Source organism: Schistocerca nitens, chromosome 6, assembly GCF_023898315.1.
Source record: "Schistocerca nitens isolate TAMUIC-IGC-003100 chromosome 6, iqSchNite1.1, whole genome shotgun sequence".
Taxonomy (NCBI): domain Eukaryota; kingdom Metazoa; phylum Arthropoda; class Insecta; order Orthoptera; family Acrididae; genus Schistocerca; species Schistocerca nitens.
The window spans coordinates 237,741,893-238,895,325 of NC_064619.1; the positions used below are offsets into that span (position 1 = coordinate 237,741,893).

The 1,153,433-nt window shown below is 43.9% G+C and overlaps 1 protein-coding gene, 1 non-coding gene and 1 pseudogene across 2 annotated transcripts; 1 reads left to right on the top strand and 2 right to left on the bottom strand.

Moving 5' to 3' along the window:
• The first annotated feature begins 54,384 nt into the window (after window positions 1-54,384).
• On the top strand, window positions 54,385-872,187 carry LOC126262820 (uncharacterized). Its single transcript, XM_049959668.1, has 5 exons — window positions 54,385-54,503; window positions 370,780-370,857; window positions 617,505-617,588; window positions 666,674-666,756; window positions 871,849-872,187. The coding sequence occupies exons 1-5, from the start codon at window positions 54,463-54,465 to the stop codon at window positions 872,094-872,096; spliced, it is 534 nt and encodes a 177-aa protein (XP_049815625.1). The 5' UTR covers window positions 54,385-54,462; the 3' UTR covers window positions 872,097-872,187.
• Trnav-cac (transfer RNA valine (anticodon CAC)) lies at window positions 168,226-168,298 on the bottom strand. The gene has a single exon. It is a non-coding gene; the product is annotated as a tRNA-Val (tRNA).
• Window positions 872,188-1,144,273: 272,086 nt separating the features above from the next.
• LOC126264004 (5S ribosomal RNA) lies at window positions 1,144,274-1,144,391 on the bottom strand (annotated as a pseudogene).
• Between the last annotated feature and the right edge of the window lie 9,042 nt (window positions 1,144,392-1,153,433).

Sequence of the window (1,153,433 nt, forward strand, 5' to 3'; positions counted from 1 at the left end):
GATGAAGTAGTGAAGGCAGCAGAGGATCAAGTAGGTAAAAAGACGAGGGCTAGTAGAAATCCTTGGGTAACAGAAGAAATATTGACTTTAATTGATGAAAGGAGAAAATATAAAAATGCAGTAAATGAAGCAGGCAAAAAGGAATACAAACGTCTCAAAAATGAGATCGACAGGAAGTGCAAAATGGCTAAGCAGGGATGGCTCGAGGACAAATGTAAAGATGTAGAGGCTTATCTCACTAGGGGTAAGATAGATACTGCCTACAGGAAAATTAAAGAGACCTTTGGAGATAAGAGAACCACTTGTATGAACATCAAGAGCTCAGATGGAAACCCAGTTCTAAGCAAAGAAGGGAAAGCAGAAAGGTGGAAGGTGTATATAGAGGGTCTATACAACAGCGATGTACTTGAGGACAATATTATGGAAATGGAAGAGGATGTAGATGAAGATGAAATGGGAGATACGATACTGCGTGAAGAGTTAGACAGAGCACTGAAAGACCTGAGTCGAAACAAGGCCCCCGGAGTAGACAACATTCCATTGGAACTACTGACGGCCTTGGGAGAGCTAGTCCTGACAAAACTCTACCATCTGGTGAGCAAGATGTATGAGACAGGCGAAATACCTTCAGACTTCAAGAAGAATATAATAATTCCAATCCCAAAGAAAGCAGGTGTTGACAGATGTGAAAATTACCAAACAATCAGTTTAATAAGCCACAGCTGCAAAATACTATCACGAATTCTTTACAGACGAATGGAAAAACTGGTAGAAGCCGACCTCGGGGAAGATCAGTTTGGATTCCGTAGAAATACTGGAACACGTGAGGCAATACTGACCTTACGACTTACCTTAGAAGAAAGATTAAGGAAAGGCAAACCTACATTTCTTGCATTTGTAGACTTAGAGAAAGCTTTTGACAATGTTGACTGGAATACTCTCTTTCAAATTCTAAAGGTGGCAGGGGTAAAATACAGGGAGCGAAAGGCTATTTACAATTTGTACAGAAACCAGATAGCAGCTATAAGAGTCGAGGGACATGAAAGGGAAACAGTTGTTGGGAGGGGAGTAAGACAGGGTTGTAGCCTCTCCCCGATGTTATTCAATCTGTATATTGAGCAAGCAGTAAAGGAAACAAAAGAAAAATTCGGAGTAGGTATTAAAATCCATGGAGAAGAAATAAAAACTTTGAGATTCGCCGATGACATTGTAATTCTGTCAGAGACAGCAAAGGACTTGGAAGAGCAGTTGAACGGAATGGACAGTGTCTTGAAAGGAGGATATAAGATGAACATCAACAAAAGCAAAACGAGGATAATGGAATGTAGTCAAATTAAATCGGGTGATGCTGAGGGAATTAGATTAGGAAATGAGACACTTAAAGTAGTAAAGGAGTTTTGCTATTTGGGGAGCCAAATAACTGATGATGATGGTCGAAGTAGAGAGGTTATAAAATGTAGACCGGCAATGGCAAGGAAAGCGTTTCTGAAGAAGAGAAATTTGTTAACATCGAGTATAGATTTAAGTGTCAGGAAGTAGTTTCTGAAAGTACTTGTATGGAGTGTAGCCATGTATGGAAGTGAAACATGGACGATAAACAGTTTGGACAAGAAGAGAATAGAAGCTTTCGAATTGTGGTGCTACAGAAGAATGCTGAAGATTAGATGGGTAGATCACATAACTAATGAGGAAGTATTGAATAGAATTGGGGAGAAGAGAAGTTTGTGGCACAACTTGACCAGAAGAAGGGGTCGGTTGGTAGGACATATATCTGAGGCATCAAGGGATCACCAATTTAGTATTGCAGGGCAGCGTGGAGGGTAAGATTCGTAGAGGGAGACCAAGAGATGAATACACTAAGCAGATTCAGAAGGAAGTAGGCTGCAGTAGGTACTGGGAGATGAAGAAGCTTGCACAGGATAGAGTAGCATGGAGAGCTGCATCAAGCCAGTCTCAGGACTGAAGACCATAACAACAGAAGAAGTAAAAACGCATTGCATAGACTTTGCTTTTGGTTCCTTTTAGGTCAGGCACTATTGCGTATGAAGTGTAGTCATCACTCGAAATTGTATTTAAAGTTGAGAGCAGACTGATATTTCTTTTCATTCTCGAGATAGTTATTTTTATATACAGCAGATGTATCTTGAGTAGTACAACTAATCTGTCCCTGTTCGTTGGGATGAATGCCATGTAACATCTGCCCCTTTCATAAACGGTTCAAGATATCGGAACGAGTTTTTTGCAGATAACAGCACACAGAGACGTATACTTCATTGGTATGATTAATACTCGAAACTTTTTTATTCACCGAGATATGAATCAATGTACTTTAACAACCTTCGGTAGTTTGTCGAAGAAGAATATCGTTGTATGTACACGTTGTTATTTGGTATGTTCTATGTGGGCTACTGAGATTTAATCGAAACCTGTTGTTGTCTTACAAGACGTAATCGCTCTGTAGCCCCTATTTTTTAAATATTTCAGGGTGCATCAAGAACTTTTGCTTACTTAAAACCTGTCAAATGATTTATAACTACATGTAATCAGATTGTTGTTTACTTGTGGTGATCTTCAGTAAAAAAGGTCGGTTGATGCATCTCTCCACCGTAGACCGTCCAATGCAAGCCTCTTCTCTTCTGTAAAACTACAGAAACGTACATACCTTTGAAGCTGCTTGTTCTAGTCAAGTCTTGATCTCCCACTACAGTTTTCATATCTCACGCTTCCCTTATTGGGAAAATGAAGATTTCTTGACACCTAGTGCTATCTTCCATCAACCACTCCCTTATTTTAGGCAGGTTGTGCCATAAATTTCTTTTCTTCTAAGATAGTTTTAGTACCTCTTGATTAGGTTGCTCATCTAATCTTAAGCATTATATTGTAGCAGCACATTTCCGAAGATTCCATCTGCTTTTCCACTGAACTGTTTTATCGTCCACGGCTGACTTCCTCACAAGGCTGCACTTTCGAAAAATGTTTTCTAAAAGACTTTATAACATTCAAATTTATGTCTGATGTTACCGTTTCTCTCTTTCTCGGAAATGCTTCTCTTGCTGTTGCCAGGTAGCATTTTATGTCCTCTCTGCTTCTGGCTTCGCAATTACTGCTTCCCTTTCAAGTCATTGAAGTCTTATAACTGCTTTCTGGTTTCTGTACAAGTTGCACATGATACACTCCTGGAAATTGAAATAAGAACACCGTGAATTCATTGTCCCAGGAAGGGGAAACTTTATGGACACATTCCTGGGGTCAGATACATCACATGATCACACTGACAGAACCACAGGCACATAGACACAGGCAACAGAGCATGCACAATGTCGGCACTAGTACAGTGTATATCCACCTTTCGCAGCAATGCAGGCTCCTATTCTCCCATGGAGACGATCGTAGAGATGCTGGATGTAGTCCTGTGGAACGGCTTGCCATGCCATTTCCACCTGGCGCCTCAGTTGGACCAGCGTTCGTGCTGGACGTGCAGACCGCGTGAGACGACGCTTCATCCAGTCCCAAACATGCGCAATGGGGGACAGATCCGGAGATCTTGCTGGCCAGGGTAGTTGACTTACACCTTCTAGAGCACGTTGGGTGGCACGGGATACATGCGGACGTGCATTGTCCTGTTGGAACAGCAAGTTCCCTTGCCGGTCTAGGAATGGTAGAACGATGGGTTCGATGACGGTTTGGATGTACCGTGCACTATTCAGTGTCCCCTCGACGATCACCAGTGGTGTACGGCCTGTGTAGGAGATCGCTCCCCACACCATGATGCCGGGTGTTGGCCCTGTGTGCCTCGGTCGTATGCAGTCCTGATTGTGGCGCTCACCTGCACGGCGCCAAACACGCATACGACCATCATTGGCACCAAGGCAGAAGCGAGTCTCATCGCTGAAGACGACACGTCTCCATTCGTCCCTCCATTCACGCCTGTCGCGACACCACTGGAGGTGGGCTGCACGATGTTGGGGCGTGAGCGGAAGACGGCCTAACGGTGTGCGGGACCGTAGCCCAGCTTCATGGAGACGGTTGCGAATGGTCCTCGCCGATACCCCAGGAGCAACAGTGTCCCTAATTTGCTGGGAAGTGGCGGTGCGGTCCCCTACGGCACTGCGTAGGATCCTACGGTCTTGGCGTGCATCCGTGCGTCGCTGCGGTCCGGTCCCAGGTCGACGGGCACGTGCACCTTCCGCCGACCACTGGCGACAACATCGATGTACTGTGGAGACCTCACGCCCCACGTGTTGAGCAATTCGGCGGTACGTCCACCCGGCCTCCCGCATGCCCACTATACGCCCTCGCTCAAAGTCCGTCAACTGTACATACGGTTCACGTCCACGCTGTCGCGGCATGCTACCAGTGTTAAAGACTGCGATGGAGCTCAGTATGCCACGGCAAACTGGCTGACACTGACGGCGGCGGTGCACAAATGCTGCGCAGCTAGCGCCATTCGACGGCCAACACCGCGGTTCCTGGTGTGTCCGCTGTGCCGTGCGTGTGATCATTGCTTGTACAGCCCTCTCGCAGTGTCCGGAGCAAGTATGGTGGGTCTGACACACCGGTGTCAATGTGTTCTTTTTTCCATTTCCAGGAGTGTAGTATTGAGTCCCTGTGTTTTATCCTTGATACCTTCAGAGTTTCAGAGGGTGCATTCCAGTCAAGGTCTATACGTATAATATAATTGTAATTGGCCGATGTCTGTACATAGGAACATTTTAATAAAACTTAATATGAGGGGCTTTATAACAGCGATAGAAGTTAAAACAGTTATTTTTAGAATTTTTGTCTGTCTGTATGTATGTTTGTACGCGCAACACGCTAAAACTACTGCATGAAATTGCATGCGGTTTTCATATTTGTGTTTTGGAGATCTAACGTAAAATATGGTACATGTTTCATCTCTATATGCCGCCTGAAAGCCGAGTTATCTATACATACAGTACTGTATCAGTACAGGGAAATCAGACTCCATTGCAGATACAGGGAAACCGTCTTAGGAACTTTTAGATACTTTTTTGTGAAAACAATTTTGGCGTAATCAACTTTTTTGTCAAGCGTCAGTTGCCCATGTAAATTTGTAAAACTGGCAAACTTTATTTTGACGTGGGTCGATTCAGTTTCATGTGAGAATAATTTTATTATATTGGCATTTCATACTTCAAATCTGTGACTTACAAACACATCAGTGCTTAACCATTGCGCCCTTTCGACAGTTTCACCGTCGTCTTTTTGTATCCGTTTTCTCACCGATAATAAGCTTTAGGATTTTTCAAAATTTATGTGCGTTCGAGATCCACGCGTACGAAGTCGTGGGAAAAATCTGATTATTAACAATCTAAATCTACATATACTATAGACATAGATTCGCTTTTCTTCAGTCTACCTTCTGAGAAAAGTCGTAGAATCAGTAATGTTTCACGTGTTCAGATATATCAAAGGAATTTCACATTTTGTTCAATTTCGTTTGTATAGCCCTCTTCCCTTCTAAAAATTCTTCCAACCTTCCCTTCTGCCCTTAGTTCTGGGTAACCAACGGAGCTCTTGTTAGTCATGGACCTGCAGCCCTTTGCCCAGAGAATTTTTAATTTCCTATATATGCACCCAGCTTTTCCACGCATGATTCAACAGCACTCTGTTTTCCACACAGCTATTATCACTTTGAATTTTGCAGTTTCTCTTACTCTCACTTTTTAGAAATCTGCATTCCATTTGGCTGCCTCATTTTTGCTTTTTATACTTTCTCTTGATTTCAATTAAACTCAATATAACATGTGTTATCCAAGGATTTCTGCTGCATTTTTTCCGACTTTTATTCTCTGGTGGCTTCATTATTCCATCTCTCAAAACTACCAGTTCGTCTTGTTGTGTGTTCCTTCCCCTGTTGTAGTCGATCATTGTCTAATGATCCCACTGACATTCTCGAAAATCTCTGCATCAGAACTTATATTTACTTAATTTTATGTCCCTTTGCTATGTCTTTACTTCCACTCTGCAGTTTGCAAGCAATGAATTATCTTCAGTCCACGTACAGTTTAAAATCTGGTTTCGAAAACTGTTACCAATATACACACATCAAAAAAGTTTTTAATCATCTCGGTTCCGAGAGTTCCAGAACCTGTACAGAAAATTGGAATAGAGATCAACATAAACATCATTTCCGCCCTTTTTATTGCTCATGAAAACCACACATTACATGTTGTACCACCATACAGCGAGACCTTCAGAGGTGGTGGTCCAGATTGCTGTACACACCGGTACCTCCAACACCTAGTAGCACGTCCTCTTGGATTGACGCATGCCTGTACTCTTGGTGGCATATCATCCACAAGTTCATCGATGCACTGTTGGTCCAGGTTGTCCCACTCCTCAACTGCGATTCGGGGTACATCCCTCAGACTGGTTAGTGGGTCATGTCGTCCATAAACAGCCCTTCTCAATCTATCCAGGCTTGTTCGATAGGCTTCATGTCTGGAGAACATGCTGGCTACTCTGGTCGAGCGATGTCGTTATCCTGAAGGAAGTTATTCTACATCTACATTTATTCTACGCAAGCCACCCAACGGTGTGTGGCGGAGGGCACTTTACGTGCCACTGTCATTACCTCCCTTTTTGTTTCCAGTCGCGTATGATTCGCGGGAAGAACGACTACCGGAAAGCCTCTGTGCGTGCTCGAATCTCTCTAATTTTACATTCGTGATCTCCTCGGGAGGTATAAGTAGGGGGAAGCAATATATTCGATACCTCATCCAGAAACGCCGCACCCTCTCGAAACCTGGACAGCAAGCTACACGGCGATGCAGAGCGCCTCTCTTGCAGAGTCTGCCACTTGAGTTTATTAAACATCTCCGTAACGCTATCACGGTTACCAAATAACCCTGTGACGAAACACGCCGCTCTTCTTTGGATCTTCTCTATCTCCTCCGTCAACGCAACCTGGAACGGATCCCACACTGATGAGCAATACTCACATATAGGTCGAACGAGTATTTTGTAAACCACCTCCTTTGTTGATGGACTACATTTTGTAATGACTCTCCCAATGAATCTCAACCTGGCACTCGACTTACCAACGATTAATTTTATATGATCATTCCACTTGAAATCGTTCCGTACGCATACTCCCAGATATTTTACAGAAGTAACTGCTACCAGTGTTTGTTCCGTTATCATATAATTATACAATAAAAGACCCTACTTTCTATGTATTCGCAATACATTACATTTGTCTATGTCAAGGGTCAATTGCCACTCCCTGCACCAAGTGCCTATCTGCCGCAGATCTTCCTGCATTTCGCTGCGATTTTCTAATGCTGCAACTGCTCTGTATACTACAGCATCATCCGCGAAAAGCCGCATGGAACTTCCGACACTATCTACTAGGTCATTTATATATATTGTGAAAAGCAATGGTCCCATAACACCCCCCTGTGGCACGCCTGAGGTTACTTTGTCTTTAGACGTCTCTCCATTGAGAACAGTATGCTGTGTTCTGTTTGCTAAAAACTCTTCAATCCAGCCACACAGCTGGTCTGAAATTCCGTAGGCTCTTTCGCGGAACTGTATCGAAAGCCTTCCGGAAGTCAATGAAAATGGCATCTACCTGGGAGCCTGTATCTAATATTTTCTGCGTCTCATGAACAAATAAAGCGAGTTGGGTCACACATGATCGCTGTTTCTGGAATCCATGTTGATTCCTACAGAGTAGATTCTGGGTTTCCAGAAATGATATGATACGCGAGCAAAAAACATGTTCTAAAATTCTACAACAGATCGATGTTAGAAATATAGGTCTATAGTTTTGCGCATCTGCGCGATGACCTTTCTTGAAAACTGGAACTACCTGTGCTCTTTTCCAATCATTTGGAACCTTCCGTTCCTCTAGAGACCTGCGGTACACGGCTGTTAGAAGGGGGGCAAGTTCTTTCGCGTACTCTGTGTAAAATCGAATTGGTATCCCGTCAGGTCCAGTGGACTTCCCTCTGTTGAGTGATTTCAGTTACTTTTCTATTCCTTGGACACTTATTTCAGCCATTTTTTCGTTCGTGCGAGAATTTAGAGAAGGAACTGCAGTGCGGTATTCCTGTGTGAAACAGCTTTGGGAAAAGGTGTTAAGTATTTCAGCTTTACGCGTGTCATCCTCTGTTTCAATGCCATTATCATCCTAGAGTGTCTGGATATGCTGTTTCGATCCACTTACTGATTTAACGTAAGACCAGAACTTCCTAGGATTTTCTGTCAAGTCGGTACATAGACTTTTACTTTCGAATTCACTGAACGCTTCACGCATAGCCCTCCTTACGCTAACTTTGACATCGTTTAGCTTCTGTTTGAGAGGTTCTGGGTGCGTTTAAATTTGCAGTGAAGCTCTCTTTGCTTTCGCAGTAGTTTCCTAACTTTATTGTTGAACCACGGTGAGTTTTTCCCGTCCCTAACAGTTTTACTCGGCACGTACCTGTCTAAAACGCATTTTACGATTGCCTTGAACTTTTTCCATAAACACTCAACATTGTCAGTGTTGGAACAGAAATTTTCGTTTTGATCTGTTAGGTAGTCTGAAATCTGCCTCCTATTACTCTTGCTAAACAGATAAACCTTCCTCCCTTTTTTTATATTCCTATTTACTTCCATATTCAGGGATTCTGCAACAGCTTTATGATCACTGATTCCCTGTTCTGCGCTTACAGAGTCGAAAAGTTCGGGTCTATTTGTTATCAGTAGGTCCAAGATGTTATCTCCACGAGTCGGTTCTCTGTTTAATTGCTCGAGGTAATTTTCGGATAGTGCACTCAGTATAATGTCACTCAGTGCTCTGTCCCTACCACCCGTCCTAAACATCTGAGTGTCCCAGTCTATATCCGGTAAATTGAAATCTCCACCTAAGACTATAACATGCTGAGGAAATTTATGTGAAATGTATTCCAGATTTTCTCTCAGTTTTTCTGCCACTAATGCTGCTGAGTTGGGAGGTCGGTAAAAGGAGCCAATTATTAACCTAGCTCGGTTGTTGAGTAAAGCCTCCACCCATAATAATCCACAGGAACTATCCACTTCTGTTTCACTACAGGATAAACTACTACTAACAGCGACAAACACGCCACCACCGGTTGCATGCCATATATCCTTTCTAAACAACGTCTGTGCGTTTGTAAAAATTTTCGGCAGAATTTATCTCTGGCTTCAGCGAGCTTTCCGTATCTATAACGATTTCAGCTTCGGTGTTTTCTATCAGCACTTGAAGTTCCGGTACTTCACCAACGCAGCTTCGACAGATTGCTGCTTGGTCCCCGCATGTCCTGACTTTGCCCCGCACCATTTGAGGCTGTTGCCCTTTCTGTACTTGCCCGAGGCCATCTAACCTAAAAAAAAAAAAAAAAACGCCCAGTCCACGCCACGCAACCCATGCTACCCGTGTAGCCGCCTGCTGTGTGTAGTGGACTCCTGACCTATCCAGCGGAACCCGAAACCCCACCACCCTATGGCGCAAGTCGAGGAATCTGCAGCCCACACGGTCGCAGAACCGTCTCAGCCTCTGATTCAGACCCTCCACTCGGCTCTGTACCAAAGGTCCGCAGTCAATCCTGTCGACGATGCTGCAGATGGTGAGCTATGCTTTCATCTAGCTAGCGAGACTGGCAGTCTTCAGCAAATCAGATAGCCGCCGGAAGCCAGAGAGGATTTCCTCCTATCCATAACGACACATATCATTGGTGCTGACGTTAGCACCACCTGCAGATGGATGCACCATGTACCCTTCATGGCATCCGGAAGGACCCTTTCCACATCTGGAATGACTCCCGCCGGTATGCACACGGAGTGCACATTGGTTTTCTTCCCCTCTCTTGCTGCTATATCCCTAAGGGGCCCCATTACGCACCTGACGTTGGAGCTCCCAACTACCAGTAAGCCCACCCTCTGCGACCGCCCGGATCTTGCAGACTGAGGGGCAACCTCTGGAACAGGACAAGCAGCCATGTCCGGCCGAAGATCAGTATCAGCCTGAGACAGAGCCTGAAACCGGTTCGTCAGACAAACTGGAGAGGCCTTCCGTTCAGCCATCCAGAATGTCTTTCGTCCCCTGCCACACCTCGAGACGACCTCCCACTCTACCACGGGTGAGGGGTCAGCCTCAGTGTGGGCAGTATCCCGGGCAGCTACAGCCGTAGTCCGATCGGGGGATGCGTGGGACGAGCTGGCAAGATGTGCACGATGGGGGCGCGAATTGTCGTCCATGAAGACGAACGCCTCGCTAATATGCTGCCGATATGGTTGAACTTTCGGTTGGAGGATGGTATTCACGTATCGTGCAGCCGTTACGGCGCCTTCTATGACCACCACCAGCGGCGTACGTCTGCCCACATAATGCCACTCTAAAATAGCAGGGAACCTCCACCTTGCTGCACTTGCTGGACATTGTGTCTATGGCGTTCAGCCTGAACCCGGTTGCTTCCAAACACGTCTCAGACGATTGTCTGGTTGAAGGCATATGCGACACTCATCGGTGAAGGGAACGTGATGCCAATCCTGAGCAGTGCATTCGGCACGTTGTTGGGCCCATGTGTACCGCGCGGCACGGTGTCATGGTTGCAAAGATGGACCTTGCCCTGGACGTCGGAAGTGAAGTTGCGCATCATGCAGCCTATTGCGCACAGTTTGAGTTGTAACACGACGTCCTGTGGCTGCACGAAAAGCATTATTCAACATGGTGGCGTTGCTATCAGGCTTCCTCCGAGCCATAATCCAGAGGTAGCGGTCATCCACTGCAGTAGTAGCCCTTGGGCGGACTGAGCGAGGCATGTCATCGACAATTCCTGTCTCTCTGTATCTCCTCCATGTCCGAACAACATCGCTTTGGTTCGCTCAGAGACGTCTGGACACTTCCCTTGTTGAGAACTCTTCCTGGCACAAAGTAACTATGCGGACGCGATCGACCCGCGGTATTGACCGACTAGGCGTGGTTGAACTACGGACAACACGAGCTGTGTGACCTCTTACCTGGTGGAATGACTGGAACTGATTGTCTGACCCGCTGCGCCTATTAGGCGCTGCTCGTGCATGGTTGTTTACACCTTTGGGCAGATATAGTGACATCTCTGAACAGTCAAAGGGACTGTGTCTGTGATATCCACAGTCAACGTCTATCTTCAGGTGTTCGGGGAACTGGGGTGATGCAAAGACTTTTTTGATGTGTGTATAACGCGTTTGAAAACTTCCAGCGTCTCCAGATCTACTCCACGTAATAATTCATGATTCATAAACGAATTGTTAGCTAGGATCAAATTTTCTCTGTGCAAAATTTTACGACGTGGTTTCTCCTTTCATTTCTTCCCCTGAGTCCATGTCCTGTTTTATCTTCTGTTACCACCAAATTCTAGGCCTTCAACACATTCGTCTCCCTTAGCCATTTGAATAATTTATTTTATCTCATCGTATATTTCTTTAGTCTCTTCATCCGTGATGTTAGCAGGCGTATAAACTTTATAAGCTTATACCACTGTGGCAGATGTTGACTTTCTGTCAATTTTGGCTATGAAAATGCTGTTGGCAGTTAGCAGTCGTTGTTTAGAATTGCAATACTGCTTCATTCATGGTTTCATTAACTAACACTTGCAGAGCAGTTAAGGTATGTAATCTTAACACAGCTAACATTGGAGATCGACTGTCAGAAATTTTCAGTTATAAATAATGCCTACAACGTAGATGATAACTTACTACCATTACAGTAAACTGCATTTAGCTTCTGCTAAAGGTAATGCTATAAGCTGTTATGAGAGGCAGAGCAAGTTCTTGTTTTGGGGAGATCGGTTTTCTAAATTTACACAACAAGATATGGAACAAACATAAATTGTAATTCATCAGATCTGTTGACGGAGAAATAAGAAAACGTGAATAATGAAATATGTGAAAGAATGTAATAAAGAAAATTTTAAAAAAGATATGTGTTTACAAAGTTCACCTTTATTTTGTGTAGATTCCTGGTATAGTTAAATCCCCAGCCATATCTCAGTGACAGTCCGTCATTGACTATCGGTAGCGTCTGCTGCTCCCAGGTGGGAAAGCCAATTCCGCGAGCTGCTTGCCTCTGCCGGACATTAGCGGGAACCGGTCTTAAGGTAAGTTGCGAAATGGTCGGTTACCCTGTAGTGATTTTGTGACGTATTGGGGTAGAGACTGGGGAATCGTCTGGTCGCTCTTCAGTTCGTAGGCCTAAAAGGAGGGAAATGCATTACCACAAACCAGCGACCTACCTATTCTCAAACTTCTGACCTCCAACCCTCCGTTTCCGCACTGTTACATCCCCAAAACACACTTTATTCCTTAGTACGGTTCTCTTTCACTTAGATATGGTATACACGTTTACTATTTGTTCTTAACCCACTGAACAATAAACATTAACAATAAACAATAATTATTCTCAAACTTCTGACCTCCAACCCTCCCTTTCCGCACTGTTACATCCCCAAAACACACTTTATTCCTTAGTACGGTTCTCTTTCACTTAGATATGGTATACACGTTTACTATTTGTTCTTAACCCACTGAACAATAAACATTAATTTTATGACATAAAAAAGGTAAATGTCGTGTGACTGGGGCCTCCCGTCGGGTAGACCGCTCGCCGGGTGCAAGTTTTTCGATTTGACGCCACTTCGGCGACTTGCGCGTCGGATTTTATAACATTAAATACTACTTTCAATAATCTACGATTTTTACATCCCCTGAAATGCGGAAATGATTAATTCTAGAATAAGTGCGAATGGGCCGGGTTTTGTAGGAAATGTAGTATAATTTAATTTTGAAACTTCCTGGCACTATAAAACAGAGTGCTGGGCCAGGAGTCAAACTTGGGATCTTAGCATTTAGAGGGTAAGGGCTCTAACGACTGAGCTACCTAAGCACGACTCAAAGCTTCGGTTCAAATGGGTCTAAGCACTATAGGACTTAACATCTGAGGTCATCAGTCCCCTAGAACTTAGAACTACTTAAACCTAATTAACCTATGGACATTACACACATCCATGCCCGAGGCAGGATTCGAACCTGCGACCGTAGCAGCAGCGTGGTTCCGGACTGAAGCGCGTAGAGCCGCTTGGCCACAGCGGCCACCAACTCAAAGCTTTGCCGGCCAGTGTGGCCGAGCGGTTATAGGCGCTTCAGTCTGCAACCGCGAGACCGCTGCGGTGGCAGGTTCGAATCCTGCCTCGGGGATTGATGTGTGTGATGTCCTTAGGTCAGTTAGGTTTAAGTAGGTCTAAGTTCTAGGGGACTGATGACCTCAGATGTTAAATCCCATGGTGCTCAGAGCCATTTGAACCATTTGAACTCAAAGCTTTACTTCCGCCAGTGTCTCATCTTATAACTGTGAGGGAGGGTCATGAGTTGTGCTTGGCTGTCTCAGTCGGTAGGGCACTTGCACGTGAACGGTAAAGATCTCGAATTCGATTCTCAGGCCGACACAGTTTTAATCTGCCAGGAATTTTCAGCGCAAACACCGCTCAGAGCGAAATTTCATTGTTGTTTAACTTTCTACTCAGAAATATTTTTGCTACAAGCAGCGATTTTCGGGAAATTCTAGAAAAACATACAAAGATGACGTTTAAACGCCCCGCCCCTCCCTACCCACACGCTCACATACCACCAATCACGATTTTTAGTATGTTGTTCATGACTCTCCTCTCTACCACTGTATAAAAATTTTGCAACTACAGTGATTTTTTTTCCCGGTCGACCTTTTTTGGTCTTCACTGGTTGGAACACTCGGCCGTCTCGATGCCGAGCAGCTCGGCCAGGCCCCATCCAGGCCTGTAAGCTCACAGGCAGAGAACAATTATCCATTGACTGTACTGTTAGCACAGCAGTCCAAGCCAGAATTAAACAATTAGACGGAATCACTTTCTGGTTTTAGCGCTTTTGACAAGTATACGCAGAGGACAACTGTAAATAAGACGAAGCAACTCTCAGACGTGGCAAGTGCGGGTTCCAGGTTGCAGCCAGCGCAGTGAATCGCAGTCCAGTGGAGAAGAGTGGACTGCAGCCGCCATACCACTGGCGCAGCGCGGTCGAACGTCATTAGCGTCGACAATGGTAAAAGAGCAGAGGTAAACAAACGGGAACGCGAGGGATCGGCCGCGCGCCCGGAACACCCTGCTATTGTCCACGCAGCTCTGCCGGCCGGCGGTTTCGCTTCTGCTTGCGTGAAATCGGGATCCGTGTTGTGAATTTGGTATTTGTTCGATTGGCTGAGTCCGCCAGATTGCTCCCACCCAGTCTTCTCAACGACGCTAAGCCGTATTTACGCTGTTTCCTGGTCTGTACTTCTTTTCTCTAGGAGTAAATGCTTCTGGTTGGCGGGGGGGCTTTTAGGTTAGACTGACTTATCGTGTAACTGAAGAGTAACTAATTTCTTTTAGCACTCATGTGGATGACCCCACACTTTTCGTTATTTAGGGTCAACTGCCAATTTTCGCACCATTCAGATATTTTTGCTAAATCGTTTTTCAATTTGTTTTGATCTTCTGATGACTTTATTAGTCGGTAAACGACAGCGTCATCTGTAAACAACCTAAGACGGCTGCCCAGATTGTCTCCCAAATCGTTTATATAGATAAGGAACAGCAAAGGGCCTATAAAACTACCTTGGAGAACGCCAGAAATCACTTCTGTTTTACTCGATGACTTTCCGTCAATTACTACGAATTGTGACCCCTCTGACAGGAAATCACAAATCCAGTCACATAACTGAGACGATATTCCACAAGCACGCAATTTCACTACAGGCCGATTGTGTGGCACGGTGTCAAAAGCCTTCCGGTAATCCAGAAATACGGAATCGATGTGATATCCCTTGTCTATAGCACTCAACACTTCACGTGAAAATTAAAATTAATATTCTTCAGTAGTATCGGATTACAAAAGCTTACAATTTTTCTTTCCCGGTTAGCAATGATCCGCTTTTCACATCCTTACAATGCTTTGTTCCACGCCTAAAACCATCGGGATCTTTATCTGATACCAACAATACAGTTTTCTTCACCTATGGCAATCCACTTCGTCATCTGTCTTTCTTCATCTTTCCTGTGTAATATTGCTTCCTAGATAGGAGAGTCCATTCACTCCTTCCATAACTATGTCGTTCTCAGTTTTGATGTTAAGCAAGCTATGAGGGTGTGCTGAAAAGTAATGCTTCCGAATGTTTTATATGAAATCTCTAAAAGCTTTTTAAATAATTTGAACTTTCTTAACATTCTACATATTTATTGTTCTGTCTATATATTTATTTCTCAACATAGTTACCATGGCGACAAACGCATTTCTCCCGACGAGAGACTAGTTTGCTGGTCCCGTCAATGCAGAATGTTTATCATGATTAACGAAGCCGCAACGGCACCTCTGCTTGCACTGCTTGATCACTATCGAAGTGAAACAGATGAAACAAATGAAAATCCGTTCAGTTGTGATCATTACATACAACATCCTGTACAATCTCCTCTGTTTACTGCAGTGCTTGTTTTCCCGCACTACACTGCCTGACAACTGTGAAACACCCAGGAGACATGGTGGAATGTCAAGATAACTTCATACATGAACACACCATCTGTGGGTATGCAGATGATTTGAGTAGCAGATGTCTGTGCCAGGTGGAACAGCCACCAGAACGCATAAGTGATGTTCCTGTTTAGTGTTGTTACCACAACTGATACGTGTAGGACTGTTGATGTTTTTAAAAATATTGCGAATCCCATATATCGATATTTAAAAAGTATTGTTGTCACATCTCGACATATCGAAACAGGAAACGTTGTATCCATACATCGTCAAAAATGGATCGACTTACAGGCCTATAAAAATATCGGCTGTAAATTGTAAATATACTGCCAGTTTTAGAGTATTTAGGTATGGATTTATCATTAGATATTCCGTACATCAAAAAGCTAGCAGCCTGCCTTAGAACAAGAATTGAAAGGAAAACAACGCACGTTCGCGCTTAACGATAACCGTTTACAATGGTAACTGCATGTAAGTGGCACAATAAAAGGTGTCAAATGGGTCTGTCTTTCGGTTTTGTCACATATCAGGTATGTCCGGAACACTTCATGTCGACTCCCATGGTTTTTTCATTTCTGCCAACGCCAGCGACCTAGCAGTTGTAGTGTGAAAACTGCGTGGTGAAGTTAAACGTTCTTGTCATTCATGTTTTTGTTCATGATTTACAGCAACTGTTTTTGCAGAATGCCGATGTGAAGAAATAGAAAAACAGTTGTAGTAAGCAACTAGTGTGCTATTTCTTCCTACCGGAAAGTCTGTTAATCCATTCACGCTGCCACTCCCCACCCAGTGCAATCGGACTTCCTTTTGTGCTTGCTTCACACATTCAAAGAGAAAGATTGGACGTAATGAAAGCTCAAAAAGTAGCAGGACTCCTTGACACAGCGAAAGTAAAATTACGTTCTACTACAATTTCAAAAGAAGAATTGCCATTTTGATGTCGATATATCTTGGTAAAAATATGGCCGGCTGTTATCTGCGTCTTTTTGGAGAAATATCGGAATTTTATCGGCAGCCCTAGTCAGATATAAAAGGAACCTCAATAGTGCGAGAGATTTAGTGATCACTGTGAAGGATACGAAGAGGCTGCATTTTCTTTCAAGCTGGCGTTACCAGCACATCATAGATTTCGACAGGGGCCTCATTTATGGGTATACATTCGGCAGCTGCTCGAATCATGCAACATCCAGATTTGTGGGGCATTATTGTGTAACGGTTGTCCGAGGTTGGACTGTGGTGTGGACTAGTGAGGAAAGGCATATTTGTCGTCAAAGTTCCGGTCCACCACATGTGGCCATCGCAATGGAGCATCGCCATACTGTGCAACAAACATCGTAACGCCTTCATGTCTGCGACTGTCATCCGGGAACAAGTAATACTCATTCGGCAGTCTGTGCCATCGCGCAAAAATGGTCGGTGCATACCAGCAGCCAGACTAGAGAATTACCACCCCACATGTAGATTGCCGTTAACACAACATAAACGGCTACGTTTGACATGGTGCCGTGACCACTAAGCGTTAACTGCAGATGAATGGTGTCGCATTTGTGTAGGAATGAGTCTCGGATGAGTATCGTCGTCGAGTACAGGGTAATGGAAATGAGTGTTAGGCGTCATTGGCCGGGAGGCCTCTTACAGGGCAAGACCGACCGCCTTGGTGCAGGTCTTATTACATTCGACGCCACATTGGGCGACCTGCGCGCCGGATACGGATGAAATGATGATAAAGACAACACCCAGTCCCTGAGTGGAGAAAATCCTCGATCCAGCCGGGAATCGAACCCGGGCCTTTTAGGACGGCAGTCCGTCACGCTGACCATTTAACTATCGGGGCGGAAAACATGGTGATCTAGTGAGACGGTGGCGTTACTCTTGGCGTCATGATGCGGAGAACCATGGGGTACAATTTTGAGGTCGCGGCTGGTGTGAATGAGGGAACTCTGATAGCTCAACAATACATCACGGACAGCCAAAATATCCATGTGTTACCTCTGAAGCGACGGTAACGTGGTGTCATTTTTCAACAGGACAATACTCGTCCACACGACACGTGTCTCAACTACTACTTGCATGTTTCCGACGTACTTTCGTGACCAGCGTGCTCCCCATACCTGCCCTCTATGAAACTTGTGTGGTATCAGTTCGGACGCTAACCCGTCCCTGTTGTAGTGACAAAGATACCAAGGTCCAGTGAAACAGCTGTGGTCCAATATGCCTCAGGAGAGGATACAAACGCTTAATGACATCCATCGCATTCGAATCAATGCGTGCACCAAGATCGGAGGGATACAACACCATGCTGATAAGTGGACTCATACTTCCGAGGTCTTTCTACACGTGAGTCGATTTTATAACAACTGGAATAACATCACGTACCCTTTCAGACCATGAAGTTTAATTTCGTTTCGTTCTCTCCTTCTGCGTGCTTCGCTTTTTTCAAGTGTTTTACGAGTATTTATCGTTTCTGCTTTTCTGACAGTTCAAAGTGCACTATTTTTGGATGCCAGAGCAAGTACACCGCTAACTTGTCCCTTCTTTTTATCAAGGGTCTGCCATGAGCTTCTTTCTTTCCTCATTTTTTCTAGTACTTTTCTTATTTTTACTTTGTCTGTCCACTTAATTTTAATATTCTTCGACAGCACCGGATTTTAATAGCTTCCAATTTTTCTTTCCCGATTAGCAATGATCCGCTACACGTCCTTACAGTGCTTTGTTCCAGACCTAAAACCATCGGGATCTTCTTTATCTGATACCAACAGAGCTCTTTTATGTAAGAGAGTTTTCTTCACCTGTGGCAATCCACTTCTCTCATGTGTCTTGCTTCGTCTTTCCTGTGTAATCTTGCTTCCTAGATAGGAGAGTCCATTCACCTCTTCCATAACTATGTCGTTCCCAGTTTAGATGTTAAGCAAGTTACGAGGGTGTGCTGAAAATAAATGCTTTCGAATGTTTTATATGAAAGCTCTTAAAGCTTTTTGAACAATTTGAGCTTCGTTAACATTCTAAATACTTATTGTTCTGTCTACATATTTATTTCTCAACATACTTACCATAGTAACGAACACATTTCTCCCAACGAGGGGCTAGTTTGCTGATCCCGTCAATGCAGAATGTTTGTCATGGTTAACGTAGCCGCAACGTCACCTCTGCTTGCACCGCTTGATCACTATCAAAGTGAAACAGACGAAAAGTTAAAAAAAGTATTAAAATTAGCATTTGAAGACTCATGTTGTTCTGGCGTAACCACAAGCGCCGGAACGACGATGAGGAACGCAAAAGAAGAGAAGGCGGTGAAACGACGTCGGCCAGTAGCGGTCTGACCAGGACGTCACCACGATAGGAGCGGCATCTAGCCGAAGTGAATATAAGCGCCGCTCCTGCCGGTCTCGGTCGGACATTAGTGGACAGTATTTGCAGAGTGTTATCACGGCCTAGCAGAGAGTGCTACGACAAGAACATTAGTAATCCATATCCATTACTTGTTTGGACATTAACTATAGCGAAGATCATTACTGGTTGCATGTCGCGCATCGCTTAAGACACTTATTGTAAATAAAAGTTCAGTATTGTCATTCTTCTTATTTGTAATAAAAACTGCTAATGTTATTTGCTTGAATTGTTGTATAGCATTCCGAGAACGCAGCATCCCTTAGGTACCCTGTATTTGATGAGTGGGCAAGACCCCACACATGTGAGCTATGATCTATATGCCTCTTAGCTTTTACGTACTACTGTCTTTCGCTTTGCTGTCGCACTACGTTCCCACTTGAGTGTCTAACTACTATTCTGTGTGTACCTACTATTGCGTTTTGTTTCGTCTGTCGTGCTGTACTATTCGTAAGGTATGTCATGTAGCAATCAGTGCAGTGTGAAGTCCGAGTTTGTTTTAACCTGAAGTGGTCTAATGAAGTATACAATAATACGCTCATCAGTGTTCTCGGTAGAAGCAATTTAGTGGGAGTATCCACGTGTGTTAGAACTTGCAAAGAGTTATGGGCACAGTCCAGGATACTGATGTTCAATATAAGAATTATATTACTCAACGAAGAGGGCGACAAATTATTTGGTTAATGTGCCGAAGCTCGAAGAACGTGCAAATTGCGGAGACTGTGCTTTTGCAATCGAGAACGCGCTTGTTCTCGAAGGACTGACAAAATGTATCGCACAAGTGGTTGTATCCGAATGTCTCAAGGGCAGGACGAAAATAATTCTGTTGATCGGTCTTTTCATGTTCATGGAAAAAGCAGCAAAACGACAATAGACTTATGGCAGAAACTAAAATTGTTTCACAAATCTGGAAAGAGAGAAGTTATTTGCCGAGAGTGCAAAAACCAGTACATGTTGAAAGAAACTGTCCTCACAGGAAGCTTAGTAATGTAGCAGAAAACAGAACCTCAAATGCCTTCAGTGTGTAATGTTTTTAAGTGATTCTTTTAACAGAAGTGATTGGTATGTTGGCTCTGGTGTTAGTGTGCACCTGACTGCAAATAAAAAATTGTTTAAAATTTTATTTTGGCGGTACACAGCCTCAGCGGATTTTGAGGAGGAGAACATGATTCAAAGAAGCTGTTATCTGTTTGTCATCCGTGCAAGTGGCCAGTTTCAACCATGGATCATTTTCGAGGACATAATTTTAGCTTAATGCTTAATTTTGCATTCTATTAAATATACCAGAACGTGAAATGAAGGGTGAAGCTTAAAATATGTGCTGGAAAATGATTCACCATTGAAACTGGGTCAGTTGCATGGAAAATAGATTGCAGCAAATAGATTACAGTCTACTTGGACCATGTTTTCATTCTCAAAATAAAAACTGGATGTAGAAATAGTGAACGATTTTAGCATGTGTGAAATTTTGGTAGCATATCAAACTGAAACCCCAGTGTTATGCTGTGGAGAATTTTATTATTTTAGCGGTACACAGCCTCAACGAGTTTTGAGAATTCATCAGCAGTAGTTGGTAAGACTTGCTATGATGTTAGAGTGAAAAATGTTGACTGTGTGCTCCAGAACTGACAACAGATTTACTGTCTGTGAACAGGCTGTCTGAACAAATAAACTCGGTTGAATTTAGAGGTGATCATTTCAAATTTTTAACAGGAATCAGGAATTAGTTGTAACTGCAGATTTTGTTAATGGTGTTTGTAAGCTGAACATTGACAGGCAAAATAATTTTTTAGGAATGGTTACTACGTTTAGTTGGCCTACAAGATTAAGACATTTAAATGCAAAGGATCTTACAAATATGAAAGATGGTGACGTTGTAGGAAAACAGCACCATCTTTAATTTATATATGATCAATATTTTTAGGCAGAATTGTGTGGTATGAAACGAAGGCAAGTAAATAAAACAGCCTTTTCACATGAAGGCAGTATAGCTACCTGAGGTTATACGTGCAGATCTCTGTGGACCAATGGAAGTCAGATCATTTGATGGTGCAAAGCATTTTCTCATTTCGGAAGACTATTATAGCCGAAAGGGTGAAACGTGAGAAAAACTTCAAGAATTTCAAAAAACTGCAGAAAATCAGCAATGTAGGAAAACCAAAATAGTAAGAACAGACAATAGTAAAGAATTCTATAGTGTGAGTTTTAACTGTGTATTGAGAAAGCATAGGATTGTACATTAACTGACGAGTAGTTAAAAAGTAGAACAAAACGGTGCTGTGGAGAGGCTGGATAGAATTTTGGTAAAAAAGGAAAGTTGTATACGATTTGGTGGTGAACTAGATATAAGGTTTTGCGCTGAAGCAAAACATATGTTGTGCAACATATTTGCACAACAGGTCAGTAAGCTCAAGTTTGGAGAATAAAGCACCCTATGAGCTCTGGGCTGGCAGGAAACCAACCATTATGTAATCCTAAAGTTTGGGATATTGCAAAACCATAAAAGATTGTAAGCTTTATGATCCTAAATCAAATCATGTAGTGAGAAGCAGAGAAGTGACTACAATGGAAAATTGTACTGCACCGCAATAGGAATTAAGTTTACTGCTACCAGAGATGGTTGGGCTGAATTAATAGTGACATTCAATTACAGCATATCCAACAGAAACAAACGCAACACTGACGTGGCATGATGATCAAAACAGAGGATATGCCAGGTGCAAGGAGGGAGGGGAAGAGAGGGGGGAGATGGGTGGGGGGTTCGCCAGAGAGGGCCAGGTAGGGAGGGACGTGGGAGGGAAAGAGGTGAGGATGGGGGCAGGGGCTCAGGAGGGGGGAAGGAGGAAAATCCGCTCTAGGGAGGAGGAGGAAAAAAGGGGGCTTTGTGGAGGAAGGGTATATGTGACGCGAAGATCATCATCCGGGAGGGGGAGGTGCTGGAAATTGCCCTGATGAAGGAGATGGAGGGTGTGGAGGTGGAGAGATGGAGGGATACAACGATAGAGGCGCGGCAACGGGCGGGGGGTTGAGAGGGAGGTGGAAACCAGAGGGAGGGGGGGGAAATCAAGCCTGCACACATGTAAAGGATGCGGAGATGCTGGAGGAACAGCAGGAGGTGGGGGGAGGGGATGAGTTCATACAGGAGCCGTGTGGGGGGAAAGAAGGCAGATACGGAAGGGAAGGTGGAGTGCATGGCGTTCAAGGATTTGGAGGGCCTTGTAAAGCAGGTGGCTGCAGAGATCCAGGCAATGCTGGCATAACAGAGGATAGGACGAATGAGGGATATGTAGGTGTGGAGGATGGTGGAAGGACGCAATTCCCATGTCCGGCAAGACAGGAGTTTCATGAGGCAGAGGCGGGAATGGGCTTTCTTCTGGATGGTCTGGAGGTGAGGGGTCCAGGTGAGGTGAGCTATGTCCATCTGGACTTCGTAGCCTATCTACAGTGTTGTCAGCCACCAAAGAGAGTAATGTCTACCGTAGACTTCATTGCGTTCTCCTTGTTCTGGCGGAGAATGAAACAAAACACGGCTTGCTGTGGACATTGACACAGTTCCGAACCTACAGTCAGACGACTCAGTTCCAATCGTGGAGTTAGGTGCCTGCAGGCAGCTGAGTGAAGTTCTTGCAATTACGCTACAGAGCACAGTTCTACGAGTTCCGTTCCGAAGACAACGTTCCGACTTTGAAGTCGCCATTTACAGAGAACTAGCATAATTAAACGAGTGTCTTCATCATTACATTGAATCCTAGTGACAACAAAGTTATTTATATTTCACTATGAAAGGTATGCAATATCAAATGCCATGCATCAAACTGCACCAAAGTACTATTATGTATCACAACTTAACAAATATTATTGGCTATTTCTTATTGTGTGTGACATTTCACTTTCAGTGCCGCCGTGGCAAGCAAGTGTTTTAATAGTAAGCATGCAGTCTGCTACCCATATTACTGCACCGCAATAGGAATTAAGTTTACTGCTACCAGAGATGGTTGGGCTGAATTAATAGTGACATTCAATTACAGCATATCCAACAGAAAAGGTGATATATGTCCTCTTCATGTCTGCAAGAGCCGAAAGGTATCTCTACGATGTGCAGCCTGTGAAGATGTTTATGGAAACACCCGAGGCTGCGTTTCAGTGTAGTTATTAGAAAGGTGACCTGTATAGATATTGCGAACAGTTTTATGTTGTGGGTAACCTTTTATGTTATGTGCAACTGCAGCTGAAGGAATACATATCTGACGCTAAAACCGCATCCAGCTGTATATGAACCTTTATTTGCAGGAACATGACCGGTTTCATGATGCAACATCACATTCTTAGGTGTACATCAGTAAAACTTTAAGCCCATAATGTGGGAAGAATAGACTCAATTTTCTCAAAATGAAATGCTGTTCCACACAACAAGAGGGTGTCACAGATCAATTTCACCATTTGAAAAACTGACATGTTGAAACCACATTAAGCAGAATCCCTCCAACTGCGTCGTCACCATGCAAGGCCATACTTACCTAAGTACGCTTGGAGTAAGGTAGGAAGAGGTCTGGTGATCCAAAAGTGTACAATTACGCACTATGGTACCTCATATTGCAAAAACAAGTACAGTGACAAATGGTTCAGATGGCTCCGAGCACTATGGGACTTAACATCTGTGGTCATCAGTCCCCTAGAACTTAGAACTACTTAAACCTAACTAACCTAAGGACATCAAACAAATCCATGCCCGAGGCAGGATTCCAACCTGCGACCGCAGCGGTCGCGTGGTTCCAGACTGAAGCGCCTAGAACCGCTCGGTCACACCAGCCGGCAAGTACAGTGACAGCTCAAAGTGATGGGCCAGATGTGTTTGGGCTTATTGCTTGATTTGCGAAGAGAGTTTGACACGATGTCCTTTCTGCAGACGGTTAACAAAGGTCCGAGAATACGGAATACATTCCCAGATATGTTAATGACTCGAAGACTATTTAAGTAATAGAGGCCAGTAATTTGTCCTCGACGACGAGTGTTCATCAGAGACAAGGATATCGTATGCAGTGCCCTGGGGAATTGTGATAGTAAGGCCCTAGTTCTGTATACACGAGAGCATGCTGAAAAATAAAGCAGCCTTCGAAAATTTATGTGAAAATCCTTAAATCTTTTTGAATAAAACAAACGTTATTAACATTCCCCATCTTTATTCTTCACGCCTACATTTTTATTTATCAAGACAGTCACCCAGAGGCGAACACATTTCTCCCAACGAGAGACCAGCTTGTTGATATCGTCATTGTAGAATGTGTGATTTTGGTAACGGAGCCACAACCTCACCTTAGCTCGCTGCGCTTCATAACTCTCAAAGTAAAGTCCTCGAAGGTGTTCTATAAGTTTGAGAAATAGATGAAAATCGGATGGGGCCAAGTCGGAACTGTATGGAGGATAATCGACGACAGTGTACCCAAGGCGATGAATTGTCGCTGATGTTGTAGGTCTCGTGTGCGATCTGGCGTTGTCATGTTGAAGGAGACAGGTTTTCAGGTGCACGAACTCTTCAAATACGAAACTCGATTACAGCACGCTGTTTCTGACACATCGACATAGTTACGTAATACACCGCCATGTTACACTCTATAATTCGCCACCCTCTAGCGACAGGAGGCTGCAAATATGTAGACGTGAAGAATAAAGATGTAGAATTTTAATAACGTTTGTGTTACTTAAAAAGCTTCAAGAGTTTTCACATAAAAAAATTAGGGGGCACCACTTTTTAGCACACTCTTGTATACAAATTATGAGACAAATAAGGTGAGCAGCAATCTGCGCATGTTTGGTGATGACGCTGCGGTATATAGAGAAGTATTGGCGTTGATCGGCTGTGGACTCCTCTCTAACCCCCGCTGTCTGTGTCGCCTTCACTGTTGTGTCCCCCCCTACCCACAGTCTCTGCGCTCTTCATCTCCTTTCCCAAGGTGGCCTCCATCAACTCCCCCTCTCGGATGATGCCCTCTCTCCCTCCATTTATCCCTCCTATCAACTCTGATCCTCATCTCCCTCTCCTTTCCTCTGTCCTTTCCCTGGGCTCCCTCTTCCCCCCATTCCATACTGTTTTTTCCCCACCTACTCCCTACCCTCTCTCTGCCTTCTTAATCCCCCCCCCCTCCGAGTCCTTTTGCATTTGCCTCCTCTGCCTTTCCCCACTCCCTCTCGCGTCTGTCCAGCCCACCCCCCTCCCTCTTATGGGTCCTCATCCTCCGTCGGCTCCTCGGCTCCTTCCACCCCCCTTCCCACTCCCACTTCGTTTTTCCTCTCCTTCGCCCCTTTTCTTTCCAATCATCTGTCCAGGTCTCCCCCCCTCTCCCATCTGCCCTCGGCTGTGCTATGTCATCATAATTGTGCCAACTTTTTAGTGCAGTGGTCAAATGAGCGTTAATTGTTGTGCGTCTTTCCAAAGTGTTGCTAACAGAAATCATGCTGTCGCTGGGTGTGATTTTTATCTCTCTTGCGAACAGAAACCAGACTGTCACCGTGTTTTTTAGTTGTCTATTATTTTACCTGTCTGCTTCCTGTGTATTTTATTAGCATCCCCAACCCTTTGTTTTATGTTTTAAGTTCCAAAATTTTCCACCATTTTACCATTTAGGTCACAGATTTTATCTCCTGCTTTTATTATTATCTTCATTTTTTAAAACAGATTCTGTAGGCTGAAGAGCGACGTACTAAGCTGTTGCCAGCCCGCCCCCCTTCGGGGGGAATTGATATTCAATAAAGGAAAAAAAAAAGGGCTCTGGGTGGATACAGGTTGACTTATGATTTGTATTTGTGTGTTGTGCATAGTAGCTTGCTTTAAATGTAGAAAAATGAATGTTAAAGTAGATGAATAGTAAAACCAACGTTGTAGTGTTCAATAAAAACAGTACCAATCGCCGTTGTATAGGTTTATTTCTAGGCAAGCTGCTGACTGCTGGCCAGCGAGCACGTATGCCTGTAATAGCTATTACGAGACCAGTTAAAGGCACTGCTATATTTATAACACGAAGGTTACTGGATTGGAACAGTTTAGGCCTGAAGATGACATAGTGTAACGTCGAAACTGGTTTCCTAGAAATAAACCTATACAATGGCGATTGGTACTGTTTTTATTAACACTGAACAGCTGTAGTCCCATAGTCCACCAGAAGATGGAGTTACATTCATTGAATGTTGTAGTGATCGAATACAGTATTAGTGGTGTACTGTTTCACACAGTCACGTCGATTAAATACTAGGCTACCGTTGCAAAGCGGTATGAAATGAAATGGATCGAACCCGTAAGGACATTAGTAGGAAAGATGAATGGTTGACTTAGATTTATTCGCGAAATTTTAGCAAAGTGAAACTTACCTGTAAAGGAGACTGCGTATAGAACACGAGTGACCCATTCGTGTATGCTGCTCGAGTGTTTGGGGTCCACATCAGGTCAGATTAGAGAGGCGTCAAGCCAACACAGAGGAGGGCTGCTAGACTTGTTACGATAGGTTCAATCAACATGCGGTTATTACGCAGATGTTGCGCGAACTCAAATGGGAATACGCGGTAGGAAGACTACGTTCTTTTCGTGAAACACTATTGAGAAAATTTAGAGAGCGCCATTTGCATGTGACTGCAGAACGATTCTAGTACCGCCAACGCAAATTTCGCGTAAGGACCAGAAATACAAGAGAAATCAGGCTCGCTTCATTTGCGAGCGAAATGACTAGTAGTGGTACAAGGTACCCTCCACGGTGCACCGTATGGTGGCTTGTGGAATGCCTTTGTAGGTGTAGATATAGACGTTTGTGTTCCCCGACGGCGGGTAAGAGTGAACTCGTGTGTCTGGGTCAGGGAGCAGCGAAAAGGAGTGCAGTGACCGCAACTGCTGGACGCGAGCCAGACACCGTCGGCGGCTTGTTGCTCCAGGCGAACGCCCGCACCACACTGACCTTCTCTCGTAACCCCGCTGCCAAGTGTGCCACGGCAGAGCTCTGCGCAGTTCGTCAGCGCCTGACAGCACCACCGCACTGGCCTGATTTGCCTGTCTTCATTTTTAGCATTCCGCGCCTCAGTCGGTAAAATCGGGAAAAACGTAATAGGAGCCGGCCGCTGTGGCCGAGCAGTTGTAGGCGCTTCAGTCCGGAACCGCGCGACCGCTACGGTCGCAGGTTCGAATCCTGCCTCGGGCATGGATGTGTGTGACGTCCTTAAGTTAGTTAGGTTTAAGTAGTTCTAAGTTCTAGGGGACTGATGACCTCAGATGTTAAGTCCCATAGTGTTCAGAGCCATTTGAACCATTTTTTGAACCTAATAGGATCACGTTGTTGTCCGTTTGTCTGTCCGTTTGTCAGACTGCTAAGAACCCTTTTCCTCATGAACGCGGAGACGTATCAAATTGAAAGTTACATGATGTACTAACGTCTATAATACCTACGCGGTGTAAAACACATAAGCTTTTAAGTCAATGCAAACAAAACATACAGCCATTTATGTCACAATTTTATACTCGCAAGTTCACTCCTTAAACCTGAAGGGTACTTCCCACTGTCCTAGAATCATAAAATTCGGCAAGCAGCAAAGTTTCATAGTACAAGAAAGGAACAAGTAAGAAAATTGTTAATTTGTTAGTGTGTCATAGTGTTACTGCTCACGACGGCATTGGAACCGTGGATAGTTTCTTTTTTTTATATTGAGCAAAATTTGTTATCCGACTTCAAACTTAAAATTAAAACATTCTCGAAAGTCTTCGAATTCTCAGCACCGGTATCTTGCCAGTCTCAGTGTCGATGACAGGCAGAAATCGTCGAGATTTTTGGGATGAATGAACTGTATACAGGGTGTTTCAAAAATGACCGGTATATTTGAAACGGCAATAAAAACTAAACGAGCAGCGATAGAAATACACTGTTTGTTGCAATATGCTTGGGACAACAGTACATTTTCAGGCGGACAAACTTTCGAAATTACAGTAGTTGCAATTGTCAACAACAGATGGCGCTGCGGTCTGGGAAACTCTATAGTACGATATTTTCCACATATCCACCATGCGTAGCAATAATATGGCGTAGTCTCTGAATGAAATTACCCGAAACCTTTGACAACGTGTCTGGCGGAATGGCTTCACATGCAGATGAGATGTACTGCTTCAGCTGTTCAATTGTTTCTGGATTCTGGCGGTACACCTGGTCTTTCAAGTGTCCCCACAGAAAGAAGTCACAAGGGTTCATGTCTGGCGCATAGGGAGGCCAATCCCCGCCGCCTCCTGTATTTTTCGGATAGCCCAAAGCAATCACACGATCATCGAAATATTCATTCAGGAAATTAAAGACGTCGGCCGTGCGATGTTGCCGGGCACCATCTTGCATAAACCACGAGGTGTTCGCAGTGTCGTCTAAGGCAGTTTGTACCGCCACAAATTCACGAAGAATGTCCAGATAGCGTGATGCAGTAATCGTTTCGGATCTGAAAAATGGGCCAATGATTCCTTTGGAAGAAATGGCGGCCCAGACCAGTACTTTTTGAGGATGCAGGGACGATGGGACTGCAACATGGGGCTTTTCGGTTCCCCATATGCGCCAATTCTGTTTATTGACGAAGCCGTCCAGGTAAAAATAAGCTTCGTCAGTAAACCAAATGCTGCCCACATGCATATCGCCGTCATCAATCCTGTGCACTATATCGTTAGCGAATGTCTCTCTTGCAGCAATGGTAGCGGCGCTGAGGGGTTGCCGCGTTTGAATTTTGTATGGATAGAGGTGATAGAGACGATACGTGGACGTTGGCGTCATTTGGACCGCAGCTGCAACACGGCGAACGGAAACCCGAGGCCGCTGTTGGATCACCTGCTGCACTAGCTGCGCGTTGCCCTCTGTGGTTGTCGTACGCGGTCGCCCTACCTTTCCAGCACGTTCATCCGTCACGTTCCCAGTCCGTAGAAATTTTTCAAACAGATCCTTTATTGTATCGCTTTTCGGTCCTTTGGTTACATTAAACCTCCGTTGAAAACTTCGTCTTGTTGCAACAACACTGTGTTCTAGGCGGTGGAATTCCAACACCAGAAAAATCCTCTGTTCTAAGGAATAAACCATGTTGTCTACAGCACACTTGCACGTTGTGAACAGCACACGCTTACAGCAGAAAGACGACGTACAGAATGGCGCACCCACAGACTGCGTTGTCTTCTATATCTTTCACATCACTTGCAGCGCCATCTGTTGTTGAAAATTGTAACTACTGTAATTTCGAAAGTTTGTCCGCCTGAAAATGTACTGTTGTCCCAAGCATATTGCAACAAACGGTGTATTTCTATCGCTGCTCGTTTAGGTTTTATTGCCGTTTCAAATATACCGGTCATTTTTGAAACACCCTGTATATGCATAATTACGTTTGTACGAAACCGACACAGCGCGAATCCTAGCCGGACCTGGCCAATTTTTTGACATATTTGTCTTCTGACTAGCTTCAAGCAGCGCGCTCCATTTCCCTCCCGTGCCACATAGCCAGAATAGCATCCTCAGCTAACGTGATTAGATATACACTCCTGGAAATTGAAATAAGAACACCGTGAATTCATTGTCCCAGGAAGGGGAAACTTTATTGACACATTCCTGGGGTCAGATACATCACATGATCACACTGACAGAACCACAGGCACATAGACACAGGCAACAGAGCATGCACAATGTCGGCACTAGTACAGTGTATATCCACCTTTCGCAGCAATGCAGGCTGCTATTCTCCCATGGAGACGATCGTAGAGATGCTGGATGTAGTCCTGTGGAACGGCTTGCCATGCCATTTCCACCTGGCGCCTCAGCTGGACCAGCGTTCGTGCCGGACGTGCAGACCGCGTGAGACGACGCTTCATCCAGTCCCAAACATGCTCAATGGGGGACAGATCCGGAGATCTTGCTGGCCAGGGTAGTTGACTTACACCTTCTAGAGCACGTTGGGTGGCACGGGATACATGCGGACGTGCATTGTCCTGTTGGAACAGCAAGTTCCCTTGCCGGTCTAGGAATGGTAGAACGATGGGTTCGATGACGGTTTGGATGTACCGTGCACTATTCAGTGTCCCCTCGACGATCACCAGTGGTGTACGGCCAGTGTAGGAGATCGCTCCCCACACCATGATGCCGGGTGTTGGCCCTGTGTGCCTCGGTCGTATGCAGTCCTGATTGTGGCGCTCACCTGCACGGCGCCAAACACGCATACGACCATCATTGGCACCAAGGCAGAAGCGACTCTCATCGCTGAAGACGACACGTCTCCATTCGTCCCTCCATTCACGCCTGTCGCGACACCACTGGAGGCGGGCTGCACGATGTTGGGGCGTGAGCGGAAGACGGCCTAACGGTGTGCGGGACCGTAGCCCAGCTTCATGGAGACGGTTGCGAATGGTCCTCGCCGATACCCCAGGAGCAACAGTGTCCCTAATTTGCTGGGAAGTGGCGGTGCGGTCCCCTACGGCACTGCGTAGGATCCTACGGTCTTGGCGTGCATCCGTGCGTCGCTGCGGTCCGGTCCCAGGTCGACGGGCACGTGCACCTTCCGCCGACCACTGGCGACAACATCGATGTACTGTGGAGACCTCACGCCCCACGTGTTGAGCAATTCGGCGGTACGTCCACCCGGCCTCCCGCATGCCCACTATACGCCCTCGCTCAAAGTCCGTCAACTGCACATATGGTTCACGTCCACGCTGTCGCGGCATGCTACCAGTGTTAAAGACTGCGATGGAGCTCCGTATGCCACGGCAAACTGGCTGACACTGACGGCGGCGGGGCACAAATGCTGCGCAGCTAGCGCCATTCGACGGCCAACACCGCGGTTCCTGGTGTGTCCGCTGTGCCGTGCGTGTGATCATTGCTTGTACAGCCCTCTCGCAGTGTCCGGAGCAAGTATGGTGGGTCTGACACACCGGTGTCAATGTGTTCTTTTTTCCATTTCCAGGAGTGTATATTGTATTCTTATTTATGTCTGTGTACACGCATAATGTTTTCCATCTGAAGCTCCCCGTGCTACTCCCTGATGACTTAGTACGTATTCCGCCGTACTGTTCCGTTTTATAGTTGTTTTCCATAGACTCGCTTCCTCACCGATTATTTGGAGGCCCTTCTGATTTCTAATCTTCTCAGTCCACCTAATTTTCAACATCATTCTGTAACACCATATGTCAAACCCTTAGATGCTCTTCTTTTCCAGTTTTCACAGAATCCATTACTCACTTACAAGCGATAGTGTGCTCCAGACGTAAGTTCCAGTAAATGTATTTTTCAAATTAAGGTCAATAGTATGATAAATGCTGGAAGATTTCTTAAAGCGAGGGATCCTGTGATAGTATGTTCCTTAACCTCTCCTTGCTTCTTCTGTTGTGCGGTATTTTGCTTTCAAGGTCGAAGAATTGCTTCATTTCATCGTCTGCCTGCTCTCAGCCGTGATGCTAAGTTTGTCGATAAGCAAATTTCTGTTGAATCTTTCTCAGGTTTATTCTTAAATCCACAGCCTTTGCTCGTTGGGGCTGTTCATCCCATTCAACATCCCTCTTAAATCTTCCTCACTTTCACGTTACAATTCCAGCGTCGAAATAAAATTTTACTATCGATATCCTGTCACACTGAGTTTTGATCCCTTTCCTGAACCTTTCTGTTACTTCCTTTATGGCTTCTTCACTACAGGGAGTGATCAATAAATCAGAAATATTTCATCCCTGTCGTCCTTTTTAATAAGAATACTTCCGTCTCTGGCTTCCGTAATTATTTTCCCTCTCGGTTATTGTACATTTTATACGTTACTCGTCTGTATCAGTACCTTGAACCTTTCCCTAAAGCTCTGAAACACACGCTACACCAAATTGTGCGCTTTAGCAGACTGCTTGTTTATCGAAAGCCTGTTCATTAGACTAATGTTTCACAAAGGAATTCCTTAGTGGCTACTACAAAGGAGAAATTGAATTTCATAGGGGTACCCAAAAACAACTGTACTGTCCCTGAATGCTGGCCGGGGTGGCCGAGCGGTTCTAGGTGCTACAGTCTGGAACCGCGCGACCACTACGGTCGCAGTTTCGAATCCTGCCTCGGGAATGGATGTGTGTGATGTCCTTAGGTTAGTTAGGTTTAAGTATTTCTAAGTTCTAGGGGACTGATGACCTCAGAAGTTAAGTCCCATAGTGCTCAGAGCCATTTTTTTGTCCCTGAAATCTATTTTTGTATTATACAAAATAGGGATCCTTAGATACGGTACACTGTTCGGAACAGAATACATTGATATACTGCCCAGTCACATTAATGTGACCACCTGTCAAAGGACTAAATAATCAGGTTTTACATCGCAGACCTCTCCGAGACGTGCAGGAAGGATGTCAGTGAGGTTCTCAAAAGTACCGACAGGGAGGTGGAACTATTCCGAATCCAGTGCCGTCGCCAGCTGGGCTAGGTTTCGCGGTTCTGGATCCATGGCGCGAACAGCCCGATCGAGGTGTGTTGTTATTCTTTAAAATTGTCGATTGGCTTTAAATCCGGGTAGTTGGTGGCCGGGGGAATTGGGTAAACTCACCCTGGTGCCCTTCGAACCACGCACGTACACAGCAAGCTATGTGATACGTTGCACTGTCCTGCTGATAGATGCCATAGTGCCGAGAGAAACAGATTGCATGTAGGAGTGCATATTGTCCCCAAAGATAGAAGCATACTTGATCCATGATGTCTTCCAGAATGACGAGATCACTCAGTAACCGCCCACCGGCCTGGACGCTTCCAGCGATTGTTGCAGGGGGCTTGTTTTCAGACGTTTCACGCCGTACACGCTTACGTCCGCTGTCCGCTGGGGCGAAAAACGTAATTTATCTGGAAAGGCCACCTGTCGCCACTCAGTGGACGTCCACTTCCAGTATTTCCGTGCTAAGTCCATCCTTCGTCACCTATGAACAGCAGCCAGCATGGGTGCATGAACCAGGCGCTTGCTCCGGAGGCATACAGGCAGCAACTTTCACTGAACGGTCGTCGAGGACATGCATTTGGTATCACCTTGGTTCATCTGGGAGGTTAGTTGCTCAACAGTTGCACGTCTAACCGCCCGTACACATCTCTGCAGCCGTCGTTCAGCCCCGTCATCCATGGTCTGTGGTGTACCCCGGTTGCCTTGCTTGGTTCCGGTTTTGGATAGCGCCGACCACTAATCTCATACAGTTCTTTGGCGAACGGGTAAGCACCTTTGAATCACATTCTCTTAGACTAGCAAACTGACTATAGTGCTTTCACTTACAGTAGGTTGTTTCCTCTCATAAAACACTTTAATAATTCCATGTCGGTTGTGTTTTTGTGTTTTAGATTATCAACGCCCGTAGGAAAATTAGTCATATCGAATATGGTTAAACGAAGAAACTGTGATGAAAGAAGGAAGAAGCAATCTGAGATAAAAGTGCAGTCAATCTATTCCAATCTCACTCGTGATTACTCGCACAATCACATTAGCTCACATCCTGTAGTCCGGCGTTTAAACGGTCAGATGTTCTAAAACTGCCAATTGAAGCCCTAGTAAAACAAGAGGAAAAAACGAAATTTTAAAAAATCCCATTTGGGATGGATAAGTTAACGGCATGGTGGATCACTCGTGCGATGTAGTCCACGCTTTCCTGGACGTTTTTCAGAGTCCAAACACAGCCAGCTGGCGGGACATTCTCCGGTTGCCTCTGCTGATCATCCAGCTTGGCGGCGTCCCTTCAAGGACTGAACCATCTGATGGTGTATCAAGAGCGCTAAGTTCAAAAATGATTCAAATGGCTCTGAGCACTATGAGACTTAACATCGGAGGTCATCACTCCCCTAGAACTTAGGACTACTTAAACCTAATTAACCTAAGGACATCACACACATCCATGCCCGAGGCAGGATTCGAAGCTGCGACCGTAGCGGTCGCGCGGTTCAAGACTGTAGTGCCTAGAACCGCTCGGCCACCGTGGCCGGCAGAGTGCTAAGTGATCACTGGAGTGGTCATCAGTAACTTCCCACTGAGCCGAGCCTGTGAGGGCCAGGGAGCAGAGGCTGATGACCCAGTGGCACCACTGAATTGAACAGCATTGCCTGTGCTGAGGATGCACAGTTCCTGTGTCACCCTGAGGCTCTCTAAAGCTCTACCCCTGCGGCACGAATATCTGAGCCGCATAATACAGAGTTCCAGAAGGAGAAATGGGTCAGGGAGTTGGTTTAAGAGATCACTGCAGCGGTAATTAAAGAGAGCAAATGATAATCCGTTGACCCACATGAGCATCATGAGCAGCTGCTTGCAGGTTAGTAACTACGGACAGAGAGAGGAGTGATGTGTGCTATTGTCCAACACAGCGACTTCTCTCTTGGCCCTTTCCTCATTCAGGTCATCCTTGCGATGGAGGATGCATCCTGGAGCACTGAGGCGTCAGAATCTTTAATATGTCTTTCTTGTAAACACAAGCACAGGGGGCGTTTGTGTGCACATGTATCCTGCATCCATTGATGCTTCGCTGTAGTATGGGAGCTATTTATCGAGGGAGGGGAAGAGGGGGAATTACTTACTTTCATTGTGCTCTGTCTCTCCTCCTCCGGTATGGGGAGCCTGCAACGGGGAGAGGCTCAGTCTTGAAGCGAGAGGGGTGCTTCAGGCAGATTTCACATTCCATTGGCTCCCAAGTGGAATCATGTGTGCAGTTATCAAAGTGTTACTCGTATTACCACAACGAGCTTTTAGTTGTCGAAGTATTTTATGATTTAGACATACAATGCGTGATCAAAAGCAACCTGACAACCCAAAAAACATACGTTTTTCATATTAGGTGCACTGTGCTGCCACCTACTACCAGATACTCCATATCAGCGACATCAGTAGTCATTAGACGTAGTGAGAGAGCAGAATAGAGCACTCCGCGAACTAACGGACTTCGAACGTGGTCAGGTGATTGGGTGTCACTTGTGTCACACGTCTGTACGTGAGATTCTCACACTCCTAAACATCCATAGGTCCAATTTTTCCGGTGTGATAGTGAAGTGGAAACGTGAAGAGACACGTAGAGCACAAAAGCGTACTGGCCGAGCTACTCTATTGACTGACAGAGACCGCCGACAGTTGAAGAGGGTCGTAATGTGTAATAGGGCGACATCTACGCAGACCATCACACAGGAATTCCAAACTGCATCACGATCCACTGCAAGTACTATGGCAGTTAGGCGGAGGTGAGAAAACTTGGATTTCATGGTCGAGCGGCTGCTCATAAGCCACACATCACGCCGGTAAATGCCAAACGATGCCTCACTTCGTGTAAGGAGCGTAAACATTGGACGACTGAACAGTGGGAAAACGTTGTGTGGAGTGATAAATCACGGTACACAATGTGGCGTTCCGATGGCAGGGCGTGGGTATGGCGAATGCCCGGTGAACGTAATCTACCAGCGGTGGTGTTATGGTATAGTGGTGTTTTCCATGGAGGGGGCTTGCACCCCTTGTTGTTTTGCGTGGCACTATCGCAGCGCAGGCCTACATTGATGTTTTAAGCACCTTCTTGCTTCCCACTGTTGAAGAACAATACGGGCATGGCGATTGCATCTTTCAACACGATCGACCACCTGTCATAATGCACGGCCTGTGGCGGAGTGGTTACACGACAGTAACATCCCTGTAATAGACACAGAGTCCTGACCTGAATCCTATAGAACACCTTAGGGATGTTTTGGACGCTGACTTCATGCCAAGCCTCACCGACCGACATCGATATTTCTTCTCAGTGCAGCACTCCGTGAAGAATGGGCTGCCATTTCCCAAGAAACGTTCCAGCACCTGACTGAACATTGAATATCTGCCTGAGAGAGTGGAAGCTGTCATAAAGGCTAAGGGTGGGCCAACAGCATAGCGAATTCCAGCAGACGCCACGAACGTGTCATTTTCAGCCAATTGTCCGGATACTTTTGATCACATAGTGTAAGTTACGTGTTTCTTAGTAATTGTTACACAGTTAATGACGTAGTAACTACAAGCATCGACTCTGCTGTATCTTCACATCCACTGAAACAGAACACGAAAAAGTTACTCGAAATTTTCACCAACACTAGTGAAACATCTTACAAAACACGTAGTTTGTATATGGCTGTATGGGAATGCAAGCTTTCTCGGTGAATTGCATCGATGACAACTTTTCGGGTTAAGAGCCCAGTCATGGCGTCGTATTGTGACAACTTTTCTACGAGTTTCCTACTTGTTTTCTTCATGCGAAGTGTCAGATCCATTTCTGGTTCGTTCCTTTATAGCTGCTGGACTGCGGACTGTTCCACAGAGGACCCAGTCAGTGAACAAATAGCAAGAACAGGAACTCGGAGGCACAAATGAGGTGCTCTCTCCGGGCGAATAAGAAGAAGAAATAAAGCAATGAAGAAGAACAAACCAAGAGCCTGGTTTTCCACTCAACAGTCAATATCAAGATAGTAATACCAGCAGTTGCGAGTGTGGCATGCAGCACTTCGGCCAGAAGTTTGCAGCGCTATTCAGAACGTGAGAGGAGCGTTCGCTTCAACCAGACAGACAAGTCGAGAGTGATGGAGCACAACATCAACGAAAAACACATGTTTGTTTTTGAATAGAAAAAATGGTTCAAATTTCTCTGAGCACTGTGGGGCTTAACATCTGAAGTCATCATTCCCCTAGAACTTATAACTACTTAAACCTAACTAACCTAAGGACATCACACACATCCATGCCCGAGCAGGATTCGAACCTGCGACCGTAGCGGTCGCGAGGTTCCAGACTGAAGCGCCTAGAACCGCTCGGCCACAGTGGCCGGCTGTAAATCGTGCTCTCGAGAGTTACGTGCATAGTAAGTGGATAAAGGACGGAAAAGGCCCACCATGTTTTAATAACGAAATTCGAAGGATGCTGACGAAGCAGAGGCTGTTCAAAAGGGAATGCAAAAATGACGACAAGCGAAGGTTATTAGAGATTCGTACGTCTGTGAAAAGATTTATGCGTGAAGTATACGACAACGACCACCGTCACACCTTAGCAAAAGATCTGGCAGGGAACCTGAGAAAACTCTGGTCATATGTAAAATTACTAAGCGGGTCTAGGGCTTCCATTCAGTCCCTTGTTGGCCAGTGTGGTGTGGTAGCTGAAGATAGTAAAACGAAAGCCGAAGTTTTAAATTTCATGTTCAAGACATAGTTCACTAGGAGAACCGTACCAACATGCCGTCATTTGACCATCGTGTAGACTATCCTATTGACGACTCAATAATAAGAATCTCTGGAGAAGAGATACAACTGAAAGATTTGAAAGCAAATAAATTACCAGGTCTGGATGGAATCCCATTTCGATTTTATAACGAGTACTCTACGGCAGTGGCTCCTTACTAGCCAGCAATTATCGTCAATCTCTCGCCCAGCACAAAGTCCCAAGCGACTGGAAGAAAGCGTAGGTGATTCCAGTATATAAGAAGGATAATACAACGGACTCGTAAAATTGTAGACCAGTATCCCTAACTTCGGTTTGCTGCACAATCCTTGAACATATTCTCAGTTCGAATATAATAAACGTTCTTGAAACTGAGAAGATTTTGTCCACGAATCAGCATGGTTTGAGAAAGTATCACTCGTGCAAAACTCAGCTTGCGCTTTTCTCAAACGATTTACTGCGAACAACAGATGAAGGGCAACTGGCAGATATCACATATCTAGATTTCCGGAAAGCATTTGACACGGTGCATCATTGCAAGTTGTTGTCAATGTTGCTATCATATGGAATGATTTGTGGGATAGCGTGGCCAGCAATCTGTGATTGTTTGTGTTGACAATGCTAGGTGTACGGTAAGGAGTTGAAGTTGAGTAACTGTTGGAAGATATAAGACGATTTAGACAAAATTTCCAGTTGGTGTGATGAATGGCAGCTAGCTCTAAATGGGGAAAAAAAGTAGGTTAATGCGGATGAGTAGGATGGACAAACCTGTAATGTTCGGACACAGTATTACTATTGTCCTGCTTGAGGCAGTCAAGTCATTTAAATATCTGGGCGTAACGTTGCAAAGTGATATGATCTGTGGTAAGGAAGGCGAATAACCGACTTCGGTTTATTGGGAGAATTTTAGGAAATAGCGGTACACCTGTAAAGGAGACAGCATATAGGAAGCTGGTGTGACCTATTCTTGACTACTGTTCGAGTGTTTGGGATCCTTACCAGGCGGATTGAAGGAAGACATCGAAGCAATTCCGAGGAGAGCTGCTAGATTTTTTCACCGGCAGGTTCGAACAAACCGTAAGTGTTACGGTGATGGTTCAGGAACTGAAATGTGAGTCCCTGGAGGGATGGCGTTCTTTTCGGGAAAAACCGGCATTTGCAGCTGACTGCCGAACGATTGTGCTCCCGCCAACATACATCGTACGTGAGGATCACGAAGATAAAATGCGAGAAATTAGGAGGCGTACAGACAGTCGTTTTTCCCTCGCTCTCTTTGTGAGTGGAACAGGAAAGGAAATGACTGGTAGTGGTACAGGGTATCCTCTGCCATGCATCATACGGTGGCTTGCGGAGTATCTATGTAAATATAAATGTAGATGGTGTTATGTTATGTTATGTGATGTTATGTTAACCGGGGACCTAGAAACGACGGAGAGGCTCCGTCCCCACCGCAGCCGCAGTGGTCCACAACCCCACGACGACTACCGCAGTCCACTTCACCTCTCCACCGCCCCCACACCGAACCCAAGTTTATTGTGCGGTTCGTCCCCCGGCGGACCCTCCCAGGGAACGTCTCACACCTGACGAGTGTAATCTCTATGTTTACGTGGTAGAGTAATGGTGGTGTACGCGTACGTGGAGAACTTGTTTACGCATCAATCGCCGAAATAGTGTAGCTGAGGCGGAATAAGGAGAACCAGACCGCATTCGCCAAGGCAGATGGAAAACCGCCTAAAAACCATCCACCTCACCGGACCTCGACACAAATGCGCCGGGCGGATTCGTGCCGGGGACGAGGCGCTTCTCACTGCTCCGGAAAGCCGTGCGTTAGACCGCTCGGCTAACCGGGTGGGCACTGTAGATGATACCTGTTTAAATATAAGCGATAATTAATTGCAAAAACACGACCTCAAGAATAAGAAAATACCAGAGGATGCTATTTTACACTAAAAATTATGATTAAAAGGGTGCGAGTTTGGAACGCGATGCTGAATTATCTTTATCAAAATCATACGGTTTTGTAGCTATTTTAAGCCTACCAAGACCTGCAAAGAATAAGGTTTGTTCTGCTGGTAGATCCAGAATCGTACCCTCCCTGTGTTCCGATTATATTAAAATGGTTCAAATGGCTCTGAGCACTATGGGACTCAACTGCTGTGGTCATCACTCCCCTAGAACTTAGAACTACTTAAACCTAACTAACCTAAGGACATCACACACATCCATGCCCGAGGCAGGATTCGAACCTGCGACCGTAGCAGTCGCACGGTTCCGGACTGCGCGCCTAGAACCGCGAGACCACCGCGGCCGGCTCCGATTATACACTCCTGGAAATTGAAATAAGAACACCGTGAATTCATTGTCCCAGGAAGGGGAAACTTTATTGACACATTCCTGGGGTCAGATACATCACATGATCACACTGACAGAACCACAGGCACATAGACACAGGCAACAGAGCATGCACAATGTCGGCACTAGTACAGTGTATATCCACCTTTCGCAGCAATGCAGGCTGCTATTCTCCCATGGAGACGATCGTAGAGATGCTGGATGTAGTCCTGTGGAACGGCTTGCCATGCCATTTCCACCTGGCGCCTCAGCTGGACCAGCGTTCGTGCCGGACGTGCAGACCGCGTGAGACGACGCTTCATCCAGTCCCAAACATGCTCAATGGGGGACAGATCCGGAGATCTTGCTGGCCAGGGTAGTTGACTTACACCTTCTAGAGCACGTTGGGTGGCACGGGATACATGCGGACGTGCATTGTCCTGTTGGAACAGCAAGTTCCCTTGCCGGTCTAGGAATGGTAGAACGATGGGTTCGATGACGGTTTGGATGTACCGTGCACTATTCAGTGTCCCCTCGACGATCACCAGTGGTGTACGGCCAGTGTAGGAGATCGCTCCCCACACCATGATGCCGGGTGTTGGCCCTGTGTGCCTCGGTCGTATGCAGTCCTGATTGTGGCGCTCACCTGCACGGCGCCAAACACGCATACGACCATCATTGGCACCAAGGCAGAAGCGACTCTCATCGCTGAAGACGACACGTCTCCATTTGTCCCTCCATTCACGCCTGTCGCGACACCACTGGAGGCGGGCTGCACGATGTTGGGGCGTGAGCGGAAGACGGCCTAACGGTGTGCGGGACCGTAGCCCAGCTTCATGGAGACGGTTGCGAATGGTCCTCGCCGATACCCCAGGAGCAACAGTGTCCCTAATTTGCTGGGAAGTGGCGGTGCGGTCCCCTACGGCACTGCGTAGGATCCTACGGTCTTGGCGTGCATCCGTGCGTCGCTGCGGTCCGGTCCCAGGTCGACGGGCACGTGCACCTTCCGCCGACCACTGGCGACAACATCGATGTACTGTGGAGACCTCACGCCCCACGTGTTGAGCAATTCGGCGGTACGTCCACCCGGCCTCCCGCATGCCCACTATACGCCCTCGCTCAAAGTCCGTCAACTGCACATACGGTTCACGTCCACGCTGTCGCGGCATGCTACCAGTGTTAAAGACTGCGATGGAGCTCCGTATGCCACGGCAAACTGGCTGACACTGACGGCGGCGGGGCACAAATGCTGCGCAGCTAGCGCCATTCGACGGCCAACACCGCGGTTCCTGGTGTGTCCGCTGTGCCGTGCGTGTGATCATTGCTTGTACAGCCCTCTCGCAGTGTCCGGAGCAAGTATGGTGGGTCTGACACACCGGTGTCAATGTGTTCTTTTTTCCATTTCCAGGGGTGTATGTTCCAAAATCCTACTGCATATCGATTTTAATGATATGCGCCTGTAATTTAGTGGCCGGCTGTAGTGGCCGAGTGGTTCTAGGCGCTACGGTCTGGAACCGCGTGACCGCTACAGTCGCAGGTTCGAATCCTGCCTCGGGCATGGATGTGTGTGATGTCCTTAGGTTAGTTAGGTTTAAGTAGTGCTAAGTTCTAGGGGACTGATGACCTCAGAAGTTGAGTCCCATAGTGCTCAGAGCTGTTTGAACCATTTTTGTAATTTAGTGGATTACTCCTATCTTTCTTGAATATTGATGTGACCTGCGGAACTTTCCAGTCTTTCACTACGGATCTTTCATCCAGCGAACGGTTGTATATGATTGTTAATTATGGAGTTGCTGCATCAGCATTCTCTGAGAGGAACCTAATTGGTATGCCTTCCTATCTTCCTTCTTCACCTTTCACTGATCGGAACTGAGGAAACTCCCGCTGTGACCAAGGCAATGGTCACAAGTCGGGAGGAACGAGGTTCAAATCTCTATTACACCATGTAGATGTAAATATTTTTCTGTAACGACCCGGCCTATTCCGGGTCTCTATGCGTCAGGAAGGGCGATAGAAATGGTTAGTAGAGGGCAGATTCACCATGGTGTGCAATGAAAGAGTGGTAGCATTGACAGATAGTGCTTCAAGAATACTTATACAGCACTCCGGTCCGCCTCAGCGCCGCAATGTGAGCGTGCAGACGCAGCCGATTGTGGATTGCACTGACGACTCCGTCACGCCTGATGACGCCTTTAGTCCTAGGTCGCGCTGGCTGCTTCCGCGGCGACCGCGGACCGGCAGCTGCAAAGACAAGCGCGGGCCGCCAGGGCCTTTCGGAGTTGTGTCGGCTAAGCACCCCGAGCGTTCTCTTGTCCCCATGTCGTGCACTAGGATGCGTTAGACGATGCTAGACGCCCTCATGCCAAGCAGAATGCCGCGATCACCACCCAGGTATAGACCAGCACGGTGGCCGAAGATGTCTGTGTGGCCAGGAGGCCACAAGGTTGCGCCTCGCCCAGCCGGATCGTAGACCGCTTGCAGTCCGTCGGCCGAAGTCGCTCAGAGGGCAGACCCTGGCTGGACCCAAGCTTTCCGCATCGGCCAAACTTCCTCCGAGTCCCGCAGTCACCACGCCACAGGTATGGCGCGCCTTATGCTGGAACTCGATAAGTTAATCCGCGGCATGTTAGCAACTGATTTCCTTCACCGAGGGCGGGTCGTGGTTTCTCTGAAACTCAAAAGCTCGTCTCCGCTTCAAGACACAGACAGAATGGCGGCACGACTGAATGTTTTGAGGTCCTAATTTCGAATATTTACATCCCTACAGGAACCCTTCCGACTTAGTCCTTCTGGAAGGGGATAAGTAAGTTTGCTTCACGGTACTTGTCCTGGCAGATTTTCCTAGTTTGCTCTGCCCCAATCACGCGTTGCTAGGCCTGGTTAAATTTTCAACATGCGAGTTTCTCAGTAGCACGTAGGTGCCCGAGTTACAAAATATTACGTTACTCTAGGTCACACCGTGTTGCGGCGTTCACGGTTCCGTGCGCCTCGCCCGCGTTCCGGTGTGTAATGTCAGTGGCTTCTTTTTTAGCCGTGTTCTCCTAAAGATGGCGAACAGTTGGATCGCGGAAATATTGAATTTATCTGATTTTAGGATACAGCATTAAACCGGAAGGGACTTTCAAGGCTTATTACACCGGAAAAGCCTACGAAGTTATATAATTTGTTTTCTTGTCGCCTTATATTAAAGTTACTGTCGTAATTTCCTGTATTCTTTGGCTGCGACAGCGTTTAGTTTTTACTGTAGAGGTTATCCGTCGTTGGAGCCTCCCTCGAGTCTAAAGGTTTTTTAGGACGTTTCCAGAGACGTCTTCCGCCTTGACAGCCGTCGGGTACCAACCCGACTGTCGACTGTCATACTGCCCGACAGACAGGAGTCTGCGGTACCATTTCTTTTCATAGGAGGACCCGTTAGTTGTCATCGTTGGCACCCTTACAGCAAAGCGGTACATCGACGATGTTTTACGACCTGTTTTGTTGCCCTTCATGCCAAGCCATCCAGGGTTTACATTTCTGCAAGATAATACTCGCCCGCACACGACGAGAGTTACTACTACAGGTCTTCTTGCTGGCCAAACCTTACCTTGTCAACGCAGCAACATCTCTACCCAACTGAGAACGTTTGAGGATTATGGGCAGAGCCTTACAACCGGCTAGGGATTCTGACGATCTAACGCGCCATTTGGACAGAATCTGCCACGATATACCTCAGGAGGATACTCAACAACTCTGTCAATCAGTACCAAGGCGAATAACTGCTTGCATAAGGGCCAGAGGTGGGCCAACACGTTGTTGGCTTGTTCAATCTGTGAAGCTCTTTCTTTTAAATAAGTCTCTTAATATTTCTGAAATTATAATAATATATTTGTATGTATACATCACGTCTATCGCTCTCCGCCCCATTCGAATAGTTCCTTCGTGGTGTCTCTTTTTTCCCTTAAATGTACTTCGTGTTAATATTTATGTTTCTTACATTCTCAAAAATATTAGTTTTCGAACAGTTTTGAAGTATTTTTCACGTAAATCTGCTGGTTCGGTTGACAGTTCCGAGTAGAGGACAGGGTTAACTACGTTCCCCTGCAGTACGTCAGAAATTATCATCGCTTGGTAGTATGTGCCAGTAATAATTTCGGTCAACATATTAAAGTATTTTCATTTACATGACATTCATTAATTTCTGTGTTATTGATACAAGAGTCGCATCTACCCATATACTTATTTCTTAAACGTTCTCAGAATGATCTTTATTTTCTGTGAGATACATCGCTGTGTATACACTACAAATATTCTCAGTGTGAAACGGACAACCTCCACCGACAACCAGCTCGTAAATGTTAATAAACATTTTCATTACATATAATACAGGCTAAAAACTGTAACATACCAGAAAATTAGCAAACTGCACTTGTTATGCCATTATTTAAATAGAGTATCGTAGAATGTGTGACAGTTATCGAGGTATTAGTCTTTGGAACTTTCGAGACAAGACATACGCGAGGCTAACAACAAGGAGACAAAGTATTTTCGGAAACGTTTCTTAAAGAAAAACAGAATGGGTTTCGGATGGGAAGATTTTGTTTAGATAGTGTTTTTTTTGTTTTTGAGAAACACAGAGAAAACACTCATACATCACACAGACTTTACTGATTATGAGAAAGCATTTGATAGAGTTAACAAAGTGGATGATAATAATAATAATAATAATAATAATAATAATAATAATAATAATAATACCCGTGGAGGCCCAGGAAAAGAATAGGCCTCCGGTATGTTCTGCCAGTCGTAAAAGGCGACGAAAAGAACAAATCACTAATAGGACTAACCCCCCTTTTAGTGTGATTAGTTGGTCCAGGACAGAACTAATGGAGCCTCGGACAAGCGCTGTCATGGTCGGGGACGTCGCTTGAACCCTGTGCCCGTCCACAATGGTAACGACACTGCTAGCCACACGGAAAATGATTTAAATCCAAATAGAGGTGTTTTGCAGGATATGCTTCCTGCAACCACTCTAGAAGGAAAACAAAGACAGAGGATGAGATGGTCAGATGAAGTTAACCGACACCTCATGTTCTGTTATTACCAAGCAACAAACTTAGGAACAAACACAACTGGATACAGATCACAAGTATACAAAACATTTATTACCAGATACCCAGAATTAAAATTTTTAACAGAACAACGACTAGCTGATCAGATCCCTGTAATAATGAAAAATAACAGGATACCCCCAGTCAGAATTAGAAAACATCAACCAACAAGTACAACAAATACTAGAACAAATTAATGTGCAATCAGAAGAAAAAAATACAGCAATGGACTCAAACATCCCAGAGCAAACAAACAAAGAACAACACTCATCAATTAAACAATCAGAGTAAAACGAAATCTTAAGACAGCCACCAGAACAAGCACAAACAGAACACGAAGTGACACACATGTTAGATATACGTAGAAGAAAAATTTCAGCTGAAATATATAGAATACAAAGACACAAATACAGACATTAGACCATTCTTGCATAGACCACCAAATAACCCACAAGTCGAAACAACAATAACAACTATCAACACAATCATACACAACAAAATAAATGAAAATACAACTATGGAAGAGTTACAACTACTGGTTTATATAGGAGCACTCACTACACTATAATATAAACACTAGGCAGAGATCAGAACCAACAAACACACAGAAGAAACGCACAAAACCAGCATGGCAACACAGGCTACAGATCAGAATAGAAAAAACTGAGAAAAGACATCGGACAACTAACACAATTTATAAGAAATGAAATATCAGACAAAAAACGAAAAAGATTAGGTAAAATCTCACAACAAGAAGCGACAGAGCAATTAGATGAAAAGAAGCAGAAATTACAGGCATTGGCCAAACGACTTAGAAGATACAAAAAAAGTGAAAATAGAAGGAAGCAAAACCAAACATTCAACACAAACCAAAAGAAATTTTACCAGACAATGGATAACACGCACATTAAAATAGACAATCCACCAAACATAACAGACATGGAACACTTCTGGAGCAACATCTGGTCAAACCCGGTACAACATAACAGGCATGCACAGTAGATACAAGCAGAAACAGACACATACAAGACGATACCACAAATGCCTGAAGTGATAATTTTGCAACATGAAATCACCCAAGCAATTAATTCTACTCACAGTTGGAAAGCCCCTGGAAAAGATAAAATAGCAAATTTCTGGCGAAAGAAGTTCACCTAAACGCATTCACATCTAACTAAATTATCTAACAGTTACATTGCAGACCCATACACATTCCCTGATACATTTACACATGGAATAACTTATCTGAAACCTAAAGATCAAGCAGACACAGCAAACCCAGCTAAATATCGCCCCATAACATGCCTACCAACAATATACAAAATATTAACTTCAGTCATTACACAGAAATTAATGACACATACAACACAGAACAAAATTATAAATGAAGAACAAAGAGGCTGTTGCAAAGGAGCACGAGGATGTAAAGAGCAACTGATAATAGGTGCAGAGGTGACATACCAAGCTAAAACTAAACAAAGGTCGCTACACTACGCATACATTGATTACCGAAAAGCTTTTGATAGTGTACGCCACTCATGGTTACTATAAATATTGGAAATATACAAAGTAGATTCTAAATTTATACAGTTCCTAAACATAGTAATGAAAAATTGGAAAACCACACTCAATATCCAAACAAATTCAAACAATATCACATCACAGCCAATACAGATTAAGCATGGAATATACCAAGGAGACTCATTAAGTCCTTTCTGGTTCTGCCTTGCTCTGAACCCACTATCCAACATGCTAAATAATACAAATTATGGATACAATATTACTGGAACATGCCCATACAGAATCACACATTTGCTATACATGGATGATCTAAAACTACTGGCAGCAACAAATCAACAGCTCAACCAGTTACTAAAGGTAACAGAAGTATTCAGCAATGATATAAAGATGGCTTTCAGAACAGACAAATCTAAGAAAAATAGCATAGTGAAGGGGAAACACACTAAACAAGAAGATTACATATTGGATAACCACAGTGACTGCATAGAAGCGATGGAAAAAAACAGATGCCTATAAATATCTAGGATACAGACAAAAAATAGGCATACATGATACAAATATTAAAGAAGAACTAAAAGAAAAATATAGACAAAGACTAACAAAAATACTGAAAACAGAATTGACAGCAAGAAACAAGACAAAAGCTATAAATAATTATGCTATACCAATATTGACATACTCATTTGGAGTAGTGAAATGGAGTAACACAGACCTAGAAGCACTCAATACACTTACACGATCACAATGCCACAAATATAGAATACATCACATACATTCAGCAACAGAAAGATTCATATTAAGCAGAAAGGAAGGAGGAAGGGGATTTATCGACATAAAAAACCTACATTATGGACAGATAGACAATTTAAGAAAATTATTTATAGAACGAGCAGAAACTAGCAAAATACACAAAGCAATCACTCATATAAATACATCGGCTACACCATTGCAATTTCATAACCACTTCTACAACCCTTTAGATCACATAATATCAACAGGAAGTAAATTGGAAAAAGAAAACACTACATGGCAAGCACCCGTATCATCTAACACAGCCACACATTGATCAAGACGCATCCAACACATGGCTAAGAAAAGGCATATATACAGTGAGACGGAAGGATTCATGATTGCAATACAGGATCAAACAATAAACACCAGATATTACAGCAAGCATATTATTAAAGATCCCAATACCACAACAGATAAATGCAGACTTTGCAAACAACAAATAGGAACAGTAGATCACATCACAAGCGGATGTGTAATACTAGCAAATACAGAATACCCCAGAAGACATGACAATGTAGCAAAAATAATACATCAACAACTTGCCATATAACATAAACTAATAAAACAACACGTTCCCACATACAAGTATGCACCACAAAATGTACTGGAGAATGATGAATACAAATAATACTGGAACAGAACCATTATAACAGATAAAACAACACCACATAACTAACTTGATCAAGGTCCGCGTCACTATCCATTTTTAACCAGACATAACGTCTGAGAAAGGAAAGAAATAATAATAATAATAATAATAATAATAATAATAATAATAATAATAACTGATTATGATTCGTAAGAACAAATAAATAATTTCAAATATCTGCAGTACGCGGTCTCATATAATATCATATATTACATTCAAAGATCAAGAATACAAACTGCAAAACCTCCGACTACTGTTATATACTATAAATCACACACTCCTCAAAAAAAAAAAAAAAAAAAAAAAAAAAAAAAAAAAAAAAAAAAAAAAACCAGAAAAGTTGAAAGCGGTAGCAGTTCCAATGAAGCAGCAGAGATGGGGCTCCTAAGGACTCTAGCTGGTTACATACTCATAGATCGCTTAAACAATTGTGAATTCAGAAATAAACTAGGCGTCAAAAGCGTAATTCAGAAAACAAAGGAGTACAGAAAGAAATGGCATGAGCACATTCAAAGAATGTCACATGAACGAATACGTAAATTAATATACAAATTTACACCTCAAGGGAAGCAAATGTTGGGCGTCCTAAGAAGAGATGGAAAGATCAATAACGGCATTCTGCTTGACATCGGAACAAGCAAGGATTCGCAAACCAAAACAAGATATGATGACAAACTCGGACAAAAAGTTTTCAATCGTTGTTACAGAGCACAGCGAGGCTATTGACATTGCGGATACCATTCTTTTGCGTCCGCTGACCGTCGGATAAAACATCGCAGCGGCATGCGCTATAACTGCTTGCTTAAGGGCCAGAGGTGATCAACGCGTTATTGCCTTGCTCCATTTGTGAAGCTCTTTCTCCTGAGTAAATCATACATTTTTCCTGAAACTGTAATGAGTTGTTTTTCTGCACATGTCACATGTACGTCGCATCTACGGATTTCCATCTCAATCGGATAATTCCTTAGTGTTGCGTCGTTTTTTTTCTTAGAGTGTAGTTTAGTATGTTAACCGAAAATAATTATTGTCAGATTCCGCCTAAAGATAGTTACTTCTGACTTAATTATTAAGAAAGTTTTTCTCTGCAAGTGAATGTAGGTAACCATGTCCTCTCCTCAGTATTGTCGTAGAACCTACTTATTTACGAGGAAAGAACTTCAAAGCTATGAGAGAACTAATACCTTTGCGAAAGCCTAAGAAAGATAAAAAATTACTAAGAAGTGGTTTCAGATATGTAGTGTTTGATCAAGTGTCTCAGATGTCTGATTCGATCTATTAATAACCATCGCAATAAGTACGAACATTAGTTTCGAGACAATCACCGCAACGCTTAGCCCAACTGTACTTTTACTGTAAATCACAGTCGTTACAATTTGTAATAGCATTTCTGTCCGATCTCTTTATCCGTACTAATATTATAAATGCGAAAGTAACTCTGTTACGCTTTCACGATAAACCGCTGAGCCGATTATGATAAAATTTGGTATGGTGATAGCGTGAACGCATTTGAAGAATATAATGCGAAACAAGCAGTGATAATGACTCTTTGAAAAAGCTATATACTCTCTAACTTTTGAACTATATCATATTTGTGAAAATGCTTGTATTGCTTGATATGTTCTACATAATACGATTCAGCGTGGTGAATACAATGTTTATACGGTCTTCTGTATTTAATCCTTGTCCGCTGCTCGTGGTCTCGCGGTAGCGTTCTCGCTTCCCGAGCACGGGGTCGTGGGTTCGATTCCCGGCGGGGTGAAGGATTTTTCCTGCCTCGAGATAACTGGGTGTTGTTGTTGTCGTCATCATCATCATCATCATCAATCCCCATTACGGTCGGAGAAAGACAATGGCAAACCACCTCCGCTAGGACCTTGCCTAGTACGGCGGTGCGGGTCTCCCGCATCGTTCCCCTACGCTCCGTCACGGAGTATGGGACTTCATCATCATCACGATACTAATATCTATATTATTAACTTCTAAAGCAACTCACTCTGTTTTCACGACTCTACCGCTCAACTGATTCCGATGGAGCATGGTATGGAGATAGCTTGGACCCTGAGGAAGACCATAGGGCACTTTAGTTAGTTCTATTTCTTTGAGTATTATTAAAATTTTTAAATGCAGCATATGCGAGTGGCATGCGGACGACGCTGTGTGACGATCAGCGATTCTTAGTAGTTATTAATTATTCCACACTACAAATCCAGTGTTACTGTGTGAGTGGTTTGTGATATTGAGTTCCTGAAGATACAACGATAAAATCGGACGGTAAGCTCGAGAACCATAATTAAAACTATTACTATAAGCCTCGCAAACATAAGCCTGATTCAGCTTGTAGCTGTAAGAGACCGCAAGCTGCTAAAGTTACTCGAATCCAATAAAACTCAGAGCAATCTCACGTCTGCTGGATGTTGAATGCAGAACATCAGGCTGCCTTAAGAGCTACAGAGGCACTGGAACAGTCACAAACACGTCCATTTTAGATGCTGAGCATCACGCATCTCTTACAGCTTTCAAGACGCATGAAGAGTCACAACGATGACGTCATTGAAAGGCTGTACAACACAGTCATACCTTTATCATGTGGTAAGTTTTTGGTGAGGCTGCATTTGATTATGACCCATTAACTGACTATGTTAGTCATAAATTAGTCATCACAGGGGGAGGCATCAAAAAGTTGGCACAATAACATGGAAGGGAGAAGCCGTTGGAAGGTGTTGCCCTGATGGCAAAACCTCATATCCAGTACTAGGTGAGCCGTAGAAACCATACTTCTCCACGAGCGTAATGAATCGAAGCATTTTTTAAATATATTAGAAAATACAGTGTGTATCAAAAAGAATCATCCCATTTACGAAAATCATAACTGTTACGTATTTCAGATATGTGCGTGAACAACGTACTGTTCCAAAGAGCAAACTGTAGAGTTTTACATGGTTCCCGCTAGGTAAGCAGCAGTGTGTGCCCACTTCAGTCCTAGTAGAAATGGTGTCGGGACAACAGAAAGCGTTTTGTGCAGCGCGGGTCAGTAATAACTGTTCAGCGTGATTTTCGTACTAGGTAAGATGTGGATCCTCTTACAGCACAGAACAATTCCGAGAAACAAGTTGTCTGTGTAAAGGCAAATCGCCGGGCCGTCCCCGAATGTCTGACACAGACGTCGGACGCAGCCGCCATAGTTTCAGGAGACCGCAGAAATCCGTTCGCCGTGGAGCTCGATAGCTCAAGATGCCCGCATGTCCGTCTGGCGTGTGTTGCGTCGACGTTTACACATGAAACCATACAAAATTGAGCTGCTGCAAGCTCTTCGTGAAGGTGACAAACAACAACGTGTGGAGTTCTGTAATTGCATTCTTGGCAAGATGGAGGATGGCAGTTTTCATCCACGCTTAGTGTTTAGTGCGCAGACAATATTCCATTTAAATGGAAAGGCGAACCGTCATAATGATAGAATGGGGGGGGGGGGGGGGGTACGGAACAATCACATGAAGTTGTACAACGTGAGAGTAACTCTCCAAAATTTAATGTGTTTTGTGCAGTTTCACGGGAAAAGGTGTATGGCCCATTTTTCTTTGCCGAGAACAGTGTTAGAGGAAGCACATATCTCGATACGCTTGAGAATTTTTTTTCCCCACAGTTGTAGACTGATTCGACCGACTTCATTTACCATTATAATGGGGCACCGCCATACTGGCATCTGGAAGAGCGGAAAGTTTTAAATCAAAGGATTACTGAACGATGGGTCGATCGCACTGGGCCAAATAATTCAGCCCTACATTACTGGCCTCCGAGACCACCGGACCTGATTGTATGTGATTATAATTTGTGAAGCTTATAAAGGACTCTGTTTATATGCCTCCGTTACGAACAACAATGAATGAACAGAGACATTGCGTAACAGCGGATGTGGAAGTTTTAACTCGAGACAAGTTCGCTGCAGTGCGGGAACAGTTTGAATTCCGTATTGACATATGCCGTGCATCTCAAGGGGAGCATATTTAAGACCTATGAAAAGGTATGAAAAAAAACCTTTTGAGTTTACTAATAATCAAAAACAGAATTCATTGTATATGTTTATTGATTTCAGAAATATAGATGTGCCAAATCGAATGATTCTTTTTGATACACGCCCTCGATACACCCTGTATAATGCATGATTTCAGATTCGACATACAGCAAAATATTAGAAACGCATTGGTTATGTACCTGAAAACCTTCACTGCATATATATATATATATATATATTATAAATACGTCTCTACACCATTATGCACACAGACATATTGTATAATTACTAGCTTACTACTCACCATCACTCTATGTAAAAAAACTAGTGACATGCGAGAGAAGCAGCGGGTAACAGCTAGTGTACATATACCGGGTGATCAAAAAGTCAGTATAAATTTGAAAATAATAAATCACGGAATAATGTAGATAGAGAGGTACAAATTGACACACATGCTTGGAATGACATGGGGTTTTATTAGAACCAAAAAATACAAACATTCAAAAAATGTCCGACAGATGGCGCTTCATCTGATCAGAATAGCAATAATTAGCATAACAAAATAAGACAAAGCAAAGATGATGATCTTTACAGGAAATGCTCAATATGTCCACCATCATTCCTCAACAATAGCTGTGGTCGAGGAATAATGTTGTGAGCAGCAGTGTAAAGCATGTCCGGAGTTATGGTGAGGCATTGGCGTCGGATGTTGTCTTTCAGTATCCCTAGAGATGTCGGTCGATCACGGTACACTTTCGACTTCAGGTAACCCCAAAGCCAATAATCGCACGTACTGAGGTCGGGGGACCAGGGAGGCCAAGCATGACGAAAGTGGCGGCTGAGCACACTATCATCACCAAACGACGCGCGCAAGAGATCTTTCACGCGTCTAGCAATGTTGGGTGGAGCGCCATCCTGCATAAACATCGGACGTTCCAGCAGGTGTTCACCAGCCAGGCTGGGAATGATGCGATTCTGCAACATGTCGGCGTACCTCTCACCCGTCATGGTAGCAGTTACAAAACCAGAATCACGCATTTCCTCGAAGAAAAAAGGCACGATAACGGTAGATGTGGTAAATCCAACCTATACCGTGACTTTCTCGTCGTGCAATGGAGTTTCCACGACAGTTCTAGGATTTTTGGTAGCCCAAATTCTGCAATTGTGGACGTTGACAGACCCTCGGAGCGTGAAATGAGCTTCATCGGTCCACAACATGTTACTCAATCAGTCGTCATGTTCCGTCATCTTTTGAAACGCCCATACCACAAATGCCCTCCGCTTCACTAAATCGCCAGGTAACAGTTCATGATGCCGATGGATTTTGTACGGATAGCATCGGAGGGTACGCCTAAGTGCCAATCAAACAGTAGTGTATGGAATGCCGGTGCAACGTGCGACTGCACGGGCGCAGACTTCCCCGTGCATAGACGAACCCGCTACAGTCTCCATTTCTTCATAAACTGTCTCAGCAGCATTACGCCTTGTGCTCGGTCGGCCACTACAGGGTCTATCGTCTAAACAACCCGTGGCTTTGAACTTCGAAATCATTCTCGCCACAGCTGCTTTTGTCAACGGACCTTTACCCGTTCGAATCCCCTTCCAATGGCGATAGGGTCGTAACGCTAAACTAGCACATTCCCCACTCTGATAATACAGCTTCACTAAAAGCGCCTTTTCAGGTAACGTCAACATGCTGCGACTGTTGGCGCATCTGATTCTCTCTTTTTTTTTCTTTATTGTGATTTCATTCCCCTGTCCCATATGGGCAGGGGAGGGCTGTCAGTGGCACAATCCGCCGCTCTTCAGCCGAGTGACATGACAACTTAAAATAAGAATAAAATGTTACATACATAAGGCAATAAAGGGGAACTTAAAACAGAATAATGGGAGAAAATGGAGGTAAAAAATAGACTAACAAGGAAACGTTCATGGAGGACAGTTAAAAAAGTCACCAGAAAGTTAGAAAACACAGTTGGCGATTCCTCAAAACTCAGAGAAGACACTGAATGGACGTGCACAGGTTAAAAGTCGGTCACAGTAGTAAAAACACTCCGGAACAACACACTTAAAACCCACTTGGAGCACACACGACGAAGAATAAAACTGCCAGGTGGGACCTGCCGAGGGAATGGGCAGAGAGGATGGAAAAGGAGGGGAGAGCAAGGGGCAGCAGTGGAAACGGCGGGAAGAAGAGAGGAGGGGCATCAGTGGGTACATGAAGAGGCAGGAGACATGTGGGGCGGGAGATGAGGAGGGAAGACAGGGCAGGAGGGAGTGCAGAGACACTGGAAGGAGGCACAAGAGATGGAGGGGGAGTAGGAGGGGGAATGATTCTCTCTCATTACAGCTCCTTTTATACACGATTGTCAAGCGCAGTCACAGACGATTTGCTGTCCAGCGCCATCTGTCGGACATTTTGTGAACTTTTTTTTGTTCTATTAAAACCCCATGTCATTCCAAGCATGTGTGTCAATTTTTACTTCTCTATCTACATTATTCCGTGGTTTGTTAAGTTTTCAAATTTATACTGACTTTTTGATCACCCTGTAGATTTCTTGGGGTACCACACGATTCTTTCAGGCGTGTCGGCGAGCCGCTCCGGTTCAAAGAGCGCGCCACGGTCGACAGAGCTAGCAGGCGGTAGCGGCCGCGGCGGCGGCGGAGGAGGTAGCGGTGGAAAGATCAATAGGGAGGCAGCGCGCGCGCGCCGGCGGCGGCGTCGGGGGCGGCGTGGGGGCCAGGCGGCGGCGTCGGGGGCGGCGTGGGGGCCGGGCGGCGGCGTCGGGGGCGGCGCCGGCGCTGCGCGGGCTCGGGGGCGGCGGCGGAGGGGCGGCGGCGCCCATCGACCGGCGTGGGCCGGCGGCGGCGGCTCAGTGCGGGAGCCTCCTCGGTGCAGTGCGGTGCGCGGCGATGCGAGGAGCGGCCGCCCTCATCGCACAGCACCCCCGAGCGCGCGTGCCACCCCCATGTCCGTCCGCAGCCTCCACCGGAGGGTGTCCGGATCCGGGTGAGTGATAGAGTGCGAGCTGCCTGCTAGTCAGCGAAGCCGGCCTCGGACACGACGACGTCGCCTGTGGTGGTGGTGCTGTGCCGTGCTGCCTGCACCATCATTCGTCGAAATCCGCCTTAACAACCCCAACTATCAACGTCTTCCTCTTCTTAATTTACAGTCGAAATACACTCCAAAATTAAGGGCAGGAAAAAGATGCATTTACTCCACAATTTTAATTACTGTCTTCAGTATCTGCGGCATGTGCTCCAAATCCCTGACATACCTTAGAGGAGACGTAAATATTTCCGATTACGTGAGTCATGTGGGTTCATCCATGGAGGTTAGTAGCCTAATTATTACGAACCAACGTTTACGAGCTCCTGTAATGAATCAACGTCCTACAATCCTTTTGCCAGATAATTCATAATTCGACGAGAGAAGGAAACTATGAAACTATAGTGGACGGGTTATGATAGTAAATTCAGGGGAAGTTCTGTGCCGAAGATGTATTATTTTAGGAAAAATTATCTGTATTCAGTACAATGGTTATAGAAGGAACTCTTGCTGAAAGTAATACAATCTACTGCTTTCAATCACCGTAGCTCTTTACTACGCTTGAAATTTCAATAGCCACATAAACAATACCTATGTTCCAATTTTGTAATACGAAGTATTAACTCTAGGCTTCATTGATAATAACCCCTTCAGTAATCTTCCTACTTCAGACTCATTTTGGTATCTTCTAAGGAATCACACCTCGTTTATTCGGCTGTTGTTTTGAAAATCAAGTGTGCAAAAATACGTAATCGTATTATAATTCAGTATTCAATTTTTGGAGACTGAGGCGCAGGCCGCTGTACCTCGCGGCGTACCTCTCCTGTGTAAACAACCGAGAGGAATCTCCGTGTTATCGATCTCCTAGGCTTACTCCTCCAGTCTCGTCTCGCAGCAAAGACGGTCCGAAACGTACAGCAACGAGCCTCGCATGCGCCGACTGAAATGAATTGCAGTGGAGGGCTTGCGTACTCAACTGCTGTAGGAAAATCGGCGCACTAATTCTGTACTAAATTTGCAAGTACATCACTTAGTAAATGACTGACGAGACAGCGTGAAATTCCTCTAATACTGTACAGTGACAGTTATTATCGATTCTTGGAGTCTCTTAAGTGAACTGCAAAGTTGCTGTTACGCCTTTCCTATACGGGAATGTTATGTGCATATGTCCTCGATTTCGGTGCATCCGCTGTTTGGTTCGAGAATCTGCTGTAGGCGACTTGCCATGGGCTGCAGAGTACAACTGTTTCATGTTTGAAGCGCAGTGTGACAAATGATAAGAAATGTAGAAACGGCAGGTCAGGGGTAACAGTTACTGCCGACTATCATGTAGCGAATACAGTAGGCACTTTCTCGGACATTGACCGGAAGGACACGTCATTTAACTGTACCACAGGGACAACAGTGGCTCTTGTGGCGTGAGGCCGTGATTAAATATAAAGCTGGCGTCCGCTGAGGGCCGTGGTGGGAAGCAGGGATTCGCGGAAGCTGCGCTGCGTGGGAGTGGCCGAGTGCAGGGCCCGGGACGCTTCGAGCGCGGGAACTCTACTCCGGAAACCTCTTCCTCCTTCTGGCGCCGTGGACGCTTCCTGCCGGCGCTGTCTTCCGTCCCTTCTCGAGGACCGACCTGCAGTCGACAGCGTGGGCGCCAAAGACTTAACATCTTCAGATCTATTTCCTACATTTACATACATGCTCCACAATACACTGTATGGTGCATCACTGCTAGGCATTAGCTTTCCTGTTCGACTCGTAAACAGAGCGAGGTTTATGGCTTATGTACGAGATCTAATATCCCTTATTTTGTCTTTACCGTCCTTGTGCGATACGAACGTTCCAGGCATTAAAATCATTCTGAGGTCTGTCGCAAATGGCAGTTTTCTTAACTTCCTCAATAGCGGTTCGCAAGAAGATCCTCTTGTCGCCTTCCAAGGATCTCGTCTAAGCTCTGAGAGCATTTCCGTAACACTCTCGTACTGATCAAACCGATCGATAAGGAATGGTGCTGCACACCTCTGAATTGTTTTGGCGTATTGGAGTATGGGACATACAGTCGGTCTGTATGTGGTCTCCTTTCTTGTTACGATATACGTTCCCAGACTTCCCAATAAATCCTAGTCAGCTATTCGCCTCCCATAGAACTGAAATTATTTTCGCATATTTAATACTAAGAATTCTGTTCTCTTCGTCCCCATCCCCCTCCCTCTAGACCTCACATTACAGGTGAGTAGTTTACCCTCAAACATGTAAACGATAGATGAGAGTCGCGCAGTCTCCTCAAGGGCACTGACCATCAATTCCAGGACGTACTCTGGAGAGCGAAGAGAAACTGAAGCGATTTGGCGCCAGATGTTTACCAGCCCTTAGAACAAGTTTTTCAAGATTATTAACAAACATAATGTTCCGTTGTTGGTAAATCTCCAGCCAATCTATATCTAATGGTGGATCATAGCCCAGGGGTTTTGTTACTGCATTAGAAACTGCATCGAACGTATGAAATTTGCGGAAAAGACAAAGGACTTTGCGTATGTCGAAGTGAACACAGAAGAAACGTTATTGCACCTTAATATAGAGTTCTACTGCAGCATTCGGAGTCCCCATGCATTCAGTTGCCGGACAAGATATGTCGATGTAATAGAGAGACGCATTGACCGATAAGGAAGTTTTTAGGAAACATTCAAGGAACGTAAGCGGTAATATTTGGAAGAAAGGCCACGTTGTTTTCGCGGCACCCTGGTGTATAAATATAGAGAACCGATATTCGAGTTAAATTTTGTAACAATTCTGCTTCCCCTGTATTACATCTCGTGCAGGTATCGTGAGAATGAGACATGAGATGATGGGAGACACCGTGTCGTAGGAAGATATACTCGTGCATATTTCTCCGGGAGTGGGACTAGAACTGGCTAATAACGGTGAGAAGGACCCTTCGCTATGACCTGTAAAATAGTTCACATGGCGTGAATGTACATCTTTTCGGAGATTTCAGAGTCTTTTCTTTTTTATTAAGTAAATATGATACACTTATGACCTCTAAATTTCACCTTCGGCAGTGCGCTGTTCTGTCTAAAACATGTTAACAAAGTTTTTGACTATTGTATTACTACTTCTGAAAGTTACACGAAGACAAAACAGATACGTAAAATACCAAGTGTTCCAAAATTTCCAAATTCAGTGATACTCGAGTAGGTATAATAGTGAGATGTAACTTGACATAGGAGCAACTATAAAGAATAATCTATTGCAGCCTCGTACTTTTAATATATATATACGGTTTTAGTTACTGTGATTCGCTTAAGTAGGTTGCAGCCAATCGTGGTGGTAAGGGCGCCCAGTGGTGCGACTGAAACGTGGCGTGCTGCATTCACAACCCACACAGTAGTGTGGTTTTCATACTTCACTTCTGTGGCAACCGTAAGCAGTAAGTGATGATGCTATTACACTAATTATTTGAATTGGTTACAGATGTATTGATCTCCACAGAAGCACTGAGTAACTATCTCCGTTTCGTCATGGATATGCGGAATGCTGGAATACATTATTTTGTATATTTCCTAGTGTAACACAGAAATGAGATCACGTTGAAAATGATACCTACTTCGTCCTGTTGTAAATCCCAAAAATGTGGGATGAAAACTTGAAAACAACATTTATACGAGTAAATCAACCTTTGTTTGTCTTACGTTTCATGAAACGAGCATTTGGTAAAAGACCATTGAATTACATCGGTAACACGAAAACAATCAAAGACAAAGATACTCAATTGTTTACTTACTCATCAATTATAATGCTTATGTTGTTCTGAAATATTTTCGTTGTGAGTGCCATTGATTTCCAGAAAACATTCACAGTGAAGTACTTTTCTCAGCATTAATGGAAATCATCTTAGCATTCAAAACTTACCCAATAGAAATTTTTAATTGCTGGCAAATTCAAAGAATCTTTCTTACAAAATCGTGGCCCTTAGATTAAAAAGCTGCTTCTCAAAAAGAAAATTTTGTGCTGTAGTAGGAGATAAGGCTAAGTGCTTGTGGTCAGTGTTAACATTTCTTTTTCTTGTCTACCCTTCAGGCCTGTGCATTGCAGATTTAATGACGTGGGTTCGGTGTTACTTATTTCCCTTAGATTTTGATGTCTGAATATCGCCACAACCGTGCCCTATGACAGCTGACTCGTAATGATGTACATTCCTTACATAATTTTGTTGCATTTGAAACCTTTTACACCTTTCATTTAAGTGCATTAGGAAAATTTTGCGTGGAACAACAGCAAGATTGTCGATCGTAGGGACATTGACCTTCTATGTTCGAGTAATATGACAAGGAAGTCAAGTGTCTCAGTCGCCTTGGAGTAAGTCTGATGTCATTCTAAAGTACATAATGATTTTATCGGTCTGTAAATGTGAATCCATTTTTAGGGTTCCGTAACTTAATCGCCAAAAACGGAACCGTTATAGGATTAATTTGTTGTCCCTCTGTCCTTCTTTCTCTGCGACTGTTAAAAGCCCTTTTTCTCACGAACGTGTAGACGTATCAAATCGACATTTAGGTCACGTTCTAAGGTCTACGGTCCTTTGAAGTGTTGTAAACTAAAGCATCTAAGTCACTGCAATCAAAAGATACTGTCCTTTATATCACACATACCGATAATCACAAACACACTCATCAAAAATCTATAATACGACCCGCTGAACCGTAAAGATTGGCAAGAAGCAAGGTTTCACAATACAAGTAAAGGAAAAATTCAGAAAGTTGTTAATTTGTAATTACATCACACGGAAAAATTTTTCTGTCATTTTTAGCCGACTATCTGTCCGTCGGTCAGTCTATTTAGACCTCTTTTTCTTAGGAATGAATGGCCATATCAAGTTGAAATTTGTCACATACTAAAGTTTGTGGCTACTTGACGTTGTAATAAATATAAGCTTCTAAGTCAATGCAATCAGAAAATACGGCCATTTGTGACATATATTTTGATACTTTCAAACTTACCCATGACAATCTGTAGAGTAATTCCCGTTGACCTGGAATCTTGAAGTTTCACACTACAAGTAAAGGAAAAATCCGAAAATTGAAAATTTCTAATTATATCACAAGAAAAAATATATTTTTTTTTCATTTTCGAAACTCTTGGAATTCCAGGGGCTGGTATCTTGCCAGTATTTATGTCGATAACAGCAAAAATAGTTGACATTCTTGATTCTAGAGACGGCTGAACTACTTGCATTCATAACTGAATTTATACGGCACCCCTGCCACGCGAGTTCTACTAGCACTTATCCGGAGATTTTTTTCAGAGAGTTGCTTGAATTATTTTGGTCGATAATATTCCAATTTTATATTTATTTCCTGTGTTTCTTTGTACAAGGCAGTTCCAAGAAACAGATAAAAATAAACGATACAGGACGTATTCCATTTACCAATAAGCGCTTCGTATTTTACTTCAGCCGAATAATATTAAAAAAGAATGTTTACTCTGTCGACGTGTTGAAGTGTTTGTGGCTTTTTGAGAAATAACAAATGTGCGATATCATCAATAGTAGCACAAATGAAACGTTCAGTCCTATAAATTTCAATTCTCTTCCTTCCGAGGCGAAATCAATTGTAGGTCTATTCCTTTCAACAGCTTCACCACTTCCCTGAGTGTACGTCTAGGTCTTCTGCGGACTGTGGTAGCTTCTTCTGGCGATGTCAACCAGCGGACAGTGCCTTTAATGCGGTTGTGTCGATTGTGAGGTTTGTGGAAGCAAATGCGACGCGAGGCATTCGTCGGCCCGGCGACCTCGGCATAGGTGTCGAGTATCGAGCGGCGGCCCGCGGCACCACGCTGCACTCCTTGGCACGACCCCCGTGCGTTCGTTACGGCCGACTTGTATCGCGCGACCGACCTTGCGCCGTCTCAGCGGTGGCCCGCACGACGTCTGACGACCAACGAGCAGGCGGCCGGGACGGCTCAGCACAGCCCCTACACACGATGAGGGCGGCAGCACGCTTGACAGCTCAGAATAGGCCGCCAGGAGGTGCGGGCGGGATTCTGCGCACCACTCACGTGGACTAGCAGCTGCATGCCGGTTATTAAATTTACGATAGGAACACCTAATAGAGTAGAAGTATTCGTAGAATATTACACGAAAAAATTAATTGCGTGTTGTAAGTAATATTTCAAATTCTACAAGTGGGGATGCCTTTACATCTGCAGATACGATGGAAATAAATAGTTTTGATGTAAGGCATGTCAGACTTCAGATCCTTGCTTGTAAAATAAATGATTTTATAACTTTCAAGAGGACATTTCTAATAATAATAATAATAATAGTAATAATAATAATAATAATAATAACTGTGGACAGATATGTGTAATTAGCGATCCCACCAGCTGCAACCAAATATATTTGGAGGAGTTTATGGCATAGTGCTGTAAGTCAATTTTGCTCATTTTCAGAGATTAAATGTTTTGTGAAAGACTGAACAGAAAAATCTGGACAGCCTAATAGATGTATATATAGGGATATTGAATTTAATAAGGGATAATATTAATACTAGAGCTTCAATCAAGTGTAGTAGTGTTAATATAAATCACCATCATTATTACAAATATCACTTTGATTCAACAATTTCAATCAATTATTTCACTTTGAATTAACAATACTTGAGCATAGGTATAAAATTTTTTTTAAATTATCAAAACTGTTAACTTCGATGCAAAATAATATCACAGTGATGATGATGATGATGATGATGATGATGATGATGATGATGATGATGAAAGGAAAACTTCCCATTAGTGGAACAGAAAAATCTAGTTCAAGTCAGACTTACTTCACTTTGCCATAACATGTAAACAGAAAATCTAATTTCATTTTATAGCATTGTGATGCAAGTCAGACTTGTTTCACTTTGCCATAACATGTATCATGCAAACCATTTCACAGCAGAACGCCATTATGCTGCTATTTTGGATACAGAAGAATGCAGTTTCTAGTACATAACACAGCAGTGAACTGATTTTCATCAAAATCTGACTTACACTACTATGCCACAAATCCCTTCATTCATAACTGAGAAAAAGAAAAAAAATGACCAAACAAATGAAAAATCTGAGTCACTGAACAATTCATACTGACTTTAAAAAAACTCTGTGACTCTAATAGTTGTACAGAAAATTTGTCAGTCCTTTTGGGACATGGTAGTAGAATTTAATTTGCTTCTTGTGGCCATTAAAACTGTAGTAATACTATAAATTTGTAACTACCTGCTGGTAATGATGATAACTCATTTATGTTCCTTGTGGACGCCACTGAAGAGGCCTGCTATTATCAAGTGAAACAATACTGATACTAAATATTACATTTATTTCAGTTTCTAAAAGAAATTAATTAATATATTATTTTACACTTTCTAAGAATAAAAATATATTTAACCTTTGCAGTACAATAATCTTGTTCCATGGTCAGTCATCCACTCATCTTTTCCACTTGTTCGCTTACCCTTCTCTCACTCCCCTACATCTTTTATTCAGTGTTTTAATAACATTTAACTTCTTCCACTCGCACGTACGCTGAATACCGCTGAACAGTTTTATGAACACTTCGGCCAATTGTGTAGTGTGATTGTCGATTGAGTATCACGGCTATAGTTCAGACTTCATTCCAGTGAATGTTTGTGCTTTTATGTACACTTCTTACGTTCTACGGTGTGCAGACGGTAACAACTGAGTAGAATACACTGCTCTTTCTACGCTTAAAAAAAAGGCTCAGAGCACTATGGGACTTAACATCTATGGTCATCAGTCCCCTAGAACAGAACTACTTAAACCTAACTAACCTAAGGACATCACACAACATCCAGTCATCACGAGGCAGAGAAAATCCCTGACTCCGCCGGGAATCGAACCCGGGAACCCGGGTGTGGGAGGCGAGAACGCTACCGCACGACCACGAACTGCGGACTTTTCTACGCTTAACTTACATATTCAGAATACAATTAGCAACAAAACTACTTCCATTACTGCCAAGAGTTTTTAAAACTAGTAAGAATACTAAACACTTCAGAATAGTAGAAACTGTAATGAATTTTTGTCGCCAATTATTTATTACTGTAGTTTTGTCTATTTCGAACTAATTAGCCACCTTTCAATTACCCAGCATACAGAAGATGTCCGTAAGAAAACGTTTGCTGGCAAGCAGTATTTAAATACCAGGACAACTACGGGTTAGGTTGTGGGACTGATCCAGTGGTTATTTGATTGTTCCAGGTAAGCGTTACGAAGTTCTGAGGAGATCTTCCTGTCTTCACATATTTCATTTTTTTACATGGAGTAATAATATCAGCACAACTGAAAATAAAATAATAGTTTGTAGAAAGCTGTTGTCTCACATCGATTACGTCGTAGTTGTCAGTGTTATATGATAAGTTATGCCTGTTCTCCGTAAATTAATTTTCAGTTTGGCTTAGATGAAGAACCAATTACGTGTGTTAACAATAAGACTTGTTAGGATTCACTTTTTGTGATAGTCGTGTATGAGAATACATTAAGTGGGACACTGTGAGCATACATGGACTGATTCGCGTTACGGTACATGAACCTCATCACAAGGCATAGGCGAGGTTGACGGAATGCATCAATGTGTCATCACGTGATTAGCAACTTTCAAGCTGTTTTGAATGAAAGCGTGGACTTACACACACAGGATGGTAACTAACGCCGCAACTTACAATTCTTTCTCGAGTTGTGTTGCAATAAACAAGGAAGAAAGTATGGGTGGCAACTATTCAGCTCTGAATATCAATAACACAATTTCTCAGTTTCTAAATAGAGACTGAAATTCTCTCATAAATTTCCACTCTCATTGTAATTATGCATGTTGATTCATAATTACCATTTGTGATTACGTAACCTGCGACTGCGTGTGACGTGTTACGATGTGTTTCTCACACAAGTCCCGTGACAATATACGTATTATAAAATTCAGTGCCCCACATTTGTATGAAACGCGTTCATTTGCATTAATTATTCCTTTTTTTCTCATCTGATTTCGTAACGTGAACGAAACCGCGAAAATGCGTAACAAATGACTGCGCAGAGAGAAGCGTAAACTGAACATTAACGAAGTTTGTAGGCCCTGTAAACACATGCAAGGCATGCATACGTGGAAAAACAAATCAGCTGTAAGCGGGTAACCAAACACATTTGACTAGCCATTGAAGTTGGGAGCCATATGAAAAAGAGAGACGAAAGCAATTTAATTTCCCTGAGGTACTGCTTTGCAGCTACAAAATATCATGTAAATAAAAGTCCAAGATACCCTTTATTTATTAACGGGTTTCGGTTTCGGTATATTGGTCATCACCAAGCGTCCTCTCAAATATCCTACGGGACATAAACAAAATAATATAAAATGCATGCAACATTATAAAAATGTCCAATACTCGTATCTGACAGTAAAAACATAAAAATCTTACCACTGGCTATAGATGTGTAGCACGCTGCTCTCTCGTCTTTCCTTCCACCCGGCACCCTTTTCTATAAAGACTGTTTGTCATTGTTTAGCTTTATTGTCATATTCTGCTGTTACAGCTGAAGTGAACTTGTTCCTTTCTTTTCTGTTTTAGTTCCACTAAAACGTCTGTCCCACTGCGCCGTTTACTATTGATTCATCTTCTATTGATTAAACATTAACGCTTACTTTTAATTATTCTGCGGCGTACAACGAGGTGGTGCTTACTGGTATCATAACTGAAATCAATTCATACTGCTGCTTAGAAGTAAGAATCAACGTGTCAGCAGGCACTAGCACAGCATCCTGTTTCCAACGGACAGATAGATAGACTTTATTTTGCTCCGGCTTTCAGGGCCACCGTAATTCCTGACGCCAGCCTATTCCAAAGCAAAGATGATGAACCTATATGCTCTGCCTGCATACCTTCGACTAGAATCTCAAATCGTCGGCGGCGTCGAGGTCTTGACAACTATGATGTACGCCTTTGACTTCAAAACGTGCAAATTCCGTTATATCAATAGCCATACAAATGAATAGTTTGGAACTCCCTGTAGTGCTATTACGGACTTTACATGGTATGCGGAGATTTTTACATTTTAAATAGTAATTTATGACTACTTTCGGTTGTTAGATTACGTAATGTCTATAGAAGAATCTTCTCAATGGCTGCATGAGGCACAGTAGACGGAACTTTATTTATTGTTCCGTGGGACCATATTAAGGAGAAGTCTCCATGGTCATGGAACGAGTCAACACATAGAATTATAACACGATAGTAGAAACAGATAAAATGAAATATAAAAAACATATTCAGGTGACAAGTCGTAAGTTTAAATAAAGAAAATCAACAATGTAACACTGGAATTTGATTAATTTTTTAGCTTTTCCTGGAGCTCCTCGACAGAATAGAAGGAGTGAGCCATGAGGAAACTCTTCAGTTTAGACTTAAAAGTGTTTGGGCTACTGCTAAGATTTTTGAGTTCTTGTGATAGCTTATTGAAAATGGATGCAGCAGAATACTGCACTCCTTCCTGCAAAAGAGTGAAGGAAGTGCATTCCACACGCAGATTTGGTTTCTGCCTAGTATTAACTGAGTGAAAGCTGCTAACTCTTGGGAAGAAGCTAATATTGCTTACAACAAAAGACATTAAAGAAAATATATACTGTGAGGGCAATGTCAGAATTCTCAGACTATTGAATGGCGGTCGACAAGAGGTTCTCGAACTTACGTCACATATAGCTCGAATAGCCCGTTTTTGAGGCAAAAATGCCCTTTTTGAATCAGAAGAATTACCCCAAAAAATAATACCATACGACATAAGTGTATGAAAAAATGCGAAGTAGACTACTTTTCATGTTGAACTGTCACTTATTTCAGATACTGTTCTAATGGTAAATAAAGCAGCATTTTGTTTCTGAACAAGATCCTGGACGTGGGCTTTCCACAACAGCTTACTATCTATCCGAACGCCTAGGAACTTGAACTGTTCCGTCTCGCTTATAATATGCCCATTCTGTATGATCAAAATATCGGTTGTTGTTGAATTGTGAGTTAGAAACTGTAAAAACTGAGTCTTACTGTGATGTAGCATCAAATTATTTTCCACAAGCCAAGAACTTATTTCATGAACTACATTATTTGATACTGTTTCAATAATACACATAAGATCCTTCACTACCAAGCTGGTGTCATCAGCAAACAGAAATATTTTTGAATCACCTGTAATACTAGAAGGCATATCATTTATATAAATAAGAAACAGCAGTGGCCCCAGCACCGACCCTTTGGGAACGCCCCACTTAACAGTGCCCCATTGGGACTGAACATCACTACCACTCTCAATATTGCGGAGAATTACCTTCTGCTTTCTGTTTTTAAAGTAAGAGGCGAACCAATTGTAAGCTACTCCCCTCACTCCATAATGGTCCAACTTCTGCAGTAATATTTTGTGGTCAACACAGTCAAAAGCCTTCGTTAAATAAAAGAAAACACCTAGCGTTCGTAACCTTTTATTTAATCCGTCTAAAACCTCACAGAGAAAAGAGAATATAGCATTTTCAGTTGTTAAAACATTTATAAAACCAAACTGTACATTTGACACCAAGTTATGTGAATTTACTTGCTCCAGTAACCGTGTATATACGACCTTCTCGATACCTTTAGCATAGCGTTCTCGCTTCCCACGCCCGGGTTCCCGGGTTCGATTCCCAGCGGGGTCAGGGATTTTCTCTGCCTCGTGATGGCTGGGTGTTGTGTGCTGTCCTTAGGTTAGTTAGGTTTAAGTAGTTCTAAGTTCTAGGGGACTGATGACCATGGATGTTAAGTCCCATAGTGCTCAGAGCCATTTGAACCATTTTTTTGATACCTTTAGCAAACACCGATGGCATAGAAATAGGTCTATAATTCTCAATATTATCCCTGTCTCCCTTTTTATAAAGTGGCTTCACTACCGAGTACTTTAATCGGTCAGGAAACCGACCACTCCTAAAGGAAAAGTTACAGATATGGCTAAGTACTGGGCTAACATACATAGAACGATACTTCAGTATTCTGCTAGATACCCCGTCATATCCATGAGAGTTCTTGGTCTTTAGTGATTTAATTATTAACTCAATCTCCCTCTTGTCAGTATCATGGAGGAGCATTTCAGGTAACAGTCTCGGAACACTTTTTTCTAAGAGCGCTATATGATTCCCTGTTGGGACTAGGTTTCTATTTAGTTCACCTGCTATATTCAGAAAGTGGTTATTAAATACTGTACATATACGCGACTTATCAGTAACACAGACATTCCCACTACGCACTGATTCTATATCCTCGACCTGTCTCTGCAGACCAGCCACTTCCTTTACGACTGACCATATGGTTTTAATTTTATCCTGAGACTTAGCTGTTCTATCTGCATACCACATAATTTTTGTCTTCCTAATAACATTTTTAAGCACCTTACAATACTGTTTGTAATGGGCTGCTGCATTTAGATTTTGCCTGTTTCTAACGTTTTGATATAATTGCCACTTTGTTCTACAGGATATTCTTATCCCTCTAGTCTGACAGCCAGGCTGCCTGTTTGTGCTAGTGCCCTGTTTTGAACGTTCTAACGGAAAGCAACTTTCAAAGAGCACGAGAAAAGTCTTGAGAAAAGCATTATATTTATCATCTACTGTATCAGCGTTATAAACGTCTTGCCACTCTCGTTCCTTGATAAGGTTTACAAAGGTCTCTACAGCAACTGGATCAGCTTTCCTAAACAGCTGATTACTATATTTAACACGTGTTGCAGCACAAAAATCTTTTAGAGTTAAAATTTGTACATCATGATCTGAAGGGCCATTCACCTTTTTGCTAACAGAATGCCCTTCTGGTAATGAGGAATGAACAAAAATTTTGTCTATGGTTATTCTACTGTTCTCTTACTCTCTCATTGGAAAGAATACGGTTCGCATAAGATTTTATAAATTAAGGAGGTCTACCAGCATCCTTTTCCTTGCATAATCACTTATACAATTAATGTTGAAGTCACCACGTATAACTAACTTTTTGTAATTCCTATAAAGTGAACCAAGAACCACCTCTAGCTTTAGCAAAAATGTTGTGAAGTCGGTGTCTGGGGATCTATAAATAACAAGTTAGAAGTTTAGCTCCATTAAATTTTACCACACCTGCACAACATTCAAACACCTTTTCAGTGCAGTACTTTGAAACATCAATTGACTCAAATGGGATGCCGTTTTTCACATACATGGCTACTCCCCCACACCGCAAAGAGCTCCTAGAAAAGCTGCCAGCCAACCTGTATCCTGGTAAAGGAAGCCTCTGAATTATCTCCTTATTTAAGAAGTGTTCAGATATACCAATAATTTCAGAGTCAACATCTATAAGCAGTTCACCAACTTTATCTCTAATACCTTGTATATTTTGATGAAATATACTGATTCCCTCATTACTCGAACACCTAACTTTGTCGAAAGTGGTTCCTTTGTTAGAGAGACTTCCCTTAAGCAAAAATACCCATCAGCTGACTTCAATCTAAAAAAGGTGCAGCTCTGACACCCACTACTGCACTACACTGATGGTAAAGTTCTTTAATTTTTAACGATGTACGTCCTTCGCATTTCTCCAATGGTACCACATTTTTAATATTGTTAGTTTGTTTGTCAGAACTTGGGATATAAATGAAGAGTGCTGGTCATGGCCAGTTCAATGAAACAGTTAACTATTGACAAAACGTGACTGGACTTTTGTTTAGTATATCATAATTAATAACCTGACAGAGGTGAAAGAATACGATAACAGAAGTAGAGAAGTTCCAGTACACATTGGTCTCCAGTCGAGCCGTTTTGGATTCAACTAAGTACTTCGTTATTATAAATGACTGAAGCGATTTCACAGATTCACTGTAGCTATAATATGTGACATACGAGAGAGTTTTGCGTTCACATATAAAAGCTCAAAATACTTTTTTTTGACGTAGTACAGGTGCTCCATCCGTGTCGCCCCCTCCCCCCCCCCCCCCTCCCTACTGATTCTGCAGATATCAAGTCGATAATTAAGTTGTTTCCAAGTTAAGCGTCTCATGTCCGTACCTACAGTTCAAAAGCACCCTTGATGCGAGCTCGCAGTTATGGTAGGTTTATTGGTAGAGGAGACGTAAACACTGAAACTTTCACATAACACCACACAAAGAAACTGAGCATTTTTTTTTTTTTTGGCAGTCTGGTGTAACAATAACAAACATAAACTGCTTCAAGCATTTTTGTTTAAAATATATAAGAAGATGACTTTTATAAAATAAAATATTTCTGGGAAACGTAAATAAGTGGACTTTTTTTTACATAATAGTAAAAAAAATCCTGCTTCTGTCAGTACAAAACAATAACGGTCTACATTCCTCTTTTGGGCGCGTACCTCGCTAATCCCGTTATACCTCTCGTTGGTGTCGGGTACGTCTTCACGTGTGGTTGTGGATCTTCTCCACTGTCCTGGTCCTTTCTTGTTCTGATACTTATAATCAATAATTACATTCTCCTACCCGGGACACCCCAACTGGGTGGGGGATCAAGCAAGGCACTCCCTAAAAAGTTTGGCCGGCCGAAGTGGCCGTGCGGTTAAAGGCGCTGCAGTCTGGAACCGCAAGACCGCTACGGTCGCAGGTTCGAAGCCTGCCTCGGGCATGTATGTTTGTGATGTCCTTAGGTTAGTTAGGTTTAACTAGTTCTAAGTTCTAGGGGACTAATGACCTCAGCAGTTGAGTCCCATAGTGCTCAGAGCCATTTGAACCTAAAAAATTTGCGTAATATGTTCGATATCTCGGATGTCTCATAAGCTGTGAGTGATGATCTTGTAGTAAGGCCCAAAAGTCGAGCACATTCTTACTGCCGTCTCGGAAAAGATAACGCACAATCAAACCTCGAATCCAGGTCACTGCGTTTGTCTTTGTTCGGGGATAATATGTCCTAACTGGGAGAAGTAGAATCCGTGGTTCTATTGCTTGCGGCCCCACCCGAAGGAGGAAGGCCATCATTTCTTTGACCAAACACCATACGTCCGCCGAAGGTCCGCATATCAGGCGATGCTCCTCTGTGTCTATAACATTGCACTGCGGACACAGTGGCTCGTCCGCCATATGAATTGTATGCAACCTGGAACGAGTCACGTATTTCACATTTACCACCTGATACCACAGTGCGCGCGTTCCCGTATCAAGGTGTGGGTGGTGCACTGTACGCCATACCACTGACCACGTAACTGTTGGTTGGCGGCGCTCTACGGCATTATTCGGCCGTCGTCGAGTCAAGATGTGATATATATCACGTGCCGTTGCCGTCCTGGTTGTCGGTAGTTCCATATGTACATAACTGTGTTCCACAAAAAAGGTTCGCATATGGGCAAGCGATGGTGAGATGTGAGACACCGCTACTGGAGCCGAACGTGAAGGTGGAGCGAGTTCGTCTATCAAGGTGCCCGTCAGACTTGTCTGGTGTCGTGTCCACATCTTCATCAATGTGGTTACATAAATAGCCACTGCTCGGTCGCGTACGTGGACTAGTCCAAGACCTCCACGACTACGAGGAAGGGTGAGGGTTTCGTATCCGACCTTAAAAAGCAGACCTGTGCTCACAAAATATCCTAGTGCCACCAGGATTCGGCAGGCCAACACCACCGGCATAGGAAGAACTTCTGCGAGGTGGGGGATGCGAGAGGCTAGATAAGTGTTGGCAAAGGTGACCCGTTGTATCATATCCAGTGCCCTTAACCTGTGACTTCGGACACTCGCACGAATTGTTTGCAGAAGATGTCTGTAACTCAGTGCCGCCGTGCGTCGAACGTCTGTAGTGAAGATAATTCCCAGGCATTTCATCTTGTTAATCGGCTGTAATGGTGCTACACTTCCTGTCGGGAGTCCTCTCCCGATGTTCATCGCTCCCGACTTTGCCATGTTCAGGCGACTTCCAGTAGCCATACAATACAAATTAATCCAATGCAAGGCCACTCTTGCCTCGTCGCCTGACCGTGCTAAAAACACTAGGTCATCCGCGTATGTTCTGCATATAAACTTGTTGTGCCTTATGGTCATTCCTTGGAGTCGATTCCGGAGCCCGCAGAGCAGCGGCTCGACAGCGATGGCATATAATATCGTTGACAGCGGGCACCATTGTCTGACCGATCGTGAGATGGTGATGGGCCCCACCAAGCGTCCGTTGATGAGCACTTTGGATGCGGCTCCATGGAGTAGTCGCATGACGACGGTGACAAAACTTTCCGGAAACTTCATTTTCGTCATCACGTCCGTGAGATAAGCATGGCTCAGCCTGTCAAATGCGCGATCGAAGTCTATCGATACCAATGCACCCCGGAGACGACATGTAGCTGCCAGTGCGATAACATCGCGGTAGTCGCTGAGCGCCGTTTGTATATTGCTGTCTCTTCCTAGCTGGGTTTGATCGAGTGATATCACTTGGCGTATTACGCGTTTAAAGCGTGCTGCAAGTATCCTGGCGTAGATCCTGTAGTCGCAATTAAGAAGGGTCAGTGGCCGGTAGGCCTGTATCCCTGTGCCGCCGGATGGTTTGTGGATTGGGATGATCATTCCTTCCACGAAGGAGGGTGGAAGAGGCACGTTGGGAGACATCAATTCGCAGTACATGGCAGTCCATCGTGGAGTCATAAGATCTTTAAATGTACGATAAAACTCCAACGGAAACCCGTCGGGCCCCGGCGATTTGTGCGATGCTCCCTTATCAATCGCTTCCATTACGTCGTCAACTGTGACTTCTCCTGTTAACTCCAGGTTGGCCGACTCGTCGAGACACGCGGAGAGCGTTCGTCGGACCTCATGAAAGGCTGCCTGATCGTGTTCCGCTTCGTCATAGAGATGACCGTAGTGTTCCACAAAAGCGTTGGCAATGTCTTTTTGCGTTGTCATACGGCGACCATCTGGCAGTAAGACCGTCTGTATTAAGGTTCTGCGGCTACGTTGTTTTTCTCTGATAATGTGATACATCGACGGTGATTCTCCACGGACTCGTTCAAAGGCCCTTGCACGGATTGCGACACCCTCCAGACGGCGGCGCGTTATGGAAATTATTTGGGCCTGTGCTCGTTTCATACCGGCACGACGCTCCTGTGAAGGTGCTTGTACAGAAAGTTCGCGGAGCATCGTGAAATAAAAGTCACGTCGTGTGTCGCCTCCACATCATCTGCTCTCTGCCGTATGCAATTAACGCTCGGCGCAATGCAGGCTTAACGCATTCCAGCCACCACTGCAATGTCGTTGGATATGTCGGGAGGCGTCGTTCACACACGTGCCAAGTGACTTCGATTAAGCGTCTACACTCAGGTTCCCTGAGGTGTGCTGTATTCAGTTTCCAAACACTGCGACTCCTCCACACTTGTTGACGACTCAGGGAGACCGTGCATATATATGCTATGTGATCTGAAAAGGCGACAGGCCACAATTCCGCATCGAGGATCGCAGGTTCGAGACGACGTGTTACGTAAATGCGATCGAGACGACTTGCAGAGTGACCCGTGACGTAGGTGTATCCACGTCTGTCGCCATGTATCGTCTCCCATGTATCAATGAGATTCATGTCCTGTATGAGTTGCCGCAGCTCCGGGCATGAAGTGTAACGTGGGTGTTGATCTCTTGGTGCGAGCACGCAGTTGAAGTCGCCTCCAAATAAGACATGTTCATACCGACCTAAGAATAGTGTTGCAATCTCCTCTGCGTAAAATCGGGATCGATCGCGCCGTCTGTCGGACCCCGACGGTGCGTAAATATTAACGACCCGTACTCCCAGCACTGTGAGCGCCAGTCCTCGCGCTGACGGCAGGTACACCACGTCCTCGGCTACTATGCCGCTACGTAGAAGTATCGCTGTTCCGCTTCCGCCGTCGGTAGTAGGTGTAATGTACGTATCGTACTCATAGAGGTCGGGGAAGCTCTCAACACATACTTCCTGCAGAAGAACGATGTCGACGTCCGACGCATGCAACATTTCTCGTAATAATTGCAATTTGACAGGCGTTCTGATCGTATTAATATTAATAGAGGCTGTTCGATATGCCTGCCGCTGTTCCTCAGTGCGTAAAGCGCACATGAACGCTTATGTTAATTTGTGTGCCGCTGCTCGGCTACATGCTGTCTGTGCGGCAGTCTGCATCTTCTGCGTGGTTAACATCCGGTGGACGCAGCACTCGCCATTGCGGGTGCGTCGTCGGTCTGTGGGTCAGTATCGGATTTGTCGACCCAGTTCATGTGCTGGTGGTCCAGCTCCCGCCGTGTTTCTCCGGCCTGGCTGACCGAAGGCGGTGGCGTTGCTCCGGTGGGTGGAGGGACTCCTTCCGTCGGCTTTCTGTCCGGTGTGTCTGTATTCAACACCTGTCTAGCATGCTTCGCGTCGTACTGCTGTGTGGGAGGTAGAACCTCTCGTTGCGCATCCGGATGCACTGTATCGACGTTACACCCAAGTCCGTCTGACGTGGACTGCAGTAAGCAGGTATCCGACGGCGCTAGTCGTCGTTTCTTGTGGCGCTTCGGCGGTCGTTGTTTGCGCGTGTGCGCCTCCGTATCCGAGTGCGGAAGTGACTCCCGGTGCTCAGGGACGAAAGCAGCTGTCGGCACAACCGCAGGATGAATTTCCATACCTCCTACCGATCCTTTCCGTTCGGTTAAGGGCGTCGTAGTCTCCGGAGCGGTAGAAGTGTGCGTCATTTCGTCATTGGAGGCGGTCTCTGCTGCAGTCGGTTGCCGTAAACTGTCAGGATTCTGTAGCTGGTCATTATTCGGGATGGGATCTGTTCGAAATGCGTCCGCATACGTTAGTGTCAGCGGCGTCAACGTGGACTGAGGCACGGGTTCGCCTGTTGGAACTTGCACTATCCTCCGCTGCATACATTCGGAACGGACGTGGCCCTCTTTCCCGCAGCCTGAGCATGTTTTGGGTTGTCCATCGTAGATGACTATAGCTCTGCATCCGCTGATGAACAAGTACGAGGGTACATGTTGTGTCAGTTCTATTCTGATTTGACGCACCCCATTGAGAACGGGGTAAGTCGCGAAGTTGGACCATTTTTCCTCAACGTGGCTAAGCACTCTTCCATATGGGCGTAAGGCGTCAATGACCAAGTCAGACGGAACCTCGAAGGGAAGTTCGAAAATATGTATGTTTCGTAAGCCCAGTCCTGCGTGATCAATAGTTACTTCTCCAACATGTCCATCAGAGTGACGAAATTTGAGTCCATGTTTAGTATCTCGGATGATTCTATCACATACTGCATCGTTAATCAGCTGGACGTAAACGACACTGCTCACTATGGAGAGGTGTATTCCGATAAGTTCGTTGTAGTCAAGTTTAACTTCGTCTCGTGGGAACCTTTCGATTTCGTAGGCTTTCGGTCTCGCATATTCATTCGAAAAACTAATCTTGAGAGTCGACTTTCGGTATGCATGTGCCATTCTATATCGAGTCGTCTAAACGCGCGAGTACGCCGAAGAGGTAAACAACTGCGCGAGCGCGAACGTCTCCGGCAGGGACGTAAACAGGCGTCCGTGTCGTAGCACTGCCGAAGGCAGACTGAACAAAACACCCACTCCCTCAGCGGAGAAAATCTCCAACCCAGCCGGGAATCGAACCCAGGCCCGTAGGACGGCAATCTATCACGCTGACCACTCAGCTATCGGGGCTGACAGAGAGGACATGAAGTTGGTTCAAAGAAGCCCGTTGGAGTAATCGACGAATCGCTCGACAATTGAATAGGAACGATGCCACTGTTAGACGATGTTGGTATGAATATCCGAACACAGCGTCGAGAGGGAAGCAGTCCCCCTAGAGAGACGAAAGAATGTGAGGAGCGAGAAATTGTCAGAGAAGCACTCAGAGCCCCGGATTACTCATTATCATCGATCTGACGTGCAGCTGGTGCTTCAGTGACCACAAGTACTATTAATAAGTGGCCCACAGAAAGGCGGTTGAGCTCACTGCGCCCCTTGCGTCGGCTACTATTTACCTCTGCTCACCAAGTCGGTTTGCAGGGATCTCGGGCACATTCCCCCCTGGAATCTAATTGAGTGAAGTACAATTGTCTGTAGTTATGAGTCCCGCTTCGAAATTACGGCCAGCGAAAACGAGTCTAGAAACGCCCCGGAGAGCGGTGAGTTTCCAACCTGACTGTTGCCCGCCGTACGACCCGACAATCAGGAGTATGGAGAAGGGTGCCATTCATTTCATGCCAGGACACCTTTGATAGCCATCCGCGGCACTCTTACAGCACAGAGGTACGTGAACGGTACTCTACGACATGTTTTGTTGCCCTTCGTGGCCAGTCATCCTGGGCTTACATTTCAGCAAGATAGTGCCCGCCCGCACACAGCAAGAATTTCTACCGCTTGTCTTTGTGCTTGTCAAACCCAACCTTGGCCAGCCAGGTCACCGGATCTCTTCCTCACAACACAATATTGTGACAGTTAAGGCATTTATTATACAGGGTGATTCAAAAAGAATACCACAACTTTAAAAATGTGTATTTAATGAAAGAAACATAATATAACCTTCTGTTATACATCATTACAAAGAGTATTTAAAAAGTTTTTTTTTTCACTCAAAAACAAGTTCAGAGATGTTCAATATGGCCCCCTCCAGACACACGAGCAATATCAACCCGATATTCCAACTCGTTCCACACTCTCTGTAGCATATCAGGCGTAACAGTTTGGATAGCTGCTGTTATTTCTCGTTTCAAATCATCAATGGTGGCTGGGAGAGGTGGCCGAAACACCATATCCTTAACATACCCCCATAAGAAAAAATCGCAGGGGGTAAGATCAGGGCTTCTTGGAGGCCAGTGATGAAGTGCTCTGTCACGGGCTGCCTGGCGGCCGATCCATCGCCTCGGGTAGTTGACGTTCAGGTAGTTACGGACAGATAAGTGGCAATGTGGTGGCGCTCCATCCTGCTCAAATATGAATTGTTGTGCTTCTTGTTCGAGCTGGGGGAACAGCCAATTCTCTAACATCTCCAGATACTGTAGTCCAGTTACAGTAGCACCTTCGAAGAAAAAGGGAGCAAAAACTTTATTGGCTGAAATGGCACAGAAAACGTTCATACTGAGTTGTTTCCCGCGGATTCTCAGTGCCCCATATAAAGACATTGTGACGGTTGACTTTCCCGTTAGTGTGGAAAGTTGCTTCATCACTAAACACAATCTTTGAAAGGAAAGATTCATCTGTTTCCATTTGAGCAAGGATAAAATCACAGAAATCGATTCTTTTAATCTTATCAGCTGCAGACAGTGCTTGAACCAATTTCAGACGATAAGGTTTCATAACTAACCTTTTTCGTAGGACTCTCCATACAGTTGATTGTGGAATTTGCAGCTCTCTGCTAGCTCTGCGAGTCGATTTTCCTGGGCTGCGAACAAATGCTTGCTGGATGCGTGCTACAGTTTCATCACTCGTTCTCGGCCGTCCAGAACTTTTCCCTTTGCACAAACACCCATTCTCTGTAAACTGTTTATACCAACGTTTAATACACCACCTATCAGGAGGTTTAACACCATACTTCGTTCGAAATGCACGCTGAACAACTGTCGTCGATTCACTTCTGCCGTACTCAATAACACAAAAAGCTTTCTGTTGAGCGGTCGCCATCTTAGCATCAACTGACGCTGACACCTAGTCAACAGCGCCTCAAGCGAACAAGTGTACAACTAAATGAAACTTTATAGCTCCCTTAATTCGCCGACAGATAGTGCTTAGCTCTGCCTTTTGTCGTTGCAGAGTTTTAAATTCCTAAAGTTGTGGTATTCTTTTTGAATCACCCTGTACTACAGAAGAGACCGTCAGGTCTCTGACAGAATCAGTATCTCAGTCTCTGACGGAATCTAAATCTAAATGGCCGGCCGCTGGTGGCCGAGCGGTTCTGGCGCTACAGTCTGGAACCGCGCGACCGCTACGGTCGCAGGTTCGAATCCTGCCTCGGGCATGGATGTGTGTGTTGTCCTTAGGTTAGTTAGGTTTAAGTAGTTCTAAGTTCTAGGGGACTTATGACCTCAGCAGTTGAGTCCCATAGTGCTCAGAGCCATTTGAACCATTTTTTTGAATCTAAATCTCACGTGGTTGCACTCATCTTCATCCAATGCGAAATCATTGCCTTCGGTTTTCTTCAGATCACTAAGGACTTGGAGGTAGCACGTGAAATATCTGGGCTTATGTTAAAACAGCTTGCTGCTAACTCCTTCAGTGGATTAGAAATGGTGAGTGTTTGACCGAGGGAATGGATGCTGTTATTCCGTAAATTTGAATATCATTTTGCATTAACTTATACAATGTGAACTGCTAGCATCTTCCTTAATCCAGCAGTCTTTAATTCGACTGTATGAGTCTCTTGGTTTTCGATGAGAATTATTGAGCGATCGAAGACTTTCGGTGTAAGGGGTCACTCACTTCGTGCCATGAGCGTGCCCAAGAAAGAGCGGATAAGCCGACAGTTATTCAAGTCACACTCTGCTTTGAAGAGGGTGGAGAGTGAGACATATTCATGATATGTAACTAATCACAAAGAACAAGTAGTGATTAACAGTGTGGGCATGCTAGTGAGCAGTAATGACAAAGTATAAGGGACTTCTGCGCAGCTAAAACACGCCAATAGGCCCAGGAGATGGCGACTGTAACTGTGGCCGAAATGTTGTTTTCCACAGTATAGTTCTTTACATTATGACGCGATACCAAACTAAGAAAATTTTTGTGTTGCTCACACTGGCTGCAGAAGCCACACTACTATAAATATGTACGATGTTTCTGATCTTTTGTACGGAAGATAACATCCATCATGCATATGATGACAGGTCTATTGAGGGAAGGTCTAGGTAACCACAAAAGATAGTCGCACTGTGAAATTATGGTTAGCGAAAAAGTAATTCCATTAATACTCCTACATTCACAAAAACATCGTATTGTTGCGGACAAAAGTAGTCTGACCATTTAATGAAGATCCTACGAAACTTAACTTTTTAGGGACTAAGAAAAAGATTACAACAGATAAAAAACATTCTAAGGCCAAATTTTTCACTTAGGAATTGTTTTCAGATGTCAAAAATACGACCCACTCATGACGGCACAGATTTTCTAAAATCTATTTGAACAATAATAAGATTTTGTCCTTTTCATAACCAGGTAGAAAGCTGCTGTTACAGCATCAATATTTCACTGAGTTCTATGAAGAGTATTTTATAAAATTTGTGAAAAATGTTTCTCCATGCTTGACTTGAATGTACTTTCCCCATTTATTTGAAAACAGCATAGGACACGCCCTTTTATACTGAACGCAGCGAGCACTTTTACGTGCCTTTTTCAATCAATCTGAGGCTGATAAGGTAATTAGAGAGAGATAACAGTGCAAATTTCTTGGGCAATCTTTTTATTTAAAGTATATCGAGTGAAAGTGTCTTGACATATTGCTCTCCTCTTTCTATGTTCGTTTAGTTTTATTTAACATGGCGCTGTGATGTCTTGTCTTCTGGATGATTTTCGTGTGCGTGGGCAAGCACAGCACAGTGGATTTGAGACAGATTGGGCAGGGAATGCCACAAAAAAGGCGGCCCTTGTCGTTAGCGCAGCTAGGAGCCTGAGGCGTCTGTCTGCGCGGAAGTTAGGATACCAGGGGGGGGGGGGGAGGGGGGGGAAGCAGTTGCTGGCCACTGTCTATTTACAGCGTGGACCTTGTCCAGCGGCGCTTCGCTGTGTTGGGGGCACCACGACAGCAGCAGGAGTGTGTCACACCCTCATGTTTTGCTGAGAGCGTCTTGTAGATAACCATCACCCGCTTCCTGAAAGAAAGACTACTTGCAGAAAATAATGATCTAGTCTTGTGAGGAGCTTTCCAGATTCAGGGGACCTCTGAGCGCGGCTAGTGCTTGGCGCAAAACTGCACCATTGTTAAATTAAATTAGTCAGTGATGTCACAGAGATGGAGCTGCAACGGCCTTTTTTTTTGGAAGCAGGAAGGCGTATCATCAGATTGAAACGTCCCATTTTAACAATTTATACATGACTGTGCTTAAACTGACACACAATATTTTTAGCGCAACGCAATCTGACTATCAAAGATCCTTGCAAAAGAATGGCCCTGAGTAACATTAAACTATACCTTTCACAAATCACTTACCTCACAAAAATCTTCATTACTCGAACTACTGCAATACAGCGAGCGCCACTACTGCCAGCTAAATAAAAGATTCAAACTACAGAAGGCACTAACTACTGATAGGGATAGTTAGCAAATGAAAGATATTAATAGAGAACAAACAATGTATTTACCTTAATAGTCATAATATATATAGCAGTTCATGACAAATTACAAAACTCCGCCATCTCTCTCCCCACATCCACCACTGCTGGCGGCTCACCTCCAACTGCGCAACGCTACGCGCTGTTCACATCCAGCTGCCGCTGCCCAACACTACAATGGCAGACAACAATGCAAACTAGACACAGACTGCACACAGCACAGCTAGTGATTTTTATACAGAGGTGGCGTTACCAATAAAAAAACCTAAACAGCCTACTTACATAGCCCCCATGCTCCCCACAAAAAATTTTACAAATTGTTTTGGGCAGTGGCCAATAATGATTTGATAAAATTTTTTATAATTACAATAACAAAGATATCAAATGCACACACTTATTGGTACATTGTTGGTCAAAAGCTAAACTTTCTCACAGTCCATAAAGACAGTCCTAATCGTTCATCCCAGTAAAATAGCAGTGTTTTTCTCAAAGTCTGAGCAGTAAAAGAAAATGCACATGGAAGTAGTGGATTTCCATGCAATCTTGAAGTAGTGTTGTCCTTCCAACGGAAAGACAGTGCTGACTCTTGACATGCAGACAGGTATTGGTCCACAATAGAGCAAACCCACTGCAGAGTCAGTCGAAATTTTGAAGACTATTGCTAGGTAGGTCATCACAGAGCAGACCCACTGTAGTCCTGGTAGAGATTACGGTATTGGTGGGCCACCAGAGGCACAGACCCACTGCAGTCCTTGTAGAAATAATGGTACTGGTGAGTCAACAAAGACGCAGACCCACTGTAGTCCTTGTAGAAATAATGGTATTGGTGGGCCATCAAAGATGCAGACCCACTGTAGTCCTTGTAGAAATAATGGTATTGGTGGTCCATCAAAGATGCAGACCCACTGTAGTCCTTGTAGAGATAATGGTATTGGTGGGTCATCAAAGATGCAGATCCACTGTAGTCCTTGTAGAGATTACGGTATTGGTGGGCCACCAGAGGTGCAGACCCACTACAGTCCTTGTAGAAATGGCCAGCAGCCATCTGTTGTGACTGTGCAGGTGCACAGTCACCATTGAAGAGTCTTGCGGATAATATAGCAAGTCCATAACCACCACTTGTCCACTCACAAAAAAATTGTCTGAAATGTCCTTAGAACCAGCAATGCTGTTAACCAGTCCCTCGCTGAATTATTAACACATGTGCAAACACTAACAGTCCCAACTTCTCACATATTGTCCATATCCTATGACCAACAAAAACGTGTGCAGTGAAATGATACTTAATTTGAAGAACTGGTGTCTATACAATTATAAATTTACAACATAAGAATACAATTACAAAGGTACAAAATACATCATTAAAGAACATAACGATACAGATAACATTTGTGGTACAGGCTTTACAAAAGAATCAAACTTACATATACATCAGTGTTACAGGAATTATGACATAAGTAAATACATAAAAGATCAGAATAACTTTTGGAACATCAACTTTACACATGAGCATTAAAACAAAACAGAATAAATAATATCTAAGCATATTTACAAGGTAAATAACATATTATTAATGCCAATTATATTTGAGGATAACAATATTCCTCATCATAGTGAATGTAGCTTAGTATTAGAAGAAGAAAAAATTCTATGAAACTACACAGAGACAAGAAGAAAACAAATACACAATGGTACACAAGCACATAGTGGGATAACACAAAAGGAAAGGACAGGGTTCGTTTTCAGTGTAACATTTGGTACTGCAGTCCAACCCAAAACTTCATTCCATAGATCTTTCGTCTTATTTCGATATTTGCTCCAGCCAAAAAAATCCTATCCAAGCATGCTTTCTGTATTTTTCTCGTATAACCTCTCAGTGCATTTCTTCAAACTCATCACAACTCATTCTCTTATAGGCTACCCCCTCTTAAGCTAACTTAACTCTACTGAGCTCAGATGGTAAACTAAGGGACGAGGCAATGCAGCAGCACAAAACAATTAACACGAACAGCAATGACAAAAAAATTCAAATTGCCAAAGTAAGCAACAATATTACAACTAATACAAGGCAATGAGCAGCAAACAAGAAAAATAAATCAGTAGTAAACTGACTTAGCAGAGTAACACAAAGTCAAATTCAGTAACACTATGCCTGGCAAACAGCAGCAGCAAATGCTATAACTAATACCTAAGCATGGCAAAGTTCAAGCAGAAAAAATATTACACTAAAGACAACAATGCAGAAAAAGGGAAATGTCTATTCACATCTTAATATCTATGTCATTAAAGTGGTGCACCACAAAAACTAATTCTACAAAAAATTACCAAGTACTTGAAAAGAAAATTATATACGCAGTTATTGTTATCAGTCCCTTCTTATTGTTCTTTCCATTCCAAGAGCTCCTTTTTCGAAGAATGTGGATCATAAAATAGTTATTTAATAGATCTGTTGACAGAAAGTGTTCACATTAGCAAATGCATCTAAGTTTATTTTATAAAACTAATGCTGCAACACAGCTGGAAACCAGATATCAAATGAAATAAGCAACTATGTACAAAGTAAAGCATAAGAACATCATTCAGTAGTTATGAGGCATTTCATAAGTTAGTAGAAAAATCTCTCAACTAGAGAGACAATAGTCATAATCAGGTGTATAGACATAAAAATATTTCTCGTCATTTCATTAGGCATTTCAGTAAATATCATAAATTAAGAGCTCCACAGTGTAATCATATGTTTTCAAGTTCGAGCGTGTCGTATTTGCGATGCTTTCTACAAAGGAATGTCAATAGCGAGGATAATGGCCTCCCCCTTTTTTTTTTTTTTTTTTGCACCTAATGGCTTTCTTTTGTCAGACGTCTACCTCTCAGCTGGGCGCCCAAAACGCATTACGCCAAGGTCACTTACCTTTCTTACTGAAATATTTATGACAGCAGTTTCCGCTACAGTGGCAGTCTCATATAAAAATTTCACAGGTCGAAAATTTGCATTACAAATGTGTAGAAACAAAATCTTATGAATATAACAGTGTCCAAAAAATTTTCGCTAGCATTGTGATACATTAACGCATTTACACACATTTCATAACTCTTAAAGTATGATTCTTTGTTTCCAACATCCTTTTTCACAAGTCAGAGTCCCTAACTACTATTCATTACTCCTTACCTTATTACACATAAACATATTCGTCGACACGTCAATCTTGCGACGACACTTCAATATTTCATCATAATAAATGCATAGCATAATCAAATTCCTCATATAGCATCAGCTTATTGATCATAAACATACCTCAACAGCATAATACACATTGTCATCGTAATAATATCATAACACCTCAGTCAAATCTCAAAAACGTCGTAGCTTCCTCCAATAATTTCAAAACCTAAAAAAATTCTCTGCTCATGTCAAAAGTGTCATCTGCCTCAAACGCACTTCAAAAATCATGATCCCATACCAAATATATCATTCAAAGCTCTCATAGTATCACAATGGTTCCGAAAAAATATGAACAGTTCACAAAGTACAGACAAAATACAGTTTCATAAGTGTGAAGTTATCCAACTGTGTAATTGCGTAAACATCTGTCACTGACGTAGTAAAAAGAATGTTTGTTTCTCCGTCAAATAATCAGATAGCTGTGTAATTCTGTGTTAGAGAAATATGGTACCAAAGTGTAAAGTTGTATAAGCAAATACCGTATTAGCTAGGGCTCCTTGTGCTTGCCAAACACATGGTACACAAAGTAAGCGTGTACCCCCCTTGAGGATTAATGTAATTATACCCTCAGGTGTTACAGATTATTGCAATGGAATAAAATGTATCATGGAAAACTTTCTTTGTAATTCAAAAACCTTTAAAAATAAATGTTTTAAGTATAAAATTAATCACTTAAATACATGTACTGTAGCGCTAAACTGTGCGTCTTGTTGTAAGATAATCTCTGTGGAAGTGTCGTAGTTGTCGTCCTCCGAAAGCTAAGTTCTGCAGAAGTCAATGTACTTACCTCATGATAAACAAAAGTGAAATGCTTTGCGTATAGATATCTTAGTTATTACGCTTATTGCCATGATGAAGAAAGTACTGTGCTGTAACGTATTGTTGTGCTACGGAAAAGGCAGTCTCATTGTAGCTATACCACAAAAGTTACTACTAAAACATGTTTTACTTTCCAGAAGAATTCAGAAAAACTGTGCAGATATAAAGCAGATACAGCACAAAAGCAACAATGTCAATTGTGTCACACATTAGTAGCGTCGTGATATAATTGTGTAGCTGTCAAAGAAACCAAGTGCTAAGTCATCTTTAATCCCACAGAAAGTACTTCAAATAAAGAATGTCTTTTCAAGTAAACCAAAATGTTGCATGAAAATCTCATTAGCAGTGCCAGTATATGTTCTAAGTATGTGAGCCTGATAGTTGTTATGTAATCGTGCAACTAATAAGCAAGAATGTACAAATACAACAGTGTCGTCTGTTAACTATAACAATGCAATCGTAATTTCTGTTTCAATAAGTTCTCTTGGTTCTTGACTGGATATTTAACTTCAAACATTGTTGCATGTTAACAGATTCTAAGTCTGACAAGCATACTAGAAATGTGAAGTGAAAACTTTTATGGCAAAGACAAAGTTAAAAAGCAGATTATCTCTCAATAAACGGTTTTACATGTGAAATGTGGTGTAAACATTTACTCTTACTAGTACGCAGACTTTCAACTGAAAAGAAATTGTCATGTTTTATACGTCGGTAAGGAATGCTAGATCTTTTCTCAAGGTTAGCGTCTGTGTTATTTTTCTCTGAGCCAGCCGGCGCAGGTGGCTGCCTGCGGTGCGAGTCATTGTCTGTTCCTTTATTGGCGCGCGTCGTTATTGGGATTAGGAGACCTAGCTTCTACAAATTCACGTTGTCGAAAGTGCCCTGCTCTGTTTGAATCCCGCCAGTTCTGATGAAATTCAGGTCTGTCGTTATGATTATCTCGTCTGTCGTCATGTCGGTAGATTTCATAGTTTCTTTCTTGTCGGTCACGTGGTGGAGAATTTCTCCCTGAATCGTAACAGCGCGCTGGACCGTTGCGTCTAAAGTTATTCTGTCTCCCTTGATAATAATTGTTTTGGTTCCCATATTGTCTGTTTCTAAGGTAATCTCTGTCATATTCGTTACTACGGAAATGCGATCTTTCTCTGTAACTACTATTCTGCCATCGGTTGGCGTGCGGGTGGTGTCTGTTTTGGTCACGATTTACGTTGTAAGAATAGCCTTGTCGTGTCCAGTTATTATTTCTTTCATCGCGGAATTGCGACGGATGTGACCTGTAATTGTTGTGTTCCTGTTTTCGCGTTCTGCGATTGTCAGTGTCAATTTCTAATTCTTGTAAAAGTCCCTGAAAAGCTTCAATGTCGTCTTTGCAACGTCCTGCTAAAATAATATTTCTTAAATGTTCAGGCAATTTCATTAAGCAAATGCAGATGAGTTCTGAAGGGCTGTATGGGTTTGACAGGTACTGATTCTTGTGCAACATGTCTTCAAAATATTTCACAAGACTGGAAAATTCAGATTGTTCGAAATGTTTCATCATTATGATGCTATGTTTTACTCGGTCTTGTGTAGCTTGAGACCAATATGCTGAGAGGAAGGCATGATAAAAATCTCCTTCATTGTGGCAATCGTGAATGACCGATCGCATTCTTACAGCTGGTTCATTCTCTAAGTAGCCACACATAAATTCTAATCTGTGTTCTAACGACCAGTTGGGAGGAAAACAATGAGAGAATTGATGGAGCCACGCTTGTGGATGAATGTCGTTGCCAGAATTCTTAAATGTTTTGAATTTACGTGTAGTAATGAACAGCTTATAGTCAAAATCATCGTGTCGGCGAGTAGCATATCGGTCATTGTTACGTCGTGTCGGCGGTTCCATTTCAAAATTCGGTGCACCTTGCCAATTTCTTTCATAACTTCCGAAATGCGCTGTGTTATTATTTTGTGGCTGTTCCGTATTTCTATGTCCCTCTTCCCGTATTGGAGCGCGAGTGTCCTCTGAAATACGTAATTCTTGTATTACCTGTGTCAGCTGATCTTGTACTTCCCGGATTTCTCTTTGGTGTTGCGTATTAATTTGATTCAGATTTTGTTTCAGTTTCCTAATTTGTTTGCACTCTTCTGTGTCATTAAAGACTACCGGTTTTGTGTCATTCAGATTATCATCTACCTTCGTAGATAAATTAGTGAACTGATCCGAATGTTCGGCTACTTTCTCCGATAGTGTACTTATTTCCTCAGTGTGTTTTTCTGAACCAAGTTTCAGAGTATCCACTGTGTCCTTTAAGTTTTCCTGAGTTTTTGCAAGATGTGTAACCGAATCGGTAGATGCAACTGAGTCAGATTTAGCTTGCAAGGTCTCATGATTTTCATGAACAATAATTTGCAGTTCTTTTATGGCTGCTTCGTGATTCTGTAATGCATTTTCATGCCGCGAAAAAATAGGTTGAAAATGCTCACAAATTTGTGTTTTTACGTCATTACAGACTTTTTGACATTTCGATTCAATGTTATGTAACTCAGTAGTTAAATCTTCACGTGTTTGTTCAAGCGTATGTTCCACTGAGTCTAACTTTTGAAGCTTTTCTTCCATTGCGTCTAACTGTTGCTGTGTTTGTCTCTGGTGTTGTTCCATTGTGTCTAACTTTTGAAGATTTTGTTCCATTGTGTCTAACTGTTGCTGTGTTTGTCTCTGGTGTTGTTCCATTGTGTCTAACTTTTGAAGCTTTTGTCCCATTTGTCTCTGGTTTTGTTCCATTTGTTGCATTAATTGCAATAATAATGTATTAGTGTCTGGAATCTGTTTCTCTATGCTTTTTGGCAGTGCATTTTCACCGGCAACATTCACATTTTGACAAGCAGAAAATGTGTCTTGACTCATTTGAGAAAACGGTGAGGACCCAAAACCTAAGTCTACAGTATTTGCAATATTGTGTTCTGTCATTTCGGATTCCTGAGGCGAGCTGTTGCTGACCGATCGATCGATAATGCTTCCCTGTTCACTAATTGTTTCACTGTCTACACCATTGTTTGCAGCCCGCTCCATTTCCCTATACACAATTACCAAATTACTACTTTGAACATCAGTTAATTCATTACTCGGTGGCGCTAACACACTGCTTTCGTTTTCACTGTCATTTCTCAGTTTACTTTGGAGCCTAGTATTACGTTTTTCACACGCCATTATTGTCACAATATTTCACACGGTAACACAGAAAAGCACAATTTGAAGAGCAAAATAAGAGAACACATTAACATAAGACTGAAAATAATATCTAGTTAATTGCAGCTGCGAAATACTTGGTGCAAATCTACATGCATGCCACAACTGTTTTACTGTACAACACTGAAAGACTGCAACTACAAAGGAGATTTTCTCTACAATTACGCGCTAGCAATAAACAAAAGCTATACTAATTACACAAACTACAAGAAAAAATCAGAAGATTCCAGTGAGGTATCCTGGCAGGGTCGCCATATGAAACGTCCCCTTTTAACAATTTATACATGACTGTGCTTAAACTGACACACAATATTTTTAGCGCAATGCAATCTGACTATCAAAGATCCCTGCAAAAGAATGGCCCTGAGTAACATTAAACTATACCTTTCACAAATCACTTACCTCACAAAAATCTTCATTACTCGAACTACTGCAATACAGCGAGCGCCACTACAGCCAGCTAAATAAAAGATTCAAACTACGGAAGGCACTAACTACTGATAGGGATAGTTAGCAAATGAAAGATATTAATAGAGAACAAACAATGTATTTACCTTAATAGTCATAATATATATAGCAGTTCATGACAAATTACAAAACTCCGCCATCTCTCTCCCCACATCCACCACTGCTGGCGGCTCACCTCCAACTGCGCAACGCTACGCGCTGTTCACATCCAGCTGCCGCTGCCCAACACTACAATGGCAGACAACAATGCAAACTAGACACAGACTGCACACAGAACAGCCAGTGATTTTTTATACAGAGGTGGCGTTACCAATAAAAAAACCTAAACAGCCTACTTACAAGATGACTGACATTGTACCACGACACGCTGTCTTGGATGGATTTTCTGTGCTGGAAGGATCTACTCTTCTGGCCCAGCATGTAAGTATTTTTCGCTATTAACGGTCATACAGTGTTTGGCGGGAAATGACAGCAGAGCTTAGGAATCGGTGAAAATTAGAGGAGTTACAATTGTAGGAGAGTGATTTGTAAGAGACCTGGAGCTGTGCACATCTTGTGTAGGTCACCGCCGTACATTGGAGATGGAGATTAGCACTCATCCTAGGAGACGAACGGCGTTCAGAACTGCGGCAGCAGCAATGCACCTTCAGCTTCCCTATGGCAGAGCTATTCGCACGACAGTGACATTAACCACGGCTGTGTGCGAATACATAATTACTGTGAGCATACCTAGCAGATCGGGATGATAAGGAATTTCTTGGTCGGCACTTGCAGACAAAATGTACGATCACCTATTTTAAGTTAACCATTACTGTATTGAATATTGGAGCTTCTTGATTGGAGACGGAAGGCAATTTTTATCCGTATTCTGCCAATGCTATTTTACCCTTTGAATAGGTATGCTTTTCAAAATAACTATGTGATAAAACAATGAAATTTTTACTGCATATATATAACATGTGCCTCAATTTACAAGTAAAATGAACGTAATACCTCTTGTGGTTTTGAAGAAAAAAATTTTATTCTTTCACTAGTAAAATTTAACTTTTTTTGTACATTAATTATTATAAAAGTTTCTGATTGTTTGGTGGTTCTCAATTTAATTGTAATAACGTATTACCAGCTGCAGTACAAATTGACCAAATTTCATGTGTCTAACTTCATTAGTTTATCAAATAATGTTACCTGAAAGTAAAAAAAAATGTAGTTTTGAGAAAAATCGATTTAAAGTTTAATATTGAAATTCTAGTATAGTTATTAGTGAGAATTACTTATCACTAATATTTTCCTGCACCATACTGAGCATAATCTGAATCATAATGATATTTTCTTGTTGTGGTCCCTCTTCTTTTCTGCCTGACTTCTTTTGTGCATTTTAAATTAACAATATCTGCTTTGCGGATTCTCTCTTTATCTGTTTGCACCAAGGATTTTGCGATATTTCCACTAGATTTTATGCCCAATAATTCCAATACATACAGTTTTCTAATGACACCATCACTGAAGCATAAAATAGCATCATAAACACCAAATTTGAGGGTTGTAAGCTGAACAAATACTGTTTTCGGTAACCGGTTCGAAATGACAGAATTCATACATTCATTTAAATTTTGGGTTTTCCCAAGAAGACACGAAATAATATATAAGGAGTAAAAGAATGCTGTGCATTCTCTCTGCATGGCACAAAAAGGAAGACGTGGCACTTAAATGCCAGATTGCACAGAGCGTCAGGAAAACCATAATATCTCACGAAAAAATTGTTGTATTTATATAAAACAAAAACTGTTACACGCAGGAAAGACCAGCCACTTCAAAGATGATAAAATCTAAAAATCGAATTTTGAAGCCCACTTGCCTTCCGTCTCTCCTTAATCGGTAGGTTTACAGTAATTTTTGTTTTGGGCTAAATAAACTTTGAGGTAGATGTACCGACTTATATGTCTGTGAAGAGGACATACTTCCATCATTTAGTCAAGTAATTCTGTGAATCGATAGAAATCCTCTAATTAGAATATATGTAAACCATTCCAGTCTTTCGTAATTTGTTCGGTGTGAATATGTTTATTGAATATCTAAATGTGTTAACTGAAAGATTGTTTCTGTTAGACACCTTCTACTCATTTTCAAATGTTCTTCGTGCAAATCTCCACACCTAGTGTCTTAAAATCGCTTTACACATTAAAGTCGTGCATATTGAAATTTATAATTTAGATAATACATTAATGACTGGATCAGAATTAGTTACCTTGGTCTGGGTAACATAGTGCTTGGAGGGGGTTTCACAGTATCAGAACTGTAGAGCTACTGTCTATGTCACTCGCTTCCATTTGTAGCAGAATTCTAACACATATTCCAGTTCAAACATAGTGACATGTTCAAATAAAATTATTTTTACTGTTGTTTCTGTTAAGACAGATCTAACGAAACCCAACTCACACTCTTTTTAAAAGACATCTTAAGTATTTATTTATCGTAAAGCATAAAACTGGAGACATACATATACCTAAATAATAAAATTTTCGAACTAAATTGCTGATTTAAAAAAAATTGAAGATACACTCCTGGAAATTGAAATAAGAACACCGTGAATTCATTGTCCCAGGAAGGGGAAACTTTATTGACACATTCCTGGGGTCAGATACATCACATGATCACACTGACAGAACCACAGGCACATAGACACAGGCAACAGAGCATGCACAATGTCGGCACTAGTACAGTGTATATCCACCTTTCGCAGCAATGCAGGCTGCTATTCTCCCATGGAGACGATCGTAGAGATGCTGGATGTAGTCCTGTGGAACGGCTTGCCATGCCATTTCCACCTGGCGCCTCAGTTGGACCAGCGTTCGTGCTGGACGTGCAGACCGCGTGAGACGACGCTTCATCCAGTCCCAAACATGCTCAATGGGGGACAGATCCGGAGATCTTGCTGGCCAGGGTAGTTGACTTACACCTTCTAGAGCACGTTGGGTGGCACGGGATACATGCGGACGTGCATTGTCCTGTTGGAACAGCAAGTTCCCTTGCCGGTCTAGGAATGGTAGAACGATGGGTTCGATGACGGTTTGGATGTACCGTGCACTATTCAGTGTCCCCTCGACGATCACCAGTGGTGTACGGCCAGTGTAGGAGATCGCTCCCCACACCATGATGCCGGGTGTTGGCCCTGTGTGCCTCGGTCGTATGCAGTCCTGATTGTGGCGCTCACCTGCACGGCGCCAAACACGCATACGACCATCATTGGCACCAAGGCAGAAGCGACTCTCATCGCTGAAGACGACACGTCTCCATTCGTCCCTCCATTCACGCCTGTCGCGACACCACTGGAGGCGGGCTGCACGATGTTGGGGCGTGAGCGGAAGACGGCCTAACGGTGTGCGGGACCGTAGCCCAGCTTCATGGAGACGGTTGCGAATGGTCCTCGCCGATACCCCAGGAGCAACAGTGTCCCTAATTTGCTGGGAAGTGGCGGTGCGGTCCCCTACGGCACTGCGTAGGATCCTACGGTCTTGGCGTGCATCCGTGCGTCGCTGCGGTCTGGTCCCAGGTCGACGGGCACGTGCACCTTCCGCCGACCACTGGCGACAACATCGATGTACTGTGGAGACCTCACGCCCCACGTGTTGAGCAATTCGGCGGTACGTCCACCCGGCCTCCCGCATGCCCACTATACGCCCTCGCTCAAAGTCCGTCAACTGCACATACGGTTCACGTCCACGCTGTCGCGGCATGCTACCAGTGTTAAAGACTGCGATGGAGCTCCGTATGCCACGGCAAACTGGCTGACACTGACGGCGGCGGTGCACAAATGCTGCGCAGCTAGCGCCATTCGACGGCCAACACCGCGGTTCCTGGTGTGTCCGCTGTGCCGTGCGTGTGATCATTGCTTGTACAGCCCTCTCGCAGTGTCCGGAGAAGTATGGTGGGTCTGACACACCGGTGTCAATGTGTTCTTTTTTCCATTTCCAGGAGTGTATTTACGAACTAAACTGCTGATTAAAGAAAATTGAAGGCTATATTACAGCTAACGGATTCTACTTCACATTGGTATGCATTAAACGAATGTTGAACAAAAGAAACAGAGACGAAGATGACAATCTAAGCAACTTTAGCCCATTATTTTGCAGTCACAATGGCTTCAGAGGTTTCGGACATCAGGTCATCAATGGTACATCCTTCACAACATATTCTACATTGTATATGTACTCCATAGCTTGTTAAACTTAAGTCACAATTGGTTGATGATGTAGGGCAACCCAATTTCTGCACATTATCTTTTGACCTTGCGATCCCAGTTCTGAGTAAAAAAAAAAAAAAAATGCAAATGGCTCTGAGCACTATGGAATTTAATATGTGCGGTCAATAGTCCCCTAGAACTTAGAACTATTTAAACCTAACTAACCTAAGGACATCACACACATCCATGCCCGAGGCAGGATTCGAACCTGCGACCGTAGCGGTCGCGCGGTTCCAGACTGAAGCGCCTAGAGCCCCTCGGCCACACGGCCGACTTTCTGAGTCTATTCAGGGTTTTCCACAGGGAAAACAGCAGCTAGATTTTCTGATGGTGTCATGCAGCGGTGTTCAGGCTTCATCTTCACGTAGATAATCCGTCATATGTCTGATGGGCAGTATTATCTGTGCGTTTATGAAAGTTTTCCTGGACATCAGCCGTGAAGAAGGAAGGTGGTGACCATGTTCTGGGTGTTTTCCGGAGCATGCAGCATGCAGCTATCTCCCGCCTGCTGCCAGGAGCGTCAGTTCCAAATAAATTGTAGAGCTCATCCCGGTTTGTATGTTTTAAACATTCAGTTATTACTCTACACGACTCACTAAGAGCAGTATCCACTTCTTTAGCATGGACAGAATTATGCCAAACAGGGCTAGCATATTCACTGAAGTGTGACAAAGGTAAAGCTGTATTTTCATGTTCTTGCTACTGCAACCAAGGATGTTACCGTCATTTCGCTCGCAATATGTTGTTTCTTGCAGATACTTCTTGCGTTAAATTCAAGCGGTGCTGCTCGAAAGTCAATGTAGGTCGAGAGTGATCACAAGATATTTGGACTGGAAACTGTGTTCCAACTGCACTCCTCTCCAAGTGACGCAAACTTTCTCGATGTCCTATCTATTCCTCAGATGGAATGTACACATTTGTGTTTTGTTGGGATTTGGTTTTAACTGGTTATTACAGTAGTATTTATCTGATTCCTTCAAGGCAGCGTTAAGATTTAGTTGCACCTGCTCAAAGGTCTCACTTTTGGAATAGAGGGCGAGGTAATCAGCACAGATGAAACTTCGTGTGTTATTAGAGACAGGCTGGTCGTTGGCGTAAATATTAGATAATAGAGGAATCAAAACGCAGTCCTGTGGTAACCCATTCTTATGGACCCTCCATATTAAGTGCTGTGGATAGATATAATGAGGTGCATTAACCGTTTTGAAAAGCTTTCGATTCAGTACCAAACTAATATCGCTAAAGAATTGGTGTCGAATGGTATAATCATTATTTGTATCCGTTCCTGAGCTTTCTTTTCTCGACACGGCAACGTTGGGTAGGGGGGGGGGGAGTGCATAAAAAGCGCAGCCTCCCTGAGAAAATATCCCTGTTCTCGTCCTAGAGATTGTGGGCTCGGCGGGGGTGGGGGCTAGCATCCCACCCCTGTAAAAACATGTTTCGCTACGTTTCCCAAACAAAATAAAGTCGAAGCGATGAAATGGCATCACTCTGGTTAAGAACAAAGACGCTGATTTGTGGAGTATGGAATGTACACGGGTTAGAAGGAAAATTTGAAAATATACCGGTAATTAAAGAAATCGAAATACTGGACACCCTGCTAAGGACAGAAACGAAAAAGAAAGGATGTGGATAAGAAGTGACTGCAGACTGTATTCTGTTCTGAAGTGGTGTGGAAAAAACTGGAAGAGCAAAATCAGGAGTAGCAGTTCTTTTAAGAAGGAAATGGAAAGACGGAACAATTAAGTGGAAGGAAGTGAATGAAAGCATAATAAGCACGTTAATAAAAGTTCTTGAAATAAAATTCTAATTAATGAAGATGCCGCTGACGTGAAGAAGAAGTACTTCTTCGATGACGTACAACAAGGAGTTGTATGTCCTGATGGACGTGGATTGTTAATGATAGGGGACTTAAATGGACGAATTGGAAAAAGTTTAAATGTTGATGTAGGATCATGGGAAGGGCATGTAAGAATGGTAAGGGAAGGAGGTTGATTGACTGCTGTAAGAATCGGAAGTGTACTGTGAAGAATGGCCAATTCCAGCAAAAAGAAATACATAAATACATTTAGGCCAATCCGTCAAGGACCCTAAAATCAATTATAGACTGCGTGATAATGCAAAGGCAGCGGACAATTAAGGTGCCTGACATAAGGGTAATAAGAGCAATAGAGTGTGGCTGCGGTCATTTTATGGTTACATCAAAACTTGTTTTTCCGATTAAGATCAAGGCAAAAGGGGAAGAGAAAGAGGAAAGAGGACGATGCTGGAAGTACAACTATAGAGGATCCAAAAATTGGATACATCTGTTACAAGAAGAAAGTGTGAAAAATTTGTATCACCAAAGACTAAATCTAAGGCTGAATGCAGTGGAGGAGAACTGCAGTGCCAGTGAATTTTAGGGTTTCTTGAAACAGTCCGTTGCAGAAGAAATGGAGGAGGCTTTAGAAAGGGAAATGAAGACAAGAGTAAGAATTGAGTGGATGACGTCGGAGATGTTGAATGTAGTTCAGAAAATGAAGAAACTGTCACAAATTGTAAAAACAGTATTCCAACATACTTTATTTTTATAGTTTTTATTTACGCTAACAGTTCCTACTCCTCAGTCGAGGCATCTTCAGGCCCTGAAGCATGAACGACAAAAAGTATCCAGTCGTACAAATATATTACAAGGAACCAATGTCTGCGCCTGGTTTGCAAGAAAACTTCACACATATAACACAACTGTCAAACGAAGTACCCAAAATGCTCTGTCAAAGATCAAAGATGACAATGCAAGACTTGCGTGTTAGGTTAGTCATCAACAGACATAGAATAATACACGATGTCTCCCAGATAACAGGAGCGTTCTTATTCATAATGTACATAAATAGCTTAGTCAGTAGTTGTTGAACGGCTACTAAATGAATATTTATTTTAGAAGTAGCAGTTTCGTCCAAGCGGTCATCTTTAAGTCACCCACATATTAACAAAAACGTATAAGAAATAGTGGAAGTCAAAATACGTATGGTGACCTGCTGTGTATAGCAGACATTCATGGACTCCGTTACATCAGGTTAAAGGAAGTTTCGCTGGTGATAAGTACATAATTATTGCCACTTGCAGCATCTAAATGTAACAGTTGAAGGCACAATTTGCGTAAAGACACTGAAAAACGTAATATATATATAGGTATACGTATTGTAGGTCAGTTGTGCTATGTAAAGTGACCGTTGCTTCGGCTAATGTAAGCTTGATGGGCATCCTCTTAAAAATCTATTAAAACATTACCTATTTTTTACAACATGTGGCCAAGAGAAGTAGATTGTTATCGAAATTACATTATATTCTATGAAACAGTAAAATATCGAAATGTTTTTAACTAGACTGCCAATATATGGAATTATTTGTAAGCCTAGTCTGCGTTTATAGAACGTTTGCTATATAAACTGAGATGTAATATTATATTTATATTTTATGACGAACTAAAATTTCAAATATTGAAATATATTCTTTAAATTCCACTTAACTGTAATAGGCATAGATGTACTACCTAAAGCGACATATGAAAATTTGTGCCGGATAGGAACTCCAACCCGGATTTCCCACTTATTCGCGAGCAGTCGACTTATACGTGGGCTATCCGAACATGCATCCCGGAGCGACCCAAACTTCCACATGTCACACACCGACCGATTTCTTCTCATAGATTATAACAGGGCTTATGACGAAAATTAATACGACAGTGTATGCCTTCTCGTTGCTTTGATTCTAAAACGTGCATGGGAACCCCGAGATGTGCGATTGTGGGTAAATGAATTGAAATAATCTATGATATAATCTTGGCATGTTTTCATTATGTAAAGAATACTGTATAAGGATCGATGTACTATTGGGAGCCATGCTATAACCCTACCACTACAATTGTAATTTAGTATGCTTGTACCGAAATAACAGAAAACCCTGTCAGGTTACCTTCCATTCAGAAGGCTGTTGCACGCAGCGACTGTTATATTGACTTGTAAATAATAGATTTCAGCTGTCAGTCGTCCTTTTTAAATTTTATTGGCAGACCTAAATTTCAGCTAGAAACTAGCCATTCTCAGTGCACTATCATTTTTGATCAATGCATGTAATGCCTGTTAGTCGGGCTTCATCCACAGTTAATTGAATACTACTACTTTAGTAGTAAAACAGTAGTATTCAATGAACTGTGGATGAAGCCCGACCAACAGGCATGACATACATTGATCAAAAATGATAGTGCATTGAGAATGGCTAGTTTCTATCTGAAATCTAAATATGCCAATAAAATTAAATAAAAGTAAAAAGATAACTGATAGCTGAAATCTATTATTTACAAGAAAACCCTGTCTCGATGTTGCCGCATATAACCCTCTTACTAAATTTAGTTCAATTTCTAAATAAAGTACACTATGGGAGGATAGTCCTATCAATAGGAAAATCTAATCAATAGAGTTACCCTTTTTACAGGATTTGACCCTGTGTTGTGTCTAATGGATAAGTAAATCAGACGAATCAATTCTTTTCCTAAGATCTTTCCCAGCGGTTAGAAAGAAACGCAGTATGAATAGTATTATATTGAAGATAGGACAGCTCAGTTCCTGGTTCATTTAGTGGTTTAAAATATATACTATCGGTCGCCAGCCTATTTAGGCAATGAAACAATGAAGTATTTGAAAAGCAGAAGTATGAATTTTGCCTACTTTCTTGCTACTGTTTAAGATGCTTCTCCGAACAAGTATTACCCCAAGTGAACAATGTTGGTGCAGACAATGGAATTATTTGACTACCACGCCCTTATACATTTCATTTTCAAAAGAGAAAAAGCCCAGTAGATAACTTCAAGGGAACTAAAAAAAAATTGGCCAGGGTAGACCTCTAGAAAAGCACTTTCCATAACCAACCAACTTAAATATTAAAATACTTAGATACTAACGCACACATACTTTTTATACTGAACATTTTACTTCAAGAAAACCTCTTTCTTACAGAATATACTTTCAAAAGCTATTACTCTTTGAACTAACTCTGTATAGTCATTTAAAAGATGCTAGTAACTTTGCTTGATTCTGACTGAAATTTACGTAAGCAAACTTTAATGATAACACTTTGCAATAGTTAAGAAACTGTTAAAACAAGAATAGTTTGACTTTATTTCTCTGTAATGTACTAAAGCATGGACCATTATTACACTAACTAAAATTTTCATTACCGCTTTGCAGTGAAACAACTAAGATAATTTTTCTGTTACTATTGCTCAAGTTAAAAATATTTATGAACTCTGTAATTTTATGATGCAAAATTACATTTAAATTCACTCTATTCAATTTACACTCTTCCACTACTGACCCTGATTTCATTACTACAGGATTTAGTCCCTCACACATACCTATCATTATTTACACAAAAACAATTTAAATGGTGCCTCTTTATGTTAACTTGGCACTTCATAAATCTCTAAAGCAGGATTAATCAAACACCAGGAAAGAACCCTAATTAGGTGTATGATTAGGATGAAATAACAGGTTGAACCAGTTTCTTTAAAGTTCAAGAATGATTATTCACTAATAAAACACAGTTTAAATTAATGGTTTACACTGTACAAAAGTAAAATACCAATAAAAATCTTATCTGGTGGCTGCTACACTACCCACAGTACAGCCTGCAAGTGTCTTGCTGTATGGGCTCAATTCCGCTTCTTTGCGTCGTTCAGTTTTACATACAGTAGCTCAACTCGCAGGTATGCCGTAAGCCGTTTGCAGTCTTCATCCGAGGCATTTTTATGCAAATTTGCAGGCAAAGCTTCTCCTGCTCCACAAGGGTGTTGCCTCAGTCACTGTTGACTACAGACTTAACATCCTGCGCTTGCTCTAGGTAGCGCGCCAATTCGCCCTTGCCACCTTTTCTACTCCGCACAGCCACATTCGTTTCAAACAAAAGCACATTGGCTCTTACGTAACATCTGTTTCTTAGATTGTTCCTAAGCGTGACCATTTCTTACAATAGTCAAATTTACATCAAAATGAACAGTTTATACACACAAATATTTTTAAATACAGATTGTCATCAGAAAATTATTTAACGGAATAAACAATTTACATTGTATTTTACACACGTTACTCACATACAATGCAAAGAACTTTAACCTCCAGTATAGCACACTTTTTCATATACAAAAAATATAGTACCAATATGCGAAAATTTTAAAGCAAAAATTTATAAAAATTTAGATGAACCATAAACAAACACTGTTATAATACCATTTCACCAGTCTAGTCTGGTCTTGGCATGTACAATGACAGGCAAAAAGATTGCCCGGCCCTAACAATTTAGAGTCCAAGAACAGAGCATTAGCCGGCCGAAGTGGCTGTGCGGTTAAAGGCGCTACAGTCTGGAACCGCAAGACCGCTACGGTCGCAGGTTCGAATCCTGCCTCGGGCATGGATGTTTGTGATGTCCTTAGGTTAGTTAGGTTTAACTAGTTCTAAGTTCTAGGGGACTAATGACCTCAGCAGTTGTGTCCCATAGTGCTCAGAGCCATTTTTTGAACAGAGCATTATACATGCCCCAGTTCAGAAGTGCCAGTATCCACAACTATAGCGGTCTGTCAGATCAAATCAAATACAAGCAATGTAATAGTTAGGATGCATATGTCGAGATTCATTGCATTTTAACTCATCGTATCATTTCTTTTGAAAATCGTTATTCGAGTACGTAGAAACGGTTATAATATAGGAACTCCTCGTCGGTAGAATTACTACAACAACGAGCGTTTCAAATCTGTTTCAATGGCTGAGTGGACAAGTTGGCCGTAAGCAGCGAAGCGGCAGGGACGTGTGCTTAGCCCCCCGCCGGTCTAGTCGCTTGCTACAAGTTAATTGAAGTAATATGGCGAAATCGTATAGGAAGAACACTATCAAGATTACGTTCCAAGCCAAATATCAATGACAGCGATCATACGAAGTAGAAAACTTCTTGCGTGACGAACTACGTCTGCACCCACAGAAGACTATTGGTACTCACTTTTCGTTCACGACCAATGTAGTCAATGTTAAGATGATTAACGAAGAAGCGTACACACAGGTGGCTACCGTTGCTGCCGGCAACGATCATTTCAGCCGCTGAGATGGACATATCGGCGCTGTTACCGTTGAACATGCAGGCCTAGGCGTGAGGACCCTCTGAGTTTTCCAGTAACCATCTGAGGTACCCGCCGATTCCGTTACAAGTATCTCCGCTCTTATGCCGTACTGGACTGTCATTAGCCACGTAACTGAGAAATGGCATTCTTTCACAATGTGTCTCGTGCTCAATGGAATAAGACATGTCAAAATCGAACTCATGGAGGATGTTCTTTCACACTTGTATGTTGTCGTGCAATTATCATGTACGATGGACAACAGCGCACATGCTCAGGATGTGGACAGGAGGGTCGTGTTCGCTCTGATTGTTTGCAGTGGTGGATCATCCAGATTCCATAGGGAGAAGCCGTACAACATGGTCTTCCTTCGATTCTACCAATTACTTAAGCACAAGTGACGGCACCTACGACATCTGGCGGTCGGGTTCAGGATAGTTAACCACCTCAGACAGACGGACACGTTCCTGATGAGGCACGTATCGCCCGCTCTGTGCAGAGAAAGTCTCCAGATAAACCCGAGCAGCAATTGCCTCCGCACAACGAGGGGATAGATGTCGAACCACCGGCCGTTGTTGCCGAGCGGTTCTAGGCGCTTCAGTCTGGTGCCGCGCGACCGCTACGGTTGCAGGTTCGAATCCTGCCTCGGGCGTGGATGTATGTGATGTCCTTAGGTTAGGTAGGTTTAAGAAGTTTTAAGTTCTAGGGGACTGATGACCTCAGATATTAAGGGGAGCCGGAGGTGGTCAAATCCAAAAAATTACGATTTTTTTTTGCTACCGAAAATTAATTGGAACATTCCTCTTTAATGTAAACTTTGAATTATTGTTCTACTCGCCCGAGAAGTGGAGTTATTACCATTTTCCCCCACGCCTGCAGAGGAAATGGGCAGCCGCTGAATGCATCTAACACCCTCTCGTGACTTCCTGGCGAACTGCTTGGGATTTTCTCGGCCGGTTACGCATACAGCGCCTTATGTTACGCATACAGCGAGTGTGCAAGGGTTGGCTACATTGTTTTCTGTGACAAATGAAGCGCTAAGAGCGCGGAACATCGTCTCTTCGCTGTTTACCGTTTCGAATTAGTTCAGTGTTGCGCCTGTTGTTGGTAGTATTATACTTCTTGTGTAAAGCGTTGTTCTGGTTATGATGCCACGTTTTAGTAACCGTGTATATAAGAAGAGGAAGAACGTAGGGAAAAGAAAATTAACACTAATACCAAGTTGCGATACTACAATTACTGAAACAGTGCGTTCTTCTGCTACGCAACACTTGGCCGGCCATAGCCCTGTGACATCTTCTAGCAAATACTACCTTGGGGATGGTGACTCCGAAGGTTTAAAGACTATAAAGGAACTGAAACCATATGGAAATGAATTTGTAGTTGAAAAGTTGGAATGCACTTGGCATGTGCAAAAGCGTATGGGTGCACGGCTTCGAAGGCTCAAACAAACTTTGGGTTCAAGTAAGCTCAGTGATGGAAAGACAATAGGAGGGAGAGGCACGCTTACTGATGAGGTGATTGAACGTCTACATAGATACTATGGGTATGCTACAAGGCAAAATACTAGTAATGTTAGTGACATGCGAAAAGCAGTGTGGGCATTGTTCCTTCATACTGCCTCTTCCAATGAATACCCCAACACAGCCTGTGCCCAAAAGATTCCTGATGCAAATATAATGCAAAAAAGGACTATGATCACAAACATGGTTTGCCAGCAGCTGTGATAAATGCAATAAAACCAATTTTTCATGAATTAGCACAGCCATAATTGTTACACAAATGTCTACACGGAAAGACACAGAATCAATGAGAGTGTAAACACTTTTATTTGGAAAGTGATTCCTAAAAGGGTGTTTGTAAGCATAAAAACACTGCACTTTGGCATTTATGATGCAATAGCAACCTACAACCAAGGGAACAGTGTGAAGTGTGAAGTTCTGAAGGCATTAGGATTTACAGCTGGGGTGAACACTGTGCGAGCAGTAAGAAATATTGACAGAGAAAGGATAAGAGGAGCAGAAAGAAGAGAAAGGCATATGAAGTATGATGGAACAAAAGGCCAGAAAAGAAGACAGAAGAGGAAGCTTTTGGAGGATGAAGAAGAAGACCCTGATAATCCATCCTATAGTGCAGGAATGTATTGAGAAACTTTGATAGCCATTTCCCGTAAATTAGAATTTTTCGAATATAAGGAACATTTTCTCAAAATCCACACAAGCTAGAGAGATGAAATTTTTATACAGCACTCCTAGTGGTCAGACTTACATTGTAACACAGCCATTTGCCAATATGTTTAGTAGTTTCATTTCAGTTTAATTATAAAGCAATTATTTGTAAAAAAATTTGGGTCATTAATAAAATAAATAATTGGAAGGAAACTAGAAAAGATACTCCAAAATCCCTCTGTCATAACTGCAATACTAAACCACTCTATATGTAAAAAAAAAATTCAAAATTTTCTATTTGGTAGTTTATTCATAAATGTTCCTCAAACTTAGTGATTTTAACATGGGTAGCATAGGCACCTCCGGCTCCCCTTAAGTCCCATAGTTCTCAGAGCCATTTGAACCATTTTGACGTCGATCCACGAGTCGTGCCAATCCAAGCTTTTCTCTCGGAAGGCGCAAGGAGTCGGATCTGCACTCACGTTCCGACACGGAGACGCGCGCTCGGAAGTAGTGTTCGCCCCGCAAGCACAAGCAACTCCGACCGGCGCCCACTGACGACTGTCTCTTGCGGACAGATACACGCGGTCGCACAGATTTCGACAGTGTCGTGGACGCTCCTGCTACGCAGCAGTCGATCGACGCTGCTCCCTCTTTAGGAACTGAGAGGATAGATTACTCTTCTACTACTTCTACTGGACACCCGTTCGCTGATGGCAGGGGCGATAGAACACCACCACAGAAGCTAGGAATCACGACAAGGGCCTGGTTGATAGCCTATGTAACACAACGACGTCCTCTCCAGTGACTCGTGGGTGGATGACGCGGAAGACGACTCTTTGGTGGGCACATCACTTAAAGAAGAGGGGGAGTTACACCGTCCCTCCCCCCTCCCCCCTCTCCTCCGGACAGCATGATAACAGAGACGATAGGGTGGCGTTGAGGTGGCCAGACCCGTCGCCGGTGTTTACAGTGATGCCTGCCGTTGTCTTCGAGGGGGAACGACAGTCATATCGATTCGCTAGTATTGATCAATACCATACGGTCGCGCGCGAGGCTTTCATTGTTACCCACTACGCTTTATGCGGCCGACACTGACGTGGCCTTATTGCAAGAGGTATACGTTCTTGGCTCCCTGGACATCTCTGGAGACACGACATGCATATCACATGCATCAGATACGGACAGTGGCGTCGCAGTACTTCTCAAAGAAGGTTTCATAGCCACCGATGTACGTTACATACCGGAAGCCAGGGCTATGGCGCTTATGGTTCAAGGAATACACTTCGTAAATGTTTACGCAACGTCCGGTGCCAGCAAGACTCGTGGACGTTCGCTATTCTTTACTGAGGAATCATCGCAATCATCCAAATCAGGATAGATGATATGGTGATGGGGGCGATTTTAATTGTATCCCACATCTCAAGAACCAGATTCCTCACCATTCACCACACCCAGCACTCGGTGCTGTCATTCGCGAGCTCGGTTTGTTAGACACTTGGGATATCATCTATGTTGATGGACCGGGTTTCACGCACTTCACGGAACATTTGTCGAGTAGAATTGACACGATATATACCTCTCAGGTATGCGGTCCCTGCCGCCTCGTTGTGACCAGCAGAATTTACTGACCACCTTACTTAAATCTATAACAAAATGGTTCAAATGGTTCTGAGCACTATGGGACTTAACATCCATGGTCATCAGTCCCCTAGAACTTAGAACTACTTAAACCTAACTAACCTAAGGACATCACACAACACCCAGTCATCACGAGGCAGAGAAAATCCCTGACCCCGCCGGGAATCGAACCCGGGAACCCGGGCGCGGGATGCGAGAACGCTACCGCACGACCATAAATCTATAACACCACACTTCGACTCCAACAGCTGTGACACAGCCTCAGCCCTTGGGAATTTAACACCGCTCACCTGACCTCACCGGAATGTTAAGCGTCCCCCAGTCGGAGGTTCGAGTCCTCCCTCGGGCATGGGTGTGTGTGTCGTCCTTAGCGTTAGTTAGTTTAAGTTAGATTGAGTAGTGTGTAAGCTTAGGGACCGATGACCTCAATAGTTTGGTCCCATAAGACCTTACCACAAATGGTAAGCGGCGATGGCAGCCACGGGGAGACTGTGCTTGTGACGAAGAGTTTATACGTCTGCTTTACAGTGGGGGCCGGATTGTGCCAAGCTGAGCCTTCGACACACCTTGAAGACTTTTAGTAGGGAAACTGCGGCATGGAGGCGCGGCACTACATAGTTCTACTACACCATCCTCAAGGAGTGCTCCGTTATGCACCCATCACCGGAGCACCAGATGACAGTAGACGGAGCAAAAGCGGAGATTGTGACGTTGACGCGTCAACACTTGGAAGCGACCATCATTCGTACTTGTCAAACAGTCGGAATCGCCAACAAACAGCCCGCCATGTACTATATAGCCATACAAAGAAAGCATAGAAACGGGACATTGAGCCATGAGGTGACGACAGAAGGTGGTGCACATCCGGTCAAGCGAAGAGACATAAACAAAGCATACTTTAGCCATTATTCTAACCTGAATGTGGAGAAGAGATCTGATCCAGAGATCATTGCTGCTGTCGCTGTTTCGTAACACGCCATGGTTACTCTGCAACTCTAACAGTAACTACTAGACTGCTGAATGAAGAAGTGGTGTTGGATGACATAGGAAACGGGGCATTCAATAAGACACCAGGACCGGATGGATTACCCCTGGAGTTTTATAGGACGTTCCAGAGACTTTTGGTACCCTACTGGACTATCGTATGTCAAGAGCTCATGACGTTCGAGAAGCAACTTCCGGTTGCCTTTGTGGAAGATGTCATATCATCCCAACCCGCAAACCTTGGGGAGGATCATGTATTACCAACCATTACCTTTGTTGAAATGTGATATGGTATCTTCACATGTCTATACTGGTAGCTCGAATTCTTTGTACGACGTTACAATGCCCTCCTCCTTATGTGTGGCATTGTAGCGAGAAGGAAGCGACTCTCCCTTCCTTCCTTGGTTTCTTTATTAATAACCAGGTGTCTTGCTGCTTCGGTTGTCCCTCGTCGCAGTAGTAGCGCTCAGGCGTCAGGTTCAATGTAGGTTTGTGGCTCCTGCTGTAATGGGGTGTGTCGGGATGCCAGTTGTTAAAGGTTAACAACGTTTTGTAATATAATCGTTTTAATCAATAATACTTTAAAACAAGAGTCACAGACTTTCCAATATGGCAGCTCTTGGCTGCGCCGTTACTCAACACTTTACAACACAGTTATCACTTTCAGTACTCGTTATAGATGCTGCCCACGGCACGTGGCGTTCACTGATAATACCGTTCACTTTAACTTTATATCTTTTTTATCACTTCTATATTCGTGGTCAGTGGTGCATTCTGCTACTGCCACTGCCTACTCGCGACCGTCCTTTTGGAGCCACCTCCGGTTGCTCGACCGTGCGTTTTGCTACTGACTTCGCACCGTCTACCCGACGCACAAGAGATACCTCACCTTTATCCCTCAGCCAACAGGGATACTCCACTTGTCTCCTACGCATTTAGATATCAAAACTCTCAGCCAATGCGCGTTCAGATCGCTGTTGCCAGGCGGATCTGACGTCCCGTTTGCGGACAGTATGACGGAAGTTTGTCTCGGAACGCTTTCTCAGATTGTAAGATCCTACTCCCGAATAGTCGGATCTTGTCCCTACTAAGATAGCACAACACTGCCTCTTATGATATCGTTAATGCTCCTTGCTGACGCATAATTGTCAGATGGACATGTATCCTGGCTGCCACAGAGCATTCCCGAGTGTTCAGATCTCGCAAAGGTTCATAAATGTGCGTAATAATTAGCATAAATCCATGAAGGAAATGCACGTATGCAATACAACGTCTCGCGTCCTATAAATGGATCAGGCATCTATGGGTGGGACGAGTAATATCCGCGCCGCCCTGTGCCACTACAGGGACCTGATTACCCTCGCTAAGGTGCGTCGTGTACCAGGAGTGCTGGCTGCGATAGACTTCAGTCAAGCATTCGATCGCGGCAGTCGTATGTTCTTCAGAATATGCGTAACCCGGGAGCTTTCGCACAGGTGGTGCTCCGTCTCCTATGTGGCGCAACGTCGGAAGTGTTTGTTAACAGTAGACTGTCAAACACCCTGCAGATTCACAGCTCTGTTAGACAGGGGTACCACTTATTGACAATACCGTACGCTTTAGCATTAGAACCTTTGTTGTGCGGTCTGCGACGCCGCCTTTGTCTCTTGGTGGCACCATTTTTAGGTGCGCTACGTATGCAGATGATCTGATGTTAACTCTACATCTACATCTACATTTATACTCCGCAAGCCACCCAACGGTGTGTGGCGGAGGGCACTTTACGTGCCACTGTCATTACCTCCCTTTCCTGTTCCAGTCGCGTATGGTTCGCGGGAAGAACGACTGTCTGAAAGCCTCCGTGCGCGCTCTAATCTCTCTCATTTTACATTCGTCATCTCCTCGGGAGGTATAAGTAGGGGGAAGCAATATATTCGATATCTCATCCAGAAACGCACCCTCTCGAAACCTGGCGAGCAAGCTACACCGCGATGCAGAGCGCCTCTCTTGCAGCGTCTGCCACTTGAGTTTGCTAAACATCTCCGTAACGCTATCACGGTTACCAAATAACCCTGTGACGAAACGCGCCGCTCTTCTTTGGATCTTCTCTATTTCCTCTGTCAACCCGATCTGGTACGAATCCCACACTGATGAGCAATACTCAAGTATAGGTCGAACGAGTGTTTTGTAAGCCACCTCCTTTGTTGATGGACTACATTTTCTAAGCACTCTCCCAATGAATCTCAACCTGGTACCCGCCTTACCAACAATTAATTTTATTTGATCATTCCACTTCAAATCGTTCCGCACGCATACTCCCAGATATTTTACAGAAGTAACTGCTACCAGTGTTTGTTCCGCTATCATATAATCATACAATAAAGGATCCTTCTTTCTATGTATTCGCAATACATTACATTTGTCTATGTTAAGGGACAGTTGCCACTCCCTGCACCAAGTGCCTATCCGCTGCAGATCTTCCTGCATTTCGCTACAATTTTCTAATGCTGCAACTTCTCTGTATACTACAGCATCATCCGCGAAAAGCCGCATGGAACTTCCGACACTATCTACTAGGTAATTTATATATATTGTGAAAAGCAATGGTCCCATAACACTCCCCTGTGGCACGCCAGAGGTTACTTTAACGTCTGTATACGTCTCTGCATTGATAACAACATGCTGTGTTCTGTTTGCTAAAAACTCTTCAATCCAGCCACACAGCTGGTCCGATATTCCGTAGGCTCTTACTTTGTTTATCAGGCGACAGTGCGGAACTGTATCGAACGCCTTCCGGAAGTCAAGAAAAATAGCATCTGTTCGTGACGAACATGGTTTATATAGAGCCTTGAACTGGTTAGCTACTAATGGCGCAGCTTAGAGGAGCCGTATAAAGACACATAAATCGATGACCTTGAATATGGGCACTGGGATGATACCTGCAAACCTCGCCCCACTCAGAGTGTGTAATAAAATGCTCTGGTATCGATTTCACGGACGACAGCTCACGCAAGACGACCCTTAATTATTGGAGCCTCTTGCAACACATCCATGCTGGACTTGTGGATCATCGTCTCCGTGTTTTGGACCTTCATCACCGGACCGAATTTATTAATGTCGTATCAGCCATCAGGAATTCCTCACGTAGCGCGAACGCAACCAATGCCTGAAATCATAGCTCGGAGCCGCATGGGGGTATTCGGTTCATTTAATGGAATGATGTTTAAGCTTCTATTCCTAAAGAAGGTGGCGGACTTGGCGATGTAAGTATTCATGACAGGGCAGTGTTTCTAAATGTTGGTATGCACATCAAGCTTTGGCTTCGATGCTCTACCAGCCTCATGGGCTTACTGGTGGAGGCTCTCGCGCCGTGTTACCCTCACCCTCCGGTTGCGCTTACTGAGATACCACTCCCAAAGGAGGTTTTATCTGGGGTATAGCTACCTACGGGACGTTCTCCCTGTCTCTCACTTACCAGCGGCCAGTGACATCCATCGCACTTTACTTCGCCACCAGTCGCCTAATGTCCTACAGTGCATTGCAACGTAGTAATGGTGCACTGTCAACACGGTAACGCTGGAAACAGACGTACGTTCAACCTGGTACTTGACGGTGAACAGAAAACAGATCACTTATTTACTCGAGGGAGACTCCGTAGGACCCATCTTGCAGATTCGCCTTGCTGTGTGAACTGCGACGTTCAGGATACAGATGAACACCGGCTACATTGTGGGCCGGCGCAAGAGATCTGATATTTTCTGCGTGAAATTTTGACACTCTTTTTCACGTATGTCACCCGCTTATATCGATTCACGCACTCTCCTGTATCCAGACGCTGTCTATTAACTGAGGACTGAACACAACACTGTCACGGAGATCAGATTTCACGCTATTCATTATTTGTCTGGAGGTGATGTCATAGGTCTCATGGATGTTGGTAACTATTTAAAAGATCGTCATTGTGCTATTGTGAAGAGCTGAAAGTCCTGTCAAACTTTTCGAACTTCTTGCGAATCATCTTCCACGATCCGCCCCATAGCTGGATTATTCATTGGAGGAGATAAATTTGATACGTTCACACGTATGAGATGAACAGATAACGGTACCCACACGACATTACGAGAAGACATGCCGTGAAGAAAGGGCGGCGGCGTCCGTGGGTCATCGACGCCGCATGTGGAAATTCCAGAAGTGTAAGTTTGTGTTTGTTTTCTTTCTTTCAGAGACAAGTCATGGAACGATGGATTTATTTTTGTCAGTAAATAAATGAGTATTCTCCTGTGGTTATTTATCCCTACCATATGTTCCTGTTTGGTGACGGAGACATTACGGCTAGGCCTCATAAAATAACCCCTCCCAACTTTGCCTCTGCCAGTCATAGGCTGACGATAAAGGCGAGAGCTCGAATCTGACTTAAGTGTTTTTTTTTTTTTATTTACTCCTGTGCAGGTAATATTTTAAACCTTAATTCGCTACAAACTGTGCAGTTGAGGGTTTTCTAGGTTCCACATTCTTTCAAAAGATCCCATTTTATAATTAATCTTTAAGCAAACAGACAAATGGCCATATTAAAAATACTGAAAATGGATTTATTTATAATTACTTCTACACCTGGTGTCTCTATAGTTTCCACCTAAGAGAAACGTATCAGTTGAATGGCGTATTTTCTTAGTCCTTAAGCGCGGTTTACACGAGCGAGTGGATGCGCGCCTTCCAGTATCTGTTGTTCCCAGTTTAACAGCCGTTTTTCAACTATGGTAGGCCTATTCGACCGATACGCTAAAATGAAGAGATCGATCGGTAGCTCCATGGTAACGTGTCAGCTTACTGTGTTTGTAGCTGTATTATGTGCTGAACCAAATCTCACCGCAGTTTTTTTTATCGCGACGAAAATATTTCGTGCTTTATTTACTTTCTATTATTAAATCATATATTCTTTTTTTTACTTTTTTCAATGTTCTCTTCAGTAAATAACTAATAGAAATTTGTGAATTTGATGACTAAAAATAATCTTCCTTCGAGGGTGATATTCATTTGATCTCTCATAAAAATATAAATAATGCACTAGCAAGTACATTTGTATTCTGAAATTAATACTGTTGGCCTAATAAATATGTAGGTTTAAGATGTTTAATTGTCACCACAAACGGTCGTGAAGCCACAGTCATTAAAATTATTTTAGAAGGTTACATAACTACTTTCGACGCACTGAGTCGTCATTTTCAAATGTAATCACAAACATGGAAAACTGTATTAATAAATTCGACCACACTGCTTTAAAATATTGCGAAAAATGCACTAAACTTAGTAAACTGAAGCAAAGCCAGCAGAAACGGGTCGCCGCGCTGGGTAGCCGTGCGGTCTAAGTGCGCCTTGCCACGGTTCGCGCGGCTCTCCCGGTTGGAGGTTCGAGTCGTCCTTCGGGCATGGATTTGTGTGTTGTCCTTAGCGTAAGTTAGTTTAAGGTAGATTAATTAGTGTTTAAGCTTAGGGACCGATGACCTCATCAGTTTAGTCCCATAGGAACTTACCACTAAGAAACGGGTCACAAGAAGTCATGGCAATTTTTGGTCGATCAGTCATTTCACACCTTCATACAATGTAGATGAAAACTGCATCGGGATGAAAGATTTATATACTTGTGATTACCGCCTGCAGTGATGCAACGATCGTTTTACAAACAAAGGTTCACACGTCGTAATCTTATAAAAAATGGTTCAAATGGCTCTGAGCACTATGGGACTTAACATCTGTGGTCATCAGTCCCCTAGAACGTAGAACTACTTAAACCTAACTAACCTAAAGACATCACACACATCCATGCCCGCGGCAGGATTCGAACTTGCGACCGTAGCAGTCGCGCGGTTCCGGACTGAGCGCCTAGAACCGCGAGACCACCGCGGCCGGCGTAATCTTATAACGTGCAGAAAAAAATGTAGGTCTTTTACAGAAAGTTTAAATAAAATAAAATAAAATGAAGAGTAGGTACGTGTAGTTTCAGTGTTTTATCCACATGCCATTGGTATCAAGAACAGTTTGAATCCTTCGAGGAATAAAACTGACAAGTCTATGGAACAAGTCCTCATCTATGGCAATTCTCTCCCATGAAGAATGAACCAAACCCCTACGGCATTCGCAGCTTCCGGAGGAGGGTCTGACCAATAGTCACGCAGAGTCGTTTTAAGTTGAGCCCGTACGTGCTCTGTGGGACTGAGATGAGGTGACTTCAGAGGCCACGGAGCACTGAATAATATTCTCCCTCCTTTGAAACCAGCTCTGAATCCTAATGCTAGTGTGTGATGGATGACAATCTCAAATGGTTCAAATGGCTCTGAGCACTATGGGACTCAACTGCTGAGGTCATTAGTCCCCTAGAACTTAGAACTAGTTAAACCTAACTAACCTAAGGACATCACAAACATCCATGCCCGAGGCAGGATTCGAACCTGCGACCGTAGCGGTCTTGCGGTTCCAGACTGCAGCGCCTTTAACCGCACGGCCACTTCGGCCGGCGATGACAATCTCGTTGGTAGGTGAGACGTCCTTCGGAGTACCCAAGTCGAGCTCCAAGGATGATTACATTTTCAAGGAAATGTTCATAGCATGCTGAATTGAACTTGCTTTGGATATGTTCCAAGTTTCCTGCACCCATGTAAGACATCCAGCCCCAACATTCACACTTACGCGTCCACTTCTAGCGCCTATGACCACCGAACCCGCATCATATCGTTGCCCTCCTGTACGGTAAACAAGAGTAGGACCTCTGCTCGTGGAATCAGTTGTGCTGTCGTCGAAGAAAATAACTTTCCTCCAGTCGACATCTTCCCAGGTGCTCACAATTGCTATCCATGGCTTGTCCGTCAAACAACGGTTCTTTGATAAGAGCACGGCGGGACCTGATTCCATGGTCGTTTAATCTTTTGAGAGCAGTTCTCGACGAGCCAGAGAAATCTGAAGCTTTCCTAAGTTCCCGGATGAGTGATAAATGAGCATTCTGGGCAGCCCTGGCCAATTCTTCATCTTGTCTCCGTGTAGAGTACTCGTGGTCTTCCCGGTATTGGACCTTTCGTCACCTAACATTATTTCTAAATCGGCCAAACCATCGCCTTGCTGTGGAAGCATCAACACCATAACGACGTTCTGCCTCAGATGCACTAACACCGTTTTCAAAGAGAGCAATTATTGCTCGCGAACATTCATATCAGCCATTTTGAAGCAGACCTGTAACGTATTCCAATCAGTTGTTACCATTCACTTAGCTGAAAATTGTAGAGACACTAGGTGGCGGTCGAAGTAATTACAAATAATTACATCCATCCTGAATATTTTTAGTATGACCATTTGTCTGTCTTTTTATAGGTTATAACCTAGAAAATCCTACAACTGCACAATTTATAGTGAAATAAGGCTTAAAAATGTTATCAGCTTAGGTCTAAAAAAGAAAAAGGAAAACAAAAATAAAGATGACATTACGATTCGAAAGCTCGCCACTTACTTTCGTAAACCGTCAGCCTATCCACTTTTTTTTCGATTTCGTTTTATTCGTTATTGTTCGTTGCATTTTTTCATGGACGTCCCATAGCACCCGTTCAAATTCATCGTTGATCTATTCACTCAGTTCCTATATTACAAAGGCCAGATAACCCTCTGATCTACCGTGCCGGCAGCCGCTCACTCATTCAAACAGATTTGAAACGCTCGTCGTTATAGTAATTCTAACAACATGGAGTTCGTTTTGACCGTTCCTAAGTACTCGAATAATGATTTCCAAAAGAAATGATACGATGAGTTAAGTTACAATGAATATCGACACATACTGTATCGTAACTATTATATTGTTTATACTTGACGATGTAAACACCAAGCTGTAGCTCCACAGGCAGCTAGAGTTGTGAACACTGGCACTTCTGAGCTTGGCGCAATGCTCTGTTCTTGCACTCCAAATTATTCGGGCCGGGTAATCGTTATGCATCTCATTATACATTTCAAGGCTTGACGGTCCGTGTGGTTTCCTCTATTTTCCTGAGTTTGTTTCCATCCATACACAAGGACACAGATATTGTAAGTTGTGCATCTTTGATGAAGTTATGATCGATTAACCGAACTTTTAAGCCAAATCGCTGTACTCGTATGTAAACAAACATCAGCTCATTCAGTTGTTACTTTATTATACGAATTTAGTGAGACGGTGTACAGAAAAGTGCAATGGACTTTCAGTTTGTGCATCTAGTGACGAACAGAAAAATTCATTAGTTTATACACGCATGTGGAAGTTAAAGTAATTCAGATTTGTGCATATCTGCAACGTGTATACATAAGTATAGAATGTTCTTAATGTCTTGACGCACAACGTATTGTAACGTGTTTCATTTAGATGCTGAAACTGAGAGTACAAACGAATCTGACGCCGAAGAACTTTCGTATAACGTGATGTAATGGTAACTGCCTTCTATACGCAACACCTCGCGTTAATTATTTTGACGTGTACTATTTCACAAACGTTCTTGTTAATGTGTAGGTGAGTTGACGATGGGTGCTTGAACGAAACTAGTTGTCCGCACATAAACACAAAATACAGCAGTTTCTGGTGGTTTCGTGAGCCTCTATCGTTCTTTAAATACACTGAAGCTGTGCGCCACTGTTTTCAGAAAATATTTTATTGAGTTTTATTAATTGAAACATCTGATTTTTCACAGATGATGAAAGTTTGACAAACATTGTGGTAATGCCCAGTTAGATATTGGGAAGGGATACCATTCTACTGTAAAAGACTGAAACGTAGTTCTTAAGTGTAAAAATTGTGTGTTTTATGAAACGTACAAATGTAGTGCAGTAGCCATGACTACACCGTTAGTGAGACACACGTAGTGCAGCTTATGTCAAACAAGTATTTGTGGGATAACAGCGTATGCAGAAATATAGTGTAACGATCACGTAAGCACAGGCGTTGTCAAAGCAGTTGGGACTTCGATTTCTGGGTAGGAAGATGCAGTTTGCTGACAAAAGGGCTTGCTTTCAAAATACTTCTACGTGCATTAACGGAATGTTGCTTACGCGTCTGGATATCACGTCAAGTCTAACATGACATCCAACATTTGCAAAACAAGGCAAGTTCGCTCGAGCGAAACGGAAATATTGCGGAATTTGAACTGATAGACACACTGGAAAAGCTTTCGTAAGCCTCGCGAGAACGAGCTTGGAAAATACAAGAAGTGACTTTCAGGGCGGATACTATGAATACCTGTAGCGTCCAATGTAACAATTCTGTAGGCATAATGAAAACCGAAACATAGAAAAGAAAGGTTTGCGGCAAGGTGAACACACACTCATTCTTCCCACGTTACATCGATGACTGCAACGGGAAGAGACTAACATATGACATAACAATGACTACAATCTACGAGTACTAGATATTTTGCAGTGAATTTTAGGGCGCAGAGGCAGATGAATGTCTGTGGCCGCAGAAAAAGTGGTTTAAATGGCTCTGGGCACTATGGGACTTAACTTCTGAGGTCATCAGTCGCCTACAACTTACAAAAAAATGGTTCAAATGGCTCTGAGCACTATGGGACTCAACAGCTTAGGTCATAAGTCCCCTAGAACTTAGAACTACTTAAACCTAACTAACCTAAGGACATCACACACACCCATGCCCGAGGCAGGATTCGAACCTGCGACCGTAGCAGTCCCGCGGTTCCGGACTGCAGCGCCAGAACCGCTAGACCACCGCGGCCGGCCTACAACTTACAACTACTTAAACCTAACTAACCTAAGGACATCACAAACATCCATGCCTGAGGCAGGATTCGAACCTGCGACCGTAGCGGTCGCGCGGTTCCAGACTGTAGCGTCTAGAACCGCTCGGCCACCCCGGCCGGCGTAGAATAACCTTTGGCAGTCCGCAGTATAAGGTACAGTAGCTGAGAGGACGTTAATATACGGAAAAAGCCAGTGCGAGTGTTAAAAATAAAAAAAAGATAAAGGTAAGTTCCTGTTAAGGATTACAGTTTAAAGCCTTTGTTGTATCATTTGTATGTGAGAGAACAATGAAAGAAGTGACGAAAAATAGGGAGAAGAGGAGGAAAAGTGCGAACAGAATAGATACGAATGCTAAAGTTTGCAGACGACGCAGAATAAATGAGCAGTTGTGGCGACGCTGCGGGGGAGGGGAATGGTGCTATGGCGTGGGCGGAGCGGGACTTTGCGAAGGGGCGGGACCATCTAGGTCAGGTGCAAGGCATCACTAAAGAGGCAGCGCCCATTCGAGTGGCACCTAAAGAGAGAGGGAAGAAAGATTGAAGCCAGCAGATAAGCAGGCTCGGAAAGATTCATTGTCTTCCTCTACCAGCACCCATGGAAATACTTTTTCGGTTTATACTCGGGCACACATTTCACAATACAGTCGGAAACATCAAAGAAGCTATAGGTGGAACGCTGCCTATTCATCAACGATAGCCAATTACCGTTAATTTCTTTCATGGTTATAATTGAACAAACTCTGCCAGGCGGTAATGTAAATTGAATACGCTGACAAACAGCCCAATGTCATCACTTTGTGGAACCGAGGAAGGATGAATGTTCCGTCGTCGATGATGTCACTAGAGACGAAGGACATGATCGGCTAAAGGATGCGGATCGAATTGAACGCGCCGTTTCAAAGAAACCATCCCATTGCAAGACAGAGACATCTAGTGGCACACTGAAGTACTTCTATTATGGATGTAAGCACTGTAGCAGTCACAGCGTTCAAAGCAACAGTCGGCGCGGAGATTGTGTACTTGATTGTAGGAGATGGTGACTCATTTTTATAGTGGCCATACTGAGAATATCATTGACAGTGAAAGTAAGTACATCTAATATTGTGTAATTAACTGACATTGTCAGAAATAGAGCGGTGGCTATATCAAGGTAAAAAAGCTTCCAAAATAGAAGTTTTATTTCCCATATCGTAACTGATACATATGCCGATTACTAGTTTCAGCAAAGTTATTTTTCCATCTTCAGATCATCGGATTCGTGAATTATAAAGCCCCTACTTGTGGCACATTGCCATCTGGCCATATTTTCAACGGCCACGCGTAGCGGTTTTATAACTCACGTATCCGACCATCTGAAGATGGCAATATAACTTTGCTGAAACTAGTAATCGAGATATATATCAACTGCGATCTGGGCAATAAAACTGCCATTTTGGAATCTTTTTTACATCTAAAGTTATTGCTACGTAAATTTACTACCGCTTCTATAAGTGGTTTCAAAATGAAACCAGTGCGTCAGTACGTACTTGTGATACAAATTTATTAAATTTTAGGTCAATTTTTGCTTGTTGTTTAGGACTACAATTTGTTTTAGACATTGTGAGCTCATGAAAGTTTGGTGATATGGTATCGTGCCTAGGAAACATGCGAAACTGCTTCAAAATATAATTTCATGAAACAATGGGTTGCTGAAAATTGTGTGTCCCAGTAGCTTCAAAGTGAAACCAGAACTTTAAAACAATTAGCTGTTTACTTTTTGCCACTTTCTTCTTGCATGCGTTGCTTACTATGATGGTAAGGATCAATTTTGTGAACATTTTTGAAAATAAATTTCTTTGCGTTGTTGGGGCTCGAAGGGTTAAGTAAAACGCGGAAGCCTACATCTGGATGGCGGAATGGAAATATGAATTGCCGATTTCCCGAGTATGAGACTTCTGTATGCCCCAAGAAGGCAATGTACGTCGCAGTGAACACTTGTAGCCGTCAGTACCTTGAGGAGCGTAATAGGCAAAAGCATCAGTGTCGTCGGCCCAGTTTTCGAAGTTTAACCGAACTGAACACATGAGAGATGCTCTTGTTTCATGGTCTTCCCCAGTATATGCCTCCGATGAGCTACGCACAAGTAGCGCTGTTCTCTCAGAAGACGTTACATTGGATAGATATAACAAGCGATGATGACTTATCGGTAATATTCGTTATTAGTGCATTTTTGCAATTTTGTCGTGTGATGACGTGGTTGGAGACCGTGGTTGTTATTTGAAAGCAGATGTTGATGGTGTTGAGACAGCTAGCAGCCACAAATTTGACATTCCTTTATTCAAAAGGTACCATTACCGGTTTCCAATCATTAAAATTCATGGCCAGACGGCTTTCATGCTTTCATTAGAATATGTGGTGCGTTTTTTATTTATTTCACAACTAATCAATAAAAAAACGCACCACATGTTCAAATTAAAGCATGAAAGCTGTCTGACGATGATTTGTAATGATTCGAAACCGGTAATCGTACCTTTTGAATACAGGAACTTACAATAGGTGGTGGTGGTGGTGATTAATGTTTAACGTCCCGTCGACAACGAGGTCATTAGAGACGGAGCGCAAGCTCGGGTTAGGGAAGGATTGGGAAGGAAATCGGCCGTGCCCTTTCAAAGGAACCATCCCGGCATTTGCCTGAAACGATTTAGGGAAATCACGGAAAACCTAAATCAGGATGGCTGGAGACGGGATTGAACCGTCGGCCTCCCGAATGCGAGTCCAGTGTGCTAACCACTGCGCCACCTCGCTCGGTAACTTAAAATAAATTTGTGGCTGGTAGTTGTCTCAATACCTACAACATAATGCATTTTTAGTTCTGAGAATGACCACTTCCTAGGTCATATTCGTAAAATACTAATTTTTTTATAAAGCTGTTCGATTACAGAACTACCTGAGCCGTGCGCGGCTCGTGTTCCTGCCGTTTATTGCTTCACATCTTGTCGTAGCGGTACTGCCGTCTCGTTTCTTATTCGATTTACTGGCGTCACTAAGCTGCTGGATTGTCTGCTCGTGGGTGGCAGCAGCAGCGCTTATCGTTAAGAGCACTGTCGTACTTTCTTTCGAGCGACCGCTGGTATTCCTGCGTCGTCGTGTGTCGGGAGTTGAGTGGGGACGGAGCAGCAGTGAGGTCCGGACAGCCGTGACTCGCGCGACCATTGCCGGCACACATGATTTCAGTGGGGACGATCTTGGTTGGTCGTCTCATCGGACGACGTGTATTTGGTCGCCGGCCGCTTTCGGGTTCTCTCTCTCTCTCTCTCTCTCTCTCTCTCTCTCTCTCTCTCTCTCTCTGTGTGTGTGTGTGTGTGTGTGTGTGTGTGTGTGTGTGTGTGTGTGTGTCGACTTGTGATTACTCCTAGTTGTTCCACAGTGACTGGTTTTAGCATTGTTCGAGTTGTTTGTGGAAGTGTTTCCGCAGAACCGTGTGTAGCTTGTGTGGTTTTGACTGAGCACTTATTTTAATGCTGTCTGCGTGCAGGATTGAAGAGCTGGTCGGTTGGGACAGAGCAGAGAGGAAGTCTCCACCGGGTCCGCTGGCTCCGTGCACGCGCGGTCGGATTGTGAGGCGCCAGCTGCAAAGGTCGTTGCCCACCGAACCTCGACACTGAAGTTGTGTGATCAGTTAACCTGTTATGAAACCTCAGCTGCTGTGACATCTCTTCGTTCATTGCCGGTTGTTGCTTCCTGGGCCGTTCCGGCTGGAGGCAACGTATGGTGTGTTGGAATCGGCGAAATTTTGCAGCCGTCTTCCTGTATGGTCTTTAACTATTAAATTGGTTGCTACTCATCGGTGAAATGCACCAGCGGTATTTTCTGCTTTGTGGCCTTTAACGCCCCAGTGACCTGCCCTGGTCGTTAGCGTACTTTTCCGGAAGTGTGTTTTTCCTCGCCGTGTTGATGCTGTCCGGCATGGCGTGTAGTTAGACAGCCTTTTAGTTCTTTGTTCATTTTTTTTTTCTCAAGAGTGGTTATTGTGCCTTGGCTGTTTTTAGACGCTAATTTTGAAGACGTAGTGCTGCTGGTATCTTCGTCCTCGGCTGATATTTTCCGTTGTCGTACCGTTGGTCGGGCAGCAGGGAATTTATTAGGTTGTTGGACGGTCCTTCAGCCATCCCTGGGTCGGGTTGCCATCCGATTATTTAACCTTACCCTTGGCTGCCTGTCTCACCTCACCTTATGTTAGAGCTACCTCCTCAGGCCGACCCTTGGAACACTTCTGAGCACCACTGTTCTGTTGGTTTCAGATTGCGATTTTCATTTTAGTCTGATGTACTGTGCGAGGCCTACAGCCGTCTATTAATTTAGTTTGTTTCAATTTTAAAATAAGGCCTTCAGCCGACTTAAATTAAAATTTGAAGACTGATTTGTTTAAAAAGCTAAATTTTGAAAGTTTGTTCTATCTGAAATTCTTGTTATCCAGGCATTAAGCCCTGAGTTGTTCAGTGTCTTGTGTGTGGCCTTCAGCGGAGTATTTACGTGAAATATTTTCTAAAATAAAGCCTCCAGCCGCGTGTGTTCTTTAAAGCAATTTTTATAGCTTGTGTTTAGGTCTTTAGCCGTTCTTGATTTTGGTGTGGTTTTGGGCCTTCAGCCCAGGAGGTATTGCAAATTTTCTTAACTAGGCCTTCAGCCGCATTGATCCTTTTAAGGCAATATGTAATTAAGTGATTCTTAAGAAAATAAAAGTTTGTGTGTTTTGTGCAACTAACAGTAACTGATTACGTCCCCCTCCACAACCAGAACCTGATCCGCTCTTTCCAGCGAACTCAGATTTCACTACCTTCAATTCGTTACGAATTCGCCTTGTTTGTCCAGACGTTATAAAAATTCGTGTTTCAGAGTATGTGTATCTTCAGTGACATTCTTTCGTTACTTTAAGAGTAGAGTCGTGTTTGATGTAACTGCAAAACGCAAACATTCATGGCAATGTGTTTCTAACTAAAGAAGTTCAAAAGCGATCGTATGAGGATATCAAGCGACAGTTGTGAGGATTTCTTGGTATGGGGGATGCAGCATATCTTGGACGGAGAGTCATCGACAGATACTGAAGTAACTTCGCATGTGCCCCGGGGAAGTGAGTTGGGACCCTTGTTCATGGTGTATATTAGTGGACTTACGATCATTATTAGTAGTAACCTCAGACTTTTTGCAGATGATGCAGTTGACTATAATGGTGCCGTCCGTGTGGCCGAGCGGTTCTAGGCGCTTCAGTCTGGAACCGCGCGAGCGCTACGGTCGCAGGTTCGAATCCTGCCTCGGGCATGGATGTGCGTGACTTCCTTAGGTTAGTTAGGTTTAAGTAGTTTTAAGTTCTAGGGGACTGATAACCTCAGACGTTAAGTCCCGCAGTGCTCAGAGCCATTTGAACAATTTGACTAGAATGAAGTAATGTCTGGAAGAAGCTACACAAATATTCAGTTGTGCATAGTCTGCCGATTTGTTTCAGGAGTTCAGAAATGTAAATTTGTGCATTTCACAAAACGGGAAAAAGTAGTCTCTTGACTATAGTATCAGAAGTTACGTTTGGATTCGATCAACTTAAACAAATACCTGAGTGTAACACTTTCAGGGAAATGAAATGAAATGAAATAAGAACGTCTTGGGTAAAGGAGGTGGTAGACGTCAGTTTATTGGTAGAATACTGGAGAAATGCAATCAGTCTACAAAGGAGATGGTTTACAAATCGCTCGTGCGATACATCCTAGGTATCGCTCAGGTTTTTGGAACCCGCACCAAATAGGCTAACAGGTGATATTAAACACATACAGAGAAGCACACCACGAATGGTCACAGATTTGTCTGATCCGTGGAAGAATATCACAGAGATGCTGAAGGAAGGGAACTGGCAGACTCTTGAAAATAGACATAAGCTATCCCGAGGAAACGTGCTTACGTAGTTCCATGAACGGGTTTTAATTGATGACTCTAGGAGTGTACTATAGCTCCCTACGTGTCATGAGAACAAGATTACATTAATTACAACACGCACGGAGGCGTGTAAACAATCATTCTACCCGCTGTCCATACGTGAATGGATACCTGGTACAATGGGACGTACCCTCTGCCATGCACTTCACAGTGGTTTGTAGAGTATAGATATGAATGTAGATACTCCAATAATGCTTTCGGTCGAGCTGGAAATGCCTGTTAAAATGAATACCTATTTCCTTCACAGTTGAAATCTAATTCTGACAAACATTACCGGTCATCGCCTCTAGATGCCATTTGCAGGTCCACAAGGAATAACCGCCGTAATGTTTCACTGGAAATACAATAATGCTAAGGATGTATAAAATTATTATAATAAGTCTGTTCTAGAAATTAAAAAAGATTTTTCTTAGCAACTTTCCCATAATTAATAAACTTAATTAAATGTAAAGCTTCTGTAATTATCCTACTTGAAACTTTTACGTTTAGTTTTCCAATTACGAGGCAAGTACGCACGCCGGAGACGATGCATGTGACTTGCAGTGAATTAACGCAGATATAATGTTTATTAACAGTGCGAAATTGTCGGAAACAATATTTTTTTTTTTTTGACCTGCGCGTGTGCTCTGAATAAAATAGAGGTCAAATAATGGCTCTATGTTGACACTGGAATCACATGAAAGACAATATTTTCACGCAGCATTCTTCAACAACAATGCCCATTAGTCCACTGGGTACAGATTTGGGTTAGAAAGCCCGATTGAAGTTTCTCATATTGAGAAAATGGGAGGAGCGATCTATGTTTAACTTGAAAAATTTTTATATCCAGGATTGCATTAATTAATATTTATTTACTGTCAATAATAAATATTAATTAAAGCTGTCTTGGTTGCATAAAGTTTTTTCAGATTAGTAAGCTTCATCTGGAGAGTCTGATTCTGTTCTTAACTGCCTGTTTTAGACAGATGGCATGGTACGTGTTGTCTTAATCATGTGCAACATTAGCGTATGTCTTATACAGAGTATTTCTGGTAACTTACGACATACACAGAAATTACATCTATATTTACATGGCTACTCTATAATTTACACTTAAATGCGTGGCAGATGGTTCTTCGAACCTCATTCATACTATTTCTCGACCGTTCCACTGTCTGACAGTGTGTAGGAAAACTGAACACTTAAATGTTTCTGTACGAGCTCTCATTTCTCTTATTTTATTGTGACGATTATTTCTCCTCATATAAGTTGGCGTCGATTAAATATTTTCACATTCCGAGGAGAAAATTGGTGATTAAAATTTCGTGAAAAGTTCTCGTCGCATTGAAAAACGCCTTTGTCGGAATGACTGCCATCCTAATACGCTATCATATCCGTGGCACTCTCTGTTTCCTATGTCGTGATAACACAAAACGAGCTGCCCTTCTCTGAACATTTTCAATGTCCGCCGCCAGTCCTATCTTTTCAGGATCCCTTACAGCTCAGCAGTACTCTAGTAGAGGGCATTACTAGACGGTAAATGACAGCGTAATATGCAGTCAATCTAATAGCGCTGATCAAATTGTCTCCTAAATAATTTATGAAGGTTAGGAACAGCAGAAGACCTATAGCACTTCCCTGGGGAACGCCGGGTGTCCCTTCTGTTTTACTAGATCATTATCCGTCGATTACCAATACGTGATGTGAACTTTCTGACAGGAAATCACGAATCCAGCCGCCCAACTCCGTATAAGCTCAATTAGATTGGAAGTCGCTTGTGAGGAACCGTGTCAAGAGAAGGAATAGGAAAAACAGACCGATTAAAGCCAATATCTGTATTCTAGTTCTGAATAATAGGTATTTTTTGGTATTTGTTTGGTCTGAGTTATAACAGGTGTTTATTTTTTACTAATAACCAATTAAAAAATTCGAAAACCAATTAGTCATAGCAGCAGTTCAAAAATTAATAGTTTTTTAAATCAACTTTTTTTAAAAAATGTAATTTGTATTCATAAAATATGCAATGGTTTTAAATATTGTGTTGTTATGGAAAATGGGGAAAAGCGATCATTGCTATTTTAATGACAGTGCTGATAGAAACGGGCAACAAACATGACATAATCAGTGGTATAGCATTGCCCTTTGACAAAACCTCTCTGTTGCCATGTGTTGTGGCTTAAGGCATACGTGTACGTGCAATGTGCAAGACTAGCCCCCATCTGGTCTATACGGCATTTTGTCACTATGGCCGCCGGAGTTCAGTTGTGCTGAAGAATGGCAGCAACCCTAGACTAGAATTATTTTTGCGAATTCAAGTAGCAACGAATTAAAATGCTGCATTTGCTTTAAATATTAAAGATTTCTCAGGCACTTCTATGAAATAGGAAGGAAATTACGGTAACAGTGATAAATTAAAAACTTAACAAAAATTCGTTCATAGCATATTATATAAAGTAGCTGATTTGCTGCTGGCCGTATGTACATGATGTGGCTTCATCCGTTTGTAGCCCTTGAAAATGTACAAATCAACACGAAGAATAGTTTTTACTGACTATGCGTAATGCCGTACAGTGGCATGGTACCCGTTTTTTGGACAGAATTTATAATTAATTAGAATCAGTAGACAATACCGGTGATTATTTGTAGTATTCAAACACTTATCACTTTTCGAGAAAAGCAGTGAATGGTGGACGGATTAAGTTTTCTTTTGTTTGCCTATTTAATTAAATATTTTGATACTATGTATCTTGAAAAGGAGACAAAATTTTTCAGTCTTTATTCGATTTCTATATTTATTATAGGAAATTGTAGAAATAAAAAAAACAAAAAAAACGGTTACTTCAGAAACAACTTATTTTGAGCGGTTTTAGCACTTAGATTACACTGGCGTGGAAAAAAAATCGATATAAGAGAGAACCATTTGTCTCAGGAATAGCCGCCATCTGTAGTCAAAAGTCTTCGGGAAATCAGCAAACACCGAATCAATTGGAAGTCCTGTGTCGATAGCACTCATTATTTCGTGCGAATAAAGAGACGGATGTGTTGCACATGAACGGTATTTTCTGAGCCTGTGCTGATAGTGTATCAGTAGATCGGTACCTTCTAGGTAATTCATGATCTTCGAACACAATATGTGTTCCAAAATCCTACCGCATTTCGACATTAGTGATACGGGTTTGTAATTCATCGAATTACTCCTATTTCCTTTCTTGAGTATTGGTGTGAACTATGCAACTTTCCCGTCTTTTGTTAAGGATCATTCGTCGGGCGAACGGTTGTATAAGGTTGTTAAGCATGGGTCCGACAAAACATCATCTTCAGGCGCTGCGAGTTTTGCTCTTACGTGTACTCGCTGGATGGCCTCTCACCAGATACTGAATAATTATTGGCCTCATGCTGCTGGTTGTGAGTTTGATTCCCCACACTAACTGCATGCTTTGATGCTCTTTTGTTTTTCAGACGCGGCATTGACATTCCATGAAACGCACATTCTCTCAGCGTTTCCCAGCTCTGGCGGATGTGTTGGTAGGCGATGTCTTAATAAATTGAGTGCCTGACTCCAAGCCTTGTTTGGATTGAAACTTCCGTCGTTCTTTATTGAATTTTCAGACGTCTTTATTTCGAGAGACTTCTCAATTACGCCATCCTAGAGACTTTGAGTTGGCACTACGATACTCGTTTCATCATATTCCATTTTGTGGTATTATTCGAGCCAGTGCTCGACGACAGATGATTTGCTAGGCTGTTTTAGTGGGGGGAGTCGAGATGTTCCTTGCGCTTCCTCCCCCCGACTGTTCTTATAGTCTGGGGCACGCAAGATATGTCACATTTTCTTCGGATGCCGGTACGTACCGGTCTTCCGGAAACCTCCATTGTCTTTCTTCGTAACAAAGAAGCGACGTTTGTAATGAGGCCACATGTAACAAAAAAATTTGGAGAGTTCCTGGAACATTTAGCATCTATCTATCTTAAAACAAAATTCCATAGTACTTGAAAAAGAGAGCCAACTACCTTTCCTCGACTTGTTAGTTAAGAGAAGAGCGGACGGATCTCTGGGTCACATTGCATATACGGGGTTTCAGAAGTGTCTGAGAAGCTTTTGAGGGACTTGCAGGGTACGTTGTGCTGAGAAATAATTATTAAAAAAATTCGATACATTGCGACGTTTTCGAGTTAATTACCATTGAAGTTAGTTAATCAGGCCGTCGCGCGTGAAAATTCAAGCTCCTGCCGGACACAATTAGCATCAGTTGTTCTCACAGCATAGCTCATAGCGCACGAGACTGCTCAGTCTTTGGTTCGGGTTCGATCCTTACTACCACTCCATGTCCAATTATTGTCAATTACTTCTCAGCGAAAACTATCGAGCAGCATTGTACAAGCTTTTCAGATTCTTTTTGACTACTCTATATAAAACGAATCCACCATTTCTTACACCTCCAGAACTTGTGTCATCAGCATCCATCATAAAGAAATTCGTCGCTCTATGCTTTGGTTCATAGAGCTCGAATACTTTCAGACAAGGAGAGCCTTCCTAGGTAATTAAAGATGCTACTAATAGTGTTCCGAAGGTGTGGGTACTCAGATCGTTACAGTGAGCCGGTGTTATATTCAAAATGGGGACTGCCTGAGAAAGAAATTAAGACGGAGAAAGAGAATCCAAGAATCGCTTAACTACCATAGTTGTCCACTATCCGGGAAGATCGATAGGCTCCTATGGAAACATGGCACTGTGATATATATATATATATATATATATATATATATATATATATATATATATATATATATATTCGGAGCGTACAGTGTCACGTCTTTCAGTGTCACACAAATTTTTATTTTTAAAGGGGATCACTTAAGACTATTTCCATGGGTTCGCCCCTCAAATTTCTCCCTCCTATCACAAAATTGTCGTCTGATGTAGTACAAACTGAAAAAATAAATTCCTTTTAAAGCACAGTTTCGTATATAATTTGTATTCAAAACCTTACACCTGTGTCACAGAACAAATTCTACGTCGAGAATACTTTACACAAGTTTAAGGGAAGAAATGCTTCCGATAATTATTACAGTATTTAAACATCAAAATATGATCAGGCTGAGATGAACAAACAGTACATGAGATTATGTTAATCAATTCAACTGTAAAAAGCTAAGGAGCATATTACTAGCAAAATGAGATATATGCAAAAGTGAAATGCCAAAATGAGCACTTCTCAATTGGGAGTAAATCAAAACAATCAGAATGGCTGAAAGAGAGCACAATAACATGAGCCGTAAGCGAATAAGAGTTAAGCAACTAAGCAAATAAGAGAATAGGCAAAAGTGAGATGCCAACAAAACGAGACTGGCACTTACATACGCTTGCGCCCGTGGCGGCACCTCGCGGCCCGTACGCAAGCTGGGCGATTGCTGTCGCTGGTCTACCCTTAATCTATGATGTTACAGCACCAAGAGTATTTCGCTCCCGTCAACAAAGATATAGAGTCTTCTTCGTAATATGAAAGATGATCTAGGTCTCCGAAAGTCGGGTGCGTACCGCATTTCACGGGATTGTAACATGTTTTAGTGAATCGGTCTATGAGATCATTTGAAGAAAGATGCAAGGAACCACTAAAACAACCAAACAAAACAGCTGTCGCCAAGCAATAGCGTGAGTATAATCATGAAATGAATAGGACAAGCCCAGTACAGTGTTGCAGACGCGGAGTTTCTGCGACAGTGTAATTAAGGAGTCTACCGAAATAAAGAGAAATAAAGTTATCTGAAAACTTAATAAACAGGCCCAGCGATTTCAGTTTAATCAAGGATTGGGGCCAGCACTCCGTTTGTTAAGATCTCTCTCGCCATCACGTCCGCCAGTGCTGTGAGATTTCTTTATTCTGCCCACTTCCTTCAAAGTCAAAAACACCTACTTTACCTACCTCCGTTTCGGTCTACTCACTCTCCCGTAATCCTTCAGTACTTACTTGTTGTCGGTAGGTCTCTCACAACTACAAGCGTCACATAACTACATAAGATAAATATATTTTTCTTATCACTTCATTTACTGCATTTGAATCCACATCCCGGTACAACACCCGACCATTGGTTCCATCGATTAGTACCAACTATGATTCTTACGTTTTCTTTTCCATTACATTTAGTTAGGAGGCAATGTTAACAGTGGCACTAGCAGTCCATTTCGCAGGCAATTAACAAGTTATATGTGGGAAAGGCTATCACTGAAGAAGGGGAGGTATTTCGCACAGTGGACTGGAAAGCGTGGAGGACGGCAGTGAGTTGTAGGAAAATAAAGCGAAAGGTATATGTGGTGTCACCGCCAGACACCACACTTGCTAGGTGGTAGCCTTTAAATCGGCCGCGGTCCGTTAGTATACGTCGGACCCGCGTGTCGCCACTATCAGAGATTGCAGACCGAGCGCCGCCACACGGCAGGTCTAGAGAGACTTCCTAGCACTCGCCGCAGTTGTACAACCGACTGACAAAATACGGTCTCATTTGCCGAGACGATAGTTAGCATAGCCTTCAGCTACGTCATTTGCTACGACCTAGCAAGGCGCCATTCAGTTACTATTGATGCTGTAAAACATGTACCGTCAAGAGCGATGTTCACCATTTACGGATTAAAGTTAAGTATTCCACAGCTACATCCTTTTTTGCTAGTCTAATTTCCTTGACCTGTTCCAGACCTCACGCCAGCCTGCGTGAGCTAAAACGCGTGCCTTTCGGCTTCCTCTCAATTTAGTGGGTTGGTCTCCTGCCAATCCACAAAAGTATAAAAGCAAAATGTGTTCCTCAGAGCAGATGCATAGTTTCTATATTCAGTATTGTGTTCTACTGTAATGCTTAATGGTAATACTATCCTTCTACATAAAATATTTCGGAGGTAAAATACTCTACCATTCAGTTCACCGGTCAGAGACTACTCAAAAGGATGTCACCACGAGGAAAAACAAAACTGGCAGTCAATGGGTCGGTGCGTGAAATCTTCGATTCATTAATGGTGCAGGTAGACCATAGAATTTAGAAAAGGTATAGGATAAGTTTTAGATAGATATAATGGAAATTGATAGTGTGGTGGCAGGAAGAACAGTACTGCTGATGGGGCGCTTACGGGTTTATAAATCCAAAAACAAATAGGGGAAAGGCAGCATTGGGTCTAATAATGCAGGTAAACTACTATGAGCATCATAGTGAACGCATTATCACTGCCAAGACAGATACGAAGCCACACCTACCACAACAGTACAAGTGCAAATGACAGCTAGCTCCGTAGACGATGAAGAAATTAAAAGAATGCGTGATGGGATAAAATGAACTGTACAGATACTAAAAGTAGACGAAAATTTAATTGTAATGGGATGCTGGAATTACATATAGGAAAAGAAAGTGAATGTAAAATAACAGGAGAATATGTATCTGGGGAAATAAATGAAACAGAAAGCCGCCTGGTAGAATTCTGCACAGAGCATAAATTAATTATTGGTAATACTTTTGTTCAAAAATCATGAGAAACGGCTGTGTACGTGGAAGAGACATAAGATGTAGGAAGGATTCAAACAGTTTACGTATAGGTAAGACAGAGATTTCGAAATCAGATTTTAAACTGAAAACTTTTCCAGGGGCAAATGTGGACGCTGACCTTAATTTATTAGTTATGAACTGAGGAATAAAACTTGATACATAATAAAACGCTAGGAAGCTGGGGAGACGGGACCTGGGTAAACATAGAAAAACAGAGGTTGTTGATAGTCCCAAAATGAAAATCAGGTAACGATTGACTGGAACAAGAGTAAGGAACACTATAAAAGACGATTGGGTAGCATTTAGAGATGAAGTAATGAAGGCAGCAGAGGATCTAATAGACATAAGAACAAAGCCCACTAGAAATCCTAACGCGCGAGATACTCAATCTAACTGGCGGAAGGAGAAAATGTAGAAATGCAGGAAATGAAGCAGGCACAAGGAAATACAGACATCTAAAAGTCACAGACAGGAAGTGCAAACTGGCAAGGCAGGAATGGCTAGACGAGAAATTCAAGGATGTAGAAGCATGCATAAATAGAGGAAAGAGAGGTGCCGCCAAAAGAAGAATTGGAAAGGCATTTGCAGGAAAGAGAAGTAGCTGTATGATTATCAAGAGCGGAGATAGAAGACCAATACTAAACAAAGAAGAGAGAGCTGAAATACAGAAGAAATACATAGAAGAGTTATACAAAGGAAATGAACTTGGAGACAATGCTGTGGAAAGGGAAGAGGAAGTAACGAGACAATGTTGTGGAAAGGGAAGAGGAAGTAACTGAAGATGAGATCGACGATACGATACTAAGAGAGGAATTTTACAGATCGAAACGAGACAGCTGGAGTAGCCGACATTCCACTAAAATTACTGAGATTTATAGGAGAGCGAGCCATGACAAAAATAATTCACCTGGTACCTTTTTTTTTGAGTCATCAGTCTTCTGACTGATTTCATGCGGCCCGCCAAGAATTTCTCTTCTTCACAAACCTCTTCATCTCAGAGTAGCACTTGCAACCTACGTCCTCATTACTTGCTCGATGTACGCCAGGCTGTGTCTTCCTCTGCAGTTTTTACCCTCTACAGCTCCCTCTAGTACCATGGACATTATTCCCTGACGTCTTGACAGACGGACTATCATCCTGCCCTTTCTCCTAGTCAGTGTTTCCCACATATTACTTTCCTCTCCGATTCTGCGCAGAACCTCTTCATTCCTTACTTTGTCAGTCCACCTAATTTTCAACATTCGTCCGTAGCACCACGTCTCAAATGCTTCGATAATCTTCTGTTCTTGTTTTCCAACAGTCCATGTTTCACTACCATACAATGCTGCACTCTAGACGTACATTCTCAGAAATTTCTTCCTCAAATCAAGGCCTATGTTTGATACTAGTAAACTAATCTTGGTCAGGAATGCCCTTTTTACCATTGCTAGCCTGCTTTTGATGTCCTCCTCCTTCCTCCGTCGTCATGATATATTTTGCTGCCTAGGTAGTATAATTCTTTAACTTCATCTACTTCGTGACCATCAATCCTGATGTTAAGTTTCTCTCTGCTCTCATTTCTGCTACTTCTCATTACTTCCTTCTTTCTTCGATTTACTCTCAATGCATATTCTGTACCCATTAGACTGTTCATTCCACACTGCAGATCATTTAATTCTTCTTCACTTTCACTCAGGATAGCAATGTCATTAGCGAATCGTATCATTGATATCCTTTAACCTTGAATTTTGATTCCACTCCTGAACCTTTCTTTTATTTCCATCATTGATTCTTCGATGTAGAGATTGACCAGTAGGGGCGAAAGACTACAACCCTGCGTTACATCCTTTTTAATCCGAGCACTTCGTTCTTGGTCGTCCACTCTTATTATTCCCTCTTGGCTCTTGTACATATTGTATGTTACACGTCTCTCCCTGCAGCTTACCCCTATTTTTCTCAGAATTTCGAACATCTTGCACCGTTTTACACTGTCGAACCCTTTTTCTAGGTCGACAGATCCTATGAACATGTCTTGATTTTTCTTTAGTCTTGCTTCCATTATCAACCTCAACGACAGAATTGCTTCTCTGGTGCCTTCACCTTTCCCAAAGCCAAACTGATTGTCATCTAACACACTCTCAATATTATTTTCCATTCTTCTGTATATTATGCTTGTAAGCAACTTGGATGTTTCAGCTGCTAAGCTGATAGTGTGGTAATTCTCGCACTTATCAGCTTTTGCAGTTTTCGGAATTGTGTGGATGATATTTTTCCGAAAGTCAGATGGCATGTCGCCAGACTCATACATTCTACACACCATTGTGAATAGTCGTTTTGTTGACACTTACCGCAATGACTTTAGAAATTCTGATGGATTGTTGTCTACCTCTTCCGCCTTATTTGATCTTAAGTCCTCCACAGCTCTCTTAAATTCTGATTCTAATACTGTGTCCCCTACCTCTTCTAAATTGACTCCTGTTTCTTCTTCTATCACATTAGACAAGTCTTCACCGCTCATAGAGGTCTTCAGTGTATTGTTTCCACCTATCGGCTCTCTCCTCTGCATTTAATAGTGGAATTCCTGTTGCACTCTTAATATACTACTCTTTCTTTTAATTTCACCAATGAATATTTTAACTTTCCTGTATGCTAAGTCAGTCCTACCGACAGTCATTTCTTTTTCGAATTCTTCGCATTTCTCATGCAGTCATTTCGTGTTAGCTTCCTTGCACTTCCTATTTATTTCCTTCCTCAGCGATTTTTATTCCCATATTCCTGAATTTGCCTGAACATTGTTGTGCGTCCTTCTCTCATCGATGAACTGAAGTATTTCTTCTGTTACCCATGGATTGTTCGCAGTTGCCTACTTTTTCCTTCCCAACTTCTGTCACTGTCCTTTTTAGAGATGTGCATTCCTCTTCAGCGGTACTGCCTACAGAGCTATTCCTCATTGCCGTGTCCATAGCCCTAGAGAACATCACGTGTATCTCGTCATTCTGCAGTTCTTCCACATCCAACTTTTTGCGTATTGATCCTTCCTGACCAATCTCTTAAACTTCAGCCTACTCTCCATTACTACTACATTGTGATCTGAGTCTATATCTGCTTCTGGGTACGCCTTGCAATCCAGCATCTGATTTCGGAATCTCTGCTTGACCATGATGTAACCTAACTGAAATCTTCCCGTACTATGCGGCCTTTTCCAAGTGCACCTCCTCCTGTTGCTGTTCTTGATCAGAGTATTCGCTATTACTAGCTGAAATTTATTACAGAACTCAATAAGCCTTTCTCCTCTCTCATTTCTTGTCCCAAGCCTATATTCTCCTGTAAGCTTTTCTTTTGCTCCTTCCCCCGCATGCCGCGCGGGATTAGCCGAGCGGTATAGGGCGCTGCAGTCATGGACTGTGCAGCTGGTCCCGGCGGAGGTTCGAGTCCTCCCTCGGGCATGGGTGTGTGTGTGTGTGTGTGTGTGTTTGTCCTTAGGATAATTTAGGGGACTGATGATGACCTTAGCAGTTAAGTCCCATAAGATTTCACACATATATGAACATTTTCTTCCCCCGCAGCTGCATTTCAGTCGCCCATTACCATTACATTTTTATATCCCTTTACCCTTTCAATATCGTCGTATACTTTTTCTGTCTCTTCAGCTTGCGACCTCGGCATGTATACCTGAACTATCGTTGTCGGTGTTGGTTTGCTGTCGATTCTGATGAGAACAAACCTATCACTGAACGTTTCACAGTAACACACTCTCTGCCATAGCTTCCTATTCATAAAGAATCCTACTCGTGTTACACCCTTTTCTGCTGTTGTTGATATTACCCTATACTCATTTGACCAGAAAACCTTGTCTTCCTCCAATTTCATTTCACTGACCACCGAATATCTAGTCTTGAGCTACAGCATTTCCCTTTTCAGATTATCTAGCTTTAGTATCACATTCAAACTTATGGCGTTCCACGCCCTGTTTCGCAGAACGTTATCCTTTCGTTGGTTATTCACTCTTTTTCTCGTGTTCACCTCCCCCTTGGCAGTCCCCCTCGGAGGTCCGCATGTGCACTATTCGGAAATATTTTGCCAGTGGAGAGATCATCGTGACACTTCTTGGATTACAGGCCACATGTACTGTGGATACACGTTATTTGTCTTTAATGCAGTGGTTTACATTACCTTCTGCATCCTCGTGCCTTTGATCATTGCTAATTCTTCCGCCTTTAGGGGCAGCTTCCCACCCCAAGAGCAAGAGAATGTTCTGTACTTCTTTGGCAAGGCCACTGGCGCAACGAGGGTGATCCCCCCAGGGGGTCCACAACTCTTTTGTGGATACGTGCGTAGCGAGCACGGGATCCCGAGCTAATGTGGCCCTCCTTCCTTTCCAGGCTGCATACCTTCCTTTTCCGCATCCTTTCCTATCCCCGAACTTCGCCCCCCCTCCCCTCACCTCTGGCTCTTTTCTTCCCTTTCTCCCCCTCTGGGAGTATGGTTTGTGCCTACGTCTGGAGACGGACGCTCGTAAATGTAACTCATTCTTCGGCTTCTCTGCTTGTATGTCTTCATCCTTCCTTGGTCCTTCTCTTTTCCTTACCTCTTCTCTTTACCCTTTTCTCCGCTGCGGCGTTTGAGACCTCTCTTCTTTCCTTTCCCTTTCTTTGTTTTTCCCTTTCTCTTTCTTCCTCCCTGTGCGTGTCTGAAGGCCGACCCACGCATTTTCGTGCGTAGCCGGTGACGGGGTAACGCGTAATTCCCCGCCCCGGGTAGACAGGTAGGACACGTACGTACCCCCTGGTAACGGCCAGGCCCAGGGAGGGGTGATTACCCGAGCTGATACCTTCCGAAAGTGCCGATTGGTCCCTCCGTCCGTTTGTCAGGAGGTGTGACCTGAGGTGTGAACAATCACCTAAGGCCGGAGTGCCCTCAGAAAGGGACCCCACAAGGGAGGAGCGCGCCATCGGAGACGCCGGTAATCATGGGGGATTCTTCCGCAATGGTTTCCTCATCTTCCACTATGTCTGCTCACAAGCTTAAGTTCGCTGAGTCTCAGCCACAGACAGTTCTTCCATCGTTGCCACAGTTCCTTGTTGTTTATTGGTCTGACGAAGGTCACGACTTCTCCACGGTCAACCCTTTCATTATTCAGAAAGGTGTCGACGCAATTGCAGGTCCTGTAAAGTCTTGTTCCAGATTACGGAATGGCACCCTGTTGTTAGAAACACACAGTGCCCTCCAGGCACAAAAATTGCTGCGTACTTCACTGCTCCACACCTTCCCTGTCCGGGTTGAAGCGCACCGCACTTTAAATTCCTCACGTGGAGTCGTTCATACACGATCCCTCGATGGATTGTCTGATGAAGAAATTCAGCACTACCTGTCTGACCAGGGCGTAATGGCTGTTCATAGAGTTATGAAAAGGGTTGACATGAACATCATTCCAACCCACACTGTCTTCTTGACATTTGACAAAGTTCAACTCCCATCGAAAATCAAAGCAGGCTTGAGATAATTTCCGTTCGCCCTTACGTCCCAAACCCTACGCGTTGCTATCGGTGTCAGCGGTTCAATCACACCTGCCAGTCCTGTTCCAATCCGGCCAAATGTGTTACGTGTGGCAAGGATGCCCATGAGGGTGCTTCTCCACCTCCATCCCCTCGTTGCATCAACTGTATGGGTGACCACGCTGCTTCCTCTCGAGATTGCCCCATTTTTAAAGACGAAAAGCTCATTCAGGAAATCAGAGTGAAGGAAAAGGTGTCGACCTTTGCTGCTCGAAAATTATTCGCCAGTCGACAGCCCACCGTGCCTCAGACAGGCAAATACAGCACTGTCCTTGCTTCTCCTCGGCCAACAAAGGAGGTGGCCACGCAGACTTACGACCTCACCCCTTTAATGCCACGGTCGTCAGATCGGCCAGCGCAAAGATCGCCCGTTCAACCTCACCACTTTCGCCTGCCCACTCTATGGCTCACCCTTCATCGAGTTCTGCTAAATCTCGAGCCCGAAAGTCAGACACCAAGACTTCGAAAAAAGAGCATACTCGTGAAGATTTTTTACGTATCCCAACTTCACAACCATCGGTTCCTCCTTCATCTAAACATCATGCTTCCAACAAGGCTAATAAGAAACCCAGTTCATCTCCTTCTCCGCCAAGGTATGTCTCATCTACAGCACCACCTGGCGGAAATCGACCTCGGCCGTCTTCTGCGTCGCCGAGGCGCACTGCTGGCGGCCGATCAACCGGCCGATCGCTGGTGGCAGGAGCTGCTCCTGAACAACCTATGGATCAGGATCTTCTGCCTACGGCTGAATGCCACTCCATGCTGTCGGTCGCAAGCTCTGAGCAGTCGTTGAGTTGACGGCAACCTTGGTCACATTCCTCCATTTTCTGTCCACCCTATGTCCATTATACACTGGAATATCCGCGGCATTCGAGCCAATCGGGATGAATTGTCGATCCTCTTACGATCCTACTCGCCGGTCATCTTCTGTCTTCAGGAAACAAAGCTGCGTCCCCATGACCGCTTTGTTCTCCCCCATTTTCAGTCCGTCCGATTTGATCTCCCCTCTGTTGAAGGCACTCCAGCCCATGGAGGACTCATGATTCTTCTCCATGATACTCTCCATTATCACCCAATCCCCTTAAACACTTCCTTCCAAGCTGTCATTGTCCGTCTTTCCCTTTCTGGATATACCTTTTCTCTTTGTACTGTATACATTCCATCGTCCACACCAATGGCATGAGCTGATCTCCTTCATCTTCTTGGTCAGCTTCCACCCCCCCCCCCCCTGTTTGCTGGTTGGGGACTTCAATGCCCACCACCCGCTTTGGGGATCTCCACATCCTTTTCCACGTGGCTCACTATTGCTAGACGTCTTCCACCAAGCGGATCTAGTTTGCCTCAACACTGGGGTCCCTACATTTTTGTCTGCCTCCACGACAAATTTCTCTCAATTGGACCTTTCGGTCGGTACTGTTCCGCTAGCTCGACGCATCGAATGGTTCGCCCTTGATGATACACACTCGAGTGACCACTTTCCATGTGTCCTTAGACTGCAGCCTCAACTGCCATATACGCGCCCGCGACGCTGCAAGTTTGCCCAAGCCGATTGGACATTTTTTTCATCTCTAGCGTCATTCGATGACCGTCACTTTCCTAGCGTCGACGATGAGATCACACATATTCTTACAGCTGCGGAACGTTCAATACCACGCACCTCCGAATTGCCCCGGCGCCCCCCAGTTCCTTGGTGGAACGAGGCATGCCGTGACGCAATACGTGAGTGGCGACGTGCTCTTCGCGTTTTCCGCCACCATCCTACTTTGGCCAACTGTATCCGCTATAAACAGTTCCGTGCGCGATGCCGTCGCGTCATCCGCGATAGCAAGAAGGCAAGCTGGAAATTCTTCATTAGCTCATTTAACACCTTCACTCCCTCCTCGGAAGTTCGGAGTCGGATTCGACGGTTATCAGGTGCGCCTAGTTTCTCCCAGGTCTCTGGGCTCACTGTCGGGCGTGATACGTTAGTGGACCCCGTCGCAATTTCTAACTCATTGGGTCAACACTTTGCTGGGATTTCGAGCTCTTCAAATTACCCGCCAGCGTTTCTCCCGAAGAAACGTGCAGCGGAAGTGCTACCTCTTGCTTTCTTCTCTCAAAATCGCGAAAGCTATAATATTGTTTTCTCCATGCGGTAACTCCAACATGCACTCTCTTCTTCTCGCTCCTCCGCCCCAGGACCGGATGGTATCCACATCCAAATGTTGCTGCATTTATCAACCCATAGTCTGCGTTACCTCCTTCGCCTTTATAATCGAATTTGGACCGACAGTACTTTTCCCAGACGATGGCGGGAAGCTATCGTCGTTCCTGTTCCGAAACTTGGAAAGGACAAACATCTCCCCTCTAACTATCGCCCCATTTCTCTCACGAGTAGTGTATGTAAGGTTTTGGAGCGTATGGTGAATTGCCGTTTAGCTTGGTGGCTGGAGTCCCGCAGTCTTTTAACACCTGCCCAATGCGGTTTCCGAAAGCATCGTTCTGCAGTTGACCATCTTGTTGCTCTCTCCACTTATATCATGAACAATTTTCTCCGGAAACGCCAAACAGTAGCAATATTTTTTGATCTGGAGAGAGCATACGATACCTGTTGGAGGACAGGCATCCTCCGCACACTGTTATCTTGGGGCTTTCGAGGTCGGCTGCCCCTTTTTCTTCGCGAATTTATGGCAGAGCGCACATTTAGAGTGCGGGTGAACACTACTCTCTCCCGTACTTTCTCCCAAGAAAGCGGTGTACCCCAGGGCTCCGTGCTAAGTATTGTACTGTTTGCCATTGCCATAAATCCAATTATGGATTGTCTCCTTCCTGATGTCTCGGGCTCCCTCTTTGTGGACGATTTTGCGATCTACTACAGCTCTCAACGGACCAGCCTTCTTGAACGACGTCTTCAAGGATGTCTCGATCGCCTCCACTCTTGGAGCATCGAAACCGGCTTCCGTTTTTCTCCCAGTAAGACCGTTTGTGTTAATTTTTGGCGTCGTACGGAGTTTCTTCCACCCTCCTTACATCTAGGACCTGTCAACCTTCCGTTTTCGGACGTCCCTAAATTCTTGGGTCTTATGTTTGACAGAAAACTGTGCTGGTCCTCCCACGTTTCCTATCTTTCGGCTCGCTGTCTGCGATCCCTCAACACCCTCCGTGTCCTGAATGGTACCTCCTGGGGAGCGGACCGAGCGGTCCTTCTCCGCCTCTATCACGCCTTAGTGTGCTCGAAATTGGACTATGGAAACATAGTTTACGCCTCTGCTCGGCCGTCTATTCTTCGTCGTCTCGACTCTATCCACCACCGCGGATTACGTTTAGTGTCTGGAGCTTTTTACACCAGCCCTGTGGAAAGCCTTTATGCTGAGACTGCTGAACCTCCGCTGTCCAATCGGCGAGCAGTCCTTCTGAGTGAGTCGTTATGCTAGCCATCTGTCTTCCATGCCTGCTAATCCCGCCCATGACATTTTTTTCGACGACTCCTTTGATTTAGGGTATGCAGGCCGCCCTTCCTCCCTACTACCATCGGGAGTCCGCTTCCGTCAACTGCTCCATTGTCTTTCCTTCCGCTTTCCTAAAACCTTCTTGACAACTTGGGGTACAGCACCACCTTGGCTCCGTCCCCGGATCTGCCTGCTCCGTGACCTTTGTCAATTTCCCAAGGATTGTACTCCTTATCTTGTTTATCGTCGGGCATTTGCTGCTCTATGTGCACAAATTGAAGGAAGCCACATTTATTTACACTGATGGCTCGAAAACATCGTTAGGTGTAGGGAGTGCCTATATTGTTGGCGACACCCCAAATCAATTTCGGCTTCCCGACCAGTGTTCGGTTTATACTGCGGAGCTTTACGCTGTTCTCCAGGCTGTCCAATACATCCGTCGCCATCAGCGGATACGGTATGTTATCTGTTCAGATTCTCTCAGCTCTCTCCTCAGTCTCCAAGCTCTCTACCCTGTCCACCCTCTGGTTCACCGGATTCAGGACTGTCTGCGTTCCTCTGGCTCCTGGGACACGTTGGTATCTGTGGAAATGAGGCGGCCGATGGCCGATATAGCGGCCAAGGCTGCAGTCTCTCTTCTTCGGCCAGCTATTCGATCGATTCCCTTCACCGATCTACGGAGCGTTTTATGTCGTCGTGTTGTTCTTTTATGGCACGCACATTGGTCGACACTTCCCCATAATAAACTGCGGGACGTGAAAGCTCTTCCCTGTGCTTGGACCTCTTCCTCCCGAACGCGTCGTCGGGAGGAGGTAATTTTAACTAGACTCCGGATAGGGCACTGTCTTTTTAGCCATCTACATCTTTTAAGTGTCGATCCTCCCCCACTCTGTCCCCACTGCTCTCAGCTGTGGACAGTAAGAGACCTTTTAATTGAGTGCCCCTATTTTACTCCGTTACGCGCCCGTCTACAGCTGTCTCCTGATAGATCGTCAATTTTAGCAGATGACACGCGCTCGGCCGATCGCGTTCTCGAGTTTATTAGTACCAGTGAGACGACGTCAGTCATTTGCAGCCTTTTTTGGGGACAACCAACCCCTTTCTGCAGTGGATTTTTAAGCCTTCCTTCTGCTTTTAGTTTCTCCAATTTTTTGAGTTTCGTTCCCATTGCTGCTGGTTTCCATTTTCGTTTTTTACTGTTTCCTAAGTCACGGACTGGGCGCTAATGACCATAGCAGTTTTGCGCCCTAAAACAAAAAAAAAAAAAGGGTGAGTTATGTCTGAAGCCTAAAGCTACCAATGCTGATTACTAAACAAAATTTAAGGGGTTGCGGGTTTCGAACCCGGGACCGGGGTCGCTATCGCTAGACCACGGGTGCACTTGGTACGTAATAGAAATCAAAATCTACCTGACAAACAAAAGTTGAAGGAAGCCAGTCGAGATAACTAAAAATCGTAAGAGGTTTTGGTCTTCCATAAACTCAGTAAGTTGTTCGAAATCATGTATGCAGTTGCTCAGTGACCATAAGGGCACCGAAACGAGAAATGACAGTGCGCAGACCGAAATTTTAATTCGGTCTTTCGAAATTGTTTTACGCAGAAAGATCAGAACACGGTCTCTCGTTTCAATCATAGCACGAATTTCGAAATGGTAGATACTGATAGCGGAATAAAAAACAACTACAATCGCTTTGTAGTGGACGGTCATCAGGGTCAGATGATATGCCTGTAAGATTCTACAGAGATTATGCGAAAGAAATTGCTCCCCTTCCAGCAACGGTTTATTGTAGGTCGCTAAAGCAACAAAGAGATCCTAGCGACTGGAAAAAGGCGTAGTTATTCCTACGTTCAAGAAAGGACCTAGTACAGAAGCTCATAATTATAGGCCTATTTCGTTGACGTCAATTGTTGTAGAATTATGAAACACGTTCTATGCCCTTGTATTATGACGTTTTTAGAGTAGAAAAACTTCTCTATAAAAATCGACATGGATTCCGCAGACAGATATCTCGCGAAACTCGGCTCCATCTGTTCCTCCATGATAACTATTGACATGACAATAGCGAGGACTGTCACATATCATCGTGAGAGCGTACTTTGGCGTGTGACTTCCGCAGACAGCGCTGATGCGTTCGACGGCAGCGATCAGTAGAACAGCCTTCGCGCGAGCGCTGAAGTCCTTGTTTCATAATCGGACAAGTTGAGTAGCTGTACTTCTCACTGCCTATTAGGGAGTCTTCCCTATTCGCTTCCAAATTTGACGTATTCACGACTGCGCGTTTTCTGCTTGGACTGGCGTAAATAGGAAACATCAGTTACAGCTCAACAGTGTGTTCGTCGTACATGAAGACGTTTGTCGGTTGCGCCAATGAAATACTGTGGGGACTTTACAATGAAATCTGACTTCTTGCCCAAAACCATTTCTATAACTAGACCGTCAGGAGAGCCTCCAGCGTCACTAGAGGTATCGTGTTTGAATGTCTGCAAGACCACATCTGTGAAAGAAATTACTCGATCTGGTGGTGCATCCGAGATTGTCGAAAGTGTGTGCAGACAATGGAGAACCCGTCGTGGCCTTGTAACACGGCGTAAGAATAATTGTCTTAGAAAGGTCCAAACCAACTGGGATTGGTGACGCATGTCATGCCTTGTCGATGGTAGTCACGTTGAAACAGATAGGAAGTGGTACTGACAGAAATTGCAAGTCCACCACAGGCGGTTCCCTAGCGAAAATTGAAGAGGAAGTTGTATTAAGGGGCCTTGACAAATTGGTATTCCATATCTTAAATAATGTAAAATTTATTCATATAAAGGGCACCTTTTATCGGAAACTAATGAGAAAAGAATTTGTAATATATATGACTTTAAGGTTACACATTACTAACCACTTTAAGAAAAGAATTTCTGAAAATATTGCTTGTAAAAAGTGGACATCTAAATAAGAAACACTCTATATTTTTCTGTATACATAGAGCTATAACTTCTTTGAGATCTACAAAATAGGAAAACTGCTGCGTCAAAAAATACAGAATACTCATATTAGAATATCCTGTAATTATGCACAAATTCTGGCAAGTTGAAGCTGAGAAAAAATATGCTTTTTATTAAAAAAATACAGCTTACGAAAACAGCTGTTTAAGTTGTCAATGCATTCAAGCTCCATAAGATGGGTTGTCTGCATCATCGTTCATCTCATCCTGAAATGTCCTTTTCTGATTAAAGTTGTCAGTCCCGTAAGCCGGGTTGTCTACATCCTCTTTCGTCTCATGTTCCAATGTCCTTTTTCTGCTAGTCTGCGTTGTCTTGCCCTTGTTTCAAGGGCTCTAACAGCTCTTTCTGATGCTCTAACTCTTTTTTATCTAAATTAAACTTTGCTTCACTGTGAAACGACCAACAGCTTCTAGCGCTCTTGTCGTCGCAGTCTTGTATCCATTCACTTTTGTATATGACTTATTCGCTCCAGTTTAGTAATAGTTACATTTTCTACGTGTATCTTCTCTTGCTCAGCTGCTTTGAAAGCTTCTGAATCTCCATCTCCTAAATAATTAGCGACTCTTACCTTCAACTATTACTATTCTTGGAAAATGGTTATGCCCACAAAGTGTTTTGTTTAAATGAATGAATGAACCATAAATGAGGCAACAGTAATTTATTATATATCTTTGGAAATGGGAAATTACGTAGATTAATATCACTGAAAAAACAAAAATTGAAAATTTCGAGACTTCATCTGATACGGAGACCCTTAAATGGACATTGGCATTCGTGTACCTTGTAAAACGCAACTGCTCTCAACGGCACATTGAGCTTCACGTTTTCATTGGACCAAATAATAGAGAAACTGGCCAGTAACTGACTCCGCCGCCGCACACTGAACCCAGGGTTATCGTGCGGTTCGGCCCCCAGCGGACGCTCCCAGGGAACGTCTCACACCAGACGAGTGTAACCTCTATGTATGCGTGGTAGAGTAATTGTGGTGAACGCGTACGTGGAGAACTTGTTTGCGCAGCAATCGCTGACGTAGTGTAACTGAGGCGGAATAAGGGGAACCAGCCCGCATTCGCCGAGGCAGATGGAAAACCGCCTAAAAACCATCCACAAACTGGCTAGTACCGGACCTCAACAAAAATCCGCCGGGTGGATTCGTGCCTGGCACCAGGCCCTCCTTCCCGCCCGGAAAGCCGTGCGTCAGACCGCACGGCCAACCGGGCGGGCTGGGCCCACGTACTAGGTACTATTCGTATGAACTAGTATCTTTATTTCAACATTCTCGCTGATCCAGGAGCTACTTTTTTTTCTATGGCTTCTTGATGAGTGTGCTATGGGTACTCGGATCTTCGAAAATGAACGCAGCCGTATTGACAGGACCACATTCCTACATTCCTGATTCGACGAACACGTGGGCAGCATACCGCATCTCGAAAAGTCGGGTAACACCATCCGATTTTAATATCTGGGACCATTTGGTAGAGTGAGTGAAATGTAGCAATCAACTTTCGCCCAGTTCGGTAACTCTAGGGGATCTAAGAGTAATGAGTGGCTTCACCTGGGTACTGTATACCTGTAAAAACTTGAGGACTCTCTTCTTCATTGACAAAGCGCATTTGCGCTGTTAGAGGGTACACTACTGGCCATTAAAATTGCTACACCACGAAGATGACGTGCTACAGACGCGAAATTTAACCGACAGGAAGAAGATGCTGTGATAAGCAAATGATTAGCTTTTCAGAGCATTCACACAAGGTTGGCGCCGGTGGTGACACCAACAACGTGCTGACATGAGGAAAGTTTCCAACAGATTTCTCGTACGCAAACAGCAGTTGACCGGCGTTGCCTGGTGAAACGTTGTTGTGATGCCTAATGTAAGGAGGAGAAAAGCGTACCATCACGTTTCCGACTTTGATAAAGGTCGGATTGTAGCCTATTGCGATTGCGGTTTTTGGAATCGCGACATTGCTGCTCGCGTTGGTCGAGATCCAATGGCTGTTAGCAGAATATGGAATCGGTGGGTTCAGGAGGGTAATACGGAACGCCGTGCTGGATCCCAACGGCCTCGTATCACTAGCAGTAGAAATGACAGGCATCTTATCCGCATGGCTGTAACGGATCGTGCAGCCACGTCTCGATCCCTGATGGGGACGTTTGCAAGACAACAACCATCTGCACGAACAGTTCTACGACGTTTGCAGTAGTATGGACTATCAGCTCAGAGACCATGGTTACGGTTACCCTTCACACTGCATCACAGACAGGAGCGCCTGCGATGATGTACTCTACGACGAACCTGGGTGCACGAATGGCAAAACGTCATTTTTTCGGATGAATCCAGGTTCTGTTTACAGCATCATGATGGTCGCATCCGTGTTTGGCGACATCGCGGTGAACGCACATTGGAAGCGTGTATTCTTCATCGCCATACTGGCGTATTACGCGGCGTGATGGTATGGGATGCCATTGGTTACACGTCTCGGTCACCTATTGTTCGAACTGACCGCACTTTGAACAGTGGACGTTACATTTCAGATGTGTTATGACCCGTGGCTCTACCCTTCATTCAATCCCTGCGAAACCCTACATTTCAGCAGGATAATGCACGACCGCATGTTGCAGGTCCTGTACGGACCTTTCTGGATACAGAATATGTTCGACTGCTGCCCTGGCCCGCACATCCTCCAGGTCTCTGACCAACTGAAAACGTTTGGTCAATTGTGGCCGAGCAACTGGCTCGTCACAATACGCCAGTCACTACTCTTGATGAACTGTGGTATCGTGTTGAAGCTGCATGGGCTGCTGTACGTGTACACGCCATCCAAGTTCTGTTTGACTCAATGCCCAGGCGTATCAAGGCCGTTATTATGGCCATAGGTGGTTGTTCTGGGCACTGATTTCTCAGGATCTATGCACCCAAATTGCGTGAAAATTTAATTACATGTCAGATCTAGTATATTATATTTGTCCAATGAATACCCGTTTATGGTCTGCATTTCTTCTTGGTGTAGCAATTTCAACGGCCAGTGTTGTATTAACGTGGTGTCTCCCGAGGATAACTAGTTTCTGGTCCGGTGTTGTTGTTCACATGCCGGTGTCAGCGTTTAGGAGTAACCGGAAGCTAACTGTGCGCGATTGAAGCTGCTGGTTGCAGATGGGAGATGGTGGTAGGTAGGCTGTCTATCCCTGTGGCTGCTGGGAGCGCGCCAGTCGATAGCGGCCTCTGGCGGGAGGCCGACCGGCCGGTCGATGCGTCGCCTAAGCGGCCGCTGCGGCGCGGCGGGCCAGCCCGGGACAGCAGGGGCACTTGCCGGCGGCGCTGCTCCAGCCACCGGGGAGCGCTCTCACTTTTGCTCTCTGGAAGACCCCCAGCATCGTCATCTGCCACAAATACTATCAATCTTCCAGCAAAACCCCCTCCTTCCGCGTTCAGTAAGGGACGGACATTCCTTGCCCATCGTTTTTGTAAACTTGTGCGAGGGGCGTTCGATAAGTAATCCAAAACATTTTTTTATTCCAGTTCCGTTTGAAAAAATTCGGAATTTGTTGTGGGACACGGTCGAATACTCCCGCTTCAGCCCCTATATTTTCATGAAGTTCCAATAAGTGGCGGCGCTATACGTAGTCTTCAGAATGACGACTGTAACGGAGGTGCTTTTCAATCAGAGAGCTGTCATTGAGTTTCTTTTGGCGGAATACCAGCCATTGCACATATTCAAAGGCGCCTGCAGAATGTCTGCGGAGACCTGGCAGTGAACAAAAACACGGCGAGTCGTTGGGCGAGACGTCTGTCATCTTCGCATCATGATAGCGTAAACATATCCACTCTCCACCGTGCCGGCCGGCCACACAGAGTTGTGACTCCCGCAACGTTGGAACGTGCGGACACACTCATTCGAGTCCGCAGCTCGTATTCTAGTGGCTAGCGTTGCTACCTCTGGCTCACGGGGTACCTTCGATTCCCGGCCGGGTTGGGGATTTTCTCTGCCCGGGGACTGGGTGTTTGTGTTTTCCTCATCATTTCATCGTCATCCTCATCATTCGTGACATTGGCTAGATTCGACTGTGAAAAAAATTGAACCGTGAAAAAATTGGGACTTTGTGTGGGTGCTGATGACCACGCAGTTGAGCGCCCCACAAACCAAACATCATCATCACACTCATTCGAGGTGAGCGACAGATCACGATCAGACATTCCGCTGCTCAACTGGATGTCTCTGTTGGTAGTGCTTTCACATTCGTCGACTAGTTGGGGCATTCAAAGGTTTGTGTCCGTTCGGTTCCTGACCGCCTGAGAGAAGACTATAAGGAGCAACGAAGGACCATCTGCGCGAATTGCTTCTACATTACGAGACTCATCGAGCTAACTGTTGTCGAACATCATAACAGGTGATGAAACACGGCTTCTTAGCTTCGAACCGGAAACAAAGCGGCACCGCATGGAGTGGCGCCACACCACTTCTCCGAAGGAAAAGACAAAGCCGCACCCCCCTCCCAACCGGTAAAGTCAAAGTCATGGTGACGGTCTTCTGGGACTCTGAAGGGGTTATTCTGTTTGATGGTCCGCATCTCGTGGTCGTGCGGTAGCGTTCTCGCTTCCCGCCCCCGGATTCCCGGGTTCGATTCCCGGCGGGGTCACGGATTTTCTCTGCCTCATGATGACTGGGTGTTGTGTGATGTCCTTAGGTCAGTTAGGTTTAAGTAGTTCTAAGTTCTAGGGGACTGATGACCACAGATGTTAATTCCCATAGTGCTCAGAGCCATTTGAACCAATCTGTTTGATGTCTTCGTCAAGGTGAAACCTTCAGCTCTAAAGTGTATTGTGCTAACCTCAGGAAGTTGTGGAAACGACTTTCCCCGCAACTTCCGATTTCCATCCGTTTCGTCCAATGAAGGATGCACTCGGCGGGAAGCAGTACGTGGATGATGGAGAGGTTATTGACACAAGACACTTGCTCCGACGTCGACCAGTGAGTGGTGCAATACGGGTATACAGGCCTCCCCAGTAAGGTGACGTTGAACAGAGATTATGTTGAAAAATAGGGTTTTGTAGCCAAGAAGCGGGGAATAATATGGTGTATTGGAACCCTGAAGCAAATCAGTCTGTTTTCAGGAAAAAAATGCTTTCCTTTACTTATTGAACGCTCTTCGTACTTACCGTTCTCCATTCCGAAGAGTCGCGTATTGTTATTCTCTTGAATGTGAATAAATCTTTCGAATTTAGGGTTCCGTACCTCAACCACATAAACGGAGGAACACACTGTTGTTCGTCTGTCTGTCCGACTGTTAAGACTCCTTTTTTCTCAGGAATGGGTGGGGGCATCAAGATTAAATTTATGTTACATACTAAGATTTATTGTCCCTTGGTGATGTAACTAATTAGACGAAGGTTAGGAACAAAAAATTTTCGTGGACCACAACAATATAACCCGGAAATTCACCAGCAAAATATGCCTAAAACAACATTTCCCTCTCGACACTCTCAGTTCGCAGGGAAGAAACTAATCAGAGTCATCTGTCCAAAGCTCCAGAATTATCAAATGTTATTCCTGCTTCTCATCTACTAGTTCATCTGATTGTGTAATCAGTAGCTTCTCGAAAGTAACCCATCAAATTATGGGCAATGAATATAGGAATAACCACCATACGCTCTCTCGGCCTGGCTTCTCTTGTAACTTGTACACTATTACAAAATAAATGAATATCCTGAAGAACAGCTACGACGCGAATCAACTTCTAGTCTGTTGTACTGGATATACACTGCATATTATCTCAACCACAAGGCCATATAGTTACAGACAGACTGGCCTGGATAAATAAAAACACATCAAAAAAGTATTGCATCAGCACGATACACCGTGCAATTATGTTGCTATTGTGATTGTTCCTGTAACGATCGGAAGATCGCCCCTGTCTTAGGCGTAGTTACCATGAGTACTGCCTTGAGGTAGAACGCCGTTCTAGAATGGATTGCAGCATTCAGTTAAAAATCAAGTGCCAGTAGAGATGCCTTAGTGACTTTAGTGGAACAGCAGAGTGACCAGACATCGTACAATGTAGGGCAATCGCAACTAATGATAAGATGCACGTCATAGCGTTACAAGTAGAAAGCGTTTTAACCAGGGAAGTTGCTCGACTAGTACACGGGAATCAAAGTGATGTGATGAGGGCATGGAATGGGCTTCAATTGGCGGGTATTGTTGAGGACTTACACCGGACAGGTCGTCCACTCTCGACAAGTGTTCAGGATGATCGATGTCTCCGACGTCTGAGTCAAAGGACGGAGTGCTCCAGAAGTGAATTCAGCGTTCGAAGAGGCTACCGAATGTCATATATCGCATCAAACTGTTAGGAGACGATTTCATGATGTGAATCTCAGTTTACGACGACTACGGTGAACGCCATGTCGTACACCACAATACCATGGACACGGTGGACAATAAATCATGCAGAATGGACGCTCTAGGATTGGCGCCGGGTGTCGTTTACGGAGGAAACTCGTATCTGTTTGTGCCCTGATGATTGCAGACACCGTGTTTCAAGACGGCCTGGTAATATTGAACGCGTCAAAGTTCCTCATGTGCGACAGGGTGGTAGGGGAGTGATGTTCTAGGGTGGCATTGCATAGGTAACTGTATTGCTGAGCTCAATCGTACCCCTCTAAGGTATCTTGCAACCAATAGCGGCATCGTATCGCCGACATTTTGGTGACAATTTCATCTTGATGGATAACAATTCGCGTGTTTCTCGTGCTGTTCTGATGAACACGTTCCTTTCACGTGCTGGGATCCCCAGAATGGAGTGGGCTCTCCGTTCTCCCACACTGGGGCAGGCGCAGCTTTCATTCATCCGTCTTTTGATTTTGTAGTCACGTAATACCATACGGGCCACGACCAATCAGGTAATATGTCAATACATTCGACGGGTTAAAAAATCTCATTTTTAGTTTCTCCCTGACCTTAGGAAAAAAATCGTATGTTCTCCTGCGTGTGTCTGAAGTGTCCCATAGATTTTGCCACAACTATATTATGCGAACTTTTATTAACTTTCTCGGATTGGCCTCAGTTCCTAGCATCCTTCCTATTTCCATTTGATTTCCTTTCTTTAACCAATAAAGGGCTCACCGTTTCCTAATTTCGAAGTCCTGTTGACACATTCCTAGAATCACTAACAAACCATCAATGGGGGATGTGCAGTAGGTGCCCATTAACCTTAGTAACTTCTGAGTAACGAGGCTGCTAGCTTCACTAACAGCAATCTATGAGCCCAAAGGCTCTCACCATATCCTACGACTGGTGGTAACATAGATTGGTGCTATGCTCTGATAGTATTCAAGGAAAGCCGATATTGCCTCTCTGCAATGGTTATAATTTTATTCATCACGTTTGTATCTTTTCTGCCTGCTTCTTCTATATGATATGCAATGTTACGACTTTCGTCTACAAGTACCCATAGATACCTCGCTACCCAGAAAAGAAGAGAATAGAAGCATTTGAGATGTGGTGTTGCAGAAGAACGTTGAAAATTAGGTGGACTGATGACGTAAGAAATGAGGAGGTTGTCCGGAAAATCGGTTAGGAAAGGAATATATGGCAAGAAGAAGGGACTGCTTGGTAGCACATTTGTTAAGATATCATCGAATAACTTCCATGATACTAGAGGATGCAATAGAGGGTAAAAACTGTAGAAGAAGACAAAGACTGGAATGCATACAGCAAATAATTGAGGACGTAGGAGTTGCAAGTGCTAGTCTGAGATGAAGAGGTTGTCACAAGAGAGGAAAAAGAATCTTTACTGCGCTTCTTCTAATCGTTACATCATTTAATTTTATTTAGGGGTTTCTTGCTAGGTTTCCTTTCAGCAGGAGGTACATTGTGAGATGCTAGTGACAACATTTCGACGCCAGCCTTCATGTTCGTGGAGCGCCGCATTGCATTTGTCTTCTATAATTCTTCTGCAGTCAGCACTTGCAACAAACAGCACGTAATCTGATAATGCTACCAGTCCGCTTATGTTACCACTGCCATGTAAGGTCTGCAGAGTGGGCTCCAATGCTACGTTACACAACTCTGGGCCACACGCTGACCCGTGTGGACAGCCTTTTGGTATTGTCTTCGATATTTTCTTTAGGCATTTCAACAGCGCTTCTGGACATTTCACTTCCAAAAGGCGACCAAAGAAAGACGGCCACCATGGATCGAATCGCATATGAATGATGGTCTCTTGTGGTGACAAATAGTCATGACTGTGACTCCATAGCCGAGTGGTAAGCAGCGCGACAGACTTATGCAGGGGAGCTGGGTTCGATTCCGGGTAAATCTAGGGGTTTTTCTTGTTGCGGGCTGCACCAGGGTGCACTCAGCCTCGTGGCACCAACTGAGCGCTGCCTGTTTCATAGGTAGCGGTTCCAAGGTCGGAACGTCGCCAATGAGCGTGACTGCGGTGTGCACACTACATGCTCCTCCACACGTCATCCCATGATGAATGAGGATGATATGGCGGTCGGTCGACTATCGCGTTGTTCTCAGGACTTGAAGACGGAGTTTAATTTTTTTCCACGTGGCTGTAGCACCGGATAAATAGAGGAACCCCAAGAAATTTACGTTATGTGGGCTACATAAATGTCATTCTGTCCGAAGTTCAGATCATTCGGATATTTTTGATCATGTTAGTACGTAAAATCCGCAGAGGCGGGGTACTTGATGCACTATTGTTTTACTCGTAACAAGGAAACACTTCGTTAGCAGATATATGTTGTCATTCTAGACGATATCCATCCTGTTTCTGGCGGCAGGATCGGCCATCTCATGTTCTTCAAGTTCTCTTTGATACCCTCAGTGTTTAATTACTGCTGTGTACTAGCCCACGTTCTTCAATCATTACACATTTTTTATTCAAAGTCGCCCTCGATTTGTCAGTTTGTTGTATTACTGAACGCATTTTTCTTCCTTCAGATTTATGAATATTTTTCCTCATCTTATTTCTAAGATGCTACTAAAATTCCATACGACGCTAATGCACTCAGAGAGCTCTGCATTATGCCGCATCTGTCTTTACACTTTGGCAGAGACTTGGTGGCGCGCAGTATTCTGGGAGTCTGCGGTGGCGGGAAGAAGTGAAAGACCGAAATAAACTTGGTAAACAAGAGGGGAAAGGCGCGTTGCTTTAGCGAAGTCCCGCATCGCCACATATAGCTTCCAGGATCTCCAGTGCGGCTTACCGAGAAGCTGCCTTCTAAATCTCCTGGACGTGAAAGAGTTCTCAACATTTCTCACAGGAGCTGCCACAAAGGAAACCTAAACGCTTTACAGCTCGGCATACCGGGAAAAACGCCGTCAATTGTTTACTGCATGCTGCTATATAATGTGCGAAGACCGTATAACAGAACAGCTTACTGCAGCTTCGTTAAGATTTTATTCTAGAACTCAAAGAGAGAAGCAGGATGCGAAAAGAATCTTTTTACATTTTCAGTCCTTGTACCTATTTTGGCCCAACATATTACTCACTAAATATAACACTGTTTTGACGGACGTTCATGACAGAAAAGTAGCTCTAAAGGGACCCCTGAACCAAACTGGTGCGTGCAGTTAAAATTTGCTGTTCGATTCCAAGTATGGTTACCCTGTGTATAAAACAGTTATATTAAGAGCCACCGTTGTCGTATCAAGTGACGACCTGAGGGTGAGTTGAAACTCAGTCAGCGGAACTACGCTTAATAAAATGGTTCAAATGGCTCTGAGCACTATGGGACTCAACTGCTGTGGTTATCAGTCCCCTAGAACTTAGAACTACTTAAACCTAACTAACCTAAGGACATCACACACATCCATGCCCGAGGCAGGATTCGAACCTGCGACCGTAGCTGTCCCACGGTTCCGGACTGCGCGCCTAGAACCGCGAGACCACCGCGGCCGGCTACGCTTAATAGTATACGGGTTAAATAAGGAGGAAAGGTTCATGCTTTGAGGGATGATAGTATTGGCCATTCTGAACAAAATACTTTTCTTAACCGTATCCGACATGAAGCTGTTTTAAAGTCACGGGCGTCTGTCGCATGCCCTTCTTCAACAGTACTCACATGCGAACACAAGTAAAGCGACACTGAGCTATATAGTTCGTCTTTACTGACCATTTCAATGTACAGTTCACTTGCGCGTAGTGGGGTGACGAGTCCTGCAAGTGTACGCGTTGTGTATGTCGCGTCGTAATATTACAGTGGTTGGACCATTGTACTGTAGCGTCAAAACAGTATGCGTCACTGTAGTGGAAATGCCACAGGTCTCCATAAATGCGGAGTACGGTTCAAATGGTTCAAATGGCTCTGAGCACTATGGGACTTAACTTCTAAGGTCATCAGTCCCCTAGAACTTAGAACTACTTAAACCGAACTAACCTAAGGACAGCACCCACATTCATGCCCAAGGCAGGATTCCTGCGACCGTAGCGCGGAGTACGGTGACACGATCTTTGTCTACAGGTTTTGCAGTGGGAATTCCTGAGCCGCTGTTCGCGAAAACGACCGACGATTTCCTAATCGCAGAGTTCAGATTAACAGAGTATTTAGCAGGGCGTTTGACAGATTGCGTACATGTTGTATCTAGACTCCCCTCCAACAAGATGTTACTGAGGCTGAGAACATTCTTCAAATGGTAGAACGCAGCCCAACTACCAGCTCTAGAAAAACTGGTACACAGCCTGATATTCCAGAAACACGAGTAATGCGCGTAGTACATGATCAGGTATGGATCCGTATAATCAGCACGGTGTGTAACATGTAGAAGATGATGCCAGACTAAACGAAATCTATCAGTGAATCAAAGACAATGAACGTTGTGTTCCACGTATTCTATTAACTCATGAATCAACGTTTATATTCAACTCGCCATCGATAACACATGCAAATCTCACGTGTGAAGATGTGAAAATCTTCATGGTACTGTGGGAACAAATTTTAAGCGATTTTTCTTAGTAAACGTGTGGCGCTTTGTTGATGACCAATTAATCGATCCAGTTGTTTTAGGTAATCATCTTAATGATGTACAAAATCTTAATTTCCTTCAAAATGTGTTACCAGGAAACTTGGAGGATATTCATTTGGCAACACAACATCTTATTTATTTTCAGCACATTGAAGCTCCTGCACATTCTATACGGCGAATGACATAATACCTCACTGAAACGTTTGTTGGGTCTTGGATGGGTCGCCGTGGAGTCATTTATTGGTCACCAAGGTCAGCCGGTATTACTGCATTAGATTACTGTTGGGGGGACTGACTTAAGAGCGAAATATACAAGCGCAAAGGGAATACGGGGGAACTAAAAAATTGTGTAGTTACAATTGGGAGATATTTGCAGAAACGCATTTTTATTTACCATCAGCTATATATCTAATATTTATTCTTCACCGATTTCGGTTAATTAAAGCATCATCAACCGGAAGAAAAATTATAATTGCTGGTGGTTTAAAAATGACTATTTCTTATGAAAGGCACATTCGTATGCAACATGTGACAACATCAAAACGTGTAATGCGACATAACGAGATTATGACAATATATTGACAATTTTGGTAAGCTGCACTTACACTAAGCCTCCCAAATTGCGAAAGCGATGCCGGTGCAGGATTTTGTGCACGAACTGACCTATCAGTTACGTCCCATCAGTGTTCGATATGATTCATTCGGGCGATCTAGCTGATCAAATTATTCACTCGGAATTTCCAGAATGTCCTCACATGGCGCCTTGTTATGCATAAAAATGCCATCATTGTTTGGGACCATGAAGTCCTTGAATGGCTGCAAATGGTCTCCAAGTAGCTGAGTAGCTGAACGTCTGCATTTCCAGTCAATGACCGGTCCAGCAGGACCTGAAGACTCAGTCCATTTCATGTTAACACAGCCCACACTATTATGAAACCACCACCAGCTTGCTTTGTTGACAACTTCGGTCCATAGCTTCGTGAGGTCTGTGCCACTCTCTAACCCTACCATTAGCTTCTACCAACTGAAATCAGGACTCATCTGATCAGGCTACTGTTTTTCAGTCGTCTAGGGTCCAACCGAAGTGGTCGCGATCCCAGAAGAGGCGCTGCAAACGATGTCGTGCTGTTAGCAAAGGCTCTCATGTCGATGGTCTTCTGCCATAACCCATTAAGGTCAAATTTCGCCCCTCTCTCATTATTTCAGGCGCTGTTGCTTGTCTGTTAGCACTGACAACACTACGCAAACGCTGCTGCTACCAGTTGTTATGTGAAGGTCATCAGCCATTACGTTTTCCTTGGTGAGAGGTTGTTGTTGTGCTCTTCAGTCCAGAGACTGGTTTGATGCAGCTCTCCATGCTACTCCATCCTGTGAAAGCTTCTTCATCTCTCAGTACCTACTGCAAACTACACCCTTCTGAATCTGTTTAGGCTATTCATCTCTTGGTCTCCATCTATGATTTTTACCCTCCACGCTGCCCTCCAATACTAAAATGGTGATCCCTTGATGCCTCAGAATACGCCCTACCAAGCGACCCCTTCTTCTAGTTAAGTTATGCCACAAACTCCTCTTGTCCCCAATTCTATTCAGTACCTCCTCATTAGTTATGTGATCTACCCATCTAATCTTCAGCATTCTTCTGTAGCACCACATTTCGATAGCTTCAATTCTCTTCTTGTCTAAACTATTTATCGTCCACGTTTCACTTCCATACATGGCTACACTCCATACAAATACTTTCAGAAACGACTTCCTGACACTTAAATCTATACTCAATGTTAACAAATTTCTCCAGAAATGCTTTCCTTGCCATGTCCAGTCTACATTTTATATCCTCTCTACTTCGACCATCAAGATTTATTTTTCTCCCCAAATAGCAAAACTCCTTTACTACGTTAAGTGTCTCATTTGCTAATCTAATTCCCTCAGCATCACCCGATTTAATTGGACTACATTCCATTATCCTCGTTTTGCTTTTGTTGATGTTCATCTTATATATCCTCCTTTCAAGACACTGTCCATTCCGTTCAGCTGCTCTTCCAAGTCCTTTGCTGTCTCTGACAGAATTTCAATGTCATCGGCGAACCTCAAAGTTTTTATTTCTTCTCCATGGATTTTAATTCCTACTCCGATTTTTCTTTTGTTTCCTTTACTGTTTGCTCAATATACAGAGGTAATGCTTGAAATTTACTACTCTCAGCACACTCTTGACACTGTGGATCTCTGAATATTGAATTTCATAACAAGTTCTGTACTGGAAGATCCCATAGATCTACCTAAAACTACCATTCTGCGTTCAAAGTATGTTAATTCCCATCGTGCGGCCGCAATCAGGTCGGAAATCTTTTCACATCAATCAGCTGAGTACAAATGACAGCTCCGCCAATGCACTGCCAATTTACACCATGTGTAAGCAGTGCTACCTTCATATGTGTACAGTGATGAGCCAGAACATTATTACCACCTACATAATAGCCGGTATGTCCGACCTTGGCAAGGATAACGGCGGCGACGGGTCGTAGCATGGAAGCAATGAGGCCTTGGTAGGTCGCTGGAGGAAGCTGGCACAGTATCAGCACCTAATTGCCGCAAATTCAGGGGAGGAAGGCCATGAGCTCTGACGCCACATTCAGTCACATCCCAGATTTGTTGTGCCAGGTTGAGATCTGGAGAGTTGGGGGGGGGGGGGGTCAGAGCATCGGTTGGAACTCGCCACTGTGTTCCTCAAACCATTTCATCACACTCCGGGCCTTGTGACATGGCGTATTTGTCTTGTTAATGACACTGCCGTCGGGAAACATGATAATCGTAATGGTGTGTATGTGGTCAGCAATTAGTGTACGATAGTCCTTGGCCGTCATGGTGCCTTGCACGAGCTCCACTGCACCCATGGATGTCTGTGTGAATGTTCCCCAGAGCATAATGGACCCACCGCCAGCCTGTCTAAGTCCGGCAGTAGATGTGTCTAGGAGGTGTTCCACAGGAAGACGACTGATTCGTGCCGTCCCATGGGCATGAAGAAGAAGGTGTCGGGATGCATCAGACCATGCAACGCTCTGCCACTGCTCCAACGTCCAGTGCTGATGGTCACGTGCCCATTTCAGTCGTAGTTCCCGACGTCGTGATGGTGACATTGGCACATGCATGAGTCGTCGGCTGCGGAGGCCCACCTTTAGGAGTGTTTGGTGCAGTGTGCGTGAGTTCAGACACACTTGTACTCTGCCCAGCATTGAAATCTGATGTTAGTTCCGCCATTGTTCACCGATTGTGCTGTGTTCATATAGCCGCTGCAGTTGTGTACGGCGGGTGACCTTGAACGAGGTTCCCTTGGTTGCCGCTAGAGCCCGCAGGACCGTGCTATAGTTCTAACTAAGCACGGTCCGCTGGAAAAGCCTGTTTCCGGCCGCCATTGGAGTTTCTCAGCGCGCTACTTCCTGCCGCGCCCAACCAGCTTGTAATTATCTGCAGGAAGTGTGACGTATGGCGCGGCTCTTATCAGTACATGCAGGCTTCAACACATCGTTAGAGGGACTTGTAGTGCTGCTATATAACGAAGCTGCTGCATTTAAATTAACAAGAGGCAACTGCATGTTTTACACAGCCATGCAGCGTTCTTATTGATTAATAATTATTATAATCATATGTTTCTTTATTTCTGCAGGAGTTCCGACTCCTGGGGAGGTTGGTGGGTTATTTGTTTTCTTAGTTTATTATTTCATATCTACTTCTACACATTGATCTTGCCAAAAGCCGAGAAGCGATTCTTCTTAGTGTTTTAGCTCTCTGGGGCACTCTGGGATGCTTTCTGGGGCACTCTGTGATGCTCCCTGGTGGACACTGGGAACTTCTCTGTTGCACTCCCCGATTCACTCTGGGTCACTGTTTGATGGTTTACCAGTCTGTCCAGTCTACGACGTGCGACATCTGTAATGAGGGGTGGCCGCCCAACCCTACGATGCCTGAACGTGGCTGCACCTTGGTTTCCCCACATGTTGAAGACACTCACCACAGCACTCCTCGAACATCCGACAAGCCGTGCGGTTTGAGAAATGCTCGTGACATCACCATCCGCCCTCGGTCAAACTCGGATACATCGCGCACCTTCCCAGTTCTACAAATGGACAGCATGCTCACTGATATTACATGCACCGTGCGTGTGTCTCATTAGCAGTCATTCCTCTCCAGGTGACGCTGCTGTCACCTGGGTGGGTTTATGTCGATAGTATGTCGATGGTCACAAGTTTCCTTGACTTCCGGAAGGCGTTCGATACAGTTCCGCACTGTCCCCTGATAAACAAAGTAAGAGCCTACGGAATATAAGACCAGCTGTGTTGAAGAGTTTTTAGCAAACAGAACACAGCATGTTGTTCTCAATGGAGAGACGTCTACAGACGTTAAAGTAACCTCTGGCGTGCCACACGGGAGTGTTATGGGACCATTGCTTTTCACAATATATGTAAATGACCTAGTAGATAGTGTCGGAAGTTCTATGCGGCTTTTCGCGGATGAAGCTGTAGTACACAGAGAAATTGCAGCGAAATGCAGGAAGATCTGCAGCGGATGGCACTTGGTGCAGGGAGTGGCAACTGACCCTTAACATAGACAAATGTAATGTATTGCGAATACATAGAAAGAAGGATCCTTTATTGTATGATTATATGATAACGGAACAAACACTGGTAGCAGTTACTTCTGTAAAATATCTGGGAGTATGCGTGCTTAACGATTTGAAGTGGGATGATCAAATAAAATTAATTGTTGCTAAGGCGGGTGCCAGGTTGAGATTCATTGGGAGAGTCCTTAGAAAATGTGGTCCATCAACAAAGTAGGTGGCTTACAAAACACTCGTTCGACCTGTACTTGAGTATTGCTCATCAGTGTGGGACCCGTACCAGGTCGGGTTGACGAAGGAGATAGAGAAGATACAAAGAAGAGCGGCGCGTTTTGTCACAGGGTTATTTGGTAAGCGTGGTAGCGGTACGGAGATGTTTAGCAAACTCAAGTGGCGGACGCTGTAAGAGAGGCGCTCTGCATCACGGTGTAGCTTGCTGTCCAGGTTTCGAGAGGGTGCGTTTCTGGATGAGGTATCGAATATATTGCTTCCCCCTACTTATACTTCCCGAGGAGATCACGAATGTAAAATTAGAGAGGTTCGGGCGCACACGGAGGCTTTCCGCAGTTGTTCTTCCCGCGAACCATACGCGACTGGAACAGGAAAGGGAGGTAATGACAGCGGCACGTAAAGTGCCCTCCGCCACACACCGTTGAGTGGCTTGCAGAGTATAAATGTAAATGTAGATAATGTTCTGGCTGATCTTTATCGCATGGCCTTTGCTACCTCAGTGTACATTCCTGACGGTTAGCTGGCCACTGCCATCTCAGGCCTGTGTAACCTCAGATGACCGAAGACTTCTGTCAGCCCGTCGAAGCGCCTTTTATCGTCTGCAAAGACGCCGTGACTGAGGATCGTACTCGGAAATACATGTCTCGTCGCTTGTCGCTACGTTCAAAACTCATGATCACTTTCGCCCCGTTCAAAATGTCTGTGATACTTTAGCACTCGGATTCCCTTCTATTCAACGGTTGCCCCTTCTGCGGACCATTTTTGTGCATACCTTTCTCATTACTAATTCGTCTCTCAGAGTGCGATAAACATTAGATTACAGCACACTACAATGTTCTGTTACTTTTACGCTCAAGTGTTGGCCCTCGTTCAAAATTTTTGCATTTTCTCCTCATTTACCTGTTTTTGGGACGTTCACGGATGTCCGAAGCGCTTCATAGACGTTTTTCGGTCTTCTGGAATATCTCCCACCACGCGTGCCTTCTTAACTGGGTCATTGATTTCTTGCAGAAGGCTTTACCGAATCTGGCCCACTGTCCTAGATCCCAATTTTTTTGAGTTTAATGCAAAATTTGATTGCGTATCGCTGCTCGAATAGCCACTGAAGTTTGAATTTCGACGTGTCACCAGAACACTCTACGCGCCAAACTCGGTCCTCATTTCATCACTACCCAGAGGCGACTGAGTCAAATCTCATTCATTAGCCTAGACCTTCTGACGGACCGCTTATATCGGCCGTCTTAAATGACCTTACCCGGAGTTCGCACGGTGCAGGCACGTCATGATGGGAAGTTTCATAGGCAGATAAGAGGGCAACCACCGACCGAGCAAGGTGTTAAGAGAAACTGATACATGTGGCAGAAAGCTTAGAGCAAGTTAGGGGGCGCCGCTGCTGGTAAAGCGATCGGTGACCCGAGTATCGGTCGATAGCAGTGTGCAGACGACAGCCGGGCGAGAATGAGACAGTTATGTAAGTCTGCAGGCTTTCGTGGCTGTTGTCACTGAAGTTAAAATCTTCTGGGTTATTAGGCAACGTCGTGTTTCTTCTAAAATGATGGACGTTTCGACTCCTCTGCTGGGATCTTCCTCAGGATCTTCTGCTAACAGTATTGGACACCAAAAGATCCTGAGGAAGATCCCAGCAGAGGGGTCGAAAAGTCGATCATTTTAGAAGAAACATGATGCGGCCTAATAACCCAGAAGATTTTAACTTCAATGAAACAGTTGTCAAAGACTACATAGCCTCGCAGGCGTCGATTGAGAATATTAAAAAAGTTATAAAAATGCTCTGTTCTGATCTGTATGTGACTTCGTAAAGATCTTAGTGCCGAGCTAATCTTGAATAATCTTGATTATAAAGGGATTTGTTTAAAATTATTATGAGCCAATGATAGGTAGGTTAAATGTTAAAATGTGTGTGAAATCTTACGGGAATTAACTGCTAAGGTCATCAGTCCCTAAGCTTACACACTACTTAACCTAAATGATCCTAAGGACAAACACACACACCCATGCCCGAGGGAGGACTCGAAACTCCGCCGGGACCAGTCGCACACTCCATGACTGTAGCGCCTTAGACCAGTCGTCTAATCACGCGCGGCATAGGTAGGTTATTAAGTAGCGCGTTACTGCAATTCTATCGAGACAAAATACTTTTATTTTTGTCTGTTTATTTGTAGCATGGTCTGTTACAATATTTGCAATACTGCAGGTACGCATTGTATGTATGTATGTGTGTGTGTGTGTGTGTGTGTGTGTGTGTGTGTGTGTGTGTGTGTGTGATGTAATGTTTGATTTTATGTGTTTTATGAAGATGACAGAAGAGAGAGGATGAAACGTGGTGCTGGCTCATGGGCTGCTACTCACGAATAGCACCAAGGGGGCCGCCAGGCTTAATATACCAGTCTGACGGACGGATCACTATCAAACAGTGTCACATACCATTCATGAGACACTGAGGAGAGGTCTGTTATTTAATCCAGGACATTGGCGAAGAGACTGGTGATCAGGAACTGTACGCCATCACTCTTTCGCCCCTTGCCGGCCAAATACAGGTAGTGAAATTTTTTTTCGCCACCAGGATTCGAACTGGCTGACCCTGGATTCTGTGTCACCATATAAGGATGCGTTAGCGACCTTTTTCTTTTCTTTTTTTCCTTTTTTGGAAACAGGAAGCAGATTAGACAAGATATTTATGCACACAAGCAGAAATACAACATAAAGGCCATCTGGTGGAACCAGCATTAGACATTACTCTTGGACAAAGTCTTTATTAAAAGGTGTTAAATTGAAAGTAAGCTGAGAGGTGTGATGCCGTAGACAAAGAAGCAAGAAGGGGCTGGGGCGTGGGAAGATTTGCAGGTATCCTGCTGTTCAGCGGAGGGGGCAAGGTGGCAGTGTACTTTTGTTGGTTGACTGAGAGGGAGGGGACCAAACAGTGAGGTCATCGGTCCCATCAGATTAGGGAAGGAAGTGCCCGCGACATTTCACAGGAACCTGCCGAGCATTCACCTGAAGCGATTTAGTGTAATCATCAAAACCTAAATCAGAATGGCAGGATGCGGGTTTGAACCGTCGTCCTCCAGTGGCGACGGAGTGGGCACGAGACAACATGCGAGGCCTGGCCACAGTGTCCTCGGCACCACCACCAGGCAGGAGCGCACGAAAGAATGGCAGAAGTGTGGGAGGAGGGGCATGCCCGGCTTGGTCCGATATAGGGCTTAACATAAATAACGCGTGGCCTTGTCTACCCTGCTGCGGGGCACGATATAGACATCTGGAGCTGTGTGTCTCAGACATCAGCAGTGGGAGCAGGAGTGTCGATCTCATGTGGCACCACACCGCTGAGCGGTGTTGACGTAAAGATTGTGCAAAAGTATTTGGCGAAGAAGGTCCGGTGACGTGACCGGTTATGTGGGCGGTTTGCAAGTACTGCCACAAGTCAAGGCATGATTTAACGCCATCAATATACAGATAAGTGATAGTCGAACACCTGAGCCATACAATAGCGTGATTTTTGGTGGCGGGGAAATGAGCGTCCGCACTACGTATGAAATTCCACAGTTCAATCGAGTCCTGCGGAAGGCGGAGGTACCGGTCAACGACCAGCGACCCAGTTTCCAGACGTCACTGGTGGCAGCCCAAGTCATGTGGTGAGCATCGTCTTCCACGAAATGGAAAATTGTACAAAGCGGAGTCTCCGGCAATTCTGTTCCGTGAAGACGTTGATCATGTGACGAATCTTTCACATGTAACATGGAAAGGCAGGATGACATGACTCCAAACCGTGACCCACTGAATCAATGGATGTTTGGGTGCGACGTTGTTGCGGGACATGCAAAGAAGTAGGTGCGTTATTTATTTGTGTATTTGCTATTTTCTTTTAGTCTGTTGTCGATATAAAAGAACAGAGCGAATGTTGCACACGAATTGGTATGAATGTAGCACATAATATTTTGACATAATTTCAAATGTGTTAGTAATAACTAAGCATTTGTCTGAGAAAGTAAAGAATAATAATAATAATCCCCGTGGAGGCCCGGGAAAAGAATAGGCCTCCGGTATGTTCTGCCAGTCGTAAAAGGCGACGAAAAGAACAAACCACTAATAGGGCTAACCCCCCTTTTAGTGTGATTAGTTGGTTCAGGACAGAACTAAAGAAGCCTCGGACAAGCGCCGTCATGGTCGGGGACGACGCTTGAACCCTATGCCCGCCCACAATGGTAACGACACTGCTAGCCAACTGGAAAATGATTTAAATCCAAATAGAGGTGTTTTGCAGGATATGCTTCCTGCAACTACCCTAGAAGGAAAACAAAGACAGAGGATGAGATGGTCAGATGAAGTTAATCGACACCTCATGTTCTGTTATTACCAAGCAACAAACCTAGGAACCAACACAACTGGATACAGATCACAAGTATACACAACATTTATTACCAGATACCCAGAATTAAAATTTTTAACTGAACAACGACTAGCTGATCAGATCCGTGTAATAATCAAAAATAACAGGATACCCCAGGCAGAATTAGAAAACATCAAACAAGAAGTACAACAAATACTGGAACAAAATAATGTGCAATCAGAAGAAGAAGAAGAAAATACAGTAATGGACTCAAACATCCCAGAGCAAACAAACAAAGAACAACACGCACCAATTAAACAATCAGAGGAAAACGAAATCTTAAGACAGCCACCAGAACAAGCACTAATAGAACACGAAGTGACACAGATGCTAGATATAGAAGAAAAATTTCAGCTAACATATATAGAATACAAAGACACAAATACAGACATTAGACCATTCTTGCATAGACCACCAAATAACCCACAAGTCGAAACAACAATAAAAACTATCAACACAATCATACACAACAAAATAAATGAAAACACAACTATGGAAGAGTTACAACTACTGGTTTATATAGGAGCACTCACTACACTAAATATACACACTAGACAGAGATCAGAACCAACCAACACACAGAAGAAACCCACAAAACCAGCATTGCAACACAGGCTACAGATCAGAATAAAAAAACTGAGAAAAGACATCGGACAGCTAACACAATTTATAAGAAATGAAATCTCGAAAAAAAAACGAAAAAGGTTAGGTAAAATCTCACAACAAGAAGCGACAGAGCAATTAGACGAAAAGAAGCAGAAATTACAAGCATTAGCCAAACGACTCAGAAGATACAAAAAAAGTGAAAATAGAAGGAAACAAAACCAAACATTCAACACAAACCAAAAGAAATTTTACCAGACAATAGATAACACACACATTAAAATAGACAATCCACCAAACATAACAGACATGGAACACTTCTGGAGCAACATATGGTCAAACCCGGTACAACATAACAGGCATGCACGGTGGATACAAGCAGAAACAGACACATACAAGATGATACCACAAATGCCTGAAGTGATAATTTTGCAACATGAAGTCACCCAAGCAATTAATTCTACTCACAATTGGAAAGCCCCTGGAAATGATAAAATAGCAAATTTCTGGTTAAAGAAGTTCACCTCAACACATTCACATCTAACTAAATTATTTAACAGTTACATTGCAGACCCATACACATTCCCTGATACACTTACACATGGAATAACTTATCTGAAACCTAAAGATCAAGCAGACACAGCAAACCCAGCTAAATATCGCCCCATAACATGCCTACCAACAATATACAAAATATTAACTTCAATCATTAAACAGAAATTAATGACACATACAACACAGAACAAAATTATAAATGAAGAGCAAAAAGGCTGTTGCAAAGGAGCACGAGGATGTAAAGAGCAACTGATAATAGATGCAGAGGTGACATATCAAGCTAAAACTAAACAAAGGTCGCTACACTACGCATACATTGATTACCAAAAAGCTTTTGATAGTGTACCCCACTCATGGTTACTACAAATATTGGAAATATACAAAATAGATCCTAAATTGATACAGTTCCTAAACATAGTAATGAAAGATTGGAAAACCACACTTAATATCCAAACAAATTCAAATAATATCACATCACAGCCAATACAGATTAAGCGTGGAATATACCAAGGAGACTCATTAAGTCCTTTCTGGTTCTGCCTTGCTCTGAACCCACTATCCAACATGCTAAATAATACAAATTATGGATACAATATTACTGGAACATACCCACACAGAATCACACATTTGCTATACATGGATGATCTAAAACTACTGGCAGCAACAAATCAACAACTCAACCAATTACTAAAGATAACAGAAGTATTCAGCAATGATATAAGTATGGCTTTTGCAACAGACAAATGTAAGAAAAATAGCATAGTCAAGGGAAAACACACTAAACAAGAAGATTACATATTGGATAACCACAGCGAGTGCATAGAAGCGATGGAAAAAACGGATGCCTATAAATATCTAGGATACAGACAAAAAATAGGAATAGATAATACAAATATTAAAGAAGAACTAAAAGAAAAATATAGACAAAGACTAACAAAAATACTGAAAACAGAATTGACAGCAAGAAACAAGACAAAAGCTATAAATACTTATGCCATACCAATATTGACCTACTCATTTGGAGTAGTGAAATGGAGTAACACAGACCTAGAAGCACTCAATACACTTACACGATCACAATGCCACAAATATAGAATACATCACATACATTCAGCAACAGAAAGATTCACATTAAGCAGAAAGGAAGGAGGAAGGGGATTTATCGATATAAAAAACCTACATTATGGACAGGTAGACAATTTAAGAAAATGCTTTATAGAACGAGCAGAAACTAGCAAAATACACAAAGCAATCACTCATTTAAATACATCGGCTACACCACTACAATTTCATAACCACCTCTACAACCCTTTAGACCACATAACATCGACAGATACGAAGAAAGTAAATTGGAAAAAGAAAACACTTCATGGCAAGCACCCGTATCATCTAACACAGCCACACATCGATCAAGACGCATCCAACACATGGCTAAGAAAAGGCAATATATACAGTGAGACAGAAGGATTCATGATTGCAATACAGGATCAAACAATAAACACCAGGTATTACAGCAAGCATATTATTAAAGATCCCAATACCACAACAGATAAATGCAGACTTTGTAAACAACAAATAGAAACAGTAGATCACATCACAAGCGGATGTACAATACTAGCAAATACAGAATACCCCAGAAGACATGACAATGTCGCAAAAATAATACATCAACAGCTTGCCTTACAACATAAACTTTTAAAACAACAAGTTCCTACATACAAGTATGCACCACAAAATGTACTGGAGAATGATGAATACAAATTATACTGGAACAGAACCATTATAACAGATAAAACAACGCCACATAACAAACCTGACATCATACTCACCAATAAAAAGAAGAAATTAACACAACTAATCGAAATATCCATACCCAATACAACAAATATACAAAAGAAAACAGGAGAAAAAATTGAAAAATACATCCAACTGGCTGAGGAAGTCAAAGACATGTGGCATCAGGATAAAGTTGACATCATACCAATTATACTATCAACTACAGGAGTCATACCACACAATATCCACCAGTACATCAATACAATACAGCTACATCCAAACATATATATACAACTACAGAAATCCGTAATTATTGATACATGTTCAATTACCCGAAAGTTCCTAAATGCAATATGACACATACCGTACAGTTAATAGGAAGTGACGCTTGATCAAGGTCCGCGTCACTTCCCATTCTCAACCAGACTTAACGTCTGAGAAAGTAAAGAAATAATAATAATAATAAGAACTTGGAAACGTCTACATACTACCTTTAATCATCTGTTCATCTGGAATCCAGGAAGAGCACGCTAATGGTCTATTGCACTGTGCAGCGTTGGTAGATCACACTTTTGTAACTTCCTGGCAGATGAAAACTGTGTGCCCGACCGAGATTCGAACTCCGGACCGTTGCCTTTCGCGGGCAAGTGCTCTACCATCTGAGCTACCGAAGCACGACTTACGCCCGTTACTCACATCTTTACTTCTGCCAGTATCTCGTATCCTACCTTCCAAACTTTACAGATGCTCTCCTGCGAACCTTGCAGAACTAGCACTCCTGAAAGAAAGGATACTGCGGAGACATGGCTTAGCCACAGCCTGGGGGAGGTTTCCAGAATGAGATTTTCACTCTGCAGCGGAGTGTGTGCTGATATGAAACTTCCTGGCAGATTGAAACTGCGTGCCCGACCGAAACTCGAACTCGGCAGAAGTAAAGCTGTGAGTACCGGCTGTGAGTCGTGCTTCGGTGGCTCAGATGGTAGAGCACTTGCCTGCGAAAGGCCAAGGTCCCGATTTCGAGTCTCGGTCGGGCACACAGTTTTAATCTGCCAGGAAGTTTCATATCAGTGCACACTCCGCTGCAGAGTGAAAATCTCGTTCAACACTTTTGTAATTTGTGATTCTGGACTACACTACTATCCAACACTACATTACTAGCAGGTTGGTGTAGAAATCTTTGTTTGGAGGATTGCGCGTGCTCGATAAGTGAATGTGAGCATAACTGAAGTCGACGATGAAATCAGAAACGTGCGCCAGATGGGGCATGATGTAGCCTATGGGTACAGGCGGGGACATGGACGTGGCCATAAGAATGTCCAGCAAGCCGCGCATAATGAAGGCCCTTCTCTTCCACTGCTTGTTTACAGTGGCCATGTACAAGGACGCCGCCCAGAGTCGCATATTGGCAGACCCAAGGCCGCCTGCAAATAGTCTGCTCGTGGGGGAAGGGTGAGCGTTTCCTAACGGACCTAACGGAGACAATATACTTGTGTTCAATTTAAGAAGGATTGTTACGATGATCTGCGATTGAGTTTTTAAGTCAGAGTAGAGCATAATTGCCCTTATAAAGAGGTAGGAATATTTTATGACAGTAACTATGTGTTTATTCCTTGTGTGTTATTCTTAGAAGTGGGTATTTTTTACTCAAGAATCGTAATGCTCCCCTTCGCTTTCGCCAATTTCTGAGCCGTCAGGTTAAGTTAATAATTTAGAGCTGGGCTGTTATTGTGAGATATCAATTTTACGGAGGTAATTACTTAGTCTTCAGATTCGTGTGGCACCTCCCTAGGGTGATAACTTGCCACCGGTTCGCCTAGGTTCTTATGGGCTGACAGGTCGATAAACCACATCCTCCCAAGCATAGAAAGCGTATTAGGATGTAAGACTTACGCCACAACGTATCATCACCATTCCCACCGCAAAACGTATCGTTCTAGCCCTTTTGGTTCGCTGGAGAATTTTATTCTCTAAACTTTCAGGACAAGCCCTGTAGTCGAAAGTGCGGGATGTAAAATAATTTCAGATTCTGAGGTCGCGGAAGTGTGAACTAGTCTGGCAGCCTTCGTGGGGTGTAGGAGGCAAATGTTGAGAGCTCTGCGGTGGAGGAAGCGTTTTGTAGGGAAATTCTGAAGTTGGTGGGCAGCCTTTGCGGTATTGGGAGGGTGACTTAGGCCTTATGGCGCAGAAATGATATTTCAAGTTTCTTGGTGTGTGGTAGAGGTGATATTTCAAATTTGTTGCTGTATGAAGTCGCGAGTGCGAGATACTTAGTGATCAGTGAAGTTCTGCCTGTGCAGAAAGTTTTGAAAGAGTTCGCCAGTGTGTTCCTGTGGAATTCGGTTTGACATTCTGCCGGTTTTCAAAGAGAGTTTTGAAATTCAGTGGGCGTACACGTGCGAGGAGGGAAGAGGTCGCATAGCGGAGAATGAAACCATTTACCAACTTAGGGTGTTACTTAATGAATCTGGAGCTCTTGGCGAGGTGTAATAAGACAATAAATTCACTTTTTTGTAGTGGAAACTTGAATGTGATGATTTTGCGTGCGTTTCCTTTTTTATGCTGTTTTGTTTATACGCGAGTTTATCTGCTAGAAACCAACTGGTGACGATGTAATGACTTTTTGTGATGTTCATTTTCTAGTGGTAGGATTTGGGAGTTTAAGAAACGAGCTGGAATAATTTAAGACAATTTTAACATTGTCTCGTAGGAGAAAACAATGCTGACGATCATTGTTTAGACTGGTTAAATAGTGTAGCGGCGATGAGAATTACTCCGGTCCGCTAATAAGTCTAATTAAACTTGCGCAGCACCACATCGTGTAATTTCCTCAACCCGCCGGGAATCTCTAAGAACGCTTGTGTTCTGGCCGCGGAGAGAGTGGAATGTACCGCGAGGCCTTGTAGCTCCGAGGGCGAGACGGAAGCAAAGTATCACGTTGTAAAACGCCTCGCTGTATTCTTAGAAGTACGTATGGCGGATGGCAGAAATTATCTGCTACTGCTATCCCAAACAGCATGAAGGATGAAGCGTTGTGACTGAAACCAACAGGAGTGGAATTGCGTGTTGCTTTCAGGCGTAAGAGCAATATTGTCCACCAGCTCCAGTAGACGTAAGAAAGAAAACGCGATCACATTAAGAACTATCAGATCGTTGCAGTTACTGTGGACTGTATTTTATGCTCTTGGCGGGTATCATGATAACTGGAAGCATTCTAACACAAACCTTGGTAGTTTAGCACATGCGAGCGGTACTGTTCAGACCGTAGACGGTTACCCTCGCTTTTTTCAAGGTTCATCGGTACGTGACTTTCACTGAGGCCAGTTTTCAATCTCTATGATGTAATGGTGTTCAAAATGTGTAAATTTTATGATATGTCAAACTCATATTCTCTTACCTTATGATGTCTTTCTCGCAGAATGTTATCACTTGGCGCTCCGTTTGTGATATTTCATAATTTTAGTCTACGACGAACTTAACGAACAGATTAACATCTGTTGGTCATTTTCAGAAGAGTCTAGTATAAGCAGATCGCCAGCAGAGATAAGAGTTTAGACTGACACATTTCAGTGTAGCTGTCTCGGCTCTTCCCTCTCTCTCCACGTAATCGTCTACATACGGAATCCGCGACAGGCAGACATCTTTGCCTAACACCATCGACAATACTTAGTGTTTCTGTCGTTTCCTGATAGATAGCCATGCTATTTATACATTACTAGAAAAAATGCAACACCTTCAACGATAATTTTATGCGCGTGGACTGAAGCGGCGAGCGAAAATTTGTACTAAGGCTGGGAAGCAAACCAGAGTCTTCTGCTTACGAGGGTAGTACGTTAGCCACAAAGCCACCATGGCACAGTGATTCACACAACAGCATGGATTACTGTAGAGCGCCTTCCCCCTCGATCCAAATTCTTACTGCCGCCCCAGTCTACTTTAAATTCCCTCCTACACACGAACAGTGAGAATTAGGTTCGAGGAGGGAGGTGTGACAGAGTAATTCGTGCAGTTGTTTGAACTGCTGCAGCTTAGTGGCTAACGCACCTACATAATAAGCAGGAGGCGCGGGTTCGATTCCCGGCCTTGGTACAAATTTTCACTCGCAGCTTCACTTTAAATCCATTAGATCATGTTCGTATGAGCCCAGTAAAGTCACTGAAATTGTGTCATTTCACTTCAAGGATAAGATCATTTTAGTGTCACGTAGGAGTATAACAAATTCAGACTAAACGAAGCACACATCACACTGCAAAGGACACCAAGACGGTTCCCAATGCTCCCTGATGACGCAGCAGCTGAACATTTGTCCAGATTTCAGCCCTGGATTGAGATCGGTTAGCCACCGCTATTCGGACAATGCGTCAATCAGGACGTGCGTCTGTAATATACGGACTTCCAGAACCCTGTTCTACACATGTAGGAATGTTCCACAGACCACTGTTGAAAGCAGTGACACACCACCGATACAACGTGCCCAATGTGCGGAGCAATCCGTCTAGACATCTTTCCAGCTTCCCTCAGGCCCACAAAGCGACCCTGTCCAAATGGCTGAAGCTGTTCGACAGGAGTACTTGTTCATCGATGGGGCATGGTTTGAATGTCGTAAACGCTGGTCACGTTTAAACTAAGCTCATTTACTGTCTGCAGAACCAAAACAGAGCGTGCACAGACAGACCTCCTACGCTGCCTCTGTTCGCGGATGACGGTGACAAATGAATCACACTAGAAACCCTCAGTACGCCCATATTATACCCTGGTGTCACTGAATACAGTCCTTGGGGAGCGGGGAACCAACAGTGTAGGTTTCGTTCGTCACACTCTTTGGTGTTACACTGAGGTGACAAAAGTCATGAGATAACGAGGTGCACGCATACAGATGGCGGGAGTATGGCGTATACAAAGTATAAACGTGCTCATTGACAGACTTTGAACGAGGAATTGTATTTGGAGTTAGACGCATGCGACATTCCGTTTCGGAAATCGTTAGGGAATTCAATATTCCGATATCCACGTGTCAAGAGTGTGGTGAGGATACCAAATTTCAGGCATTACCTGTCGCCACGGACAACGCAGCGGCCGACGGCCTCCACTTAACGACCGAGAGCAGCGGCGTTTGCGTAAAGTTGTCAGTGCTAACAGACAAGGAACTCTGCGTTAAATAACCGCAGAAATCCATGTGGAATATATGAGGAACATATCGTTAGAACAGTGCGGCGAAATGTGTCGTTAATGGGTTACAGCAGCAGACCGAGGACGCGGACTTTGCTAAAAGCACATCACCTGCAGCGCCTCTCCTGGGCTCGTGAAATACTGGATGGACCATAGACGACTGGAAAACCGTGGCCTGGTCTTATGGGTCCCGATTTCAGATGGTAAGAGCTGATGGTAGGGCACGAATGTGGCGCAAACCCCACGAAGCCATGGACTCAGCCGCGCGGTGTGAGGAGCCTTGCTACAGTTCGCGCGGCTCCCCCCGTCGGTGGTTCGAGTCCTTCCTCGGTCATGGGTGTGTTGTTCTTAACGTAAGTTAAAGCTGGATTAAGTAATGCGTAAGCCTCAGCAGTTTGGTCCCACCACCACCATGTACCCAAGTTGTCAACAAGGCACTATGCAAGCTTGTGGTGACTCCATAATGGTGTGGGCTGTGTTTACAGGAAATGGGCTGTATACTCTGGTCCAAACTGAACTGGTTATTGACTGGAAATGGTAATGTTCGGCCACTTGGAGACTATTTGCGGTCACTCATGGACTTCATGTTGCCAAACAACGATGCCCCCTGTCACCGGGCCAAAACTATTCTGCGATTGATTTGAATAACATTCTGGACAATTCGAGCGAATGATCTGGCCATCTAGATCGCCCGACATGAATCCCATGGAACATTTATGGAGCATGATCGAGAGGTCAGTTCGTGCACAAAATTCTGGAATGGCAACACTTCTGCAATTGTGGACAGCTATAGAGGCAGCATGGATCAACACTTCTGCAGAGGACTTCCAACGACTTACTGAGTCCATGCCACGTAGAGTTGCTGCATTACGCCGATACATGGTATTTGGAGGTATCCCATGAATTTTGTCACCTCAGAGTATACGTGCAATACGTACACCCCGCAAGAGACGCCACAGAACGTAGAGCTTTCTAAAATACTGACTTCCATTGATCAAGGCGATCAATTGGATACAACATTTCCTCCACAAAGCATTTGACTCAGTAGCTTATTAATGAAAGTACGATCGTCTGGGGGGTACCAAACGAAGGTTATGGCTGGGCTGAGGATTAATTGGTAGGGACGACGCAGCATATGATACTGGATGGAGTGTCACCGACAGAAGAAAAAATAACTTCAAACGTGCTCCGGGAGGTGATGATAGGAGATTTATTGTTACATTGCCTGGCAGGCAATATGAACAATTACCTCAGAGATTCTGAAAATGACGCATTTATTTGTGATGAAGTGCAACTTCAAAAATTCTGCAGAAATATGATGTCAGATGTGAATAAAATATTTTTCTGGTATTAGTCCGCGTGGTTATGAATTACTAATATGACTAAAATACCGATGTTTCGGTCGTCTTGGCAACTGTCGTAGGTCATACAGGCGGTATAATTCGGCTCGTTGGTAGAATATTAGATAAATGCAGTCATTCTACAAAGGAGGCAGTTAACAAATCACTTGTCCACCTGATCTTACAACTTTCCTCAAATGTTTAGGACCCGTACTGTATAGAAAGGGGTACCGAACGTCTTTAGATAAGAACGGCACGAAGGGTTTGAGATTTGTTTGACTGGAGAATGAGCGTAGCTTCACCGAAATGGTGAAAACCGATCAGCAGATTGTTGAAGTTAGTTGTTAATTACAAAGTGATATCCTATGTACAAAGTTCCAGGAAGTAGTATTAAGGGAATTTAGAGATACTCTTGAGCCGTCTGACGGATGGATCATCAAGACAAGATTAGACTATTACAGCACGAGAAAGTGATTTAAGCAGAAATGGAGGAGGAGGAGCTTAGTGTTTAGCGTCCCGTCGACGACGAGGTCATTAGAGACGGAGCGCAAGCTAAGGCGAGGGAAGGATGGGGAAGGAAAACGGCCGTGCCCTTTCAAAGGAACCATCCCGGCATTTGCCTGAAGCGATTTAGGGAAATCACGGAAAACCTAAATCAGGATGGCAGGAGACGGGATTGAACCGTCGTCCTCCCGAATGTGAGTCCAGTGTGCTAACCACTGCGCCACCTCGCTCGGTAAGCAGAAATCTACCCTGCACTGCATACTTCATTACAATGCCAAATAACGTCTACCAGAGTATATGTTGATGTAAAACTGGTTAAGTTCCATGTTTTAGCCCTAGCTGGGTCTTAGGAACCAACCGACCGCCGTGTCATCCTCTGCCACTGGCGCCATTATATTCAGTGTGGAGGTGGTTATGGGCAGCACATCGCTCTTCCAGTCGTCGGGTTTCGTGATCCTGGAACCGCGATTAGCTCCTTATTTGACCTCACGAGACTGTGGTGCACACAATACCAGTCCTCATACATAGGAAAAATTCCTGGCAGTACCAGAAATCGAACCAGGGCGCTAAGTATGTGTCGGCCACTGTGGCCGAGCGGTTCTAGGCGCTTCACTCTAGAACCGCGCGACCGCCACGGTCGTAGGTTCGAATCCTGCCTCGGGCATGGGTGTGTGTGATGTCCTTAAGTTAGTTAGGTTTAAGTAGTTCTAAGTTATAGGGGACTGATGACCTTAGAAGTTAAGTCCCACAGTGCTCAGAGCCATTTAAACCAGTTTTAGTGCGACGAACTGATAACACCTTACTGGGACTGCCTGTATGGTACCGCTCTGCCGGTCGACGCGGGAGACAAGTTATTGCTGCATCAGTAACCTCTCTCTCATCCACTTACTGTTTCCCGGGCAGTGCATTCTTCATTTTGCTAAGGAGATGGGTGTCGGAGGTGCGAAATCTGGGCTGTAGTGTGCACGAGGAACAACTGTCCAATGTAGTGTTGCGAGCTCCTTTCACGTGCAGACTTGTGTGAGGTCTTGCCTTGTGGTGGAAAAGGAGAAGTTCGTTTACATGTTTGTGGCGACGAAAAAGCTGAAGTCATTTCTTCAGTTTCCTGAGAGTAGCACAATACACTTCAGAGTTGATCGTTGCTTCGTGAGGGAGACATCAAACGGAATAACTCCTTGAAAGAGCCGCGCGTGGTAGCCGCGCGTTCTGGGGCGTCCTGTCACGGTTCGCGTTGCTTCCCCCCTCCCCGTCAGAGGTTAGAGTCCTCCCTCGGGTACGGGTGTGTGTGTAGTCCTTAGCGTAAGTAAGTTAGTTTAAGTTAGGTTAAGTAGTGTGTAAGCTTAAGGACCGATGACCTCAGCAGTTCAATCCCGTAGGAACTTAACACAAATTCAACTCCTTGAGGGTCCCAGGAGACTGTTGAAATGACTTTATCGGCTGGGGGTGCGGCTTGGAATTTTTTCTTCGGAAAAGAGGTGGTGTGGCGTCAGTCCATGGTTTACCGTGTTGTTCCCGGTTACATCGCTTTCACGACCTTGGAACCTCGAGTATTTCCTCATTGGACCTCATGAAGCTCAGTGCACGCAGTACGAGTCCTCATACATAGGAAAAACACATGGCAGTACCGGGAATCGATGTCCGATGTAGAATTGTCGCGATCAGCCTCTTAACGCACAAGCATTTCCGCACAGACGGTTCTCCGCTGCTCTTTATGGCCTTGTGTTAGGCGCGAGTAACCTAGCGGGCACTCACCTTTGAGTTCCCCAACAGATGGACGAATGTGTCGCCACTGCCAGCGGAGACATCCAGTGGAGCAGCGAGGTGTATGGTTGTGATCTTTCGATTACCTCGAATGAGTGTGTCTACACGTTCCGACACTGCAGAGTCGCAGCCGTGTGCGGCCGGCCAGCCGGCAACCTTGTTGCAATGATGACAGACTCCTCACTCTAAAAATATCTGTGCTTTTGTTCACTGCCAAATTTGCGTTGACTGCAGTTTTCCGTACGACAAGTGCCTATGAATAGTTTTCTACCAAAAGAAACTCAGTGACAACTCTCTGATTGGAAAGCACCTCCGTTACAGACATCATTTTGAAGGCTACGTACAACGCTGCACCTATTGGAACTTCAAAAAACTACAGCAGGTGAAGCGGGGGATATTTCACGATGTACTACAATAAATTCCACACTGCTTAAACCGAAACTGCCTGGGAAAAGGAAATGTCTTGCATTTGTTACTGAACGCCCCTAATGCATAATTGTTCGCTAGCGATTGTGAAGCAGTGCTGACCACAATTTCGCCCAGTCGTTATACGTACCGCACATAACTCTCTGAGTAAACTGCCGGTCAACGTTTAGCAAGACACTCCTCACTCACAATGAACACCTCCGAATAACCTGCACCACGTGTAAACTCGACTCCAACAATCGTATGGTGTCCTCTCTCCTTTCCAATCCTAATGTGCTGCCGGGCGTCCACCTACACGTACCACCAGCCTTCACCTCCTCACCCTGCAAGTCCTTCCCCGAGGAAATTTCCACCGTCACGAGCTCCGCCCCAGCATGTACCCGTCCTGCCAACTCTGAATCCACTGTATCCTATCCACCTCCCCCCCTCCCGTACCAATCGCTTCCTACTCCCTCTCCTCTCCGCACCCACCTTTTCCACCCCAATCTATAAATCCAAATACCAGTTACCCCTCTCTCCTTGTCCTCCGCAGCCACCCCTGTCCCTTCAACACCTGCTATCAGCTCTCACTGCTCATCCACAACCAGTCTCCTGTCTCCCTCCATACCCATCCTTCTTTTCGTCTACCGCGTACCGTCCGTTCACCACCTCTTATCAGCCCTCAGTCCTCATCAACACCAGTCTCCTATGTCCCTCCATACCCACCCTTCTTTTCGTCTACCGCGTACCGTCCGTTCACCGCCTCTTATCAGCCCTCAGTCCTCATCAACACCAGTCTCCTGTCCCTCCATACCCACTCTTCTTTTCGTCTACAGTCCACCGTCCCAGTGCAGCGTCTTCTCCGGTTTTAGTGAAAGTACACGGTGTTCCGTTTTTAATGTCAATGTATCTTCTGTCGTATTCAGTGTTGTTCAAGTGTTTCTCAAGTATTCATAACTGTGTTGTCTGTCCACATTTTTACCATCGTTTTTAAATGATTCATGAAGGCAACATTGTACTATTAATACACTTGTCATACATGTTGTAAGTCGGCTGTTTAGGTTTTTATGTTGGTAACGCCACGTAGCGCCCTGTATGAAAATCACTGGCTGTGCTGTGTGCAGTCTGTGGCTGGTGGTTGTTGTAATATTAGCTATTGTAGTGTTGAGCAGTTGGATGTGAACAGCGCGTAGTGTTGCGCAGTTGGAGGTGAGCCGCCAGCAGTGGTGGATGTGGGGAGAGAGATGGCAGTTTTGAGAGTGGATGATCTGGACGTGTGTCCATCAGAGACAGTAAATTAGTAAGACTGGATGTCATGAACTAATGTATATATTATGACTTTTGAACACTATTAAGGTAAATACATTTTTCGTTCTCTATCAGAATCATTCATTTGCTAACTATGCCTATCAGTAGTTAGTGCCTTTAGTAGTTAGAATCTTTTATTTAGCTGGCAGTATTGGCGCTCGCTGTATTGCAGTAGTTTGAGTGACGAAGATTTTTGTGAGGTAAGTGATTCATGAAAGGTATAGGTTATTGTTAGTCAGGGCCATTCATTTGTATGGATTATTGAAAGTCAGATTGCGCTGCGCTAAAAAATATTGTGTGTCAGTTTAGTGTAGATCAGAATGAGTAAAGAGAGTAATGTCTGAGTTCGTTCAGTTCAAAAATGGTTCAAATGGCTCTGAGCACTATGGGACTTAACATCTATGGTCATCAGTCCCCTAGAACTTAGAACTACTTAAACCTAACTAACCTAAGGACATCACACAACACCCAGTCATCACGAGGCAGAGAAAATCCCTGATCACGCCGGGAATCGAACCCGGGCGCGGGAAGCGAGAACGCTACCGCACGACCACGAGCTGCGGACAGTACGTTCAGTTTTGCTTAGCTGTTTGAAAATCAAATAACGTAAGGTGTTTACCACATATGAAACCTCCCCTTAGAAAAATTTATGAATGATTGTGCTGATAAACCCCTTACGTTGTCTTTCATGAATCACTTAGCCCACAAAAATCTTCGCTAATCGTACTACTGCAATACAGCGAGCGCCAATACTGCCAGCTAAATAAAAGATTCTAACAACTGAAGTCACTAACTACTGATAGGCATAGTTAGCAAATGAAAGATTTTGATACAGAACAAACAATGTATTTACCTTCATAATGCTCAAAAGTCATATATATCAGTTCATGATATCCAATATTACAAATTTACTCTTTCTGATGGACACACGTACAGATCGTCCGCTCTCAAAGCTCCGCCATCTCTTTCCCCACATCCACCACTGCTGGCGGCTCATCTCCAACTGCCCAACGCTACGAATGGTTCAAATCCAACTGCCCAACACTACAATAGCGAATATTACAACAATGCCAACCAGCCACAGACTGCACACAGCACAGCCAGTGATTTTCATACAGGGCGCTACGTGGCGTCACCAACATAAAAACCTAAACAGCCTTCTTACAATGTCACCTCATGTCACCTTTTAAAATAATTTTAATTCCAGAGCACATATGTCTCCTTGTTTATTTGTTCCACCATCAAAGTCAGCGTTAATTTCTATTGGGTGAAGAGAGGGTTATTTGTATCGCTGTCACGCCCCCCCCCCTTCCGTCCCCTCCTCTCGTGTGGGTCGACGGGAATGAAATTAGAATAAAGAGAGAAAAAAGCAGAAAAGGCAATCACATGGCACTTGCCCTATGAAATACTGCGTTGTTCAGACAAACGCTTAGGCCTGATACCACCGCCGTGGCGCTGGGCCCCTTAACACGCTCTCTTCTGCGAGTGCACTCAGCAGAGTCGGAGTAGGGAGCGGCCCATAACGGCACTCCCTTTAACCGCGGCTGCGTCGTAAAACGCCCGCGCAGCGCGCCCTCGCGCCTGCCCCTACCTACCAGGGGGTCCCGTGGCCGCGGCTCGCAATTGTAATAGACGGCAAATTATCCGGAACAAATGACTCATATCGTTTCACACTCCATTAGCGGGGTCAGCCACCAATTGATATCGAGTGGATAACGTCCCGCTGGAAACCGACGGGGGAGGGTGCCAAGTGCCGCAAACGCTATGTCATCTTTCGAGCACATTTCTTCGTGTGTGTCGACGCATTCTGATCTATCCGTGCTTGTTTGTCAGGTTACAGTAATTGTTTTGTTTGTTATTATTGATACACAGTCAACATGGATTTAGAAAACATCGTTCCTGTGAAACACAACTAGCTCTTTATTCACATGAACGGCTGAGCGCTACTGACAAGGCATTTCAGATCTATTCCGAATTTCTGGATTTCCGGAAGGCTTTTGACACTGTTCCACACAAGCGGATCGTAGTGAAATTGCGTGCTTATGGAATATCGTCCCATTTATGTGACTGGATTTGTGATTTCCTGTCAGAGAGGTCATGGTTCTTAGTAATTGACGGAAAATCGAGTAAAACAGAAGTGATTTCTGGCGTTCCCCAAGGTAGTGTTATAGGCCCTTTGCTGTTCCTTATCTATATAAACGATTTGGGACACAATATGAGCAGCCTTCTTCGGTTGTTTGCAAATACCGCTGCCGTTTAGCGACTAATCAAGTCATCAGAAGATCAAAACAAAGAGCAAAACGATTTAGAAGAAAAATCGGAATGGTGCGAAAAGTGGCAGTTGACCCTAAATAACGAAAAGTGTGAGGTCATCCACATGAGTGCTAAAAGGAACTCGTTAAACTTCGGTTACACGATAAATCAGTCTAATCTAAAACCCGTAAATACAACTAAATACCTAGGCATTACAACTACGAACAACTTAAATTGGGAAGAACACATAGAAAATGTTGTGGGAAAGGCTAACCAAAGACTGCGTTTTATTGGCAGGACACTTAGAAAATGTAACAGATCTACGAAGCAGACTGCCTACACTACGCTTGTCCGTCCTCTTTTAGAATACTGCTACACAGTATGGGATCCTTACCAGATAGGACTGACGCCGTACATCGAAAAAGTTCAGAGAAAGGCAGCACATTTTGTGTTATCGCGAAATATGGGAGAGTGTGTCACAGAAATGATTCAGGATTTGGGCTCGAAATTATTTTAAAAAAGGCGTTTTTCGTTGCGACGGAATTTTCTCACGAAATTCCAATCACCAACTTTCTGCTCCGAATGCGAAAATATTTTGTTGACATAAACCTACATAGGGGGAAACGATCATCACGATAAAATAAGGGAAATCAGGGCTCGTACGGAAAGGTATAGGTGTTCATTTTTTCCACGGGCTATAAGAGATTGGAATAATAGAGAAATGTGAAGGTGGTTCGATGAACCCTCTACCAGGCACTTTAATGTGATTTGCAGAGTATCGATGTAGATGTACATGTACATGACGATGATGAGGATTATCATAAACATCGTTGAATGCTGCACTAAGACTTTTTAAAAAATTTTCTTGTTGTTACAGAGGGCAGCTGAGCTACCGTGCCGGCAACATCGGCCCTCTGGACGCTTCCTGTCAGACGCAAATTCCCAACACTCCACTCGCACCGCTGCTCATGAACCCCCTGCAAGCAGATTCTTGATTCCTGTAGGCGTTCGTGCGTTGCTTGAGCACCCGCGATAAAACTTTTTCATCAAACAGCCGCCGCGCCCATAGAATTATACGAGGGTAATCCCAACAGTAAGGTCTCCTATTTTTTTTTCAAGTACATAGACCTGTTTATTTCTGCAATGGTTTACATCAGTTTACAGCTTGAACATTCAGATATTTTTTCGACATACTCACCATTTCTGTCAATGCATTTTTGTAGACGCTCTGGCAGCTTTTGTATGCCCATGTCATACCAGCTCGCCGCCATGCTGTTCAGAAAGTTATCAACCTCTTCTTTCAACTCGTCGTCGGAGCTGAATCGCTTTCTGGCCGAACGTTCTTTTCCCCTAGGGAACAGGTGATAGGCACTGGGCGCCAAGTCAGGACTATAGGGTGGGTGGGTGATTATGTTCCACTGAAACTGTTGCAGGAGAGCAACGGTTTGCCGAGCGATGTGTGGGCGAGCGTTGTCATGGAGAATATGTACACCCTTGCTCAACATTCCTCTTCTGCGAATCTGAATTGCCCGTTTGAATTTTTTTAGAGTCTCACAGTACCTGTCAGCGTTAACTGTGGTTCCAAAATTTCACAAGATGACTGAATTCCCATAATACATTCAATTAGCTCCATACAAAATACAGTACACGTCCACCTAGACGAATAATTAACACCAGAACGACTTATTTCGTTTCTACCTTTTCTCATTCGTGAATTCCAGACAGAGCGCATAGTTTCTCTCTCGCATTACAAATCATAAATTCTCTGTTATGTATAATTTTTTTTTTTGATTAATGATGACGTGTGCATCACCGTATGCTCGCTGTATAGTTTAAACCAGGGACAGAGCGACCCGTTTCGGGGCCCAAGAAATAAGCGTCCAACACGCGATCGGAAAAAAAACTCTTAAATTCCGGACTCTCACGGAACACACACCGCTTCATCCTGATTGTCTCTTTTTTTTCCCCAGCAAGTTAGTGTGTACCAATTAGACCAACGGAAATTAGAAAAAGAGCTCAGACCGGTATCTAGGCAGCGGGGAAATATTTGTCAGGGAGTGAAGCTTGGCGCCGTGTGACAGTGGCCACTGGCTACACACTTGGATAATCAATATACGGGTAGCGAGCGCACGGGACTGAATGGCGGGCGGGCCGGACAAGGGCCCGCTATCTAGAGTGCTTGAGCCTCGCGTGGAGCCTTAGCGACGTCCTTTGTGCGCCCGGTTCCCGGCAAGTCGGCCGAAACATCACTTGTTCGATCCGAGACTCGCCGCGATGGCACCGCCGCGTAAATGTCAAGACTTGCCGGGGTGCAGTTCGAAGGAAAGAGAAAAGCCCAATCTTCTATGGGTATCACGATCGGCTGTCGCGTACATAAGTACACCAATGACCATTAAAATTGCTACACCAAGAAGAAATGCAGATGATAAACGGGTATTCATTGGACAAATATATTATACTAGAAATGACATGTGATTACATTTTCACGCAATTTGGGTGCATAGATCCTGAGAAATCAGTAACCAGAACAACCACCTCTGGCCGTAATAACGGCATTGATACGCCTGAGCATTGAGTCAAACAGAGCTCGGATGGCGTGTACAGGTACAGCTGCCCATGCAGCTTCAACACGATAACACAGTTCATCAAGAGTAGTCACTGGCGTATTGTGACGAGGCAGTTGCTCGGCTACCATTGACCAGACGTTTTCATTTGGTGCGAGATCTGGAGAATGTGCTGGCCAGTGCAGCAGTCGAACATTTTCTGTATCCAGAAAGGGCATGCAGGACCTGCAAGATGCGGTCGTGCATTATCCTGCTGAAATGTAGGGTTTCGCAGGGATCGAATGAAGGGTAGAGCCACGGGTCGTAACACACCTGAAATGATACGTCCACTGCTCAAAAGTGCCGTCAATGCGAACAAGAGGTAACTGAGACGTGTAACCGATGGCACTCCATACCATCACGTGATACGTCAGTATGGCGATGACGAATACACGCTTCCAATGTGCGTTCTCCGTGATGTCGCCAAACACGGATGCGACCATCATGATGCTGTAAACAGAACCTGGATTCATCCGAAAAAATGACGTTTTGCCATTCTTGCACCAGGGTTCGTCGTTGAGTACACCATCGCCGGCACTTCTGTCTGTGATGCAGCGTCAAGGGTAACCGCAGCCATGGTCTCCGAGCTGATAGTCCATGCTGCTGCAAACGTCGTCGAACTGTTCGTGCAGATGATTGTTGTCTTCCAAACGTCCCCAACTGTTGACTCAGGGATCGCGACGTGGCTGCACGATCCGTTACAGCCATCCGAATAAGCTGCCTGTCATCTCGACTGCTAGTGATACGAGGCCGTTGAGATCCTGCACGGCGTTCCGCAGTCATTGGATCTCGATCAACGCGAGCAGCAATGTCGCGACACGATAAACCGCAATCGCGATGGGCTACAATCCGACCTTTATCAAAGTCGGAAACGGGATGGTACGCAATTCTCCTCCTTACACGAGGCATCACAACAACGTGTCACCTGGCAACGCCGGTCAACTGCTGTTTGTGTATGAGAAATCGGTTGGAAACTTTCCTCATGTCAGCACGTTGTAGGTGTCGCCACCGGCGCCAGCCTTGTGTGAATGCTCTGAAAAGCTAATCATTTGCATATCACAGCATCTTCTTCCTGTCGGTTAAATTTCACGTCTGCAGCACGTCATCTTCGTGGTGTTGCAATTTTAATGACCAGTAGTGTAGAAGTATCAGCACGTGTGAGAAGTGTCTATCGTTACCTAGTCAGGTGTCAGTAATAAAATGTAACCGACAACGGTCCATGTGATCAGACACTAACAGATCTTCAGGGCGGCTTACATAAAAATATTCGCGTCTAATATTAACAGTTTTTGTGGGACTTTTCATATTTTTGCGCTCTCTCTAGATGACCTACTGTCCAATCACATTATCACCACTATTAAAAAGCCTGAATAGCCATCTTTTGGAGTGCGGATCGCTGCAAGACCTGCAGGAACAGAGTAAATGGAGATCTGGAAGTTACCGGCAGGGATGTGGAGCCGTGCCGACTTCATCGCTGTGGCCAGCTGCGCCAGGTTTCTCGGTTGAGGATTCACCGTGCGCGAAGCCCGATCGAGATGGTCACACAGGTTCTCGACTGGATTTAAATCTGGGGCGTCTGGTGGCCAGGGGAGTACTGTAAACTTGGCTCACTGCTCGTAGAACCACGGACGTACACTGCGAGCTGTGTGACACCATGGTAGAGGTCATCGTGCCGAGGAAAAACAAACTGCATCTGGAGGTGGGCGTCCCCAAGGACATTTACATACATGTGTTGATTCATTGTGCTTTCCAGAATGATGTCACCCAGGGAATGCCAAGAAAATATTCCCCAGACCATAATGCTCACTCCTCCGGCATGGAACCTTCCTACAAGTGTTACACGATGTTTGCTTCCGGACGTTTCCCGCCGTACGCTCCAACGGCTATCAGTCCGATGGCGCATAAAACGTGATTCATCTGAAAAGGCCGCCGGTCGCTACTCGTAGACCTCGAGTTTCGGTAGTGCCGTGCAAGTTCCAGCTTTCGCCGTCGATCAACAGCCGTCAGCATGGATTCAGGTTTTCCGTCACTTTCTTAAATCACTCCAGGCCAATGCTGGAATGGTTACTGTAACAGAGCACGGCCGAATTCCTTTCCCTTCCTTGACTCAGTCCGAGCTTGTGCTCCGTTTCTGGTGGCCTCGTAGTCGACTTTACACACTAATCTTCCTTTTTTTTCCACTCCGAATGCCAATGATCGTGGCCTTTTAGACGTCAGATAAATCGCCCCGTTTCCGCTTTATGACAGTGACTGCAGTGTTTTCCGCGTCCCCTGACACGCCTTATATATCCTCCACTGCTAGTGCTGCCACCTACCGTCTGTGAGTGTTTACTGCACGTTGACGTCGAGCACACGCAGTGGTCACATTAATGTGATTGGACCGTATCGTTAGTACATTACGAACATAGGCCAATAACAGTTTTTTGTTCTTTTCTTGAGTCGGTCATGACAAAGATTGCAACTTCACGTGCGCTACTCGTGATTTATTTTCTAACAAATGCTAGCCAATCGCAACGTACCAGTTGGCTTATAATAACAAAAAATGAAGTGAAATGATGGTCTAGTAGTTCAGCGTTGACATGATTGAAGTGGTGGTCAGGTGGCTGCCCTTGTTCTGGGCATGAGGTACATCATCAGATGAGCCAATGTGCTGCTATCTAATAGCTGGTGTGCAGCGCATAACCATTCAATAAATTTAGTGGCTCGTCTGTTAAATTCTTTACATAGTCAACCTAAGGAACAAACAATGAATATTAAACGCAAATTAATGTGAAACATTAAAGAACATGAATCGGGAATAGTCCGCTAGGATAAGGATGTACTCTGACACCAGAATTACATTAAGTATTAATTTTGTGTGTGTCAGGAAAAGAAGTTAACTGAAATGGTAGTCTTACAATAATGATAATCAGTCAAGAATCAAATATGATTTTGGAATGCTAATAATCAAAGCAAGCAGAGCGTACACAGGCAGTGTTTACTGTTTTGACAAAGGCGTTGTCCAGTCCACTGACTCGTGAATCTTGGCAAATTATCCATTGAGTAAATGATTCTCTACTAAAATTCAGTACAATTGTTCAAAATACCACACTACGAAAACGCACCCCCAGAATTACAAACCGTTGCATAGAAATCACGAAGTTCAAATCCAGCATGGAATCAACAGAGCCACCGAAGTTTGATACTATGTTCGAACAGTACCATTTTACACCAACAGATGGCATTGGCTGCATGAACTTTACACTAGTTTAAAATACTTGCTGTATCATTTTCATCACATTCCCACTGTTGATTGTCTGCTACTGGTGCTCCTCCCCTAATCAGATAAATTTTCCTAAATTTAACGTACCTCTACTTGGTAACTTATTGAAAATTTGTCATTCGATAATTTTTCAGGTATTCCTGTTTTTACCCAATGAAATAACAGAAAAGTAGTCTATTATAACTTTTACGCACGCTGTGTGCAGCTCCTTCCATCCTGTTTTTTCCCCACCCACCCTCTCTCTGCCTCCCTTCTCTCCCCCGCGTACTTTTGCATTTCCCTCTTCTGCCTTTCCCCATTCCCTCTCACGTCTGCCATGCCCCCCCTTATGAGTCCTCACCCTCCGCGTCCCCCCCCCTCCCTTCGCTTCTCCTCTCCTCCCCCTTTTTTCCCCCTCATCTGTCCAGGTCCTCCCCCACCCCCCTCTGCCCTTGGCTTGGTGTGTCATCTTCGTGGACTTTTTCGTGCAGTGTTTCCAGTGAATGTTCAGTGTTGTGCGTCTTTTCCGAAGTGTTGTGAACGGAAATCATAATGTTGCCGGGTGTGATTTTTATATCTCTTGCGAAAAGAAACCAGACTGTCGAAGTGTTTTTTAATTGTCTGTCTACTATTTTACCTGTCTGCTTTCTGTGTATTTTATTAACATCGCCAACCCTGTGTTTTATGTTGCAACTTTCTACAATTTTTCCCCGTTTTACAATATACGTCACCGTTTTATCGACTGCTTTTATTATTTCTTATCTTCTCCCTATGTTTTAAAAATCCTGTAGGTTGAAGAGCAGCGAACTAAGCTGCTGCCAGCCCGCCCCCTTCAAGGGGAATCTAATCTCAACAAAAGAAAAAAAAAATGCTGTGTGCAGGAGCGAGGAACAGATGCCGTTCGCGCACAGTGAATTCAGATATTAGTTTATTCTTCATCTAATATCAAATACTAAAAATAATACACAACTTTCTTGCTGTAGTTGTAGCGTCAGTCGCTAACAGTAGCGCTGAATTGAAACACATACAAATACTGCAGATTTACAAATCAGTCACTCTTCAATACAATGTCTATGCAGAAGGTGTCGAGCCCTAGCCACTATGAAAGTCTGTAAATGATATTCAACTAGCAAACACAGAAAATGGGCTCAGTTCATGAAAGTTTGAGTACACCGGCCGCTGGAGTTCCGGAGAGCGGATGCTTGCGTCTTACTGGCAGCGGCGTAATCGTTCGTGGCAGGGCCCCCATCCCTCGTGCGACAGTGGCGGCTGTAAGAAACGCGGCAGCGGAACTGGCGGTATGCGTATTGGAAAATGTGAATGACCGGATAGCGGCCGATATCGCATAATCTTATCACTAAATTTTAATTAACGAGATAAAAAAAGAGCATTGTGAAAGTTTCGTTTTCTTCAGTTTAATTGCTTTACATTTTGCTTATTTAAATTAATTTTTAACTTTCTCTCTGTACTGTTCTGTAGTTTGTGTTTTTAATTTTTTTAATGGTGTCTTCACTAATAATTGGGACCAAAACTTGAACGTGTTCGTTCCCAGAATCATGGCCTCCATTCCAGTGAAATGTCTAAAACCAAAAATGCTCAATCATTTGGTGTTGATCGGTAAACTTTGGGATTAACAGAGATGATGGTTATTGTTATCAGCAGCAAGAGAGCTGGACGACAAACAAAAGTCCCACCAAACACTAAAAATAAAATTGGATATATGGTGAAAGATTAAATTGGCGTCGATAGGCAATCAGTAACCAATGTATATATATCTCAGAACACTTCCAGGAACGACAAAAGACCATCGGTGAACAACTGTAACAGATTATGTTCCTGGACGGTCCTGGGGAACAACATGCGTATATCCAGCCAACAAAACTCTCAGAAAAAAATATTGTTGATAGTCAAGTATTTCGTGAAAGAATAATGCCTCATGGTTTATGCAAAGCCAAAAATTAAGGAAAGTCCACACCTAAACCCTGTAAAACATCTTTGGGTCAGACTGCGGTATGCAGTCTTCAGAGAACCTAGTCCATGCAACGTTTATTGAACGTTTTCAGGAGGAATGTAGCTCCGCAACTCCTGAAGAGACATCAGTCTTCGCAGAGCGCTGCGGCAGGCGCTTTGAAGAGTATCTTTATTATCAGGGAGGCCATAGAAACCGAAAAAGTAATGAGACGACTTTCCAAATCATACATTAAAATGTAAAAATGACTTTTTGTGAAAAAAAACTGAGACAAAAATATTCTAAAAAATCTTTAAGCAACTTGTAAGCCGTCCAAGCTCTTATCCGAAACTAGAATAACCACTGACAACGAAAGAACTCTAAACATGCTCTATTCGGCCGCGCGGAGTGGCCGTCCGGTTTGAGGCACCATGTCACGGATTGCGTGGTCCCTCCTGCCCGAGGGTTGAGTCCTCCCTCGGGCATGGGTGTGTGTGTGTTGTTCTTAGCGTAAGTTAGTTTAAGTAGTGTGTGAGTCTAGGGACCAATGACCTCAGCAGTTTGGTCCTTTAGAAATTCACACACATTTGAACATGTTTTGCTCTACTCGCTACGTCCACACTGTGTTACATGATGACCACTGTAGCCATGTCAACTCCTAACTACTAGACCATCAGCTAATATTATTTATAGATTTTTAAACATATATCAGATTAAACAAACGTGATACATTTTATAATTCTTTTTCATTTCTTTAATATTTGATTCGGAGGACAAAACTCGTGCACTGGTGGGGAGCGCCAAAGATGACCTCGGTTTGAGGAAGGCCAGCGTGTGGCAAGACGATGCGTACCGTCGAGGATCGATGCCGTGAACACCAGAGGCACACTCGACTGATGTATCCGAGCAAGTCGGCGGCCGCTGAACATTGTTTGTCGGAAAATCACGCCATGGAGTATGAACGCACGAGGATTCTGGTACAGACGTCGAGATACTGGGACAGCGTTGTTAGAGAGGCCATCGAAATTCGCACCAATGACGACCTCATAAACCGTGACTGTGGCTATAATCTTAGCAAGGCTTGGGAACCAGCGATTGGGTTAACCAAGAGTAAATCGAGCAAACGTATAGTTGTGACGACCAAGGCGGACAGAGCCATCACTCCGCCGTCATCTCAGACGCCGTCGCAATCTGTTACACCACGCGACCGTGGCGCGGGGCGCGGACAGCGGAGGGAGCGCGCCGCGGGTATTTAAATCTGCCGCCGCCGCGACCGCGAAAGTAGAAACTGCCACCTCCACCAGAAGGGGTATTCGTGCCGGGGTGCCACAGGGATCGGTCCTGGGGCCCGTATTGTACAGTTTGTACACTGCGGACACTCCAACGGCCCCCCTGGTGCACACCGCGCAGTACGCGGACGACACAGCCTTCTACACGAGAAATGCGAACAAGGACCTGGTCATTCGTAGGTTACAAAGGGTTTTAGACGATACAGAAACCTGGGCCCGTCGCTGGTGCATCACCATCAATTCTGAGAAGACGCAGGCAATGCTGATTACCCGCAGGCTCGGAAGGCGCGAACCTCCTCAACGTCCCCCCCTCCACCTCCACCTAAATGGAACCCAACTCCCCTGGCGCAGAACCGCCAAGTACCTTGGCGTAACCTTGGACTCTCGTCTTACGTGGAAACCCCACATAGACGCGGTCCACAGGAGGGTCTGCGCCAGAATGTCCATCCTATACCCTATCGTGAACACAACCAGCTCCCTCCCCTGCCCAGTAACAGTAAATGTATACCAGGCCCTGATCCGGCCGGTAATGGAGTATGCGTGCCCTGTCTGGGGATACGCGGCAAAGCAGCACCTGGACAAACTCCAGAGGCTGCAGAACCGCGCCCTCAGAAGGGCACTGCATCTACCTCTTGGATTCCCCACAGACGACCTGCACGCCGCAGCCGAAATCCCACTCCTGAAAGAGCGTTTCCAGGATCTGGCAAGGGCCTTCTATGAAGGTACTTCCAGATCCGGAAATGCACTCATCCACTCCCTAGGACGGTATGACATGTCCCGCGATAAGCACAAGCGCCCTGTGACGATCTTCGACGATGAAGTCGGAGAGAAAATCCCAATACCCAATCCCTAATCCAGTTCCTTCCCATATAACAGCAATCATCTCGCCTACCTCAGGCAAGTACCAGACACATTCACAACAATCATCACATATCACAGACACCAAAAACCTATAGAAAAAACACACACACACACACACACACATGTACACAGGGGAGTAAAAGCCGAAAGGCTACAAACTCCCCCTCACACTTCCCCAAAGAGGGGAAAGTAACAGATGAAAGCAGCAGCGACCGAACCCAGTTCCCTCTGAGCAGCCATAGCGTACGGATCTCCGTGCCGGCACGTTCACTGGAGCTCAGTCCGTCAGTTCACCTGATGACGGCATGTATGATCGCCGAAATATTGTGCCCGTTGGACACTGTAGACCGGCAGTACACCCGTGGATATTTTGACTATCAAATACGCCGGGAGAAGCTCCAGAATCAGAGCTGTATATAGCTGAAAATATGTTTCAGATAACTATTTTACGTTGGAACTTCCTGAACCTAGTCAAGTTCGTATAATAATTTATTACATAGGCAGTCGCTTAGATACAGAAAAAATACTTACATTAACCGGTTTCGGCAAATAGTAGCCACCCTCAGATTTCTTTTATCGTGAAATGTTAAACGGCTCTATGATGTTCAAAGTGTCTAGCTATATTTGCCTGTCTGTAGGAAGCTTTTTGTGGATTAAGCCCATCTCTATGGCAACTATTTTCCGAGACCGGTAATGTAAATATTTTTTAAATACGGGGTCTGTTCAGAAAGTGAGTTCCGATCGATCGGGGAATGGAAAACATTGTGAAAATTTATTTATTTAGACGTCTATTTCCGTAGGACCAAATTGCGGCGCAAATCTCCAAGGTCGTGGAACGTGTCAGTACATGAAATTACAACATAAAAATAACAGATAAAATAAAATGTTTATGAACCCAAAAAAGTCAAGCCATAAGCTTAAGCAAACGCAGTCAACATATAACGTAAGAATCAGCTTAATTTTTCAAGGAACCTCCAACAGAAATCTTATGAAGCTTTGCACAGATGTGTTGGGTAGGGTCTCTAGTACGTCCGTCGTTCGCGGCACGTCGCTCTTTTCAATTCTGAGCGTACAGGGCGCACGCAAAGATGCCTTGGAAATAATATCTCCCGCCAAGTATGAGGGCCTGATGAGAGATTTCGCCTGATGTCGTGAAGCCCACGTGACATAAATGTCATGAGTTTCGTTCCTCATGACAGTTCTCGGTCGCACTCTGCAGGGGGAATGAAGATGCAGCGTTTTTGCTACTACTAATTGATCGAGTAGTTCTTCAGCTGACGTCACGAGACTGAGTGCACCCTATACCAGGCCTCCAACCGTGGAAAAATCACTGGCTGTACCGGTAATCGAACTAGGGTCCGTCAAATGGCAGCCAGCCGCACTGATCACTCAGATACGGAGGTAGACTTCCTTATTAATGCATATAAACAATGAAAGATAGTGGGAGAAATAATTTGTGCAGAGGCTAACCTTGTTGTGTAACTGTGGAGGACTTTCTGTTTTGACACTTCAGCTTAGTTTAGTTTAGTTTAGTTTAGTTATGTCATGTTCCGTAGATCATTTTCACGATTATTTTATCGGTATGATGTGGAACAAGTCAGATTACAATATATATATATATATATATATGAATAGCGCTAATGTTAATACTGTTGAAATTTCTAGTTCTACACATGAAACTACATTTAGAAGTACAATTTATTTTTTTACCAGTTCTGAAACTGAAATTCGTCCATGGAATAGGAGGAGTTGCCCAAAAGAAATTATTTTAAGCTAGATCTGCCAGACACTTTATGTTGTTGGCAAATGATTAAAGATTTTTGTTGCTGAATAATGTATTCCTATTTGAGCAACTGACAGCTTCAGTAACGGATAGGAAAGGTCATTTTTCCCTTTAGTGTTGTACGTATGAACATCACTGTTCTTCGCGAATTGAGATGGATTATTTATAACGAATTTCATTAGCGAATATATGTACTCTGATGGCGCAGTTAAAATACCTAACTCCTTGAATAGGTGCCTCCATGACGTCCTTGGGTGAACACCGCTAATTATTCTCACTGCTCTCTTTTGTGCAAACAATACTTTATGTCTAAGTGGCGAGTTACCCCAGAAAACTATTCCATTAGACATTACGGAATGGAAATATGCAAAGTACGTTAGGAAGCTGATCTGTTTATTACCAAGACTAGCGATTTACGAAGAGCGAAAGAAGCTGAACTGAATTGTTTGAGAAGCTCAGCAATATGCTTATTCCAGTTCAAGTTGTTATCAATGTGAACACCCAAAAATTTGGAGAAATCTGCTCTGTTAACTGAGCCAGCAATTGTCGGTATGACTATTCGGTGTACAGAACTGGATATTGTGAGTTTTTTCAAAATTAAAGGAGAGTCCATTTTCTGAGAACCAAGTCCATTAACAGTAATACAATGTTTTGTTTATAGCAAATTCCTATTTTCTTTAATAACACACAGGCCCCTCCCGCCGGAGTTTCGAGTCCTCCCTCGGGCATGGGTGTGTGTGTTGTTCTTAGCATAGGTTAGTTTAAGTACTGTGTAAGTCTAGGGACCGATGACCTCTGCAGTTTGATCCCTTAAGAACTCACACATATTTGAACATTTTTTTAATAACGCACAGGCTCATTCTATAGCTGTTTTTATTTTCTTTTACATGGAATAATATTCGTGTATTAAAAATGTGTGTAATTGTTAATAATTTTACTGTAAACATTTATACATACAAGGTGAACATCAAGACAAGCGACGAACTGCAGGGACGGATTTCTGGTTGGAAATGGAGATAAAAAGATCCTAAGAACATGTGCTGGGAAACGGACGGTGTGCGTGCAACAACAAATTGTCCCGGAACAGTACAGAGCTATATGGCATCCACGTCACAACAAATGTTTAAAGTGTCCCCTAAGGGATGCAATGCACGCGTTCACACGTCACAGCATCGACTACTGCTCCTTTTCACACGTTCTGGCCTTTCTCCGAATAGTGTCACAAATAAATAAATAAATAAATAAATAAATGGTTCAAATGGCTCTGAGCAGTATGGGGCTTAACATCTGGGGTCATCAGTCGCCTAGAACTTAGAACTACTTAAACCTAACTAACCTAAGGACATCACACACATCCATGCCCGAGGCAGGATTCGAACCGGCAACCGTAGCGGTCGCGCGGTTCCAGTCTGAAGCGCCTAGAACCGCTCGGCGACAACGGCCGGCAATAGTGTCACAGGTGTCGTGAACACGCTCATAAACGGTCTGCACTTCAGGAACAGGCTCAGCATGCACAACGCTTTTCAGTTTCCCTCAGAGGTAAAAATCCTTGGCGATTAAGTCGGATGATCTAGCAGTCACTGCTACAGGGCCTCCACGTCCTATCCAACATCCGGGGAAGATGTTCAGGTGTCAGCGAACTGTAGAGCTGACGTGGGGTGGTGCTTCGTCATTCTGGAGCCTCATAAGCAGTCGTATTCCCAAAGATACTGTCCCACGCAGCCTAGGCAGAGTATTCCGCAGAAGCCTAGGTACGTTCCTCCGTCGAGGTGTTGTAGAACAATAACCGGTGCAAGTATGTGGTCACCAAAAATCCCTGCCCAGACGTTGATGCTGAACCAAGCTGATGAGACACCTCAACCATTCCCTCGAGGACTGTCTGTAGCCCAAAGATGACGATTATACAGGCCGATGATACCAGTTCTGGTAAGGGTTACTTCGTCGGTAAAGAGCAGTGATGACAGAAATCCCATAATTATGATGGTCTGGTGCAAAAGCCATCGCTAAAAGTATGTGGTCACCAAAAATCCCTGCCCAGACGTTGATGCTGAACCGATGCTGATGAGACACCTCAACCATTCCCTCGAGGACTGTCTGTAGCCCAAAGATGACGATTATACAGGCCGATGATACCAGTTCTGGTAAGGGTTACTTCGTCGGTAAAGAGCAGTGATGACAGAAATCCCATAATTATGATGGTCTGGTGCAAAAGCCATCGCTAAAAGTATGTGGTCACCAAAAATCCCTGCCCAGACGTTGATGCTGAACCAAGCTGATGAGACACCTCAACCATTCCCTCGAGGACTGTCTGTAGCCCAAAGATGACGATTATACAGGCCGATGATACCAGTTCTGGTAAGGGTTACTTCGTCGGTAAAGAGCAGTGAAATCCCATAATTATGATGGTCTGGTGCAAAAGCCATCGCTAAAAGTATGTGGTCACCAAAAATCCCTGCCCAGACGTTGATGCTGAACCGATGCTGATGAGACACCTCAACCATTCCCTCGAGGACTGTCTGTAGCCCAAAGATGACGATTATACAGGCCGATGATACCAGTTCTGGTAAGGGTTACTTCGTCGGTAAAGAGCAGTGATGACAGAAATCCCATAATTATGATGGTCTGGTGCAAAAGCCATCGCTAAAAGTATGTGGTCACCAAAAATCCCTGCCCAGACGTTGATGCTGAACCGATGCTGATGAGACACCTCAACCATTCCCTCGAGGACTGTCTGTAGCCCAAAGATGACGATTATACAGGCCGATGATACCAGTTCTGGTAAGGGTTACTTCGTCGGTAAAGAGCAGTGATGACAGAAATCCCATAATTATGATGGTCTGGTGCAAAAGCCATCGCTAAAAGTATGTGGTCACCAAAAATCCCTGCCCAGACGTTGATGCTGAACCAAGCTGATGAGACACCTCAACCATTCCCTCGAGGACTGTCTGTAGCCCAAAGATGACGATTATACAGGCCGATGATACCAGTTCTGGTAAGGGTTACTTCGTCGGTAAAGAGCAGTGATGACAGAAATCCCATAATTATGATGGTCTGGTGCAAAAGCCATCGCTAAAAGTATGTGGTCACCAAAAATCCCTGCCCAGACGTTGATGCTGAACCGATGCTGATGAGACACCTCAACCATTCCCTCGAGGACTGTCTGTAGCCCAAAGATGACGATTATACAGGCCGATGATACCAGTTCTGGTAAGGGTTACTTCGTCGGTAAAGAGCAGTGATGACAGAAATCCCATAATTATGATGGTCTGGTGCAAAATCCATCGCTAAAATCCTTCCCGTAGAGGGAAATCCGCTGCTGATAATCCTTGCTCTCAGTGCAGGTGATAGGGATGGTTGCGGTTGTCATGTAGGGTACCAATAATAGTACTACGGCCTACACGATGTCGGCGGGCCACTTGCCTGGAGCTTGTACTACGGTTCGTCTCAATATCCTGTAGAACCCAGTCGTCTAAATCTGGTGTACGCACAGTCCGCCACCTCCTTGTGCGATCGGCTGTCAGAGGATCCATGATCACACAAACGTGAATATTAAAAAGAATTCCTTAAATTTCGGTTACACGACGAATCGCAGAAATCTAAAGGCTGTGTATCCAACAAAGTACCTGGAAATTACAATTACGAACAACTTAAATTAGAATGCTCACACAGATAATGTAGCGGTTAATGCAAACCAAAGGCTGGTGTAACAGATATGCTAAATCAGGTAACCTTACATTCGGGAAGTGGTTGCACTCAGCGACTGTATGTCACATATAAATTATAGAGTGCAGCAATCAGTCGTCCTTTTTAGATTTTATTATGCAAATCCAGATTTCGGCTAGTAGCTAGCCATTCTCAGTGCTAAAAATACAAGAAGCACATAGTCAGATGCTATAATAAAATGTTACAACTAATGGCTTAACTTATATGGTTTGTATATTACATACCGCTGTATTTATTCTCAATGCATGTAAGTCCCTGTTGTTTGGGCGTGAGTCACAGTTCTTCCAATACTACTATATAAAGAATAGCCCAGTTACACCAACCATCCATCTGGCTGACGTCTGGCGCCATCTGTGAACTATTTAGTAAATAAGAGGATCAATATACATGTTATGATGTTTTAATAAAGAGAGAAAAATAATACGAAGATAAAAACATTTAAATCAGATCAACTCTAATAGTTGGATATAGCACGTGCCTTCTTGTGTCTTATAAATAATTTTTTAAAAAAGATTTTAGCTATCTGAGGTTATTTAGATGTTTAAAGAATAAATCAACTGACTCACGAGGAGTGAACCCGGAAATTTTCTTATATATATTTTCTATATTTATCGGCAAATATGAAATAAGTCGGACAGCAATGTAAAGAATTTTACTTACGTTTTATTTTATGACATTCCCATGTAAATTTGAAGTGTTTCACTTCCCTTAAATATTATATACGTAGTTCATATAGAGGGCGGAATACAACCAACCGACGTGTTCTCCACACAGCCTACCCTCTATATACAGTACAAAGAACTCTGACTGACGCCCGAACAACAGGGACTTACATGCATTGAGAATAAAAAATAGCGGTATGTTATATTCCATGCATATAAGTTATGCCATTAGTTGTATTTATTATAGCATCCGACTATGTACTTCTTGTCTTTTTAGCATCAAGAATGGCTGCCGGCCGGTATGGCCGAGCGGTTCTAGGCGCTTCAGTCTGGAACAGCGCGACCGCTACGGTCGCAGGTTCGAATCCTGCCTCGGGCATGGATGTGTGTGATGTTCTTCGGTTAGTTAGGTTTAAGTAGTTCTAAGTTATAGGGGACTGATGACCTCAGATGTTAAGTCCCATAGTGCTCAGAGCAATTTGAACCAATTTTTTGAAGAATGGCTAGCTACAGGCCGCAGTTTGGATTTGAATAATGAAATCTAAAAAGGACGACTGATTGCTGCACTCTACAGTTTATAAGATCTGCTAAATATACTGACTACATTAAACTTGTCCGTCCTCTTCCGGATTAGTGCTGTACTGTGAGGAATCAGCGCTAGATAGGATTGACGGAGGACAATGGAAAAGTTCAAAGAAGGGCAGTTCGTTTTCTGTTATCACGAAAGAGGGGATAGAGTATCACGGATATGATAAACGAGCTGGGATGGCAATCATTAAAACAAAAGCGTTTATCGTTGCGGCGGAATCTTTTAACTAAATTTCAATAATAAACTTTTTCTTCTGAATGTGAAAATATTTTATTGGCACCAGCTTACATAGGGAGAATTGATCATCATAATACAATAATAGAAAGTAGAACCCGTACGGAAAGATTCAAGGGTTCATTTTTCTCACACGCTGTTCGAGAGTGGAACAGTAGGGAAATAGTCTGAAGGTGATTCGATGAGCGCTCTGCCAGACAGAGTGAATTACAAAATTCAAATGGCTCTGAGCACTATGGGACTCAACATCTTAGGTCATAAGTCCCCTAGGACTTACAACTACTTAAACCTAACTAACCTAAGGACATCACACACACCCATGCCCGAGGCAGGATTCGAACCTGCGACCGTAGCAGTCCCGCGGTTCCGGACTGCAGCGCCAGAACCGCACTGCCACCGCGGCCGGCAGAGTGAATTACAGGGCAGACATGTGGATGCAGATAGCTGATGGTCAGAATTAAGAGGTGCTACCCTTAATCTCCGAAGATATTTAACCGCACATCCTAATTTCCAACCCGACCTTCAGAGTAGTCCACTCGCGCTGGTATGCTACGCTTACATCAATTTTCCCCTTATTGGAAGTGGTGCTGGAAGTCTACTGGCTGAACCGAGTTCAAAATTAATAGAAATTGCGCTTGAATCTCTTCCGTTGAGTCAGAAGTTGCCATTCCAGCATCAGTTTCATTTTCTGGAAGAGGAAGAAATCTCAAGGGCCTAGATGAGGCGAGAAGGGTGTACGGGGATCAGTAGTCATGTTGTCTTTTGTCACGAATATCCTTACAATGAGTGAGGTGTGAGAATGCGCTTTTCATGATGCAGCAACTAGTTTTTGTACTCACATTTCTCAGGCCGTTTGAGTCTAACACCTTCTATCAGTCTCCTCTAAAGATAGTCTTAAAGCTTTCCTGACATCGTAATAGACTCATCCTGGAATTATAAGATCACGTGAAAGAAATTCCGTATCGACAATTTCATAATGTAAAAAAAAGTATTCGCTTGTTTTTGCTGCGAACTTGGCGCGTTTTTAGGGTCGCGGAGAGGACGGTGTCTTGTACTGTGTAGATTGTTGTTTCGTTACAGGATCGTAACCGCACAACCATTATTCATTTGCAGTTACGACCCAGGACAGGAAATCAGTTCATTCGAACAGTTTCTAGAATGAAATTTTCACTCTGCAGCGGAGTGTGCGCTGATATGAAACTTCCTGGCTTGTGCTTGTGCTTGGGTAGCTCAGTTGGTAGAGCACTTGCCCGCGAAAGGCAAAGGTCCCGAGTTCCACTCTCGGTCCGGCACACAGTTTTAATCTGCGAGGAAGTTTCATTCGAACAGTTGTTTGCAGTTCAGTGGACACCTGAACTCAATGGTCTGAACCGTACGCGTTCAAAAGACAAGGAATGAACTTCACTGCCGTTTTCTTAGGTTCAGTTCACCAACGAGAAAGCGTTAACCCGTCTCGTACAAAACTGCAAACTTAGAATAAGATAACACAAATAAGATCCTAAAACAACAACAGTAATTGTCACAAACTTTAAGTAATAAAATTTGACATTGTTCATGGGATGTCTGCTTTTTGTCCTTGTAAATCACTTCACACACTCCAGCGATCATTTCTGGAGTTTTGCGTGATGACGGGGTTCATGTGTGTTCTCCTCTATAGATTTTATACGCCTATAAATCGCTTAAGCTAATCAGATGTTCTCCTTTGGCTGAAAGCTTGTTTACAAGAACCTTTCCTTAGCACGTTGCAGATTTCAGCTGCATTTCTGCGGGGATTTATTTATTACCGTGTCAGAAGTACAAAATATACAATCAACGAAATGAAATGGATCGGTGACATCAGTCTGTACATCGGTTGACCAGAGATTATCCACGTGGAGTGCATTCGGTGCCCTCATCAGGTCACTCACAGTGTATGCAGCTGGAGACGAAGAACACTGTAGTAGATGGTTGTTAGTTTGCACAGTATCACACGTGCAAAAAACCCACTTTTGCAAGTTGGTCTTGCACTCGTGATACTAGAGTGTAATCTGTCGAGAGCCTGCCATGCTGTCGACATCTCTGAAAGGCTAGGAGCAAGCTCTTCCTTCGGAACCCTCCATTTCTCCAAATATTAACATTTTCCACTCCACTTTAAGATCTTTGCTTGTTGTGGTGTTCCTGTAAGAGCTTTAGTAATTGCCAAACAATTCTTTTTGGATTTCAGTCTAGGGTGTGCTGGCTAGCGGCTGTGTAGAGCGTGGAGTTCCGTAGCTGCAACTTTGCTTTTCTCGCATCTGTCAGCTATCTCGTGTCTAATTTCTGGACGGGCTAAGCCAGCAAAAGGTTTATCTAAGGTCGTAAACAATCAGTGACAACGCGGTAGGTCTCATTAAGCGCCAATTGTATGTTTCTGGAATGGCTGGATTTATACTATGCCGAAAGCGCATAGTCAGCGCTAGAGTAACACAGGGCTGGCGTGCTAGTTCTCAAGGTCCAACGTGAGCTGCTCATGTGGTACCCGTCGGTTTCCGCATTATGTTGTTACCGGCAGACATTTTCTGTCTAGGCAGTGGTTCTTATACACTCTAGAAGAATAAAAACGACGCACAGCGAAGGAATTACCAGAAGGCGACGGAAATCGGTGGATGTGATAATATATGTACAGTTAAACAAATGATTACAGTATCAGTAGAAAGAGCTGCACACATTAAACAAGTCAATAACATGACGGTCCAACTCTGCCTTTTTGCAAGCAGTTATTCACTCGACATTGATTGACAGAGTTGTTGGACGTTCTCCAGAGGGATGTCGTGCCAAATCTGTCCAATTGGCGCATTAGGTCGTCAAAATCCCGAGCTGGTTGGAGGGTTCTGGCCATAATGCTTCATACGTTCTCAGTAGGCAGGAGATCCAGCGACTTTGCTGGCCACAGGATGATTTGACAAGCATAAAGACAAGCAGTATAAGTTCTATCAAAGTGCGGCGGGCATTATCTTGCTGAAATGTAAACTGGGGTGGCTTGCCACGAAGGACAACAAAACGGGGCGCCGAATATCGTCGACGTACCGCCGTGGTCTAAAGGGTGCCGCGAACGACAGCGAAGAAATGGCACTCCAGATCTTCTTTGGTTGTCGGGCCGTTTGGCAGGCGACTGTCATGTTGGCATCCCACCGCTGTTTGGGAGTCTCCAGACATATCTTCGCTGGCCATCGAAGCGGGATTCATCACTGAAGGCAGTTCTAGTGTATTTCAGGCCGAAGACGTGCTTGGGGACGCCCCAGATGGTGTTAGGATACGAACCTGGCTGTTGCGTGCCATACAGTTTGACGGCCAGGAGTGATGGTGTGGGCTGCCATTACTTTTCATAGCAGGACCCTTTTGGTTGTCATCAGCGGCACCCTTGCAGCACAGTGGTAAGTCGACGATAGTCTACGCCCAGTTTTGTTACGCTTCATAATAAGCCATCCTGGGCTTACAATTCCGCAAGATAATGCCATCTCGCACATGGTGAGACTTTCTGCTGCTTGTCTTCGAGTTTGCCAAACCCGACATTAGCCAAGAACGTCGCCGGATCTCTCCCCATTAGAGAACATTTAGAGCATTATGTGCAGGGCTCTCCATACAGCTGTAGATTATGATAATCAAACGCACCAATTGGGCAGAATGTGGCACGTTATCCCTCAGGAGGACAGCAGTCAATGCGAAGAGAGATAACTGCTAGTATAAGGCCCAGAACTTGGCCAACTCATTACTGCTCAGTTCGTAAAGCTCTTTGTGGCGAGTCTAACACCTAATTTTTCTATAATTGTAATCATTTATTGATTCGTACATGTAAATCGTATATTTCGATTTCCGTCCCTTTCGGATGATTCCTTCGTGATGTGTCGCATTTGTTTCCTTCCCAGATGATACGGAGGGCACTAGTTGTTTTTTTTCCTGAGATGGTGCACACAGGTCAGAGTTTTGGCAGTATTCGGCTTCACGTGATTTTCATTAGGATAGGTGGTAAAACTTCAGTGCATTAGGCAAGGGTTGTTCCACCGGTTCGAAACGTTTGTCCTGAGCAGCAAAGACAAAACTTTGACTTCCTTGAGACAATGGCTCAACGTTAGTGCAGATGTTCAATAATAATGGTGCGAGCACACTGTCTAGCGGTAACCCATTATTCCCTCTTCTATATCTGCTGATTTGTCCTTGAAATTCCAAAAATAGTCATCGGCTCTGGAGAAGGTTTCTGGTGTTGAACACGAAGTTGAAGTCTTTAACGATGTCATACATTTTGTTAGAAGCTGATGGCTGACTAACGTAAGCCACAGAGTCTGTGGCAAGGTGTCTCAGAAATGCTATGCCAAGTGTAATATCTCTGACATACAGTGTCTCCTGTTCTGAAGCCAGCTTATAGTGGTATAAGAAAAGTCTATCAGTCTCTGAAAGACGAGCCTCTCCAGTAGGGGCGGCAGAGCAAGGAAACAGGCCTACAGCTTTTAGGATCCAGGCGGTTTTTGCCTAGTTTATGGATGGCAGTTACTCTAGCCTTCCGCCAGACTTCGGGTATCTTGCAATCCCGGACTCAGTTGGTCATTAAATGTAGTAGCCAGTGGATCGTAACAGGACCAAAGTTCTTAATGTGTTCTACTCGTATGTTGTGTGATCTAGCTGCTTTACCCAATTTGCACTCGATCAGCGGTAACTGTAGGTCAGCTTCACTAAACGGCGGAGACAGGCTGTTATTTTCTTGGTCATACTGCTGTGTTATTGGTCTGTTATTTAATTTTCTAGATTGGGTTGTTTTTCCATTTAGTAGCATTTGGTGGGCAATTTTGTCTGCCTTTATGTTAGCGTGTGTGCTGGCTTGAGTGGGTCTTTACGGATCTGAAACCTTCAGTAAAACATTTGCTCGAAAAAAAAAATCAATGTCAAAATGAAGTCTGAGGTGTAATTTCAACACTAAGTTCCGACCTTACGAAATCGGAGGCGATGGTCGGTTATTTCGCTAGTACTGACAGCCGTTCTACACTTGAATGAAGGAACAAATGAAGGCAGTAATGACAAATGCAGCGCTCAGGGGGCGGTGGAGAGCAACTGGTAATAACGGGGAGGGAGGCGACCGCGAAGTTCCCCGGAGGATGGTGGCTGCCCTCCTCCGTGGGAGACTTCCATTTGCCTGAGCCGGCAGGTAGCGGGGAGGCAGCGCGCGCGGCCCCCAATGGCGGCCGGCGTGTGTCGGCCGCCTGGATTATTCACCAGCCTGGCTCCGCCTGCAGCTCCAGCCCCTTATCATCCCCGGCATAGTGCGCCGCTCCGTGTACTCTACAAACGTCCGCCCGCGCCCTCCCACCTACCTCGGATCGCGTCTCAGACGAACCAACTCGCCCCCGTTCTAACAGCCGTGTACCGCAAGTCTCTAGAGGAACGGAAGGTTCCAAATGAATGGAAAAGAGCACAGGTAGTCCCAGTCTTCAAGAAGGGTCATCGAGCAGATGAGCAAAACTATAAACCTGTATCTCTGACGTCGATCTGTTGTAGCATTTTAGAACATGTTTTTTGCTCGAGTATCATGTCGTTTTTGGAAACCCAGAATCTACTCTGTGGGAATCAACGTGGATTCCGGAAACAGCGGTCGTGTAAGACCCAACTCGGTTTATTTGTTCATGAGACCCAGAAAATATTAGATACAGGCTCCCAGGTAGACACCATTTTCCTTCACTTCCGGAAGGCGTTCGATTCAGTTCCGCACTGTCGCCTGATAAACAAAGTAAGAGCCTACGGAATATCAGAACAGCAGTGTGGCTGGATTGAAGAGTTTTTAGCAAACAGAACACAGCATGTTGTTATCAATGGAGAGACGTCTACAGACGTTAAAGTAACCTCTGGCGTGCCACAGGGGAGTGTTATGGCACAATTGCTTTTCACAATATATATAAATGACCTAATAGATTGTGTCGGAAGTTCCATGCGGCTTTTCGTGGATGATGCTGTAGTATACAGAGAAGTTACAGCATTAGAAAATTGCAGCGAAATGCAGGAAGATCTGCAGCGGATAGGCACTTGGTGCAGGGAGTGGCAACTGACCCTTAACATAGGCAAATGTATTGCGAATACATAGAAAGAAGGATCCCTTATTGTATGATTATATGATAGCGGAACAAACACTGGTAGCAGATACTTCTGTAAAATATCTGGGAGTATGCGCACGGAACGATTTGAAGTGGAATGATCATATAAAATTAATTGTTGGTAAGGCGAGTACCAGGTTGAGATTCGTTGGGAGAGTGCTTAGAAAATGTAGTCCATCAACAAAGGGGGTGGCTTACAAAACACTCGTTCGACCTATACTTGAGTATTGCTCAGCAGTGTGGGATCGTACCAGGTCGGGTTGATAGAGGAGACAGAGAAGATCCAAAGAAGAGCGGCGCGTTTCGTCACAGGGTTAGGTAACCGTGATAGCGTTGCGGAGATATTTAGCAAACTCAAGTGGAAGTCTCTGCAAGAGAGGCGCTCTGCATCGCGGTGTAGCTTACTCGCCAGGTTTCGAGAGGGTGCTTTTCTGGATGAGGTATAGAATATGTTGCTTCCCCCTACTTACACCTCCCGAGGAGATCACGAATGTAAAATTGGAGAGACTCGAGCGCGCACGTAGGCTTTCAGACAGTCGTTCTTCCCGCGAACCATACGCGACTGGAACAGGAAAGGGAGGTAATGACAGTGGCACGGAAAGTGCTCTCCGCCACAAACCGTTGGGTGGCTTTCGGAGTATGAATGTAGATGTAGATGTAGATTTTTCAACGTCGCCACTTCTCGATTCGGTGCAAACAGACAGTGGCTCTTCGATTTTACTTGAAACTACAGAAATATGACAGGAGAAACTTTTTTTTCGGAATCAGGATAGCTCTTGGGAGCCGACAAAGCATCAGTGGTGTTAGTAAAACACTGTTAGATTTCAACATTTTACCCTCAGTTCTTACAAGTCATTCTTGTACACCAGCCTCGCTGTGTGTTGGTTTCCAGCTGATGACCAGACGATGGTGTGAACGACCTCGGCACTGTGGTTGGTTGGCAGCAAGCAGGCACAGCTGGTGCCCAGTGTGAAGTGGTCTCAGGTTGGCTGCTGGAGTGGCCTCCGTCCCTCCCAAATTCTACGATGACCCTTGATGACCCCATTTGGTGCGTCTCCATACACTTCTTCGGCCTGGAATAGAACTGTCTTCAGTGATGAATCCCACTTCGAAATGAGCCCCGACGGCCAGTGAAGATACGTCTGGAGACGCCCCAGACAGCGGCTGGATGCCAACATGACAGTCGCCCGCCAAATGGCCCGACAACCAGGGGTGATGATCTGGAGTGCCATCTGGTATTGGTACTCTTTTGGTGGTTGATCGCCTCCCTACCACTAGTAGGTTACAGCACCTGCAGGCGCCGGATTGTTGAACAGGAATGTGGACGCCAAGAGCCCCTGTTCCTGGCTATCATGTCGAAGTTTACTGCTTGCTCCACCTTGCAATGTGGTGTTGCCGGAAAACAGTCAATTCCTCCATCAGCAGATGGTAGATGGCGAGCAGCATGTAGTTCATGTGCACTTGTGAAAGAGAGACAGTTTCTTGCAATATGTCTTACAAACTAATGAATATGCTTCTATCACTTCCCTTGGTTTTCTGCCACAATCACCTTTCTGCTAAATTCGTATCCTCAGTCGGCAGACAGAGTCGTAATGTGTCAGTGACCTGACACACTTATGACATACTGACTTGCTTCCTCCTTCCACTTCTGTCTCTGACGTGACTTTCTTTTGCCTGTGGCTATATATATATATATATATATATATATATATATATATATATATATATAATGTGTGTGTGTGTGTTTTAATAAAAATTTCTAATTCCTACCCCTTATACTTCTTGCCATAACGAACTCTAGGCCCACTACACAGGTGTGGAGTCTCTGAACTATGTCGCAAATTCATAGAAATTATGTATGATACCATTAACACAAGAGTGTAATTACTCCTGTTCCAAAGAAGGTGTGTGCTGACAAGTGTGACTACTACCTGCGTGGATGTATTTATCAAAACGAATATGATGCCTAACATCCAAGGTGGCAGGAAGCGGATCCCTTACTATAGAAAAATTGTTGCTATGGCAGGTGGCTGACTTGTATGCTGGAACAGGTTTTGTTACAGGAACTTACACCTAAAAGTAGTAATTGGGAAAACACAAAATTATGCAAATAAGTTATTAAAACAGTTTTGCAAGGGTTCTTGAGCTCTTAAGCTCTAAATGAAATGAGGTTGTGGTCACTGAATGCACAGAAATGAGGATCAGTTTTAATGATTTCTCCCCCCGCTGACGCAAACGTGATCCTAATAGCTGTACATAACAGAAACTGAAATAATTTATTGGGTGATCCTGACACACAAGTCGTAGTGTGCACCTATGAACATAATTACTAGGTAAAATGGAACCAGGGTCATCACACTACTCTTAAATTAAAGCGTATTTCACCTTGATCTACACTCATGAAATTTGATAAGAAACGAGATTGTACATTTAAAATAAAGGGAAAAATCCCGAAATTGCTAACATATCACACGAAAAAAAATTTTTGTCGTGTTATCCGACTGCCTGTCTGTTTAATATATACACTGCTGGCCACCGTAAATGCAACACCAAGAAAGACAAGAGGTAGCACAACAAGATTTATTTTGTAGATAACATGTTGACCAAGTATCAAATGATTACGTTTACAGACGTCTGTGACATGTGGTTCCTGCCAGAATCAGTAGCCAGAGTAGCCGCCATTGTTGGAGATCACCGCTGCCACACGTCTCGGCATTGAGTCAAAGAGACGTTGGATGTGTTCCTGGGGTACAGCAGCCCAAGCAGCTTCCACACGTTGCTAAAGATCATCTGGTGTGGCAGCTGGGGATGTAATCTGGGTCACTCGTTGAGCAACCATGGACCACATGTTTTCTATCGGCGAAAGATCCGGAGAGCGAGCCGGCCAGGGAAGCAATTCAATCTGGTTATTGACGAAGAACCTTTGGACAATGCGTGCCACGTGTGGTCGCGCATTATCCTGTTGAAATATGGCTGTGGCCGAGCCCTGAAGGTAAGGAAGGACAACTGGCTCCAGCACCTCGGATATGTAGTGCCGGCTATTTAAAGTACCGGCAATGCGTACTAGAGGCGTGCGAGAGTAATATCCAATACCGCCCCATACCATAATACCCGGTGCAAGACCAGTGTGGCCGTGCATAATGCAGCTGTCCAGCATCCTCTCTCCACGGTGTCTCCACACTCGAATCCAACCATCGCGGTGCTGCAGACAGAAGCGTGCCTCGTCGGTAAAGACAACTTCATTCCATTCTGCCGTCCACATCCGTCTGTCATCACACCATTGGCGACGGAGACGTCTGTGGTTCTGCGTCAATTGTAGACGAAGCAATGGACGTCTTGCGGACAGACCACTCTGCTGTAAACGGCGTCGAATGGTACGCGCAGACACTGGATGATGCGTTACAGACGCAATGTGCTGTGCTATGGTTCGGGATGTCACTGAGCGATCCGTCACTGCCATGCGCACAATTTGCCTATCAGCACGTGCAGTGGTGCACCGAGGTGAATGTGATCGACCACGTCGGTCCGTTGTACCCTCCTGCATCCAACGGTCACATATCCGCATTACAGTTGTTTGGTTTCGTCCAACACGACTAGCGATTTCTCTGTATGATAATACACAATCTCGGTAAGCCACTATCCTTCCTCTGTCGAACTCGGATACTTGATCAAAAGATGTTCGCTGTTGTCTACGAGGCATAACTGATCGTCTTGTGAAACAACCACAAGGTAAACACACGTGCCGAACGTACACTCGTCGAAACCGCCAAGCCTTAAATGGCGCTATGAAGTGGCGCCACAGGCGCGCGTGATGTGCGTCTGCGCTGAAATTCAAATCAGTTGCATATCTCATCGCTGCAAACCCATGGTGTAAATTTCACTTGATTGGGATGCTTCCTTCAGGGTGTTGCATTTACGGTGGCCAGCAGTGTATTTTTCTTAGGAACAGGTAGATGTACCAAGTTAAAATTCGTGTGTCGTACTGCGGTCCCTTGGCGGTGTAAAAAAATTTAAGCGTTAATGTCAATGCATTCGATACGACCATTTTATGACATATTTTGATACAAGTACCGATATCGATAACAGGCAGAAATCGTCACATTCTCGATTCCCTGTGTCTATGTACAGTGGTGGACAAAACGAGCGAGACCCCTCGCCTTTTCGTTATGCTGATCCGCACAGCTTTAAAGTCTGCTACACAGCATAACAGGCAAGGCGACGAAGTGCTACCAACATATTGCTAGTTTGCTCAGCTGATGTGCTGAGACAGCTGGCACTGGAGAAACTCGCGCTTCGAAGACGCCACAGCATCGTCTGCCACCACTTGGTGAAAAACGAAATACCTTTAAGTATAAGCCAATGTGTTGTATTCCCATATCTGTGACTGACTTGGATCTAAAGTGTGGTTATGGATAGTAGGTATGCTCAGATTGCAAATCTAACATCATGAATAAAGACAAGGGGAAATGAATTAGGTGTCCATCCTCTTCCGTAGCATCAAATATATTTTATTTATTCTTTCTTAAGTGAACTGCGCAGAAAATCATTCACCAGAAGTGAATAACTTTTTAGCAACACCAGATGATATTAATAGCTTGCGGGCGCGCGTTAGCCGTGCGTTCAACAGCGTCATATCGCGGACCGTGCGACTCCTTGCGCCGTCAATTTCGAATCCTTCCCCGGGCATTGAAGTGTGTTACGTTAGGTAGGTTGAAGTAGTTCTAGGTCTAGGGGACTGATGACCTAAGCAGTTTGGTGGCATAGTTCTTAGTCATTTTTTGACCCTTCGCGTAAATTTTCTTTACTTAAACGGCCGTATCTTTAGATTGCGCTGACAGCTCACTTTTTTACACCACCAAGGGACCGTATACCGCAGGAAGTGCGATACATTTCCGCTTATTATGTCCACCCGTACTCGAGGTTACGGGGTTTTAAGGGTTGGGTAGACAGATAGACGGTCAAGAAAGTGAGACTACTAGGATTCCATTTTTACCGATTTACGTGACGAAATCCTAACAACGAAAATACCTACCACAGTTCCTGAAGATGAGGGCCGCATAATAATTTCTCCTACTCTTTATTCGAAATGTTCCAGTTGCAGTCGATACATCAGCATATTAATCGTAGATACGCTTTCGATCCAAATCACGTTTACAGGAATGAGAATAAAATCCATTTGCCTATACACGTGGTGATTCAGATCCCACCATTAATGCCACCGCGTTTTAGATGTGCGAGCATTCCCATTTCTAGCTACCTTAAGGAACACTTCAGCTAATGAACGTTTTCTGGCTGTGGCACGTCTAATGGAGAGTTCGAAACATTGTATAATATGTCTGCAGCTACGTCGCCGTTTATTTCCTGGGGTGGTGCAGAATTATCCTACTAAATTTACTCGCTAATAACAGTTTTTAGTTATTTCGATAAACATCCCGAATGATTGTCACACAAACGGTGACATAAAGGTAGACAATTCATGTTTTTGAGTCCAGACAGCTCTGTGCAACAGAAACTGCAGATAATTTTGCCATTTTCATTGCGAAATTGCCGGTTTATTCATGTCTGGGGTAATAATAGAGGGCTGTTTGCCTGGGTTGTCTGCTGGCCTAGTGAAAGGTGTTTGCTACTGCAAGGGCGGTCTGGTTTGTTTTCGGTTCTAATCTCGATGGAGGCAGATAGAGTATCAGTACAGGAATTTTAAGAAATACTCGCACCCCCAATACGTTTTATTGCTACCTTTATTCTGTACCGGAGCCCCGTGGATGTCGGTATGAAACTCTTATAGAATTTCATACTTGTTATTGCCTACTTTTTCCGCTTCTGTCAATAATTGAATTGACTTAAGTTTGGCACTGAATGATTTTTAACTGAATTTCGTTATGCATCTTCACGCATTGCTAAATTTGCACACTTTCGTGGTAGGTCAGCAACGGTAATCCAGTATGACAGGTCTGAACGTTGACACAGACCGTTTTACGGCCGAATGCGCATAATATTTTGCTAATTCGTAACGATCTGGGATACTTTGTTTTACTAAAACAGTTATGTTATCTCGATAAGCTGAAATTCGTTTTTATTAGTACAGTTAATAATAATTAGCGTTTCTTCTTTCATTTATATCTTACCTTTTTAGGTGTTGTGGTTAAGACACTAATCAGCATTGATATAGTTTTTCAATTTCACGCTTGTGCATAGTATGTTGGTAGCACTTCGTCGCCTTGCCTGTTATGCTGTGTAGCAGTCTTTAAAGTTGTGCGGATCAGCATAACGAAAAGGCGAGGGGTCTCGCTCGTTTTGTCCACGACTGTACATAACTAATTTTATACAGAACCCTTGATGCGCGAACCCTACTCGCAATTATCCAGATCGTTTCCAGTCTGTGTTGCCTGGTTTCAGAAAACAATGCAACATATCCTATTTTTTCACAACGTTACATGTATTATTGAATTTATTCGTACATTTATGGTGCCGGCCGAAGTGGCCGTGCGGTTAAAGGCGCTGCAGTCTGGAACCGCAAGACCGCTACGGTCGCAGGTTCGAATCCTGCCTCGGGCATGGATGTTTCTGATGTCCTTAGGTTAGTTAGGTTTAACTAGTTCTAAGTTCTAGGGGACTACTGACCTCAGCAGTTGAGTCCCATAGTGCTCAGAGCCATTTGAACCATTTTCGTACATTTATGTAATTAACCTGAAACGTAACAAATGCAAAGCAGTCCCGATAGAAAGGTGAGATGAGACAGTGAGTAAACAAGCAGGGACAGGAAACCGCAGCCAGACTGGTGCTGTGCTGGGCGCCGTTAGGTACCCAAGGGCGGGAGGATCAGAGAACACGCCCTCCGGTCCTTCGCCACGGGAGAGGCCCCTGTACTTGATTCTGTGTTCTGCGGCTGGGCATAGGGTGCTCGGAGAAACTGCAGACTGAGCTCCTAAGTGGAACACTCAGGACTCGTGCTGTGCCGTTCACTAGCATACTCAAGTGGCCAGAATATCGTATCATGCCGACACCTCAGCGATGCCACTTTCCGCTGCAAGAGACAGCCGCTTTGACTATACAACCTTGGATACTTTAACAAAGGCGAGAGAGGAACCGTGCGGGTACGTCAGGCAGTCTAGCTGCCTCCTCTGGTCACGTAATCCTCTTCCGACAATACCTCTCCGTCTTTGCCACTTGAGGAGGACTAAAGAGAGGACAATTGGTCTCTCGCTGCAGATATTCCAACCCAAGTCATACCAGTATACCAGGAGTAAACGTGGAGTAAGAATCTAGTACTAAATTAAAATAAATAATATACCCATGAAGACGCTATTACGGTTGCAGGCATCTCTCCCATATGTAAAAGACATCATATTTACGCCAGTAACTGTAACACTTTCTTTATTTCACAATTGCAGTTTCGGCCTTAGGACATTATCAAGTGAAGATGTTATGGCAATTAGGCCATGTCAACCTAAAATGAGCTGACACATTTATATGTCGTTATCTTCACTTGATAACGGCCTAAGGCCGGAATTGAAATCGCGAAATAAAGAAAGTGTTACAGTCACTGGCGTAAATATGATGTCTCTTATGAAGTTCTACTTGACTGTGAATCCCAGGTATAAAAATTTGATCTTCCGTATGTGTTTAAAAGACACGGTGTAATGATCATTACTCGAGGGGGGAGTTCAATACACCCTGAGTTAAAATCAAATCATTTAATGAAAGATTAATCGGCGGTCAGAGACTAACCTGCTACGTATCTACTGCAGAATATTCAGCTTTTAGAGATTACAATGGGTGGCTGTGTAATAAAAGTGCTATAAGATAATCTAACCCAGTACATTGGAAGAGAACTACCTAATCTAATGACGTTCAGTGTGGACCGCTGTATTTTACGGTTAGTAAGTATGGCTCTAATCTGAATGTCAATTAGGTACTCAGCGTTTACTGCATGGTCATCACTTGTTAATAGCGAATGGTTATAATGGTAGCGACTGATGCTCTGCGAAAAATGTAGACTGGAACTGTTACTGGTGATGAACTGAAACTGTCGGCAACTGCGAATGGCGATCTGCAACTGATGAACACCAAACCCAACTGACTGTGTGCGGTGCGTCTTCATTTACCAGCATCTGGTGGAACGATATCCATCTGCAATCTATTTTGTGGAAGAGGAAAGTAGTTCTAGGTATCAGCACCCTCTGTGACGGCCGATTTGATATAAGTACATGGAGTTGACTATTTGAAGGAGTCGTGCTGGAAGCATAAATACGAGAGTTATTGGGAAAGTAATATCCGATATATCGTAAAACAGAAACCGTCATACATTTTTTCAGGAAACTTTATTTCATTCCTTACATGTTTTTCTATTTTTCTACAAGGTTTCCATATTTGTTAAAAACATTTGTCATAACATTCTACAAGCTTTTGTATCCCTGTGAGGATAACCAGTTTAACTGCTTCTTTCATCTCATCTGTTGTGAATCGCTTTCCGTCGAAAAACTCCTTTAAATACCGGAACAAGCGAAAATTGTTCGACCCCAGGTCTGGACTGTATAGATGGTGGACGGCCTGTTTCCATCGAAAATATATGATTAGATTTTTGGGTGTGAATGTCAAGATGGGACCTGGAATTGCCATGCAGCAACTGAACTCCAGACGTCAGAAAGCCATGTCGTGTATTTCATATTGCACGTCGAAGTTTAGTCAGGGTAGCCAGTAAGTGACTGCATTTATTGTTGTCTCTTGCTGCATAAACGCGACTAACAAAAACCAATGTCCACCGCAAAACACGGTGGCCCTAACATTGCGTATTGAGATTGTCTAATAAATGGTTCAAATGGTTCTGAGCACTATGGGACTTAACTTCTAAGGTCATCAGTCCCCTAGAACTTAGAAATACTTAAACCTAACTAACCTAAGGACATCACACACATCCATGCCCGAAGCAGGATTCGAACCTGCGACCGTAGCGGTCGTGCGGTTCCAGACTGTAGCGCCTAGAACCGCTCGGCCACCCTGGGCGGCTGAGATTGTCTGCTTGGCCTTGACTTTGTCTGGTGATGTCGTATGATGCAGTCCACTCACGTATAGACTGATCATGAAAGAAACCCACATCACGTCGCAGTGACAATGTTCTCTTTAAAACTAATCACATTCCATATGGTATTGGTCAAGTAATTGTCATAACTGTTAATAGTTGAAGTGTTAGGGACTTTTAAGACTGCCGCAAGGAACACACGAGCATGTGGTTCAACCTCTTATATACACTGCTGGCCACCGTAAATGCAACACCAAGAAAGACAAGAGGTAGCACAACAAGATTTATTTTGTAGATAACATGTTGACCAAGTATCAAATGATTACGTTTACAGACGTCTGTGACATGTGGTTCCTGCCAGAATCAGTAGCCAGAGTAGCCTCCATTGTTGGAGATCACCGCTGCCACACGTCTCGGCATTGAGTCAAAGAGACGTTGGATGTGTTCCTGGGGTACAGTAGCCCAAGCAGCTTCCACACGTTGCCAAAGATCATCTGGTGTGGCAGCTGGGGATGTAATCTGGGTCACTCGTTGAGCAACCATGGACCACATGTTTTCTGTTGGCGAAAGATCCGGAGAGCGAGCCGGCCAGGGAAGCAATTCAATCTGGTTATTGACGAAGAACCTTTGGACAATGCGTGCCACGTGTGGTCGCGCATTATCCTGTTGAAATATGGCTGTGGCCGAGCCCTGAAGGTAAGGAAGGACCTGGCTCCAGCACCTCGGATATGAAGCGCCGGCTATTTAAAGTACCGGCAATGCGTACTAGAGGCGTGCGAGAGTAATATCCAATACCGCCCCATACCATAATACCCGGTGCAAGACCAGTGTGGCGGTGCATAATGCAGCTGTCCAGCATCCTCTCTCCACGGTGTCTCCACACTCGAATCCGACCATCGTGGTGCTGCAGACAGAAGCGTGCCTCGTCAGTAAAGACAACGTCATTCCATTCTGCCGTCCACATCCGTCTGTCATCACACCATTGGCGACGGAGACGTCTGTGGTTCTGCGTCAATGGTAGATGAAGCAATGGACGTCTTGCGGACAGACCACTCTGCTGTAAACGGCGTCGAATGGTACGCGCAGACACTGGATGATGCGTTACAGACGCAATGTGCTGTGCTATGTTTCGGGATGTCACTGAGCGATCCGTCACTGCCATGCGCACAATTTGCCTATCAGCACGTGCAGTGGTGCACCGAGGTGAATGCGATCGACCACGTCGACCGTCGTACCCTCCTGCATCCAACGGTCACATATCCGCATTACAGTTGTTTGGTTTCGTCCAACACGACTAGTGATTTCTCTGTGTGATAATCCACAATCTCGGTAAGCCACTATCCTTCCTCTGTCGAACTCGGATACTTGATCAAACGATGTTCGCTGTTGTCTACGAGGCATAACTGATCGCCTTGTGAAACAACCACAAGGTAAACACACGTGCCGAACGTACACTCGTCGAAATCGCCAAGCCTTAAATGGCGCTATGAGGTGGCGCCACAGGCGCGCGTGATGTGCGTCTGCGCTGAAATTCTAATCAGTTGCATACCTCATCGCTGCAAACTCATGGTGTAAATTTCACTTGATTCGGATGCTTCCTTCAGGGTGTTGCATTTACGGTGGCCAGCAGTGTATAAGAGAACACTGAGTTTAACACAAACGGTCTTTGTCGATCGTCAAAAACAAGTGACAAACTTTGTAACTAGTTTCCAACACGAAAATAAGTTTACGAGTAAACGCAAGTACTTGGAATACAAGTCATGGCTGAGAAAAACCAGTGAAAGTTTCTACAATCAGTGTTCGTCCTCCACTAGTTGGACTACCAAATGTTTATGTCCTCGCTCTCCTTCAGCGGAGCACATAAGAATAGACTGATACGAGTTCACAGTATCTACAGTCTCGCCAAATGAGTGACAGAATACCAATAGGCTCGCGAACACGTTGCCGAGGTCCCTTGGCAGCGAAGCCGGCGTGCGGTCGTGGCATTGCTGGATCCAGAGCAAATTTCTTCTCTTGGCTGGCTGCGTCGTATCTGCCGTGATCGCCGCGGGCGCGGTCCTAAATACCCGCACGGCGGAGGTACACTTCGTCCTCGTTGGCAGCACGTGACATTGACGGACGCAGCAAAAGATTCGTGGCAGGCCCTCTGTGCTTTGGTCCGGTGTACCTGACGGCCCTCTGCACTGCAAATGGCGAAGCCGGAACGTTGTGTAGTCACAGGGACTGAGCTGGCAACCAACCTGACGGCGGTGTCTTGTAGTGCGGCGTCAGCGCCTGACGGCTTTTGCGACATGCCAATAGGTTTGTCCCATTCTGAGACAAGACGGTCAATGTGTTGTCGTTGCTTACGGAACCATGGTTGTACCCAGGCTGGACCTCTTCGTCTGAAGCAAATCGACGTCGACAAATGCCTATCTTCAGGGCTCCAAAAATATGGAAGCTATACAGGGGGAGATTGTGACACAGTGGAGATTGTGTAAGGTCTTCCGAGACAGACTTCTACACCATAGTCGAAATAATTTTGGCAACATGTGGACTTGCCCACATATAGTCCTGTAACAGCGCTTGTTAATAAGGTTTTTCCAGCTACACTGGAGACGTTTCCATGTCTCTTGTTTTAACTTGACGGCTCCTTGCCGCGCGGGTGAGGCGCCATGTCACGGACTGCGCGGCCGCTCACGCCGGAGGTTCGGGTCCTCCCTTGCGCATGGCTGTGTGTGTTGTTATTAGCATAAGATAATTTAAGTAGTGTGTAAGTCTAGGGACCGATGACTTCAGCAGTTTGGTCCTTTAGGAATTCGCACACATTTGAACATTTTGAACTGCTCCTCATTTATTTCACATATCCAGCATATCGAATAAATTAAGCGAAACCAGTGATATTTAACGCACTGCTAGTATTACAGTACAATAGGACGCGATGACTGCCCCACTGTGTCAGAGTTCGTTATTAGTGGGAGAATCTATTATCCAGGAAAAGAAAGCCAATGAGGATATCCCATGTCGAGTAGAGTGACAGGAGTTTCCACAGTTTTCCCACAAAGATGATCAAAATCAGTAGTCCTGTAATGAGAACTGGGACTTCGAAGCTACATGCAAGTGGCGTTTAACGAGCCTGACCGTTCTACTGTCTTCTTCTTGTGCCTCTGTCTCGCACCGACGCAGGGTCGGCATGATTATTTACAGAGTTCGTATGGTTAACGTAAGGGCTGGTTGGATCCCCTTCCTGTCGTCATATCTGTCATCCCCCCCCCTCTCCCCAGTCGATATCTGTATACCCTTTACTGTCCGCTAGTAGTGTCAGTTATGTGAAAGCGAACGAGTTTTCTAAATGTTTATGAACCATCTAACTGAGGCGAGATTGTAATATTAGCCTGCTATTCACCTAGTTGGATGCGGGAAGCCGCCTAAAAGTCACATCCAGGGAGGTCGACACGTCAATCCTCGTCATAAATTCGCCGGACGGAACCGATCCGGCGCACCTCTCCATCCCGGAAGCGCCGCTTTAACATGCCACGGCTGTCCGAGTGGGTACTAAACATTCAACTGTCAATGGACGAAAAGCAGTAAATACTCTCACTGGAGGTACCGATAATTGCAGACCTTTAGCGGTGCAACTGAAATCCAACAACTTCCGGTTTGATCGAAACTCACCATTATTAAGAGACTGAATTTTTCTACTTACCTTCGTGTTGTTAAGCCTTCATACTAGAGTTCAGTAACTGTAATTTGGCCCAAACAATTTTGAACACCTATTAGAGTCTTTTAAAAATATGTAGTATGAGTCAAAAAACTCGTAGGGGTAGATGTAATGCGGTGCCAATGAAATATGTCTCAGCTTGTTAAATACAGGGTTATTACAAATGATTGAAGCGATTTCATAGCTCTACAATAACTTTATTATTTGAGATATTTTCACAATGCTTTACACACACATACAAAAACTCAAAAAGTTTTTTTAGGCATTCACAAATGTTCGATATGTGCCCCTTTAGTGATTCGGCAGACATCAAGCCGATAATAAAGTTCCTTCAACACTCGGCGCAGCATGTCCCCATCAATGAGTTCGAAAGCATCGTTGATGCGAGCTCGCAGTTCTGGCACGTTTCTTGGTGGAGGAGGTTTAAACACTGAATCTTTCACATAACCCCACAGAAAGAAATCGCATGGGGTTAAAGTCGGGAGACCGTGGAGGCCATGACATGAATTGCTGATCATGATCTCCACCACGACCGATACATCGGTTTTCCAATCTCCTGTTTAAGAAATGCCGAACATCATGATGGAAGTGCGGTGGAGCACCATCCTGTTGAAAGATGAAGTCGGCGCTGTCGGTCTACAGTTGTGGCATGAGTCAATTTTCCAGCATGTCCAGATACACGTGTCCTGTAACGTTTTATTCGCAGAAGAAAAAGGGGTCGTAAACTTTAAACCGTGAGATTGCACAAAACACGTTAACTTTTGGTGAATTGCGAATTTGCTGCACGAATGCGTGAGGATTCTCTACCGCCCAGATTCGCACATTGTGTCTGTTCACTTCACCATTAAGAAAAAATGTTGCTTCATCACTGAAACAAGTTTCGCACTGAACGCATCCTCTTCCATGAGCTGTTGCAACCGCGCCGAAAATTCAAAGCGTTTGACTTTGTCATCGGGTGTCAGGGCTTGTAGCAATTGTAAACCGTAAGGCTTCTGCCTTAGCCTTTTCCGTAAGATTTTCCAAACCGTCGGCTGTGGTACGTTTAGCTCCCTGCTTGCTTTATTCGTCGACTTCCGCGGGCTACGCGTGAAACTTGCCCGCACGCGTTCAACCGTTTCTTCGCTCACTGCAGGCCGACCCGTTGATTTCCCCTTACAGAGGCATCCAGAAGCTTTAAACTGCGCATACCATCGCCGAATGGAGTTGGTGGATCTTTGTTGAACTTCGTCCTGAAGTGTAGTTGCACTGTTATGACTGACTGATGTGAGTGCATTTCAAGCACGACATAAGTTTTCTCGGCTCCTGTCGCCATCTTGTCTCACTGCGCTCTCGAGCGCTCTGGCGGCAGAAACCCGAAGTGCGGCTTCAGCCGAACAAAACTTTGAGTTTTTCTACGTATCTGTAGTGTGTCGTGACCATATGTCAATGAATGGAGCTACAGTGAATTTATGAAATCGCTTCAATCATTTGTAATAGCCCTGTATACGAGGACATGCTGAGACGTAATGCCTCCGAATTTTTCCTGTGAAAACTCTGAAAGCTTTTTAAATAAAGCAGACGTAATTAACATTCAACTCTATTCTTCGTGCCTCCACATTTATTTCTCAATATAATGACCCTGGCGACGAACAAGTTTGTTCCAACGAGAGACCAATTTGTTGAATCGGTCACTATAGAGTGTTTGAGTTTGTTTTCAAAGCCACACCCTTCCCTCTGCTTACAGCGCTTCATCACTATCAAAGTGAAATCTTCGACGATGTTCCTTAAGTGTTGAAAACAGATGAAAGTTGGAGAGGGCCAAATAGGGGATGTACGGAGGATGATCAATGACAGTGAACGCAAGGCGTAGAGTTATTCCATATGTCTTCACGTGCGGACCAATTGGAAATTTGTGGTAAGCACTATGGGACCAAACTGCTGTGATCATCGGTCCCTAGGCTTACGCACTGCTTAATCTAACTTCAACTTACGCTAAGGCCAACACACACACACACACACACACACACACACACACACACACACACACACACCCACACACACACACGTCCGAGGGAGGACTCCAACCTCCGACGGGGGGCGACATGTACGGACAAACTCTTCGAATTCGTGCTTTCAGTTTTCTGGGTGCCTTTCAAGCACCGATAGAGTTACATTATACAGAGCTACGTTACATTTTGCAAAAACAGACATAATGTCTTATGGGATAACAGCAATCAGTGATTTTATAATGTTACTTAAAATCCGCCTTGATTGCAAATTATTTTTTTTTATTCATATGACCGGTTTCGGTTCATTCACATCATGTGACGTAGCACGTGAAAGTTGTTGAATTTGGACGGGTTACTCCTGTAACTGAAATATCAGATCTGAAGATGGTTCTGAATGAACCGAAACCGGTCATATGAATAAAAAAAAATGCAATCAAGACGGATTTTAAGTAACATTATAGCTACGTTACAAGCTACAATTCAGAGCCTTTAGCGGCAGAGGCTTCTAGCTTGCGTCAGTGTAGCGGGAAAGTATACTGATCAGTAATACATCAACAGAGACTGAGAACACAATCAAATATTCGGAGGCAGTAGTTTACGAAGCTCATGCAAATGTACGAGTGCCTGCTAAAAACTAACACAACATATGGCTGTCATTTTTCGCTTCTGGGGCACTAATATTCATTAAGAGTGGACTAGTTTTACCTACAATATAGTCTCTGATCGCATCAATGGATGAAAGTATGTAAAGGAAACAAGTTTCAGGTTATTTTCTGAATCAGAACTACTTAACAAGGTGACGCATTGTAGAAGGTACTGAGCTGTGTTCCAATCCTCTTCAGGCCAACCACATTTAGGTTTCCTGCACTGTCTCCAAGTCTCTTGTAGTAAATACCGGGATAGTTTCCATGTAAAAGACACGGCCGTTTCCATTTCCCAACGTGCATCCGAGCTCTTTTGCGTGACTAGTGACCAAGTCGTCTACAAAAGGCCAAGGCCTGAGTTTTCATCCAACGTACCAATAGGGACCATTTCATGGGGATGGGAGGAACGAGCACAATCAATAACCGTCTGTGACTGAATATTCTTCGCGGAATTAAGCTAACAACGGTAAATGGAGTCACAAGGGGGTCTCACATGTGGGTCACCGATTTTGATAAAGTTTTGCAAGGACGTTCTGTATTGAAAATAAAAGGACATGTGTTTCGGCATTTTGCTAGACACTCCCCAGTTTTTGGAATATATCAAGTCCAAAACTGATGACGAAAAATAATATTTTCAATGCTGTACATCGAAAGATCTTCTAAAAACAACATTTTTTATTAAAGTAATATAGGTTCCAAAGTTAATAAAGTAACAGTTGTTAACGTTTTGCCGGCCGCGGTGGTCTAGCGGTTCTGGCGCTGCAGTCCGGAACCGCGGGACTGCTACGGTCGCAGGTTCGAATCCTGCCTCGGGCATGGGTGTGTGTGATGTCCTTAGGTTAGTTAGGTTTAAGTAGTTCTAAGTTCTAGGGGACTTATGACCTAAGATGTTGAGTCCCATAGTGCTCAGAGCCATTTGAACCATTTGTTAACGTTTTGGTGTTTTCATGCTGTAGCTTGGTGACCCGTCATTCTAGATGCGTAGAGAAGTAAGGTCGGCGGTGCTGTCAAGGTATTACACCACCAAACTGCTGGTCCGTGTGCGATCCTTGGGGTAGATTTTTCCATTCGATATTTTTGCCGGTGTATCTCATAATATTCTGATACTCGTAATACCTCCCTTTGTCTTTTTTTTTAAAGTAAAACGTCGGGACGTGTGAAAGAAGTACATATAATGTATTCATGGTTATTTTCACCGTGATATATAATATAAAAATACACCGAAAGCAAAAATTTGCGTAATTCTGTCTATTAGTAACCTTTATCGCAGTCAGTGGGCTAAAACGTACCATGGAAACAGGCAAAATATAACCACATTATTAGTGTAAAGCATATAACTGATTCATATTGCTACAATCAGCTCTGTTAGATATCAGTTTGGGTTAGTATCAAAGCAAAGCTGGAAAGATGGTTATGAACCAACGCATGAAGGTTGACAGTATCCGCCCTATCCTGTTATCATGTGCTCTGCTGTGATGTCGCATGACTCTGAGGTCGTGTGCTGAAATTCTTTACCTGTCGCAAAAGGTAAACCTCTAACGGTTGATAAAGAGAAGTACATTTCGGTGGTAACACTTTTATGGTGAAGATCGGATGAGCATCATCATCTACGAAAGTTCTACTGTAGAGCGTCGTGGATCAAGATGAAAATAATTGTCGGTACGTTATATATACCTATTTGATTATTAATCACTCTTCCCAATGTTTTACTTAAGAGAAAGGGCAAAGAAAGGTATGTCCATTATCAGAATATTCTCAGATACGTCGAAAAAATATGTAATGAAAAAGAAAAGCCATCACCAAAAATCTAACACGGCTCAGCGGTCTGGTAGTCTAAGGCATTGGCCGCTCGACCGATAGACGGGTACTCAGGCTAAAGAATCAAAACACAAACAGCTTATTAATTCTGACATTATTGCTTTTGGTCCACATCTTACATTAATAAAATAAGTTTGTTTTTGACAATCTTTTGATGTATAGGATTGATAATACAATTCTCCCTCATAAAATTTGACCTCAATTTGTTTGAGAAACTAGAGTGCCTAACAAAAAGCTGAAGCACGTATCTCTTTAGTTTCAGCACATAACGTCCTTGCAAAACTTGATAAAAATCAGTGCCGCACATGTCAGAGGCTTCCCTTGTCAGCCACAGACATATGAATAAAGCTCTAGACTTGAAGATGTGGAAATGTGTCGCGGTGGCGCCGCAGCGACGCGGCGGGTGGCTACGATTTGTCGCCTCGCGCGGCGGCAGGTGGAATAGGTTGCCTTCCGCGAATCCGGCCCGCGGCGCCGACGCCGGCTCGTAAATCAGGGGCTGGCGCGGTCGGGCTGCTCGGTAAGCAGGCGATCTAGCGGGAGTTTGCTGGCCGCGGCGCGCCGAGACGAGACGGCCGCTTATTGATCGGCCCTATCGGCGCCCGTGGGCCCACCACGCTGTCCAGACACCAAAACACGCACGGCCCGCTCTCCTGTCGTCCACGGGGCCACGCTAGACAGCGCCGCGCGTCTTGCGTTTCCCAGCTGATCGTTTCACTGCCTGCCGCGTTACTTAACCGGCCGCGGCCGCTGTCCACCTCGCTACCAGCGCATTCAGCCGCGAGGAAACACCGTGTGTTACTGTGCAGCTCCGCCCCAGCTCTTTTGCGAATTCGTCACACAACGTGTCCCTTGTAACTTTTCGTCCAGAAGCAAAAATGAAATACATATTTTTTCTTTTTTTCTCTTTTTTTACCAGGGGACATTAATCAGTATGATTGCCTTTTTTTGTAAATTTGTTCGTTACGAATGTATGAACAGTAGTACGTCTTTCTTAAACAGCAGCCTGAATTTTTAATGCTCTCAAGGCCTGTTCAGAAACGTATCACAGTGCACTAATCACATAAACAAGCCGTCAGTTAAAAAAAAAAAAAAGTAACACAAAATTGACTTTGACTGTCCATTACTAGCACACAATGCATACATCCAGGGGAGCGTAATTCGTCCTCGCTGGAGCTGACAGCAAACAAATAGAAAAACAAGGTAAATGCCCACTAGTTCCGTCTGCTATTCCGGAGATCTTCGCAAAGGCGACCGGCAACATTTCGGGCGGCACGGTCACGGGTGCAGCCTACGCAGCCCTGCACGACTCAGCGTCGCAAACTCGCACTGTCGCAGTAACGGACGGACGGACACCAGATGGCGGTACCAGCGCTAACAGACGCCGCCACTTCCAAGGGACCTACTCGTGTCAGCCACTCACTTGACCAGAAAATTGTGCCGAGAGTTTTCCGCCGCGGGCCGCTATGAAGGACGTCCCCAGAGTTGCACAGGTCCCCTCCTTCTCGCCTCCTTTTTCCCTCTCCCCTCTCCCTTCTCCCCCCCCCCCCCCCCCCCGCGCCCCTCCCCCCCACGGCAGCTCCTCACAGGTTTTTATTCATCTGCGTTAGTGTTGTGTTCGGTGCCGTTATACAGTGTCATCAAGTGATGTGGTTTTAATTGTGTGCTCGACCTGTATATAATTCGCTGTCCATGTTTGTTCCGTGCCACGCCGTCCATCGCGTGGCTGTTTTAATTGTTCTGCGACTTTTTATGCTCCGGCCGTGCTTTGCCTGGTGCCTTTTAATTACAGTATGTTTTTTTGTGTAAAATACTTTTTAGATTTTTACCATCGCTTTACAGTCACCGCTTTTTGTATGCTTCCTTCTCTTATGTTCCGCCTTTTTTCTATGTTCCAGCATGTTTTCTTCTTTATATTGTTTTAAATGTGTTCCTGTCAACATGTAATGTCTCTCCGCTGAAGAGCAGCACCTGTGCTGCTGCCAGCCCGCCACGGACGGGGAACTGAAAATACAATAAAGGGAAAAATAAATAAATTGCGCAGGTCAATTCTTCCGGCTTAGAGAGTCTCTCCTAGCCTCTGGGTGGGTGTGACTCACCCTGTCGTCTTAAAACGTACTCAAAGCCCGTCGTGGAGACCAACGCCGCTGTATTCAGCAATCATCGTTGTTTCCTTTGGTGAAATCAGACTGCACCCAGGCTAAACTTTTCTGTTCCTATGGTGGTGTTACTCAGGATAACTTCATCGGACTTAGAATGTTTTCCATATAAGTTTGTTTGTCTATGAAGACCCTAATTGTGTTACTTTGTCGGACTCTGGAATCACCATACTCTCGAGACTTAATACGTGTGAGACACTGTAATTATGTTTTACAGAACGCATTTTAACCATCAGCTGTTTATTTGTCCCATTAGTCGTCTACCGGTTTCGGTAATTAGCCATCATCCGGGAAGTAGGACACAACAGATTAGTTAAAAGCGTCCCATAATCTGTTGTACCCTACATCCCGGATGATGGTTAGTAACCGAAAGTGGAAGCAGACGTTTCTTTCCTTGGTCAATAAACTTTCGTGAACTTGGCTGTTTTCCCTGTTTCAGTGTGAGCGACACCTAATCGTCAACTGTCATTTTTTCAGTTTACTAGCTTTCGGGACATATCCATTCAGCCATCTCAGTGGAGCAATGTCAGTTATTATGATATGAGAGCGGAAAAAATCTCCGACCCGGCCGAAAGTCGAACCTGAGCCCCTTCGCTTAGTAATCTGCCTCGTTGATCGTGTAGCTACCGAGACGGACCCAAATTGTTTTCTTGATGACTTGTTCAAGTATAATCTAAACCAACGTAGAGAAGTTTTAGGAATTCCAATCTCCTGTTAAAGCTGTCGTGTGCTCACGTATCGACTTATTGCAACACAAGCGAGATTAACAACTTCCACGACTTCGCCTATGCGAGTTGTGTGACAACTGCTTTGTTTTGGGTTGAAATATCCCGTTTTCTGAAGCTTCAGGACAAGACAAGGAAACACCCGCCAGTTAGGTAAGTTCTTGTCAGGATGTCGTTCTTAGTAGATGGTTCAAATGACTCTAAGTACTATGGGACTTAACATCTGAGTAATCAGTTCCATAGACTTAGAACTACTTAAACCTAACTAACCTAAGGACATCACACACATCCATGCCCGAGACAGGATTCGAACCCTAGGTTCTTTGTAGAGTTCCACTGCCTGAGTAGAATTATGTCTACCTTACGCCACAGTAAAAGACCAGCAATGATGTAGTTCTTAATCAAGAACTGCAGTATTAAAACGTATCCGTGTTGTATGGAATTCCATTAAGTCCTAATCACACTTCACATTAACCTAATCACACTTCTCATTAATATTTATCTAATTAGGATCCATTTGATAATCCCAGCATTCTGCTGAAACGTCTCGCACCCTTAGGGGACTCAGCATTAGTTCTATGGGTATGGGATTGCCGATCACGGACTTCCTGAGCTTGGGACTGGTAAGCGTCGCCAGTCCTCTGCTACTACAAGCTCTGCGCATGCTTCAGCGATCACTGTACAATGTTGTGTGCCGCAGAGAACGGGGAACTCGGCTTGGCCATCTGGATCGTGAGGATCGTAAAGATATCTGTAAAAGACCCTCTATCCCAAAGTGTGCTGCGCGCCGGTGAGCCACATGGTTGTTGAGGCGGAACAGTTGTTAGCGGGCAACTTCTTGGGAACCTGCCGCAGAAGAAAGATTGCGCCCCCAATTTTACTTTTTAATCTCAGGCATCACGGTTTTACAATGATGTATACTTATGGCTCGCAACAAGAGGACTACCTTGGCTGTTCGGTTGTCTTCCCCGACTGTGTCTTCAGAATTCGCCTTCTCCATAGCCACACTGTATTTTCAGTAGAGCTCCATCTACTCCTGAGAACACTGGAGCAGATGAAGCGTCTTCAGGACGCACACTTTCTCATCTGCTCCGATTCCCTTGGTGCCCTATAATCCTGCAGCACGTGTATCCAGTGGAGGAGTTGGTCCAGTTCATATACGACGAACTGTACTTCCTACAGCAGCGGGGGAAAAAGTGTCATTGTGCTAAGTACCAGGGCACGTGAGGATTTGAGGTCATGAACAGGCCGACAAAGTCTGTCTCAAACTACCCCACCCTCAACCGAGCGAGGTGGCGCAGTGGTTAGACACTGGACTCGCATTCGGGAGGACGACGGTTCAATCCCGCGTCCGGCCATGCTGATTTAGGTTTTCCGTGATTTCCCTAAATCACTCCAGGCAAATGCCGGGATGGTTCCTCTGAAAGGGCACGGCCGACTTCCTTCCCCATCCTTCCCTACTCCGATGAGACCGATAACCTCGCTGTCTGGTCTCCTTCCCCAAAACAACCAACCAAACTACCCCACCCTCCCTCTCCACCTCCTTTTTTCTCGCAATCGGCCCGCCTTAAGGTTTCTGTTGTCTAGGCGCTACAGTCTGGAACCGCGCGACCGCTACGGTCTCAGGTTCGAATCCTGCCTCGGGCATGGATGTGTGTGATGTCCTTAGGTTAGTTAGATTTAAGTAGTTCTAAGTTCTAGGGGACTGATGACTTCAGAAGTTAAGTCCCATAGCGCTCAGAGCTATTTGAACCATTTTTTGTCTGTTGTCTGCTTTTATTTACTTCCACTGCTTTTCCGTTTTTGCCATGTTCTTATTCGCAGTTCTTACTTTAAGAATTTTATGATATTCCTCTATATTCGTCACATTACGTTTCAGTACTGGCGCTAAAGACCTTGCTGTCGTGCGCCCACAAAACCTTATCATCAGAAACGCCTCGTGCTACTAAGCGTTCTATAAATACTGCAGTGCTGTACTAGATGTTCTCGTTTTGTAAGTTAGAAAATATTTTTGCGGTTACCGTTCTACTAATTTACATTCTCCATAGATCAAGAGAATTAATCGTGATCACTCCACTAGATAGTGCGGGATCAAAGGAAGTGGAGGTGCTCAATGCTAGTAGCATCTAGACAACCCCTCCCGAACAATACTCAGAGTTCATCCCTATTCAATGGATGCATCACTGTCAAGTGTCACGTTCTATCACTTCTCTAGAGCGTGCGGACTGAAAGGAAATAGAGGTTAAACTGTCAGCAGATTTTACCCTTTAGATTAATACCAAATGTTCTTCTCCACCCGTTGGAGGGATCATAGTCAACAATGACAAATCATATAACTGCAGCAGACAGTGCGGAGAGGTTTGTGGTGTAGCCCACAACATCGGCGCGCACTTTTGGAGCAAAAACGTTGTAACCTGTTTCATCTCCACCTGTATCCCAGAAACTGGCGATGAAAATTTCAACACCAGAAATCGAGCAGTTTACCTCCTAATAACCAACAAACTAACTTTGGATCGGGACTGGGAATGTGCACGTTAAGGCGACCACTTGCAGTTAACGGAATATCCGGGTACGAATTTCCATATGTCACACTCGTCTATTACATCTATACCTATTACAGCTGTTGCCTTGAAATTCGCGTTCAGAGAATAATTTTAGTATTTCTTAAAGCTGCTTATCGTCAAATACTATATAAGTAAACTAAATTATGTTGGTAAAAAAGGAAGAAAATTAGGCTTTGATGTCCCTTCGACATCGGTGTCATTAGTTACAGAGCAGGAGTTCGGAGTATGTAAGGATGGAGGAAGAACATCGACCATGCTTTTTCAAAGTGACCGTCCTTCTATTTCCCTTAAGCGATTTGTGGAAATCACGGAAAACCTAAAAGTGGAAGATCGGAAGGCGATTTGAACAACCGTCCTAAAGCATGCGTCACCTCGTTCAGTATTATTAGGAATGGCTGAGTACTTGGATGAAACAGGGAACTTTTATACAGACTGTATCTGTTTCTTAATATAACAAGCAGTATTATCATTTCAATCTAGCACCTTCGTGCTCTTCAGAGAGATCATTTACATCTACTTACATACTCCGAAAGCTACTGTGTATGACAAAGGATAGTTAGCCTTGTACCACTTGCTGGGTTTCTACCTTTTCCATACATGTATAGAGCAGGAAAGAAAGACTGCTTAAATACCTATGCGTGGGCTGTAATTAGTCTACATTATCTTGGAAATACCTACATGAGCAAAAAATAGAGGTTTAAGAGTAGTTTCCAGATTAATTTCTTAACATTTGGTCTTGAAATTTTATAACTAGGCTTTTGTGTGATAGACTGACGTCTTCAAGCATCTTTGTGAAACACTCCAGTGAGGTGAACAAATCTGTTACCATTCGTGCTGCCTTGTTTTGAATAAGTTCAGTATCACCTGATAGGCCCAATTGGTATGGGTCCCACTCACTTTAGCAATATGCTAAGAACGGATGCAAAATTTTCTTGTGCGCTCTCTCCTTTTTCACCGATGAATAAAACTGCTAGAAAACAAAAACAGGAAACTTGTTACCAGTTCGCCCTGTAACAGAGACATATATCGTCATGATTTCAAATTCAATCTTTTTTTTGCATCTGGTGATTGCTATCGAATTCTTTAAGTCTCTGCTTTCCATGAGTCTTCATTACTAATTAAAACATGTTTATTTTCGTATAGAAATCCTGGGATTGTAACAGTGTTTTTTCCAAGTTTAATATAATAGGTGTTCGTTACAAGGAACTTCTTTCTACCCTACAACCTAAAAAAAGGAGTGCCTCAAAATGGGTATACCTAAAGCAGAATATTTTTGGACTACTTCTTAATATAATCATCAATTCTATTGACACACTTGTGCGCGATCTGTATTGTATCGCCTACGTTGTACAACAGCGGTGGCCAAGAATGCTGCTCGTGGTTGTGACGCGGCACGAGTGCGATAGCGCTCAGCCTGGCCAGCATATTTCCCCCATCGCCACGCTGCGCTGCCTGAGCGCGAGTAGGGGAAAAAGGGGAAACTGTGAACGCGCCGCATTTAAATAACAGTTCCGTCGCACTGCATACAACTAGGTTCTAGATTTCACATTCCTCAACAACATAGATCACAAACAAAAAATTTTCAGTAGTATATAATAATTTTTATTGCCCCGAAGACAAAATACAATTTTTGTCAGGTACAGACTCTCAGCATACTGACAGACGCAGACAGTTACACTGACTTTCGAATTCAGGTTGTCATGTAGTCGTGACCTGTTTAGTTTCATAACCGAAAAACAGTATTTCATGCATATATGTTGATCAAAATATTGTAGCACATTTCCAATATCATTATGGACTCGTGGAAAACCTACCTGAGGAAAGCAATGTAGACGTCTTGGACAGTATTAACGTTAAAGGAATTTGTCCTTAAAACGTGAATTAGATGGCAGATTCGTCAGTTACCTCTGCACATGCACAGGGAAACTTTCAACTGAAACACCAAACGGTCTCGAAAACAGATGTAAGACTGACAGTGTGCTGAAAACCTTTACAAAACTAGCCTTGTAATTATTTAAGGTCACAATGAATTCTTCAAACCTAGTGTGTTCTTTAACGCCTGTGTGCCTATAGACTGGACTGTGTTTGTCAAAGTATGTTATTCTACAATGTGGTTTTCTTTTCAAATACATCCCCATCAAATCGGGAGCTTCACACCTTGCAATGTCTTACTGTGGATAGTGTGCAGTTAAGTGCACTTCAAATGCGACGGTTACAATCCATTCCTGACGTTCTAGTTTTTGTTTCCTGCACTCCTTTTTTCTTCACAAAGTAAACAATAGCGAGTTTTAAATGGAAAAATAGTTCCATAGTTCCAGGCACGTCCCTTGACTTAACCAACGTACTTTGTTGAAGTATATAAAGCCTCTATACTCTTCGTTCAGTTCCATCGAAAGCTGTTCCAACTGACAGTGGAATAGCACGTGCGCCTTCAGAAATTTCAGTAATCGTACCACCAATTTTTTCACGTGCTCCATACCTGTAAATTTAGCACAAACTGCTTTTTAATGTACAAAAAAATGAATCCCGTCTGTAGATCATTGTGATTTTTTGCTCTTTTATTGTGAACCAAATCCTCAAGTTCTTTCTGCCTGCTATTTTAATGTCGTTTCTTAGCAAATTTGCAGTGTCCATATCTTATGTGACAGCACAATGTACAGTGCCCCCGCCCCACCCTAAAAAAATAATAAAAAAACCAAAAAGGACTGACGAGCTTTAGGGGCAGGTTCCTTAAACTGAATCAGTAAAAAAGTTTAGTAAACAAGAGCTCTAAAATGCGTACCTTAAGAGTTATGAGCACTTGTTCGGTAGAAGAAATGTTTCACACTAGCTCTTAAAGTAGGCGTTTTAGACTCCATGTTTATTGGACATTTTTTGTTTTTATATGAAGACAGTATCTGTTCTTTCGGACATGTTAAGGCTAACCGGCCATTGACCTTCTTGTGTGCGGATGCACACGCATTGCCCGAACTCTTACGGGACTCGGTACAATTGTCTGCCGCGAGTAATGAGTGTAGTGGGCAGGGGCACTACGAATGTGGTGTGCGGACATTAAGTTGGGAATGTGGGTCTCACGGGGAGCGTGCAAGGGATAAATCCCTGCAGTCGCACTATCCTCTCTGCCCTCGGTGGCTCACATGGACGCCACCACGGTAGCTCAGCGTGTTCGGTCAGAGGGCTGCTCGCCCCTGTAATAAAAAAAAAAACTGAGTAAAGGATTCAACGATCAACTTGAACGCATATCTTGTGATGTCCGCCCAGACCAAACGCAACGAACAATATCGAACAAAATGGGAAAAAGAAAAAACAAAGGATGGATAGAGCGTCTGCCATGCAAGCAGGAGATCCCGGGTTTGAGTCCCGGTCGGGGCACACATTTACAACCGTCCCCGTTGATGTATGCCAAGGTCTGTCGGCAACTTAGGGTCTTGATTTAATTATCATTTAATTTTTTGTTTTTGGCTTGGTCCAGTCTACCTTCTCCCAAAATATGGAAAGCCAAGTCCCTGCAACAGATCACATTTGTATCATAGTATCGAAGAGGCACAAATGTTCATAGCTCGTTAAGGTATGCATTTTAGAGCCCTTGTTTACTAGACAATTGTTTCTTGTATTAGTGTAAGGGACCTGTCCCTAAGGCTTGTCGGTGTTGTTTCGGAACACACTTTATATTGAGAGTTGTCGGCTCTGATGATATATCTCTAGATAGCCTCTTTTTTTTTTTTGCAAGCGGCCAGTGGACCTGTGAACGTCCTTCACGCCACGGAAAACAGCGAAGGGTAAACTGCACTGACACCACGACTCCGCCAAACTGAAGAGAGTTGTACCGACGAAAAAATGCCACATCGAAATACTAAATGAAATGCTGCGTTGTACGGAGTATTTTCGGGAAGTACGAACACGGGGCCACCACACACTGCACGCATGAGGTTTGGCACTCCATGACTCGCCCTCTTCTACAACTTTTATGAAAAGAAAAGTGTCTCAGGAATGAATCCGGTCTCTGTATAAAATCGACAGTGAAATGCGAGCGAACTGCCTCAGTTCTCATGAAAACACTATAAAAGAACATTGATTCGTTTGGATTTATGTTAAAGATGGTAACATTGGCAGTAGTTTATATAATTTACACAACTTCCACGATGTACGTAGCCTCACGCTCGTTTAATGTTGCTGTATTTTTACGGTTGAAAGGCTCAGAAATGACGATGACGCGTGTATGTGGTAAAAGATTTTTAAAGACTGATATGTGCTAAAGCAGTGTCTTTTGCAGTATACCACTTCATAACGGCCTTAAGGCCGAAACTGTAATGGTGAAAATAAATAATTCATACAGTCAATGGCCAATATGATGAAACTTTGTGGCAGATTAAAACTGTGTGCCGGATCGAGACTCGAACTCGGGACCTTTGCCTTTCGTGGGCAAGTGCTTTACCAACTGAGCTACCCAAGCACGACTCACGACACGTCCTCACAGCTTTAATTCCGCCAGTACCTCGTCTCCTACCTTCCAAACTTCGCAGAAGCTCTCCTGCATACCTTGCAGAACATATTCATTCGTGAACAGAAGCACGGTGAGTCGTTGGGCGAGGTGCCTGTCATCATCGTAACAAGGTCTCGCAAATCTGTCCCATCTCTCAAGTGCCGGCTGCACACAGCTGCGACTCCTTCAATGTTGGAACTTAGGGTCCCTCTCATTCGAGGGTTGGACGATCACAAACATCTCCCTTCTGAACTGGACATCTCTGTTGGTAGTGCCCACACAGTCGTCCACCAGTTGGGATAATCAAAGGCATGTGCCCACTGTGTTCCTCGTCGCCTAAGTAGACCATAAAAAGCAACGAGGGACCATCCGTGAGGAACTGCTTGCGGGTTACGAGGATGATCGCGAAAATTTCTTGTCGAGCACCGTCACAGGAGGTGACACTTCGGTTCATCGCTTGGAACCGGAAACAAAACGGTAATCCATTGAGTGGCACCACACCAACTCTCCTACAAAGAAAGAGTTTAAAGCCTCACCCTCAGCCAGTAAAATCATGGCCACGGTCTTCCGGGACACTGAAGGGGTTGTTCTGTTTGATGTCCTCCCTCATGATGCATCGATCAACTCTGAAGTGTATTGTACTACCCTCAGGAAACTGAAGAAACGTCTTCAGTGTGTTTGTCGCCACAAAAATGCAAACGAAATTCTCTTTTCCCATGTCAATGCAAGGCCTCACACAGGTCTGTGCACACCATAGGAGCTCACAGTGGGTTGTTCTCCCTCATCCACCATACAGCCCGGATCTCGCACCTCCTGACTTCCATCTGTTTGGCCCAGTGTAGGGTGCACTCTTCAGGAAGTGGTACGTGGATAAGGTGGAGGTTATTGATGCAGCATGAGGTTGGTTGAGACGTCGACGAATAGAGTGGTACAGTGCTGGCATCCAGGTAAAATCTGATTTTGCAGGATAGAGCGGATCACGTTATGGTTGTGGAGGGGGCCGTAATCATTTACTGTCAGTTGCACAAAACACGCAAACTTTTATTTTCCTAAGAATGACTTAATTACACAATGCCTTAAAAGGATTAAAATAAAACAATATGGCTGAAGGCCTAGTTAAGAAAACTTGAGATACCTCCTGGGCTGAAGGCCCGCAACCACATAAAACAAGAACGGCTGAAGGCCTGAACACAAGTTATAAAAAATTGCTTTAAAGAATACACACGGCTGACGGCTACACTAAAAAAAAAAAATCACGTAAATACTCCGTTGAAGGCCACACTCAAGACATTGAACAACTCAGGGCTTAGGCTAACAAGAATTACAAATAGAACGAACATTCAAAGTTTAGTTTTTAAACAAATCAATTATAAAAATTTTAATTTAAGTCGGCTGATGGCCTTATTTTAAAATTAAAACAAAGTAAATTAATAGACGGCTGAAGGCCTTGCACAATGCTTTAGACTAAAATGAAAATCACAATCTAAAACCAATAGAACAGTGGTACTCAGAAGCGTTCCAAGGGTCGGCCTCAGGAGGAAGCTCTAACATAAGGTGCGGTGAGACAGGCAGCCAAAAGTAAGGTTGGTAACCCGACCCAGAGATGGCTGAAGGACCGACAAACAACCTAATCAGTTCCCTTCCGCCCGACCAGCAGCACGACAACGGAAAGTATCAGCCGAGCACGAAGATACCAGCTGAACTGCATCTTCAAAATTGGCGTGTAAAAACAGCCAAGGCACAATAACCACTCTAAGAAGAATATATGAACAAACAACTAAAAGGCTGTCGAACTACACGCCATGCCGGACAGCATCAGCACTGCGAGGAAAAACACGCTGTCCGGAAAATACGCTAACGACCAGGGCACGTAACTGGGGCGTTAACGGCCACACGTCCACAAAGCAGAAAATACCGCTGGTGCACTTAACTGATAAGTAACAACCAATGTAATAGTTAGAGACCAGACAAGAAGACGGCTGAAAAAGTTCGCCGACTCCAACACGCCATACATCGCTGCTAGCCGGAACGTCCCTGAAAGCAACAACTGGCAATGAACGAAGAGATGTCACAGTAGTTGAGGTTTCATAACAGGTTAACTGATGACTCAACTTCAGTGTCCAAGAGGGTAGTGAGTACGTAACATTTTGAATAGGAACCCATGTCCGGAAACTAATCGTTTCCGTTCTAACAAGGGGAGGCCGCCAATTGTGAAATTCAGATTCGATTCATACTGCGCATAATAAAAGCTCATGGCCAGAGGTGTAATGTGGCAAAGCACCAAGATGCACTTCTCAGCCGTTGTCGAGAAAATCGACAGTTAAAAGAAACCGTTGCGATGAAATACTCTACGATTAACAATTTTCTACAGCGTCGTGGTGCAGCGGTAAGCGCTCGGGTTCGTAATCCGAAGGTCGCCGGATCGAATCTCGCGCCATGCAATTTTTTTTATTATTAGTTATTATTATTATATATTTGAATTACAAAACACTAATAATAAAAAAAATTGTATGGCGCGAGATTCGATCCGGCGACCTTCGGAATATATATATATATATATATATATATATATATATATATATATATATATATATATATATAAACTATTAATGAATTGCTTATGCATGTTGGTGAAGGTGGATCGCTCTCCAATTGTACCGCCTCCATTTTTCCGTTTACTTAACAGGGTGTACCAAAGCTCTCCCGTCCGCACTAATTTTCGACGATGTTATAAGTTGCGGCCCGCATCTCGTGGTCGTGCGGTAGCGTTCTCGCTTCCCACGCCCGGGTTCCCGGGTTCGATTCCCGGCGGGGTCAGGGATTTTCTCTGCCTCATGATGGCTGGGTGTTGTGTGCTGTCCTTAGGTTAGTTAGGTTCAAGTAGTTCTAAGTTCTAGGGGGACTTATGACCACAGCAGTTGAGTCCCATAGTGCTCAGAGCCATTTATAAGTTGCGCTAGGGACCGCATCTACCTTCTTTCGAAGTTAGCAGGCAACTACGCTGTTATGCGGCGGCTCGTTTCGGCTCATTCAACATCTGTCCTTCAAGTGTAACGAGCGAGTAACGGAGTTTATATTTCATACCTGCCACAGCAAATTTGTGTTCTCTATTCTAATTCGAACGTTTGACTTACGCTATACGTATTCGTTTCGGAATATCGTTTCTACGTCTTCCGTTAACTGTACGTGGTTAACATTATGAAGACAATTAATAATATTTGTGAAATACAACTTTGTTTGCGGAAAACAATGATGTTCGAAGTCGCCAGTTTTTCCACGACAAACGACTTTCAACAACTTATTATATGCATAATTGTTGCAACTGATTGCCGGGATATATATATATATATATATATATATATATATATATATATATATATATATATATATATATATATAATTACAAAAAACAAATACTAAAAAAAAAGTTTGCATGGTGCGAGATTCGATCCGGCGACCTTCGGATTACAAACCCGAGCGCTTACCGCTGCGCCACGACGCTGTGGAAAATTACTAATTGTAGAGAGTATTTCACCGTAACGGTTTCTTTTAACTGTCGATTTTGTCGACAACGGCTGAGAAGTGCATCTTGGTGCTTTGCCACATTACACCTCTGGCCAAGAGCTTTTATTATGCGCAGTATGAATCGAATCTGAATTTCACAATTGGCGGCGTCCCCTTGTAAGACAGTTTCAATGAAGATGGTTATCTCATCCACAACCACGTGAGGAATGTACTAAGGCGTGCAGTCCATTTGAAAAGAATACTGACTCGTTCCGTTATTACTTACGCATTTGCGTTACAACTTACACCTTATGGTTTACATTAGTCGCCAGCAACAACAACCCAGCATCTACGGCACCAGCCGCAACGTACCGATTCATTACAACAGCGGCTCGATGTGGCGACCACCAATGTTGTTACACGCATTATACCTCCGAAGCATGTTCTGGTTACACTCTCTCCATCCCACCTGGTGTCTCTTCATTGTCTAGTGCAGCGGCCAGAACTCGTGCCAGCAGATCTTCCTCTGCCTCTACAGGTGTCTCATAAATTAGGCGCGTCATACGGCACCACAAGAAGTAGTACATAGGGGTTAAATCCGGCGATCGTGGCGGCCAGGCGGTTGGACCACCACGGTCTAACCATCTTTCACCATACCGTCTGTTGAGATGTCTCCGGACAGCCATTGAAAAGTGAGGTGGTGCTCCATCATGCTGAAACAACATTTCCTGACGGTCATTCAATGGCACAGCTTCCAAGAACGGGTACAGTACGTGTCGAATGAAGACTAAGTATGCGGGACCCGTGAGCTTGGATGGAAGGAGGTATGGTCCAATCACATGACCGTCCAGAATACCTGCCCCCACGTTGATTCCAAACCTCTCTTGAAATCCCTGAACATATGTGGCATGAGTGTTTTCATCCGCCTAGACATGGATATTTAGAGCATTCAGAACAAAATCTCTTGTGAAGCTACATTCATCTGTGAAGAGAATTAGACGTGCAAATAGGGGCGCGTCAATGCAGTGATGCAGGAACAATGTGCAGAAGGCGACGCGTTGTGGGAATTCTGCTGGACCTATAGCGTGTACCCTTTGTAAGTGGCACGGATGTAATTGTTGCTCATGCAGAACGTCCAAGACGCTACTGTGACTAATAGCCATTGCACGCGCAATTGTTCGCGAACTCGTTGACGGGCTATCTTCAATGCGACGCCGTACACCTTCTTCAAATTCGAGAGTGCGGTGTCGCCGTGGAGCACCACAGTCCTGCCTCCTCACGGTGAAAGTACCCGTTTCTCGTAGCTGTTGTGTAACTTGGGCAATCAGTTTGTGCGATGGAGTGTGACGGTGTGGAAAATTTTCGTGATACAGCCGACTAACAGCTCTTCCGTTACCTCCAGCTTCGCCATACACAAGGAACATATCTGTGTATTCCGCAAACGTGTACTGCACCATGTTTCCTCTATCGGTGATTCACAGGTATTGACTAGGTCTCACAGCAAAGCGGACAATAAGTGACATATGGGGATCGTTTGACGTAGTACACGTCACCGTATCTACCCTGTTGCATACCAGGACAGGGAACTCTGAGACGTTTCTCTTGCCCTAAGCAGACGGTGACGAGGTAGACATCTGAATTGAAACTGTCGTAGAACGGAAACGATACGATTCCAGACGTGGGTTCCTATTCAAAATGTTCTGTACTCACTACCCTCTACAAGTCCTAGACCTTTGTAACGGGAATTTCCGACTACCCTGTATGTAAATTAAAGGCAGAGCACTGCTGTCAGCTACAGCGGGACATTACGCAGAATCAGCATCGATCAGCGAAAATATGTATGGGACCTGGATTTGAACCGGGGATCTCCTGATTACTAGGGAGGTGCGGTAGCCACTGCGCCATTCGGGACAGTGTGTTGGTGCCATTGCGCGGACTATCTCGGTACGCCTAATGGCTGATACATATTCCCACCGAGTGCCACCTATCCACAGTCCCTGTCCATTCGGACATGCCCGGAAGAACACCACGCAAGGCGGACCCATTGTCCAGCTAGGCGTATCAATTATATGAATGCGTGGTGTCTGTTCTTTCGGACATGTCCGGGAGAACAGACACCACGCATTCATATAGCTGATATGCCTATCTGGGCAATGGATCCACCTTCTTCAGTGAGGATGCATAAATACGTCACATCTCCTGTGGGAATCTCATAGTAGTGAACGGGAGTATAATGGACAGGGACTGCTAATAGATGCGCTCGGTGGGAATGTAGATCGGATAGTAGAATGTAGATCGCGCCGAGATAGTCCACGCAGTTGCAGTTCTGCTGTGTCCCAGATGGCGCAGTGGATAACGCACTGGTCTAGTAAGCAGGAGATCCCGGGTTCGAATCCCGGTCCTGTACTCATTTTCGCTCCTCGCCACTGATTCTGCATAATGTCTCGCTGTAGCTGACAGCAGTAACACCCCTTTAATTTATATAAAATCAACCTGCTTTCAGAAACAAATATGTTGTTTCATATGAAACGCCCCTCGTATATAGTTGGTCAATTAATATTTACTTGCTGTGGATCGTATTTAGAACTATTATGCCGTCTTTAGGTAACAAATGGCTACAATCGATAAAGATGTCAAAAATGGTTCAAATGGCGCTGAGCACTGTGGGACTTAACTTCTGAGGTCATCAGTCCCCTAGAACTCAGAACTACTTAAACCTAACTAACCTAAGGACAACACACACATCCATGCCCGAGGCAGGATTCGAACCTGCGACCGTAGCAGTCACCCGGTTCCGGACTGAAGCACCTAGAACCGCTCGGCCACACCGGCCGGCTAAAGATGTCAGAATGCATCCAAACAAAAACTTGAAAAATGAATATATTTGTAAATGCAGATTTGTTTTTACTCACAGCAATACTCAGGAAATTTCACATTAGTAAGCTTTAGCTGGTGTTTTATGTCAGTTAATGCAAACGGCCACCTTGACTTAGTATTGGAAATTTGTTGTAAGGCCTTATGGGACCAAACTGCTGAGGTCATCGGTCCTTACGCTTACGCACTATTTAATCTAACTTAGTCCGCCCCCGGTAGCTGAGTGGTCAGCGCGACAGACTGTCAATCCAAAGGGCCCGGGTTCGATTCCCGGCTGGGTCGGAGATTTTCTCCGCTCAGGGACTGGGTGTTGTGTTGTCCTAATCATCATCATTTCATCCCCATCGACGCGCAAGTCGCCGAAGTGGCGTCCAATCGAAAGACTTTCACCAGACGAACGGTCTACCCGACGGGAGGCCCTCGTCACACGACATTTCATTTCATATAACTTACATTGACTTACGCTAAGGACAACGCACACACCCATGCCCAAGAGAGGACTCGAACCTCCGACGGGGGTCTTGACTTAGTAATTGGTGCAACGAAACTTGGGACCGATGAGCTTGCTGTTTGGTCCCCTCTCCCAAATCAACCAATGAAACTTCCTGGATGATTATAACAGTGTGACGGACCTGGACTGGAACGTGTGACTTATAACTTTCGCGGGCAAGTACTCTACCAACTGAACTGCCCAAGCACCACTGACAACCCACCCTCACAACTTTACTGGTCCCAAGTTAATATTCCGGTCCAACACACAGTTTTAATCTGCCAGGAAATTTCAATTCAGCGCACACTCCACCGCAGAGTGGAAACTCATTCTGGAAATAGTGTAATGTTTTGCTTCCTGTAGGGTGTTATAGTTACAGAAACTGAAGAAAAATGTATACCAAACCAAAGTCTGTATAACAGAGATTATGTGAGTAGCACAGGGGTACCATTTCTGTTCATGAAACACGTACGGCTGTAGTCCAAAATTCATTGTTTAAGCCTTTACCCTCCGCTAGATACGCAATGCTCAATTTTTTTGCGATGAATTATTATAGCACTATGGGACTTAACATCTATGGTCATCAGTCCCCTAGAACTTAGAACTACTTAAACCTAACTAACCTAAGGACTCCACACAACACCCAGTCATCACGAGGCAGAGAAAATCCCTAACCCCGCCGGGAATCGAACCCGGGAACCCGGGCGTGGGAAGCGAGAACGCTACCGCACGACCACGAGCTGCGGACAAATATTATAGAGATGCGGTCGCTAATAGCGCATATTGTTAAATGTCGTAACGAAACTTAGTGGCTTTGTGTTTAAATCACTGACACAACATCCGCGCAAGCAATTTACGAAATACAAATACAGGAATCACCATACTTGAGAAGCAACTTTTTCATTGTGCTTTTTGATTATTCACTGTCCAATTGTTCTAAAAAAGATCTTTATGTAATAAAAGAGACGATTTTAGGGAAAAATCAGTAAGGTGCTCTGGAACAGGATCGGAGGCAGATGTCTGACTGTGGGCCGAGTCCTCTAAAGTCTAAGCGATGAGCCGCCATCGCAGCCAGGAAGAGCAGCTTACCAGTGCACGTTGTTTTCTTGCTGCTTCAAATCCCTTCAAAGGTAGTCCCGCATTGTCTGCGAGACTGCCAGCTCTGAAAGAAAAGATATTGCGTTCTTGTCATCTCTAAAGACTGGTCTCTGACAAAGAGGTGCCTGGCTAACCGACTGTCCAGGCGCCGGTGCACCAAGTTACAAATGTAGGATACCGCTGCACCGCTTCCACAGTTTCGACCCAGTCACTAATACAACGCCCTGCTCCGGGTTGAGCTTTCATTGATCAGACCGTAGCGCATTCCGCCAGCCTGCCCTCATTTTCTGGTTCAAATGGTTCAAATGGCTCTGAGTACTATGGGACTCAACTTCTGAGGTCATTAGCCCCCTAGAACTTAGAACTAGTTAAACCTAACTAACCTACGGACATCACAAACATCCATGCCCGAGGCAGGATTCGAACCTGCGACCGTAGCGGTCTTGCGGCCTCATTTTCTGTATAATCGCGTAATTTTCTTGTCTGTGGTGTTTATAAGTCTCGGAAGGTAAGTTCAAGGTTGTTACTTGCACGAAACCAAGCTGGACTCCTTACCCGATTGGTGTCAAGTTTGAGAAAAATAAGATCTTAAAGATCTTAATGACTAACGTCATCGTCAATTAAATGGCGTTAGAAACTGAGCATTGTTACGTAGGTATTAAACATTTTGAAGGCCCTTTCGCACCATATGGACATGCTACATGAACGTATGTGATCTATTTCACAACGAAGTTTCTACCACGTTCTTGTGAAATTCCATCCCCGATCTTATCTCACAATGAAAATAAATTTGCCCATGAGTAAGCAGGCGAGCTCCCTCTAAATCCTAATTTTTTTTCTTACTTGTCTTTTACTGTTTGGCATATGACGACTGCTTTCAAGTTAGTCGGTATCTTCGTAGTTATTTCTCTTCATACAATACATTCATGAGCCATGATTGTACTTTTGTACTGGGCAATATCTGTTGCATGGCAATTCATTTAAATAGTTAAAACTGTTCCCTCAGTTGCAGAAAGATCTTGAAGTTCCATATCGAGGTCATGCTGCAACCGGAAAAAATACAGCCAAAGTCAGATAAGGAACGTAACTTCATTCTGTGACTGACGGTTGGTTAGTTATCAATGTTACATATATAGAATATCGGCTACTGATTTTAGAAACTGAATTACGTATAAAAAAAGCAACATCATCGGTAAAGTTAAGAATGCAACGTTGAAGTAACTATACCAAATCCGCTTAGGTTCTTGTTGTAAAATATCACGATTTTCTGGATGAAGTACCCCTCGGAATACATTTTGTTCGAGACTTTCCACTCGACTCGTAATAAAGAAAGAAGGCAGATTACACCATGCTCGGTCTTCTAAAACGAGCTATCTATTACGTAAAGATGATTTTCGAAGAGTCAGTCACTTCGTGTAATACAGGTACCCATTACACCCAGTAGAAACAGTAGAGAAATCCATGTGTATTGCTGGAGGTCATGTAACAATCACGACAAACAGAAAACGACAAATTTCATGAAAATTCCAAGACAATGGATGTCAGTGTGCAAAACTTTCGCAACTTACTGAATATTCAATCGAGGCATCGATAAAAATAATTTCACAAAGATCCAGAAAGTGGCCATGATCGGGTAAAAGAATGCAGAGGAACGAGAAAATGTGAACAGTCACTATCAATCTACGTCGAAATTTCTACTCAAACCGGGATTATTCTATGTGTATAATAAAAGAATGCTTGCTACTTCGAATGGGCCCCTTATTCAAAGGTAAAACAAATCATCGGATTAGATACAAAACATTACAGTTGTCTTTTCAGTTTATTTGGGGACAGAAGAAAGTCTGTAGGTGAAATTTGTAGCGTAAAGCCACAAAAATGCTATTTGGACCGTATTTCATTGGATGAATTTCTCGTCCGCTTTAGGATCCCTGTCTCAACGGCGCTATATTTACCACAAAATGTCACGTCAAGGCTTTGGCGAAGGTTCCGAACCACATAAAATATTCCTCAGCGCCAGTGTATGTTCTACCCCATATAGCCTCTTGTCTTAAACGGACGATTAAATGCAACGAAAAATTGTTGTTTGCAGCAGGATACAGCCATTGCACAGCAGCTGGAGTTCCCAGACACTGGATATCGCTCGCTGGCTCAAAGCAGTTGGTCTGAATTCCAGACGTCAGGCTGATGAGCGCGGTTCTCAGCGGTACAGAGGTGTACTCATTGCTTGTGGAGTCGGCGACACAGGTATTGCTCAGAGACTCAATGGAGTAATATGCTTTCTGCAGATCGGTCTTGCTTCGATTTGCTTAACTGTCTCTGTACATTCACCTGGAAGGGAAGCGATAGCCGCAAAAATAACAGGAATGTTGTTGAAAGAGTCTAGTTTGGTGGTGGTGGGTCCTATAAAGTGAAGAAAGGAAACTTACGGTATAACATCACGTCGACGACGAAGTCACTCGAGACGAAGCATATGCACGGATTGGGAAAGACTGCGAACGAAACTGGCTTTACCTGCTTAGAGAGGAACCATCCCACTATATGCCTTAAGGGCACATGTAGGGGAAAACAGCGAAAAATTCGAGTTTTTTTATTGCATAGGTGATTAGACTGATTCTTTAAGAATAACATCGCACAGTTTCATAATCGAATTCTGGCTAGAAATATGTTTCAAAAAAGTTAGTTTGGGCGTCTGCACCTGCCGCCTCCCCTCTTTCTATGCTATGATCCACTCCTCTACGCTCTAGAATTCTTATGCGTTAATTCCTCGTTCACGCAATGGAAACGAACTGCAGATGAGTGAGTTCTCCTGCTCATTACATAATAACATATTTTGACAGACACACCATGCCAATAGATGGAAACCATCATTTCATAGATCTAACGTAATGAGACTTTCCTTATACTGACCAAGTGGTGACGTCATTTGCCTAACTAGTAATCTGTACAGAATGGTATGTGTATATATACAGCACACTTAAGACATGTCTTCGTATATAGGTCTACGAGGGCTGTGAAACACTGTTTTTAATTAATTAATTGATTTATTTTTAAAGAGTAGAGAGAGAGAGAGAGAGAGAGAGAGAGAGAGAGAGAGAGACAGTTACCATGAAAAATTGAGGGGTAAAATCAAAAACCAAACAACTGATTATGTCCTATAGGCCGGTTACAGTAAGTTTCAAACTGTGTTTCAATTTGACCATTTCTTATATCTGGCGAGCAAAATAGCAGCCACTACAATGTCATACGAAATCCAAGTTATATAGCCAGAAACAATTGTTCTCAACAATGACGGAAATTCACGTCTTCACGCGATTCTTCCACTTCACAATTCTATAAAGAGTTCACTAACTGAATGCATTATTAATCTGTAACGACTGACAGTTCTCCAGCCCGTTCGTCGTAATAGTTTATTGAACAGGAGTTTATATTTTGTGACATCACCGAAGAAAGTTGGTGATCAAAAATACTTTTCCCGCAATATTTGAATTGATGTTGAATATGAAATGGTGTCACTTTAACTGCGTTTAAGAGTCTAGTAACTATTATAATTTAAAATACGACAGCGACTCTACTTTTTTTTTCAACTTCATCTCCTGCTTAGGAGAAGAATACAACTGGCATTGCTAAAAAACGCTACACACACACACACACACACACACACACACAAACGCGCGCGCGCACAGGTGGTAGATGACACAGTCAACTTCTTGCTCAACATCAGTATGCAAACCGTTACACAAACGGGTACCACATACACGACGCGCTTCCTACTTTGTAACTGTAATATTCAAATGTTCAAATGTGTGTGATTTCCTAAGGGACCAAACTGCTGAGGTCATCGGTTCTTAGACTTACACACTACTCAAACTAACTGACGCTAAAGACGTCATACACTCATGAAACTTCCTGGCACATTAAAACTGTGTGCCGGACCGAGACTCGAACTCGGGACCTTTGCCTTTCGCGGGCAAGTGCTCTACCAACTGAGCTACCCAAGCAAGACTCACGCCCTGTCCTCACAGCTTTACTTCTGCCAGTACCTCGTCTCCTACCTTCCAAACTTTACAGAAGCTCTCTTGCGAACCTTGGTAGGTAGGTGACGAGGTACTGGCAGGAGTAAAGCTGTGAGGACGGGGCGTGAGTCGTGCTTGGGTAGCTCAGTTGGTAGAGCACTTGCCCGCGAAAGGCAAAGGTCCCGAGTTCGAGTCTCGGTCCGGCACACAGTTTTAATCTGCCAGGAAGTTTATCAGCGCACGCTCCGCTGCAGAGTGAAAATCTCATTCTGGACACACACTCATGTCCGAGAGAGGACTCGAACCTCCGGCGGGAGGGACGGCGCAATTCGTAACATGGCGTCTCTAACTGCGCAGCCACTCCGCGCGGCTCTGTAATATTATTTTGGCTGTTTCTTATTCATAAAAAAACTTCTATAGAACAGTGCCTGCGCAGTTTCAAGCTACGTCGATTCCTATGAATAAGGGAAAAAGATCAAGAACTGCCAAAACTAGGGTAAACCAACAGCAGTTGAATATTTTGTTAGCTTAGCAGTGTCGAAAAAGCTACAATGTGCAAACCAGTGACGCTGCATAATTGACAACTGCATACGGTTAGTGCTGTAAGAGGAGGAAAAAAATGTTGGGTCAGGCATCTTGGTCTCTTGCCTTTGACCTTATGAACTGCGATGTGGGCCTTTGGCAAACTATGGACAAATCAGACTCAGACTTATACCACGTAGTTAAATGATCCTTCTGTTGCTTATAGCCAATGGCTAGGCTTTCTGATATGGGGAAAGGCATCTAATAGTTTCAGTGAGTGACTTACTAACTTGGACTATAGTCAGGTCCTTCTGCAACCGGCGAAGTAGTTACGTCATAGATTTTTTTTTGGTGGGGGGAGACTTGTATTCGAAGCGAGTAGTCTTACATGCAATTGTCTGAACAGCTCTTATTAGGAAGGGGCATTCCAACATGTACAATGGGTTGCAGATCCATCCCATAGGAGGTGCAGATTAATTTTCAGCAAAGAGTTTAATTTGATGGGAAGTAAAGTCCGTTAGCGGAGCAGACACGGACGAGATATCACCGTAGCGAAGATGTGACGTGCAAAAAAGGAAATCCATTCAGGTACCTTCTTCGACAAAGGGCAGATTGTTATTGCGCAGAGCCTGTGAACGAGTATCTCGAAAATGGCGAAGCTGGTCCAGTGTTCATGTACTACTGTCATGAGTATCTACGGAAAGAGGTAAAAGAACAGTGAAACTACCATTAGGTGCTAAATGGTTGGAAGTACACGAATCTTCACAGATCTACATCTACATCTACATCCATACTCGGCAAACCACCTGACGGTGTGTGGCGGAGGGTACCTTGAGTACTTCTATCGGTTCTCGCTTCTATTCCAGTCTCGTATTGTTCGTGGAAAGAAGGATTGTCGGTATGCCTCTGTGTGGGCTCTAATCTCTCTGATTTTATCCTCATTGTCTCTTCGCGAGATATACTTACGAGGGAGCAATATACTGCTTGACTCTTCGGTGAAGGTATGTTCTCGAAACTTCAACAAAAGCCCGTACCGAGCTACTGAGCGTCTCTCCTGCAGAGTCTTCCACTGGAGTTTATCTATCATCTCCGTAACGCTTTCGCGATTACTAAATGATACTGTAGCGAAGCGCGCTGCTCTCCGTTGGATCTTCTCTATCTCTTCTATCAACCCTATCTGGTACGGATCCCACACTGTTGAGCAGTATTCAAGCAGTGGGCGAACAAGCGTACTGTAACCTACTTCCTTTGTTTTCGGATTGCATTTCCTTAGGATTCTTCCAATGAATCTCAGTCTGGCATCTGCTTTACCGGCGATCAACTTTATATGATCATTCCATTTCAAATCACTCCTAATGCGTACTCCCAGATAATTTATGGCATTAACTGCTTCCAGTTGCTGACCTGCTATATTGTAGCTAAATGATAAGGGATCTATCTTTCTATGTATTCGCAGCACATTACACTTGTCTACATTGAGATTGAATTGCCATTCCCTGCACCATGCGTCAATTCGCTGCAGATCCTCCTGCATATCAGTACAATTTTCCATGGTTACAACCTCTCGATATACCACAGCATCATCCGCAAAAAGCCTCAGTGAACTTCCGATGTCATCCACAAGGTCATTTATGTATATTGTGAATAGAAACGGTCCTACGACACTCCCCTGCGGCACACCTGAAATCACTCTTACTTCGTAGGACTTCTCTCCTTTGACAATGACATGCTGCGTTCTGTTATCTAGGAACTCTTCAATCCAATCACACAATTGGTCTGATAGTCCATGTGCTCCTACTTTGTTCATTAAACGACTGTGGGGAACTGTATCGAACGCCTTGCGGAAGTCAAGAAACACGGCATCTACCTGGGAACCCGTGTCTATGGCCCTCTGTGTCTCGTGGACGAATAGCGCGAGATGGATTTCACACGACCGTCTTTTTCGAAACCCATGCTGATTCCTACATAGTAGATTTCTAGTCTCCAGAAAAGTCATTGTACTCGAACATAATACGTGTTCCGAAATTCTACAACTGATCGACGTTAGAGATATAGTTCTATAGCTCTGCACATCTGTTCGACGTCCCTTCTTGAAAACAGGGATGACCTGTGCCCTTTTCCAATCCCTTGGAACGCTACGCTGTTCTAGAGACCTACGGTACACCGCTGCAAGAAGGGGGGCAAGTTCCTTCGCGTACTCTGTGTAAAATCGAACTGGTATCCCATCAGGTCCAGCGGTTCTGAGGATTGTCTGCTCTGTAAAGCAGGACAGATGGTGATCTGTGGCATCTCTGTGGAAAGAGCACAATGCTAGTGCACGCACAAGTGTTTCGGAGCACACCGTACATCGTGGAACACGGGGCTTCACAGCAGCCCACCCCTACGTGTTCACATGTTGACCCAACTACTTCTTCAATTGCGATTGCAGTGGGACGGGACCATCGGAATTCGACCTTCAATCAATGGAAACGTGTCGGCTCTTCGTGTGAATCACATTTTTGCTACACTAGGCCGACGGTTGCCTCCACAAACTCTGTTATCGAGGTGAACGTAATCTCGAAACTTGCAGCGCGCCACGAAGACAGTCTGGTGAGACTAGTATTATGCTATGGGAGACATTCTCCTACGCTTGCATCGGACCTATGGTAGTAATCGAAGACACGCTGACGGCAAAGAACCACCCGTTTCCGTTCATGCTCAATGTCTTCGCGAACAGCGACATCACCTTTGAGCAGTGTAATTGTCCGTATCTCGGAGCCAGAACCGTGCTACAGTGGTTTGAGGAGCGTTATAGTGAACTCACGTTGATGTCTCGGAGGCCAAATTCTCCTGATGTAGATCGTAAGGAACCCATCTGGGTCGCTATCGGGTGCCATCAATGCGTACGCAAATCAGTGGCTCGTTGTTTACGTGAATTACATGACCGATGCGTAGAAGTCTAATGCCACATATCTCCAGGAATCTACCAACAAACTGTCGGATGCCTGATGCGCAGACTCACTGATAAATTTCGTTTCAAAGACGAGTAAACAAGCTATTAAGGGGAGGTTTACTATCTTTAGTCCGAAAAAAGCATGTTCTTTCAGAATTTTTTTGTCGGGATGTATTATGGATATCAATGTGAAATTTGGTCAAAATGTTTATTGATATTTCCTCTACAAACTGGAATTTTTTAGACCGGAAATGTCGAAGTGCAAAGGCGGACGTGCCGTCGTAACGAAACAAAATTTCGATGTAGACCTCCACGCGCGGTATGTCACAGGTCAGCCGGCTCGTCTGAAATCAAAACTGGGTTGACGTTAGTGAAGTATATACAGGGTGTTTCAAAAATGACCGGTATATTTGAAACGGCAATAAAAACTAAACGAGCAGCGATAGAAATACACCGTTTGTAGCAATATGCTTGGGACAACAGTACATTTTCAGGCGGAGAAACTTTCGAAATTACAGTAGTTACAATTTTCAACAACAGATGGCGCTGCAAGTGATGTGAAAGATATAGAAGACAACGCAGTCTGTGGGTGCGCCATTCTGTACGTCGTCTTTCTGCTGTAAGCGTGTGCTGTTCACAACGTGCAAGTGTGCTGTAGACAACATGGTTTATTCCTTAGAACAGAGGATTTTTCTGGTGTTGGCATTCCACCGCCTAGAACACAGTGTTGTTGCAACAAGACGAAGTTTTCAACGGAGGTTTAATGTAACCAAAGGACCGAAAAGCGATACAATAAAGGATCTGTTTGAAAAATTTCAACGGACTGGGAACGTGACGGATGAACGTGCTGGAAAGGTAGGGCGACCGCGTACGGCAACCACAGAGGGCAACGCGCAGCTAGTGCAGCAGGTGATCCAACAGCGGCCTCGGGTTTCCGTTCGCCGTGTTGCAGCTGCGGTCCAAATGACGCCAACGTCCACGTATCGTCTCATGCGCCAGAGTTTACACCTCTATCCATACAAAATTCAAATGCGGCAACCCCTCAGCGCCGCTACCATTGCTGCACGAGAGACATTCGCTAACGATATAGTGCACAGGATTGATGACGGCGATATGCATGTGGGCAGCATTTGGTTTACTGACGAAGCTTATTTTTACCTGGACGGCTTCGTCAATAAACAGAACTGGCGCATATGGGGAACCGAAAAGCCCCATGTTGCAGTCCCATCGTCCCTGCATCCTCAAAAAGTACTGGTCTGGGCCGCCATTTCTTCCAAAGGAATCATTGGCCCATTTTTCAGGTCCGAAATGATTACTGCATCACGCTATCTGGACATTCTTCGTGAATTTGTGGCGGTACAAACTGCCTTAGACGACACTGCGAACACCTCGTGGTTTATGCAAGATGGTGCCCGGCCACATCGCACGGCCGACGTCTTTAATTTCCTGAATGAATATTTCGATGATCGTGTGATTGCTTTGGGCTATCCGAAACATACAGGAGGCGGCGTGGATTGGCCTCCCTATTCGCCAGACATGAACCCCTGTGACTTCTTTCTGTGGGGACACTTGAAAGACCAGGTGTACCGCCAGAATCCAGAAACAATTGAACAGCTGAAGCAGTACATCTCATCTGCATGTGAAGCCATTCCGCCAGACACGTTGTCAAAGGTTTCGGGTAATTTCATTCAGAGACTACGCCATATTATTGCTACGCATGGTGGATATGTGGAAAATATCGTACTATAGAGTTTCCCAGACCGCAGCGCCATCTGTTGTTGAAAATTGTAACTACTGTAATTTCGAAAGTTTGTCTGCCTGAAAATGTACTGTTGTCCCAAGCATATTGCAACAAACGGTGTATTTCTATCGCTGCTCGTTTAGTTTTTATTGCCATTTCAAATATACCGGTCATTTTTGAAACACCCTGTAAGAGTCTTTAGGCGTTGTAGTTCGCTTAAGTTATTTGGACCATAAGAAACAAAATGGCGGCCATTTGAAAAAAGTTCTTTTCTTTCATCCATTTTTCGACTTCGTTGGCCAAGTAAAAATATTTATAGTGGATGGATCGGAATGAAAGTGGTACAACTGCTAGACAATTTAGTTAGCTTCGTCGGAAACAAAGAATCAAGTCAATCGGTTCAGTAGATGTGAAGTTACCATAGCGCGCGATAAAAAAAGTCATTTCGAGGAAAACGCGTTTGAAGTTTTGACTGCATATAAATGCAATACTATGTAACTTAGGTTCAATCTGATATTCCGGGCCCATAAACTAGTTCCTCCTCTTCCTCATAGAGGGCGTTCTGCTCGATCTGGGCCATCCTGCGCTGCTCCAGAGCCGCACGTACGGCAGGTGACAAGCGGTTTTCGGCGGCTTGAATCCCGTGGTCGTCCGAATGCATGGCGAATAGAGTCCAGGGCGACGTCCATCGTTGTCATGGTCTTCCGAATTGCTGAATACCCTTCGTTGAAGCTGCTCACTGCCAGGAAAGTCGCACAGTCTCGCACCAGAATGCAAATGCTTAGGAGATAACTTCCAAACACACGCGTTCAAACATTCCTTTTCCCCCCCCTTTTTTTTTGTTTTCCCATCTTCTGTCCAGTTTCCCCCCACCTGCTCTCGACTGTGGTGTCACATTTGCCAACTTTATAGTGCAGTGTTCCAGTGACTATTCAGTGTTGTTTGTCTTTCTCGTGTTGCGACCAGAAACCATGCTGTCGCTAGGTGTGAATTTTCTGTCTTTTGCGAACAGAATCCAGACTGTCGCCGTGTTTTTTAATTGTCTATTGTTTTCCCTGTCTGCTTCGTATGTATTTTTATTAGCATCATCATCCCTCTGTTGTTGTTTTAAGTTCCACGATTTCTTTTCGCCTTGTTACTCTCTAAGTCTCCGATTTTATCGCCTGTTTTTGTTATTATTTGTTCTCTTGATCTTTGTCACAAAATCTGTCGGCTGAAGAGCGGCATACTAAGCTGCTGCCAGCCCGCCCCCTTCGGGGGGAATTGAAATTCAATAAAGGAAAAAAAAAGTTCAAACATTCATTTGAATTTTGTGTGTTTCCTCTAACATCGGTACAATAACTCGTCCTCCGAAAGAAAAAAAACTGGTGCGTGAAAAAGGCCGATTTCAGGCAGGTGCATCTTTTTGTTCAACTGCGAATAACAAACATTTCCGTTCCGTATTCTGAAAAACCGTTGCAGGGGTCGATGCTAAACATTTTTGTGGATCCAAAAATGCAATTTAAAAAAATAGGTTTTTCGAACCAAAAGATAGTAAACCTCCCCTTACGTAGTTGGTCGTAATGTTTTCGCTCATCAGTGTATGTTCTACCAATCTCGAAATCACATTTAGGGTAGAATACAACGTTGTATACTTCATATTTTTACAATTTTTTGCAATCTACACGTTTTTGAGAGTAAATAATTTATGGTATCCAGATCTGATTCGTTCTATTAGCATCCCGATAGAAATAATTCTTTCGGATTTGCTATGCTGAAGCGAAGTAAAAACACGACACGGTACTTCCTTTTTAGTGATCCCTTGGTGTAGGCTGTCAATGGCAGGATCGTTTGAATTATTTGTAGGCGTGAGAATTCCACTGCAGAGACAACATTAGGCATCCACACGTACACACGCTATACGTTACAAAAACCACGGGGATTACCGGGTATCTATCTGGGTGACAGTATCTACTGCTTTCTGGGTTTCGTGGACGAAAGGAGCGAGCTGCGTTCCACGCTACATTCGGAACTCATGTTGGCTCTACGGAGGAATGCCATAATACGCCTATAATTTTCTGCGAGTGTTTGACGAGTCTTACTGAAAACGCGAATTTCGTGTTCTTTTTTCCAATCATTAAAAACGCTTCGCTCCTATGGAGAGCTATGGTCCACTGCAGCTAGAATAAGGGCAAGCTATTTCACACACTCTGTGTAGAATCGAATAGGTATGTGGTCTGGTCTAGAAACGTTTCTTATGTTGAGCGATTTCAGTTGCTTTTCTACACTACTGGCCATTAAAATTGCTACACCACGAACATGACCTGCTACAGACACGAAATTTAACTGACAGGAAGAAGATGCTGTGATATGCAAATGATAAGCTTTTCAGAGCATTCACACAAGGTTGGCGCCGGTGGCTACACCTACAACGTGCTGACATGAGGAAAGTTTCCAACCGATTTCTCATACACAAACAGCAGTTGACCGGCGTTGTCCGCTGAAACATTGTTGTGATGCCACGTGTAAGGAGGAGAAAAGCATACCATCACCTTTTCGATTTTGATAAAGGTCTGATTGTAGCCTATCGCGATTGCAGTTTATCGTATCGCGACATTGCTGCTCGCGTTGGTCGAGATCCAATGACTGTTAGCAGAATAAGGAATCGGTGGGTTCAAGAGGGTAATACGGAACGCCCTGCTGGATCCCAACGGCCTAGTATCACTAGCAGTCGACATGGCAGGCATCTTATCCGCATGGCTGTAACGCATCGTGCAGCTACGTCTCGATCCCTGAGTCAACAGATGGGGACGTTTGCAAGACGACAACCATCTGCACGAACAGTTCGACGACGTTTGCAGCAGCATGGACTATCAGCTCGGAGACCATAGCTGCGGTTACCCTTGACGCTGCATCACACCACGAGCGCCTGCGATGGTGTACTCAACGACGACCGTGGGTGCACGAATGGCAAAACGTCACTTTTTCGGATGAATCCAGGTTCTGTTTACAGCATCAAGATGGTCGCATCCGTGTTTGGCGACACTGCGGAGAACGCACATCGGAAGCGTGTATTCGTCAATGCCATACTGGCGTATCACCCGGCGTGATGGTATGGGGTGCCACTGGTTACACGTCTCGGTCACCTCTTGTTCGCATTGACGGCACTTCGAATAGTGGACGTTACATTTCATTCGATCCCTGCGAAACCCTACATTTCATCAGGATAATGCACGACCGCATGTTGCAGCTCCTGTACGGGCCTTTCTGGATACAGAAAATGTTCGACTGTTACCCTGGCCAGCACATTCTCCAGATCTCTCACCAACTGGAAACGTCTGGTCAATAGTGGTCGAGCAACTGGCTCGTCACAATACGCCAGTCACTACTCTTGATGATGAACTGTGGTATCGTGTTGAAGCTGCATGGGCAGCTGGACGTGTACACGCCATCCAAGCGCTGTTTGACTGAATGCCCAGGCGTATGAAGGCCGTTATTACGGCCAGAGGTTGTTCTTCTGGGTACTGATTTCTCAGTATCTATGCACCCAAATTGCGTGAAAATGTAATCACATGTCACTTCTAGTATAATATATTTGTCCAATGAATTCCCGTTTATCACCTGCATTTTTTCTTGGTGTAGCAATTTTAATGGTCAGTAGTGTATATCAGCAGAGACGGAGTAGTGGTCAGTGGGATAAATAAGGGTTGCGGCCTTATCAGAGGACCTATCCCTACATTCTCTGGATTGATGTAGATAAACCACGGACAACCTAAGTCCGGACAGCTAGACTAGAGATGGAAGTCTGCTAATGTACCTCTATTTGCATCAGCGAAGATGTCGGTGTTGCATTCGAAACCAAGAAGGGCGCAAGTCCCTAGACAGTCATCCAGTTTTATTTTCCACACAGTTTCTCCAAAATTAACCCAAGAAAAATCGGGAAATTCATGAAGCAAACATACTAGCAGTTTCCTTCCTTACTTATACAAGCTTTTGCTCCGAATCGAAGGACCTTGACGTAAAAAGAACGTTACACGTGAACAGTCCTTCCTTCTGTTATTACGCTTCCCTGCTGCATATTTGTACGATTAACTATTCAAGCCGTGAAATGAATTCAGTTCTTGCTTATCATAAAATATTCGTCATAGTGGAGGTATTCTTTTACCTATGAAAGGGTGGTTAACTATTCTGACGCGAGACGGAGAGGCGAAAAGTCGGATGTGGATATTGCGTGTCGTCTGCCGACGACCGAATTGCGTGCGGCGCGGGCCGTTGTTGTGGCGCCGTGGGTTGAGTGGCGCACGCCGCGCCCTGCCGGCTTCCGTCATGAATAAACAAAAAAAGCACCTTCATTTGCTTCCAGCGCGTGTCGCTTCCGAGCACAGTTCCGTCCGAGCCGACGGCTTTTACCGCCGCCGCACCTGCCCCACTAATGCTCTGCGAGCGCACGCCGCGTTTTTCATTACCATCGATTCTTTCTTTAGGTCAAGACAGTTTCCGTGCCACCGGCGGCGTGCGGGTCGACTCGTTGCTTTATGGAACCCTACAGCCGCTTTCAGACTTATTTGGCATTTCGCCAACGCTTTCTGCTACGTAAGTAGACACGACGTAGGGAAACTGCTGCAAAACATTCACCACTTGGTATTTTCATTTCTTTGTATGAGCTAAGCCGCGAATGTTAAATTATCGAATATTGTGACCCATTATCTTGGAAACATTTTCAGACACCAACTTATAATTTCCATAATTATTGAATGCACCTTTCTAGATTCACTGAACTATAATGGTTATTAAATTGTATTGTGGGGCATGTTATCTTTTTTTTTCAAACACACAATTTTTTGAAAGAATTTTGTAAATAAATGAACATAAAAACAAAACAACCACAGATATTTTAATTATTCTAGTTCCATATGAGTTGAATCTCGCACTTGGTATGCTATGAAAGTTTGATGTCCCTACCATCAGTACTTTTTTAGAAAACGGGTCATTTACTGCAAAAAATGTAGTTCAGAGATATTTAAAACTTTTTTATTACAAATTCTTATACAGACTTATAGTTCTGCGTCTTTTATGCACTAGAATTGCCGTGGCCCATCGTCTGTGTCCTCTTCAGTGTCACTACAGCCCAGTGCTTCCTTCCTCCATTTCTTTCTTGATTCTTTTGTCATTTGCTGAGCACCTAACTCTGCTTCACGAAAAACTCATCCAGTTCCGGCAGTCCTTTAGCTGTGTTCTGTCCAAATCTTACCCCTAACTTCTCCACAACCTTAAGTGTTTCGTAGTTCCCACTATTAAAAGTTATTACAGCATCAGACACTGCTGACTCTAGAGTCATAAAGCCAACAAATACATTTTTAGGCACACAGCACCACACAATATTATTGAAGGACTCATTCACATTCTGCGTCTTCCCATGTAAACAGTTCTTTAGTAGCTCGGGATTTGCCAAATCTCTGTAAATAGGTTTGATTGCCTCCATTACTGTCAAAGGAAGAGAATGTTTGTGTATAAATTCATGCAGGATGCCAGAAAATTCAGCTTGCCTATATTTACACCAAGTGATTGGTAGAGGTGGACACAGAGCATGACATTGCTTTTGATTGGTTGATATTCGATTAACGAAAATGCTCCACACAGATCTTTTCATCTTCTCTAAATTGTCACAGTAATCTCTAATGGCCTTCCCATAATATTCCTGTCCGTTAGTGTTCCAGCACATTTTATTATCTTGCCATCAGACAGTTTTGTGTTACCTAGCTTAGTTTTTAGGTTACGCAGAAGTGTTCCCATCCTTTTCTTGGCATGTCCTACACAAAACAAAGCAATTCATAGCCTTCCAGACTGTGTAGTTCCCAAGATATGACTACTCAACTGTGGCAGCATATTCGTTGCCATGAAATTTGACAGTCACAAGTCAACATTCAAAATATTAATCGAAGGTCTCACAATTGTCTGATTTTAATGTATTACATACTAAAATGTTCAGGAAAGTCCAAAGTACATTATGCAGTAGAAAACAGCAAATGTCAAATATCAACGAATTTCACGTACAACGTCCCTTTAATATGAGCAACAAATATACCTTGTGGGAAAGGTTAATTAGCCAACAATAAGGTAGCCGAGAGACGTAAAAATTTATTAGCAGAAGATGAAGTAATTCACATAATTCACACACTGCGGACGTAGGGGGAATGGGGGGGGGGGGTTAGACAAAATTATGGAAACACCAATAACACAACACATTAGCACGGCTAATACGGTACAGGAAATCCGTTGGCACTCAAAATAACTTCCTGCCGTTTCACACTCGATGAATAAAGTTCCTGTATTGCTTTTGCCGGCCGAAGTGGCCGTGCGGTTAAAGGCGCTGCAGTCTGGAACCGCAAGACCGCTACGGTCGCAGGTTCGAATCCTGCCTCGGGCATGGATGTTTGTGATGTCCTTAGGTTAGTTAGGTTTAACTAGTTCTAAGTTCTATGGGACTAATGACCTCAGCAGTTGAGTCCCATAGTGCTCAGAGCCATTTTTGTATTGCTTTCAAGGCAATCTTATACCGTTCTTTCTGCGAGGTCGATAGCGACCACGCTCCCTCCTCTCCGAAGTCGATCTGAAAGGGTCAATAATGCTGAGACCTGGTGACTGTGGCGGCCATGGGACATGTGACAATTCATCCTCGTGCTCACAAAACCAGTCCTGGACAACTCGAACTCTGTGAGCAGGGACCCTGTCGTCTTGGAACGCAGCTCCACCGTCGGGAAACAAACATTTTGCCTTGGGATAGACCTGATCACCCAGAACTGTCACAGAATACTTGGCAGTAATGCGATCTAGCAGAGTACCAATGGGGCCCATGGAATACCACGATACGGCTGCCCAAACCCATACTAAACCCCTCTCGCAGTGTAAACTCAGCAAAATGTGAAACAAGACTCGTCCGACACAATGTACCGACTTGACAGAAAATCCTAGGAAGTTCTGGTCTTAGGTTAAATCAGTAAGTGGATCGAAACAGCATATCCAGACACTCTGGGATGATAATGGCATTGAAACAGAGGATGACACGCGTAAATCTGAAATACTAAGCACCTTTTTCCAAAGATGTTTCACAGAGGAAGACCGCACTGCAGTTCCTTCTCTAAATACTCGCACGAACGAAAAAATGGCTGATCTGACATCGAAATAAGTATCCAAGGAATAGAAAAGCAACTGGAATCACTCAACAGAGGAACGTCCACTGGACCGACGGGATACCAATACGATTCTACACAGAGTACGCGAAAGAACTTGCCCCCCTTCCAAAAGCCGTGTACCGCATGTCTCTAGAGGAACGGAAGGTTCCAAATGATTGGGAATGAGCACAGGTAGTTCCAGTTTTCAAGAAGGATCGTCGATCAGATGCACAAAACTATACGCCTATATCTCTGACATCGATCTGTTGTAGAACTTTAGAACATATTTTTTGCTCGCGTATTATGTCATTTCTGGAAACGCAGTATCTACTCTGTAGGAATCAACATGTATTCCGGAAACAGCGATCGTTTGAGACGCAACTCGCTTTATTTGTTCATGAGACCCAGAAAATATTAGATACAGGCTCCCAGGTAGATGCCATTTTCCTTGACTTCCGGAAGGCTTTCGATACAGTTCCGCACTGTCGCCTGATAAACAAAGTAAGAGCCTACGGAATATCAGGCCAGCTGTGTGGCTGCATTGAGGAGTTTTTAGCAAACAGAACACAGCAGGTTGTTCTCAATGGAGAGACGTCTACAGACGTTAAAGTAACCTCTGGCGTGCCACAGGGGAGTGTTATGGGACCATTGCTTTTCACAATATGTGTAAATGACCTAGTAGATAGTATCGGAAGTTCCATGCGGCTTTTCGCGGATGATGCTGTAGTATACAGAGAAGTTGCAGCATTAGAAAATTGCAGCGAAATGCAGGAAGATCTGCAGCGGATAGGCCTTTGTGCAGGAAGTGGCAACTGTCCCTTAACATAGACAAATGTAATGTATTGCGAATACATAGAAAGAAGGATCCTTTACTGTATGATTATATGATAGCGGAACAAACACTGGTAGCAGTTACTTCTGTAAAATATCTGGGGGTATGCGTATGGAACGATTTGAAGTGGAATGATCATATAAAATTACTTGTTGGTAAGGCGGATGCCAGGTTGAGATTCATTGGGAGAGTCCTTAGAAAATGTAGTTCATCAACAAAGGAGGTGGCATACAAAACACTCGTTCGATCTATACTTGAGTATTGCTCATCAGTGTGGGACCCGTAACAGGTCGGGTTGACGGAGGAGATAGAGAAGATCCAAAGAAGAGCGGCGCGTTTCGTCACAGGGTTATTTGGTAACCGTGATAGCGTTACGGAGATGTTTTGCAAACTAAAGGGGCAGACTCTGCAAGAGAGGCGCTCTGCATCGCGGTGTAGCTTGCTGTCCAGGTTTCGACAGGGTGCGTTTCTGGATGAGGTATCGAATATACTGCTTCCCCCTACTTATACCTCCCGAGGAGATCACGAATGTAAAATTAGAGACATTCGAGCGGGCACGGAGGCTTTCCGGCAGTCGTTCTTCCCGCGAACCATACGCAAGGGGAACAGGAAAGGGAGGTAATGACAGTGGCACGTAAAGTGCTCTCCGCCACACACCGTTGGGTGACTTGCGGATTATAAATGTAGATGTAGAATGACTTTCTTCCATTGTCCCACAGTCCACGTTTTATGTCTTCGGCATCACATTTTCCTGTCACGGGCAATTACATCACTGATGAGTGATTTAGGTAGTCAAGCTCGCCCTGCAGTCCCCTGATTATGGTGATCCCTGCGTACTCTTTTCGTGCTGAGAGGGTTCCGAGCGCAATATTTAACTGTGCACTAAATTTTGTAGCTGCCGTCATATTATTTATCATTACAATCCTCTTCAGTGTCCAACAGTCATGATCACTCAACATACACTTTAGACCGCGTCGTGACTTAGTGGAAGATGTTTTTCCGCTTTCCCTGTATGCGGTATAAGTCTCTGATGCAGTGCCTTTTGAAAAACCAAATACTTCGGCTACCTCAGTTACGGAAGCACCCATCGCAAAGGCAGCAATAATTTTCTTCTATTTGAATTCATTTAGCCCCAACATAATGTACGTTCAACTACACAGAATACTGTTCCGGCCACGAATGACACTTGCAACGTGCTGAGGACATCGCACAGGTGCCAATCGTGGTCAAATACAACACTGAGACCAGCAGGTTTGACTGCCATCTGCGTTTATGTACAACCTTACATCTTCCTTAGGGATCGCGAAGACAAGACAGTGCACAGAGAGGAATTTAGACAATCTTCCTGCGCTTCATTTGCAAAGGGAATGCGAGGAAGTAATGTGGCACAATGGAAAGTACACTCTGACACACAGATCACATAGGTTTGCAGGGCATTTGTGGGCATGTAGATGCAGATGTAAATTCTTTAAGGGGACATTGTATTTGAAATTCGTTGAAATTTGACGTTTTCTGTTTTCTACTCTGTAATGTAATTTTGACTTCCCTGAACATTTTGGCATATAATAAATTAAAATCAGACAATTGTGAGTCTTTCAAATAATATTTTGAATGTTGACATGGGACTATCGAATTTCGTGGCTACTCATATAGTGCCACAGTTGAGCAGTCATATCTTGGGAACTACGCAGTCTAGAAGGCTGTGAATTGCTTTGTTTTGTGCCTACTGCTACGTCTCGGAAGTTGCCATTACGAATAAAGAAATTAGTTTCTGATACTAGTTTTCATTGTTCCTGAACATTTTGTTATATAATAAATTAAAATCAGACAATTGTGAGACGTTTAAATAATACTTTGAATGTTAAAATGTGACTGTCAAATTTCGTGGCTACGCATTTACTGCCACAGTTTAGCAGTCATATCTTCGGAACTACACAGTCTAGAAGGCTGTGAATTACTTCGTTTTGTGCCTACTGCCACGTCTCGGAAGTTGGTATTACGAATAAACAAATCAGTCCTCTATTTCTGATACTAGTTTTCGTTGAAAGTAGTGTGACTATCGGCTATTGTGTGTAGTAAGCTAACGTCTATTGCTTTTTATACGTAAATAAAATTACTATGCGTAAAAGTAACTTCAAGAAAAGCAAATTTTCGGGTATCAGATATGTGAAACCTGCATTTTCTTCCGAAGTACTTGAAAAAATGTGTGCTGGCAGTGAAGGGAACCACGATAATGTTTCTGAAGTGTCCACGCCCCCTAGTGTATCGAAAAGGAAAGCAACTTTAGAAACGGGTGACAGTGGTTAAAGTTTGTGGACAGTAATGGAGGCAATCAAACCTATTTACAGAGATTTGGCAAATCCTGAAGTGTTTACATGCGAAGACCTAGAATGTGAATGAGTCCTCCAATAATGTTGTGTGGTGCCATGTGCCTAAAATGTATTTCTTGGAATTATGACTCTAACGTTGGCAGTGTCTGATGCTGTAATAACTTTTAATGGTGGGAACTATGAAAGACTTAAGGTTCTGGAGACGTTAGGGGTAAGATTTGGACAGAACACTGCTAAAAGACTGCAGGAACTGGATGAGCTTCGTGTACGTAAGGCAGAGTTAGCTGCTCAGCAAATGACAAAAGAAGCAAGAAAGAAAAGGAGCAAGGAAGCACTGGGCTGTTGTGACACTGAAGAAGACACAGACTGTGGGTCATGGCAATTCTAGTGCATAAAAGACGCAGAAATGTAAATCTTTATAAGAGTCCGTAATAAAAAAGTTTTAAACCTCAATATCTCTGAACTACATTTTTTGCAATAAATGACCCGTTTTCTGAAAAAATTCTGATGATAGAGACATGAAATTTTCACAGCATGCCAAATGTGAGATTCAACACACATGGAACTAGAACAATTAAAATATATTGTTGTTTTGTTTTATGTTCATTTATTTACAAAATTCTGTCAAAAATTGAGTGTTTGAAAGGAAAAAAGGTAACATGCCACAAAATACAATTTTATTGATAATTCTAATTCAGTGTATCTAGAAAGATGCATTAAATAATTAAAGAAAATTGTAAGTTGGTGTCTTAAACAGTTTCCAAGATAATGGGTCACAAAATTCGATAGTTTTACATTGGCTGCAGAGGAAATACAATGTCCCCTTAATGATACATGTTACAAGTTAACATTATTCATCAGACAGAGAACTACCTTTCAATTGGATCAGCCAGAAACTCAGTCGCCAAGGAGAGAAGTGTTAATACTTTTTGTGGCGTGTAGTGGACGAGGTGCGGCGGGAGTGTAGTGGGGAACAAGCCGTCTGGAAAGGCGGAGGCGACAAAGCGCGCCACCAGCCGCCACTTAACTCAGTCGGGGTGGAGGCGGGGCGGCAGCGAGAGTAACGATACATTCAGAGGTCCGGCCTTAACGGAGGCGGAGAAATGAAGGGCTGCTTCCCCAGCAGGTTGTTGCGTGGGCTGCAGGCCAGTGAGGGGTAACCGTAAATCTCTGGCATAGATCAACATCCGATCACGTTCTTCTTAGACTTCAGAAAAGCGTTTGACGCTGTCAGCTATGATGTTTTACTTGCGAAACTCAGCAGCCTAAGTTTCTCGCCAAGCGCAATCGTTTCGCCCGTACTAGACTTCTCACCAGCAATGCGTCATGTGTAGGATCGTAAAATCATAAAGGAGGAAGAAGCCAGATAGTGTCAAGCGTCCTCCAGGTTTCGTATTAGGTCCTATACTCTTCTGAGTGTATACAAATGTGTCAACAGTTTTGTCCTACTGCTAATGCCACATTTACGCTAATGACCTCCAGTTGAACCTAAGTGCAAATCCAATAAAGCTGAAGACAGCTATTGAGCATCTCGGTACTGACCTGAGTGCTCTATCAAAATGGGCACACGATGTGTAGGATTAAAGCTCAACTCGTCCAAAGCCCAGGCTATACTATTTGGTCATCCTATGCTCATTAGCCTGAAATATCAGTAATCCCTTATTTAACCTTAAATGAGACAAGAATTAACTTCTCTCCTTCAGCCAGGAATCTAGAAGTAATAATAGATGAAAATTTAAATTGATCTGAGCAGGTAACTACAGTGTGAAAGAAGCCCTACAAAAATATGAAAAGCTCTTCTGTCTTGACCTTAAACAGAAACCTGTACAAACACTTACTCTCTCAGCTACCCATTATAGCGATGTTACCCTGTAAGGCCTTTCTCAGGAGAGTCTACGGTGCCTGGAACTGGTTCTGACTGTCTGTGCTAGTTACATCTGTTATGTTCGACTCTGATCACATTTCAGCACCATATGCACAGACAAGCGCAGATATTTCCATAAACTCTGTCTTCTCTACTGTGTTATCAGTTACCACTGCCCATCATACCCCTCGTCGACTTTAACGCTCTTGCCTGAACAACATGACAAACACCTGCTCCCATAGAGCAAGATCCTTTCTGTCCCACTCCATTCATCCTCGCTACGTCAGTCTCAGCAGCAGGAACCTGTCTCTGGAACAATCTCTCGCCTTATATTAGAGAACTGAACAACATTTGCAGCTTCAAAAACAGTTAATGACATACCTAATAAAGCAACAATAAAGATCACCATTGTCCCTGTACACACTCTTTTCCTTCGCACATCCTTCTTTCCAACCTGATCTTCCTCATTTCGCAGTGTTCTTAGTCGATGCAGTCTCCTTAAATTACCTTTTCCCAGAACTCGCTATATCAGAAAACATCTATTTTGCACGTCTATAAATTTTACTTGTATCTGCCACTATTGTTGTTAATGTCTTAATTACTGTCATTATTATCACTACTATTGTTATACTACTATTATCACTATTAGAGGTAGCAGCTGCAGTAGTACAATTACTGCCAGTATTAACTTTATTTGTTGATAGTATAATTTCATCACACTGCCACATCAGAAGCTCAAATCGTTTTAATACTACTTCTAATGTTAAAATTTTTATTTCTTGGGTAACTATGATATAAAAAAGGTTTGCATGTGTAAAACCCAGGTCTGAGGTACGAGAGGGTCTGATGGCCCTAATTAGATAAAGTTAAGTAAATAAATAAATAACTGTAATTAGAAACGTCCAGAAATCGAAGTATACACTACAGATAAAGGCAACAAAAGTGGAATGTCTCTTTCGTTTCAAGAAAACAGTTCACAGGCGAAATGATACATTCAGCTGCCATGCATCCTTAACAGTTTTTTTTTTTTTTACACTCTGGCTACCTGTTGGTACAAGAGCTTTATTTGCAGCCAGTCACAGTCTTCACAATGAGAGCTTTCTCAAGTCTATAAGAGTCCTTTGTTGAAAGGCTGTAGTTCGTTTCCTGAGCCCAGGACTTTGCTAGCCAGTCCAGGCAATGGATATTTTCTTTTGTGAAAAATTTGTCTACTAGTACAAATTACGTACACACACAGCAGTTATCGCCGAAGAACAGGAAATATGGATCAGCTGCAAACTCTCAGTAGTTGTATGTGTGACTGCAGTACCTCACCTATGTACCCCTGGTAGTTTAAATAGTGTACCAATGATGGTGTTAAACTCCCAGGAAAATCCTAGAGAGGGCGTTGGGAGGCCATAGCCACCACAATAGACATTTACATTACTCAAAATAAAAAAAGTTGTCACTTTTGCGAAACCTTCTATTGCCTCCCATTGCGAAGTATAAGTTTGAATTTGGCTCAAAGATGTCCTCTGTAATGATGCAAAAGCGTGGCGCCCTGCAACGTCACCCTCGGGCTACGCGACGTTTCAAACAGCAAGGTGTCGAAACATGCAAAAAGAAAAAGAAAAGAAAAACACGAGGCCACTGCTCAGAAGTTCATGTGATGTTTAAGGAGGATAATTGGCACCAAATTTCACATCAGTCCCAACCAACGCCATGGTAGACGTGTCACACGACTGGAATGTTGTCACACCGCCTCGTAACCACATTTCAACCCTTCCTTTAACGCCACTGCGTTGGAATCACCCGGTTTTCTTATGGGTGGCCGAGGAAAACATTTCAGACACCTCGCTGCTCAGAATGGACAGAAAAGGCCCTCAGTAGGTGGCACAAAGGGTGTTAACGGAAACACTCCTTCCCTTAGAGCATCGCTTTCCACACCTTCGCGGTCGAAAACGACAGCTCGGATGCGAAGAACAACAGTACGACGTTGTTAACAACGTTTGACACTGCTGGTAGTCCTACTCTAAGGACATCGTGGGGTTGCAGCTCCATTGAACGTGATCAATCCTCTTTGGTGTGGAATGCTACCACAATATTTAGCTCTGCTGTACAGGGTGCAACCATTCAAATGTATTTGACCACATTTGAACGTGATTTGCAGCAGCAATGGGTGTTTGTGATTTTTAAGCCCTCTTGTTTTGCGCCCTACTGTGGCGTGATCGTGGAGAGATGAAATAATCACACGTGCATGAATAAAATGGCAAAGGGTCCCTCTAAGAACCCTCAGCTTGGCAAAAACCTCGGTGATATCTAACACTTTTGTCGAGCACTTTAAGAATGTTGCTGTTAGAGCCTTCAGCAACCATTCAGCTGAGTGCTGCCTCTCGGCTGATATGGCGCCTAAGGGCAGGCAACCCCTTCGACAACCCTTCTGTGCCAACCCTTTCGTCTTAGAGCTGTAATTGCAACCTACGTCCTCAATTGTTTGGTGGCTATATTCCAATCTCTGTCTTCTCCTACAATTTTACCCTCTACAGCACCAGGGAAGGTTTTCCCTGATGTCTTAACAGACGTCCTACCATTCTGTCTCTTCTTCTCTTCAGTGCTTGCCATTCACTCCTTTCCTCGTGATTCACTGGAGAACCTCCTGATTCCTTAGGTTGTAAGTCCACCTAACTTTAAACATTCGTCTGTAGCACCATTCTGAAATACTTAGACTGTCTTCTCTTCTGGTTCTCCCACAGTCCATGTTTCAGTACCATTCTATGCTGTGCAACAACGTGAATTCTCAAAAATTTCTTCCTCAAATAATGATCTGTATTTAATATTAGTAGACTTCTGTTGGCCAGGAATGGCCTTTTTGGCAGTGCTAGCCTGCTTTTTATGTCCATCACAGGTTATTTTGCTGTCTATGTTGCAGAATTCATTTATTTCGTCTACTTCGTGATTGAAACTTCCTGGCAGATTAAAACTGTGTGCCCGACCGAGACTCGAACTCGGCACCTTTGCCTTTCGCGGGCAAGTGCTCTACCAACTGGTGAGGACCGGGCGTGAGTCGCGCTTCGGTAGCTCAGTTGGTAGAGCACTTGCCCGCGAAAGGCAAAGGTCCCGAGTTCGAGTCTCGGTCGGGCACACAGTTTTAATCTGCCAGGAAGTTTCATATCAGCGCACACTCCGCTGCAGAGTGAAAATCTCATTCTGGAAATACTTCGTGATTCACAATTATCCTGATATTAAGTTTCTCACTATTCTCATTTCTGCTATTTTGTGTTACTTTTGCCTTTCTTCGATCTACTCTCAATCCATATTATGTACTCAATAGACTGTTCATTCCATTCAACTGGTCCTTTAACTCTCCTTCTCTTTCACTGAGGATAGACAAGTCATTAGCGAATCTTATCGTTGACATCGTTCCATCTTGAATTTTAATCTCACTCTTGAACGTTTCTTTTACTCACGTCATCGCTTTCCACTCTTTTTCACTTGAGTACCTCGTTCTTGGTATTCCACGCTTTTTGTTCTCTCTTGTTTCTTGTACATATTGTTTATTATCCGACCCATCTTTCCGCGTAGCTTACCCATATCTTTTCAACATTTCGAAAATTTTGCACTATTTGACACGGTATAACTCCTATTCCAAGTCGACATATCCTATGAAAGTGTCTTGACTTTTCTTCAGCCTTGCTTCCACTATCAACCGAAGCGTAAGAACTGCCTCTCTGGTGCCTTTACCTTTCTTAGACCAAACTGATAGGCATCTAATAGTTTTTCAGGTTTCTTTTTTTTATGCGTACTGATTTTGTAAGTAACTTGAATACATGAGCTTTTACTCTAATTGTGCGTTACTTCTCGCATTTGTTGGTTCTTGCTATCTTCGGAATTGTGTGGAGGGTGGTTTTCCAAAGGTCTGATGGTATTCGTCCGTCTCCTACATTCTACACACCAACGTTAACAGGCGCTTTGCTGGCACTTTTCCATTGATTTTAGAAATTCGTATGGAATGTTATCTGTCCTTTCCGCCTTATTGCATTTTAAGTCACCCAAATCTATTTCAAATTTCGATTCCAATACTGGATTTCCTATCGCTTCCATGTTGAGTACTATTTCTTCTTCCATCACGCCATGAGATAAGTCCTCTCCTTAGAGATATGCGCTGCCATATGTGTGTAGTATCTGAAGGGAATAACACTGATATAGGCCAATAAATAAGATACGTAACCCTAGCTCGATCCGAAGAAGAATTCTTGAGGGGATGGCTGGGAATCACCGTAGTAACCTCAAGAAGCACTTACTTCAACAACCAGATGAGTGTCCAGAACTGACAACCCACTTGGGCCACGAGGGCACACTCTGATTTCAGATATGCAAGGCTGAAGGATATACTTGTTTCACAGCGCTCTGAAACTATTATTATTCGCGCCTTCCGACGTAAACGGATTTCAGTCCGCTAATAACGGACACTTTCGTAATCGCCTTTCTGCAGTCCAGCGCCTACTACTGCAGCTTTAACAGAAATGATACTCGTAAATATCAGATACAGCTTCCTTGAATTCAAAACTGTCTTGAGGACCACCTGCAGGCTTGCTAGCTTGGGATGTGCAGCAATTAACTCCACCTTAATATTTAACAAGCAAAATCTGCAGCATCCCAACAGCTTCCTGACTGATCTGTACAACTTAATTAAAACCCAAGGAAATTCAGTCAACAATAACAACAATTTAGCAGCTGCCCAGCTGATCTGAGCAGTACCTAAAACCACAGGTAAATTCAAACAACCAACTGGTACAAAGCTAACGTAGACAATGGCTGTCCAGCTGATCTATGCAGCACTTAAAACCACGTGAAAATTTACTCACAACTGCAACAACCCAAACGAATTGCATGACTGCCCAACTGATCCTTGTAACACTCAAAACCCCAGCAACATTTGAACGCAACTCCAAAGCCATTCAACAAAAGTGTCAGAGAATTACCTTCAGGGAGCGGAGAAGCTGGCACAACTCTGAGGTGGCCCACTGCACAACCCACTGAAGCACCCCCGCCAACCACCTTCCGCCTCCATGCCGCTGCCAGACGTCCACACGTTTCCCCTGCCGTACACAACAGGGCATTGCCTGCTTACCGTGTGCACGACCGATCGAAGCAGCGGGCCTCTCAAATTAAACGTCTAGCCAACCTGAGCCGAAAGATAAGCTCGCTGTAAGTACCATATGGCACAGATTGTTTCTGAAAATAATAAGCACCACTATTTTGTTAACACATTTGTACTTAACCTACAATGATATGTTTACCTTACTCGATTTTTCGTCGTTTGTATTTCAGTCTCTATGAAAGTAAGTGTAAGTAAGAACATGGAGGCGTGTGATGGCGGCAGCTGCAAGGCATCATGTTTGGTGTGGAACAGGCCGATAGAGTCCACACAGACTAACGTGGCCAGTAGATGCACAATTGGCAAGGCATGTGTGGGGAGAGCGGTAGTGGTGGTGATTGCGGTCAACGCGCTCTAGAGGAAACAGCTAGTGCTGGAGGGGAAGTGCTGTTCTAAACTGAAACCTACTTTCATATTTTTTGTAAATATTAAGTACAGCCACTTCTTGCCCACACTTGCCTAGTGATCATTCAAAAAGGTCTACTGTCACCTCTGATTTCGTTAGAATCCAGAAGGAATTCCACCGAAAGTGCAACGAAGTACGTAATTTATTTTCACCTGTCATTTTTGCCATTTGTAACGCTCAGACACGCGTCATTGGTGTCAAATTGTGGGTGAAATCTGCATTTGTTGCATTGCCTTGTTGATATTTGCTTTATTAGCTAGTGCTGGAGGGGAAGTGCTGTTCTAAACTGAAACCTACTTTCATATTTTTTGTAAATATTAAGTACAGCCACTTCTTGCCCACACTTGCCTAGTGATCATTCAAAAAGGTCTACTGTCACCTCTGATTTCGTTAGAATCCAGAAGGAATTCCACCGAAAGTGCAACGAAGTACGTAATTTATTTTCACCTGTCATTTTTGCCATTTGTAACGCTCAGACACGCGTCATTGATGTCAAATTGTGGGTGAAATCTGCATTTGTTGCTTTGCCTTGTTGATATTAGCTTTATTAGCCGAAACACACTGTAATTTACACGATGTCACCTTAACAACAAGTTGTAAAGATACAACTGCGAGAGAATTCTGAAATAGTAGTTTATTAAGTGTGGAACGGAGAAAAAGTAAGGCTGCGTGGGATAGCGGCGCGATCTAACCCCCCCCCCCCCCCTCACGCAGGTTAGAGTCCTCGGTCGGGCATGGGTGTGAGTGTTGTCTATAGCGTAAGTTAGTTTATGTTAGATTAAGTAGTGCGTAGGCTTAGGGACCAATGACCTCAACAGTTTGGTCCCATACGACCTTAGCACAAATTTTAAATTTGAGAAAAAGTAAGGTCAATAGGTTATGAAGAAGCACATCCCCAGTACAAAAATAAACGTGCAATGTATTCACTTATGTCGTTCCAAAATACACAATTTTTATTTCACTAGCTATTGGTGGCCCTTATCATCGAAAAAGTCTGTAGTTAGTGAAGTAACTGTGTAACGACAAAATATTCTCCCCCTTGTGTGCTATCACTTGCAAAAATCTCATTTCTATATCTGAAAACTTTATGAAATGTGAGGAATGGTATGAATATTTCATTCTCACCTTTTCACTGACGCATACGATCGTAAATGAGTGTGCTATGTCAAATCAGTTATCTCAAGGTTAGTGACAGATACAGACCTCCAACGAAGTGTAATGAAAACTTTAATATCTTAGCTAAATTTCATATGCAGCAACATATTGTGTGATATGCACCGAACGCAAACTCATAGCAACCCCTATTGTTTACTGGAAACTTTTCGAATTTCGTGCAGTGTCATATTTAAATGCAAATATTGCAGTAACTATGACCATTAAAGAAATTACGGGCACATCATCATTAAGCTGATATACGAATCCACACTACTGGCCATTAAAATTGCTACACCACGAAGATGACGTGCTACAGACACGAAATTTAACCGACAGGAATAAGATGCTGTGATTTGCAAATGATTACCTTTTCAGAGCATTCACACAAGGTTGGCGCCGGTGGCGACACCTTCAACGTGCTGATATGACGAAAGTTTCCAACCGATTTCGGCCGACCGGTGTGGCCGAGCGGGTCTAGGCGCTTCAGTCTGGAACCGCGCGACCGCTACGGTCGCAGGTTCGAATTCTGCCTCGGGCTTGGATGTGTGTGATGTCCTTCGGTTAGTTAGGTTTAAGTAGCTCTAAGTTCTAGGGGACTGATGACCTCAGAAGTCCCATAGTGCTCAGAGCCATTCCAACCGATTTCTCATACACAAACAGCAGTTGAGCGGCGTTGCCTGGTGAAACATTGTTGTGATGCCTCGTGTAAGGAGGAGAAATGCGTACCATCACGTTTCCGACTTTGATAGAGGTCGGATTGTAGCCTATCGCGAATGCGGTTTATCGTATCGCGACATTGCTGCTCGCGTTGGTCGAGATCCAATAACTGTTAGCAGAATATGGAATCGGTGGGTTCAGGAGGGTAATACGGAATGCCCTGCTGGATCCCAACAGCCTCATATCACTAGCAGTCGAGATGACAGGCATCTTATCCGCAAGTGCTGTAACGGATCGTGTAGCCACGTCTCGATCCCGGAGTCAACAGATGGGGACGATTGCAAGACAACAACCATCTGCATGAACAGTTCTACGACGTTTGCAGCAGCATGGACTATCAGCTCGGAGAGCACGGCTGCGGTTATCCTTGACGCTGCATCACAGACAGGAGCGCCTGCGATGGTGTATTCAACAACGAACCTGGGTGCACGAATGACAAAACGTCATTTTTTCGGATGAATCCAGGTTGTGTATATTGCATCATGATGGTCGCATCCGTGTTTGGCGACATCGCGGTGAACGAACATTGGAAGCGTGTATTCGTCATCGCCATACTGGCGTATCACCCGGCGTGGTGGTGTGGGGTGCCATCGGTTACACGTTTCGGTCACCTCTTGTTCGCATTGATGGCACTTTGAACAGTAGACGTTACATTTCAGATGTGTTACGACCCGTAGCTCTATCCTTCATTCGATCCCTGTGATACCCTACATTTCAGCAGGATAATGCACGACAGCATGTTGCAGTTCCTGTACGGGCGTTTCTGGATACAGAAAATGTTCGACTGCTGCCCTTGCCAGCACATTCTCCACATCTCCCAGCAACTGAAAACGAGTGGTCAGTGGTGGCCGAGCAACTGGCTCGTCACAATACGCCAGTCACTACTATTGATGAACCGTGGTATCGTGTTGAAGCTGCATGGGCAGCTGTACCTGTACACGCCATCCAAGCTCCGTTTGCCTCAATGCCCAGGCGTATCAAGGCCGTTATTACGGCCAGAAGTGGTTGTTCTGGGTACTGCTTTCTCAGGATCTATGCACCCAAATTGCGTGAAAATGTAATCACATGTCAGTTCTAGTATAATATATTTGTCCAATGAATACCCGTTTATCATCTGCATTTCTGCTTGGTGTAGCAATCTTAATGGCCAGTAGTGTGTATATGACACAAAAATGGAACTAAAATCGTTTGAAGAAGATTCTGTCATCGCAGCGTGTCGGCATCCACTTCCGAACAAACAAATAGACCATCCCATCGCTTTGGAAGAAAATTGGTCACAGCGTATCGGCCGCCGGCTCCTGCGCGGACTATGTACGCGCGCGCTCTGCCGGGAGACAGCGAAGCCCCGTGCTACGCTGGCCGGCCGGCCGCTCGCGACCTGCCGCAAGGCGCGGAGGCGGCGCTGGCGCCGGCGCAGGCGGACAATTAGGAGCCGTCTGGCGGGCAGCGGGCACAATGGGACGGCGTCGCGTCCCCCGTGTCCACAACTTGACGCCCTGCCCGCGGCTGCACGTCAACAGCCGCTCTCACACGGCCTGGCGTGGCGTGAAAAAGCGAGCGCTAGCGCTAGCGCTGTCTCCCCGGGCGAGGCCTGGCATGAAAAAGCGCGCGGGCCCTGGCTCCGTCTCTTGTCTGTCCGGGCCCTTCTTAAATTTTTACTCAGCTTAGTCTATTCCAGAGCAGCACTCGGCCGAGAAAACTCTGCCGCTAATCCTTGGAAGCGTAGCCTTCTGCGCTGAGACACTCCACTGGATCTCTTTCTACGAGGGCCATTCAATAATAAAACAGATAAATAGCTGTGCATCAACAATGGTTAATTCTAACAGTTCAATTCTTCTTTTCTTTTAGGGCTCCGTGCTACAAACGATAAAAATCGAAGACTTATAGCGTCGCAGTTTTGTCTGTCAGTTTGTCTCTCTACATCTACATAGACACTCCACAAGTCACTACTAATTTCTCGTATCCTCATGGTCCTTAAGCGCGATGTATATTGGCGGCAACAGAATTGTTGTGTACATAGTTCCGCGTAGTCAGCGCGTACACAACTTTCCCACTAGAGCGCGCCCCACTAAGCACAACAGCGCAGGTGCAGCGCTCGTCCATCTCTGCACTACGAGATGGCGCTGCCATAGAGATGGACCAAATTCTGATTCCGCCGATCCGCGTATTAATATGTAACGCAGCCAATTACATTGCTGATAACGTAGAACATTTCTCCTCGCGGATCACACTCGCGCAGTGATACATGAACGCGCGAGTTATTATAACGAGTGTACAGACCTCCTATTAGTCAGTCTGCATTTGTCTGTACCAGTCAGCATTAATCTGTACCAGTCTGTACGAGTTCTACCTTAGTCTGTACCAGTCTATAGTCAAGTTTCAGTCTGCGCCTAATAAGACTACCATATTCCTGTACATAGCCATGAAGATAAATGTATAGACACTTTTGTCAAGTATCAGAGATATATGTGAGAATAAGATTAACGTACCAATACCAAAGGAACTTCAGATTGTCAATTTTGGTCGCCGTCAATCGGCTACTCTAAGCGTGCAAGTGGCATTTCTATCGTCTGACCTAACGGCAGAAGATAAACACGCCACAATAAGACCACGAGACATATTGCTGACACTCGCCTACTTCGTTAGAGCGACAAGTCAGATAATCTGATGGTGTGTGTACTGAAGGTCTTACAGTACGCACACCACAAGAATCGTCCAGCAGTCAGCTTGAAATGCCGGTTCTCTAAATTTTCTCAATAGTCTTTCCCGAAAAGAACGCCGCCTTCACTGTAGATATTCCCATTTGAGTTCCCGAAGCATCTCCATAACACTTAGGTTTTGTTGGAACCTAACGGTAACAAATCTAGCAGCCCTCTTCCGAATTGCTTCGGTGTCCTTCAACCTGACATGGTACAGATTCCAAACACTCGAGTAGTATTCAAGAATAAGTCGCACCAGCGTCCTGTATACGGTCTCCTTTACAGGTGAACCACTCTTTCCTAAAATTCTCCCAGTAAACCGAAGTTGAGCATTTGCCTTCCCTACCATAGTTTTCACATGCTCATTCCACCCCATATCGCTTTGCAACGTTACGCCCAGATATTTAAACGACTTGAATGTGTGTATGTGTGTGAATTCCTAAGAGACCAAACTGCTGAGGTCATCGGTTACTGGACCTACACACTACTTAAACTAACTTATGTTAAGAACAACACACACACCCATGCACGAGGGTGGATTCTAACCTCCGGCGGGAGGTGCTGTTTAAACGACTTGACTGTGCCAAGCTGGACGCTAGTAATACTGTATCAGAACATTACAGGTTCTCCCTACTCATTTTTTCACATTTGGGACGAGATGCCATTCACCATACCAACCGGAAAATTTGTCTAAGTCGTCTTGTATCCGTCACTCAACTTCGACATCTTGCCGTACACCACCGCATCATCACCCAACAACCGCAGGCTGCTGCCCACACAGTCCGCCAAATCATTTATGTATAAAGAGAATAACAACGGTCCTATCACACTTCCCTGGGGCGCTCCTCACAATACTCTGATGAACACTCGCCGTCGACGACAACATACTGGCTTCTATTAAGTAATAAGTTGAAATGGTTCAGATGGCTCTGAGCACTATGGGACTTAACATGTGAGGTCATCAGTCCTCTAGACTTAGAACTACTTAAAGCTAACTAACCTAAAGACATCACACACGTCCATGCCCGAGGCAGGGTTCGAGCCTGTGACCGCAGAAGCAGCGCGGTCCCGGACTCAAGCGCCTAGAACCGCTCGGTCACAGCGGCCGGCCTATATAAGAAGTCTTCGAGCCACTCACATATTTGTGATTTTCTTCCATATGCTCGTATCTTCATTAACAGCCTGCAGTGGGGAATCGTGTCAAATGTTTCCGGAAATCATCCATAGTTCTCAGTATACCATGTCAGTCCAACTACTAAAAAGCCTTATTCTCAAGAACGGGTTGACATATCAAACTGAAATCTGTCACTTACTGAGGTCTATGGTTCCTTGGCGGTGTAAGAAAGTGAAGCTTCTAAATTCATACAATCATAAGACACGGCCGTTTATATCATATATTTTAATACTCAAAAACTCATTCATCAAAACTATAGGACTCTTCCCGTTAATCTACAGCGGTGACGTTTGGCGAAGCAAGGTTTCACAGTACAAGAAAAGGAATAATCCGAAAACTGTTAATTTCTAATCAAATAACAAGGAAAAAATACTTCTTTTGTCATTTATAATTTGATATCAGACTTCAAATTTAAAACAGTCAGTAGTTCTGCATTCAGGCTGACTGTGTCGCAATGGTAAAAGTCAAGCATTAGGCAAACAATACTTCATTGGTCATAGGACGCGTCTCGGAATTTATCCATCCTCAGATATCCAGGATCGATTACTGTGGCCCAGTCAGCTTCAGTGAAGACTACTGACTTTTATTATGTTCGCTTGGCTCCTGCGTGACCGTGTCACATTCTTAATTCAAACATTCTCGTAAATATTGGAATCCCTGGGACCGATATTTTGTTAGTATCAATATAGGTAACACCAAAAATTGTCGAAATTCTGTATTCTCGGAATGGATGAACCCTATATATACGAACCCTCAGTGCGCGAATCCTACTTGCACTTTGCCAGTTTTTCTCGTGTAATCTCCACCAAATTCTGTGCAGCTTCCTCATCTCCTTAGGAGGCTTCTTATTCCATCAGGGAAGAATTATTTTCTATTGAAGCAGGTTTTGTACGTTTTTCTTTTACCTCTTCGTTGCAGTTGAACATCATGCCACGCAAAACTTTTTGTTTCAATGGACCAAATAGATAAAAAATGAGAAGGTCTGTAAGGAGGAAGAGCCAACTGCTCCCAACTCGCTCTGTCAATATTTTCCAGCGTCTTTCTCAATGGTGCCAGCCGGCCGTTGTGGCTGAGCAGTTTTAGGCACTTCAGTCCGGGACCACACTGCTGCTACGGTCGCAGGTTCGAGTCCTGCCTCGGGCATGGATGTGTGTGATGTCCTTAGGTTAGTTGGGTTTAATTAGTTTTGAGTCTAGGGGACTGATGACCTCAGATGTTAAGTCCCATAGTGCTTAGAGCCATTTGAATCATCAATTGTGTCCGAATAGAATAGGCTGTTGATGGTGAAATGAAGGCTTTCGCCAGTTGACTTAGCTGCCGGTAAATCATCCAGGTTGTATGGTCGTGTCCATGGAAAACCGGTCCTAACGTTTCGTCCAGCGTTGCAAAAAACATCTTTTAGATGTGCTCATGGCACTTCTGAGACTTGGCAATTTTCGGAGAGTAACGTAAGTACTCCTAAAAAGGAACGTAGTAGGAATCAATAAGTGATCGGCAACTGTAATTTCGTCACAGATAAAACTTAAGTATCGAACTGTCTTTTCTCAAAGATAAAATTACCGATTCTGTAGAGCCAATGTCCGTATATCAATACCTTTCGTGGCTTCTTCTTTTCTGCTAAAATTACACCCAGATTCATACATTTTATATAGCTAAGCTACACTGTCCAGCCACATTAATGTGACCACTTGTCAGAAGCGTGATTCACAACATCTTGCAGCGTAAGACGTGCAGGAAGAGAGGTAGTGAGATTCTGGAAAGTACCAACAGGACTGTGGAGCCATGCCGACTCAGTGCTGTGGACACCTGCGCTAGGTTTATCGGCTGGAGATCCATGGCGTGAGCCCGATCGACGTGGTCGTGCAGATTCTCGCTTGGTTGTAAATCTGGGAAGTTTGGTGGTCAGGAGAGTACGGTAAACTCATCCTTGTACTTTTCAAACCACGCATGCACGCACGCGCACACACACACACACACACACACACACACACACACACACACACTGCGAGCTGTGTGAGACGTTGCGTTTTCCTGCCGGTAGATGGCATCGTGCCAAGGGAAAACAAAATTGCATGTTGTGCTGGATGTGGTCCCTAAGGGCAGATGCATACTTGTGTCCTTCCAGATTGACACAGTCACCTAGGGAATGCCACGAAAACATATCCCAGACCATAACGCTCCTTTCTGGTTGATGGGTGTTTGCTTTCAGACGTTGCACTCCGTACATGCCAACGGCCATCAGCCCAAGGAACGTAAAATGTGATTCATCTGAAAACGCCACCTATCGCCACACAGTGGACTCCCAGTATCGGCATGCAAATTCCGTCCTTCATAGTCAATGAACGGTAGTCAGCATGGGTACATGAACCAGGTTCAAATGGTTCAAATGGCTCTAAGCCATTCACAACATGTGCACAATGGGGGCGCGAATTGTCGTCCATGAAGACGAATGCCTCACCAATATGCTGCAGATATGGTTGCACTATAGGTCGGAGGATGGTATTCACGGACCGTAAAGCCGTTACGGCGCCTTCCATGACCACCAATGCCGTACATCGGCCCCACATAATGTCACCACAAAACAGCAGGGAACCTCCAGGTTGCTGCACTCGCTGGACAGTGTGTCGTAGGCGTTCAGCCTGACAGCATTGCCCCCAAACACGTCTCCAACGATTGGCTGGTTGAAGGCATATGCGGCACTCATGGGTGAAGAGAATGTGATGCCAATCCTGAGCAGTCCATTCGGCATGTTGTTGGGGCCCATCTGTAGCTGCATGGTGTCGTGGTTGCAAAGATTGACCTCGTCATGGACGTCGGGAGTGAAGTTGTGCATCATGCAGCCTATTGCGCACAGTTTGAATCGTACCACCACGTCCTGTGACTGCTCAAAAAGCATTATTCAACGTGGTGGTGTTGCTGTAAGGGTTCCTCCGGGCCATAATCCGTAGGTAGCGGTCATCCACTGCAGTAGTAGCCCTTGGGTGGCCTGAGCGAGGCATGTCATCGACAGTTCCTGTCCTTCTGTATCTCCTCCATCTCCGAACAACATCGACTTGGTTCACTCAGAGACGCCTGGACACTTTCGTTGTTGAGAGTCCTTCCTGGCACGAAGTAACAATGCGGACGTGATCAAACCGCGGTGTTGACCGTCTAGGCATGGTTGAACTACAGACAACACAAGCCGTGTACTTCCTTTCTGGTGGAATGACTGGAACTGGTCGGCTGCTGGACCCCCTCCGTCTAACAGGCGGTGCTCATTCATGGTTGTTCACATCTTTGGGCGGATTTAGTGACATCTGTGAACAGTCAGAGGTACACTGTCTGTGATACAATATCTACAGTCAACATCTATCTTAAGGAGTTCTGGGAACCGGAGTGATGTAAAACATTTTTTGATGTGTGTGTATTAACAAGAGGAATTCAAAGAAAATTAATGAAGAGTGAAAAATGTTTCTCACAAAAAAGTCTTCCAACACTTGACAGTATAAGCTTAAAAAGCAAGTGATAAGTCATCAAAAATTTAAAAAATTGTATGTTGTATGCTTTCTGTTCGTGTCACCTCTGCACTTCTTGAAAAAGAGTTAGTGGTGATGGGTGTCATGGCTGATCTTCAATAAATTTGAATGAAAAAGTTATTGTTCATTTATTTAAGCCTTTTAAAACCAAGAAATATGTATTTTTAATGCTAGAACTACAAAAAAATTCGTGTTAAGTAAATAATACATAAGTTCTGAAAAGACTTCATTGTTACAAATATACTTTTCATTTGCCACTCCTTGAAATAAGATACGTTACTTGCTTCTAAAGAAGTTGGAAACCCTAGCTATGGTTCATATATAACTGAAAACGCTGAAAAAAATGTATGTAAAATCACTAAAACAGGGAGACTGAGTGGAAACATCCATATCACTTGTTAGATAGTTGTGTCAGTTGTTGAAATTAAGTGAAACATTCACACAGCTGACATGGCGGGGAGACTGGATTCTTTCTGTTGTTCCATTCCATTTGAAAAACCGATTGAATGAAAAAAACAATTATCTGGTCAGTCTGTTGCTAAAGTCAGTGTGTCGTCCCATCACCAAGTATACCTTTCCTCACCGACCAACCAGCCAGTTGGCAAAACTCAACGGAACCACAAGCATAGCTATAGATATCCAGCGCATTTCTGCACGAATCGTTAGGAACGGAAGTGTTTAATGGACCAAGACTAATAAACCCAGAAGATTTACTAGCAGCTGTTGCTAGTGTGTTGCTCCTCCAACAGACTACAAAAAATCGAACGAACATGGTTAACATTAGCTCACCATCTGATGGACTCCGGCTGAAAATGATGTGTCGATGTTTTTCGTCACAGGTTGAAGTCATGTCCTAAAATTCATCGGCTTCGCTCTAAAACGATTTTTGGACTCTATTCAAAAACGAAATCTCTGTTCTTTGTTATGAATGGTACGCTCTCTGGAAAATCGTCTTGCACAGGTCTTATGGCAGTTCATTTTGTTTTGAATGATGAAATGAGGTGTCCCAATACTTACTATATTCTTTTTAAAGCATCTTCTTGAAATTATAGTTGTTGGTCTTTTTGGATAAGTGAATCAATACGAATTTGAAACGCCAAAATCGGCCTGCTGCCACACGCTCGGAGCCGTGCTCGGCGGTTACGCTTTTGCGTCAATTTCTGATCTTTTCCACCCACTTGTAAACATTCGCACACTTCATGAAATTACTATCGTATTGCTTTATTATCCGAGAGAACATTTCTGACTATTGCAAAATTTCTAAACATAAAAGTCGGATTCGAGGACGTTGTTCTTTAAAATCACTTTACTCAGGCAGACATGCCATCATAACTAAGAGTTCAGAGCCGGCGGGGGTGGCCGAGCGGTTCTACGCGCTACAGTCTGGAACCACGCGATCGCTACGGTCGCAGGTTCGAATCCTGCCGCGGACATTTATGTGTGTGATGTCCGTAGGTTAGTTAGGTCCCACAGTGCTCAGAGCCATTTGAACGATTTTAAGAGTTTAGACAATATATTTACGCAAATTTTAGGCGAAAAAATTAATCAGTACTCTTTGGGAGATTTCCAACTAACGCAAAAGTTTTCCAGTTCCTTGCATTAGGTGTTTCTTTACACTATATGGGGGATAAAATACTACTTATAGAAAATTTTACTGTGTTTAGAGGAGATAAAAAGTAACAACTTTTTATGCGACAATGCACCGTATCCCGACTAGGGGACCATGAAGGTTTTGACGCTTGCTGTGTTCAGAGATGGTGTTGAAACTGCCGCGTGATGAATATACTGAGGTGACAAAAGTCGCCGACCAGAGTGTCCGTGCGGTTCTAGGCGCTACAGTTTGGAACCGAGCGACCGCTATGGTCGAATCCTGCCTCGGGCATGCATGTGTGTGATGTACTTAGGTTAGTTAGGTTTAATTAGTTCTAACTTCTAGGCGACTGATGACGTCAGAAGTTAAGTCGCATAGTGGTCAGAGCCATTTGAACCATTTGACGATAGTCAAGGGATACCTCCTAAATATCGTGTCGGACCTTCTTTCAACGCCCGTCCAGTGTAGTGCAGCGTCTCGACGTGGCATGGAGTCAACTAGTCGTTGGAAGTCCTCTGCATAAATATTGGGCCATGCTGCTTCTATAACTGTCCATAATTGCGAAAGTGTTGCTGGGGCAGGATTTTGTGCAATAACTGACCTCTTGATTGTGTCCCATGAATGTTCGATGAGATTGATGTCAGGTGCTCTGGGTGGACAAATCATTCGTTCGAACTCTCGTGAAAGTTCTTCAAACCAGTCGAGAACAACTTTGGCCCGCTGACATGGTGTGCCAATTTTCGGCACGATTGTTTTCCGGCCGCTAGTGTTAAGGTCTATATTGGCCTCGCCAGAGATACTGGGGCGCAGATACTGCCGACAGAGGGAGGACGGTTAGAGAGTACCGAGCAAGGAGGACAGAACGGCAGTGTGTTGGGGTCCCGACGGTCCGAATTGTGAATTAATAATTTTGTCACTCTGTCGAAATGAACTGGTGGTGAAACCGAGACGCTTGGGAATTCAGCGCTGCTGTGGAACGATAAGCTGTGGGCTCTGCAATTGTATGGACGCAGTTTACGGCGAGCTGTGGACGAGGTCGTTTGTGGGCGGATAAACCAACAGCGTGGGCCCATCCTGAACACGCTGCGCTGTAGCATGTTCGCCCACAATAAGGAAGTCATTATATTGGAGAAGAAAGCAGTGGAATACGGTACGTGCATTAACCTTCAGTGACTTCTACGGTGTTAGTTTATTTAACTGTGTGTAGATTGAGCAGTGACTGTCACTTTTCATCGAAATTTACGATTTTGTAAAAGTGTGGCCAATGCCGGATGGGCGTTGTCATAAAGTTACTATATTTCTTATTTGTGAACATAATTTTCTGTTACCAGGATTAATCATTAGACAGATTTGAAACTGTCAGTTCTGCGCTGTAGTTCAGCGGGTTACGAATAATGGAATTTGACAGATATGCTAACTGTGCGTTTTGGATATATTTTTTATATCTGCGTGTTAAATGAAAGTGAATTTTGAAGTTTGTAAAGTAACTTTCTCTCATTACAAGCCTGTAATTTTTATTTGGAAATGATGTTTTTTGCTACTGTTACTGGTTGAGAATTTATTACCTAATTAACATTTATTTAACCAGCCTATCTATGAAGTGTTTTAACACTTGCTTGTCAGTGAACTATTATCAGTAAATTACGTAAATCAGTAATGTTGTGTAAACAGTTATTGAAGGCACCCATGTCCATTAGCCAATCAACCATGGCCGGTTGGGAACTGGCATTGATGTAACATTAGGGGACTAGAGGCTATTTGTTAAGTTGAGGGAACGCTAATCCTGCTGTTTGTGGTTTTTGTTGAAGTGTCTAGTCACCCCTAAATTAAAATTAATTACGGACAATGGCGCAATGTCATCCATAAAAATTCCTTTCTTGAATGGCTGCAAAAGGTCTCAGAGTAACCGAAGGTAGAAATTTGTGGCAAGGTCTATAGGGGACCAAACAGCTGAGGTCATCGGTCCCTAAGCTTACACACTATTTAGTCTAACAGAAACTAACGCTAAGGACGACACACACACACACACACACACACACACACACACACACACACACACACACACACACACACCAGAATGAGGACTCGAACCTCCGACGGGGGGAGCGGAGCGGACCGTGACAAGACGCCCTAGACGCAGCAAAATAGCAAGCACCGCATTTAATACAACATCTTCCTAGAAAATCCCGGCGTAGTCTACCAAATGCACCCAGCATCGCGTGAAACTAATTAGATTCTGCAAGTATCCTGACGAGAAGCGTTTCTTCGCCGGGAAGTGAAGTCACGTATATGAGGCTTTCGTTAAGCCACTGCAAAAAAAAAAAAAAAAAAAAAAAAAGCCAAGAGGTGTTTGATCAACGGATTGAGGTGGCCATGAAGCTGGACCTCTCCTTCCCTTTCGATCCAACTCGTGGGATACGTGGCATTGAATACGTTGTGTACTTCAACACTAAAGAGTACGGGTGCTATGTCTAGTTGGACCCACATCTGACGATGCATGTCAGGTGGTATCTCCGCCGATCTTCAGCCGCGTGTGTTTTATCATTGTTGTCTGCGACATTACGGGGTTTCGACTTGTTCAGTATTATTTGAAAGGCGATAAGTCCCTATTCGAAAGTTTTGTGTTTCGGCCCCGCTGTCGGCTGCTTTGTGAGCAAACTGCCGTATAAATCAGACGACACGCACCGTGGAAGAACGTTGCGTAGAACATCGCGCTTACCTTTTGCAGACCACAAAGTCTGCCTTTGCTGAGCATTGTATATTCACCGGTCATGCTGTGGAATACGATAATACGACAGTTTTTGGCTATTGTTAATTCATTTTGGGAATCCATTAATAAAGAGTACATGAAGAATGGAATCCCATTATTTCCGCCATTTTCTCCCAGCGAAGACAACAGAGTACGCTAGGAGCCGAGGCGAGGAGAAAGTCGCAGGTTCGAATCCTGCCTCGGGCATGGATGTGTGTGATGTCCTTAGGTTAGTTAGGTTTAAGTAGTTCTAAGTTCTAGGGGACTTATGACCACAGATGTTGAGTCCCATAGTGCTCAGAGCCATTTGAGCGAGGAGAAACCCACAGAACGTCTGAGTTTGGCATTTCGGCCATCGACGTCGCGCTGCCTGCTGGCAATGTGGTCGGTGCTGCAGTTAGACGCAAGCGCAAAACGCATACAGCGCGCTAACGAAAGCTGTGTGACGTGAGTAGCCGATGTCTTCTACAGCTCCCCTGACCTGTTTCGCAGGTGGCCGATAACGTATCATGCGTGGCAGTAAACGAAGACCGATCGCAAGCGTAGTATTCAGTGTGCAGGGAAAATTTCAAGATTCACAATGACAAACCTTACTGTAAGATGCAAATTCCGGTCTTTATAGAGTAGCTTAATTTTTAGTAGAGTAAATACCAAAATAATGGAACGGCGTAGATCTCATGATGTCAAATTTTCTAGTTGGTGTAAGATACTGGCAACTGCCTCTGACTGCCCGCATAAGCTAACAGTTTCTGAGTGCTTTCTGGAGTCGACGGCCCTAGATGGAAAGCGAATTGGTTCACACTCGAAACAACATCCATTTATATTTGGAGACTTTTTCGAGTTGCGCAGTGATAACGTTTTAGATCTTTTGTCAAAATTATTTCTTTTATCATTTATGACATTAACCTCGTTCATGTTCATGCTGTCAAAACACAGATTCTCTGAAAGACGTGTTTAAATTTAATAAATCTTCCACTAGAGAATTTACTTTTTTTTTCCTCCCTACTTCGATTTGCAAATGATATCAACAAATTAACTAAGCACAAGAGTTTGTAGCTTATTGTTCCGATTTTGCATCCATACCCTTAGTAGCGAGACAAAAGCTGTGAAAACAGTAGACCGTTTTTCTCACAGGCACGTATGTGAAAGAGCTGTACTCTCTTTCTCCATTGTCTCTTGAGTGTGGGTTAACTCCAGTCCTCTGCTACATTATTCACAAACATTATGACGCACGTCGCCGTCTGATGGTGAATGACGGCACTTAATGAACGCACCGTCCTGGACAACTAAGTTTCAGGTGTCCGCAGAGCGGTTGTGGGACATACGCTATTTTGAGCTGTTTCGATCACGCAGGAGACATGAATATAGTATGCATCAGCGTTTTACGTAATTCCTTTCGACAGTCGCGTAAGCAACAGCGTCAATGAATTAGGTAACAAAGCAATTCCTAGCAATAATTAAGACAATCATAATTGTAACTAACGTGTCGTCCTTCAAACACGTGGCTATTACCTACACAGATACTTCCCTTACGTCTTCGATCAGCAGAGTTGATCTGCTGTCTTTCATAACATTCGAGTAAGCGTTTTCATAGCAGTACGGCGACGTAGACCTTAAGCTAAAAGACAAAGAGTTCTGTGAATTTCTAACCAACGATTCTTATTTTGTGCTAGAGAGAGCTTGAGAGAACGAAGGATTTAAATACACTAGGGAAGAAATCGCAACCAGAAGTAAGAGTTCTGCGACATAAACGAAAGTTGGCAGGCGTGTTTCTACATCTGAAAAATGATGTCTATTCAAATTGCGCGTCACTAAGATGAGAGTGGCGCTAGTAGCGCCATTATGGGGATGCAAATCAAATTTTCCTTTAAATACACGCTGTAATGGCCGTGAGAGTTAGTGGCCTTTGAGATTGGATGTGGTCAGTTGATGTTAGTCAAGAATGCCTTTAAAACGATAAAGATCCCATTAAAGCACCGCACTGTATGTAACGAGTATGTGTAATAGGGCTACGAGAAACTGGATGTTCCTCTGTGATATAGCAGGAAGACTTGGTAGAATGAAGCCACTGTACGTGATTGCTGGCAGAGATGTTAGTGGAAACGTAAAGACCGGCCTCCTGGCGGCCACGGTGCACGACCAAGACGGAAGACCGTTGTGTTCGGCTTATGGCTCTGGCGCATCGTACTGCATCTGCAGCAGCAATCTCAGCAGCAGTTGACAGCACAGTGACACAACGAACTGTTACAAAGCGTTTACTTCAAGGACAGCTCCGTACGATGTGCCCTTTAGCGTGTATTCTACAGACCCCAAACAACCGCGGTGTGCGACTTCGGTGGTCTCGAGCAGAAGCTCATTGGAGGGCAGAGTGGGGGTCTGTAACGTTTTCTGGTTAAAGTTGGTCTGCCTCAGTGTCGGTGATGGCCTTGTGTTGGTTAAGAGAAGACTACTGGAAAGCCTACGAGCAACCTGTCTAAGTACTATACACACTGGACCTATACCTCAAGCCGTGGTGTGGGGTGCTGTTTCGTACGACAGCAGAAACACTCCCGTGGTTATCCCACTTACACTTATTGCAAATTTATACGTCAGTCTGGTGATCTGACATGTTGTGCTATGATTAACGAACAGCATTCCAAGGGTTGTTTTCCAACAGGATAACGCCCACCCAAATAGCGCTGTTGTAACCCGACGTGCTCTAGGCCTACAGAATGTCAACTTGTTGCCTTGGCCTGTCCGATCTCCGTATCTGTCACCAATCGAGACGACATCTCCAACATCATCCTCAAACATCATAACCGTTTAACGCATATATGCATTCTCTTCGCGTGTTTAAGCCAAGGATTACGTACATTTATGCGATCGGAAATGCTCAGTAGCAGCCAGGTTACATATACATTTAACTACTAAGCGTCAGCAAGAGCATTAGTGATGAAATCATAGGAGGCAATGTTGTGCAACCTTAGTAGGGATAAGATCCGACTATTCGGGATTAGGATCTTACAATCTGAGACAGTGTTCCAAGACAAACTTCCGTCACAATGTCCGCAAACGTGCGTCAGATCCGCCTAGCAACAGCGATCTGAACGCCCATTCGCTGAAAGTTTGGAGATTATATATATAGGAAACGAGAGAAGTGTCCTTATTGGCTGAGGGAGAAAGGGGGGGGTCTCTCTTGTCCTTCGGGAAGACAGGGCCAGTCAGTCGCGAGGAGCCACGCAAAACGCACGGTCGAGTAACCAGGGCGGCTGTAAAAGAACAGTCGCGAGTGCATATTTCAGATGTTAAATAAGATACAAAGTGAAATTATTAGTTATAAGAACGCCACGTGTCGTGGGCGGTGTTTATCACTATGTAAAGTCAGAAAACTATGTTAATGTAAGAAAAGGGTCGAATATAACGGCGTAGTCCAGAGCCGCCATATTGCAAATACTGATTCTGTGACGTGTGTGACAAAGCAATTTCTCTATTAAAACAAGTATAGTTCAAACGTTGTTGACAATTAACAACTGGCATCCCTAAACACTCCACTTCAGCAGGATTACCACCTACATGGAACCTGGCGACTGAGAGCTACTACTGTGCTACGAGGGACTTACTGAAGCAGCAAGACGCCAGGTTACTGATACCGCTCAGAGAAGTACTTCATTCTCGTTAAAATGCCAATGAGGGCCTTGTAACCGTCCCTGTATTGACCGAACAAGTGCAACAGGCATGGGACTCCATTCCACAGACTGACATCCCTCGCCTGTAAAACACAATGCATACACGTTTGTATGCTTACGTTGAATATGCTGCCGGTTATACCCGTTGTTAACGTACCAGCTTTTCACATGTGTGGTGGCTTATCTCTTGCTTACATTAAGCTGTGATCCTGCAGTGTTAACGACTTAAATATGTCACATTGACAAATGTATTTCCAAAATTTCATTAATCTACATTACTTATGTGTTGTTGTTACCGATTTTTTCGGCAGTGTATAAAGGGGCTAGATTTTAATTTCTCGCCAATGTCGAGTTCAATAGAGATTGGCTGTCTCTGTTTTTGTCGACGTTATTTACGGCCGCAGGAGAAATGCTTTAAAATGTCGAATGTGGGTGCAACATTTTAGCCTGCACACTGCCTCGATCTGACCTGATTGTCCTAGTGCTCAAATCTGGAATTATACTTGAGGTGCTGGGTTTATACATCGGTACAGTCATACAGATCATGGTTTTAGTTGTGTTTACGTATTTACTGCAATGATGCGAAGTATCTTCACGTTTAATTTCTGGATTCCATCGACGTTTTAATTTACACTAATACTTTTTTAAGATTATCTTCTGATAGTTGCCCCATTCTATTGCATAAACAACTAATTCAAAGGAAAAGTTGCATTTTAAACAATTTGTTGGTACTGTAATTGAGCTTCATTTTTAGTACCTGATAGCTGGTTTTACGGTGGACTTCCATCGCAGAGTCTTAATCTTTCACTGATCTTCAGGCAAAATAATTTTTTTATTTTGGTTATTTACTTTCCTGCTAGCTAAGAGCCTTCAGATTGAAACTTGCGTGCTCAAACAAGAAGTGAGTTCATTATTGTGCTCATGCACATAAACGTTATCAAAGTAACGAAATCATCAATCCAGTATCCAAGAAGTATACTGATTTGTTGTAAACATCGCGGAATGTTAATACATAAGTTATATCTGATTTCATTATAGATTACGCAGCTTACTTGTTTTATAAATGACGCTGCACTTTTCATACGTGCAAAATAGATTTCATTTAGAGTCCAAAGAGCTGCAAGTAAATCTTTTAGAAGAATGCGATACGTTTACGAAATGCTTGTAGTGGTCCAAATGTTTCGCTTCGTGAATATTTCTTTTAATCTAATTTTCATTAAAAAATAGATCCAAGAAAATAGAGGTCCGCCTCCCCGTCAACAGGGAATCATGGTTTCGATCCCCCGCCAAAGAAACAATAGATATTTACCTTGGAATAACAGGAATTGGGTTTTCGGGGGTGGGGTTTACTTAAGATCATGAGGAAATATGAGAAGGCGGCTGAGAGTGATCCAGTGCTTCCGTTTTCGGAAACTGACATGGTTTGTAGGAAAGATTTACCCTGGCAGTACTGCATCGAATGACGCCATTGGCAGACGAAGAAGAAGTTGGCGTCTGTAGTTTATTGTCCTACAAGACCATTCCGCCATCGACTTTAGGTTTCACGTCTTTTCCTCTGTAGTAAGCTGTAATTATTGCAGATGAAGAGAAAACAGTTTCTTTATTAAATGAATGACACTGCAGCTCTGCTGCAAATCTATGTTATAAACAACGAATCAGAAAGGAGAATTTATGGACCAGTCAGACAGTATTAAATATTTCCGATAAGCCGAGAGGCCGCCGCGTTAATTTTGCGTTCTGCCACAACAAATTGACCTCACTGATTATTTAAAACATTAACTGCTAAACGCCGTTTTATCTCTACATATTGCGCACGTCACAGTTCACTACGCTGTAACAGGGACATGATGGCTCGAGCAGCAGTTTGCGTTGACGTTGCAGGATGGGCGGCAGGGCAGCCGGCATGAAGAGCCAGGTAATTAACCGCCACAGGATCCTACACTGGCGGAAAAATCACAACGCCCCAAAGTAATTAATGTAGAGTGATGAAGCCTAGGTAACATATTCAAGTGATTAACATTGCAAGAATACAGGTTAATGTAAGCAAGAGATAAGCCACCACAGTACTGCGAGAAGCTTGTACGTTTTAAGCGGTGTAACCGCCAGGGTGATGAACGTCAACAGACAAACGTGCATGCATTGTGTTTTAAAGGCGCCTGATTTCAGCCTGTGGGATGGAGTCCCATGCCTGTTGAGCTTGGTCGGTCAATGCAGGGAAGATTATACTGATTGTGTATGATGCTGGAGATATGGTCCGACGATGTCCCATATGTCTACATCTACATCTACATCTACATTTATACTCTGCAAGCCACCCAACGGTGTGTGGCGGAGGGCACTTTACTTGCCACTGTCATTACATCCCTTTCCTGTTCCAGTCGCGTATGGTTCGCGGGAAGAACGATTGTCTGAAAGCCTCCGTGCGCGCTCTAATCTCTCTAATTTTACATTCGTGATCTCCTCGGGAGGTATAAGTAGGGGGAAGCAATATATTCGATACCTCATCCAGAAACGCACCCTCTCGAAACCTGGACAGCAAGCTACACCGCGATGCAGAGCGCCTCTCTTGCAGAGTCTGCCACTTGAGTTTGCTAAACATCTCCGTAACGCTATCACGGTTACCAAATAACCCTGTGACGAAACGCGCCGCTCTTCTTTGGATCTTCTCTATCTCCTCCGTCAACCCGATCTGGTACGGATCCCACACTGCTGAGCAATACTGAAGTATAGGTCGAACGAGTGTTTTGTAAGCCACCTCCTTTGTTGATGGACTACATTTTCTAAGCACTCTCCCAATGAATCTCAACCTGGTACCCGCTTTACCAACAATTAATTTTATATGATCATTCCACTTCAAATCGTTCCGCACGCATACTCCCAGATATTTTACAGAAGAAAATGCTACCAGTGTTTGTTCCGCTATCATATAATCATACAATAAGGGATCCTTCATTCTATGTGTTCGCAATACATTACATTTGTCTATGTTAAGGGACAGTTGCCACTCCCTGCACCAAGTGCCTATCCGCCTCAGATCTTCCTGCATTTCACTACAATTTTCTAATGCTGCAACTTCTCTGTATACTACAGCATCATCCGCGAAAAGCCGCATGGAACTTCCGACAATATCTACTAGGTCATTTATATATATTGTGAAAAGCAATGGTCCCCATAACACTCCCCTGTGGCACGCCAGAGGTTACTTTAACGTCTGTAGACGTCTCTCCATTGATAACAACATGCTGTGTTCTGTTTGCTAAAAACTCTTCAATCCACCCACACAGCTGGTCTGATATTCCGTAGGCTCTTACTTTGTTTATCAGGCGACAGTGCGGAACTGTATCGAACGCCTTCCGGAAGTCAAGAAAAATAGCATCTACCTGGGAGCCTGTATCTAATATTTTCTGGGTCTCATGAACAAATAAAGCGAGTTGGGTCTCACACGATCGTTGTTTCCGGAATCCATGTTGATTCCTACATAGTAGATTCTGGGTTTCCAAAAACGACATGATACTCGAGCAAAAAACATGTTCACTGCCACTGTGCTCGATTGGAGACAGTGAGATCGAGCAGGCCAAGGCAACAAGTTGACATTCTGTAGAGCACGATGGGTTACAACAGCGCTGTTTGGGCAGGCGTTATCCTGTTGGAAAACATCCTGGAGTGCTGTTCATTAATGGCAGCACAACATGTCAGATCACCAGATTGACGTATTAATTTGCAGTCTGCGTAAGTGGGATAACCACGAGATTGCTCGAACAGTCCGTTGGTGTACTGCCGGTCCACGAGATTGTTCCTGCTGTCATAAGAAACAGCACCCCACACCACGACTCGAGCTGTCGGTCCAGTGTGTCTAACACGCAGACTGGTTGGTTGCAGGGTTTCAACTGGCGTCCTTCTAACCAACAGACGGCCATCACTGCCACTGAGACAGACCAGTTTTCATCAGAAAAAACAACAGACCTCCACTCTGCCCTCCAGTGAGCTCTCCTTTGACACTACTGAAGTAGAAAATAGCGGTGGTTTGGCGCCAATGGAAAGCACGCTACAGGGCGTCTGGATCGGAGCTGTCCTTGAAGTAACCGATCTGTAACAATTCGTTGTGTCACTGTGATGCCAACTGCCGCTCAAATTGCTGCTGCAGACGCAGTACTATGCGCCAGAGCGATATGCCGAACACAATGGTCTTCCCTCTTGGTAGTGCACCGTGACCGCGGGGAAACCGGTCTTGACATTCCCATGAACATCGCTGTCAGCAATCACTACAGGGCTACATACCATCAAGTCTTCTAGCTACATCGCAGAAAGAACATCTAACTTCTCGTAGCCCTAGTACACGACCTCATTCAAACTTTGTGAGGTGCTGATAAATTCGTCTTTGTCACGTTAAAGGCAATCCTGGCTAACATCAACTCGCCACGTGCAATCTCAAAGGCAGCTAACGCTCACGAGCGTTACAGCGTGTAGTTAAAGCAAACTTACTTGCATTCTAAAGCCTAGTTTGCACGACGACATTAGGTTGCGCCACTCGTTGTGTGGAATGAGTTGCACGCAAGTGGTTTCATATATGACTGTAGACACGGCGACACCAGTATACACTTCAATTTCTTCGTTTTGTGTGTCCCTGAGTCGTGTCTGAAATGAAAGTTTTGGCAGCTGCACTTCGCACGAGTTGTGATGGAGCTATAGCTTGTTGCGTGGAATCGCTGCATCAGAAAAAAAAATAAGAAACGTGTTTCGATTCGTGACTGGATGAGAAAAAGACGTCAGCTCGGTTGCTCAGCACCCTTGCTGAAATAATTCATAAAGGAAGATCCAATAAGCTCTTTTAATTGTCTTAGAATGTCACCAGAACTGTTCACGTTTCATCTAAATAAAGTTAATTATGCGATAAGAAATAAAGGTACTGTAATGCATGAAGCATTATCGCCAGAACTGCAATTACATGTCATATTGCGTGCATTAAAATCGAGGACACTCGGCATGCTAAAAGATACGATTTAGTTGGTGATGACGCTATTTCATTAACGCCAATAATTATTAACATTAACAGTAATAATTATTAACATTAGCAACAATAATTACTCGAATCAGGCCGCATTAAGAAGAGAATGGTTTGCAAATTACTCTCTTGAAGACAGATGTTTACAGTGACAATATTTCAAAATTCTAACATATACGAATGGGGAGCACTGAAGCGATGTTTCAGCTAGAAGAATACTGAATAAAGAATGCAGCTTCTTGAATTTGTGTATCCTTCCTTCCTGTCAACAATATTCCTTAACAAAGGGTTGCCGTGCGGGATTAGCCGAGCGGTCTTAGGCGCTGCAGTTATGGACTGTGCGGCTGGTCCCGACGGAGGTTCGAGTCCTCCCTCGGGCGTGGGTGTGTGTGTTCGTTCTTAGGATAATTTAGATTAAGTAGTGTGTAAGTTTAGGGACTGATGACCTTAGCAGTTAAGTCCCATAAGATTTCACACACATTTGAACATTTTTTGAACTATTTGTAGAGTACTGATTGTGATCCAATACAACGATTAGAAGTCACACACCAGCAGGAATGAATGTGCGGGTGCGTTACCGTGCTGCAGGAGCCAAAATTGTCTCAGCGCTTTTCAGGCCTTCTTCTTCTCACAATTTCGCGCACGCGTCGCAACATGTCCTGATAGTACTATTGATTAATAGTTTGACCCTGAAGCACGAATTCATGATGCACTAATCCTTCGAAGGCAAAGAAAACTATCAGTACGGCTTTGAAATTTGACCTGACCTCTCGAGGTTCTTTTTTGGTGTTGGAGAACCTTTACCGACCCACTGTGAAGATTCTAGAGTATTGCTGTGCGGTATAGGGCGCGCATCAGACAGGACGGACGGAGGACTTCAACGTTCGACGGAGTGCAGCTCGTTTTGTATCTGTGCGAAATAGGTGCGAAAGTGCCACTGATATGAAGAGGGAACTGGAGTGGCAGTCATTGAAACAAAGGCAATTTTCGCTGCGGCAGTATCTTCTCGTGTAATTTAAATCACCAACTTCTTTACAGAGAGTGAAAAATATTTTGTTGGCGCCCATCTACGTGGGGAGGAATGCCATCATAATAAAATAAAAGAAATCAGAGCTCGCACGGATAGGTTTAAGTGTTCGTTTTTTGCACGCACTATTCGAGGGTCGAATCTTAGAGAAGTAGCATGGAGGGGGTTCGATGAACCCTTTGCCAGGAACTTAATTGTGAACTGCAGAGTAATCACATATATGTAGATGTAAATAGTATCGGCCATGGTATGGATAGAATTGTAGCCCTAGTTATAGTTGCTGGGAGGTGGAAAGTTATCCCTGCTGCACCGTAAATTAGAGAATGCTGCTACCTTTCAGTTCCAGCCGTTCTGTAGCCTTAGGACGCTCCTGCTCATAACACTTCGCAGTAACCCTTAGTGAACAGGCCGGCCGTGGTGGCCGTGCGGTTCTAGGCGCTGCAGTCTGGAGCCGAGCGACCGCTACGGTCGCAGGTTCGAATCCTGCCTCGGGCATGGTTGTGTGTGATGTCCTTAGGTTAGTTAGGTTTAATTAGTTCTAAGTTCTAAGCGACTGATGACCTCAGAAGTTAAGTCGCATAGTGCTCAGAGCCATTTTTGAACCTTAGTGAACAGTACACAGAATGTCTCAAATGTCGACTCGCTTTCTGGAAATAAGGATGTGGTGCTAGGATGCCCCGTGGGTAACCTTTTGCCCCTGTTCCTCCTAAGAATAGTACTGCACCAGATGTCTCTGTAGCAGTCTGAATCACATCGGATGGGCATGTGGTGACTTGCTCTTACTGCCAGTGGCATTTCCCTCCTGGCGAAAGTAGTAGTACCTTTTTTGTTCTGACTTGCACGAATTTTCCCTCAGTCTGCCAACTCACCGGGGATGAGTTGAATCGTCTAGAAATGTGGAGGGCATGATGACTGAGTTATTCTTAACATCATTTGTTAGAAAAAGCTGTTTTCTTGTCATATACTGTGACTGATTACCAAGTTCGTAGGTGGTGTATACAATGGCCGTCTGACAGCCACCGAAAGACACTCGCACAAACAACTCCCGAAAGACAATAATGCGGACAGACGGACCACCTGTCTCGTGCACCACTTCCTTTTGTACAAAACAAAACAGTGGAATACATTACTGAATTTAAGATATACAAAATAATAATTAAAAGTGATGAGATAATTTTGGTTACATATACCAAAAAAGTGAGCCCTATATTGTGCTTAGAGGCCGGATATATAATTAGTTCCACGAGTAATTCCAAACAATATGAAGCACAATAATATAAATTTTATTTTAGTTAATTATAACCAATCACTTTGAATAAAATATTACTAACATTATTGCCGCGTGCCCTCAAGTAGAGCTATCATTTTAGATGATCATAATGAATAAACATGGTAGCTTTTCAGAAATAGGGAAAATTTACATGCAGCATGACTGCACAGTTCATGTCACGAAATTTCAAAGTTGGATTATTGACAAACGGCTTATTCTCCTTAGTCGCTAAATAAATCATGTAGTATACTAATGCGAAATTCAGTCTGACAGAATAAACTCGTTTGTACTAGAACGAAATTTTCACTCTGCAGCGGAGTGTGCGCTGATTTTGAAACTTCCTCGCAGCTTAAAACTGTGTGTCGGACCGAGACTCGAACTCGGGACCTTTGCCTTTCGCGGGCATGTGCTCTACCAACTGAGCTACCCAAACACGACTCACAACGCGTCTTAATAATTGTAGTTCCGCTAGTACCTCGTCTTCTACCTTCCAAACTTCACAGAAGTTCTCCCGCGAAACTTGAAGGACTAGCACTACTGGAAGAAAGGATATAGTGGAGACATGGCTTAGCCACAGCCTGGGGGATGTTTCCACAGTGAAATTTTCACTCTGCAGCGGAGTGAGGATTCTGAAACTTCCTGGCAGATTAAAACTGTGTGCCGGACCGAGATTCGAACTCGGGACCTATGGCGTTGCCTTTGCCTTTCGCAATCTGCCAGGAAGTTTCATTTGTACTAATATTTTAAAGGGAGTGTACCACTGGAATATCGATATAACAGTATAAAGTCCACGAAGTTAAAAGTTCGAGCTAAACTGACCTAGTCAGGTGAGGTTGAATGGTTCAAATGGCTCTGAGCACTATGTGACTCAACTTCTGAGGTCATCAGTCCCCTATAATTTAGAACTACTTAAACCTAACTAACCTAAGGACATCACACACATCCATGACCGTGGCAGGATTCTAACCTGCGACCGTAGGGGTCGCGCGGTTCCAAACTGTAGCACTTAGAACCGCTCGGCCACCCCGGCCGGCGGTGATGTTGAAATGAGGAAGAAATTTCGGATAGGGATGTGAAGGCAGTCTCACTTCAACCCACTCATAAAAAACACTTATCAACCCCCTATGGAATTTCGATCAAAGTAAATCATAATTAGCTGCTGAACTTTTAAGGATTACAGTGAGAGACGTCCCGTTCTGTAGGCACTGACTCAACTCGGTTCAACTCGGTTTCGGACGGCGCGTGCGAAACCGTCATCGACAGAGGCGACCGCCGCAGACCGCGGAACACAACTCGAGTTAGTGCCGGTCTAACTCGGGTTGACTTAAAGTGTCCTCAACTAGTGTTAATCCGGTTTGGTAACTCGAGTTGACCCATTTCTAGGTTGACCGACTTTCACAGACCTTTATCGAACTAGGCAGCCCTGTTTCAGGAGTCTGTGAACAAGTAATAGATTCTCCTTACAAAGTATGAGTACAGATTCGTAGTGTTGGCCTCCATCAGGGACCCTACGGATAGTTTCACCTCTTGGGGCTTGTGTGAGACAGACCTTCCTTCCTCGGCATATGCAACTGTTAGCCCGTTTAAAAAGGGTGAACTGCACTCTCTCTCTTCTTACAGACTTTCTCATTTATATAGTCTAGCATACCAGAAAAATCCTCCCCCACACGTGCAACTTCGCAGAATTTTTTCTTGCGTTGTAGTAGAGATATAACACTCGTGAATTTGGTTACTTCGAGCTCAGTTCCTCCCGTGTTCAGCTTAATTACAAGGAGGTACAGTTTTTGTGTTGCGATGCAGTGCTGCCAACTTAGGGTGTTACGACAGCGGTTAGAGGCTAACTGCGCCTCTGTGGCGAGTTTGCTGCGTTCGCGAGTTAACGAGTCCCATTACTGCAGAAGGCACGAGAGCTTTCGCTGGAGAGCGGAGCAGAGCTGCGGGGAGGGGGAAGAGCCGGCATGTGCTCGCATACCGGCGCCCATGTGCAAATGGCGCCGCCGGCACACAGGAATCCCGCCATAGAAGCAAATGGAACGCGTCAAGGGCCTGTCCCGCGCAGCTGCCGGCTGCCGCTGCTGGCCGCCCGAGCGCAAGTTTCCCTCGGCCGGCGCGGCGACCTCTCAAATGAAGTCCGCATCAAGCCCTAATTGAACGGCGCGCGCCCAAGAGGTCGCTCTCTGTCAATTACACCAATCATTACCGCTGTTATAAAGCGTTAGTTTCCATTCCGCTCATTTACACTCACGCTCCATGGCACGTTGTATATCGTTCTTCCTTTGTTAGTTTTTTCACACACTAATAGAAAAACGAAAAGGCGGTATTACGACAAAGACCTTAGAAAAGTATGCAGACTGTATCATCAGATCTTTGGTTACACACTGTTAACTGGGTTCTCTGGCAACTTTCACAAACTGCAAGAAGTGATAAAATATGAGCCTTTCGGTCACTCTCAACAGGTTACTCATCCTACAGTAAGAAGAAAGCCATAGCAAAGTGGCAACGCATAGGTGGACTCGTAGTACCTGTTAAACTTAAAACTCTTACACCGCTATGTGAGGCAACTGTTAAAACTCTTGTCACTACAGTGGCTGTGCACAATCCGATCAAAAGTATCCGGACACCTACTCGTATTAGTGGACGTCCAAAAGGGGTGAACCGCCCTACGCATTTATGAAGAGCTGAACTCTGCTGAGGACACTTTCTGTTACGATGACGACGAACGAGTCGTCGCCACTGTTGTTTGGTGGCCAATGCTGAAATTTTTTTTTTTTGTCATCAGTCTACTGACTGGTTTGATGCGGCCCGCCACGAACTCCTTTCTTGTGCTAACCTCTTCATCTCAGAGTAGCACTTGCAACCTACGTCCTCAATTATTTGCTTGACGTATTCCAATCTCTGTCTTCCTCTACAGTTTTTGCCATCTACAGCTCCCTCTAGTACCATGGAAGTCATTCCCTCATGTCTTAGCAGATGTCCTATCATCCTGTCCCTTCTCCTTATCAGTGTTTTCCACATATTCCTTTCCTCTCCGATTCTGCATAGAAACCCCTCATTCCTTACCTTATCAGTCCACCTAATTTTCAACATTCGTCTATAGCACCACATCTCAAATGCTTCGATTCTCTTCTGTTCCGGTTTTCCCACAGTCCATGTTTCACTACCATACAATGCTATACGCCAGACGTACATCCTCAGAAATTTCTTCCTCAAATTAAGGCCGGTATTTGATATTAGTAGACTCCTCTTGGCCAGAAATGCCTTTTTTGCCATAGCGAGTCTGCTTTTGATGTCCTCCTTGCTCCGTCCGTCATTGGTTATTTTACTGCCTAGGTAGCAGAATTCCCAGAATTCCTTAACTTCATTGACTTCGTGTCCATCAATCCTGATGTTAAGTTTCTCGCTGTTCTCATTTCTACTACTTCTCATTACCTTCGTCTTTCTCCGATTTACTCTCAAACCATACTGTGTACTCATTAGACTGTTCATTCCGTTCAGCAGATCATTTAATTCTTCTTCACTTTCACTGAGGATACCAATGTCATCAGCGAATCGTATCATTGATATCCTTTCACCTTGTATTTTAATTCCACTCCTGAACCTTTCTTTTATTTCCATCATTGCTTCCCCGATGTACAGATTGAAGAGTAGGGGCGAAAGGCTACAGCCTTGTCTTACACCCTTCTTAATACGAGCACTTGGTTCTTGATCGTCCACTCTTATTATTCCCTCTTGGTTGTTGTACATATTGTATATGACCCGTCTCTCCCTATAGCTTACCCCTACTTTTTTCAGAATCTCGAACAGCTTGCACCATTTTACATTGTCGAACGCTTTTTCCAGGTCGACAAATCCTATGAAAGTGTCTTCATTTTTCTTTAGCCTTGCTTCCATTATTAGCTGTAACGTCAGAATTGCCTCTCTCGTCCCTTGACTTTTCCTAAAGCCAAACTGATCGTCACCTAGCGCATTCTCAATTTTCTTTTCCATTCTTCTGTATATTATTCTTGTAAGCAGCTTCGATGCATGAGCTGTTAAGCTGATTGTGCGATAATTCTCGCACTTGTCAGCTCTTGCCGTCTTCGGAATTGTGTGGATGATGCTTTTCCAAAAGTCAGATGGTATATCGCCAGACTCATATATTCTACACACCAACGTGAATAGTTGTTTTGTTGCCACTTCCCCCAATGATTTTAGAAATTCTGATGGAATGTTATCTATCCCTTCTGCCTTATTTGACTGTAAGTCCTCCAAAGCTCTTTTAAATTCCGATTCTAATACTGGATCCCCTATCTCTTCTAAATCGACTCCTGTTTCTTCTTCTATCACATCAGACAAATCTTCACCCTCATACAGGCTTTCAATGTATTCTTTCCACCTATCTACTCTCTCCTCTGCATTTAACGGTGGAATTCCCGTTGCACTCTTAATGTTACCACCGTTGCTTTTAATGTCACCAAAGATTGTTTTGACTTTCCTGTATGCTGAGTCTGTCCTTTCGACAATCATATCTTTATCGATGTCTTCACATTTTTCCTGCAGCCATTTCGTCTTAGCTTCCCTGCACTTCCTATTTATTTCATTCCTCAGCGACCTGTATTTCTGTATTCCTGATTTTCCCGGAACATGTTTGTACTTCCTCCTTTCATCAATCAACTGAAGTATTTCTTCTGTTACCCATGGTTTCTTCGCAGCTACCTTCTTTGTACCTATGTTTTGCTTCCCAACTTCTATGATGGCCCTTTTTAGAGACGTCCATTCCTCTTCAACTGTACTGCCTACTGCGCTATTCCTTATTGCTGTATCTATAGCGTTAGAGAACTTCAAACGTATCTCGTCATTCTTTAGTACTTCCGTATCCCACTTCTTTGCGTATTGATTCTTCCTGACTGATGTCTTGAACTTCAGCCTACTCTTCATCACTACTATATTGTGATCCGAGTCTATATCTGCTCCTGGGTACGCCTTACAATCCAGTATCTGATTCCGGAATCTCTGTCTGACCATGATGTAATCTAATTGAAAACTTCCCGTATCTCCCTGCCTTATCCAAGTATACCTCCTCCTCTTGTGATTCTTGAACAGGGTATTCGATATTACTAGCTGAACCTTGTTACAGAACTCAATTAGTCTTTCTCCTCTTTCATTCCTTGTCCCGAGCCCATATTCTCCTGTAACCTTTTCTTCTACTCCTTCCCCTACAACTGCATTCCAGTCGCCCATGACTATTAGATTTTCGTCCCCCTTTACATACTGCATTACCCTTCCAATATCCTCATACACTTTCTCTATCTGTTCATCTTCAGCTTGCGACGTCGGCATGTATACCTGAACTATCGTTGTCGGTGTTGGTCTGCTGTCGATTCTGATTAGAACAACCCGGTCACTGAACTGTTCACATAACACACCCTCTGCCCTACCTTCCTATTCATAACGAATCCTACACCTGTTATACCATTTTCTGCTGCTGTTGATATTACCCGATACTCATCTGACCAGAAATCCTTGTCTTCCTTCCACATCACTTCACTGACCCCTACTATATCTAGATTGAGCCTTTGCATTTCCCTTTTCAGATTTTCTAGTTTCCCTACCACGTTCAAGCTTCTGACATTCCACGCCCAGACTCGTAGAACGTTATCCTTTCGTTGATTATTCAATCTTTTTCTCATGGTAACCTCCCCCTTGGCAGTCCCCTCCCGGAGATCCGAATGGGGGACTATTCCGGAATCTTTTGCCAATGGAGAGATCATCATGACACTTCTTCAATTACAGGCCACATGTCCTGTGGATACACGTTACGTGTCTTTAATGCAGTGGTTTCCATTGCCTTCGGCATCCTCATGTCGTTGATCATTGCTGATTCTTCCGCCTTTAGGGGCAATATCCCACCCCTAAGACAACAGAGTGCCCTGAACCTCTATCCGCTCCTCCGCCCTCTTTGACAAGGCCGTTGGCAGAATGAGACTGACTTCTTATGCCGGAAGTCTTCGGCCGGCAATGCTGACTATTTATCAAAATTTAGGCAGTGTCGGGGATCGAACCCGGGACCGAAGACGTTTTGATTATGAATCAAAGACGCTACCCCTAGACCACTTAATAAGGAAACATAGAAATCACAGCAGGTTTGTCAGTAACGTCGCTAAGGTGTTGGCTGCATGGTCTCGATCTGCAACTCTACATCTACATCTACATCCATACTCCGCAAGCCACCTGACGGTGTGTGGCGGAGGGTACCTTGAGTACCTCTATCGGTTCTCCCTTCCATTCCAGTCTCGTATTGTTCGTGGAAAGAAAAATTGTCGGTATCCCTCCGTGTGGGCTCTAATCTCTCTGATTTTATCCTCATGGTCTCTTCGCGAGATATACTTAGGAGGGAGCAATATAGTGCTTGACTCCTCGGTGAAGGGATGTTCTCGAAACTTCAACAAAAGCCCGTACCGAGCTACTGACCGCGTGTCCTGCAGAGTCTTCCACTGGAGTTTATCTATAATCTCCGCAACGCTTTCGCGATTACTAAATGATCCTATAACGAAGCGCGCTGCTCTCCGTTGGATCTTCTCTATCTCTTCTGTCAACCCTATCTGGTATGGATCCCACACTGGTGAGCAATATTCAAGCAGTGGGGGAACAAGTGTACTGTAACTTACTTCCTTTGTTTTCGGACTGCAGTTTCTTAGGATTCTTCCAATGAATCTCAGTCTGGCACCTGCTTTACCGACGATCAACTTTATATGATCATTCCATTTTAAATCACTCCTAATGCCTACTCGCAAGTAATTTGTAGAATTAACTGCTTCCAGTTGCTGACCTGCTATATTGTAGCTAAATGATGAAGGATCTTTCTTTCTATGTATTCGCAGCACATTACACTTGTCTACATTGAGATTCAATTGCCATTCCCTGCACCATGCGCCAATTCGTTGCAGATCCTCCTGCATTTCAGTACAATTTTCCAGTTTTACAACCTCTCGGTATACTACAGCATTATCCGCAAAAAGCCTCAGTGAACTTCCGATGTCAGCCACAAGGTCATTTATGAATATTGTGAACAGCAACGGTCCTACGAAACTCCCCTGCGGCACACCTGAAAGCACTCTTACTTCGGAAGACTTCTCTCCATTGAGAATGACATGCTGCGTTCTGTTATCTAGGAACTCTTCAATCCAATCGCACAATTCGTCTGGCAGTCCATATGCTCTTACTTCGTTCAACCCTCTGAGCCTCGTGGACGAATAGCGCGAGTTGGGTTTCCCACGATCGTCTTTTTCGATACCAATGCTGTTTCCTACAGATAGATTTCTAGCCTCCAGAAAAGTCATTATACTCCAACCTAATACGTGTTCCAAAATTCTACAACTGATCTACGTTAGAGATATAGGTCTGTAGTTCTGCACATCCGTGAGACGTCCCTTCCTGAAAACGGGGATGACATGTGCCTTTTTGCAATCTTTTGGAACGCTACGCTCTTCTAGAGACCTACGGTTCACCGCTGCAAGGAGGGGGCAAGTTCCTTCGCGTACTCTGTGTGAAATCGAACTGGTATCCAATCAGGTCCAGCGGCCTTTCCTCTTTTGAGCGATTATAATTGTCTCTCTATCCCTCTGTCGTCTATTTCGATATCTACCACTTTGTCATCTGTGCGACAATCTAGAGAAGGAACAACAGTGCAGTCATCCTCTGTGAAACACCTTTGGAAAAAGACATTTAGTATTTCGGCCTTTATTCTGTCATCCTCTGTTTTAGTACCATTTTGTTCACAGAGTGTCTGGACATTTTGTTTTGTTCCACCTACCGCTTTGACATAAGACCAAAATTTCTTAGGATTTTCTGCCAAGTCAGTACAGAGAACTTTACTTTCGAATTCATTGAACGCCTCTCTCATACCCTTCTCACACTACATTTCGCTTCGTGTAATTTTTGTTTGTCTGCAAGGCTTTGGCTATGTTTATGTTTGCTGCGAAGTTCCCTTTGCTTCCGTAGCAATTTTCTAACTCGGTTGTTATACCACGGTGGCTATTTTCCATCTCTTACGATCTTGCTTGGGACATACTCATCTAATGCATATTGTACGATGGTTTTGAACTTTGTCCACTGATCCTAAACACTATCTGTACTTGAGACAAAACTTTTGTGTTGAGCCGTCAGGTACTCTGTAATCTGCCTTTTGTCACTTTTGCTAAACAGAAAAATCTTCCTACCTTTTTAAATATTTCTATTTACAGCTGAAATCATCGATGCAGTAGCCGCTTTATGATCGCTGATTCCCTGTTCTGCGTTAACTGTTTCAAATAGTTCGGGTCTGTTTGTCACCAGAAGGTCTAATATGTTATCACCACGAGTCGGTTCTCTGCTTAACTGCTCAAGGTAGTTTTCAGATAATGCACTTAAAAAAATTTCACTGGATTCTTTGTCCCTGCCACCCGTTATAGACGTTTGAGTCTCCCAGTCTATATCCGGTAAATTAAAATCTCCACCCAGGACTATAACATGGTCGGGAAATCTACTCGAAATATTTTCCAAATTTTCCTTCAAGTGCTCTGCCACAACAGCTGCTGAGCCAGGGGGCATCCAATTACCTTGTTGGAGCCTGCTTTAAACGTGACTTTCACCCAAATTATTTCACATTTCGGATCTCCGTCAATTACCTAGCGCTTTTTATCGCTATAAACACGCCTCCCCCTTTACTGTCCAGCCTGTCTCTCCGGTATACATTCCAATCTGAGTTTAGAATTTCATTACTGTTTACATCTGGTTTCAGCCAACTTTCCGTCCCTGGTACTTTGTGGGCATTCTGACCGTTTATTAATGAGAGCAGTTCTGGGACCTTTCTATAGACGCTCCTGCAGTTTACTATTGCCACATCAATATTGTCATTCCCTATTGCGTTTTACCTACTGCTACCTTGTCGCGTATCAGGAGGCGTCTTGTCGGGCCTAGGGAGGGAATTCTCTAACCTAAAAAACCCACATGTGCAGTCCACATGTGCTCCGCTACCCTTGTAGCCGCTTCCTGCGTGTAGTGCACGCCTGACCTGTTCAGGGGGACTCTACATTTCTCCACCCGATAGTGGAGGTCGAGAAATTTGCACCCCAGATCTCCGCAGAATCGTCTGAGCCTCTGGTTTAAGCCTTCCCCTCGACTCCAAACCAGAGGACCGCGATCGGTTCTGGGAACGATACTACAAATAGTTAGCTCAGATTCCACCCCGCGATCGAAACTTTCCGCCTTCACCAACTTCGCCAGCGGCCTGTATGAACTGAGGATGACCTCTGAACCCAGACGGCAGGAGTCACTGGTGCCGACATGAGCAACAGCTTGCAGTCGGGTGCACCCAGTGCTCTCTGTCGCCGCCGGCAGGGCCTCCTCCACATTTCGAAGGCCCCCCCCCCTACCCCCCTGCCGGCAAACAAACAGAGTGAACACTGGCCTCCTTCCCCGACCTTTCGGCTATTTCCCTAAGGGGCTCCATCACCCGCCTGACATTGGAGCTCCCAATCACTAATAAATCCCTCCCCCCCGTGTGCCTGCTCGGACTTTGCTGAAGGAGCGGCCACATGTCCACTCACAGGCAGAGCGGGAAATGCCACACGGCCAGTCTCCACATTGACCCTCCGCCTCGTGCGACGCGAACGCCGCTGAACCCGCCACTCTCCTTGGGGAGAGGGTGGCCCAACCGCGCCCGGTACCCGCGAAGATGTCTCGACAGCAGGGACAGTGGGTGAAGCATGTAACACCTGGGGTGTACCTTGCGACGCACCAGATTCCCCAGTGCCGCTACACTCAGAGGCAGCAGCCTGAAGACGGCTGATCGCGGCCATCAGCACGCTCAGCTAGCGGTTCGCGAACAGTGGCCAGCTCCTCCTGCGTCCGTACACAGCAGTCACACATCCTATCCATCCTAAGAAATCAACAATTTACTGTAGAGAGTTAATCAACTTTTAAATAGACTGTTAATTCACTAAAGGCGGCTGATATCTGACTAAACTGTGGTTACTGGACACTTCTTGTTGGAAACAATGAAAATAAGCACTACCTGTCTCTGGACTGTATTCAAAACGACCACTAAATCTAAGGTACACTATTACTAGTACTCGAAAATTAAAGCTTCCTAAAAGCAGAAACAGACGGAAAAAGAAGTGACAAGTAAGAAAAACACAGTTAATACTTAAATTTACGTAGCTTGCTGCACAGCAGATGTGAAGCAGGCGGCAGCTACGATGATACTTCACGGCGGCTTCATCTCGTCTTTTCACCTGAAATCGACTTAACTGGCAAGAGGAGGAGCATTCTGCACCGTGATTGTTCCTAGCTGATCATAAAAATCCATTCCAGAACAAGTCGCTTCGTCTGAACTAATTTTCTCCCTCGCACAGACATTATTCGTTGCCATTGCTACCCAGTCTTTGGAGCAGTTTCTTCCTATTCTTTCCCATTCTGAGTTAGGTCTTACTTACACCGTGTTACACTTATGTTCAGTATCGACTGTATCTCTTTCTGTGTTGAATTATGCTTAATGTGTGTCACTGTCAATATGTTCTTTGGTTTAGATAATATGTATATGTTTCTTCGCATTTCCTGTAAAGTTACCTGATAAAAATTGATAGGAGATGGTGTAGAAAAGATCTGAGGATGGTCTCACAACCCTACCACAAAAGGTCAAAATTTAATAATGATTGTGGTGTTACTCACGCTGCTAAAAACTGCATTTTCGGGCAACAACAAAGTTATTATGTGGCAGGCGTCATTAGAGCACAGTTAATAAAGTCATTTTATGTAATAATGAATAAACTAGACACTCATCTTTTCGTGTTTCCCACGCTGGTCTCGTTGTAAAATCATGGCTCAATCGTCGAAAATCTAGGTGGTGATGATTCCAAGCTCGGATGCAAAGAGGCCTAGGTTTTATTCTGCTATATGCCAAAGTTTTATAGATGTGTTTCACAAACCATTCTTGAAGATTAGAACTTTGAAAGTTAGCACAATGGTGATGTAAAAAAATAATCAGCACTCAGAATTTAAGTTACACTTCTTTTTTATTGCTTTTGTTGCAGTATCACGTAACACACAAAACATCACTTCACAATACAAAACATACTTGAAACCATCTTCCTCACTGTTAAAGTTCACATTTTATAAGCTGACTACAATATGCGTCTTTCCAACATGACGTCCAAGACTTGACTTTCTCAAGGTCCGATACTCTAACAACTAATAATCGCTTATGCGCCCATAAATCAGAGTTACACGTACGTCCAAGATCATAGTGACAAAAGAAAGAATACACATAAGAATAATATCATTGCAACATAATCATATCGATGTATCAAAGTATCTCTACATTAATGAAATCAAATCTGAATTTTGTCTCAGAAACATGTTAACTACTTTACAGAAACACAGTAGAGTATTGCTGGTATCGAGAGGTTCAGGTGAGCTGCCGTAATGGTTACGTAATTCAAGTACCATTACAATGGTCATTACGGACTGAAACCGGTCATCGTCAAAAGAAGTTACAGTGTGATCAACGACTGGAATAAAAAACGTATGAGTAATTATTTGTTTCACTGGACTCGCATTCGGGAGGACGACGGTTCAATCCCACGTTCGGCCATCCTGATTTAGGTTTTCCGTGATTTCCCTAAATCGCTCCAGGCAAATGCCGGGATGGTTCCTTCGAAAGGGCACGGCCGACTTCCTTCCCCGTCCTTCCCTAATCCGATGAGACCGATGACCTCACTGTTTGGTTTCTTCCCCTAAACAACCCAACAACAATTATTTGTTTGTGCGTACATGTGTACATGTACATCACATCTATCGATTTCCACCCCATTCAGACAAATCCTTCATGATGCATGCCCGAAAGAACAGACGCCAAACATTAGTATAACTGATTCGCCTCAGGGGGGCAATGAATCCACAACATTCAGTGTGGAGGCATATTTCGTTCGACCACTAGCGGGAATCTCAAGTTAGTGAGCACGGGGACTGCGGATAGGTGGCACTGGGTAGGGATGTGAGTCGGCTGGGGAGCGTGCCGAGGTAGTCTGCGCCATCCGGACACAGTGTTCAACGCAAATGAACAGTGATTAACGCAACTGCCTGGTACGCAGGAGATCCCGGAGCTGGTGGGGGGAGAAAGGAAATGAAAGGGCCAACTAATGATATCAGCCGCAACAGGACTTTGTGTGGAAGCAGCAGGCCGGCACACATTTTCACTCGTCGCTGCTGCTTCCACACAAAATCCTGTTGCGGCTGATATCATTAGTTGGCCCTTTCATTTCCTTTCTCCCCCCACCAGCTCCAACTTACGTAATATGCATCTCAGATGCGTATTATGTGTGCTGTCTCCTCCTTCGGGCATGTCCGTGCGGTATCGGTCACTATCCGGTCGGCCGCACTTTCAAATTACGCGCCACCAGTTACGCGACCGCGTTTCCTACAGCTGCCACGAATGCCGCTGCCAAATGACATGCAAGTATCCCCTCTCTAGAGCTGTAACGGCGGATGTACTTAAGTCCGAACATTCATGCACAGACCCCATTTTGTGGGTTTGCAAGTTGAATAACGTTTACAGACTTTCGTAGTGGCCAGGGCTCGACATCATCGGAATAGACATTGTTTTGAAGAGCGACAGATGTGTAAAATTTTGGTATCTGTATGTATTTCTACATTCAAACCTACTGTTAGCAACTAACGCTCCGATTACAGCAACAGAGTTATGAACTATGTTTAGTACAGTAGTTGATATAAGATGTAGAAAAATTAATATCTGAATTGCCTGTTCATCAACGTCATCTGCTCCTCGCTCCTGTATCCACTAAAGAACGACACAGCGTGCTAAGGAGGGCATAAAAGTCCGAAATAACAGACATCATGCATTCATATAAAAGTCTTTGCTCTTAACCGTAAACAGATGTAATGCAACATGCCTATAGCGAGCAGACGACAAGCGACGGACTTTGAACGCTGCATCAAGGCGCGGCCGCAGTACATGCGCTATTGTAAGTGTTTCTCAAAGGGTTACCCTACAGTTCACAAGACTTCGTGCACACGCGACGTCATTTTGACGTCACACGCAGCTATCGATGATCGCAGGGACTGCTATCGACTTTCGTTAGCGTTCGACGTGGGTTACATGCGCGACCTCACATTGAATTCCGAAGTTGATTGTTTTAATGTCGTAACTTCGTATTAGAATGCCGTTTCAAGGCTGGTATTTTGAAGATTTATAAAAAGTCATCTTTCTTGATAAGATTCGTTACAATTACAGGTGACGTAATGACATATTAATTGTTATAGGCCGAAATTTCGTAAGTTCAATGTGGTATAGTGGCAATAAGCGTGTAGCTACCAAATAAAGTAGCCAAATGTCTGGTTTGTGTCCTGCCATGTCCATTTTTTTTTCGCCTTCACGTTTCTGAATTGTTCTTTGACTTGTTTATTAATTTAATGGAAATATGTTCTGTAATATATTCGAAACATGTTGACAATCTGGTAAAACAAATAACCACGCGGAATAAAAAAATTAAAACGGAACTTGCACTGAGCCATCTTTAAGGTACAAAAGAAAATTTATGAGCTAGTTCTTACAGGACTGTTCTGTTCCAGAGAAGAAAGTCTCCAAGTAAAGAACAACTTCAACCACCAATATGAAATTTTTTGTCATTTCATTACGGCAATTTTTTTTTCAATATCGACGTGTTTTCGAGATATGCTCCATGTGCTAATGTTTTGAAACACCATTTATTCATAGGACGAAAGGTAAATGGCATCTCCTAGAATGGATGCCCACCCTTTATGATTACAGACAAATTCCTGAATGTAGTTTTCAGAGATTTTAAAAATAAAGTTGTTGAGACGCGCGAATGAACACTGCTGACTGCGTACGGCATTGTATTCAGTGTTGGCAGACTTCAGTTTGTTTTTTTGCTCGTAAGTAGTAAGTCGTCTCACGTTCGGGACTGTTGAAGGCATACTAGGAAAAAAATTAGCACAACTTTTACAGTAACTTTCCAACTAAATTCTTCAAACTCTTCAGTCTCTCCCTTATCCGCTACCCAGTCAACGAGAATGCAGAATTTTACATACACGTTTATAAACAACGTAACTTCGAGGTTAACTTACCCTGCAGTGAAGGAAAGGAGTAACCTCCAGTTCTCTCTGCTTGAGGCGTATGTTATTGTTTTCATGGTCACCTCACGTGTTGTGAACTGAAAGGTCACGAAAGTCGGTAGACAAATCTTTTTCTGTCTTCGATACAATGTATGATGCCAAAATGACGTCAGGACTGCACAAATCTTGTAAATCGTAAGTTATCCTATTCGAAGAGGCAGACGATAGCGAGCGGCCTTTCTAATAGCGCGTTCTGGGAACTGGTTGTTGATAAGATAGGATGGAGTAACAGCGGAGCGAGGGCGGTCGGTACCCAACCTACAGTGCAGGCGACGTAAATAGGCCCCTGACAGACAACTCTCAGTGCTGTTGCCGGTTTTCAGCTATGAAGCGCTAACTGCTGTAGGCGGAAACAGTAGCCGTCAACCGAGCTGTGACGTTTAAAAAAATCACGCTACGTTATTGGTTGATGTAGACCCGCGAGCCTGCCGCTGTCTGGAACAAGCTTACGCCGACTCAGCTATTGCGGAAGACGGCGGTGTTGTCTATAGTCCGTCCAAAATTACACTCCTTGAAATTGAAATAAGAACACAGTGAATTCATTGTCCCAGGAAGGGGAAACTTTATTGACACATTCCTGGGGTCAGATACATCACATGATCACACTGACAGAACCACAGGCACATAGACACAGGCAACAGAGCATGCACAATGTCGGCACTAGTACAGTGTATATCCACCTTTCGCAGCAATGCAGGCTGCTATTCTCCCATGGAGACGATCGTAGAGATGCTGGATGTAGTCCTGTGGAACAGCTTGCCATGCCATTTCCACCTGGCGCCTCAGTTGGACCAGCGTTCGTGCTGGACGTGCAGACCGCGTGAGACGACGCTTCATCCAGTCCCAAACATGCTCAATGGGGGACAGATCCGGAGATCTTGCTGGCCAGGGTAGTTGACTTACACCTTCTAGAGCACGTTGGGTGGAACGGGATACATGCGGACGTGCATTGTCCTGTTGGAACAGCAAGTTCCCTTGCCGGTCTAGGAATGGTAGAACGATGGGTTCGATGACGGTTTGGATGTACCGTGCACTATTCAGTGTCCCCTCGACGATCACCAGTGGTGTACGGCCAGTGTAGGAGATCGCTCCCCACACCATGATGCCGGGTGTTGGCCCTGTGTGCCTCGGTCGTGTGCAGTCCTGATTGTGGCGCTCACCTGCACGGCGCCAAACACGCATACAACCATCATTGGCACCAAGGCAGAAGCGACTCTCATCGCTGAAGACGACACGTCTCCATTCGTCCCTCCATTCACGCCTGTCGCGACACCACTGGAGGCGGGCTGCACGATGTTGGGGCGTGAGCGGAAGACGGCCTAACGGTGTGCGGGACCGTAGCCCAGCTTCATGGAGACGGTTGCGAATGGTCCTCGCCGATACCCCAGGAGCAACCGTGTCCATAATTTGCTGGGAAGTGGCGGTGCGGTCCCCTACGGCACTGCGTAGGATCCTGCTGTCTTGGCGTGCATCCGTGCGTCGCTGCGGTCCGGTCCCAGGTCGACGGGCACGTGCACCTTCCGCCGACCACTGGCGACAACATCGATGTACTGTGGAGACCTCACGCCCCACGTGTTGAGCAATTCGGCGGTACGTCCACCCGGCCTCCCGCATGCCCACTATACGCCCTCGCTCAAAGTCCGTCAACTGCACATACGGTTCACGTCCACGCTGTCGCGGCATGCTACCAGTGTTAAAGACTGCGATGGAGCTCCGTATGCCACGGCAAACTGGCAGACACTGACGGCGGCGGTGCACAAATGCTGCGCAGCTAGCGCCATTCGACGGCCAACACCGCGGTTCCTGGTGTGTCCGCTGTGCCGTGCGTGTGATCATTGCTTGTACAGCCCTCTCGCAGTGTCCGGAGCAAGTATGGTGGGCCTGACACACCGGTGTCAATGTGTTCTTTTTTCCATTTCCAGGAGTGTATTTTGGGTTTTACACTTCGACAGAAGGACGTGCTGGCGCGGAACAGAGTTGCCAAGTCTCTCACGGAACACAAGCGTAATCTTACATTTCATTCAGCTCGTTCAAACAGGCAAGGTATTCGCTTTGTAAACTGCACCTTTGTGTTCTGGAGGAGTTACACTATGTTCCGATTTTAGTTTTATCTGCGGCAACAAATTACTAAAACGGTAAACGAACAGTTAGCGAAAATTTATTTTCTCACTACGCTTTTTGTAGTATGTTCCTATGGGACCAAACTGCTGAGGTCATCGGTCCCTAGGCTTACACACTACTTAATCTAACTTAAGCCAACTTAAACTAAGGACAACACACACACACACACACACACACACACACACACACACACACACACACACACACACACGCCCGAGGGAGGACTCGAACCACAAACGGCAGAAGCCGCGCGAGCCGAGACAAGGCGCCCTTGGCCGCGCAGCTACCCCGAGCGTCTCTTAGCGAATTTTCGACATAGGGGGAAACTTTTTTCTTATTGAGGCTAGGTGAATACATCATGAGAATGGAATCTTAAGAATTTTCGTCACGAGGAACAGATTGCCATAGGTTTATAATGAAACTGTTATTAATTTTTCTGATCCACCCACTTAATTCTGATACAATAAAAAATAAGATTAAGCGTGTTAATCACGGCGGGAAAACAAATCTTAAATAGGCAAACGCCTATTGCTTCGAAAGAACAAAAGCGATATAATTAGCAGGGCCTCTGTATTACAGCAATTATATTGATAAACGGTAATACTTAATTAGTTTGTATGATGTGAGATGAACCTACTTTAGAATTAGTTGCTATAGAAGCCTTCTTACTAGAATTTCATAACTTACGACTATATAATTTCTTTACGTAGGTGCTTACAGATGTAAACTGCATGCGTCAAACACGTAGCTGAATCCACCTGTGCTCCATTTCTGCGGGCTTAATGGAAGAACTTCAATGATACCATTCTCGTTGCTATGACGGATTCTTGAAGTGTCACTATCACAGTCGCAGTCACTGTTGTCGATAAAATTATAATTTCCTCCAGAGAATTTTCGAAAAGACCTTCATTCTACCATGATCTTTCCAAGCTGCTCTGAGTATGTTTGCCGCCTATCTTTCGATCTTCATATGTGACGTTACTGGCAGCTTCTCTTGTGGGTGCTTCGACTGCAGAGATGGCAAATGTTTTACTATTCCTTGAAACTTAACCTTTAATTGGGTCCATATTAACTCTGTTGAGTTGAAATGGCGATGGTAAGGTGGTAGCCTAACGAGTGTATGCCCCCCTGAACTGACCGACGTTTCATCAAGCCTCACCACTTCATCAATGTTTATGCTGCAGGTGTCCCTTAAAAATCACCATCGCCATGCAGCTATATCCTCCATTTCCATCAACAGCTTATACCCACAGAAATGTCTATACTGAAAGCGTAGATGGTATAAAACTGTGGAAAAGGATGCGCGATTGCCTTGGAAGAGTCCTGATTCTGTAAGTGTGACGAGTAACTTCCTGAGTCGTATGTTTCTTCCTACTGTAGTAATAATTAATATGAGGATGAATCACACTCTCTGCAAACGAATCGATATTGGTAATTCGCTTATCCATACGATTTTTTTTCCCAGGGGTGTTAAGTTTTGATGGTTGTTCAGCTTCCTGTTCTTTGTCGAACATTTCCCTCATAACCATTACAGCAGTGTTTTTTTTTTTTTTCATTCAAAGCTGCAGGTGTTCTGTGCGAAAAGAACAGTGGGCCATCATTACGTTTCTCATTCTCAAAGTAGGTGTGTAACGCTCAAACCATTTTGCTCGAATGGGATCATACGGCAATCCCCTGGCCAAGAAACGAGCTCGAACTTTTCCACTTTCAACTTTCGACGAACACAATGACTAACACTAACAATAAATAAAGGAATAATTCCTAGAACTATAAAAACAAACACACAAAAAGTCACAGGGCGCAACGATCACACAGGACAGCAAGCTGACTGCAAGTAAAGCCCACTGCAAGCAGGAATTGGTGAGTGGGATGAAGGTATGGGAACTTGAGGGTTTGCCGCGGCTGCAGGTGGCGTGATGCTGGCGAAAAGTGCCCATGGCGTGCCGCGAGAGCTTTAGTTTTCGAAAATTCAATTATTGGCGGTTTAAGTGCCTTGCAGTTGCCCTATTACCTAAAGATTTTGCATGAACCCTGGTCTGGCAGCCACATTACACGAGAAAATGGGAAAAGTGTTAATATGCACTAAAAACCTAAGAAAACTTCCCGTATTTGTAATTTGTCTTCGTAATGACGTAATGCCAGATCATCACAATGCTCGCTTTTCGCTCTGAAAAGTTTACATTTGTCGGCTGGAAATTTATGTCACGTAATGAGGTATCGATTCGCACCGATCTGTACAAAATAGAAGCTTCTAAATTTATGCAATTGACAAGTAAGCTGAATTACAGGTTACAGGTCACAGGTCATGTTTTAGCTATCGAAAATTCAATTATTGGCCTGTTTTAGTGCCTTGCCGCCCCCCCCCCCCCCCACACACACTTCCACTGCCCCTTCAACTTCCGTCCTCGCTGTCAGTCCTAAGATAATTTTGGACAGACCATAGTGTGACGAATCCTGAAGCGGCGCTACGTCTGGTGTAGTCGGTCACCAGCGGCATGGGGCTGGGGAAGGATGTCAGCTCATACCTCGAACCGTGAGGCAGCGGTAAGGCCCCCAGCAAGCAGTCTCGTGGAGATGGCGGCACAGTGAAGGCGCCCTGATGTCTAGGCCGTCGTTCGTTTGCAGCCCAGTTGCAACGATGATAGTTATTTCAGAAGAGTGATAGTGACCCCAAAACAGAGATCGGCAAATGGCGGGTGACGATGCATGGCATGACCTTGCTGAAGACCTCCACGGCTGGTCTGGGAAGTACATAAAGGATGTGCCGTAATTAACGGCATAAACGCATGCAGCTGAAAGTACACGATACCAGAAGTCTCAGTAAATAAAAGGCCGCATGATTGCTGGCAGTGGTGGTCGCAGAAAGGCACTGTCGCAAGAGGACTCGGCTCTGGGTGGCCACCTGGCGCCACCGAGAGGGAAGACAGTCGTGTTTGGTAAATGGCTATGGCGCATCATACTGCGTCTGTAGCAGTGATATGAGCAGCGCTGACATCACTGTTACACAACGAATTGTTGCAAACAAGTTACTTCAAGGACAGCTGCAAGCCAGAACATCTCTAGCATGCATTCCACTAACCACAAAACCACCACACTTCGCGACCTCACTAGTGTCAAACGATAGCTCATTAGAGGATGCAGTGGAGGTCTTTTGTGTTTTCTGATGAGAGCCGGTTCTGCCTCGTTGCCATTCATGGCCGTGTGCTGCTTAGGAGCAGGCTAGGTGAGCACCTCCAGTCGAGCTGTCTGCGGCCTAGACATACTGGACCTATGCTTGGGATTACGGTCCAGGGTGCGATTTATTATGGCGGCAGGAGCACTCTTGCGATTATTCCACGCACGTTGACTGCAAATTTGTACGCCAGTTTGGTGATTCGACCTGTTTTAGTGCCATTCATGAACAGCATTCCAGTGGATGTCTTTCAACAGGATAATAATGAGCGTATGTCAGTGGCCGGGAGACCCCTCGCGGGGCGGTTGGACCGCCGCTCCACAAGTTCTTTAACGCCACTACGGCGACTTGCGAGTGAATTAGGATGAAATAATGATGAAAGACACACAACACCCAGTCATCTCGAGGCAGAGAAAAATCCCCGACCCCGCCGGGAATCGAACCCGGGACCCCGTGCGCGGGAAGCGAGAACGCTACCGCAAGACCACGAGCCGCGGACTTCAACAGGATAACACCCGCCCACATACCGCTGTTGTACGCCAAGATGCTCTACAGAGCGTCGACATGTTGCCCTGGCCTGCTCGATCACCAGATCTGCCTCCGACAGAGCACGTATGCCACATCATCGGGCGACAACTTCAGCGTCATACGCAACCAGCATCAACCGTTCCTGTACTGACCGGCCAAATGCAACAGGCATGGAACTCCGCCCGACAAAATTGGGTCCGACACCTGTACGACGCAATGCGTGCACGTTTGAAAGCTTGCATTCAAAATTTTTACAGTTACACGCGTTATTAATGTACCAACATTTCACATTTGCTATGGCGTTTCTCGTGCGTACATTAACCTGTGATCTTGCAACGCTAGTCACTCAAATATGTTACATTCACAAATGTATTCTCGAAATTTCATCGGTTGTTGCGAGATAACTTAGACTTCGTAGTTACCAGCTATCATTGACCTGATTGTGTGTAAATGTCATCCCATTTAGGAATAGGTTAGGAAAAGGTAACAATACCGTACTACGCCAAGAAAAGTTATTGGACAAACTGTGGTAGAAGTGCATGTGTTTTGAATGGACACGATAAGTTACGCGACTGTACTCCTTGTTAAATGAGGTGTTCGTATTGGCATCCTAGTAGCCAGATGTAGGCATTTTAAGAGGCGTTGCAATGAGTTTCGATTCTCTTGAAACGTTCCTGGATCGTTTCGAAATTCTTGGCTAGCATTGACAAGTCTCTGCTCCAATTCTTCAACGGTGTATACTGGACAGGTGTACACTACAACATTAAGGTCACTTCAAACACAGAAGTCCAAGGGATTCAGATCAGATGATGCTGGAGGCCATAGTGCAGGTGGTCACCGCCAAATCCATGTTTAGCCATATCGGCACGACAGATGTCTTCTCAGCATAACACCAAAATTTGCCGGTGCTCCATTGTACATGTACCATGTCCTGTGGTTTTGTCCTACGGGAATATCCTCAAACAATTCTGCAAGGTGATGCCGCAGAAATCGAAGGTAATTCCATTCACTGAATCTGTTTGGTAACATATACGGCCCCATAAGACGATCGCCTAGTACCCCTAATCACACATTCAATGAGAAATCTCAGTGATGTGGGGACTCATGCACAGCATTTGAGTTTGGGCCTAGGTGAGTATAAACGTGAAAACTGTTATAATTAAACACAGCATCATACGTAAAGTCTGCTTCAGTTGTAAATAAAATGTCTTTGTCAAATTTAGGTTGCAAACAGCTTGTTGTTGTACCCGCTGACAGAACGTTTGTCTAGGATCAAAGTCCGCCTCACTAAGTCACTAAACTGTTGAGGACGCTGCGGGTACACTACATTATTCACCAACCACTAGTTTGGCTTACTCCAGCAATTTGTGTGGCAAGTGTCCTTGTCGAGATTCCTGGAGAGTGTTCGACTGTTCACAGCACCACATCTTCAAGCATAGGCGCAATTCGTGCAGACCTACACGCTACCACAGGATGTGTAAATCTCCCTGGTTGTCCGAGGCGTTGATACGTCCTTGTAAAAGTTAGACTCTCGTGATGCATTCGGACAGGGTATGCTTCTTGGTACAGGCGTGCAGCCTTCCTTGCATTGCCGTTAGCCCCGCCATATCAGCATACTTGTAACTACTGTAATGTTTAACGTTACCAGCATCACTCGTGCAACACAAGTAGGTCTCCACAAACAACTGATAAATGGATACTCTGAGCGTACTGTGTATCCGTTCTATTTACAACTCCAAGTCTCGAAAATGCAAACAAATACCCCTCCACAGACCAGCATGCTGTCATTACGCAGGTTCGGGTCAGGCTAGTAACCACTAAGCCGCATTTATTTCGCTAACGGTTAGTCTGTGGGTCTGTGTTACCTGAGACTTTCTTGCTTCTGGTATCGTGTATTTTCTATTACATGCGTTTACGCCATTAATTATGACGAACACACTATGTGGCAAGTCTGTGCCTGTACTGGCGGAAGACAAGACTGTCTTATACTTCTGTGGCTTAGAAACTACCGGAAGGCTGGTGATTGCCCAGAGATCTTTGTTGCTATGAAGGTCACTGATGATATGACCAAATGGTGTGTCAACTGGCCACGACTAACGCCCTGGATACTGCACTGGGCTCCTGTCTTGACATGTGTCGTTACAGTGTATATACGACCTCGGAACACAAGTCATCGGCTTGTCTTGAAGACGGCTGTAAGATTCGCAGCTGACATATCGCGAGTGGATGGATATCTTGATGTCTCAGATTCACGCCCGAAGAATTTTGAAATATATAAAGGGTTTAAGTGCAGACATTTTTATTGGTGACTTAGAACAGTGCACTGAACAACATTACATCAATATTTACTCCATTTGCAGGCTAATAATTATAGCTATAGTATGTTTTTAGGTTGGTCAGTTCCTCCAAGTACACGTGGCAACAGCAAGCCTTTATGTTTATTTTCCCCTGGGTAGTAGGTCAGGAGTTGAAGTGTGGCCGCATGCGCGCAAGATGATTAGTCGTACTGAGAGGTGTAGTCCACTTAGTGGTGCAGTTACGATCGTGCAGAAAAATCTTTCTTTCTTTCTTTCGCTTACGCCATAGTCCTGCAGCGATCGCAGGGACGGCGTGGTTACAACGGATTTGGCAGTGTTAGTGTTAGGGATGGGCGAATCCCCCCCCCCCCCCCCCCAAGACGGAATCAGTGTGCCCCAACTGTCTGCGGCAAGTGTAAATCGTGAAACACTGCGGATCTGTTTCAAATGTCTGCGACGTGTGTAACTGACGCGTAACGGGGGGACCAGCCCGGTTTTCACCTAGCGGGATGTGGAAAACCGCCTAAAAACCACATCCAGGGTGGCTGGTACACCGTCCCTCGCCGTAAATCCGCCGGGCGGATTCGATCCGGGACCGGTGCGCCTACCCCAGTCCAGGAAGCAGCGCGTTAGCGCGCTCGGCTACCCTGGCGGGTTATCGTGCAGAAAACATCAGGTAGTAAATTATGTGACATGTCTTTGGGAAGACTATTAGACGCAGAAAGGAAATAGCTAACACAATGAAGCGGGTATATATTAAGATACCAGTGATCACAATATTTGTACTTACACCACTAACACCCAGTTCAGGAGCATACTCGTCTATTTCGAAGCTTACTGATAATCATTGGCCAACTACGATTCGGCGGCAAACTTCTAGAGACCGCACTGTCTCGCCTCTGGTCGCAGAAATGCCTGTGCTGTTTGTTTCACGGTCGCAACAGTGTTTGGCCGCTCCAGAGTCCGGAGGGGCTCTGCCGAGGTACCGGCCACGGAAACGCAGGCAGTAAGGACGTCTGGTGAGTGTCTTCCCAGCGGACGTTGATAGGCTGCCTCGAGCACCTGATCGCCTTTCTGTTTTACGGTGGGGCATCCACGGCTGCCTGGCAAGCACTTGGACCTGCGGGAACTTTATAGGCTGCCCACAGTTGCAATGGAGTTCCGCTGTAGTTGGTTTATTGAGCCGACCTGATCGAACACAGCTTTCGTTTACTGCTATACTGGTTCTGACAGGCCCTCCGGTTTCTCCTACGTAGGCCGCACTGCACTCACAATGTATCTCGTTACACACTTTCTGTGTTGAGAATTTTCAAGGCACTCCGAAAATGTGATTTTACGCCGCCAAGAAGAAATACATTATCTACTCGTTCGCAGACGCTCTCAACATAATGTGCACCGCCAGAAGCTGCAGCTCTGTTTCATTTTCTCTGACTTACTTCTTACTGGACGATGCAGTAATGTCGAACACTACAAGTGTTAGAGATAAGTAGAGACCGGATTATATGCGTCATAGGAACCTTGAAATACGCATGCAAATATGCACTAAATATGCTTAAAATGCATGCAGGATCAAATAATAAAGAAGCTGTGCATATCAGTTACGAGGAGGAGCACCGGCCAGGCGAAAAATCGATACATTTAGAACGCTGATATCATTTTCTGAATACATTCTTGTAGGATTAGGAAGGGGTCCTTTCTGCGATTATTTTCTAAAAATTAGCGAAATGGGGACGCATAAAGTGTTTCAAGAATTATTCCTCCTTCGCTATTGTTGTCTGTAACATGTGGATGCGATGCGAGTGAGTCACAGCGAAATAATCCATATGTACTGGACAAAATTCAAGGTATATCGCACGCAGAGAAGCACAAAAAACTCCGTAATATTTTATTTAAAAACAATATACAGTTATGAATTTCTTGAAAAGCATTTATTTTTAATTAATACTATTGCACCAAAGCATCGCTTACAATTTATTTTACATTTTTCTACTGATGTAAACATAAACGATCAAGTACTGCTCCAAATGTTCGGTATTAAGCTAGTGTCTTCGATCACTCAAAATATTTTTATAAGCAGAAAAGGACCGTTCTACATCAACTGAGATAACTGGGCAGTATTTGAATTTTGGTGCTATGTTGGCACTTACTATTTGTGGTAAAAGTTCACTCGTCCCATTAATAAAACTATCAGTTTGACACAAGGGTTCAAAGCCTGGGTTATTGTATAAAATGTTTTCAAACTTTTCTTTAAGTTTGCTTGTGAATACCTCCGGCAATGAGGAGTTCACTAGAATAATTTTATTCATTAACTGAACAGATTCATTCAACCTCAAACCTTGACTTTCAAGCTTTTTAATACTTGCAGGTATATGGGAAAAATGAGTGCTCATTACAGCAATGTCTTTTTAATACCGGAATCATTAAAAGCTTCCTTGCACTGGCAAACTGCCAAAGCCTCTGCACTATCGTAGTCGTTTAACACACCTTTAATGACATCGAAATGTCCATTGTAAAACAACACAGCTTCGACCCACGTACCCCAACGAGTTACCACTGATGAATTCTTCTCGGGCTATCAGCCGAGTGGTGGCGTCGCCTTTTCGCAACGTTTCGATGAGTTTCGTATCCATCATCTTCTGCCGCCAGAAGATAATGGGTACGGAACTCATCGAAACGTTGCGACAAGGCGACGCCACCACTCAGCTGATAATCCGAGAAGAATTCGTCACTGGAATACGCCGAGAAAGACTGCAATCGCATATGAGTTACCACTGGTTCAGGAGGTAAAGGCACCTCTGGTAGCTTTTCTTTGTAAGTCTTGATACGAGCAGCAGACTTCAGAAACACATTCTTTGTGGATGAAATCAGTTTATTTACATTCGCAAACGTGGAAATTACTTCTTCAGCAAGGCGATGTATTCCACGAGCAAAGCACATCGTCGTCGTCGTCGTTGTTGTTGTTGTTGTTGTTGTTGTGGTCTTCAGTCCTGAGACTGGTTTGATGCAGTTTTCCATGCTACCCTATCCTGTGCAAGCTTCATCATCTCCCAGTACTTACTCCAACCCACATCCTTCTGAATCAGCTTAGTGTATTCATATCTTGGTCTCCCTCTACGATTTTTACCCTCCACGCTGCCCTCCAATACTAAATATGCTAAATTTGTGATTCCTTGATGCCTCAGACCATGTCCTACTAACGGGTCTCTTCTTTTTGTCAAGTTGTGCCACATACTCCCCTTCTCCCCAATTCTATTCAATACCTCCTTATTAGTTATGTGATCTACCGATCTAATCTTCAGCATTCTTCTGTAGCACCACATCCCGAAAGCTTCTATTCTCTTCTTGTCTAAACTATTTATCGTCCATGCTTCACTTCCATACATGGCTACACTCCATACAAATACTTTCAGAAACGACTTCCTGACACTTAAATCTATACTCGATGTTAACAAATTTCTCTTCTTCAGAAACACTTTCCTTGCCATTGCCAGTCTACATTTTATATCTTCTCTACTTCGACCATCATCAGTTATTTTGCTCCCCAAATAGCAAAACTCATTTACTACTTTAAGTGTCTCAGTTCTAATCTAATTCCCTCCGCATCACCCGACTTAATTCGACAACATTCCATTGTCCTCGTTTTGCTTTTGTTGATGTTCATCTTATATCCCCCTTTCAAGACACTGTCCATTCCGTTCAACTGCTCTTCCAAGTCCTTTTCTGTCTCTAATGGAATTACAATGTCATCGGCGAACCTCAAAGTTTTTATTTCTTCTCCATGGATTTTAATACCTACTCTGAATTTTTTGTTTCCTTTACTGCTTGCTCAATATACAGACTGAATAACATCGGGGAGAGGCTACAACCCTGTCTCACTCCCTTCCCGACCACTGCTTCCCTTTCATGCCCCTCCACCATTATAACTGCCATCTGGTTTCTGTACAAATTGTAAATGGCCTTACGCTCCCTGTAATTTACCCCTGCTACATTCAGAATTTGAAAGAGAGTATTGCAGTCAACATTGACAAAAGCTTTCTCTAAGTCTACAAATGCTAGAAACGTAGGTTTGAATTTTTTAAATCTACCTTCCAAGATAAGTCGCAGGGTCAGTATTGCCTCACGTGTTCCAATATTTCTACGGAATCCGAACTGATCTCCTCCGAGGTCGGCTTCCACCAGTTTTTCCATTCGTCTGTAAAGAATTCGCGTTAGTATTTTGCAGCTGTGACTTATTAAACTGATAGTTCGGTAATTTTCACATCTTTCAACACCCGCTTTCTTTGGGATTGGAATTATTATATTCTTCTTGAAGTCTGAGGGTATTTCGCCTGTCTCATACATCTTGCTGACCAGATGGTAGAGTTTTGTCAGGACTGGCTCTCCCAAGGCCATCAGTAGTTCTAATAGAGTCTTGTTTACTCCCGAGGCCTTGTTTCGACTCAGGTCTTTCAGTGCTCTGTCAAACTCTTCATGCAGTATTGTATCTCTCATTTGATCTTCATCTATATCCTCTTCCATTTCCATAATATTGTCCTCAATTACATCGCCCTTGTATAGACCCTCTATATACTCCTTCCACCTTTCTGCTTTCCCTTCTTTACTTAGAACTGTGTTTCCATCTGCGCTCTTGATATTCATGCAAGTGGTTCTCTTTTCTCCAAAGGTCTCCTGTAGGCAGTATCTATCTTACCCCTAGTGAGATAAGCCTCTACATCCTTACATTTGTCCTCTAGCCATGCCTGCTTAGCCATTTTGCACTTCCTGTCGATCTTATTTTTGAGACATTTGTATTCCTTTTTGCCTGCTTCATTTACTGCATTTTTATATTTTCTCCTTTCTTCAATTAAATTGAACATTTCTTTTGTTACCCAAGGATTTCTACTAGCCCTCGTCTTTTTACCTACTTGATCGTCTGCTGCCTTCACTAATTCATCCCTCAGAGCTACCCATTCTTCTTCTACTGTATTTCTTTCCCCCATTCCTGTCAATTCTTCCCTTATGCTCTCCCTGAAACTCTCTACAACCTCTGGTTCTTTCAGTTTATCCAGGTCCCATCTCCTTAAATTCCCACCTTTTTGCAGTTTCTTCAATTTTAATCTGCAGTTCATAACCATTAGATTGTGGTCAGAGTCCACATCTGCCCCTGGAAATGTCTTACAATTTAAAACCTGGTTCCTAAATCTCTTTCTTACCATTATATAATCTATCTGATTCCTTTTAGTATCTCCAGGATTCTTCCGTGTATACAACCTTCTTTTATGATTCTTGAAGCACGTGTTATCTATGATTAAGTTATGCTGTGTGCAAAACTCTACCAGGCGGCTTCCTCTTTCATTTCTTAGCCCCAATCCATATTCACTTACTGTGTTTCCTTCTCTTCCTTTTCCTACTCTCGAATTCCAGTCACCCATGACTATTAAATTTTCGTCTCCCTTCACTACCTGAATAATTTCTTTTATCTCGTCATACATTTCATCTATTTCTTCATCATCTGCAGAGCTAGTTGGCATATAAACTTGTACTACTGTAGTAGGCATGGGCTTTGTGTCTATCTTGGCCACAATAATGCGTTCACTATGCTGTTTGTAGTAGCTAAACCGCACTCCTATTTTTATATTCATTATTAAACCTACTCCTGCATTACCCCTATTTGATTTTGTATTTATAACCCTGTAATCACCTGACCAAAAGTCTTGTTCCTCCTGCCACCAAACTTCACTAATTCCCATTATATCTAACTTTAACCTATCCATTTACCTTTTTAAATTTTCTAATATACCTGTCAGGTTAAGGGATCTGACATTCCACGCTCCGATCCGTAGAACTCCAGTTTTCTTTTTCCTGATTACGATGTCCTCTTGAGTAGTCCCCGCCCGGAGATCCGAATGGGGGACTATTTTACCTCCGGAATAATTTACCCAAGAGGACGCCATCATCATTCATCCATACAGTAAAGCTGCATGCCCTCGGGAAAAATTACGGCTGCAGTTTCCCCTTGCTTTCAGCCGTTCGCAGTACCAGCACAGCAAGGCCGTTTTGGCTAGTGTTACAAGGCCAGATCAGTCAATCATCCAGACTGTTGCCCCTGCAACTACTGAAAAGGCTGCTGCCCCTCTTCAGGAACCACACGTTTGTCTGGCCTCTCAACAGATACCTCTCAGTTGTGGTTGCACCTACGGGTCGGCCATCTGTATCGCTGAGGCACGCAAGCCTCCCCACCAACAGCAAGGTCCATGGTTCATGGGGAAGCACGTCACTTCAATCAAATTGGAATAAAATACTCGGACGGCTTCTGCTGCTTTGATCATATAGGGAGCAGCATCGTAAATAAACTTAAAGACCCTTTCATCTGCAGAATATTCTGGAAATATTTTTCTAATACCCTCATTCACAAATCTGGCGATCGTAGAATGATTTACTTTTTCAAATTCTTTACTGGCCGCTAAACAGGAAGAAGAAGGCTCGTTTTTGAAAGCACAGACAATTAAATTTGCAATCTGTAATTTCGTAAACTGAAATCCGGATAATGCTGTCCTTGAGTTCACTGCGTATTTCTTCCAGACCATTTATGTAAATTGTCGGTATGTAATTTTTGCGCAATGTTGATTCATCTGGTTTATTTTGATTTAACCAATATTTGCGTAGGAAGCCTCTGTCGAGAGGGTTCGTAAGTTTGTGAAGAGGAATATTGCTTGCAATGAATGCTTCACATAGATTCATGTTAAACCGACTTTTGTGGTTACCTTGGGACAAACCCCTGCTACTGCAACTAGCCGTTGTCAGAAGTAGTCGTCGTGGTCCTTTCTTCTGCATTACTGCGATATGAAGACTTGTCTTGACATGCTGGCCTATTTGAAACATTTTTGTTGCATGAAACCCGTTTTTCTCGCAAACTCGACAATATAAAACAATTCCGTCATTTGTAAATGCTCCAGGATGGTCAGCTATCCAAGAATCGATGTTTCTTTTTTCGGGTGGCATTGCGGACACTTTACACACTACGCGCCGTAAACACTTTCAACTGTATACAAGTAAATAGAAAGCTAAACTGAAAAAAATGGACGTGCGACTAAAAGCTTGCGTAGTTTAATTTAATTGTTGCCGACGCGAACGGTATGACAACGGCGGGGATTAACCGGGGATGCGGGCGCAGTAGCATTGACTCTGTCTGCCTGTTCGTGTTCCTCTTCTGTAATGATTTCGCAAGGTAGTGGACTCTCGGTTAGTGATTGCACGCAGTTCTAGGTCGCGGTCAATCTGTGAGACATCAAAACGAAATCGATTTGAAGACCGCTCCTCTAAATTTTTAAAATATTTTAAAAATATATTGTAAACATAGAGCAAAAATATACATCATCACTAAGTTTTAGTTAAAATATACAATAATTGGTGGAAAGGAGCCAAATATGCAAATATATATGACTTGTGCAAATGCATATAATCCGGTCTCGAGAGGTAAATATGGCTATGCAAGAAATTCAGTAAATTTCTGTAATAGACAGTAATCCCAATAGTTGATGAAAAATAGTTGATGAAAAATCCCACAATTTCCATCAGCTCACATATAATGACAAAACAATTAATAGTAAAACCTGAGAAAACTGACAAAGCTTACAGAAACGAATGACACTCTAGACACAGAAAATTGCTGTTATAGTGCTATATTTCGAGAACAGTGATCAAAAGAAAACTACAATCTTTCAACTAGTGTGCCAAATGAGAGAAAGCTGTTTGTCTTACAAATAACAAAAATGGTTCAGATGGCTCTGAGCACTATGGGACTTAACATATGAGGTCATCATTCCCCTAGAACTTAGAACTACTTAAAGCTAACCAACCTAAGGACATCACACACATCCATGCCCGTAGGCAGGATTAAAACCTGCGACCGTAGCGGTCGCGCGGTTCCAGATCAAGCGCCTAGAACCGATGGCCACAACTGCCGGCTACAAATAATCAATTAGTTTCGGATGTGTAATTACTCTTCAGTTTTATTATAAAAACCTCAATGAAATGTTTCAAATCTATAACTTACATGTGAAAACGATAACCTGTATATGTAAACGGAAAAAATCCTGTAATATTTCAGGACACCCACTGAAGGTCCCTTGTAACTAAGGCGAAACACATCTCGTTGTACAGGATAAATAAAAAAACTTAGTGTGGCAAGAAAAAGGCGCTTTTCTTTTGAACTACTGTAATTCAAATATGTATTTGTTTATGTATCAGGTTACGTAGGATCATGAAAGCCAAACAGACTTGGTCATAAAAAGAATTGCAACCTACGAGGTGAGTTCATTATGTAATGCGACATAATTTTTTCTAAAAGCAGGTCGATTTTATTCAGGATTCCAGTACATAATATTATTCCCTACTCTTTTGGCTACAAAACCCTATTTTTCAACATAATAGTCGTTCAGTGCGACTTAATTACGCCGCCGTATTGGGAGGGCCTTTATGCCCAAATGATACCACACTACCTTCCCATCATCCATATACCGGTTACCGCGGAGCGCGCCAAATAAATGGCAGTGGGAAAGTGCGAGATTCGGGCCGTAGGGTGGATGAAGAAGATCAGCCCAATCAAGTTTTGTGGGTTCCTCTCGGGTGTGCAGACTGGTGTGAGGCCATGCGTTGTCATGGAAAAGGAGAAGTTCATTTGCATTTTTGTGGCGACAAACACAAAGTGCAGGAGTCCCAGGTATGTGCGGTCGCCTTTTTTGCATCCGAAACCGGGCGAGAAAAAAATTCGGTTGCATTGTTTAATTAACGTCCCTCGTAGTATGGACCAAAACAAGAAAAAATTGTCTGGTAAACCTGGGCTCTACATTGCATTCGTTAAGAGCTATGAGCACTGGTTAAGGTTCACAGTAGCAAAGATGAACAAGTGCTCACAGCTCTTAATGTATGCTTTTAGAGTCCATGATAACCAGACTGTTTTACTTCGAATGATCGTTCCTGCCATTTCCTTTAATTCGACTTTGTCCTGTGAACCAAAACTATTGAATCACCAATGTAGACTTTGTCCTACGGGACATAACATACGGAAAACGATGGAGATCTTATTACGTTCGCTTGTGGCACACTCGAAGTTACTTTCTCTCTCTCTCTCTTTTTTTTTTTTTTTTTTTTTTTTTTTTTTTTAACCTTCGTCGTCCACTTGGCAGGACGTAGTAGGTTCCTTCAGTGAAATATTCTTCCAGCCTATCCCAAATTTGCCACGATATCCGTACGATCGTGTCTTATTTTAGTGGCCGATGTGGTACCAAGCGCCCTAAGAAAATCCTGGAAGTCGCAATCTGTTCTTTGCAAGATGTCGTTTATGAATGAAGAAAGCTGTTTCACTCGCGTGGCTTTCTTTTCTGAATCCGTTCAGATTATTCATAGAAGCTTGTTTTCCTCTACGAACGTCATACTACGGGAGCTTGGAATATGCTGTAGGATCCCACAACAAACAGAAGTTAGCGATATTGGTTTATAAAACTGTGTGTCCGATCTTTTGCTATTCTTGTGAACAGGAGTAACCTGCGATCTTTTCCAATCACACTGCACTATTCGATGCGCAAGCGATTCTCCATAATTATGAGCTGATACAGTGGCGTATTTAGTGTAAAGTCTCACTGGAATTCCGTCGGTGCCAGGTGCCTTGTTCACTTTAAGTGTTTTTAATTGTTAGGGTTCCGAACTCAGCTGGTAAAAACGGAACCCTTAACCGATCACTTCTTGTCCGTCTGTTTTCGACTGTTGAAAACCTTTTTTTCTCAGACACGTGTAGACGTATCAAATAAAATTTATATCGCATAGTAAGGTGTACGGTCATATTGGCGGTGTAAAACATTTAAGTTAAGTCAACGCAATCCAAAGATACGGCAATTTATGTCGCGTATTTTGATACTTGAAAACTCACTCATCAGAACTTTCTATTGGATTACCTTCATGAAATTTGAGAAGAACCAAGGTTTAACAGTACAAGTAAACGAAAAAACTCCAAAATTTTTAATTTATATTTATACTGCATGAAATAAATATTTTTAGTTATTTGCTGTCCGACTACAAACTTAAAATATTCTCAAAAGTCGTGGAATTCCCAGTATCAGAATTGCCAATATCAGTGTAGTTAATAGGCAAAAATCGTCAAGATTCCCGATTCCTGGGATGGATGACCTGTCTATATACATAATTAAGCTTGTACGGAACCCCCAATACCCGAGTATTACTAGCATCTGGACAATTGTTTTTTTTTTAAACTATGATATTGATATTGCTCATTAATGAACCTGTGCTGCGGTGAAACATTAATGAGTTAGTGAAACTTCCTGGCAGATTAAAACTGAGTGCCAGACTGCGACTCAAGCTCGGGACCTTTGTTCCGGCGTACTGACGCAAGTAAAGCTATGAGGACTGGCGTTGAGTCGTGCTTGGGTAGCTCAGTACGCCGGCACGGTAGGTCAGCGTGTTCGGTCAGAGACATGGCTGCTCTCTATAATAAAAAAAACTGAGTGAAAGGATCAACAAAGAACTTCATTGGATCTCATGTGACGTCCAGTAAGATCACATACAAGGAACAAAATGAAAAAAAAAAGTTGGTAGAGAACTTGGCCACAAAAGGTAAAAGTCTTGAGTTCGAGTCTCGGTCCGACACACTGTTTTAATCTGCCAGGAAGTTTCATATCAGCGCAAACTTCGCTGGTGAGCGAAAATTTCATTCTGGATTAATGAGTTAGTGTCCTCCTGCGTGAATACGGAAATGTATCTGAGCACTGTGGGTCTTAACATCTGCGGTCATCAGTTCCCTTGATCTTAGAACTACTTAAACCTAACTAACGTAAGGACATCACACACATCCATGCCCGAGGCAGGATTCGAACCTGCGACCGTAGCGGGCGCGCGGTTCCAGACTGAAGCGCCTAGAACCGCTCGGCCACTCCTGCCGGCGACACTCTATCAACTCAATCGAAAGCAAATACTGTCTAGCTATTTTGATGACCTTTTTGGCTTTGTTGACCATTATTTTTGTAATAGCATCATGGTCACTAAGCCCGCTATCATTGATGACACTGCCGGCCGAAGTGGCCGTGCGGTTAAAGGCGCTGCAGTCTGGAACCGCAAGACCGCTACGGTCGCAGGTTCGAATCCTGCCTCGGGCATGGATGTTTGTGATGTCCTTAGGTTAGTTAGGTTTAACTAGTTCTAAGTTCTAGGGGACTAATGACCTCAGCAGTTGAGTCCCATAGTGCTCAGAGCCATTTGAACCAACCATTGATGACACTCGAAAACATCGGGTCTGTTAGTAACTAAGCATTCAGTTTCTGCACAAGATCTTACTTGCGGTACTTCCAAGAAAGCTTTTCATATACGATCAGCATTAAGAAATTTAAATAGTCGGTTTTACTGACTGACCGTCTTGGGACAGTAAAAATTTCGCTTTCACAACAATTCGTGTGAGTAAGCTGTCCTCTGAAATCCACGTGATGCAGTTACCGTCTACATAATTAATTGCATCCTTTCTATTTCATTATAAATCATCCAAAATAGTACTTGTCATATTCAAAGAGAAAATTCTTTCAGTCATTCGTCATTTTTAGTGGCAGATCATTGACGTATTCTTATATTAAGAAACGCAACAGATGCAGAATTTAGTCAAATGGTACTCCTTTCCCTCCGCCTCTCCCCTCACCCCCGCTTCTCATGAAACCCGTCAAATTCAAGTCTCTTCCCATTTTATTAAACTGGAGGCCAACATTCCGGTTCCTACTTCCTACGAGGTAGGTATGAAGTGAAGCATTTTTGACGGTTTTCCCTGATACCCGAATGTTCCAACTTAAACAGAAGTATTGCATGGTCCACAATTTCATATATAACATAGCATGACGCAGCCAAATCATCGACACGAAATGTAGATAAATTTCAATTGTTATTCAGCGCCTTTTGGGCTGCCGAACCGCCGCGCGGGATTAGCTGAGCGGTCTAAGGCGCTGCAGTCACGGACTGTGCGGCTAGTACCGGCGGGGGTTCGAGTCCTCCCTCGGGCATGGGAGTATGTGTTTGTCCTTAGGATAATTTAGGCTAAGTAGTGTGGAAGCTTAGGGACTGATGACCTTAGCAGTTAAGTCCCGTAAGATTTCACACACGCTGCCGAACCAAGTAAATAATAGAATTAGAGAACTCGAAGTTTCTTGTATAGTCGAAGTGGTTGCGAGACTTCACGTAATGTCCACAGCAGAGTGTATCTCTCACACGGCTTTCGGTCTGAAATTGAGTCCTACCACAACGAAAGGATGGGGCCGAGTCGACACACAGCGTGCCAGACAGTGCGAGTTGCGGTGTGCTGTGGTGCAAGGTTGTGCAAATTAATTTACTCAGCTAAGCCGCATGGAGGGGAAGGGGAGTTGGTGTTTGGGGGGGGGGAGCGGAGGGGGGGGCGAAAGGGGGAGGGCATCCGCCCTCTATGGCGACCTGGGCGACGGTGTGTTTCTACAGCCAGCGTGCGCATAATTCATAGCTTTTCGTGCAAGCGTTCTGACCTACTTCGGGAAAGTACTTTGTTAACAGCTACGAAGTTAGACGCTCCAAGTTCCGGTACCGTCACAGTTTTAATCAGAGTGAGGTTGGCTTGCAAAATGGAAGAGAGCGTGGCGCACCACGAAAATGGGAAACTGTGAGGCCGGGATTACCGCAGCAGGTTGGAAATAACAGCTTGAGGCTCCACTTGGGGCACTAGAGAGAGAAAGAGAGAGAGAGAGAGAGAGAGAGAGAGAGAGAGACGATTTTCTGTCCTCGTGCTTTCTCAAATTTCTACTCGTCAGGACAAATGACCATGTATTTCATCATATGGGGTGACCAGCCAGATAAGAGGCTTTCAGAGATGAAAGCTTCTCGTTATCTGATGCATCTGTGAAAAGGACTTACACATCTCAATTATACTTGCCCAAGGCATAACCGAAGCTATAATTTTTCACTTTCGGTTTGTACAGTCATTAGAAAGTTTTGAAAATGCTAACTTCTCCGACTCAGGAGAGGTTTGCGGCTCGTTCGTGCAATGGTGATACAACAGCCTCACATCCCGATCGGTTAAATCACAATGACCGTATGATCGGAACCCTAACATTTCGGAAATAACGCAGCAGAAACGAGATGGGGAAATGTACATCTGCTTCAGAAATGACAATCTTCTCTCCTACTTAATTTTCATTACAGCAATAGCTGCTAATTTTGATGATGTAGTGCAAATCACTAACAGTGGTTGTGGTCATCATTTATCATAATTGGTAAGAAATAAGAGTAACTGCTGCAAAACAGTAGGAACACTATACGAATATGGAAGATTCCAGTACACAACAAATTAGTTGTATCAAAAGCATTGATATTGACATATAAGTGCAGTTACTATTACGCAAACTGTCGAAAGGAGAGAAGGAAAATTTCCCCGTCTGGCTCAACACATAGTTTCTTTTAAAGACAGTTTTTGTGAAGTTTAAAAACAAGGTACTAGCACTAAATAAGGTCTATAATTACCGTGATTCAAATATGATGTACACGACAGTGCAAACGCGTCGCGACATAATAACGCTTGCAGTTTGGCAATGCTAGTCTGAACAAAACTATTACAATAACATTCTTGAGTAACAGATGAAGTAGTACTGTATTGAGAATGGATGATTCAGTGCGGGAATATTGCGTGACAACCCACAACGAGGTCGAATCATTAACCTAACAGGTTACGTGAAATAAGTTAAAAGTACGAAAAAATAGGTCCCTAAAAATTAATAGCAAAAAAAAAAAAAATTCAAGTTACGTTCATGGCACTGAGCAGTCTCTGATTTTAAACCGGAAGACCTTTATCAAATACTTCAATTGTTGACCTAGTTTAATGACGGGAAAATTTAATTTGTTATTGTTGGATAAAAATTTAGTCACTCAATTTGTGTTAATAACGCTAGTTATTTCATTATCCCAATGATATTAGATTATAAATAGGATTAGTTTCAGGATATTATCATAGGTAATATTGACCTTCCTACCACAAGACACGTCTTGTTTGTTTTCGTTTGCAGAGAACAAAGCGCCAGTGTGCGCTTGTATGTGTTATGTATGTAAACCAAATGAACCTGATTTGTAAGGGGAAAAGCAGTTTTTTTAGGTAAGTGTCGTATACAACACGGCCTTGTGACGTGTCTTAATTGTCGCAGGAATGGTAACACGATAATGACGGATAGAAGCAAGACTGAAGAAAAATTAAGATACGCTCCTAGGATTTGTCAATCTAGAAATAGCTTTCGACAGTATGAATTGGTGCAAGATGATCGAAATTCTGAATAAAATAGGAGTATGCTGCAGGTAATGACGGGTGATGCACAATATGTACGAGAACCAAGAGGGAACAATAAGTTCGGGTTAAAAAGTGTGTTAGACAGGGACGTAGTCTTTCGGCGCTACTGTCCGACCTTCATAACGAAAATGCAATGACTAAAATAAAAGAAAAGTTCAAGAGTGGGATTAAAATTCAGGGTGAAAGGATATCAATGAGAAGATTGCTATGGTCACTGAAAGTTAAGAGTTTGTTGAATTGATTGCAGAAATGATTTTACCCAAGAAACTTTACATCAAAACTGGTGGTCACGAAGCAGATTGAGGTAAGGAAGCCGCGCAGGATTAGCCGTGCGGTCTAAGGCGCTGCAGTCATGGACTGTGCGGCTGGTCCCGGCGGAGGTTCGAGTCCTCCCTCGGGCATGGGTGTGTATGTTTGTCCTTAGGATAATTTAGGTTAAGAAGTGTGTAGGCTTAGGGACTGATGATCTTAGCAGTTAAGTCCCATAAGATTTCACACACATTTGAACATTTTGAAGGTAAAGAATTCTGCTACCTAGGAAGCAAAATAACCTCTCAATAACGCAGCGAGGAGGACATAGAAAACAGACTTGTGCGAGGAAAGAGGGAATTTCTGGCCAAGAGAAGTCTACCACTATAAAACATAGGCCTTCGTTTGAGGAAGTAATTTCTGGGAGCACTGCATTGTATGGTCGTGAACCGTGGACGGAAAATCGTAACGGAAGAGAATCGAAGCGTTTGGGATGTGGTGTGTAGAAGAATGGTGAAAAGGAGGAAGAGGAACCTATGGCAAACACTAACAAGAGGAGTTGACAGGATGAGAAGACATGTGTTAAGGCAACAGGGAATAACCTCCATGGTAGTAGAGGCAGCGGTAGAGGGTAAAACTGTAGAGGAAGACAGAGATTGGAGTACATCCATCAAATAACTATAGCTGAGGACATAGGGTGTAAGTGCGATGAAGAGATTGGAGTAGGAGGTAAATCGTGGAGAGCCGCATCAAAACAGTCAGAGGACTGATGATTAAAAATACACAAATGTGCTATACCAATGCAACAGTTGACGTGTTGCTTACTGCGGTGTGAGATGCCATTCTTCTTCGATAATCCACTTCGTTTCCGTGTACATAACTCTGAACGCGGCATACGATATTTCTGCCAGGAACATTTACCAGGAAGTAAGCATCTGGAGAAGTGTTGCAACGCAAATATCACCCCCCCCCCCCCTCCGCAGAACCCAATTCTTTAGAGAAACGAGTTCCCTTGTATAAAACAGCTAGTCTTTCACGCATCTCAGTGTTGATGATCTCATATCCCCTGAACTGAGTGACTTACAATGACATAATTTTGCAATGCACGTTCAGCGTTATTTGTGGATACTGTATACAATATGTGTTGAGAATAGAGTTAGCAGTAAAGAAGTACTAAATTAAAATGTCCTGCCTGCTGAGTTTTAGTACATGAACAGCGGAAACGTAGTACGCGATAAACTGTTTCCCTCACGTTAATATATGTGGTGCTGGTGATGGTAGTGGTAGAAAAAAATGGTTCAAATGGCTCTGAGCACTATGGGACTCAACTGCTGAGGTCATTAGTCCCCTAGAACTTAGAACTAGTTAAACCTAACTAACCTAAGGACATCACAAACATCCATGCCCGAGGCAGGATTCGAACCTGCGACCGTAGCGGTCTTGCGGTTCCAGACTGCAGCGCCTTTAACCGCACGGCCACTTCGGCCGGCGGTAGTGGTAGAGATGGTGTGGGGGGAGAGGTGGTGTGGGTGGCCAACGAGAAGAAATTTCAAAAATGTTTCAAATTATATTTGTAAAGTTTGTTGGAAATGTCTAAGTGCTCTCATTCTCAAATAATCCATGAATATAGTACAGGTAATATGCAGCCCGCCCGGCTAGCCGCGCAGTCAACGCGCTGCTTCCCGAGCAGGAAGGCGCGAATCCGCCCGGCGGATTAGTGTCGAGGTCCGGTGTGCCGGCGAGCCTGTGGATGGTTTTTAAGGCGGTTTTCTATCTGGCTCGGCGAATGTGGGCTAGTTCCCCTTATTCCGACTCAGTTACACTACGTCGGCGATTGCTGCGTAAACCCTGTCTCCACGTATGCGTACACCATAATTACTCTACCACGCCAACATTTTGGTATGCACTCGTCTGCTATGAGGTATGAGACGTTCCCGGTGGGACGGGGGGAGGGGGGGGTGTCCATTGGGGGACAATAACCCTGGGTTCGGTGTGGGGCGGCGGTGGGGTGGGTGGACTGCTGTGGCCTGTTGTGGGGTTGTGAACCACTTAGGGCTACGGTGGAACGAAGTCTCTACGTTCTCCGTCGTTTCTAGATCCCCTGTTCAATACACAATCCACAGACAGGTAATATGCCCACTGTGGGTTGCACTGCCTCAAGGCGTACACACAGTTACTAACTTCAGTGACTGACTTATTGTTTAAGCGCTTAACGTGAGATTATACTACTTGTCGAGTAGATTACAACACATTTCAAATTCGGTCAACAGTTACGAGAAACACTAAAAGTCAACCTATTGTTGCCCATGGAACCTGCTAGACAGGCAACCTGCCACTGGTGCTGGTTGTCCAGGTGACCAGTTGAGACTTTCGGTAACGATCAGTGAGTTGACAAGTCATGGGATAACGATATGCAGACGGTAGTATCACGTACACGAGGTATAAAAGGGCAGTGCATTGGCGGAGCTGTCTTACGTACGCAGGTGATTCATGTGAAAACAGTTCCCACGTCTTTATGGCCGCACGACTGAAATTAACAAGCTTTGAAAGTAGAAAGGCAGTTGGAGCTAGAGGCGTGGGACATTCCATTTCGGAAATCGTCAGGGAATTCAATATTCCAAAATCCACAGTCTCAAGAGTGTGTCGAGAATACCAAATTTCAAGCGTTACCTGTCACCACGGACAACGCAGTGGCCGACGGGCTTCACTTAGCGGCCAAGAGCAGCGGTGTTTGCGTAGGATTGTCAGTGCTAACAGACCAGCAATATTGCGTGAAATAACCGCAGAGATCAGTGTGGGACGAACGTATCCGTTGCCGGCCGGTGTGGCCGAGCGGTTCTAGGCGCTACAGTCGCAGGTTCGAATCCTGCCTCGGGCATGGATGTGTGTGATGTCCTTAGGTTAGTTAGGTTTAAGTAGTTCTAAGTTCTATGGGACTGATGACCTCAGCAGTTAAGTCCCATAGTGCTCAGAGACAATTTGAACGTATCCGTTAAGAGAATGCGTCGAAATTTGCCGTCAGTGGGCTATGGCAGCAGACGAGCGATGTGAGTGCCTTCGCTAGCAACATGACACCGCCTGCAGCACCTCTCCTGGGTTCGTGACCATAGCAATTGCACCCCAGGCGACTGGAAAACCGTAGCGTGGACAGATGAGTCCCAGTTGGTAAGAGCTGATGATAGGGTTCGACTGTGGAACAGACCCTAAGAAACAATGGTGCCAAGCTGCCAACACAGCATTACGGTAGCTGGTGGTGGCTCCATAATGGTGTGGGCTCTGTTTACATGGGATGGACTAGGTCCAGTGGTCCAACCGAACATACCAGTGACTGGAGATGGCTATGTTCGGCTACTTGGAGACCATTTGCAGCCATTCATGGACTTCATGTTCCCCAATAGCGATGGAATTTTTGTGGATTACAATGTGCAATGTTGAAAAACATTCTGGACAGTTCGAGCGAATGATTTGTCCACCCACATCGCCCGACATGAATCCCATCAAAAATTTATGGGACGTAATTGAGAGGTCAGTTTGTGCACAAAATCCTGCAGCGGCAACACTTTTGCAATTATGGACGGCTACACTGGCTGCCCGGCTCAAAATTTCTGAAGAGGACTTCCAACGACTAGCGTTGAGCTACAGCAACACACTGGGCAAAAGAAGATTCGACTCGATATTAGGAAGTACCCAATGACTTTTATCAAAATGATTCAAATGGCTCTAAGCACTATGGGACTTAACATCTGAGGTCATCGGTCCCCTGGACTTAGAAATACTTAAACCTAACTAACCTAAGGACATCACACACAACCATGCCCGAGGCAGGATTCGAACCTGCGACCATAGCAGCAGCGCGCTTCCGGACTGAAGGGCCTAGAACCGCTCTGTCACAGCGGCCGGCTGACTTTTATCACCTCATTGTATAGATTTCAGGGAGCTCCGTAGCTAGTGTTGAGCGCTGTACTTGCCTTTTGCCTACTACTTCTGAAACTACAGTGGAAGAACGATGGAGTACGTCTCACTCAGTCTTATTCGTTTTCCAAGAAAGTTTGGAAGACCATTTACTTCTAGCTATTACCTTACAATTCTGTGGCCTCACAAGACCCACTGTATTTACACATTTTATAGATTTGGAACATAGCATCAGTTAATTTCATAATGATATTTAGAACACTTGTGTGTAAAAATTATTGAAATACAGCATGTAATATAAGAAAATTGCAAAAAATAGAGAGAAAAGAATTATGTGCAACTGCGCTCGTACTTTATGGGACAAGTGCTAGTGCAGTGCCCGTTCGAACACTTTAATCTCTCATGTACTGTGATGCCAACAGCAAAAGCGATATGTACAGAAATTCATTTTATTTATTTAAGAGTGTGTATAAACATAAGCTTTCCAACTATCAGTATTCACAGAACATTTGTACAGGAGAAACGATGGACACACAAAACTACGAATTTACTTGGAATTCTGTAATAAGAACGAAAGCTGATAGTTTCCTGTAAAAAAAACGTTTTGTTACACGACGGGTACCAGTGACTTTGAAGGCTGCGTCTCTCGTCAGAAGAGTCAGGTAATCATGCAAAAATATCAGCGTGATCCACGTCTGCTTAGCGTATGACAGACCGGTGGTTGTTTCAGTGTTAAAGCAAGAAGCTGAGTGAGTGCTAAGTGCTGTCAACACTCAACATGTGGTTACTACTGCTCTCGTTAAGCTTCATTGCGCAGTAATTTCAACAGATGTACGAGATGATGATGTACGTGTGATACACAAAGTGGAACAGAGCACGACAGACAAGTTTCCTGAGGTAATTCAAGAATGCTTATTGCGTGATCTTACATAAAGCTACTTCACCTCGGGAAACGTCTCTGACAAAAATGAAGAAAAAAAGAGCCTTGCACTCCGACTGGAGAAAATTGATTTTGGTTGCTTACTGATCTGATGATCACTTTCAGTAAAAACAGTCCACAATATTTCTTTAAATAAGCACCGCCAAGCAGTTGTTCTCAATAGACACTCTGTGATTATTTATTTGAGGTAGTCTGAGCCGCTACACACACACCGAGAGAGAGAGGGGGAGAGAGAGAGAGAGAGGGAGAGAGAGAGAGAGAGAGAGAGAGAGAGAGAGAGAGAGAGAGAGAGGGGGGGGGGTGTTTTGTAGTTGGCATCCGATTTGAATCCATGCACTTCCATTGGCGAGAGACGAAATGCAACTGCTGGCCGTTGATGGTATATTTTGTTTTAGGAAGCTTGCTGTATGACGTCTGTGGAGTTTAGCAAAGTAGGACAGAGGTACTGGTACAATGCGATTCATATAAACCTGAACTACTTTGATGAGTCATATTAGTTGAATCTATAATAACACATTTGAAATTTTGGGAGATGATAACACACAGTTGGGAGAACATGCATACATGCATGCATATAAAGTTCACCGCATCCATGCACAACTGTACTCGTTTCACTATATTCCGCGATGTTTTGTGAAGTGTATCCTCGCCAGTGTTGCTTATTTCGTTTTTAATGGACTCACGGAGTTCTGCAGTTGCCCGTGGTCTGTTCTTGTACGTTCGTTCGGCTTTTAAGATATTCCCACTTTAAAAAAAAAATCTGGGGGGTTAGGTCAGGTAATTACTGGAGTGGTAGGCGGGAGGGGGGGGGGGGGGGAGGAGACATTATTTTTAGATTGTTCTGTATGATCGACGTCATCCAGCTACTTGACAAATATGTATTCAAGATGCCAGTATAAACGATAGTGTCTACGTTCGTATCAAAGAAAATGGGGCCAACAATCCTGGAAGCTGACACTGCGTGACCACACATGAACCTTTCATCATGCAGCGTTGTTTCACGGGTGATACTTGTGTTGACACCAGCCCAGTATCTGCTGCTTTGCGTGTTGTCGTAACCTGACAGATTGAACCACCCCTCGTCTGTAAACCAAGTTATAGAGACAATGTCTGGACGTTGAATAAGAAACGCCGGAAACCATCGACAGTACTACATTTTCTCATGATCCGTTTCCTGCAATGTCTGCATCGTGTGCACTCGGTATGGTCGCATTGCCAATGTCTTCGAAGCTCTCTGATACGCGTCTTACGAAATTCCTGTCTCCTGGCTCAACCGACTCATCGAATTCCTTGTAGATTTCTCCAGACGTCTTCGACCATTATCAGTAACCTTTGCACACAATGGTGGTATATGTTTGCCATTGTCCTGTTTAGTCCACCGGTTGTCTCCAGCTTCCTTACAATCGATGAACTCGTTATCTTCGTTGGAACAGCGGGCACACTGAAATCTCTCCGTCATGACCGTTGCGCTGTAACCAATGAGCGTGTCTTCCAAATCGATAAAAACCCCGCCCTCGAAGTGTTTCTGCCAGCTGAAGACTGCGAACGAATAACTAACTTGCTCTTTATCGTCACGCGGCGCTAACTACACACTAGTAGATTTCACAAACCGCAACTGACGTGACTACGAACTAGGGTGACAGAAAAATGAATAGTGAACTTCAGTTTAAACGTAATAAGGTGGTTGTGTCGATGCAAACCAGTATGGAAACCCTGAAAAACTTGGATGGTGGGGTACTTATCCAAAGTATAAATAAAATTTGTTCTGGTTTATGGATAAGGAGAAGTTAAATTTATAATTGGCTAAGAATAGACGTTCTATTGTGGTGTTATCACGAAAGTGGATTCTAAGAGAGCGTTCACTGATCGGCGTATTCAAGAAATCCCCAAAATGAACTTTTAGACGAAGCTTCGGCTCTGGGTCATTCAAGAACGTCGTAGAGCTATTATACACTGATCAACGGACGATTTTTTAAAAAGAAGTCAGCTACTATGAAAGGTCTCTGTTGGATTCCTTTCATGTTAATTTCTTAAATCTGTTGTCATTTACGGCATAAATTCCTCTTCTAAATTTACTGTGGCGTTTCTGACTATCTGGGAGGAGACTGAGTCGTGGAACGTGTTACTTTTACACATAAACGAGAACGATCTGTCACAGTACTACACTTTAAAACACAGTTTATATGTAATTCGTGTCACACAGTCTCATACGGAACCTACATCCGCTTTCTTTTATATACTGTATATGATAAGATACTGTCATACCCTTTCCCTTCTGTGTGAAAGAATGAATGAGCAAATGTATTTCTAAGTGCATGCTTGATGGTAGCAGACAAGCCTGTCTGCTAGAGAACAGTAGGACCAACGTCTGAACAGGTAGCTACGCTTTCTAAAAGCAAAGAGGTTTCTATCCTTAGTATGGTCCTGTCCGTCCCTTGTCATGTTGGTATAGGAAGCTGCCTCTCTGGTCACTTCCGTTTGTATTTGTGAGGCACCCTTGAGGAAGGGACCACGGCAGTCTGTCCGTGGCGAGCGACTGAAGTGGCAAGATCTCCGGCTAAGTGCGTCTCTGGTAAGTCCGTAGGACAATGGATTTCTTAAGTTCAGCCTAACTGAAAATTTAATCACCTTTATTTCAGGTTTAGCTCTAAAATATCTAATGTTATCTTAAATTGCAACGCAGTGTAATTCGAGTGTGAAGTTCACAATATATTCCAGTAGTTGCTTTGTCACTACTTTGTGAGTAAAGTGGAACCACGTGTTGATCAGTAACTCTAACTAGCATAATCAATCTTCAATGCGAATGTGCGTGAGATTGTAACGTCTCGTCTTGACAATATTTTTCAATATAGCAACTTTTCTTTATGTTCAACCCACGTGGGGTGTACTTCGTGAGACCAGTACCACGTGCTTATACAATTGTTTGACCCATCAGGTTAATAGTACGACGATAGTAACCAGTTCGAGGTTTTTCTTTTGTAAATTGCTTTTCGATCTAATTTATTTTAATTATCAAAATTATTGTGGAGTTACGCTCTTTGTGTAAACCAAGTTGACCACGTGAAGCATGTGGTGTAATCATCAAAGTAGCCCTCAGCTATTCTTTTCGGGAAGATTTCACAGAGAGTTAGTATGAATTTAGTATTCCAGTGTGTGGTAATTACATGACGGACAGGATTGTGCTACGAACGTAATTTTTTTGGGTGAAAATTGAATCGGTTGGTTGTGGTTAATTTCCTCTTGCATATGTTTCAACGTTCTTTGTGTGTTATTTTATGAATGCAATGTTGTATGTAGTCTCCCAATCTTGGCTCCCTATTTGATGTGTTCCGTAAGATTACAAACTCACATTTTCACAGTCCTAAATAAGGCACCAGCGTAGTTATGACTCAAGTTTAATATGCTGAAATTTCAATGATCAATGTTAAAATAAATTTCCAAATATAAACTGATTTACTTCTTTTTATTTAAATTCTCTTATATATAATCACCGGTTGTCGTATGACTATTAAATGATTATAATTAATGTTAGCCTGGTTGGGAATTTGGTAAGCTAGACTCGATACCTGGTGAAACAGTTGCGCAGTAATGCAAGGTTAACTTCCTCAGATAGCTCACAGCTTTTAACCCGCTTTCATTGTCTATCAGTACCGCTTTCATAGCAAATTAAAGCAACAACGTTACAACTATCCACTCAAAAATGGACGACTTGAAAAAGTTCTCAGCAAATGGAACAAGGTCACCCTTACACGAACCGAGAAAGAGCGGCACTGTACCGGACGAAGGATCTCACGCGTAGAAGCAACAACCTACTTGCCAACAACGGTCGGTACTTCTGATTCTAGCACAGCAACTTTCCCCGTTTCTACGAGCTTTCGGTGGAGAACTATGTCTCGTATAAGTATTTAAGGTTCATATGAATCTTCGTGTTTGTTTGAAACGCTGAGTGGAACCAAAATACGTGATATGTGCAGCGCTGTCCATGAAAGCCAAGAATTCTGATTCGTTCTAATCCAGTGCAGTGTTTTCATCTACCAGACAGTTATATAAATTAAGTATTTATTTTAACTTTTCGTATTCATTATAAGGACGTACGACGTCATGCTTGATTCAGTCTGTAACGGCTTTGATGCCGATTTGTCTATAAACTATAGTCTTCCGGTCTTTATAACTGGTATTAGAGAAAACAGTGTACACGGTTTGTGAAAATTCTGTCTTGAAGAAATCAGAAAGGGAGATATTGTTCCCATGTACTACCGTGACGCTAAAGATAAAAGACTGGTCGTATTACTACCAAAATATATATCGTGGCGTATGACTATGTAGACTTTCCTGGCCTATTAGTATATCAAATTCTTGTCGGGTTTCCAGCCGGATCAAACTGTCATCTGAACATATTAAATCAGCGGTCCACCTGGCCGCCATCATCAGGTGAGATTTACGCTGCACTCTCCGTTAACTGTTTTCAACAGTATTCACCACCGGGAGCGCTGCAACTCTTTTTGCGTCAGGGGGCAGCAGGAATGATTGAGCGCGTGCGCACTGTATCTAGTGCATGCGCTGTTGTACTTCCGATGAATATAAAGGTGCAGTCAATTGCGAGTGGAATCAGTTATCGGCGAGAGTAGCGTAGCTTTTCTCACCCAATGATGGCGGCCAGGTGGACCGCTGAAATATTGTGTTCAGACGACAGTTTGATCCGGCTGGAAACCCGACCAGAACTTGAAACATATCGTCGCGTGTTAGCGCAAAATCCTGCTCGACCTTAAACAGTGTACTTACAATGTGGTAAGTATTCTCTTCAAGTTTTAAACGCATCTTTCAGCTTCCACTTGGAGGCCGAGTGAGAATGTGAAACTTCTATCGGCAAGAGTCAGTTCCCTGTCACATCAGATAGACTTTGGCCCCTACCCCTCCACGTAAGTTAGCAACGGCGCTATCTTTTGGGATCTGAAGTTCGCTGGATGGTAGTGCCTCTGGAGTCATTGAAGATCGCACTTCCGCCGTTCCACGGCATTCCGTTTCAGCTCCGATGCCGGTCGACATAGGCAGCTTCGTCTCCACCACGGGCACGTACGTTTTGCTGCAGGCGTTTGACGCCTTGCTTTCAGTAACAATTTAACAAAACTCAGCAATGTCGCTCGCGTACTCACGCCACTTCGTTCAGACAACAAGCCCGACAGGGGCATGAGAACAGTCATGAGGGCATCGAGGCATGCACATAATATGCCTCCCCCCTCTCTATTGCCTACCCCACTCCATCCCATTCCCAACAAAAGGTGGCCGTCGCCCGCACCTCACCCCATCCCCTTACCACCTTCCCCTCACACACGCACGCTACATTACAGCATTAGCCCTGTCGTGCTCCTCTCACTTGAATCGAAAAGTGAAAAGAAAAATTAAAGGAAAAAGGGTACATCAAACGGTGTATTTTGTTTGAAATGCTTTGGTGAAGCGAGATATAATCTTGGGCAATTTTCCTCGATAGACCCATGAATGAAACAGTTATTTTCCCCGCATCACAGCACATAACAGCTACAGCACACTACTCAAGCTACATTTTAATGAAGTACAAAAGCAAACTGTTTCTTACGATAATCCTTTTTTAACTAGAAAGACAATTTCATTACATTTAGAGTAAAAGCACAAAAACTAAGAAACCTAATGAATTCACAAAAAATGACATTGTATCTAATACTGTAGACAAAACAAGAGTACATAGATAATTTCAAAGAACATAACTCGGAATGTCCATGAAAAAGTGTACGCTGCTAATGAAATGTACGTATTTGCTTAGTAACCTAAAAACTTACATGGGTTTATTCTCGTTTTTATCTGTGGAACATGATCCAGTATTTTAGAAAAATCAATATTTTGCGCTGTTTCATTTTCTGCATAACTTACGCACCTGCATCTTCATTAGTACTGTGTTGAGGTTGCTCTTTGTTGCCTTCTTCGTTGATAATACTTCACTGAATGTCGATTGGTTCATGACTAATGTTATTTAATGATCGGTTTAGTTAGGTTCATTAGGCACGACGAATTGTTTTTTTATTTAAACTACAACAAAAAACTTTGAACACAAAAATTCCACTGAGAGAAAGTAACATGAAAGTGTTATCTCGTTTCCTGTCTGTTCAAACATTCGTAATGGCAAAAATAATGTCTGAGCTCAACACTGTGAATGATTAAACTTTTAAATTGATAATCTGGCCGTGGAAAACTCAAGGATCCCCTTTTTTATTGATTAATTTTGGCTTACCTGTTGCACAGTGAGAACACCGTGACACTGCTCTCCTCTTAAAGAAACTTGGTTCATAACAAACCTGAATGAGTAAAAATGATAACTACAAGCTGCCGCAATAAATTACAAACTCTAAAACCAGTTACCTTTAATTAAATTTTCTTCTATTACTCGTCAAAACAATGATAACAAAATATTCTTGTCAAAATGCTTCAATCTCTTTCCTCTTCTCAAACAATTAATCAACATGTTGCACTTCCACAGAATGTAATTGCAACCTTAGCACTCGGCCTATGCCGCACTACTCATGACACACCACTGCTGACTACGGCGTCTCCTCATCTGACCATTTACGGTGCGCATCATCTCCCGCTCATCGTGTAAAGCAGAGATGGCCCAGGCATGCCTCCAGGCGACACAGCATCTCTGCTGACACTGCCGGCACATAATATCAAAAAATACAAAGGCGATTTCGTGTTCATGACATCCAAACACTAGAGAAATGCCCATGAAATTGTTTACAGCTCCCTATCAATCGCATGAAATTATTGTTTGTATTTTAATGAAGCGAATGAAAAACAAATACTAAATGTGTGTACCACATCTAAGCTGTGTGCAGCCATGTGAAGGGACTGGTTGTCTTCCGTGAGAGTAACAGTGTGGAGGGGGGGGGGGGGTTATATGGGGTAGTTAAGTGAGCTTTTATGTAAAATACGTTCCTATACATAATTGGTGAGTAGTGTGTAATTTTTAAGTCTGGTGTTGAAAGTGGCCTTTGTAGTGTTGATGGTAAAGTAATTGGATTGGTAGATGTGACAATTTGCTGCTTTCTATTGTTGTCAGCATCTTGTAAAGCCATGTGACTGTGTTGTTGTCACGTGGTGGTGAATTAACGAATGACCAGAAAGTTACTGCATTTCTCTCACCATTAATTGGGTTACTGATAGACTAAATAAATCTCTTAAATTCGGGAATTGCTGACACTTGTAGAGTGAGCTCCACTTCTAAGAAGATTCAAATGGTTCAAATGGCTCTGAGCACTATGGGACTGAACATATGAGATTATAAGTCCCCTAGAACTTACAAGGGGAGGCCGCCAATTGTGAAATTCAGATTCGATTCATACTGCGCATAATAAAAGCTCATGGCCAGAGGTGTAATGTGGCAAAGCACCAAGATGCACTTCTCAGCCGTTGTCGAGAAAATCGACAGTTAAAAGAAACCGTTGCGGTGAAATACTCTCTACGTTTAATAATTTTCTACAGCGTCGTGGCGCAGCGGAAAGCGCTCGGGTTCGTAATCCGATGACACGCAACCGCTACATGTGCAACAATCCTACGCCTTCGACTGACATTCGTTGATTAGTCTTCATGTACACCAGACTAGGCCCCACCCGATTTTCATCTGTTTTCGAAACTTAAAGAACATATTCGAGGACTTCTCTCCGCTAGTGATGAAGTGGCGCGCAAGCAGAGGTGCAGTTGTGGCTGCGTCAACGAAGTCAAACGTTGTACAGTGACGGTACCAATAAACTGGTCTCTCGTTGGGAGAAATGTGTTCGTCGCCAGGGTGATTATGTAGAGGAATAAACATGTAGACACGAAGAATAAAAATGTTAATAGCGTTGTATTATTTCAAAAGTTTTCACATAAAAATTCGAGGGCACTACTTTTCAGCACGCGCTCGTATTAGCTCACTTAGCAACTGCAAATAAAGCAATCACTTAACAAATTGAAAACAATTCACTGTAAAAACCCGAGCTCAGTTACGTTAGTTTGTCTACTTACCAGAGAATCTAACAGAAAGTACTGGAGAGGTATACGCTGTCTATAAACTAGGAACGAACAGCGTTCATGCTGAGGTAAGGTCTCAGAAGAATACTACAGGTACCACACAAGATGACTACCAGTCAATCCCCTCTAGCAGCGTAGTGCAGCGATTTAAGCAGATACTGCCCATATGCATTTCTTGCGTTAGTGTTATTAGTAACTCATATGTGCATTACATGTGGTGTTAAAACATTTTGTGGAAAATAAACACGCTCCGGGCAGGTCCGCGCTCTGCATCCTCAGCGATTCGTGAGGCCCGCTGTGGGAGATCGATAAAACTTCGTGAAACACCATGCAGTTGCTTCTTGTGACCAAGTCCGGTAGATAGAGTGGGAAATCACCTGTTCGATCTTCAGTTCGCATACGCAAGTCGAAAAGCTTCCCTACTGCTTCAGTTCGTTTTTATTGAGTTTATAATCAATGACTCACGGTTGACAGATGTTGAAAACTTCGTCAGGCAGTTTTTCGTACGACACTTCGACATTGCAATATGTTGCAGCGGTACGACCCTTGACTCGCATTGAAGATTCAGGAGGACCGCTATTAAAATCTCTTCTCCCATATCACCTGAGGCAAATGTTGGGATGGTTCCTATGGAAAGGATACAACCAAGTTTTCCTTACCCATCCTGTTTCGATGTACAGAGCTGTTACTTCTTTAGAGTGTTAGTCTCCAGGGTGCTTTTCAATGATAAATTTACAATGCAACTCGATCCTTTTTCCACACCATTTTATGTGCCAATCATGAGTCCGATGCTCCGGCATAGCGTTCACCGGAGCACTTACGTCTAGACCCTTTCGTTCTACATATTCCTTCAACTGATGTTCGTACTGATCTTTGACGTTGGTAAATAGGGTGAATGATTAGCACATCTTCACTTCAAAATGATTTCAAAAACAACCTTTCATTATTTCGACACAGCGAAGACCTTATCTGGGTGATCGATTTTACTAAATTTTCCACTTTATCTTCCCATTTCTATTTTTTCTCGTGTTTCCCCCGCATTTTTTGAAAACTCAGAGGCATCTTACCCTCTGCGGCATTGCCCCAGTTGTTCCACCCTAGTCACGTCTCTACTAATTCCGCTGGATAGCACCCTCAGTTGCGATGCGATTGTTTCCCGCTGTACCCTCTAAGAGTAAACAAGATATGACGATATGGTGCAGCTCTCAACAATGAAGATGTCTCTGCAGCTGCCCGAGCCGTTGCTTAGCACCAGTTTTAGAGGCGGCGGCTGGCGAGCAACGTGAAAGTATCCGTCCCTAGTTAGCCAAGTGTTAAGGAAATCGTGAAGTGCAGTAAGAACACGGAGCACGGACAACAGTCGTAAGGTAAGTTATCAACAAACATCTGCCTTCGGCCAATCCGTGGCACCCAAATGAGAGGCATCAAGCCGACTGCAGCTTTCTGCAACGCAAAAAATAGTTCTCACGGAATGTTTAATCAGTATAGAGGTCTTTTACACTACATTTATGTTCAGGTTAGTTTCATTTTACAAACGAGTAATCCAGACTTCGTTAAGGTTTGTCTGGGGCAGATTGTATTGGCGGAGAACGGACCTTATAAAGCTTGTAATTACAAGAAAATATGGAATATTACAAATTATAATACACACTCCTACGACGTTACGTGCCAAATAATCTCTGTATTCGCTCGTGTAGTTATTCTTCGACGTGTCGAGTATATCACCGTGTTGCGTTGAAAAACACGTTTCCCACTCAAGTTTCATAAGAAATAATATATTTTCGTAGCAATTTCTAAGGAAAATAGACGCATTTTCTATATTTACTTGCATTTCTGTCAGGAAAATAATTTGCCGCTCACATCAAAGGTGTCTTATGAAAGGAACGAAATGCGATTTGAAATTTTTGTGTCTTCTTACATAATGTACAGTCTAATAAAAACGAGTCACATGGGAAAAAGTAAGTTAACTGTTTATTATTTCAAAAGCGATCACTGTAACTGTTGATATGTGCATCCCACTTTGAGACAAGACGGTCAGCGCCTTCACGGAAAAATGTTTGCGGTTGCCTATGGAAACGTGATTGTATCCAGGCGTGCAACTCATCGTCCGAAGCAACTCGACGGCCGCGAATGTCTTTCTTCATGGCGCCAAAAATATGTAAACTGCATGAGGAGGGATCGGGACTGAATGGAGAATGTGTAACAGCTTCGCAGCGAAATTCCTGCAGCGAGGTCGAAACAACATTGGCAGCATGTCGGCCCGCAACCTCAAACCTTTATCCATTATGGCACTGAGCATCTCAGCACACAGCTATGGCAATTATGTTTGAAGTAATAAAAGTTTACTTACTCTTACTTCGTCTATCTGTCCGGCTGTCCTTCATGCTCTCAAGATCCATTTCTCTCAGAAAATGGTAGAAGTATATAATTGAAATTTATGTCATGTGCTACGATCTTTGGGCTCTTGTCGGTGTGAAAAATTTAAGGCTCTAAGCGATTCCAGTTAAAAGATAAGGCAATTTTTTACTACTCGACGCTCACTCATCAAAACCGATAGGGTACTTCCCGTTGACCTGCAGTCATTAAATTTGACAAAAAGCAGAGTTTCATATTAGAATTAAAAAGAAAAAATCCGTTAGTAGTTGATTTTTAATTACATCACCTAAAATTGTTTTTGACTCCCACAAACAATGTAAACAATTGCATTCGTAATCGGTGCAAAAAAAAAAAAAAAGGAACTACTGTACGGATTTTTACCTGGTTTTCAGTAATAGGGTGAGTGATTCACGAGGAAGGTTTGTCGTTCATAATTTACAAATATTTTGTGATAACTATCTGAGCTACTACGAAATGAAGTCCCCCGCCGCTGTGAAAACGATGTCTTTGCCATCTAGCGGTGATAGGCGTAAGACAGCCTGACTACCGAGCAGACAGTCAATGCCTACGATACAGTCAGCATATGTACTGTTTCAGAGTAAAGTAATACTTCTGCACGATTGCACTTCCATTGTTTGGGATGAGTTTCCGATACCTAATAAGTAATCCATTAAGCGGCTCACAGAACGATTCGAGATTTGCGTAATAACAGCAGCCCCATGGCGTGCTGTACCGTTTTCTTCTCTGGAAACTTCCGTCAAATCTTACCAGTAATCCCGACAGGAACGAGAGCCGCAGCAGCAACAGGATCTACAATTGCCAGTTAGAACAGCAAGTGAATACAATTCTGTAAATGATAAAACAAATGTAAAATTACAATAGCGAATGCGAAAGTAATTGATAAATTTAATTTTAAAACTTAAAACATCTTCAAAATTCTTGGAATTCCCATGACCAGTTCTAACATTCTACGTGTTGTCTGTTTGTTCTAAGTCGTGTCTCCCTACCACTTTCGCGCAACGACGCTCTGAGAGTGTTTTTTTGGGAATTGACTAGTTTGAACCTGGGACCTGTTGCTGGTAAGGAGACGCCAGACCACACATGACGTGTAGAGTTCAGTGAGACTAGCGATGATATAATCAAATACTTAATGATTTCAGCGTCAGCTCCACTGCACTCCCTGTAAAAGAATCTTAATACTAACTAAATGTAGTGGAAGGGGTTCAAGGCTTTCCTGTTTTTAGTTAGCTGGTAAAATAACGTCGAAAAAGCAGTTAAGTTTACCATTGGAAATTTTATTCTAATCACAAAACATTGTTTATAAATTGCACTATTGAAAAAAGGAAATATTTTAATACAGGATGATAAAAACCAACTGCGATCAACAAAAACGTGAACGAATATTCCCTGAATGGGTTGTTTCCAAGTTCTACAATGGATCGAAGGTTGACCTATGCTATATCACATCTATAATCTAGATTTAAGTTAAGTTTCATAAAAGAGAAAACTATCAAAATGGTCTACGGTGACCCTCAATTATCTTTAATTACTTATTTAACTTGTCATAAATTACAGTGGCTGATGTGGCTTCTCAATAATTAAATAACAGAAAAATTATCGCGTTTCAGATTTTAACTTCAAGTAGCAAATGTGAATACCATGAGCTTTAATTGACGATCGACACTAGTATTACGTAAAAAGAGGATGTAACAGATGAGACTTCTGCAGTTCTGAGTGAAGCCTTATGCACTCAAAAATGCGGCATCACGTGCATTCATTACCTTGTCTGTGTTTAGGCAGCTTCAGGGGGCGGCGGGCGGCACAGCTCCACGCACCTCGCCATCTCGGAAGCAACTCTCTCCTAACTTCTCCTTACTACAATTTACCGAAGTTGGTTTTAAAAAAAGCTATCTGGCTGTGTTTTCAGCTGACCAATCAGGGTCTCAATGTTAACCTTAAGCTCTGCCTACAAAAATTCTGTCTATCCAATGAGAAACGTTATACTTTTCGTGGTGGGGCAATGTTTTTAACGTTTGCAACGTAACGGAGACGCGAAAAAGTCTCACGCTAAAACTTGTAGCTGGCGTGGCCCTTTTAGTGTTATCGCAAGATCTATACTGTTCTTCTGGAGGGCTCTATCTTTTAACATGGGCTGGGGGGTGGTTTTGGCGGTCAGCTGGCGACGTGGGTGTCCGTCCCTTATCGTAGGGCCTCCTAGCCTACACGATTCTGCTTTCAGTTTCTGTTCTCGTTTCTCCCCTCGGAACTGCGTCTGTTTCACGGTGGGAAGGTATGACATGCATTTAGGCGTTCTTGTGTTAGTCTGTGGTATTCCATTTGCTCACTCGTTGATCGTATTACTTTGGTTAATTTAATGTCAGGATTTATTCGGAGCTATGTGACATACTACTGGATTTGCTTATCATGTCAGGGTTTTCATGGAAGGTGTTGGATTTGCCTGACACCTTACACAGTCTCTTGCCGTTATCGATATCGAAACAGAAAAAAAAAACAGCAGATCCTCGATTTCCAGGAGGAGTGGACTATGTATATACATAATTAAGTTCATACGGAACTCTCAGTACGAGATTCATACCCGCTCGAATTGTGTAGTTTCGGAGAACTTTAGCTAAGTTTTGTATTCAAGTACACTGACGAGCCAAAACTGTATGACCACTGCCCATCGCGACGGTGGATGCCGGCTGGAGGCTTTGCGGGCACGTGGGTAAGTGAAAAAAGTATGCAAGCGGAGCGGACACGGAAGGGGAATCACCGTAGCGAAGATATACGCTGAAAATGGGGAAATCCATTGAGATAAGCGATTTTGACTAAGGGTGCATTATTATTACGCAGAGCCTGTGAACGAGTATCTCGAAAACGGCGAAGCTGGTGGAACGTTCACGTGTCACTGCCGTGAGCATCTACGGAAAGAGGTACAAGGACAGTGAAACTGCAACTAGGAGCTAAATTGTTGGACGTCCACGACTCTTCATAGAACGCGGTGTTCCGAAGCTTCTCTGCTCTGTAAAGTAGGATAGGTGATGCTCTATAGTATCCGTGCTGAAAGAGCACAATGCTGGTGTACACACAAGTGTTTCAGAGCGCTCCGTTTATCGTATATTCTTGAACGTTGACCTCCGCTGCAGACACCTCTACGTGTTCACATTTTGACCCAACGACATCGTCACTTAAGGGGCTCCGGAACGCCCTATACTTGCAATGTTAAAATAACGCTTATAAATTACATATTTCCTCATAAAGTATTTGAGGTAGGAAGTTGAAATTTTTACAGATTATTTATTGGAATATGGGCTACAACTTAACACAGGGATTTTACAAAATTTTAGTTTAGTTATTAAAGATGATTTTTTAATTGTAATGAAAATTCACAACATTTTTTTGCAATTTTTTATTTATATATTCAAAAATATACAGTTTTTTGGAGAAAGGCTGTGTTAAATTATGCAGAAGGTACTGTGTAACATTTACTGAAAGTTTGAAACAAATATGTTTGGAAGATCCTTAGAAAACATGTAATTAGTATGAGAAAATAAAAGTTTTGGGAATCGAGAGACAAAGATTGGATTAACTTTTTAGTGCATTCCAGGTCCATAGGATGGATTATCTTCATCCTCTGCAAACTCCTCCTCCAGCTTTCTCTTGTTCCTCCTCCTGTTTACTCTTGCTTGTATTTCTAGACACTTTACAGCCCTGTCTGCAGCCCGAAGGCGTTCCTTGTCTAAAGCAAGCATCGCTCGTACCATGTTAGAACCTATCTTCATTCCCATATTTCTAAATACCTTTGGCTTTCCAACATTTCTCCTTTTCTTAAAAGCCTTCAGAGGATTTCTAATAACTTTACTTTTACTCATTATTATACTTCAACAAAACAGAGACTCAAGAAACAGAATTAATTACGAATATTTTCGAGATAACGACAGAGTAAATAAACATGAAACAATCGACAATCACACCAGCGATATATATTGAACCATCACAGGTTAGCCACAACACATACTTTATCTCACATCACTAAAATGTACCTGATGAACACGGACGTTAATAATAACACCATTTGACAGCAGTTTAACAGCGCCACAGTTGGTCACGCCCATGTAGAACACATTTCAAAAAAAATTTAAAAATAGTTGTAGTCTTCGGAATTGAATAAATTATATATCTATTAAAAGGTAATAGTCTGCAGATTCAGAAAACGCAAAAAAGTAAAAATTGAACTTTTCATGATTTTGAGCCTTTCCGGAGCCCCTTAAGACTGTAGTGTGCACGACACCATAAGGAATCGACCGTCGAGCAATGGAAACGTGTCGGCTCTTCGGTACAATCACATTTTTGCTACACTAGGTCGCTGCTCGTATCCACAAACGCCGTCATCGACGGGAACGTCGGCTCGAAACACGCAGGACGCAACGGAAGCAGGCTGGTGGGAGCAGTATTACGTTACGGGAGACGTTTGCATAGGACCTGTGGTAGTAATGGAAGACACGCTGGCAGCTGCGAACCACTTGCATCCCTTCATGCTTGATGTCTTCCCTGGCGTGATGTCATCTTTCAGCAGTATAATTGTCCGTGTGTCAGAGCCAGAACTTTCCTACAGTGGTTTCAGGATAATTAAAGTGAACCTACGTTGATGTCTCGGCGACCAAATTCGCCTGATGCAAATCCTATGGAACCCATGTGGTTGGCTATGGGGCACCATCACCACGTACGCAAATCAGCGGCCTGTTATTTACGCGAATTACATGACTTGTGCGCAGACATCTAATGCCTTACACCTCCACAAACCTACTAACAAACTGTGGGATCCCCGATGCGCAGATTCAGTTATGTACTTCGTTACAAAGAGAGACAAACAAGCAATTAAGCAGGTGGTTTGATGTTTTGGCTCATCACTGTACTCTTCTTCAGTAATGTTTAAAGGTCGCGAAGCATGGCCTCGTCTGAATATTGTGAATCAATACTCTCGTAATATATCGATTTTTCTTGTTGCGGGGGGGCAGGACGTCAAACGGGCCGACTGGAGCAGGAGAGGCACCACAGGACATTTTAATTTCCACTGTCTATACTTTTGCAAGTAAATTCATAATACTTTGTCAGCTTGACCAGAAAGGATTCAGGATTCACACCCATAGCAGCGTAAGTTCAAAAACATAACAAAATAGTTTTTTTTACATGTGAAATTTTATCATTTTTTCACTTACTATTGGCTGTATTTGTTGCTATGAGGTACACTTTTCTTCATAAGTAAGAGAGATTTTTGGATGAATTTTGCACAGCATACAAACCACACTTACAAGTATATGAAACTCTGGAATTTATTTAATTTATGAAAAAATGAATAAGCTGTTGCATTTTATACTTCAAGTTTAGAAAAAACATATTTTATAGTTCATTATCTCAAGTTTTAGCACAGTTTTTAATAGATTTATTTGTAAAAGTATAGACTGTGGAATTTAAAATGTCCTGTGGTGCCTCTCCAGCTGCCAGTCGGCCAGTTTGACGTCCTCCCCCCCCCCCTAAACCTTCTATTGTTTTTATTTATTTATTTGAGTTATGATGTGTCTCTCCAATCTTCTTCAGTTTCCATATTAATCAAGGACCCCCTGTAAATGGGAAAATTTCCAATGCCTTACATGGTCAGAGACCAAATAGAAGATCTTATTAGAATCCCAGCAAACGGGGGCAACTTGCTTTCATGTCGGCCGCCGGGAATGAGAGCGTCGTTGACAGACAGCGACTGGGTCCCCGCACAATTGGCGATGGACGAGTAACTGACACTTTGTGTTCCTGACTCTCACAGGAAAGCAGCCCTGCGGAAAACTGCGTCCGGTGTAAGAACGAGTAGAGGAAGGGACGAATGCAGACGTGTGAGTTCTGGAATGGCTTCTACGTTGAAGGCGACTACCGGTAACTGCACACATTTGGTATCTCTCTGTCCTAGGGTTTATCTCTTCGTGCGGGATTTGGCATCGTCTACTTTTTCACTGTTTGGCCTTACACATTTCCTGTCGCTACAGTCGCCACTTAATCTAAGAGCTGCAGGTCTTTTGCGCATCTGTCTGTGAATCGTGTTAACTTTGTTCTGTGTGCTGTCGTATTTTGGCTATCTGTGTACAGGGTACCAGACCAAATTTCGTTAATGCACCGCTCGTTTCGATCCGAGCCCTCCTCCTCGATTTCTAGAACAGTTTTCCACCCAAATGGCAAACCATTTCCCCATCCTTCCCTCCTCGAGGTCCCTCAAACAATAGTTGGGTTTTCTTGAGCTTTTGGTAAATCTTAATTCAAATCTAGTAATAGTGAAAATCAGTTGTTTTTTCTTTTAAAATAGGTACTACATAGACATTTCTCTGTAACAGAAATAAATCTCTGAACATTATTCCAGTGTTAAATATTAAAAGAAGGTTATAGTAGAAACCTTTAGAAGCTTTTAGTGAAAGCAGATTTAAAATGACCCTTTGTGTTCTTCTAGCTTAAATACAAGTGTTCTAGGTATTAAACCGAGTGGAAAAATAGGAATATAAAATTATTTTTAGTCTGACAATTTAACTTTTTAATTCTATAATTTACAGATTATTTCATTTTCCATCGAGAAAGCGGGACAGACGAAACCAACCATCCAATTTTATACTGACATGTTAAGCATAAGATACATTTTAATTGTGAAAGTATATTAAATGTGAAGAAAACTCAGCAGAAAATTATAATATGTAATAGATTAAACTTTCATCGTATTTCTTGTTAAGTTAGGCCTTGAGTGATATTTGTGCTATATTATATGGGGATATATTAAAAATTATGCTCATCTATATTAATATTATAAATACGAAAGTAACTCCTGTCAGTTATGTTTTCACGACTAAACTGCTGAACCGATTTCGATGAAATTTGGTATGGAGTTAGCTTGAACTCTCAGGAAGAACAAAGAATACCTGATAAAATTGTATTATTTTTTAGTATTATTAATATTTTTAAGTAAAACTTACATGAGTGAGATGCAAACGACGCTTGTGTGGAGGTCGATGAGTTGGTGTGTTTGTAGATTATTTCGTTAGAGGGCGAATCCAATGTTTACCCATGGGTGTGGTTTCTGAAAATTCAAAAACAATTGCTTCATCACCTGGCGAAGCAGGGTAAATTTTACGGCGGGATATTGTGGAGATTCAAAGACGAAATCCGACAAAGTCCGAGAACCGTATGTAACACTATTACGTTGGGAAATTATTAAGAAACATACTATCTAACATTACATATTCTACGACATGGCTGGCAAACGTAAGTCCGATTTAGTACAAAGTTCTAAGGGAACTCCAGCTGGGGAAGTTCCTCGAACCCAAAAAGCCCGAAGCAATCTCCAATCCTCCGGAACTTAAATGTATAGCCTTAAGAGCTAGAGAGACGTTAGAAATTCACAAGCCCATTGTATTATAGATGCTGAGCGTCACGCGTCTCTTACAGCTTCTGTGACGCTTGATGACGACGGCATCATTTAAATTCCATACGACAAACAGAGAGACGTCACGCCTTTACATGTAGAACGTGGGAGGCTTTTAGTGCGCCTGCATTTGATTATGATACATATTTACACCACTATATACTCCGATATTTATAAATTACTACCTCACTTACTCACCATCGCCCATCATAACAAAACTATTGATACGCGGACGCATCCGCTTGTTACAGCTAGTGGGATTATTCAGCAGTAAGTAACGGGACGTAACAACACATTCGGTATTACTTTTACATGTTTCGTTTACAGACCAATGTTTACTTTTTTTATTCCCATAAGGGCCTGAGAGAAGGTCGGGGGCAAAGAGGGCAGGTGTCGTCTTCCGAAGCCTGGCATCAATGTCCCGTTGCCGTCCTCCCAGCGCCAAGGAAAGCAAAGGGGTTCGATAGGGTCTAGAGAACTGCATTGGATCAAATTCACTTTATAAATCCATCCGGTGTATTTATTTAGTTTTATATTATATATATTTTACGGGATCACACTACCGCCGCCAGAAGCTCCCGAGTCGTAATGAATGTAAGGGGGGACTCCCTCTAAACCGTTTGCTCTAAGGATAAAATCGTGTGCCGTGAATCATTTTTAAGGTTCCTTCTAGTACTCGGATCGCCCCACCGGGCAGAATGATTCTCAAAAAATGCACCTAAATAGTTCGATAGTCGTGTGCGGTACAATGCATGGTGGCGGAACGCCTCATGGGTCGTTTTCAGGTGGATCCACAAGTCCAGAGCGTTGTCGGGAGCGGCTTGTAAAATGTGATACAGCACTATTCCCTTGAGTCAGTTGACGGCATTCGTTCTTGTAGTGGGAAAGTAAGTGGTATCTGGGTGCAAGAGTTCGTCCGACGTGACACTCTGCCTGTCGTCACAATAGGAGCGCCAGCATACGTTGTACAAGATCCCAGCATCTGCCTGTCACAACACATGTCAGGCGGTGCACATCCGAATAGACGACGGCACAGTGAGATGGATCTAATGGAGGCACTGAGGTGGGATTAATTTGCCGTTCACCGCCACATACCACAGGGAACGAGCGTACGTGGGCAGGTATGGGGTGTGGACGGTTCGCGACACCCTGGTCGAGCGGATGGTTGGGTGTTGTTGTTCGACGTTGTTACGGGGTTGTCGTGCCTGATAGATGCGGCAGTAGTCTCTCGTGTTCGGCGTCCTCGTCGCCGGTAGTCCTCGGTCATGTAACTCAGTTCGACCAGAAAATCGCGGGTGTGGGCAAGAGACGGAGCTGTGTGGCCCACGGCGACCGGTGGACGAAGATCTCGCGGCGCGACGATCTGTAGCAGCGTCCCCGTCAAACTGCTGTTGGTCGCGGTCCATGCTAGGCGCATCGTCTTTAGGTACAACGCCCGCGCGCGGTTGTGGACGTGACTCAACCCCAGGCCCCCTGCCAGTGAGGCCCCGTTAAAGTAGTGTAACGAACTTTGAATATAGAACCTTTAGGGTTCTGTTATCGTATACTTTCAACAGTGTCAGCCTTCGCTACTAATTATATCACGTGGAGTGCACAAACTTAGCACTTTGTCGTCTCTGGCGCCGCACTCAGCTTCGCGCCCCAAGCGGCTGCTTGTGTCACTGGGGTCCTGAAATGACATTTCTTGTCTCCCAAACTGCATGGTAAGCTATACGAACAGGGCAGCCGAACATACTTGGTTGCATTTGGAAATTTACAGCACTCATCTAATTTCCCTTGTGTCAGACTCCGCACACCACATTTTATGACGGAGCACTAGAGCTCGTTCACTGCTGTTAAGACTTTAGAGAAATCTGAACATGACAGTACAAGAACTCACAACAAACAGTTGCTTAGGTATACGGCCGAGCGAGGTGACGCAGTGATTACCACATTGGACTCGCAATCGGGAGGACGACGGTTCAGATCTGGATCAGATTTCCCTTAATCATTCCTGGCAGATACCGGGATGGTTTCCTTGAAAGAGCACGGCCGATTTCCTTTCTCATCCGTTAAGTCGGTTACTTGGTTGATACGGGAGAGGGGACCAAACGACGAAGTCATTGGTCCCATCGTATTAAGGAAGGAGTCCGCCCCGATAGCTGAGTGGTCAGCGTGACGGATTGCCGTCCTACGGGCCCGGCTTCGATTCCCGGCTGGGTCGGACATTTTCTCCGCTCAGGGACTGGGTGTTGTGTTGTCTTCATCATCATGTCATCCCCATCCGGCGCGCAGGTTGCCCAGTGTGGCGTCGAATGTAATAAGACCTGCACCAAGGTGGCCGGACCTGCCTCGTACGGGGCCTCCCGCCAAACGCTCATGTCCATTAGGGAAGGACGGGGAAGGAAGTCGGCCATGCCCTTTCTAAGGAACCATACCGGAATCTGCCAGAAGCGATTTGGGGAAATCACCGAAAACCTAAATCAGGATGACCGGACGCGGGTTTGAACCGTTGTCCTCCAGAACGCGAGTCCAGTGTGCTAAGCAGTGCGTCACCTCGCTCGGTACCCGTTAAGTAATACGAGCTTCTGCTCCGTCTCCAATGACCTCGATGTCGACAGGACTTTAAATCCGAGTCTTCCTTCCGTCCTTCCTTCCTCCTTTTAGTCATTCGAGCACTTTCGTTTATTTATTTATTTTTTTATCGGAGTAGCACGATCCGTTGTTAACTAAAGGAGTGAATGAAAAAAACGGCAATAAGACAATATTGTACGTTCGAATTGATGATTTGGTGGAGGGAGCATTCATTGCGATTTATGCAATCAAATGAAGTAGACTTTGAATGAGGATTTCAGAAAACACCCATTGGCATGCAGAGTTCAACTGCACTTGCTGTGGGAGGAATGTAACGAGGGACTCGCGGCTGATGGAATACCAGCTACACTGACTTGACAAACGGGATACCTGCTAATATCGCGTCGGGTCTCCTTTTTCCCGGCTTAATGCAGAAACTCGACGTGGCGTGTACTCAACAAGTCGCTGGAAGTCATCTGCAGAAATATCGAGCCATGATGCCTCTATAGCCTTATGTAATTGCAAAAGTATTAGCGGTGCCGGCTTTCGTTGATGAACTGACCTTTTGATAATGATCCATAAATGTTCGATGGGTTTTTAGTCGGATGATCTGGATGACCAACTCATTCGCTCGAATTGTCCAAAATGTTTTTTAAACCAATCGCGAACATTTGTGGCCCGGTGACATGTCGCATTATCATCCATAAAAATGAAGTCAATGAAAGGCTGCAAATGGACTCCAAGCAGCCGAACATAACCATTTCCAAACAATGAACTGCTCAGCTGTACCAGAGACCCTAGTATATTCCAGGTAAACATAGCCCACACAATTATGGAGCCACTACCAGATTGCGCAGTGCCTTGTTGGCAACTTGGGCCCATGGCTTCATGGGGTCTACGCCATACACAACCCTAAGATCACCTAAATCGGGACTCATCTGACCAGGCCACGGTTTTTGCGTCGTCTAGGGTGTGGTGCCTAGGAATCCTGCGTACTCGGTTCGCTAGACAATCAATCAAACAGGTCGTATTAATGGGTTTTATTACAATGAGAAAAGATACGATACTTAACTTTGCAATGACACAGACGTGTCGCTAGCAAAGCGCGACGTACGAAATAATCTTCAGTGTAAACAATCCCAAGTCTGTGCTACATAAAGGGTACAAGCCAAATGACTTAACACTGCTGTTCTACTGGGTAGTCTTATTGAACTGGGTCGTCCCCAGTCGCAGCGTTTATGTCCTCTCGGAACGATTTGAAGTGGAATGATCATATAAAATTAATTGTTGGTAAGGCGGGTGCCAGGTTGAGATTCATTGGGAGAGTCCTTAGAAAATGCAGTCCATCAACAAAGGAGGTGGCTTACAAAACACTCGTTCGACCTATACTTGAGTATTGCTCATCAGTGTGGGATCCGTACCAGGTCGGTTTGGCGGAGGAGAGAGAGAAGATCCAAAGGAGAGTGGCGTGTTTCGTCACAAGGTTATTTGGTAATCGTGATAGCGTTACAGAGATGTTTACCAAACTCAAGTGGCAGACTCTGCAAGAGAGGCGCTCTGCATCGCGGTGTAGCTTGCTGTCCAGGTTTCGAGAGGGTGCCTTTCTGGATGAGGTATCGAATATATTGCTTCCCCATACTTATAACTCCCGAGGAGATCACGAATGTAAAATTAGAGAGATTAGAGCGCGCACGGAGGCTTTCCGGCAGTCGTTCTTCCCGCGAACCATAAGTGACTGGAACAGGAGAGGGAGGTAATGACAGTGGCATGTAAAGTGCCCTCCGCCACACCGTTGGGTGGCTTGCGGAGTGTAGATGTAGGTGTAGATGTAGGGGCCGCTGCTGTCGCGTTGTCGTCCTGCACGGAGGTCCAGTCAGCGTGCGATTGGCTGATTTCTTCTCACAGCCTTCTCTTCTCTGTCGTTCCCGGCTGGCGTGTCGGCGCTTGGCTTTATTCCGTAACGTGGGGTCCAACTGATATGGTCACGAGCCCAAGAGAGGCGCTGCAGGGGAACTCGTGCTATAAGCAAACGCATTCGCGTCGATCGTCTGCTGCCACAGCCGATTAACGTCAAATTTCTCCGCGCTGCCCTAACGGATACGTTCTTCGTACTTTCCACATAGACTTCTGCGGTTATTTCACGCAGTGTTGCTTGTCTGTTAGACTGAGAAGTCTGCCGCTCTCGGTCGTTAAGTGAACGCTGTCCGCCACTGCCTTCTGCGTGGTGAAATGTGATGTCTGAAATCTAGTATTCTCGATATACTCTTCACTCTGTGGAACTCAGAATATTGGATTCCCCAACGATTTCCTAAATGGCATGTCCTGTGCGTCTAACTTCAACCGCCATTCCGCGTTCAAAGCATGTAAATTCACGTCGTGCGGTCATAATCACGTCAGAAACTTTTTTACATGAATCACCTGAGTAGAAATGATAACTCCGCCAATGCACTACTCTTTTATAGCTTGTGTATGCGATACTACCGCCATTTGCTATCCCATTGCTATCCCATGACTTTTGTCACCGTTGTGTATATTTTGAATGGGCGACATTTGAGAAGGACCCGGATAAACGGAGGAGCTGAACAGGCGTTGGCAGTATTTACGTGTCTTTGTTTCAATTTTTGTTTGGTGGTGATGAAAGGAATTGCCATTCATTGTGTGCAATTTTGTTTTATCGAGTACTTTACGTGAATAATGAATGGCTCGAGGAATTAATTACTTTTCGCCAAGTACCTCGCGGCCTTCGTAACAGATCATAAAAAGTCGCTCTGCTAAGCGAACAGTCTAATACCTCTAGTAGTCAATAAATGGCAGCATATTTTCGTTAATTTAGACAGCGAGAACACTAGCTATTGAACAATTTATTTTCTATCCAGCTCGCAGAATGGTAGACGTCGTGTAATGACATTCTAATAATAGTATTGGGCCAGAATACTGCTATAATTGATGTTGTTCTATTGCTGTAGATTATACAGCAGCAGTAAACCTATTTCAACTTTATGGCCAGCTTCAGGCCATTTGGAGGCAAATACGCTTTGTTAACGGTTGTAAAATTATAACTAATAACAATTTTGTTTGATTGTATGTTCGTACACATCCATATTGCATCGTGACGCTGTCGCTGTCTCGTAATATTACTGCTGCATGAGGCACTTCAATGGAAGCCTAATTTTATCTGATAATCATGTACTTGAATTTTCACTTATGATTGTTGTTGCTGAGAAATGTCAACTTATGCCTTTTGTTGATGGTATACACTGTAGTAATTTTGGTAGCTGTGATTGACAACTAATACAGCGATATCGCATTGTTACAATTTGTTTGTTTATTTGTTCATGTATCGTAATGATCTGTGGCGTGCTAGTATAGTCATTGTTACCTATCGCCGTTTTTATTTTGTTTCTATTTTCCGGAATCGAGCTATTTGATTTCAGTAAAGTTATCCGTATAATTTTTATGTTTCAGGTCCGAATGTTAGTTTAATATTTTATCACTGTCTGTCCGTGACTGTTTATAGGTTTCGATTTCTTCCAGAACGTTCATTTCAAACCGCTTTGGTGTCAAATGCAATATTGTTACTGTTTTTGTAAGTGATCAGCCTCAGGCTTTTCTGTTTCTACGTGGCTGAAGAACGTAGATTGGTTTGTCACGCTATTTATTGTATGTTATCTGTTCCTAAATTCAAATTTTCTGCCTGTTTGACCTACACAGAATTTATCACAGTCCTTACAGTTGATTCTATATATGTCTGGTTGTGTCTGTAGTGATGGTTTTGCTTTATCTGGAAGGATCAGTGTTTTGAGTATGTGCCCGGTTCTGTACGCAAATTGAACTGTTGTCTTCTTTAGTAATGTGTTCCGTTGGTTCGATATAAGTCCGATGTAAATATGCGGTACGTATCTGAACTTACGTTTTATGGGTATTTCTTTTATTTGATTTATATAGGACAAAGAGGTAGAAATGAAAATCTTAGACCTAGACATAAACCAAAGGGATTTAAAATTGACGTTTTGGAAGAGATCCAAATATTTATACGCTGACGGACATACCCTGATAAAATATGTAATAAATAAACGGAGCGGAAAAATAAAAATTTGTATAGATAACTTTTCTGAAATCATACAGCTCGATTCCGTATAATCGAAACAAAATAAAAATAAAAATATTCTCACTACGAAAATAGTTCATTACGATACATAGACGAATAAAAAAACATACTGTGACCATACCGCATCGCTGAATTAGGTGTTAATCATAGCTGTCAAAACTGCAACAGTATATACCATCGACAAAACACCGAATCTGACATTTCTCAGCAACAGAAATTATAAGTGAAAATGAAATTAAATGATTAACAAATAAACTTAGGTTACAATTGAAGGGCCTTGTGCAGCAGTAAGATTATAAGACAGTGACAGCGCCACGATGCAATATGGATGTAAGTACCAAGACACAATCATATAAAATTGTTATTAGTCGTAATTTTGCAACCTTAACGAAACTTATTTGCTTGGAGATGGTCTGATGCTGGCCATAGAGTTGAAATAGGCCTACAGCTACTGTATAATATACACCAATAACAGAACCTCAATCATAGTAGCATTCTGGTTTGATAATATTATTACAAGCTACTAATCAATTTCTTAAATGAAATTCCTTTTTGTATCAGGTCAGAAAATAATGACTGTCTGTAGTAACTGTAATATGCATCTGTAATTTGAGTAAGAGAATAAAAGTCTTTTGTTAATGTGTAGTAGCGTATGTCTTACACAGAATCATTTTCATAAGTGCTGATCGTACTGAAGGAGCATCTTACGGAACAGCGTGCAGGAGGTCCTAGGGTCATTATGAACTAACGGCAGGACAAGGCAGTTAAAATGCCTTGACGCTATCTTACGCCTAAAGAGAAACAAGATTATTATTATTCTCTTCTTCATCACTCTGCCCTGCTTAAGAAATTATGTGTTAACTGTGTGTCTCGCTGCACTTAAGACGAATAAAAACGTTTTGTTTGAAACTCTTCAGTTGAGAGTGCAATTTAATTTCTTAAATTTTTGCAGATAGCAGCCCATGGCAAGGACTAAAATTACATACAACGGTGGGCAGTGTATCCGGCTTTAAATTTTCTCTTGAATAGGCGTCCTTGTCGACAGTATTCTCGGTTCAAAGTAACCAGTACTTAAAGTACTCGATATCTCCACGGAGATCTTCGTCGGGTGACGAAAATAACGTACTCTGGGGGACGGTCGCGAATCCTAGATATGATTATCTTTAGTGAATGGTGGAAATGAAGATTTGTTGCGAATTAGAACGCCAATGTCTTCTCTCGGTTCAAAAGACCTTGTAGCTGCAGCCATCATTGCATCATAAAGGTACACAGGAGCCCTTGTACGGAGTATTTCACAAGATTTTGACAATTTCAAATTTGAATAACATACTAACTAATCGCGAAACAAAGATCTACATCTACATGGATACTCTGCAAATCACATTTAAGTGTCTGGCAGAGGTTTCATTGAACCACCTTCACAATTCTCTATTATTCCAATCTCGTATAGCGCGCGGAAAGAATGAACACCTATATCTTTCCGTACGATCTCTGATTTCCCTTATTTTATCGTGGTGATCGTTCCGCCCTATGTAGGTCGGTGTCAACAAAATATTTCCGCACTCGGAAGAGAAAGTCGGTGACTGGAATTTCGTGAAAAGATTCCGTCGCAACGAAAGACGACTTTCTTTTAATGATATCCAGCCCAAATCCTGTATCATTTCTGTGACACTCTCTCCCATATTTCGCGATAATACAAAACGTGCTGCCTTTCTTTGAACGCTTTGCACAATTTTCAGCATTTATTCGAGTTTACTTATGACATGCTACATCGAACACATGACGAACAGTTGCGCCTACACAATATTCGAGGCGTTTCACCCAGTTTTCGAACGAGTCTTTCGTAACTATTGGTGGAGTTTTGGAAATTCCATCGTGAATTTGATCTTTTAACTGTTGAAAGCTTTCGGCTGATCAGCGTACATCGCGCCTTCAAATAGGTGGAAGTCTGACAAGATTAAATCAGGCGAGCGAGACGGCCATTCGACCCAAGAACGATTGGAAACTACGCGGTTGCCAAACGCTTCGCGGAGAAATTGCAAGGTCTTATTGGATGGGTGGCACTTTGCGCCGCGCCGTATTGTTGAACGTTTTCGTAATGAACGATGATGGCTCGCCTGTAAATTGCTACGCATACTTTTGATGTTCTCGGGACTTCGGACCGGTTTCCGAGGGGCGGTTGACTTTCAATTTGATCCACTGGAAGTTGAACGGTAGTTTATTACCCAATTCAATATTGTTTCGCGAGCAGGAATTGGATATTGCGGTTGATTTTTGAAATGCTTACGAAAGACACGTTGCATGCGCATGACAGATTTGCCGTAGTGAAAATGTACTCCATTCCGAACGCACGATGTTGCTGCAGTCAGTACGACGTGATTACTGTCCTGTATCCACCATTGTTCTGTTTTGTTTTAAGTGAGCATTATTCAAATTTGAAATCGTGAAAACTCTGTGAAACACCCTCTAGCTCCACTCATAATTCACAGAGGTACACATGATGCAGTACATGGTAAGGCAAACGCCGTTGACTATTTTAATTTTCCAACTATCTTACACCATCTCAAGGCACGAAGTATACAAAAGCCAATTTCTGTTATTATATGTTAAAATCTCATACAAATCAATAAGATATATCTTCGAATTTGTCCGACTAATGAAGGAATCATTGTATTTAATTCGCTTGAAGACTTCAAGTGCAACCTCTGTCAGCTGTTGTGCTCCTTAAGGAGGAGAATTTTGACGCAGCTGTGCGTTTAATATTTGTACACTGCAGGTGCGACTTGTTAACAGCATGCCGTACAAACGCACTTAAGAAAACTCATTTTCCACCTATAATAGAGTTAATAATTTTCACTATTTCACATAGTTGTAAGGAAAGTGTTTATGATTGTTCGCCTTCTCCACAGAAATCGCTATCCTTCAGTTAAAGAGACCGCATCACCCAGTTAATGCGGGGATGAAATTACGTACATCATAGGCGTATCATAAGAAAGTAGACATTTTACATAAAGAATAAACCACGATTGAGCTTCGCTTACTATGGTTGCTGCATTTGTAGGAAACTTACCAAAAGTAAATGAGAAAATGAATTTAACGGCAATATTTGCTCTCACTTTCTTCGCTGATATTTTTTCACTGTAGGTGAGGTAAAGAGCGACTACTTCACAGAAAAAACCAAACTGTAATGAAATCAATTGTTGGAAGCCTATATCTTTGCAGCTAAGTCTATTCACCTACAGGAAATGTTATTGCCAGTTCTTCCAGGAAGCGTACAGGCAAAATAGAGATGAATACTGCAAAACTGTTCTTCCGGACCCGGATGGAAAAAAAGTGAACATAGGTATGAATTTCAAAAGAATAATTAAAAGGACTGGACCACACACTTGCACCCAAGTGATAGAGAAAAAGAAGGATGTCTACCCCTAATTATTTCACTACCCACCATGATCACAAGATTTTTCACTTTCTCACTTATAACTATCCGCAGATCTAAAGGAAATTGTTACTAGAGACGTTTGGGACCCAGTGAAGAAATTTTGGAAGCCTTAGATACTAAGCGTATTGATCTGAAAGCTAACTACGTTTGAAAAATAAGGGCAGTATCAAACTGAAAAAATATGTATATTGTCACTGTGAGAAGATTTTAGCTTACCCTATTGTGTTTCCCTACCTACCATTTTCCATCACAACTGGATATATACCTGGTATTCACCCGTCCCTTCCCATGGGTTTCACGCAACCCAAAATGCCTTCAAAAATCACATGCTTGAAGTACATACGAGGGCTGTTAGGAAAGTAAGGTCCAGTCGGTCGCGATACCACAGTGAAAATCAAAACTTTTTCCTTGGAAACAGTTAGCCACACCTTCCAGCTACCTCTCTAAAAGTCGCCGCTCCGACTTCGACATTTGTCGTGGCGTTTTGTACAAACATTCCAGTACCATTGTCACAGAAAGCAGCCGCCTGTGCTTTCCGCCAATTCTCTGTGCTGGTCTCCCTGTCGTTGTTTGTGACAAAATGTTGTCTTCGTAGCCAACGGCTCATGTGAGCAGAGATGAACATCGGAGGGAGACAATTAAGGGCTGTATTGTGGGTGATCAAACACTTCCCACTGAAAACGCCGCAGGAGCCTCTTCATTGCCCCTGCAGGATTTGGCTGAGAATTGTCTTGAAGAAAGAAACGCATGACATATACGTTACGTTGGCTGCTTATCTTCAGGCGAAATCTCTCACCAGATCCACATACTTGGCAGGAGACACTGTTGCAGGCATCTCTACGTGCTCAGTGTCACTCAGAACTGAAAAGAGCGGCATCACGCGACCGATGGGCATACTAGCGACACTGTCCAACACACCTGTGCAGAGCTTCATCAGATTTCCAGAGAGGATTCCATTTCCGGCCTAATCGGACTTTAGTTTCTGAATACCCCTCGTATTACCTCGTTCGTTCTACACAAACTGTTGGTCCTACAGAGAAAATGAACAGAACGCCTTTGTAGGAAATTTAATGCAGTTAAATTCTGTACTGGGATACGTTTTCCTTGGTGGCTACGGTTAACGAGTTGTCCAAGAAAAACACATGTGAAGGTACGATTTTCTTGAATAATTCGGTAACTATGGCGTCTAGTGAACATCTATCCCACTAGAAAATTAATTGTTGTTGTGGTCTTCAGTGCTGAGACTGGTTTGATGCAGCTCTCCATGCTACTCCATCCTGTGCAAGCTTCTTCATCTCCCAGTACCTACTGCAACCTAAATCCTTCTGAATCTGCTCAGTTTATTCATCTCTTGGTCTCCCTCTACGATTTTTACCCTCCACGCTGCTCTCCAATACTAAATTGGTGATCCCTTGATGCCTCAGAACATGTCCTACCAACCGATCCCTTCTTCTAGTCAAGTTGTGCCACAAACTCCTCCATAATTCTATTCAATACCTCCTCATTAATTATGTGATCTACTCAGCTAATCTTCAGCATTCTTCTGTAGCACCACATTCCGAAAGCTTCTATTCTCTTCCTGTCCAAACTATTTATCGTCCATGTTTCACTTCCATACATGGCTACACTCCATACAAATACTTTCAGAAACGACTTCCTGACACTTAAATCTATACTTGATGTTAACAAATTTCTCTTCTTCAGAAACGCTTTCCTTGCCATTGCCAGTGTACATTTTATATCCTCTCTACTTCGACCATCATCAGTTATTTTGCTCCCCCAAGTAGCAAAACTCATTTACTACTTTAAGTGTCTCATTTCCTAATCTAATTCCCTCAGCATCACTCGACTTAATTCGACTACATTCCATTATCCTCCTTTTGCTTTTGTTGATGTTCATCTTATACCCTCCTTTCAAGACACTGTCCATTCCGTTCGACTGCTCTTCCAAGTCCTTTGCTGTCTCTGACAGAATTACAATGTCATCTGCGAACCTCAAAGTTTTTATTTCTTCTCCATGGATTTTAATACCTACTCCGAACTTTTTTTTGTTTCGTTTATTGCTTGCTCAAAATAAAGATTGAATAACATCGGGGATCGGCTACAACCCTGTCTCACTCCCTTCCCAACCACTACTTCCCTTTCATGTCCCTCGACTCTTATACCTGCCATTTGGTTTCTGTACAAATTGTAAATAGCCTTTCGCTCCCTGTATTTTATCCCTACCACCTTCAGAATTTGAAAGAGAGTATTCCAATCAACATTGTCAAAAGCTTTCTCTAAGTCTACAAATGCTAGTAACGTAGGTTTGCCTTTCCTTAGTCTATCTTCTAACATAAGTCGTGGGGTCAGTATTGCCTCATGTGTTCCAGTATTTCTACGGAATCCAAACTGATCTTCCCCGAGGTCGGCTTCTACCAGTTTTTCCATTTGTCTGTAAACAATTCGCGTTAGTATTTTGCAGCCGTGACTTATTAAACTGATAGTTCGGTTATTTTCTCATCTGTCAACACCTGCTTTCTTTCGGATTGGAATTATTATATTCTTCTTGAAGTCTGAGGGAATTTCGCCTGTGCCCGCATCTCGTGGTCGTGCGGTAGCGTTCTCGCTTCCCACGCCCGGGTTCCCGGGTTCGATTCCCGGCGGGGTCAGGGATTTTCTCTGCCTCGTGGTGGCTGGGTGTTGTGTGATGTCCTTAGGTTAGTTAGGTTTAAGTAGTTCTAAGTTCTAGGGGACTGATGACCATAGATGTTAAGTCCCATAGTGCTCAGAGCCATTTTTGAATTTCGCCTGTCTCATACATCTTGCTCACCAGATGGTAGAGTTTTGTTAGGACTGGCTCTCCCAAGGCTATCAGTGATTCTAATGGAATGTTGTCTACTCCCGGGGCCTTGTTTCGACTCAGGTCTTTCAGTGCTCTGTCAAACTCTTCACGCATTAAATTTCCTACAAAAACCTACATTCATTTTTTCTGTAGCGAGTGAGGGAATACGAAAATCTTGCACGTGGTTTTTAAAAACGTTGAGGGTTGCATAAAACATATAGGTAGGGGCAGCTGAATCACTGTTATAGCGTATGAGAGGTGTACCGCTGGCCGCAGACAGAGACAAACCCTGGCGTATGCTGTGACACCTGAGAGCGCCACGCGAGAGCCAACAGCAGATCTTCGGCGTGCGTTCCAGTCCGCCCTGGGCCTCCAGCGCCGTAATGAGCCCGCGGGCTCCAATAATTAGCCCTGCCGGCGCTGCGGCCGTGCTGACCCCAGACGCCGCCAACAACACGGCCAGCCCAGCTGGGTCATGACACAGGGCACGGCACACGGTACACTGCCTAACCGACACTGGCTCACAAGCAAGACAGCGTATCCCCTTCCACATCTTCATGTGGACATCTCGAATCAGCGGAGGGTACTTTTCATTCTACCGTACACCAAGGTTTTTTCTCGTGCCATTCACAAAGGTGACTGGGAAGAATGATTGTTAACACGCCGCTTAGCGAGCTGCTTTTAGTCTCCATTCGCACAAAGCAATGGATGCTATCGACTGGGGATCTCAAATTGATTCCATATATCGAGATTTCTAAAAGGCTTTTAACGCCATTCCTCACATGGGACTTCTAATCAAATTCTGTGCCTATGGGATATCGCTTCAGCTGTGTGACTGGATCCGAGACAGTTTACGGTCCATAGTAACTGATGGAAAGTCATCGAGTAAAACAGAAGTGATATCCGATGTTTCCAAAGGAAGTGTTACAGGGTGGCCGAGCGGTTCTAGGCACTACAGTCTGGAACCGCGCGAGCGCTACGGTCGCAGGTTCGAATCCTACCTCGGGCATGAATGCGTGTGATGTCCTTATTTTAGTTAGGTTTAAGTAGTTTCTAAGTTCTAGGGGACTGATGATCACCAAACTTAAGTCCCATAGCACTCAGAGCCATTTTTGAAGTGTTACAGACCTTCTGCTGTTACTATTCTATACAAACGATTTAGAAGACAATCTCAGTAGCCCTCTTAGATTGTCCTTTGTCCGCAAAGGAAATGTTAGCCCTCTGCTGTTCCTAACCTTTATAAACGATTTGAGAGACGATCAGAATATCCCTTTTAGATTGATTGCAGATGGTGCTGTCATTATTAAAATGATCTGATGATCAAAACTAATTGCAAAACGACACGAAATCTGAAAGGTACGAAAAGTGACAAATGTCTCTCAATAAGGAAAAGTGTGAGGCCATACACATGACCACAAAAATAAATCCGCTAATATCGATTACGCCACAAATCATACAAATTCTAAGACTGTCAATTCACCTAAAAATCTAGGAATTACAAGTATGAACAACTAAAGTTGGAATGATCACATAGATAATCCTGTGCGAATGGCAAATAAAAGGCCACGTTTTATTGCCAGAACGCTTACAAGATGCAACAGATAGACTAAAGAGACTGCCAATCTTGCGCTTGTTCGATTTCAGCTAAAGTATAGCTGAGCTGCATGGGATCCATGCCAGATAGAATTGTCAAAGTTACGATGACAGTCCTTAAAAAAAAGGCGTCTTTCGTTGGGGCGAGATCTTTTCACGAAATTTGAACCACCAACTTTGTCCTCTAAACGTGAAAACATTTTACTGTACAAAACCGACATAGGGAGAAATGATCATGATCGTAAAACAACAGAAATTAGAGCTCGTACGTAATGATACAAGTGTTAATTTTCTCCTTGCGCTTTTAGAGACTGGTACGATTGGGCTATATTCTGAAGGTTGTTCGAAGAACGATCTACCACGTACTTAAGTGCGAATTGCAGAGTAGTCGTGCAGATGTGATTGTAGATGTAGATGAATGACCCAAAATGAACCACAGTTTGGGTTATAGTTTTTTAGCGAAGCATTTGATGATTTATGCCGTCAACTTCGAAATACTACTCGCAGAGATGCGACAGAAATTCTTTTGTAAATAATGCGCTGAAGTGGTTTGGTAGCTACTCCAGAATCGGATGATAGTGAGTTGTCTGCGGGAATGGAAAGTCGCCTTGGAGCTCGTATTTCGGTCCTTAGGCGGCAGTGTGGAACTGTATAGAACGCCTCCTGGAAGTGAAGGAGAGCAACATCAAACTGGGCTTCGACTGCTACTGTTCCTGGGTCCCGTGAACGAATAGAATGAGTTGGGTCACAAGCGATCGTTGCTTGCAGGATCCTTCTTGATTCCTAGAGACCAAATTTTCGATCTCCTAAAATATCGTAATACGCTAGCATAAAACATGCCTCAAAATTCTACAACAGGCCGACGCCAGCTGTGTACATCTGTTCGATGATTCTTCTTGAAACCGAGATGACGTTGAAATAAATAAAAATATTGCCTGAAGTAATCTGTCTCTCATTGTAAGCCTGAGCCGTGATAATAAATGAACTGTCATAATGAAACATGTATTGTCGTAATGTGAAACCCAAGCTACACTGTAAAAGATATTAATTGTCATAATGAAAAGGGAAGTATTTCATACTGTAAAAGTTAGCAATCTGACAGCAAGAATTTTGAACAGTATAAACTGCCTGAATAATTACCTTGCACATGAAACCTTGAGTAATTGGCGTTGCAAAATTTGATCACAGAAACTGTCTCTGGGCCAGCTGCTGTGGCCGAGCGGTTCTAGGCGCTTCAGTCCGGAACCACGCTGCTGCAACGGTCGCAGGTTCGAATCCTGCCTTTGGCATGAATGTGTGTGATGTTCTTAGGTTAGTTAGGTTTAAGTAGTTCTAAGTCTAGGGGACTGATGACCTCAGATGTTAAGTCCCATAGTGCTTAGAGCCATATGAATCATTTTGAACTGTCTCTGAATAACATAAGTTGGCTCTGATTGAATAAATAAAAAAAATCCTAAACTTATTTCCCTACTTCTATTTTGCGCAAATCTAGATAAAGCGTTGCGTTACTGCTCTGTCTTGGGCGCCGCTATGATAAAGATGTAGATTAGGCCTACTGTATCTACACAGAGACACTCTAGAGGTACAATGAGTTCTCTGTTAATTGAAAACTGAACAGTTTATCGAACATACTTGGTTGTATGATCCATTAAAAGAACTGTGAGAGAGATATTGGTAAGAAAAACACTATGTTTTTTGTATATTGAGAAAACGTGCTCAAGGTAGATTTTTAGTTAGTGAACGTCTCAACATCCAAACAGAACACATTCCTATCTCTCAAATCTAACAACTTTCAGTACAATAACCAAGTTAGTTCGATGGCGCAGCAATAGTGAAAAAAAGTAACACCATTATTGTATTTGCCTGACATTCCATTAGATTTCTTCCTTCACAAATCACTTTCATAATCATGTTGATTTAACAAAATGATAAACTGACACATTAAATTTGAATCATAATACTGCCATAGCTTCCTCACTCTAACACTGCTTAACAGTATCAGCCTAACTCTAGCACAGCTGAGCTTCGACTGCTTCACTCTACCAAACCTTGTTTGACCTCTTCTGCCAACGTTCTATTACTAATCCATTACGTATGGAAACAGTTCTGTGTGTCTTTCTCGCATTTACAGCATAACATTTGCACCTGGCGGCCAAAATTGGAACTATTATTTTCCAGCATTGATCGGTCCCGCATTGACGCGTTAGTATATCTGTGGAGTTTTGCTGCAAATACAACAATTACAGCCTACACTGTACATCTGTGAGTAGCTGCATTTTAATCATAACCACCTGGTGTTTTACTCACTTTTTTACTTGTACTGGTTCACATTTTTACCAAAGCCTATCATTCGCCTGCTGGTATTCGTACGTGCCTAGTCAAGACAACATGAGAGAGCGTTCACTGTATTCTCCCTCAGTCAGCGTGTAGAGAAATATTTTCAAAGGAGATGCGCTGTGCTGCAATAACGCTTGCAACGGCCCAGCCGCTGAGTGAAAGTTATTTTATTCGATTCCGCCCCAGTTCTCTTGTGTGCCGTCCCTGCACATCCCTCCCTCCCTCCCCCCCCCTACCCCTTCCCCCAATCCCCTTCCCCCCTTCCCCCCCCCCCCCTTCCCCCATCGCGTCATTCCGTCCTGTTTCCTGTGGAAGATCTCCCTCAGGAAGTAAACAGACCAGCTCCACGCCGGCCCACAGGCAATGTGGACAATAGTGATAGATCCTGGTGGTAAGAATGTCATCTGCTAGTACGATCTCAGCCGGTATTCGCTTTCCACGTCCTCTTTTGGGTCAATAGGCAGTTTCGGTTTGCTGCTAACGGCTACGTACTTGGAGGCTGTTTAATATTTTTGTGGGATCCAAAATTTAAAAACCTCTCTCACACCGGCCTGCTTTAGCTTCACTGCTCAGGTTAGTAAAAACATGCGTGTATTAAGGGAATTTTCATTCACAAAGCAGGCTTATCACATTCACACAGTTCAATATTGTTCTATCCTGATTCAATTGAGCTTAACTTAAATTCCATAAGGCAGTGAAGCAATTTCGAAGTCTCGGTGCGACGAAAATTGTCAGTCGATCTCCTAAAAACATTTGTAATAATTATTAACTTACGGTGATCACATGGGGAAGACCGGAGATCTGCTGGTAAGACCGTGTTAGCCTATTTATTTGAAGTAATAAACTGGATATCTTGAGCATACAAAACGGCAGGTTCTTCCAGTGTAAATCAAACGTTCCCCACTGATCCCGTGCAACACAGCGTAGTAAGCAGACACTGTCAATAATAAACAGTTAAATAATACGCGAACACACTTTTGTTTAGTTTATGTATTCAATTCCTTCTCATACAGAATCTCATCAAGATGGCGACTAGCTCAACAATACATACATATACATCTTCGTTCTTTCACGGCTAATCGGCAAGCACTCCTTCATTCTTTTCATAAGAGAAAACAGATAGGAGAGAAGCTATTCCATGGAGTAAATGGACGCTCCAAGGAATAATAAGGCTTGAAACTACTTTGCATTGATAATCATCGTATATTAAAGTTTAGGAATCGGTAAGATAAGAAGAGATATTTCGAGTTATGTACTGAGATATATAATTTATAAAATTTCTGAAAATATCGCGGAGAGACCGCTGCAAGAGACATTACAGCTGGAAAGTTGCATAGGTCACACCAGTACGCAAGAAAGGACGTAAGAGTACTCCACTGAATTACAGTCCTATATCACTGACATCGATTTGCACTAGGATTTTGGAACATATATTGTGACCAAACATAACGAATTACCTCAAACAAAACGATCTATTGGTACAAAGCACGAATTAAGGAAATCTCACTCTTGTGAGAAACAACTAGTTCTTTATTCACACGAAGTAATGGGTACTATCGACAGGGGAACTCAAATTGATTCCATATCTCTAGACTTGCAGAACGCTTTTCAGACCATTTCTCATAAGCAGCACCTAATTAAATTGCGCGCATATGGAGTATCGACAGAGTTGAGCGAATGGATTCGTAATTGATTGTCAGAAAGGTCACAGTTCGTAGTAATTGACGGAAAGTTATCGAGTACAACATATGTGATATCTGGTGATCTACCCTACTATTCCTAATCCATGCAAACTATTTAGGAGACCATATGAACAACCGTCTTTGATGTTTGCAGATGATGCTGTCGTTTACCGTTTAGTAATGTCATGAGAAGATCAAAACCTTATGCAAAATGATTTAGATGAGAAATCTATATTGTGCGAGAAGTGGCAATTGCTCCACACAGTTAAGGGCATCCACAAGAGTACTAAAAGGAATCTGTTAAATTTCAGTTATACTATAAATCACATAATTCTAAAGTCTGTGATTTCAACCAAATACCTGGGAATTACAATCACGAACAACTTGAATTGAAACGATCACATAGAAAATGTTGTGAGGATGTCGAACCAAAGATGCGTTTTGTTGACAGAAGACTTAGAAGATGCAGAAAATCTGCTAAAGAGACTGCTTATTGTCTGTGTTTCGTCCTCTTCAGGATACCGCTGGAAGGGGGAGGGGGGAGGGGTGGTAGCCCTACCAGAAAAGACTGACGGAGCACATCGAAGAAGTTCAGAGAAAGGCAGCTCGTTTTGTATTATCGCTAAGCAGGGAGGGGGGGGGGGGGGGAAGAGTCACGAATATGATAAGCGAGTTGCGATGACAGTCATTAAAACAAAGGAGATTTTTGTTGGGTCGAGGTCGTTACACGAAATTTCAATTACCAACTCTCTCCACCGAATGCGAAAACAATTTGTTGACGCCCATCTACATAGGGAGAAACGATTATCGTAATACAACAAGAGATCCGCGCGGGGTAGCCGTGCGGTCTTGGGCGTCTTGTTACGGTTTGCGCGGCTCCCCCCCTCCCCCCCCCCCCCCCCCACCCCCGTCGGAGGTTCGAGTCCTCCCTCGGGCATGTGTGTGTGTGTGTTGTGATTAGGATAAGTGCGTTTAAGTTAGATTAAGTAGTGCGTAGGCTTAGGGACCGATGACCTAAGCAGTTTGGTCCCACAGTGTTTACCACAAATTTCCAGTTTCCAATAAAGTAAGAGAAATCAAAGCTCGCACAGAAAGATCTGAGTGTTCCTTTTACCCACGCTGATCGAAATGGAAGGGCAAAGAAATAGTCTCTGAAAGTCATTCGATGAGCCCTCTGCGAAGTTCTTAAGTGTGCACTGAAGAGTAATCACGTTAATGCAGATGTAGGTGGACGCAAATATTCAATCTCCTTTACGTCATCATCTACGTTTCTCCTGTTTATTCCTACGCTGCCACTATCACTACCACGCGCTGTGCTCCTAGCAGCGCCGCAACGAAATACGAGACAGTCTCTGACACATTATAGCGGCCTTGTCTTTTTTCCCATTCACCTGTGCTTGAATCCTTCACTGTTTCTGTGCAGTGCGCTAGGGAAAAGAAGCTGCGCCCACGCGCTGGTCGTTGTGTTAATCAAAGAGTAAATATCACGGCAAATTAGAATAAGTCAAGCAGTCTTCGGGCGAAGCAGGTATATGTATTTTAAGGTTTGGCAAGGTTAGAATTTAGTTGTTACACCAAAAATAGTAGTGTGTACTAACTTACGGCGTATACAATGAACTACTGCTTAGTGAGTATCCATTTACACTCCTGGAAATGGAAAAAAGAACACATTGACACCGGTGTGTCAGACTCACCATACTTGCTCCGGACACTGCGAGAGGGCTGTACAAGCAATGATCACACGCACGGCACAGCGGACACACCAGGAACCGCGGTGCTGGCCGTCGAATGGCGCTAGCTGCGCAGCATTTGTGCACCGCCGCCGTCAGTGTCAGCCAGTTTGCCGTGGCATACGGAGCTCCATCGCAGTCTTTAACACTGGTAGCATGCCGCGACAGTGTGGACGTGAACCGTATGTGCAGTTGACGGACTTTGAGCGAGGGCGTATAGTGGGCATGCGGGAGGCCGGGTGGACGTACCGCCGAATTGCTCAACACGTGGGGCGTGAGGTCTCCACAGTACATAGATGTTGTCGCCAGTGGTCGGCGGAAGGTGCACGTGCCCGTCGACCTGGGACCGGACCGCAGCGACGCACGGATGCACGCCAAGACCGTAGGATCCTACGCAGTGCCGTAGGGGACCGCACCGCCACTTCCCAGCAAATTAGGGACACTGTTGCTCCTGGGGTATCGGCGAGGACCATTCGCAACCGTCTCCATGAAGCTGGGCTACGGTCCCGCACACCGTTAGGCCGTCTTCCGCTCACGCCCCAACATCGTGCAGCCCGCCTCCAGTGGTGTCGCGACAGGCGTGAATGGAGGGACGAATGGAGACGTGTCGTCTTCAGCGATGAGAGTCGCTTCTGCCTTGGTGCCAATGATGGTCGTATGCGTGTTTGGCGCCGTGCAGGTGAGCGCCACAATCAGGACTGCATACGACCGAGGCACACAGGGCCAACAAAAAAATGGTTCAAATGGCTCTGAGCACTATGGGACTCAACTTCTGTGGTCATTAGTCCCCTAGAACTTAGAACTAGTTAAACCTAACTAACCTAAGGACATCACACACATCCATGCCCGAGGCAGGATTCGAACCTGCGACCGTAGCGGTCACGCGGTTCCAGACTGCAGCGCCTAGAACCGCACGGCCACTTCGGCCGGCACACAGGGCCAACACCCGGCATCATGGTGTGGGGAGCGATCTCCTACACTGGCCGTACACCACTGGTGATCGTCGGGGGGACACTGAATAGTGCACGGTACATCAAAACCGTCATCGAACCCATCGTTCTACCATTCCTAGACCGGCAAGGGAACTTGCTGTTCCAACAGGACAATGCACGTCCGCATGTATCCCGTGCCACCCAACGTGCTCTAGAAGGTGTAAGTCAACTACCCTGGCCAGCAAGATCTCCGGATCTGTCCCCCATTGAGCATGTTTGCGACTGGATGAAGCGTCGTCTCGCGCGGTCTGCACGTCCAGCACGAACGCTGGTCCAACTGAGGCGCCAGGTGGAAATGGCATGGCAAGCCGTTCCACAGGACTACATCCAGCATCTCTACGATCGTCTCCATGGGAGAATAGCAGCCTGCATTGCTGCGAAAGGTGGATATACACTGTACTAGTGCCGGCATTGTGCATGCTCTGTTGCCTGTGTCTATGTGCCTGTGGTTCTGTCAGTGTGATCATGTGATGTATCTGACCCCAGGAATGTGTCAATATAGTTTCCCATTCCAGGGACAATGAATTCACGGTGTTCTTATTTCAATTTCCAGGAGTGTATTTACTCTCAGAACAATGGGTAATTTGTTTTGGTGCAACGCATCACTACAGTCACACTTATTTATGCAATACTCATTAGGTCAGTACTGGCAAATAAGGAAAGGGAACAGTAAGGAAACCAGCCTACAAAGGAATCGATCGTTTAAAGCAAAATAGATGTCTATTATGTTTCAATGGTTTTCGAAGCAGAATATATTTGCTGCACATTTCTTCCGCCAGCAAATTGCGGTTTTTGTCTTGCTCATCCATTATCTCTGCTACGAACGTTAGTGCTCCCGATAGCTTTGCTAACATGAACAACTCGAGGACGGCTCATTAGCCCCACAGTGTACGATATCCGCAATAAAGGAACGTGACTGCTCGCATTAGTGAAAAACTATTTGTTGTGACGCAAAGGCGAGGCAAAAAGGAAATAACCGGTGGCTCGTCTATACAGCCTCGTGAGAAACGACACCCACAAATGTTTTTAGTATTGGGACGAACGAGTCACTCCTGTATTGAGTGAAACGGGTCGTACCTAGAATGCGACCACCACTACCTAAATATGCGAGGTGTACTTCTAAAGTTTTACACCGAAGCGCCAAAGAAACTGGTATAGGCATGCGTATTCAAATACAGAAACATGTAAACGGGGAGAATACGGTGCAGAGGTCGGTAACGCCTACGTAAGGCAACAAGTGTCTGGCGCAGTTGTTAGATCGGTTGCTGCTGCTACAATGACAGGTTATCAAGATTTAAGTGAGTTTGTACGTAGTGTTATACTCGGCGCGCGAGCGATGGGACACAGCATCGACGACGTAGCCAGAATTGGGGATTTTCCCGTGCGACCATTCCACGAGTGTGAGACGTCCCCTTAGAAAAATTATGAATTACTGTGCTGGTAAACCTCTTACGTTATTTGATTTACAAACAGCTAAGCAAAACTCAACGTACTCAGACAATTTTCTCTTTACTTATTCTGATCATTACTAAACTGGCACACAATATTTTAGCGCAACGCAATCTGACTTTCAATAATCCCTAGAAAAGAATGGGTCTGACTAACAATAATAACCCATACCTTTCATAAATCACTTACCTCACAAAAATCTTCGTTACTCGAACTACTGCAATACAGCGAGCGCCAATACTGCCAGCTAAATAAAAGCTTCTAACTACTGAAGGCACTAATTAATGATAGGCATAGTTAGCAAATGAAAGATTTTGATACAGAACAAACAATGTATTTACCTTCATAATATTCAAAATTCATCATATATATCAGTTCATGATATCCAGTATTACAAATTTCCTCTTTCTGATGGACACACGTCCAGATCATCCGCTCTCAAAACTCCGCCATCTCTCTCCCCACATCCACCAACTGCTGGCGACTCACCTCCAACTGCGCAACGCTGCGCGCTGTTCACATCCAACTGCCCAACACTACAATAACAAATATTCCAACAATGCGTCCAACCAGACACAGACTGCACACAGCACAGTCAGTGATTTTGATACAGACCGCTACGTGGCGTTACCACCATAAAAACCTAAACAGCCTACTTACAAGTGTACTGTGAATATCAGGAATGCGGTGAAACATCAAATCGCTGTGGCCGGAACAAGATCCTGCGAGAACGGGCCAACAACGCCTGAAGAGAATCGTTCAGCATGACAGAAATGCAACCCTTTCGCAAACTGCTGCAGATTTCAAAGCCGGGCCATCAAAAAGTGTCAACGTGCGAACCATTCAACGAAGCATCATCCATATGGCCTTTCGGAGCTGAAGGCCCCTCGTGTACCCTTGACTGCACGACACAAAGCTTTACGCCTCGCCTGGGTCCGTCAACAACGACATTGGGCTGTTGATGACTGGAAACATGTTGCCTGGTCGAATGTGACTCGTTTCAAATTGTATCGAGCAGATGGACGTGTACGGGTAAGGGAACAACCTCATGAATCTATAGACCCCGCATGTAAGCAGGGTACTGTCCAAGCTGGTGGAGGCTCTGTAACGGAGATAGGCGTGTGCAGGTGGGGTGATATGGGGCCCCTGATACCTCTAGATACGACTCTGACAGGTGACACGTACGTAAGCATCCTGTCTGATCACCTGCATCCATTCATGCCCATTGTGTATTCCAGCAGGACAATGCGGAACCCCACACGTCCAGAGTGGCTCCAAGAAGGCTCTTCTGAGTTTAAACACTTCCGCTGGCCACCAAACTCCACAGACATGAACATTATTGAGCATATCTGGGATGCCTTGCAACGTGCTGTTCAGAAGAGATCTCCACCACCTCGTACTCCCACGGATTTATGGACAGTCTCGCAGGATTCATGGTGTCAATTACCCTTCCAGCACTACTTCAGACATTAGTCGAGTCCATGCCACGTCGTGTTGCGGCTTTTATGCGTGCTCGCGGGGCCCCTGTACGATATTAGGCTATCGTACCAGTTTCTTTGGCTCTTCAGTGTAATTATAATCTAAAAATGAACTCAGAGCATGACATTTTGTGATGCTGTCAGTTATTCTCTACGTATTCACTCTGTAATGGGACACATTTTTTTCCATCTGTAGCGGCTCAAACACCGATAGTCGGGACCGCAGGCCAGCTACCGAAACCAGGCCGCATTTACCGTCCAATGCCCTGCCTGCTCAGCAGCATGAGCAAACACTGGCGCTTCCTTGTGAGGGACATCACACAGATTCCCGTCGCATGTTCCAACGACATACCGTTTACGCCACACCAGGCCATCGAACCCGCTCCAGATGTTTCGACGCGGCCTCGATACTGGGGCTCTACCGCAGCTGTTTGCAAGTCCAAACTGGATTTTAACCAGCAGGACCAGCCCGTCAGCATGTAGTCACAGCTGGGGCGTCCGATAAAGCGCAGCCTTTGCCGGTCGTCGCCGCATCTATGACACCGCCTCCCGCTGGGCCGCGAACCAACGACCTCTGCGCCGCACCGCAACCTGTCAGGCTCCATCCGCCAGTATGCTGCGGTACCCGGGCCGCCGCTACCCTCCACTGGAAACGCCTGCGTCGGGACTCCCATCTCAGTCTGCTGGCGGCCGAGTATCACCTTCCGTCACCTGCACTCTGTTTGTTTCAGATGGGCTGAACCATCTCTGCTCGTGTTCATCAATAAAGTGTTTATCAGCTGGTCCGCTGCCTTCTTCGTCCGCTCCCTGGCCAACCTCCAGCAGAGAACCACTCTCCCCCTCCAACCCTGCAGTAATCGCTTGATACCCGACGATGAATGATTTGGCGGAAACTTTCGTTGTAGAAGTCTGCACTTTGGCTGTTTACGAAACGTGCCAGACGGCTACTTCATCCAAGAAAAGAGGTACAATATCAGGAGAATATGGTTTTAAGGTGGAATTTGATAGCCTAAAAAAGCAATACGTGCGGCCGTGTGCTGCGCAGAATGAGGTGGAGCGTTGCTGTAGAGTGGAAACACCCACTTCGGCAGTTTCCCGCGACTCTTCGTTTTGACAGCCCATTGTAGTCACGGCAGGAGATTTCTGTAGTATGCTCCTACGAAGGTTTGCGCCCTCCGAGCATGATCTTCATCAGCACATCATGGCAGATCCAGGAGCAGTCAGCGTCACCTTGCCCGATGACGAATGGGACCTCATCGTTTCCGGCGTTGGCGAATCCGCTTCTTTTCCGCTGCCCTGCTTGCTCCTTTGTCTCTGAGTCATAGCAGTACTTGTCCACGGAGATTAGGCGGCTACAACAAGTTGCCTGGACTAACCTCACACAGCTGCAACATTTCCACTTCTGCCTCGGTTCAGATGGCTTTTTGAACGGGCGTGAGCAATGGCGTAGCCCAGCGGGCGATGACCTCAGTCGCGTTCAAAATGACAAAAACTAACCCATCAATGTTTTCGCTTTTTCGATTATCACTTTTGTTGTGATACGGCGTCCAGTTCTCGTGTGATTACCTTTTCTTCGCAGAGATACTGCGAGTCTCTTTGTCCACCACAATGGAAACGTCCGTGACACCAAGCACTGAGTCATATTGTGGTGCATTGTTGCTGTACGCTTATACCAGCTTAGCATGGGCTGTTGCTCTATCACCTCTTTCAAATGCAGAAAACTAATTATTGCACGATACTGCATTTTATCAGCGACCTGCACCATTTAATTTGGCTCTTCGAGTGGCGTGTCATGGTCTCGCGGCACGGGAATTTCAATTTATTCCTGGACTGTCACTGTCTCCTGTGTCACAGCCACAGCCTCCTTTGTTCTGTGTCCTACTACTACTACTACTATTACTGTCTCCTTTCACTGTCACTGTTTCCGTCTTATGTACTGCAACTATCCCATTCCTTCTTTTCCTTTTTCCTTCTTTCCCTTACTACTACTATCTCGTTCCGTCTTTCCCACTGCTGCTGTCCCTTCTCACTGTCACTATGTCTCTCTTCCCCGTTGTCAGTGTCATAGACTCCCTATCACTCATTATCTCTAGCTCTCACCCACTTTTACATTCTCCTCTTTATTCTTCTCCCGATAGAAATATGGAACGGTTCTCTGGATATCATGTGAGAAAAGGGAAAGCTGAGTTTCGCTCCAGCGAAGCCTTCTGAATCCGTGTTGATTCGTGGACAGAAGCTTTTCCATCTCAAAGGCTTCTTGAGATCATGCGGAAACTTCCTACAGATAGCTCATTATTGCAGCAAGTATACGTCCCTTTTCTCGTAACGTAACAATAAAATTTCACATCCGTATCTCCTCTTTGTCGGTGCTAGCAAATTCAGAAAACAATTAGCTTTGAGGTCTTTATTGGATCAGTTGATAAACGTATACTCTAACACCAAATAGGTAATTAATGCAAAGAGACATTATACTGGGGACCATGTTCTCTGACTGACGTACATTCATGGGGCATTGTAGTAAAGAAGGAACGAAGTTACGCTGAATGTTAATGAATATCAAAAGTGAAATAAATGTCGAAGGTTTGGAAATAAAATGAGAGGAAGGAAGCTAAAATACAGTGGAAAAGATAAGATGACAATGAGGCGTTATTAGGAAAGGTGATTTAGAATTTTAAGTGGCTCAAACGTTTAAGATTAACAATGCTTGTGGAGGATTATAAACAGTAAATGACCTATACGTTGTTTCATTTAAACTTTAGTGGTTTTCTTTGGAAAATTTATAGAACAGCACTGCCTGGAGTGAAATATATAGCCAATTAACTGGGTAGTGTGAATACACACTGTAGCTTGTTACGATTCAGATTATGTCTAATAAACAGTTACTGCACAATGTGATTCAGCTGTGCCTAGCTATGAGCTTCAACGCAGTCTGCAACACCTTAAAATGCCACAGCCAAGTTTTTCATATTGCCTCGCTCCCCATGCACAAATTATTAGCCGTACAGAAAAAATATACAGGAACCTTTTGTAGGAAATCGAATGTAATTAAATTTATATGGGAATACATTTTCGCTAGACATTGTAGTTTCAAATTATTCAAGAAAAACACACAAAAGTAGCCTTTAAACGGGATTTTCTTGAATAACTCGAAAACCATACCTTCAACCAAATCGTGGCCCTGTACAAAATTTAATTTGCATGAAATTTCCTACAAAAAGGCCCTGCTCATTTTTCTGTGGGGCTAATAGTTTGCATATATAAGCGAGAGAATATGAAGATCTCGTGCGCGGTTTTTGAATGCGTTGCCGATTGCATAAAACTCACAGGTAGAGCCATCTGAATCACCCTACAAGTGCCGTTCGCCCGGATTTTTGAATATAAACTATGCATAACCTGTTATCTTACAAATTGCAATGAGCGATATTTAAAGTGTATTAAAATATTAACGGTGACTTGAGATTGGAACAGCTTTTAATGTCTCCTTGTTTACCTGCCTGTACTTGAGCTCTTCAGTCTCAACTAAATAATTTGCGAATGCCTTTGATTAAATCTGCGGCTGATAATAACGCCTGAAATGCAGTCAAGAGCGGGAGGAAACTTTACAGTCGTGGTCTGTTGGTGTTGCAGTTTCGCTGGACAGCTGACCTCTGCCGCCAGCTCCATGGGTCGCCATCCAGGCCAGGGCAGCGAGCCGAACCTAATCAGGTGAGTGCGAGTCAAAGCCGCGCCTCTGCGCTGCGCCGCGCCGCGCCGTGCCGCACGCATTATTATTATTAGCTGCCGTTGCGGCCAGCGAGTCCTGCAGCCGGCCGGGGGCTCTGTCCTGCACTGGGTTAGTCCGATGGCAATGCTGATAAATAACTGAGCAGCTTTTCCTTTATCACGATAGTGTTCTCTGCGCAGCAGCTAGCAAACTGAAACAGATATCGCCAGAAATATGGCCGACAATCTTTCTTTCACACTGGTGCAGCTATTCACAGAGACCCAATTTAGGTTGTAATTATCATATGACAGAGAAACTTGTTAGATATTCTAATGCCATATTGCAGAACCAATTTACGGAGGAGAAAAAAATAGTTATAATTTCGGACACCATGTGCAAATCTGGCGCTGCGGATGCAAGAAAGACCTACAGAAGTGATTCTACATGTACGATTAGATTCAATTTTCGTTCCGTAGACTAAAAAATGAGATTCTCGTGGGTGTGGAACAGGTCAGAAAGTGTAATATAAAAAACATATAACTTCTGAATATAATATTCACTTCCCTGATCATTTGTCTGGAGGTTGACAAGATGTGTCAATATATTACTACATCGTCACAATGAAACATATTTATGCGCTTTTACTAAATTTATCATACATAAAATATCTAACCTTGACAGTTGCGACCAAGTGCTATCAAAACTGAATTGTAACAGACATTTTTACTTAAGCTGATCTAGGAGTAACTATTACAATATTCATCTACAGAGTAGAAGGAGCTGCCTACCAAAATGTTTGTAATGGTTGCTGGCAATTTATTGCAAATGTGTGTTCCTGAATATTAGACCCATTTCTGGGCCAAGGTAAGTGGTTTTAGGTTTTTATGTAGATTGTTATTATTCCTTATATTGATATTATGTGTAGGTCTGTCGACTGCAAACAGAGACATTTTACTTGCATCAAATTTCATTAAGGAATAAACATACTTAGAAAAAATGGTTAAAATTCTCAGTTCCTCAAACAGATTTCTACAAGTTCTTATTGAAATTACTGAAAAAATTAGCCATATTACACGCTTTTGCACTATAAAAACTTTTTCTCAGTTTGACAAGTTAATACAGAATATGATCCCATGTGACATAATAGAATGAAAGTAAGCAAAGTATGCAAGCCTTTATATATATATATATATATATATATATATATATATATATATATATATATATATATATAAGCTCCTACATCTGTCATCATTCACATTGCAAATTATTTGGGTGCTCCAGCAATTCTGTGGTGTGCCCTTCCCAACTGAACTTATTATCGAGTTGTAATCACAGAAATTTAACAGTGTCAACCTCTTCTGTCTGCATGTGTACTTATGTTACACATATGGTGAAAGGAAATCTCTTACAGGCTCTCACCTGCATACAATGATTCTCCTCAAAGTATAATGGCAGTGAATTATCTTTAAACCGTTTATTAATATCAGTGAAAACTTGATTAGGAGCCTTTTCTAAATCTGTACATGACTTGCTATGTATTGAAATGTTTGTATCATTTGAAGACAAATCGAACTTAGCATTTGGCAGTATAACAGACGAGAGGTCATTAATGTAAACAGGAAGAAACAACGGACCCAAGATGGAACCTTGAGGAACACCACACGTAATTAACTCCCAATCAGATGAAGATTGATTTCGCAACGACATTCTTTGTTTCCTGTTACTTACGTAAGACGTGAACCACTTTGCAGTACTGCCAGTGACATCAAAATATTCCAGTTTATTTAAAAGAATGCTGTGGTTGACACATTCAAAGGCTTCAGACAAGTCACAGAAATGTCAGTAGTCTCTAATTTGTTATCTAATGAATTAAGTAAATTCCCACTATATGTGTAAATACCCCTCTCTATAATGGAACCCTTAAGGAACCCAAACTGTGATTTGGACAATATATCATTTGCTGTCAGATGCTTAAGAAGACACTTGAACAATAAGTTTCCAAATATTTTTGAAAAAGCCTGGTAAATTGAAATTGGTCAATAGTTTGACGGTATGTCCTTAACCCTCTTCTTGCAAAGAGGCTTAAATTTAGCATCTTTTGGAAAGTCTGGAAATATTCAGCTGATAAGAGATTGATTTAATTCAACTCTCTCAAACACTCTTTGATTACCATCATTTATATGTTATTGTAACCACTAGAATACTTTGATTTTAAGGATTTTATGAGGGATGCTGCTACTTTGGGAGAAGTGAATGTCATTTCCATTTTACTGAATTTATTTGTAGACACCGGCCTCAGATATTCCACTGCACTGGTTATTAAACCTGATAGCCGTAAGCTGTAACAGAAACACAGTTCTTGTTTAAGAGGTTTGCGACACAACATGCACTTGTTACCAATATCTCATTTATTTTCAGATCTGTCTGTTCCTCTTCCCTTCTGGACCTACCTGTCTGTGTCTTCACTATATCCCATGTAGTTTTTATTTTGTTGCATGATGTAATTATCTTTGTGTCATAATAAAGCTGCTTAGAGTTCTGGATTAGTTACTGCAATATTTTCCAGTATTCTTTGTAATGCACTGTAATGCCAACATCAGAGCTGTGCCTAGGTAGTAGATACATGTTCATTTTTGTCCCATATGATACCATTATTCCTTGTGAAATCCATGATTGATTTTTAGGCTTCTGTTTGATTTGAGTAACCGTTAGGGGAAAACTATTTTCAAATGATGAAGTAATTACATTATCGAATGCTTCGAATTTTCTGTTTGACTTAGAAGTATTGTCAACATCTATCAGCTTCATATGTTTGAGTACTCTCCTAAAATTCTCAATTTTTGACTGATTTATTACCCTTCTGTACTCAGAATTAATAGATTTTATACCCTGAAAAATTTTAGCATTTAACATTAGATGGTGAGTGTCGTGATCCGATAGCCCATTTGCTATTGGTTTTGTGATACGACTTTTTTTCCCTAGATTTCACTACAAAGATATTATGAATAGCAGTCACAGACCATTTACATACCCTAGTTGCAAAGTTCACAGTAGGAATTAAACTGAATGACACTGTTACTGATTGCAATAATTACCCACTGACAGAGCTTTACAATAAATCCACATTAAAATCACCAGCAACCACTGTTTCCTTGTTTTTCACTGCGAGATGGGACAACAGTGCTTCCAGACTATTTATGAAGACGTATTTCCTGAAGGTGCTCTGTATATACTTACTGTTATTATGATATACTACTTCTGTTGGTCAGGCTTCTAAGTGCTCCTCTAAGCAAAATTTATCAATATCAAAATTCTTGAAATTAAAACAGTTTCTGCCAAATGAAGCAACTCCTCCTTTCTCCATATTTTCTGTACAAAAGTAAGAGGCTAAATTTAAATCCTTTAACATTGAACATATCTACGATAGTGTTCATATGATTTAATGGATTAGGACGGGACGTGGGCAGAAAATGTCAAACAAGTGAGAAAAGCATAATGCTGACTTTATTTTTAGCAGACATTTACACAGTTTTGTCAATATTCTACCAAGTTTCGCTGCTATACGATGATTACATACCACATTGGACCTTCATGAGTAGCTGGAATTTAATTATAACCACCCTGTAAGTTGTTGCAGACCAAGAGCAGTTTCAAATCATGAGAAGAAATCTAAATTTTTTGTAGCATTAAAAAAGATCTGTGTACATACTATGTGTATCAGGATATTAGGAAAAATTTTAGGTGTTGTTCGTTTCACCCAAAATGAAGAAAATTATTATTATGCCCGCAAATGCTTCGTGTCTGACAAGGGACTTGTCAGACTTTCCATGTCTAAACATCCTGTGATTTTTTCGCAGCTCGTAATTAACGTCAGTTAACACCAACGAACTAAATTTCAGTTGGCGTCATGAACTGAAAGTTAGATAAAAAGTAACGAAAAGGTGCATTCCTTGCTTGCTTGCGGCTAAGAGATGGATAGTCATGGGTCTCGCTAGAAGCTATAGCTGATGGTTAGAGTTGTGCACATGGTCGGAGAAAGTGTGGACATTTTGTTGTCACGGTCTTCATTGAAGAGGGACCTCAGAGGTTTTGTAAAAATAGGAACTTAACATTTGCTTTTGGTCTTTTTTTTTTTGAGCTCTTTCTTTTAATTTCTGGTAAGTATTTGGAACACATCTTCCTGATACTATTCAAGTTTCGAAAAACAGTCTGCACATTGTACACATTGAAACTCGCCTCGCAGGCGATAGGGAGTCCTGTGAATGTTGTGCTGCTCGCTAGGGGATGTACAAAAGACGCCAACTGAAGTCATCTGGAAGAATGAGAAACAAATACATTATATTTATCATGTGTCACCCTGTTCTTTGTTTCCACCGAACAGGTTCCTTTTCCTTCTAGATTCTTGATGAAGTTATAATTCTGATTCAACGGCAGCTGCATTTCGAAATCACCCTGGCAAAGAAGTAAAACTGCTTCAGATCTACGTCGTACGACTAATATGCTTCAACCGGTAGACAGAGAATTTTCCCGTGAATGGAAGTCATTTTACAGAATATTACGAGATAAAATTGTCACGAAAAGATCACCGCAGTTTCCAATCTACCAGCGTGACAATAGTTTCAAATCGCAGTCGCTGGTACGTTATCAATTTTCCCCTCCCCGGTTTCAAAATGTGGTTAGATATGGGTGCCACTTCCCAAAATATACCGATATTGTGCTGGATTCTTTCCTAACTCTGGTTCATTTTATCTAAAACCGTCCACCTGCGACATGTAGGGCTCTCAAATGTCGGCCAAAATTCTCTATCGACTGTTCACAAAAAAATACATGTTCGCAACATTGGCTCAATATTTCACAGTTTTGTAGTAGTTACAACGTATTAGAAACATTATTTTTATTTGTGTTTGGTCGACACTAATTTGGAAGGTATGTTACGAATAAAAAGTAAGTAATTTTTTTCTTCGACTATTTAATTATGCTATGATCGCTTTCAACGCTAGCTTCGCAAGCCACTGGAAGCAGAGACAAGTGTGTCGTGTTGCAATAGCGACGCAATTCAAGGCCGTACACCAGGCAGTTTCAAGCGTGGAAACCGTGATAAGTGTAACTATTTCCTTGTGAGCTGTAACTGAAATAACAACTTGTTATGAAAGTAAACTTACTACCAGTTCGTAAAAAAAATATAAGTTTTTCTTAGGTTCAAATGGCTCTGAGCACTATGGGACTTAACATCTGTGGTCATCAGTCCCCTAAAACTAAGAACTACTTAAACCTAACTAACCTAAGGACGTCACACACATCCATGCCCGAGGCAGGATTCTAACCTGCGACCGTAGCAGTCGCGCAATTCCGGACTGAGCGCTTTAACAGCGAGACCACCGTGGCTGGCCTTTTTCTTAGGGCGTCGACTGATTTGTATTGTGATATACATTAGGACAAGTTCCTTGAATCACATGCTCGCCCGCACTATTCACGTGTATTTTCATCTTCGGGAAATTTAGGAGCGTTAGTTTACGTGAACATAATTTCTTCGTACTAAGAGCGATAAACTAATGGCATGAGCCGATCGGGTTCTATGGAACTCAGCTCTCTAAGTTGAAGTAGATTAAGCAGTGATATTCATACCTCATCGGATTTTACACTGTTTTGAGTTTTTTGTTGCTGTGAGTGATTAGTGTGTTCTTCGAGGCTTTCTATGCAGACTATAGTTTATTGCTTTCTAAAGAACAGATGTTCGAAGAAGAATTTCCCGAACATCTAACAACTAGGGAGGTGCAGTACCCTCTCGTTGGAGCAAAAGGTTTGGTTGCAGGCGTACATCCCCGAGAAAAACTAACATCTCCAACATTACTATATATGCCGTTCGTGTGATAGTCTTCTTAGCAGAGACGGACAGTCTAATTACACTACTGGCCATTAAAATTGCTACACCAAGAAGAAATGCAGATGATAAACGGGTGTTCATTGGACAAATATATTACACTAGAACTGACATGTGATTGCATTTTCACGCAATTTAGGTGCATAGATCCTGAGAAATCAGTACCCAGAACAACCACCTCTGGCCATAATAACGGTCTTGATACGCCTGGGCATTGAGTCAACCAGAGCTTGGATGTCGTGTACAGGTACAGCTGCCCACGCAGCTTCAACACTACACCACAGTTCATCAAGAGTAGTGACTGGCGTATTGTGACGAGCCAGTTGCTCGGCCACTATTGTTAGACGTTTTCAATTGGTGAGAGATCTGGAGAATGTGCTTTCCAGGGCAGCAGTCGAATATTTTCTGTATCCAGAAAGGCCCGTACAGGACATGCAACATGCGGTCGTGCATTATCCTACTGAAATGTAGGGTTTCACAGGGATCGAATAAAGGGTAGAGCCACGGATCGTAACACATCTGAAAAGTAACGTTCACTGTTCAAAGTGCCGTCAGTGCGAACAAGAGGTGACCGAGACGTGAAACCAATGGCGCCCCATACCCTCACGCCGGGTGATACTCCAGTATGGCGATGACGAATACACGCTTCCAATGTGCGTTCACCTTGATGTCAACAAACACGGATGCGACCATCATGTTGCTGTACACAGAACCTGGATTCATCCGAAAAAATGACGCTTTGCCATTCGTGCACCCAGGTTCGTCGTTGAGTACACCATCGCAGGCGCTCCTGTCTGTGATGCAGCGTCAAGGGTAACCGCAGCTATGGTCTCCGAGCTGATAGTCCATGCTGCTGCAAACGTCGTCGAACTGTTCGTGCATATGGTTGCTGTCTTGCAAACGTCCCCATCTGTTGACTCAGGGATCGAGACGTGGCTGCACGATGCGTTACAGCCATGCGGATAAGATGCCTGTCGTCTCGACTGCTAGTGATACGAGGCCGTTGGGATCCAGCACGGCGTTCCGTATTACCCTCCTGAACCCACCGATTACATATTCTGGTAACAGTCATTGGATCTCGACCAACGTGAGCAGGAATGTCGCGATACGATAAACCGCAATCACGATAAGCTGCAATCCGACCTTTATTAAAATCGGAAACGTGATGATACGCATTTCTCCTCCTTACACGAGGCATCACATAAACGTTTCACCAGGCAACGCCGGTCAACTGCTGTTTGTGTATGAGAAATCGGTTGGAAACTTTCCTCATGTCAGCACGTTGTAGGTGTCGCCACCGGCGCCAACATTGTGTGACTGCTCTGAAAAGCTAATCATTTGCATATCACAGCATCTTCTTCCTGTCGGTTAAATTTCGCGTCTGTAGCACTTCATCTCCGTGGTGTGCCAATTGTAATGGCCAGTAGTGTACCTTATCGCACATGAACCCACACGAAACATTCGCCGGCCGCGGTGGTCTAGCGGTTCTGGCGCTGCAGTCCGGAACCGCGGGACTGCTACGGTCGCGGGTTCGAATCCTGCCTCGGGCATGGGTGTGTGTGATGTCCTTAGGTTAGTTAGGTTTAAGTAGTTCTAAGTTCTAGGGGACTTATGACCTAAGATGTTGAGTCCCATAGTGCTCATAGCCATTTTTGAACGAAACATTCGCTTTCGGGCTATCTCACACCTTTTCTCTGTGGGTTCTGTGACCCTCAAATGCGAACCTTGTGCTTGTTAACATATCCAGAGGCATGGAACGTGGCTCCATCACAAAACATTATACTTGACAAAAAAAGCAGGATTCCGTCGATTTGCAGAGCAGGCCGCTGCGAGGCGTCCAGGAAGAGTGTCAGTGAGGTACTGACAGGGATGTGGAACCATGTCAACTGCAGTGCCGTAGCCAGATGCGGTAGGTGTCTCGGTTAAGAGGACATACGGCTCGACCAACCCGATCGCTGTGGTCCCACAGACTCTCGATTGCGTTAAAATACGGGTAGTTTGGCAGCCATGGCAGTACGGTAACCTCACCCTGGTGCTCTTCGATCCACGCACATACAGTGTGAGCTGTGTGACACGTTGCATCAGTCTGCTGCTAGATGTCATCATGGCTAAGAAGACAAACTTGTGTTGATCCATCGTGGCTTCCAGAATGACGAGATCACTCTGGGACTGCCACGAAAACATTCCCCAGACCATAACACGCCCTCCTCCTGCCTGGACGCTTCCGAAGATTACTGCAGGGCCGTACACGGCAAAGGCCATGTGTCAAATGGAGCATAAAACGTGAATCATCTGTCCAGTTGAGCATAAAACGTGATTCATCTGAAAAGGCCATCTGTCGCCACTCAGTTGACACCCAGTTGCGGTACTGGCATGCAGATTCCAACCTTCATCGCCTATGAACACCAGTCAGAATAGGTTCGTGTATCAGGTGCGTGCTGTTGAGCCCCATTCGCATAAACGATCGAACTTTCTTTGAGGAGCCACTGTCAAAAATTCAAATGGCTCCAAGCACTATGGGACAACATCTGAGGTCATCAGTCCCCCTAGAACTTAGAATTACTTGTTGTTGTTGTTGTGGTCTTCAGTCCTGAGACTGGTTTGATGCAGCTCTCCATGCTACTCTATCCTGTGCAAGCTTTTTCATCTCCCAGTACCTACTGCAACCTACATCCTTCTGAATCTGCTTAGTGTATTGATCTCTTGGTCTCCCTCTACGATTTTTACCCTCCACGCTGCCCTCCAATGCTAAATTTGTGATCCCTTGATGCCTCAAAACATGTCCCACCAACCGATCCCTTCTTCTAGTCAAGTTGTGCCACAAACTTCTCTTCTCCCCAGTCCTATTCAATACCTCCTCATTAGTTACGTGATCTACCCACCTTATCTTCAGCATTCTTCTGTAGCACCACATTTCGAAAGCTTCTATTCTCTCCTTGTCCAAACTGGTTATCGTCCATGTTTCACTTTCATACATGGCTACACTCCATACAAATACTTTCAGAAACGACTTCCTGACACTTAAATCTATATTCGATGTCCATTCCGTTCAACTGCTCTTCCAAGTCCTTTGCTGTCTCTGACAGAATTACAATGTCATCGGCGAACCTCAAAGTTTTTACTTCTTCTCCATGAATTTTAATACCTACTCCGAATTTTTCTTTTGTTTCCTTTACTGCTTGCTCAATATACAGATTGAATAACATCGGGGAGAGGCTACAACCCTGTCTCATTCCTTTCCCAACCACTGCTTCCCTTTCATGCCCCTCGACTCTTATAACTGCCATCTGGTTTCTGTACAAATTGTAAATAGCCTTTCGCTCCCTGTATTTTACCCCTGCCACCTTCAGAATTTGAAAGAGAGTATTCCAGTTAAGTCTACAAATGCTAGAAACGTACGTTTGCCTTTTCTTAATCTTTATTCTAAGATAAGTCGTAAGGTTAGTATTGCCTCACGTGTTCCAACATTTCTACGGAATCCAAACTGATCTTCCTCAAGGTCCGCTTCTACCAGTTTTTCCATTCGTCTGTAAAGAATTCGCGTTAGTATTTTGCAGCTGTGACTCATTAAACTGATAGTTCGGTAATTTTCACATCTGTCAACACCTGCTTTTTTTGGTATTGGAATTATTCTATTCTTCTTGAAGTCTGTGGGTATTTCGCCTGTCTCATACATCTTGCTCACCAGATGGTAGAGTTTTGTCATGACTGGCTCTCCCAAGGCCATCAGTAGTTCTAATGGAATGTTGTCTACTCCCGGGGCCTTGTTTCGACTCAGGTCTTTCAGTGCTCTGTCAAACTCTTCACGCAGTATCTTATCTCCCATTTCATCTTCATCTACATCCTCTTCCATTTCCATAATATTGTCCTCAAGTACATCGCCCTTGTATAAACCCTCTATATACTCCTTCCACCTTTCTGCCTTCCCTTCTTTACTTAGAACTGGGTTTCCATCTGAGCTCTTGATATTCATACAAGTGGTTCTCTTCTCTCCAAAGGTCTCTTTAATTTTCCTGTAGGCAGTATCTATCTTACCCCTAGTGAGACAAGCCTCTACATCCTTACATTTGTCCTCTAGCCATCCCTGCTTAGCCACTTTGCTCTTCCTGTCGATCTCATTTTTGAGACGTTTGTATTCCCTTTTGCCTGCTTCATTTACTGCATTTTTATATTTTCTCCTTTCATCAATTAAATTCAATATTTCTTCTGTTACCCAAAGATTTCTATTAGCCCTCGTCTTTTTACCTACTTGATCCTCTGCTGCCTTCACTACTTCATCCCTCAGAGCTACCCATTCTCCTTCTACTGTATTTCTTTCCCCCATTCCTGTCAATTGTTCCCTTATGCTCTCCCTGAAACTCTCTACAACCTCTGGTTCTTTCAGTTTATCCAGGTCCCATCTCCTTAAATTCCCACCTTTTTGCAGTTTCTTCAGTTTCAATCTGCAGTTCATAACCAATAGATTGTGGTCAGAATCCACATCTGCTCCTGGAAATGTCTTACAATTTAAAACCTGGTTCCTAAATCTCTGTCTTACCATTATATAATCTATCTGATACCTTTAAGTATCTCCAGGATTCTTCTAGGTATACAACCTTCTTTTATGATTCTTGAACCAAGTGTTAGCTATGATTAAGTTATGCTCTGTGCAAAATTCTACAAGGCGGCTTCCTCTTTCATTTCTTCCCCCCCAGTCCATATTCACCTACTATGTTTCCTTCTCTCCCTTTCGCTACTGACGAATTCCAGTCACCCATGACTATTAAATTTTCGTCTCCCTTCACTACCTGAATAATTTCTTGTATCTCGTCATACATTTCATCTATTTCTTCATCATCTGCAGAGCTAGTTGGCATATAAACTTGTACTACTGTAGTAGGCATGGGCTTTGTGTCTATCTTGGCCACAATAATGCGTTCACTGTGCTGTTTGTAGTAGCTAACCCGCACTCCTATTTTTTTATTCATTATTAAACCTACTCCTGCATTACCCCTATTTGATTTTGTATTTATAACCCTGTAATCACCTGACCAAAAGTCTTGTTCCTCCTGCCACCGAACTTCACTAATTCCCATTATATCTAACTTTAACCTATCCATTTCCCTTTTTAAATTTTCTAACCTACCTGCCCGATTAAGGGATCTGACATTCCACGCTCCGATCCGTAGAATGCCAGTTTTCTTTCTCCTGATAACGACGTCCTCTAAAGTAGTCCCCGCCCGGAGATCCGAATGGGGGACTATTTTACCTCCGGAATATTTTCCCCAAGAGGACGCCATCATCATTTAATCATACAGTAAAGCTGTACTACTTAAAACTAGCTAACCTAAGGACATCACACACATCCATGGCCGATGCAGGATTCCAACCTACGACCGTAGCACCCTCGTGTTTCCGTACTGAAGCGTCTAGAACCGCTCGGCCACAGCGACCAGCCGAGCCACTATCAGTAGTCCCTTTGTTCATTTGGACGGTGAGAAGCTCAACAGTTGCTCGACTATACCCCGTACACCTCCCCGCAGCCGTCTTTCAAGCCTGTTATACGTGGTCCGTGCTGCACTACAACTGCCTCGGCTCCGGTTTTGGATGGCGCCATTTTGCCGTTCAGGGTATACTCTTAACAGCGGCGGCATGAGTACGGCTTACAAACTTAGAAGTTTCTAAAATGCTTTCACCTTGGCCCTTCCCCTTTCGGACGTCAGATAAATCGCTCCGTTTCCGCAATACGACAACGACTGCACCGTTTTCCACGTCCCCCAAGACACGCTTCATATACCCTGCAGTGCTAGTACTGCCACCTGCTGTCTGTGAATAGTTATTGCACATTGACGTCGAATGTAGGCGGCGGTCACATTAATATGACTTGATCACGTATATCTAAAGTTATTCATAAGCATCACCAGGTTTTCTGAAGATGACTGTGCTATATCTAAAAGATACACAGACAAAGGTACAAATCATTGGATAGAGCATCCCTTCATATTTTAACTCACATAATAGGTGCTCAGTTTGTGCATGTCTTGTGGCACAGAAAACGCAAATACGAGAGTTCAGTTCATTGAATTCGCTGACAAGAACTTAGTATTTGAAGCCATTTTGACTATTTTTTGACCGTGACTGTCTCAAGAAATATGAAAAGGTTTTTTAAATTGCCGCTATCAGTCACAAACTTCGTTAAATATTGCATTACTTATTTAGTTAGTGACATGTTTCAACGGATTTCAATCTTCAGGCTAAATGGCGTTACAAAAACAATTTTACAATAAGGTCATACTGATGTTACATAGTCTTTACATAAATGCTGTCCGCCCCGAATAATTAAACCTCCAAGCCTGCTTCCCCCGATTGACGTGCAGAATATCAACAGTCGCTTACAGCACGTGAGGATTTTCTATGTTGAGTTTAGTTATGTCAGTGTCGAACTCAGGCAGTCCCGACACTTAACATCGAGAGCCATAATGCGGGAACGAAAGAAAAGCGAAGAAAGAAACAAAATAGAACGACAGTTTCCAAACATTGAGTGGACTGAGATTTGGAAAAACGTTAGTTCTAATGTGCTCACGTCTAATATAAAAACGTCATGGTACAAGGCAGTTAACAACATAGTTTGTACCAATGAAAGACTGCACGCAATCGGACTCTGTGAAACAAATGTATGTCAACAATGCTATCTAGTTGACACAGTAATCCATAGATATACTTGCAGTGGTCACATGAATAGTTAGAAGTGGATCCGGGAGCAAATAGCTCTGATTACAAGAACATCCCCTGGGTATATATCGCTGTCATTGATACACAGGCCTGAAGCACGCTATTTCCCAGAAGCAAAAAATAACGCTGTGTACTGGTTGCTGGGAAATTTTGTTAACTACGTCCTTAACAAATTAGGATCCGATAGCATCATGGAGTTCAAGGTACACATGCTGTGTGAGTTCCACAAAATTAGAAGCTATTCGAATCACAAGAAAAAGTTCGGCAATATGTTAAAAATTGCATTTGAAAGAATGGGCATTGGTTAATATAAAAAAGAAGACTGTGTTGACAATGATGTATTATAGTTACCTTAAGGATACTACACTCCTGGAAATGGAAAAAAGAACACATTGACACCGGTGTGTCAGACCCACCATACTTGCTCCGGACACTGCGAGAGGGCTGTACAAGCAATGATCACACGCACGGCACAGCGGACACACCAGGAACCGCGGTGTTGGCCGTCGAATGGCGCTAGCTGCGCAGCATTTGTGCACCGCCGCCGTCAGTGTCAGCCAGTTTGCCGTGGCATACGGAGCTCCATCGCAGTCTTTAACACTGGTAGCATGCCGCGACAGCGTGGATGTGAACCGTATGTGCAGTTGACGGACTTTGAGCGAGGGCGTATAGTGGGCATGCGGGAGGCCGGGTGGACGTACCGCCGAATTGCTCAACACGTGGGGCGTGAGGTCTCCACAGTACATCGATGTTGTCGCCAGTGGTCGGCGGAAGGTGCACGTGCCCGTCGACCTGGGACCGGACCGCAGCGACGCATGGATGCACGTCAAGACCGTAGGATCCTACGCAGTGCCGTAGGGGACCGCACCGCCACTTCCCAGCAAATTAGGGACACTGTTGCTCCTGGGGTATCGGCGAGGACCATTCGCAACCGTCTCCATGAAGCTGTGCTACGGTCCCGCACACCGTTAGGCCGTCTTCCGCTCACGCCCCAACATCGTGCAGCCCGCCTCCAGTGGTGTCGCGACAGGCGTGAATGGAGGGACGAATGGAGACGTGTCGTCTTCAGCGATGAGAGTCGCTTCTGCCTTGGTGCCAATGATGGTCGTATGCGTGTTTGGCGCCGTGCAGGTGAGCGCCACAATCAGGACTGCATACGACCGAGGCACACAGGGCCAACACCCGGCATCATGGTGTGGGGAGCGATCTCCTACACTGGCCGTACACCACTGGTGATCGTCGAGGGGACACTGAATAGTGCACGGTACATCCAAACCGTCATCGAACCCATCGTTCTACCATTCCTGTTCCAACAGGACAATGCACGTCCGCATGTATCCCGTGCCACCCAACGTGCTCTAAAAGGTGTAAGTCAACTACCCTGGCCAGCAAGGTCTCCGGATCTGTCCCCCATTGGGCATGTTTGGGACTGGATGAAGCGTCGTCTCACGCGGTCTGCACGTCCAGCACGAACGCTGGTCCAACTGAGGCGCCAGGTGGAAATGGCATGGCAAGCCGTTCCACAGGACTACATCCAGCATCTCTACGATCGTCTCCATGGGAGAATAGCAGCCTGCATTGCTGCGAAAGGTGGATATACACTGTACTAGTGCCGACATTGTGCATGCTCTGTTGCCTGTGTCTATGTGCCTGTGGTTCTGTCAGTGTGATCATGTGATGTATCTGACCCCAGGAATGTGTCAATAAAGTTTCCCCTTCCTGGGACAATGAATTCACGGTGTTCTTATTTCAATTTCCAGGAGTGTATTTACGATTTTACAGTATATTTATGATGTGTGCTTTTTCTACTTCAGAGCGTAGTGTTTGAAATTTATAAGCTGTTGTACAGAACTTATGTGACATTGAGATTGTGTGTCTAGTAGTGTCAAAACAGAAAACATTAAAGGTGTATTGTTGGCTTATACTAGAAATTTGGAAATAGACAGTTTTTATAGAAATGTCCTTATCGATTGGTTAAAACCATAAGATTCTATCTGATAAATGTAATATTCAATGGCTGGCACATTGCCCTGTTCATTTTTGCACTGTGATGTTTAAGTCAGTTTCGCAGTGAAAGACTGATTATATAGATGTGATCACTTCGGATACTTAAGATTCAATTAATGTCCAGAAAGTGTAGTTGGAAGGCTAGTTAACTTTATTATATATCTCCTTTACGCCATTCTCAAGTATTTCAGAAATTGCCTAATATGATTATTAAATTGTTTTATATTTAAAATTATCCCACCAACTTGCTGATATCCATCATAAAGAAATTATGCTTCTGTAAAGATTGCAGCTCATGTAATTCAAAGTGCAGATTTTACTTCTTCAGGTTGAAGTTTGAATGTCTTTAAAAAAGTTTTCTTGATGTTTAACGTAATTCTTTCCGGTAATTTAGTCAGTAACACAATCTTCTGTTGTCTTTCCTTAACGTCAGCGTAACTGAAATGATCAAACCGTTTTGTTTAAATAACTTCATGTATGTGTAACTTAGTATGTATTTGGAATGTGTAACATTGTTTTTCTAATAAATGTTTTTATGAAAAATAAAAAAAAATGGGTGCGTGGTCAGCGTGACGGATTGCCGTTCTACGGGCCAGGATTCGATTCCCGCCAGGGTCGGGGAGTTTCTCCGCTCAGGGACTGGGTGTTGTGTTGTCTTCATCATCATTTCATCCCTATCCGGCGTGCAGGTCGCCCAGTGTGGCGTCGAATGTAATAAGACCTGCACGCAAAATGCTCATATCCATTTTTTTTTACATAAATGCTGTGAATATCTTTGTTCTTCTGGAGTGGTTGTCTCGTTGTGATGCGCTGAGATGTTTCCATTTCCGTGGCTTCCTTGTCTTTCTTGGTTACTGTTCGCAAATTTTCGCTGACGTAACAGTAACTTGGAAACACGATTACAAAAACAAATCTGCACTACAGTATCTGATTTTGGAATATCTGTCTGACCATGATGTAATCTAACTGAAATCTTTCCGTATCACTCGGCCTTTTCCAAGTATACCTCCTCCTCTTGTGATTCTAGAACAGAGTATTCGCTATTACTAGTTGAAACTTGTTACAGAACTCAATTAGTATTCTCCTCTCTCATTCCTTTTCCAAGCCCATATTTCCCTGTAACCTTTTCTTCTTCCTTCCCCCACATCTGCATTCCAGTTTCCCATGACTATCAGATTTTCATATCCCTTTACATAATGTATTACCCTTCCAATATCTTCATACTCTCGCACTCTCTCTCTCTCTCTCTCTCTCTCTCTCTCTCTCTCTCTCCACCTTCAGCTTGCGACGTCGGCATGTATACGTGAACTATCGTTGTCGGTTTTGGTTTGCTGACGATTCTGATAAGAACAACCCTATCACTAAACTGTTTACAATAACACATTCTCTGCCCTACCTTCGCCGGCCGAAGTGGCCGTGCGGTTAAAGGCGCTGCAGTCTGGAACCACAAGACCGCTACGGTCGCAGGTTCGAATCCTGCCTCGGGCATGGATGTTTGTGATGTCCTTGGGTTAGTTAGGTTTAACTCGTTCTACGTTCTAGGGGACTAATGACCTCAGCAGTTGAGTCCCATAGTGCTCAGAGCCATTTGAACAATTTTTTTGCCCTACCTTCCTACTCCTTTTATACGATTTTCTACTGCTGTAGATATTACCCTATACTCATCTGACCAGATATCCTTGTCTTCTTTCCATTTCACCATATGCGCCTGGAAACCTATCAAGGACATGAAGAATCCATACCAAGCACAATCACTGCTATGCAGTGTTTGAAAAGTGGACCAACACCCTATTGATCAGGTGGTCAGGTTGTTTTGGATCATCGGTGTATGGCTTGGCTCAATCTACATGTTCTGACACGCCTGATCCGTTGTGCGATTATGCCACCGCGAGTGTTGCGAACAGAAACTTGGGGACATGCTCTCTCTACTGATACGTATCATTCTTTTGCATGACTTGCAGTTTTCGTGCAGTCGTCTTCTGAAACCCTGGAGGTACTTATGAGTAACCCTGTTTATACACTGGTCATCCTCTAATCTACTCAAAGGAGAGGATTATAGAGCCTCCGTTCTTCTCAGTAAACTTCCAGGCGAGCTTAGAGAGTGAGGGATTTCTGAACATGATGTCACGCGCGCTGGTTGTGGCACAGAGTGAGAGCCAACTGAGAATACTTTGCAAGGGGCACCAGTTCCGTTACCAGCCTGATGTCCAGAGGAATCTTCTCGAAAATTTTAGTCCGCTCCGAGAGAACTATGTTTAATTTCATTCTAAGACAATATGTCACAAACGAAAACGAAAATGTATCGTATGTGAAAATGTATTTCTCTGCTAATATACAGAAGAAAGGCGGTGACTTGGTCAGCACGTCCAGTGTACCTGTGACGTTATGGTTTCTTTCTTAAGAGAAATCTGCTTGAGAACGATTAGGAGAAAGCATGTGCACCGATCTGTATGACACTCAGTCGATATCATTTATCATAACAAATGAGCGTGGTGTAATATTAACATCTTAGAGTTCAACAAATCCTTTGAATAATTATCCGTCATCTTACTTTTCTTTTTAGCATTGTCAGAGAACTGTTAATTCCTTGCCTGTAGTTGTCTGGACCATGTGAAACAGATGAAGGTGATCCGTCTGAGACGTAATTAAAATTGAATTGTAATTCCTACCTTCCGTTGCCAGAAAAGGGCTTCAGCAGCCTGATTACTGTAATCCATGGTGGACGAACGCATCGCTCGACTGTCTATTAAATGGCAGATCAAATCTGACGATTTCTACTTAATCCGAACAAAAATTTTTGCCTTTTATATCTAATGCTTTTGTGTTTTAATAAGTTTCTTGCAAATTATGAAAATATCACAGTTCAGTATTGTTCGAAACAGAAATTATATCAGGCAGTTGCGTCTTAACGAGGATCTTCTATTTTCAAATGTTTCGCATCACGACTTTTTTCTATGGGGATTAAGAAGTTTATTTAATGAAAACCAAACTCAGTACTGCACTTGTCCCCATAAGACTTACCTTCCGTACGAAGACTTTTCTCTCACCTTGATTCAGAACATTTACTTAGCTCGGCTCGCAATAAAATTTTGGCTGGTCACAAAAATCAAGTAGTGACGTTTTGTACAAGGGATTTCATCTCATTGTAATCTCCAGAAGACTTCTTCGCCGCGCGGGATTAGCCGAGCGGTCATAGGCGCTGCAGTCATGGACTGTGCAGCTGATCCCGGCGGAGGTTCGAGTCCTCCCTCGGGCATGGGTGTGTGTGTTTGTCCTTAGGATAATTTAGGTTAAGTAGTGTGTAAGCTTAGGGACTGATGACCTTGGCAGTTAAGTCCCATCAGATTTCACACACTTTTGTTTTTTTTTAAGACTTCTTCAATGATCAGCGCATACTTCGAAAATTTTGTCTCTCCGTATTGAAGTAAATTCTTCTCAGATACAACGGAGGCCATAACATTATCTGCTATCGCTTCGGAGCCAAATCATAAACAGAGAAACTACCATAGGTCTACTGCACATGCATCACTTTGTAAGAGATTTACACTTGCGGCAAGGCTGTCACAAAAAGTTTTTAATACATGACATTTTTTCCAATACCACTCGTCGATACTTCTTACGTAGTGGGCGATCAAAAATTTTCCGTTGGAGGGCGTTGCTACAGCTTATATGCAACGTGGCGGAACTCCGATTAGGGTATGTAAGCACCAGCATGTAAGCAAGGCACTAGTGTGACATTCGTGTCTTTCCGACATGCGTGCTGTAAATTCGGAAGCGTGAACCATGGCGAAGGTATTACAAAATGTGTCCAAACAGAACTGTGACGTTTCTTATTTTCTGTGATTATGGCCGGATATATCTTCATTTGGCGAGATGCGCGAACGCGTAATACACCCAGGCACACTGTCCAACATGATCGTTTTGTGGTCCAGGTGGTATGGTGTGCGAAGGCATGATATTGCATCGGCGCACTGACCTCTGAATCCTTGCATACGATACATTTACAGGTCAACGTTATTGTGATACTGTACTCTTCCTCCACGAGCGTTTTCTCGTGGGTGTATTCGGCCCTGACTTCATTGTTACGGATGACAATGTGCGACTGCATCGAAGAACCCCGGTGGAGGTTCTCTTGGAATGAGAGGATATTCGAGGAATTGAGTGGCCTGCACTTTTCCCCAACCAAACTCCCATCTAGCACGTTTGGCGTGCGTTGGAAAATGTTGCAACACGTCCATATGCGCGACCATCCAGCAGTTGGCAACAGCGTTGGTGGAGCAATGGAAAGTCCTATCACAATTACTCCTTATCATCCTTGTGGCCAGCTTGGTAAATCCGTGGCAGGCCACGCATTACCGTTGCGATGATGACACTCACACACCCTATTAAGAACCATGTTCCACCTTTCATAATGTCCAGGGGACCACCATGAATCGCGGTGACTTCAGTATTATTATGATCTTTGAATGAAAGTGTCATTAATTTTGTGTCACTGCTTACTCCTTCGAGGTGCCTTCTGTAGTATGCTATAGCAGTTATTTCTATATATGGTCGAAGTTTCATCGAGCTATGCTATTTGGTAGTGACACATCGTGCGAAAATTACTTTCGTCCTTATGTTCTGCACACTAGTGTAGTTTTCGATAACGTCATGTGGACTAAAGACCATTTCTGATCCTTTGGACGGAAGAGAATTCCATGTCCACTTGTTCCCAGTGTGAATGGCGGACCATTATGTGTTTACAACTACACTCCTGGAAATTGAAATAAGAACACCGTGAATTCATTGTCCCAGGAAGGGGAAACTTTATTGACACATTCCTGGGGTCAGATACATCACATGATCACACTGACAGAACCACAGGCACATAGACACAGGCAACAGAGCATGCACAATGTCGGCACTAGTACAGTGTATATCCACCTTTCGCAGCAATGCAGGCTGCTATTCTCCCATGGAGACGATCGTAGAGATGCTGGATGTAGTCCTGTGGAACGGCTTGCCATGCCATTTCCACCTGGCGCCTCAGTTGAACCAGCGTTCGTGCTGGACGTGCAGACCGCGTGAGACGACGCTTCATCCAGTCCCAAACATGCTCAATGGGGGACAGATCCGGAGATCTTGCTGGCCAGGGTAGTTGACTTACACCTTCTAGAGCACGTTGGGTGGCACGGGATACATGCGGACGTGCATTGTTCTGTTGGAACAGCAAGTTCCCTTGCAGGTCTAGGAATGGTAGAACGATGGGTTCGATGACGGTTTGTATGTACCGTGCACTATTCAGTGTCCCCTCGACGATCACCAGTGGTGTACGGCCAGTGTAGGAGATCGCTCCCCACACCATGATGCCGGGTGTTGGCCCTGTGTGCCTCGGTCGTATGCAGTCCTGATTGTGGCGCTCACCTGCACGGCGCCAAACACGCATACGACCATCATTGGCACCAAGGCAGAAGCGACTCTCATCGCTGAAGAAGACACGTCTCCATTCGTCTCTCCATTCACGCCTGTCGCGACACCACTGGAGGCGGGCTGCACGATGTTGGGGCGTGAGCGGAAGACGGCCTAACGGTGTGCGGGACCGTAGCCCAGCTTCATGGAGACGGTTGCGAATGGTCCTCGCCGATACCCCAGGAGCAACAGTGTCCCTAATTTGCTGGGAAGTGGTGGTGCGGTCCCCTACGGCACTGCGTAGGATCCTACGGTCTTGGCGTGCATCCGTGCGTCGCTGCGGTCCGGTCCCAGGTCGACGGGCACGTGCACCTTCCGCCGACCACTGGCGACAACATCGATGTACTGTGGAGACCTCACGCCCCACGTGTTGAGCAATTCGGCGGTACGTCCACCCGACCTCCCGCATGCCCACTATACGCCCTCGCTCAAAGTCCGTCAACTGCACATACGGTTCACGTCCACGCTGTCGCGGCATGCTACCAGGGTTAAAGACTGCGATGGAGCTCCGTATGCCACGGCAAACTGGCTGACACTGACGGCGGCGGTGCACAAATGCTGCGCAGCTAGCGCCATTCGACGGCCAACACCGCGGTTCCTGGTGTGTCCGCTGTGCCGTGCGTGTGATCATTGCTTGTACAGCCCTCTCGCAGTGTCCGGAGCAAGTATGGTGGGTCTGACACACCGGTGTCAATGTGTTCTTTTTTCCATTTCCAGGAGTGTATTTTAAGACATGGTGAGAACTTTTCATGACTTTTCTGAAATACATGGCCTTCGAATCTTTCCGTGTAACTCTGAGGGATTGCAAGGCACTGTCACTTCTGATTCGGTGTTATGCCGCTTCATGTTCTTAGGGAATATGATCTTTATTGCTATTTGACTTCATACATCATGATGAAATGGTGGACAGTAGTTAATGCTCTTGCTTGCGTTCTCTAGGGAAGGAATAACAGTAAGCTTTACCAGCGTTCGAAGGAACAGGGTGCCGATTTAAACTGCTGCAGTAAAATCACGGCGACAGTGGGCCAAGGGAAGTGCGTTTTTTTTCTGCGGAACCTGGTTGGAAACATTTCTGGACGGCCGAGTTCCATGGTCTCATGGTGCAGCCACGTTGTTGGCGCCAGTTGGGAGGCAGCCACGTCCCGGTATACAGACTAACGCCGAGAAGTCGCCGCTGCAATCGCCAGCGCATTGTAGACCGGCAATATAGCAGAGGATGGGCCCTTGTTAGGCAGGAAGCCGACAAGACAACTGTGAGCGTTCTGCGAATCTCCGTGGGACAGGGCCGCTGGCGCCCAGACGTCCAGACTCGGTTGCAAAACATATTTGTGAAAGCATGCGGATTTTAGCTAGTTTATGGCCTTTCTTTGGAAACTTCAAAAGGGACACGACAGGGGAGATAACAAGCTTTTTATGGAGGGCTATGCTTCCATCCTGCTCATGTTGTCAGCAAAAGACATGGCGTATGCGCGTGGGAAAGAGGCCACAAAGCTGAATCTTCTTTCTATTTTTTCCAATTAACTTTAAAGTATCTGATTGGTCGAATCGGTGTATGCGGAGCAAGGGGCATTTACCGAGTTTCGAATGCCGCGCTCCAGCTCGTGATTGGCTTGTGCTAAAGTGGGGGAAGTCTAAGATGTAAATGGGCATTTGCTACCGAGCTGAGGAGTAAAGCGGACAGAAAGAGAAGATCACTCTTGTACTGGCACGTCGCTAGTAAAGAACTGCAGGTCTCTACTTAAACAGTGAGACTTGTGTCCTTTGGTAGTGTTCCACGTAGAGCCTGTGCCAGTCACCTTCTGAACCTTCAGAGGTACTGCTTCTAGCATCACGCACAGAACGAGTGATTCGTGGGTGTACTTATTTGTCTTGAGTCGGCCGTCTAAGCATTTGACATATTCTGTCACGCATATTCATGGCATGGAGTCGAACTGGTTTGGCCGACCATCAGTCTGGTCCACCTGCACACTGGATTCCACCGGGGTTTCAGAGGCTCATAGGAAAGTGCCTGCTTTCCGAGTTAACCGAATACAAGACCGCGTACCTGCATTTTTCGGGCGCGCACCATTAGTAACACATTGCGGCCGTCCATGAATTCAGTCGCTGAATGCATCGTGGTGTGCCGCCTTGACCAGCAGGAGGGTAAAGTATTCGCTGGTACGGCGTAGGGCTCCAATAGATGTTTCTCATCACCCTGTTCTTTTGAACCATATTTTTCTTTTTTGAATGGTAGAGTATAGTTGCTTGATGGTTGCGTAGGTTTTGTGCCATTACCCGGATTCACGTGTATTAAGTCAGATAAAACGATTAGTGTTCTGGTTAGTGTCGTGTGTCGATCCTCAGCTGATCACTTTGTCCACCATAGACCCCATGTTAGTGAAAGCGTTTGTCAAATAAAAATGTTTGTGTGACGTTTCTTTAGTAATTTTTGTTGTCCTGTGATGAATAAATCTATTGTCATTTAGATCACAACTTCTCCCTGTGTTCTGATTAACATTACTTTGCCATTTTTGTTGAAGTCCAGATTATAAAAGAAAGTAGTAAGCTTGCAACTCATCTTCTACAGAATTATGATGTAGCACGTTCCTGTGGCATTAATGTGCCAGTGATGTGCGTGTCTATTATATATATATATATATATATATATATATATATATATATATATATATATATATATATATATATATATATATAAAAACATTGTAACTAAAGGGGCCATCAAAAAGTTTCCGTTCGAGGCCGTACAGTCCAGAATCGGTATGCCAATCAGGCAAAATCGCCTTGACACAGTGGCATTCATCCCACCGACGCACCAGGTTGAAAATACCTGTTTGGTAAAACATCTCTTGCTGATGCCTGCTGGACATCATCGTCCCACAGGGAACATCGATCTTTAGAGATCTTTTCTAAGGAACCGAAGACGTAATAAACGCAGGGGAAGATATCAGGACTATAGAGCTGGTACTCGAACGTCTCCGACCTGTTTTGGTGTAACTTCTGCGTTACGACATTGGCGACAAGGGGACGTGTGTTATCACGAAGCAGAAGCAACTCTTGTCACAGTTTCTCACAACAGTGATTATCGACGGACATGCTGCCCCATACACATTCTTTATTCTCCGATGCATATCTAGCGGTGTTTGTCCTTCGGCAACCAAGAAAAGATTAACTCCACGTTAGCACTATTTCGACACGTCGCTATATTCTAAATGTTTCCTTATTAACACTGAAGGACACCAAGGGAAGTGTGTGACTTACTGATAATTTTTTTTTCAGGAACGATAAACAGTCAGTCTACACCCAAATGTTCTTGCAAGCACCGTCCCAGGACCAACACCTTATGCTGCTATATTACTAGTTCTTGGTACAGTTCTGTTGCTTCATAAATCATCATTAGCATGGATCCTGATTTGATTAAAAATATGGTTTCTCCATAATACGATCATGATTGTCCAACGTGGAGAAATGCAAGTTCATAAGTGTAAGTGAAGAACTTCCAGATATCAACCACAAAAAAGCAGGACTATTTTAGTGGCTGCTGCATGCAGCATGCGACATCATCGTTTTCGACTCCTTTTGGGATTTGTCTTCGCAATTACGTATTTTGCTTTAAAGTATAGTCCGTCATTAAATGTAATTGTTGTGGACAATAGAAACAGATAAAAATGAAATCGTTTAGCAGAACGTGACGGCTTCTTGGTAAAAATGTCCTTATTTTAAGGGAAAAAACAATAGAATCAGTTATGCAGATTCATTGCAGCAGTGTCCTGGGAACAAAGAGTGGAATCCAGTCTGAGTTCTGTATGCAGTAGTAGGCTCCAGCGTTATTGTTCGAGCCGCGTTGAGCTTTATAATTGTGGCAACTTCATCAGTTTATTGCAGATATCGATTTTATAAATCTTTAAACGATCTAACAGTGAGAATATAATAACACTTTTTTTTTAATTGCGGGTTTCCAGTATTTGTAATACGTTTACAGAGTTAATAATCGGTTGAAACGGTATGCGATTCAGCTGTTTTTGTTCAAAGATCATAAAGTACTACAAAGCAAGAGATAGGTTTACATTTATGAGCATGTACCGCACTCAAATCAAGGGCGTTATTCAAAAATCGCTCGAAAACACTTTTTATAATTTAAATTTTCGAGCTGTGTGTACCTAACCGGTACAGAATAGCTCTGGAGGACCATGAATTTCGGCAAATGTTCCCGGACAGACTTTTCGCCGATATTTCGTTTTTATCGCAATACGTGCCCCGGGGACGGTCGCGACTGGGCCATATTGCCTCGCAGCGCGGCAGACACATGGCTTTTACGAGGCCGTGTTTAAAGCCCGCACTAACTGTCGCTGAAAAATGTCCTCGTCTGGACTCTGGCGCCTTTAATTAACCGGCACCGCACATTACACCTTAAAAACTGCTGGCAAAAGTTTATAATTGCGAACACGTTGCGTTTCCAGTTAGATGAAACAGTACCGCAAGAGAACTGTAGCCGCAAGAAATACCACTTTGCAGAAACATAACGCGCCCTTCCCATATACACGTATCGAAACGTCTCCTTTCCAGGAAATACCGCACTTTATGTGGATACAGTACGAGCTATGCTTTTGCTGGGCCTGCTGGTCTAGCGGTAAAGCTATACTGGAAACGGAAAGGTTGCGGGATCGAATCCCGGCCGCACTATGGATTTTTCAGGTCACCTTCAAACCCAGAATTCACCTCTCAATGAAGGGAAGATTCCCAGGAAGAACACGTGGTTCGTATTCCACGTTAAACTGTAGGTCACCTTTCCCTCGTTGGACAACTGGGGTAGGTTCGGGATACACACGCTGCGGAAGCGGTGTCCAATTGAAAGACTTGCAGGAGGTCATTGTGCCACACCAGATTATTATTTAACAGTAATGACGCAAAAAATATGCAGGGAAGCTGCCTCGAAGGGCTGAATGTAGTAAAAACGGCCGTCAGGCGTAGAGATAGTGATTGGAACAACCGAATGTTAACAAATGGTTCAAATGGCTCTGAGCACTATGGGACTTAACTGCTGTGGTCATCAGTCCCCTAGAACTTAGAACTACTTAAACCTAACTAACCTAAGGAGATCACACACATCCATGCCCGAGGCAGGATTCGAACCTGCGACCGTAGCGGTCGCGCGGTTCCAGACTGTAGCGTCTAGAACCGCTCGGCCGCTCCGGCCGGCTGAATGTTAACAATCGATTGAGTCGCTTGTTGGGAAACAGCTGACTTATTCAGTTGCAGTTTTACGTATCGGTTGACACATTCGGTCTATGGGAACAAGCGACAGAAAACAATCAAATCAGTTGGCTGTAGTTTTACGAATCAGTCGGTTTTCTTTCGAGTGAAACCACTCTGTCGGAGAAACCGAATGTAGACAATCAATGCAGTGCCTTTTAGTTTTGTAGATTGACTGAATTATACATTCTTTCTTTTCAAGTGAAACCAGTCTGTGGTTTTTCTGTCAACTGAACCCGGTCTGCTGTACTTCTATTGATTGAGCAAAAGTAGCGCTACACAACCAGGGAAGGCATACTCTGAGAGGATACGCCTATCCACAAGGGTAAGTGAAGACATCTCAGGAGGTACAGCAAACATAAAATGAGTGTAGGCATTTAATTATGCACTAAATAGACTAATTTTTCTTTTCGTCATTTAAAGTTGATGATGTAGTGGGTTGGGTTGGGGTGTTTTGGGGAAGGAGACCAGACAGCGAGGTCATCCGTCTCATCGGATTATGGAAGGATGGGGAAGGAAGTCGGCCGTTCCCTTTCAAAGGAACTATCCCGGAATTTTCCTGGAGCGATTTAGGGAAATCACGGAAAACCTAAATCAGGATGGCCGGACGCGGGATTGAACCGTCGTCCTCCCGAATGCGACTCCAGTGTAGTGGTATGGAGTGAACTATTCCAGGTGCTATTAACAGGAAACTGTTTCTACAGACGTTTCGCTGGGGGCACAAAGATGAACGTAAAAGCTTAGGGGTGCGTGGAGAAGACAGGAAAATTGTCTAATTTTAGAGACAATTTGCATTCCGTTTTACTGAAAAGGTCTGATTATCTCCGTAAATTAAATATCATTTGAATCTAGCACTTAGAAACTTACTCAGCCTTTTACTTGTGCGAAAGGTAAATATATTGTGCAGGAAATTGCGTCACCGGCTTACATAAGGTATGCAGCCCGTCCACACAAACATGTTTACATTTTACTGCCTGTGAAAAGTTACAGGTACAGTGTGTGGAGAAATGCTGTTCGGATACACATATTAGGACTTCAGTTTCACAGTTAAATATCTTTCTATCCAGCCCTGTAAACTGTGTGTAATCATGTTAGCTACGGCCCCTCAGCCCGGAATTATTAACGAAGTCTGTAACAAATTTCCCACCTCTCTGCAATGCTGGGGGTTAACAACTGGGCTCGCCTCACCCTGGCGCTTTCGATTACAGTCGATCGTGTCTGCTAATAAAAAAAATGGCTCTGAGCACTGTGGGACTTAACTTCTGAGGTCATCAGTCCCCTAGAACTTAGAACTACTTAAACCTAACTAACTTAAGGACACCACACACATCCATGCCCAAGGCAGGATTCGAACCTGCGACCGTAGCGGTCGCGCGGTTCCAAACTGTAGCGCCTACAACCGCTCGGCCACCCCGGCCGGCTAATAAAACATTATCGTTGACACCACTCTGTTATCGCCTGTTGTCATCATTATTATCATTCCCAAAATAGTTTTTTATTTAGTGCCAATATTTAATTAAGTTTACCACCTATGTTCATAAATACTGTGTTTACATAACAGTAAACTTCGTATCCGGACCAAAATGCAGAAATTCTGAGTTGCGTGTGAATGGGAGAATAGAAAGTATACCTCAAGATAAATTCAATGCTATATTTAGTACATGCAACGATAATTCATATTCTGTAATTACACTGTGCAAAAAAATCATGTTTTCGAGACCACGTAATTGTCTCCCATTGCGACGCGTAAGTTCGAAACTGGGCTCAACATTCCTGTGTAACCGTGCAAAAGCGTGGCGCCCTCCGTCGTCATGCTCAAGCTCGGTGAAGCTTTAGACAGCAAGATGTCGACACATGCGAAAGCCAGGCCACAGTTCAGAAGTTCATGGGAGCTGTAAGATTGGTTAATGATGTCACATTGGTTCCAAATTTGACCATAATTCTGCCAAATGCCACCGTGGACGTGTCACACGATGGAAGATCGTCACACACCCTCTTCCCCACATTTCACCCAAGGTTTTTGACGCCTCTGCTGTCAAAGTCGGAACCGCGACACCTAGCGCTGAAATCACACGGTTTTCTAATCGTGACTGAAACGTTTCAGACACACGTCCGGGCAGAATCGTCACGAAGAGCCATCAAGAAGCGGCATAAAGGGCACCAGGGAAATCAGCCATTCACTTGGGGCCTTGATTTCCACACATTTTGTGGTCGATGAGCAAAACGACAACGCTCTTGACAACGTTTCGAGACAGCTGCCATCCCTTAGGCACGTCAACCCCACTCTACAGACATCGTGGGGCTGCAGCCCCAGTGAACGTGATAGGACACATCTGGAGCGCAGAACGATCGCAATTCTTGCTCTTGTATACAGGGTGGGACTACTAGGGACCGTTAAAAATCATTCGACGAAATTTGAACGTGACCCGAAGCAGCAACGGGTGTTTAAACGTTTTCAGTCCTCTTATGGCATGATCGTGGTGAGGTGCAACATTAATGTGAGCGTGAATAAAACGGCAAAGGGTCTGCTTAAGACACCCCTCTCCCTCAAAACTTGGCAACACCCTCTATGCCACCGATGTACATTTGTTCAAAATGTTCAAACGTGAGTGAAATCTTATCGGACTTAACTGCTAAGGTCATCAGTCCCTAAGCTTACACACTACTTAACCTAAATTATCCTAAGGACAAACACACACACCCATGCCCGAGGGAGGACTCGAACCTCCGCCGGGACCAGCCGCACAGTCCACGACTGCAGCGCCTGAGACCGCTCGGCTAATCCCGCGCGGTTACATTTGTTGAGAATGTTACATATGCACCCGTCAGAAACGTTGACACCAAGTAATCCTCACTGCTGCTTTAGTACTTGAAGGTAGGCAAACCCCACCCAAAGGATGACGAAGGGCTGCCTAACGCTCAGGCGCTAGAGCAGCCGCGAGGTTGAATTGGTGTCTACGTTTCAGACCGGGATATTTTTAAAGTGCCCAACAAACGTGCTAGTGTGGCACCGAGGGTGTTGCCAAACTTAAGGAGCGAATGGAGACCATTTGCTGTGTTATTACCACCAATGATAATGTTAATGTAAGCTTAAACACCCTCTGTTGCTTCGGATCTGTTCAAATTTTATCCACCGGTTTTGAAAGGTCCCTAGTGGTTCTACCCTGTATAACAGAGCAGAAAAGCGATGTGGTCACCTTCACTGGAGCTGCAGCCCCACACTGTCGTTAGAGCAGGGTTGAAACGCCCAAGGAGTGGCAGCCACGTCGAACGTTGTCAAGGACATCATCGCAATGTGAACTGTCGCTTTCGACCGCGAAATGTGTGAGAATCAACGCCCCAAGCAAAGGGGTGATTTTGCCGGCCGGGGTGGCCGAGCGGTTCTAGGCGCTACAGTCTGGAACCGCGCGACCGCTACTGTCACAGGTCGAATCCTGCCTCGGACATGGATGTGTGTGATGTCCTTAGGTTAGTTAGGTTTAAGTAGTTCTAAGTTCTAGGGGACTGATGACCTCAGAAGGCAAGTCCCATAGTGCTTAGAGCCATTTGAACCATTTGAAAGGGGTGATTTCATTAGCACCCTTTATGTTACTCCCTGAGGCATGAGCGGCTGCGTATCTGGAGAGTTTTCCTAGGCCCTTTGTAAGAATATCGTGTGATTTCAACGCTGGGCGTCGCAGTTGTGACCTCCTTCGGAGAGGCGTAAAAAACAAGGGATGAAGTGTGGTTAAGAGGGTGTATGACGATCTACTTATCGTCCGATACGTGCACAGTGGCGTTAAGCAGGGCTGTGATGAAATTTGGAATCAGCGTGACATCATTAACCATCTTACAGCTCACATGAACTTTTGCGCAGTGGCCTTTCTTTCATTCTCATTTGTCAACACCTTGCTATTTTGAGCGTCGTCGAACCTGAGGATAACGTTGCAGGGCACCACCATTTTGCTTCATTGCAGAGGAAGTTTTTAGGTGAGCCAAATTTCGAACTCTTGCGTCGCAATCGGAGACAACTATGGCGTTTCGAAATAATGATTCTCTAATTGTGTATATTAATTAAAGAAATTCAAAGAAAAATAAAAAATGACAAATATTTTACCCAAAAAAGTGTTCCCACAAGAAGCAGTATATACTAAAATGAAAGTGATTAAGTCTCAAAATAATTGTAAAAGAATTATAACGTATATGTTTCCTATGCAGTTCATCTCAGCGTTTACCGAAAGGGAATTATCGGTGCTGGGTGCAAGACGGCAGAAAGTTCGGGAAAGAGCGTCAGTAAATTTAAATTATAAAAAGTAAATTATCATTTATTTAAACATTCCGAGCCAGGGGATGGAAGAGGCAGATAAATTTGAACGGCGAAGCTATAAGGTCGCCAACGTCTTGTCGGTGAAAGAATAAAGTGAATCTGTCTCGTTACTACGTTATTACCTTACCCTTCCTGCATATTCTGTCCTCTCCGATATAAATTCTTCTTCTTATTTTTTTATTTTTTTTTTAAAAAAAAAGACCCGCAAAGCGAAGGAATTGTCCGAACGGGATGGAAATCGGTAGTTACGATGTACATGTACGTACAGACAAACTAATCATTACAATTTCAGAAAAATGGATGATTTATTCAAAAGAAGGAGCTTCGGAGATTGAGCTAGTCAATAACGCGTTGGTCTACCTCTGACCCTTATGCAAGCAGTTATTCGGGGAAGCATTGCTGGAGAGAATTGGTGGATTTCCTCCTGAGAGATATCATGCCAAATTCTACCCAGCTGGCGCGTTATACTGTCGAAATCCCGAGATGGTTGGAGGGCCCCGCCCATGATGCTTCAAACGTTCTCAGTTGGGGGGAGATCCAGAGATCTTGCTGACCAAGACACCGTTTGGGAAGCACGGAGACAAGCAGTAGAAGCATTTGCCCTGTGCAGGCGGGCATTATCTTGCTGAAATGTAAGCCCAGGTGCCTCGCCATGAAGAGCACCAAAATGAGGCGTAGAATATCATCGGCGTACCGCTGTGCTGTAAGGATGCGCATGGATGACAACCAAAGGAGTGCTGCTACGTGAACAAATGGCACACCAGACCATTACTCTTTTCGTCTATCCGTATGGCGGCCAAAAGTCAGGTTTCTATACCAAAACTATCCTCAGCCCCAGACACATCTTCGACCTGTAATCTCAATGAATGGTTCAAATGGCTCTAAGCACTATGGGACTTAACATTTGAGGTCATCAGTCCCGTAGAACTTAGAACTGCTTAAACCTAACTAACCTAAGGACATCACACACATCCATGCCCGAGGCAGGATTCGAACCTGCGACCGTAGCAGCCGCTCTCGTTATTCTTCCCTCCTCCCCCGAAGTTGGTACATTCGGAGGACGCAGCACCCAGGCGGCGGGAAAAAGGAAGCTGCACCTGGACCTCACGCGGGGCACGGACCGCACCGACTCATAGGAAGCGCCTGAGGGAGGAGCAGGAGGGGATTCCGCCGCCGGTCAGTACATCAGGGCACCTGATGATGGCAACGTGGTCGATTGTCGAAATATTGTGTCCTATGCATACTAATATCAGGCTGTTCACCCGAGATTTATTTCCTCATAAAATACGCCTGCAGAAATTGAATAATCATATCAATTTGAGAACTGTTCCACTGGGGCAGTCCAGAAATCGGCTACAGTGGGGCGTCAGTGTTTGAAACACGAAAACAGTGCGAGGCGACTTCGAGGAGTCTCGTGACAAACAGAGTTAACACTCATTGCTACGCGACCGACTGCAGCAGAAAGGAGTCTTCAGAGACGACCAAATATAGTAATGGAAGAACAAAATTTTATTTAAGGGGCTCCGGAAAGGTTCAAAATCATGAAAAGTTCAATTTTTACTTTTTTGCGTTTTCTGAATCTGCGGACTATTACCATTTAATAGATATATAATTTATTCAATTCCGAAGACTACAACTATTTTTAAATTTTTTTTGAAATGTGTTCTACATGGGCGTGACCCACAGTGGCGCTGTTAAACTGCTGTCAGATGGTGTTATTATTAACGTCCGTGTTCATCAGGTACATTTTAGTGATGTGAGATAAAGTATGTGTTGTGGCTAACCTGTGATGGTTCAATATATATCGCTGGTGTGATTGTCGATTGTTTCATGTTTATTTACTCTGTCGTTATCTCGAAAATATTCGTAATTAATTCTGTTTCTTGAGTCTCTGTTTTGTTGAAGCATAATAATGAGTAAAAGTAAAGTTATTAGAAATCCTCTGAAGGCTTTTAAGAAAAGGAGAAATGTTGGAAAGCCAAAGGTATTTAGAAATATGGGAATGAAGATAGGTTCTAACATGGTTCGAGCGATGCTTGCTTTAGACAAGGAACGCCTTCGGGCTGCAGACAGGGCTGTAAAGAGTCTAGAAATACAAGCAAGAGTAAACAGGAGGAGGAACAAGAGGAAGCTGGAGGAGGAGTTTGCAGAGGATGAAGATAATCCATCCTATGGACCTGGAATGCACTAAAAAGTTAATCCAATCTTTGTCGCTCGATTCCCAAAACTTTTATTTACTCATACTAATTACGTGTTTTCTAAGGATCTTCCAAACATATTTGTTTCAAACTTTCAGTAAATGTTACACAGTACCTTCTGCATAATTTAACACAGCCTTTTTCCAAAAAACTGTATATTTTTGAATATATAAATAAAAAATTGCAAAAAATTGTTGTGAATTTTCATTACAATTGAAAAAAAATCATCTTTAATAACTGAACTAAAATTTTGTAAAATCCCTGTGTTAAGTTGTAGCCCATATTACAATAAATAATCTGTAAAAAGTTCAACTTCCTACCTCAAATACTTTGTGAGGAAAGATGTAATTTACAAGCGTTATTTTAACATTGCAAGTATAGGGCGTTCCGGAGCCCCTTAAATGGTTCAGATGGCTCTGAGCACTATATGACTTAACTTCTGAGGTCATCAGTAGCCTATAACTTAGAACTACTTAAACCTAACTAACCTAAGGACATCACAGACATCCATGCCCGAGGCACGATTCGAACCTGCGAACTGCTGCGCGGTTCCGGTCTGAAGCGCCTAGAACCGTTCGGCCACAGCGGCCGGCAAATCTCATTGACTGGAGGATAATTGTCTGCAGTAATGAGTGCCGCTTCGAACTTGGCTCCGATGAGCAGCGAAGATGTGTTTGGAGACGCCTCGGACAGCGGTGGGATACCAACCTCACTGTCTTCCGCCAGACGGACCGACAACCGGGAGTGATGTCTGAGTTGTCATTTCTTCTAAAAGCAGGACTCCTTTGGTTGACATTCCGGGCATCCTTACAGCATAGTGGTACGTCGATGATACTATACACCCCGTTTTGTTGCCCATCTTGGGCTTACATTTTAGCAAGATGTCCGCCTGCACACGACGACAATTTAAACTGCTTGTATTCGTGTTTGTCAAAGCACACCTTGGCCAGCAATCTCGTCGGTTCTCTCCCCAATTGAGAACTTTTGGAGCATTATGGGCAGGAAACTCCAACTACACCGATAGTTTGAAGATCTAACGCTCTAGTTGCATAGGATTTGGCATTATATCCCCTAGGACGACACCCAAAAACTCTAGCAATGAACACAAGCCGAATATCTACTTCCGTAAGTGCCAGAAGTAAACCAACGTGTTAGTGACTTGCTTAATTTGTGAAGATCTTTCTGACGATTTAACGACCTATTTTTATCCGAAATTGTAATTATTAGTTCCTCTGTGCATGTACAGTACATCTGCCGTCCCATTCGGATAATCCCATCGTCGTGATGTGTCTTTTTCTTTTTTTGTATCTATCCAGTTTCAAGGCATGTATGGTTGGCCAGTTGCAGCTACGTTCTCACTGCTGCAAGCATAAATAAACTCCTTTTTTAAATTCTTTTATAAATACCATTTTTTATTCTTGAATAACTGAGGACAGACTTACATAACGTATCTTTTACAAGTTATTGGTGAATAAAAAATCCACTTTCACAAAACATACAGGATACGCTCCTCTCCTGCAGATAAGCTGCAAGGGGGAAACCAAAATCACCCTCGCTGCGTGTGGAATAATTTCCACGCACGCAACGCCTCCCGGAAACTTATTCCTCCCTCGACTACCATAGTCCACTCACCTTCCCAGTCCCTGCGTTACTGCACACTCTTCTAACAATGGTAAACGTGCTGTACTCGGCACTGAACAGCTCAGCCAGATAAATCTCTTTTGGGAGACCGAGTGATAAGTCGAAGGTCGAAGGTAACTGCCCAATGACGCGTGACAGGCTGGCCGATAAATAGTGAGAATAAAATGAAAACCGAAAAGTTCATTAACATTTCCCAAATTGAACTGGAACTGCAGTCCTCTAAACTACGATTTCAGTGTTCTGTTAGCTCCCCTTTTCGGTAGTATTAAGTAAATTTCATCAGAAAGGAAGGAAATCAAGTACTGCAGAATTTTACCGCACTTGTAATATTATTTTATTACACATCCAATATCGACATCACTACATGCTATTAATTACTGACTTACTAAAATTGGATTTCAGGAATAACTACCATCATAAAAAAATATGGCGCCTCCTGCAACTAAGCAATATGAAAGAATTCACTGTAAGCTGTTCTCACTATCAGTCTTCATATGCTTTTAATGCTAATGCAGACCCTTCTTTCAGCCGCTGTTGTTTAGAGAAATTGCTAAAAAGCTTAATGTGGATAGCTGAAGCACATCTTGGATTCATCTACATGTGAATAATTACTGTACGGGCATTTCAGTTGCTGTAATACAAATTACATATAACTAATTATAAAACCGTATTCTTGATCACAAGTATTTATTTTATTTCTTTCATACTTGTGCATTTCGGCATTACTCCATTTTGAGAGTAACCGTGCTTTTTCATAATGCTGCTCAGTGTTGTAGGCAGTCCTGCATGTGGTGTATGACTTTAATGTAGCGTAAATTGGCGTAACGCTTTACGCCAGGCAACATTTGCAGAATCTTACGTTCATCGTGTTTCTCACAATTTATTTATTTCATTAACTTTTCTTAACTTATTTAGTTAGGCGGAGCATGTGCGTCTTGACCGAGCGAGGTGGCGCAGTGGTTAGACACTGGACTCGCATTCGGGAGGACGACGGTTCAATCCCGCGTCCGGCCATCCTGATTTAGGTTTTCCGTGATTTCCCTAAATCGCTCCAGGCAAATGCCGGGATGATTCCTTTCAAAGGGCACGGCCGACTTCCTTCCCCATACTTCCCTAATCCGATGAGACCGATGACCTCGCTGTCTGGTCTCCTTCCCCAAACCAACCAACCATGTGCGTCTTGGTATGACAATTCTGTCTTCACGATGATCTCGAGCCTTTCTTCTGTCAATAAAGTGCATACTTCAGTAACTGATGAGCCATTAGCCGCTGCCGGCCGCGGTGGTCTAGCGGTTCTGGCGCTGCAGTCCGGAACCGCGGGACTGCTACGGTCGCAGGTTCGAATCCTGCCTCGGGCATGGGTGTGTGTGATGTCCTTAGGTTAGTTAGGTTTAAGTAGTTCTAAGTTCTAGGGGACTTATGACCTAAGATGTTGAGTCCCATAGTGCTCAGAGCCATTTGAACCATTAGCCGCTGGAATTGTATCATATGCCTCCGCGATGTTTTCAGATCGCAAGAAGGGACAGAGGGTATTGAATAAGGAAGCAACGAATATTATAAAATCATGTGATTAAGAAGCAAGGCAGGAAAATAAAATAAGATTATCTTCTCGCTGCCTAGTATGCTGGCGTATCTGTACGATCTGTTACAAAAATTAGAAAGGGATAATCTGGACAGGTGTGATCCCTTTGTGCTCCTGGTAAAAAGCGTCCAAGATCTGAAGTATAGAAGTCTCACTGAGATTACTTGGATATGGATGTAATAATGTAATGCGACACACTGTACTACATGCAAGTGAACATCACATTTCAACTACAAGCTAGAAACAGTCGAAAAGCAGTCACAAATAACAATGTTTTAATTGGCTCGCCGTGGTGAGAAAAAGCATTTCAATTGTTGCATGCTCATTATCAGCATTAATAAACTAATTATACAACAGGCTACACAAATGAAGAAAATGGTATGTATTATTACGAAAGTAGGAATATCCTAAAAGAGTGTTATGATTAGATGTATTTAATTATTTGAAATGTGCTGCTGACAAAGGCAGATCTACTTTCATGAGAATGTTTTTCGAATTTCAACTCACAAGGCACACGTGGCTAGCTTGAGTATTCCTGTCGCGCTCATTATCCTGCGCTGCTGAGAATACACTGACCATTGTGTTGTGCGACAGCTCAATTGTTTATTTTTCTCAATAACAACTTTTTTATTCGCGATCACACATTGTCAGTTTTGAAAGCCGTAGGTGAGTAATCAGTATCTGGCAAGTGCCTATCATTCCGCCTCAAGGAACGCTCGTCATTATTTTAATACTGCTCAGATCAAGAGAAGGAATAAAATCCTTTGGTAAGTTTCCATTCCAGTCGCTCAGTGTTAGGAATACGATGGGTTACGGGGATTCCACCAAAATTCCAACAGAATTGGCACTCTATCTTTGTGTGAGTTGTTAACCTGTTCTCATTCGAAGAAAGCCGGCCGGAGTGGACGTGCGGTTTTAGGCGCTACAGTCTGGAGCCGCGAGACCGCTACGGTCGCAGGTTCGAATCCTGCCTCGGGCATGGATGTGTGTGATGTCCTTAGGTCAGTTAGGTTTAAGTAGTTCCAAGTTCTAGGGGACTGATGACCTCAGAAGTTGAGTCCCATAGTGCTTAGAGCCATTTGAACCATTTTCATTCGAAGAAGCGTCACCGTTTGTGAGTAACGGCTACATTTCTCTTGGTGACTGGTTTTATTGTACTTCCTTTGTCACAGTGTAATTTGCCAAACTCATCTCATAGCAGCTATTGCGACAGAATTCCGAAACGGAGTGCCTCATTAAACAAGATGTTTATTTTTATACTAGGAATCTCTTTTAAAAAACTACAGTCACTGGAGTGAAATACATAAAAAGGGAAGTATAAGTACTGAAATATCGCCGTAGATAAGAAAGTTCCGTGTGTTTAAGAACTGGCAAAACACACTCCTCGTGTGCTGTCATTCGCCAAGCTTTCGTTTCGATGTCTTGAGCGGTTTAGGAGATACGAGACATGTTGCGAGTATTTCATTCTCACGGGCGTGAGATCGCAAGTGAGCGTGCTACGTGGGATCCATTTGCTCGAGATCGGAGGCAGATAGAGACCTCCTCCCAAGTCTAAACAAAAATTCAACATGTTAGCTAAATTTCATATCATGGCGACCCCTAATTTTCGTTGCAAACTTTTTGAGTTTTGCGTAGTGTCTCACTAAAATGTGTACATCGCAATAAGAACGATGGTTATATTTTCAGTGAATAGGTTCTATAAAATCGTTTGAGAAAGATAACAGGTTTCGCGCGCTTCGGTTCTGTCAGCGTAGAGCGTCGCCAGTAGGCGCGTGCGAAGTATGGAGTACGCGTCGCAATATGCGCTGGACCCGCGCGCCGCGTGCGGCACGTGCGTGTCGCGCTGTATGTTTGTCACGTCACACGTGCTATACGCGCCTCAATTTGCGCCTAGACTTTTAGAGTTAGTTCGCGCCGCGGCTCCGCGTCCATTCGCCACAGCTTGCGGTGTGTGTGCGTGCGTCCCTTTGCGTGGAGGCGTCTGCAGGTGCGGCGTAGTTCACTCCCATGCGTGCCGCTGGAGCGGTGCATCTGTCACAGGTTAACGCAGGTGTGTCAAGGCCAGATCAGTGATGACAGAAACCTCAAGTACAGCAAAAGGGCAAAAGCTGGCTCGATCTCGATGTCCAGTAGGCGCAGGGACTGTGAAAGCGCGGCATTTCTTTAAGCGGTGTAGTGCCGAAACGTGTAAGGATGAACAAAATAAAATAAATACGTGTGATCAAGACGAAGGTTTTGTTATAAGTGCAAAACGTGACCGCCACGTCTCACAAAGCTTTAATGCATTATTCATTCAAGAGCGTGCCTAGTCGTGCGTTGAGAGACGTTAATGTAATGAATAAAATGTAAAAGAGGCATTTTGAGAAACACGATGAACATGAGGGCCACATCAAATGTTGTCTGGCGTACGGCGTTACCCCAGTTTACGCTAGTCGAAAGCCATTTATTGACAAATAGCACAGATTCTGAAAATATCTTTCTTGTAAAACAACATACCCACAGGGAATGTCAAATTGATTTCGTATTTTTAGATTTCCGGTAGACTTTGGACACACTTCCTCAGACGCATCTTCTAATTAAACTGCGGGCCTCTCGTGTATCGCCTCTGTTGTGTGAGTGGATTCATGATTTCCTGTCAGAAAGGTCACAGTTCGTAGTAACTGGCAGAAAATCTCCGATTAAAACAGAATTAATACCTGGCGTTCTTCAGGGCGGTGTTGCAGGCGCTCTGCTGTTCCTGATCCACACAAAAGATTTCACACAAAAGATTTAGGAGACTTTGAGTAGCACTCTTGGATCACTTGCACATGATGCTGTCATTTACCGCCGTATAAAGTCATTAGATGATCAGAACAAACTGCAAAACGATGTAGGCAAGGTATTTGTATGGTGCGAAAGGTGGCAACCGACTCTAAATAAAGAAATGTGTAAAGTCATTTACATGAAAACCAAAAGGACTCTGTCAAATTTCGGTTACACGATAAATCACACAAGTGTAAAGATTGTACATTCAACTGAATACTTAGGAATTACAATTACGAATAACTTAAATTGGAACGATCACACAAAAAAATAGTGTGGATAAAGCAAACCAAGGACTGCTATTTACTAGCGGGATACTGAGTAAAAGCAACGGGTCTGTCAAGGAGATAGATTACACTATACGCTTGTACGTCCTCTTCTGGAGTATTGCTGTCCGGTATGGGACCGCGTCAGAAAGGATCGACGGAGGACATCGAAAAAGTTTAAAGAAGGGCAACTCTTTTTGCACTATCGAGAAGAAGGGGAGAGAGCCACGGTATGAAAGGTGAATTGAGGTGTCAGTCATTAAAACAAAGGCGTTTTTCGTCGTGACAGAATCTTCCAATGAAATTTCACTCACCATCCTTCTCTTGAGAGGGTGAAAATATTTTTCTGGCGCCCACCTACATAGGGAGGAATGATCATCACAATAAACTAAGAGAAATCAGAGCTCGCAAAGAAAGATTTGTGTGTTCGTTTTTCCGACGCGCTGTTCGAGAGTGTAACGGTAGAGAAATAGTTTGAATGTGATTCGATGAACCCTCTGCCAGGTACTTAATTGTGAAATGGAGAGTAATCATGTAGATGTAGAAACACGATATCCAGTACTGTCTTCGAGATCAAGCAGGGCTACGAAAAAGCATCGTTCCTTTGAAAATGGCGTAAGGCCGAAATGCGTAAGGATGAGATAAATAAAATAAATACTTGTGGTCAAGAAGAGACTTTTATTATAAGCGCAAAATACGAGTATGACCGCCACGTCTCAAAGTTTTATGCAGTATGACCGAGTTACACATCAGCTACAACAGAATAAATATAACACACTTCTTTAAAATGTAGAGCATTGCAGCACTGTAACAATGTAAAAGACAAGAATACTGTGTAGTACGGTTTTCCTTTTTCAGAAGACACGTTGCAATTTTAAATGAAACTAACTAGCTTCAAGAAGTCATTCGAGAGAGAGTCTCGAATAAAAAAAAGATCATTATTTAAGAAGATAAGGGATGCCAAGACGTTAAGCACCTCTAGTCTTCTGAGATGCGTGTGCAGAGGGACAGCTTTCGAGGATATAAGCTCCTTGTGTCAACTACCAGAATACGTCCAGTCACCATGTGTGACAGCCATGCGGAGCAGCTGACTTCTATTCCCAGCACTACCACGGATTTTTCCTTGGTGAGATGACCGCAGCACGGCACAGTCAACTTTTTGAGACCAATTTAGAGTCTATGTGAATGAGGTGTAGCGTCTGGTCGGCATCACACGATTCTCTGGACTAGTTGCATCTTTTTTGCTTTTTTTTGTACTTAAAGAATACGTAACGAAAGCCGTACTATTACATCTTCGCCGTCCTTGATCCTGCGGTGCTGAAAGTTATCTCAAGCTGCAGCTATGGAGGGCGCAACACTGCTGCCTGCAGTCTGTTTTTACTAATGACCTAACGTGTTATGTACACACGGTCCGACATCACCTTCTTACTGACATCTTTTTCTAGGTTTTTATTTGTTTTTAATTAAGGCTTCACATTCTTCTGGTAACGCACCTTCAATGAAAATTACAATAGCGCGATAAGATCAACCGAAATGATGTTCAGAATATCCTCAGTTCTAATCAGTTGGTTTCATTCAGTTTAAGTAATGGTACCGCAGTCTAACAAGGCGTGCAGCCTGTTTTTTTTTTCTTCTTCTTCTTCTTTTGCCTCATCAGTTTTCTGGCTGGTTTGATGTGACACATGACGATTTCATCTCCTGCGAGAATCTCCACGTCTCATTGTCGGCATAACGTGTACACCCATCGTCCTGAATTATTTGTTTTGTGTATTCAGATCTCTGTCTTTCACTAGAAATTTTTGTCCTCTACTGCTCCGTTTAGCACTGTTTAGGTTATCCTCTGATCTCTTATAACATATTCTGTCGACCTAAACATTCTCCTAGTTAGGGTTTCATACAAATTCCCTTCCTCGCACATTTAGCGGAGAAACTGCTCATTCTATTAAGTCTACTTAATTTTCAGTGTGTTTCTGTTAATCACGTCTTAGACGCTTCTATCTACTTCTAATAGATTTTCCTACAGCCCGTGATTCACTTCTATAGAAATATTTGCTCCTCTCCGCATCTATTATCCTCAGAGGTTCCTTGCAAGCTAAAATCTTTCTTTGGTACTAATAGTCTTTTTTGCTGAGGAATGTTCTCTGGCCCTCTTCTAATCGGCTTCTAGTTTCTTCCTTGCTTCCCTGAGCATGACGCTGCATAACATACTCAGCCCGCATCTCGTGGTCGTGCGGTAGCGTTCTCGCTTCCCACGCCCGGGTTCCCGGGTTCGATTCCCGGCGGGGTCAGGGATTTTCTCTGCCTCGTGATGGCTGGGTGTTGTGTGCTGTCCTTAGGTTAGTTAGGTGTAAGTAGTTCTAAGTTCTAGGGGACTTATGACCACAGCAGTTGAGTCCCATAGTGCTCAGAGCTATTTGAACCATTTTTTAACATACTCTGGAGGATCGCTGTCACCACTGTAGTATACCGTGCACTTTCAGTCATCATTATATTGCAAACAAAAAGTGGAGTCATCGCAAGGAGGATTTTTTACGAAGCCATTGTGTCAGCAGGCATCATTTTGCGCCAGGGATATTCTGTGAAAAGGATGATCTGTATGCAATTCACGAGGCATCAGATGCAGTCGACCTGATGGAGAAGCGTACTGCTGATGGTCTACACGCTTTACCCTCCATCACTGACGTGTTGAGAAGAAAAGCACTTAAAGTTTTACGCCCCATCGATATCAACCGCTCATCACCAAACGGATGTTGTAACAACGGTCATGTCATGCTGGTAGATCACTGACTGGTCCAATGTAAAGCATACGATTCGCCAGATACTCTTCTGCTAACGTAAGCCACGCTGATGTTAAATGAGTTTCTCCATGGACGGATTTCTATTTCAAGAGAATACAAGCGATTTTAATGAATGTGGACTATTCAGTTCGGTACAACATTTGTAAACAGCTGTGGGCGACGCACAACACACTTCCAAGTAGCTTTTCCCTTGGCGGTCAGTGGCACTTAGCATTCCTTCGTTCCCCGTTATACATAACTTAAAAAACTAGGTCTACCTTTTAGGCGGCGCTGATGAGGTTTAAACTGCTTCATTAGCGCACATCTGAATACTAGACTGTTCTGTCAGCCTCCAGTGAAAGTGGTGTGGTATTGACCGATGGAATACGGATACAATTTTTTGTTCTGAAAGAATGACGTGAACTGCATTTACCAGACCAAACAGAGGATTCAAAACGGGTCTGTAGCAGATAGTTTTCCATGAGTGTGTGTTACCAGTTTTGTCTTATGCAGCTAGAATGGCTTGGTTCAAATGGCTCTGAGCACTATGGGACTCAACTGCTGTGGTCATAAGTCCCCTAGAACTTACAACTACTTAAACCTAACTAACCTAAGGACAGCACACAACACCCAGCCATCACGAGGCAGAGAAAATCCCTGACCCCGCCGGGAATTGAACCCGGGAACCCGGGCGTGGGAAGCGAGAACGCTACCGCACGACCACGAGATGCGGGCTATGCAGCTAGAGATGGACTTCAAATGCGAGGAGCAACACTGGCAGACAACACGTAAACAAGTAGATTTTCTATGGAGTAGAATTGAATAGAACAGGGAGAATGAAAGGAAAGAATCTTGGACACAATTCACTACGAAAATTAAGAGCCTCATGTTGTTAAGATGACGTTTATCGGTGTAACTAGCTGATTTAGTGCCTACGGAAATTAAATAAAAAGTATGCATAATGTTCGTAGTCGGAACGCTTGACACAATTAACATGAATTGTTACGCAATTAAAATAAATAATGACGCAATTAGCGGACCTGGAGAGGCCTAACTAAGGCTCAATAGCTAGTTCCGCAATTACTCCTGTTATAAAAACCTGTGAGTGTTTTAATCTTGATCATGTTGAGCGCCACAGCCGACTGCTTTAATGAGTAACGAGAAACAGTTCAGCTGTATTATTACACATTTATTGTGCTACGACCGTTTTCGTTCTTAGAACATCTTCAGGATGCCGAGTTAGGATGATGTCGTGATATAAATGGTCTGGTTGTCATGTATAATGTTAAAAATAAGATCCAGAGACAATGATTACAAATATTCTGCCGATCGCATGTCGGAAGTATGGCGAGGAGGCACGGCATGCTGCGTGCAGTACTGCGTTTACCGTAAACGGGAGCGTAGAGATAACAGGAATACAAATGATATTGGAACTCTGTCGACAACTCTAAGGAGACGCAGCTATAGGGTACTTAACACATCCCGGTGTTTACTGTACACACAATTCTCACAGAGGCTGTAGCAGTAAGTGTAGACTCCACGATGAGACCTAAATTTGTACGTTCGGTCACCAAATCGTACGTGACACCGGTTTTCCGTGCTCTCCAGGAGCGCAACCAGTGAAATAAAATGTGTGTTTCACGCACATCAGTATCAGATGTTAAATATCTCTCAGTATGTTAGGCTCATTTCATATGGTTAAATCAGCATTTGATGCGTTCTTGCAGTTAATACATTAGTAAGTGGGCTGGGTTGATTCGTGCGAGGAGACCAAACTGCAAGATCACCTGTCTCATCGGATTTGGGTGGGATGGGGAAGGAAGTCGGCTGCCCCCTTTCAAAGGAACCATCCCGGCATTTGCCTGAAGCGATTTACGGAAATCACGGAAAACCTAAATCAGAATGGCCGGACGCGGGATTGAACCGTCGTCCTCCCGAATGCGAGTCCAGTGTGCTAACCACTGCGCCATCTCGCTCGGTTTAGTAAAGTGGGTTCGGTATTGCAGAAGGCTGTAAAGGCGAACTTTCTGGTTCGTATCTCCTTGGAATAGAATTGTAAATGCGATTTAGATTGAAGATATCTAATGAATTAAAATGGAAGCTACGGTTGCTATAATGGGATCACAGAGACATGTGAGAGTTTCTCAGCTGTGCATGAGCTGGAGAAGTACAGTCTACGCAAAAGAAATAGTAATACTAATAAATGTGATGCATCACGAAGGTTTAACCAAATGGCGTGAAAAAATAGGTAGATGTGATGTACATGTACAGTAAAAGATATGATTACAGTTACAGAAAAATTAGGCGATTTACTCAAGAGAAGGAGCTTCACAAACTGAGCAAGTAAATAACCCGTTGGTCCACCTCTGTTTCTTGAGCAGGCACTTTTTCGGAATGCAGATGATTCATAGAGTTGTTAGATGTCGTCCTGAGGGATTTCGTGCCGAATTCAGTCTAGTTGGTATGTTAAATCGTCAAATTCCCGAGCTGGTTCGAAAGCCCTGCACACAGTTCTCCGGAAGTTCTAAACTGAGTAGAGATCCGGCGACATTGCTGGCCAAGGTTGGATTTGTCAAGCACGAAGACGAGCAGTAGGAACTTTTGCCGTCTGCGGCCGGGAATCACATTGCTAAAAAGTACTGCCAGGATCGCTTGCCATGAGGAGCAACAATACGCGCCATAGAATGTCGTCGACTTCCTGCTGCGCTGCAAGAGCACTGCGGATGACAATGTAAAGGAGCTTGCTATGAAAAGAAGTGGGACCCCAAACCATCACTCTTGGTTTTCGGGTCGTATGACGGGCGACACTCAGGTTGGTATCCCATCGTTGTCCAGGGCGTCCCCAGACACGTCATCGCTGGCCGTTTGGGCTCAGTTCGAAGCGAGACTCATCAATGAAGACAATTCTACTCAAGTCAATGAGATTCCAGGCCGAATACTTGTCTGGAGACAGAGGTAGTCCAACGCGTCATTGAGTTTCTCAATTCGTGAAGCTCTTTCTGTTGAATAAATCATGTAGTTTTTCTGAAACCTAATTATTTGTTTATCTGATGTATACAGGGTGTTACAAAAAGGTACTGCCAAACTTTCAGGAAACATTCCTCACACACAAATAAAGAAAAGATGTTACGTCACATGTGTCCGGAAACGCTTAATTTCCATGTTAGAGATCATTTTAGTTTCGTCCACCTACGCTCAATGGAGCACGTTATCATGATTTCATACGGGATACTCTACCTGTGCTGTTAGAAAATGTGCCTTTACAAGTACGACACAACATGTGGTTCATGCACGATGGAGCTCCTGCACATTTCAGTCGAAGTGTCCGTGCGCTTCTCAACAACAGATTCGGTGACCGATGGATTGGTAGAGGCGGACCAATTCCATGGCCTCCACGCTCTCCTGACCTCATCCCTATTGACTTTCATTTATGGGGGCATTTGAAAGCTCTTGTCTACGCAACCCCGGTACCAAATGTAGAGACTCTTCGTGCTCGTATTGTGAACGGCTGTGATACAATACGCCATTCTCCAGGGCTGCATCAGCGCATCAGGGATTCCATGCGACGGAGGGTGGATGCATGTATCCTCGCTAACGGACGACATTTTGAACATTTCGTGTAACAAAGTGTTTGAAGTCACGCTGGTACGTTCTGTTGCTGTGTGTTTCCATTCCATGATTAATGTGATTTGAAGAGAAGTAATAAAATGAGCTCTAACATGGAAAGTAAACGTTTCCGGACACATGTCCACATAACATATTTTCTTTCTTTGTGTGTGAGGAATGTTTCCTGAAAATGTGGCCGTACCTTTTTGTGACACCCCGAATAACATCTATCAATTTCCGTCCCATTGGGATAATTCCTTCTTGGTGCGTCGTTTTTTCTGTCTTAGAATGTGTTTTAGAATACGATCAAATATTGAGGAGAGATAGTTCAGACAACTCCCTCCATAAAACCGTGACAGGTGGCGTAGTGATTAGCATACTGGACTCTAAATCGGTCCAGGTGAGTACCGGGATGGTTTCTTTGAAAAAGATACGACCGTTTTCCTTCCCTATCCTTTTGTAATCCGAGTTTTGTTCTTGGTCTCTAATGAGTGAGCTGTCGACAGGATTTTAAATTCTGATTTCGCTTCCTTAATTTCGCTCCCCTAAGGTGACTCGCATGTCAACGCTGCCGTCGTGTTGAGTGCTGGCCCACGGCAAGGCGGTGCCGAGTAGCACCAGTTCAGGAAGAATGAGCATACGGAGACAAATGAATAAACGAGAGTCGATCTTCCGATATGTCCGACTTTTTTGGGCATCAGGTAGACAATTATGTGACTGGTTCAAGTTTGACGTTTGATTCTGCTACGACAAGGACTAAAGACGACGCGTCCTGCGGCTAGCCTCTACCTTCGCGTGTTTTGTCTGGCCTCTTCTCCCCATCTTACTCTCCTTGCCGGAGCTCAGTACATCCACTAGTGAGCGGGTCTCGAGTTTGCCTACTATTGAGGTGTCTTTGCGCTTCCCATTGCGAGAATATTATGTGGTATACCTCTTACAATAAAATTCATAAAAATCATCGAAATAACGATATTGTTCCCTGAAGCTTCTGTAAAAATGAACATAGCTATGGAACGGCGTTTCTTTATCTTTTCGACAAGTGGAACCCTTTATTAATGTCCGCGTTTCTCGTCAAACCACTAATTATTTATATACGATGTATCTTATGTAACATCCTGTAAAGGGATTATTTGCAACATAAAAGACAATTACTTCAAATAATATTGGAACTACACGGTTCCAGAGACCTTTTCAAGTCTCAAACTTACGACTCGAACTGCGCGCAATAGGCTGCATGATGCGCAACTTCACTCCCGACGTCCATGGCGAGGTCCATCTTTGCAACCGCGACACCATGCAGCGCGGTACAGATGGGTCCAACAACACGCCGAATGGACCACTCAGGATTGGCATCACGTTCTCTTCACCGAATATCGCATATGGCTTCAACCAGACAATCGTTGAAGACGTGCTTGTAGGCAACCCGGTCAAACTAAACGCGGTAGACACACTGTCCAGCGAGTGCAGCAAGGTGGAGGTTCCTGCTGTTTTGGAGTGGCGTTACGTGGGGCCGACGTACGCCGCTGGTGGTCATGGAAGGCGCCGTAACGGCTGTACGATACGTGAATGCCATCATCCGACCTATAGTGCAACCGTATCGGCAGCATATTGGCGAGGCATTCGTCTTCATCGAAGACAATTCGGCCCCCATCGTGCACATCATGTGAATGACTTCCTTCAGGATAACGACATCGCTCGACTACAGTGGCCAGGATGTTCTCCAGACATGAACCCTATCGAACATGCCTGCGATAGATTCAAAAGGGCTGTTTATGGACGACGTGGCCCACCAACCACTCTGAGGGATTTACGCCGAGTCACCGTTGAGGAGTGGGACAACCCGGACCACCAGTACCCCGATGAACTTGTGGATTTAATGCCAAGACGAATAAAGGCATGCATCAATGCAAGAGGACGTGCTACTGGGTATCAGAGGCACCGGCCTGTACAGCAATCTGGACCACCGCCTCCGAAGGTCTCGCTGTATGGCGGTAAAATATGGAATGTGTGGTTTTCAGGTGCAATGGAAAGGGCGGAAATGATAGTTACGTTGATCTCTATTCCAATTTTCTGTACAGGTTTCTGAAGTATCGGAACCGTCGTGATACAAAACATTAAAAATGTGTGTAGTTTCAATTTTGGCCACCAGGTGCAAATTTGGCGCTGTATTGGTCGTGTCCCGATAGGGACTACCGACGACACGTAGCTACAGTAACAGCGATTTTAGCTCAGGCGAATACTCGATGAGTGATAGATTGCGTCGGCTGCTTCTAGAACTCCGACAGCTGCAAGATACAAGCTACAAGTTGTGCAGAGTACGGAACTCGATGAGGATAATCAAGGAATGAGGGTAGATATTCTAAGTGCCCCACTTGTTACGCAACAGCTGAAGTCTCCTCTGGCACTCTCTCTCAATCTAACTCTTCTTCAGTAGCACATATGGTGCTCTGAAAACCCAACTCCATACCAACGGCTGGTGCCGAAGACAGTCAAATAATCGAGGTTCGACGTGCGGCGAAGCGTGACACAGTGACGAGTCGACTGGAAGCTACGCTGCCCTTTCTCTTACTTTTTTTCTCGATGTGCTCCTATTTATATGGCCCCTACGCCTGCTTCCAGAGGACTCTGAACTGCTCGTCACGTACATAGTGTTCTTCCATTGCCCGCCGGAGTTCCCGTGCGGTTCTGGGCGCTACGGTCTGGAACCGAGCGACCGCTTCGGTCGCAGGTTCGAATCCTTAGGTTATTTAGGTTTAAGTAGTTCTAAGTTATAGGCTACTGATGGCCTCAGAAGTTAAAGAAGTTAAGTCATATAGTGCTCAGAGCCATTTGAACCATTTAAATAAAATTTTGTTCTTCCATTACTATATTTGGTCTTCTCGGAAGACTCCTTTCTGTTGCTCGCTGTGTGCCGGCATGCAGTCGGTCGCGTAGCAATGAGTGTTAACTCTGTCACGAGACTCCTCGAAGTCGTCTCGCACTGTTTTCGTGTTTCAAACACTGACGCCCCACTGTAGCCGATTTCTGGACTGCCCCAGTGGAACAGTTCTCAAATTGATATGATTCTTCAATTTCTGCAGGCGTATTTTATGAGGAAATAAATCTCGGGTGAACAGCCCGATATGAGTATGCATAGGACACAATATTTCGACAATCGACCACGTTGCCATCATCAGGTGCCCTGATGTACTGACCGGCGGTGGAATCCCCCTCTTGCTCCTCCCTCAGGCGCTTCCTATGAGTCGGTGCGGTCCGTGCCCTGCGTGAGGTCCAGGTGCAGCTTCCTTTCTCCCGCCGTCTGGGTGCTGCGTCCTCCGAATGTACCAACTTCGGGGGAGGAGGGAAGAATAACGAGAGTGGTGCCGGCAGACCCTCCTGAACGAGAAGACCTAGGACGCAGCATAGAGACGGCGGGAGAACGGACGCTGCACCTGGACCACGCGCGGGGCGCGGACCGCACCGACTCATAGGAAGCGCCTGAGGGAGGAACGGGAGGGGATTGTCCTATATACAGGGTGAGTCACCTAACGTTACCGCTGGATATATTTCGTGAACCACATCAAATACTGACGAACCGGTTCCACAGACCGAACGTGAGGAGAGGGGCTGTGTAATTGTTTAATACAAACCATACAAAAATGCACGGAAGTATGTTTTTTAACACAAACCTACGTTTTTTAAATGGAAGCACGTTAGTTTTGTTAGCACATCTGAACATATAAACAAATACGTAATCAGTGCCGTTTGTTGCATTGTAAAATGTTAATTACATCTGGAGATATTGTAACCTAAAGTTGACGCTTGAAACCTCCGACGTTCAGTTTCGTGTTGTAACAAACACGGGCCACGGTCGGCGAGCAGCATCTGCAGGGACATGTTTACGATGACGACCGTGTTTACGAGTGTGGCTGTAGTGCAGTGTTGTGGTTTGGTCTAGCTGTCGCGGTGTCCGCATGTAGCGCTTGCTGCTATTGTTATTCTGCATTCGTCTCCCCACGCAGACCAACTGTAGTACACCGTGTTACCAGACGTCTGTGATAGTGTAATGTTGTAGGAACTGTGACCATGGTGTATTCGAACTCTGAAAAGGCGGAGATGATACTCATCTATGGCGAGTGTCGACGAAATGCAGCTGAAGCCTGCAGGGTGTATGCAGAACGGTACCCGGACAGAGAGCAACCAACGTGCCACGCATTGCAAAACATCTACCGCCAACTGTATGCAACAGGTATGGTCGTAGCACGCAAACGGGTCCGTAACAGGCCCGTCACAGGAGAAGCGGGTGCAGTTGGTGTGTTAGCTGCTGTTACCATGAACCCACACATGAGTACACGGGACATTGCGAGAGCCGGTGGACTGAGTCAAAGTAGTGTCATGCGCATACTGCATCGTCATTGCTTTCACCCGTTTCATGTGTCGCTACATCAGCAATTACATGGTGATGACTTTAATCATCGAGTGCAATTCTGTCAGTGGGCATTAACAGAGAATGCGTTGCAGTTCTATCTGTTTACCGATGAAGCGGGTTTCACAAACCACAGGGCAGTGAATCTACGGAACATGCATTACTGGTCCGTGGACAATCCTCGCTGGCTCAGACAGGTAGAGCGACAGCGACTGTGGACTGTAAATGTATGGTGCGGAATCATTGGCGACCAACTCATTGGTCCTCACTTCACTGCAGGGGCCCATACAGCTGCAACATACATCGCGTTTCTACAGAATGATCTGCGAACGTTGCTCGAAAATGTTCCACGGGAAACGCGTCGCGTATGTGGTATCAGCATGATGGTGCACCTGCACATACTGCAATTAACACTAGGCTGACCCTTGACAGGATGTTCGACGGGCGTTTCATAGGACGTGGAGGACGCATAAATTGGCCAGCCCGTTCTCCTGATCTTACACCTCTGGGCTTCTTTCTGTGGGGTACGTTAAAGGAGAATGTGTACCGTGATGTGCCTCCAACCCCAGAGGATATGAAACAACGTATTGTGGCAGCCTGCGGCGACATTACACCAGATGTACTGCGGCGTGTACGACATTCATTACGCCAGAGATTGCAATTGTGTGCAGCAAATGATGGCCACCACATTGAACATCTATTGGCCTGACATGCCGGGACACACTCTGTTCCACTCCGTAATTGAAAACGGAAACAACGTGTGTAAGTGTACCTCACCCCTCATGGTAATGTACATGTGCGTCAGTGAAAAAGACCAATAAAAAGGTGTTAGCATGTGGACGTAATGTACTGTTCCAGTCTCTTCTGTACCTAAGGTCCATCACCGTTCCCTTTGGATCCCTACGTAATTCGGTGCTCTCCGATACACACGATCGAACAGCGGAGGAGTGGTACTCAAGCGTCAACTTTAGGTTACAATATCTCCGGATGTAATTAACATTTTACAATGCAACAAACGGCACTGATTACGTATTTGTTTATATGTTCAGATGTGCTAACAAAACTAACGGGGTTCCATTTAAAAAAACGTAAGTTTGTGTTAAAAACATACTTCCGTGCATTTTTTTATGGTTTGTATTAACCAATTACACTAGCCCCTCTCCTCACGTTAGGTCTGTGGAATCGATTCGTCAGTATTTGATGTGGTTTACGAAATGTATCCAACGGTAATGTTAGGTGACTCACCCTGTATACATGGCGCCGGTCCACCGCCGGTCAGTACATCAGCGCACCGGATGATGGCAACGTGGCCGACTTCCGAAGTATTGTGTCGTATGCACGTCCATAGCACGCTGTTCACCCGAGATTTATTTCGTCAGTTCTCATATTTTCTCATGTATATGTCTGGCGAGACTGAGTCCAGCAACAGTGGTTAGCTAAAGCAACCTCGTCAATAACTTCCATCGGCATAGGACGACTTCCTCATCCAGGTGCCGAAGTGGCCGCGCGGTTCTGGCGCTGCAGTCTGGAACCGCGAGACCGCTACGGTCGCAGGTTCGAATCCTGCCTCGGGCATGGATGTGTGTGATGTCCTTACGTTAGTTAGGTTTAACTAGTTCTAAGTTCTAGGGGACTAATGACCTCAGCAGTTGAGTCCCATAGTGCTCAGAGCCATTTGAACCTCATCCAGGTGGCACACAAAACTGACCTGTTTTTTCGAATTTCATTATAATCTTCTTTAAACCATTTTCTGACGACGGGCGTCTCCTTAGACCTGTCAGTCAGCAATACTGTTTCAATGCAGCCCATGGATTGCTGCTGTTCACATAAAACAGTTTCAGTAATAGCGTATGGCCACTCTTCTCAATACCCATGCCGTCAGCTCTCGTTATGGCTTTGGAAATGATAGCGTTTTACAATGAAATGAACACCCTTACCTGCTTACAGGCGTTGACATACGTCAACGGGGACAGATGGAAATGTGTGCCCCGACCGGGACTCGAACCCGGGATCTCCTGCTTACATGGCAGACGCTCTATCCATCTGAGCCACCGAGGACACAGAGGATAGCGCGACTGCAGGGATTTATCTCTGGCACGCCTCCCGCGAAACCCACATTCTCAACGTATTGTCCCGCACTACATTCGTAGTGCAACCGCCCATTATACTCATTACTCGCGGCGCGTTGTCGATTCCCGTAAGAGTTCGGGCACTGTTTGTGCATTCGCACAGAAGAACAAGATGGTCAAGTGGCTGGTGAGCCTTAACTATATAGATACTAAGATGGTATCTGTTCTTTCGGACATGTCCGAAACCCACATGTCCGAATGAACAGATACTATATTAATATATATAATGATAGGGTTGGTGTCATACCGTCATACAAACAGCGCACAGCGCCAAATTTCCACCTGGTGGCCACAGCAGGAACTAATTTTTTTTCCGCCCTAAAGAATTAGCGCGTCTACCAAGATTCGCAGCCACACGATAATTACAGCCAACACTGGACCTCCGCGAGAAGATGTGTTTTAATTATAAACGCCCGAAATGTGGAGAATGCGTGTGGGATAGGAGACAGGGGAGAGTGGGTCGGGACGGAGCACGCACGCCGCCGCTGGGGGCTGACTGGGAGGGGGCGGACGGGCCCAGAGCGGGGGTAGCGAGCGCTTGACCCAGTGAGCGGCGGCGGCGGCGGCGGCGGCAGATGCTATCGATTGGCCGTCGCGCTGCGCGTCGCGGCCGTAACTACGTCCCCAGTGGCGCGGCGCGGGCCTAGTTGGCGCTGATTGCAGAAAGGCGGGCCCGCCGCCGATTATAATCTCCCTCTGCGGAGTCCTGCCTTACTCAGCGCCTCTCTGCCCTCCCGTTCCTTGATTTCACCGCCCGGCGTGTTTCACTCTTAAACAGAGAGTGTGATCCCTACCACTACTCCTTTATGTTCCTAATTACTAAAGCACCTCGGCGTCCTTATTCTGATCCCCAGTTTTACTCCTTCGGGGCAGAACGGGATACTTCTACATCTACATCTACACCTACATCTACATGATTACTCTGCAGTTCACATTTAAGTGCTTGGCAGAGGGTTCATCGAACCACAATCATACTATCTCTCTACCATTCCACTCCCGAACAGCGCGCGGGAAAAACGAACACCTAAGTCTTTCTGTTCGAGCTCTGATTTCTCTTATTTTATTTTGATGATCATTCCTACTACCTATGTAGGTTGGGCTCGACAAAATATTTTTGCATTCGGAAGAGAAAGTTGGTGACTGATATTTCGTAAATAGATCTCGCCCCGACGAAAAACGTCTTTGCTTTAATGACTTCCATCCCAACTCGCGTATCATATCTGCCACACTCTCTCCCCTATTACGTGATAATACAAAACGAGCTGCCCTTTTTTTGCACCCTTTCGATGTACTCCGTCAATCCCACCCGGTAAGGATCCCACACCGGGCAGCAATATTCTAACAGAGGACGAACGAGTGTAGTGTAAGCTTTCTCTTTAGTGGACTTGTTGCATCTTCTAAGTGTCTTGCCAATGAAACGCAACCTTTGGCTCGCATTCCCCACAATATTATCTATGTGGTCTTTCCAACTGAAGTTGTTCGTAATTTTTACATCCAGGTACTTAGTTGAATTGACAGCCTTGAGAATTGTACTATTTATCGAGTAATCGAATTCCAACGGATTTCTTTTGGAACTCACGTGGATCACCTCACACTTTTCGTTATTTAGCGTCAACTGCCACCTGCCACACCATACAGCAAACTTTTCTAAATCGCTTTGCAACTGATACTGGTCTTCGAATGACCTTACTAGACGGTAAATTACAGTATCATCTGCGAACAACCTAAGAGAACTGCTCAGATTGTCACCTAGGTCATTTATATACACTCCTGGAAATGGAAAAAAGAACACATTGACACCGGTGTGTCAGACCCACCATACTTGCTCCGGACACTGCGAGAGGGCTGTACAAGCAATGATCACACGCACGGCACAGCGGACACACCAGGAACCGCGGTGTTGGCCGTCGAATGGCGCTAGCTGCGCAGCATTTGTGCACCGCCGCCGTCAGTGTCAGCCAGTTTGCCGTGGCATACGGAGCTCCATCGCAGTCTTTAACACTGGTAGCATGCCGCGACAGCGTGGACGTGAACCGTATGTGCAGTTGACGGACTTTGAGCGAGGGCGTATAGTGGGCATGCGGGAGGCCGGGTGGACGTACCGCCGAATTGCTCAACACGTGGGGCGTGAGGTCTCCACAGTACATCGATGTTGTCGCCAGTGGTCGGCGGAAGGTGCACGTGCCCGTCGACCTGGGACCGGACCGTAGCGACGCACGGATGCACGCCAAGACCGTAGGATCCTACGCAGTGCCGTAGGGGACCGCACCGCCACTTCCCAGCAAATTAGGGACACTGTTGCTCCTGGGGTATCGGCGAGGACCATTCGCAACCGTCTCCATGAAGCTGGGCTACGGTCCCGCACACCGTTAGGCCGTCTTCCGCTCACGCCCCAACATCGTGCAGCCCGCCTCCAGTGGTGTCGCGACAGGCGTGAATGGAGGGACGAATGGAGACGTGTCGTCTTCAGCGATGAGAGTCGCTTCTGCCTTGGTGCCAATGATGGTCGTATGCGTGTTTGGCGCCGTGCAGGTGAGCGCCACAATCAGGACTGCATACGACCGAGGCACACAGGGCCAACACCCGGCATCATGGTGTGGGGAGCGATCTCCTACACTGGCCGTACACCACTGGTGATCGTCGAGGGGACACTGAATAGTGCACGGTACATCCAAACCGTCATCGAACCCATCGTTCTACCATTCCTAGACCGGCAAGGGAACTTGCTGTTCCAACAGGACAATGCACGTCCGCATGTATCCCGTGCCACCCAACGTGCTCTAGAAGGTGTAAGTCAACTACCCTGGCCAGCAAGATCTCCGGATCTGTCCCCCATTGAGCATGTTTGGGACTGGATGAAGCGTCGTCTCACGCGGTCTGCACGTCCAGCACGAACGCTGGTCCAACGGAAGCGCCAGGTGGAAATGGCATGGCAAGCCGTTCCACAGGACTACATCCAGCATCTCTACGATCGTCTCCATGGGAGAATAGCAGCCTGCATTGCTGCGAAAGGTGGATATACACTGTACTAGTGCCGACATTGTGCATGCTCTGTTGCCTGTGTCTATGTGCCTGTGGTTCTGTCAGTGTGATCATGTGATGTATCTGACCCCAGGAATGTGTCAATCAAGTTTCCCCTTCCTGGGACAATGAATTCACGGTGTTCTTGTTTCAATTTCCAGGAGTGTAGATCAGGAACAGCAATTTCTATAAAATAAGGGAACACAAGGAAACACTTATTAAAGTGATAAAAAAAATTACCTTGTAGTGTAACCTAATGTACCTTATTTTAAAATCACTTAAAACAATACATTTTGTATTTTTTACAATTTTTCAAAGAAAGTCCTGCATATTTCCCGTTCCGCCCCACCCACGGGGCAGAATGGGATAAGGGTATTTTTTGTTAAATTATTGCATAAATGTTAAATTTGAATTACGAATATCGAATTAAACTATGACAAAATGTTGTATAACAGTTAATTCAGACTAAGGAATGTGTAATTAAAACAATTAAAAAGTCATTCTTCAAAATAAGAAAATATTATGTCATTCTGAAAAATGTACAATGCTTAATAACCACCAAACAACTAACTACTAACCCTTTCGACAATAGTCACAAATCAGTATTTCCTCATCATCTTCGCTGTCTATGCCAACACATGAATTGTGTGCCCACTCTGGCATGCGACCCTGCCCTCATTCCAAACGGAGTAGAAATCCCCACAGTAGAGACACTCAGCATCCTCTCTCTCTTATTCTCTGTTCTCCATAATCTTCTTTCTTTTATTTTTCTTAAGGTCTTTGATGTCCTCTGTTTTAGTTTTTTTGGGTGTACAGTTTGATATTTTTGACTTAAGTTCCATTGCACCTGACGTCTCTCTCCTGACATTGTCTATATTTGTGCACCCTCCTCCTTTCTGTAGGCCTACTTCACGTGCGACAGCATTCTGCAGTACCTTCTTATAAGGAGAATCTGTTAATACGACGGTTTTTCCTTTTCGTCTTGTAGTCCGCCGAGTGTTTTGACAGATTAGTGGGATTGGAATGACAGCCTCGGGCGATATCTGGAAAGCTGAGTTCTTCGGCGAACATAGCTGGTTGGGAGATTCTAGCATCCATGAACATCCAGGCTGGGTTTGCTTTCTACTTGCATCAAAATATGACGGGGCAGAACGGGACACTATCCCATTCTGCCCCGTTCCGTTCCGCCCCAAGAGCACTTTTGAGGTTAACAACTTTTATGGAGTGTAATAACTGACGTATTTAAACGCATTAAATAAGTAAAGTATAACAAATGCCATGCAGTTTAAGGGAATGCGTCATTTTAGGGTAGACAATTAACAGCTTACCTGGCGTTGAAATTCACGAAACTTTAGAACAACGCAAGCGGTAACGTGACGGACAATAATTCATTTACATCTCGCAGTTCAAACTAAATCAGAATGGCTGCCTTCACTTTTCTTCCATCCGGAGAAATAGTTACATGCCCATACAACAGATTGCAACACTGTCCAGTCGAGAAAATAGCAATTTCCCTTTGTGCCCCGCTATCCGGTTCTGCCCCGAGTTCCCCTGCCTATGGTATTAGTGCGGGCCCTCACTAACAATACAGCAGCCTAAATCTGTAACTCCCGCGTTTATACGTATCTTGTAATGGGATTGTACGAACCAGAATGCTGCTGTAATTAATGCTGCACATTATACAGTATCAATAGGGCTATTTCAGCTCTGTAGCCATCTTCGGGATATCTTCAGGCAAATACGTTTTATTGACAGTCGTAAATTTATAATTAATAAAAATTTTGTTTAATTGTTAGTGTTTACATTCATATTGGATGGTGGCGTAGTCACCGCCCTTTAAGGGGGTTAGTGCGTCAAACGGGCCGACTTGGAGCAGGAGAGGCATCAAAAAAATGGTTCAAATGGCTCTGAGCACTATGGGACTCAACTGCTGTGGTCATAAGTCCCCTAGAACTTAGAACTACTTAAACCTAACTAACCTAAAGACATCACACACATCCATGCCCGAGGCAGGATTCGAACATGCGACGGTAGCGGTCGTGCGGTTCCAGACTGAAGCGCCTTTAACCGCACGGCCACTCCGGCCGGCAGGAGAGGCATCACAGGACATTTTAATTTCCACTGCCTGTACTTTTACAAATAAATTCATAAAACTTTGTCAGCAAGACCAAGAAGGATTCAGAATTCACACTCATAGCAGTGGAAGTTCGAAAACATAACGAAGTAATTTTTTTTACGTGTGAAATTTCATCATTTTTTTCACTTACTAATGGCAGCATTTGTTGCTATAGGTACACTTTTCTTCATAAGTAATAGAGATGGTTCGATGAATTTTGCACAGCACACAAACCATACTTAAAGGTATACGAAACACTTCAATTTTCCAAATTTATTAAAAACTGTGGTAAAAATTGAGGTAATTAACTACAAAATTTGTGTTTTTTCTAAACATGAAGTTTAAAATACAACAGATGATTCGTTTTTTCATAAATTAAATAAATTCTATAGTTTCATACACCTGTAAGTATGGTATGTATGCTGTGCAAAATTCATCGAAGGATCTCTCTAACTTATGAAGAAAAGTGGACCTATAGCAACAAATGCAGCCATTAGTAAGTGAAAAAATAATGAAATTTCACACGTAAAAAAAAAAATCTTGCAATGTTTTCGAACTTCCACTGCAATGAGTGTGAATCATGAATCATTCCTGGTGATGCTGACAAAGTTTTATGAATTTATTTGTAAAAGTATAGACAGTGGAAATTAAAATGTCCTGTGATGCCTCTCCTGCTCCAAATCGGCCCGTTTGACGTTCTACCCCCCTTTAATCTCATTGCTGGATAAGGATCTTCAATTGCACCATAATTTCAAAAAAATGGTTCAAATGGCTCTGAGCACTATGGGAATTAACATCTGAGGTCATCAGTTCCCTAGAACTTAGAACTACTTAAACCTAACTAAACCAAGGACATCACACACATCCATGACCGAGGCAGGATTCGAACCTGCAACCGTAGCGGTCACGCGGTTCCAGACTGAAGCGTCTAGAACCGCTCGGCCACAACGGCCAGCTGCAGCCTAATTTCATTTAGTAGCCACTTAATTTACTTATGAATAATGTCGTCGGGAAATGTCAGCTTAGGTCTTTTATCGATCTTATAGGCTGTCACAGTTTTGACAGCTACGATTGACACCAATTCTGCGTTGCTGTCTAGTTACAATTTGTTTGTTTGTATAAGTGTCGTAATGATTCATGGCGTGACAGTGTAACTTTTGCGATGTTTTAGTAGTGTGTATATACACTATGTGATCAAAACTACCTGGAACCCACCAAAGTCCGCAGCTCGTGGTCGTGCGGTAGCGTTCTCGCATCCCGCGCCCGGGTTCCCGGTTTCGATTCCTGGCGGGGTCAGGGATTTTCTCTGCCTCGTGATGGCTGGGTGTTGTGTGATGTCCTTAGGTTAGTTAGGTTTAAGTAGTTCTACGTTCTAGGGGACTGACGGCCATAGCTGTTAAGTCCCATAGTGCCCAGAGCCATTTGAACCATTCGAATCCACCAAACCTTACTTTTTCATATTAGGTACATTGTCCTGCCACCTAGTGCCAGGTACTCCATATCAGCGACCGCAGTAATCATTAGACATTGTGAGAGAGCAGAATGGGGCGCTTCTCGGAACTCACGTACTTCGAACGTGGTCAGGTGATTGCGTGTCACTTGTGTCATACGTCTGTACGCGAGATTTACACACTCCTAAACATCCCTAGAACCACTGTTTCCGATGTGATAGTGAAGTGGAAACTTAAAGGGACATGTACAGCACAAAAGCGTACAGGCTGATCTCATCTGTTGTCTGACAGAGACCGCCGGCAGTTGAAGATGGTTGTAATGTGTAATAGGGAGACACCTATACAGCCTATCACACAGAAATTCCAAACTGCATCAGGATCCACCGCAAGTACTATGACAGATAGGTGGGAGGTGAGAAAACATGGATTTCATGGTCGAGCGCCTGCTTGTGTGTGTGTGTGTGTGTGTGTGTGTGTGTGTGTGTGTGTGTGTGTGTGTGTGTGAATTCCTAAGGGACCACACTGCTGAGGTCATGAGTCCCTAGACTTACACACTACTTAAAGTAACTTAAACTAACTTACGCTAAGAACAACACACACAACCATGCCTGAGGAAGGACTCGAACCTCTGGCGGGAGCGGACTCGCAATCCGTGACATGGCGCCTCAAACAACGCGACCACTCAGAGCGGTAGCGCCTGCTTATCAGCCACACATCACGCCGGTCAATCCCAAACGACGCCTCGCTATGTGTAAGGAGCGTAAACATTTGACGATTGAAGAGTGGAAAAACGTTGTGTGGAGTGACGGACTACGGTAAACAACGTGACGATCCGATGGCAGGGTGTGGGTATGGTGAATGCCCTGTGAACGCCATCTGCCAGCGTGTGTAGTGCCAACAGTAAAATTCGGAGGCGGTGGTGTTACGGTGTGGTCGTGTTTTTCTTGGAGGGGGCTTGCACCTGTAACAAGTCCGATTTATTTATCTCGACCCGATCGGATCTGAATAGCAGCCCAAATAAATATTAATTAATGTGACCGTGTACCTAATGGGGCTGGCAATCGGATTTGACTGCTACGGAGTTGTTACATTCCATTTTGTCCTTCTCAAATGCTGTAATAATGAAATGTCTGGTGACAAGGAGAACGCCAACACAGCTTCACTAATCAAGACCTATATTCGTCTCAAAAATACAAGAAAAAGGAGACAGCCACTGCCTTCGTCATACATATTTAATAACGGCTAATCTCAGCACAGGCTTCCTCGCTATTCATTATTGTCACACGCAAATTCAATCACTGCAATCCAACACTGCAATCCAAATGATGCCGGCGCGGTAGACGCGAAACCAAATAAATACCGTCACAAAAATATCACTGATCACTCTCGTAATTAAACTTCTTCACTTTCCCGTATTATTCTAACACAAAGGGGTTAAACGGCGGCGATGGCCACTCCCTTTGTCGGTAAGCCTTGCATTACAGCAACCGGCCTCCGCACGGCTCGGCTCGCAACCCGGAACTGACTTCAACTCACACTCGCTCTCGCAACCCGACACTATCGATTGTCTGCCCTGTCGACTTGTGCCGAGTGCAAACTTATAGTAAAGGCCTACGGACCCCTTACACACCCCTTGTTATTTGCGTGGCACTATCACAGCACAAGCCTACATTGATATTTCAAGCACCTTCTGCTTTCCACTGTTGAAGCGCAATTCGGGGATGGTGATTGCATCTTTCAACACGATCGAGCACCTGTTCATAACGCACGGCCTGTGGTGGAGTGGTTACACGACAATAAAATCCCTGTAATGGACTGGCCTGCACAGAGTTCTCACCTAAATCCCATAGAACTACTTTGGGATGTTTTGGAACGCTGACTTCGTGCCAGGCCTCACCGACCGACATCGATACCTCTCCTCAGTGCAGCACTCCGTGAAGAATGGGCTGCCATTCCCCAAGAAACTTTCCAGCACCTGATTGAACGTATGCCTGCGAGAGTGGAAGCTGTCATCAAGGCTAAGGTAGGCCAGCACCATATTGAATTCCATCATTACCGATGGAGGGCGCTACGAACTTGTAAATTATTTTCAGCTAGGTGTTCAAAATGGTTCAAATGGCTCTGAGCACTATGCGACTTAACTTCTGAGGTCATCAGTCGCCTAGAACTTAGAACTAATTAAACCTAACTAACCTAAGGACATCACACACATCCATGCCCGAGGCAGGATTCGAACCTGCGACCGTAGCAGTCGCTCGGCTCCAGACTGTAGCGCCTAGAACCGCACGGCCACTCCGGCCGGCTCAGCTATGTGTCCCGATTCCTTTGATCACATACTGTCATTGTTTTTATTTTGTTTCGATTATCCGGAATCGCGCTGTATGAGTTCAGTAACTTTATCTAAATAAATTTTATGTCTCAGGTCCGTTTGTTTATTTAATATACAAACAGTCACGCATAAACCCTGATAAAATATAAAATGTTCAGATCGGACCAGATACATGAAAGTTATATAGGTAACTTTGTTGAAATGATACAGATCTATTCCGGATAATCGAAACAAAATAAAGACGATGATATGCACCACAGCCTGACTACAGTCGCGACCCTCCGTCTCGTTTTTGTTACCACCAGTGATAACAGCACCCCCAGTGGCCAGCAATCAACACTTCTGAACACGATATCGCGTAATTGTAAATAAATACCAACGTTTGTACTGATTTGTGAGATATCTTTTACAATAGGGTGTGTATGTAGTGCCACAAGAATCGACAATTAATAAAAATCTATACAATATTTGTGATTGTTTAGTTTCCCAAGGACCCTAGAAGATGTGAAACGTCGCATTGCAAAACGATTTATTTACGATTCTCTTGTAACGTGCAGATGTTTACTGAATAACATTGTTTTCCTTTAAAACACAAAAAATTTCTAGTAGGCACCAGAAGGCCTGACCTTTTACAGAAAGACTTCGTGTAGCTGTTCAATGAAGCAGAGTTTTGTTAGATACACTTTTAGCCGAATCAGTGAATGTTGACCGTAGAAAACCTATATCGGATGTAAGACCCATATTATTCAAGGTATCAAATAATGCACCTCAACTATAGTTTAAGGGAAAACCACACGAACGTGATAATAAATCGTCGAAATCAATAAACTAGTTCCACCGCTGTTACTAAATTTGAACCACAATCGGCAAAAATTTTCAACAAATTCACTTTTGGAGCAAAAGTAATTACATTTGCAAAAATGTTCGTGTATAGGAAAATCGAGTGATGTGTAAGAAAGGGTAAATCATTGGACTCCATAAAACAACAACAGAAATATATGATTCGCATGGATGAAATGTGTTTATATTCTCTTGCTTTCAGCGGAATAAGCTACAAATGTAAACATGTTCGAAAGTATTTCTGCGTGAACGAGTTGTAGCTTATGTCACTGAATCAGAGTGATTTGGCTATGTTTACATGTATTTCATAATAATTCATGTCTCTTGGTAGTCTACTAAGGCATGGAAAGCAAAAATATAACAACTATATATTAATTATGTATAACGTAATTAGAAACAAGCGTTATCCGATGCATGTGACTGACTGCTTTCTCAACACTTGGAGTGCTAGTGTCGCTTTAGCTGTCAAACGGTAACAACTTTCGCAACAGAGAGTGTCGTCACTGTATTAGACTGTGGTATACCCACTACGAAAATAAATCATTACGATACATACACAAATAAATAAACAAATTGTACTACGTCACTGGATTGCTGTAAGCCGCAGTTGTCAAAACTACAACAGTATATACAATCGATGAATTACCTAAGCTGACATTTCCCAACAACGGTAATCATAAGTCAAGTATATGATTAATAAATAAAATTAGGCTGGAACTGATGATCATTGTATAGCAGTATGATTATGAGACAGCGACAGCGCCACGATGGAATACGGATGTACGTACCAATACCCAATCAAATTAAATTGTTGTCAGGTATAATTTTGCAACTTTAACGAAATGTATTTATGTGCAAATAATCTGAAGGTGACCATAGGGCTGAAATAGGCCTGTAGCTACTTTGCAGTCTACAGCAATAAAACAATATTAATTATAGCAGCATTATAGTTTAATAATATTGTTAAAATGTCATTACAAGACATCTACCATGCAGCGGTCCCTAAAGACCTTGTGATGGTATGTTGTACAGGGTTACTCGTTCACGTCTTCATATGTTGTTTGTATGTTTCTCAGCTTTACAAATAAGAAATGAAAACCTAGCGTAATGTTTGTTTATTTGACTTACAAATGAAGAACAACAATACCACTGAGATGCACTCAACTGTCTCGCTGCATCAGCTTTGTCATCTCCACGCTGGGCAAAGACAATACAGCGCCATCTCGGTAATACACTCACGACTGTAGTTGTTAAAGCGTCTGCTTACTACAGCCGTCAATACCGTGTCAACGCTCCACCATTATTACCTTTCAGCTGTGGCTGCTGCTTTTATTTTGGTGGCTCGTGATGTCATTCCCATTGCATCAGACAAGCGCTATGTTAGAATTACGATGTGTCATACGAGACAAACTAAGTTTCGTGTAATTTTAACCTGTGCTGAGGGCCAATTATATAGACAATTCGTGCAGCCAAATGACAGTGTGAGTCCGTCACAAACTGCCGGTTCTGACAGAATGTGAATCGTGTTTATAAAAGACGTATTGAACATGGCTGAAATAGCATTGAAGAGCTAAAAATATACAAGAACAAAAATCGTTCGAAAACGTGACAAAATAGAAGTCAAACAAAATTTTGATGCTGCTGCATATCAGATGATTACGTTTGATCAGAGGCTTAAGATAATTAAATTGCATTTTGTCGACGTAAATTATTTATATAAATAAAACTGTAAATGTTCCTTTGTTCCAAATCATTTAACTCCGAAAGTTGTTGACCGATTGCTTTCAAATTTTGACAGAACGCACAACGTTGTATTCCAATTTGGGTTAGGTTAGGTTAGGTTAGGTTAGGTTAGGTTAGGTTAGGTTAGGCAGTAATGTGTAAAAAATTTGAAGTAAATCGGATATATATGTTTATATTTTTAATACGTAAATGTACACACATCAAAAAATGTCTTGCCTCACCTCTGTTCCGACAGTTCCGGAAACAGTACAGAAAATTGGATTCGAGATCAACATAAACTTCACTTCCGCCCCGTTTTATTGCTCATGACAACCAAACATTGCATGTTGTATCACCATACAGCCATACTTCCAGAGGTGGTGATCCAGAATGCTGCACACACCGGTACCTCTAGTACCCAGTAGCACGTCCTCTTGCATAGATGCATGCCTGTATTCCTCTTGGCATACTATCGACAAGTTCATCAAGGCACTGTTGGTCCAGATTGTTCAAAAATGGCTCTGAGCACTATGGGACTCAACTGCTGTGGTCATCAGTCCCCTAGATCTTAGAACTACTTAAACCTAACTAACCTAAGGACAGCACAGACACCCATGCCCGGGGCAGGATTCGAACCTGCGACCGTAGCAGCAGCGCGGCTCCGGACTGGAGCGCCTAGAACCACACGGCCACCACGGCCGGCGGTCCAGATTGTCCCAGCCCTCAACGGCGATTCGGCATATTTCCCTCAGAGTGCTTGGTGGGTCACGTCGTCCATAAACAGCCCTTTTCAGTTTATCCCCTGGCATCCTCGATAGGGTTCATGTCCGGAGAACATGCTGGCCACTCTAGTCAAGCGATGTCTTCATCCTGAGGGAGTCATTCACAAGATGTGCACGATGGAGGCGCGAATTGTCGTCCATGACGAAGAATGCCTCGCCAATGTGCTACCGATACGGTTGCACTATTACTCGGAGGATGGCATTCACTTTTCGTACAGCCGTTACGGCGTCTTCCATGACCACCAGTGTCGTACGTCGGCCCCACATAATGCCACCCCGAAACATCAGGGGACTTCCACCTTACTGCACTCGCTGGACAGTGTATCTAAGGCGTTCATCCTGACCGGGTTGCCCCCAAACACGTCTTCGACGATTGTCTGGTTGAAGGCATATGCGATACTCATCAGTGAAGAGAAAGTGACGCCGGTCCTGAGCGGTCCATTCGACATGTTGTTGGGCCCAACTGTACGGCGCTGCATGGTGTCGTGGTTGCAAAGATGGACCTCGCCATGAACGTCTGGAGTGAAGTTGCGCGTCATGCAGCCTATTCCGCACGGTTTGAGTCTTAACACGACGTCCTGTGGCTGCACGAAAAGCATTATTCAACGTGGTGGCGTTGCTGTCAGAGTTGTTCCGAGCCATAATCCGTAATGGTTCAAATGGCTCTGAGCACTATGGGACTTAACATCTGAGGTCATCAGCCCCCTAGAACTTAGAACTACTTAAACCTAACTAACCTAAGGACATCACACACATCCATGCCCTAGGCAGGATTCGAACCTGCGACCGTAGCAGTCGCGCGGTTCCGGGCTGAAGCGCCTAGAACCGCTCGGCCACCGTAGCCGGCATAATCCGTAGGTAGCGGTCATCCACTGCAGTAGTAGCCCTTCGGCTGCCTGAGCGAAGCATGGCTCTCTGTATCTGCTCCACGTCCGAACAACATCGCTTTGGTTCGAGATGCCTGGACGCTTCCCTTGTTGAGAGCCCTTCCTGGCACAAAGTAACAATGCGGTCGCGATCTAACCGCGGTATTGACCGTCTAGGCATGGTCGAAATACAGACAACACGAGCCGTGTACCTCCTTCCTGGTGGGACGACTGGAAGTCTTCGGCTGTCGAACCCCCTCCGTCTAATAGGCGCTACTCATGCATGCTTGTCTACATCTTTGGCCGGGTTTAGTGACATCTCTAAACAGTCAAAGGGACTGTGTCTGTGATACAATATCAACAGTCAACGTCTATCTTCAGGAGTTCTGGTAACCGGGCTGATGTAAAACTTTTTTGATGGGTGTATATATATAAAGTTTACAATAGTGAAACGTTGTTAGTAAAGAGGAACGTTTTATCTATGGATTATTGGTTGATGATTAGAATGCTACTATTGAATCTGAATTTGCAATAACAATAAACAAGGCTGAAGTTCAGAGATAGAGAGAGAGAGAGAGAGAGAGAGAGAGAGAGAGAGAGTGGGGGGGGGAGTGAGGAAATGGATAGAGGGGTGGAAGAAAATGGACATAGAAAAGGCGAAGGACGCGATGGAGAGAGAGAGAGGGGGGGAAGGGGCAGGATGATATGGACAGAGTGGGAGGGGAGAAGATGGACAGAGAAATAGGTGAGGAGGTGATGGATTGAAAGAGGGAGAGAGTAGGGGTAGAATGAGATGAAGAGAAAGAGAGAGGGGGGGGGGTGAGAAGGAGAAGATGGACAGAGAGCGGGGGAAGGTGCGGTGGACAAAGAATGGCGCGGGGTGAGATGGACGTAAGCTAGAGAGATACGGCGATAAGAACGTGTATCCAGTCCTCATATATATTAGAAACTTGCGGTTCCTCGATTCTTTTTCATTTAAGCAGACTGAGCCATAGCAAAGCGTGGCCGGTTATAGCTAGTTAATTAGTTTGAGCTGAATAACAATAATTACACCACCCCCTTTAACGTGAAACTAGTAATCAGAACCGAAGCATTTTGACCTCTTGCTTCGATCGAAATTAATAAATAGCTTCAGAAGGATTTCTTAAAGTGTCATTGTTAAGATCAACTGTGTTCTCGTATAAGGCTTAGCAGTATTTTCTGATAGAAGCTACCCACCACAAAACCGAAGTTACTTAAGCTGGGGATAAGTTCTGAGAAACAAACCGAATAAGAAAATTTGAACCAGTTGAGGAAAGCTGGTAAAGTATATTTACGTTAGTAAAAATATCGCTGTCGAAAGGGACGGAGAATTTCAAGCAATTTTATGTCGTGGTCTAAAGTGTATGTTAAGTTACGTTTTGTTGCCTGTCATTTAGGTTATGATGAATAAAGGTAGTTTCCATCTGAAGCAGCCAAGCTGTAATAGATCTATTGATCATAATCGATCTCGAGCAGCGAGTGGAACAGCAATATATAACACACTGCATACTTCAGTTTTCTGGGCGTCCCTTTGTGTCATCTCAGTATCTGTAATCACAGCAGAAGACCGTCGCTGTCATGTCTCGTGACCGCACTGACGATTGAACTGGACTATCATGACTACTGTAACTGCACGTCAACATATTCCTTGATATGTCGTTGACGGCGCGTACCAAAATGAACAGGCTGCCCAGTAGGCTCAGACCAAGTGTCTTAATAGCAATTACACAAATAAACTTCATTGTTCTTCCGTGAAGAAGGAGAACAATTGAACACTTGGAAACAACAGTCAGTTCTTGTTGGTAAATATAAAGTTCTCATTGGATAAATCAAGGTCCTAATAGTTTGTCTTGAGAAATGACTAGTTTATGAAAACGGCGGAAAGTCAGATTCTGAAGGGACACACTGTATAATGACAGTCTCTGAATCCAAATACTCTATTTGGCCATGATACCGTGTCGAGCGTGTATGCCCTGTCGTGGAAGCCAGTTCAGCGCGGCGATGACGGGAAGACAGCGGCTCCAAGTTCCAACGTGGCATTCATTTCCAGGTCACGGTCTGGCTGCAACTCTGTCCAACGTTGGAGTTGAAACAGCAGGACACTTCACAGAGAGACTCTGGATGAGGCACTGTGGCAGCTGTTTGGCGTAATTGCCCAGAGACATCCCAACGCGAACTGGTTCGATGATTGAGACCGAACTGGTACTCCGTGTTTGGCCGGCCGCGGTGGTCTAGCGGTTCTAGGCGCTCAGTCCGGAACCGCGCGACTGGTACGGTCGCAGGTTCGAATCCTGCCTCGGGCATGGATGTGTGTGATGTCCTTAGGTTAGTTAGGTTTAAGTAGTTCTAAGTTCTAGGGGACTGATGACCATAGATGTTAAGTCCCATAGTACTCAGAGCCATTTTTTTGGTACTCCGTGTTTATTTTTTCCTGTACTGTCATTACATCCCCCTTTCCCCATATGGGGCGGGGTAGACTATCAGTAAATACAAGTGGCCGTTCTTCAGGCACACGAGAGTAAACATATTATAAAATTGGACATGGCGGTTGACAAAATGAATGTTTGCCACAATAAAAAGACAGATTAAGTTCAAATATAAAAGGCTGATTTGTTGATTAATTAAAATATTTATATAGATGAAACGGCAAATGAACGTTTCACAAAACATAAATAACAGATGGACAGTTGCACAGGTTAAAATGTAGAGGCCAAAGTGTTAACTGGTTAAGTTGAAGATATAGACGAGTGAAGTGAGGAATGGTTGTAGATTGCCAGGAAGAGGGGTATCACGGGGCTGTAGCAGCTGGGATAGTGCATAAGAGGGTGTCGGTGTGGATGGATGCCTGCAGGGGGGAGTTGGGAAAGTGAAGAGCGATGCTGTTTCGACAAAGCCTTTGGATGTGGTTGGAGAGGAGTGGAGAGGATGGAAGCGCCACCCGGGAGAAGTGGAGTGGGTTCTTTTCCCTCTGGTAGGGCGGACATACATATCGGGACGGATTTCATGGTCACGTAAGAGAAGGAGATTAAAGTCTTGTTGTGACAGGGTGTGGAGGTGTAGTGTTGGGTTGCGGGAAATGTGGTGGCAGAGGCGCACCAGAGTATCTGGATTGGATCAGTGAGCTGTGGGGAAACCAGGGGGTGGGTAGTGTCGAGTTTACGGGTCACGTGGGATACTCGGAGGCGTTCAGGATGAAACAGTAGGGTGGCGAATTTTATAAATGGACAGTGGATAGGTGTGGGGGAGGGTAAGCGGAACCGAAAGGCTAGGCTGAGTGCGTGATTATTTATTTATTTCTCAAGTAAAGTGCTGCCTGTTGTTATATAGCAGGTCGTACATTTTGTGATTTTACATGTTGTATCGTAAAAATTCGGTTTTATTACTACTGCATTTATTGAATTTTAAAAAAGAATACACTAAAAAAATGATATTAAAAAGTACTATGGTGTCAGGAGGGTAAGCGGATCAGAAAGACTAGGCAGAGTGCATGTTTATTGAATTATTTCTCAACTAAAGAGCTGCCTGTTATACACCAGGTCGTACATTTTGTGATTTTACATGTTACATCATACAAATTCGATTTTATTACTATCGCATTTTTCGAATTTTAAAAAGGAATAAACTAAAAAAAAATAAAAAAAGGTATTAAAAAGTACAAATGTGTTTTAAATTAAAAGTTTATTTAATGAAAGAAATAAGAGATGGCCATTAGACTTAGATATGATGTGACATTTCTCCCATTTATACGCGTACCTGCTGTGTTTGATTACATCTGTTACATATGTTGTCTTGACTGTGGTAATATTCAATTAATAATGTATTGATTTATTAGATTCAAAGCACTCGACGATCTGTAGTGTGCAATAAAAGGAGGGAGGAGTAGAGGTGCATGCCATCTTTGAGTAGCAGGGGATGGAGCAGTTGCCGTTCCGTGGTTGTGCGCCAGCCTGAATACTGTCGTGGGGCATGGATATGGACACGTGACATTGGTTGGCAGCAAATCAGGCGCTTCTCGTGGCGGCTGCCACAGGCTCCAAGGACAAGTCGGCCTGTGTGGTTGTTGTCCGGAAGTTCATTAACGTCGCGAGGCGAGCGTAATCGGTGCTTGATTTGCAGCCATTTCTGTCGGGCGGCGCCTGAATCTCGGCTACCCGCTGAGGAGGCGACTAGCCAAGACACAGCAGTCCTACCACTCACTGCCAAGGGAACCCTCCGTACTGTGAATCACGGATTTTGATGCGCTTCAAATATGTTGTAGAGGCACCCTGAGTATCTGGCTATCCGGTTTTTCAGCGACGGGTCTTGGTTTTTGAGGAAATCGATTTTGAAGCTCATTGCGCTCTTTGTATATCCGTAACGTTACATATATTCGGAGCAAGTCAGCATGATGGAGGTACCGTGTTCGAATCCTGCTCCGTAATGTTTTTTTATGTGTGTAAGAACCGTCAGCAAAATTTGGTCCTGTTCACAAAACTGGTGTACGAAGGATGTATGCGTTCTGTAATTCTTCCGTACGTGGGACAGAAATTTTTTTTGTACGTTATCGTTTCGTGGGGAGGGCACACCGATTCAGCTTTATACGATCATCTATTCACTGGTGAAAGGAAATCGAGCACCTGCACCGTAAAAGTGGCCCCACCAAAGTGCACTCCTTATTGCCAGCCCTGCGATGTTTATTTTTACCGACAGGTGAAAATCTTCACGAAAATTATTCAGAATGCTTCTGACTTGATGAAAGAAAATACAGAGATCGCTTCTAGGGAAGATTCGATAAAATTACATTCGCTAATCCTACATCAATTCAGCGCACCTAATTTTGAAAGCATGATTAGATACGCATGGTTCGTATCTTAATTAGCGAATGAAAGAGAAATCTTTCTGGATGTAAAAGAATTGTGTTTTCCGGTATCGGTCGTGAAGAAACCGTGCGCCTGCAAGACGGTTGCTTTCATAAAATGTGCGTGGTGCTACGAAAATTTTTTCTTCGGTTGTTTCTATGATAAGTATCACCCATAATATTATTCTGGCACATCAAGCAATGTGGACGATGAAAAATAAGAGTTTGTAATATTGTATGACAGAAAAAATTAATAACTGAATTTCGCACACATTACACTGTTCGTTGATATTCTTTCAAATAAAACTGAAAAATACGGTCGATTTCGAAAAAAAAGAAAGTACACGAGCAGGATTCGAACACGGTACCTCCAGCGCGGTAGCTGTGAACCTTTACCGCTGCGCTACGCTGACTTGCCCGGAATTTATGTAATGTTACCGGTATATAAAGCACGCAATGAACTTCAGAATCGATTTTCTCGAAAACCAAGGCCCGTATCTAAAAAAACTGGATAGTCAGGTACCCAGGGTAAGTACCTGTACAACATATTTGAAGCGCCTCAAAATCCGTGATTTACAGTATGGAGGGTCCCCTTGTGAGAGTTAGTTGGAGTCTCTTGGTAAACCGTCCATTTGAAACCAAGCGAGCCAACCATTTATCGTAATCACGTGTTTTAGAAACTAGGAGAAGATATGTTCCAGAATATATTCTTTGTTAAGTCTGTCGCAAAGTACATTAGGTCCACCAAGAAATTCATTACCGAGCGAGGTGGCGCAGTGGTTAGCACACTGGACTCGCATTCGGGAGGACGACGGTTCAATCCCGTCTCCGGTCATCCTGATTTAGGTTTTCCGTGATTTCCCTAAATCGTTTCAGGAAAATGCCGGGATGATTCCTTTGAAAGGGCACGGCTGATTTCCTTCCCAATCCTTCCCTAACCCGAGCTTGCGCTCCGTCTCTAATGACCTCGTTGTCGACGGGACGTTAAACACTAACCACCACCACCACCCACCACCACAAGAAATTCATTGACAGTACTAGCCAATACAGCACATTAAAGGCTCCGACAGACCAGCACGTGTGCATTTTCGGCATTTTAATACTTGCTTATACCTACCGTTGTATATGCCATTTCTTGTAAATATGGCCTCAACGAATTCAAGAAAGCGACAATTTTTCTTTTGCTCGTTGTTACCAACTCCTCTCGCTGTCACAGATTTGCTAACTGTAATGCCTGCACCTTCCATAGGTAATACGGACACAATTGTTCGTGCAAGACCCTCAAAACATTTGTCTGGCTTCTGGAATCCTCTGATTACTAGAGCAGGTCTTGTCAACAGCTGCCTTTACCAGTCTTCATCAAGATCAAACGTTTTGACATAATAGTACATTGCACGGCCAGTATCCTCTGTCCAAGATAGAACTGATCGTTTTCGCATTGTGACTTTTTCTTCATAAGGTGAGTTGCTTATAATATCGCTCGTCATAGAGTGCGAATCTCTTCAGCCAGATTCCGGCCGACTAAGGTTGGGGTAAGAGGATACCAATTCAGAATATTTGGCAGAGAATACCTAGTTTTGGCATTTCCTTTACAAACAATATAAACTTTCCAGAAATATCTATCGGACTCGGAAGATGGAAGCTATTCTTACCTTTTTCTGGGACAATATGTTCCATATAAATTTTTATACATGTATAGAAAACACACACACACACACACACACACACACACACACACACACACACACACACACACACACACCAACCACGATACCGTTCAGGAGACATAGGCAGGTTTACTGGCAGGTCGAAAAGAGTCGAAAGCGCTGGTGCAGGAATATACGGAGCACAGACTAGATTAGAGACCGCATTCTCTCTAGGGAAGCTGGCCGTGGTATTCCATGCACAAATATCCGCTACAGTGTGAGCACAGAAGGAAATCTGCATCGGCACTGCAAGGATCGTCCAATGTACATTCATTCAGACAGGCAAGCGGTTCTGAAACTTCTCTCAGCCACTGCATCGAGATCAAAGATCGTTGCAGTATGTCATGGAGCCCTTGTGAGACTACGGGGAAGCAAAAGGGTAAACCTGCTGTAGACCCACGGTCACTCAGGAATTAGTCGCAATTATGAAGCTGGTAGTCTGGCCGGGACAGGCGCGACGATTCCATTTGGTGGACCGGAATCTGTCCTAGCCCTTACTAAGGCGATCAGTAGGCAGTACGCCGTATTTTGAAATCAAATAAGAAAATCATGGGAAAGTAATGATGCCGAGGGCACGTTTTAAGTTCTGCAACCCTGGCCTTGAACAGGAGACTAATGACTGGCCATGGGAAATTCACAGTAAACACCTGCACACGTCGGGTATAGAGAAAGAAGCCCCTGAATGAGAACTGTGTGGCAAGGGGAATGAATCCGCACCACACTTAATCTTCCAGTGTGAAGCATTGGAGGCAAGAAACACGATATGTTCGGGTCATTACTACCTGAAGAAACTGTGTCTGATAAAGAACTAGTGAAAGGCTTCTTATTGCTCTTTAAGGGTTCTGGCTGGCTTTACTAGGATAACAGGAAGAGAAACCGCACAATAAACTCAGTTTTTGTGTGGGCAACAGTGGGCTCAGGCAACTTTCCTTTTAACTCCCTGGGTAGATCAAAGCAAATCAAAAGCCATTGTTGGCTGGGAGATATCGAGCGGTTGTGTAGCCACTTAATGGCAAAGCGTTTTCTTGTCCCGCTCAGTCTGGTCTCTTTCCGGCGGTGTTTGCGGGTTGTGCGATGTGTATCTGTCGGGTGCAAAGGACTGCAATGGATGTGTTTGTGTTGTGTGTATGGCGTATTGTGTACTGTAGAACAGTATCATCGCGCACCGACTCACGCCTAGTTAAACATCTTGCCTTGTTACTGAGATCTTTTGTGGGAAAATATTCTCGGCAAATTCGCAACTCTACTGACGTATTAATAGACTGAAGTCTCTACGTCTCAATAAATCGGACTTAGTACCACGTTTTGATGTCGTTTCATTATTTACCGGGGTCACTCTAATGGTTCCGTTGTCATTCATCGGCAGTCAGTTCTAAACCGATATAACGTTATTGTTCCATCACACTCTTCCCTCAACTTGCTTTTTATTAAGCAGTGAATATTTTGAATAAATTGACAGTGTTGTCCTAGATAGTTCCCTCTCTCCTCTGGTAGGAAATTTTTTATAGAAACATTTGAGAATAGGGCACTCAAGTTGGCGAATTTTAAACCAAATCCTTCTGGTGATATATGGATTATACTTTTGTAGTGTTGCTCCACGTTAAAGAAGAACTCTCAAGATATTTACGACATCTAAATCCCATCCACGAGAACATCCAGTTCACGTCAGAAGTGAAGATAGGTAGCAGTCTCAGTCAGTCGGAAAATGGATGCGTCACTCTGGCATTCTGTTTACACCAAGCCCACACCCACGGACCTATATTTGCAGACATGTAACTGCCACCACCCTTAACAAACTAAAGGTGTCCTTCGAATGCTGCTGCTCTAAGGGACAGCCTTCAAAAGGGACTGGAACACCTACAGTCTGCGTTCAAAGACAATGGATATAGTCCACATCAGATTAGGACTGCTTTAACGAGGGGTAAACTTGGTCACTCACAAGGTAAAGATGGCGATTCTAAGGTTTTGTCGGCTCACGATAGCAATGTCTTTAGGTCAGACAAGATACATAGGAGATGGAGCTGTTCAAATCCAGTTTGTTTCTTCAATATGAGGGGAACACTTTCTCTGTGCTCTTCACGATTCGGTAAAGGATGATCTCGGTTTGCGGAAGGCGGAAGTCTACAGAACACCAAGCCTGCACTGGCCAAACTAAACGCACATTAATTGAAAAGTGCATGGAACATTATCATCACACTCGCCTTTCGCAACCTCAACCGAGCAATATATCTCCACATGACATTCTGTGGATTATCCTTCCCCTGAAATCTTGGCTACGACGAGATCGTTCTATGACTAATTTACATACACTCCTGGAAATTGAAATAAGAACACCGTGAATTCATTGTCCCAGGAAGGGGAAACTTTATTGACACATTCCTGGGGTCAGATACATCACATGATCACACTGACAGAACCACAGGCACATAGACACAGGCAACAGAGCATGCACAATGTCGGCACTAGTACAGTGTATATCCACCTTTCGCAGCAATGCAGGCTGCTATTCTCCCATGGAGACGATCGTAGAGATGCTGGATGTAGTCCTGTGGAACGGCTTGCCATGCCATTTCCACCTGGCGCCTCAGTTGGACCAGCGTTCGTGCTGGACGTGCAGACCGCGTGAGACGACGCTTCATCCAGTCCCAAACATGCTCAATGGGGGACAGATCCGGAGATCTTGCTGGCCAGGGTAGTTGACTTACACCTTCTAGAGCACGTTGGGTGGCACGGGATACATGCGGACGTGCATTGTCCTGTTGGAACAGCAAGTTCCCTTGCCGGTCTAGGAATGGTAGAACGATGGGTTCGATGACGGTTTGGATGTACCGTGCACTATTCAGTGTCCCCTCGACGATCACCAGTGGTGTACGGCCAGTGTAGGAGATAGCTCCCCACACCATGATGCCGGGTGTTGGCCCTGTGTGCCTCGGTCGTATGCAGTCCTGATTGTGGCGCTCACCTGCACGGCGCCAAACACGCATACGACCATCATTGGCACCAAGGCAGAAGCGACTCTCATCGCTGAAGACGACACGTCTCCATTCGTCCCTCCATTCACGCCTGTCGCGACACCACTGGAGGCGGGCTGCACAATGTTGGGGCGTGAGCGGAAGACGGCCTAACGGTGTGCGGGACCGTAGCCCAGCTTCATGGAGACGGTTGCGAATGGTCCTCGCCGATACCCCAGGAGCAACAGTGTCCCTAATTTGCTGGGAAGTGGCGGTGCGGTCCCCTACGGCACTGCGTAGGATCCTACGGTCTTGGCGTGCATCCGTGCGTCGCTGCGGTCCGGTCCCAGGTCGACGGGCACGTGCACCTTCCGCCGACCACTGGCGACAACATCGATGTACTGTGGAGACCTCACGCCCCACGTGTTGAGCAATTCGGCGGTACGTCCACCCGGCCTCCCGCATGCCCACTATACGCCTTCGCTCAAAGTCCGTCAACTGCACATACGGTTCACGTCCACGCTGTCGCGGCATGCTACCAGTGTTAAAGACTGCGATGGAGCTCCGTATGCCACGGCAAACTGGCTGACACTGACGGCGGCGGTGCACAAATGCTGCGCAGCTAGCGCCATTCGACGGCCAACACCGCGGTCCCTGGTGTGTCCGCTGTGCCGTGCGTGTGGTCATTGCTTGTACAGCCCTCTCGCAGTGTCCGGAGCAAGTATGGTGGGTCTGACACACCGGTGTCAATGTGTTCTTTTTTCCATTTCCAGGAGTGTATTAAGGAATCCGTGGATACGCTTTTGGCAGAAGATCTTGCGAACCTTGATGGCTGTTTTTAACTTGATACGGCGTGTATCACAATGATTTCTTTAATATCTTCAGAATGACAAAGCTTAATGATTAATGGGACATCTATCGACTGATGATTTCACAATTTTCACTCCTCAACTGTAAGTCCGCAGACATGCTATTCGGCCGAGGGAGTTCATGCAATATCACCGTTACGCATAATCCTGCGCGTTTCAGATGGAAGAATATTCGATATATTGCACTAAACTCGACAGGGGGTGCTCATGCAGCGATAACCTACGTGCATGTACAAGCTCCTCTACGTCGATTTTAGATATAAAGTCACTGACGCGTACTGACAGTTTATAGTATAAAAATCACATGAAGGTGGCTGAATGGTTGTGAGCCGAAATATCGTGGCAAGATGTTGGCATCATCCGACTGCAAGCTCGAAACCTGATAAAGTTTGTCATGTTTGTACAGTATGATAATGAGAGAAGGGTGCCAACATATAGCCTATACCTCCCGAATAGCAGCAAGGAGACCGCCTAACTTTACGTCCCCATTCGACGGATAGATCACCATCAGCAATGTCACATGCCCTTTCTTGGCGAGACGCCGTATAGAAGCCTGAAATTTAATTTAGGACATTGGCGTAAAATCTAGTGTGCAGAAACTTTACATTATAATCTCGCCTCCCCTCGACGGCCACACATCCGTGATGAAATTCTTTCTCAACCACCAGTACTAAAATCGCCTACCTTCCGAGACGAGTACCACTACGGACGAGTGCGACAACGACGTCGACTACGAAGGCGAATACTGATACAGACGCACTGTTACACGAATACCATCACTGCTATAGAGAAGGTTTCTTTTTGACGCTTTTTCACTTCATCCCGCAGCCACATACCCTAGGTGCATACTTGATTTCATCTATACTGCATCTGTACTTTGGTTCAACAAATTCTGCAGGGGACAAAATCTGAGACTAGACTGAAGTGTTAAACCTAGCGACATGGTTCAATTCTAAAGACACAGGATTTGCACTATCAAGGAAAAGGAATGAAGAAAGATTATGGCTTAAAGTCTCGTTCACAAAGAAGCTGTTAGAAAAGGGAGTAATATTGAGACGGAGTAATATTCAGATTACCGTCCGGACGCTCTGTGACTTCCGTAAAGTAATTTAGGCAGCCACTTGGGTGGTTCCTTTCAAAAGGACAGTAGCGATGTCATTCTCTTTCCAACACCAGTGTGAACCTGTGCTTGCTCTATCTACATGTACATCTACCTGGATACTCGGCAAATCACATTTAAGTGCCTGGAATAGGTTTCATTGAACCACCTTCACCATTATCCATTATTCCAATCTCGTAAAGCGCGCGGAAGGAATTAACACCTATATCTTTCCCTACGAGCTCTGATTTCCCTTATTTTATCGTGGTGATCGTTCCGTCCAATGTAGGTCGGTGTCAACAAAATATTTTCGTATTCGGAGGGGAAAGTTGGTGATTGGAATTTGGTGAGAAGGTTCCATCGCAACGAAAAATGCCTTTCTTTTAGTGATTTCCAGCCCAAATCCTGTATCATTTCTGTGACACTCTCCCATATTTCGCGATAGTACAAAACGTGCTGCCTGTCTTTGAACTTTTTCGATGTACTCCGTCAGTCCTATCTGGTAAGGATCCCACACCGCGCAGCAATATTTTAAAAAGGACGGACAAGCGTAGTGTAGGCAGTCTCCTTAGTAGGTCTGTTACATTTTCTAAGTGTCCTGTCAATGAATCGCAGCGTTTGGTTAGCCTTCCCCACAACATTTTCTATGTGTTCTTCCCAATTTAAGTTGTTCGTAATTGTAATACCTAGGTATTTAGTTGAATTTACGGCTTTTAGATTAGACTGAGTTATCGTGTAACCGAAGTTTAACGAGTTCCTTTTAGCACTGATGTGGATGACCTCAAACTTTTCGTTATTTAGGGTCAACTGCCAGTTTTCGCATCATTCAGATATTTTTTCTAAATCGTTTGGCAGTTTGTTTTGATCTTCTGATGACTTTATTAGTCGATAAACGACAGCGTCATCTGCAAACAACAGAAGACAGCTGCTCAGATTGTCTCCCAAATCGTTTATATAGATAAGGAACAGCAAAGGGCATATAACACTACCTTGGGGAACGCCTGAAATCACTTCTGTTTTACTCGATGATTTTCCGTCAATTACTACGAACTGTGACACAGAGAGTACCACGAGTCAATGGAAACGTTTTCCTTCCACTTATGCTACTGATAGGAAATTGACGTTGTAAGACTGCGTGAGAATAGTAATTTCTTAGTGAAAATAAGAACAGTGTTTATGTAAAACAAGACCACCTCATTCATCTTCATACATTTGACAATTAAAGACAATCACCACAACAAATCGAATGAGTGCTGTAGCAAGCCACTAGAGATCGAGATTCCTCAGCTATGCATCCTGACATGCCTCTGAAAACCTTTCGGCATAGTTTCGGTGGACAGCCTAGTCACCCTAAGAAGCGCGTATGACAATCTATTTGCATGTCTCCTATCAATATAGATCAAAGGTGTACGAAAGGCACATCGCTCTCAGCAGCATTGGAATGTATAAGTTTTACAGATCTTCAATTTATTAGTGTATGTTTTCATTTCTTGATCTCATTATATCATTAAGTACGAATACTGCAGAGATGACATGCAACAGATAGATGAAACATGACAGCTCCCAGGCCGCGCGCACATTCAGTGTTCTGGCAATTTTGCTTGCATGTCTCTCTACAAAACAGCCATTTGTCACACTAACTGTTTAACGTGAAGATAAAATTAACTACCGGGTGAGGTGCAGCAGTTGCTACACATTCCGCACATTCTGGAGGAAGATGGTCACAATTCTCATCCAGCCATCCAGGTTTAGGTATTCTTGGTTGCCCTAAATCGGTCAAGGTGAAAGCAAGGATGGTTCCTTCAGAACAGACACGGCCAATAAAGATCTGCATCCTTCTGTAATCGGAGCTTGTGCTCTGCCTCTAATGACATCATCGTCATGGTATGTTAACTCCTAAGATTCTTTGTTCCCTTTTTAAAATGAACTGAAGGAGGCATCAGATACATTCCGGAGTGGATTGTTTGTTATAAGACTGCGATGCCACAAGAAAACGTCTGTTAAAGCCACTTTAAAAATGGCTAATAGCTATCCGATGTTGAGTAGTTGCTCACTAGAACCTACAGAGTGGGAAATACGTGGATTAAGTTAGGTTAGACTGGATAGCAGCATGTTGCGACAAGACTAGAAGAAGAATCATCGGCGGAGTGAATAACACGTCATAATTTTAGTTTCTTGCTTCACAGAGTGAGTCTACGGGTAACGCGGAAAACTTGCACAAAATCTGACTCCTCTAAAACTTTAATGGGAAGTTCATAGATTTGTTGCTAGATATTGAAACAACCGAGTTCAACATTTTCACAAAGATCTTTTTTTTTTTTAAATTGACTCTAACTCGACACTCCCGCGACGCACACACACTCACCTCTCACCTTTAGGTAAGAGAATTAATCGTTAAATAGGCAATAAACGCCAAAAGGCACTTTTTTTCTCGATTTCGTCGTTACCGGGGTATACACAGCCAAGGAGTTTTCCTGCATCAATTAGGAATAAAATATTATCTCCTAATACGCTACCGCAGACTACAAGTGGCTGTTCCATCAAATTAAAATCAGGGGGAGTGCTTGCTTTTTAATCTTAATCAGGTACCACTTCCCGAGGATTAACGAGTTTTGCTAAACGTTCCACTTTAAGATGTATTTGAGAGCTCGTTAATCCGTGTCAGCTGAGGTTGATTAATGGTTAGCTCGTCGTTTTTATCTTACATCGATGGGCGAACGTGAAATAAAAGCATTAAAGAGCATATAAATCCCAGACTTTTTTTGTTCATCCGTATGCACGTCGTATGAGCTTGCCATTCTCGTATCACGAGTCATATGCCGAAGTTGTTATTACTCGGAGCATGCATGGGATTCTCCTCGTGTCATCTGGAATTACATTTTCTATTTAACCCCTGAATTACCTTAGGTGAATGACAGGATTATTATTATTATTATTATTATTATTATTATTATTATTATTATTATTATTGGTGTTGGTCGTGGTGTTTTGATGTAGACATGCGGAGAATACATCAACCAACTCTCAGACTAGGCTGTTCTGTGCAAGTCTTCTAATATAAGCGTACTGCACATTACGCCTATGTGATGCCACTTAGTGCACTTGGTCTCCTGTAAATTCAGTACATATCTGTTATTTAACGGATCCTCCTATCCAATCTCCAATATTCCTTTGTAGAACCACGTTTCAAAAGCTTCAATTCTCTTCTTGTCTACACTGTTACGGTTCACTTCCATATAACGCTACACCTAAAAAAATGAACTTTAAAAAAGGAACTTTCTATCACTTAAATTTATATTCGGCATTAAGATATTAGTCTTATTTCTTCAGGAAACATTTTATTACTTTTGCCAGTCTACATTTTATATTCTTTCCAGTTGATCTGCCATCAAAATAGCAAATCTCGTCTACTGCTATCACCATCTCATTTCGTAATCTGTCAGTGTCACCTGACGTAATTCGATTACAACCCATTATCCTCGTTTCACGTTTGTTATAACCTCGTTTCAACACAATATGCAATCCGTAAAAATGATGTACCAAGTCCTCGGCAAACATAAATTTTTCCTTTGCTTTTTGTTTCTTTTCGCTGAACATTAATTCCCTGCTTGCTCAATTTACAGACTGGATATCGTGAGAAGTAGGCGACGAACCCGTCTCACTCGGTTCCCGACTATTGCCTCTCTTTCATCTCCTTCGACTCTTAAAACTAAAGTCTGATTTTTGTGCGAGTTGTATATAACCTTTCGTTCCAGTACTTAATTCCTGATAGCCTTAGAATTCCGGTTTAGTATATGCCAGTTACCTTTGCAAAAACCTTTCTCTACATTCACTAATGCCGTAAATCTGGGTTTTCCCTCCTTCGACCTATCTTCCAAGAAAATAATTATGATTTCGTGTGGCTGAATAGCCGCGTAATAGTGTTTCGAGGGGATTTCACTTCAGCTACATTCGTGTCCCTAATCTACCAAAGTTATCAAACAGAGACAAGGTATATGCAGTTTGACGTGTAATCCGAACCATGTGTCGTTCCTGGCGACGTCTCACATCGTTAAGAAGTGAAGTGATTAAAGGCAGACTGAAAATTTCCGTACTCCGACCAAAATTCGATCCCTCGACCTCTCTTTTTCCAGGGACGCTCTTTGTCGCTGCGTCACCAGGCCCAATAGTTGCGACCAACGTTAAGTCATACATTCAGTCCTGCTTAGCGTATTCCTGCATTTCTCCATACACCATATTGACGTTCCCTTCGATTAAGTACTACCAGCCGTTCAGTTCTACTCCAGATAATTAATATTAGGACTCTGCATCCCTAATTTATTAAGTTGATGGTACATTCGTCACTCAGCGCCTGTCTTATTTGTAATTGGGATTATCACATTTTTCTTCAAGTTCAAATGGTTCATATGGCTGTAAGCACTATGGCACTTAACATCTGAGGTCATCAGTCCCCTAGACTTAGAACTACTTAAACCTAACTAACCTAAGGACATCACACACATCCATTCCCGAGGCAGGACTCGAATCTGCGACCGTAGCAGCAGCGCGGCTCCAGACTGAAGCGTCAAGAACCGCTCGGCCACACGGCCGACTCTCGCCCATCTCATCTTCGCCAGCTTCCTCTTCAATTTCAAAAATATTTTATACTTCGGAATATATATACAGGGCGACACAGAATAACGGGAATGTTTGAAATGAGTAGTGGCAGCCATGGGCAGGACTGCGGTTCGTGACAGTTAGGGAGTAAGTAACCCACCATTTCAGTAGTAATAAATCACTGGAACGGACAACAGCGTGCGTTAGCCATAAAAATGTTTTATAAAAACAATGATAGTTTGGCAGCGGCGAAGAGGGAGTTTCAACGTTTTTATAATTAAGGACGTCATGATGCCGTTCCGTCGAAACATTCGCTAGAATGTTGGATTAATAACTTTGAAGAGACTGGAACTGTCCTCAAGAAGAAACCAACAGGACGACCAAGAAGTGTGCGGTCTCCAGCGAATATCGATGTTGTACACGAGTCTGTCTTACGGAGCCCATGGGGTTCAATTCTTAAGCAAGCAGTAGTGGTTGCAATGTCCCGGGAAAGCGTTCGCAGAATTCTTTATCTTGATTTAAAATTTCATCCGTACAAACTACAGATGGTTCAGTAATTGAAGGACAACGATTACCGGTTACGATTAAGATTCTGTCAAAAAATGATAACAAAAATAAGCAATGACGATGAACTTCTAAACAACTTGTGAATGTCAGACAAGGCACATTTTCATCTCCAGGACTACGGTTACCGGGCAAACACAAATCCTAATGACGTTCATGAGCGCCCTTTACACGCTTGTAACCTGACAATATGGTGTGGTGTTACATCACAGGGGATTATCTGACCGTATTTTTAGCGAATTAACATGGAAACACAACAACTGTCAATACCGATCGTTACGCGGAGATGTTACGAACTTTCGTTACACTTGCATTGAACAACTTTCCAAACGTTCAAGAAGCCTGGTTTCAGCAGGTCGGGGCGACGTAGCACACTGCACAGCAGTCAATGGCATATGTTCGAGAATTGTTTGGCAACCGTGTGATCTCACGATTCGGTAACATTCCCTGGCCCCTAGATTGCCAGATTTATCCGTTTGCGATTTTTTTTTTCGTGGGCTATCTCAAGAGCAAAGTCTACACAACTCGACCAAGAACCATGGTTGAGTTAAAACAGAGAATTTGGGATGCAATTCACAGTATCCCAGCTGAGATGTTGCAGCAGTCAGCGAGGAAGTTAACAACAGATTTCAAGAATGTATTCGTGCAGGTGAACGCCATCTATAGGACACAATTGTTAAAAAATGATAAATGCCATTAATGTTTCGTAAATGGCAAAGATGTAAGGTTTCAATTACTATGAATAAAATTTCTTCCCTTCATCACTTCTAGTTTTTATTGGATTGTGGAAGTGTTCCCGTTTTTCTGTGTCACCCTCTATTTATAATTCCTTTGTATAATTAGTACTGACTTTTCATCTGGTATTTTGATTTTCATGCATCTGCTTCTTCTTTCCCCGTAGTTTATACTAACGTTCCTATTTGCAGCCTCTGTATTTTATGCAGCCAAGCATGTCTCTACAGATTTGCATTTACCCTCCACCTTATTATGTTCTGTAACGTTTTATTCATTGTCAGTTTCATATTTAAGCGTCTATATTCCATTTTACCAGTTACGTTTGCTGCATTTTCGTTTGTTTTCCATTCTTCAATCAAATTTAATATTTCAAGTTTATCCAGAAATTACTGCTGCTCCCTACATTTTTGACTGATTTTTCCTCTGCTGATATCATTACTTCAACTCTCAAGCTACCCATTCTTTTTCTATTGCATTCTTTCCCCCTGCTTTGGGTAGTAATTCCCTAATGCTCTCAAAGAAATTCTCAACTACTGTGTGTTTGGATTTTTCAATTTACTAATGTCCCATATCCTTAATTTCCTACCGTTTTGTTCAAAATGGCTCTGAGCACTATGGGACTTAACAGCTATGGTCATCAGTCCCCTAGAACTTAGAACTACTTAAACCTAACTAACCTAAGGACAACACACAACACCCAGTCATCACGAGGCAGAGAAAATCCCTGACCCCGCCGGGAATCGAACCCGGGACCCCGTGCTCGGGAAGCGAGAACGCTACCGCGAGACCACGAGCTGCGGACTACCGTTTTGTAGTTCAGCTTCAGACTGCATTACATAATCAATAAATAATGGCTAATGTCCACATCTGCTCCTGATTTCGAGAATTTGTAATCTGTTTCAAGCGATGCAATGACTACAGGTCTCTCTCACGTATACAACCATTTGGTTTTCAAAACCAAATGTTCGCAGTCGTTAAATCTTGCTTCGTGGAAAACTCTACCACGCTACTTCCTCTTATGTTCCTACCTCCAGTTCATGTCCTCCTACAATTCTGCCTTGTGTTTTCTTTCACTTTAGACCTCCAGTGTTGGACGAGAATTAAATCTTAGCCTCTCTTAATATACTGAACAACTTATTTTATTTGTTTCTTTAATCTGTTCAATCTGGTACGTCAGTGGTCATGTTTACTTCTACTATTGTGGTGCGCCGCGTTTTGGTGCCTACCTTAGCGAGATAATTGATCCTATGTGCTATTCACGGTAGCCTACCTGCATTCTGGTTTCCTTATTCCTTAGTAGACCAAATCCTACAATACCCCTATCTGATTTTTTGTACTGACAAATCCGTTGACCTGTTCTTCTTCCCGCCGCTGTTCACTAATTCAAATTTACTATATTGCCTGTGTCGTTCATAAGTACTATGCCAAGCTCCTCCGGACTTAAATGCAGCCGCGTGGAATGGCCGTGCGGTTTGAGGCGTCATGAAACGGACAGCGCGGCCCCTCCCGTCGGAGGTTTGAGTCCTCCCTCGGGCATGGGTGGGTGTGTTTTGTTATTAGCATGACTTAGTTTAAGTAGTGTGTAAGTCTAGGGACCGATGACCTAAGCAGTTTGGTCCGCCTTAGGAATTCACAAACATTTGAACCTAAATGCATGTCTGAAGGAACAGGCAATGCGACGACTACAGCCGTCACGAAATACATTAGATTTTGCGAACATGGACAATCTTCAGCTGTATAATGAAATGATGACAATGAAAACTTCTGCCGGACCGGTATTCGAACCCGGTTTTCCACCTTATCGCGTGCGGTGTTCTTACCATTAGGCCATGGGGAAAGAAACACAGTAGAAAACGAATGGGTAGCTTTGAGGGATGAAATAGTGAAGGCAGCAGAGGATCAAACAAGTACAAAGACGAGGGCTAGTAGAAACCTATGGGTAACAGAAGTAGTATTGAATTTAATTGATGAAAGGAGAAAATATAAAAATGCAGTAAATGAAGCAGGCAAAAACGAATACAAACGTCTCAAAAATGATATCGACAGGAAGTGCAAAATGGCTAAGCAAGGATGGCTAGATGACAAATGGAAGGATGTAGAGGCTTATCTCACTAGGGGTAAGATACACTCCTGGAAATGGAAAAAAGAACACATTCACACCGGTGTGTCAGACCCACCATACTTGCTCCGGACACTGCGAGAGGGCTGTACAAGCAATGATCACACGCACGGCACAGCGGACACACCAGGAACCGCGGTGTTGGCCGTCGAATGGCGCTAGCTGCGCAGCATTTGTGCACCGCCGCCGTCAGTGTCAGCCAGTTTGCCGTGGCATACGGAGCTCCATCGCAGTCTTTAACACTGGTAGCATGCCGCGACAGCGTGGACGTGAACCGTATGTGCAGTTGACGGACTTTGAGCGAGGGCGTATAGTGGGCATGCGGGAGGCCGGGTGGACGTACCGCCGAATTGCTCAACACGTGGGGCGTGAGGTCTCCACAGTACATCGATGTTGTCGCCAGTGGTCGGCGGAAGGTGCACGTGCCCGTCGACCTGGGACCGGACCGCAGCGACGCACGGATGCACGCCAAGACCGTAGGATCCTACGCAGTGCCGTAGGGGACCGCACCGCCACTTCCCAGCAAATTAGGGACACTGTTGCTCCTGGGGTATCGGCGAGGACCATTCGCAACCGTCTCCATGAAGCTGGGCTACGGTCCCGCACACCGTTAGGCCGTCTTCCGCTCACGCCCCAACATCGTGCAGCCCGCCTCCAGTGGTGTCGCGACAGGCGTGAATGGAGGGACGAATGGAGACGTGTCGTCTTCAGCGATGAGAGTCGCTTCTGCCTTGGTGCCAATGATGGTCGTATGCGTGTTTGGCGCCGTGCAGGTGAGCGCCACAATCAGGACTGCATACGACCGAGGCACACAGGGCCAACACCCGGCATCATGGTGTGGGGAGCGATCTGCTACACTGGCCGTACACCACTGGTGATCGTCGAGGGGACACTGAATAGTGCACGGTACATCCAAACCGTCATCGAACCCATCGTTCTACCATTCCTAGACCGGCAAGGGAACTTGCTGTTCCAACAGGACAATGCATGTCCGCATGTATCCCGTGCCACCCAACGTGCTCTAGAAGGTGTAAGTCAACTACCGTGGCCAGCACGATCTCCGGATCTGTCCCCCATTGAGCATGTTTGGGACTGGATGAAGCGTCGTCTCACGCGGTCTGCACGTCCAGCACGAACGCTGGTCCAACTGAGGCGCCAGGTGGAAATGGCATGGCAAGCCGTTCCACAGGACTACATCCAGCATCTCTACGATCGTCTCCATGGGAGAATAGCAGCCTGCATTGCTGCGAAAGGTGGATATACACTGTACTAGTGCCGACATTGTGCATGCTCTGTTGCCTGTGTCTATGTGCCTGTGGTTCTGTCAGTGTGATCATGTGATGTATCTGACCCCAGGAATGTGTCAATAAAGTTTCCCCTTCCTGGGACAATGAATTCACGGTGTTCTTATTTCAGTTTCCAGGAGTGTAGATACTGCCTACAGGAAAATTAAAGAGACCTCTGGAGAAAAGAGAACGACTTGTATGAATAGCAAGAGCTTTGATGGAAATCCAGTTCTAAGAAAGAAGGGAAAGCAGAAAGGTGGAAGACGTATATAGAGGGTCTATACAAGGGCGATGTTCTTGAGGACAATATTATGAAAATGGAAGAAGATGTAAATGAAGATGAAATGGGAGATATGATACTGCATGAAGAGTTTGACAGAGCACTGAAAGACTTGAGTCGAAACAAGGCCCCCGGAGTAGACAACATTCCATTAGAGCTGCTGAAAACCTTGGGAGAGCCAGTCCTGACAAAACTCTACCATCTGGTGAGCAAGATGTATGAGACAGGCGAAATACCCTCAGACTTCAAGAAGAATATAATAATTCCAATCCCAAAGAAAGCAGGTGTTGACAGATGTGAAAATTACCGAACTATCAGTTTAATAAGTCACAGCTGCAAAATACTAACACGAATTCTTTACAGACGAATGGAAAAACTAGTAGAAGCCAACCTCGGGGAAGATCAGTTTGGATTCCGTAGAAACACTGGAACACGTGAGGCAATACTGACCTTACGACTTATCTTAGAAGAAAGATTAAGGAAAGGCAAACCTACGTTTCTAGCAATTGTAGACTTAGAGAAAGCTTTTGACAACGTACCTGAATACTCTCTTTCAGATTCTGAAGGTGGCAGGGGTAAAATACAGGGGGCGAAAGGCTATTTACAATTTGTACAGAAACCAGATGGCAGTTATAAGAGTCGAGGGGTATGAAAGTGAAGCAGTGGTTGGGAAGGGAGTGAGACAGGGTTGTAGCCTGTCCCCGATGTTATTCAAACTGTATATTGAGCAAGCAATAAAGGAAACAAAAGAAAAGTTCGGAGTAGGTATTAAAATCCATGGAGGAGAAATAAAAACTTTGAGGTTCGCCGATGACATTGTAATTCTGTCAGACACAGCAAAGGACTTGGAAGAGCAGTTGGACGGAACGGACAGTGTCTTTAAAGGAAGATATAAGATGAACATCAACAAAAGCAAAACGAGGATAATGGAATGTAGTCGAATTAAGTCGGGTGATGCTGAGGAAATTAGATTAGGAAATGAGACACTTAAAGTAGTAAAGGAGTTTTGCTATTTAGGGAGTAAAATAACTGATGATGGTCGAAGTAGAGAGGATATAAAATTTAGACTGGCAATGGTAAGGAAAGCGTTTCTGAAGAAGAGAAATTTGTTAACATCGAGTATAGATTTAAGTGTCAGGAAGTCGTTTCTGAAAGTATTTGTATGGAGTGTAGCCATGTATGGAAGTGAAGCATGGACGATAAGTAGTTTGGACAAGAAGAGAATAGAAGCTTTCGAAATGTGGTGCTACAGAAGGATGCTGAAGATTAGATGGGTAGATCACATAAATAATGAGGAGGTATTGAATAGAATTGGGGAGAAGAGGTGCTTGTGGCACAACTTGACTAGAAGAAGGGATCGGTTGGTAGGACATGTTCTGAGGCCTCAAGGGATCACCAATTTAGTATTGGAGGGCAGCGTGGAGGGTAAAAATCGTAGAGGGAGACCAAGTGATGAATACACTAAGCAGATTCAGAAGGATGTAGGCTGCAGTAGGTACTGGGAGATGAAGCAGCTTGCACAGGATAGAGGATCATGGAGAGCAGCATCAAACCAGTCTCAGAACTGAAGACAACAACAACAACAACAACAACAACATCTGAGCACGACTCACTGCCAGACTCGAACTTCCATATGTCGTTCTTCATGTGTCTCTGACCCGCACTCGTACGTTCGTTACGTGTATTCCCGTACAGAGCAGACAATTTAATTGAAAGCAGTGGCTGTGTTGTTCATAACTACGATGCAGAGTTGCTTCGGAGATGCATGCATGTCCAAAGGGACGGGCACTGAGGTAACTACAGCCGTTATGAAACGCTTCAAATGTCTTCGCAGTTGCAAATGTGAAGAACCATCAGCTGCATAATGGAATTACGACTATGGAAATTTTTGCTGGACGGGGACTTCGAACCCGGATTTCCCGCTTATTGCGAGTGGTCGCTTTACCATTTTTTAGTTCTCATTTTGTTTTATATTGTTCATTGTATTCGTTCGGGGCGGACGTCCGATGACACCCGTTCAGGCTCTTCGTTGATCCGTTCACTCAGTTTTTTTTATTACAGATGGCAGCTAACGCTCTGACCGAACAAGCTGAGCTACCATGGCGGCTAATCGTTAAGCTATCCGTGCATGTCTCCCGGAACTATCCGAACTCCCATAGGTCACACTGCCCATATCCCTATTCCACAATCTGTACATTTATCACTAAATGCCCGCAGCTCTACTCTGTATTTCTTGCCTTTTTTGTTTTTCGACCTCTTTTTTTTCGCAGTTGTTGATATGCAACTACTATACTCTGTATCATTGCACTATTGAAAATTAGACTATGAGGAATGGATACCTATGATGTTATTGTCTTTTTTTCGTCTCGGTATGTGACATTTACTGCATTTACTTGCATATCTGCACGACCAGAAATCGTTGACTATAGACAACCGTCCGAAATTACATCGAAAATTCACTGAATGCGAATAACTTGGCCTCAGCTGCATTAGGTTTAAGCTGAGGAAGTCATGGATAGCGGCATACATATATACCGATGGCGGTGGCATCGTGTACATAAGGTGTAAAAGCGCAGTGCGTTGGCGGAGCTACCTTCGGTTTACCAGGTCTTCAACTGACTTTTCAGCTACAGAGAGGTGCTGTAAATCTGTTTTTCTCAAGACGACTTAGGTGAAATCTTAAGGCCCTTTCTAATACCTTTATTTTCCCAAAGTTCCCATAATGAAATACAAGAATTTGCCATTCTGACAACTGTAGCAGATGAAAATGTGGTTTTAGGGCATCGTTTTCGTATGAGTGAATTTAGAGATACGGAAGAGAGTGACAGATGATCTATAAAATCAATGAGTATATGTCACAGCCTTCTAGATGCATCCCGTGCAACTTTACTTGAAAGTAATCCACAGAATCGTTGTTCAGCTACCTAATATTGAATTGTTGCTTCAAAAAGTGGGGGTTACAGGAAGGTCGCGAGACACATTTAATTATTTGTCAGGCACTTCGGATGCCTTTTCGTCATTGAAACTTTGAGAACTTTCTGCCCATGAGTTCGTCTAACAAGTAAAAAATAAATTGAAAATTGATATTTTCGGCCAATACCATGAACGCCCCCCACTTAATGAGTGTGTTGTGTGCTCTTCCGCCTTCCAGGATGACAACTACCATGTTGATGGGGCTTAGTTTGACGTGCACTCAGGCACCCCATTGCAACTTGACTGCTAGCCTAAGTCACCCGACCCTAACCTCATAGAAAACTTTTGGACTTTTTCACCCTGCTGGTGAAACATGGTAATCAACATCCCCCAATGTGCCACATAATCATCAATGAGCCGTAATGTGACGATACCTATGGTAACTTCCGAAGTGAAATTACATATCATTCATTGCAGAATAATAGAAGTTTGTGCATGTACAGTATTGTGTTGGTAAATAAACTTTTGCCGCTTTTTCCAAGAGTTTAATAAATGCAACAGATACACGTAACAGAGAGATTAGTCATCAATAATATATTCTATGCCAACGCTGCGGTAACTCTTCAATTCCGCGACTGTGGAAACAACGTGGTTTTGAGGCGAAGAACTCGTCGAGCCATGTTTGGATGGAAGTGCCTTGAAGGTTGTCCGACAGAGAGCGGTATAGGTGAAAATCTGAGGGTACAAGATCAAGTGAATAAGGTGGGTATGGAATGACTTCCCAATGACGTCCCGTATGGCGTTTTATGTCAGTCTAGAAGAATGCAGGCGGGCGTTATCGTGGAGTAGCGTCATTTCACGCAGTCTCCCTAACCGTTATTCTTGGACTGCGTCCGTAAGACGTCTCAGTTATTGGCCATAAATGTCAACAGAGATGTTTACACCTCGGGGAGAAATTCGTAGAACACCACGCCGTCGCTGTTCCATCACATTCATAACACTGTCTTTTGTGGATACGCACAGGTCTTCGTGCGGGGAGTTGCTGCTTCGTTTCGGCTCAATCATTCCTTTCTTTTCCTCGTGTTAGCACCATTTCTCGTCACCACTAACGATACAGGATAGGAATGGTCGGTGTTGTTCACGAAAAAATTGACGACGAGCAAGAAGAGGTGTATATATGGCAACCCACTGATTTTTGTGGTTTTGGCTTAGAACATGCGATACTAACACAAGATTTTTTGCATGCGTATGTTGCGCGATGTTGGAAGGATTACAATCAATTTGCCAGTTCAAAAATGGTTCAAATGGCTCGGAGCACTATGGGACTCAACTGCTGAGGTCATAAGTCCCCTAGAACTTAGAACTACTTAAACCTATCTAACTTAAGGACAACACACACATCCATGCCCGAGGCAGGATTCGAACCTGCGACCGTAGCGGTCGCGCGGTTCCAGACTGTAGCGCCAGAACCGCTCGGCCACCTGCAGCCGGCATTTGCCAGTTCTCGATACACTAACGTAGATCATTATGGGTTACTGCGTTTAAACGGTCTTCAGTAAACCGCGAAGGTCCCCCTAAAGGTGGAGAGTGAGTAATATAAAAACCAGCCTCCTTAAAAGGAGAAAACAATTTTCTTTCCTTGCTGTGTTCAGTGACATTATGCCCCCAATAAAGCGAAAATGTTTCTGGCTGCTTTCGCTGCTATCGCCCCTCCGCTGAACTCAAACAGAATAATATGTCGAAATGTTCCGATTTCTCTACTGGGCAGTCCATTTTCTAGCGTGCACAGCTCCTCTCACTATTTCCAAATAACAGTATGTAAACTCAAATAGCAACAGTGTATTACAAATAAAATACGACAATCGATAGTAAACTCATAGGAGCCGGGATATTAACATGCAAGACAAAAACGCTACAAAATTATGCAGCATCCCAACATGGTTTGATGTGAACCTGTACTGAAACCCCACAACATGTAGCAGTTGTGGAGAACAACACACCACCTACGAAAGACAAATGTTAGCGTACTCGCTATGATGAAGCGTTAAATGATAAGAGCAGATATGTTAGAGTAAATAGAAATCATGACAAATGACATCAGAACTCTACCCAAGACGCGACAGCCCAAAGACACACCCGGCGAGTGACTCCAAGCAAAGCATATCGGGACGGAGTGGAGAGCAAATTTGAGCTGAAACTCCAGTGTTGGAGGTAGCAGTGATTGTAGTAAGTGAAATCGACTTCATGAAGGAATAATATGGTACTTAACATCGTGGACACAGGATAATGAGAGTACGAGAGAGAAATGGCGGGTGAATATAAATGTATGCGAACAAGTTTATTTTTGACTGAGCGAAACAGTGAACAGAAGCGGTGCAAGAAGAAATAAAACTGTCTGATAATAGCTGGTGTCACAACTTTAGCGAAATATAAGTGATAATAAAATGGAGTGATTTAGGATCTTCCTCATTTCAAATAAATCATGTAATAACAAATTTGCTAGGGAAATTTGGAAATTTGTGGTAAGGTCTTATGGGACCAAACTGCTGAGGTCATCGGTCTCTAAGCTTACGTACTACTTAATCTAACTTAAACTAACTTACGCTAAGGACAACAGACACACCCATGCCCGAGGGAGGACTCGAACCTCCGACGGAGGGAGGCGCGCGGAACGTGACTAGACGCCTCAGAACGCGCGGCTACCCATCGCGGCATTTACGAGGGGCTTCAGTAAATAATGAAACACATTTTTTCGGCCAGTGTAGGTTGAAAAACTGCGAAATTTATTGTGTAACATCGGAGAATATTCCAGCTTCAGCCAATATAGTTTCATGATGGCGGCGCTGTACGTAGCTTTCAAAGTGGCGTCTGTAAAGGAGTTACGTTTGAAGCAGAGAGCTGTCACTGGCGGAAAACCAGAGCATCGCAGGTAATCGTAGGCGCTTCCTGAATGTCTAGGGAGATCTGGCAATGGACAAAAGCACGGTGAGTCGTTGGGAGAGGCGTCTGTCATCATTGCAACAAGGCTGCACAAACCTGTTCGATCTCCCGCGTGCCAGCCGTCGGCAAACAGCTGTGACTCCTGCAATGTTGGAACGTGCGGACACTCTCGTTCGAGGTGATCGACGAATCACAATCAGACACCTCGCTGCTCAACCGGACGTCTGTATTGGTAGTGCTGATACACTAATCCAACAGTTAGGGTACTCAAAGGTGTGTGCCCACTTGGTTTCTCGCCACCTAACAGAATAAAGAGCAACGAACGACCAATCGTGCGGAATGCTTGCGCGTTACGAGGCTGATAGTGGCATCGGTTTGTCGAACATAGTCACAGGCAATGAAATGTGGGTTTATCACTTCGAACCGGAAAAAAGGCGGAAATCCATAGAGTGGGACCAAACCACCTCTTCTCCGAAGAAAAAGTTCACAGCAGCACCATCAGCCGATAAATCCATGGAGACGGCCTTCTGGGACGCGAAGTGGTTATTCTGTTTTATGGCCTTCCTCGTGGTGCAACCATCAGCCCTGAAGTGTATTGTGCTACCCTCAGGAAACTGAAGAAACGACATCAGCGTATTGCTCACCGCAAAAATGCAAATGTACTTCTCCTACTCCATTATAAAGCAAGGCGTAACACAAGTTTGCGCACCCGAGAGCAGCTCACGAAATTTAATTGGACTGTTTTCCCTCATCCATCCTACAGTCCGGACTTCGTACCTTCCGACTTCCCCCTGTTTGGCCCGATGAAGGATGCACTTCGCAGGTAGCAGTGTGTGGATGATGGGGCGGTTATTGATGCAGCAAGACGCTGGCTTCGGCGTCGTCCAATAGAGTGGTACGATGCGGGCATACAGCCTCTGCGACTAAGGTGGCGTAAGGCGTCGCATTTAACGAAGATAATTTTTAAAAACGCGGTTTTGTGACTTACAGAGTGGGGAATAATCTAGTGCAGTGGTTCCCAACAGGTGGTCCGCGGAGCCCCAGAGGTCCGCGAGCTATGCCAGAGAGGTCCGCAAGATGCTATTAGAATAAAAAAAAATATATTAAATATATTTCGTTTGATCTGTTTTGGCCGCTTCCTGCATGAGCAGAAAATTAGTGCTATGGTCAAAAAGAGTCAGATCTGGGCGTCAAGGATAGAAAACGAGTCACTAACTTACTTTTCTACTTTAAAACAATTCCTGGAGCCATCAGAGGAGAGTTTGCCTGACCAGCTCAAGATCAATGTAGCCGATCATCTACGCAGCCTAGCCACCACTTTTAGAGAGTATTTCTCTGAACCTGATCCTGACGACAAATGGATTCGAAATCCCTTCAGCTGTGAAGAAATAGACAAAATCCAAGGCCTCACTGAAGAAGAGCAAGATCAACTTGTGGATCTGTCCAGCTGTGTTACGATGATAAACATTTTCATCCGTGGTAAAATCACAGACTTCTTGGCATCAGTACGCAAGGACTACAAGAAACTTGGAGATAAGGCAATGAAAAAGATCCTTCCATTTGCAACCACATATCGGTGTGAACAAACATTTTCTTCCATGTGTTTCGTGTAAAACAAATATAGGAATCGGCTCGACATGCGGTCGGATTTCAGAGTGAAAGTTTCAAGTTTGGAATCTAATATTTCAGAAATAATGGACTCAAAGGTCAGATTGAACTCATCTCATTAAGAACTGAAAATTAAAACTAGCTGTATACTGATGGAGTACTCTGTTGTAACTGTATTTCTTCAAATAAATAATACCTTGTATGAAATTAGTGTTTTCTTATTTTTCACACATGTCTACTCAATGCAATCTCAAGTGTAGTGCACTTGAAAGACCAATACACTCAGTTTTAATTTTTTCCTGTCGTTTTCAGTTCATACTCAATTTTTATTTTTTAAGGAGTCTGTTATACTAAACACCCAGATTTGAAGACAAAGATTTTGAGCAATAATCAAAAATTTAACAGTAACAATGATGGCTAAATTGAAAAAGTTTTAAGCTCAACATTTTTTCAATAATGAATATGTCAATTTTTTTTCTAAGTACCAAAAATAGAAAGCGTATAAAAATACTCTTAATATGGCTTTCTTAGGTACCAAATCAAGGATTGCAGAAGCTACCCGTCTGCGGATATTAATAGTGATCACAACCTTGTAATGATGAAATGCTTACTCAAACTCAAGCGATTAGAGAGAAAAACGAACAAAGTATGGAACAGAGATAACCTAAAGTCTGAAGAACTAGTGATCCCTTATGCACGGAAAACTGATGAGATGGCATCAAACATTATTCCCGGGAGTACTAACGAGGAGTGGAAACAAATCAAAGAAGGCATACATAAAGCAGCAGAAGAATTTATTGGGAAAGCCAAACCTGTAAACAGGAAAGAGTGGATAACACCTGAAATAATTTGTCTAATGGAAGAAAGAAGACTATACAAAAATGCCTCTGACGAGCAAAGCGAAAACAAATATAGAAAGCTTAGAAACCAAATAAACAGAGAATCTAGGAAAGCAAAAGAAAATTACCTCAACAGCATTTGTAAAGAGGTGGAGGAAAACATGGTTAAAGGAAAAACTGACTTGGCCTACAGAACAATAAAACAAAACTTTGCTAAACGGAAAGTAAAATCTTCAGGAACTATAAAGAACAAAGAGGGCAAGGTACTATTTGGATATGACACGCTGAAGAGATGGCAAGAATACATTGAAGAGCTATATCAAGGAGACCCTCTAACAGATAATATGATAGAATTAAGCGAAGAAGTAGAGAAAGAAGAACTAGGGGACACAATTCTGAAAGATGAATTTGAAAAAGCACTAAAAGAACTACCAGATAAGAAAGCGGCAGGTGTTGATGATATACCTTCTGAACTAATTAAGAAATCAGGAGACAAAATGAAAGCTACATTACTGCAACTCATACAGAAAATATACAAAACAGGTGAAGTTCCTGAAGACTATCAGAAATGCATCATATTCCCCATACCTAACAAAGCATCTACTATGGACTGTGAAAACCATCGAACACTCAGTCTTCTTTCACACGCATCAAAAATTCTAATAAGAATAATTTTGAAAAGAGTTGAAAACCAATTGAATAGCACTCTAAGTGAAGACCAATTCGGTTTTAGAAGCGGTGTAGGGACGAGGGAAGCAATCTTATCTTTAAGACTAATAATTGAGAAACAAATTTCCAAAAACAAACAAGTATTTATAGCCTTCGTAGACCTCGAAAAGGCATTTGACAATGTTGTATGGCCAGAAATGTTTAGAATTCTGAAGAAGGCTGGTCTGAAATATAATGACAGAAGGATAATCTTTAAAATATACCAAAATGAAACAGCCTTAGTTAAGAAGGAAAACAAAGAAGAAACAGCAAGAATAAGGAAAGGAGTGAGACAGGGATGCCCACTATCTCCAGTAATTTTCAACGCATATATCCAAGAAGCAATAGATAAAATAAGAGAGAATATTGAAGTAGGAATAAAACTTAACGGAATGAAAATAGATATGTTGCGATATGCAGATGATATCGCCATAATTACAGAAAGGAAAGAAGATTTAGAAGCCGCACTCAATGAAATGGAAAACACCTTAAAAGAACAGTATGGAATGAAAATAAATAAGAAAAAGACTAAAGTGATGGTGAGTGGCGCCCTGAACTACAATGAACCCATACGAATAACAATAAAGGGAGAGAAACTAGGGCAGGTTACAGAATTTAACTACTTAGGTAGCAAAATAACAGCAGATGGAAGGAGCAAAAGTGACATTAAAAACAGAATACAACTTGCCAAAATAGCATTCAATGGAAAAAGAAACTTACTGACGAGTAGAAATGTTAGTTTAGACGTAAGAAAGAGAGTCATGAAAACCTATGTGTGGAGTACAGCCCTTTACGGATGTGAAACTTGGACTAGTGGAAAAGAAGAAAAGAGAAGATTAGAGGCATTCGAAATGTGGTGCTACCGGAGAATGGAAAAAATCAGCTGGCGAGACAAGGCTACAAACGAAGATGTCCTCAGAAGAGTGAAAGAAAACAGATCTCTTTGGCGAAATATACAGAAAAGAAGAATAACCTTCATAGGTCACATTTTACGGCATAACAATTTCATTAAGAGAATATTAGAAGGAATCATTGAAGGAAGAACTCGCCGAGGACGACCTAGATTAAGCTACATTCAACAAGTAATAAATGACATCGGGTGCCAGACCTATGCAGATATGAAGAAGAAAGTTGACAAAAGAACGGAATGGCGTGCTGCTGCCAACCAACCTGTGGGTTGATAACCGAAGAAGAAGAAGAGGTACTTGATACTGTGATATGACAAGGTATCAATTATGTTCGATGAGGGGGTCCTCGAGAAAATTTTGTTGGGAACCCCATATATAGTGTATCGGAATTCTTAATAAACCAACCTGCTTTTAGGAAAAAAAAGGGTGTTACATTGTGCGGTAGCGTTCTCGCTTTCCGCGCCCGGGTTCCCGGGTTCGATTCCCGGCGGGGTCAGGGATTTTCTCTGCCTCGTGATGACTGGGTGTTGTGTGATGTCGTTAGGTTAGTTAGGTTTAAGTAGTTCTAAGTTCTAGGGGGCTGACGACCATAGCTGTTAAGTCCCATAGTGCTCAGAGCCATTTGAACCATTTTGGTGTTACATTACTTATCGAACGCCCCTCGTAATAAGGACAGATACATAAATTCAGTTGCTCATAAACATCGTCGTTTTTCAGACAGCATACTAGGGGGGTTTGAAAAGTCCGTGCAAAAATGAAAAATACTTACGTGTTTGTGGTAAACCTTTTTATTTTTCGACATAGTCTCCTTTTAGATCTATACACTTCGTCCAACGCCGTTCTAATGTGTTGATCCCTTCCGAATAATAGGAATTGTCCAAGTCTGCAAAATAGGTATTAGTTGCTGCAATCACCTCCTCGTTTGAATAAAATCTTTGTCCCGGCCAGCCATTTCTTCAAATTGGGGAAGAAACAGTGGTCCGAGGGAGCCAAGTCTGGAGAATAGGGGGGATGTGAAACAAGTTGGAATCTTATTTCCATTAGATTTGCGACCACAACTGCTGAGGTGTGTGCTGGTGCATTGTCGTGGTGGAAAACGACTTTTCCAATCGCCAGCGTTTTTCTTGCAGCTTGGTTGTCAAACGGTCCAATAACGATTAATAATATTCACCTATAATAGTTTTACCCTTTACCTGATAGTCGATGAGGATTAACCCTTGCGAATCACAAAAGACAGTCGCCATAACGTTTCTGGTCGAAGGAATGGTCTTCGCCTTTTTAGGTGCAGATTCTGCCTTGGTAACCCATTGTTTATATTGTTGTTTGGTATCGGGAGTATGGTAATGTATCCATGTTTCATCCACAGTGACGAAACGACGCTTAAAGTCCTGCGGATTCTTCCTGAATAGCTGCAAACCATCCTTGCAACACTTCACAAGATTCCGGTTTTGGTCAAGCGTGAGCAACCGCGGAACCCATCTTGCGGATATCTTTCTCATGTCCAAATGTTTATGCAAAATATTATGTGCCCGTTGATTCGAGATGCCCACAGCACTAGCCATCTGAAGCACCATAACTCTTCTGTCATCCATCACCATATCATGGATTTTATCAATGATTTCTGGAGTCGTAACCTCCACAGGGCGTCCAGAACGTTCAGCATCACTTGTGCCCATATGGCCACTCCGAAAATTTTGAAACCACTTATAATCTGTTCTAATCGAAGGTGCAGAGTCACCGTAATGTTTATAAAGCTTCTCTTTAGTCTCCTGGGGCGTTTTGCCTTTCATAAAGTAATGTTTAATCACCACATGAAATTCTTTTTCGTCCATTTTTGAGAATTACTCGACTTCCTTCATTCACACGAATTCCAAACACAAAGAAATGGACCAATATGGCTGAAACTCGATGTGCGTTCTTTCCGAAGATGCTACTAACCAAACATGACCTCGATATGCGCCGGTGGTGCCATCTCTCAGACTTTGCACGGACTTTTCAAACGCCACACGTATTATACTCGATTTGAACGGCCAGGTTTATAGTGACAGCAGTCTCGTTATACAGTTTCTTCATCTGGATATGGAATACTAGAAGAAACCTGTGGACTATATCCACGCCCCTTCGAAGTCCTTATGAAGACTAGAAGCGGTTCGCATATTACGTGAAGTATCGTCGGCATGAGTAATCTTCTGTCTGGTGCGCTTAATAACGTATTGGCAGGAATTTACCTGATTTAAGTAGAAGGCAGAAGCTGTTGAAGTGACCATTATGTCTTTGCTTATGGCGCTGGAATGATTCTGTCTGCAGTGTTTGTTTGCTCCCCGCGTTGGGAATCGTTCGAAGCGACGCGTGCGCATGCGCGGTACGTGGCGGGGGACCCCGAGGGACGCTGCGCTGGCGTAACCGGCCGGAGCGGTGTTGACGCCGATAAATCGGCGCTCTGCCGCTGACGTGAAATGTGGGCCGCGCGCTATCCTATCGCAAATTTCATAATTCCCCGGCTTCCCGGCCGCGGAAGGCGTCGGAAAACAAAGCGGCTTTTTGTAGCACCTGGACAGCGCCAGAACGAGGAAAAGGGGGAGCGGGGAAAAGCGGTGGAGGATAAAGGGAAAAAGGGCCGGCATTATAAATTCGGGCTGCCACTCCGCCGCGCAGCGCCGCGTATGTCCAGTACGGACCGGCCGGCAGCTAATGTTCCGTGATTTAGTGCCAGTAGAGGCACATCGCGGGAGGCCGTGTCCGTAACCTCGTCACACGCCACCCTGCTGCCACCCGCGCGGGTGTCTGCTGTCGTGTAATCAAGTCTGATACACATCCTGAAACCCATACCAAAGGATATTGGTATCGATAACTTAATTTTTAAGTAGGGAAAACTATTCTCTAAAATTCATTATTTCTTGCATACCTATCAGTAGCATGTAAGTAAATAACGAATCAAGTGCCAAAAAACTCAAAATTTGGGTTATTGGTGAAATTCAGCTGAAAATTCCAACGCCGATAACACACTCTTATATTCTGACACAAGCGCCAAAACAACGAGAGACAGCGTTTCCAGCTGTCAGAAAAGGCAATCGCGTCTAACACCAAAACTGACGTTCAAATAATGAGTCATGCGCCAAGTCTCTGTTAATTTCTTTGCGTCCTCTTGTGTGAATTGCTGACAATTGAGACAGCTCTTTGGTTTGTTAGCAGCAATAGAGCATCGCTCAAATAATTTTTCAGATAAATAATACGAAATATTGCAAAACGGAAAGGAAAACTGCACCAAAACGGAGGAAGGGAAGTGAAGGTAGCGCTCAAAGTGAAAGGGTGAAACTACGCATTGAGGCGCAGTGAAATGTACTATTTATGGCTGCTCTGAAATTACAATATTTTGCATTTAAGTTGGTGATAATCAAACCGGTCACACGTTCTGTGGCATGAGGCTATATGTGGCAGGGATGAGACTGAAATTGTTTCCTGTGTGCACAAACATTGAAAATCACTTATAAAGAGAAAGTGGTAATGTGGACTGATAACTTCTGTGGGCAGAAAGAAAATAAGATGGTGGTGTTTCTGTGAGTTTACAAAGCAACAAAGTGTTGACTTACACCGGCCGGTGTGGCCGACCGGTTCTAGGCGCTTCAGTCAGGAACTGCGCGACTGCCACGGTCGCAGGTTCGAATCCTGCCTCGGGCATGGCTGTGTGTGATGTCCTTAAGTTAGTTAGGTTTAAGTTGTTCAAAGTTCTAGGGGACCGATGACCTCAGCTGTTAAGTCCCATAGTGCTCAGAGCCATTTGAACCATTTTTTTATACAATACTACTCATGCTGTGCAACCATTATACGACTCCACGATGACAGTTGGAATAACTCATTCGCGTTTGCCACATAGCGGCAATGTCAAGAATTAACAGCGTTAGGGGCGAATAAGACTTGAAGATAAACTCCATTCAGTGATGTATCAAACATTACTCTAAGTTTTTAACACTTTCCACAATTAAGGGTACTTTTGTATAACTAATTCATAAAAACGCTGTATAGTAAAAAATTAGTCAATTACAAACATAGCTACCACAAAATATGTGATCTATTTAAGAGTCCCAACAACCAAGATGAAGGAAGCTTTTCTTTCTTGTTAGCTTTCTGCGTGAGATTCAGCCTGAAAATTAAAAAAAAAAGAAAAAAATATATACCTCCCGCACTTACATTAAATAAATCTATGCAGTTTGGCAGTAAACAAGTTTGGTGAGAACCTTGTCAAATAATTGTGTACGAGTAGAATGTCATTCACATTTTGGGCACTTACTGTAGACCTTCCTCTTCTGCCTAACTGAAATTACGTTCTGGCGATGCACTGCATTTACCCCTACATCTCAACTCTGCAATTCACACTTAACTCTAAGATACTTCTTATTTATTATTCACTCTCAGTTGCCCATTCTTAATTAGATTGCTCCTTTCGATCACTCAGGATCATCTTCAGATCCAAAACAAAGTAAAGCTAAATACATACCATCAAATATTTGACAGTAAGCAGAAAAAATAAAAAGAAATTGTTCACAAACGTAGAATCTATCTAAGTATTTGCGTCTGCAGTCTGTCTCGTCTACTCGGAAAACCATACCAGAGTACTGTGTTTTGCAACTATGGTTGATGTTTTAGATAGGTTTATATTCGAGGGAGGGATGAGGAAGGAGGGGGAAGGGAAACGGAGTGAGGGTGGTTGAGGGAGGGGAAAGGTGCCCTTAGCATCCCTGCCACTAATCTTACCTCCCCTCCCCCCATCCCGTGCCTTCTTTCCCTACTCTACATCTCCTTCGTTTCATCTCATAATGTTAGTGCCTTACGCTGTTACATTTTTCGTATCCATCGTTCTACACTACTAGAATTTAAAGAGAATTTTTGTGTAATTGTACATTTTATAATTTTAACAAGGTCACTCTTGTTGCCGCGCGGGATTAGCCGAGCGGTCTAGGGCGCTGCAGTCATGGACTGTGTGGCTGGTCCCGGTGGAGGTTCGAGTCCTCCCTCGGGCATGGGTGTGTGTGTTTGTCCTTAGGATAGTTTAGGTTAAGTAGTGTGTAAGATTTCACACACCTTTGAACCTCACTCTTGTTAAACTCATACATCCCCACCATCACCTCCCTATTTCCTTTCTCCTATCCCAGTCACCCTCACTCCATTTCTCTTTCTTCTCCCGCCTCTCTCCCCTACTTACAACCTGTCCCGTCTACTGCGAGCAGCATATTAGAGTACTAAAACTCCAGTCAATTTTCAAATAACCTATTTGAAAATTGACTGGAGTTTTAGTACTCTGATATGCTGCTCGCAGTAGAAGGTACAGGTTGCTGACGCAACTGCTTACGTAAATTCTACATTTATCTACAACTTATTTTCTTTTTTTCTACTTATCGTAAAATATTAGCTGATAAATATTTAGTTTTACTTTGTTTTCGGTTTGAAGATGCTTCTCAGTGATCAAAACATACCATGTAATTAAAATGTGCAACTGCAACAGAACAACAGATAAGAATTGTCTTAAATGCCAATACAGTTGCTGACTCTCACGATACGAACATGTTACATTTAAATATTTGGCAGAGTTTGAATACAACTATTTTCAGACTATTTCTCGACCGTTCCACTCCATAACAACGCACGGAAAAAATGAACACCTGAATCTTTCCGTATGACTTCTCTTATTGTATTACCATAGTCATTTCTCTCTATAAAGATGGGAGTCAAAAAGATATTTTGGCATTCGGAGGGGCAGCTGGTGATCGAAACTTCGTGAAAAGATTTCGTTGCAACGAAAAACGCCTTTTTTTAAATAACTGCCACCCCTAATCATTTATGATATCCGTGACTCACCTATTTCGCGATAATACAAAACATACTAACTTTCTTTGAGCTTTTTCCGTGTCCTCCATTTTTTCAGTCAATTAAGTATCGCATACAGCGTAGTAAAATCCCGAAATGGGACGCACAAGCGTGTTGTAGGCAGTATCTTTAGTAGATTTCTTACATCTACTAAGTGTTCTGTCCCAATAAAACACAGTCTTTGGTTCGCCTTCCTCATACCATTAGTTGTGTGATAGTTCCAATAAAGTGTTTCTAAATGTAATCCGCTAGTATTAAGTTGAATTTTCAGCATGGTAGCTACTACGAATTGAGGTATTTGTGACAGGTAATCTTGAAAATCCAGTCCCCTAACTGACACGATGATTCAAAAACTCGCAGTTTGATAAGAACAGAAACGGTATCAAAGACCTTATGGAAATCTTGAAATGAGGAATCAGCTTGAAATCACGTGTCGATAACATCATTACTTCGTGTGAATGATGAACTAGTTATAAATCGATGTCAATGATATCGGCCTATAATTCAGCCAATTACTTCTGTTTCCTTTCTGTTGTTGATATGCCCAGCGTTAATTTTTGTCCTTAGGTCTGTATCTTGAACCAAGCTAAAGGTTGTATATCATGGAGTTATTTCATCAGTATACACCAGTATACAAACTGAACCATAAGATTGGCCTTTATTAAGCTGCTTCGTTAGAGAGGGGATCTCTACTCTCAAATTACTCATGTTGGCAGCTGTTCTTGATGCGAATTCAGGACCATTTACTGTATCCTCCTTGCTGAAGGAATTTTTGGAAACCGTGCTTAGCACCTCTGCTTTTGTGGCGCTGTCACCGGGAACATTACAATTGCCATCGCGTAGTGAAGGTATTTATTGTGTCTGGCTGCTGGTGTACTTTGTAGATGATTAGAATTTCTTTGAATTTTCTCCCATATTTCTGAATAGTTTCGCTGTGGAAACTATTGAAAGGATCTCGCGTCACACTCTACGCTACGTTTTGAGCATCTGAAAACAGTTGCCAAATTTCAGGATTTTACCATCTTTTAAATTGGACGTATTTCTTTGTTGCTTCTGCAATAGTGCCCTGGTCTATTTCCTGTATTATGGAGGATCTTTCCGTCCGTTATTAATTTACTTGTACTTGGAATAAAGCGTTAGCTGCCGTCGATACTTCACAGCTGGCCACCGTAAATGCAACACTCTGAAGGAAGCATCCGAATCAAGTGAAATTTACACCATGGGTTTGCAGCGATGAGATATGCAACTGATTAGAATTTCAGCGCAGACGCACATGACGCGCGCCTGTGGCGCCACCTCATAGCGCCATTTAAGGCTTGGCGACTTCGACGAGTGTACGTTCGGCACGTGTGTTTACCTTGTGGTTGTTTCACAAGCCGATCAGTTATGCCTCGTAGACAACAGCGAACATCGTTTGATCAAGTATCCGAGTTCGACAGAGGAAGGATAGTGGCTTACCGAGATTGTGGATTATCATACAGAGAAATCGCTAGTCGTGTTGGACGAAACCAAACAACTGTAATGCGGATATGCGACCGTTGGATGCAGGAGGGTACGACGGACCGACGTGGTCGATCGCATTCACCTCGGTGCACCACTGCACGTGCTGATAGGCAAATTGTGCGCATGGCAGTGACGGATCGCTCAGTGACATCCCGAACCATAGCACAGCACATTGCGTCTGTAACGCATCATACAGTGTCTGCGCGTACCATTCGACGACGTTTACAGCAGAGTGGTCTGTCCGCAAGGCGTCCTTTGTTTCGTCTACCATTGACGCAGAACCACAGACGTCTCCGTCGCCAATGGTGTGATGACAGACAGATGTGGACGGCAGAATGGAATGACGTCTTTACTGACGAGGCACGCTTCTGTCTGCAGCACCACGATGGTCGGATTCGAGTGTGGAGACACCGTAGAGAGAGGATGCTGGACAGCTGCATTATGCACCGCCACACTGGTCTTGCACCGGGTATTATGGTATGGGGCGGTATTGGATATTACTCTCGCACGCCTCTAGTACGCATTGCCGGTACTTTAAATAGCCGGCGCTACATATCCGAGGTGCTGGAGCCAGTTGTCCTTCCTTACCTTCAGGGCTCGGCCACAGCCATATTTCAACAGGATAATGCGCGACCACACGTGACACGCATTGTCCAAGTGTTCTTCGTCAATAACCAGATTGAATTGCTTCCCTGGCCGGCTCGCTCTCCGGATCTTTCGCCGATAGAAAACATGTGGTCCATGGTTGCTCAACGAGTGACCCAGATTACATCCCCAGCTGCCACACCAGATGATCTTTGGCAACGTGTGGAAGCTGCTTGGGCTGCTGTACCCCAGGAACACATCCAACGTCTCTTTGACTCAATGCCGAGACGTGTGGCAGCGGTGATCTCCAACAATGGCGGCTACTCTGGCTACTGATTCTGGCAGGAACCACATGTCACAGACGTCTGTAAACGTAATCATTTGATACTTGGTCAACATGTTATCTACAAAATAAATGTTGTTGTGCTACCTCTTGTCTTTCTTGGTGTTGCATTTACTGTGGCCAGCAGTGTAGTTCTCTTAATCTACGCCACACCCGGTCAGTGCTGACATAGTTAATAATGGGACTTATGATGGCATTCTCTGGAAGGCGTCAAGAGAATTTTTATGTATTTTTTTAAACAGATTTAATCTGAGTTTAATTTGGCGGATTTGGTTGGTACGTAGTTTCTTTCTCTCTACAACCGCCTTTCGATCATTGCTCCCTGTATCTGCCTAGATGTTTTCTGTTTCCTCTGGACTGTTTGTCGCTAAGACGTCTGACACATTACCGCAATCATTCACGCCTCGTGGGAACTAATTTCAGTAACGAGTAAAATCTTGGGACACAGCGTACAAAGGTTTGGAGGCAGTTGGCTTGTTAGTCGTTGCGTACAGTCTCATTTCGTCTTCAAAACACTTAATGATGTTCTCAAAACTGTCATTCTCAGTAGCTTAACGTAAAACTCTGCTTCTCTCGTACGACGGGCTTTTATTCTGTAAAGTACTTTCATTTCGTAAGCCTAAAACAAGACTCAGGTAACTATATTTACAATAAATCAATGTCAAATTACTGTTACAAGAATGAAAACGTTAAAATTTGAGATTTTGTTCTAATTTGACGCGAAAAGTTAACCGAGAACGTATCATAAAAAAAGGCACTCCTTCTTACTGTATTGCCTAGAAATACACAAAAAAAGACGCACCACGGAAGAGTTATCCTACATACGTGTACCGGAAAACAACTGATTACAATTTCAGAGAAATTGGACAATTCACTCACAATCTGAGCAACTCAACAATGCGTTGGTCCATCTCTGACCCATATGGAAACAGTTATTCCTCTTGGCATTGACAGAGTTGTTGGATATCCTCCTCAGAGATACCGTGCCAAATTCTGTCCAATTGGCGCGTTAGATCGTCAAAATCCCTAGCTGGTTGGAAGACCCTGCCCACCACGCTCCAGTCGTTCTTAATTGGGGAGAGATCCGGGGACTTTGGTGATCATGGTAGGGTTTGGCAAGCACAAAGGCTCCAGGCGGTAGGTACTCTCACCTGTGTGGGCGGACATTATCTTGCTGAAATGTGAAGTCCAGGATGGCTTGCCATGAAGGGCAACAAAATGAGCCGTAGAGTAACTTGGACGTACCGCTGTGGTGTAAGAGTGCCGCAGATGACAACCAAAAGGGTCCTGCTATAACATGAAATGGCACCCCAGACCATCACTCGCGGCTGCTGGGCCGTATGGCAGGCCACAATCGGCTTGGCATCCCACTACTTGTCCTAGCGTCTCCAGACGCATCTTCGGTCTGGAATCTCGTTGACTGGAGTAGACCTGTCTTCAGTCATGAGTCCCTGTTCCAACTGAGTCCCAATGAGCAGTGAAGACAAGTGCCATAAAGGAAGAAGATAAACTGCAATCGGGAAAAGATAAAAACTATTGCAAATGTGCTGACAAGTCTTACATATTTATAGGCAGTGTACGGCGAAATCTGGCTATGACTGGGGAATTAAAATATCTGCATTTACTATTAATAGCACTGTTAAGTGGCCACGTGTTGAAGTCCTGGTCGAAATTGATGGACTGGAGCATGTTTACTATATTATAGGACACGAAAAATCTGTTTATAAAGCTCCGTACACACATCGAGCTGCTTAAAAAGGATGGTTACATTCTATCGAAATGTGCTGGACTGGATATTCTACACGAGCAACAGAGAAACAGTTTTTAAGGCTTAAAACCAGAGGAATACGAGTAACAACATTCAATAAGCATTCATTTGCAAAAGTTGTAAAAATAAGATACTATACGGCAATTCCAGAAGACTACGCAGCAGGAGAGCTGGTAGTGTACGCCCAGGAAAATGTGGAGGTTCGAATCTAGAGGTCCCAGGCATCATGTCCCAGCGCGAGCTGAGTGGTTGTGGTAATCTAATGGCTCTGAGCACTATGCAACTTAACTTCTGAGGTCATCAGTCGCCTAGAACTTTGAACTAATTAAACCTAACGAACCTAAGGACATCACACACATCCATTCCCGAGGCAGGATTCGAACCTGCGATCGTAGCAGTCGCCCGGATCCAGACTGCATCGCCTAGAACCGCACGGCCACTCCGGCCGCCGGTTGTGGTAATCGCTTGACACCTGACGCCTGACGCGTAACGCCCGACGCCTGACGGCTTAGCGAATAACTGAGACACTTTCACACATAATAGTGCAATTGAGCTTTAAGTTAGAATTAGACTGCAGGTACGATCAAATTTGGAAGGAACGAGTGGATGATCACGCCATCAGAGGCTTGATATCGCAACCGAGCAGTCTTCTGTGATAGTGTAACGTATCATGTCTTCCTCCAATGTGCTAAACGTCTATCAGCTATCAGGGAGGAAGGGAAGATCAGCTTAACGAACGATTTAGTTTGTGATTATTACTGGAGAACCGCTATACTAAACGCCACTACGCCATTCGTCAGCAACCTGTGCTTTTCTGAGACAGCACCACTCCACACGCAGTCGTTTGTGTTATGGGGTTTACGGCACATTAATTACCTTGTTCGACTACTACTAATCTCCGACCAATGGTGCTGCTTGCCACAGATTGTTGTAGGGAGTCCATGGCAGACGTAGATGTGGAGAGGTGGCGACGTGCTTTGTGCACAACACAATGATCTTCCCTTGGGTAGCACAGACACTGTTGATCGGACGAGTGTGGGTGTTCTCAGTTCTCATGCAGCGCAACACTGGGCCACTGTAAGATCCGAATGTCCCACAAATCAGGATACTGCGCGATTCGACCAACAGACTAAATAGAGGCCCAAATGTCAGGCTCGTTTCAGACTTTGTCAATTGCAGATAATGCTGTCTCGTAGGAGTAAACGTCATCCGTCCATAAACTTCACAACGAACACTCAACATCTGACGCTGTTCACAGCCCTCATGTAGTGTATCAGGCATGGTAACAACACTTAACACAAGCAACGCTCATTCACTCTGGTGGCTATTCTACCTGTTACAGACAATTTCAATTCGTCATTTACATATTCGCCGACGGTGCGTAAGTTTTCGAAGTTACATTGAAATTCGACCATGTCTTTTGCTTACAAGTACTTCAATTCTTATGTTATGCAGTGCAATTTTCTGTTTGTGTTACATTCTTTGATAGAATCCACTGCAATGGATCTTGACGATAAGCTCTTCTGAAGTAAGTTTTGTGTTGTTTTTTCTGACACTAGAATCTTCAGTTAAGTTTGATATGCTATTGTACAGTGAGGTCGGATCTCCTTTCCCCGGCGTAGTGCAGTAGCTCCACGTGGCATGCACTCAACGAGTCGTTGGAAGAACCCTGCACAAATATTGAGCCATGCTGCCTCTACAGAGCGTTTGGGGAGGTAAGGTCAATATTTTACACAGTGATGGTATAAGTAAATCTGAACAAAAAATGTAATATGACCATAGGTCCGTAAATGCTTCGTTAGGGACGTATGGGTATTGAAAGGAACTCTAATTCTGCAAAACTGATGTGCACAACGTGAGCGTACACGCAATACAGCTGGACCATAACGCAATTTTATTGCAAACAATGCACGGGTACATGCCATGTTTATTTATTTATTTATTTATTTATTTATGCATTTATTTTACCTGGCAAGATTAGGGCCTTCAGGCCCTCTCTTACACCTAACCAGGCATACTCAGATTCAACAAATTTCAGTTTCTACAGAACATTAAGGACATATTACATGTTATACAGTATTAATGTTAAAAAAAATAGAGATTATAAACGTAGTACAATGATAATTATAACAATCAAAAATTAATTATAACAATCAAGAATAATAATAATAGTAATAATAATAATAATAATGACTATGTATATGAAAGTAAACATATTTTTCTTTTATGAATGTCAGTCCTATTGCTAGTTGGGAATTTTCTCGTTATATTCTTGCAGCTTGTGAGTTATTCTCATCAAGCAGAGACATAAGACGATAGAATGGGGTGAAAGAGATATAGAAGAGGTAGATAGGTTAGAGGAAGAGAAATAGAATGGTAAAATTCGAAGCTATGATGGAGAGGTGAAAGAAAGAGATGAGAGGGGCCCAACAATGGTGGCTATACCGTCCCTAATATGTAAGTCTTTAGTTCACTCTTGAATGTTGAGTGGTTCCGGATAAGACGCAGATCACAGGGGAGCGCGTTCCATAGTCGTATGGCTGAGATGGACACCTACCACGTATTATGGTCATGTGACATACGTAGTACAATCACCCGTCGTTTGCGCAGTTGTGCTGTGTAAGCCTCATTTTGTAGTGTACCGGCGACGGATCGGTTACCTGAGTAGTGTATGGTGTTAACTGTGTTCGTGCGAGCGCTGCTAACAATGCCACACGTCTACAGAAATGAGGAGTACGGAGATATGGTGTACGTGTATGGCTTCTGCGACGGAAGTGCTACCGCTGCAAGAGAAGGCGCTTTCCGACTCGACGATTACCTGATCGCACGGTGTTTACCAAAGTGTTTATCACTCTGCGTGCAACAGGTTCTCTTTCAGATAGACATTATTCGTCAGAGCGTGCACGTCAACAAACTTTGCAAGAACAGGAAGAAACTATCGCAAGTGTTGAGCGAAGTCCCGGTACGAGCATACGAAGAACGTCCCTGAGTATGAATGTCCCACAGACACGTGTATGGGAAACATTACATGCGGAAAAACTGTATCCATTTGACATACAGCGTGCCCGAAATCACCACGTCGGCGACAATGCCCAACGACTTCAGTTCTGTCACTGGGTAATTCGGAATAGTCATTTTAGAATGAGATTTTCACTCTGCAGCGGAGTGTGCGCTGATATGAAACTTCTTGACAGGTTAAAACGGTGTGCCGGACCGATCGATGGTCACGGGAAAATACACACGCTTCAGTGGACAGCAATTTCAAAGTTCCTTTTTCCATAAATGTTTGGTGCGGCATGATCGGAACCTCTTGATTGGTCCATTTACTATCAATCAGCGATTGACTGGAGAGAGGTAACTGAATTATCTGGAAAATTGATTTGTGGAACTAATGGAAGACGTTCCTATAGCCAAGCGAACTGGAATGTACTTTCAACATGACGGTGCCCTCCACTTGTTACCTAACGTGTGAGGGACCATCTCAACCGCACCTACCCTCATCGCTGGATTGGCCGTGGCTGTGCTATTAACTGGCCTCCAAGATCACCTGACCTTACACCTTTAGATTTCTGTTTGTGGGGTTGGATGAAATCAGAGGTGCACGAAGTGACGGTAAATACACGAGATGAACTGCTTCGTCACTTCATGGACGCTGCCGTATCGATTAGGAACCAACCACAGGCAATTGAAACAAGCAACACAACATGTTATCGCTAGAGCGTAAAAGTGCATTGACGTTCATGATGGGATATCCGAAGCTGTTCTGTGAACTGTACAACATCTGTACGGTAAGTGTTAAAGCCGTTTGTAAAACACGTGGTACGTCTTTTTCAACTGAATACATGTAACATGCATGTTGTAATGCATTATGTACTAAATGCAAAGTAAATAAACATTATGTAAAAATGTGTAACATAACTGTCCTCTCTGTAACATTGTTTTCAAGAAAGTTATGTTACGGTTCAAGAAAATTATGTTACGGTCCAGTTACATTGCGTATACGTTCTCGTTGTGCATGTCGGTTTTGAGAATTAAAGTTGCGTTTAATACCTATACCTATACCTAACGAAGCATTTGCGGACCTATGTTCATATAACATTTTTTGTTCAGAATTACTTATACTATCACTGTGTAAAGTATTGACCTTTTCTATCCTAACAACCTGTATAGCTGTCCGAAATTGCGAAAGAGTTGGCGATGCAGGTGATTGTGCACGACCTGATCTTTAAAGTCCCTTAAATGGTCGATGGGATTCATGTCGGGCGATCTGGGTAGCCAAATCATTCGCTCAGATTGTCCAGAATGCCCTTCAAGACAATCGCGAACAACTGTGGCTCGGTGCTATAGCGCACTGTTATCCATCAAAATTCCATCGTTGTTTGGGAACATCAAGTCCTTAATGACTCAAAGTGTCTCCAAAAAGCCGAACATAATCATTTCTAGTCATGATCGGTTCAGCTGGACCAGAGGACCCACTCCATTCCTTGTAAACGCAGCCCACACAATTATGGAGTCACCGACAGCCTTGTTGACAGCTTGTGCCCATGGTTTCGGGGGTCTGCGCCACACTCGAACCGTACCATCAGCTCTCACCGTCTGAAATCTGGACTTATCTGATCAGGCCACGGTTTTCCAGCCGTATACGGTGCAACTCATACCTTAGTCACGTTCACAGGAGAGGCGTTGCAGGCGATGTCGTGCTGTTAGCAAAGGCGCTGCCATAACCTATTAACGCCAAATTTCACCGTACTGTCCTTACGGATACGTTCGTCGTATATCCCATATTGATTTCTGCGGTTATGTCATGCAATGTTGCTTGTCTGTTAGCACTGACAACTCTATGCAAATGCCGTTGCTCTCGGTCGTTAAGTGAAGGCCAGCGCCCATTGCGTTGTCCGTTTTCAGAAGTAATGCCTGAAATTTGGTATTCTCGGCACAGTCTTGACAATGTGGATCTCGGAATACTGAACTACTCTAACTTTTTCTGAAGTGGAATGTCCCATGCACCTAGCTCCAGCTACCATTCCACGTTCAAATCATCAATCATATCAATCACCTCAGTACAAATGACAGCACCGCTTTTTTTTCTTTATTGTGATTTCATTCCCCTGTACCATATGGGCAGGGGAGGGCTGTCAGCGGAACAATCCGCCGCTCTTCAGCCGAGTGACATGACAGCAAATACAAAAAGAAAATTATACATACAAGGGTGATAAAAAAGGGGACACAAAAACAGAGTAAGCGGAGATAATGGAGGTAAAAATACACTGACATGGAGACGTTCATGGGGGACAATTAAAAAAGTCGGCGTAAAGTTATAAAAACGCAATTGGCGATTCGTAGAGTACAAAGAGACATTGAAGTCACATGCGCAGGTTAAAAGTTGGCCACAGTATTAAACACTCCAGAGCAAGACACGTTAAACCCACTTGGAGAGATGAAGCACACACGACGAAGAATAAAAACAGCTCCACCAATGCAGTGACGTTTTATACCTTGTGCGCTCGATACTACTGCCATCCGTAAAAGTTCATATCGCTGCCGCGTGGCTTTTGTCACCTCAGTGTATAGTGTATAGGACTGTATGCAGACGGGTGGAACGGGGGGAAGTTAGCGTTTCCATCGGCTGAATTCCTGGCGCCCGGTATTAGCTAGGGAGTTAGCGGTTTGTTGCATTAGCAATAATACGGCCTAACTCATTCGGCGAGCGCAGTGGCGCCCGTAAACTGTAACGTCCCCCGCGGAGTTAATAACACGGACTGGCGTCTCGCTGCTGAGGTGATGGGGCGGGGAGGGAAGGGGTAAGAGGTGGGGGAGGCCAACACGACTCGAGGCGGGCGGCTTCCATCCCTGATGGAGACATACCAAAGTCTCTGGGTAGGCCAGACCAGATGTTTTCATAAGGCCGAATACTTCATTGCCAACTAAAGGCGCCAGAGGCACTCCAAAGTCAAATTAAGGAATATCTCTTCGTTACCAAATGCTCCCCCTGTATTTTCGACGGGCAGTCAGCCATTATACTGTTAATAATTACAATAATAGTAATAATAAAAAAATACCACTCGATATTTAAATATACTGGTGAAAAAAACCACAACACCGTAAAATAATTAATGTAGAGTAATGGATGACGTAGTGATTGTGGGCTAAACACTAAATGAGATGACGGCAAATACCTCTCGATTTATGCTAGAAGCCAGTAAACTAGGGTTACTGGTCAATGATTAGAAAACAAAGTATAATGTAGTCTCTCGTCGACAAAATGATACGGACGCCATCAGTATAGACGGTCATAATTTTGAAAGAGTTATAAATTCAAGTAGCTGAGGTCAATATTGTCGAATGAAAGTGAGGTAGAGACGGAAATTGGACAAAGAATAAGTGCGAAGCGGGTGTACTATAGTTTAAACAACCTACACGTGTCACGCATCGGATGTCAGGAAAGGAAAATACAGCTTTGAATATTTTTACCGTAGTGCAGAAGAATCAGAAACTGTAAAATGTAATTATATTAAATTTCAGCCTCCAATTGCATAAGATAAGAAACTTTACCTAGATTTCGGCTATAATAATGTAGCCATCTTCAGAAACGTCACAATATAAAATTAAATTAAAGCATGCCAGATATAGGCCTTGTCAAACCTAAAATGTTAGTACTACAGTACATAGTCATCAGACTGCGTCACTTCCACTATTGTTTTGCCGTTAGGTTACACCAACGGGCCAGACAGGTGAGTTACGACTCAGAGCCCGCGGCCCAACTTCTAGCCCTTTGTGGCGATCGAAAACTAATTACTAAACGAAATATCGCGCTGTACCCAGTAATTCCGACAAAGACCGCGCAAAGCCGAGACAGGCCGGGCCTTCGCCTGCACACAGTCCACAGACTCGGCGCGCGTGAAGTTTGGCACGCTGTGGCCGGCCTTGATGTGTACAGGAAATGACGTGCCTCTTGAGATTTTAAAGTTCACTTTCCAACTTAGAATCCTATAATGTTAAAGATTACTAGAGCACATTCTCGAGGAATTACACTATCCTTATGTCACGTTCGTATGAGCATCTCACTTTACTGCATGATACCCATAATGTGTAACTCTGCGCCAGCGACCCAAGGTTACATATTCGGAACTGCTGTCAGTAGGCTGTTTAGGTTTTTATCTTGGCAACGCCACGTAGCGCTGTATATGAAAATCACTGACTGTGCTGTGTGAAGTCTGTGGCTGGTTGGTATTGTTGGAATTGTCGCTATCGTAGTGTTGGGCAGCTGGATGTTAACAGCGCATAGCGTTGCGCAGTTGGAGGTGAGCCGCCAGCAGTGGTGGATGTGGGGAGAGAGATGGCGGAATTTTGAGAGCGGATGATCTGGACGTGTGTCCATCAGAGACAGTAAATTTGTAAGACTGGATGTCATGAACTTTATATATATATATATATATATATATATATAATGACTTTTGAACACTATTAAGGTAAATACATTGTTTGTTCTCTATCAAAAATGGCTCTGAGCACTATGAGACTTAACTTCTGAGGTCATCAGTCCCCTAGAACTTAGAACTACTTAAACCTAACTAACCTAAGGACATCACAGACATCCATGCCCGAGGTAGGATTCGAACCTGCGACCGTAGCGGTCACGCGACTCCAGACTGTAGCGCCTAGAACCGCACGGCCACTCCAGCCGGCGTCCTCTATCAAAATCTTTCTTTTGCTAACTATGCCTATCAGTAGTTAGTGCCTTCAGTAGTTTGAATCTTTTATTTAGCTGGCAGTATTGGCGGCCCTTGTATTACCTGTGTCAACTGATCTTGTACTTCCCGGATTTCTCTTTTGTACTGTGTATTGATTTGATTTTGATTTTGTTTGAATTTTCTAATTTGTTCATACTGTTCTGTGTCAGTGAAGGCTACGGGTCTTACGTCATTCAGATCATCATCTACGTTTGTGGATAAGTTAGTGAACTGATCCGAAACTTCTGCTACTTTCTCCGATAATGTACTGATTTCCTCAGTGTGTTTTCTGAACCAAGTTTCAGAGTGTTCATTTGTGTTGAAATCGTATCTACTGTGTCCTTTAAGTTTTCCTGAGTTTTTGCAAGTTGCGTAACCGAATCGGTAGATGCAACTGAGTCAATTTTAGCTTGCAAGGTGCCGTGATTTTCATGAACAATAGTTTGCAGTTCCTTTATGGCTGCTTCGTGATTCTGTAATGCATTTTCATGACGCGAAAAAATAGGTTGGAAATGCTCACAAATTTGTGTTTTTACGTCATTACAGACTTTCTGACATTTCGATTCGATTTTAAGTAACTCAGCAGTTAAACCTTCACGTGTTTGTTCAAGCGTGGTGTCTAACTTTTGAAGCTGTTGCTGTGACTGTCTTTGATTTTGTTCCATTGCGTCTAACTGTTGCTGTGTTTGTCTCTGGTGTTGTTTCATTGTGTCTACCGTTTGAATCTTTTGTCCCATTTGTTTCTGATTTTGTTCAAGCGTCGTGTCTAACTTTTGTAGCCTTTGTCCCATTTGTTGCGTTATCTGTAATAACAATGCACTGGTGTCTGAAACATGTTCCTCAGTGCTATTCGGCAGGGCATTTGAGCCGGCAATATTCGCATTTTGAAAAGCAGAAAATGTGTCTTGACTTATCTGAGAAAACGGTGAGGACTCAAAACCTGAATCTACAGTATTTTGCAAGATTGTGTCCTGTCATTTCGGATTCCTGTGGCGAGCTGTTTCCGACCGATCGACCAATAATACTTCCCTGTTCACTAATTGTTTCACTGTCTACACCATTATTTGCCGCCCGATCCATTTCCCTACGCACAATTACCAAATTACTACTTTGAATGACTGTTAATTCATTACACGGTGGTGCTGATAAGCTACGCTCATAGTCACTATCATTTTTCAATTTACTTTGGAGCCTGGTGTTACGTTTTTCACACGCCATAATTATCTCGTATTTCACACGATAACAAGAAAAGCACAATTTGAAGAGCAGAAACAAGAAAACACATTAGCATAGCACTGAAAATAATATCTCGTAGTTTGCAAGCGCAGCTGCGAAATACTTGGTGCAAATCTACATGCATGCCACAACTATTTTACTGTACAACAATGAAAAACCACAACTACAAAGGAAATTCTCTCTATAATTACGTGCTAGCAATAAACAATAGCTACACTAATTACACAAACTACATGAAAGAATTAGAAGATTGCAGTGAGGTATCCTCGGCTAAGGGTCGACATATGAAATTTAAGCACAGTCATTCACTAATTTTTCTAAGGGGATGTTTCACTACATACTTGTTTACGTCGTTGAGTGTGAAAGCTGATGTTTTTACAAAGCTGCTGTTTTCTCACATTGAAAGTTCTGAGACGTATAGGTCCGTATTCATTAAGCAGATATTGCTATCTTGTGCAGAAAGAGTGAAATTGCGTTATGATTATACAGAATATTAAACTAAAATGTTCATGTTATGTCATGTGGTACAAGCAAATGATTACCTATATTTACGTTTCACAGCTTTTCGGACATGGAGGACCCAATTATCTATGCAGCATTTGCCGTGACAGCGCCCGTCTTAGTCATTAGGAGAAGGACGGAACGACGACGTAGAAAAGTGCCAGGAGTAAGAACCGGGTTCGACCCTGGCTGGGAAGAAGAGGTGGAGTCTTGGCTATATATTCTCTGTTAATGAAAGAATTGAGGTTCAGAGATCCACGGGAATATAGGAACTTCGTCAGAATGGATATGCCTCGTGTTGACAAGCACAATAGCCAAAAGAGGCCTCAAGACCTAACGTATTTCTCGTTTGCTGCCCAAAAGCGAAAACAGTAACAAGCAGAAGGTCCGCAGGAAATGCTGCGCTCTGCGCATGCGCATATACACCTCGTCTACGGTGCATAAGCGGATCCACGGGAAAATAGAGCTGTTCCTATTTCTCCTCGGCGGATAAACTGTCTGCTAAAATCGCTGCTTCACCCGTTCTCCCGCTAGGTGACGTACCGTCTACACCTGACTTCTACGCGTTAGATGTGTCGTGTAATCAAATGGCTCTGAGCACTATGGGACTTAACATCTTAGGTGATCAGTCCCCTAGTACTTAGAACTACTTAAACCTAACTAATCTAAGGACATCACACACATCCATGCCCGAGGCAGGATTCGAACCTGCGACCTAAGCAGTCCCGCGGTTCCGGACTTAAGCGCCTAGAACCGCAAGGCCATCGCGGCCGGCTGTCGTGTAATACCGGCTTATGAAACATGACGGTTAACTACGTCACAACAGTGAAGCACTAAGCGTAGAGCAAGAGCACTGAGAACGACACACTGTAGATTCTTGGCCTATGCGCATCCACAGGAGTTCCACGTGGCTATGCAAGTCGCACAGACTGCCGAGTCATTACGCGAGGTAGTGTCCGTCTACTTCTGCACCTTACGACAGGCTGTGCGAAGTTTATCCGCCGTTTCGTTTAGCGCACCACAGCTGAGTGAACACGACGCCGCTCGGTCGCGCGCCTGCAGTTCTGTAGTTGAAGAATGGAGAGAGGCCACTTACAAGGGAACCTCCCCATCGCACCCCCCTCAGATTTAGTTATAAGTTGGCACAGTGGATAGGCCTTGATAAACTAAACACAGATCAATTGAGAAAACAGGAAGAAGTTGTGTGGAACTGTGAAAAAATAAGCAAAATATACAAACCGAGTAGTCCACGAGTCGCATAGGCAACATCATGGACAAAATGAGTTCAGGTGCGTCGTGGTTCCGTAGTAGCGTGAGCAGCTGCTGAACAAGAGGTCTTTGGTTCAAGTCTTCCCTCGAGTGAAAATTTTATTTTCTTTATTTTTGCATAGTTATTATCTGTCCGTTCGTTCATTGACGTCTTTGTTCACTGTAATAAGTATAGTGTCTGTGTTTTGCGACCGCATCGCAAAACCGTGCGATTAGTAGACGAAAGGACGTGCCTCTCCAATGGGAACCGAAAACATTTGATCGCAAGGTCATAGGTCAACCGATTCCTCCACAGGAAAACACATCTGATATATTCTATACGACGCTGGTGACGGCATGTGCGTCACATGACAGGAATATGTTGTCGACCCACCTAACTTGTACACTTGGCGAAGGGGTAAAAAGATTCTTCTACCTTGACCGATTTAGGTTTTCTTGTGGATGTGATATACCTCCGAAAAAAGTGATGAAAACATAAGAGTTTGTCACATAAACTGAAAATAAAAAATTAAACTTTTCACTCGATGGAAGATTTGAACCTTGGACCTTTCGTTCCGCAGCTGCTCACGTTACCACGAGACCACGGCGCTCCTGCGTTCCCGGTCTCCTTGACGTTGTTTATCTTCCCATGAACTACTCAGTTTGTATATTTTGCTTATTTTTTCACAGTTCCACACAACTTCTTCCTGTTTTCTCAATTGATCTGTTTTCAGTTTTTCAAGGCCTATCCACTGTGCCAACTTATAACTAAATCTGAGGGGGGTGCGATGGGGAGGTTCCCTTGTTATTATGATGCGTTGTAGTACACTCCGCTGGAAGGATACGAGGATAATGAGGCGATGCACCCGACTCGGCCATAGGTTGTTGTTCAGTCAACTGGTGGTGCTGCTTCTGTGTAAGAGGGATTGATATTAAATGGGGACCTTGATACATATATGCTGTCATCTCACCTGTCAACGATGCAGAAACTTGCTATTCGGTAACGTGCATTTGGTTATTCGGCTACAGCACCAGGGTGGCTATTTGTGCACTTAACTAGAAAATTCAACACCCCTTCGTCCAAAATTATGTCAGAATTGCTTGAGCAAAACTGCAGCAACGTAAGAGTTTCTGTGTGACCGTTCAGGCCGTCTTATGTCAATCCTATTGAGCACATCTGGGACACCATTGGCGGCTCTGTTCATGCGATGGGTCCAGTTCCAAATAATATTCAACAAATGTTTAACGTGTATTGTGAGCTGCACTTAGATACATTAAATGAATGATCTCTTGAAAACAATTTAAAACTTCTGTTTAATGTAATAAATTTGTTTCGAATATTTTTGGTCTACGACTATGCCTTCTGTTTTATTTTTCATCCGTGGTAATGCATATTTTTTAAACTAATTATTTAAATCTTGCCCCAAGTACATTATAACTAGTCTCTTTTTAATGCCATCAGTATCTACTTCTTTATTCTGAGTGTAGTGTAAAAAGAGCATTAATTTTCTATCAGTTCAGTTAATTTCGTTTCAGTTCTCGAAAGGAATCTACCGTCTTCTATAGGTCGACGAACATTGTACATGTTTTTACGTTCTTCTCGATTCTTCTTTCTAACGAGTCTCCTCGTTTTATTGCCTATTCTGTTCGCCTAGTCTCCGGTTTATTTTAGCATTTTATCTATTATTTACAATATTTAATATAATTTTTGAAGCATGTGGTAGCAATATTAAAATTAGATTGATCTATCCTAGGGATATCCTCTATAGCATGGAAATTCTTGTACATTTTGTGAAATATACTGCCTCTCAAACTGTAAAAGATGATTACTGCATGAAAATCTACACTGAAGCGCCAAAAAAACTGTTATAGGCATGCTTACTCAAATACAGAGATATGTAAACAGGCTGAATACGGCGCTGCAGTCGCAACGACTATGTAAGACAAGAGTCCCGCGCAATTGTTAGACCGGTTACTGCTGCTTCAGTGGCGGGTTATCAAAGTTTAAGTGAGTTTGAACGTGGTGTTATAGTCTGTGCAACAGCGATGGGACACAGCATCTCCGAGTCAGCGATGAAGTGGGGATTTTCCCGGACGACCATTTCACGACTGTAGAGTGAATATCAGGAATCCGGTAAAACATCAAATCTCCGACATTGCTGCGGCCGGAAAAAGATCCTGCAAGAACGGGAGCAACGACGACTGAAAACAATCATCAACGTGACAGAAGTGCAACCCTTCCTTGCTGCAGATTTCAATCCTAGACCAACAACAAGTGTCAGCGTGCGAACCATTCAATGAAACATCATCGATATGAGCTTTCAGACCCGAAGGGCCACTCGTGTATTCTTGATGACTGCACGACACGAAGCTTTACGCCTCGCCTGTTCCCGTCAACATCTAGATTGGACTGTTGATAACTGGAAACATGTTGCCTGGTCGGACGAGTCTCGCTTCTAATTGTATCGAGCGGATGGACGTGTACGGGTATGAAGAAAATATTATGAATCCATGGACCCTGCATGTCAGCACTGGACTGTTCAAGCTGGTGGAGGCTCTTAGTGGTGTGGGGCGTGTGCAATTGGGGTGGTATCGGACTCCTGATATGTCTAGATACGGCTCTGACAGTTGACAAAATAATGGCTCTGAGCACTATGGGACTTAACATCTATGGTCATCAGTCCCCTAGAACTCAGAACTACTTAAACCTAACTAACCTTAGGACATCACACAACACCCAGTCATCACGAGGCAGAGAAAATCCCTGACCCCGCCGGGAATCGAACCCGGGAACCCGGGCGTGGGAAGCGAGAACGCTACCGCACGACCACGAGATGCGGACCCCGACAGTTGACATGTACGTAAGCATCCTGTCTGATCACTTGCATCAGTCCATGTCCATTGTGCATTCCACCGGGCTTGGGCAATTCCAGCACGACAATGCGACACTCCACTCGTCCAGAATTTCTGCAGAGTGGCTCCAGGGACACTCTTCTGAGTTTAAACACTTCCGATGGCCGCTAAACTCCCCTAGATGTGAAGATTATTGACCAAATATGGGATGCCTTGCAACGTGCTGTTCAGAAGAGATCTCCAGCCCCTCGTACTGTTACAGATTTATGGACCGCCCTGCAGGATTCATGGTGTCAGTTCCCTCCAGAACTATTTCAGATATTAGTCGAGTCGATGCCACTCCGTGTTGCGGCATTTCTGCCCACTCGATATTGGGCAGGTGTACCAGTTTCTTCGGCTCTTCAGTGTAGCAAATGTATTATCAGTTTCATGTTACTGTGCCGACTGTTTCATTGAGTTCCCGGTAAATGACCACCACGGCTGCCGTACATTGAAACATTCATAGTGGGAGTAGGTGTGTTCTGCGTAACGTTAAAATAGCCTGGACGCGTAACTAGATTCTTTACCGCGCACGGTCGGTCAACAGAATTTGCTGTCCCTCGGGTCAAATGAAACGCCCAAGAGAAGCCAAGGCGCGATCGACGCCGCCGGCTCGTGTTCGCGGCCAGAAGCAATTATTTCGGGGCTCTTCATTAATGTAATCCGGCGAGCCACCAGCTGCCGCCCTTCTGGCAATCCGACGCCGGCCCTGCGTGCGTCCGATCCATTGGCGTGCGAGCCAACCGCTCACACTGGTAGCCTCGGCTACAGCTACAACAACTACTACTACAACTGCAGGCGCGTACAGATTACGCAAATTCACTGCGACACACCGAGTGCCGACCGTAACCGAATCCTATTTATGTTTTAGCGTCCCGCTAAAGTGACGCTGAGGCAAAATGGAATTTTGAAGGAGAAGTAAATTCGCGGAGCATACACTGCTCACCATTAAAATTTCAACACATGGAGGTATAGTGCAAGACGAAACTTTGCTTATCGTGACTTTACACTATGGAAGTAATACGTGAATAAAAGTACTCAAGAAAAAGATAAAAAAGAACCACAAACGGCGAAGGAATTATTCGAATTGGATCGAGATTGATGGATGTCATGTACAGGTACAGACAACCAAATGATTTTAACTTCAGAAAAATTTGTTGATTTATTCAGTAGGAAGACCTTCTCAATCTGATAAAGTTACTAATGCGTTGGCCCACCTTTGTCCCTTGTGGTAGCAATTATTCGGCTTGGCACTGATTGACAGAGCAGTTGCAGGCTCTCCTGAGGGATGTCGTTTCAAATTCTGTCCGTTTGGCGCGTTTGATCGTCGTCATCGAAAGCTGGTTGGAGGTCCCTGTTCATAATGCACCAAACGTTCTCAGTTGGGGAGGGATCCGGCGAACTTGCTGGTCAAGGCAGCGTTTGTCAAGCACGAAGACAAGTAGTAGAAAGTCTCGCCGTGTGGGGTTGGGCATTATCTTGCTGGAAAACAAGCCCAGGATGGCTTGCAACGCGCCGGACGGTGTGGCCGAGCGATTCTAAGCGCTACAGTCTGGAACCGCGCGACCGCACACATCCATGCCTCGGGCATGTATGTGTGTGATGTCCTTAGTATAGTTAGGTTTAAGTAGTTCTAGGGGACTGATGACCACAGAAGTTAAGTCCCATAGTGCTCAGAGCCATTTCTTTTTTTTTTTTTTTTTGGCTTGCAACGAAGGGCAACAAAACGCGGCATAGAATATCATCGAAGCATCACTGTGCTGTGAGGACGCCGCTGATAACAACCAAAGAGTTCCACCTATGACAAGAAATACTACTCCAGACCATCGCTCCTGGTTGTCGGATCGTGTGGCGGGTGACAGTCATTTGGGTATCCGGGTCGTCTCCAAACTTGTCTTTGCTGGCCATCGGAGCTCAGTTCGAAGCAGGACTCATCACTGAATTCAGTTCTACTCCAGTCAATGATATTCCAGGCCGAACACGTGTCTGGTGACGCCATGGGCAAGGGTTGGATATGAATCCGATTGTCGCCCGCATACGCCCCAAAAGCCAGGAGCGATTGTCTGGGGTGCCATTTCGTTTCATAGGAGGACCCTGTTGGTTATCATCCGCGGCACCCTTCTAGCACAGTGGTATGTCGACGATATTCTATGGTCTATTTTGCTGCCGGCCGCTGTGTCCGAGCGGTTCTAGGCGCTTCAGTCCGGAACTGCGCTGCTACTACGGTCGCAAGTTCGAATCCTGCCTCAGGCATGGAAGTGTGTGATGTACTTAGGTTAGTTAGGTTCAAGTAGTTCTAGGGGACTGATGACCTCAGATCTAATGTCCCATAGTACTCGGAGCCATTTGAACCACCCGTTTTGCTGCTGATCGTGGCAAGTGATTCTGTGCTCATATCCCAGCAAGATAATGCCCGCCGGACACGGCGAGAGTTTGCGCTGCTTGTCTTCGTGCTTGCCAAACTATACCTTGCCCAGCAAGATGGCTGGATCTATCTCGAACTGAGAACGTATAGAGCCATATGAGCATGGCCCTCCAACCAGCTAGGGATTTTAACGATCTGATGCGCCAGTTATAGATAATTTGGCACGATATCTCTCAGGAGGACACCAACAAAAACTGTATCTATCAATCACAAGCCAAATAACAGGCTGCATAAGGGTCAGAATTGGACGATTGCGTTATTGAATTGTTCAGTTTGTGAAGCTCTTTCCCTTAAATAAATCATCAAATTTTTCTGAAGTTGTCTGTACATTTACACCCCTTCTAACGATTTCCATCCCATTTGCATGATTTATTTGTGGTGCATTCTTTTTTTTTTTTTTAGAATGTAATTCCGTGATTTGGTGTATACACGATGTAAAATGGCTCTGAGCACTATGGGACTTAACATCTATGGTCATCAGTCCCCCAGAACTTAGAACTACTTAAACCTAACTAACCTAAGGACATCACACAACACCCAGCCATCACGAGGCAGAGAAAATCCCTGACCCCGCCGGGAATCGAACCCGGGAACCCGGGCGTGGGAAGCGAGAACGCTACCGCACGACCACGAGATGCGGGCCACACGATGTAAAATTTAATACACGGAGATGCTACCACTAGCTGCCACAATGGCTCTAACTCTGTTGGGCTTCGAGTCAAGTTGAGCTCAGACCATAGACACTTGTCACTCTCTCAGCGCCCTGTGACCAAATTTTCTCAGCGTCTGACAGATATGAGATCCTGATGACATGGTGGCAAGCCGAGCACCATCTGTATCGAGGTAGATTAGGACAGGTCAGGCAACTTGCGGTCTTGCTTTATCAATTAGATGGCTAACGTCTCAGAGAGGTGATCATGATATCTATCCAATGGCATCCTACGTCATGTTATGTGCTGGGCACGTATGATAATGACGAATTCAGTCTGACACCGTTCGTTCCTATCAGAATCTCTAAACATGAATACATCCATCGTGATACTGTTTTCAACACACAGACTCGTCTGAGAAGAAAACGTTCCTCTCCTGCGTCCAGCGTGGTCGTGAGGCATTCCACTGTTGGCGCTCCACCATCTGCTGCCGCGTCCAGGAAGTCGCAGCAATGGTCGGGGTTCTGACAGTTCATGTTGATCCAGATGTGTCAGTCTGCTTTCGGTTGCGGTGGGGCGAGGACGTCCGCTGCGCCCCGCCGTGCGCGACCGTGAGCGCTTGCTTGTGTTTACCTTCTCGCGGCGCGAGTTGTATTGGTTCCAAGTTCAGTGCGACTATGGCACACACATGGCGCCACGATACGATCAAAATTACTTTCCAACCAGATCACGCGCGTCCTCGAGCCTATGAAATAGAACAGTTCACACGCGACGATCTACGTTTAGATCCGGCCACTGTCGTCGGAGTACATTTCTCTATAAGGCGAGCGTGGTTTATGTTAAAATGACCAGTGCAGAGGTCTGCGCGACAGTGGTTTCTAAATACTCGAACTCTCTCAGATTCAAACATTCTGACGGGCATATCGGTGCAGTGACGGTGGATCATGCAGGCATGGGCCTAGGGACTGTAAGGTTTTTTGAGCTCCCCTTCGAGGTCCCAGAGGAAGTTGTCAAGGACGCCTTCCGACCATATGGCAATGTTATCAGCCACGTTGCAGAAAAGTGGCAAACTTTCTCGACGTATAAGGTCTACAATGGTGTGCGCCAAGTTAAACTTGAGCTCAAGAAACATGTGCCGTCCTATTTGAACATCGGTGGCTGTCATGCAATCATCATGTACGACAGTCAACCGCGTACCTGTTCCGCTTGTGGGCAGGAAGGCCATGTTCGATCGAGCTGCTTACAACGTAGAATTACGCAGATACCAGTCGGAGACTCCGTTTCCCCGACGGGGACGACAATCCTGCCCCTCACGTACGCTCAGACGACGATGCGCACCATATTTGAGGACGAAACGGGCGATCAGACACATCCATCGACGTCAGAAGTACCAAGGGAGGAAGAGGAAGGACCCTCGGTGCCAACCCATATGTCGCCCCCTTCACAGCAACAACAGCAGCCACAGTCCCACGGACTCCAGACGCAACATAACATTCAGAACGCGATGGACGTGGACGCGAACATTGTCCCGACCGCGGCTTCCCTAGCGGAAGGTGATACGACGCTGGATTGCCTCCCACATTCGGATACGGATGTCCACGTTCGAAAGCAACGTTTGACTCGACGACGCAAGCGACGTCGGCGGACCCCTTCTGACGATTGCCTCCAACACACGGCCGGTCAAGAAGGTGACATCTCATCAGACGGCATGGATGCTGCGCCTGATGAGGATCTAAGTGATGCAGACGGTTTACTTGCCCATACTACGAGTGCCCAGTTACTTCTTGCACCACAAACGCGGCAGGTCGCGTCGATGGATGGCGCTCTGTCTACCTTTACCAGAGACGACGTACGTGAGAGAGATTTAGGTGCCGATCAGCTACACAGCATCGTGTTGCACCCACTGTGGTCGGACGATGTTGAGGAACTTCCTGAAGAGGGCACGGGTGACAGGGGAGGCGGCGGCATTGGGGATGCCACTCCTAGCGTGAGAGACTCATAATTTGTAACGGGTTTGGTGGGTCCTGCGTCTCTTGCGGTTAGCTTTGATTTCCATGGCGTCTACCCTAGGTGAAGAGGCTAAGCAGCACACCTTTCGCCTTGCCACAATCAATATCAACGTGATAAGGGCACCACACAAACTGACAATGCTACAACGCATGCTTGATGTGGCGGACATCGACGTGGCCCTCTTACAGGAAGTATGTGTCGCTAGTTTCCCTGACTTCTACGGATATACCGCCCACATCTCCCACGCCTCTTCTACCGATTGTGGTGTGGCTGTTCTGCTACGGAACGGTTTGGCGGCTACGGACGTACTGTACTTACCGAGTGCAAGAGCCATGGCGGTAACTGTCAACGGTGTACGACTCATCAATGTATATGCCCCTTCAGGATCAGGGAGACGGAGAGATCGGGCACGCGTTTTTTCGGAAGACATTACGCGTCTATTTATGGGCCGCATAGACGATATGGTGATCGGAGGAGATTTTAACTGTACACTATCTCCGTCTGATCAGCAGCCACATCACGTCCCGTGTGCGGAATTGGAAATGCTAGTGCGTGACCTCCACCTGATTGACACGTGGCGCCACATCCATGGCCCAGCTCCTGGTTACACCCATTATACAAGCCATTCATCAAGTCGGTTAGACAGGATTTACGCCACAAGCACCCTTTCGACGGCGACGAGAGGAGCAGAGCTCTGGCCCACTGCATTCACCGACCACACAGCCTATATTTGCACCATTGCCCTCCAACCTGCACGTGTGTGGCGCAGTAGGCCCCCCTGGAAACTGAACGTCGCCCATCTGGACGAGCCGGCATGTAAAGGTGCTGTCGAAGAGTCGTGGAACGCGTCCTTACAGCGTCGTGGTCGTTACGAATCGACCCTCAGTTGGTGGATTGAATGTGCGAAGCCTGCTCTTAGGCGCACCTTCATGGCTTACGGCCGGGACGCAGCGGCATGGAGGAGGAGCACGGAAAACTTTTATTACACCGTCCTACGGGAATGTCTTGCTATGGAGCCCTCACCTGACAGGCAGATCATAGTCAATCGCGCGAAAGCGCAGCTCGTCTCCTTAGCACGCCATCATTTACAAGGCGCTGTTATACGGTCGCGTGCTCCAGACATGATCCAATCAGAAAGACCATCTATGCACCACGTGCTCCTAGACCGCAGGAGGCGCCGTAGGGCACTGGTAACCGACATGATAACCGACGACGGTCGACACGTGGTAGAACAAGCTGATATAGCAGAAGCCTTCTATGGGCATTACGCTCAACTTTATGCAGCAGTGCTTCCTGATATGGCGACGGTAGACACCGTTTCAGCACATGTCCACGGCACAGTTCCACCTGACATGGTACCGACTTTACTGGGAGAAGTGACAGAAGAGGAAGTGCTCGACGCCATTGGTAAAGGTGCTCCCCATAAATCACCAGGAATCGATGGATTACCATTAGAGTTCTATCGACGCTTTAAACAACTGTTGCTACCGTGTTTGATAGAAATTTGCCAGGAATGGATGTCCCCGGGTATAACATTGCCTGCACCATTCTTGGAAGGTCTGATTGTCCCCATCCATAAGCCGAAGGGACGGAATCATGTCCGCGATTATCGTCCCTTAACGTTATTGAACAGAGACTTCAAGATCTTTTCGAGGCTGGTATCAGAACGTATTTGCGGCACACTATTGCACGTCTTGTCCGGCGATCAGACGTCCTTGGGGGGACCCAACAACATCAGAACTACGTTATGTCGTTACAGAGATCTCATCTCCCTTGCACGGGTGAGACGTTTGCCAGCAGCCCTCGCGTCTATCGACTTTAGCCAGGCTTTTGACCGTGTGGGCCACACTTTCCTCACGGCCGTTCTACGGCGCATGGAATACCCCGACCCCTTTATCACAGTGTTGACACGCCTACTACATGGTGCAACTTCTCGAGTTCTTGTTAATGGAAGACTGACGGCACCCATGCCGATCCGCCGATCAGTACGACAGGGATGTCCATTATCAACATTGTTATTTGCATTGGCCTTAGAACCTTTGTTGTGTGGTCTCCGAGACAGACTCACTGGGATACAGTTCGGCGGCTCCATCTATCGTTGCACCGCACATGCGGATGATTTGATGATCGTCATACGTGGAGCTGACGACATGGCCGCGGCTTTGGACTGGATTGCAACCTACGGTACAGCTTCTGGTAGCCAAATCTACGTTGACAAATCCGTCGCCTTGAGCATCGGGGTTGGGCTACCGCAGGAACACATTGCCCCCTTACGCTTGAGTGATACTGTACGCTGATTGGGCTTAGATTTCATGAACGACATGCGACGCGCGACGACGCTCGATTATCGACGCCTTCTTAACCAAATTAGGGCCGGAATTGCAAATCAGCGCTTGCGATCCCTCAACATCGTTCAGCGGGCGTATTATGCCAATGCATACCTTGCGTTCCGCATACCGCATGTCGCCCAAACGCTACCCATTCCGAAGCCCTTGGCTCGTAGCATTATGGCAGCGCTGGGATACTTCGTCACCGCTTGTATGTTACTGAAGATCAGATACGTATCTCTTACCCTCCCCAAGGAGAAAGGTGGTCTCGGCCTAGTTAACGTCCATGATAGGGCCATTGCACTCTATGTTAGCTCACATTTATGTCTGCTGCGCCGTTGTCCTACGAGCCTCACGAGTCTGCTTCTGACGGCGCTACGACCTGCTTCACTAAGAGCGCCGGTGCCACTACAGGACATCCCAGCGCCCCTCTTTTTTATAGGACGTTTCTACTTAGAACAAAGTTAAAGCAGTGTCGCGCCCACGACACCACAAATGGCCACAACTCGACGCCTATATCATGACATGCTGCAACGCCGCCCCCTAAATGTGGCCGAACTAAAATATCCTGACGAACGGTGGCGCGTTGTGTGGACGATTGTACACGATGCCATGCTTGATTCCGATGTTGTTTCCCAATGGTACGTAGTCGATAATGGGAAGCTGGTGACGCAAGAACGTCTCTACAATATCCACATGGCAGAATCTCCCAATTGCGTGGGTTGTAATACAGTAGATTCTGACGAGCACCGCCTCAGCTGTGGAGAGGCGGAACCGGTTTGGCACCTAGTGCGGCAGATGCTGGCTTATCTCTTGCGAGCTAGGCCGGAGCATATATCTGCACGCACGTTATTGTTTCCGGATGAGACATTTTACCCCACGACTCGAACCAACTCTGTCACCTGGATACGTGGACATGCAGTCCATTACCTCTGTCGTGACGGAAACAAGAATTTCCTTGACTTCTGGCTCTATTTGCAAGAAAGACATCATGCTATTTCCGGGCATACCAGATATCGACAGTGCTTCGCAAACTACCTATGGAGTGCCTTTCACAGCCCGCCGTGCAGCTGGAATGTTCCAAGCCGTGGCAGATGAGGTCAGAACGAACTGCAAACGAGCATATATTGAACAATCTTTATCAGTGGGCGCAGTCGCTGGGAAGCGTCACTACGACGTGGAAGCTTTCTTTTCATGTTATTTATGTTTCATATCTTCGATGGCGTCTTCATTCTGTTTTAGTTTTCCAGGCTTGATTAACTATGACTGTTCGCACATTGATATCGATATAAATAAAAAAAGATTAAAAAAAAGTGGGCAGGAGACCTGCCTTCGAATCCAAATAAATACACAAGAACAAAATGTACAACAAATAAAATGTAATAAAGTATTATACCCTTTCCTTTCTCCTTTTATTTTATTTTTTTATACAAAGTTCAGAGGCATATTTAATTTTTGTTCGTTGGCGGAACCTGAAGTGGTGGCGAACGGCCGTCCTAGTTAGCTTTAGGATGAAAGTGGCGGTGGAACTAGCTTTGTTTTTGTTTTTAGGCTAGATAGGTTTTTGGGGGTAGTATGGGTGATAGGGGCCAACGCCTGAAGTGGAAGAGGTAATTTTCTTTCTTTATTGAAAAAAAAGAAAGAAAAAAAAACACGTGAGGTCCTTGGTTCAAGTCTTCCCTCGAGTGTAAAGTTTAACTTTTATTTTCAGAAAAAATATATGTATAAGTTCACCCACTGTCCGGCTAGATGTTTCCAGACGGTTCACTTGACAACCAAATGCTCCGCCCTTTGCATAGTTTGTCAGTGCTAACAGACAAGCAACACTCCATGAAATAGGAGCAGATAACAATATGAAACGTCCTGGCAGATTATAGCTGGGTGCCGGACCGAGACTCGAACTCGGGACCTTTGCCTTTCGCGAGCAAGTGCTCTACCAACTGAGCTACCCAAGCACGACTCACGCCCCGTCCTCACAGCCTTACTTCTGCCAGTACCTCGTCTCCTACCTTCCAAATTTTACAGAAGCTGTCCTGCAAACCTTGCAGAACTAGCACTCCTGAAAGAAAGAATACTGCGGAGACATGGCTTTTCCACAGCCTTGGGGTTGTTTCCAGCATGAGTCGTGCTTGGGTAGCTCAGTTGGTAGAGCACTTGCCCGCGAAAGGCGAAGGTCCCGAGTTCGAGTCTCGGTCCGGCACACAGTTTTAATCTGCCAGGAAGTTTCATATCAGCGCACACTCCGCTGCAGAGTGAAAATCTCATTCTAGGTAACAATATGGTTTGTACGACGAATGTATCAGTTAGGACAGTGAGTGCCGCAAAATTTGGCGTTAATGGGCTATGGCAGCAGACGACAGGCGCAAGTGACTTTGTTGAGAGCACGACATCGGCCACAGTGCCTCTCCTGGGCTCATGACATGTCAGATGAGCCCTAGACGACTGGAAAACCGTGGTCTGCTGATATGAGTCCAGATTTCAGTTGGTAAGAATCGGTAGCATGGTTTGAGTGTGGCTCAGACCCCACGATGACAAAGACCCATGTTATCAACAAGGAACTGTACAAGTGGGTACTGACTCCGTAATGGTGTGGCCTGTGTTTACGTGGAAAGAACTGTGTCCTCTCGTTCAACTGAAGCGATCATTGACTGGAAATGATTATTTTCAGCTGCCTGGAGACTATTTTCAGCCATTAGTGGAATCCGTTTTCCGAAACAACTAAGGAATTTTAATGGATGACAATGCGCCGTCGTCACCAGGCCACAATTGTTCGCAACTGGTTTGAACAACATTCTGGACAATTCGAGCGAATGATTTGTCCACCCAGAACGCCCGATACGAGACGTAATCGAGAGGTCAGTCCGTGCACAAAATCCTGCACCGGTGGCACTTTCGCAGTTATGGACGGCTATAGAGGCATCGCAGTCGGCATTCCTGCAGGTGACTTGCAACGATTTCTCGGGTCCATGCCACATGCTGCACTAAGCCAGACATGACAGGGCCCGACACACTAGTGGGAGGTATCCCATGACTTTTGTCACCACAGTGTACTTCTGACTCAACATTACACTTAAGAGTGCAAAATACAGGGTGATTCAAAAAGAATACCACAACTTTAGGAATTTAAAACTCTGCAACGACAAAAGGCAGAGCTAAGCACTATCTGTCGGCGAATTAAGGGAGCTATAAAGTTTCATTTAGTTATACATTTGTTCGCTTGAGGCGCTGTTGAGTAGGCTCAAATGGAAACAGATGAATCTTTCGTTTCAATGATTGTGTTTAGTGATGAAGCAACTTTCCACACTAACGGGAAAGTCAACCGTCACAATGTCTGTATATGGGGCACTGAGAATCCGCGGGAAACAACTCAGTATGAACGTGACTCGCCTAAGGTGAACGTTTTCTGTGCCATTTCAACCAATAAAGTTTCTGGTCCCTTTTCTTCGAAGGTGCTACTGTAACTGGACTACAGTATCTGGAGATGTTAGAGAATTGGCTGTTCCCTCAGCTCGAACAAGAAGCACAACAATTCATATTTCAGCAGGATGGAGCGCCACCACATTGGCACTTATCTGTCCGTAACTACCTGAACGTCAACTACCCGAGGCGATGGATCGGCCGCCAGGCAGCCCGTGACAGAGCACTTCATCACTGGCCTCCAAGAAGCCCTGATCTTACCCCCTGCGATTTTTTCTTATGGGGGTATGTTAAGGATATGGTGTTTCGGCCACCTCTCCCAGCCACCATTGATGATTTGAAACGAGAAATAACAGCAGCTATCCAAACTGTTACGCCTGATATGCTACAGAGAGTGTGGAACGAGTTGGAGTATCGGGTTGATATTGCTCGAGTGTCTGGAGGGGGCCATATTGAATATCTCTGAACTTGTTTTTGAGTGAAAAAAAAAACCTTTTTAAATACTCTTTGTAATGATGTATAACAGAAGGTTATATTATGTTTCTTTAATTAAATACACATTTTTAAAGTTGTGGTATTCTTTTTGAATCACCCTGTAATATTACACAGAATCACGGCGAGCGCATAAACTTGCCCTGGTATGGGGAAACCTTACGCAGTTATGGGAGCACGTTTACAGACATCACAGATCACAATGATGACTAAAAAACACACTTGAAAACTTTTAAAAACACTTTTTCTTAGCAGCAAGCAAATTACTGTGTTACTGACACCAATTAAGATGGTGAAGCCCAACAATTTTACTGCTAGTAAACAAAATTTTGGTGAACTTCTACCTAGTAGAATTATATGGCCTACATAGATGTATGAATTTTAATTAAAGGCATGTTTATCATCATTGCCGTCCGCCCCTGGTAGCTGCGTCGTCAGCGCGACGGAATGTCATACCTAACGGCCCGGATTCGATTCCCGGCTGGGTCGGAGATTTTCTCCGCTTAGGGACTGGGTGTTGTGTTGTCCTTATCATCATCATTTCATCCCCATCGCCACGCAAGTCACCGAAGTGTCGTCACCTCGAAAGACTTGCACCGCTCGAACGGTCTACCCGACGGGAGGCCCTAGCCACACGGCATTTCCGTCATCATTGCCGAGTTTCAATTTATGCACACAAAAATTATGTGCTTCCAGTGGCACAATAGTCGCGAGTCCACTTTTTACATGTAAGGCGCAGTTCACAATGAGGCGAAATGATACGCGATGCGATGGGCGATACCGTACAGAAGCTGCTCGCGTCGGCGGATCACTTAGAAAAACACAGCTGATTAAAGTCGTAGGATACTGTCCAATACTGTGTGGCATCTCCTTTTCCCAATTGTAGTGCAGCAACTTGACATGATATGCACTCAAAAAGGCGTTGAAAGATCGCTGCACAAATATTCAGAAATGCTGCCTCTATGTTGTTGTTGTTGTTGTGGTGTTCAGTCCTGAGACTGGTTTGATGCAGCTCTCCATGCTATTCTATCCTGTGCAAGCTTCTTCATCTCCCAGTACCTACTGCAACCTACATCCTTCTGAATCTGCTTAGTGTATTCATCTCTTGGTCTCCCTCTACGATTTTTACCCTCCACGCTGCCCTCCAATGCTAAATTTGTGATCCCTTGATGCCTCAAAACATGTCCTACCAACCGATCCCTTCTTCTAGTCAAGTTGTGCCACAAACGTCTCTTCTCCCCAATCCTATTCAATACCTCCTCATTAGTTGCGTGATCTACCCACCTTATCTTCAGCATTCTTCTGTAGCACCACATTTCGAAAGCTTCTATTCTCTTCTTGTCCAAACTGGTTATCGTCCATGTTTCACTTCCATACATGGCTACACTCCAAACAAATACTTTCAGAAAAGACTTCCTGACACTTAAATCTATACTCGATGTTAACAAATTTCTCTTCTTCAGAAACGATTTCCTTGCCATTGCCAGTCTACATTTTATATCCTCTCTACTTCGACCATCATCAGTTACTTTGCTCCCCAAATAGCAAAACTCCTTTACTACTTTAAGTGCCTCATTTCCTAATCTAATTCCCTCAGCATCATCAGACTTAATATGACTACATTCCATTATCCTCGTTTTGCTTTTGTTGATGTTCATCTTATATCCTCCTTTCAAGACACTGTCCATTCCGTTCAACTGCTCTTCCAAGTCCTTTGCTGTCTCTGCTAGAATTACAATGTCATCGGCGAACCTCAAAGATTTTACTTCTTCTCCATGAATTTTAATACCTACTCCGAATTTTTCTTTTGTTTCCTTTACTGCTTGCTCAATATACAGATCGAATAACATCGGGGAGATGCTACAACCCTGTCTCACTCCCTTCCCAACCACTGCTTCCCTTTCATGCTCCTCGACTCTTATAACTGCCATTTGGTTTCTGTACAAATTGTAAATAGCCTTTCGCTCCCTGTATTTTACCCCTGCCACCTTCAGAATTTGAAAGAGAGTATTCCAGTTAACGTTGTCAAAAGCTTTCTCTAAGTCTACAAATGCTAGAAACGTAGGTTTGCCTTTCCTTAATCTTTCTTCTAAGATAAGTCGTAAGGTTAGTATTGCCTCACGTGTTCCAACATTTCTACGGAATCCAAACTGATCTTCCCCGAGGTCCGCTTCTGCCTCTATAGCCGTGCATAATTGCGAAGGCAGAACTTTGAGGACGAACCAACCTCTCGATTGTGACGCATAGAAATTCTATGACACTCATGTCGCGCAAGATGGGTGGCCAAATCAGTCGCCTGAATTGTCCAGAATGTTCTCCAAACCAATCATGAACTGTTGTACCCCGATGACATACTGCATTGCCATTCACAAAAAAATCCATGTTTGTTTGGGAACATAAAGTCCACGAATGGCTGAAAATGGTCTCCAGGTAGCCGAACATGAATATTTTCAGTCTATGATCGATGTAAGCATAGCCTACAGCATTATGGAGTCACCGCCAAGTTGCACAGAGCCGTGTTGATAACTTGGCACCATGGCTTCGTGTAGTCTGTGCCACACTCGAAGCCTACCATCAGCTCTTAAAAACTAAAATTGCGACTCCTTTGACCAGGCCACGGTTTTCCAGTCGTCTAGAGTCCAGTCGATATCATCAAGAGCCCAGGAGAGGCGCTGGAGGCGATGTCGTGCTATTACCAAAGGTTCAAATGATTCAAATGGCTGTGAGCACTATGGGACTTAACATCTGAGGTCATCAGTCCCCTAGAACTTTAAACTACTTAAACCTAACTTAACCTAAGGACATCACACACATCCATGCCCGAGGCAGAATTCGAACCTAAGACCGTAGCAGCAGTGCGGTTCCGGACTAAAGCACCTAGAACCGCTCGGCCACAGTGGCCGACAACTATTTTCATTTGCACTCGAATTAGCCTTCCTTTTACCATAAACTTACTTAACATATTATGATACAATTTTCCCCGTTGTCTGCATTCACAGTGTCTTAAAAAACAATTCTCACGCTAGCTCGTACAGCGTTTGTCAATACAACAATGATCTACATATTTACTTTAGACTACATTCACGCATCATTCACACTACTAAAAACATATACAAAACTGTACAAACATAAACAAAGAAGCCTTCAGGAAATAAACGGAGCAACTCAGAAAACATTCTCTCGACCTATTTCTTGAATGTCTCTGTCCGCTAGTGTACTCTGGTAGATAAAAATTAGAACTACGTACTCGACTGAACCCTCTTCAGACTATGTCACTGTGCAGGCACGAGTCATTCTCCGATACACAGGCTCCAGACAGGAGCGACATAAAGGCGCCACGCCATAACATGAGTTCACTTTTGAAATACCGTTATATTCGTGATTAACTATACGCTTATTAGGTATTTTGAATATAAATGTTGTTCAAGAAATCTTGTAATCCTCGCACAGCTTTCTGCTATCTTAACTGATTTATTGTGTAACTTGTTGGGTTTGTTGTTGCATTCTGTAAACTGAGCTGGACTGGTTTCGTTTTCTTAACTTCGTGTGCGTGTTGAATATGAAGCTGAACAATGCAAGTAATGTGATTACGTGAACGCTGCCTAATAAAAGAGTTGCCAAATGTCTAAAATTGTAAAACTGTGATACAATTAACTTTTACCAAACTTAATTAGAAAACATAAGCCGATATACTAAATTATCTATTCTGTGAGATTCTGCATTGTGTAGTGGTGAACAGTGCTAAAATGTGTGACGTCACACTACGTATCCAACACAAAGAACTAACAGAGTAAAAAGTAAGAATATGGATGTCTGCATACGAAATGATAACCGGAACCGAACTTTTCTTAAATTGAACCTAATAATAATTTTGAAATGCAAAGTTTAACAATAAATGATCTTGCTGTGTCCTGACTGTTATTAAACGGGTCCTAACGCATTTGCGTAGCTTACCTGTGGCAACGGAAACTCATTAAAACTCGAAGGTGACGAAAATTAAAATGCAGCACAGCAGCTAACCAGCGAAGAAGAGAAAGCCATGTACAAGTGCAATACAGGGAAGAGCAGTTATGCTTAACATACCATGCTTACTTTAGGATGATTGTGGTCCGATCAGTGCAATGTGACGACACATATCTGCGAAACCAAATTTTTGTGGGGAGACGGTGGTAAAAACTCAACTCATTAAATAATTGAAAACAGACTAACATTCAAAACTGTATTATGGACACCACTCCTTAACGATTGCAATCATCAAAACGAAAATAACTTGCTATGAAAATATGACCCTACCATGAAATTAATTAGTAGACTAGTAAAGCACTGATAAGCCTATAACTCTATGTGAGTAGATACCTTTGTTTAATCACGTCTCACCAGTCGAACTAACTAACCTAAACCAATACAGAAAAGTCACCGAAAATCTGCCGAACTCACCATACATTATTCGTGAGCAAGCAATGGAGCAACAACATTACCTGAAAATCTTCACAGTTCTCAAATCAGTCACCAAATTATATTTTCAAAATTCATCATTCTCGGCATTAGTACCTTGGTGCTCTGCCAGCTATTTTCAGACAACTGACGGATGACATCGAAAAAGCACAAAGAAGGGCAGCTCGTTTTGTATTATCGCGGAGTAGGGGAGATAGTGCCACAGACATGATACGTAATTGGAGTGGCAATCATTAAAACAAAGGCGTTTTTCGTTGGGACGGGATCTTCTCATGAAATTTCAATCACCAGTTTTCTCCTCTGATTGCGAAAACATTCTGTTAGCAGCCACCTATATAGGGAGAAATGACCATCACGATAAAATAAGAGAAATCAGGGCTCCCACAGAAAAATTTAAGTGCTCGTTTCTCGCGAGCGTCGTTCGGGAGTGGAAGGATAGAGAGACAGCTTGAAGGTGGTTCATTGAACCCTCTGCCAGTCACTTTATTGTGAATAGCAGAGTGATCACGTAGATGTAGATGTAAATGTAGACAACTGAGCAGCGTAACCAGCAGCCGACTCCCTCCCTTAATCGCCACAAAACGCTACCAGCAACGACAGTGCTACTGACAACCAAAGGTCATATTGCTTGTACTCAGAACCTCTGTGGCGTTATACGGGGTGTTCAAAAAGTCTCTCCGCAGTGCCGTATGACTGTTAGCCGCGTGTGCTGTATGATTGTTCGCCTGCCTGGGTTACTTCCCTTCAAGTGGACTCTCCCAACATTCCGCTGTTTCGTTCATCTCAGCCACCGTCAGTAGTATCGATGCGATGGTGTGTGTCGTTACGTGTTAACGTGAACGCTTAAGTTTAGTTCATTTGTTCGTCTGTTTCGTTTTTGTCGCTGTTTAATGCTAACCATTGAAGAATGCGTGTTTTTAGTCGAACAAGTGTTCAAAGCTGGTGGTAAATACACAGTTTCAGTTCGTCAAACATTTAATTCAGTTTTCCCGGAGACAACACTCCCACATCGCGATACTGTGCGAGATTTGATTACAAATTTCGAAGTACGGTTCAGTGACAGATGCACCGAGACGTGGTCGTCCTAGCGTTTTGTCTGAGGATAAACTACTAGGTATTTCCGACAAAATGTCCATGAGTCTGAACAAGTCACTAAGAAAACTCGCCCAGGAAGTCGATGTTAGTGTCGGAACGACCCACATAGCTGCAAGGAAAAGATTAGAACTTTTCCCGTACAAAGTGACAGTCGTGCAAGAACTGAAAAATATTTATCACGGCAAGAGACTGCATTATTGTCAGTGGTTAAAAAATTTCGTTCAACAAAGTGGAATGGATATTCTTAATGAAACCTTTTTCACTGATGAGGCGTGGTTTCATTTATCCGGGTACATGAACCCGCAAAATTCTCGAATGCGGAGTACTGCAAATCCACTGTGTGTTCATGAGGAACCACTTCATTCTGTGAAAATAGGAGTTTGGATTGCAATTTATAGACGTCGGATTGTAGGTCCTATATTTTTCAACGCAACAATAAACACACAACGATACTGCAGTAATATTCTGTACCCATTCATAGGAGAACTTGTGTTAAGTAAAATACTGAACGGTAATTTTCAACAAGATGGTGCAACCGCGCATACAGCTCGCGTTTCAATGTCACTGCTAGCTGATGTTTTTGGTGATCGCATAATTTCATAGGGACTTTGGCCTCCACGATCGCCTGACCTAACGCCACTTGACTTTTTCTTCTGGGGTGCAGCGAAAGCAACTGTCTATAAAAACCGTCCAAAATCCATAGATGAATTGAAAACTGCAATATCCACTTTCACTGCTTCTGTTACAGAAGAAATGTTACAGCTTGTGTTTGGAAACATGATTAGACGAACTGAATTGTGTATTCAGCAAAAGGGGGACACTATCAACATTTAATGTGAAAATTTGTAAGTAAAAATGAATATTCAATAAATTAATAACTATTCACTGCGGCATACGGCACGCGCGGCTAAAAATCATAAGGCACTGCGGAGAGACTTCTTGAACACCTCGTATATCGACTACTGAAGACTTGTGTCTGAAAAATATCCAATGTGCAAATGTGAAGTATGATACATCGAATAAAAAAATAAGCTCACATCATTTTCATTCAACACTAAAAATAAACTAGAAACCTTACAACTGTCATGTGTAGTCAGCATATGTTCCTGTTTCCTGTATGCTAGCGCCGATTGACGCTCCGCCGTGAGCGATAGGACACTGGATTGGCATTTAGGAGGGTGGCCGTTCGAATCCCCGACTGGTAATCCAGACTTAGGTTGCCAGTGGTTTCCGTATATGATGAAGGCAAGTGCCACGATGATTGTCTTCAATACAACACGACCGATTTTATTTGCTAGTGTTCCTCAATTCCTGTTTTATATTCTTTTGTCCTAGTTGTCGAAAGGACTTTAGCAAAGGAGGACGATCAGTCCTTGGAACGATGCAGCAAGTCGACAATTGTGTCATCCCGCGCGGAGAGTAAGAAATCTTGTAGCGCTGCAAGGAGGGGGATAGTAGTGACTGCTAGAACAGAAAGCTTAACTGGCGGCCGTTCTAGTAGACAGAGCGTCTGTTTTGGTTGACTTATAAATAATTCTTATAAATAACGATTAATCAGATGTTTGCTCGTGGCGATGTAGGTAATGGCGACTGGGGCAGGCGATGATAGGAAGACTGCCCTGTTGAGAGAGAGACTGCAGTGACGACAACAGCAAAGTAAGCGCCGCCTAACGATACAGACGGCGACGACAGATCGTCCGCGGCGAGTGACGATCGCGCCGGTGATTGGCTGACCGCGCCAAACGAGGAAGAAAGACTTCGGCGATAAACCAACGCAGCGGCAGGAAAATTTAAGCGAACGATGACACCTGTGATGAATGATGAAGGTTATGTAGTGTTCCTGGAAGAGTTTAGTTTTGCTGTTAAAAGTCTCTGTTCACACTAGGTAACAAAAAGTTTCCGACAGACTTTCGGGAAACGTTTTCCACAAGTGAAGAGAAAAACATTCTACGGAGACCCGAACAGTCCACGGGTATACTGCCGGTTCATAGTGTCCAACGGGCACAATATTTCGGCGATCAGACATGTCGCCATCGTCAGGTGCTCTGACGAACTGAGCTCCTGAGGGCGGGCGGCCGATTTAAATCCCCTCCCCCCGCTGGCCGTTCTCTTCGCCATCCGCGCCCGCGAAGACGTGGGCGTCGGAATCTGTCGTAGCGTCGATGTGCTTGCTACATCTGCCCTGGTCGCCATTTCGTTCTTCTTGCTCACAGTCTTCTGAATTACATTCAGTGCCGGGTCCCAAGCCTTGCTGAGACTGTAGCCGCAATCTCGGTTGATAAGATCTTCAAATGGCTCTGAGCACTATGGGACTCAACTGCTGTGGTCATCAGTCCCCTAGAACTTAGAATTACTTAAACCTAACTAACCTAAGGACATCACACACATCCATGCTCGAGGCAGGATTCGAACCTGCGACCGTAGCAGTCGCACGGTTCCGGACTGCGCGCCTAGAACCGCGAGACCACCGCGGCCGGCCGATAAGATCTTCCCTGGTGCGAATTTCGATAGCCTCCCTTATAACGCTGTCCCAATATTTAGAGATCTGAGCCAGGATCTTGGTACTCTCATAATCCATCGAGTGTGCCTTTGATGTTCTTGGCAACGATCTTCGATGGTGCGTACTGTTTGTCCGATATAAGTCTTCCCACACTCACAGGGAATTTGGTATATGCCGGCCTTCTTCAAACCGAAGTCATCTTTCACACTTCCGAGTAATGCCCGTGTTTTATTGGGCGGGCAAAATACGGTTTTAACTCGGTGTTTCTTTAATATACGGCCGATTTTCCCCATTGTACGGAATAAAGGCAGTGGCTACCTTCTCTTCCGTGACTTAATCCGTCTCCACAGGTTGTGCTGTGGTGCTGGGACGGAGAGCACGTCTAATCTGTCATTCCGAGTACCCGTTTTTTCGGAACACGATTTTGAGGTGTTCCTATTCCTGGGGCAGATTCTCTGCGTTTGAGATGCTGCGCGCTCTGTGTACTAGTGTTTTTAGTACTCCATTTCTCTGAGAAGGGTGGTGGTAGCTGTCTGCATCAGGTACAGGTCAGTGGGCGTTTTCTTCCTGTACACACCGTGGCTCAGGGTACCATCAGCTCTTCTCTTGACCATGACGTCCAGGAATGGTAATCTTCCTTCTGCTTCTGTCTCCACAGTGATTTGATGTTTGGATGTATGGAGTTTAGGTGTGTAAGGAAATCCAGGAGCTTGTCCCTACCATGGGGCCAGATGACGAACGAGTCATCGACATAACGGAAGAAACAAGTAGGTTTCCAATTGGATGACGCCAAGGCTTCCTCCTCGAAGTACTCCATGTACAAATTCGCGACCACCGGCGAGAGTGGGCTGCCCATTGCGACTCCATCCGTTTGCTCATAGTATTCCCCATTAAACAGAAAATACGTTGAGGTCAAGACATGCCTAAAGAGTTCGGTGGTCTTCTCGTCAAATTTCTGCCCAATAAGCTCGACTGACCCTCGTAGAGGCACCCTGGTGAATAGTGAAACCACGTCGAAGCTCTCTAGGATATCAGTGTCTTTCAGTCTGAAGTTGTCGAGACGTTTCACGAAATCCACGGAATTACGGATATGGTGAGGGCATTTACCTACATTGGGCCCAAGGAATTTAGCCAGATATTTTGCCAGCAGGTAAGTAGGTGCCCTAATGTTGCTGACAATCGGGCGCATAGGTACCCCTTCTTTGTGGACCTTAGGGAGTCCATAGAGCCTTGGTGGTACAGGTCTTTGAGGTGACAATTTCATGGCGTCGCCCTCTGGTAGATCCGCGTCCTTGAGTAGAGCCCTGGTCTTGTTCTCCACCTACTTCGTGGGGTCAGCGTTGATCTTCCTATACGAGTCGTCATCTAGCAGGCGCTGCGTCTTCTCAATGTAGTCCTTACGGGAAAGAACAACAGTGGCACTGCTTTTGTCAGCAGGTAAGATAACAATCTCAGAGCACTCTTTTAGGTCCCGAATGGCCGCCCTCTCTCTACTGGTAATGCTAGTCTTCGTAGGTTTAGTTCTGGTCAGAGCCCGGCAGGTTTCCCGACGCGCTTCTTGTGCTGCTTCAGGTGGTTCCACTGCACTGACGGTGTCCGCGACCGGCGTGAACGTAGGGGTGGGAGCGAAGTTGAGTCCCTTCTCCAGAACCGAAACCGCCTCCTGAGACAGCTCCATTTCCGTGAGATTGATGATCGTCTTGCATGGTGCCTCCAGCGATGGTTTATCCGAGACGCGGGAGAATTTTGAAATCTGACGTCCAGTGGCCTTTTTATGGGCAGAATCGACTGTCGTCCAGGTCACACTATCCACCCAGTGCCAGGTCCACGAATTAAACTGATTGGCCAGTTTAAGATGAAGTTTAAATAGTTCCTGGGAGTTGTATTCAAGGCTGCGGCGAGTAAAGCGCACCCTCTCTCGTACCAAGGCAAGGCTGGCCCGTCTCTTAATTCTCTTGGCTGCTGCAGAATCGATGTGATGCGTGATCTTAGCAAGGTTCGGCACAATCTGCTCGGTACGACATCTCTTCAGGAATGCAAGAGCACTCAGCAAACGGCATCTTCGGTGGCGCAGCTTGTCGAATTTCTTCATGCTGCGATGCATCTCCTTCCCGTAAAGGTATATGATGTGATTCTTCAGTTTCTCCCGGCGTATTTGTTCCTCGAACAGTCCACTGGTATACTGCCGGTTCGTAGTGTCCAACGGGCACAATATTTCGGCGATCAGACATGTCGCCATCGTCAGGTGCGCTAACGAACTGACAACAGTACGACAAACAGTACGCACCATCGGAGATCGTTGCCGAGAACATCAAAGGCACACTCGACTGAAATATCCAAATAAGTCGGCGGTAACAGAGCACTGTTTGTCCGAGAAACACGAGATGGATTGTGAGCGTACCAAGATCCTGGCTCAGACCTCTAAATATTGGGACACCGTCATAAGGTAGGCTAACGAAATTCGCACCAGGGAAGATATTACCAACCGAGATTGCGGCTACAATCCCAGCAAAGCTTGGGACCCGGCATTGAATGTAATTAAGATGACTCTCAGCAAGCCTTAGATAAGTTCGTACCGACTAAGGTCCAAAGCGAGGGGAAAGATCCACCGTGGTATAACAATCATGTACGAAAGGTACTACGGAAACAAAGAAAGCTTCATCATAGGTTTAAGAGTAGTCGAATCATAGCTGATAAGGAAAAGCTGAACGAAGCGAAAAAGAGCGTAAAGAGAGCAATGAGAGAAGCATTCAACGAATTCGAACATAAAACATTGGCAAACAATCTAAACAAGAACCCTAAAAAGTTTTGGTCATATGTAAAATCGGTAAGCGGATCTAAATCCCCTATTCAGTCACTCGTTGACCACGATGGCACCGAAACAGAGGACGACCGAAGAAAGGCAGAAATACTGAATTCAGTGTTCCGAAACTGTTTCACTGCGGAAAATCGTAACACGGTCCCTGACTTCAGCCGTCGCACGGACGCCAAAATGGAAAATATTGAAATAAACGATATCGGAATTGAAAAACAACTGCTATCACTTAGTAGCGGAAAAGCATCCGGACCAGACGAGATACCCTTAAGATTCTACAGTGATTATGCTAAAGAACTTGCCCCCTTTCTATCAGCAATTTATCGTAGATCTCTGGAAGAACGTAAAGTACCTAGCGACTGGAAGAAAGCGCAGGTCGTTCCCATTTTCAAGAAGGGTCATAAATCAGATGCGAATAATTATAGGCCTATTTCGCTTACGTCAATCTGTTGTAGAATAATGGAACATGTTTTGTGTTCTCGTATTATGACGTTCTTAGATAATACAAATCTCCTTCATCATAACCAACATGGATTCCGCAAACAGAGATCATGTGAAACTCAGCTCGCCCTATTTGCCCAAGAAATTCACAGTTCCGTAGACACTGGCGAGCAGATTGATGCCGTATTCCTGGACTTCAGGAAGGCATTTGATACGGTTCCGCACTTACGTTTAGTGAAAAAAATACGAGCTTACGGAATATCGGACCAGGTTTGTGATTGGATTCAGGATTTCCTAGAAGAAAGAACACAACATGTCATTCTTAACGGTTCAAAATCTGCAGATGTAGAGGTAATTTCGGGAGTACCGCAAGGAAGCGTGATAGGACCTTTATTGTTTACAATATACATAAATGACTTAGTTGACAACATCGGTAGCTCCGTGAGGCTATTTGCAGATGACACGGTTGTCTACAAGAAAGTAGCAACATCAGAAGACTCGTACGTACTCCAGGAAGACCTGCAGAGGATTAATGAATGGTGCGACAGCTGGCAGCTTTCCCTAAACGTAGATAAATGTAATATAATGCGCATACATAGGGGCAGAAATCCATTCCAGTACGATTATGCCATAGGTGGTAAATCATTGGAAGCGGTAACGACCGTAAAATACTTAGGAGTTACTATCCGGAGCGATCTGAAGTGGAATGATCACATAAAACAAATAGTGGGAAAAGCAGGCGCCAGGTTGAGATTCATAGGAAGAATTCTAAGAAAATGTGACTCATCGACGAAAGAAGTAGCTTACAAAACGCTTGTTCGTCCGATTCTTGAGTATTGCTCATCAGTATGGGACCCTTACCAGGTTGGATTAATAGAAGAGATAGACATGATCCAGCGAAAAGCAGCGCGATTCGTCATGGGGACATTTAGTCAGCGCGAGAGCGTTACGGAGATGCTGAACAAGCTCCAGTGGCGGACACTTCAAGAAAGGCGTTACGCAATACGGAGAGGTTTATTATCGAAATTACGAGAGAGCACATTCCGGGAAGAGATGGGCAACATATTACTACCGCCCACATATATCTCGCGTAATGATCACAACGAAAAGATCCGAGAAATTAGAGCAAATACGGAGACTTACAAGCAGTCGTTCTTCCCACGCACAATTCGTGAATGGAACAGGGAAGGGGGATCAGATAGTGGTACAATAAGTACCCTCCGCCACACACCGTAAGGTGGCTCGCGGAGTATAGATGTAGATGTAGATGTAGATGTAGAAGTACGAACTGGCGACCAGGGCAGACGTAGCAAGCACATCGACGCTACGACAGATTCCGACGCCCACGTCTTCGCGACCGCGGACGGCGAAGAGAGCGGCCCGCGGGGGAGGGGAATTAAATCGGCTGCCCGCCCTCAGGAGCTCAGTTCGTCAGAGCACCTGACGATGGCGACATGTCTGATCGCCGAAATATTGTGCCCGTTGGACACTATGGACCGGCAGTATACCCGTGGGCTGTTCGAGCAACAAATACGCCAGCAGAAACTGAAGAATCACATTCTACAGGTAGTTTGGTGCATAACGATTGATTTCCATGTCAAATATTTTCTACATTTATGTACTGTACTAGAATTTATTCCAATCCATTGGCTCAAAAACAATACGTTGCAACAGGCTAGGGCGTCGTCAGTTTATCTGGAAGTACAACGAAAAATGGATATGATAAAAAATCGATCGTGGTCCTATCCTGAGCTTCTATACTCAAAAGTGAAAACCAAAAACGTAAGTATGTAAAGCGTAAAAAATAGAAAAGCACATTAAAAATGTTATAATTATTGTCAAAAAGCGTTCGTTCAGTACGCCTAAAATACCTCGTAAACAAACTTGAAAAACACCGTAAAAAGTGGTATAATATCCACCAAACCCACCGAAGAGTACTTGAAAAGTGCAATCGTCAGCTTACATCGTGTGATGTGGTTCGCCAGTCATAGCAGAGCAGAGTGAGACCAGGTCATAAACTGTAAACACAGGCCCAGCGCAAAGTGTCGGTGACCGATCCGCGCACACCAGATTGTGGTTTGGGCTATACGCTCTTGACAATTACTGACCGTCTTTTAGTTTTAGTCATTCTGCATAAAAAATTTTAAATTTTTTACTTACGAGCGTTCCCGCATATGTTCCTTCTAACTCGTGACCCAGTGCATAGTTTCACTAAATTTTTAATTATGAAGATTTCTGTTTAGGAAGGTTTCAATATGAATGTTGTATAATTATTTTTATTTTATCTTCTTATCGTTTTTCAGCTTCCCGACTTTGTTTATTGTATTATGTAGCTCTTCCGCATTTCTTCTTCTGGTTTCTAAATCTTTTGTATTTAATTGTACTACGTTCGTATGCTTGAACCCCTGCTTCTGGTATTGGACAGGATTATGTAATAATACAGGGTGTACATAAAGTCCGGGAACACCTTCAATTATTTATTGCACAAGATCTAAACATTGTTCGGATGTCATACATATTGCATTTTGAAGAGAAACTCTGAAGGATTTTTTTTTACAAACATTCGATTTGCGAGCCATGAGTGACCCGGTAGACGTCAATACGGTAATCGAATTCTTGCCATACCCGTCCCAGCATGGCATTGTCGACTGTCGCAGTCGTATTCTCTGCCAGAGCTCTGCTACACCACGTGGTAGAGGCTGTACATACACCAGATCTACACCCCACAGAAAAACGTCACACGGACTGAGATCTAGTGATCGGGGAGGTCATTTCATGAAACAGCTGTCTCCTTTTGTAGCTCCGCACTTGAACACGCCATTTTTGCGACTAGCGCTGACTATCGGCAAATTACGAAACTACGCTGTGGCGGTATACATTAAAAAAACTTTTAGGGTTTCTCTTCAAAATGACATATGTATGATATCTGTACAATGTTTGGTTAATGCGCAATAAATAATTGAAACTGTTTCCGGACTTTATGTACAACTTGTATTTATCCAATTTATCTCCTATTTAATGTGTTTTACATAGCCTGTGAGAATTTCTTTCTGTCTACAGTAATGGTTTTTTCATTGATGGCATTTTACCTGTATTTGGGCCTCCTAGTGACGGTTATCTTTACTAGCAAAATCAGTCACTTCTGATTCTGTCAATACTGTGTGAGCGCGGGTCGGCCATGTTTACGATTTTTGAACGTGGTGTTCCACAGCGTAAACTAACGGCTACACTTTTTAAGTATTCCTCTTTAAGGTTTATTCTTGGTGGTTTTTATAGCATCTTTCACAGTGCTTTTCACGTTTGTTTACCGGATGTTTTAGGCGTTTATGATGAATGCTTTTGGGCAGTGCTTACAGCATTTTCTGCGTGCCTTCCTGTCCTTTACGTCATATATTTTTACGTTTTTGGTTTTTATTGTTGAGTATAATAGCTAAGGATAGGATCACGTTCGATTACTTTTTTGTGTCAATTTCTCATTGTAGTTGCAGATAACCTGACGATGCGCTACCCAGCTGAAACGCGTCGTTTTTGAGCCAATGAAGAGCATTGTGCAACATGGCACTGTCTTTTCACGTTATTTTACTGTGCGTTAAGCACGGACTACACGCAGGAACAGATCACGTCAAAATAACATATGAAATTCTTTCTTGAATGATATGTTCAAAATACACTCCTGGAAATGGAAAAAAGAACACATTGACACCGGTGTGTCAGACCCACCATACTTGCTCCGGACACTGCGAGAGGGCTGTACAAGCAATGATCACACGCACGGCACAGCGGACACACCAGGAACCGCGGTGTTGGCCGTCGAATGGCGCTAGCTGCGCTGCATTTGTGCACCGCCGCCGTCAGTGTCAGCCAGTTTGCCGTGGCATACGGAGCTCCATCGCAGTCTTTAACACTGGTAGCATGCCGCGACAGCGTGGACGTGAACCGTATGTGCAGTTGACGGACTTTGAGCGAGGGCGTATAGTGGGCATGCGGGAGGCCGGGTGGACGTACCGCCGAATTGCTCAACACGTGGGGCGTGAGGTCTCCACAGTACATCGATGTTGTCGCCAGTGGTCGGCGGAAGGTGCACGTGCCCGTCGACCTGGGACCGGACCGCAGCGACGCACGGATGCATGCCAAGACCGTAGGATCCTACGCAGTGCCGTAGGGGACCGCACCGCCACTTCCCAGCAAATTAGGGACACTGTTGCTCCTGGGGTATCGGCGAGGACCATTCGCAACCGTCTCCATGAAGCTGGGCTACGGTCCCGCACACCGTTAGGCCGTCTTCCGCTCACGCACCAACATCGTGCAGCCCGCCTCCAGTGGTGTCGCGACAGGCGTGAATGGAGGGACGAATGGAGACGTGTCGTCTTCAGCGATGAGAGTCGCTTCTGCCTTGGTGCCAATGATGGTCGTATGCGTGTTTGGCGCCGTGCAGGTGAGCGCCACAATCAGGACTGCATACGACCGAGGCACACAGGGCCAACACCCGGCATCATGGTGTGGGGAGCGATCTCCTACACTGGCCGTACACCACTGGTGATCGTCGAGGGGACACTGAATAGTGCACGGTACATCCAAACCGTCATCGAACCCATCGTTCTACCATTCCTAGACCGGCAAGGGAACTTGCTGTTCCAACAGGACAATGCACGTCCGCATGTATCCCGTGCCACCCAACGTGCTCTAGAAGGTGTAAGTCAACTACCCTGGCCAGCAAGATCTCCGGATCTGTCCCCCATTGAGCATGTTTGGGACTGGATGAAGCGTCGTCTCACGCGGTCTGCACGTCCAGCACGAACGCTGGTCCAACTGAGGCGCCAGGTGGAAATGGCATGGCAAGCCGTTCCACAGGACTACATCCAGCATCTCTACGATCGTCTCCATGGGAGAATAGCAGCCTGCATTGCTGCGAAAGGTGGATATACACTGTACTAGTGCCGACATTGTGCATGCTCTGTTGCCTGTGTCTATGTGCCTGTGGTTCTGTCAGTGTGATCATGTGATGTATCTGACCCCAGGAATGTGTCAATAAAGTTTCCCCTTCCTGGGACAATGAATTCACGGTGTTCTTATTTCAATTTCCAGGAGTGTATATTCCTTCAGCACTGATACATACGTCAACTCGGCGTCGCATGGAATCCTAGATGCACTTGCATCTGTTTCTAGGGCGCGTACAAAAGTTGGTTTATGCATGGAGAACGTTGGAGGCTTTGGAATTAGTCCAGCTCTTCCTATGTGGCTGTTACAGAAGTCGACGGGCTCACTGAAATCGGGGGGATCTCCATCGTTTGTCAGGTATATGTTTCGTCATTCTGATAAATGGCCATCTACGTCTGCGAAGGGTTTCCTGTCACCAATGTCACCTTCCTACCATCATTATGCCGTGGCGCTCATTGCCGTTGGGAAATGCTTATTTAATGTTTACACCCAATCACGCACCGTCCAACGTCATGAAAGGGCCCAGTTTTCTTCTGAAGACGTCGCCCTTCCCCCAATGTTTTTGTGGCAACACGAACATTGTCTGCTAGGAGGTGATTTTTAACTGTGTTCTGCACCCAAAAGATCAGGCTCCCCACTGTACTACATGGCAAGAACCACGTTTAGAGATGTGGAACTTTCTGCTCCACAGTACCTGGGTAGTGCGGCATGGCGACCAATCTATCATTGCAGCCAGTTCCGAAAGCCGTCTAGATACAATATACCACTCGCGGGATCGTACATCTGCAATACAGGACGCCTAACTCTGGCCACTGGCCTTTTTCGGGTATTGTGCTTACATCTGCATGGTCTTCCTCCTGTCCTGATCTGTATGGCGCAGCCGTGCGCCTCGGAAACTGAATGCTGCTCACATGCAGGACGTGGCTTGTCGTCAGCAAGCCGCTGTGACATGGGTAGCTTGCGAACGACCCCTCCGCAGCTACCGCGCAACGTTGACGTGGTGAGTGAACTACACCAAACTGTAGAGCCAGAGGTCACTGATGAGATACGGAAAGGACTTGGCCGAATGGCATCGCAACCCCATGAGCTTTTACTATGCCGTCATTTTATTGGCCAACTATCTTCTAGGGGTCTTTGTTACACCCCCACGTAGTTGGGGAGTACCGGAAGCTGAGGGGACCTCCCCCCACCGGCGGTGTCTGAGTTTCAGCCGCCTATGATCGATTCTACACCTGACCTCCGTGGATGGGAGAATGCCACGTAAATGCACGTTTTTTTCCAGCCTTCTGCTTTTTCTTCTACATAAATGACGTATGCTCCCGATAATTTCATAATAATAGTAAACAATAAAAATAAACAAAAAATAAAAATAAATAAAAAGCCTCACACATCAGCTGATTCCCCTGACGCCCATTTTCCTACGGCGGATTGTCTCAGTGGCGCTGAGGGGACAGGCCTCGGGTTTCCACCACTGCCCACTCTGCCTTCCAAGCTCTCGCCGGTCCATTCTGTAGGCGGCTGAACTCCTGATTTCCCGTAATATGCTTTCTTTACAGCCATTGTACCACAAGTGGTGTCTTTTCTGTTGGACGTGTCCGACATACCTATGTACAGGGCGTAACAAAAGCGTACGGCACAAATTGGAGGCACGTGTTCCTCACAAGTAGACGAAGAAATTATGTTATATGAACATGGGTCTGGAAACGCTTTGTTTCCATGTTACAACTCATTTTCTCCAACTCATTAATCATGGGAAACATACACGAACAGAACGCACCAACATAGTACACGCAACTCCTTTTCACAGGAGATACTCAATATGCCTTCTGTGGGCATTGATACATGTATCAATCCGCCTTCGTAGTGGATCTCGGATGGTCTGATGAATACCGGGAGTATTGCGTACTATTTCGCAGTGTTGCCTGATACAGGCACTGAGATTCTGAACATCTTGTACTGGGGTTCCATAAACAAGAGTTTCAAATGCCCCCACAAATAGAACTCCAGTGGGTTTAGGTCTCGGTAGCGTCGAGACTAGACAATAACAGATTCGGTGACGGATGGATTGGTAGAGATGGACCAATTGCCTCGCCTCCACGCTTTGCGGACCTAAACCCACTGTAATTTCATTTGTGGGTGAATTTGAACGCTCTTGTGTATGGAACCTCAGTGCAAAATGTTCAGAGCCTCCGTGCCTGTGTTACGGAACGCTGCGAAACCGTACCCAATACTCTAGCGATACATCCGTACATCCGAGATTCATTAAGGCGGTTGACTGAGGCATGGCATGGCATTTAATACCGAGGTATTAAATTTGCATGTACGCCGCCTGTCCGTTGCAGTTTGCCTTGAAAATGGCGGGGTGTTCTCCCGCCGAAATATCGGCGGTCGCTGAAAGTGCTACCTGGCTGAATTCCCGGAAGTTATTTGAAAGTTGTATACGCCAGGAGAAACTCAGGTCTCACAATAAACTGATGGTCCGATACAGCAGCATGACCTTGGCACTATTTAATTCCGACACGTGTGGTAGGCGTTAGCCCATTTTGTTTTTGTAGTTGTTGTTGTTGCTGCTGTCGTCTCCAGTTCTCAGACCGTTTTAATGCAGCTCTCCAAGCTAGTCCACCCTGTGGAAGCTTCTTCATTTCTGAATAGCTATTGCCACCTACATCGATGCGAACCTGCTTGCCGTATTCATCCCTAGGCCTCCATCTATAATCCCTACCCCCAATCGCACTTCCATCCAATACCAAACTGACTTCTTGATGCCCCAGAGGGTGTCCTCTCAACCGATTCTTTCTTTTAGTCAACTTGACCAATAATTTTTTTCTCCAAAATTTGATTCCGTACCTGCTCGTCAATTATGCAACCTACCCATCTGATCTTCAGCATTCTTGTATAGCACCACATTAGAAAAGCTTCTATTCTCTTTCTGTCTGAACTGCTTATTGTCCATGTTACACTTCCGTACTAGGCTACACTCCAGACAGATGTCTTCAGGGACTAACGCTTAAATTTTTGTTTCATGTTAACAAATTTCTTTTTTCTTCAGAAACGCTGTCCTTGTCATAATCAGTCTATATTGTATATCCTCTGTACTTTACATCATCAGTTATTTCATAGCCCAAATGGCAAAACTATCTACTATATTTAGTTGTCTTGTTTCCACCCTAATTCCCTCAGCATGACCTGATTTCAGTCTAATGTATTCCGTTACCCCGGCTTTATTTTTGTAATGCCAATCTTATAATCTCTTTTCAAGGTACTATTCATTCTGTTCAGCTGTTCTTGGAAGATCTTTGCTGTCTCTGACTAAATTATGATTTCATCGCAAACCTTAATTCTTACTTCTTCTCCTTGAACCTCGATTATCTTTCAAAATTCGTCCTTGGTTTTCTTTACTGCATGATCAGTGTGCAGATTAAATAACATCGGTAATTCGAAACAAAAAATGTCTAGTAAACGTGTGCTCTAAAATACATATCTTAAGTGTTACGAGCACTTCTTCATCTTCGATCCCGTGAATCAAATCTCTTCTACTGCAAGCTCCTTGTTTTCCATATTTTGGTAGGAGGTAGTACGGAGAAAAGCGAGAAAAAATTGGCTAGTGAACAGGAACTGTAAACCACGTATCACTAAGAGCTGTGAGCACTTCTTCAGTCGGAGAGATGTGTTTCACTGTAGCGAAGATGAACAAGTCTCGAGCTTTTAAGGTATGCACTCTACTGGACATTTTTGTTTCCTTTTGATTTACACTGCTACCTCTCAAAATACAGAAAGCAAAGCATTTGCAATAGAAGTGATGTGTTTCACAGTATCGAAGATGAAGATGTGCTGTAGCTCTTAAGGTATGAAGTTTAGAGCCCGTGTACAGTAGACATTTTGCTTCGAATGATCGTTCCTGTCATACGCCTGAATACTGACCATTCCTCCTGGAACTTCCTGTACACAGAACGTTGATGATTACTTTACTCGGTTGCGCTGAGATGATAATCATTTGCAGTACCAAGCTTGTACACTGTTCAACAAAAGCATCACCATCACTGCCCAACGCGACGTTGGATTCCGGAAGGTGGCGTTGCAGGCACGTGACTCGGTAACAAAAGTATGTAAGCGGAACACAAATGGACGAGGGATGACCCTAGCGAAGATGTGAGCTGCAAATGGGGAAATCCATTGGCATAAGCGACTTTACTAAAGGGCAGTTAATTATTACGCAGAGCCTGTAAACGAGTATCTCGAAAACGGCGTAGCTGGTCGAATGTTCATGTGCAACTGTCGTGAGCATCTACGGAAAGAGGTAGAAAGACAGTCCAACTACCGCTAGGCTCTAAAATGATTGGATGTTCACGAGTCTTCATAGAACCTGGGGTTCCGAGGCTGGTCTTCTCTGTAAAGTAAGATAGATGGTGATTTGTGACATCTCTGCCCAAAAGAGCATAATGCTGGCGCACGCACAAGTGTTTCGGAGCGCATCGTCCATCCCACGTTGTTGAATATGGATCTCCGTAACACACCACCCCTACGTGTTCACATCTTGACCCAACAACATCGTCAGCTGCGACTGCTCTCGGTACGGGACCACCGGGATTCGACCGTCGATCAATGGAAGCGTGTCGGCTTTTCGGGTGAATTACATTTCTGCTACACTAGGTCGATGGTCGTCCCCACAAACGCCGTCATCGAGCTGAACGGAGGCTCGAAGCATGAATGGAGTCACGGACGTAGGGTGGTGGTAGCAGTATTATTCTATGGGAGATATTCTCCTCCGCATGCATGGGACATCTACATCTACATCTACATTTATACTCCGCAAGCCACCCAACGGTGTGTGGCGGAGGGCACTTTACGTGCCACTGTCATTACCTCCCTTTCCTGTTCTAGTCGCGTATGGTTCGCGGGAAGAACGACTGTCTGAAAGCCTCCGTGCGCGCTCTAATCTCTCTGATTTTACATTCGTGATCTCCTCGGGAGGTATAAGTAGGGGGAAGCAATATATTCGATACCTCATCCAGAAACGCACCCTCTCGAAACCTGGCGAGCAAGCTACACCGCGATGCAGAGCGCCTCTCTTGCAGAGTCTGCCACTTGAGTTTGTTAAACATCTCCGTAACGCTATCACGGTTACCAAATAACCCTGTGACGAAACGCGCCGCTTTTCTTTGGATCTTCTCTATCTCCTCCGTCAACCCGATCTGGTACGGATCCCACACTGATGAGCAATACTCAAGTATAGGTCGAACGAGTGTTTTGTAAGCCACCTGCTTTGTTGATGGACTACATTTTCTAAGGACTCTCCCAATGAATCTCAACCTGGTACCCGCCTTACCAACAATTAATTTTATATGATCATTCCACTTCAAATCGTCCCGCACGCATAGTCCCAGATATTTTACAGAAGTAACTGCTACCAGTGTTTATTCCGCTATCATATAATCATACAATAAAGGATCCTTCTTTCTATGTATTCGCAATACATTACATTTGTCTATGTTAAGGGTCAGTTGCCACTCCCTGCACCAAGTGCCTATCCGCTGCAGATCTTCCTGCATTTCGCTACAATTTTCTAATGCTGCAACTTCTCTGTATACTACAGCATCATCCGCGAAAAGCCGCATGGAACTTCCGACACTATCTACTAGGTCATTTATGTATATTGTGAAAAGCAATGGTCCCATAACACTCCCCTGTGGCACGCCAGAGGTTACTTTAACGTCTGTAGACGTCTCTCCATTGATAACAACATGCTGTGTTCTGTTTGCTAAAAACTCTTCAATCCAGCCACACAGCTGGTCTGATATTCCGTAGGCTCTTACTTTGTTTATCAGGCGACAGTGCGGAACTGTATCGAACGCCTTCCGGAAGTCAAGAAAAATAGCATCTACCTGGGAGCCTGTGGAAGTAATCGAAGACACACTGATACCTGCGAACTACCTGCATCCCTTCATGCTTGACATCGTCCCCGATGGCAATGACGTCTTTCCACAGTATAATCATTCGTGTCTCGGAGCGGAGCCGGAACCGTGCTACAGTGGTTTGGTGAGCATTATGGCGAACTCCAGTTGATGTTTTGGCCACCAAATTGCCTTCATGTAAGTCCTATGGAACTCTAGGTAGCTGTCTGGCACCATTCCTCTTACGCAAATCAGCGGCCGTTACTTAGGCGACCGGCTTGGCAACCAGTATTCTCCCGATATGATGGTTTAGGATGCATGGTGTGTTATCAACTTCTACGTATTCAGGTCATTCAGGATAGCAACTGCTGAAGGGATGGAGGTTATTACACCCCATGTCATGGCACGTGACATTACATATTTATGAGGAGCAATATGTGTCTAGGGGTAGGTAAGACGGCAGGTATCAAGGGGGCAGGTATTCTATAGTCTGAAAACTCGCTTGACATATCATGGAATCGATATATCTGGAAACATCTAGGTGTCTTTATCTTCTTGTCGTATGAAAGATTCAGCTACAAATTTTCTGCGTTCCAGTACGGAAGCAATTCGACTTGAACATACCTCTAATGCTTTTTATAGATCATTTAGTCCACCTACTTAGCTGGTTGGTAACGTGCTTGCCTCCCAAGCAAGCGAGCCCGTGTTCGATTCCCGACCGGGTTGGAGATTTTCTCCGCTCGGGAACTGGGTGTTGTGTTGTCATCATCATTTCATCCTCATCACCGGCGCGCAAGTCGCCCAATGTGGCGTCGAATGAAATAAGACTTCCACTTGGCGGCCGAACTTCCCCTGATGGGGCCTCCCGGACAACGATGTCATACGCTCATTCCATTTAGTTTCTTCAATCATTTAAGATGGAATCTTTGCCTCACGAATACTTCCCAGTTTCCAGATGTAATGGATCGGTGAGAGTCATCAGAGTGCATTAACTTTGGGCGGACTCAAGAATAAATTATTTAGTCAAGTTTATTCTCTGAATATAAGAAACCTACATCCTAACAACTTCACTCAGCAACACGAAGTCTGAAATGAGCGTTGGCTTCACATTAGTTGCCGTTAGGGTATTACAAAACAACTATTTAGAGACTCCACATGTGCATGTACATTCCGCAAGCTACGTTACTGTGTGGGGTACATCTCGTGCAGCTCTAGTTTGTCCGCTTTCTGAACCATTTGAGAATGCTGCGTAGGAAGGCTGACAATGAGTAAGCCACCGCGTGACCTCTGATTTCTCTGATTTTCTCGTTTTGGTAATTTCGCGGGGCATGGGTGGGAGGAAGTAATAAGTTGCCCGATCTTTCGTGGAATGTTCGATCTCGTAAGTTTAACAGTATACCTCTTCATGGCCCACAATGCCTCCCTTGCATCGACTGACAGTGGAGTTTCAGGAACACTTCTGTAACGCTGTCGCGCTTACTAAGCCTTCTCCTGACGAAAAGTGCCACTGTTCTTTCGATCTTCACAGATTTCCCTATCAGTCCTAGATGGGTCGCAGGTTGAAGAGCAATACTCGACAGTCGGCAGAAATCCTTTTTAGTGGCTGAATTTCCTTACTTTCTTTCAGCGGTCCGGAGCTCGTGGTTTACGGTCGTGTTCTCGTTTCCCGAACACGGAGTCCCGGGTTCGATTCCCGACGGAGTTAGGGATTTTCACCTGCCTCGAGATGACTGGGTGTTTGTGTTGTCCTCATCATTTCATCATCATTCATGAAAGTGGCGAGATTGGACTGAGCAAAGGTTGGGAATTTGTACAGGCGCTGCTAACTGCGCAGTTGAGAAACCCACAAACGAAACATCATCTTTTAATGAATGTCAGCCTGGCTGATACTCTTCTTAAATTGTTTTTATTTTGTCACTAGCGAACCCAGAAATGCTTCACAATTAATGAATATGCATGGAAATTGGATATACGCCCTCTCTCACCGCACATAATCTCTTCTCCCCTCTCTCTGTCCGTCTGCTCTTCTGCCCTCTCACTGTCTCTTTCTACCATCTCCCTCACCACGTCCATTCCCCCCCACCCCCTCACCCTCCACTTACTGTTCATTTCATCTTCCGCCTCTCTCTGACCTTGAGCCTTATTTGTTGTTATTGTCAACGAAACCACGATTTGGAATATATATATATATATATATATATATATATATATATATATATATATATATATATATATATATATATATGTGTGTGTGTGTGTGTGTGTGTGTGTGTTGCCAATGTACCTCCAAGCGTTCAGTAAACTATTGTGTAAAGATTTGAATTGAATCGGTTAAGAACTTTTAGAAATTTTTGGTAACAGCCTTTCCCTTTTATATACACTCCTGGAAATTGAAATAAGAACACCGTGAATTCATTGTCCCAGGAAGGGGAAACTTTATTGACACATTCCTGGGGTCAGATACATCACATGATCACACTGACAGAACCACAGGCACATAGACACAGGCAACAGAGCATGCACAATGTCGGCACTAGTACAGTGTATATCCACCTTTCGCAGCAATGCAGGCTGCTATTCTCCCATGGAGACGATCGTAGAGATGCTGTATGTAGTCCTGTGGAACGGCTTGCCATGCCATTTCCACCTGGCGCCTCAGGTGGACCAGCGTTCGTGTTGGACGTGCAGACCGCGTGAGACGACGCTTCATCCAGTCCCAAACATGCTCAATGGGGGACAGATCCGGAGATCTTGCTAGCCAGGGTAGTTGACTTACACCTTCTAGAGCACGTTGGGTGGCACGGGATACATGCGGACGTGCATTGTCCTGTTGGAACAGCAAGTTCCCTTGCCGGTCTAGGAATGGTAGAACGATGGGTTCGATGACGGTTTGGATGTACCGTGCACTATTCAGTGTCCCCTCGACGATCACCAGTGGTGTACGGCCAGTGTAGGAGATCGCTCCCCACACCATGATGCCGGGTGTTGGCCCTGTGTGCCTCGGTCGCATGCAGTCCTGACTGTGGCGCTCACCGGCACGGCGCCAAACACGCATACGACCATCATTGGCACCAAGGCAGAAGCGACTCTCATCGCTGAAGACGACACGTCTCCATTCGTCCCTCCATTCACGCCTGTCGCGACACCACTGGAGGCGGGCTGCACGATGTTGGGGCGTGAGCGGAAGACGGCCTAACGGTGTGCGGGACCGTAGCCCAGCTTCATGGAGACGGTTGCGAATGGTCCTCGCCGATACCCCAGGAGCAACAGTGTCCCTAATTTGCTGGGAAGTGGCGGTGCGGTCCCCTACGGCACTGCGTAGGATCCTACGGTCTTGGCGTGCATCCGTGCGTCGCTGCGGTCCGGTCCCAGGTCGACGGGCACGTGCACCTTCCGCCGACCACTGGCGACAACATCGATGTACTGTGGAGACCTCACGCCCCACGTGTTGAGCAATTCGGCGGTACGTCCACCCGGCCTCCCGCATGCCCACTATACGCCCTCGCTCAAAGTCCGTCAACTGCACATACGGTTCACGTCCACGCTGTCGCGGCATGCTACCAGTGTTAAAGACTGCGATGGAGCTCCGTATGCCACGGCAAACTGGCTGACACTGACGGCGGCGGTGCACAAATGCTGCGCAGCTAGCGCCATTGGACGGCCAACACCGCGGTTCCTGGTGTGTCCGCTGTGCCGTGCGTGTGATCATTGCTTGTACAGCCCTCTCGCAGTGTCCGGAGCAAGTATGGTGGGTCTGACACACCGGTGTCAATGTGTTCTTTTTTCCATTTCCAGGAGTGTAGTATAGGTGTATTCATATGAACTGTATGTTAAAGAAATATATAGCCTATGTCCGTCCGACAGTGTATTAGAGTATCGTGTAAAAAGGGATGATACCCGATTAGAACTTTTCGAGATTTTTGGTAGCAACATTAAACGGCGGTATGTCTTCATTCAGTACTATAGTCTGCATATATATTAAAAATTATATAGCCTACGTCTTTGCCAACGTTTATGAGAGTGTGAAGTAAAATACTGAAGTAAATCGGTAAAGTAATTTTTGACATTTTTACTAACAATAGTATCACCTTATATAGTATTTGTACATATTTATACATCATAAATATTTTAAAAATATGTACCCCATATCCGTCGGAACGTTTATTAAAGTACTATATAAAAATCTGAAGCAAATCGGTTACGAATTTTTCCAGCGTTTTGGTAACGATATTAAACGACTTGTCTTTATTTAGTAGTACAGAATAGATAACACGACAAGTGGTACAAGATACTCTTGGGTAATCTGTGGTACTTTCCGTTCCAAGTGATTTGTTATCAATAGTGTAGTCGAACAGTAATTCATCTCCTCGCTAATTAATGCGCGATAAGTTACAGTTATTTACTCAGAACGTAAACCGTTACTCCTTGCATCCATAGACGATCTTCAGCAGATCTTCTCGCATTTCGCAACGATTTTGTGAAGTTGCAACCTTCCTAAGACAACAGCATTGTCTGCGAACAGCATCTCAGAGCTTCCAACTATACCTGCCAGCTCATTCGTGTATTTTACGTGAACTGTTTCAGCTCTATAAAACTCCCCTGCGTAAATTCCGAAGTTACTTTTCGGTTGATTTCTACATACAGTTCTATCGATACTTGTTGCACCTCACAAGACGAGGCCAGGCAGTGCGACGCACCATGCAATTCGACCACTTCTGTCCACGCCTAAAGTAGTTACTGTATAATTCCTTACGTCACTACGCTTCCGTTTTGGAATAAACGAATTCAAAGGCCATGACCAGTGTGTGGTGTCGGTTGTGCTGTAAGCATACTCGTGGGATGCACACTACCAAATTCTGGTCCCCAACAGAATGAGGTACCACCCCAAATGATCACGCAAATTAAATGAAAAAAAGGATACTGTCGCACAGTGGAAAACGTCTTATTTAAATGAATATTTGTGGGTCTGGCTCAATTAAGATTGAAACAAATAGGCAACATACCACACACGTAAACATATTAATGGGAGGAACTTACAGCTATGAATGGGAAGAAATGGTCACTATAACAAATAGATTTGTTGACTTTGAACATGAAAGTTACCCACTGATTTCTTAAACAACCATTGGCAAGTGAGAAGGGATTATAACGCTGAATTATGACGTCGGAACAGGTGGGTAGGAACGATGAAACACAGTTATGTTAATAGTTCGCGTGTATGACTAGCGACTGCGAAAGTTGTTAGTTAAAAGTAGTGAGAACATGGGAAGATATGAGCGAACAGCATAGAATTACAGGAATGGGCATTCGGAGAAAAAGCTGGGTAAGTGACTTTAACAATGCGTACTCGGCTCCTAAAGGGTGTGAATTAACTTGACGTCTGAATGACGTTGGCGGGTGCGACGATGGCTCGTCTTACTAAATAACGCGGAGCGTGAATATGGTAGCCGGCGGCAACAGTGGCTGGAGAATATGACTTCCGCCCTCGCTTTGTTCTTCGTGCTTAAGTACAGACGTCCTTCAGTGGCAGCAAGGGTCGCCTCGTCAGTCATCTCTCCTGTCCTAACCAAAAGTCTTCACTCTACAAAAGCCTAAGTGAAGTGTTTCTCTACCACAGCCTGAAATGAAGTATATTAGGAGCCGTCTGTAGCTCGACCGCGTTGCTCCAGATCTGAAAATCATCGCCTATTGAGGGTACAGATTCAGATTTCCACGAAGGAAAACTACGTAACAGCCTTTAACAGTCTCCTACTTTTTTCTGTCTCATAATTCACTCATGTTCATCAAAAACAGAGCACCTTGAACGACTAGACATAGGGCGTTCATATTCACAGGACATATACATTATTATGTTCAGCAGAAATCATTAGCATTTGAACCATGTCGGCCCTCGGGTACAAGGTCAACACCGATATCACGGCGCAACACCACCTACCGGTAAAATATGCCTGGAGTTCTCGTTGTCGCTATGAACCGAAGGTAATGGACCAGTGTGACTTGAGCAGACGTGAAGGTTGCCTCGCAGATATATGCGTGAACTGTACCATCAAATCAGTGAGTTTTGAGGAGGGCACATCATTGCCATGAGAGAATGTGATGCAACCATCCGTGAAATTGCTGCTCGTGTGGGACGAAGTGTTTCTGCAGTGGAACAGGTGCGTGCCGAATGATTCAGGCGGAAGACCATAGAAAATGACGAGATGATCAGATCGCGCCACCCAGACCACCCCCGAGAATATCGACACCTCATCCGAATGGCATTGCACGACAAATCTCCATCCTCCTCGGCCTTGGCGCAACAGTGGAAAAGTGTAACACATTGTGCACTATCAGGGGCGACAATCCGTCGCTGTTTATTGTGGCCTGGAATACGTACGCCTCATCCACTTCTCTGCCTACTTTTGACGAATGTGCAGAAACATGTTGGACATCAATGGTATATGGAACCATGGCGCTGGGGACAGGAATAGCATCAGATAGTGTTTTCGGACGAATCCAGGTTTATTTGTTTGAAAATGATGGCCGCATTTTGATTCGCTACAGGCAGGGGAAATGCATCACAGTGACAATTCGCACAAGACATACAACGTCAGATCAAGGTCTTGTGTTGTAGGGTGCTATTGGGTACAAGCACAACGTTCCTATAAGAAGGTGGTATTCTGAAAGTTTAAACTGGACGTTACTCTGAGGCATTGTAACGAACATTCACATGCCACGAGGTGAGCCACACCTGCCTAACTCCCTGGCTAAAAGGTCTCTGTGAGGACTTCCACGTTTCTACCGACAGAAGAACGTGTGCTCAGCAATCCTCTTGAAGAGCGAGCTGGAGGAACGAGAAGGCCAATCTCGCTATCTGCGGTCAGGTGCCTGCCCAGAGCACAACAGTTTTATAGCGGCAAATTACTCTTAAGAGGACACTTAGCTCACGCAACCCACTTTCAGGCTTTCGGGCCTTTGAAACGTACACCAGCTACATAAGAAGAAAGGCGAAAAACAGTCACTGGCGATCTAATCCAGATCTCCAATTACAGAGAAGTCCAACTGATGATCAATGGAATTTGCAAATAATTCTCTCAGATACGTTAGTGGACAGTTTCAATAAAAATGGTCATGTTACACCGGGTGAGGCAACGGTAAGAATCGGGACTCACATTTGGGAGACTGATTGCTCATATCCCTACCCATTCAGATTTATGTTTCCTAAGATTTCTCTAATCCATTTGAGGCAATTGCCAAGATAATTCCTTTGAAATGGCACGGTACATTTCCTTCCCCAATACGAACTTATGCTCTATCTTCGAGGAATTCCTCACAGATAGGATACTGAGAACTAATCGTCCTTCCGGGCTTTCTTGCTTTCATAGAAGTTCCGTTCGAGTGGCCCTCTACAGAGCCCAGCCTCCATCTGTCAGCAGCTGTCGAAGTGGGCAGCAAGCCGCACTGGCGTCACCGACGGACACAGTCCAATTGCGCCGAGTACATTGCCACTCAACTGAGGATCACCTGCTTAATATCTTGTTTGTCCCTCTCTAGAACGAAATACATAACTGATTCTGCGTGTCAGGGATCCTACTGTTTTTGGTAGGTATGTGTAGGAATGTGGCATTAGATGTCTACGCACAGACCATGTAATTCGCGTTAATAAAAGGCCGCTGATTTGCTCACGCGGGCCGGCCAGAGTGGCCGAGCGGTTCTAGGCACTACAGTCTGGAACCGCGCGACCGCTACGGTCGCAGGTTCGAATTCTGCCTCGGGCATGGATGTGTGTGCTGTCCTTAGGGTAGTTAGGTTTAAGTAGTTCTAAGTTCTAGGGGACTGACGACCTCAGAAGTTAAGTCCCATACTGCTCAGAGCCATTTGAGCCACTTGCCCACGCGGTGACGGTGCCCTTATAGCGACCCAGATGCCTTCCACACGATTTACATCAGGCGCCGAGACATCAATGTGAGTTCACTATAAAGTTCCTCAAACCACTATAGCACGATTCTGGCTCCAAGACACGGGCAGTTACACTGCTGAAAAGTGATATCGCTCTCGGGGAAGACATCAAACATGAAGGGATGCAGGTGGTTCACAGCTGTCAGCGTATCTTCGATTATTACCACAGGTCCCATACAAGCGCAGGAGAAGTCCACCATTGCATAATGCTGCTCCCAGCAGCCTACGTCCGTGGCGCACTGCACGTTTCGAGTCTCCGTTCCGTTCCGCAGCTCGTCTCACGGTAGCGTTCTCTCTTCCCGAGCATGGGGTCCCGGGTTCGATTCCCGCCGGGGTCAGGGATTTTCACCTGCCTCGAGATGACTGGATGTTGTTGTGTCGTCTTCATCATCATCATTCATCCCAATTACGGTCGGAGGAAGGCAATGGCAAACGACCTCCACTAGGACCTTGCCCAGTACGGCGGTGCGGGTCTTCCGCATCGTTCCCCTATGCTCTGTCAAGGAGTGTGGGACTTCATCATCATCACGTCGATGACGGCGTTTGTGGAGAGGACGAGCGACCGAGTGTGGCAAAAATGTGATTGTACCGAAGAGCCGGAAACGTTTCTATCGACAGTCGAATTCCGATGATCCTGTGCCCAATGCAACCGTAACTGACGATGTCGTTGGGTCAACATGTGAACACGTAGGGGTGGTCTGCTGCGGAACTCCATGTTCAGCAATGTACGATGAACAGTGTACTCCGAAACACGTGTGCGTGCACCAGCATTGTGATATTTCGCCAGAGATACCACGTATTACCGTCTATCCTATTTTAAACAGCAGACAAGCCTCCGAACCCCACGTTCTGTGAGTAGTCGTGGATGTGCAACCATTTAGCGCCTAGTGATAGTTTCACTGTCCTTCTGCATCTTTCCATAGATGCTGACGACAGTAGCACGTGAACATTCGACCAGCTCCGCCGTTTTCCAGATAATCGTTCACAGGCTCTGCGTAATAAGCAAGCGTCCTTTGTTAAAGTAACTTATCTCAGTGGATTTGGCCATTTGTATTTCATATCTTCGCTAGGGTGATCGCCCGTCCTTGTCCGCTCCGCCTACATACTTTTGTTCCCACCTCACGTGCCCGCAAAGGCTCCAGCTGGCATTCAACGTCGCGGTGGGCAGTGGGCATAATGTTCTGGCAGATCAGTGTGCATACAGATAAAAAGATCTGTAAATCTGTAACTCTTCAAAACAGCGTCTATTCAGAAGATGTCGAGCCCTCGAAACTATGAAAGTCTATAAATGTTATTCAACTGGCATTCACGGAAAAGAAGGGACACAGCACGTGAACGTTCGAAATTAAGTACACCCACCGCTGGAATTCCGGAGAGAGGTTCCTTGCGTCTCATTGGCAACGACGTAATCGTTCGTGACATCGCTCTCGTGCCTCGGTGGCGGCTGTAGGAAACGTGGGGGCGTAACTGGCGGCGCGCGTATTCGAAGGTGCGGCCGACCGGTCAGCGGCAGACACTGCACAAACCACAGTTACCGCTTCTACATATACACACATATTCCGCAATCCACCATACGGTACGTGGCGGAGGGTACCTCGTACCACAACTAGCATCTTCTCTCCCTGTTCCACTCCCAAACAGAACGAGGGTAAAATGACTGCCGATATGCCTCTGTACGAGAACTAATCTCTCTTATCTTTGTGGTCTTTCCGCGAAATGTAAGTTGGCGGCAGTGAAATTGTACTGCAGTCAGCCTCAAACGCTGGTTCTCTAAATTTCCTCAGTAGCGATTCACGAAAAGAACGCCTCCTTTCCTCCAGAGACTCCCACCCGAGTTCCTGAAGCATTTACGCAACACTCGCGTGATGATCAGACCTACCAGTAACAAATCTAGCAGCCCGCCTCTGAATCGCTTCTATGTCCTCCCTCAATCCGACCTGATAGGGATGCCAAACGCTAGAGCAATACTCAAGAATAGGTCGTATCAGTGTTTTATGAGGTCTCCTTTACAGATGAACCACATCTTCCCAAAATTCTACCAATGAACCGAAGACGGCTATCCGCCTTCCCCACAACTGCCATTACATGCTAGTCCCACTTCATATCGCTCTGCAATGTTACGCCCAAATATTTAATCGACGTGACTGTGTAAAGCGCTACACTACTAATGGAGTATTCAAACATTACGGGATTCTTTGTCCAATTCATCTGCATTAATTTACATTTATCTATATTTAGAGTTAGCTGCGATTCTTTACACCAATCACAAATCCTGTCCAAGTCATCTTGTACCCTCCTACAGTCACTCAACGACGACACCTTCCCGTACACCACAGCATCATCAGCAAAGAGCCGCACATTGCTATCCACCCTATCCAAAAGATCATTTATGTAGATAGAAAACAACAGCGGACCTACCACACTTCCCTGGGGCACTCCAGATGATACCCCCACCTCCGATGAACACTCATCATCGAGGACAACGTACTGGGTTCTATTACTTACGAAGTCTTCGAGCCACATGGGCTCGCATGAAAATTCGCAAAGAAAATACGTACTGTATGTCTTGTCCAGTTTTCTGATGAACTGTCATTCACATTACTAAGATTAGGACAGCATAGTATCGTGGTATCGACAGACTGGAAACGATGTACTGTGATGCAGTTATCAGTATCAGCTGGCCTGCAAATATCGTCGTTTATACATCGTCTGAATCAAACAGTGTAGAAAAAGGTCTGACAATTTTGATCTTCATAGAACACTGTTATCCGAAGTATGACCAATTCTACTTGAACAATTCCAAGCCTTTTACTGCGCTCTAACGAAAACTACTGGAAGATACGCTTTACTTAAAAATCAATTAATTTTACCTCTGAAGTATAGCAATTAGAGAAACTGTTATTCCTGACACAATGAAATGTTTTCATAAAGTACCAGTATTAATATATTCCAAAAGTGCCTTACACCGGATAGAAATTCCATACTAAAAAAAGTGACTACCAATATATACAGGGTGATTCAAAAGTCATGTCTCGGGAGACAAAGCTTACATTGGCGATTCAGTAGTCTTGGCCCACAGGGACAAACGTGTATTGGAGGATATGACAGGAACGATCATTCGAACCAAGAAAATCTAGTAAACAGGGGCTCTAAAACGCATAACTTAAGAGCTACGAGCACTTATTCACCTTCGATACTGGGAAACAATATATTCTGCAGCAAACCCTTTGCTTTCCGCATTTTGTGAGGTGGCAGTATGTCTGGTAAACGTTGGCTCCAAATGCCTACATTAAGACATCTGAGTACTTGCTCACTAGAAGAGGTGTGGTTCACGTTGGTGAAGATGAACAATTACTCACAGCTCTTGCACTTTAGAGTTCATGTTTACTGGACGTCTTCTTGTTTTGGTCCATACTACCACTTCTCAAAATGGAAAGCAAAGAACTTGCAGAAGAACAGATTTGTTTTACAATATCGAAGATGAAAAAGTGCACATAACTCCTAAGGTATGCACTTGCTCATTTGCCTTTTTGTTTCGAATAATCGTTTCTGTCATGTCCTTGAATGCGAATTTGTTCTATCCCGCAAGACTATTGAATTACTAATGTCCACTTTGTCCTATGATACATGACTTTTGAATCACTCTGTGTACTGACTTCGATTTAAATGACAATTTTGCTAGGACGGTGCGAACTTAGTGTCTTTTCTGGCGAATATAATTGCGTCTTTCATCCGAAACACCAAAACCCGCACTACCCGCCTAGTCCGGAACTGGGTTTGGTGATTCACGATATTCGTTTGCGTGACTCGTGGGAAAATATGCATGGCAACAGTTCTGGACACACGCACCTTACCAGTCATTCCGATCGCATATACCTGTCACAAGGTCTTAGACAGAGAGTGATTGCCGCCAAAAGATGGCCTATGCCCTTTTCTGATCATAGTGGCTAGATCTGCATCATGCATCTCCACACTCAACAAGTCTAGCATATTAAAAGCCTTCAGAAGATGGATCCGGACTGTCGTCGGCAAGTCGCCGCAACATGGGCCAACTGTGAACGACGTCACTCCCGATAGCAATAGACTTTGTCGTGTTAGCTCCTCTGGCCAAACTGGCAGTCCACAAGCGACTTATGCAGTTCGGAAAGAACACGGCGGCGTGGCACCAACAGACCCTGGATTTTTACTACGTGGTGCTAAGGGACCTCGACGCTCTACCCCAATCACCGGACAGACAACGAGAACGACACCGAGTCCAGAGCTCACATATTGTCGTTGACGAAGCGCCGCTTAGAAGGCGCCATAGTCCGCTCGGGACGACACGACCGAACAGCAGGTGAGGTCCCCACCACGCATGACATGGTGGCGGATAAGAGCCGTCACGGCCGACAGTTAATCACACGCCTTACGACGCAAGAAGACCACTCCTGTACCACCCATTCTACCTTAGTCAAAGCCATGGGGGATAATTTTCGTCATCTTTACCAGGAAAGAGCTGTAGACGACGGGGCTACTGCGGAAGCATTACACAGGTGACACACACTCTTGACAGCGCATCAGGGACAGCATTACTGGAGAAAGTCTCACCTAAGGTGGGGGATGACGCCTTGGACAAAGACGCGGTCAACAAGTCCCCTGGGCGCGATGGATAACCAGTCAAGTTTTACCGGACTTTTAATGACATCATGATGCCTCGCTGGCATGAGTTCTCGGAACATTGTTTCGAGAACTCGTGACACCAGACTGCACCATACTACCATCATTCGTCGAAGGACTTATCGTACTAGTACACGAGCCAGTAGGAGGGCAATCGGTCAGTGATTGTCGGCCACTTATAATGTTGAATGCCGTCTATAAGATCTTCGTCAGGATTTAGCAGACTGCATTAAGAAGACTTTGTCAACGATTCTCGCCACAGCACCGACGTCGCAGGGAGAAGACACCAACATCGAAACGGCCGCGGCAGGGACTTAATAGCGATGGCCTCGGCATGCCGACTATGAGCGGCGACCGTCTCCATCGATTTCAATCGGGGCTTCGATGGAGCATACGACATCTTCCTCCTACAGGTGATGGACCATATGGGATTTCTTCCCAGGCTCACCGACACCCTCCGGCTCCTTCTGGCAGCAGCCAGCTCCCCGGTCCTGGTCAACGGAAGGACGGTGGGTCCGATACCCATCAAGAGGTCTCTACGACAGGGTTTCCCTCTTTCTTCGTACCCTTATGCAATCGCGCCCGAGCCACCCCTCGGGGGTCTCAACAACAGGCTATCTGGCATCACCCTGCGGGACATCACCTTCCGCTATTGGGCGTACGCGGACGTCCTGTTACTGCTGGTTCGTTCCGACGATGAAGTCCGCAGCGTACTAAACTGGATCGAGCAATATGGACAGGCTATAGGCAGTCTTCTGAACATCAACAAGTCGGGGGCGCTGGATATCTGGCGCCGTCTCGGGCGGGAGCTGTCTCCCCTCTCCCACCAGCTACTGAGCTGAGTTATTTGGGAGTCACGTTTACGAAGGCTGTGCGCTGAACGGTCGCTGCAAACTATCGATGGTTACTACACACTGTACGCGTGATGGTGCTCCAGAACCTGCTCCGGAGCTTGAACCAGATGCAACGTATGGCATAGCTGAACCTTTACTTGGCACCGGAACTCAGTCACGTGGCACAGGTCCTCCCCCTACCAGCGGCGATAGATGGCAGACTTCAGGCTGCCTTCGGTTATTCCCTATCCACAGAACATATGTTCAAAGTACGTTATGACACTCTCACCCTCCTGCTACGCAGTGAAGGGCTGGGAGTGGCTAATGTCCAAGCACGAGCAGCTGACCTTCGTATGAGCAGTATGTGGAAACGGTGGACCAATCAACATGCCTCCTTCACAAGTCATGTATTTGACGACCTGATGCGGTCTCTCAGGACCCACTGGCGTTGGTGGCTCACGTCGCGTCACAGCTCTCTCATGTATTGACATTCATTCTGGAATACAGCTATGTGGCATCGGATATACCTACAACGCGCCCGCCGAAGGCGAAAGATTTTTATACCACCCTTCTTCGGGTAGTTTCTCATAACGTGGTACAAGCTAAGTACCCAGCTGTCAATTGGCCGCGAGTGTGGAAAATGATACACCACCACTTTCTGCCAACTACCGTGCGTGCGGCGTGGTATGAGGGCACTAACAAAAAATTTACGACGAGACACCGGCTCCACGCTATCGGATTACAGGAATCCCCACTTCGCCTCAACTATCGCCTCCTGGACGCTCATGAACATAGCTTCACGTGCGTGCCGGCGTCTGGCGGCTGAGACAGGTCTTAGCTTGTTTCGTACGCGTTCCCCCTGACGTGACTGAGCCTCGGTTCCGTCTGTGTCCGGACGACTGTTACTCTCCTCCCGCCAAATGTCATGCGCTTACGTGATTCAAGGGAATGACAATCGATTACATCTTCGGCGAAGGGGAGAAAGTGAAAATTGATTACTGATGGTAATTGAAAAACGCTCAAACTGCTCTTTCACGCACACTGAGGTAAAGTACACTCTTTGAAAACTATTTACGCTAGTTGGGGAGTGCCAGGCTTAGTGTCTCATCGAAGATAGAACGATCTGAATTGCAAACAGTGACAAAGGAAAGCGATTCGCTGATTCCAGGAACGCTCCATTCATTGTGGTATTAGCAATGCAGCATGAGATTTTTGTAGATATTTTAGGCGGTACTGACGGACGTAAAAAACGCTAGTGTAAGTGGTCAAGAAAATTCCAGTTGCAACATTTCTCGATGAAAGATTCTTTTAGCTGAAGTAGCACAAGCAATATAAAATGCTATTTTACTTAATACTTTGAATCACATTTTTGCTGAAACATTTTGTTTTATTGGATTTTCATTTGTACATATTTACTAATTGTAATCACGCAATTATGAAAAAGAAAATAGAAAGTATTATATACTTACGGAGCCTGTCCCATGGGAAAATTTTTGGGAATAGTTCTGGGCAACGCCTAAAGGGGGAGAGTTCAGAATCTTTTTATGCTAAAGTGGCGGTGCCAAGTAGTGGTCGATTTGATTATTAGATTAGAAGGTAGGTACACAAAAAGGGTTAGTAAGAAAAAGTAGGCAGCGAAAAAAAGAACATCTTTGATTGGTAATCAAAACGTTCTTGGTCCCGGGTTCGAACCCCGCCAGCGCTTAAATTTTGAATAGAGTCATCAACAATGGCGGTCGAAGACTTCTGGCATAAGAAGCCACAGCCTTGACAAAGAGGGCGGAGGAGCGGACAGGACTTCATGGCATTCTCTAGCCCTTGGGGTTGAAAACTGCCCCTAAAGGCGGAAGAATCAACAATGATCAAGGGCATGAGGATGCAGTAGGCAATGGAAACCATTGCAATAAGTACACGTAATCTGTGTCCACAGGCATGTGGCTTGTAAAAGAAAAAGTGTTATGATAATCTCTCCATTGGTAAAAGATTCCGTACCAGCCCCCATTCGGATCTCCGGGAGGGGAATGTTGAGGGAAAGGTGACCATGAGAAAAAGACTGAATAACAAACGACAGGACAACGTTCTATGAGTCTGACCGTCGAGTGTCAGAAATGTGAACGCTTTAGGGAACCTAGAAAATCTGAAAAGGGAAATGTTAAGACTCAACCTAGATACAGTGGGGATCAGTGAATTGAAATGGAAAGAAGACAGGGATTTCTGGTCATATGAGTACATAATAATATCAACAGAAGCACAAAATGACATAACGGGAATGGTTCAGATGGTTCAAATGGCTCTGAGCACTATGGGACTTGACATCTGAGGTCGTCAGTCCCCTAGAACTGAGAACTACTTAAACCTAACCAACCTAAGGACATCACACACATCCATGCCCGAGGCAACATTCCAACCTGCGACCGTAGCGGTCGCGCGGTTCCAGGCTGAAGCGCTTAGAACCACTCGGCCACACCGGCCGGCATAACGGGAGTGGTATTCGTTATGATTGGGAAGGTAGAGCGGAGAATGATTTACAGTGAACAGTTCAGTGTTAGGGTTATTTTCATCAGAATCGACACCAAATCAACACTACAACGCTAGTTCAGGTATTATTGCCGACATCTCAAGCCCAAGGTGAAGAGATAGAGAAAGTATATGAGGATATTGACAGGTAATTCAGTACGTAAAAGGAGATGAAACTCTAATAGTTGTTGGGAAATGGGTAGAAGAAAGGGTTACGGGAGAATATGGGTTCGGTAGTAGGAATGAGAGCGGAGAAAGACTAATAGAGTAACTTACCTTACCTTACTTAACTCCGTCCCAACAGGCCTTGGAAGCCCCAACGGTACCGACTGGCCGCCGTGTCATCCTCAGCCCGCAGGCATCACTGGATGCGAATATGGAGGGGCATGTGGTCAGCAGACCGCTCTCCCGGCCGTATGTCAGTTTACGAGACCGGAGCCGCTACTTCTCAGTCAAGCAGCTCCTCAGTTTGTCTCACAAGGACTGAATGCACCCCACTTGCCAACAGCGCTCCGCAGACCGAATGGTCTCAAATCCAAGTGCTAGTCCAGCCCGACAGCGCTTAACTTCGGTGATCTGACGGGAACCGGTGTTACCACTACGAAACGGCCATTGGCAAAACTAATAGAGTACTGAAATAAATTTTCGCTACTAACAGGGAGTGCTCTGTTCAAGAACCACGAGAGGAGAAGGTATGCATGGGAAAAGGCCGGGAGATAGGGGAAGATTTCAGTTAGATCACGTTATGGTCAAGCAGACATTCTGAAATCATATACTCTATTGTAAGGAGTGTCCGCGAGCAGATCACACTACAGTAGTGATGCAGAGTAGGCTGAAGTTCAGAAGACTAGTCACGAAAAATCAATGCGCAAATAAGTGGGATTCGAGTGTATTAAGGAATATAAAGATACGCTTCAAATTCTATGAGGCCATAGATACTGCGATAAGGAATAGTTCAGTGTGCAGCTCAGTTGAAGAGGAATGCACATCTCTAAAAATGGCAATCGCAGGAATTGAAAAGAAAAACATAGATACAAAGATGCTAACTGCGAAGGAACCATGGGTAACAGAAAGAAGGAAGGACGAACATGTTTAGAGAAGATGAGCACTTCAAAAATACAAGTCATTTAGGAGTGAAATAAACAGGAAGCGTAGGGAAGCTAAGGCTGCGTGGTAAACATGTGACGATATCGAAAAATGAATGATTGTCGGAAGGACTGACTCAGCATAAAGAAAACAACCTTCGGTGAAATTAAAAGCAAGGATGGTAATATTAGGAATGCAATGGAGAACCCACTAATAAATGTAGAGGAGAGAGCGGAGAGGTGGAAAGAGTACACTGTAGGCCTTCGTGAGGGGGAAGACTTATCTGATGACGTGATGGAAGAAGAAACAGGAGTCTATAGGAAAGAGATAGGGGATCCAGTATTGGAATCAGATTTAAAACAACATTGGAAGATTTAAGATCGAATATATATAAGGGGTAGATAACATTCCATCGCAATTTCTAAAACAATTTGGGGAAGTGGCAATAAAACAACTATTCACGTTAGTGTGTAGAACTCTGAGGATATACCATCTGACTTTCACAAAAATATCGTCCACACCATTGTAAAGATTGCAAGAGCTGACAAATGCGAGAGTTATCGCAGAAGCAGCTTAACAGCTCACGCCTCCAAGTTGCAGGCAAGAATAATGCACATAACAATGGAAGATAAAATTGAGAATCTATTAGATGACGAGCAGTTTGGATTTAGGAAAGGTAAAGACACCACAGAGGCAATTCTAACGTTGCGGTTGATGATGAAAGCAAGACTGAAGCAGAATAAAGACACGTTCATGGCATCTGTCGAGCTGGAAAAACTATTCGACAGTGTCAAATGGTGCAAGATATTCCAAGTTCTGAAAAATCTGGAGAAGCTATAGGTAAAGGGAGGTAATATACAATACAAGCAAGAAGGACATAAAAAGCAGACTAGCAATGGCAGAAAGAATATTCCTGGCCAACAGAAGTCTACTAGTATCACACATAGGCCTCAATTTGAGGAAGAAATTTCTCGGAATGTACGTTTGGAGCCCAGCATCGTATGGTAGTGAAACATGTACTGTGGTAAAATGCTAAAAGAAGAGAATCAAAGCATTTGAAATGTGGTCCTACAGAAGAATTTTGAAATTTAAGTGGACAGGTAAGGGAAGGAATGAGGACGTTCTCCGCAGAATCAGTGAGGATATTCATATATGAAAAACACTGACAAAAAGAAAGAATAGGGTTGTAGAAAATATGTTACGTCATCACGGAATAACTTTCATGGTATTAGAGGGAGCTGTAGATGGCGAAAACTGTAGAGGAAGTCAGAGATTGGAATACATCCAGCAAATAACTGCGAACGTAGGACGCAAGGGTTACTTTGTGATGAAGATGTTAGCAAAGGGATGAATTCCTGGCAGACAGCATCAAACCAGTCAGAAGACTAATGTTCAACAAAAAAGCTGATTGAGTCAATATGTGTAAATGGCACTAGATCTCTCTAGTACGGGGTTCGTAAATAGACGTACGTCAGTCATCAGTAACAAAATTAAAGCTTTGAATCCATCATGAGTTACTGAGATAGTGAAGTAGAGGTCCATTTAACCTTTATACACTGAAGAACCAAAGAAACTGTTATATCTGGTGGCATGGACTCAATTAATGCCTGGAGGGAACTGACACCATGAATCCTACAGACCTGTCCATACATCCATAAAAGTACGGCGGGGTAGAGAGCTCTTCTGAACAGCGAGTTCACGGCATACCACATATGCTCAATAATATTCATGTCTGGGGAGTTTTGTGGCCAGCGGAATTGTTTAAACTCAGAAGAGTGTTCCTGGAGCAACTTGGTAGTAATTCTGGACGTTTGGGTTGTCACAAGTTAGTCGCAATGCACAGTGGATATGAATGGATGCAGATGATCAGACACGATGATTACGTATGTGTCACGCGTCAGAGTCGTATCTAGATGTATCAGGGGCTCCATATCACTCCAACTGCACACACCCCACACAATTACAGAGCTCAGGATTCATGAGGTTGCGTCCATATATGTAAACGTCCATCCGCTCGATACAATTTGAAACGAGACTCGTCCGACCAGGCATTATTCAACGTGGTGGCGTTGCTTTCAGGGTTCCTCCCAGCCGTAATCCGTAGGCAGTGGTCATCCATTGCAGTAGTAGCCTTTGGGTGGCCTGAGCGAAGCGTGTCATCGACAGTTCCTGTCTCTGTATCTCCTCCATGTCCGAACATCATCACTCTGGTTCACTCCGTGACGCCTGGACACGTTCCTTGTTGAGAGCCCTTCCTGGCACAAAGTAACAATGCGGACGTGATCGAACCGCGGTACTGACCATCTTGGCATGACTGAACTACAGATAATACGAGCCGTGTACCTCCTTCCTGGTGGAATGACTGGACCTGATCGGCTGTTGGACTCCCTCCGTCTAATAGGGCTGCTCATGCATGGTTGTTTACATCTTTGGGCGGGTTTAGTGACGTCTCTGAACAGTCAAAGGGACTGTGTCTGTGATACAATATCCACAGTTAACGTTTGTCTTCAGGAGTTCTGAGAATCGGGATGATGCAAAACTTTTTTGATATGTGTGTATATTGTGGGTAATACATGAATAGGTTAAGTTTGTGTCGTCTTTGTCAGGGAAAACTCTGTAGGTCAGTGTTTAATTTAAAAAATAATTAAAGAGTTGGCTTCAGTGCGTGGGGTCTATCATTGTCTTGCTGGAATTGCTCAAGTCCGTCGGAATATACATCATTACAAAGCCTCCTCCAGCTTGAGTAGTCCCCTGCAGATATGCAGGGTCCATGGATTCATGATGTTGTTTCTATACCTGTACACGTCCATCCGCTCGATACAATTTGAAATGAGACTCGTCCGAACAGGTAACATGTTTCCAGTCATCAACAGTCCAATGTCGGTGTTGACGGGCGCAGGCGAGGCGTAAGGCTTTATGCCACGCTGTCATCAAGGTACACGAGTGGACCTTCGGCTCCGAAAGCCCGTATTGATGATGTTTCGTTTTATGGTTCGCACGCTGACACTTGTTGATGGCCCAGTATTGAAATCTGGAGCAATTTTCGGAAGGGTTACACTTCTGCCACATTGAACGATTCTCTTCAGTCGTCCTTGGTCCCGTTCTTGCAAGATCTCTTTCCGCCCGCATCGATGTCGGAGGTTTGATGTTTTACCCGATTCCAAATATTCACGGTACACTCCTGAAATCGTCCTTCGGATGATTCCCAACTTCATCGCTACTTCGGAGATACTGTGTCGCGTCGCTCATGCGCTGACAATAACACCACGTTCGAGCTCAATTTAATCTTGATAAGCTGCCTTTGTAGCAGCAGTAACCGATCTAACAACAGTGCCAGACACTTGTCTTATATAGGCGTTGCCGACCACAGCGTCGTATTCTGCCTGTTTTAATATCTGTGTACTTGAATACGCATGCATATACCAGTTTTCCCCGATTCAGTGTAATAGTAGCAAGCTTAAATACAGAATGAAACATAACAAGATTATACCCGTAATTAAACCACACAAAAGTTCTCTTAAAAACCAATGCGAAATATGTAAGAATCTTAAAGTTCATTATAAGTCAAAAATGTGGATTAATTTAATGTATGTGTTTCATTATTATTGTTATCATGTTTTTTCTAATCTGTTTATGTATGCGGAAGTATAAATGATGTACCATGATAAAATAGTGTCGTGTGGACGTGCGTAAAGAAATTATAGTTGGTTATGTAAGTAAGTTTCAAGTTATATGTAAATCATTCAGGGGGAAACTGTCTACGAATGTGTTGAGGTCTTGGTTGATTCCACACCACGAAACTCTGATTGTATCTCACTGGGGCTCCGTAACATATTTAATTCTCAGTATACTCATCCTAACCACCTACGTATTATGATACAAGCTCTGCGGGCAAAATTCGAAGGGCGTTCAGTAAGTAACGCAAAACATTTTTTTCCCCTGAAAGCTGGTTGGTTTTATTCAGGACTGGAATACATCGTATTATTTACCACTCTTTTGGTTACAAAATCGTATTTTTAAACATAATCTTCGTTCAATTCGACGGCCTTACGCCACGTTACTGGGAGGGCCTGTATGCCCACATGGTGCCACACTACTGGTCGACTTGGGGGCCAACGTCTTATGCATGAATGATCTCCCACACACTGCTTCCCGCCGAGTGCATCCTTCATTTGGAAAAACAGATGAAAGTCGGAAGGTGCGAGATCCGCGTTGTAGGGTGGATGACAAAAGTTTGCGCTACCTTCTTGCGATGATAAGACACCTCGCCCGTCGACTCACCGTGCTTTTGTTGTCTTCCAGTTGCAAGCGCCTACGAATGCATGCGATGATCCGGTTTTCTGCCAAAAGAAACTCAGCGCTGGATCTCCTCCGTTATAGACGAAATTTTGAAGGGTATTTACAGAGCCGCTACCTGTCGAAACTTCGTGAAACTGTAAGGGCTGAAGCGCGAATATTCCACGATCCCCTATATCAAATTCAGCATTTTTTCGATCGTTATTGGCCGAGGAAAAAGTGATGCATTACTTATCGATCGCCCCTTGTATTACTCACCCCCTTATGAGAGCATACGGGCCAGTTTGGAGCGCTGTACACGTCGTTGAGGTGGTACCAGTCGGCCATGTCACCCTTCACCACAAACGAAAATCGAAGCAATTAAGTATAGAGTACGTGCGAATCAGTTGTGTGGAACCAGCGCAATAAGACGGGTTAGTGAAGAGACATGACAGAGTGTTGCAAAGGACCTACAGTCTTTCGACGTTCCAATTGTTCTTCAGTCAACTTAATATACCGATTCTCCAAATTTTCTCAATAGTGTTCCTCGTAAATAACGTCACCTTCCCTCCAAGAATATCGCTTGAAGATCCCGAAATATCTCTGTAACGGTTTCGTGTTACTCGAACCTACCGGTTGTAAATCCAGGTGCCCGCCTCTGAAATGCTTCGACGTCTTCCTTTAATCCTACTTGGTTCGGATCCCAAACACTCGATCGGTACTCAAGAATACGTCGTACTAGCGTTCTATATGCTGTCTCCCTTATAGATGATCAACACTTTCCTAAAATCCCCCCAACAAACCGAGGTCGATTATTCACCTTCCCTACCACAATCCTCGCATGCTCGTTGCATTTCATACCGCTTTGCAACGTTATGCACGGATAATCAAACGACCTGACTTTGTAGCCGAACATTACACGTTTGCTTTTCCGACTCGTCCGCATTAACTTACATTTTTCTGCATTTAGGATAAGTTATCTTCTGTTATTTTACAGTCATTCATATTCTACACATTCCCGTACCCCACAGCATCATTAGCAAACGCAGATTGCTGCTCGTCCTGTCCGCCAGATCAGTTATGATTGAAGAAAATAACAGCGGTCATATCACACTTCCCTGGGGCACTCCTGACGATGTGCTTCTCTCTGATGAACACTCGCCGTCGAGGACAACGTACTGCATTCTGTTGCTTAAGAAGTCTTCGACCCACTCACGTATCTGTGAACCTATTCCGTATGCTGGTACCTTCGTACGACTTAGGGCTTAGCTGAGGTTGGAGATGTCTCAGTGATGCTTTTGGAGTATGTTTCACACCATGACTTGGGTCCACTTATTCAACATGCAGCAAGAAATTTATTTGAACATTCTCGGCGGCTGAGTGTTGACATCTATGGGATCAAATAATCAGTGAGTGGATTCAGTTGGATGCTGGACAACTGGAGGAACTTCTAGTGCCCCTCCTCCACAAACTGAGGCCCTTATCAGAGACAGAGACAGCGTTAAAACATACTTATGTGATGTTTCCTGCACTATGTATCGTACGGTTTTACAACTACATTAAAGTATCTACAGTGAAATGGATGTGTTCCATCAGCCTACCGATGTGGATGTCAAAAACAGCTGTACCGGGTGACCTTACCGATACTCGGCTCACTCCTCACAGAATCATTTGAAATTAGTTACCGGTGTTGCTAAATGAATTTATTTTATTGAATAGGGTTGGCCCTAACATTAATGAAACCTGGCTGCTGTAACTCACAAGATGATAAGATATAAAGTTTCACAAATGAATGAAACAATGGCCACTAGAAAACCTTATTTATTAAAATTTGTTGTAGATTTTAGGTTAAACACAAGTGCACAAGGACAAGAACTTGTTACATTTGCCGGTCGGAGTGGCCGTGCGGTTCTAGGCGCTACAGTCTGGAACCGAGCGACCGTTACGGTCGCAGGTTTGAATCCTGCCTCGGGCATGGATGTGTGTGATGTCCTTAGGTTAATTAGGTTTAATTAGTTCTAAGTTCCAGGCGACTGATGACCTCAGAAGTTAAGTCGCATAGTGCTCAGAGCCATTTGTTACATTTATTAAATACTAGTACAAATTACAATGTATGTGTGTGTGTGTGGTTTGGGATCTTATGGGCGCCCAAATTACAATGGAATAAAAATAGTAGCACCTTGGACCTTGGTAAAGATGGGATAAAGAGGTTGAGGTGAATGCCTTAAAGACAACACAATATTTCGGGCAACGAATAAATTCGGAATGTTAGACAATGATTGCTGAATGTAAATCACGATGGAAAGAAAGGACCACAGATCGAGTCATGCATGCAACCAGTGTCTTGGCCATGCAAATAGTGTGTTTGAGATTGCTAATATCTGTACTTGAATTAGAAACATAAACGCCCTAACGTCAATATAGAGAATCTGCGCACATCCTCTCACTTGGTTTGCAAACGCTACAGCATTTTACGATAGTTACCGTTACCGGTGCCGGTTCGTGGTGACTCAAAATTCTAAGTCATCTAGCGTGTGACGAAGTCTGTTCTCCATCAGGGTTCGCAATCAAAAGTCCTTCTCTCGGGTGAAGGATCCCTAGTGCATCTCAGATGCAAGAAAATTCCACAGAGTGCTCCCCGGAAGAAGCAGAATTTTTCCTTTTGCATGGTTTTGCACACCAATGACAGAGATCCTTACGAATGTCGATCAGTCAGAACCATCTAATAATGCAACAATCGGCCTTACGTACTTAGTTTAAACATAATTAATCAGTCGTGTGAGCTTTTTCTGCAACTCAGAAACAAGCAACTCCTGACTCCCACCATCTATCCTGTCTCACATTTTAGCCGACCAGGCCTTCTCTACATACATACATCGGTTTCATTTCATCCACTCTAGAATTTTCTTATGTTATCCAATGGCAGCTGCTCTTACTGTTCTTAACAGAACCAACAACAGTTCAATGAACTGGGCCCCATCCTGAAGGGTGTGAGGCCAGCATCCTTAAAAACAAAAAGGCTGGATGGCGCCCTGTCTCACTCCGTTCGAGAGATCGTATCTTTGCACTGCTTCAGTATAGCAGTTCCCAGAATTCTAGCTTCGTGCGGAGGGCAGGGCGCCATGATACGGCTCTCCCCCACTATATGTTGCGTCCTCTGTGGCGCCAGTGGACATCTCACATTGAAAATACGATACACTGGCTTTCCGTCATTTCGGACGCAACACAGACGGCTCCTCTTTGATGAAGTTTTGCCTGCATGAAACATATTGTGCCGAACATTCTACCTGTGCGCTTCCTTCTACTGGCGGTGTTTGTCTTGTGTGAAGGTCTGTGGTCTCTATTAATGTCTGGACATTGGCTATCTCTCCTCCTCGGGTGGCCTATCCTCAGCTTGCACTCAGTAAGATTCCCAGCTACATTTAAACAGAGCACCATAAGAAGAATTTAATATGGAATCATTGTTATTGAATATGGCAATACTGACATTAACTTTCATCATAGTTGTACTCTCATTCGTAGTTTGGGGTTAATTGAGACTGGCTGGATTTATTAATTTATTGAACTTAAACTATAAGAGGTCGCAATTTTGACAAACATGGTTGTGCAACGCAAAATTCGACTACAAGTTCATAGAATTTGGAGTCACTGAATGTACGGTCCCTAGATAACGGTCAAATGCTCGAAACAGGTACTCCTTAAAAATGAGTTCTATTGTTTGATCCTCCGCTACACAGTCGCAGTCAGCAGATGAACGGAAACTTCACTTATTCAACGTGTAGCCATACCTCCCTTGATCCGTTCTAATGTGGTTCAGCTTCGACCAGGTTTGGCCAGGTACTTGGAATGATTCCAACGTTGTCGCCACTTGGAGGGCATGTCAAAAGAGCTGGTACCTTCTGAATCAACTCATTGTGGTTTGCGTGCTTTCAGACGAGCTACTGATCAATCTTGTAAGGGTCATACGAGGGAAAGATTTTGAGTTGTGATCTTCTTGAACAAGTTTACCTTATCTGTTTTCCTCTCTAGATCTTGGGAGGCAATGTTAGCTAGGACAGGTAACTACTGAATGGGAACAAATATAAAAGTACCAGTGATAAATCTCATGGATTCGTTAAGCTATATACCTATCTTTGTAATGTGGTTGCTGTTTTTCCTCACAGTAGCGCAACAGTCACAAGCAGAAGTATTGGCGTTCACAATTTAATTGCTTCAGGCAATCTTGCGAGGTAGATTCACTCTTCAGTCGAGTTTATTAGGTTACTTGATGTATTGTTGCTTGAATGTGAAGGACGGACCGAGACTGATTCCTAGATATATTGGGTTATACATATGGGTACTTCCGTTCTATCGAAACTCATCTCTAACTTCCCTAGGCTTAATAGTATTAGATGGGATGCTGTAGCCTCAGTCTTAAATGGGTTAGGCTGGAATTCCTCCATTTGAGGAAGTAATCATTCAATTTCGTCAGATCACTTGTAAGCACATTCTCAAACTGCATAAGATCTTTTTTGTTGAAGGCTAGTGCTCGGTTATTTGCGTACCGTATTTTCATAGAGTCCCTCTCTGACATGTCATAGATAGATATGTTAAACAGAGTAGGGGCCAGAACTAATCCCTGAGGTAGGTCATTATTTGGAATCTTCCATCTGCTAGGTTGTCCATTCAGGAACACCCTACAGTGCCTGTCAGAGAGCATGTTGTTCACTAGAAACCCCAGCTCCCTTCATTGTTCCTACATTCCCTGTCTTATCTACGAGGAGCGTTCAGTACGTATTGCTGCACATTTCTTTCGCAAAGCAGGTTGGTTTCATTTAGCATTCCAATACACCATATTACTACCCATTCCCTTGACTACAAAACCCAATTTTCCGACCAACCTCGGCTCAGTGCGACGTCCTTACGCCAGTATGTCCAAATGGAACCCCTATACTGATCAACGCTGGAGCTAACGTCTTTCAGCATCAATAGCCTTCCCATCATCACGTGCTGCTGCTCGCCCAGTGCATCCTTCATTGGGCCAAACAGATGGAAGTCGCAAGGTACGAGATCCAGGCTGTAAGATGGGTGAGGAAGAGCAGTCCGCTGAGGTTTTGTGACCACCTCTCGGGTTTGCGGGCTTGTGTGAGCCTTGCATTGCCATGAAGTAGTAGTTCCTGTTACTCAAACAGAATAACCCTTTTAGAGTCCCATGAGACCGTTGTCACATCCAGATAAGGTCCGGCTTTGAACTTTTCCTTCAGAAGAGAAATGGTGTGGATTGCCGTTCTGTTTCCGTTCCGAAGTGATGAACCTATGTTTCAAACGCCTGTGACGATGTTCAACAAAAAATTGTCAAGAGCAGCCTCGTAACGCGCAAGCTATTCCTGACAGATGGTCCTTCGTTGCTCTTTAGGATCTTTTGTTAGGCGGCGAGTATCTTAGCGGGCACGCACTCTTGAGTATCCCAGTTGGTGGACGAGTGTGTCAGCACCACCAAAAGTGATGTCCAGTTGAGCAGCGAGGCGTCTCACTGTGATCCCTCGATCACCTCGAATGAGAGTGTCCGCACGTACCAACATTGCAGGAATCACTGCTGTGTGCGGCCGGCCAGCACGCGAGAGATTTGAAAGGTTTGCGCGACCTTGTTGTGATGGTGATAGACGCCTCGCTCAACGACTCACCGTGGTTTTGTTCACTGTCAGGTCTCCGTAGACATTCTGGAGTTGGCTATGAATATCTGCGATGCTTTGGTTTTCCGCTAAAATGAACTCAAAGACAGCTCTGCTTGGAACGTACCTTCGTTACACACGCCATTTTGAAGGCTACATATGGCGCCACCACCAATTAGAACTTCATGAAACTATGGGAGCTGAAGTCGGAATATCCCACAATGTCCAAAGCAAATTTTGCATTTTTTTCAACCGAAATTGTCCAAAAAATGTGTTGCTTTACTTATTGAAGGCCCCTAGTAGTTAGGTCTACGCTTTTTGTCTTCAGTGGCTCTTCGTCGAGTTTCCTGTACGCGTGCGATGGTTTGGCGTCCAACACTTGGCGAACTGTTTAATAGGTGAGCAGGGGGAGCAGCTTTTAATTCAAACCCCCCACCCCCTCCCCTCCACACCGCCACCCACTCCAGCGGATCGGGGGCGGGCGCGCACGTTTAACGAGCCCCGTCGGCGCCGCGGGGAGCGGCTCGGCCCCACTGTGAGTGACGCCACTAGCCGTGGCTGCGCCGCGCCGCCCCCGCTAATTGCTGCTGCAGACACCGCGGCAGTGGGCAGCGGCAGCGCGCGCTATTTTCGTTCTTTTTCTCGGCAGAGCAATATTTGCTCGCGGCGGTATTTGCTCGTACTGGTCGTGCTCCGGAATTCGTTAAGGGTGAGTGCAGGCCTAAGCAGTTTTCCTCCCGAATGTAATCTGCCCGTATGTACGGACTTACTGCCGTCGGGCATGCACTCGAATTTTGTCCCAGCTGTTACGAAGCGCCCTGCGGCATCTCCGACGGCTCTAGCCTCAGTGTCAGGGCCAGCTGGTTAGAGAGTCTGAGACACTTTTGTTTAATTTTTCTGCATGTTCCGTAGTTCATACTCACTATTATACGGAACGTGCCAGTACGTTTAAAAATGTTTCTCTGTGGAAACATGGCTACTTGCTGCCCATTTACATCACTGGATTTTTTTTTCTTTTTTAACTTTAAGCCACAACAAAATGTGGGATGTGTAACTCAACCACTTACATACTATCCATACTAACATTACAAATGCGGAAGTCTGTTTCTCTGTTACTTTTTGACGGCTAAACGGCCGGACCAGTTTCGATGAAATTTGGTATGGAGATAGTTTGGACGCTGGGGCAGAACATAGGCTACCTTAGGAAGTGTGTAGCACAAGATATTTATTGATCTGAAGAACAGAACGCAAATTATGGAAACTGTATACTCTTTGGAAAAGCTACGTACTCTTTGACTTTTGAAGTTTATCGTATTTGTGTAAATGTTTTTATTGGTTAATTGAAAATACTTTTATTCAAAAATGGTTCAAATGGCTCTGAGAACTATGGGACTTCACTTCTGAGGTCATCAATCCCCTAGAACTTAGAACTAGTTAAACATAACTAACCTAAGGACATCACACACATCCATGCCCGAGCCAGGATTCGAACCTGCGACCGTAGCGGTCGCGCGGTTCCAGACTGTAGCGCCTAGAACCGCTCGGCCATTACGGCCGGCAATAATTTTATTGGTTGATATGTTCTACATACTGAGATTCTAAGTAATGAAGACAATGCTTATGCAATCCTCAACAAGTTTAAGCCACGCTTCCGTGCTGGTATTATCTAATATTATTAAATATTAAAGTAACATTGTCTGTTACGTTTTCACGTAAATTAAATAATTTCTAGAGTTTCATACACCTGTAAGTATGGTTTGTATGCTGTGCAAAATTTATCGAAGAATCTCTCTTACTTACGAAGATATGTGTACGTATAGCAACAAACGCAGCCTATAGAAGTGAAAAAATTATGAACTTTCACACGTAAAAAAAAAATTATTTTGTTATGTTTTTGAACTTCCACTGCTATGATTGTGAAACCTGAATCCTTCCTGGTCATGCTGACAAAGTTTTATGAATTTATTCGTAAAAGTATAGGCAGTGGAAATTGAAATGTCCTGTGGTGTCTCTCCTGCTCCAAGACGGCCCATTTGACGTCCTACCCCCCTTAACTGGATTTGCAATGTTCTGAGGAGCGCCATCTTGCATAAAAATGATCCCGTCCACACATCCACGTTACTAGAGAGCTGGAATGACGTGGTTGCGCAAATGACACTCGCAGCGCTTAGCAGAGACGGTACAGGTAACAGGACCGAAAGCACCTGCCTCTTCGAAAAAAACCCGCACCACACAGTGGCCTTTGCAGGATGAAATGGTATTGGTTGATTTTCATGTGAGTTTTCCGTTGCCCATATTCGACAATTCTGTGTATTGACATATCCTGTACGATGGAAGTGGGCTTCGTCTGTCCACAAAATCTTCCACGGCCAACTATTGTCCACTACCATGCAGCAAGCAATTCTAAAGCAACATCTCTCTCGCTGGCAGGTCAATAGGAAGTAACTCTTGGGTAATTTTGAATGGATAGCAAAGAAGGAGGTTTTGCATTATTTTACTCATCGTGCTCACGGGTATATCCAATGTTCGGGCAATTCTCCGTGCACTACACATTTGCACACGGCCACTCGTCTCTTCCTGAATTGCTGTGGCCACTACTTCCGCTGACGTCGAATCAATTAGTTTCCTTCCTCTATCAAGTTGCATACCAAGAGAACCCGTCTTTTCGAATTTTCGAATCATTTTCTCCAGACCCACGGCAGTCATCGGACCAACGCCTCGTTTCAAACACTTCAGTGTCCGTAACTTCTGCTTCAAATGGCTCTGAGCACTATGGGACTTAACATCTGAGGCCATCAGTCCCGTAGAACTTAGAACTACTTAAACCTAACAAACATAGGGACATCACACACATCCATGCCCGAGGCAGGATTATAAACTGCGACCGTAGCAGCAGCGCGGTTCCGAAAAGCGCCTAGAACCGCACGGCTACACCGGCCGGCCGTAACTTCTGCAGAGCGACTTGTGTATCATCATCATTCTTGTAATACAGCTTTACAAGCAGAGCGTGATCCTGCATTGAGACAGTCATAGCGAACGTCGCAGATGCGAATGTACGAGGGCAGTTCAATAAGTAATGCAACACATTTTTTTTATGAAACAGGGGTTGTTTTATTCAGCATTGAAATACACCAGGTTATTCCCCAATCTTTTAGCTACACAACACTATTTTTCAACGTAATCTCCATTCAATGCTACGGCCTTACGCCACCTTGAAATGAGGGCCTGTATGCCTGCACGATACCATTCCACTGGTCGATGTCGGAGCCAACGTCGTACTGCATCAATAACTTCTTCATTATCCGCGTAGTGCCTCCCACGGATTGCGTCCTTCATTGGGCCAAACATATGGAAATCCGACGGTGCGAGATCGGGGCTGTAGGGTGCATGAGGAAGAACAGTCCACTGAAGTTTTGTGAGCTCCTCTTGGGTGCGAAGACTTGTGTGAGGTCTTGCGTTGTCATGAAGAAGGAGAAGTTCGTTCAGATTTTTGTGCCTACGAACACACTGAAGTCGTTTCTTCAATTTCTGAAGAGTAGCACAATACACTTCAGAGTTGATCGTTTGACCATGGGGAAGGACATCGAACAGAATAACCCCTTCAGCGTCCCAGAAGACTGTAACCATGACTTTACCGGCTGATGGTATGGCTTTAAACTTTTTCTTGGTAGGGGAGTGGGTGTGGCGCCACTCCATTGATTGCCGTTTTGTTTCAGGTTCGAAGTGATGAACCCATGTTTCATCGCCTGTAACAATCTTTGACAAGAAATTGTCACCCTCAGCCACATGACGAGCAAGCAATTTCGCACAGATGGTTCTCCTTTGCTCTTTATGGTGTTCGGTTAGACAACGAGGGACCCAGCGGGAACAAACTTTTGAATATCCCAACTGGTGAACAATTGTGACAGCACTACCAACAGAGATGTCAAGTTGAGCACTGAGTTGTTTGATGGTGATCCGTCGATCATCTCGAACGAGTGTGTTCGCACGCTCCGCCATTGCAGGAGTCACAGCTGTGCACGGCCGGCCCGCACGCGGGAGATCAGACAGTCTTGCTTGGCCTTGCGGCGATGATGACACACGCTTTGCCCAACGACTCACCATGCTTTTGTCCACTGACTGATCACCGTAGACATTCTGCAAGCGCCTATGAATATCTGAGATGCCCTGGTTTTCCGCCAAAAGAAACTCGATCACTGCCCGTTGTTTGCAACGCACATCCGTTACAGACGCCATTTTAACAGCTCCGTACAGGGCTGCCACCTGTCGGAAGTCAATGAAACTATACGAGACGAAGCGGGAATGTTTGAAAATATTCCACAAGAAATTTCCGGTTTTTTTCAACCAAAATTGGCAGAGAAAAAAAATGTGTTGCATTACTTATTGAACTGCCCTCGTACTAAAAGCCGTGTACCTGGAGTGCTTATACCAACTTCAGTGGGTCGTGCGCATGACAGGTGTTTTCATTTACGTGTTCTGACACATACAGCGCCATCTATTGATCAATTTTCACACTATTTTTTTCCTTCTGCCATACGTTTTCCCCATTTTCCGATAATATTCTGCTGCAATTTGACGTCGTTATGACCATCGGTGTCATTTCTACAGCGTTTTGAAAGTTTAACTTTAATTATAATCACCCTGTATAATGACAGATACTTAAATATCATGTTGCACAGGGCCCTATGCACACACTGCTCAGAGGCGATGTTGCACATGCTGCCGCATCATTCATTGTGGCTGGCGAGGGTAAATACACATCACAATCTGTGCTTATTCAAACAGAAAGGCATGTGAGAATAATTGACGTTATAGCTTACTTACTCACCATCACTCAAATCAAATGTTCAAATGTGTGTGAAATTCTATAGGACCAAACTGCTGAAGTCATCGGTCCCTACACTTACACACTACTTGAACTAACTTATGCTAACAAGGGAACCTCCCCATCGAACCCCCCTCAGATTTAGTTATAAGTTGGCACAGTGGATAGGCCTTGAAAAACTGAACACAGATCAATCGAGAAAACAGGAAGAAGTTGTGTGGAACTATGAAAAAAATAAGCAAAATATAGATAGTCCATGTGCAAGATAGGCAACGTCTAGGACAATCTGCGTTCAGGAGCGCCGTGGTCCCGTGGTTAGCGTGAGCGGTTCAAATCTTCCCAAGAACGAAAATTTTTCTTTCTTTATTTTCGCAAAGTTATGATCTGTCCGTTCGTTCATTGACGTCTCTGTTCACCGTAATAAGTTTAGTGTCTGTGTTTTGCGACCACACCGTAAACCCGTGCGATTAGTAGCCGAAAGGACGTGCCTGTCCAATGGAAACCGAAAACATTTGATTGCAAGGTCATAGGTCAACCGATTCCTCCACAGGAAAACACGTCTGATATATAGGAATATGTTGTCGACCCACCTAACTTGTACACTTGGTGAATGGGTAAAAAGATTCTTCTACCTTGCCCAATTTAGGTTTTCTTGCGGACGTGATAATCACTTCCAAAAAAGTGTGAAAACATAAGTGTTTGTGACATAAACTGCAACAAATGAATGCAACAGTTTCACAGTCGCACAGTTTTGTCTGTGCTCTGTCAAAACATATGTTTTTAACGTTTTCAAATTTTTCCGTGTGTAAACCGTCAAATCCTGCATATGTCCAAGCAAATCTGAACATGTCCTGGAATTTTGGAGAGCGAAGATGATTATATGTGAGTGCCTGAACTTTGATAATTGTCTGAAAATAAAAATAAAAATTTTCTCCCGAGGGAAGACTTGAACCAACGACCTATCGCTCCGCAGCTGCACACGTTAACCAAGGGACCACGGCGCTCATGTGTTTACACTCACCTGGATGTTGCCTATCTTACACATGGACTACTCAGTTTGTATATTTTGCTTATTTTTTCATAGTTCCATACAACTTCTTCCTGTTTTCTCGATTGATGTGTGTTCAGTTTTTCAAGGCCTATCCGCTGTGCCACCTTATAACTAATTCTGAGGGGGGTGCGATGGGGAGGTTCCCTTGTAAGAACAACGCACACGCACTCATGCCCGAGGGAGGACTCGAACCTCCGACCGGAGCGGCCGCGCAATCCGTGGCATGGCGCCTCAAACCGCGGGCCACTCCCCGCGGCACCATCGCTCATCACAACAAAACTACTGATATATGAGTGCAGATGCCAGTAACAGCAAGTCTGAATGCATGGTGTCGCATCGATCTGAATTAATACAATCTTATGAGGCTTCCAGTGCCGTGAGGTGGTTAAAATATCACCAGCTTTAGGCGGAGCTCTACTTGGCCACTGGCAACTGGAAAATGACTGCTGTGTCGCTGTGGCATCGTCGTTATCGTTATATAGCGACATGCAGTCATTTACCACAAGGAGAGCTCGGTCGAAAGCTCGAGGAATTGTAACCACCTGACGTCGCTTGCTAGCGGTGTCTGGTGGTTACAATTACTCGAGCTGTAGACCGAGCTCTCCTTGGCCACTTTATTAACAGCATCCCTGTTCTTAAGTTCGTTTATAAAATTTGGGGAGTTGTCAAGTAAATATTTCAATTTGTGTTTGTGGTATTAAGTATTTGCCAGCAACCTTAATACAGGATGCAGAAAAACTAGCTATCATGGATTACTTCGAAGACAACGGTCTATTGACACACAGTCAACATGGGTTTAGAAAACATCGTTCCTGTGAAACACAACTAGCTCTTTATTCACATGACGTGTTGAGTGCTGTTGACAAGGGATTTCAGATCGATTCCGTATTTCTGGATTTCCGGAAGGCTTTTGACACGGTACCACACAAGCGGCTCGTAGTGAAATTGCGTGCTTATGGAATATCGTCTCAGTTATGTGACTGGATTTGTCATTTCTTGTCAGAGAGGTCACAGTCCGTAGTAACTGACGGAAAGTCATCGAGTAAAACAGAAGTGATTTCTGGCGTTGCCCAAGACAGTGTTATAGGCCCTTTGCTGTCCCTTATCTATATAAACTATTTGGGAGTCAATCTGAGCAGACGCCTTCGGTTGTTTGCAGATGACGCTGTCGTTTATCGACTAATAAAGTGATCATAAGATCAAAACAAACTGCAAAACGATTTAGAAAAGATATTTGAATGGTGCGAAAAGTGGCAGTTGACCCTAAATAACGAAAATGGTGAGGTCCACCACATGAGTGCTAAAAGGAACTCTTTGAACTTCGGTTACACGATAAATCAATGTAATCTAAAAGCCGTAAATTCAACTAAATATCTAGGTATTACAATTACGAACAACTTGAATTGGAAGGAACACATAGAAAATATTGTTGGGGAAGGCTAACCAAATACTGCGTTTTACTAGCAGGACACTTAGAAAATGTAATAGACCTACTAAGGAGACTGCCTACACTACGCTTGTCCGTCCTCTTTTAGAATACTGCTGCGTGACGTGGGATCCTTAGCAGATAGGACTGACGGAGTACATCGAAAAAGTTCAAAGAAAGACAGCACGTTTTGTATTATCGCGAAATGTGGGAGAGCGTGTCCCAGAAAGGATACAGGATTTGGGCTGGACATCATTAAAAGAAAGGCGTTTTTCGTTGCGACAGAATCTTCACACGAAATTCCAATCACCATCTTTCTCCTCCAAATGCGAAAATATTTTGTTGACACCTACCTACATAGAGAAGAATGATCACCACGATAAAATAAAGGAAATCAGAGCTCGTACGGAAAGATATAGGTGTTCGTTCTTTCCGCGCGCTGTACTTGATTGGAATAATAGAGAATTGTGAAGGTGGTTCGATGAACCCTATGCCAGGCACTTAAATTTGATTTGCAGAGTATCCATGTAGACGTAGATGTAGAAAACTGGTGGTTATACAAATAACTGTGATATCCCTGTTTCTGGACATTATACATTCGTGATATGGTGACTCAAGACCAACGTGTTTCAACAGTACTTTCCAACTGCAGTAAAGAAGAGTAGCTAATGGTCCATGCTGTTGGTGAGGTCAGAGCTGACTTGAAGCAGCAGTTCTTACGAAGTTTCACACCACATTGCAGGGTAGTATTCATTTCCCTCCACCTAAAATTCTGCGAACAGTACATGACAGGGGAGAAAGTGTCTGTATGGCGCCAAAAATGGTACGTTCTTTTGTGGTGTAGTACTTGTAGTCATGAAGGTCAAGTGTGAACTTGATTTATGGAATAATTTTCATTGTTCAGCTGTTTAATAGTTGTCTATATATTGTTAAAATACACTGTAAAACACAAAAAAATGTCGCTCACGATTAAGGATTCGTCCAAACGGACAGAAATCGATGGATGCGATGTACACGTACAAACAAACAAATGTTTAGAATTTCAGAGAAGTTGTTTGATTTACTCAAGAGACAGATCATCACAGATCGAACAAGGCAATAACACGTCGGTCCACTTCTGGCCATTATGCAAACAATTATTCTGCTTGGCATTGATTCATAGAGTTGCTGGATATCTTCCTGAGCACGTCGTCCAATTGGCGCATTAGATCGTCAAAATATCGGACTCGTTGGAGGGCCCTGCCCATAATGCTCCAAACACTCTCAAATAGGGAGGGGTCTGGTGAACCTACTGACCATGGTAGGGTTTGGCAAGCACGAAGACAGGTAGTAGGAACTCTAACCATGTGAGGGCGGGCATTATCTTACTGAAATGTAAGCCCAGGATTGCTTGCCATGAAGCGCAACAAAACGGAGCATAGAATGTCGTTGACGTGCTGTGAGTATGCCGCGGATGACAATAAAAGTGGTTCTGATATGAAATGAAATGGCACCGCAGCCCCATCACTCGTGGGCGACGGGCCATATGATGGGCGACAGTCAGATTGGTACACCACTGTTGTCCGGGGCGTCTTCAGACACGTCTTCACTGGTCATTGGGGCTCAATTCGAAGAGAACTTCTCACTGAAGACAATTATACTCCAATCAATGAGGCAATAAGACTCCAGGCGGAATGTGCCCGACACCAGTGCAAACGTGTTGTTGGTGTACAGACGTCAATGGTATACAACGCAAAGGGCGTCCTGAGCTCAGCTCACTTTCTGTGAGCCGCCTATTAATGGACATTGAGTCACTGCAGCACCAGTTGCGCGTCGGATCAATGATAATGATGAATCAGGACCTCTGCATGTCTATTTGTCGAGTACTCCGACTTCACGTTTTGTCGTCTCTCTAGGTCCGCCGTTCCCTTCTCGACGCTATGTTCGACATGGTTCACCCGTTCCTGCCATAATCGTGGAATAGTGGCGTCTCTCGTATTCAAATGTCGAGCGATTCGCCGATTACCACAACCAGCTCCTATGAGCCCAACTACACTTTCTCTCTCAAACGCTGATGTGTGCGTTTAACCCTGGTATCGATATGTCTCCTGTTTAATATACTTCCAGCTGCGTGGTGAAATAGCGCTGCGGCGTCACATATTCATCCACAGATTAAAAAAACTGTACGAATATCAATTTTTGACTCTTTACTGATGCCTTTTCTTCTTTTTCTTCTGCGACTGTAGTTTAACTACACTCATGCTCATAAATTAAGTATACTGCTAATACATGGTGAAACAACGCTCTGGTGGGCGGTTTGCGGGTTTATATCACATCGGGGTATGACCATGCGGTGGTCGCACGGTGGCGCTGGCAGTAGTCCACATACGCAGAGGTGTGTTGGTGCATGTCAGAGTACGGTCCAGCGAGTAAGTGTGCAGACGTTTTCGGACGTGCTAATGGCGAATGTGTGTTGAAAATGGCTCAAAGAACACATATTGATGACGTTATGAGGGGTAGAATACTAGGGCGACTGGAGGCTGGTCAAACACAGCAGGTCGTAGCAGAGGCCCTCCGTGTGCCACAAAGTGTGATCTCAACATTATGACAACGATTCCAGCAGACAGGAAACGTGTCCAGGCGCCACAGTATGGGACGTCCACAGTGTACAACACCACAAGAAGACCGATATCTCACCATCAGTGCTCGCAGCCACGGAGTACTGCAGGTAGTCTTGCTCGGGACCTTATCGCATCCACTGGAACAGTTGTCTCCAGACACACAGTTTACACGGGACTGAACAGACATGGTTTATTCGCCCGGAGATCTGCAAGGTGCATTCCACTGACCCCTGGTCGCAGGAGAGCCCGTAAAGCCTGATGTCAAGAACACAGTACGTGGTCACTGGAACAGTGGTCCCAGGTTATGTTCACGGACGGGAGTACAGATATAGTCTGAACAGTGATTCTCGCCGGGTTTTCATCTGGTGTGAACCAGGAACCAGATATCAACCCCTTAATGTCCTTGAAAGGGACCTGCATGGAGGTCGTGGTTTGATGGTGTGGGGTGGGATTATGATTTATGCACGTACACCTCTGCATGTCTTTGACAGAGGAACTGTAAGAGATCAGGTGTATGGGGACGTCATTTTGCACCAGTATGTCCTTTTCAGGGGTGTATTTTGTCCCACCTTCCTACTGATGGATGATAACGCACGGCCCCACCGAACTGCCATCGTGGAGGAGTACCTCGAAACAAAAGATATCAGGTGAATGGAGTGGCCTGCCTGTTCTCCAGACCTAAACCCCATTGAGCAACCGAGCGAGGTGGCGCAGTGGTTAGCACACTGGACTCGCATTCGGAAGACGGCGGTTCAATCCCGTCTCCGGCCATCCTGATTTAGGTTTTCCGTGATTTCCCTAAATCGCAATTCAGGCAAATACCGGGATGGTTCCTTTGAAAGGGCACGGCCGGTTTCCTTCCCCATCCTTCCCTAACCCGAGCTTGCGATCCGTCTCTAATGACCTCGTTGTCGACGGGACGTTAAACACTAATCTCCTCCTCCTCCCCATTGAGCACGTCTGGGATGCTCTCAGTCAACGTATCGCTGCATGTCTTCAAATCCCTACGACACTTCAGGAGCTCCGGCAGGCACTGGTGCAAGAATAGGAGGCCATACCCCAGCAGCTGCTCGACCACCTGATCCAGAGTATGCCAACCCATTTTGTGGCCTGTGTACGTGTGCTGGTGATCATAAGCCGTAGTGATGACGGGGTACATGCGCAGGAAACAGTGGCGTTTTGTAGCACATGCGTTTCGGAAGGTTTTCTCAACTTATCACCAATACCGTGGACTTACAGATCTGTGTGGTGTGTGTTCCCTATGTGCCTGTGCTATTAGCGCCAGCTTTGTGTAGTGTCACGTTGTATGGCACCACATTCTGCAATTATCCTTAATTTAGGAGCATGAGTGTATAATACCATATAAACACAAAATTATTGTCTTGGACGTTTTACTACGTACTTAAAGTCATTCCAGTTGTTATGGTTATACAGAGGTTGGAGAGAAATATGGAAAGACCTTGAGAAATGCTTGGACATAAATGCAGAAGCTAGCCAAGACTGCAAACTGCGCTGTTACGTCTGAATACGAACGACACCCGGGCAGTGCTCTCTGTACGTTGGAAGTATGTCGTGGTCAGAACAGTATTGTGTGTAGCTGTGAGTGTATTATATCGGAGCTAAGTGAAACCGAACGTGAGCGAATTTTTGGTGCTCGTATGGTGCGTGCTTCCGTAACCAAGGTAGCGGAAGTGTTTGGTGTTTCAAGAAATAGCACGTAGCAGATATATATATATATATCTCGAGTACATGGGTAGCGGAGAAGCATCATCGTCCGTGCCACAACATGGATGAAAGCGTGTGTGGAGTGACCTTGATAGACGGGCATAGAAGAGGATTGTGGCGAAAAATAAGAAGACGACAGCTGCAGAAGTCACTGCAGAACTGAATACCAGCCTCGCGAACTTTCAATATAAGATTAAACAGCCAACCGGTTGCACACAAGCGTTAGGTACATTGACCTAGGTTGCGACACCTACTAGTGGTGTCTTTATCAGAATGAAAAGTTGCTAAATCGTAAAATTACATTGCTAAGAATCAGCAGCCAGAATTTGGAGCAGCTATGCTCAAGTCAGACGTAAAACAACGTAATTTTACGATTTAGCAACTTTCATTCTGATGAAGACACCCCTAGTAGGTGTCGAAACTTAGCTCAGTGTACATAACGTTTGTGTGCAACCGATTGGATGTTTAATCTTATACTGAAACTAATATACGGTTGCTAAATAACAGCTATGTTCAAAACTGTAAGACTCGCTAACCATATCTGAACCAAAACAACACAAAGGGGGCTCCATTTGAGGGGTGCTGGAATTCTAAAAACTCTCACCAGTGATGCAAATGACCGTAACAGTAAAACGAGGTGCCGAAGCCATAAAACCCAGACTTTGGAGCAATGAAATAAAGTCGTTTGTTCGGGAGCGTTGGACTTCGAATGGGGATGCGGACTAAAGAAATGCGAATGCAGTTGGGAAGAATGGATTCGCGGATAGACTGTTCATGCAGATAGCGTTTCTCTTGTCGACGGAGACCTCTAGATACAGGATGTCCCAGGAGGAATGACCAATATTCAGGGACATGGCAGGAACGACCATTAGAAGCAAAGAAATCTAGTAAATATGGGTTCTAAAATGCATAAGCCGGCCGAAGTGGCCGCGCGGTTCTGGCGCTGCAGTCTGGAACCGCGAGTCTGCTACGGTCGCAGGTTCGAATCCTGCCTCGGGCATGGATGTGTGTGCTGTCCTTAGGTTAGTTAGGTTTAACTAGTTCTAAGTTCTAGGGGACTAATGACCTCAGCAGTTGAGTCCCATAGTGCTCAGAGCCATTTGAACCATCTAAAATGCATACCTTAAGAGATATGAGCACTTTTTCCTCTTTGATACTGCGAGGTAAAACTCTTCCACTGCAAGTTCTTTGCTTTCCGTATTTTGAGACGTAGTAGTGTAGACCAAAACAAGACAAAAAAAATGTTCAAATGTATGTGAAATGTTACGGGACTTAATTACTAAGGTCATCAGTCCCTAAGCTTACACACTGCTTAACCTAAAGTATCTTAAGGACACACACACACACACACACACACACATACACACACACACACACACACACACACACACACACACATACACACACCCATGCCCGAGGGAGGACTCGAACCTCCGCCGGGACCAGCCGCACAGTCCATGACGCAGCGCCTAAGACCGCTCGGCTAATCCTGCGGGGCAACAAGACAAAAACGTCCAGTAAACATTAGCTCTAAAGTGCTCACCGTAAAAGCAATGAGCATTTTCTCATCTTCGCTACTGTGAAACACATCTCTTCTGCAGAACAAGTGCTCACAGCTTTTAAGGTATGCAGTTTCGAGCCGACGATTACCTGACAAAGTTTCTTGTTTTGAGCCATATTAACTCCTCCCAGAATAGGAAAGCGAAGAGCTTGCAATAGAGAGATTTGAATTACAGTACCGAAGATAAAGAAGTGCTGATAGCTCTTAACCTTCGAAATACCAAGGGGGTGGGAGGAGAAGGGAAGGGGGGGGGGGGTATTTTGCGCCCACATTTTGAAAAAAATGGGAATCTAGTCAGTTTCCTGTATTTAAAAATTTTGGTAAAATATTTATTGCTTTTAATGATGTCTTCTTCCTGGTTCCATAAACGTTTTAAATTATTCAGTTGAACTTAACGAAAAAGCTTAAGTCTTAGTAGTAGATGGTACATTTCTCAATGAACGTCATATTCAATATTTTCAGGTTTAGGCACCCTATTTACGCATCAATATCTCTTTAAAAAGTACGTTGCGAGTAATATCCGACATAAATTAAGAAAATTTGTATTTTTAGAATTTCCTGGATGTGATTATAAAGTAGACCCCGTCCCTTTCGGTAGTACACATCATCGAAAGTGCACTAGTATTCTTAAGAGCGTGCCCCCCCCCCCCCCCCCAAAAAAAAAAAGAAGCTTCTGTACCCTACTTACACATCATTACCTCTCTAAAAATAATGTTGTTAATATAACTCAGTAACAATTATCGAATTTTGTTTCTTTGAATTTCTTGAAGGTGGTCACAAAGTAGCCACCACGCGTCCTAATGAGCGTTATGGAAAATGCGTTGGTATTGGTAGGGCGTTTTAGAGCCCATCTTCACTAGACTTTTTGCTTCTTATGATCGTTCCTGATATGTGCCTGAATATTAACCATTCCGCCTGGAACACGCAGTATAATGTATTTTGTTTATTTTTGATTGATGAATGGTTGCTTAAAAGTGAGTACGTTTTTGTAACATTGCGAACCAAGTCTCGCGAAATGAAAACTAGCTCCCCCTGCCTCAGAGTCGCTGTGAGAGGTATTTTCGCGACGAGGCAGTGAGGTAGGCCCGCAAGTGCCTGATCGGTTTTTGGACGCGCAGCGAAGAGGTTCTCTTCTTTTGTCTCGCAGAGTGTGAACGTCGTTATTTGTTCCGTGGGAGACAGTGAACAGCTGGAAAGCACCCGCTTCATCGAACTGTACAAGAACTGTTCGCATCACAGGCTAGCAAAATAGGAACATACATGGAAGGAAATGAGCGTAATCTGTTAGAAGCTAGGATAATTCCTGATGTTGTACCTCTAGGAATTTGAAGAAAATACTATATCATAGAGTGGTACCTTTTTCTCGAACAGTTACTGCTTCTATCTGCTTCGTTTTTCCATTTTAGGACATGTCAGTGATGTAAGATAATCAAAATAGTCTTCAGTCATACAGACGAAGTTCATAATGGTATTTTCAGTGGTTTCAACTGTCATTTCTCTCATAAGTTTGCTCTCATATTGGCATCTCCCACAGAACAATTCCTCGCTCCACGAGCGAACACCTAGTTCCTTTTTGTTTTTATTTTTAAAATACAGTATCGTCATGGCAGTGAAAATTGGTGCAGCAACAGTGGTGGTCTCTCACAAACTGAGGGCTCACTCACCCCGTGCCTTCTTCGTTCGATGTTCCGCTCTGCGTAAATGAAAGGTGAGGCAGTCCTCTCGGGAAACAGCCTTGTGGAGATGTTTCTCGAGCTAAGTCCCGCTATAGTGTAAACGCACTTTAAAATTGCGTGAAATAGCTGACAGATGCAGACAGAAGAATGGATTGTGAGAAAGGTTCATTGACTGAAGGCTTGTCCGCCTCCGGTGACTAAACGGTCAGCGTGACGGATTGTCAATCCTCTGGGCCCGGGTTCGATTCCCGGCTGGGCCGGGGAATTTTCTCCACCCAGGGACTGGGTGCTGCGCTGTCCTCATCATCATCCTGTCATCCTCATCGGCTGCAGGTCGCCGAAGTGGCGTCAAATTGAAAGACCGGCACCCGGCGAACGGTCTGCCCGACGGGGGACCCTAGTCATACGATTAAGTAAATAAATTGACTGAAGGCCAAAAGAAAATACGAAGTGAAATTGTTCAGAACTGATTGAGCCATTTTAAAATAAATCTCGTAGATTTTGTATAATGATTTACTGTGTGGTCTGCTAATGTGGCACACCACTTCATTCCAACGGGTGCGTTTCCATCACGGGGACTTCCCCAGTCATCTCGGTAGGTCAATCTACAGTGTCTCACAGTAAAGCGGGGTAGTGTGCCCTCATATAGATATATATCAGGGCACTGATGATGTCTCTCAAAACATAAAGGCGAAACCCGTATCCAACGTGAAAATTACCAATAATTTAACACGCAAGTGAAGTCGACAGGTCACCGAATTTTGAAATTTGAACACGACAGTGCTACAATATAAACCAATTACGTAACAGTTTCTCAGAAAATCAACGTTAATCGGAGATTAACATTGGAATTTAGTGAAGAGAGATACTGGTATACTTGGTTGAGCTGGGAACACACTCAATCTCTGTGTCAACGGTAACCGATTAGAACTGTTAATATGAAGGACACGCATGTAAATGTTCATCTAACTGATTTAAACGTCATCATACATCAAGCGGGACAAATACAAGAAAGAAACATTACACTGATTACCGCTCCTTCAGCTCTCTGCGCAATAGCAAGGGCGGCAGCGTCGTCCGTAAACGAGTTGAGACGAATGTCGGAACAGCTCCTGTCTCATTCTTGCCGAACACACCAACTGCTTCGTCTCTTGTGGCGATAACTGCAAACTTATTTGCGATATGCAGCCCTGGGGAATTTATCAGGAAGGAAGCAATATTTTCGATGCTAGTAGTAAAGTGGTAGCTTATACAGGGTGTTACAAAAAGGTAAGGCCAAACTTTCAGGAAACATTCCTCACACACAAAGAAAGAAAATATGTTATGTGGACATGTGTCCGGAAACGCTTACTTTCCATGTTAGAGCTCATTTTATTACTTCTCTTCAAATCACATTAATCATGGAATGGAAACACACAGCAACAGAATGTACCAGCGTGACTTCAGACACTTTGTTACACGAAATGTTCAAAATGTCCTCCGTTAGCGATGATACATGCATCCACCCTCCGTCGCATGGAATCCCTGATGCGCTGATTCAGCCCTGGACAATGGCGTATTGTATCACAGCCGTCCACAATACGAGCACGAAGAGTCTCTACATTTGGTACCGGGGTTGCGTAGACAAGAGCTTTCAAATGCCCCCGTAAATGAAAGTCAATAGGGTTGAGGTCAGGAGAGCGTGGAGGCCATGGAATTGGTCCGCCTCTACCAATCCATCGGTCACCGAATCTGTTGTTGAGAAGCGTACGAACACTTCGACCGAAATGTGCAGGAGCTCCATCGTGCATGAACCACATGTTGTGTCGTACTTGTAAAGGCACATGTTCTAGCAGCAGAGGTAGAGTATCCCGTATAGAATCATGATAACGTGCTCCATTGAGCGTAGGTGGACGAAACTAAAATGAGCTCTGACATGGAAATTAAGCGTTTCCGGACACATGTCCACGTAACATCTTTTCTTTGTTTGTGTGTGAGGAATGTTTCCTGAAAGTTTGGCCGTACCTTTTTGTAACACCCTGTATACGGGGTGAGTCAAATAAGACGCAACACTATCTTTATTTCGTGAACGACTGAGTGTATAATAACGGTTGAACATAAAGAAACGTGGTTTTAGGCAAATGTTAGAGCGTCGAGGTGCACGTACTTTTTTGTTTGGTTAATACTTTTAGACGCTGATATTAGCGGAGGTACTAAAGAAAGTACTTTTTATAACTGCGTTCGATTGCTCTTGTGAAGACAATTCCAATGATAATTTAATTTTGACGTTGAAACCTGTCGTTAAAAATTTCAAGAAATGTTCTGGAATTTGAGAGCATGGAGACTGGAGTCGGAATTAGCGGTGCGGAGCTCTCGTGGTACGCTGTGTCAGAGTGTCAGCACACTGCGCTACAGGCCGCTCATGTCTGCTTCAGCGTTCGTTGCGTGCAGACATATACACCAGTGAGGAGAACTTGGATATACTGCTTTTATATCGTCAATGTAAAAGGATTACAGTGAAAACAGTGCAGCGGTATAGGGTATCTATCTATCCGGATCGTCAACGCCCCGACGCGCCGGGCAATTGCACGAATTATTAAGACACTACTGCGGACAGGGTGCTTGAACTTCAAAAAGAGGACAAGAAAGAAGACTGCAACTTACAGAGAACACGAAGAAGCTGTTCTGGCTACGAGACTAATGCATCCGCACAGTGATACGAGACATAATGCCAAGGAATGTGGAATCAGCCAGAAGAGTGTCATTCGCATCCTACGTCGATAGAATTTCCATCCCTGTCATCTGTCACTACATCAGGCACTCGACGACCGTGTTTTCGAACGTCGTAGAGAATTCTGTCTCTTTACCCTTCAGCAACTGAGAGATGACTCTACGATTTTCCAACGTACGCTCTTTACCTATGAGGCATCCTTTACTAGTCATGGCCGGCCGCGGTGGTCTCGCGGTTCTAGGCGCGCAGTCCGGAACCGTGGGACTGCTACGGTCGCAGGTTCGAATCCTGCCTCGGGCATGGATGTGTGTGATGTCCTTAGGTTAGTTAGGTTTAAGTAGTTCTAAGTTCTAGGGGACTGATAACCACAGCAGTTGAGTCCCATAGTGCTCAGAGCCATTTGAACCATTTTACTAGTCATGCTAATGTAAATTTACATAAAATTCACTACTGAGCAGCCCCAAAAATCACTGAGTTCATCAGATGCAAGATCAACAACCATGGAGCGTAAACTATGTTGTGGCATCATGGAAAATTACAGTATGGGACCTTTATTCGTCTCTGGCGTTCTGAATGCACATTCGTATCCACTATTTCTGACGAACAGTCTTCCGGTTCTTCTAGAAGAGGTACTACTAGATAATCGACTATGTACGTGGCTGCAATACGACGGTTGTCCGGCTCATTAATCTCGTTGCCGTGTAAATACCGAATGAGAACTTTTATGGACGCTGGATAGGACAGAAATTCTGTTGTCAAATGGTCTGCGAAGTCCCCCAGTTTGACTCTCCTCGATTTCTTTCTTTGGGGACTACTCAAAGATGCAGTCTACGACGACGCCTCAACTACGCCAGACGATATATGTCGTCGAATCGGCAGTGCATGCTCTACCATATCATCCACTGTAATTACATCTATTCATCATTCTTTCGAACGGTGATAGCAAATGTGCATTTCAGTCCATGGCCAACAATTTGAACACATGCTGAAATAAAGGATACAGCCATTTTTTGGAGGACAAAATTTATGTTATGTGATATGTGTGGTTGGCAAATCATTGTTAGTAAGTTGTTTATTTCAGTTACGTGTGTACGAAATTGCATTGCAATGTCAAATAAGTCGACAGCGTGTATTGCACGTAGCTGGTAACACTGTCATTATGAGCTTACGTTCAGCATGAAACAAACTTTCTTTGAGGGGAATATTTATTTTGCAGTGTACAGGTATTCACCAAAGTATTTTTAGTAAAATGTTTAGTTCAACGAATGTATTTAATATGATATTATTTAGAGAAGTATAGGCAGAGACAGTTGTCCGACAGCACGTGTTTTACTTCTCAGAAGCACACAACCAAGTACTGGAAATGAAAGGTCAAATCTCCCTTCTAACATTTAGATGTTTAGATGCTTTTAGCAGCATTTAAGACATCTTTATTTTTAAAGAATGAACAATTGATTACTCTGTTTCAGCTCACGAAAATCTGGGAGAATACACAAATATGAAATAGTTTTCTAAGTCCTTTGTGATACGCTAGGCCGGCCGTAGTGGCCGGGCGGTTCTAGGCGCTACAATCTGGAACCGCGCGACCGCTACGGTCGCAGGTTCGAATCCTGCTTCGGGCACGGATGTGTGTGATGTCCTTAGGTTAGTTAGATTTAAGTAGTTCTAAGTTCTAGGGGACTGATGACCTCTGAAGTTAAGTCCCATAGTGCTCAGAGCCATTTGATACGCTAGATTAAAGCGTATGTCGTATTTCCATACGCAGCATTCATAGGTGAATCTGCATGTAGGTCGTAAATTAGTTCAGGGGGAAATAAAGCTTTATTCTCGCAGAGTAGGTCCACCGTACGGTATATAGCTACGCCTGTTCGGCAGTGTTTGCACCACAAATTCCTTTTCCGTCCCCCGTGCTTTCGTATTCTAGGACATTTCTCGAATTTTTTTACGATAGGTTTCAATATCAACATTAAAAATGCTATATCACTGTAATTGTCTTCTCAAGAGCTACCGAATGCAGTTATAAAAAGTATACGGTTCCATTTTTAAAAAGTACCTAATTTAATTTCTCAGTTGATATCAGCGCTAAAAACATTAACCAGACAAAAACATACGTACCCCTCGACGCTCTAACATTTGCCGAAAACCACGTTTCGATATGTGTAACCGTTCACGAAGTAAAAGGGGTGTGAGTCTTACGTGACTCATTCTGTATATGCTGTACCTTGTAGACATCGCTTTCCATTCATCGCAATACAAAAAGATTGTTTGCAGTAAGAAATGAATACCTTGAAGAGTAACATATCTATCGTTAGCGGGACGGAATTTCGCCCTCTCTTCTTGAGTACGACTGAAGTGTTTTAACCATTGGACCCCTCCCAAACTAATCATTATCGAATTACGTAGCAAAGACAAGATTTAATTCAGTGCTGGAAAACTAGGAGAGATACAAAGTAGGCCCGTGGCTGGATGCCAGCATTGTTCTATGCTTGTCAATGAAAGTGAGCCGTATGATTTCCGATTACCAATTTGTAAAGCCGATACGCAACGTACGAGCTCCACGGGCTTAGCATGTTTGTACCGCAGCCGCAATCCGAATATCGCGTGGAATGTGGCATGGGGTGGGGCAGTCGAACGTGCCTCGTCAACTTGCTTTCGCTGCCAATCAGTTGCCGCAGCACCGTTTAAATAAGGGCCCAAATTGCAGTTTATGGGTAATATTATTTCGACAAATAACTAGCGGTAATTCTTACACGCAACTGTCAAAGTGGGTATTATGCAAGTTGTCTTTAGAAAAATTGCGTGAAGCCTGCTTTGTTGTTACCTTGTTCAAAGAACAACGTGTTGCTTTCCGTTAATGTCAACTTTTACATGCGGGTAGTAGTGAGCTCCTTAACGCAATATGCATTAAATGTTCTCCAACTGTTACGCCACAATATATACGTATATATTGAAAACGATGCCCCTGCCACCTACCGAACAGCGGTGGTAACTCATGAAAGCAGCACTGACTTAAGTTAGCAGAAAGTGTGACCAAGTACGGATCTGGCTTGGTGGTCTAGCGACAGTCCAACTCTAGCAGCCGAGTGGAGCGGATGTGCTACGTGTTTCTGTCTGCATTGGAAGCATGCTCGCCTTGTTTACTTCCTCTGGCCAACAATGACGTGACGCTATAGCACGAAAAGATCATGGCCAATCAACACAGACAATCAACATTGAAGTTCACTTTTTGAAACGACTTTGCTAGATCAGCAGCACTCGATGTCGAACACCTTTTTAAAAGAGGAGGCCAAAATCCCAGCTGGCGACAACGTCCTTATCCACTTTTCAGTCATAAGTAATACGGTCTGCGTGAAACTTATTAATGACGCCATATGTGAGAAGATTCATCGAGTGATGAAGCAAGGACTCCGCTCCTGTCTTGCGCACTGAAATGTTTGCCTCAGACGACGTGGCGGCGGTCTGCACCTACAGCATGTTAGAAGAACATATGGCAGAAAAGTGGATCCAGTTTAAGTATGCCAGGTGGGCAACGAACAACGATGACACGAACCATCATACCTCCAGATAGAAGGCTGCTGGATCATAGTTATTTATGACAGCCAGCCTAAAATGTGTTCCGGATGCGGCAAGGAAGTTCACCTACGTTTTGAGTGCCTACAGCGCCGGATCACACAACTTCCACTGCAGGACGTGCTACCTATACCAACGCCGACAATCCTCCCAGTGATTTAATCAGCAGCGTACACGAAGTCTCGATCCGTACAGGCAAATTAGATCAACGCTGCTGTACCATAACAACCCTCTGTAGACCAACGCCAGGCCGATCAATCAGCGTGGTCAGTGGTAGTAGAACTCGTACAGCGCCATCATTACCATCAAACACTGCAGGCACCTCCGACAGCAGTATGGCAATCGATTCATTTATCGCACCAACTGAAGACTTTGTGCCGGTGAGGCACGTCAGTGCCATTGTCCGACATGGAAGGCCACGCACGAAAACAGCTTTCACCGAAATCCCGAAAACAAAGCCACAGGGCCGTATCAGAACACTCCCTGGAGAATAAAGAATTGATCCTGCAGGATGCTGACCTCGAGGTTGACACCATTGCCAAAGATATTACCCCTGCAGAATGGACAGCAGGGTGCAGGCTTCGAAGCAGCTCGGTCCCCTCCTATAAACCAATATGACCCTACGGAACTTCAACAGACTACTGTGCCCAAGTCGTGGGCCAAGGACATCAAAACCGAAGGGACTGCTTGCACTACGCTTCTCCCCCCTATTCTGGAGTACGCTGTGCGGTGTGGGACCCGCGTCAGGTGGGACTGACGGATGACATCGAAAAAGTACAAAGAAGGGCAGCTCGTTTTGTATTATCGCGAAATAGGGGAGATAGTGTCACAGATATGATACGTGAATTGGAGTGGCAATCATTAAAACAAAGGCGTTTTCCGTTGCGACGGGATCTTCTCGTGAAATTTCAATCGCCAGTTTTCTCCTCCGATTCCGAAAACATTGTGTTGGTACCCACCTACATAGGGAAAAATGATCATCACGATAAAATAAGAGAAATCAGGGCTCGCACGGAAAAATTTAAGTGCTCGTTTTTCCTGCGTGCCGTTCGAGAGTGGAACGGTAGAAAGACAGCATGAAGGTGGTTCATTGGACCATCTGCCAGGCGCTTTATTGTGAATAGCAGAGTAGATGTAGAAGACCTGACAGGACTCCGATCCAGGGCTTACTGAGATGCTGCAGGTCCATCCAGTCTGAACAACACTGGGAGGGACTCAGCCGGACGGGTGTGACGTCACTTGCGATGTCACAACTCTGCCTAACCACCGCATTGCTAGGCTTACCACTTAGCCACAGTGAATATCAACATGATTAGCTCCCATGACAAGATCCAACTCCTGAGAGAAAATATACATCCACAGGAGCTGACTTCGCATTATTGCAGGAAATGTGAATTTTTACGGTTGTGCAACGTTATGCGCCGTACACTGCGACAGCTCTGAACGCACGCATATTACCAATCACTCAGCGAGCTGATTTGGATCACATATATATGTCACAGGCCTTACACAGGGAGTGGGGGCCACCGAACGATGGTCTCTGGCCTCTCTCCGATCACAGCACCTACAACTGCGTGATGCATTTCCACCCGCTACAAGTCTGGCACAGTAACTGCTTTTAGAAGATAAACATAACTCACCTCCAGGACTCAGACTGCTGTCGGTAAGTCGCCGCAACGCAAACCACCTACGAACGACGACACTCCCGATACACCTCGACTTTGGCACCGGCAATCCGCAAGTCACTTGTGCAATTTGGCAAGGACACAGCTGCGTGGCACCGACAGACCCTGGACGTTTGCTATGCCATTCTCAGGTACTTTGGCACTCTACCCTCATCACTGGACAGACAACAAGAACGACACCGAATCAAGGCTTACGTACTATCGCTGACGAAACGCTGATTAGAAGGTGCTATACTCCGCTCGCGACGATAGGACTAAGTAACTGCAGAGGCACGCACTATGCACCACATTTTGACGGATATGCACGGATATCACTGAAGGTTAATCACACGCCTTACAATGGAAGACAGTCGCTCCTGACCACCTAAGCAACCATAGTGAATTCCACAGAGGACAGTTTTCGTCACGTTTACGAGGAAAGAACTGTTGATGTCGAGGCCACTGCAGAAGTGTTACAACAGGTGACGTCCACTATCGACACGGCAGCAGGTGGAGGGGTGGAGGATACCTTGGGAAAGTGTGTGGTCAGTAAATCTCCAGAGCCGATGGATTCCCAATCGAGTTTTACTAGATCTTCCAGGACTTCATGATGCCCCTCTGGATTACAATGTTAAACGAAGTCATGTCACTGACTGCACTGTACCTCCTACCTTAGTCCAAGGGCTTCTCATGGTAGTACACAAGCCAGCGGGAGGACAATCGGCCAGTGACTACCAGCTACTTACAATGTGGAACATTGAGTACAAGATCTTTGCCAGGCTTTTGGCTGACCTCATTAAGACGACATTGCCAATGATCCTCGCCACAGAACAGACGTCGCAATGGGAAGATGCCAACATACAGATGGCCACCGGCAACTACATGGACTTAATAGTGATCACCCCGGCGTGCCGCCTGAGAGCGAATTATGACCAGACCTTCGATAGAGTGCACCATAGCTTTCTCTTACAGGTGATGGACTGTGTGGGATTTACCCATCGCATTATTGACATCCTGCGGCGTCTTCTGGCACAAGCCAGCTCTCAGGTCCAAGTCAACAGATGTACGGTGGGCCCAATACCCATTAAGAAGACTCTATGGCAATGTTGCCCGCATTCTACCTACCTTTACGCAGCCGTGCTCGAGCAACTCCTTAGAGGTCACAACTGAAAGCTATCTGGCATCCCCCTGTGGGACATTACTTTCCGCCATAGGGTGTATTCTAACAACCTGCTACTTCCGGTTCCTTCCACTGATGAAGTACGCAGCACAACAGACTGTATCAAGCGATACAGATAGGCAGCAGGCAGTCTTTTGAACATCAACAAGTTGGCGTTGGATATCAGGCGCGGTCTTCGGTAACGTGATATCGCCCCTTGACGCCAGTTACTGGACTGGGATGGTTGGAAGTCACGTTTACGAAGGGTATATGCTGAACGTCCGCTGCGAACTATTGTACACGTGATGGTGCGCCAGAACGTCCTCCAGGACTTGAAACAGCTGCAACATGGGGAATACGAGAACCTCTACATGACGTCGAAATTCAATCACGTGGCACAGGTCCTTCCAGCGGTGATGGATCGCATGCTTCAATCGGCCTTCGGTTATTCCATATTTAAAGGACACTTATTTAGAGTATATTACGCCACTACCACGCTTCCCCTGCACGATGGAGGGCTGGGAATGGTTAACGTTTAGGCACGGTCAGCTGCCCTCTATATGCACAATATGTTGAAACTACACTCCTGGAAATTGAAATAAGAACACCGTGAATTCATTGTCCCAGGAAGGGGAAACTTTATTGACACATTCCTGGGGTCAGATACATCACATGATCACACTGACAGAACCACAGGCACATAGACACAGGCAACAGAGCATGCACAATGTCGGCACTAGTACAGTGTATATCCACCTTTCGCAGCAATGCAGGCTGCTATTCTCCCATGGAGACGATCGTAGAGATGCTGGATGTAGTCCTGTGGAACGGCTTGCCATGCCATTTCCACCTGGCGCCTCAGTTGGACCAGCGTTCGTGCTGGACGTGCAGACCGCGTGAGACGACGCTTCATCCAGTCCCAAACATGCTCAATGGGGGACAGATCCGGAGATCTTGCTGGCCAGGGTAGTTGACTTACACCTTCAAGAGCACGTTGGGTGGCACGGGATACATGCGGACGTGCATTGTCCTGTTGGAACAGCAAGTTCCCTTGCCGGTCTAGGAATGGTAGAACGATGGGTTCGATGACGGTTTGGATGTACCGTGCACTATTCAGTGTCCCCTCGACGATCACCAGTGGTGTACGGCCAGTGTAGGAGATCGCTCCCCACACCATGATGCCGGGTGTTGGCCCTGCGTGCCTCGGTCGTATGCAGTCCTGATTGTAGCGCTCACCTGCACGGCGCCAAACACGCATACGACCATCATTGGCACCAAGGCAGAAGCGACTCTCATCGCTGAAGACGACACGTCTCCATTCGTCCCTCCATTCACGCCTGTCGCGACGCCACTGGAGGCGGGCTGCACGATGTTGGGGCGTGAGCGGAAGACGGCCTAACGGTGTGCGGGACCGTAGCCCAGCTTCATGGAGACGGTTGCGAATGGTCCTCGCCGATACCCCAGGAGCAACAGTGTCCCTAATTTGCTGGGAAGTGGCGGTGCGGTCCCCTACGGCACTGCATAGGATCCTACGGTCTTAGCGTGCATCCGTGCGTCGCTGCGGTCCGGTCCCAGGTCGACGGGCACGTGCACCTTCCGCCTACCACTGGCGACAACATCTATGTACTGTGGAGACCTCACGCCCCACGTGTTGAGCAATTCGGCGGTACGTCCACCCGGCCTCCCGCATGCCCACTATACGTCCTCGCTCAAAGTCCGTCAACTGCACATACGGTTCACGTCCACGCTGTCGTGGCGTGCTACCAGTGTTAAAGACTGCGATGGAGCTCCGTATGCCACGGCAAACTGGCTGACACTGACGGCGGCGGTGCACAAATGCTGCGTAGCTAGCGCCATTCGACGGCCAACACCGCGGTTCCTGGTGTGTCCGCTGTGCCGTGCGTGTGATCATTGCTTGTACAGCCCTCTCGCAGTGTCCGGAGCAAGTATGGTGGGTCTGACACACCGGTGTCAATGTGTTCTTTTTTCCATTTCCAGGAGTGTATGAACCAGTCAACACGCTTCTCCCTCGGGTCTTCTATTTGGCGTTTTGGCGCTAGTCTCTCACGTCCCGCAGGTTTTGGTATATGCTGTGACACAGCTGTTCCATGTACTGACATTCGTTCTCTTATTCAGCTATGTGATTCGAACCTCCACGCATTACAGCCGCCGAAGATAAAAGATTTTACATCACCCTTCTACGTGCGCTTCCCCAAAACGTGGTAGAAACCAAGTACCCAAGTCTCCATTGGCCACAAGTGTGGAAAATGATATAGCACCACTTTCTGCCCACCACTGTTACGCGACATAGTGTCAAGTCACCAATAGAAACTATGTATCTAGATTCTGGCTCCACGCTATCATATTATGCACTCCCATTTTTGCCCTGACTGTCGCCTCCTTGACACATATAATCTTAACTTGTTACTTCCGCCGGCCGTGGTGGCCGAGCGTTTCTAGGCGCTATAGTCTGGAACCGCACGACCGCTACGGTCGAAGGTTCGAATCCTGCCTCGGGCATGGATGTGAGTGATGTCCTTAGGTTAGTTAGGTTTAAGTAGTTCTAAGTTCTAGGGGCTGATGAGCTCAGAAGTTAAGTCCCATTGTTACTTTATGGCTTACACCTTACTCCAGACATGAAAGCTCAAATGCAAATGTTACTTCGAAACGCAGGAGAGTGGTACAATGTTTCGTACTTTATTCTTGAGTGTGTTTTAGGTCAAAATGATGCACTCATGCTTAAATGTGCTACTTGTATCTAAAAAGCAGCTTCCCATGTCATATTTTATTTATTTTTAAACTGTTGTTCCCTGTAAGGCTCTTTCCAGTTTTAGAGAAATTTATAGTTAAAAGCAAGCACCAAACTTCATACGTGACGGAAACGATTGAAGCTATTTGAAGTGTCGTAAAATTACCGACGCCGAGTCTTGTTAATCTAAATGGGTGTCATTCAATTAAACATTGTTGAGCGAGGTTGCAAGCTATTTGAAGTGTCGTAAAATTACCGACGCCGAGTCTTGTTAATCTAAATGGGTGTCATTCAATTAAACATTGTTGAGCGAGGTTGCAACCAGCCGCAAATAATTTTAAGAAGGTATTTTTTTTATAGCCATGACTGATTTAGGCATATTATTCCTACTTTTAGATACCTACACTTGTTTTAGAACCATGTCAAAATCGTCAGTAGCATGTTGCCTGCTCCTGCTTTGCACAAGCGTATCTAAATAGTTAGAGACAGTTTATTGACTGTAAAGATAAGTTATATAATGTCGAAAAATGTGCTAATGTAAGTGCAATTGAAAACATACGAAGCGAAAAAGTTTTGAACAATTAAATTTGTTATAGTGAAGCATGTCTCGTTCCTCCTTTGTCCTTACATATTCTTGGTAGCAAACACAAAATGTTCAAATGTAAACAGCACGCTCCACACTACACCATCTTTTACACCATCAATTGTTGCACGCTAACATTTCACAATATTCCTAATGACAGTTGTTGCTTCAGACATGTACTTTAGTATAAAGTTTTTGTTTACGATCAAAGTTTATCCAAGAAGCAAAGGTATCACAGATTTCCTGACAAGCAAAGATATCAACTGCCTTCCCTTAAGCATAGGTTATGCGTGAGAGGCGTTGAGTAGATGCGTTTTTTGCTCCTCCAGAAACCTGTGATATCCTTGCTTTTTGGAGAAAGTTTGCTTGCAAACAAAAACATTACGTGTGAAGCAGTCGTTGATGGCCTCGAAGTCAGAGGAACGTTGAACTCTATTCTCGTTTTTTTCTGTTCTTCGTACTGCCTGGTGAAGATATGTTCGAATCTCTCTTTCTCTGTTCACCTCTAAAACGGTGGTATTTATATTATTTATTGTAACAAACATTCAAAATATATAGAATACAATACATTTTCAACTGTACTATTCCCCAAAATTTATTTTTCTATTCCACTTGCACAGATAACATAAGCCTATATTTCTGTGGCCGACCATACAGCTTGCATGGTATTCAAACAGGCGCAAACCGCGTTTATGTCCGTAATCTGTGGAACAGATGACTGTAATATTCTCTTTTGTAGCTGTTGTTATGAGAGAGCGTAACATTTCATTCCGGCGATAAAGTGCTTAATGGTTGCCATAGAATGAAGGGGAATTTGTTTCGGCTGGTAATTAACGCCGGCAGAAAGTTGTGGTATCAGCGTACTAGAGCTGACGCTCCATCCTGTAATCCTTGGCTTTCGGCGGGCCGGGTGCCTACCTATTGCGTACGCATTCGCTACACGTTGCCGCGTACCAGCATACTTCCAAAGGCTGCACCACAGTCCTCGATAACTGACAACGCAAAAGGCCATCTTTTTGTGCAGTGACTCTCGAAGCGGAACGAAACAGCAGGAATGTTAATAACGTGGGGTGATTGCAGTTGACAGGTGGCTCGTACTTTGTCAGAACATGCAAGCGGCGTGTCATTCCGCTATGCTGTAAAGTTTGCGAGCAATGTTGCTGTTTTCGTGTATCGATGATCAGTATTTTTTGTGTGTCAAGTGCCCACAAAATTCGTATGGTCTTCATGTAACCATCTGATACGTTTGTAGTCATAAATGTTTATTAGGGATTAATCTACACTCTTTGTCATTACTTATACATTCATTTGAAGATAGTGGCATTTTTATTTTCGTTTATCGTTTAAGAAGTAACACACTATTTTTTGACAGTTATGTTCAGTTCAGAAGAGTGTTTTTTTTTCTTCCACTGCTAACCACGAATTGGGACGGTTATACATTTTTTTTTTCATCTATGGTCCATCCACTGTATATCTACACATCTTAATAAGCACACATATGGACATTCCTGTCAGTACTACATTATTTAGGGGGAATAAACGTACAGTAACTGTTAACACTGCTCCAACGTCACAGATGGTACTTGATCCTACCGCTTTAGTCAACAGTATAAAAGTAATTTAAATCGGCTGCTGTATGCAGAGAAAATTCGTTCCGTGCAGCATTTATTTGCATATCGTAAGAATACCGAAGAACAGTTAGCGATACTCTCAGCATAAATGTTTCTGAGCCACAGCTCTGTCTCCTCAGTTACACCAAAGTACCGCGATCACATAAAGGAAACATTTGTTACCTAGCGAGAGTTTTGCTTAGTTTAAAAACAAAAGGAAGGTCCAAAATACTCTGTAACACAAAACAGAGGCACCTCGATGCAATTATCCAAATCTGACGAAAATCGTTAGATGCGACTTACATGTACACACAAACAAATGGTTACAGTTTTTTAAAAATTGGATGATTTATTCATGAGAAAAAGATTCACAGATTGACCAAGTCAATTACGCGTTAGGCCACCTCTAGCCCTTGTGCAAGCAGTTATTTCGTTTGACATTGACTGGAGGGGAGACCGACTATAATATTGTAAAAAGAAATTAGGATCGCTATCGGTGATTCCGAGCAATCGGTAAAACCATTTCAAAGAAAGCGATTGGTTAGTATGAGTTCACGGGTTCGTAAGCTATAATCCCAGTTTAAAGTCCATAAAACAGACCGTCCAATTCGTCTGGTGGTTAACAGTATTACCAGGGGATACAATGAATTAGCTAGTTTTTGCAAGATAAAAAATCATATGATTTTCGAAATAACTTTTCAGTAACTAGCAGACAGGATCTGGCAAAAAAAAAAAAATTAAAAAAAATTAAAAAATCTGAAGTGTAGAAGTGTAGCCGAGAAACTAAAGTAATTTCTATCATAATTGGTAACCTATGTACCAATCAGCAGGTTCAAACGACTTTAGAAATAATGGAGAAGACCCTGAGGGCTAATAAGACAGAAATAACTCAAGAGCAGATTACAGAATTAATGTGTCTGTTAAAAATGGTAGCAAAATTCAACATTTTCGAGTTTTGTAGAAAACTGAATCAACCATCAGACGACCTTGCAACGGGCAGTTCGTTAGCGGACATTCTGAAGACCTTTTATAAGTATCTCAGAATAAAATTTTTTGAAAGTGATCTACCTACAAAATTAAATATTATATGTGAAGTATGTTGATGACATTTTAACTGTACATAATGGAGTGGAAGATGAAATTGAGCAGCTCTTTGGAATGTTTAACAGTCTTAAAATTAAATTTATTTGTGAGCTGCAAAATGTAAATCATGAACTAAATTTTTTAGTTCTCAAACGCGCTATTAAAGATGGCGGAATAAGTTTCGATATTTTTCGCAAAGCAACTAATAGGATCAAATTGTATCATTTGACTCACCATACCCTCAGTTCCACAGAATAGCTTTTTCTCACTCAGCCATAAATCGTGCAATATTACACCTTTAATAAATAGGGAAGGAGATGGATTTAATTAAAACGGTAGCTTGTAACAACGGATATGATCCATCTATAGTACACAATATGGTTAAGAAGAAAACAAATGGAGTTACTACCTTAGGTGACTGTAAAAACGGGAAAAGTGAAAATGAAAGGCATTTTTCAATCCTCTTTGTAAGCAATATGTCATAATGAGTAAGACATTTATTGATTAAAGATCCATCTGCAAGGTAGCATTTGCCAGTCATAACTGCCTGCAGAAAAACATAACCCATGCTATCAAAACCACAATCGATCCCTTACGCACCTCGAATGTCTACAAGATTACATACGACGTATGTCCTGTGTTTTACATCAGACAAACTGGGAGGGCTTTTAATGTTAGATATAAAAAGAACACCTTTTGACTAAAAACGATAGCAATAACCATAATTCTACTTTCGTACAATAGTTGTTAACTTTAGGTCATAATCCGAAAAGAGCAGACAAAATGAAAATGTTGCATGAACAAAACAAAGAGTGGAGGTTGGATAGATTATAGGATTTAAAGATTTTTAGACATACGGAAAGGAAAGATAGCCAACTTCTAAACGAGCGGTTGCAGAAACGGAGACATCTTGTAGCGGTCCCGGGTTCGATTCCCGGCGCGGTCAGGGATTTTCTCTGCCTCGTGATAACTGGGTGTTATGTGCTGTCCTTACTACTTTATTTTAGTTTCACAAGATAGCACTATTTCTTTGACAAGTTAGTTCATCACAAGAAGGCACTGTCATTTACTTCCTGCAACTTCGGTACCAAAGCTTAAAAATTTTTCCTGAACTTCCCCCTTAAAATTTTTTCCTGGACTTTTCCCTAGAGAAACATGCTACTCATGACTTAATTTTAGTGCAGTTTTTATTGCCTTTCTACAGCGGAAAAATGTTGGTACGAGTTGATACCTTGAAGTACTTTTTTATACCTTTTAGTTTTATCTGCTTTTACTATTTCATATTGGTAGGAATTTAGATTACTACTTTGTATATTACAATTGCAGGTCGTTGCAGGATAAGTTAAATATTATGCAGCTGAGCGTTTATTACGGCAACAGCCTACTAAATTTCTCGCGCTCAATGCTAACCTATGTAAGCGGTGCAGCTAGTTGCTACACTCTCAGTTTGACGACTGTCTGTTCAATAACCACACTTGTTCTGAGTTTACAGTTTTTGTGCATGTTTTATTTACATGGAAGGAGAATGCACCAAGGAGCTACCCACTCATCTTTGATTCGACACCTGACTTACAGAAGCTTCTATTTCCCCAAATTGCGGATTGAAATCATACCGAATTGTTAAGTCAGAGATTACGACTTGTCCATGAACCTACTGATTTATGTACTATCAGTTATGTAACGTCTGATACGTAGCTCAGAAGTTAAATGTATCTCTGTTGGTGCTACAATTCCCAAAAGCGTTGGTATACACGTCACACCACACACATTCCGGAAAATTAAGCTTTATGTTCGCATCCTAGTTCTCCCAGGACATGCCAGAAGTGGCTGAAGTTTAATTACGTCCCATGCTGCCTGCTCACGTGCAAGTGCGCACTGGGAATAGCACCCGCGTCATTTCCGCAGGCGTCTGTTTTCGCTCTCGGCAGCAGTACGGGTACTGTGGGGGGGGAGGGGGGGCGCAGGCGTCAGGGGGGGGAGGGGAGATAAGCATCGCCCCTCTAGACCTAGCCGACGACGGCAGGCGTTCATCACAGAGAGCGCCTGGACTGCAGGTCCTGCGTGAATCTCACCCTCGTGTAGTATCGAGCAAACATCGCAAGAGCCGTCCGGAAGGAAGCTAGAAATGGGACCGAGCGCCAATAGTAGTACTCGCACTGCAATGCGGTAGCAATATGCGCTTATGCAGATGCCAGCAGTATCGTGCCGACAAGGTATAAAAGCGTGGTGCACTGATGGAGCTGTCATTTGTATTCAGCTGATCCACGTGAAAACTGTTCCGACGTGATTGTGGCCGCACGACGCGCATTAACAGACGTTGAATACGGAACGTGCCATTTCATTTCGAAAATCGTTAAAGAATTCAATACCTCTCAATCCTTGGTGTCAAAAGTGATCCTAAAACTATCTCTCACCACGGACAACGCAGTGGCCGACAGCTTTCACTTAACGACCGAGAACAGCGGCGTTTCCGTAGAGTTGTCAGTGCTAACAGACAAGCAGTGAAATAACCTCAGGTATAAAAGTGGAACGTACGACGAACGTACCTGTTACGACAGTGCGGCGAAATTTGGCGTTAATGGGCTATGGCATCAGACGACATTTGCTAGCAGCACGACATCGCCTGCAGCGTCTCTCCTGCGTTCGTTGCCATATCCGTTGGGTCGTAGACGACTGAAAAACCGTGGCCTGGTCGGATGAGTCCCGACTTCAGTTGGTAAGAGCTGACGGTAGGGTTCGAGTGTGGCGCAGACCTACGAAGCCATGGAACCAGGTCGTCAACAGTGCAACTTTGCTACATGGTGGTGGCTCCATAATTGTGTGAGCTGTACATGTAATGCACTGCACCCTCTTGTCCAACTGAACCAGTCATTGACTGGAAGTGATTATGTTCCGTTACCTGGAGACAGTTTGCAGCGATTTGAAAATGGAATTTTTATAGTTGAGAATTCGGCATGTTACTGGGCCACAACTGTTCGCGATTCGTTTGAAGAACATTCTGATCGCCCGACTTCAGTCCCATCGAACATTTATGGGAAATAATCCACAGGTCAGTTGCGCACAAAATTCCGAACTGGCAATACTTTCTCAATTACCGACAGCTACTGAGGTAGCATGGCTCAGTATTTCTGCATGGGACTTCCAACGAGTTATTGAGACCATGCCACATCGGCTTGCTGCACTGCACCAGGCAAAAGAAGGTCCGACACGGTATTAGAAAAATACTGCATGAATTGTGACACATCATGATAAAAGGTACGTGCAATCAAAGGCATTTGAGTTTTAAACTTAACACTGTTAGTTTAAGAGGTACCTGCGATTCCAGCTTGTTCAAAGAAATTGTATCTTCTCTGTATCTAGTGAATCTTAACAGTCGCTATATTTTATACAATTCGTCCACGTAGTTGTAATTTTTGACTTATCTTAGCACTTACTTAAGAGTTACACAGGACAAGAAAATCAGAACTGATAGAGGAATCAAACAAAGAGGTTTCATATCACCAAAACTATTCTCATTACTCGTAGGAGAAGTTCTCAGATCTTCAAATGGGCGAACGGAGAGGGAAAATGTGTTGGTGGAACATGGCTGAACCATCTTCGTTCTGCAGATAGCATTATGCTCTTTGTTTCTGATGAAGATAAATTTCAACAAGGAATGCAAGAGCGTAACAGCGTGAGTTTTAGAGCAGGCTTCAAAATCAAATAAATACTGGTGCCGTAACATTCACATGATGTGTCACTGGCATGCAACATGTCTCCATGAAACTTGCGCGATACATAGGAAGGACTGCTAAGTATAGTACAAAAGGTATCTGACAGAAATACGCAATGACCTAGCGAGGTGGCGCAGTGGTTAACACACTGGACTCTCATTCGGGAGGCCGGCCGAAGTGGCCGTGCGGTTAAAGGCGCTGCAGTCTGGAACCGCAAGACCGCTACGGTCGCAGGTTCGAATCCTGCCTCGGGCATGGATGTTTGTGATGTCCTTAGGTTGGTTAGGTTTAAGTAGTTCTAAGTTCTAGGGGACTAATGACCTCAGCAGTTGAGTCCCATAGTGCTCAGAGCCATTTGAACCATTTTCTCATTCGGTAGGAAGACGATTCAAACTTGGGTCCGGCCATCCTGATTTCGGTTTGCCGTTATTTCCCTAAATCGCTTCAGGCAAACACCGGGATGGTTCCTTTGAAAGGGCATGGCCGTCTTCCTCCCCCACCCGTCCCTAATCCAATGGAATCGATGACCTCGCCGTTTGTTGGATGAAGATCGTGATCCTCGGAGAAGTCTGGAGGAAGTGTCTATCCAGTAGCTGATCTTGAATGGCTACTGCTTCTAGTTCTGTTCTTGATGATCATTCTGGGTACCGACGCTGTCCACATTTCTAAACTGCTATCGCAATAAATATGACTCTAAAACAACCCGCTTTCTTAGTCTAGCGAGGTTGCACGAGATGTGGAACTCCACTCAAACATGGGCGCCTACTCAGTTCTATTTCTCAACTCGGTGAATCAGAAGTAGAGCAGTCATCAACAACAAGGTTAGACTGAACGCCATAGTGCTTTGCTCGGTATGCTTCTGTTGGAGATGGTGTATTTGGCAGTCTCCGATGTGATCATCGGTTTCCAAGTCGAACCACCAAACGCCGGCCGAGGTAGCCGAGTGGTTCTAGGCGCTACAGTCTGGACCGCGCGGATCAAACATGGTTCAAATGGCTCTGAGCACTATGGGACATAATATCAGAGGTCATCAGTCCCATAGAACTCAGACCCACTTAAACCTAACTGACCTAAGGACATCACACACGCCCAAAGCCCGAAGCAGGATTCGAACCTGCGACCGTAGCGGTCGCGCGGTTCCAGACTGAAGAGCCTAGAACCGCTCGGCCACCCCGGCCGGCCTACAGTCGTACGTAAATGTATATACGAACTGTGTACAACAATGCGACATTGCTGCTTTCGCCTTAATACACGTAAAATTATTATTTCATTGCCACAGGAACAAAATAATGAAAAAAGACAATTCTTTCCGCCGTTGTCGACTATTGACAATGGTTGACTAAACGCTCACCTACTCGTAGTTCAAGTTCACCAATAAGAAACACATTTTCAGATGTGGCTGCGGGTTACCAAAAATATAATTTAGGATTTCAGAGAAAGTTGTAATCAAAATGAACTAATACTGCAATTCAGAGAATCTTTATTTTGTCAGTTCCTTGAAATAGCTTCTCTCACTTTGGAGACAATGAAAATAAAGAAAAATTTTTTGTTTGATTACCTCGGGCGTTATTAATTTCAAGACAAAAATAACGCTCTCCACAATACAACCACAGAGTTTACATAAGTTATGATCATAGCTGTATTCTTATAACGAATAAACTTTTAAGATATGGGGGCAAAAGCTGATTTGAATTGAGTAACTGAAATTTATGTCATGCAGATTACAATAAACCGCCGTTCCCCCCTTGTTGTTAATAGAAAATAAAGAAAAGCGACTACAAGAAAGTTTACTGAACTAGGGTTTGCGACAGACAGCAGAACTATTCTTCCGCCACCAACGTACATCCCTCGTAAGGACTATAAAGACAAGATGAAAAGAAACCGGAGTCATACTGAAGCATATAGTCAGTCGTATTTCCGTCGGTTACATTCACGAGTTGAACAGGAAAAGAAATGACTACCAGTGGTACAAGATACCCTCCGCCGTGCACCCTATGTTGTCTGCGGAGTAGGAATGTAGATGTAGGTGTAGATGGAGAAAGACGCAGTGCTGTCGTAGGTACGGCCACGATTTAGGACGTGGTTAGGTATTGTAGTTGTGGAATGATCGTGGGTGTTTGTTATTGAAGAAGAGCTGTAGAGCACACTGTAGATTAAAAGGTCGATGGGTCGCCCGGTTAGCCGTGCGGTCTAACGCACGGCTTTCCGAATTGGGAAAGAGCGCCTGGTCCCTGGCATGAATCCGCCCAGCGGACTTGTGTCGAGGTCCGGTGAGCCGGCCAGTCTGTGGATGGTTTTTAGGCGGTTTTCCATCTGCCTCGGCGAATGCGGGCTGGTTCCCCTTATTCCGCCTCAGTTACACTATGCCGGCGATTGCTGCGCAAACAAGTTCTCCACGTACGCGTACACAACCGTGGGGGTCCACCGGGGGCCTAACCGCACAAAAACCCCGAAAGAGTGGTTCGGTGTGCGGCGGTGGAGGGGTGAAGTGGACTGCGGTAGTCGTCGTGGGGTTGTGGACCACTGCGGCTGCGGCGGAGCCTCTCCGTCGTTTCTAGGCCCCCGGTTAACATACAATACAATACAATACAATAGGCCGATGGATAAAACAGCGTGTGAAAATTCGTCGCAACTGCAATCGATCGCGTCTATCGTAATTGATCATAGTGGTCATAGTAACGACTGACCTCTGTCCCTTATGCAAGCAGTTTTTCGGCTTGGCACTGATTGACAGAGTTACTGGATGTCCTCGTGAGGGATATTGTGCCAAATTTAGTCTGATGGCCGCTTTAGATCGTGAAAATCCAGACCTGGTTGGAGAGTCATGCCCATAATGTTGTCAGTCGAGAAGAGATACAGTGACCTTGCTGGCCAATGTAGGGTTTAGCAAGCACGGAGACAATCAGTAGAAACTCTCGCCATATGCGGGCTGGCTTTATCTTGCTGAAATTTAAACCCAGGATAGTTTGCCATGAGGGGCGACAAAATGAGACCTTTAGTATCACTGTGCTGTAAGGTTGCCACGAATGACAACCAAATGTGTCCTGCTATGATAAGAAATGGGAGCCCGACTATGCTAGTTGTCGGGCCATATGGCTGCTGGCAGTAAGTTAGGTATCCCATAGCTGTCTGGGACGTCTCCAGACATGTCTCCGCTGTTCATCGGCCTAAGTTCGAAGCTGGACTCAACACTGCCGACAATAATACACCAGTCAATGAGATTCGAGGCTGAAGACCCCTCTGGAAATGCCCCAGACGAGGGCATGTATAAAAATAGGTGTCAGAATCTTTTGGGATTTATTCTTGACATCAGAACACTGCAAAAAGTTCATATGAAATAGGTCCGAAAATCCTTCGTTAGGAAGTATGGCACAAAAATGATTCATTTACCAAACACATTTACATTTACAAAAATGGCTGCTGTGACTAACTCCTGCTTCCGCGCATGATTGTCCAGTAAGACAAAAGAAGACGAAGTAAATATTCCAGAATTCGAATCGAGAACAGCTGCCAACATGAGTACCGTAGAAGTAAATATCCTCGGAGTAGTGAAGCAACTTAAATCACTTAATAAAAGCAAGTCTTCTGGTCCAGACTGTATACCAATTAGGTTCCTTTCGGAGTATGCTGATGCATTAGCTCCATACTTAACAATCACATATAACCGCTCGCTCGACGAAAGATCCGTACCCAAAGACGGGGTCACACCAATACATAAGAAAGGTAGTAGGAGTAATCCACAAAATTTCAGGCCCATATCATTAACGTCGATAAGCAGCAGGATTTTAGAACATATATTGTGTTCGAACATTATGAATTACCTCGAAGAAAACGGTCTATTAACACACAGTCAACATGGGTTTAGGAAACATCGTTCCTGTGTAACACAACTAGCTCTTTATTCCCATGAAGTGTTGAGTGCTATTGACAAGGGATTTCAGATCGATTCCGTATTCCTGGGTTTCCGGAAGGCTTTTGACACTTCACCACACAAGCGGCTCGTAGTGAAATTGCGTGCGTATGGAATATCGTCTCAGTTATGTGACTGGATTTGTGATTTCCTGTCAGAGAGGTTACAGTTTGTAGTAATTGACAGAAAGTCATCGAGTACAACAGAAGTCATTTCTGGCGTGCCCCAAGGTAGTATTATAGGCCCTTTGCTGATCCGTATCTATATAAACGATTTTGGAGACAATCTGAGCAGCCGTCTTCGGTTGTTTGCAGATTACTCTGTCGTTTATCGACTAATAAAGTCATCAGAAGATCAAAACAAAGTGCAAAATGATTTAGAAAAGATATCTGAATGGTGCGAAAAGTGTCAGTTGACCCTAAATAACGAAAATGGTGAGTTCATCGACATGAGTGCTAAAAGGAACTTGTTAAACTTCGGTTACACGATAAATCAGTCTAATCTAAAAGCCGTAAATTCAACTAAATACCTAGGTATTACTATTATGACCAACTTAAATTGGAAGGAACACATAGAAAAACGGCGAATCTCAAAGTTTTTATTTCTTCTCCATGGATTTTAATTCCTACTCCGAATTTTTCGTTCGTTTCCTTTACTGCTTGCTCGATATACAGATTGAATAAGATTGGGGCCGGCCGCGGTGGTCTAGCGGTTCTAGGCGCTCAGTCCGGAACCGCGCGACTGCTAAGGTCGCAGGTTCGAATCCTGCCTCGGGCATGGATGTGTGTGTTGTCCTTAGGTTAGTTAGTTTTAAGTAGTTCTAAGTTCTAGGGGACTGATGACCACAGACGTTAAGTCCCATAGTGCTCAGAGCCATTTGAACCATTTGAATAAGATTGGGGAGAGGCTACAACCCTGTCTCACTCCGTTCCCCAACCGCTGCTTCCCTTTCATGCCCCTCTACTCTTATAACTGCCATCTGGTTTCTGTACAAATGGTAAATAGCCTTTCGCTCCCTATATTTTACCCCTGCCACCTTCAGAATTCCAGTCAACATTGTCAGAAGCTTTCTCTAAGTCTACGTTGTATACCTATCCATATTTACCAGCAATGCATTACAATTTTGATATGAAACTGGAAGCTTAAAATATGAACTTCAAAATGACCCACGATTGAAACTGGCAAATTGAACGGGTAATAAAAAGAATACAGCCCACTTGGACAATGTTTTCATTCTCTAAAGATTTAAAACGGGTTGCTGTGATTACTTAAATCTTCGTGGAGAAAATTCGAAATGCATCCTGATAATTATTGAAAATTTGATTAATATTTATTTTACGGCGGCTCCGTCTCACAGCCTTTAACTGGGAGCTGTCCGTGCCCACATCTAAACGAAAAAGGGGAAAGGAACAGATACAACCGCACACAGAAACAAGTTAATGTGGAAGGTAGGTGATGTTGATAGCAAGTTAGGTGGAGCACGCGCGCTGGGACAGAGGAATGCGGAGGGCGGAGGGAAGTTGTGACGGGCGCACTCGGGCAGTAATACAGTTAGGAGCGAGGCCGTGTCCGCGCGGCGTTTTTGTCCTATAATTACATCTGCGCGCGGCCGCTTTGTGGCTCTGATAAAACCAGCGTGGCGTGGTGGGGCAGCCTGGTGATGAAAAGCGGCGACAGGCGAGAATTCCCCCCTCTGCTCTCCTCTGCCCCTCGCCTCCCCTCCCCTCCCCCCCCCCCGCCCTCTCCAGCACCCCCACCCTCCTCTCCTGCTGCTTATTGTTTTGGATGCAAGTGGCGGCTAATCTCCCTCTGCGGACGCCCCCTAATAACCCGACGTGTCGCGTTCCTGTCACACCTCAGTAGCCCAGCTGAATCGACTCTCGCGTACAGCAGCTGAATATCTCCCGCACCATCTGTATTAATAAGGCCTAGGTCAATATCTCGAAACATTGTAATGGTAATGAATACGTATTACACAGTTGAAGTCTGCGAAACTCTCAAAGTGCGCAATGTTAAAATGCAAAGACGGCAAGAAAAAGACATGACAAATAATTTTATTCGAAGGAATGTAATTTATGAGACTTTCACATAGTTTGCAATTTTGGCAGAAAAAAATAATGCAAAAGTGTAGTATATTTAGGATTTAAAATATACACGCTGAGATAACAAAAGTCATAGGATACCTCATAATACCTTGTCGAACCTCTTTATGCACGGCGTAGTCCAGCAGCTCGTCGTGGCATGCACTCAACAATTCGTTGGAAGTCCCCTGCAGAAATACATGTACATCTACATCGATACTCTGCAAATAACATTTAAGTGCCTGACAGAGGGTTCACTGAACCACCTTCACAATTCTATTTTGAAGAACAAAGAACGAACACCTATATCTTTCCGTAAGAGCTCTGATTTCCCTTATTTTATTGTGGTGATCGTTCCTCCCTATGTAGGTCGGTGTCAACAAAATATTTTCGCATTCGGAGGAGAAAGTTGGTGATAGGAATTTCGTGAGAAGATTCCGACGTAACGAAAAACGCCTTTCTTTTAATGATTTCCAGCCCAAATCCTGTATCATGTCTGTGACATTTTCTCCCATATTTCGCGATAATACAAAACGTGCTGCCATTCTACGAACTTTTTCGATGTACTCCGCCAGTCCTATCTGATAAGGACTGCACACCGCGCAGCAGTGTTCTAAAAGAGGACTGACAAGGGTAGTGTAGGCAGTCTCCTTGTTACATAATCTAAATGTCCTGCCAATAAAACGCAGTCTTTAGTTAGCCTTCCCCACAACATTTTCTGTGTGTTCCTTCCAATTTAACTTGTTCGTAATTGTAATACCTAGGTATTTAGTTGAATTTACGGTTTTTGGATTAGACTCACTTATCGTGTAACCGAAGTTTAACGAGTTCCTTTTAGCACTCATGTGAATGGCCTCACACTTTTCGTTATTTAGGGCGAACTGCCACTTTTCGCACCATTCAAATACCTCTTCTAAATCGTTTTCCAGTTTGTTTTGATCTTCTGATGATTTTATTAGTCTATAAACGACAGCGTCATCTGCAAACAACCGAAGATGGATAGTCAGATTGTCTCCCAAATCGTTTATATAGATTAAGGAACAGCAAAGGCCCTGTAACACTACACCGGGGAACGCCAGAAATAAATTCTGTTTTACTCGATGACTTTCCGTCAGTTACTACGAACTGTGACCTCTCTGACAGGAAATCACAAATCCAGCCACATAACTGAGACGATATTCCTTAAGCACGCAATTTCACTACGAGCCGCTTGTGCCTTCCGGAAATCCAGATATACGGAATCGATCTGAAATCCCTTGTCAACAGCACTCACCACTTCATGTGAATAAAGAGCTAGTTGTGTTTCACAGGAACTAGTTTTTTTAAAATGTTCCAAAATTCTGCTGCATATCGACGTTAATGATATGGGCCTGTAATTTAGTGGATTACTCCTACTACCTTTCTTGAATATTGGTGTGACGTGTGCAACTTTACAGTCTTTGGGTACGGATGTTTCGTCGAGCGAACGGTTGTATATGATTGTTAAGTATGGAGCTAGCGCATCAGCATACTCCGAAAGGAACCTAACTGGTATACAGTCTGGACCAGAAGACTTGCTTTTATTAAGTGATTTAAGTTGCTTCACTACTCCGAGGACATTTACTTCTACGTTACTCATGTTGGCAGCTGTTCTCGATTCGAATTCTGGAATATTTACTTCGTCTTCTTTTGTGAAGGCATTTCGGAAGCCTGTGTTTAGTAACTCCGCTTTGGCAGCACTTTCTTCGATGGTGTCTCCATTACTATCGTGCAGAGAAAGCATTAATTGTTTCTTGCCGCTAACATACTTCACATACGACCAGAATCTCTTTGGATTTTCTGCCAGGTTTCGAGACAAAGCTTCGTTGCGGAAACTGTTATAAGCATCTCGCATTGAAGTCGGCGATAAATTTCGAGCTTCTGTAAAAGATCGCCAATCTTGGGGATTTTGTGTCTGTTTGGATGTGGCATGTTTGTTTCGTTTTGCGTCTGTTTAAATGTGGCATGTTTGTTTCGTTGTTTCTGCAACAGTGTTCTAACCCGTTTTGTGTACCAAGGAGGATCAGCTCCGTCGTTTGTTAATTTATTTGGTATAAATCTCTCAATTGCTGCCGATACTATTTCTTTGAATCTAAGCCACATCTGGTCTACACTTATTTTATTAATTTGGAATGAGTGGTGATTCTCTCTCAGGAAGGCGTCAAGTGAATTTTTATCTGCTTTTTTGAATAGGTACATTTTGAATAAATATCGAGCCATGCTGTCTCCACAGCGGTCCAAGATTGCGAAAAGTTTTGCCGGTGCAGGATTTTGTGCACGAACTCACATCTCGGTTCCGCCCATAAATCTTCGTTGCGATTCATGATGGGCAATATAGGTGGCCAAATCACTCTCTTGATTTGTCTAGAATGTTTTCAAAACAGTCGCGAACAATTGTGGCCCGGTGTTATGGTGCATTGTCATCCATGAAAATTAGGTCGTTGTTTGGGAACATGAAGTCCATGAGAAGCTGTAAATGGTCTCCCAGTACCCAAACAGGTCAATGATCGGTTCAGTTGAACCAGAGGACCCAGTTAATTTTATGCAAACACAGCTCACACCATTTTGGTGCCACCACCAGCTCGCGCAATGCCTTGTTGACTACTTGGGCCCATGGCTTCGCGGAGTCTGCGCCGCAGTTGAAGCCTACCGACAGCTATTACAAACTGAAATTGGGACTGATCGTACCAGTCCACAAATTTCCAGTCGTCTATAGAGTCCAACCAATATGGTCACGAACCCAGAGAGGAGCTGCAGGTGAAATCGTGCTATTAACAAAGGCACTCACGTCGGTCGTCTGCTGTCATAGTTGTCCTAATTGATACGTTTGTTGTACGTCCCACATTGATTTCTTCAGTTATTGCATTCAGTGTTGCTAGTCTGTTAGCACTGACAATTCTAAGCAAGCGCCGCTGCTCTCGGCCGTTAAGTGAAGGCCGTCGGCCACTGCGTCGTCTGTGGTGAAAAGTAATGCCTGAAATTTGGTATTCTCCGCACACTCTTCATACTGTGGATCAGAGAATACTGAACTTGGTAACGATTTCCGAAATGGAATGTCCCATGCGTCTAGCTACATCTACCATTCCGCGTTCAAAGTCTGTTAATTCGCGTCGTGCGGCCATAACCACATCAGAATGTGAGTCACCCGAGTACACACGACAGCTTCGCCAATATATTGCCTATTTATACCTTGTGTACACGATACTATGGCCTTCTACATATGTTCTAAACGTTATCCCATGACTTCTGTCGCCTCAGTGTAATTTATTTATTCTTGACTTAAACTATGGAAGTTATATCTGTCGACAATTTCGCCGCAGTTCCTCAAAGATTTACAAAATTCATCTGGACAGCATTTACACTATGAATAAACATACAATGGAGTAGGGCTGTGTACAGGTTTGGGAATTATTTTCCTTATCTATTCGTGCACCAAGTTTCTTCTCCTAAGAAGAGCTTGTCACGTTGTCTAAAAGGAGAAACAACTGAGCAGAACTTGAGCATACAATAATAAATGTGGCTATGCGCATATCTGTTTCTTAATTTCTAACATCACTGATTGAATGAATCTTGCACCCTCTCCCTCTATATGCAGGACTTCTACATCTATTAAGTAGCTGTAGTTTTAGTCTAAGGAAAGTTCGTCAAAGGCAGAATCTGGCTTATTTTATGTCCAGCTTCAACGGTGTTTTCTGAACGTAGTACAGATTCATCTCTTCGTCTGTCCATTATAGTAAGGCTGACACTCATGGGAAATGATCTTATAAACCACACTTTTCATGACGGCTGGTTGTTTATCTTTTGAACTGAAGTAACATATACCTAATATCTGTGGGACATAGAAAAACAAAGAGAAACCCTTTGCCTTTAAAGTGTTGCTTACTCTATTTGAGGTTTAAACTGTAAAAGGTAAACTACATCCTGTCCTTTATATATGTAGAATGTGCGTAACATCACCTCACTTATTTCTGAACAGTAGCACTGAATACAATACTGATGTCAGCGACACAGCGAAAAATAATATTCCCTGTATTTAACTTCAACGAGATCGACCATGTCCAATAGGTCCTTATGTTTCATCACTTAATTTGTTGGTCGGTGGATGTTTTGGAACGCCGACTTCGTGCCAAGCCTCATCGACCGACATCAATACTTCTCCTCAGTGCAGCACTCCGTGAAGAATGGGCTGCCATTCCCCAAGAAACCTTCCAGCACCTGAGTGAACGTATGCCTGCGCGAGTGTAATCTGTCATCAACTCTAACGGTGGGCCAACACCATACTGAATTCCAGCATTACCGATGGAGGGTTCCACGAACATGTAAGTCACTTTCAGCCAGGTGTCCGGATACTTTTGATGACATAGTATATGTTTGACATCTCGCTTTTATGTACCAACAAAACGGACTTCATATACGATATGATCGTGGGCTTCTCCAGACCCGATAGTTCCTTTTGCTATCCTGTCACTCTCCAGGTAGACCACTCTTACAGCACCGCTTCTGTACAGGCGACTGGCACAAATACATCAGTTCACTGCCATGATTTACGTGGTCGGTGGGGACTCATATAAGAATCTGGTAACATTTTCACACCAGCTATAGTGCTCGCAAGCGCTCCGTGATCAGGTTCAGAGGACCGTGAGACACCGACCGACCGCCGTGTCATCTTATACCATATGGCGCCACACGGATGCGGTATGGAGGGTCATGGGATTGACCACCACTCTCCCGGCCGTTGTTGGCTTTCCAAACTTCTGGAGCTGCTACTTATTTTCAAGCAGCTTTTCAACTGAATTCACTAGGATGACTGGATCCCGTTCCAGTCCTCCCAAGAAGAAAAATCACTGGGAATCGAACCCGATATCTCCAAATGGTAGTCATCCACGCTTATCACTTAGCTACAGAGGCAGACGTGCTCTTTTGAGGGGGTGACTAATACACTCAAAGAAGGAAATAAAAATATAATTAAAGAAAGAAGAGAAGAAACAACGCACCACGAAGTACTTACGCAAATTGCTCATAAACTTATATTCCGAAAGGTAACGACGGAAAAGCAAAATAGCATACTTAGCAAAGGATGATTGAGTGTCTGACGCTGCAGTGAAATTTCACCGCGCAGCTGGCAGGTATAGTAAACAGCTCTATACCAGAGCATAAAGTCTCTGAGAATTTCATTCCGTGTACTCAGATGGACAGTAACTAGGCCTCGTAGACAGGCTCTTGAACAATACACGCCGATATCAGCTTTCGAGAGAGGACGTGTAGTTGGATTCAAAGAAGCCGGTTGGAATAATACCCTAATCGCTCAGCTGCAGTGGTGCCGGGCACATTCGATCTAGAATCTCATGGATTGGCCGGCCGAAGTGGCCGCGCGGTTCTGGCGCTGCAGTCTGGAACCGCGAGACCGCTACGGTCGCAGGTTCGAATCCTGCTTCGGGCATGGATGTGAGTGATGTCCTTAGGTTAGTTAGGTTTAACTAGTTCTAAGTTCTAGGGGACTAATGACCTCAGCAGTTGAGTCCCATAGTGCTCAGAGCCATTTGAACCATTTCTCATGGATTGGAGTGATGAGCCCTGCCTGGAACTGAGGCCCGATAACCAGCGATGAGGTGCCTGGAGATGCCGCAGAAACTGGTGGCATACCAACCTGACTGTCGCCCGCCATACGATCCGACAACCAGGAGTGATGGTTGGTTGGTTGGGTGGGTGGAGAAGGGACCATACTAAGAGGTCATCAGGCCCTCCGACCTTGGAGTAACTAAAGCCGATAAAATGCCGTATTAGAAGAGGTAACTACAATGTCCATAAAATGATAAACTATTGACAGGGAAGGAAGGATAAGGGCGGTAGAAGAGGTGAGGGAAAGAAAGTGACTATTGACAGGGGGTGAAGGAAGAAGCACAGGAGACAAGAGAGACGCTCAAGACATATCAAGCTCCATAAGGAAAGGAGTGGAAAGGCAGAGGGCTGGGGTGAACCACCAAGCCCAGTTGAAGCCAATCCAGTCGGGGTGAAGGGGGGAGCAAGAGGGCCTACCATCCGCTTCACTCACCGTGAACGTGGAAGGTCCTTCGCTTAAATAAAGCGATAAAAAACCCCATCACGAATAAAAAATAAAAATAGATCCGCCGCTGAGGCTGTGTCAGCCAACACCAGGGGTAGCGAGTCTGGAAAGCCAAAAGTCCGTCGCAGGGTGGCTAAGTTGTAACAGCCCAATAAGACAATAAGACGTGAGCCACAGTCAACATCGATCCACAAAGACATAGAGGGGGTCCTCACGACGGAGGAGATACCCGTGAGTCAGCCAAGTATGGCCGATGCGGAGCCGGCATAGGACGACACAGGCCATACTAGGGGCCCGTAAGGAGGACCGCCACGGAGTTGTAGAATCCTTAACCGCCCTGAGCTTGTTCGGCGAAGAAAGGGTGTGCCATTCCACATCCCAAAGGCCCAAAACCTGACGACGTAATGCCGAACGAAGTTCTATTTCGGGAATTCCAGGGAGTGATGGCCTGGAGTGTCATTTCATTTCATAGCAGGACCCCTTTGATTGTCATCCGCCGCACCCTTCATGGCAAGCCACACTGGGCTTACAATTCAACAGGATAATGCCCGGCCAAAAACGGCAAGACTTTCTACTGCTTGTTTTCGTGCTTGCCGAACCCTACCTTGGACATGAGGTCCCTGGCACTCTCCCCAATTGAGGACATCTGGATCATTAGGGGTAGGGACCTCCATCGAGCTCGGGATTGTGGCGATCTAACGCACTAGTCATCAGAGGTGGCACCATATCCCTCTGGAGTACATCCAACATTCTTACCAATTTAAAGCCGAAAAATGCTTGCGCATGGGCCAGAGGTTGACTAACGCGTTATAGACTTGCTCAGTTTGTGAAGCTCTTTCTCTTGAATAAATCATCCAATTTTTCTGTAGTTGTGTACATGTGCATCGTATCGATTTGCGTCCCATTCGGATAATTTGTTTGTGCTGCGTCCTCTTTTGTCTTAGGGTGCCTTTTGCCCAGTGTGTTTAATGTTGTCTGGAAACTATACTAAGTCATTTTACAGTTCATATTCACCAATTTTTCCACTACTGATGTATCTCAGTGGCACTTCACCGATTACTTGTTCCACACACGCAGCCGTTTGAGTTGTATTACACTCAAATGTAGGGACGTGCTGTGAATGTCGGACGCACAACGACGTTAACCGTCGCTTCACGTGGATCCGCTGCCAGCGCTCGGCCGCTATTGACCTACGGGAGCCAATAGCGGAGTAGGCCGCGATGTAAGTCCTGGCCTGGGCTGCCCGGAGTGGGTCCTCGCGGTCGGCCATTGATTTCCGAGGCACCGACTGCGACAGGCCAGCTGCCGCACCGTGCGGCCAAGCACTTTGTTTGTCGCCACGCGTGGGTCGCAAAACAAGGGGCGCCACGCCGCCATGTATCTCGCGCTCCTGCTGCCGTCCTCGACCGACATTTCTTTCCTATCGCCTCACAGTGTCAAACAACGATTTCATTTCATACACCAACTCCCTGCCTCAAATGCATTGATGACAGCGAAAAGCTTATTACGAGGGTTGGAACTTTAATAGTGGCAACTATTTATTTACAGCTCGTATAAAACAGATACGTGTTTCAAAGTTTTAATGACCTTCAAAGTAGTCACCAGCACCCCCGTCCCACCTTCCACACACACACTCTTCGTTTTTATTCTCCTTCCCCCTTTTTTTCCCCTCATCTGCCCAGATCCCCTCCTTCTGTCCTTGGCTGTGGTGTGACATCTTCGAGCCAACTTTTTAATGCAGTGTTTTAAGTGAGTGTTCAGTGTTGTTCGTCTTTTCGGAAGTGTTGAGAACAGAAATCATACTGTCGCTGGGTGTGATTTTTATATTTCTTGCGAACAGAAACCAGACTGTCACCGTGTTTTTTTAATTGTCTGTCTACTATTTTACCTGTCTGCTTCCTGTGTATTTTATTAGCATCGCCCCTTTGTTTTATGTTTTACATTCCACAATTTTCCGCTATTTCACAATTTAAGTCACCGTTTTTATCGCCTGCCTTTATTGTTTATTATCTTCTTCTTTTGTTTTAAAGATTCTGTACGCTGAAGAGCGGCGTACTAAGCTGCTACCAGCCCGCCCCCTTTGGGGGGGAATCGAAACTTAATAAAGGAAAAAAAAGTAATCACCATCATTGTGTATAACCCGTTGCCAGCGATGTGGAAGTCGTAGACCGCACTGCTGTTACGGTCGCAGGTTAGAATCCTGCCTCGGACATGGATGTATGTGATGTCCTTAGGTTTAAGTAGTTCTAAGTCTAGGGGACTGATGACCTCAGATGTTAAGTTCCATAGTGCTTAGAGCCATTTGAACCAATTTGAAGTCGTAGGATACTCTTAGCAGTGCCAGTCGTGTTTACAATTCGAGTGGCGTGGTCTATTGACCGACGAATTTGTAGCAGTTCTGAAGCGAATATAGGTTGTGGTTCGAAAATGAACAGCATAGAGACAGAAGTGATGACACTTTCTGCAGGACCTGGCCAGACCATCATTTTGCAGGACAATGCTCAAGCACGTACACTTCCTGATTTGCTTTAATGATGGGGCTGCTAAGTGCTACATCACCGACTGCACTCCCCTGAATTAAGCCCTCGCGAGTTCAACTCTGATCTCTAAACTGAAGAAAACTCTTCACGGCATTCGCTTCAGAACTGCTACAAATTCGTCGGGCAATAGCCCGCGCCGCTCGAACTGTCAACACAACTGGCACTGCTAAGAGTATCCTACGACTTTCACATCGCTGGCAACGGGTTATATACAACGCTGGTGACTAGTTGGAAGGTCAGTAAACCTTTGAAACACGTATCTATTTTGTACGAGCTTTAAATAAATAGTTGCCACTATTGAAGTTCCAACCCTCGTACATTTGCATAACATTCTTGTCGCATTTTTCCTATTTGTCCATTAATATATTCTCTATAAACTATGCAGAAATCACAAGAAAAACGCCAAAGTATATCTCTCAAACATTGTGAAATTGAGCTAAAAGCAAACTACATGACACAACATACAGGGAGCGGATAAAAATAAGGATATACGAAAAACACAACACAACACATTACGATGCCTAATACGCTATAGGAAAACCGTTATCATTCAGAAGAGCTTCCAGTCGTCTCATAATGGATAAATACAGGTCATGTATTGTTTTCAAGGGAGTCTTACACCATTCTTCCCGGAAAATAGTGGCAACTTCAGGTAACGATGATAAACGTGGATAACCATCACGTACCCAAAGTAGACCACAAATGCTCAAAAATATTGAGAACTGGTGACTGCTGTTGCCAGCAAAGATGTGTCCGCCCCCGGTAGCTGAGTGGTGCCGGCACGGAAGCTCAGCGTGTTCGGTCAGAGAGGTGGTTGGCCTCTGGAATAAAAAAATTGAGTGGAAGGATCAACAAACGAACTTTAACAGATGTCATGTGACGTCCGCAACGACCAAACACAACGATCAAAGAAAAAAAAAGTGGTCAGCGCGACAGAATGTCAATCCTATGGGCCCGGGTTAGATTCTCGGCTGGGTAGGAGATTTTTCTCCGCTCAGGGACTGGGTGTTGTGTTGTCCTAATCATCATCATTTCATCCCCATCGACGCGCAAGTCGCCGAAGTGGCGTCAAATCGAAATACTTGCACCTGACGAACGGTCTACCCGACGGGAAACCCTAGTCACACGACATTTACATTTTTTTAGGGAAAGTGTGGTAATTCATCCTCGTACAATGGTTTCTGTTGCATTCGGCAGTTCTAGATCTACGGTGTAGTAAAATTACAGATGATCACCTTCACAAAGACATGAGAGTTTTGTAATCTGTAGCTCATATTCCAGGAGTGGCAAGCTACCCCTCTTGCACTCGCCACCCACACCCCTCCCCCCCACCCTTATTGCGTATGCCTGTTTGTTTGATACATCTTTTATTTTCTTCCTCAAAAAAAAAATTCATGTGGTCTAGGTAAGTGGGACACCCTTCCCTTGTATTACGCTGAAAAATGCTTCATCACCGAAAAATTATCCTCGGTCAGATGAAATACTGCGACTATTAATACGGTATGCAGTATAGTTTGCCTCTAGAGTTAATATCTTCAGCTACAAACATTACGGTGCCGGATCTACCCACCTGCATTCCATAGAACGTGACTGAATGAGCCAAGCGATGCAGTGATAAGACGCTGGACTCAAATTCGGTAGGTCTGCGGTTGAAATCACTGCTGAACCGTCCAGAATTAGGTTTCACGTAATTTACCTAAATCGCTAAAGGGAAAAGTCTGGACTGTTCCTTCGAAAACAAAAGGGCCGATTTCCTTCCCTTATATGACCTTGGCTTGTGTTCGGTTGCTGACTTCGTCGTCGCGCGGGACGTTAAACCCAATCAGCCTTATTCTTTTTTACTTTTTTAAAAAAAAAATGTTTGAGATGCTGTTAGGAGGCACGTTACTGCTCACAGTTAATCTTCTCCTCAGGCCATGGCAGCGCTGGGAGTAGTTGAGGGATGACGGATGAATTGCTTTACAGTCGAGATCACAACACCGTCATTACCCGAGCACGATATTATTGCAGTTGGCCTCGTGTTGACGTTACAGTAAACAATTACAGCGAAGACCGAGGATAGTGCATCGCCTTGTGAATGTTTTCAAGACAGTTCAGCATATACTACAAAGCAGTTCCGCGTGTCGTCGACAAATATCACGATAAAAACTCGCGATAAGCTGACCGAAGCACCCTCACTCCAAGATCCAATAATACAATGGACGGCTAATGCAGTGTCACTGCTCTGCCTAATCATACCAGCTATCAATATTATCATTTTAATTCTATTAAATTGATATATACCCGTTTTCCAAATTAAAAACATTTTCACTTTGTATGTGAATAATTCATCTGGAACGAATTTTTCCATACTTTATTTACAGTGGTTGGACAAAAATATGAAAACAATGCGAGAAATGCGTGCTTAAACAGATGTAGATGCTAGCCTAGCCTGCATGTTGCGCTGTGATATTTTTGCACGAACCACACCTGTGCAATTCCCTAAACACTTTACAAGTATCAATCATTGTCAGTAAAGTATTCTTTGTGGATGTGAGTGCATTATGTACGAGCTTAAGTGAATTCGAACACGAGCAAGTTGTTGCCGCTCGTATGGTGAATGCTTCTGTAATCAAGCTAGCCGAAGTGTTTGTGTTTTAACTGCGTACAGATCTAGCACCGCCGAGTGCAACAGGAAGTATTATGGCTTTAGAAACTACTCTGTAACTTTGGATTGCTTGGTGGTTGCTGTGCTGTCTTGAAAACATGGCAAATGTGAAGATTTATAGAAAATCACCAAAATAGTTATCACTATATTCTCTGCCGCTTTCGCATACAGCCATGAACGAACTGCAAAAACGGACCACTCCAACACGGTGGCGCGTGGGTTCTGGGACCTGTTCCTAGTGTAAAATCAACATAACTCAGTAGATGCATTACCATAATATAATGTGAACTTCTGTGAGCCTACGAATTTTTTTAGATCGTATCAAAGTTGTGTAATCATTTCTAAAGTTTATGTGCTGTTTTCCAGCTTTGAACTGTATTATTCAGTGACGTTTCTGCTGGTAGCTTTGTTAACAACGGACAAGATGTTCTCAGGTTTTCAGACTTCTTCTGTATTCAAAATTTTTAATTTTTAGGGTGAAACGTCATTGGTATATGAACAAAAATATTATTTGTAAGTGTATCTAATTTACCTTCTAGCTTGTTGGATGAATGGGTTTTAACATATGGGGCCATGAAGTTCCATGTTGTTGAATAGAAAATGTGGAACTTGTATTCATATTAATGAAACAAAAAGACTGCACAGGTATCGAAGTAATTTCTCTTCAAATAATGTTCAGTTGAAACAATGAATCGTTCGACAGACATTGTGAACATTGTACTTACTGTCAGCTCTAGTTCTTGTCGCACGATACGATTTCAAACTCGCAGAATCAAAGTATAAATAGTGTTAAATTTTGAATCTTGCCCCCTCTTTAGAAAATTTCAGCGGAAGTTCAGGCGAACAAATATTGTTTAGCTACCATAGGGACACAAACCAGCATAATTATCGTACTCGCAACTGTTCGTTACGAAGATATGAACAGCTCTACAAGTTTTAAATAGCACTCTATATATTTTAATTCTGTAATCCACTTTCTCTCTTCAAGACGTGTTTAGAAACGGATTACGTAAACATGGAAAGCAACTGAATATCGACTTTGACTGTCCTGCGCTAGTGCTCAGAGTAGGTACCAGGTGTGGTGTAACTCGTCCATTTGCTGTAGTTTTACAGTAAGCAAATGATAGAACAAGTAAAATAAGCACAGTCATTCAATCAACTGCCTTAAACTTAACATTTATGTGAGTACGATGTACATAAACGAAGAGAAGGTACAAATGCTACTCATCTATGGAGAATGTAAGATAGCAGAAAAGTAACTGCAATAAAGATTTCTTCATTTACAATACGAGTACACGTAGTAAAATACCGTGTACGTTGTCGCCTGCGTTTTTAAGTTTCATAACATGGAGTAGTTTGAACGTAAACTAGTGATTGTAATCTGTATTTCTGGCTGAAAATAGGGAAAAACGTGACAGCAATACCCTAGTGACAGATTTCTGTTTTTCGTTTAACACATAAACTGATGATGGTGTCGAACCCTATAACTGCAATAGCTACACCGTGATAATTGAAAAGTAGGTAGAATATCTGCTCTGAAAACATGTAAAACGATATATTTAACGTAACACAACGGACACAAGGAGTACAGTATGGCCTCATGGAGACAAACACAATGTTTAGCCGTGACATGTGGCTTGAAGTAATAGACTGAATTTAAAACTTTGGATTTATTAACAGTTACCTTTACACGAAGGATATTTGAACTGCATGACAGTCAGTGTTCTTAATTGCCACAGTCTCTAACGAAATGAAGGCTTGGCAATATCTTAGCAGACAAAGTGATCAGAATTTGGGGGAGGGGGGGGGGTTGCCTCTACGGACGGTAACAAGGCAAAGAATTTTATAAGCTTGGGCATCATCACCCAACACGCTGCAACCGAGATAAGCGTTGCTGAGAGCAAAGAACAAGAGAGAATGTTGTTGTTACTCATTCACAGAGATTCGCGGGCCGACCGCTGTGGCCGAGCGGCTCTAGGCCCTTCAGTTCGGAACCGCACGACTGCTACGGTCACAGGTTCGAATCCTGCCTCGGGCATGGATGTGTGTGATGTCCTTAGATTAGTTAGGTTTAAGTAGTTCTAAGTACTAGGGGGCTGATGACATCAGATGTTAAGTCTCATAGTGCTCAGAGCCATTTGAACCATTTTTAGATTCGCGGGACTGATAAACTTACAAATTCGTTAACCGATTTGCGCGGGACGAGAGGAGAGCGATAAAAAAAGTGGATACTAGGTAGAGTTATTGAAGCAAGAGAATGAACATAGTGGTCATCCTAAAAAAAAGGGCGGTGTAAAGAATTTACCTTATGACACAAATGGCAGAAAAAATGGCTCTGAGCACTATGGGACTTGACTTCTGAGGTCATCAGTCCCCTAGAAGTTAGAACTACTTAAACCTAACTAACCTAAAGAGATCACACACATCCATGCCCGAGGCAGGATTCGAGCCTGCGACCGTAGAGGTCGAGCGGTTCCAGACTGTAGCGCCTAGAACCGCTCGGCCACTCTGGCCGGCACAAATGGCAAAGATTACAGCAATTCTGAAATATTTTGGTTCAAATAACTGTGACTACGAACAAGCTCTGATGGCGACGTAACTAGCAGTGCGCCAGCAGGCAGTCGCATTGTGTCTAATCGTCGTTGCCTCGTGGTTCAGCTGCACGGCGTGTCCCCACCGTCCAGAAGCATCTCAAACAAGTCGAGACCGTAGCCCACCCCGTCTTCAAATGCCCACCGTTCGCTTCTCGATAGCCTGAGAGGAAGCATTTTTTGGTGCACCTTCCAGCCAGTCACGGACCTAACTTCCGGGCAGAACACAACGATCCAATCGGCTCGCATCCGAAGAGCACCCTGCGTATTCCTTATTGTTTCGTTTCGACTGAGAGATTCTCTAGAAAGAACTCTAATCGTCTGTCATACATTTCCAACAACGGATGGGAACACTCGCCTACGAGTGTGGTGCGAAAGGTCGTTCCACCTACGCGCTCCAAGTCACGTACACCAAGCCACGGAGCGCTGGGATCCTCTGCCACCATGTCTTTCCATTTTCTTTGATCCTCCCCCTAGCTATTTCCCTGTGCGTTCGAACGGTTTACCCTCTGTTTCTAAACTCGGAGGGAACAGAAAATTCACCTTAGCTCACAGTCAGACTAACAGAATGGATTTCATGCAATACAGAATGAGTTTACGAAAGAGGAGGAGGAGGAGGAGGAGGAGGAGGAGGAGGAGGGGGGGGGGGGGAGGGGGTGTTAACCTTTAACGTCCCGTCGACAACAATGTCAATAGAGACAGAGCACAAGTTTGGATTAGGGAAAGATGTGGAGGGAAATCGGCCGTGCCCTTTCAAAGGAACCATCCTGACATTTGGCTGATTTAGGGAAATGACGGAATACCTAAATTAGGACTGCTGGTTTGAACCGTCGTCCTCCAAAATGAGAGTCCAGTGTGCTAACCACTGCGCCACCTCGCCCTGTGAGTTTACGAGGTAAAGGCTGCCAGTCACAAAGGGAAAATTAATGTTAAGTAAAACACATACCGCACAGATCACTACTCATAGGCATTGGTCCGAATAGGAAATGATAACGAAGGCATGTAAAAATGGTAAAATTCCGTATCCACTTTATAGTATAAACTATAAGGAAAGACGTACTCAAATAAACGTACATCTTTCAACTGCAGTACTTTTAAATGAAATGTTGTGTTCAGTAAAAGCAGTAGTTAATTAAAAGCTGAATCATCATTACTTTTCCTTTACTGTTGTTGACAGTGGGTGTAGCTATCTAGGCAGCGAATTTCTACAGAAAATCCTGTCAAGAACACACATTCTCGATGGATGTTTTCTCGTCTTTCTGTGACACTTCCGGAGACGGGAAGTTTCAGCCTAACGCAACGCCGTCGCCGTAGAACACGCACAAAAGAAGCCGTCCAAGTTACTGTTCTCCCTTTCATTGCAATGAATTCACACGTGAGCTCACGACAGCTTAAATATGAGACTGGAATTCCTAAGACCAGCGTACATCACATTCCATCAAGTCAGCAGTTCCATCCTTATCAGACCAACAATTGCACGGGATAGAAATCCATTAACGTGTACAGTTCTGTCAGTGGCACAGCAGCCAATCCTCGCCAATCGGAAATTCTGCTCCAATGTTCTTTTTACCGACGAATGTACCTTCTGGAACAAAAAGGACAGGCAAATACAAAGAAGATGCATTAGTGGTCCAGCGAAAAACCACGACAGCTTACAATTAAAGGGGTGGAGCATCAGCGTCAGAGGACAGTTAGCGTCTGTTGTGGGATACTTCGTACAACAATTAGTGGCGCTTGTTTCATCAATGGTAACCTGAACGACAAGGCACAAGGCAGCTTCCTTGTACGAGTTCTTCTTCGTCGTCTGGATAAAGTGCCTCTAAGAACCGAAATACTTACGTGGTACCGAGATGATTGATGTCCAGCACATAACGCCTTGCTTGCACGTCGTGATCTTAGCCTAAGGTATCCTACCCGATGGATTGGTCGTGGCGTATCAATGAACTGACCTTCATGTCTGCTGAAGTAACTCCTCTGGACTTCGTTTTCTATATGACGCATAAAAGATGTTGTCTATCGCGATACTGCAGCACCCCTACGGAACATGCAGGAACGCGTCGTGGTCGCTTGTTATTCACTTCGTCCGGCAACACTGGAAGCAGAGTTGAATTCTTTACCAAGTCCATGGACCAGTGTATCAGTGTCCATAGTCGCCAATATTGCCTTTTAATATTCTACCCCCGTCGTTCCCACAATGGATTACAATGCAGGCTGATTAAAATTAAACTGCGCTACTTGGAAGGGCCTCCATGAAAATGAGTGAGCGTATAACAATGAAACCTTGTTCAAACATTTGTAAGGACATGCAGAAGAGAAATAACAAACAAATTATTGAAAGAAATACACTCCTGGAAATTGAAATAAGAACACCGTGAATTCATTGTCCCAGGAAGGGGAAACTTTATTGACACATTCCTGGGGTCAGATACATCACATGATCACACTGACAGAACCACAGGCACATAGACACAGGCAACAGAGCATGCACAATGTCGGCACCAGTACAGTGTATATCCACCTTTCGCAGCAATGCAGGCTGCTATTCTCCCATGGAGACGATCGTAGAGATGCTGGATGTAGTCCTGTGGAACGGCTTGCCATGCCATTTCCACCTGGCGCCTCAGTTGGACCAGCGTTCGTGCAGGAGGTGCAGACCGCGTGAGACGACGCTTCATCCAGTCCCAAACATGCTCAATGGGGGACAGATCCGGAGATCTTGCTGGCCAGGGTAGTTGACTTACACCTTCTAGAGCACGTTGGGTGGCACGGGATACATGCGGACGTGCATTGTCCTGATGGAACAGCATGTTCCCTTGCCGGTCTAGGAATGGTAGAACGATGGGTTCGATGACGGTTTGGATGTACCGTGCACTATTCAGTGTCCCCTCGACGATCACCAGTGGTGTACGGCCAGTGTAGGAGATCGCTCCCCACACCATGATGCCGGGTGTTGGCCCTGTGTGCCTCGGTCGTATGCAGTCCTGATTGTGGCGCTCACCTGCACGGCGCCAAACACGCATACGACCATCATTGGCACCAAGGCAGAAGCGACTCTCATCGCTGAAGACGACACGTCTCCATTCGTCCCTCCATTCACGCCTGTCGCGACACCACTGGAGGCGGGCTGCACGATGTTGGGGCGTGAGCGGAAGACGGCCTAACGGTGTGCGGGACCGTAGCCCAGCTTCATGGAGACGGTTGCGAATGGTCCTCGCCGATACCCCAGGAGCAACAGTGTCCCTAATTTGCTGGGAAGTGGCGGTGCGGTCCCCTACGGCACTGCGTAGGATCCTACGGTCTTGGCGTGCATCCGTGCGTCGCTGCGGTCCGGTCCCAGGTCGACGGGCACGTGCACCTTCCGCCGACCACTGGCGACAACATCGATGTACTGTGGAGACCTCACGCCCCACGTGTTGAGCAATTCGGCGGTACGTCCACCCGGCCTCCCGCATGCCCACTATACGCCCTCGCTCAAAGTCCGTCAACTGCACATACGGTTCACGTCCACGCTGTCGCGGCATGCTACCAGTGTTAAAGACTGCGATGGAGCTCCGTATGCCACGGCAAACTGGCTGACACTGACGGCGGCGGTGCACAAATGCTGCGCAGCTAGCGCCATTCGACGGCCAACACCGCGGTTCCTGGTGTGTCCGCTGTGCCGTGCGTGTGATCATTGCTTGTACAGCCCTCTCGCAGTGTCCGGAGCAAGTATGGTGGGTCTGACACACCGGTGTCAATGTGTTCTTTTTTCCATTTCCAGGAGTGTACATCTTAATTTCCACGTGAGAGGGTAAAATTTGTTAATTGTGCACCATGTTTACGTTATAAGTTACAAACGCTGCTCATTGTGACGATCATCTGCATCCACAACAACCTGGAACCGCACTAACAATTGCTCTAATGTTGTCTGAAACATTCCAGGTGGAATTTTTGCTACCTCCCTCGCTATGCTTATCTTCAACCTCCAACGTGTGTTAGTTTCCCATTGATGAACCCTGTCCTCCAGGTGACTCTACAGCCAGAAATCGCACGGGTCCAAATCTACTGATTTTGGTGGCCTCACAGTTTGGAACGATCGGCAAATGCTTCGGTTTCCTCCAAATGTGACTTCAGTAGAAATATGAGGTGGAACTCCATCGTGAATCACACCAAATGAGTCGAAACTTTTTTTATCCTGTAGATCATGGATCATATATTGGCGTAATTGATCAGAGTAACGTGTGCCGTTCGCCGTGTACGTCCTCGGTCGTTGATATTTGTGTTTCAGTCCTACGTCGCCGGACCAGTAACTGCGCCTGACGGCAAGTCATGACATTGACACTAACATCAACGCAAATCCCGCAGCACACAGTCTGAACATTATTTGTATTAAGCTGGGTACCCATACGATAACTACTTTTCCGTCTACGCTGGTTCAAACAGGACAAGTTTAATTATAGCCACTTCCACTACAAAACAGTATTTAAATCCCCGTTTCTGCTTCTTATTAAGTTGAATGTTTTGTTTACGTGAACGCGTGATATGGTTTTGAACACGACTTGAAATAGGAAGTGGATTTCTGAATAAACATATGTTGCTATCTGAAAGACGTACTACTGTTGAAATCTTCGTAATGAACAAATAAAGTTTCGAGAAAGGTAATCTTACTGGTTAATGTCTCTGTGGTAGGTAAACAACATTTGCTTGACACATTTTTGTTTTGCATCCAGGACAAAAATGTATTCGTAATCCTCAAAATAAATGGTCCACCTTATATACAGACATACGAATATAACAAGTTTTTAATGAAAAGAGAACAGGATCCACACAAACACACTGCATTATTAGGGGCGGTAATACATTTACATTTACATCAACATACATAGGTCACATTGAAAACTGCTGCCCTAAGAAAGTAATAAAACCAAATAGATTAAATATTTCAAAACCTTGGATTTCAAATGGAATAAAAGTATCTTGCAAAACAAAAAGAAGATTGTACTTAATATCAAGGGAAAATGATGACTACAGAGCTAAATCACATTACAAATTATATTGTAAAATTCTAAACAAAGTAATCAGAACCTCAAAACGTATTTATTTTCAAGGAAAATAAATGCCTCTAATAAGAGAAAAACTATATTTAACATAGTAAAAAGTGAAACAGGAAAAACTAATCAGGCAAATAAGGAAATTATGTTAAATGTAGATAATGAGTTGATTAGAGATACCTCCAAAATTACTGACACTTTCAACAACTTTTTCCTTTCAGTAGCAGACAACTTAGGTTTGCATAGTTCCTCAGAAGACAGCTTACAATATTTAAAAAATGCATTTCCGCAGATGTTTGACAAAATTCAACTATATCCTACCTCACCGAAAGAGATTTATAATACACTGCTGGCCACCGTAAATGCAACACCAAGAAAGACAAGAGGTAGCACAACGAAATTTATTTTGTAGAAAACATGTTGACCAAGTATCAAATGATTACGTTTACAGACGTCCGTGACATGTGGTTCCTGCCAGAATCAGTAGTCAGAGTAGCCGCCATTGTTGGAGATCACCGCTGCCACACGTCTCGGCATTGAGTCAAAGAGACGTTGGATGTGTTCCTGCGGTACAGCAGCCCAAGCAGCTTCCACACGTTGCCAAAGATCATCTGGTGTGGCAGCTGGGGATGTAATCTGGGTCACTCGTTGAGCAACCATGGACCACATGTTTTCTATCGGCGAAAGATTCGGAGAGCGAGCCGGCCAGGGAAGCAATTCAATCTGGTTATTGACGAAGAACCTTTGGACAATGCGTGCCACGTGTGGTCGCGCATTATCCTGTTGAAATATGGCTGTGGCCGAGCCCTGAAGGTAAGAAAGGACAACTGGCTCCAGCACCTCGGATATGTAGCGCCGGCTATTTAAAGTACCGGCAATGCGTACTAGAGGCGTGCGAGAGTAATATCCAATACCGCCCCATACCATAATACCCGGTGCAAGACCAGTGTGGCGGTGCATAATGCAGCTGTCCAGCATCCTCTCTCGACGGTGTCTCTACACTCGAATCCGACCATGATGGTGCAGCAGACAGAAGCGTGCCTCGTCAGTAAAGACGTCATTCCATTCTGCCGTCCACATCCGTCTGTCATCACACCATTGGCGACGGAGACGTCTGTGGTTCTGCGTCAATGGTAGACGAAGCAATGGACGTCCTGCGGACAGACCACTCTGCTGTAAACGGCGTCGAATGGTACGCGCAGACACTGGATGATGCGTTACAGACGCAATGTGCTGTGCTATGGTTCGGGATGTCACTGAGCGATCCGTCACTGCCATGCGCACAATTTGCCTATCAGCACGTGCAGTGGTGCACCGAGGTGAATGCGATCGACCACGTCGGTCCGTCGTACCCTCCTGCATCCAACGGTCACATATCCGCATTACAGTTGTTTGGTTTCGTCCAACACGACTAGCGATTTCTCTGTATGGTAATCCACAATCTCGGTAAGCCACTATCCTTCCTCTGTCGAACTCGGATACTTGATCAAAAGATGTTCGCTGTTGTCTACGAGGCATAACTGATCGTCTTGTGAAACAACCACAAGGTAAACACACGTGCCGAACGTACACTCGTCGAAATCGCCAAGCCTTAAATGGCGCTATGAGGTGGCGCCACAGGCGCGCGTGATGTGCGTCTGCGCTGAAATTCTAATCAGTTGCATATCTCATCGCTGCAAACTCATGGTGTAAATTTCACTTGATTCGGATGCTTCCTTCAGGGTGTTGCATTTACGGTGGCCAGCAGTGTATTATTAGCTCTCTTAAAAACAAATGTTCCAGTGGTTATGATGGAATCAGCACTACCATAATTAAATGTTGCTCCTCAGAACTTTGTGACATATTGAGTTACTTATGTAATGAATCCCTCTTCTTTTTGCGGTTACAGTCTCAAACAGAGCGAGGGGGAAACGTCTGTCTAGTTGCCTCTGTACGAGCTGTAATTCCGAAATTTCCCTAAAATTCTCCTAATAAACTGAAGTCAACTATTCGCCTTCGCTACTACCGACCTTACGTGGTCGTTCTACTTCATACCGCTTTGCAACGTCACGCCTAGATATTTAACCGACTTGACTGTGTCAAGCAACAGACTACTAATGCTGCATTCGATAATTACGGGATTATTTTTCAACATATGGAGCAAGGTGCTATACATTATATCAACTAAAAATGTTGTCTAAGTCATCCTGTATCCTCCTAGAGTCATTCAACGACGATATCTTCGCGTTCATCGCAGAATCATCAGCAGAAAGCCGCAGATTGCTCTCACCCTGTCCGTCGGGTCATTTATATGTACAGAGTGTCAGAGCGGTTCTATCACACTACCCTGGTGCACTCCCGGTAACATCATTGCATCTGATGAACTACCGCAACGAATTGGGTTCTGTTATTTAATAATTCATCGAGCCACTCGCATTTGTGGGAACGTAACAAATATATTTGGACCTTCGTTAGTAGTCTGCAATGGGTTACCGTGTCAAACGCTTTCCCGAAATCTTGGAATGTGGACTCCATCTGTTGGCCTTCATCTGTGCTTCGCAGGATAACATAGGAGAAAAGGCAAGCAATGATTTGCACTAGCGATGGTTTATAAATTAATGCTTATTTGTAGGCAGAAGCTATTCCGTCAAAGGGAAATTTCTTATATTTGTCAGAATATGCTCAAGATCTTCCCCCATGAACCATGGGCCTTGCCGTTGGTGGGGAGGCTTGCGTGCCTCAGCGATACAGATGGCCGTACCGTAGGTGCAACCACAACGGAGGGGTATCTGTTGAGAGGCCAGACAAACATGTGGTTCCTGAAGAGGGGCAGCAGCCTTTTCAGTAGTTGCAGGGGCAACAGTCTGGATGATTGACTGATCTGGCCTTGTAACATTAGCCAAAACGGCCTTGCCGTGCTGGTACTGCGAACGGCTGAAAGCAAGGGGAAACTACAGCCGTAATTTTTCCCGAGGACATGCAGCTTTACTGTATGATTAAATGATGGCGTCCTCTTGGGTAAAATATTCCGGAGGTAAAATAGTCCCCCATTCGGATCTCCGGGCGGGGACTACTCAAGAGGACGTCGTTATCAGGAGAAAGAAAACTGGCATTCTACGGATCGGAGCGTGGAATGTCAGATCCCTTAATCGGGCAGGTAGGTTAGAAAATTTAAAAAGGGAAATGGATAGGTTAAAGTTACATATAGTGGGAATTAGTGAAGTTCGGTGGCAGGAGGAACAACACTTTTGGTCAGGTGATTACAGGGTTATAAATACAAAATCAAATAGGGGTAATGCAGGAGTAGGTTTAATAATGAATAAAAAAATAGGAGTGCGGGTTAGCTACTACAAACAGCATAGTGAACGCATTATTGTGGCCAAGATAGACACAAAGCCCATGCCTACTACAGTAGTACAAGTTTATATGCCAACTAGTTCTGCAGATGATGAAGAAATTGGTGAAATGTATGACGAGATAAAAGAAATTATTCAGGTAGAGAAGGGAGACGAAAATTTAATAGTCATGGGTGACTGGAATTCGTAAGTAGGAAAAGGGAGAGAAGGAAACATAGTAGGTGAATATGGATTGGGGGGAAGAAATGAAAGAGAAAGCCGCCTTGTAGAATTTTGCACAGAGCATAACTTAATCATAGCTAACACTTGGTTCAAGAAGGTTGTATACCTGGAAGAATCCTGGAGATACTAATAGGTATCAGATAGATTATATAATGGTAAGACAGAGATTTAGGAACCAGGTTTTAAACTGTAAGACATTTCCAGGGGCAGATGTGGATTCTGACCACAATCTATTGGTTATGAACTGCAGATTGAAACTGAAGAAACTGCAAAAAGGTGGGAATTTAAGGTGATGGGACCTGGATAAACTGAAAGAACCAGAGGTTGTAGAGAGTTTCAGGGAGAGGATAAGGGAACAATTGACAGGAATGGGGGAAAGAAATTCAGTAGAAGAAGAATGGGTAGCTCTGAGGGATGAAGTAGTGAAGGCAGCAGAGGATCAAGTAGGTAAAAAGACGAGGGCTAATAGAAATCCTTGGGTAACAGAAGAAATATTGAATTTAATTTATGAAAGGAGAAAATATAAAAATGCAGTAAATGAAGCAGGCAAAAGGGAATACAAACGTCTCAAAAATGAGATCGACAGTAAGTGCAAAATGGCTAAGCAGGGATGGCTAGAGGACAAATGTAAGGATGTAGAGGCTTGTCTCACTAGGGGTAAGATAGATACTGCCTACAGGAAAATTAAAGAGACCTTTGGAGAGAAGAGAACCACTTGTATGAATATCAAGAGCTCAGATGGAAACCCAGTTCTAAGCAAAGAAGGGAAGGCAGAAAGGTTGAAGGAGTATATAGAGGGTTTATACAAGGGCGATGTACTTGAGGACAATATTATGGAAATGGAAGAGGATGTAGATGAAGATGAAATGGGAGATAAGATACTGCGTGAACAGTTTGACAGAGCACTGAAAGACCTGAGTCGAAACAAGGCCCCGGGAGTAGACAACATTCCATTAGAACTACTGATGGCCTTGGGAGAGCCAGTCATGACAAAACTCTACCATCTGGTGAGCAAGATGTATGAGACAGGCGAAATACCCACAGACTTCAAGAAGAATATAATAATTCCAATACCAAAGAAAGCAGGTGTTGACAGATGTGAAAATTACCGAACTATCAGTTTAATAAGTCACAGCTGCAAAATACTAACGCGAATTCTTTACAGACGAATGGAAAAACTGGTAGAAGCGGACCTCGGGGAAGATCAGTTTGGATTCCGTAGAAATGTTGGAACACGTGAGGCAATACTAACCTTACGACTTATCTTAGAAGAAAGATTAAGAAAAGGCAAACCTACGTTTCTAGCATTTGTAGACTTAGAGAAAGCTTTTGACAACGTTAACTGGAATACTCTCTTTCAAATTCTGAAGGTGGCAGGGGTAAAATACAAGGAGCGAAAGGCTATTTACAATTTGTACAGAAACCAGATGGCAGTTATAAGAGTCGAGGGGCATGAAAGGGAAGCAGTGGTTGGGAAAGGAGTGAGACAGGGTTGTAGCCTCTCCCCGATGTTATTCAATCTCTATATTTAGCAAGCAGTAAAGGAAACAAAAGAACAATTCGGAGTAGGTATTAAAATTCATGGAGAAGAAGTAAAAACTTTGAGGTTCGCCGATGACATTGTAATTCTGTCAGAGACAGCAAAGGACTTGGAAGAGCAGTTGAACGGAATGGACAGTGTCTTGAAAGGAGGATATAAGATGAACATCAACAAAAGCAAAACGAGGATAATGGAATGTAGTCAAATTAAATCGGGTGATGCTGAGGGGATTAGATTAGGAAATGAGACACTTAAAGTATTAAAGGAGTTTTGCTATTTAGGGAGTAAAATAACTGATGATGGTCGAAGTAGAGAGGATATAAAATGTAGACTGGCAATGGCAAGGAAATCGTTTCTGAAGAACAGAAATTTGTTAACATCGAGTAGAGATTTAAGTGTCAGGAAGTCGTTTCTGAAAGTATTTGTATGGAGTGTAGCCATGAATGGAAGTGAAACATGGACGATAACCAGTTTGGACAAGAAGAGAATAGAAGCTTTCGAAATGTGGTGCTACAGAAGAATGCTGAAGATAAGGTGGGTAGATCACGTAACTAATGAGGAGGTATTGAATAGGATTGGGGAGAAGAGAAGTTTGTGGCACAACTTGACTAGAAGAAGGGATCGGTTGGTAGGACATGTTTTGAGGCATCAAGGGATCACAAATTTAGCATTGGAGGGCAGCGTGGTGTGTAAAAATCGTAGAGGGAGACCAAGAGATGAATACACTAAGCAGATTCAGAAGGATGTAGGTTGCAGTAGGTACTGGGAGATGAAGAAGCTTGCACAGGATAGAGTAGCATGGAGAGCTGCATCAAACCAGTCTCAGGACTGAAGACCACAACAACAACAACAACAACATGCTGAAGATGTTTGCAGCAAACCGATATTAAGAATGTTGGTTTGTAATTTTGCAGATCTGATCTTTTACGCTTCTTATGTACATTAGTCACATGTACTTTTTTCCAGTCTCTTAAGACTTTGTGTGAATCAGAGAATCGCGATGAATGCAAGCTAAGTAATAGACCAATGCCGCAGCGTAATCTCTGTAAAACCGAATTTGGATTCCATCCGAGCCTTGTGATTTATTTGTTTTCAACTCTTTCAGTTGCTTCTCTATGCTAGGATTGTCTATTACTATGTGATCCATCCAGTTTAGTGATTTTAAGTAGGACCATAATTTTGTCGGGTTCTCGACAGGATCTTTCGTTAAGGCATGATTGTGTAAATTGTTGTATACTTTGAGCATCGATCTCTTTAGAAACACGCGAATTTCTAAAACTTTTGGCTATCGGAATTTGCTCCTATTTCCCAGAATTTGCCTAATTTTCTTATTAATTTTGTTATTAAATTACGGAAAAGTCCGTTCTCACCCCACTTGCTCGACACACTCTACTCCGTGGTGCGATTTACAACAATTGAAAATTTTTCCCATAATTCCACTATGTCCATCATAATGGAACTAAATGATGTCCATTAATTGACTAAGTGTGGTGCTAACAGCTGATTATCTGCTCTTCTTCAGCAGAAATACTCTCCTAGGCCTCCTTAGTAACCAGCGCTGCTATGATGATATCATGATCACTAATTGCTGCCTCTGTACTGACACCGTCGGCAAGGTCAGCCCCGTCTGTAGCTACAAGGTCTAAAATATTCCCATTGTGTGTGAGCTGCCAAACTAGCTGCTCAATACGGTTTTTGGAAAATGTGTTCAAAGCTACTTCACAAAATTGTCTGTTCGTACCAGCAGCAATGAACCCATAGAAGTTCCAGCCTATACTCTGTAGTTTAAAGTCGCCACCAACTAGTATTGCTTGATTTGGGTACTACCGCGCTGCTCAACGTATACTTTTTTTTGAATGATTGCAAAACCCTCTCGGCGGAATCAGGTGGAAATTCTACAATTAACGTGATTGCACCTAGGCCTGTTACTCCCATCCAGATAACTTCATAGTTAGGTTCAATTTCCATCTCGACAGACACAATATTTGTGTCGACTGCCCGCATCTCGTGGTCGTGCGGTAGCGTTCTCGCTTCCCACGCCCGGGTTCCCGGGTTCGATTCCCGGCGGGGTCAGGGATTTTCTCTGCCTCGTGATGGCTGGGTGTTGTGTGCTGTCCTTAGGTTAGTTAGGTTTAAGTAGTTCTAAGTTCTAGGGGACTTATGACCACAGCAGTTGAGTCCCATAGTGCTCAGAGCCATTTGAACCATTTTTTTTGTGTCGACTGTAGTAAACACCCCCTTCCTCAAGAGTCTAATCTGTCTTTTCGATATACGTCCCACGCCTGGCTAAATATTTCAGAAGTTTCTGCTTCAGGCTTCAGCCAGCTGTCGGTTCCGAGAATCAAATTTTGACAGTTGAAGTGCTTTTACTTTCGTCTCGGTCTTATTGTGCTATCTACATATCATCTGGCGGGTCTTCATCAGAGGATTTCAAACTACCGCCTAACGTAAAAAAAAACACTACGGTCTCTCTGTAAGCACTCTGCTACCCAAGTAACTGCTTCCTCTGTGTAGTGGACCCTGACCTGTCAAGAGGAGTCCTGCAATTCTCCTCCCCATAATGCACATCCACAGTAGCGAAGACCGTCACAGAAATGATGGAGCCTTTGGTTGAGACTCTCCATCTGGCTCCAGACCAAAGCGTCCCAATCAGTTCTGGGAACGATGTTGCAAATTGTCAGCTCTGCTTGCACCCCGTGCTAGAGGTCAGCAGTCTTCGCCACTTCCAGCAGCTGCCAGTATGAACTATGCTTGGCCTCAGAACCCATGCGACATGCATCGTTGGTGCCAATGTGAGCCACTACTTGCAGACGACTGCACCCTGCACGCTCGATAGCCACAGGCAGGACCTCCTCCACATCTCGGATGATGTCCCTGGCAGATACACCAAGTGCACAGCAGATTTATTTCAACCCCTGGATGCTATTTCCCTAACACTGGAGCCCTCACCTCGTCTGCCTGCTGAAGGAGTGACTACCTGTCTACTCACAGTGTGAATGGGCGAGGTCCGGTGGTCAGCATCCACATTCACAGTCCGCCTCTGGCGATGCGAACGCATCACTACCCGCCACTCACTCAGCAGTGGCGGCGGAGCCATCGCGTTGTATACAGTGCAAGGTGCCTCGGCAGCAGAAATCTAGGCTGAAACAAACAACGGAGGTGTCCCAGGCGACGCGCCAGATCCTCCACCGCCGATATACCCCGAGCCAGCTGCCCGAAGATGGCTGATCCCAGACAAAAGCATCTTCAGCTGTTCGCGAACTGCAGCCAGCTTCTCCTGCGTCCGCACACAACATTCACGTATCCTACCCACCCTTGTACTACTGACTTAAGAATTAAATCGTAAAATCACACAGAAAAAAATGGCTCTGAGCACTATGGGATTTGACTTCTCATGTCATCAGTCCCCTAGAACTTAGAAATACTTAAACCTAACTAACCTAAGGACATCACACACATCCATGCCCGAGGCAGGATTCGAACCTGCGACCGTAGCGGTAGCACGGTTCCAGACTGTAGGCGCCTCGAACCATTCGGCCACACCGGCCGGCAATCACACAGAGAAAGCTACGTAGGTAACTTGGTACTATCCTGGTGCGTCACCAGCACCTCGTTTAAGTTTGTTTGTGTTTACGTTTGTACGAACTCCTTTAGTAACTAGCCATAAGTGCTAAGAAAAGATAAGTTGTGACTGTTGAAGATTCACTGTATCCCTGACCAGCTCACAAACTGTACGGGGCGACTTATAGCTGATGCTCTGTGTTGCAGGAAAACTGCCGGCTCGAACCCCGCGTCAGCCACGGCCTCTGTTCAGTTCGTCTATCATCCGTTCAACCGCCAGATCGCCCGATGGTGAGTACTTACCGCAGTGTCGCCTTGGCTCAGGTACCGTCCGCTGCTGCAGCCCTTGCTCCCAACTTTAGGAGTATTAGAAATGCTCAGCGCCTCACTTGTGAATCTCGAATGTGTGCAGATTGCACGCGCAAAATACATTTAACGTCGAAATTGGTTTGTTTCCGAATTCTCAAGGCAAGTATGTCATGACTTTATTAACCCGTAAGGTTACTTGGAAAACGAATAAAAAAAACCTTTTTTTCCAGCTGAAAGAGAACGGTACTCACAAATCATAATAATTAGCACACTAATATTCTATGCTATATCTTATGCACACTTCAACTACATTAGTAACGTTATTAGAGGACATCTTCTACACACCTTGAGCTTCTCTAGAAATATTTATTTGCATAAACCAGTTTTCGGGTTTATATCTCGTCATCGATGGCATCTGGATAAAGGAACAAACAACTGTATGTACATCGACTTCTAAAGAATGACAACTGTATCTACAGCGTGTTCGAAAATTCCCGTTACAGATTCTGGTACTTGTAGAGAGGACTGAGTAAAAATATTTTGAAGGGGAACTCATGTAAGGAAACGTACCGTTTCCGTCTTACAAGCATTTGAAAAAATGTTGGTAACGAGACCACTTTTATAAGTAATGGATTAGCCGTAAGCCCAGTACATCACTTGTTTTACAACTGCACTCATTAATAACCAAAGCAAATGCTCGTGTAATCGCTGACGGGTACGTTTCAACGCGATGCAGCACGATCTCTTCCAATTTGGGTGTGCGACGTCTCCCTGGAGCACCAACTTCACGACTGCTGGCGGTGAAGGTACCCTTTCTTGAAATTGTGGCGAAAATGGTATGCAATGGGGTCGGACGTTGTGGAGAACGATCCTGATAAATCTGCAAACGTGTACTCAACCACGTTGTTCTAACACTCACAGTGACGTGGATGAGGCTCGAACTAGGTCGAAGAGGTAGGATAGACTTCAAATGACATCAGCCGATCCGACGTAACCACAACCCACCGTGACTATCCTGTTCCTTCCTATCTAGCAAACATGTTTTCAGATGGCTGTAGCCAACATAGGTTCCTGTTCAAAATATTATGTACGCTCTCCCCTCTACGAGTCCTAGAAGTTAATAACGGGAATTTCCGAACACCCTTACAAAAGCAGCAATGACATGCGTCTCAGTTAACACAGTAGGATCTGAAATGTGTCTTATCGTATACACAGGTTGTTATGTATGTTACTATTAGGCAGTGACAGTTCTTGATAACGTTTGATGTAACTGACATATAGCGTAAACGTACAGTGTAACTGACAGGTCAAAGAGTGTACATTACCTGTCTTTTGGTATTTGTCACAGACATATTTACATATATCATGCGTTTACATATGTAAATTACAATTTTTCGGCAATTGGGGTATGAAGGTAGAATATACGAAATGTGTAAAACTGCAAAATAGTACAACATACCACGGTTCGCGCGGCTCCCCCCGTCGGACGTTCGAGGCCTCCCTTGGGCATGTGTGTGTGTGTGTGTGTGTGTGTGTGTGTGTGTGTTGTCCTTAGCGTAAGTTAGTTTAAGTTAGGTTAAGTAGTGTGTAAGCCTAGGGACCGATGACCTCAGCAGTTTGGTCCCATAGGAACTTACCACCAAGTACAACATATATGAATGCATGTCATAGACATATATAAATTTGATCTTAGAAGTAACAAAAGACAGGTAATGCAGAGTCTTCGACCTGTCAATTCCACGTTTACACTATGTTACAGTTATGTCAAACTTCTCAAGAACTGTCACTCCCTGAGATCTGACAGCAGTAACATGTTCAAATGTGTATGAAATCTTATTGGACTTAACTGCTATGGTCATCAGTCCCTAAGCTTACACACTACTTAACTTAAATCATCTTAAGGACAAACACACACACCCATGCCCGAGGGAGGACTCGAACCTCCGTCGGGACCAGCCGCAGCAGTAACATAGATGACAATCTGTATACTATGTGATAGAACAGAGTCTAGATTCTGTCTTATTAGCTGAAACGCACGTCACTACTACAGAGGTACATAATAAAAGTAGAGATATTACTTCTAAAATATATACAGCTGTCATTTTGTAGAAGTCGATACACAAACAGTTGTTTGTTCCTCTGTATCAGATGTCAATGATAATGGGTTATAAATCCGAAAACAGGTTTTGACAAATAATAATTTCTAGTGCAGTTCAAGGCGTTTATATGGTGTCCTTTAATAAATATCTGGAAGCTACAGAGCACCAAAGGTCCAAGATTTTTACATTACATTCAGCTTTATGCATCACTACGAACTTGATATACAAACGTGGTGTGCATTGCTTGATACAGTCTCACGCTGTAATTTGTACTATTTACTTAACATGAAGCAGAGTCTACGAGCAGTTTAAGAAAACTAAGACAAGTGAAAATTACGTCATCGGTTATATACTCTAATCGTATTCCATGGTAAGTCACACAGCAAGGTAATGCATTTCGTTTCATTTTACTGTGCGTATGTCAGTATTAGTTCACTCAGAATATTTTTTATGACGGACGAAAAACACTATGGCGTTTCTGTCACATTTTTTCATACTCAGTTCAGTAGCACGACATCAAAGCAGTTGTCGGAAAATATTAGGTGCGTTGTTGTGTTTTTCTAAATATGATCAGTTAATGTCAGCCACCTTAAAAATAGGTCTAATTTGAGCCACACTCGTCTACATTCGTTCCTTCCACCGATCAAAACATTTCTGTACGTCGATGTACACGAAGCTCTGGAGGAGATTCGTCACTTTGATTTTCTGACGGAGTGCAACACAGATCATTGTCGACAGACATAAGCAAGCTGTATGCCCATAATTACATCATATGACCCGGTCGCAAAAAATTTTTTCACTGATTTACCGCCTTATACAGCTTTTAGATGTCTGCCATCTTCAGATTTTCAGCAATGGAGCCTGAAGCTTTGGCACTGCCAGTCAAAAGTAATGTCAAAACCTTAAAAAAATCATTAAACAAACGTCGGCCGAAGGTATTGAGATAAAACTGCGACAAAGAGGCAATACGTGAAAAACTGGCCACAAAAGCCTGAACAGTTTTGTATTTGATTGAGTGATTAAATGTGGTGACAGACCTCATGCAATTGACTGGCGATAATATGACACAAAAATAATTCTTTATTTACGCAGACAGTTGATGTCCTTTTATTTTTTGGTTGTAGACACGTTAATGACCTACTGAGCTACAAAGAATAAATCATGCATTCTGTCGCAGAGAACTGGTGATATTTCTCTCCTGTGGACTCTGAAATTATCTGGGTTCACCTGATGCTTAATTATTTCAACTTGTTATTCAAACCAAGAAGTTCTGCGTAAGGGAAAAATTTTGGTAATAAATAGTACTATCACGCGAGAAAAATATCAAAATAAAAGCCCGTTTATCTAGAAAATAAAACAAAAAAGTTAGATAAAAGTTCTTATCAAAACCCCTCGTCGACATCACTTTCTAGGAACTTATGTTACCTTGATAAGGTCCTCTTTTAAACCGACGTTTTCAAAGCATCTCTATGTTCAGAACGTTCGCAATCACACTGTATCGCAGTGTATAAGTAGTGACGTGAGTATGCAGGATGGACGGAAAGTTCCCGTCAGAACTTGAGAATGTACACGTCAGTCCGGGCATGCATTGTCGTTAACGAAGACTGTTGTAGTTTCTGCCTTTCACGGCGTCGATTCTGAAAGCGTTCAACGAAACTCGTCGTATGCTGTTGACTGTCTCGGTTCCATAAGATCACCACACCTTTTTTTATTTTTGGTATCGATGCTTTTGTGTGTGTGTGTTTTTCATATCTTCGAAATGTGACTGACAGAATTATAAGGATTACTATTCTGAGTGCATATTACACCTATTTCATCAACAGTCAGTGTGTACAGTTTTACGCTAAGAAATCTAATCATTGACGGTAAGTGAAATGCTTTTTGTTTAACACTTCAACTGACTATCGTACAGCAGTGTAACATATACTCTAGGATAAAAAAAGTAACAAACAAAATAACGATGCACCACGAACGAATTATACGAATGGTACGGAAGTCGGTAGATGTGATGCACATGTACAAATAAAAAGATGATTACAATTTCAGAAAAAATGGATGATTTATTCAAATGAAAGAGCTTCGTAAACAGACCAAACCAGCAACGCACTGGTCAACCTCTGGTCCTTATGCAAGCAGTTATTCGGCTTGATAGAGTTGTTGGATGTCTCCTAAGAGATGTTGTCCCAAATTCTGCCCAACTGGTTCGTTAGACCGTCAGACTGCCGAGATGGTTGGATGGCTCTACCCATAATGCTTCAAGCGTTCTCAATTCTGGAGAGATCCAGCGATCTTTCTGGCCAAGGTGGGGTTTCCAAAGCACGAAGACAAGCACCAGAAACTCTCGCCGTTTGCGGGTGGGCATTGACTTGCTGAATTATAGGCGGAGGATGGCCTGCCATGAAGGACAACGTAATGGAGCGTGAAATATCGTTGACGTGCCGCTGCGCAGCAAGAGTGGCGCGTAAGAAAACCAAAGAGGTTCTACTATGAACAGGAACGGCACACCAGACCAACACTCCTGGTATCGAGAGAGACTTTTAGGTTGGTATCCCACCGCTATCTGGGACATCTCCAGTCACGTCTAAGTCCTAGAATCTCATTGACTGGAATAGAATTGTCTTCAGTGATGAGGTCCACTTCGAACTGAGCCCCGATGACCAACGAAGACGTGTCTGTAGACACCTCAGACAGCGGCGGGACCCCCAACATGACTGTCGTCCGCCAAACGACCTGACAACCAGAAGTGACGGTCTAGGGTGCCATTTCTTGTCATACCAGCATCCCTTTGGTTGTCATGCGCAGCACACTAACCACACAGCGGTACGTCAACGACACTGTACTCCCCGTTTTGTTTCCCTTCAAGACAAGTCACCTTCGGCTTACATTTCTGCAAGATAATGTCCGTCCGCACACGGCGAGAGGTTCTGCTGCTCGTCTCCGTGCTTGTCAAACCCTACTTTGGCCAGCAAGGGCGCCGGGTCTCTCCCTAACTAAGAACGTTTGAAGCATTATGGGCAGGGGCCCTCCAGCCAGATCGGGATCTTGACGATCTAAAGCTCCAACTGGACAGAACTTGACACGATATCCGTCTAGAGGACATCCAACAAGACTATCAGTTAATGCCAAGCAGAATAACTGCTTGTATAAGGCCCAGTGGTGGATCAATGCTTTATTGACTTCCTCAATTTGTGAAGGTCTTTTTCTTGAATAAATCATCCAACTTTTCTGAAATTGTAATCGTTTGTTTGTCAGTACACGCACATCACATCTACTGATTTCCATCCTATTCGGATAATTCCTACATGGTGTGACGATTTTTTTTTGTTTTAGAGTTTATTATACAGTTACCAATATGGGTTTAGAACATATTCCGAAAATTGTGATGCTGGAGCCACTCTCTTCCCCACATCTGAGGGGGAATGATAAAGTTTTAATTATTATATCGGGAAATAAAGTCATGCAATTAATACACAATGAATTCTCCGCGTCACAGTATGGCAACTCGGCGCTAGAAGAGTCAAAATAAAATGGCAGAGCCCGTTCCCTTTTTCTTAACTGGCTCATCTTTTGGCGTGCTATGGTACTGTGGCGCGGGGAATTCCATGTGTACCAAGACTGCGGACATACACCTCCAAACAAACCAAAAATTAATTAAGTAATTTTTATTTTTCGCGGTGACAATTAAAACTTAATCACCCAGCTTGTGCATGCCCACATACACACAGTTCCGCAGGTAGTTCATTGAGACACAAATCGCAGTCGACAACATTGTGAACAGCTAGGACAGCTCAGATGCGGAGGACCTATGCAGGCTCTGTAACATCTGACAGGGGGCCCATACAAATCTTTCGCCCTTGTGTTACGTACAGCCTATAATACGAGTGTTATTCATAAAGTAAATTCCGAACCGTCGTAGCTAATCGAATTTCGCTCGAAAATTGAAACGCGCATGCGCACCGACTCCTTGCATGTCTTCCTCGCCAAACGACGCCATTTTCATTGGTCTGTCGGTGTTGTGTTCACAGTGTGAGTTCATAATGATAAAACAATTGATCAGTCCGCCGACTGTGAAACACGGTCAGTGATTCGGTTTTTGACAGCAAGGAACGTGGCAGCAGCGGTAGTTCATCGAAAGGTAAGTGAGGTCTATGGTCCCAATGCGATGAGTGACAGCAAAGTGAGTGTGTGGGTGAGAGATCTCGAAGAAGGGCGAGAAAGTGTCCATGATGAGCCGCGATCAGGCCGATCATGAGTGAACTCAGAATATTTTGGTATAACCTGTGGACGAAAATATTAGTGCAGATCGGCGATTCACAATTTCAACTTGACCTTCAACCTAGGCGATTCACAATTTCAACTTGACCTTCAACCTAAAGGAGTTTCTCGATGTCAAGCGCTTCGCAGCAGACGGCGACGTAAAAGCAGCAGATAAATCTGGCTATCCTCAGAGGTGGCAGACGTCTATGGCTTAGTGACACAAAAGCTTATAGAACGTTATGACAGATGTTTACACATACATGGAAACTACCTAGAAAAAATAGAGAAACATGTAAGGTATTAAATAAAAACATTTTTGAAAAAACAAATAATCGTTTATTTTATTAGAAATCGGACCTTACTTACCAAATGACCCTAGTACATCCAGCTTTGAAATTCGTTTCTCAAAGCAGCCTATCCGAGCGTTGTGAAATTGGGCGTGTGCGGCCAATCGGGCAGATATTGATTTCTACGCATCGAAAATAATGGTTCTGTTGTTGGCAACAGGCGAGATCGAGCCCTCTCAAATATCGCGTCAGAGTCGCGGTTGCTGCAACCGATGATTGCAGCAGCCTGTCAGTATACACGTACAGATGAGGCCGCCCCTCTGAGACTTTGGCCGGCACGTATTGGAACGACGGCGCAGATGACGTGCGCCATCATCGAGGCGCGCCTCTACTCCAGAAATAGCCCAGGGGCCGAGTGCAGCCGGGAACGCAATCTCAAGTGACGGCACGCCCCGTCCCGGTAAGTATTTCTGGCCCGCGTTGTTCAGGGGGAACCTCCACGGCTTGACCGACACTCCCATAGCCGCCTACAGCGCGCCGGGACTGAGTGATAGGCAGGCTCCAGCAAATGACCTGGCATATTTGAAATAAGAAGACGCAATGAGAGCTAAATGAAAATCTTCTCCCAAATTTTACAACAACAGTGTGATTACATTTGTCGAGTCACCTAAACTGTGTCCACCTCAGTTTTTTCCTCAACCGCAAAGAATTTTCTAACACGGTCTTGGACAAGTGATAGCATGCAGAAAGGTGAATACAGACACGCTCGTAAGATCTACAGAAGTACAAATATTGAATCAACTATGGTATATTTTTAGCAAGACAATATTTTTTTGCCCTTTCGCTGTCGAGTTAATAGCAGCAGAGCGCCCGCTGTGTGCGGCGTTTTTCGCTTCACGCCATCCTTGGCTGTGCTGCCCTTTCCCAGGCACCGAATATTTCCACAGAGCAGAGGAGGAATCTCTGCTTTGCAAGCGTCATCAAATTTATTTTTGGATGACGAGCGAGGGAAACGTGAAGATTGATTTTCTCTACCCAGAGATACTGAAAGACGAGGACCGACTGTAGCCAAAGTACCTGAAGACCAGGAAAATGAAATTTATACTGACTATTGAATACTCTTTGTACTTCTTGGTAATGTGTTCTTCCACATTTTCAAACTGCTACATAACACGCCCCTACACTGCAATCCACCAAAGTGAGCGAAAGACATTAACAAAACGGTTTCTGCCATCTATAATCAATATTAAGCGCTTAATGCCTGAATAAATTTCTTCTTGAAAGAAAAAATCGAAAATCGTAGTTTTTAGCCAGTAATGAAGCGTCACATCTAACATACGCTATACTTGTTTGGTATGTCGCATATTTACGACAGCAGGCATTCGAGAAACTGAATACTTACATCGCTTCATTCAGTAAAACAATTTTATTTAACATTTTTGTGATACATCTATAGGATTTACATCATAAAATATGAGAAATACGTGGTGGCATACTTTCTGAGAATACGGGGTGAAACGGGCATAGGTGCAAATATTTTTATATGTGGTACCTTAACACGTACACACATCAGTACGTTGATTGTTTTTCTCTAAATCGAACAGTTTTCCCACAAACACATCACACAACACTTTAGGCCCTACATTTTCTGCATTGCCATTACTCCACCTCTAACTGGACTACGCCTGTCAGTATAGACTAACCGTTCTGCGTCCACGTGTCCACACTTCATTACCTGACCCGCTGCCCAGGAGAAAACAAGCATTAATAGCATTTGCCACACGTACTTGGAGGTACTAACCAGCCTAAAAACAAAACACTTGTAATAGCTATAATTATTCGTCTGCAAATACTACTACTGAAGTAATGTCGTCCAGTACACCGTCCTCAGTCACCAACAGAAATATTTGCACTTATTACCCATTACACCTTGTGTATCCTTATTTACGAAACTCCCAGAAACAAAAGAATACTACACTTATCACATGTGAATACTGTCCGTCCTTTACAATTTGGTCTTCTACATAACTACCTTTGTAACCTGAGGCCGATAACCTACTGCGTCAGTTTCGGTAGACTAATCTGGAGTCGGTTTTGATGGACCCCTATACTTCTTGCGTAGTAGTTCTGTCCCCATACTGGCTGCAGGCCTACCTGATTTATTTTATTGTATATTTTCCCTGCTTTCAGAGTGTCTCTGCTATTCTGTATTTGATGTTCAATGTATCTTTTGTCTATTTCGGGGCTTTCTGAAATTGTCACAGGCCCTTTGCGCAAGTGGTATATGAAATTCAGAATGTCATTTTGCATTTCGTGGAGCATAAAACCTCGGTACCGCTAACAAAATAAAAGCTCCAGAATGTTAGTAGTTCACTAAAATTTTCACATCGCACTTAAACTGAAAGGTAATCAGTCAAAATGGTGTTGAGGCCGAATGTTCATAAGAATTATTGGAAATCTTGTAAGCAATTGAAGCATAAATCCGTAAATAATGAAAGAAATTAGTCACTGAAACGTTTTGATGTTACAAATCAACAGAAATAATTGCTTTAACTTCGTCTGATTTCAGCTGATGGTGCCTATTTTACACAACACTTGGTCGTACAACTAGTTTATTACATCAAAATGTGATTTAAGGTGTGTCACAGATACTGTAGAACAATTAAGTAATTTTAAGAACTGAAGCTACGTCTGCATTTTCGTGTAATTTCTCAGACAATAACGATAATTTCTCGTGTGTGTGTGTGTGTGTGTGTGTGTGTGTGTGTGTGTGTGTGTGTGTGTGTGTGTGTGTGTGTGTGTGTGTGTGGTGAACAAATGCGCGAACAGCAAGTCTCTTCAGAACAGTGGCTTCAAACCTGGGTAATTATCCCCTGAGTGGTAAAATTAAATTTTCTTGGAGGGTAAAAAAAAAAGTCGATGGTGTTCCGTTTACGAAACTGAATTATTATTTTTAAAGATCAGTATTATTATCACCATTTCGCAAGATTGTAACACTGAAAGTTCGAGTCCTTATTTTCTTTTTTTTTTTTTTTTTTTTTCAAATACGAAAATTAAGCCGTGACACAATTTGGTCGAGGTTAAAACTTATGAAACGAATGTATGAACATCTTTTTCCTCACTTAGTACGCACTAACATTTTACTCTGGTGTCACGCATCTATGACAGGAACATTGATACATGTATATCACATATTCTTTGACATCTCATCAAAGTGCCTTCTCAGACATGTGAATAGCTCCCGCAGTAGACCAGAAACTGATTCATTATTCACTTGGTAGAAGATAATCCATCCAAGTGCCAGTACAACACAACAGTAAATACGCAATGGTTACTAAATTGCTCTAGGGCCTACATAGTGGTATTAATATTAGTGGCATTGGTCCGACATAATGCATTGGCAGAATAAGGTCTTCCAATTTCTGCCACTTCCGATGAAAGGAGTCCAGCAGTGAAATGATTTACAGCGCACACATTTTTATTTGGTTGCTTTCAAATGGGAGTATACAGTTCGGTGAAGCAAGAGTCGCTACTCAGAGCAGTGGTGAACAGGAAGCATATTTTGTAGCAAGTGTCTATCCTCAATGTGGATAGTTAGCTTTCTTTCCTGAAGAGGAGTTACAGGTAGCACTCGCGATGCGCTGCTAAGTAATTCATCATTCTATAAAAAAAGATTGTTAGAAATAAGCAAAACCATTAGTTCATTATGCAGTAAAACACTTACAGAAACTGTCATTCGCCACTCTCAACATAAAAGTATTCAATCAAAATTCTTTTTCATTCTAAAAGTTAGTTAAGCACTAATGTTGATGACTCTGCAGCTGGGGGGAACTAGCTAATATCTGACTGCACCCAGGGGTAATGGGACGTTATACGAACATTTCTGTAGCAATATGCTTTAAGTGTAAGCAGAATTTCTTTTTCTTACCCATTGCGGGAACGCTTTTCTACGGGTAATGTAAACCATCCCACACAACCGCTTTACTTAGATCTTCATGTTGTTTGTATTGTGTCGATGCGGACAACGATCTCTGCACCAGCAGCTCGCGTTAAAGAAATCCAATGTTTTGTCACAAATGGATACTAAGAGGTCATGAGTTACATTAACTCATCTGCAAAACTGTGACAAACGAACATTCACGGTTGCAATGCAGTAGTAAAATATTATTATCTGAGCAGAACTTAAGGCTTTTTGGAAATGTCGTTTAATTATGACATAAATTATCGTCAGACTGCATTTTTTTGGTATGATTTCTACAATGCAGCTTGAGTGAACCAATCAATAACGTAATACAACCATTCAACAGAAAACAATCCACTTCAGATATAGATCATGACATACTCCTTGTTAAGGTAATTATAATCTCCACAATTCTGTAGGTACTCTAAAATGTTACAGCAGCAACATCATAAAATAATTTGTTTGGTGAACTGACCTCTATGTATTTTAAGCTATTTCGAGATAAAGTCACTTACATACAGTGACGGCAATGAAAAAGTGCGATGTGAGCGGATGGTACCTCTCCCGACACGTGACCTCTTCCGGCGAAATTATTTAAAAAACCACAGTCAGTTTGTACACACTCCACTGCACAATCAGAGCGGTATGTCTGCTTCCTGATGATATCTTTGTTTGATAACGGTTATATCACGCGAGGCGAAGACTAAATAGCTTAGTCGATACGTTTGTCATGCACCCACATTTGTTTATTTATTTATTTATTGTTCCGTGTGACCAAATTAAGGAGAAGTCTCCATGGTCATGGAACAAGTCAATACATGAAATTATAACACGATATTAGAAACAGATAAAATGAAATATAAAAAACATATTCAGGTGACAAGTAAGTTTAAATAAAGAAAATAAACAATGTAACACTGGAATTTGCTTAATTTTTTAGATCTTCCAGGAGCTCCTCGACAGAATAGGAGGAGTGAGCCATGAGGAAACTCTTCAGTTTAGACTTAAGTGTTTGGGCTACTGCTAAGATTTTTGCGTTCTTGTGGTAGCTTATTGAAAATGGATGCAGCAGAATACTGCACTACTTTCTGCACAAGAGTCAAGGAAGTGCATTCCACATGCAGATTGGATTTCTGCCTAGTATTAACTGAGTGAAAGCTGCTAACTCTTAGGAATAGGCTAATATTGCAAACAACAAACGACATTAAAGAAAATATATACTGTGAGGGCAATGTCAGAATTCCCAGACTATTGAATAGGGGTCGACAAGACGATCTCGAACTTACACCACACATAGCTCGAACAGCCCGTTTTTGAGCCAAAAATACTCTTTTTGAATCAGAAGAATTACCCCAAAAAATACTACCATACGACATAAGCGTATGAAAATATGCGAAGTAGACTACTTTTCGTGTTGAAGTGTCACTTATTTCAGATACTGTTCTAATGGTAAATAAAGCAGCATTTAGTTTCTGAACAAGATCCTGGACATGGGCTTTCCACAACAGCTTACTATCTATCCGAACGCCTAGGAACTTGAACTGTTCCGTCTCGCTTATAATATGCCCATTCTGTCTGATCAAAATATCGCTTCTTGTTGAATTGTGAGTTAGAAACTGTAAAAACTGAGTCTTACTGTGATTTACCATCAAATTATTTTCCACAAGCCACGAACTTATTTCATGAACTACATTATTTGATACTGTTTCAATATTACACACAAGATCCTTCACTACTAAGCTGGTGTCATCAGCAAACAGAAATATTTTTGAATCACCTGTAATACTAGAAGGCATATCATTTATATAAATAAGAAACAGCAGTGGCACCAGCACCGACCCTTGGGGAACGCCCCACTTAACAGTGCCCCATTGGGACTGAACATCACTACCATTCTCAATATTGCGGAGAATTACCTTCTGCTTTCTGTTCTTAAAGTAAGAGGCGAACCAATTGTAAGCTACTCCCCTTACTCCATAATGGTCCAACTTCTGCAGTAATATTTTGTGGTCAACACAGTCAAAAGCCTTCGTTAAATCAAAGAAAACTCCTAGCGTTCGCAACCTTTTATTAAATCCGTCCAAAACCTCACAGAGAAAAGAGAATTTAGCATTTTCAGTTGTTAAACCATTTCTAAAACCAAACTGAACATTTGACAGCAAATTATGTGAATTTAAATGCTCCACTAACCTTGCATATACAACCTTCTCGATAACTTTAGCAAAAACCGATGGCATAGAAATAGGTCTATAATTGTCAATATTATCCCTGTCTCCCTTTTTATAAAGTGGCTTCACTACCGAGTACTTTAATCGGTCAGGAAACCGACCACTCCTAAAGGAAAAGTTACAGATACGGCTAAGTACTGGGCTAACATACATAGAACAATACTTCAGTATTCTGCTAGATACCCCGTCATATCCATGAGAGTTCTTGGTCTTTAGTGATTTAATTATTAACTCAATCTCCCTCTTGTCAGTATCATGGAGGAGCATTTCAGGTAACTGTCTCGGAACACTTTTTTCTAAGAGCGCTATATGATTCCCTGTTGGGACTAGGTTTCTATTTAGTTCACCTGCTATATTCAGAAAGTGATTATTAAATACTGTACATATATGTGACTTATCAGTAACACGGACATGCCCACTACGCACTGATTCTATATCCTCGACCTGTCTCTGCAGACCAGCCACTTCCTTTACGACTGACCATATGGTTTTAATTTTATCCTGAGACTTAGCTATTCTATCTGCATACCACATACTTTTTGCCTTCCTAATAACATTTTTAAGCACCTTACAATACTGTTTGTAATGGGCTGCTGCATTTATATTCTGACTGTTTCTAACGTTTTGATATAATTGCCACTTTGTTCTACAAAATATTCTTATCCCTCTAGTCAGCCACCCAGGCTGCCTGTTTGTGCTAGTGCCCTGTTTTGAACGTTCTAACGGAAAGCAACTTTCAAAGAGCACGAGAAAAGGCTTGAGAAAAGCATTATATTTATCATCTACTGTATCAGCGCTATAAACGTCTTGCCACTCTCGTTCCTTGATAAGGTTTACAAAGGTCTCTACAGCAACTGGATCAGCTTTCCTAAACAGCTGATGACTATATTTAACACGTGTTGCAGCACAAAAATCTTTTAGAGTTAAAATTTGTGCATCATGATCTGAAAGCCCATTCACCTTTTTTTCTAACAGAATGCCCTTCTAGTAATGAGGAATGAACAAAAATGTTGTCTATGGTTGTTCTACTGTTCCCTTGCACTCTAGTTGGAAAGAATACGGTTTGCATAAGATTATATGAATTAAGGAGGTCTACCAGCATCCTCTTCCTTGCACAATCACTTATACAATTAATATTGAAGTCACCACATATAACTAACTTTTTGTATTTCCTATAAAGTGAACCAAGAACCTCCTCTAGCTTTAGCAAAAATGTTGTGAAATCGGAGTCTGGGGATCTATAAATAACAACAGTTAGAAGTTTAGCTGCATTAAATTTAACCACACCTGCACAACATTCAAACACCTTTTCAGTGCAGTACTTTGAAACATCAGTTGACTCAAATGGGATGCCGTTTTTCACATACATGGCTACTCTCCCACACCGCAAAGAGCTCCTCGAAAAGCTACCAGCCAACCTGTATCCTGGTAAAGGAAGCCTCTGAATTATCTCCTTATTTAAGAAGTGTTCAGATATACCAATAATTTCAGAGTCAACATCTATAAGCAGTTCACTAACTTTATCTCTAGTACCTTGTATATTTTGATGAAATATACTAATTCCCTCATTACTCGGATACCTAAGCTTTGTCAAAAGTGGTTCCTTTGTTAGAGAGACTTCCCTTAAGCAGGAATACCTATCAGCTGACTTCAATCTAAAAAAGGTGCAGCTCTAACACCCACTACTGCAGGAATTTTCCCATGAGTGATCCCACCAACCCAACCTATGCTGTCACCTATAAGCTTTGCTAACCTTCTCTTCCCATACCTGTTGAGGTGCAGGCCATGTCTAGTGAAACCTGTCCTGCTGATAGACTCCACCGACACCACTGAAATGTGACCCATGCTTTCTGTCATCAGCGCACTCCCAAGTCTCATGTTATTACGCCTGACGGCTGTATTAAGATGAGGCCGATCGTGACGCTGAAACAGTTCCACGAAATGCACATTCGTGTTCCCAGTGTGAGTGGCTATCTTTTCCAGGTCCCAATCTATGTCATACTCCCCATCCCTATCAATACTATTACCAGCCCCACCCACAATCACTACCTGATCCTCTTTAGTAAAATCCCTACATAACTCCCCTATGTTAAGTCACCTGAGCCAATCCTGCATTAGGCTTCACAATGCTGGTGACCTGGTACTCACTCCCCAGCACTTCCTGCAACTGCTGGCCTACACCTCTGCCATGAGAACTACCTAACAGCAGAACCTTCTTTTTCCTCTTCGACTTAGCAACTCTTCTAGCCACTACTGAGGTCTGCTGCATACTTCCTACATCTACAGCTACTAGAGATTCCTCTCCACTAGACTCTGACAATTGGTCATATCTATTGTAAACACCAATAGTAAAACTATCTGAAAATCTTCTTCTCCTAGCAGATCTCTTGCCAACAGCCAACTCCCATTCCACAACCCCTTTCTCCCTCCTCATCCTATCTAGCTCCTCCTGTGCGTTTTTCAACTGCACCTGAAGGGCACAGATCTTCCGCTCCTGCTCCTCTATCAACTTAATCTTGCTACATAACCTACAGTTCCAGGAGAGGGTCTCACCAGAATACCCACTGGCTTCCCCACTGCATTCCCCCCAGTGAAAATACTTCGAACAAGTCTCACACCGCAATCCACTACCCACGAACCTACGGCAAAGCCCACACTTCTCACTCATGGTAAAATTTTACTTTTTCTAAGTTCCGCTACTACAATAAGAAAATGTTAAAAACCTGACTACAATAATCACAAACTTACTCTACAATGGAAGTAACTACTATTATTACCAGTATTAATAAACAACAAATGTGAATATAACAAAAGACTAATACAGAAAGAGAATCAAACGTCTAATGACACAGTAACGAAGCTGAAAACAGTTCCCAAAAGGTTCTTCTGAAATTTTTTCACCAGAAAACACAAAAAAACACGGTTGAAGACTACTAAATTTCCTAAATAAACCACTATACACAAACAATTAATCAGTAGTTAGCTTTCGATGCGCCGCTACAGCTGCAACTGGTCAGCGCGGAATGTAAACACAGCTAAGAGTTTACGTCGCTCGATACGAAACACTCACAAATATCAGGTCACAACACAAGAAAGGCAGAGGCGAATGAAGAAACCACTAATAAGTCACTTATATAGTAAATATTTTCACAAAAACCGTTAAAATATGTGTCTGAAACGTAAAAATATATAAAAACTTAGAGAGCGATCTCACACGCAGTCACTCGCTTATGACGTCACACCAAAGACCCAAGTGCAGTCCAAGAGTTAGGTTCAACGATGAATTTCTCTTCAGAACAATTTCATATTTGTATAACAACACTCCATGTACTGCTGAGAAAAGTAGTAATACGCCTGTTATTTAGTATACAGGGTGAATCACCTAACATTACCGCTGGATATACACTCCTGGAAATGGAAAAAAGAACACATTGACACCGGTGTGTCAGACCCACCATACTTGCTCCGGATACTGCGAGAGGGCTATACAAGCAATGATCACACGCACGGCACAGCGGACACACCAGGAACCGCGGTGTTGGCCGTCGAATGGCGCTAGCTGCGCAGCATTTGTGCACCGCCGCCGTCAGTGTCAGCCAGTTTGCCGTGGCATACGGAGCTCCATCGCAGTCTTTAACACTGGCAGCATGCCGCGACAGCGTGGACGTGAACCGTATGTGCAGTTGACGGACTTTGAGCGAGGGCGTATAGTGGGCATGCGGGAGGCCGGGTGGACGTATCGCCGAATTGCTCAACACGTGGGGCGTGAGGTCTCCACAGTACATCGATGTTGTCGCCAGTGGTCGGCGGAAGGTGCACGTGCCCGTCGACCTGGGACCGGACCGCAGCGACGCACGGATGCACGCCAAGACCGTAGGATCCTACGCAGTGCCGTAGGGGACCGCACCGCCACTTCCCAGCAAATTAGGGACACTGTTGCTCCTGGGGTATCGGCGAGGACCATTCGCAACCGTCTCCATGAAGCTGAGCTACGGTCCCGCACACCGTTAGGCCGTCTTCCGCTCACGCCCCAACATCGTGCAGCCCGCCTCCAGTGGTGTCGCGACAGGCGTGAATGGAGGGACGAATGGAGATGTGTCGTATTCAGCGATGAGAGTCGCTTCTGCCTTGGTGCCAATGATGGTCGTATGCGTGTTTGGCGCCGTGCAGGTGAGCGCCACAATCAGGACTGCATACGACCGAGGCACACAGGGCCAACACCCGGCATCATGGTGTGGGGAGCGATCTCCTACACTGGCCGTACACCACTGGTGATCGTCGAGGGGACACTGAATAGTGCACGGTACATCCAAACCGTCATCGAACCCATCGTTCTACCATTCCTAGACCGGCAAGGGAACTTGCTGTTCCAACAGGACAATGCACGTCCGCATGTATTCCGTGCCACCCAACGTGCTCTAGAAGGTGTAAGTCAACTACCCTGGCCAGCAAGATCTCCGGATCTGTCCCCCATTGAGCATGTTTGGGACTGGATGAAGCGTCGTCTCACGCGGTCTGCACGTCCAGCACGAACGCTGGTCCAACTGAGGCGCCAGGTGGAAATGGCATGGCAAGCCGTTCCACAGGACTACATCCAGCATCTCTACGATCGTCTCCATGGGAGAATAGCAGCCTGCATTGCTGCGAAAGGTGGATATACACTGTACTAGTGCCGACGTTGTGCATGCTCTGTTGTCTGTGTCTATGTGCCTGTGGTTCTGTCAGTGTGATCATGTGATGTATCTGACCCCAGGAATTTGTCAATAAAGTTTCCCCTTCCTGGGACAATGAATTCACGGTGTTCTTATTTCAATTTCCAGGAGTGTATTTCGTAAACCACATCAAATACTGACGAAGCGATTCCACAGACCGAACGTGAGGAGAGGGGCTAGTGTAATTGGTTAATACAAACCATAAGAAAAATGCACGGAAGTATGTTTTTTAACACAAACCTAGGTTTTTTTAAATGGAACCCCGTTAGTTTTGTTAGCACATCTGAACATATAAACAAATACGTAATCAGTGTCGTTTGTTGCATTGTAAAATGTTAATTACATCCGGAGATATTGTAAACTAAAGTTGGCGCTTGAGTACCACTCCTCCGCTGTTCGATCGTGTGTATCGGAGAGCACCGAATTACGTAGGGATCCAAAGGGAACGGTGATGGGCCTTAGGTACAGAAGAGACTGGAACAGCACATTACGTCCACATGCTAACACCTTTTTATTGGTCTTTTTCACTGACGCACAAGTACATTACCATGAGGGGTGAGGTACACGTACACACGTGGATTCCGTTTTCAATTACGGAGTGGAATAGAGTGTGTCCCGACATGTCAGGCCAATAGATGTTCAATGTGGTGGCCATCATTTGCTGCACACAATTGCAATCTCTGGCGTAATGAATGTCGTACACGCCGCAGTATATCTGGTGTAATGTCGCCGCAGGCTGCCACAATACGTTGTTTCATATCCTCTGGGGTTGTAGGCACATCACGGTACACATTCTCCTTTAACGTACCCCACAGAAAGAAGTCCAGAGGTGTAAGATCAGGAGAACGGGCTGGCCAATTTATGCGTCCTCCACGCCCTATGAAACGCCCTTCGAACATCCTGTCAAGGGTCAGCCTAGTGTTAATTGCGGAATGCACCATCATGCTAATACCACATACGTCGACGCGTTTCCAGTGGGACATTTTCGAGCAACGTTGGCAGATCATTCTGTAGAAACGCGATGTATGTTGCAGCTGTTTGGGCCCCTGCAATGAAGTGAGGACCAGTGAGGTGGTCGCCAATGATTTCGCACCATACATTTACAGTCCACGGTCGCTGTCGCTCTACCTGTCTGAACCAGCAAGGATTGTCCACGGACCAGTAATGCATGTTCCGTAGATTCACTGCCCCGTGGTTTGTGAAACCCGCTTCATCGGTAAACAGGTAGAACTGCAACGCATTCTCTGTTAATGCCCATGGACAGAATTGCACACGATGATTAAGGTCATCACCATGTAATTGCCGATGTAGCGACACATGGAACGGGTGAAAGCGGTGACGATGCAGTATGCGCATGACACTACTTTGACTCAGTCCACCGGCTCTCGCAATGTCCCGTGTACACATGTGTGGGTTCATGGCAACAGCAGCTAACACACCAACTGCACCCGCCTCTCCTGTGACGGGCCTGTTACAGACACGTTTGCGTGCTACGACCATAGCTGTTGCATACAGTTGGCGGTAGATGTTTTGCAATGTGCGGCACGTTGGATGCTCTCTGTCCGAGTACCGTTCTGCATACATCCTGCAGGCTTCAGCTGCATTTCGTCGACACTCGCCATAGATGAGTATCATCTCCGCCTTTTCAGAGTTCAAATACACCATGGTCACAGTTCCTACAACATTACACTATCACAGACGTCTGGTAACACTGTGTACTACAGTTGGTCTGCGTGCGGAGACGAATGCAGTATAACAATAGCAGCAAGCGCTACATGCGGACACTGCGACAGCTAGACCAAACCACAACAGTGCACTACAGCCACACTCGTAAACACGGTCGTCATCGTAAACATGTCCCTGCAGATGCCGCTCGCCGACCGTGGCCCGTGTTTGTTACAACACGCAACTGAACGTCGGAGGTTTCAAGCGTCAACTATAGGTTACAATATCTCCGGATGTAATTAACATTTTACAATGGAACAAACGGCACTGATTACGTGTTTGTTTATATGTTCAGATGTGCTAACAGAACTAACGTGGTTCCATTTAAAAAAAACGTAGGTTTGTGTTGAATAACATACTTCCGTGCATTTTTGAATGGTTTGTATTAAACAATTACACTAGCCCCTCTCCTCACGCTCGGTCTGTGGAATCGGTTCGTCAGTATTTGATGTGGTTTACGAAATACATCCAGCGGTAACGTTAGGTGACTCACCCTGTATATTGTACAGGGCGAGTTACTAACTGTTGCGGCCGCGGTGGCCGTGCGGTTCTGGCGCTGCAGTCCGGAACCGCGGGGCTGCTACGGCCGCAGGTTCGAATCCTGCCTCGGGCATGGGTGTGTGGGATGTCCTCAGGTTAGTTAGGTTTAAGTAGTTCTAAGTTCTAGGGGACTTATTACCTAAGATGTTGAGTCCCAGAGTGCTCAGAGCCATTTACTAACTGTTGCCACCTAGAATAACTCCGAAAGTATGACAGTAACTGAAAAGTTTGTGGGACAAATGTTGCATGGGACAAAGGGCTATAATATGACATTGGTTTTTTGTTGCTAGGTGGGGTTACGTCGGAGATATGAAGGTTAACTTTGTTTTCTAAATGGGATGCTATAGTTTGGTACTCATTTTCTGATAGCGACTATCGAGACGAATTCAATGATGTGTAGCAGTAAGGTCTTTGAAGGTCAACGAAGGTCAAAAGTTGGTATGAACGTCCCTTTACAGAAAGTGTTCGAAGTGATGACCATTGGTATCAATGCAGTGCTTTAATCTTCTTATCATGGACTGAATGGTATTCCTTATCACTTATCGAAGCACATAATCATCATAAACTAAAGGCTATGCCTTGTCGATTTAGCCGCGTCCCTCTGTTCATTGTCATCCTCTTCAATTCTTCATAAGATTTTATCCCCATATCTTCTTTGATGTTATTTTAATACGTTGCTCTTGGCCTGCCTCTTGGTCTTTTCCCTAAAACTTTTCCTTCAAATGCATTCTTTAGGAACTGGTTATGTCTCATTATATTTCCCATCATTTTTTATTTTCTTCTTCAAATATAATTTAGCAGCGTTCTGTTCTCATTCACTTCTCTTAAGACCTGTTCATTACTTTTTCCATCTATCCAGCTTGTTTCAGTCATTCTTCTCCATATCCACATTTCCATTGCTTCCAGTCTCTTTTTCTCTGCCTTTCCCAGAGTCCACGCTTCACATCCGTATCGAAGCACATGTTATGATAAATGCTCTCTCGTATACCGTGCAAGTAGTAAATATTCGCCGAATACGGCGTATGCATCTAACGTGCCATTGACATGTAAACACCATTTGATGGTTTCGCAATACAACACTAATAGGAACCGTAAGACTAGTATCGTCGAATAAAGCGAATGTGAATGATGTATTCCTTCGAAGAAAAGGTCGATATGCTTCTCATTTACAGAGAATGCCAACGAAAATCAGTTAGAGCTAGAGATTTATACACTGAAAGATATCCTCAACGTACTCACCCTACACGTCGTACGTTTAAATATGGGTATGATAAATTCAGAACAGTTGGATCTTTAACGAATCGGAAACATATCCGGCAAAGGAAAGTTACTAACGAGGAAAGGGAAGTTGGTAATCTTTCCACTGTGGTGCGAGATCCTTGTGTTAGTTCGCGTCAAACCGCAAGGGAATCTGGCATGAGCCAGAGTAGCGTTGTTCGTGTTCTGCATCGCCATAAATATCATCCTTATCGTATCAGTCTCCACCAAGAATTGACTCTTACGGATTGTATACGTCTCATCGAATTCTGCTGATGGGCTCGACTTCAGATTCAGAGGGATGACACATTAATTAATTTGATTTTATTTACTGACGAGGCTACTTTCAGGAACCATGGAAATGTTAATTTGCATAACATGCATTATTGGGCAACTGAAAATCCATTTTGGCTGCGGCAAGTTGCATACCAAAAACCGTGGTCGCTCAACGTGTGGTGTGGGATTCTGGAGGACAGAATTATAGGCCCCTGTTTCATCGAAGGAAATCTTAATGGTAGGAAGTACACCACATTCCCGCAAGAAACTTTAGGTCTGTTATTGGAAGAAATACCTTTAGGAACAAGGAATAGAATGTGGTATCAACACGATGGGTGTTGGGTTCGGTTGTTTGGGGAAGGAGACCAGACAGCGACTTCATCGGTCTCATTGGATTAGGGAAGGACTGGGATGGAAGTCGGCCGTGCCCTTTCAAAGGAACCATCCCGGCATTTGCCTGGAGCGATTTAGGGAAATCACGGAAAACCTAAATCAGGATGGCTGGACGCGGGATTGAACCGTCGTCCTCCCGAATGCACGATGGGTGTCCGGCACATTTTTCGCTGATGGCCAGAAATGAGTTGCAGAGACAATTTCCAAATCGTTGGATTGGACGCGGAGGAGATGTATCGTGGCCGGCTCGTTCGCCAGACTTGACGCCTCTGGATTTTTCCTTGTGGGGATTCGTAAAAGACATTGTTCATAAAGACGTTCGAAATACACCTGAATATACGTGAGAGAGAATTGTCCGAGCATGTGTTTCGGTAAGTGCCGATGTGATAAGGAATAGCACTCAATCTATGATAAGATTGCAGCACTGAATTGATACCAATGGTCATCACTTCGAACACCTTCAGTAAATGGACGTTCATGCCACCTTTGTGACCTTCGTTGACCTTCAAAGACCTTAATGTTACATGTCATCAGATTCGTCTCGATACCGAGCTAGGTGGCGCAGTGGTTAGCACACTGGACTCGCATTCGGGAGGACGACGGTTCAATACCGCGTCCGGCCATCCTGATTTAGGTTTTCCGTGATTTCCCTAAATCGCTCCAGGCAAATGCCGGGATGGTTCCTGTGAAAGGGCACGGCCGACTTCCTTTCCTGTCCTTCCCTAACCTGACGAGACCGATGATCTCGCTGTTTGGTTTCTTCCCTCAAACAACCTCAACCCCATTTGTCTCGATAACCGCTGTCAGAAAATAATTACCGAACTATAGCATCCTGTTTAAAAAAAAACGAAGTTGACCTTCATATCTCTGAAGCGATCACACCTAGCAACAAAATACCAACGTCATATTATGGCCCCGTAGTCCCATGCAACTTGTGTCACACAAGCTTTTCAGCTCCTGTCAGACTTTCGGAGTTGTTCTTGGTGACAAGAGTTAGTGACTCGCCCTGTATACAGAGACGTTTTATCCATGATTGGTTCCAAACTTTTCTATTGCGTTTAAAACACGAAAACCACTCATAACTGACTTATTTTATCCTAGTTCCCGTTCTGAGCTTATCTCCAGACGATGGTATTCGTTTCTTGTGCAACTTTGATGTATTTATCTTTCAGAATGTACGGTGTAATTAATCGAGAAATATGCTCTGCCCTCTTCAGGTGGCCTTAGGTGCAAACTAGTCACGGATAAGTAAAAAGTGTATTCGACAAAACTGAACGTGCTTGTGGTGTTTGTCTCATCATCGAGGTATAAAGTTGTCCGATATGTACCTACAACATGTCCAAATTTTGACGCATGTGAAAAAAGATACTGCAGATATATCGGTGGGTTATAATGCCTTTTGCTATTACAAGAAAAATTATAGTTACGTTGTACTTACAGAGAAGCGAATCTGCCTGACAGTGTCCTATACGTTTAATCAATCAATGTTTTGTTTACATCATTGTTTTTGTGCAACTAACTTCGCCTTTCTTATTTTTCGCTAAAGCAGACAAATATCTCCACTGGGTCTACAGATAAATATACCCCAATATACTACGTGTATCCGAATCCCAGGTTACACTCATCTCAAAAACAAGACAAGGGTACCATCAAGGCTATGTAAAACAGTTTACAGAAGCACCTGTACCTTAGAAATGTGTCCACATAGAAGCGTCGGATTATTCGATTGTTGTTGTTGTGTGGTCTTCACTCCAGAGACTGCTTTGATGCAGCTCTCTTTGCTACTCTATCCTGTGCAAGTTTCTTCATCTTCCAGTACCTACTGCAGCCTACATCCTTCTGAATCTGCTTAGTGTATTCATCTCTTGGTCTCCCTCTACGATTTTTACCCTCCACGCTGCCCTCCAGTACCAAATTGGTGATCCCTTGATGCCTCACAACATGTCCTACCAACCGATCTCTTCTTCTTGTCAAGTTGTGCCACAAACTCCTCTTCTCCCCAGTTATATTCAATACCTCCTAATTAGTTATGTGATCTACCCATCTAATCTTCAGCATTCTTCTGTAGCACCACATTTCGAAAGCTTCTATTCTCTTCTTGTCTAAACTATTTATCGTCCATGCTTCACTTCCATACATGGCTACACTCCATACAAATACTTTCAGAAACGACTTCCTGACACTTAAATCTATACTAGATGTTAACAAACTTCTCTTCCTCAGAAACGCTTTCCTTGCCATTGCCAGTCTAAATTTTATATCCTCTTTACTTCGACCATCATCAGTTGTTTTGCTCCCCAAATAGCAAAACTCCTTTACTAATTTAAGTATCTCATTTCCTAATCTAATTCCCTCAGCATCACCCGAGTTAACTCAACTACATTCCATTATCCTCGTTTTGCTTTTGTTGATGTTCATCTTATACCCGGATTTCAAGATACTGTCCATTCCGTTCAACTGCTCTTCAAAGTCCTTTGCTGTCTCTGACAGAATTACAATGTCATCAGCAAACCTCAAAGTTTTTATTTCTTCTCCATGGATTTTAATACCTACTCCGAACTTTTCTTTTGTTTCCTTTACTGCTTGCTCAATATACAGATTGAATAGCATTGGGGAGAGGCTACAACCCTGTCTTACTCCCTTCCCAACCACTGCTTCCCTTTCATGCCCCTCCACTCTTATAACTACCATCTGGTTTCCGTACAAATTGTAAATAGCCTTTCGCTCCCTGTATTTTACCCCTGCCACTTTCAGAATTTGCAAGAGAGTATTCCAGTCAACATTGTCAAAAGCTTTCTCTAAGTCTACAAATGCTAGAAACGTAGGTTTTCCTTTCCTTAATCTTTCTTCTAAGATAAGTCGTGAGGTCAGTATTGCCTCACGTGTTCCAACATTTCTGCGGAATCCAAACTGATCTTCCCTGAGGTCAGCTACTATCAGTTTTTCCATTCGTCTGTAAAGAATTCGTGTTAGTATTTTGCAGCTGTGACTTATTAAACTGATAGTTCGGTAATTTTCACATCTGTCAACACCTGCTTTCTTTGGGATTGGAATTACTACATTCTTCTTGAAGTCTGAGGATAAACTGATAGTTCGGTAATTTTCACATCTGTCAACACCTGCTTTCTTTGGGATTGGAATTACTACATTCTTCTTGAAGTCTGAGGGAATTTCGCCTGTCTCAAACATCTTACTCAGCAGATGGTAGAGTTTTGTTAGGCCTGGCTCCCCCAAGGCTGTCAGTAGATCTAAGGGAATGTTGTCTACTCCCGGGGCCTTGTTTCAAAAAATGGTTCAAATGGTTCTGAGCACTATGGGACTTAACATCTATGGTCATCAGTCCCCTAGAACTTAGAACTACTTAAACCTAACTAACCTAAGGACATCACACACATCCATGCCCGAGGCAGGATTCGAACCTGCGACCGTAGCAGTCGCGCGGTTCCGGACTGCGCGCCTAGAACCGCTAGACCACCGCGGCCGGCGGCCTTATTTTGACGTAGGTCTTTCAGTGCTCTGTCAAACTCTTCACGCAGTATCATATCTCCCATTTCATCTTCATCTACGTCCTCTTCCGTTTCCATAATATTGTCCTCAAGTACATCACCCTTGTATAGACCCTCTATAAACTCCTTCCACCTTTCTGCTTTCCCTTCTTCGCTTAGAACTGGATTTCCATCTGAGCTCTTGATATTCATACAAGTGGTTCTCTTTTCTCCAACAGTCCGTTTAATTTTCCTGTAGGCAGTATCTATCTTACCTCTCTTGAGATAACCCTCTACATCCTTAAATTTGTCCTCTAGCCATCCCTGCTTAGCTATTTTGCACTTCCTGTTGTTCTCATTTTTGAGACGTTTGTATTCCTTTTTGCCTGCTTCACTTACTGCATTTTTGTATTTTCTCCTTTCATCAAGTAAATTCAGTATCTCTTTTGTTACCCAAGGATTTCTACTAGCCCTCCTTTTTTTACCTACTTTATCCTCTGCTGCCTTCACTATTTCATTCCTCAAAGCTACCCATTCCTCTTCTACTGTGTTTCTTTCCCCCATTCCTGTCAGTTGTCCCCTTATGCTCTCCCTGAAACTCTGTACAACCTCTGGTTTGGTCAGTTTATCCAGGTCCCATCTCCTTAAATTCCCACATTTTTGCAGTTTCTTCAGTTTTAATCTACAGTACATAACCAATAGATTGTGGTCAGAGTCCACATCTGCCCCTGGAAATGTCTGACAATTTAAAATCTGGTTCCTAAATCTCTGTCTTACCATTATATAATCTATCTGAAACCTTCTAGAATCTCCAGGGTTCTTCCATGTATACAACTTTCTTTCATGATTCTTGAACCAAGTGTTAGCTATGATTAAGTTATGCTCTGTACAAAATTCTACCAGGTGGCTTCCTCTTTCATTTCTTAGCCCCAATCCATAATCACCTACTACGTTTCCTTCTCTTCCTTTTCGTACTGTCGAATTCCAGTCACCCATGACTATTAAATTTTCGCCTCCCTTCACTACCTGAATAATTTCTTGTATCTCATCATACATTTCCTCAATTTCTTCATCATCTGCAGAGCTAGCTGGCATATAAACTTGTACTACTGTAGTAGGCGTGGGCTTCGTGTCTATCGTGGCCACAACAATGCGTTCACTATGCTGTTTGTAGTAGCTTACCCGCACTCCTATTTTCCTATTCATTATTAAAGCTACTCCTGCATTGTACTACAATGATATGTGTTTCGTAACTGCTGAATTTTCTTCGCAGAGCTTTATGTTCCATCTGTGATTTCGAAATTGAGACATGACACGTTGGTGTAGTTCTTACCGCCTGTCAAGCGAAAATAAACGCATAGCACGTACAGCGGGTCTGATCCTGTATGGAGGTACAGACAGTAATCCGCTTAGCTCTGCTACTGGACGAAGTGGCAGAATGCATTATCGTTTTGAAACACTGTAAGTCGTGATTTCCGATTCTTCTGCTTGCTTATTTTGTTAAGACTAACATTATTTATTGTCATCAAGAGTATTATGTCACGTTCTCGGGATTTTTCTTAACGATATAAAAGAATAAACACGAATTCGAGCCATAAGTAACAGAATCGTAAATAATGTTTTGCGTCTTTTTGTAAGGGACGAAAAAAACATTTAACTCCAGTCTATGGTCGTGATTACGAAACACTAATAAGTTTCTTTGCATCGCACGTTTCTCGAACCGTAAGATAGTGGCACTCATATCAAGTCAGCTACAGCTTCAAACGAATAGAATTGGCATAAAATGATCATCTGGAGAGCGATCATGATGTTCATAATATTTATTTAATTTTCTAGTTCAGATAGCTTTTTTAATAGAATTACCGTTTCGGCTATGCTATAAGCATCTTCAGACACTATGATACAAGTAAAAGGAAGAGCATTACTAGCTACCACATTAAAAGGTTAAAAAGAAGTGACGGAAGTTATAACAAAAACACAATATACCTCTCACTCTGCTGCACTACAACGAATCACAACATGTAAAAATAGCACGAGTCAGAACTGCAATGCATGCTTCAGCAAGATGGAAAGCGATTTCAGAGGTTGTTGTGCATATATAACGTTCAAATAAACACACAAAGTAATTGAAAGGAATTTGATTTAAAACGATGGTTCTTTAAAATATTCTTAGTTGTATATAAGAAAGCAATAACTAAAAAAAATGTATACCATTATGAAATATTTATTCGTTTTCTGACAGTTTAAACTGGTCATAAATTATCAAAATGTCCAAAAAATAAAAATTGATTACAGAAATAATTTTTTAAATTAAATATGCTCTGCTTCCTTCCTACAATAAATTATGCTATATGTTATTTATTTTGTTGTAATACTTTCATAATTTACTTGTTTTCGGTACTTTGAGTCCGTTCCCGTTCGATTTTCATGTTTAATACTAACAGTGCTAATCAAAATATAAACTGATATATGAGAAAAGTGTAATATGAATGTTATCGAAATTTATTCCGTCTTCTTCTTTTATAAGACTTATTTTAGAGCCTTCGCAGTATATTCAGTTTTAAAATAATATCTGCAAGTAATTTTTATTTCTTGAACGTTTTGGTAAATTCTGACCAATTTCAACTGCCAGAAGACGAATATATTTTTCATATGGATAAATATTTTTTTAAAAGTCTTGCTTTCTTATATACAACTAAGAATATTTTAAATAACTGTACGCTTACATGAAATTACTTTTAATTTCATTATATATTTATTTGTACGTTATGCGTGCATCAAAGGCCTCCAGGATCCCTTTGCGCTCTATATATGACTAGCTGAAGTATGCATGGCCCTATTGACTCGTGTTGTTTTGACGTGATTTGTTACAGTGCAGCAGAATGAGAGGTATATATCTGTTTTTATTATAACTTCTGTCACTAGGTTTTAACCTCGTAATGTGGTAGCTAGTAATGTATTTTTTTTACTTCTATTGTAGTCTAAAGATGATTCTTGCATAGCCTAAACCAGTAATTCTATTCTAAAAGCTGTACGATCAAGACAGTTAAATAAAAATTAAGTCGAATGATATTAAAAGGGAGGTGCAGTTTTGGTGAAGTAGTTATGGAGATAAATCTTTTACGAAATTTCTAGTCGAGGTCGTCAACGTTTTACTCTGCTCCTATTACTCGTGAGTGTGTGTCATATCTCCTAAGGTACCATGCCTCGCCCTTGATGGGGCAAGTCTCCTGATCAACCATAATACGATGAAGAAGCTGCGTAAAGAAATTATACACTTACAGATTAATTTACTGATTAAATCTGGTCCGAATGAAAAAATAGTTTAATTAATCGTAACGATACTCGTGTAACCTAATTTGTTCATAGAGTTGATGATAAAAAAGAGCTAGAGCACCCAGAGACCAGACAGCAGTTTCAAATAAACATTCAAAGGGGCTACAAATTTAAAATCAACATTCTGATAATTTATTTCCGTCCCACAGTCTTCAGTTGTTTGTTCCCTTGTTTTATTTTTATTTTTTATTTTTTTGGTTTGTTATCGCAAAACAAGGAGGACAAACTTGCAAGTAACACGCACGAACTGCACTAAACGAATACGCCGGAGGTAAAGTTAAAGCAATACATTAAGGAACAAAATTACGCAAAGAAGAAACAGCACTCTCAAAACGCTGATAGAGCAAACACAGAGATGAAAAACACTACTTTTTCTAACAAAGCTGAAAACAGTATTTCTGGGCCAGAAAGAAATCATGAGGTGATCAGTCGTGAAGATAACAACTACTACTTCCTACGCTTATATAACTGTTTTCATATACGCGAGGGGTATCCTACTACCTTCAGACAGAAAATTACACTGGAAACTTAATTATCATTGTTATATTTTTCCGTTTTCTACAATATTTATTTTTCTAGGAACATTCATTTTTCGTCATAGATTTGTTTCCTATTAACTACGTTGTTGTACTTCCAGAGAACCCCCAGATAGCCAGTAGTTGCCGTGCCAAAGGGGATTCAAGTGAAATAATGAGGCATATTAGAACATAATTCAGTTTTTCAGTCGACTTTACGGAATACCTCAATATTACAAGCACTTTTCACGTTATGCACCACTAGTAAATCTATTTTTTTAGTAACAAAAGTGATAATAAAATAATAAATGATTTTCGAAGTAGTTCGTAGTCAATTACATTAAAATCTTCTTCACTTTTGTTTTGGTAATGAGGACCATAGCTTGTCATTCTGTCTAATACATCTCCTTCGTTTTGCGTCAGTTGTGGCTTCTTCAGCTGCAGAATATTCGAAGTCTGTATGGTTGCCATATTTCGGAAATAATATTTTGGTATTCTCTATCCTTCCATATCGGAATTTTAATGACTATAAAAGTTGTTATAACTATGCCAATATTTGTTCATTTATGTCCAGTGTCAAACGTCTTTATCATCTGCGCTGTTCTGGTACTTGCAGGTCAGGAAGGAAAAACTCCTTCGCATTCTATATGAGCCACTGAGTTAATTGAGCTTCTGTGTCCGTAACAGTGGTGATTGGGTGGCGTCAACCGTAGGCACAAGAATCTAGAACTTTTTAAGATGTGTTTCTCCTTCCCCGCATCCTTTCTCAAGGTTCCAGTTCAACAACCAACAATCAAAATTTCACAGGGAATTGACAACAATGCGTGCTCCATCAAAAACACTAATAAAATAGTTTTTTTATTTCCTTCTCTCATGTTAGGCGGGTGCATGCGAGCCAATGCTTCTTCATCATGGCACAAGATGTTATATGGGCTGGGAAAAATGAAACTGGCCTGGAAATTATTTCCTGCACGTTAAAACAGGCACCCCAACTTACAAAATGCACGAAAGATGTGAATTACGTAAGTTGGGTTGCCTATTTTAAGTTGTGTGAAATAATTTCCAGGCCAGTTCTACACTGCTTGACAATTGCTTAGGAACAACTGATACTTGGTAAAGAACAGCAGCTAATTGCTTCGGAACGCTCGACCAATGATAGTAAAAGAAAATATAGGAGGCGGAACGTGTTAACTGCAGCAAAGCCTTTACACGAACGCTCTGTATGCATTCGATAGTCCATACAGTACAACTGACGAAGGTGGTTGTGGAACCGATTAGTGCGACATTCCATGGGACATGGAAATATGTCTGCAGGACATTATTTGAGTGTTTAGGATCGTGGACGAGCAATTGGACATTTCAAAGCCGGTCAAAGAGTCACTATTGTGCCCGAAGTAATGGGGGTATCCGAAAGCGTCATCTCGCGACTAGAAAAGGCCTATAAAGGTAGAAATGCTGTGCGAAACCGTGCCGGTGTCGTAGGCTGACCACCACACAGCAAGACGATCGATACATAGCTCTAGTGGCGAGAAGGAAACAGATATCTCACTCTTAAGCAGATCGCTGCAGCCCTTACAAACGCTCCCGGTATTCGTGTGTCAGACAGAAGCATGTCGCGGCGATTAAATCAGGCTTGTTTATATGCTCGGAACCGTGATAAATGCGTTCCATTTCAACCACGCCACAGCTGAGAAAGAGTTACTTGGTGTAGCAGCATGTTTGTTGGGATCAGCAACAATGGTCCAAAGTGATGTTCTCCAATGAATAGCGCCTTACTGTTGCTAGCGATTGTGGCCACCAGTTAGTGTGGGCAGAGAGAGGCGAACACGTCGCACACCGCAGAACGTTCATGAACGTCATCGGTACGGCCTAGGCGATACTGTGTGGGCAGGCGTTACGCACAGTGACGGAATAACGCTGCGTATCTTTGCGCGAGGTACCGTTACGGCACAATGCTATAGCAGGGAGATTATTCTCGATCACTATGGTATTGCAGAGACTGTGTTATTCTGATTACGATGCACAGTTCCTTTGGACGTGCATGCATGTCCAAAGGAACTTTGCATCGTAACTAGAAAAACACAGGCTCTGCAATAAACACCATATGGAAGTTTTGGGTCTGGCCGTGAGCTGTGCAAATGGTAAGACGACCACTCGAGATAAGTGGGAAATCCGTGTTCGACTCCCGGTTCGGCACAAATTTTCGTTATCATTCCATTCTACAGCTGATGGTTGTTCTTATTTGCAATTGTAAATTAATTTCATGTATTCTGGATCATGTCCGTCTGTTTAGGGATGCGGCAGGTTCCCACTTTCTATTTATGGACGATAAAGCCAGCCCGCACAGCACCACTAAAGACTCAGACACTCTTGGAAGTGAAGTTATTGAATGTTTGGAACGGCCTGCGTACTCCCCAAAGTTAAACCATACAGAGCATGCCTGGAATGCTCATGGCATACGTGTTTATTTCCGAACACCCCTTCCACGAACCGTGCAAGAACCGAAAACCGCCTTGAGAAAGGAATAGGAAAATATCCCCAAGAACTCAACAGTGTGGAAGGCTGCATGAATAACAGGTGGAAAACGTGCATTAGTGCCCGAGGAAGGCATATTTCTTGTTCAGGGTCCGATATCGACTTAATGTTGGGAGTCTGACCTGTGTCAAACATGAACGTTATTTATGTTGTTATTCTGTATTTCCATGTGGTGAAATCTTTACCATTTTTAGTTGTAAATATACCACTTCTGCTCTATTAAGTACATACTATGTTTCATGTCGACAGTCATTACCTGTTATTATACCTCTCCAACAATGTCTAATTTCCTTAGCTATTGTCAGCAATGTATCTTTTCCATCCTGTATAAACCATTAAGAAAAATTTTCCAATAGCTGATTATCCGCTGTTGTTTGTGGGATGAAATGCAAGGAAAGCAGAGACTGAAAATGTAAGCACTATGAAACTAAGAAAAAAAACTTTACTGGGAAATAAACATAAAACTATCAGCAAATGAAGATAGCCTATTGTAAAGTGCACGTCTGTGAAATTAAAATCTGCTGCCGGGCAACATACATTCAGTACCGTGTCGCCACACTCCGTTCCGTGTAACGTGCTCTAATCCTGTTTGACATGATGTCCACAGGATGCTCGTGACGTTTCGGCTTAGTCTTGTTCCACGTCGAGGTCGACCCTCCACTGGACATCGAGAATATGTGCAAGATCTTGCGACGACGACGCTGTGCAAGTTTAGACTGGCCCCAAGCGTGGTCAGTCGCATTCATATCAGCAGATAACGCATACCATTCCATTCCGTTAAGTCCTGTCTGCTCGGGGAAAGCGTTCTCAAAGTGTGCGCGGTATGCTCGTAAACTGTCTTCTTAAAAGGCAAATCCATCTCCGAAATTTTCAAGCCTATAAGGCTTGAAAAATGATTGGAGGGTCCTGTCCCGATACTGCCCTGCTCTGAAATGAATCTGGTCAACAATGGGAGGGGTCCGACGATCCTCCATGACACTGGTCCAAAATATGACTGCGCAACCTCTAGTCGGATTGCATAGCTGAAACGTGTAACGATACCTGCCCACTTCCACGTCGTCCAACCACGATCTTCAGACGGCAGACAAGTCCTGCACTAATCGGTGAAGGCAACCATTGTTCCATTGTCCATTCTTGATGTTCTCTTGCCTATATTATTAACGATATATTCACTGCTACAAATTCCAGTAGCACAGTACTACATTCCCTACATATTATGGTCTATAAATGGCTACTACAATGCTACCCACAATTTGCATATTCTTAAGTATATACGGGTGGCACTAGCCAGAGGTGAAACATCAGTGCCTTTAAACCTACCGAACTAGGAAGCACAACCACAGATAAAATTTAGGCAATCTGTGGCAATAAATATGCAGGCAGACTGCTTCGAACTTGACCTTTCCTGTACTTATTTGCAAACAGCAGTGCCATCAGCTTATGGCATCTTCCGTTCTACTTTATTGTGCGACGAAATAAACTTTCGCATGACGTATCGCTCCCACGTAACCACACTATAGAACAGAAGGTAACTGGCAAGGAATGTAAGGACACTAAATGGGAACTACGATACGTTAGAGGAAGCAGCAAGAGAAGTAGGTTTAGAAGTAAATATAAACAAAACAAAGTATATGATGATGGTAGAGCCTAGTATAAAAGCACAAAAGAATTCAATAGTAATGAATGGGAAGGAATATGAAAGAGAGAAAACATTTAAATATTTAGGTTCTGTAATAACGGAGGACAAGAAAGTAGCAGTAGAAATCCAGGAAAGGATAGCGAGTGGAAATACTTGCTATTTTGCATTGCAGAATGTATTTAATTCCAGGAATGTTAGTAGGAATACAAAAATCAAAATATGCATGACCACATTAAGACCTGTAGTAATATATGGATCAGAAGGCTGGGTATTGACATAAAAGGAGGAGAACTGGTTATTGAGATGGGAAAGGAAGATACTGTGAAGGATTTTTGGAGCAGTGAGAGAGGAAGATGGCTGGAGAGTAAGAACAAAAGTAGAATTACAAACACTTTTTGGACAGATTGATATTGTTGTTAAAATTAAGCAGGGAAGAATAAGATGGGCAGGAAATGTTCTGAGAATGCCAAAAACTAGGAATGTCAAGAAAGTTTTCATGGGAAAACCCGACGGGAGAAGGAGAAGAGGTAGACCCAGGAAAAGGTGGCTGGACGATATGGAAGAAGATCAAAAGGCGATGGGAATAAGAAATTGGAGAAGGAAGGCGATGAACAGAGAAGAATGGAGGCAGGTGATACAGGAGGCCAAGGTTCTTCAAGGACTGTAGAGCCAACCAAGAATAAGAAGAAGACATGCTTCTTAATAGGTGCCTGAGCATCACGGATACCAATGCATACTACACAACCACAAGGTTGGTATGGGGTTTTTGTGTTAGGCCGTCCCATTCCTCCATTGGTGCAGATGATAACTGCTGGATGGTCGTCGATGCATGTGGACGTGTTGCAATACGTGTCCCGAAAACATACCGAGCGAGGTGGCACAGTGGTTAACACACTGGACTCGCATTCGGGAGAACGACGGTTCAAATACGCGTCCAGCTTTCCAGATTTAGATCTCTCGTGATTTACCTAAATCACTCCAGGCAAATATCGGAATGATTCCTCTGAAAGGGTACGGCCGATTTCCTCCTCCATCCTTGACACAATCTGAACTTGTGCTCCGTCTCTAATGACTTCGTCAGCGGGGCGTTAAACCCAGTCTTCCCAGTCTTCCTCCTCAATGCACCGCACATGTATCTGATGGGATTCAAGTCTGTAATGGGCAGGCTAGTTCATTCGGCGAACATCCTCCCGTTCCGAGCGCTCCTCTACCTGCGCTGTTCGATGAGATCGCTCGTTGTCATTCATTAGTTCAGGGCCAAATGCATCCCTGAGAAGACGGACATTCGAAAGGAGTACAGTGGCACGATAACGTTGACTTGTCAGTGTATCGTGTTCGAAGAGCTGGAAGACACTAGGCCATGCAACGTTATGACTTCCCTCACCATAACACCTGGGGGACCAAAATTATCATGTTCGTCAATGTTCGTGAGTTCGTTACGTGTTATGACCTCTCGCCATATGAGGGTACGTCTAGCATAGTCGAACGTGACCGTTTTGGTGGCCGTGGCATTATTGTGTTGGGATGCAGAACTGTCGTCCAAATCTCTGAACATGACACACTCACCGGTCAACGTCATCGTCACACTTGTAACCTCCCCACAAAAATTTAAATGACTATATTTAATAGAAATGGAGCCTAGTGTAAGCTCCCCAGAGAAATTTAAGATAATATTTTAAATGTGAATAGACATAGAGCTAAGTGTAACCTCCCCAGAGAAATTTATGATAATATTTTAAATGTTAATGAAATCTCAGTCACAATAAAAATGCAAATTGACCGAAATGTCGATCTTTAGGCCCTGATTAAACTCAAATTCTTACCTCAGTAAAACTGGATCTGCTCTTATTTTTCGCCATAGCTTGGAGGAAATGCATCGCAAATATATATTTTTTAATTTAAGGGAAACTTTTCTTTAAGGAAATGCAAGGGAAATATTATTTCAAAAAAGGATTCTTTGTTAAAAATGGCTGGTTTAAAAATGAAATTATTATTGGGGCGATTCTTGAACAAATTAGTTACAGTTAATTTACATTACATTATCAAATGTGCGCAATGCTGCTTCATTACCTTATTTAAAAAATATACCTCGTCCTGAATCTTGACCAGTGCCATGTCGACGCCCGCCGACTCCTCTCACAACAGCTAACTCCCTACATGCAACTGAACTCTACTGCGACTCGACCGCAACTGCCTCGCAACTGCGCTGAACTGCGACTCGAGCGCAACTGCTTCATCTCACACGCGCTACTACTCTCCAACTGCTGACTCGCGACAGACTGCACTCTCACGCAGTCAAGCGCAGACAAGGCTCTCTGGTCAAAGATTTTATCATGCCTCACCATCGCTGCTACATAACATACGTGTTTCACACTGTACCCCTTCCCTGCGTGTGTCTTTTCACGAGTGCATTCGGTTCTGTCTTTATTGTTACGGATGACATGCGCGGCTGCTTCGAACGGCGTAGCAGAGGTGTTCTTGGAACGAGAAGATATTTTATGAATGAGCCGGCCTGCTCGTTCCCCCGACTTAAATCCAATCGACCACATGTGGGATTCGTCGTGGAGACGTACATCAACACGTTTACATGCACCAACAACCATGCAGCAGCTGTCAAGCGCTCTGGTGTAGGAATGGGCTGCGATACAACAAAAACGCCTTACCAATCTCACGGTCAGTATGGAAGCACGTCAGAGCATGCATTGACATACGTAATGATCACACACCCTATAAAGACCCATGTCCCGCCTTTTGTAAGATACGGTGAATCATTATGAACAGCGGTGAATTCAGAGTAATTTTTGCCTTTCGATGAAATTGTCATTTCTTTTCGTCTCTTGCGTATTTATTTCAATTGCTTTCTGTACTATACTGTTATAGTTCTATGTATGGTCCACGTTTCATGGAGCTATGCTACTTGGCATCGAAAAATCATTCGAAAGTTACTTTTGTCCTTAAGTTTCGACCACTAGTGTACATGAAGTTGGCAGTTTTCATTCGACTTACCAAATAATTAAATTGCCTCTTGTATAACATCATCTATATTACTTGGCCGGAAACTGATTTCCATTTGTCACTAACTAGCGTCTCATGAGAGTGAAGATTCAACGCACGGTTATGAAAGCATACCTCTTTTCATTTGGGTCACTGGATTTACAAGCTATGTGATACTAGCTGAAAGTACAGAAAATGTTCGTTCTTCCAACCATAACGATTTCATATCACTTGGTAGCACGGTCGATTTCGTACTTCAGAGATGATGAACCGGGAAACGTACTCTACTTTATCAGCGGCGGTCTGTAAATGCGACAGTAGATTTTTTTATAGTATTTATACACTGATGAGAAAAAACTTGATGACCACTACCTTCTGCGAGATTAACTGCCACATGACGGCGTCGCGGGTGCGTGACACGGAAAGAAAGGGATACAGGTTGTAAATCTTAAGTTGACAAATCAGAATAACTCGAAAAATTAGCTTCGCACAAAAAAAAAGTGTAGAATCCAAAGTTGATTATTTTCGAGGGGGACATCTGCTGGTGCTAAAATTAACCCGCCACCCCTGCCCCCTGGGAGTGGGGCGGGAGGCAACTTTAAAATTTCAAATCGGAATCCACATTTTTTATTGCAGAATCAGATTCTACACAAAAAACTACTTACATTTTCTCTTAAACATTTCTTTTGATTCTTGGCAGTTGGCGCTGTAATTCAAGAAAATCCATGTTCTCATTTTCGCGTGGAAAATGGTTACGGATAAATAAAAAAATACTTATTTACTTCGTAAATTGTGATTCGCTAAAACTAAAACTCTCCCTCTCTCCCCATAGGGTAGGGTTTGAGAGAGAGGAAATAGAGTTTTACAAATGTTGACCCTGCGGAAAAAATTAATATTTGGGTCAACATTTGTAAAACTCTAATTCCTCTCTCTCAAACCCTACCCTATGGGCAGAGAGGGAGAGTTTTAGTTTTAGAGAATCACAAATTACGAAGTAAATAAGTATTTTTTTATTTATCCTTAACCATTTTCCACGCAAAAATGAGAACATGGATTTTCTTGAATTACAGCTCCAACTACCAAGAAATAAAAGAAATGTTTAAGAGAAAATGTAAGTAGTTTTTTGTGTAGAATCTGATTCTGCAATAAAAAATGTGGATTCCGATTTGAAATTTTAAAGTTGTCTCTCCACCCCACCCCCAGGGGGCAGGGGTGGCGGGCTAATTTTAGCACCAGTAGATGTCCCCCTCGAAAATAATCAACTTTGTATTCTACATAGTTTTTCGTGTGAAGCTTATTTTTCGAGTTATTCTGGTTTGTCAACTTAAAATTTACACCCTGTATAAGCCGAGCAGATGCAAGGGGAAACATTCCAGCGATAAGGAGAGCTATGAGGAAATCAACTGGCGGGGTAAGCATACGAATAGTGTCGCCTGGTCGGACGAAACTCGTTTGTTGTAACACCAGGTCGGTGGTCGAGTTCAGATATGTCGTCATACAGGTGAACAGCTGCTCGGAACACGCACTGCACCACAGACACAATTCGATGGGGATAATTTTGTGTTATGGGGGACATTCACTTGAGCTTCCATAGCACCTACGGTTGCAATCGACTGCGTGATTGTTATTGCGGACCACCTCCATCCCTTCAAGCTTGATGTCTTCTCATCTTTCAACGGGACAAATGTCTCTGCATAAGACCAGAGCCGTGCTACAGGAGTCCGAGGAGATTGAGAGTGAACTTGCTTTAATTCATTGATTGCCAGTTTCGCCTGTTCTGAAGGCTATGGGGCGCCATTTCCACCCTTGCAAACCACCGGTCCATAATTTACGGAAATTGCGTGACCTGTATGTCAACATCTATTGCCACAAAACTCCAGAAACCTACTCGTCGAATCCGTACCACCCAGAACCGTCAGTCTCTTAGACGGGCGGTCATAATCTTTTGGACCATCAGTTTATTTGCTATAGATTTACTCGCATTTGGGTAAATTGTTTCGTGCATTTTCACACACTTTAGTGACACATACAGGTTTGGTTGGAAGGCCATATTTACGATAGATCTCATAGTAATTATGATGTCTGTGAGAATCGTACTGAAAATTAAGGAAGTTTTTCCCCAGACGAGTTTTGATTTTCGTGACGTTATGTCCTCAGTGGCATCAAGCGTCTTAACATTGTTTTTGTCATGTTACTACGCCAACTGCCTCCCCTCTTTTCTTTGTTGACATAGTTGTAATTTAAGGCACACTGAAAATTCAGCGGATATTTCTTTTTTACTTTTGGAGGGACCACTTGCATCTTCTTACATGACTGAGTATCGTATTTCTCATAGTTCATTTAGCGATAAGAGCAGTATACAATCACTTGGCGCCGAAGGATTCGTCAGCCAAGTACGAAACTTTATGGGGTATTGGAATCGGGGTGGGGATGGGAGTGGGTGGGGATTGGGGTGGGGGGGGGGGGGGGAGAACTGTAATACATCTACTGTACATACGCCGTACGCCACTGCGCAGTGCTTATGAGACGGTACGAAACTTTGGTGTTGAGCAGAACGCATTCGACATTACCATAAACAAGAAGTACGTGAGTACGAGTCTTAGTGTTTATTCTATTGTTTGGCGGACAGTCAGTCGGTACTCATATTAAATTTCCATGTATTGCTTAAAAATGCAATAGAAAATTGAGCTCTCCGCATACGATTCAACCGGTATCTCTAGTTATTAGTTTCGTTAACACACTGTACCTTTTTGTAGTTATCGAGATACAAATAAATGACTTTAAATTCACCTTAAATGTTAAGCCAGCCCTGTGAATTTAAGATGGAAAATGTTATTTGGAAGATATGAGGTGGTAAGATTGATATCTTGAACTGCGATTGGATAATCCAAACTTCTGTTTTAGCAACGCAAAAGAAATCGCAAAGACGTAACAGTTCGATGTTTCCTTGTTTTACCTTGACATACAGTTCAATAGTTTTCTGTCTTACTTTGCAGACACAAAGTCCTGTGACTTTATGAGACCAACTGCAGCATGAATACTCAATAAATTAGTATCATCGTGAATTTACATTACCTTGTTTCCACATCACGGCTTCGCTGTCAACCGTGCTGTACGCCTAATCGCGACGGAAGTAGAGACGTAAGTAGCTACCGTCTTACAGCTGCTCTGGCCACATGTGTCCGAACTCGCTGGAGCGTGTGAGCACACCAGACATCAAGGTACATGGAAAACGTATTTCCTCCTCATATATCTGACACGGATGGACGGCATATTTACATCATCACAGAGACCACGCTTTTACGTCCTCATAAACAATTACAACGAAGTATAAAACACTAGAAAAATTCACAGAAATGAGCTGCTGTAATGTAATACTTCACAAACAACTTACTCGCAGTAGAATGATTTACACCAGCTGGAAGAGTGGCGGGAAGTGAGTAGTGTGCACACAGCTTGGACGGTAAGTACGATGCATCCATACCAATATTTTAATACATTTCATGAATGCCGCAAATCAGCTAACGTATTATACATTGTTTCTGACATACAGTTATGATCACGTTGTCATTTATCTTTCTTGGAATGACGGAACGATAAGTGAAGCAGAACACTACAGATTCAAGAGAGACCGTTAGCTGACGTGGAACGCTCGTGTTCGCTGCTTCCCGCAGGAGCTGAATGGAGCTGCGTTCATTTTCAGAAGACGGAACGCTGTTAGTACCAGCGATTCACTGAATTTGCTTACTACACTTAATACTTTTTTTGGTGTCATAAATCAAAGATTTTTAGGAATCGAAGCCTTTTCCATAGGAAAACGTCTCGTCTCCTTTACAAGAATACTTTAGATCCACCTACATTTCTGTTTGGAACGTATTTCATCGAAAGGAATGGAGAAGTGGATTTTACTGTGATTAATATGCAATACAAAGCATGCAGATTTTTTAACTGATTTAACTACCGTTTTTCGAGCTTCACATGGTTCACAACGTTAACAACGTTAAAGTTCTGTTAAAGTTCTTAAATAAATTGAGGCGATGAGAACCATAAGGGATTAAAGCACAACATCTACACTGCTGGCCACCGTGAATGCAACACCATGAAGGAAGCATCCGAATCAAGTGAAATTTACACCATGGGTTTGCAGCGATGAGATTTGCAACTGATTAGAATTTCAGCGCAGACGCACATCACGCGCGCCTGTGGCGCCACCTCTTAGCGCCATTTAAGGCTTGGCGATTTCGACGAGTGTACTTTCGGCACGTGCGTTTACCTTGTGGTTGTTTCACAAGACGATCAGTTATGCCTCGTAGACAACAGCGAACATCGTTTGATCAAGTATCCGAGTTCGACAGAGGAAGGATAGTGGCTTACCGAGATCGTGGATTATCATACAGAGAAATCGCTAGTCGTGTTGGACGAAACCAAACAACTGTAATGCGGATATGTGACCGTTGGATGCAGGAGGGTACGACGGACCGACGTGGTCGATCGCATTCACCTCGGTGCACCACTGCACGTGCTGATAGGCAAATTGTGCGCATGGCAGTGACGGATCGCTCAGTGACATCCCGAACCATAGCACAGCACATTGCGTCTGTAACGCATCATCCAGTGTCTGCGCGTACCATTCGACGCCGTTTACAGCAGAGTGGTCTGTCCGCAAGACGTCCATTGCTTCGTCTACCATTGACGCAGAACCACAGATGTCTCCGTCGCCAATGGTGTGATGACAGACGGATGTGGACGGCAGAATGGAATGACGTTGTCTTTACTGACGAGGCACGCTTCTGTCTGCAGCACCACGATGGTCGGATTCGAGTGTGGAGACACCGTGGAGAGAGGATGCTGGACAGCTGCATTATGCACCGCCACACTGGTCTTGCACCGGGTATTATGGTATGGGGCGGTGTTGGATATTACTCTCGCACGCCTCTAGTACGCATTGCCGGTACTTTAAATAGCCGGCGCTACATATCTGAGGTGCTGGAGCCAGTTGTCCTTCCTTACCTTCAGGGCTCGGCCACAGCCATGTTTCAACAGGATAATGCGCGACCACACGTGGCACGCATTGTCCAAAGGTTCTTCGTCAATAACCAGATTGAATTGCTTCCCTGGCCGGCTCGCTCTCCGGATCTTTCGCCGATAGAAAACATGTGGTCCATGGTTGCTCAACGAGTGACCCAGATTACATCCCCAGCTGCCGCACCAGATGATCTTTGGCAACGTGTGGAAGCTGCTTGGGCTGCTGTACCCCAGGAACACATCCAACGTCTCTTTGACTCAATGCCGAGACGTGTGGCAGCGGTGATCTCCAACAATGGCGGCTACTCTGGCTACTGATTCTGGCAGGAACCACAAGTCACAGACGTCTGTAAACGTAATCATTTGATACTTGGTCAACATGTTGTCTACAAAATAAATTTTGTTGTGCTACCTCTTGTCTTTCTTGGTGTTGCATTTACGGTGGCCAGCAGTGTATTTTGAGATTGTAGCATGTATGTATGCTGTTGACATATGTTTCCTATGGTGAAGCAGCTTTATATATATCTCTAGCCCCACAATGTATATATGAACATTCACGATAAGGTGTGTCACTAATTTCCAGGATATTCATTTCCATACGGGTCGAAAGCACAAAGCGTAATTTTGTTGACTTGTGCTAATCAATTTCTATCTAAGACTATCAATGTAATTTAGTGTTTACATTATGAACGTAGTAGTAATACTTGGTGTACTGGCAGTTTTATCTGAAGCTCAAGCCACAGAGTTTGCTTAACGAAAATGATGATAACGAGGACAGAAAGTGTTGGAATAGGTCATAATTGTGTATGTGGTGCCTTTAGTGCCTGTTTTTCATTTTCTGATTCTGGTTTCACTTTAATTACAAACATTGCAACTGTCAAAAGAGGCTGTTGTCACTAGCCAATATACATAAAAATTTTGTGAATTAAAATTAATAATAAATAGAAACTTTGGTTTGCCTATAAATTTCATTTTCACAAACATTTATTTTGTTCAAAACTTTGTTTCTGTGCTTTAGACCACAACGGTTCTCAGTGCCTCAGTTGTATGACCCATGTACTTCTCAAATTTTGGGATGATTGCATTTAAAATGATATATTTATAGAAAATGAAATTTCATGGAACTTACCATAAAGCGGTGTACTAACCACTAATGTAAACAAATTATTAGTATAGTAAGAGATTTTATACGGTATTTTCGCTGTTAAACGGATTATTATAATTATATGCAACTTATATACATTATGTGATGAAAAGTATCCGGACAACCCCAAAAATATATTTTTTTCATATTAGGTGCATTGCGCTGACATCTACTGCCAGGTACTCCATATCAGCGACCTCAGTTGTCATTAGACATCGTGGGAGAGCACACTGGGGCACTCCGCGGAACTCACGGTCTTCGAACATGGTCAGGTGATAGGGTCTCACTTGTGTCATACGCATCCCTAAGTCCACTGTTTCCGATGTGATAGTGAAGTGGAAACGTAAAGGGATACGTACAGCACAAAAGCTTACAGGCCGACCTCATCTGTTGACTGACAGAGACCGCCGACAGTTTAAGAGGGTCGTAATGTGTAATAGGCAGACCTCTATCCAGACAATCATACAGGAATTCCAAACTGCATCAGGAACCACAGCAAGTAATACGACAGTTAAGCGGGATGTGAGAAAATGGATTTCATGGTCGAGCGAGTCCATGCGGGTCGAAAGCACAAAGCGTAATTTTGTTGACTTGTGCTAATCAATTTCTATCTAAGACTATCAATGTAATTTAGTGTTTACATTATGAACGTAATATTACTTGAGTATAAACTCAAGTGGCAGACTCTGCAAGAGAGGCGCTCTGCATCGCGGTGTAGCTCGCTCGCCAGGTTTCGAGAGGGTGCGTTTCTGGATGAGGTATCGAATATATTGCTTCCCCCTACTTATACCTCCCGAGGAGATCACGAATGTAAAATTAGAGAGATTAGAGCGCGCACGGAGGCTTTCAGACAGTCGTTCTTCCCGCGAACCATACGCGACTGGAACAGGAAAGGGAGGTAATGACAGTGGCACGTAAAGTGCCCTCCGCCACACACCGTTGGGTGGCTTGCCGGTGTTATGGGGCCATTGCTTTTCACAATATATATAAATGACCTAGTAGATAGTGTAGGAAGTTCCATGCGGCTTTTCGCGGATGATGCTGTAGTACACAGAGAAGTTGCAGCATTAGAAAATTGTAGCGAAATGCAGGAGGATCTGCAGCGGATAGGCACTTAATGCAGGGTGTGGCAACTGTCCCTTAACATAGACAAATGTAATGTATTGCGAATACATAGAAAGAAGGATCCTTTATTGTATGATTATATGATAGCGAAACAAACACTGGTACCAGTTACTTCTGTAAAATATCTGGGAGAACGCGTGCGGAACGATTTGAAGTGGAATGATCATATAAAATTAATTGTTGGTAAGGCGGGTACCAGGTTGAGATTCATTGGGAGAGTGCTTAGAAAATGTAGTCCATCAACAAAGGAGGTGGCTTACAAAACACTCGTTCGACCTATACTTGAGTATTGCTCATCAGTGTGGGATCCGTACCAGATCGGGTTGACGGAGGAGATAGAGAAGATCCAAAGAAGAGCGGCGCGTTTCGTCACAGGGTTATTTGGTAACCGTGATAGCGTTACGGAGATGTTTAATAAACTCAAGTGGCAGACTCTGCAAGAGAGGCGCTCTGCATCGCGGTGTAGCTCGCTCGCCAGGTTTCGAGAGGGTGCGTTTCTGGATGAGGTATCGAATATATTGCTTCCCCCTACTTATACCTCCCGAGGAGATCACGAATGTAAAATTAGAGAGATTAGAGCGCGCACGGAGGCTTTCAGACAGTCGTTCTTCCCGCGAACCATACGCGACTGGAACAGGAAAGGGAGGTAATGACAGTGGCACGTAAAGTGCCCTCCGCCACACACCGTTGGGTGGCTTGCGGAGTATAAATGTAGATGTAGATGAAGATGTAAATGCCAAATGACGTCTCTCTTGATGTAAGGAGTGTAAAGATTGGAAGATTGAACGGTGGAAAACGTTGTATGGAGTGACGAATCACGGAAAACAATGTGACAATCCGATGGCATGATGTGGGTATGGCGAATTCACGGTGAACCCCATCTGCCAGCGTGTGTAGTGCCAACAGTAAAATTCGGAGGGGGTGGTGTTATGGTGTGGTCCTGTTTTTCATGGATTGGGGTTGCACCACTTGTTGTTTTGCGTAGCACTATCACAACACAGGTTTGCATTGATGTTTTAAGAACTTTCTTGCTTCCCATTGTTGAAGAGCAATTCGGAGCTGGCGATTGCATCTTTCAACACGATCTAGCACGGCCTATGGCGGAGTGGTGACTCGACAATAACATCGCTGTAATGGACTGGCCTGCACAGGGTCCTGACCTGAATGCTATAGAGCACTTTAGGGATGTTTTGGAACGCCGACTTCGTGCCAGGCCTCACAGACCGACATCGATACCTCTCCTCAGTGTAGCACTCCGTGAAGAATGGGCTGCCATTGCCCAAGAAACCTTCCCGCACTTCATTGAACGTATGTCTGCGAGAGTGGAAGCCGTCAAGAAGCCTAAGAGTGGGCCAACACTATATTTAATTCCAACATTACCGTTGGTTGGTGCCACAAACTAGTAAGTCATTTTCAGCGAGGTGTCCGGATACTTTGATCACATAGTGCATAATATATTATCATGTGTAAAATATATATATATATATAATTATATTGAAACTTATTAATGTTTTATTGTTGTGACTATTAATCTAAGGCATCTGTGGCGTGGTAAAAACGGTTGAGAGTGCAAGTTCTGTTTGGGGGGGGGGGGGGGGCAGACTAGAGCAACGTTTCTCAGTCAACGTGTCGTGACACACTGCAGTGTCGCGAATACGTGTTTCATGTGTGGTGTGATATTTTTAATGTGTTCTAATATTCTGTAGATAAAATGTCTAGAGTGCAAAAAATTTATCTCCAAATCGTTTCTTGGAGTAGTTCAATTCGCAAGAAATCGTCAATCATTTTATATGATTATATGCTTAACAATAATTTTTGTATGTAGTTTGTGTTTGCTATTTTGCATCTAGGAAAAAAAATATCACTTGCTGGAGCGTCGCGAAAGTTTGAAAAGTACTTGGGTGTGCTGCAGAGGTTGAGAAACGTGGGACTAGAGCACTGCAGGCGCGTGCCCGATCCGTGTTGCGTTTACGAGGCTGCGGTGTGCAAGAGTGAGGGCGAGTAAACTTGGCAGAAGTTGCCGAAGATGGCCGACGCTACCTCACACAATGTCACAGCCGAGCGGATGTGGACTGACCGCGATGTTGCAGTGACCACACGATTTGCTCTTGCTAGACCTAACGCTGCGTTGTGAAATCACTAACCGCCATGTCGAGGCCCACGAGGAGGACAGGCCTCGGAGCGTACTTCAGAGCACGTGACACCGCAGGTCTTACCAGTGCCAGCAGTCGTCTTCGGCGGTAAGCGAGTAACTATTTAATAATTCTTAACTGCGCATTTAAATGCATGCAAGCTCTCCATAACACACAACAAAGTTACGACCTTTAGGCGATAAGTTTTCATTGACATACTGATTCCCTGTGGGCCCTGCAGAGAGCAGAGCATTCGCGAAGTATGGCGGACATTGTAGTGGTGTGTCGTCACAAGTTCGTTGCGGGCCCGTAGTTTTCGTGGGCCCCACATCCATACTTCCTTAGTCGCGTGAAGGGGAACACTAGCCGTTTCGGTCGCACTCGAAAAGCGCTCTCCTCCCTGAAAACAAGTAGGCCCAAACGACGTGAATAGCGAGTGATGGCAAGCAGGCGCCGCTCACTCGACTATGCCACGCGGATCCGCTGCTGTAGGGGAGACATAAAAAACTGTGACACAACCTGTCTCCTTCTACTTGCCTCATTCCACCCAGATCCAAAGGTCTGATTTGCACCTCGGTGTGGCACTGGTTTGAGGATGGACACAAAGGTTCACTCAACGTAGAACATTTACTGTGGAAATTGCAGAGTCTCATTCGAGTATAAGTGTAACGTACATTATATTAGGAACAAAAGACGCCTATCTGCCTTCGTTCCTCTTGTTACAAATGAAACTCGGTCACTCTGGTCAACAGTATCTTTGTCATAAATAATTCGAAAATTTCGTGATGCAGTACCATCTATGCATAAAATAACTTGAAAATATTGGTATATCGAAAATATTGGTATATTGAAAATATTGGTTACTTTGGTATTGCGTAATTATTTGCTTTTATTTATTTTTTACGGCTGTAATTGTTAGTAAACAGTGGAAATATATACAAGGAATTAAATGCCTGATCCCCACTTCCGACATTCACTGCCAGGATACGAAGGGGGCGAATACGTCACCCTCATGTTACGTCTCATCGCACTGTGTTTGTTGCATCAGTTCCAGTAGTGACAGAGCTCTGACCTCGCAGAGCTAGTTGCTGCAGATTCGTGAAGGTTGGAGATTTATGTGAAGGAGTAATGTCTTCACCTGTATAAACAACCCATTTCTCTTTGTTATATGTGTGACAAGTTAACCCTGTAATCGCAAAAACGCACACTTATTCCTGTTGTAAAAACAATTCTGTATTTTGTGTACAACTTTATACATGAGGTGGGCTAAAGTGTGGTGTGGCGGCCGTCGTAGAAAAGCTGGACAGGAGTAGACACGATTAGCGAAAAACTTAACAAGACAAACAAAAAATGTACTTAACTAGTATTTCTCCAAGTATACGAAGACTCAGTACAAAAAATGTAGCAAGAAACAGTGTCCAGCTATCACAATGTCAGCCAGGAAGAGACTGTCTGTTCTGAAGCATGAACAGTGGTGTGAATGCGTCTACAAAAAATGTAGCAAGAAACAGTGTCCAGCTATCACAATGTCAGCCAGGAAGAGACTGTCTGTTCTGAAGCATGAACAGTGGTGTGAATGCGTCTACAAAAAATGTAGCAAGGAACAGTGTCCAGCTATCACAATGTCAGCCAGGAAGAGACTGTCTGTTCTGAAGCATGAACAGTGGTGTCAATGCGTCTACACAGCATCCCACAGTGATTTGGCTCCAAGCCCAAGCGTGTTCAGTGTATGCCGCTGGCCATCCTATATCGCAGCGGTGAGCGTGCTCACAGTCCACAGCCACTGTAAGCATGGCCCAGTGGGCCCGCCCCATTGGTTCCGCCAGATCCCGTGCCACCACTGTCAGCTTCAGACGGAAACACACAATTCCAACTGACAACGTTAACACCCGTGGGTGGTATCGATACGTAATACCGCACTACGAGCTTTATTTGTGGTGCAGCGTTGTCGAACAAGACAAAACATGGGCCTCCCACATATGCTGTTTGACATGTCCTACACTCCTGACAGGCTGGTTAAAAGGATCAGATCACATGTCCTTTGGTGTCCACATGATTTGAAGGCAACCAACAGATTTCTGAACAGACTGTTATTTTTGTATGACAAAAATAGCTGGGATCACCTCTAAAACAAAGAAAACTCTGTAATATACTAATTTACCATCCGCTTTAAGAGCTATATGTCACAGTGAAAAACTGACACGCCTGAGGCAAAGTATCTTAGCAAATCAGGAAGAAAATATTAGTATGTATCTTTATTCACTTTGCTTTACTCTTACGTTTCTCATTGCTTTGATTAATTTGTGTACTGGCACAGATTTTTTGGTTATCTTTTTACAAGGCACATATAATTGTGTAGTACATGCGCTGATGTAAGCATATGCAGAAATCAATATCACATGGAAATTCAGACCGATACAGAAATTCGGAAATCGGATCTGGGTTCACGGAGGAAGCATCTTCCAGAAAGATCGTGTTTTGTTTTTGCCACTGATTTTTTTTTCCTTTTTTAGACGAATGTAATCAAAACGTGTCTACAAATGGGAATCAACGTTTGGCGTCACTGGCCGGGAGGCCCCTTACGGGGCATGTTCGGCCGCCGTGGTGCAGGTCTTACTACGTTCGACGCCACACTGGGCGACCTAGCGCCGGATGGGGATGAAATGATGACGAAGACAACACAATACCCAGTCTCTGAGCGGGGAAAATCCTCGACCAGCTGGGAATCGAACCCGGGCCCCTTAGGACGGCAGTCCGTCACGCTGACCACTTTTTTTTTGCATTTTCTTCGTTGTTGATCGTTGTGTTTGGTCGTTGCGGACGTCACATGACATCTGTTAAAGTTCGTTTGTTGATCGTTCCACTCAGTTTTTTTATTGCAGAGGCCAACCAGCTCTCTGACCGAACACGCTGAGCTACCATGCCGGCTGAGCACTCAGCTATCGGGGCGGACAACGTGTCTACAGAGGCTGGCTTTGTCATCCTCCCTTTACTGTTGTAACGTGAAACCTTTAAAATTCAAAAAAATATGTTAAGTCGGTGAGTTGTGGAGTGATCCACTTCCAGCCATCTGAATTCTACAAGGGGATAGCTAACCGCAGCAGTCACAGGTTTAACGTCGAGTCTCCGACCGGCGGCACACATATTCACTCTGCGAGGGTCGCTGCCTTTGTTATCCGAACGGAACGTAGACCTCTCTCCTAGTTTTTCGTCTGCTCTGCTGAGTGCCTCCGTGCAGCAGAAATGATACTGTAATGTGTTGATGATAATGACTGTGCTATTACTGTGTGTATCTTTTGGTGATAGTGTAATGCAACCTGCATGGAAGCTGTTGCGCGTCTGAGGCTGTGCGCTGGGCGGCCAGAGGTTTTCGGTGATGTTAACGGGCGCGCTCTCTTTCAGGTGCTTCCTCTCTCCTCTTCTTATCCCGCTGCAGGCGGCGGCCGTGGGCCGTGGCGGCAGTCCAACTCCCCCTGGTGACTCGGGTACCACCACTCTCTGCCCTTCAATGCATGGCGATTTCTCGTGCATACTTTATTACGCACACACTTTTATTCTATTCATACATTTTTCTCTCTACTTCACTTCACTTTTTACGTATTCATACTATACATTATCAAGTATTACATGAATTATGCATGGGTTTTCATTACAGTTATAGACTTTATTCTTATCTGCACGAGAAGAAGCAACAGTCTAAATTGGAAGTTACTCATTAAAACTTCCAGTATCTGATTTGCGCCGTAGTTCGATAACTAGTTGCAGCATTTGTATCGAATACTTACAGTTTTCACTTTCTTACTCTCTTTAGTAATTCTTGATTAAAAACAAAAATTTATACCTATACGTATCTTATTGAAAAAACATTTTTATTTAGCTTTTCGCAAAGTGGAGCACTATATTAGATGCTTCTCACTCTACACGCCGTAATTTGGTGCGGAATATCCTTTCAAATGCTTATCAGAGACATTCTAAATTTCACTTAAATTATTCAGAGCGCTTCCAGTAAGAATTAAAAAATAGCTTTTCTTCGTTCTGTTCTATTTTAACGGAGAAAATTAAGAGTCATTTGAAAATGTTTTTACCTTTTCTTTTTGAGAGACTAGAGCTTATTCCTTTCTGAGTACGTAAAGTGACTACATTAAAAGCGTAAACTATGTATACGCAGTTTAGGATCCAATGAAAACTTATTTATTTTCATATACAATAAAAAGTTCTCTCGTAAGCTTCAACTACACATTACTAGAGATTTAGCAGACGTTTCTTCCATTCTGTATCATGACGACTTCGAAATGTATTCGAGAATCCTCATTAAATAATTTCTCCCCGCTACATAGCGAAACATATGGTGGTTATGACATCTCACAGCTGATGCATGATGATGTCTCTTCACATAACACCACCATGTGGTAATCACCAGAACAGGACTGATATTCATGGCATACAGGGTATAAACAAATGTATAGCATATTTGCAGGACACATTCCTCACACGCAGACGAGGAAATTATTTTACATGAACATCGCCATGGAATAGCTTTGTTTTCATGTTACAATTAATTTTCTCCAGCTCATTAATACAGGGAAACACACAAGAATAGACCGTTAGAGTCATGGGGAACATGCACTCTTGGTGACGTCTGATTACGTTGTGCACCGCCAGTTTTTTGTTTTACATGTCCCTGCTGCCATGCGACGTACGTCATTGCTTGTTTACAGGTAACATCAACTGTTCTAGCGATTAGTATCACCGTTGCAAGCACACGGGTCACTACATAGATTTAATCACAGACTTGAGTCATAGAATGGCAGTATACACAAATGTAGAGATGGTAGATGCCCATGTGATGTATGGATCGGAGATGCCCCGATAGGAAAAACTTTGAAGCCATTGATGCATGTATAAATATTCTCGGGAGACATATTGAACATCTCCTGTGAGAAAGAGTTGCATTTGGTATGCTGGTGCGTTGTGTGCGTGGGTGTTTCCAATGGTTAATGAGTTATAGAAAATGAGTTGTAACATGGAAATAAAGCTTTTCCAGACCTATGTTCATGTAACATAATTTCTTCGTTTACCTGTGAGGTATGTGCCCTGCAATTTGTGAAATACATTTCTGTTGTACCCTGTATTTCATAACGCTAATATAATATTATGCAACCGTTGAATCTGAAAGGAATATCCATTTCCAGCCACAACTGTAGTTTATTTGTAAGACAGAATTAGAAGTTTCTTTCGAAAATGTACTATAAGTATAGTAATCTCTGTATTTATATGGTAGCTTTTCTACAGAGTGTGAACGATAACTGTTTACAACGTACCACAATGGTGTAGAGCAAATCGGGACAAACGATTTGGTATAGGACGCTTGTGGTCTGTCTCTATCCATCTCAACCTCTCCTTCTCTCCGTTTATTTCCATCTCCCCTCTCTCTGTCTACCTCCTCCTCTATTTGTCTCCTGCTGCCCCTGTCCCTATCCATCTCCTCCTGCACCTCTCTCTGTCCATCTACTCTTCCCCCCTATCTCTGTCCATCTCATCCTCCTCCTCCTCCCCTAAATTATCCATGTCCTCTCCCACTATCTCTGACCATCTCCTCCTCTCCACTATGTCTGTCCATTTCTTCCTCCCACTTTTTCTGTCAGCTTTCTCTTATTCTCTCTCTCTGTTCATCCGCTCCCCCTCTTTGTGCCCATTTCCTAATGTCCACTTCCACCCACTTATTTTGTAAGCACAGAATTAGTAGACCTTTTTTTTTTTTTTGGAATATGTATTGTAAGTATAGTAATCTCTGTACTTATATGATGGCTGTTCTACAGAGTGTAAACGTTAACTGTTTACTAGGTATCACAGTGGTCTAAGGAAAATCGAGACAAACAAATTGGTATAGGGCACTTGAGGACTTTCAAGCCGGGAAACAGTCTCAAATTGACCTACAAAAAGACATGTAAGCTACTGCGAATGGGCGCCGTGCGAGATTTTAAATATCCTCTCCCTCTCTTATGCCACCGTCATTAAGAGCTATTTCGTCAACATTGCCTATTGAAACTTTCCCTTCAGGGTAATGAAAGGAAAAAAGATTTCTGTAAAACTTACCAAGAAAGAAAGTACGTATACAATTAAATCTAAACTTACTCCTTACAAGCCCAGCAGTCCAGTAATAAGAAGGTCAGACAAACAAAACGATTTAATTGCTAATGTTATGCTGTTAAAATTCAAAATATTTTTAGATAAAATTTACACAAACGTCAATTTCACATTTTCTAGGTGCAATAAAATGCGTTTTTAATATTCAGGGACAATTTCAGCCAAAAGTTCGTGCAGAGCGCAATCTCTGTAAGGTGGGTGCATTTTGTAGGCCAATTTGAGACTGTTTTCCGGCTTTATGGACCATAAGCGTTCTATAGAAATTTGTTTGTTTACATTTCATCTACACCACTGTGTTACGTTGCACTCTGTGAACAGATATCGTTTGCACCCTTTATAGTTTTGCTCCTCTACAGCTAATATTGCCTTGAGCCTATTGGATAAGCTTTACATTTGGATAGTTGAGTAATTGGTATACCGCAATTGTTTTGATTGAATTTACTTCTCATTCAAGGTGTTCTGTTTCAGTGCTAACGTGCGAGCATCGTCTGTCATGGATCTGTGCGCTGTGTATTTATGTGCGACTGCGCTATCTAATAAAATATTAACTGTGACCTCATTGAGAGTCAGTTCCTGTTGATAATAAAATTTGGAAGTAGTAACATTATTTGTTGGTAATTCTGACATTCGCAAGCATTTCGGTTAGGCACACAGACACATGCTGTTCTAAAGGAAAAGTTGCTATAGACGGTTTTCAGATACATTGCTCTTTTTTTGTTATAACAAAAAGGAGCCAGTCAGTTTGCTACAGAAATAAACTTACTACGTAACCGAGCGTGGTAGGGCAATGGTTAAGACAGGGCACTCAATATCAACGAAGAGCAGTGTTCCTATCTCCATCCGATGATCCACATTTACGTTTTCCATAGTTTCACTTCAGACGAATACAAGGATAATTTCTTTGAAACGGCCATGGTTGGTTTCGTTTCTAATCATTGTCAAAGCAGAGCTTTCGCTCCACCACATATGATCTCGTCATCTGCTTCTTTTTCCTTTCCCTAATGTACAATATTTGCTGAAAACAAGTAAACCGCATTCTACAGATTGTTTTTGGTTCAAAATGTTTCAAATGGCTCTGAGCACTATGGGACTTAACTTCTAAGGTCATCAGGCCCCTAGAACTTATAACCACTTAAACCTAACTAGCCTAAGGACATCACACACATCCATTCCCGAGGCAAGATTTGAACCTGCGACCGTAGCGGTCCCTCGGTTCCAGACTGTAGCGCCTAGAACCGCTCGGCCATCCCGGCCGGCGATTGTTTTTGTTTCTGGTTAATTAGGTAATGAAAACCGGCACACTGGATCATATTGAGTGATACTTATTACAGAGAATTCCTTCACTGTGTTTCCTTCGTAGTATAATATGAGCCTGCTTTATCTACAGGGTGTCCATAAATGTTGTGGCAAACTTCGAGGGGTTGTAGAGGGTGTCTTAAGGAACAAATCTTGAATAGAAACTCTTGTCCGAAAAGTCATCCAGTGACGCTGCAGAGAGTCCAAGTTATAGACGCCGGCGCCTGCCACTATGCCACCCCTTTGGCAGTAAACGTGACTTCGCGCACTGACGGATCATAGGCGGAACTTCTCGCAACGCTGTTTGTTACTCATTGATCGCAAATGATTGCCATGATCGCCGGTAGAGAAGATGAAGCTAACTGCTGCGTAGATGGGTCTTGTCTCTTCTGAATGTGATACTCTGTTGCCTTGGTGGATGATGGTTTTTTACACGAGTTTCCACCTGCAGTTTATTTTTCTCCTGTGTACCGAAAAACGTTGGAGATACTAGAGGTTCCAGGACAAAAATAAACTGCGGGAAACCCATGTCCGAATCCGCCATCCGCCGAGGCAACAGAACACCACATTCATACGAGTCAATGCCTCTACGCAGCAGCTAGCTACGTCTCCTCCGTGGCGTTCGTGGCAATCAGAAGCGATCACTGAACAGCGAGCAACACTGTGGGACGTTCCGCCTACGGTCCGTCAATGTACAACGTCACACTTGCTGCCGGAAGTGCGGCTTGGTGTCAAGTGTCGGCGCCTATTACTTCAACGCTCTGTATAATCGTTGGATAGCGTTTCCGACACCGCAGTTCGTCGCAACATTCTTGGGACACCCTGTACACTGCTAGCACTGTTTTTCGTTGATGGTATTCAGGATAATCATCGTACCCGCCTGCGCCAAATCGTAGATTATTTCTCGATTCACGTACGTATTGATTAGTATTTTAAAGAATGTCTCTTCGGTTCTTTCTCCGAGCGACGCTAGTTTCGAAACTGTATGATCATGCAGCTCATTTATTCCTCTGACGAGTTCTTCTTTTCCAGAGAGTTCTCATCATAATATTTTCCTTCCTACAGTTTTTTTACTTAATACTGCTACTTTTTTATCATCTGTTACTATTCTGCCCTCTTTCACTTATTTGGTAAAGTCTTGTTTTAAAGTGAAGATCTTGGTACACTCGCTCAGTGTTACCTTTTATCATAGTTTAAACCTTCTCTCTCGTTAATTTGAAACTATTCTCCACGTGCTTTCTGTGTCTGTTCACCGCATTTCTGTATTGTCAGTACCCTGCCTGATATCCTGCTATACTTCGCTCTATATTTCCCTTCATTGTGCTGAGGTTACAGTCCGTGCATCTCCTCCTCCGCCTCCCTTTGTACAGTACGCTTCTTTAGCTAGTTTCCATTTCCACGTCATGGTAGTTTCATCAATACTTCCACGTACGAAATACTCTGTCACATTTTGGATAAGCCCAAATCTACAGTTTTATTTAATCGTATGGCTAGAGTCACCCGTCGGGCAGACCGTAAGCCGGGTGCCGGTCTTTCAATTTGACGCCACTTCGGCACCTGCAGTGGATGAGGGTGATCGGATGATGATGAGGACAGCACAACACCCAGTCCTTGGAAGGAGAAAACTCCCCGACCCAGCCGGGAATCGAACCCGGGCCCAGAGGATTGACAATCTGGCACGCTGACCATTTAGCTACCGGGGGCGGACATCCATAGCTACTGATTACACTCTTCTACTTCCATCTTCGTTTTCATTATGTTAATAATCTGTAATATCCTCTATTAGACCCTCCACTGTTTGGAAGTCGCTCTTCTTTCGTTCCTAATATATCTAGTTTCCCTTCCACAATCAGTTATCTTACATTCCACGTTGCTATTCTGGAGACATCTCGTTTGTGTTCTGTTTCAATGGGAAAAGGCAATGAAAGGATACAAATTATGAAGAGTATTATTATGAAGTAAAACTGGAGGATAAACAAAAGCCGGCCGAAGTGGCCGTGCGGTTAAAGGCGCTGCAGTCTGGAACCGCAAGACCGCTACGGTCGCAGGTTCGAATCGTGCCTCGGGCATGGATGTTTGTGCTGTCCTTAGGTTACTTAGATTTAAGTAGTTCTAAGTTCTAGGGGACTAATGACCTCAGCAGTTGAGTCCCATAGTGCTCAGAGCCATGTGAACCATTTTTGATAAACAAAATAAAGACAGTATATTCTAAAATTTACTTGTCTGCAGGTTTCTGAAATCAAAATATGTTACTGGATAGCAATAAATAATGTGTTGCTTCAACTGGTGCATCGGAACTTTGCCCTCCAAGCTGCCTCCAAAGGAACATGCTCCTCGGCGTTACTATGAGTCGTGATTTGCAGACAGCTATGACCAGCTGGTGTTGTTGACTAAAACTGACCACTACTACGCGTCTTATGCCACAACAACTGTTGGATGTTCGAATGTTCGAATGTCGTCGCTCTTGTGTATGATAGTTCTGCGAGCAACTTCCCACTCTGAAAACTAGCCTTGTCTGAGTGCCCACAGTGTAACATGTAAGCGTGAAATGACTCTTCGATACATGTTGGCGGTCTGAAGAGTGTACGCAAGAAACATTGCACAGTTCGAGACTGCACGCTTACGTTTTACGTCCATTACACAGATGGCTGTACATAGGGCTCTCCTGTTGTCAAAAGAGTATCGAGAAAGAGGATTATGCTCAAAAGAAAAGAAACGAAGATTATGCAAGACATGAGGGTGGTACAAAACTTTCTTTGACCATTTTGTGTTGGCCACAGTGCGAAAGATGTTTCTTTTTCTGATCTACATCTGCAGCATCTGCGTTGTGCGAGCTGCACTACATCCTACTCCTACAGTGGTAAGAATTAAGGATTTTTTTCTTATCCAGACAGACTAGGTGGAAGTGCTGCAATAAAATAACCAAACCTATTGAGCACAATACGGGCTTCTGCAGCAAATAATATCGATACAAAACGAAATGGTGTGCTAGAGTTGTGGTTTTTTGATTCACAGAGGTCTTATTCTCTCCTCCTTTCATGCTGTGTTAAAGAAATGTTAATACCTCTGATCATTCCTTCATGCTGCTTTTATGCATGTATGTAAACTCATAAACTTTCGAATAAAGCATAGTGAATTATCAGAAGCTAATTCTGATTGTCTCATCACTCATTACATCCGGAATCAATACCAGATTCGTTACCTCTCAACTACTTGAGATTATGGTAGTGCGTCTGTGCATTCACAATGGGCTTTTACCCCCCCCCTCTCTCTCTCCCCCTCCCCCCCATCTCTCTTTCTCTCTCTCTCTCTCTCTCTCTCTCTCTCTCTCTCTCACACACACACACACACACACACACACACACACACACACACACACACACGCACACACACAGATTTAAAAAATCTATAATGACCTATGTTAATATATTTCAATGAGAATGACAATAATGGCATAAAAGTAAAGGCAATGAACCTTAATTTTAAAATGTAAAAGACTGTAACTCAATTCAGTTGTCCAAGTACTTTAAGAATAATGCAAAATCACAGATAAGCGACACGGAAAAAATCTTTAGTACGTAAACAAGCATAGAGTTCGATGTGGTGAACAGAAAAATCTAAAACAAATAAAAACATTCTCATCTCTACAATGACTTGTATTAGTTTTAAAGCTAGCACCATTATATCCGATGTGTGTTGTTGTTTGTGTTGTAGCTAATTCCTAATATTGGAACGTCAGCGAGAATGAGGTGTGAGCTACACTGGACATCGGCAATTCGTTTAGGAGTTACAACCGTCTGTAGCCATAAAAAATAATTAATAACGATGGTGCAACAAATTTCTGAAGCGGGTCAAATCACTGGAAGTAGTTGGTGGAGACTGGATGGACAATGCTATCCTGTCTAGGCGATTGGCATACAAATAGCGTCTACGAACATCCAGACACTCAAAGTTAAACAACCTGAGATAATGAAAACCCAACTTACATACGCGACATCCCCAAAATGGAACACGTTAATGCCTACAAAAATTTACTGTAGAGTAAAGCGTCGATGATATCTCGTTTCTGCATATACATTCTTTCCGTAATTTCCTTTAGGAGCCAGCTGCTCCGACGATGAACTGATAGTGGCATTGAAGGACAGGTACAAAGCCCTACAAATTTGTCTCGCCTTAACTTCCTTCTTCAAGTGCTCTAATGAAGGCGAAACGGTTAACCTTCACCCATTGATCTCACTGATGTAAGAAATGGCGTTAAGGCTACAGCTAGGACAATAACGGTGAAGCCAAAGTGGGATATCAGCCATACCACAATTGATACTTGCACTTCGTCATAATTGGTTTTGTATTGAAAACCACGAAGCATTTTGTTTTACGTTGGAATTTGATTGGTTGTGTAGCTAATGTCGACGAATTTGCACTGAGTAAATTTGTAAAATAGCTACTGAGAAAACACAAGTGTGCTCTCAGAATATTTTTCTGACACAACTCTGAATTGTGACTAGATGTTTTCATTGCGAATCTGCATCGATTTTTCACGGAGAAAAGAATTATCCATTTCTACCAGTTCTCATGACATGTGATAATGTTTGTGTCTAACATTTTCTGTTTCTCAGTTCAATGTTTGCAATCATTTTCTGGAGACTTTATTTTCAATGGCAGTCAACTAGGCAAGTTTTATACGATATAAACTGCTACACTAATTGTTTATGTCCTACTTACCCTCTGAACAACTGATGTCACAATTTCGTTACAATGAAGGTACAGTAACACTACCTAGAAATAGCCTCCTCATGAAGATGATGCGCAGAGTAGCAAACACAAAGAAGAGATCCAATAGCATAGCGTTTCACCTTACAAGAAATGTATGTCACACAATCAAATTAGAAACGCTACCACTGAGGAAATCAGACAACGTAAATGTAACTCAGTTTAGGTCAACATGTTTTTGAAACTCACACCTTACGTAAAAATATCCCCAATTTAAATGCTGTGCTTCGACTGTTTCTAAGTTCCGCTAACAAACTTCTAGGATTTGGTGGTTCTGTAATTGTACAGAAACATAGAGTGGTACAGTATGTTACAGAAAGGAAGGCGTTAAACAATGCGAGTACCTTCCACTTTCTCGAATTTGCTTTGGGAGAAGTTAGCATAGTAATATACTGTGACTTCGGTTATTACTATAATGTAAACCCATTAACTAACACGATAACAACGTTCGAAGCTAAGGATCTTCATAAACTCCAGCGTTAAATTACATATCCAGCATCTCTTCTTCAGTGGACAGTCTGCGTCCCTCTCTCCTGTCACAGTAGTTAGCAATTATTACGGTTACCTCATTGCTTAGTTAAGTACAAATGTAATAACTACAAGGGCCGCAGTAATAACTAGAACTCTGTCATTTTGCATATGTGGAGGAGTAGAGTCACTGTAAACTACTACACTGTTTCACCATGTAGATCTGGAGAAAAAGAACTTACTCCCGTTGTTGTACATGTTAGTCCTGCCGGCAGGAGAACACCTCATCCTCAGACAGTCTTTCTTATACAAATCACTAGATTGCAAACTGTCTCAAGCCGTCCTAGAAGTTTACTGTACACAGCATAAACAAATATGATAACGCCGTAAACCATTACAATTCGCGTATAAGTTTTCTGCAATTCCAGCCAACTTTAATTTCTTTACGACGTACGTAACAAATTTTCTTTTGCTTTCTGTCCTTTCCTGTACATTATTACTACATTTGTCACTTTCAATATTACCTACCTTTTCCTTCGTCTATTGATTCCCCCCTGGTCTATTGGTATTTCGATTTCTCCAAACTTGTTTGCTTCTCACCGCTCTTCGGAGAAGACTAGTCGTATTGCCTTTGCGTACCGCTGGGCTTTCAACCACCAAGAACATTGAATTTATCTGTGCCTCTGTTGCTACCGTATTGCCTGTACTGTTTCTACCTTTCGTACTTCAGTCTAGTTTTAATCGTTATGGTCCGTTCACATCTACACCTGTATTTTATTTATTGTGCAGCGTATGTTTCCCCAACCTCGTGTGGTGCTGTTCAAGAGTTATTCCCTGATGTCTTAACACACGTCCCACGATTTGCCCCTTCTTCTTGTCATTATTTTTACACATTTTTCTTACAGATTCTGTGGAGAACATACTCGTTTATCTTATTATTCCATCTGATTTGCAACATCCTTCTATAGAACCACACTTTAAATGCTTGTATCATCCTCTTTGCTGCTTGATCGTCCAAATATTGCTTTTTCCTTCCGATATCCACATGGTGTGTCTGTTGAAACTTGTTAAAGTTATCAAACAGTTATAAACAGAGTAACAAAACGACAGTGACCAATTTCACAAGGTTGTAAATGTCTTGAGAGTGAAATTAAGGGCTGGAAACCACGTTCAGAGTGTCGACATTAAATGGTCCAGTGTGTGCCGCTAGGCCAACTCATCTGCAGCAAACGTGTGTTCTTACGACAATGGACCGCAGGCCGAGCTTGACAGCATCCTATACACTAGACAACATCACTGTAGCGACCCACAAGCTCAAGGGTGGAAGAAACGAACAGACACTTGCTGCCGAAGGTATGCGAAAGAGGCAGGCATTGGCCTCTCTGTAGCGCCGGTGGATGACGATTCTGAACGTTGGTTTCCACCATCAATTTGTACCTCTAGACACCCTCTACAACTCTTCGCAGTTTCCCAGTGCTGTTTTTAACCTACATACCCTTTTCTCTCTTCTCAAGATGCACTTTGCTCATGCTCTTTGTTAGACAGCTGCCATTTTTGTCTTCCCCTACAGTTTCTACGCTCTAATGCCCTCTCTAGTAGCATGAAAGTTATTCCCTGATGTCTTATCACATGTCCTATCATCCTGTCACTTCTTCTCATCAGTGTTTTACACGTATTTTTTTACCCGCCGAATGTACGTAGTACCTCCTGATTTGTTATCTTACCATTCCATCTAATTTTCAATATCCTCCTATAACGCCAGACTTTGAACGGTTCGATTTTCATCTTTCCCGATTTTCTCAGAGTCCGCGATTAACTTCCATAGAATGCTGTTCGCCAGACGTAAATTCTCAGAAATTTTTTCCTCAAATTAAAACCGACGTTCGATATTAGTAGACTTATTGCCCAGGCTCTGTGCTCAGTAGACAGTTCACTCCATTCATTGAGTTCTGTAATTGTTCCTCGCTGTCATTGAGTATGGGAATGTCATGAGCGAATCGTTTGGCTGCTTTTCCCGTTTATTGTTTATAAATATGTGTTCTTTTCCCTGCTTTCAAATCACATTTTAGTCTTCTATTACTACCTGGCCAGTTTTCATTCTCTGTAATACAGATTAATCAGTTTCCTCACAAATAATTTCTGTTTTAGGACCTAAACAGCTTATGAAAAAAGGAAAATAAATGTAAACCTGATTTGTTTCATTCCGTAATTGAAAGAATAATTTTGCCTCTTGGTTTCTGATAAAACCCTCCCACATGGAATACTACAAAGGCCTGGTGTTTTCAGCGTTCATCTTTCATGAAAATATCATCATGAAATGTACGCCCATAGCACGAAGTATATCTGATACGTGCTGTTCTTTATTTTTTTTTGTTAGCAGCAGCAAGGATTCGACGTACAGTGCGCTACCTTACTAATAAGGTCTCTGTCCCTCCTCATACCTTTCAGTTCTGCTTATTTTATGAACACGATTTTTAAAAAGCTAACCTTTCTCCTGCACTGGAATTGCTTCCATGCTGGTAAAATACTACATACGGAAGGCAGGAACCCAACACACCTTTACGCTTACTTCTCATTTACCATCATCGAGCTGTTTATTATTAGTCCCTCGCCAGAGCAAATGCTTAATGCTCCTTTCCAAGGTGTTACTTCGTTAGTTACTAAGTGTAGCGAAGTTCTGTTTCCTCATTGTGGCCCCAAAACTAAAGAATTTTTGCAGTAATTTAAATATTACCTTTATTTAAACAAAATTATAAAAGTGTTCATCTTTAGTAACATTTCAGTGTGGTTACCGTAAAATTATCGTTTAACGAAGGTACATGTACCGATTCGTCGGACCCCCGTACCATGCGACGTTACAATAGTTATATTTTACATTTATGATTAAAATAGTTACTAAAATAAATGATTATTAAAATTACTCATTATTAAAATACCAGTGTTAAAATTACACTAAACGAAAACATGCAGAACCCAAAGTAGAATACTTCTCTCGTTACACAGCTCACTAATTTTCTCTTGTCTTTAATCTGTTCTATGAGCATATCTATAAATCCTTTTTAAAATCATTTTTGTTTACTCGACGTTATAACTAAAAGTGATTGTCACGTATTTTATATACAGCGCAGTCAAATTTCGTTCAATTTGAAATGCTGTTAACAAGAGAAGAGATTTAAGTTCGCCTGATGGCAGTGGGATTAAGAAATGCCGGCGCATATACAGCGGGAAGAGACGGCCATGGGAGTAGCGTGACCGGTGTCCTGCGACTACAGCCTTCGCCGAATCCCTCTTTATTGCCTCCACTATCGGAAGAATGCCAGCAGACAGTCACAGACTCTACAAGCTCTCAGCGTGCACACCTCAGCTACCACATGTAACATAAGTCGAGCATGGTGAACAAGGTATTCCACATAATTTATCGTACTGTTCCAGGTTATTACGTAGTTTACTGTTTTCACTACTACTAATGAAGTTGCTTTAAAATGTTGTTCTCATCGAAGCAAACGTTTCCACTTATCAATAAAATAATTAATGCCTAATAAAGCTATTAATTCGCAGCTGCATGTCTCTGACGTATTGTACCAATTGAAATTGGTAGAAACTTACATTATTTGATAATATGCTAAGGTAGCTTAGCTCTTTTAAAACTGCACGAAAATGTATCTGTAGTTTTCAGATGATGATGAATCAGCAACTTATTATTCCACTAAACTGCAGCTTGGTAGAAGGTTGTGTTTTAACATTACTTCAATTTTATACTTATATTTAAAAAGAAAATAGTAATTATAGTGCTCCAATATTTTGGCTGATACTTTCATGTTGTATTCATTTATTTGTTTCATGATACATGCCATACTATGTGATAACTGATAAAATGCAAGTAATGTAGATACGCTTCACATACAGGGTGATTTAGCTGGACCAGCTATGGGTCTTATGTAACCCACAAGGCCTTCAAAAACCATGTGCGAGATTTCCACATTCTCCCTCTCGCTTTGCGCGAACTACTAGTCCTACGGAAAAAATGAACAGGACCTTTCTGTAATAAAGTTAATGTAGTTGAATTTTGTACTGGGATAAATTTTCGCTACAGACTATAGTTTTCGAATTATTAAAACAAAACGTACAAAAGTGACATTCAAATGCATTTTTCTTGAATAAGTCGAAAACTGTGGCCTCTGGCGAAAACCTATCCCGTTATAAAATTTAACTATATTAAATTTACAGTTTTCACGTAGCGAGCGAGAGAATATGAAAATCTCCCACTGGTTTTGAAGGCGCAGGTTGCATAAAACCTACAGATAGGAACAGCTGATTCGCTCTGAACATACCTTTAACTGCATTTAACTCAAGATGGTTTCTGACAGTTTAATTCTGTGGAATGTAATTAATATAGTGCTTGGATTTCTCTCTGGAACAGCACACAGCTATCACAAGAATATTGATCGTGATGCTGTACAGCGTTAAATGCTGTACGTCACCAGATACTGGATGAAGACATCACCAGCCTACAAGTAATCTGAGAAGGCGAAATGTTTCATTTCTCGTGTACTTTACTTTTTCACGTCTTGTAAATGTCATCATTCCCTATCTTTTCTCTTGGCCAATGGTAACGAAAATCCATGTAAATTCTTTTCTTCTAGAATGTGATAAAGCACATCTAGATCACCTCACAATGAACGCGTAGAAGAATCTTGTCGCAAGCTGCCATCTGAGCCCTTCAAGGAATGTTTATTACTCTGTCATCTGTGATACGATTTAAAATCGTCTTGAGGTAAGAGCCTGTTGTATCAGTACAAACATTTTATAAGAATGGGTGTACTTCTTGCTACTCTGAAACTAGATATGCTGAGAAATTACCTGAAGATAAAAGAATAAGAATTTATTTCCACGTGACGCTGAGTGCTAAATTATGAACCCGTTGCGAGTAGTAGTTTGGCTGATTTTCAGCATAGGACGATGACAAATTGTACACAGGTAGAGAATAATTGTTCATCATCAGGTCTACACTGATGGCGATTGGTCGAACGGATATCAGCCTACTTCATCTCAAGGTCATATTCGTCTCTCGATAATTCATTAAATGCGATTACCATCTAAGGAGAGATATTATTCTTCAGTTGGGGTGAGACTATCATATATGGTGGGTGGCCAATGTTACAGTTGTAACTGTGGGCATTGTTTTTGGTTGGTTTTTTGGGATCCGACAAGGATTCCTACCATTCTCGAGGACTTCACCACTACCTGACAGATCATCCTCATCTACAACTGGATTGGTTGTGGAAGCAGGGTCCATTTAAAATCGTACAAATACTCGCCACTAAAATCCCTTTTCACTGGTATGTGTCTAAGAACTCAAATAAGAACAAGAGACGTTCAAATATTAGAAAAGGATTATACAGTTGGTTTCTTTAGTGACCTACGATTACACGTATTTCTATATTTGAGAGCTATTTTTACTTTCTACAGGTAACCGCAAAAGATCGTGGTCGACTAACCGTCTCTCACAAGCGTCGACACTTCAACCTAGTTTATTTTCTAGACATTATGCAACTTAGGAGCTCAGAAGCTCGACTTTAAGTGTTTTCAGACCTTATCGCCGCCCAGATTGTGACTGCACATGAGAGATGTTTGGTATGTTTGACAAAGCGCCATTTCTTTGCGTTGTCTTCAGTTATCTACGTCTACGCCTACAGTCTTCAAAAGAAGTGCTACGTGTATCGAAGACTCCTGCTGTTGTCAAGAAACGCCTATCGAATTTACTTAATCATTAAGTCAGTGATGAACGTCGCAGACATCTGTATGTAAAGTATATAATCTAGCTACTCCTCACTCTCTACACACAATTAATATTTAAGTGTCTATATTATGTTCTTAAATTTCACAGGTGGAAGATCTTTCCGTTCTGTTAGCTATGCTTTAAAGGGACCTGAGTTTTTCTTTAAACTTCAGACGATCTACAGCAACAGTAAAGCTTGATTTGAATTAGACGATGCCTACCAATCCACAGTCTGCCAATAAGAACTCATTAATGAGTAAGCGTGTATGTGTACACTGTGTGGATGCATGTTCATTGTAACATTTGGGTTGTAATTATGTTGAGGCCGATGATTGCCGAAAAGAAAGGATAGAATAAAACCTGATGATGGCACATAGCCTTCTCCCTTCAGCCCACGCTGAGCCTAATGCCTCTATCTGTACCTGGTTTCGAATTAGACAAAAAATGGCTCTGAGCACTATGGGACGTAACATCTGAGATCATCAGTTCCCTAGAATTTAGAAGTACTTAAACCTTACTAACCTAAGGACATCACAAACATCCATGCCTGAGGCAGGATTCGAACCTGCGACCGTAGCGGTCGCGCGGTTCCAGACTGAAGCGCCTAGAACCGCTCGGCCACTCTGGCCGGCGAATTAGACACCTCTCTCCATAATCTGGAGAAACATGCATCTGCTCAAAAAGTATGTAACTTCATGTAACAGTTTCACCTCTTTCTGTAAGATTAAAAATCCTGTTCTTTGGAAACACATCATACCATACCAGTCCTGATGGCTAACTGGACCCCGAAACTCAAAATTAGGGGAAGTCCATAAATACACTCCCTATAACGATTTCATCTCAACTTCAGTTGCCTCCTTGTTCATGCTTACTTTACCTCTCATTGCAACAATCTAACCCTCAACGTCCTTATCAAGTAGCGTCCCCAACTTACGTCGTCCTACATGGACCAACTCAAACAATTTGATCACCATGATCACCAACATCTAGAAACCTGTCACCATTTTATTATTGTGATGCGCCGCAAATAATCATCCACACATGGTAAGTCAGTCAGTTTAATGAGACAAAAAAGTTCACAGGGCGCGTCGAAATTGCCATGAAATTTCAGGAAGACTACCGATATCGATGGCAGATATTTACTTTTTAAACAACTGTTCCGGAATTACATCGATCAAACATATTTGAGGTAATTTCTTTTTTTTCCTTTACTGATAATGTCACATTGCAAGCTGGGGCTGGGTCACACCAGCCAGTTTGTAATCTTCATACTAGATATAATAAACATTTTTCCGGCGAAATTTTTGTTGTGCCCGTGAATGTGAAAGAGTAATTGACATGAAGTTTTATTGTAACTATCATAATTGTAATGGTGATTCTTACGTGCTGTGCTCGAGCATGTGGGACGATGTAGCTGTTGGGGGGGGGGGGGGGGGGGCAATGGCATCAAGAAGCTGGGCAGGTAGTTAGAAGTTACAAGATTTAAGAGGGTAAGTATGCGACTCTCGAGGAGACGACTGCAATTTTGGGAAAGGGTGCTGGGTGTGGAAGCATAAGTATGGAAAACTGCATGCTGATCACTAAAGGCAAGGAAAGGAGTCCTATGTTTTGAAGAGGCAGTCTACTGAAATTATTTAGAGTTAAGTTTTGAAGAGCCGGATGTGTAGGAAACGAGAACTGTATTACTACAGCGTCAGCAGCAAGCCGGGATTGATGAGTAGGGAAACGGTAGGACGCTGAATTTTGGACTGGCTGAAAGCGATGGATTAGTTATAATGTTCAGACTGTTTTAAGATATATTGACTCGTGCTTAAAAGAGGATGTAAACGATGGTCGGACGTAGGAAATAAGGAGTAAATAATTTCATTCAAGAAATTGGAGGTAATGGTAGAAATTTGCAATACTGGTTTCCAGGATATATAAGCAGAAGTGAGAGTAGGTTGGATAATAATTTTGTGTGTATCCAAGATAGTGGAAGAACTTAGTCCCCATGTTCAACATACATTTCTAGTAGTTTAGTAATTTAACCGGTATCATAACCTGCCTCCGGAGCCGCGGTCGCTGGTGCACTCCTGTGCAGTAGCCCTTGAATCGGAGGTAGGCTGGTTAGAATCCTGCTGTGGATGAAGATTTCACTGCCAGTGTTTCACCAGCAAGTGGAAGAGAGGTGGTGACGCAAAGTTCCAGATCATCAGACATCGCGCCAATGATCTGGATTAAATTCGAAACCTCTCCACAGTGTGTCATGCAGTGAGGGCGTGTGACACTGTTGGCGGTGATCCGTCAGTCGGAAGAGGACGCTTAAGCTTGGCGGCCCCCTCGGTGCTTTTCGAAAGGAGTAGGATATGTGGCGGCACGTGGTTTCACCGTCTCTCCCTTCTTTCATCATCATCATCATCATCATCCAACGCAAACATAACACTAAACTAGAAACGCGTTAATTATACTCATCTACATTCTATAAATACATATACGACACAACTCTCACGTATCCACAAGGTAGGGGGCCAACGTACACGGAGAAAGAACACCCTCTCCGGCAGGCAGCGGAACTCACCCACTAACATATCCCAGCCAACAATGACATATGAAATTTACGTTTCACCTATAGGTATCATCTTCCATAGCTACTAGTTACTGCGTTTATTGATTAGTTTTAACTGGAGGCTTAGCATCAGGTATCTTCTAGTGTCAGTGGAGGCACGTGAGTAGGGACTGATCTTGAGGTTGCTTTGGTTGCAACAGCATATAATGTTAAGTCATGTGAAGCTAGAGTGACCCTTCAGCTGTCTGTAGCGCCGATGGAAAGCATGGCAGCGTTGACGTGAGCATACAGTATAAAACGAACAGGTAGTTGTTGCTTCTACATGTCAAGATGGGAGAGGCCAGTGTGTCGAGTTGGAACACGGATAAGATACCTGGAGGTGAGAGTTTTATTGATGGTACTGTGGAACGACGGATATTTTGAACTGTAAAAGAAGCCTTTAATGAAATCCATAGTCAACGGGTATTCGTATGCCAAAGTAGACGATTATTCAGGATACGCTTTAATTGAGTCATACACATACAATGATGAGCAAGAAAATTGTGACCACTTACTCAATAAAATATTGGACCACCTTTGGGACACATTGCAGTAGCGATCCTATGTGGCATGGCTTCGACAAATCCTTGATAAGTTTCTGGAGGCTTGTGGCACCAGGTGCCTACTCACAGGTACCTAAATTCCCGTAAATTACGCGTCGGCGGTTTGTGGGCAACACAGGTACTGAAACCGAAAGAAAACAAATAGAGCTGCTCAGCTCCGTTTTCAAGTGTTTCACTACAAAGAAGGATCCAGGAGTACGTCCCAATATAAGCCTTGCACCAGTGCAAACATTAGTAGTATATTAGTTTCCGGGGCATTGGGCACAGCCGAAATCGCTAAACTTGTAACATTTCAACGGAATTTCTTTTCGGTTCTGTGCAGAACTTGCGGCTGTACCCAGAATTCGAAAGAACACACAGATCACATCCGTCGACAAGAAGGGGAGTAGAGTTGATACCCAAAACTACCGTCCAATATTATTGACTTCCGGGCTCGGACAACATATTCTGAAATTAAACTTAAACAGAATGAACTTCTGCACGTCAACAAGTTTGAATTTTGAAAATAGCGGTCACGCGGAAGCCAACTCGCTCTTTTCTCGGATGGTATTCTGAAAGCCATGAGTGAACATCATTTTGGATGGTGCAGTATTTCATGACTTTGGATAAGCATGTTGCTCAATACATCACCAAAGCACACCAAAGAAATATTTCTTGGTTGGGAGGACGCGGATGTTGTAAACAAGGGATATTCAATAACTAATGCATCACATTTTTTTCTGAAAGCAGGTTAGTCTTATTGCGGAACCTAATACATAATATTGTTCTCTTCTCTTTTGGTTACAAAATCCCGTTCACTACGACGGCCATACGCTAGCTGCCTGGGAGGGCCTGTAAGCCCCATGGTGACACTGAACTTGTAGACGTTGGAGCCAACTTCTTGCTGTACTACAAACAGAGACATCCAGTTGTGAAGCGAGGTGTTTTATTGTCATCTGACGATCACTCCGAATGAGTGTGTCCACACGTTCCAACACTGTAGGAGTCAAAGCTGTGTACGGCCAGCCGGCACGTGGGAGATCGACAGGTTTGCGCGACCTTGTTGCAATGATGACAGACGCCTCGCCCAACGATTCACCGTGCTTTTGCTCAGTGCCAGGTTGTCGCCATAGACCTAGTGCATATGAATATCTGTGATGCCCTGATTTTCTGCCAAAAGAAAGTCAAATGACATCTCTCAGCTTAGAACGCATCTTCCTTGCAGACGCCATTTTGAAGGCTACGAATAGCGTCGCCATCTATCGGAACTCCGCGAAACAATAGAGGCTGAAGTGGGAATATTCCACGATGTCCACCAACAAATTCCGCATTTCTCCAACCGAAAGTGACCGAGAAAAAAATTTGTTGCATTACTTATTGAACTTCCTTCGTAGAATTGAATATCTCATAGAATGAGAGGCAACCTCTGCCATGCATTTCATAGTAATTAAAGAGCAGGCATGTGGGAGTAGATGTAGCTGTAGAAATACCACCAATACGTCCAGTTTCCAGAATAAAAGTCATAACACTAGTCAACACTGAAAATGTAACTGGAATTAATTAGATGTTTGTTAACTATATCGATGACTCTGATAGTGAAACGCCAATGAAAAACTCGAATGCGTTCTTGTTTCTAAGTTAAAGGGCAGTGCATTTAGTTACAATTACATTTTATAGCATTCATTGTCACTCTTTTCCCATATAGGCTTCAAAATCTTGCTGATACTAGACAGAGTCATGAAGTTTCAGGCACCAATAGCTATGTGCATTTTGTCGTTGTGTTTATTTCAGGCTCTTAGCAAGAAGGGGACGGAGAAGAGAAAGGGAGAAGTGGACCATGTTTCATTTAAGCGTAGTTGCAATCTGTTACAAGCTGTGTTCTGTTTGTGTGCTGGAAGAACGTGTTACAGAAGCGCAGTTAGTGAGTGTGATCATTGTAATTCCTGTGTTTCAATATGCATCGCAAATGCATAAACAGCACTGAAAATATTTTTCTACATTTGTGGACAGGCTACACTGGAATCGCAATGGAGGCCAATAACGCCTATTATTAGGATGATGTACAGACTGTATTTTGGCTGTAAAATCGGGCATCAGGACCAGCCCTGGCCTCATCATGTATGTTGCATATCTTGTGTCTCGAGTCTTCATTTGTGGCTGAATTGTCAAAGGTATTCCATCGGCTTTACTACACCCATGATCTGGCGAGAACTATTAAACCACGGCGGCCAGGATTTCGGCGTACAAGTACCAAAGCGCTCAGCCTCGCTTCACATTACCCTCACCACCGCGACATTGTCTGAGCGCGAGGAGGGGGAACGGGGGAAAAATGCGAAAGCGTTGCTTTTAATTATAGTGCAGTCACACTGCATGCGACTTGGTTTTATAGTTAGCATTTCTCAGCAACATAGGTCACAGCCAAACAAATTTTCAGTATTATTTAATTATTTTTGGCGTGCTGAAGACATAATTTTTATATGGTACAAACTGTCGGCATACGGACAGACACAGACAATTTCACAGAGTTCTGCCCTGAAGTTGCCAAGGAATCGTGACTTATTTAGTTTTCTAATCGACAAAAGGACCTTCACACAAATACATCGATCGAAATATTGATGGACTTTCGCAATTTCATTATGGGTAGGTGGAAAAACCTACCTGAGAAAAGTGATGTAGACGTCCTGGACGGTTTTAACTTAAAAACATTTGTCATTAAAACTGGAATTACCTTGCAGATCAATCAGCTACATCTGCACATGCACAGGAGCACTTTCAACTGAAACGGCAAACGGTCTCAAAAACATCTCGGAAAAGCATCTGAAGTTGACATTGTCGTCAAAATCTTTATAAAACAATCCTGGTAATTCTTCCTAGCACATAATGAATTCTTCAAACACCGTATTTTCTTCAATGTCGTTGAGCTTAGAGATCTGGACTGTATTTTTCAGAATGTGTCCCTTCTAAAACGCGATTTTCTTTTTAAATGCATCTCCAACAAATCAGAAAAAAGTTACTCGCATTGTCTTATTGTCTGCAGTCTGTAGTAAATTTCAATTAAAAAGCGAAGTCTGCATTCCATTCTGGATGTTCTAACATTGTTCCATCACTGCTTTTCTCCTTCAAAAAATTAAACAGTAGTGAGTTTTAAATCGAAAAGTCATTCCTAGGATGTCCCTTGTCTTAACCTATGTACTTTGCAGTAACAAATGTAGTCTCCATACTCTTCGTTCAGTTCCATGAATACTGTCGCATCTGACAATGAAATAATGTCTGTGACTTCAGAAATTTTAGTATTCGTACCCCAATTTTTTTACGTTCTCAAGGCCTGCTAATTTAGCACAATGATCTTTTTGAGGCACAAAACAAATTCTGTAATGTTTTCCTCTTTCATTATCAACTATATCTTTCATTTCTTTCTGCATGGTATTGTAATGTCGTATCATAGCAAATATGCAGTACCTGTCGCTTATGCGAATTAAGAATTCTCATCCCTCTGTTTTGTCATCTCCATCGATTTCAGATGATTCCGACGATAGATCGCTAGACTGCCTCTGTTGTACAAACAGCCACTGGACCAGTGGACATCCTTCATGCCACGAACAAACAGCGAAGGTTTAACAGGCTGACAGTACGATTCTGTCGAACTGAAGACAGTTGTGTCGACCTAAAAATGCCGCACCGCAACGCTAAATGAAATGTCGCGGTTCGTGAAATTTCCGAGGAGGACCGAACAAAGCCGAGTGACAGGCAGGGCTTGGCCCACCCGTGGCCCGAAAATCCTGCACACGTGAAGTTTGACAAGCCGTTGCCGGCCCTGCATTAAACCCTGTGAATGATTGTTTCTTCTGTATGACTGCTCCATTAACACTTGGTACTTCCAAGAAGAAAAAGGCTTCCTTGACGTATCCTAACATCCCGTCGACCATGCAACAAGTGCCTCAGGAAGACGGAATGCCTGTTCCTGTCCCATCTGACTGTGATAGTGACGAGGGCAGAGTGAAACAAGTGCTGCACCATCACCTTAAAAAACCAGTTCTTCGAAATATCCCGATTTCTTGCGTAACGATGAGCTTACGGGGAGATTCACACAGTAACACAGTGTGAAATTTATGACCTCGTGAGGAATCTAAAATTGCAGAAAGGTGAAGCTGAACTATTGTAATCAAGACTGCAACAGTGGAATTTTCTTGATAAGACGGCAAATGTGCCTGCGTTCCGTAACCGCCATATGTTATTCTTTCCATTTTTCGAAAGGGAAAAGGACTTAGTATTTTGTAGTGATGTACAGGGACTAATGGTAGATAGAAGTATTGCCTATAAAAGTGATCGGTGGAGGTTGTTCATCGACTTGTCCAACGTAAATGTGAAGTGTGTGCTACTGCACAGTGGAAAAGTGTTACCATCGATTCTGGTTGGGTATACATCTTACATGAAGGAAACATAAATAACATGAAACAGTTGTTACTGTGATTGAACTAAAAGTTCAAGTCGCAGATTTCCGGGCATCTGAAAGTCTTAGGCATATTACGGCAAGTTGAAAAAGAGAGTGGGTGAGAGGGAGACAGATACTCGCTTGTGGTAAACCCCTCCCCTCAAAAACATTTCTCTCCTTCACACCTCCTCTGTGTACCACAGATGACGTGTCACTGATCTCATTTGTACTAAGATTGGAGTACACGCGAGGTGACTATTTGATTCCACCGGTCTGAGTGGAATGCACAAGTCCTGACGAATGTTCACCAACCTGCAGTCTTCTATAGTTGTCCGCTGACAGAAAACAGCACGTAGGTCGTGAATCCGTAATCTTGAGGCTCTAAGAAATTCTTAGCGAGGAACTTATTTTAGAAATGATTAAATTTCCAATCAGTTTGTTTATACGACTCCATAAAGCGAATATTCATCGACGAGCTGCTATAATGAAACCATTAGTGACGACAACCAACGCAAAGAAACGTAAAACATGGTGTTAGGAGCATAAATCCTGGCCAGCTGATCAGTGGAAACGCGTCATGTGGTACGACGAGTTAACGTTTCCGTTATTTTCGGTTTAGGTCTGAAGAACACCAAAAGAAGCCTACAACCCTGATTGCTTTTTTCCAGCCGTTAAGCATGGAAATGGAAGTGTGATGGTGTGGGCAGCCATATCATGGTATTCTGCTGGTACCATCATTATTCTCAAAGGCCGTGTTACAGCCAACGATTATGTGAACATTTTAGGTGATGAGGTGCACCCCATGATTCAAATGATGTTCTCCAGTACAGTACAATCGTGGGATGAGGAGCATGCGACTGAACTGCAGCATCTTCCCTGGCCAACAGAGCCCCGGACTTGAACATCGTCGAACCCTTGTGGGCGGTATTGGACGCAGACTCCGAAAAAGATTTCCGTCTCCCCCCTCACTACAGGAATTAGAAGAGGTTCCGATCGAGGAGTGGCATAACATTCCACTGGAGACTATACAATCATTATATGCCAGTATTCCAAGAAGAATCGCAGCTGTATTACGGGCAAATGGGAGTCCTACTCCTTAATAATAAAAAATTCCCAGGAAAGAACAGCTGTTCACATTATTTTGCGTATCCCCTGCATTTACCTTGGTCTTATCCCTTGGAGAAAGGTCACTGAAGGCGCAACTACTTTGCCTGGCATTTGTAGTTTTCTGCCGGTGATTTCCTGATTAGTGTCCGGCTAACACTGATATACTTCGCCTTCCTTTTCATCCGATTTCCGTGTCCTAATATGCTGACGGAATCGTTCACCGCACTCGTCGATTGCAGCACCACAATTGTACAGAAAGAACTGGGGATCTAGAACATGTAAGGTTTTGGACACGTTGCACCCCACCCTATCACAGTAGTGCGGAAGATTTGCCACAAGATCGTCATAGTTTCCTGCCCTCTTATTTCCTAGAAACTTTTTTGAGACTTGCACATAGCCATCCAAAGCCAACTTTTCATCATCTGTCAGGATGGTGTTGAAATGCTCATCGTTGTACTGTTTCCATAACTGCCGATCCACGAATATCCTCCCTTTTATTTTCGCCTCACTAAGACGTGGAAATTTCTCGCGTAAACAGAAAAATGATTCTCCATTTTTGTCCATGGCCTTAGCGAAATTTTTCATTTGGCCCTATTTGTATGACCAGCAAGGAGAAGAATGTTCTTGCATTCGACAAGTGCTTCGTTCATAACATTGTGAGGCCCTGCTTCAAGTGACTGATGCTAAGGCCAATCTTTCTTTTTATAATGAAGTGCTTTGGCGTGGCTATCACAGAGGCACAGGAAGCAACAGAATTTGGTTTAGCAGTGTAGTAGCCGATGCAATATTGTAATATTACTGGCTCTGCAGCCATCATATTCGGCTACAAGAAGCTGTTTTTAAAGTGAAAGAGAAGGCAGCAGAGCAAAAGATGACGTAATGTGATGTGAGGTGCCGATGATAGATGGTTTTTCGGTAAGGGTATCGAGAGCAAGACCACCTAAATTGTGGCCCTTCTCCAAGATTGGCTACTGCGTTCGGAAGTTGCGCTCCAAAATGGTAATATTCTATTATTAATATTAGACAAACTACACAGTGTATTTACTTGCATTTCATATTTAAAGCACCTCTCAATAGTGTGCTATCATTCCATTATTTCACAAGTATTAATAATCAGCAGACTAATAAGCAACTGCTAAAACTAAAGGCAGACGAAGCACTTCGGTGATCATCTGATCGCGCCCTACTTTGTTTTGGCACTATCTCAGGACAGACATATCGTCTGCCGCAGACAGTGTCGATAGATAGGGGTCTCGAAGATGGCGATTGAGCTCAGCAGTCACTTTAGCCGCCGTAGTTTTGTGTTGTTCCTGTTTGCGTGCGAAGATCTCTGTCATTTAGTTTTGGTTAGCGCCCGCTATTATGTTTACACGATGGTGTCTTGCCATGTTCTGTGTAGTCTGTCATCACTTTTGAAACAACTGCTCTTGAAACATTCTATAAGTTGGCTGTCTTGGTTGCTGATGCTCGGCCGGACAGTGTGGCCGAGCGGTTCTAGGCGCTTCAGTCTGGAACCGCGCAACCGCTACGGTCGCAGGTTCGAATCCTGCCTCGGGCATGGATGTGTGTGATGTCCTTAGGTTAGTTAGGTTTAAGTAGTTCTAAGTTCTAGGGGACTGATGACCTCGGATGTTAAGTCCCTTAGTGCTCACAGCCATTTGAACCATTTTGATACTGATGCTCCAGCTAATCGGGCGCCTACAGTCTGCCCTTCTTGGGATTCTGTTGGATCATTCATTGCAAGTCGACCTCGGTCTCTGAATGCAAGTACGAAGTGTGCACTACTCGTAAACAATCTGCAGTGATGCCTAGTCCGTACAGAAAACGCACAGTCGAGCGCGACACTGCCTTACAGCATTGTAGGCTGTCACACACAACCATCCCAGTACTACCATTGTTCACATTATTTTGCCTATCCCCTGTACGTGCCTAAGCGTATTTGGGCAGTATCTTCAAAACGAGAGCTAATCTTGCATTTTCACTAACGTTTTCGTGATCATCACACCCGAAAACATAAAGATTTGCTCTTTTCAGAAAAAAAGTAAAGTTTTGTTGGCTAGTGTGGAAAAGGGAACTGGAGCAATCACAAGAGAATGTACAGGTAAATATCCGCAAAGCGACAGCGTGAAGGCCGCGGCCGAATGACGCTGGTACCACGTCACGGTGATGCGCGCGCAAACCGGAGGCCGGTAGAGCAATCCCATTAGGGGCCGAGGGAACGCCTAGCGCCAGGCCGCCCCGCCTCACGTCACGTCACGTCACGGCCTTCGCATGACGTGCGTCCAGGACAGGAGGGTGACCGCCTGCGTGTCAGGTGTCGCGTCCACCCTGTCACGCCACACACCCGGTCGCGCTTCGATTCCATCGCATAGCCGGCGACGGGGGCGCGCCGGGCTATTTGAGGCGCCTATTGTACACAGCTACCCGTGCAGTTCGTTGTAAGACAACTGTCCGTCTTACTGACATTCTGTCCCTGATGAGAGATAAGACATAAGTAAATGTCACGTCTGTGGCACAAGCTCGTGATAGGACAATCGGTTTATCTCTAGGTATTATGCAGTCTTCCTATTAGCCGCTGCTTTACGAAAGGAACGGATGGTGGGCCGCTCTCTCCGGTCGCATTTTACCACCGGGAATGATCCCCAGTACCCATTTTCACAGCCGGATGAGTGGATCTGGGATTGGAATGAGGAAAAATCCCCAACCTTATTCGAATTGAACTCAGACCCTGCAGGACCTGGGCCTAGTGCTCTAGCTATTAGGCCACCAGGGCTATGAGAAATATTAGGAACATCTAAATCAATATATACTACTGGCCATTAAAATTGCTTCACCACGAAGATGACGTCCTACAGACGCGAAATTTAACCGACAGGAAGAAGATGCTGTGATATGCAAATGATTAACTTTTCAGAGCATTCACTCAAGGTTGGCGCCGGTGGCGACACCTACAACGTGCTGACGTGAGGAAAGTTTGCAAACGATTACTCATACACAAACAGCAGTTGACCGGCGTTGCCTGGTGAAACGTTGTTGTGAAGCCTCGCGTAAGGAGGAGAAATACGTACCATCCAGTTTCCGACTTTAATAAAGGTCTGATTGTAGCCTATCGCTATTGCGATTTATAGTATCGCGACATTGCTGCTTGCGTTGGTCGATATCCAATGAGTGTTAGCAGAATATGGAATTGATGGGTTCAGGAGGGTAATACGGAACGCCGTGCTGGATCCCAACGGCCTCGTATCACAAGCAGTCGAGATGACAGGCATCTTATCCGCATGGCTGTAACGGATCGTGCAGACACGTGTCGATCCCTGAGTCAACAGATGGGGACGTTTGCAAGACAACAAACATCTGCACGAACAGTTCGACGACGTTTGCAGCAGCATGGACTATCAGCTCGGAGTCCGTGGCTGCAGTTACCCTCGACGCTGCATCACAGATAGGAGCGCCTGCGATGGTGTACTCAACGACGAACCTGGGTGCACGAATGACTAAACATCATTTTTTCGGATGAATCCAGGTTCTGTTTACAGCATCATGATGGTCGCATCCGTGTTTGGCGACATCGCACTGAACGCACTTTGGAAGCGTGTATTCGTCATCGCCATACTGGCGTATCACCCGGCGTGATGGTATGGGGTGCCATTGGTTACACGTCTCGGTCACCTCTTGTTCACATTGAACAGTGGACGTTGCATTTCAGATGTGTTACGACCCGTGGCTCTACCCTTCATTCGATCCCTGCGAAACCCTACGTATCAGCAGGATAATGCACGACCGCATGTTGCAGGTCCTGTACATGCCTTTCTGGATACAGAAAATGTTCGACTGCTGTCCTGGCCGGCACATTCTCCAGATTATCATCAATTGAAAACGTCTAGTCAATGGAGGCCGAGCAACTCGCTTGTCACAATACGCCAGTCACTACTCCTGATGAACTGTGGTATCGTGTTGAAGCTGCATGGGCAGCTGTACCTGTACACGCCATCCAAGCTCTGTTTGACTCAATGCCCAGACGTATCAAGGCCGTTATTACGGCCAGAGGTGGTTGTTCTGGGTACTGATTTCTCAGGATCTATGCACCCAAATTGCGTGAAAATGTGATCACATTTCGGTCGCAGGTTCGAATCCTGCCTCGGGCATGGATGTGTGTGATGTCCTTATGTTAGTTAGGTTTAAGTAGTTCTAAGTTCTAGGGGACTGATGACCTAAGATGTTAAGTCCCATAGTGCTCAGAGCCATTTGAACCATTTTTTTGTGATCACATTTCAGTTCTAGTATAATATATTTGTCCAATGAATACCCGTTTATCATTTGCATTTCTTCTTGGTGTAGCAATTTTAATGGCCAGTAGTATATATGCAGTGATGGTCCCAGTCTTATGCTCTTCATCTTTTCCAAATCCCAATTAACCTTTGACTCCCTGATTATCCGCGGCGCCATCACTTACTATCTCAAGCACCATGTAGAATCTTCCCAATCCCAGCTCTCAGAAAATGGTTCAAATGGCTCTGGGCACTATGGGACTTAACGTCTGAGATCATCAGTCCCCTATAACTTAGAACTGCTTAAACCTAACTAACCTAAGGACATCACACACATCCATACCCGAGGCAGGATTCGAACCTGCGACCTTAGCGGTCGTACGGTTCCAGACTGAAGCGCCTAGAACCGTTCGGCCACAGTGGCCGCGCAGCTCCCAGAACCCTGTTGGCAAAATACCTTAACCACGACCTCCCAACCTAAGATGACAACCCGCCAATCTGTCCTGACTACAAATCCAGTCCAGTCCTTAAAGAGTGTTCTAGTTTGCAGTCCCCACCCCAGTATAACATCTGCAATGTATTCCACTTGACATACTGCTGCAAGTGCAAGGCAAAACCCTCAATACGTGAAGAGACTGTCACTAAATTGCCTCACAAACACATTACTCCTTCCTGCAATCTCGCTACACTTCATCTCAACAAAATTAGATATAATACATTTTGTGACAACTGTCCTCTACAATACCCATTTTCTTGACTGACCCATTGTCCTTCATCAGATCGCAGTTGCTATCCGCTTCATCTTCCGACTACATGCTGCCGCCCCGTACTTGCAGAACCACTCCCATTCTACTTTATACTGCATAGATATCCACACCCCACATTGCACATAATTTCCTATCCTTCTGAACCAAATCAGATCACGTCTCATTACCCCAGCCCTCTGAATAAACAGCCACTTCCTTTCTCTTGTCCTCTACATAACGTCCCCAACCCTGCCCTAGTTCTTCTTACTTTTCATTCTAGTCCAATCTTCCATCTCGGGGCCGGAGGTAATCCACTTTCTTCCAAATATCATAATACAGCTGTTATAATAAACTACAGTCTGGAAAAAGTTGCAGAAAAATTCAGCCCAACATTGATGTTATTTCAATATGCAGATATTGTCAACTTGGTTCAGCTGTTTGGTAACATAAAATTCTGCACTTCACGAAAGGAAATAGGTAACGGCCTTCGACTACAATATGAGCGAGTCACAACCGGAATCTGTCAGCTCATACAAGTACCTTGGTGTAGCGATGGTCACATAGGGTCAGTCATAAGTAACGCAGATGGAATACTTCCTTCATTGTTGGGATACTAGGGAAATACCATCAGACAACAAAGTAGATTACTTGCAAAACTCTAGTGCGAGCATTCCTTGAATATTGCACAAATTTGTGGGGCCCGTATCAAGTAGGACTAACGGGGGATACTGAAAGGATAAAAAGAAGTACGGCATGAATGGTTACAGGATTGCTTGGCCCATGGGAGAATGTCAAGAAAACTGTGGAGATACTGAACTGGCAGTCGCTTTAGATAGACACAAACGGCAGAGTTTCGGTTGCAAACTGTAAGTGATAAATCTACTAAGATACTACAACCCCCTGCGTATTATTCCCACATGACTCGCGATGACAAAATCAGACTAAATACGGCGCATAAAGAGACATCTGAATAATCATTCTACCCGCGCTCCATACGTGAATGGAACGGGAAGAAGATCTAATAACCTGTACAGTAACGAGTAACCTCTGCCACACAATTCACTATGGTTGATAGAGCATGGAGGCAGCTATAGACGTACAGAAACACAGATACGGTCTCCATGCAGTTTTCACTGAAACCAGTGCTATCTCCTAAGAAACAATCGTAGTCGCATCTGAGTTCAGCGTTTCATTAATACAGCTCTATGCTTTCATCTTTATGTGTTTGTTTTAGCCGCTTTATATTCTAACACGCAGAACGTCTGATGAGTTTTTGTTCTGCTACCAGCTGCTTGCCTAGCTTTGGAAGAATACATGAAAAAGAAAGATTATTGCTGTACGACACCATTTTAATGTCTATGTTTTCCGGCAAAACGTATGAAAATTGTGTATTGTTTACAAAAATGGTATCCTCTTGGAGGTGTGACGTTAAAATCCTGTTCCAGCTACACGGTTTAGGTTTCTCCTGGTTCTTCTAAACCCGTTAGGTTTCTTTGGATAGAAAACCGTCGATTTCCCTCCCTACATTTCTCCTACCCGAGCTGTCTTCCGTCTCTTCGGGTATCGTTGTCATCTGGTTGTAATATTCTAATTTTCCTTTTCGATGACAATTCTAGTCACTGCTCTCATGAGTAGTGGAACCAGTTTATCATACTTGCGAAAATAAAATTAATAAATTAGTAAAAAATTAAAAAAAATTGATCAGTCTGTGTGAAATGTTTGTTGCTCTATTTCTTTCTGTACCGAAAGAGGAGGAGGAGGAGGAGATTAGTGTTTAACGTCCCGTCGACAACGAGGTCATTAGAGACGGTGTACCGAAAGAATATTGTCAGTGGAGTAATTACGTCAATGCCAGTACTGCCTTGGTAACTGCGGAGTTTGACCTAGGCCTGCCTACCAAGTGAACGGCGAATGCAAGGCGTGATGCCAACCAACATGTACAGAAGAACACATCACCGGCCATATAACGCAGGGGGCAACCAAACTGAGCAAACTCTGCAATGTGTGGCATCCCAAGGCATCCAGTAGGTGTATGTAACTATGTTAATTACGGTAGATCGACGGAAGACACCTTAGTTTGCTCGGCAGTTCCGAAACTGTGCCATTCGGTTCAATCGACGAGTCATGTTTCTTTCCGCATGGCACTCGTCGAAACGGATAGATGTCGGTGAGGTCTGCAAGCAATACCGAAGACGAAACATTACTGGAAGGCGATGGAAGTGGCGTAGCGATCTATGACTGTAGTCGTGCCATTTTCGATAAGTGTTAATCAACAATGTAGGCAGTCTCACGCGATTTCTTCTCGGAGATGACATTCCCCCATTGACCTGAAGCAGAATGTCATATTTCAGCGAAGTAACTCGCTTTGACACGTGTTAAACGTATTTGCAGTTAGTCGTATGATCGCGCTCAAGTTTTCAGAATACTATGTTGTCTCACAATATCCTCGATCATAAGTTAAAGAAACAGCTGAGGGATCCAGTCGCCTCTATCTAAACTGGATGTCTACCGTTTTGCCTCCTGCCCCCTTGGAACCGCCCATGCATGCTATTAGGGAGTATTCTTATGAAGTCCGCTTATGAAGTATATTTCCTCGGTTCAGGCATCATTACAGTGAATGCCATAAGATTTATAACGAGAAGTAAGTAAATAATGATTAATCACCTACATAGAGATATAAACTTTTTGCATACTTTGGCGAGCGGTGCAGTCGACCAGAACCTGCAGACGCGATGAGGTTCTGTGCTCAGAGACCTGAGTTCTGCATCCAGGTAGTACAGAGGCTACCAGGGCGACCTCTTGGACCATCGTGTGTGGCGAGCCAGCCAGCCAGCCAGCTGAATACAACAGGGGGAAACACTAAAGTTTGGCTAGAGGTTCATGTCAGTGTGCTACAAACTGTGGTTATGTCGGGTACTTGAAACTGGACACACTACTCAGTTCAAAAGGTCTCGTCCAATTCCGCAACACTACATTATCTGATCGAAAGTATTCGGATGCATATTAGTGGACATCAACATGGATTTGTCCACCCTTCGCCTTTATAATGGTTTGAACTCTGCTACGAACATTTTAATGACGTGTCTGATAACTATGGAGAAATGAGAGCCCATCCTCCCTCAAGAGCCGAAACCAGAGGAGGTAGTGGAGGCTGGGATCTGGAGCGAATCCAAGGTTCTAAATCATCATATAGGTATTTCACCGCGTAAAATGGCTCTGAGCACTATGGGACTTAACATCTATGGTCATCAGTCCCCTAGAACTTAGAACTACTTAAACCTAACTAACCTAAGGACATCACACAACACCCAGTCATCACGAGGCAGAGAAAATCCCTGACCCCGCCGGGAATCGAATCCAGGAACCCGGGCGTGGGAAGCGAGATCACCGGGTAAAGCCGGTACCCTGGGTAGCCCAGTCCATTTCAGGTATGTTACTATCTGTTATGGCTGCACCCTCTTGTAATGTTTTGTGGTTCCTGGCTGGATAAGGAGAGGGTTATATGATGGATGGGTGTCCATTTTCCTCTCACTGCAACACAAAATGCACAGGTTGTTAAGATGTACTTTATTACACGAGCCAATTGAGTACTTAACTTCAATGATGTCTAGTCTGAAGTTCTGTGGTTCACAGCAATCGACTAACATATACTGATTCTTGAATGTTGCGCGTGTCCACATCACAACTATATACAATGACTAACATTCCCTCACAGCTAGCTAAGGTGCGAGGCAACGACTGTCACTGTGGAAGGGAGACTCCTAGCCGAAACAGCATTAACCTCCGATTTACAAACTTCCAGGTTCGAGGCGTAAATAAAAATTTCCCCGAATTTCTGTCTTCATTCGTGTAGAATATATACGCTATCTGATCAGAAGTATCTGGACACCGGTATGTAATGCGAAATTTACCACTAGATCGATGACTGGCGGATCCCTCAGTGTAAAAGTAGGCGGCAAATATTTTGTGTTGTCAGTAGAGAAGCGGTAACAAATGGTTCAAACGGCTCTGAGCACTGTGGGACTTAACATATGAGGTATCAGTCCCCTAGAACTTGTTGTTGTTGTTGTTGTGGTCTTCAGTCCTGAGACTGGTTTGATGCAGCTCTCCATGCTACTCTATCCTGTGCAAGCTTTTTCATATCCCAGTACCTACTGCAACCTACATCCTTCTGAATCTGCTTAGTGTATTCATCTCTTGGTCTCCCTCTACGATTTTTACCCTCCATGCTGCCCTCCAATACTAAATTGGTGATCCCTTGATGCCCCAGAACATATCCTACCAACCGATCCCTTCTTCTGGTCAAGTTGTGCCACAAACTTCTCTTCTCCCCCATCCTATTCAATACTTCCTCATTAGTTATGTGATCTACCCATCTAATCTTCAGCATTCTTCTGTAGCACCACATTTCGAAAGCTTCTATTCTCTTCTTGTCCAAACTATTTATCGTCCATGTTTCACTTCCATACATGGCTACACTCCATACAAATACTTTCAGAAATGACTTCCTGACACTTAAATCTATACTCGATGTTAACAAATTCCTCTTCTTCAGAAACGCTTTCCTTGCCATTGCCAGTCTACATTTTATATCCTCTCTACTTCGACCATCATCAGTTATTTTGCTCCCCAAATAGCAAAACTCCTTTACTACTTTAAGTGTCTCATTTCCAAATCTAATTCCCTCAGCATCACCCAATTTAATTTGACTACATTCCATTATCCTTGTTTTGCTTTTGTTGATGTTCATCTTATATCCTCCTTTCAAGACACTGTCCATTCCATTCAACTGCTCTTCCAAGTCCTTTGCTGTCTCTGACAGAATTACAATGTCATCGGCGAACCTCAAAGTTTTTATTTCTTCTCCATGAATTTTAATACCTACTCCGAATTTTTCTTTTGTTTCCTTTACTGCTTGCTCAATATACAGATTGAACAACATCGGGGAGAGGCTACAACCCTGTCTCACTCCCTTCCCAACCACTGCTTCCCTTTCATGCCCCTCGACTCTTATAACTGCCATCTGGTTTCTGTACAAATTGTAAATAGCCTTTCGCTCCCTGTATTTTACCCCTGCCACCTTTAGAATTTGAAAGAGAGTATTCCAGTCAACATTGTCAAAAGCTCTCTCTAAGACCTACAAATGCTAGAAACGTAGGTTTGCCTTTCCTAAATCTTTCTTCTAAGATAAGTCGTAAGGTTAGTATTGCCTCACGTGTTCCAGTGTTTCTACGGAATCCAAACTGATCTTCCCCGAGGTTGGCTTCTACTAGTTTTTCCATTCGTCTGTAAAGAATTCGTGTTAGTATTTTGCAGCTGTGACTTATTAAACTGATAGTTCGGTAATTTTCACATCTGTCAACACCTGCTTTCTTTGGGATTGGAATTATAATATTCTTCTTGAAGTCTGAGGGTATTTCGCCTGTTTCATACATCGTGCTCACCAGATGGTAGAGTTTTGTCAGGACTGGCTCTCCCAAGGCCGTCAGTAGTTCCAATGGAATGTTGTCTACTCCGGGGGCCTTGTTTCGGCTCAGGTCTTTCAGTGCTCTGTCAAACTCTTCACTCTTCACCCATTTCATCTTCATCTACATCCTCTTCCATTTCCATAAAATTGTCCTCAAGTACATCGCCCTTGTATAGACCCTCTATATACTCCTTCCATCTTTCTGCTTTCCCTTCTTTGCTTAGAACTGGGTTTCCATCTGAGCTCTTGATATTCATACAAGTGGTTCTCTTCTCTCCAAAGGTCTCTTTAATTTTCCTGTAGGCAGTATCTATCTTACCCCTAGTGAGATAGGCCTCTACATCCTTACATTTGTCCTCTAGCCATCCCTGCTTAGCCATTTTGCACTTCCTGTCGATCTCATTTTTGAGACGTTTGTATTCCTTTTTGCCTGCTTCATTTACTGCATTTTTATATTTTCTCCTTTCATCAATTAAATTCAATATTTCTTCTGTTACCCAAGGATTTCTACTAGCCCTCGTCTTTTTACCTACTTGATCCTCTGCTGCCTTCGCTACTTCATCCGTCAAAGCTACCCATTCTTCTTCTACTGTAGTTCTTTCCCCCATTCCTGTCAATTGTTCCCTAGAACTTAGAACTACTGAAACCTAACTAACCTAAGGACGTCACACACATCCATGCCCGCGGCAGGATTCGAACCTGCGACGTAACGGTCGCGTGGTTCCACACTAAAGCTCCTAGAACCGCTCGGCCACTGCGGCCGCCTGAAGCGGTAACATCAGTATAGGTCGATCAGTATAGCTCAGCGACTTCGACTGTGGATTAGTCATTGGATAAGAGCTGAGTAACAGACACATCAGGGGCATTTCAACCCTTCTAAAGCTGCTAAAGTTGACTTTTGATGATGTTACTGTGAAGTGAAATCGTGAAGGAACAACCATAGCTAAACCAAGACAAGACAGGCATCACGTAACGACGGACAGGCTCGTCGAGCACTGCGGGGAGTCGTTGTAAAACCTCGCATGAAAACAACGGAAGGAATCACTCGAGAGTTCTAGAGTGCTACCAACAGTCCACGTAACACAGTGAATGTGCGTACGGATTTAAAAAGAGTGGGGCACAGAAGTCGAGTATTTCCGCGTAAGCTACATATTTCTTTATCCAGTGCTATGCGACGCTTGAGCTTGTGTAAAAACAACGACCCTAGCCAGTGGATGTTTGGAAACCAATGATGTGGGGTAATGAATCACGCATTACCTTGTGGAATTCAGACGGAAGGATCTGGGTTTGGGCAAATGCTTGGAGAACGTTACCTACCATCGTGTGTAATGCCAACAATTAAGTACGGAGGAAGTGTGTTCTACATCTACATTCATACTCCGCAAGCCACCTGCCGGTGTGTGGCGGAGGGTACCTTGAGTACCTATATCAGTTCTCCCTTCTATTGCAGGCTCGTATTGTTCGTGGAAAGAAAGATTGTCGGTATGCGTCTGTGTGGGCTCTAATCTCTCTCTGATTTTATCCTCATGGTCTCTTCGCGAGATATACGTAGGAGGGAGCAATATACTGCTTGACTACTCGGTGAAAGTATATTCTTTAAATTTCAACAAAAGCCCGTAACGAGCTACTGAGCGTCTCTCTTGCAGAGTCTTCCATTGGAGTTTATCTATCACCTCCGTAACACTTTCGCAATTACTAAATGATCCTGTAACGAAGCGTGCTGCTTTCCGTTGGATCTTCTCTATCTCTTCCATCAACCCTATCTGGTACGGATCCCACACCGGTGAGCAGTATTCAAGCAGTGGGCGAACAGGTGTACTGTAACCTACTTCCTTTGTTTTCGGACTGCATTTCCTTAGGATTTTTCCAATGAATCTCAGTGTGGCATATGCTTTACCGGCGATTAATTTTATATGGTCATTCTATTTTGAATCACTCCTAATGCCTACTCCCAGATAATATATGGAATTAACTGCTTCCAGTTGCTGACCTGCTATATTGTAGCTAAATGATAAAGGATCTTTTTTTCTATGTTTTCACAGCACGTTATACTTGTCTACATTGAGATTCAATTGCAATTCCCTGCACCATGCATCAATTCGCTGCAGAATCTCCTGCATTTCAGTACAATTTTCCATTGTTACAACCTCTCGATATTCTACAGCATCATCCGTGGTTAGGGTGTGATCTCCCTATGGCGCTCAGGAAAATGCTGAATGCGTGAGTATATGAACACGTTTTACAATACTATGTACTGAATGTAATACAGGAATAGTTCGGAGACGATGGCTGATTGTATCAGAATGATAACGCACCCCATCAAAAAGTAATATCTGTGAGGCAATAGTTTGTGGATAGTGTGCTGGCGCACGCCTTCGCCAGCACACCGCTCAGCACTAGCAAAACATTGCATAACAGGCGGTGAACTAAGCGCGCCTATGACAAGAGAAGACAAAGTCAGGCCGCAGGCTACGCGCTGATAACGTTCCCTGGGTAGCGTGCATATAGGCCTCCGATGCCCACGCAGCTGTCTCGGTCACAGTTCGTATTGCATCTTAATATGTCGCTCTGTGCGCGTCGAGTCGAGGCGTTGAAAAGAAAGTAACAACTGGCATTTTGCTTATTCTTTTTCAACAAATGCAGTTCTGGTTCAACTGTGCGGTGTGATTTTCCTCGACGGCACTGTATCTCCTACAGATCGAAACATTCAACAGAGGCACCAGAGTGTAAAAAATATTCTCTTGTGAAATCCGATGGTTCCTTTAAAAATAAAATTTAGTAGTCCTTACTTATTTACTCTTTCGAAATTTGCAAAGACAATCATTATATCAGATACCAGGCATACTGAATTAGCTGCAATATTCTTATAGCTCTGTACTGAATTATTTCATTCTTTACAAATGTCTTTACAACTTTATGGCCGAGTCAGAGAGTCTATGTCCTCCAATTCATCCTCATAGTTATGCACATCAAGCACAGTAAATGACACGTTGGTTGGATTTCATCTCACTTACATTTAGGACTGTCCAATAACCTCCATTTGTTCATAGTTGCTTACATATGCCAAAAATCTTTCTCACACGGTTCAAAGCTGTCCACAATTTCCTCAGGGGGCCGAATCCTTCTTGTTGGGATAATCCATCAAATTTTGGCACCTAATTCCAGTTGCAGCCCATAGTTCTTTCGAAGCTGTCTTAGAGTCGAGACCTTTCAGTTCTTCGCCGATTTTCCGTAAAGGTTACCTGAGTTTAAGTCTGTTGGTAGATGCCGAGACTTGGTGTATTGGGAGTTCTGGGCTGTCTAGGATTTTTCTGCATTCTCTTGTGGCTAGGTACGATCTGCTAGTTTCAGGTGTTCTATGTTTTTTTGGGATGGGGAGTCAGGCAAATGGGGTGACCCTCAGTGTTCGAGAGATAATACGCATTGTCTCCTTTACCTGGATATCCACTTCAGATTCGTGCACACTTCTCATCCAGACTGGTGTATAATATTCAGTCAAGGTGTAATCGAGGACTAGAGCAGAAGTCCTCAATGTTCTCGCTCCACAATCCCACGTCGTTCTAGAAAGTTTAAAACAAGATAGCAACGTAAGAGTTGTTTCCTCTAGATATGAGCTAGCCATTAGCATGCGATTTAATTTGACTGCCAGGTATTTAGGCATACCCTTACGCCTGGTCATTTCCATTAATACAGAGCTGTTTATATCTCTATAGTTTAGATGGATTATGGTGTTGGTCTTTTTGTTAGGGTTTGGATGTGGATGGTATTTGGAGTAGTAGGTGCTCAGTACTCCCATGTTTACATTCGGAATTCTGTCGACGTCATTAACATTCCCACTTTGATATGCGATAGCCAGGTCGTCTGCATAAGTAAATCTGTGTTTTGGTGCCTGGCATCTCAGCAATACACAGATTGAAAACCATGGGTGCTAATGCAGAAATCTTTGGCAGGCCATTATTCTGAACCATGCTTTTGCTACTTGTAGCCCGAAGTGAAAACTTGACTTTTTCTGTTTGCCAACATATTTTTAAATAAAATGTAAGTATACTTGCATTTGAAAATTCTTCGAGGGCGTTCGGTAAGATAATGCAACAATGTTTTTTACTGAAAGGAGGCTGGTTTCATTCAGGATTCCAGTACGCCATATTATTCCCACTCTTATGTCTACAAAACATTATTTTTCAACATAATCTCTGTTCAATGCGATGGGCTTACGCCCCGTTACTAGGAGGGAGGGCCTGTGTGCCCGCATGGCACCACTCTACTGGTCGACGTCGGAACCAGCGTCTTGCTACATCAATAAACTCGTGGAGTACATCCTTCATTTGGCCAAACAGGTGGATGTCGGAAGTTGCGAGATCCGGGATGTAGGGTGGACGAGGAAGAACAGTCCAACGAAGTTTCTTGAGCTGCTTTTGGGTGCGCCGACTTGTGTGAAACCTTGCATTGTCATGGAGAAGGTGATGTTCGTTAACACTGAAGTCGTTCCTTGAATTTCATAGGGACAGCACAATACACTTCAGAGGTGATCGTTGCACTATGATACAGGTCATCAAACAAAATGACCCCTTCAGGGTCATAGTAGATCATTATCATGACTGTGAACTTTTTCCTTGGAGGAGAGGTGGTGTGGCGCTACTCTATCGATTCTGTTTTGTTTCCGGTTCCCACTGATGTACCCATGTTTCATCGCCTGTGACGGCATTCGACAAAAAATTGTCACGATCAGCTTCGTAAGGAATTCCGCACAATGGTTTTTCGTTGCTCTTTAAGGCCTTCTGATAGGTGTCCAATTGCGCAGGGAGGTGTTTGATTGTGATCCGTCGATCACTTCCACTAAGTGTCCGCACATTCCAGCATAGCAGGGATCACAGCTGTGTGCGGCTGGCCGGTATGCGAGAGACGGGACTGGCTTGCGCGATCTTGGTGTGATAATGACAGACGCCTCGCCTAACGGCTCACCGTGCTTTTGTTCATTGCTAGGTCTCCGTAGATACACTACAAGCGCCTTTGAATACCTGCTCGGCCGCGCGGGATTAGCCGAGCAGTCTTAGGCGCTTCAGTTATGGACTGGGGGGCTGGTCCCGGCGGAGGTTCGAGTCCTCCCTCGGGCATGGGTGTGTGTGTGTGTTTGTCCTTAGGATAATTTAGGTTAAGTAGTGTGTAAGCTTAGGGACTGATGACCTTAGCTGTTAAGTCCCATAAGATTTCACACACATTTGAACATTTTTGAATACCTGCTCTGGCTTTCCGCCAAAAGAAACCCAGTAACAGCTCTGTGCTTAGAACGTGCCTTCGTTACAGATGCCATTTTGAAGGCTACTTATAGCGCTGCCACCAATCGGAAACTTTTGAAATCATAGGTGCTGAAGCAGGAATATTCCACGATGTTCCACAATAAATCCCTCATTTTTTTCTACCGAAAGTGGCCAAGGACAATAATGTGTTGCATTGGTTACTAAATGGCCCTCGAAGTTCGCTTGAGTAGTAGCCCACTAACCCATATTTGCAATCCTGTGCCCAAGTTATAAATCACCGCCATTGTATGTCTTCATTCACGTAGCAGCTTTGTGAAACCGGGCAAATATTCTTGAAAACCCGCTATGAGACCTTATGTCTGACAGTAATCACCCACCATCTCTGCAGTATATCTGGAAGATATGTTCTAGGAAGCGATTTAGAGCTGCGTGGCTGTCTCTCGCTATCTTCCATATCCTAATGACAGCCTCCCGCCCTCTTTCTGCAACCGCAAGTGCAGCTGTGTTCCCAAACTGCTTCCCTCGCCGTGAAGGAGGTAAGTGACTGCAGGCCGACCGGAAGTCATCAAATAATACATAAACTACTTTAGGGGTGATGCCGCTGCTACTACGTGCGCAGCTTGGCCAGAAATCTGACCTAGCGGGTCTTTTACCAAAGGTGATGTGCAGATATATCCGCCTCAGTTTTATAACAGCCGTAAATCCTGGGTCTGTTATTAATTCCGGAACGTGATACAACCCCGCCGCCGTAAAAATTCGAACATTAAAGGAACTTCAGAGCTCCTCTGCCCCTTCGTTTCCTAGAATTAAATAGAGAAGTCCGTTTTCAGATTCTCTTCGGTTGTACATTTTGTTTATATCAATTCAGACCTTTTGGTTTGTTGAGTATCGGAACGGCTGACTAGATCAACATTATAAAGTACCTACTTAGTCCATTGAGGGGGTGAAAGGAAAAAGAAGCTACATGATTAAAAATAAGGCCAATTTAATGCTGTAACGGTGGAATTTTAATGGTATATCCACCCACTGTATCAGTGACAAACCGTCTAGTACTTTTCTGTTTTAGTCTTGTATAGTCTGTCGTGAGTTAAAAGAGAACGGTGCTGGCCATTGTTCCACACTTTAGTGGTATGTACTGCAGGTATTCATGCTATTATTTACAGACTCAGACACTTTCGGAAACGCCATCGAACTTTTTACAACAGCTTCTGGCGCTGTGAAATATGTTTACGATCAGATTGCAACATAGTTTACGACTTACGGTGCCTGTCAATGATCGTCCATGAAGAAACAAAACGCTATGGTCACCTACGCACTAAAAGCCACAGAGACGTTAAAACGCCACGTAATACCCGATATCCCAACATCTACTACAAATTATTGGCTCTGAGCACTATGGGACTCAACTGCTGAGGTCATTAGTCCCCTAGAACTTAGAACTAGTTAAACCTAACTAACCTAAGGACATCACAAACATCCATGCCCGAGGCAGGATTCGAACCTGCGACCGTAGCGGTCTTGCGGTTCCAGACTGCAGCGCCTTTAACCGCACGGCCACTTCGGCCGGCTACAAATTATTGTTATTATTATTAGTGTATTACGAGTCGTTTTGGCTGTTGGTAGGCACATGTGCGAGCCGGCACAGCACTGTAGTCTATTTGATTTCACAAACTTTGCAAAAATTGATATAATCCAGATGGACATAAAATCCGCAAGCACTGGTTTTAAAACAGATTTATTATCCGTCTTGACTGCATTAATTTTTTGAGTGACTGGTTCCGGTTCGACATGAGCCATATTCAGATCTGTAGGCAACAGTACAATAACTGATAAGCAACTATTCTATGAAGCACAAAATGTTATGATACCATGCCATCATCAAACATCAAATGCACCAAAACGTTCTTCACAGTATCGGTTACAAGAGTAACTCGTCCAACTGTCAGCAAACTTAATATGTGAAGTCCCGTAGTTAAATAGTGATTTGGCAGAATCCACTTTGTCCATTATAATTATCCGGGCTGTTATGCCGTGGTCAGTTGATGAATTCTGTGTCAATTCCCAACCAAATGTATGGTTCCGATACGTGGATGACACGTTTGTGCTGTGGAGACATGGTAGAGAGGAACTAAGCCGGTTCCACGAACATCTGAACAGTATAAAGTCGAGAATTCAGTTTACAATGGAGGAGGTTGTAGACGGCAAATTACATTTCCTCGATGTGCTTGTTTTTAGAAACGAAAATGGTAGTTTGGACCACTCAGTATACCGCATTCCCACGCACACGGACCGTTATTTGCACCGGGATTCGAACCACCACCCACAACAGAAGCGGGGTGTTATCAAGACGTTAGCGGACAGAGCTAGAAATATTTGTGAACCTGAGTTGCTCGACGCTGAGATGGAACGTCTCCACAATGCACTAATGATGAACGAATATTCGTCCGCCGAAATAAAACGTGCGTTGAGGCAGCCACGCAGAAATCATACTGACGTACAGGCTACTGCAAAATCTAATATTTTCCTGCCGTTTGTAAAAATGTAACGGAAAGAATAGGGATGATCTTGACGAAGCGGAATATTACCGTAATTTACAAGCCCACCAGGAAGATACAGGAATACCTTAAGCCTGCCAAGGACGCTCGCAAACCATTGGAAAAAGCTGGAGTGTATAGGATCCCATGCAGCTGTGGAGATGTTTATGTGAGTGCCACTAAAAGAACTGTTTCTAAACGTCTGGAAGAGCACAAGGGAAATTGTAGAAGAGGAGAAACGGAACGATCAGCTGTTGCGGAGCATGCTTTCCAGCAAGGGAACCGCAATATTCGTTTCGAGGAGACGCAAGTACTAGCGGCCACAAGCGCGTATTACGAAAGGCTCTACAGGGAGGCAATCGAAATCGCTAAACACCCAAATAATTTCAACCGAAAGGACGATGGCGTGAAATTAAATGGTATATGGATGCCAGTGTTAAAGAAGATGTGTACCACCCGTCCACTACTGGGTGATGGCAACGGCGATCGACGGCGACCGACAGCGGCCAATTGCACTGACGTTTTCAAAACACGTGACGTCACGCCGCGGCGCGGGAGCGCGTGGACTCGGAATTTAGCGGCAGTCAGTAGCGAGCCAGTGGGAGTGTTGGACCTTCCATCGAGCTACGGTCCCCCTTGAAGATGTCTCCCGCAGTCGGAGACGAAACGTTGGGAATTGACACAGAATTCATCATCCGACCACGGCATAACAGCCCGGATAATTATAATGGACATGATATTTCCGGCCGTGAAAGTCTACATTTTAGTATTAGAATCCACTTTATTAGTATAGCCCATAATACTTCCAACAGATGGCGTCTACTAAATTTGTCACATTTTAATAAAACATGTGCACTCACACTATATTAATGATAATTTTTGCTTGTTTTGTGAGGGCACTGTTCTTGGATGTACTTCATTAAAATCTGTGTGTTATCACGGTTAAAATATATTACACAAATATCATCAAGAATTTTTTAATTTATGCGGGAACGACAGGGTGATGGACGAAAATATTGCTCAAATTAATGATTTTTTCCCTCCGTACTGGAATGTAGTAGGCAAATGAGCTTCGCTGCAATGAGTAAAGCATACATTGAAGTTTTTAGTGGTATTTTTTTACAGAAAAATATTAATATCTTGACTGTCTAATAGGGCAATTCTGAAAGGAGGTAGATCGACGGTTGTCGCAGTAAGTGAAACATGAAATTAACATCCCTGCAGATGTAATTTTAGTCCTTCCCAGGGATTTGAAAAAAAAAATTGGCGAAATTAGAGACATTTGAAAAAAATGGCCGATTTTTTGGACCTCATGTTTCTGGCCAAAAACAAACTAAATATAAAAAATGAGCTACGATGAACTGAAGATAATTTAGTTTGCTTCAAGGGAGACCACAGATCATTAAAATCAGATGAAAATTGTAGCGTGGGCGACCTCAACCATGCCAAGAAATATGGTTTTAAGAAAAACGCGTTTAAGGTGTGACAAGAATTTATCATACAGAAAAAAGGACAAAGCTTGAAACTTATGGGATATCATCGATGCCTGGTCCACAACAATCACCACCACGGCTAGTGGATGGCCGCTTTGTGCTACTTTGACATGACAGGCCTCATTTTCGTCACTGATTGCATCGCCGCTGGCGTCTCTGTCTTCACAGAATCGGCGCATTTCATCTCCGATTTTGATTTGAAGGGTATTTTCCACGTGCATTAAAGCAGTATGGCCTACATTGAATAGACTAACGGCCAAATTTTAAGCAATATTTACAATTTCGCTTTGGCTGGATGTTAGTTTTGCAGCGTATCTCCAAATGAGACTATTGGAACTTTCGTTCACCTTTTGAGTAAAACTGACCAAACAACGAGGCTTACTCAAATTTTACCGTTTAGAATCAGCCCTAAACATTTCACGGACGCAACGGAGTGAGTGTGAGCGATGAACCGATTCTCTAAGGGCGAGGCGTGCCGCGCACGCTCGGCTTCAAACGCTCACAGAATCGTTACTTTTTGGAGTTCGCGAATAATATTTTGGGGAATAGTTCAATGTATACCCATTCGAAATGCATAATAAAAAAAGTCGAGTTCTTCCAACCGTCAGCCCGTCGGTCCCTTTTAAGAGACGGGCGGCGCCCATATCCATGGCCTTGTTCTAGGCCTGTCTAACCTGTGGTCTGCTTCCTCGTGTGGTCGCTGTCTTGGTGGTTAGTCGCGAGCTGACTAGCAGTCTGCTGACAGCGGCCGTTGGTAGAGTACTTCCTGGTTAGTTAGTTTACTGGTTTCTAGAGATATGAGGCTGGTTCATGGCCGGCCGGATTGGCCGAGCGGTTCTAGGCGCTACAGTCTGGAACCGCGCGACCGCTACGGTCGCAGGTTCGGATACTGCCTTGAGCATGGATGTGAGTGATGTCCTTAGGATAGTTAAGTTTAACTAGTTCTAAGCTCTAGGCGACTGATGACCTAAGAAGTTAAGTCCCATAGTGCTCAGAGCCATTTGAACCATTTTGAATTTTGATGGTTTATGTCAAGTTGAAAACAGCCATTTAAAAAAAAAATACCGCAATCAAGATGGACAATAAACCTGGTTTCACATATGCACTACTGCTTATAATTTGAGGATTATCCACTGTCATGCCATGTTTATTTACATAGATATTTATTAATAGCATGATAAATATTTTTGTGGATCACCTGTCACTGTCGATTTCCCATTTGTAGAGCGTTCAAATGGTTCAAATGGCTCTGAGCACTATGGGACTCAACTGCTGTGGTCATAAGTCCCCTAGAACTTAGAACTACTTAAACCTAACTAACCTAAGGACAGCACACAACACCCAGCCATCACGAGGCAGAGAAAATCCCTGACCCCGCCGGGAATCGAACCGGGGAACCCGGGCGTGGGAATCTAGAACGCTACCGCACGACCACGAGATGCGGGCTTGTAGAGCGTATTTACAGAAGCGATACCTGCGCGAGTTGTGCAGGAGCGCGCTTTCAGACTGCATACCGGCTGTGGTGACCCTCGCCACGATATGGGGTGCTGTGGTGAGTACTCCAATATAAGCAAGGAGATACTGTATCCTCACCAAAGAAGGCGAGCTTTGGGTTGCCTTGCCTTCAAAACGTGTTGTATTCCTCATTACATGCAACTCTCTCACGCTTTGGATACTTCGTAAACACGTAAGGTTACATAATGAAAGTTATTAGCGCAGTCTTCAAACGCAAAATACGAGATGCGTTCAGTACGTAGCACAAAACATATTTTTTCTGAAAGCAGGTTGGTTTTATACAGGATTCCAATACACAATATTATTCCTCATTCCTTTGACTACTAAACCCTAATTTTCAGCATAATTTGCGTTCAGTGCGACGGTCTTTCACGCCACCTTACTGGGAAGGGCCCGCATCTCGTGGTCGTGCGGTAGCGTTCTCGCTTCCCACGCCCGGGTTCCCGGGTTCGATTCCCGGCGGGGTCAGGGATTTTCTCTGCCTCGTGATGGCTGGGTGTTGTGTGATGTCCTTAGGTTAGTTAGGTTTAAGTAGTTCTAGGTTCTAGGGGACTGATGACCATAGATGTTAAGTCCCATAGTGCTCAGAGCCATTTGAACCATTTCTTACTGGGAAGGCTTGTTTGCCCGCGTAGTACCACGCTTCTGATCGACGTCGGAGCCAACGAGTTGCTGTATCAATAACCTCCCCATCGTCCACGTAATGCTTCCCGCGGAGTGCATCCTTTATTGGATCAGACAGACCGAAGCCGGAAGGTACGAGATCCGGGCTGCACGGTGAATGAGGAAGAACATTTCGGTGACGTTTTGTGGGCTCCTCTCTGGTGCGCAGTGTGGTGTGAGGGCTTGCGTTGCCGTCGAAATGGAGAAGTCTGTTTGCATCCGTCGATTACTTTGAATGAGAGTGCGTGCACTGCAGGAATCACAGTTCTGTACTGCCGGTTGGCGCGCAGGAAATCTGACAGGTTTGCGCGACCTTATTGCAATGACAGACGCCTCGGCCAACTACTCACCTTGCGTTTGTCCACTGCCAGGTCTCCATAGACATTCTGCAAGCGCCTATGAATATCTGTGATGCTCTTGTTTTCCATCAAAAGAAACTCAGTCACAGCTTGGAATGCACCTCTATTACAAACGCAGTGGCATTGGTAATACATCACGCAATGAACCGCAACAGAAAGACGACCTACACCACCGAATGCAACACATTTCTCGGCACAAGTAAAATGCCCATATCTCGACAGCTATTGGTTTTCGGGCATATAACTGTAGGAACTTTCCTTCTAGTTTTGGCCAATGCTACTCCCCTGTAGGAACGCTTGTCCTTTTTCAAATGGCTCTGAGCACTATAAGACTTAACTTCTGAGGTCATCAGTCCCACAGAACTTAGAACTACTTAAACCTAACTAACCTAAGGACACCACACACATCCATGCCCGAGGCAGGATTCGAACCTGCGACCGTAGCGGTCGCGCGGTTCCAGACTGTAGCGCCTATAACCGCTCGGCCACCTCGGCCGGCCCTTGTCCTTTCTCTCAAACCGGAATACATATTCACAATGAATATAGTTTTACAAACAAGTATTGGGCACTACGAAATGAAATATTCGGTTGGCAAAGATGTCTTCACAGAAATAACAAAAAAAAAAAAAAAAAAAAAAAAAAAAAAAAAAAAACATGAATCTAACTTAAGTACTTGTTACTCTAAAGTTTGTTTTCTAGAGTAACAAATACTTAAGACACTTTAAGATCTTCAGTAGATGTTTGTTTGGCTGAAACGAACGTGCCCTGTAGTTTAAGATGTTTCGCTCCTGTCAACGAGCGGAACAAGAAAAATTTTATTATTCTAACACGATTACGAGTACACATAATGTCCTCAGAGACGAGGAATTAATTGAAGACAGTTCCTAACTAAGACATAGTAGCGTTTGGCACTAGTACTCGCCACTAATGGGACAGATTTTCTATTTTACGTTGCTTTATAATCACTGCTATACCTGTGTGAATTAACAGACGGAACAGTGCTTGAATTCGCATTCAGTATTAATGTGGTTGTTATTCCTTCCCAGTGACCACTCTCTTCCCCCACTAAAATAAGAACTTTGATCAAGCACATACGCCGAGGCGGGCTGAAGTAAACAGTTCCGAGGCTTTTCGAGGTCGTTAACTAGGACCAGAAAGTTGATGATTGGCTCAACGCAAAATGGCTCTGAGCACTATGGGACTCAACTGCTGTGGTCATCAGTCCCCTAGAACTTAGAACTACTTAAACCTAACTAACCTAAGGACATCACACACATCCATGCCCGAGGCAGGATTCGAACCTGCGACCGTAGCAGTCGCACGGTTCCGGACTGCGCGCCTAGAACCGCGAGACCACCGCGGCCGGCCGGCTCAACGCAGGAGTAATCCCATTACAGAGCGCACAAGTGATGGCTTGTTCTTGAACTTTGTAATCTTTCCTCTCTATGTCTATCCCGTTAAGTAAACGTTTTGTATATTGATCTAATAACACAATTTTAAATCTAATTTTCGTTAACTTAGTATCAATTTCTTTTTTTGTTTCGATTTATTGTCCCTATTTTTAATGTATCATCATTTTTCTTTCATTTATTGTTATCTCTTGTTACATATTATCTTTTGGAAGTAACAGTATTGTAATGCTACAGCACAGACACTTAACTGTTATACAGACGGACTCGGCCACTCAGGAAACTGAACATTAACCAGTGTGCCCCTCAGCTTACGTAAAGTGGAACTGAACCCAGTTGTGAACAAAAGAAACAGTGTGTCCTGACTGTATTTACCTATGTAGCAAGTGCTAATAATCTTGTAACCACTCCCTATCATACAAGTATGAGCAGTAGGTGTACAAGAAGAGTATTTATAAGAGTTTTTATATGTATGCGAGGTGTCTGTTCTTTCGGACGTGCGGAATCTGCAGCTGCGATACATATTATGTAAATTCACGGTGGAGGGCGGAGGAAGGAAAGGAAAGGGAAGGAACTACTGATGTCAGATGCATCGGGAATTGAAGTTTACTAGTTTTAAGTCAATGTGAAGTGCTCGAATTTCCCACAATCTTTTGGCGACAGTGCACCCTATCGTTACGTGTGCAATAACGTCAAAAGAAAGAAAGAATTTACGTTGGCCTGGAGAAGGATGGGTCGAACCAACCTAATTGGAAAGATTTTTTTTTCTTTACGTGCATCGGCTCTTTTTCTCTACGAAATGTGTTACGTGAATGGGTTAACCATAGGTAACCGTGATGAGTGTGTGTGCATGCAGGAGTAAACACAGCGGAAAAAAATCGGTAATCGGCAGAAGCAGTTGTTGTAATGCCGTGATAATGCTAGATGCGAGGAAGAGACTGCGCAAGTTTGTTCAGGTACGTCCTATCCAGATGCGGCCAGTCACTGGTAGTTAGATCTACATCTACAAGGATTCTCTGCAAATCACATTTAAGTGCCTGGCAGAGGGTTCATCGAACCACCTTCACAATTCTCAATTATTCCAATCTCGTAAAGCGCGCGGAAAGAATGAACAAAAAAAAAAAAATGGTTCAAATGGCTCTGAGCACTATGGGACTTAACATCTATGGTCATCAGTCCCCTAGAACTTAGAACTACTTAAACATAACTAACATAAGGACAGCACACAACACCCAGTCATCACGAGGCAGAGAAAATCCCTGACCCCGCCGGGAATCGAACCCGGGCGTGGGAAGCTAGAATTATACCGCACGACCACGAGCTGCGGACAAAGAATGAACACACATATCTTTCCGTAACAGCTCTGATTTCCCTTATTTTATCATGGTTATCCTTCATCCCTATGTAGGTTGGTGTCAACAAAATACTTTCGCAATCGGAGGAGAAAGTTGGTGATTGGAATTTCGTGAGAAGATTCCGTCGCAACGAAAAACGCCTTTCTTTTAATGATTTCCAGCCCTAATCCTGTATCATTTCTGTGACACTCTCTCCCATATTTCGCGATAATACAAAACGTGCTGCCTTTCTTTGAATTTTTTCGATGTACTCCGTCAGTCTTATCTGGTAAGGAACCCACACCGCGCAGCATTATTCTAAAAGAGGACGGACAACTATAGTGTAGGCAGTCTCCTTAGTAGGTCTGTTACATTTTCTGAGTGTCCTGCCAATAAAACGCATTCTTTGGTTAGCCTTCCCCACAACATTTTCTATGTTTTCCTTCCAATTTAAGTTGTTCGTAATTGTAATACCTAGGTATTTAGTTGAATTTACGGATTTTAGATTAGACTGATTTATCGTGTAACCGAAGTTTAACGAGTTCCTTTTAGTACTCATGTGGATGACCTCACACTTTTCGTTATTTATGGTCAACTGCCACTTTTCGCACCATCCAGATATTTTTCCTAAATCGTTTTGCAGTTTATTTTCATCTTCTGATGGCTTTATTAGTCGATAACCGACAGTGTCATCTGCAAACAACCGAAGACGGCTGCTCAGATTTCTCCCAAATCGTTTATATAGAAAAGGAACTGCAAAGGACCTATAACACTACCTCGGGGAACGCCAGAAACCACTTCTGTCTTACTCGATTACTTTCCGTCAATTACTACGAATTGTGACCTCTCTGATAGATCCAGTACAACTGTTAATTTGCTGGGGAAGTGGACTGCTGTGTTTCAGCTGCTGCTCCAAGCAGTCCCATCCGTTTCCTATGAGACTTATATTGGGTTATTTTGCGCACCAGTCGAAGCATAGTAGAGTATTCGTCATAACAGGAACTCATGCAGTGAGACTCTGTGAATAAGAGATGTTGTCAACGTGGAAGAAGGGAATGCGCACAGCACGCTCACCATGAAGATATACACGAAAGAACAGCACTTGGTTACTGAAAATGTTCAAATGAACGTACTGGTTCAAGTCCAGTTCACGTCATTCTGAATGAATGAATCCTGGTAATGATACGAAAAAAATCGTGGGAAGATCGCAGACACCCCTCTGCCCTGGACTAAATACTCCGAACACTGTGGGTTAAACGCCTCATTCACTTATTCAGCTGTCGGTACACACGAAGCCTCGCATCATATAGCAAGAGCCAAAATCCCTACTAGGGGGACCGCACTTCATCTCCAATCCAATTTCTGTGTTTCTTGGCCAACTGAAGGCGTGCAGCGTTAAGTGTTGCTTTGAAGATTAGGTTTTTGCAAGGTACGGCCTCCGAATCTCCATTGTGAAAGTTGCCCCCTACCATGTGAACCTGAACTCGAGTGTCCATGCAAATATAAAATAATTATTTACTCCCTGAAATATGCCCTCAAATAAAAGAAACAACTTTAAATGATGACGCAATAGAGTTTCATAGCGATAGGGGCTTTACGCATACGCTAAAGCGCAACAATGTGGAAAAATCTAGTAATAGCAATGCCTTTCTGGACATTAAACATGAATTGTGAACCATCATCTCCTATTTTCACTACGTCAAAACTTAACGAATAGCACCTAAATGGATTTTGTATACTCGGAAAATGTGCCTTAATGTAGTTTTCCATTAGTGCTTAACAACATGAAAAATCTCTGCTGTTTGACCAATGTTAATAAGTGCAAGTTGTTCGACTCCGACGCCTGAAGATCACGGAGAAGCGTCATCGTCAAACTTACCTTACGACCTGGAAATCGCATACGAAAGAAAAGTTCAAAAGGAACACACTATTGCAGCGTGTCCCTCATATGGCAGGTTCAAGCAATTATATGTTCTCGTTGAACAATTGCATTTGAAATTCTAATATGGATGCCATGCCTCATGGCACGTTGGTGATTCAGGGAAAAGGTGAAGTAAATTAATGAATGTCTGTAGGTAAATTAAACTGACAGATACTATAAGTGAATTAGGAATCAAACACACAATTCAGGACTGGTAGCTGTGCTCAAATATTGAAATAAACTGATTGTAAAAGCTTTGAGTACACTATCTCAAAACCACCTTACAAAAATAATATTCCACGTGGAATGAACATGTCATTTAAAGTGAGTTGAGCTGCGTATGAGTCGGTTCAGGTTTAGGATGCCTGTCATGGAAACGGATTTCGGATCACTCATGCTATAAAACAACTCTTAAGTCATACAAAGACCTAAATTTAGCTCACGAAATTACAAACTCAATAATCCTGTCAAGCTAAACACAATTCGCGTGGCAATATGCATTTGAATAACGGATTTATATGGAATGCTTGAAACGACGACAAGAGGAGAGTCTGAAACCTGTCCCACTGAACGAATATCAGCCAGGAAGTAGAATGCTTTGTGTGCATCCAAGCCACGTGGCCGGATCAAGGGAAGCTATCGCCTAATATTCTATTGGCTAACGCGGGTTCATATATCTTAGCATCTCAGGAGAGATCACTGCATTCTCGAACTAGCTAAGATGCACTGATCCGGCATTTTACAGTCGACACGCTGACCAACAGGCTGGTCAAACAAGTCACAAACATGATATGTATTGCAGACTCTGGAGGATCGAAAAGGCACTCGTCATTAAGTGGCTGCCATTCAGTTATTCAATAACAGTAGAATTTGCTGTCTGATTTGCAATCGATTGCCATTGACAAGGCGTGAACTCTTCTCCAATCCCTAAGGATTAGAATTATTGTGACCATTTTTCTTACAAGGGAACATCCCCATCGCACCCCCCTCAGATTTAGTTATAAGTTGGCATAGTGGATAGGCCTTGAAAAACTGAACACAGATCAATCGAGAAAACAGGAAGAAGTTGTGTGGAACTATGAAAAAGTAAACAAAATATACAAACTGAGTAGTCCATGCGCAGCATAGGCAATAACAAGGACGGTACGAGTTTAGGAGCGCCGTGGTCCCGTGGTTAGCGTGAGCAGCTGCGGAACGAAAGGTCTTTAGTTCAAATCTTCCCTCGACTGAAAATTTTATTTTCTTTATTTTAGCAAAGTTATGATCTGTCCGTTCGTTCATTGAAGTCTCTGTTCACTGTAATAAGTTTAGTGTCTGTGTTTTGCGACCGCACTGTAAAACCGTGCGATTAGTTGACGAAAGGACGTGCCTCTCCAATGGGAACCGAAAACATTTGATCGCTAGGTCATAGGTCAACCGATTCCTCCACAGCAAAACACGTCTGATATATTCTATACGACACTGGTGACGGCATGTGCGTCACATGACAGGAATATGTTGTCGACCCACCTAACTAGTACACTTGGCGTATGGGTAAAAAGATTCTTCTACCTTGCCCGATTTAGGTTTTCTTGTGGATGTGATAATCACTCCCAAAAAAGTGATGAAAACATAAGAGTTTGTCACATAAAGTGAAAACAAAAAGTTAAACTTTTCACTTTAGGGAAGACTTGAACCAAGTACCTCCCCCGTTCCGCAGCTGGTCACGCTAACCACGGGACCACGGCGCTCCTGAACTCGCACCGTCCTTGTTATTGCCTATGCTGCGCATGGACTACTCAGTTTGTATATTTTGCTTATTTTTTCATAGTTCCACACAACTTCTTCCTGTTTTCTCGCTCGATCTGTGTTCAGTTTCTCAAGGCCTATCCACTGTGCCAACTTATAACTAAATCTGAGGGGGGTGCGATGGGGAGGTTCCCTTGTTAGGTAGTGTTCCATAGCTCCAAGTGTACACCATCCCTTATAGACACGTTGTAAAATCGACGTTGATACATTAGCCTAGCGGACAACTTCATTCACTTTCAAACACGATCGCTCATTTATTCCATTATGTCTCGTTTCCACGACGGCTCCACTGCACTGATTCCATTCAGCTAACCCTCTTATACAGTGCTCGAGGGTTACATGTTCGCCTGGCACCAGTACTACACCACCTAGAGTTCCATGGCTACCAGTGAACTGTTTTAAGTGGGTAATATTTTGCTTATATTTTTGCATTCGTATTGTTGATTATGAGAGAGGGTGAAACCAGGTGACAGCACTTACCTTATTCCTCTCAAATAGGACCAAGGGGTTCATCGAGCCCAACGTACCCTTCCGACGGATACATCACCATCATGATTGACACATTATCTCGTTCCTTGAAACACTGCGGAGAGGTTTCAAATTGTGTGCAAGATAATGGGACAACGTCTAGTGATCAATAAATGTATGCCCCCTCCTCAGCTCCCCTTTCTGGCCAGACAGTGGTGGCGAAACTTTGTTTCTGCAGCGTGGGTTCGAAGCGGCTGACACAGAGTCCAACGCCACCGCGCTAACGTATACCTATATCTATACCGAACTCCGCAAGCCATCTGACGGTGTGCGGCAGAGGGTACTTCGAGTACAACTAACTGATCCCCATACCCTGGTCCACTTGCGAATGACGCGTCCTAAGAATGATCGTAGGATCGTCAATAAGCCTCTGTATTACATCTAGTTTTTCGAATTTTCTCTTCGTGGTCATTTCGAGAGATGTGTGTGAGAGGAAGTGATGTGTTTTTCGACTCTTACTGGAAAAGTGTTCTCTCGAAATTTCAGTAGTAAACCTCTCAGGGATACACAATGCCTCCCCTGTAACATCTGCCACTCGAGTTTGCTGACCATTTATGAATCGCTCTCACACCGTCTAAACGACCTCTTGACGAAACTTGCTACTCTTCGTTGGATCTTCTCTACCTCTTCTAAAAGTTCTACCTGGCAAGGATACCATATTTATAACAGTACTCAAGAATCAGTCGAACAATCGTCTTATGAGTCACTATCTTCGTGGATGAGAAACATTTTCTTAAGATTGTTCTCATAACTCTCAAACTTGCATCTGCTTTTCCTGCTGTTTGCTTTATGAGGTCATTTCACGTAAAATCATTCTGGATACTTACTCCTAGATATTTTACAGCAGACAGTGTTTCCAGGAGTTTATCGTCAGTGTTGTAGTTGTCCAGTAGTGTATTTGGTTTCCTGTGTATGCACAGTACGTTACATTTATTTACGTCCAGAGCCTGTACCATTCATCAATCCTCTGGAGGTCATTCTGCAAATAGATACTGTCTTCTGGCAATGCTACTTTGTTATAGACAACGGCATTATCTACGAACAGTCTTAAAGAGTTTCCGACACTTCCTACTACAGAACTTATACGCATTACAAACAATAACGCTCCTGTCACATTTCCTTGGAGTACTGTGGAAATTATCTTTACATCTGTCGATTTTGATGAATTAAGAGCGACGTGTTGATTTCTATTTGCATGGAAGTCTCGAATCCAGCAGAAAATTTGGTCCGATACTCGGTAAGCTCGTATTTCATTCACTAACTGGCAGTGTGGGGCGGTGTCAAATGTCTTCCTGAAATCAACGAACACGGCATCAACCTGAGCACCGTTGTTTACAGCGCTACGGATCTCATGGAGAAACAGAGCGAGCTTAGTTTCGCAACATATTTGCGGAATCTATGTTGATTTTTACAAAAGAGATTTTCGTTCTCCAAAAAAAACATAATTCTTTAGCATAAAACGTGTTCCTTAATTTTACAAGAGATCGATGTTAACGATATAGGCCTATAATTATGCGCATGCGTCTACATCTACATACATACTCCGCAATCCACCATACGGTGCGTGGCGGAGGGTACCTCGTACCACAACTAGCATCTTCTCTCCCTGTTCCACTGCCAAACAGAACGAGGTTCAAAATGGTTCAAATGGCTCTGAGCACTACGGAACTTAACTTCTGAGGTCATCAGTCCCCTAGAACTTAGAACTAGTTAAACCTAACTAACCGAAGAACATCACACACATCCATGCCCGAGGCATGATTCGAACCTGCGACCGTAGCGGTCGCTCGGTTCCAGACTGTAGCGCCTAGAACCGCACGGCCACTCCGGCCGGCACAGAAAGAGGGAAAAATGACTGCCTAAATGCCTCTGTACCAGCCCTAATCTCTCTTATCTTGTCTTTGTGGTATTACCGCGAAATATAAGTTGGCGGCAGTAAATTTGTACTTCAGTCAGCCTCAAATGCTGGTTCTCTGAATTTCCTCAGTAGCGATTCACGAAAAGAACGCCTCCTTTCCTCCAGAGACTCCCACCCGAGTTCCTCAAGCATTTCCGTAACACCCGCATGATGATCAAACCTACCATTAACAAATCTAGCAGCCCGCCTCTGAATTGCTTGTATGTCCTCCCTCAATCCGACCTGATAGGGATCCCAAGCGCTCGAGCAGTACTCAGGAATAGGTCGTATTAGTGTAAATCATACAGTCCTACTGGCTTTCTTGGAAACAGGAATGACCTGCACTTTTTCCCAGTCATTAGTTACCCTTCGTTGCTCCAGCGATCTACCATTAACTGCTGCTAGAAAGGGAGCAAGTTCTTTTGCATAATCTTCGTATAATCTTATAGTGATGCCTTTCAACTACTAATTGGTTGTAGTTGCTTTTCTGTTTTACGATCGGTTACCTCAATATCTGCCATTACGACGTGCGTAGGATGATTGAAACGAGGGAACGCTTTATGATCTTTCGCGGTGAAATAGTCTGGAAAACTGAATTCAGTATGACGACCTTTTCTGTGTTATTTTCCTTTGCGGTGCCAGCGTGGTGACAGAGTGAATGCGACGTCGTATACGGAGGCGGGTGCTGCAATAAGACTGACCTTGCAGAGGTGCTAGGAACCTGCTCGACGACTTTTGACTGTGTACGTTTTCGTCAGGTAAATGGTCGCTAGTTGTAACAAAGCAGGCAGTCGTTCCCTTCCTCTAAACAAAGAAAGAAAGCATAGCGTTCTAATGACCCTCCCTTGGCCACTAGAACAATTATTATGTATTCTTGGTAAGAGCAAAAAGAACAGCCTCTCAACTTTCTGCTCCAAAATTAATTATTACTTTTACCAGGTCCTCTTTCCGTCCTAGTATTAAATGATTTAAATAAATATGTCCTTTGGTGTTACTTTTAGATATGAAAATTGAAATTGACCTTTTCATCAAAAAGGGAGCAAGTTCTTTTGCATAATCTTCGTATAATCTTATAGTGATGCCTTTCAACTACTAATTGGTTGTAGTTGCTTTTCTGTTTTACGATCGGTTACCTCAATATCTGCCATTACGACGTGCGTAGGATGATTGAAACGAGGGAACGCTTTATGATCTTTCGCGGTGAAACAGTCTGGAAAACTGAATTCAGTATGACGACCTTTTCTGTGTTATTTTCCTTTGCGGTGCAGCGTGGTGACAGAGCGAATGCGACGTCGTATACGGAGGCGGGTGCTGCAATAAGACTGACCTTGCAGAGGTGCTAGGAACCTGCTCGACGACTTTTGACTGTGTACGTTTTCGTCAGGTAAATGGTCGCTAGTTGTAACAAAGCAGGCAGTCGTTCCCTTCCTCTAAACAAAGAAAGAAAGCATAGCGTTCTAATGACCCTCCCTTGGCCACTAGAACAATTATTATGTATTCTTGGTAAGAGCAAAAAGAACAGCCTCTCAACTTTCTGCTCCAAAATTAATTATTACTTTTACCAGGTCCTCTTTCCGTCCTAGTATTAAATGATTTAAATAAATATGTCCTTTGGTGTTACGTTTAGATATGAAAATTGAAATTGACCTTTTCATCAAAAACAAAATATTTAGTGCTGTGGACCTAAATTATTGTCTTCTTGGCTGAAAATTAGTAAATTATTAATTTTGCAGTACTAAGCGGCATCTACAGAGCAATCGAATCGAGCGCACCCAAGATTAAAGTTCTTCTTAGCAGCCAGCGTAAAAAACAGCTTTTCAATATCTGCGTCGTAATGTAGCTCTCAAAAATTCTTGACGCTGTTATTGAAGAGCAAGTCATATGGATACGATTCTGAAAAATTATGATAGTCTGTGTCGGTAGGGTAAGTTCCACAAATTTTCGCATTTCACGAAAGATAATCTATTCATTCCAAAAGACCGTGTTATTAAATAGGGATCGCACAACACTACCTAGCATCCAAAATCATAAGTCTTCTGCTTGCTTCCGCTTTCTATCGTAATTACTAGGAGAGGAAAGATGAGCATAACATTCACTGCAGAAATGAGAAAAATTTTACCTTTTAAGATAACAGTTATTATTTCACAAAAACGTTCTTCTCAGTGCTTATAGTGACAAAAATTCACATTTTCTGATATCTAGCAGTAATGGCGGCTGTCGTTTCTTTTTTAACAGCAAAAGTACACCTCCTCTGAAAATACGTCCTTCCGTAGCCAAGTCTACGTTCAGAAAAAAAATTTCACGGAATACACAAGTTTGTAAAAAATCACGGAACGCTTACTGGCCAACTATGTTATTTACAATGCTGCGCTCTCGCAGGCGAAAACAATAATTCGTGCAACTGTGAGTTTGCGAAGTGTATGCTTGATTCGCCTGATGCGAACGCCCTCTCCTTAAAGAATAAACTAACATTCACTAGAAAATAAAATGTGTCGCTATTCTTCAGCGCATCATTGACATTTCATGTCTGGGTGGTGGCGTACCACACAAAGGTTAGCGCTCTCGAATACAAAGTGCAGAGGACATGTGCTTGAAAGGCACACGTTGATAAAACGGTGACGAATCGTTCTCCTGCGGACAGATGAAAGCAATGTAGGTTGTCTGTGAAACGACATAACATATTTAGCAACTTTTACGCTCTTCGATGCGTCTTATGTCGGTGAAAGTCGTGAGTGTTAATGTAGTCCACTCCATAACCGACCTCGCTATGCCCACCAATGCAAACACCGCACTCAAGTACTGCATTCACAAGGAACAGACCCTTGTGCTTAGTGTGTATTGGCAATTCGATGCATCTTAGTCACACGATCCGTTAGATGGTAATGCCATGGCGTACAAAAACAGTTGAGGAATAGCTATAAACCCGTAGAAATACAAGGTGGTTGAGGAAGAACCGTAAATATTTTAGAAGATAGTAATATAGACTATTTGGAATAAAATACTCCATGCAAACTCACTTCACAAACACATTACCTACAAAAATGGTAGCACTGGTGACATGCGGACCAGTTACGTAATAATGATGAAAGTGCGATTGATCAGATCAAAATCACACTAATGGTGTCAATATCTAATTAATCGTTACAGCTTCGCCGTTTCATTTAGCTCCAAAGGTTACTGTGAAATAAAAAGTATGCATTTCAATAATTCTTCCTTGTATGGTGCAGTTTAAAACATGGAACAACACACTGTTCAAAGTCGCACTGCATCCTACAATGAATCGATTTCAGTTTCATTATTTCACTGAAAAACATTGCAAAATCGCAACAAACAAAACGGATAGTGAAAATTTACTTCTTACACATTCATTGCATTGACTCATTTGGCATAAGTCTATCTAGTAGCCGGAAACAAGAAACAAGTGGAGTCTTACCAGGAAGAGAATGGAACTCTCCAGTATGAATTTCTTCGTGATTTTCTTTAATACATTTCCACTCCCATCCCATTTTAGTGACTTCTAATCATTTCTACTCTTCTTCTTTGTCCTCTTCCATTCTCGTTCTTCCTCGTTTATTTAGCCTTTCGTCTTTTTTTCACCAGTCACAAAATTGCGTCTCATCGCAAACAGCTCCCAAGGCACTCGCCCTGAATGGCTCGCCCTATTTACGCTTTTTGTTGTTGTTCATGGTCTTGTCAGAGGTGACGGTATGCCCTTGCCTTCCTCAGCCATTTAAATGGATTTATCCAACTAGTCACGAGAGGACCCACAGATTAACCTGAGCTGTGAACCACATTGTGAGATGGCATTTTACGCATTAGTAAATCATTGGCAGAAGGGAAAAAAGCGATAACTGAGCGCAAACAACTCTATGACTGACTGGAGATCGAACAACGAACCTCTGGATCAATGGTGTGACACTCACCTTCTAAGCCACTTAGAACTACTAAAAACCTGGACCAAACTTAAAGAAAAATCGAACGAGGTGTCGCAGTTGTCAGCACACTGGACTCATATTCGAAAGGACAAAGGTTCAAATCCCCATCCGACCATCCAGATTTAGGTTCTTTCTTCCTTAAATCGCTCCAGACGAATGCTGGGATGGTCCCTTTGAAAGGGCGCGGCCGATTACCTTCACCCATCCTTTCGTAGTCCGAGTTCGTGCCCCGTCGCTAATGACTTCACTGTCCACGGGTCAAATTCTAATCTTCCTTCTTCTTCTACCATAAAAAGTTTCATTGACTTCGGCAACGTCTGAGTGGGGTACCAGCGCATTCTCTCCTTGTCGTGATATGAAAGAAATACTCGACCTGTGGCTGTACGGGTGGCTGAAATCTGTAAGGTGTCTGCCTGGTGCTCGTTTGTCTTCGTCAGGCGCGCACCTGGCTGTGCCCCGCAGTCGCCGCCCTCGGGGCCGATGTCTTCGCGGCCGCTGATATAAGGGCGGGACGCGGCGCTATCTCGCGCCGCCAGATAAGCCCTTTTTAAGAGGGCCTGTCGCCACTTCCTGCAGAGATTTACTGCGGGGCGGTAATACAAATTTATGTAGCCAATTCCCAAACACGGCGCTGCCCCAAGAGGTAGCGCCTCCGGCGGCAGCCCTCTGCATTTTCATAGAGGCCGCTTATTTTTTTTTGTTTCTCTGGAAACGTTTCATGTCCTCTTTCACCTCTGCTGCTGTTTTCCTATTTTTGCGGTTACTGTAAGGTTGTCCATCGTTGAAAACTTCACGTCACTACTGAATGCCTTTTGCCGGATACCGACCAGAGGACATACATTTTCAAGGCCTTTAGCTCTCTCTCTCTCTCTCTCTCTCTCTCTCTCTCTCTCTCTCTCTCGTCTCTGGAGAGCGTCACAGTTACAGGCGCTGACAGAGACTAGGCGACCCCCTTCGCAAGAAACGTGACTTTGTACGTTGACTGACTGTAGGTAGAACATCTTGCAACGCTTTTTGTTATCCTACGATCACACCTGATTGCCACAATCGCGAGTGGAGAAGATGGAGTTAGCGGCTGCATGGAAAGGCCTTGTCTCCAGTGAATACAATGCTTTGATGCCTTTGTGGATGAAGGTTTCAGACACGCTTTTCCGTCTGTAGTTTAATTTTCTCCTGGAACCCTCTAAAATCTCCAATGCTTTTCGGTATACAACACAAAATACTGCGGATAGAAACTCGTGTCCAAAACCGACATCCATTAAGGCAAGAGAACAGACAAGGCCTGTCTTCATTACAGCTAGGTCAGTTTTCTCCACTAGCGAGCATGACAATCAGTCACGATCACTGAATAAGAAACTTCACAGCGAGACTTTCTCATGGGGTCCATAAGCGTACGAAGTCATGTTTTCTGTCAATGGGGTGGCCTAGTTGAAGGCGCGAGCGCCTGTAACTTCAACGCTCTGCAGCGTCGTTGGATGACGTTTCCAGACACGGGTTCCAATACCTGATTCGTTCCTCAAGACACCCTCTACAAAACCTCTACGTTTGTCGCAACATTTCTGGGACACCCTCCATATGTTTTGGTCGAGAGAGAGAGAGAGAGAGAGAGAGAGAGAGAGAGAGAGAGAGAGGGAGCCAGCTGTATACAATTAGCACAATGAGAGGAGTTGTCATAGAAACGAGGCATGGCAGTAAGAAGCGATTGTGGTTGGATATGGCCACGGTTACACAATGAATGAAGTTGCCCGATTTGTTGATGTATCAATTTAGACTGTCCAATATGTCTACATGGACTAGTACATTCGTTGTAGCCATGTAGCATGGCGTAAGAACAGCGCTCGTGAAAGATCCTAACTGAAGCCTTGTCAGTGACAAACGGTTTCGTCTTTTCAAATGATAAATGGTGAAGTGCACCAATCGCCTAATGAGGCTTTTAATCAGCACTGTCTGGAGGATGTAGTTCAGAGTGTTCTTTATTTCATGTTTTGGAGGCACTCATTCACGTTTCCTTGAACATGAACCAGGATATTTATTTCAACATAATAGGTATTCAGGTGTTGCTGTTTACTCTTCCTCCTCACGATGAATATGCTGTGGTTATTTCCATCTTCTTAGATGACCGCAGCCATAATCACAGGGCTGCACACATGTGATCTTGGTTTGACACTCATGCACGGCATCGCTCCACGAATGGTTCGCTAAATCTTCCAATCATAATCCCATAGAGAATGGACGGATCTATTAGCAATAGCGGGTGCAATACAGTAATCTCAGCAATTTGGTAGATCAATGGGAAATAATGGTCAGGGACTGGTTTTCGATGGACATTGCATGGCTGAAGACTCGCGTGACCCTTCCTCACCGAATCGAGACGACTGTCAACACTAGAGCGATGTTACACGGTATTTGCTTGATGTCTCCTGTGGATCCCAACTTTTCTGTCCGGTGTGTTTATCTAGTATTACAACAAGAACTTAAAAGAGCTTTGGACGACTTTAGATTAAATAAGGCAGAAGAGATAGATAACATTCCATCGGAATTTCTAAAATCATTGGGTAGGTGACAACAAAACGACTATTGACGTTGGTGAGTAGAATGTACGAAACTGGCGATATACTATCAGACTTTTGGTAAAACGTCATCGACACAATTACGAAGATAGCAAGAGCCGACAAGTGTCAGAATTACCGCATAATCAGCTCGTGCATCTAAGTTGTTGACAAGAATAATGTAAGGAAGGATAGAAAAGAAAACTGAAGATCTGTTAGACAATGATCAGTTTGGCTTCAGAAAAGGTAAGGGCACAAGAGAGGCATTTCTGACTTTGAGTTTGAAATGGAAGCAAGTCTGAAGAAAAATCAAGACACGTTCATAGGATTCGTCGACCTGGAAAAAGCGTTCGACAATGTAAAATGGTGCAAGATGTTCGAAATTTTGAGAAAAAAAGGGGTACCCTGTAGGAAAATACGGATAATACACATTCTGTACTAGAACAAAGAGGGAACAAAGAACGAAGTGCTCGGGATGAAAAGGATGTAAGATAGCAATGTAGTTTTCCGCACCTACTGTTCAATCTATTCATCAAAGAAGCAGTGACGGGAAAAAAGAAATGTTAAGGTAGAGATTAAAAATGCCTGGTGAAATGATGTCAATGATAAGATTCGCTGATGACATTGCTTCCCTCAGTGAAAGTGAATTACAGAATATATTGAACGGAGTGAGCACACTAACGAGTGCAGAATATGGATTGGGAGTAAATCGAAGAGAGACGAAAATAATGAGAAGTAGCACAAATTAGAACAACGTGAAACTTGACATCAGAGTTGGGGATCACAAAGGCAAGGTATTCCGCTACCTATGCAACAAAATAAACCATGTTGGACGGGGCAAGGACGACATAAAAAGCAAACTAGTGCTGGCAAAGAGGGCATTCCTCGCCAAAGTCTACCAGTATCAAACATAGTCCTTAAGATGAGGAAGACATATCTGAGAGTGTACGTTTGGAGCGCAGCGTATTTGGTTGTGAGACTTGGAGTGTGGGAAAACCGGAAAAGAAGAAAAACGAACCATTTGAAATGTGGTGCTACAGAAGAATGTTGAAAATCAGATGGACTTACAACGTAAAGAATGAGGAGGATCTCTGGAGAATTGGCAAGGAAAGGAATATATGGAAAAACTAGCAAGAAGAAGGGACAGGATGATAGGACAACTGTTAAGACATCGTGGAATGACTTACATCGCAGTAGAGGGAACTAGAGGGTGAAAACTATACAGGTAGACAGAGACTGGAATACATCCATCAAATAATTGAGAACATAGGTTGCAAATGCTACCTTGAGATGAAAAAGTTGGCACAGGAGAGGAATTCCTGGCGGGCCGCATCAAACCCGTCAGAAGATGATGATTCCAAAAAACTGATAGTGCACAGCGGCGAGGGAAAGAGTGGACCTGGGTTCCTCTAATGAGCGTCAGTTTCTTGAGTGCCCGTAATGAGGAAAGTTACTGTACCTTTTATATCATAAATGCATGTGTCTCTTCTTCGCGCTGCGTGATATGACGTCGCTGACAACATCCAATGAAGAAAGCGCCACATGTCGAGACGCAACAGAAGGGGCTATACACCGAACAATAGTCAGCTTGTCACTCCTGTGAATATGGACCGTACTGATGACCCGTGGAGACAGTCACATGACAGAAAAAAGGTTTTTACTCGCATAAATGTAGTGGTAGGTCAGCCGTAGTAATGTTTTTATGGCAGTGCTCGTAATTTCATAAGTACTGATAATACTTAGGAAAGGAGGAGTAACTAGCACGATCTTTTAGTAATAGACAGCACGGACTTGCTCGAGTAGTTCAGACTAGGGCCTTGCTGAAACCATGACTAAATCTGTAGGAACTGTTTCATCTGCAGAATTAAATGTAGAGTAGTAGTCAGAGCGAGCAAGGCAACCTTCGGTCTTCACAAGTCTACTTAAACCAATGCTATATCAATGCAGAACTAGTATGTTCTCTTCTCCCATCTAACACACTGTATTTTTTATGAGTTATATGTACCTAACAGTAATTAGACTTAATTATTTCATCAAATTCCTCTGTTCTGGTGGATTTCATATGGTTTAGAGTATTATTCTCTCCTTCATTAGCTGTCAGATAGTTCCAAATTGCTATTGAACATTGCACTTCCGTAACAAGTTGATGCTCTTAGGTAAGAGCAATAGCAACATTATAGCTCAGCTATAGTGACCAAGAACGCAGTTCGTACAGTCCTCTGGCAAATAAAAACAAAAAAAAAATAAAAAATAAAAATAAAAATAAAAATAAATCTTCCTCCTTCCGTCTCTACAGACGCTTTGTCTGTGAATCTCTCTCTTAAGTACATACATAACGTAAAAGAGTTGATCTATTGCTTTGTTTACGGGTAATTTAACTGCAACGAGGTAGGAAGTAGAACCAGCCGTCGCCAATGAGTAGGAAACCGAAAAAAAAAAAATGTTTTACGTCTCATGCTCTACTGTAAGGAAGTATCGTTGCTCAAAGGAAAAAATAGAAAGTTACAAACAAAACTCTGTATATGTATAGAATAAGAAAAACAGTTTAATGAGAATCATTTTCAGTAACAAGTCCTTCACAGCTGACAGAGCAAATAACAAATCAGAAACACATTTCCGAACGAAACAGAAGGATTTGTAGTTTCAAAGCTGAGTGTGCCAGTACATTTGAAAAATATTATTCACTCCACTGCGTGTATTTAGGGAGGTCCACGTAATTTTTGCTTCCCTTTAAGTCGTCTATCATTTTGTATCTCTACCTTCTTCTCCTCCTTCATACTAGACCTTCCAGAGTGTCTGATACCAGGTTCTCCCGTGTCGACGAACGTCCCGTCTAGTTCGTCTTCCTTTGTCTTATAATCTGCAGCAGTCTTCTCCTCTCACCAACACTTTCCAACACTCTTTAGTTACTTACTCTTTCCATCCAGCTTATCCTCTCCATTATCATCCACATCTCAAATACTTTCAGCCCATTCTCATCACATCGTCTCAGTATACATGTTTCTGCCCCACGAAGTGCTACACTCCAGACAAAACATTTGCCAAATCTTTTCCTTAGACCTTTATCTGGCAATGATAGGTCACATAATAATCTCCTCTTGCTATTGAATGGCTCCTTCGCTGTAGCAATGCGAGTTTTTACCTCCTGAGGGCATCTCAAGTCTTCAGTAATCGTACTTCCAAAATATTTGTGGTACGAGGTACCCTCCGCGACGCACCGTATGGTGGATTGAGGAGTATGTATGTTGATGTAGATGTAATGAAATGCTCTTACTTGGCTAATGACAGCACTTCCTATTTAACATTTGCCAGTCTCCTTCTTTCATAGATCACAATACTCTTTGTATTGATTCATATTCCTTATTCCACACAAGCATCTTTCAGATATTTTAGTGTTTTAGCAAAGTATTCAAATATATGGAAATGTTTCGATGTGTGAGTCAGTATTTCTGTTTTCCATTTGTTATACTAATCGTCGGCTGCCTTTACATAAAATAATGATCACACGGTTTCTATTTATGTACCCATGTGTAATATGTGATAGAGCAAAGATGTTCTGAGGACTAAACCATTCGGGGAAGGAACTAAGAGGAAAACACTGCACAGGTCACTAAGAAAAAGGCACAGTTTAGATAAAAATAAAAACTGCGCTTTGTGTGCTGAAAATACAAGTCACTCAACTTTTGGTGAACAGAAAAATAGGGAGATAATATTCCGAAAATCCAACCGAGCCTGAACGCATTCCTCTCGGAAAGCTATTGAATCTTCATCAGCGGGTCGCTCCCCAATGAACTCAGTTACTAAATCAATAAATGTCACGCCACGCATTAAACGATATCACATGGGTGCCCTGGTAACTGAGTCATTGGTATTAGCCTTTACAAAATCAATGAAGTATACTGCATGGAAAACGGATTAACTAACAACTAAGTTAAACCTTGGTCCAAGTAAAGCCAAAATTAATTCCAATCACATTCAGTGTGCATAGGTCAATCAATGACATAAGGTTTAATTCAGCACATGATAAAAGAAACATCTAATGCCAACAGTTGATTGAGATTCACTAGCAGTAATTACGTCGGCAGAGTCCAGAAAAAGGGAGACAAGGATAAAAAATAATCAAAATCCTAGAATATTAATTGTATGAAACATAGCCGCGTTAGATGCTCAGTGATTATTAGATCGTACCAAATAAAAAACTGACCATGTGCAAGTAGAACTCGTACTCTCGGGGTTACGTACAAACTGAGTTGTGTGTATAGGCACTTCATCCAGACTGTGAATCGAAAATGTAGACGATTTTTGCCATTATCGACATTGATTTTTGGCATGATATCGGTCCCGAGAAAATTTTGAAGTCGGATAACAAATGACAAGAGAAATATTTTTTCGTTTGATATTCACAGTTTCGGAATTTTTCCTTTACTTGTACGGTGAAACCTTGCTTCTGCGCAAATTTCATGATTCTAGGCCAACGGGAAGCATCGTACAAGTTTTGATGAGTTTACGAGTGTCGAAATATGTGACGTAAATTGCTGTATCTTTTGATTTCATTGACTTAGGGGTTTCAATTTTTCATCCCGGGAAGAGACCGGAAACCTCAGTATCTGACATAAATTTCAATTCGATACATCTATCCATTTATGAGAAAATGAGTCTTTTAGAATCTAAACTATGGACAGACAGACAACAAAGTAACCCCGTAAGGGTTCCAATGAAAATAACATGCAACTACTCCTGTTGGCTAGCTCTTGGATGTGGCTCATGAATTTAACTTACTAACTTCAGTCCTTCCTAACCAACTGATGCCGCTCGATATCCTCACCGTGGTAGGTGTGCTGAGTTGTAGACTGCGGATGGTGCGGGTGGCTGTCACTCGAATTCATCAGACATCGCTTAGGCCGCCTTAAAAAGCTGGAATCTTTGCGCATTCCCAAAGGAAAAGTCTGGTGTAAGTTAGGAATCGAAGTATACTACTCTAAACTTGAGGAAGGAAGTGTACTGCTTTAAACTTGAGGAAGTAATGATGTCTAAACCCTGAGTCTCCTGTCCCTGTTCAGCGCTGACTTCGAGCAAAAAAAAAAAAAAAAAAAAAAAAAAAAAAAATATATATATATATATATATATATATATATATATATATATATCAGTTTTCGAGTTTTCGAAATGTTCCTGCCGATCCTCCGGTGCATCACAGTCTGCCCTCTTTCAAAACTCGGATACACACGGACAACATGCTCATTGATACTACATGCACCGTGCGTGTGTCTGACTAGAAGTCATTCCTCTCCACGTGACGCTGCTACCGTCTGGACGGGTTTGTATCAGTAGTAGGTCGGTGTTTATAATCATCTGGCGGATCAGTGTACAGCCGTGTCGGCAGCGAGGTGGTTTGCGGCAGCAGGTGTAACAGCAGCGACCCGCCCGATGAGCAGGAAGCAGGCAGAGCCGAGCAGCTCACTGGCACGTGCTGAGGCTTGCCGCTCGGTGCACACTGCACAGCACACGCCCATCGAGGCTTGAGCCCGGTACCTCGCATACACCCACAGCGACAGCCTCTAATCGATGTCACGGCGCGCACGGCCGACCCGCTGTCACTGTCACACTAGTTGTTCTGCATTCTCTCCTAAATGCCGGCTCTCTGACCTTTCTCGGCAGTGTTTCGTGAAAACAATTACTCCTTCACTCCAGCGCTTCCTAATGGAACTCATGTAGCACTTCGATTTAAGTTAGGCGATGTTGAGGGAATCGGATCAGGAAATGAAGCATTAAGAGTAGTTGATGAATTTTGCTAACTCGGCAGCAAAATACACTGAGGTGACAAAAATCATGAAATATCTTCCTATATCGTGTCCGACTTCCTTTTGGCTAGCGTAGTGCAGCAAATGGTTCAAATGGCTCTGAGCACTATGGGACTTAACTGCTGAGGTCATCAGTCCCCTAGAACTTAGAACTACTTAAACCTAACTAACCTAAGGACATGACACACATCCATGCCCGAGGCAAGATTCGAACCTGCGACCGTTGCGGTCGTGTGGTTCCAGACTGTAGCGCCTAGAACCGCTCGGCCACCTCGGCCGGCGTAGTGCAGCAACTCGATATGGCAAGGACTCAACAGGTCACTGGAAGTCCCCTTCAGAAATATTCAGCCATGCTGCCTCCATAATTGAGAAAGTGTCCAAGATGCTACTCAAGGCGGGTGTAATATGAACGTGCGCAACGGAAAATAATAAACGCTAAAATGATGATTTGGCCCTATCTGACTACCCCCTGAAACAGATCTTAGGATCTCTTAATTCAATAAATTAAAATCTAAATATAACTGAATGATGAAGGAAAGTAATACTACTTAATGGTAAACGTTGTTTCTTATTATACGTTTATTGCAGATTTTTAAAAAAAACACCCTTTATGACAGATGTCTATATTTCCTAAGTAAAATTATTAATCAATTGCCCAACTCTGCCCCCTTTTATGGCCACGCGATTTAACATAAATAACGCGAAATAACTGACATCATCTAGGTACCAAACACTAGAAAAGACTACTTTCAAAGATTGTGTACAGTGGTGTGGAACCTCAGTGGAAATAAACTAACGTGATCACAGCTGTTTAGCTTTATAGCCGTAATAAGTCGAAGCAATTTGCGATATCACCGTATGTACTGCATCTGGTGCGTCGGCGTGCTGGTTCTCGTACACGTCTGTGTCGATGGAAGAACTACAGCCACAAAATAAAACTCTTTCAAACACTACGACGACAGTAGGCGGTCCTCTGACTGCTATACTACTACGCTCAAAAGAGAAGATCACGTGTCTCCAACGCCGGCTTCCCAGCAAGACTCGGCTCCCCCACCCTCGTAATTTCGAAAACGAATCATATTCCCGAAACCACGGAATGTTCTCCCTCTCTCCAGATTCTTCGGAACGCCGACCAACCATATTTTAGTCCTTTGTCGTTCAGCGCGGAAAGTTTGCGAGGAAAAACCTATACTCGTACAATTGTACGCTTCTGAGTAAAAAACCTGCGGAAGTAACGCAGCCTGCATGATTTCCAAGGTTCCTCTCCGCTGCGTCCAAGATTTTCGTAGTTTCCCATGTATAATCCTGCCCGTACGGCTACAATGCCGCCCAGTCGCGACTCTATTGTGCTCCAGCGCTCAAGTGTCCCAACGTCCGTCTTGCTACTTCTTGTGTTTAAGCAGGACCACCACACCTGTGTGGGCCTTCCACCCGGGGCTCAAGTTCCACCTGCCGTCTCATTTCCACTATCGTTCCAACTTCTACTAGTACAGGCAATCATTCATTACGCCGTTATGATAAGAAAGACACTCCGTCACCTTTCATGCAATAAGCGTTAACAATTATTTACAAGGCGTACGTGACAACGTCAGTCTCCTTTATATATTCATATATACGATTTACAACCTACCACATGATACCTAATTGTGTTTGTAGATCACGGCAAAGTATGTGGGTGAGTGCTTGTAAGGTGCGAAATTATAGCCACCTTACACGCGAACTGACCCCTCGATTATATCCCTTAAATGTTCGATGGGATTCGCATCGGGCGATCTGGGTGGCCAAATCATTCACTCGGAATGTACAGAATATTCTTCAAACCAATCGCGAACTATTGTGGCCCGGTGACATGGTGCGCTGTTATCCGTAAAAATTCCATCAATGTTTGGGCACATGTCCATAAATGGCTGCAATTGGTCTCCAAGTAGCCGACCAAAACCATTTCTAGCCAATGATCGATTCAGATGGACCAAATTCCATGTAAACACAGCCCACATCATTGTGGAACCACCACCAGCTTGCACAGTGCTTTGTTGACAGCTTGAGTCCATGGCTTTGTGGGGTCGATGCCACACTCGAACCCTGCCATCAGCTCTCACCAACTGAAACTGGGACTCATCTGATCAGGCCACAGGGTTCCAGTCGCCTAGGGTCCAACCGACGTGGTCACAAGCGGTGGAGAGGTGCCGCAAGCGCTGTCGTGTTGTTAGAAAAGCCTCTAGCGTCTGTCGTGTTACCATAGCCTATTAACGCCAGATTTCGCCGCACTGTCCTAACGAAGACTTTCGTCGTAAGTCCCACATTTATTTCTGAGGCTAGTTCACGCAGTATTGCTTGTTAGCATGGAGAGCTCTACGTTAATGCCACTGCTCTCATTTGTTAAGTGAAGGCCGTTGACCACTTCGTTGTCGACGATGGGAGGTAATGTGTGAAATTTGCTATTTTCAGCATGCTCTTGACACTATGGACTTCGGAATAATGAATTCTCTAACAATTTCCGAAATGGCATGTACCATGCGTCTAGCTCCAACCACCATTCCGCGTTCATAGTCTCTTAATTCCCGTCGTACAGCCATAATCGTGTCGGAAACCTTTTCACATGAGTCACATGAGTTCAAATGTAGCTCCACAAGTGCACTGCCCTTTTATATCATATGTACACGATAAGACCGACATCTGTATAGGTGCATACGACTATCCAATGACTTTTGTTGTCTCAGTGTAATTGATGATATTTGAAGTAGAGATGATATAAAACACAGGCTTACAACAGCAAGAAAGATTCGGACAAAAAAAGGAATCGCTTCGATTCTAACACCAATTTAAATTTTAAAAATTATTTTATGAAAGTGTTTGTGGGGAGTGTAGCTTTATATGGATGTGAATGTTGGACAAAAAGCAGTTCAGACAAGAAGAGAATACAAGTTTTGACATGTGGTGCTATAGATGAATGTTGAGGATTAGGTGGGTTAATCGAATAAGAAATGAGGACGAGGATATACTGATTCGTACTGCGAGGAAAAAAAGAAAGAAAAGGTTCTCAATTCGATAAGTGTGTGTGGTAAAAATTGTGGAAGGAGACCTAGTCTTGAATTCAGTAAGAAAGTTTTCGTGGATGTAGGTTGCGGTAGTTACACACAGAGAACTTAGCATGGAAAGCTTGTAAGGACTACTGCTGCCTTCGATGTCCTAACGTATCGATATTGTACTGCTAATTTATAGCTGGTTCCTGGAACTTTCGGAGCCGAGCGCGTCTTTTCTGTGAGGCAGCATTGTCTTGCTATATTGTGACAACAATACACCAGCGCCAGTGGTCACGCGCCGTCTTGGCATGGGAAGTGGAGTGTGTTTTGAGCGTCCGTGCGGAGTAGTCGAGCGCTAACGCGCCGCGGATAAGTAATGCGTAGAATTTGTTAGAAAGTAGAAGTAACAGTTAAAAGTCTTAACGTCGCTTTGTGGAAGACAAGTTTCGGCAATTCAGTCATTACGCGGAAAGGCGGGAATCAGTAATTGTCGTGAAGAAACACATTGTTAGTAGGACGTAAATGAAAAGGCATCCGTGAACAGCGATTACACATTTAATTAATGTGGAAACTTAACGTAGCACTGGTTGCTACAGTTTGGTTGTGAAACAAACGAGATCCGATGAACGTAGGCATTGGTTCAAATGGCTCTGAGCACTATGGGACTCAACTTCTAAGGTCATCTGTGCCCTAGAACTTAGAACTACTTAAACCTAACTAACCTAAGGACATCACACGCATCCATGCCCGAGGCAGGATTCGAATCTGCGACCGCGGCGGTCGGGCGGTTCCAGACTGTAGCGAACGTAGGCATTGATAATGAAGTGTGTTACGTGCAGAAAGAACAATAAACAAAAGTGATATGACTTGTACTGTTATTATTTCAAAACTGACATTTTTCACTCTTTAATTAAGTAGCTTTGAATATTTCCAACGCATGAGAGACAAGTGTTCGAATTATACACGTGGCCATGCTACTTTCGTAACGAATTGTGATTTCTATGGTAAGCTGCCATTCTTCAGTTCGACAGTCAGATAGCCGTAAGTAAAAATAAACAGAAAAGGCATCAATTAACGAGGGAACGGAGGAGTTTAACAAGCTGCATCAAACCAGTCTCCGGACTGTAGACCAGCACACATCAACAGCATTTCCATAATACTCGCGTGTTGATCGAACTTACCTTAGCAAATCTAGCAGCACACCTCTAAATTTCTTCAATGTTTTCCTTTAATGCCACTCGGTGTGGATGCAAAAAAAATCGAATAGTACTCAAGAATTGATCGCACAAGTGCTCTGTACGCGATTTGCCCTATAGATGAGCACCACTTTCCTAGAACTATCCCAATATACCGAAGTTGACCATCCGCTTTCCCTAACAGCTATCTCACGAGCCCATTCCATTCAATGTCGCTTTCCAAATTCCCGCCTTGGCTGGGTCAAGCATCAAATCACCAATAATCCGCTAATATTGTATTACAATGTCATGGGGTTCTTTTTCTTACTCACTCTCATTAATACACGTTTTTCCACTTTTAGAATATACTGTGATTCATGACACCAAATAGAAATTCAGTCCTAGTCGTCCTCTACCCTTCTACAACCACTTAAAGACAACAATGTCCCGTACACTAATGCGTCATCTCCAAGCAGTTGTAGGTTGCTGCTTACTTTATCCAAAAAGATCGTTTCTGTTTATGCAGAACTGAGCAGTTCTATCACACTTCACTGGGGACTCACGCTTACTCATAACTTTGTTAACAGTCCTCCGTGTGATCCGGTGCCGAACGCTTTCCGGATGTCTAAGAGTATGGAATAAGCTGTCACCCTGCATCTGTGGTTCAAAAGATATTAAAAAACGTCAAAAGATCAAGTTTAGTTTCTTACAAGCGGTGTTTTCTAAATTTCGCACGAGTTACGCTTTTTTGAATCCGTATTAGTTTGCTAACAGTTTTTAAAGGAAATTTAATATAGTCGAACTCAGATTTTCTCCAAGAGCTATGTAGCACACCGATGTTATTGATATTGGTCTGTAATTCTGCGTGTCCATTCTTTCACTCATCTTACATTTGGCAGTTACCTCCCCTTTCCTCCAGTCCAGTCATTTGTGATTCCGCTGGGACAGAGATGTGAGATAAATCCAAGCTAGATATGGGGCCAGAGAAAAAAAGTACTTTCTGCAAAACCGGACTGGGATATCATCTGGATATGATGACAGCAGGGTATCAGTGCATGTTCTAGCGAAGATAACGATCTTATCTCAAAGTTACTTGTAAGATAAGAATTATGGAAAGCCTCACTCCCCCCTCCCCCCCCCCCCTCTTCCTCATCGGGGAAATCCCGCATCCCCAGCAATTGCAAGTGTTTGCCACCACCGCTCCTAGGACAATTATATGATCTAAAATCGGACACGGAACCCCTCCCCCCCATCATATGGCGAGGTCACGCCAGGAAAAGTAAGGCCACTCATCCACTATGAGAGTCTTAGCTCAGATAAAGATGTATGCAATTTTTGTGTTAAAATGGCGGGAAACCCAGTGGGTCAATATGAAACAAGTTCCCCCTCTTCCACTCATTTTTTGTTGTTGTTCCACCTATGTGAGTTGTGTCATTTGCGGTTTGTACGTTATAGTGAAGTGGTCACCATAAATCTTCAGCAGCAGCATACGTCTGACCTCCAGCCAGAACAAATGAAGAATTTGTACATAATCATCCACTATCATTAATGTTATTATTATTATTATGTGTGTTTATACTTATACTTTTGTTTCCGACAGCGCAAAGCTCTCCTGATGCTGTACTATCACGAAATCTCGACTTTCGGTTTACTATTCTCTGCACCAGCACGTCGGTCCACAAGTAGTCTTCCTGGTCTATCAGAACTGACGTCAGACTGTTCTGCAACACCACAGCACCAGCCATTGGACCTTTCTCGGGGTGCTGACCTGCAGTTAAGTGGTTCAAGAGTACTGCTCTTTGTCATCACCTATAAAGTGACTGCCAGCGTGAATGGAGGGCTAGTATGTGTTAGCCACATTGATATGGTACTTGAAATCAGAAACATTCAATGGCTTGGTGCTGAAGTGCAGTATATGTGGCACGAGTTGCACTACCTATGCAAAATAATGCAGCACATTTACTGGAAAATGATGATCGAGTATGATCCATCCCATACACGAATTGACATCCACATGCGTGGGAGAACTGTGTCCATAATTGACATACATATGTAAAAGCAATACTGGAATTAGCTCCAGGAAACACATGCATTTACATTAAACATCCAAGTACTGTGAATTTGCAGGAACTACACTGTGATCAGGATAGATTGTGTCACCGACATCCACCGATCAGAGCCACATTCTATGAGTTTGTAGACTGTTTGTGTGAGCGTAGTTTAAATACGAGTCAATTAGAACCGTGTACAAATGTCTGTATTCATCAGTGGCAAAGTTGACAACTGTTAACCCAAAAAGCATGAAATCCGTAAAAATGGAATATATGGACGGAATTGCTTGTACGTAATTGAGCCTATAGTGCGGAATAAGATTCAGTGCAAATATAAAGTGCATAGACAACAATTATCAACAAAATATTTCAGAACGGAATGACTGTAATAAGTAAACATTTCCTACAAAAACTTGCTCTTCTTTTCCCCTCATCCAATCAATAAAATCTCTTATAGCCATTGCTTGTGGGAGAGAGACAATTGGAATGCTGCCAAAGGGACGTTGAACAACATTAAATCACGTCAGGCGTCAGTCCTCAAACGAAGTCTTACGGTGGTAAGTGTTTATGAGTTTCGGCAAGTTTATCCTTTGAGAGGTCTCACATGACTGGGTCAATGATTTATCGACTGCTATATATATAATACTGTACAGTAGTGTATGGGGTCAACAGTTGTCGACTTTGCCACTGGATGAGTACAGACATTTATACACTATTCTAACTGTCTCATACTTTCACTTCTTTCTTTTGCTTGCGCCTTTTATCCCGCGGTTTCGCAGGGTTGGCGTGGTTAGGTACAGATTTGGCAAATGTTAATGTTAAGGGGTGGCTGGATGCCCTTCCTGCCGACACCCCATACTCTACAGGACGGAAGTAGTGTACCCCAGCTGTATGCGTCTAGTGTAATCTATGAAAGAGTGTTAACGTGTTCAAATGCTTGTGAGTCGTGTAAGTGAGGCGGGACGTGGGGGACCAGCCCGGTATTCACCTAGTGGGATGTGGAAAACAGCATAAAAACCACATAAAGGCTGGCTGGCACACTGGCTCACATCGTTAATGCACCAGGCGGAAATACTCTATACATTCGTAGAATGCGCCTCTAACATACAGGCGCCAATGCCACAACCTGCCTGACACGATCGTTAATGCACAGTATAGCTACCGAAAATTCATGACAATTGAATGTTTACTTAAATGTGTGCATCTCCTGTTAATTCCAGCCCTGCTTTTCAACGCATCGACTATGGTCACCTTCCCTCCAAATATGTGGACTTAAACTGGTGTATGGGATGGATCATAATCTTTCATCATCTTTCTCTCAATGCGTTCCATCGTACTACATGGGTAGTATCACTCATATCACGTATACTGTACTCTTAGCACCAATACACTGAACGTTTTCAATTTAAGTTACTGCATGTCGCTATCAGGTGCTAGCTCTATATTGAGGCATTTCGATCTGCCGGCAGTCATGTAATAGGTACTGGCGAAGACTAATATTTCAGAACCACTAAACTATGGCTTGACAGATTCAGTAAGCTCCGATGGCTGCTGCTGTTGCGCTACAGATTACTCAAATGACCGCTCTGATAAACCAGGAAGTTCGCCTGTGAGCTGCTGTAGTGGCGCAGTAAGTATTAAATCAAACACCCGTATTCACTGGGTCAGCATGTCCAGTAGCACAGTTTCAGCAGAACTTTGTGTTGATGGGGAAAATAAACGGAACTATAAACACACAGGGTATTATTTATAATAATAATTTTCGATGGATAAGTACTTGCTCTTCTTTTTTGGTCTGGCCGAAGGCTGATCTGTGCCTCCTCTGCTGGCGATTGATGCTGATCCTTTCAACACGGTGTACAGACCTCGAATGACGAAACACACAACTGGAACGATAAAACAGGGGTAGGGCAGGGGAACTTGATTACTATTAGCTCAGCGGATTTCCATCAATTTTAAACACGTGCAGTTTGCTGAGATCCTTCCTGGGCTAGAACTCTCACAGTGGATGGGTGACCTTCATTTCCCCGGTTCGATCTTGCCATGTGCCTGGGAGGAGTTCCCGCTAATTTTTAAGTCATAATAGGAGAGTACCAATTCTTTCTACCACGACTGATAGAATGCCGTGCGGGCTTGGAGCAACAAAGAGAACTATTATTTATGGGACCTATCAGTCTTTACACTTCATGTATCAGATAGCGCTTCGAGACAATATATATTTTACGATCAGCTGTTTCACATCACTGCCGAGCTCAAGTGCGTGCCCTTATGTCGTTCACTTATTCTTCATCTTGGCCGAAAATTGAATTGTCAACGCAAATAGCGAAACAGATAACATACCGAATCCAAACTGTATGAACAACATGCTGCTGAATGCTATAAGCTTACGGCGTGAGCTGTGCAAATTGTATCTCTTCACTTAAGTTGAAAGGGCGTTACCCTTGCCCCATAGCTAATTGAATAATAACAATCTCTCTGATACCCTCAATTTCTGATTACTTATTATGAGCGTCAATGCGAACAAGTAGTGATATTAAAGGGTGTGAATCACATAATTCTGGTTTATTACACAGTCTGGTGATTGTCACTAATTTCAAAAAACTGAATTCATTTACGATATGCATGGATCGCCATTTTATCTAGCAATATGTCCTCATTTTGATAGGAAATTAGTGTTTAACGTCCCGCCGACAATGAGGTCATTAGAGACGAAGCGCAAGCTCGGATTAGGGAATTATAGGGGAGGAAATCGGTCGTGCCCTTTCAGAGGAACCATCCTGGCGGTTGTCTGAAGAGATTTAGGAATATCACAGAAATCCAAAATCTGGAAGGCTGGACACGGGTTTGAACCGTCATCCTCCCAAATACGAGTCCTCATTTTGATAGGAGTATTAAGGGGACGTAATGCCAGTCAGACTCATTATATGTAAATTTATGCAGCTAATTTACCAAAACGTAGAAATATTGTCATAAATATCGCCTAAAGGAGGTACAGGGAATGACTATCCATATACACTACTGGCCATTAAAATTGCTACACCACGAAGATGACGTGCTTCGGACGCGAAATTTAACCGACAGGAGGAAGATGCTGTGATCTGCAAATGATTAGCTTTTCAGAGCATTCACACAAGGTTGGCGACACCTACAACGTGCTGACATGTGGAAAGTTTCCAAACGACTTCTCATACACAAACAGCAGTTGACCGGCGTTGCCTGGTGAAACGTTGTTGTGATGCTTCGTGTAAGGAGGAGAATTGCGTACCATCACGTTTCCGACTTTGATAAACATCGGATTGTAGCCTATCACGATTGCGGTTTATCGTATTGCGACATTGCTGCTCGCGTTGGTCGAGATGCAATGCCTGTTAGCAGAGTATGTAATCGGTGGGTTCAGGAGGGTAATACGGAACGCCGTGCTGGATCCCGTCTCCGGCCATCCTGATTTAGGTTTTCCGTGATTTCCCTAAATCGCTTCAGGCAAATGCCGGGATGGTTCCTTTGAAAGGGCACGGCCGATTTCCTTCCCCATCCTTCCCTAACCCGCGCTTGCGCTCCGTCTCTAATGACCTCGTTGTCGACGGGACGTTAAACACTAATCTCCTCCTCCTCCTCCAACGGCGTCGTATCACTAGCAGTCGAGATGACAGGCATCGTCTCCGCATGGCTGTAACGGATCTTGCAGCCATGTCTCGATCCCTGAGTCAACAGATGGGGATGTTTGCAAGACAACAACCATCTGCACAGTTCGACGACGTTTGCAGCAGCATGGACTATCAGCTCGGAGACCATTGCTGCGGTTACCCTTGACGCTGCATCACAGACAGGAGCGCCTGCGATGGTGTACTCAACGACGAACTTGCGTGCACTAGTGACAAAACGTCATTTTTTTGGATGAATCCAGGTTCTGTTTACAGCATCATGATGGTTGCATCCGTGTTTGACGACATCGCGGTGAACGCACATTGGAAGCGTGTATTCACCATCGCCATACTGGCGTATCACCCGCCGTGATGGTATGGGGTGCCATTGGTTACACGTCTCCGTCACCTCTTGTTTGACGGCTCTTTGAACAGTGGACGTTACATTTCAGATGTGTTACGACCCGTGGCTCTACCCTTCATTCGATCCCTGCGAAACCCTACATTTCAACAGGATAATGCACGACCGCATGTTGCCGGTCATGTACGGGCCTTTCTGGATACAGGAAATGTTCGACTGCTGCCCTAGCCAGCACATTCTCTAGATCTCTCACCAATTGAAAACGTCTGGCCATTGGTGGCTGAGCATCTGGTTCGTCACAATACGCCAGTCACTACTCTTGATAAACTGTGGTACCGTGTTGAAGCTGCATGGCTCTATGCCCAGGCGTATCAAGGCCGTTATTACGGCCAGAGGTGGTTGTTCTGGGTACTGATTTCTCAGGATCTCTGCACCCAAATTTCGTGAAAATGTAATCACACGTCAGTTCTAGTATAATATATTTCTCCAATGAATACCCGTTTATCATCTGCATTTCTTCTTGGTGTAGCAATTTTAATGGCCAGTAGTGTACTTTATGGCTGTCTAGATTTCTGCGTTCTATTTTGAACCAGGAGTGCAACAAGATATGTTTTCTTAGCGTCTTCCGAATTTTATTATTAAACCAGTCTTTACTGTCGTTAATCCACTTACTCGGAACGTACTTCAGCAGGGTGTGATTTTCTGTCACCGTAAATTTTGTCCATAATATGTCTACATTCAATACCTTGGAACTAAATGACCTCTGCTCATAGTCTAGATAGTATACTATCAACTCTTTCCAGCATAAAATCTCTCCTAGCCTTTTTCCTTGGATTTATTATCTTTAGTAAGCATCTTAGCTATGAAGACATTTATAACTGACAATCACTGTCTTTACACCACCACTATCGCCTAGGTCAGGAGCGCTTGTAAGTGCGCAGTTTAAAGTACATTAACTAGCTAGAGAAAGTAGAACACGCAGAAGACATGCTCGGATGTCTATATAACTTTGTACACATACACACTGTTCGCGGATATGTAAATGATTGCAGTTGCAATTCTCTGTGGCTCGTAGAACGGCCGCCAGAGTGCAGTGGAGTAGTCCAGAATTGTGGGACATTTGGATGGGGCAGTGAACATATGCTGGAGTACATGGAAAGAACTTGAGTCTGACCACCACAAGCGAGGATCGCCGTATTCTGCACCAAGCGCATCACAACCCCTTCACTCCTGTGGCTGCAATCCTAGGACAAGTAATGGGCCCCCTCCAACATACTGTGCCGTGCCGCACGATTGGTCGGGGAATAGTGGCAACCGAAGTAGCGAATTACCTTCCAGTGCTTAGGCTGCCATTAACAACACAACACAAACGGCCGCCTTGGAGTGGTGCTATGGCAAAGAAGCATGGACTGCTGATGAACGGCGTCGTATCGTGTGAAGCAATGAATCACGATTCTGCCTTGCCCCAGACGATCATCATCGGCGAGTATGGGGATCACCTTGCAAGGGCTCCTACTCTGGCAGTGTTCTGGTAAAACAAACAAACATCGTCCGAATAGGCCTTGAAGGTCCAACGATACCGATCGGCCGCCGTGTCGTCCTCAGCCCTTAGGCGTCCCCGGTGCGGTTACGGAGATGTGGTCAGCACAACGCTCACCTGGCCGTTGTCAGTTTCCGTAACCGCTGCCGCTACTTCTCAGGCAAGTAGCTCCTCAATTGGCCTCGTAAGGTCTGAGTCCAGCCCGCTTGTCAAAGCGCTCAGCAGACCGGATGGTAACCCATTCAAATGCTAGGCAAAGTCGACAGCGCTTAACTTTGGTGATCTGACAGGAACCGGAGTCGGCAGGGCCATCGGTTTAATATTTTGGAGAATTACAGTGGTAATAGCCCACTCCTGGCGTCACAGTGACACATGAGTCAGGCAGCAGTAGCCGGACGAGACACAAGCACCAACAGGAAAGTAACCGACATCGTGACTTTTACTAGTTCCTAACCAGGAGTGAATTTTATAATATCATCTGTGTGCTTTAAAAGTTTAGTTTCTTGAGTTTCTGCATATTTATTTAATATATAATAGCTACAGTTCTCGTGTTTTCGTTTGCGTCGGAAGGTAAACCGATTTTGAGACGTTTTACAAGTTCCTAATGGGGAGCGAATTATTTAGTTTCACCTGAGTACTTCGGTAATTAGGTTTTTGAATTTCTGCGTATTAAACTAATTTATTAGACAGAGTTCCTGCGTTTTCGTCAGGCCTGCAGTAGAGTTGCGCCGATAGTCCGTTTGTCTGCATAGTTTAGATTTTCACGGTCTTAAGTATGGACAGGGACTACGATTGTTGTTTGCGGATGCCAGCCAAGTTGATGACACTTCGCTCTCAGCTTCAGGCAGTGATGGCTTCGGTTACACAGCTTGAGGCTGCAGTGGATGGGCACCACTGTTGTGGGCCGGCCGTGGGGATCCAACGGACGTCCAGCACGTCCAAGTCTTCCGATCGGTCCTCACCAGTGGCCAGCCCAGTTACTGCTCTCATTGCGGTTGACTCCTCTCCTGTGGTCGAGTGGGATGTCGCCCCAGGGCGTAGCAGGCGGCGAAAGACGTCCCAGCCTTCCGCACGTACGGCCTCCCCGGTTACTCTGACATACAAGTTCCCGGTGCTGTCTGTGGCTGACACTGTCGGTGAGCCATATGCTGTCGCCTGTTCTGTTCCAGAAGAAACCTCTCAGCCTGCAAGATCCGGACAATCACAGAGGGAGGGATTATTGATAGTTCGGAGCTCCAACGTTAGGCGCTTTATGGAGCCCCTTAGGGACATGGCTGCCAAGAATGGAAAGAACACCAATGTGCACTCCGTGTGCATACCGGGTGGAGTCATTCCAGATGTGGAACGGGTCTTTCCGGATGCCATGAAGAGCACAGGGTCCAGCCAACTGCAGGTGCTAGCTCACGTCGATATCAGTGATGTGCGTCGCTTTGGATCATAAGAGATTTCCTCTGGTTTCGAGAGGCTGACACAAGTGGTAAAGGCTGCCAGTCTTGTTCACAAGATGAAAGCAGGGCTGACCATTTGTGGCATAGTCGACAGGACGTCTGGTACAGAGCCGAGTGCAGGGTCTGGATCAGAGGCTCAGACGGTTCTGCGACCGTGTAGGATGCAAACTCCTTGCGCCAAAGGGTGGTTGGGTTCGGGTTCCGCTGAATAGGTCAGGTGTCCACTATACGCAAGAGGCGGCTACACGGGTAGCAGGGGCTGTGTGGCGTGGACTGGGCGGTTTTTTAGGTTAGAGGGTCTCGGGAAAACACAAGAAGGGCTTCAGTCACAAAGGGTGCAGGCCGAACACAGAGAGAACGTAGATACAGGAACCATGGGTATAACAGTTGTAGATTGTCGTAGTTGTGTTGGGAAAGTACCAGACTCCAAGCGCTAATAGAAAGTACTGATGCTCAAATTGTTATAGGCACTGAAAGCTGGCTAAAGCCGGAGATAATCTCAGTCGAAATTTTTGCGAAGAACCTAACGCTGTTGCGAAAGGATAGGCTAAACACGGTTGGTGGTGGCGTGTTTGAAGCTGTTAGAAGTAGTTTAATTTGTAGCGAAATTGAAGTAGATACTTCCTGTGAGTTAGTATGTGGGTGCACGAATGGCTAAACGTCATTTTTTCGGATAAATCCAAGTTCTGTTTATAGCATCATGATGATCGCATCCGTGTCTGGCGACATCGCGGTGAACGCACATTGGAAGTGTGTGTTCGTCATCGCCATACTGGAGTATCACCCGGCGTGCTGGTATGGGGTACCATTGGTTACAAGTCTCGGTCACCATTTGTTCGCATTGACGACGCTTTGAACAGTGGACGTTACATTTCAGATGTGTTACGACCCGTGGCTCGACCCGTCATTCGATCCCTGCGAAACCCTACATTTCAACAGGATAATGCACGACCGCATGTTGCAGTCCCTGTACGGTCCTTTCTGGGTACAGAAAATGTTCGACTGCTGCCCTGGCCAGCACATTCTCCAGATCTCTCACCAATTGAAAACGTCTGGTCAATGGTGGCCGAGCAACTGGCTCGTCACAATACGCCAGTCACTACTCTTGATGAACTGTGGTATCGTGTTGAAGCTGCATGGGCAGCTGTACCTGTACACGCCATTCAAGCTCTGGTTGACTTAATGCCCAGGTGTATCAAAGCCGTTATTACGGCCAGAGGTGGTTGTTCTGGGTACTGATTCCTCAGGATCTATGCACCCAAATTAGTGAAAATGTAATCACATCTTAGTTTTAGTATAACATATTTGTCCACTGAATACCCGTTTATCATCATCATTTCTTCTTGGTGTAGCAATTTTAATGGCCAGTAGCGTACGTGCCTCCACCGGAACCTCTTGAACCAGATCGTATGCAGAACACTCGTGTTAACATTTACAAAGTTTATAAAAATCTTTCTTTTCAGTAGGTTGCACAAGATAAATTTGTGAACGTGGAAATAAAGGTGGGAACGGTGTCGGTGTGCTGTATAGGTTGTGAGCGTGACGCGGCGGTCAGAGGACAGGGAAAGCTTTTTACTGCAGGTCGGCCGTGTCCGGCAGGTGCATCGACTGTCACTTGTCAACGCGGATCAGAGCTGGACCGGCGCTGCTGTCGCGGGACGACGCGGGTAGCAGTGGTGGTGGGGGGGGGGGGGGGAGGTGGGGGCAGGGGCTGCATAAAAACGGCGCCGATGGGAGGAGGTGGGTGCTGGCTGCGGTGGCTGAGTGCTTTAATGCACTTGGCTGGTTATCGCGGCCGCACTAAACTTGTTTCCGAACCTTTTACTCGCCGGCACGCCGGGACGAGGCTGCGCGCGGGCCGCGGCGGCCTTCTGTTTGACGCTCGCACTCCCCGCTGATGAGTCAACAGCACGCCGTGTGACTTACAGTATTTGTTTGCTTACTTTTATATCTCTAATTCCATTGCCCCACCTCCAGCCAATCTTTCGTTACAAAGTTTTACCAGAGCGATTTTCTTGCGTCTAAAGATAGAGACCTGCAGTCTAGTGCCTGCTCTGTTGTCTCGGCCTTCGGCAGCTGCCTCATTAAGCAGAAGTTCTGCTTTCGAGACCCGTTTCGGATATCGGTGTCTACGCTGAGGTGACTGACAAAAGTCATGGGAAAGCTCCTAATATCGAGTCAGACCTCCTTTTTACACAACATTGAGCAGAGGTTCGGCGTGGCGTGCACTCAACAAGTCATTGGAGATCCCCTGCAGAAATATTGAACAATGCTGCATCTATAGCCGTGCATATTTGCGAAAGTGTTGCGGGTACAGGGTGTCGTGCACGAAACGACTTCTCGGTTATCAAATGGTTCAAATGGCTCTGAGCACTATGGGACTTGACTTCTGAGGTCATCAGTCCCCTAGAACTTCGAACTACTTAAACCTAACCAACCTAAGGACATCACACGCATCCATGACCGAGGCAGGATTCGAACCTGCGACCGTATCCGTCGCGCGATTCCAGACTGTAGCGCCTAGAACCGCTCGGCCACTCCGGCCGGCTTCTCGATTATCTCCCACAAATGTTCGATGAGATTCATGTCGAGTGATCTGGATGGCCAAATCATTCGCTCTAACTGTCCGAAATATTCTTCAAACGACCTGCCAACGATTGTGGCCCAGTGACATTGTGAAATGTAATACATAAAAAATTCATCGTTGTCTCGGAACTTAAAGTCCATAAGTGTCTGCAAATGATCTCCAATGAACGATCGGTTTAGTTGCACCATAGGATCCAGTCTATTCCACGGAAACACAGCACACACCATTACGGAGCCACCACCATCTTGCTCAGTGCCTTGTTGACAACTTAGGTGCCGGCCGCTGTGGCCGAGCTTTTCTAGGCGCTTCAGTCCGGAACCACGCTGCTGCTACGGTAGCAGGTTCGAATTGTACCTCGCGCATGGATGTGTGTGATGTCCTTAGGTTAGTTAGGTTCAAGTAGTTCTAAGTGTAGGGGACTGATGACCTCAGATGTTAAGTCCCATAGTGCTCACAGCCATTTTGTTGACAACTTGGGTCGATGTCTTCGTGGGGTCTGCGCCACACTCCAACCTTACAGTCGGCTCTTACAGGCTGAAATCAGAAACTCACCTGGCCAGGCAGCGGTTTTCCAGTCATGTAAGGCCCAACCGATGTGGTCACGAGCCCAGGAGAAACGCTGCAGGAGATGTGATGTTAACAAGGGCACTCGCGTCGCTCGCATGCCGCCATGACCCATTAAAGCCATATTTCACCGCGCTGTCCTAACGGACACGTTCGCCGTAGGTCCCATATTGATTTCTGCGGTTACTTTATCCAGTGTTGCTTGTCTCTTAGCACTGACAACCGTACGCAAAAGGAGCAGTTCTCGGTCGCTAAGTGAAGACCGTCGGTCACTGCATTGTCCGTGCCTGAAATTTGGTGTTGTCGACACACTCTTCGCATTGTCGATCTCGGAATGCTGAAAACCAACGATTTCCAAAATGGAATGTCCCATGCGTGTAGCTCCAACCACCAGTCTGCGTCGAACCGTGTTGATTCCCATCGCGCGCCCTTAGTCACGCCGGAAACCTCTTCACATGAGTCAGCAGAGTACAAACGACAGCTCAAGCAATGCACCGTATTTTCGTACTTTGTGTACTCGATATTACCGCCGCCACCTGTACATGTGTATATTGCTGTCCCATGCCTTTTTGTCACCTCAGTGTATTAAACTTAAATTTTTTCAGTGACATTTCATATAAATCTGGAACTTGCACCAAAATTGCAGTGAGAAGCTTTAATTTATAATATGTAGAGAATCTGGTCAAGCTTTGCTGTTATCTGGAGTTGCAGCGGCTGTTTACTTTACTGGTTGCCCCTCCAGATACCGCCTCCACTGTTGCTGACCAATTGGTAGCTCCCATCATTGCTATGACATATCACTCCAAACGCCAATTAATTACGGAACAGACAACAGTATCTGCTCGTATACTATACACTCATTACTCTAAATAATATACTAAAACCTTTCTCGTAAAGTATTCTGTTAGGAAAACCGTATCAAAATTCCAACACTATCTCCTGAGACTAACCAAAAGATATAGACAGAAAAACTAGGCGTCGGACTTCAATTTAAACTTGTATAGACGATACACTATGTGATAAAAGTGTCAGGACACCTGCCTGAAAATGACTTACTAGTTCGTGGCGCCCTCCATCGTAATGCTGGAATTCAATATGGTATTGACCCACCCTTTGCCTTGATGACACTTTCCGCTCTCGCAGGCATACGTTCAGTCAGGTGCTGGAAGATTTCTTGGGGAATGGCAGCCCATTCTTCACGGAGTGCTGCACTGAGGAGAGGAATCGATGACAGTCGGTGAGGCCTGGGACAAAGTCGGCGTTCCAAAACATCCCACAGGTGTTCTATAGTCTTCAGGTGAGGACTCTGAGCAGGATAGTTCATTACAGGGATGCTATTGTCGTGTAACCACTCCACCACAGGCCGTGCATTATGAACAGGTGCTCGATCGCCAGCCCCAAATTGCTCTTCAACAGTGGGAAGCAAAAAGGCGCTTAAAACATCGATGTAGGCCTGTGCTGTGATAGTGCCACGCAAAAAAGATGTGCAAGCCCCCTCCATGAAAAACACGACCACACCATAAAACCACCACCTCCGAATTTTACTGTTGGCACTACACACGCTGGCAGATGACGCTCACTGGGCATTCGTCAAACTCGCACCCTGCCATCGGATCGTCACATTATGTATCATGATTCATCACTCCACACAACGTTTTTCCACTTTTCAATCATCCAGTGTTTACGCTCCTTATACCAAGCGGGGCGTCGTTTGGCATTTACCAGCGTGATGTGTGGCTTATGAGCAGTCGCTCGACCGTGAAATCCAAGTTTTCTCACCTCCCGCCTATCTTTTATACTACTAGCAGTGGGTCCTGACGCAGTTTGGAATTCCTGTGTTATGGTCTGGATAGATGTCTGCCTATTACGCATTACGACCCTCTTCAACTGTCGGTGGTCTCTATCAGTTAACAGACGAGGCTCGCCTGTGCGCTTTTGTGCTGTACGTGTCCCTTCACGTTTCCACTCCACTATCACATCGGAAACAGTGGAGCTAGGGATGTTTACGAGTGTGGAAAACTCGCGTGCAGATGTATGACACACGTTCGAAGTCCGTGATTTCCGCGGAGCTCCCCATTCTGCTCTCTCAGTATGTCTAATGAATACTGAGGTCGCTGGTATGGAATACCAGGCAGTAGGTGGCAGCACAAAGAACCTTACATGAAAAATGTATATTTTTGGGGGTTGTACGGTTACTTTTTATAACATACTGTATGTGTTTGAGCCAATATTTTATTGTTCTACTAACTTGAGAACAATGTCCGAAGAATAGTCTGGCTCGATTTATTTTGAATGTTCTCCCATTGAGTCGACCTGAGACTGCTGTTACTCTGTATATGCTGCGTATATATAAGAGGATCAAGATCCACAATTGGTCCAAATCTCGTGAAGGGCATGCAGCGTGAGCCAGAACTCTGTCGACACACTCTCAGACACTGATCACTATTATTTCTCTGAAATTCTATTGTGTTTGTGCCGGTATCATGATCCAGATAAAACTAACATTACGGCCTCTGTTACCCATAGCTTCCATCATGGTGACTACTTGCTAAATGTCGGTACAGCTATATGTGTGCTATCCCTGAAGTTGCCACACGATAGTCGTTTCTCGACATCCAGCTTGCTAACAAGCTGGCAGGATAAAGGGGGAGAAGTATCAGTTGGTTACTGCTGGAAGAATTTGATTTTAATTTTTATTGGTTTACATCACCGAGTCGGCGAAATATGCTGACTTTCCTCGACGTTGCCTTGATGCTGTCAGTGCCTGCTTGTTGCCATAATAAATTGTTTACAACGATGCTAGACACGCTGGACTTGACGTTGTGGTCCGCGATGCGATTTCGTATGACAACAGGAGCATTCCCGTGGTTATCCCACGCACTCTGGTTGCAAATTTGTTCGTCAGTCTTGTGGCTCGACGTGTCGTGCTATCACTCTGAACAGGATTCAAGGTGGTGTTTTCCAGCAGGATAACACTCGCCCACATACCGATTTTGTAACCCAATGTGCTCTATAAAGCGACGACGTGTTGCCTTGGCCTGCTGGGTCACGAGATCCGTCTCCAATCGAGCACGTATGGGATATCATCGGAAGACGACTCCAGTCATCTACAAATAGCATTAACCGTCCACGTATTGGCAGACGAAGTGCAACAGGCATGGAAATCCATCCAACGAACTGTCATCTGCTACCTGCACAATAGAATACGTGCACGTTTGCATGCTTGTATTCAACATTCTGGCGGCTATACTGATCGTTGATGTACCAGCATTTCAGATTTGCGTTGACTTACCTTGCGCTTACGTTAATCTGTGATGTTGCGTTGTTAATCACTTAAATACGTTACCTAAATAAATGTATTCCCGAAATTTCATTACTCTACATTAATTATTTTTTGGTATTGCGATTTTTTCTGTCAGTGTTGGCTATAGGCGTAAGTCTGACAAGTGTTTCAAGGTTCAGCTATGCCCCCTTGTCCTACTGGCTTCTTCGTTCACCTCGCGGTAGAGCTGTTAGGGATGTAAAATGTGTTCAGATACTATTGAATTAATCATTGTTTACTGTGATATTTGGATTGTATGTTTACGGATTATCAGTTTGGATTCCGTAGAAATATAGGAAGACGCGAGGCAATACTGACCCTACGACTTATCTTAGAAGCTAGATTAAGGAAAGGCAAACCTACGTTTCTAGCATTTGTAGACTTAGAGAAAGCTTTTGACAATGTTGACTGGAATACTCTCTTTCAAATTCTGAAGGTGGCAGGGGTAAAATACGGGGAGCGAAAGGCTATTCACAATTTGTACAGAAACCAGATGGCAGTTATAAGGGTCGAGGGGTATGAAAAGGAAGCAGTGGTTGGGAAGGGAGTGAGACAGGGTTGTAGTCTCTCCCCGATGTTGTTCAATCTGTATATTGAGCAAGCAGTGAAGGAAACAAAAGAAAAATTCGGAGTAGGTATTAAAATCCATGGAGAAGAAATAAAAACTTTGAGGTTTGCCGATGACATTGTAATTCTGTCAGGGAGAGCAAAGGACCTGGAAGAGCAGTTGAACGGAATGGACAGTGTCTTGAAAGGAGGATATAAGATGAACATCAACAAAAGCAAAACGAGGATAATGGAATGTAGTCGAATTAATTCGGGTGATGCTGAGGGAATTAGAGTAGGAAATGAGACACTTACAGTAGTAAAGGAGTTTTGCTATTTAGGGAGCAAAATAACTGATGATGGTCGAAGTAGAAAGGATATAAAGTGTAGACTGGCAATAGCAAGGAAAGCGTTTCTGAAGAAGAGAAATTTGTTAACATCGAGTATTGATTTAAGTGTCAGGAAGTCGTTTCTGAAAGTATTTGTATGGAGTGTAGCCATGTATGGAAGTGAAACATGGACGATAAATAGTTTAACGATAAATAGTTTAGACAAGAAGAGAATGGAAGCTTTCGAAATGTGGTGCTACAGAAGAATGCTGAAGATTAGATGGGTAGAGCACATAACTAATGAGGAGGTATTGAATAGAATTGGGGAGAAGAGGTGCTTGTGGCACAACTTGACTAGAAGAAGGGATCGGTTGGTAGGACATGTTCTGAGGCATAAAAGGATCACCAGTTTAGTATTGGAGGGCAGCGTGGAAGGTAAAAATCGTAGAGGGATACCAAGAGATGAATACACTAAGCACAATCAGAAGGATGTAGGTTGCAGTAAGTACTGGGAGATGAAGAAGCTTGCACAGGATAGAGTAGCATGGAGAGCTGCATCAAACCAGTCTCAGGACTGAAGACCGCAACAACAACAACAACGATGCAAGACATGTGTGCTTCACAGGTGTGGCAGGGCCCTTGGCCTGTGTGTCAGGCAGCCCGCAAAGCCAGAGCCCCCCGCCCCACTCCTCACGGTTCATGTAGTCTAACCAGCGTGCTATCTTGTGTGGCCTCTATCCTATACCTTCCGCTGATAAATATCTGTTTGGATAAACGCTAGGAATACTACGTTTGGGCCGTCAACGATGATCACTTGAAATTAATATCGGAAATTCTCCGCATTAATCAAGTAATCTCGTTCATCACTTCTCTTGTCTTCCAGTTACCCTAGGGGCGTCAAAGACGTCCGTGTCGTTTTACTTAACAGGGATACACAGCTGGAGGGGTACGTCACAACTAGTTGTCCTAATGAAGGCTGCCTGTAACATAGCCGAAACGTGGCAGCATTTATTTATATCATGGAACAGCAACATACCAAAATTTATTTAACTGAAATAGATTCTGGCAAAGACAGTGTCACATACAAAATGGTTCAAAATGGCTCTGAGCACTATGGGACTCAACTGCTGTGGTCATAAGTCCCCTAGAACTTAGAACTACTTAAACCTAACTAACCTAAGGACAGCACACAACACCCAGCCATCACGAGGCAGAGAAAATCCCTGACCCCGCCGGGAATCGAACCCGGGAACCCGGGCGTGGGAAGCGAGAACGCTACCGCACGAGTGTCACATACAACTTGCAAGGAAAGGCGCCCTATTTTTACACCTCAAATAACATACGACCAGAGTAGCAAAAATGAAACTATTAATAATAGAGCCGGCAGGATTGGCCGTGCGGTTCTAGGCGCTACAGTCTGGAGCCCAGCGACCGCTACGGTCGCAGGTTCGAATCCTGCCTCGGGCATGGATGTGTGTGATGTCCTTAGGTTAGTTAGGTTTAATTAGTTCTAAGTTCCAGGCGACTGATGACCTCAGAAGTTAAGTTGCATAGTGCTCAGAGCCATTTGAACCATTTTATTAATAATAGAAATGAAAGTACTGTCCTTCAGTGCACGCTTTCAGTCACCGAAAGTAAAATATGTTCGATGCTGGATCCAGCTTAGGCGAAAATAAGTTTTGTTAATGTTAATCCTAACTATTTTACCAATTCTGTGACACATTCAGTGGGATTTTCTCGCTTATTATGAAATTGTTCACATTTGTTACATTTGTTGTATTCGTTGTGCCGAGTTCGTTACGTTCCCTTCTTAAATTCGGTCTCTACGGGTGAGCAATGAAACGTTAGTGGGTGTTATTATCTTGATAATTTTTACAACACTTGCACGCCAAATCCAGTTACGTCCATACGAGACACCAGTACTCTATTCGAGTTTCTTTTACCTGAGATGTCATTGACACACGTACGTTAAGCAAATTCTACTGCTGACGCAAATAAAGAGGATGAGTATCAAGAAAATAATGACGCATAAAATTCAGAACACAGCTTTTCGAGAGGAGCCTAGAAACACACTCTCTCGTAAAATCCGCTTGTTAACCTCGAGCGAAAAAAGAAGAAGTGAATATCCGAAAATGGGGTATTAAGTGATGGGGTAACTATACAGGTACACCATGTACTCTCCAAGATTCACGATACGGAAGGATATGAGGGCACTCTGAATTGTAAAAAGTTCTAAATAACACATGCATTTTTGACTGAAACAATTGTGTAGCGTACAGCGTACATAATTTCACTCAAAATTGACCACACAATTTGCTGAAATTCTTGACGTTTTCGTAGTAAATTGGACAGGAAACAGAACTGGACGTATCTACATCTCAAAAAACAAAACATGACAAATTTTCCGAATTTCACAAGAGATGTCTGCCGTCAGGGATGTTTCCTCCTAATAAAAGTTTTGTCAGAAAGTGGAGTGAGACCGTTCTTCTGTAATAATTAGTCAAATCGTTAGCAGCCCAGAAACTTGGGTTGTTAGTGCTCCGGTGGAAGAAGTCAGTCTTGTTCTAACGATGGCTCTCTCCTTAATGCTAATGAGACTGGCTTGCGACCTGTTCGTGCCTCGGCCAGTGAAATCCGTCGGTTCGACGAAAGGGTCTCAGGACAGCTACAGAGCAGCGTGCCGTAATAATGAGATACTGAGTCCCTACGTCCATCCGCAGATATTATTTGCGTTTACCGCTATTTTCCAAAACCACTTCACTTGAGTACCAGGATGGTCACTCCTACATCAGACAGGCTGCTTCCTCTCTTTTGAATTTGTGGAGCTTTCTCGGTTTCTTTTTTTTTTTCTGCCTTCGCCCATTCTTTCTTTCTCTTCACTAGACACCTCAAGAAATTTTATTGATTATACCTGTTCGTTCAATGGCATTTTCGCTATTTTAACCGCAGGTGCAGACTGACAGTATTTCATAATAATCACCGATATGCTGTAGAAATTCTTGGTATGTCTGAATTGGGGAAGAATCGTACGTACTGTCCTGGGGACACCTGCTGCTGCCGGTAACACAGAAACCAGTATTAATTTTCAAAAAATGGCTCTGAGCACTATGGGACTCAACATCTTAGGTCATAAGTCCCCTAGAACTTAGAACTACTTAAACCTAACTAACCTAAGGACATCACACACACCCATGCCCGAGGCAGGATTCGAACCTGCGACCGTAGCAGTCCCGCGGTTCCGGACTGCAGCGCCAGAACCGCACGGCCACCGCGGCCGGCGTATTAATTTTGACCCGGCATTTAGCAATACTCAAAACCACTCAGAGGTTGCGATTACCGAGTTCCGAACTGCTTGAAGGAGAAACGAGAAGCCGCTTGTTCCTACGTGTATCTCGCGATAAGATCATGAAGGTGAAATGTGAGAGATTAGAGCTGATTCGAAAGCTTACCAACAACCGTCCTTGCCGCGCACCATCTGCGACTGGAACAGGAAATGTGGGAAGTTACAATGGTACACAAAGTACCCTCAGCCACACACCATAATTTGGCTTGCTAAGTATAGATGGAGACTGATATTTAGTACATGTTACAGAGGACAGTGTCATTTCGTGTGTCAGAGTAGTTCTGTGACGAAATATCTCTACTGTTCTAGAAGCTCTCTACAGATACATTTGTGCTTTCTGAAAATACGAAAAGGGAAGGTTCATCATTCATTTCTGCTTCGCGATGGTATCTCTGATCAGTTTTCGCAGCCCTTTCTGACTCCCCTCCCCCCCCCCCCCCCCCAGAATAGTGTAGGAGAAAGTACATCTTCTATTAGAGAAAAGCAGTGTCGCGTTGAACTGTTGGCTCGAAAAGCCCTTACGGGTTCCCAGTCTTCGCTATTTGGAGCCACTGAGCATCATTCCCTTGCGAAGTTTAACTTTCGTGAACCAAGTATAATTTTTCATGATGATGTCTGAGATGAGAGCGTGTTGAGTGCAATGTCGTGTATGTGTTGCCGATATCCATGAGAGAGAGAGAGAGAGAGAGAGAGAGAGAGAGAGAGAGGGGGGGGGGAGGGGGAGGGAGGGAGGGAGTGAGGAGGCGATCGTGAAATTCAGTGCTAGCATACAGCCTGCTCCTCGTGATTATCTCCAAGGGGTTCGCCGAGCTTAACGTCCCCATCCTGTGAAAGGATCGCTGTTACCAGCGTCATCTGTTTGAGACACTATAGAGAGCTTTCGGAATTTAAACAACGATGTTGCACCGTTTAGTGATTTCAACACCCTCTTCGCCATTCATTCAGGGCAAATAATGGGAACAAAATTAATAATAATAATAATAATAATAATAATAATAATAATACAGGTGGCAGGGGTAAAATACAGGGAGCGAAAGGCTATTTAAAATTTGTACAGAAACCAGATGGCAGTTATAAGAGTCGAGGGGCATGAAAGGGAAGCAGTGGTTGGGAAGGGAGTGAGACAGGGTTGTAGCCTCTCCCCGATGTTATTCAATCTGTATATTGAGCAAGCAGTAAAGGAAACGAAAGAAAAATTCGGAGTAGGTATTAAATTCCATGGAGAAGAAATAAAAACTTTGAGGTTCACTGATGACATTGTAATTCTGTCAGAGACAACAAAGGACTTGGAAGAGCAGTTGAACGGAATGGACAGTGTCTTGAAAGGAGGATATAAGATGAACATCAACAAAAGCAAAACGAGGATAATTGAATGTAGTCACATTAAATCGGGTGATGCTGAGGGGATTAGATTAGGAAATGAGACACTTAAAGTAGTAAAGGAGTTTTGCTTTTTGGGGAGCAAAATAACTGATGATTGTCGAAGTAGAGAAGATATAAAATGTAGACTGGCAATGGCAAGGAAATCGTTTCTGAAGAAGAGAAATTTGTTAACATCGAGTATAGATTTAAGTGTCAGGAAGTCTTTTCGGAAGGTATTTGTATGGAGTGTTGCCATGTATGGAAGTGAAACGTGGACGATAAATAGTTTAGACGAAAAAAGAATAGAAGCTTTCGAAATGTGGTGCTACAGAAGGATGCTGAAGATTAGATGGGTAGGTCACATAACTAATGAGGAGGTATTGAATAGAATTGGGGAGAATAGAAATTTGTGGCACAACTTGACTAGAAGAAGGGATCGTTTGGTAGGACATATTATGAGGCATCAAGGGATCACCAATTTAGTATTGGAGAGCAGCGTAGATGGTATAAATCGTAGAGGGAGACCAAGAGATGAATAAACTAAACAGATTCAGAGGGATGTAGGTTGCAGTAGGTACTGGGAGATGAAGAGGCTTGCACATGATAGTGTAGCAAGGAGAGCTGCAGCAAATCAGTCTCTGGAGTGAAGACCACACAACAACAACAATAGTACAGGAATAATAAGACAAAGATCAACTCATAAAAACGTTTTCTTGCATTTCTGTTATCTTCTGCCAAGCCTTTTCATTGAGGTTTTTGTTGCGTACACCGCGATGCTCCACTCTTTCGTTGATGATGTCGTTTACTTCTGTCACGTAATCTCCATTCAAAAATTTTCTGTGACCACCGATGATCTGACGTTCTCAATAAATACCATATCATTTAAACGATTTTCTTCAATTTTATGTACCAGTGTTTCATTTTCTCTCATTCATTTGAGAGAAAATTAAAAATCGACAGCTCTCACTGCTCCGTCATTGATGGATGCTTCAAATCTAGTGTCACTATTTGCTAACAGAGATATATATATTCCTGACATAAAAGTCGTATCATAAACTCAACATCGTGCTAGAATGGCTTCAACATCAGCGAAACCTGACGGAAGGAAGGAGGGGATAGGGGAGGCTGGGTTTAACCTCTCAGATTGTGTCAAGGATTGGGAAGGAAATCGGCCATGCCCTTGTAACCTCCTCCTCTCTTATCGACCTTAATGACAGTGAAAAATTAAACCGCGTGTACCTAATGGGAATTTGGGAAAATCAATCGTCACCGAGGTTAATTTGTCGGTAAAGAGGGAGGAAAGGGTTACATCTAAATGAAAGGAAAAATGCAAATGAAACTGGTGGAAATTAATTTTGAAAAGGGGTAAAGTTAATAAAGAAAATAAATGTGCGGCCGTTACGTTAACAATTAACTAGCGGTAATTAGATATTTGAGATTTGGGGGAAATTACCGTCGCCAGTCCTATGGACAATTACTATAGCAACTGAAAAAAAAGGGTTATTACACATATAATTAGCACTAGAAGCGTGGCAACTGAAGGTTGACACGTGTAGTGTGAAAACTGAAAGTTTGTCAGAAGTAATAAATTTCGCTACACTCTGACTTAATTTAGCAAAAGAATTAATAAAACCGGAAAATTGAAAGTTAATTTAGTGACTGAAATTAATAGTGAGCTTTGTTTCTGAAGCACATCGAAATTCAGTAAAATACGGTTAGTCTTGGGGTACCTCAACAATCATTTCAAAAGCTACTTGAATTTACGGAATTTAGAAATAAGAGATTTAACTTTGAACTTGAATTAAATGATTCTGAACAACTAACAATAGTGAAATTTAGTACGTACCAAGCTGAGCTGCAGTCACAGGTAAGCTAAAATACGGTAACAAAACTCGCACTCTTAATTTGTGCTTGTGTAATCTAAATATTGTAGCCAGCTATGAATATCTTAACTGAACTTCGAAATTAAAGCAGTGAAATCGAATGATATTACTTTAATGCTGGCGTTTGAATTTCAACGACACACGGGTTCATTTCGGAAAAGGAAGGGACCCTGATTGGTAATGCAATTGGGACAATGAGCAACAAAGGTTCATGCTACGTTGCTGTAATTTAGTGAGAAAAATTTAACAGTTAGAAAAGCTGAGGTCTGCCATACAGTTCTAAAACTTTACGTGCTACCAGTCTTCCTTGTTGGTTGATTGAAGGTTTGAAGTCGTCGATCGAGGAGGTGGCGACAGTCACTCATTGTCGGCCGTCGCTGTTGCAGAAGCTGGATGTTGGCGCGCCTTCTTCTCGACACGGTCTCCAGCCGAAACGGGCTCTTGATGTGCGGCAGTTAATGCTTCCCGTCCGCAACCCCGTGCCGGAAACTATCATAGCAAGTCGAGCGCAATTACTTGCTGCCAAATCCCGAAAGCGCGGCAACTCGCGGGAGCGTCACTCAGAACACCTGCTCCACCGCCCTCCTCGAGCCAGACTCCCCTGCTCTGCCCGCGCTCCACGCAGCCGAGTTCACACTACCAAAGATCCTAAACACTTTGGTTCTCCACACGACCTATCGATGTATTCGTTCGATAGCATAGTTTTCCCTACGCAAGACCCAGCGTAAAAATACAAATACACTCCTGGAAATTGAAATAAGAACGCCGTGAATTCATTGTCCCAGGAAGGGGAAACTTTATTGACACATTCCTGGGGTCAGATACATCACATGATCACACTGACAGAACCACAGGCACATAGACACAGGCAACAGAGCATGCACAATGTCGGCACTAGTACAGTGTATATCCACCTTTCGCAGCAATGCAGGCTGCTATTCTCCCATGGAGACGATCGTAGAGATGCTGGATGTAGTCCTGTGGAACGGCTTGCCATGCCATTTCCACCTGGCGCCTCAGTTGGACCAGCGTTCGTGCTGGACGTGCAGACCGCGTGAGACGACGCTTCATCCAGTCCCAAACATGCTCAGTGGGGGACAGATCCGGAGATCTTGCTGGCCAGGGTAGTTGACTTACACCTTCTAGAGCACGTTGGGTGGCACGGGATACATGCGGACGTGCATTGTCCTGTTGGAACAGCAAGTTCCCTTGCCGGTCTAGGAATGGTAGAACGATGGGTTAGATGACGGTTTGGATGTACCGTGCACTATTCAGTGTCCCCTCGACGATCACCAGTGGTGTACGGCCAGTGTAGGAGATCGCTCCCCACACCATGATGCCGGGTGTTGGCCCTGTGTGCCTCGGTCGTATGCAGTGCTGATTGTGGCGCTCACCTGCACGGCGCCAAACACGCATACGACCATCATTGGCACCAAGGCAGAAGCGACTCTCATCGCTGAAGACGACACGTCTCCATTCGTCCCTCCATTCACGCCTGTCGCGACACCACTGGAGGCGGGCTGCACGATGTTGGGGCGTGAGCGGAAGACGGCCTAATGGTGTGCGGGACCGTAGCCCAGCTTCATGGAGACGGTTGCGAATGGTCCTCGCCGATACCCCAGGAGCAACAGTGTCCCTAATTTGCTGGGAAGTGGCGGTGCGGTCCCCTACGGCACTGCGTAGGATCCTACGGTCTTGGCGTGCATCCGTGCGTCGCTGCGGTCCGATCCCAGGTCGACGGGCACGTGCACCTTCCGCCGACCACTGGCGACAACATCGATGTACTGTGGAGACCTCTCGCCCCACGTGTTGAGCAATTCGGCGGTACGTCCACCCGGCCTCCCGCATGCCCACTATACGCCCTCGCTCAACGTCCGTCAACTGCACATACGGTTCACGTTCACGCTGTCGCGGCATGCTACCAGTGTTAAAGACTGCGATGGAGCTCCGTATGCCACGGCAAACTGGCTGACACTGACGGCGGCGGTGCACAAATGCTGCGCAGCTAGCGCCATTCGACGGCCAACACCGCGGTTCCTGGTGTGTCCGCTGTGCCGTGCGTGTGATCATTGCTTGTACAGCCCTCTCGCAGTGTCCGGAGCAAATATGGTGGGTCTGACACACCGGTGTCAATGTGTTCTTTTTTCCATTTCCAGGAGTGTAGTATTTACAAAACAAACCAATTATACATCGACATACATGCATATATATATATATATATATATATATATATATATATATATATATATATATATATATATATATATATACAAAAATAGTAAAACAATTACAATATATTAAGGCACAGAAATGACATATATTCAGGTAACAAAATAAGGAAAAAATTTATAGTACAAGAGATGGAAATAGGAGTATATGCATTTCCGGCGTTACACCCTTTCAGAGGATCCATCCCAGCATTTGCAGGAACGATTTAGGAAAATCACGGAAAACCTAAATCTGGATGGCTAGATCCGAGTTTGAACCGTCGTCCTCCCGAAAGGAGTCCAGCGTGCTAACCACTGCGCCACTTCACATGGTGAAACATAACGAAAACATCTGTACATCATTAGGTATAATTCTCATTCCTCCACAACTGTTGTTTTTATCTTTGGAAATCCATTTCTGTGTACAAATTGAACAAGATGAGTGACAGACTAGAACGTCGTCTCAGTCCTTTTGTGGTATGAATAAGTTCTGCTAATTTTGACCCTCTTTTAATCTATACCTTATTATCTCTGCACATAGTGCCTATACTTTTCTCTAGAAACAGTGTTACAATGTTTTGCTAGATCTACAAAGGCAATGTGTTACTACTTCCCTACTGTTATAAATTTCTCCATCAACTATTGTAAAATGAAGAGCGTACCTGTATAGGATCTATTCTTCCCCAGTATGGTGGCCAACATTCAGCCACATTTTCTCATACGTAATTTTGCCAAAGAAGCAGTTCACACTAATGCCTCTGTAGCAGTTAGTATCTAATATGTTCCCCTTCTTACAAGTGGAAATAATACATTACACTACCAACTCAACCAAGTTAAAACCACCAGAAGTAATAACAGCAGGAAACTTTAATACAAGAGTGGAATTATACATAAATGATGAATTAGTGAGAAGATAACGGATGAAAATTGCTAGCGCAGTTACAATTCGAACAGAGTATTTCCGGAATGAGCGTTACACATAAACGAACGTTAGGAAGCTGGGCTGTGAAAGTGGATATCTCACACAGTATCCCTGTTATTAAATACGTGGGTCCTTCTCTTATCAGTGGATTTTATCTGTCTGACTTCTGTATGCACTATTCACATACACTCAGTAGACTTACGTGTTTTGAATGGTGTCACTTTATATCAGAAACTAAGGAAAATTATCCTATTATATGATGTCGATTAAGGTTTCTATGAGATTTCGTGTAGCTGTAATCAACCCTGGTGGAACATGCTTTAAGGGATTGTACTGGTATTCGGCGGAGAGACAGAGGTTCAAATTCCGGGCGGCCACCTAGCTTTACGTGTCCGTAAAGAATGGTATTGCGTTTGTGGCTGGAAGATGCTGAGCCTGATCATGAGGGTTCTTCTTCCTAGCAGAGTGTGAGTTGGGTCAAAAGTATATCTGTTGAGTGTTGGTGACTGTTACCGGTTTTTCTGGTGTGTGATATCCTATTTGTGTTGTATGATGATGAGAGAAAGGAGGAAGTGAGTCCCAGTGCTGGCACACAGCCTGCTCATCTAGAATGGTATCAAGATGGCTGCCGAGAGTAATTTTTCCGTCCAACAGACGGGTCACATCAAGAGTGTCGTATGCCCTCACTCCCTGAGAAACTGCGAGAAGGTTTAGAATGTTATCTATGGTACTGGCGCAGAGACCGGTGATTAGCAGCTGTGTGTCATTCGTTCTCCTCTTCGTGCCGGTCAAATATTGCCGGCGGAAATTTCTTACAGCTGCAGGATTCGAAACGACTGCCTTGCAGCTCAGCGCCACCACAGGAGCGTGCGTCAACTCCGGTTAGGAGACGGGTAAGATGTCGGTAATTTGCTGTTAATCTATTAACGGAAATACTCGAACCGAGTCCCTGACAAGCGACTAGTTTCTTTCCTCATCTTTTTCCTATTCGAGGCTGTGTGACCTGTGTTCAGTAATCTCATTGGCCATTAATTTTCCCTCTTTCTTCTCATGTTTGTACGTAAAATGCCATAAATGGATATCCCTTCCCATACTTTCCCATGTGACTCATGTGCTTCATCCGCATTACCAGAGCACAAGAAATTGACTGAAAAACTCCAGCACTTACACAACGGATCACTCTTCCTACCTGGAAATAAAATCGACGCCTAAAGCATGAGAACAAGGAAAGGATGTGTGATGATGTGACACAATAGTCTGTTCCCATTACTCCCCTTCAATGGGTTCGCTTCATCTTGTGTCGAGTGTTTAAAAAAGACTCGTTCCATTTCATAAAACTGTATGAAGAGCGGAAGTGGAAAACCTTCTTAGTGCCAAACCTCATACTTGTCAGGAGGATCAAAAAACTGTGTACCTCTTTTTGCACATCACTTATTTGAATTCAGAAAATTGAGAAAGAATTATTATACCACAGAAGTATGAAGTCCACCTCATCACTGCAAAAAATAATGAGACGAAATAGAAAATAAATAACGGCTGTCTAGTATTCATTTGTTTCGTGGCATGTTTGTCTGGGTGAGGCGCGCAACAGCTACAACTCGTAATGGCGGCGATAACTCTGCCCATGTTTGAAAATTCGTAGAAAGAGCGTTGTCAAACGATCATAAGTCACAGAAATCAGCGTATTCACCTCGACAAAACATATGAGAAAACACCGCAACGTCAAAGCCGTAAGTTACACAAAAAAACGTTATATGCACTCATTTCCGTTCCTAGATGCATAATAAACAGAAAAATAAAAATTACGTTTTGCTGTTTGCAGATGACAAGTCGTAGATTGTGAAACAGACTAGCTACCAACATAAATACACAATAGCTTCATGTAAGGTTTATAAATTAACGCACACATTCACTCTTTTACCCATTAAACTAGAACTTTAGACATAATGTGATAAACAGCATAAAGTGCATCAGATCGTTAATACGTATCAACTATCAACCGTAAACAAATTATGAATATTATTTCACAACATTTATTCATTCACAATTGTAAATATTTTGTACCAAAAGTTTCTGTAAATGTTAATACGTAACAACAATTTTACTGTAAGAAAATTAAAAGAGACCACTGAAGATAGTACAAGAAGTGCTGAAACATGTCTGGGTGAAACGAAACTGAATAGGTGTCTCGCATTAGGCGGATTTCCTCGTCCTATTTTCATAGCAAGCACGGACATAAGAAGAACTGCAACACCACAAGATGATTACTGGCGTATTAATTTGTAAATCTGAGCTGCCACAACACTGCTATAGAGTGCGGCATATGTTTTACGCTCTCTGACAGGTGGGACTTAAAACCAGAATGCGAGGACAGTTTAGGCTTTTGGTGGCAGTTTTAGTATGATGTTCTCCAAGACATTAAAAGTATCTAATCCTGCCGTCACGACCATGAATTCATCACCGACAATACAATCACAACTCTGCAGCGGTAAACAACTGGAGAGGACATATCATCCCACTTACCGACATGAGTTGGTTCAAATGGCTCAGAGCGCTAAGGGACTCAACTTCTGAGGTCATCAGTCCCCTAGAACTTGGAACTACTTAAACCTAACTGACCTAAGGACATCACACACATTCATGCCCGAGGCAGGACTCGAAACTGCGACCGTAGCGGTCCCGTGGTTCCAGACTGTAGCGCCTAGAACCTCACGGCCACTCCGGCCGGCACATGAGTTGGAATGACGACGTATCACACAATAAGCTTTGCTCATTACCTATCATTATCTGATTCCGTATATGTACTAATAAATCAAATTAAACTTTGTCAATACTAATAAAATCCACTGCCTATGTAACTATATTTGATTAGGTATTGTTAACTCTGTATGAGCAAAGACAAAGCTTAATATCCCTTACAGGTGAGGCTTACTTTCACTGTACGTCCGATCTCTTTGAACACCAGCTGCATTTTCTCTGAACAATGGCTTCCCATGTCCACTGCCAACATTTCTGTGCTGGACCGACACTTACAATCCACTTGAGGAATATTAACGCTTGTCTTATTCTAATGGATTAACTCTGTGCCTCCAGCGGAGACATTCTCATATAGGCGCATTTCTCCTATCTCCTTCCTCTGACAATCTGTAATTTTATGATGGACAGGTTTTCCTTTTCCTTGCTGCATTTTCTTGGGCTGCTTCACCAGATCATACCTGAGGGAAGTCCGTCCCTACAAACTTCGTCATATTTTTATGTTTTCTCACTGTTACGATGCTAGATTTCCGGACTTCCAGACACCGAAGTCTGAGCTCCCGCCAAGATGACTGGAGTGCTTTACGAGCACCTAAGCCTTCATGCTGACAATGCTTTCTCGCGGCCGGTGCTGGCTAATATGAATTCAGATTATCATGCTCCATCAAAATTCAAATATCCCGTAATCATAATTTTGGGACCATGACGTGGTTCCCACCAATCTCACTTTAATTAAATGGCACACCCATCTATATATGTATCCAAGTGATTTCTTTCCTCCACCACTATTTTAGATACCAGCCTATTAACTCTGAGAGGAGCGTGTATAATGAGATGACATACCACCGCCCGTCTCAAGACGGAGTGTCTGATGTCCTGGAGGAGCACTTTGGTACCGCATTCTGACTATTTGGTACGCAGAGGCCACTGGCAGCGGCCTCGATTGGCTTCCATATTCTGAACTCATGAGAATCCGTTTTGTGGGGCTATGTTAAAAATAAGGTGTACAGCAATTGCCCCAAAGCCATTACTGAGCTGAAAACAGCCATTCAGGAGGTCATCGGCAGCATCGATGTTCCGACACTTCAGCGGATCAAGCAGAATTTCGCTATTCGTTTCCGCCACATCATCGCCAGTGGCTGCAAGCATATCAAGCATGTCATAACCTAAATCCGAATATCTGTAGTGACGTTTACATGTTGAATAAAGTGTGTGCACGCCGTAGTTTGAAACTAATTTACTTTTTATTCAGGTAGTTCAATAATTATCACCCTTTATATTTACGTATGAACATTTGCGTTTGTGTTTAACGCTTCGACATGCCATACCTGTGCCACATGGTGACCTTTTTGTTATCATCGACCTCTGTAACGCCTTGTACTAGTCAGTAACGTCTTGGAACGTGTAACATCGACACGACACAATACTGATCGTATGAAATTTTATCCGACGCAGTAGTATGTGGTTGTTGTGCACTCTGATTTTGCATTTCTACTTGTTTGTATTTGCTTGTATATTAACCAACTCCGCTATACTACTCATCTGTTCTCTATAACCCTTTCAGATTTTCTGATGATGATTAGGATCGAAACGACTCAGCAAATCAGTCGGCTTACATCCAGTGACTTTTTTACAAAAAAGAATAAATTTTGAATCAGCGCCCATTTGAGCACTGTTACTTCATGATAATTTACATTATAGCCGCATTTCTTTTATGCACCTTCTTTTCCAGCGACTTTAGTCGAAGGCTGATGCAGCATAGCTACAGCAGTGAATGCAGTAGCTTCAGACAAACTCGGAAAAGAATAAGACGAGTTCGACAGTCTTCCGCGTGTATATTATCCTTCCAGTGGCTTGTAAATGTGACTCCGTGTGTGTTTGTGTGTGTGTGCGCGTGCATGCGTCAGAAAGAATAATTATTTTGAAAATAAAAACTTTGTAGTTCTAGGCTTAAGGGGAATAGGTCACCAAACGGGCCGTCTTGGAGCAGGAGAGACACCACAGGACATTTTAAATTCCACTGTCTATACTTTTACAAATAAATTCTTAACACTTTGTCAGCATGACCAGGAAGGATTCAGGATTCACACTCGTAGCAGTAAAAGCTCAAAACATAAGGAAATAATTTTTTTTTTACATGTGAAGCTTCATAATTTTTTCACTTACTATTGGCTTCATTTGTTGCTATAGGTACACTTTTCTTCATTAGTAAGAGAGATTCTTCCACAAATTTTGTACTGCTTGTTAAACACAAACTCCTTAAAGCAAAACTCTAGAAGTTTCCAAATCTATTAAAATCTGTGGTAACAGTTGAGATAAATAATTATAAAATTTGAATTTCTTATAAACATGAAGTATAAAATGTAACAGCTCATTCATTTTTCCATAAATTAAATAAATTCTATAGTTTCATACACCTGTAAGTATGGTTTGTATGCTGTGCAAAATTCATAAAAGAATCATTCTTGCTTATGAAGAAAAGTGTACCTATAGCAACAAATGCAGCCAATAGTAAGTGAAAAAATTATGAAATTTCACTTGTAAAAAAAAATTATTTGGTTATGTTTTTGAACTGTCATTGCTATGAATGTGAATCTTGAATCCTTCCTGGTCATTCCGACAAAGTTGTAAGAATTTATTTGTGAAAGTATACACAGTGGAAATTAAAATGCCCTGTGGTGCCTCTCCTACTCCAAGTCGACCCGTTTGACGTCCTGCCCCCCTTAAGATAAAATTTATCTCATATTCTGTTTTCTCGCATTAAAAGTACTGTATTGTGCAATCAGATGAGTCTTTTTGAAAATTCAGTCTTCCTGCAGCAGTAATTCTGTCGTTAATAGTGAATTGTTCTCAAAATCGGTCCTACCCTTTTGTAAGCGGTTCTCATATTCGTAGAGTATGCAAAATCATACGTTTTTCACGAATGACCGGAAATCTCGGAACTGGTTCTCTTATCCGCTTCTTCCCTTTTGCTCCTGTCGCACATTAACATTCATTTCTGTCACTGGCCTAAGTTTGCAGCGCCTCGTTTCTCTCAGTTTTCCGCTTTAGTTCGCCGTAAATCCATCCAGTATCGTAGCGGCGCCGCGTACAAATTGCAGGTGCAGCATCGTAAAATTTCAGAACGCTCGGAGCTCCAATTAGGAGTCATTTGAAACAATGAGGGCAATTTTTGGCCATTGTCTCTGGGGCAGCCGGCGCTAAACGGTCCTCGGGGGGGAGAGGCACAATATTTGGTAATCGCGGCTCATTACCGCGCCGCTATTACAGCCGCGTGGAACCTCAGGTCGGCTGAATGGCCGGTGACAGGTGTTTCAAAAACGCTCATCACACGCCGATTAATCTTTCAGAGCGGCCAATTGCCGAGCGGCCAGCCTTAAACTGACGCCTGGCGGCGCAGCCACCGGCACTGCACTAACTCGGTAGCGAGATGGGCTAGAGTTGCTGGCGCCGGCTCCTGCCGTTCGTTGCGCGCGCCGCTGTTTGCTCGATCCGCCGTAATGCGCTAATGTAGCCGTTCATAACGGTCGCGCTCCGGGATCCGATATAAGCACGGAATGCCAACAAACTTCATTTGCATGTGTTGTTTAGCGTCCTACCGCACCAAATATTTCATCGCTCTAATGGGCCGTGCTGCATATATTTCGAACGCAATTCGATATTTCGCTGTTTGCGGGACGTCAACAGAGCGAAATCTCTCGCGACAAGTGACGCAGTTTGTCTAACTCTCTCTCTCTCTCTCTCTCTCTCTCTCTCTCTCTCTCTCTCTCTATGTCTGCTGTGGTTTTCGAGTCGACACAAAATCTGTGTACTCTTTTATTGTGATTCACGCTGGAGATTGCAAACGAGCAAAGTTGTCATTTTTTCTGATCTCTATGGAGGAAACTCTCACTTCCGTGCAGTACTGAGACGGTTTGAATGTCGCAAGTTCGCCGCGCTTGCAGTTATTTAGGGCATTTCATGTGGAGTGCAATGTGGGGTAATAGGCTTTTAGTGCGCAGAGCTACGTACACTTAACAGCACAAAAGTGCAGAGAAAATCGCAGCTGGCGTCTGTGTCCTCTATACTGTCGGAAATGAAATGGAATACGCTTGTTTCGCAGATTACGTTGAGAACATGCAAAAGAGGAATTATTACTTGAAATATTTCAGAAAAATGGCCTTGTGCATATTCTAGACCTTGCCTAAGAAGATACAAAACCTGTTCTGCTGGCAATAGATACAGAAGTGTCCTAAGATCCGATGATGTCGGTTTTAGTTTCGCCGAAACCGGTAATGATGGAATAAAAAGAATTCGTGCGATTTTGGCTACCAGTTTATTGTTTTACAACCACCTAGATCGCTCCCACATAAGCACAATGTGCTCCATACAAGATACAGATACACTACATAAAACTATAAGACGTAAATATTTGCTACTGGTCGCTGTAGCTGAACGATAAAGCTGTAGCCTTTCTATGTACAGGAGCAGAGGTTCTATTCTATGTTAAGTATTAATAATTTATTTCCCTTTCCCTTCCTTGCTGTAAGAGACACATACTACATAGAAAACACACCCCTATTTCGATGGTTTTCAGTTTCTTTCATACAGTAAAAGTACAGTTTTTAGGCTCTAAATCAAGTGAGACGGTTACAAGTAGTGGCAAGTATGATGTAACTGGCCAAAACCTTTGCTGGCTGGCCAGACATGCGGGATGGCTATGACTACTGCAAAACATTATACTTATTATTATTACTGATAAAGTATAACAACCGCTACCTACAGCCATAAGAAGCGTAATGTTAAAGTAATAATATAGAAATAATAAATTAATTCCTTCATAATGTAACAGAAGGGCGAAAAGTGTCAAAAATTATTGTTCCTTGTGCACAAGAGGTGCAGCACACAAACAGAGGTTTCGTCGTGTCCAGATTTTTGTCAGTTAATAGCAGCAAGTAGTTCAGAGGCGTCTGTTAAATTTGTAATTGGTATGTTTGGAGATGCTACATGAAGTCAAATGGGAATCCCCTGAGGGAAGACGTCAGTTTCGCGAAACGCTATTTAAAAAATATAGAGAACCTATATTTGCATCTACTGCAAAACGCTTGTAATCCTGCAGATGATAGATTTCGCTTGAAGACCGTGAAGATAAGATAAGAGAAATAAAGATTCGTAAGGAGGCTTGCAGATAATCTGTTTTTCCTCTCTCCATTTGCGAGTGGTAGAGGATAGTGAATGAGTAGCAGTGGTACAAGTTACCCCCGGCCATGCACCTTATGGTGGCTTGCCGAACATGTATTTAGATTTAGATGTAGATGGGAGATGTACACTCGACGACCTATCAATTTCGATCGGCCTTAACACACTGATAGGGGACCACTCGAACGTAACTCTATAAAAAGGGTTTCAGATCACTAGAGCTTAATTTTAGAAAAAAAATAGACATTTGGAAAGCATGTCGTGTAGCATTATCGTTCAGACAATCTCTCTCTGAACTTTGCCTTGACAGTGGTGTGTCTGGTGATAATAGCCATAAGAGCATTCAAAATGTATAAATTCTCTGTATCATGTATGCCGAATAAAAGACTCTTCCTCACATACGTGTACAATGTAATCTCGTCTATAGTGTCTGGAAAATAGACTTGGATTGCGTTCATGAAATCGCGTATATGGGTAATTAGATAATGCTTACTATCATTTCTGTAATAACAGAGGCTGTTTACTATCTACAGCTCTACTAAATATTTTTTGAAAGGAATTGGCTCACTAAGAATGCCTTGACATAAGCGTATTAGGTATAGACCTACTACTCAACAGCGACTTATAAAAATTAGGTCGGACCGGGACTCGATTCCGAATTTCATACTGATCGCGAGCGTTCGCCTTAAGCGCTATGGGTCGCTTTCGGGGAGCGTGAATGAACAGCCAAAGAGTTTAACTCGACCACTCGTGACAAGTGAGAAATCCAGGTTCGAGTCCCTGTCCACCACAGATTTTCATATGTCATTGTTGAGAATTAGAACTAGAGCAAATACAGCTTATGCCAAGGAATTCGCAGTTAGCAAATTAATTTAGAATCTTAGTTAATGGTAACAGACTGCATAAATCATAATTTGAAACTAGACAGAAGGGAAAATATCGCAGCACCAAGTAGGAGTTCTGTGACATAAACGAAAGTTTTTCTACATCTGAAAGATGATGTCTGTTCAAACTTCGCATCTGTCACATAAGAGTGACGTCAGTAGCGTTACTACCAGAATACAAATCATGTTTGCTTTAAATACACGCTGTAACTGACGTGAGAGTTATCTTTGATATTGGAAGTGGTGAGGTGATGTAAGCCAAGAATGTCTTCAAGGAGACAAGGATGTCATTATCAACACCTCACTGAGTTTGTATGAGGTCGCGTAGTAGGGCTACCATAAGTCGGACACCCCCTTCTGAGCAAGTGCAGAAAGAATTGGCAGGAATGTAGCCACTGTATATGACTGATGGCAGCTGTGGTCACGAGAATGAACGGTTACAAGATGACCGGGCTCCGGCTGGCCACACTACATTACCGAGAGTGAAGACTGTAGTGTTGGGCGGTTATCGTACTGCAGCTGGAGCAGCAATGCGAATAGAATTTGGCACCACAGTGACATAACGAACTGTTACAAATCAATTAATTCGAGGAAGGCTCGGAGCCAGGCGCCTTGTAGCGGCCACCGTATTTGCGACTTCGGTGGTGTAAAGCGAGAGCTTATTGGAGGCCAGGGTGGAGATTCTGATGAAAGCTGCTACTGCCTCGGTGCCAGTGATGGCCGCGTGTTGGTTAGGAGGCCCGTTGAGGGTCCGCAAGTAACCTGTCCGCGTGCGACACACACTAGACCTACACCTGGAGTTATGGTCTGGGGTGCGATTTAGTATTACCGTAGAAGCGCTCTCGCTGTTATCCCACGCGCCCTAACTGCAAATCTGTACGTCAGTCTGGCGATTCGACCTGTTGCGGTGTCATTCATGAACAGCATAGCATACTATCAGTACTTAGCATGTAACAAGATAGTATGCTACGTTCTCAGCGACCATCTCTTCATAATTACGTTGTACAGATAGGGGTGATATTTTAATTTTAACTACTGGTGCCGCCTTTGACACGATAGTTTTATGCATCTCCACTGAAGGATGTGATTTTAGTGTATTTTTGCTTCTGATGAAGGTATATTTAGATATACCGAATCCGTGGCCAATGATTTCAATAAATCTTTATCCTGCAACTGTTCGGCTGTTATCATTTACCGTGAAGATTTTTAACAATTGCTGCTTCAACCATGTTTAAAATTTTGTGTTATTGGTTTCTTCGCATATTATGACAATCCACAAAGTTTCGTCATGATACGTAAACTCTAATTATATGCGTACTATACATCAGGAACACATTATGACGAATATTTCGAATCGTCACCACAAAACTGGACACGTGATATTGGGGAAATATATAGATACATTTTTTTTAAAATGTCACTGACGTCAGCGAGGGTGGTGGCAGGGGAAGGGCATGGCCAGTATCTGAGGTGTAACTCCTGGGAGAAATTTGTACGAGGGGCGTTCAATAAGTAATGCAAACCTTTCTTTCTCGGCCACTTTGGGTTGAAAAAATGCGGAATTTCTTGTAGGACGTCGTGGAGTGTTACTACTTCGGCCCCTATAGTTTCCTGAAGTTCCGATTGGTGGCGCCGCTATATGTAGCCTTCAAAATGACGTCTAGAAAATAGGAGCGTTGCAAGCACACAACTGTCATCGAGTTTCTTTCGCCGGAAAAGCAGACTGTGAATAAAAGTCGCTCAAACCAGTCCGATCTCCCGTGCGCCGTCCAGCCGCACACTGCTGTGGCTCCTTTAGTGTTGGAACGTGCGGACACTCCATTCGCGATGATCGACGTATGACAACCAAGCAATTTGCAGCTCAACAGGACGTCTCTGTTGGTAGTGCTGAAACACGCGACCGCCATTTGGGGTACTTAAAGGTGTGAGCCCGGTGGGTTTGTCACTACCTAACGGAAGACTTCCAACTGTTTGGCCCAATGAAGGATGCACTCAGTGGGAAGCAATACGTGAATAGTGGGCAGTTTATTGATACTGCAAGACGTTGACACCGACGTCGGCCACTAGAGTAGTAGCACGTGTGCATACAGGCCCTCCCAATAAGGTGGCGTAAGACTGTCCCATTGAACGGAGATTACGTTGTTGTAGCCAAGAAGAGTGAGGAATAATACGGCGTATTGGAATTCAAAATAAAACCAACCTGCTTTCAGAAGGAAAAAAAAAGTTGCAGTTTTTATTGAACGACTATTGTACAATGGCCTCTTCTTTTGGCTGAAGTGAGAGCGAGGGCCTGAAGTTCAAGCTCGGCAAGAGCAACAGAGATATTGTCAGTCTCTGGCCTCATGCAAAATCGACCTTTCGAGGAAACCTAACCGAAGAAATTCTTCTATTTTTCCTGTGATAGGTGCGTGCCTTCGGCACGAGTTGGGCTGTCAGTCTGGAGGAACAAGTACTGAAACCAGCCGCGGAGAAAATTCCATCCGGTTTTGGACCTGCTTGCAGACGGGCAGTGTTAGAGATGATACGTGTCGTGAAAGCCGCTTTCGTGATGGATGAGCCTCTGCTTCCGACGTTGGGTCCGACTGGCACTGAGACCGTTGCCGCCAGAGCATGACACGTTGCACTATGGCGTAAACTCTACGTGCGTCGCAAATCACTGGAGCAGTTGTTCTTCTGTCTTCTCCCCTACTCATCGGAGTTCTGTGCGTTTGTATCATTTTAACTGTGCACTGAAATGCATTAAGAATGTATGCCGATTCCCCAAGGAACACGTGTTTATGAATTCTTTTGCATATCCAGCCGAAATAATACACTATTTGTTGCTACCCGTACCCACCTTGCAGCTTTGCAGTCGATCGACAGGCACAGTATTGCTATCCAACTCTGAAAATACGGTCTGTGACGAAACAGGATCCACTCAGATGTCAGCCTAACTTTAAATGACCTTATTTCAAATGGTTCTGAGCACTATGGGACTTAACGTCTGAGGTCATCAATCTCCTAGAACTTGGAACTACTTAATCCTAACTAACCTAAGGACATCACACACATCCATGCCCGAGGCAGGATTCGAACCTGCGACTGTAGCGCTCGCGCGGTTCCAGACTGTAACGCCTAGAACCGCTCGGCCACCCCGGCCGGCTAAATGACCTTATTTATCTAATAAAAGTGGAGGAATTCTGATATGTCTCCCTTGATACCTCGCGAACGTAGGTTTTGATGGAACTCAGAATAAGCATATTTAACTGTTCTCAAAAATTAGCTGATAATTACGCCCATACACGCAAGGAAAGGTCATAACATGATGAGTATTCATCCATCAGCCAAAATCAAAAAGCTTCGCCCTAACGAAATATTTCACCATACGCGATGGACAAGTCATCTTGGGCTACTGTGTTCTAATAGAATGGCGGACGCTGTACAACTACCGTATTTGATCATCACAGGACGCTAATCCACACACAAAAATCGAAAACATTGGAAAAAATGCACAAATATAATATATAAGCAAACATGTATATTAAAAGTGAACGGGAAATTGCGAGTAAGGACTTTGGTATCTCTGCTAATAATTGCAATAATGAGAACACTGTAGTAAGATAACAGACTTCCAAAGAAATGACATATCTAAAACCAATTAATATACTGAAAAAAGGGATTTCAATCTCGAATTTTGAAAGATACTGAAAAAAAAATGCAGTTCGACTTTAGCTGCAACTTCAGTTTTTCGAAAGATAGTGACAATGAAAAAGTAACATAACTTAACACAACATTAAATTGAATATAAAGTTCTTTTGATAACAGTTCATGTGGGTTGAGCTTTTGTATGAGAAATTAGTCTTCATTTAGTTGGTGGTATCGGCGAGTCGTCGCCGTCTGCGTCGTTGGTCCTTAAACGTTAAGCGTGCAGTCCACTAATGATCATCGTCTTGCTGTTCCTCTTGGTCGTACACGCCCGCTGTGAACGCTTATCTACATGAAGTGACGAAAGTAGGACATACTCGAATCACCTAACACGTGACGTACACCGGGGCCGTCACGCGTCCCTTGGGACTGACCGTGGACTCTGGGTTTGGGCGGCCTGTGCCGCCTCAGTCTGATAGTGTACTTTTCGTTCGAACGTCAGTCCGTCCGGATTGACAGTGTACTTTTCGTTTGGATGACATCAGTGCATGGGAAAGGCAGCAACAAGTTTAAATAACAAGTGTTGTAATTTTAATGAAATTTATTAAAACATTCGGTACAAAGTTGGGGTTTAGATTTGCACGTATCAAAAACGGTAACCACCCGTTTAGTTAACTTCATACCTGCATTGCACCCGAATATTTGTGTGCTTGTCTTGTAATACTGAGACCAATGAAATGATCATAAGGCATTGATGGCCGGGGGAAGTTCGGCCGCCGAGATGCAAGTCTTATCCCAGGTGATGCCACATTGGACGACTTGGGTGCCGATGAAGATGGGAACAACACAACGCACAGTCCACGAGCCGAGATAATTTCCAACCCGGCCGGGAATCGAACCCAGGAGCATAGCATAGTAGGCATACACGTTACCACTCAGATAAGTAAGCGGACATTGAGACCAATATCTACGCACGTCAGGCAGATTTCCTTCCTTTTGTCCAACAGGCGTTTGCTTCTTCACGTATCGATACTGACCGGAGTTTGGAAGTGAGCGCATCTGCCAATTGATTAGGAAATATCGTGATTGACACCTTCCGTCTCGCCACGCGTTGGAATACACACGCAAAACAACAGTGTACAATAAGAGAACGAATGCTAACTTTCGATACCATTTTACTGTCTTTCTCAATGGACTGCTGCATGCCCTCGTATCATTAGAAATGTGAGTAGCTGTTTTTCCGTTTTTATATTCAGTAAGTTTTTGGTTTTCGATAAAACTACTTCTGTTCGTCACGTTTTCCATTTCACTTGAATTACGCATGTCAGGTGGTCGCCGGCATTCAAGACGACCGCCTCAACGGAAAGCCCAGGAAAATCAGCTGTTCGATAGCAGCTCGGCTCATTTCGCAACACTACTGTCCACAATACGAAAGAACATTAATATGTTCTGAAAATTGAGTCTGGAGGGGAGGGGGGGGGGATGATACGAAAGGGAATGAATTAATGATATCAGCTGCGTCGGGACTTTTATGCGGAATGAGCAGCGATGGGAGAAAATGTGTGCTTGACCAGGGTTCAAACCAAGGATCTCTTACTCACTAAGAGTTGCGCTAACTACTGCACAGCCCTGACATTTATCGAAAATGCGCATATTGTCTCGACAAACTGCTGCGTCGACTCACATTCTCACCTAGCGCCACCCATCCATAGCTTCTGTTCATGTCCTCCATGCTCGCTAATTTTAGATTCCTGTCGAAAGTTTGAACTCCGGCGGGAATCTAAAATTAGCGAGCATGGAGGACACGGACGGATAGGAGGCGCCAGGTGAGAATGTTAGTCGGCAGGGGAGTTTGCAAAAATAGTTCGTGCATTTGCGGTAAAAACTGTGTCATTTCTTTGGAAGTCTGTTATCTTACTACAGTGTTCTCATTATTGCAATTATTAGCAGTAGTTAGCAAAACTGCCTAGTAAGTAGGAGATCCCGGGTTCGATCTCCGGTCAAGCATATGTTTTTATTCATCGCTTATATAATTCTTTCCTCCCATTCCCCTTCCTTTCTCTCGCCCCCCTTCGCTTTACTTAATACACTACTGGCCATTAAAATTGCTACACCAAGAAGAAATGCAGATGATAAACGGGTTTTCATTGGACAAATATATTATACTAGAACTGACATGTGATTAAATTTGCACGCAATTTGGGTGCATAGATCCTCAGAAATCAGTACCCAGAACAACCACCTCTGGCCGTAATAACGCCCTTGATACGCTTGGGCAGTGAGTCAAACAGAGCTTGGATGGCGTGTACAGGTACAGCTGCCCATGCAGCTTCAACACGATACCACAGTTCATCAAGAGTAATGACTGGCGTACTGTGACTAGCCAGTTGCTCAGCCACCATTGACCAGACGTTTTCAATTGGTGAGACATCTGGAGAATGTGCTGGCCAGAGCAGCAGTCGAACATTTTCTGTATCCAGAAACAACATGCGGTCGTGCATTATCCTGCTGAAATGTAGGGTTTCGCAGGGATCGAATGAAGGGTAGAGCCACGGGTCTTAACACATCTGAAATGTAACGTCCACTGTTCAAAGTGCCGTCAATGCGAACAAAAGCTGACCGAGACGTGTAACCAATGGCACCCCATACCATCACGCCGGGTGATACGCCAGTATGGCGATGACCAATACACGCTTCCAATGTGCGTTCACCGCGATGTCGCCAAACACGGATGCGACCATCATGATGCTGTAAACAGAACCTGGATCCATCCGAAAAAATGACATTTTGCCATTCTTGCACCCAGGTTCATTGTTGAGTACACCATCGCAGGCGCTCCTGTCTGTGATGCAGCGTCAAGGTTAACCGCAGCTATGGTCTCCGAGCTGATAGTCCATGCTGCTGCAACCGTCATCGAACTGTTCGTGCAGATGGTTGTTGTCTTGCAAACGCCCCCCTCTGTTGACTCAGGGATCTAGACGTGGCTGCACGATCCGTTACAGCCATGCGGATAAGATCCCTGTCATCTCGACTGCTAGTAATACGAGGCCGTTGAGATCCAGCACGGCGTTCCGTATTACACTCCTGAACCCACCGATTCCATATTATGCTAACAGTCATTTGATCTCGACCAACGTGAGCAGCAATGTCGCGATACGATAAACCGCATTCGCGATAGGCTACAATCCGAGCTTTATCAAAGTCGGAAACGTGATGGTATGCATTTCTCCTCCTTACACGAGGCATCACAACAACGTTGCACCAGGCAACGTTGGTCAACTGCTGTTTGTGTGTGAGAAATCGGTTCGAAACTTTCCTCATGTCAGCACGTTGTAGGTGTCGCCACTGGCGCCAACCTTGCGTGAATGCTCTGAAAAGCTAACCATTCAATTTAATAGATCGCGTTATGCGTTAAACAGTCTGTGTTGTCTACAATGAAAACGATGTACTTACAGCATTTACACAGCTTAGCGGTCTGCACGTCATAGTTTTCAAGATTAACTTGCCGATAGCAGTTCCACTTTGAGCAACGCGACAGGTGTTGTTATTTAGTTCCTTATACGCGGTGCGCACCGAAATCACAAAAGCGTATCATTGATCAAACAGTTAAATTACATCGGTCACGCACACAGTACATACAAGCATTTACTCAGCACTACAAGTTACTTCTTTTTCTCGCTCCAGACTTGTTACTGATGCTACTGATGCTAAATATTCGGGGAATAGTATGTCACGATACGCTAAAAATTTCATGTAACTATTCAAATACTAAAAACAGCACCTGTTACTCATGTTTTGCTGCTTAGCACAATGCATTTAGAGCATTTACTCTCATTTTAAAGTAAAATTGTGCAAGAGCTGACAAGTCCGAGAACTACCGCACGATCAGCTTAACAGCTCATGCATCCAAGTTGCTTATAACAATAATATACAGAAGAATGGAAAAGAAAATTGGGAATGCGCTAGATGACGATCAGTTTGGCTTTAGGAAAAGTAAAAGCGCGAGAGAGGCAATTCTGACGTTGCGGTTAATAATGGAAGCAAGACTAAAGAAATACCAAGACATACTCATAGGATTTGTCGACCTGGAAAAAGCTTTCGACAATGTAAAATGGTGCAAGACTTCCGATATTCTGAAAAAAAGTAGGGGTAAGCTATAGGGAGAAACGGGTATATATAATATGTACAACAGAGGGAATAATAAGAGTGGACGGCTAAGAACCAAGTGCTCGTATTAAAAATGGTGTAAGACAAGGATGTAGTCTTCCGCCCCTAGAGTTCCATATGTATATCGAGGAAGCATGATGGAAATAAAAGAAAGGTTAAGGAGTGGAATTAAAATTCAAGGTGTAAGGATATCAATGATACGATTCGCTGATGACATTGCTATACTGAGTGAAAGTGAAGAAGAATTACATGAGCTGCTGAAAGGAATGAACAGTCTAATGAGTATACAGTATGGACTGAGAGTAAATCGAAGAAAGACGAAGGTAATGAGTAGTAGTAGAAATGAGTACAGCGAGAAACTTAACATCAGGACTGATGGTCACGAAGTAGATGAAGTTAAGGAATTCTGCTACCTTGGCGCCGGCCGAAGTGGCCGTGCGGTTAAAGGCGCTGCAGTCTGGAACCGCAAGACCGCTACGGTCGCAGGTTCGAATCCTGCCTCGGGCATGGATGTGCGTGATGTCCTTAGGTTAGTTAGGTTTAACTAGTTCTAAGTTCTAGGGGACTAATGACCTCAGAAGTTGAGTCCCATAGTGCTCAGAGCCATTTGAACCATTTTTTGCTACCTTGGCAGTAAAATAACCAATGACGGACGGAGCAAGGAGGACATCACAAACAGACTAGCTATGGAAGAAAGGCATTCCTGGCCAAGAGAAGTCTTCTAATGTCGGCCTTAATTTGAGGAAGAAGTTCTATGGTAGTGAAACACGGACTGTGGGAAAACGGGAACAGAAGACAGTCGAGGCATTTGAGATGCGGTGCTACAGACGAATATTGAAAATTAGGTGGACTGATAAGGTAAGGAATGAGAAGGCTTTACGCAGAATCGGAGAGGAAAGGAATATGTGGAAAACACTGATAAGGAGAAGGGACAGGATGATAGGACATCTGTTTAGACATGAGGGAATGACTTCCATGGTACTGGAGGGAACTGTAGAGAGCAAAAACTGTAGCGGAAGACGGAATACATCCAGAAAATAATTGAGGACATAGGTTGCAAGTGCTACTCTGAGTTGAAGAGGTTGGCACAGGGGAGGAATTCGTGGCGGGCCGCATCAAACCAGTCAGAAGGCTGATGATGAAAGAAAATTGTGCATTTGTTAACATGAATATGTTTGGTGATATTTACATGTGTGATTTTCTGCCTATCTTGCGTCATTTTGAGGTTAGAAGGTATTGTGCCTCCTCCGTTATACAGAGTATCACATACACGCAAAACGTCACTTCACTGTTTGTTTACAGAACAAGCTACAGAGATATTACGATAGTATGATATGTGATAATCTGTATAATTGAGAAAACAAGATACCTTATAACCGCAAAAAGACGCATAAGAGGCAGAAAATCTCACAGGCGAATATTATCAAACATGTTCATGTAAACAAAGGCACAAATGCACGTGAAAATGAGAATAAATTCTCGAAACACTTTGTCCTAAGCATAAAAACATAAGTAACTGGCGAAGCTTTCATTATTTAAATCGTGAATGACACAGTTGCGGACTTTCCTGAAACGTCTAACATGATGAACGAAATTTGACGTAAGTATGAATGTAACAGATGCTCTCATGTAGACTTAAAACACGGTGCTGCGGCCTGCGGTTAGCTCTGTCTGCTTTGCCCTCTACCTGACAGCACACTACCACATGGGAATGTCCTGTGCCTCTTGGTGCTTTTCTACCTCTCAACGCCCATGCTTCCGACCAGCATCACTGAGCGGCCCCACAAGACCGTCTCGCCACATAACACAGACTACATAGAATGGAAACTCGGCTACATCCATGCGCCAAAATTTAGTAAACAGTTGTGTCTAAAGACAAAGGCGAAAGGATACGTTTTGTTTATTCCATAAATTGTCCGCTTTAGATGCTGTGATTACAAAAAAATGGTTCAAATGGCTCTGAGCACTATGGGACTTAACATATGAGGTCATCAGTCCCCCAGAACTTAAAACTACTTAAACCTAATTAAACTAAGGACATCACACACATCCATGCCCGAGGCTCGATTCGAACCTGCGACCGTAGCGGTCGCGCGGTTCCAGACTGTAGCGCCTAGAACCGCTCGGCCACTCTGGCCGGCGCTGTGATTACAAACAAGTAAACATTTGTTTAATGTACTGTTAAAGTTAGAAGTAAATGACGGGGAGTAATAGAAAAAAGACCAGTCAGGAAAGTAACGAGAGATTTCCACGAAGCGGATGATAGCAGTACCTGAGAAAAATGACTATTCCGTTTTTCTTGGTGTTGACAATAAAAGCTCATTAAAATGAAAAAAATATATGTAAATGAAGCAAAGCTACAACTCCTGGAGTCAGTTTCACGGTAGACGGCCTCCTTTTTGTTTAAAAAAAATTAAAAATAATATGTTAAGCTCTTGTGCATTTTCTGTACTACCGTATATAATACCTCTCATTCGATTCTGAGGAAGCTCTTTGGCACATAAACTGTTTTCTTTCGTATCTGATAGTTTCATATCACCGCTCGATGATAGTGTCTATTTTTTCGACTCTTATCGAAGCTACTACGATAATTTCCAAATACTCTGAAGGATAAGATTTAAAGGGTCTGCGGCGAAAAATGTGGTCGCTGGCTATTTTACTTTTGGTTCACTATAAATGTCACGTTGCTGCGTAGTAAATTCTACTGACACATCGAAATTGTTTTTAAAGTTGGAAGGGAAGCCATATCTCACTGCAGTATGGAGAAAATAGAAATTAAAGTGTTCTGCACTACTGGCCATTAAAATTGCTCCACCACGAAGCTGACGTGCTACAGACGCGAAATTTAACCGACAGGAAGAAGATGCTGTGATATGCAAATGCTTAGCTTTTCAGAGCATTCACACAAGGCTGGCGCCGGTGGCGACACCTACAACGTGCTGACATGAGGAAACTTTCCAACCGATTTATCATATACAAACAGCAATAGACCGGCGTTGCCTGGTGAAACGTTGTTGTGCTGCATCGTGTAAGGAGGAGAAATGCGTACCATCACGTTTCCGACTTTGATAAAGCTCGGATTGTGGCCTATCGCGATTGTGATTTATCGTATCGCGACATTGCTGGTCGCGTTGGTCGACATCCAATGACTGTTAGCAGAATATGGAATCGGTGGGTTCAGGAGGGTAATACGGAACGCCGTGAAGGATCCCAACGGCCTCGTATCACTAGCAGTCGAGATGACAGGCATCTTATCCGCATGGCTGTAACGGATCGTGCAGCCACGTCTAGATCCCTGAGTCAACAGATAGGGACGTTTGCAAGACAACAACCATCTGCACGAACAGTTCGACATCGTTCACGGCAGCATGGGCTATCAGCCCGGAGACCATGGATGCGGTTACCCTTGACGCTGCATCAAAGACAGTAGCGCCTGCTATGGTATACTCAACGACGAACCTGGGTGCACGAATGACTAAACGTCATTTTTTCGGACGAATCCAGGTTCTGTGTACAACATCATGATGGTCGCATCCGTGTTTGGCGACATCGCGGTAAACGCACATTGGAAGCGTGTATTCGTCATCGCCATACTGGCGTATCACCCGGCGTGATGTTATGGGGTGCCATTGGTTACACGTCTCGGTCACCTCCTGTTCGGAATGACGGCACTCTGTAAAGTAGACGTTACATTTCAGATGTGTTACGACCCGTGGCTCTACCCTTCATTCGATCCCTGCGAAACCCTACATTTCAGCAGGACAATGCACGGCCGCATGTTGCAGGCCCTGTACGGGCCTTTATGGATGCAGAACATGTTCGATTGCTGCCCTGGCCAGCACATTCTCCAAATCTCTCACCAATTGAAAACGTCTGGTCAATGGTGGCAGAGCAGCTGGTTCGTCGCAACTATACACGCCATCCCAGCTCTGTTTGACTCAATGCCCAAGCGTATCAAGGCCTTTACTACGGCCAGAGTTGGTGGTTCTGGCTACTGATTTTTCAGGATCTATGCACCCAAATTGCGTGAAAATGTAATCTCATGTCAGTTCTAGTATAATATATTTGGCCAATGAATACCCGTTTATCATCTGCATTTCTTCTTGGTGTAGCAATTTTAATGGCCAGCAGTGTATATGAGGGTACTGGCATCGAGGGCGCTACGTGACGGTGTCAGGAGCAGTTATCCTGTAGCTCAGTCGTGAACAGTTCGTGCAAGCAGACGCACGTTTCGCAAATTAGTGATCGCGATTTATTGTTGTACTTCCTTCTGGAAGAAAATGATGAAGAAGACATTCTGCACCTACAGTTTCATAATAGAAAAGCTGCAACACATCAAATATTTTAGGCAAAGCGTAACAAAAGTTTCTTTTTGATACTTCTCAGTTATCATTTATTAGACGGTTATGATTCATATAAAGTAATATGTGAGAGCGAACTTACAATTCTCGACCAAATTCAAACCATTCGTATAAATTAAGTTTTAATGCAGCCTACTGTCTTAATTTAAAGTAATACCTATGTGTTATTTTAAGGTTGAAAATGTGAATCGAAATTCCAACACTGATATAAACGCTGAAACTCCAGTACAGCGTCCCATAACAGTTGTTTCTGTTGGAAGTGAAGCTGATTTATCAGCTCAAAGTCCCAGAAAAGAAACATTAAGAAGTAAAATAAAATTGCCGCAAGAAAAATCTGATATTCACAAAACAAAGTAGCTTCGTTGTCATCTGAAGCTAAAAGCAGTGCCTATTCATAGCTTGCACACGTGAACCATAAAGAATTTAAAAGGTTCTATGATAAGTTTTTAACCAACAATTTATCATAACTCGTTTCGTTAGAGTTACCTTTCGTAAAAGTTCCCATTTAGTCGGCTAGATTACTTCTGTTTCGTAAGAACGTCCATTTAGAGCCGTAGCAGGAAGCAGCTATCGTTTCGCATTCACTCACAACCCTTGACTTCATATAAACCAAAGGAGCCACCCTCTGCTTTCCTTCCCATATTCTTGCTATTCTGTGGTCGCGCTCGATTCATTGTGCTGCAGAGGTCGACACATTTTTCCCATTTGCCTTCAAATGGCCGCACACAGTTATACTGCCTTCTCCTCAGGTTACCTACGAGCCACAATTTCTAGTCAGCAGCTATCAGCTGATGTCGTTCACCGCGAGAGATCACTACGAGCCAGATTTTAAATGTTCTGTGTTGCACATAGCGCGTGAATGTTCGAATGACGTCAATGTTTTGTACGACTATTCGTCGGATAACTTACCGTGCTAACAATCATTTTCTCATAAAATGACAACGCGGTGGAGTATTGAGAAATGGTATTCCGATCAAAGCTGAGGGACAGAGGCTCAAATAAATCGAACGTCAGCTGCTGCTGGCGCAGACAGGGCAGTGAGAGATGGAAACACAGCACAGAGGAGAAGCCCGATAAGTGAAGACGCACGGCCGTCTGAGTGAGCAAATGATCAGCTCTGCGTAGCTCTCAATTTTAGCCAGTATCGATGCTCTTGCTATCTTATGCATTCCGTGCAGACTCGCTTTTGTGTACCACAAGATTATTTACGAGGGAGGCAATTTCTGCTTTCAATAACCGCCGGCATGGCACAGGCGCCGTATTGATTTAGAGCATTTCGGAGGCGGCCTAGCGACTGCCGCAGCATGCAAACGAGAGACGTCCTCCCCGCCGTGATGAAAACCGTTAAAAGGCTGCCTCCGCTGCGCCGCGTCGCTCTGTTACGGCACGAAAACTCCCCCAGGCTGCTCTGCTCTGCTGCAGCCTGCGCAAACACACAAGTACCGCACTTCTGCCTCTCCCTCTCTCTCTCTCTCTCTCTCTCTCTCTCTCTCTCTCTCTCTCTCGCTCTCTCTCTCTTTCTTTCTTTCAGTCTCTGCCTTCGTTCTCTTACCCTCAGCCCCTCAATTAAATTTAACACGATACTGAGACACACCCCCGCGGATGTTGTACTACCTCTACACCTAACAGGTAAAATGGAGCTTTGACACGTAGAAAGTTTTTTAACGAAAGAAATTATTCATTAATATTTTAGAAAATCCAGTAGTTGCCTTCTTAAAGCATAGAAAAATTACGAGAAATAAATGTTGTATTTTCAAGACATTATGTGCCAGAAGGACGTACATTTCTGTAAACCAATACCTGTTTCGAGCACACGCTAGTCATCTTCAGGTGATTTACATTTATTGTAGATATTTCATGTGAATGGTACATACTTTGATTGAAGCAAACGATGCATTAACCTATTACTAGTTGTGATCTAAGGTTGTAAAATGAGTGTGAATAATCATCAACGGTGTGATTAAAACTGAGTTGCGAAGCTCTTCATTTGCTGCATAGGAGACGCATTCGATCACAACCTGTATCAGCCTTGCACCTGTTAACTCAGTTGCACACCTAAAAAACCTACGAAATGGCACAAAACAATGAACCTGTTTTCAAAAGCAGTGACGTCGATTGGTGAAAACAGCGCCGTACATAGTCGAAGGTAGGCTGTTCTCGCGTATTGTAAGTAAAGTTTGCGTCATCTGCATGATACATCCCGATTGAACGTTAAACTACCTGAGGAGATGTAGGAAATGTTCCAAACCTGTCTTTTTAAAATGAGTGATTGGTTTCTGCCATTATAAAAAACCTATTTCGATAGAATCACGGATTCCTCCGTTCGTAGTGACACGTATTATCAAAGCTAAGAGAAATACGTGGTGATTAAAAATTAGACAATATCAAATCTTCATCGTCATTAAGACTGAATAAAAAATCTTGCCGCCAACGCAAACAGCGGTTTTAAGTTTTTTTTATCAACCTCAAGTGCACTCCAACACGCTTATAATACGACTTCTGTTGAAATGTCCCCCCCTCCTCCTCCCGCCCCCCAATACCCAGAACTGCTGCGATAGTCACGATGAATATAACAAGAAAATTTTGTTTCTCTTTACTGCAACTCTCTTCCATTCGTCTTGCTATTGACAGGACCAACTCGTGAAAAGTAAGTTCATTGGTAGGAAGAAAGTATACGTACCACTTACTGCAGACCATTGAGATGTAAAATGGTTCCAGGACGAACTTAAGTTCCCCTAAGCATGTAGCCAACACCAGTTTTCGCTGTGGTACGGTTGTGTTACATACGAAAAGCGCCATAACGTGAAGGAAATACTCAGATGCTAAGAATTTTGGTTCAAATGGCTCTGAGCACTATGGGACTTAACTTCTGAGCTAATCAGTCCCCTAGACTTAGAACTACTTAAACCTAACTGACCTAACGACATCACATACATCCATGCCCAAGGCAGGATTCGAACCTGCGACCGTAGCGGTCGTGCGGATCCAGACTGTAGCGCCTAGAACTTCTCGGCCACTCCGGCCGGCTGCTAAGAATTTTACAGGGCATTCAAAGCACGGAACGACATGCTAACGGATACAGGTGCTTTGGTTGAGCGGTGCAACCGTAACAGTTGTTCAGATGTAAATGAGATGTCTAGGAATGCTGAATTTCGTGTATAGTTTCGCGTTGGGGCCAAACGCTGGAACCAGATTGCTCCCACAATGTGTAATACGAACAGGTTGCATAATATTTTGGACGGGATGACTGTTAAAGTGTGGTGTATCACAAAATTATAGCCTACGAGTGACAACTGAGCTTCAAGCTCATGTTGTTGTTGTTATGGTCTTCAGTCCTGAGACTGGTTTGATGCAGCTCTCCATGCTACTCTATCCTGTGCAAGCTTCTTCATCTCCCAGTACCTACTGCAACCTACATCCTTCTGAATCTGCTTAGTGTATTCATCTCTTGGTCTCCCTCTACGATTTTTACCCTCCACGCTGCCCTCCAATGCTAAATTTGTGATCCCTTGATGCCTCAAAACATGTCCTACCAACCGATCCCTTCTTCTAGTCAAGTTGTGCCACAAACTTCTCTTCTCCCCAATTCTAATCAATACCTCCGCATTAGTTATGTGATCTACCCATCTAATCTTCAGCATTCTTCTGTAGCACCACATTTCGAAAGCTTCTATTCTCTTCTTGTCCAAACTGGTTATCGTCCATATTTCACTTCCATACATGGCTACACTCCATACAAATACTTTCAGAAACGACTTCCTGACACTTTAATCTATACTCGATGTTAACAAATTTCTCTTCTTCAGAAACGATTTCCTTGCCATTGCCAGTCTACATTTTATATCCTCTCTACTTCGACCACCATCAGTTATTTTACTCCCTAAATAGCAAAACTCCTTTACTACTTTAAGTGTCTCATTTCCTAATCTAATCCCCTCAGCATCATCCGATTTAATTTGACTACATTCCAATATCCTCGTTTTGCTTTTGTTGATGTTCATCTTATATCCTCCTTTCAAGACACTGTCCATTCCGTTCAACTGCTCTTCCAAGTCCTTTGCTGTCTCTGACAGAATTACAATGTCATCGGCGAACCTCAAAGTTTTTACTTCTTCTCCATGAATTTTAATACCTACTCCGAATTTTTCTTTTGTTTCCTTTACTGCTTGCTCAATATACAGATTGAATAACATCGGGGAGAGGCTACAATCCTGTCTCACTCCTTTCCCAACACTGTTTCCCTTTCATGCCCCTCGACTCTTATAACTGCCACCTGTTTTCTGTACAAATTGTAAATAGCCTTTCGCTCCCTGTATTTTACCTCTGCCTCCTTCGGAATTTGAAAGAGTGTATTCCAGTCAACATTGTCAAAAGCTTTCTCTAAGTCTACAAATGCTAGAAACGTAGGTTTGCCTTTTCTTAATCTTTCTTCTGAGATAAGTCGTAAGGTTAGTATTGCCTCATGTGTTCCAACATTTGCCGGCCGCGGTGGTCTCGCGGTTCTAGGTTCAAATGGCTCTGAGCACTATGGGACTCAACTGCTGAGGTCATTAGTCCCCTAGAATTTAGAACTAGTTAAACCTAACTAACCTAAGGGCATCACAAACATCCATGCCCGAGGCAGGATTCGAACAAGCGACCGTAGTGGTCTTGCGGTTTCAGACTGCAGCGCCTTTAACCGAACGGCCACTTTGGCCGGCGCGGTTCTAGGCGCGCAGTCCGGAACCGTGCGACTGCTACGGTCGCAGCTTCGAATCCTGCCTCGGGCATGGATGTGTGTGATGTCCTTAGGTTAGTTAGGTTTAAGTAGTTCTAAGTTCTAGGGGACTGATGACCACAGCAGTTGAGTTCCATAGTGCTCAAAGCCATTTGAACCATTTTGTTCCAACATTTCTACGGAATCCAAACTGATCTTCCCCGAGGTCCGCTTCTACCAGTTTTTCCATTCGTCTGTAAAGAATTCGCGTTTGTATTTTGCAGCTGTGACTTATTAAACTGATAGTTCGGTAATTTTCACATCTGTCAACACCTGCTTTCTTTCGGATTGGAATTATTATATTCTTCTTGAAGTCTGTGGGCATTTTGCCTGTCTCATACATCTTGCTCACCAGGTGGTAGAGTTTTGTCATGACTGGCTCTCCCAAGGCCATCAGTAGTTCTAATGGAATGTCGTCTACTCCCGGGGAATTGTTTCGACTCAGGTCTTTCAGTGCTCTGTCAAACTCTTCACGCAGTATCATATCTCCCATTTTATCTTCATGTACATCCTCTTCCATTTCCATAATATTGTCCTCAAGTACATCGCCCTTGTATAAACCCTCTATATACTCCTTCCACCTTTCTGCCTTCCCTTCTTTGCTTAGAACTGGGTTACCATCTGAGCTCTTGATATTCATACAAGTGGTTCTCTTCTCTCCAAAGGTCTCTTTAATTTTCCTATAGGCAGTATCTATCTTACCCCTAGTGAGACAAGCCTGTACATCCTTACAAGCTCTTATAGAACATTATTCATCGGAATACAGTAGTAGCCTGCGTCATTCAGTGTCAATATCTACGTAAGTTATTATTAGAACGCATGGGGACCAACAAATACTCACTTTAGAGAAATAATGTGGTGTAATTATTCTGTACATATGTTTATTTACTTTTATATATCTGCAACATGTATTTATACACACTGATGAAACAAATTGCTACACCAAAAAATATTGACGTATAGTAACTAAATTTTGAGAATACGTTTGACCAGGTATCATATTTAAGTGACTGACTTTTCAAGATGACAGGTTAAAGTAAGTGCGAGGTAAGTCACTGCAAATGTGAAATTCTGATACATTAATAACTGGTGTAACAGCCAGAATGCTGAATGCAAGCATGCAAACGTGTATGCACTGTGTTGCACAGGTGCCAGATGTCAGTTCGTGGGATGAAGCTCCATGCCTTCTGCGCTTGGTCGGTCAATACGGGGACGGTTAATGCTGTTTGCAGATGACACTGGAATTGTCGACCGATGATGTCCATTATTGTACACGCTTGGCGACAGATCTGTTGATCGGGGAGGCCAAGGCAACGTATCGACACTCTGTAGAGCATGTTGGCTTACAACAGTGATATGTGGGCGAGCATTATCCTGACGTGGGCGAGCGTTATATTGTTGGAAAACAAGCCCTGGAATGCTGTTCATGAATGGCAGCACAACAGGTCGAATTACCAGACTGGCAAACAAATTTGCAGTCAGGATGTGGGGAATAACCACAATAGTGCTCCTGCTGTCATACGAAATTGCACTCCAGACCATAACTACAGGTGCAGGCCCAACGCGTCTAGCACGCAGACACGTTGGTTGCGGGTCCCCAACTGGCGTCTTAACCAACATGTGGCCATCACTGGCACAGACGCAGAACCAACTTTCATCAGAACATCAACAGAAATCCACCCTGGCCTCCAATGAGCCCTCGCTTGACACCACTGAAGTCGCAAATGGCCGTGGTTTCGGGTCAGTTGAAAGCTCGCTACATGGCATCTGGCTCGGTGCTCTCCTTGAGGTAACCGGTTTGCAACAGTTCGTTGCGACATTGTGGCAGCAACTGCTGTCCAAATTGCTGCTACAGACGCAGTACGATGCGCCAGAACCATACGCCAAACACGATGCTCTTCCCCCTCTGTAGTGCCACGTGACCCACCAGAGCTGTGTCTCCTCGCGATCGTGCATTGTGGTGACCACCGCTGCCGGCAATCATGTACTGCGATTACATTCCAGCCAAGTCTTTCTGCAATGTTGCAGACGGAACATTCAGCTTATCTTAGCCCTATTAAACGACCTCATTCAAATTCAGTGCGGTACTGATAATGACATCTTTGCCATTTTAACGGCAGCATTGACTAAAATAACTCAGCACGTCCAATCTTAAAGGTAACTAACCCTCATGACCATTCACCGTGTGGTTAAAGCAAACCTGATTTTAATCCTGGTAGTGGCACAGCTAGCGCCACTTCTATGCGACTGGCATGAAATTAGAGTAGACATCATCTTTCAGATGTAGGAACACGAACAACTCCTCCTTGTTGCCACGATTTTTTTCCGTCAGCGTATTAAATTCAGCTTGCATATTTTGGTGCTAGCAAAACTCGAAAGGAACTCGATCAACAGACTTGAAATATGACACTACTTTGCATACGGAAACGCGTGTTTTGATATACCTCTTTTTAATGGTATATTACGTACAATATAAATAAATATGTAATATTATTTCTTCAGTTATTTCGTTGAAATTTAAAAGGATACTTTATTAAACATTCATACACAAACTGTGTTGTTGTTGTTGTTCTGGTCTTCAGTCCCAAGACTGGTTTGATGCAGCTCTCCATGCTGTTCTATCCTGTACAAGCTTCATCATCTCCCAGTACCTACTGCAACCTACATCCTTCTGAATCTGCTTAGTGTATTCATCTCTTGGTCTCCCTCTACGATTTTTACCCTCCACGCTGCCCTCCAATGCTAAATTTATGATCCCTTGATGCCTCAAAACATGTCCTACCAACCGATCCCTTCTTCTAGTCAAGTTGTGCCACAAACTTCTCTTCTCCCCAATCCTAATCAATACCTCCGCATTAGTTATGTGATCTACCCATCTAATCTTCAGCATTCTTCTGTAGCACCACATTTCGAAAGCTTCTATTCTCTTCTTGTCCAAACTGGTTATCGTCCATGTTTCACTTCCATACATGGCTACACTCCATACAAATACTTTCAGAAACGACTTCCTGACACTTTAATCTATACTCGATGTTAACAAATTTCTCTTCTTCAGAAACGATTTCCTTGCCATTACCAGTCTACATTTTATATCCTCTCTACTTCGACCATCATCAGTTATTTTACTCCCTAAATAGCAAAACTCTTTTACTACTTTCAGTGTCTCATTTCCTAATTTAATTCCCTCAGAATCAGCCGACTTAATTCGACTACATTCCATTATCCTCGTTTTGCTTTTGTTGATGTTCATCTTATATCCTTCTTTCAAGACACTGTCCATTCCGTTCAACTGCTCTTCCAAGTCCTTTGCTGTCTCTGACAGAATTACAATGTCATCGGCGAACCTCAAAGTTTTTATTTCTTCTCCATGAATCTTAATACCTACTCCGAATTTTTCTTTTGTTTCCTTCACTGCTTGCTCAATATATAGATTGAATAACATCTGGGATAGGTTACAACCCTGTCTCACTCCCTTCCCAACCAATGCTTCCCTTTCATGTCTCTCGACTCGTATAACTGCCATCTAGTTTCTGTACAAATTATAAATAGAATTTCGCTCCCTGTATTTTACCCCTTCCACATTCAGAATTTGCAAGAGTATTCCAGTCAACATTGTCGAAAGCTTTCTCCAAGTCTACGAATGCTTGAAACGTACGTTTGCCTTTCCTCAATCTATTTTCTAAGATAAGTCGTAGGGTCAGTATTGCCTCATGTGTTCCAATTTTTCTATGCAATCCAAACTGATCTTTCCCGAGGTCTGCTTCTACCAGTTTTTCCATTCGACTGTGAAGAATTCCCGTTAGTATTTTGCAGCCGTGACTTATTAAACAGATAGTTCTGTAATCTTCACATTTGTTAACACCTGCTTTCTTTGGGATTGGAATTATTATATTCTTCTTGAAGTCTGAGGGTATTTCGCCTGTTTCATATATCTTGCTCACCAGATGGTAGAGTTTTGTCAGGACTGGCTCTCCAAAGGCCGCCAGTAGTTCTAATAGAATGTTGTCTACTCCGGGGGCCTTGTTTCGACTCAGGTCTTTCAGTGCTCTGTCAAACTCTTCACGCGGTATCGTATCTCCCATTTGTTCTTCATCTACCTCCTCTTCCATTTCCATAGTATTTTCCTCAAGTACATCTCCCTTGTATAAAATGTCTCTGAGCACTATGGGACTCAAGTGCTGAGGTCATAAGTCCCCTAGAACTTAGAACTACTTAAACCTAACTAACCTACGGACATCACACACATCCATGCCCGAGGCAGGATTCGAACCTGCGACCGTAGCGGTCGCGCGGCTCCGGACTGAGCGCCTAGAACCGCTAGACCACCGCGGCCGGCTCCCTTGTATAGACCCTCTATATACTCCTTCCACCTTTCTGCTTACCCTTCTTTGCTTAGAACTGGGTTTCCATCTGAGCTCTTGATGTTCTCTACAAGTGGTTCTCTTTTCTCCAAAGGTCTCTTTAATTTTCCTGTAGGCAGTATCTATCTTACCCCTAGTGAGATAAGCCTCTACATCCTTACATTTGTCGTCTAGCCATCCCTGCTTAGCCATTTTGCACTTCCTGTCGATCTCCTTTTTGAGACGATTGTATTCCTTTTTGCCAGCTTCATTTACTGCATTTTTTCATTTTCTTCTTTCATCAATTAAATTCAATATTTCTTCTGTTATCCAACGATTTCTACTAGTCCTCGTCTTTTTACCTACTTGATCCTCTGCTGCCTTCACTACTTCTTCCCTCAAAGCTACCCATTCTTCTTCTACTGTATTTCTTTCCCCCAGTCCTGTGAATTGTTCCCTTATGCTCTCCCTGAAACTCTGTACAACCTCTGGTTCTTTCAGTTTATCCAGGTCCCATCTCCTTTAATTCCCACCTTTTTGCAGTTTCTTCAGTTTTAATCTACAGCTCATAACCAATAGATTGTGGTCAGAGTCCACATCTGCACCTGGAAATGTCTTACAGTTTAAAACCTGGTTCCTAAATCTCTGTCTTACCATTATATAATCTATCTGATACCTTTTAGTATCTCCAGGGTTCTTCCATGTATACAGCCTTCTTTTATGATTCTTGAAACAAGTATTAGCTATGATTAAGTTGTGCTCTGTGCAAAATTCTACCAGGCGGCTTCCTCTTTCATTTCTTAGCCCCAATCCATATTCACCTACTACGTTTCCTTCTCTCGCTTTTCCTACTACCGAATTACAGTCACACATGACTATTAAATTTTCGTCACCTTTTACTATCTGAATAATTTCTTTTATTCCATCATACATTTCTTCAATTTATTCATCATCCGAAGAGGTAGTTGGCATATAAACTTGTACTACTGTAGTAGGCGTGGGCTTCGTATCTATCTTGGCCACAATAATGCGTTCACTATACTGTTTGTAGTAGCTTACCCGCACTCCTGTCTTTTTTATTCATTATTAAACCTACTCCTGCTTTACCCCCCATTTGATTTTGTATTTATAACCCTTTATTCACCTGACCAGAAGTCTTGTTCCTCCTGCCACCGAACTTCACTTATTCCCACTGTATCTAACTTTAACCTATCCATTTCCCTTTTTAAATTTTCTAACCTACCTGCTCAATTAAGGGATCTGACATTCCACGCTTCTATCCGTAGAACGCCAGTTTTCTTTCTCCTGATAACGACGTCCTCTTGATTAGTCCCCGGCCGGAGATCCGAATGGGGGACTATTTTACCTCCAGAATATTTTACCCAAGAGGACGCCGTCATCATTTAATCATACAATAAAGCTGCATGCCCTCGGGAAAAATTACGGCTGTAGTTTCCCCTTGCTTTCAGCCGTTCGCAGTCCAGCACAGCAAGGCCGTTTTGATTGGTGTTACAGGGCCAGATCAGTCAATCATCCAGACTGTTGCCCCTGCAACTACTGAAAAGGCTGCTGTCTCTCTTCAGGAAGCACACGTTTGTCTGGCCTCTCAACAGATACCCCTCCGTTGTGGTTGCATCTACGGTACGGCCATCTGTATCGCTGAGGCACGCAAGCCTCCCCACCAACGGCAAGGCCCATGGTTCGTGGGTGGACACTCTGTGTATGCAATAATAATCTGTGTATGCTATAATAATCTGTGTATGCTCTAATAAGAAACAAGGCTCAAGGTCAGTGAGAGGAAAGAAGAAGAGATGGGCAGAGGGGTGGTAAGAAATTGACGTAGAGAGCAATAAGGAGGGAAGGACAATGGGGGCAGGTGGAGGAATGGAGCAGAGACAGGGAGGCGGAGGTGATGAACAGATAAAGGGGGAAGGAGAGGGAGATGGATAAAGACAGGAGGAAGAGGAGATGAAGAGAGGCAGAGCAGAGAAGGAGATTAGCATGTGCTTTCTCATTTAATATTTTCCATTTAGCCACACTCAGTCACAGCACTGCTTGGCCTTCTACAGCTAGTATTGATGTAAAATTTCAGTGATTTCTGATATGCCTTCTTTATGTTACAAATTTGAATATAATGTTACAGAGTATACTTCGAAGAGTTTGTAAAATAAATCCAAATGTACTTTAATATCAGAAGTATCAACACGTCAGAACTGACTCATAATTGATCCTCTGTTCAGTTTTGTTTACGGTGACAGAATTCCGTTTGTCGTGAGAGGCGTAGCCATGTCACACAAATTTCCACGAGAAACCGCTCTTGGATTCTGCATCATGTGAATTATTGGCAGACGGGCACGCTGGAGAGCGAATGATCGATTTCCGCAAAGTGAATATGTTACCACTCTTCCGCAAGCTCGAGGAAATGGCGCTGTCGGCGCCGAGCCGATATTTGCTGCGCTCTGGTCCTCCGACTCCTGCCTTGCGTCGAAATATGGAGATGATGTAGTGGCTGAGTTGGGGCAAGGGAATACTTTGTTCCTTTTAAAAATAAGAAATAAATGCTCGAGTTTTTTCTTTTATAGTTTATTACTAAATTTGTTACAGAATTGACACTAGTTTTTAACCTATACGAAGAAGCTTTAACACCAGTACTAAACACTACGTCCAAGCCAGTGTTCACTGCACCTCCTAACAATTACATCACTGCGATCAACAGGGGTTGTAATAATTTATACGATACCGGATGTTCTTTGGAATTAATAGACAGTTATGGAGTTCAGTTTTCGAAAAATCGATTCGCAGAGTTGCATCATTGGAAAACAACTGTACTGAATTTATGTTCACGCGAGGTGATTTATTCAGCAACGGGATCATATCGAGCTATTACGGATAAGCAGAAGATTATCGGCCTATTTTATGATATAAAAGAGGCTGAATCCAAAAATTTTGTCGAAAATTTGTCATTCGGAACTATTGACGTAAGACTCCCTCTTTTTCGCTCTCTGTCTGTCTGTCTGTCTGAAATATACAAACAGTCTCTCGAGCAATATGTTTCTCATTTTTGTCATCCGTCCTTTCCGAGTCTTCGAATAAAGACTCGTAGGTGACCCACAGATTTTTCTTTCTAGGAATATATCTTCAGCTTCGTCACCAAGAAATCTTTTTATAGGGCTCCATTCTGTAGTATATCTTTATATACAGATGCTAAACCGTACAGGACAGAACTGAAGTGTTTGTATGAGGAATGTAGGTCGCTATCGCATAAGGAAGTTGCTGTTGTTGATGGCGCTGCTTAACCACTTAACGACCGTCCCATGAGATGAGATATTTGTAGGTCATTCAGTGTCCGGTACGACATTAATTAAAGCAAGTGCTTACGGTAAACTGCGACTTCTGAATGTCTGTGTAAGGCACGCTGCTCTTGAGGAACGCTCAAGGTTGTGTGTTATTAACTAACATGGCCTTGCTGCTACTGAAATGAGTATATAGGAGCAAATAGCTGATTATGAGCGGACGAGTTGCAGACTTAGTGGCGGTCCGCGACACTTGAAGTCAGTATAAGACGATTCTCAGCTCACAGATCACGAAGACACACCAGTGGTGGAAGGTAAAACACCGTCTCTCCTGTTGTTTCCTGTTGCTGGCGCCTCCCAACACATTTTATAGAGGACTACAGAACTTCAGATAGCTTCAAGTATTCCTTTGCACAGGGCACACATGACGCTAAGACATCAACGCTTCCACAAGTACTGTCACTTCAGTTTTATCGCTAATGCCGACCGTTGCGTACCTAATGAAAGAAAGTAAATAAATAATTGAAAAAAAAATGCGTTTGCCAATGAGTTGAACTAAAGTTTGGGCACAGGATGCGTCAAATACTTCAGACGTTACGGACGCTGGGTACTGTGTCCTGCATCGACTGTGTCGTAAGCGTTTCGTATTACTCTGGTACACCATAATGCATTATAAAGAATACGCGCTGCTCTGATTTCCAGTAGGGCGGCCAAGTATTGGAATTTACACACGGTACATTCACATCAATGTGGCTGCTTGTTAAAAGTCTGAATACCCACCTTTTGCAGCGTCGACGTGCAGGAAGAGACTCAGTTAGTTTCTAGAACGTACCGACGGGGATGTAGAGCCATATCGACTCCAGTGCTGTGGCCGCAGTGCTACGTTTCTTGTCTGAGGATCTATGGTGCGAACAGCCCGATCGAGGTGGTCCCATTGATTGTCGATTGGGCTTAAATCTGGGAAGTTTGGTGACCAGGAAAGTACGGAAAACACGTGCTGATGCTTTCGAACCACGTACGTACACTGCGAGCTGTGTGGCAGGTCGCATTGTCCTGCTGGTAGATGCCATCATTACGAGGAAGAACAAACTGCATGTAGGGGAATTGGTGTCCGAGGATGCATGCATAGCTATGTTGATCCATTGTGCCTTTCAGAATGACGAAATTACACCAGGAACGCCACGAAAACATTCCCCAGACGATAACGCGCCCTCGTCCACTGTAGACCTTACCGACGATTGTCGCTTTCACATGTTTCATCTCGTAGACGCTAACGGCCGTCTTTTATGTGAAAAGGGCACTGATCGCCACTCAGTGGACGTCCAGATGCGGTACTGACGTGCAAATTCCAGCCTTTGTCGGCGATGAGCGGCAGTCAGCATGGGTGCATCAACTAGGGGCCAGTTGCAGAGGCCCATAGGCAACATCATTCGCTAAAGGGTCGTTGAGGAGACGCTTTTGGTAGCCCCTTGGTTCATCTGGACAGTCAGTTGTTGAACATTTGCACGTGTATTGCTCTGTACACATCTCCGCAGCCGGCCGGAGTGGCCGAACGGTTCTAGGCGCTACAGTCTGGAACCGAGCGACCGCTACGGTCACAGGTTCAAATCCAGCCTTGGGCATGGATGTATCTGATGTCCTTAGGTTAGTTAGGCTTAAGTAGTTCTAAGTTCTAGGGGACTGATGACCTCAGAAGTTATGTCCCATAGCGCTCAGAGCCATTTGAACCATTTGAACCACATCTCCGCAGCCGTCATTCACATCTGATATCCATGGCCTGTGGAGCACCCCTGCTGACTCGGCGCCTGGTTTGGTTAGCGCCATTGTGCTGTGCACGGTGCACCACTTAAACCATGGCCGCACTTTGGAAATGCTTTCATCCTTGGTTCAAAAGCCAATGATCATGCACTTTCGGAAGTCAGATAAATCGCTCCGTTTCCGCATTACGACAACGTCTGCACTGTTTTGCGGTTACCCCCCCCCCCACCCCCCCACCTCGCCCCACCCGACACACTTTATATATTCTCCACTGCTAGTGCTGCCAGCTGCCGTCTGTGACTGTTTATTGCACGTAGACGACGTACATAGGCGGTGGCCACATTAATGACACTGGACCGAGTAGTACGTACGTACAGTGATGAAAAGAAAACTAATGACAAGCGCATAAATAACATTTTAAAAAGTAAGGTTATAAAAACAAACACTGTATTTCACTACCAATAAAACTGCTGTAATTACTGCATTTTTATGTACTAAATATAATATGATGACCATATTTGCACTACGGTATTGTATTCTGCCTCTGTGCCGGTAGCTGTGGACGAGCAGTTGTAGGCGCTTCAGTCCGGAACTGCTCTGCTGCTACGGTCGCAGGTTCGAATCTTGCCTCAGGCATGTATGTGTGTGATGTTCTTAGGTTGATTAGGTTTATGTAGTGCTAAGTCTAGGGGACTGATGACCTCAGCACTTGAGTCCCATAGTGCTCAGAGACATTTTATACAAGGGAGATGTACTTGAGGAAAATATTATGGAAATGGAAGAGGAGGTAGATGAAGATGAAATGGGAGATACGATACTGCGTGAAGAGTCCCATAGTCCTTACAGCCCTTTTTCTGCCTCTGTGTTGTTAGGGTAGTTTGTGTCGGTCCTCCTGGCGGTGCTCCCCGTATTCGTAATGGTCTTCCTTCAGATCGGCTCCACCTGTCACAAATCTCTCGCTGTGATCCCGCTAGCAGATTGGGTACTACTGTAAATCTTCATCCGTTCAACAGGTGTCAATCATTAAATTTCCAAAACAAAGTAAATCTCTCCTCACTCGCCTATCTAGATTTCCTTGTGTCTCTTCCGATGACCACTCCCAGCTGCTTGAGAATTGAGCGCAAAAATTTGTATGACCCAGTGTCCGGCGTTGTTAGCAATGGGATATGCAGAGCCACTAATGTGAAACTTAAAATACGATCTGAGTATATTCAATTTAAATGCATAAAACGTAGAAGAGATCTAGTTAAACTCAAACACAACATAAATAATATGTTTGTGAAGTACATAAGTAAAGTGATAAAAATTATGGTAACGACACGCCTTCATTTAAAGAGTCTTCGTAGTATTTAACGACAGCTGATACCGTTACAGTATCACTAACAAGAGAATGTAGAGAGAAGTCAAAGGAAACTCGTGCATCATTAACAAAAATAAAAAGAGAGTGCTAAGCGATAAGCGTTCTGTCGGTGTAAAGGTATTCAGCGACGAAGCACAAGCTCGGAAAAGCAAAGTTACCAGTTATTTATTTTTCAAAGAAACCATCGTGGCACTTGTGTTAAGTGATTTAGGAGAACCACAGGAAACTTTAAACTGTTCGGCTTGACGGAGATTTGAACGCCATTCTCAGAAATTCGACTCCAGAGTCTCACCGCTACGCCACCTCTCTCGGTGCCGTAAAGAAAGGCTGCGCGAGAACCCTACAACAAGATCCAGTCTGGCTCTTGTGAGAAGCCCACGAGAGAACTCGTAGGACGTTCCGCACTTACCCAAAATCAATGGATAGCTCGATATTTGTGGTATATTATAGCAAGTCTAGATTATGAGGGGCAGTCAAATGAAAACTGAACGAAAGCCACAACGGGACCATGAAATGGTTCGATTCAAAGGTTATCAACACACACATTAAGACATTAACCCACTGGCAGACGAGATGATCAATTCCTGTTTCGTAGAACGCAGTCGGCCGCTGAGGGCTACACACAGCACCCACCCTCGAGCATCCTCGTCCGACTGAAACCAAAGTCCACGCACGTCTATATTCCGGTCGCCAAGAGTGTGAAAGGCACACGGTGAAAGATCGAAGCTGTACGGAGGAGGTTGCAGTGTTTCGCAACCAATTTACTAAAGAGTATCCATCGATTGGCGGGGGCGTTTTAGTGCAACAGGATGATTCCGTCCGAAAGCACTCCTGGAGCCCGAGGGTAGACGGCAAAGCCAATAGTGGAAGATGCCAACACCTTCCCAACTAAAGAAATCGAAAGTTGTTCACACAATTTCCAGCAAGGTCTTGGTGACCTTTTTCTTTGACTGCAACAGTCCTCTGCTCGTCCAGTACCTCGAGCGTGGAACCGCAATCATTGGGTAGCACAGAGTATACACTTTTCAGGAACCGAGACGTGCCATAAACGTTCAAATGGCTCTGAGCACTATGGGACTTAACATCTAATGTCATCAGTCCCCTAGAACTTAGAACTACTGGAATCTAACTAACCTAAGGACATTACACACATCCATGCCCGAGGCAGGATTCGAACCTGCGACCGTAGCGGTCACGCGGTTCCAGACTGAAGCGCCTAGAACCGCACGGCCACACCTGCCGGCCGTGCCATAACGTCAAAACGTCCAATAACGCTGTCGGACGAAATCATCCTTTTATACGATAACGCCCGTTTCCGATCCGGTGAAGGCTACCCTTCAGCGATTTCTTCAAGAAACACTGGAACATCCTCCGTACAGCCTGGGTCTGATTTTAACGTCTCTGGTGACCTGAAGAAAGACATGCGTGCACGTCGATTTCAGTCGGACGAGGAATTGCAAGAGTGGATGTGGTTGTGGATGCAACAGCCGCCAGCCGCGTTATCCCAATGGGATAAATGACTTAACGCATGTGGTGATAACTTTTGAGTGGAACCATTCCATGATCTCGTTGTGGTGGACGTTCGGTTTCTATTAAACTGCCCCTTATGTTTCAGATATGTATTATTAAAATTTGACGATGGCACATACTTAACTTTGGAAACAATTATTGTTCTGACGGATATGTATTTGATACTGTCGCTGACACAACATTTAGTGCTTCGTTCATTGGAGAATGACTGTCTCACATCACAGTAAAATCGTCTGCATCCTGATACAAAGTTATGAATAACTATTTTAATGCGCGCAGCTGAATTTGTGATAAGACGTTGTTGTTGTCATAAGCGATGATTGTAAGTGGTTGCTGATTACATGGAGACTTGGGTGGGCGGCACTGCCCTCGGATATAAAGGGAACACTTGGAGGCGTCTCTACGCCAATATCTCAGATTCGTTTAACGAACGACTGTCTGTGGTTGTGGTGCAGTTGCGAGGTACTAACTTTTACATGAGGCCTCGTTCTGCAGACGAAGCCATACAGCCATTCTCTTGTCGATCAGTCTGGTTTTAAGACTGAAGCCAGGTATCGGAAATAGTGAATTTTGTGTTCAAACATGTATTCAAGATACACGTCACTCTGCTTGACTTCCAGTAAATCTCAAATGGATTATGCCGAAATAAAACCTCTCAGTATGAAAAGCAACTGCGACTATTTAAATCGAAGAAAGGTACAAGACGGCGCTGAACTGCTATTGGATTTTATACTGAATAAGCAGCGATATTGGAGCACTTTTCAGACCTTGTTTATTGAGAATCTCTCGAGCTGTGAACAGTCTCGCATGACTGTCGAAGAATGAAGGTTACTTCTGTTTGTAAAAAGAATAAAAGGACGGGTGCACAATGTCCATACCCTCTGTCTGTTCCGGAATCCTACAGCATATTGCAAGCTGGTACATTATTACATTCCTGGTGGAAAAGAAGTTTCCGTCTAAGAATCGGCACGATTTCAGAAAAAGCGCTCGTCTCTAAAACAGCTCGCTTTATTCACACTGGGTTCCCGGGTTCGATTCCCGGCGGGGTCAGGGATTTTCTCTGCCTCGTGATGACTGGGTGATGTCCTTAGGTTAGTTAGGTTTAAGTAGTTCTAAGTTCTAGGGGACTGATGACCGTAGATGTTAAGTCCCATAGTGCTCAGAGCCATTTGAACCATTTTTTTTATTCACACACATACACAATACCTTGAAACGTTATTAAATGTTAACAGGTAGATTCCGCCTTCCTTGACTTCCATAAGACATTTAACAGTCTATCATAGCATGAACTGACAATCAGAGACGATCATGCGTAATATCACCGAGGATATGTGATTGTCTTGAAGAACTGTTAACTGATATATGACACTACAATATATTGTACTGCAAATTTTCAGTAGAGACGAAAGTAACAAGTGTGTTCCAACGAAGCGTCACAGGACTGCTAATATTCTGAATACCTACAAATGCTCTATCAGGTACTGTCACCAGCGTGCACAGATTTTTCGTCTACTGTGCTATTGTCTACAGTTCTACGAGTATATTGTTGGACTTAGAATGACTTAATAATTATTTACAATTCAGATGCTGAATTGCAGTTCTCTTTCAATGTCGATAAATACGGCATACCACCCGTAACAGATATGAAGAACCCAATAGTAACCAATTATGAGACGGTTAGTTTTCCATATCTGTCACATCGCTTAAACGTTTGAGGGTGGCCATAAGAAGCGATATTGTATGGTACGAACAAGTGAAAACTGTAAGGGAAATGCGAATGGAAGACGTAAATTTCTTTAAAGGATATTTGGATTTTCTGTGTCAGTATAGTGTCAATGTTTGTAGTTGGCTTGCCACTAGATTTCGAACTCAAATTCGCTGAGATAGAAAGAGCAAAAATTAATGGATAACACTCAGTATCAAAGATAACCGTAATCGTATAACTAGTCTTTGTATCGACCATCAGACTTACAACAACATATAATTAAAATTTTTAGAGGAAACCTCAGCTATGTTAGTACAAACGTTCCCAAAGCATAATGACATCACTGTATTTGACTTCAGTTATACAGTATACGATTACGCTAATTACAGTTTTGTATGTGGTGGCAAGACAAGCCATCCTGCAAAACAATTGTCTTAAATAAGCACGTCCTTTCCTTTTTAGATGTTTCTGAAGATGATGGTAATTATCGATACCGGGAAATGAATTAAGTAATGACATTTATGATGCAGGATTATTCGCTTCTACGAATTCTCAATACTACATACTTTGTCTAAAAAAACACATAGAACCCATAGCTTGGAAACGCGCTTATGACAGAAATACACTGCGCACCACAATTAAAGGAACATTTTTTCGAAACCCCATAATTCTCTCCTATTATGATGCATAAGTCTGAAACTTCGCTGAAAGTTGCCTACATACACTATGTGATCAAAAGTATCCGGACACCTGACTGAAAATTACTTACGAGATCGTGGTACCCTCCATCGGTCATGCTGGAATACAATATGGTGTTGGCCCACCCTTAGCCTTGATGACAGCTTTCACTCTCGCAGGCATGTGTTCAATCCGGTGCTGAAAGGTTTCTTGGGGAATGACTGCCCATTCTTCACGGATTCCTGCACTGAGGAGAGGTATCGACGTCGGTCAGTGAGGCCTGGCACCAAGTCGGCGTTCCAAAACATCCCAAAAGTGTTCTATAGGATTCAGGTCAGGTCTCTGTGCAGGCCAGTCCATTACAGGGGTGTTATTGTCGTGTAACCATTCCGCCACAGGCCGTGCATTATGAACAGGTGCTCGATCGTGCTGAACGATGCAGTCCCCATCCCCGAATTGCTCTTCGACAGTGGGAAGCAAGAATATGTTTAAAACATCATTGTAGACCTGTGCTGTGATAGTGCCACTCAAAACAACAAGGGGTGCAAGCCCCCTCCATGAAAAACACGACCACACCATAACACCACCGCCTAAGAATTTTACTGTTGGCACTACACACGCTGGCAGATGACATTTACCGGGCCTTTACCATACCCACACCCTGCCATCGTATCGCCACATTGCGTACCGTGATTCGTCACTCCACACAACTTCCCTGAATGGGGGACTCCCGGCCCACAATGCCGTACGCTACTTTCCATTTCCATTTGTCACTCCATACAACGCTTGTACACTGTTAAATCATGCAGTGTTTACGCTCATTACACCAAACAACGCGTCGTTTGGCATTTACCGGCGTGATGTGTGGCTTACGAGCAGGCGCTCGATCATAATATCCAAGCTTTCTCACCTGCCGTCTAACTGCCATAGCACTTGCAGTGGACCCTGATGCTGTTTGGAATTCCTGTGTGATAGTCTGGATAGATGTCTGCCTATTACACATTACGACCACTCTTCAATTGCCGGCAGTCTCTGTCAGTCATCAGACGAGGTCGGTCTTCACGCTTTTGTTCTGCACGTGTCCCTTCACGTTTCCACTTCACTATCACGTCGGAAACAGTGGACCTAGAGATGTTTAGGAGTGTGGAAATCTCGCGTACAGACGTAAGACACAAGTGACACCCAATCACCTGACCACGTTCGAAGTCCGTTAGTTCCGCGGAGCGCCCTATTCTGCTCTCTCACGATATGTAAGGACTACTGAGGTCGCTGATACGGAGTACCGGACCGTAGGTGGCAGGCACAATGCACCTAATATGGAAAACGTATGTTTTGGTGGGTTTCGGGATACTTTTGATCATGTAGTGTATTTCTCTCGTAATAGTGCAAAAGAGTGGCTCCCTGTGACCTCCCCGCGGGCTCGATGACATTTCAGCCAGCAAGATGTCGACACATGCGAAAGAAAAAGGCCAGAGCTCAGAAGTCCTTGTGATGTGTAAGGTGGGTCAGTGATGTCGCATTGGCAGCAAATTTCACCGCAATTCTGCCCAGCGCTATTGTGGAAGTGTGACCCAATTCGAAAGTCGTCACGCCCTGTGTTACCTAACGCCATCGTAGACGTTTCACAACCCCTCTTAACCACACGTCACCCCTCCTTCTGACTCCTCTGCGATGGTGGTCAGAACCGTGACGCCCAGCGTTGAAATTACGTGGTTTCTTTAGGGTGGCATAGGACAATTTTCAGAGGCACAGCCACTGAGAATCAGCATGATAAGGCTTCATGGGGTGATATAAAGGACGCAATGAAACCATCCCTTCCTTTCATGCACTCATTCCCATACACTATGCGCTCGAAAAAACATTTCACGAAGTGACGTTCTTGGCAACGTTCGACACATCTGACTACCACTGGACTAGCCGGCCGCTTTGGCCGAGCGGTTCTAGGCGCTTCAGCCTGGAACCGCGCAGCTGCTAAGGTCGCAGGTTCGAATCCTGCCTCGGGCATGGATGTGTGATGTCAGTAGGTTAATTAGGTTTAAGTAGTTCTAAGTCTAGGGGACTGATGACCTCAGATGTTAAGTCCCATAGTGCTTAGAGCCATTTGAGTCAAACCGAGGGACTACTCAACCCCTCTATAAGAACATCGTGAGGCTGCAACCCCAAAGAAAGTCATCTGACACTTTTTGAGTGTCGCGCAATCGCAGCTTTTGCTCTGGTATACACGATGAAACGACTAGGAACCGTCCGAAACTATTCGACGAAATTCGGATGGAATTTGAAGCAGCAAAGTATGTTTATGCTTTTTTAACCCTCCAGGCAGGAATATCAAAAACGTAGGAAAAGTTAGAGTGCTACTTACCGTAAAGAAGACACGTTAAATTGCAAACAGGGACAATTGAAAGACACTTACGCAAGGCTTTCGGCAACAGGCTTCATCAGCAAAAGAGAGAGACACACCATTCATACACACAAGGAAGCACACCTCACGCACAAATGTTCGCCAACTCCTGTAGCTCGGGCCAGAATGCATTATAAATTAAAATTAAAAATGTACCTGTGTAGAGATTTTGACACTCAGTTCCAACCCCCTCCCCCCGTAATCACGCCACAAAAAATGGTTCAAATGGCTCTGAGCACTATAGGAGTTCACATCTGAGGTCATCAGTCCCCTAGAACGTAGAAATACTTAAACCTAACTAACCTAAGGGCATCACACACATCCATGCCCGTGGCAGGATTCGAACCTGCGACCGTAGCGGTCGCGCGGTCCCAGACTGAAGCGCCTAGAACCGCTCGGCCACACTGGCCGTTTAATCACGCCACAGAAGGGCGCAATACAAGAGGGTTGATAAAGCATAAACACCCTATGCTGCTTAGGATGTAGTCTGAATTTCGTCTAATGAGTTTTGAACGGACCCTCGTGGTTCCAGTCTGTTTATCAGAGTGAAAATTAAGGCGGCGCTACACTCCAAACGGGCCTGTTCACATTCTATGGGGTTGTAGCTCCCACAATGTACTTAGAGAAGGGTTGATCAGTCCAAGGGTTGTAAGGAGTGTCGAACGGTGTCAAGAACTTGTCCTGTTGCTCCTCACTCCGCGAAATGTCGTTTCAACAGCCTAATTCATGGGAATCAACGCCTGAAAGGATGGGGATGGTTTCATTGGGCTCTTTATACCACCTCCTGAGGACTTTTCTTGCTGTTTCTGAGCGTCAGTGTGTCTGAAAAGTTTTCTTATACTACCCATAAGACACCGCTGATTTCAACTCTGAGCTACAAAGATTCTCATCTTCATCGCACAGGCACCAAAAGAAGGAGTGAAATGTGGGTATGCGGGGGTGTGACGACTCTCCCATCGTGTGACACGTTCACCATGGTGTTGAACAATATTGTGATGAAATTTGGTGCCAATGTGACATTATTAATTCACCTTACACGTCACATGAACTTCTGAACCCTGGCCTTTGTCTCGCGTATGTCGAGACTTTGCTGCTTGAAGCGTCACAGAGCCCGAGATAGACGTCGCAGGGCGCTACGCTTTTTCACCAATACAGAGGAAGGTTGTTGTCACCTTTGAACTAAATTTCAAACTTATGCGTCATAATAGGAGACAATTAGAGGGTTTCGGAAAGGCGATCCTTTAGTTGTGTCGCGCAGTGTATATTAGATTTAAAGACAAATAATACACTTTACAACTTAAAGCAAATCCACGGTACCATTTCCCATTTGACCGTTGTAGAAAACGTGATTATCACATTAAGGAGGACGACTAAAGTAAATAGAAAGTTCTATATGTGCAGGAAACTAAATAAAGAGGTGGTAGTTTCATATCTGAATGAGTACCTCGATATATTTATCTGTAGATGGGATATTGTAGAGGAATTGTTGGTCAAGTTTATAATAATAATTGACCAAGCACCGGACGCATATGTATCTAGCAGAACAGTTTGTGACGGGAGATACACTCCACAGACTCCGTAAAGAAAGTTTTAAAGAAACAGCCACTAATGCACGTTAGGTGTCAAACAAGGCATAGAACTATAGGTAGAGAATTACGGAACGAAATGCTTTTCATTGTCAGTAGAACAATGAGTAGATCCTTCAAAGAATGTCGCAGCACAATATTAAAGACCTCTCACAAAAGCAATTCTGACCCCGTGTAACGTTTGTCAGTGGCGCCAACGTTAGTGTCCAGATACTCATGGATGATGTTGGAACTGAAACTGAGGTTCACAAAGCAAAAGCAGAATTGCTGTACTCTGTTTCAGATGTTCTGTTAAAAATTAAGATCGACGAGTATTGCTCCAATTTGATTCCCTCACCGCTGCAAAGATAGGTTACATCGATATCAGTGGATTAGTATTGATGGAAAGCTTAAATTTCTGAAACAGAATTAGGCCCCATGGCTTGTATGAATCCCTATCAGATTCTATAAAGAATTAGCCGTGGTATCACGGGCGTCATAGCAACGGAAATATACACTCCTGGAAATGGAAAAAAGAACACATTGACACCGGTGTGTCAGACCCACCATACTTGCTCCGGACACTGCGAGAGGGCTGTACAAGCAATGATCACACGCACGGCACAGCGGACACACCAGGACCCGCGGTGTTGGCCGTCGAATGGCGCTAGCTGCGCAGCATTTGTGCACCGCCACCGTCAGTGTCAGCCAGTTTGCCGTGGCATACGGAGCTCCATCGCAGTCTTTAACACTGGTAGCATGCCGCGACAGCGTGGACGTGAACCGTATGTGCGTATAGTGGGCATGCGGGAGGCCGGGTGGACGTACCGCCCAATTGCTCAACACGTGGGGCGTGAGGTCTCCACAGTACATCGATGTTGTCGCCAGTGGTCGGCGGAAGGTGCACGTGCCCGTCGACCTGGGACCGGACCGCAGCGACGCACGGATGCACGCCAAGACCGTAGGATCCTACGCAGTGCCGTAGGGGACCGCACCGCCACTTCCCAGCAAATTAGGGACACTGTTGCTCCTGGGGTATCGGCGAGGACCATTCGCAACCGTCTCCATGAAGCTGGGCTACGGTCCCGCACACCGTTAGGCCGTCTTCCGCTCACGCCCCAACATCGTGCAGCCCGCCTCCAGTGGTGTCGCGACAGGCGTGAATGGAGGGACGAATGGAGACGTGTCGTCTTCAGCGATGAGAGTCGCTTCTGCCTTGGTGCCAATGATGGTCGTATGCGTGTTTGGCGCCGTGCAGGTGAGCGCCACAATCAGGACTGCATACGACCGAGGCACACAGGGCCAACACCCGGCATCATGGTGTGGGGAGCGATCTCCTACACTGGCCGTACACCACTGGTGATCGTCGAGGGGACACTGAATAGTGCACGGTACATCCAAACCGTCATCGAACCCATCGTTCTACCATTCCTAGACCGGCAAGGGAACTTGCTGTTCCAACAGGACAATGCACGTCCGCATGTATCCCGTGCCACCCAACGTGCTCTAGAAGGTGTACGTCAACTACCCTGGCCAGCAAGATCTCCGGATCTGTCCCCCATTGAGCATGTTTGGGACTGGATGAAGCGTCGTCTCACGCGGTCTGCACGTCCAGCACGAACGCTGGTCCAACTGAGGCGCCAGGTGGAAATGGCATGGCAAGCCGTTCCACAGGACTACATCCAGCATCTCTACGATCGTCTCCATGGGAGAATAGCAGCCTGCATTGCTGCGAAAGGTGGATATACACTGTACTAGTGCCGACATTGTGCATGCTCTGTTGCCTGTGTCTATGTGCCTGTGGTTCTGTCAGTGTGATCATGTGATGTATCTGACCCCAGGAATGTGTCAATAAAGTTTCCCCTTCCTGGGACAATGAATTCACGGTGTTCTTCTTTCAATTTCCAGGAGTGTATATTTCCATGTGACAGGCCCAATGGTGCTCACCTACTGGGCCACGCCCCCCAGCGGCTCTGTACCAGCGGCGCCCTCTGCTGCCGCATTATGGGACAGCCGTCGCGGCGGCAGCCACTCAGTCCACTCATCATCGCTACGACACCATCGTTCCTGCTTAGTGCAATGAGCCTCATCCTACTTGTTATTGAAGGAGTTGGACTCTAATTCATGCGGCGTTATTTGTAATTAGTCCTCGTACACTGTGAGAAATTAGAGTGAAGTAAATCTTATTTCTGTTGCCTTAACTAGTTCGCAAATCATTTCTGCTCCTGAGTAGCTTTCATACAACGACAGTTGCTGCACCATTCTCTAGCGCCCCTCTACTTGCCATTGTGTTCAAAGAAGTACATAACATTAGTAGCTGATTTAGCTCCCGTTTTAACCCTGATATGTGTGACCTGCAGTTGGAAGAAATCATACATTTTTCATATTAGGTGCACTGTGCTGCAACCTACTGCCTGGTACTCCATATCAGCGACCTCAGTAGTCCTTACACATCGTTAGAGAGCAGGATGGGGCGTTCCGCGGAGTTCACGGACTTCGAACGTGGTCAGAAGTTTGGGTGTCACTTGTCTCACATGTCTGTACAGGACATTTTCACACTGCTAAACATCCCCAAGTCCACTGTTACCGATTTGATGGGGAAGTGGAAACGTAAAGGGACACATACAGCACAAAAGCGTACAGGCCGACCCCGTCTGTTGACTGAAAAAGAGCGCCGACATTTGAAGAGGGTCGTATTGTGTAATAGGCAGACATCTATCCAGACCACCACACAGGAATTCCAAACTGCATCAGGATCCACTGCAAGTACTATGACAGTTAGGCGGGAGGTGAGGAAACATGGATATCATGGTCGAGCAGCTGCTCATAAGCCACACATCACGCCAGTAAATGCCAAACGACGCCTTGCTTGGTGTAAGGAGCGTAAACATTGGACGATTTAACAGTGGAAAAACGTTGTGTGGAGTGACGAGTCATGGTACACAATGTGGCGGTCCGATGGCAGAGTGTGGGTGTGGCGAATGCCAGATTGTGTAATGCCAACAGTAAAATTCGGAGGCGGTGGTGTTATGGTGTCGTCGTCTTTTACATGGAGGGGGCTTGCACCCATAGTTGTTTTGCGTGGCATTGTCACAGCACAGGCCTACATTGATGTTTTAAGCATCATCTTGCTTCCCATTGTTGAAGAGCAATTTGGGGCTGGCGATTTAATCTTTTAGCAAGAACGAGCACGGCCTATGGCGGAGTGGTGACTCGACAATAACATCGCTGTAATGGACTAGCCTGCACAGAGTCCTGATCTGAATGCTATAGAACACTTTAGGGATGTTTTGGAACGCCGACTTCGTGCCAGGTCTCACAGACCGACATCGATACCCCTCCTCAGTGTAGTACTCCGTGAAGAATGGGCTGCCATTCCCCAAGAAACCTTCCCGCACTTGACTGAACGTATGCCTGCGAGAGTGGAAGCTGTCATCAAGGCTAAAGGTGGGCCAACACAATACTGAATTTCAAGAGTCAAGCAGTATATTGCTCCCTCCTAAGTATATCTCGCGAAGAGACCATGAGGATAAAATCAGAGAGATTAGAGCCCACACAGAAGCATACCGACAATCCTTCTTTCCACGAACAATACGAAACTGGAATAGAAGGGAGAACCGATAGAGGTACTCAGGGTACTCTCCGGCACACACCGTCAGGTGGCTTGCGGAGTATGGATGTAAATGTAGATGTAGATTACCGATGGAGGGCGCCACGAACTTGTAAGTTAACTCAAATTTGGCTCAAAGATGAGTACAACCTTTGTCTGTAATGGTGCAAAATCGTGGTGGCCTGTAACGTCTTTCCTGGGGCTCGGTGATGCTTCAAACAACAATGTGTCGACACGTGCGAAAAAAAGGCCACAGCTCAGGAGCTGATGTGAGCTGTAACGTGGGTTAATGATGTCACATTAAGGGCGTCGGTGAAGCCATCCCTTTCCCTGGGGGTTGATTCCCTCACATTTCCCGGTTGAATACGACATATCGATTTGTGACGAGCAACAGGACGACGTTCTCGACAATCTTTGACAGCGGTGACAACCACGAACGTTTCAACCGCTCTTTAAGGACGTTATGGTTCTGCATCCCCGTGAAATGTGATCGCACCTCTTTTGAGAGCAGCGCGACCGCAATTTTTTCTCTTGTGTGAAAACTGGAATCACTAAGGACCGTTCAAACCCATTCAACGAAATTTGAATGTGTTCCGAAGCAGGAAAGAGTGCTTCCGCTTCTGCAGACCTCTTGTTTGCTGCCCTGTTGTGGCTCCATCAGGCAACACTAACCTATGCGTGAATACAACGATACAACGGTACAGTATCACAGCAACCCCCCCCCCCCCCTCCCCTTGCGTTCGGCAACACCGTCGGTGTCACCCACGCAACTTTGTTGAGCGCATTACAAAATGTACCCGTGAGGAACTTCGATATCAATTCGAGCCTCGCGGCTGCTCCAGCGCCTGAATGTAGGCAAACGGCAACCCAGATTTGTCGAGGGTGTTGCATAACATGTAGCTGCTACAGCAGCCGCCAAACTAACATGGTGTCGAAACTTCTGAATGCAAACGTTCAAATTTCGTTAAATGATTTTGTATCTTCTCTAGTGATTAACACATGCACCTGAGAGCAAAAATTGTGGTCGCGCAGCACTCCAAACTGGTGGAATCACGTTCAGTGGTGGTGTAACCCGACAATGTCGTTAAGTAAGGGGTGAAACATCCGACGGTGTCAGCGGTGTCAAAGGTTGCGAAGAACTTTCTCCTATTACTCATTGCACCGAAAAACGTCGTTTTGAACCACGAAATTAGTGGGAATCAAATTTGGTTTCATAGGCACCGTTTATACCACCCCCCGAGAACGCTTTCGTGACGATTCTCAGCACCGATGTGTCTCAAATGTTTGCTCGGTCACTCATAAGAATACCGTAACCGAACATCCACTGAATGGCGACAAGTGCCCTTTTTACATGAACCACGTCTTAGGTTCCATCGGATAGATGTCCTTCGGCGTGTACGGCCCTCCAAAAATCGTCGGAAAGGTCCAGGCCGAAAGACGGAGAGTTATGGTCTGGGAAACTATACTGTGGCATTACCTGGGTGATCCCGTCATTCTGGAAAGCACGATGGAACAACACATACATGCATCTATCCTTTGGGACCATGTCCGTTTATTGAGAACTGCTTTCAATGATTATATAAAGTACAATCACCCACAATGCGACAATCTTCCAAAGAAGAAGGACCACTAGCCTTCACCCATAAGTGAATACTACAATCGGAATTTATCTTACAACGTCTACGACATGACAAAGACAAACTCCCGTGCGGAAAAAGGTAGGAACCCTCACTAGCTATAATAATCTCAGAAACAGGTATAGTACGGTAAGCTAGGATTTCCCGACTTTCAAAGGATTCCAAACCGGCTCTACCTGCATTGTTACAAGCAACGAAAGCAACAGTTAGCCATCCGTTACCCAAACTGGAGGAAGAAGAAACTTTCATTAAAGAAAAATTTAACCTCGCACCACAAAATAAAGTAGGTCCATGAATAAGAACAAATTGAGTAGTTTTAGAAACTCCTCTCGTTTCGTTCTTTTTACCCTTACCAGAAGATGTCGAAGCACCAAGAGTGCCGTCCACATTCACAAGTGATTTGTAAACCAACATTTGCCGGCGACGACGAAAATAGCGTTTACGCATCATTGTAAGAAGCAGTGCCTCAGTGGCTATTCACTCAAACCAAGTGAATGCGCTAGACAGAACAGTGTGCTATTTATAGCATCAGTCCTGGCGCACGCAGCCGATGTGGACTCTTATCAGCTTACGCAATCGCACCGGAAATGAATTCAAGCAACACGCTCCTAGTAATACTAGGTAGCGTGTTGCTCCAACGCAAATTGAATCACGCGCCAGTCTGTTTTTGCACGGCGTGGTGGCATCTACCAGCAGGACAATGTAAAGGGTCACACAGCTTACTGTGTACGTAGTGTATGTGCTTGGCTCAAAGATAGCCCTAATGATGTTTACCGTACTCACCTGACCAGTTTTAAACCCAATCAGGAATCCGCAGGACAGTCGCTATCAGGCTGTACATGCCATGGATGCTCAACCGGTAACACAGCTCAGCCGGCACTGCAGTCGACATTGCTCCACCTCCCAGTTGGTACCTACCAGAACCTCAGTGATGCGATCCATGTACATCTGTGCTGCAACATGTCGTCATTCAAGCCTTACACAGCTGGTCACTTTAATGAGACTGGACCTTATCCAAGAATTACTATTAAAAGAATTATGAGTACAATGGCAGGTTCCAATATATTTGCACTTACAGTTTTAGCTCACTAGCCATCTGATGTATTCCAGTCTCTGGCCTGAGCTTACGTTGTAACGTCACACGCTGTGATAAGTCTCTTGAACTTCAGCACGAATCAGCGTAAGCGTAATGTATTCAAGGTTAAGACACGATTTTGAAGTGCCCCACCTTGCACATGTAAACATCGTTAGCATGCGCTGCCATTCAGATACAAAGACATACAAAAAACTTCACTTAAAACTTCCGAGCTAATAGGTCATTGTCGATGTAAAAAATCTTCCTTCATTTAATGTTTTCTCTCCGTCTGCGGGAGACTTTTTGATGCATAAAACTTCTCTTGCGATTTTCTACAAATAGCTTAGATAGTACGTCTTATAGTTGCACATTATGTTGTCCTACTGGACTACTAAAGGAATACGATGTTTGGGGTAAGTCCGTAATCCGATAACCGTGCCCCCCTCCCCTCCCCCTCTCAACCCCTGTCAGTCCGCGACACAGCAGTGAGGGAAATGAAATAAAATGTTGTATGGCATTTGTGACCGGGATCTCCATTCTGGGTAATTCGGTCGCCTGGTGCAAGTCTTTTTAGTTGACGCCACATCGGCGACTTGTCGCGTCGATGATGAGGACACCACACACGCCCGGTTCCGAGCGGAGAAAATCCCCGACCCGACCGGAAATCGAACCCGGGGCGCCCGGATCGACATTCAGCAACGCTAACCACAAGGTCACGAGCTGCTGGCAATAACAGGAAAATGATTGATGCAGGAGTGGAATTCAAACTGAGGGTAAAAGACTATCATAAGATTTGCTTGGAAGAATGCTGCCTATCCTCAGTCAAAGCGAGAGAGAGAATTGCAGGAAATACTGAATGGTACGAAGTGTCTACTTAGTACAGAATATTGTATGAAGAAAACAGACGAAAGTAATGAGGAACAGCACAAATGATTAACGAGAAAATTACCATCAAAGTTGGGTTCCACAAGGTAGACGAAGTGAAGGGATCCTGCTACCTCGTCAACAAAACAACGTACGATTGACAAAGCGAAGATGGTCTAAGACGCAAACTGGCACACGCAAAGAGCGCATTTATGGTCAAAGGCAGCCTACTGGTGTCAAACATCGGTCTTAATTTGAGGAAGAGGTTTGTGAGGAAGCATGTTTGTGGCACAGCATTGTGTGGAAGTGAATTACTAATTGTGGAAAGCTGAAAGGGATCAGAATCGAAGCGTGTGAAATAGAGTGCAATACAGGGATACTGAGTATTAATTTGGCTGATGGGATAAGAAATGAGAAGATTCTGCACAGAACAGGTGAGGAGAGAAACAAGTAGAAAAGATTGACAACAGGAAGGGATAGGATGATACTAATTGTATTAAGACATCAAGCAATAACTTCCATGGTGCTAGAGGTAGCTGTAGAGAGTAAAAACTGAACGGGAAGACAGGGATTTGAAGGTCCGCAGCTCGTGGTCGTGCGGTAGCGTTCTCGCTTCCCGCGCCCGGGTTCGATTCCCGGCGGGGTCAGGGATTTTCTCTGCCTCGTGATGACTGGGTGTTGTGTGCTGTCCTTAGGTTAGTTAGGTTTAAGTAGTTCTAAGTTCTAGGGGACTGATGACCATAGCTGTTAAGTCCCATAGTGCTCAGTCCCATTTTTTGAGGGATTTGAATATATCCACCCAATAGTTGGGGACGTTACGTGGAAGTGAATGTGTGAGAAAAGTAACGAGACCGACAATACTGCGAGCGATCTGGCAACGCTGTGTTGTTGAACTTGTGTAGACTGGCGTGTTCATCCCTTCCAGGTACTCAGTCCGAGTTTCAGTTCCGTATTGCCGTCTCGCGATTTTTGAGACCGCCATCAGTAAGGTTATGTTTTTGTCGTGTGTTACGAAAATGGAGCAGAGAAATTTAGAGCGAAGTTAAGCAAACAGGTTTCGTGTTAAGCTTGGGGAATCCGCGAGTGTGACTTTTGAAAAGTTGAAACAGGCCTATGGGGAACGTTTCTTATCAAGAACTCAAATTTTTTGCTGGCAGAAATCATTTTTGTAAGGCCGAGAACATGCTGAAGATGGACCTCGCTCAGGGAGACCATCAACTTCAAACGGACAAAAAAATCGAACTTGTGCGTGCTCTTGTGAGGTCAGATTGACGTTGAACAATAGGTATAATGGATAACCTGTTAAATAGTTTTACCGCACATCAAACCTTTGACCGCAGATTTGTAATGCGAAAGGCTTATGCCAAATCGGTGCCGAAAAATCTCACATCTGAGAATATGGACAATAGAATAAATGAGTGCGCTTATTTTCTTGAGAGAATTGGAACGACCACGAGTGGTTCGTCCACGCAGCTAGCCACGCGGTCAAACACGCTGCTTCCCGAGTGGGAAGGTGTGCCGGTCCCCGGTACGTATCCGCCCGGCGGATTAGTGTGGAGGTCCGGTGTCCCGTCCAGCCTGTGGATGGTTAAGGCGGTTTTTCACCTGCCTCGGCGAATGCGGTCTGGTTCCCCTTATTCCGCCTCAGTTACACTGTCAGCAATTGCGCAAACACTATCTCCACGTACGCGTACACCATAATTGCTTTACCACACAAACATTTGGGGTCACACTCGTCTGGTATGGGACGTTCCCGGAGGGGGTCCACTGGGGGCCGGAACGCACAATAACCCTGGGTTCGGTATGGAGCGGCGACGGGGTGGATGGACTGCTGTGGCCTGTTGTGAGGTTGTGAACCACTGAGGGCTACTGCGGGACGAAGCCTCTCCGTCGTTTCTATGTCCCTAGTTCAATACACAATACACAAGAGGTTCACTCGTGTGATCAGATGTAATGAATCCAGGATATCTGAGTACGATCATGAGACGAAGCGAAAAAGCTCGAATGAGCAAATCATAGATCAAAATAGCGCTGATTTGCTTTATTGACGATAGGAGTACAGTGCACAAAGGATTTGTTCCTCCAGGACAAACTGTCAACCAAATGTTTTACAGACGTTCTTGAAAGGCGCAGGAAAAGGATGCGTCGAGTGATACCAGTTATTGCAGACAAGTGGAAACTGCATCATGACAACGCATCATGTCACAAGGTTACTTCCATCACGGAATATTTGAGCTCAAAAGGCACCCAGGTTGATCCACAGCCGTTGTAACCAACTGATAGTGAGTCCTTGTCACATTTTTCTTTCAACAAAATTGAAAAATATCACGAAAGGATGTCAATTTGGAACTCTGGTTAACGTTCAAAAGAATGAGACCAGCATGTTAAGGGGGCCAAGAGTTCAAGCTTTTCAGCGCTGAAACCAAGATTGGGAAAAGCGATTCCGTCGGTATATAGCTGACGAAGAGAACTACTTTCTAGGGGACAATATTGTTGTTTAAAAAAATAAAAGCCTAGGGTAGTTGAAAAATCAGTCTCTTTTTCTCATACACCCTCGTGTTCTGAGATGAAAAGGTTGGTACAGAAGAGAAGTCGTGGTGGCCTGCATCAAACAAGAGGACTGACAACTCAAAAGTCAGAAACCAAATGATTGACGGTTGGACTTTAGAGGCCCTTCAACAATTAGAAAGCCGTAACCTTTACTGTAAACAGGGAAGCATTACCTGGTTGCGGCCGAGATCTCGGCGATTCTGGGTTGAGTGGGCAGAGTGCCAGCAAACCCCGGGGCTTTGTTACAGCGGAAGATCACAGCTCACAGCACACACAGCACAGAGCGCGCGCTGTGGGCTAAACTGCGGCGGCGGCGGCCGCTGCGGCGTGGCGTGGAATGTGACCACATGAATGGGGAGGCGGTAAGAAGGCTGGAGGCGGCTGCCGCCCACCGCCGCCCCCGCCGCCGGCGGATCAATACCGGGCCTCGCGCCACAGTGGCTTAAACGGTGTTTTATTCGTCAGCGGCACTGCTCTGCGCAAAACGGGCAAAAAAACAGAAAAAGATCCGGCCGCGTCTCCTGTCGGACCGGGAGGCGTAACTTTATTTTTTAAGCCAGTGTGGTTCATTTGCCCCGGCCGGGAATACGGGCTCCTCTTCCCCGGCCTGTGCTCATTAAATCGTCTGAAAGGACGCCGGGGATCGGCGACGCTGCCAAGATGAGTGCCGTCTCTGCTGGGTGATGGCGGTGGGGGTGGGGGTGGGGGCGGAGGGAAGGGATAAGGCTGCGGGGAGGGGAGCGGCGCACGCTACCTGCTGCCAGGGGGCGTCACAGCCCAGAGGGGGCGCTCGGCTCTCGTGTACCGCTAACGACCAGAGCGTCAGGCCGGTGATACATCTCAGCTGGACCGAAATACGTGTAATGATCCTTACGAGATCTGCATGCCTTAAGGAGGGAAGGCTCCCGAAATAAATGGGTAAGGCTGCCACACGGCGATTAAAGGAGCAAGGAACTGCCAAATACGGGCTCGTAGAAAAGCGTTGAAAGCCAGCTACTGTTGTCATTTACAACTAACTAAAATGAATTAAATTTAATAAATATACAAACACTAGGTACAGCGACTGAAATCGGCACTGGTATCTAATAGGGACATGTATTGTCACCAGTTATGGTTCAACATAGCACTAGACTAAATGATCAGACAGCGGAGAGCAATAAACGAGAAAATGGGGATACCAACGACGCGCATACAGAAGAACATGCAAAGAAACAACCCGACAGCATGCGGGGGTTCAGTGATTTATTTATTATTTTTTTCAACACTTACACCCTACGTCCTCAATTATTTGTTGGATTTATTCCAATATCTGTCTTCTACTACAGATTTTAGCCTCCCTACAACTCGATGCTTTCAACCTGCTCCACACAGTTACCTGTGCAGAATGAAGTTCAAATGGTTCAAATGGCTCTGAGCACTATGGGACTTAACTTCTGAGGTCATCAATCCCCTAGAACTTGAACTACTTAAACCTAACTAACCTAAGGACATCACACACATCCATGCCAGAAGCAGGATTCGAACCTGCGACCGTAGCAGTCACACGGGTCCGGACTAAAGCGCCTAGAACCGCTCGGCCACCGCGGCCGGCCAGAATGAAGTGTGTGTGTGTGTGTGTGTGTGTGTGTGTGTGTGTGTGTGTGTGTGTGTGTATGTGTCTCTGAGAGAGAGAGAGAGAGAGAGAAATCTTATGGGACTTAACTGCTAAGGTCATCAGTTCCTAAGCTTACACACTACTTAACCTAAACTATCCTAAGGACAAACACACACACCCATGCCCGAGGGAGGACTCCAACCTCCGCCGGGACCAGCCGCACAGTCCATGACTGCAGCGCCCTAGACCGCTCGGCTAATCCCGCGCGGCAGAATGAAGTATTTTTCGTTTCCTATATTCTGTAATTCTGCGTATTGACATGTCCTTGGAAATGGAAATGGGCGTCGTCTGTCCACAGAATGTTGCATGACCTTTCATTGTCCACTTCCATGCGAGCAAGAAGTTCCAAAGCGAAAGTCTTTCTTACTGACAGGTCAGCAGAAAGCAACTCCTTAACATAGGTAATTTTGTATGTATAGTTAGGCATCATATTTCGTCGTATTTTATGTACTGTACTCGCAGGTATGTCCAACGTTGGGGCGATTACCCGTGCACGGAATGTTTACACACCACAGTTTGGCCGCTCCTGCAATGCTGTGGCCTCATTTTCGACAGATGCCGGCTCAACTGCTTTCCTCCGTCTGCCACACTGTATTTCAGATGCTTCAAATTTACTGATCATTTTCTCTAGACGCTAATCACGCAGTGGCTAGCACACTGGACTCGCGTTCGGGAGGACGACGGTTCAATCCCGCGTCCGGCCATCCTGATTTCGGTTTTCCGTGATTTCCCTAAATCGCTCCAGGCAAATGCCGGGATGGTTCCTGTGAAAGGGCACGGCCGATTTCCTTCCCCGTCCTTCCTTAATCCGATGAGACCGATGACCTCGCTGTCTGGTCTCCTTCCCCAAACAACCAACCAACCGCTAAGCAGACATCGTACCAATGCTCTTTTTCACCTTGACTGTACGAAACTTCTGCAACAAACTGAAGAATAGCCTTGTGCCCCGCGTCTGTTGATGTGCATACTCTGACACTTACAGAGCCATATGCTGTTAGAATTCCTAATTCTGAGCAATGGTTCTCTTTCTACAGTGTTTTGAAATTGGAGCTTTAATTACAGATACCCTGTAGGATTGAAGTTTGAATCCCTGTCTGGTTAGTCTTCTATGTGTTTTCACTGGTATCTTGTATTACTTCAGTTAAATGATTCGCTAAAAGGTAACAGCCAATTGCGTCCTACATCCTACTGGCATCCGATTTAATCCTCCGTCTACTGTTACAAGAACCTCGAGCTGGATGGGGCTCTTAACCTTCAATCCTTCGTCCTTCCCATCTTAATATCGTCGTCTTCTTCTTCTTCTTCTTCTTCTTCTTCTCCTTCTCCTTCTTCACTTAAAGGTTTAGTCAATATGCCTGTTCCGTAGACACATTTTAAGATTACCTTTTTCTCGATCTTCCAATGTCTTTTTTTCCCTAGGACTTGCACCTGTTTACAACAATATAATCTGTCCTCATACATACGTATAATAAGTTGCCTCCATTTGTCTCTGTGTTCTTCAAAAAATGGTTCAAATGGCTCTGAGCACTATGGGACTCAACTGCTGAGGTCATAAGTCCCCTAGAACTTAGAACTACTTAAACCTAACTAACCTAAGGACAACACACACATCCATGCCCGAGGCAGGATTCGAACCTGCGACCGTAGCGATCGCGCGGTTCCAGACTGTAACGCCAGAACCGCTCGGCCACCAGCGGCCGGCCTCTATGTTCTTCGATTTTATCATTTAAGGTAAATGTTTCTAATTCTTCTGGTATATTCTCATTTCTTATAAGATCCCGCCTTGAGCAACATTTGACCGATCTTACAAATTTCGTTTCAGCTGATTGTTTTCCTCTTACGCAATGCAAGATTCACTGCCACAGGATAAGACAGGCACAGCCACTATTTGTAAAACTTTAATTCTGTGTCCTTCCTTCTCTTGTTCTTTAAGATTCTATTGGTAGTTCCTCATATATGCTAGATCTATTGACTGTATTCTGTATATCACCATTATTATTCAGGTTGACACTGCACCCTACATATCTAAAGCTGAAGATTTGTTCTAGTGTATTGTCTTCAATAAGAATTCTACCTATGTGAGACATAACTTTAATTTCAATTTTGGATATTTTCCGATTTTGGCGTTGTCTTTCTGGTTCATATAATCTATACACCAAATGTTGTAAGTTTGCCTCATTATTATATAATAAGGCTACAAAATCAGCACACGGCATAGCCTTTAAAGGATATTTCTATCTTTTTCTTTTTTTCCTGTGAGATTCTCAGTACAGATGTTCAAACGTGGCAAGCTATACCTTCGGTTCAAATGGCTCTGAACACTATGGGACTTAACTTCTGAGGTCATCAGTCTCCTAGAACTTAGAACTACTTAAACCTAACTAACCTAAGGACATCACACACATCCATGCCCGAGGCAGGATTCGAACCTGCGACCGCAGCGGTCGCGCGGTTCGAGACTATAGCGCCTACAACCGCTCGGTCACCACGGCCGGCTGGTAGCTGCAATCTTCGTGTAAGTTTTTGATTGTCTGTTTAAGATGCATGGTATACCCTCTTTCTTCCATTATTGTCCATACTCTGTTTCCAAGAACCGAGTCAATGAAAGCAATATGTGTTTCTAGACCGCGATGCTTTTTAGACTTCTTTTAACGCTGAAAATTCTATCTTCGGGGGAGCATCCCTTGCCTAAACCATCTTGTTACTCTCTGAAAAATGCGTCTGCTATTGCTTTGAAGCGATTATTTAATGTTTTGAGTAAATTTTATAAACTACATTCAAAATTCTTACACGACTGTAATTTTCAAATGCAACTTTTTTGTTAAATAGTAGAGATTATCTCTGCGGTCTTCTAATCAGCCGTGACTTTATAACCTCTCCAGCATTCACTGAATAAGTTTAAAAGCCTTAACTGACACAGAACACCTCCATGCTTAATAAGTTTATTCCATCTGAACTGCACGCCTTACGATTTTTTTAAACTTGTTGGCGGTCGTGTAGTGTTATGGAGAAAATTATTGTATTGGGGTGTCACGTGCTGCATATTTGCTCCATCAGTTTCATTATTCCATAGTTTCTTACAATGTTTCATCCATTGTTCTTTATTCATTAATTCTAGCGTTGTCTTTTTCAGATAGATTTAAATTCATCAACATTTTATAAGCAAAATTATGTCCTGTATTTCATGTTCAGTGTTCGTAATCATTTCATCCCACGAATATTTGTGTCGTTTTCTTATTGAATGTTTAGTGTGACTTCACTTATCTTTGTACTCCTTCTCTGCTTTTTGTTCTCTGCTTTCTGGTAGGAGTTAGTAAGGTTTTCGGTTTTCGTTGATGGCTTCCTCTATCTCTTCTATACTGAAACCTCCTTTTCTTCTCTTTTTTTTTCCTTTCTTGCGACTGCTTCAAGAGCTCATTTTTGTACACAATCTGTAGTGTCATTCCATCCAGTCTTGTAAACTGGTTGGGACCAGATAGCAAAAACTTGGTAAATAGATTATTCAGAATTTTTGAGTTTCCGTAACCTCAGAGAGCGTATCAGTGTATATTAAGGATATCGATATGTTACGCCGAGCAGGGAAGTAACGCTTTCAGCAAGACGGCGGTGTTGTAGGACGCAGCCAGCTACCTATCTCAGCGTGTAGCGGACTATTACTGCCGTCGCAGCTGCTGCTGTGACACGTTCCCAGCTGCAGTGAACGCAGTCGCATACGGGTCGTAAACCGAATATTGACCTCTCCACAAGAACTGCTTTTATGTTCACGCTGCGCAAGCCTCCGCACGTTTACGATGGTTGGTAAATTATACCTCTGTTATGCACGGCCTTCCGGTTTCCGCTAACAGTTGCCACGCGAACATGACTATTGACTTAACTCTGCCATAGACGGAGTTTCAAATGCGACCCATTCGTTTTCGCCGCCGTTGTGCGTACGTTAGCAACCTTGCGGGCAGACTGTGGCTGCTATCAATGAATCAATCTGCGACCCGTTGCTCGGACTGTGTGGCAACGGGTGTTGGTCTGAACCGGGAAAGAACTAACGGGGCTGGGAGTGGCGTGTGAAAGAAGTCCGAGAAAATCGTTGCGCCATTTATCACTTCAAACTGGGTTTTCAGTAGCGTCTGCTCACAGGTCTGTGCACAAACTCTCACTCAAAGGCCAATTCCCATAATCTTAAGTCCTCGTAATACTGTTACAGAAGCATTGGTGGTGCATAATCTTGCACTGTACTGCGGAAAATAATATATACTGTTCATATACCCATCAGAAGTTATAGCTTGGTAGGAAAATATGAGCCACAAATAGCACATGACGCTTCCGTTCTCACAACATGCAGTTGCTCTCGATGGAATTCCTAAGGATTTTCATAACTCCAACGTCTACTGTTCTGAAAATTGACGAACCACGATAAAAGCAGCAATGATTCACAAGAAAAAAAGAGCACTGTATTAACCTTTCCCGTACTGAGGTCAGGCGACAGTAACTGACTCATTAGTCGAAGCACCGAATTTATGTTGTTAGTTTTCAGTTTCACTCAGTACCCAGTTGTGTGAGGAGATGCTAAAAGGCGCAGACGATGTTCTGGGATTTCTTCCCAATGCCATTCCTAACCGGTCTACGAGGGGCGTTTGAAAAATCCGTGCAAAAATAAAAACTACTTACGTGTTTGAGATAAACCTTTTTTTACTTTTCGACATAGTCTCCTTTTAGACTTACACACTTCGTCCAACGCTGTTCTAATTAGTTGATCCCTTCCGAATAATAGGAATTGTCCAAGTCTGCAAAATAGGTATTAGTTGCTGTAATCACCTCCTCGTGCCGGCCGAAGTGGCCGTGCGGTTAAAGGCGCTGCAGTCTGGAACCGCAAGACTGCAACGGTCGCAGGTTCGAATCCTGCCTCGGGCATGGATGTTTGTGATGTCCTTAGGTTAGTTAGGTTTAACTAGTTCTAAATTCTAGGGGACTAATGACCTCAGCAGTTGAGTCCCACAGTGCTCAGAGCCATTTGAACCATCACCTCCTCGTCTGAATAAAATCTTTGTCCCATCAGCCATTTCTTCAAATTGAGGAACAAATAGTAGTCCGAGAGAGCCAAGTCTGGAGAATAAGGGGGATGTGGAACGAGTTGGAATCCTATTTCCATTAATTTTGCGACCACACAATCAGGATGAACACTGACCTCTCTCAAGGTCCACTGAATGCTTTAGCCAGACAAATCCGCCCCCAATCCGTACTGAGAGTTCCCAGGAGGAACCAGCCACCGATTCATGCCAACTCACACTGATCGCCTTTCTGCACCTCTCACTCCGTTCTCTGGCTCAGGCTGGCGCCACCAGTCAGCGTCAAAGACGCTGACCATTACGAATTTTCCGTTTCACGGCACAACTGATACGTAAACATACATAGCTTCAACACAGATTTAAGAGAAGTGGAAACCTAGCTTACAGGCAAAAGCTGAACGAAACGAAAATGAGTGTAAGGAAAACAATGAGAGAACCGTTCAACGTCTTTGAAACTCAAATTTTGTCAACCGATCTGCTTAAAAACATTAAGAGATTTTTGGTCCTACGTAAAATCAGTAAGCGGTTCGAAATCAGCTATTCAGCCACTCAGTGACCATACTGGCGTCGAAACGAAAGGTGACAGAAGGCCGAAATACTGAATTCGGTCTTTCGAAGTTGTTTCCCTGCTAAAGATGAAAATACGTTTCCTCCTTTCAGTTACAGACAGCAGAACAGAAAAATAACTACAGTCGCTTAGTAGTCGAAAGGCATCAGAATCAGATGAGATACACGTAAGATTCTACAAGCAGTATGCGAAAGAACTTTCTGCCTTTCTAGCAGCAGTTTATCGTAGTTTTCTGGAGCAACGAATGTTACATACGACTGGAAAAAAGCGCAGATAATTTTCGTTTTCAAGAAGGGTCGTAAGACAGGTGCCAGTAGTTACAGTCCTACATCATTGAAATTAGTCTGTTGTAGAATTGTGGAACATGTTTTACAATGAAGAATTTGGCATATTTGGAGAACGGAAATCTCTATATAAATCAACATGGATTACTCAAACAGAAATCATGCGAAACTCGGTTCACTTTGTTCCTCCATGAGATCTATAGTGTTGTAGACAACAGCGCTTAGGTTGATGCAGCGATCCTTGAATTCAGGAAGGCACCTGACACCGTCCCGCACTGCCTTTTAGTGAAAACGAATACGAGCTTGCCAAGTACCGGACCACATTTGCGACTGGTGCTTGTAGGTGGAACTCAACATGTCGGTGTTAACGGAACCACATCGACAGATGTGAAAGTAATTTCAGAAGAAACCTAAGGAAGTATGACACGACCGTTACTGTCTACATTGCATTTAAATGATCTACACTACTGCCCATTAAAATTGCTATACCACGAAGATGACGTGCTACAGACGCGAAATTTAACCGACAGGAAGATGATGCTGTCATATGCAAATGATTAGCTTTTCAGAGCATTCACACAAGGTTGGCGCCGGTGGCGACACCTACAACGTGCTGATATGAGGAAAGTTTCCAACCGATTTCTCATACACAAACAGCAGTTGACCAGCGTTGCCTGGTGAAACGTTGTTGTGATGCCACGTGTAAGGAGGAGAAAAGCGTACCAACACGTTTCCGACTTTGATAAAGGTCTGATTGTAGCCTATCGCGATTGCAGTTTATCGTATCGCGACATTGCTGCTCGCGTTGGTCTACATCCAATGACTGTTAGCAGAATATGGAATCGGTGGGTTCAGGAGGGTAATACGGAACGCCGTGAAGGATCCCAACGGCCTCGTATCACTAGCAGTCGAGATGACAGGCGTCTTATCCGCATGGCTGTAATGGCTCGTGCAGCCACGTCTCGATCCCTGAGTCAACAGATGGGGACGTTCGCAAGACAACCAACATCTGCAGGAACAGTTCGACGACGTTTGCAGCAGCAAGGACTATCAGCTCGGAGACCATGGCTGCGGTTACCCTTGACGCTGCATCACAGACAGGAGCGCCTGCGATAGTGTACTCAACGACGAACCTGGGTGCACGAATGGCAAAACGTCATTTTTTCGGATGAATCCAGGTTCTGCTTACAGCATCATGATGGTCGCATCCGTGTTTGGCGTCATCGCGGTGAACGCTCATCGGAAGCGTGTTTTCGTCATCGCCATACTGACGTATCATCCGGCGTGATGGTATGGGGTGTCACTGGTTACCCGTCTCGGTCACCTCTAGTTCGTATTGGCGGCACTTTGAACAGTGGACGTTACATTTCAGATGTGTTACGACCCGTGGCTCTACTCTTCATTCGATCCCTGCGAAACTCTACATTTCAGCAGGATAATGCACGACCGCATGTTACAGGTCCTGTACGGGCCTTTCTGGATACAGAAAATGTTCGACTGCTGCTCTAGCCAGCACATTTTCCAGATCTCTCACCAACTGAAAACGTCTGGTCAATGGTGGCCGAGCAACTGGCTCGTCACAATACGCCAGTCACTACTCTTGATGAACTGTGGTATCGTGTTGAAGCTGCTTGGGCAGCTGTACCTGTACACGCCATCCAAACTCTGTTCGACTCAATGCCCAGGCGTATCAAGGCCGTTATTACGGCCAGAGGTGGTTGTTATGGATACTGATTTCTCAGGATCTATGCACCCTAATTGCGTGAAAATGTAATCACATGTCAGTTCTAGTATAATATATTTGTTCTATGAATACCCGTTTATCACCTCCATTTCTTCTTGGTGTAGCAATTTTAATGGCCAGTAGTATAGTAGAAAGCACCGGACGCTTTTTAAGAATGTGCGAAGTTGATGCGGTTGTCTATAAGAAATAAGCAACGCCAGATAACAGTATCGATTTGCAGACGAGCTGCAGAGAATTGATGAATGGTATACTCTGGCAGTTGACCCTAAACGTAAGACACAATTGATGATAAACTGCTGGAAATCGTAGCTACCGTAAAATATCTAGGAGTAACTATCCAGAGTGACTTTAAGTGGAAAGATCATATAAAGGAAGTAACAGGAGAAGCAGATGCCAGACAGAGATTCATAGAAAGAATCTTAAGGAAATGTAGCTCAACCACAAAAGAAGGGTAACAAGGCTCTTGTTCAATCGAGTTTTGAGTTATGTTCGTCAGTCTTGGACCCTTACCAGGCTGGACTGATAGAGAAGATACAACGAAGAGTGGTGCGTTACGTCACGGGATCGTTTAGCTGACGCTAGAGCATTACAGAGATGCTCCACAAACTCCAGTGGCAGGCGCTACAAGAGAGGCGTTGTGCATCACGGAGGGATTTACTATTGAAATTTTGCTAGAATATTTTATGGGAAGACTAAGGCAACATGCTACCTCATATTACGTCCTCCAAAATATATTTCGCGAAATGACTACGACAAGAGATGGGTTGGGTTGTTTGGGGGGAGGAGACCAGACAGCGAGGTCATCGGTCTCATCGGATTAGGGAAGGATGGGGAAGGAAGTCGGCCGTGCCCTTTCAGAGGAACCATCCCGGCATTTGCCTGGAGCGATTTAGGGAAATCGCGGAAAACCTGAATCTGGATGGCCGGACGCGGGACTGAACCGTCGTCCTCCCGAATGCGAGTCCAATGTGCTAACCACTGCGCCACCTCGCTCGGCACGACAAGAGAATTCGACAAATTATAGCTAATAGAGAGGCTTAGCGACAATCATTCTTCCCACGCACCATTCGCGAGTGAAACATTGCAGGAGGAACCAGTTAGTGGTTCCAGAAGTACCCTCCGCCACACTCCGTCAGGTGGCATGTGGAGTATTGATGTAGATGCAGATATAGATGTGGTTAGTACTTTCAAACTAAGCTCGTTAACTGTACTATGTTCCAATACATCTGCTGACTTCAGCAAATACTTCGTGAAGCCTATATAGAGCGAGCAATCACATATTTTAAATATATTTCGAACATAAAAGACGCAAAACCGTGCAACTTACTCTTAAACTAACAACGTGTTAAAAATTTATAAATACCCATGAGTTGAGACTGGTGAAGCTACAATCTCTTAGATGGAACTGGTTTTTTTGGCCTCATGGATGAGGTTTCTTTGGTATCGATAGTTCCGATGCCACAGCGTAGATGCACGCTCGTAGGTTGCCACTACGAGAGCGGACCAATTACGCCGACCACAGCGCTCTCTAGCCGACGCTGTGCAGCTCAACGAGCGCCCTCTGCTTTGTGCCCATTTCATCAAGAGCAGACGGCCTGGAAACATCGCATCTACTATCAGAAAGTAATAGCTTGGTATTGAGACTTTGCACTACTTACGACTGGAATACGGCTTCGCACCTACGTGCTCATCATCGCAAAGTTATGTAACCATTTACTAACTTGTTTCTGCCTATAGTACACATCTGTTACTCTACATGCAGTACCGAAGTGCTTTACCTCTCGTGCTCCTACTCGCTTCCTTCATTCGGCCTGTTTTGCAGATCACAGGGTGAGGTGTGTGTGAAATCTTATGGGACTTAACTACTAAAGGTCATCAGTCCCTAAGCTTACACTCTACTTAACCTAAATTATCCTAAGGACAAACACACACACACCCATGCCCGAGGGAGGATTCGAACCTCCGCCGGGGTCAGCCGCACAGTCCATGACTGCAGTGCCTCAGACCGATCGGCTAATCCCTCGCGGCTGCAGATCACAGTAGCAGATCCACGCGCCGCCTTCCAGGCGGGATACAAATGTTTCAGCTTGTAAGCGCTTGTCCCTTTTACAGGGTGTTTCAAAAATGACCGGTATATTTGAAACGGCAATAAAAACTAAACGAGCAGCGATAGAAATACACCGTTTGTTGCAATATGCTTGGGACAACAGTACATTTTCAGGCAGACAAACTTTCGAAATTACAGTAGTTACAATGTTCAACAACAGATGGCGCTGCGGTCTGGGAAACGCTATAGTACGATATTTTCCACATATCCATCATGCGTAGCAATAATATGGCATAGTCTCTGAATGAAATTACCCGAAACCTTTGACAACGTGTCTGGCGGAATGGCTTGACATGCAGATGAGATGTACTGCTTCAGCTGTTCAATTGTTTCTGGATTCTGGCGGTACACCTGGTCTTTCAAGTGTCCCCACAGAAAGAAGTCACAGGGGTTCATGTCTGGCGAATAGGGAGGCCAATCCACGCCGCCTCCTGTATGTTTCGGATAGCCCAAAGCAATCACGCGATCATCGAAATATTCATTCAGGAAATTAAAGACGTCGGCCGTGCGATGTGGCCGGGCACCATCTTGCATAAACCACGAGGTGTTCGCAGTGTCGTCTAAGGCAGTTTGTACCGCCATAAATTCACGAATAATGTCCAGATAGCGTGATGCAGTAATCGTTTCGGATCTGAAAAATGGGCCAATGATTCCTTTGGAAGAAATGGCGGCCCAGACCAGTACTTTTTGAGGATGCAGGGAGGATGGGACTGCAACATGGTGCTTTTCGGTTCCCTATATGCGCCAGTTCTGTTTATTGACGAAGCCGTCCAGGTAAAAATAAGCTTCGTCAGTAAACCAAATGCTGCCCACATGCATATCGCCGTCATCAATCCTGTGCACTATATCGTTAGCGAATGTCTCTCGTGCAGCAATGGTAGCGGCGCTGAGGGGTTGCCGCGTTTGAATTTTGTATGGATAGAGGTGTAAACCCTGGCGCATGAGACGATACGTGGACGTTGGCGTCATTTGAACCGCAGCTGCAACACGGCGAACGGAAACCCGAGGCGGCTGTTGGATCACCTGCTGCACTAGCTGCGCGTTGCCCTCTGTGGTTGCCGTACGCGGTCGCCCTACCTTTCCAGCACGTTCATCAGTCACGTTCCCAGTCCGTTGAAATTTTTCAAACAGATCCTTTATTGTATCGCTTTTCGGTCCTTTGGTTACATTAAACCTCCGTTGAAAACTTCGTCTTGTTGTAACAACACTGTGTTCTAGGCGGTGGAATTCCAACACCAGAAAAATCCTCTGTTCTAAGGAATAAACCATGTTGTCTACAGCACACTTGCACATTGTGAACAGCACACGCTTACAGCAGAAAGACGACGTACAGAATGGCGCACCCACAGACTGCGTTGTCTTCTATATCTTTCACATCACTTGCAGCGCCATCTGTTGTTGAAAATTGTAACTACTGTAATTTCGAAAGTTTGTCCGCCTGAAAATGTACTGTTGTCCCAAGCATATTGCAACAAACGGTGTATTTCTATCGCTGCTCGTTTAGTTTTTATTGCCGTTTCAAATATACCGGTCATTTTTGAAACACCCTGTATCATTTCGTCTAATGTATCAGTTGCTACGAATTAAATATGTGGTGCTAACTTTCCAGTTCTGCGCACCCTTCCTGTTTATATTCCATGTTCTTTAGAGTATTACAGTCAAGTATTAAATCTTTTCACATTGTTGTGTTACGATTTCTAACGAAATCTCATTTTAGGAAAAGAATAAAAACATTTGCTCGTAGGTGACAAGGGCAGTTACTACGACATTTTCATATCTACCGTAATGTTTATCACCGTAAAGACGTTTTCTTAAGAATACTTCAACTCATGGAACTCAATATATCATTACCTGATGTCAGTTTGGAGTCGCTGAACGCATATTATCTTAACGATACGTTGCACTTAGAGAGAATGTTAAAACGAACTTTTTATCGGTTGGAAGTGCTGTTGCCATATCAGAGAGATTTCCGAAGTGATTGCTAGTCGCAGAGTATAGGGATGAAAAGCATCGGCCTCCCATCCGCTTAAACTCGATGATACTGGTTGTAGCACTGCTCCTTACTGATCCGTTTAATTATGTTAAAGCAACATGGTTGTGTTTCGAACTGTATCGAAACAAGGTTTCAGCGTGGAAAACCTCAGATCATACAGGGAATGAGTGAAATATGCTACGAAACAGACACCTGTCCTACATTCAAAAATTTTATCGTAACAGTTAATAAATTCCATTAATAGTGCTGATCATAACATAACTGACTCGAAGTATTATAATGCCAGTTAAATCGAAAATAAACTAACAACACTATCCTCAGTGTCCAGTCAGCTACTCATTAATATGGTTTTTATTACGCTGGCGTGTATGTTTGCTCTCTTGATTATTTACGTGAATATTGTCTTTTAGTTTTACATTGATTACCTTCAGATATTCTTCAAATAATAAAGGGTGAATATTTCTTCCTTTAATTTGATTCAGTATTTTAATAAAAATATTGTTCTGTGGTATTAATTATATGAAATTTTTCATCTTAGGTCCTGTGTATTACCATGTACATGAGAACAACGATATTCAGAATCTTACAGCATCCTTAATGAACCAGATATTAACGCTGTCTGAGCGAATGCAATGTATGTCTTTCAGAAAAGACATTATCTAACAGTTTTGAAATACACACTGTAACACGTACGAGGGAGCTGCTTACAAACCTTTCGTTAAAACGATAAATGAATATTCTCGTCATTCTGGAATCCGTAGACTGATAGAGGTAATTGAGAAGATCCAAAGAAGAGTGGCGCGTTTCGTCGCGTGTTCGTTTAGGAGACCCGGAAGTGTCATGGAGATGCTCATCCAATTCCAATTACAGACATTACAAGAGAGGTGCTGGGCATCACGGTGTGGCTTTCTGTTAAGATTGCGCGAACAAACTTTCCTAGAAGAGCCAATCAATATATTGCTTCCTCCCATATCTCGAAAGTAGACCATGAAGGTAAGATTAGAGAGGTCCGAGCCCACACTGAGGTTTACCAGCAATTGCTCTTCTCGTGTACCATACGCGACTGGAATAGTAAAGGGGGGAAGTGAGGGTCGTACACAAAGTACCCTTCGCTATACACCGTAAAGTGGCTTTAGGAGTTCATATATCGTCGTAGAAGTAATTACTTCTAAATGAACCATATACGCACAGGCTATTGAACAACATTAAGACACAGTAACGTTTCGGTATAAAAAATATGAACTGAGTAAATTCGCTTATATTTGTTATTTCACTGTCTAGCTTATTAAACACTTTTTATTCAAAATGGTGCAGCAACGTGGAAATACTGAACGTCGGGGGAACACTCGGCAAATGTAGCAGGGAACTACAAAAATTCGGGTGCCAGAACGTTTTTAAATAATAATAACTGCGTATAACGACCTTGAGACATAAGTCCGTTATTCTTCAAAGAAATTTTAAACCATACCTGATTCCAAAACTGCAGTTGTTTAAATATAAAAAAACTCACTTATTGAAATGCTTGGTTCATATGTTAAACTAGTTCTCAATAATTCATGATTAACGATGACTGGAATTTCAATTTGATAGAGGTTAAAGGATCCTGTCTGGCTAACAATGAACAGCGAATAGCAATACTACACTAGAAACGTCAACAGTTATGATTAATAAAACTATTCAAGAAAACATGCAGTTCTTTTGCGGAGACTGCTTTTGATAGTCTGTTATCTAGATGAGCGTCATCAGTCGTTGCTGGTGCTGAAGAAAATGGTTTTGCAGTGGCATCGTCGGTTGGCGCCGACATTGGCTGCACCGGGCTCTAGCCGTTCTGCCATTCTGTCATGGCGTTGGGCGGTCGGCGAATTTGTCAGGCCCTCTTCTCCTTAACGACGTCTTACTTGTAGCCCGGGGAGTGCCCCTGCTGTGGACACTGATGAATCCACCAACATAAAATCTTGCGCCACGCCTCCACTCGCAAGTGAAACGTCCCCTTACTTCCAACAGCCTCCACAAACCTGGGAGCCAGACCACAAGAGCGGTGGGCATACTCGTTTCCTTCCTTCTCGAAACATCTTTAGAAACAGACCGTACTCCTAATCCCAATAATAATATTTACAACACACAACCTATCAGATAATACGAAGAAACGTAGTCTGAAATGACATTAATAATGTTGTTGTGGTCTTCAGTCCTGAGACTGGTTTGATGCAGCTCTCCATGCTACTCTATCCTGTGCAAGCTTCTTCATCTCCCAGTACCTACCGCAACCTACATCCTTCTGAATCTGCTTAGTGTATTCATCCCTTGGTCTCCCTCTACGATTTTTACCCTCCACTCTACCCTCCAAAACTAAATTGGCGAGCCCTTGATGCTTCAGAACATGTCCTACCAACCGATCCCTTCTTCTGGTCAAGTTGTGCCACAAACTTCTCTTCTCCCCAATCCTAATCAATACATTTTCATTAGTTATGTGATCTACCCATCTAATCTTCAGCATTATTCTGTAGCACCACATTTCGAAAGTTTCTATTCTCTTCTTGTCCAATCTATTTATTGTCCATGTTTCACTTCCATACATGGCTACACTCCATGCAAATACTTTAAGAAATGACTTCCTGGCACTTAAATCTGTACTCGATGTTAACAAATTTCTCTTCTTCAGAAACGCTTTCCTTGCCAATGCCAGTATACATTTTATATCCTCTCTACTTCGACCATCATCAGTTATTTTGCTCCCTAAATTGCAAAACTCCTTTACTACTTTAAGTGTCTCATTTCATAATCTAATTCCCTCATCATCACCCGACTAAATTCGACTACATTCCATCATCCCCGTTTTGCTTTTGTTGATGTTCATCTTATATCCTCCTTTCAAGACACTATCCATTCCGTTCAACTGCTATTCCAAGTCCTTTGCTGTCTCTGACAGAATTACAATATCATCGGCGAACCTCAAAGTTTTTATTTCTTCTCCACGGATTTTAATATCTACTCCGAATTTTTCTTTTTTTCCTTCACTGCTTGCTGAATATACAGATTGAAATTTAATAATAATCAGTGATAAAAAAATCTCTACATTTACATCCTCATATTTAGTCTGCGATTGCACACTTGACGAATGCTTCAAAGAACTACTTTCAGACAAGACTATATCTCTAACGTTCTACTCTTGAATAGTACGTAGAAAAAATAATCACTTAAATCTTTTCGTTGGAGCTATTTCATTTACAAACTGCCTATTGGCTTCTGTCTCGGGTTCTTCAGCCGACGTTCATCTAATGATTTTTCTGACGTTTCGCCAGCACGAGTGGCTGGCATTGTCAAAGCTTCACCCTCCATTGCCGGTGGTGAACTGGAGGCGAGCTCGCGGCCGCAGACTATATGTACCTGGCGCGCCAACGTCCGAGGGCTTCTCCGCGGTCATTTCCGGTGCGGTTCTCCTCTTGCTACCTGCGACGGTCGTTCGCTGCAGTACGGGAAGCCAGGATCCGTTTACCTTAAGGCTTTCCTCTTTCTTGTTGAAACTGTTCGCGTGTTTTTGGATTTCTACAGCTTCTCTGAACAAGCGCGTGTGATAGTGCTTCTCTACAGCCAGAACTTCCGTGTCGGCGAATTTTATTACGTGGTCGGTCTCATTCAGTGCGTGCTCTTCCACGGCCGATTTCTCCACCTGCCCCAATCTGCAATGTCGCTTATGCTCTTTGATCCTGGTGTTAATGGATCGTCCAGTCATTCCGACATAAACTTTTCCGCATGTGCAAGGTATACGGTATATTCCCGACATTGCAAGTGGGTCTCTTTTCTCCTTCGCCGATCTAAGACACTCTTTGATCTTCCTTGTCGGTTTGAAAATCGTCTTTACGCCGTGTTTGCGCAATATACGGCCGATTCTGTCCGTCACTCTGGGAATGTATGGCAGAAAGGCCGTACCCGACATTTCTTTTTCTGGTTCCTTACTTCGCCGAGTGTTTGGCTCTGTTACACTTCTAATGTAATTTGTTGAGTACCCATTGCTCCTCAGAACAGTTTCCAGGTGTTTCATTTCTCGTTTGAGATGTTGAGGCTCACATATTCGTCCTGCTCTCGTCACGAGCGTACTAATCATGCCTCTTTTCTGGCTCGGGTGGTGGTTTGACAGTTTGTGCAGGTATCGGTCCGTGTGTGTCGGTTTTCGATACACGCTGTGTCCCAGGTTTTCGCCGTCTCTTGTGACCAGCACATCTAGAAATGGCAGTTTCCTGTCCTTTTCTACCTCCATGGTAAATGTTATGTTGGCATGGAGGCTGTTCAAGTGTCTCAGGAATTCACCGAGCTGTTCTTCACCATGGCTCCACACCACGAAAGTATCATCGACGTACCTGTACCACACCTTAGGTTTGCAAGTCGCCGAGTCCAGTGCCTCTGCTTCGAATTGTTCCATGAAGAAGTTGGCCACCACTGGACTGAGAGGTCTACCCATGGCGACGCCATCCAGCTGTTCGTAGAAATCGCCATTCCACGTGAAATAGCTCGTGGTGAGACATGCATGGAAGAGCTTTTTGATGTCTTGCGGGAACATGGAACCGATGTGCTCCAGAGCGTCGCTGAGTGGCACTTTCGTAAATAACGAAACAACATCAAAACTGACCAGGATGTCGTTTAGCGCAAGTTTCAGTTTCTTCAGCTTCTCAATGAAATGTCCTGAGTCCTTAATGTATGTGTCGGTCTTTCCCACGTGTGGCTGGAGCAGAGAGGCCAAGTGTTTCGCCAGTTTATACGTCGGTGAGCCAGGATTAACTAAGCGCAGATCCGACGCAGCGTATCACTCGGAATACGAATCGATTAATCAAGGCGTCTTCTCTGTCGGCTGACATACAAAGAAACCTGCGCAACACAGAAGCCCTACCACCTTGGCTGTATGGATTACCCAAGATCCATAAGAACAGCGTTCCACTGAGACCGATCGTTAGCGCTCCTGGCTCACCAACGTATAAACTGGCGAAACACTTGGCCTCTCTGCTCACTCTGTATGTTGGACTTAAATAAATATTTTGGCGTTCGGAGGAGAAATTTGATTATTTATATTCGTCACAATGTAAAACGCTTTTTTTATTGCCCCCCAATTAGCTTACTGTATCCTTGACACTCAGATAGTTTAGAGTTTGTGGTAAGATCTTATGGGACCAAACTGCTTAGGTCATCGATCCCCAAGCTTACACACTACTTAATATAACGCAGAATAACTTACGCTATGGACAACACACACACACATGCAGGCGGGAGGACTCGAACCTCCGACGGTGGGAGCCGCGCGGACCGTGATAAGACGCCCCAGACCGCGCGGCTACCCCGCGCTCAGTGACACTCACTTCCTATTTCGCGATGTTACAAAACGAGCTGTCCTTCTTTGACCTTTCTCGATGTACTACTTCGATCCTGTCTGATAAGGATCCCGTACCCCACAGCATACTCTACCGGAGAACGGGCAAGCGTAGAATAGGCAGTCCCTTTAATAGTTATGCTGCATCTCGTAAGTGTTCTGCCAACGAAACGCAGTATTTGATTCGCCTTCCCCACAACATTATCTATGAACTGATTGCAGTTTATATTGTTTGTAATTGTAAGCCCTAGGTAGTGAGAGAAATTAACAGGGTTTAAAAAAAATGGCTCTGAGCACCATGTGACTTAACATCTGAGGTCATAAGTCCCCTAGAACTGCTTAAACCTAACTAATCTAAGGAGGTCACACACATCCATGCAAGCGGCAGGATTCGAACCTGCGACCGTAGCGGTCGCGCGGTTCCAGACTGAAGCACCTAGAACCGCTCGGCCACACTGGCCGGCTACAGGGTTTTAATCAGTGTTATTTACCGTGTAACCGAAACTTAACGAAATTTTTGTAATACACATGTGAAGGACTTCACACTTTTGATTGATCGGGGTTAACTGTCAGCAACATGCAATCATTTTATAATTTGTTTTGATCTTCTGATCACTTTAGTAGACGGTAAACGACAGCGTAGTCTGCAAACAATCTAAGACTGTTGGCCAGACTATCTCCTAAAGCGTTTATATAGATTTGGAACAGCAGAGGGCCTGTAACACTTGCTTGAGGACCCTTTTTTACTAGATGATTACCCTCATTTATTGCTAACTGTGACCTTTCTGACAGAAAATTACGAGAGCAGAAGCACAGTTGAAGTGATATTTCATAGGTACGCAATTTCATTAGAAGCCACTTGTGAGGAACGATGTCTAAAGCCTTCTCCAAAAAGACATTAATTTATAAATAAATTGAACAGAAATTATAAATTTCAGTGAAGAGGCAGTTTCTACTGCGACTATTAGCCACTCTTGTACTTGAAAATGTAAAAAATGCCACCGACCTAGTGATAATCTTTGGCTAGCCAACACCGCTCTCCACAGCTGAGGCCGCTAACACTAGCCTACGCCGATTTTGACTGCAGGTCTGGGAGGGCGGAGATTGGGGGGGGGGGGGGGGGAGGGGAGAGAGGGGGGAGGGGTGATGAAAGAGGTGCCGTACGATAACTGATCATCAGACGTTTCCAGAAAGTCCTGCACACAAGTCCGTACACTGTTGATAGCCGGCTTCGCCGGTTATTTAGACCGGAAATAAGAGATAATACAATAAAAAATACTGACTATATAGACTTTCCCGACGTGATAACTGGTAAAATTCTTCTAGGGTCTGCAGCTGGATCACGAAGTCATCTTGACACAATATTTTCGCGGTCCACCCAGCTGCCGTCTTCAGGTTGAGTACACGAACTCTCTGGAACTGAATTCAGACTACGAGCGACGGCTCCTTAATATGCTGCGGAAGGCCAACAGCATGTGCGCAAGAACGTGACGTAACTGCCCTTTAGCGTAGGTGAACATACGGGAACATGTCTTCGAAAATAGCAAGAATTTTAAGAAGGTATGAGATCAAAACTATTTTCCGTCCGCCAGCCAAGATAGAGCGCTTCTTGGTTCAGTAAAAGGTGATTTGGGATTGAGGAAGCCCAGTGTGCACATAATGCCTGCCATTGTGGGAAAGCTTATATTGGTCAAACAATTCTTACCATTCAGGACCGATATGTTGCGGAAAAGCGCCACACACGCTTGGTTTAGCCTGCGAAATGTGCGGTGGCAGAGCGCTGTCCTACAGAGGGACATAAAACGTTGTATGAAGAGAGACAAACGGTTGACTCTGCGTCTCGCTAATGGGATTGTGTTTTAAAAGAGTTCTTTGAAATTCGACTATCTGACAACATTATAAATAGAGACAAGGATTACCCTTTACGTAACATTTGGAATGCTATTTTTTCAGAAGCTACAAAAAAAAAAAAAAACAACGTTCTTTGAGTCACCCATAAGAATAGTAGCGATTTATCGAAAAAAAAACAACGTTCTTTGAGTCACCCATAAGAATAGTAGCGATTTATCGATTTTGCCTATAGGGCAGTTAACGACGATTGTGTTGTACTGTATTGTATTGTATGTTAACCGGGGGGCCTAGAAACGACGGAGAGGCTCCGTCCCCGCCACAGTCGCAGTGGTCCACAACCCCACGACGACTACTGCACCGAGCCAGGTGGCGCAGTGGCTAGCACACTGGACTCGCATTCGGGAGGACAACGGTTCAATGCCGCGTCCGGCCATCCTGATTTAGGTTTTTCGTGATTTCCGTAAATCGCTCCAGGCAAATGCCGGGATGGTTCCTTTGAAAGGGCACAGCCGGCTTCCTTCCCAGTCCTTCCCTAATCCGATGATACCAATGACCTCGCTGTCTGGTCTCCTCCCCCAAACAGTCCAATCAAATCCAACGAGTACCGCGTCCACATCACCCCTCCGCCGCCCCACACCGAACCACTCTTTCAGGGTTATCGTGCAGTTCGACCCCCCCCCCCCCGTGGACATCTCCCCCCCCCCCACCCCCTCCACCCCCTCCACCCCGTCTCCCAGGGAACGTCCCACACCAGACGAGTGTACCCCCATGTTTGCGTGGTGGAGAACTTCATTGCGCAGTAATCTCCGATATAGTGTAGCTGAGGCGGAATGAGGGGAACCAGCCCGCCTTCGCCGAGGCAGATGGAAAACCGCCTAAAAACGATCCACAGACTGGCCAGCTCACCTGACCTCGACACAAGTCCGCTTTGCGGATTCGCTCTGGGGACCAGGCTCTCCTTCCCACTCCGGAAAGCCGTACGCTAGACCGCACGGCCAACCGGGCAGGCTTATCAACGATTATATGCGGCCGGCCGCGGTGGTCTAGCGGTTCTGGCGCTGCAGTCCGGAACCGCGGGACTGCTACGGCCGCAGGTTCGAATCCTGCCTCGGGCATGGGTGTGTGTGATGTCCTTAGGTTAGTTAGGTTTAAGTAGTTCTAAGTTCTAGGGGACTTATGACCTAAGATGTTGAGTCCCATAGTGCTCAGAGCCATTTGAACCATTTTTGATTATATGCGCACGCGCTCTTGGCGTTTTGCGGCGTATAAGGGAGCCGCCGCTCGCAGTTTGAATTCCGTTCCGGCGGGGTTGTGCAACATCATACTCACCTGAAGATGGCGGCCAGGTGGACCGTGGAAATATTGTGTCAAGATTATTTCCTGATCCAGCTGCAGACCCGAGAAGAATATTATTAATAAAAAAGTTGTATTAAGGATACAAAAATCAAACAATGAAATATAATGGGACCGGTGGATGTGAAGCTGCGCTGCTCACTAGTAGCAGGCTTGTGGCGGTACTGAGTTTCCCTTCTCTCTCTCTCTCTCTCTCTCTCTCTCTCTCTCTGTATTCCTCATCGCCACTACAAACGTTAACACGAAAACTGCCGATGCACTCATTACAGTCACATGCACAATAATCAGATTTAAATTATTTGACATCTGACGCTTAAGCTCCGAAGCTGCGACGTTGTCGCGATAGCGAGGTCCACGAGAAAGCCAGGCCGCGGCGCGTACGTCACACCACGTGACGCTACATGTCTTACGAGCTGCAGCGAGCGTCTCCAGCAGCAAGCGAGTTACTATTTGAGACCACTTTAACACTTCGTGGTATTAAATAGACTCGTTCTCTCCATAGCACACGACAGAGTTAACGGCTTTACTGACATCTGATTTCACGCCGGGCCCGGAAGTATCCAAGAGTTCGCATTGTATGTCTGACAAGGCGACTAGTGTGACGTCACAAGTTCGTTGTGAGGTCTGCATTTCCTGTGGGGCACCACGACATAAGCACTGCATGAGTCAACCACCACATTATTCTGCTACTAGCAGCGGGAGAGAAAAATGTCTCTTAAGTCTGCCTCTTACAAAATCTCCATACAAAATCTGAAATTAATGTGCTTCAGATCTCTAACATTTAAAGAACGGCAATGAATTTTAATTAGGACCGGAGCTATGTAACTTATTTTGAAACGGGTGGAATTTCCTCATACGGGAAACGGCTTCAAACGTATTGCGTCATATCTTGAGAACTATTAAAAACACAGAAATATTTTACTTTTTACATTTGCTACCAAAATACCTCACTCTGCAACAGATATTTCGAGCCGAGATTTTCTTTGCAGGTTCTCAGTATTTAACTCGGATTAAGTACAGTGTTTAAAATCATCACCTCCTTCAAAAATTATGTCAAATTATAAAATTCACTGACAGTCTAGAACTCTACTGTGTATTTAACAGTATCGAAAAGCAGTTCATACTTTTTATTAGGATAAGAGTTAATTTTCTTATTGAAGGAAGCGACATTTTTGTGCACAGACTAGTTTCCTAGTGGAGAACTGGCTGCGGAGTTGGAAATACAATGCTCCCATTGTTGTCTTGCTGGCTGGAGATGTGCTGCCAGCTAGCTGTCTGTCCAGTCCAGCTGCCAAATGCCAGCAAATTTCGATAAGGTGACAGATACGTTTAAGACAAATCACTAATATTTTGCCAAGGGAAGACTTTCCAATTAGATGGCTGAAAAAGTCGTCCGGGGTTTCGAAAAAATGGGTTTGAGCACTATGGGACTTAACATGTATGGTCATCAGTCCCCTAGAACTTAGAACTACTTAAACCTAACTAACCTAAGGACAGCACACAACACCCAGTCATCACGAGGCAGAGAAAATCCCTGACCCCGCCGGGAATCGAACCCGGGAACCCGGGCGTGGGAAGCGAGAACGCTACCGCACGACCACGAGCCGCGGACACGTCGGGGGTTTCCCAGCGAACAGTACTGTGCGATTTTACCTTTACCTTTGCTAAAGGTTGGTTTATATCATTAATTCTTTTCAGCCATGAGCTACATCCATCCATGCCAGAATAAAAATATCTGTAAGCCAAGGCAAGTGATTTGACATAAAGCGAATGTATTATAGAATTCCATCTTATTGTGAAAATTTCTACACCCGTAAAAACCAAATAGAAAACTACATCCGTTTTTTTTAAAAAAAAGAATTTTTTTCTTTCAAGTCAATCATAAAATTTTAACAACTCAGCTGAAAGAGCAGGAAAGTTATTCGCCTCTTCGTAAGTTGTAAATACACCATAACTTCAAATTTAATTTATTTTAATCCCCTTAGTCAGTTTTTTAGTACATGTGACATCTACATATTTTTATCTACAAAACAACTGTAAATAGGATGTATATTATTTGAGTTTCATCATCTTTGATTTAACTTTTATGTCTTCGGAAGTACACAGTGAATAAGTTCATTTGTTAAGGATGAGTTCTTAGAGGTTAAGCCTTCAGAAGCATGGTACGTGAAGTGATTAATAAACAGTGAATACTGACTATTTTGTGAAATAAGTTACGTTTTTCCTTCCAGAAATCAATCTCGATAGAATAAACAAGATTTGTTACAGTAAAACGGTTAGCACGGATATATCGACTGTGTGTTTGTGTTATCGAAACAGAAACGAGACAACTTCAAGATGACACCCCAGCTGAAAGTTTTTGACGATTGTTGGTTTTCTTAATTACAAAGAGATGTCGTTGACAGTTACGCTAAATACAGTAGAGTGAGTAACGGCGCGAATATGAATACAGTGTCGCGCGTCACAGTTTGATATTCCGATGAACTCGTGAAATTATTAGAGCAGTCTTTGTGTAGCTGCATGGAAGAAAGCATGGGTATGTCAAAGAACACATCTCGGATTCCCTGTATTTGCTTTTATTCAATCTGTCTCAGAACATTCAGACGGTAATTTTAACACACTTTACTTTGGATAATTACTATAATAACTTAACTAAGCTGCTGTATTATTTTTACTAAAATTATGGTTTCCTGTTTTATTTACGTGCACAATGTTTAAAAGTAGCCTATTTTTTCATGAATTGTTGTAGTAAGTATAATATTTCCTTCCTATTTTGAAGTGGGAGGAAATCAAGCCCCGTGAGCTTTCAGATGCACGAAAACTATATTTACAAATGATTCTAGGTACCCAGCGAGTTCCATACGGTTTTCGACGTTGTTTCAGGATAAGAATGTGCTCACCGTGAAACTCGCATAGAATTTTTTCTCACCCCTCATGTGATGTTACGGTGACGAAGGACGGTCTTTCCAAGAGCGTCTTGCTGCATGAACACGTAGGAGGCCAGGGGAGGAGATCACTAAAACAGACAGCGAGACTCGACCCTACCAATATTTCCCAAAGCCAAACTGCTGGTTCTGCCAGTGTCGCAGACTGATGTTCATCCCTTGTTCTTGTTTCCAACAATGAAAAGTTCATGCTGAATGGCGAATGTCGTTAAGGACTATGAACAATAATTAAACAAAATACGCTACTCAGACAACACCGAAATATGATTAAGAAGTTATTTGCGTTAAACAGTAATTAAAAAACAAGTGCCCTGTTCTCATTACATTTTTGTCAGAATTACTGATAAAACCTTAAAATTATAGCACAGACGTAAATGACTGAACTTGGTGGACCAGCCCGCGTGTACACTGAAGGCCAGAAAAACTGTTACACCTGCCTTATATCGAGTAGGGCAGCTGCGAGCACGCGGAAGTGCCGAAACACTACGGGTCATGAGCACGACTAATGTCTGCCGGCCGAAGTGGCCGCGCGGTTCTGGCGCTGCAGTCTGGAACCGCGAGACCGCTACGGTCGCAGGTTCGAATCCTGCCTCGGGCATGGATGTGTGTGATGTCCTTAGGTTAGTTAGGTTTAACTAGTTCTAAGTTCTAGGGGACTAATGACCTCGGCAGTTGAGTCCCATAGTGCTCAGAGCCATTTGAACCATTTTGAACGACTAATGTCTGAAGTAGTGCATGAATATTGCAGGGCTGTCCATAAATCCGTAAGAGTATGACGGGGTAGAGATCTCTTCTGAACAGCACGTTGCAAGGCAAGTCAAATATTCTCAAAAATGTTCATGTCTGGGAAGTTTGGTGGCCAGCGAAAGTGTTTAAACCCAGAATAGTGTTCCTGGAGCCACTCTGTAGCCCTAGCCATACGATTAAATAAAAACTACTGATGTAGTGCTCCTGCTCCTTAGCCTCATTACTCGCGGGCATCTCGCCGATTTCCGTAAGACTTTGAGCTTGTTGTGCGTCTGCACTGAAGGGATCATTGGTCATCTCTCCTTAATTATACTACGTGAGTCAAAAAAGGACTTCACAACTCTGGAATGATATAGAAATGTATAGAGATAACTTACGCCGGCCGAGGGGGCCGAGCGGTTCTAGGCGCTTGAGTGTGGAACCGCGCGACTGCTACGGTCGCAGGTTCGAATCCTGCCTCGGGCATGGATGTGTGTGATGTCCTTAGATTAGTTAGGTTTAAGTAGTTCTAAGTCTAGGGGACTGAGGACCTCAGATGTTAAATCCCGCAGTGCTCAGAGCCCTTTGAACCACCCTTAATTTACAGAATTAGTAGGTTTCTCATTTGTAACATACAACCTAAAGTTTCACATAAGAGTGTCAAGTGCCATTTTGGTTTAATATAGCCATCATTTGTGATCCGACAACGATCCCACTGGTAATCAGTTTCTTCCGGCACTCGTTGCAGCATATCGGGCGTAACTTGCGCAATGGCAGCGTGGATTCGATTTTTCAGGTCGGCTAAATTTTTTGGTAGGTGAGGAACATAAATACGCTCTTGAATGGAAACCCAGAGAAAGAAATCCAAGTTTGAGGAGCGAAGTGGCCATGTGATAACCCATGACGGCCAATCCACTGACCTGATTGCCGCATCACAAATGGTGGTCAAATCGAACCAAAACGACACTTTACAGTTTTATGAGAAACTTGTGGTTGTTTGGTACATAATGACACACGTGCAGATTTTTAAGTTATTTCAATAATTTTCTTTGTCATTCCGAAGTTGTAATGTCCTATTCGATGAAACCTATATATTTGGTGGTGCTATTTCGGACATGTCCGAATGAGCAGATACTACGTATATCATACAATATTGTTTCATAAATCTGTGGACTTCCTTTACAATACCTGTATGTTTTTTTTCCTAACATACCAAAATGCAGAGACTTCAGAAATTTTGAGAGTATGAATTTGTTTATCTGGGGGCCTGCGGATCCGTTAAATAAGAATACTAAAGATTCTTGTTCAAAGATGTAACTGTGTACGCTAGACAGCAAAACGTCTGTTTTATTTGCAAACTGACAGCGGAACAACGTCGCTTTGGATGAAACGGACGTGCTTTCTCCCGCCGAGAAAGCAGCGTCCTGTTCTGTGCCACTGAAATGCTTCCTCACAGAGAAAGCCAGTCAGCGGTAAGGAAACTGTTACGGTGGAGATTTGCAGAAGCGTAATTATTCCAACGTTTTAATTACGCTTCCTCTGCAAGTTCGCTTTCCCGTCGGCAGGCGCGATTTCGCCCCGGCGCCTGTGCCATCAGGAGTGGAGTCCGCCGTAATTTTGGCTGACGAGCGCCATGTTTCATCCATGTTAATTTCTAATTAAGGCTCGGCTAGCTGGCGCAGAATATTGACCTGTCCGCTTGTCCGCGAAGAACGCGCACTCAGCCGCCAGGTCCCGTCCCAGGCAGCGCTTAGCCAGCAGGGCGCGCCGCAAAAATAGCCACGGACGCCGACGTGACGCAGCAGGCGGGACAACGCTGGAAAGTGAAGCTTGGACTGCTGGACAAGGCCGCGCTGTCGCTAGGTCTGTGATGAGTCCTGTCTGGGCAGGTCCTGTTTGTATAGGGGTTGGACGAAAGTATCGAGATACTGAGGGAAACGCATGCCTGAACATAAATACACATGCTAGCAGAGCCTGCAGGTTGCGCTGTTGTATTTGACCACGATCGGCACTTGTCTGATGATGTCCTCAATACTTTCCAACTGCCAGTAGTTGTGAGAATAGTGTTCTGTGTAGCTACGAGTGTATTATATTGGAACTAAGTGAATTATTGTGCGAATGTTGGTGCCCATGTAGTGAGTCCCTCCGTAACCAAGATCTTGCGAGTGTGATGATCAGGGTGGATGCGGCAATTCGTTCTCGTTCTCGTTCTTCCTAACCAAGGTAGCCGAGGTGTTTGGTGTTTCAAGAGGCGCCATATCCAAGCTACATACGACATAGGGAAAGCGGAAAAATCATCATCCGCTAAGCTACAACACTGGTCAAAGTTTGCGTGTCAGCGATCGTGACAGACAGTCACAACAATGGCTCTGAACACTATGGGACTTAACATCTGAGGTCATCAGTCCCCTAGACTTAGAACTACTTAAACCTAATTAATCTAAGGACATCACACACATCCATGCCCGAGGCAGGATTCGAACCTGCAGCCGTAGCAGCAGCGCGGATCAAGACTGAAGCGCATAGAACCGCTCGGCCACAACGGCCGGCCGACAGACAGTCACATAAGAGGATTGCGATGAAAAATAAGAAGACGACAGCTGCAAAAATTACTGCAGACATGATGATTTTGGCTCACATTGAGTAAGTCTGCTTAGCCCTGTTGGTGTTACGATGCTCAAAAATGGCTCTGAGCGCTATGGGACTTAACTTATGAGGTCATCAGTCCCCTAGAACTTAGAACTACTTAAACCTAAAAAAACCTAAGGACGTCTCACACATCCATACCCGGGGCAGGATTCGAACCTGCGACCATAGCGGTCGCGCGGTTCCAGACTGAAGCGACTAGAACCGCTCGGCCACCTCGGCCGGCGCTACGATGCTCACCTGAGCAGTTTGCAAGGATATGAAGGTGGGTGTAATTGCGTCTAATTACAGACAGAAGCGACATTCCTGTACGCTGCTGTCTTATGTGTCGTAGCTTTCACACATGTCGACTCGTCATACGGATTTTATACAATTAGCGCTAAAGGCTCGACCCCTCTCTCCGCAATTTTACACAGTATATCACTTGTTTAGACATAGAAAACACCGGTTAGCGACTTTTAATTTCTGTTTTTATTCTGTGAAGTCAGTAACGTTACTACGAGGGTCGCTCAAGAAGTAATGCCCCACTTTTTTTTTTTAAAGAGCCATTACTATACATAGACAAACTTCCTTGTTGGTGCCGTCCGGAGTGGCCGAGCGGTTCTAGGCGCTTCAGTCTGGAACCGCGCAACCGCTACGGTCGCAGGTTGGAATCCTGCCTCGGGCATGGGTGTGTGTGATGTCCTTAGGTTAGTTAGTTTTAAGTAGTTCTAAGTTCTAGAGGACTGATGACCTCATAAGTTAAGTCCCATAGTGATCAGAGCCATTTGAACCTTGTTGATGCTTCACATTTGATGTTTGGTCTGTGCGCCGGTAAAGTTTCAAACCATTCTGGCAGATGGCAGGGCCGTAGTGCAGCGTCAAAATGGATTCTATATACTACTCACGTTACAAGCAGCGTGCTATTATTGAATTCTTGTGTGCAGCAAAAGAAGCTGTGATGAATATCCATATACGTTTGTGCGCAGTGTATGGCGATGCTGCAGTTGATAGGAGTACAGTTGGGCGATGGGTAAAGAAAGTTATATCCTCAGGAAATGTAGAAACAGAGCTCCATGATAAGCCACGCTCGGGACGTCCTGTCACGACCACTGCTCCAGACATGCTGAGTCGTACGAATGCCATTATTCGTGCCGACCGGCGCACCTCAACTCCACAGTTGTCGGTCAGCTTTGGAAGTGCGTTTGCACTGATTGAGACACACAAGATTCTCTACAGAGAACACACTCTGAAGATGACGAGAGTGTCAGTCATGCAGTGAAAACATGGCTACGACTACAGGACAAGAGTTTTACCAGCAGGGAATACATGCTCTTCCACAATGTTGACGTACAGCCATAGAACGTGACGGAGATACGTAGAAAAATAGGACATGGACAAGACATGTTGACGTATATTGACACTAGATTCTGACTCTTAACAATAAATACGTTCTGAGAAAAAAAAGGTGGGGCATTAGTTGCTGAACGACCCTCGTACATTCTTGTGCCAATGGCCACGTTCTTCACAAAGGGCGCAAAATGGGCAATAATTTTTATTACCCTTGGGTTGTGTTTCTCTTTAGCGCGGACTTGAATGGTCGCAGCTGAGGAAGCTAAAGTCAAGACTTTAATGTTGCAGCGTATCTTCTTTGAAGTAAGAGCTATTCCCGTTCTTATCATTTCCATTAACTGAAGAATGACCATTTTGAGAAGCTGGTTTATTTGAGCTGAATAGGCCAGAGTCTGCAGATATCATCAGGAAAAGTTCTGAGAAGTTTTAGAGCTAGTACTCGACCGTAAGCATTTACGTCTTCAGCGAACGCGCGCAAAACTTGGTCGCGGCGGTTGCTTTCGATAAAGGTAGATTTAAGGCAGTGAGGATTCGGAAAGTGTACGGGTTTCATAGCTTCCAAATAGTCTAAATGAGCTTCAATAATTATGTTTTTATAGCCATGCCGTCCTCTGATAATTCTCTTAATTTCTTCGTATGTGTCAGAAGTCACAGCGATACGGTCAACTAAATGCTTTGCCTCCCCGTGAAACAGCATCGAAAAAAACCTTTTCACGTGTGATGGATATCGTGGGGTCTTGCTCAAGCGATTAATGGAACTGTTCTCAGAAACAAGTTCGTCCCTCAACATCGGCTGAAAATGTATCAAGTTTTATAGTGGGCAGACTAATATTAGGTGGTGGATTGACTGTCTTAGAGGGTTATTTATCATAGACGGTAGTGTAAACCATAGAAGTCATACGTTCCCCTCTGTTTCCCGTGACGCGAGTAAAATTGCGCGCTTGGCTGCGTCTGTGTATTCGTCAGGTTTTGATACGTCAACAGCATTGTTATCGTCAGTTAGAAGATTGCGTATTTTGTTATCAAGATCGGTTGATCTTGATAGTTCCTATAACTGATCCTTAGAATATTCATAAACTTCAGTGGGAGCTCTGTCTTTAAAGTCATGTACTTTGTTCAAAATAGGCTCCTGCTTTCTTCCATACTCTCTTAAGGCACTGTAACTGATTGTTGGTACCAACGTTTTCTGTGTCAGACATCGTGAAGTAATCATAATTGACTGAACAATTGAAGGCAATACGTAGTATAGTAAACAACTAACAGATGGCAGAACTAGTCATAAACAATCTACAGGCTTAGTGTAATTTCTGACAATCCTTTAAAGCGCCGATCTAACAGCTACAACAACATTATAGAAGGGCTTTAATGTAATGAAATGCCTTTAAAAATGGCACTACAAAATATGTGGCGAGATAATTCAGTTGAACTTAGCTGCGTATGCAGGCGGTTGTCGTCGGAGAGTTCGCTGCGTGGCGTGGCCAATTGCTGCAGTGAAGCTCTGGTGACTCTGCTGCGATAAGTGCGTTCAAAAGTCGTGGTGCACAGTGGAAATCAGTTCCGTGTTTCGGCACGAGTTTTTATTTCATGAAATGACAGTAGTAAACAGCGATTTTCATTCTAACACATTCTTTATTTACAAGTCGCAGAACATCTAAAAGCAAAAGGAGTTTGCAGCAAGTCATGTCTTAGAAAGTGAGTGTTGCAAACCAGAGATATAAATGTCTTGAACACCTCGATTTCCAGGAATAGAAATCCGACTTCTTGAGTTTATAACTCGTGGCCTCATGGCAATGATCACGAGACCGCTGTAAGCGCTTTAGCGGGGAAATGCAGTAGTGAAATGTACAAATCTGTTAAAAATACGAATTTATTTTTTGCGAAATTTTCATGTGGTTGTAATAACTATACTACCACCAATCGGAAAAACCTACAAAAATGTGTCAACATCACTCTGACAGCATTATGACGCTTGCAACTGTCGTTGGTGCGCACTATGCAGAGTTTCTGTAACAGCGGTACGAGTCGTTGCAGGCGAGTTACAACGTAAGAGCAAACTTTGCGATCGTAAGCATCGCCTGCAGGGGCAACAGTGACGGTAAAACATTAAAATTGTACAGCAGCTACAAGTTGCATGTAACTGTCCTTTAATGACATGATTCACTCGACAGGCGCGAGCACCTGCAGAAATTAAGCAGCCAAGAGCCACACGTTAAATACACCTGGCTGTATATAGTGAAGCCGTAATATATGTAAGTTTTACGTATGACGTCGTCGCAATATACAGCCAGGTACATTTAACGTGTGGCCCTTGGCTGCCTAATTTATCCAGATGCTCGCGTCTGTCGAGTGAATCGTCTCAGTAAAGTAAAGTTACATACGACTTGTAGCTGCTGTACAGTTTTAATTGTAAGTAAAAGCAACTGTGAAGCTAACATTGTAGTAAAATGCTTTTTTCTATATTTCCCCGTGTAATCTACTATTACGGACTGCCACGAACTACAAATTAATTCCGTTAAAAAGATCAATAAATTTAAAAACAGAACTGCCAAGAGAAATTTATTTCACTTTATTTCACCAGTTCATTAAACCATATCTTTTATCACAGAATTAAACCATATAATAATAAACCTTAAATACTGCTCTAAAGACTTTTAATTCAAAAACTGCTCTAACCTGCTCTTTATTCTGATTAATTGCGACAAAACTTCCCTTGCCAGGTCGTGTACCTTGCGTCCCGCCTAGTGATTTACAGATATTAAAAACTACCATGCATAGTAATAAATACTTAACAGAAGAAAACATGCGACGATGGTTGCGCTCTAAAGGACAGTGTCAGTATTACAATTTTCGTCTAACAGCGTTATGTGTGTTTAATGATAATTATTATTTTCGTTTTAAGCCACTATAATGACCTATTTTGGGCAGAGTGCCAATATACAATGTATTAAAAAGTGTCCGGGCACCTTTATGGAATGTGGAATTGACCTTTAGATGTGGCGAGAGCCGGTCGATCCACCAGTATGAAAGGAGGTGGGGAATATTGCGTTGTCAGTAGGGAATCAGCATTCTGCGCGCGTCAGGAGGGCTTAGTGACTTCGAACGTACGCTAGTTATTGCAAGTCATGTGAGTAACAAATCCATTAGTGACATTTCAACTCTTCTAAGGTTTCCCAAGTCGACTGTCGGTGATGCAATTATGAATTGGAGACGCCAAGGAACACCCACAGCTAAACCACGACCAGACAAACATCATGTGCGGTTGGACAGGAACCGTCGAGCATTTTCAGAGGGTGTTTGTAATAAATAGCATGAAATCAGCAGTTGGATTCCCTCGTGAGTTCCAAAGTGCTACCAGCTGTCCAGCCAGCACAATGGCTGTGCGTGAAAGGTCGAGAAGAATGACGTTCAATGGTTGATCACTTTGTAAGCTACACATTTTTATAGTCAGTACTGAGCGGCGCTTAAGCTAGTGTAAAGATCGACACCACTGGATAGTGGGCGACTGTAATCTAGTAATGTGCAGTGATGAAACACGTTACACCCTGTGGCAATACGATGTACTGGGTGACAATTATCGAACTACATGAAATAACATCTGAACGGTTTGTGTTAGGACTTTCAAACTGCAGGGTTGGCCACGGGGCACGACGGGAATTAGTATGGTCTGGTTTAGCGACGAAGCCCACTTTCATTTGGAGGGTTTCATCAGTAAGTAAAACTGGCGCATTTGGGAAATGAGAATCCGCATTTCGCTATCGAGAAGCCTCCCCACCCTCAGCGGGTGCGACTTCCAGTCACAGGATAATAGCTGCGGTATTCCTTGATGGCACGGTGACTACCGAACAGTACGTGAAGGTTTTAGGAGATGATTTCATCCCAGTTATCCAAAGTCACCCTGATTTCGAGAAGATATGTTTCATGCAAGACGGAGCTCGACCCCATCGAAGCAGGAGAGTCCTGGAGGATCACTCTGGGGACCACATTCTGGCCCTACGGTATCAAGAGGCCATTCGCATGGATCTCAATTGGCCGCCATGTTCTCCAGATCTGAACACATTCGATTCCCTTTTGTGGGACTGTATTAAAGACAAGGTGTACAGCAATAACCCAGAAACCATTGCTGAGCTGAAAACAGCCAATCGGGAGGTCATCGACAGCATCGATGTTGAGACGCTTCAGCGGGCCATGCAGAATTTCGCCATTCGTCTGCGCCACGTCATCACCAATGATGCAGACATATTGAACATGTCATAACCTAAATCCAAATATCTGTAGTGACGTTTATCTGATGAATAAAGTTTGTACACGCCGTAGTTTGTAACTAATTTACGTTTTTTCCGTGATGATGATGTGGTTCCATACTCCGAGGAGCATAGGGGACGATGCAGGAGATCCGCATCGCTGTACTAGGCAAGGTCCTAGTGGAGGTGGTTGGCCATTGCTTTCCTCCGACCGTAACGGGGATGAATGATGATGATGAAGACGACACAACAACACCCAGTCATCTCGAGGCAGGAAAAATCCCTGACTCCGCCGGGAATCGAACCCGAAACCTTTTGCGTGGGAAGCGAGAACGCTACCGCAAGACCACGAGCTACGGAAATAATCGTCACCCTGGAAATGTTTGGTGAATCATGGAGAATATCACCTGCCATCATTTGTAATGACAATAGTGAACTAGGGAGGAGGTGGTGTTTCGGTATGGTGTCGTATTTCGTAATTATGGTGTCGTACCTTATTGCGCTTAAGAAAATGCTGAATGCGGAAGTATGTGAGCCCATTTCACACCATCGTGTACTGCGTACGATAGAGGAACAGTTCGAGGACCATGATTGTTTGTATCTGCATGACAATGCACCCTGTCATAGATAAGCATCCATGAGAGCCAATGGTTTGTGGAAAACACTCCTCACATCTACTGGCTTGTCAGAGCCTCGACCTGAGACCAATGGAACATCTTTGGGATGAGTCAGAAATTCGACTTTGCTCAAGAACCTCAGCGCCCAGAATCATTGCCTACTGTGGTTTCGGATCTTGAAGAAGAAGAGGGTGCCATTCCTTCACAGACATTCAGACATCTCATTCAAAGTGTCTCCAGTGGAGTTCAAGCCACCATGAAGGTGCACGGTGGATCAACTCTATTTTAATGTCCAGTAATAGGTGTCCGGATACTTTTTATCAGAAAGCGTATTTTCGCTTTAATGCGCTGTGTCCTGGTAGGGTAAGATCAATTGTTAACATCTGCAAGAACTGAAGATGCTCACGTACCCTACTTCTTGCTTTTTCTTGCGCTATAACACATGTACACTTTTTCCGTAGTACCTGTATCTATTTTACTCATAAGGTGATCTTGTTTCGTTAACAGTCGCCGGGGACACTTACACACTTACCGATAGCTGCTCACAGTAACGCTTGTCACAGTCAGAGGTGTGCTACGTTAATATGATTCAATATAATGATCAGTTAGAGTACATGTGATAAATGAACCATCTAACTAACTTCAAACAGTATGCAATACATGACGACAACCTGTAAAACTATTTCACTTAAATCACCAATGATGCGGATATATTCGGCAGAAAACTTCACAAAATCCGTTTCAATATCTCCGACAGAAAGCTGTTAGCTACCAATGTATCGATCTCTCTCGAGCGAGCTCTCGTTTCTAACTCACAGTGCTGACTTCCTTTCTAAAAGCGTACGAGAGAAAATCAGAAAGGCTTTGCTCCTATTTTTTATTACCCAAAGTGAGGTAAATACACGTTATGACAAATATACATCCTAGAGCACATACCTTGTACTAATTTTCCGCATACTCCCCACACCAGTTCACACATTTGTCCGATCGCAGCACTAATTTGAGATGCCTCTGCTGTGCAGTTCGTTTGACTCCACTATTAATTGTGAATTTCTGTCCTGCCAGGAACGTCTTCAGCGGTCCAGAAGCGTGAAAATTACTAGGGGGCGAGGTCTGGACTGTATGATGGGTAGTCCACAATCTCCCAGTGAAATGCCCGGAGCCTTTCGTCAGTTATGATTTCGACATGTTGTCTCGCATGTTCGTAGAGCATAATCATGTTGCCCACATCGCTGAATCCCTCGGTGTCTTCGCCTGATGGCAACCCTCAGTCGTGACAGTGGAGCACAATAACCGTCGGCATTGATGGTATGAAATCCAGCAGAAGCGATCCCAGAAGGCCGTTAACATCACTTTCCGAAAGGATGGCGCTGAATGGAATTTTTTTGTCACACCATGCTCTGCTGCTTGGATTCCGGCGTGAAATGCGGTATCCACCTTTCACCGCCAGTAACAATGCGGTCCAGGAAACCTTCACCCTCCTTGGAGTACCATTCCAGATGTACCAATTCGAAATGGGGTACCAATCCAGTAAAGACAACATTCGCTTGCCTTTCATCATGTCATCCAACTGCTTTGGCACCTACCGACATGAAGCCTTGCGGACCCTAAGGACCCGTGAACGATGTCGTAAACACTCACACACAGTAAGCCAAGCTCCCGGAAAATGGCCGTAAGGTGCACACGCCGATCTGCTTTCACCATTGGCACCACGCAGGAAATGATGATGTCAGTCAGTGACGAACACGGCCTCCCCGAACGCTCACTGTCATTCAAGACTTCACGGCCTTTGTCGAACTCACAACACCACCATCTCGCAGTTCTCAAAGCAAGACAGTTTTCCCCATATGTGGGCTGCATTTCCTTGTAGATCTCGACAGGCGTTCGTCCCTTGCCCCATATAAAATTAATCACACTTCGTTGCTCTAACGCCGTAGACACGTGAAGCACAGCCGCCACCTTTAATAACTGACAGCAGCGCCGTGCGGCGGAGTTTCCGGCAAATAGGGCAGGCACGAACCAAGAAAGGTACAACTCTGGGAATGGATACGTTGACTTTGCTTTTACAGCAGTAAAAATAGGGGCAAAGACTGTTCGATTTGTCCTCGTAAATTGAATTAGCTATTATTTGCTGCCGGCCGGTGTGGCAGAGCGCTTCTAGGCGCTTCGGTTTGGATCCGCGCGACCGCTACGGTCGCAGGTTCGAATCCTGCCTCGGGCAAGGACGTGTGTGATGTCCTTAGGTTAGTTAGGTTTAAGTAGCTCTAAATTCTAAGGGACTGATGACCTCAGATGTTAAGTCACATAGTGGTCAGAGCCATTTCAACCATTTTATTATTTGCTGATGTCCGAAGCGATTCTCTATTCCACTGGTTTCCTAGTGCTGTACTTCTATTGTTACAACATAGAAGTGTTTAGCCTTTCTGTGGATACAATCTGAAAAGGTGTTGATGGGTTCTGAAATTTGTTTATTTTTATATGCCTTTATGTCGTCAGAGGGACTTTAAAATTGATTTTGTACCTCATCTGGTGACGGATTGTTTTTTCTTTCTTTTTTGTGTAACGATGAGAGTTAAACAATTCTGTGAACATCACCCAAAAACAGGCCAAATTGTTCACGATCATCATACGGCATATGGGATATTCATAGCAGTGATTATAACTAAATATTACGGTCGGGTAGTAATGAATTATACTTATACGAAGAAAGGGGATGCGCTTCTAGTGTCTTTAGCGTCGGTATCTGAGGTAAGCGGCTACCTGCCCAATACCGTGTTACAGGGCGAGGTAGCCGCCGCGTGAAGTAGTGGCTTGGCGAAGCGCTCTGGGGATCCGTTCATCTCGTTGACGATCGAACGAGCGTCATGTTCGGTGCAGTCTCCTTTCTTGCAATACTTAATTTTGCCCTCACACATGGGCAAAACATTTTCGGTAAGTTATTAATAATAGTGCCTGTTGTAGAGACGAGTACTAGTTCTGAAGAAAATTCCGATGTCACACGGCCGGAGCAAAATCAAACACTGAAATGGTTACATTCAGTTGAACGTAATGCGATAAAGAAATCAGAATATGATTTCTAGTTTATGACGCGAAATGGTGATTTGTGATGAGCTGCGAGTTTTAACACAGATCTCTGCCGATGACTGAATGGTTTGAGAACACGGATTCTGGAATGCAACTGCGACCTCCTTCGGCCGCATTTGTCTAAGATTATTGTTTTGTGTAACAAATACTGCGTAGGTAGTTACTGCAAAAAATTTGTACGAGTGTATCAGACGAATTAACAGATTGTCCCAAGGCCGCCACCATTTCACTCACAAGAGGAAAATCAGATTTATTAATCACGAAAGTTTATGACTTAGGTATTTTCTAGAGGGACCTGTCTTGAGCGGCTTTTCATTCTCCATCCCTAACGAAATCGATGTCGATGGAACGTTGAACTCAATTTTCCTGTTTTCTTTTATTCATTTTCATGCGACGGTCCTTAGTTTGTGAGAAAATCGAAGTTTTGTGCGCACCTCCTATAGTCGTAACGTTAGACATGTTTCTACCAAGCTAGCGTAGCGCAGTGGCTGAGATTCTCTACTAACATGCTGAAAGTACGGTTTTTAATCCTCTCCGTGAACTTTCTTTGTCAGTTTCATTGTGGAGAATATCATAAAATGGCATATGTCATAAAAATGATTCAAAAATAATCCTTTCGCCGCAGTAATTTCATTATAAAATCAGTAATTATAGCAAACTTTCTTCAGATATGTATTCCGTTTGTCAGAGAATAGATTACAGAATCGCCTTATTCGCTATCGATTGGTGTGCGGTTAAAGGCGCTGCAGTCTGGAACCGCAAGACCGCTACGGTCGCAGGTTCGAATCCTGCCTCGGGCATGGATGTTTGTGATGTCCTTAGGTTAGTTAGGTTTAACTAGTTCTAAGTTCTAGGGGACTAATGACCTCAGCAGTTGAGTCCCATAGTGCTCAGAGCCATTTGAACCATTTGATTGGTGTGTTATAACAGAACTCCAGATGCTGTTTGTCGTAGAAGCAACCGAAACACAAATTCGTACAGCACCACAGTCATTTTTTGAAATGCTGCTTTCAGGCTCACAGGTTTTTCAGAAGCGATACCGGGAAACATAATTCATTTCAGTTCATAGAGATTGTTCTTTCTTCGGTTAATTTATGTACAAACCACGCATATTTGATCATTCCAGTGAAAGTGGGTGTATTCAACTGATGGAGAATTAAATATGACGTTTTTAAGGAATCTTTCTACGAAGCGATGTCTCTGTTAGTCTTTAGCAAGTCGGGAGCATTTCGAATTTTTTTCGTGATATTTAATCTACCCGTAAAAATAAACCTCACAGGGTTGGCAAGTGAAGTACATTTTAGTGGGATAATTTTTGATTTTTGCGGTACGGGTGCATGCTCTTCTTTCACCGTCAAAGAAACTTTTCTTGCCCCAAAAAGTTCCAAAAAGGTTCCAAAAAGTCTTCGTACAGCACATTCTGGAGCTTCGTCCAGCTCACAGTAACATTTTTTAATTTATCGGTCAACTCTTCAACTCTTTTTTTGAACAATCTGACCAAATATCCGGGATGGTTCTTGGTGGCAACAGGTGGTGGTAAGTACCTGTGAGACCAACTCCTGCTGAGGTCATCGGTCCCTAGTCTTACACCCTACTTAATCTAACTTAAACTAACTTACGCCGAGGACAGCACACACACACACACACACACACACACACACACACACACACACACACACACACATACCCGAGGGAGGAGTTGAACCTCCGCCTCAGAACGCGCGGCTACACCACCCGGCGATGAATTTTGCATACATAAGAAAACGTGATGGAATGTCTTTCCTGACGTAGTGACAGTATGCTGTGCTGTGAAGAAATGACTAATCTCGTTCAAATCTTTTTTCTACACAGGGTCGGTTTTCGCTCTTTGTTCTGCAAAGGATCTGTTGGTATGATGATGAATACTGGCAGACAGTTTTATTGGTATTAATTACGTAATCGAGGTCAAAATTTGGAATATGCGCTATGATGAATAAAAAAGAAAGAAAATTTTCACGGGCAGGATATGACTCCGTATCTCCAGTGTGGTAACCGTGAAATTTTGCCGTTGCTCTACGCTCTCTTGGTTGAAATGTGTCTAACGTTATGGGTGTAGGAGGTGTGCGCAAGTCTTAAACATCGATTTTCTCGGGAAGTAGAAGCCGTCATATGAAAAGCCACTAACCAGGTATTCGAGAAAGATCCCTATATAACTTACCTAGGACATAAAATACCTCTAATAACAGGTCCCCTGGTCCCCTTGATAGAAACGAACATGAGTTGTAAATGTGTTTAAATAATTGTAAATTCGTGTTGTATTCGATGCTAGGCGTGGTTCCACTACAAGGTACCGTTTACCATCTCGTACATTATGTTTTAGCAAAAGCGTGAGAAGCTACATAGGGGCCGACGTGCTGTGCAGTTTGATGCAAGGAACGCGTGGTCTGCGAGTCCAGCAAAATGTGGTATGAATATAAACATGTAGGCTGACGTGGTAGGTAAACAAGTGCGGTTTTCTACCAATGATTGGGATGGTGTTGTACAAAACAGAGTATTTGCACGTCTAAATGGCTACCTGTACTTGAATTTTTTGAGAGATATATTGTCTGAGCTGTTGAAGAACATTATCTAGTATATTCTATACAAAACTTGGCTGTGTCTTCACAACGCAACGTAGCTGTCCGCTAACATATAAGAGCTACATTTACTGGTCGCTGCATTGGATAGATTCTTCTGGCCGGAATGTTCATCTGACGAGAACACTCTACATTATTTCTTATCGTGATTTCAGAAATAAGTCTGAGACCGACAATATCCCGACACTTCACCTGAAGATGACGGAGACGCATTCCATCGAAACGTTGCTACGAAACGAAAATGCTACTCGGCTGACAACCCGTGAAGACTTCATATATAGCACAGACTTGGCTACCTATATTCTGACTGCATCGTATATGATACACGGCATGAGAAGAATACTAGCTGACAAACGCGGAATTGCCTGACTTACAAGACGCTTGTTCAACCGATTCTTGAGCATTGTTTTTCAATCCGGGACCCTTACCAGGTAGAGCTGATAGAAGAAATAGAGAAGATCCAACGAAGAGTGACGCGTTTACTCGGCGCAGGAGCATTACATAGATGCTCAACGAACTTAATTGGCAGAGGCTACAAGAGGGGCGTTGTGCATCATGGAGAGGTTTACTATTGAACTTTCGAGAGAGTACTTTCCGAGAAGAGTCACCACCATCGGCGACTGGAACGGAGAAGGGGTAATCAGTTAGTGGTGCCAGAAGTACCCTCCGTCCCACACCCTCAGGTAGTTTTCGGAGGACTGATGTAGATGAAGATGATCTAAATGTATTCATTTGCCAATTTCCTATATAAACCGAAAACAAAATGTACTACCGAAAAATTTCATTCGTGAAAACACCTTTGAAATTATAAGACAGTCCTACAAAGAAATATGTATAACGTACAAATGTTTAAGTACAGTATGCCAGACAGTTTCTGTACGCTGGGTGCAGCTGCTTCTCGTGTCTACAACGAGTTTTTGTAAACGTCTGCATAGCGACACAGCACTATACAGAGTGTAAATTTTAAGTTGACAAGCCAGAATAACTCGAAAAATAAGCTTCACACGAAAAAATGCCTAGAATCCAAAATTTATTATTTTCGATGGGGACATCTGCTGGTGCTAAAATTAGCCCGCCACCCCATCCCTGTGGAGTTGGGTGGGGAGGCAAATTTAAAATTTCAAATGGGAACTCCCATTTTTTATTGCAGAATCAGATTCTACATAAAAAACTACGTACATTTTGTCTTAAACATTTTTTATTATTATTGGTAGCTGGCGCTGTAATTCAAGAAAATCCATGTTCTCATTTTTGCGCGGAACATTGTTACGGATAAATAAGAAATACTTATTTACTTCGTAAATTTTGACTCACTAAAACTAAAACTCTTCCTCTCTCCCCATAGGGTGGGGTTTAAGAGAGAGGAATTAGTGTTACTTTTGTGACGGCCTTCGTAGCGACAACACTTCGCTGTAGAAACGGCCTACGAAGTCACTGCCACACTTTTAATTGCGGGCCGACCGGTCCGCTGGAACAGTGAACAGAAAGATGAAAACCCAAACACTCGGATTAAATGAAAGTCGGTACTTATCTTTATTAACGACGATACAGAACACAGTGGTGAACATGGTCTACAGAAATCTGTCTAGTTCGAGTCGGAGCGGCTAGGTCAGCGTCGGCTGACGACAAACAACAACTCTGCTGCGATGAACACACAACTGACTAGCAGGTACACAATTCGGTGGCGAGTCTACAACTGAGCGGTGAATCCAGAACTGTCCTAGCGCTCGCGACTCCAGCGCTTAAGAAGTCAGAAGCCAGCGGTGGCGCGCGCAGACTTGCGGCGATTTCCTGTATCGCTGGCGCTGCTTATGCGGACGGCGTCCGGACTTTGATGCTGCCAACCTTTTTGGCAGCGGGCTCGGTTGGCATTACTGGCTAGGATATAACAGTTACAAATGTTGACCCAATCTGCGGAAAAAATTAATATGTGGGTCAAGTAAGTATGACTCTCTTGGCGTGTCGTACGACGTTTCTATGGTTAGTGGCCGTCATTTTGAGCAAATCTTTTGACCGTGTGCATGCTGATGCTTTAATTCTGGACCGTGAATGGCACTGTCTTTCTTTATTGTCGACGTATTATATCGTACATGTTACTGTCATCAGTTAACCACTAAAGACAGCTAATTCGTAAGAAGTTTATCAGTGTCTGTATCTCCGTTCGCTAGCCTCAAAGGTCATACTGTCCACACATCTAAATGCGCAGTATAGCGGATTTCTGGCTCTTGGTTCCAATTCCAGTTTTGCACCCACTCAGAGAAACGCATTTAATGTTAATGACGGTATGCCACTTCAGACCTTGGGTACAAGAGCGATTGGTACGTAAATAGAACTGCAACAAGTATAGAAAGAACAATGACGCAGTTAAATAGAAAAGATTTCGGGTACATACAGACTTTTTCTACATACGCAGAGTGTTCCTTTAGCAATTTTGCCAACGATGAACAAGACCCTGTATACCGTGCTCGTAAAAACATGAACTAGCTGAGGCCTGACACTTCATTACAGGTTTGACGACAGCATCTGATTCTGAAAACCTTGCACACGTAGGTCGTTTTTCGTAGGACCCAAGGAAATGGAAGACTGAAGGTGCTAAATCAGGACTGATGGTGGATATGGTGGAGCAGTCCTACCGAAAGTGAAAATGAATTGTGTGGTAGAAAACATTATTGCGTGCCTGAAAATGTAATGTTGTAAGCCGGCAGTTGTCTTATTCTCATGGCTGACTCTAGAAATTCGGGCTTCCAGCCTTGCCATTGTCGCATGGCAGAGCTTTGAATTAACTGCTTTAGTTTAAGATATCCAAAAGAACCACAACCTGTCCACCCCAGAAGAAATGGTTCAAATGGCTCTAAGCACTATGGGACTTAACATCTGAGGTCAGCAATTCCCTAGACTTAAACTACTTAAACCTAACTAACCTAAGGACATCACACACATCCGTGCCCGAGGCAGGATTCGGACGTGCGACCGTAGCAGCAGCGCGGTTCGGGACTGAAGCGCCTAGAATCGCTCGGCCACCGCGTCCGGCTACCCCAGAAGACTATGTCTAAAGATGTCTGTGTCTTGAACTACTTCTTTGTTGGTGAATTTGCATGTGGCCGCTTCATCTACTGCCGTTTGGATTCCGGCCAATAGTCATGACACCATGTCTCATCTCCAGTGACGGTGGCGCTCAGAAGATTGTACCCGTCATCCTACTGCTGGTCTGGAAGTTTCCGGTAAATTCGCCTTCCGTGTCATTTTTTTTAGCCTTGTGTAATCTTTTGCGGGACCCTTCTCAAACTCATTTGCCGATAACCAAGATTGCGTAACACCTTGCGTAAGGCGTTACAACCGACATTTTAGGGGTGCACGTAATTTCTTGGTCGTAATCCCCCGATCGTCACTGATGAATTGGTCGAGACGCTGTTCATTATGAGGACTGGCAGCTGAACAGGGTCGGCAGGGGCGCGTCTTGTCGTGCACCTCCTTTTCGTCACTCCTGAAATGCCGTACCCTCCAGCTCACACTACCCACGTGCACTGTGTGGTCTTTAGACATCTACAGCAAGCGTCGAAAGATTTCAATTGGCTCAGTTTTTCAGATATCGGGAATACAGTGACAAAAACTTCCTTTGTCCGCACGTCAGTGTCATTTTGGAACGCTAAGCTACTGATGCTATCCGCCGTACAACGACTGCACTAATAGGACATTAGCAGCAGTACGATTTAATAATTAGTAACACACGAACATAATCTGGCGTCGGACACTCAAAACAAAACATGGGAAGCAACAGTTTCTGAACGTCCCTGATGTTTTAATCTCTTATTAAAGCCTTATTGTTGTTGTGATATTCACTCCGAAGACGGGTTTGATGCAGTTCTCAATGCTGCTCTATCCTCTGCAAACCTCTTCATCTTCGAATATCTACTGACACCTACATCCTTCTGAATCGGCCACTGTATTCATCTCTTGCTCTCCGTCTGCGATTCCCCAATTCCCTCCAATACCTTGATGCCTCAGAATGTGTCCCGCCAGGCGATCCCATCTTGTAGTCAAGCTGCACCACAAATTTCTTTTCTCTCAAGTTTGTTCAGTATCGCCTCATTAGTTACGTGATCTAGTCTTATAATCTTAAGAATTCTTCTGTAGTACCACATTTTAAGAGGAATAATAATTATAGCCTTCCCCCTAAAATGTTACCACAATATCCTCCGTATTGGTCTCATTTGTTCTGAAACTGCAACCTTTGGAGGTGGGGAGTGAGGGAGGAGCGAAGGGGGGGGGGGAGGGGAAAGCCCTGTTGGATGTTGACTCTCGTCGGAAAAGATGGCAAAGTTCTGCACTTTGTATCAAGTTGTGTCTATTCCAGGTATTTGTTGCAGAACAGTGAAAGGTGATACGTCGGATTTTGATCATGTGCTGTTGGCTGAAATGTTCTGCTACAGCAAGTGAAATGGATGTTCATGCTCAGACACAGTATTAAGCATCGCTGTTGAAATTTCATTATTTTATTCGTGATACGCCGGTGGTTAAAACAGCAATACTACATTCGCCGTAAAATCGTGTGCCACGAATCTGCAAGCAAAATAATCCACACGTGTAATCAACACAATTTTAATACGCAAATGACAATAGCTAACACTTTCCCAATGTATGACTGCTCTGCAGTGCTCACAAACTCGCGGCACACACACAGATATTTACTGGCTACCGACAGGACTTGAATTCTAGCCACCTAGCTTAACAAAACAAAATATCATAGGCCGCCGGCAAGAAACTGAACCCTCTTTACAGCAGGAACGGCTCACGCCCGTTAGGCATCGTTCGTCGTAACACGAAGTGATTTGGGCTGTTCATAGCTTTTCCAGACTTACAAATGTTATTGTCAGATTATTCTCAAAAGTACTTGCTAACGCCGACGTTGATCAGAGACTCTTTAACTTACGCAAATTCCTATTGTCGTCTTATTCAGAAAGTAATCAGTAAAGACGCTATAAATTTTGGTACTCATGTCCAGTAGCCAATTAGAGTACAGGATCGCTCAGTCGGTTCCACGTTAGCTACACGAAGGAGACGAACTATGGTGTCATCTACTAAGCGACACGTGGTCGCATGTACCGATCATTACTTCCTAGTGACATCAGCTGCCCGCTACTTATGATGCTCTGATTGAGAATAAAGTTATCATGGCTGGAAGTGCCAGAAATGTTACGCGCTGTTATAAGAGGATCGGTACATAACTGAAATGGAAACACAAGGTGCGGCGCTTGCTCCGGCCGGTGGTCTGGTATGTGCCTGACCTAGTTGCGGGCAGTCGGGCACGCAGAGCTGACCTGTATCACAAGGGGGCCGGCTGTGCGTGTCACAGTCATCCGTCACGCGGCCGCAACCCACGCAGCTGTTCCCCATTACACACACACATACACACACACACACACATACGCACTGCGCAATGTTCCACTGCCCGACGCTACGCGTGTTAACTCCGCTGTGTTACATCAGCGGGGGCGGTTGACGACGTCACATCTCTGCTAACACTTGTCGCTTTGTCGTCGTCGACGACATGCACTACAGCCACGCGAGCTGGCGCAGTGGTTAAAGTGATGCAGAGTAGCGAGGTCATTTCCAGTTCAAGCATTCCGATTTGGGTTTTCCGAAGTTCTCCCTCACAGCAGGTAAATAACCAGCCAGTGGCGTAGTTAGGAAATTCCAAATGAGGCGCGCGCGCGCTGGACGCTGTCACCGGGGGAGGAATGGTGTCAATTCTGCGAATGGAGAAAAAAGTTAGGAAGGGTAAAGGAAAATGGGAGGAGGAGACGAAAGAGAAGAAGAAGCGAAAGGATTGGAAGAAACTAAAATGGAAAGGGGGCGGAGATGCATGGAGGAAGTCATATGGCGATTATTATTTGTGACGAACGACATTTTCGTCACACCTACCTCCCCCTGCTACGGAGACGCTTGTGACTTTATTTTTTTCTTTATCATACTTGATGTCGTTCCCGCTTTTTCAGGGTACCCAACGCAAAGACAGTACAAACACTCTTGATCAAGTTGAGCCCATAGCTGACACTATTGTTAATGACCAATGAAAACCACCTCATCTGTATTTTTACTCATTTATTGTGTTATGATCGATTTCGTTCCTTTGAGTTGTAATGTTAAAGACAACATCCAAAATTATTGGTCGTAAACAATCTGTAAATCTACATCAACATTTCCATCTACATGGTTACTCTGCATTTCACACTTATGTGCCTGACAGAGGGTTCATCGAACCATTTTCATACTACTTCTCTACCATTCCACTCTCGAAAGGCGCGTGGAAAAAAGGAATACTTAAACCTTTCCATTCGAGCTCTGATTTCTCTTATTTTATTATGATGATCATTTCTCCCTACTTAGGTGGGTGTCAACAAAATATTTACGCATTCGGAAGAGGAAGTTGGTGATTGAAATTTCGTAAATAGATCACGCCGCAAGGAAAACCGCCTTTGTTTCAGTGACTGCAACCCCATCTCCCGCATCATATCAGTGACACTATCACCCCTATTGCGCTATAACACGAAACGAGCTGCCCTTCTTTGCACTTTTTCGATGTCCTCCGTCAATCCCACCTGGTAAGGACCCAACACCGCGCAGCAATATTCCAGCAGAAGACGGACAAGTGTAATGTAGGCTGTCTCTTTAGTGGATTTGTCGCGTGTTCTAAGTGTTCTGCCAACAAAGGACAGTCTTTGTTTCGCCTTCCCCACAATATTAGCTATGTGGTCTTTCCAAATTAAGTTGCTCGTAATTGTAATTCCTAGGTATTTAGTCGAACTGACAGCCCTTAGATTTGTGCGATTTATTGTATACCTAAAATTTATCGGATTTCTTTTAGTACTCATGTAGATGACCTCGCACTTTTCTTTGTTTAGTGCTAATTGCCACTTTTCGCACCATACGGAAATTCTCTGTAGATCGTTTTGTAATTGGAATTGATCGTCTAGTAAGACGGTAAATTACAGCGTCATCTGCAAACAATCTAAGGGGGCTGCTCAGATTATCACTTAGATCATTTATATAAATCAGGAACAGCAGAGGGCCTATGACACTACCTTGCGAAACGCCAGATATCACTTCTGTTCTACTCGATGATTTACAATCTATCACTACGAAGTATCGCGAGCAGATACAGCAATCTTATTGACTCGCCAGAATTCCACCAAGTGGTCGACAGATTCTTATCGGTCAGTGATCTTGATGTTGCTTTTAACATTACATACGACAACCAGAATATGTATGTATTGACTTCAGCACAATTTGCCAACCTGAAGATGTTCAAAGAAACGAAACCGATCGAAACGCAAGAAATGTAGAAAAATGCAGATGAAGTGGGTTTCATTAATCATTGATTGTATAAACTGCATTCACAGAGGTGACGAAAGTCATGTGATAGCGATATGCACATACACAGATGCCGATAGTTTCGCTTATAGAAGGTATAAGAGGCCAGTTAATTGGCGGGGAGGTTATTTGTACTGAGGTGATTCCTGTGAAAATTCCAACGTAATCATGACCGCTCGACGGAATTTAACGGGCTTTGAACGCAGAGTGGAAGTTAGAGCTAGAAGTACGGGACATTGTTTCGGGAATCGTTAGGGAATTCAATACTCCGAGTTCCACAGTGTCAACAGTGTGTGAGAATATCAAATATTTGGCGTTACCTCTCACCACGGACAAGGCAGTGGCCGACAGCTTTCACTAAACGTACGAGAGCAGCGGCAAACGGATAGAGTTGTCAGTGCTACCAGCCAAGCAAATAACCGCAGAAATCGATGTGAGGCGTACGAGTAGCGTATCCGTCAGGATAGTGAGACGAAACTGGGCATTAATGGGCTATGGTAGCGCACGACCGACGCAAATGTCTTTGCTAACAGTATGACATAGCCTGCAATGCATCTCCTTGGCTCGTGACCATGTCTGTTGGATCCTAGACGACTATAAACCGTGGCCGGTCAACCGAGTCCAGATTTCACTTGGTTAGAGTGTGGCTCACACTTCACGAACCCATGGACGTAAATTGTGAACAAGGCACTGTGCAGACCGGTGGTGGCTCCGTAATTGTGTGGACTGCTTTTGTATGCAACGAACTGAGTCTTCTGGTCTAACTCAACCAATCATTGCCATGGAGACCATTGCCGCCATTCATCGACTTCACGTTCCCAAACAGCGATGAAATTTTTATGGATGACAATGCCCCGTATCATGGGGTCAAAATTGTTCGCAATTGGTTTGAAGAACATTATGCACAATTTGGAGCAAATGATTTGGCCATCAGGATCACTCGAAATGAGATCAGTTCGTGCAAAAGATCATGCATCGGCGACACTTTAGCAATTATGGACTGCTATAGCGGTAGCATGGCTCAGTATTTCTGCGGGAGACTTCCAATGACTTGTGATTCTTGAAGTTTTCCCGGCGTACTGAATGTTCGATGAGATTTCGGGAATTCAGCCGGATCACGTTGACTTCTAACGACTTGCACCCTTGTGATAGATGCGGAGGAGTTCTGGGTCTAGGTCTGTACTATGTCTGTCCTGGGTTTGGGAGAAGCTGTGTGTGGGGGAGAAGGCAATAAATCGTCCTGGACCGTACTTTCTGTTTTATACCACTGGTGACAGCCCTCTCATATCTTTTGTTACTCGCAGGGGGGGGGGGGGGGGGAGCGAGGAAGGAAAGGGTGTAATGTACCGTTCTTTTGTCCTGGATAATGGGGTTAACAATTCATAACATATTCTTGTGTCTGCCAGTAGGGGAACAATGCAGTCTGTGGGTTGGGGAGAGAACTGATCTGACATGTGGAAACACTGCAGCTAGAGCCCATGTGCCCACTACTCCCTCCTTACATATTCAGAAAAAAGTCCTGGGTTATATAGACAAGAGTGTAAAAATGAATCTGCTATGATCTTTTTTGGGAAAATTTAACTGCGAAATGTAAAACGTATCTGAACCAAAAAGATCGTGATTATTCACGGTGGTATATGGAATACCTTTGTGGATCAGCAGATAACCATTTATTATCTCAATTTTTTTTATCTGTAGCATTGTCTCACATTATACAATGAACTGAAGTTCCAAGGGGTAAGACATTTCTGATTTTGATGAACACAACAGTGCTCTTTCTCCAACAACATCAAGTCCAGTACGACGCAACACTCCACCCAAGCTTCTGGTTGATGTAACAATTGCTTAATAGTAAAGAAATTATAAGAGGCGTCTATTTCATTTGTTTAATTAGTCGGTAATACTAGGTAGCGCAAACCACATTGAAGGGTGGGGGAGCAGTTACAGGCCTGTCAGAGTGATCGTTCCGATCTACATCTACATCCATACTCCGCAAGCCACCTGATGGTGTGCGGTGGAGGGTACCTTGAGTAACTCTATCGGTTCTCCCTTCTGTTCCAGTGTCGTATTGTTCGTGGAAAGAAAGATTGTCGGTATGCCTCTGTGTGGGCAACATGGCTCGGAACAGTGTGTTCTCGTCGGCATCGAATGCCAGCTGACCACTGAGTGTGTGCTTCGCGGCCACACATCTGGTGGTTGGTGTTACTAGCCGGCCCAGTCCTAGCCGGTTTGGGGATTTTATCCTCATGGTCTCTTCGCGTGATATACGTAGGAGGGAGCAATATACTGCTTGACACCTCGGTGGAGGTATGTTCTCCAAACTTCAAGAAAAGCCCTTACCGAGCGACTGAGCGCCTCTCGTGCAGAGTCTTCGTGCAGAGTCCGTGTGCCTGCTCGGACCTTGCTGAAGGAGCGGCCACATGTCCACTCACAGGCAGAGCGAGCGATGCCACACGGCCAGCCTCCACATTGACCGTCCGCCGAGGGCGACGCGAACGCGTTTGAACCCGCCACTCCTCTTGGGGAGAGGGTGGCCCAACCGCGCCCGGTACTCGCGAAGATGTCTCGACAGCAGGGACTGTTGGTGAAGCATGTAACACCTGGGGTGTACAATGCGACGCACCAGACTCCCCACTGCTGCTACACTCTGAGGCAGCAGCCTGAAGACGGCTGCCCGCGGTCATCAGCACGTTCAGCTGTTTGCGAACACTGGCCAGCACCTCCTGCGTCCGTACACAGCAGTCACACATCCTATCCATCCTAAGAAATCAACAATTTACTGTAGAGAGTTAAGTAATCAAGTTCTAACTAGACTGCTAATTCACTAAAGGCGGCCGATAGCTGACTAAGCTAACCATTGGGTTCGTTATTGGGAATCGGTCGCAAATTTAGCAACGTTCATGTTGCAGACATATACATGTAACGTACTTTCTTCAGGTACAGGGGTGCGCCATGTCCACATCTAGTGGACATATTGGGCATTTGTCCCATGGTCGTTGACCGCAGTGCACTGTCAAAATCCCCACGACTGTTGTGAACAGTGCAACATGGCTCGGAACAGTGTGTTCTCGTCGGCATCGAATGCCAGCTGACCACTGAGTGTGTGCTTCGCGGCCACACATCTGGTGGTTGGTGTTACTAGCCGGCTCAGTCCTAGCCGGTTTGGGGATTTTCTCCGCTCGGAGACTGGGTGTTCGTGTTGCCCTCATCATTTCATCATCATTCATGAAAGTGGCGAGATTAGACTAAGTATAGAAATTTGTACAGGCACTGATAACCGCGGAGCAGAGCGTCCCACAAACCAATCATCTCCATCATCATCTTGCCGGGCCAGTAGTGAAACGTCCTTATCGTCAGAAAATCTGTTATTATTGTGACTCAGTTGCTCGACTGCCTGTAAATTATCATCATTGATCGATGTCGATGGCTTTCCTTACTGTGTAACATCACCCACGCCTGTGCGACCTTGGTCAAATCAATGGCACCACTTCATTACGGCTGATGTGTCATTTTATTTGGTCCATGTACAACCAGAATTTCATGACGAATGTGCGTGCAAATTAGATTTTTTGCCTACAAGAGTAGTACTGTCCTTCGTAATTCAGATTCGGAGTAAGTTTCCAGATTCCGTGACATTCCACTCCCACACTCTGATTCACCTCTTATCTGCACCGCAGCAGAACTTTGTAGGAAAATCAGAACATGTACTCTCTTCTGACAAAGTGCCACTCTTATTACGAAGTACTCTTAGCGTGGAAAGTAACTTTCTTTTTGTACTGAGTAGATCCTAGACCTGCAGCGTTAAAAAACCCGTAGAATATTTTGAAATATCAGAAGGTCGCTAAATTGAATCCTTGTAGAAATGCATGTTTCCTTGTAACAACCTTTTATCTATGTTTTCACCTGAGAAGGAAATCCATAGACAGAACTTTGATGCAGTCGATTGAAAACCTGAGAGAAAGTGAAAACCGAAAAGCATTGCATCTCATCCACAATCAAGACAGTATAAAATACTTGAATACGTGTTTTAGCACTTGAGAAACTAGAGAAGTGTAGGCAAAACTGGAGTAATCGTTCACTGTTGTGTCCGTCTTTCCTCTTCTGCGCATATCCTCGATCAGGTGATGAAATTTCCCCCTCTCCTCAAATTTCTGTGTCACCTTCGTTCTACACATGGTGGTGATGTTCGGTTTGTGGGGCGATCATCAGCGCCCGAACAAAGTCACAATTTTTTCACACAGTCCAGTTTAGCCACTGTGACGAATAATGATGATGATGATGATGATGATGATGAAGACAACACAGTCACCCAGATCCCGGGCAGAGAAAATCGCCAACCCGGCCGGGAATAGAACACGGGACCCCGTGATCCAGTGGCGGCAACGCTAGCCACTAGACCATGAGCTGCGAAGTTCGTTCTACACGTCCCGCACACACCAAGACCGTAACTCAGCTGTCATCTCAATTACTCCAAAGCTGTGCTGTTGCCACACCACATTACTAGCTATATTGTGAAAAAAGCTGTTGTTGTTGTTGTTGTGGTGTTCAGTCCTGAGACTGGTTTGATGCAGCTCTCCATGCTACTCTATCCTGTGCAAGCTTCTTCATCTCCCAGTACCTACTGCAACCTACATCCTTCTGAATCTGCTTAGTGTATTCATCTCTTGGTCTCCCTCTACGATTTTTACCCTCCACGCTGCCCTCCAATGCTAAATTTGTGATCCCTTGATGCCTCAAAACATGTCCTACCAACCGATCCCTTCTTCTAGTCAAGTTGTGGCACAAACTTCTCTTCTCCCCAATCCTATTCAATACCTCCGCATTAGTTACGTGATCTACCCACCTTATCTTCAGCATTCTTCTGTAGCACCACATTTCGAAAGCTTCTATTCTCTTCTTGTCCAAACTGGTTATCGTCCATGTTTCACTTCCATACATGGCTACACTCCATACAAATACTTTCAGAAACGACTTCCTGACACTTAAATCTATACTCGATGTTAACAAATTTCTCTTCTTCAGAAACGATTTCCTTGCCATTGCCAGTCTACATTTTATATCCTCTCTACTTCGACCATCATCAGTTATTTTACTCCCTAAATAGCAAAACTCCTTTACTACTTTAAGTGTCTCATTTCCTAATCTAATCCCGTCAGCATCACCCGATTTAATTTGACTACATTCCATTATCCTCGTTTTGCTTTTGTTGATGTTCATCTTACATCCTCCTTTCAAGACACTGTCCATTCCGTTCAGCTGCTCTTCCAAGTCCTTTGCTGTCTCTGACAGAATTACAATGTCATCGGCGAACCTCAAAGTTTTTACTTCTTCTCCATGAATTTTAATACCTACTCCGAATTTTTCTTTTGTTTCCTTTACTGCTTGCTCAATATACAGATTGAATAACATCGGGGAGAGGCTACAACCCTGTCTCACTCCTTTCCCAACCACTGCTTCCCTTTCATGCCCCTCGACTCTTATAACTGCCATCTGGTTTCTGTACAAATTGTAAATAGCCTTTCGCTCCCTGTATTTTACCCCTGCCACCTTCAGAATTTGAAAGAGAGTATTCCAGTTAACGTTGTCAAAAGCTTTCTCTAAGTCTACAAATGCTAGAAACGTACGTTTGCCTTTTCTTAATCTTTCTTCTAAGATAAGTCGTAAGGTTAGTATTGCCTCACGTGTTCCAACATTTCTACGGAATCCAAACTGATCTTCCCCAAGGTCCGCTTCTACCAGTTTTTCCATTCGTGAAAAAAGCTAAAGATAAAGAATTATAAGTCAGAACAGATGTGTAGACAACTTCATGATGAAATAGGTTTACCCAGAAACTGTGGGCAAAATTCCTCATTCGGTTTCTGGTTTTTTATTCGGTTGAAAAGATGTATATACAACCTGAAACTGGTAAGTAAACGGTGTCGTTGTCAAATAAGCACAAGACAGTTGCGTGTGCCTTTCCAGAGAGAGATGTACGGCATATATTTGTTGAAAACACTTGCAGAAGTATGGCTTTTTCCCACTTGTACGTAAAATCATTGACTTGCAGAAAGGTTCGCAATGGCCGCAGCCTTCACAGTACGCAGACCCGGCAGCTGCCTGACCGTGGCGCTCACCGCAGCAATGACGTGTGCGAGCGCCGACACTGTGACGTCAGCAGCAGCAGCAGCAGCAGTAGCAGCAGCAGAAATGCACATATCCAGCACATTCTGGGACCACGTGTGCAATGAAAGTTATTGTTGCTTACCGAAGGGGAATTTTAGATTCGAAGATTATGTAAACAACCTATCAGAGTAATTCAATAAAGATTATTCTTCCTTACGTCTACTTGTTTCCAACAGGATATACCTGGTATAAAAAGTTGCTTATAAAACAAAAATTGCGAAAAGTCTGGGGTATACCGTTGATTGTATTTTATGTCTGCAGAGTGTTTTCTAAGCAATTTCTGTGTTACCAGAGAACACTCATTTCTCATTTCTGGAATTTACATAATACATGTTCTCAAAGCTTTATCAGCTTACGATATCTTTAAATTACTACTTCAGTTTTAACAGTGTCTTTCAACAGCTCTGACCTGTTCAAATTTCAGCTGAAATTATCTGGAAAATTGTAGTTCTAGTCAATAAATGTCGACGCGGGAATAGTTATCATTCGTGTTTTTTTTAATTACATACACTGACATTATGTAATTGTTTATTGTAGTCTTAGATTACACGATACTTGATTCTAACACAACATCATTTAACATTACGCAAGATACTTGATATGTTCCAATAAAGTTTATACGATAATGTTTTTCAATTTTCATACGCATAGCCTACAGTATTTATGTTTTCGTCGTTTTATACAGAATCTAATCTGAGCTCTTTATCAAACCGTCTCATCCTCGTATCCTACAGTGGTCAACTGGATGGTGTTTGGAGTATTGTCGCCTGAGCACAGCATTCACTTTTACTACTTATTTGCAGCCACAACTCGCACACAGAAAGAAATTTAACAGAAGAAACACGCAGAATGAATACAAACTATTTAAACATTTTAGGAGACAATATTGAACTCATTGGTTGGCACTAATCAACTGCACTTACCTTTATCAGTTTCAATATTTGATAAATGAAAACATTTATGCACAATCTAATTAACGTAACGCTAAAAATATGCTCGATCATGCATCCATAGCATCCAAGAAATCTTTTTCAGATATTTATATTCTTTTCAATTTACTAAAACAATTATTTTCCTTGAAATATTCTTACAGGATCATAAAAATGCAGTTATATAAACAACACACGGTGTAAAATCTAGTTTAAAATTAGTATCCACAATAAATATTAAAATACAGCTGTTATGAATCTTCTGCTATGAATATCGAATGCACAGAAGACACCTATTAAAAAACAGCACAATAGATTTTTTATTTGTGCATTTCATTTGATTCTCCACGTTACTTTTGAACAGTGTTTTGCACAGCTTGTCTCTGTAAATGATGATCTTGTGCAATAGGAGAGAAGCCTAACAACAAAAAGACGATACTGAATTTTACAGTTCCTTATACATGTTTTCGACTCTCTTCAGTGTACTAAAACAAGTATTTGCCTTGAAATATTCCTACAGGATGACGAGAATGCAAGTGCATAGATAATGCGCCGTGTACAATGTTGCTTAATGTGAGTATGCGCAACGCATTCTAATATTCACTTTTTATGGGGCTAGAGCTTTCAAAATATTTTGTGGAGAAGACGTCTTTCAAAAGATAATCTAACAACATATTAATTTGTGCACTTTATTGACAGAAACTAGCATCTTATCACTGAAATTGTCATTAATATCTCTATAATAGGTTCAATGTATTTGTTATCTTACGTATCAACATAAGGTTTTGTGAAGTGTCCTCTCATGGGAATGGCTGTTTAGGTAGTGCTATCGATCGCTCCTCCGTTGTGTTATTCTTTACTTTTCCCACACACTTTCACATATAACGGAAGAAGCATCCGCTGACCAAAGTGGGTATCAAACGAGGCCTCCTGAGTATTCCACATCTGATCACTCACTGACGATAATAACTGAAAAGTCTCCGTCACGCAGAAATAATGTGTACGGTTTAGTGACACAACTGACCCAGTTAACTTTCAATCGATAATGCCAAGCAACTTTTCTACATTCAAATGGTATAGGAAGCCTGCTTCAAACATGAGGTGGTATTTTTCGTGCCTGTGTCTGTAGACGTAATATAGCCATTAATCAATAGCAACGGAATTAACTGTATTTTAGCAGTTGCATATTGGAATTTGTTTATACAGTACTGACAGTGGTGACACTCTTATCACTGTAATACGCGATCCAGCCAGTGCAACGGGTCCCCCGCACGATCATTGGTTTTCGGGCCAAGGGTGGATGCATTTCTGAAACGGCGAAGTTTATAAACTGTTCCCCTGCCGCCGTACTTCGAAATGACGCTATCCAAAACTGGCTCTGAGGTAACTGCGTTGCACCAAGGGCCATTGTTGACAGGGGTGAGCGACGGCTGCGGTGATTTGTACGGGCGAATAGACGTGTAACTGTTGAGCAACTGATCATCCAGTTGAACCAAGAGGCAACCAAGAGTGTCTCCTCAGCGAAATTTGCTGATATGGGCCTCTGCAGCAGGTGCCATGTTCATGCGCTCAAGCTGACATGGTCATCGGCGATGAAGGCTGGAATTGCCACGTCAGTACCTCAACTTGGCATCCACTAAGTGGCGACAGTTGGCCTTTTATAATGATGCGTCACGTCTTATGCTCCATCGGACTGAGAGCAAACACTTTAAAACAATTGTCGGAAGGGTAAGGACGGACGAAGGAGGCTTATGGTCTCGGGAAAGTTTCCTTGGCGTTCTCTGGGTGATCTCATCTTTCTGGAAGACACAATGGATCAACAGATGCATGCATCTGTTCTAAGGGACCATGTCCACCCCTACACACGGTTTGTTTTTCCTCGGCACATTGGCATAATGCAATGCGTCACACAGCTTGCAGTGTGTGTGTATCGTTCGAAGAACACCAGGATGTGTTTACCGTACTTTCCTGGACACCAAACTCTCCGTATTTAAACCCAGTCGAGAATCTGTGGGACCACCGTGGATCCCCAAACGAGAAATCTAGCGCAGCTTGGACGGTACTAGAGTCGATGTGGCTCCACATCAGTGTCGATACCTTCCAGAACCTCACTGATTCTCTTTCCGCTCGTCTCGCAGAGGTCCATGCTGCAAAAGGTGGTTATTCTGGTTTTTGACAAGAAGTACATTAATATTTATGGACAGTGTAAATGCTATGGAGTGTTTTATAATGCAATTTTTTACGGGTGACGATGAGGTAAAACTTCATAAATAACGCAAGAATGTGAGATGGTGCATCTAATATCACTGTCACCTCGTAATTCATGAAATAACTGATTATTCCATCTAGTATTTCATCGTACCTGTGTCATAGCATACTGCAATGATTCACCTTCTCCGTGCACAGGCCCTAATGGGCCATTCGGTTACGGCCGACCGCCGTGTCGTCCTCTGCTAGTGGCACCATTCAGATGCGTTAACGTAGGATACAGGACCAGCATACCGCTCTCTCGGCCGTTCTGATCTTCCCAGACCTCGCAGCCGCTTTCTCTCACTCAAGTATCTCATCAACAGGCGTCAAGAAGTTGAATAGACTCCAAAAGGAGAAATCCCTAGCAGTACCGGGAATTGAACCTGGGTCCTCCACATAGCAGTCGCATACGCTGACCTCTTAGTTATGGTGGCCGAGAAATTCAGCATTGAATTTAGCCAATCTGGTCGTTTCACTTCCAGGTGCTAAAATGAGATATTTCAGAGACATCTGTGAGATCGTGAGTTAGCACCTGTTGAAATGTCCGTTACCACTTGAAAAGTACGCTCGGAAGTGATAAATCTAAGCTAAGTGAGCAAAAACTACGTTTCTTCTATTTGAGGAAAGCAAGCTAAGAACACGTTTAGTGACACAGCCTCCGGCAGCTTGCTTCAATTTGCGCGCGCAATGACCTGATTGGCTAACTTCAATTAACATTTCATTGTTTTAGCCTTCCTTTGTGCCGATATTACTTTAAGTTTCTCAGAATGGACTGCTTTCCGCTCGTAAGATCACGCTGTTACTGCATTCTTGGGTTTTTCTACCAGGTCATCTGACCAGTGCGAATTTTCAGCCTAAATGTTCTCCTGTCTGGTACACCAAGTTGTGTTGTGCCTGTTTCTTTCGGCTCTTCTCTCACTGCACTGACACATTTCATTGTTTCAATTTTGTCTTTACGGACATAGAATTCCACAACGTATCATGTAATCTGGTTGTTTCTATTCTTTAAATATACCAATATAATTTTAGCCATCGTTTCTTCATATCCCAATATACTTTGGTTACTTTTCAATTTCTTTACTTACTCTAAAGTCTGTACGTACATTCTTCAACATAATTAGCACTTTTTCCGATACTTTTCATTCTTTCATTTGAATTTTTTCAGCGTCTCTCTTCCTGTGTAAATTATTGCCTCAGCCTCATAAAGACACTCTGGTTTGATGACTGTTGCAGTGTCTGAATTTGGCGTATTTTGAGATGTAGTTTTTGTTAAAGATGTCTCTTGTAAAGTTGAAAGATGTTTCCATTTCGTGACCACCAATTTCGCAACCAGTCTTTTCTATGCCATTTCCCCGAAAGCTTTTGCCTAAATACTTGAACTGAGAAACTCTCTCGACCTTTTCATTGTTGGTTCTTAGAATTATGGGTGCCAGATAGTTGCTGGGCACATTTTTTTTAACGATATTTGGAGCCCCATTCTTTCCTCTGTTTCTTTAAGAACTTCTATTTGCTTTATGGTGCGTGAGTGTCCTGACAAAGAACCTCTAGGTCACCTGCAAAATCTAAACAATCTGTCCTTGTTCTGGTTCTTCCTAATTTGGTTGGTTCGTCAGTTTTAAGCTCCGATTTTAGTTCCCGCCATTCTTGGATTATTCTTTCTAGGGGAACAGCTGAAAAGTAATGGAGAAAATCCATCAGCGTGTCTCACTCTTGCTTTAATTTTAAAATGTTCCAAAATTTCCCTCCAGAATTTTATCATACGTTTTGTACCATTGAATGTTTCGCTAATAAATGCAGTCTTTTTGTGGTCCAAACTCTATTCTTTTAGAATTTTCAAGTGAGGCTTACGGTCCATAAGCCTTGTTAAAGTCAACTGATTTACGAAATAGTTTGTTATTGTTCATTTTTTGATACCTGGGAGTTTGTTTCAGAATTAAAAATTGTTCTTCATGAAATGTATTCGGTCTGAAATCTGTTTTATACTAGCCAATTTTGTATTCTTGTTGCTGTCTCTGTGCTCGGTCCAATGAGAGAGAATTTTGTATGTGTTATCAAGAAGAGAATCCCTCTATAGTTATTAATACCCCTTCTTTCTGTTTACGTGGTGGATGTAATAGAGCAATTTTCATGATAAATGTGATTTATATTAATGCTTTGTAGCCAGTTGACATCAGAAATTCAGCAAGAATTTTTTAACCTTTTAATTTCTCTAAGAATTTCTACTTTACTTTGTGCTTCTGAAAATGGATCGGTTTTCAGAGAAATTTCTGGGGGAAATCCTTCCATGAACTCATGCTTATGTAGATGGTTTCTAAAAATGTTTACCATTTTCCTGCATTTTACTTCCTGGGGTAGAGATTATTCGCTAGTGCCTATTAAGCTTTTTTAAAGGTTTTATAAAAAGTCCTGGTGTTGCCTATTTTAAACGTCTTCCTTAATTTCACCGGGTCAACTGTTCTCATTTTGTGTGTTTGTTTTCCCAGTTCATTTAAGTTTCTTTTCTAGTCACCAGGAACATGTCAAGTGCATATTCTTATTTTTTACTGTTCCAAGTTTTGCATGCCTTGCGTCTAGATTTTACAGCTTATTCACAATCTTCATTCCACCAAGGACGTTTTTGCTCGTTTGTAAAAGAATTTGGTTTTGTGCAATTTTGACAATCTTGTGTTCGATCTATCCCCAATTTTGTGTTTTTGTGCTTTTTGTCGAGTTCGTTTGCTAACAATAGTGACTGGAATTTGCTATTTGCAAGTTTAGAGGTTACTGCCATCCTTTTTCTGAAGCTTTGGGCTTGAAATTTAATTTAATTTGGGTTGGGTAGCGGTCTGTGTCAATATTTACTCCTTTGCGTAATTGAACACTAAAATTTTTTTTCTAATATGGATACGAGACTATGACATGATCAATTTTTCAATTCGCCTACATTCTTGCTGGGCAATCGCCATGCTTTTTATGTTCTGAGGCTTTCATCTTAAAACGGGTTGTCATAATTTTCAGACAAATTTCTGTGTGGTTCCACCTACCCTTTTACATTCTGATCGGTTGATTTTCACCAGTCATTTTCCTAAATTTCCTCTTTTTCCATAACAGTGCATTGAAATTCATTAGAATTTTCATGCCATTTTGTGGAATTTTATTGGTTGTATTTTCTTCCACCTCCAATGAGTTATTTGCTTTTCCTGGGTTTATTTTCTCGGTTGACTCACATATGTGCGTTACAGATTGTGTAGATATTCATTTGCACATTTCGAAGACGTTATCAGTAATCTGTTGCTCATAAGTTTTATTTCGATCATGTAACTGAGAATGTCTTGGAAAACTGAATGCAACTTCAGATGAGATGTAGTTTTAAAGACGTTTTGTCTGTTTCACAAGTGAACATCGTGTAATTTTTAAACTTTCATAGTGTTCTCATCTGACACTATTACTTCTTGCATGACTAATTCTTGTTCCTTCTATTTTGTAGAGCTTTCTTGGCTTTAGCAGTGAGTTAGTGATGACTGCGCCACAGTTTTGTTTTTGTTCTGCAATTGACCAGAGAACTCAGATTTGTTCTGATTTGGGATATAACATCTCATCCTAGTCTCCCCAGAATCTTATAGACTAGTTGTAGCACTGATGGCGAAGGAGTTGTTACAACACGGGTAATTTTATGATTATTAAAATGCTCTGTTAGTGTACTTCGAATTACAAGGTTCAGTTTGGAAAAAAGAACCTGTGGTTAAAATTGAAGGGTTTGGTTCCAGAATGTTAAGTTCCGGTGACAGCTCTGGTGAACAGACGCTGATTACTCTGCCGCTTGACCCAAACCAGGCGTAAAGTGAATTTTGTCAACTGAAACGCCACCTCTGCCAGCTTCACCGAACGGATATCCACTGCCTCCGTCTTCACTACCGTCCAATTCTTTGCTGTAACTCAAGGAAGGGTCCAACATAGGTTTCTGTCAATTGGACCAGGTGAACCATGGTTTCTACAATGTTGTTAATCCTCGCCCTCAACTTCCTGATCACTTCCACGATGAGGCCCGGGCTCTGAAACTGGTAAAAAGGAGTTTATGTACTTCTCCATCCACTTGTGCTGGAAGGGGGGAATCAGCATAGTAGATTGAATGTATATTATAGCTAACTTTGTAAAGGTTTTATTTTAGAAGTGCATAGTGTACTTGCACTTTTATAAAATTATGGAACTAAAAATGCTTTGATTCTGCACTATAATTCCTTTTATTGTCGAACAGAAGTGAGTCAAAGTCAGATAATCAGCTAAGAAACACATACATTACCGTTAAAAATTTTGTTCGTGTTGCGTATACCGCTTAAAATCCAGAATATTGGGCTCTAGTTGTTCTGTCCACACCGAAATTTCATGGATGTAGAGTAACAGAAATATTACGCTGCGCGTTTTTTGAGGACACACGCACATTTATTTTCAATAAAGATTACAAAAGCGTTGGATATATTTGTCATACGAAAGGCATAAGCCGAAGAGAGGTGCGAAGTTCTTCAAAAAAAAAAAAAAAAAAAATCGCCATGGCGTATCAAAATGAAGGGCATATGGCGCATACGTTAAAGCACGCAACGGAGCAAAATAAATACAATGACTCCGGTGTTCACAAGATTAAATGCGCGGTGTGTGATGAGTATTACATAGGTCAAACGGTCGAAGTTTCGAAATTCAGTACAAAGTAAAATTTTGCAGTGAACACATAGTGCCTAGTGGGGCGATCGCTCTGTTGTAGAAATAATTCAAAAGCCAAGATCACTTAAATACTGTTTACTGAATAACCGGTTTCAACACACTAAAGGTGCCATCATCGGATCTGTATGTAGATTAACGTTTATCTACATACAGATCCGATAATGGCAACTTTAGTGTGTTGAAACCGGTTATCCAGTAAACAGTATTTAAGCGATATTGGCTTTTGAATTATTTCTACAACAAAGCACAATGTAGTCGCAGTGACCGAACAGAATGTGGAGCGCACGTAAAGGATGGGAGGCATGAGGTTAGCGTAATAAATGAGCAAATTAAAGTGTTTCGCAGAGCTCCGTAAAGTTTTTATGTGAATGTGCTGGAGGAATTGGAAATATAGTACCACAAACTGAAAGACCGAGAGATATTACGTAATGAGCAAAGCGACAGCATGCGTAGTAGCATTACGAAAATTTTAAAGAGATATTACAGCTTTGATATGCGATGGTGTAAGATGCTCTACCACCAGCTGCGCCAGCCCTCAGTGCACTGGCAACGGCGAACTGATCACGGCAGAGGAAACTTCAGCGTGGCACGGTGTTCGGTCTGGCATAGTAGAAACTCTACGATCGCCGAATAACAGCAAGAGAAGATACTTAAGGAATTTTGTAAAGTTTCTTTTAAAGATTTAATGATATTAAACACCTGATTTATGTTTTGTATGTCATGCATACTTAAAATTTTAAAGTATGAATTATTTCAGTCTACTATCGCCAAATGGAAGGAGGAGAAGATATTTTTGGAAGTTTTTACGCTCTTTTAAAAATTTTTGTAATGTTAATCTCCTCACCTATGTTTAATATGTCTAATTTAGGAACATGTTTAGGTATTACATCAGTTCATGGAGGACACTTCTGAGCGCTACAGGCTTTGCACCAGTTGGGGTCGTTATTACAAAAAAATTTTAAGTTTTTTGTTATTGTTCTTTATAAAGTTGTTTTAAAATATTTAACGCTATTAAATCCCACATCAATGTTTCATGTTATACTTACGAGGATACATCCGCAACACGATAGTGTATGGCTAGTTAAGACAGTGAACGTTCAGTTTCGTATTCGACAAGTTACTCTGATACTGTAATAAATGGTATGTTGCACAACTATTATATTGTGACACATTTCTTAAGGATTTTGAAGCTTTCTAGACATAAATGTTAAAACACTTGTAATGTGAGCCATATGCAATTTAAAATTTTTTTAATAGATCTAAAAATGGGCATCTGACCGGAAACTGGTCATGTGGAAATAAAGGAAAGCGATTTTGGAACTGCATTTAGACCATTTTGGAATAAACTATTATATTAGCAATAAGTTACTCATCCCTGCAGAAACCTCAGAACTGAGATGAACGAATAGGAATCGTTTTTGGCGCAGATACAGTAACAAGGTGTTGTGAGTCAGCACTGGTGAAGTATCAAATAGGCGGAAGTGTTGTAACTTGCAACACCTTTCAGAGTTTCACCTCTAGCCAGCACCGTAACACAAGTTTAATATATTTTATTATTCCATTTTGAAATGACAGCGTTCACTTAATGCGTGCTACAGGCGTTTTCTAAAAACACAAAAATAACTGTGAAAAACCGTAACTTCTCATGGTCGGTGTTCACAGCCATGTACAACCTTTTGAAAGGGATCATGTTCAATGTTGACTGTAGGAAACTACGAGGGCTACCCAGAAAGTAACAGACGTTTCAGTCTATCGCGGTGCAGGGCGTGGCTACAGCCGCCATATTTGTGCCATAACGTTCCAACACTCAATATGCATCCAGCGGTGATTGCATGTGACCTGCGTGTCTGCTACTTTGCTTTCTGTGACGTGTTAAGATGTGCGCCGCAATAGAACATCCCGCTACTTGCGAGGTGGGCTCTATGATTAGGTTTATGTTGTCAAAAAGCTGCAAACCAGTTGTTCAACACTGAGAAAGTTAAAGCGAGCGATACAAAACAAGCATCGGGGAAAAGTTACCGCAGAAATTTTGCTTTTTCATGAGAACACACGCCCACATAAGGCTTACTGTATCTGAAAGCTCCTACGGGGTGTTGGATGGGAGATGTTTGATCATTCACTATACAACCCGGATTTGGCGCCGAGCGACTACCACATCTATTCAGCAATGAAGACGTGGCTCACTACGAAACACTTTGATACTGTCGCCGAATTGCATGCCAGCACAAACCAGTGGTTGCAATCGCAGCCTGAAGATTTCTACAAAGATGGTTAGAAAAACTTGTGCCACGGTATGACAGGTGCCTCAGTCTGAATGGCGATTATGTTTAAAACTAGCTTAAGAGTGTACGTTTCAAAAGCGCATAGTAAAATTTGCTTTTCAATATTGATAATTTTTATTTCAAAACGCCTCTTACTTTCTGCATAGCCCTCGATTTATTTCACTTCCCTATTGCTGTTTTGGACATTGAGCCATTATTAAGATTTTCTCAAATATGAAAAACTATGTAACTACATATCAAATATTATGTTAAAATTTAAAAGTGCTATAATCGACAGAATCTCGTCGGTACTATATTTTAATTGTCTATGTTTTACATTATTATTCTACAACACACCAATACTCAATAAGAAAAAAAGCATCAAAAACCAGTTACAAGTTAAAAACCTTTTGAAGTAGACCCTGTTGGCAGCCAATACAGATTTCCTTTTCTCAAGACAAAGAAAATTGTTAAGGCATTAAAGAAACTCAGTTCATTTGCAAATACTGAGGACCTCCTTCAGTTCAAGGTACACAGTTGTTCACGACTGACGAACTATGGTTTCACTGTCCACACATTAGGCAGCTGGTTTTAAAAACATACTTAATATCACTGACCATAAGGAATTAACTATATTTTCCGGATAGTTTTAATGTATTATACGTTACTTAAATACATAGAGCCTATAATATTTACAAACGCTGCACAAAACACAACCTCAAGTTTCATAACAAAAACAAACAATAAAAAATGCAAAAAACGGCTTGTGGCCGTTGGTAATGCGCCTTCCTTTATTTGATTCTAAAACCACTCATTAGACTGAAACACTGATCAAGAAAAATCACGTATTCGTAGGTACATTGTCCCCGCCCCCTACAAGGTTGTACATACTAAATGATTAAAGATATTGAAACCTACTAGTGAAACAAGAAATCGACGTTATTATGCCTGTCTAGAAACAATATTATACGCAGATCTGCAAATATGAACCAGCTCAACAGAAAATGACGTGTCAGATGACAATAGCGATTGGATCCTTGAAGATTAACAGATATTTCAAGAATTACTTTGTGCAGAAACGGCACTAGGCAGCGGTAAATGGTCTTTTGAGAAGCGCTTACAGTTGAGGACTGTGAAGACTGCATTTAATTTCGGTAACGGTTTCTTCACGGACAGATAAGAGCATAATTCTTTCAAAAACCTGTGGTAAGTATATTAATTTGTCTAATAGCTTACAACTAAACATTATGGCCCATATAAAGCTTACATTAAGACAGCATCCAACAAACAGTAAAATATTAGCGGTAATCGCTTTCTCTCTAGAGGACGTACATTGATATCCGTCGCTCCATATGCGTCTTTACACGGCCCACATTGCATCGCTAATATAAAAATGCTACGAATAGCAGTCTCGTCAGTTTAGAATGGCTGGTGTTAGAGAAAACTGCTGCGATGGAATTGAAATCACTAACCTGAAGTCGAAATCGCCATCGATAACTGCAAATATCCATTTGCAAATTGTTACAGTTTATCGATGACAACAAATGACGGAGATGAATGACAATGAGACACACAGAGAGTGACAGGCAAGCAGAATCTTCGGGTTTGGTAAAGTAGGTAATACGTCGTTACCGGAGAGCATTTAACCAGTGGGATGACGCAACTGCAGCAGACCTTTTCTTTATTACAGAGCCATTGTGGGTCTAAGCAGCAATTACGACGTACACCGGTAAGTACCAAACGTTTTTCGTTCTTTTCGTTTTTTTTTTTTCCTTTTCCTTGAAACGAGTTCATTAAATAGGGAGGTTAATGTCTACGAAGGGAGACAGCTCATCTCTGAAAATGATGATAATATATTCAGTCAGTGGATACAAGCCTTCTGTAAATATGTCCCACTTCATACAACGTGAAAGAACGTGGCTGATCAAATTAGCGTACGCATTACGAACAATTTCTTAAGCTAATGGACTTTAAAGCTGTACTCTGCAGGAACTTTTCATGGTGTTGTCAGTAAAGATGAAGAAGATCTGGGCCAGCTGTACGGTAAAGCTCTAAATTTGATATATAGAAACGTGTGACACACACATCTTAAACAGTGGTAACTGAACAAGAGTCTTTTATGCGTCACACAGACTGTGTTAAACGAATCTACAGAGCATAAGGGTGAGTGAAATGACGTCTGTACAACAACTACAACAACAACAAAAACAACAGATTTTCATAGCGCTTTCGCGCTCACTCTCTCCACATTTTCACTCTTCTCTCCTCCTGCGCCAGGACAAAGAACAGCATACTTCTCATTCCATAGTAGTATATTAACAGTTAGCTGTAGTTCAGATAACTACTACTTCGTAAACACACATTACCCAAAAATGAGGAAAAATCTTGAATAGTTAGGAAATGTAGTAGAAATAAATAACACAGTTTAATGATTTCCTTCTAGGACGGTGATATATTGTCTGTTAACTTGTGTTAATACCAATTAGATTAACAACAGTAATGGGATGTTGAACAAAATAAACCACTGGATTGAAAATGGGTAACAGTCCTTCGCTGGGTAAGTATCAGCACCTTTTTGAATCTCATCCTTTCTTTTTGCAAGACAATTTGTGCTGCAGACGTATATGCACGTAGTTCAGGAGTACATATGATCTGGAGCATGTCGACGTTTTCAAAAACGTCACTGCTGATCGCGCTGTGTTCAATTTCAGTCATAACACATCCAGTAAAGAAGCATATCGATTTATAATTAATGGACAGCAGCGCAGAAGAGCAGGAGATCATGAACTGTGGACATATGGCTGCAGCGGCACGCTGTTTGAAGAATCCCCTCACACTGATAGAGCCAACAAAGGTCGATTACAATCTGAAACACAAGAGTCGTTGGTCTGAATGCCATTATAAACAAGTAAATATAAAGCTTTGGTCGTACTTCAGTGATTTCTCCCTCTGTCCAGTATTTGCACCGATGTGGATTCCTTTAAAAATCATTTACCTACTTGTATAAAACCATTTCTCACACTGACAAGTTTCAAGCGTTAGTCACTTATCAATAGAGGATGACCTAATAGCCGAAATCGTTCGACATAACTACAGCTGTTCCTCCATAGAAATTTAACGTAAATCCTTCATGCAACATTTTTGTGATACGCCTATTCCAGTCGTCAATGTAGCAAGTCCTTTAAAGCTGCATCATAACTGCAGACAATATTCAATATTGCTCTGCTAATTACTTCTCTTCATTTCCTTTTATTACGTTGAGGGAGACTTGTTACTTTCTGCAGTCTTGAGAAATAGTCAAGTTCCAAAGAGTTAAGTCAGGCAACGCTAGCTGTTAAACTATCGATGGTTAATTATTCATGCAGCATGGAAGCTTACTTGAAAGGACCATACAGGGTCATAAACGCTAAATTCTGTCGGTCTGAGCAGGTAGGAGAACCAGAGTTCACAACCACCCATCTCACAACAGTAGGTGAGATGGAGCGGCCTATCTGCCATAAATCTCTATTGTGTAAGAAGCTAAAAGAAATCCTTTTGCATAGATAACATGTGAACGCAGGTGTAGGTGCCAGAATGAGGAAGGTGCGAGACTGGCTGTTTCTTTGGGGTCACACCATGAAAGAATGCTCATTTAAAATCCTAGAGATTAGCATTCTGATTGACCCACAATAATTATTTCCGTAGAAGGCGCACTTTCCCCGCATGTGTCTTTGTGTAGGCCCTTCAGTTGGCTGGGGTTGGCAACCTTTCATGGAGAGGGACAGATTTTCTGCCTTAATCATTGTGCCAGACCATGCTTGGTTAACCATGGCAAAATATGCGCAATCAGGAGTGCATGTAACTTATTCAGAAATCTATTATTGGTCAGAACTCGGAAGGTCTGCTGTAATTTGCTGTATCGATTCTTACACTGGCATAAATAGTCAAGTATTGAAGAGTTAAGTCAGGGGACACTTGCTGCTAAACTATCGATGGCTAATTACACGTTGCTGGGAGACAAACTTGCTGCCGAGGCATCATAAAGAAGAACGTCACACTACTACAAGTGAGTTCCGAGGGCGAGCTGCACTTAGAATTTGCAGCAGTTACTGCCGCCATGTTCCACATTCACTCCTCACAGGAGAGGCGAAATTGAGCCTACGACGCAGTCACCGAATCGAGGGGGATGTCAGGCTTTCAACAGGATTTAATTTCATAGTTTTAACGTTCGCAAGTAGCTAGTTGCTTCCATCGTGCACTTTGGCAATTCTACTTGTGCTCGTATTTATTTTTCCGTGTTGTTTCTTTAAAGCACTAACCATTTACACAGTTTATTGGCCGTATCTGCGATATAGTTTCAAGTTATCTTTTCTTGTGTCTACCCTCCTGTGCCCAGGCTAGATTTCATAATTACAATCCTTTGTCCATCTATTAAATGTGTATTCATATATTTTCATTGTGTAATTAATTTGTTCGTAGTTTTATGGTAATAAACCAAATTGTTACAGAGAATGCTAGTTTCTTTTGTAGTTTAGATGAGCCGCTTGATCGAGATACCACTGTACTTTTCCTTCAGTAAGACATTTCCACTGAACAACATTGTTTTCCTTAAATTTGCATGGCCTTATAAGGAGCTCCACTTCCGTGTGGGTCACCAGGTTCAAATGGCTCTGAGCACTATGGGACTTAACATCTGAAGTCATCGGTCCCCTAGAACTTAGAACTACTCAAACCTAACTAAGCTAAGGACATCACACACATCCATGCCAGAGGCAGGATTCGAACCTGCGACCGTAGCAGTCGCGCGGTTCCGGAATTAAGCGCCTAGAACCGCTCGGCCACCGCTGCCGGCGGGCCACCAGGGATGGGATATATAGCATCTTAGAGTACCTCGAAAAGTTCAGCTGTCACCTCACTCTAGGATTTGTTAGAAAATACTAGTAATAGTTGTCTGGTATGAATGGAACGTTAGACAAAATGAGATACAATTTTAGAATTACTATGTTGCGAACCTGAAGTCAGGAAAGGACACTGATCATCAGAGTAGTTGCGTTTCGTTTGTCTGATCTACCTCATATTTAAGTTTATGGAACAGAGCAGAATATCAGTGATTATCGATAGACAGCCTACAACGGTGAATTTGATCTTCCGTATTGTAAGTTCTACCTGTGAGCAAACTATAAAGATTCTTCACTAAACTGAGGATGTAATTTAAGAAAGACAGAGTTCTGGCACTGTTCTGTTGATCTTTCTGGCGTTCATGATACAGTGTATCACAACAAACTGCTGTGCAAACATTGACAGAGGTTTTCGTCTTGAACTGACCTGTCTATTAATAGAGCGATGGGGCAGTATATTTACGGAAACCCCTCTGCCAAAGACTCCCAGAACAGGAATTTCAAGGAAATAAGAACTACACAATTTTTGCAAAGAGTACTCCTCGTCTTTGGCCCCTTACTTAGCTTGACACAGAATACTCTTTGGCTTTGGCCTTTTACTCGTCTTGCATTTATCGCGAATATCTCCGCCCAGCGCGAAGTCCTAAGCGAATTGAAAAAGGCTCAGGTGACTCCCACAGATAAGAAGGGTGAAAGAATCCATCCGCAAAATTACAGCGCAGTATCCTTAATATTAGTCTGCTGCAGAATTCTAGAGCGTGTTATAAGTTCTTCTATAATAAATTACCTTGAGAGAGAAAATTCTCTATCATCAAACCAACAAAGATTTAGGAAACATCGCTCATGCGAAACTCATCTTTCTCTTTTCTTCACGACATCCTGCGAAGTAACGATGACGAGTCGCAGACAGGTTCCATATTACTAGATTTCCTGAAAGCATTTGAAACAGTGCCGCGAAGCATACTGTTAACGCAAGTCTGAACGTATGGAACAGATTCTCAGACAAGAATGGTCGCAAATTATTCAAGTAATAGAACACAGAGAGTTGTTCCGAATTTCGAGTGCCCTCTAAGAAGAAGGTGTCGCCATGTTTGCCCCTGGGAAAATGGATAGGATCATTGGTTCGTTGGTTTGGGGAAGGAGACCAGACAGCGTGGTTCAAATGGTTCAAATGGCTCTGAGCACTATGGGACTCAACTGCTGTGGTCATAAGTCCCCTAGAACTTAGAACTACTTAAACCTAACTAACCTAAGGACAGCACACAACACCCAGCCATCACGAGGCAGAGAAAATCCCTGACCCCGCCGGGAATCGAACCCGGGAACCCGGGCGTGGGAAGCGAGAACGCTACCGCAGACAGCGTGGTCATCGGTCTCATCGGATTAGGGAAGGATGGGGAAGGAAGTCGGCCGTGCCCTTTCAGAGGAACCATCCCGGCATTTACCTGGAGTGATTTAGGGAAATCACGGAAAACCTAAATCTGGATGGCCGGACGCGGGATTGAACCGTCGTCCTCCCGAATGCGAGTCGAGTGTCTAACCACTGCGCCACCTCGCTCGGTGATAGGATCATTCTTGGTCTCTGTAAACATAAACGATCTGACAGACAGGTTGAGCAGCAATATGCAGTATGGTGTTACTTGCTGCTGACGCTGTAATGTTCGAAAAAGTGTCATTGTTGACTGACTGCAGGAGGATATAGGACGACTTGGAAAAAATTAACATTTTGTGTGAAGGTAACTTTCTCTAAATATGGAAAAATTTAAGTTAATGCAAAAGAATAGGAAAAACAATTAACTGTATATGTTTTAATGCTGCAAAACGGGATGAAATGGAACGAGCATGTAAGCCCGGTTGTAGGTAAGGTTTGACGGGTGAATTCCAGGAATGTGCGGCTCATCTGTAAAGAAGAAGGGCAGGGAACGCTTGTGCGGCCCTTTCTTGAGTACTGCTCGACTGTCTGGAGGTCCACCAGATCGGATCAAAGGCAAACATCGAAACAATTCAGATGCGTGCTCACAGATTTGTTACTGGTAGGGTCGGTCAACTGGCGAGTATTACACAAATGCTCCGTGAACTTAAATGGGAATCCCCGTAGGGAGGACGACGTTCTTTTCACGAAATGTTGTTGAGAAAGTTTACATAACTGTGATCTGCTACTGACTGGTAAAATGTAAATGGTAAATGTCGTGTGGCTAGAGCCTACCGTCGGGGTAGTCCGTTCATCGGGCGCAAGTCTTTCGATTTGACGCCACTTTGGCGACTTGCGCCTCGATGCGGATGGAATGATGATGATTAGGACAACACAACACCCAGTCCCCAAGCGCAGAAAATCTCCAACCCAGCCGGGAATCGAACACGGGCCCGTAGGATTGACATCGTGTCGCACTGACCACTCAGCTACCGGGGGCAGACTGACTGACTGGTGAATGATCTTACTGCCACCTGCATACAGCTCGCTTAAGGACCACGAAGTCAAGATAAGAGAAATCTGGGATAATGAGGAAACGTATAGAAAACAGTTTTTCCGTCGCTTCATTTTGAGTGGGAAAGGGAAGGAAACGACTTCCAGCGGTAAAAGTTACCCTGAAAAATTTGCAGTATGGTGGCTTGCGGAGTATACACGTACAGGTGGAATTTGAGGCTGGTAACATCTTTAAATGAACTGTCAATTAACTGCAGTGAAAGATTCCTGAATGCGAAACCGTAGGTATGAGCATTCCACTCGCGTAATCTCGAAGAGAACTGCACAATGACTGCATTTTTGTGTTCTCGTTATGTACATATCAGCAAATGCCCAAAACGTTCGAAGTATCGCGAAGAGCTCTCAGACATTCAGGAAAACCTATCTCAAAAAGCAAAATAAAACACTTAAAATCTGGAGGGTGTTACCCTCATTTCCTTGAACCAACCTCTAAGCTCTGCTGCACTAAAGTGTAAGGAAGTTCGTCCACACACTTCCTCTCAGTTGCAAGTCACTATGCTTCGTAGGTATTATTTTATAACACATGGTGTCATGCCTATAACTCTATGCTCTGTCAATGTACTTAAACATTGTTTTTTTCTGTATGAATACCGTTTCTTTGACTTTACTTAATTCGTGTTGAATTTCGTTGTATTCAGGGCAAGATCACTCTGCTTCTAAAATTTTGAGACGTAGAAAAATACTTTTGACTTTAACCCAATTATGTGCTTTTAATTTGTTGGAAGTTGATGGCCTCTGTAGCCGAAAGGTTGCCCGCACAGTAGCTCAGCATGTTCAGTCAGGAGATTCGCCATCTTCTGTAACAAAAAACTGAGTGAAGTTTTGATACCTAGAATTTGAGAGATGTCATGCGACTTACACACCAAAATGCTGAAGGAATGAAGAAACAGAAAGAAAGAATAATAAAAGTTGTGAGCGTCGCTGTTTTCGGTGCGGAAGGACCCACGTATGGCTCTGGGTGCCTCCTCAGGCTTTTTCTGAGGTATACAAGTCTGATAGGGGGGAGGGGGGACACTCATAATCGTGATGCCATATGACGATCTGCTTGCATAAAGAAGCAGCGGTACAATCAGCATTCATCTGCTGGCAATAACAGCTGGACGGATTGGCGACATGCTGATAACTTGTGCCACAAAGATTGATCGCACCTCGTACCGTCTTGTAGGTAGCAGTCGGCCGGTCGGAACACACGTAAGGCCTAATCATTTAGTTATGAATAAGGTTTTTCTTTTTGTACTTCGTAAGTTCTCTTTTTATTCCGTCGACATGACAGCCAGTGGTGGTTTTGTACTTACTATTTTAACTATGTTATATCCAGTATGTATTACAGATAACTGAGTATAGCTACATAGCCGAAAATATAGAATGAAAGAATGCTTTAATCCTAACAATAACAGCCGATGCAGCGAACTGATGTCATTCAAGAAACAAGATGTATTGTCTAAAAACTTAAAATCTACTGATTCGAAAAAAACTGGACAAGCCTGAGTTGGACTCGCGCAATGAGGTTCCGTGCGAACTTAATTACATATGTATCATCCATCCTGGGAATCGAGTAGCTCAACTTTCTTGACTGTTTTCGATATAGATTGCAAGACTATATCAAATCTTCACAGTAGTGTCTCAGACCAGACCGCCGGCAGGGGTGGCCAAGCGGTTCTAGGCGCTACAGTCTGGAACCGCGCGACCGCTACGGTCGCAGGTTCGAATCCTGCCTCGAGCATGGATGTGTGTTATGTCCTTAGGTTAGTCAGGTTTAAATAGTTCTAAGTTCTTGGGGACTGATGACTCAGATGTTAAGTCCCATAGTGCTCAGAGCCAACCAGACCACACCGGACATACAAAAAGAAGCGATCAGAGAATTTCAGAGTATATATGTAAAAGATTTCATATTTACTTACTGAAAGATAACTACAACTTACATTTATGTTTGCATCTAGTAATGTCTGTCTACTATGCTTTCGGCGGGTGATGAATGCGGTATAAGATCTAATGCCAAAAAGATATTTTTATGTGATATAATTACCATTTAACAATTTTCGGATTTTTCCTGTACTTCCAGTGCGAAACTGTGTGTCATTGGAAATTTCATGATTCTAGATCAATGAGAAGTACCCTATAGATTTTGATGAGTCGGTTTAGCTATTATTTTGAAGAATAAAAAGGATTTAGATAATTTCGTTCACGCACACACAACGTGTTTGTAATTAAAAACACTATAGAAAAACAATATAGAAACTCATATGGTCTTTATCGGCCCTGAGAACGCTTTTTACCGCGAGAGACTATATAAGGTTATGTCTGAATGTAGATATCTTTATCACCTAATAGAGGTAGTGAACAGTCTACAAAACTACTTGCATTCTAATAAAAACGGGTAGAAGTCGGTTAGAAGGAATAATTGCACTATCACCTACCCTTTTACATATTTATACTGACTTCATTTTTCTAAAGTGGAAATAAGAAGTAAACAAAGGAATAAAGATAACAAATGAGGAATACCCGAAGGTACATTTGTTTGCTGATGACACCGTTATTGTTCAAAAGAATGAAGATGGCCTCCGAAGATCAATAACCAGCTGAACGAAATTTTGAGAAAGTAACATTTCTACCAATAAAACATAAATGTCATTACGAGGAAAATATCCAGTCAGATCAAAAACTGATTTTGATAGTTCAGTTTTAGAACAAGTAGCTCTAATCTGTTCTTTAGGCTGTGCTGAAAGTTTTGATTTTGACTCTGATATTGAAAATAAAATACACAAATTCCTAGCTATCTGTGGTACCATTAGCAAAACACTGCTCCATAAAGTACAAAAGGAAACCATCATGAAATCCAATAAAGTAACGCCGGTTCCTGTGTTATTCTATGGAAGCGAAAGCTGGGTCACCACTAAGAAACTAGAAAATAAAATTCAAACAGCAGGGATGAGGTTCCCAAGAAAGACGATGAGTAGCACAAGAAGAGATATGATTAGAAACGAAAATTGGAGACAACACCACACGAGAATGCCAGGAAATGGAATTCCTCAGAAGATCCTAAACAACAACACGAGTGGGAAAAGAGATTTTGGAAGACCTCGAAAAAGATGCGAATGATTTTATTTGTGAGTTCGGAACAGCGAACAGCCTAATTATTGAAAGGAAGATTACGATGATAATGCGTTTGTGAGTTTCAAACTATGTGACATAACTGGGCGAATCTTCTAACTTAATTACCTTAGACGTTTTACATCGGCAAGGGTGCATAGAATTTAATACAGACAGACATTTGAACTAGATACGCCACGTTGTTCAAAGAAAAAGGGGTCTTACCAGACAGACCGACTGGTAACTAAGCTATACAACACCGAAGAGCCAAAGAAACTGGCACACCTGCCTAATATCGTGTAGGGCCCCCGCGAGCACGTCGAAGTGCAGCAACACGACGTAGCATGGACTCGACTAATGTATGAAGTATTGGTGGAGGGAACTGATACCATGAATGTGCAGGGCTCCCCATAAATACGTAAGATTACAAGGGGGTGAAGATCTCTTCTGAACAGCACGTTGCAAGGCATCTCAGATATGTTCAATAATGTTCATGTCTGAGAAGTTTGGTGGGCAGCGTGTTTAAACTCAGAAGAGTGTTCCTGGAGCCACTCTGTAGAAATTCTGGATGTGTGGGGTGTCGCATTGTCCTGCTGGAAATACCCAAGTCCGTCGTAATGCCAAACGGACATGAATGGATGCACGAGATCAGACAAGAGGTTTACGTACGTGTCACCAGTCAGAGTCGTATCTAGACTTATCAGGGATCCCATTATCACTCGAACTGCACACGCCCACACCATTACAGGGCCTCCACCAGCTTGAACAGTCCCGTGCTGACATGCAGGATCCATGGATTCATGAGGTTATTTCCATACCCGTACACGTCCAAACGCTCGACACAATTTGAAATTAGGTTCGTCAGACGAGGCAACGTATTTCGAGCCATCAACAGCCCAATGTTGGTGTTGACGGGCTCAGGCGAGGCGTAAAGCTTTGTGTCGTGCAGTCATTAATGGTGCATGAATGGGCCTTCGGTTCCGGAAGCCCATGATGTTTCGTGGAATGGTTCGTGCGCTGATATTTGTTGATGACCCAGCACTGAAATCTGCAGCAGTTTGCGGAAGGGTTACACTTCTGTCACGTTGAACGATTCTCTTCAGTCGACATATTGAAACTCTCTTAAGCCGTCGTTGGTTCTGTTCTTGCAGGATATTTTTCTGGCGGGAGCGACGTCGGAGATTTAACATTTTACCTGATTCCTGATATTCACGGCACACTCGTGAAATGGTCGTACGGGTAAAACCCCACTTCATCGCTACGTCGGAGATGCTGTGTCCCATCGATGGTGCGCCGACTATAAAAGCACTCCGTCTTCAGGCCGTGTCATCCTCAGATGAAAATGCTGATAGGAGGGGCGCGTGGGCCGGCCATAACACTAAGTTCAAACTCACTTGGACCGCTGGGTAGCCGCACGGTCTGAGGCGCCTTGTCACGGATTGCGCGGATCCCTCCGACGAGGTTTCGAGTCCTCCCTCGGGCATGGGCGTGTGTGTTGGCTTTAGCGTAAGTTACTTTAAGTTAGATTAAGTAGTATGTGAGAGACAGCAAAGGACTTGGAAGAGCAGTTGAACGGAATGGACAGTGTCTTGAAAGCGGGATATAAGATGAACATCAACAAAAGCAAAACGAGGATAATGGAATGTAGTCGAATTAAGTCGGGTGATGCTGAGGGAATTAGATTAGGAAATGAGACAGTTAAAGCAGTAAAGGAGTTTTGCTATTTGGGGAGCAAAATAGCTGATGATGGTCGAATTAGAGAGGAAATAAAATGTAGACTGGCAATGTCAAGGAAAGCGTTTCTGATAGAGAGAAATTTGTTAACATCGAGTATTGATTTAAGTGTCAGGAAGTCGTTTCTGAAAATATTCGTATGGAGTGTAGCCATGTATGGAAGTGAAACATGTACGATAAATAGTTTAGACAAGAAGAGAATAGAAGGTTTCGAAATGTGGTGCTACAGAAGAATGCTGAAGATAAGGTGGGTAGATCACATAACTAATGAGGAGGTATTGAATAGAATTAGGGAGAAGAGGAGTTTGTGGCACAACTTGACTAGAAGAAGGGATCGGTTGGTAGGACATGCTCTGAGGCATCAAGGGATCACCAATTTAGTACTGGAGGGCAGCGTGGAGGTTAAAAATCGTAGAGGGAGACCAAGAGATGAATACACTAAGCAGATTCAGAAGGATGTAGGCTGCAGTAGGAACTTGGAGATGAAGAAGCTTGCACAGGATAGAGTGCATGGAGAGTTGCATCAAACCAGTCTCACGACTGAAGACCACAACAACAACAATAAGTAGTATGTAAGCGTAGGGACCGTTGACCTCAGGAGTTTGGTCCCATAGTATTGGATATTCAGCGTATAATTCTGTGAGAAGAAAATAGGAAATGCGTAGGTGATCGTGACTCTCTGTATTAGGACACGGACCTTACGGTACGCAGCAGAGCTGACGCCAGCTGAGGTTAGGCGCTGCAGCAGACCGTACTGCTGCGGTCGCTGCTAGTGCTTCGCGCTACAGTGGCGCCGCTACTTGAGCCACGGCAGAGCAGAGCAGAGCAGAGCGCGGCCCGCGGTTTGCAGGCCCTGACCTGCGCTTTGCTTGGCGGCGGTGGCGGCTGAGGGGCGGCCGGGCCCGCCGCTGCGGGCCTAATTGCTCGCCGGCAGAGCGCTCTAATTGAAGAGAGCCCTCTGCGCCCCTCTGCCCGGGCCCGGTGCGGTCCTCGGCGGCCGCCGCGCTCGCCTGCCGCGTGCTTCACTGGGCCAGCGGGACACGCAGCGCCGCGCCCCGCCCTGCCCTTTACCGGGCCGCCTCAGAAAACGCCCGGGATGGTGACACGTCTTAAGCCGCCCATTCACAGCCCGACCGGTGCGCCGGCTCGGTTGCCACTCCATCTGACTCTGTATGGGCAACGCTAACTGCTCGGCGGACCCTATATATTTGGTGGCCCACGAGAAATACGTGTGCCTCAACGAACTTGTGACGCCGCACTAGTCAACTGGTCCACCACACTTCGCGAATGCTCGGCTACGTGCAGGGCCCACGGTAAATCAATATGTAATTGAAAAGGTACCGACTTAAGATCTTAACTTGGTCATGTGGCGAGAGTTTGCATGCATTTAAATGCGTAGTCAATAACTACTAAAGTTTTCTGAAATACGCCAATGCTCATAAATTAAGGATAATTGCAGAATGTGGTGCCATACAACGTGGCACTACACAAAACTGGCGCTAATAGCACAGGCACATAGGGAACACACACAGCACAGATCTGTAAGTCCACGGTATTGGTGATAACTTGAGAAAACCGTCCCGAAACACATGTGCTACAAAACGCCACCGTATCCTGCGCATGTACCCCGACATCAGTATGGGATATGATCACTGTGCACACGTACACAGGCCGCACAACGGGTTTCCATACCCTGGATCATGTGGTCGAGCAGCTGCTGGGGTACAGCGTCCCATTCCTGCACCGGTGCTTATCGGAGCTCCTGATGTGTCGTAGGGGTTACAAGACGTGCAGCGATAGGTCGACCGAGAGCATTCCAGACGTGCTCGATGGGGTTTAGGTCTGGAGAACAGGCAGGCCACTCCATTCCCTGATATCTTCTGTTTCGAGGCACTCCTCCACGATGGCAGCTCGGTGGGGCCGTGCGTTATCATCCATCAGGAGGAAGGTGGCACCCACTGCACCCCTGAAAAAGCGGACATACTGGTGAAAAATGACGTCCCGATACACCTAACCAGTTACAGTTCCTCTGTCAAAGACATGCATGGCTGTGGGTGCACCAATCATAATCCCACCCCACAACATCAAACCACGACCTCCATACAGGTCCGTTTCAAGGACATTAAGGGGTTGATATCTGGTTCCTGGTTCACGCCAGACGAAAACCTGGCGAGAATCACTGTTCAGACTATACGTGGACGCATTCGTGAACACAACCTGGGACCACTGTTCCACTGACCATGTACTGACTTCTTGACACCAGGCTTTACGGGCTCTCCTGTGACCAGGGGTCAGTGGAATGCACCTTGCAGGTCTCCCAGCGAATAAACCATGTCTGTTCAGTCATCTGTAAACTGTGTGTGTGGAGACAACTGTTCCAGTGGCTGCGGTAAGGTCCCGAGCAAGGCTACCTGCAGTACTCCGTGGCGGTCTGCGGGCACTGATGGTGAGATATCGGTCTTCTTGTCGTGTTGTACACTGTGGACGTCCCGTAATGTAGCCCCTGGACACGTTTGATGTCTGCTGGAATCGTTGCCGTAATCTTGAGATCACGCTTTGCGTCACACGGAGGGCCCGTGCTACTACCTGCTGTGTTTGACCAGCCTCCAGTCGCCCTAGTATTCTACCCCTCGTAACGTCATCAATATGTGCTCTTTGAGCCATTTTCAAGACACAGTCACCATTAGCACATCTGAAAACGTCTGCACACTTACTCGCTGCACCGTACTCTGACATGCACCAACACACATCTGCGTATGTGAAATGCTGCCAGCGCCAACGTGCGACGAACGCAGCTCAAACGCACCGCATGATCATAACCCGAGGTGATTTAAACCCGCAAACCGCCCACCAGAGCGTTGTTTCACCATGTATCAGCATTATCCTTAATTTATGAGGATGAGTGTAGTTATTCGGTCCCCACTGGAGACGGCTGCTGGCACTCACAAGACCTGCAGTGTCACATGCTGTGATGTGTGTGCCACGGCCGGTCTTCCTCGTGGGCCTAGGCTGGCCTGCACTGATGTAATGTGGACTGGCCGGTAGAGGTCGACCGGCAAACTGACGCACTCGGACTGTAGATCTGACCATTGTTAATATCGGCCACACACATGTGAATGGTTTGGGACAGACCTGTTCAGCAGATTGGAATAGCCCACTGTCTGGGCTCTGTATGGGAGCCCCATACAGTATTCATCGGGATTACGAGATCGACCCTGTAGTGAATGTGCGTACCATCTCTCACATGCAGTTGATGGAGGTTTAACCACAGAGCAGGTTTGTACAGAGATCCTTAAGTGGCAAGCCGATGAACACTTATTTACAAAATTTTATTTTTACAGCAAATAACTGCAATACAAATTAAGTATACATTGGTACTTGAACAGTTACTTTCATTTCATAACATAAATAATCATTACAAAATTATAAAACCACATCCAATTTTTAGAAACTCATCAGGCTTCTGCCCGCCACACTTTACATTCATTAATTTATTTGTCCGTATATGTATGATCGCTTAATGGAAAGGTTTCAGACATGAACAATGTAGGGCACCCACAAAAAAAGTTGAAGTTTTGAAAATTTTCTTGACTTACACCTCTACATAAATAAACATAAATAAATGCACATATTTTAGGAAAAACATCGAATAATATTAGATATACAATAAAAATAATTTGTTTTCACTTCTCTTAGAATAAACAAATAGCATAGGGTATTTCATTTAACGAATACCAGTAAGTTATAAAACATAATTACCCATAAGATTGTTTGTTTTCCTGTGGAAGAGAGCTCTATAAAATTTTATGTTCATCTGCTATATATTTCGTTTTAGGTAGGTAAGTCTTTAATTTTATCATTACTGATAGGAAATTTTTCATCATCACATGCTGTTTCTCTTGGCATTGCACATGTGACATTCAAATGATTCTGTTGCCTGAGTACGAAAGTGTGTTTTATCGAAAGCCCTACGTGTTGGCTTAGTTGTATTCAAAATTCATGAAACTAGCAATGGTGAAGCTTGTTTTTGGGATCGTCGAACTGTACTTAATTTAGATTCTTCTGATAAGCATGTTCGCTTGTACTGTTTTGGCCACCATGTTTTAAAAATTAGTACACCCTCCGATGTAAGCATGTGAATATTAAATTTATCAGGAACTGCTGCAGAACAGGTATTTTCACAAACTTCTACGGTTCATCGTAGCTACCTCTCTTTCTGAATATTCACCTTACAAGATCAAACTCCCCGTCACACTTAAGAATGAGTGATCGCGGATTGAAAGCGGTAATCACTTTTATAAAATTTCTTAATGTCTGTGACGTCTAGTAACAATCTGATCATCCAATGGTTCTTACTTTATCTTCCATAGGAATCGCTAAGAAGATGAAGTTCTCTGATCTTCGGGAAAGCATGCTCATTCAAATATCTGAAAATGTGTTAATGTTTTTCAGATCTTTATAACATCCAGAGCCGAATGAAGATACTTAATTTCACTTGAATCATAGTGACTGGAGCTTGGGGGGCTGGAACGTATATATTCTTTAATTTGTGCACAATTTCTGTTCCTTCTGTCCCCTTGTGTTCTTGTTGGCATCATCTGTTCGTTGGCGATTTTCCCACCAATAATAAAGGCTATAGTCTCTTCACCCAATTTTCGGCTGCAGCGTACAATTGAACAAACGCATTTTTGCGCAGTTCCAGCTTGTTGCCTCCATTCACTACATGGTACTTGAAATAAGAACATTTGTTTTGCTTATGCGACTTACTTAAGAGATAACATTTTAAAAAATCAGGCTAGTTCGTGCCATTCTAAGCACCAGATTTAGTTACTAAACGATGCGTCTACAATCTTAAAAATGGTGTCTACCAGTAACTCATTTTCACCAAAAACTGACTTGATATCTCCTTTCACAAAAAAACCATCCAGCTAGATCCAACCAAATAGACTGTTACAGCAAACAACTGGGCCTTAGCCCACAAACATTTGGTTAAAATCCATCGACTATATCTGGTCTTAAGAAAGACTAATGGCGTTTTGCCCTTAGATCAATTGAGATCTTGATCTATAATGTACGTTATCTTTGCGTGGGTTGTATCCCGCTCTGATTTGAACAAGATTTTTCGAAATAACTACCTGGTTTCTGAGAAAAACAGTTACACATAGAGCGGGCTTCTGCACATTAGAATGACTAGACGTAAGTACAGATTCTAGCCCACTTTAAACAACTAAGGTTGTAAATCCTAGATAATTACTTAAAGAGCATCAAGACAGGTTTTAGAGTAGTGAGCAGATATCAAAACTTTACAGATTTACAGTAAAACAGAATGTGGCTGCCAGAGCTGACGAGCTAACCATTTTCACTCGCAAAAAAAAAAAAAAAAAAAATGCGTAGCAGTGAACCTTTATCAGAGGCCTGCAAATTGAGTAGTTTAAGGAAAAAAAATACAATAAAACAGAATTTATAAAACAATAGCACCACCAGTCAAGAAAACTGCACGAGATATGAAATCAGTTGTGAACCTATACCCAGATGCGCGAACACAGTGCATCATGTACACTCTTTAAACAGGTGGGTGTTTAATTTCACTAGTGTCAACATTTTCAGGCAACCGTTGGTCCGAATCGCAAGTGCACCCACACCATGCACTAAATAAACTCTACGGTACAAACTAACCAGCGGGCTTCTAAAACGGACAGAGAAGCACCATAAGTTCATACGTTATGGCAGACAAATGAGTCTCAAATGACTTCTCAAAATGGGAACAAAAAGATAACCAGGAAAAGATCTTGAATTAGGACAATTAGATATAAGTTCTTCCCTTTTAACATAAATCAAAAACCACTGGTTACGATTTTATAGATTAATGTTACTTAGAGTGCCGGACGAGGGTAACAGTTTCAACAAAAGCAACGTTTTCTCTAAACAAGAATTCGAACCCAAGACACGCTAAGCGGAATATCACCAGCGCCAGTGATAAACAATTTTACTGAACTGTACGAAAATATACTCCTAGGTGGATTCCGGAAAATGCTCACCGTTGATTAAATACCAGGACAAAAACTCGGAGCACAGCTTTGGCGCTGCAGGGCATCAGAACCTCATGCTATGGTCAGTTAACGCAATCACCGACCTCTCTCTCTCTCTCTCTCTCTCTCTCTCTCTCTCCCTCCCTCTGGCAGTTTGAAGAATTTTGCCGTTTCCTAGCTGTATCGCGCGTATTGACACTCGTGTGAATCCGGCACGAGGAAAATATCCAGCATACGCGCTGACGGGGTAGAAAGTCAAACTCCGCCTTCTGTTCCGCGCTTGCGCCCTGCTCACGACCACTACAGCGTTAAAGCGAACCTGATTTGCATCCTGATAGTGGCACTGCTAGCGTTCTAGCTACCCAAGCACGTGGTCCCGGGTTCGATTCCCTGCGAGGTCATGGATTTTCACCTGCCTCCGGATGACTGGGTGTTGTTGTTGTCGTCTTCATCATCGTCATTCATCCCCATTACGGTCGGAGGAAGGCAATGGCAAACCAACTCCGCTAGGACCTTGCGGTGCGGGTCCCCTGCATCGTCCCCTACGCTCTGCCAAGGAGCGCCTACTCTTGTGTCACTGGCAGGTATACAAACATGCCTACCAGCTTTAGTTTATCTCGCACAACTCCTTCTTGGTGTTGTGATTTTTTCCCCATCTGTGTATATCACTAATATTTACTTGAGACTGGAAAGAGGTGTTGGTGTTGAACAAATTCGATGTATACCTGCATTTCAAATGCAGCATTGTGTGATCTACGTTGCAACAAACTAAAGCTGGCCAGTAACTACATTTTTCGCTGTAAGCATTTCAAAATATGCAGAGCGGTTTACTTAATTTTGAAGTATGACGGTAACTGTGGGCAATAGCGAAAAAAAAAAAAAACAGTTCGTTATCTAGCAGAGATGTGAAACTATAAGATGAAAAAAAATAATAATTTTTTTACTGAATAGTTTCCTTAGAATCGAATGATAAAGACTGTGTAATTAACAGCATATGGAATTGAAAACCGTGGTTTCATATTTTTTACTCAAAATATAAAAGCTTTACTGAGAAATTATTCACGGAGACAGATGTAGCTTTAATCCATTCATGTAAAAGAATTTTTTCTCGAGGCGCATCAAACGTCCTGAAACTGGTTCCTCCCTTCCTTTTCTCTTGAACTATACTGTTGCACGGAGCTGCCAGCACTCAGTCTTGTACTGGGAGGCACAATAGAGGTAGGTGTCAGTGTTCTAGCACTATCGTCCCAGTATGGATCCGTTAACTGCTTCTACGCAGTCCACCAATGTGGGTTGCTTCTCTGTCACATCGCAAGTCACATTACGTATCGAATCGCAAATCGTATCACCTCAGAGGGACGCGTGTCTTGGCATGCCAGTCGAGTTGTGGCAGGATGTCTCAGTGGCTGTCAATCCAGGAACACATGCCGGCCGCCTTGTGAATAGTGTCGTTGTCTTGGAAGACAAGACTGTTGACAGTGTAATCATCACGAAGATTTAGAAGAAAGAGCAACATATGGTCCTCTAGAATGTTGAAATAAACCTGTTGGTTCGTGTTCATGCTGCCCTGAATGAGTAGGACCAAGTCATGGTATAGGAAACATAAACCCTCAGTTCCAGCAGTAATGACTCGGTGTCTTCACGCGTAGTGCTACGAAGTTGCTTAGATCTGTTTCCTGAATCTGATGCAGCAGCATTAATGATTTTTTCTCCATTCTTAATTATCATAGATGAAGTATATTTGGAATTCCAAACTGCTCTGTAGTTACTGTTTTCTTTGTACCATAGTCTAGTTGAACTAGAATCTTAACGTTTATCTGTACCTTTAGAGCTGTCTCTTTCCTATTTACCGTGTTTCGCATGCTACTGTTTTTAAATTTTTATTCAGTATTATAACTCGATTTGGCTATCACTAAAAAACACTAGGCATCAAATACATATCTAAATGTTAATGCACAATTTATTTAAATACATTGTACAAGCTGACTGCTGAGGTGATTATCGCAGCTGCTGTCCTACAATACGTTAGAAACAAGTCAACAGAGGATTTTTAGCTTTGTAGTTACATATCTTGTATTCATTTTGTAAAAAAATGAACACTTAAAAATACTGTAACATCAGAAGTTTGTATTAAAACGAAATTTAATTACGTTAGGCACTGAAAAATGAGTTCGTAATCCGTCTTAACCGAAATTTGTGTAAACCAGTAGAACTTCTCACAAGAATATTGTACTCTTGCCGGGCCCAATATTTTTTTCACTTTAACTGTGAGTTTGTCTTAACCATTTACGTATCACTGCCGAATGATTGTGAGGAGAAAACTAATTACAATACACACATTCTTCCAGTGCTTTCTACATGAATGGGAGGAGGAAGAGAACTTATAACTGATACAAGATGTATCCTCTACCATGCACTTCACACTGATTTGCAGAGTATAGATGAAGCTGAAGCTGAGCATACATATTTTGACCCAAAATCTTGAGGGAACTTGCAAAGTCATACTTTCTTATTACTCTCGTAAACTACTCCAGATCCCAGCTGCATTATAAGACAAGTTACGTGATGTAATGTCCAACACTGTTCATTACGCAGTAAGGATGAATACGCAATTATCACTTGACAGTTTACTAAATTAGTTCGTGTGGGTCGTCGTTAAGTCGTAAGAAAATACCAGGAGAAAATTCAGAAAGTTCGAGGTTACGCAAGTCTATTAGCATTGTGCATTCACAATCGAAAGAGTTGTCCAAGTAAGATGTAATAAGCAGCCCAGTCATGCACGCACAGTGTCAGCGAGAATGATAAAGTACAGACCAGCACGATACAAAGTGACTCTATGCTGGCAAGGCAGCCTGTTAGTTCCTGAGTGGCGTAGGGCTGGTAGAGTAAGTGATATCACACACTATGGTCTGATTAAAATTACTAGATAGTCGACACTACAGGCGCTGTATCTGGTTTCCTCCAATCAAAACGCTCAGCGTTACGTCCGAACCGTTCGCTATTGCCAAACTGACACAACAATTAGTTCACTTTCAGTTCCCCGTCTGTCTTGTGTTTGCATCAAATGGTTCAAATGGCTCTGAGCACTATGCGACTTAACTTCTGAGGTCATTAGTCGCCTAGAACTTAGAACTACTTAAGCCTAACTAACCTAAGGACATCACACACATCCATGCCCGAGGCATGATTCAAACCTGCGACCGTAGCGGCTGCTCGGCTCCAGACTGTAGCGCCTAGAACCGCACGGCTACTCCGGCCGGCTGTGTTTGCATCCTGAATCCTGGGTGTGGCCCTCTTTTTCGTATTTCAGCACATGTTATAACGACACCAAACACAGACAAACACACACACACACACACACACACACACACACTAACGAAATACCCAATTGTCACACACAGTACTAACCAAACACTACTGAATCCTTTTGCAAAAGATGCGATTCAGCGTCATTTATACAGTTATTATAACAAGAGAGATCAGTTTACAGTATATAAGTTTCGTACCACGTTGCATGAAGCCGAATTTTTGAAGGTTGTCTATTAAACTTTGTGACTGCAACGCCAGAGTCGTAAATACAAGAGCGCTTCACAGTGTAATGGAAAAGCGTTGTGGTTAGCGTGTAAACCACACGATAGAAGATCGAATGTTCGAAACTCATAAAAGGGAGGGGGGAGGGATTTTTATGTTTCTAAATTAGATCTAAAGACACTGTTCATCATTTTTATTCAGTTAATTGGTTTAAATGTAGTTTTTTTTATTTCTAATACTTTGGATGCCGCGTCATTTTCATCGTCGGATTGACTTTTATATTTGCTCTTATTTCTCATTTGGAATCTGTGTCGGCGATAATCTGTAACCACATACCAGATAAGACTGCTCATCGGTTGGTATCACGGCATCCCTTGTAGCCAGTGTGACAATCATTTAAGATAACCAATTACAGGGTGAAATCCGTTTGCTTTTACAGCTAAAACTGAAACTTTGCTGCGGGAGGTGGCTCTGTAAACAAACACATTATGAATTTTTTCTGTCTTGAGTTCGCTCTTAGAAGTTAGTCTTAAAAGCCTTGAAAAAATCTGTCGTAGATTGCCGTTTTCTTGGATACATTGCACGTCAAGATTTTGTGGTTAGGCTAGGAAATGAGTTTAAATTCGTGGTTACAAAACGTGTCGTCTGCAGCAGTTCAGTCATTGGGCACATAACATCAACTGTCGACAGAGTATCTCGCATTTCCGACATACCTCGCTGTGTGCTCCGCGTTACACATCCATAGCATTAGTCATGTGACCCGCTGTGTTCGTGTGTCCCCTATAACCAAGCGGTAGCCGGCAGAGGATGTGGCTATGCTAGAACAGCAAGTGACAGACGTCAACTATCAAGTAATTTTAATCGGGCTAAACACCTTCCTCGCTCTATGGGGATATAAATATAGTTGTGTGGCCATTATTAGCTGTGTGACCATTTTCTGCAGCGAGTCTAACAATATTCGTTCTATAAATTAAACAACTTTTCTTGCTGTGGTAGTAACATTTAATTTTCAGACTAATTTCGTCTGTTACAATAATGTAATCTTAAATGGATGTTTCTGCAAAATGTGCAGTTTTATTTTTACCTTTGTTACCTATATATTTGTAACAGTTCGCACCATAATTTTTACGTAAATAAAATGAAAGTTACTTTTTTTCCTGTCTTTCCAGTGTCCTCGTCTCCTCTCATGTCATAACTTACGAGAGGCATTTCCACTGAAGAAAATTCGACGACATATATTCGCTTCGAAATTTTCTTTTTTCTCGTTCTGTAGATTTTATTTTGCGTCTATTGTGGGATGTGAAATACGTGACTGGTGATCTGGAAGTTACATAAAATCGACAACGCTAGGAATTTTACGATTTTAGCTGGAAGAATTGTTGGTTTACTTAGCGACTGTTTTGTTTTGCGTACAGGTTTATTGCCAGTGTATCGTTTGCCCCTCTTCGGTTTCTTTCTCTCTCTTTTTCTTGTATGCCTGCGGCAGAGCTGCGCTATGTCTTGCTCAGTTCTCCACTCCAGGGAACAAGTGCTTGGTGAACTTGGCTGTGACAGTGATCTGTGGCTTCTGGGTCTGTCTAAGCAACGTATGTTTTTGGTACTGTCAAGACACATACCCATATCCAAGTGTTTGGTGCTCGTTATTTTCGTTACTGAACGTCATTACTGATGTAACCATTCCACATTAATGCCTTTCTGGTAACCTAACAAGTTGTGAATATAACTGTGCTCATAAATGAGACATTAGAGTGGGTTCTCTACCCTTGAACAGTCGTTTATGTAAGAGGCAATCAAATTATTATGAGGCAGATGAAAAATAAGAAGTAAATGGTTTATTAATTAAAATGTAATCGCCTAACTGATAATACATTAATCATACTGTGAGACAAAATGGTCATCGACTTCATGGAAAAACGTTTGTGTTTCCCTTCGGAACCATGATTGTACCCAGCGTGCACGTCTTCGTCCGAAGAAAATTGACAGCCACGGAGGTCTGTTGTGCCCTTTGGTCCTGCCCTCCGATGTTTTTGAAATACCGCCACCTGCTGTGTACGGAGCTGCTGTCAAAGTGACTCCCTCTGTCGTCTTTTTTACGACCTGACGCGTTCAACAGCCAGTCACCTTGGTTATCTCTCGAGTGACATGAAATAATGCGGAACTAGCTACCAGTACGGGCGGCCTCCTGTACTTGTAGTCACAGCTTTCCTTCCTAGTATCGCTGGGGCGTGAAGTCATGTATTCATAGGTTGTTGTGACAGGCTTTCCCTCGAGCCGTCATGTTTAGTACAGTGGAGCTGTGTAGTGTTCAGTATTCTTCCGTGTATCTGAACTGCTTAAAAAGTACTTGGTCCTGTTGTCTGATCGTGTTTACTCATTTGTAGAAAGTTGGAAGCATCTGACTGAATTCTGATCTTCTGCTATCTGTAGTAAGAGTTATTTCCTGTAGGTACCGGCAAGCTAAAATCCCCGTGGTTCGCGGTGTATATAGTACCTGTGTTCTTAATTATCATGAATCACGTGTTCTGAAATAAGTCGGCTCCACTGAAAGTGGTTTAGGAAATGACGCATGGTCAGTGATTATGAATATGTGTTATGTTTGATGGTTTGTGAACTGTTTGTAGGAACGGTTTCTAATTTTGTGTCGGTCTCACGTTTTGCACCAGGGAGCGTGTGTGTAGCCGGCAGTTTTGGCACCATGTCTGATGAAATCGTTTTGATTGTTTGGCTAGGTTTCCAGCGTAACGTGCCACTCCTAATGGGATATTTACGTTTGCCATACGTGCGAAACGTTTGGACGTCCAGTCCTCGGAAGCTTATTCTACGTGTATAGTACCGTCAGCTGTACATTGATGTCCGAGTTGCTCAGTCCGATTGATATCCTGTACAATATTTCCGTAATAACGATTGCAGCATTCTCGTAGTGAGTTCTGTCATGTGCGAGGAAATCGGCGTAGTGTTAGATCCTATGCAGTATGCGCCTGGAAATGGAAGGTGTTTTTAATTCTTTTTCTCCGCTGTCACGTGGCTTGGCACCATATTTTGAAATGTGAATGAACTGGCTAGCCTCGTTCATGTTCTAGCAACATCAAGTTAGGTTTGTTTCCTGCGGCAGTCATCGAAAACTCCTGTCAGAGAGGCTTGGTAGTGAGTTTGCTTGATGTATGTGTTTCTGGTCTACCCTGTATCACGCGTTTGGGAATCGGTTGTAGCTCAATTGCGAGTGGTTCCTCAGGGAAACTGTTACAGCTGCATTGTGATTGGCTACACTGTGAGGTGTGAGCTGTGATTAGGCTCATGTGTGTGTGTGGTGTGTGTTTTGTTAGTCCAGCTACGTGTGTGAAGCTTTTAGTTTGTCTGTCCTCGAAGCGTTTTGCTATGAAGCCCATGAAGGAGTAAAACTTCTTTTGTGCAACTGGTTGCTGATAATTTCAAAAAATAGAAATACCGTTGCTGATAATGGATAAGGTACCTAACAAGAAGGGTTTTTATCATGGCAGGCTCTCAATTCCATACTGTTTTACCTAGACACTGGTTAACAAAAGAACTGTTCAAGTCAACGTTGGCACCATGTACACTCCTGGAAATTGAAATAAGAACACCGTGAATTCATTGTCCCAGGAAGGGGAAACTTTATTGACACATTCCTGGGGTCAGATACATCACATGATCACACTGACAGAACCACAGGCACATAGACACAGGCAACAGAGCATGCACAATGTCGGCACTAGTACAGTGTATATCCACCTTTCGCAGCAATGCAGGCTGCTATTCTCCCTTGGAGACGATCGTAGAGATGCTGGATGTAGTCCTGTGGAACGGCTTGCCTTGCCATATCCACCTGGCGCCTCAGTTGGACCAGCGTTCGTGCTGGACCTGCAGACCGCGTGAGACGACGCTTCATCCAGTCCCAAACATGCTCAATGGGGGACAGATCCGGAGATCTTGCTGGCCAGGGTAGTTGACTTACACCTTCTAGAGCACGTTGGGTGGCACGGGATACATGCGGACGTGCATTGTCCTGTTGGAACAGCAAGTTCCCTTGCCGGTCTAGGAATGGTAGAACGATGGGTTCGATGACGGTTTGGATGTACCGTGCACTATTCAGTGTCCCCTCGACGATCACCAGTGGTCTACGGCCAGTGTAGGAGATCGCTCCCCACACCATGATGCCGGGTGTTGGCCCTGTGTGCCTCGGTCGTATGCAGTCCTGATTGTGGCGCTCACCTGCACGGCGCCAAACACGCATACGACCATCATTGGCACCAACGCAGAAGCGACTCTCATCGCTGAAGACGACACGTCTCCATTCGTCCCTCTATTCACGCCTGTCGCGACACCACTGGAGGCGGGCTGCACGATGTTGGGGCGTGAGCGGAAGACGGCCTAACGGTGTGCGGGACCGTAGCCCAGCTTCATGGAGACGGTTGCGAATGGTCCTCGCCGATACCCCAGGAGCAACAGTGTCCCTAATTTGCTGGGAAGTGGCGGTGCGGTCCCCTACGGCACTGCGTAGGATCCTACGGTCTTGGCGTGCATCCGTGCGTCGCTGCGGTCCGGTCCCAGGTCGACGGGCACGTGCACCTTCCGCCGACCACTGGCGACAACATCGATGTACTGTGGAGACCTCACGCCCCACGTGTTGAGCAATTCGGCGGTACGTCCACCCGGCCTCCCGCATGCCCACTATACGCCCTCGCTCAAAGTCCGTCAACTGCACATACGGTTCACGTCCACGCTGTCGCGGCATGCTACCAGTGTTAAAGACTGCGATGGAGCTCCGTATGCCACGGCAAACTGGCCGACACTGACGGCGGCGGTGCACAAATGCTGCGCAGCTAGCGCCATTCGACGGCCAACACCGCGGTTCCTGGTGTGTCTGCTGTGCCGTGCGTGTGATCATTGCTTGTACAGCCCTTTCGCAGTGTCCGGAGCAAGTATGGTGGGTCTGACACACCGGTGTCAATGTGTTCTTTTTTCCATTTCCAGGAGTGTATTTGGTATTCCGTTTCACTAAAGATTTGCTCTGCTGCAAAAAAGAAACTTGAGGAATACAAAAATTACCGAGACGATACGAATGTGCCGAAAGAAAAGCAGCGAGCAACGAAATGTCTCCGTTACTCGCAATGCGCTGAAGGTAACAAATTGGACGAATAGGGGGAGTACCGACTCGGCTCTAGTCGGGCACGAACTACGTGAGGGGAAGAAAGCAGCCGAGTAACGAAACATTTCAGCCGGTAATGGAACGGTACTTCGTGTCACGTGGAATTCCCGTTACTCGGTAACGACTATGTACGATCAGCAACAGCCCTAGTGGCTACTGCTGCTTTCGGCTTACTTTGGCGGTCGCCTACGATGCAGACGCAATGTCGGACATAGCCGTAAGGCGGGCTGCATACCAAACGGGCGCCTTGCTCTAGGTGCCACCCCTGCCGGCGGGTTCTGTGAACGTGCTCGTCTCCCGTCGTCTCGCCGCTACTTTCATTAAAAGTTGCTTGGCATGACAGCGCCAGACCGCCCGGGATAACAACGCAGCGTGCAGTCTCTCTCCATGTCCCTGTGCTGACTTCGGGGTCCACACCTAAATACGCATCGTCAGCAACACGCACGTCTGCAGACCGGTTCTGGCTTTCAGGGAGTCCCAGAAACAGACGACGAAATTTCAGGAAGGGATTATTCATGCAACGATAAGAAAAAAGTATAAGTAAAAATGGGCACTAAAGCCATGAACACTTCATTTTCGATTTGTGAAACAAACAGCTTTCATTGCAAACTCTTTGCTTTACATATTTTGAGAGGTGGTATTATGGACCAAAACAAGAAACAATGTCCAGTAAACCGGCTCTAAAGAGCATAGCTTAAGAGATATGAGCACTTGCTGATCTTCGATACAGTGAAACATCTCTTCTACTGAACAAGTGCTCGGAGCTCTTAAGGTATGCATTTGAGAGTCCATGTTTACTGGACTTGGTTTTTTTTGGTCCATCCTACCTCCTCCGAAAATATTGAAAGCGAAGAGATTGCACTATAAGAGATCTGAATTACAATATCGAAGATGAAGAGGTGCTTATAGCTTTTAAGAAATGCATTTTAGAGCCCTAGTTTACTGGACACTTCTTCTTTTTATTAGATGAGAGATCCAATCACAGATTTTTGAATTGATTTTTTGAACACCTTGTATATTGATTCATGATTTAAGATGTAATAGATCTGATGGAAAGCTCTGAGGTTTGCAGGTCGGTGGCATTATTAACATGCCACGACATTTTCACGAGTATCATACTAACCATCTAATGAATTGTTACAGGTATGCAGAGCTTCATCATTATTATTATTATTGTTATACTTAAGTTTACTGGACTGCACCGTCAACAGGTTGGCACAGAAATAAAGTCATACACACAGACACATCACAGTTTAAATAATTGGCGCAATGATTTCAGATTAGTTCACAGTGTCCACGTAGGCACAATGTTTACAGCTAAAGCATCTTTACCATGATATCAACTGTAGCAAAAAAGAATAAAAAAGAACTGAAATAGAGGTTGGGAAATTTACTCCTAGAGATAGTGTTTATGTAAATATATTCATGGTGTAACGGGTATCAGTGGAGATATTTTTGTGTGTGGTACCTTAATATGTTGACACGTTAGTGTGTTTGTTGTTTTTCCTCTACGTCGAACAGTCTTCACACAAACACGTTACAGACTCTGTGAAGTGATATTTTCTGCATGTTTTAGCTGCAGCACTAAGTTTATTTCACCTGTCAGTATAGACTAACCGTTCCGCGTACACGTGTCCACATTTCAACGCCTGATCTGCTGCCTAGGGGAAAATGAACATTAACGGCTTGCTCATGCCACACGTTCTTCGAGGTACTAACCTGCCTAAAAATATACGACTTGTGATAACTATAATTATTTGTTTGCAAATGACGTAAATGCTGATGTGATGTTGTTGAGTCACCAATAGAAATATATGGACTTATACTCCTTACACCATTATAGTACACCAAATTTCATTCACACACGTAACTAACTCGTATAAAATTTTAAAAAATTACTGTGTGCATAATAGGAGCGGATTACTCTTATGGTTAACACGTAGCGCGCTAGCTTGCGCGACAGGGAGGTTAGCTAGACCGGGCTTGCATCCTCGAGACGGATTAACGGCCGTGGGCTGGTATACCTGTCAGTATGAGTGTGGTTTTTAGGCAGGTCTTCAAGCTCGTATAGGCCAATACTGGGATGGCCCCAAATTCCACCCCAGATAATACGTTACACGAACAGTTAAATATACCATCACACATGGAACGAAGTTTACACGATTCATAGGCAGATGATGCACATAGCTTCCCTCCCTTAGATTGACTCGACGATTGTGGCTCCTGGAATTGCACCCGGCCACAGATTTAAATAGTAAAACAAAAATGTGCCAAAGCCTGAAGAAACAGACCCCGTGTTAGATTGGATTTATTTAAGAGGTTTAATCTCGCGTTTTTGTAAGTGTAAGTTCATTCAGTCTGTAGCATTGCAGTTGCTCACTGAACAGATGGCTACGCATCAGCGACCATTGATGGCGCACCAGGAGGGTAGGAAATTGCATATCTAGAATTATGTCTGCTTTTATAGGTTACTTCTTCAGTTAGTCTTGCTAGGATGGTTAGATGTGTGTAGATGTGTTAGATGTGTGTAGATGCAGGAGGAGCTGGCCGCAGTTCGCGAACAGCTGAATGCGCTGTTGGCTACGGTAAATCACCTTCAGGCTGCTGCCTCGGGCTGTAACGGTGGCGGAGAATCTGGCGTGTTGAGTGGGACACCACCAGTGTCGCTTATTTTGCCTACGGGCTCTGCTTCCGAGGCACCTCCTGGTGCATCCGACGCAGGGTATCCGCCATCACAGCAGGGTGAGTGGCGGATGGTAACACGTTCGCGTCGCTCGAGGTGCAGGGTCAAAGTGGAGACTGGCCGCCTAGGCTCGCCCATTCACGCTGTAAGTGGACAGGTGGCTGCTCCTTGAGCAGGGTCCGAGCAGGTAGACTCCCGTACGGACTGCATATTAATAAGCATCCCTGGCGTAGAGAAACAACTGAAAGATTTGAAAGCAAATAAATCACAAGGTCCGGATTGATTCACAATTCGATTTTACAAAGAGCACTCTACGGCTTTTGTCCCTTACCTAGCGTGCATTTATCGTGAATCTCTTGCCCAGCACAAAGTCTCAAGCGACTGGAAAAAGCGCATGTGACTCCAGTATATAAGAAGGGTAAAAGAACGGGCAACGGACACGAAAAATTGTAGACTAATATACCTAACATCGGTTTGCTGCAGAACCCTTGAACATATTCTCAGTTCGAATATAAAAAACTTTCTTGAGACTGAGAAGCTTATGTCCACGAACCAGCATGGTTTGGGAAAACATCGCTCACGCGAAACTCAGCTTGCCCTTTTCTTACATGATATACTGCGAACTGCGGATGAAGGGCAACAGGCAGATTCCATATTTCTAGATTTCCGGAAAGTATTTCACACGGTGTCGCATTGGAGACCTAACGAAGGTACAAGCATACGGAATAAATTCACAGATATGTGACTCGAAGACTTAAGTAATAGAACCTAGTCCTCGAAAGCGTGTGTTTATGAGAGACAACCATATCGTCAGGTGGGCTTACTCATGATGCTATGGTGTGCGGTAAGGTGTTGAAGTTGAGTGCTGTAGGAAGTTACAAGACGACTTAGACAAAATTTCCAGTCGGTGTGATGAATGGCAGCTTGCTCTAAATGTGGATAAATGTGAGTTAATGCTAATGAGTAGGGAGAACAGACCTGTAATGATCGGATACAGTATTGCTAGTGTCCTGCTTGATACTGTGAAGTCGTTTAAATATCTAGGCGTAACGTTGCAAAGCGATATGCAATCTAACTGTGGGAGAGAAGGCGAATGGTCGACTTCGATTTACTGAGAGAATTTTGGGAAAGAGTGATTCACCTGTAAATGAAACTGCAGATATGTCGCTGGTGCGACATCTACATCTACATCTACTTGGATACTCTGCAAATCACATTTAAGTGCCTGGCAGAGGGTTCATTGAACCACCTTCACAATTCTCTATTTTTCCAATCTTGTATAGCGCGCAGAAAGAACGAACACCTATATCTTTCCGTACGAGCTCTTCTTTCCCTTATTTTATCGTGTTTAGTACTGCTCTAGTGTTTGAGACCCGTACCAGGTCGAACCGAAGGAAGACATCAAAGCAGTTCAGAGACGAGCTGCTAGATTTGTTACCGGCAGGTTCGAACAACACGTACATGTTACGGAGATGTTTCGGGAATTCAAATGGGAATCCCGGGAGGGAAGGCGACGTTCTTTTCGAGGAACACCACTGAGAAAATTTAGAGAACATGCATTTGAATCTGATTGCCAAACGATTCTACTGCCGCCAACAAACACTATCCTTAAAGACCACGAAGACGTACATGGTAGTAGGGCTCGTAGGGAGGCATGTAGACAGTCGTTTTTCCCTTTCTCTATTTGCGATTGGAATAGGAAAGGAAGCGACCAGTAATGGTATAGGGTACCGTCCGCTAAGCACAGCACCGTGGTTTGCGGAGTATCTATGTATATATAGATGTAGATCTTTTGTGGATTCTCTGTCTGTCTTCTTCAGAGGGACGAAGATCATCAGTTCGCCGTGGAATCCCGCGTTAGCAGCTATGAGAAGAGGGCGCGTCCGGCACCACACTACACTGACCAAGAGTGCCCATGCAGAAATTCGATCGCAATTTCAACACCACTTTAGCGGAAAACAACTATTAGCCAGGTGCAAGGAGTGGCCGCCCTACCAGTATAAATATAGGGACTTCTGTAAAACATCGAAACTTCGCCAAAAGGTGGAATGATACTTTGCGAAATGCCGAGGTGTCACAACACAACCACCAGGCAGGTAACCTGACAGCTTCCCTCAGTAGTATTCATCATGGAAGTCTTCACACACGCGATGATGAATGTACTAATCATCTTTTATACCTCACTTGAGTAATTTCAGGAGTTTACTGCAAATTTATTAATTAAGAATAGAGGAAAAACGTGTTAATCCATTAATTTGCCTTAATTGTGAAAACATTGGTTCCATAGTTCATGCTCCCTAAAAAATTCATTTTCGGTTGACATACGTTTCGACGTAGTAAAAAGTCAGCCCACAGTCAGGAAGTGAGCTCTGGGGGCAGAAGCGACAAACGTATTGTCGTACAGGGCAATGCCCTAGTCGAGGTGGTTTGCCGTTTCCTTTCTCTGACCTGTTACCCATTGTCGAGTGTGTATCTGCGTGGTGTGGAAGGCAGTAACTGCCGCTTCTGTAGTGTAGTGTAGTCTTTCTATTGTTACGGTAGAAGGGAACGGAGAGGATGGAATCTGAAACCGCATCAAAGACTAACTCTCTCGAGTAGCACCAAGGGGACCACAGCGCTTAAGGTACCCAATAGACGGACAAATCACATGCCCCAACTCGTATGAATCGCTGTAGAGAGTTTTACAATTTTCCACTGGACATTGGGACGAGTCTGATGCTCAGAAACTGTGTGCTACCACCTCGCCTCTCCGTGTAGATCAGCGATCAAAATTTTTTACATCATCAGTATTCGAACCAACTACCACTACACAGGTGTGCGTTAAAGGCCTCAGCCAGAGAGATTGCTTGTTTCCTGCCAGTGACCCATTTCCTGACAAGAAAACATTAGTCCAACAACGCTTATGCAACGTACTGATGCGTATCAATCAAGATTAGCCATTAACAGCAAGTAATAAGATTAATGTCTGCGTGATATTCATTGTAGCCGTATAAGAACATGGATAACATAATAACAACGGTAGCATAAATTCTATTCCATTCCCATCCACTAAGAGCACCTCCGAATGCCCAGCCGGCCGGAGTGGCCAAGCGGTTCTAGGCGCTATAGTCTGGAGCCGCGCGACCGCTACGGTCGCAGGTTCGGATCCTGCCTCGGGCATGGATGTGTGTGATGTCCTTAGGTTAGTTCGGTTTAAGTAGTTCTAAGTTCTAGGGGACTGATGACCTCAGAAATTAAGTCCCATAGTACTCAGAGCCATTTGAACCATTTGAACAGAATGCCCAGAATAGCAAAAGGTATCGTTGACGATGCTGTCGTTTAGCAACCAGTTAGTTGCAAACCAACCAGCATACTTGCAAGCACTTGTTGCCAACTACCTTTACAGTGTGCACTGCTGATATCTTATTTGCGACCTGACAACAAGAAAAAAGAAATAACTGTTTGCCTGCTTTCTTTTTGAAATAATGTCAACTGTTTATTCGGCGTTGGCTGGGATCATCATATATGTGGCGACGCTATACAGAATAGTAAAATAATATTCCACATTTTTCAGAGGTGCTATTGTGGATTAAAACAATAAAAAATCTCCATTAAACATGAGCTCTAACTTTAAGAGCTATGAGCATTTGTTCATCTTCGCTATAGTGGAATACATCTCTTCTGCTGCGAACTTTTTGTTATTAGAAACGACTTACAGAATGCAGTGAATAAACGAGTATACATTCTTATGTTATTGTCTATTGTTACAGCATGCAGTAAACATCAGTTAGTGGCATTAACGCAAATCGTATTCGTAGTTCTGGGCAGGTGCAGCGCATCCATTAGTTCTAATGAAACGTAATGAGAGCTTATTTTCCCACAACGGAAATGGCAAACATTGCCTCCATTTGACAGACCATAACAGACGATCATATCAGTTATTCCCCGCGAGAAATAATAGACTTCAATTATGCTGGTAAGTGAAAAGATAAACCTTTAGTGTAAAAGCATTCCACAAACTCATCAAAACAAAAACTGCTTCCATTAGCATGTACTGCACCCGCCCAGAACTGTGAATACGGTTTACAGTACAAAAACTAACAGCGTACTGTATCTATCGGCAGTAACACAGGAATGGCTACTCATTTGTTTACTGCATTCGGTACGTCGTTCGCAACAGCTCAAATGGCTCTGAGCACTATGGGACTCAACTGCTGTGGTCATCAGTCCCCTAGAACGTAGAACTACTTAAACCTAACTAACCTAAGGACATCACACACATCCATGCCCGAGGCAGGATTCGAACCTGCGACCGTAGCAGTCGCACGGTTCCGGACTGCGCGCCTAGAACCGCGAGACCACCGCGGCCGGCTTCGCAACAGCAAGAAACTTGCAGTGGAAGAGATGTGTTTGACAGTATCGGAGATCAGCAAGTGATGATAGCTCTGAAGGTATGCATTTTAGTACACATTGTTACTGGAAATTGTATTTCCCTGTTTTGGTCCATATTACCACCTCGCAAAACACAGAATACTCGTTTTTAAGATCCTGTGCATTCTTATGAATAGATTTTTAACCGTTATGAAGTCGGTATTGACAGCACTACACTATTGTAAAACATTTATTAAGTTAAATTTAGCAAAAGCGTGGCGGCCGACTCTTGGGTTCGGCGACTTGAGAAAGCAAGGTGTCGAACACTTGCGAAGAAAAGGCCACAGCTCAGAAGTTGATGGGACGTGTAAGATGGATTAATAATGTCACATTTTCAACAAATTTCGCCACAATTCTGCCCAACGCCACCTTGGACGACACGATGGGAAAGTCGTCACATTCTGTCTTATCCACATCTCACTCCTTCTTTTGACGTCCCTATGATGGAGGTTTTGTTATTGTTAGTCGAGCAAAACATTTCAGACAGCCACCGGTCAGAATCGACACGAAAAGACTTCAGGGGATGGAATAACAGTCGTCAATGAAACCACCTGTTCCCTTGGGACGTTGATTACCACACATTTCGTGGTCTAAAACGACTGTTAGCAGTGCAGTGAGCAACGGGACGATGTTGTTGACAACGGTCGACACTGCTGCCACCCCACTGAACGTAACCCCACTGAACGTAATCTCAGCCAGTTCCAGTGCAGTGGGAGCACAGTTTTTACCCTGGTGTGCAGGATGGAACCACTAGCGACAGTACATAATCATTCGACGAAATACACTCCTGGAAATTGAAATAAGAACACCGTGAATTCATTGTCCCAGGAAGGGGAAACTTTATTGACACATTCCTGGGGTCAGATACATCACATGAACACACTGACAGAACCACAGGCACATAGACACAGGCAACAGAGCATGCACAATGTCGGCACTAGTACAGTGTATATCCACCTTTCGCAGCAATGCAGGCTGCTATTCTCCCATGGAGACGATCGTAGAGATGCTGGATGTAGTCCTGTGGAACGGCTTGCCATGCCATTTCCACCTGGCGCCTCAGTTGGACCAGCGTTCGTGCTGGACGTGCACACCGCGTGAGACGACGCTTCATCCAGTCCCAAACATGCTCAATGGGGGACAGATCCGGAGATCTTGCTGGCCAGGGTAGTTGACTTACACCTTCTAGAGTACGTTGGGTGGCACGGGATACATGCGGACGTGCATTGTCCTGTTGGAACAGCAAGTTCCCTTGCCGGTCTAGGAATGGTAGAACGATGGGTTCGATGACGGTTTGGATGTACCGTGCACTATTCAGTGTCCCCTCGACGATCACCAGTGGTGTACGGCCAGTGTAGGAGATCGCTCCCCACACCATGATGCCGGGTGTTGGCCCTGTGTGCCTCGGTCGTATGCAGTCCTGATTGTGGCGCTCACCTGCACGGCGCCAAACACGCATACGACCATCATTGGCACCAAGGCAGAAGCGACTCTCATCGCTGAAGACGACACGTCTCCATTCGTCCCTCCATTCACGCCTGTCGCGACACCACTGGAGGCGGGCTGCACGATGTTGGGGCGTGAGCGGACGACGGCCTAACGGTGTGCGGGACCGTAGCCCAGCTTCATGGAGACGGTTGCGAATGGTCCTCGCCGATACCACAGGAGCAACAGTGTCCCTAATTTGCTGTGAAGTGGCGGTGCGGTCCCCTACGGCACTGCGTAGGATCCTACGGTCTTGGCGTGCATCCGTGCGTCGCTGCGGTCCGGTCCCAGGTCGACGGGCACGTGCACCTTCCGCCGACCACTGGCGACAACATCGATGTACTGTGGAGACCTCACGCCCCACGTGTTGAGCAATTCGGCGGTACGTCCACCCGGCCTCCCGCATGCCCACTATACGCCCTCGCTCAAAGTCCGTCAACTGCACATACGGTTCACGTCCACGCTGTCGCGGCATGCTACCAGTGTTAAAGACTGCGATGGAGCTCCGTATGCCACGGCAAACTGGCTGACACTGACGGCGGCGGTGCACAAATGCTGCGCAGCTAGCGCGATTCGACGGCCAACACCGCGGTTCCTGGTGTGTCCGCTGTGCCGTGCGTGTGATCATTGCTTGTACAGCCCTCTCGCAGTGTCCGGAGCAAGTATGGTGTTCTTTTTTCCATTTCCAGGAGTGTATGAACGTCATTCGAAGCAGTAGAGGCTACTTACTCCTCCTGTTGTGCGAACTCGGGAAGGAAGGAAGAAGGTTGGGAGGGGGGGGGGGGGGGCGGCACAGGGGACAACGGGACAGTGACTGGATGGAGGGGTGAAAAATTAACATGTGCGTGAATAAAACGGCGAGGGTTCTTCTAAGTCTCCCCATTTCGGCCCTGGGTGCCAACCACGTACCTTTGTTGAGCACATTACAAGTGTACCTGTCAGAAACGTCGACACCAGTTCAACGTCGTGGCTGCTCTAACGCCTGGAGGAAGTCGAACGGGTTGCCTAATTCGACTATCTGTGCTCCAAAGACTTCTTGCGGTCTTCCACGCCAAACCGCCTTTTATATTCCCAACCTTAAGTTTTGTTTGTACAGGGATTTCCTGCAAATTTTACATCTGTATATCCTATGTTCGCTACGCATGATACATTTTTAGACACAATACTTTGACGTAATGGGTTTGTGAAAGAAAGTAGTTTTGAAACTTATATTACAGACAAAAAGAACAATCATTTACATACACGATGAGTAACAGAACATTGAAACACAGACATTACGGTACACTCAGGAAAACATAAAAGTTACATAAAGGAAACGCAATCGAGACTCAACATTCACTGAAGAGCCAAAGAAACAGCTACACCTACCTAATATCGTGCAGGGCCTCCGTGAGAACGCAGAAGTGCTGCAACATATCGTGGCAGGACTCGACTAATGTCTGAAGTAGTGCTGGAGGGAACTGACACCGTGAAACCTGCAGGGCTGTTCATAAATACGTAAGAGCACGAGCGGGTGGAGATCTCTTCTGAACAACGCGTTGCAAGACATCCCAGACATGCTCAGTAATGTTCATGTCTGGGAAGTCTGGTGGCCAGCGGAAGTATTTAAACCCAGAAGAGTGTTTGTGGAGCTATTCTGTAGCAATTCTGGACGTATTTGGTGTCGCATTGTCCTGCTGGAATTGCCCAAGTCCGTCGGAATGCACAATCGACATGAATTGATGCTGATGACGAGACAGGATGCTTACGTACGTGTCATCTGTCACAGTCGTATCTAGAGTTATCAGGGGTCCCATATCACTCCAACTGCACATGCCCCACAGCATTACAGAGCATCCAGCAGCTTCAACAGTCCCCTGCTGACATGTATTCATGAGGTTGTCTCTATACACGTACACGTCCATCCGCTCGATACAATTTGAAACGAGACTCGTCCGATCAAACAACATGTTTCCAATGTCGGTGTTGCCTGGCCCAGGCAAGGTGTAAAGCCTTGTGTCGTGCAGTCATCAAGGGTACACGTGTGGGCCTTTGGCTCCGAAAGCTCATATCGATGATGTTTCTTTGAATAATTTGCACGCTGACACTTGGTGATGGCCCAGCATTGAAATCTGCAGCAATTTGTAGAAGAGTTGCCCTTCCGTCACGTTGAATGATTCTCTTCAGTCGTCGTCGGTCCCGTTCTTGGATGATCTAAATCCGGCCGCAGCGATGTTGATGTTTTGTCGGATCCCTGATATTCACGGTACACTCTTTAAATGATCGTACGGGAGAATCATCACTTCATCGCTACCTCGGAGATGCTGTGACCCATCGCTCGTCCGCTGACTATAATACCAAGCTCAAACTCACGTAAATATTGATCACCTGCCATTGTAGTAGCAGTAACCGACCTAAAAATTGCACCAGACACTTGTTGTCTCATATTGGAGTTTCCAACCGCAGCACCATGTTCTGTCTGTTTACATATCTCTGTGTTTGAATACGCATTCCTATACTAGTTTCTTTAGCGCTTCAGCGTAAGTGTTACATAGTCGGGCTGTGGACTATCGTTGGGTGCTGAGCTAACGGTTGCTGTAACTAATACAAACGTCTGACAAAAGCTGCTGAAATGTGAGAATAAACTACGAAATTCTTGTCATTCTGAAAACATTCGAGAGATGTGCCGCCTTTTTAAAAATCTTAAATTGCGGTCATTGTGGAAAACTAGTAACTTCTCGTACCGTAGCTTTGAATTACAAATACATTATCTGATAAAATACTTGTACACGTGTTAGTGGACATTAATATGTGGTTCGTTCACCATTCGCCTGTATGACGCCTCGAACTCTGCTGGAGGCACTTTGAGTGAGATGTCTGAATTCCTTCACAGCCGAAACCAGTAAAAGCGACAAATTGTGTTGTTAATTTACTGTTTTGAGTGATTGTGTATATGATACAGTAAATATCTAACCTAGTTCCTGCATATAGTCTACTCGTCTACCATAGCGCCTCGTTGTTAGGTCTTCGTGCGACGGGCGCGTCACAATGAACAATGTCACGTGGTCTCACGACTTGCTGTATTTAACGCTAAGCACTGGTGTCCTCTGTAGTACACGCCATCACCTTTCCTGCCCTCACCGACGCAAACTTGCCAACGAACAACTCTTTCACCACATAAATGAAAATCGGATACATTTAGGTCGAAATGCTCCGCACTAGCCAGCTCTGGAGGCTCGCCGTTTCAGTCGGAGTGCTTAATTATTTATAAATCTGCTTTACAAAAGCCGAAGAAACTAGTGTGTAATCTGCACTTGCTACAGAAAAGGGTACATTTCTTTACTGGTCGATGACATTTCTTCGAACTTTTTAATGTCTTTCCTTGCGTTCAAATGGAACTGGAATTTTTCATCTTTCAGTAAATTCCAGATAATTTCCCAAGTCCATATTTGAACATTGAAACCTTATCTATAATACGCTAGTAGCTACACTGGATTAATCAAATACCTGTCTCGGTACTCTGCATTAAAAAATGACGTTAATACATCAGTGTTACAGTCATCTCAATTAATGTTTTGGGACATTTGATAAAATTTTTGCCTTACATGTTAGGTTCAAAATGGTTCAAATGGCTCTGAGCACTATGGGACTTAACATCTGTGGTCATCAGTCCTCTAGAACTTAGAACTACTTAAACTTAACTAACCCAAGGACATCACACACATCCATGCCCGAGGCAGGATTCGATCCTGCGACCGTAGTACATGTTAGGGAAATTTAATCGGTACGTATACTTTTAACTGCCGTTCTCAGAAAAATCAATCTTTTAATGCACACCTTCCGTGATTGAGTCCTACCAATACCAAATGCGACTTCTCCTTGTGAGAGATGGTTCTATAGAATGAGTGTCTTCTTTTTCTTTTTGTATTTGTTCCACATAATATTGAGGTGACAGACATTCAACAAATTCTTGACTTAATAATATATTTAAATTCTTCCCAACAATGTAAGCTAATTTTCGTCAATTTTTTTTCCCGAATGAAACCGTTTGACTACCCCGAATGGAAGATGCGGCCTGATTCCGGAAGTGTGATGTTACTGAAGCTCTAACATGGCAGTACTGGTCGTAATAGGTTTTCTTGTGTAGGAATAGGGGAGATTAGGAATTTGTGACTCACTTTTCTACGTTCGAAGACAATATTAAAATTAATTTTTGGCTGGATATAACTTAACAGTAAGAAGGATTCCATCTGCTTGGGGAGAAAGTGCGTAACGGGATATTTAACCATGATTTTTAAAGACGAGCGTTCGTATTATTTAGTTGTAAGCTTTGTCTTATAATTTGATGATGCTGCAACCCACTTATACTCAGTAAATAAAATAAAAGTTGACTATCTTCACCTCGGTTACAGCCCAAACAAAGTCATAACCTTGTTTGACATCCAGTAAAATACACAAATACAGAATAGCACGGATAAACAACTGGAAAATTTTCGCAGTGCCGTTAAAAGTCGTTGACGATTAGCCCTTTCAAATCTTTGCGATAAACTTCCGTTTGGGCGGCTGGCTCAGAGAAAAGGTCTTGGGAATAACGTCGACAATGTCTTGGATAAAAACACAGAATCAGCGGCTGGCGCCTGAATCGCCGGCGCCATCAGCTGGCTGCAGGGAAGGGCCGCCAGTGGAGAGCCGCTCCGCGTGCTGCGGCCGGCGCTGTATGCGCCGGGCACACAGCGGTTAATTACGTAAGTGCGGGACGTCACAGGGCTGGCCGCTTAACGTACGGGCAAACACACCCCCGGGACGGAAGATCGGCGACCGGGCCCCGGCGAACAATGACGTCACGGGGCGACGGCTGCGGCAGTACTGTGTTTACACGCCAGCACCACGATCAGTGCCCAGCTAACAGTGACTTCCACTGCCAGTATTGTGACGAAACAGTAAGCGGAAAACGCCTCGATTTCGAATGGTCATATCGAACGAGTTGGCGCAATGGTTAGCACACTGCACTCGCATTCGGCAGAGTAGTAGCTCAGATTCCCGTCCGGCCATCCAGATTTAGGTTTCCTGTGATTTCCCTAAATCGCTGTAAGCAAATGCCGGGATGTTTCCGTTGACAAGGAAACGGGCGATTTCCTTTCTCCTCTTTTTGTAATCCGAGTTTTTGCTCTGTCTCTAATGACAGAGCTGTCGCTGGGACATTAAACCGAATCTTCCCTTCTTCCTTTGGAAGGTCATAAGTGTAACTACAAGACTACTGCAGGCTATCATAAGTAAACGTAGGCTATGCTAGTTTTCCTAATAACCTTTACCAGTTAACGTCGTTCCCACGTTGCCTGTACGTTAGGTGTGTTGCATACCTATCGGGCGTTACCTCACATTGATCGCTTTGTTTACATACATGATCAGTGTGTTATTAGATTCCCCTAGAAACTGGAACTGCTGATATGTGTAGAACCTGAGTGAGGATACATAAAGGGCGTGTGTAACCTACGGAACACTTTTGTTCTGCGTCCTCGTGTCTGTTACTTAAAAATAAACAGTATTTATAGCAAAACTAAAATTGTCAATGTTTAAAATGGTTCAAATGGCTCTGAGCACTATGGGACTTGTCATCTGAGGTCATCAGTCCCCTAGACTTACAACTACTTAAACCTAACTAACCTAAGGACATCATACACATCCATGCCCAAGGCAGGATTCGAACCTGCGAACGTAGCACCAGTGCAGCTCCGGACTGAAGCGCCTAGAACTGCTCGGCCACAACGGCCGGCGTCAACGTTTAATTTAGGTTTTATGCGAAAATTGTTGATTTGTAATGTAAAACTGATGGATATTGCTGGAAAAATAAAGAAGTACAGATTCGTCACACAGCACTAAAAAATGTGTTATTATCAAAAAAAGTAAATTAAAAACACGCAAAACAAAAATATATGGAAAATTGCTTCAATACTTCCCAGAACTTAGAGAAAACATGTTCCTGTTGTTCATAAACAACTTTCACATTTAACAATAATAGCAGGAATCTCTTCCCTTTGCTTCTGAAGAAGAAAGTCTCTTGAGTACAAAATAACAACAATACTTACATCAAAAGTAATTGATTTGGTTACATAAAAGCGTAGAAGCTACGTGGTCAACTTATTTTTATTACTTACAAAATGCATTTCATGTTCCGTAAAGGTGTATAAGATACATGATGGTCAACAGTGAATGACGTGGGGCTCTAATCACGTGCAAAAAAAAAATAACCAAACAAACAAAGGCTGCAGCTAGAATCTATGCATTCATAGCGACTTATTGCTCCTTGGATGTTCCCAGAAACATTTATTGGAGGATCCGGATTAACCCTGAGCATTGCTATACTGTTAGTCTAAATAAGGATCATCATCTTTACTTTAATTCCTGAGACAGGCTTAAAACTGTCACTGCTCCTGTAAGACTAACAAATTATGAACTGTCCCTCCCTTTTCTTCAACAAAGTAGAACATGAAAATGTAATTCTAACAAGTAAAATACAGCCAAAGAGCAATCATAAACACGAGAAGAAGGAGAAAAGTACGTTCAAACTCGAGAGTGTTAGCGATATAAGGCAGAAGTTACAAAAAATGTAAATTCACAACACTTTCTTACAACACCTTACATTAATTAAATAGCTCCAACCAAAAACATCATTAGTTACAAAACTGTTACAGACAGGAAAAATAAGTCCCATGGGCGCCATCCTACGCTGACAGCGGCCGCATGCGTTAGCATGAATAGTCTGGTTACAGGCTGGTACACGTAACTTCTCAAATAAGGAACGAGCTTACATATAAAAACAAAGTACAATTGTTTTAAACTCCCACAACCTACCAAGAGCTCCAGAATTATAATACACAATAACAGCAACTGTTCTTATTAAAGAATATTTTCGTGCATAAGAAGAAATTTTAAATAATATGCTTAAGGAAAGGATACACGGCGTCAACTAATGGCGCCGCCAAAATTACTCAGTAGTTAATTTGCTTGTACGAAATGAAACTCTAGCAGTAACTGTCAAATAGAAAAACAATTTGCGAACTATTACTGCTGTATGCCAATGGATCTATGGTTGCAAATTAATGTGATTAAGTAAGAGTCTGTTTCAATAAGCTCAGCACCGCTTAAGATAGGTCAGTAAAATCTAAATAAAAAAAAAAATTGAAACACCGTTAACAGAACATACAGTCATAAAACCCCTGTCTTTCAAGTGTTGCCAGCAGATAAAGATAAGGTAAAAAATTGACGCAAAAACTAACAGCAGTTAGTGCTGTAAATTACGGGGTGTAACCCACTAAAGCAATTGAAGAACGGGCAATGAACACAGTTTTAAAGACTTGCAGATGCCGAAGTCGAATTCACTTTTATTCAGCCTCATAGAATCCATCGGCCACAACGCCTTTCCATTATCACATCTACTAAAGGCGCTTAGCATCCACCTTATACCACTGTTTTGAGTCACACAATGCTACCTACCAATGCGGTTGCTTTCTTCATACCGAGCGCCGTATCCGCGTGCATGACCGTGCACAACGGGTTAATAGCACTTCACGACATTGCTCGGTCTCCACTGCTGACTACCGCAACTATTAAAATACACTTCCCCACCACAGCATGTCGTGCCTCAAGTTAACTCAAATCCTTGGGAAGCATAGCAAGCCGCTCCGTGGAAAACGGTCACAACCCTCAGATCCGAGCACAAGACTGGAATATTAACCCCGAAAACCGTTACTACACCACTACATCATCTCCAACCATTTTCTATCAATTACCGCAGATAATATTGGAAACGCAAGGGGTAACTGACTAAAATCAAAAGGACACGCACACAGAAACACCACACTTCACCCATTAAGAGACTGCCATTTTCAAAGTTTGGATTACTAGCGCAAGTGAATCCTAATGTGCAGTGACCTTAACAAGCTACGCTCTATAATGGACAAAAGTTGTGACCTATACAATAAATTAAGGAAGGTAATCCATCTACAGCACAAGAATCAATGTTAGCTGAGCATATTACACTTACTTTAACAGCGCAACAGTAATCAGTGGGCAAAGCAACAGGAAGGCGAACATAAGAACTGGAAAAATCATATTCTACGAGATGTCAGTATCCTCCATCCACAATATTTTGACAACATAACTCCTGAATGAGATTTTCACTCTGCAGCGGAGTGTGCGCTGATATGAAACTTCCTGGCAGATTAAAACTGTGTGCCCGACCGAGACTCGAACTCGGGACCTTTGCCTTTCACGAGCAAGTGCTCTACCAACTGAGCTACCGAAGCACGACTCACGCCCGGTACTCACAGCTTTACTTCTGCCAGTACCTCGTCTCCTACCTTCCAAACTTTACAGAAGCTCTCCTGCGAACCTTGCAGAACTGCAGAAGTTTGGAAGGTAGGAGACGAGGTACTGGCAGAAGTAAAGCTGTGAGTACCGGGCGTGAGTCGTGCTTCGGTAGCTCAGTTGGTAGAGCACTTGCCCGCGAAAGGCAAAGGTCCCGAGTTCGAGTCTCGGTCGGACACACAGTTTTAATCTGCCAGGAAGTTTCAACATAACTCCTGGTTTTCATGAGGTGCTGCCTCAGACAGCCATGTAGTTACAATATTGTGCATGGACGACAGTGATATCTGAAGGAATAGGTGACACCTCAAGATGTCAACAGATCAAAGCTTGAGGAATTACATGAAAAATTGTTTCTAAGATTCCAGCAGTTCTGAATGTGTTTTTGCAACTTGACTTGGTCACAGTGCAATGGCGATATGGATCTCGCGTTCTAATTATCACAATCAAGTGCGCAACATCATATACAGGGTGAATCAACTAAAACTTACAACGCAAATATTTCGATGTGGAGGCGCCATTGATATGCGGATTTCACAGATTGGAATGGTAGTCATGGGCCCACCCGTGCAGCCCAGACACAGAGTGTATGAGTTTCAAACATGTGTTTATTTTAAAAAAATACAAACATGTCAGTGGAACAATCCCTACCGATAGTACCACAATTAATTGAGATTAAATTAGAAAGTCAGATATGTTTGCTGCAGGGGTCTAGTCCAAGCAGATTACGAGATACGGTAGTCTGAACATTGTAGACACCGACACTTGTTTGTCCAGGTTGTAGCACAAATTAATATGAATTTCACATGGACGTTTATGTGCAGCTCTTCAGAGATAATAAGTCTCAAGATGTGTCGTATTATTAAATGGTACATTGCCTTGGACAAGCGAAAGACAAACAGAGGTGAACGCAGTACGTCCGTGGGGTCTGACCTGTAAAGAAGCAAGATATCCTCAAGGCCTGTGCTCAAAATGACCACCACCAGCGTCAATACAAGGTTGCAGTCTGCAATTGCAACCACTGCTGCACCCTTTGTAGCATTTCAGCCGACATTACAGTAAAAGTAGCAGTAATACTCCGTTTCATATCATGAAGAGGTCGACGGCTATTGGGATATCTTTCGGCGTACAAGGTACACGAACGAACGGCATACTTTCTATATTCACCACAAACAATGAGCGTGCTCATTTCTTTGGCATTTGGAAATATCAGCTTCCGTGAATCGCCTAATACATTCACTATTACACATTACGTCACAGGAGCGTCGCAATGCAATCGCAGTGTACAGACAACAAAGTGTGCACGAACATTACATGGTCGCCTTTCATCTAAGCAATGGGATGGAACAAACAGCTGTCGGTGTCTACAATGTTTACAATACGACATCTCGTAAACTACTTGCACTAGCTTCCTGTGACAGACACCACTGACTTTCTCATTCACGCTGCTTATAGGGTTTTACTGTTCATGGGCTTTTACCCGTTTATAAATATGTAGCTGTTATAAAATACTGCCGGTTGGTCCCGGCGGATGTTCGAGTCCTCCCTCGGGCATGCGTGTGTGCGTGTGTTTGTCCTTAGGATAATTTAGGTTAAGTAGTGTGTAAGCTTAGGGACTGATGACCTTAGCAGTTAAGTCCCATAAGATTTAACACACATTTGAACTTTTGAAAAAACTGCACTTCCGTCAGAGTTCAAAATCTGTTTATTGGCTGAAAATACGCGCCCTTATCTACAATTCAGTTATGTGAAACCCTCGGATCGATAGTACCTTCCATATCTGAAGTATCTGCGGATAAAATGTTAGATGATTCGCGCTGCATGCAGGGTGTCCAGGAGGAATGGCGAATATTCAGGGATGTGAGAGGAACGAACATTCAAAGCAAAGAAGTCTAGTAAGAATGGGCTCTAAAACCCATACCTTAAGGGGTATGTACCCTTATTAATCTTCGTTAACGTGAAACATATCTCTTCTGCTGAATAAGTGCTGTCACAATCCTAGATATTGAACATTTCCTTTGGGACACTCTTAATACTCTTCTGTTAAGTGTAGCGTCTCTGCGAGTTGCACCGGAGTCGCACCTACCTTATTTACCGTAAAATACATGCATAGAATGGGATACGTAATATTCAGAATATAGGAACTTATTTTTGTTGTGAAACATGGTAGTAAAACTTGTTAATGCATTAGTTTGTACAGCCAAAGGTTGGATATTGCATTTTGCTAACGTATAACACCTGCAGAATATTAGTTACGTTTATGCAGTTCAGTAACAAATAAATGACTAGGAACATGGAAATAAAAGATAATGCTTGGCTGCCACTTCATACAACTGGTTTGTGAAAACAGCTGAACAGAGCAGTATATACCTTCTCCGTATACAATACGTGCTAGGTTGAAAAGTAACTTGTTTGGACTATTTAATTGATTGAGAATGTTGGCAAAAGTTAGTGTACTAACAACATTTATTTTACCAAACAAGACACAAACTATACTAAATAAGTTATAGATTGAATTCCCTAAACAACTAAGAGACGATTAATCACTCCACTGGGTGGCGCCTGGTTGGCAAAGACAGTTTAACTAGCTGATCAGTGAGTCAAGTACTCTGGCTCTAAAGATGTGGATAACGCAAGATGAATTGATCTGACGCTGATTAGACTTTGATTGATCAAATCTACTGAAGTTTCTCTACACAGGTGTAGCTGAGAGCAAGTGGCGATTGAGACCTGTGCACCCTGGCAATGCTGGAGAAGCAGCACGTTAGCATGTGTACTTCATGCGGCGACGTGGCTTGCAGCTGGTGAGATGTGTGCGGCGGAGGAGGTGAGACGTGGAGGCGGCACCTGTGAATCGATCGTGGCCACGAAATAACTGCAAAAATCTCACAGTCTAGCGATCAGGCAGATGGATCGCAATTTACTCTCTACCAGAGCCATGAAATCACCGTAGGTTTCAGTGTATAGCACACCTGTTCGCTGGTCGTACCAAAAACCAATTTGGCTCATTTATACGACATAGCGCACAAGGATACCAACCGTCATGATTAGTAAACCAAAAACTAATAAGTCTGCCGTCGGCAAATGAATAGTCTGAGACGTTTGAAGTCACACTGACTGTACAGTAAGAACTTCACCACAGGCTCCACAGTCTAAACTACTCACAAGTGAAGTCAGTCTCAGGACAGGTCCCAAGTACTGATCCACATGCCAGAGCTTCGACCAGAAGTGCTTACCAGACCAAAGTCCCGCACACAAGTGTTCCCCACCTATCCAGAAAAAAATCAGTTTTACCACAAAGTGCATGAACGACACAGCCTTCATACTGTCTGGAGCCAATCACAAGGCTCTAGAGGCGCTAAATCTCCCCTCCCCCACGACAGCACAAACTCATGTCGAACCAGGGCAAGAGTTAAGAAATCCACATCTCAGAAAGAAAGAACCCGCCAATTACAGTTTTTTTTTAAGTTTTTGCAGAGGGGGAAAAGATGATGTTCTCTGAAGTCATGTCTCTTCCCACAGCAACAAGCTAACAGATACAATCTCAAAGATCTTTACCTAATCGCCTGTGCCTAGAAGATTATTAGTCCTAGTTATGAGGAGTAATAAAGATTCCATCTCTAAACGTTGCTCAGATGTCGGAGTTTTCTTATAGAACAGGGGCAGCCAAGGGAGTGGCTCACTGTCCTCCTGGTAATATCGGCAAACACGAAAACATGTGAATATCTATTACTTGTGCCTCTGCACACAATGCACAGTTTATGACTCCACTGTGCGGACATGTTCCGTTTAGACCGTCATCCCATCCCAAGTTTCTGCTGGCGCCGTGGCAGGTAGCACGGCATTGTTCTACTGGAGCCCTATCCCGGCAGGGGCTGCCCTGTCTGCCCTGTACAGCTGTGGACCTGTCCGGCAAGATTTACTAAGTGATGGGCTCGCCGCCAATTGCTTTCAACAACCAATAAGCTGTTTCTATGAGCTGAGAACCATAAAAATACCTCATGTTTTAGCGCCCCACCAGGCGCCATCAACATCTGCTCAGGCCGTTTAAACTTTCTGCAGTCTCGCTCAAGGTGCGTCAGGTTGTAATAAAATCTTTAATAATTTTCGTATTTGAAAAATATGTGAGAGAGCAACTTGTCGTATGTCAAGGTAAGATGCAGATACATAGTTGGGATACATTCAGTGTTTCCACATGTGATACAAAGCATTTAACATGCTAAACTGAAGGGAAGAATTATTGGATTGATTATACAACTCTTCCGATTAAAAAACTGAAGCTGTATTCTGTTCTAAATCTCATACCTGCTGACTTTACGAACATATGTACAGTTCATAATGGCGCTTGGAACGTAAGTCCACTCCCAGTGCTCTTAACATTTTCATAACGCGAATTAGTGAAAATATAATAATCAGATGCAAGTACCTCACGAATAATTACAAAATAACTTTGCAGGTATGCCGTACGTGCTGACGGCCCCTGTAATATCAACTATCTCACCGAACAGTAGCTGGGCGACCGCCGCATTCAACACCAACCAACCTTCTACTCTCCACTGTCACCCCAGAGATGTGGGTTTGAAAAGCTACACTGCAGCGTTCTTTGCTATGCGCTCATTACTAGACTCCCAGAAGTGTGCATCCATGCTTTCTGCATATCTCACAGTGAAGACCTTCGGAGACAAGCAGTGACTGTAGTCCAGGGCCGGCCACAGCGTGCCAAACTGCGTGGGAACCCGACGTCCGGATCACGTGAGGGAGGAGGCTCGCCTTGTCTCTGCATTGCTCGGTTCTTATCCGAAGGAGTCGGTACAAGATGACATTTGGCGTAGTAGAGCGATGCAGCAATATTTCTTCTGTTATATGGCGTGTCGTCTTTCGAAGAGCTATTCCTCGCTATTTCATTGTGATTTAAAGGACGCATAAAAGAACAGTGGCATTGTTGCAATGACACGTACACTCAAAAAGAGGCATTCTAGCGTAGTATTGTCACAAGCATTTAAATATGAGTGGGAATTACAGTTCTCTTACGAAGATAAGGGATAAAATTCTCAGTATCTACACTCCTGGAAATTGAAATAAGAACACCGTGAATTCATTGTCCCAGGAAGGGGAAACTTTATTGACACATTCCTGGGGTCAGATACATCACATGATCACACTGACAGAACCACAGGCACATAGACACAGGCAACAGAGCATGCACAATGTCGGCACTAGTACAGTGTATATCCACCTTTCGCAGCAATGCAGGCTGCTATTCTCCCATGGAGACGATCGTAGAGATGCTGGATGTAGTCCTGTGGAACGGCTTGCCATGCCATTTCCATCTGGCGCCTCAGTTGGACCAGCGTTCGTGCTGGACGTGCAGACCGCGTGAGACGACGCTTCATCCAGTCCCAAACATGCTCAATGGGGGACAGATCCGGAGATCTTGCTGGCCAGGGTAGTTGACTTACACCTTCTAGAGCACGATGGGTGGCACGGGATACATGCGGACGTGCATTGTCCTGTTGGAACAGCAAGTTCCCTTGCCGGTCTAGGAATGGTAGAACGATGGGTTCGATGATGGTTTGGATGTACCGTGCACTATTCAGTGTCCCCTCGACGATCACCAGTGGTGTACGGCCAGTGTAGGAGATCGCTCCCCACACCATAATACCGGGTATTGGCCCTGTGTGCCTCGGTAGTATGCAGTCCTGATTATGGCGCTCACTTGCACGGCGCCAAACACGCATACGACCATCATTGGCACCAAGGCAGAAGCGACTCTCATCGCTGAAGACGACACGTCTCCATTCGTCCCTCCATTCACGCCTGTCGCGACACCACTGGAGGCGGGCTGCACGATGTTGGGGCGTGAGCAGAAGACGGCCTAACGGTGTGCGGGACCGTAGCCCAGCTTCATGGAGACGGTTGCGAATGGTCCTCGCCGATACCCCAGGAGCAACAGTGTCCCTAATTTGCTGGGAAGTGGCGGTGCGGTCCCCTACGGCACTGCGTAGGATCCTACGGTCTTGGCGTGCATCCGTGCGTCGCTGCGGTCCGGTCCCAGGTCGACGGGCACGTGCACCTTCCGCCGACCACTGGCGACAACATCGATGTACTGTGGAGACCTCACGCCCCACGTGTTGAGCAATTCGGCGGTACGTCCACCCGGCCTCCCGCATGCCCACTATACGCCCTCGCTCAAAGTCCGTCAACTGCACATACGGTTCACGTCCACGCTGTCGCGGCATGCTACCAGTGTTAAAGACTGCGATGGAGCTCCGTATGCCACGGCAAACTGGCTGACACTGACGGCGGCGGTGCACAAATGCTGCGCAGCTAGCGCCATTCGACGGCCAACAAAAATGGTTCAAATGGCTCTGAGCACTATGGGACTCAACATCTTAGGTCATAAGTCCCCTAGAACTTAGAACTACTTAAACCTAACTAACCTAAGGACATCACACACACCCATGCCCGAGGCAGGATTCGAACCTGCGACCGTAGCAGTCCCGCGGTTCCGGACTGCAGCGCCAGAACCGCTAGACCACCGCGGCCGGCGACGGCCAACACCGCGGTTCCTGGTGTGTCCGCTGTGCCGTGCGTGTGATCATTGCTTGTACAGCCCTCTCGCAGTGTCCGGAGCAAGTATGGTGGGTCTGACACACCGGTGTCAATGTGTTCTTTTTTCCATTTCCAGGAGTGTATTACGCAGTCACATAATCACTGGGCATCGCAAATTTCCTGTAGAATGGAATTACGAGGGCAGTTCAATAAGTAATGCAACACTTTTTTTTTCTCGGCCAATTTTGGTTGAAAAAACCGGAAATTTCTTGTGGAATATTTTCAAACATTCCCGCTTCGTCTCGTATAGTTTCATTGACTTCCGACAGGTGGCAGCCCTGTACGGAGCTGTTAAAATGGCGTCTGTAACGGATGTGCGTTGCAAACAACGGGCAGTGATCGAGTTTCTTTTGGCGGAAAACCAGGGCATCTCAGATATTCATAGGCGCTTGCAGAATGTCTACGGTGATCTGGCAGTGGACAAAAGCACGGCGAGTCGTTGGGCAAAGCGTGTGTCATCATCGCCGCAAGGTCAAGCAAGACTGTCTGATCTCCCGCGTGCGGGTCGGCCGTGCACAGCTGTGACTCCTGCAATGGCGGAGCGTGCGAACACACTCGTTCGAGATGATCGACGGATCACCATCAAACAACTCAGTGCTCAACTTGACATCTCTGTTGGTAGTGCTGTCACAATTGTTCACCAGTTGGTATATTCAAAGGTTTGTTCCCGCTGGGTCCCTCGTTGTCTAACCGAACACCATAAAGAGCAAAGGAGAACCATCTGTGCGGAATTGCTTGCTCGTCATATGGCTGAGGGTGACAATTTCTTGTCAAAGATTGTTACAGGCGATGAAACATGGGTTCATCACTTCGAACCTGAAACAAAACGGCAATCAATGGAGTGCGCCACACCCACTCCCCTACCAAGAAAAAGTTTAAAGCCATACCCTCTGCCGGTAAAGTCATGGTTACAGTCTTCTGGGACGCTGAAGGGGTTATTCTGTTCGATGTCCTTCCCCATGGTCAAACGATCAACTCTGAAGTGTATTGTGCTACTCTTCAGAAATTGAAGAAACGACTTCAGCGTGTTAGTAGGCACAAAAATCAGAACGAACTTCTCCTTCTTCATGACAACGCAAGACCTCACACAAGTCTTCGCATCCGAGAGGAGCTCACAAAACTTCAGTGGACTGTTCTTCCTCATGCACCCTAAGGCCCCGATCTCGCACCGTCGGATTTCCATATGTTTGGTCCAATGAAGGACGCAATCCGTGGGACGCACTACGCGGATGATGAAGAAGTTATTGATACAGTACGACGTTGGCTCCGACATCGACCAGTGGAATGGTACCGTGCAGGCATACAGGCCCTCATTTCAAGGTGGCGTAAGGCCGTAGCATTGAATGGAGATTACGTTGAAAAATAGTGTTGTGTAGCTAAAAGATTGGGGAATAACCTGGTGTATTTCAATGCTGAATAAAACAACCCCTGTTTCAGAAAAAAAATGTGTTGCATTACTTATTGAACTGCCCTCGTACATCACAATGTTCAAGGGCTTTAAATATTTAGTTGGCAATGAAAGAGAAAACAAGCTGGCGTACGTAATAAGCTGCAGTGCTGCACGGCGGACTGGTCTCAGTACGAGTAACGTAGAAAAATTATAGCGTTCGTATTTTTCTTTTTAAAACGGTAGCTACAAAATAGCTCTCAAAATTGACAGATACGATACATATGTGGATATTGACGAAGTGTTACAGATAAATGAAGATATGAGTCCTATTAAAATCCCCATGTCAGCTTAAGAAAATCGGCAATTATTATACAAAGGTCATTGTCATTAGAAACAAAAAGAGAAGACGGTGATTAAGGGAGGAGGTTACCCATAATCTACATCAACATCCACAGGGGTACTATGCAAATCACATTTAAGTGCCTGGCAGAGGGTTCATCGAATCACCTTCACAATTCTCTATTATTCAAATCTCGTATAGCGCGCGGAAAGAATGAACATCTATATCTTTCCGTACGAGCTCTAATTTCCCTTATTTTATCGTGGTGATCGTTCCGCCCTATGTAGGTCGGTGTCAGCAAAATATTTTCGCATTCGGGGGAGAAAGTTGGTGATTGGAATTTCGTGAGAAGATTCTACATCTACATCTACATTTATACTCCGCAAGCCACCCAACGGTGTGTGGCGGAGGGCACTTTACGTGCCACTGTCATTACCTCCCTTTCCTGTTCCAGTCGCGTATTGTTCGCGGGAAGAACGACTGTCTGAAAGCCTCCTAGCGCGCTCTAATCTCTCTAATTTTACATTCGTGATCTCCTCGGGAGGTATAAGTAGGGGGAAGCAATATATTCGATACCTCATCCAGAAACGCACCCTCTCGAAACCTGGACAGCAAGCTACACCGCGATGCAGAGCGCCTCTCTTGCAGAGTCTGCCACTTGAGTTTGCTGAACATCTCCGTAACGCTATCACGGTTACCAAATAACCCTGTGGCGAAACGCGCCGCTCTTCTTTGGATCTTCTCTATCTCCTCCGTCAACCCGATCTGGTAGGGATCCCACACTGATGAGCAATACTCAAGTATAGGTCGAACGAGTGTTTTGTAAGCGACCTCCTTTGTTGATGGACTACATTTTCTAAGCACTCTCCCAATGAATCTCAACCTGGTACCCGCCTTACCAACAATTAATTTTATATGATCATTCCACTTCAAATCGTTCCGCACGCATACTCCCAGATATTTTACAGAAGTAACTGCTACCAGTGTTTGTTCCGCAATCATATAATCATACAATAAAGGATCCTTCTTTCTATGTATTCGCAATACATTACATTTGTCTATGTTAAGGGACAGTTGCCACTCCCTGCACCAAGTGCCTATCCGCTGCAGATCTTCTTGCATTTCGCTACAATTTTCTAATGCTGCAACTTCTCTGTATACTACAGCATCATCCGCGAAAAGCCGCATGGAACTTCCGACACTATCTACTAGGTCATTTATATATATTGTGAAAAGCAATGATCCCATAACACTACCCTGTGGCACGCCAGAGGTTACTTTAACGTCTGTAGACGTCTCTCCATTGATAACAACATGCTGTGTTCCGTTTGCTAAAAACTCTTCAATCCAGCCACACAGCTGGTCTGATATTCCGTAGGCTCTTACTTTGTTTATCAGGCGACAGTCCGGAACTGTATCGAACGCCTTCCGGAAGTCAAGAAAAATAGCATCTACCTGGGAGCCTGTATCTAATATTTTCTGGGTCTCATGAACAAATAAAGCGAGTTGGGTCTCACACGATCGCTGTTTCCGGAATCCATGTTGATTCCTACATAGTAGATTCTGGGTTTCCAAAAACGACATGATACTCGAGCAAAAAACATGTTCTAAAATTCTACAACAGATCGACGTCAGAGATATAGGTCTATAGTTCCGTCGCAACGAAAAACGCCTTTCTTCTAAAGATTTTCAGCCCAAATCCTGTATCATTTCTGTGACACTCTCTGTCATATTTCGCGATAATACAAAACATGCTGCCTTTCTTTGAACTTTTTCGATGTTCTCCGTCAGTCATACCTGGTAAGGATCCCACACCGCGCAGCAGTACTCTGAAAGAGAACGGGCAGACGTAGTGTAGGCAGTCTCCTTAGTAGATCTGTTACATTTTCTAAGTGTCCTGCCAATAAAACGCAGCCTTTGGTTAGCCTTCCCCTCAACATTTTCTATGTGTTCTTTCCAATGTAAGTTGTTCGTAATTGTAATACCTAGGTATTTAGTTGAATTTACGCCTTTTAGATTAGACTGATTTTTCATGTAACCGAAGTTTAACGAGTTCCTTTTAGCACTCATGTGGATGACCTCACACTTTTCGTTATTTAGTGTTAAGTGCCACTTTTCACACCGTTCAGATATTTTTTCTAAATCGTTTTGCAGTTTGTTTTGATCTTCTGATGACTTTATTAGTCGATAAACAACAGCGTCATCTGCAAACAACCGAAGACGGCTGCTCAGATTGTCTCCCAAATCGTTTATATAGAAAAGGAACAGCAAAGGGCCTATAACACTACCTTGGGGAACGTCAGAAATCACTTCTGTTTTACTCGATGACTTTCCGTCAATTACTACGAACTGTGACCCCTCTGACAGGAAATCGCAAACCCAATTACATAACTGAGACGATATTCCATAAGCACGCAATTTTACTATGAGCCGCTTGTGTGGTACAGTGTCAAAAGCCTTCGGGAAATCCAGGAATGCGGAATCGATCTGAAATCCCTTGTCAATAATACTCAGCACTTCATGTGAATAAGGAGTTAGTTGTGTTTCACAGGTATGATGTTTTCTAAACCCATGTTGACTGTGTGTCAATAGACCGTTTCGTTCGAGGTAATTCATAATGTTCGAGCACAGTATATGTTCTAAAATCCTGCTGCATATCGACGTTAACGATATGGGCCTGGAATTTAGTGGATTACTCCTACTACTTTTCTTGAATACTGGTGTGACCTGTGCAACCTTCCAGTCTTTTGGTACGGATCAAAGTCTCCAAACAATTCTGATCGTTCGTAGCCAAATTTGGGACGTGAAACTAAGACGTGTGTTACATCAACTTCTGATTTATAATCATACTGACATGCACCGGAATCATAAATGTTGATTCCATACAGATGTGCAGGAAATGACGCATGTCTAAAGCGGGGTCGAATGATGGTGGAAATCGTAGATCGATCCTGATGCGCCCTCAAAAACCATGGCGTTTCCGTCTGTCATTTGTTGCAACACATTTCACTTATTTTTGCCATTGCTGCTTTCCTTGGCTCTCGACTCCATGTAAGTAGTCTGTGCACGGTAATTTCAAATCGAAAGCAGTTCCCGTAGATGCAGCTTGCTCTGCGAATTTACAATACCAGTAAGGTAACTGCGATTGTTTGGACGAGTTAATCGACATTTCGGACACGGTACAACTTCCAATTTATGTTCGTGGTGTCGATAGTGTTAGATTTTGTGCCAATGAGAGACACGAGAGGGATCGACTTGCCCAGAATTGTTGAATACGCAACTGAAGCCGTTGGCCTGAACTGGAAGAAGATCTCAGTTACTACCGACGGAGCGCCAGAGATGCGATGGCGCAAAATAGACTCGTAGCATTGTTGCGCAGAAAACTGCAACAGACAATTTACACGGAATTCATTGTTTCGTCCATCAGAAGGTACTCTGTGGTATATTTGCAGGGTTGCATCACGTTAGCGATCTGCTGGCCTGAACGGTAAATTATCTTAAGTCACATGGATAATAACATCGTCAGTTTCAACAGGTTTTGATGGAAATGCAGTAACAGTTTGGGAACGTGATTTACTACTGGGAGGTATGTTGGTTAAGTCGAGGGGAATGCCTGTAACGATTTTTCAAATTAAGGTTTATATTGTTCAATTTATGAAGGAAAAAGAAAGCAGGAACCAACATTAGAAAATCCGAAATGCATTACAGAAATCAGATTTTAGTTGATTTGCCTGCATACTTGAATGTTCTGATTAAAACGTTGCAAGATGAGAAGCAATTAATATCTGATTTAACTGTTAATCGATATGCAATTAAAATGAAAATCTTATTGTGAAAGGGAAAGCTTCTTAAAAAGAACACTGCCCACTCTTCCTATCTCTCTGGTCTTAAAGGAAATGCTTAGTTTTTAACAATTTATTGCGAAGTACAGAAACAGTTTTCAAATCGGTTTCAGGGCACTTCCAACATTGAATCTGTTTCTGAGAGGTTTGTAAGACAATTTGCTGCATCAGTTGAAAGCGCCCCAGTCCATTTACAGAAGGAACTGATCCATCTCCAGTGTAATTACCCGATTAAAAGACAAACTATGTTAAAACTGTTCAGGAGACCTACGAAGGTTTTCCTCTGGATGACTTTCCACGTCTCCATAATGAGGCTTCAAAAGCGAGGTTTCGCTGAACTTAGGTCTGTGAAAGATTTATTGCTTTAATGAAAGTAAGTAAGTCAACATTAGACGACAGTCTGAGTAACGACAATTTAATAAACTGCCTGCGCCTGTCATTTTGTAAAAAATGGTTCAAATGGCCCTGAGCACTATGGGACTTAACATCGTAGGTCATCAGTCCCCTAGAACTTAGAACTACTTAAACCTAACTAACCTAAGGACATCACACAACACCCAGCCATCACGAGGCAGAGAAAATCCCTGACCCCGCCGGGAATCGAACCCGGGAACCCGGGCGTGGGAAGCGAGAACGCTACCGCACGACCACGAGATGCGGGCGGTGTCATTTTGTAACAGACATCAATTTTAATATGCCTTCATCAAACCTAACGTAATTAAATAACGTCAAAATTTTAATTCGTTTGCATAGATTTTATTGAGAATTGTAGCCATGATACTGTCAGTAGAGAAACGACTGTTAATAAAACTTTTTTGTTTCACATGTAGTTATGATAATTTATTGAATCCTTAAGGGCATGATATAGAGATTACTTGTTTTCGCATCTCTTTTTATATCTTGCTGCAGTGTAAGAATTTTACATTGAACAGTGTGGTTCACACTATATTACTGGCGTAATGCTGTTGCAAATCAAACTTTATTTTAATTTTTTTTATTTTTCGTATGTACACTCCTGGAAATTGAAATAAGAACACCGTGAATTCATTGTCCCAGGAAGGGGAAACTTTATTGACACATTCCTGGGGTCAGATACATCACATGATCACACTGACAGAACCACAGGCACATAGACACAGGCAACAGAGCATGCACAATGTCGGCACTAGTACAGTGTATATCCACCTTTCGCAGCAATGCAGGCAGCTATTCTCCCATGGAGACGATCGTAGAGATGCTGGATGTAGTCCTGTGGAACGGCTTGCCATGCCATTTCCACCTGGCGCCTCAGTTGGACCAGCGTTCGTGCTGGACGTGCAGACCGCGTGAGACGACGCTTCATCCAGTCCCAAACATGCTCAATGGGGGACAGATCCGGAGATCTTGCTGGCCAGGGTAGTTGTACACCTTCTAGAGCACGTTGGGTGGCACGGGATACATGCGGACGTGCATTGTCCTGTTGGAACAGCAAATTCCCTTGCCGGTCTAGGAATGGTAGAACGATGGGTTCGATGACGGTTTGCATGTACCGTCCACTATTCAGTGTCCCCTCGACGATCACCAGTGGTGTACGGCCAGTGTAGGAGATCGCTCCCCACACCATGATGCCGGGTGTTGGCCCTGTGTGCCTCGGTCGTATGCAGTCCTGATTGTGGCGCTCACCTGCACGGCGCCAAACACGCATACGACCATCATTGGCACCAAGGCAGAAGCGACTCTCATCGCTGAAGACGACACGTCTCCATTCGTCCCTCCGTTCACGCCTGTCGCGACACCACTGGAGGCGGGCTGCACGATGTTGGGGCGTGAGCGGAAGACGGCCTAACGGTGTGCGGGACCGTAGCCCAGCTTCATGGAGACGGTTGCGAATGGTCCTCGCCGATACCCCAGGAGCAACAGTGTCCCTAATTTGCTGGGAAGTGGCGGTGCGGTCCCCTACGGCACTGCGTAGGATCCTACGGTCTTGGCGTGCATCCGTGCGTCGCTGCGGTCCGGTCCCAGGTCGACGGGCACGTGCACCTTCCGCCGACCACTGGCGACAACATCGATGTACTGTGGAGACCTCACGCCCCACGTGTTGAGCAATTCGGCTGTACGTCCACCCGGCCACCCGCATGCCCACTATACGCCCTCGCTCAAAGTCCGTCAACTGCACGTACGGTTCACGTCCACGCTGTCGCGGCATGCTACCAGTGTTAAAGGCTGCGATGGAGCTCCGTATGCCACGGCAAACTGGCTGACAATGACGGCGGCGGTGCACAAATGCTGCGCAGCTAGCGCCATTCGACGGCCAACACCGCGGTTCCTGGTGTGTCTGCTGTGCCGTGCGTGTGATCATTGCTTGTACAGCCCTCTCGCAGTGTCCGGAGCAAGTATGGTGGGTCTGACACACCGGTGTCAATTTGTTCTTTTTTCCATTTCCAGGAGTGTATTTGCTCATGTAACAACAGTCAGTCACAGTATGATATGGTCCTTCATGATAGAAGGCTTAAGGTTTTCGAATTTCCAAATACAGCATAATGTGAAACTAAGCTGCATGCAAGCAGGTCCGTTTTTCGCGCATGACTGCTCTGCAATCTAAGTGGCACTTTTGCGGTTCTTCCACCATTCTAGCTCAGTAGTATAGCAGGACGGTGGTGGAAGTGTGCAGTCAGATGAAAGAGAGCAGCCCATGTGCCGTGTTGCTGGTCGCCCCTGCTGGGTACAGAATCATCTTTGCAATGATACTGCAATAAATATTCCGTAAAATAATGAATAAGAGAAAGTAAAACTGAGCGTTAAAAGTGACCGTTTAATAGCCAACTTTCAGCAGCCTGCTAGTAAAGGTTCCATGCTCTACTAAGTGTAAGCCCACTAAACCACAAAGCTCGCCTAGAAAACTGGCCTATGACGAAGCTGAACTCTATGACCATGCATGGGAACGCATTGATAACTCTTTCAAAGCTTTCGGTAAAAGCAAAACAACTTTTTGATCACTGAGCATTTCTCACCACCTTGTGACTTGACAAGCTGAACAACCTCGCCGGCCGCTGTGGCCGAGCGGTTCCAGGCGCTTCAGTCCGGAACAGCGCTGCTGCTACGGTCGCAGGTTAGAATCCTGCCTCGGGCATGGATGTGTATGTTGCCCTTAGGTTAGTTAGGTTTAAGTAGTTCTAAGTCTAGGGGACTGATGACCTCAGAAGTAAAGTCCCATAGTGCTCAGAGCCATTTTTTTCGAGATGATGGACAGTCATTCGTATCTGATGTTAACTACATTTTCACCGTTCAGAGATTATTTCTAGGTCATTAATTAAGCAGCATTTGTTCAATTTCGATGAAGATTTAGCAGAAACATCGAAGGAGCAATCGAAAATTAATTCTGTCAGGAAGTTCCTTGCGTGTTTTCTGAGGAGATTATGGGGGCCTCAAAAATCGAGTCGCTCCCTTACTAAGCTATGTCTCCGACTTCGTAAAATAATTAAAAGCTACTATCAGAGTAAACACTCGTCTCTTTGTGGGCTAAATTAGATTGCTGTGCAAAGCATTTTCTAAAACATACACTACTGGCCATTAAAATTGCTACACCAAGAAGAAATGCAGATGGTAAACGGGTATTCATTGGAAATATATAATATACTAGAACTGACCTGTGATTACATTTTCACGCAATTTGGGTGCATAGATCCTGAGAAATCAGTACCCAGAACAACCACCTCTGGCCGTAATAACGGCATTGATACGCCTGGGAATTGAGTCAAACAGGGCTTGGATGGCGTATACAGGTACAGCTGTCCATGCAGCTTCAACACGATACCACAGTTCATCAACCATTGACCAGACGTTTTCAATTGGTGAGAGATCTGGAGAATGAGCTGGCCAGGGCAGCAGTCGAACATTTTCTGTATCCAGAAAGGCCCGTGCAGGACCTGCGACATGCGGTCGTTCATTATCCTGCTGAAATGTAGGGTTTCGCAGGGATCGATTGAAGGGTAGAGCCACGGGTCGGAACACATCTGAAATGTAACGTCCACTGTTCAAAGTGCCATCAGTGCGAACAAGAGGTGACCGAGACGTGTAACCAGTGTGCGTTCACCACGATGTCTCCAAACACGGATGCGACCATCGTGATGCTGTCAACAGAACGTGGATTCATCCGAAAAAATGACGTTTTGCTATTCGTGCACTAAGGTTCGCCATTGAGTACACCATCGCAGACGCTCCTGACTGTGATGCAGCGTCAAGGGTAACCGCAGCCATGGTCTCCGAGCTGATAGTCCCTGCTGCTGCAAACGTCGTTGAACTGTTCGAGCAGATGGTTGTTGTCTTGCAAACGTCCTCATTTGTTGACTCGGGGATCGAGACGTGGCTGCACGACCCTTTACAGCCATGCGGAGAAGACGCCTGTCATCTTGACTACTAGTGATACGAGGCCGTTGGGATCCAGCACGGCGTTCCGTATCACCCTCCTGAACCTACCGATTCCATATTCTGTTAACAGTCATTGGATCTCGACCAACGCGAGCAGCAATGTCGCGATACGATAAACCGCAATCGAGAAAGGCTACAATCCGACTTTTATCAAAGACGGAAACGTGATGATACGCATTTCTCCACCTTACACGAGGCATCACAACAACGTTTCTCCAGGCAGCGCCGGTCAACTGCTGTTTGTGTATGAGAAATCGGTTGGAAACTTTCCTCATATCAGCACGTTGTAGGTGCCGCCACCGGCGCCAACCTTGTGTGAATGCTCTGAAAAGCTAATCATTTGCATATCACAGCATCTTCTTCCTGTCGGTTAAATTTCACGTCTGTAGCACGTCATCTTCGTGGTGTAGCAATTTTAAGGCCAGTAGTGTATTACTTCTAATTCATTCTACGCATTCTCTTACCATCGTATGATTTTCATTGACGTAGTAATATCAAAGACAAAACTGGAGAATTTCACTTACACTTAATGCCTTTTCATTAACACGCAGTGTTCAAAATTGCTGACCGAATGTTCATACTCCTTTTTCTGATTTAATTAAAAACGCTATTGGGCGCGTTAATGTCATAATTACAGCTCAACCACGTCTCTGAAACTGTCGAATTACACCGTTTCCAAAGCAATAACCCGCTCACATAAAACCCATAACGTTTTCGTCATAATCTTTGCTAGTATTTGTGACTATTCTCTCGTTTCATCAAAGAAACTTGTAATCAATATCCCTCATTATCTAGTATCAACTTGTCGAATTAATATTTCCATAGTCTGTACAATGCCTGACAGAAAAAAGTGAAGCTGCCGGAATATGTTGTCGGACATTGTCACTTCCTACACGTTCACATCATTGGCGTATATGTGAACCATCAGAGTTACAATTCTCTGTGACAGGTAGAACGACCACCAAAATGCGTTAGTGTTCTTCGAATTTAATGTTGTTATCAGGCCGGCTGGGCGTAGATGTTACGACAATTGTGTCAAATGTTGAGTGATCACTGTGAAGGACATGGCGATGCCGAATACTCGTGTGAGAAAGAGTTATTAGCACCTGACAGGGTTTGTAATGGATCTCATTGTACACTACTGCCGATTCAAATTGCTACACCACGAAGATGACGTGGTACAGACGCGAAATTTAACCGACAGGAAGAAGATGCTGTGATATGCAAATGATTAGCTTTTCAGAGCATTCACACAAGGTTGGCGCCGGTGGCGACACCTACAATGTGCTGATATGAGGAAAGTTTGCTACCGATTTCTCATACACAAACAACAGTTGACCGGCGTTGCCTGGTGAAAAGTTGTTGTGATGCCTCGTGTAAGGTGGAGAAATGCGTATCATCACATTTTCGACTTTGATAAAGGTCGGATTGTAGCCAATCGCAATTGCGGTTTATCGTATCGCGACATTGCTGCTCGCTTGGTCGAGATCCAGTGACTGTTAGCAGAATATGGAATCGGTGGGTTCAGTAGGGTAATACGGAACGCCGTGCTGGATCCCGAGGGCCTCGTATCACTGGCAGTCGAGATGACAGGCATCTTATCCGCATTGCTGTAACGGATCGTGCACCCACGTCTCGATCCCCGAGTCAACAGATGGGGACGTTCGAAAGAAAACAACCATCTGCACGAACAGTTCGACGACGTTTGCAGCGGCATGGACTATGAGCTCGGAGACCATGGCTGCGGTTACCCTTGACGCTGCATCACAGACAGGAGCGCCTGCGATGGTGTACTTAACGCCGAACCTGGGTGCACGAATGGCAAAACGTCATTTTTTCGGATGAATCCAGATTCTGTTTACAGCATCATGATGGTCGCATCCGTGTTTGGCGACATCGCGGTGACTGCACATTGGAAGCGTGTATTCGTCATCGCCATACTGGCGTATCACCCGGCGTGATGGTATGGGGTGCCATACGTTACACGTCTCGGTCACCTCTTGTTCCCATCGAAGGCACTTTGAACAGTGGACGTTACATTTCAGATGTGTTACGACCCGTGGCTCTACCCTTCAAAAAATGGCTCTGAGCACTATGGGACTCAACTGCTGAGGTCATTAGTCCCCTAGAACTTAGAACTAGTTAAACCTAACTAACCTAAGGACATCACAAACATCCATGCCCAAGGCAGGATTCGAACCTGCGACCGTAGCGGTCTTGCGGTTCCAGACTGCAGCGCCTTTAACCGCACGGCCACTTCGGCCGGCCGCTCTACCCTTCATTCGATCCCTGCGAAACCCTACATTTCAGCAGGATAATGAAAGACCGCATGTCGCAGGTCCTGCACGGGCCTTTCTGGATACAGAAAATGTTCGACTGCTGCCATGGCCAGCTCATTCTCCAGATCTCTCACCAATCGAAAACGTCTGGTCAATGGTGGCCGAGCAACTGGCTCGTCACAATACGCAACTCATTACTGTTGATGAACTGTGGTATCGTGTTGAAGCTGCATGGACAGCTGTACCTGTATACGCCATCCAAGCCCTGTTTGACTCAATTCCCAGGCGTATCAATGCCGTTATTACGGCCAGAGGTGGTTGTTCTGGGTACTGATTTCTCAGGATCTATGCACCCAAATTGCGTGAAAATGTAATCACAGGTCAGTTCTAGTATATTATATTTGTCCAATGAATACTCGTTATCATCTGAATTTGTTCGTGGTGTAGCAATTTTAATGGCCAGTAGTATAGATCTCCATTGAGCCGGCTCGTCAAATCGAGCACCATCGAGATTTTTCGGGCATTCCGATATGACAGTGTGCCAACGTGATAGATACTCTCGTCGTCAAGGTTCCGATAGAGCGCATCTGACGACCACAAGTGAGGATCGCCGTTTCGAGCACCAAGCACAACGTACCCCCTTCTCATCAGCTCCTCCCTTTCAAGAACTAGTATGGACACACTGAAAAGTCTTGTGTCATACCGCACCATTGGCCGGCGACTTGAGCAGCCGGACTAGGGAATTATTGACCTATGCGTAGGCTGCCGACAAAACCAAAATACATACGGTTGCGTTTGGAGTGCTGCCGTGGCCGCGAAGATAGTACTGCTGATGAATTGCGCCGCATGGTGTTCAGCGATGAATCGCAATTCTTCACTTCTACAGATTGCCATCATCGGCGACTACAGAGGCAACCTAATGAGGGGGGCAATGATTTGGAGGGGCACAGCAGTATGACCCAAGGGCCATGCCTTGGGAAGCCGTCGGGTATCACTTCAGGTCAAGGTTGTGATGGCTGAGGGAACCCTGACGCCACAACTCTACGTCAGGAACATCCTGCGTCCTCATTCGTCACCTCTCATTCTACAGTACCGTAGTGCCGTTTTTCAACTAGATAACGTCCAGTCCACACGTGGCACATGTCTCTCTGAAATGTCAGCGTAATACTGAGGTACTTCCCTGGCCGGCAAGAACCCCAGACCTGCTTCGATAGAGCATGTGTGTGATCAGCTCGAACTGCAACCCCTAGTGACAGTATAGAATACGTCAAGGACCAATTACAACAGTTGTGGTCCATCTTCCCTCAGAAAGGCATTCACCGGCTTTATGACTCCCTTCACAACCGAATCAATGCATGCATCCAGGCCCCATTATCATAAGTGGGCTCATACTGCCAAGTTTTTTTTGTAAATTTGACTCGAATTTGTAATAACTGAAATAACCTCATATACCCTTCCAACCTGTGAAGTTTCGTTTCCTGCTACCCTTGTAGGTGCTTCACATTTTTAGTCAGGCAGAGTACATTTCATACGGCAATAGAGATTTATGCAAATAGGAGTACTATGATGTGTCCTCCTTATAACTCGTAGTGAAACATTTCTCAAAAATAGTGAGGAAACGTGACAAATTTGAGGATCAAAGCCGACTCTATTTCACCTCTATTGCCATTTAAACATCGCCTGCCAGCGCTCTAAGACAGCACACTTACCATTCAGTTTGTGTTCGTTCGACTATGTCTGCGAGAAGCCACATCTCAAAAGCCGGCCGAAGTGGCCGTGCGGTTAAAGGCGCTGCAGTCTGGAACCGCAAGACCGCTACGGTCGCAGGTTCGAATCCTGCCTCGGGCATGGATGTTTGTGATGTCCTTAGGTTAGTTAGGTTTAACTAGTTCTAAGTTCTAGGGGACTAATGACCTCAGCAGTTGAGTCCCATAGTGCTCAGAGCCATTTGAACCACATCTCAAAACATTAAGTATACTTGTATTTTCAAAACCCGTCCAAGTATATTAGTAAAAATTATTGCTCCACGAATAATAATAAAAATATTCGAATGAATATGGCGAAAAACAAAACGTTAAGAATACTAATACTGTGTTAATTTGTCACCATATGGGTACAATTACGTATTAAAAAAATTTCCCAGTACCTTCTGTCGTTTTTAAATACCAAATGTGTACACGCTACACCTGATACTGCCACTTAACCACTTTACCAATTTTTTGCGTAATTATTCATGAATATTGGTCGCCAACTGGCAGCCGTGTTGATTACTGATACTTTATTTGATCAACAAGAAGCTTTCCAAATCGACGAAAGCTCTAACATTCCACTTACAGCCAATTTAGCAGTTTTGAGAGAGTTAAGGAGTACGTGGGGTTATCACCTGTAAAGGAGCTATTGTAACTACGAAGATCAACTGCTGCTCGTAACGTCACACACAAGTGCAACCTTGACCCAAAACAATAGGCTGCTTGTATTATTGTTATGGAACTTTTACTTTTTGGTGTATTAGTGGGCGTCTTTTCCTCGATGTTAAACTGTGTCCTTACACGGTAATAAGTTTTATTAAAATCGAGGGACGAGGAGTTTGCCGTACGCGTGTCTTAGCGCTCCTCTAGAATGCATCAATGGAAATTTCATGTCGCAGACCCGCAAAAAGAAGAGTTGAAGACCTGTACTAATCCAACCAACTAACTAACAGTGGAAGAAACGGATGCAGACCTGAGTGGACTGAAATGGGGCCTCGTTTGCAAGCGACCAAAACTTACGTAAGTCAACAAATTTGTAGCATTTCTCTTGTTTTTCTTCGACAGATCTCTCTCTAGAACTTCATGAGGGCGCCGTCTGTGGTAAACAGCTTGCCTACCACCACAGAATTGATCGCTGTTAATTAAAGATCCTAATTAAATGCGTCTAGATCAGAAATGTAAGGACTATGGTATGAAGATTAGCATCTCCAAAACGAAAGTAATGTCAGTGGGAAAGAAATATAAACGGATTGAGTGCCAAATAGGAGGAACAAAGTTAGAACAGGTGGACGGTTTCAAGTACTTAGGATGCATATTCTCACAGGATGGCAACATAGTGAAAGAACTGGAAGCGAGGTTTAGCAAAGCTAATGCAGTGAGCGCTCAGCTACGATCTACTCTCTTCTGCAAGAAGGAAGTCAGTACCAAGACTAAGTTATCTGTGCACCGTTCAATCTTCCGACCAACTTTGTTGTATGGGAGCGAAAGCTGGGTGGATTCAGGTTACCTTATCAACAAGGTTGAGGTTACGGATATGAAAGTAGCTAGGATGATTGCGGGTACTAGTAGATGGGAACAATGGCAGGAGGGTGTCCACAATGAGGAAATCAAAGAAAAACTGGGAATGAACTCTATAGATGTAGCAGTCAGGGCGAACAGGCTTAGATGGTGGGGTCATGTTACACGCATGGGAGAAGCAAGGTTACCCAAGAGACTCATGGGTTCAGCAGTAGAGGGTAGGAGGAGTCGGGGCAGACCAAGGAGAAGGTACATGGATTCGGTTAAGAATGATTTTGAGGTAATAGGTTTAACATCAGAAGAGGCACCAATGTTAGCACTGAATAGGGGATCATGGAGGAATTTTATAAGGGGGGCTATGTTCCAGACTGAACGCTGAAAGGCACAATCAGTCTTAAATGATGATGGTGATGATGATGATGAATTAAATGCTTCATAGAGCAACGGCACAGTCCGATTGTTGCACTAGTCTTACATTTCAGCCGAGCTACTAATTATATCAGTATTCACTTTGAAGTTTCAGCTCGAAAACTGTCATGTGCTTTGATTATTCACTTACAAAACATTGGCTGTTGATGAAGTACCGCTACAAAGACCTCTGACAGTGCAAGCGCTAATGCGAAGTAGATAGCTGGTGCGAGTTCCGATGTTCGAATAAAACTGGCGTCAGCCGTATTTGACTGTCAAGAAGAGGGCAGGTAATTAATAAAATAACTCAACCCAAAGCTGATATGTGGGACTGAAGATGGGACACTGGAGCGGCCAGTCAATTTCAGGAATGTTACTGTCCACAAACCATTACCTCACAGATGCAACTTTGTTTCAGCAAGATAATGCAACCTACCATAGTTATCGTCTCCGAACTGTTACTCCACTGCAAGCAATACGTAATGCTGTATAATGTGTTCATAGTCTTCTGTGTTTAATCTTTTCGTAAATTCCGGAACAGGATGGCACCCTAACCACGTGTTTGCGCTACATAGGGGGGCAGGTAACGTTCGAGAAGTATTCGCCAAACCGAAACCCGTCCATATTATTACCACAGAGCATAGCGTGATTCGGCAGACACTCGTTTTCATTCATCTGCTGTATAAAAGAGACACTCTCTACAATGTAGCAGCACCACCGTTTAGGATAGGAAAAGTTAGTTTTGTGCGATATTCTGAGCACAAGTTACAGCCAGGTGCGGGCCTGTTGACGCTAAGTTATGCTGAAGAGCGGTTGCTAAGTAGAATGGAGGCCACAGGGCCGTTGAACCGCTCATCCAATGACTAGTCAACACCCGAAGTCACCGGGACACCTGACCGACCCATTCTGCCATTACCGCTTCAGAATACTCCCTGCCTCCATTTATACTGGCGGGTTTGTCTCTCGTGACGTTTAGTGAATTCTGCGTTACTTAGGAGTGTCCAGATACTTTTGAACCCATACTGTACATGGTGTTTAAAAAGAGATTCGCATTTTCTTAATGGAGATAGTACTGGTCAAAACTAGAAAAATACTTGTTGAGACATGTGTCATTTTAAATATGTCGAGAATGGCTGAGAAGTAATTCACACAATTTAGTATAGCAAACTATCACAATAGCTACGTGCAGGGAGAGGCAAGCCTCTAGCGATCATGAAAGCGAGGTGCCATGTTCCGTTTGATGTTAGTGTTTGATTAACAGGTGGTGCTTGTCACCAGTTTCTACGCGACAAATTACTCTCGCTATTGGAAAGCATTGTACTTGGTGAAATACAACGGAGTTCTTTATGCTTGATGGGTAACATCCCATTTCTTCTGCCTCGCACGACAATGCCTAGCCTAAACGTTTTATGAGCGACAGATTGGTCGAGAGGTTCCCGTAGCATAGCCTCCCCATTCGGCACCTGCTACTCTGTTAGATACAGCTATGGATCATTTAAAAGCGATGGCGTACTCCACGCCTACTGACAATGTGCACACGTCAGAGTGTGTGTGTGTGTGTGTGTGTGTGTGTGTGTACATCCAGCGCAGATGCGTTTACACGAGCTCATGATTCCTTGAATTGTGATGACTGAAGCATGCATAAGAATGGATGGTGAGCACACTGAATTCTGTATGTATCAAGAGAAAAAAGCCGGTCATTGAAAGAAGTGGCTCACATCTCAGATAAGTAATATCTTTACAAACATACATTAATATGATGTTTTTTCTCGTCCAACCCAATGTCATCTCGTGTAATAATAAGAGACACTTTTATTTAAATAACTGTAGAATCTGCTTGTCGAGCCGCATCCAATGTTCGCAAGATATCCTGCTTGGAAACGGGTGATCAATCCACTGGATGAGCCTTCTTAGCTATGCGCTCGCTACAGTACATGAGAATGTCTCACCTGCGCCCAGGAAAGTGAATCGCAATGTTCCGACTCTGCCGGATGACAACGTCAACACGGTTTCTCTTTAAGTCTAGTTAATTTTCATGTACAGGGTGATTCTGTCACGGTGTTACAAATTTATAGGGATGATGGCGAAGGGCAAATGTATCAATTTGAGGCAAAGTACCCTGGTTATAAGCGAAAATCTTTCTGTTACCTCTGACAGTGGAATACTTGTACCGGTTAAGATTTTAGGATTCCTGGAACACATTACTCTTGCAATTCGTCAATGTATGGGGTTCCAAAACGGTGGAGCGCCACCTCGCTTTGGACTGAGGGTTTGTGAACACATGGATCAGACATTCCCTGAAAAGTGGATAGGCAGAGAAGGTCCCGTTTCGTGGCTGGCACGTTCACTTGATCTCGCCCCACCTGATTTCTTCTTCAGCTACGTCTACATCTACATTGTTACTCTGCAATTCACACTTGCCTGGCAGAGGGTTCATGGGACCATTTTCATACTACTTCTCTACCATTCCACTCTCGAATGGGGCGTGGGAAAAAGGATCACCTAAATATTTCCGTTCGAGCTCTGATTTCTCTTGTTTTATTATGATGATCATTCCTCCATACGTAGATGGGTGTCAAAAAAATATTTTCGCATTCGGAAGAGAAAGTTGGTGATTGAAATTTCATAAATAGATCTCGCCGCAAAGAAATCTGCCTTTGTTTCAGTGACTGCCACCACAACTCGCGTATCATATCAGTGACGCTCTCACCCCTATTGCGCGATAACACGAACGGGCTACCCTTGTTTTGTACCTTTTCGATGTCCTTCGTCAATCCTATCTGGTAAGGATCCCACACCAAGCAACAATATTCCAGCATAGGACCGACAAGTGTAATGTAGGCTGTCTCTTTAGTGGTTTTGTCGCATCTTCTAAGTGTTCTGCCAACAAAGCGCACTCTTTGTTTCTCCTTCCCCATGTGGTCTTACGAACTTAAGTTGCTCGTAATTGTAATTCCTAGGTATTTAGTCGAATTGACAGCCATTAGATTTGTGTGATTTATCGTATACCCAAAATTTATCGGATTTCTTTTAGTACCCGCGGGAAGGACCTCGCACTTTTCTTTGTTTAGTGCCAATTGCCACTTTTCGCACCATATAGAAACTCTGTCTACATCATTTTGTAATTGGAATTGATCGTCTGATAACTGTATTAGACAATAAATTACAGCATCATCTGCAAACAATCTGAGGGGGCTGCTCAGATTATCACATAGATCATTTATGTATATCAGGAACAGCAGATGGCCATATGAAAAGTCTTGTTTACCAGACACCCATCGAGACTGAATTGGATCTCCTGGCAAGAATTTTTACTGCCTGCGACACTGTTCAGACGACACCGGGGATATTAGAATGGGTACGTAAGACCTTTGTATGACGATGCCATGCCGGCATTGACGTTGAGGGACATCATTTTCAACATCTTTTGTGTATGTAGCTTTTGAAATTTGTGCAGGTTAGTGGAATTCATTATCACTGTACCGTAGACTTTCGATTTTGGGTCTCGCTGACATCAAATTATGTGCGCCGTTACTAGTCCACGAACAGGGGAAATTATCTGAGGTACTGGAGAGTATTTAGCGTGAGTTTTGTAAGTCATGGTTAAGGCTCGGAATTTGGGGCCCGTAATATGAGCTGAACGGAATGGAGAGTGTCTTGAAAGGAGGGTATAAGCTGAACATCAACAAAAGCAAAGCGAGGATCATGGAATGTAGTCGAATTAAGTCGGGTGATGCTCAGGGAGTTAGATTAGGAAAAGAGACACTTAAAGTAGTAAAGGAGTTTTGCTATTTGGGGAGCAAAATAACTGATGATGGTCGAAGCAGAGAGGATATTAAATGTAGACTGGCAATGGCAAGGAAAGCGTTTCTGAAGAAGAAAAATTTGTTAACATCGAGTATAGATTTAAGTGTCAGGAAGTCGTTTCTGAAAGTATTTGTATGGAGTGTAGGCATGTATGGAAGTGAAACATGGACGATAAATAGTTTGGACAAGAAGAGAATAGAAGCTTTCGAAATGTGGTGCTACAGAAGAATGCTAAAGATTAGATGGGTAGATCACATAACTAATGAGGAGGTATTGAATAGAATAGGGGAGAAGAGGAGCTTGTGGCACAATTTGAAAAGAAGAAGGGACAGGTTGGTAGGGCATGTTCTGAGGCATCAAGGGATCACAAATTTAGCATATTTAGCATTCGAGGGCAGCGTGGAGGGTGAAAATCGTAGAGGGAGACCAAGAGATGAATACACCAAGCAGATTCAGAAGGATGTAGGTTGCAGTAAGTACTGGGAGATGAGGAAGCTTGCATAGGATAGAGTAGCATGGAGAGCTGCATCAAACCAGTCTCAGGACTGAAGACCACAACAACAACAACATGAACGCTGGCGAGGCTAAGGAGGAAATAAGTAGGTTTCCTCTTATACCGAAAATTGATACATTTATCCTTGTCCATCATCCCTCAGAGTGTGGAACATCATCACAGAATCAACCCGTACATTATTTACGGAACCTAAATTGTCCTTTTTGCTCAGCTTTGTCTTTGGGAGACCTGAATACCGACTGCCCATGCGGCCGTCTCTTTTTAATTCCCTCCTCCCCACCGCGGCAGCAAGAACAGCCAGCCGACTGCGCCTACATTTAGCGTGCCTGAGCTCCTCCGCCTTAATCGCCGCAATCTCTCTCCGCAGAGCAGCGCGGGCCGCACTCTTTCCGGAAGCGCCCTTAAGTGCCGGCTGTAAAGACCCGCGCGGAAGCAGAAGGCGCGGGCTGCATTATGAGTGAAGGGCGGAGGGCGGAGGGCGCCGGATGTGGCTCGCTACTCGCTGTGTACACCGCTCGCTGCTGGCACACCACACGACCTTCCGAGAGGGATCGTCGCGAGTAGCACTTCACTCGTGAAGTATGCTGCTTTCAAGAGATGATGGGAAACGTGCTTATTTAAAGTCTGTGGAGACACGGAAAGCGCGGGGTTCATATCCCTGCATACCACCTACAGTTACTTCTATATCTATGTCTATAATCCTCAAGATAGTTGATTTCAGTAAGGCGGAGGGTACTCTGTTTATCAGTATCACACTCCGTCTTCCTACTCCAGTCACTAATGCTACGAGGGCAGAATGGTTGTTGTTGAACCTAACACACCTCTTCCTATTTACGTGATATACACTGATCAGGGACAACATTATGGCCAACTACCTAATAGGCGATATGTCCATATTTGGCATGGATGACAGCGGCGACATGTCGTGGCATGGAAACAATGAGGCCTTGGTGGGTCCCTGGAGAGAGTTGGCACACAAGTTGTAACACCATAGCTCTAATGCTCTACTGATTTATTTTGCCTTTTGTTTTATTTAATATTACATCGTTAAGCTTCTGTAAATGTGTTTGATTGAATCGATAACACAGAATTGTATACTCCTTTCTTTGTAAAAACTTTGATGTCTTGATTTGATTCTATGCAATGTAGGGTGTCTGTCATTTAAATTCTTTGTCCCATTTGGAGGGAACAAAACTTACTATATATAATTCTAATTTCTGTGTGAATAATTTTTTGTAGAAATGTCAATATGTGTAAATGTTTTGTTTTATTTAATGCATTTGGTTGCTGTTATGTAAACTGCTGATCCTCACTTAGGGCTCTTAGTTAGTTTGTATGTAAACGGTTTAGTGGTTCCCCTCGGGAACGGAACTGTGTAACGCGCGCAAATTGTGGTTGGCCTAGGTAGAAAAGGTGGAATAAGAGTCAGTCGGGGACGAGCTACGAGTCGGGGACGAGCTACCAAACTGTGAACTGCCATGTAAAAGTTGCATAGTGCTGGTTCCGAGAGAGGCTTTTCCTGCCGCTTTCCAATGCCTCGGATGGATGGATAAATAGCTGGAACTATTCTGGAATTTGTATCTGTCGTCGCCACCAAGAACTGACAGAGTCCAGCAATTCTACCTGCAATTCCACCTTTCAACATGCAGTTGCCACCACATTGCGCAATCATTGCATCGGAATGTTACAATGATGTACAGTGAAGGATCAGCTTAATGGATGTGTTAGTGTACTCAAATATAAGGTAGTTTATATCTGAATTTATGTACAAACCTTGATTTTTCTCCTCATCATAACACCTCTTAGGTTCCTTTCCGTTTGAACTAAAGTAATTACCGAGTGTCCCTACTGAAAGAACATTTATGTCCAATGTTATGCTAATTAATGCCTCTTGAACTTAGTAAAAAGAAAGTTAAAGTTAATGTGGCAAGAGAGTGAGTTAAAGTAAATGTTGTTTGCTGAAAATAATTTTCCTATTAAAACTGCTTATTAAAGTGCTGTTGCCAACTGCAAAATTAAAAGTTCTTAAGACTGAGGCTTATAAAGTTTTGCTTAGCAAATGATCACCTTGATACCTGTAGTAAATTCAAAAAGGTGAGTCAGTTTCTTGCAATTTTGTCAACATTGTGTTTCGCTGTAGTAAAAGTGAAAAACTGCAATAGTAGGAAATTATATGTTCATGATTGCTAAATGTTTGTCTCTCTTGTGTATTGGAGGTGCATATTAATCGTATAACTGGATCCACAGTTTGTCTATTGTGTTAATGCTGAGTAACGATAACGTTATAAAGAACATTCAGTTTGTATAAGCCCTGAAAGTAATAGTGTGTTTCGGTATCTGTTATAATTTTGCAAATAGTTGGTGCTGCTCCAGTTGTTAGCTTCAATCTTAACGTAAACATATGTATGTGTCAGAGTTCATTGCACTCGCGTGTGGCCAAGTATAGGTTGTGTTTATTCGTTAAAATTACTAATAACTATTTTCTTAAACGAGAATGTTAATCATTCTCTTGCCTAGTTAGGCTGGCGACCGTTTTCTTTATCAGTTGAACAGTGCAGATAGGCAAAATTTTGTTCGTACTGTTCAAATATTTACGTAATTCTGACTTTCACTTCCGATAAGCCACCTCCGTTAGGTACAACACGGTCAACATAACAAAATTCCTCTCAGAGGGTAACACTGCTCTGTTGCTATATACCATAATTGCTTTAACAAAATAGTTTTATTTCACAACCTGTTCCCAGTTTCGAGGTTATGGTGTAGCAGTAGCAGACGGTAGTGTTATAAAGTCACCTAATTCCAGTAAATTCCGGGGAGGGGGCCGTTGAGCTCTGGTGTAGCATTCAATTTCATCCCAGATGTGTTCGATCGAGTTCATATCTGGCGAGTTGGGCGGCGAGCATATCAATTGGAGCTCTCGAGGGTGTTCCTCGGAGCACTCCCTCACACTCCTGTCCTTGTGAATGCCGCATTATCTCGCTGAAAAATGCCACTGCCGTGGGGAAACATGATCGCCATGAAGGGGTGTACGAAGTCTGCAACCAGTGTACAATACTCCATGGCCGTCATGGTGCCTTGCCCGAGCTACACTGGACCCATGGATGCCCACACGAATGTTCCCCAAAGCGTAATAGATCTGCCGCCAGCTTGTCTCCGTGCAGCAGAACAGGTTAGACCGAGGGCAGATTGTGATGGCCCGGAGGCTTGGCGAGAACATTTCGGAAACTGCACGATTTTTCGGGTGTTCGAGGACTGCTGCGGTGAGTGTCTTCAATACCTGGCGAAACCAAGGTGCATCGTCGTAGGGTTTGGCAGCCACCAGTCATTACAGATGTCGGACGTGGTAGACTGGGCAGACTGCTAAAACAGGACACGTGGCGAACTGTGGAGGAAATAACATCAGACTCTAATGCTGGGCAGAGTGCAAAGGTGTCTGAACATTCAGTGCACAGAACACTCCTAACGATGGGTCTCCGAAGCCGACGAGCCGTGGATGTGCCCTGGAAGACGACGGATTCGCGCCCACCCGTCGAGATGATGAAGAGGGTATTGGGATTCATCAGACTCTGCAACGCTCTGCCGCTGCGCCAACGTTCAGCGTCGATGGTCACGTGCCCATTTCAGTCGCTGTTGCCGATGTCGCGATGTTAACATTGGCACATGCACGGGTCGTCGGCTGCGGAGGCCCATCACTAGGATTGTTCGGTGCGCTGTGTGTTCAGACACACTTGTACTCTGCCCAGCATTAAAATCTGATGTTAGTTCCGCCACAGTTCGCCGCCTGTCCTGTTTTACCAGTCTGTCACGTCCGACATCTGTAACGACGGGTGGCCGCCCAGCCCTACACCGTGTGGACGTGGTTTCACCTTGGTTGCGCCAGGAACTGAAGACACTCACCACAGGACTCCTCTAACACCCGACAAGTCGTGCAGTTTTCAAAATGCTCGTGCCGAACCTCCGGACCATCAGAATCTCTGTTATAACAGAGGCAGTGGGGAAGGGCATACGGTGCCATATGTAATTTTTCTTATGTTCGAAACAGTCTTATGTCTGTAGAAGTTATGGTTCAAATAGCTCTGAGCACTATGGGACTCAACTGCTGAGGTCACAAGTCCCCTAGAACTTAGAATTACTTAAACCTAACTAACCTAAGAACAACACACACATCCATGCCCGAGGCAGGATTCGAACCTGCGACCGTAGCGGTCGCGCGGTTCCAGACAGTAGCGCCAGAACCGCTCGGCCACCAGCGGCCGGCGTAGAAGTTATGTTATTGGTCTGACGCAGCCGCTGGGCTAAGACATTTTTCTTTTATTACTGTGTATGACTTCTGAAGAAGGCTATATTATTATAGCAGAAATCATGGTCAAGGTTTTAAATAAACATAATTTAGTGCAACTGTGGGTTGTTTTTCATTAGAGACAGAACTATTGTTTTTCGTTCGAGACAGAACTATTGTTTTTCATTCGAGACAGAACTATAAAACTAGGTGTCTTAAGAGTATAATTCGTCGATTTTCTTAATATTTTTTACATCTTTTGCAATTTTGCTTTTAAATTTATTGAGAAATGCATCGGATATGATACTGTAACGGAAAAAGGCCATTTCTGTTACAAAAAGAGTTTCTTCTAAGCCGTAAATGGCTATAACCATTAAACTAAAGTGAGAGTAAGTAATACTTCTCAGTACTAAGCACTCAGGCCGGGTGGAAACTGAATCACATTAGCAAAACTCCAAAATAAAATTATGAGGTAAAGTTCTGAACGGAATAGGCATAAATCAAAACATTAATTTAACCTTTAGTGAGGTATTTATCACACGTACAGTAAAGACTGTTAAGCCAAGCCTCTCAAATGTAGCCCTGAATCCGCGCTTCTTCGAAGGTGTTATTGATTGTACAATATTGTTTCCTGTTCGTCACTGAATGTTATTGGAGAAAGCTTGTTACTTCTTAAAAAAGGTTTCATGGCCACTCTTTGTTTTACCGTAAGGCTTTAAGTCTATCAAGTAGTGTACTTTTTGGAACTGTATATTTCTCACCCTCTTTCCTGGTTGTCGTTTCCAGAAGTCTGACTTTTTCTACGGCCTCCTTCGTATTATTTTCACCACATTTATGTCGTGACTTACCCGCATTTTCCGAAGAAAAAGAGGGAACGCGTCAGTGGTTTTGTTCCTGCATAACTCACCCTCCAGTAGCGCGACAACTGCTGTTACTACCTCTAGAGCTGAGAAGCCGCTCTTATCCGACACAATCCAGAGTTCGATACTACCATAACTGCCTACTGAAGGGTCTTGACTCACAGTACGATATTTCACAATGTAGCAGCACATACAGAGGAAACATTTGGATCATAGGATTATTTGTAACTTCTGTTTGTCTTACATCTCTTCAGGTACGAAGTACACTGAATTACCTTTCCTGTCCTTATCTTCCTATCTTTGTAAATCCGACAAATGCAACTTGGATGTGGTCTAAATAAAGAAAGAACTAATATGGAGCGAAATACTCCACTACCACCTAATATACACTCCTGGAAATGGAAAAAAGAACACATTGACACCGGTGTGTCAGACCCACCATACTTGCTCCGGACACTGCGAGAGGGCTGTACAAGCAATGATCACACGCACGGCACAGCGGACACACCAGGAACCGCGGTGTTGGCCGTCGAATGGCGCTAGCTGCGCAGCATTTGTGCACCGCCGCCGTCAGTGTCAGCCAGTTTCCCGTGGCATACGGAGCTCCAACGCAGTCTTTAACACTAGTAGCATGCCGCTACAGCGTGGACGTGAACCGTATGTGCAGTTGACGGACTTTGAGCGAGGGCGTATAGTGGGCATGCGGGAGGCCGGGTGGACGTACCGCCGAATTGCTCAACACGTGGGGCGTGAGGTCTCCACAGTACATCGATGTTGTCGCCAGTGGTCTGCGGAAGGTGCACGTGCCCGTCGACCTGGGACCGGACCGCAGCGACGCACTGATGCACGCCAAGACCGTAGGATCCTACGCAGTGCCGTAGGGGACCGCACCGCCACTTCCCAGCAAATTAGGGACTCTGTTGCTCCTGGGGTATCGGCGAGGACCATTCGCAACCGTCTCCATGAAGCTGGGCTACGGTCCCGCACACCGTTAGGCCGTCTTCCGCTCACGCCCCAACATCGTGCAGCCCGCCCCCAGTGGTGTCGCGACAGGCGTGAATGGAGGGACGAATGGAGAGGTGTCGTCTTCAGCGATGAGAGTCGCTTCTGCCTTGGTGCCAATGATGGTCGTATGCGTGTTTGGCGCCGTGCAGGTGAGCGCCACAATCAGGACTGCATACGACCGAGGCACACAGGGCCAACACTCGGCATCATGGTGTGGGGAGCGATCTCCTACACTGGCCGTACACTACTGGTGATCGTCGAGGGGACACTGAATAGTGCACGGTACATCCAAACCGTCATCGAACCCATCGTTCTACCATTCCTAGACCGGCAAGGGAACTTGCTGTTCCAACAGGACAATGCACGTCCGCATGTATCCCGTGCCACCCAACGTGCTCTAGAAGGTGTAAGTCAACTACCCTGGCCAGCAAGATCTCCGGATCTGTCCCCCATTGAGCATGTTTGGGACTGGATGAAGCGTCGTCTCACGCGGTCTGCACGTCCAGCACGAACGCTGGTCCAACTGAGGCGCCAGGTGGAAATGGCATGGCAAGCCGTTCCACAGGACTACATCCAGCATCTCTACGATCGTCTCCATGGGAGAATAGCAGCCTGCATTGCTGCGAAAGGTGGATATACACTGTACTAGTGCCGACATTGTGCATGCTCTGTTGCCTGTGTCTATGTGCCTGTGGTTCTGTCAGTGTGATCATGTGATGTATCTGACCCCAGGAATGTGTCAATAAAGTTTCCCCTTCCTGGGACAATGAATTCACGGTGTTCTTATTTCAATTTCCAGGAGTGTATTTAGTAAAAATCTGAAATTACAGATTTACCTGAAGTATCTAGGGCGCCACCACTGCTTGTAACCAGTACTGTGGGCTACGGCTGCCGTGCTTTTTTTTTTTTTTTAATTTCAAAAGAGTGAAATGGCTTCGTGGGCCTATTTATCGCAATGAACTTAATTTTAAGGTCTTTATTGAATTTTCAGAACCATAACACCACATCCACTACCAGGTTAGCTTGTGGACAGTTTATATCATACAATTAACTAGTTCAAAATATAATCTGCACTTGTTGTTTATTATTCTTTTTATCTTCGTATGTCTACAGTAGCAGCAATTCAAAAGAAAAGTAATGTTCCATCATATGTTTCCGCTCTGCGACAAGCTTGTTGTAAAAACATGAAGGGACTAATGATTTAGTCGCGACAGGGGAACAGGTAATTAGCTACGGCTCGCAAAAAAACAAAATATAAAAACAGGAAATGTGTTTATAATTTATGGTACAGAGGCAACAAATTGTATCAACATTAAAATTATATTTGTACTATTGCCTCAGAGTCACGAAAGCCTTAAACTCTAAATCTTTGATTTCTATGCCCTTTAAATTTGAAAGAGAAATTAAGTACAAGAAAGATTGTAAGAAGAAGTCTAAGTTCGATGGCATTGTAGTAAATAATCCATATTGATAACTAAAATTTCTGATTACAGAATCATGGATGAAAATTGAAAGTATAACACCAATTAGTCACTTTATAAATCATATGTCAAAATATGGACAACACTTGAAGTAGCAACATACTTTTACATTTACCATAATTAAATATATTGTACAACCGGAATTTCACTAATTATTTACTAGCATTCTAATTACTGATCCACTTCATGTTGCTTCAGCTTGTAACCTAGAACGACTAATGAGAAAGCAGACAAGTGCTCCTTTATTTGGAATGCGAGGAACATGGAAACTAGTTACAAGCTATCAATAATCGCGAACACGCCGTCAATAGTCAATTAAAATTGTGGAACTACTCAAAGCTGCTGTTTTACGAACGTACTCTACCGTAAATAAAAACGGGAAGCAACAAAAATACGAGGGTTACCCAGAAAGTAATGCACCGTATTTTTTTTCCAACAACTCCTTATTGAGCACAATGAGCACACACGAAAGAAGGGTGTTTTATCTACACACACTATTTTTCCACTAATCTCCATCCCGTTCTACTGCTTTCCTCTAGCGCGAAACAGGGGCGTGTATGCCCTGTCGGTACCAATCCTTGTCCTGGTGGCGGAGTCAGTGCTTCACTATGTGAAACATCTCCTAATAGTCCTCAAAATCGTCTTCCACGAATGGCATCCTTTAATGATACAAACAGGTTTAAGTCCGAGGAGGCTAGGTCAGGGCTGTAGGATGTATGAGATAACTCTGTGCAACCATGTTTTTCGAAGCGTTCCTCAGACTTGTATGGGGCCGAGCGTTATCGTGTTAAAGCAAAACATCTCCTTTGTTGTTGTGGTGCCGAAGTTTCCAGAAGCGTGTCTTGAATTTTGTTAATATGTTGACATATTCTAATGTTACCGCCTCTTGGCATCACATCAATAAGAATCACACGTTCACAGACCCAGAACACGGTGATGCTGAGCTTACCGGCAGAAGCAGTTGCTTTGAATTTTTTCCTCTGTGGAGACCGCGATTGGCGCCATTCCATCGACTGTCGTTTTGTTTCGGGCTCAAAATGGTGAACCCAGGTTTCATCCCCTGCCAAGCTTACAAAGTGCACAAGAAGTGATCGAAAGATAGAGAAACAAGTTTTGATATAAAACGCGGCACGTTCTTTCACAAAGAGCGGGCTAACCGGACGGACCAATAAGTGTTCGTGCCCATTGCCGCGACGCGGCCACGTAAGCAGGTAGTAAAAGCCGTCCCTGGCAACGCCTTATCTCAACACTAAAACTCGCCCAATGGCTGCGGCTTCTCGCCTCCTCAAACAGCAGCTCGTATTTTGTCATTTCTACACACAGCCGAACACATATACGCTCGCGAGCCGTTCAGCGAAAGGCTCAGTTTATCGACTGAACAAAAAGTGCGGCAGTGCATTCCCTTTCTCTCTGAGATGACCTCGATTAACTTGTAACCACCGACTTCTTTCCATTATCAAATTGCTCGTTAGCAGTAGTGTGTGAGAGATTCTCTTCCTTTTTTTTTCTGGCTTCATCCAGTATCGTTACAGGGTCGTCATCTCTTCCCCTCGCTCTACAGGGACGTAATTTATGTTCACCATCCGTCTGCGTCCATCCCGCTTGAAATTGCGACAACGTTTTCTAAATATTCGCGAATCGTGAGACTGAGGCGGGTCGTCGGCATCAACCCGGCGTTCACCTAGTAGGATGTGGGAAACCGCCTAACTGCCACTTCCAGTCTGGCCGGCACATCAGCCGTCGCTGTTAATCCGCCGCGCAGATTCGATCCGGAGCTTTCGCGTCTTCACAAATTCCATAAGAGGCGTGCTAAACCATGCAATTATCTGGGCGACTGACAGTATGATCGAGTACAAAGTGGTTAAAATAAACATAGACAGATGAAAATATATGGATGATATAACTAAAACCAGATGATTTAGATGGGCGATCACTCTTTCGTAACGATGGTTAACGCGTGATAAGCGTGATGTCGGTACTTCTATGTAGCGACCAGAGGTTTATGTCTGGCGACTTGATGAGCAACTCTGGATAGATAGATAGAGGAAATGGAATCAAAAATAGGACAAGTGTATTTGGCACAGTGATGGGAAGATTATTTAGACAGCTGGAGAAGTGAAGAGACAGATTTCTGTAGAGGATTGGGATAATGGGATATGACCTGGTTGTGCTTGTGAAGGAGATTTAGCACTGCAGGACTGGAGATTCTACTCATGGAAGGGTCGGGCTGCAATCAAAGAGGGTTATCTAAGTAGGAGAAACAGAAACATCTAATCAATATTGCTGGACGCAGAGTAAATATGAAATACTTACGCGAGCAAATGTGCCGTATGACTTTGGTAAAATTACAGCCGCAAAGAAACGTGATATTAATTTCTCTCGTAGTCTCAGAGACTTGTCGTTGTGTCTGAGTACCGCACTTGCAGTCAGTAAGGCATTGGGCCCGCGCTATTTATAAGGTCAAAAGGCAGCTAGTCTATTAGCACTACATGCAGAATATCTGCTTCAAATTCTGACGGTGAAAGCTTTTCATCATCAGTATGTGGATGGAAAAAGAGAGGTGAGACCACGGCGCAGTGTTCGTAACGATAACTGTTCGCTATCGTCATGTGTTAAATTCGTAATATTTCTAGCTGTGTTATTGAGGCGGCGGATATGGCTTCATATTTTACTGCTTTGTAGCATTGTGACATACACTGAGCAGTTCCTTCGTTCTATTCAATATGGCAGTCTGTGTGGCATTCTCCCTTCGTTTCATCCACTAAACAGATGTATGGGGTGGTACACAGATGTAGAAACACTCTTCTAAAACAAAACCGGGTGGATAAACCTAAATTTAAAGTAAAATAGTATGAAATAGGAGAACATATGAGGCTATGTTACGAAAACGGCAGCCATTTTGGAAGCCGGTATCTTGGATCCAACTTGTAATTTTCTGATGGAATGGGGGCCTTGTGACATATCAGACAGACAGACAATAGCATGAGCGAACAATAGCGCCTTGCATTTGAACATAGCTTTATTTCGACCAATAGACCAATTAGTGCAACAGCTCTATTCGTTTCACAATGGTGTCGCCTAGTACACAGTGTGGGACAGGGGCAGTTGATTATAAATAATTGTAGGCAACGACTGACTATCAAAACTAATCTTATTTATATTTGCTGACCAATTTCGTTTGAACCATACTAAGATAAAAGAATCCATGGTGAAATGGAAGCTCTGACAGCATTGATGAGTTCAAATGGTTCAAATGGCTCTGAGCACTATGGGACTTAACATCTTAGGTCATCAGTCCCCTAGAACTTAGAACTATTTAAACCTAACCAACCTAAGGACATCACACACATCCATGCCCGAGGCAGGATTCGAACCTGCGACCGTAGCAGTCCCGCGGTTCCAGACTGCAGCATTGATGAGGTAGTACTTTATACTGCAGGAGGTGGAAATGTGTGCTTGAACAGAAATGGAGATGCTGTTGTATTTGACAACTAACAACACATGAGCAATGTTCTCAAAATGTTCCAAGTGTCAGCCGTGATCGGAACCGTGTTCTCCGTAGTTGTGAGTGAATTATCTCCGAGCTAAAGGAATTCAGACGTGGGCAAATTGGTAGTGAGTGACCGTGGTCTTAAGAAGAAATGCGACAATTCATCCTCGTTCTTCCTAACCAAGGCAGCCGAATTGTCTGATATTTCAAGAGGCACCGTTCCCATGATTTATACCGTATACAGGGAAAGCGAAGAAACATCATCCGCTAAGTCACATTGAAGACGATAAGGTGTTTGAGTGATCGAAACAGATGGTCATCGAAGAGGATTGTGATGGAAAAACAAGAGGAAAACAGTTGCAAAAGTCACTGCCAAACTGAATGTCGCACTAGCAAACCCTGTCAGCAGAAAAAAAAAATGGAGCACCAAACGCAGCGAATTCCAGGGTGAGCTCGAAAAGCACTCAGCAGCGATGAAAATGCCCGGTACGGGGAAACGTGACGTCGACGCCATAAAACGTGGACTATGGAGCAATGGAAGAATGCCGTTTGGTCGGATGAGCCTCTGTTGTCTACTTTGGAGAGAAGTGTGCGTCGTTGATATCGACCTCTATGTACGTTACCTGAAGTTGCCACTGTTTTTCAGGAAGATTTGTAGAGCACTTGCCCGCGAAAGGCAAAGGTCCCGAGCTAGAGTCTCGGTCCGACACACAATTTTAATCTGCCAGGAAGTTTCATAACAGCGCACATTCCGCTGCAGAGTGAAAATCTCGTTCTGGAAACATCCTCCAGGCTGTGGCTAAGCCATATCTCCGCAATGTCCTTGCTTCCAGGAGTGCTAGTTCTGCTAGGTTCGCAGAAGAGCTTCTGTGAAATTTGGAAGGTAGGAGACGAGGTACTGGCAGAACTGAAACTGTGAGGACGGGTCGTGAGTCGTGCTCGGGTTGCTCTGTTCGTCCACGGTTTGGGGGTGTGTGCATGCACCCTTTTTACCGTCGTCTGTGTCTGCACTCTGGTATGTTCTAGTTTACGTAAAATACCCGAATTCATCGCATAGGACTGGGCAGCTCCCCACTCTGCCCTGACTGTCAGAAGACACTTTTTTTTCCACTAGCTGCTTATATTTTATGACCCACCGTCTAATTTCTTATGGTGAGTCGTATGTTGCCACTTAGTCGCTGTGACTGGGTTCGGGGTCCGGAGTGACTGAAAGTAACACCACACCGGCTCCCGTCCCCACTCACACCGTTGCCCGTGTCCCGCCACGTGGAGGCGGGCTCTATTTGCTTAGATCCCTTTGATAGTTTTTTTTTTTGGTGCAGTATTAGAAAAACTTATAACTAATACAAAATCAAGTCAGATATTAGTAAACAAAACGAAATTAAATATTTAGAAAGAAGGAAGGAAGAGAATTGAATAGAGAAGGGATAGGTATAATATTGCCCGTGAAACGGTTGTGGGCGGCGGCCCGGGTCTTGGAATGACCCTCAAGACGCTGGCCGTCGCTCACCATGCCTTTAACATCTACCATCCTAAAAACTAACTTAACTAGAATAGATTAGGGTACGTTAAAGCTAGAAACTAAGACCTCCATGTCCAGCCTGCTAAACTATTTACGATATACAATAGGGAGGTAACTGATTTTGTGCTGAGCTCAAAGTTGCTAATGAAAGGGTACTTGTGGTAAAAGTAATAAGGTAATGACGCTAACGGTTTGTGTTGAGCCTACAAGGCTCCTGGTAGAGTACATCAGGCGCAACCACCTCGCGGACCCGCCGACAACACGACCTGAACGGTGGTTTTCCCCGATCTACCATAGGTATCCGTCCTGTTGGGCTCAAAAGAGAGGAACCACAATTAAGATCCTTCCATCCAGGTCGTGCGCCGCCTCTTACCAGGGGGCGTAGATCCCTTGAAGAGGTGCCTAACTTTAAGCTTCAGATCAGAAGTTATTAGTGTAGTGGAGGTTGAGGTATAGGCTGTGTAGGTTGGTTGTACAAACAATTCACACTGAGCCAATGAGACTTACAATGATACGTGGTGTGGCAGTTAGCACCTTCCGGCCCCACCAGCAACACAGTCTGAACGGTGGTTTTCCCCGATCTACCATAGGTATCCGTCGGGTTGGGGTCAAAAGAGAGAGACCACAATTAAGATCCTTTCATCCAGACTGTGCGCTGCCTCTTAACGGAAGGCGTAGGTCCCTTGAAGAGGTACCTAGCTTTAAGCTCTTATTGGACATGGAGATGCTGTTAACTATTTACATATAAGGTGCAATCTGTTTTTAGGATTGTGTGTGACTTGTGCTCCTCTTGTCGGTTGTTCCACTATGTTCTTTGAAGTTTACTTGGTTGACACAATGGATCATCCGCGCTGGACACTTCAATATCTGTGTTGATGCCCTGGTCTGTATCTGTTTCTTCTTCATCACTCGTGGTGCTAGTCATATCTCTGTCCCCCTGGGCATCGTGATGTCTGTTTGGACCGACTTGCCTTCGGTAGGGTCTGTTGCGCAAGTATTCTATTTGTTGGATCTTCGAGATTTCGTCCGGTAGTTTGTTGAGTTCAGTCCACCTTTCCGGGTCGCGTATTATGGCATGTAGTTCGTTCTGTGTGTTCAGGCGATTTATGTGTACTGTGTGTCTTATGTTCGTGCGTTGTCCGCAGAAGAAGACAGTATGTTCAGGGGAACCTTCTTCCCCACATGTGCATCTATTAGTCTGCTGCAGACTCACGCGGTACAAGTGCGTGGGATAAGGGCCATGTCCTGTGATGAAGACACCGACGAGCACCGTCTTACGTGCCCCCTGAAACGAAACGTTTGGCTCCTCACCCAACGAATCGTGGGCTTTTACCTCCGTGCCCGCCAACGACGGTAACCCCAGATTTCTTGCTGTTGCCCCAGACATTTCACTGCCCTCTTGCTAACCACCATACACTCATCTGGTTTCAAGGACAGGCTTTAGAATACCTCTTTCAGAGTGGTCTGCATACAGCTCTCGACTTCTGGTACGAAGTTGTGACCACGCATAGCACCCTCACCCGAAAACCATCTTACCAACAAACTTTTGCCGGTTATCTCAGCAGCGTCTTCCTTGACCCCCCTCAAAGTTGGGGTGTGCCATTCCTGCCCGTCACATGATGCAACACCCCTATCCACGTTCTCATGCATCGAGAAATAAAAAAAAGAATGTGTTACATTTTGTTGTATTTAATGTTTTTGTAATATTTTTGTTAAACTAACAATCATTTATATATGTATAAATTGTACCTTGAAGAACTGTTGCATTATATATATATATATATATATATATATATATATATATATATATATATATATCCTGTTAGTTTGTTCAATAAAGATTATTGCATAGAAAGAAGTGGTAAGAAAAAACAAAAAAGAGGTTGGTAGAGCACTTGCCCGCGAAAGGTAAAGGCCCCTAGTTCGAGTCTCGATCTGGCACATAGTTTTAACCTGTCAGGAAGTTTCGTAACGGCGCACACTCCAATGCAGAGTGAAAATCTCATTCTATATTGGTACAATATTCGGTTGAAAACCATACAGAGCCTATATTTATCCATCCAGAGACGACTGGAAGCTGTTTTGAATGCCTACACTTCATTATTCGTGGTAATGTTTTCTTGGTGTCTGCTCATTTTGCCCACAGTTGGTAGTTACCATCCCACTTAGCTGATCACTGACTGGAATCTGTTATGTTCGACTACTTGGAGACCGTTTGCAGCAATTGGTGAACCTCATGTTCTTAAACAACGAAGGAATTTTTATGCATGGCACTGCGCCATCTCATCAGGCTACAATTGTTCGCGATTGGTCTGAAGAACATTCTGGACAGTTCGAGCGAATGATTTGGCTACACATCGAACGTTTATGGGACATAACCGAGTGGTAATTCGTGCACAAAATCCTGCACCGGCAACACTTTTCCAGTTATGGACGGCTACAGAGACAGCATGTATCAGTGTATCTGTAGAGGCTTCCAACGAGTTGTTCACCCCGCCGGCCGCGGCGGCCGAGCGTTTCTAGGCGCTTCAGTCCGGAACCGCGCGACTGCTACGGTTGCAGTTTCGAATCCTGCCTCGACATGGATGTATGTGATGTCCGTAGGTTAGTTAGGTTTAAATAGTTCTAAGTACTAGGGGACTGATGACCACAGATGTTAAGTCCCATAGTGCTCAGGGCCATTTGAACCATTTTTGAACTTGTTCACCCCGTGTAATGTCGGAATGCTACGTTAGGCTGAAGAAATGGAGGTCCGATACGATATTAGGACGTATCCGGTGACTTTTGTCACCTCAGCGTATATCGCCCGTAGGAGAGTGTATGCGATGCTCAAATCATGTTATTTTTATACGATTATCTTGCGCGAACGTTTTCTTAAACGAGGAAATTAAAACTTCGACGTCCGTTTTCGTTTTTTCATAGAGAGATGATCGGCCACTTCTTTCTTCGTCATTCAGAGTTATAAGACCACATTTAGGCGTATGCGCGTCTAACCGTGGCGTGGTATGATGCAACATTGTTTTCGTACAATTTCACCAACTAGTGGGCTCCCCTAGCGGCGTTCTGCGGTACTGTGAGGCGGGGTTTCGACGAGTACCAAGACTACAGACGAACACTGCAAACGAAACGAAAAAATTAAATACCGAAGTTTATGTTTTTGGTACGATAATTAAAATTTAATGACTACTCTTGGTGAGTATCTGGACTGTTTCGATTGCCGTAACGGAACAGTGGTAACATCCGCAAGAAAGTACGGCGGAGGGAGCGTACGCGCTGTGCGGGTGCGAGGACCCGCGTCCCGGGCGCAGCGGCGTGGGCGGTGCAGTGCCGCCCTGCGTGGGCGGCTGGGAGGCTGGGAGGCGGCTCAATACGGCTGCATCTCCAGCCAGCAGCCGGCGGCCGCTAGCCACCTGGCACCGGCAGTCGGCGCACTGAGCGCGCGGGCGTCCAGCACTGCAGCTGAAACCTGAGAGCTGCAAGTGACCGTGAAGCACGGCCACTGCTGCGAGTAGCGGGTGGGGAGCATTGGGGGTCACTGCCCTACCTTGAAATGCCAACGCCCTGCCCTAAAATTACCATCAGCTGAAAGAATATGCTAAGGAAATTGTTCACTGTATTTTATATGGGGAAAAAATTAATTTACTTCCTACCCTAGCGATATCCAAACAGTTTGTAATTAACCACGGTTTGCCACAATCATATACTGGGTGGTCCATTCATCGTCACCGGGCCAAATACACTACTGGCCAATAAAATTGCTACATCACGAAGATGACGTGCTACAGACGCGAAATTTAACCGACAGGAAGAAGATGCTGTCATATGCAAATGATTAGCTTTTCAGAGCATTCACACAAGGTTGGCGTCGGAGGCGACACCTACAACGTGCCGACATGAGGAAAGTTTCCAACAGATTTCTCATACACAAACAGCAGTTGACCGGCATTGCCTGGTGAAACGTTGTTGTGATGCCTCGCGTAAGGAGGAGAAATGCGTACCATCACGTTTCCGGCTTTGATAAACGTCGGATTGTGGCCTATCGCGTTTGCGGTTTATCGTATAGCGACATTGCTGCTCGCGTTGGTCGAGATCCAATCACTGTTAGCAGAATATGGAATCGGTGGGTTCAGGAGGGTAATACGGAACGCCGTTCTGGATCCCAACGTCCTCGAACCACTAGCAGTCGAGATGACAGGCATCTTATCCGCATGGCTGTAACGGAACGTGCAGCCACGTCTCGATCCCTGAGTCAACAGATGGGAACGTTTGCAAGACAACAACCATCTGCACTAACAGTTGGATAACATTTGCAGCAGCATGGACTACCACCTCGGAGACCGTGGCTGCTGTTACCCTTGACGCTGCATCACAGACAGGAGCTCCGCCGATGGTGTACTCAACGACGAACCTGGATGCACGAATGGCAAAACGTCATTTTTTCGGATGAATCGAGGTTCTGTTTACAGTATCATTATGGTCGCATCCGTGTTTGGCGACATCGCGGTGAACGCACATTGGCAGCGTGTATTCGTCATCGCCATACTGGCGTATCAAGCGACGTGTTGGTATGGGGTGCCATTGGTTACACGTCTCGCTCACCTCTTGTTCGCATTGACGGCACTTTGAACAGTGGACGTTACATTTCAGATGTGTTACAACCCGTGGTTCTACCCCTTATTCGATCACTGCGAAATCCTACATTGCAGCAGGATAATGCACGACCGCGTGTTGCAGGTCCTGTACGGGCCTCTCTGGATACAGAAATTGTTCGACTGCTGCCATGGCCAGCACATTCTCCAGATCTATCACCAATTGAAAACGTCTGGTCAATGGTGGTCGAGCAACTGGCTCGTCACAATACGCCAGTCACTACTGTTGATGAACTGTAATATCGTGTTGAAGCAGCACGGGCAGCTGTACCTGTATACGCCATCCAAGCTCTGTTTGACTCAATGCCCAGGCGTATCAAGGCCGTTATTACGGCCAGAGGTGGTTGTTCTGGGTACTGATTTCTTAGGATCTATGCATCGAAATTGCGTGAAAATGTAATCACATGTCAGTTCTAGTATAATATATTTGTCCAATGAATACCCGTTTATCATCTGATTTCTTCTTGGTCTAGAAATTTTAATGGCCAGTAGTGTATATCACGAAATAAGCGTCAAACGAAAAAACTACGAAACATGTCTAGCTTGAAGGGAGAAACCAGATGGCGCTATGGTTTGCCCGCTAGATGGCGCTGCCATAGGTCGAACGGATATCATGTGCGTTTTTTAAAATAGGAACCCCCATTTTTTATTACATATTCGTGTAGTACGTAAAGAAATATGAACGTTTTAGTTAGACCACTTTTTTTGGTTTGTGATAGATTGCGCTGTAACAGTCAGAAACATATGGCTCACCCTTTTAGAAGAACGGTTGGTAACTGGTAGGTTTTTCAAATTAAAATACAGACTGTAGGTACGTTTGAACATTTTATTTCGGTTGTTCCAATGTGATGCATGTACCTTTGTGAACTTATCATTTCTGAGAACGCATGCTGTTACAGCGTGATTACCTGTGAATACCACATTAATCCAATAAATGCTCAAAATGATGTCCGTCAACCTCAATTCATTTGGCAATACGTGTAACGACATTCCTCACAACAGCGAGTAGTTCGCCTTCCGCAATGTTCGCACATGCATTGACAATGCTCTGACGCACGTTGTCAGGCGTTGTCGGTGGATCACGATAGCAAATATCCTTCAAATTTCTCCACAGAAAGAAATCCGGGGACGTCAGATCCGGTGAACGTGCGGTGCTTCGGCGACCAATCCACCAGTCATGAAATATGCTATTCAGTACTGCTTCAACCGCACGCGAGCTATGTGCCGGACATCCATAATGTTGGAAGTACATCGCCATTCTGTCATGCAGTGAAACATCTTGTAGTAACATCGGTATAACATTACGTAGGAAATCAGCATACATTGCACCATTTAGATTACCATCGATAAAGTGGGGGCCAATATCCTTCCTTCCATAATCCCCCACCATACATTAACCCGCCACGGTCGCTGATGTTCCACTTATCGCAGCCATCGTGGATTTTCCGTTGCCCGATAGTGCATATTATGCTGGTTTACGTTACCACCGTCGGTGAATGACGTTTCGTCGCTAAATAGAACAGGTGCAAAAAATCTGTCATCGTTCCGTAATTTCTCTTGTGTCCAGTGGCAGAACTGTACACGACGTTTAAAGTTGTCGCCATGCTATTCCTAGTGCGTAGAAATATGGTACGGGTGCAATCGATGTTGAAGTAGCATTTTCAACTCCGTCGTTTTTGAGATTACCGTTTTCGCGGTTGACGTTTTAAATGTGCTGAACACTTCCTGTTTCCTTAAATAACATAACTATCCGGCGAACGGTTCGGACACTTGGATGACGTCGTCCAGGATACCGAGCAGCATACATAGCACATACCCATTGGGCATTTTGATCACAATAGCCATACATCAACACGATATCGACCTTTTCTGCAATTGGTAAACTGTCCATTTTAACACGGGAATTGTATCACGAAGCAAATACCGTCCGCACTGGCGGAATGTTACGTGATACCACGTACTTATACGTTTGTGACTATTACAGCGCCACCTATCACAAAGCGGAAAAAGTGGTCCATCTAAAACATTCATATTTCTTTACGTACTACACGAATATCTAATAAAAATGGGGGTTCCTATTTTAGAAAACGCATTTGATATCCGTTTGACCTATGGCAGCGCCATCTAGCGGGCCAACCATAGCGCCATCTGGTTTCTCCCTTCAAGCTAGTCGAGTTGGGTTATTTGTAGTTTTTCCGTTTGATGCTTATTTCGTGAGATATTTGGCCCGGTCACTATCAGTGGACCACCCTTTGTACTAGTTCACCATTCTGCACATAGATGAGTGTAAGTTGTGCACGTATTGCATTCTCTGATGTGGGGAAGCCCCTTTTAAACTAAAATAAGCAGATTAGAGGGTATTTGTCTGTGGTTTTGGTTAGTGTGGCGTAGGTACAGTGTTTGTGTCAGTCAGCGACACAATTGTTGGTTATTGCTAAGAACTGAAGACTAATTGATTGCGATGGATATTCGGGCTTTCTTCAGTATAAAACAAAGAATTGAAGAGGAAATTTACCGCCAAGACACAACTGCAGCTCCTAGTACCACGGAAACGAGTTCGGTGAAACAGATTGGTAATATTGGCTATCGTATTCCTCGTGATATTGCACAAATCGGAGAACCGACAGGGTAAGTTATTTTAGACGTATATCCAAAAGAAAATAACAGGCCTTCTAACGGACTGATTCAAGCGGTGGAAATAGTTGCAATATTCTATCGAGAAAGATGCTGCATTTTGCTATCCTTGCAACAGTTCTTACCTGATGGCAGCAAAGAGACTTCGTACATTTCCACAGGATTTATAAACTGGAAAATTCGCACTGGTTCAAAAAGTGGTTTTCCAAAACACAAAACACCGGTTTTTCGTACACAAGCCAAGGCGATGTGGTAGGACAAATTACATAGTATCAGCGTTTCAACACTCGCAATTTTGGAACATTGATACATCAAAAAGCATTAGGAAAAGAAAACAGGAATTGCGTGAAGTCTGTTACTGAAATAATAGAATTGACAGTTGTTAACGAACCAGCTTTGCGTGGAAATCACGTTTTGGAAAAAGAAAAAGAAAAGGATTATTCCACAATTGGTTTGAATACACGTGGATGGAAGGCCCGAATCTGAAGGAGGCTCTCAGTTATATACCACAAAATGCAATGGTCCACGCAATTCAGTTGTTAAAGCTATTAAGTAATCTGACGTGAACTGGTTTACTTTAATGGAAGATGGGACGAGAAATAAAAAAACACCAAGAAAATACTGAAATAACAATAAGTCACGTTAAGCAAGGAATCGTCAATGAGTCGTTGCTGACTGTTACAACTACTGAAAACCTTGATGCAGCCACTTTTAAGCACTTAACTTGAAATACCCTGACGGAAAATAACGTTGACCTCTTTCTCGTGCTAAGTCAATGCTGTGACGGCGCAAGTGTAATTAGTGAGAAAGACTCGGGGATTACGGCCAGAATAGAAAGTAAATCGGGTAGAAAAATTCCTTACGTCCACTGCTATAATCGTCGCTTGCATTTGATAGACATCAGGACTATCTTGGAAATGGTTTTCACTCGCTTATTTTTTTATCAGTAGATTATGTGGCGTGAATTCTTTCATCATGGCAAAATAGCTGCCTTGCATGGTGGAAAAAGGATTGGCCAGTTCCTCGAACAGAGTTGGTCCGGGCACTAGGCTGTTATAAAAGTTGTAGAAGATAATTGTTCGTCGATTTCGAAGACTTACGATGACATTAAAAATGACAGTTTTAATGGTAACGACGTTTTCAAGAGTGCCGACATTAAAAATGTCATGCTCAGTGTTCAACTCCCAATGGCCACGGTTGTAGTAAAATCTTATCTATGGTTCAGCCTGCAGACGCAGCTCTGTAAGCCCTAAGCGCAGGTTGGAAAGACACAATAAGAATCATAAAGTGCGTCCAAAATGAAATGACGAAACTGAGATCAGATGAAACGTATCTTGAAATTTTGGAAGAAGCTAAAGTCTATGACAAGCTGAAATTCCGAAAATAGGATCCAGACCCAGAAGGGGAAAGTCAAAAAGTCAAATCAGATGGGTGAATACTTGATGTTTGGCTATTCCTGCCCTCCGTGAGACAAAACATAGAACACCACGAAGATCAGCCATTTAAATATGAGTACTAATTGCTGATTTACGAAGAAGATTTTAGGACTATGATAATTTACTAAATTCATTAGCGAGTCTCGATGAGTTTGATGTAGACAAAGTGGCACCTTTGAAAAATTTAGGCAAGTGTGAGAAAATTAATCAAAACTATGTTGCTGATTGTAGAATATTACTGTTCTTTATGTCCATTTCACACTTTCAACTGATTTTTCAGGTCTAACAATTTCATCAAGGGAAGAGGCTATTGTGAGCAAAGTTTATTTGAATCGCCGTGAGGATAAAATGGAAAACACAATGCAAGTTTTGTACAAGCAGCGAGAAGCGTTCAAAGATACGTATGATCTTTTTGCATTTGTGGCGAGCGTAGGATGTAACACTGCTGTACGCTATCTAAGTTTTCAACATAAATTGCATTCAGTAGGCCTCAGGGGCGGTCAATGGGTCACGAAAGAATGAGAGGCATTGTATCTCTGCCTTATGGGAGGAAACGAACCAAGTCAATTGATCTGAATGAAGTCCTTCGCATTTTTAATAATATGGCGAATCAGAGAATTCGGTTATTTTAAGGAAAGATTTTTTATTTTTATATTGAATTTAATTTGTTCGTATAAATAATATAAACCCGAACAAAGGAATTTTTTTGCTCCTATCTATCAACCCACACTGACAATGAAGTAATACATCACTCACTCACACCTACAAGTCAAGTACGACGAAAATCAATGGACCAGATCTGATCAAGTAAAATTTTCACTTCCACGATACCTGTAACCATCACTACCCTACCTTAAGTTAAACTCTAGCTATGGCCCTACCCTCAAGATTACGCTAAAAACCATGATCGTGTCTATCTGTATAGCGTAGCGCACGGCCAGCCACGGCGTCCGAAGCTTCACTCATACGGTATGTGCGGTCCGCGTGCGGACCAAAGCCCGCCCATCTCGGAAGTACTCGACATTTCCTGTAGCACTGCGGTGCGGCTTTTTTCTGCCAGCACAACTCTCTTCAGTTCGACAAAATCCCAGTGTCAGTGCTGTTTATCGTTCGCGATATGAAGGACCTTCCCAGTTCCAGTGGCTCTTTGCACAAAAAGAGGCAGTCTAGCAATCAGTTTTCAAAAGCTTTTATAAATGAATGGGAATGACAAAAGGGAGGAATGAGTATTCTCAACATAAAGTGTGAATCAGTTGAAACTTGCACCGCGAATATATCGACACTGGAAGGCCCCACTGAAATGCGGATTTTACATATTGGACTGGTAAGCAGGGATCCGCCTATGACAAATTGAGAACGTCAATGGTGTTCGCTGCAGGAGTCTAGTGCAAGTAGTTACGAATACGGTTGTTCAAACGTGGTAGAGAACGACAGTTGCTTTTTCCTTGTAGTAGCACAAACAAATATGAATTTCACATGGATTCGAATGAGCACAGATAATAAATTTTTAAAAAAATTTCAAATGTATGTGAAATCTTATGGGACTTAACTGCTAAGGTCATCAGTCCCTAAGCTTACACGCTACTTAACCTAAATTATCCTCAGGACATACACACACACACACCCATGCCCGAGGGAGGACTCGAACATCCGCCGGGACTAGCCGCACAGTCCATGACTGCAGCGCCTATGACCGCCCGGCTAATCTCGCGCGGCGATGATAAATCTCCAGAGGTGTCGTGTTATTAAATGATACACTGTCGAAGATAAACTAAACACAAAAAACGGTGAATGCAATGTCTGTGGGGTCTGATACGTCAAGAACCATAGTATTCTCAAAATCTTGTGCTCCAAATTACCACCACCCGTGTCAGCAGAAGCTTGCAAACTGCCATGCAACGATTGCACCACACGTTCTAGCGTTTTAGCGGAAATCGCAGAGCAGGTAACAGTAATACGCCGTTTCTTATCATCTGCAATTATTTGAACATGCTGACATCTGTTGGGATACCTCTCGACGTACACGGCACGCGAGCGAACGGCATACTTCCTACTTCACCTTAAACAATGAGTATCTGCGTTTTTTTCGCATTGGGAAACACCATCTTGCTAGCACGTTCTACTACGTCCACTGCCACACAATAAGTGACAGAGTCGGAATGCGATCGCAGTATGCACAGTGGAAACAAATATAACATCGTTGCCTTTCATCTAAGCAATAGGACGGAACAAACAGCTGTTGGTGTTTACATTGTTAACAATAGGATGCCTCGTAAACTATTTGCACTAGTCTCCTGCAACAGACAACGCTGACATTCTCTGTTACGCTACTTTCAGGATTTTATTGCCAGCAGGCATTGTCCTGTTTAAAAATTTGTAACTGTTGTAAAAAAACTGCACTTTCGTCAACGTCTCAAAATGTGTATATTTGCTGCAAATACGCGCTCTTGCCTAAAGCTCAGTTCTGTGAAAAACATATATCGATTGTGCCTTCCATGTCTGAAATATATGCGTTACAAGTGTTAGGTGATTCACACTGTATGCAGGATGTTTCAAAAAGAGTGCTCCGATTTCAAAACTCCATATTTATTGATAAAGATATGGTTCAAAGATGAGATGAATTACAAAATATTCACAAAATCTTAAAGTTTCAGCTATGCTGTTACAATTGCTCTATTTATCCACCAGCAGCAGGACAAACAAAATCTACAGGATAGCAAAATTCGTCATGTACTTTCCACAATGTAATTGCTTTTACAGCCGGCCGGAGTGGCCGTGCGGTTCTAGGCGCTACAGTCTGGAGCCGAACGACCGCTACGGTCGCAGGTTCGAATCCTGCCTCGGGCATGGATGTGTGTGATGTCCTTAGGTTAGTTAGGTTTAATTAGTTCTAAGTTTTAGGCGGCTGATGACCTCAGAAGTTAAGTCGCATAGTGCTCAGAGCCATTTGAACCATTTGAACCAATTGCTTTTACAGAAGTTATGGCGGCTGTTATTCTGTTATTCACTTTTTCTATGTCACGAAGTAAACACTAGATTAACACTCTTTCCTTTACATATCCCCACAAGAAAAATCGCGTAGTGCCTTAGGGGGCAAGCAGTGTCTCGGGTTCCCGTGCGCCCTATGCAGCGTTGAGACAGTGTGTGCCTGAAAAACTGAAAAACATTGTTGTGCCAGTGTGGAAAAGCTCCATCGTGTTGGAAAATAGTCCTATGAGTGCTCCTGACGTTGAGGAAAAGACAGTTCTACAGCATTTGAAGATAGCTAAACGCTAAATAGGGCGCACAGGAAAGCAAGACACTGCCCTACGTTCTTGGCCTCCAAGATCGCCAGACATGACCCCATGCGATATGTGTTCACCTCTCCTTTACCTCGTGACACACAAGAAGAGAAGAACAGAATAACAGCTGCCATAACTTCTGTAAAAGCAATTACATTGTGGAAAGTACATGTCGAATTCAGCAAAATTTGCAAATTCACACTCATTATTCGTAACAGTTTCCATGGAACTGAACAAAGAGTATCGAGACCTTATATGTTACTTCACAGTACTTGGGTTACGTCAAGGGGCACGCCGGGAACGATTTTTTTATTTAAAACTCGCTATTGTTCAATTTATGGAGCAAAAAGGACTGAAGGAACAAAAATTAGAACATCTGGAATGGATTACAGATCTCACATTTTCAGTGGTTCTGACTGTCCACTGCCCACTGCCCACAGCGAAACACCTCAAAATGAGAAACAACTTGTTTCTGATTTGATGGAGATTCATTTATAGAGAAAATCCCTTTGTAGGAGGGACACATTCTGATAAAGACAGTCCAGTTTCCTAAGGTCGCTGGCGTTAAAGAAAACGTGAAATTTGAAGAATTCATTCTGGTCTTGAAAGAATCACAACGATAGTTTCCTAAAAGTGTTGAGGACACTACCAGTCTTACATCTGTTTTCAGTTTGTTTCTAAGACCGTTTGGCCGTTTCAGTTGAAAGCACCCCTGTGGATATGCAGATGTAACTGGTTCAAATGGCCCTGAGCACTATGCGACTTAACTTCGGAGGTCATCAGTCGCATAGAACTTAGAACTAATTAAACCTAAGTAACCTAAGGACATCACACACGTCCATCCCCGAGGCAGAATTCGAACCTGCGACCGTAGCGGTCGCTCGGTTCCAGACTGTAGCGCCTAGAACCGCACGGCCACTCCGGCCGGCGCAGGTGTAACTGATTGATCTGCAAAGTAAATCCCGTTTCAGAAACAAAATCCTTTAATGATAAAACATGCAGGACATCTACGTTGCTTTCCTCGGAGTTTCCACATCTCCATAACGGGGTTGCAAAAGTGCGACAATATTCCGACCAGCATATGTGTGTAAAATATGTTTTGTGTGCGAAAATTTGTGAAAGTTGTCTGTGTCTGTTTTATGATGACAGTTTGTACCAGATGAAAACTATATTATGTCTCCAGAGCACCAAAAATAATTAAATAATACTGAATTTTTTTTATCTGCTTTTGAGGAATGTGAAATATAAAAAAGACTCTTATGAAGTGCGCCTGCACTGCCATTTAAATGCGGCGCGTTCGCAGTTTCCCTCTCTTCCCTGTCCTCATGCTCAGACAGTACGGTGTGGCGGTGGGGGAACTGTGCCAGCCAGGCTGAGTGCTGTGGCCCTCGTGGCAGCGCGCAGCTCACGAGCTGAATTATTGGCCACAACTAGTGTAGTGGATCGGTGGGATGTGGGACGGTAAGGAGACAAAGCATGGGAGGCAATGTGCAGGACAATATCGCCACAGTTGTTTTCCAGAAGGCCACTGCAACTGCAGGTTTGAGGAACGCTACCCAAAAATTAATGTTGATCTGTACTTTGGCCCCGGCCGCGGTGGCCGAGCGGTTCTACGCGCTTCACTCCGGATCCGCGCGACTGCTACGGTCGCAGGTTCGAATCCAGCCTCGGGCATGGATGTGTGTGATATCCTTAGGTTAGTTAGGTTTAAGTAGTTCTAAGTTCTAGGGGACTAATGACTTCAGATGTTAAGTCCCACAGTGCTCACTTCCATTTGAACCATTTGTACTTTGGCAGTGACAGACAGTACAAGATGGGACCATCAGGACGATACTTTTGAGGCAACAGGACACGTCTTTTGCAGAAAACGAGAAATATAAACACTACTAAAGGAATGATTTCAGAACTGGGCCACCTCTAAACATCTCCAGCCCAAACTTTGCAGAGCACAAGATGAAAAATCCTAGTAGCATCCAGAACTTTGCTACGGGGTCTTAAGTGAAGCACTGTACCATCTGCTGAAAGGTTGCATGCGACTTTTGTCGTGGGTGCAATTGACGAGTGTCACAGGGAGTCTCTGTTGCTAACAACGTAGAATGTCTGATTCAATCCCTGGCCACATCCGCCGACATTTACTTGCTGCTATCTGCTGTTCATGCACACAGTTACCTGATGCCTCCAGGTAACGAAATGAATTACAGGAAATCCGTAAATGTGGGACTACATATGATGGAACGAAATTAACTGTTTTTTAAAGAAGAATTGCAGTGTTCGATGAGGTTTCGGGATTGCAGGCGCATCACGTTGACTTCTTGCCACGATATTTCGGCTGGCAGTCGTCCAGCAATCTTCAGGTGAGTGTCCGTCACTGGAGACTGCAAGTACCCGGAGTCAAATTTATAACAGAAAATTGGTGCGAAAACGCATGCGCATTGTCCTCCGTCACAGGAGCGTCCTCATCGAAATCCGTGCCCTCTGGAGCTACTGTTCAATCTGTGGAGCGCAGGCGCATGCGTAAAGGTGAAAACTACATGTCCACCCTCTATCGGAATGCTCGCCCGCGTAGCTAAAAACAGACATCAGATGCCGCCAGACGTGTCGTTATGAATAAGCTGACTTCTCTCAGAGGAAATTTGAGAGATCACCGGGTCCCAAGTCTTGTCCAGTTGAAAACCGCCATCACGATTTATAAGATTTTGTGCTAGGAGTATCTCCACAGATTAATTAATTATTGGATCTCAAAATGTTTTCGCTGGGGCCAAGATTTTCGTGGCAGAAAAATCCATAGCGTGTCCTGTGGTAATACAGTGGTCAGCTACGGCCGACTTACTAGGCTACGAAAGGCGAGTGTGGCGTTCGTGTTGAAACGTCCCCTTTGAACAATTATAAATTACTGTGCTTAAGCTGAAACACAATATTTTTAGCGCAACGCAATCTGACTTTCAATAATCCCTACAAAAGAATGGGGCCCTGACTAACATTAAACTATACCTTTCACAAATCACTTACCTCACAAAAATCTTCGCTACTCAAGCTACTGCAATACAGCGAGCGCCACTACTGCCAGCTAAATAAAAGATTCAAAGTACTGAAGGCACTAACTACTGATAGGCATAGTTAGCAAATGAAAGATTTTGATAGAGAACAAACAATGTATTTACCTCAATAGTCATAATATATATAGCAGTTCATGACAAATTTTAAAACTCCGCCATCTCTTTCCCCACATCCACCACTGCTGGCGGCTCACCTCCAACTGCGCAACGCTACGCGCTGTTCACAGCCAGCTGCCTAACACTACAATGGCGAGTATTACAACAATGCAAAGCAGCCACAGACTGCACACAGCACAGCCAGTGATTTTCATACAGAGGTGGCGTTACCAATAAAAAAACCTAAACAGCCTACTTACAGTGTTCAACGCACCTTTCATGTACTGTCGTTTGACCGATGTAAGCTTTACTACACTGGCAAGGAATGTTACAGATCCCAGCCTTCCGCAGACCTATATCCTTTACTGAACCGAGAAGAGCACTAATTTTCGCCGGTGGCCGGAAGATTACTTTAACTTGATGTTTTCTTAGGATCCTGCCTATTTTAGATGAAAGGTTGCCGACATATGGAAGGAACGCCCTGGACTTGAATAGCTCCTTATCTTTTTGATGTTGTGGGTGGTCACGTTTCTTCCTTCTCCAGACATAAACCCTATCGAACACGCCTGGGTTTGACATAAAAGGGCTGTTTTTGGACGATGTGACCCACCAAACACTCTGAGGGATTTACGCCGAATCGTCGTTGAGGAGTGGGACAATTTGGAACAACAGTGCCTTGATGAACTTGTGGATAGCATGCCATGAGGAATATAGGCACGCATCAATGCAAGTGGACATGTTACCTGGTATTAGAGGAACCGGTGTGTACAGCAGTCTGGTCCACCAACTCTGAAGGACTCGCTGTATGGTGATACAACATGCAATGAGTGGTTTTCATGAGCAGTAAAAAGAGCGGAAATGATGTTTATCTTGATGTCTATTCCAATTTTCTGTACAGGTTCCGGAATTCTCGGAATCGAGGTGATGCAAACCTTTTTCTGATGTGTGTATACCGATGTTTTACTTGCAATAAATCTATTAAACATGACAGATAGGAAATAATTTCAATTATTCCATACACAATTTCGGTGTATAACGCGCTCTCTGCTAAAGTATGAAGAGCAGCCAGACTTTATATTATAACACAATCGTTAGAATGTGTTCTGAAGTTGAAGAGGACCGCCAGGTCTGCAATCATTTCGATAAACTGCTTCTAAAGACACGATATTAGTTACTGAAGTCCGCAGCTCGTGGTCTTGCGGTAGCGTTCTCGCTTCCGGCGCACGGAGTCCCGGGTTCGATACCCGGCTGGTTCAGGGATTTTTTTTTCTGCCTCGTGATGACTGGGTGTTGTGTGTTCTTCATCATCATTGACTCGCAAGTCGCCGAAGTGGCGTCAACTAAAAAGGACTTGCAATACGGCGACCGAACTTCCCCGCATGGGGCCTCCCGGCCAACAATGCCATACGATGATTTCATTTCAGTCACCAAAAGTCCTGTATGTAAGCTTTTATCGTAGTCCATGGCCGTATTAGAATGTGACTACTTATTTGTTCACGCCACTAGAGGGAACAGAGTTATGTCTCATCGCCGTCTCATCGAGCTGTCTTTGGTTGTCCCTGAATAACTAGACGGATGTTTCCGTTAATACAGAGACTGGATTGGCTGAATCATCAATTTTTTCCCTTTGTAAAACCGAAATCCGTATGGATCAAATTCTATTCATTCACACAGTATTCCATTTATTTCTATTTTCTGCTATTCTTTCCATTTCTAGCTACCAACTACACATAGCATCATCGTCTATATATCTGTATGTTATCTCTGAGTGCCTCTATTGACTTCTCTTTCCACCGATATTGCTCTTTCCAACACTGAGTTAGCGATTTCTGTATGCTGTAACGATTTTTCGGTAGGCTTCTCACATACACTGTACCCTATACAAACGTGATTAAAACGAAGAACTTAATTATTTATTATTATGGAAACGAAGTAACACATAATAATCACTGATAAATCATTTTCCTTGTAGTCTTCATGACGCTTATTGAATACAATTCCACTGCTTCGAAAATATTTGGATACCTCATAAGAAGAATTCGTGTGCTCATGAATGCAGCCACTCATGCACCGCAGACTTCATCTCTTCATCACTTCTGAAATTATTGCTGCCCGGCACTGCTTTGAGCCGTACGAACACCTGAAAATCATTCAGGACGAGGCCTGGTCAGTAAAGTGCGTCAAATTTCATGTCCTGCATTGTTAATGCGGTTGAACGGGCAGTATGTGAACAAGCATTGTTGTATTGTAACAAGACACCTGCAGTCAGAAGACTTCATGGCTACTCCCGAATTCAGGGCGAAGGTGACTTCGTAACAGGTCTGAGCACGAATTACTCTTCACCATTTCCGAATAATGCTCCAAAATCATACTTATTGCATGCCAAAAGAGAGTGAACATGAGTTTCTCTGCTGACGGCTGAGTGCCAGGTTTTTGTTCCGAAAAGCTGTAGCAACATTTCTTGTTTCATCTTTTCATTTTCGATTGGTGGTAGTGGACCCTGGTTCCTCCTTCTGTGACAATTCTGTTCAGGAACAAAAGGAAAAAGAAAAGAAGACTGGGTTTAACATCCCATCGACCCGAGGTAATTAAAGATGAAGCACAACATTGAACTGCGTCAATGATGGGGAAGAAAATGGGCCGTGGCTTCTCAAAGGAACCATCCCGACATTTGCGTGGAGCGATTTAGGGAAATCAAGGAAAATCTAAATTTGGATGCCCGGACGCGTGTTTGAACGGTTGTCCTCCCGAATGCGAGTCACGTGTGCTAGCCACTTCTGTTCAGAAATCCATTACCTCCGATCTGGAACCAACGCAGAAGTTCCTCACAAGCATCGAAGCGATCGTCTTCCATCCCAACACGGAACTGACGTGCCATACATTTTGCGGAAAATTAATGGAATTACAGCGCACGTTGAACAATACTATGTGCTGCACCAGCACTGATGTCCAAAATAGTGGCTGTTTCGTTTATCTGTTATACTCCACAAGCTCTTCCACTGCGGAAATTGTTTGGTTCGTCACTATACGGTGTCTGGCTCACGTGCGGAACGTTTCCTACGGAAGTTACACCTGTTTTAAACCTTCTGCACCACTCGCACACTTGCTGCACGACCATACACGAACCACCGTACTGTGCTTTAATCCCGTGATGCACTTCCATAGATTTAACAGCTTCCCTACGCAAGAAACGTGTCATAGATCGCTGCCTCAACCCGGTGCAAGTCGACAGCGGAGCGACAATCTCTTCAATGGCAAAGCTTCCATTTCTTTTATACCTGAATAGGCTGTCAACTGAGAGATTTAGGTTAACACATTTCGGAAGGATCCCGAGTTCACTCGTGTTTCACGCTCAATCCGTAAGGGACAGAGCTGAAGATAGCCCGTGTTTTCCACGCGCTGCCTGTAGATGCCACCTGCTGTAATATATTTTAACTGTTAAGGTGTTAACACTAGATGTCAATGTATCAAACATGATTCCCTTCAGGGGATTTTGATATTTCAAATAGTTACTATTTTCGTCGTGAAGTTCGTCGTGGTTATAGAGATTGCCCGATTCAGAAAACAGAAGGAAATTAACGAATCTGAAGTAGCTTTGAAGTTTTTTTTGAATGATTATTCACACGATCCTAGTGAGAATGAAAATCCTGATGACTGTATGACTAAATATTTTAAATATTCTTAAGACGATTGCAGTGACACTGACTTCATTAGACCTGTAAACAAGCACGAGGTGGCAGTGTTTCCAAGTGATTCCGACAATAACGATGAATGTGATTACGTTCTTCTGAATAATGTGACATCGGTAAGATCAAGAAAGACAAGTATATGATAACAAGAATCGAAGAAACAGTTACCCCTCCTGTATCTTGGAGAAGAGATAAACGAAGTAATTTAAATTTGGAGTGAAATAAGGCTGGTCATCAAATAAACAGTGCTTGTGGTCGCAGGTTGGAACTAAAGGTACCATCTTTCAGTACATCTCCAGCTACATCTACATCTACATGGTTACTCTGCAATTCACACTTAAGTGCCTGGCGGAGGATTCATCGAACCATTTTCATACTACTTCTCTACCATTCCACTCCCGAATGGCGCGTGGGAAAAAGGAACATCTAAATCTATCCGTTCGAGCTCTGGTTTCTCTTATTTTATTATGATGATCATTTCTCCCTACGTAGGTGGGTGTCAACAAAATAATTTCGCATTCGGAAGAGAAAGCTGGTGATTGAAATTCCGTAAATAGATCTCACCGCAAAGAAAACCGCCTTTGTTTCAGTGACTGTCACCCCAACTCGCGTATCATATCAGTGACACTTTCACCTCTATTGCGCGACAACACGAAACGAGCTGCCCTTCTTTGCACTTTTTCGATGTCCTCCGTCAATCCCACCTGGTAAGGACCCCACACCGCGCAGCAATATTCCAGCAGAGGACGGACAAGTGTAATGTAGGTTGTCTGTTTAGTGGATTTGTCGCGTGTTCTAAGTGTTCTGCCAACAAAGGGCAGTCTTTGTTTCGCCTTCACAACAATATTATCTATGTGGCCTTTCCAATATAAGTTGCTCGTAATTGTAATTCATAGGTATATTGTCGAATTGACAACCCTTAAGTTTGTGCGATTTATCGCATATCCAAAATTTATCGGATTTCTTTTAGTATCCGTGTGGATGACCTCGCTCTTTTCTTAGTTTAGTGCCAATTGCCACTTTTCGCACCATACAGAAATTCTCTCTAGATCATTTTGTAATTGGATTTGATCGTCTGATGATTTTACTAGATGGTAAATTACAGCGTCATCTGCAAGCAATCTAAGGTGGCTACTCAAATTATCACTTAGATCATTTATGTAGAGCAAGAACAGCAGAGGGCCCGTGACACTACCTTGCGGAACGCCAGATATCACTTCTGTTCTGCTCGATGATTTACCGTCTATCACTACGAACTGTGACCTCTCCGAGGGGAATTCACGAATCCAGTCACATAGCTGAGACGATACTCCATATGTACGCAATTTGATTAATAGTCGCTTGTGAGGAACGGTACATAGAAACTTAGTTATGTATCGTGTTAATAAGAACAAGAACGTCAGGTTCTTGTAAACAAGGCTGCAAAGAAGGTTTGTAACTTATTATTTAACCTCAACATTGAAGAACCGAGGAATGAAATGATTAAAAAACATGGAAACTGGGTTTGTTTAAAATATGATACTTCAGAACGATGTTAATATTAAGTCTGCCGATAAAATACAAAATGAGGCAGATGGAGGGTGACTTCAACGAAAACTTTAAAAATATAATAAAATTCCCAATAGTTCTGGTTTATATTTAGCTGCTGGCAGCAGTTATCCTTTAGCTTCCAATTTCTTCTTGTATGCTTTTCTTCCGGCCCACGTTACATTATCAGGCGATTCTGTATTATCGACCTACAAATCCCAAACCACTTCTACAACAGCTCGTAAATATTTGAGATCTGCAGATTTCTTGAATTGCCGAAGAAAACACCCACGCATTGAACAGTCTGTGTTTGATATATAATGGCTTCGAACGTCCCGTTGATATTGCTTCTGTTGTGTCCTGCCCACTCGTCTCTTATAGGGTGAATAAAGGATGCTGCTTTCTCGGAAAGCTATACAACAATTCAAGCAAATCACAATAATGGTTTTTATTACAATAGAGTAGATTGACAATACTTTAGTTTACAATGTCGTGTGGCAAGCTATTGTTGACATGAAAATAATCAATGTCTGTCGCTATATACAATGTCCATGCAAGTAATGGATATGGATCACACACGTGCGTATTGCTCTTATAGTGCTCTCTTCTAGTCCAGGTCTACTATTGTCGTCTTCTACTGACAGGATCGGCGCTTATATTCTCTTCGGATAGAGGCCACTCCTGTCGTGGTGCGGTCCTAGTCAGCGTACTATTGGCTGACTTCGTCTCACAGCCTTCTCTGCTGTTACATTCTTCATCTTCGTGCGGTGCTTGTCGTTACGCCGGAACAGCTTCCTCTGTAGAAAAATTCATTTTATTTTTCTACTTGTGTGTTAAACCTTTATCAATGTTAAGGTTGTCCTATGTTGTACCATTTTTCATAACTTTCGTCTTAATCTTATCCATTCTTAACCCATATTCTGTGCTATGTATGTTGCATATATCCCTCAACAGGTCTTCTAAACTTCTTATACATTTGGCCAAAATGGCTATGTCTTCAGTGAACATTTGCGTTGGTAATCATTTGGCTCAGAACTTCTGTTCAAGTTTTTATAATTACTTCCTTGATCGGTTCTTCAAAGTTGAGGGTAAATCGTAAGCATTCTTGACAAGAACTTGACATTTTTGTTCTTATAAACATTGTAGATAAATAAATTGCTCTACTGTAAGATCGTACATAGAGTTGCAACCTGCATCCGCAGGCTCTGCTTGTTTAATGACCAGATGTCGTTTGTCCCCAGCTGTGTAATCCGAAATTTGTGTGAAGTCTCTTTGTATGCATTTGATTGTGGGGGATAGTAAGATCTTATCTGATTCCTGTTTTATATTATTTCGTTTATCTGTTCCCCAGCATACAGTAGAGGGAAAGATGTCTTCCACTCTTAATAACACATACTTGTCTTTCTTAGTCTTACCAGTTCAACATTATGAGAAGACGAATTATTCATAAGAACAGACTCACCTTCATAGCTATTGTCAGAAGCACTGGGAAACACTGCCACCTTACGCTTCTTTACACGTCTAATGACGTCAGTGATCACTGGAATCGTCTTCAGAACGTTTAAAACATTTATTCATACAATCATCCGAATCTTACTTTTCACCAGGATCATGTAAATAAACTACATCAAAAAACTTGAAACTATTTCATATTCGTTCATTTCCTTCCGTTTTCTGAATCGGGCCATCTGTAAAGCCAGGAGGAACTTCAGGTCGAAAATATGAACCAATTGAAATATCAAAATTGTACATAAGCAGCTTGTAAGAGAAGACAATGAAGTTTGATACAATGATTAGTGGTGTAAACACCTCAATAGTTAAAATATATTACAGACAGCGTGTAGAAAACACGGGCATCCAAACGGATGGAGCGAGAAAAACGAGTAAACTCAGGAGCCCTCCGAAATGTGTTAACAGAAATCCTCGTGATGTTCAACACTTTTCCTTATATTTTCTCCACTCGATTACAGTTAGCCTTACAACATAACGTTTTTCCGTGTAAATAAACCAGGGAAAAGCAGACACATACCATGTAGCTGCCACAACAGTTTATCGAACCCTGCTGCGAATGGGCCACCGTAGTAAACATGATGCAAAATAAACACTATACAAATAAATGCGGCCGGCCGAAGTGGCCGCGCGGTTCTGGCGCTGCAGTCTGGAGCCGCGAGACCGCTACGGTCGCAGGTTCGAATCCTGCCTCGGGCATGGATGTGTGTGATGTCCTTAGGTCAGTTAGGTTTAACTAGTTCTAAGTTCTAGGGGACTAATGACCTCAGCAGTTGAGTCCCATAGTGCTCAGAGCCATTTGAACCATTTTTGAACCAAATAAATGCGCTTTGGATAGCCATGTAAATAACCAGAAATAATAACGGCAAAGATTTATCACGATGATGATAGATAAGGGCAAAGGTGGTTATGAAACTATGAGCCACTGCGAAAACTGAACACACATATAACTTGGCAGAACTGTGCTTATGTCTTGAGCAAGCTTGTTAGTCTTGTCTCGCCAGAGCGCTTACGGATGATTTTACAAATCGTAAATGATTTTTCATTTTCCTCATCGTTGTCGAATAGCTGAAGATATCATATGAAACCCAACTCGCACTTTTCTCTCATGAAATCCGTTAAGCCAGTATTCCTCGATTTCCAGAAGGTATTGGCTCAATGCTGCACCTACGCTTATTATCAGAAGTGCGATCGTATGGGTTATCAAATGAAATCTGTGACTGAACTGATGATTTCTTGGCAGGGAGCACGCAACATGTTATCTTGGATGGAGTGTTATTGTCAGACGTAGTAGTGACTTCGGCAAGCCCCAGGAAAGTGCGTTGGCTCCCTTGCTGTTTATGCTGTATATTAATGACCTTGCGATCAATATTAATACTAACGTCAGAGTTGTCGCAGATGATCCAGTTGAAGTACAGTCTGAACGAAGTTCCATAGGTATTCAGTCAAACTTTGATAAGATTTCAAAGTGGTGCAAAGATTGGTAACTTGCATTACATGTTAAGAAATGTAAAATAGTGCACTTCACAAAACGAAAAAATGTAGCATCTTCTGGATATAACGTCAGTGATTCACAGCTGGAATCGGTAAAATCGTACAAATACCTCAGTGTAACAAGTAGTAGGGACATGAAATGGAGAGATCAGTCATGGGTAAAGCAGGTAGCAGACGCCGGATTATAGGAAGTGAGATGTCTGCGTAAGCAGAAGAAATTAACGATCAAAGTCCGAAAACAATTTATTGGACTGTTCAATTAACCAAAACAAATTCTCCAAGTGTAACACCAACACAAAACAGTGGTCCGTCTTCGAATCACAACTACATACAAGAATCATATAGAAAACAACTGAAATAATTTCCTACTAGTCACTGCCAGAGACTTCCCCGATATACTAAGCCTAATCCAGAGATCAGCGAGAAGATCCAAGCTGGGCTGCCGGGGCGGCAGCTATCCACGTCTCTTGGCGGTCGATGAACTGCCGATGTGCGGCTGAGCGCCGGCCTTTATAGCGCTTCGGCGGATGAGTACCTCGGAACTAATTTCCATCACGTGGTTTGACGTGTGAAAATAGTTCCGGGATCTGCAGCGACCTCTTCCTTATGTTTATGTGGGCCGGTAGTGGCCCCTGGTGGCCGCTGGTGTCTTTGCTGTGTTGTTGTTGTTGTGGCAATTCATCAATATTGCCTGCCAGTTGTGTAGTGCTTCGGAGTGCCTGCAAAGCGGGCAACCCGCAGCTGCAGGCTGTCAGTTTGGTTGCTGATACTCTAGGCGTCGTGATGTCTGGTGGAGAAGGCCACAGCAGGAAGAATAATGGGAAAATGCAACTAGTCTATAAAGGAGATTTCTACAAATCAGTCGTCGGACCAGTTCGAGAATACTGCTCAAGTCTGTGGGATCTGTAAAAATAGGACTAGCAGGGGATATTGAACATATACAGAGAAGGGTAGCACGAATGGTCAGAGGTTTGTCTGACCCACGAGAGAGTGACAAAGAGACGTTGAAAGAATTGAACTGGCAGACTCGTGAAGATAGATGGAAACTATACCGAGAAAGCCTACTTACAAAATTTCACGAATCAGCTTTAAATGATTACTGTAGGAATATACTACAAACCCTTACATATCGCTCCCATAGGGATTGTGAGGACAAGATTAGATTAATTACAGCATGTACAGAGGCAATTCAACAATCATTCTTCCCACGTTCCATACGTGAGTGGAAGGGGGAAAAGTCCTAATTATTGGTATAGTGGGACGCATTCTCTGCCACGCATTTCCAAGTGACTCGCAGAGTGAGACACCAGCTCTGTCGCGGACAAATTGCGGTGTGAAAAGCGAGAGTGTGCGGCGACTCTCTGGTCGTGGTCGGGACGGCTCGGGCGCGGCGCTGCGCGGCCACGAGTTGCTGTATGCAGCAGATTCCTTTGTTCGGAGGGCGGGGGAGGAGCTGGCGAGCGCTCGAGAGCCGTCGAGGGCCCCTCGGCCGCACACGAGGACGCCTCAAGGTCACTCGCCTACAATACCATTCCCAGCCACCAGCACTGCGTCACCACGCCTTATCCGTTCCCGGATATCGGTCAGCGGCGGAAAACGGTGTAAGCAGAGGGATAGAGAATACATAAAGATGCCGCGGCACGTTTTTCAGCGCTCCCTGCGATGCCACGCCGCGCTAGTAGTGGCCATGTTTCGGGAAGGCATTCTGTGGTTGTTTTGAAAGTTAGAGCTCGTCTATCGTTGTGTAAGCTACACGGTTCTGAGTTTCTTCTGGGAATCGTGCCTGCTGCGTGCTGACAGTATAACTGTACCCATTTACATAGGGAATAAAAAGGACTGAAGACGGGCGTAGCATTTTTACATACTATGCTGAGTTTTGTGTACATTGATAAGTTTGTATATTTGCCTAATAAAGCTTTGTACCATCCAAATACTTCGAAGCACATGATATTTGAAACTCTTTGTGACGATGATAAACTACGCCTGAAAACGATCTCTTCAATGCAGATGCACAATAATCTCGAACTCTTACAGGAATCGGCAAATAGTCGTGAGTAATGAGGCTAATGGGCACATTTGTAGTGTGTGGATAGGTTGAGAATTTGGGTCTGCCGGAAGGTGCGCGAGGGTATTCCACGCGATTTCAATGAGAATTGTCTCCGGATGGCTCGCGGTCAGAGCATCTGCCTTGTAAGCAGGAGACCCAGGTTCGAATCCTGTTCTAGCGAAAATTTTCTACTTTCACCATTGATTTCAGTCAATGACTACTGCAGCCAAGATCTATTATTCCTTGTGTCTCAATTCATAACGCCTGCTGGGTCAAAAATGGTGTCTGTCCCTTCGGACAAATCCGAAATAGTAGACAACACACACACACACACACACACACACACACACACACACACACACACACACACACGCGCGCGCGCGCATACGCGAACTCACACCCACACACATTCACACGATTTTTGATGCAGTTATCTACATAAATCATGAATAAATTACAAAACATATAAAATGGTCTCCTGCCCAGGTAACATTGCAAAATTTGGCTCTATACGTAAGAAAAGTAATCTGATTCACGAGAAAGATAAGGTATTATATTGACTGTTATATTAATAAACTTATGATCAACCAAAAACTTCATTCTACATGCAATTACATGCGTGCCTTAGATCATAATATACCTGCTGTGAAGGGTGGTGTCTCATGGCTCAGTGAAACATAGTTTTTGGTTTTAATAGGAAATGAATGACACATACAATCGAAATTAACGTAATATTTCTGTAGACTGTTCATCTCTCAAATGATTGTTATTGTTCGAAAGTTTTCGGTGGTAAAGGGTGTCACCAGAGTGAAACAATCTGAACAAGCCTTCGACATGTTTTCTGAAGTCAAAAGAAAGGTGCATCTTGCGTGACAGTGCGTAAGGAAATTACGAATTTGAAACTGTTAGCCCTTATTAACAATATTACCTCTGAGTGTAGCGCACTAACTCTTGATATTCACCATATCTTGACAGCGTCAGTAGGTGTCACACGAAGATGGATCCTAAGCTACACTTTACAGACCGTATCTTTTGCTTGTAAGTGCGATGCTAGTGACCATCTGCAGCTAGGTATTAAATGACACCTACTGACGCTGTCAAGATATGGTGAATATCAAGAGTTAGTGCGCTACACTGAGCGATAATATTGTTAATAAGGGCTACCAGTTTCAAATTCGTAATTTTCTTACGCACTGTCACGCAAGATGCACCTTTCTTTTGACTTCCGAAAAGATGGCGAAGGCTTGTTTAGCTTGTTTCACTCTGGTGACAGTGTTGCTTCTCTGTGGTAGTCTGTCTCTCTGGGTGTAAGCCATTCGCTGGTTACTACCACCCAAGTTCCTCAAGTGATATCAACCATTCCCCAATTTTCGTAAATCTAACGTAAATTAATAAGCTTCTCATTTGATATGATCGGTTCAGACAAGTAGTTGTAACAGTATGCACCAACGTTTCACCGGCCAGGTGGGAGAACTTTTTCCGAAAACTTATCTTAACGGATTTACAGCACCATATAAATAGTATATCGGACTAGCCGAACAAGTATTTCAGCTCGACTACTCCCAGTACAAGACTAATGTCTAAAACGTCGCCCCTCCTTGGCAAGAAAAAATTTTTCTTCCACATTTGATAACTTTTCGGTCCAATGACATGACAGACAAGAACGACAAGGGTCACACGTCATCCAAGCATTTTTATTTGCATGTCAAGAGACACCAAACAAGGAAATGTCATTGTTTTTGAAGCTGTATGTATGTATGTATGTAGCGGCTTTTTTTTTTTTTTCACCGCAGAGGTTAGCACAAAGACCGATTGTTAACCTTTGTTGCGCTATTCCACTGAACATCCTTCACAGTTAGTGTTTCGTCCGGAATAGCTTTACAAAAAATAGACCAGTTTCATCCACGTTGTAAATGTCACTATCACAACAGCCACTTGTAATTATACTCAGTCTCGACTTCAGTTAGGCTACAGCATCTTGATTAACTTCTGCACTTCCTCCATAGACTACTCAGAAAACATTACTCTGTTGAATACGAAATCGAGCAAACCAGCCACAGCTTGCATTGAAATTAGGGATTCCAAGTCATAAGCAAATTTAAGAGCTTTTTCCTTAGAAGCGGTCCACTAATACGCAATCGTTTAGCACGTACACTGTTAAGTCATTCTAAAACAGCATTATTAACGCCTTAAAATGATTGCTATAGTCTTTTGTTTGAATTTTGGTTGGTATTTTCTTTTCATTCCTTAACGTATCTGCCACAATTTGCAATTATATTCTGTACTTGACTTTTTCAACAATTACGATAACTGATGCTGAGATTTTCCTGGTAAACAGTGCCTAATAACACAAATTCGTTGCTTTAGTGAAAGATCAAGAAGTTTTTCTTTATTTGTAGTAGTCATGACTATTCACTACAGAGAAAAATCAGAACTGTTTGCTATTAGAAGTACAAATGACAATGAAATTTTAGAGAGTGTTGCTTGTCGACGAGAAACCTTACAGTAATACAGTACTGTAATTCCCTCTTCTATGGATTGTTTGAGGTTGTCTTAAAGAGATGACATCGTTAGTTCAAGAGTTGTTGTTATTCGGGAAAAATGGGTAGTCATCTTCACGGAGATAAAGATGCGTTGGTCTAGTGGAAGTTCATTTCCGTTCCTTAAAATATGGTCGTTTAGAGAGGGGGTAGGCTTAAAGTAGCGGTCTTCCCGAGAAGTTTCACTATATTGTAATTAAAACAAGTTTTTCGTAATAAAAAGAAGATGCTTCTGAACATGACCATACCAGCCGGTGTGCTGGTTAATGAACTCCGCTTAGAGCATAGTAATTCTAAGGCTATGATATCCACTAGTTTTAGTGCTGTTAATTGTACATACAGAAGATCAAAGATCATGTCTATGTAAAACTGACTTCGCTTTTCCCCACTGATACAAAGCACTCACAAAACTTTAGATCTAGCAGATACGGAAGTGATTGGTGCCAGCTTACAGTTTCAAAATACAACCACATAAAGCCGGCCGCGGTGGCCGTGCGGTTCTGGCGCTGCAGTCCGGAACCGCGGGACTGCTACGGTCGCAGGTTCGAATCCTGCCTCGGGTATGGGTGTGTGTGATGTCCTTAGGTTAGTTAGGTTTAAGTAGTTCTAAGTTCTAGGGGACTGATGACCTAAGATGTTGAGTCCCATAGTGCTCAGAGCCGTTTTGAACCACATAAACTTTAGGGAAGTCACGTTTCCTTGAACACAGTTATGTAAACTATTTAGTCGATGCTATTACGGATGCATAACCCCAGTCGAACATGTCCTGCCTACAGCTCAGGGCTAAATCACATCGTCACTCAGAAGTTTCTGGTACAAATAATGTGTAAAACCAAGGAAGAGCGACCGACCTACTACAATCTCCACAAAATAATTGTCTGGAGATTGTAAAAAGTCGGTCACTTTTCCTCCGTTTTTGAATGAAATTTTGTTATTTATCCTCTACAGTGGACTGTAACAAATGTGAGTTCTCTATTGTGTGGCTGAAAATGAACTATTTTCATCTTTTCTTTTTCCCCTAGACAACGATTTTTTTTTAAAGAAAGAGACCGATTAATTGACGACTAATAGTAACTACAAGGTGAATACCCTTTGAAGTAGAGAACATTCCGCTTGACTGTTCGACATTTCGTGCTGTAATCTGCGTCATAGTACTTGATATTTATATGCGTGCGTGGGACTGTCCTGCAGGTACTGAACTTTGACCTGTTGTAACCCTTAACAGGTGATAAACGATGTCGCACCTGCAGTTTCCAAAATATTTCATATTTCTATATGTTCCTCAAGTGATATCAACCATTCTTCATTGTTCGTAAATCTAATGTAAATTAATAAGCTTTTCTTTGGATAAGATCGGTTCAAACAAGTAATTGTAACAGTATGCACGAACGTTTCACCGGCCAGGTGGGAGAATTTTTTCCGAAAACTTACCTTAACGAATTTACAGCGAGCATATAAACAGTATATCGGGCTAGCCGCACATGTATTTGAGCTCGACTACTCCCAGTACAAGACTGGTGTCTAAAACGTCGCGCCGCCTTCCTGTGGGCCAACAAGTTAATTGCTGGTAATCAGTAATGAACTCACACACTCATTACACTCATCTACACTTCCCAGAAACACTTCAAACAAACACTTCATACTTCGCAAAGGAAATGTGCTATTTTGCACGAGGGACAGAAAAACCTTTCCAATTAGGCAACTTAAACTGCGTACCAACCAACAGCGTCACACGACATCATTTAGTGAGAAACTGCCAATGACGCTGACACAGATATAACCACTACGCTTGTTTGTCCTCTGAATATTTATCCACAGTGATCGACAACCTTATTCGGACCCTAATCCGTCAGTAATACTGCACAATACTCCCCTGAACTGCTCAATAATATTGTCAATTATACTGTCAATAATGGTCGAGCGGTTCTAGGCGCTACAGCCTGGAACCGCGCGACCGCTTCGGTCGCAGGTTCGAATCCTGCCTCGGGCATGGATGTGTGTGATGTCCTTACGTTAGTTAGGTTTAAGTAGTTCTAAGTTCTAGGGGACTGATGACCTCAGATGTTAAGTCCCATAGTGCTCAGAGCCATTTGAACCATCTGATACTGTCAGTAATATGGTCCAGTAATACTTTGGTTATGGATGTTGGACAAAAAAGAGGCTGCTGCTGTATAATTGCTCTACTTTACTGGGAGCAGAAAAAAAGTGGATGAAAAGTTGGTTCAAGAAGCGTAAAGGACCACTCACGGAAACTTTTTGAGAGAATTGAGGTTATACGAAAAAACAGTTCAGCATAACGTTTTATGTGTTGATAGTTTAATATATGGTGTACTGCTGAAAATGGTTCTGTACATATATTGACGTCCTCGTAGACAGACACTTGTACCCGTTACCTCCCCCAACCTTCCACCTTACCCACTCCGCCCGCTCTACCAGATACTCGTGTCCTCATCACCAAAAAACAAAATAATACAATGAGAGACGTAATTACACCGTACCAGCGCTTATACATTACGCTACGATACCTTGCTACTGCCAATTCTGTCGAAGGCTTGAAATTTATAAGGCCAGTTTCACCTTACAATAATGGAGACATAGTTATGAAAACGTGTTATGCATTAATATGTGCACTACAAGATTATGTTCGGATAGTAATGTATATACAGAGATAAATATTTATGTATACTTTTATTCATAACATTGCATTAATTAAACTTAAAAAAAAAACCTTTTCCTCCACGGCATTTCTCCATATATTCTGAGTAACAAATCATACGAGTCATCAATCTTATAACTTTTGTATTTTCACCTGCCCTAATACATCGCAATGCCGGCAATAATTTTTACATTTAGATCCACTCTAATAATAATGTTCTTTCATCTTGTGTTGAACTATTTTTTTTACAACAACAAAAAACTTAAACTATCCTCCTTCGTCGGTGTGGCATGTTAAAATGGTTAAAATGGCTCTGAGCACTATGGGATTTAACATCTGAGGTCATCAGTCCCCTAGAACTTAGCACTACTTATACCTAAGTAACCTAATGACATCACACACATCCATGCCCGAGGCAGGATTCGAACCTGCGACCCACATCGGCCGGCCAGCTTGGTTGTTATGTGATGATTTTGTTAAAAGCAAGGGACACATTACATTTCATCGTATTAATGTACGCATAGTCATGGAAATTAGAGTAATCACGAATATTGTTTTAAGGGTGAAACGCTGATTTCGCTTTGCATTATGATTCCCAGAAGTGTCGAATCCGATAATGCGTCCCAGAATATCTGCAACAATGGAGGGGCGCAGCGCGAGCTGTTTCATTCTGTTAGTCATACATCTGGTAAGCGCGTAGTTGCAGTTTCGTTACTGACTCATTTGTTGCACCCGCCATCTACAGGAGGTAGGAGGATTTAGTATGAAAGGAGTATTACTCTCAGCCAGTGCTACTATGGACGATATCTTAACTGGAAATTCGAGAATATATTATTCTTGGGAATCTGAAATGCCTAACGTGACCAGTTGACGCAAATTGACCAGAAAATCGACTCTACACTACTGTTTTTCAAAGAAGTGAGCTGATACCAACTTCTATGTAAATGACATGAGAATTTTTCAAGTAGTGGTAACGATCATGCGATGTTTTCTTTTAGATCTGTGTGGTAACAATGACATTTCAAAGAAATAACAATGTACTCGTACTGCAGTTTTAGGACAATATGTGTGGCAGTCAACTTACAACTTTCAGCATAGTCGTAGAGCAGGCACTACTACTCGGCAAACAATTAAGACAATTGCATAAACTTTTTCAGAGTCTGTCAGAATACCATCATTCATAAAGAGAGCTATTCAGATGATTTAATAACGCTAGTTTGCTGCACATTTTTGTAACTATACTGATATTGTCATCAGCGAGATATAGGAATGCAATTCGGAAAATAATAGCCTGGAAACCTGATTTAAGGTTGTATCAGCAATTAATTGTCACAAGTCTTCAAATGTTTTTCTGGCCAGTAGCAGCTCTGCAGTTAACTTCATTGAGAGTATCTTGCAGCATAGACATTCACCGCTGTTTAATGTCACAGAGTTCTTTGTGAATCTGACTAAAATTTCCAAGATGCTACTCCAGGCGGGTGTTCATTTTCGTGTTCAGTATTTTCTGTTACGCACATTCATTGAAGATTTGGCCCTCTCTGACTACCCCCTGAAGCAGATCTTTGGATCTCTTAATGGGGATATTATCTACTCCTTGATGCTCTTTAACATATAAATTTTATCATGAACATAAATGAATGATTAAGGAAACTACTAACTGCAAATGATAAATGCTGTTTCTGCTTAAACATTTATTGTAGATTAAACCCCTTTATACATTACAGATGTTTATATATCAATGTCCAATGGACATAAAGAGATACAAATGGATTTCCTAACTAATATGATTGATCAATTGCCAAAATTTCCCCCTTTTTATGGCTACACGATCTAATATAAATAACACGAGATGACTGACATCATCTACATACCAAACACTAGAAGACACTACTTTCAAAGATAATCTGCAATGGTGTGCAACCTCAGTGGAAATAAAAGTTATGTGATCACAGCTGTTTAGCTTTATAGCCTTAATAAGCCGAAGCAATTAGCAATATCATCGTATATACTGCATCCGGTGCGGCGGAGTAATGGTTCTCGTACATGTCTACGACGATGGAAGAACTCCAGCCACAAAAAAGGAAAAAAAATCCTCATTAAAACACTAGGACAGCAGAAGACAGTCCTCTGATTAGTATAATCTATTGCAGTCTTCTCCTCTCTGTGTTCTACAGACGAGAAATGCGAACTCCCAGCCACAAGGATAGATTACATCTCAAAGTGAGTATAGGAAGAAAAAGTGTTCTCAATCACTGAACGCTGCGTACTCAAAGACGACTCCCTGCCCGGAGGCAAAGTCCAGAATCGTTTAAGTTCGCAACAGTACAGTGCCTAACCGTTCTAACTATAAAATCTCCTGAGAGCAAAGACAGCAACAAAGCTGATACTGAGCGACCGTCAAACACAGGCACTCAAAACGGAAGACTATGTCTCTCCACCGCTGGCTTCCCAGCAAAGCTCGACTCCCCTCCCTCGTAACTACAGAAGGCGAGTCATAATCTCGAAACCATGGATATTCTTGCCTGTCTACAGATTCTTCCGAACGCCGACCAACCATATTTTAGTCGTTTGTCGTCCAGCGTGGAAAGTTTGCGATGAAATACCTATACCCGTTGATTAGGAATTCATACAATGGTACGCTTCTCAGAGTAAAAATCCTCGGAAATAACCCAGCCTGCATGATTTTCGAAGTAACGCTTCCTATTTCCTCTCTGCTGCGTCCAAGATTTTCAGAGTTTCGGAAGTATTATCCGGCTATCCTTCCGGACCCGCTACAATAGCAGTCGGCTGCCAATGTATTGTGCTTCAGCACTCAGGTGCGTCGACCGTCCGCTTGGGATACTTCCTGTGTTAAAGCAGACCGACACACCAGTGCGGGGTTTTCCACCCATGGCCTGAGTTACGCCTGCCATTTCATTTCCTGGCGGTACAATCTCTGCTAGTATAGGCAATCATTCATTACGCCATTTTGATAATAAAGACAATCCATACCTTTCATGCAGTAAGCGTTAACAACTATCTGCAAGGTGTACGTGGCAATGTCAGTCTTCTTTAAATATTCATATATACGATGTACAACCTATCAAATGATACCTTATTCCGGTTGTAAATCACGGCAAAGTATGTAGATGAGTGCTTGTAAGGTGCGAAATTATAGCCACCTTACAAATTAACATTCCGATACCAATTTTACGCCAAAATCGTCTTAACGACATTTTTATCTCCTGTCCACAGATATCAAGTAGTCTGTTCCGTAGGTTCGTCTGGTATGAGAATGGATATGCTACAGCTTTTGTTTCGTGACAAAAGCTGGTCAGGCTTCCAAATTCATGCGCGTTGATTGTTGCTACACCCAAAAAGAAATAATTCTAATTATGTGATAAAATTTTCTTCTACAGTTTCACGTTGAATTTTGCCTGTAATGATCGAGTTATTGTTTTGAAGAAGCTTTTTCAAAAGGCACTGACGCTGTGTGAGTTCTGTAGCTGCATTCCTCACTGCAAATAATTATTTGCACCGTATGCCTCTCTCTTCACTAGACTCTGAAGAAATTATTTAGGTACGTCTGACAGCTTAAAGTAGCTTGCAAGTTCAGTGGCCGCGGTCAGTGAAAGATAAAGATATCTGAAATGAGCATAAGAAGGAGACACTGATTTCAACATTGATCATGAAGTGTTGGTCCATCTAAGCATGTCTGATGCAAAATCCAACACAAAACCAATGCAGTTTCAGGAGGCACTGCTAACACTTTTTGATTTACTCTTCAGTCAAGGAGAGATTATTTTCTCCCGTTGTTGCTCTCAGCAGAATTATATTTATAAATTCTGAAAAAATGTCATTCGACCTATCACTAAGAAATCTGACTAAAACAAGTATGCGTTTCTGAGTAGCTCGATGCATCTAAAGTGTGCAGTAAGATCTGCATTTAGTATAAGTGAAATAAATTTTTATCACCGAAGAACGTTTAGTTCCACGCCAGTTACATGTCGCTGAGTGCTCTCATTCTGAAATACGGGACGAATATGATCTATGTAAGTTGCGCACTGAGATCCGCTGGATCAAGAAATGTACACAGTTCCTGACTGTAATTCTGGTCTTATTGTGTTAACCCTTTAAGGTAAGATTACACTACCTAATGAATAGACTATAACAGAATTTTAAATTCTTAAATTCAGTCGATAATGATATGCAGTACTGGAAGTCTAGTTTTTGTTGCCCCTGAGACCGTGCGCCGTACTACTTGTTTAGTAGTATAAATACAGTAATTTAACTTGCTCCAGTGTTCTTCAACACCCATAAGCCGTCACAATTTTATTCAAATCGTGGACTGTGCGTGTGGCCATGCCAGGCCATACTTACAGTAAATTGTACGTCTGCCCCCCTTATTTAATAATCCCGCTATGGAAATTTCTTCAGTTTAATTAGTGGCTGGCAGAATATTTTGTTTGTGGTTCACTGACTTTTCAATTTGTAAGAGTTGTCACCTTTAGACGAAACGTCACAGTGGAACGATCTGTAGTACCCTGAAACCTATCCATCATCATATTCATACATACTTGTCTTCCCGTTTCCTACTGTACTTGCGTCCGGAATCGTGGAAACCTCCCATTTCTTACTCGACACTGTGTGATCAATAAAACAGAATTTCCACCATACAGCTGTTTTGAATATCTATAATGCACTTAACAATCAGTTTCTCACACGAATACATCGTTTGCGCTGTACGAACTTATGTAGCGTTTCTGATGGTACGTGGAACTAATTCTTTACGCATGGCACTTAGGAAGAGCGGAAAGATTTACAACAGCTTTCAAATTGACGCTGAAACCAGTGTATCACAATCTCGTCAGCAACTATTTTTACGTGCCGCACCTAGCCAAACTTGTAGCAGATGAATTATTGACAGTGTCACTTCCTAATACAAACTGATCTACACCTACATGGATACTCTACAAACTACATTTAAGTGCCTGGCAGAGGATTCATCGAATCACCTTCACAATTCTCTATTATTCCAATCTCGTATAGCGCGCGGAAGAACGAACACGTATATCTTTCCGTACGAGCTCTGACTTCCCTTATTTCATCGTTGTGATCGTTTCTCCCTATGTAGGTCGGTGTCAACTAAATATTTTCGTATTGGGAGGAGAAAGTTGGAGATCGGAATTTCGTGAGAAGATTCCGTCGCAACGAAAAACGCCTTTCTTTTAATGATTTCCAGCCCAAATCCTGTATCATTTCTATGATACTATCTCCTATATTTCGCGATAATACAAAACGTGCTGCCCTTCTTTGAACTTTTTCGATGTACTCCGTCAGTCCTATCTGGTAAGGATCCCACACCGCGCAGCAGTATCCTAAAAGAGGACGGACAAACGTAGTGTAGGCAGTCTCCTTAGTTGATCTGTTACATTTTCTAAGTACAGGAGGCTTTTTAGACAATATTTGCTACATCTTTATAAGTCTACATAAAACATGTAAAATCCAAAAGACTAAATGAAATGCTTATTCCAAAAAAGGGCAGAGTTTTGCAATTCGATTTGAAAGAGACCATTGTGGTAGCCCAAGTTGTAACAGAGTACAGTGCTGTAGCTCAATAGCCAATTCTATGCTGGGTTATTCATACGTTCCTCCGGTGTTTCAAAAGATTGTGCAAAAGCTACAATACAGAAAACAGGCACACATCAGTGGATAGAGAATCTCTCCAAATATTAAGTAGCATTAAAGGTGTTTAATATTGAAACGCTTTGTGATGCAGCGAATGTTAATAGTCCATGCTACGCATTGAAGTCACTGCTGCTGCTGACCGGGAGATCGCAAAGACAAATGTGTTCACCGGGTCGCCTATCCACAGGCACGAACTAATTCGAAGGGACCATTTGCAATGTATGAAGAATCTGCACATACTAACACCGTTTCTCTCAGCGGTGCGCTCTGCAACTACGCCACAGCGAATCGAAACGTGGAGAAAAGCTCTATCCATGTATGTGCGTCATTTTTCTGTATGCCTTGCAGTTCTCGCGCAGTCATCTGATGAAAACTCGGAAGTACTTGTTAATAACCCTATATTATATACTGTGACAAAAATCATGGGATACCTCCTAATATCGTGTCGGACCTACTTTTACCCGACGTAGTGCAGCAACTCGTCTCTAATAGACTCTAGAAGTCGTTGGAAGTCCCCTGCAGTAATAATGAGCTATGCTGCCTCTACAGCCGTCCATAATCGCGAAAGTATTGCCGGTGTAGGATTTTGTACGCGAACTGAGCTCTCGATTATGTCCCGTCTATGTTCGATGGCATTCATATCAGGCGACCTAGGTGACCAAATCGTTCATTCTAACTGTCCAGAATGTTCTTCAAACCAGTCCGGAAAAATTGTGACCCGTCACCCAGAAAAACTTGTTTTGGAACATGAAATCCATGAATAGCATCAAACCCTGTCCAAGTAGCCGAACATGACCATTTCCCGTCAATGATCAGCCCGCATCTCGTGGTCGTGCGGTAGCGTTCTCGCTTCCCACGCCCGGGTTCCCGGGTTCGATTCCCGGCGGGGTCAGGGATTTTCTCTGCCTCGTGATGGCTGGGTGTTGTGTGATGTCCTTAGGTTAGTTAGGTTTAAGTAGTTCTAAGTTCTAGGGGACTGATGACCATAGCTGTTAAGTCCCATAGTGCTCAGAGCCATTTGAGCCGTTAATGATCGGTTCAGCTGGACCAAAAGACCCAGTCCATTACATGTAAAACACAGCCCACAACGTTACAGAGTCCGCACCAGCCTGCACATTGCCTTGTTAACTTGGGCCCGTGATTTCGAGGGATCTGCTCCACGCTCGAATCCTTTCATTAGCTCTTACCAGATGGAACTGGGACTCGTCTGACAAGGAAATAGTTTTTCAGACCTCTACGATACAACAAATAAGGTCAGGAGCTTAGGAGAGGCGCTGCAGGCGATGTCGTGCTGTTAGCAAAGGCACTCGCGTCGGTCGTCTGCTGCCATAGCACATTGACGCAAAATTTCGCTGCACTGTCCTAATGAATACGTTCGTCGTACGTCCCACATTGATGTATGTCACGCAGTGTTGCTAGTCTTTTAGCACTGACAACTCTATGCAAACGCCGCTGCTCTCGATCGTTAAGTGAAGGCCGTTGTCCACTGTGTTCTCCGTAGTGAGACTTAATTCGTGAAATTTGGTATTCTTGGTACACCCTTGACGCTGTGGGTCTCGAAATATTGTATTCCCTAACGATATCCGAAATATAATGTTCCATACGTCTGCCTCCAACTATCATTCCGCGTTCAACGTCTGTTACTTCGCGTTTTGCGGCCTTAACCACGTCGGAAACCTTTTCTTATGAATCACCTGAGTAAAAATGACGGCTTCGCCAATGCACGGACCTTTTATACCGTGTGTATGCGACACTACCGCTATCTGCGTACGTGCATATCGCAATCAAATGGCTCTGAGCACTATGGGACTCAACTTCTGAGGTCATTAGTCCCCTAGAACTTAGAACTAGTTAAACCTAACTAACCTACGGACATCACAAACATCCATGCCCGAGGCAGGATTCGAACCTGCGACCGTAGCGGTCTTGCGGTTCCAGACTGCAGCGCCTTTAACCGCACGGCCACTTCGGCCGGCCATATCGCAATCCCAAGAGTTTTGTCACCTCAGTGTACATAGCAGCAAGTGGAGCGCTTTTACCATCCAGATCCATCTTTTACATAGGCAGCTACATTTTGAAGGAGTCGCGGGTCAACATGAGTTGTTGCGGAAGTGAACGTTGTCGAGACTAGGAAAAAATGGTTCAAATGGCTCTAAGCACCATGGGACTTAACATCTGAGGCCATCAGTACCCTAGACTTAGAACTACTTATACCTAACTAACCTAAGGATATCACACACATCCATGCCCGAGGCAGGATTCGATCGTGCGACCGCAGCAGCCACGCGGTTCCGGACTGAAGCTCCTAGAACTGCTCGGTCACGGCGGCCGGCTAAGACTAGGAGACGACGTATTCTGGATGTTTAACTTTACTGTCATCACCTACACCGAGCGTATCTTACAGATTGATTCTCCGATCACTTTCCCTAGTAAATCCGCTTATTCCGCTAGAGCTGCCAAAACCCGTCATTAACCTAACAAAAGTAAACTTATTAGATTATTTCACCGACACGTCTGTTAGCTGTCTGTAATATACCACTGACTTCACTTGCTACAACAGTGATCGGCTCAAACAAAGCAACAGAACATTTAGGGCAGTAGCTGCGAGTTGTGCATGGATTACTGAATTTTATTTATTTATTTACCATGTTCCGTGGGACCTTGCGAGTAAATAGCTACTCGTTCATGGAACGAATTAGTACGTAGTTTTCTCAATTTCCATTGGAACATTAATAAACGAAAGAACCATGGAATTAATACAACGTGAAAGCTACTTATGGGGCAATATACGATAAACGACACATTACAAAGAAATATTCTCAGCGACTCTTGTGCAGAACAGGACTGTGCCACGAGGAAACTTTTCAACTTAACATTTCAATGCTTCAGGTTTATCACTCAATTTTTTTCAGTTTTGATGGAAGCTTATTGAAAATGAAATCGGCTGAATAGTACTCACCTTTCTGTTTACTGATTAAAAATGTTATCCGAGTGCAATTTTTTATCGTCTACTGTTTACTGAATGAATATTTCAGATTCTTCTGAGTGACTGTTTTGTCAACACCAAACCTCATAATGGCGTATGTACAGGGATGGGTGGGTTTATATTCTGAGTCATCTGAACAACCGCCTGCACTAAGTTCACAAACTGACACTGCAGATTCGTCTGATCGCCCATGTTTGGGCTAAAAACATTCTTGCTGAGAGAACATTGTTGCCTCATAGTACGATTCATTAGGCGACAGAGTGAAAATAAGCGAAGTAAACAAAAGTCAATTTTTCAGTATTAGAGTGTATGATATCAATTCATAAGGCTATATGACGCATGTTATTATTTTACTAAATGTTGACCCCGATCGTGTTACAAGTGGTTTGTGTATGCAGTCGATCTCAAAATTTTTAATATTCACTGAGACATACCATGTACAGTAGACAAAAACGTGTGGCTTTTGAAACGTTGTTGTCAGGTCACACAAACCTGTTGTTACGTGTTGTACCTAGGTAACATTACGGTCGCCACTCTGAATCTGACATACATTGTAGTAAACGAGATAAATTTTATCTTTATCTTTTATCTTTAAACCCAAAATTTCGAAATTTCTCTCCTAACTGTTTCGTGAGCAAACTATTTCTTGGAATCAAGTTTCCGCTGTAGTACTAATGTTAGACTTTAGTAGGGCATATTCATTAACAAGAAAATCACTCTCTGACTTTACCGATGACGAAAATAATCTGGATTGATCTGAATAAACCAATATCTAAAGTAATCATGGAAGTTAACCAAAAGGCATACTTTAATTACATTTCTATTCTTTTGGCGTAAGTGCACATGGATTGACATGCACTTGAACCATACAAAATAGTGAAGTGATAAAATTTATACAATTGTCTTAGTTGTTTGCTAAATAGTAGTGCCGAAATCAAGTTATAATCAAACTAATAACTAATTTTTAATCGAAATTTTCTTCTAATAGCACACTTGAATACTTTTTCCTCTTTGTTCAGAATTTGGTTTTTAAGCAGTATTTTTAAACTGCCAGAAAAATTCAACAAATGTACGTCGGTGCCATAAGTCAGGAAAGCTATCTTGTCAAGGACACCACCTATGCCATATGCCCCATCCCAGTGCAAACTGTTTCCCGTCTCACCCACTGTCACTACACTGTCCTCTTTCGTGAAGTCCTTACATAAAGACCCTAAGCCCTCTACCACATGACTTAGGCCTGCATTTGGCTTGAAGACACTGGTGGCCTGGTGCGCTGCCCCTAAACTTTTCTGTAACTGAGGGCCTACACCTCGCCCATGGCTACTACCTAGCAGCAGCACTTTCTTCTTCCTTACACTTTGTACATTCCTAGGCTTCTTGGCCTCGAGTGAAGTGTGCTGCACATTCTTGCTCCTCTTTCTACCTGAGGTTCTTCTCCACTCAACTCTGGCAGTGGTAGATGTCTGTTTTTAGTGTTGATGATAAAACTGTCAGATTGCGTTCTCTTTTTCTCTATCCTACTACCAGCTGCCATTTCCCAACCACCCTCCTCCCCCTATCTGCCTTGATCTTTATCAGTTCCTTCCTTGCTTCCTCCAAGTGTGCCAGAAGGGCGCAGATTTTCTTTTCCTGTTCCCCAATCAAAGTGTTCCTACTGTATACTCTGCAGTTCGACGAGAGAGCCTCTTCTGTTCTCCCAACATTCTCCCCACTGCATCCCCCCCCCCCCCCCACAGTGAAAATATTTCCTATAAGATTGGCAACAAATCCCTCTACTCACTACCCTATAACAGCTCCCACATTTCTCGCTCATTGTGAGTTTCGAAACAATGAAGAACGTTTTAAATTTTTTCAAGGACGCGAGATTGGCTATATGTAAACAAAAAACGACACAAAGGTCTTACATGCGGTTATTGTTCTTTTTGTACTGATTTAGAAATACAGTGACAAAGGAATAATTAGTAATTACTTTACTTTTAGAGAATTTAGGTTATCAAGCGTTTTTGGTCAGGTTTTTAAACTCGGAAAGTTTAGACCAAGATCGCGTCTATCTAACTAGTAAATAATACGAAAAGTGTTAGTTAAATACTATTTAGAAACGTTTAATTACACTTTTATTGCGTCAATAGACACTGGTGAAACTAGTAGCTGCCTTTTTTTTAGCGAATTTTGCACTATCAAGAAAACTTGAATTGAATTTGTTCAAAAATGGTTCAAATGGCTCTGAGCACTATGGGACTTAACATCTATGGTCATCAGTCCCCTAGAACTTAGAACTACCTAAACCTAACTAACCTAAGCACATCACACAACACCCAGTCATCACGAGGCAGAGAAAATCCCTGACCCCGCCGGGAATGGCCGAAGTGGCCGTGCGGTTAAAGGCGCTGCAGTCTGGAACCGCAAGACCGCTACGGTCGCAGGTTCGAATCCTGCCTCGGGCATGGATGTTTGTGATGTCCTTAGGTTAGTTAGGTTTAACTAGTTCTAAGTTCTAGGGGACTAATGACCTCAGCAGTTGAGTCCCATAGTGCTCAGAGCCATTTGAACCATTTGAACCCGCCGGGAATCGAACCCGGGAACCCGGGCGCGAGAAGCGAGAACGCTACCGCACGACCACGAGCTGCGGACTAATTGAATTTGTCACGCAACGTTTCTGGGTATGTCGCGATTATCGGGACTTCAGATAACACGAAGTTTTTTCAAGAACATGCTCTGCTGGGACACTAATATTCAGTTGTGCGACAAGAACAGACACTACAACAAGTATATGAAACAAAGAAAATTTAAAATTGACGCTATTTCATCTTAAATAAGTTCTTTTAGCGGACAAAGAAAATACCTGTGACCTCACTCGGCGGCCATCATTCGACGCTCACAGCTGTAATTTCTGCAATGCTGGAACACGTGTGGACAGTCTCAATAAAGGGCAAAGGATAAAGGATGAAGGGTGCTCCCCGCGGGAAGCCTTGCGTGGGTGACAGGGAGACCACTGACGCAGCAAGAGGGTGACTCCGACGTGGTCCCAAGCAGGCATACCGGCTATGCTAGCAAGGTGGCGTAAGGCCGCTGCACATTGAACGGAGGTTAGGTTGAAAAATAGGTTTTTGTAATGAAAAAATTCGGGAATAATATGGTCTAATGGAATCCTAATTAAAACCAATCTGCAGCCAGAAACAGATCTGTTGCATTACTTATTGAAGGCCCTGGCACAATTACTAACAATTGGTAGTGTCTGTGTTAGAAAAGACACTGAAGATAGTTTTTATAGTGGAGATCGTAGCATTCAGTTTCTGCACAAGATCTTGAATGCGATACTTCCAAGAAAGATTTTTATCGAGCCTCTGTCCTAAGAATTTAGGATTCACTGACTGTCTGATCTCATTGTGAAAGTAAAAGTTCACTTTCAGAAGGGTTCCGTGGCAGAAGCTGTATGCATTCCAGAGTATCTTCTGCCGTTTCCCTCGTCGCAGACGCGTAGCTCCGCGGAACGCGAGGAGGGAACGGAATGGCGCTCCTAGTTACGCTGCTTTGCCGCCAGGGTCGGTCTCGGTCTGCCTGGGCGCTGAGTCAACAGCCACCCGCATTGTCAGGGCACCAGCACCCAAGACTTCTATCGTTCTGCTATCGGCAGCTACGACAGTTGCTTACACTTCCCGGTTGCAAAGAGAAAGTTCGTTGTGGAGCGAACCGTTTTTTGACGATTTCGTACATGTAATTTACACCTTCCCAGTAAACTCTCTAAGCTCTCCCAAGAAAATATTAATCGACCTCTTCAAAGAGCACAATGGTCGCTTTCGAGCGTTTTCTACGACCTAGAACTGGTAGGTCATGTGCCAATTCATAATTTGTAGCAGTCAAGTAGTGTCTGTGAGACAGGTATTTGTATAGAATCGGCAGAGTGATACTGGGCGACGTGGAGACGTGACACAGGTCAAAACGAGGAATCGTTTTTGGACGCACACACGGTCACTCCTTGAAAGACGTGGCCCGATTTGTTGGTGTATCAACGTAGACTGTCCAACGTGTCTACAAGGCCAGGTAACTAGCCGTAAGATCGGTGATAATAAAAGGATCCTAAACGACAGGAACCGAAAGTTAGCATCTCGCTCTGTGAGTGGCAATAGGTTTGCTATCCGACAGGTCCATCAGATCCACTTTCCGAGGGATCAATGCGAAGGGAGCTGCACTGAACAGACCTCTGGAGATGGATACCTCTAAAAAGGCAACTGCTCATAGCTGCACACCAATCTACACGTCTCCAGCGCACCAAACATCATACAAAACTGCACCTTAGCTGACTGGATGCTTGTTGAGTAGTCTGACGAGTCGTGATTTTGCGTCATTTCAAGTTGTCCGCGGTGTCGAGTTCACTGAGAGCCCAGTGAGGCGGAGGTGGTTCTGTGATGTTTTGGATGTGTTTATTAAAACATCCTCGGAGACCAAGCATAGCCCTTTCAGCCTACAACTTCACATAGAGTACCCTGTGGGTCTCCCGTCTTTCAAGTTGGTACTGGCCATCTTCACAGGGCTGCACGCTTACAATCCTGGTATGATAAAAAGTAAGGCGCCCTTATGGCATCTCCACTGGTCCGCTAAAACACCCTATTTTAATCCTCCAGACAATGTCTGGGATCATTTGGAACTGCGGGTGAAACGTAGTTGTCGTCATCCGCGAAGTTCGGTACTTCCACGAGAACTAATCATCAATAAGTGGCTTCAGCTGGATGTGAAACGTCTTAAGAAATTTGGGACTCTCTTCCTCACTAGACTGAGGTCATTAACAAGATTAGAGGCGGTTTTACATGTAATTACTGGATATGTGATGGGGTGACTAATTCCTTGACGGTGAGCCTATGTTTTTGGTGTGGCTCCACATTTATTACTTTCGGCTACCTTGCTGAGGAAACGCTGCATCTTATCCTAATACATCGATCACAGTAGCCCTTCCAAATTTTGCTCTTTACAACAGCAAACTGTCTCAATTACATTACGCTGTAATGACCGCTTTTGTCTCAGAAACAGGTCCACAGGTTTGTAAAACAGAGTCCAGTATGTGTGTTTAAGGTAGACGGCATTTATCCCAGTTTCGTGTCTTAGAGATAGCAGCAACATACAGCTTACGCATAAGCATTTGTGAATGTTGCAACGTTAACCACCCTCTCAGTTCTAAGCACTTTTCACAACTATAAGTGCTTAGGAAGATCGCCTCCTTATTTTCTCTCCTGATTATTACAAGAAATGTAACATTAACTCTTTCGATAATCGATAATGTATTATGGTGTAGAACTGAAGATTTTAATACTTTCTTTATCGAAACAAGACTTTTGGACCAGTTTTTACCTCACGACGTTTTGAATCATCTTTTATTTAGACCAAACTCGTAGTGGGCTTCCACAGCGACATTGTCAGTTTTATACACAGTCAACAGTGGGCAATAAGCTGGATGTCAAGCAGACGGACACTCTTTGATACCTCAGCAGAGTTCGATTCACAGCTGTTTGGTTCCCAGCAACTCGTCTTAATATGCAGGACTAACTGGGCAGGCACTTGAAGTTCATAAATTTCCACCAGCCTGTACAAAGCTATTAAGTAAAGCTATTGATGCCTTGTATTGCTATAATAATTAGATGGAAGTCTGTACGTCCTGTACAGCCATCTGATTCCACTCACACCTGTCATTTTCAAGCTAGCATATACAAGGGTTGTCCAGAAAGTAAGTTCCGATCGGTCGCGAAATGGAAACCACTGGGAAAATCCGGTAAAGCTTTGCACAGATGTGTTGGTCAGTGTCTCTAGTATGCCCGTCGATCGTGAGGCGTCGCTCTTTTCAATTTTCAGTGAACAGTGTGCACGTAAAGATGCATAGGGAATAGCGTCTCCCGCCAAGTATGAGGGCCTAGTTAGATTTCGCCTGTGTCATGCAGCCCACATAACACAACTGTCGAGCAGTTCCTTCTTCATGCCAATTCTCGGCCGCACACTGCAGGGGCAATGAAGACGCTCCTGCAACGTTTCCAGTGAGAAATGTTTGATCACCCACAATACACTCGGTAACTGGCTCCCTTGAGCCTCATCTCTGCTCACAAGAACCGATGGCTATGAAGACAAAAATTTTCCATAGACAACGAGCTGCAGATCAGTGCAGATAACTGGCCGAAAGCACAGGTGACTCTTTCTATGACGAAGATATTTGAAAGTTGATACAACACTGCAACAAAACTCAAAATTGGAGCGACGACTATGTAGATAAGTAGGTGGATGGTGTACCTAACTGTTTTAAATAAAACGTTTCTGGTTTTCACTGTTGTTTCCATTTCGCGACCGATCGAAACTTACTTTCTGGACAACCCTGGTTCTTACTAACGTTTAAAAATCCCCGAAGCGATGTAGATGACACTCTGAGAAGTAATTTAATATAAGACACAGGGGCCCGCAAATGTTGGGAAATACCCCATAAGTGGACGACAAATGTTGAACATGTAAAGTCACCTGATGACGTACCTCGCCGCACGTGGAGCATTTGGGTTCGTCGATCCTAATCTTGCTGGTACGGGTCAGTGCTACACATCGCACTGCGAGGGTGCTCTGTTTCAGTTCATCCACTGACCGCTGTGATACGGCAGCTCTCACGCTAGTGGTAGTACAATTCTAAGACGAATCGGTTTACATTAACGAAAACAGAGTAGCCTAGAGGAGCGATGTGTGGCACTGCTACCTACCAGCGAGAGTAGGATCAGAGAGCCATACCGCCGCATGTTTGCAGAGGTACAGTATGTCGTCTGGTGACGTCAAATTATTTACATTTGTCATCCACTTTTGGGATTTTGCCGACATTTTCGGCCCCTTGAGTCTTGTACACTATTGCCCATTAAAATTGCTACACGAAGAAGAAATTCAGATGATAAACGGATATTCATTGGACATATACATTATACTAGAACTTACATGTGATCAAATTTTCACGCGATTTGAGTGCAGACATCATGAGAAATCAGTACCCAGAACAACCACCTCTGGCCGTAATAACGGCCTTGATACTCCTGGGCATTGAGTCAAACAGAGCTTGGATGGCGTGTGCAGGTACAGCTGCCCATACAGCTTCAACACGATACCACAGTTCAACAAGAGTAGTGACTGGCGTATTGCGACAAGCCAGTTGCTCGGCCACCATTGACCAGACGTTTTCAATTGGTGAGAGATCTGGAGAATGTGCTGGCCAGGGCAGCAGTCGAACATTTTCTGTATCCAGAAAGGCCCGTACAAGACCTGCAACATGCGGTCGTGCATTATCCTGCTGAAATGTAGGGTTTCGCAGGGATCGAATGAAGGGTAGAGCCACGAGTCGTAACACATCTGAAATGTAACGTCCATTGTTCAGAGTGCCGCCAATGCGAACAAGAGGTGACCGAGACATGTAACCAATGGCGCCCCATCCCTTCACGCCGGGTGATACGGCAGTATGGCGATGACGAATACACGCTTTCAATGTGCATTCATCACGATGTCGCCAAACACGGATGCGACTATCATGATGCTGGATTCATCCGAAAAAAATGACGTTTTACCATTCGTGCACCCAGGTTCGTCGTTGAGAACACCATCGCAGGCGCTCCTGTCTGTGATGCAGCGTCAAGGGTAACCGCAGCCATGGTCTCCGAGCAGATAGTGCATGCTGCTGCAAACGTCGTCCAATTGTTCATGCAGATGGTTGTTGTCTTGCGAACTTCCCCATCTGTTGACTCGGGGATCGAGACGTGGCTGCACGAGCCGTTACAGAAATGCGGATATGGTGCTTGTCATCTCGACTGCTAGTGATACGAGGCCGTTGGGATCCAGCACGGCATTCCGTATTACCCTCCTGAACCCACCGATTCCATATTCTGCTAACACTCATTAGATCTCTACCAACGCGAGCAGCAATGTCGCGATACGATAAACCGCAATCGCGATAGGCTACAATCCGACCTTCATCAAATTCGGAAACGTGATGGTACGCATTTCTCCTCCTTACGCGAGGCATCACAACAACGTTGCACCAGGCAGCGCCGGTCAACTGCTGTTTGTGTATGAGAAATCGGTTGGAAACTGTCGTCATGTCAGCACGTTGTAGGTGTCGCCACCGGCGCCAACCTTATGTGAATGCTCTGGAAAGCGAATCATTTGCATATCACAGTATCTTCTTGCTGTCGGTTAAATTTCACGTCTCTAGCACTTCATCTTCGTGGTGTAGTAATTTTAATGGGCAATAGTGTATTAAATTACTTGTCTCGGTGTCATCTAGTACACTTCGGGGGTTTTTAAACGTTAATAAGAATCAGTCAACAGAAACACGCAAAAATCCAAAATCTTTTGTAACTCTATAAAGAAATATATGAGATGTCGCGTATTTTGTGTAGTTGACGTAGGGGTAAATAGGGTATATTCGTTCTGATTGACTTACGAAACAAATATTGGAGAAGTATCATTCAAATAACGACTCTATTACAGGTGCCTACTTCACATGTCCTCTTGGGAGAATAATTTGTCAATAAATGGAATCCATGAAAGGCAGGAAGTCTCTGTAGTGGTCTGCAATTATGATGCACTTATAAGCAAAATTCTGAATCTATATCCTCCTTTATTTCTTCTAATTATGAGTTTCAACAGACTGCCATCATCAATGACTTAAAGAATCATTACGGCGTATTACGTTAAACAATTTATAATCTTACTGAATATAAGCGCATACAACAATGCCTTCGAGTATCAATCTATACTTGATACGATCATGTACTATTTGATGTAATAGGTTCTATTGATTAAGCTATTGATCTGATCATGGCAGTCTGCCGAAACGCGTATTAGCGAAATGAAACGCGTCCTAGACTGAAACTTTTGTGTACATATAAACGACATTAACCCATAACGTTTTATAATTATCAGGTAATTAATGGAACATGTAGTAGTTACCTATGTTGCAGTTTAAGTAGTCATCAGCAATTTTTGTGTTAGTATTGTAAATATTAACGCTCAACGAAACTTTCATGAGTATTATTTTCACCTGTTTTTAGTGCCTCCGTTGGAAAAGTTTGTATCATTGGCTACCTGAATCAATTCACTGATGTTAGCTATTCACAAAAATTCACAAAAGACGGTTCATGCAGGTGGAGGTAGGGATGCAAGCACTACTGTTTTTTCATGTATCACTCTCATTTATGTTTTTAGTAACTAGCTATCTAGAGATTCTTTTACTGCTACTCTTGTGTCTGCTGGAAGAAAATACCACATTTAATTCTGTTATTGTAAAATCACAAGAAAGAGAAATAGATTTTTCACTGAGGGTCGATAGTTCATCATGTGTAACTTACATGAACTGAAACAGTGACACCCATCATTTCACTCATGAGTGCCAGCCGTATGCATATTACAGCGTGTATTCTGAGTTTTCAAGAGGCCAACAGAACAGAGGATGTGACTTTAAAATACAGTTCGACAATAGGATTTATGTTTATGTGAAGTTTTCTCGTACTGGGACATACTCGTAACGAACGACTGTTTCCTGCTTTATAACCCTCATGTTGCTAGTACAGACGTGTAGCACCTTCATATATAGAGATGAATTTGATGAATGCTTAACGACTGGGTACATATCCCTGTACATCCGTCTAGATTTAGGGGTTCTTTGGTCACCCTAAATTAGTCCGTGATTTTTTTGAAAAACCCTCTGCCCATTCCTGTCCTGTTAAAGCTTGCGTTTCGTACCAGTATCTAATGCCCTCGTCGTCGCCGTCGTCGAGGATAAGGTAAGCACTAAGCTTTGTATCCTTCCACTTACCACAATGTTCCCATCGCGAATGAAGGTTATGTCACACTTCAGCGTAAAAGAAAAAAATCTATAAGTAGACCTTGTTCGCGGTTAGCGTGCAGTGCGTACAGGTGACGTAGTTTCCAGTTGAATTATGCAAGCACACCCCCTCATTCATTCACAGTGTATTCTGGTATTTAGACCTGGATTCGTGCTACTAATCAATGGAACAATCGATTGAGCTGCGGCTCAAACAGTCTGCTGGAAGCGAGGTCAGCTTTGGTCAGGCGAGGTGCTAACGGTTCCAACGCAGCCTTGATAGCCGACACGGTACTCGGTTTCCTCAGTCAGAAGTAGAGATGTAAAACTACCGCAGTTTTTCTAGTAGCTTTGGTCAGTTAAGAACATAGCGGCCTTACCAGTGTGTTATGTGTGTTGCATACCTGTAGAGCATTACCTTATTTCCATCGCTTTGTTTGCGTATTCGACCAGTGTCTTACTACATTGCCCTAAAAATAGTAAGTGGGGAACTGCCTAGAAACTGAGTGAGGATATATAAGGGCGCGTAACTATGGAACAATTTTGTTACACATAGTTATCCTCCGGTCTTTTATTTAAAAATAAACAGTATTTATGGCAAAATTGAAGTTTTTAATATTTAATTCAGGTTTTATTCGAAAATTGTTGATTTAAAACTTGAAACTGAGGGACTTTGTAGTAAAAATGGAAAAATAATGCTAATGTATCATACAGCGCCAGAAAACAAATTCTTCAAAGAATGATAAACTTAAAGAAACCCAAAGACAAAAATGTATCATGTCTCTTTTACTGATAAACAACTTCGCACTTATCTTTAATAACCAGTAACTTTTGCCTTTGATCATGATGAAGAACTGTCCATTGAGAACAAAATAACAACGATAATCATCTACATTCCTTATTTTTGTGCATGTACTTGCATCGAAAGTTATTGCTTTAGTTACACAAGAGCTTAGAACAAACAAAGAGCACCAAAACCGAACTCACTGCTTTCTTCATTGGAAGAAGTTGGACAAATCATTCAACTTCTAAGGAATAATAAGGCAGCTGGAGAGGACTCTATGATTGCTAAACTCTGCAAATGAGCTGGAAGCAATTTTTTGGGCAAACTCACCGATATAATTCATGACATCTGGGAAACAGAGAAATTACCACTTGACTGGAACACGGCTCTGATCCATCCACTTCGCAAAAAGGGAGATTTTACTGATCTGAACAACTACCGTGGAATTTCTCTTGTCCCGGTAACATACAAGATTCTCTCCAATGCGTCACTAACAAGAGCAGATGAACAAATGGATAGTCAATTGGGAGAATGTCAGGGAGACTTCAGGATGACCCGATCCTGTGCTGAACAGGTCCTCAACATTAAAAGTGTACTGGAATACTCCAAGATGAGAAACCACAAGGTGGTCGTCACCGTTGTTGATTTCAGGAAGGCCTACGACTCCGTTGATACAGAAAAGCTTAACAAAATTCTCCAGGAACTAGGACTAGACAACAAAACCCGCAGACTCATTATAGAAAACTTGACGAACACCCATTCCAAGGTCACATTTAGAGGTGAGATCTCAGAAAGCTTCAAGATAGAAACTGGAGTGAGACAAGTGGATGGACCTTCCCACTTCTCTTCAACTGTGTCCTTGAGAAGGTTGTGAGAGAATGGTGCAAGGAACTGACCAATTTGGGTGTTGAGAGTGGTGTCTAGCTGGGCCCTAAGAAAGAAGGATTGATTGTAGCTTGCGTGGCTTTTGCAGATAATGTAGCACTGATTGATGATTCTCTTGAAATGGCAACAGTGCATGTAAACTGCATCAGAAAACAGGCAGCCAAAGTGGGTCTTCAAGTGTCGTTGGAGAAAACAGAGCTCTTCAGCAACATCAAAGAAGCTAACAGAGAGATGTTTCTAGACCAGGGAAACATCAAAAGGACTGAGAGGCTTAAGTATCTCGGCGAATGGATAGGACCCAACTTATCAGAAAAAAGTCATTATCCATGAGAGTCAACAAGTTGGAACTAGCCTATCGACTGACTATGAACACATACAACAAAAAATGCCTGTCACGCCACTTGAAACTGAAGCATTATGCATTAGTCATACGACCAGAAGCCCTTTACGCCATGGAATGGCTTTCCATGAACTGGAGAGCTCTGATGGAGAAACTGGAAGTGAGAGAGAGGACAATCGTCAGGAAGATTCTAGGCCAGATAGAAGAAGATGGGGGATTCAGAAGGCGACATAACTGAGAGCTCACAGCCTCCAAATATATTGACCAACCGTCTGTTCATCTTCTGGCAAAACAAGAAGATTCGCACCACTTGGCCGACAGAAACTGAAAAGGACATTAAAGAACTGGGAATAACAGATCTCCATCTGTGAGACATACCCTGAAGGAAGCCCGAGGATTTCAGGAAAAGCCCCGAAGGAAGGGTACCCCCTGGACAGAAGAAAGGAAGGAGTTACATCGGCAGCGGATGCAACAGTACTGGGCAAAAATCAAAGCCCAACACTTGAACAAGCGTGGTTCAGAGTAGGCCCATTTGAAACAAGAAGAAAAAGAAGACGATAAGAGCGCAGAAGTAACGTAGTCAATTAATTTTTATAACTTATAAAGTGCAATTTTATAAGGATATGAAATAAACAGTTGACTAACACTGAACGACGTGCGGTTCCATTTACGTGCAAAACAAACAGACAAACAATACAGAGAAGTTGCCGGCTCCTGGTTTCTCTTTCCGACATTCATTTATGTTTCTTTCTCTACCAATGCCACCAGTACTACCATTTATTACGTCATTTATGTACTGTACCGAAGCCAGAGCGCAACTCTAGTCAAAAGTCAAGATTAATTTCGTATTTCTTCCTAAATTTATTTGGTCTCCCGCAATCAACTTCGAATCGATTTTGCACCTCTTCAAATGGATTCCATTAAATTCTGCTACATTGCAAGTGCAATTTGGTACTGATTGCTAAATTCACTTCCTTGTAACTGTATCCGAATTTCTTTGAAACCGTATGCACATGTAGTTGGCATTATAACCTGATACTGTGACAGTTTGTTGCTGGGTAACAACATCTATAATAATATTACATGACATTTATTATGAACCAGCGACCTGCCACACCTTCACACAGTATTTATCTACTGCCGGCGTAGCGCCAAACTTGTTTATCGACCACAGCGTAGAATTTCGCATAAAATTCTGAGAACAATGTTAGATCATTGAATGTCATCAGCTTCATATAAATGAAATGTTGTAAGCAGTGCTTGCCAGGAAACGTCTTAGGAGGCATGAATGTTATGTTCCATAATAATGTAAGTGGCGCTTCGAGTAACAACTTGTGGCTATGATGGGACCACATTAAGATTTACCTAATATGAGTACAATCAATTCAAATATTCTATGCGAATTATGGCTGTATGTATGTGTATGTGATTGGGTATGTCTTTGAATTAGTAGTAGACTCGCAGGCTCTTTGTGGCACATTATTTGCCTTCCCACACACAGAATGGTGTCTGCATCGAGATTTGATTGAAAGGAAGCAGAAAGCTGAAAGTTGAGTCATCTGCTTGGATGCTGCAAAAACTTTCTTTGTGTAAAGAATTTGCATCACTGCAGAAGTAGCTACACTTTTTGCATAAAAAATTAATAAACCTTTGATTTTGTATTCACTTGTTTTTTCGCTATGCGATTGTTCTCAAAGGATTGTTTACGATACTTCGAAGTTAAGTAACTAACTGCTCGATGTGTGCAGTGAATTATGAGTGCGAATTGCAATTGCAATTGTGAGGAAAGCAGAGACTGACAGTCTGGAACTGTCGTCTTATTTCCAAATGCGTCCCCCAGCCTCCAGTAGATATCTTTCGAAATTTTCTCTAGTCATCCGCTAGGAGTTTCTGAATGATGCTTCATACTCATTTCACGGGTGACAAGAATATCATGAACATGATTTTTTTCCTTCTTTAGGAAATCACGAATCCAGCAACGTTTATGAGCAGTTCTGCTACTTTTCAGTTTTTGCATTTTGCGTTACTGAGTGCTGCACACGAAATGTAGGTTAATTTCAAAGTCCAAACAAATAATAGCTTAATACGTAATATCTCGTCCCCAATGACCGCGCTGCGCCAAATACATTCCTTCCGCTGTCGATACATCAAAGAACGCTGAGCGTTCTCTCGCATCCAGTTTGGCCGTGGCTACGATGTACTGCGCAAAGCAGTGCACCCAAAGAGTTCTGCTGTTCACCGCTAGATGCCAATGACGACGTTTCCAAGCGGTGGTTCACAAATTCACCGTAGTTCAGCCTGTTTGCTCGAAATATTTATAAATTGTACACACAAACCTTCCTCGTAAATCCGTCTACTTATTAGCAAAAACTCAAAAAAAAAAAAAAAAACAACACTGCTTCCTGAGGTTAGCACAAAAATACATAGAGAAGCGAGCAGGAGACTTGAATTTATGTATCTAAAGAAGAAAAAGCAGAGGAGGAGTGGGAGGAGGAGGAGGAAGAGAAGACATTCATCTGATAGCGCTTGTATTGTCAGCGTCGTAACGAACTTTATTTCTGAAGCAAAATCGTGTTCAGCAGCATCGTCATAAAACCATATCATTACGTGCAATCAAATTTCTTTTAATATATTCGTTGATGCAATTATTTTTATGTTGATGCTGTTAAAATTGGAACGGTCATGCGATGCCAACTCCAAATGATGCTATGTATTATAGCAGAACCGAATGTTCAGAAAAACATTTTCGTTTGAAGATGAACCACATAAGCACTAAATAATTCTGTAGCAAATTAGATTTATCTCTTTTCTTTTTACTTTCACTAAAAGTCGTAGTCATGAAACCATAGTCCATAATGAATGAAATGAATATATAAGTAGTTTAATAGAACATTAAAATGGGGTTACTGAGTTTTTCTGTTGGTACTCCCTCACACAAACATGACAGAGTTGAACAGCACAGATAGATGTTGGCAATCATGTTCAGAGTATTCATTTGGTGCCAACATTCTGTTCAGAATTTAAACCTAGCGTGATGTGACTTTTTTGTACACAACAGCAAATTTACCAGTCTCCAAAACATTTCCGTTGTTTCTTAACAAATACAGCGATAATTACTGTTTGACACTACCTTCGTAAAAATTTGGGAATAAAAAGTTTCATGTTTAGTAAGAAAATGACATTATCTTGGAAATAAAGTGATTAACTTACGTTCTTTTATTTTTAATTTTTTTTCGACACAGTTACCTGAACAATTCATAATTTCGACCAGTTAGTGATCTTGAGATAATTTTCCAGTTCCACCAGCGGCGTACGTCAGCCCCACATAATGCCACCCCAAAACATCAGGGAACCTCCACCTTGCTGCACTCTCTGGACAGTGTGTCTAAGGTGTTCAGCCTGACCGGGTTGCCTCCAAACACGTCTCCCACGATTGTCTGATTGAAAGCATATGCGACACTCATCGGTAAAAAGAACGTGATGAAAATCCTGAGCGGTCCATTCGGAATGTTGATGGGCCCATTCGATGAAACTCATATCTCCTTTGGAATTAAAATTACTATTTTCTTTCGGAATAAGAATAAATTAGTCTCGTACTGAAAGTAACTTGTCTTCAATTTTTTGTTGTAACATATCAATGTCGAGATTCCATAATGGCGTGTGCTGTGTTTACTTGGAGTGGACTGATTCTTTTGGTCCAACTGAACCGATCATTGGCCGCTCGGGATTAGTCGAGCGGTCTTAGGCGCTGCAGTCATGGACTGTGCGGATGGTCCTGGCGGAGGTTCGAGTCCTCCCTCGGGCATGTGTGTGTGTGTGTGTGTCCTTGGGATAATTTAGGTTAAGTAGTGTGTAATCTTAGGGACTGATGACCTTAGCAGTTGCGTCCCATAAGATTTCACACACATTTGAACATTTTTGAACCGATCGTTGGTGGGAAATGCTTATGTTCGGGTACTTGGAGACCATTTGCAGCCGTTCATGGACTTCATGGTCCCAAACAACGATGCAATTTTTATGGATGGCAATTCTTCATGTCACCGGGCCACAATTTTTTGCAATTGGTTTGAAGAAGATTCTACACAATTTGACTGAATGATTTTAGCATCCATATCACCCGACACGAATCCCGTCGAATATTTAAGGGACATAACCGAGAGGTCAGCTCGTGCAAAAAATGCTGCAGCGGCAACACCTTCGCCGTTACGAACGGCTATAGAGAGAGTATGGCTCAATATTTCTGCAGGGAACATCAGAAACTTGATGAGTCTACATCTACATCTACATTTATACTCCACAAGCCACCCAAAGGTGTGTGGCGGAGGGCACTTTACGTGCCACTGTCATTACCTCCCTTTCCTGTTCCACTCTCGTATGGTTCGCGGGAAGAACGACTGCCGGAAAGCCTCCGTGCGCACTAGAACCTCTCTAATTTTACATTCGTTATCTCCTCGGGAGGTATAAGTAGGGGGAAGCAATATATTGGATACCTCATGCAGAAACGCAGCCTCTCGAAACGTAGGACAGCAAGCTACATCGCGATGCAGAGCGCCTCTCTTGAAGAGTCTGCCACTTGAGTTTGCTAAACATCTCCGTAACGCTATCACGCTTACCAAATAACGTTGTAACGAAACAAGCCGCTCTTCTTTGGATCTTGTCTATCTCCGCTGTCAACCCGGCCTGGTACGGATCCCACACTGATGAGCAATACTGAAGTATAGGCCGAAAGAGTGTTTTGTAAGCCACCTCCTTTGTTGATGGACTACATTTTCTAAAGACTCTCCCATTGAGTCTCAACCTGGCACCCGCCTTACCAACAATTAATTTTATATGATCATTCCACTTCAAATCGTTCCGTACGCATACTCCCAGATATTTTACAGAAATAACTGACTGCTACCAGTGTTTGTTCCGCTATCATATAATCATACAATAAAGGATTCTTCTTTCTATGTATTCGCAATACATTACATTTGTCTATGTTAAGAGTCAGTTGCCACTCCTTGCAAAAAGTGCCTATCCGCTGCAGATCTTCCTGCACCTCGCTGCAATTTTCTAATGCTGCAATTTCTCTGTATACTACAGCGTCATCCGTGAAAAGCCGCATGGAACTTCCGACACTATCTACTAGGTCATTTATATATATTGTGAAAAGCAATGGTCCCATAACACTCCCCTGTGGCACGCCAGAGGTTACTTTAACGTCTGTAGACGTCTCTCCATTGAGAACAACATGCTGTGTTCTGTTTGCTAAAAACTCTTCAATCCAGCCACACAGCTGGTCTGATATTCCGCAGGCTCTTACTTTGTTTATCAGGCGGCAGCGCGGATCTGTATCGAACGCCTTCCGGAAGTCAAAGAAAATGGCATCTACCTGGGAGCCTGTATCTAATATTTTCTGGGTCTCATTAACAAATAAAGCGAGTTGGGTCTCACACGATCGCTGTTTTCGGAATCCATGTTGATTCCTACAGAGTAGATTCTGGGTTTCCAGAAATGACATGACACGCGAACAGAAAACATGTTCTAAAATTCTACAACAGATCGATGTCAAAGATATAGGCCTATAGTTTTGCGCATCTGCTAGACGATCCTTCTTGAAAAACTGGAACTACCTGTGCTCTTTTTCAATCATTTGGAACCTTCCGTTCCTCTGGAGACTTGCGGTACACGGCTGTTACAAGGGGGCAAGTTCTTTCGCGTACTCTGTGCAGAATCGAATTGGTATCCCGTCAGGTCCAGTGGACTTTCCTCTGTTGAGTGATTTCAGTTGCTTTTCTATTCCTTGGACACTTATTTCGATCTACATCTACATCTACATCCATACTACGCAAGCCACCTGACGGTGTGTGGAGGAGGGTACGTTGAGTACCCCTATCGGTTCTCCCTTCTATTCCAGTCTCGTATTGTTCGTGGAAAGAAGGATTGTCGGTATGCCTCTGTGTGGGCTCTAATCTCTCTGATTTTATCCTCATGGTCTCTTCGCGAGATATACGTAGGCGGGAGCGATATACTGCTTGAATCCTCGGCGAATGTATGTTCTCGAAACTTCAACAAAAGCCCGTACCGAGCTACTGAGCGTCTCTCCTGCAGAGTCTTCCACTGGAGTTTATCTATCATCTCCGTAACGCTTTCGCGATTACTAAATGAACCTGTGACGAAGCGCGCTGCTCTCCGTTGGATCTTTTCTATCTCTTCTATCAGCCCTATCTGGTACGGATCCCACACCGCTGCGCAGTATTCGAGCAGTGGGCGAACAAGTGTACTGTAAGCTACTTCTTTTGTTTTCGGATTGCATTTCCTTAGGATTCTTCCAATGAATCTCAGTCTGGCATCTGTGTTACCGACAATCAACCTTATATGATCATTCCATTTTAAATCACTCCTAATGCGTACTCCCAGATAATTTATGGAATTAACTGCTTCCAGTTGCTGACCTGCTATATTGTAGCTAAATGATAAGGGATCTATCTTTCTATGTATTCACAGCACATTACACTTGTCTACATGAGATTCAGTTGCCATTACCTGCACCATGCGTCAATTCGCTGCAGATCCTCCTGCATTTCAGTACAATTTTCCATTGTTACAACCTCTCGATATACCACAGCATCATCCGCAAAAAGCCTCAGTGGACTTCCGATGTTATCCACAAGGTCATTTATATGTATTGTGAATAGCAACGGTCCTACGACACTCCCCTGCGTCACACCTGAAATCACTCTTACTTCGGAAGACTTCTCTCCATTGAGAATGACATGCTACATTCTGTTATCTAGGAACTCTTCAATCCAATCACACAATTGGTCTATGCTCTTACTTTGTTCATTAAACGACTGTGGGGAACTGTATCGAACGCCTTGCGGAAGTCAAGAAACACGGCACCTACCTGGGAACCCGTGTCTATGGCCCTCTGTGTCTCGTGGACGAATAGCGCGAGCTGGGTTTCACACGATCGTCTTTTTCGAAACCCATGCTGATTCCTACAGGGTAGATTTCTTGTCTCCAGAAAAGTCATTATACTCTAACATAATACGTGTTCCAAAATTCTACAACTGATCGACGTTAGAGATATAGGTCTATAGTTCTGCACATCTGTTCGACGTCCCTTCTTGAAAACGGGGATGACCTGTGCCCTTTTCCAATCCTTAGGAGCGCTACGCTCTTCTAGAGACCTACGGTACACCGCTGCACGAAGGGGGGCAAGTTCCTTCGCGTACTCTGTGTAAAATCGAACTGGTATCCCATCAGGTCCAGCGGCCTTTCCTCTTTTGAGCGATTTTAATTGTTTCTCTATCCCTCTGTCGTCTATTTCGATATCTACCATTTTGTCACATGTGCGACAATCTAGAGAAGGAACTACAGTGCAGTCTTCCTCTGTCAAACAACTTTGGAAAACGACATTTAGTGTTTCAGCCATGTTGTAATACCCCACCCGTCACTTAGCTAGTTTTGGCGTGTGTTCACCCCAACTAATTGACTAACAGATCAACAGAGAATGCAAAACTGCCGCAATATCGGATAACGCAAAAAAGTTATATGGCCCTGTGACTCCTGATTGAACTGCGGTGGCAGTGTTGACATTAATTTATTCAGAATTGATCACTATTAATTAAAAAGGGGTGCTCATTGATGTTATATTCAGCTATTTAACACAGATGCAAATGTTGAACATAAAATTAATTAAGAAAGTGACTTGGGATTTCAGCTACTTGATTGAAAACAGATGCAGTCGATTAGCACAGATTTATTTTAACTCACGACCTTCAATCATCACATTACATGACTCTCCTATGAGGCAGTGGTAATAAATTGCGTTTGCGTGGAGTAAAGCGCGATAAATCAAAAGTAATTCCTATCGACTGACCCAGGCGTAATGCGAAGTGTGAGAAGAATTCTACAATACACGGCCCATGAAACCCTTGTGGAAACTTTGCCGACGTGATCCAACAAATTAATCAGTGGCCGTAGCGGGCGCAATATCACCGAATGCAGCGTGGCGGAGCGGCGTCGTTGTGTGGACGTCGGCCGACCTCGTGGTTTTGCAAGGCTGTGCTCGTCTATTCATTCCTAGCTATCTTACCCAGTACATAGCTGAACCAAAACTTTCTATCTCCAAGCTCAATCGTTCCATTTGCTGAGTCCTAAACTGCAGAGATGCTCACTCTTTCTCAGGCAAGCTGAGTAAAGAACGCCACGTCCGCACTCTAGGCAAGCTGGGAACAGAAGACCTCTACTGAGACTTCTGCCAGTCCGCTCTTCGCCTCGGTTTCCCCTCCAGCAAAATCACTTACGCCAATTGCAGCGCAAGTCGCGTTAATTATGCGTCGCTTCGCAGCGCCTACCAATGCCTGCTCTGGGAAGTGAACAAATTCCCACAAAATTTCGCTTCCTCTCAACTTCTTCTATTTAGCTCCCCCCAGGCCACCCATCAAGGTTAGCGTCTGCACAAACACCAAGTTTTCCGGAATTCTGACTCCCAGGAGAGTACTTCAAATTCCTCAGTCCTACGTTCCCATCAGAGGCCGGCGTATTTCATACTGTCGCTCTTCACCTGATTTACTTCAGGCTCTGCGGACCGTGAATTCGGCGAGAAGTTGCTATAGTCACGAACACGGGTATTTTGACCTCTGTCGACCGCTCCACCGTAGCTTTGCACGGCTCTGTCGCACGTTTCACAGAAAACGGGACGACGGACATTTATCGACAGGCGTACAAGTTCTCCGTCCGTTTCCCGGTACAGCAGCACGGAGTTGGGGTCAACCACCCACTCACTGTCACTCATCTTAAGGCGGCTGGAGGCCGCGCACCGTTACCGCTTTCTCAGAGTTCGAGCCGCTCTGAGCTGCCTATTGTCGCTTCCCTCAGCCGCTCCCCTGGCCAGCCACGGTCAGATGCTTCCCTGGCGTAAACTAGCGTCCAGTAAAGGGACTCGTTTCCACAAAGTTTTCATGTCGTGTGAATTACTTTAAAACCATCACCTGACATTAATTATTCCACTACGTCAATACTATACCCTCTACAAGATGAATTGTGCCTTGTCAGTCGTTTTATTCAGCCCTACTGTTCGCTCAACGTGAGTTAGGTGATATTTAATGACTTCATGTAAGGGGCATAGTTCTTGCCATCTTACAATGTGGAGTGCTGCAGTAAAAGATGGCCCGACACGATGTTACGAGGTATTTCGTGACTCACCTGCGGGTATGTTACATACGCGACTGGGGTTTACAGTCACTGCACCCATTCGAAGCAGAGCTGGCGAAGCCCAGAAGAATTACGGAGCTTGTGCGGTGCGCAACCTAGCTCACTGCAGCGGAACGCGAGGGCGGCCGGCCGCTATCAGCGCCACCGATCTGCCGAGGCCACGAGGTCGCGGTGAGCCGGTCACGCAGCCACGGGGCCGCCGGCGGGCGTCACGGGTGGGGGGGGGGGGGGAGGGCGGGAGCGCGCCGGCCACAGGGGTGGGGGCGTGGGGGCGCAGTGTGCGCGCGCGCGGCTCGGGGGCGGCGGTTGCCACGGCGACGCGGCGGGGGCGGCGTCCGGGCCGGCGTCGCGACGCCAGTAGCGGCCGAGCGGCAGCGGCAGCGGCAGACGGCCGGATCCCGACGCGCGCAGCCCCGCCCCCGCTCCGCCACGGCTCGCTACGGGCTCGCGCGCCTCGTGGCAGCCCGGCACGCGCTCTGGCGGCTGCGGCGCAACCACGACAGCGGCGGCGCCACCATGGGCCTGTAAGACAGCCACAGCCATTCCCAGCCTCTCTACCTCTGCCGCTATGCTGCACGCCGCACCGGAGAACGCCAGCTCCGCACGTCGGAAACCGCCGAATACGTGTGCGACCGGAAGAGCGACGCTCCTTCCCCGCTGCTAAACTGCTTTGATCACCTGCTGCTCTCCGAACCAGCTGTTACGGAACTCGAATGCTTTCTGTGTTGTAGTTTGTGGTAGAGTGCATTTGATGCTCCTCCTGTATGTAAACCCGTACGACTGTGCACTGTAGAAGCGACAAGTGGCCAAATACAGTGGCGGTGTCTGCTGTGGCGCACGTGTGTTCCGCGGGCACCTGGCCGCCGAGCGCCGCCTCCCGGTCGATACGGCGGACGCCGCCGCTGCCGTCTGTATTGATTGCGGGGGCGTCTCCAAACCCCGGCAGGTCCCGGTGTCCGCCTCCGCCACCGCCCCCCACAATCTACCCGCAGCCATACATCGTGTACCATTTCCCGGGCACCTACCTCATTCCCACAAACTGAGAATTATCTTCTTTCTTTATCAAAACCAGACATGATTGCCTTAATGGGAATTCCGCGATCGTTCATTAAATAAAATATGGCGTTTCAGTCTTCGATCGCTATTCTTTGTTTTCAATTACCGGTTTCGGGCTAGCTGCCCATCTTCAGATCATATATTGCAGTTACAGAGTAACTTGTCCGTACAGAACATGGATTGTTACTCTGTAACTGCAATATATGATCTGAAGATGGGCAGCTAGCCCGAAACCGGTAATTGAAAATAAAGAATAGAGATCGAAGACTGAAACGCCATATTTTATTTTATCTTCTTTCTTATCACTACCGTAATCGGACGAAAAGTGTCAGTCATCACTGCAGTCACTGAGACTATCTCCTACAAATGACGCATCCCAGTACCTGTCGTCTCTGCTACTCTCCACCGACAAAATTTTGGGGGTTGAACAGGGATACTTTTATGAGTATTTAGCTGGAAGAGACACGAAGCTTCCGACGGCTCGTTACAAATACCTTCATGGAAGTCGGAAATATTGTAATATCGAATCAATGGAAGACACATCACAAATACATGGAAATGTGAAAACCACCAGTACTGTCATACGGTTTGTTTTTTCTGGGGGAATGGCTCACAATAGCGGCGTTGTGACGCCCTCCTATTGCGCTCATTGAGCTCATACACGAAGTGCATATCGGCCAATTCGTCGTATGTGATATTTCCAGTCTGCTGTGTATCACTGCCAACATACGAATGCCACTGCCGGAAAAAACGAAATAGAGGTTTTTCTCAGTTTATTGGTTTTCCATTCATGCTCTTCAGGCACTCAGTAATGGAAAAATTAGAGAGTGTACTGGAGACGGTTGTCTCTTCAGTTGTGACCGTATGAATTTAGGGACAACACAGCACCCAGTCCCCGAGCGGAGAAAATCTCCTGCGTCGCCGGAAATCGAACCCAAACCTCTTCTTCCATGCTTACCCCGCAACTACCGAGGCGTACAAAATCCAGGTAGAATCAAGTAGTTCTGCATTCAAGCACGACTGCAACAAAGTGGGCGTTACTATTATCAGCATTAAGTACTGTCGGCGAATTGAACAAATTTGTTTCCCAACAAGACACGTACCTCATACCGTCTACATTCGCACAGTTGTGCACATGTTTTCAGAGAACTATTTATGAAAAGACAAATAGTGCAAGTCAGAGGTACCGAATACCAAAATACTCAGAAAATATCCCTGAAGAACCATCTCGTATAGCGGACTAACAAATTTCGTTCTATGCAAAAGTCATATGCTTTGACTGTTATCTGACTGTGTCTTCTCGCTGTAACTGGTTAATAATAACAAAGCGTATACAGTTACTTTCTCGGTTTCCAATGCTTTATTTTATTTTTTATTTATTTACGTTTACTATGGACGAGAATTTAGATTTGAAGAATGGAATCTCGCCTCTGAAGTGCTCTTGGGACTGAAAACGTAATGAAACTGGTTCTAAGCGTAGAAGCGTCGTTGTGATTTACTGCTACCATGAATGTGCTTTCAGCAGAGCCACTGAAGAGTAACAAGATTACTACCACATCGTTCCTCAACCTAACAACTGAAGAGAACAATCGCTGTGCGGAAGCTTTATGACCTACCTGTGTTTCTCACATAGTAACTCAAACCAGGTTGTTTTATGACCTCTCAGGCTCCGGGACCATATTACTCTCGAAATCTGAGATAACATTTTCAGTTAAATAAGCTCATTCTCAGTGACGCCTAGAAACACTGTCGACTCTGTGGCTATTAGCGATGTGAAACCTCTTCCTATCCACACTAACGCATATTTCCTGTATATACTCAGACTCCTTGTTGGAGACTTTCAGGGGTATTTCTTCAGCTGAACCATTACCAATTTCTATCTTGGCCTTATTGCAATTGTGTTTTGGCCGCTTCACATTTCACTGGCTTGTGTAAGTAATAAAAAACTAATCAATAAAAATTTAAAAAATACGAAGAAAGCATGCTTGATTTTGAAGTTGTTTGTAAGCTACTGACGTAAGCTTCCTTTGCACTTTGCACTGTATCTTAGTCATCTGAACAAACGGTAGGAGCAATTCCAACATGATTTTATTAACAAATTGGTGTTCCTTGGACGCAATATATTAACATAATAATAGACTAAAGTGAACATTTGTAACAACTATGTTGTGGGAGTGAAAAAATTTCTTCAGTACGTATTTAAATCACAGCCAGCTTTTCTCTTCTGCATGAGCAATTTCTAACAAAAATTTCTAGACGTGTTCGTAGCTATCGAAGTGTACAACTAAAACACAAACATAGGACATATTAATGGAACATATTCGACTGGAACAACAGACAAACTACTTCAAAAGTACGTCTATTTTGAGAATATTTAGTTTTCTGTACTAAACATGTAACAAAGATTTTAGTATAACTGACGAAAGGAATCACAAAAAATGACACACCTGTGTACTCAAACAGAAACTACGTATTTTAATCTTTAAGTACTCTTTTCGCGAGTACGCTACAAACCAAACCAAACCAGAATCAGTGCTACACAAACAGTCATTCAGTTGCTAAACAAGGAATGCGGCCATGAACGTTTATCGAGCACTATAATTACTCCTTCCAAGTTTTATTGACTGCGAGCCACGTGGGTTCTTGCTACGATTTCCGGTTTGGCAGCGTTCCATTTGCGCTCTCGTCGCTTCCGTGGACGCCACCACTGCAGTCTTGTCCTTCAGAGGAGGTGAATTGTCTCCATCTGCTGTTTCAACTATACAGACACCTATTAATACTCTCCACAGGATTTATCGATACAGATTCGACTATGGTCAGACGTAAACTGCCAGCGGTAAGTCTATACCTCCCGTCCAGTACATGACACTTTGTGGCGAATACTTACAATATTTGTATCTACGATGCTCTTCACAAACTATGTACTTTCGCACTACGTGGTCAGCATTATATAAAGAATTACAAAACTGAACTGATATAAAAATAATAAAATAAAATAAACACTGTATTTTCTCCATCGTACCATCTAAAGCAAGAAGCAATCGATGAAACAAAGATTACAATTATGTGAGATGTTAGTTCACGAAGGAGAGCATCACTTTTACAATAGACATTTTTGTGGACTGAGTCTGTTACCAAGGAAAGGGATGAATCTGTTTCGTACTTGAATGACATCTGCTCCTGCAGCAAAGCAGGGCAAGAAACTGTTCAAACACCCTTTTTCAATAAACTCTTAACATAACATGTAGTGTTTTGACTGTGTTTATACTGCACTTACATCTCATGGCGTCATCCAACCCCACCCCCACCCCCCTCCTCAGCAAAGTATACGTTCTATCACAGCGTGTCATTCTGTGCTGGAGCCACAAGATAACATATACTTTGGTTTTCGCTGTAGTAAATTATATGTTGGCGTTATTATTTCTGGTGAAAGACTGTTAGAACGCCGCAAAAATGTCTCAATAAAAGACAGTTCCATTTTCTGTCTTACTGGTACATCTTTTACCTGTGAAGCACAAATATGTTGGGGCTTGCATCATTTCATGTAGTAAATAACTACATAAAATTCAAGTTACAGTTTTAAAACCGTTTTCAGATATTGAAATTTAGAAACTTTCTCAAGTTCTTTGCAGTTGTAAGCTGTAATATAAAAACGCACCTAACTGCAGAATCCCTGGGCACTTATTTGTTACATTTATAAATTTCTGTTTCATTAAACACTTTTTGAAATTCGTAAAAGCCTTACGCTGCTTAATTCTGTCCGTCCGCTCAACATACTGCCCCACTCTCCTTTGGCATGCGCGTATATTTCCTTTTCATCGAATACATCCATAACTCTTCCTTTCTGGCTTCCATGTATGTAGTACTTGTAGGACTTTGCCGGACACAGAAACTCATTTCATTTAGATATGTTTTCACTGTGAAAGTTTTACACTGAGGCAAGCTACTATGCTGTTTAAATTTGATGTCAAACTTACGTCTCTTCTTATCTACAGGTATACGAGGTGCGGCTAGAAAAAAACCGGACTGATGCTGGAAAAAACATTTATTTACAATTATTTATAATTTCATGTTATCTCCTTCAATGTACTCTCCTCCTCGGTCTCTACACCGCTCCATACGAATTTTCCACTGTACATAGCAATGCTGCAGGTCATTTTCGGTAAGTCCATACATTACTTCCGTCGCTTTTTCTTTTACTGCTTCAACAGTCTCAAATCTAGTTCCTTTCAAAGCTGACTTGAATTTAGGGAAAAGAAAAAAGTCACAGGGGGCCAAATCAGGTGAGTAGGGTGGATGATCTAAGATGGGAATGTTGTGTTTTGCCAAAAACCTCTTCACTGACAACGCACTGTGAGCTGAGGCATTGTCTTGGTGAAGGATCCATGACTTTTTTCTCCACAAATCGTTCCGTTTTCTCCGTACTCGCTCACGTAGGGTAGCCAGGACGCTAATGTAGTAATGCTGATTCACTGTTTGTCCCTCTGGTACCCAATCAATGTGCACAATCCCTTTGATGTAAAAATAAACAATCATCATTGCCTTGAATTTCGATTTTGACATTCGTGCTTTTTTTTGTCGTGGAGAACCAGGAGTTTTCCAATGCATCGATTGGCGTTTAGTTTCGGGATCGTAAGTAAAAAACCACGATTCATCGCAAGTAATAACATTTTGTAAGAAGGTGGGATCACTTTCAATGTTTTCCAGGATGTCAGAACAAATCATTCTTCGGCATTCCTTCTGTTCAATTGTGAGACACTTTGGAACCATTTTTGAACACACTTTGTTCATGTTGAAACTTTCATGAAGAATCTGCCTTACACTTTCCTTGTCAACTCCTGTTAACTCAGACACTGCTCTGATCGTTAAACGGCGATCTTGTCGAACAAGTTTACCGATTTTTTCAATGTTTGCATCAGTTTTTGCTGACAATGGTCTGCCAGTGCGAGTGTCATCACTGGTGTCTTCGCGGCCATCTTTAAATCGTTTAAACCACTCAAACACTTGTGTTCGCGATAAACAATCATCGCCGTACACTTTTTGTAACATTACAAACGTTTCACTTGCAGATTTTCCTAGTTTGAAACAAAATTTGATGTTAACACGCTGTTATTTCTGTACACTCAACATTTTCCGACGCACAGACAAAACGTCAACTACTTAAAACAGACGCCAAGGGCAGACTGAGTGCAGGAGGCAGATGAAACTCGAGCAGTAGGCGGAGCGCGAGTCACGTGACAGGCCACGCGACTTTCAGCCTTATTGCATTCGTTTTATTGTTTCACCAGTACTAGTCCGGTTTTTTTCTAGCCACACCTCGTATACAATTTCTGTCATCCGTCACAGTTAATTCTATGGTCCGCTTTGGTGTCACTTTCTCCTGTATGAGATCTGTTTCATAGAGACAGTTCAAAATTAATCAAAGAAATTCAGTCAATTGTATGACCCTCCGCCAGTTACCTGTAGTGATATGTTTACACCAACGAAGCAAAAATGTCTGTTTACTTTCTTCTCTCCAAAAGCAATGATTTTTTCATTAACTCTGGAGAAATGGCTACGACAAATTCATTTTTATTTTTACGTGCCGATACTGCTGTTTACAGTTATAATTCGAATCATAATAATAATTGTATTTTACTTTTATTTGAGGTAAGACCGTGAATTTTATGCCGATCATGATCTACGCACAAACACAATGGAAACTGCAGAACTGGTGAAAATCCGAAGTAATAACTACGATGGCCAAACAAGTCTTAGCTATAGATTGTGAAAATATGAATTCAGGGCCTGAATTATTGCTCTGTCTCATGATTGTATACAGAAAGAAAATCGTCATCCTACCAAGTGACAGTAACTAAATGTACATAAAAGTGAGTGCTGTGAACTGATAACAAGAAAAAAAAACTAAAAAAAAAGAACCAGACTGCCACCAGTTACAGTTTTGAAGATTTCAGTGATAAAAAGAAGGCACGGGGAGCCATGTACATTGTTCTTTTAAGACTTTTGGAGTTAACCGTGCTTGACAGTTTATTGCTCGAAGGATCGTATAATGCCCTAGTAGATAGACGTCAGTGATAATAACTGGTAATTTCGCAGGATAATGCTATTCCAAACTCACTTCCTTATTCTTGAGAGCCATTTCCTACTGACGTCTTCAGCGATCAATCGTATTTGCCGGCGATATTAACCCGTTTTCGGGTTCATTGTAGAATCTGAGTGAGAGTTTTTGACGTTACGGACCGTTGCAAACTCCGGGTAGATTGAGCAGCAGTTACAATGATTTTCATAATATCCATCCCTTTGAGGTAGAGGTATAAACTATTAATGCAAAAAAATATAAGTCACTTCTAACTTAAGAAACAGCATTTCATTAATGTCAATGAACAGACCACGGTGAACAGGACTGGTGGAATGAAGTTGCTTTCTAAGCAAATCAAATACAAATGCTCCCGACGCCTCTTTCCAAACCAAGACATTGCCAATTCATCTAGTGCTTAGTTGATCAAATCACAATTATGTGTAGCTTTGTATCTGATACGGAATGTTTACCACAAAGAAACATGTGTTGAACACAAAATGCCGCAAGTCAAGAACAAGCTCGTAAGCAGAAGTACTTAAAAACGTGCCGGCCGCGGTGGCCGTGCGGTTCTAGCGCTGCAGTCCGGAACCGCGGGGCTGCTACGGTCGCAGGTTCGAATCCTGCCTCGGGCATGGATGTGTGTGATGTCCTTAGGTTAGTTAGGTTTAAGTAGTTCTAAGTTCTAGGGGACTGATGACCTAAGATGTTAAGTCCCATAGTGCTCAGAGCCATTTGAACCATTTGAACTTAAAAACGTACCATCTGCTGCCAAACTATTAGGCTGACATCAGTAATAAACAAAACTATTGAATGTGTTCAGCTCGAAGTGATAAAATTCAGAAGCCGGAAGCAGGAAGTACCAACATTAGAAAGCAACTGCGTACTATAAAAGTGGATGTCTTTCTTTGATTTGAGTCGTCGACGACGCAGAACGTAGGGTAAGTAACCAACCATCTTTTCTTCATTTAACTCCCTTTTCCAAAATTTTAAAGGTCCATTAACGATTATTCCGGAAAATGAATTTTGAAACGTGGTGTATTAAATTAGGTAGGCATCATGTTAATTTTTTAACTTGTAAATGGAGGAAAGAAAATAAAAACTGTTGCTAGATTCACTTCTACATAAATACATAAATAATTAGTTTAATATTTTCGTTTTGCTTTGCTGAGTCAACGGAAGCAACATTCTCTGGAAGTAATAACTTAATGATGAACTTTTAAAAGTTAAGCTCAGACAACTGGAAGTACTGCGAATTAGCAAGACAAAATAACATTATCCTTTGTGATAAGAAATAAACACGAATCTTAGATGTTTAATGTTTTGGAATATTCTCTCCAATTATAGCTATAACACGACACAGAAATGCATGACATTGTCTCTGCATCCAGTTTTGTTTAAAAGTATTCACAGTTCATAGCAAGTGAGGCCATCATAGATATTTAGTGGCATCCTACATTGTTACACATGTGCAGTTAGTACGGTCTCTCAGGATACTCAGCACAGTGTTTCCCATTTACTAATGCGCTGAACATTGTAGACAAATCTAATTGGTCATTACTTCTGTAGTAAGCCTGTTACCATTCTCTTTCTGCTTGCGATGTCGACGTAGATGAGTCTAGGAAATACAATTTGCTCTTCACTCAGCTGTGACTTTCATTTGTCATTTCTGTAACATGTTTCACAGTGGTATTTTTGAAAACTCAAACTCACACTTCAACATAACTACGATGATGGAGTGCGTTGCATCTAATATATCATTGCTAGTTTTTGGTATCGTCGTGTTCCTTTCAGTCCACAGTTATTATACTCTTGGCGGGAGTAGAACTATCATTTTTAAGTCTCCTTACCTGCTTCGATGAGACACTGCGCCCCTTGCGGGCAGTCAACAGCCACGACGCAACAGTTGCTCAACGACTCAACAGGACTCGCTTGATGTGCGTTACATAAATATTTGCTTGGTCCTTTGCATTTAGTATGCATGCGTAATTGTTGCAATTGGTAAGTACGGAGTTACCAACTTAAAAATTGTAGACACTAGCCGGGAGCATAGAACACTTGAATGGTGGTAGTATTCGGAACGCTTAGGGAGTGTGTGTGTGCGGAGGGAGGGGGGGGGGGGGGAGAGGTGATGGTCTGCTACAGACTTGTGACGGCCGCTCTGCATTGTTGGTCACTAGTGTAACAATTTAACAATTTGATACCGGGGGATTGATATCAGTTGTTTCCAGTATTGTAAGTAACCTGATCATCAGCTGGAAGGTTGGTTTGAGCAACACACCGATTTACGGGGTGTATGCTGTTAAGCCTGGTAAATTTCCGTTAAAGAGTGGCATATTTTTCTTGCCCCTACATTTTTGGTACGTTTGATTTTCTAAGTGTCGTATAAAGAATTTCAACAACGTACAGAGGACAGTTCATAGTTCACTGCCATCTGAATTGGTCAGTGTGTCGGCTATGATTGAAAATGGAAAAAAACCGATTCTCGTGCTGTGTGAAACGTTGTCATTTGATGGGTGGTACTACCACACAAATCCAAACAGAAGTAGATAAAGTTCACGTGCACTATCATTGAAGACCATTAATTTTTGTATGAATGAATTTAAAACTGGTCGGACAAGCACCGAAGACGAAGGGTGCTAGTGCCGGCCAACTGAGGTCACCACAAAGTAAACCATTGACAAAATCCATGATGTGGTTATGCAAGACCGCTGAATAAAAGTTAGTGGAATTTCTGAGACTGTAGGCATCTCAGTAAGTGGATGATATCCTGCACGGAGAATTGGCTACGAGGAAGCCGAGTGTGGGGTGAGCGCAGCGATTGCTCGATCGAAAGTGCATTCGGCACAACATTTCAACACAATGTCTGGCGACTTCTGACTGTTGGTGAAATCTGGATCCATCATTACTCACCAGAGTCAAAACTGCGCCCAAAACAACGGACAAAGCCTGGTGAAAAAGCACAAAGAAGGCGAAGACCATTTCGTCAGCTGGCAAGGTGATGGCCACTGTCTCTGTGGGATTCCCAAGGAATAATCCTCATAGATTACTTGGGTAAAGTACCATAACTGTACCCTATTATTCCTCGTTGCTGGATTCTTTGAAATTTCCTTTGGTGGAAAAAAGACTAAGCTTGGCACGGAAATAAATTGTTCTTCCACCGGGATAATGCACCATCCCACACATCAGCGATAATAATGGCAAAAGACCATGAATTGGCGTTTGAACTGGTTTCTCATCCATCCTATTCACCAGAATTGTCGCCAAGTGACTTTTTCCTGTTCCTTAACTTGAAAATTCGGCTTACTGGGAAGAAATTTTCAGAAAATAAGAAAGTAACAGTTGTAGTTTTGGCAGAACCGATTTTCCGTTGAAATGAAAAAGCTGGAGGATCTCTGTACAAAGTGTGTATCCCTCAAAGGAGACTATGTTAAGAAGTTAGGTAAGTTGTTTGTAAAACAAACATTTATTCTAGCTTTTTTTACCATACCTATCAAAAAATCCTCGTACTACCCGTGTATCTATTGGAAGGAGCGTGTCATTTGTCTTTGTCCGATATCCGACGCGATAGACGTATCCGAATAATACATATGGTGAGACATATAAGCTGAAACTTCGCATTATTCAAAAGTGCTGCGCATTGATAGATGTTAAATTCTTGTAAAGAGCCGGAAGCATTTTTAAAACTAATTCTCATTTCACCAGCCGTTGATGTACCTTCTTTCACTGAAAAAACCTGTATTCAAACTATGTCGCAGCAGAGAAGAAAGTATTGCAGGTTGGTTATATTGCAAAATATCTGCCAAAAATTCGTTTCGGTATCTCTAACTCTTTATAAGGTATGAAGGAAGTGACAAATATTTCACTTCCAGTCCATCCTCCGCACACTCGTTCGAAAGTTAGTTCACGGCACAGAATCCATTTTCTTGAAATTGGTGATAGATTTAGATCTTGTGTCAAGGTTGACGAAAAATTCATTATGGTATGTTGCTCTGTCCACTTGTAGGTGACGATCAGTTACCCAAAATAAAATAATTGTATTAAACTCCTTCTGCTTGGTAATATTCCCAGAAATGGCATCTACTCTACAAGCAATAACACCGTTACAGCAGCAAGACCACAATTTGGAAATGTAGAGACGAACTGCCGACATTTTTTAATTATCGGGTCACCTCATCAGTTAGTTGCAAGTAAGAAAAGGTGGAATTTAAGCCATTCACGTTCAGTTACAAGATTTAATTACTCAGTGCAATTACTAGTTGTTGGGCACGAGATCAACATTAGTAGGCATACAAGTACGCAAAAATTATTGGTATCAGTTCAGTATGAGATTATTCACTGATATTGAGTATATGTGCGGATTTCATGTGGAAGACTGCTTCAGGATGAATCAAACAATTAGCCTAGTATAAACAGCTCACAAGTGCTACTAAACTGGGAAAGACTGATTGACAATTTTTGTAGTTAAACCTCTATACTATAAATAGTAAAACAACTCCCTTTGCTCAATAGTTGCGCAAGTTGTGAGCTGCGCAGAACGTAAAGCAGCGCAAAGGCTAAATGCAATTAAAATAATTAGTCCAGAACAGCGCCAAACGGCAGCACCACCAAGTTGACTACCAAAGAGAAGCTAATATCTGTACACTTCACGTATCGGACATCAAAGATGCTTGAATCTCGCACTCCGTCCTACCCCTGAAGCCTGGCCGGCCGGTGTGGCCGTGCGGTTCTAGGCGCTTCAGTCTGGAACCGCGCGGCCGCTACGGTCGCAGGTTCGAATCCTGCCTCGGGCATGGATGTGTGTGATGTCCTTAGGTTAGTTAGGTTTAATTAGTTCTAAGTTCTAGGCGACTCATGACCGCAGAAGTTAAGTCGCATAGTGCTCAGAGCCATTTGAACCATTTAGCCATCTAAGGGACTGATGACAACAGATGTTAAGTCCCATAGTGCTCACAGCCTGTCCCGTGAAGGACAGAACTCGCAAGTTTTGCCACACGGACAGTCGAGAATTTCTCCATTCTCTTTCAAATACCAGGAAAATAACAGAAATTTCTCGGAAGGTGGCTGTAATATATGTATAAACTCACAAGGGGGTTAGCACTGTACAAAAGTCTCGCTGTTTTCCTACGCTGTCTACGGAAAACCGACGGAGACTCCAATATGCATATTCGAGTGGGAGAATCCATGGCCCGTTCTATCTTCGCTCAGGGCCCCTGCGGGTCCTCATTCCCTTGGAAACACACTTCATATCTCCGGCTTAGGGACGCAGCCACCTGAAGCGAGACCATTCAAGTCTTTCGGCTGTGGAAATCCTTGCTTTGCGCGCGCACTGCCCGCTATTTCCGCATCACACCAACAGCGGAGAAAATTTTGCTCTCACGCTCCAAACTTAACAGACGTTGTGCCTTTTCCCAGGAAAGTTACGCGTAATATTCCAATAATCGATTCATATGCTATCGCTGGGCGACATGTGACTAAGTAGTTACGTCACCATATATTAACATCATTTCGTATGTAGAAACATGTGATCTAACATGCACGAAACGCAAATTCATAGCGATCCCTATTTTTCGTTGTAAACCATTAGAATTTTGCGTAGTACCTTAACGTAGAAATGTCACAGTAACTAAGACCATAACGAAATGGTAAGCAGTTCATCATGAAGTTGACGAAGGAGGGTATGATATGCGTGAGAATCAATTATTTTTACCGAATTGTTTTTTTAAATTCGTTGGAGAACTGATGCAGTGGAGTCGGAGTGCCCACGCCTCCGTTCCCGCAGAGTAGCCGAGGCTGTCGGGAGAGTTTCGTTCATAACGGACGGAGCTCACAGCTCAATGGGAGGCAGAAAACTGAGGCGGCCGCCCCTTCGCAACAGAGGGATGGACTCGCCCAGTGCTGAGAACGAGTGTGCGTTCCTGCACAAGGGCCAAGTTATCTTGCTCCAGCTTTACCAGGGAAACGAGACAGCGCGTTCTTGATCCAAAACTACTCCTGACAGCAGCCGTATGTTGTAATCTCCAGACATAATTGAATATTAAATAAAGTTTGCTAAGCTGGCCTTTTTATCCATTTTTTCAACCTTTCTCTAAACTGTGTTAGCCAGAGATTCTTGTACGAGGAATGTTATCCTCTAAAGTGCTTGACGTGGCTTCCACAGCTAAGCAGCTACCCATAAACCAGAAGAGAACGTCTCAGCTTCTGTGTGGAACCGTGCTAAATGTAATAGGAATAATAGAAGAATGTTTCTCGTGGTGGTCGATCACAATGTACCACTTGGTATTCTCATAAAAGCCTGTGGGTATGTAGACTGTCTGGGAATTGCAACCATAGATTTGCTCACTATATGTACTGATATTTACCACTTGGGGAATCAGATATAGTGTTTCCTGTTTCTTAAGAAGGCGATTTGGAGCTTTTAACACATTGGTTAGAGAGGTTACACAACCTGATATTTGCAGCCTATCGTGGAAGAAGTTTGCAAATGACTTTTCAATCAAAGATCACTTGCTCAGATCAGATTACTTGCATTGGAACGATATCACTACAGTTGACGCGGTTGTGTATCATGCAAACTGTAACTTGTTATTTCTTCTGGGTGTAAAATCACTTAAAAGTGTAATAATGATAAGGTGCAACTGCATACCGGTGGTCTCGCCTAAGAGCCATCCGTTTCATTTTCCTTGGCGTTTCAAAAGATATTTCCAATATTATTTATGTAATGTATAGTTTTAGCAAATTCATAGACTGTTCATCATATGTCTCACGTGCCGCCCAGATTAATCTCAAATTACCTGGTGTGACGTTCAGTTCAAGGATATTTATTGACATCGATAGCAAAACAAGAGAAATATTCAATATTTCCGTCAGAGACCGAATATCTTTGCTGTATACCGGTAATATTAGGACAATGCACCGTGCACACGGCTCATACGACAGCCTTACTTAATCCATGCTGGCAGCACCGAATATCCTGCGTATTTCTCTGTCGCTGTCAATATGTATCTCTGAGCTAAATACCACACCCAACTAATCGGAGCCCAATCTACCGACTGGGCACACAAAATAACATTCCAAGCATGACGTTGTTTGATATACGAATAATGGCGTTTCCGGCGGCACTTTGTGTCGCATGACCAGCGTTGGGGAATTAGATCTACATGTAACAAAAACAAAATGGGAAATACTTCCAATAAAACGATTAAAAAGACATCCGAATGCTTATAGGAGAGACACCCTGTATGAGAAACTGTATACAGACACTTAAAAACCAAACGTGTAACAAACGACTGCCCCAACACTACATTCTGCAAGTTAATCAACAAACAAAAATCCACAATGAAACACAAGAAATAAGACTTCTTATATCGGAGAAGAGGTGTAATAGTTGTCTAGAAAACTGATGAGATTAGATGAAAACCAATCTTATTTTCGTCATGGAGCGCTGAATAGAATGTGGGAAACCAAATTGCTGCCCCTGAGAATATCTTAGTGGAGATGGTTCATAAATGAGTTCCTCCGGCTAATTTCTAATATGTCAAGACTGCGTATGTGTCGTTAGCGTAACTGGTAAATGCGTGTGTAATACTATAATATAGTTATGGTTGAACTTGGAATAAAATGTCGGACATGTGTGAAACAAGATGCCAACGCCTAATCAACTATTTCAATTTGAATAAGGTCCACAGACGAAATACATTCATAAATGACGATAGTCTGCCACAATTTCTGTCATAACTTGGATTAGAATAGCCTTTTATTTTTCCTTTTTCATAGGTGCATCGTTCCGTCTGTACAACCACTTTCGGTATACTTTGTAGCTCATACAGCTGTCATATTTGGGTTTAAAGTCGAATCTTACGTTGGTCATACGTTATTGAATCATTTAGTTGGCTGGACCACACGACATCTAGTGGTTTTTGAATTGCAAGATATACGTTACAGCTATTTACGAGACACTTTCGGGTTGTTTACATTAAGATCAGACCACTCGACTACATATTATTAATGTATGACCAACGTAAGTTTGACTGGAACACAAATATATCAGTTTGACGGGTTACACCTTACACTCGGAAATATCTATGCCACCCGAAGTATGCAGTAGAGAAAAAGACAAAATAAAAGGGTATTCTAAGCCAAATTATGACGGTCAGTGTTGAAGATCATTGTTATTCAAAAAATGTAACGATCTGCTGCCGAATAAAAGCAAAGTGCCCTCCGAGATTAACATCCCCTCCTAACTGACGGATTATCAACAGCGTCAAATACCACTGCTTCAAGAGTCTTTGCGGAACTGTTTACAATGTCGCAGAGGCATTGTCGCACAATGTCAGGCAGAAAAATGGTTCAAATGGCTCTGAGCACTATGGGACTTAACATATGGGGGTTATCAACCCCTAGAACTTATAACTACTTAAACCTTACTAACCTAAGGACAACACACATCCATGCCCGAGGCAGGATTCGAACCTGCGACCGTAACAGTCGCACGGTTCCGGACTGAAGCGCCTAGAACCGCTCGGCCACAGCGGCCGGCTGTCAGGCAGAAAGCGATCGCCCTCACCCTCCTTCCCTTTGGTGGCTAAATAGCGGTAATCAAACTTTCATTCTCCACCAGCGTCGGAACTGTGAGGAAGTCGGTCGAGTGTTACCTGTCTAGCGTGCCTTTGTAAGCACTTGTGTCGTCTAGAACATAAAATTCAAGGTAACAGATAGAAGTGCAGTAGACACATTAAAATACAGAGTAGTTATGGGTTCGTTCTGAGCATCATAACGAAAATCAAAGGAGCGTTAAGGTCTGTTTAGATTAGGCAAGGAAACAGAATAAAGTTCGTACCAGAGGAAGATTTATTACCTACAAACAAAATGCTGGTAAGGTATCGCTTATGAATTAGTTTGCTCAAAATACTAATTTTAATCTTTATGAAATTTAAGTGAATGTTTGAGATCATGCATCGTGCAGAAGACCAGAAAGATCATAAAGAGACTATCGCTAGCTACATCCATCTTGAATGGTGCTCTGACATTTTTACAAAAACCTTTACAGAATGGCCCAGTCGTGTCTCATGCGGTAGGGGATTGCGCTGAACCACGGACACATGTCGATCGAAGTTACCGTTGAAGAAATTATGTATTTACTCATCCTCCTAGAATTTGCAACAACCATAAACCTAATACTGATTTCATAATTCCACCATAAAGGTAATACTTTTAGAAAAATAACAATAAACTCCCCATCTCTCCTCGTTTAAAGAATCGAACTCCCATATGTAAAACAGCTTCAAATGCCTGATTATTTTAGAAATGAGCTAACGTGTTAAATATTCGAAGTAAAGCTTGTAATCGAGAAAGAGTTTAGGAAAGGTTTGAAATTATACTTAAACATCGTTGGAAGTGACTAAGTGCTCTCATTATTTAACAGTGGTTGAGCATACAGTGGGTAACTAAAGCTAGTTTTCAGTGTTTGTGACCTGACATCTCCTGAAAATTTGGAAATTTCTGGTACGTTCCTATGGGACCAAACTGCTGAGGTCATCGGTCCCTAGGCTTACAAAGTATTTAATCTAACTTACGCTAAGGACAACACTCACACACCCATTCCCGAGGGAGGGCTCGAACCTCCGATGGGATGAGCCGCGCGAACCGTGAAAAGGCGCCCCAGACCTCGCGGCTACCCCGTGCGGCTGGTATCTCCTGAACTAAGAGTCGCACAGTGATATAATTTTGCAGATACATCCAGCAATATATCTGGATACTGTCTTTAAAATGTGTTGAGAACTTAGTCAGTAGTAAAGCAGTAATGTCATGTCTGATAACGTTTTACTGCACGAACGGCGAAAATGTAGCAAGCGATAAATGTTTTCCATTTGTGGGGGTTGTCACAAGAAAAGTTTCGCAAAGTTTTTATGAAATCATGTTTAAAGCTAGTTGGATGATGCTAAGTGCTCTCATTCTCAAAAATTGGTTGATTATAGTCCGAGTAGCACCCGCGCCTTGAGTTATGCTGCCTCACGACATACATTGTGTTCGTAAATTCCCGTTACAAACATCTAGGACTTGTAGACGGGAGTGAGTAGATAATATTTTAAACTGGAAGCGATGTCCGGAAACGTACCGTTTCACTGCTGCAACCATTTGAAACTATGTTGGCTACGCGACCACTTTTGCAATTGATTATGCGTGATCCAATAGATCACTTGTTTCACTATTCCACTCATTTTAGCAAAGAAATTGCTCGTGTACTCGTTGATGGGTTCTCTTCAACGTGGTGCAGTACGGCCTCCTCCAATTCGGGTGTGCGGAATCCCTTCGGAGCACCACATCACGCCTGCTAACGGTGAAGGTACCCTTTCTCGAAGCCGTTACGTAATTGTGACGACAAGGATATGCAATAGAGTCGGACGTTGCGAAGAACGATCTTGATAAAAGTGACGAGTAGCTCTATCATTACCGTGAGTTTTGTCGTTCAGAAGGATCAGTAAGTGGAGTCTGCAAACGTGTACTCAACCATGATGCTATGACGGTCACGAACACGTGAATGAGGCTCGAACCATGTCAGAGAGCTAGGATAGGCATCGAATAACATCAGCCGAGCCGACGAACCACCCTCCCTACCGCAACTACTCTATTCTATACCTACCTAGCAAACATGTTTTCGAGCGGTTGTACCGTGGAAATGGTACACTACCGGACGTGGATTCCTATTCAAAATATTACGTACTCACTCCCCACTACAATTCCTAGAGCACTTGGTAGAGCATTTGCCCGCGAAAGGCAAAGGTCCCGAGTTCGAGTCTCGGTCCAGCACACAGTTTTAATCTGCCAGGAAGTTTCATATCAGCGCACACTCCGCTGCAGGGTGAAAATCTCATTCTGGAAACATCCCCCAGGCTGTGGCTAAGCCATGTCTCCGCAATATCCTTTCTTTCAGGAGTGCTAGTTCTGCTAGGTTCGCAGGAGAGCTTCTGTAAAATTTTGAAGGTAGGAGACGAGGTACTGGCAGAAGTAAAGCTGTGAGAACGGGGCGTCCGTCGTGCTCGGGTAGCTCAGTTGGTAGAGCACTTGCCTGCGAAAGGCAAAGGTCCCGAGTTCGAGTCTCGGTCCGGCACACAGTTTTAATCTGCCAGGAAGTTTCAAGTCCTAGAAGATGCCGGCACGGTAGCTCAGCGTGTTCGGTCATAGGGTTAGCAGCCCTCTGTAACAAAAAAAACTGAGCTAATCGATCAACAACGAACTTCAACGGATGTCTTACGACGTCCGCCCCGAGCAGATGCAACGAACCAAAGCGAACAAATGAGATAAGAAAAAAAAAAGTTAGTTACGGGAATTTCCGAATATCGTGTATACAAAGTTCCTAATTGTAATACTTGTCTTAATGTGTGTATTACGATATCATTTGAAATTTTTAAATTCGGGGAAAAATTATATGAAATATTGAAAATCAAATTTTTGTTGCCCCTGGAAGCCTTTATATAGGTAACATGCATTGTGACTTTGCACAACGAACTGGTTAGCAATTTATACAGGTGACCGGAGCTGTGGATATTTCTGAGCGTAATTTGCTGTTCGAGTTAGTTGTGTTACTCATATGAATGAAAGGAAATAAAAAGTTATGAGCCTGCCGCTCTCAGTTAACACTGAGCATCGTTAATACGTTTGATAGCCATATGACAAAGTGTCACTGAGCTGGACGCTAACATATTGGTGCTCGCGTTCGTTACGCATGCCACGCGTCGCCTTTCGCAGCTGAACCATTCTATTGCGTGGCCGACGTTATTATGTGGAGTCAATTGTAGCTGCACTTGTACAAATAACTGCGTAGCGTTCATTACCGTGTTGGGAGAAGCATTCAGGAGCACAGAGCAATTAGGGGCCCTGTAGTGTCGGCCACATCGAATTACGAGCTGCGCGGCCAGCGTCAATAATGGCAACAGACACGCGGCGTAATTAAAAACTGATCTCGCAAAAAGTTACTTCCGGGGCGACCGGCTTTCACTGGCGGTGTGCTTCATTTGGTGTGTCACTGCACCTTGTTCATCACGCAAGCTGCGTTCGGAGAGTGGCTGGGTATTTAAGTGGCCGTATATTGTAGTAGTTGTAAATACCGTTTTATGGTTTTCTGATGGTGAAGTAGCAGTTTCGAGTAAATTATCTCCAGCATCCGTTACAGGAAGAAAATGTGGGGCTGCTCTTTAACACCTTAGCTTGCAGCGAAATACAATGAAAAGCACACCCATAAACCTTCATCCAAGTTTCTTTGCAGATATGTAATATTTCAATAAACGCTAAATAGACCCTGCGTGCCGTTCGTTATTCGATTAATTTTTTTTGAAATTCCTCTAAGGTATTTATTAAGTATTTACACGCTGGCTCACAGGGTCTATAGTTCTTGCTTTTACGACAGTCGACTCATAGTGTGGGCTCTACACGGAGAAAAACAATTACCAGGTCCTTAATAACGACGCAAAAAACGAAATGTTTTTAAAATTCCTTACAAATTTTCACCTCAACCATTTGAAAACAGCTGTAGAATTATTGGGGAATGGCAGCCCATTCTTCACAGAGTGCTGCACTGAGGAGAGGTATCGATGTCGGTCGGTGAGGCCTGGCACGAAGTTGGCGTTCCAAAACATCCCAAAGGTGTTCTACAGGATTCAGGCCAGGACTCGGTGCAGACTAGTCCATTACAGGGATGTTATTGTCGTGTGACCACTCCGCCATTGGCCGTACATTATGAACAGGCGCTCGATCGTGTTGAACGATGCAATCGCCATCCCCGAATTGCTCTTCAACAGTGGGAAGCAAGAAGGTGCCCAAAACATCAATGTAGGCCTGTGCTTCGATATTGCCACGCAAAACAACAAGGGGTGCAAGCCTCCTCCAAGAAAAACACGACCATACCATAACACCACCGCCTCTGAATTTTACCGTTGGCACCACACACACTGATAAATGACGTTTATCGGACACTCACCATACCCGCACCCTGCCATCGGATCGCCACATTGTGTACCGTGATTCATCACTCCACACAACGTTTTTCCACTTTTAAATCGTCCATTGTTTACGCTCCTTACACCAAGCAAGGGCCCGCATCTCGTGGTCGTGCGGTAGCGTTCTCGCTTCCCACGCCCGGGTTCCCGGGTTCGATTCCCGGCGGGGTCAGGGATTTTCTCTACCTCGTGATGGCTGGGTGTTGTGTGCTGTCCTTAGGTTAGTTAGGTTTAAGTAGTTCTAAGTTCTAGGGGACTGATGACCATAGATGTTAAGTACCATAGTGCTCAGAGCCATTTGAACCAAGCAAGGCGTCGTTTGGCATTTATCGGCGTGATATGTGGCTTATAAGCAGGTGCTCGACCATGAAATCCAAGTTTTCTCAGCTCCCGCGAAACACTCATAGTACTTGCAATGGATCCTGGTGGAGTTTGCAATTCCTGTGTGATGATCTGGATAGATGTCTGTACGCTTTTGTGCTGTACAGTGTCCCTTCACGTCTCGCGTACAGACGTAAGACACAAGTGACACCCAATCACCTGACCATGTGCGCAGTCCGTGAGTTCCGCGGAGGGTCCCATTCTGCTCTCTCACGATGTCTATTGACTACTGAGGTCGCTGATATGGAGTACTTAGCAACACAGTACACCTAACATGAAAAACGTACGTTTTTGGTGGTGTCCGGTTACTTTTGATCACATAGTGTATTTTTTAAGAACAGATAGCGCCGTTACCGGTTTCGAATAGGCAGGTTCATCATTAGGCAGCCGTTTGCGTTTCAAGTTACCTGTAGGTTATCGTGTTTACGCGGTATTGGTTGATCTTCATGGTTACGAAACCACCTAGAGCAATAAGCGACTTACGAAATAAGACTAATTAGTTCTAACTGGTCGTGACAATGAATTAATGCAAACAATTCAGTAATGCAGAATACAAATCAGAGCTGAATGAGAATTTACGGTCTTTTATTGAATTTCAAGGGCTCAAACGTTGAAAGCGAGCCTCGTTATAAACTGGTATTCCTGGCAGGAGTCAACAGAAACAGTGAAAGGATTTATGACGTAGAAGACAATTTCAAAATACAACAAGCAGTTAGTGTCATATACATAAAGTTCGCCAAGGCGTCGTAGAACAATTGGTGCATCACCAAACGAATCACTAAACAATATCGAGACCTAGTCTACAACAATATGTCAGGTGGATTAACTAGATGCTTATTCACGTAAAAATCATCTCCACATCCGCATCCGAATTGTTCAGATCTGTATCGAATACTGCAAGTATAATGAATTATCAGAGACTTCTCGTAATCTCAGACTTATCACGATCTGAAAGCTCACGGCAGACTGCAAATAATGCCTCTTAGGAAGTACTAAATCCTTTCAAGCTCCTATTACTAAAAGCTGCGGGAAAACTGAGAAGACTCATGTAGTTTCAGCCTCCTAGCAGACAATTTTTACATTAATAGAGCGTATTCTGATGAGAAACTGTCGAAAACATCTATCTACACTACTGGCCATTAAAATTGCTACGCCAAGAAGAAATGCAGATGATAAACGGGTATTCATTGGACAAATATATTATGCTACAACTGACATGTGATTACATTTTCACGCAGTTTGGATGCATAGGTCCTGAGAAATCAGTACCACGAACAACCACCTCTTGCCGTAATAACGGCCTTGATACGCCTGGGAATTGAGTCAAACAGAGCTTGGATGGCGTGTACAGGTACAGCTGCCCATGCGGCTTCAACACGATACCACAGTTCATCAAGAGTAGTGACAGGCGTATTGTGACGAGCCAGTTGCTAGGCCACCATTGACCAGACGTTTTCAATTGGTGAGAGATCTGGAAAATGTGCTGGCCAGGGCAGCAGTCGAACATTTTCTATATCCAGAAAGACCCGTACAGGACCTGCAACATGCGGTCGTGCATTATCCTGCTGAAATGTAGGGTTTCGCAGGGATCGAATGAAGGGTAGAGCCACGGGTCGTAACACATCTGAAACGTAACGTCCACTGTTCAAAGTGCCGTCAATTCGAACAAGAGGTGACCGAGACGTGTAACCAATGGCACCCCATACCATCACGCCGGGTGATACGCCAGTATGCCGATGACGAATACACGCTTCCAACGTGCGTTCACCGCGATGTCGCCAAACACGGATGCGACCATCATGATGCTGTAAACAGAACCTGGATTCATCCGAAAAAATGACGTTTTGCCATTCGTGCACCCAGGTTCGTCGTTGAGTACACCATCGCAGGCGCTCCTGTCTGTGATGCAGCGTCAAGGGCAACCGCAGCCATGGTGTCCGAGCTGATAGTCTATGCTGCTGCAAACACTACAATCCGACCGTTATCAAAGTCGGAAACGTGATGGTACGCATTTCTCCTCCTTACACGAGGCATGACAACAACGTTTCACCAGGCAACGCCGGTCATCTGCTGTTTTTTGTATGAGAAATCTCTTGGAAACTTTCCTCATGTTAGCACGTTGTAGATGTCACCACCGGCGCCAACCTTGTGTGAATGCTCTGAAAAGCTAATCATTTGCATATCACAGCATCTTCTTTCTGTCGGTTAAATTTCGCGTCTGGAGCACGTCATCTTCGCGGTGTAGCAATTTTAATGACCAGTAAAGTAGTACCTCGGGCAAAGTTGCCGAAAGTTCTCTTTTTGCACTGGTGTCGCTTGTAGGACTCGGTGGGGGAATTTTGTATCCTCGTACGTGCGAATGTAGGATAACACAGGATTTGATAACGACCTAGGGAATTCATAAACTAGATGCATTCCATGTGGCTTGAAACTTTAGGAGCTGATATGAACTGCTTTTCGGAATGCTATTTGTTTGTTGGTAATCACCGCAGATAAATACCACAGGATACTCAACATACGTCATTGCGTGAAATGTCGAATAACAGTCGCACTTTTCAGTGCAAGAGTGGAAACCAGTAACCCTCAAGAGCGAAATTTAATGAAGCAGGCGATTTGGATTGTTGCCCGTACCTAAGTTGTTCCACAATTGTGACAGCAAGTTTGGCTCCGATAAGGCCGCGTCATTCCTTTAAGACGAAACTGCCCTTTAAAGATTTTTATAGCTGCATTGAGTAAATAACTGTAACACAACTTCTATTTTTTCCTGCACTTTAAGAGTCTACTACTATATGAAAGTCGTTTAAGACCGTGGTGTCCTGTATAATTTTATTAGTATTTTATACAATATAGTCAGTTTTATTCTCAGTCTCAACTCGTTCTTCATTACTTGTTTCTTTTCATTTGGAAGTATGTGTGAAGAACAGTCATACATTTCTTGGCAATTTCTGTCAACGTACAATTTCTACCATCGCATCGAAGTTTTCAGCTGACACATCTCCTTTTGTTTTTTGTCGTACATTTCATTTTCGTTAAAATCATCCATTATCATCTTATAGTGGAACTTTCCGTCTTTTATTAGTTGTTTTAACCCGCGTCAGAGGTCTTAGTGAGAACGACCGTGGTGCAGAGACTCGAATGAGTTACATGTAATATATTTAGCCTATCCTCGAAACTAATCCTGTGGTTTTGCCTTAGATTGCTTCAGCATCTGTGATCTTTTCAGTATTTTCACCTGCATTTCCTCCGTTCTCTGTTCCCCTGTACTAAATAAATCTGACTCGACTTTCTTTCATCTGACCGGACAATAATGTCATACGATTACTCCATTCCATGTTTTCGCCGCACTTCCAGTAACTGTATTATGTTAGACACTATCTTGCTTGACACGTCTGCCAATACTACTAACATAGCCAAAGTTTTGTTATTTATTATTACTGAATAAAATGTGCTAATGAAACACTTGGGTCTCTAAGAACCATGGCACTGTGTCTTCTGTATAATTCAGCCATTTCAGCACAGAACACACAATAACGTAAGATTCGCAACAGTAGTCAGAGACAACAGAGGCAACAGGGCACTTACGAATTTACAACGAAAAGTAAGTACCATTACCGCGTTTTAGCAGAAAATATTTCTTCATTCCGTTTTCCTGATTTTGAAGATTTAAAAATGGACTCTTATCGAACTAAACTACACTTATGCTCATAAATTAAGGATAATTGCAGAATGTGGTGCCACACAACGTGGCACTACACAAACTGGCACTAATAGCATAGGAACATAGGCACATGGGGAACACACACGACACAGATCTATAAGTCCACGGTATTGGTGATAAGTTGAGAAAACCGTCCCGAAACACATGTGCTACAAAACGCCACTGTTAACGGCGTATATACCCCGACATCAATATGGGATATGATCACCATGCACACCTACACAAGCCGCACAACGGGTTGGCTTACTAAGGATAAGCTGATCGAGCAGGAGCTAAATTATAGCCTCCCATTCTTGCATCAGTTCCTGTCGGAGCTCCTGAAGTGCCGTAAGGGTTTGAAAAAGGGCAGCGATACGTCGACAGAGAGCATCCCAGACGTGCTCGGCGGGGTTTAGGTCTGGAGAACAGGCACGCCACTCCATTCACCTGATATCTTCTGTTTCAAGGTACTCCTTCACGATGGCAGCTCGGTGGGGCCGTGCGTTATCATCCATCAGGAGCAAGGTGGAACATACTGGTGCAAAATGACGTCCCGATACACCTGACCTGTTATAGTTCCTCTGCAAAGACATGCAGGGGTGTACGTGCACTAATCATAATCTCACCCCACACCATCAAACCAAGACATACATACAGGTTCACCGAGCGAGGTGGCGCAGTGGTTAGCACACTGGACTCGCGTTCGGGAGGACGACGGTTCAATCCCGCGTCCGGCCATCCTGGTTTAGGTTTTCCGTGATTTCCCTAAAACGCTCCAGGCAAATGCCGGGATGGTTCCTTTGAAAGGGCACGGCCGACTTCCTTCCCCATCCTTAACTAATCCGATGAGACCGATGACCTCGCTGTTTGGTCTCTTCCCCCAAAAAACCCCAACCCTCTTCCCTCCTCCACCGAAGTCGGTCGGTACATACATACAGGTTCCTTTCAAGGACATTAAGGGTTTGGTATATGGTTCCTGGTTCACGCCAAATGAAAATCTGGCGAGAACCACTGTTAAGACTATACCTGGACTCGTCCGCGAACGTAAGCTGGGACCACGGTCCCGATGACCATGTACTGTGTTATTGACACCTGGCTTTACGGGCTCTCCTGTGACCAGGGATCAGTGGACTGCACCTTGCAGGTCTTCGGGCGAATAAACCATGTCTGATCAGTCGTCTGTAGACTGTGTGTCTGGAGACAACTGTTCCAGTGGCAGCGGTAAGGTCCCGAGCAAGGTTACCTGCAGTACTCTGTGGCTGTCTGCAGGCCCTGATGGTGAGATATCGGTCTTCTTGTGGTGTTTTACACTGTGGACGTCCTCTACTGTAGCGCCTGGACACGTTTCCTGTCAGCTGGAATCGTTGCCATAATCTTGAGATCACACTTTGTGGCATACGGAGGGTCCGTGCTACGACCTGCTGCGTTTGACCAGCCTCCAATCGCCCTAGTATTCTACCTCGCATAACGTCATCAACATGTGTTCTTTGACCCACTGACCCATTTTAAACACACAGTGACCATTAGCACGTCTGAAAACGTCTGCACACTTACTCGCTGCACCGTACTCTGACATGCAGCAACACACCTCTACGTATGTGGACTGCTGCCAGCGGCACCGTGCGACGACCGCAGGTCCAATGCACCGCATAGTCATACCCCGAGGTGATTTAAACCCGCAAACCGCCTACCATAGCGTTGTTTCACCATGTATCAGCATTATCCTTAATTTATGAGCATGAGTGTAGTTGGAGTGGAAACAACGACTCGCTTTGTGCCGCTGTACCCGTCTTTTCATGGCTAACCGATACATCTGAGAAGCATATTGCTTCGTTGAAAGTAGGTTGTTAATCCTTCAGCTCACAGCAGTTTAAGATTATTATCGATTCTCACTGCTTTGTAACCTACGCTTTCCAGAAATATTCTTTGACTATAAAACAAATAACCAATAACTTTAGGAATTCATGAGAACAAGATGTGAAGTAAAGGAGACACGTTTCCGAAAATTTGTAGCTATCTTTACCATCGAGACGTAGCTGATTCTTTTTTTAAATAAAACTGACTAGGGAACCAGCATATTATTATGTCGTTTCAGATAACACAATGGCGTGGTCCATACTGCAAAATATACACACAAACTGGCGGCTTGCTAAGCTGCAAACATAAATTCTATGTGACAATTCAAGGCTTGAAGCAACAAAGCTATGACCTGAGAGCATGTGCAGAAAATCGGTAAGAGCCATTTCTTTCTTAACAAAGCTTGCACCTTAACCTCATTACGCAATGTCGAGCTGCCCTGCACACTCAAAAGCAGAAAACAACTACCTGTGTACCTCCTCTCGAGATCACAGTTGCGGCGATGAATGCTGATGAACTGATCTCACTCAGTGAGTCGCTGACAACAAGGGAGAACAATGAGGAGCCAGCGCAGCAAGAGTTGAGCACTTTCTCATCTGCTGATTCAACGACGCCTCTGCACACGCGCACGTCCACTGTAGCAGATACTACAGCAGCGCCAAAGGAAATACGTAACTGTGGTTTATCGAGATGGCCGACAACGTTAATTGTGAGACCGGCTGTTGCAGAAACTTAACCTTCGTTAAGAAATAACGTACAAACACGTTCACGTCCATGTCGATACTTTTTGTTATTTCTTGTCTAAGTGAAAGGCTGCTTGCAACTTGGACAGAAACCAGACAGCAATTATAAGAGTTGAGAGGTATGACAGGAAGCAGTAGTTGAGAAGAGAGCGAGACAGGGCTATACACTATACTTCATGTTTTTCAATCTGTACATACAGCGAGCAGTAAAGGAAACCAAAGAAAAATTTGGAGTACCAGTTAAATTCCAGAAAGAAGAAATAAACAATTTGAGGTTTGTCAATGACAGTGTAATTTCTTTACTTCACGTCTATGGTCACAAAATTTTTGTCGTCACATTGCCGGTTTCGGTCTATAATGACTATCTTCAGATGTGTTTTATAAAAACATGTCCTAATATACTGGAGCCATGGTGGCATCGTCAAATGCTAAACACAAAATCAGCGCCAGCGTCTGTTTAGCATTTGACGACGCCATTATATGGCTCCAGTATATTAGCACATGATTTTATAAAACAGATCTGAAGATGGTCATTATAGACCGAAATCGATAGTCTGATGACAAAAAATTTGTGACCAAAGGCGAGAAGTGAAATTCGCAAACATGTTGCAGCTTGTAAGACAGTGTAATTCTGTCAGAGACAATTAAGGACTTGGAAGAGCAGTTGAACGGAACGGACAACGCTTGAAAGGAGAATATAAGATGAATATCAACCAAAGAAAAACAAGGATAATGGAATATAATCGAGTTAAATCAGGTGATGTCGAGGAAATTAGATTAGGAAACGAAACACTTAAAATAGTAGATGAGTTTTGCAATTTAGGCAGCAGAATAATTGATGATGAACGAAGTAGAGAGGACACAAAATGTAGGCTGGCAATGGCAACGAAAGCGTTTCTGAAGAAGAGATATTTGTTAACATCGGATATAAATTTAAGTAGTCCGCCTCCTGAGCTGAGTGGTCAGTTACCATGCAGCGAACGCGAGTTCGGTTCGCGGCCGGGTCGGAGATATTCTCCGCTCGGGAACTGGGTGTTATGCTGTCCTCAACATCATTTCATCATCATCGGTCCGCAAGTCGCCCAATACAGCGTGAGCTGAAAAGATATGCAGCTCGACTGCCGAACTTCCTAAGTTTGGGAATCCCGGCCATCACTGCCATACGATCATTTCATTTCGTAGATTTAAGTGTCAGGAAGTTTTTCCTGAAAGTACTTTTATGAAGAGTAGCCATATATGCAAGCGAAACAGTTTACACAAGAAGAGAATAGAAGCTTTTAAAATGTGGTGCTACAGAAGAATGATGAAGATTAGATGGGTAGATTACGTAACTAATGAAAAAGTACTGAACAGAATTGTGGAGGCAAGAAATGCACGAGATGACTAGACGAAGGGATCGGTTGATAGAACACATTCGGAGACATCAACGGATCACAAAGTTAGTATTGGAGGTAAGTGTGGCGAGTAAAACATCGAAGAGGGAGACCAAGAGATGAATGCAGCAAGTAGATTCAGAAATGGTATTTAGATTGCAGTATTCGGAGGTGAAGAAGTTTGCACAGGATAGAGTAGCATGGAAAGCGGCGTCAACCAGAACCAGTCTTCGGGCTGCAGACCAGAAAAATACAATCGTTGAAAGCAGTAGCAGAACAGGGCTTCATGGTTACTAGCTAAGGCCTACTGCTGCTATCGACCACCAATAGAAAAGAATCAAAAATGCCGATAACAAGAGATAAGAGTTGCTACTGAGTATCAAATGATGCTTTTTCCGTTGTTAAATTACACTCCTGGAAATTGAAATAAGAACACCGTGAATTCATTGTCCCAGGAAGGGGAAACTTTATTGACACATTCCTGGGGTCAGATACATCACATGATCACACTGACAGAACCACAGGCACATAGACACAGGCAACAGAGCATGCACAATGTCGGCACTAGTACAGTGTATATCCACCTTTCGCAGCAATGCAGGCTGCTATTCTCCCATGGAGACGATCGTAGAGATGCTGGATGTAGTCCTGTGGAACGGCTTGCCATGCCATTTCCACCTGGCGCCTCAGTTGGACCAGCGTTCGTGCTGGACGTGCATACCGCGTGAGACGACGCTTCATCCAGTCCCAAACATGCTCAATGGGGGACAAATCCGGAGATCTTGCTGGCCAGGGTAGTTGACTTACACCTTCTAGAGCACGTTGGGTGGCACGGGATACATGCGGACGTGCATTGTCCTGTTGGAACAGCAAGTTCCCTTGCCGGTCTAGGAATGGTAGAACGATGGGTTCGATGACGGTTTGGATGTACCGTGCACTATTCAGTGTCCCCTCGATGATCACCAGTGGTGTATGGCCAGTGTAGGAGATCGCTCCCCACACCATGATGCCGGGTGTTGGCCCTGTGTGCCTCGGTCGTATGCAGTCCTGATTGTGGCGCTCACCTGCACGGCGCCAAACACGCATACGACCATCATTGGCACCAAGGCAGAAGCGACTCTCATCGCTGAAGACGACACGTCTCCATTCGTCCCTCCTTTCACGCCTGTCGCGACACCACTGGAGGCGGGCTGCACGATGTTGGGGCGTGAGCGGAAGACGGCCTAACGGTGTGCGGGACCGTAGCACAGCTTCATGGAGACGGTTGCGAATGGTCCTCGCCGATACCCCAGGAGCAACAGTGTCCCTAATTTGCTAGGAAGTGGCGGTGCGGTCCCCTACGGCACTGCGTAGGATCCTACGGTCTTGGCGTGCATCCGTGCGTCGCTGCGGTCCGGTCCCAGGTCGACGGGCACGTGCACCTTCCGCCGACCACTGGCGACAACATCGATGTACTGTGGAGACCTCACGTCCCACGTGTTGAGCAATTCGGCGGTACGTCCACCCGGCCTCCCGCATGCCCACTATACGCCCTCGCTCAAAGTCCGTCAACTTCACATACGGTTCACGTCCACGCTGTCGCGGCATGCTACCAGTGTTAAAGACTGCGATGGAGCTCCGTATGCCACGGCAAACTGGCTGACACTGACGGCGGCGGTGCACAAATGCTGCGCAGCTAGCGCCATTCGACGGCCAACACCGCGGTTCCTGGTGTGTCCGCTGTGCCGTGCATGTGATCATTGCTTGTACAGCCCTCTCGCAGTGTCCAGAGCAAGTATGGTGGGTCTGACACACCGGTGTCAATGTAGAGGTAGGAGTACTGGACGACAGGCCTAGATAAACAATCAGACTGAAAATACAGTAATGTAATTATGTATGTTGCTCGGCATTATCCTCGGCGAATAAGCGACAACAGAAAATTCTGCTTCACAGATGGCGATGGATCACCACTAAGGTTAGGTGTACGGATGCTGCCAGAGTAACGCCAAGAACTGAGTAAAAAAGTAAAATTACGAGGGCGTGTTCTGCCTACAGTGTTGTAACACGTGACACTTCCAAGGTGTCCAGCGAAGTAGTCCATGATTTCAGAATTAAATCTGCTCAGAGCGATGATTTTCACAGTTGAAACGTCAAAGAATGTTAGCGTATGGAAGAAAGAGGTTGAAATCATGTATTGCATTGAACAAAGTGTTATTCTGGTACTGGAGTGCCACAGATTCGGAACACAGTCATGTGACAAGAAAGCGCAGTTTCCAGGCATGATTTGACGTTCCAAAAGGACTCCCAAGCTCTTTGCCAGGTTCCATGGGACGGGCTGCATGGCTGATGGGAATGGAATGAGCGTTTGGCGTCATTGGACGGGAGGCCTCTTACGAGACAGGTCCGGCTGCCTTGGTGTAGGTCTTATTACATTCGACGCCAAATTGAGCGACGTACGCGCTAGATGGTGATGAAATGATGATGAACACAACACAACAACCAGTCCCTGAACGGAGACAATCTCCGACCCAGCAGGGAATCGAACCCAGGGCCCTTAGCACGGCAGTCCACCACGCTGACCATTCAGCTATCGGGCCGGACAGCATGGCTGATCATCTAGTGGGAATGTTGGCCCCAAGATAACTGTACTTACTCCTGAAAATGTCACCACCATTTCTGAAATTATTTAGCAAAATCCAAGGAAATACGTCCGAAGCATTGCAGCAGAGACTTGTTGAAGTTCTCCAGAACGCAGAATACTGAGACGGAGCTTACGCACGTTTCCGTTCGAAAATCCAAGGCCACCATCCATAGGCATACGAGCCTGCGTCGGAGGGCTGACTTTGTGATCCACATTGAATTGTACTGTAGGATTTGATGTGGCTGCATCTGGTTCACAGGTGAAACACACTTCCAATAAAATGGAGCAGTGAATAAACAAAACTACCGTTTTGGGATTCCGAAAATGCCTGTTTGTGTGAAGCGAAGCTACTATAGTCACCCAAAGATACTGTTTGGGCTGCGGTATGCAGCAGAGACATTTTTGTCACTTTTTACATGCAAGAAATGATCACTATTGGAGGCTACGTGCAATTTTGCAACAGTTTGTGGCGGAGCAGTTAGCGTTGGATGATGGACCAGGCTCCGAGTGGTCCACATAAGATTGGATGAGACCACGTCGTACCGAGCAGATGATTCGCTTTCTTGATTAATACCTCGGAAACAGAGTCATTGGGTTGGATTACTGCAATTTGCTAGAGCAGGGATGTATTGGCCTCCATATTCGCCCGACTTGACTTCCCGTGATTACTTTTTTGAAGCACACTGAAAGACACTTCCAGAAACACCCTACCAAGCTGGACGAGGTTGAATCGGTGATCAGTGTGGCATCTGAATCCATTTCTATTGAGACACTGAAGAATGTGACGGCAAATTTCATTGTTCGTTTGCGCCACCTTCATACCACGGGCTGTGGGCATTTCGAAAAGAACGTGATGTCTAACTATTCACGCTGATACTGTACGAGCTGCGCAGTGTACAACGCCATCTATCAGCAGCTCCTCGAACTGTTTCAGAATTCCTGTCTAACCTGTGTATAAAATTCTAACAGCTTTCACAATAAACAAATCTTTTGTTGCACTAGCCTATCGATCTCGACTGCTAGTGATACGAGGCCGTTGAGATCCAGCACGGCGTTCCGTATTACCTTCCTGAACCCACCGATTCCATATTCTGCTAAGAGTCATTGGATCTCGACCAACCCGAGCAGCAATGTCGCGATACGATAAAACGCAATCGCGATAGGCTACAATCCGAACTTTATCAAAGTCGAAAACGTGATGGTACGCATTTCTCCGGCTTACACGAAGCATCACAACAACGTTTCACCAGGCAACGCCCGTCAACTGCTATTTGTGTATGAGAAATCGGTTGTAAACTTTCCTCACGTGAGCGCGTTGTAGGTGTCGCCACCGGCGCCAACCTTGTGTGAATGCTCTGAAAAGCTAATCATTTGCATATCACAGCTCGGGATTTTGACGATCTGTCGGTTAAATTTCGCGTCTGTAGCACGTCATCTTCGTGGTGTAGCAATTTTAATGTCCATTGGTGTATAATTCTGTCCAGTTGGTGAGTTAAACCGTAAAAATGGGTAGATGGTTGCAGGACCATTCCCATAATGCTCCAGTCCGCAGATCGTAGTCTACTGGTTAGCGTTGCTGCCCCTAGATCGCGGGGTCCCAGTTTAGATTCACGGCCGATTGGAGATTCTCTGCACCTGGGAACTGGTGGTTGTGTTGTTCTCGTCATTTCATAATCATTCAGGAATTGGCGGGACTAGACTGTACAGTAACTGGGAATTTGTACGGGGCGCCCAACAAACCAAAACTCATCATTATCATAATGCTCCAAACGTTCTCATTTGAGGAGAAATATGAGCGCAGGATAGCTTGCCATGAAGTAAACGGGGCGTAGAACATGGCCAAATATCGTCGAAGTACTGCTGTGCTGAAGGGCGCTGGGAATGACGACCAAAGGTGTCCTCTCATGAAAAGAAATGGCACACCAGACCATCAGGTAGTCAGGTCGTATGGAGGACGACATCTAGGTTCGCATCTTACCGTTGTGCGAGGCTCCTCTAGACACGTCTTCGGCCTGGAATCTCATTGACTGGAGTGGAATCGTCTTCAGTGATGAACTGCATTACAAACTGAGCCACGATGACCAGCGAAGACGTGTCTGGAGACGCCCTGGGCAGCGATGGGATACGAACTTGACTGTCACCCGCCCTACGACCCGACAACCAGGAATTATGGTCTGGGGTACCATTTCATTTCATAGCAGGAACCCTTTGGTTGTCATCGGCGGCCCCCTTACAGCACAGTGACACGTCGGCGACATTTTGGGCCCCATTTTGTTGCCTTTAAAGGGAAGCCAGCCTGGTTTTACATCTCAGAAAGACCAATGGCCGCTCGTACAAGACTAGAGTTTCTGCTGCTTGCCTCCGTGCTTGCCAGACCATACCTTGGACTGCAAGGTCGCTAGATTTCTCCAACTGAGAACGTTCGGAGCATTATGGGCAGGTCTCTCCAACCGGCTCGGGATTTTGACGATCTAACGCACCAGCTGGACATGGTTTGGCACGATGTCCTCAGGAGGACACCCGACAACACTGTCGATCAGTACCAAGCCGAATAATTGCTCGAATATGGGCCACAGGTGAACCAACCAGTTCGAATAACTCATTCGTGGTGAGTCTTATTTTATTTTTTGTCTTAGAGTGTGTACTTCAACCATAAAAATGGTTCAAATGGCTCTGAGCACTATCTGAGGTCATCAGTCCCCTAGAACTTAGAACTACTTAAACCTAACTAACCTAAGGACATCACACACATCCATGCCCGAGGGAGGATTCGAACCTACGACCGTAGCAGTCACGCGGTTCCGGACTGAAGCGCCTAGAACCGCTCGGTCACCGCGGTCACTTCAGCCATAAGCAATATTTAACTGTCTTGGCACTGTTCTCATTTCATGGGCTCACACGATGGGAAGGAAGTCGGTGCAGAGTAACTGTCTGGATTATGAAAACATTCTGCCGACAACCTTGTAGATAGGGCAAACGCAGCTACGAGTAATCATCTTGGGTGTTAATAAACCGCTTCAGCCGTATGTTTAGTCCTTTAGTTTTAAATAATTACAGGTTTCGTGGCACGAACAGCCACATCTTCGTCTGAAGTGATCTAAAAATAAATATCTAAAAATAAAGGACTAAACACTGATGAAGCAGTTTATTAATACCCAAAAAGATTAAAAATTCGTCTTGTACGTTGTGTTTTAACTGTGTATCATTTCTTTAAGGTGTAGATGAGAAACCAACTTTCTGTTTCTCTCAGGTACAGAGTAAAACTGTCTAAAATGACAGTCAGGGTGGCCATTGTATCAGACTAATAATGAAGCTCTGGTCTCAGTTCCGTCTCTGCATCTCCACCCAGCTTCATTAAGTAATACATAAGAACCATAAACATATAAGCAGATACAGCTACATATGAAGTTCCTGTACAAAATGGCTCTGAGCACTACGGGACTTAACTTCTGCGGTCATCAGTCCCATAGAACTTAGAACTACTTAAACCTAACTAACCTAAGGACATCACTCACATCCATGCCCGAGGCAGGATTCGAACCTGCGACCGTAGCGGTCGCGCGGTTCCAGACTGAAGCGGCTAGAACCGCTCGGCCACTCCGACCGACGTAGTTCCTGTACAGGTTCATTTCGAAGCATGGTTTCTTGTGTGACCGCTGCTCCTTCGCGGGCGTTGAACGATTCGGAACTAGTCCTCTCATGTCTTAGCCACATTGTCTTGCTACGGCGACGTGGCACACCCCTCTGCCCTCCTGCATATTCACCCTCGGCCGCTGCGCCGCCACATGATTGGCTGGCGGGTGGAACCTCCTCTAGCGCGAAATCTCTCTCGACTTCCGCGGCCTCGTATGCTGCTCACGCGATCGCTGCATTTGTCTCGGCTGTCGACTGCATTCCTGCCTGTACTATCACGCGAGCGGGAGAGAGTGGGGCACTCTCGCATGTTTCCAATAATCGGACGCGTCAAAATTTAAATGTTTCGATTCAAAAGTTTAATTAACTCAGAACTGAAATCTACAAACTTAAATAAGCCTCGCCACTTGGAATAAAAAACTCGAGCTTCCGATAGGTGTCTCCGGCGTCGTCATCAGGAGTTGAAATCACTGACTGTTGGGACTGTCAGTGTTCTGCTTATACATGGTGCAAAAATTTAACAGGACATAGAGGATGCTCCACTGAGCAATTTGAGGTAGGAAAGCTGGGGTCGGAAATAAGAGGAATAAAATCACATAACTGTTTACTACAGCAAAAGGACTTGGAAAATCCGTTGAACGAAATGGACAGTGTCTTGAAAGGAGGATAAAAATGTTCAAATGTGTGTGAAATCTTATGGGACTTAATTGCTAAGGTCATCAATCCCTAAGCTTACACTCTATTTAACCTAAATTATCCCAAGGACAAACACACACAACCCATGCTCGAGGGAGGACTCGAACCTCCGCAGGGACCACACGGAAAGGAAGATGTAAGATGAACATAAACAAAAGCAAAACGAGGATAATGGAATGTAATCGAATTAAGTCAGGTGATGCTGAGGGAATTAGATTAGGAAATGAGACACTTAACGTAGTAAAGGAGATTTGCTATTTGGGAAGCAAAATAACTGATGATGGTCGAAAGAGAGGGTATAAAAAGTAGACTGGCAATGGCAAGGAAAGAGTTTCTGAAGAGGAGAAATTTGTTAACATCGAGTATAGATTTAAGTGTCAGGAAGTCGTTTTGGAAAGTATTTGTATGGAGTGTATGGAAGTGAAACATGGACGATAACCAGTTTGGACAAGAAGAGAATAGAAGCGTTCGAAATGTGGTGCTACAGAAGAATGCTGAAGATTAGATGGGTAGATCACATAACTAATGGGGAGGTATTGAATAGAATTGGGGACAAGAGGAGTATGTGGCACAACTTGACTAGAAGAAGGGATCGGTTGGTAGGACATGTTCTGAGGCATCAATGGATAACCAATTTAGTATTGGAGGGCAGCGTGGAGTGTAAAAATCGTAGAGGGAGACCAAGAGATGAATACATTAAGCAGATTCAGAAGGATGTAGGTTGCAGTAGGTACTGGGAGGTGAAGAAGCTTGCACAGGATAGAGTAGCATGGAGAGCTGCATCAAACCAGTCTCAGGACTGAAGACCACAACAACAACAACAATTGTATACTATTTTATTTACATTATTTAACTGCAAATACCATCATTGACACAATGAACGCACCATTTATACTGCGTTATGCAAAATGTGCAGAAACTGACGGCCATCAACCTCAATGCGTGCATGACGTCGGCGAACAAGATTCTGACGCACCCCGACAACTATCTCTGATGCGTTTAGAATCACATCACAGCAGCTACAATTCTGCCACCTCATTTCATCTCTGTATCCACTGGGGTCTCATACAAGGGTGACTTTAGATATCCTCGTAGGAAATAATCAAGTGGATGCAGATCAGGCGGCCTCGCGGGCCATGGAATAGGGACTCCCCTTCCAATAGAGCGACCAGGAAATATTGTACCGGTACTGCTCCATTGTTTTGTGCTACTCCTCTCTGAATAGCACTGAGAAATGAATCGGTCTGTCGATGTGTAGCAAGTACTGTCACGGGAAAATACTATAGAAAAGAACCACTTTATGGACAAGTAAAGTAAACGAAACCTGCATCATGACTTCCTGGTAATCGGGTTCGTCTTCCTTGTTTCCTTGCAAGAAATAAAGAATGTACATTTGAATAAATAGCTCAGTACGTGTAAACTTTTACGTATAAAAATGGTTCAAATGGCTCTGAGCACTATGGGACTTAACATCTTAGGTCATCAGTCCCCTAGAACTTAGAACTACTTAAACCTAACTAACCTAAGGACATCACACACATACATGCCCGAGGCAGGATTCGAACCTGCGACCGTAGCAGCCCCGCGGTTCCGGACTGCAGCGCTAGAACCGCACGGCCACCACGGCCGGCTTTTACGTATAAAAGTAGACATGTTTACTTCTATATCGCCGTAGGCTGGCTTCTCCGATCCCAGGTTCCCTACCTCAAATTGTTCAGTGGAGCATTCTCTATGTCCTGTTACATTTTTACACTCTCTTACGGCAAGGTGCTGTATAGACGTAATAGCAGCGTCTGGAATCTTTGAGAGACGGCCGGAGTGGCGCCTGCACGGCAGGCAAGTTGGACAGCTCTCAGCTCCGTCTCGCTTAGGGACCAAGTGACGTCACACGGCACGTGATGCCGGCGCGACGTTTGAAACTTCCGCTCCCGCGTCCCTACGAGCGTCAAGCCTACGTCATTGCTTTTGCTCAGTTTCCAAACCCGCCCCTCACGTGCTGCGAAGCGTGTACCACTGGTCTTTATTAAAACTGTTGCTGTTTGTTCTATTTCACCACTTTTTTAATAATAGAATCCCTATACAACGGCGTCTGAGCCAAAACTCTAGTCTTTTCAAAGTGTATATGATGCCCGTTTTCTAGGCAAAGTTAAGTCACGATCGACATCTCAGTTTGCCTTTGATATCATCGTACTGGTATTCTGCCGCAAAGAAGTAGCCGAAATTAGAATAAGCAGCAACACTTTTAACTTGCGATACAAGCTTAATAGGGCTGATGGCTTTGAACATTGAGCGAAAGCAAAGATGTAGGGTTGAAGCTTTTACGGACACACGAGCGGCAGTTTCAAACGTGGCGCCCGCCCCTCGCGCCATGTGACGTGCCGCGCGGGGTAGCCGCGCTGTCTGAGGCCTCTTGTCACGGTCCGCGCTGGTCCCACCGTCCGAGGTTCGAGTCCTCCCTCGGGCATGGGTGTGTGTGTCGTCCTTAGCGTAAGTTAGTTTAAGTATAAATAGTGTGTAAGTTTAGGGACCGATGATCTCAGCAGTTTGGTCACACAAGACCTTACCACAAATTTCCAAATTTCCAATTGCTATGTGACGTCACTCGATCCCGAGCCAAGGCCAACGATAAAAGACAGGCCGCGGTGCCTATGTCGGGAAGGTATGGCAAGCCCATTCGCTCACTCGCTGAACTCAGCACAAAAACTGCTCTTGTACACCTGTTAACTCGAAACTGGGTCTGTATGTACAAACGAGAATTGCATGTCCTTCAGAAATCCCTTAGTATGGAACCTTACTGTTATTAGTCCTACAATGATAGAAAGTGCATAGGCCTACTAATAATTTGTTACTGCTCTACTGGGTTACAATAAAATTAAAATCATGTCAAAATGATTATCATTTGCATAAGGCACCACATCTTGTATGACATGAGGACTGTTAAGCAGACGAGACTAAATGCTATAAACAAGCCGTTATACCGTGATTAAAAATTTTCTGGGTATTATGCCGCGTCATTGCTAAAAACTAACAACAATAATAAACTAAAACCGACGTTTCGGCCGAACTGCAACGGCCTTCCTCAGGGCACGACTGGTTTTGCTTGGGGATAGGTGTTTCTATTTATTACAGATTATCGAGGTCTGACGTCACTGCTGTCAAACTTTTAATTGGCCATCTAATATGATTGGCTAGTCATGACGTAAGGGAAGATGGAAGGAATGAGGCTATTCGTGGATGTCCATGTCGTCAACGATTGGTAGCTGTACGTCAATCAGCGTTCATCTTCTGGTCGGCATGTTTTCCTCCTGGTGTGCGCGGAGGTGGACTGACAGTTGCCCTATAGCTGTGTGTGCAGATACGTCCGTGTCCCGTGTAGCACTGTCAGTCCACTTCCGCGCACACCAGGAGGAAAACTTGCCGACCAGAAGCCGAACGCTGATTGGCGGACAGCTACCAATCGTAGACGACATGGACATCCACGAATAGCCTCTTTCTTTCCATCTTCCCTTACGTCATGACTAGCCAATCATATTATAGGGCCAATTATAAGTTTTACAGCAGTGACGTCAGACATCGATAGTCTGTAATAAATAGAAGCACCTATGCCCATGCAGAACTAGTCGTGCCCTGAGGAAGGCCGTTGCAGTTCTGCAGAAACGTCGGTTTTAGTTTGTAATTGTTGTTAGTTTTTAGCAATGACGCGGAATAATACCCAGAAGAATTTTAATCACTATGACACCGGCCGCGAAAGCCTACGTTCTTATACTATAAGCCGTTATACCACTTATATCGAGAACTGATCTTAAATTTTGTTGTAGTACTGTTAATCAGTAAGACCTCATAATAGCAGATTCCAGTATAAGATGCAAGCTCAGGCCTACCTTCGTGACGCAAGCGCCGCTGCCTGTCTTTCACGTGGACATCCGTCCCGAAGAGGACGGAACTGCTAGGAGCTGCCCAACTTGGCTTCCACGCAAGTGTCACTCCCGCCCTTTCTGGAAGGTTCCAGACACTGCCATTGTATCTGTATAAGTGGAACACATTGCCAGCCCCAGCAGTCATTGATTTTAGCTCCTGATGACGATGCCTGAGACAGCTTTCGAAAGAGCAATTGTTTCATTCCTAGTGACGCGGCTTGTAAACCGATAAGATTTTAATGAAGCATGTAACCGCGCGCGAAAGATTCCGATGAAACACTTAAATAACCTACCGCAGTGCTGCAGTTGTATCCACACCTAACGAAACACCTCAGGATAATACCCCATTATGAACCACATCAGTCGATATGCTAAAACCGAATACGATTCTATATTAGTCGCGCGTATCAACTCATATGGCGGTAAAACACTGGACTCCAGTTCGAGAAGATTTGTAATTTCCCTAAAACAGGTATAAGCCACAGAGTAATGCCGGTATGATATAGTGTGTACAAGAAATCAACAGGGCGAAATAAAACCAAGAACGAACTGCTGGAATTAGAAACGGTATGCGACAGGGATGTAGTCTTTCACACTTACTGCTCAGTCTATATACAGAAGAAGTCATGGCGAAAATAAAAAGTTCAGGAGCTGAATTAAAATTGAAAGCGAAGGTATATCAGTGGTAAAATTAGCAGATGGCAGTCTATTCTTAGTGGAAATGAGGAAGATCTGCAAAACCTGTTGAATGGAACGAACAGTCTACTGAGCACGTACTGTGGATTGAGAGTAAATCGAAGAGAGACGTGAGTAATAAGGATTGCAGAAATGGGATTAGCAGTACACTTACCACAAAAATTAGGGATCACGAAACAGATAAAGTTAAGGAATTCTATCTTAGAAGCAAAATAGCAAATGATGAAAAAAGCAAGGAGCACATAAAAAGCAGATTATCCCATGCAAAGAGGACATTTCTAGCCAAAAGAAGTCTTCTGGTATCAAACAACGGCCTTAATTTAAATAAGAATTTCTGAGGCTCTACTTTCGAAACATACCACTGTATGGTACTGAGTCATAGGTAGTGGAAAACTGCAAAAGAAGAGAGCTGGAGCTTTTGAGATGTGTTGCTATAGATGGATTTATGAGATTAAGAAGGAGAAGATTCTTCGCGGAGTCGGCGAGGAGAGGAAATCGTTGGAAATATTGAGAAGTAGAAAGAACAAGATTGTATAACATGATATAACCCAAGACATCAACGAATAGCTTCTAAATGGAGCCGTAGAGTGTAAAACCCTTAGGGAAAGAAAGAGATTGGAATCCATCCAACAAATAATTGAGGACGTGGGTTGCAAGTTGCTTGGCACAGAAGAGGAATTCGTGACGAGTCCCATCAAAGAGATCAAATACTGATGACTTTGCCCTCCGCCATCCGCCCCCCGCCCCCACACCACCCCGAAAAAGTTGATGGTTCCTTTGAAGACAACACGGCGAGGTGTCTCAGCAATCCACCCTAAATCGGAACCTGTGCTCCATCCCTTGTCGTTTATGGAACGCTAACCTCTCTTCTTTGTTTCTTTTTCTTCTTCCCTCTTTCTCTTTAACCAAAAATTTTAAATTAACTGGCAAGGAGGAAAAATTTTTTACTCTCGGAAAAATGCGGACTACCCAAGAAGCAAACTCATCTCACCGCTCTCATTACTTGAAAATTATTCATTACACACTTCATGGTCACGAAGAAACACTCTTCTCACAAGGAGACGGCACGACCGTGGGGTCGGGGATTTGTCCGAAATTTTGTGTGATGAAAGACGACCCCAAACACCTCAAGTGGTTAAAATATTAGGACGCACTACTTGGAAAATCCCGGGAAAAATCAATCCAAAGTTTCTTGGGTGCCTTATGAGTATAAAATGTTAGTCCATTGCAGACCCGCCGTCTGGCCTACGTGGTTAGCGCTCGGACCCTTACGCCGGAGGTCTTGGGTTCGATTCCTCCTGCGGCACTTTTTTTTCTTCTGTTGCTTGCAAAATTGCAGCGCATTGTTACAGAAGAATCGTATTCCCGGGAAGATTGTATAAAAATTCATTCGATAATTCACCATCAATTATCGTCACCAATATTCCGAGACATGATTCAATATGCCTGGTTTGCCTCAAAATTATCAGAAACTCAAAACATTTTCGTAAATGTTAATGGGGCATGTTTTTGTACAGATTTATTGCAAACGCCAAGTGATTGAAAAATATCCGCCTTTATATGTTGCGCAATATGTCGCAAAAATTATTGCTTTGTTTGTTTTTACGATAATTACCACTGTGGTTCTTGTTTATAATTATTATATGTATAAAAACTAAAAGAATCCCAATCGACTTTGTTATTCTGATTAAAAACCCAATGTTTCCCCTCATATAATTTACAATTAAAAATGGAATACCCACCGCCTTGACTTGTGTTGTTGGACAAAAGAAATTAATTTTTATTCAATAATGTAACTAATTTGTTAAAGATAATGTAGGTTTGCAAAACTTTCTGAATAATTGGTGGAATAACAAAAGAAAATGAAAGAGATGAAAAAAAAGTGCCAGAGGAAGAATCGAACGCGAGACCTCTGGCGTAAGACTCCGAGGGGCCTAAACATCGACGCCAGACGGCGGCTCGGCAATGGACTAAGATTTTATACCCGTAAGGAACCTACGAAACATTGGACCGATTTTTGCCGGGATTTTCCGGGTAGTGCGTCCTAATATTTTAACCACGTGAGGTGTTAGAGGTCCTATTTCACCACACAAAATTTCGGACAAATCCCCGACCCCACGGTCGTGCCGTCTCCTTGTCAGTTTGAATTAATTTGGGCACACGACTTATTCGTGAACATCCTAAATTAATATTCAAAATGTAATTGCGTAATTTATATAAACATATATTTTACGTATAATATAGTTCCCATGCTATGAAATGACAGTTTAAATATATAATTTAAAAAACCTTGTGTGAATGCCATCTTTTATCGTGAGAGACATGTAACGTTGTTAATTATCCTTGGTCGAGCCGACTTTAACTATTAACACGATGATATCCGACTGTGCTGTATGTCGATGTCAATGTAGAACATGGTCAAATTGCCGGCCGGAGTGGCCGAGCGGTTCTAGGTGCTACAGTCTGGAACCGCGCGACCACTACGATCGCAGGTTCAAGTCATGCCTCGGCCATGGATGTGTGTGATGTCCTTAGGTTAGTTAGGTTTAAGTAGTTCTAAGTTCTAGGGGACTGATGGCCTTAGAAGTTAAGTCCCATAGCGCTGAGAGCCATTTGAGCCATGGTCAAATTGTAAATAATATATCAAACATTATTTTTTCAACTGCACACAATGACGTTCGCCAGCGTCCCTTCAGGAGTGTTATTCAGTTACGGTTGACCGCAGTTATTCATGAACAAACATCGAACATCATCTGCAATTTGCTAACCTTCAATAATCTCACAAGCGTCATGCCTCTCCATTGTGTTAGTAAATCCCAGCAGTGCGATCAACAAATTCCTGCACATTGCTCTCCTACGTTCTTTCGTTGAAAGGTTTTATCAGTTATATTAGCATCTCGTGGTCTTGTGGTTAATGTTGCCGACTCTACGGGGCCCCGGTTTCGATTCCCGGCCAGGTCGGAGATTTTTCTCCTCGAGGGACTGATGTGTATGTTGTTATCATCGTGCCATATTCATCTGTGAGGCGTCAAATAAAAAGACTTGCATGAGGCCAAAAATACGACATGCGTGCTTCAGTTTATCTCTTATCAACTATCGAATTAAAAGTCTGCAGTACGGCCATGCTAAGTTTGTTTACTCTCCTGTGCTATCTATTAACACACACATGCTTACAACATGATTTCTGATTTGAAATACCATTTGTGCTGATTTTATTTGTAAGTTAAAAGTCAGTTTCACTTCCTCCTGCTATCTACAAATCTATATCCGTATAAAGAAGAGGGCAAAAATGAAAGACTCCACCCAGTTGTTCTGAATTCAATTTTCCGAGATTTCCTCAAAACTAGTTCAAAAAGTTACTGGAAAGAATGCTATTTTCTCCTTCAGTTGAGATACAATGCCTGACTAATCTCTGTAACTGCTTACACGATGACCGCAAGTTTAACAGCAACATTGCAGTTTATGTCGCCATGTTGATGGTGCATCTCTTACTAAAGTTATTTGGATATCCATCCGATCTGGTCATTTAATGTAACAGATGTTTACTTCTCTAGCTATTTGAAATTCTGTATTAAGGAGTTCAAATACGTTATGTGGCAAGAGCTGAAATTAAGGCTGCTGTATTGCACGAGTACTTTAATATTCCTTGTACAGATAGTATTAGAAGAATATTAACGTTTTATTCAGTTCCGTTACTCATCGGGCCCGATTTTCCTTATTACGGCATACAGCTATTGTTGTGGTGACGCGAAACTAATTTAGTCCAGCCACAACTGTGGGTTCTTTGACTGCTCTGGGAGGAGACTCATCAAACTAGAACACACAAAATATTAGCTCACTTTATTACATAAATAAATAAGAGTTACGCAACTTTGACACAGTTCTTTGCTACAGGATTGCTTGATAATTTACAACTGTCATAGCATCACTTGTTGCGCAGATTAACAAACTGTTCTCTTGCAGTACAAAATGCAGCGTTTCCGATAGCGCGTTTCATCAGAAACATTGACTGTCACTGTCCTACACGATGATTATACTGTAGCCGAGTTCACCAAGTGGGGCAGAGTTCCTGAATGCCCTACATTGTATTGACCTCAGCTCGAGTGCGCTGCCATACAGAGGGAGGGCGTGTCTTCTGGAGTGTCTCCCATTGGTTGTTGAGGACTGCAGCGCGCCCTCGCTAATGTCTGTGATATCGACTTTGGTGTGGCACTGCGAGCTCTGGACGATGTCACAACTATGATTGTAATTAAGAAACCATTAAATGTATCATTCATCGTGATGAACTTTATCGTTATTTACACTGTGCACTGTGACATATAAGAACGTTGGTCCTGTCAATTGTTACTTCTGTCTTTAAACAAACGTTTTCATAGCCGAACAAAAGCTTAAAGTACCGTTCTTAGCCGCACGGGGTAGCCGCGAAGGTTGAGGCGCCTTGCCACGGTTCGCGCGGCTGCCCCCTCCGAGGTTCAAATGGTTCAAATGGCTCTGAATGCTATGGGATTCAACTTCTGAGGTCACCCGTCCCCTAGAACTTAGAACTACTTAAACCTAACTAACCGAAGGACATCACACACCTCCATGCCCGAGGCAGGATTCGAACCTGAGACCATAGCAGCTGCGCGATTCCAGACTGAAGCACCTAGATCCGCTCGGCCACCACAGCAGACGGCTGGAAAACTAGTGGTTATCCACAATAAACCACAAGAAGAAGAAGAAGTTTATAAAAGTGACGACAATTCTGATTCACATAAGTCTACCACACTCGGATGCTGGAGGACGACGGTTCAAACCCGCGTCTGGCCATCCTGATTCAGGTTTTGCGTGATTTCCCTAAATCGCTTCAGGCCAATGCCGGGATGGTTCCTTTGAAAAGGGCACGGCCGATTTCCTTCCCTACACTTCCCTAATTCGATGGGGCCGATGACCTCCGTGTTTGGACCCCTCCCCAAAATCAAACAACCAGCTAACATAAGTCCACCCCAGCTACCTTGAGAGGCACCTCGCCATAAGCCGAACTGAAAATATAAATCTCACAAGTTCAGAAATATCTTGTCGCTGCCGTCGAGTGGTACTGTTGTTGCTGACCTCGTCCGAGAATCGCCGCTCCGCAACACCTGCCATACCTACATACCGCCGTGATCCAGTTCAGAAATATCTTGTCGCTGCCGTCGAGTGGTACTGTTGTTGCTGACCTCGTCCGAGAATCGCCGCTCCGCAACACCTGCCATACCTACATACCGCCGTGATCCAGGGCAGCCCTCGTAAGATTGTAGGTTCACACCATGCGGTTTAATACCTCACAACTTGAAGCTCTCTTTCGCTTCGGCATATCAATAGATAACGCGGAGAGACCGAACCGGTAGCAATTAGGGCGTAGCGAATTTTATTGGACGAGCAATGCTCAATAAACTTCACTTATTCCAGTTTAGAATCCAGATTTAGACTTCCATTTGCTAATAAATTGATTTCAGCTACAGTTTGTTCGGTGAATTTTTATGAGATTCATCTGAGAGTTGGGCGTTAGATTAAATTAGTTGCTTCCCACTGTTTTCACAGTGAGTCACAGATGGCCATTAAGCTTTATAGTCAGATAGCGGCTTTGAATGTTATATTTAGTTCGTAGTCAGATTGCACTTTGAGAATCTGTAGCTTTTCACAGTTAGATTGCGTATTAGGAACCCTTAATTATAATATAATGTCAGATTACGTATTAAGTTCCCCGAGCCTTATTCCATTCACATCTGAATACGATTGTAAGATTTTATGCAGTTATGTTCTTTAATGCGATTAATGGATAAATTATATATCAGTTTAAAATCATTCTTCCATTCATTTACCCACAAAGCCCCCGAAAACATTATGAACTGTTCACCGTTAAAAGCATCTATTTTACTGAGCAGTGCCTTCAATATCATGAAATAAGCAACTTCACTTTACAATCCTGTTGACACCTGTTCGTATACGTATCACAAGCGCAGTTCTCTAGTTTGCGACACATATCCCAGTCGAATCTGCGAGGTCGATTAACTACTCTGGCTTGGTCCACTGGACAGCCTGAACGCAATTTTTAGGTGGTTTCCCACGCTCGTTTAAATAAATGCTGGGTTGGCGCTCAAAATTCTGGTTCAAAGAACACAACAGATGAGCAGTTAATACGATGACGCGCAGAACAAAGCTCGTACGATACACTAACGGGTGTTGCGAGCCACTTCCCGCCCTTTGATTATCTTGACGCCTTTGACTTAAGAAAGGACGTTCAATAAGAAAGTTAAACTAAATAAAATTCCCTGTACTAGTTGGGATACACACCAAAGAAAAGAAGGAGACGGTACAATCTGCTTGAGCTGTGTTTTTAGTAAGAACAGAAAACGCTTGCGAAGTGCAGCAATAAAATCTGCAGCCACACCAGCCTAAACGCGCAATGTGGGCGAGGCTGGACGACTTGGCAGACAGTGCGCCTCATTTGTCTGGCGTCGATGCAGACGCTGTAAGGAACTGGGCCAGAAACACGTGCCAGCATGCCCGCTCAACTAACAGCCGCTCTGCAGACAGCCTTTTGATTTACTGACACCGGAAGATGCATCCGCAATGTGCAACGAAACACTGCCCTACGCAGCTCCACATTTCACCAGACATTCCATTTAATAAGAATTTATCAGCTGCTTGTCCTTATCTATCATCCTTGTTAAGTCTTAGTAATATTTTTAAAGATGTTGATGCAATCCCCAGATAACATAAAAATGTACGGACGTATGTGTATGTGTGTGTATATATATGTTCCACATTTTCCCCTCAACGACTGGTCTGATTTCAACCAAACTTGGTACACATATCCCTTTTTGTCAGACAACAATCGCTGTTGTGTAAGAGCCACCTACCTACCACAGTTCAGGAGATATGACGTCATAAACTAGATGCATGAAAAGCCTGAAAATTGTAAATGTAATTACATCCATTTTAAATGTACACTTCGCTTCCGTTCTTGGTAACTCACAGTTTTCATGGATAAAAAAGGGTACATGTACCTTTAAAATAATAAACCATAATTGGATTAAACGTTATATGCATATTACGATCCTTTACGCCATGCAAAGTAAAACACTTTGAATATTAAATAACTGAAGAGACCTTTAAATAATCTACTGTGCCGTGTACTGTCTTATCGGGAGAGGTTCAAAATGGTTCAAATGGTTCTGAACATTATGGGACTTAACATCTGAGGTCATCAGTCCCCTAGAACTTAGAACTACTTAAATCTGTCCAACCTAAGGACATCACACACATCCATTCCCGAGGCAGGATTCGAACATGCGACCGTAGCGGTCCCGCGATTCCAGACTGAAGCGCCTAGAACCGTTCGGCCAAAACGGCCGGCTCTCTCTCTCTCTCTCTCTCTCTCTCTCTCTCTCTCTCTCTCTCTCTGTGTGTGTGTGTGTGTGTGTGTGTGTTGTGCTTAGCATAAGTTACTTTAAATAGTGTCTAAGTCTAGGGACCGATGACCTCAGCAGTTTGGTCCCTTAGGAACTCACACATTTGTACATTTCATGGCGCATGCCAACTTTTAAAATTATGACGTAAAGGCATGCGCAGTGAACAGTAACAACAAAATATAAGGGACACTGCATAGCCTGAACGCACCAGTAGACGCAGAGAAAGGCCGCAGCAACCGTGGCCCAAACGTTCGTTTTTCTCCAGCAGCAGAAGTTTTATATATTATGACGCGGTACCACACCCAGAAAACTTTTATGTCGACTGATTCTGGTCGCGGAAGTCTACACAATTATATACACAAATACATTATTGTACGACTCATTGTTCAAGAGATATGACGTCATAAACACTGAGATGCGCGAAAAATTGCAGCATTATTCATGAAGTTTTAATATATTTATTATTCACTACAAAGATATTCTGACAGCGAACTTAAGGAAATCCCAGGCACCTGGCAGCGCATTTGACAGCTTTCAAATGCGAAGCGGAACCGGCTGTAGGCGAAAACAATAGCAGCCTATAGAGAGCTATGAAGACGCGTTTCACAGAGACGTCTACAAAGTAGCGTTGTACGTTTCTTCGTACGACTGTTCCTTAATTTCAGCGATATTTTCATGAAAATATGCAAATGAAACTTTTTCAATAGTATCTGCAAGCAGAGTTCATTATTAGTTTTCGTTTCTAATAGAAAATTGGCAGAATGAATACGCGGGCAGCGCTGAGTTTGTCAGCTAGTACTCATATATTAATAACCGTAAGCTAAGCTAAAACTTTCGAGAATCGAAGACAATTTTTATTCGTCTACAACCCCTGTCTTGACACTTTCCTTTAATATTGTTACTGGCCTAGAGAATGATAGTTTCGATTTCTAGGTTCTTTTTCTCTCACTTATCGTTTCGTTCACCTCCGAAAATAATTTTTGTGTAATATGTATATTTACCGTTGTTCGAAGTCCACGTTAAGCTGTAGGCCCGGTAAGTCAGTCCAAATATCGGCGACGGCGACGGCAACGACAACCTACAACCAATAGGTTCGCGTCTAACAAAGCACTAACGTGTTTAAACTGGCCTTCGGTTTAGTCGTAATTTTGCCTTACTCATTTCAATATTCTCTTGAAATAGGGTGATGAGCGGGAAGTGACAATAATTAGGATTTCACAAGATTTAAAAAGAACTGAATTTTTATGAGGGATTGAGAAGACTGTTTAATTACATGATGTTGTGGTTTATGTATAGAGTGGAGAACTATTGCGGTGTTGTGGTTATCCAGTTCGATGTTTCAGCGTTTTTGCTGTAGGTTTTGTAGGATGGTTATCTGTCGACCGTCGATAACGATGTTTGGATAGTATATTCTTTGTACCCATAATGTTTTATTGTTAAGAATGCACGTTTTGGTGCACTGCAGGGGCGCATTTTGCTCGAACATGTCGGTTGGCACTGGACTCGATACATCTGAATACTGCGTGGGATAGAGCGTAAGCGTTAAATGAGTTTACGTCCAAAAAAAACAAATAAAAAAATGTGGGTAAGAAAATGGGACGTTCAGACGGAAGATGGATCTGGTTCCTAGGGTTATCTGATGTATGTGTGGGACGTTCGAAATGACAGGTATTTTTTCGACGGAAAATTGTGCTAATAGTCAATTTATTTATGAAGAGAACACTTAAAATTTGTAATGCATCGATATAGATGACATTGCAAACTTGGATAATACTATACGCTTGCCAGCGAGTGATTGCCTTTTAGTTTTGGTTGACGTTTTCTTTGTATACGCCTTTTAGTTTTTGGTGACATGCTCTTTGTAAAAATGTCAAGCGTTTATAACAGCACAACAGTGCTTCACTATGCTATTAAAGTAACAGTTGATGTATAGATTTTTAGAATGAGATTTACCAAAAAAAAGCCAGGAACGCAGGGTTCTTTCATTTGGTATCTAGCCAGCATGATTTCTGGAATGAGGTGATCGAAAATAGGGTCCAACGATTCACTAGACCTCCACAAGTGTAACTAAATGCTACTTCAGCGAAAACAGCTAAGACTAAAAAAGGAAAGCAAACAGAGTAAGGGTGTCAACACTCACGCTCCTTGGATAAATGCAACGATTTGGATTTGCAGACAACTGGATGTCTAACGACTTATAATACAGCATACACTTATTATGAAAAACAGGACAAGGGAGAAGTGGGTGAAGAGATATTGACAAATAATACGCTATATCTAATGACTGTTTTACGACAAAGGAGAAAAATCTATATTATCAATTAATAAAATTGTAATTTGTCAAATATGCAGTCCGTTCTCATGTCTCCGTCAATAACTCATACAGAAACACTACATTGTACAAACTAATTTCACTTATCACAGCCATCTGAGATGTACAGTTACACTAGTATTCACCATGCTTCAAAAAATGCAAGAATATTTTTCAGAGCGTTTGTCCCATAAATACCTAATTCAAATTTGGAATAAATTTTCAGGTTTGGTTTTAGGTAACTGAAGCTCGATACACAATTGCTACTTGTTTGTTTTTATTACTTCGAATTCATAACTAGTTTAGAGTGGATTAGTGCTCATATTCATATAGTAGCACGTATTATGCGTGCAGTGACTTCATTGAACCACTTATGTGAAGGAAATTGTTAATAATTAAATCTACTTAAAAAAAACGAAAACTTAAAATCCATTTCAATATCTTCGACTATCAAACACGTATCACACTTGATGACCACGGCCACTTGCTTCAGATGTGACAGTTCTAGGAGTCATTCAAATGAAGTCTACGGTCAGCAGCGCGTAAATACCCAGATCATGCTGTACCAGTTGGAGGCGACTTTAATCTACCGACTGGGGGCGGGGACGTCTATAGATTCATTACGGGCAGGGAGTACAGACAGACACTCTTGCGAAGTACTTTTGAACCTTTTCCCAAAACTGTCTGGAGGAGCTAGTTTGGCAGCCTGCACTCAATGGAAATATCTTAGACCTTGTAACTACAAACAGGCCGGACCTTATCGTCGGCGTCAGTACAGGGACGGGGTGTAATCATGATGTAATAGTGACTATGGTTACAAAAATTAATAAATCGTTGAAGAATGCTGGGAGAGTGTTTCTGCTAGAAAGGGCAGATAAACAGTTGTTAACATCTCAGTTAGATAATAACCTGACTTAAAAAAAATATGGTTCAAATGGCTCTGAGCACTATGGGACTTAACTTTTGAGGTCATCAGTCCTCTAGAACTTATAACTACTTAAACCTAACTAACCTAAGGACATCACACACATCCATGCCCTGGGCAGGATTCGAACCTGCTACCGTAGCGGACTGTAGCGTCTAGAACCACTCGGCCACCGCGGCCTGCTGACCTGACATCACTTAGTGCCAGTAAAATGGACGTAGAGTAATTATGGGCAAAGTTTAAGATGATTGTAAATAGCGATGTGAAGTAAGTGGATTCAGGACCCGAAAGACCAATCATGGTTTAAAAACTAAATTCAGAAAATATTGAAGAAGCGTGAATGTTGCACTCTCGGTTAAAAAGAGAACGCGCGTATGACGACAGGCAAAGGTTAATAAAGATTCTTACGTCAGTAAAAAGATCGATTCGTAAGGCAAATAACTACCACCGTCATACCTAAGCATAAGATGTGGAGACAACCCGAGAAAATTCTGGTGCTACGTAAAATCGCTAACTTGTCTAAGGCTTCCATTCAGTCACTCGTTGACCAGTCTAGTGTGACATTTGAGGATAGCAAAACAAAAATCAGTGCTTTAAATTTCACTTTTACGCAGTTGTTCGCACGGGAGAATTCACACGGGAGAATCGTAGTCACATACCATCGTCTGACTCACCATCGAACAGACTCAAACATGGACGGCGTAGAGAAGTCGCTGAAAGTGTTGAAAACAAAATAACTCCCCAGGCCGGCATGGAATCTCATTTCAGTTTTACATAGAGTACTCTTAGCTTGCATTTATCGCGAATCTCTCGCCCAACGTGAAGTCCGAAGAGATTGGAAAACAATGTGGGTGACTCTTGTATATAAGAAGGGTAAAAGACACATACTACGACATATGGATTAAGGGCTGCAGACTGATTTCATACCTGTTGATTTTGGAAAATAATTTGGACGGCGCCACACTGTAGACTGTTAACGAAGGTACAAACATATGGAATAGGTTCCCAGATACGTGAGTGGCTTGAAGACTTCTTAAATAATAGAACCCATTTCTTGCCGTCCATGGCGAGTATTCATCAGAGACAAGGTTATAGTCAAGATGATCTGGCGGACGGGGTGGCAGCAATCTACGGTTGTTTGCTAATGATACAATGGTGTACGGGAAGGTGTCGAAGTTGAGTGACTCTAAGACGATGCAAGATGACTTAGACAAAATTTCTAGCTGGTGTGGTAAAATGAGTAAAAAGTAAGCGCAGAAAAAATATGTGGAGAAAGTTTCGGAATTTTTTGAACAGACTTCGTATTTATAGGATGGATTGTGAAGCAGGAGCCGGCCGGAGTGGCCGTGCGGTTCTAGGCGCTACAGTGTGGAACCGCGTAACCGCTACGGTCGCAGGTTCGAATCCTGCCTCGGGCATGGATGTGTGTGATGTCCTCAGGTTAGTTAGGTTTAAGTAGTTCTAAGTTCTAGGGGACTGATAACCACAGCAGTTAAGTCCCATAGTGCTCAGAGCCATTTGAACCATTTTTTGTGAAGCAGGATTGCGTTTAGCGAAGGAGGAAATGTATTGTAAATCTAGCCCAGTCGACTTTATAAAGGTCGTCCGGGAAAAGATTCTGAGCTAAACTGGAAAAATGAGAAGACCCTAAGCGTTATGAAATTTAGAGTAGAAGGAAAACTTTGTTATATTTCGGAGGATATTATGTTCAAGAAGAAGGCATTGGTTAATGCGTTGTTGGAAGACGCTGTGGTGAGTTCAGGTCTGCAAAAGGTGAACCCCGACAAATAAATGGTGTATGAATCATTACTGTCAACGCAAGGAAGAGAATTCTATCGTCTTCTGTTTCTTTCCTATCTTTCTTTCCAATTTAGGAATCCATACACAATGAACATTAATATTTCAACATTCGCATTTACCATTTTATTTACTGAAACGTAATTGTTGAAGTGTAACAGCAATTTATCATACGAGGGTAAGGTGTGTTCACGGTCTGTTACTGATTTTCTACATTTCATTCTTTGGGTTTTCCTCTCTTAAGATTTCATGTTATGCTTTGTGAGTGGAGATGGCAAATCAGCTGATTATTTGCATAGACGAGTAGGACAGACCTCTTAAAACTCTCTTCATTCAGGTTGTCTTGTGGACCAGGTTAACTGCCATTAACTCAGCGAGCGAATCTGACCAAAGTTTCTGTCTCACAATCTGTCGCAGTATACGCTGACGTGACACAAGTTATCGGATAACCCCCCCCCCCCCCCCCATATTGTGTCGGACCTGTTCTTGCCCGGCCTAGGGCAATACCTCACGCCACATGGACTCAATAAGTCTTTTGAAGTCCCCTGCAGAAATATTGAGCCGTGCTGCCTCTATAGTTGTCCATAATTGCGTGTTGCCGGTCCAAGATGTTACGCACCAACTAACCTCTGAATTATGTTCCCTAAATTTTCGATGGTATTCGTATCGGGCGATCTGGGTGGCCAAATCATCTCCTCGAATTGTCCAGAATGTTCTTCAAACAGATCGCGAACAGCTGTAGGCCGATGACATGGCGCATTATCATCCATAAAAACTCCATCGTTATTTGGGAACATGAAGCCAATTAATGGCTGCAGATGGTCTCCAAGTAGCCGAACGTAGCCACTTCCCGTCAATGATCGGTTCAGTTGGAGCAGAGGACCCAGCCAATTCCATGTAAACACAGCCCACATTACTACGGAGCCACCGCCAACTTGCTCAGTGCCTTGTTCACAACTTGGGTCCAAGACTTCAAGGAATCTGTGGCCTGCTCGAACTTACCATCTGAGATAGAATCTCATCTGTCCAGGCCACGGTTCTCCGGTCTAGAGCCCAATCGATATGGTCATGAGTCCTGGAGAGGCGCTGCAGGCTATGTCATGTTAGGAAAGGCATTCGGTCTGTCATCTGGTACCATAGCCCTTTAACGCCAAATTTCGCCATACTGGTACAACGGAAACGTTCGTCGTAGAACCCGCATACATTTCTGCGGTTATTTCACGCAGGACTGCTTGTCTGTTAGCACTGAGAACTACACACAAACGCCATTACTCTCTGTCGTTAAGTGAAGGCCGTCAGCCGCTGCATCGTCCATGGAGAGAAGAAATACCTGAAGTCTGTTGATCACACTGTGAATCTCAGAATATTAAATTCAGTAACGACTCCTTAAAACGAATGCCCCACGCGGTTAGATCCAACTACCATTCCGCGTTCAAAGACTGTTAACTTCCGTCGTGGGGCCATACTCATTTCGGAAACCTTTTCACATGAATCACCTGTGTACATATGACAGCTCCGCGAATGCAGTGCCCTTTTATACCTTGGGTATACAATACTACCGCCATCTGTACATGAGTGTTCCTCCTAATATCGTTTCGGACCTCTTTTTGTCCGGCGTAGTGCAAGGGTATCTCATGACCTTAGTGCACTTTGGATGGGAGACAATAAGACTGTTTTATCACTAAGACTCAAGCACTGTATAATACACTCCTCATTCTTTATACTTCCACAAACAGTACTCTACCGTGTTAGAGGGGGACATTAATATTTTATTCCGGAACCGATAGCACACTTGACCAGTAAAAGACTCTAGTGAAGAGAAGATGTAGGGCAGGAGCAGAATGTTCCCGGATTACTGAATGGTGGCGCTATGTACGATCAGTCCCGCGCTCCGGCGCTGACTTTTAATCTGCTGCAAGCAAAAGGTTCATACCAGCGCACACTCGGCTGGCGAATAAAGGATTTCATTCGCGAGCGGGGAAGTCGGTGGCTGGGTGGGTGCGACTCCTGTGGGCCCCGGGACTCCGTCGCCCACAGACCGCCGCCCACAGACCGCCGCCCTCCAGCGCCTCCCTCAGCTGCCTCCTACCTCCCTCGCCGGCCGCACCTCGGCCACGGTTTATTCCATCGACGGCAGCCAGAAGCTCATTTCCTAACGGAGGCAGCGGAAACTTGCCATTCGTCTTATTCCCCTAATACAAGTCTGACTCCGGCCTGCTATTCTCGGTTTCAAACTTGTCTTGCTTTCGCTTGTTTCTTCTGGAGGCGTTCTTGCTTTGCTGGGTCACCAGGGAGGATACTTCTCACTGAGTTTCTGCGCCAAGCTACACTACTGGCCATTAAAGTTGCTACACCTCGAAGATGACGTGCTACAGACGCGAAATTTAACCGACAGGAAGAAGATGCTGTGATATGCAAATCATTAGCTATTCAGAGCATTCACACAAGGTTGGCGCCGGTGGCGACACCTACAACGTGCTGACATGAGGAAAGTTTCCAACCGATTTCTCATACACAAACAGCAGTTGACCGGCGTTGCCTGGTGAAACGTTGTTTTGATGGCTCGTGTAAGGAGGAGAAATGCGTACCATTTCGTTTCCGACTTTGAAAGGTCGGATTGTAGCCTATCGTGATTGCGGCTTATCGTATCGTGACATTGCTGCTCGCGTTGGTCGAGATCCAATGACTAATCGGTGGGTTTAGGAGGGTAATACGGAACGCCGTGCTGGATCCCAATGGCCTCGTATCACTAGCAGTTGAGATGACAGGCATCTTATCCGCATACCTGTAACGGATCGTGCAGCCACGTCTCGATCCGTGAGTCAAGAGATGGGGACGTTTGCAAGACGACAACCATCTGCACGAACAGTTCGATGATGTTTGCAGCAGCATGGACTATCAGCTCGGAGACCATGGCTGCGGTTATCCTTGACACTGCATCACAGACAGGAGCGCCTGCGATGGTGTACTCAACGACAAAGCTGGGTGCAAGAATGGCAAAACGTCATTTTTTCGGATGAATACCGATTCTGTTTACAGCATCATGATGATCGCATCCGTGTTTGGAGACATCGCGGTGAACGCACATTGGAAGGGTGTATTCGTCATCGCTATACTGGCGTATCACCCGGCGTGATGGAATGGGGTGCCATTGGTTACACGTCTCGGTCACCTCTTGTTCGCATTGACGGCACTTCGAACAGTGGACGTTACATTTCAGATGTGTTACGACCCGTGGCTCTATCCTTCATTCGATCCGTGCGAAACCCTACATTTCAGCAGGATAATGCACGACCGCATGTTGCAGGTCCTGTTCGGGCCTTTCTGGATACAGAAAATGTTCGACTGCTGCCCTGCCCAGCACATTCCCCAGATCTCTCACCAACTGAAAACGTCTGGTCAATGGTGGCCGAGCAACTGGCTCGTCACAATACGCCAGTCACTACTCTTGATAAACTGTGGTAACGTGTTGAAGCTGCATGGGCAGCTGTACCTGTTCACGCCATCCAAGCTCTGTTTCACTCAATGCCCAGGCGTATCAAGGCCGTTATTACGGCCAGAGGTGATTGTTCTGGGTACTGATTTCTCAGGATCCATGCACCCAAATTGCGTGAAAATGTAATCACATGTCAGTTCTAGTATAATATATTGTCCAATGAATACCCGCTTATCATCTGCATTTCTTCTTGGTGTAGCAATTTTTATGGCCAGTAGTGTAAATCATTGGAGTAAGTTAGAAGTGTTTCTTTTTAGTTGGTTAAATGTCTTCTGCCGATAATTACAGAGAATGTGTCTCAGCTCTCACTACTCGTATCTGTATGCCGTTTGTTCTCTCGAACATGTCCGAAAGAACAGATACCATTTTGATCCAGCAGCTACTATGAATTGAGCGGAAAGGAATTACAGACATTGGCTGCAAGTGAGCGTTGATTTAAATCAATGGGGAAAGTAGAAAATTTGTGCTGGACCGGGGTTCGAACCAAGGTCTCCCACTGACAAGGCAGATACTCTGACTACTGCGCCATCCCGACACAGTGGTCATTGCAGCTGCACAGAATGCCCTAGCACGCCTGCCGTCAGACTCAAATACTCAACTTATCCACACACTACCAATGTAGTGCCCCTTGCCCATTACCCTCACTACTGGCAGCATTTCGCCGATTCCGATACGATTTCAGCTGCACTGAAGAGATCATAGGCCGTTTTCTAACTTTCAGCTTTCACCATTGATTTAAATCAATGCCCGCTCGCAGTAAATGTCTCTAATTGCTTTATGTTTACCTCACTACTCACTTAATGGGCTTGTAGTGTCACTGCGCTGGAATAGGGCAGTACCGTTGTCATACTACTGGATCGGGCATGAAAAATAAGGTATGTTACTCTTTGGCAGCTGCTGGGTGAACCAGCGATAGACATTTATTGTCACTATCGTACCGGGAAACAAATTCCCAAATAACCATAGGGAAGAAAAAAGGTCTAAACATTTACGTATGTCCACAACGGATACTAGCCTAACTAGGGAAATACGGGAATCGTGTTGAACTGGTTGTAAGGTATTTATTAAACTGCTTGACAAAAAAAAAAAAAAGTAAAGCACCCAGAAAGGGAGGATGAAAGAAAATGAAACTCCACGGGTTGAGATGACATGTTAAGTTATTTCAGTGATTACAAAACCTAGTCAAATTTACAAAGTAACTGGCACTATGACCCTACTTAGCAGTATGATGTTGCAAGCACCTCCTCTGGCCGGATGAGTGTGACACAAAGCCGTTGCAGCCGCTCCTGAGCTAAGGTGGTCCACAACACTTGTAACTGGTCCTTGATATCCTCACCACGGGTACTGGGACGGAGTTGACATCCGAGGTGGGTCCCGTCGTATGTTCTATAGGGGACAGATCTGAGGATGTTGCTGGCCATTGCAGTACCCAAATATCACGCTGACAGTTCATACCGGCACGTGTGTTGGGTGGATGAGCATTGTCCTGTTGAAAAATGGCACCACTATACTGTCGCTTGCGAGGTGATACATGAGGCTGCAGGTTGTACATGACGTGCCATTGTGCCGTCAGAGTTAGTCACTACCAAACGCGACCAGGGTCATCCCAGGTTCTCCCCACACATCTACATCTACATCATACTCCGAAACCACCTAATGGTGTGTGGCGGAGGACACTTTTGTACCACTAACTGAGCTCTCCAACGCTGTTCCACTCGCGAGTAGCGCGTAGGAAGAATGATTGTCGGTCAGCTTCTGTATCGGCTGTTTTTTCTCGAATTTTCTCTTTGAAGTCATTACGCGAGACATAAGTGGGGGGGGAAACGATATTTTGTCCGACTCTTCCCGGAAAATGCTCTCTCGAAATTTCAGTGGTAAATCTCCCCGTGATGCACAACCTCTCCCTTGTAACGTCCGGCAATGGAGTTGTTTGAGCATCTATATAACGTTCTCGCGCTGGCCAAACGATCCCATGATGAAACGCGCAGCTCTTCGTTGGATCTTCTCTACCTTTTCTATCAGTCCTGCCTGGTCGGGATCCCAGATAGATGAACAACACTCAAGAATCGCTCCAACAAGCGCTTTACAAGCCACTTTCTTCGTTGATGAGTTATATTTCTTTTAATTAACTTCTCATGGTTGGGATTCACAGTCATATAATATTTCTTAAAAGACATCATAGTCGCCGTTGACTGTATAATATATTTATTGTTACTACTGCAATTTCGGCCTTATGGCCATTTTCAAGTAAACTACAAAAGTTACCTAAACATAAAAATTCAAAGTGAAGCACAAGGTGTATATACATAATTAAGCAAACATTTCATTACGAAAGTAGCTCAATTATAAAAATTGGATATAAATGTACATTACTTACATTCTGTCAGAATATAGGACTACCTGACGTAAGTACATGTCGTCGTCAAAATGCAGCCTTTTGACTGTGAGAGTCCCACAAGATCCGATGAGTACGGCACTTATTACATCGTAATATGTTGTTAAATACATACTGAACTGTCGTCGTTACCATCGTTCTAATAATCTATCACACATACAAGTTCAGGTGCACTGACAACATGTGGAGTTAAGTCAGTTGGCGCGAAAATACATTTACTAAAGATACTGCCTGTGCACGTGGCAAAGATAGTGCACATCAAGGATACAACTTATAAGCTTTATATCGTGAAGTCTTCTCATGTGTCGACATCATACATGTTACTAAATAGTGCTATGATTGTAATGGGCAGTAGCATAGGATGGGAATATTTATTTATAACATAATAGAGGATAATACATGTGATGTCATTTAAGAAATATTTCTTTTAGATTCTTCCTATGAATCTGTGTATGGCATCTGCTTTTCCCACTGTTTTATTTATTTTTTGTGTGGGCATTCCATTTAATGTCCCTCTGGATAGTTACTCCTAGATATTTTGCGATAGATACTGTTTCCAGCGGTTTGTCATCAATAGTCTAGCTGCACATAAGTGGATTTCTTTTCCTATGTATGCGCAGTATGTTACATTTATTCACGTTGAGGGTCAACTGCCAGGGCCTGCACCATTCATCAGTTCTCTGGAGGTCATTCTGCAAATCGTTACTATCGTCTGGTGTTGCTACTTTGTTATAAACAACCGCGTCATCTGCGATCTGCCTTAAAGAGCATGCGACGCTTTCTACTAGACCAGGGCTTCACAACATACGTGCTCGCGGAGCAAGCTGTGAGAAGCAAGGCGCGAGCACGGAGCAGCGCGAGCACGCTACCCCCACTACCGGACCAGAGCGGAGAGTGGGGAGAGTCACGTGGGGCACACAACAGCTGCTGCCAGTCAATGTAAATCCGCGGCCACCTGCAGGGATATCACTCACGAATTATTACTGCGACAAATGAAACAAGTAAAGGAGAATGTACACGTGCCACATAATTTTATTAGCTTAGTGTATGCCTCTACATTCGCATTAATTTGTGAACTGTTATACAATAAAAGGTGTCACTGAAGTGTGGGATTCTCAGTTAACTTGTACTTTTTGCCCTTTACAATTGCGTCTGTGTTCGGAGTAATTGTTCTTGTGCATTTTAGGCGCAGCGTGCAGTTTAAATTTCGATCAGACAATGCTTTTCTCAGGCGCGCCTTGTTACATTTCATTGCAGAGAACAGTTGTTCACAAACATACGTGGAACCGAACATTGATATTATTGTAGCCGCCAGTTTGTGGAAACGAGGAAATCTATCCTGAGGGAAGTGTCTGTAGAATTCCAAAATGTTTTTCTTGTTCTGAAATTTGTCTCCATATTCTGTCACACTGCACATCAATAATTTCTTGCTGCAGCTCAGGACGAATCTCGTAAATATTCGCTGAATATGGGGAGAACAGATCAAAATCACTGTCTAGTGCTGTCAGATCTTGAAAGCGCTGATCAGCTAAACTATGTGAATAACGTTCACAGTCTTTGTGAACATCTTGCATGGATGATAATTTAGGAAAATGAGCTAGGTTTCCTGTTTCCAGCTGACTCACCCAAAGTGTCAATTTCATTTTAAAAACTCATATTCGATCTATGAAATGAGTAATTAGCAGATCTTTACCTTGTAGTAAAATGTTCAAAGCGTTCACATGGCTAGTTAAATCTGCTAAGAACGCGAGATCACATTCAAACGTGCGCGCGCATTTCCCCTCCCTCCCCTCCCTCCCTACTCTGCGACCTTGCACCTGCTCGCGAGCACGTGCCTGAGCAGACGCGAGTACTCGCGCTCAAAACCGGCCAGTTGTTAAGCCCTGTACTAGACCATGAAACTAGGAGTAACGTCTCTATTCCCCTTGAAAACATTGAAAGAATGAGACCTCTCGGCAGGACGCTGCCATACTCACCGACAACCATCATTCGAGGTAGTACAGAACCACGATTCGTCGTTAAACACAAGGCGATGTCATTCATCAGCAGTCCATGGTTCACGATCATCGCACCACTCCAAACGCAGCCGTTTGTGTTGTGGTGTTGATGGCAACTTATGCATGGGACGGTACTTCGCTAGTATGGTTGCTGTTAGTCTCCGACCAATAACGCGGGATGACAGAGTCTTGCAGGCAACTCATTACTTGCTCTCAGACGGCAGGCTCAACGTGAAGGGATTGCGATGTGCTTCTGCAAAATATGGCATGCTCCTTGCGCTCATCAGACGTGCTCATCAGAACTTGTATGTCTGCTCTCACCTTCCCATACAGACCAACATCGAGCCACTGTCACATCTGGATGCCCCATAGTTCTGGTCGATTCACGATTCGATCAACAGGCCAAATGGAGACCCACAGTGAAGCCCCTTTCGAATTAATTCAGTTGTTGATAGCGGTGTTTCACACTAGTACGTGTCTCAAATCGTTCAAATGGCTCTGAGCACTAAGGGACTTAACATCTGAGGTCATCAGTCCCCTAGAACTTAGAACTACATAAACCTAACTAACCCAAGGACATCACACACATCCATGCCCGAGGCAGGATTCGAACCTGCGACCGTAGCGGTCGCTCGGCTCCAGACAGTAGCGCCTAGAACCGGCCGGCCAGATACACAGTGCCTTATCAGTTCAATGCACATCGTGGAATTCCTATGTTGTCGCATTATCGCAAAATGTGACTTACTGGCAATGACTTGCGGAATGACGCTCGTAATGTTCCCAACACCCTGCTTCTTTGGCATAGTGCATATTTCACCCAACGGTTCACCTGGATGAAGACGTACACTGACACGATCATCACTCTTGTGTAACAAGAAACGTTTTTCATCAGACAGGCGAGATTTTTCCATTGATACGCGTCCCAATCTCAATGATCGTAATTGACTTTGTCGTTTGGTCAGGAAGAGAACATGTAGGGGTCGTCTGGTGCAGATCAGCATGTCAAATAATTAGCATGAGCGCAGGAATGGCTTCTTAGAGAGCTTCAGTCTTTCTATTCTGGAAGCACACTTTCCAATATAATGAGTAATTCTGGAGAAGTAAAATGCTACAAATAATCACCTTTCTCGCTTCTCATGCATGAATGGAACTGGAAATGGGAGAAGGTACTTGTAGACCGTGTACGTTCTACCACATACCGCCTGGCGGTTGAGCCAGTACAAATGTGACATAGGTGTACACGGAATTTTGCGGGGTGATGCAGGTTTTCCTTGAGTCTTTTTCAGTGAGTGTATGCGATATGGCGTAAACGAATCAGCGGACTGTCGTCTTACGTATCACTGCAAAAGAAACGGCGCCCCTGGACGCCCCTAATTGCAGGTAGTGTGCCGTTAATTACGGCGACGCCCCTGTAATTGCGCCGGCGTGCGCCGGTGCTGCGCCCTCGCGGCGGGGACAAGCGGCGCGGCGCTGCGCTGCGTAGTCTCTTCCCCACTTCCGCCACTGCCGCAGACTCAGGCCCCAGCCCCAGCAATTAAAGGCAGTCGTAATTGCTGCCCCCGCGGCCGCCATCAGCGATAACCGGACGTCTTTTATTCCCGAGGACTGGCTCTTACTCCTTTGAGAATAGAGCGGTCGCCGCACTCGCGAATTACGGAGTGTCAACCGCGCGTTTCGGCAGCGCTCCGGTGGCTCGGCCGGGACCTGCGAGCAGCGCCGCGCCGCCACTCTCTCCTCCTGCGGATCTGCTTCAGCACGTACCACATTGCCTGTCAAACCGCAGATTTGACGACTTACAGTGATGTAGGTGTCGAGCGTGTCGAGGGATTCCTAAAAGTAAATACGAGAGTGTTGCATAAACTAATTTTCCTTAACTTTTTTTAAGTATTTAGCCAGAAATATAGCGCGTGAGACAACAATCATATGATTGCTGAACAAGTGACGACTGTTCTCAGTAGCGCTGAAGAATGGCCAAAAATGGTGGATCTTATTCTTTTTCCTGCCGACTACGAAGTTCTGTCTGCGATTCTCCATTGGACGACCTAGCGTGCAGACCTCACACTCAACATGGATTGAAAGTGCTAGTCGTAATTTGCTATTGGAGTACAAGCTTTTCGCTTGCGGGTGTAGGTGACAGATGTATTAGTTCAGTTTGCTGAGGGCAGTTACTTGTAATAACTCTACGGAACCGTTGGAGTGATTAAGTTTCATTATGTACAAAACACAGCTCCGATTGAAATTACTGAGAGAGGTGGCGTAGTAGTTACTCGATGGACTCCAATTCGGGAGAACGGCGGTTCAGTTCCCAGTCCGGCCATGCAAATTTAGGTTTTTCCGTGATTTCTTAAATCGATCCAGGGAAATGTCGGGATGAAACATTTGAAAATCCGCTGCTGGTTACTTCCCCCCATCCTTAAAACATTCCGAGCATGTACTCCGTCTCTAATGAACTCGATTTCGACGACACGTTAAACCATAATCTTTCTTTCTTCCTTCTTCCTTCGTTCTCTCCTTCCGGGGGCTGTGTCAGGTATGGAGGCACAAGGTCTCGAGAAAACCCTGCGTCAGAGGTTCGAGTTCTCTCTCGGGCATGGGTGTGTGTATTGTCCTTAGCGTAAGTTAATTCAAGTTAGATTAAGTAGTGTGTAAGCCTAGGGACCGAGGACCTCAGAAGTTTGGTCCCATAGGAACTTACCATTGGTCGAGCGTTTCTAGTCACTTCAGCCTGGAACCGCGCGACCGCTACGGTCGCAGGTTCGAATCCTGCCTCGGGCATGGATGTGTGCGATGTCCTTGGGTTAGTTAGATTTAAGTAGTTGTAAGTTCTAGGGGACTGATGACCTCAGATGTGAAGTCCCATAATGCTCAGAGCCATTTTTTTAACTTACCACAAATTTCCAAATTTTTCTCGAGAAACAGATGGTGCTTCACTGGTGATGGAAATTTATCTAACAAGGGGAGGCCGCCAATTGTCAAATTCAGATTCAATTCATACTGCGCATAATAAAAGCTCATGGCCAGAGGTGTAATGTGGCAAAGCACCAAGATGCACTTCTCAGCCGTTGTCGAGAAAATCGACAGTTAAAAGAAACCGTTGCGGTGAAATACTCTCTACGATTAATAATTTTCTACAACGTCGTGGTGCAGCGGTAAGCGCTCGGGTTCGTAATCCGAAGGTGGCCGGATCGAATCTCGCGCCATGCAACCATTTTTTTTTAGTATTTGTTTTTTGTAATTCAAATGTGTATACACAAACACACACACACACACACACACACACATATATATATATATATATATATATATATATATATATATATATATATATATATATTATTCCCGGCAATCAGTTGCAACAATTATGCGTATAATAAGTTGTTGAAAGTCGTTTCTCGTGGAAAAACTGGCGACTTCGAACGTCATTATGTTTTCCGCAAACAAAGTTGTATTTCACAAATGTTATTAATTGTCTTCATAATGTTAACCACGTATAGTTAACGGAAGACGTAGAAACGATATTCCGAAACGAATACGTATAGCGTAAGTCATACGTTCGAATTAGAACAGAGACCCCACGAACACAAATTTGCTGTGGCAGGTATGAAATATGAACTCCGTTACTCGCTCGTTACACTTGAGGGGCAGATGTTGAATGGACCGAAACGAGCAGCCGCATAACAGCGTAGTTGCCTGCTAACTTCGAAAGAAGGTAGATGCGGTCCCTAGCGCAACTTATAACATCGTCGAAAATCAGTGCGGACGGGAGAACTTTGGTACACCCTGTTAAACAAACGGAAAAATGGAGGCGGTACAATTGGAGAGCGATTCGCCTTCACCAACATGAATAAGAAATTCATTAATAGTTTATATATATATATATATATATATATATATATATATATATATATATATATATAAGTTACAAAAAACTGTTAAAAAAATTGCATGGCGCGAGATTCGATCCGGCGACCTTCGCATTACGAACCCGAGCGCTTACCGCTGCGCCACGACGCTGTAGAAAATTGTTAATCGTAGAGAGTATTTCACCGCAACGGTTTCTTTTAACTGTCGATTTTCTCGACAACGGCTGAGAAGTGCATCTTGGTGCTTTGCCACATTACACCTCTGGCCATGAGCTTTTATTATGCGCAGTATGAATCGAATCTGAATTTCACAATTGGCGGCCTCCCCTTGTAAGATCGTCAAAGAGTCCACATTGAAGAAGGCTATCAGAGTGCTGCTTTCCGGTGCGGCAGCACGTTATGGAAACCATTTATTCACCATACAGACCTCGGAAGCTATTTTCCTTTGCTGCATGAAAGTTCCACTAACCTTGAGGTATTCAAGTTAGTACGTGGCAAGTGGGTGCCGAAAAATCTGACAACGGAACGTAAAACGAATCTTCTAGGAGCAGCACTGACATTCAAGGAACGGTAGTAAAGTTCACGGGACAGAAAATTAAAAAATTAGTCACCCCTGTGTGCATGCACAGACGAATCGTTAAGCCTTGAGAGATGGCACAGCGAGCGAGTCAAGTGCTCGACGATGCGCGCACTGTGTCTACGAGAGCGTAAGGCAGCAGCGATCAGAGACATTTATGTTATTGGAAATTTGTGGTAGGATTATATAGGACCAAACTGCTGAGCTTACACACTACTTAATCTAACTTAAACTAACTTACGCTAACTTACGCTATGGACAATACACACACCCATGCCCGAGGAAGGACTCGAACCTCCAACAGAGGGAGCCGCGCGGACCGTGACAAGACGCCATAGACCGCGCGGCTTCCACGCGCGGCCATTCATGTTACAAGCAGCCATTGTACATAAACATGGTTAAATGTAAGGAAGTCACAGAGTGTCAAAAAGGGACAATCATGTTCGGCCTTGCCAATGGCCATACGGTGTATGATGTTGGTGGATTTGTTGATGTTTCGCGGCGGACTATTCTGCGTGTCTTCAGGTAGAGCCGTAACACACGTGGCCACGACACAGGACGTCATATTGTGGTCGGAAAAAAATCCTCACTGAGAGGAATCGAGGACGCGTTTCGCGGCTTGTGGATCAAAATCGCTTCCAAACCCGACAGGAATTGTTGCAGGCGGTCACCACCTGTTAGCGATAGAACATTGCCACGGGAACTGCATGCAATGAACATTTGGAATCAGTCACCTCGCAAGGGGTCATTGCACACAAAGGAACATGTAGACGACAACAGCGAAGTTCATGTGGCAGGAAGAATATTTGCCGGCCGGAGTGGCCGTGCGGTTCTAGGCGCTACAAATGGTTCAAATGGCTCTGAGCACTATGGGACTCAACCTCTGAGGTCATTAGTCCCCTAGAACTTAGAACTACTTAAACCTAACTAACCTAAGGACATCACAAACATCCATGCCCGAGGCAGGATTCGAACCTGCGACCGTAGCGGTCTTGCGGTTCCAGACTGCAGCGCCTTTAACCGCACGGCCACTTCGGCCGGCTCTAGGCGCTACAGTCTGGAGCCGAGCGACCGCTACGGTCGCAGGTTCGAATCCTGCCTCGGGCATGGATGTGTGTGATGTCCTTAGGTTAGTTAGGTTTAATTAGTTCTAAGTTCTAGGCGACTTCTGACCTCAGAAGTTGAGTCGCATAGTGCTCAGAGCCATTTGAACCATTTTTTTGAAGAATATTTGACTCGTTTTCTGGACACTTCAGCACCCTACTGAACTTCGATAGGCCAGCAGAATTACCTGAAATCCCTCGGAAAATCTGTGGTGAGTGTTGGAACAGCGGGTCGAGTGGCTTAATCTGAATGCCAAGCACCTGTACAACCTTGTGGACGCACTTCCAAGCCGAAACAGTTGGTTATAAAGTCCAGGGTCGGAATTATACGGTATTAAATGTTGCTTGAAACGATTTCTCTAGGGGTGACTAATTTTTTTTTCCCAGTGAGCTTACCGTGGTAACGGCAGCGAGTGTCTCGACGGGAACGTCACGGACGATGGGACTGTAACGCTTCGTTTCCAACAGAGGGAGACTGCAGCTGGCGCTCTCTATCTCTTCAGAAAGAAATATCGAAATCAGGGCGTTGCCAATCGGAGGAATGAATGGGTGGTGTATAATGAATCCATTCACAGGAAATAAACTGAGGTGACAAAAGTCATGGTGTAGCATATATACAGATGGCGGTACTATCGTGTACACAAGACATTAAGCGGCAAGCATTGGTGGAGTTGTCATTTGTACTCACGTGATTCACGAGAAAAAATTTCCGACGTAATTATGGCCATACGACGGGAATGAGCAAACTTTGAACACGGGATGGTAGATGGAGCTAGAGACATGTGACATTCGATTTGGGAAATAGTTACAGAATCCAGTATTCTGAGATGCAAAGAGTCTAGAGCGTGCAGAGAATACTAAATTTCGGGCGTTCCCTCTCACCACGGACAATGCAGCGGCATCTCCGTAGAGTTGGCACTGCTGACAGACAAGCACCTCTGCGTAAAATAAATCAGCTTAAACCAAACGCATGAAAGACACAAGTGTGCGCTTTCCATCTGAGAAATAGGGAAACCACCAACAAGTTAAAGATAGAATGGTCACAGGTTAAATTGGAACAATCTGACACTCTAAACTACGTAGCAATTATACTTGACAGATCTCTAATTTTCAAAATACTCTGCATGAATTTCAAACCAAAATGTCTCCACCAGGAACAACCTACTGAGAACACTGGCCGGATCACAGTGAGGCAGTCAAGCTGAAACCATCCGAAATTCTGCAATGGCCTTATGCTACTTCGCTGCAGAGTACGCCTATCCTGTTTGATATAAGTCAACACATGCCAAGCAGGTGGATATTTCCCTAAACGACACATACCGAATTATAACAGGCTGCTTGAAGTCAACTGCAGTCGAATGGCTCTACCACCTTGCAGGAACTGCACGACCTCCTGTTCTAAGAGAAGCAGCAGCAAGCAGGGAAAGAATGACACTGGAGCAAAGAATAAAAACAATAAAAAAAACCGTATCCCATGCATGGCCAACAACCCGACCCACAACAACTAAGGTCGAGGAAAAGTATCTTGAGACATCCCACCCTCCTCCTTCGAAAAGATTTGTCAGAATCTTCACCCCCTGGTCTTGATGAGAACCGGCGAGTCTGGATCTCAATAGGCTGAGCTGAGGAGTGGGGTTAACCTGGCAAAGTAGGAATTCACTGAAGAAAACAAAACGCAACGTAGCTGCTGGGAAAAACAGACTTTTCAACATATGCTTCAGAGTGACTGTGTCCAGCCACCTGCACAGAAGATGAACTTCACCAAGCAACGGACAATGCACTGGAAGTGGACAAATTTTGGTCAAAAATTATATAAACTATGTTTATCTGTCAAGAATTTTATAAACTGTGTTTTATGTACGTTTCTGACATGAGAATAATAATGTGGGACGTAGGACGAACGTACCCTTCAGGATAGTCCGGCGATATTTGTCGTTAATGGACTATGGCACCAGACGACTGACACGAGTGCCTTTGCTGGCAGCACGACATCGCCCTTGCAGCGCCCCTCCTGGAGTCCAGACCATATTGCTTGTACACTAGATGACTGCAAAACCGTGGCCTGGACAGATGAATCCCGATTTCAGTTGCTAAGAGCTGTTGGTATAGTGCGAGTGTGGCACAGACATCAGGAAGCCATGGACCCAAATTGTCTACAAGGCACTGTGCGAGCTGGTGGTGGCTCCATAACGCTGTGGACTAAGTTTACGTGGAATGGACTGCGTACTCTGGTTCAACTGAAGGATCGCTGACTGGAAACGGTTATGTCTGGCTACTTGGAGACCATTTGCAGCCATTCATGAACTTCATGTTCCCAGACAACGATGGAATTTTTGTGGATGATAATGTGCCATGTCACCGGGCCACAATTGTTCGCGACTGATTTGAAGAACATTCTGGACATTTTGAGTGAATGATTTGGCCACCCACATAAATCCCATCGAACATTCATGGGACATATTTCGGGATCATTTCGTGCACAAAATTCTGCAACGACAACCCTTTCGCTATTATGAACGGCTATAGGGGCAGCGTGGCTCAACATTTCTGCACGGGACTTCCAACGCCTTCTCGAGTCCATGCCACATTGAGTTGCTGCTCTGCGAAGGGCAAGATGTTAGCAGACGTCGTAGTACTTTTGTCGCCTCAGTGTAAGTGATTAAAATGGCGTATCCTCGGAGCATCAGTCTCTACTCAGCCAGACAGCTAGTCTCCTCAGTACACTGTCCCCTACTTCCACTTTCGCCACGTGAAGGGCGACATTATTACTTAACTTGATAGTAATATTGCAAATAAGGGCAGGAAACCTGCTTCGAAGGTATTGGTGCGATAAAAAAAGTGCAAATCCTGGCCGTTAGACCGAGGGATGCCGAGATTCCTCCTGGCGCTAAGTGTATAGCACACAATAATCTTCCGTTGTTTTAGTCACTACGTGGCCACGTCTTATCAACTGTGGGAAGTGCTTGCTGTTCTTGGATTAGGCAAGGTAGGAGTCGGGAGTGGTCCCTTCACGTTATCACCGCACGGGTTGGTATCGGGAACCAGAAGGTGGGATACGTTCTCGACAGAAACATTTGAACGAAGAAGCTATGAAGTCGCGAGTGCCAGGTTGTTAAGTGGTCAGTTACGCAGTCGTCGTCAGTCCACCTCCGTCGACGCCGCCACGCCAGTATGTGAACAGTTTTTCGGTGAGCTGAGCCCACCGCGTCATTACCTTCCTTTGCTGTATACTCCGTCCTTTTCACTCTGCTAAGACCCCTGGTCCCTTGATAAATCTCTCCTAGAAATCATTAGCTGCAGTACAGCAATGTGTTGTCTCTAGGTCTCCTGTTCAATTTGTGCGTTTGTCGGCTCCATTGTATTATGTCATTTAATGTCAATGCACCATTTACCCACAGCTGTGGTAGCACAATACCAACTATATTCTCACTGTTAAAGGCATTGATAAATATCTTTTACTTGTTTTTCTCTGATAAATATAATTTTTAATTGTGACTAGTAACGTCAGCATGTAGGAGATACTGACAACTTGCAAGACTCGGTAACCACGAAATCTACTATTAGGAAAATTACAGGATTACAGGATACGAAACTCCCCCCCCCCCCCCCCCAAGAAAGCAAAGAAGTCACAATTGCTTGTTGTAGGAATAAAGTACAGAATAACGCTCACTTTATGTGGGTTGATTTCACTTGCACGGCAACATCTCCCCGAAAGACTATACTGGCCCCCACCACTCTCTGCCCCTTCCCCAACCATGCTAGATACCACCACTCAATCGCCTCCTCAACCCCACCATATCGCAGCAGCCGATGGATTGGCGCCACATTGCATCCCTGGCCAAGACGAAGTTCAACCAGACTGTGTCCGTGCAGAAAGTGATGCACAGGGAGGTCTCGGAGAGAAAGGGCATTCGGTGCATTGACTCTCTACTCAGAAGTGAAACAATGAACGCGGACTGTCAGTGTGAAACAATGTGGAAATTGCGACAAACTATTCAAATAAAATGGCATAAAATTCTTAGTTGGGTGCTGCGCTGATCCAATGCTCGCCCAGAACTGTTCTCAAACAGTTGGGCTGGTAGCTGTTTGATCATCCACCGTACAGTCTTGGTTTTTCTCCCAGCGATTTCCATCTTTATCTTGCCTCTCAGAAAATTCATGTCCTCTGACTGGCACTTTACTATGACGAAGATCTGAAGACGACTTTCACAAGGTGGTTCCATTCCCAGGCGGCAGACTCCAGCGACAAAGAATACGAAAGTTAATTCCACGACATGACAAGTGTCTCAGTTCTGGCGGTTATTAAGTCGAAAAATAGCGTAAATATTTCCGTATCTGCAGCCAGTAGACTTTTTAATGTAGCTACATTTTATTTAAAAAGAAAACAGAGACCTAATTTCCGAATGACCCTCATTATGGCTGATGATTGTAGCCACAATCCGAGTAACGATAAATTACGGCAGCTATTTTTACACTTATCAACACGGTACATGCCAAAAAATAGCAAATATCCAGTGTTAAATCGATATACAAGACTCTAAGGTAGAAAGAGCTGGGTACATTTAACACAAAAGTAATTCTGAGACAGCTTCGTGAAACTGGGTGCCGTATTTACTGAATACTGAACAAACTAAACAGAATACAACTTTTTGTCAGTGTTGCACTGTTTTATAAATGATGGAACAGATTTGGTGTTCTGATGTTTTACTCTGCATGCCACGCTATAAACGAAAGGCAGCTGTGTGCAGAATTCGGAGTCCATGCCCCAAAAACGTGAAATATATTTCATCTATATCCTAGTGTCTTCTGCGATGCGATGCGAGCTATTATAACATGTTTTATTTCGAGCCATTTTTAAGCGATTTCCTTATCATTGATTGTCGATTGTTTTAGATTCCACAGATGCTTGCGTGCAGTTCAAACATCGCCGTAGTCATTTCGATAGACTCACTTCTGCGATAGCTTGTTCTGCAATAGCCAGGTCCTGAGCTAGATTTTCCTTAGGCTTCATAACGGCATTAGCGCTAATTGTATCTATTAATTAGAATAAATGTCGAGAATTATTTCATAATAAAGTTTCAGACTCTTTATTGTTAGTGTAGTTATGCTCAAGCATTCTAAGATATTGTGATCGTGAATTAGTTAAGGAATCACTAGTGTGAACTTACAACTGTGATTTATTTACCGATCATTATCAGTGAAGTACTTAATATGCTAATAGCAAGTAATCATTATTAATTCAAATATATGTGCAGGTTTCGTGATCTGATCTGAAAGGCTAGAATTTCTTAGACTTTATTCAGATTAGTTTTTATTTTGTAGATTTATGAACGTACTACACGTGTCAATTATAAAATTTCAGAATATTCAATTTAAAGCTTACACTAATTATCAATATTTTCTGACGCCAATTACCGCCAGATAAGACGAGTGTTATTGTCGTACTGAATACTTGCACTCCGTAACGAAGCACAGTTTTCGCTACTCTCGTAGTTGTCAAAATTTTATAATAGAGCCTGGAAAGCGCTATTATACTACCCTAAACAAAGCGTCATACGAAATGTTGTTACATTCACTCTGGTGCCAGATTCGAAACATACTGACATCCGTCAATGTTCCAGACGTAAAATAATTTGTGCCTTGAAAAAGTTTTGGAAGATTGTAAGTGGGTGACAGCTACTACAAGTGCTTATTTTCTCTTTGCTGAGATTGTGTTTTGCTATCAGTAGTCCTGGTAGGAGTAGCTTTCGCACGGAAGCTCTCATCGACGTCGCCGTGAGTATAGAGGGAGCGCAATAACTAACTGGTCAATAATGTAAGAGGCAATCATGTACGCTCATTTTAGAATAACCATCCCCGCAGCCTCCTGAAGTTGATGGATGTCAGGAACAATCTAAATCAGGGCGGTCTGGCAAGAACATGAAATGGCTTGCGCTTGAATACGAACCCAGATTTTAGATTCTGTCTTTTCTGGGAAGCATGATTTCTTCATGAATAGCAAGTAGATTTGTCTTATGTCTCCTTTCAACGGTTAAATCACGCTTAATGATATTTGTAAAAATATAGCTGAAATAGGTAATTTGAGAAGCCAATTTCTATCAAATAATATAGATTTTAATTCAAAATTGTGTTCTAAAAAGGAAGAACGTACCTTGTGCCTCAGCTCAACAACACAGGGTAGTATCTTTCGTCGAGACAATCGTGTGGCCTCAGCATTCAAGAGATGGGATGTATGTACAGTACACTTTCCATGTTCTCATGTAGTATTCTGTATAGTGAGTGAGTAAGATGTTATGAAGTTATTGATGATCTCATCAAGAACAGTGTTATAACGGGTGGTTAATTTTTTTGGAGAAATTGCTTGTCTATGTATACTGCAGAGGCTTTTAGATATTTTTAATAATCTGTACAGCCCCTTTAATGATATCCATCGGTACAGACATCAGTTCAGTTGTCCATGGTATTTTAATTTCCTTCAGGAAAAGAATTTAGAAGACCAAATATTTTAACTCCAGTAGTACATGTTGGCAGAGATTTGCATGAAAGAAGATCCTTCAGTGATACCTTAGCTCAATGATAAGATGCCAGACTTCCAATCCAAAGGTCATGGGTTTGATCCCTGCTAACTCCTAGGATATTTATCTGTCACTTATCACTTTTTCCACCTCTGTCAATGTTTGCTGATGTGAAAAATGCCAAGTTGCAGCATGATTCGGAATCCACGTTAAACTGGTAATCCACCTGTAACTGGTTTGGGAAGTCAGATAAAAGGGAATGGCACACCACCTCCATCAGGACCGTTTCCAGTAAATCACTGCGGGGTTCAAAAATGGTTCAAATGGCTCTGAGCACTATGGGACTTAACTTCTGAGATCATCAGTCCCCTAGAACTTAGAACTACTTAAACCTAACTAACCTAAGGACATCACACACATCCATGCCCGAGGCAGGATTCGAACCTGCGACCGTAGCGGCCGCTCGGTTCCAGACTGTAGCGCCTAGAACCGCTCGGCCGCATAACCGGTATACTGTGGGGTTCAAAGCAATATTTTCAGGTTGATGATAGCTTTACTTCCTAGCTATTATAATAAATATTGAGAGTCCAATTAAAGCGTTAGATCCATCGATTTGTAGTGAGTGATACATTGAGTTGGGACGAAAATTATGTTCATTCTTTATACTGGTTGCTAAATCCCCGACGCGCTGACCTCAATCGAAATTCAGGTCTTAGCTATTTCTTTTGCTAATATTTTTCCTAATATACATCTTATTATCTCCAAAGATTTAATGAGATTTTCCACAACTGAGTATGCTGCACTGCCCTGAACCACCTAATAACTAAGTAACAAGACTCATTTTCTTTTTCATTCACCATTTCAGAGCTTTGAATGATATTTTCTTTTTAGTTCTAAGAGGTAATCGCGCTTTCACACGAAAATCCAGTGTCTTTCCCTTTAAGAACAAATTCCAAATGACGTCACAATGTAGGTAGTACAATAGAGCTATTTGTATAAGTTGTTTTCGCAATGAAGATTATCATTAATCGAATCCTGAAGATAATAACTTTCATCTTACTTCTTAAGTTTAAATAGTAACTGCTCTGGGTTGATTACTTGTAGAAGTATTAACCGGGTTAACTTCTCTGAGTCGATTTCATTAAAATTACTCTCAACACTGTCTTAACTACATTTAGCAAAAGAGCTTGTTTCTCAGTCCGTAGCAGTAGAGGAGTAGAACACTTGAGACTGCATTTTTAAAGCACAAATCTTGCAACGAAAGATCGAAGCTGATTTTAAGACAAACGAATTCAGTGGTAGCTATATTTTAATGTCGAATACAGTTTAAACGGTTACTTACGTCGATAATGTTGCTAACAGAGGAATGTAAAACGACTCGTTCCCTCATTGTAGAGTCCGCCGCCAACAAGGTTGCGTGTGGTCTCTATTAGAGACAGCCTTATTAGCTGTTGCTATGAAATTCGTTGTTGTTACTGCTGCATGTGGAGGTCGCTCATGGCGGTCATGAGCGCGCGTACGCTGACTGTGTGAGGCGAATGTGGCTATAGCACACTAAAGTCGTACGACTATTCACATTAGTGACTGCAAGAAAGGGTTAGTTGCTGTTCTGTTTTTGCATTTGGTAGAGGGGTTAATGTGCATTGCTTTTTAGTTACGAAGAAAGTTACTCAATTTTTGCGAAACCTTTGAGAGATCTCCACGGAACCCCAACGTACTGTGGAACGCAGTTTAAGAAACGCGGGTTCATGTGGTTCTGTAAGAACACCATCTTCCGTCTCCAAGTAGTCCTGGCGATATGCAACGTATTCGATCTCAAAGTCAGCTTTCCATGGCTGTACCCGCATCTTCCAATCTCTGCTGCTACGTTCATCAGGCTGTTTGATCAAGAATCGCTGTCGTCATATCGACACGTAAAGACACAATTAATTAGCCTGTGTATTTGGTTTGAACATTTGTGGCTGTCTGATTAGCCTCTGTAGCTAACATGTCCTGTGCCCGACTAACATTTTGTAATGATCATACATTTTAACAGACTAAATAACCGACCTTATGAACTACTGCCCTATCTGGACACACACGCTAAAATGACAAAATAATTCTTTCTAATTATTTTAATAACATAATCTGTAAATTGAATAATAAGGCCGGGAGTTCGCTTCTCTATCGTGACTGTTCTGACTGAGCATGCATCGTACCACTCCCGATAAGACAGTACACGGCATAGTAGATTATTTAAAGGTCTCTTCAGTTATTTAATATTCAAACTGTTTTACTTTACATGGCGTAAATGATCGTAATATGCATATAACGTTTAACCCAATTAAGGTTTATTATTTTAAAGGTACATGTACCCTTTTTAATCCATGAAAACTGTGAGTTACCCAGAACGGAAGCGAAGTGTACATTTAAAATGGATGTAATTACATTTACAATTTTTTTCAGTGACAAGCGTGTCTTTCCCGTATGTGATTCATAATTCGCGCTTCAAGTTGCTATGAGCTGTTACGTTATCTCTGACCAAACCCAGAATTGCTAACATTTCGCTATGGACTTTACATGGCAATTTCGCGATCTAGAGGTAACAATGCTAACCGTTAAACCTGTGGAACATTATTGGTCAGATTCTTCATTTATTCTACACGGTGTCAATAGCATATTATTAATACTGGTGCTGTGCCTGCAACTATTTGTGAAATGCGTTATTCAAAATGGTTCAAATGGCTCTGAGCACTATGGGACTCAACTGCTGTGGTCATTAGTCCCCTAGAACTTAGAACTACTCAAACCTAACTAACCTAAGGACATCACACACATCCCTGCCCGAGGCAGGATTCGAACCTGCGACCGTAGCAGTCGTACGGTTCCGGACTGCGCGCCTAGAACCGCGAGACCACCGCGGCCGGCAAATGCGTTATTCCTTCACGATACACGTTTCGTTTTACTCGGTTAAAGAATAGCCAATGATAGTGTTTTCTTGTTAGTTTCTTCGTTACAATGGAGATGTAATTGCTGGGTGCACGTTTCACAACAATTTTGTCGCTTGACATTGGTATTGTTCATAGAACTTAAAAGAAAATGAAAGACCATTAACCGTTAAGAACGAAACAAAACGGTGACAACGAAGCTTATTATTAAAGCATCTTTTTCTCAGCGGCTAGAAACACATTACGGGCAACTGCAGGGAGGAAGGCAGCGAAGGAAAGAAACAGTTTCCTATTCCACGCGTCACCCCTCGCAGGCATTTCTCTGAGCTGTCTACTGGAAGGGCCGTCACCGTGACACTTAAGCGCTGGATGAGTAAGACACTCGACATCAGAGCATCTGAGCGTAGCTGAATCGTAGGTACTTACGTCTGCATCTGCAATTCACAGTTGAATGTCTGGCTATTTCTCTATTATTCCACTATGGAAAAGCGCGAGGGAGAAACGAACTCTTAAATCTTTCCCTGCGAGCTCTGGTTTATATTATACTATTACGATGAACATTTCTCCTTAAATAGGTGGACGACTACAAAATATTTTCGCATTAGCAGGAGAAACTGGGTGACTGAAATTTCCTGCCGCAACGAAAAACACCTTTGTTTTATGATTGCCAACCCGATTCGCGTATCATATCCAAGCTGCTCTCTGCCGTACTTCGCGACAAAACGGGCTATCCTTCTCTGAACTGTTTCGATATCTGACGCGGATCCCACATCATCCAGCGATACTCCTGAAGAGGGCGGACAAGCGTAGTGTAAGCAGTCTCTTTATTAGACTTGCTGCACTTCGGAAGTATTCTGCCAATAAATCGTACTCTTTGCTTTGTTTTCCGCACGACGTTATCTATGTGATCGTTTCAGTTCAAGTTATTCGTAACTGTAATCACTAAGTATTTAACTGAATTTACAACGTTTGGATTTGTGTGATTTATCGTGTAACTGAAGTTTAACGTATTACTATCATTACCCATGTGAATGACTTCACGCTTCTCATTATTTGAAGTCAATTACGACTTTTCGCAACATGCAGATAGCTTTTCTAAATCATTTTGTAATTGGTTTTGTTCATTTTTTGATTTTACGAGGCGGTAAATGACAGCATCAACAGTAAACAAGCTACGAAGGTTTCTCAGGTTGTCTGCTAAATCGTTTATGTAGATCAAGAACAGCAGAGGGCCTATAACATTTCCTTGAAGAACGTCAGGTATTACTACCTTTTCACTCTATCACTTTTCGTAAGTTACTATGAACCGTGATTTTTCTAACAGGAAATCACGAATACAGTCGCACAACTGAGACGATAGTCCATAGACTTGCAATATGATAAAGTAGCTTGTGAGGAATGGTATCAAAAGCCTTCTGGAAGTCAAAACAGTATGGCCATCCCCTGTCGATAGCACACATTACTTTGCGAGAGTAAAGAGGTAGTAGTGTTTCACATGAAACAATATTTTTTGAATTCCTGTTGATTGTTTGTCAATAAATCGAACACAGTATATGTGCCAAAGTCCTACTGAAAATGGACGTTAGTGATATAGGTCTGTAATTCAACGGAATACTCATATTTCCTTTCTTGAGTACTGATGTGACTTGCTCAACTTTCCTGTATTTAGGGACGGGTCTTTCGACGAGCGAGTTGTTGTATATGATTGCTAAGTAAGGAGCTATTGTGTCAGCACACTCTGAGAGGAACCTGAATGCTAATCAGTCTGGACCGAACGCTTGCCTTCATTATGCGATTTAAGCTGCTTCGCTACACCGAGGTTGTCTACTTCTAACCAGGAAAGTACTTGGGCTCGAACAAACAGATCTGTATGAACGTTTGGTTACAGGACCGTTCTGTACCTCTGAATGTGCTGGTGGGTGTCGTTTTTCTGCAAAACTCTGCAGTCATGCTCTAGATATCACTGTAGATGTAATTGTAGACGCCATACGCAATGCAGCAATCTTAACTATAAATGTAAATGCGGATGTCAATAAAATGCTCCGAGCAATACGAATGACTGCAAAACGCACAGTGAAGAAATCGCATGGCGTATTTGCACATTCTATAATATCAGTGTTGAACGCCACGTCAATGACACTTTTGAAGTTGTTCACTGGTTCACCAAAATCGTAGCCAGCGTTCTGCCACGCGTAACGAAGCATTGGTCTGTATACTCCCGCAGATAACTGATTGTAAATGACAGAATGCATATTCATGATAAAGAATCTGTCGTGCAATTTCGGCTGCATATTACTGGAACGTAGTTTAATGAAGTCTACTATTCTCTTGGCGTATATTTTATATTGCCTGAAGAAATACACATCCAGAGGTTGTCCATATTTTGTAGTTTTAGGCGGAATGATTTTTAAATCTACATGTTTTCCGCCATATGCTTCCAGTAGTACTCGTTCATCCTTATGTCCAGACCAGGAGTCACAAAGTACTAATGACTTCCTCGACAAATGTGGATTTAAAACTGACAGAAAAAACGTCTTCAGATGTTGTTTCGTCATCTTCCCTCCCACACTTGCATCGACGACGACATTTGGAGGGCACCGCGTTTCTATTTCCCTTGACGCGCGGGGTCCAAACTTTCCACTGGATTCTTGGAAGCAAATAGAGTTTGTCTGCCAATCGTCCGTCCATTGATATAGCAACATCGATCGTGTAACTATGTGTTGCACAGTTAACTTGATTGCAACATCGCAACAGTGTTTCTCTCCCGTTTCATGAATAGTGTTCTGTCACAAGAAAGTTCATAGTTGAAGTGACTCTGATCACAGTTCCATACAGAACTAATATCGATGCCCGCATCTCGTGGTCGTGCGGTAGCGTTCTCGCTTCCCACGCCCGGGTTCCCGGGTTCGATTCCCGGCGGGGTCAGGGATTTTCTCTGCCTCGTGATGGCTGGGTGTTGTGTGCTGTCCTTAGGTTAGTTAGGTTTAAGTAGTTCTAAGTTCTAGGGGACTTATGACCACAGCAGTTGAGTCCCATAGTGCTCAGAGCCATTTAATATCGATGTTTTCTCTCGTGATATGCTCATTGACGTCAGCAACAAACGGTTGAGCTCTTTCAATCAGCTGTTCTTCGTCATCCTTATCTTTTCGTTCATGGAGCATAGTGATACGGCGTGATGTTATCCTAAACTCCTTTTTCAAATTAGTAATAAATCCTAGTGAAGCTGTAAAGTTTGTACACCAGAGATTTCTGGCTACGTCCAATGCACAACGTTGTAAATGCCAATAATGAACGGCAGAACCTCATTCTCGCGCTTCATCGAATTTCGCCATTACACGCTACTGGATGGTCTTGAACAGAAGTGTACGATTTCCTTTGAAAACTGTATTTCCTACTCTTTTCTTTGCCACGTAATCCAGTATGTTTTTAATATTGCTTTTAGACTTCAGTTTAGGGTATCTCTTCAGAAGCTTGTCGTATGTGTCGAAACCTCTTACGTAATAATCATCGTACATGTTCTCCAGTGTGTTGTCATCAAACGCCTTGATGATACTTGCAACTTTAACCATCTTCTTCAGAGACGATTGGTATTCACTGTCACTGCTTCCATTGTCTCTTCCCGCACTTGCCGTAGCACCACCGTTTGCAATGAGTTGTTCGTCATTATCATCCCTGTCATCATCATTATGTGTTAGTGTTACAACAGTACCTGTTTCTAACTTACGCTCATATTTCTGCACTATAATAGATACCAGAAAACATGCGAATGATTCATCTTCTACACCAATACCATCTTCACGAAGAAGGGTTCTTCGTAACTTCATCTCAACCAGTCGCAATACATTAGCAGGATTGATTACCAATCGCCGAGCCATCTGACGCTTCAATACACAAATAATGCCACAAAACGCACCTTCAGAGGCACACTGCACCGTCCCTACTGGTCCTGACTGGCGTACCGGCAGGTCAGTGTGCAATGCGGCATGGCATACGCAGAGGCCTCTAACGGACGACGGCAGAGTTTTGCAGATGCGGGAGCATCACTAGTGCAATAAGAGACCTTTACATTATTTCTCACACGATTTAGGTGTATTTATGTTTGTTCGAGCCCAAGTACTTTCGTGGTAAGCTGTTTATATTGGCAGTTTTACTTGATTCGAGTTCTGGAAAATATGCTTTGTCTTCTTTGGTGAACGAATTTCATAAAACAGTGCTCTGTACCTCTGCCTTAGTGGCACTACCTTCAGTAACATCTCCATTATTATCACGTGTTTACACTCACCTTCGTTATTCACCTGATTTAGCGGCCGGAACAGCTAATACCTACTACACTCTCAGACCCAACTTTAAATGAGATTTTTACTTACACATTTGCTTCTTTCCTCAAAAATTCAATGGATCTGCCTACAATCAAACGTACCTGATTATGTAGAACTTGCTCTGCACCTATGATGCGTGAAAGCTGCGGTGCTATGCCATGTAGTGAAGTTACAGCAACGACAACACAGCGAGTGTGTAGGTCAGCAGGCGACAGTCAACTGAGGCAGCCACCCTTCCAGAGCAACGGTATGGACTCTCCCATAAGTCCACGACGAGAATGCCTTTCTGGACCTGTACCATGTAGTTTGGCATGTGCTCTAGCCCCTGACAGAATGTCATATTATAACGAATCACTCGCTAGTCCAATGCTGGTGAATAAAATCTCTGAGCAGACATATTATGTAGAATCACCTACATAAATTAATATTCCGCAGTTCACTATAAAGTGCATGACAAAGGGTGTATTAAATTAATATTATCAGTTACATTCTGAATATTTTGGTATAAGGAACCCATGGCCTCCGGCGGCTCTTTACAGAGCTATTGGATTTCGTTTGGTTTCTTGTCCCAATTATCTTTGTATCTGTATTGCATCGAAAACAGTGGACAACAAATGTCGACGGTATGCACTGCGAGTCTCGTTTCATTTCGCTCACGGGGTGTCTGCTGTCGACAATAACAGTGCCCTCTTTAGCTTGTTGCCCTCAAGTTTGCATTCAGTACTGGTCCGTTCCACCTAGGGTTTTGTTTTCCGGCAGTGTCGGTTCTGCGACAACGGTGATAAGTGGCAATACTGTGGATAGGATTACCGATATGCATCTCACGTATGGGTTTACCGAATGCAACAAAAGAGCACTATAACGCCGCTATTCTGAGCTGTTTCCACACCGACGGCAACCACGTCACAGTATTGTTGCATCTGTAGGCTTTTACATTACTCTGTGTTGTTTGTTACGGTTATTGAACATTAAAGGCTTCTGCATGGTTGTGAAAATATTTTCACAGAAAAGAGAATCAGTCCAGCAACAAACCAAATAAATTACAATTGCACGAGCCACTGGAGACTGTGTCCATTCTGTCAAAATATTCTGAACGTATGACTCAACAACCTTTATAAAATTTGTCACTGGATTTCTGGTTCATCCTGTATACGTATTTCAAAAATTACAGAGAGCAGTTTTTTTTCTTGCAAGCTCCTTCAGAACAGGAGGTAAGTTCCCAGCTGGGGATTGCAGAAGGTGATGGAAATTCAGCTCTTTATTGACACTGAAGCGCCAAAGAAACGGACATAGGCATGCATATTCAAATACTGAGATATTTAAACAGGCAAAATACGACGCTGTGGTCGGCAACACCTGTATACTCGTAGGACAACAAGCGTCTGGCGCAGTTGTTAGATCGGCTACTGCCGCTACAGTGGCAGGTTATCAAGGTTCAGTTGAGTTTGAACGTGATGTACTAGTCGGCGTACAAGTGATGAGACACAGCATCTCCGAGGTAACGATGAAGTGGGGATTTTCCCGTACGACCATTTTACGAGAGTACCGTGAATATCAGGAATCCAGTGAAACATCAAGTCTCCGACGTCGCAACGCCCGGAAAAGGATCCTGCAAGAACAGGACCAACGACGACTGAAGAAAATCGTTCAGTGTGACAGAAGGGCAACCCTTCCGCAAATTGCTGCAAATTTCAGTACTGGGCCGAAACAAGTGTCAGCGTGCGAACCATTCAACGAAACTTCACCGATATAGGCTTTCGGGGCCGAAGGCCCACTCGTCTACCTTTTGATGACACAAAGCTATACGCTTCGCCTGGTCCCGTCAACACTGACATTGGTCTGTTGATGACTGCAAACATATTGCCTGATCGGACGAGTCTCGTTCAAATTGTATCGAGCGGATGGACTTGTACGGGTAAGAATACAGCCTCATGAATCCAAGGACCCTGCATGTCAGCAGGGATCTGTTCAAGTTGGTAGAGGCTCTGTAATGGTGTGGGACGTGTGGAGTTGGAGTGATAGGAGACCACTGATACGTCTAGATACGACTCTGACAGGTGACACGTACTTAAGCATCCTGTCTGATCACCTGCATCCATTCATGTCCATTGTGCATTCAGACGGACTTGGGCAGTTCTAGCAAGACAATGCGACAGCCCACACGTCCAGAATTGCTACAGAGTGGCTCCAGGAACACTCTTCCGAGTTTAAACACTTCTGCTGGCCACCAAACTCCCAAGACATGAACATTAGTGAGCATATCTGGGATGCCTTGCAACGTGCTGTTCAGAAGAGATCTGCACCCCCTCGTACTCTTACGGATTTCTTGTCCCTGCTGGACTCATGTTGCCAATTCCCTCCAGCATTACGTCAGACATTAGTGTTGCGGCACTTCTGCGTATTCGCGGGGGGCTACACGTTATAGGTAGGTGTACCAGTTTCTTTGGCTCTTCAGTGTATAACACGAATGCTTTGTGTCTTGGAATACTAAGATCTGTAAATAGAAAGGCTTGAGTAACGCTGCACGTAACTTGACTACAAGCTCACAAGGGAACCTCCCCATCGCACCCCCCTCAGATTTAGTTATAAGTTGGCACAGGGATAGGCGTTGAAAAACTATACACAGATCAATCGAGAAAACAGGAAGAAGTTGTGTGGGACTATGAAAAAAATAAGCAAAATATACAAACTGAGTAGTCCATGCGCAAGGTAGGCAACATCAAGGAGCGTGTTAGATTACGAGCGCCGTGGTCCCGTGGTTAGCGTGAGCAGCTGCGGAACGACAGGTCCTGGGTTCAAAGCTTCTCTCGAGTGAAAAGTTTAATTTGTTATTTTCAGATAATTATCAAAGTTCAGGCACTCACACATAATCAACTTTGCTCTCCAAAATTCCAGGACATGTTCAGATTTGCTTGGACATATACAGGATTTGACGGTCTACACACGGAAACATTTGAAAACGTAAAAACATATGTTTTGATAGAGCACAGGGAAAACTGTGCGACTGTGAAACTGTTGCATTCATTTGATGCAGTTTATGTGACAAACTCATCACTTTTTGGGAGTGATTATCACATCCACAAGAAAACCTAAATCGGGTAAGGTAGAAGAATCTTTTTACCCATTCGCCAAGTGTGCAAGTTAGGTGGGTCGACAACATATTCCTGTCATGTGACGCACATGCCTTTACCAGTGTCGTACAGAATATATCAGACGTGTTTCCCTGTGGAGGAATCGTTTTACCTATGACCTTGCGATCAAATGGTTTCGGTTCCTATTGGAGAGGCACGTCCTTTCGTCTACTAATCGCACGGTTTTGCGGTGCGGTCGCAAAACAGACACTAAACTTATTACAGTGAACAGAGACGTCAATTAATGAACGGACAGATCGTAACTTTGCAAAAATAAAAAAAGTAAAATTTTCACTCGAGGGAGGACTCGAACCAAGGACCTGCTCACTCTAACCACGAGACCACGGCGCTCATTAGCTAACATTGTCCTTGATGTTGCCTATCTTGCACATGGACTACTCAGTTTGTATATTTTGCTTATTTTTTCATAGTTCCACACAACTTCTTCCTGTTTTCTCGATTGATCTGTGTTCAGTTTTTCAAGGCCTATCCACTGTGTAAATTTATAACTAAATCTGAGGGAGGTGCGATGGGGAGGTTCCCTTGTTAGTTACTTACAAGTTGTTAATGTTTTGGCCATGTCCTTATCAGAACTTAATAGATTCTTGGAAATCCGTTAAATGTCCATTCATGCCCATTACTATTACGTTTGCGCAACAGTAGGCTAGCACTGTTCTTCACTGACGATTTTCCTCTAAAACTTCTGTAGTCAGATAACGTTATCATAATATTCATGGGTCTAACCTTTATACGTGAGAGAGCATATCAATACAGGGTACACTCGTATTTCGAGATATTCCTGCGTCCAAGCCAACTTCCACCCACTACTAAGGACCTGCCTGTAACACATTCAGGAGGGTATTTCTTCAATCTTCCTGCGTTGCAGTTCGAGGCACCTAACATGCTGCAACTTCATCCGCCAGTCGTCATTTGATGGCGATCAGTTTCTGTTCGTGGATCATTCCGTAACCTGAGCCACTGAACGCTCACTTGTTGTCTGCCAGGAGGGCAGTGATGCATCAGTGTCCAGCTACAAGGAAGTATAAATTTTGTATATCTTAGATGACGCGGGCTGTTCTGTGTATGAACCTTACTCTGTCATTCGTGGACCTTGGGTTGCGTGTGAGAGAGCTAGGGAGAGGGAGAGAGAGGGAGAGAGGTGCGGAAACCAGGAAAAGATACGAGAACAAGGAGAAGAGTTGGACAGTAAACCGGGACTTCGTGGAAAAATAGCGTCACCGTCACTGTCGTTTTGCCCGCTCCGTGTAAAATCTTACATAACAGGATGCAAGGCCAGTGTCTTCGCAATAACAACTGCTAGTTCTAGTCTTTATGTTGTTCTCAGTCGCGGACGGTCGTATTACAGTCAATTCTGTAGTGTTTCCTCTTACAGCTGCCGTCTCAAGCGTTCCCCGCCTTCTGTTCACATGACAATCGACTGTCTTAAAAGCAGTAGTTATTTCTATTCATTTTTCGCAAAATATGTCTATTTGTATTTTACAACAGTTGCCTTATTAGTTCTCACATCCTACTGTATTTCGTAATTACATCGAAAGATCCGGACACCTATAAAAAATCTTACAAAATACAAATATGAAGAACTGATCTTAATTTGACTCGGGAAAGGTACAGACTACAAGAAGTCGCGTAACGCTGTGGCAAGTTCCGCGTTTCGACGAGGAACCTAAAGCCGTCGGCACACGGACCGTGCATCCGAACGTTGAGCGTTGAGCGTGCCGCGCTTCTGACGTCATAGCGTGGAACAGCACGTTCAGGAGTCTTTCCGAGCGTGCAGAGCAATATCTGGCATGTCAGATATTCTGAGCGTGCGTCTGAGCGTTGACCAATGAGATGCCACAACGCCAACTACGTCACACGCACGCCGTCTCCCTTCAGAACAGAGTTGTGAGGCGCCATATTGGCGTTCATTTCAAGCCTATATGTATATATGCCGTTTCGGAGCACCAGCAAATTGAGAATCACTGGAAAACCCGTTGTTGGTTGTGTAATTCGTTCCAGTAAAATAATGAGAAACATCATATTCGTGGCAACAGAATTATTGTAACTTGCGTATTATAAGAGTAGGCTATTTGAAGGCAGCGAAACACTGAAGATCCACCCAAAATGCATTGTTCTTGGTACAATTTGTTATAATTAAATTTCAATTAGTAACATAATTATCTACGATTAACGTTTTTAGCAAAGGGTAACACAATGTGATTGAGCACAGTAAGTGTGCTGTTGGTTTACCGTAATGAGTAGCGTCTCTGTTCCAGGATGAGTTTGCGTTGGGGCGGTGGTTCGCGTCGTAACACTTCCACTTTTTTTTCCCTAGCATTCGCGTTTTTATTAGGTTCTGATACTTTATTATTAGTTTAATATAAGTATATGCTATAATATTTTGCTCCTTTTACTTTTACGCTTCGTAATTCACATGTTGCAAAGATTCTGCTACTGGGTAGGAACAGTGATCAAGTAAGACTACCCTGGGGTTTTACTAAAATGTGGGAACGATGAAATAATGTTTATCTTATGTGGAGAAGTATTCCAAATTTGTACCGCACTGTTTGTAATGGAACTTTTATAAGCCTGTGTCATTGATTGGACATGTTACTTTGCTTTTCGTAGACGATGGAGAAAATGTGCGTTTTAATAGAGCTAGCGTGGGAATTTTACGCGCGCCCGTTGAGTAAACAGTGTGACTTGCGAACTACAAACATCCCTCAACTGCCGCTGGAGTGTGTTGCGATCGCGTATACCACGTTGGGGCCCACGTACCGTATGCACATGTCGCATCGTGCCTGAGCGTTCAGCAGCACGTTGAACTTGGCACGCTCACCGTTAACGTTCGACAGCACGGTCCGTGTGCCGACGGCTTAAGACTTGAGAGTTTTGTATGCCGCGGAGCAGCCCTGAAATCTGTCTCGCAACTTGCGCACGCAGCTTGAACAACTGTGCGTTCCACCAATCAGTTGCGAGCAAGTAGTTTTAGGCGGTAGACGTGTGACCGTGGTGGCAATGGGGAAACATTTCCAAATCAAGTATTGACGACCAAAATTATCTTGCGATTTTCTCAATAACGCTTGAGAAGTACGCGCTACTGCTTACACATTTTGTTGTCCTCGTGGAGTACTACGAGTGTACGAAGTTCGCAGTTCCGCGTTCCAAACGTCGCGGCCTCCGCTTGTTAGTGAGCAGACTGACTATAAGATGAACGTGACGAATACTCGACGGCGCTGTTGGTTATGCCCGACACTGTAGCGACGTTTGTAGTGTTACTAACAGAAAAATGAGTGTCGGCAAAAGCGACAACCGTAACGCTGTTTGCTTTAGTGGGGACTGCCTGCGTACCAGGCAGCACGCCCGTGAGAAGCAGGTGGCGTGTTGACAGACTGCCGGCCGGCCAGCAGCGCGGGCACATTCCGCTCGGCTGGCGCGCGCGTAAACACAGATAGCGTAGCGGCGGCGGCGGCCGCTGCGGTGGCCGCGACAGACCCGCCAGCCAGCCAGTGCGGCCGCGGTCATGCTGAGGTACGCGTTCCCCGCAGACCCCGACTCGGAGCTCTGGTGGTGCGAGCGGCCCGGCGGCGGCGTCGTCTTCCGCAGGCGGAGGGGCGCGTCCCAGCGCCGGCGTCTCGCCAGGGCCGGCTCCACGAACAGGTCAGCCACCGGCAGTATGTACACACGAGCGCCGTACGAGTATTTTAGTGTAAGGGACAAGTGGTCTCTGTTGGCTCATCACTGAGTGATTTCTTAAACTGCTTTATTTTCGTATTAGCCCAGCATGCGGTCCAGTGCATCATCTTCTCTGGAGTAGGTACACATAAGCAAAGCAGCCACATTTACAGGTACAAAATAAAACTTATTTTTTGTGCTTTAAAATTGAACATTAAAAAGCTTTTTGTTCGCGGCGTCGCCTAAGGATGCGTACGTCACACACACACACACACACAGAGGGTAAGTCAAAAAGGAATTTACATCTAAAACTTTCGAGTGATATACACATTTCTCGAGATAACTAACAGCATCGGTAGAGGTGTCATTTTGCAGCAAAGAACCTCAAGCTCGATTGGAAAACGTTCATGTCAGCCCCAAAGTTGATGTGTTCTGTACCCGTAGCAAATTGGAAGTGTACGGCCTTTTCTTCTTCGTGGAGAAAACTCTGTCGTATTGTGTATCTGTGTGTAAGTTATCTCAACACACACACAATTATATATATATATATATATATATATATATATACCGGGTAGTCATAAAGTCAGTATAAATTTGAAAACTGAATATATCAAGGAATAATGTAGATAGAGAGGTACAAATTGACCCACAGGCTTGGAATGACATGGGGTTTTATTAGAACCAAAAAAATACAAGCGTGTAAAAAATGTCCGACAGATGGCGCTTCATCTGATCAGAATAGCAATAATTAGCATAACAAAGTGAGACAAAGCAAAGGTCATGTTCTTTACAAGAAATGCTCAATATGTCCACCATCATTCCTCAACAATAGCTGTAGTCGAGGAATAATGCTGTGAACAGCACTGTAAAGCATGTCCCGAGTTATGGTGAGGCATTGGCTTCGGATGTTGTCTTTCACCATCCCTAGAGATGGCGGTCGATCACGATACACTTACGACTTCAGGTAACCCCAAAGCCAATAATCGCACGGACTGAGGTCTTTCACGCCTCTAGCAATATGGGGTGTTTTTTTTGTTGTTCTAATAAAACCCCATGTCATTCCAAGCATGTGTGACAATTTTTACCTCTCTATCTACATTACTCAGTGGTTTATTAAGTTTTCAAATTTATACTGACTTTTTGATGACCCGATATATATACATATATAATGTGTATGTATTTTCCACATATCTTCCTAAACCACGCGACTGATTTCAACCAAACTTGGTACACACATACCTTGTGCCAGGCGACAATCGCTTTGGTGGTAAGAACCACCTGCCTATGAAAGGTGGTAGGGCAGGGGGGCGAAGAAAGAGCTTAGTCTGCGACGTATGAATTCCCAGAGTTCATACATTCAATATTTGAGGATCAGACCACTTAACCACTTGCAACAAACTTTACATACAATTTTAAACCCTTACAAAATTCTCTTCTCGCTGACAACCACTACAAACTAATGAAAGGAAAAATGTTTGTCGCGTACTACTTTTCCACTGTTGATGCAGTAGAAGTGAGGCATCGCGTAAAAATTTGTTACTTCTTTGCTACTAACTCTACTCGCGATAAATTTTACAGACAGTATGCACATATACCACGGAATGTAAGTGCATAATTACACCATTCTACGACATGCAGTTCAGGACATATGGCGTCGTAAACAATGAGTTGCATGAAAATCTGCCGCATCATACATTACATTTAAATTTATTACTTCTTTGCTACGAAGTCCAATCGCAAGAAATTTCTCCCACAGTATCCACATATGCTGCTGAATATACCTACAGTATTATATCATTGTACGACACATAGTTTAGGAGACATGACGTCATAAATTCTAAGATACGTGAAAAAGTGCATCACCGTGCATGACGTTTAAATTTATTACTTCGTTGTTAGCATCTCTATTAACGACACATTTTCCACACAGCGTCCTCATATGATGCTGAACCTACCTATAAAATTGTATCATTGCACGACAGAGAGTTCAGGAGATATTACTTCATAAACATTTAAAAAAAGGCCGGACTCTACGTCTGCATTTGTGGCCGTACAGCTATACATAAATACCTGCACGACACTACTTTAAGCCTTTTACTCTCCGTAAGAAATGAACAGAATCAGAATTAATAATGCTATATCATACTGCACTTCAAATAGTTAAGAAACACGGTATTATCCTTGAAACTTGTCTTGGTCGAACTGCAGATCGTTCTTATCCTACTACTGTTCGCCCATATTGGGAGCTTTCAAGCAACCACATGTTTGCATCTTGAAATTTTACAGTCGGTTAACAGTGATATGTTATATTAGGTACAATTCGAAATTACAGCGCAATACATAAATACACAGACAAAAATCATAGGATAGCGTTATACATATACAGAGATGACGGCAGTATCACGTACACAAGGTACAGAATGGCAGTGCGTTGTCGCAGGCGTCATGTGTATTCAGTTAATTCACGTGAAAAAGTTTGATTTGATTATCGCCGCACGACGAGGATTAACACATTTTGAATGCGGATTGATAGTTGGAGCTACACGCTTGGAATATTGCATTTCGGAAATCGTTAGGGAATACCATATTCCGAGATCCACAGTGTCAGGAGTGTGCCGAGAATACCAAATTTCAGACATTACATTTATACAAGGGCGATGTACTTGAGGACAATATTATGGAAATGGAAGAGGATGTAGATCAAGATGAAATGGGAGATAAGATACTGCGTGAAGAGTTTGACAGAGCACTGAAAGACCTGAGTCGAGACAAGGCCCCGGGAGTAGACAACATTCCATTAGAACTACTGATGGCCTTGGGAGAGCCAGTCATGACAAAACTCTACCATCTGGTGAGCAAGATGTATGAGACAGGCGAAATACCCACAGACTTCAAGAAGAATATAATAATTCCAATACCAAAGAAAGCAGGTGTTGACAGATGTGAAAATTACCGAACTATCAGTTTAATAAGTCATAGCTGCAAAGTACTAACGCGAATTCTTTACAGACGAATGGAAAAACTGGTAGAAGCGGACCTCGAGGAAGATCAGTTTGGATTCCGTAGAATTGTTGGAACACGTGAGGCAATACTAACCTTACGACTTATCTTAGAAGAAAGATTAAGAAAAGGCAAACCTACGTTTCTAGCATTTGTAGACTTAGAGAAAGCTTTTGACAATGTTGACTGGAATACTCTATTTCACATTCTAAAGGTGGCAGGGGTAAAATACAGGGAGCGAAAGGCTATTTACAAATTGTACAGAAACCAGATGGCAGTTATAAGAGTCGAGGGGCATGAAAGGGAAGCAGTGGTTGGGAAAGGAGTGAGACAGGGTTGTAGCCTCTCCCCGATGTTATTCAATCTGTATATTGAGCAAGCAGTAAAGGAAACAAAAGAAAAATTCGGAGTAGGTATTAAAATTCATGGAGAAGAAGTAAAAACTTTGCGGTTCGCCGATGACATTGTAATTCTGTCAGAGACAGCAAAGGACTTGGAAGAGCAGTTGAACGGAATGGACAGTGTCTTGAAAGGAGGATATAAGATGAACATCAACAAAAGCAAAACGAGGATAATGGAATGTAGTCAAATTAAATCGGGTGATGCTGAGGGGATTAGATTAGGAAATGAGACACTTAAAGTAGTAAAGGAGTTTTGCTATTTAGGGAATAAAATAACTGATGATGGTCGAAGTAGAGAGGATATAAAATGTAGACTGGCAATGGCATGGAAATCGTTTCTGAAGAAGAGAAATTTGTTAACATCGAGTATAGATTTAAGTGTCAGGAAGTCGTTTCTGAAAGTATTTGTATGGAGTGTAGCCATGTATGGAAGTGAAACATGGTCGATAACCAGTTTGGACAAGAAGAGAATAGAAGCTTTCGAAATGTGGTGCTACAGAAGAATGCTGAAGATAAGGTGGGTAGATCATGTAACTAATGAGGAGGTATTGAATAGGATTGGGGAGAAGAGGAGCTTGTGGCAGAACTTGACTAGAAGAAGGGATCGGTTGGTAGGACATGTTTTGAGGCATCAAGGGATCACAAATTTAGCATTGGAGGGCAGCGTGGAGGGTAAAAATCGTAGAGGGAGACCAAGAGATGAATACACTAAGCAGATTCAGAAGGATGTAGGTTGCAGTAGGTACTGGGAGATGAAGAAGCTTGCACAGGATAGAGTAGCATGGAGAGCTGCATCAAACCAGTCTCAGGACTGAAGACCACAACAACAACAACAACAACAACAACAACAACAACAACAACCTCTCACCACAGAAAACGCTGTGGCCGAAGATCTTCATTTAACGACAGAGTGCAGCGGCGATTGCTTAGAGTTGTCAGTGCTAATAGGCAAGCAAGACTGCGTGAAATAACTGCAGAAATCAGTGTGGGACGTACAAGGAGTATATGTATTAGGACAGTGCGACGAAATTTGGCGTTAATGGGCTATGGCAGCAGACGACCGACGCCTGCGGCGCTTCTCCTAGACTAAAAAACCGTGGCCTGGTTACATGAGTTCCGATGTCACTTGGAAAGAGTTGTTGATAGGGCCCGAGTGTGGCGCAGAGCCGGCCGCGGTGGTCTCGCGGTTCTAGGCGCTCAGTCAGGAGCCGCGCAACTGCTACGGTCGTAGGTTCGAATCCTGCCTCGGGCATGGATGTGTGTGATGTCCCTAGGTTAGTTAGGTTTAAGTAGTTCTAAGTTCTAGGGGACTAATGACCACAGATGTCAAGCCCCATAGTGCTCAGAGCCATTTGAACCATTTGTGGCGCAGACCGCACGAAGCCAAGGGCACAAGTTGTCAATAAGGCACTTTGCAAGCTAGTGGTGGCTCCGTTATGGTGTTGGTTGTGTTTGCATGGAACTGACCGGGGTCTCCGGTCCAGCTGAAGCGATCATTGATTGGAAATAGCTACGTTCGGCTACTTGGAGACTATTTGCAGCCAATCGTGAACTTCAGGTTATACGAATGACAATGTGCTATGTCACCGGGCCACAGTTTTTTCTGGTCTGAAGAAAATTCGGAAAAATTCGAGAAAATGTTTTGACCATTCAGATCACCCGACTTGAATCCACTAGAACATTTATGAGACACAATCTAGAGGTCAGTTCGTGCACAAAATCCTCCACTGGCAACACTTCTGCAGTTATAGACATCTATAGACGCAGCATGGCTCGATACGTCTGCAGGTGACTTGTTGGGTAAATACCACTTTGAGTTGCTGCCCTTGTACGGGAAAAGCAGGTCCGACACGATGTTAGAAGATATACCATGACTTTTCTCACCTCAGTGTGTAACACTAGGAAGATGAGTAGCCTTCAACATTCACAACTAGACGTTACTCCTGCACGGCCAGGAGAAGAGTTTGCGGCCGCAGAAATATTTGACCTCGTTCTTTATTAATTAAAGATGTGACATATAGTGAAAGTTTTAAAAGTAAATTAAGTTTACTTCGCCTTGACAACACCTTCTACTCCACAGGTGAATTTCTGAGGAGATGGCATATGTGTGTTTGGTATACACTTACCAATTTTCTTGTAGATGAAGATTAAGAAAAATCAGTTATGTAAATGGTCAGTATGCAGCCATGTTTTCACAAAAGAAATGTATCTTACTAGGAAACCTACTGACGCTTTCCGTATCATAGCGTGCTGTCGCGAACGTGATCCACGGAACAAGGAAAAGTAAAATAAAAACAAATCTAGACCGTTTGTTTTAAATCAGGTAAGGTATCAGATAAATGTAGAAAACGTTAGAGTGTATACAAAGTACACGACATACGAAATAATGTTTTTTAATTTAAAGAAAACTGTTAAGCACCAAAGAAAACAGATCTTCTGGATAGTGGCAGCACCGTTGCTTCGCACGAGACAGGCAGGTTAAAAGTGTACATTACCCAGTTCTTATAAGTAGACCACTCTCGTGTTCCATACATCCGACCAAAAAATAGCTTGATTGGCACTTCATTTGAACAGTACCCTTTGTACAGTATCATTTTTTAGCATTTCTTTTGTGTGTGTGAATTCTCCTCTTATCTAAATAAACCAATAGAAGTTTGAATTTCTATGTTTGACTTTTTCTCTAAAAATCTTACGAGTATTATTTCCTCTTTGAAGCTATCTTTTGTCGTTCACACACGATCTGTAATTTAATTTGACTTCTTTTCAAACAGAAACCTTTAGGCAGGGCATTTACATCCTGAAAAACATTAATTTTGTTCGACGAAAGCTGTTATATTCTTGTAAACTCATTATCTCCTTATATTCTTTATAGTGTTGGACAAAAAACTGCACTCACTTCTAAATACCCTCAACTGAGTCCGCACAGGGAAGACGTTGCTGCTTCTTGTCTCGCTGGATACCCAAATTATGCTTTCATCGGCATAGTGCCCCCCTTTGCATAATTTCCATACCATCGACTTTGGCAACTACTTATTTCCTCAGTCTCAGTGTCAATAAATTTACTAGTTTTAATAGATAATCATCGTTCTTGTATGCGGAAACAACGCATCATCACTTTTCTGCTGGGAATGCGAGATAAGGACAGGCACTATTTTAAATGGGACGACGTTTCTATGACCAAATTATTTTCTGTTAACTGAGCATCCATCGTTTCTTGGTAGGATAGCTTTATAATTTTAAATAAAATGCGTAGTACTGTGAATGCTCTACACTATTAATTTATTAACAGAATCGTCCATGACTTATAAGGCTATCATCGGACTTAAGCTGATAGTTGTTATCAAAGAGGGCACAGTATACAAGATTATTCAGCGTTGTTCTTAAATATTATACCCTCGTCGACAATGCTAGTCAGTTAAAGTCGGATGATGCCTTCGTAAGCCAAAAACTGGTTAACTTGATTATTCATATTGTAGTACATCAATTGATTTATAAAGTTATTTAATGGTACCGGCAGGACGAGAGTTTGCTTTACCTTCTATGTAAACCGTTGATGAGCACCAGTATTTCAATCTGGCTCTTCTTCTAATGTAGAAAGCACAGGTCAGAGCCGAATAGCTGGAAGATATCGGAGAAACCCATGTTACAATATTGTGAGATCCAGCCTCATACTTCTGCTCAGTATAATAATGAATTATACTCTTGTGAGAATAGTTTTATTCTTAGGCATAGAATTTTGCTATCTGGAGTTTCAGCCTGCCCAGATCTAAAGTTTTCATGTCCCTATTATCATCAAAACATTTAATGACAATGTATTTTTTGAAGTTTTGTTTAAGATAACAGTCCTTACATACGAAATCAGGCTGCAACGAGGATGCCGTAAATGTTGTCATGGAACGTTCAGAATCGTCTTAAACAGTGTGGGTCGCTGTGTCGGAGCACATGAGTAAACACAATTACAGCTCTCAGCTTTCCAAGTCATTTGTGAATGGTATGTAATATCAAAAATCTTCGACACTGCGCAAGACGTTCCTGATGTTCTCAGTAATACGAAGTTTTCCGGCTGTACCTTTATTCGATAACATTTTTCATGTTATTCCACGTACGTTGTGAACTTCCGCACCACCACTACACACTAGTGCGTTCATACTCATTCAGTCTACGTTTGTTCTCAGTCACGACATAAGAAAACTGGAGGAAAATTTCGTGTATAGATTTGATTCTTTAGGTTTTGTAAGTATCTGCCACGATATTTGGTACCAAAGTTTGGTTTCCAGTACTGCAGTTCCTTGGGACCAGTTTTCTCGGCACACGTGCAACAGTTCCGCAGCAAGTTACTAATTATGAAGTTCGCCTAAAATCTTTGTATAGTTTCCTTTTTTCTAAATGAATGTCAGTTGTTGACTTACTTTTACTTCCCTCATAACTGTAAGTTCTTCAGTCCCGTGGAGGTGAAGGTCACAGTCAGCCACATCGTGTTATTTTATATCCAAAAACTGAATGATTTAGTGTAATTAAAATGCAGTTGCAAATTTCATTGTTGCGTGTAATTTTAATTGCTGTCACACTGAGTAACGGAAACAACTGTACGAGGACTTGGGGCTAGGTGCGCAGGGAGATACTGCCTTGTTCACTTGTGTAAGATTCACAGACTATTGAAATGAAGTTCCCATTAAATATTAATTCCTGTAATCAATGATGTTGTCCACCCGAAAATTGTACTTCAAAACCAAATCTGAAGCAATGGCTATAACTATACGAGAAATGCCAATACTGAAATACTCTGTAAGACAGTGTTTGCGCTTGGAATAAGTATTCGACTAAGGAACGTTTAGTATTTTACGCTGAAAGCGTTTCACGACGGCCGTAAAGCAAGTAACGGGAATAAACCTAAAACGCTGTACACCAAACTAACGTTGGCGAAGACATTAAGAAGCTAATAAACAAACGTTAATGACCACATCTCTAGTAAACTACATGACTCATATTTCTTAAAAGGTGAAGTCGCCACTGTCTTCGCAGTCGATACATGTGAAACGTCCCCTTAGAAAAATTATGCTTGACTGTGCTTAAACTGACACAGAATATTTTTTAGCGCAACGCAATCTGACTTTCAATAATCCCTACAAGAGAATGGCCCCGACTAAATTAACCTATACGTATCACAAATCACTTACCTCACAAAAATCTTCGTTACTCGAACTACTGCAATACAGCGAGCGCCACTACTGCCAGCTAAATAAAAGATTCAAACTACTGAAGGTACTAACTATTGATAGGCATAGTTAGCAAATGAAAGATTTTAATAGAGAACAAACAATGTATTTTCCTTAATAGTTTTCAAAAGTCATAATGTATGTATCAATCCATGATATCCAATATTACAAATTTACTCTTTCTGATGGACACACGTCCAGATCGTCCGCTCTCAAAATTCCACCATCTCTCTCCCCACATCCACCACTGCTGGCGGCTCAACTCCATCTGCGCAACGCTACGCGCTGGTAACAGCCAACTGCTCAACACTACAATAGCAAATTCCAACAATGCCACCCAGCCACAGACTGCACACAGCACAGCCAGTGATTTTCATACAGAGCGCTACGTGGCGGTGGCGTTACCAATATAAGAACCTAAACAGCCTACTTACACATGTACCTAAATTCACAGGTGATAATTATAAATTTTGATTTCTACTTCAACACACCATCGGCTTTTTCGTTTTGCTCAAAGATATTATATGAATAATCTTACAGCTCTCTTGATAAAACAGTTGACATTCTACATCTTTATTCTTCATGTCTACGTATTTGCAGCCCTCTGCCGTTAGAGGGCTCCGGATTGCGGCATGTAGCCTGGTAGTGTGTAACATAACTGTGTCGCTGCGCGAGAAAGAGCGTGCTGTAACCAAGTTTCGAATTCTATGAATTTGTCCGCACATGGATTACAGTCTCCTTCAGGATAACAACGCCATGCCACACACGAGCGCTGAGGCATCTGCAACAATCCGAAGTCTTGGGTTCACTGTAATCGCTCATCCTCCATACAGTCCAGTTTTGACCTCATCCGATTTTATATATTGCCAGAACTTAAAGAATACTTCGAGAACCTCATTTTGTTACTGTTGAAGCGGTTCAAGGAGAGTTGAGGTTGTGGCTCCGTCAGCAAAAGTCAAATATTCTACAGTGGCTTTAGCACTAAACTGGCCTCTCGCTGGAAGGAATCTCTTCGGTGCCACGGTGACAGTATTAAGAAATAAACATGTAGACGTGAAGAATAAAGGCGTAGAATGTTGATAAAGTTTGTTATGTTTCAAAAGCTTTAGGAGTCTTCATATAAAAAAGTCGGAGGCATTACTTTTCAGTACACACTGTATTTACTTTCCTTGTTTTGGTCTATGGTACATCGGCCAAAAATGTGGAAACCAAGGAGATTGCAGCTGAAGAGAGATGTTTCATAGCAACCAAGGTGAAAAAGTACTCATAACTCTTAATGTAAACATTTTCGAGCCCATGTTTATCAGGAATATTTTTCTTTTTTTGGTCCATAGTACCATCTCGGAACGTTGGAAACCCTGCAATCTTTGCAACAGTGGTACCGGTACATGCGTTCCAATGTCAGGGGTGTGAGAACGATTTTCGCTTGTAATTTTCTACTCCGTCGTTTCTGAACCGGGGTCCCTTACCTCAAATCGATACATTTACCCTTCTCCACAATTCCATAATGTTTGTAACATCATTACAGAATCAGCCTGTATAGTCCATAGATACAAAATGTGAAAGTGAAACGCCGATCATTGACCACTGACACAGGGATATCAGCGAGCCAGCTTCTTTATACACTGCATCGATAAGGAAAGTGATATAGGCATGTGTATTCAAATACAGAGATATGTAAAAAAACAGAACACGGCGCTGCGGTCGGCAACCCCTATATAAGATAACAAGGGTCTGGCGTAATTGTTAGGTCGGTTACTGCTGCAACACTGGCAAGTTGACAAGATTTAAGTGAGTCTGACAGTGGTGTTATAGATAGCGCATGATCGATGGGACACATCTTCGACGTAGCGATGAAGTGGGAATTTTCGCACACGTGTATCGTGAATATCAGGAATCCGGTGAAACATAAAATCTCGGACATCGTTCTGACCGGAAAAAGATCATGCAAGAACGGGACAAACAATGACGACGACTGAAGAGGATCGTTCAACACGACGGAAGTGCAACCCTTCCGCAAAATGCTGCACGTTTCATTGCTGGGCCATCAACAAGTATCAGCGTGCGAACCATTCAACGAAACAACATCGATAAGGGCTTCCGGAGCCGAACGCCCACTCGTGTACCCTTGATGATTGCACGACACAAAGACGTTGGACTGTTGATGACTGGAAACATGTTGCCTGGTCGGACGAGTCTCGTTTCAAATTGTATCGAGCGGATGGACGTGCATGGGTATGGAGACAACCTCATGAATCCATGGACCCTGTATGTCGTCAGGGGACTGTTCAAACTGGTGGAGGCTCTGTAATGGTGTTGGAGTGGTATGGGATCCCTGACACGTCTAGACACGACTCCGACAAGTGACAAATCCGTAGCCATTCTGTCTGATCACCTGCTTCGATTCATGTCCGTTGTGCATTCCGACGGACTTGAGCAATTCCAGCAGGCCAGTGTGACAGTCCTCACGTCCAGAATTGCTACAGAGTGGCTCCAGGAACACTCTTCTCAGTTTAAACACTTCCGCTGGCCACCAGACTCCCCAGAAATGAACATCATTGAGCATATCTGGGATGCCTTGCAACGTGCTGCTAGGAAGAGATCTCCACCCCCTCGTACTCTTACGGATTTATGGACAGCACTGCAGGATTCGTGGTGTCAGTCCCCTGCAACACTAGTTCAGACATTAGTCAAGTCCATGTTTCGTCGTGTTGCGACACCTCTGCGTGCTCGCGGGGGCTGTACATGATATTAAGCAGGTGTACCAGTTCCTGTGGCTTTTCAGTGTGTATTAAACAAGCATTCAAAATATGCCGATGGTGTGGAACTTGAGTGAGATTATAGACGTCACTGTAGCATGACATAAACATTTTGAGTTTCGGGCAGTCACCACATAACATACCCGTGTCCAGCCTAGTGCGTACCTCGAATTCACTGTGCTGAATTGTGTGTGAGAATATAGTTTGCCCTCGGCAAGTGGTTCCTTTGAAACGAGACGTACGTTTTGCCAGGCAGTGCCTGCTGTGACGTCAAAGGCGTGACCTCGCGAGTCGCAGCCGGCAGGGACGCTGTGCTGGGCCCGATGCGGCCGCGAATCTTAGCACCGCTTCTGTCCCCCCAGCCCGCGCTGCACTTGACATCAATCAAAGCGCAGAGTGGCAGCTTCCGCGCCTTGCTGGCCAGATTCCAGGCCGTCGTCGCGTGCCGCCTGCGTCTTCCCAGGGTGTGCCTGCCTGTCTTGACACGTCGCGCTATCGGCTGGTGGCTGCAATTGCGGTCTGCTCGTTCTGGAGTGTCTTCTGTAAAATTAGTGTCCTTTTTGTCTTTTTACGATAACCGTTCGTTTCTGATTTGCTTCTTTACATTTAGTTACGTCCGACTGTACTTTATTCCTTTGCGTCTAACTCAAAGGGAGATCATTGCCAGACGGTATGCTCTTGCTTTCCAATGAGATTATTTACTTTTGCTATCTTCCTTGATTTAATGCTTGGTATTTCGTAAAAAGGGATTGGCCCAAAGTAGTTATCTGACTGTTAAGTGGAATCAGACAGTTAATCTATGCATAACGGGTACGCATGGGAGGGCTTAAGCCACCAATGAATGTAGTGGATTTTTGCCTTAAGTCGGACTCGAACTGTCTTTCACTGACATTACCAAAATTATTTACTGATTGATTATAATTCATTATTTGGAATAACTAATCAGGATTTCTGTCAGGAGTCATCTTAGGACTGAAATTATTAGGCTACGAAACCAAAGATTCTCAACTGAATATGGATGCAGCCATGACTCATTTTAAAAAATCATTATTGTCGTTTTTCGCGCTGAGGGAGCCTATCTCTAACATAGCTGTCTCGTAATTTAAAATCTGCTCGGGAACAGGGAAAGAACGTTACTTTGCTACTGTTCCTTCTACTACTCTTACATGATCATCACGCTCGTCATTCATTCTCATTCTGCAGGAAATACTTTGAATTAAAGCGCAACTTAACTTAGTTACTGTCACTATTTGATTTTGATAGGAACACGAGATGAGATACCTTACTGCGGGTCAAGAGACTAAGCAGACAACCGAAAAAAAATTAGGCACAATTGAAATTTATTATTGTTCTTCATACGCACGTATTTGTCCTAATATGAATGTCAACAAGAACGATCATTTTGCTTTCACTGTGCAGCCTGAGCCGTGGCGCCGTTAAGTTAGTAGACTGTTCTGTTTGGCGCCACTAGCTGAAGGGTAGTATCGACTATCCCTCTTGCAGCCCCATTGCCAATATCTATGAGAAAGAGTAGGTATCTGTGGGTTTGTTTAAACTTTAACCATACGTGCGCATTTTAACTCCAAACCTTTCGACATACAGTTTCACGTCATTTGTTTGAGTATTTTAAACACTATTGTCACCAAGATTACTTAGATGTTTTCATATGTTGCAGAAGGGCATTTAATAAGAGAATCTGTGTCCAGCGCGGTAGTAAATACCGCTGTTTCACCCGATAACGGGCGGGCTGCAGGTGCGGGCCCTTCTAATTATTGTCATGTCGTTCTGGTTTTGATTTCTCTTGTAAAAGCTTATTCATTTAATGAATTTGTAAACAAAACAAATTTATGATTATATAATCATAAATTTGTTTTCTTTACAAATTCATGAAATTGATAAATAAACAGGTTGTGTGAAAAGAAAGTTACATTGGCGGGTCCTCCCTTCCAAGTTTTCCTTAATACCAGTGAATACCACGTATCACAGCAAACACGTCATTGGAATTCACAGTGGTACACTGGAATTCACCATAGTCGATCGTTTTGGAACACAATCAAAACTTCACATGAGAGACACGCAAATATTAGATTAAATGACCTCAAGAACGTCATTTGCTCTACGTGGTTAGTCGGAAATCAATGGCTCTCATATTCAATTACCCATGTGGATCGTTCTCGGTTTTATTACAAAATTAAGCTGCACACGCATTTCCTATGTGAACCCAATGTAGGATACAGGTGATCCAGTCTCCTTTCAGAGCTGCTCGCTTGGCAGTGTGAAGACAATGACAGCAGGCCAAAAACAAAAAATTAACAAAGAATTTCACATACCAATATATCACTCAATTCACACGCAAAATGTCTAAACAGAAATCGTACTATAATCTCTGCTATCTTTTGCTGTAGAGTGGCGACCACATGGTTGTATAGAACACACTGAATAAGACCGATATTGCAATGAAAATTCGTTTAATATTTGGTAGACGAACTTACGTTAATCACAAAGGCAAAATAACAGATGACAGAACTCAAATAGAACCAAACGTGCTTGAAGGCACCTGAAGATTGATTTTGTATTACTGGATTCTATTGTGCTCCGTGCTCTCAACAAAATACTAAACTTCTACCATTCAATTTATCTGTAAAATTGCTGCAAAAGGTAGTCAGCACACAACTCCGGCTATAATTGTGTTCAAAAAGAACGGATTAGTAACGTTAACTATAATGCACCTCATGCTCTTCAACTTTTTCAAACTGCATGACGGAGCCCATCATAGCTTCCATCCGCTCCCTAGCCAGACCAGGACCCGAATTCCGAAAAATGGCGGAGCTCCCGTAACCGTTACTCTGCTCTTTCTGAGGGGGAATGGGAGTGGAATCCTACCAACCCTCTAAGACCCTACTGTTACAGGTGCATATGTCAGTTCCCTTCAAGTGTTAGGTTGGCACTAAAGTCTAAATAAAGCAAGCATCTGTGTACTACAGCTGTTCTACAGACTAACCCATAGTCAGAACAAACACTCCTATAATTTATAGCAACATAGTAGGGATAAGGGAAAGGATGTACATAAGAGAGTAATTGAATAAATGAACACAGTGGCGTCCATCCCTTTCCCAGAGGCTTACAGTACCATACTAAACGTACAAGACTGACTAACGCGTCATAAAAAATCAGTCACAAGGTACAATGTGACAGAGTAATGAGGAGCAGCTACTAGTTCCGACTCATCTTACGACCAGTTTCGCAGTAAGAGTCCAGATCAGGGTCAGCGTAATTACTTGTTTAAGAGGGCAATGCTGGTAGCGCGTGAAACACGCATCACCAATGCTGTATGTTTGAAAATGGCCGACGACCGAAACTGCCCAGTAATGTGATATACAGGGCCATCCAAAAGTCCGTTATTATTTGAAAATTCGGTACTTCATAGAATAATCTTGTTAGAGAGGTAAAAATTGACATGCCGCGCCGAGTGCCCGCGCGGTTCGAGGCCCAATGTCACGGATTGCGCAACCTCTCCCGCCGGAAGTTTGAGGCCTCCCTCGGGCATGGGTGTGTGTGGTGTTCTTACCATACGTTACTTTAAGTAAGTTTAAGTAGTATGTAAGTCTATGAGCGACGACCTCAGCAGTTTGTTCTTTAAAGAATTCATACACTTTTGAACATTTCTGAACAGCCGGCCGCGGTGGTCTCGCGGTTCTAGGCGCGCAGTCCGGAACCGTGCGACTGCTACGGTCGCAGGTTCGAATCCTGCCTCGGGCATGGATGTGTGTGATGTCCTTAGGTTAGTTAGGTTTAAGTAGTTCTAAGTTCTAGGGGACTGATAACCACAGCAGTTGAGTCCCATAGTGCTCAGAGCCAGCCATTTCTGAACAACCATGCTTGGAATGGCATGTGGTTTTATTTAAACCGGAAAAATGCACAAAATGACCAACAGGAGGAGCTTCATGCGATGCAAAAGCAATAATTAGCGTAAGCATTGGTTTTTCTGTGTAAAAGTGCTCAATATGTCGGCCGTCATTCGTCAGCAATACGTGTTGTCGAGGGATAATGTTGTGACCCGTACTGCACGGCATATCGGCAGGTACACCTTGTCTTTAATACAGCCCATTAAAAAGGAGTCGCTTGTGTTCAGATCCGCAGAATATGGCGGCCAATCGAGGCCCATGCCAGTGGTCTCTGGGTACCCCAGAGCCAGAATGCGGTCCCCGTAGTGTTCCTCCAGAACTCTCTCCTGCTTCGATGGGGTGGAGCTCCGCATGCATGAACCACATGCTGTCGATATCAGGTTCACTTTGAATAATTGGGCTGAAATCGTCTTCGAAAACCTTCACGTACCGTTCCGTAGTCACCGTGCCTTCAAGAAACTTCGCACCGATTATTCCGTGACTCGACATTGCACACCACATTGTCACCTGTTGAGGGTGAAGAGACTTCTCGATCGTAAAATGCGGATTCTGAGCCCCCCAAATGCGCCAACCCATCCAAATGAAAATGGGCTTTGTTGTTAAACCAAACATACGGCGCGTACCAATCCCCATCATGCTCCGCGGCCAACCGTGCAGTTCGAACGTCCTCACAGAAAACGTTCAGAAGTTATGACGACTTTATTTCATGTAGTTCAATAATTGTCACCCTGAACACATCGGTAAGACAAATATCGGAGTAGCCTGACCTGTGGTCGTAAAATTACGATTTAAAAATAATTTTATTTGTAAAAGGGAAACAAATCGACGCTTTCCGTCGACACTGGGCGTTGCAGGAAAGACGTGATGAGCAATACTTGTTTGGGCTGATTTTGTACTAACAAGTGGTGCACGTTGCGTCTCTTCTACGACGCTCGCGCCTACGGAAAGCGTCGATTTGTTTCCCGTTACAGATAAAATAAAGGCATTTTGCATAATTAAACTAACAGACTATGGTGGTTTTTTAAATGGTCTCATCATTTACAAGGTAGCTTATCAGGAGCCGGTTGTAAGTTGCGATTCTCGTAACTGCAGGCAGACCACGTGTACGTATCAAAGAGCAGAAGAAATATTGTGAGAAGCGATGGTATCAATACGAAGACAGAATAATCAGTTCACTAAAAGAAATGAGAAATCAGCTATTGTGATTACAAAAAAATGACACAGTAGTCATGAAGGTACAAAAATAAGTTTTTGGCATATGATACTGAGCCCAAATGACTGTGCAAAATAATGTGAGACTATGAAACCTGTGATCAGTGACTTTTTTTCTTAACAACTAGTTGGACTGTGAATGTAAACTTCCCCTGCGCATGCTGCTGATGAGAAGTGTCGATTTTCCAGCCGGGCGCGAGTGTTGATACTGTGAAGTATCGACGATTGTTAGATGATGAGTATGATACTCTCCGAAAAGTCGCGGTATCTCAGTACAGACACGCATTTGGGAACCCGTCAGCTTTTAATCCACCAGCTGAACCGTTTGGCAGATGTATCCGAGCGCCTTTCCATGATACAGGATATTTCCGAAACATCGATTTCACAGCACTATGTCTTCTACATTAGCGAAGATAAAAACTTGGTCAATTGTAACTTATACACTCCTGGAAATGGAAAAAAGAACACATTGACACCGGTGTGCCAGACCCACCATACTTGCTCCGGACACTGCGAGAGGGCTGTACAAGCAATGATCACACGCACGGCACAGCGGACACACCAGGAACCGCGGTGTTGGACGTCGAATGGCGCTAGCTGCGCAGCATTTGTGCACCGCCGCCGTCAGTGTCAGCCAGTTTGCCGTGGCATACGGAGCTCCATCGCAGTCTTTAACACTGGTAGCATGCCGCGACAGCGTGGACGTGAACCGTATGTGCAGTTGACGGACTTTGAGCGAGGGCGTATAGTGGGCATGCGGGAGGCCAGGTGGACGTACCGCCGAATTGCTCAACACGTGGGGCGTGAGGTCTCCACAGTACATCGATGTTGTCGCCAGTGGTCGGCGGAAGGTGCACGTGCCCGTCGACCTGGGACCGGACCGCAGCGACGCACGGATGCACGCCAAGACCGTAGGATCCTACGCAGTGCCGTAGGGGACCGCACCGCCACTTCCCAGCAAATTAGGGACACTGTTGCTCCTGGGGTATCGGCGAGGACCATTCGCAACCGTCTCCATGAAGCTGGGCTACGGTCCCGCACACCGTTAGGCCGTCTTCCGCTCACGCCCCAACATCGTGCAGCCCGCCTCCAGTGGTGTCGCGACAGGCGTGAATGGAGGGACGAATGGAGACGTGTCGTCTTCAGCGATGAGAGTCGCTTCTGCCTTGGTGCCAATGATGGTCGTATGCGTGTTTGGCGCCGTGCAGGTGAGCGCCACAATCAGGACTGCATACGACCGAGGCACACAGGGCCAACACCCGGCATCATGGTGTGGGGAGCGATCTCCTACACTGGCCGTACACCACTGGTGATCGTCGAGGGGACACTGAATAGTGCACGGTACATCCAAACCGTCATCGAACCCATCGTTCTACCATTCCTAGACCGGCAAGGGAACTTGCTGTTCCAACAGGACAATGCACGTCCGCATGTATCCCGTGCCACCCAACGTGCTCTAGAAGGTGTAAGTCAACTACCCTGGCCAGCAAGATCTCCGGATCTGTCCCCCATTGAGCATGTTTGGGACTGGATGAAGCGTCGTCTCACGCGGTCTGCACGTCCAGCACGAACGCTGGTCCAACTGAGGCGCCAGGTGGAAATGGCATGGCAAGCCGTTCCACAGGACTACATCCAGCATCTCTACGATCGTCTCCATGGGAGAATAGCAGCCTGCATTGCTGCGAAAGGTGGATATACACTGTACTAGTGCCGACATTGTGCATGCTCTGTTGCCTGTGTCTATGTGCCTGTGGTTCTGTCAGTGTGATCATGTGATGTATCTGACCCCAGGAATGTGTCAATAAAGTTTCCCCTTCCTGGGACAATGAATTCACGGTGTTCTTATTTCAATTTCCAGGAGTGTATATCCAAACTACGAGCAGAGCTCGGTGCCAGTTGCAAGCTGCCGGTTCGTGTGATCGCCTGTAGGTGTCTGCCTGCTGCAGCTAGGTAGCTACTTCGCTCGCTCGTTCGTCACCCCATGTGAGTCGAGTGGAGGTAGCAATACCAGCAACAAAAGCCGATTTGCATTTTTCGTTTATAGAGGTGGATTTCAGTGATTTTCTTAAAAGTGAGCTGCCTCGGCGATGAATCGGCCACAAGGGGTGTACGCTTGCAGCGCTGCCCTCCCAGTATGCATAATTTCACGGTATGTGAACTATTCTTTTATGAGGACTTGTGAAACACTGTATAAATGCCTCTCCTTCCAACACGTTTGTATGAAGTGCGACGCCGCAAAGCAACAGCAGAGAATGCAGCAAATTCCGACATCCTCGTAGAAGTATGGAACAGGTGTAATTACCGTCTGGATGTTTGTAGTGCGACACGGTGGAGAATACATTGAACACTTGTGAAACGTACGTCAAACATTCGATCCTCAACGTACTTACAAGAAATACGTCTTGGTTGTATCGGTATGAATATAAATGATATACAAATGCATGGTTTGTAACCTCCCCACAGAAATATTTAAATAAAAAAAATGATTTTTTAATATTGTAACCTCTGAACAAAATTGGCTCCCATTTATAATCTCTGTGCAGAAATGCATTCACATTTAATGTTCCAACAAAATTCTTTTCTCATTTAATGTTAAGTTCGAAACAGAAAAATTCCTAAACACCAAAATAATAAAAAAAAATTCAGTAACCTGGTAAATTTTATGACGACAGCAGCGCTGCGCCTCGGCCCTGTATTCTGAATAAAAAATCAAAAATTCTGACCTCAATAAAAACTGCGAATATGTCTGCTCTTATATAAAAAATTTTCGGCACAGCTCCGTGCAATGCTGGCCTATGCTTTGTGACTCGTGAAAGGAATTAATTATTCATTGGATAAAATCTTTAAATTGAAATGAATGCTTTCTTTTAAAAAAATTACTTTATATTATAAAAATTATTATTGGGGCATTTTTTAAAAGAAATTGATGACAACATACATTACTAGATATGCGCAAGGCTGCTTCTTTACCTTCTACAATAATACTCATCCTCCAGAGTCCCGACCAGAGCAGACTGCACACAAGCGCAGACACGCGCCGACTACTGTCGACTCACGCAAACTACTGAAGACTACTGCACACTACTGCCGACTCACGCAGACTACTCAAGACTACTGCAGACTACTGTCGACTAACGCAGACTGATGCCGACTAGCGACAAGCAACAACTAACTACATACTGCTCTCTGGTCAGAGACTCTCCTAAGCCTTGCCTGTTGCAGGCAGCGCATACATCGCATACCCCTTACAGGTTCTTTTAAAAATAAAACCTTTGCACTGTAGTCCTATGCGTAAGTTAAATTCATCTCAATGTTCTATCTTCATTCTTGTAGAATATGTAGTCCTGTAAATCAGATGAATGTTTTAGAAATATCCTGCAACATGTTTGTTTCGTTCGCTGCTCACAATCAGACTGTCACCTTTCAGCCTAATGTAGACCTTGGCTACGACACATGTTACTCTGTCACCACGATTCTCGCACCAAATTAGTACCAGTAAAAACTTGAAGCTGTGAGGCGGAGAATTAAGAAAACCATGAACCAGTTTACGAAAAACACCAAGTGTCTTCTACTGTGTCACTCGAAGTACATCGCCTAAAATTATCCTACATTTCGCAACGCGAAAGTGATGTGTTGCCAGCTTATGTGCTGTAGACGAAATGCAATGTAGGTAGCACTTCCCCTAATCTAGACTCGCGTCCAGTACCACTACTTCGGGTTTTTAGGTCCTGTAAACAGCGAGACAGTCCGCTACCTTCCTGCTGACGCGGATCGCTTTATCGGAACGTAAACCCGTCTCTGCCTAGAGATTGATATTGATTGGCTGGATGAGCAGAAACAAATGGATGTTCTCCTTGTCGTGGCGTTCTGACTGCGCTGTTATTTATGAGGACCTACATCGCTTTCAGTTCCGTACGCCTATGTATTTTTAGGTTTTCTGCAAAGAAAACTTCCATGAAATCTTAAGGTGATACTAAAAACATAGATATAACGCTGGAATATAATTTTATCGAGATAACGTTTCTTCAGTAGGATGGTTAAAATCCGTCACAGTAGCTGTCAACTCTAATATTTAACGGTTATTTGTCTTTAATGCACTATTTTTTCAAGCCAGAGACTATTAATAATTTGTATGATAGCTGCAGTATAGGTGTTTGTTAGTTTATTTATGTTACGTTGTAGTTGAGCACGAACTAACTACAAGAACATTCAACATCTAGGCTACGCCTATATGGACAGAAATTTCTTTGATTCCATACTTGAACAATGACACTGAATGTTATGAGGTTCGACTTCGACACAGCGAAAACGCAGTTTTAGCGGGATTGTTGTTTGCTACGGCTCCAAGAGCATGTTGCTTCGTTATACGCTGACGCCACATCTAAAAGAAAATCATTCAGTCTTAGTAATAAAGATTCTTTCGTTTAGAGTCATTTTACTGACATATGTTTTACAGCTTCTTGTAATGTCAAGTATAACTTTGCCCTTATGACTTCACATTTTCTGTTTACGCCATTATTTGAAAAAAATCATGCATTTAATTAGATATGAAATACAAAATCGTGATTTCTGTAATGTAATGTAGTAAAGTAATCAGTCTTCAACACACACCGAGTAAAAAGCTAAACTTCTTTGTTAAATACAGGGTGACTCAAAAAGGAAAAACAGATTTCAATTATTTATTAGGGAGACACTGTGAAAGATAGAAACTCATTGCGCATGTTACTGGATGGAGAAAGCTTCAAAGTTATTTTTGCACAGGCACTGTACCAGACATTCAGCGTGAGCATCATGCGTTGCTCGAGAAACAACGCCCGGCCGCTGTGGCCTAGCGTGTCTAGGTGCTTCAGTCCGGCACCGCTCTGCTGATACGGTCGCAGGTTCGAATTCTGCCTCGGGCATGGAGGTGTGCCATGTCCTTAGGTTAGTTAGGTTTAAGTAGTTCTAAGTCTAGGGGACTGATGTCCTCAGATGTTAAGTCCCATAGTGCTTAGAGCCATTTGAACCGTTTGAGAAACAACGAAACTGTAGCCCATTTCATTCCACACACGAATCAACAGGTCCTTCTTTATTGTATTGACAGCTTCAATAATTCGATTTCTCAGCCCTTGAAGAGTAGCTGAGATAGGTGCGATAAGGATTCTGTCTTTTATATACCCCAACAAAACAAAATTCGCGAACTGTGAGGCATGGTGACTTGGGAAGCCAAAAACAATTAACAAGATCTTCTTGTCAATTTCTTCCCATCAAAATTAATGGTATGGTGGTGTTAAAATAGGCGAAAAAAGGTGAAAATGAGTCGAGGCGCCGTCATGAATAAAAATGAAATTTCTGGAATCTTCGTACAGTGGAGGACCAACCAATTTTGCAGCATGTCCACGTATGACATTCCTCTCATAATTTCTTTCCCAAAGAAGAAAGGTCCATAAACTTTTTGAACGGAAACGGCTCGAAACACATTCAGTTCCGGTGAACCGCTTTCATATTCGACGAAGACGCCAGGATTTTGAGACCACCAAATTCTTACCTTATGATGGTTTGCTATTCCCGATAGATGAAACGTCGATTCGTCCGAAAAGATGAGTCGTTCGGGAAAAGTGTCCTCTTCCACAAGTTGAAGAATCGGAATGCAGCGCTTGTACCTTCTGTTATTGTCACAGGGATACAATTGCTGCAGTAACTGCAACGTGTATGGCTACATATGCAGGCGTCATTTCGGAACACGGCACATCTTTGAAGTCCGTAGCTTGCCTGTTTTGTGGACTTTAGAGGGTTCCATGTGAATGCATCTCGGTACGCTCGACATTCTTATCAGATGTCCGTCGTCGACGAGTGTCCTATTTCCAAAAATTTTGTACGCCATTCATAAATCTGCGTGTGCAGAGGCGGTTTCTCGTTGGGTCGGCGGCAGAATACACGTTGCTCTTGAACCATGATTTCTCGTGTGTTGTAGTCGCCATGTTGCTGCGAACAAAGAACAGTGCAGCTGTGTTATAAAAAAATGGCTCTGAGCACTATGGGACTCAACTGCTGTGGTCATAAGTCCCCTAGAACTTAGAACTACTTAAACCTAACTAACCTAAGGACAGCACACAACACCCAGCCATCACGAGGCAGAGAAAATCCCTGACCCCGCCGGGAATCGAACCCGGGAACCCGGGCGTGGGAAGCGAGAACGCTACCGCACGACCACGAGATGCGGGCAGCTGTGTTATAACTTTGAACCATTCTCTGTCAAGTGACATGCACAACGCGTTTCTGTCTATTATAATTCGTCTGTCGTAAACAACTGAAATCTTTCTTTTAGAATCATCCGGTACAGATATCACAACGATATTCATCCGCCTCCATACAGAGCGCGGTGGCGCAGCGGTTAGCACACTGGACTTGCATTCGGGACGACGACGGTTCAAACGCGTGTCAAGAAGCTGATCATGTTGTTATGTGGCAATATCCAGGAATAGACACAAAATCTCATTGGAACGTCTCATGAATGACAGTATGTAACACTGTCAGTGGTGATTGGTTTGTCGGATGGGAAAGTTATGTTTGGCGTCTGTGACATTGATATCTGAGAGGTGTATGCCACATGCTGACGCACACTGTCGGCGTTTCACTTTCCTCTCAGCGTCATCAACGAAGCAAACACAATTCTACGTTCAGCACAACCAACCACCTCTCCTAAAGAACTGCACATATGGCAAAACATTCACACTTCGAATGGATAGGTCTAAGCTGTGGAGAGAGAAAAACCTCCACACTTCAGCTGTTCAGGGAGCGTCAGGGACTCCAGACAATGAAGCCATACAACTTTACCCTTTCACTGATAGTTTACCGTTAATACACATTCAATACGAGACATCGATTGAACTTCTTCGCGTTTTACGAAAGCCAGTTCGTCAGATGAGTGTGAGGAAAGCGGTTTATGTAATTATGTTTATGTGAAATGGCCAACACTGGTGCACACACTTGGGGAAAATTGCTTGGAATCCGGCCAAAGACAAATCTCATATTAAACTCTTAAATGTGATGATTTAATTTCATCTGCAGAGTGTCTTCCACAGTAGTGGGGCTACCTTCGTATGGGTGCATTTTGTTAGTGAAGGTTGCCTACATCAGGGCAGGTGTGACCTACCCCTGATGTAGGCAACCCACACTAACAAAATGGACCTGTACGAAGGTAGCCCCACTACTTTCCACTTCCAGAAAGTTATGAATCACTGCAAAGTACTGGATTATCCTGTGCAGCTGATAGCCACTGCGATGAAAGCAACAAAGACTCGAGATGACTACGAACCGCTTTGAAACAGTTGTTAACGTTCTCTTTATCCACCATCTTTGTATATCGCTGTATGGAATTATCTTTGGTTATTTGCGAGCTGCACACGGATATCCAGCGCTAACAGCCAGCATAGTGTGGACGACTACTACAATACGATATTTCAGCTTTTCGAGTAACTGTTTAATATAATTAGTATTCTCAACATACTGCTTCAGGTAAACGTTGTTATTACATATTCCACCAGTGAAGTCAACAGTACAAATATTGTCAACAAAATTCTTTTAGGTTTGGGGCCGCATTGTCAGCTATAAAATTCCGACGTTTTAGCAGTACATCCTGAGGAAGGCGTCTTGCAGCAGTCGCCGAAACGTCGAAATTTTATAGTTGACGATGCGGCCTCAAATGCACAAGAATTTTTACTGTGACAACGGCCACGGAAGCCTTTGTTTACAATACAAATATTTTCATGTTTTACCATACAAGTTATTACTAATATATTTATAAACTGGGGCTTTGCTTCTAATGATGGCTATCGAAATTACTGAAATGGGTATGTCAAGTGAACGTGAACAATCTCTTACACTCAGAACAGTACAGTCACATAACCGTTTGAGTAATATTATGATAGTATGTCACCTACGTTATGTCATTATACTAGGCACTCATGCCAGCAGTTCGAACCGTTTGGAGACAGTGTATTTCTGACTTCTGTAACGTAGCTCTAATTACCGACAACTTTATAGATGTGTGCCATACAATCAGTATATTAGTGTTCAATATATGGAAGCTTACTGTTGGACTGTAATCAGCTTGAGACAGTTATACAGGGTGTTACAAAAAGGTACGGCCAAATTTTCAGGAAACATTCCCCACACACAAAGAAAGAAAATGTTATGTGGACATGTGTCCGGAAACGCTTACTTTCCATGTTAGAGCTCATTTTATTACTTCTCTTCAAATCACATTAATCATGGAATGGAAACACACAGCAACAGAACGTACCAGCGTGACTTCAAAATGTCCTGCCTTAGCGAAGATACATGCATCCACCCTCCATCGCATGGAATCCCAGATGCGCTGGTGCAGCTCTGGAGAATGGCGTATTGTATCACAGCCGTCCACAACACGAGCACGAAGAGTCTCTACATTTGGTACCAGGGTTGCGTAGACAAGAGCTTTGTAATGCCCCCATAAATGAAAGTCAAGATGGTTGAGGTCAGGAGAGCGTGGAGGCCATGGAATTGGTCCGCCTCTACCAATCCATCGATCACCGAATCTGTTGTTGAGAAGCGTACGAACACTTCGACTTAAATGTGCAGGAGCTCCATCGTGCATGAACCACATGTTGTGTCGTACTTGTAAAGGCACATGTTCTAGCAGCACAGGTAGAGTATCCCGTATGAAATCATGATAACGTGCTCCATTGAGCGTAGGTGGAAGAACATGGGGCCCAATCAAGACATCACCAACAATGCCTGCCCAAACGTTCACAGAAAATCTGTGTTGATGACGTGATTGCACAATTGCGTGCGGATTCTCGTCAGCCCACACATGTTGATGGTGAAAATTTACAATTTGATCGCGTTGGAATGAAGCCTCATCCGGAAAGAGAACATTTGCACTGAATTGAGGATTGACACATTGTTGGATGAACCATTCGCAAAAGTGTACCCGTGGAGGCCAGTCAGTTGCTGATAGTGCCTGCACACGCTGTACATGGTACGAAAACAACTGGTTCTCCCGTAGCACTCTCCATACAGAGACGTGGTTAACGTTATCTTGTACAGCAGCAACTTCTCTGACGCTGACATTAGGGTTATCGTCAACTGCACGAAGAATTGCCTCGTCCATTGCGGGTGTCCTCGTCGTTCTAGGTCTTCCCCAGTTGCGAGTCATAGGCTGGAATGTTCCGTGCTCCCTAAGACGCCGATCAATTGCTTAGAACGACTTCCTGTCGGGACACCTTCGTTCTGGAAATCTGTCTCGATACAAACGTACCGCACCACGGCTATTCTCCCGTGTTAATCCAGACATTAAATGGGCATCTGCCAACTCCGTTTTTGTAAACATTGCACTGACTGCAAAACCACGTTCGTGATGAACACTAACCTGTTGATGCTACGTACTGATGTGCTTGATGCTAGTACTGTAGAGCAATGAGTCGCATGTCAACACAAGCGCCGAAGTCAACATTACCTTCCTGCAATTGGGCCAACTGGCGGTGAATCGAAGTAGTACAGTACATACTGACGAAACTAAAATGAGCTCTAACATGGAAATTAAGCGCTTCCGGACACATGCGCACATAACATCTTTTCTTTATTTGTGTTTGAGGAATGTTTCCTGAAAGTTTGGCCGTACCTTTTTGTAACACCCTGTATACTGCAGATACACGCATAGGGGTTTCAGCATTTATGTGTACAGCAACATGAAACGTCTCGGGGCACTTATATAGTCTTTATAGAGCAATTACACCTTGCATTGAATGTTTCTTTGGTTCATATTTTCATGTACCGATACGTGAAGATGGTCATGTAAACTGAAACCGGCCATGAATAAAGTTGTTTGATTCAGCAGCTTAAGGTGTTGGCCAGATTGTAATTTCTTTACATATCATTGGAGAAATTGTTTTGTTACCCTGCTCCCATTTCCTTTTTCACGAGAGCAGACACCAATCGCTTCAGAAATTAGCTTAGTCTACTGAAGTGACACTGGCGTCTTTAACCTCACTTTCGTTTTTTTCAACTGCTGTTTAGAGTAGTTGAGTATCTATCACCTAGTTCAATTCATATTCACTTTTCCCCTGTGCAGAAAAGGATTCAACATGATTTGCGTTCCACAGAAAGTGTGAAAATAATTTAGTACGGTAGACTGCGATGAACAGTGCACTCGAAAATGTGGTGATGGAAACTGTAGTTACGTCAAGCATCAGCGAGCTCACCGTGGAGTGACCAGTTCAAATAGTTAAATAGGGGCCGGGCGGTGCTTTCAGACCTAATAAACCATTCAGCCGTCGCTAAAGAGGATTCCCTTTGTCTGCTCCTGCCTGTTCCAAATGCAGATTGACAACCTGTTTAAGTGGTCAGCGTTTCACATTCACATTTGACGGATTTAAAGACTACAGGTGTACTCGGGTAGCTTTTACATCTGTCACTGGCAGATTTAGTTGTTGCCTAAAGGGTATGGCGTTTAATACGTGACTTAGAACGAACAACTTGCAGTACCACAATTCTTACTTAATACTTGTTAATCAGACTTTTATCGATCTTGAAGACTATCCCACAATCTGCCACAGTGACTGCATGCTTGAACTGGTGGCATCCAGTTCTATGCAGTCGCTAGCTGACAAAGGGCTTCTATGATTCCATCTATTCATTTCTTCCTGGGTCTTTCGAGTGAAAGTTTTTCGTTGGGTGTTATCAGATTCACAACACTGCGTAAAAGGTGTTCAAGCATGCAGCCCATATACTTCGCATCAAATTCTTCTTGCATTCATTTGCTGAACTTTGCTTTACTGTCATATCTGTTTGAACAGTCCCTAATTGTTCCTTCTCTAGTTACCTGCGTCTCCCACTGACTCATACCATGTTAATGATTCTTTTTCCTTGCAAATATTAACAGTTCCTGATCATCTGCTTTTGTGGTACTCAAGGTCTACATTACACGAAACGCCTCTGCAACTGTTACTACACAATACAGGGTGCTTCACAATTTTTATTATAGGTTTTTCTGAGTTGTAGAGGAGACTCAGCAGATAAAGTTTGCTAAGGAAAGTAACAAGATGGCAGTTATAAGAGTCGAGGTGCATGAAAGGGAAGCAGTGGTTGGGAAAGGAGTGAGACAGGGTTGTAGCCTCTCCCCGATGTTATTCAATCTGTATATTGAGCAAGCAGTAAAGGAAACAAAAGAAAAATTCGGAGTAGGTATTAAAACTCATGGAGAAGAAGTAAAAACTTTGAGGTTCGCCGATGACATTGTAATTCTGTCAGAGACAGCAAAGGACTTGGAAGAGCAGTTGAACGGAATGGACAGTGTCTTGAAAGGAGGATATAAGATGAACATCAACAAAAGCAAAACGAGGATAATGGAATGTAGTCAAATTAAATCGGGTGATGCTGAGGGAATTAGATTAGGAAATGAGACACTTAAAGTAGTAAAGGAGTTTTGCTATTTAGGGAGTAAAATAACTGTTGATGGTCGAAGTAGAGAGGATATAAAATGTAGACTGGCAATGGCAAGGTAATCGTTTCTGAAGAAGAGAAATTTGTTAACGTCGAGTATAGATTTAAGTGTCAGGAAGTCGTTTCTGAAAGTATTTGTATGGAGTGTAGCCATGTATGGAAGTGAAACATGGACGATAACTAGTTTGGACAAGAAGAGAATAGAAGCTTTCGAAATGTGGTGCTACAGAAGAATGCTGAAGATAAGGTGGGTAGATCACGTAACTAATGAGGAGGTATTGAATAGGATTGGGGAGAAGAGAAGTTTGTGGCACAACTTGACTAGAAGAAGGGATCGGTTGGTAGGACATGTTTTGAGGCATCAAGGGATCACAAATTTAGCACTGGAGGGGAGCGTGGAGGGTAAAAATCGTAGAGGGAGACCAAGAGATGAATACACTAAGCAGATTCAGAAGGATGTAGGTTGCAGTAGGTACTGGGAGATGAAGCTTGCACAGGATAGAGTAGCATGGAGAGCTGCATCAAACCAGTCTCAGGACTGAAGACCACAACAACAACAAGGAAAGTATCATTTGGATGTAAAGTAATTTGAAATCGGAACACATTCAAATCTCCCGCTCCATGTTACACTCACAGCAGACACAGGTATGGGCACTGTAGAGTATTCATCGTTCGATTCTGTTTTACGTGACGAAAGATAGCTTTTTCAAAGTCGAGATTGCGACCTGTCCATGGAGCACCAGTCAGCCCTTCTACTTGCGAACACAGCAGTTTCTTGCAGCCGTTGCTGTAGTCCTGGGTCGGCAACAGCGTGAAAAACTTCACGCATACACCATGTGCTGCCCATGTGCCGTCGGAGGTTCGAGCTGTCTTGACATTACACGGTACGTCTCGGCTTAGCTCGATCCTTCTCGGTAAGGAGTAAAATTACATTTAGCAGTGCGATCCGATAGTTTCTTTCAGCATTTGGTACGCCTTATTTTGGTCACCACGACTATCTTCTGTGCGGCAGAATTGTAGTGTAGACGAGGCTTATCCTTCATTTGTTCGTGGTATAAAGGAAGTTCACAAATCCAGTGGATGTTTGCGCATAAAATGCCAGTATAGAAATCTATCGTCGTAGACCTTCAAAAATGTATGGAAATTACGGAGGGGAGCTCTATTATGTAGTCAAATAATCGACGGACACTGCAAGCTTGCTACGGAAGGGCGCTACAACATGATGCCGAAAGAATTAAGAGATTCATTTGACGATGAAAAAGCTAAAAATTATAGCGATCGATAGACGATGTGAACAGGATTCATTGGTCTGTATATCAAATGGTTCAAATGGCTCTGAGCACTATGGGACTCAACTGCTGAGGTCATTAGTCCCCTAGAACTTAGAACTAGTTAAACCGAACTAACCTAAGGACATCACAAACATCCATGCCCGAGGCAGGATTCGAACCTGCGACCGTAGCGGTCTTGCGGTTCCAGACTGCAGCGCCTTTAACCGCACGGCCACTTCGGCCGGCAGGTCTGTATATCAAGAAGCCTTTTGAGCTACATATGCAGGCATGGAAAATGTGATGGAAATAGTGGTGTGAATAGTTGATTTTCTGAAGTCGCACGAATTATTATATCGTCAGGTGCAACAGTTTTTGGCTGAAACTGAACGAAGACTATGGAGATGTTATGTACTACTGCAAATTACGTTGGTAAAGTCAAAGAACACGCCTGAAACGAGTTACCGATTTAAGACCTGCTTTTATTGAATTTGTGGGAAACAGTAAAGCAAATACGAAAATTAGAAGACGAGAATAGATTGCTGATCTTGCATTTTAAATAAAGGTGACTGTAATTCTACAGTGTCTTCCTCGGGAAAAATTTCCACGTCTCTATAGTAAAGCTGCAAACCTGATATCAATGCATCGTGTTTGAAAGGTTTTTTCCTATTATGAAACTAAATAAGTCACGATTAGCGACGATTTAAATTTTATTCTGCATCGCGTCAAAAGTAATTAAATAATAATAAAAATTTGTTTTGTTTGTGATCTATGTTATTGACAAATGTAAAATATGGAACAAAGACGTGTGCAACGCTTTCTCCACCATCTTGGCATCAGAAGAGTGAATATTTTCGCTGTGCGACTGCTGTAGCAGATATTAGGACCAGCGTTTTATCCATAGGGTCAAGTAGGTCACTGGATTATGTTTTGCCAGTCAGACTACTAGAAACAGTGCCAATTTTCAGGTCTTCTCTAACATCTCGTCGCCTGCCATTTTCCTACACGACTGGAGACATGAATTTCTGTTTAGAGGTGAGACAAGATTCTGAATTGGCGTCAGTAACGGCAGTTTCCGAGTGTGGAACCAACTACAAGAGCGGTGATCTTCGCTGCGTCATGTAGTGGCGTACAGTACAAACTGGGGTACCATGGTGTGGCGTGTCATAACTTACAAAGACCAGTAACCGTCACTGAGCCCTGCAATACTCACACGCAAGATCCTGTTTCCGATTCGAAAGTATCCGAAAGATGTACCATACCCGTGCGAACTCTTCAGCACCTCTGGCCATAAAGTTCATCACATGCGTTCCCTATTGAGCACGTGAGGACACAACGGCACGGTGTTTCATCTATCCTGCCTTACTAGTGATCACGGTGGATCATTTGTGAATCAAAAGTACCACCAGCTGAGCTCGAAAATATCAGACAACTCTTTGGTCGTATATAGATGAAATTGTAAGATTGTTTGATGGCCGAAGGTGCTTATATATGATACTAAAATAGTAGGCTTCGGTTACTTAGAACTCATAATTTTAGAAATGAAAGTAATGTGGTTAATAAAGCATTTACAGCTAGGCTGATATTCAACGTTGTCTTGCTTGAGCACATGTGCGCCTTCAGTGGATCTGCGGAAATAGAACTTATTCGCAATGTATTGCCGGGTTACCGAATTATGTCATAAGTAAGTGGTTCAAATGGCTCTGAGCACTATGGGACTCAACTGCTGTGGTCATCAGTCCCCTAGAACTTAGAACAACTTAAACCTAACTAACCTAAGGACATCACACACATCCATGCCCGAGGCAGGATTCGAACCTGCGACCGTAGCAGTCGCACGGTTCCGGACTGCGCGCCTAGAACCGCGAGACCACCGCGGCCGGCCATAAGTAAGTGCTTTCCTTTGCACACCAGGTATTTATGTGATAGCGTGACTAACCATGACGTGTTACAATATGGTGAGGTGATACTATATTTCACAGTATAAACATATTTCCTTAAAGCGTATAGTTTTTGTTCTTTCTCTTTCATAGTCTATTCCTTCCGTAATGGAGCACACTGAAAGTAATGTACTTAATTAACGCTGTATTAAGACTTTCGTGTTAGTTACTAAATTCTTCATAGGCTCTCATCATTCAGGGAAATGTTTCGGCTTATTACAAATAAAAAGTAAGATATGGATTTCTGTATTGCCTAGATGAGATACTCTATTAAAAGAGAGTTTTTAATTTAACTCGTTCTTATCTGGATCCAGACAATACAATGAATTATAGTAATGAATATTGAATAGGGATCAATGAAGTTTACGGTTTGGTAAAATACGTTTCATACAAACTCTCGGCGCTGGAGCATGGCATTTTTCTGTTAAAGGTCCGTTCATGTATTTTTAACCGTATGTCTTCTCTCTGTTTTTTCACTAAAATCTGACTTCGTGATGAGACAGCACCCGAAGACTGTGGTGGATCGAGCTGGAAGATTTTTTTGCATAGAAGTACAAAACCTTTTGCCAAGCCAAGTCACCCAACAACCTTACAATGACTAAAGATACAAAATAAAACGTACATAGGTTAGTAATAACAGTATATTCTGAAACGAAACACAATTAAATTACGACACTTACATTGAGACTTGCATTATGCAATTACGAGTGCCGACTGATTGCAGCTCGTGAATGTATTAATGGTGGCGTGCCAAAATACGTCCGATCTGGACAAGACCTATAAAAACAAAAGGTGCCTCTTATTCCGCCGATAATCTGACGATAAAAAATCTTCAAATGTTTCCAGCGGCTGCATATAATATTTATACAGCTGTGGAGTATGTCTCAAATTATTTCTTTCATTACTTATAACTAAGTTTTCTACTAATAAATGCTCAGCGTGCAAAAAAAAACCCTCAGTCCGAACAGGCCATGAAGGCCCAACGGTACGACCGGCCGCCGTGTCATCCTCAACCACAGGCATCACAGTAAGCGGATATGGAGGGGCACGTGGTCAGTACACCGCTCTCACGGCCGTTGTCAGTTTTCGTGACCGGAGCCGCTACGCTACTTCTCAGTCAAGTAGCTCCTCAGTTTGCCTCACAAGGGCTGAGTGCACCCCGCTTGCCAACAGCGCTGGACAGACCGGATGGTCACCCATCCAACTGCTAGCACAGCCCGACAGCGCTTAACTTCGGTGATCTGACGGGAACCGATGTTACCACTGCGGCAAGACCGTTGGCTCAGCATGCAAATGTGCCTTTAAAAGTTCCACAGTGGAACGAAAACTTAACCAATGACTCAACGCGAATGTTTTGAAAACAGTCCAGCGACACAGTTTCAAAGCGCTGGGAAGCTATAACATAAATGAGTCCTCACAACACTGATAACAGTCATAAGCGAGCTATACTTGGAATGAGTCCGTTGACTGCGTGAAAGTAATTTTGACAAGAAAGCTAAGAAACTATTCCACCGATAAGGATTATCAGAATGGGAGCACTCTTGCCTTGTTTACAGATTTAATTTCGTCAAAGCAGGCGGGGTCACTATGACATCACCACGGAATGTAAAACAAAAGCCTGTTTGCTTCTCTGATGTGTTATTTGTCAAAAGTGAACATGTCTACGCCTAGTGACCAGAATTTTGGTGCAAACTTGATGAATATTTCGACAACTGAATTGCCGTCATCAGACTATCTGATCCACTGGTGCTAGAAGGTAGAGTTGGGACTTTAACGTGAACCCGTGGCTCCCATTCTTCTCTAAAAATTTGGAGACACCCGTAATAAGTTACATTCGTTTGGTGAAAAATGCGATATCATTTCACCAGTATCTGTGGCCACGTACCAGAGTTGGGGCACTGCACCTTGGTGAGCAGGTTGGGGATATGTTGATTACTCTGTGGTAAGTGTAATACGTGTTTGCGAGCCCGTCTTTGCGTATGCTGTACACTATCGTTGTATACATCGGCCGTACCGCTACAATGCTGTGGCAGACTCCAAAACCAGATTTTTTTTGCCTTAAGGCTGTATGCGCGTCTGGCTTGAGATCCCATATCCCGTGCTGGGTTTCCACCCCGTCTATCGCCCTGTCCAACATCCACAAGGATCAGTGTTCACGTTGATCGACGCTTGATTTTCGATTTCTGAATGTTGGTCAAGGTCTCCTACGTTTTAGCAAAATTTTGAACAGGATACTAGGTACTCCTAGCCGCGATTAATCTTTTCCGTGGTTTTTATTTCAGAAGGCTCCGTTACTTAACGATTTCAAAATTAGAAGTCTGTCAGCATCTTCGTTCAGTCGACTTTCATAATGTTATAATAGTATGGGCCAAAGAAGGCGGATGGTGGGGCATTGCGTAGCAGCAAGTAGAGGTCTACCACATGGCACTCGAACCAGTGGTGTCACTGTGTCGCACCTATCTGTAGAGGGCACTTCAGGAAGCACGTGCTACCTCTCGAGTTATTTTCTTGTTAGTTTAGGTCTCATGAGGTTAGTTAGCTACTTTAGTGTTTCTTATGTGTGATATAATGCAAACACGACACGTATTATTAAGTTTAGAAGCCCAACGTATAAATTTTTCTAAGGAGGTTCAGAAGCCAGGGTGGTGTTTACAACGCAGCCAGTAAAGCATGAAGAGCTCCGCGACCGTCGACTTGCTTGTCGTAAACACGCATGCCACCATTGCTCATCGTGAAGTTCCTCCACGGCTCTGGCAATGTGGCCTTTATAGCACAAATCAGTTAGTGTGCCAAGTGTTAGCTCACTTGTCGAAATGGTGCTCTCTCTTTCCATAACGATCCAGACGTTTAACAAAAGCAGTTAATGCAATGTTGTAAGTGCATACATTACCTTTGACTCCTTGTATAGAGCACCTACCTTGTAATTGGACGTATCCCGTGTAAATCTTATTCTATGACTTCGTACGAGGATAAATTTTGCATTGAGCAATAATATTTTTCCCCCACAAGCCGACACCATAACGATCAAAATCACTAATTAGACTTTTCACAACGCAGTAAGTAGACCATAAGGTTTAAGAATACCTTCACAAGAAATCTAATTTTACCTTATTCTGTAATGTTGGAGATATATACCTGTTGTTGTTGTTGTTGTTGTTGCTGTTGCTGTTGTGGTGGTCTTCAGTCCTGAGACTGGTTTGATGCAGCTCTCCATGCTACTCTATCCTGTGCAAGCTTCTTCGTCTCCCAGTACCTACTGCAACCTACATCCTTCTGAATCTGCTTAGTGTATTCATCTCTTGGTCTCCCTCTACGATTTTTACCCTCCACGCTGCCCTCCAATGCTAAATTTGTGATCCCTTGATGCCTCAAAACATGTCCTACCAACCGATCCCTTCTTCTAGTCAAGTTGTGCCACAAACTTCTCTTCTCCCCAATTCTATTCAATACCTCCTCATTAGTTACGTGATCTACCCACCTTATCTTCAGCATTCTTCTGTAGCACCACATTTCGAAAGCTTCTATTCTCTTCTTGTCCAAACTGGTTATCGTCCATGTTTCACTTCCATACATGGCTACACTCCATACAAATACTTTCAGAAACGACTTCCTGACACTTAAATCTATACTCGATGTTAACACATTTCTCTTCTTCAGAAACGATTTCCTTGCCATTGCCAGTCTACATTTTATATCCTCTCTACTTCGACCATCATCAGTTATTTTACTCCCTAAATAGCAAAACTCCTTTACTACTTTAAGTGTCTCATTTCCTAATCTAATCCCCTCAGCATCACCCGATTTAATTTGACTACATTCCACTATCCTCGTTTTGCTTTTGTTGATGTTCATCTTATATCCTCCTTTCAAGACACTGTCCATTCCGTTCAACTGCTCTTCCAAGTCCTTTGCTGTCTCTGACAGCATTACAATGTCATCGGCGAACCTCAAAGTTTTTACTTCTTCTCCATGAATTTTAATACCTACTCCGAATTTTTCTTTTGTTTCCTTTACTGCTTGCTCAATATACAGATTGAATAACATCGGGGAGAGGCTACAACCCTGTCTCACTCCTTTCCCAACCACTGCTTCCCTTTCATGCCACTCGACTCTTATAACTGACATCTGGTTTCTATACAAATTGTAAATAGCCTTTCGCTCCCTGTATTTTATCCCTGCCACCTTCAGAATTTGAAAGAGAGTATTCCAGTTAACGTTGTCAAAAGCTTTCTCTAAGTCTACATATGCTAGAAACGTAGGTTTGCCTTTTCTTAATCTTTGTTCTAAGATAAGTCTTAAGGTTAGTATTGCCTCACGTGTTCCAACATTTCTACGGAATCCAAACTGATCTTCCCCGAGGTCCGCTTCTACCAATTTTTCCATTCGTCTGTAAGGAATTCGCGTTAGTATTTTGCAGCTGTGACTTACTAAACTGATAGTTCGGTAATTTTCACATCTGTCAACACCTGCTTTCTTTGGGATTGGAATTATTATATTCTTCTTGAAGTCTGTGGGTATTTCGCCTGTCTCATACATCTTGCTCACCAGATGGTAGAGTTTTGTCATGACTGGCTCTCCCAAGGCCATCAGTAGTTCTAATGGAATGTTGTCTACTCTCGGGGCCTTGTTTCGACTCAGGTCTTTCAGTGCTCTGTCAAACTCTTCACGCAGTATCTTATCTCCCATTTCATCTTCATCTACATCCTCTTCCATTTCCATAATATTGTCCTCAAGTACATCGCCCTTGTATAACCCCTCTATATACTCCTTCCACCTTTCTGCCTTCCCTTCTTTGCTTAGAACTGGGTTGCCATCTGAGCTCTTGATATTCATACAAGTGGTTCTCTTCTCTCCAAAGGTCTCTTTAATTTTCCTGTAGGCAGTATCTATCTTACCCCTACTGCGACGAGCCTCTACTTCCTTACATTTGTCCTCTAGCCATCCCTGCTTAGCCATTTTACACTTCCTGTCGATCTCATTTTTGAGAAGTTTGTATTCCTTTTTGCCTGCTTCATTTACTGCATTTTTATATTTTCTCCTTTCATCAATTAAATTCAATATTTCTTCTGTTACCCAAGGATTTCTATTAGCCCTCGTCTTTTTACCTACTTGATCCTCTGCTACCTTCACTACTTCATCCCTCAGAGCTACCCATTCTTCTTCTACTGTATTTCTTTTCCCCATTCCTGTCAATTGTTCCCTTATGCTCTCCCTGAAACTCTCTACAACCTCTGGTTCTTTCAGTTTATCCAGGTCCCATCGCCTTAAATTCCCACCTTTTTGCAGTTTCTTCAGTTTCAATCTGCAGTTCATAACCAATAGATTGTGGTCAGAATCCACATCTGCCCCTGGAAATGTCTTAAAATTTAAAACCTGGTTCCTAAATCTCTGTCTTACCATTATATAATCTATCTGATACCTTTTAGTATCTCCAGGATTCTTCCAGGTATACAACCTTCTTTTATGATTCTTGAACCAAGTGTTAGCTATGATTAAGTTATGCTCTGTGCAAAATTCTACAAGGCGGCTTCCTCTTTCATTTCTTCCCCCCAATCCATATTTACCTACTATGTTTCCTTCTCTCCCTTTTCCTACTGACGAATTCCAGTCACCCATGACTATTAAATTTTCGTCTCCCTTCACTACCTGAATAATTTCTTTTATCTCGTCATACATTTCATCAATTTCTTCATCATCTGCAGAGCTAGTTGGCATATAAACTTGTACTACTGTAGTAGGCGTGGGCTTCGTATCTATCTTGGCCACAATAATGCGTTCACTATGCTGTTTGTAGTAGCTAACCCGCTCTCCTATTTTTTTATTCGTTATTAAACCTACTCCTGAATTACCCCTATTTGATTTTGTATTTATAACCCTGTAATCAGTTGACCAAAAGTCTTCTTCCTCCTGTCACCGAACTTCACTAATTCCCACTATATCTAACTTTAACCTATCCATTTCCCTTTTTAAATTTTCTAACCTACCTGCCCGATTAAGGGATCTGAAATTCCACGCTCCGATCCGTAGAATGCCAGTTTTCTTTCTCCTGATAACGACGTCCTCTTGAGTAGTCCCGCCCGGAGATCCGAATGGGGGACTATTTTACCTCCGGAATACTTTACCCAAGAGGACGCCATCATCATTTAATCATACAGTAAAGCTGCATGTCCTCGGAAAAAATTACGGCTGTAGTTTCCCATTGCTTTCAGCCGTTCGCAGTACCAGCACAGCAAGGCCGTTTTGGTTAATGTTACAAGGCCAGATCAGTCAATCATCCAGACTGTTGCCCCTGCAACTACTGAAAAGGCTGTTGCCCCTCTTCAGGAACCACATGTTTGTCTGGCCTCTCAACAGATACCCCTCCGTTGTGGTTGCACCTACGGTACGGCCATCTGTATCGCTGAGGCACGCAAGCCTCCCCACCAACGGCAAGGTCCATGGTTCATGGGGGAGGATATATACCTACGTAATATAAATATAAATTTTGAAAGCTTCTCTGCACTTTATTACTACATATAAAGTTACTTACGAACACAGCTTCAAATACCTATGACCACATACACATTTTTATACGTATCAAAGGAATGCATTTCACCTCCAATGCAGGTAACATTACACAGGGTGATTTAGCTGCCACTACCTCTGGGTGTTAAGCAATCCGCAACGGCTTCAAATACCACGCTCCAGATTTTCATATTCTGTGACTCGCTACAGGAAAACTATTAGCGCTACTTAAGAAATGAACAAAACCTTCTAGTAGGAAAAATTGTGTGTTTAAATTTTGTACTGGGATACGTTTTCGCTAGAGGCTGTAGTTTTCGAATTATTCGAGTAAAATATGAAAAAGAGACCTTCAAACTCGTGTTTTTTTTTCTTTTTTTTTTTTTTTGTTATTAGCTCGAAAATCATGGCCTCCGGCGAAAACTTATCCCAGTACAAAATTTAACTACATTAAATTTTTTGTTCATTTTGTTTTTGAGGGACTAACAGTTTACGTGTAGAGAGCGAGACGATATGGAAATATTGCATGTGGGATTTGAAGGTGTTGCACCAGTGTGCGATTTGTGCTTTTACCAGTGGGGGAATGTCTTAGGGGGTTAGTATAATTATATATGTTACTAGCCTGGACCGTGGCGTTACCCATGGTTAAACAGTTATTTATAAATAGATGTTAATGCCGAAACTCACTATTCACGCGTATGCACTATCAGAAAAGGCATTCCTTGTTATATCTTTAAAAGTATATTATAGGTAAAGTTTATTTACAAAATCATCTACATACAGGTATACGAGGGGAATTCAAAAAGTAAAGGCACATTTGTGAAAAGCTGTACTTATTCTGATGACAGAAAACTGAAACATGCGTTATTTTTCTACGTAACCTCCCTGGACTTGAGTGCAGTTTTCCCGACGTTTTACGAGGTTTTTTTTATTTCATCAGAAAATACGTTTTTCGGTTGCATCTGTAACCAATTTTGCACCGCAGCAATGACGTCATCATGACTTTCAAATCTTCTTCCCTGTAGTACTAAGGGTCCAAACATGTGAAAATCGCTCGGAACCAGGTCTGGACTGTATGGTGGATGTTCCAGCACCTCGAATCTCAACTCCTTTATTGCGTCGGCTCTCCGTTAGGCATAATGTGGGCGAGCGTTATCTTGCTGCAGGATGACACCTCTTCACAGTTTTCCACGGCATTTGGATCTGATTGCAGGTTTTAGTTTCGTACGCAACACATCACATCCACCATACAATACAGACCTGGCTCTAAAGCCTCGTTTACACTGGGGCGACGTCTTGCAACATTGTGGCATGCTAGGGAAATACGGCGTGCGTCGTCTTGTAGCATGCTACAACAGGCAACATCTTGCAGCGTATGTTGCATGCAGCAGGTTAATTTATTCCAAAGCAACAGAATTTGTGCCACACGTGTGTCGGTCTTTCAGTGTAATGGATGCTAAAGTGATCGCAGCGGCGGCCTACTTGGTACTTGCACATGTAGCCAACAACGGAAATGAAAACCAAAGGAAAAGAAAACTTCGGTGGAAGAGAAGAGTATTTAAAGAAGGTCCACGAAATAGAATCCTAGGAACTAGAAGCAGTCGATGGTGCGTTATTTAGTAATTTTAAGAGAATGTCGACTGAAGACTTTAAATATTGACTGCAGATAACTACACCTCTTACTGTAAAGAAAGATAACTGCCAAGACAGTACTTCACCAAGAATTCGATGGGCCATCACATTACGATTTTTAGGCACTGACGATTCATATAAGTCACTAATGTACTTATTTAAGGTATCATATTCTGCTATTTCCCCCATAGTGCCAGAAGTATGTGAAGCTATTTAATTGGTGTTGAAGAATTACATAAAGGTAAGAACGCAACATTCAATACTGATTTCATTTAAGTAATGTTTTTTGGCATTTTTAAGCAAATTAAAAAGGATATTAAAGAACTGTTAAAAATACTTATTTTTTAAATCGAATTAATTCGAGCTCTTCTGTTTCTGTTTGAACAAATCTGTCACAATTATTGTTGTCCACATATACAATTTCACAGCTAGGTTCTGCAACCAATGTTTCGATGCTCGGAGTTTGCTGTTCATACTCCCCCAAGGCCGCTTTGAAAAGAACATTTGAAAATATGTGATTGACATACGTGGGAGGTACATGTTCTTCAAGAGCTATATCGCCGTCATCTTTTGATATGTGTCCTCTGTGTCACCAGTCTGAAAAAATAGGGAAAGTAATGAGTATGTTTTACTTTTCAGATTCCAAAGGTTACTGAAGAATGGCAGAATGTACCAACAAATTTCGAAGTGAAATGGAATTTCCCTCACTGCATAGGAGCCATATATGGCAAACATGTGCAAATTGTGTGTCCTCAGAATACTGGAAGTGAATACATCAACTACAAAAAAACATTCAGTATTGTCCTTATGGCAATTGTAGACACAAATTACTGCTTTCAATATGTAAATGTTGGATGTCACAGGTACAGAAAGATAGGGGAGGAGATTGACTTAGAGGGGGAGAGAAATTGACCTTAGTGAAGGGGAGAGTGACGGAGGGGGTAGGAGGTGAAAGAGGAGAGAAGCAAATGGACAGAGAGAACGGCAGGAGAAGATGGGGAATGGGAAAAGGAGATGGACATAAGGGGAAGGTAGAGACATGCGGGCAATGCTGAGTTTATTTACCTCATTTAAAATTAATAAATCTTCATATGTTGTTAAAAACTTTGTAAATGATTCATGCAATATACGATACTCAAACTATACTAAAATATGAGATGAATAAAATGTAAAATTAAAATTCTTGTTTTGTGCTTAATTTTAACACACTCAAATCATGAGTGAATGTTAATTTGTTAAATCATTGTATTATGACAATGCCACAGCAAAGTGTGGCCGGTTCAGCTAGTACTACAGTATATAATTGTCATTTTAACTTACAGAGTTTAGTTGAAGAGACGAGATGAATGAGACTGCTCCTGAAGATTCGAGGTTTGCCTGATAGTTTGTCAAGGGCTCTATGGTGCTGAGACTTGATCCACCATGCTGCAAATTTTTCTGCATCGAAGCAATGCAGTGGAGGTCCATTTATTGAAATGAAAAGTAGATTTGAAAGTGTCGGAATTTGTAAGTGATTTCTCTGATCAGTCAGTGTTAAATTCATGGCACTAAATCCGCGTTCACATTCAGCCGTAGATACATGTATAACTTCGACTGCTTTCACAAGTTCCTTCACAGAATTGGGTATGTGTTGAGTATTTTCTTTATAGATTCGAAAATCTTTAACTAGTGAGGCACACGTGCTTTCGCGTAATTTAAAATCCACTTTAATACACAAGCGAGAAATTGACATGTCACCATAAAACACACGTTCATAATCATCTGAAGGCCATGTACCTGAATTTAATACGGCTACATCCGAAAAGAAATCCAGGTCCTCAAAGCGGTTTTTTATATTGTCTACCAAAGACTGAAAAAATGTCTGAAATCTGTTATATTCATCCCAAGATGGTTCTTTAATTAATACCCCTTTGAATGTGCCCTTTTCCTCCAACTCTTGTACTGTCATCCCAATTCGTGGCGAACCATTTGTTTTCAGTATTTCAAGAGTTCTTACAGCCAAGTCAATTTCCTATTTTGCTTTAAGGACTGAAGAATTTCTGTTCTGCATAAAGAATGATAATACTTGCAGAACTTCTAGGACCTCATAAAGCATAACTAATTCCATTACAAGCAACCACTTTGTGAGATGTTTTAGTAAACCTTCAAATTTAGATCTCTTCTGAGTTGATCGGGAACCATCATGTCTCAG

What these genes read in the sequence shown, in the direction of transcription:
- LOC126262820 (XM_049959668.1), top strand. Translation starts at nt 54,463, where the DNA reads ATGTCCGTCCGCAGCCTCCACCGGAGGGTGTCCGGATCCGG. An exon ending in AGCGAGCCGAACCTAATCAG is followed by an intron (nt 370,858 to 617,504) that starts GTGAGTGCGAGT and finishes TCTGTGTTGCAG; the next exon opens with GAAAACTGCCGGCTCGAACC. An exon ending in AACCGCCAGATCGCCCGATG is followed by an intron (nt 617,589 to 666,673) that starts GTGAGTACTTAC and finishes GCTCTCTTTCAG; the next exon opens with GTGCTTCCTCTCTCCTCTTC.